Source organism: Urocampus carinirostris, chromosome 15 (assembly GCF_059441175.1).
Source record: "Urocampus carinirostris isolate Australia breed hairy pipefish chromosome 15, RoL_Ucar_1.0, whole genome shotgun sequence".
NCBI lineage: Eukaryota > Metazoa > Chordata > Actinopteri > Syngnathiformes > Syngnathidae > Urocampus > Urocampus carinirostris.
Genome location: NC_142363.1, coordinates 22557441 through 23611796, shown reverse-complemented (window position 1 = coordinate 23611796; position 1054356 = coordinate 22557441). Strand labels below are relative to the sequence as shown.

Sequence of the window (1054356 nt, the reverse complement as noted above, 5' to 3'; positions counted from 1 at the left end):
TCTTTCTTTACTTCTTTCTTTCTTTGCTTCTTTGCTTCTTTACTTATTTACTTCTTTCTCTTTCTCTTTCTTTTTCTCTTTCTCTTTCTCTTTCTCTTCCTGTCTTTCTGTCTTTCTGTCTTTTTCTTTCTGTCTTTCTTTCTTTAATTCTTTGATTGGGCGGCAGTAGCTCAGGAGGTAGAGCGATCGTTTTAGGATTAAGGGATCCCAGTTCGAATCCCGGCTTGTCCGTGTTACATGCCGAAGTGTCCTTGGGTAAAACACTGAACCCCTAATACCCCCAATAAGCAGGTTAGCGCCTTACATGGCTGCAAGGCCGCTATTGGGAAATGTGGAGCACATTGTAAAGCGCTTTGGGAAGTCATTGACTTGAAAAGCGCTATATAAATGCAGATCATTTCATTTCTTTCTTTCTTTCTTTTTTTCTTTCATTCTTTCTTTCTTTCTTTCTTTCTTTCTTTCTTTCTTTCTTTCTTTCTATCTCCCCCAGCTTTGTCCCTTAAACATAGACTACAGTAGGAGCTACTGTGTGTATTCACATATAGCTGCTGGGCTCTTTATACACTTAGGTTATCGATATGAGTCGAAAAGTGTCACTGACCAAAATGGAAAAGCATTGTATGGTACAGCCTGGGACAAATTGGGCGCGTCTTATAGTATGGAAAGCAAGGTACAGTATGTCTAGGCGGGCCCCGATTATCTGGCAGTTCAGGGTGTCCCCCTTGCCCACTGTCGAGAAGTTCAGTGAGGATCTCTGAATGATTCAATTTTGATCTAAATGACTAAGGAGGATATTTGGAATCGACCTGTGTGTAATCAAGTCTCTGTATAAATGTACCTGCACCGTGATAGTCTCAGAGGTCTGTTTAAAGCGCAAAGAGCATCATAAAGAATGAGGAACACACCAGGCAGGTCCGAGATACTGTTGAGGAGAAGTTTGATCATCCAACCTCACTTAGCTCGAGCTGTTTTGCAAGGAGGAATGGGCAAAAGTATCAGTTTCTCGATGTGCAAAACCAATAGAGACATACCCCAAGCGACTTGCAGCTGTAATCGCAGCAAAAGGTGGCGCTACAAAGTATTAACTATTAAAAAGAAAAAAATACCTAAAAGAAAAGGGAAAGGAAGAGAAAAAAGAAGGAAAAATTCAGAAAAAAGCCAGAAAAAAAGAAAAGAAAGAAACAAAAGAAAAAAGTAAATAGAGAACAAAAAGAAAAAAGTAACAGCTAGGAAAAAATAAACGCAATGAGATTTTTTAAAGGAATTTTTAAAAATGGAAAAAACAGGGAAAAAGAAGATAAAGTTTGTGATGCATTCAAATAATTTCCAATTATACCATGTCAATCTTGTTGCCAAAATTGTCCACTAAAAAAATGTGATTAAATACAGTTCTGTATCTTGCAACCGATGAAATAAGCCCCCAAAAATGTTAGTATTATGCGTCAAAAGATACCAGGAAAAAAAAAAGAAAATCTTGTGAAAAAATTGTTGTAAAAACAAATAGGCCGTAAAACCTTTGCAATAATACATGAGTCAATTCATTCAAAAGTGAAAAATATTTTTGCATTGCCGGAAACTCAGCAAAATGTAACTTGATGTCAAGTTTTGGACATGTTTCATAATGACTTACAGTGGAACCTCGGTTTTCGAACGCCTCTCAGTTCGGACAAATCGGTGTTCGCTGTTCGGTCAAAAAATCGGAGTTCGAACGCCGGTACGCTAGGGTGCGATGCTGAGAGGCGTACGGGTGTTTTAGCCCCTAATTATGCCTCCGAAGAAGGTCGGTGCAAGCAGGACAGGTGAAAAAAAAAAAAGTTGTTCGTACAACTATTGCCTTTAACAAAGACATAATGGCTAAATATGAAAGAGGTGTACGAATTTCCGATCTTGCTAGTGAATACAGCATGGCTAAATAGTAAAGAATAAGGAGGCTGTGAAATCGAGCGATGCGGCTAAGGAAGTTAGCGCTATAAGCAAGCAACTGCCGCAAGTTTTGGAAGAGGTTGAAAAACTTTTGAGGATTTTTCTCTCCCCACCGTCCACCACAAAGGTAAGAAATCCTATTCACAATCCTTTTTTTAATTTTTACACGTTAGCATAATCTTTCTTACGGAGGATTACGCTAACGCGAACGTACGATTAGCCTGGGTTAGCTTCATGTTTACGTTCATGGTAAACATTCAGGGTGTTGGAACGGATTAAAACGATTTTACATTACTTTTAATGGGAAAAAACGATTTCGGTTTTCGGACAGGGTTCTGGAGCGGATTATGGTCGAGAACCGAGGTTCCACTGTAGTTGCCACACTTGGGATTGCCGTTGCTCACTGTTGTTTCAAGCGTTGCTCACCGACTTTGTGTGAACGCTCAGACCCGTGGAAAATTACAGGGAACATCGGTCACAAAGTTCAAATAGTTTCGCAAGCCACTGTACATGTTAACAAATGTCAAACTTTCCCAATTTACGGCATGACTTCAGTGGTCCCGCCCCGCAGCGAGCATAGATAATGGAATCCGACACGACTAGCGTACACACATGCACATAGGCCTAATGTAGCCACAAATCAAAAGGATGACTTGGCCGGCTCTGCAGCAATATGCGACCAGCAGGGCGCGTCTACGTTGTAAAGTCACACTTACGAAGCTTGTTACTGCAGTTGTACTTTTTTACGGTAGCTTTTTCTCAAAGTGTCAGCAAAAACATGTGCCAAATGACTATAAAATAACGACGCCCTGTTATCCTCCCTCCTTTCCTCCTCCGACATCTGCTCGACCAAATGTCTTGGAAAGGACGGCATCCGATTGTTAAACGCTTGTGAAAAGAATACGTAAAGAGTCGAATCCGAGTCATTTGTATGAGTGCTGTTTCATATTTGTTGGCTGACGGGAAGTCGCTTTCGCAAAACAAGGGATGGCGCCGTGCCCGGCGGCACCCGGCGGAGCTCGTTCGATCCCCGAACTCGTAAATAATTTGCGGTTGCTGCGGTGGCCTGACAGCATCGTGGCGGGATTGCCAGCATGAGGTCCGGTTTTTGATTGACATGACAGTGAAGACCTGACAATTTATGGGTGGGACATTCAATATGAAAGTCGCTTTTCCATTTTTCTAACCTTATTCTCCAGTGGGAAGCCTTCACTGACTTTAATATGGTTTAATAAATACAGACACGGGCAGCACGGGGGCGCAGTGGTTAGCGCTTGTGCGGCACAGTTCATGTCATAGGAACCTGTCGTGGGTTCAAATCCAGCTCCAGACTTCCTGTGCGGAGTTTGTATGTTCTCCCCGTGCTTGCGTGGGTTTTCTCCCACGTTCCAAAAACATGCATTTCAGGTGAATTGGCTGGTCCAAATTGTCCCTAGGTGTGAATGAGCGAATGAGTTGTCTGTCCCTGTGTGCCCTGTGATTGGCTGGCAACCAGTTCAGGGTGTCCCCTGCCCACTGCCCGGAAATGGCTGGGATGGGCTCCAGCCCCCCCGCAACCCTAATGAGGATAAGCGGTGCGGCTAATGAGATGAGATGAGAAATACAGACACTGCCCGACATACAGACGAGACTGTTGTTCATAAGTTGAATTTGTTTGTAAGTTGCTTCAGTGCAATATTTTGTATAGAATGTATGTTTAGGGCTTGTATAAGTAAGCAGTGTTCTCATTTGCCCGCGTCCCCGCGTCCTAGACGCATCATTTGCTAGGGACGCATAGTCTCAAATCAACGTGCGTCCCCGGGACGCAATTTTTTTGGCACAAAATTGTCATTATTACCCGATTACTTTTTTAACAAAGATTTACTGCACTCCAAACTTTTCTTCAGGCAGATCCGCCATTGGTGTTTTGGTCTCGCGGTTCGAGTTTTCGTCTGCACGCCGATCTCGGCAAACGAGATCTGGTTGTGTAGTGAAAGGAAGTCCGTCTTTTTTTTAGAGAAAAGGCTTTTTTGGCTCAACTCATTAAAAAGAGCCGGTTCTCAACGGCTCACTTGCTTTGATGATTGATATTACGAATTATGATGTATAAAGAAGTTAAGAAAAAAAGGAAGTATAAAAGGAGAAAATAAAAAAAGATAGGTTTGTGGTTATCCCTTTAATCGGTATATTACCAAAAATAATTTGATGCAGAAAATGAATTAATAATTTGATGATTAAAAATGAATGAATATATAGATTTATATTATATATTTGTCGCTGATTTATGATTTCAACCTTGATAACACTACATTTTGGGGACCCATAGATCTCTGTTGGGACCCATAGATTTTTGAGCATGCGAGTCCCCGGGACTCATCACTTTTCACAGGTAAAATGAACACTGAGTAACCTGTATTGTTTTGTACTGAAATATTTTTTTTTTTCATAAAATAATATGCTCTATAAAGATAAATAAAGTTAAGTGTAACTTACTTTTGGAAGATAAGCTTCAAGAGGTCCTCCGTGTTAGAGAGTGGCCGGAAAAAAAGCGATCCCACCATTTTCTCAACCGCATAAAGCTTTCTTATTCCACTTCCGTTTCAAAAGAAACGGCTCGCCTCTTCTTTACACTTTACACCAACCGTATTGAATGGATGCATGGGATATTGAACAATAAAAATGTCAAAGTTCTTGGCGCGCTGGAGATACAATATAGAATGTTTACACATGAACTAGGATGACGTTTGTCTCATAGTCTCGTCATCATAACAACAGATTAACATTCAGAATTACCAAAATCCACAATTTAACAATTGCTCTGATGGCCCGTAGTCTACTTATGCATAACATTAGCTTCATTTGTAATGAATACAAATGAATAAGAGTACAGATGTGGATGATGCAGAATTATAATTATTATAATCCAATTGTCCGAGTGGCCCGTAGTCTTCTCTTGGACACTGCTTTTCTTTATATATTATTTATATCCATCTATCTATCTACCCTGGTCATATCCCTTGAGAGGGGTGACAAAGAAAAAATATATCTTTTTATGTCCTCTTTCTTTTAAATCCACAGTTTCTTTGTCCTGTGGTGAGGGGCCCTCTCCCCCTGGGAGGTGTGGTCTCCCACCTTGGTCCGCTGCGCGTCGTAAGAGGCGACTAAAGTGGGGGGAGCAAGGGGACTAGGGATCCTCTCGTCTCTATCTCTACTCCTTAAGAGACAGCAGGGGGGGAGAGCGAAAGGTCTCACAAACCCTTGTTATAGGGTCACAAATGTGAGAGGATGTGGAAGTAAAGCGACTGAGTGGAAGAAATGGTAAATGGCCTGCATTTATATAGCTCTTTTCAAGTCAATGACCTCCCAAAGCGCTTTACAATGTGCTTCAAACTTACCCATTCACACACTCACTCACACGCCAATAGAAAAAAAAATTGCTAAACTAAAAACAAAAAACAAACTAACACAAATAAATCAATGTGAAAACATAAATAATGAGGAAACAATGCAATTAAAAGAGATGTTCGAAAAGTTAGAATGAAAACATACTAAGAAAAAGGAGATCGTCACTATATCTTAATACTGGATTAAAATACCTTCGAGAATTGTAGTATATCTGTGATCTACTACCTTGACTTTGCTACATTTGGTGCAATTGCCTTTATTCTCCCCTTGGACAACAATGTATTCATTTGAAGTTGACCAAATCAATAACAGCTTTGCATTGTGCAATACTAGTCTCCTGTTATTATTTTCTACACACATCAAATTGTTTTGAAGTCAATACAAGCATTCACCAATTTCCAGTAAAGTTCACTTAATGTCATTTTGGATAATATCTGTTTTTTTAATGTCTTAAATGTTAATTGGAAAAACTAGTCCTCTGTTTTCATAATGCAGTACAATCTACTCGTTTCTCACTTTTCTATGATGTCCCTTATTCTGCAATTGTATAAAATTAGCTTCAAAGTTTAGCAGTATTACTTCCCTTTTCCCCTCAATCTACAAACTGTAGTATTACCCTTAACTGGTGCACAGCCCTTGGTCTCCCCTTGTATAACATCCGCCTCCTTTGGCATAAAAAAATTATCATTTTCCTTAGATGCTTGAGTCTTGCTTTACATACCTGCTTCTTATCTGTATTTACTTCTTTAATTTATTTTTATATTATTTGTCACATTTGAAGTCAAAACTAACATTAAATTTATCGTTGCCTTAACTCTGTGGAATTAAATCCAGTTTCTTCTTCTGTGAAGCCTCCTTAATCTCCTACTGGACAAAATTGTTCTTCAAAGTAAATAGATGCTAACTTTAAAACTGTGCTGGGAGCATGGCAGCGGACAGGAAAAATATACAGGGAGTAATGAACACTGCCCAGAAGGTCATCAGCTGCTCTCTGCCCAGTCTGGAGGACATTACCGGCTTGCGATACCGTGACTTGACTTGAGTGATGCAATAGTATTTTTCAAGTTAAATTTAGCAACGACAAAAAAAAAAAGGTATGCTTTTACAGTTTTGTGCGCTCTTTTAGGGTGGGAAGAAGCTGTCCCTGAGCCTGTTGGTCCAAGTTTTGAGGGACCTGTAGCGCCAACCAGAGGGCAATAGGCCGGAGTGAGAGTCAATGGCTCTGATAGATAGATAGATAGATAGATAGATAGATAGATAGATAGATAGATAGATAGATAGATAGATAGATAGATAGATAGATAGATAGATAGATAGATAGATAGATAGATAGATAGATAGATAGATAGATAGATAGATAGATAGATAGATAGATAGATAGATAGATAGATAGATAGATAGATAGATAGATAGATAGATAGATAGATAGATAGATAGATAGATAGATAGATAGATAGATAGATAGATAGATAGATAGATAGATAGATAGATAGATAGATAGATAGATAGATAGATGGATAGATAGATAGATAGATAGATAGATAGATAGATACTTTATTCATCCCTGAAGGGAAATTCACATTTCCAGCAGCATCCCTGAGCTGAGAACAGTACAATAATAAAGCAAAAAGAATACAATATACAAATACCCAGTGTGACGTGCAAATGCCCACTGTAGCGTGTTATATAAAGTAACTAAATAGTGCTACACAGAATACATATTGCAGTAAGATTCGGTAATATCCAATGTAGGTGGTGTGGTTTAATGTGGGCCTTTACGACGGTATGGAGGACGCGATACCGTCGTCTCAATAAACTGGCTAGGAAAGCGAGCTCTGTTGTGGGCAAAGAGCTGGACAGCCTAACAACAGTAGCTGAGAGACGAGCACTGAAAAAGCTGAGGTCAATCATGGACAATCCATCGCATCCGCTACACAGCATTATCTCCAGACAGAAGAGCAGTTTCAGCGACAGACTGCTGTCACTGTCTTGTACTACGGACAGACTGAAGAGATATTTTCTTCCTCATGCCATGAGGCTCTTTAACTCCACCCGGCAGAGTAAAGGCCCACATTAAACCACACCACCTACATTGGATATTACCGAATCTTACTGCAATATGTATTCTGTGTAGCACTATTTAGTTACTCTATATAACACGCTACAGTGGGTATTAGCACGTCACATTGGGTATCTGTATATTGCATTCCGTTTGCTTTATTATTGTATTGTTCTCAGCAAAGGGATGCTGCTGGAAATGTGAATTTCCCTTCGGGGATGAATAAAGTATCTATCTATCTATCTATCTATCTATCTATCTATCTATCTATCTATCTATCTATCAGAGCCATTGACTCTCACTCCGGCCTATTGCCCTCTGGTTGGCGCCACAGGTCCCTCAAAACTTGGACCAACAGGCTCAGGGACAGCTTCTTCCCACCCTAAAAGAGCGCACAAAACTGTAAAAGCATACCTTTTTTTTTTGTCGTTGCTAAATTTAACTTGAAAAATACTATTGCATCACTCAAGTCAAGTCACATTTATTTGCATAGCCCTTAATCACAAGATGTCTCAAAGGACTGCACAGGTTACAATCACACATTTCCCTGATCTTAAACCAACATGCAGGCAAGGGAAAACTCAAAACCTCAGCATGGGGAAATAACCAGCTCAGTAGCCTAGATGGTAAGGCGCCCGCTTTGAGACTGGGAGGTTCGGGTTCGCGCCCGGCCGAGTCATTCCTAAGACTTAAAAAGTGGTCGGCGGCGCCCTCTGTTGGCTGCGGCTGCATCGGCTCGCTACAACGGGTCAGGTGCAATCGACATTTCGTTCTGTGTACATTGTTACACAGAATGACAATACAAGGAAATTATTATTATTATTATTATATGTATATAAGGTATAAACTGTAGTTTCATGAAACTGTGAAAATATGTACCTTGTGACTTATTTGCTTTTTGTTTAATTGTTGTTGCTAAATGTTATTGCACTTATTTTCATTGCACTACTGCTATGTGATCTCTTCTTTTTCACTGCATTATAATTATAACTTGGGACAGTTTTCTAAGCACTACATTTTAATTGTTTTTTTGCCTATTTATCCTCATAGGTCTTCGAATTCTGTAATAAATGTTTTACCCTGAGTGCCATGTCTAATCTCCTTGCTTCACAAGGCCCGACTCATTACCACTAGCTCTGTAAGCATAGTGAAGCCAGCTCAACTATTACTTTATTCCAAAATATGATTACAGTATATCCATCTTCTTCCGTAAACGTTTGGCTCGCAACTCCTCCCAGAACTTTGAGGGTAGCCCAACGATTTGTATTCAAAAAAGTCTGGCCTGTTCCGGTATTGTGTGCTATCTTCTGGGTTAGTGATAGCTGTTGCTACATGCTAACGGGTTATGCTAACGGCTAAATGCTAAAAGCTACATGCTAACAAATTATGCTAACACATACATGCTAACGAGTCATGCCAACGGTTACATGCTTATGAGCTATGGTGACTGCTACATGATAACGGCTACATGCTAATGAGTCTTGCTAACGAGTCATGCTAACAGCTTCATGCTAACGAGTCATCCACTTGTTAGCATCCACCATTTGGCCATGGTTACCTTTCATGTGGGACAGTCACCACCCTTCGAAACTTTCCCTGGTGACCCATTGAAATGAGTGGGCCCCATGCATTCTGGGTAGCAAACATCTAAACCAATTCATTGTCAATGGGGCTAAAATCAGTCATTTTGAATAGACCTGTACACAGTGTAATAACAGTGTTATTACAATGTTATTACCACAGCTGTGATTTTTTTTAGACTGTCCATGAAGGCTTCTCCTTATTGCGAGAGCCCCCTTACAGAACCAAGTTCAAAAGAACAGATACATCTCACTTGAGTTTAATGACTATACGCTTACAACATCATAGAATAGAAAAGAATAGAATATACCTTTATTGTTATTGATACAAATGGGTTAACATATTGTGACAACAAAATTGGGCATGGCACTCCAGGCTCACCAATTCAAACCAAGAAGATAAAGGAAGAGAGAAGATAAGGTTATAAAAACAAGGAGGATACGGTTATGATTATAATTTACACAATATTTACACAAAGAAAGAACATGCTAAAGACTTCATGCTAACAAGGGTAAATGCTAAAAATGTCATGCTAACAGTTACATGCTAACATCTTCCGGATCCAACTCTCAAAATTCCCGAGGGAATTGCTTCGTTTTTATATATTTTTTTCCCAGCACGGGAAAAACTAACAGTTAGCGCTAATAACTTAATACTTAAACCGCAGGAAGCTTTGAAGTCACGTTAGCGGCATTAGCTTTTAAGCCCTCCCTCAGCAGCGCGCTGACATTGCGGATGATTTTATCGGTTCGGGGGCTTTCATGTAAATTCATCATTGTTGCACGTGTGTGGAGAGCAAGGCGTGCCATACATCATGGGTGTCACCCGTTGGTGGGAGTCATCCGTGTAAATACACACGGTGTCACGCTTCATCCGCCTGGGTGAAGCTCGTCCCCCTCACACACACATTTACACTATTAAGAATAAGTTGGGCGTAAGTAAGCGGGTCATATCCCGCTATGATCCCCTCCACAGTTTGTCTGATGCGAAAGGAGTGAGGCGGCAAGGGAATGGGAATATTATGCAAATGAGGCCGGGATTGTAACGGTGGTGACGACATGGACGGAAATGGTGGGATTTAGGACACCCCCCCCAAACTCCCCTCACCTATCCCCCGGGTGGCGGGACTGAAAGAAGACTGCCATGGGTACGAACAGAAGAGGGCCAAACTGAACTTTTCTAGACTTTTATACATAAACACAATTCAGTTCAAGGTTAATAAGTAGGGAATTGAGAAAGAAAGAAAGAAAGAAAGAAAGAAAGAAAGAAAGAAAGAAAGAAAGAAAGAAAGAAAGAAAGAAAGAAAGAAAGAAAGAAAGAAAGAAAGAAAGAAAGAAAGAAAGAAAGAAAGAAAGAAAGAAAGAGAAAGAAAAAAAGGGAAATAAGTCAATAAAGAAAGAGAAATAAGTCAAGAAAGAAAGAAAAAAAGGCAAGAAGTAAAGAAAGAAATATGTAAAGATGTAAAGAAGTAAAGAAGTAAAGAAAAGAAAGAAATAAAGATGTAAAGAAGTAAAGAAGTAAAGAAAGAAAGAAGTAAAGAAAGAAGTAAAAGAAGTAAAGAAAGAAATAAAGATGTAAAGAAGTAAAGAAGTAAAGAAAAGAAAGAAAGAAAGAAACAAAGAAAGAAAGAAAGAAAGAAAAAAGAAAGAAAGAAAGAAAGAAAGAGAAAGATTTCAAGAAGTAAATAAAGAAACAAGTGAAGAGAGAAAGAAAGAAAGAAAGAAAGAAAGAAAAAAAGACAGAAAGACAGGAAGAGAAAGAGAAAGAGAAAGAGAAAGAGAAAGAGAAAGATGAAAAGAAAGAGAAAGAGAAAGAAGCAAAGAAGTAAAGAAGCAAAGAAAGGAAGAAGTAAAGACAGAAACAAGTGAAGAGAGAAAGAAAGAAAGAAAGAAAGAAAGAAAGAAAGAAAAAAAGAAAGAAAGAAAGAAAGAAAATAAGAAAGAAAGAAAGAAAGAAAGAAAGAAGTAAAAAAAGAAGTAAAGAAAAAAGAAGTAAAAAAAGAGAGAGAGAGAAAGAAAGAAGTAAAGAAAGAAAGAAGTAACAAAAAAGTAAAGTAAGAAAGAAAGAACGAAGTAAAAAAGAAGTACAGAAAGAAAGAAGTAAAGAAAGAGAGAGAGAGAAAGAAAGAAGTAAAGAAAGAAAGAAGTAACAAAAAAGTAAAGAAAGAAAGAAAGAAAGAAAGAAAGAAAGAAAGAAAGAAAGAAAGAAAGAAAGAAAGAAAGAAAGAAAGAAAGAAAGAAAGAAAGAAAGAAAGAAAGAAGTATAGATAGATAGATAGATAGATAGATAGCATTGTGCAATACTAGTCTCCTGTTATTATTTTCTACACACATCAAATTGTTTTGAAGTCAATACAAGCATTCACCAATTTCCAGTAAAGTTCACTTAATGTCATTTTGGATAATATCTGTTTTTTTAATGTCTTAAATGTTAATTGGAAAAACTAGTCCTCTGTTTTCATAATGCAGTACAATCTACTCGTTTCTCACTTTTCTACGATGTCCCTTATTCTGCAATTGTATAAAATTAGCTTCAAAGTTTAGCAGTATTACTTCCCTTTTCCCCTCAATCTACAAACTGTAGTATTACCCTTAACTGGTGCACAGCCCTTGGTCTCCCCTTGTATAACATCCGCCTCCTTTGGCATAAAAAAATTATCATTTTCCTTAGATGCTTGAGTCTTGCTTTACATACCTGCTTCTTATCTGTATTTACTTCTTTAATTTATTTTTATATTATTTGTCACATTTGAAGTCAAAACTAACATTAAATTTATCGTTGCCTTAACTCTGTGGAATTAAATCCAGTTTCTTCTTCTGTGAAGCCTCCTTAATCTCCTACTGGACAAAATTGTTCTTCAAAGTAAATAGATGCTAACTTTAAAACTGTGCTGGGAGCATGGCAGCGGACAGGAAAAATATACAGGGAGTAATGAACACTGCCCAGAAGGTCATCAGCTGCTCTCTGCCCAGTCTGGAGGACATTACCGGCTTGCGATACCGTGACTTGACTTGAGTGATGCAATAGTATTTTTCAAGTTAAATTTAGCAACGACAAAAAAAAAAAGGTATGCTTTTACAGTTTTGTGCGCTCTTTTAGGGTGGGAAGAAGCTGTCCCTGAGCCTGTTGGTCCAAGTTTTGAGGGACCTGTAGCGCCAACCAGAGGGCAATAGGCCGGAGTGAGAGTCAATGGCTCTGATAGATAGATAGATAGATAGATAGATAGATAGATAGATAGATAGATAGATAGATAGATAGATAGATAGATAGATAGATAGATAGATAGATAGATAGATAGATAGATAGATAGATAGATAGATAGATAGATAGATAGATAGATAGATAGATAGATAGATAGATAGAAGGGGGAGCAGGAAAGAAGAAGCAAGGAAAAGGAAATGAAGAAAGGCAATGAGCTCAAAAGAAACGAAACTCAAGGAAATTCAATCTTTTCATTTTACTCATTTGAAGTCATTTTAGTCTTCAAATAACTCAATAAAATAAACCATGTTTGAATCTCCAGATTAAGCATCAAGTTCCGCTCGCATAAACGATTTTTAAAAAGGAAATGACATGATGAACGAAGGGCCATTTTAGATCAAAGAATGGGAGAACGGAGTCTATCGGAACAGTCGGACTCTACTGCACTCTACTGGTAGCACTTGTGTAACACACGTCATATTTTTTCACATATTTAACCGAAATATTATGACACACACACTTCAAAAATTATTTCCGAAGTGTGTGTGTCATAATATTTTAATTACAACTACAGAAATACTACGACAGAAATACAACAAAAATACTACTACAGAATTATTACAATGGAAATAATACAAAAATACTAAATAAACACTACAAAAATGCTACTAAAATGAAAATAGAGTTGTACTACAAAATCCGACGGGAGAAATACAACAAAAACACCAAAATAAGATCCAACTACAGTAACACTGCTTGGTTGGATCCATTTAACCACTAGGGACGCAGGGGCACCATTTTCTGTGGTGTGTCTTGTGCAAGTACAGCCTGGAGGCGCCCATCCCTCTCCAGGCTATGAAATAATTCCGCCTGGTCTCGAATCCAGGATTGTTTCGTGTATTAGCTGAATGTGCTACCCACTATACTACAGTAATACTACAAAACTAGATATCTCATCCAGTACTCGAAACAAGGACATAATATGTTTTGCTTCAATTGTGAACGTTTCACAACCAATTTGATTACACTAATCTATTTCAAAACTATAAAGAAATATACATACCTGTCAACCTGTACGTTTTTGCCGTACAAAATACGTTTATTCTGCATTTTAAGATGTGTACGACGTACAAGAAAATCTGTACGAAAAAAACGCAAATTTGTCAATGATGGGTACCATCCGGTATAGACCGACTATCACGAAACTGTCACGAGGATTACCAGAACAGAGCAGGAGACCCCAGAGCGTTCGTACAATACTTTTATTTGGGGAAGCACAAGGGTTAGCGGGAAACTTCGGACGACGTAGCCAATCGTAGCGTGGGACGGAAGCAGGTTGAGTTTACCGGGACTGAAGAGATGATCGTAGCTTGGGACGGAAGCAGGTCGGATCGGAGGCAGGCAGACAGAATCAGGTAAACAAGGCACAGGTAATCGGGAGCGTCATACGGGGTACAGATGTACAGAATTACAGGATTAATCCTCCGACAAGGAGTTCTCCGCGTAACGCGTTTAAAAGGGGAGCATTGACCAATCAGGAAGCACATTCCAGCGCGCCACATGATTGCCCCAGGTGGCTCCACTTGGGTAATCATGACAGAAACGGCAAATCGGTCAAGTCAGTTCGCCGCGGTGGCCTCTATCTCGGTATGTTTTTTTTTCCCGTTGTAAACGAAGCGAGCAGTTTGATACTACTGTGCGCATGCGTCTGCCGCCTGGGGATTTCCCATCATGCATCATTCCGATCCCGCGTGAACAAAGCGAAAGCAGAGCAGTAGGCCTACATTACAACATAGTATTGAATTTTCTTTGGATACAATCATCAAGGTGCAATGACCGAACCTGAATTGAAATGCTGCAAGTTATTCTGATCTGAAAACAACAGGCGGGGTTGATTGAGTAAATTTGAAATGCATGTGGTCTTGAAAAACATCGGATTTCATGTGGTCGTTGTGTAGTGAAAGGAAGTCCGTCTCTTTTAAGAGATCTCTTTAAAGAGAGCCGGTACTCAAACGGCTCACTTGCTTTGATTCATTATAATATGAATTATTATGTTGTATAAATGTAACCGCGGTGCACCTGTTCCACCAAAGATCCACATTCACGCTGGACTGGATGATGAGGTTTTTATTACAGTTGCTGCAAATGAATGAGTCACAACACAACACGTGGTAAGTTTCTCTGCTGGCTTTGATCTCGTTGGCAGCTCGTTGTAGACTGCCCACAAAACATATCAAAGAGCTTTCTTTTCAGTTTACATAAAATACATTTAGAATATCAACCATCACAATACATTTTTACATCCATCCCAACAAGACGCCTCCAACAAGAGATCGTATAGTGGTTTTTCCAATGTTTACAATGAATTCAACATATTTTTCCCTAGTCTGAACTTCAACCAACATCATCCCTCCAATACACATGATAAAATAGAAACAATAACAATAATGAATATAAAAACGGGTACAATATACCTGCAAATGAATGAGTCACAACACAACACGTGGTAAGCTTCTCTGCTGGCTTTGATCTCTATAAGGGGAATTAGCATTTTAGCGCAACATGCAACGTCCGGCAAAACTAACATAAAAGGCGACAGAAACAAAACGAAAATAAATCAGCTTGAAAACATCAATCACATTCCTGTGCATGTTGAGAGATTTGTCAGCTGTGGTTTTAATGTTTAAAATTAACTTTTTTTTTTTTTTGCGGAGCACCAAAAGATCGTGTCCTACCGTTGGCAGCTCGTTGTAGACTGCCAAAAACCCCCACCTTCCTGTCGCAAAGTCTAAAGCCAAACCAAACCTTACCCCAAACCAGCAGGTGGCACTGTTGGACTTATCATTGCAGGATACTTATACAGAAACTATTCAACATATTTCAACAGGAATTTCAATAAAACCAAAGTTATTATTACACCTGTTACATAAAGAAGTGAAGAAAGTATAAAAGGAGAAAATGAAAAAAAGACAGGTTTGTGGTCATCCCTTTAACCAGTATATTACCAACAATAATTTAATGCAGAAAATGAATTCATAATTTGAATAAGAAAATGTATTTTTCTACTTAATTATATTTACATGTATCCTTCTACAGTGAACGTCCAAGCGACTTAATTTTTGAACTTTTTTTATAATAAACCTCATTCATGTCGAGCAACTCAGTGTCTCGCAACAAAATGTTCAATATAATAATAATAATAATAATAATAATAATTTCCTTTGTATTGTCATTCTGTGTAACAATGTACACAGAACGAAATGTCGATACACCTGACCCGTTGTAGCGAGCCGATGCAGCCGCAGCCAACAGAGGGCGCCGCCATTTTACCAATGTTATAAGTCTTAGGTATGACTCGGCCGAGGCGCGAACCAGCGACCTCCCAGTCTCAATATGATATAAGGAAACACATGTACAATATAACATGTTAAACTACATAAATAAACAAGTTTGAAAAAAAAATATGGTGTAAGATTATTTTGTATTTTGTAAGGGAAAAAACGACAGTTTGTAAGGGCATGGAGCCCTGGAGCGCGACAGGTATGAATATACCATGTAGATGTCTGCGTGCATATTTATCAGGGTTGGGCAGGGTTACTTTAACTTGATTACTTTCAATTACTTTTGGATTACTCCAATACCAAATATGCTAATAAAAGACAAAAGAAACTGAATATGAATAAAATGATGACTCACAACAAGTGGTAAGCTTTCTCTCCTGGCTTTGATCTCTTTGATCTCCGGCAAAACGAACATAAAATGCGACAGAAACAAAATGAAAATAAATCCAAACAGCTTGCCAACATCATTTTTGCCGTTCCACGTGTTCCGTTACACCCCAAGCGTGCACAAAATGTAGTCATTTTATTCATATTTAGTTTCTTTCATCTTTTATTAGCATATTTGGTATTGGAGTAATCCAAAAGTAATTGAAAGTAATCCAGTTAAAGTAACCCTACCCAACCCTGATATTTATTCATTGCTGGAAAAAAAGATAGGTGCACAGGATCAGCCCCGTGAACAATGTTTTGACCCAATGCGACCCAAATAGTTGCGCACCCCGGTCATAATGGCAGCTTTTGAGGACCTCGATTCCTTGCAAATACAGTTTTTTCACTTAAAACTCACAACTTTGTTTGCTTGTCTTACAAAGAATACACCCGAACACTAGGTGGCAGCAATTATCCAATTTCCCGTTTGAGATTTACTCGCTTGATAGTAACAGGAGGTGGAAGAAATACCTAAAGATTCCATACAAGTATGAGGGGAGTGTCGTTATGCAATCGCATCATTTTGCACGAATTTTCAGCTAATTATAGAAATGCCGACTACTAAACTAAAACCGACAAAAACTACCAACTTAAAGGTCATTTAAAAACTGAAAAAAAAAGGGTTTTCTGAAGAAGCTCATTGTTTTTGCAGGCCACCTGTTCCCCCCTGGCACAATTTCAACTCAGTGTTTATTTTAAGCAGGGTTGGGTAGGGTTACTTTAACTTGATTACTTTCAATTACTTTTGGATTACTCCAATACCAAATATGCTAATAAAAGACAAAAGGAACTAAATATGAATAAAATTACTAAATTTTGTGCAGGCTATGTTAGTAACGGAATACATGGAACGGCAAAAACGATGTTGGCAAGCTGTTTGGATTTATTTTCATTTTGTTTCTGTCGCATTTTATGTTCGTTTTGCCGGAGATCAAAGAGATCAAAGCCAGGAGAGAAAGCTTACCACGTGTTGTGAGTCATCATTTTTCTCATCTCATCTCATCCTATCCTCAGTGTGGTCGCGGGGAGTCATAATTTTATTCATATTTAGTTTATTTTGTCTTTTATTAGCATATTAGGTATTGGAGTAATCCAAAAGTAATTGAAAGTAATCCAGTTAAAGTAACCCTACACAACCCTGGTTTTAAGGTTGCATTAGCGGACGAGGAGATGTCGGAATTTAGGAAGGCCGTGTCCCACATCTGCAGGGGCAACCCCACAGGGCAGGAAGGTGTTTGTCACGGTCAAGGAAGACCTGATGGAAGACGGGCTGGGGTAAGTTTCTTATTAGAAGCAGATGAGTGCACCGAAAAGGGGGAGGGGTGCAGGTTTTTATTGGTTAAAAAAGGAATCCAAATGCTTTAAATTTTGAGTGGATTGTGCAATGTTGGGGGATTGTTCATGTTTTGGATTAAAAGAGTAGAGGTGGGTGATAGTGGGAATTTTGTTATTGTTCTGATCCAAGTAACTATCAATTGATTCCAATCAAATACTTTTTGATTAAAAATGTTGTGATCATTGAATAACTGAGCCCCTCCCCTTTCTTGATTAACACAACACAAACTATTTTGGCCACTAAAAATGTTTTACTGTTTATTTAATAATTACAATTCAAACTACCAGTTTAGGGTGTCCCCTGGCTACTGCCACGAGATGGCTGAGATGAGCTCCAGCACCCCCGCGACCCTACTGAGGATAAGTGCAGATAATGGACAATGCATACTATGATGCAGAAGAATTGAAAAATGAGACTTTTTTTCAAATACTATTGGAGTTTTATTTCATATTTTAAAGTAAGAATTGAATAATTAAAAAAAAAAACTCCCTCCGAGATTAAAAAAAAATCCCAGCGAGATTTGACCTGAATAGAATAGAATAGAATAGAATAGAATAGAATAGAAAAGAATAGAATATACCTTTATTGTCATTGTTACAAAATGGGTTAACATATTGTGACAACGAAATTGGGCATGACACTCCAGTTTCACACATTCACAATGAGATACAAAGCCAAGAAGATAAAGGAACAGAGAAGATTTTAAAACAAGGAGGATACAGGAGGTATACAGTTATAATTTACAAAATATTAACACAAGAAATGTCAGCATGTAGGATGTTACATACAGTTTGGTATTGTAAGGGTTTGTGTAATTATGCATTTGGTGCAAAAATAGTCATTATAGTGCAAAAAATAGTCAACATATGCATTTGGTGCAAACATCAGGCATGCTTAAGGACTGTACTTCCAAAATTCATTCAATACGTGGACTGAGCAAATAGGGAAAAAACACTTGACCGTGTGTACAGTAAGATCAAACATCTAGTTGGATCCGGCCATCTCTGTCTGTCCCTCACCCCCTCATGCACCCCCCTCTGGAGGAAAACAAGGCCTATGCAACAAGGACAGTACAAACATCTTATTTGTTCCTTTATCTCTTTGTTTTCTTTATCCTCACTGTAAAATGTGGACCTGGAGTGCCATGTCCAATTTCGTTGTCACATTATATTCAACCCATGTTGTAACAATGACAATAAAGGTATATTCTATTCTATTCTATTCTATTCTATTCTATTCTATTCTATTCTATTCTATTCTATTCTATTCTATATATGTTTTTAATCCAGGCTTAAAACACACTTATATTCTGTAGTTTATGAATGACCTATATTTAATGTTGACAATATATGTGTATTATTTGATATTGCAACATCCATTGCAGCCTGGTCACCCTGGAAGGGGGATTACAGTCCCTTCTCAAGGTGTCTTCATTTTCCTCATGTTGGGGTTTTTGAGTTTTCCTTGCCCTCATGTAGATTTTAGATCAGGGATGGTGTCATAATAGTCTGTGGTTTGCAATAATCTGTGGTCTGTGCAGCCCTTCGAGACTCTTTGTGATTAAAGGCTATACAAATAAACATGACTTGACATGATTTATATTCAATAGCTTATGAACGATGTTGACCTGTTAACCGGACATTGGATTTTAGTCATTGGACTTATTTTCTTTAAATCCACAGTTTCTTCAGATTCAAACAGCAAAAACTTGACTCAAGACTAGTAGTTCAATCTAAATCTTGAAGTGAGACTCGGTATTAGTTCTAGAATGAACCACTACAACTATCGCATTTGGTTTCAATTTTGTTAAAAGTTTGCAACTTCCGGTTTTAAAGAGACACTTATATGTGAGTGTTTTTTCGTTAATATGCAGAAGATGTATTGTGTTTCATGCGTATTTTGCTTTATTATTCATTTCTTTATTTTATTGTTCTCGCTAAATGTTCTGATCTGCATTGTTAAAGAACATTTGGAAAGTGGTGGCAGTCGGTGTGCTTCCTTTTTATTTTTTATAACCTGAAGTAACTTGCAGGTAATTTCGATATCAACTTTAAAAAACTTAAATTGGCGTAAAATAAATATTTTTAGACATTTTAAGACGTTTTTACTGTCTTTTTGAGAGGAAGGGAAAAGTTACCAGAATCGTTAAGGTTAATTCTACAATTAAATGTTTGGTTGATTTTGAGCCACTTCATTCAATTCTTTGTTTAAAAGACTAACAGGTTAAAATGAGTCTTGGCGTTTGTTGAGTTCAGGTCGACTAATTTTACTCCCCAAGCAGAACTGTTTATTCTTTGTCTTCACTGTTGTTTTGTAGCAACGCAAGATGTATATCGGTTCCATTGATTGGTTTAAAATGCTCAGTTGCAGCAATGTAAATAATCAGCCCTGCATGCATATGTGATGTACATCAGTTGTGCAACATGCATAAAGCGAAGGGATGCTGCTGGAAATATGAATTTCCCTGCGGGGATGAATAAAGTATCTATCTATCTATCTATCTATCTATCTATCTATCTATCTATCTATCTATCTATCTATCTATCTATCTATCTATCTATCTATCTATCTATCTATCTATCTATCTATCTATCTATCTATCTATCTATCTATCTATCTATCTATCTATCTATACTTCTTTCTCTCTTTCTTTCTTACTTTACTTTTTTGTTACTTATTTATTTCTTTACTTCTTTCTTTCTCTTTCTCTCTTTCTTTACTTCTTTCTTTCTTTACTTCTTTCTTACTTTACTTTTTTGTTACTTCTTTCTTTCTTTACTTCTTTCTTTCTCTCTCTCTTTCTTTACGTCTTTCTCTCTTTACTTCTTTTTTTACTTCTTTCTTTCTTTCTTTCATACTTTACTTTTTTGTTACTTCTTTCTTTCTTTGCTTCTTTCTTTCTCTCTCTCTTTCTTTACTTCTTTCTTTGTTTACTTCTTTTTTACTTCTTTCTTTCTTTCTTTCTTTACTTTTTTGTTACTTCTTTCTTTCTCTCTCTCTTTCTTTACTTCTTTCTTTCTTTACTTCTTTTTTTACTTCTTTCTTTCTTTCTTTCTCTCTTTGCTTGTTTCTGTCTTAACTTCTTCCTTTCTTTGCTTCTTTACTTCTTTGCTTCTTTCTCTTTCTCTTTCTCTTTCTCTTTCTCTTTCTCTTTCTCTTTCTCTTTCTCTTTCTCTTTCTCTTTCTCTTTCTCTTTCTCTTTCTCTTCCTGTCTTTCTGTCTTTTTTTCTTTCTTTCTTTCTTTCTTTCTTTCTCTCTTCACTTGTTTATTTACTTTTTGAAATATTTTTCTTTCTTTCTTTCTTTCTTTCTTTCTTTCTTTCTTTCTTTCTTTCTTTCTTTCTTCCTTTCTTCCTTTCTTTCTTTCTTTTCTTTACTCCTTTACTTCTTTACTTCTTTACATATTTCTTTCTTTACTTCTTTTACTATCTATCTATCTATCTATCTATCTATCTATCTATCTATCTATCTATCTATCTATCTATCTAAAAATAGATTGCACAAATAGCATCGACCGCTTTTTAATATTAAAAGGTTGGCATGTATGGAATATGCAGTGTTAAAATTGAATAATAAAGTAATCCAACAGTGAAAATGATTTATACTGTCACTAATGTGGTTTAGTCTGAGGATATAATTTATTCATCATGCCATGAGGCTCTTTAACTCCACCCGGGGGAGTAAAAGCTCACATTAAACCCCACCCCTACATTTGCATATTACCCTTTTTTTATTGTAGTGTGTATTTTCCTTAGCACTATTTAAATACTCCATAGCAAAACGTTATATTGGGTATTTTTGTATTCTATATCTTTATTTCATTATTTTATTTTTCAACACAAAGACACTGCTGGAAGTGTGAATTTCCTTACGGGGATGAATAAAGTATCAATCTATCCATCTATCTATCTATCTATCTATCTATCTATCTATCTATCTATCTATCTATCTATCTATCTATCTATCTATCTATCTATCTATCTATCTATCTATCTATCTATCTATCTATCTATCTATCTATCTATCTATCTATCTATCTATCTATCTATCTATCTATCTATCTATCTATCTATCTATCTATCTATCTATCTATCTATCTATCTATCTATCTATCTATCTGTCTATCTGTCTATCTGTATCTAAAAAGCAATCCAATCTATCACAGTTATCTTTCCATTTAATCTTTGGAAATGTGTTTTGCTAAAACCCCCCACACAAAAATGTCTTAGAAAAATTGAAGGAGTGTTGAGGATCCGCTCGTAGCCATGCTGTCACAGTGTTGGGAAGGACAACTCTCACTTTCCTCCCACGCGTTCCAGTCGAGTGCTGCACAATTGAAACGAATCATTTTCCGTAAGAAACGTGACACCCGAGGTTGACGCTTGCTCTTTGTTGTTATCGTACATGGCCAAGATGTTCTTGGAAACACTTTGTGAGTAGCAGGTCAAGGACGTGCTGATCCAGACACTTTGCTGGGTGAGCTGCTTTGTCACCACCTTTGATATTTGCTTTGCCCTATATAGAAAAAAGAACTACTTTGAAATGATCTATTTTTTCATGTTAGTCTTTGTGAAAGTACCTCTGGATGTTGAAGTCAAAAAATCATCATAATGCACAGAAAATGGTGCCCCTGTGACCCTAGTGGTTATAGGATCAAACCAACCAACCAACTAACCAACCAACCGCACACATAAAAGAACCTAAAAATGTTTTTGTCCATGTTTGTGCCTGAGCGGCAAGGTGGATTAGTGGTTAGTGTGTCGGTACAGGTCTGAGGTCATTGGTTAAAATCAGCTACCAGCCTTCCTGTGCGGAGTTTGAACGTTCTCCCCATGCTTGCGTGGATTTCCTCCAGGCACCACGGTTTCCTCCAAAATTAAAAAAATATGCATGTTAGGTTTATTGGCCGGTCCACATTGTCCCTAGGTATGAATGAGCGAGTGAGTAATCTGTCTCTGTGTGCCCCGTGACTGGGTCGCAACCATTTCAGGGTGTCCCCTTGCCCACTGCCTGAAGATGCCCCCCCTGCGACCCTACTGAGGATAAGCGGTGCAGATAATGAATGGATGGATGTTTGTATGTTTGATGGCCAAACGGAAGAAGCTGTCTCAGAGCATGTCTGTCCTAGTTTTGGGAGACCTGTAGCACCTACCAGAGGCCAACATATCAAAGGGGTGGTTTCCAGGGTGGGCATTGTCTTTTATATATTAAATGGCTCTTCTACGTTATAGCAAGCCAGCAATGTCTTTCAGATTGGGCAGAGAGCAGCAGATGATAAATTGGGCTGTGTTTATTACTCTCTGTATGTTCTTTTGCTCTGCCGTGCGCTCAGCATACCACACGGTGATTACCTATGCCGGAACGCTTTCCACTGGGGCTTTATATATAATGACATCAGCAACTTCTGTTTCTGGTTGTTTCTCCTGAGAAAACCCAGGAGGTGGAGGCGCTGCTGGGCCTTCCCCACCACTGCCTTGGGGTTGGCAGAACAGAGAGAGGTCGTCAGAGATGTTCACGCTCAGAAGTTTGAAAGAGTCAACTCCCCATTTCTGATGAGTGGGGATCGATTGCTTGATTATTCGTACGCGTATTTTGTGTCTCCGGATCAACCTATAGTAAGGACATTCCGGTATACATACTTTACATATTTATATACATACCGCTTGAAACAAAACCCAACTTTCCTCATATAACACATTAAAAATGATAAACTATGTTCCTGGAAACAAAGCTGAGGTCTGAACTATAAAAGAGCAAAGAAAAAAGCTGTCAACACATGTAAAAAGAGTTCAAAGACCAAAGAGTTCTTCAAGTTAACCAGAATTCCTTGGAGACTGAATCATTTATGTATCAGGAAAGCGTCTCAGGAAGACCAGGAGTGACCGGTAACTGCTGGAGACCATGCAAGGTAGGCCCAGGAAGATTTAAAAAAAATGATGCTAGTGGTTTTATCTCGGTAGCTTAGTGTGACCCAGAAATCCGTTCTATACACAGGTTGTGGTGAAGCAGAGGCCCTACATAACTCTGAGTAAGTGGACATTGATCATAAAACATTTTTAAAATATTGCATCAATATAAATCAATTTGACGTGCTTCAATCTTAGAAGTAGAACTATAAACATTGTTATGTGTATTATTCAGTGCTCTATGATAAGGTCTTACTAGTTTTTGAAGACAAAACAACTCATTACCATTTCTTTGTTTGAGAACTATAAGCTAAAATGCATCCCAAAGAAACAAGAAACCAATAGTAATGTTATACAGAACTTGACACTAAAACACATTAAACAGCCAACACTAGCTAAGAAATCCAATGTACAACACAAAAAATACACTCGAAATACATTTTGAATACATATTCTTTTAAAAAAAAAAAAAGTACTGTATGTCTAACCCTTTTTAGGTTCATTTTTTTAAAAATTCATATTCTTTGACTTTTATTACATCAATGGAACATAAATCAAGATCTCTCCATTTAACCCTTGTAACGCTGGCACATACAGTACTTGAAGGATAGGGAACTCTCTAGTTGTTCATCTATAAAAGATTTTCAGCTAGCTGGATGTTAGCTCAATGTTGACTTATTAACTATTGATGTTTTGTCTTCAATTTAAAAATATTCCACATAATATATCACAATCTTCTCATTTTTTGCCCAGCCTTTTGCAAGGGGTTATGTTTTTTTGGGGGTACTTGTAGCAGAAAGATGGCAGACAGTTATATCAGCTCCCTTTAGTTGAGCTTCATGTTACGTAAAATAAGTACTGATTTCCTAATCATTTTTGCTTATTCAAATCAATACTTGTAATTTTTTTTAATGAATGTTGACATTTTACCACCAGGAGGTACTGAATAATACAGAATGTCCCTTTAAATCAGGGGTGTCAAATTAATTTTAACTCAGGGGCCACACGATAGAACAAACATTCTGTTGGTGGCCGGACTAGTAGATTAAAGAGAAAGAAAAAGACAGAAATACGAGAAAGAGGGAGGGAAAAGGAGAGATTCAGATTCAGATTCAGATTCAGATCTACTTTATTGTCATTCTAGTACACGTGAATACAGAACGAAATGTCGATACATCTGACCCGCACAGTTTCCTTGAATGTATAGATATAAGTAAAAGTTGTATTGTATCATGGCTACGTATAGTATTTTACCATAGTGCCGATAGTGCAAGAGGAGTAGCTAACCAGATGTGCAAAATGGGCAGTCAGGTTAACAAGTCAGGTAAACAGTAACATTAACACTGTAACAATAACGCTGTAATTACAATAGTGCAGAGAGCAAATGTGCAAGGAGTGGCAAGCTATAAAGAACTGCCAGTAGTGCAAAAAGTCAGATTAGCAGCCGTTTAGATTTAGGTTAACTATATGTTAGATTGACCATTTAACAGTCTAATGGCCAGGGGGACTAGACTACTGCGGAACCTGGTGGTCCTGCACCGCACACTGCAGTACCTCTTCCCAGAGGCTAGCAGAGTGAACAGTCCATGATGGGGGTGAGAGGGGTCCCCGATAATGTTCTTAGCGTGGGATAGGCAGCGCTTCTGGCCAATGTCCTGAATGGAGGGAAGTGTAGTCCCGATTATTTTCTCTGCTGTCCTCGTTACCCTCCTCACACTACCCCAGTCGGTAGGAGGGCGGGATAAAGAAAGAAAAAGAGAGAGAGGTAGGGAGAGCTAGAGAAACAAAAGATAAAAAGTCGTGAGAGAGGGGGAAAAGAAAGGGAGAGGAAGAAAGAAATCCAAAGAGAAGTAGAAAGAGAGAAGGAGATAAAAGAGAGAAGAAAGCGTGAAGGGTATGAAGAGAGAAAGAGAAAAGAGAGAAAAGGGAAAAGGAAGTTAGAGCAAAAGAGGTTAAAAGACACAGATAGTGAAAGAGACAGAGACAGAGAGGGAAAAAAGGGGTGGAAAAGAAAGAGAGAGAGAGAAATAAATACAAGTACAGTCTTTGTGAGAGGCACCTGGCTTTGGCAACCTCAAGTTGACATATTTCAACCTGCAGCTTGTTTCTCTCTTGCACTTCTCTGAGTGTTGTCTCGCGGGCCGGATTCAATCCCTTAGCGGGCCTGATCTGGCCCGCGGGCCGCCTGTTTGACACTTGTGCTTTAAATAACGTTCATCAAAAGGGCCAATTGAAGAATTGTTTCTTAGCCTGTCATTATTAGTTTCATATAAAACAGGGATGTCAAACTCGGTTTGGCTCTGGGGCCGGATCCAGACTTTTTGTTCTAAGGCAAGCCGGATCAGTAAAGAAGCTCTCAGTATTTAGCTCTGATTTTCAGTATTATGCTTTATCGCTCAGGAACCTACATCCTATAATCGCAGATGACGAGGGATATTTTTTAAATACAACACATTTATTCACAAACAATGGGGAAGAAGGATGTCCACATTTTGTATTGAAAATGTGAATAGGTTTAGTTTAACAGTTAATTAAATACAGTTGTACACCTGAACCAACTCACCATGCTATAAAAATTCAACACTGCCTCCTAGCGGATGGAGAGAGCAACTTGGTTTGCATTTATTAAAAAAATATTTTTGGATAGAAATGACCAAGATTTGCCTCTTTTTTTTATTATAATCAGAAATTTATCATAGGCCAGATTAAATCCATTGGTAGGTATATATGACATAGCTGATGTAAAAACAATACATATATATAATAGGTCTCATTGCTTTTAGGGTGTCTAATTGCAATTTTGTTCAGTTTCATTTTAATTTGCAAAGGAGTAAAAACCATTTTCACATTCGTTTAAGATGTCGGGTATCTTTTTTCGTGCGTGGGCGGGTGTAATGCGGCGCACATGTTCATTTTGTTTGTGGATGCAGGAGGACTGGGAGCGGCTATGAAAACAGCGTGGGCCCGGCTCTTCTCAAAGGGGGTGTCGTGGGATCGCCTTGACTTAACAAAAGTAAAGGGGGGGGGCGGTTCTTGTTAAAGTTTATCAGACTCGTTGAAATTCCAATTAAGGTTACTTAAAGGTATTCCGAGACGTTTTTGCCAATTGGGCACAGAACTTGTAGGGTTCCTCCACACATATATGATGCAAAATAGTACAGGGACTAGATAGATTAACGTAAATTCCGGACTATAGAGCGCACCTGATTATAAGCCGCACCCACCACATTTTAAGAGGTAAACCGATTTTGTACATACACAAGCCGCACCTGTATATAAGCCGCATGCGCCCACATTTAAACATGTAACACAAACACAAAATTAACCCAAACCTTACTTCAAGTCCCGCGATTGAAAAATGTCCTTCATTAAAGTCCACAGTTCAAAAATCACAGCCGGCAGAATGAACGGAAAATGATACCTGTACTTAAGGTTTGATGCAGACCTGCAGAGTCCAGGTCCTGTTGAAAGTAATCCAAGGAAAAAAGTGTATATTTCCAAAGGTAAGGGTGGGAAAAATATATTAAATGAACACATTTACTCACGCAACTCCTTTTTCTTTAACCAAATTTTTACCCCCTCTTCTTTCCTTGTCTGTCCCTCACCTTTAGCGGTCCACACTTAAACTCGGCACCCAGCGTTTGTTCCGCCACTCATTTTTCGTTCACCCGTCCAAAACATATCAGAATAAGTGTCTAAAATAATTACAAATAAATAGATTACAAAAATATACAGTTGCAAATACATATTATACATGGGTTACACATATTTACAAAGAAAGACGGTACACCGAGAGAGTTTTCAAAGCTTTAATAATAATAATATAGCTTTGACAGGGCAGTTAATTGTAGCAACACTCGAGCGCCGCTGACGACCGTTAGAAAAATTACATAAATTGGCCGCATCACTGAATAAGCCGCAGGGTTGAACGTTAGGGAAAAAAAGTAGCAGCTTATAGTCCGGAATTTACGGTAGTCTTAAAATAAACCTGGCTTGTTTTTTGCATCTGTGACATCATTGAAGGAACACAACACTTTGAAAATGGTGAATCCCTTTAACACTACAGACAGAATTGGGAAGTTCGCTTACCCTGTCTTCGACTCCTTTTCGGTAAGCCGTTTTTTGCCACGTGTGTCGCTGTTGATACAATTTTGTGCGGCTTATACCCCATTAGTGTCGGGGCTGCCTAGGTCTTTCCTGTTTTGTTTGCTCCCAGTTGGCGCTCGTTGGCAGCTCACTGTGTGTTGTAAGGTCGACTAGCCTGGAGTTAGTGGTGGTTTGCCGTGTCCCTTGGTTTATTCCTGGCCGGTTTTGCCTTCATCGCTGCTGCTTTTGGTTTTTGGTTCCTGATTGGCCTGGCTGCTCATCGCCTGTTGTTTGGTCGGCTAGCCTAGCGTTAGCCCCGGTTTTGCCGTCTTCCTTGGTTTGACCTGAAGCTAGCTTCACATTTGTAGCCATAGCCGTTGCTGCTTTGCCTTGTTGGTCCCCAGTTAATCTGGCTGATCACTATTTTTTTGACCGGCCAGCCTGGGGTTTTTTCCTGGCCAGTTTCGCGTTTTTTGCCATAGCCGTTGGTGCTTTTTGTTGTTGGTTCCCAGTTAGCTTAGTTGCTCACTGCGTGTTTTCATTGTTTCGAATAGCCCTGTGTTAGCGTCGGTTTTGCTGTGTTCCTTGGTCTACTTATTCCCGGCCAGCTTTGCTTTTGTCGCTGTAGCTGTTACTGCTTTTTGATGTTGGTTCCCGGTTAGCCTGGCTGCTCCATGCCAGTTTCTCTAATCGGCTGGACTGGCGTTAGCGCCTCTTTCGCTATGCTCCTTGGTTTGTTTATTCCTAGCCAGGTTTGAGTTTGTCGCCGTAGCCATTACCGCTTTTCAATGTTGGTTACCGATTTAGCATGGCTGCTCACTGCATGTTTTTTGGTTCGGCTAGCCTTGCGTTTTTCTGTTGGGACTGACGCCACCTTCTGTTGATCGATCTCACTGAGGTTCCCATTGGCCGCTCTTCATGTTTTTTGCTATTTTTCGGCTGCTAATTTTTTGCTTGTACCATTACTGCATCCACCTACGACACAACACCTCGGCATTCTCCACAAAAACGTCCAAAACTTGGTTTAAAACACTCATAACCTTTTTGATGAATTAACATGTAGTACAATATGGCGAATGGCTTGCTTATTGCTGTGTTCCTCAGATGATGTCGTAGCTTAGTCAAGTCAAGTCCTGTTTTTTTGTATAGCCCTGAATCACAAGTATCAAAGGGCTGCACAGATCACAGACTGTTGTTACACCGTCCCCTGATCTAAAACCTACATGAGTGCAAGGAAAAACTCAAAAAACGACATAATATAATAATAAGAATGACAAAATGTATGTATTTATTTATTAAAAAATGGGTTAACATATTCGTTGTCACAATATGTTAGCCCATTGAATAACAATGACAGTGAAGGTATCTCATCTCATCTCATCAGCTACACCGCTTATCCTCAGTAGGGTCGCGGGGGTGCTGGAGCCCATCCCAGCAATCATCGGGCAGTGGGCAGGGGACACCCTGAACTGGTTGCAAGCCAATCGCAGGGCACACGGGGACAGACAACTCACTCGCTCATTCACCCCTAGGGACAATTTGGACCGGCCAATTCACCTGAAATGCATGTTTTTCGAATGTGGGAGGAAACCGGAGTGCCCGGAGGAAACCCACGCAAGCACGGGGAGAACATACAAACTCCGCACAGGAAGTCTGAAACTAGATTTGAACCCACGCTGGAGGTTCCCAAGACATGAACTGTGCCGCACATGCGCTAACCACTGCGCCGCCGTGCTGCCATAGTAAAGGTATATTCTATTCTATTCTATTCTACAAGATAAGATTTATAGTTTAAACAGTGCTTGTAGCTCTAAAAATAAATTTAGTAGAACTAAAACCTTGTTTGTTTTTCTCGAGACACGCCGTCTTCAAAAGGCAATGTCTCTGAAAATATTTTGAATACTGTATTCTTGTGAAATATATATGTAGATTTTTAGCACAAACCATGTACTATGTCCTTATATATTGCATGTTTAAGAGTTCATTACCCTTAAACCAAGCTTGCCATTTGAGGCGTTCCTCAGTGTGTGTTTTTTTTTCCCCATTCGTGTTTTTCACCTCAAACCGAAGTAGCGTTCCCAAATGTGCACATCTGGAAAACACCTGTCATGCTGAGAAAGCCATTTCTCTCCTTGAAACGCCAACCTCCCGCTTGTCTGTTTTATGAAGTCTAAATATTGACCCGTGAGAGATAAAGGCACAAGCTGGTGCTCGCTGACAGCTTCATAGGGGGGCACGAAAGCTACAAAGCAGGACGGGAAAAAAAAGGAACTGTTGTGTTTTTGTCATAAAAGAGTCATTACAGTAGCTGTGACTGTGTTAGTTAAAGCAGACAAGGCGTCTGGGAAGCTGACTTTGAAGTTGAGGATGAGGACGGGGTCAATGTCGGAATTTTTTGGAGTATCGGCGCCCGGTATCGGCAGCCTACACGATACCTCAGGTTTTTTAAGCTGACAGCTACTTTTGTGTTACTGATTAGTGCAAAGGGCTCCCTGTTTTACATGCATATATTCTATTATTACTATGTTGTTATTGTGTTATTACCATAAAATAGATATAGTCAACCACTAAAGCATCTGCCTTGTATGTGGGTACGTAGTTATTAACATTTTTCAATGTGTTTAGTTCATAGATTTTAGTTTATTAATGAGTTTAAGTTTAAAATGAGTTTAAGTAAAAAAAATGGTATTTTAAAGAAAAATTGTGTTTTATTTAGTCAAGTCATGTTATTTGTAGTGCCTAGTGCCTCCTAGTCAATGTTCCCTGTAATTTTCCACGGGTCTGAGCGTTCACACAAAGTCGGTGAGCAACGCTTGAAACAACAGTGAGCAACCATAATCCCAAGTGTGGCAAGATAATTCATTATCAAACATGTCCAAAACTTGACATCGAGTTCCATTTTGCTGAGTCTCCGGCAATGCAAAATTATTTTTCTCTTTTGAATGAATTGACTCATACTCGTACTGTTGCAAAGGTTGTACGGCCTACAAACGTCGTTTGTTCTTACAATTCTTTCACAAGATATCCATTTCTTTTTATTTCCTGGAATATTTTGTCACATAATATTAACATTTTGGGGGCTTATTGAGTCGGTTGTAAGATACAGAACCGTACTTAATCACATTTTTTAGTGGAAGTACAATGTTGGCAACAAGATTCACCTGATATAATTTGAAATTATTTGAATGCAACACAAACTTTTTTTTTTTACTTTTTTTTTAATTCCTTTAAAAAAATCTCATTGTGTTTATTTTTTCCGAGCTGTTACTTTTTTTCTTTTTGTTCTCTATGTACTTTTTTCCTACATTTTTTTCATTTCTTTTTTTCTGTCTTTTTTCTAAACTGTTCCTTCTTTTTTCTCTTCCTTTTGTTTCTTTTTTTCTCAGCTTTTCACTACTTTTTCTTTCTGGTATTTTCTTCTTTTTTGTTCAATTCCCCCCTTCCTTAAAGTCGTTTTGTGCATAATTTTACTAAAGAGTCGTTTAGGACCCGAAAGAGCCGGTTCCTTTTAGTGAGCCGAGCCGAAGAAGCCGGTTCTTGACAAACTCTACTAACTTTACTCAACTTCGTTCTACTTCGACTCGACTTCAAAATACCTCATTTAGGACACAACGTCAGGGGAACCCGTGTATTTTTACCTTCATGCACTGTAACTTTGACTTAAGTCGCTTCTTAATTAGTAATTTTGAGCCCTCATTTTTGTGCGCTGGCTAGATTTTCTTGTGCGCCGAGAATGTGCGAGCAGTGCGCAGCTTAGAGGGAACACTGCTTCTAGTGGTAAAAAAACCAAAACATTATTCGTTAAAAGAAAATATTGATTTGAAAAATTAACAAAAATACATATATTATATAAAATGTTTTTTTAATACTCGTTGGTCGAGAAATGCATTTTTATTTGACACAACTTTGAGGCTAACCAAGTAGGGCTGCCAGAGGTACCCCTAAAAAACAAAACTTTGTGAAAGGCTGGGCAAAGAAATTAGTTAAAAAAAATGTTAAGGGTTGGTCACTCTGAGTTTCCTCAGTTTGTTATCTTCCTTGTGCTTTGTAGCGTTCATCTTTGGTCGCACTACCCAATACAGTGGCATCTAATGGGCAAATAATACACACTGTCCCTTTAAAGGCACTGATCCTATCAAAGTTTTCTCATGCCAGTTAGAAATTATATTTCCTGGAAAATTTCAATAATCACTTCTTTAGATTATGTCAGAATTGTTTTATTTTTTATCAAGTAATAGTTATGATGTCAGGAACCAGAACTGTGTCAGGACCCAAACGCGTGACATTCTCACACAAGCATTTATTTTACGGGAAATGGAGAGTCATGCACGTTAAGCAGCGGTCTGGCGTGGAAAGACAGGAAGCCAGAAACCGATGAGATTGATTCCAATTGCCCGAGTAGATATCGGACAGATGGGGTCGATGCCGGACAGGACGGGATAGACAGGATAGATAATGTATCAGGATATCGAAAATAAACAGGACTAACTAGACGGGAACGAAAACTGGAAACCGAAATTAACAGGACAAAATAAACGGGAACAATGCCGGACAGGAAATACCAACAGGAACAGGACCGCGTCTTGCGGGGCAGAAGTTCGTTGACACACTGACAAACGGAAAATGAGAACACTGAACCCAACTAGAAGGACAGCCAATCTGTCAACGAGCCGCAGCTGGCGACACACGGGCGGGCCAATTGGGCGCCATGGCAACCGTGACATGAGTAATTAATAAACCCTTTTTAAACTATGATTCTCTCGATTGGGTATTGATGCCATACTGATACCAGATAACACATGAAAGTACATCAGTCTCCCTTCCTCCCTTTAAGATGGTTTTAAGAAATGCCTACAGATGCCAATGCAATAATAAAATGAGACAATATCAATGACAATATATATGTCTAATTGTTTTATTTTAGTTGCTTCCCACTAGAGGGAACCTGATGCTAGCATTGTATCTATCAGTATTCACCCAGTCTTAGACATTACACTTGACGGGGTATCTGAATCAAACTAACAGTAGTGAGTACCGTATTTTCCGCACTATAGGGCGCACCGGGTTACAGGGCGCAACCCCAAAAAATAGTTTTTTGTCCTATATCTTCCATACATGCACCGGATTATAAGGCGCTACAATGGGAACATCGACAAAACAGTCAGATAGTTCAGTCAAACTTATTACCCCCTTAACATTCCCAAAGCTTGCAAAGAAGCAAAAACGTGTCGTAGACACGTGCGGATGCGGTGTCCGTACGATGTAACTCAAATGCATCGTTACGAATATCATTCGGAAGGTTAAAGTCTTGGGATTCAAGAAATGCCAACCATTCCTTAGTTTCTATTTTCTTTTTCGCTCGCAACTTTACTGTGCATATGACAATAAACACTAAAAAAAGACCCATCACAGAAACATCTTGATCACTCTGAAACAAGATACTGGGAAAATATATAGCCGGAGTAGCACACCGAAGTCGTTGCGTTCAATAATAAAGTGCAACCATGGTCCTCTTATATCCGTGAGGGTAATAAATCCAGGAGAGTAAAATATTTACAAATACAGAATGGTAAAACATGTTTCCTCTATGCCGTAGACAACCACACTTGCTATTCACATTCATCTTTTTCGGCCAATTGCAGGCTTTGTTTTGCCCCTTTAGCCTACGCGAGCCTGTAAATGACAAAAAGGATCCGCCCCCTTTACCTCTGAATAACTTTAGCCAATAGTGATCGATTCAAATAATGATTGGCACATCTTTTTCGGCCAATTGCAGGCTTTGTTTTGCCCTTTTAGCCTATGCGAGCCTGTAAATGATAAAAAGGATCCGCCCACTTTACCTCCGAATAACTTTAGCCAATAGTGATCGATTCAACTGATGATTGACACATCTTTTTCGGCCAATTGCAGGGTTTGTTTTGCCCCTTTAGCCTATGCGAGCCTGTAAATGATAAAAAGGATCCGCCCTCCTTACCTCCGAATAACTTTAGCCAATAGTGATCGATTCAACTGATGATTGACACATTGGTTAGCCAATGAAACGCCGGTATATAAATCCCAGCATACACCGCGGACTACTTCGCGTTCGGGGGAAAATCTAGTCGGCGGCTGCTTGCATTAGTTGCAAGACTTTGCAACTCAATATTGATCCATATATAAGGCGCACTGTATTATAAGGCGCATGGTCAGCTTTGGAAAAAAATTAAGACTTTAGGTGCGCCTTATAATAATAATTAATAATAATAATAATTTCCTTGTATTGTCGTTCTGTGTAACAATGTACACAGAACGAAATGTCGATTGCACCTGACCCGTTGTAGCGAGCCGATGCAGCCGCAGCCAACAGAGGGCGCCGCCGACCACTTTTTAAGTCTTAGGAATGACTCGGCCGGGGCGCGAACCACCGACCTCCCAGTCTCAAAGCGGGCGCCTTACCATCTAGGCTACTGAGTGCCGAAAATACGGTAAGCCTGCCAACATGGGTGGTTGGATCCCTTGAACACTTGGGCAAGTACAGGCTGGTGGCACCCATCCCTCTCCAGGCCAACATAGGTTTCCACCCAGTCTCAAACCAGGGACTTTTCGCTTGTTAGGCGAAGGTGCACACCGCTGCACTACAGAAACACAGCCGGCCAACATAATAGATTTAAAAAAAAGGCAACGTACTGCTGCTCGAACTTAAAGAACTCCAATTATATCTGTTTGATTATTTATATGTACGCATCAGGACGTTGTGTTTTATGTCCCGGTATGGAGAACATTGACATTGAAAACATGCTTTTTACTACCGTATGAGAAAGTGCATAGCCAATGGAGCACAAACAACACATACAACACCCACACACACAAACAGCAGCCTTGCTTATCTTGGCCCAATGTCTGTTATCCCGCTCTGCATCCTTGTGTCCCAACTGGAGGCCTCGTATATCAAAGATCAAAGGCCCTCGCCCACTTAGTCGTTCCTCCCCCCAAAAAGATTGTGCCTGATGTCCTAGGGTGGAATAGTCTCTCTGGGACGAAAATGAGTTATGGGAATAATAATAAGTGATTAAAAATCACCAACATTGTGCTGCTGTTGGTATGAGTCCCTATTGATTTTTCAATTGGCCACTGTAGACAGGAAAAATCCAAGCTGTGATTACAGTGTCCGCCACTAGATGGCATATTTCTGAAGGGGAAACTCCGATACTCCAAAAATAGTTTTTCTTGTTAGCTTTAAAGATACCAAGGACAACATTGACCACAAAAATACACACACAAGAGTATGTTCTCCCACTAAAATTATAATTTTTAATTTTGTTGTAAATAAGTAGAAGTTAATAGGTTTGTTCCTTCTCTCTGTGCTCGGACCAAATTATGGAAAAACTACAATTTTAGTCCTTGAAGCAATGTGCTGATAGATATATTTCTTCACAAGAATTGTTATTTATATTTTTCAGTGAGTTTTTATTATTAATATTGTTGTCATTGTTGTCATTAGTGTTAATAATAATAATAATAATAATTTCCTTGTATTGTCATTCTGTGTAACAATGTACACAGAACGAAATGTCGATTGCATCTGACCCGATGCAGCCGCAGCCAAGAGAGGGCGCCGCCGACCACTTTTTAAGTCTTAGGAATGACTCGGCCGGGGCGCGAACCCGAACCTCCCAGTCTCAAAGCGGGCGCCTTACCATCTAGGCTACTGAGCTGGTGTTGTTGTAAATGTAACAAATTAATGAATTTATAATCGAATTCAGTCTCTCTATATTTTTGCATTTAATTCTACCATTGTTTTTATTTTTATTATTCTTAAAATTAGTACTAATAGTGTTACTATTATCTTTTGTAATACTATTGATAAAGGTAATATTTATCCGTATTTTAAAAGTATTTTTAATTACTTTTTTCTCATTTAAACCTTTTTTAAGTATTGGTAGTATTTTTGTGTTAATATTTTTATTATTATTATTATTTTAAAAGAAATTAAGTAATTTAATTGTTGATAGACACTTTTTCTAAATATTTATAGATGGTATATATATATATATATATATATATATATATATATATATATATATATATGTAACAAATTTTGTTATTATTATCATCATTATTCTTAGAAGTAGTCGTAGTAATAGTAGTTGTATGTTTTTGTCAGGAACCAGAACAGGATCAGGACCCAAACGCGTGACGTTCTCACACGAGCCTTTTATTTTACGGGAAATGTGGAGTCATGCACGTTAGACAGCGGTCTGGCATGGAAAGACAGGAAGCCAAAGACCGACGAGATCGATTCCAATTGCCCGAGTTGATATCGGACAGATGGGGTCGATACCGGACAGGACGGGACAGATAGACAGGATAGATAATGAAACAGGATACCAAAAACAAACAAGACAAACAAGACAGGAACGAAAACAGTAGGGAAGAATAAACAGCACAAAAATAGACGGGAACGAAACTGGAAACCGATATTAAACAGGACAAAAATAAACTGGAACAATACCGGACTGGAAGTACAAACAGGAAAACAGGACCGAGTCAGAACCCACGTCTTGCGGGGCAGAGGTTCGTTGACGGACTGACTAAAAGTAAGAGAGAGCACACTGAGCTTAAAAAGACAGAAAGCCAATCTGTTAATGAGCCGCAGCTGGCGCCACACGGGTGGGGCCAATTGGGCGCCATGGCAACCGTGACAGTTTTGCTTTCATTACATTTTTCTATCAAAATCAAATTTGTGTCCTTTTAAAGTAATTCTATGCCTTTTTAGTTAGTCTGCCCGTCAAGTTTTACTTAGTTCTACAAATATTAGTGGTAGTTTTGTCATTATTAGTGTTGTTATTATTCATAAATAAACATAGTTGTTCAATTTAAATAATAGTTGTTTTACTAATTTGTATTCATCATCATATTAATGTTAATTATTAAAATCCACACACATCCATCCATTTTCTTTACTGCTTAATCTCACTAACGTTGTGGGGGAAATGATTAAATATTTGCAATAAAATAAATATTTACATAATAATATTCGCAAAGTATTTGATGCCGCCTCTATGTGAAAAACCTGTACATTATTTGTCTTTTATTTTTTGCGTAATCAATTTTTGCCCTTGGGAGTAATTTTTCTGGGGAAGGGGGCCCTAAATCTTAAGTGTACTGCATGAGCTTATGTGCTTGAAAGAAAATAAATGGCCTTATTAATTATAGAAGCTGCACATCCCTTGACTGGAGCATTCAATACTTGGAGCTGTCCACTCTAACCACGATCTCAGATTTAAAAGCACAGATTTTGAATAACAGCATTATTACCGTCTCTCAAACATCCGCTGACTAATTGGCGAATCTTACCGAGGCTCTTGTTTGAGAACATCTCGTTTTCCTGCCTCTATCTTGATAAAAACCTCACCATCTGTTATTACCTGATAGCTTTTCAATGTATTCTAATAGCATATCCTTTATTATCATTGTATTGCTACACAAAATTAAGGTTACAATCCAGTTGGCAATGTATATAATATATAGACTACTAAATAGAAGAATATAAAGTTTTCATCTCCAGAATAAAGTATTCACATCCAAAGTTAAAACCATACACAACCGGGATATTGCACCAAAATGCCTTCCATTTGCACAGTACTTTGGAAATAAAGTCTACATGTAAAAAATAAATAAACAATGTAAAAACCTCTAATAGTACCAAAGATACAACCTTTCTACGACAAGAACATCTAAAGTGAAACCCATACGCAACCCGGATGTTGCAATTTAACCGGGATATTGCACTTGAAACAAAGAACATGAATACTGTCAGGACCAGAACGGAAACAGGACCCAATCGCGTAACGTTTCTCACAAGTTTATTGAGATAGAGAGAGGAAGGGCAGCGCCCACGATCTGGTACTTGTGATCCAAATACAGAGATGGATCTTTCGTAGCGGGCGATGGCGGTGTCAGGGACGGAAAAACAAGTTGGTAGCCAGGACAGGAGAGCAAAAAACGTGGTCGGGATCGGGAACGAGTCGTAAGCCAGGACGGAAGAGCAGAAGACAAACGGGAGCAAAAACGCTACAGGCGTGAGTCAGGGTCGAAAAAGGCTTGCCTTGTATACACAGAGGTTCGCAGACGGACTCACAACAGGGGACAGACAGGACTGGGTTCAAATAGGGACAGGGAGCAAATCAGAACCCGCAGCAGTTGGTGCCAAATAGGCGGGCACAAGTGATTCCTATTAGTAATCATGACCGAATACTTTCAATTTGCACGATATTTTGGAAATGAAGTCTAAGTGTAAATAAAGAAAACCATACAGTGTAAAAACATTTAACAGTACAACAAATGGAAACGTTTTCTGCAACAACTGTCAAGAGCAAATAAAGACACTGAATCCCTAATGCCCCCAATAAGCAGGTCGGCGCCTTGCATGGCTGCATGGCCGCTATTGGTGTGTGAGTGTGTGTGTGAATGGGTAGGTGTGAAGCACATAGTAAAGTGCTTTGGGAGGTCTTCATTGACTTGAAAAGCGCTATATAAATGCAGACCATTTACCATTCACACAACCGGGGTATTGTACTTTAACTGGGATTTTGCATTTAAAACCGGGGTATTGCCCTTGCACTTAAAACCAGAACATTGAACATTAAAACTCTGTTTGATAGATTTTGTTGGGGAAGAAGCTAGCCCTCAGTCTGTCCATTGGGGCCTTAGGGGGTCTGAACCGCCGGCCCGGTAACAGTTCGAATAGGCGGTTGCTGGGGTGTGAGACGTCCTCCAGGTGCTGTTTAGCTCTGTTGAGGTAGTGAGAGCTGGCAATGTCCTCCAGGCATTTTGATTTTCATGTATTTTGGTTTTGTTGGTGAAAGGCTCAGTTATGTGAAATATAGTAAAATATAATACAAATTTTAAAGTAGTGTTGTGTTTTAGTTCATAATAGTAAATTCTGAGTACTGATACTAGATATAAGATTCTGCTTCTCCATCTGTCTCAGCAAAGGGAGCCGATACCAGTATCAACTGCCCTTTAGTGGCAATTTTAAATTCCAGAACTTGGAATTAGAAGAATTAGTAATCGTCATTCATTTCTGGCCATTTTAAATAAAAAGGTATTGAGTTTTATGGTTATTTATTTTAAATGGATAATGGAGTTAGTATCTGCTTTCTGTAACACCTTGAGTTAAGTATGGTATCCACAAAAAAAAGGTGCTAGTAGCATCAGTATCTGTTGTCAGTACTGATGACAATCGAGTTAAGGGAACCTCCTAAGTGGGTTCAAATCCAGCTCCCGGCCTTACTGTGCGTAGTTTGTATGTTCTCCCCGTGCTTGCGTGGGTTTCCTCCGGGCACTCCGGTTTCCTCCCACATTCCAAAAACATGCATTTCAGGTGAATTGGCTGGTCCAAATTGTCCCTAGGGTTGACTGAACGAGTGAGTTGTCTGTCCCCGTGTGCCCTGCAATTGGCTGGCAACTAGTCCAGGGTGTCCCCTGCCCACTGCCCGATGATTGCTGGGATGGGCTCCAGCATCCCCGGAACCCTACTGAGGATAAGCGGTGCAGCTGATGAGATGAAATGAGATCTGTATCAGACCGTAAAAAAGTATCAAATATCCTTGGTCACAAAGTCTTTTGCACAAAAGTCTCCTTATTTTCTATTCGTTGGCCTTCAGAACAGTTCTTTGAAATACAAAATAAATTTAAACTCTCCCTTTGTTTTCTTGAATATACTTTTTTATTATTTAATAAAATGATCACGTGTGAACACGATTGTATTGTTGTATTTCTGGCATTAAATTGTATTCTTTTTTGGGCTGAAAATGTAGCTTTTTTTGAAAAGTCTGCCTTGAAAATGGCCTTAAAAATAAATCTGCAACCAAATCAATATATTTTCGCCCTTTAGCCACTGCGGGTTGAAAAAAATGCTATCAAATCACACTTGTACATTGCGATCATGTTGATGAAACACTGCCCCCTTGCATTGTGAAAGCAGTAACGTTTCTCTACACTTTCCTCCAGGGCCAAATGAACCAATCATAATTTGAATGGCTAGACCAACAGCGGATATAACCACTATGCTATGCTGCACAACGCCTGCACTTAAAATATTGAAGGCTTTTGGGCAGATTCCTGAGCCTGGCAACAAGTACTCCTGAAACGTGATTGGTTAACTGCTTGGATGTGAAAGCACACGTCCGGAAGCAGTGCATCCAGGGGAGAAGAAATGAAAGGAAACTGGCAGACAACTTGGAATTATTGTTTTGTAAGTTTACTATCATTTGTTTTGTTATTCAGGCAAAGCACAAAAAACTGCATCAGACATTAATCAACAAGCATTGATGGACAAAATATAATTTACATTACATGACTCAGATCCCGGATACAAGTGGCCGAAATGAGCTTCCTCCGCAGGGTGTCTGGGTTTTCCCTTAGAGATAAGGTGAAAAGTTCAATCATCCGGGAAGGACTCTGTGTAGAGCCACTGCTCCTCCGCATTGAGAGGAGCCAGTTGAGGTGGCTCGGGTATCTGATAAGGATGCCTCCTGGACGCCTCCCTCGGGAGGTGTTCCGGGCATGTCCCACCAGCAGGTGGCCCCGAGGGCGGCCAAGGAGACGCTGGAGAGACTGTCTCTCGGCTGGCTTGGGAACGCCTCGGGATCCCTTTGGATGAGCTGGAGGAGGTGGCTATAGATAGGGACGTCTGGGCTTCCCTTTTAAGGCTGCTGCCCCTGCGACCCGACCTCAAATAAGCGGAAGATAATGGATGGATGGATGACTCAGATATATTTTAGGCCAGCAGAGAAGGCATTGCAGGCCTTCATGGCCCACTTCTGGTGGAATCAAAAGAAATGCAATAACACTTAGAAGCAACAACCTCCAAACAAGTCATAAGGTATGTTTTTTTATAACATTTAGCAGCAACAAAATAAGTCCCAAGATTTGTTCTGACAGTTTTGTGCGCTTGTTTAGGGTGGTGATGGCCCTACGGAGGAAGCTATCTCCGTAAGCATTTTTGTCCTTGTTTTAAGGGACCTGTAAAAGAGGTGGTGGCCGGGGCGAGAAGAGTCCTTTAAAATGTATAAAAAGTGTATAAAAATTGATCTGGATAGAACAAAAATTCACTGCATGACTCATGTGGACGCTGACGACCCATCGGCGCTCTTGACGTGGCCGGACCTCGTGTTTATCGGAACATGCTAATCACTTCTTTCTGCGTAATCTAATCAGTTGCTTGGACTACCGTCCTTTATTAGATTTGGAAAAACACAACTGGATCTGCACTCACTTCTCTCAAAGTCATTTTTTTGGGGGTGCAGATTCTACAGAAGGTAATTGATACTAACACAATTACTACCATATAACCCCAAAATCGAATACAAAAGAATAGAAACACATGCAAAATAAGATGTCCATTTAAGGGCATCTGTTTTTAATGTGAACTTTGACCTCACTCCAGATTTCTGACCTTGGGGGTGATGTCTAAAAATGTGATGTGGTGGTGGTGTATCTTTTGTCCCTACAAGAACACGAAATGGCACTCAATTTCTAATGTTCAATTTTTTAAGTGCATTCCCTCGTGATGCCTTCAAGGCCCGTGTAAAAGTAGGACAGTGTACTACTCAGAGATGATTCAGTTATTGTAAACAAGAACATCATGTGATATAAATCAATTACCATATTTTCTGAATTATAGGGCACACCAGATTATAAAGAGCACTCTCAGAATATTTCTGTATGAGCTATCTGTTTTATTTATAAGGCACATAAAAAAACTACAGTGAGAGGGTTGCTTTAAAAAAATAAAAAATCGGAAAATTTAATTACTTAATAAATCAGGATTCACATCTAATTTAACTAGTTTCCTAAATGCTTACCCCATGTAAGCGTATTTCGTTTTAAGTGTTCATTTCTGAGTTTATTAACCAGATTTACAGTCTTTAAGGCAGGGGTCGGGAACCTATGGCTCGCGAGCCATATGTGGCTCTTTCTATGAGTATCTGTGGCTCAGAGACAAATTTGATTGCATGCAAAATTTCTCCATCCTGTTCAAAGCTTGAGTTATCCATCCTATTCAGGTACACGCAAAGCCTAACCAAAGCTAAAATTACAAAGTATTACTTTGCAGTATATATAGGGCACGTTTTTCACCACAATTTACAGTCAAGGTGTCACACAAAAAAAGGGGGAAAAAAACTCGTTTTGGCTGTACAACGCTAAATAATCCCTTATATAAAAGTTCACCATATAATCTGTGTTCAGTGTTCAGATACCTTATGATGAATCCACAGAACTGTAAATATGCCAAAACACCGGAAGAGAACTTAGTCATTTGATTGGGTGAGTGGGAGGGATGGGAGGAGCTATGCAAAAAGTGCAAGCACTCTCTCCCATCTCTCGCCCGACGCCGTCTGCGCCAAAAGTGAGCTCATCAGGCTCCCTATTTGCAGAATGTTGTGACGTTTTTACACAATAACTGCTTGCATCTGGTTTTGAAACCAATATGTATGAAAAAAAGGGTCAAAATGAGTTTAACCGATGTTGAGTAATTGCAAGAAAGAGACAAGTTTAAAGTGGTATGTTTGTTGATTTTGGGACAGGGGCTCTGGCATTATTCTCTTTTCATAATTTTTATCAAATCATCAAAAATAAATGTGCTGAAGACTAAGCTTTTGTCTGGGGCGCGGGTTTAGTAATTTAGTAAATTTGTCTCATAATATATGGTGTGGCTCTTTCCCAAAATAAAATTAATATTTTTTGCTTTTATGGCTCTTTGAGTCAAAAGGTTCCCGACCCCTGCTTTAAGGTATACCGGAATAAAAGGCGCACTTTCGAATTCCTTGCCATTTTGTTGTTTTTTCAAGTGCGCCTTATTGTCAAAAAAATATGAAACTCCTTTGTTCCCCTACTTTTTATATCTTTGTTTTCAAAATAGAAATTTTGTATATTTTGTATATTTCCAGATAATGCAAGAATTGACCAGCGGTTCGGAAAAATTCCAGGATTTGCCAAAGGTAATCTTAAAACGTAGTAAAGGTCTGTAATTTTTTTTTTGTTATTTATGATTTTTTTTTTTTTTGGGGTAAAAACAAAAAAGCAAATTGTGCAGAAAATGAAGTGTCGTAAATACAGTGCAATTAAATGTGTTTACATCACTTCACTTCTTTCACATTTTGGCACTAAATCCTGTTTCCAATTTTTTTTTCTTTTATAAATTCAAAGCCAATGACGACTATTACCATTTACCATTTATAGCCGCCACATTCCCTCGTTTACCATACCGGTATCTTGCATTTTGTTATCAAAGATAGTATCTATGATTGTTACGTTTCTGTCTCAAAATTTTGAACGAGATGATGTATAAAGCAAAACACACTAAACATTTGTGGTGAAAATGAAGCTTTGGGAACACTGTACTTTTTTCAGAATGTGTTCACATAACTTCATATTCTCCACATTTGGTTAAAAAGTGATTTTGTTTGACACACTTGGGTCAGAAATAACCCAAAATGGACTGATCAATTACTTGGATCAATTGAATCCTATTTTCTGGGTTTGTAGGGAATGCCCCACTAATTGTGGTTGTTTTAATCAATTGATTTCATTTGTGGGGTGATTTTAAGAAGGAAAAAAACGAGAATGTTCTTTATTTTAACAAAATTATCCAGTTTTTGGGGTAATTTTAAAACAAACCAAAACAATTTACACTGAGTTGTTTTAAACGAATTGGTCATTTGCATTTAATTCTAGATAAAGATGACACTATTTTAAGGAACGGGGCAGCACAGTGGAGCAGTGGTTTGCGCTTGTGCGGCACAGTTCTGAGGTCATGAGATTGAACCTTCCTGTGTGGAGTTTGCATGTTCTCCCCGTGCTTGCGTGGGTTTCCCCTGGGCACTCCGATTTCCTCCCACATACCAAAAACGTGCATGTCAGGTTAATTGGTCGGTCCAAATTGTCCCTAGGTGTGAATGAGCGAGTGAATTGTCTGTCTTTGTGTGCCCTGCTACTGTTGGGCAACCAGTTCAGGGTGTCCCCTGCCCACTGCCCGAAGATAGCTGGGATGGGCTCCAGCTTTCCCGCGACCCTACTGAGGATAGGCAGTATGGATATATTTTGATAAAAAGAACATATGGGGATGTTTTTTTTTTTCACAAATAAACCAATGTAAGGTTAGTTATTTTAAACAAATGGATCCGTATTTTAGCTATAAAAAAAGAAAGGTTGAGTTCTGGGTGTTTCCTTAAGGTACAACTTTTACTTTAATGAGTATCCAGTTTTTGTGAGTAGTTATGTGCAATTTGACTTAATTTTCTAAAACTTTTTTTTTTCAACAAATGGATCCGTCTTGTATTAAGCTTTAAAAAAATATCAAATGTATATATATATATATATATATATATATATATATATATATATATATATATATATATATATATATATATATATATATATATATATATATATATATATATATATATATATATATATATACATACATACATACATACATACATACATACATACATACATCCCTTATCTGCACCACTTATCTGCACCAGGGTCATGGGGGTGCTGGAGCCCATCCCAGCTATCTTCGGGCAGTGGCCAGGGGGCAAGGGACACCCTGAACTTGTTTATACATATATATATATATATATGTATATATATATATATATATATATATATATATATATATATATATATATATATATATATATATATATACACAGTGGGACCTCGCTACTAAATCGCCGGAGCCATCGAGGGCCGTGTAGCGCCATGTAGAGCCATCGCGGGCCGGGCGGGAGAAGCCTCGGCTTGTCGCGGTGTCGTGCGTATCGCGCCCGAAAGTAAGTTCCAGAAAATATGCATTGTTTCTTTTCTGTGTACCGTATTTTCCGCACTATAAGGCGCCCCGCGTTATAGGGCGCACCCCCAAAAAACAGTTTTTGGTCCTATATTTGCCATACATAAGGCGCACCGGATTACAGGCGCTACAATGGGAATGTCGACAAAACAGTCAGATAGTTCAGTCCAACTTATTACCCCCTTAACATTCCCAAAGCTTGCAAAGTTGCAAATACGTGTCTCAGACATATACGGAAACAGTGTCTGTACGATGTCACTCAAATGCATCGTTCCAAATATCATTCGGAAGGTTAAAGTCTTCAAGACGGATTCAAAAAATGCCAAACATTCCTTAGTTTCTATTTTATTTTTCGCTCACAACTTTACTGTGCATATGACAATAAACACTTGGAATTGAGTTTAAATTAAAAATAGACTCATCACAGAAACATCGAGATCAGTCTGAAACAAGATACTGGGAAAATATATAGCCGGAGTAGCTCACCGAAGTCGTTGCGTTCAATAATAATGTGCAACCATGGTCCTCTTATATCCGTGAGTGTAGTAAATCTAAGAAAGTAAAATATTTACAAATACAGAATAATAAAACATGTTTTCCCTATGCCGTAGTTGAAGCAAACTTGCTATTCACATTCATCTTTTTCGGCCAATTGCAGGCTTTGTTTTGCCCCTTTAGCCTATGCGAGCCTGTAAATGATAAAAAGGATCCACCCCCTTTACCTCTGCATAACTTTAGCCAATAGTGATCGATTCAAATGATGATTGACACATTGGCTGGGAAATGAAACGCCGGCATATGTCTCCTAGCATACACCACGGACCACATCACCTACGAGGAAAAATCTAGTCGGCGGCTGCTTGCCTTTGTTGTGAGACCTTGCGACTTAATATTGATCCATATATAAGGCGCACTGTTTTATAATGCGCATGGTCAGCTTTTGAAAAAAATGAAGACTTTTAGATGCGCCTTATAGTGCGGAAAATACGGTACTTGAATTTGAACCCATTCATTGCTAGCTAAGTACTCATGCATCTTTAACGTCTTGCACTTTTCTTATACTGTACTCATAACTATGTCTTTTGCACTATTGTACAGTATCCTTTTTCAGAGACTCTAACGTTTACTAGATGCGTATTTTAACTTCATATGTATTATTTATATATTTTTAAAAAAATGTGGGTCTGATGTATACATTTTGAATGAAATGAAAGGATGAAAAACAAAGCAGATCCATCAATATATCTTAAGACGTCAGTGGCAGCGAGTGACTTAATTTTTGCAAAAACGAATTAAAAGTGTCGTCAAGTCTCATCTACTGTACTTGTATAGCCCTTAACACTATATGTCTCAAAGGACTGAACAGGATTACACCATCCCCTGATCTTAAACCAACATGCAGGCAAGGAAAAACTCAAAACCTCAGCATGAGGAAAAAGGAAACCTTGAGGAGGGGCCTCACAAGTGGTAACCCCCCTTCCAGAAAGACCAGGGTGCAATAGATGTAGAAAAAAAGTGTGAAAGCAGAATAACAGGAATGTACTCACTTCACCTCACTTCGACCATATTTTTTTACTGCCAAAAAGCGAAAGGACCCCGAAAATTGTGATTGTTTTAAAGTTCCACAAAAAGGTAAAAACGAAGATTTTTTTACAAATTGGAGAGAAAATGAAGTTGTGTGGGTACAGTGAATACTTTTGGGATGTACTCACATTACTTCAGTTCTCTCACATTTGTCTTTTCAGCATGACAATTTTTCCACGTTGTCTGTTTCTTATTACTTCTGTTATTACAAGTAAAATATGTAAATCTTACAATAAAAGTAGATTCCTGTTTTTAGCACTAAATTTGATATATAGTTTTGTAGTATTTTTGTCATATTTCTGTAGTAGTGGTTTCGCTTTACGCTCATAGTGGGAAGATAGGAAAAATGGCTGGCATTTAAAAAAGAAATACATTTTTATTAGTAGAACTTTGTTTCATATATTATATATTGTTATTATACTTTGACCATTTTTGTTCGGTAGGTCCGAGCCTAAAGGGCCACATGTGGCCCTGGGGCATAATTTGTCCACCCCTGGTTTACGTAATTGGCACTATTGGCCAATCGTGTTGCTGCTTTTTGATTTCCACACCCTTTAGGGCAGATCTATTTTTATAACCTAGATTTAATAAAAAGTAAGGGTTCTGGGTAAGGCTGTCAAGGTTAAAACTTCAGATTGTATTAAAGTAAAGAAAGAAACACACTCTGAGTCAGGTATTGGGTTTTCGGCCTCCTTTTCATAGGAGGCGCGTCCCATCAGAGCTTTCCCCTAGATCTGCTTCCAAGATCGGCTCAGGGAGGATGAACACACACCCAATAACTACAGGCTCATGTATTAAAAACACAGGCATAAAACAACCGTCTGATTGGCTTTGGCAAAATCACATGAATGCATGAAACGAATCTGATTGGCTTAAAGAAATCACATGAATAAATGGAACGATATAATGCTGGTCGCTAGATGGCGTATGAGCACAATAAATAACCAGTAAGAAAAGTGAAACTTTTGTTTCATGAAAATAAATTTAAGTGATTTAGAAGAGAGGCAAGCTCATGACCAGACTTCCAGGCACTAAAATGAAAGACATCTTGATTAATAATTAGCAGGCCCCATGAGGATACAATTGTTGTAAGAATACAAACAGTACCTGAATAAAATATTTGGCTTCGCTAAGGTACTTTTGTCAAGACCCAGAATGGAATCTCTGACTCAATTGCGTTCGTTTTAAATGAATCTTTAATGGATTGAGCTGACAGAGCTGGTTTTGGAAGCCGATGGTTGTCGGTCGCTAGCAGCGTTTGACGGAACGGCAGTTCCGTGACAGGTAGGCAGAATCAATACGTCTTAGCGGGCAGGTCGATGGCCAGGGCAGGAGAGTAGATCGTAACGCGGGGCAGAAGCAGGTCGGAACCGAAGGCAGGAATTAAAACAGGAGAGTAGTCTTTGGTACTTGGTAATCTGGCGAAACACACAGGAACACAGAAGTACGGTCTGACGTCCTTGTCTGGACGCTGACCGCTTAAGAAGAGAACATCAGCCAATCAGAGAGCGCACTCCAGCGCACCAAACGATTGCCACGGGTGTCTTCACCTCGGCAATCATGACAACTTTTGAGGATCAAATCATACAAAAGCACATTCAAACTATAATGAAATTATAATTTCCCTTAAAAGGGATTTAGAACAAAAGACATTTCCCATTGAATGTTGGGCTTTCACATGTTCTCTTTGCACGTTCAAAATCCATTAATGTCTTCTGTCCTTATTTTCTGTGTCCACTAAAATGTAAAATTATCAATGTTCCTGAAAGAAATGGATAAAAATAAACTGGCACTTAGTAGTGGAGAAGGTGAGGTTTTTTTAATCTTCAGTGAATCACACTGACCGCAAAGCCACGACTGCTGGACGTGTGTTTTGTGTGTTTCTGTATGTGTGTTTTGTTACACGTGTGTTTTGTATGTGTGGGTGTGTAATGAGTCACGTTCAACCTTGATTTCCTGGACGAGTAAACAGATCTCATGTCGTGATCTGTCCACTGGATTATAAAAAATTAAATAAAAAGGATCCTGAAGGTCTGACCAGAATTCGGTATTTTTATTTGAAATACTCAAATATCTCACCTTTAGAAGGAATTCGGTTTTTTAAGTCAAAATGGGTGACCTTACAGGAATTTTATAGATCCGAAGAGTATTTGAGGAGGGGACGGAGGTTTTGTGAGATTTCCAAAAGCTTCCATCCATTCTCTTTTTTTCCGTCCTTCCTTCCTTCCTTCCTTCCTTCCTTCCTTCCTTCCTTCCTTCCTTCCTTCCTTCCTTTTTGCACTATGATGAGCATTTTTGCACCAAATGCATATTGCACCAACCCTTACGATACCAAACTGTAAGTAACATCCTACATGCCGACATTTCTTGTGTAAATTTTGTGTAAATTATAACTAAAACCTTATCCTCCTTGTTTTATGACCTCATCTTCTCTGTTCCTTTATCTTGGGTTTTTTTACCCCACTGTGAATGTGTGAACCTGGAGTGTCATGCCCAATTTCGTTGTCACAATATGTTAACCAATTTTGTAACAATGACATTAAAGGTATATTCTATTCTATTCTATTCTATTCTATTCCTTCCTTCCTTTCTTCTGTCCTTACTTTCCTCCCTTTCAGCCTGCCAGTCTTTCTGCCTGCATTTTTTCCTTCCTTGCTTCGTTCCCCCCTTCTTTCTTTACTTCTTTCTCTCGGTTTTTTCATTTCTATTTTTCATTTCTTCCCTTTCTTTTATTTGTTATTTCATATTTCCTTTTACCTTTTTCAGTTCTTTCCCCGTTCTCTATCTTTCCTCCCTTTTGTTTTGTTCTCTTTCTTTTTTCCTTCATTTCTTTCCTTCTTTCGTTCTTCCATCGTTTGATGTTCTTACAGTCTTTCTTTTTTCCCTACCTTTAATACCTCCCTTTTCGTTCTTTCCATTCTTTTCCTTCTTTCTTTACTTCTATTCTTTTCTTTCATTTCTTCCTTATTTCTTCATTCCTTATCCTTTCCTTATTTTGTATTTTATTCTTTTCTTTGTTTCTTTCTTACTCTTTTTTCTTTTCTTTGTTTTCTCTCTCTTTCTTTCTCTTTCTCTGAGTCTTTCTCTCTATTTCTCTTTCTCTTCTTTTTTCTTTGTGTTTTCTTTTGTGTTTTCTTTTTTTTGTCTTATCTTTTCTTTTTTTTCTTTATTCTGTCCATGCATCCATCCGTGGTCCAAAATAAAGCATGCACCAACGTGTGCATGCCATTAATTCCCTCCCTTGCAAATGGTCAGCAATGCCCGGCAGCCCGGTGACCTCATCAGACAGCAATGCATGATGGATAGTGGCACTCAGGTCGCCCAGCTGTTTCACCAGTCACGTATGCTGAAAGTACAATTTTACACCGCTGGCTTGCTGATAGCATTTGATGTTCTTTTGCATTTCAATAATAGGAGAAAACGTTATGTCTCTTCTGAATTAAATGCAAAGTGAAATTGTATTATGTATGCTGTTGTCATGGTTACAGATATGCTTTACCTGTGCCCGCTCCTTTGGCACCAACTGCCTCGGACTCTGATTGGCTCTCTGTCCCTATTCAAACCCACTCCTATCTGTCCTCTGTGGTCAGTCCGTCTGCGAACCTCAGTTTACACTAGGCAAGTCTTTTTTTCGACCCTGACTCCAACCTGCTTTTTGCTCTTGTCTGTCCCCCGGCTTCGACCCGTTTTTGAGCCTGACGATGTCCCGGCCTCCGACCTTTTTTGTCCCCGACCACTTCTACTCTCCTTTCCTGGCTTACGACTCGCTTACGACCCCGACCACATATTTGCTCTCCCTTCCCGGCTACTGACCCGTTTTTCCGTTCCCGACACCGCCATCGCGCGCCACAGAAGTCCCACTTCCGCGTTCAGAGCGCCCTGCTTTCCGCGCCCAGCGATCACCGGGTCGTGGGGGCAACCCTTTCCTTTCTTCCAATAAAACTGAGAGAAACATAACGCAAGTGGGTCCTATCTCTGACAGCTGTTCCTTGTGTTCCTTTTGAAAATTAGTATAGAATAAAAACATTTGTTTTGATGTAATGATTTGTCTTGGTTTTGTCCTTTTAATTCGATTTTGGTACTAAATGGATCATAACAGTTTCAATGGTAGACTTAAAGCAGCCTCTGATGGCCGTGTTATTGCTAATAAACATCAATAACAAGCCTCCGTTCCAAAATGTTATCTTCCTCGTCCTCACCCACCCACTTATGACCTTTAGCATCCACTCAGCAGGTTGCTGTTGCCGTGGCTACCTCTGTTATCATATCGATCACCATTCACCTTTCAGAAGCATGAATCTAATCAGGGTATTACCACGAGTATCTATGAATAGGCTAATTGTTTTATTTGTTTGTTATATTTCTTCTAATAAAAGAAGGATGACGGCCTATAAATAATAAAAAAAGTAATAGTATGTCAGTTTGAAGAGACAGCATATATTAGTTAGCCCCTCCTAGTGGTATAGAGCTGCATTAAAAAAACTTGGTTTAGGTTTAAAGCAGAAATACATATCAGATAAACAAGCACTTCTTTTAAAATATTTGTAGGTTGAGAAACTTTACATAATCTCATCCACCCAAAGACGGCTGAAATAAGTGGCGGCCATCTTGTGGCTACGGTACCCAGAACTTCAAAAAGAATGAAGAAAAAAAATGAGCGGTAAAATGGTGCATTTTGGTCACTTTGAGTCTTTACAATTTGTATTCTCTTACAACGACATCTAGTGGTCAAGTATTACAGTGTCCTTTTGAATGCTGAATTGGTAAATTGTCATGGCGCCCAATTGGTCCCCGCCGTGTGGCGCCAGGTTTGGTCACGGTTGCCACGGCGCCCAATTGGCCCCGCCCATGGACACCAGCTGAAACGCGTTGACAGATTGCTCCCTGGGAGTACTTAAACACTGTCCTTTGAGTCTTTTGTTGTCGAAGCGTCTGCAAAACTCCTGTTAAACTCTATTGTGATATGTCAAGCCTGTAAATCCCCGTTTTGCCTGTGTTTTGCCCCTGTTTTGTTCTCCACCTGAGCTGTTTGATTTTGACTTCCTCGTGGCGATCAATCTACTTCCGCGACCACTCGATCCACGGATCAAGTGTGGGCTCATTCCTCTTCTCCCCAATAAAATGTTAATAACGATTGGGTTCAGCTTCCTGTTTCCTGTCCTGGTTCGTGATAGGTAAGTGTTTTTTTACATTTAATTAGTAACATGGGTGACTGGCTAGTTTTAATTTTAAAAGACACGTACGTTTAATATCAATGGTCGGTCGGTTGGTGGGTCATTAGGTTTGGGGTGGGTTGGTTTGGTTGGTGTTGGTTTGGGTTGGATGTGTTGGTGTTGGTTTGGTCTGATTTCATTCAGGTTGGGTTCGTTTGGGTTGGTTTGAGTTTGAGTTGGGTTGGTTTGGTTGGGGTTTGGTAGGTTTCGTCAGTTGAGGTTGGTTTGGTAGGTTTCGTTGGTTGGGGTTGGTTTGGTTTGGTTGGGGTCGGGTGAGTTTGAGTTGGGTTGGGTTGGTTTTGGTTGGTTGGGGTTGGTTGCGGTTAGTTGTTTGGTAGTGTGGGGTTGGGTTGTATAGGATTGGGTTGGGTGGGGTTGGTTGGTTGGTTGGTTGCAACGAGGAGAAAAACGTATCTGGATTTAGTGATTTTAAGTTAAACTGACAGTTCTGTAAACATTTTCTTTAGCTAAAGAATTCATTAAGTAAAAGTAAGTGCATGCTGTGTAGATCCTCCACAAAGGGAATAAAGAAAAAAAAAGAAAAAGAAAAATAGAACTAGCAAAAGTGAAGCCCGGCCCGACTTGATAATTGACATTTTAAGCCCAAAATTCAGGCCGGATTTGGGTCAGGTTTGGGGCCTCTAATTCAAATCAATTGTTTTTTTGTTTTTGTTTTTTGTTTTGTTTGTTTTTTTACTGAACGAAAGTTTTTTGTACAATTAAATAACACACACTGCCCCTTTAAACGAAGAAGGAGTGTTCTTTTACTGTACATTTTGTTAAACCTTGTCTAGTGTCTTGCCCATTGTTTATTAAATTGCTATTGTTCAAATTGATTTGATCTGCTGTTTCCTCTATTAATCTTAACTTGTCAAACCTAGAACTAGTACATAGCTTCTCTTCTCTTATATTGGTGCTGATTCTTGGCATCAATCGGACCCTTGGCAAGCAATCGGCGACAAAAACAAATCCCCCCTCGCCTCGCTTAAATGTATTTACGAGTCCAAAGACAGCAAATCGCCTCATTTTGTGTAGGAAAAAAACATTAGCACCACTTCCTGAATGATTTAAAGCTTTTTGCATCATCGTCTCCTCCCTCCCTCCCGTGTGGTCCTCCATCCTTCCCCCTCCCTCCAGCCACGAGATGCTGCTGCTGATGCGGGCATCGTCTCATCCAGCCATGCCGCAGTGAGTGCCCCCCTCCTCTATTTCTTCCTCCTCTCCTAACATTATCTTCACTTTTTCTTTATATTTCTCACCCGCCCTGATTGTTACACAAAGGATCGCATGAAAGTAATGCAACTGCAGCTGCAACGGGCGTGTTGTTGTCCTCCAGCCCGTCTCCGCCCCCGCCATCTCCGGCTGGAGCAGCCGGGCCAGCGTGCTTCACCTTGACCGGCCAGGAGGCGCAGGGAGGCGGCGTCGGAGTGTCCGAAAGACTCGGTGGATCCTTCCCTTTTTTTGCAGGCGGGGTGAGTTGAAGCGATGACGCAATACGTCTTTTTCATCCCGTCCGTCCGGAAACCACGTGACCGCCGTGTTTTCACACAAGTGGGCTAATCCTTCGTGACATGGCCACGGCGTTTCGGCGCTTGTTTGCCCTCGCAATCGTCCGAAAGCCACGGGTAGGGTTGAAAATGAAGGATTTTAGACAGTTTAGACGTTTTAAATTTCGGGGTTCAAATTAGGGGTGTGGTTTTGAAGAAGCTAGCTTATTTTAACAACCATTTCAAGATGTGTCGTCTGTCAGCCAGGGGTAGGGTTTTAAATCAGGGTCTCCAGATATTGTTGGTCAGTGAAGGTTTTTTTTGTAGATCAAGGTTTAAAGTTAGGGTTTTAAGATATAGGTTTTTTTGTAGATCAAGGTTTAAATTTAGGGTTTTAAGACATAGATGTGCAGTTTTGAAAGTGGTAGCCTATCTTAACTATAGGGTTTCAAACTGTGTCAAGGTGTTAACTTTAGATAAAGGTGTTGGTTCAGGGTTATTAGTTAAATTTACTTGAAATTTGGGTCAAAGTTTTGAGAAGACAGGAATATGGTTTTTAATTGTAGTTTCCAGACAGATTTGTTGAGGTTTGTTCTGGGATTAAAAGTTTAAAGTTAGGGTTTGAAAATAGGGGGTGTGGTTTTGAAAAATCTAAATTTCCTTTTAAAATTAGGGTTTCAAGATGTGTCAAGGTCTTAACTTTAGATAAATGTGTTGGTTCAGGGTTATTAGTTAGATTTTCTTTAAATTTGGGTCAAAGTTTTGAGAAGACAGGAATATGGTTTTTAATTGTAGTTTCCAGACAGATTTGTTGAGGTTTGGCGTTCTGGGATTTAAAGTTTAAAGTTAGGGTTTGAAAATAGGGGGTGTGGTTTTGAAAAATCTAAATTTCCTTTTAAAATTAGGGTTTCAAGATTTGTCAAGGTCTTAACTTTAGATAAATGTGTTGGTTCAGGGTTATTAGTTAGATTTTCTTTAAATTTGGGTCAAAGTTTTGAGAAGACAGGTATATGGTTTTTAATTGTAGTTTCCAGACAGATTTGTTGAGGTTTGGCGTTCTGGGATTTAAAGTTTAAAGTTAGGGTTTGAAAACAGGTGTGCGGTTTTGAAAAAAGTGGCCCATCTTATCTATAGTGTTTCGAGATGTGTCAAGGTTGTGATTATGGTATTTAAAAGGTCAGGGTTATCAGTTAAATTTTCTTTAAATTTGGTTGAAACTTTTGAGAAACAAAAATAGGGTTTTTAATTTGAGTGTCCAGACAGGTTTGGCGACGTATCGTGTTTTTGGATTAAAAATTTAAATTTAGGGTTTAAAAACAGGTGTGCGGTTTTGAAAAAAGTGGCCCATCTTGACTATAGGGTTTCAAGTTTGGTATGGGTTGTAACTTGAGATTCAGGTATTAAGTAGGTTCGGGGTTATTAGTTGAATTTGGGTAAAATCTTTGAAAAGACCGCAATATGGTTTTTAATTTTAGTTTCCAGACATGTTTGTTGAGGTTTGACGTTTTGGGATTAAATAATTAAAGTTAGGGTTTGAAAATATGGGGTGTGGTTTTGAGAAAAAAATTAATTTCCTTTTAAAATTAAGGTTTCAAGATGTGTCAAGGTTTTAACTTTAGATAAAGGTGTTGGTTCAGGGTTATTAGTTAAATTTACTTTAAATTTGAGTCACAGCTTTGAGAAGACAGGAATATAGTTTTTAATTGTCGTTTCCAGTCAGATTTGTTGAGGTTTGGCGTTCTGGGATTAAAAATTTAAAGTTAGGGTTTGAAAACAGGTATGCAGTTTTGGAAAAAGTGGCCTATCTTATCTATAGGGTTTCGTGATGTGTCAAGGTCGTAATTACGGATTATGGTATTAAGTAGGATCAGGGTTATTAGTTGAATTTACTGTAAATTTGGGTAAAACCTTTGAAAGACCGCAATATGGTTTTTAATTTTAGTTTCCAGACATGTTTGTTGAGGTTTGACGTTTTGGGATTAAATAATTAAAGTTAGGGTTTGAAAATATGGAGTGAGGTTTTGAAAAATTTAAATTTCCTTTTAAAATTAGGGTTTCAAGATGTGTCAAGGTCTTAACTTTAGATAAAGGTGTTAGTTCAGGGTTATTAGTTAAATTTACTTTAAATTTGGGTCAACGTTTTGAGAAGACAGGAATATGTTTTTTAATTGTAGTTTCCAGACAGATTTGTTGAGGTTTGTTCTGGGATTAAAAGTTTAAAGTTAGGGTTTGAAAATAGGGGGTGTGGTTTTGAAAAATCTAAATTTCCTTTTAAAATTAGGGTTTCAAGATGTGTCAAGGTTTTAACTTTAGATAAAGGTGTTGGTTCAGGGTTATTAGTTAAATTTACTTTAAATTTGGGTCAAAGTTCGGAGAAGAAATGTGGTTTTTAATTGTAGTTTTTAGACAAATTGTTTGAAGTTTAGCGTTCTGGGATTAAAAGTCTAAAGTTAGGGTTTGAAAACAGGTGTGCGGTTTTGAAAAAAGTGGCCCATCTTATCTATAGTGTTTTGAGATGTGTCAAGGTTGTAATTATGGATTATGGTATTTAAAAGGTCAGGGTTATCAGTTAAATTTACTTTAAATTTGGTTGAAACCTTTGAGAAACAAAAATAGGGTTTTTAATTTGAGTGTCCAGACAGGTTTGGCGACGTATGGTGTTTTTGAATTAAAAAATTTAAGTTAGGGTTTTAAAATAGGTGTGCCGTTTTGAAAAACTGGCCCATCTTGACTATAGGGTTTCAAGTTTTGTCTGGGTTGTAATTTGAGATTCAGGTATTAAGTAGGTTCGGGGTTATTAGTTGAATTTGGGTAAAACCTTTGAAAATACAGCAATATGGTTTTTAATTTTAGTTTCCAGACATGTTTGTTGAGGTTTGACGTTTTGGGATTAAATAATTAAAGTTAGGGTTTGAAAATATGGGGTGTGGTTTTGAAAAAATTAAATTTCCTTTTAAAATTAAGGTTTCAAGATGTGTCAAGGTTTTAACTTTAGATAAAGGTGTTAGTTCAGGGTTATTAGTTAAATTTACTTTAAATTTGGGTCAAAGTTTTGAGAAGACAGGAATATGTTTTTTAATTGTAGTTTCCAGACAGATTTGTTGAGGTTTGTTCTGGGATTAAAAGTTTAAAGTTAGGGTTTGAAAATAGTTGTGCGGTTTTGAAAAAAGTGGCCTATTTTACCTATGGGGTTTCAAGATGTGTCAAGGTTGTAACTTTTTATAAAGGTGTTAAATAGGTCCAGGGTTAGTAGTTAAATTTACTTTATATTTGGTTGAAACTTTTGAGAGAAAAAAATATTTTTTTTAATTTGAGTGTCCAGACAGGCTTGGCGAGATATGGTGTTTTTGGATTGAAAATTTAAAGTTAGGGTTTCAAAATAGGGGTTTTGAAAAACTGGCCCATCTTAACTATGGGGTTTTGAGATGTGTCAAGGTCGTAACTTTAGATTAAGGTGTTAAATAGCTTCAGAGTTAGTAGTTAGATTTACTTTAAATTTGGTACAACTTTTGAGAAAACAGGTATGCGGTTTTAAATTTAAATATTCTGACAGGTTTGGTGAGGTTTGGCGTTTTGGGATTAAAAGTTTAAAGTTGGGGTTTGAAAATAGGTGTACAGTTTAGAAAAAACTGGCCCATCTTGACTATAGGGTTTCAAGTTTGGTCAAGGTTATAACTTTAGATTAAGGTGTTGAGTATGTTCAGGGTTATTAGTTGAATTTACTATAAATTTGGGTAAAACTTTTGAAAAGACCGCAATATGGTTTTTAATTTGAGTTTCCAGACATGTTTGTTTAGGTTTGACGTTTTGGGATTAAAAATGTAAAGTTGGGGTTTGAAAATGTGGTTTTGAAAAATCTAGATTTCCTTTTAAAATTAGGATTTCAAGACGTGTCAAGGTTTTACTTTAAGAAAAGGGTATTAAACAGGTTCAGGGTTTTCAGTTAAAGTAATTTGGTTTAAACTTTTTTGTGACTGGGCAAGAAGATGGAAGTTGGGTTTTAAAAGATAAGGATAGGAATGAGTTCGAAACAAGGATACGGCTTTATCTTTTAAGGCTTTGGAAGTCAAAGATTTCATCTTTAATCTGCCTTGAAGGAGAGGGAAAGGATTTTGAAGTGTGTTCTCAACTTGGATTACAATTTGAAATCAACTCTAAATCATTGTTGGGTTTTAAATAGTTTGAGACTTTTGTGGGTTTAATTTACAACACGAAATACATGTAGAAATAGTAAATTGGAGTCCAAACCCAAGTTTAATATGTTGAACCCTTTTGAACCCAAATCTGTTCAAACACTTACCCTGCCATCAAACCCTATTTGAAAACATTTTGCGATCAGATGCTAACTCTTTCGTACCCAAATCATGATACTTTAAGAAAATACTTTTTATTGGGAAAACATATGGAATTATTTGCTGAGGACTTACTAATAGGGGTATGGCGTCAATTAAGGATAAGACCAAATAAGTTCATGGATTCTTCATTTTCCTCATGCTGAGGTTTTTGAGTTTTTCCTTTCCCTCATTTAGGTTTTAGATCAGGGGATGGTGTAATAATAGTCTGTGGTTTGCAATAATATGTGGTCTGTGCAGCCCTTTGAGGCTCCTTGTGATTAAGGGTGTCACAAATAAACATGACTTGACTTGATTAGGGATGTTCACTACCACTTCCAGGCCATGTTAGCCAGCTAAGCTAACTCCACTACTGAGTACTCTCTGACACAAGGATGTCTTCAGGGACTCTGTGTGAGTGTGTGCGTGTACAATCTGCCGTTTCTAAATTTGTCAGTTATGTAATCCTTGGCTTCCATCCTCAATTTTTTCTTTTTCTTGACTTCCATGATAACCAACAAGATATCCAACAGACAATCTAATCATTGATAATTAAATTCACAGTAATATTAATAACAATAATTCAAATTATCAAAACATGCTTCATAAAAAACCTTCAAGTTATATTCATCTGAAACCTCAAATCTCTCTTAAACACACAATTTAAGTTGGATTTTAAAACAGGACTATGGTTTAGAGCAGGGGTCGGGAACCTATGGCTCGCGAGCCATATATGGCTCTTTCTATGAATATCTATGGCTCAGAGACAAATTTGATTGCATGCAAAATTTCTCCATCCTATTCGAAACTTGAGTAGTTCGTCCTATTCAGGTACACGCAAAGCCAATCCAGAACTAAGTCTTATGGCGTTACTTCGCAGTATATATAGGGCACGTTTTTCACTACAATTTACAGTCAAGGTGTCACACAAAAAAGGTGGGAAAAAAACTCGTTTTGGCTGTACAACGCTAAAGAATCCTTTATATAAAAGTTCACTATATAATCTGTGTTCAGTGTTCAGATACCTTATGATGAATCCACAGAACACACTGTAAATACGCCAAAACACCGGAAGAGAACTTAGTCTTTTGATTGGGTGAGTGGGAGGGATGGGTGGAGCCATGCAAAAAACGCAAGCACTCCCTCCCATCTCTCGCCCTACGCCATCTGCGCCAAAAGTGAGCTCATCAGGCTCCCTATTTGCAGAATGTTGTGACGTTTTTACACAATAACAGCTTGCATCTGGTTTTGAAACCAATATGTATGGAAAAAAGGGTCAAAAGAAGTTTAACCGATCTTGAGTAATTGCAAGAAAGAGACAAGTTTAAAGTGGTATGTTTGTTGATTTTGGGACAGGGGCTCTGGCATTATTCTCTTTTCATAATTTTTATCAAATCATCAAAAATAAATGTGCTGAAGACTAAGCTTTTGTCTGGAGTGCGGGTTTAGCAATTTTGTAAATTTGTCTCATAATATATGGTGTGGCTCTTTCCCAAAATAAAATTAATATTTTTTGCTTTTATGGCTCTTTGAGTCAAAAAGGTTCCCGACCCCTGGTTTAGAGTAAAGGTGGGCAGGTAAATACCGCTGCTATGTATCGGTGCAGATACCAGCCTTTTTAAGGTTTTGTTACGTATTGTTACATAAAATCCCCTTCCAGATGCAAAGAATGGCTCATATTTATTAACATCTCATAAAGGGCCACTGGAATACAGCTGATACTGGGATCTTCTGCCATCGTGAGTACTGATACCAGGTTTCGGTATCAGTGCTTACACCCACTTTTTGAAAGAATTGATCAAATTCTGCTAATATTTAGTATACAGCTGATACTAATAGATACCATTGCCAAGACTGATTATATAGATATAACCACTCTTTTTGAATGTATCACTACATGTTCCCTTCTTTATGCAAAAGTATCGGCACCAGTTCCCTTCTCTATGCAAAAATTGGCCAAAATTTATCAACATCTAATAAATGGCCATGAGAAGGCAGCTTAGTCTGGTAGCTGCTACTGTTGTGAGATCAACGTTTTCATACATGCAAAACATGAATGGTAAATTCAAAATCCCAAAGGTGAAAACAACTAGGAAAAGTATGTGTGTGTCTGTGTGTGGAGTCAAACTTGGGAAAAATTTACAAGATGAGATCAATGTCCACCTATCCATGTGTTCAAATTTAAATACAAAAAAGCATTACTGGCGAAATACAGGGATGAAGAAAATGGGATATGAGGGAGATTGGAAATACTGCGTTTAAAACTATGGTTAACTTGTTGTTATTGTTGCTATTATTATATCAGAACTGTTATTATAAATATTATGTTTATTTTTATTGTTATTATCATTGGTGCCGCAGTGACATTTGGTAACTAGGCGCATTATGACGTTAAGGGATGGGTATCGCGAAGATTAGTGTATAAAATATGTGATTATTGTAATTATTATAATTATTGATATCTTACCTATGTAATAAGTATATCCACGAGATTTTGTTATATTAGACATAAGAGGAAAGGAGGATTTGTAAAATATATTTAATAGGGAAGATAAAGGGGTAGGAAAAATAAGCATCTGCTTCTGACTACCCCTTTTCAAACATGTTATGTGACATTATTTTGTTGTTGACTCATTGTTTTCGTCCTGTTTTTATTTTAATGTTCAAAATAAAAGTTTTCATTCATTCATGTATTTATCTATTGACCTGGTAAACCTGCCACCTGCCTGCTACGCTTTGTCTTACCTTGTTTGGCCCACGCTGGACTCTTCAAATAAACACACACACACTCTTATGCACACACTAGGGCTGGGTGGTTCGATTCAAATATCGATCCTATTGATACTAAGAAAGTACTTGAATTGGATCAATACAGTTGTCCTGGGATCGATGCTTTGCTCTTCCACCAAGTTTTTCAAGGCACTCACCTGGCTCCTTCTCTAACTCTCTAAGTCTATGCCTGAGTGAGTAACTGACAGACGCATTTTTCTGACGACTTGACTACCCCAAACCCCACCTTGCAACTCGCTGGCCTGCTGCATCGGGCCTGTTTGAGTGACAGAGTTTTAGATAGCCAGATGGATCGCCCCACCCCGACTAAAAACTAAAATGGACTAAGCCATACAGGAAGTGCAAAGTGGTGACCCTTTTTTAAACACACAATTACAATGCTATGTGTCATTTAATTGATAAAGTACTCAGCTACTGTTGCAACACCACCAATTTACATGAACACATTTAAAAAAAAAAAAAATCACCCTGCAGAAAGACACAAGCTGCAACCAAAAATGTAAACATGCTACTGTTCCTAAACAACAACCTACAAAATAGTTGTCACTATGGACACAAACCAGACAAAAAAGGCTTTTGGCTGACTTTATTTTCAAATATTGCGCAATGGAAGATATTTTTGTTGTCTTGTTGATATTGTTATACAGTATTTGTATTTTTAGTATATTGCAGCATATTTTAGGTTTGACTCCCTTTGCTTTGGTTTTGAAACAGTTGTAATGGAATCTTTATTTGTTTTAATGTATTTGTATAGTTATTCAATTAAAGAATGGTTTAGTGCCTAAAATGTTTGTTTATAATTACAATAAAAACAGCACAAACTCAAATGGGAAGGGTTCTATGATTCAATGCTCAAGAGGTTTCAGAGGAAAAGGTATTGGTATCGATCAATAGTACTCTGTATTGTCTTGGATCATATCAACATTTTTATGTGAATTTCCCTGTGGGGATGAATAAAGTATCTATCTATCTAAAACCAATATACCCAGAATCACCAATGACCAAATGACTATTTTGTGGAAAGGCCCAATGTCAATCTCCTTGATGTGTTTGTTTGATTTAAAACTTGGCCTCGGGGCTGGCAAATTAACGTTTCAGTTGCAAAAAATTGCGGTTTACGTCAATAAGGGCAATAGCTGTAGTAGTGCTTGAGTCCAGTTTCCGAGTGGCGAGGTGGGCGTCCAAATGTTTGCCCACGAAAGTGCTCCAGTGTCGCTTGATTTGAAGTCAAGAGGCCGGATGGAACACATGCAATTTGATACTAATGGAGGGCTTTTTTTCCCTTTTTCTTTTTTGCTCAATGGCAAGCATCAGGTGGGTGCTATTGAGAGCTGTAAAAAAAAAAACAATCCACCATCAAAACTAGGTTGGGTTCTTTTGATAAAACGCAAGACGTTATAGTTGGGACAAAAGAATAACACAAAACTTGCAAAAGTCAAGTCATGTTTATTTGTACACACTTACAACTTAATCACAAAAAGTCTCAAAGGGTTTCACAGAGCACATTTAAACCATCCCCTCATCTGAAACCTACATGAGGGCAAAGAAAAACTGAAAACGCTCAGGACGAAGAAAATGAACAAACCTTAAGAAGGGGCTACACATGAGATAATCCTAGGTTAACCAAGCTGCAATGGAGGTTGCAAGGACATCCAACAGACCTCACAGACATCATCAAAATAAAGAATCGGTCATTATAATGTCCAGTTGGCTGCTTCCTCCTCCAAAATCTTGACCGATAAGGCAGGTTCTAGATAATGCCGTACATCAGGTCCAATTGCCGCTACCACGGCTCGAAATGTATGCACCATGCAACAACCAGGATCACCCATCTCTTTCAAGGACAAAAAGACAAAAACATATATGCCAAACGGAGTGGATTTTTTTAGTATGGTTATTTAACTTACCCAACTTTTGGTGTTCAAAGAACAACCCAAAATATTGGGTTGGTATCATCTGATCCAAGATGATAACTGTAACCCAAACTCACTAACTGTGACCATACCCTTAACTCTAGCCCATCTAAACCTAACCCATTTAAACCTAATCCCCTAACCCAAAAGCCTCTGACCCTTTAACACAAGCCCATCTAACCCCATCCGCCCTATCTATACTCCCTTACCCGCTAACCTAAACCCACTAACCCTAAACCCAACCCAAAATGTAAATCTAACCCAAACCATAAACCCTCTTATTCAAAGCGAGTAACTGTTTCCCTCCTAAGTCTAATGCCTCTGACCCTAACACTGTTACCTGAAAACGTCTAATCCTAACCCCCTAACCGTAACCCTCAAACCTTAAACCTCTTACTCTAACCCTCTTAACTATATTGCCTTCAACTTCAACCCTCTAACCCTAAACATTCTAACCTTAACCCCCTAACCATAACCCTCAAACCATAAACCTCTAACACCCACTCCCTAACCCTAATACCTAGCCAAACTGTAACCCAAAGCCCCTAACCCTCTTACTTTTACTCTCTAACTGTAACCCCTACCCAAACCCTATAACCTTAACCACTCTAACCCTCTGACCCTAACACCCCTAATCAAAACCTTCTGACCCCTCAGGCCCTCAACCCTGTTACTCTAACCCTCTAAACCTAATGCCTACCCAGAACATAACTATAATCTCTTTAGATGGCACTGTATTGTCTAATGCGAATGAAAAACAGTGTCACAGAGCACAGCAAAATGCCAGACAAACATGGCGGCGACCTTAGGTAGGGAATCCTCTATGGAAATTTCTCGACTTATGATTTTAACATTGGTATGATAGTTACGGTATTTTTGCCCAGTATTCAAATCATGTCCTTTTTTACTGAGTATAGGTTTTGTGCCACTAGGAGGCATTAATCAATACACACTGTCCCTTTAAAGAACATGTCATACACAAGCTAATGGAGGTTAGCTTACTTTTGTGATATTTAATACCGTATGTCCATATATTGTGCTATTTTTGTTTCCATTCCATTTACAAAGTTTAAAATATGGTTTGAAACAATGTTTGGTTTATTTTCAGGTCCTTTCTCACCATGCTTGGACCAAAACATAAGTGAAGCAAGACCGGGAAAGCGATCAAATCTTCACAACAACAAACCTCTGCATCCAACGAATTTAGGAATACTTCATCTGGGATTCCAAACCTTCAGCATGAGCAGGCTAGCGGGCAAGCTAGATCCCCGGAGGATCCAGTGGGGCGCCATGTGGCACACCTTCACATCTCGTGTGTTAAGAACCAAGCCGGTAGAATCCATGTTGGACTCGGCCATGACGGGAACGGGTCCACACGGTACACGGCTAGCTCGTGTGCTATCTACAATGGATTTGGTGTCACTCGGCGTTGGTAGCTGCGTGGGAACGGGCATGTACGTTGTGTCGGGCCTGGTGGCCAAAGAAATGGCCGGCCCCGGCGTTATCGTGTCCTTTATCATCGCCGCCGTGGCCTCCATCTTGTCAGGTGAGGAAAAAAAAGATACTTTGTTTTTCGGCTTAATTCATATTCTTAACTTGGATTTTTCTAAAGAAAAATTTGAAGGCTGTTCTAAATTTCTTACAAGTCATGATTTTGGCATTGATAGCAAGTACAAATTCCAAAAAGTAGTCTCTTTTTTTCAATGCTAAAATACAAATAAAGTCGATTAAGCCAATGGAGATTAGCATATATTGGCGATACATTAAAATAGTGAAGTAACAACACAGAACAGGCTTTTAATCCGCGCATCATATATATGTGAGAACTTTCAACAACACCAGAGAAACCTCTATCACTATTTTTTTGATTTCAAGAAGGCGTTTGACGTAATATGGCAAGCCGCTTTATTGGCCACCGTGCGGAAGTACAACATTGGCCAGAAACTAGTTCAGACCATTGAACAACTGTATGCCAATGCCAACAGTGCTGTTCTTATCAATGGTGCAATTTGAGCATGGTTTCAACCCTCAGTTTGTGTGAGACAAGGCTCTATTCTTTCTCCAACTTTATTCAACATCTTCCTTGAGAGGATCATGTCCAAAGCTCTGCAGCACCATGAGGGTACAGTCAGTTTTGGGGGACATAAGATCGCTAACCTCTGTTATGCTGATAATATTGCCGGATTGGCAGGAGACGAACAGGAACTCAGAGATCTGGTCAATCGCCTTGAAAAGCACCAGGCCACTATGGCATGGAAATCCGTACAGAAAAAACAAAGCTAATGACCAACAACCCCCAAGGTATCCCCACAAACATTACCATCAACCATAGAGCGCCAGAACCTGTCACCAAATTGAAATATATTGGAGCTGTCATATCAGAAAAGGGGTCAGAACCAGAAATCATGGCCAGGATAGCTCAAACCACGGCTGCACTTGCCAGACTTGAACCCATCTGGAGTGTCAAGGTCATTGCAGTGACATCAAAGATCAGACTCCTGCAAACGCTAGTTACCTTTAGCTTCCTTTACGCTTGCGCAACATGGACTCTCGCAGCAAAACTGGAAAAGAATTACAGGCCATGGAAATGCGATGCTATAGGAAACTTCTAGGCATCAGCTACTTAGCCCATGTGACAAACAAAACGGTGCCTAACACCATCAGAGGGAACATTGGACCCTACGAAGAACTGTTGACAACTGTGGGCAGATGGAAACTTCAGTGGTATGGCCACACGACAAGATCATCAGGCCTGGCCAAGATAGTTCTCCAGGAGAAAGTCCAAGGGGGCAGGAGGAGAGGACGACCGAATAAGAACTGAACCGACAACATTAAAAAATTTACTGGTGCAAACTTTGCCACGACCCAAAAACAGGCCAGGAACAATCAACAACGGAGAAAGCTGTCCAGAGTTGCGTCCTCATTGATCCACCGACGACTTTAGGGAGCCGTGAACCGTGAACATTAAAATAGCACTTACTCCAGCAACTTTATACAAAGCTTAATGCTAACATATCTAACTTGCCATAGACATGGCTAATAAAGCTAAGCATTTTCTCGTGATACTTTCAAGCAATTGCTACTTACCTACACCAGTCATTCAAATAGTTGGTGTAAAAAAGGAATGCAGTCATAATGGGAAATGCTATAGTCGGGGCTAATAGAGATTAGCATACTTTTTCTTTTATCCATTCAAACAACAGTTACTCAAATTGTTTGTCTAAAGAAAAGATGTTAGTCTATGATAACATAGAGTGTAAATTCGACATATATGGGGCTAATAGAGATTAGCATACATTTTTGGAGCCTTTCAAACAAAAGTTACTCATTCTCATTCTCATTGTCCAAGTTTAGTAGGTTAGCTAATGCTAACATATAATTTGAAACACCCAAGACGGGGCTAATTGGGATTAGTATTGCTCTATGATATCTAATATGACTATAACGCCTACTGTCATACCTTTGTCTAAAAAAGTCGACTTGGTTGAAGCTATCCTATTAACCAAAATTTAAACAAGCTAATACAGATCAGAAAAGTTGTTTGAGAGTTTCATATTTCTAAACAATAAAAGCACGCCTACCTCTAATATATTAATCAGAATGTCATTGTAATACTATAAGAGATTAATATATATTGTTTTGCATCGTGCTAACCTATAAAGCAGGGTTCTCCAACCCTCTTCAAAGTGAGAGCTGGATATACCTTTCTAAAATAAGAACTTATGTTGTTACTATGTTATAACCAGGTTAATTATAGAAGTACGGTTAAATACACTCTGGTAACCACAAAAAAGATGCTAGAAAATCACAATTACAAGCCACTGGTAACCTATTTTCTGAACAGGTCCGCAGGCACCTTAGCTGTCCTTAGAGGGCACCCTAGTGTCCTCGGGCGCCATGTTGGAGACCCTTGCTATAAAGTGCAAGAAAATGCAAAGTAGCATAAGTTTGCAATCGTTCATTTACCTCCAAACAACAAATGTTTGCTAGCTCAGTGCTAACATCTAAAACAAAGAACCATACATAAGCTAACAGAGATTAGGATACATTAGCAATGGTTTTGAACCATAAAGAAATCGCGACTTCACCATTTAGACCACATGTGTCAAACAGGCGGTCCGCGGGCCAGATCAGGCCCGCTAAGGGATTGAATCCGGCCCGCGAGACAACACTCAGAGAAGCGCAAGAGAAAAACGAGCTGCAGGTTGAAATATGTCAACTTGATGTTGCCAAAGCCAGGTGCCTCTCACAAAGACACTGTACTTGTATTTATTTCTCTCTTTCTGTCTCTCTGTCTCTCTCTCTTTTCCACCCTTTTTCTCCCACTCTCTGTCTCTTTCACTCTCTGTGTCTCTCTTTTTCTCTTCCTTTGTTCCTCTTTGTCTCTTTCTCTCTCTGCGTCTTTTTAACTTTTTTTGCTCTAACTTTCTTTTTTCCTTTTCTCTACTTCTGTCTTTCTATTTCTCTTTGGATTTCTTTACTCCTCTCCCTTTCTTTTCCCCCTCGCTCACGACTTTTTCTCTTTTGTTTCTCATGCTCTCCCTCTCTTTTTCTTTCTTTGTCCCGCCCTCTCTCCTTTTCCCTCCCTCTCTCTATTTTATTCATCTCTCTTTTTCTTTCTCTTTAATCTACTATTGCGGCCCCCGACAGAAAGTTTGTTCTATCGTGTGGTCTCCGAGTTATAATGAGTTTGACACCCCTGATTTAGACCGAAACATTCATGATCCTTGACAACTATTTCTAATTAAAAATCCCACATCTGTGTATTTTCACGGACAGGTGTGTGTTACGCCGAATTCGGCGTTCGAGTGCCAAAAACCACCGGCTCGGCCTACACTTACAGCTACGTGACGGTGGGCGAGTGCGTGGCCTTTTTCATCGGCTGGAACTTGATCTTGGAGTATCTGATCGGCACGGCAGCGGGCGCATCGGCGCTAAGCAGCATGGCCGACTCGCTAGCTAACCACAGCATTAGCGGCTTCATGATCGCGCACATCGGCACGCTCAACGGATTCGGTGAGTTGGGACTCGTTGCCATTTATGTATTTATTTTTTTAGGGATGTTACAGAATGTGTACAAAAATCAGTTTTATCTCAAGATACTGATAGTCAATATCATATTGGTTTGAATGTTACTTGAATCTTACTGAGGCGAGTCAGACTCCCTTTCATTCAAGTGTCCAGGGTTGGGTAGGGTTACTTTAACTTGATTACTTTCAATTACTTTTGGATTACTCCAATACCAAATATGCTAATAAAAGACAAAAGAAACTAAATATGAATAAAATTATGACTCACAACACGTGGTAAGCTTTCTCTCCTGGCTTTGATCTCTTTGATTTCCGGCAAAACTAACATGAAATGCGACAGAAATAAAATGAAAATAAATCCAAACAGCTTGCCAACATCATTTTGGCCGTTCCATGTATTCCGTTACTCCCCAAGCCTGCACAAAATTTAGTCATTTTATTCATATTTAGTTTCTTTTGTCTTTTATTAGCATATTTGGTATTGGAGTAATCCAAAAGTAATTGAAAGTAATCCAGTTAAAGTAACCCTACCCAACCCTGGTCCCCGTTGTCTTTTTCGTGCATCTACGACAAAAAACTTCTACAGAAACACTACAAAACTAAATATCAAACATCGTGCTCATACATTATTTAGCTCGTTTGGAAAAAAAATAGTAAAGCAATACAACAAAATTACTATGAAACAAAATACTACAGAAATATTACCCCAGAATTACTACAAAAACACAACTACTGTAATAATTGAAAAATAATAAAGAAATATGACAAAAAAAACAATACGATGGGGATACTACAAAAAATACTAAACAATTACTAAAATACTGCTTTGGTAATACATCTGAAATATCTTTACAGAAATACTACAAAAATACCACTTCATAATAGTATAATAAAAAATAACACTACCAGAAATATATTATGACAGAAATACTACTGCAGAAGTATTACAACAGAAATACTGCAAAAATACAACTAGAGCGAGACTACAAAAATTCTACTATGGAAATACTACAAAAAAATAACTACAGTCATACTTTACCACAAAAATACTACAGATGTACATTAAAATTCTACAGTAGAATAACTACAAAATATAACAGAAATACCGCAAATTCCGGACTATAGAGCGCACCTGATTATAAGCCGCACCCACCACATTTTAAGAGGAAAACCGATTTTGTACTTACACAAGCCGCACCTGTATATAAGCCGCATGCGCCCACATTAAAACATGTAACACAATCACAAAATTAGCCCAAACCCGGCTTTGAGTCCCGCGATTGTAACTGAATATAAGGTACACAGTCCAAAAACCACAGCCGGCAAAATGGACAAAAAATGATACCGGTACTTGAGGTTTGATGCAGACCTGCAGAGTCCGGGTACCCGTTGAAACTAATCCAAGGAAAAAAAGTCTATATTTCCAAAGGTAAGGGTGGGAAAAATATATATCCACTATTGTCCGCCGCGACAACAGGTCTCACTCACCTTTACCCCACATCCCGTCAGCCCACGTTTGCTCCGCCCCTCTTTTTTAATTCGCAAAACATCAGAATAAGTGTCTCAAATAAATGCATTACAAAAATATACAGGTGCAAATACATATTATACATCGGTTACACATATTTTCAAAGAAAGACGGTACACCGAGAGAGTTTTCAAAGCTTTAATTATAATATTATAACTTTCATCCCAAACCGTGCCTGTGAAGTGTAGCAAAACGCTACTAGCAACTCGCTCGCGACACATTAAACGGGTCTGTTAAAAAAAACATGCCCTACTTGTAGAAACCACGGTAACCCGTACTCATCTTCCTCCTTGCAACTGACGTCATCAAATTCATTTTCCCCAGTATGGGACAGAGACTTTGACATATAGACGTCGTCCCACGCTCCCTTATTCAAAAACACGCAAACAACACGCTCGCAAAGTAGCTCTGTTTCCTTCTTTATCGGACTGCACGTTTGCTTTTAGCTTGAAAGCTACGTCATGTGCCTTTCTTTTTGCAATTTGCATGATGAGGATATGTCTACGCTAATTAGTTGCAGTCTTCCTCGGCGCATATATTCCACCGGTCTAAATCTTACCTTTTGTACTCGAGCGCCGCTGGCGGCCATTAGAAAAATGACACGAATTGGCAAGCATCACTGAATAAGCCGCAGGGTTGAACGTTTGGAAAATAAGTAGCGGCTTATCGTCCGGAATTTACGGTAGTACAAAAATACGAAAAATTAATAATAAGAGTATTTCTACAAAAACACAAAAACGATTAAAGTACTTTAATCCTCCAAAAATACTACAGAAATACAACACTAATGTTATTAATGAACACTTAAAAAAATATTTATTGGTCTAAAAAAAGTGTTTTGAAAAGTAATGGGTACTGATACCAAGTATCAGTATTGTTGTCGATACCAGCCATTACTGGCTGCTTTTAAGTGTCTATTTTAAAGTGATAAAGAAAACATATTATGTTTATGTTAGTATTTTAAAGTATGCACAAATGGTATCTGTATGTAATATCAGTATCCTTGACCACTCAAGATGTGTTTTTCGGCTAGAAAAAATGTAGTATCGAGCATCCCCAGCCTCAAACCTCTCAAATTTGCATTTCAGTTTATGTAAATACAGTATATACATTGCACTCATTTTTTCTGAATTCATTATTTTTTTCCGATGTACAAACACAAAAGCGATACTTTGGCTGCATAATAAGGGAAAAACGAGCAGCCAGCCTTGATTATTTCCCAGATGGCCAGACAAGTGGGGACCAGTTCATGTTTTTTAATTGCAAAAGTGAAGGATGTGCCGTCATGTAGCAGCCTGGTTGCCTGGCAACACGCGTGTCGCATCGCCCGGCTCAGCCCTGGCCAACTCGCGTCGCTCGCTCTCTCGCAACCTCCAATCATTAGAGCAAATACATGTATTTTGAAGCCTTTCGTTGTAACAAATTATCGTCAATTCCGTACCACAATTTATTAACTTTGAAACACTTTAGCTTACAATACTTATTGACTGACCTGTTGACAAACTCAATTATTCAGTTAGGATACACTACTTGTTAGAAAGATTCCAAACAAATTTGTTTAATGTTTTTTGACATAGTCCTGCGTATAAGTTATTGATATAGCGTGTGGTGAAGTGGGCCTTCACTCCAATCTGACTTAATGACTGTTTCCCGCTGATTTTTTTTAGAATCTAAGAAATGCACAAGAATAAGTTCATTTTTTTGGGCTCTTTAAGCACTGTCTAAAATCTGGTGTGGCCTGTACTCGAACAAAGTTGAGTTTTTTCCATAAATTTGTGCATGGGGTTTTTATACATCGGACTTTCAGTACAACTCTCCTGCCACGTGCAAAAGTTTGCTGATGACACTGCGAACGTGGGATGTATCAGAAGTGGAAAGGAGGAGGAGTACAGGAAATGGATTCAGGACTTTGTCCGATGGAGCGACGCAAACCACCTGCACGTGAACACCACCAAGACCAGGGAGATGGTGGTGAACTTCAGGAGAACTAGAACTCACCCGGTTCCTGTAACCATCAAAGGAGAATGTGTAGAATTTTTCCAGACCTACAAATACCTGGGTGTGCAGCTGGACAACAAACTGGACTGGACTGCCAACACAGAAGCTCTATGTAGGAAGGGTCAAAGCTGACTTTACTTCCTCAGAAGGCTGGCCTTCTTCAACATCTGCAAAAAGCTCGTGAAAATATTCTATGAGACAGTTGCTACAAGCGCCCTCTTCTATGCGGCAGCGTGTTGGGGAGGCAGCGTCATGAAGAAGGATGCCTCTCGTCTCAATAAACTGGCGAGGAAAGCGAGCTCTGTTGTGGGCACAGAGCTGGACAGCCTGACAACAGTAGCTGAGAGACGGGCACTGAAAAAGCTGCGGTCAATCTTGGACAATTCATCGCATCCACTACACAGCATTATCTCCAGACAGAAGAGCAGCTTCAGCGTTAGACTGCTGTCACTGTCTTGTACCACGGACAGACTGAAGAGAGCTTTTCTTCCTCATGCCATGAGGCTCTTTAACTCCACCCGGCAGAGTAAAGGCCCACATTAAACCACACCAATTATACATTTCCTGATAATGACTCAACTGTAATTGAAAGTCAAGTCAAGTCATTTTTATTTGTATAACCCTAGCTGAAGAGACTTGATTCTAGACTTCGGGAGACCAGAGAGTAGTGCATTACAGTAATCGAGACGGGAGGTAACAAACGCGTGAATTATAATTATAAAGAGTGAAGTATGTCTTAAAATGTTTGCGTCTCGGTTATTAGGTAAAGGAGAGCAGTCTTACCCGGACCTTCTGGCGCTGCTGATCGCCCTGTTGGTGACTGTGATCGTGGCTTTGGGCGTGAAGAACTCGGTGGGCTTCAACAACATCCTGAACGTCATCAACCTGCTGGTGTGGCTCTTCCTCATGGTGGCCGGACTCTTCTTCATCAACGGGAACAACTGGGAGGACGGACGATTTCTGCCCTTCGGATGGTCGGGGGTATGTTGCTTGACACTTTATTTGTTTTTTATGTTTAGTCGAAATAATATTTAAAAAATGTTTTTATGTTACTACTGGTAGATTTATTTTTACAATTCCACCTATAACAATACAAGGTTTTCTGGTTAACCTCTTAAGACCTGGTGTAGACATGTATGGACATTAATGGAAGAGGGTGGGGGTAGAGAGGAAGAGGGTGGGGGTAGAGAGTAGGAGAGAGGGGGGTAGGAGAGAGAGGAGGGGGTAGAGAGAGAGAGGAGAGGGGGTAGAAGGGGGTAGAGAGGGGTCTTAGGTAAAGAGAGAAGGGGGAGGTGGAAAGAGGTGGAGAGAGACCCCCACCCTCTTTCTTTCTCTCTCTATATCCTCACCCTCTCTCTTTCTCTCTCTCTACCCTCACCCTCTACCCAGAGAGAGAAGGAGAGAGGGTTGGGGGTGGGTAGAGAGAGAGGAGGGCAGGAGTAGAAAGTCACAGAGAGGGCTGGGAGTAGTGAGGGAGACAGAGGAAGGGGGGAGGTAGACAGAGGGAGAAGAGGGGAGGTAGAGAGAGAGGCAGATAGGTAGAGAGGGAGAGGGCATGGGTACAGAGTTGGTAGGGGGGGGAGTAGAGAGAGGAGAGAGGAGGGGGTAGAGAAAGAGGAGGGGGGTATAGAGAGAGAGAGAGAGGATGGGAGGAGGTAGAGTGGGGGTAGAGGGAGGTAGATAGGGGGGGGGTAGACAGAAGGGTCTCGGGTAGAGAAAGGTAGAGAGAGAAGGGGGGAGGTAGAAAGATGTGGGGAGAGATTGGGTGGGGGTAGAGAGAGAGAAAGAGAGGGTGAGGGTAGATAAAGAGAGAGGAGGGCTGGGGTAGAAAGAGAGGAGGGGGAAGTAGAGGAAAAGAAAGAGAGAGGAGAGCAGAAAGTAGAGAGAGAAAAGTTTTTCTCGCAATGGCCTTAACATATAACCTTGAAGACTCAGCAATGTGCAGAACTAATCTTATACACGCTGTTGCTGTTTTTTTCTTTGTAATACGCGGTCGGAATTCTGAGTGTCTGCAATGCTGCATATACAACTGTTTCACTATGAGAGAAGGGCCGAGACATTCTTGCATGCCTTTTGGTGGGAGAACGTGTCTCTGTTAATATGTCCTGAGTACACTCTTATTTCACCTTTATTTTGAAACTTTAAATAAATGTCCTCGATTGCATTGCTTCCTTCTAGCTCTATTTTTTTAAAGTCGAAAAACTCTTTCTGGTGCCGGAAAAGAACACTAGGGGAGACATCGGAGTGTCCTTCGCCTTTAAAACTACCGTAAATTCCGGACTATAAGCCGCTACTTTTTTCCCTAAGTTTCAACCCTGCGACTTATTCAGTGATGCGGCCAATTTATGTAATTTTTCTAACGGTCGTCAGCGGCGCTCGAGTGTTGCTACAATTAACTGCCCTGTCAAAGCTATATTATTATTAGTAAAGCTTTGAAAACTCTCTCGGTGTACCGTCTTTCTTTGTAAATATGTGTAACCCATGTATAATATGTATTTGCAACTGTATATTTTGTAATCTATTTATTTGTTTTTATTTTAAACACTTATTCTGATATGTTATGCACGTGTGAACGAAAAATGAGGGGCGGAACAAACGCAGGGTGCCGAGTTTAAGTGGGGACCGCTAAAGGTGAGGGACAGACAAGGAAAGAAGAGGGGGTAAAAAGTTGGTTAAAGAAAAAGGAGTTGTTAGTAATTTGGTTTGTTTTGTCAATGGAGGTGTTAGTAATTAACGTAGTGTTTCTGTATGCTTCAAAAATCAGTGAGACTCAATACAAAGCATGAGCAATCTAAATATTGTTTCATATAATGTACATGGGCTAAACCACCCCATCAAGAGAAAGAAGATATTGAATCAACTCAAGACATTGCAGAGCTCAATAGCCTTATTACAAGAGACACATTTGACCGAAATTGAACATAAGAAGCTAAAAAGAGAATGGGTGAACCAGGTGTTCTACGCATCCTATGGTAAAAGGAGGGGAGTAGCAATTTTACTTGGAAAAGGGGTGGCGTTTAAAGTCGAAAAAGAAGTGAAGGACAATCTGGGGCGATATATAATGATTATAGGGTCAATGGCCGGTTGGGAAATATCAATAATGAATGTTTATGCACCAGTTGAGGAAAAGGGGACATTTTTTCAAGTATTAGCTAAAGTAATAACCAACTGTGCGAAGGGAATGTTACTTTTAGGAGGTGACTTTAACACTGTACAGAATTGCAAAGTGGACAAGTATCCTTCAGTACATGGAACAAACACAAAGAGGTCGAGGATGTTGAATAACATAACTAAAGAATTGGGATTGATAGATCCATGGAGAGAGAAGAATCCCCAAACTAAAGACTATACTTTCTATTCAAACCCGCATGGCAGCTATTCGAGAATTGATTACTTTTACATTTCAAGACAACATATGCATACAGTAGTAGAGTGTGGTATAGAGAATATTACTATAAGTGACCACTCTCCAATTACTTTGAAACTAAGTTTAGACAATGAAACCCATTTTAGGTATTGGAGGATGAATGTATCTCTCCTCTCAGATAAAAACGTAGTACAGGAAATAAAACGGTGTATAAAAGAATATTTCCAAATCAATGACAACAATGAGGTTTCTCCAACAATATTATGGGAAGGAGGGAAAGCTGTAATAAGGGGGAAATTAATAGAAATATCGTCCCGGCTGAAACGAATACGCTTAAAGAATCAGAAGGAATTGGAGGATAAGATTAAGGAACTAGAAGAAGAACATAAAAAAACACCAAATGAATCCAGATTACAGGTATTAAAAACAACCAGAAGCAAATTAGATGAACTTTTGACAAATAAAGCAGAAGGGGCTCTGCGCTTTGTGAACCAGAGATACTATGAAATGGGCAATAGAGCCAGTCGACTGCTAGCCTTCCAACTTAAAAAGGCCCAAACAGATAGAATTATATCACAAATAAAACATCCTATCTCTAAACAATGTTTAGTAAAACCCAAAGGTATAGCAGAAGCATTTGCAGATTATTATAAAGAATTATACAAGGACTCAGAAAATGACTTAGATAACTACACGGCACAAAACTTTTTAGGAAAACTACATTTACCAACACTAACAGGGGGGGATACATTAGAAATTATTCGCCCCATTACAAAACAGGAAATACAAGATACAATAAATAACTTAAAAATAAATAAATCACCAGGAACGGATGGATTCCCGGGGGTGTTCTACAAAAGCTTTAAGGAAGAATTAACACCAGTACTGCAGAAAGTATTTAACTATGCTCTAACAAAAGGAGATCCCCCCAAATCATGGTCGGAAGCCATCATAACAGTCCTGCACAAAGAAGGAAAAGACCCAATATTGTGTGAAAGCTATAGACCAGTTAGTTTACTTTGTAATGATCTAAAAATTCTTACAAGCATACTGGCAAAAAGAATGCAGAAATTTATAGCGAAATTAATTAGAAATGATCAAACAGGGTTTATTCCGGGAAGGCAGGGTGCAAACAATATTAGGAGGATACTAAACATAATTACGAGCACAAAATCTAAGACCCAACCCTCGATGTTACTGAGCTTGGATGCACAAAAAGCTTTCGATAGGGTGAAATGGAGCTTCTTACATCAATCACTTATAGCTTTTGGCTTCCCTCCAATATTTGTTGAATGGGTGAAAATTATCTATAAAAATCCGAAATCTCGTCTTAGAGTAAATGGTCACTGTTCAGATTTCTTTGAAATCAAAAGAGGAGTCCGGCAAGGGGATTGCTTAAGCCCACTCTTGTTTGCAATAAGCATAGAACCACTCGCAGAATCAATTAGACAAAATGAGCAAATAAGGGGGATATTGGATGAAGGAGGAACAGAACATAAAATATCATTGTTTGCAGACGACCTGTTGGTAATGCTGAAGGAACCTTCGTTATCAATACCACCACTGTTGGAGAGCCTTAAAATATATGGAGAAGTAGCTGGGTATTCAAATAATGAGAGCAAATCAATAGCAATGATGATATCAGGAAAATGTCCAACAGATGTGATTGAAAGGTTTGATTTTAAATGGACAAATAAAGGGTTTAAATATTTGGGGGTGACCATTACACCACATTCCACACAGTTGTTTGATGCAAATTATGGAATGTTGATAAAAGAAATAAGGAAAGATTTGGAAAAATGGGAAATTTTGCCCTTAAGTCTTATCGGCAGGATAGAAACAATCAGAATGAACATATTACCAAGACTATTATTTCTGTTTCAATCCCTTCCAATTCTGATCCCGGCATCCACATTTAAAATGTTAAATAAGTTAATAGCAAAATTCCTTTGGCAAAACAAGAAACCTAGAATAAAATACAAAACCCTGTTAGCTCCTAAAGAAAAGGGGGGCCTAGACCTACCCAATATTAAATATTACTATTGGGCAGCTCAAATTAAAGCACTCATCTTGTGGATTACTACAGACAAAGATGCGATATGGGTGGACATGGAGCAACGATCTTGTCCAAATATGCTGGTGGAATCGTTACCTTACATATCAGTCACGAGGTGGAAGAAATTAAAAATCCAGAATGAATGGATTAAGGGAACTATTAAAACTTGGTCAACAATACAAAAAAAATTAAAAATATCAAGATCTGTGAATAGGGCTACCAAAATAGCGAAAAATCCAGACTTTAAACCTGGGGGTATGGAGGTAGGGTTTCAAAAATGGGCCCAAAAAGGACTGATGTTGATTACCCAAGTATTGGAAGCACAGGCAATGAAATCATTCGAACAACTCCAACAAGAGTTTGACCTACCCAGAAATGATTTTTACAAATATTTGCAACTAAGGCATTACCTCCAGAAACACGAGGAATGGGGGAAAATATGTAAGGAGCCAACTAAGGTAGAGGAATTATTAATATCGTATACAAAAGGACAATCAATAAAGGGGGTTATATCAAAACTATATAAAGCCCTGAGAATGGATCTCAGTAATGAGGACATGGCAGTTAAGGAAAAATGGGAACAAGAAACTAATGTAGCGATAAAAGACAACGAATGGGAAAAAACATTGAAAGAGGGACACAAAATAACCAACAGCCCGACATGGAGGGAGTTTGAATGGAAAGTAAAAATGCGATTCTTCTATACACCCTCTATCACTTCAAAATATAAAAATACCTCAAATCTATGCTGGCGTAACTGTGGGGGGGTCGGTGACTTTACGCATATTTTCTGGAATTGCCCTGTAATATTAAATTTTTGGAGAAGTATCCAGAGAGAAATAAAATTAATCACGGGCTGGGAGTTGCGGTTGGACCCAAAGGCTTACGTAATAGGAATTTTGCCAGAAGAATTACTATCTGGTCAACAGAAATATATACTAAGGGTAATGCTTCTGGTAGCAAAGAAAATGATCACAGTGTCCTGGCTGAAACCACAACCTCCTGACATAAAACAATGGAGAGACAAATTAAAGCAAATGTACATTATGGAAAAAATCACTGCAAGACTTCAACTGAAACTTGACCAATTTGAGAAAAGATGGAAGCCTATCACACAAATTTTACTTGATGTCTAAACACCTCCCCCTATTTATTATGTGCGTTGTTTTTTTTTTTTTTTTTTTTTTTTGGGTGTATATTTTGATTATTTTATATATATGTATTTATATATATATATATTTCTTTTTGTATGGATGTATTGTATGAACGTTTATTCTTCCTTTCTATTAATAGTATTTTTTTTCTTCTTTGTTGTTTCTTCTGTTATTTATGAGTGTGTCAAGTGTATATATTATGTGTTGATGTATGATGGAGGAATCAAACCTCTGTCAAAATTGCTGTGAGAAATAAAAAGTTAAAAAAAAAAAAAAAAAAAAAAAAAAAAAAGAAAAAGGAGTTGCGTGAGTAAATGTGTTCATCTGATATATTTTTCCCACCCTTACCTTTGGAAATATACACTTTTTTCCTTGGATTACTTTCAACGGGACCTGGACTCTGCAGGTCTGCATCAAACCTTGAGTACCGGTACACATTTTCCGTTCATTTTGTCGGCTGTGATTTTTGGACTGTGGACTCTAATGAAGGACATTTAGTTTCAATCGCGGGACTTGAAGTCGGGTTTGGGTAAATTTTGTGTTTGTGTTACATGTTTAAATGTGGGCTCATGCGGCTTATATACAAGTGCGGCTTGTGTATGTACAAAATCGGTTTTCCTCTCAAAATGTGGTGGGTGCGGCTTATAATCAGGTGTGCTCTATAGTCCGGAATTTACGGTACCTACTATTTCATGTTCCTGATAAGAACTGGAATTTCATCACGGTGTGAATCTTTAAAACTATCCATTAGAGGGCGTAGAGAGATGTAACAGTCTGCCAATCAGAGGGCACTTATAGTCCAATAAAACAAGGGGCATAGTTCCTTCTTTTATGATACCCAGTGCCACCATCACCAAACAACAATGAGAACAACTCAGTCAACTGCAGCGTGCATGGCTTAAGCAGGGGTATACGTCTGGCAGTCCAGGATTTGAGTCCCTGGCGGCGCATTGTGTTACTGATAGTAACCTTGCGTTGGTACTCAGATAATTCCAGGGGTCGGAATCAGTGCTCCCTCTAAGCTGCGCACTGCTTGCACATTCTCAGCGCACAAGAAAATCTAGCCAGCGCATAAAAATGATGGCTCAAAATCACTAATTAAGAAGCGACTTAAGTCAAAGTTACAGTGCATGAAGGTAAAAATACACGGGTTCCCCTGACGTTGTGTCCTAAATGCGGTATTTTGAAGTCGAGTAAAGTTAGTAGAGAACCGGCTTCTTCGGCTCGGCTCACTAAAAGGAACCGGCTCTTTCGGGTCCTAAACCGCTCTTCAGGTTGTTTTTGCTTCTATAATCCCAACATGACCAAATATTATGTAAAATTATGCACAACATGACTTAAAGGAAGGGGTGAATAGAACAAAAAAGAAAAAAATACCAAAATGATAAAGTAGTGAAAAGCTGAGAAAAAGAAAAAAAAAAGGAAGAGAAAAAAAGAAGAAAAAATGTATTAAAAAAAAAGCCAGAAACAAAAGAAATGTAGGAAAAAAGTAAATAGAGGATAAAAAGAAAAAAGTAACAAAAAAGTAGAAAAAAACACGGAAAAAAGAAGAAAAAGTTTTTGTTGCATTTAAATAATTTCCAATTAAATCAAGTGAATCTTGTTGCCAACATTGTACTTCCCCCAAAAAATGTGATTAAGTACAGTTCTGTATCTTACAATCGACTAAATAAGCCCCCCAAAATGTTAATATTGTGCAACAAAATATATCAGGAAATAAAAAGGAATGGATATCTTGTGAAAGAATTGTAAGAACAAACGACGTTTGTAGGCCGTACAACCTTTGCAATAGTACATGAGTCAATTCATTCAAAAGAGAAAAATAATTTTGCATTGCCAGAAACTCAGCAAAATGTAACTCGATGTCAAGTTTTGGACATGTTTGATAATTAATTATCTTGCCACACTTGGGATTATGGTTGCTCACTGTTGTTTCAAGCGTTGCTCACTGACTTTGTGTGAACGCTCAGACCCGTGGAATATTAGAGGGAACATTAGTCGGAATTCTTCTTTTTGGCTACCCGCCTGCAGTTGGGAGAGCAGGGGGGAGGCTGTATTTCTGCGTCCTAGTAGAATCCCTTCCATATTCAAAAATAGGAATATAGTAAAATGAGTTTTTCTGACATTGTCTTTTCCTGCCCCAGGTGATGCAAGGCGCTGCCACGTGCTTCTACGCCTTCATCGGCTTCGACATCATCGCCACGACGGGCGAGGAAGCCAAAAGTCCCAACACGTCTATCCCGTACGCTATCACCGCCTCGCTGGTGACGTGCCTCACGGCGTACGTATCGGTAAGTGGAAACCGAGCACTCTCGGACACCGTGCCGCAATAACCCGCGTATTCGTTAGCGATTCTAACACATCGTCTGATGGTTGCCAGGGGCAACAGCTGTGAAGGAGCGTCAGTATTATGGCTGCAACTATCGTCTCTTTGAATAATTGACGAGTCACTGACTATTGAAACGATGAGTCGAATATTCAGTCATCTTTTATTAAATTCAGCATTACGTTCATTTAATGATGTGGCAAATGACACCTAAAGTTGGATAGAGAAAAAATATGTATTTTACTGAACATACTGCGAATTCGTACAAAAAAAGAAATGAAAAATGCCCTATCTAAAACCAATTAGGCACTGTGCTCGGTCAGCAGAGGAATAAACCTCCATCCTTTTTTTGGGACTGGCAAATGAATAATACACTAGAATGGTTGTGCACCATTAGAGCATCACCCGGGTTGAGACACAAAACCATATTTGGGTGGCATTTTCCTTTTTGGCATGGTTATTTGCACAGGAAATTTTAAAACCCTAAGAATAGGTCTGAGTCTAGATCGGGACTGAACTCTTGAAATAGTGTTGACGTTCAATGTCATTCTGGTCTGGTAGAGTGGAATGTCTCTCAGGAAAAAATTCCGAGCAAAAATAAATTGAAAGTGCTGGGTCAGCTTTTTTTGGCATTTTTCACATCTAGGGTAACCTATCTGACTGCTGGTCGAAGATGGTGGTCAATTCTAAAACTCCTTCCCCCTTTTCTTGAGTGGACAGACACACAAACAGCCAATAAAACAAACACATATAAACAAAAATACGTGTATACTTAGATCACAAACTAAATTGTTATCACCAAACTCGCTTTGCTCGCGCTGATAATTAATACCAAGTACCGGTACACATTGTTTATTCTTGTAAACCAAAAAGAGGCTCAACAACAGCATTAGAAAAGTAAAAAAAAACAAATATGTGCCTTGTGTGACTACTTTCAATAGTCAGGTGCAAAGTTTGTCACATAACTACTTAACAATTCTCTACATTTCAAAACAACTGAAATTTGTTCTTAAGACTGCATGCATTTAATTTCAAAACATATCTTAGGCATAACGCTCAAGTTGTTTTTTCTAGCGAAATATATGCGTACACAATCAACAATGTCATCAAAATCATATTGGTTTGAATGTTACTTGAATCTTACTGAGGCGAGTCAGACTCCCTTTCATTCAACTGTCCAGGGTTGGGTAGGGTTACTTTAACTGGATTACTTTCAATTACTTTTGATTACTCAAATACCAAATATAATAATAAAAGACAAAAGAAACTAAATACGAATAAATATGAATAAAATGATGACTCACAACACGTGGTAAGCTTTCTCTCCTGGCTTTGATCTCCGGCAAAACGAACATAAAATGCGACAGAAACAAAATAAATAAATCCAAACAGCTTGCCAAGATCGTTTTTGCCGTTCACTCCCCAAGCCTGCACAAAATTTAGTAATTTTATTCATATTTAGTTTCTTATGTCTTTTATTAGCATATTTGGTATTGGAGTAATCCGAAAGTAATTGAAAGTAATCAAGTTAAAGTAACCCTACCCAACCCTGGTGGCGACAATAGTTGACAATGGAATTCATGACTATTTCTACTAGCGATTAATCGTAGCAGTCCTAGTCAGTATCAACATTTTTTTTACCGTAGGTGTCGGTGATCCTGACCCTGATGGTCCCTTCGGAGCAGATTGATGCCGACGCCCCCCTCATGGAGATGTTCGCCGCTCACGGTTGCATGTTTGCCAAATACATTGTGGCGGTGGGCTCCATCGCCGGGCTCACCGTTTCACTACTGGGCTCACTCTTTCCTATGCCGCGTGTCATCTATGCCATGGCTGGCGACGGCCTGCTCTTCAAGTTAGTACCCATCCGGCTTTTTCCGCTCTTCTAATTATGTAGTGCAATTAAAAGCAACAACAATGAGTCTTTATTTACATTTCCAGAAATGAAAAGTTCCTATTTTGTCTGAATGAACCCAAATATAGCTCCTCTTCACCCATGTTGAGGGAATTACTGAACAACAATAATGAATCAGGGGCAGCATGGCGTAACAGGTCTAAGGTCTTGGGAACCTCCTGTGTGGGTTAAAATCCAGCTACCGGACTTCCTGTGCGGAGTTTGTATGTTCTCCCCGTTCTTGCGTGGGTTTCCTCCGGGCACTCCGGTTTCCTCCCACATTCCCAAGACATGCATTTCAGGTGGATTGGCTGGTCCAAATTGTCCCTAGGTGTGAATGAGCGATTGGCTGGCAACCAGTTCAGGATGTCCCCTGCCCACTGCCCGATGATTGCTGGGATGGGCTCCAGCACCCCCGCGACCCTACTGAGGATAAGCGGTGCAGCAAATGATGCGATGATGAATAATGAATCACTGTTACAACTTGGAACTGAGCATTATAGATAGTTGATGTACTCATATAACTTACAAAGCTCTGCAACAAACAATTGTAAACAATCAGCTACACACCAGAAATGGTCGCAAACTTTTTGACTGGACAAAGAAAATGTCGCTAACATGCAGAGGTGGGTGGGTAGAGAAGCCAAAAATGTTTTTCAGGTAAAAGTACTGTTACTTATGTCCCTTCTCAAGGTTTCTTCATTTTCCTCATGTTGAGGTTTTTGAGTTTTTCGTGGCCCTCGTGTAGGTTTTAGATCAGGGGTTGGTGTCATACTATTTTGTGGTTTGCAATAATCTGTTGTCTGTGCAGCCCTTTGAGACTCTTTGTAATAAAAGGCTATACAAATAAAAATGACTTGACTTGACTTACTTCAGAATAATATCACTTAAGAAGAAGTAAAAGTAGTCATCCAAATACTTACTTTAGTACTAAGTAACTGTAGCATCGTCATATTTGATGTTTTTTAAAACAACCAATTAGATCATCAAATTATTAAAGTCCATCCAATCAACAAAAAATACATTTAATTTAAAAGGAGATTAAAATAATCAACCTAAAATCAAGTGCTTTACTAAACAATAAAATAAAGATAGTATTAAATAGTAATAAATTGAGCACATGTAGCACATTTAAAGCCCCAATACTTCTCTTAACAGGCTCTTCAAGCAGAACAACAAGCTAGCCCATGAATTCGAACAAAGGAGACATTGCATATTGTAGCTGGTGTTTCGCACTTTTTTAAGGGAACATGCTTTTGATGTGAGTCCAGGGTTGCTCCTCCTCTTCTGTGTTTTCATAGTCCGTATTGCTTAGCGACATTTTCCATCTGTTTCACCCATAAACAACTTCCCCCGCTAAAGTTGAATATGGTCAAGTGACGAAGCTGCTACCTTTGGTAGAGCCTGCCGGAGTCCTGCACCAAAAAAAATGCCCCTTAGCGGAGACACAGACGCGTACTTACGTGGAGGGAATTCATTAAGTAACAAAGTACCGACTTCAATGTTGCCTAATGTAGCAGAGTAAAAGTACGTCTTTTTCCTTCACAAATTTACTCAAGTAAAAGTAAAAGTATAGGGATTAAGAAATGCTCCTCGAAGTACATAATTTCCCAAAACTTACGCAAGTAAATGCGAAGGAGTAAATGTACTCCGTTACTATCCCTTGGTTATGAAAACTTCCGGTTCAATCCAGAAATGAACAATAGTGAAAATTGAAAAATACTGTCACGGATGTTTACACTAAATGATCGCTGATTTGCTGATTATACTGTCAATCAAAAAGTGATTCAACCTCAGATAGGCTATAGGAAATTACTCTATTACATTTGTTTTTGGTAAATCAATATATATCTAGTCAAGTCAAGTCATGTTTATTTGTATAGCCCTTAATCACAAAGAGTATCAAAGGCTGCACAGACAACAGATTATTAGAAAAACCACAGACTATTATGACACCATCCCCTGATCTAGAACCTACATGAGGGCAAATAATACACAGATATTGTCAACATAAATTATAGGTTATTCATATGCTATAGAATAGAAGTGTGTTTTAAGCTTAGATTCAAACATTTCCACTGAGGTTGCAGATTGAATCTCAGGGGGAGAGCATTCCACAGCACAGACGCTCGAATGGAGAATGCTCTCAAACCTGCGGATCTCTTCTTGACTCTTGGGATCACTAGTAGTATCTGATAATATAAATCAATAATGATCACTCCAACCCACAAAAAAATACATATATATATATATATATATATATATATGTATATATATATATATTATATATAAGTTAAATCCTCTTGGGGGGGTCTTAGTGGTCACAGGGCCCTAAGCAGCCTCTTAATTTGCTCATGCCTCTGGTTACAAGTTACTTCATTTGGAAAATAAATTCAGTTAACCCTCAGATTACTGACACCAAAAAGTAGCGCATTACTCTGAAAATGACTATCTGCAGTAAAGAAAATAATTAATTAAAATATTAAAATGGTAAAAGGTAAAAAAATATATAAAATAGAATGATACATTTATGTAAAAATAAAATAAAATAATACTCAAATTGAGCAGTTTTTGTCACCCCCATTTTTTCAATTTACTTGGCAAAAGAAAGCTCAACATGTCTCAACCAAAATACCAAAAAGGTAGCATCCTGCACATATTTATCCCAATTCTTTTTTTAAAATACTAAAACAACCTTTGTTTTTCCTTAACCTGAGCACATAAAGTGAAAACATAAGACAGATTTTTCAGTAAATATAAAATAAAAATACCCAAATTCTTAACAACGACAAAATTTGTGTCATGTTAAATCATTGTTTGATTTTCCGAGTGGATCATTTTTAAATATTTTTCTGTCCCCTTAGGTTCTTGGCCAACGTATCACCATACACGGAGACCCCGGCCGTGGCATGTGTGGTATCGGGTTTCCTGGCGGCGATTTTGTCGCTTCTGGTCAGTCTCAGGGACCTCATCGAGATGATGTCCATCGGCACGCTGCTAGCATACACGTTGGTGAGCGCAAAAATTTCACATTAGCACCCTTTAGAGGTATAAATAGGCCTGAAAAAAAACAACCTGACCCAGCCACGCGGGTATTAAAGCCCGATCCAACCTGAGCCCGGCTAATTCACCTTATTTGCAGGACCGAGCCCAAAGCAAACCCAAAATTTCAAATTCTGATTTAAAGTGATGCATTCAGGGCCGCGTGGATTCATCAGTTTCCCTGATATTGGTCTTGCTATGTCCTCACTTAGGTGAGCCTTTGCGTCCTTCTTCTGCGCTACCAGCCTGAAGGCGACATCCACGGTTTTGTCAACTTCCTGTCCGAGGAGCAAAATGCCAAACGTAAAGAAGGCGTCCTGGCGGAGATCGAGAAGGACGCCAGCTCGCCAAGCCGCGAAAACGGCGAGGAGACCACAAATACGTGCGGGGCCAAAAATTTGCCTTCTCTGGGCGACAACGAGATGCTGATCGGCAAACCCGACAAGAACGCGTACGCCGTCGGACACCCAAACTACGGCACCGTGGACATGGGCAGCGGCATTGAAACGGAAGAATCGGAGGGCGGCGCCACCCGACGGCTCAAGAAACTCTTGGGGCCCCGTTACTACACCCTGAGGATTCGATTGGGGCTCCCGGGGAAGATGGACCGGCCCACCGTGGCCACTGGGAAGACGGTCACCGTGTGCGTGCTGCTGCTTTTTGTTTTCATGTTCGCTTTCTGCTCCTTTACCATATTTGGTAAGTAGTGGCGTTCCATCGGGGATGATGGTTCGATTTTCTGCCCTATTTACTTCAACTATCTACACTTAACCTAAAATGGGTTTTGAATGCAAATTTATGGGATTTATTATTTGCCCTTCATAAAAATTAATGGCATTTTTTAAACTACATGACATAGAAACATGTTGTAATCTAAGCACCTGGACTCACTCACTCAGTCTCTCAATAAAAAAAGAAATACACTCACTCAAAAACAAAAACACAAAATAATGTACTCACTCACTCACTCACTCACGCAAGTCAAATTTTTTTATATAGCCCTTAATCAGAAAAATGTCACAAAGGACTGCACAGGATTGCAATTAAACCGTTACCTGATCTTAAACCAACAAGCGGGAAAGGAAAAACTCAAAACCTCAGCGTGAGAGGAAAAAAGAAACCTTGAGAAGGGTTCTCACAAGTGGTAATCCACTCACTGACTCACTCACTCACTCACTCACTCACTCACTAATGAAAAAAATTACTCAACCGCGAAAAAAGCCCTCACTAACAAAGTGCTCATCTACTCAAGCACTCAGTGACTTAATAATGTAAAAAATCACTCACTCACAAACAAAAATGCTCACTAACAAACTAATCACTCACTCACTCACTCAAAAAGAAATAAAATCCATCACTAGCAAAAAACGCACTCACATACAAAAAAGCACACTCTCACTCACTCACTTACTAACACAAGCACTGACCTAGTGACTCACTCACTCACTCACCCACTCACAAACAAAAGCATTTACCTAGTGTCTCACTCATTCACCCACAAACAAAAGCATTTACCTGGTGTCTCACTCATTCACTCACAAACAAAAGCATTTACCTAGTGTCTCACTCATTCACCCACAAACAAAAGCATTTACCTGGTGTCTCACTCGTTCACTCACAAACAAAATCACTTACCTAGTGACTAACTCACTCACCCACTAACTCACCCACTCACAAACAAAACCATTTACCTAGTGACTCACTCACTCACAAACAAAAACACTTATCTAGTGACTCACTCACTCACTCACAAATAAGAGCACTTACCTAGTGACTCACTCACTCACTCAAAAACAAAAACACTTTCCTAGTGACTTACTCACTCACAAACAAGAGCACTTACCTAGTGACTCACTCACTCACTCACAAACAAGAGCACTTACCTAGTGACTCACTCACTCACTCAAAAACAAAAACACTTTCCTAGTGACTTACTCACTCACAAACAAGAGCACTTACCTAGTGACTCACTCACTCACAAAAAAGCACTTACTTAGTGACTCACTCACTCACAAACAAAAACACTTACCTGGTGACTCACTCACAAACAAAAGCACTTACCTAGTGACTCACTCACAGACAAAAGCACTTACCTAGTAACTCACCCACTAGTTAGTCAATCACTCACCTACTCACTCACTGACTCACAAACCAAAGCACTTATCTGGTGACACTCACAAACAAAAGTATTTACCTAGTGACTCACTCACGCACTCACTCACAAACAAGAGCACTTACCTAGTGACTCACTCACTCACAAAAACACTTACCTAGTGACTCACTCACGCACTCACTCACAAACAAGAGCACTTACCTAGTGACTCACTCACTCACAAAAACACTTACCTAGTGACTCACTCACAAACAAGAGCACTTACCTAGTGACTCACTCACTCACAAACAAGAGCACTTACCTAGTGACTCACTCACTCACAAACAAAAGCACTTACCTTGTGACTCACTCACTCACAAAGAAAAACACTTACCTGGTGACTCACTCACTCACAAACAAAATCAATTACCTAGTGACTCAATCACTCACCCACTAACTCACTCACTCACAAACAAAAGCACTTACCTAGTGACACTCACTTACTCACACACAAAAACACTTACATAGTAACTCACTCATTCTTCCACATTAATAATAGAAAAAAAACACTCACTAGTAAACAACAGCACTCACTTATTCACAAACCAAAACACTTACCTAGTGACACTCACTCGCTTACCAAGGGGCCGTTTAATGACCCTAAGCCCCTGGTTGCAGGCGCGAGCAGCATCCTGGAGGGCCGCTGGTGGGCGGTGTTGCTGCTGCTGTGCCTGTTTGCGTGGCTCCTGGTGCTCCTGTTGGTGCTGGTGCAGCAGCCGGAAAATCCCAAACGCCTTCCTTACATGGCGCCTTGCGTCCCCTTCGTGCCCGCCTCCGCCATGCTGGTCAACATCTACCTCATGCTTAAACTCTCCGCCATCACGTGGATACGATTCTCCGTTTGGTGTCTCGTAGGTGAGTTGGCTCCCGTCCCGGCGGGCACGTGACGAAACCCGGCGGGGAAACATCTTAGCTAACACTTAGGCCAAAAAAGAAGTCAGTGTTTGTACTGAAGGATTTTATACATTTGACAATAAAGGATTGTATACGATTGACTCATAATATGTTAGGTTAACCCCAACACTTGTAATAAAAACCTGCACTCAAAGAAGACACAGAGACGTGAGTATCACTTACTTGCAAGGAGAGATGACCATAGACTGCCTGTTACAGTCTACTAGACACTCTGAAAAAGTCTATTTCGTTCTTACCTTTTTAATGTATTAGGAACGCCCTAGTTTACATGTTTCTTCTGCTAAAGGGAGGGGGAGTGACAAAAAAAGTTTGAAATCTGTTTTCACAACAACATCTTATCGTATCAAAACCTGTTTGAACTTACAACAACATGTTATCGTAGCAACAATATTACTATTATTGAACTAGGCAAGAATGGCACACTAAGCAAGAATATACACAGTATGCAACAGTAGAATAACTTATTTACAGTTTAAATCCATCATAATGCAATGAAGATTTTCACTGAGTAGGCTTTAGTTCAATGACAGGTCAGGCTGTTCCAAATGCAGAATTTTTTGTCTAGTTCCGTTGATAACAGGACTCTGACGGAGGACGGCAGGAATTGTCTTGAGAAACGCTCGGTGTTGTTTTGAGCACCCCAGACATCGGGACGCTCTTCTCCGGGATCGTGAAGCCCAGGGGGCTTTCTTGGGGCGCCCATGGGAGAAGTCGGCACGCCATTATGCGGGGAGAAGATTGCCAATAGGAGAAAGCTAAAGGACTTGAGAAAAAGGCTTCCCAGAGACGCCAACGTCGCTAATTCGTCCGTTTTCGATGGCGTACACTTAGTTAAATTGTTAATGAAATTAAATTTGCCCCGTGTGGAAATGTCGGCTTCCTGTTCATCTTTTCCCACAAGAAACGAGCGCGCATAAATTGTTGGGTGAATGTAGGTTGTGTTTGGTTAATGGAGTCAGATAACTAATCTGAACTTGGTAAACGGTACTTTTTGATATTTAATTCCCAACAGTACCAACGCAAAATCTGGGCCAAAAGTAAAAAACACATATAAAATCATTCAGCCTTTTGGGTCAATCAGAGGATTTCTCCTTGTTTGACTTTTTACCCATCCATTTTTTGCACCGCTTATCCTCAGTAGGGTCCCGGTGGAGCTGGAGCCCATGCCATGCAGTATCGGCAGGGGACACCCTGAACTGGTTACCGGCCAGTCGCAGGGCTCACAGGGACTGACAACTCACTCACTCATTCACGTCTAGGGATTTTACCATCTAGGGTTATTTAATACATTCATCCTTTCGGGCCATATATGGGTTATGTATTTTACCCTTGCCTAACGACTGTGTCTGCAAACGTTTGGTTATTCATTTCAACCCAATTGTTGGGTAGAGTATTACTTTTTTTTTTTACCTTTTTCAGTTATTCAATACATCTGTCCTTTTTAAGCCATACATGGGTTATTCTTTAGCCTTTTTTAACTCTCTGAAATTTCAACTTTTGGGTTATTTATTTCAACCCAATTTCGGTGTAAAGTATATTTACTTCTGGATTTTACCTTTTTCGCGTATTCAAAACACCTGTCCTTTTTAAGCCACATATGGGCTATTCTTTACCCTTTTTGAACTCCCTGAAATTCCAACTTTTGGGTTATTTATTCCAACCCAATTTCGGTGTAGAGTATATTTACTTTTGGATTTTACCTTTTTCGTGTATTCAATACATATGTCCTTATTAAGCCATATACGGGTTATTCTTTACTCTTTTTGAACTCCCTGAAATTCCAACTTTTGGGTTATCTATTTCATCCCAATTTCGGTGTAGAGTATATTTACTTTCTGGATTTTTACCTTATTCGTGTATTCAATACATATGTCCTTTTTAAGCTATATATGGGTTATTTTTTACCCTTTTTGAACTCCCTGGAATTCCAACTTTTGGGTTATTTATTTCAACCCAATTTAAGTGTATAGTATATTTACTTTTTGGATTTTTACCTTATTCGTCCATTCAATACATATGTCCTTTCTAAGCCATATATGGGTCATTCTTTACTCTTTTTTAACTCCCTGGAATTCCAACTTTTGGGTTATTTATTTCAACCCAATTTCGGTGTAGAGAATATTTACTTCTGGATTTTACCTTTTTCGCGTATTCAAAACATCTGTCCTTTTTAAGCCATTTATGGGTTATTCTTTACCCTTTTTAACTCCCTGAAATTCCAACTTTTGGGTTATTTATTTCAACCCAAGTCCGGTGTAGAGTATATTTACTTTTGGATTTTAAGTTTTACATTTATTCAATACATATGTCCTTTTTAAGCCATATATGGGTCATTCTTTATTCTTTTTTAACTCCCTGGAATTCCAACTTTCGGGTTATTCATTTCAACCCAATTTCGGGTCTAGGGTATATTTACTTTTGGATTTTACTTTTTTCGTTTATTCAATACATCTGTCCCTGGAATTCCAACTTTTGGTTTATTTATTTCAACCCAATTTGGTGTAGGGTATATTTACATTCTGGATTTTTACTTTTTTCGGTTAAATACATCTGTCCTTTTTAAGTCATACATGGGTTATTCTTTACCTTTTTTGAACTCCCTGGAATTCCAACTTTTGGGTTATTTATTTCAACCCAATTTCGGTGTAGAGTATATTTACTTTTGAATTTTACCTTTTTCGTGTATTCAATACATATGTCCTTTTTAAGCCATATATGGGTTATTCTTTACCCTTTTTGAACTCCCTGGCATTCCAACTTTTGGGTTACAGTATTTGTTTTACTCTCTATAATGGATTTGGATAAGTTGTGTGGTTTTCAAGGAAATTGTTTTTTTGAGTTTTCCTGAGAACTTTTCGGAAATGCTACTATCGCCCCATGCTTTCCCTCCAGGCGTGCTAATCTACTTCGGCTACGGCATGTGGAACAGCACTTTGGAGATTACGGCCCGGGAGAACGAGGCCCACGCTTCCACATATCAGCGCTACGACCAAGGCGTGGACGAAGGCTTTTGCGGTTTCGATGACGATTTTTACCCTCCGCCCGAAGTGACGCCGGTTCGAGCGCCGCAAGCCCAACCGGAAAGCGACGGGACCCCCGTCCACAAACCCGGCACCGCCCCGGCCGATGAGGACCCTATGGATTTCTGAAGGGCCAGACTTTTTTCTCTGAATGTGTCGCCAGGGGGTCGGGCCCGGTAGCGTGCATGCTAGCATGAGGGTGGGTTGCTGTTGTGTGCGGACTCTGTCGCTGCCGGGTTTCTTCACCACAAAATACAGAAAAAAAGATGGCTTCCCTAAACACTTACAGCAAAGTGCAGACTTAGAGGCAGAGAAACGTCGAAGAGGGCGCTTTGCCATGCTATGCTACAAAGCCGATCGCTCGCTTTGCTAACTGACACCGAGGACAAGTCAGCATGTCTTCTTCTATGGTAAAAACAGTGTAGAAAAAAAATGTCTGAAAGGTTTTATCAACAAGGGCACCATTGGAATTTTAAATAATGTATTCATAAAACTATAGGCTCAAAATAGCTCATTTTGCCCATTTTCCCAGTAAATTTGACCCCCACCCACCCAAATCGGGGTTGTTTTGATAGAAAAACAGATTATTATGTGTAAGAAAATATCCAAATTAAAGGTTGACCTGAGTAACAAGTGGTAGCACAGATGTTTGACTGAAATGGGTTCATTTTGGGCTATAGCTTGGATGAAAAAATGGAAAAATCTCAATTTAATTCATTTTTTAAATGTAATAAATAGAAAATAATGGTATTATATATCGATATATTTATCATTTTTAATTGGTTTTAATCCCAAAATTAGGTTTTTTAAAACACGTTTTTGTTAAATTGTTATTGATTATTAAATTTAATTGAATACAAATAGAGAAAAAATATTACAATTATTTAATTTAAAACATTACGCATATTTGTTAAATTATCGTCCTTAATAGTTAAATTAGATGGAATACAAACTAAAAAAAAAAACAATTGGGCATAATATATAGATAAATTCAATAAATAAATGGAAATAAAGTAAAATAAGTAACAAAAAACAATATAAAATTATAAAAATACTATATTGAATAAATGCATTAAATAAAAATGTATATCACTATTTAAAAAAAAATGCTCAATGACTAGAAAAAAACATTTATTTTTAGATCAATGAACCAAATGACAAATATGCTAATTCCCGCCAGATCGCTTAATGTGTGCTAAACTAAAAAGAAAAAAACCCAAGTTCTTCAGCAAGAGAAAGCAGGTTTTTCTGTTCTCACACTTTGTCCTCACCCTTCCTTCTGCTCGCGCTAGTGCCTTCCAGTTCTGCCATGTGATGTTTGTTTGGGTTAGTCTCGTTGGGTTTCGCACTCGGTGTTCCCGTTCGGCTGCTTGCTCATTATGTTCTGCATGCGGTGCCCGTTTTCCGGACGCCATGTTTTGTTGGAAAAGGGACATATTTGCTCTTCCCTCAGTCCTTACTGATAAGTGCATGCCTTTTGGAAAGACACTCTGTGCTGCTTCCTTGATGTTTTTCCGTGCTGCCGCTACTTCTTAACCCTAACCTAAACCATAACTTTGACCCTAACATTGGCCCTAACCCTAGCGCTAAACTTAAATACAAACCTAGCCCTAGCCCTCTCCATTCCCCTAAACTAAATCTTAGCCCTAGTCCTAACACTAGCCTTAAAACTTGCACTACAATTGCCCTTACCTTAAACCTTACTGCAACAATAAACCTATCCAGGACCTTAGCCCTAACCTTAACCCTAGCGGTAACTTTAACCCTAACCTCAGCCCTAGCCCTAACCCCAACCTCAAACGTAACCTTAACCTCAGCCCCATCCCTATCCCTAAACTTATTGTTAACCTTAACCCTAGCCTTAACACTAGCCCTAACCTTAGCCCTAGCTCCATTCCTATCCCTAGTCTTATCTTTAACCTTAAACCTAGCCCTAACCTTAGCCCTAGCCTCATCCCTAAACATATCTTTAACCTTAACCTAGCCCTAAGCTTAACCCAAGCCCTAGCACTGAACTTACTTTTAACCTTGACCCTAGCTCTTAACAGTAGCCCTAACCTAAACCCTAGCCTTAACACTTGCCCCCACCTTAACCCTAACCTCAACCCTAGTTCTAAATCTATTCTTATCATAATATCACCCTAGCCCAAACCTTAGCCCTAACCCTAGCCCCACTCATAGCACTAAACTTTAACCTCAAAACTAGTCTTAACAATAGCCCTAACTTTAACCCTAAAATTGAGCCTAGCCAAAGACTTAACCCTGACCTGAACCCTAACCTTAACCCTGGCCCTGACCTGAACCCTCGATCTACAGTGTATACCTTAAACTTAGCATCAGCCCTAACCTTAATTCTAACCTTAACCCTAGCCATAATTGCAACTTTAGCCCTAACCCAACCCTAACTTTAACCTGAATCTAGCCCTAACCTTAACCTTTATTGTTTTGATCAAGGTTGTTGTCAAATGATATAGGAGAAGCACAACCAGGACGTTTTGCTGCTTACTGATTAGCTTTTCTAAGTTTTTTCAAAAGTAGCTTACCCGTCATAGTAGTCTCTCAATATAGACGTAGCCTAGAGCCTTTTCATGTTCTAATCTTGTAAACAAGGTTTATGTCACCAAAAACAATGCTACCAGTCGTCAGTTAAATTCTAAGTGGAAAAGGGAATATTTATATACATTTCTAAAACCCGTTTGCCTCTCTTTGCTGCATCTGTTCCCTTTTTTAAAGGTGAAGCCTTATTTATCGAATGCACTAAAGTCAAAGGGCCCCACGCCAAGCCCCGCCCCCCTCCCATTTCACAAAGGGTCCTCATGGACAACAAAAACACAAATTCCGCTCGTATACCTTAACCACTTCACAGCCAAACTTGATTTTTTTGTGTTTTGTGAGTGTGATGAGAGTCACGCATGCACCAGTTGGTCATTGGTGGTAACCACGGCGACACAAAAGCCTTAACTACACTTTGACACCAGCCAATCACAATTTAGCTACAAATCCTATCAAAATTCACAAATTCCCATACATTTTCGGAATGTTAAAAATAATTCCACACCACGCTTACTTCTTACATCCCACATTCACATAAAACTATCGTATTAATCTGTGTATTACCTGCATTCATGTGTAACACTTTGAGCTAATTTGTTTTATTAAAAAATCAGTATAAAATTTTCTTTCACATTTCCTTAGCTCAAACTAAGCAGAGGAAGTGACAAACATTGTTGGATCCGAACGGCCATGATTCAGATAAATTTGACCAACGACAGAAAAGCATAGCAGAAAGATGCCTGACAAACATGGCAGCGCCTACTAGGTACGGATTCTGTTATGTAAAAGAAGTACACTTTTCCCAACCTATTAATATTTATGTAAATTACCATTGGTATAATGGTTCCTCTATTTTTGGCCATTATTCAAATTAGAGGTAAGATCGGGCCGAAAAAATTTTAGCCCGACCCGACCTGAGTCGCGGGTATATGAACCCGAACCCGAAAGAATAACTTGATGGCACCTAAGAGAAAACTATATTCTGCAAGTTACATGCTGCCGATGGTAAAAAAAATTGCCAAAAAGCAGAAAGTTTGTAAAGCTATTGACAAGAAATGGAAATGACGTCTGACGAGATGGAGGTGAGAAGAGGAAGCCGTGTGGTTTTTACCCCAACACAGTGGTGGAAAATTTCTTTGGATTTATTGATTTTGAGTTAAACTGCTAGTTTAGTAAGCATTTTCATTAACTAAATAATTACTTGAGTAAAGTGCATACTGTGTACAAAAAAAACGCTAGAGAGAACCTCGACCGCCCCGAATTTCGGGCCGGGTTCTGGCCCAAGATCTTACCTCTAACATGAACTATGAACACAATACCAACATAAATTTAAAATGTATTTATTTAATGTCCTTCAAAGTTTGATTCATCTTCAGATACACCAAAGAGCTTCCCCCAATTTTAGTTTTTGCGTTACATCTTTTAGTATCGACATTCTTTAACATTCATCTTCGGTACCATGACAAAAATAGTGTGATAAAGAGACAAAATCCAACGCCTCTTCGTATATCATCCATATCACTGGTGCTCCAGTAGTTAAGATTCCGCGCTCTCACCACCGTGATCCAGGTTCCATTCCCGTTGCATCCAATGTTTTGCAATTGTGGTCGACACGACTGCATAATCACAATAATAAACCAAACCTCAAAAATAGTGCGATAACGAGACAAAATCAAACGCCTCTTCGTATGTTATCTATATCACTGGTGCTCTAATAGTTAGGATTCCGCGCTCTCACCACCGTGATCCGGATTCCATTCCCGTCGCATCCAATGTTTTGCAATTGTGGTCGGCACGACTGCACGATCACAATAATAAACCAAACCAAACCAAAAGGTTTTAAAAAAAAAAAAAAGTACATTATACATGACCAAATACGGTATACTTTGAGCGTATCCAAAGCGAGTTCAAGAGTAAAATTGGACATTTCCAAGAGCACATCGTGACATATTTTTCTAGAACAACTTCCTGGAATCGACGCCGGAGTAGGAAAGTTTATTTTTAACAACGTAAAGATTATTTACCGAGTATATTTAAAAAAATGTAGCCAGCATAGCCGAGAAGCCGAAAGATGTTTTATACGTTAAAATGATTCGACACAAAATATGAATTTCTGTCCTTCGTGTGCTTCCCTGTGCTCTGTTTGTTGTCGTTCTTGCATTATTAAGAAATAGATATACTGTATTATTTTATCTGTTGTAAAATGTAGTTCTCGTTATGATTATATTTATTATTATGATTGAACTATGTGTGTGTAAGTTGTTAAAAATGCTTACGAGTGCTGGTTGACGGAATGATGTGATGTTGTTTTCATGAAATGTTCTTTATTGCAAATATAAAAGTTTTAAAATTATCAAGTGTTTTTTTTTTAAGGAAAGGATGAAAACAAGTTCGGGAAATGTTTTTTTGTTATTTGCAATTCATTGTTGTGGTTTACAGGTCATGTTATGAGAACAGAACAGCATGCGATACTTCCCGTATCGCACTACGAGCGTTTTCTTATCTGAGTCAAGGTTTATGACTAATAGACATCATAGAAGTCATCACATTTCAAGGAAGAAAAGTAAGCGTTTTTCCTTTTTTGGGAGTGAAACACTTTATTACGGAAAATAAGAACAAGGAATAAATAAACAGTAAATGGGCTGAGTGAGCTAAACTAACAAAAATGACGAAACGTGCTTTAGTCAAAACAATAGTACAGCAAATATCTTAGGTATCTGTTCTCGTATGTAAATGTAACTGGAGAAAACAAAGGAACTAAGTAATATCCAAAATATTTGGCCAGGTCTGATTTTTTTTCTTTGTTATTTTTGAATGTGCAGATTTTTTTTTTTTGTTTAGTTCCTGGGGTTTTTTCCCCAAAAAATATTTTTGGGGAATTTATTTTTGGACATTTTTCAGTTTCTTTTAACAAAAAACAATTCACATATTCCATTTAAAACCTGGTTTCAAAATAAATAACTGTTTTTTTTATTGGTAAAACATTTATTTTCAAACCATGTCAGGAAAAAATATTTATATATTCCATTCAAAATTGGTGTAAGAAATACATATTTTTCCGAATAAAAAACAGAAATTATTTATTTTCAAACTGCATTTTAAATGGGAAATAATATTTTTTTCCCATAACAAAGCATTTACGTTAAATATTTAATTCAAAATATAGTTTAAAAATAAATGCTTTTCTCGTAATAAAAAAAACAACAGTCTTTTACTTTTAAACCATACTTCAAAGGGAAAATATAAATTATTTTTGTTAAAAGAAACAAAACAATCCTTTATATCCTATATAACTTGATTTGTATTACTATTATTTCTTCTTTTTTATACATAAAAAATGAGTTGTTTAATTTTAAAACCTATTTTAAAAAGAATAATTACAATAAAAAAAACTGAAAAAATATTCTAAAATGCAAAAAAAAACCTTCCAGAAATAAATTTAAAAAAATGGTATGAGAGTCACCTTATAAAGTATGATTTACCTTTGTGTAAAAACAACCACCAAAAATTTAACAGAATTTGTTTTAATTATAATAAGAAATATATGATCATTTTTTTGTCCCTTCAAAGTCATAGTGAGACTGCAAGTCATTGTGGCTCATTGTTCTCTGGTGCTTCTCTCAGCATTGTCTTGCGGGCCACATAAAATTATGTGGCTGGCCACATTTAGCCCGCAGACCATAAGTCTGACACCAGTGATTTAAGTAAATGCAAATATACCCCCAAACCACAAACACATTCATTGCCAGTCTTACTAAAATGGATCTTTGATGTATTTGGCAGAATAGCTAAAATGGATATTTGACGTCTGAAGCTGCCAATTGCAGCGTAGCGAGAATAGATCTTTGACGTCTGTACTAGTTTTTGGTGGTATAGCTAAAATTAATATTTGACATCTTTAACCACCAATGGCATCATAGGTAGCACAGATCTTTTACGTCTGAAGCCCTCTATAGTTCTGGATATTTGACCTCAGGAGCCACCAATGGCAGCATAGTTCAAATGAATTTTTGACATATTTAGCCACAAAATAGTAGCATAGCTACATTTTATATTTTACATCCAAAACCTTCAATGGCAGCCTAGCTAGCATGTTTTTATGTCTGTATGTGTTTCCGGCAGCATAGCTAAAAGGGATATTTGGCGTCTCGCCGCCAATGGCGGTACAGGATAGCGAATATAGATCTTAGACGTCTGTAGTAGTCTATGGCAGTAACCCTCAAACTGATCTTTGACATCAGAAGCCATCAATGGCTGCATAGCTAAAAGGGATATTTGGCGTCTCGCCGCCAATGGTGGTACAGTATAGCTAAAATAGATCTTTGACATCTGTACTAGTTTTTGGTGGCATAGCTAAAATTGATATTTGACATCTTTAACCACCAATGGCAAGATAGGTAGAAAATATCTTTTAGGTTTGAAGCCGTCTATAGTTCTAAAGCTAAAATGGATATTTTACATCAGGAGCCATCAATGACAGCATAGTTCAAATGAATTTTTGACATCTTTAGCCACAAAATAGTAGCATAGCTACATTTTATATTTTACATCCAAAACCTTCAACGGCAGCCTAGCTAGCATGTTTTTTATGTCTCTATCTGTCTATGGCAGCATAGCTAAAAAGGATAGTTGGCATCTATAGCTGCCAATGGCGGTGAAGTATAGCTAAAAAAAATCTTCAACGTCTGTGGTCGTCTATGGCAGTAACCCTAAAACTGATCTTTGACGTCATAAGCCATCAATGGCAGCATAGCTAAAATAGACTTTGGCGTTTTTAATTACAAAATTGCAACATAGCTGAATTTGATACTTTATGTCTGAAGAGGCCTATAGCGGCCTAGCTAGGATGGATTTTTGATGTCTCTATCCGCCTGTGGCAGCATAGCTAAAATGTATATTTGGCGTGTATACCCCTCAATAGCAGCCAATGAGTTAGTGAAATGTCACGTCAGTCCATGAACCGTAAACCCAAAAGGCAAAACCACTGAAAGTTCTCGGTCATGAGGACCTCATTAAACATGGACGCTTTTGGCGTGGTTGGAGGAGACGGGCATAGAAACGGGAGGTGCGGCCTGCCTAGCGTACGCCACCATTTTTCCACCTTCCTGGTAAGACCGTCCCGCCGCTGCTCCAGCGCAGCAAGTGAGGATGATGCTAGCTAAGAGTGACAGGACCACGCCCACCCAGCCAGCATATAGCGAATAGCCAAAAGACATCAACTGTCCGCTCAGATACACGGCGAGGGAGAACCACACCGTGGAAATTGCACCGCACAGCCCTGAAACAGAAACAAGTACAAACAGTGAAATGAGGCCGGGTGAACGTAGCATTTACAGCAGGGGTGTAGCATTTACTACTCTAGATATTTGAAATTACAATCTGAAAAACTAAACATTGTATTTCACACATTTTTCTAATAGTAGCTTTAGGCGTTTCCAGAAGTGGCCATTTGGAGACAACGAGTTAAAACTTTGCATGTGTGTGTTTCACTTTGGTCATTTTTTAGACATTGTGAAAGAGTTGTAAATGTTTGACTTCTCTTTTTGGAGATGAATCCATGATTGTGCACACTTGTGCATTAAAATGGTGCGTAAAAATGTATCACTATTCACACTTGATAAGTCTCCCGATTTGGTCGGGAGACTACCGCTTTGGCTACGATTCTCCCGCCTACCGATCTGGGAGCAACATCTACTGATTTCCAAAAATTTCTTTTTTTTTTTGAGGTCGCCGAAATTTTTATGTGAACAAAGTTTTGCCGATTAAAATGTAGCCGAATTATTCATAGTCTTTATCATCGTCTTTTTCACCGTTCTGCACCAGAAAAAGCTTTGATCGAGACTCGGCAATCATAATCTCAACGAATAAGAGTGCTACATATGACTATGTTAAAGAACACCAGAAAATTTGGAATAATCAAACATTGTAATAATCACATGTAAACATAAAATAACAATAAAGTAGATTGAAAAACGATTTTTATTGTCATCTTTTCAAATACTAATAATAATAATAATAATAATCGCGTCGGGAAAAAAAATCTCCCGATTTCCCATTTCTGAAACTTAACATGTATGACAATTTGCGCTCGTTTACCTTCGGCTCTGATTTGAATAAACACGGTAAATATGTACATATTTTCGTTGGAAATTTGATTGGATGACCAATGTGTCAATCTACATTTGAATCGGTCACTATTGGCTAAATATTTTGGAGGATGAATCTGTCATGACAAGTTTTTTGTTTTTTTTAAACAGGCCCTCATAGGTTGTCACAGGATAAGAACCGGCAATCAGCCAAATCTAGTGTCAATCAAAAGGTCAGAGGCTGACAGAAGAATTGAAAGGGATATGATGAGTCTTTTAATATTTAGAGGGGAGTTTTGGAGTGAAACTAACGAATTACAAGAAGAAACATCGATTGAAGCAGACATGCTTTTAGGCGGGGTTTTTTTTTTAATCTGTCGGCATCATTGTTTGGTTCGGAGTAAATTTTTTACGCAGTTGGATTTATTCAACTCTTGGGAATATAACCAGACCATATTTTCAGGAGTATTGTATCACGAGTAGAATATCCCAGCGCTTTTAGGTCAGATATCCCGTTTTTATAGTTTTCAAGTATCTTGTTTCAGAATGATTGTGGTGTTTCTGTGATTGGTATATTTTGAAATGGTCTTCATATCTTGAATCTCCTTCCTTCTTTCTATGATTTTTGCAAATGCCTCACTCACAAAGGTTTCAGGTGATTAAATGAATTTAATATCACAGAGACAACCCAAGGAAATACAAAATGCAGTTTTGAAATGTTAAAAAAATCAACACCTAAAAAATAAATCTGTCCCTATGTGAAAAAGTAATTGCCCCTAAACCTAATAGCAAGTTGGGACATCTTTGGCATAGATAACAGAAATCAAATGTTTACGATAATTCCTAATGAATCTTTCACAATGCTATGGATGAATTTTGCCCCACTCTTCTTTGCAAAATTGAAAGGTTTTCTAGCATGAACTGCCCGTTTATGCCACAGCATCTCAATTGGATTTAAATCTGGACATTGACTTGGCCACTCCATAACTTTTGTTTTGTTTTTGAACCATTCAGAGGTGGAGGTGCGTTTCAGATTGTTGTCCTGCTGCATATATATACAAGAGTGTTTTGTTTGAGTTTGGGGGCAAGAACTGATTTCTGGATGTTCTCCTTCAGGATCTTCTGGTAAAAGCCAGAACTCATAATTCCGTCAACCACGCAAGTTGTCCTGGTCCTGAGGCAGTAAAGCAGCCTCAGATCATCTGAGATCTTTTTTTTTGAGTCATCAGTCCACATAATGTTTCTCCAATAGACTTGAGGATAATGAAGATGCTCTTTGGCAAATGCGAGAAGACCCTTTGTGTTATTTTGTTACAGCAGTGATTTTTACCGAGGAACTCTCCCATGGATAAATGGATGCCGTTTTTGACCAGTGTCTTTTTATAGTGAAATCATCAACTGAGGCCAGCAAGGCCCAAAGTTCCTTGGAGGTTTTTCAAGGTTCTTTTGTAACCTCCTAGATGAGCTCTGCCACTCTTGGAGTAATCTTGGGTGGTTGACCACTCCTGGTAAGGCCTGCCACTGTTCCCAGTTTTCATCATTTGTGGATAATGGCTCTGACAGTGGTTTGCTGGAGCCCTACAACTTTGGAAATTGCCATGTGACCTTTTCCGGACTGTAAAAATTTCAATCACTTTCTTGTTTTCTTCTGGAATTTCTTTGGATCGTGTCAATATTGTTCTTGAGATTGTGTAGCCAACTTCACTTTGTCTTTGATTCAATTTCCTGATTCAACACAGGTGGACGCAATACATTTTGGGTGTGGTCTGTGGAATTGATCTCAGCTTTCCCTAAACTACACTAGGTACAGTTTCTTAGTGATTTAACAAAAGGGGTCAATTACTTTTTTACATTGAGCCAGATAGGTTTTGATTTTTTGTATGTGTGCCTTAATAAAGGAAACTATATTTTCTATTTCTGAAACCTTTGTGAGTGATAAATATACCAAAGATCAGGAAGGGGGCAAATTGCTTTTTAGAGGAACTGTATGTTGGAAGTGGAAGGCTTTTCACAAAAGTCCTTACCCACGATGAGCATGAGGACGCCTCCAGCAGCAGCGCGCTTGTTTTTATCACCCTGTGCTCTCGTTTCTTTACGGGTGCACGGCATGGAGGTGGCGACCACGACCAAAGCGACCAATCCCAAAACGGAAGCCGTCACCATCAGTGCGCGTGTGGTCTGGACGTAGGCTGCATATACATAGAAACAAAATCGTTTTAAATGAAATCAACATGTGAAATTACTGTAAGACCATAACGGTGGAAATATAACAATAAAGACTTAAAACTTTCACTTTCTTTTAGGTTATATTTAAGTCAAGTCAGGTTTATTTCTATAGCCCTTAATCACAAGGAGTCTCAAAGGGCTGCACAGACCACAGATTATTGCAAACTACAGACTGTTATTACACCATCCCCTGATCTAAAACTACATGAGGGCAAGGAAAAACTCAAAAACCTCAGAGAATGCGGAAAATGAAGAAACCTTGAGAAGGCTCCGCACATGAGGTAATCCCATTTCCAGGATGACCAGGCTGCAATGTAATATTGGTAATAATAAAAGTAATAGGCAGTTAACTCTTCAACAGAGCGTATTCCTTTCATAAAAAGGTGAAAAAGTCCCATCGTCATCGTCTGGTCAGGAGGGATAAGGTTTAATTATTGAGCTAACAGTTATTTTATCTAAATCAAATATCTTAAATAATTAAACTACAGAATCTGATATAACAAGCTCAGTTCAGAGTTCAAGATTGAACCTGCTTTAACTTTAACTCATTCTAGCATCTTAACTCCCAAGTCAAAGCTTTAAAGTCATGTCATCGCAACAGAGTTATATTCAACTCTTGGGTTGAATTATATATTATTTACCATTACATTTGATATCAACTCTATACTTTACAATTGAGCTGTAACTTTAAGTAAAAGCTAATTCTGAGTTAACGGAAACTTGACTTTTAACTCCTGTTTGCTAATTTGCACTTAAAATCTACGAAATATATTACAACATATGTAAAATTTAGAAAATGCAATTGCAAAGTGTAATTACAAAAATATACACAGTCTAGAAACTCAAGAGTTTTATATAATCCAAACAATTGCTTTTACTATCGAAAACTCAGAGTTAAAGGTGACTAAAATCTGAATTGACAAAGACTTGACTTGTCCGAATAAAAGTTTTAAAGCCGTTGGGAGTTAAAGCTCATTTAATTCTGAGTTAGCAAAAATTTATCATTTAACATTTTAAAAATTGTAGTACAAATCTACTTATTTTACAAAGTACATACAATTTAGAAAATCAAATTGGAATTTGAAAGTACAAAATTGTTTCCGGAAATTCAGCAGTTAAATATAGTTCAACTAATTGCTCTATTTAGCTGTAATTCCGAGTTAAATGAATTTTAAATCTGAGTTAACGGAGACTTGACCTTTCACTTATATTTGAAAAATTGGAGCCAAAATATACCAAAAATATATCCTACAAAATATATAAAATGTATGAAATAGAATTCTAATGTAAAAGTACAAATACACACATATATATATATATATATATATATATAAAATGTTGAGAATCCCAACAGTTAAACATATTTCAACTAATTACCTTAACTCGCTATTACCTTGAGTTATGGGCTATTTAAATTTGACTTAACAAAGTATAAAAAATTTAAATATATATATATATGTATATATATATATATATATGCCCTGCCATTGGCTGGCAACCGGTTCAGGGTGTCCCCTGCCCACTGCCCGAAGACAGCTGGGATGGGCTCCAGCACCCCCGCGACCCTACTGAGGATAAGCGGTGCAGATAATGGATTTATATATACATATACAAAATCACAAAAATATTGGAATTTTAGAAAGAAAAATAACTATTTTTAGCTTTTTACCAGTATAATAATCTTTATGAAGTACATTATTAAATATATCCTCAATATTTAGGTACACCTTTTTATTAATATTTTCGGAGCTATTCTAAAGCCGTTTTAGGGGGTTGCCTATATGCAATGTAGCCTTGTATCCTAGAATATAATTGAAGTCATTTTCATTCTGCTGGTCCATTTGTTTTTTGAAATATTTTTTATATTATATAATATATATAAATGTATAAATATAATCTACTATCACTGCTTTAAAGTCCACAATCCTTTCAGTGGATATGTTTTCTTGATTTAGGTTGCAGTCTACCATTAAGGTGGAATGGTGGCTCCTAAAGTCAGACCTCTTGAGAACCAGTGACACATATATATGACAATAAATTGAAAAAATAAAATTAGTGTTCTAAGATAAAATAATTCAGGTGAACTTATTTTCTTTTATACAATACTGTTCTAACAGGTGAGATTTACCAGGCAAGTAGAAGATCTGGAAGGCCAAGCATCGTTGCATCCTGGCGGAGGAAACGCAGTCGGCCCAGGGGCCGGTGCTCCAAACGACATCTACCATGCTGCAAGTGTCCAATTGTCCGTATTTGCACAGGACGACCCAATCGTTGGTTGCTGTGGCGATCAAAATGCCCAACCAGCCCAGGCAGCCCAGCCCAAAAGCACACAACAGCACCCCGAACTTGGCCATGGCGTCCAAACGCGATCCCTAAATCTCCAATTCTGTAAATCCAAACGTTCCCGATGGGAAGAATCCAGAAAGACGAGATGATGAAGATTCTTCAAGAGAACTTTTAGTAAAAAAACGATTTTTATAGCAGAGGAGTGAGAGGGGAAACCTTGAGACATACCCCAAACTTTGCAGCCAATCGGTGACTTGTCCGTCAGTTCAGACGTGCCTACTCCATGGATTTGTTTTCACCTTAAGCTTTACAGCCACCTGGTGGTTAAAACAAGAGAAGGATTTAATTCTATAGCGATTCAGATAGTTTGCATACCTGTCAACCTCCAGGGCGCCTTGCCCTTACAAACTGTCGTATTTTCCCTTACAAAATCCAAAATTATACTACACGATTTTTCTTTGTGTAGTTTAACATGTTATACTGTACATTTGTTTCATTATATCATATATATTGTTAATTAACAATTTGTTGTGAGATACTGGGTTGCTCTAAATCAGGGGTGTCAAACTCATTTTAACTCGGGGGGGGGGGGCATACGATAGAACAAACATTCTGTCAGGGGCCGGACTAGTAGATTAAAGAGAAAGAAAAAGAGAGATGAAGAAATAAGAGAAAGAGGGAGGGATAAGGAGAGAGGGCGGGACAAAGAAAGAAAAAGAGAGAGAGGGAGAGAGCGTGAGTAACAAAAGATAAAAAGTCGTGAGAAAGGGGGAAAAGAAAGGGAGAGGAAGAAAGAAATCAAAAGAGAAATAGAAAGACAGAAGGAGAGAAAAGAGAAAAGAAAGCGCGAAGCGTATGAAGAGAGAAAGAGAAAAGAGAAAAGGGAAAAAAAGGCAGTTAGAGCAAAATAAGTTAAAAAGACAGAGAGTCAAAGAGCAACAAAGGAAGAGAAAAAGAGAGACACAGAGAGTGAAAGAGACAGAGACAGCGAATGGGAGAAAAGGGGTGGAAAAGAGAGAGAGAGAGAGAGAGAGAGAGAGAGAGAGAGAGAGAGAGAGAGAGAGAGAGAGAGAGAGAGAGAGAGAGAGAGAGAGAAAAAGAAAAAGAAATACAAGTACAGTGTCTTTGTACGAGGCACCTTTCTTTGGCAACATCAAGTTGACATATTTCAACCTGCAGCTGGTATTTCTCTTGCGCTTCTCTGAGTGTTGTCTCGCGGGCCGGATTCAATCCCTTAGCGGGCCTGATCTGGCCCGCGGGCCGCCTGTTTGACACATGTGCTCCACATGAATGAGTTTTATTATTAAAAAAAGTTCAAATATTAAATCACTTGGACGTTTACTGTAGAAGGAAAAATACATGCAAATATAATTAAGTAGAATACTACATTTTCTTATTCAAATTATTAATTCATTTACTGCATTGAATTATTGTTGGTAATATACTGATTAAAGGGATAACCACAAACCTGTCATTTTTTTCTTTTTCTCCTCTTAAAATTCCTTTTTTTCTTATCTTCTTTATACAACATCATAATTCGTATTATAATGCATCAAAGCAAGTGAGGCGTTTTAATGAGTTGAGCTGAAAAGGCCGGTTCTCTAAAAAGAGACAGACTTCCTTTCACTACACAACTACCACGGAATGATGCATGATGGGAAATCCCCAGGCGGCGGACGCATGCGCAAAGTAGCATCAAACACCGCTCGCTTCGTTTGAAACGAAAAAAACGATAGCGAGATAGAGGCTACCGCGGCGAACTCGTTTGACTTGATTGATTTGGCGTTTGGTGATAGTCGGTGTATACTGGATGGTACCCATCATTGACAAATTTGCGTTTTTCCGTACAGTTTTTCTCGTACGTCGTACACGTCTTAAAAGGTTTTTTTTTTTACTTTGTTTTTTTACACTTTGAAATCAAAGCAGATCAAAATGTATTCTTGGAGCACAGGGTGTGTCAAACATGCAGCCCGTAGGCCAGATCAGGGTTTTTTCCAACTTACAGGAAGAAGTCAAAAGAAGCGCAAGCGGAAAATAGCTGCAGTATTCAATATGTCCACTTGATGTCACCAAACCCAGATGCCACTATAAAGCAACCTGAGCTGGATTTATTCATTTTTCTGCCCTTTCTCACTTTCTATTGCATTCTATCTGTATTCTCTCTCTCACTTTCTCTCTTTATATCACTCTCCCTCCCTCTCTTTCACTCTCTATCCCCTCTTTCTCTTTTTAACTCTTTCCTTATTTCTCTATATCTTTATCACACTTTTTGTCTCTCTTTTTTCCTATTTCTCTTTTTCTGTCTTCTCTATTTTTTTCTATTCTTTTTAAATGATTCTCTTTTACGCTTTTGTCTTTCTCTCCTCCCGCTCTCTCTTTCTTTCCAAGTCTCTCTCTGTCTTTAATTCCCCTCATTCTTTCTTTCTTTATTTCTCTCTCCATGTCTCTCTCTCTCTTTCTCGTTATACCTCTCTTTCCTTCTTTCTCTCTGTCTTTATCCTTCACTTTGTCCCTCTCTTTTTTTTCTCTGTCTCTCCCTTTGGGGCGGCAGTAGCTCAGGAGGTAGAGCGATCGTTTTAGGATTAAGGGATCCCAGTTCGAATCCCGGCTTGTCCGTGTTACATGTCGAAGTGTCCTTGGGTAAGACATTAAACCCCCAATTACCCCCAATAAGCAGGTTAGCGCCTTACATGGCTGCACAGATCACGGCCGCTATTGGGAAATGTGAAGCACAATGTAAAGCGCTTTGGGAAGTCATTGACTTGAAAAGCGCTATATAAATGCAGATCATTTCATTTCATTTTCATTTCATGTTTTGCTTCCTCCTTTCTCTTGCGCTTCTCTGAGCGTTGTCTTGCGGGCCGGATCCAATCCCCTAGCGGGCCTCATCCGGCCCACGGCCCACCTGTTTGCCACCTGTGACCTAGAAGAAGCTGATATAATTGCCCTTAAAAAATGGTGGATAATGAATGGACAAAAAAATCTTTCTGGAAATCAGCTTTATCATCACCATTTCCAGAATATTTTCGAAATAATTTTGTTTCGTTCGAATGTAAGCCCAGTAACCGTCATTTTTTACTTGAAAATCAAATCTGAAAAATAAAAGGTGTATTGGCTATTTAATTAAAAGATTGTATACCATTTCCTTGGTACACCACTGTATTACACGTGTCTAAAAAAAGTATGTCTTTAAAAATCCTTCAAAAAGGAGAAAATTGTTTGTATTTCTACTCTACTCTTCAATTAAACCAGAAGATAGTTTATATTCAAAACTATCCCTTGTGAGTTTAACACAAACACACGTTTCCTTTCAAAACATGTGATAAAAGAAAGAGGGAAAGAACAAGAGGAAGAGAGAGATATAGAGGTAGAGAAAGAGAGAGGGGAGAAAGAAAGGAGAAAAGTGAAAGAGAGAAGGTAAGAGAACGAAAGTAGTTAAGAAAAAGGTGAGAGAAAGAAAGTAGTAAAGAAAGAGAGAGCGAAAAGTGAAGGAGAGAAAGAGAAATTAAGAGAGGGGGAAAAGAAAGGAGAAAAGTGAAAGAGAGAAGGTAAGAGAACAAAAGTAGTTAATAAAAAGTGAGAGAGAAAGTGAGAGACAGAAAGTAGTAAAGAAAGAGAGAGCGACAAGTGAAGGAGAGAAAGAGAAATTAAGTAGAAAATAAAGAGAGAATGGGAAAAAGACAGAAAGAAAGTAGAAAAGAAAGCGAGAGATGGGGAAAAAGACAAAGTCAGACAGTAAGACAGAAAGAAAGTCAGAAAAAGCCAGAAAGAAAGCCAGAAAGACCAAAACAAAAAGACAAAAAATGAAAGAAAGCCAGAAAGAAAGAAAGAAAGCCAGAAAGCCAGAAAGAAAGAAAGCCAGAAAGCCAGAAAGAAAGAAAGCCAGAAAGAAAGAAAGAAAGAAAGAAAGAAAGACAGAAAGAAAGAAAGAAAGAAAGAAAGAAAGAAAGAAAGAAAGAAAGAAAGAAAGAAAGAAAGAAAGAAAGAAAGAAAGAAAGAAAGAAAGAAAGAAAGAAAGAAAGAAAGAGACTTTACCTCATGTTGAGGTTTTTGAGTTTGTCCTTGCCCTCGTGTAGGTTTTAGATCAGGGGATGGTGCCATAATAGTCTGTGGTCCGTGCAGCCCTTTGAGACTCTTTGTGGTTAAGGGCTATACAAATAAACATGACTTGACTTGAAAAAGGCCAAAAATAGGCAAGAAAACCCCAATAAAAATCACAATTAATAAGGTCCCCTTTTCACGTATTTTACGTAGTATTTCTTGATTCTAAGCAACAAAAAAACAGGCTTTATTCTTCCCCAAATGCAAACCTTTGCAATGTGCGCTCTCTGGCGGCCAAAAACAAACACTGAGCTGTCCTTTGGTATTTACAAAAGTGGTTCCCCCTAAAAACATCAGTCTCGCGGGGGGCAGATTAAATCCACGAGGGGGCGCAACTATTACACCAAATATTGATTTGCATAGCACTGATGTAATTTAAACATAACCAACAAGCTTCATCAGTGGCGATTCTAGGGTCTAGTGGGGCCCCAAACAGAAATTCACGATTTATATTATATATTATATTTTTGGTTCTAAATCATAAAGCCACAACATTCTGAGTACGTAATCTTGGATGAGCGTTAATGGGCCCTTTTTAATTATAAGTACTTTTGTATTATAGACTACTTAAAAATGTTTATATAGCAATAGCTTTTGACGTTGAACAAACATTAATATAGTATGGTTATTCCTAACGTGAGTGAGACTAGACTACATCATTCTTCAACGGTAGGAGAAACATACTATTGATCTCTGTTTATTATTAAATAGCTACCGCCATCTCGCTTTCTTCTCCCCTTTTCTTCTTCTTTTTCATAATGAAGGTCTCAAAACGCAACTTTCAATTCTTCACTCAACTTCTCCATTTACTGCAATGTAATTCTTGACTCTGTCGTCACCTAGCGGGGGCTACGAGACACTGCCTGGTGAAAAAAAATCGCCTCCAGGTTTCTTTATTTAAACCAATAGAAAGAGCCCTTCCAGGCGCTTATTCCGCCTGTGATTGGTCAATAGGCAATTTTCTTGGATTCTGTTCTATTCAAAGGGTTAAAATTGCTTTTTAGATGTGTAAATATTTGAATTTATGTTTAAAGTGTTTTTTGTGATTACCCTTTTTTCAAACTGCATACTTTATTCTTGTAATTCGTCGTTTTATTGACATTTATAACCTTTATCTTCTTTGTGCATTTATATTGTGTAAATTATAACCTCATTTTTCTTTGTTCCTTTATCTTCTTTGTTTTCTTTTATCCTCACTGTTAAATGTGACACTGGAGTGCCACGTCCAATTTCATTGTCAAAATACGTTCAACCTATTTTGTATATTCTATTCTATTCTATTCTATTCTATTCTATTCTATTCTATTCTATTCCATTCTTTTTGTTTAGTCACGCAGGGAATCCAGTTTCTATTTGTTATCTTAAAAGTTGCTCGCTATAAGAAAGTTTAGAGTTTAAATAAGTTAATAGAAAATATAAATGCAATTAAAACTTAGGCTAGCAATTGATTATTTGAAAAAATATATTAATTCATTGTTCATTGATAATAAAGATGATTATTATATTATTATTATTACTAAGTAATATTAAATAATTATTAATATGTAATATTACATTATGATTGGTATTGTACTGATCAAAGGGACCCCTTTTTGCTTCTTTTCCTTTAATTTTTTTCTTGCTTTCTTCTTTTATTTCTTGTTTTCTTAGCTTTTCACTTTTTTTTCACTTTTTCTTTTTTGTTCTCCATTTCCCCTTTTTTCTATATTCATTTTCTTCATTTCTTTTTTTCTAGCGTTTTACTTCTTCTTTCTTGCTTTTTCCTCTTTATTTTTTCCTGATTTTTATTGTTTCTCTTTTCCTTGCTTTTTAACATTTTTCTTGTTTTAATATTATTATTTTTTTCTATTTTTATATTTTGCTTCTTTTTTCAAGCCTTTTTAAACAATGTCGTGCATATTGTCGGATAATAATTGGTAATATGTGGATTTAAGCGACAATCTCAAGAGCCGCTTGGGAGCCGAAAGAGCTGGCTCTGTTAATGAGCCGAGACAAAAGAGCCGCTTCTCTAAAAGAGCAAAAAATCCCATCAGTACGTCAGAGAGATATTAATATATCCCTGCAGGGAGGGTCTGCAGGAGAGACAATGCTAATGTCTGCTAACATACACAATATTATATGAACGGAATACCATGTGCGCCACCCAGACTGCCGTCACTACTACATCCAGTTGTCATGCATTCACTCATTCATGGAAGATGAACACTTGTTTATTTAAAAGAATCACGAAATAAACAACATTGTCGTCTTCAAGCACATCTAGTAGGAGTTTACAATAATGACAGTCAAAATAAACCACACAACAAGGTTTCTTTGGATGGGCAGGGCATTTCCGAGGGTGGGCAATACCCTCCCCTGCCCTGCTCTCCTGTTAATATATGGCAAGAACATTATCCTTGCTGTATTAGTACAGAAAGAAAGTACACATGATATACTACTGGAAACAGAAAGTCATGAAAAGGCATGCAGGGTACTGTATTGAAGAGCAGTTCAGAAGTCCAAATCCTTCTTAGCATCAACACACGTGGGCAGCTCTAGGTCCTGTTCAAATCTGACGTAGGTCTGGGGGTCTTCTCCGCTCATCTACAAAAATAATTAAAGAATGCATGACTCAAAAATAAAAGCAGCTTTGAGTTTCCACAAATCAAACGCACATTAAAAAAAAACAGCGTGGGGAAGATGTGGCAATGTTTACCTCTTTTGTCGGCTTCTTTTTGGGAGCAATGTACTTGGCAAATGCTCTCCCTCTAATCAAAGGAGAAACAGGACATTTTAAAACGGATTTGTCATTTCTATTTGGTTCATTTCAGAGTTCGTACACAATTTCCATGGCCAAAATCAAGCGCCTTTAAGGACTTTCAAAGCAAATTTTCCAATTTCTCCAGTATTCAAGGTCATATTCATTTGTGTAGCCTATTATCACAAGCAGTCTCGAAGTGCTGCACAGACCAAAGACTAAATGCTGAGTCAGCTTTTTTGGGCATTTTCACATCTAGGGTAACTTACTTAACTGCCTGTAAAATATGGTGTAGATATTCAATGTCATCCTGGTCAAGTCAAGTCATGTTTATCTGTATAGCCCCTTAATCACAAGAAGTCTCAAAGGGCTGCACAGACCAAAGACTAAATGCTGAGTCAGCTTTTTGGGGCATTTTCACATCTAGGGTAACTTACTTAACTACCTGTAAAAGTTGGTGTTGATATTCAATGTTATTCTCATCTATTCAAGTCAAGTCATATTTATTTGTATAGCCTGTTAATCACAAAAAGTCTCAAAGGGCCGCACAGACCACAGACTAAATGCCAAGTCAGCTTTTTGGCATTTTTCACATCTAGGGTAACTTAACTTCCTCTAAAATATGGTGTCGATATTTAAAGTCATTCTGGTCTAGTCAAGTCAAGTGATGTTAATTTGTATAGCCCCTTAATGACAAGAAGTCTAAAAGTGCTGCACAGACCATGGACTAAATGCAGAGTCAGCTTTTTTGTCATTTTTCACATCTAAGGTAACTTAACTGCCTGTAAAATGTGGTGTCGATATTCAAAGTCATTCTGGTCTTGTCAAATGAAGTCATGTTTATTTATATACCCCTTAATCACAATAACTAATGATTACATACTAATATTCATATTCAGTTATATTAATGGCGTACCATTAAAAAAAGAAAACCAGCGTTAATCATGTATTTTGCAGAGCCACAAATACTAATTCCGAGATTTACATGTGTAGTTTTTAGATCTTGATTAAATCATGAATATATTTAATTTGGAGACAAATCTCTGCCCATATCATTCTTGGGTAAAAATCCAGTAAGCTAACAATACAGCAGAGGTCCCTAACGTGATGCCCCCTAGGGACAGTTGAGGAACCTGTGGTCCTGTTCAGAAAATAGCTCACCAGTGCTGGGTCAGTGTGATATTTTAGTTATTGCTGTAGTCTTTTTTTAACCCTATTGGTAATAATTAACCTGGTAATAGCATAGTAACAACACAGTAATAACATGATAAGTTGTCATTATAGGAATTCGGAAAAAATAATTCCAGTTCATGGGCTCCGTGGACAAAAAATTATTGTCCAGTATTAAGTATTGATAGATATTTTTAAGCGATTAATCAAGAGGGTAGAATGAGAATCTATTTGTGTATTAAATACATTTATTCGTTTATCTTTTTTTGGATTATTTTTACAACAATCTGAATTCCGATTTATGGGTTTTACAACAAAAAATGTGCAGTCATTTTAGCTTGCTATCCGTCTACCTTTTTAGCTTTGTAGCTGTCTTGCTAGCTTTCTCATTTTTTTACATGCCATCTAGCTAACATTTAACTTGTTTACCTAGCTGTCAAGCTATATTTTGGGCTCTTTTACAGCTAGCTATTTAGCTTTCAATCAAGCTATTAATATGGCATTTCACTCTTTTAGCTAGCTATTTTTGACCTCTACCTTTCTAGCTAGCTATCAAGCTACCTTTTAAGCTATTTAGCGAGCCATCTAGCTAAGTTGCTATCTTAGAAATTCTTATCGAACTGGGTTCCCTTTGCGCTAATTAGTCACAAAAAGTAGCTCGACACTTGATAAAGGTTGGAGAACCCTGCAAGTTCTTCGATTACAATTTACCACTGGAGAACGCTACCTTAAGTTTTTGCATAGCCCATAATAAATTACCCTAATTGATACCTAATCCTTGCATTTGTACAAATTTCTTAGAGCCCTGTTCAGGTGTAGCTTGCATGTGTCCTCTTGGGTGTGATGACGCTTCATAGGACAATGTCCTGCAAACTAATGCCAGCTGCCGTTAATCACGAGAGGAGAAACACTATTGGAAAGCCGAGCCACCACAACAGAGAGCAGTGTCAGCATCATTTTTAAGCAGACTTGTTGGGAAACATGGCAACAATTTCAGGCATTTACAAGCACTTTTCAATCCCTTTAAACACATAATTAAAGTAAAGCAATTTCAAGGATTTCAAGCGCCTGTATGATCCTTGTAATTTTCACCCTTACCTGACCTCAGCCTTCTTCTGGGTTGTTCCATGTTCTTCCTGTTTCGCTGATGCACGCTGAAAAACATTAATATTATTTTGTATCATTTTGCAAGCACAACATGTTTCAATTCTTTGGATTTTTGTTTGGATACTGCTACAAAAAGAAAGAACTACCGGTAGGTTGATAAAACTGCGACATTGTTTTGACCCCCTGTCGTTCCTAAGCTTTTGGCTACAAAAATTAAGTTTGAGATGTGACACCTTTTTCATGGCCTAATTCGAGCACTTTTTAAGCACTTTAAAAGCCAATTTTCCTATTTTTCCAGTTCCATTAATAGAAAGAAAAATCAGCGAGAATTATTTATTTTCCTGAGCCACAAGTAGTATATCTGTGATTTACACATGCGATTTTTTAACCTTGTGTGTTCATTAATCAAGACAGGATTTTTAGATCTTAAGTAAATTGTGAATATATTGGTTTTTGAGACAAATCTCTCTCCATGTAGGTGTTGGGTAAAAAATGACGCTTTGTAGCTTACATTTTCAGTTGCAGGAAGTTCTTCCATTAAAATTTACCACTGGGAACCTCTACTATAATTTTCTGGAATCACCCAGAATAAATGTCCATATTGAAAAGTAACCCTTGGACTAATACACATTGCATAGAGCCCTGTTTAGGTGTAGCATGCACATCTCCTCCTGGGCGCACCCTGTAGGGGGCGATGACGCATGATAGGACAATGACGTACAAACTAATGCCAGTTACAGTTAATCACGACGGAAGAAGAAATGCAATGGCAAAGCAATGCCTCCAGAGAGCAGTGTCTGCATCATTTTTAAGCAAAAATTGGCAACAATTTCAAGTATTTACAAGCCATTTCACCCAAAATTCAAGCACTTTTCAATCCTTGAAAACATAACATTAAAATTCAAGCATTTCCAAGTTTTCAAACACACGTACGAACGCTGCGTGAGGGTAATTGCTACTCCCTGATGACATTTTCTATAACGGTTTCTTTTTTTTTTTTGCATCGCTTGCAATGTCTATGTTAAACATACAAATTAAAGTAAAAAGACAAAAGCTGGTAAAAAAAAGTATTTTTCATATGTTCATAATGTTGCTGACTGCAGTTTCCGACAGACTGTACAGGTGCTGCCCTACTTACGAACAAGGTTTAAGACGATCGTTGGTGAGTAGAATTTGTTCGTAAGTTGCCTCAGTGCTATGTATTGTATGGAATGAACATTTAAGGTTTATACAAGTATGTTTAAGGCTTGTATAAGTAACCTGTATTGTTTTGTACTAAGAAAATAAACATTTAATAAAATAATATCTTCTATAAAAGATAAATTAAGTTGAGTTTAACTTACTTTTGGAAGATGAGCTTCAAGAGTTAGGCAACCTCCAGCTCCGCTTAGAAAGTGGTGGAAAAAAAGCGATCCAACCAGTTTCTCAACCGCATCAAGCTTTCTTATTCCACTTTCATTTTAAATGAAACGACTCGCCTCTTCTTTACACTTTACACCAACAATATTGAATGAATGTACGAGATATTAAACAATAAAAATATCAAAGAGATACAGTATAGAATGTTTACACATGAACTAGGAAGAGTAAGCCAGATTTCTTCTTTGGGGTGGATGCTGAGTGACCTCTCACAACTCCACACCCAAGATTGGTATTGACTGGTATCTCCTCCCTGAGAGAGCATCTTTTATTTTGAGTAAAATTATATTAGGATGGATTTCCTTAATGTTCTCTGGTTGATTATTTGTAGTCAGCATATAAAGCTACAATGAGGGCTTGGCTTTGGTGATACCCACTGGACATCTTTAAAACTGCAAGTGTTTGGATCATTTTTCTCTTGTGCTTCACTCGGCCACATAAAATGATGTGTTAAGTCAAATTTGGACTGCAGGCCATGGGTTTGACCAATGTGAACTAGCTTGTTGCAAGTTTTCCCCGTACATGAGCGTGTTTTCTCCGCACACGCTGGTTTCCTCGCATGTTTTAAGAATCATGCCTGCAGGTTGATAGGCTAGTCAAAAATTGTCCCTTGGCATGTATGGTTTTATGTGAATTGTTTGCCTAAACTCGATTCAGGAAACAGGAAGTTTGTCTTTACGCAAAGTTAAAGACATTCTGGACTCACTTTTCCAGAAGGGGTAAGGTTCGGCATGATGTAACTCCATTTGTTTCCACTGTAAAGGACAAGAACCCAAAGATAAGGTCAAGAAAAGTCAACGATAACCTATCTTGCAGCGAGAAGACGGTATCTTACTTGCGATCTGCGCTCGACTCGTTGGTCTTGTGCTTGGAATCCCGACCCCATGGCAGCTTGTAATCTCCTCTTTTTCTGTATCTGTTAATAAGAGGCCATTTTGAATGAATGCCACAAAAAGATAGGGGCATGCTGACAGAGAGGACGGGACTCACACTCTCAACCAGAATATGCAAATGAGCCCAGCGGCCAACATCAGGCAAACAGCCGGGACCATCAACCTCACCAGCCAATCTGTGGACACAGAAGATAAATCATTACTTATTATCAATTACACAGTCCAATGTAATTTTTTGAAGGCATCTGGTGAGGGCCACAGCCATCATACATTGTGTACATTGTGTAAGGTCGATTAAAACTTTGACTCACCTACAGGACGTGACTGTGCTGCTTCCATGATTTCTGGACCGGAGGGAGACAAAGAAATGAATTAACCAAAAAGAAAACGTTCCTCACTCTTTTAATGAAACAGTGACCAGATAAAGAATACAGTGATTCCTCATTAATGCAGGGTTAGGCCCTAAAATTAACCCGCTCTGACATGTCATGTGGGGACTCGTTGTCAAGGCAACCCGGAATGTTTTACACATGTGAGATAATGCCCTACCACCCCACATTCAAACCCATTGCCACGGACAATTCAATCACATAAAATAACTGAATTAGGATTACCGTGGGATGCATATGTTTGACATTGTTTCATCATTTTTCTTACATTAAAAAAGGAATGCTGACCTAACATTAAATGTCCTACAACATGATGGGTCGGTGTCCCTGCTTCCTAGACACATAATTTTTGCTGAGGACGCTTAGTGTCGAATCAACGTGCGTCCCCGGGACGCAACTTTTTTTGACACAAAATTGTCATTATTACCTGATTATTTTTTTTTAACAAAGATTTACCGCACTCCAAACTTTTCATCAGGCAGATGCGCCATTGTTGTTTTGGTCTCGCGGTTCAAGTTTTCGTCTGCACGCCGATCTCGGCCAACGAGATCTTGTTGCTTCGAGATTACGTCATTGTTGTGGCGCTGGTCGTTGAGTTAAGGTGAAAATCAACACAAAATTGGTAATTCCTTCAGTGTCAGTAATAAGTCGAAACATAATGCAGAAAGTGATAACAACGGCAATAATTCCGGCACGAAAAAACTGAGAAATTCTTCAGAAGATCGCGAACGCAAGGAAAACACGTGCGTTGAAGCGAACGATTCAAGAATACTCCTAGCAAGAAAATGACTTTTCTGCCTAAATGGACTAAATTATATTCCTGGTTACGCTATGAGGAGGATGATAATGGAGGCTACTTGTTCTGTGATGCGTGTACCCAGCGTGACAAAAAAACTGGACTGCATAAATCATTTTGCAATACAAACTTTCAGAAAAGCACATTGGATCGGCACAACGACAATGAAAACCACAAATTAGCTATGGAAATTCTGTTGCTGCAGGAAGAGAGAGGCAAGTATGAACGGATACGACATCAAAAAGAAGACTTGGCCATGCTTTCACTGCTAAAGATAGTTACGTGGATGGCAGTATTTTCAGTATTTTGTATCATGTACAATATTGTGAACTGAAAAATCTGAAGCGATAACTGCTTTGTATTACCAATTAACTGTGATGATTAAAACTGAATGAAAATATAGATTTATATGATTATTTCAGCAATATTATTTTGTATAATGTACAATATTGTTGTGAACTGAAAAATCTTGAAGAGAAAACTGATTTGTATTACCAATAGACTGTGATGATTAAAACTGAATGAATATATAAATTTATCAAGATGGCGGCGCCCCTGTTCGGCTGCGGCTACATCGGCTCGCTACAGTTTTTTACACTTCGGCCATAAGGCCCAATCTTCAACTCAGTTTTGACGGCGCACAAAGTCGGCTCAAACTGCAGACTAATATACGATCGCAGTTTTTTTTGCTGGATATGCGATCATCCAGACATCAAGCGCTCGGTGCTACGACCACTCGGGAGTGTTTATTAGCCACGGACTGCTATGTCAACAAGACCCAGCGGCCTACAAAGCAGAGTGGCAAGAGAGTGGCGTGACCGGACGAGGAAGTGAGGTTGTCGGCCCGGGTTAACTGATAGGCTAAAGGCTAAACCCTTCAAAACGCCTCTACCATCCATTTTCCTCTCCAACGTTCGCTCTCTGGACAATAAACTGGACCATTTAACAACTGGAAGTGGCATCGAACCGCGAGATGACGAACTGCTGCGCTAAAATTCTGACGAAGACATGGTTAATCTTATCCATCCCGGCTGACGCTCAAGGAAACTGTGCGGGTCAGATGTATCGACATTTCGTTCTGTATACACGTGTACACGAATGACAATAAAGTAAATCTGAATCTGAATCTGAATATAATATATTTGTCGCCGATTTACAATTTCAACCTCGATAACACTAAATTTTGGGGACCCATAAATCTCTGTTGGGACCCATAGATTTTTGAGCATGGGGCGGCAGTAGCTCAGGTGGTAGAGCGCTCGTCTTGGGATCAAGGGGTCCCAGTTCGAATCCCGGCTCGTCTGTGTTACATGTCGAAGTGTCCTTGGGTAAGACACTGAACCCCTAATACCCCCAATAAGCAGGTTAGCGCCTTACATGGCTGCAAGGCCACTATTGGGAAATGTGGAGCACATTGTAAAGCGCTTTGGGAAGTCATTGACTTGAAAAGCGCTATAGAAATGCAGATCATTTCATTTCATTTCAGCATGCGAGTCCCCGGGACCCATCACTTTTCAGAGGTAAAATGAACATTAATGATGGGTGGATTTTTTTTAGAAATGCATATAAAACTGCGCTAAATAGCAACAAAAACTATCTCTCGGCTTGAAAAAGGTTGGTGACCTCGCTGCTAACAGTAGGTTAACTTACCCACGCAGTTGCATTGTTTTTCTTTTGCTTCTTGACTTAAAACACTTAAACTCACCCTTCATCTTGACCGCTACTGTGGACGACATCGCAGAGCCAACTTCGTTGGTAGCCGTACAGCCGTAGAGGCCGATATCATCGGATTTGACTGAAGTTATGGTCCAGTTTTGACCAAAAGACAAGTTCTGGAAAATTGCGCCGTCCATCCTCCACCAAATCACAGACTCCACGGGTGGGTTGGAGTTGGCATCACATTCCAGCATCAGCATGTCATTTTCTGTCTCATTCAGGAAAGGATGAACTCTCACTGTCACGTCTTTGGGAGCATCTGACATCCAAATGACAAAATGAAAGTTTGGGGAAAAGGAATCGCAGCACTTGGAATATTTGACATGCTCACACTGGCGCTGTGCCTCAATCATGTTCATACGACTGACTCAAGAAGCTTTTAATCAATTGAGACGAAGCCTAAATTAAGATAAAATAACCCAAGCTGATGCGTATCCCTCAAATAGGTGCCCAATGAAAATTGATTTTTTATTATACATGAGATTTTGCACATTTCTACTAAAAATGTACGTAAACCATTTATTATAACCGATTACCTCTCAATCACATACCTGTCAACCTGTACGTTTTTGCAGTAAGTACGTTTATAATGCATATTAAGACGGGTACGACGTACAAGAAAATCTGTACAGAAAAACGCAAATTTGTCAATGATGGGTAACATCCGGTATACACTGACTATCACCAAACAGCAAATCGATCAAGTTAAACGAGTTCGCCGCGGTATCCTCTATCTCGGTATCGTTTTTTTCGTTGCAGACGAAGCGAGCGGTTTGATGCTACTCTGCGCATGCGTCTGCCGCCTGGGGATTTCCCATCATGCATCATTCCGTGTTAGTTGTGTAGTGAAAGGAAGTCCGTCTCTTTTTAGCGAACCGGATTTTTCGGCTCAACTCTAAAGAGAGCCGGCTCTCAAACGCCTCACTTGCTTTGGTGCATTATATTACGAATGATTATGTTGTATATGGAAGTTAAGAAAAAAAGGAAGTATAAAAGGAAAAAAAGACGGGTTTGTGGTTATCCCTGCAGAAATGCAGAAAATGAATTACCGGTAATAATTTGAATAAGAAAATTGTACTTAATTATATTTGCATGTATTTTTTCCTTCTACAGTGAACGTCCAAGCGACTTCATTTTTTAACTTTTTTTATAATAAACCTCATTCATGTCAAGCAACTGAGTATCTCACAACAAAATGTTAATTAACAATATATATAATATAAAAACACATGTACAATATAACATGTTAAACTACATAAATAAACACGTTTGAAAAAAAATATCGTGAAAGATTATTTTGTAAGGGAAAATACGACATGGAGCCCTGGAGGTTGACAGGTATGCAATCAATCCACCCCAATTGACAGCATATTTTATTTAGACTCATTTCTGTACACAGACATATAAAAAAAAATGCGTACGTATAAAATGCACAAAGCACATACTCCTTTATAAAGAGCCCTGGAGCCTTTCATATGTCACAAAAACAAAAACTGTTGTCATCAAAAGGAAAGTTGTTTTTTTCAAGAAATATATAAAAGCCACAAGTGATGCAATGGGTATTTTGGCTTGGTTGGTTGGATCCCTTAACCACTAGGGTCCTAGGGGCACCATTTTCTGTGGTGTGTCTTGGGCAAGTACAGCCCAGTGGCGCCCATCCCTCTCCAGGCCAACATATGTTTTCACCTGGGCACAATTCTAAGGTCTTGGGAACCTCCTCTGTGGGTTCAAATCCAGCTACCGGACTTCCTGTGCGGAGTTTGTATGTTCTCCTCATGTTTCCTCCCACATTCCAAAGACATGCATTTCAAGTGGATTGTCCGTTCCAAATTGTCCCTAAGTGTGAATGAGCGAGCGAGTTGTCTGTCTGTGTGCCCTGCGATTGGCTGGCAACCAGTTCAGGGTGTCCCCTGCCCACTGCCCGATGATTGCTGGGATGGGCTCCAGCACCCCCGCGACCCTAATGAGGATAAGCGGTGCAGCTGATGAGATTATATATATATATATATATATATATATATATATATATATATATATATATATATATATATATATATATATATATATATAAACATATAGCCCTTTATAAAGAGCCTTTCAGCCTTTAATATGTCACAAAATGTCATCAAAAACAAAGTTTGTTTTTCAAAAAAGATATGAAAGCCACAAGTGATATAATGCGTATTGTACAATTTTAATATTAACAAAACATGCCAACTCTAAACCTCGGAACAAAATGTTTTCCTCAGTGATTTAGGAACTAGCATAAGTATCGTGCAGCACGGTGACCGACTAGTTTGGTTGCAGCCCCACAGTTTAGGACTCCCGGGTACAAATCCAGCAACCGGCTTTCTTGTGCAGAGTTTGCATGTTTTCCCCGTGTCTGAATGGGTTTAAGTAGTACTACTGAATAAAAAACAAAGCTAAAAATCTAGTGAAATAAGAAAAATACCCAAAAAGGGGCATAATTCCCTATTTACAGTACAAAATTATTTTTCTTTTAATTCAGCATGAGTGGATTAGATGAGCAAGCCATGACTTACACGCGATATCCAAAGTCTTCTGTGTGCTTCGATTTCCAAAACCGTTGTCTGCCTCACACTTATAAACGCCGCTGTCCGCCGAAGTAGCTTCTAAAGTGTGGGACAGCGTATTGTTTGGGACCTTGCTATCATTGGAACTGGTGCCGAGCCACTCAAAGGTCGGATCACTTGTCGTCCTGGTCAAGGTGAGGATGGAGGACGGGTGGCTTTCCACTGAGCAGATTATGGACACCAGTTCGCCTTCAGTGACCTTGGTGGCCATGGACAGCACTGGTTCTGACGGAGCGCCTTGAGAAAAATGGACATTATAATTAGAAATATCTTATCTATTTAAAGCGTTTACCCAATTTCATTCATACATAAGAATGTTTGAATTGTATGTTCGAAACTATGAGGCACACTGGATTATAAGGCGCACCCCCAAACATTAGATTTTGTGATGTGTTTTTCCCATATATAAGGCACATCGGATTATAAGGCACACATGATTAAAACTAAAGTAAGGGCTAAGGTTGCAATGAAATTAAATAAGTACCATATTTGTGCATTGATTTATTATTGAAAATACAAGGCTTTCAAAAGTCATTTTGACATTGAATTTCTTGGAGACTATTAAGGATGTAAAAACTGAATTCAGAAAAGCTTTTAATCTCCATTTTTACATGGAATGTTCAAAATCTTCAGCTCATCCACATCTCTTAAAAAGAAACCGGATGGTCTGGGATCCGGCGATCTGGCTTGCCAGGACATCGTGATCACTATGACCAGACCGTCCAATCCATGTGTGTTGTGTTCAGGAACAGATATCCCAGTGTGGTGGCACCTTATTTTGATAGAAAATGAAGTCACCAGACTCGTTCGCACTCAATTTGTCCATTAATCAGTTTTCCTTCATGTCAGGGTAGGTCTCACCAGTGTCTGTTGCTTTTTCAAAGAAAGAGGTTCCATAGATAGCTTTCTTTAACATAGCACAAAACTAGGTCACCATTGGGGAATCTTGCTGATGCTCAAGGAGTTCATATTTGAGTTCTCAGGATGTGCAAGAGTAACAATAAAATCTGTCATCCTCCATCCAGCCTGATGTGATTGATACAAAGTTTTAAAAGGCCAGCAAAGTCTCTGGGTCGCGAAAAGACGATAACGGCGAAATTAAAAAAGATATCAATTGGTGATATGTGCGCTATCACCAATATGCACTGCTACACTGTATAATATTGTCTCTGGGACCTTGGTTTCCAAATTAACAGGGTAGTCTGAGCTGCAATATTTTTGATTTTTGCTGAATAATCACACTTCCTTACATAATTATGTGGAAGACAACTTTTGAGGACCACTAGGTTCATACTTTGTAAATTGACCCTGGATTTAAGCTCAAAAGTCTAGACTCCAACTCAAATGCCGCACTTAACTGAATTGTTTCCATTAAATTTAAGAAGATTTAAAGGAGTCAATTAGAGTTAGAATTAGCACAAAAAGAAAAGGAACCCCAAGATTTAATGCAAGCCTGAACAATAAAGAATTGTAATTCAAACAGCCATCATCTATGTCAACATGTAATACGTGTACAAATGTAATACATCTATTATTGCCTGAGTAGGTGCCAAAATTCAAAACGTAAGAGAGTAACACAAACATTGTTGTTTTTTTTAATATATTTAAGTGTCATATTTTTTTATATAGTCATGATTGCCGATGGACTCACCTGTGCCCGCTCATTTGGCGCCAACCGATGCGGGTTCTTATTGGCTCCCTGTCACTATTTGAACCCAGTCCTGTCTGTCCCCTGTTGTCAGTCCGTCTGCGAACCTCAGTGTAAACTAGGCAAGCCTTTTTTCGACCCTGACTCCCACCTGTCCCGTTTTTGCTCCCGTCTGTCTCCGGCTACGACCTGTTTTGCTCCTGACCACGTCTGTTCTTCTGTCCCGGCTTACGACCTCTTTTTTCCCCGACTACTTCTACTCTCCCGTTCTGGCTTACGACTCGTTTCCGACCCCGACCACACCTTGCTCTCCCAGTCAACCGACCAGTTTTTCCGTCCCTGACACCGCCATCGTTCGCTACGGAAGATCCACTTGCGTGTTCGGATCCCAGTCCGAACCCGAGAGCGACTTGCTTCCCTCGTCCAGCGAACACCGGAACCCTAAACCTTCCTCTTTCTTTCAGTAAAACTTGTGGTAAACGTCACGCAATTGGGTCCTGTTTCAGTTCTGGTCCTGACATATATGTTTATATATCTTATATATTTTATACATAAATTAAATTTGTCAAAATATTTATTTTTAAAACAACAGCACCACAAATATTACAAAGTAAAATACACGGTTGCAAAGTTTTTGGGGCTGTAAACAGGTCGTCCCCAACAGCCACTTTTGGAAACACTTTGACAGAAAAAATGTAAAATACCATGTTTAGTTTTTCAGTTTGTGATCACATTTGACAAGGTACCAGGTAAGGGTTCCTGCTGTTGTTCCATCTGTTTTTCCAGCTAAAATGCCCATGCCACACTCTTTTGCAGGCAAAAATAAAAACCTTGTATTTATGTGTGTTCCAACTTAGATAACTCAATGTTAATAGCACTTTCCGTAATTGTTTTCAGTTTGGAGACCAAAAGTATACATATTCCCCAAACGGTTCAACAGCATTCAATTTACTTTGGGTACGTATTGGACTGGGATTTTAGGTGAATTAGAATAGAATAGAATAGAATATACCTTTATTGTCATTGTTACAACATGGGATATATTGCAACAACGGAATTGGACGTGGCACTCCAGTTCCACATTTTACAGTGAGGATATAAGGAAAACAAAGAGATAAAGGAACAAAGAAGATGTTTGTACTGTCCTTGTTGTATGGGCTTTGTTTTCCTCCGGAGGGGGGGTGTATGAGGGGGTGAGGGACTGACAGAGATGGGCGGATCCAACTAGATGCAGGAATGTTAAGGGGTTTTCTTTGTTTTTTTTTACTTATACTTACACTTATAATTGCATTGTAATTTATTAGTTTTTACTGGATGACTTTCTTAACATCACAAACACTGAAATGAAACTCACCCTTTATCTTAACCTCCAGCGGGGGCGAGCTCCCCGAGCCCACCTCATTGGTGGCCGTGCAGCCGTAGAAGCCGTCATCATTGGATGTGACTGAAGTCATAGTCAAGTTTTGACTGACAGACAAATTCCGGTAGATTTTGCCTTCTACCTTCCACCAAATCACAGACTCGACAGGGGGGTGGGAGTTGGCATAACACTGCAGCCTTAATGTTGCATTTTTGGCCCCAGGAAGAGAAGGATCAACTCTCACTGCCACGTCTTTTGGAGCATCTGATGTTCAAAAGACAAAAGAGTGTCATGTATGTTGTAAGGGAAATTCTAGTTTGATTATAGTTTGAATGTGCCTTTGTATGATTTTATCCCGAAAAGTACCTTAACAAAGCCAAAGATTATATCCAAGTGTCTTTTGTTACAATTGTGACAGCTTAAGTAGCTAATAATCCCCCTGGCCCAACTCCCTAAACTGTGCCTTTCCTACCTGTCTATGCTTCCTTAGAAATACACTGCATCATGGCTCAACCTTACTGTACATAATGGGCTCCTTTCTCAAAAGTATGGCTAATCTTTATCTTCCAAGGTCAGTTGGGCAGCTGGCCGATACTTTAACTTTCGTTTCTTGTTTATCATGATAGTGTGACGCCATAGCGTTATATCGTTTCATGTTATTATGTGATTTAGTTTAAGCCAATCAGATTTGTTTAATGTATTCATGTTATCTTGTTTAAGCCAATCAGATATGTTGTTTTACGCCGGTATTTTTAATATATGGGCATGGGGTTATCGGATGTTTGATTCCTCCCTGAGCTGATCTTGGAAGCAGGTTTAGGGGAAAAGAAATCAATACCCGACCCAGAGTGTGTTTCTTTCGTTACTTTAATCCAATTTTACCTTGACATATTAGTGAAAAATAATCGCAGCACTTCCAATGGTCACTGATATATTCACACCGATCAATCAATGCACAAATACACTGATCAATCAATGCACAAATACAGGACTTTTTAAAAACCCTACCCCTCACTGTAGTTTTAATTCTGTGCACCTTATATATGAAAACAAATATCACAAAGGACTATTTTTTGGGTGTGTACCATAAAAATATGATATGAAAGCCCCGACTTACATGTGACATCCAAAGTCTTTTTGGTGCTTCGATTTCCAAAGTCATTGAGGGCTTCACAGGTGTAAACGCCGCTGTCCGCTGAAGTAACTTTGAAGGTGTAGGACAGTGGTTTGTTTTGGACCTTGGTTCCAATGGTATTGGAACTCGTGCCGGGCCACTGAGATGTTGGGTCACTCGTCGTCTTGGTCAAGATGAGATCGTAGTCCAGGTGGTTTTCCACCGAGCAGATTATGGTCACCGGCTGGCCTTCAGTAACCTTGGTGGCCATGGAGAGCTCTGGTTTGGGTGGACCACCTTGGGGCAAATACAAGATATTTTAATGTTAAAGATTTTGATGCCTTTTAATTATTTACGCAACAGCATCCTGAATACAATCCTGTATTGTCCGCAAAATCAGGTGCACCAGATTAAATGGTGCACCTCCATTATTTTGTGATTTTCTTTTTCCATATATAAGGGGCACCAGACCAAAAGGCCTATAGAATTTAAACGACAGTAAAGTAATAGGGTTTCATAAAATATCAAGAGTTACCGTGCATTGTGCATTGATTAAACAGTCGAAATATATCACTGATAGGAATTGCAACAAAGGATGCAACGGGAAATGAAACCACAACGCAGTGCACCTACCCATTAGAACACTAGTGATACAGATGACACATGAAAAGGCATTAGGTTTTATCACATTACTTTTAGTCGCGATACCAAATCGTTGATGTTATTATTGTGATAATGTTGTCGGACATTAAAGCAGTCTTTGGTGCGAAAGTATTTACATGAACTGAATGAAGAGAAATGCATTGTGGGAAGTAATTTGGTCGTTCTGAACTGAATGAAGAGAAAAGCATTGTGGGAAGTCATTTGGTCGTCATGACAGACATAAATAAATGCGTGACCGCACGTGTTCAAAACGTTTGTTATTTACAATGCTTAGTTTTAGCTGAAAAATAGTTAAAATGAAATTTGTACCTATTTGATTTATATTTAAATCCCAACCTTTTAACATTAAAAAGCAGTAGATGTTATTTGCGCAATCTACTTTTACGTATGATATTTTTACGCATGTAACACAACCCCTCTTCCCAATATTAAAGAAGAACACAAACACCTAACTGGAAGTAGCAACGTTTTAACAAAATTGAAACCGAATGCGTTAGTTGGAGCAGTTTATTCACGCAGAAGATAAAGCGGCCATAGGCTAAAATACTAGTCTTGAGTCAAGTTCTTGTTGTTTAAATTTGAAGAAATGGTGGAATTAAAAAAAAAATCGTCAGGCATTTTTAAGAGGAATAAAGGCGCAGTCTAACACCTAAAATCGGATGTCCGGTTTACAGCATCCTAAGGTCAACATAATTTGTAAACTATTGAATATAAGTGTGTTTTAATCCTATATTTAAACACTTTCACCGAGGTTGCAGATCGGATCGGATGTGGAAAAGCATGCTTGAGGACCGGGGCCCACGAGAACGCTCTCGAACCTTTGGATTTCTTCTTGACTCTTGGAATGAATAAAATACCAGAATCTTCCCAGCTAAGACTCTAAGATTTTAGGTTGATAATGTCTGTACAGTCCTTTTAAGACTGCTTGCGATTAAGGGCTACATAAATGAACATGACTTGACTTGACTTGTATCTGGTACCATGACTAAAACAGTGAGGTGATGAAATCAAAGACATTTCGTGTTGGTAAACATTCAGCGCTTTTACCACAGCTACCTGGTTTTGGTCACTATTGCTACCATTGTTATATAATTTTAGATGACTGATAATTACACAAATATTGAATTACACACAAGGCGCACCGGATTTATAGCATATTTTATAACGAGACTTAAATCAGAGTGATAACGAGATGAGACCTAATACCTTTTCATGTGTTGTCTGTATCCCCAGGGGTCTAGGGGACGATTGTTATCTGGTTTGATCCCCGTTGCCATCACTGTTATGCAACTTTGGTCAGCCATAAAATGTATCACCTGATCAATCAATAGATTTCCAAGTTTGTCCGCATATAAGCCTCACCGGATTATAAGGAGCATGTTCAAATTTCTGGCTAATTTGGGGTTTTTGGGTGCGGCTTATAGTCTGGAAAATACAGTATGTTTATTACGTTGGACTTAAAAAGTTCTATTGAACTGGTACACAGGTTTTCAAGTGTTTGTCTGTCCGATTCGCAAACCCATATATAAAAAGAGAAGGAGAGGACAACGATTGAGTATGAACATGGAAGATTGTACCTCAGGTCTGAAAACAATTTGCCTTTGTGGATTTTCAGTAGTATTGTGCATTGATAAAAAAAACATTAAATGTAGATTTGTCTCACTACAGTTATTGGTTTAAATCTGGATTAAAATGATCTCTTAAAATAAAATGCTGAAAAATTTACATTTTTTACAACGAAGGTATATGAATACATCAGTTTTCTCATCTCATCAGCTGCACCGCTTATCCTCAGTAGAGTCGCGGGGCTGCTGGAGCCCATCCCAGCTATCATCGGGCAGTGGGCAGGGGGCAGGGGGCAGGGGACACCCTGAACTGGTTGCCAGCCAATCGCAGGGCACACAGGGACAGACCACTCGCTCGCTCATTCACACCTAGGGACAATTTGGACCGGCCAATCCACCTGAAATGCATGTCTTTGGAATGTGGGAGGAAACCCACGCAAGCACGGGGAGAACATACAAACTCCGCACAGTTAAGTCTGGTAGCTGGATTTGAACCCACACAGGAGGTTCCCAAGACCTTAGAACTGTGCCTGCACACGCGCTAACCACCGCGCCGCCGTGCTGCCCTACATCAGTATTCATAAGATAAAATAAAGTCAAGTCCATAAATCAAGATGTATTTTGCGAAGGACCCAATTATTAATTTAGGCAAGGATCTATTAGAAATCTGAAAAACAATATCTGTCTAAAATGACAGTGATCCTTTCCCAGGCAAGTCCTGACTTAGCTTCCTTTCACGAATAAATGAAACATGCTATCTCAATAACAAAGATCATCGGGTACCATACAAGCACTCCTCATGCAGTGCGCAGGCAGCGGTCTCAGATCAAACTCAAGTTGGGTAAAATGTGGCCTGGGGGCCATTTGTGGCCTGGGGGCCATTTATGGTCTGCCATCCAGTAGTAACAAAGTATTGAGGATTTCCAAACAGCCCCTTTGCATCATTTGACTAAATGAGGCCTTCAAACCAAAATGGCCACCACCAAATTGTGAGAACGATAAACAGATGCTTTTGTATTGTGCTTCTCAAATTGAACACAGTGACCCTAATAAATGTTCAACTTTCTGAAACAATGTCTTGTGGTGAGGGTCGAATAGTTTTACACAATAATTACACTTTTGACATTTAATTCATACAATATAAACTGAAAAAAGCAAGAAATGTTCAGTATTTAAGATTTTAACATATTCAGTGCCATTACATTTAAATATGTTTTCCAAAGCATCGCCCCTGAGTGCCAAAACCTAAAAATACGGATTTATTTTTGTTTTATTAAAAAAAAAAAAATTGCAAAGAGTTTGGTGTGGCTCATCAGTAAGTAAAATTACCATTAGATGGAGTGGCTTTGATCAGATATTTGTCCACACATCGAGGAAGCCCCCACTTCCAAATTGTGCTTCCTGTATCCAGCAATTGAGCGTGTGTAGACGGCCCCCGAGTAGGCGTTGTGAAGCAGTGTGGTGAGAAAAGCGAATATATGGATAAGGACAGACAGACGCTTCAACAGAACTTTGTTTTCTCTAAAAAAAAAAGACGAAATGCCTTCGTCATTGTCAGTGCAGCGAGGGATGACGTTTCGTGCATGTCTGCAGGAGCGGGGTCGCCAGAGGGAACACAATCGCCATGGTAACCAAAATCGAGTGATCACGTCACATAGGGTGCTGAAAACTCGTGCAATGTGTATGCGTCGTTCATGCATAAGTCCAGTGTTCTTGCAACAAAATGTTCTTTTGCAGGCAAAGTGCCTTTGTGGTTATGGAAAGCATTTTTTAGATATTAGAGGTATCACAAATGCAAAAAAAGGACCTAAATCCAAATTCTGCTTGAAATCCATCCTTTCACAAAAATTTGTTTTTCTCAGAAGTTTTCTTGGAAACTAATATTTTCAGGAAACAGTTGTTTACTAACTATTGGTAAAAGCTAGAAACAAATTTGTTTTAATAAAAGATTAGGGTTGAAGCTTTCTTTTGATTTGTCCTATGGCTTTAGAGATTGTCTTTGAACAGAAATGAGAGGACTCACGTTTGATGTCAATGTCAAGCACCGACTCGGCTTTTCCCTTGGCGTTTGTGGCTTTACACATGTATTTTCCTTTGTGCTGGATGCTGACGGACGGAACGCTCAATTGGGCCCCTGTCACCGGCTGTATGACGCCATCTTTGAACCACTCAAACGTGGGGACGGGATTTCCGTGAGCGGTGCAGATCAGGGTCATGTTGTCTCCTTCTTGGAACGACCCGACGCCTCGAGGGAGGCTGACATTAACGTTTTTGGGGCTGACTGAAATGCAAAAATAAATCAAAGCAGCTCACATAAGCGCTCTGTTCGATCATAATGTTCATAATCAATTATTGGGTGTGATTTTGAGCACGGATGGCAGTTTACTCCAGCTCACATCATCGTCTACTGTAGTTCTTACATTTTATATCCAGCGTGATGTATCGTATCAGGTGCTGGTCACTGTTGCCCTGTATCTGGCATGCGATCTTCTTACCATCATTCTGCCACTTGGCTAGAACTCTGGCGGAAATAGATAGCCTAGAAGTGTGAACATTAACCATCTTGATTGGCAGGTCGTCTATTATTTGCAATTGTCCTTTACATCCCCTTGGCGACACACACGCCAGTCCTACATGCCCGCCATGTTCAATTATTTCCTTAAAGTATATAGGGCAGGGATTGTCTGGAAAAAAGAAAAAAGTGGAATTAAATTATCAATATTACTTTTTTATATTCCTAATTTGCATGGAAGAAAAGTCAGACAGTGACCTGATTGAACAGCACTTTATACACAATGGTGGTAGGGACAGAGGATAATATTTCATCACTTTCTCTATCATAGAATTATGCCATAGTGTGTGAATGTAGCAGAAGTTGAATTGTTGTGAATGACGATTTGACAGCCAGTGTGATTAATAATTACTGGACCTACAATTTTTTGTTTATGTGTTTTGATAGATAGATAGATAGATAGATAGATAGATAGATAGATAGATAGATAGATAGATAGATAGATAGATAGATAGATAGATAGATAGATAGATAGATAGATAGATAGATAGATAGATAGATAGATAGATAGATAGATAGATAGATAGATAGATAGATAGATAGATAGATAGATAGATAGATAGATAGATAGATAGATAGATAGATAGATAGATAGATAGATAGATATCACCACTAGATGACATAGTCTCATGGGTCAGAGGGCAACCCACGTGATTTAATGTAACTTGTGATTTAATGTAATGTAACTTGTTCAATAAATTACTCTTAATGGCAACAAGTAAATGGTGTCGTGTGAGACTGACATTTACCATCTATTTTGCAGGTGAGATGTTTATCCTGGTAACACACTTACTGTGAGGATGATAATATGTGAAAATATGTTTGTAAAGGTTTTTTGTGATGTCTGTAAAGTTTACAAAAAGTGAAATAGTACGAGTGAGTCGTCCGTTAGCATAAGCAACAGAGTGAGGTATGCTACGTTAGGCGAGGCCGGGTTAAGAGTGTACTGTGATGTTAATATGTATATTTGGTTACCATATAACACAAAGTGAGTTGTTTTTGAAGGTACAGTTATGGTGTTTTTGTTAAATGATTCTTGAAAAGTACCAATTGATGGAAATGTTATTTTGTATTTATATGTTAAAAGGGATATCACGTGATTGAATAAGACTTGTTCGATAAATCACTCTTAATGGCAACAAGTAAATGGTGTCGGGTGAGACTGACATTTACCATCTATTTTGCAGATTAGGCAAAAGAACAACAAAACTAAAAGAAAAAAAGAAAAATATATAAAACAAATGTGTAACACCAGCTGGAGCTGGACCATCCACCTGTGTCCCGTTACACTTTTACTTTTATGTGTAAAATGCGTTATTAAAGGACCAGTAACCCTCAACGTTGATGTTGTTTTTTCATGTGCCATGTACCTTCCACTTTGACAGCAACAGACGCCACTGTCCATGGTGAGGACTCAGTGTACCGATAAACCATACTGTAAGTGCCGCTGTCCCCTTTCTTGACATCACAAATCATAAACATTAGTGAAGTTCCGGCGTGCCACCGAGAAGGTGGAGATTCTTTGTTTATTACACGGCCTGCAAAGTCTGAGTGGACAGGTCGCACAGTTGTGTTATAACTGGAGATGACAGAACCAAGGAAGTTGGTCTGCATGGGATCCCACTGTAGTTCTTTCATCCAAATCCAGTAAAAAGGCAGCCCAGGGAGGTCACGCTTGGACTTTAGGGTAAGTTCAATGCATGAGCCTTCTTTGATGGACTGGCTTTGAGTTGTCACTTCAAAATCCCTCTCTACAATTTGAGAAGCTAAAAAATGCAAACAGGATGTTTATTATCACATATAAAATGAGTATTGTAATATTAATATTGTGAATGTTGGGACTGATAATACTTTAGATACTCTTGTTATTACTTAATAACAATATTGAAGAAAATACGTATAACATTGATAGCCAATGAGTATGACTCATAATATCACTTTCAATTCCACTGACAGTAACAATAGCCCATGGTGACTTTCAACAGTTTAAGTACTAAACTAACATCAAGACTTATATTTTCCCCCAACTCTACGAGTGCTACTGAATATGACGGGGAAAAAAGTGGAGATAGTTTACCTGTCATAAGACATCCCAAGAGAACGAAAATCATTGAGTGCCGCTTCATTCTGCAACTGCAACAACACTGAAACGATAAAAAAAACACTTTAAAAGTTATATTAAAAATTGAGGCAAGCAGACTAAAATCAATCCAATGCTCAAATAGTGTGATTTTCCACACAATACGAAAACTGATATTCACTAAAATTGATTGATCAAACATCTAGATCATATCATAAAAGGATCTTCAGAATTTTTCAAGCTTTATTTTCAATTGTAAATTCACCAAACTGCTTGATTTGGCGAAACAGTTATAGGAGGTATAAACCCAGATGAATCTACGAGCAAATCATTAGCTGCAAAGCCATAAATTATTGACTGCCAGCCCCAATAGACTTTTTAATGTCCATGTTTAATACATTTTAATTGTAATTTATTTTGGTTGCAAAAAGTCTTTCAAATTTAAGTGTGCTATAAAGTACTTCACTTTCATACAGCAGGTATGCGTACAAAGACTGCTGTTGCATAAGTTGACTTTAAAATTGATCAAGTGTACTAAAAATACAGAAAGAGGAGTTTGTCCCATTTGTGCTGGTTGTACAAATTTCAATTGCTTAGCAGGCCATATTTGGAGCTTCGTAACCCTACAGTTGAAATACATCAATTATAATTAAAATAACTACGAGTGTCAATAATTGATCTAAAACTCACCTGGAGTTCTTTAGTGAATTTCTTTGATTCGCTATGTAAAGGATTTACCTGCTTTCGGTTTAACTTTACATTTGGTTTCAATCCCGGGGTCACAGGAGAGCATTGGAAAATTGTATGGAAGAATGAGGCACACTATTTATGCTCATGTGTTATGAAAAGTCATTGTTACTTACCAAATAGCACGATCTTCAATGTTGAATGTCTACTGCAGGCTTCTGCAACTGTTGACTGGAGTTCTTTGTGCATCATGTGAAGGGGCAGGGCGGACTCTTTATCCTTTACAGCACAGCACACGCGCCCATCGGCACGCAATGTACATCAAAAACACAAACAGGTCCTTCATTTTGACTGGCCATATAATCGTATTCATTTTTTGGAAAAATATTTTGATCCCTGAAATCAAAATGTATCTTATATTGTTGCTTTAATGTGTTTATGAATACAGTGTGAAGAAACAGTGAATTAAAAAAAGCCTATTTTTCACATTCAAACAGGATGTCACTCAACATCTTGCGCCTTAACTCTGAAAAGACCGAAATGTTAGTTATTCGTCCATCGAAATGCTGTAACTTGTTCTCAAAAACTGCTCTGACCATTGACAAATGTAAGATCACCCAGAGTGACTCAGTTAAAAATGTAGGTGTCATATTTGACCCCGATCTGTCATTTCAAACACACGTGAAGAATATTACTAGAACAGCTTTCTTCCATCTTGGCAACATTGCTAAAATTCGCCCTATGCTGTCTCAGTCGGTTGCAGAGATTATAATTCACGCGTTTGTTACCTCCCGTCTCAATTACTGTAATGCACTACCCTCCGGTCTCCCAAACTCCAAAATCAAGAGCCTACAGCTGGTAAAAAATGCTGCAGCGAGGCTTTTAACTAAGACAAGAAAGTTTGATCACATTACCCCGATTTTAGCAAACCTGCATTGGCTCCCCGTTAGCTTAAGATGTGATTTTAAGGTTCTGTTGATAGTACACAAAATCATGCATGAACTTGCTCCCTCACATCATTCAGATTTAATTTCCCCCTATTTCCCACATGTAGGTTTTAGATCAGGTGATGGTGTAATAATAGTCTGTGGTTTGCAATAATCTGTGGTCTGTGCAGCCCTTTGAGACCCTTTGTGATCAAGGGCTATGCAAATAAACATCACTTGACTAGACATTATGAGCCTACCTTTGTCAATTAGCTCTATAGCAAGTCCTGAGTCTCACAAATGCAAAATATAAATGTCATTGGTTACAGTAATGTTCTCAAATGTGAATTGAAAACATGACTTGTCATCACAAAACAAACTTTCAGTGTGGACACAAAAAGAAAGGTCACGTAGTGCGAAAGAGTTTATTATTCAATAGAGAAATGTGTGCATACAAATCAGTAACGCCAAAGAAAACATTTGGGAATAATGGTAAAAATACAAGATTGTTGACTAGAACAGTTATCAGACATTGGGTTTTAGTCGAACAGTTTTTTAGACTATATGTTTTACTTCACCGATCTAATAAAATGTGACATTGATATCCGTAACAAATGTAAATTGAATGACACGTTTGAGTGATTAGAGTTGTAACAGAAGCAAAGATTGCACAATAGTATATTGTTTTATTCCATAGGCATGGAGTCAGAAGGAAAGACGTTCTCAGCGTAGGTCTTGCAAGCCTTCTCGAGATCGTACATGGTGGCTTTAAAGAGGCCAGGGCATATTTTCCACAAGGGGTTACAGGCCAGAAGGATGCCACTGAAAAGTGACAAGACCGCGGCCACCCAGCCGACATAGAGTCCGGAGCCGTACCACATCACCGGCTCGGCTGACATCATGCCGATGGGGAACCAAACAGTGGCCACAAGAACACACAGTCCTGGACATGGACAAGAACCAAAGCATTCAATTAGCCAGTGATATCACAATCGCATTTTAGATGAACTGTAACTAAATGGTTACTAAAGTGCTTACCTGCGACAATCATGAGGATTCCTGCACAGATATTGACCTTGTTCTGGAAAAGTTGGGTGCTGGGCCACAGGCAGCCGGCCGCTCTAAAACCTAGGACAATGAGCAAGGCGGCGATGCTGAAAATGGAACCCAGGACCATGAAGACAAAGGGACCTTGGATGTATGCTGAAAAACAAAGTTGGTTTGTTAGTTGGTTGGTTGGTTGGTTGGTTGGTTGGATCCCTTAATCACTAGGGTTGTAGAGGCACAATTTCCTGTGGTGTGTCTTAGGCAAGTACAGCCTTGTGACGCCCATGCCTCCCCAGGCCAAGATATTCTTCCACCCGGGTCTCTTTCACGTGTTAGGCAAATGTGCTAAATTCAATTGATATTCTTCCTGTTGTTAAAATGCATTATTACCTGGAATGGGGTCTCTGTAGCGGAAACAATCGCTCGTTTCGTCCTCTGTAGTAGGGTAATAACAATTCGCCCAAGTGCTCTTGGTTTCGTGCAAAACCGAATCCTTGCAAATTGCATAGTCAAACCTGCACAAATAAACCCAGTCCCTTAGACTGAAAGAGGTTATCACCAACAGGCAGGCAAGAATGCCGATGGTGTAGCCAAGCCGAGCGGTTTTGTTCATGATGTCGAATCAGGTAGAAATCCAGATTCAGCTTTCTAAGATAGTGAAAACAGAATAAAAAAATAATTTGGACTGTAAACATAGATAGTTCCAACATTCAAGAATAGTGAAACAGCAACCAAAATGTACTCACCTGTATCAGTTGGTATTGTTCCGTGCAAACGCTGTAGAAAGTGGAGCTCCTGTGTGCCATGCAGCATACGGTGCCCACTTATAAAGGCCTTGTAGCCCAAAGTACCCTCCCACCAAATTCCCACCTGATCGCTCCTGACATCAGGTCCCATATCATCACTCTCCTGATTTGAAACAAAGTGTACAAAAATGTTTTTTCACACCCCGATTTCCTGGCACTAGGCATGGGCAACTCAGTTTGGCTGGTAAACAAATATTAACGCCAAATATTTCACTTTGGTTTTCAGTTCTATCCTTCATCATTCAGCTTACATTCGTAGCCTACCCCCATAAATAGTAATGACAGATGAAAAGGGATGTTTTCTGAGGACAACACATTTATTCACAATGGAAAAAGGGTTTTAATGTTTGGCAATGAACGTGTTAATGTCATCCATCCATTTTCTGTGCCTTTTATTCTTACTAGGGTCGTAACCTACGTGGGCAGGGGGTACCCTGAATTGGTTGTTAGTCAGTCGCAGGGCACACAGAGACATACAACAACACACATGCATGGGAGAAAACCCATGCAGGCACAGGGAGAACATACAAACTCCACACGGGAAGGTTACGGTAGCTGGAATTAAACCTATGACATCTGCATCATAAGGGTTCACATGTTAATAATTTGATTATTTTAATGGTCAAGTAAATGCAGATTTATATGTGAACCAACTCACCAGAAATATCAAAAACATTCAAATTCAGAGAGGAGCTAGGAATAAAAATATGCTTGCCTCAAATGCCATAGACTTGTTTGGACATTGTTAAATACTTAATGCCTCCTTGTGGTAAAAACAAAAATTGTTGATTTGAATATTTGGCAAAAATATATAATCATACCAATAATGTTTTTTTTAAAAAAGATCATAGGTCAATAAAATGTATATTTCTTTAATATAGTGGAAGCCCTTCTTAGAAGTTGCCAACATGTTTATCTGGCATCTTGCTGCTACACTGTGCTCTTGGTGTTATGCTGAGAAAAAAAAAGTATAAAAGGAGAAAATAAAAAAAGGCAGGTTTGTGGTTATACCTTTAATCAGTATATTACCAACAATAATTTAATCCAGAAAATGAATTAATAGTTTGAATAAGAAAACATATTATTCTACTTAATTATATTTGCATGTATTTTTTCCTTCTACAGTGAATGTCCAAGCGACTTCATTTTTGAACTTTTTTTTATAATAAACCTTATTCATGTCGAGCAACTCAGTATCTCACAACAAAATGTTAATTAACAATCTATATGATATAACGAGGCAGCACGGGGGCGCAGTGGTTAGCGCATGTGCGGCACAGTTCATGTCTTGGGAACCTCCTCCGTGGGTTCAAATCCAGCTCCAGACTTCCTGTGCGGAGTTTGTATGTTCTCCCCGTGCTTGCGTGGGTTTCTTCCGGGCACTCCGGTTTCCTCCCACATTCCAAAAACATGCATTTCAGGTGAATTGGCCGGTCCAAATTGTCCCTAGGTGTGAATGAGAGAGTGAGTTGTCTGTCCCCGTGTGCCCTGCGATTGGCTGGCAACCAGTTCAGGGTGTCCCCTGCCCACAGCCCGATGATTGCTGGGATGGGCTCCAGCACCCCCGCCACCCTACTGAGGATAAGCGGTGTGGCTAATGAGATGAGATGAGATGATATAACGAAACACATGTACAATATAACATGTTCAACTACACAAATAAACATGTTTGGAAAAAAAATATGGTGTAAGATTATTTTGTAAGGGAAAATACGACAGTTTGTAAGGGCATGGAGCCCTGGAGGTTGACAGGTATGTAATAGAAAGGTAGGAAAACACACACCGCCGTGCAAGGAAGAGAGCACAGCGATCATTTCATCAGCCCAAATTAAAGACATTTTAGTAAAATTCCTTGAAGTCTGAAAATTTGTTAGAAAGGAATCACCAGGAAATAGTAATCACAAGTCCGGCTTTTGCTACACCTGTCTCGCGCATTTCCGACAGATTTTCAAAAGCCAGCAGAGGCAGACGTCACTGGATCCGTTTTTCAAGAAACGCCAGGCAAAAAATAGTGCTGAGGTCCGGTAAACAAAGAGGCCAGTTAAAAGGTTAATGTTTTTATTATTTCCCTTATTCTTTTTTTTTACATTATGTGCCTTTCGTTTGATGTGCATTGTGCAGTTACCTAATTTTATTTTTCTTTTATGTTCTAGTGCTTTTTTATAATTGAAAAAAATATATATACTTTCGCAGGGTTTGGAACAGATAAGCGCATTTACAATCAAATGCCGTCTCTAGGTTACAAAGCTACTCCCAGAACAAATTAGTAACTAGAGGTACAGCTGTATTACACACTAGAGCTGTAAAATTGATAAAAGAAATACTAAATAGGAGTTTTCGCAGAGAACGGGCAATAACATCAGATCAATCTACTAGAAAGAAGAAAATACTGCACAATATTGTCTTTCAACAAGAAACTAGTCTAGACATCATCTCTTATACACCTTGACTGCCCTCTAGCGGAGGGAGAGGAGCATTTAATTTGTATTTATTTGCTTCTTTTTTTGACATACTCGGAAATTTTTGGTGGGCTTGATTAAATTATTCAACAGACCGAATCCGACCCACGGACCGTATGTTTTGACACACTCGAGGGCATGCGAGGGCTTTGATCCAAAATACAGCTCGGGAGCCATTTGTGGCACGCCAACAATTTTCCAGCAGCCCACAATATACATCCTTGATATTATGAGCCTACCTTTGTCAATTAGCTCTATGGCAAGTCATGAGTCTCACAAAATATAAATGTCATTGGTTATACTAATGTTCTCAAATGTGAATTGAAAACATGACTTGTCATCACAAAACAAACTTTCAGTGTGAACACAAAAAGACACGTCTTGTAGTGCAAAAGAGTTTATTATTTGATAGAGAAATGTGTGCATACAAATCAGTAACCCCAAAGAAAACATTTGGGAATAATGGTAAAAATACAAGATTGTTGACTAGAACAGTTATCAGACATTGGGTTTTAGTCGAACAGTTTTTTTAGACTATGTGTTTTACTTCACCGATCTAATAAAATGTGACATTGATATCCGTAACAGATGTAAATTGAATGACACGTTTGAGTAATTAGAGTTGTAACAGAAGCAAAAATTGCACAATAGTATATTGTTTTATTCCATAGGCATGGAGTCAGAAGGAAAGACGTTCTCAGCGTAGTTCTTGCGAGCCTTCTCGAGATCGTACATGGTGGCTGCAAAGAGGCCAGGGCACAACATTTTCCACAAGGGGTTACAGGCCAGAAGGATGCCACTGAAAAGTGACAAGACCGCAGCCACCCAGCCGACGGCGAGTCCGGAGCCGTACCTCAACACCGGCTCGGCTGACATCATGCCGATGGGGAACCAAACAGTGGCCACAAGAACACACAGTCCTGGACAGGGACAAGAACCAAAGCATTCAATTAACCGGTGATATCACAATTACATTTTAGATGAATTGTGACTAAATGGTAACTAAAGTGCTTACCTGCGAGAATCATGAGGATTCCTGCACGGATATTGACCTTGTTCTGGAAAAGTTGGATGTTGGGCCACAGGCAGCCGGCCGCTCTAAAACCTAGGACAATGAGCAAGGCGGCGATGCTGAAAATGGAACCCAGGACCATGAAGACAAAGGGACCTTGGATGTACGCTGAAAAACAAAGTTGGTTTGTTAGTTGGTTGGTTGGTTGGTTGGTTGGATCCCTTAATCACTAGGGTTGTAGAGGCACAATTTCCTGTGGTGTGTCTTAGGCAAGTACAGCCTTGTGACGCCCATGCCTCCCCAGGCCAAGTTATTTTTCCACCCGGGTCTCTTTCACGTGTTAGGCAAATGTGCTAAATTCAATTGATATTCTTCCTGTTGTTAAAATGCATTATTACCTGGAATGGGGTCTAGGTGGCGGAAACACTCGCTCGTTTCGTCCTCTGTAGTAGGGTAATAACAATTGGCCCAAGTGCTCTTGGTTTCGTGCAAAACCGAATCCTTGCAAATTGCATAGTCAAACCTGCACAAATAAACCCAGTCCCTTAGACTGAAAGAGGTTATCACCAACAGGCAGGCAAGAATGCCGATGGTGCAGCCAAGCCGAGCGGTTTTGTTCATGATGTCGAATCAGGTAGAAATCCAGATTCAGCTTTCTAAGATAGTGAAAACAGAATAAAAAATTCATTTGGACTATGAACATAGATGGTTCCAACATTCAAGAATAGTGAAACAGCAACCAAAATGTACTCACCTGTATCAGTTGGTATTGTTCCGTGCAAACGCTGTAGAAAGTGGAGCTCCTGTGTGCCATGCAGCATACGGTGCCCACTTATAAAGGCCTTGTAGCCCAAAGTTCCCTCCCACCAAATTCCCACCTGATCGCTCCTGACATCAGGTCCCATATCATCACACTCCTGATTTGAAACAAAGTGTACAAAAATGTTTTTTCACACCCTGATTTCCTGGCACCAGGCATTGGCAACTCAGTTTGAATGGTAAACAAATATTAACGCCAAATATTTCGCTTTGGTTTTCAGTTCTATCCTTCATCATTCAGCTTACATTCGTAGCCTACCCCCATAAATAGTAATGACAGATGAAAAGGGATGTTTTCTGAGGACAACACATTTATTCACAATGGAAAAAGGGTTTTAATGTTTGGCAATGAACGTGTTAATGTCATCCATCCATTTTCTGTGCCACTTATTCTTACTAGGGTCGTAACCAATGTTCCCTGTAATTTTCCACGGGTCTGAGCGTTCACACAAAGTCGGTGAGCAACGCTTGAAACAACAGTGAGCAACCATAATCCCAAGTGTGGCAAGATAATTCATTATCAAACATGTCCAAAACTTGACATCAAGTTACATTTTGCTGAGTTTCCGGCAATGCAAAATTGTTTTTCTCTTTTGAATGAATTGACTCATGTACTATTGTAAAGGTTGTACGGCCTACAAACGTCGTTTGTTCTTACAATTCTTTCACAAGATATCCATTTCTTTTTTTTTCCTGATATATTTTGTCGCATAATATTAACATTTTGGGGGCTTATTTAGTCGGTTGCAAGATGCAGAACTGTACTTAGTCACATTTTTTAGTGGAAGTACAATGTTGGCAACAAGATTCACTTGATATAATTGGAAATTATTTGAATGCAACACAAACTTTTTCTTCTTTTTTCCATGTTATTATTATATCTTTGGTACGGAGGATTACGATAACGCAAACGTACGATTAGCCTGGGTTAGCATTATGTTTACGTTGAACATTCAGGTAAACATTCAGGGTGTTGTAACGGAGCCCAACATTGAGGGTGTTGGAACGGAGCCCCCTTTCCAATGAACCGCTCACCACTTGTTGTGGAGACCCGGGTGCTAAATGACTTGTAAACGACCTGATTTTTTTGTTTTTGCACGTTCATGTTAGCGTAATCTTTCGTACGGAAGATTACGATAACGCGAACGTATGATTAGCCTGGGTTAGCTTTAAGTTTACGTTAAACATTCAAGGTAAACATTCAGGGTGTTGGAACGGATTAAAACGATTTACATTATTTTTAATGGGAAAAATGATTTCGGTGATCGAACAAATCGGTTTTTGAACAGGGTTCTGGAACGGATTATGGTCGAGAACCGAGGTTCCACTGTATCTGACAATATGACGTTTTAACAATTTTTTCCGACATTTTTAACAGCAATTAAACAATTTCATTATATCATATCTATCCTAACAGTATGAGTTTTTATCGACACTTTTAACAGCAGTTAACCAATGTGTAAAGGGCAATACTATTGTTTAAGGGCATAGCTCTGTCGTTTTGGTTATATGTTTGCCATTACATCCCCAAATAGCAGGGTTGGGTAGGGTTACTTTAACTGGATTACTTTCAATTACTTTTGGATTACTCCAATACCAAATATGCTAATAAGAGATAAAAGAAACTAAATATGAATAAAATGATGACTCACAACACATGGTAAGCTTTCTCTCCTGGCTTCGATCTCTTTGATCTCCGGCAAAACGAACATAAAATGCGACAGAAACAAAATAAAAATAAATCCAAACAGCTTGCCAACAACATTTTTGGCGTTCCATGTATTCCGTTACTCCCAAAGCCTGCACGAAATTTAGTCATTTTATTCATATTTAGTTTCTCATCTCATCTCATTAGCCGTACCGCTAATCCTCATTAGGGTCGCGGGGGGGCTGGAGCCCATCCCAGCCATCTCCAGGCAGTGGGCAGGGGACACCCTGAACTGGTTGCCAACCAATCGCAGGGCACACAGGGACAGACAACTCATTTGCTCATTCACACCTAGGGACAATTTGGACCGGCCAATTCACCTGAAATGCATGTTTTTGGAACGTGGGAGGAAACCAGAGTGCCCGGAGGAAACCCACGCAAGCACGGGGAGAACATACAAACCCCGCACAGGAAGTCTGGAGCTGGATTTGAACCCACGACAGGTTCCTATGACATTAACTGTGTCGCACAAGCGCTAACCACTGCGCCGCCGTGCTGCATATTTAGTTTCTTTTGTCTTTTATTAGCATATTTGGTTTTGGAGTAATCCAAAATTAATTAAAAGTAATCCAGTTAAAGTAACCCTACCCAACCCTGATGGTAGAGTGCATAACAGTTTCAATACGAGCGATTTGAGAAGAAAAAGGCAAAATAAACATGTTACCTGCTAAAAGTGATCCATCCAAATTATAAAACATGCAAAATGTGAGAAATTAATGCATGGGTTTGGAAATTTATGGTCTAATTTTTGACTTTCTGAGCTGTGACGTAACCAGGGTTGGGTAGAGTTACTTTAACTGGAATACTTTCAATTACCTTTGGGATTACTCCAATACCAAATATGCTAATAAAAGACAAAAGAAACTAAATATGAATACAATTATGATTCATAACACGTGGTAAGCGTTCTCTCCTGGCTTTGATCTCCGGCAAAACTAACATAAAATGCGACAGAAACAAAATGAAAATAAATCCAAACAGCTTGCCAACATCATTTTTTGCCGTTCCATGTATTCCGTTACTCCCCAAGCCTGCACAAAATGTAGTCGTTTTATTCATATTTAGTTTCTTTTGTCTTTTATTAGCATATTTGGTATTGGAGTCATCCAAAAGTAATTGAAAGTAATCCAGTTAAAGTAACCCTACCCAACCCTGCCTAAAAGTGATATAAAAGTGAGATAAAACGAGATGAAAGTGGTTATAGTAGCGAGGGGATGCAAATCTCGGCAGGGATGCATTTCTCGGCATAACACCGTGCGTATACTTAAATCCTGGCATGCTTTTTGTGTCCCCTACCTGCTCTGTAAACACCTAGCAACCGGGTTGTATACATGAATTCCGGCATTCTCTTTCTGTCCCCTTCCAGCTACTTAAATAGTCTACTGTATGCTGCTGCTACAAAAAGCTATCGTTCACAATGGACCCCACGAAATACATACAGAAACGTGGACAATGAGAAAAAGAAGAGATTTTTTTTGCTGGACATCAAAACAAAGCAAGAGATAACAAATAGCATACCTGTCAACCTGTACGTTTTTGCCGTACAAAGTACGTTTATGATGCATTTTAAGACGTGTACGACGTGCAAGGAAATCTGTACGGAAAAACGCAAATTTGTCAATTACGGGTGACAAACACCGACTATCACGAAACGGCAAATCAATTAAGTCAACCGAGTTCGAGTTGAGTAGTAAAAGGAGGTCCGTCTCTTTTTAGAGAACCGGCTTTTTCGGCTCAACTCATTCAAGAGAGCCGGCTCTCAAACGGCTAACTTGCTTTGATGCATTATATTATGAAGTAATATGTTGTATAAAGAAGTTAAGAAAAAAAAGGAAGTATAAAAGGATAAAATGAAAAAAGACAGGTTTGTGGTTATCCCTTTAATCTGTATATTACCAACAAAAATTTAATCCAGAAAATGAATTAGTAATTTGAATAAGAAAATGTATTATTCTACTTAATTATATTTGCATGTATTTTTTCCTTCTACAGTGAACATCCAAGCGACTTCATTTTTGAACTTTTTTTTATAATAAACCTCATTCATGTCGAGCAACACAGTATCTCACAACAAAATGTTTATTAACAATATATATGATATAACGAAACACATGTACAATATAACATGTACAACATAACTACACAAATAAACACGTTTGAAATAAAATATGGTGTAAGATTATTTTGTAAGGGAAAATACGACAGTTTGTAAGGGTATGGAGCCCTGGAGGTTGACAGGTATGTCATAGAAAGGTAGGAAAACACACACCGCCGTGCAGGAGTTCAGAGAGCACAGCGATCATTTCATCAGCCCAAATTAAAGACATTTTAGTAAAATTCCTTGAAGTCTGAAAATTTGTGAAAAGGAATCACCAGGGAATAGTAATCACAAGTCCGGCTTTTGCTACACCTGTCTCGCGCATTTCCGACAGATCGTCAAAAGCCAAGTCAAGGGCAGACATCATTGGATCAGTTTTTCAAGAAACGCCAGGCAAAAAAACAGTGCTGAGGTCCGGTGAACAAATAGGCCAGTTAAAAGGTTAATGTTTTTATTATTTCCCTTTACTTTATTTACATTATGTTCCTGTCATTTTATGTGTTTTGTGCAGTTATCTTATTTTTACATTTCTTTTATGTTCTAGTGCTCTTTTATAGTTTTTAAAAAAAACATACTTTAGCGCTGTTTGGAACAGATTAGCGCATTTACAATGAAAAGCCGTCCCTACTTACGAATGTTTCAGGTTACAAAGCTACTCCCAGAACAAATTAGTAACTAGAGGTACAGCTGTATTAGACACTAGAGGTTTAAAATTGATCAAATAAATACTAAATAGGAGTTTTCGCAGAGAACGGGCAATAACATCAGATCAATCTACTAGAAAGAAGAAAATACTGCACAATATTGTCTTTCAACAAGAAACTAGTCTAGACATCATCTCTTATACACCTTGACTGCCCTCTAGCGGAGGGAGAGGAGCATTTAATTTGTATTTATTTGCTTCTTTTTTTGACAGACTCGGAAATTTTTGGTGGGCTTGATTAAATTATTCAACAGACCGAATCCGACCCACGGACCGTATGTTTTGACACACCCGAGGGCATGCGAGGGCTTCGATCAAAAATACAGCTTGAGAGCCATTTGTGGCACGCCAACAATTTTCCAGCAGCCCACAATATACATCCAGAATATATTCTGAAGTTAATTTGCAACCGTGTTCTTATAAAGCACAGGTGTAAAACAGGAGGCCCGTGAGCCAGATCAGGCCCGCTAAAGGATTGAATCCGGCCCGCGAGACAACATTCAGAGAAGCACAAGAGAAAAACAAGCTGCAGGTTGAAATATGTCAACTTGATGTTGCCAAAGCCAGGTGCCTCGAACAAAGACACTGCACTTGTATTTCTTTCTCTCTCTCTCTCCTTTCCACTCCTTTTCTCCCACTCTGTCTCTTTCACTCTCTTTGTCTCTCTTTTTCTCTTCCTTTGTTGCTCTTTGTCTTTGTCTTTTTAACTTCTTTTGCTCTAACTTCATTTTTTTTCTCTTTCTCTCTTCCTACCCTTTGCGCTTTCTTTTCTCTCCTTCTGTCTTTTATTTCTCTTTGGATTTCTTTCTTCCTCTCCCTTTACGTTCCCCCTCTCTCACGACTTTTTATCTTTTCTCACGCTCTTTCACTTTCTTTTTCCTTCTTTGTCCCGCCCTTTCTCATTTTCCCTCCCTCTTTCTCTTATTTCTTTATCCCTTTTTCTTTCTCCTCAATCTACTAGACCAGCCCACGACAGAATGTTTGTTCTATGGTGTGGCCCCCCGAGTTAAAACGAGTTTGACACCCCTGTTATAAAGGGAATCGAAAATTACATTTTACTTTCCAATTAGGCAAAGAATATAGTTTTCTCCCCACAATTATGCAGATATGTTGCAAAATATTCCATACGGTAAGGTCTCGATGAATTTAGTCTCAAAGTTGACTGATCGTCTCGTATCCACTAGGGCTGTGATGTCATCAGATGAACACTTGAAAATGGCGACTCGCATTAACACAACATACGAGGTAGCTCTGAAACAGACTGCAACTGTATTGGACAGCGATTGCAAACAGATCGTTTCTGCTTGGGGTAATTAGAACTTTGCTTTGTCTTAGTTGCATGTTGATCACCAAAAGCTGCGTGTGGTTTGTTTACCTGCCGTTACACATTACAGTGTGTTTCATACTTACCTTCTCCGCCTTATAGGTAAGCAAATGTGGCTTGTCATTTGTTTTTCACAGCGTGTCTCGCAACTGGTATATTTTCCAGTTAATTCCCGGTTAGCGTCTGGGCTGCTAAAAGCTTCCAGTTTTGTTTGTTCCACGTTAGCAGGCGGCTAGCCTGCCGTGTCCATTGGTCCATTTCGGTCTGGGTCCGTATTTGTTGCTGTGATTGTTTTTCACTCCTGGGTAGCCTGCGGCCGCTGTGCATCAATTGACCCAGCTGTTTGGATTTATTTTCATTTTGTTTCTGTCGCAGTTTATGTTAGTTATGCCGGAGATCAAAGCCAGGAGAGAAAGCTTACCACATGTTGTGAGTCATAATTTTATTCATATTTAGTTTCTTTTGTCTTTTATTAGCATATTTGGTATTGGAGTAGTCCAAAAGTAATTGAAAAGTAATCAAGTTAAAGTAACCCAACCCAACCCTGGTTACGTCACAGCTCAGAAAGTCAACAATTAGACCATAATTTTCCAAACCCATGCATTAATTTCTCACATTTTGCATGTTTTATAATTTGGATGTACTTTCAAAACTGAGAATTGTTCAAACAAAATGTTATTCTTCACGCTTTTCACTTTAAGGTTTAAATTGGAAATGAATTGGTGATCAAATGGAGGTTTCCCAAGTTATTGCTTTCAGAGTTGTCAATTTTGAACATATTCATCTCGTTTTTGTTTTGAAGGGAGAACAACAACTACATTATTTGTATCCATACATTATATGCAATGGGGTCATCGATATACTGTACATGTTAAAAACGTTTTACTGGCGCAACAACATCCTATTCTGATAATCGATGGGGCAGTACTTTTGAATTTAGAAATTAATTTTAATCAACAAAAACTGGAAATACTCAAGTCAATTGAAAAAAAAAACTTTTTAAACAGATATCAAAAATTGTTTTTATTTTTCAATTGTCACTTTCTTCTCTCGTTTTAAATGTCTGTTGTATGATGGAGCAACACTGCCCCTAGGAGGCAAAATTGGACTGACAAAACAAGTCAAAATTTAGAGTAGACTCAAAGGGCTTGTGTAAAGCTGTTTTTTTTACTTAAGACACCTTATGCGAACAAAAAACAGTTCAGAGGAGCACAGCGCAGCAGAATGATTCCATACAACCATGGGGGAACATCCAGGTAGCCATATGATGGTCACATATATCCAAGAGTCAGGCATCTTCCACTTTTCTTAGCCACAATGACCTTTATTAAACAACCACTTAAAGGGACAGGGTGTAATTGTTATGGCCTACTAGGGGTACAAAATGAGCGAGGGGGCTGGGAATCCCCTCCTCTGTATCAATCTCCCAAAAAGAGTCAGAAATGACTAGCCACCTCCCACTAGGGGGACATGGCTGCGGAAGATAAAAAAAAAAAATCAAACTAGCATACCAATGTTTTTTTTTTTTTTAATAAGTGTAGGTCAAACATTTTATATTTCCTTTAGATAATAAAACCCCTAAGTCACCAAGTCTGTCAAGCATCTTACTGCTACTCTGTGCTTATTGCATTAGACAATACCATGTGGTCATATATTACAAACTAATACACTAGGGCTTTAAAGTTTTCAAGCCAAATATCATTTACATACCATAAAGTACTTAAATAGTTGAGCTTATTTTTTTCTCTCCCTCAGAATAATAGTTTATTCTTTCTTTCCAAACTGGGTACAGTTCCAGACAAAAACCTGCAAGACCAATGACAGATTGGAAGAACACATTGTCCAAACAAATACACAGCATGAAAATAAAAGACAAATATTGGATATTTGGAATTGTTACAGAACAGGTTTATAAAAAATAAAATAAAAAAAGTACCCAAAACAAAAAGCAAAAAGATAAAGACTGCAAACTAGTTTTCAAGCAAGACTTGTGGTCCCAACGCATCAGTGGTAAAACTCGCTAAGTGATTTGCATAAAAACAGTTCTGGTCTCTCCACACTTTTTGGTAGCATAAAGGTGAACGGGAGATCAGGTGCACAAATTGCCGCAAGTAACAGTTGGACCAGTGTTGGTCTGCAAAAATACACTTTCTTGCAGGAGGGGAAAAAAAAACACGAGAATTGGTACGTGACAAGTAACTAACTGCCATCTAGTGGTAGAACATAATGCTCTTCTGGCTGCTGCCAAATGCATTTAGAAATTAGACACGTGATGAACTAACAGGTCCCTACAAAGTGAATTCAGACTTTCTTTTAACATTTGAAATTAAGTACTAAAATATGCAAAATTAAAATGGACACAAATGTAACAAAGCATTGAGGTTTTCCATCCAAACATGCCTGAGTCTGTGAGGGTAGTTAATCCCCCCCACCCAAGTGTGAAATTGTCAGTCACAAAAGACAAATTAAGACTTTTTTATTATCATAGGGTAAAAAGTGCTTTTCTAGAAACACCCACAAAAGCCAATAAAACGGGGTGGAAGCACGGATTTGTTCGAAGTCGCTTTGATTAAATTAAATTAATGTATTCTACAGAGCAACTTTCATTTGCTACATTAAAACCCAACACATCCTTAGGTTTCATAGCATCTCAAGGCAGCCTCCAGCTCGCTTGCGAGTTAACTACCCGCTCAAACCTGTGGGCCAACTAACATTAGGATAGCCCCGCAAGGTAGTTAGCTCACAAGCTAGCTGCGAAGTAGGGGTTGGTTCAAACCAATTAGCTAGCTGTAGAATAGCAGCTCTAGAAGGTTGGATGACAAGCTAGCAGCAAGCCTGTGGCCGAGTGCAGTTATTTCGCAAGCTAGCTGAAATCCACCATCGTATGATAGCTGGAAGCTACTGGCTTACACCAGTGGAGAGCCCTTTAAAAGAAAATAGTATTACTTAATCGTAATTATTAAGCACAATAAACCATGTAGTGAGCCATAAGTTATCCTAACCAATGCAGACATTAAAAACGATAAAATAGGTTCCATTAGTTTTTTGTAACAAGTACTGTATTGCTACGCAAACAAAACTAGGTTGCGGTTTAGCAGCATGATTTCGTCCACTTTGGAATATATCATTACAACTTTCTGCTAAAAACTCATATCTAAAGACAGTTCCGAGATCGTATTAGCACAGGTACAAAAGCCCGAGTACTCAGGGTCTTAAACATCTGGAGGGTTTTTTTGTTTGTTTTTGTTTTTCCAAAGAAAACCAAAAACCAGTAACTCTTGGGTTATTGCCTCAAATTATGTTTGACAACAACAACAAAAACATTTAAACACTTCATTGAATTCTCTTGCATACGTGAAATGAATCTTTACAAATTCATACAGCAAAAAAAAATGTTTGTCATTTGAAAAACGGTTTGACACCCAACATGAGAGGCAGGACCAAGAATATTAGCAGTTGGTTATGGAATGAATTAACACATTCTACCCGATTGATTTTTGGCGTGTAAACGTAAACATTCTGCCATTGTCCAACAAAAATAAACACACAAACAGCTAAAACCACATACAAAAACATTAAAATGACCTCAAATATGTCACCCACTCCCAGAAGTAGTTGAAATACAATAGTTCCCACAACACCCCATTTCCTAACATAATTGAAACATACCACATGCTGAAACGTTTTTTTTTTTCGTTAAAATTTCGTTTTTTTTCTAAATGAGGACTATGACCCGACAACAAATTGTTGTAAGTTATTAAGTTAGCAGCAACCAAATACACATGAAAAAATACACAGGGCTGGTTTGTTCCAATAATTCTAAATGCTAACAGCGTGTAAAACAAATTCCGTGGATTTTTCTTACCAATCTTAGTGGATATTCAAAATGGTTAGTTAGCATTTTCCCCCAAAATACATTCAGTCCCACATGGCAATTGAATTACTTCTTTCATGTATGAATAATTTGTCCAAAACCTGGAAAGTCTATGAATGCTCTGAATACATAATAGTAAAACCAAACTTTGGGCGAAATGTTATACTAACTTCATTGACTCACAGTCACTGGAGCCCTAGTAGCAGGGTTTTACAATAGGAAAACTGAAATCCAGGTTCACACTTGAGGTGATGCAGGGAAAGGCTTGCTTAACCTTAACTGGTATGCACCTTGGTGGCAATTACTTGCTCCTCACCTAGTGCCATCAAAACAGTCACCTGAATAAAAAGAATAAACGCGTGAAAAAAAACCTGTCTCTGCAGCGTGACTCAATATTCAGAAAAATGCAAGACTGAAATCATGCAAGCATGAAAATAATCAAGCTAAAACTTACATAAAAGTTTGTGCCTTCCTTAATTTTCTTCTCAATCTCTTTGCCCAGGTCGCCTTCTGGTGTTTTGAGGTCAGACCTGATCGCGCCCTGGTCGTCCATCAGGCTCAAAAATCCGTCTTCGAGATCTATGGCCTAGATGAATGTATGCACACGTACGCGCTTGAAACGGGAACTCGTCATGTAAAAATCCGAAAAAGTTGTACGTTTTTGTGTCATTCATATGGGCAGGAGATTTAGTGCAAAGGAATATTACATATGAATAAGACTTAGGGCTACACACACCACTGCATGAAAGCAAAATGACCAGAATGAGCCCGTCAGGCAGACTCATTGGCCAAGACTGAACCCGTTCAGCAGGTTCCAGAACCTGTACCATACATTCTAATGCAGGTGTGACACCGACATAGAAACTAGGCAAGATTAAAATTTTAACTGTCGAGGGAGGGGGGGGGGGTCTTTCTGGGGGGGAATGCACGTTTAAACAGTATTTGCAGCAGAGTGAGAATTCACACCGTTTGTGGAATTTAGAATGAAAGATTGAAAAGTTTAAAATGTAGATGCCTTAAAATGTAGGATGTTTTCTGATATTGCATTTGTGAGGTTTAAGCAAGTGAGCAATAAAGCAATGCCGTCTGTCCCATTCTCTTTGCATTTAAATTAATTTATTGAGTGGTAGCACTCAAGACTTACATAAACGGTGGGAAATAATAGGTTTTAAAATAAGCTTGTTGGCACCTGGGAATATGTTTTTGTTTTAAATTCAGATGTGTATCGAGATTGAGCACAGTATATGTAATCAAACAAAATCTATTTCGGTTATCTTTGTTCGTGGGCTTTATTTCGGGGGGAATTGCACAGAACCAAGATAATGGATTAAGGCGGCATGTCTTTATTGTCTTGGCTAAATTTAGCCTCAAGTCGTTTGCATTAAAGCAGGTTAAATTAGCTCAGCTCAGTTACTATGGTGATTTATACTCGACAACTAGCCTGCTACAGATCAGGGTAACAAACAGGCTAAGATTATCCCTAGAGATGGATCTGGCAATTCTACTGTGAATTGTATAGAAAAAAAAATATCAATGGGCTTTATAGTATTTCTACACTTTCTCGATAAAACGTACAGTATTTTAACTCGCCAGCATTACAATTTCACAAATAGGTTGTTTTGCCATTTATTTAGACTGTTGACTGTATAATAGCAACAGTCATTTTATAGTCAACTTATTTAGTCTTTCAGAAAGCAAATGTGTTGCCGCTGTGCATTCTATTGCCTTTTAGGAATGCTTGTCAAATTGCATTTGTAACTGATCTGATTCCGAGATCAATCCTGGGTGTCTATTTGAGGATGCCGCAAATGTACATTTATCCCAAAGATCTACAGCTGGCTAGACATACTCATGTCTCTATGCTGTCTCAGCAAACGTGCAACCGATTGAGCCAAAATGCACAGTCCAGACTAGATCAAGCTGCGCTTAATTTAGTTAGCCTGGATTTCTTTATTCCGCTTTCTAGCAATACCCGCCCCAGGATGTTTTTTTTTTTGACCAAGACAAACTACATTATGCCCAGATTTTTTTATTTATTTTTTACCTCATAACTTTTTCCAAGAAAACAAATACAGTTTGGTTATAAAGGAAAAAACAACAACTCTACAAACACTTCTCACCTGGTAATCTATCCTCTTCACATTGGGGACATTCATGTTGTGAGTGGATGGACAAATATCTTCGTACTTCTTGCCAGTGAAAATATCAAGGCCAACAAGATGGACCTGAAAAGACATGCATTTGAAAAAACAAAATGAATCATGTGTGCAGTTGGGGCTGAATAGTTGAGCATTTGGGAGGTCCAGAAAAGCTCAATCGTTTATGATTGGCTCCCATACCTTGGCATGGCCGTGCTTGCCAGTTTTGGAGGTGGACATGTCGACGATCTTACAAGGACGCCCTTTAAGCATGACATTGCCGTTCTTCCTCAGAGCGGAGGCCTGTTGAGGGTATGTGCTAGATGATCCAGCCTCACCTTGTTCAAAACTCTGTTCAGCCATGATTGTTCCTCTGTTATAAAAGAATGAATGTTTTACAATTCAAAGCAAAACCATAACATGCGATTTCTGTGATGATATAAAAATCATAATTGCATTCATTCATTCATTCTTTCTTTAATTCCATAGTCAGAAGACAAACAATGGAAAGCTGAATTCATAAAACAAATCCCGTATCATATGCCCCAAATCAAAATTCAAATGCCTTATTTTTTCGTTTTCTGAGCCTCTGAAAGTTTCCCCAGGAAAATGCCTATGGGTCAGGGATGAGACAAATTGGAACAGTTCAATCCCGGCAAATATTGATTGACAAATCCTGTTAACTGTAATGGTTCAAGGGTTGAAACAGGATTCTTCTATTTTTACTCATCGGTAATTCTTCAAAAAAAAATCCCCCCGGTACATGTGTATAAATAATTCATATGACTTGCTACTATGTTCTATTACCAACTACTAGAATGGTAAAACAAAAATTGTGAAATGTATACAAACCTTTTATAATCATATTTTATTTCCTTATTCTTACTTTTGGACAATGTTGCTGATTATTTCATTGCTTTTTTATCTGAGGTACAGTACTCACTTTGATATAGTGCGGTGTATCATTCCTGATTTTATTACTTAAGATTTGCATTGTGCTCTGCATTCTTATTGGCTTAACAGTCTCAAAACTTATTTGATGGAACAGAAGTTATTTGTGAAAATATGAATTGTAAAGAAAAAAAATGAAAAAGATGAAAGATTTCTACCTCACATATTTTGCCTCTTCTTGGAACCCCACAATAAACGAGGGATTACTGTACATACAATTTAAGCCCATCATTAACCACTACCAAATAATTGCTACCTAATCATCTTATCTTTTAATTACAGCAAGAGGTATGGTCAAAGTTTCCAAATTCAAAGTGCTTTATAACGAACGGTACACTCATTAGCCTGTGATACAGATTAATGTAGGGATTTCAAATTGTGTTTTTCAAAAACTCGAATTTGCAATAGTCATTTTTTTAAAAATACTTTTTTAAAAATGTATTTCTTGAAGACTATTTTCAACTCTACTGGTAATCAGGGAAGTTTTTGACTCGTCATGCAATTTTCCTAATCATTACGTGTCTTCTCACTCAAAAATCTGATGTCATGACAAAGTCGGAATACAAACCATTTAACCATTTCCCCCCCAGAAGTCTGTGGTATGTGACCGTTGACATGGGTGTCGTTTCAACGTATTCAACAGAAGCGCCTTAAGAGTGTGAGAAAATGGCTCACCTCCATAAAATATTTTAAGCTTTATTTAGCACGGCGGCGCAGTGGTTAGCGCTTGTGCGGCACAGTTCATGTCATGGGAACCTGTCGTGGGTTCAAATCCAGCTCCAGACTTTCTGTGCGGAGTTTGTATGTTTCCTCCGGGCACTCCGGTTTCCTCCCACATTCCAAAGACATCCATTTCAGGTGAATTGGCCGGTCCAAATTGTCCCTAGGTGTGAATGAGCGAATGAGTTGTCTGTCCCTGTGTGCCCTGCGATTGGCTGGCAAACAGTTCAGGGTGTCCCCTGCCCACTGCCCGATGATTGCTGGGATGGGCTCCAGCCCCCCGCGACCCTACTGAGGATAAGCGGTACAGCTAATGAGATGAGCTTTTATTTACCTATACAAACATGCTACAACCACCCATAAAGAAATGGCTTGAAAAATAGATAAAGACCAAAGCTGAAAAGGCAGATTTTAAATCATATAAATCAATGTTAAACTTGATACACTGAAGTACTATTTTCTTAAAGGGTCAGTGTGTATTTAACGCCAACTAGTAAAAAGTTTGTTTATCAGGTAATAAAATCATCTTTAATAGTTCGTGTAGTTTTTCTTCTCATATAAACATGCATCTGTTAAATACTTGTAGGTCAAGATAGAAGCATTAACATACATAAAATGAACTGACTTAATTGCCCAAAAATCTCAAAAAGGCTGGGCAAAAAGCAAAATAGTGCATTTTGGTCACCGAATCTCTAGTTTGTTCTTCCTTGTGCTTTTTAGCACTCGTTTTCAGTTGCACCACACCTTACAGCGACACTTAGTGCTCAAATAATACATCCTTTTCCCTTAAATGCCTAAAACAATAAAATAAAAATTGTCAGGAAATAACAGATTGTGCAAATACTGTGAAAATTGCAAGTTATTGCTAATATTATTCAATATTCATTCATAGACTTATTCTAATTCTTTTATTAAATTATTATCCTTGAGTGTGAGATCTAATCTCGTAAATAATGTATACTACGTTTTTTACGACAAAGACAATTCTATCATATTTGCGTTAAGCTATTAAATGTATTATTTTCTATTTTAGGGATTAATGAATTAATTTGAAAATAGAATAAGTCAAGTCATGTTTATTTGTTAAGCCCTTAATTACAAGAAGTCTCAAAGGTCTCTACAGAGAGTACAGACATTACCAACATAAAATATAGGTAATAACGGAGTTTTTAGAAATTCCACGAGATCACAATCCCTAAAATTATCTAATAAATTGAAACGTTACTTCCTACGAAAAACAGTATTGTAGGCTGCCCACAACATTAATTTTTATGAACTACATAGTTTAATTATCAGTGTTTTGTAAATACTTTATTAGGTTTTAAATTTCTTTTAGTATGTGGTTATTTTAAAGCAGTTTAATAAAGGTACTTATATGCAATTTAGGCATATATGCAAGTATATACGGTACAATACTAATAAACATGACTTGACTACTGTACTTAGTCATTTTGGTTTTGCTGGTCAATTTAGCTTTTTAAAAAAGGGATGAAAATAGTCTAATATCTTTGTTTTAAACTGCACAATAATTTCCTTGGACAAATTCGAGAAAGGTACATTTATTCTTGATTAGGGTCGCACAAGGCACTCGCTTCTCTCTCTCGCTCAGTGCAATCCGCACACCAAGGTAAAAACGAAAATATCCTTATTGTTTGCAGTATTTTGTGACTATTTTACTTAAGACCTCTGCTTGCACCTTGTTTTGAAATCATTATTTAGGACAGAACTTACGGTCAAAATTAGCCTCAACAAACTTCAGTAACTGAGGGAGGAAGGCATATTTTAAGTGGTATACTAATAGTGATAAGGAAAACCGGCTCTGGAATTATTATTTCAAACATTTGATCAAACCATCAAATGGTAAACAGTGAAATAAAATGTGCAGAAGACTTAGGCTTTGGTCTGGAGAACGGGTTAATTTTCGCGTGTATATGCCGATTCCCAATGCCCTACTGCTGGGGTCAGAAGCAATCGTCTGACGGTTTGTATTGGCTTCTTTGCGCTTTTCAATATTTGATAATTGAAAATTATATGGTTTCCATAACAAATATGACAATTTTGAGTCTATACCAGGGGTCTCCAACGTGGTGCCCTCTAAGTACAGCTGAGATGCCACAGACCTGTTGTGAAAATAAATCACCGGTGCTGGGCGATTGTTATTTTCCAGTAAAAATATTTTTTTATTAGTGTTTGACTGTTTAGCCCTACTTCCAATAATTAACCAGGTAATAGCAAAGTAACAATAGAGTAAAAATGTGATAACTTGTTATTAAGAAATGCATACAGATCTGAGCGCCCTCTGCTCTAATTAGCTGCGTTCTCGTTTGCCCGCGTCTCTGCGTCCTAGACGCATAATTTTTGCTGGGGACGCATCGTGTCAAATCAACGTCCGTCCCCGGAACGCAACTTTTTTGACACGAAATTGTCATCGTCTTTTGGCAAAAATTTACCGCACTCCTAACTTTTCGTTAGGCAGATCCGCCATTGTTGTTTTGGTCTCTCGGTTCGAGTTTTTGTCTGCACGCCGATTTCGAGTTAGAGTTGTGTAGTGAAAGTCCGTCTCTTTTTAGAGAACCGGCTTTTTCGGCTCAACTCATTAAAGTGCCGGCTCTCAAACAGCTCACTTGCTTTGATTCACTTAATTATATTTGCATGTATTTTTTCCTTCTACAGTGAACGTCCAAGCGACTTAATTTTAGAATTTTTCTTATACTAAACCTCATTCATGTCGAGCAACTCAATGTCAAACAACAAAATGTTCATTAATATATATATGATATAAGGAAACACTTACAATATAACATGTTAAACTACATAAATAAACATGTTTGAAGATTTTTTTTCTGTATTTTGTAAGGGAAAATACGACAGTAAGGGCATTGAGCACACTAAATTTTGGGGACCCATAGATCCCTCAGATTTTTGAGCATGCGAGTCCCCGGGACCCATCACTTTTCTGAGGTAAAATTAATACTGAATTAGTAACAAAAAGTAGTTCCAGGCTTGAAAAAGGTTGGGGATCTCTGATCTACACAGTATGTGTTGCTTTTCGTATAAAGCTTTACGTTTTCCAGTTCCAAACATGGCTCTTTCAACATTTTGGGTTGCTAATGCCTGTCCTATCGTGTCGGTTCGTAAGTTGAATTCCCCATGTTCATTGAACGCACCATGGTACTGTCAAAATGGCTGTTGCGTCCATTTTGTGACGTCAGTCGCTTTACCCGCAATGATGTGACTCTTCTCAATTGATGTGACCGGTTACATTTTAATGAGTCATGCCTAATGGTGTTCATATCAGTAATTTAGGTGGTAATTGATGAATCTTATTAATTTACCTTTTTTTTTTTTTAAGTACCGCGTGTAACCACACACACACCGACATCAAATGTAGTCTATTCAACTGCAGGTCAACGTATTTTCAGACTTTCAAAGAGAACACTGTTTTCGTGATATCGAACAGATGGGAATATTTGAAGTAAAAACTACTTTTAAAAAGTGAAGTAGTTCATTTTAAATAAAAGGTGCGTTCACGGTCCTGTCACGATGGCCCACACCCAAAAATACTTGACACGAATTACTGAACATTACCCGGGATCACCTTTCCCCACCAATGGACCCACTTCCGGGTAAAGTTACTCATTAACGCCGAGCAGTATCGTTAACTTGTCTAAAATTTAACGATAAGGAGACAAAACGTTTGCTTTTAGGAGTGGTGGCATAAACAAAGTGACTTACCTTTAGTGTCTAGCTAACGCGAGAAAAAAAGGGGCCCAAACCGTTTGCGCAAAGCTTTTAAAAGGCGGAAGTTCAGGTGAATGTCACGTGATCTGTGGGGCGGAGACAAAAACCTACCTGAGGAGTTCATGACCATATTTGGACAAGCAGTTAAAAAAAAAAAAAGATGGCGTTTAATTTATAGCAGTGGTCACAAAACCCAATTGACTTCGCAGCGGCTCGGCGATAAGCAGTCTATTTTTTTCCTGAACAAAATAAAATCTAAAAATAAAAATATATATTGATTGATGTTAAATAAAAAATAGATAATTAAATCTGTTATAAAAACATTAAAAAATAATAACGATGGAGCGAGGAACAAAGACTTGAAAAACTAGTTATGTGAGTCGCAACAATCTAAATCATTCTATTTGTATTTAATTCTGTGTGTTAACCAATGTTCCCTGTAATTTTCCACGGGTCTGAGCGTTCACACAAAGTCGGTGAGCAACGCTTGAAACAACAGTGAGCAACCATAATCCCAAGTGTGGCAAGATAATCCATTATCAAACATGTCCAAAACTTGACATCGAGTTCCATTTTGCTGAGTTTCCGGCAATGCAAAATTATTTTTCTCTTTTGAATAAATTGACTCATGTACTATTGCAAAGGTTGTACGGCCTACAAACGTCGTTTGTTCTTACAATTCTTTCACAAGATATCCATTTCTTTTTTTTCCTGATATATTTTGTCACATATTATTAACATTTTTGGGGGCTTATTTAGTCGGTTGCAAGATACAGAACTGTACTTAATCACATTTTTAGTGGAAGTACAATGTTGGCAACAAGATTCACTTGGTATAATTGGAAATTATTTGAATGCAACACAAACGTTTTCTTCTTTTTTCCGTGTTTTTTTCTACTTTTTTTAAAATTCCTTTAAAAAAATCTCATTGTGTTTATTTTTTACGAGCTGTTACTTTTTTCTTTTTGTTCTCAATTTACTTTTTTCCTACCTTTCTTTCTTTTTTTCTGGCTTTTTTCTAATTTTTTCATTCTTTTTTTCTCCTCATTTTGTTTCTTTTTTTCTCAGCTTTTCACTACTTTTTCATTTTGGTATTTTTTTCTTTTTTGTTCTATTCCCCCCTTCCTTTAAGTCATTTTGTGCATAATTTTACATAATATTTGGTCATGTTGGGATTAAAGAAGCCAAAACAACCTGAAGAGCCGTTTAGGACCCAAAAGAGCCGGTTCGTTTTAGTGAGCCGAGCCGAAGTAGCCGGTTCTCGAAAAATTCTACTAACTTTACTCAACTTCGTTTTACTTTGACTCGACTTCAAAATACCGCATTTAGGACAGGGGAACCCGTGTTTTTTTACCTTCATGCACTGTAACTTTGACTTAAGTCGCTTCTTAATTAGTAATTTTGAGCCCTCATTTTTGTGCGCTGGCTAGATTTTCTTGAGCGCTGAGAATGTGCGAGCAGTGCGCAATTGCGCACGCGCGCAGTTTAGAGAGAACACTGGTGTTAACTGTCTCAATCCTTGAACGTTCTGAACATGAATGAAACTTTTAACTTGAAAGTTCCTTCAAAAAATATATATAAATGTCAGACTCCTGTAAGACGAAACAACAGAAGCAAATAAAGGCAACATTTGTTTTTTTTTTTACAACCATTGTCAATTGGAGTAATAAAGTTGATTCCGATTTACGTATATTCTTCCAAAAAACACAAGGAAACTTATTGTGCTCAAAATAGCACAACGAGATGAAAAAAAATGAGGTTAAAAGGTTTAAAGGAACACATCGGCACAAAACCGTTTGTATTACATCAATACAACAATTGTAAAATCAAATAGAAAACTGTACGGTCTATATTCAACCATTGTACCGAATGATGTAATTATTCAAGTATTCATACAATAAGAAAAATATACAAAAAAAGGCAGTAATACAATAACACTGCAAAAGCACCATCTAAATATCAGTTTCAATGTGTTAAATGAAGTAAATTAAATAAAACATTACAGGGGGGTACTTGAATTAATAAAATCCTAACATAATTAGAAATACACAGGGTTACTTTAACTGGATTACTTTCAATTACTTTTGGATTACTCCAATACCAAATATGCTAATAAAAGACAAAAGAAACTAAATGTGAATAAAATGACTAAATTTTGTGCAGGCTTGGGGAGTAACGGAATAATAATAATTTCCTTGTATTGTCATTCTGTGTAACAATGTACACAGAACGAAATGTCGATTGCACCTGACTCGTTGTAGCGAGCCGATGCAGCCGCAGCCAACAGAGGGCGCCGCCGACCACTTTTTAAGTCTTAGGAATGACTCGGCCGGGGCGCGAACCACCGACCTCCCAGTCTCAAAGCGGGCGCCTTACCATCTAGGCTACGGAGCTGGTATACATGGAACGGCAAAAATGATGTTGGCAAGCTGTTTGGATTTATTTTCATTTTGTTTCTGTCGCATTTTATGTTCGTTTTGCCGGAGATCAAAGCCAGGAGAGAAAGCTTACCACGTGTTGTGAGTCATCATTTTATTCATATTTAGTTTCTTTTGTCTTTTATTAGCATATTTGGTATTGGAGTAATCCTAAAGTAATTGAAAGTAATCAAGTTAAAGTAACCCTACCCAACCCTGTTTTTTTTTTTTGAATACTCCAATACAAAATATGCTATTTAAAGACAAAAGAAACTAAATATGAATAAAATTCTGACTCACAACACGTGGTAAGCTTTCTCTCCTGGCTTTGATCTCTTTGATCTCCGGGAAAACGAACATAAAATTCTACAGAAACGAAATGAAAATAAATCCAAACAGCTTGCCAACATCATTTTTGCCGTTCCATGTATTCCGTTACTCCCCAAGCCTGCACAAAATTGAGTCATTTTATTCATATTTAGTTTCTTTTGTCTTTTATTAGCATATTTGGTATTGGAGTAATCCATAAGTAATTGAAAGTAATCCAGTTAAAGTAACCCTACCCAACCCTGGAAATACACGTAGAAAATTGTGATGGTGTATTAGTCAAGACAAACGTAAAATCTTCATTACGTAGTTTTGTATTGTTATGATTAAAAAAGAGACTATATTTTTGAAGAATTTCCCCCCCAAAAAACAGAGGATTAAAATGTTATAACAGTCACACATTTGGTCAGAATACAGTCATGTTTTGTACGGTTTAAAAATGGGGAATTGTAAAAAACAAAGTCTAAATACTAAACAGGCACGACAGAAAAATATTTGATTTTCATAAACATAAAGATGCAATATAGAAGCATTAAGCCTCGAGGTTATGCGACGAATATAGATTACTGAGAAAATAAAATATCCGTTTTACAAGAATAACTGATACATAAAGTTCGTAATACTGTAGACCAGGGGTGTCAAACAGGCAGTCTGCGGGTGGGAGCAGGCCTGCTAAGGGATTAAATGCCGCAGGACAACACTCAGAGAAGCACAAGAGAAAAACGAGCTGCAGGTTGAAATATGTCCACTTGATGTTGCCAAAGCCTGGTGCCTTTTATTTTCTATCTCTCTTTTTTCCTCCCTTCTTTTTTCACTCTTTGTACCTCTCTCTTTGACTCTCTGTGTCTCTCTTTTTCTCTTTCTTTGTTCCTCCTTGTCTCTTTCTCTCTGTGTTTGTCTTTTTACCTTCTTTTGCTCTCCTCTCTTTTTCCCTTTTCTCTCTCTCTCTCTCTCTCTCTCTCTCTCTCTCTCTCTCTCTCTCTTACCTTCACCTTCTCTCTTTCTCTCTTTCTATTTCTCTCTCTCTTTCTTTACCCCTCTCTCATTTTTTTAGAATAGAATATAATATAATAGAATACAATACAATACAATATACCTTTATTATTATTGTTACAAAATGAGTTGAACATATTGTGACAACGAAATTGGACGTGGCACTCCAGTTCCCCTTCTCTTATCTCTTTCTATTCCTCTCTCTCTCTCTCTCTCTCTCTCTCTCTCTCTCTCTCTCTCTCTCTCTCTCTCTCTCTCTCTCTCTCTCTCTCTCTCTCTCTCTCTCTCTCTCTCTCTCTCTCTCTCTCTCTCTCTCTCTCTCTCTCTCTCTCTCTTTCCTACCCCCTCTTACTCTTATTTCTTTCTCTCTCTTTCTCTTTCTCTATAATCTACTCGTCCGGCCCCGAGAGGACGTTCGTTCGATCGTGTGGCCCCCGAGTTAAAATGAGTTTGACACCCCTGCTGTAGACAAAAACACAGGAAATACATTTTCAAAACAAATAATCCTGTTTTTTGTGTTTCCCTGAAAAGTCTTTCCATTTGTATTTCCTGTTAATTCATTTTAAACCAGGCATGTGAAACTTGATTTATTCCGACCAGCCATATATTTTTGAGTATGTCAAAAAATGAGTGAGTTTTAAGATCATTTCGATCCAGTTCGGAAGTTTTACAATAAATGCAAGACAAATGCTCTATTTGGCCACTAGAGGGTAGTGAAGGATATACTCTCAGCTTTAAAAGGCGCAGCCTAGTAATTTGATCTGATGTATTTTAATAATAATAATAATAATAATAATTTCCTTTGTATTGTCATTCTTTGTAACAATGTACACAGAACGAAAAGTCGATACACCTGACCCGTTGTAGCGAGTCGATGCAGCCGCAGCCAACAGAGGGCGCCGCCATTATACCAATTAGGTATGTCTCGGCCGAGGCGCGAACCATCTTATTGCCTATGCACTGATAAACGTTTACATTTTTATTTCTTTTTTTATTTATTTCAAGACAGTACAAAAATTAAAGCGAATTTTGTATTTTTGTATTCGGGCGTTTGCTTTGTTCTTCATCTTAGTACTGTATTTTTCGGGCTATTAATCTCTCTGGAGAATAAGTGAAATCAGCCAAAAAATGCATAGGTAAGGAGGAAAAAACATGCATGGCGGACGCCGATATCGGTGTGTGAGTGTGTGTGTGAATGGGTAAGTTTTAAGCACATTGTTAACCGCTTTGGGATGTATTCAATGACTTAAATTCAGACCATTTACCATTTTTTCATAGCTCCCACTTGAGTTTGTATGTATAGCGTGATGAGTTGGTTTGGGAGTAAAACTGCATTCACTCAACTGTTAAAATAAACCAATGCCGAACATGAAAATCATTATTTCTATTGTTTGTGAAAAAATGCGTTTTATTTAAAAAAAAAAAGTTGGGTTAGGCTAATGAAGTAGGTTGAATGCATAATACTGAAAAACTATGGTAAGCTAAAATTTGAGGTTGTCAGTCTTTTACTGATCCTGCCCCGCTGGGAGCAGAAGGTCTGGATCCATTCCCAGAGCCCAACTGAGTTTGACATCCCTGTTTTTGACCAAATCCATACACATAACCATTAGCACTCTTCGCTAATGCTGCTAACTCCCAAACAATCCCTCAAGCACACTTGGGTGTATTCAGCAGCTGCATTTCGACGTCATGTTCTGGCTCCTTTTTCGCGGCCTTCTGGAAAAGCTCGGCGATCTCCTCGAAGCTTTTGCCTTTCGTCTCGGGGACTCGCAAGTACGTGAACGACGTGAAGCCCAAAAGCAGCGCGGCAAACAAGACAAAAACGTATGGGCCCAGCCAGCTCTGAGGAGTAAAAATATTACAAAAAGCTGCTTTAAATATTACGAAAAGCTTTAAAACTACTTTCATTCTTGGGGCAAACAATTAAACTTTAATGAACTCTATAAGTTAAAACGTTGATGCTACTTTGCCTCTCGAGTTAAAGCTTTAAAGCTACTTTAACTCTTGAGTTAAAAGTTTAAACATACGTTGACTACGGGTTAAAACTTTAACGCTCATTTCACTTTTTCAGTTGAAGCGTTAAAACTCCTTTGATCTTTAAGTTAAACAATTAAACCTTCATTAACTCGACAGGTTAAACATTTTAAACTCATTAAGTTTTGAGTTAAAGCTTTAAAGCTGATTTATCTCTTGAGGTAAAGGGTTAAAGCTACGTTGACTACTGGTTAAGACCTTAACGCTTATTTAACTCTTTCAGTTGAAGGTTTAAAACCCTTTGATTCTTAAGTTAAACAATTATACTTTTATTAAATCTACAGGTCTAAAACGTTAAAACTCATTAGGTTTTGAGTTAAAGCTTTAAAGCTGATTTAACTCTTGAGCTAAGCGGTTAACGCTACACCGACTTGGGGTTAAAACGTCAACACTCATTTAACTTTTTCAGCTGAAGCTTAAAAAATCCTTTAATTTGGAAGTTAAACAATTAATCTTTTATTAACTCTACAGGTTAAAACGTTAAAACTCATTTAATTTTAAGTTAAATCTTTAAAGCGGATTTAACTCTTGAGGTAAAGGGTTAAAGCTACGTTGACTACTGATTAAAACCTTAACGCTCATTTAACTCTTTCAGTTGAAAGTTTAAAACCATTTGATTCTTAAGTTGAACAATTATACTTTCATTGAATCTACAGGGTCTAAAACGTTAAAACTAATTAGGTTTTGAGTTAAAGCTTTAAAGCGGATTTAACTCTTGGGCTAACGGGTTAAAGCTATGTTGACTACGGGTTAAAACGTTAACACTCATTTGACTTTTTCAGCTGACTTCAGCTAACTTTTTTCATTTACTGTACAGGCTAGAATGTTAAAACTCATTACGTTTTGAGTTAAAGCTTCAAGCTGATTTAACTCTTGAGGTAAAGAGTTAATGCTATGTTGATTGCAAGTTAAAAATGTAACACTCATTTAACTATTTTAGTTAAGGCTTTAAAACTAATCCGATCGTTATGTTAAACAGTTAATCTTTCATCAACTCTATAGGCTAAAACGTTAAAAATCAGTAGGTTTTGAGTTAAAGCTTTGAAGATGGTTTAACTCTTGAGGTAAAAGGTTAAAGCTATGTTGACTATGGGTCAAACTTTAACGCTAATTTAACCCTTCAAGTTGAAGCTTTAAAACTCCTTTAATTCAGAAGTTAAAAAATTAATCTTTCATTAACTGTTCAGGCTAAAATGTTAAAACCCATTAAGTTTTGAGTTAAAGCTTTAAAGCTGATTTAACTCTTGAGTTAAAGCATTTTTTTAGCTTTCTTTTTCTTCTTTTGTTCTTTTTCTTCCTTTTTTTAAATTGTTAACAGCCCTTCGAGACTTATTGTGATTAAGGGCTATACAAATAAAAAAAACATGACTCTCAGCTTATCATAATTGGAACACTGTAGGGTAAAATTGTATCTCAGAGCCATATGTACTCATGAAAAGATCCATCTATGGCTCACGAGCCATAGGTTCCTGACCCCTGCTTCACACTATAAAAGAAACAGCCGCCAGATGACGAAGGGCTTTATCTGATTCAGATCAGGAGGCTGCTCTTGGAACTGGTAACCATGGAAAACAGTACTCTCTGTTTCATGAAGAGAAGCTAGCACCTACCCAAAAAAAATCGACCTGAACAGTGATCGGCTCCGCCAGGATGGTAGACTTTCACGCTAATTAGCAACAAAAAAGTAGCTTTCATCTTCAAAAAGATTGAAGACCCCTATTCTATACCTTTTGTTATCAAACATCCTAACCTGTATGTAGGGAAAGGTCATTCCCACAATAAAGTTGCTGGTCCAGTTACAACAGCCGGCGAGAGCGATGGCCGCCGGCCGGGGCCCCTGGCTGAAGAGCTCGGCCACGATAAACCACGGGATGGGCCCGGGCCCCATTTCGAAAAAGGCCACGAAAAGGAAGATGGCCGACATGCTGACATAGCTCATCCAGGTGTAATCGCTCTGCGAGGGAAGAGGGACGTCCTTGTGGTTTTCGGATGGATTTCTCAGGGAAAATCAGGACTCACCTGGAACTTGAGTCCGACCGTCATGGCGACGGCGCAAAGGCACATGCCACCCAGGCCCAGTAAGGTGAGCGTGCGTCTGCCGGCCCGGTCCACTAGCGCCACCTGGAACAACCAGGTATTCTTTCCGATCAGTAGATCCACAATTGTACATGGTGCCTTATATTTTACATACAGTGGAACCTCGGTTTTCGAACGCCTCTCAGTTCGAACAAATCGGAGTCCGACCAAAAATTTCGAGAAATTCTTGCTTCGCTGTTCGGTCAAAAAATCGGAGTTCGAACGCCGGTAATGCGTGAGTGCGTACGCTAGGGTGCCATGCTGAGCGGCGTACGGGTGTTTTAGCCCCTTATTATGCCTCTGAAAAAAGTCAGTGCAAGCAGCAAAGTTGCTACAGGTGAAAAAAGAAAAGTAGTGCGTACAACTATTGCATTTAAGAAAGAAATAATAGCCAAATATGAAGGAGGTGTGCGAGTGTGATCTTGCTAGGGAATACAGTATGGCTAAATCTACGATCAGTACGATACTAAAGAATACGGAGGCTGTGAAATCTAGTGATGTGACTAAGGGAGTGAGTGATATAAGCAAGCAACGGCCGCAAGTTTTGGAAGAGGTTGAAAAACTGATTTTCCTCTCCCCACCGTCCACCTGCGCCTTCTGCTGACCACCACAAAGGTAAGAAATCCTATTCATTATTCTTTTCTTTATCGTTTTTTTTATTTTTACACGTTCTTGTTAGCGTAATCTTTCGTACGGAAGATTATGATAACGCGAACGTACGATTAGCTTTATGTTTACGTTAAACATTCAAGGTAAACATTCAGGGTGTTGGAACGGAGCCCAACATTCAGGGTGTTGGAACGGAGCCCCCTTTCCAATGAACCGCTCACCACTTGTTGTGGAGACCCGGATGCTAAATGACTTGTAAACGACCTGATTTCTTTATTTTTACACGTTCTTGTTAGCGTAATCTTTCGTACGGAAGATTATGATAACGCGAACGTACGATTAGCTTTATGTTTACGTTAAACATTCAAGGTAAACATTCAGGGTGTTGGAACGGAGCCCAACATTCAGGGTGTTGGAACGGAGCCCCCTTTCCAATGAACCGCTCACCACTTTTTGTGGAGACCCGGGTGCTAAATGACTTGTAAACGACCTGATTTTTTTATTTTTACACGTTCATGTTAGCGTAATCTTTCGTACGGAAGATTATGATAACGCGAACGTACGATTAGCTTTATGTTTACGTTAAACATTCAAGGTAAACAGGGCAGCACGGCGGCGCAGTGGTTAGCGCTTGTGCGGCACAGTTCATGTCATGGGAACCTGTCGTGGGTTCAAATCCAGCTCCAGACTTCCTGTGCGGAGTTTGTATGTTCTCCCCGTGCTTGCGTGGGTTTCCTCCGGGCACTCCGGTTTCCTCCCACATTCCAAAAACATGCATTTCAGGTGAATTGGCCGGTCCGAATTGTCCCTAGGTGTGAATGAGCGAATGAGTTGTCTGTCCCTGTGTGCCCTGCGATTAGCTGGCAACCAGTTCAGGGTGTCCCCTGCCCACTGCCCGGAGATGGCTGGGATGGGCTCCAGCCCCCCCGCGACCCTAATGAGGATAAGCGGTACGGCTGATGAGATGAGATTCAAGGTAAACATTCAGGGTGTTGGAACGGAGCCCAACATTCAGGGTGTTGGAACGGAGCCCCCTTTCCAATGAACCGCTCACCACTTGTTGTGGAGACCCGGGTACTAAATGACTTGTAAACGACCTGATTTTTTTGTTTTGACACGTTCATGTTAGCGTAATCTTTCGTACGACGGATCTGCCTGACGAAAAGTTTGGAGTGCGGTAAATCTTTGTTAAAAATAAAAGTAATCAGGTAATAATGACAATTTTGTGTCGAAAAAGTTGCGTCCCGGGGACGCACGTTGATTTAACATGATGCGTTCCCAGCAAAAATGATGCGTCTAGGACGCAGAGACGCGAGCAAACGAGAGCACTGGGTCTAAAAGGCCAAGACCAAATGTGTAGCTTATCAAAATACAGTGAAACCTCAGTTCTCGACCATAATCCGTTCCAGAACCCTGTTGGAAAACCGATTTGTTTGATCACCGAAATCATTTTTCCCATTAAAAATAATGTAAATCATTTTAATCCGTTCCAACACCCTGAATGTTTACCTTGAATGTTTAACGTAAACTTAAAGCTAACCCAGGCTAATCGTACGTTCGCGTTATCGTAATCTTCCGTACGAAAGATTACGCTAACATAAACGTGTAAAAATAAAAAATCAGGTCGTTTACAAGTCATTTAGCACCCGGGTCTCCACAAAAAGTGGTGAGCGGTTCATTGGAAAGGGGGCTGCGTCCCAACACCCTGAATGTTGGGCTCCGTTCCAACACCCTGAATGTTTAACTTGAATGTTTAACGTAAATTTAAAGCTAATCCAGGCTAATCGTATGTTATCGTAATCTTCCGTACGAAAGATTACGCTAACATGAACGTGTAAAAATTTAAAAAAAAAAGGATAAAGAAAAGAATTATTAATTGGATTTCTTACCTTTGTGGTGGTCAGCAGAAGGCGCTCGCACACCTCCTTCATATTTGGCTATTATTTCTTAAATGCAATAGTTGTACGCACTACTTTTCTTTTTTCACCTGTAGCAACTTTGCTGCTTGCACTGACTTTCTTCGGAGGCATAATAAGGGGCTAAAACACCCGTACGCCGTGCAGCATGGCACCCTAGCGTACGCACTCATGCATTACTGGCGTTCGAACTCCAATTTTTTGACTGAACAGCGAAGCAAGAATTTCTCAAAATTTTTGGTCGGACTCCGATTTGTTCGAACTGAGAGGCGTTCGAAAACTGAGGTTTCACTGTATATATTATATATATATATTAATATATTCTGGCAAGTTTTATAGACGAGTCCAATTAAATCAAATAAGCAAAGTGACTCACAGACACCAAAGTGAAGAGGGTGTTGATGGCTCCGACGCCAATGGTGGCATAGACCGGCTGACTGACGCCAGCATTTGTGAAGATCGTCGTGGAGTAGTAAAAGATCTTAAAATACAAAACAATTGGAAAAAAAGTCAGTGACTGCGGTGTAAAAATAATTTCAAAATAAAGTTGCCACTAATGATATTAATCTGCGGGTTGAGAACAGCAAAAACATTTAATGAAATACTTAGAAAAATAAGATAACAAAGGATGTTAGGATAGACAAGCGTTACATACGATAAAAAGAGATGGATACAAATATCTAATGAGAAAAAGGTTTACCCATTTCTATGTAAAACAAAAAAATTGGGATAGCTTCTTTGTTATTTTCAGAACCTGATGGTAGACCCAAACGCGTAACGCTTCACAAATAACTATCGCGGAAGCGGAGAAGTCAGGTACGGGAAAGCAAGCGCCGGCAATCCGACGATCGCTGGGCAGGAGGAGCAGGGAGCTCACGAGATCGGAACGTGGTCGGAAGTCGGAAACGAGTTGAGTAGCAGGGACGAGCGATCGGAGCGTGGTCGATGGGCAGAAATGAGTTGAGTAGCGGGGACGGCAGATCTGAGCGTGGTCGGTGTGCAAAAACGGGGCGAGTAGCTGGGGCGGGAGATCGGAGTGTAGTCGATAGGCAGAAACGAGTTGAGTAGCCGGGACGGGAGATCAGAGCGTGGTCGGTGGGCAAAAAAGGGGCGAGTAGCCGGGGCAGGAGATCGGAGCGTGGTCGAAGGAAGGAAAAAGTCAGGGAGACGGAGACAATCGAGAAGCCAGGACAGACGAGCAGGATACAGGTAAGTACAGGACAGACGGGATCGGAGCATGACCGGAAGTCAGAAATGAGTTGAGTAGCAGGGACGAGCGATCGGAGCGTGGTTGGTGGGCAGAAACGAGTTGAGTAGCCGGGACGGGAGATCGGAGTGTAGTCGATAGGCAGAAACGAGTTGAGTAGCCGGGACGGGAGATCAGAGCGTGGTCGGTGGGCAAAAAAGGGGCGAGTAGCCGGGGCAGGAGATCGGAGCGTGGTCGAAGGAAGGAAAAAGTCAGGGAGCCGGAGACAATCGAGAAGCCAGGACAGACGAGCAGGATACAGGTAAGTACAGGACAGACGGGATCGGAGCGTGACCGGAAGTCGGAAACGAGTTGAGTAGCAGGGACGAGCGATCGGAGCGTGGTCGATGGGCAGAAACGAGTTGAGTAGCCGGGACGGGAGATCGGAGCGTGGTCGGTGGGCAAAAATGGGTCGAGTAGCCGGGGCGAGAGATCTGAGCGTGGTCGATGGGCAGAAATGAGTTGAGTAGCCGGGACGAGCGATCGGAGCGTGGTCGATGGGCAGAAACGAGTTGAGTAGTTGGGACGGGAGATCTGAGCGTGGTCGATGGGCAGAAACGAGTTGAGTAGCCGGGACGGGAGATCAGAGCGTGGTCGGTGGGCAAAAAAGGGGCGAGTAGCCGGGGCAGGAGATCGGAGCGTGGTCGAAGGAAGGAAAAAGTCAGGGAGCCGGAGACAATCGAGAAGCCAGGACAGACGAGCAGGATACAGGTAAGTACAGGACAGACGGGATCGGAGCGTGACCGGAAGTCGGAAACGAGTTGAGTAGCAGGGACGAGCAATCGGAGCGTGGTCGTGGGCAGAAACGAGTTGAGTAGCCGGGACGGGAGATCAGAGCGTGGTCGGTGGGCAAAAAAGGGGCGAGTAGCCGGGGCAGGAGATCGGAGCGTGGTCGAAGGAAGGAAAAAGTCAGGGAGCCGGAGACAATCGAGAAGCCAGGACAGACGAGCAGGATACAGGTAAGTACAGGACAGACGGGATCGGAGCGTGACCGGAAGTCGGAAACGAGTTGAGTAGCCGGGACGAGCGATCGGAGCATGGTCGATGGGCAAAAACGAGTTGAGTAGCCGGGACGGGAGATCTGAGCGTGGTCGATGGGCAGAAACGAGTTGAGTAGCCGGGACGGGAGATCTGAGCGTGGTCGATGGGCAGAAACGAGTTGAGTAGCCGGGACGGGAGATCAGAGCGTGGTCGGTGGGCAAAAAAGGGGCGAGTAGCCGGGGCAGGAGATCGGAGCGTGGTCGAAGGAAGGAAAAAGTCAGGGAGCCGGAGACAATCGAGAAGCCAGGACAGACGAGCAGGATACAGGTAAGTACAGGACAGACGGGATCGGAGCGTGACCGGAAGTCGGAAACGAGTTGAGTAGCAGGGACGAGCGATCGGAGCGTGGTCGATGGGCAGAAACGAGTTGAGTAGCCGGGACGGGAGATCGGAGCGTGGTCGGTGGGCAAAAATGGGTCGAGTAGCCGGGGCGAGAGATCTGAGCGTGGTCGATGGGCAGAAATGAGTTGAGTAGCCGGGACGAGCGATCGGAGCGTGGTCGATGGGCAGAAACGAGTTGAGTAGTTGGGACGGGAGATCTGAGCATGGTCGATGGGCAGAAACGAGTTGAGTAGCCGGGACGGGAGATCAGAGCGTGGTCGGTGGGCAAAAAAGGGGCGAGTAGCCGGGGCAGGAGATCGGAGCGTGGTCGAAGGAAGGAAAAAGTCAGGGAGCCGGAGACAATCGAGAAGCCAGGACAGACGAGCAGGATACAGGTAAGTACAGGACAGACGGGATCGGAGCGTGACCGGAAGTCGGAAATGAGTTGAGTAGCAGGGACGAGCGATCGGAGCGTGGTCGGTGGGCAGAAACGAGTTGAGTAGCCGGGACGGGAGATCGGAGCGTGGTCGGTGGGCAAAAATGGGTCGAGTAGCCGGGACGAGCGATCGGAGCGTGGTCGATGGGCAGAAACGAGTTGAGTAGTTGGGACGGGAGATCTGAGCGTGGTCGATGGGCAGAAACGAGTTGAGTAGCCGGGACGGGAGATCAGAGCGTGGTCGGTGGGCAAAAAAGGGGCGAGTAGCCGGGGCAGGAGATCGGAGCGTGGTCGAAAGAAGGAAAAAGTCAGGGAGCCGGAGACAATCGGGAAGCCAGGACAGACGAGCAGGATACAGGTAAGTACAGACGGGAGCCAGAGTCAAATAGTGCTTACCTTGCATGTGGGGAGGTTCGCTGACGGACTGACAAGGAGTGAAGGAAGCGTCGTGTTTAAATAGGAGGGGAACCAATCAGGAAACGAGCAGCAGTTGGAGCCAAACGAGTGGGCACAGGTGAGGGCAATGGGCAACCATAACAGTTATTTTCTTTATTTCTTATGTTTTAACTTTATTGCTGATTTGTATTATTATTGATTGATAACAAAAATAAGAACAAATAAATAACTGGATAACTGGATAACAGCATAACTGAATCTATGAATAAATATATAGCTGTTGGCTACCTAATGAGAGTTATTTTACATAAATAACAATATTTAGTGCCCACTCAGGTTGTAGTCACCATTTTTTTCACCCCATATTCTTAAAACCTACAGGAAGGGGTTTTCTTTAAGACTTAGACAAAATACCTTCCTGTAGTTTCCCTTAGAATGAAGTCTTCCTTAGACTCTAAGTCACAGTCGTCAAACAGGCGGCCCGCGGGCCAGATCGGGCCCGCCAATGGTTTAAATCCAGCCCGCAAAACAACAGTGAGAGAAGCGCAACAGTAAAATGAGCTGTAGTTTTAAATATTTCCACCGGATGTCACCAAAGCCAGTTAACACTTGCAAAACAATTGTGGTAGTATTTCTCCATTTCTCTCTGACTCACTTCTTTTTTATATATTTCTCTTTTTCTTTCTCCTGTTCTCTCTCTTTTTCTCTATTTCTCTCTCACTCTTTAACTCTTTCTTTTTCTCTGTCTTGCTCTCTTTCTATTTTCTCTCTATAATTTGCACTTTGATTCTCTTTCTTTCTATTTTTCTTTTTCTTTCTCACCCTTTCTTTCCCTTTTTCAACCTCTCACTCTCTCACCTCACTTTGTCTCTTTTTCTCCTGCTGACTCTTTTTCTTTCTGTCGTTTCACTTCTCTTATTCTTTTTATGTTTCCCTTTTTTCTCTCTATATTCATTTCCCCCTTCTCCATTCATATCTCTATTCTGCTCTCTGTTTTTCTCTCACTGTTACTCTGTCTCCCTTGTTCTACCTATCTGTTTATCGCTCTCTTTCCCTCCCTCCCTTTCTCTGTCTTTTTCTCCCTCTCTTTCTCTTAAACTCACTAGGCCGGCCCCTGTGAGATTTTCTAATAGCATTTGTGGCCCCCAGCTAAAACGAGTTTGACACCCCTGCTCTAAGTGAACCATCCTTTTTGGCAAAACCTGAATTTGGCTCAAAACCTGCTGTGAAAAAATTACGCTTTTGCTTCACAAAATGAAAAATTAAACAACACAATGCAGCACTTATTCTCAAAGCAATTTACAAAAGAAGACTAAAACTGGACTGACCGCGTTGATGCCCGACAGTTGTTGCGACAAGTGCATCATGAGGGCGACAAACAGCTGAGGCCTGTACATCGGCGAGCAGATCTTGGGACAAAATCAACCAAATTCTTGTTGTGCACGGAACAAAAAACAAAAAGTGTAAATGTGTGCTGACCAGGGAGTAGATGGAAACTCTCGGCACTTTGCCCGCCTCTTCCTTCTCCCTCCTCATCTCGTCCAGGTCGTCCGACGCATCGTACCTCCCCTTCAGCCGGTAAAGACCTGCCGGCGGAATTGTACTATTACCGTAAATTCCGGACTATAGAGCGCACCTGATTATGAGCCGCACCCATTACATATCGGGAGGAAAACCGATTTTATACATACACAAGCCGCACCTGTATATTAGCCGCATGCGCCCACATAAAAAAAAACGCAATACAAACACAAGATTGACTTTTACCCGATACAGTCCATAAAACACACCCGGCAAAATGAACGGAAAATGATACCGGTACTCAACATTTAATGCAGACCTGCAGAGTCCAGGTGCCCGTTGAAAGTAATCCAGGGAAAAAAGTGTATATTTCCAAAGGTAAGGGTGGGAAAAATATATATCCACTATTGTCGGCCGCATCCACAAACACGTCTCACCTTTACTCCACTTTCCGTCAGCCCGTGTTTGCCCTGCCCCTTCTTTCTCATTTGCTCGTACAAAACATATCAGAATAAGTTTCTAAAATAAATACATTACAAAAATATACAGTTACAAATACATATTATACATGGTTACACATATTAACAAAGAAAGACGGTACACCGAGAGAGTTTTCAAAGCTCTAATAACAATATTGTAACTTTCATCCCAAACCGTGCCTGTGAAGGGTAGCAAAACGCTACTAGTAACACGCTCGCAACTCAGCAAACAGCTGTTAAAAAAAAACATACCGTACTTGAAGTAAGCACGGTAAACCGTCCTCATCTTCCTCCTTATAACTAGCGTCATCAAAGTCGTTTTCCTTAAATATGGGAAAGAGACTTTGTCATATTGACGTGGTCCCACGCCCCCTTAATTAAAAACACGCTCGCAAAGTAAGTCCTATATCGGACTGCTCGACTGCGTTTTGCTCGACTGCGTTTTGCTTGAAAGTTGCGTCGTGTGCCTTTCTTTTTGCAAATTGCATGATGAGGATATGTCTGCGCTAATTTAATTTGTGCACAAGCTAAGAAGTTGCAGTCGAAATCTTACCTTTTGTACTCGAGCGCCACTGGCGGCCGTTAGAAAAATTACATAAATTGGCCACATCACAGCCGCAGGGTTGAAACTTAGGGAAAAAAGTAGCGGCTTATAGTCCGGAATTTACGGTATTTCTTAAAATGTCTCGGTGGAAGAAGGAATTCATTTACCGTGTTTTCACGACTATAAGGCGCACATAAAAGTACAGTAGATCCTATATGACTACCTGTAAACACAAAAATTTCGATATTCGAGATTTATTTGGAGCAAAAATCTCGCTCACCATACGAAGGAAAATACAAAACGAATTTGGTAAAGTGAAAATGTATGAGGGCCGACTATTCAGCCTTGCATTCTTTGAACAGTCCCATAAAAAAAGCGCAGCAGTGGCGTGAAAACAGCTTCCATTTGCTTCCCCTTTTCACAGTGTTCGCTTACAATTAGGTTTTTGTAGCATGTTTGGGCTGGCAGTGCCTCTTGAAATTACATTTTTTTAAAACAGTCACAGTCTTTTGGCAAATTAGGATTTTTTTCTGGATTTGGGTAAGAAAAACTACTAAAATTTTCTCTCAGTCAGTTTTCTTTTTTATTTCCGCATGTTGTAAATGAGGTGGGCTTAAATTCCCACAGAAAGCCAATGTCAAGGTGGCCAAATGATTTTATAGTGCTTTCAACATTACTGGCGAGCCACATATTATTAATTTTACAACAGAGGCCGAGGGCCCATAAAAATTTGACCACGGGCTGTAAATGGCCCCCGGGCCGGACTTTGGACATGGCTGCATTAAAGTGTTTTCCAAGAGAACGGGAGATAGATGTCAATTGAAACGAAGCGGGAAATAAAAGACAATCATGGTGTTCGCGCAAGTGACCTAGATAAGGAGTACGATCGGTCATCCATCCATTATCTGCATCACTTATCCTCAGTAGGGTTGCGGGGGTGCTAGAGCCCATCCCAGCTGTCTTCGGGCAGTGGGCAGGGGACACAGAGACAAACAACTCACTCGCTCAATTTTAACCAGCCAATTAACCTGACATGCATGTCTTTGGAATGTGGAAGGAAACCGGAGTGCACAGAGGAAACCCAAGCACGGGGAGAACATGCAAACTCTACACGGAGAGGCTGCAGTAGCTGGACTTGAACCCCGAACCCCGAACCCCTGCACCATGGGGCTGCGCGCTAACCACCCATCCGTCATGCCGCCTAATATCGGTCAACAAGGGGTTACATTTTTTAAGCTGTTGCAGGAAGACATACAGTGGAACCTCGCTAGTTCGCGGTTCCACATTTGCGGGTTCAGAGCTTCGCGGGTCTAAAAAATATACCTTACCTTCTCAATAAAAGCATTTATTGACTTGAGCAAGCGCGAGCTTATGTCAACTGAGGACATGGTGTGGACACTCTTATTGTTAAGGGGAGGGGGAGGCCCTGACACAATTCTTAGTCATGGTGAGTTACCGCTTCACTAACCCCCCCCTCCTTCAACTCCTCCCACCTCACCCCCTTCTTATGTGGCGCTGTTTATCTTGGAGGAACTCGGCGACGCGACGTAAGTATATTCTCTTCTGTCACATTTCATCTCAAGTTTGACTTTATTATACCAAAAGCGAGCGGTTGTTTGTACTACCTAAACATGGCTGATTGTGTGTAGTTTCGTGTATTTGTTGTAAAAGCCGTTCGAAGTATGTTGTTATTGTCAGAAGGTGGCTCTTTCACTTTCATTAAAATGTACACGGAACATTTTTTACCGTATACCTGTATACGTTTTTTAAGCATTTTTGAAGGGGCGCCGCTACTTCGCGGATTTTCGGTTTTCGCGGGTGGTCTCGGTCCCCATTAACCGCGATAACCGTGGGATTACTGTATTTGTTTGAATTAAGGCATCAATTATCTTAGTCATTTATTTTTGAAAGGAGGTGGAAAGATGAGCTATGAAAGCTGACATTTAGGATATGCTTCTTGTCCGAACCGATTAAAGAGGTTTATTCTAAAACCATGGACAATAACTCGAGGTTAAGTACCGTATTTTCCGCACTATAAGGCGCACCTAAAAGCCTTTATTTTTTTCAAAAGCTGACCATGCGCCTTATAATACAGTGCGCCTTATATATGGATCAATATTAAGTCGCAAAGCCTTGCAACTAAGGCAAGCAGCCGCCGACTCGATTTTCCCCCGAAGGCGAAGTCGTCCGCGGTGTATGCTGGGATTCATATACCGGCGTTTCATTTCCTAGCCAATGTGTCAATCATCATTTGAATCAGTCACTATTGGCTAAAGTTATTCGGAGGTAAAGGGGACGGATCCTTTTTATCATTTACAGGCTCGCATAGGCCAAAGGGGCGAAACAAAGCCTGCAATTGGCCGAAAAAGATGAATGTGAATCACACGTTGGGTTGCACTACGGCATAGAGAAAACATGTTTTACTATTCTGTATTTGTAAATATTTTACTCTCCTGGATTTACGACACTCACGGTTGTAAGAAGACCATGGTTACGTATCATTATAGAATAGAATATAATAGAATATGCCTTTATTGTCATTGTTACAATATGGGATATGCTGTGACAACGAAATCGGACGACTCCAGTTCCACATTTACAGTGAGGATAAGGACACAAAGAGACAAAGGAACAAAGAACTAACTCACTTTGTTGTAAGTAGGCTTTGTTTTCCTCCGGGGCGTTGATGAGGGGGGTGAGGGTCAAACAGAGTTGCCGGATACAACCGGAATGTTTGATGTTTGATCTTACATTACACATAGTCCAGTGTTTTTCCGAATTGCTCAGTCCACAATTGAATGGATTTGGGAGTACAGTCCATAAACATGCCCGATTAAAGTCCGTTTATTGAATGTGATGGCTGCAAGAGAACTTAGGTGAGCTATACGGCTTTATATTTTCCCGGTATCTTGTTTTAGAACGATCTTGATGTTTCTGTCATGAATCTATTTTTAAACTAAATTCAATTCAAAGTGTTTATTGTCATATGCAAGTAAAGAACCCCGTTTCCCTGCACAATAAAATTCTTACTTTGCTGTCCACACAGTTGCCAGCAAAAATAAAATGGAAACTAAAAAATGTTTGGCATTTCTTGAATCCCAAGACTTGAACCTTCCGAATGATATTTGGAACGATGCATTTGAGTGATTGGTGACATCGTACAGACACTGTTTCCGTACATGTCTGAGACACGTATTTGCTTCTTTGCAAGCTTTCGGAATGTTAAGGGAGTTAAGAGTTTGACTGAACTATCTCACTGTTTTGTCGACGCTCCCATTGTAGCGCCTTATAATCCGGTGCGCCTTATGTATGGAAAATATAGAACCAAAAACTATTTTTTGGGGGTGCGCCCTATAACCCGGTGCGCCTTATAGTGCGGAAAATACGGTATTTATTTTTGTGACGGAAAACCTCCCGATACCTACTCTTCTCAGCCTCCTCTTCCTTTCCCAGCAGGATGTAGAGGTAACGTGGGCTCTCAGGGCACATGGGCAGCAGGAGGGTTTGCAACACGGCAGGGGCCCCCGAGAGGGCCAGCAACAGGGGCCATGTTTCGTCGTTGCCCAGGATAAAGTCCAAGCCGATAACCTGCAGACCACAGGTAGGGGTTCTACACTGGAGTGGGCGTGGCCCTTTGTCCCCTGTCTTACCTGGCTGATGAGAATGCCAATGACGATAGCCAGCTGGTGAAAAGTACCTAGGGCCCCCCGGTAAGCTTTGGGTGAGATTTCGCCGATGTACATGGGGACCAGGCCGGATGACAAGCCTGGAAACACAAATACACAAAGTGTGTGACTATGAAACAAAATGGTATCGTGTGATCTAATCATGGGCTTATATAGAATTCTATTACTATTGTAGCATCACGGTGTGGTATGCTGGGTGCACGGAGGCAGATAAAACAACCTTACAGAGTCAACAACAGCCCAGAAAATCATGGGCTGCTCTCTGCCCAGTCTGGACGACTTTACTGGCATGCGCTACCGCAGCAGAGCCCACGACATTATTACGGACTCCTTACTCTCTTGCTGATGCTACAGGTCACTGTATATACAGGGTGTTTCAAAAAATGTGAAGTCTTCTGTCATGGTTGCCATGGCGCCCAATTGGCCCCGCCCGTGTGTTGCCAGCTGCGGCTCATTGACAGATTGGCTTCCTGTCTATTTAAGCTCAGTGCTCTCACTCTTCCTTTGTCAGTCAGTCAAAGAACCACTGCCCCACAAGACGTGGGTTCTGACTCGGTCCTGTTTCCTGTTGGTATTTCCTGTCCGGTATTGTTCCCGTTTGTTTGTCCCGTTTGATATCGGTTTCCATTTTTGTCCTGTTTATTATTATCTCCAGTTTTTGTTCCCGTCTAGTTTTTCCTGTTTAATTTCGATATCCTGCTTTGATATCAATCCCTTCTGCCCCGTCCTGTCCCGTATTGACCCCATCTGTCCGATATCTGCTCAGGCAATTGGTATTGATCTCATCTGCCTTTGGCTTCCTGTCATTCCACACCAGACTGCTGCTTAATGTGCATGACTCCCCATTTCCCGTAAAATAAAATTATTGTGTGAGAAACGTCACGCATTTGGGTTCTCCTCCTGTTCCGGTTTATGACATAGATAGATAGATAGATAGATAGATAGATAGACAGATAGATAGATAGATAGATATTGTCTACTTGATTTAAAGAGTGTAGACTATGTTATAATCAATGACAATAAAGACAATGATATTCTACTCTACTTTATCTCCACGATGATTATGAGCAATAAAATGGTGGTTCCATAAAAATCAGAGCACTAAATTGAAAATGAATTAAAAACAGCTGGCCCCTTTTTTTATAAATAACATGGCATCCACATCACTAGCGCCTTTTGAAGAATCAATCAAATAATCTTGATTCATCTCCCAGCCTGTCAAGACCAGAACAGAGACAGGACCCACTTGCGTTACGTTTCTCACAGTTTTATTGGAAGAAAGGAATGGGTTGCACCCACGATCCGGTGATCGCTGGGCGCGGGAAGCAGGTCGCTCCGAAGGCAAAAGTGGTACTTCAGTGGTGAGCGATGGCGGTGTCGGGAACGTAGCCGGGACAGGAGAGCAAAAACGTGGTCAGGGTCGTAAGCGAGTTGTAAGCCAGGAAAGGAGAGTAGAGGTGGTCGAGGACAAAAAAAGGTCAAAAGCCGGGACAGGAGAGTAGACGTGATCAGGATCAAAAACGGGTCGAAGCCGGGGGACAGACAGGAGCAAGGGGTGGGTTTGTATAGGGACAGGGAGCCAATCAGAATATAAGGCAGTTGGCGGCAAAGGAGCGGGCACGGGTGATCAACATCACGAATCATGACAAAGCCTTAATAAAGGATTTCATCACGCTATTCTAACAAATGTCGTTTTTGATGGCGCGAGTGCAGCGGCTTCACGGGGTCCAGTTCGTCTTTTGTTTTTCAGTGTTCTTTTATCCCTCATATTTTCCCTTCGACTCTTTTCGCAACTACAATAACATCCACAACATCCCGAGGGATATACAGAGACCCCCGGATCTCCCTGGGTGATCTGCCTGCCGACAACGAGCAAAAGAAAAAGGCTGCCAGTCGGGCCTGGGCTAAGAAGGCGACCACACAGACCAGCGCTCCCAAGCATGTTCCTGACCAACGGCAGATCCATCGTCCACAAAATGAGTGAATTTGAGCTGCGGATCGCCACCAACAGCTTCGTCCGAAATTGGAGTATTTTTGTCACCACGGAGTCTTGGCTTCCCTGATGCCGCAGTCCAACTAGCAGGACGCACGCTTCACCGGCACGAAACAGACGGAGACTCCGGTAAAAACAGGGGTGTGGGACTATGCGCTACAATAACAGCCGAATCATTGACACACACTGCTCACCCGATATAGAGTTTCTAGCATTATCATGTAGACCCTTCTATCTACCGAGAGAGCTAACTGTGGTCATTGTGCTTGCTGTTTACGTTCCACCGGATGCTAACGTTCCACCGGATACTAACGTTAGCATAGCGCTAAATCTCCTGCCCGCTGGTATCAATAAACAGCAGCTTGCACACCCCGACGGAGCTTTTATCGTCGCCGGGGACTTTAATCGGGCATGTTTAAGGACTGTACTTCCCAAATCTATTCAATACGTGGACTGAGCAATTAGGGAAAAGAACACTGGACCGTGTGTACAGTAAGATATAACATCTGGTTGGATCCGGCCATCTCTGTCTGTCCCTCACCCCCTCATGCACCCCCCTCCGGAGGAAAACAAAGCCTATACAACAAGGACAGTACAAACATCTTCTTTGTTCCTTTATCTCTTTGTTTTCCTTATCCTCACTGTAAAATGTGGAACTGCCACGTCCAATTTCGTTGTCACAATATATCTTATGTTGTAACAATGACAATAAAGGTATATTCTATTCTATTCTATTTTGTCCGTAATGTTCCTCAAAATGGAGGTGATAAGAGTGCTAGCTTACCGCAGTAAAAGCCCATAATAGCTCGGCCGGCAATGACCATAATGTGAGGCCGCCACATCTTGCAAAGTCCCATCAGGAGGCTTCCGGCCACCGCCAACACGTTGATCGCCAGCATGCCCTTCACCCTGCCACACAATCGCATATTGAGGCTAAGTCCCTGCTCCTGACACTGATTTTTTTAATACTAAAACTCATTTTAACTCGAGGGCCACATGATACATTCTTTCGGGGGCTAAATAAAGAAGAAGAGTGAGAGAAGGGAAAAGCAAGAGAGGAAGAGAGAGAGAGAGGTAAAAGATAGAGTGAGAGAAGGGAAAGGCAAGAGAGGAAGAGAGAGAGAGAGAGGTAAAAGCAAGAGAGAGAGAGTAAAAAGCGACAGAGAGAGAGACAAGCGAGAGTGAGCAAAAGAGAGAGAGAGAGAGAGAGGGAGAGAGGAAAGCGAGAGCGATAGAGAGAAAGCAAAAAGCGCAAGAGAGAAAGAAAAGCAAGAGAGAGAAAAAAACGATATAGATAGATAGAGAGAGAGAGAGAAAAGCGAGAGAGAGAGAGAGAAAGAGAGAGAGAGTGAGAGAGAGAGAGAGAGAGCACATTAAAGAGAGAAAGGGAGAAAAATACATCGGGAAAGAGAAAAGGAGAGAAAGAAAGTAGGAGAACTGAATAAAGAAGAAGAGTGAGAGAAGGGGAAAGCAAGAGAGGAAGAGAGAGAGATAGGTAAAAGCAAGAGAGAGAGAGAGTAAAAAGCGACAGAGAGAGAGACAAGCAAGAGTGAGCAAGAGAGAGAGAGAGGAAAGCGAGAGCGATAGAGAGAAAGAGAGAAAAAGCAAAAAGCGCAAGAGAGAAAGAAAACCAAGAAAGAGAGAGAGAGAAGTAAGCAACAGAGAGAGACAGAAGTAAGCAAGAGAGAGAGAAAAAGAACAATAGAGAGAGAGAAAAGCAAGTGAGTGAGAGAGAGCGAGAAAGCAAAAAACGTGAGAGAAAGAGAGAGGGAGAAAAGCAAAAGAGAGATAAAGGCAAGAGAGAGAGAGAAAAGAAAGCAAGAGAGAGAAAGAGAGAAAACCAAAAAAGAGAGAGAAAAGCAAGAAAAAGAGACAGAGAGAGAGAGAGAAAAGTGGGCAAACAAGAGAGAGAGAGAGAGAGACTGAGAGAGAGGGAAAAGCACACAAGAGAGAGAGAGAGAGAGAGAGAGAGAGAGAGAGAGAGAAAAGTGGGCAAACAAGAGAGAGAGAGAGAGAGACTGAGAGAGAGGGAAAAGCACACAAGAGAGAGAGAGAGAGAGAGAGAGAGAGAGAGAGAGAGAGAGAGAGAGAGAGAGAGAGAGAGAGAAACAAGTACACCGTTTGTGAGACGCATTTGGCTTTGGCAACATCAAGTGGACATATTTCAACGTGCAGCTCGTTTTTCTCTTGCGCTTCCCTGAGCGCTGTCTCGTGGGCCGGATTAAATCCCTTAGGGGCCTGATTCGGCCCGCGGGCCACCTGTTTGACACCCCCGTTTTAATAACTTCTTTGGGTGAATTTTGCAACATATTAGGAGGTTCTTGTTCCTGGATACCGACTTTGGAAGCTTTTCTTCCTTTAATTGCGCAGGTCTTATCACTGATACCGTTGCATAGTCCTTGAACATGACACATGTATTTCCATAGCTTTTATTCCTGTCACGGTTGCCATGGCGCCCAATTGGCGCCAGCTGTGTCTCGTTGACAGATTGGTTCCTCTTCTATTTAAGCTCAGTGCTCTCACTCACCCTGGTCAGTCCGTCAACGAACCTCAGCCCCGCAGAACGTAGTTTTTGACGCGACGACTGGTTCCTTGTGATTTGGCATGAGGAAGCAGTGAGTGCAGGTTACAAAGTAACGGAAGAGACCGATTTCCTGCCTGCGTTTCATGTCCGGTATCGTTCCCGTCTGTTTTTGTCCTGTTTATCATTATCTCCAGTTTTCGTTCCTGTCCCCTGAATGAGGGTCACCAGCATTTTTTAAGCTAAATGCTAATGTTTTTGTTACTGATTAGCAAGAAAGGCTACCAGTTTGAGATGCATTAAAATAAAACTTATTACTATTATGTTATTATTACGTTACTACTAAGTAATAATCATTACTCAAAACTTTCACATCGCGTTTAAAATGTGGGTGTTATTTTTGACTCAGGGCCGATTTTTATTCCACAAATATAACTAAAATTGGGTCTTATCACCTGAAGAACACAGACAGAGTCCGCCCTCTTCTTTCTCAGGCAAATTGCCCCGCCCGTGTGGCGCCAGCCGCAGCTCGTTGACGGATTGGCTTTCTGTCTATTTAAGCTCAATGCTCTCACTCTTCCTTTGTCAGTACGTCAACGAACCTCTGCCACGCAAGACGTGGGTTTTGACTCGGTCCTGTTTCCTGTTGGTATTTCCTGTCCGGTATTGTTCCTGTTTATTTTTGTCCTGTTTAATATCGGTTTCCAGTTTCATTCCCGTCTAGTTTGTCCTGTTTAATTTCGATATCCTGTTTTGATATCAATCCTGTCTGTCCCGTCCTGTCCGGTATCGACCCCATCTGTCCGATATCTGCTCGGGCAATTGGTATCGATCTCGTCGACCTCTGGCTTCCTGTCTTTCCACGCCAGTGGTACTGCCTAACGTGCCCGACTCTCCATTTCCCGTAACGCATTTGGATCCTGATCTTGTTCCAGTTAATGACAGTTCCTGGTTTATTGTAGCAAAGTTGCTCTTCCTGATAAAATTTGGTGTTTCTCACTGGGTGCTCCTACAAAGTTTTTGTTCCTGTGTACCGACTTTGGAAGGTTTTGTTCCTTTTTGGCATAGGTCTTATCCCTGATACCATTAAATAGTCGTTCAACATGACAAATATCTTAAGAAAGCTTTTATTCCTGTGTTTTTTTTCTTGATAAAAAATGGTGTTCCCGAGTTATACAAAGTTCTTGTTTCCGACAAATGACTATATCCATTCCACGTGTTTTTCAGAAGTTATAGAGATGTGTCCCTTGCTACTTGGACTCTTATATTAACACTATTTCCTTTTAAAGTCAAGTCATGTTTAAGTGTATAGCTCTTTGTCACGAGAAATCTCAAAGGGCTGCACAAACTACCATTACACCATCCCCTGATCTGAAACCAACATGAGGGCAAGGAAAAACTCAGTCCTCAGAATGAGGAAAATGAAGGAAAGTAGAAATGTGATGGCTGAGTGAAGCCGCCAGAGAGAAGTGTCTGCGTCATTTTTAAGCAGACTTGCGAAACATGGCAACAATTTCACGCATTTAATACACTTCACCCAAATTTCAAGAATTTTCAAACAACATTAAAATTAAAGTATCTTCAAGACTTTCAAGCACCCGTACATGTCATGATTTCTGATTCAAGGCAGCTGTGACTGCCCAATTGGCGCCAACAGCCCTGAAAACTGATTGGTTCAAAGATTGTTTTTAAACCCCTGGCTTCCAAGAGAAAGCTGTCAGACCGTTTGCGAACCTATGCTCCCAGCCAGGCAAGCTCCATACCTTCCAACATTTTCCTGCCCTGTTTTCTCCTGCCTGATACCTGTTGCCGACTTGTTTCTGGACCCGTTTCTGCCCTGCTCTTCCATCCGAACCATCGACCTGTTTTGCCCTGTTTTCTGCCTGATACCTGTTGCCGACCTCTTTTCTGGACTCGATACCGCCCTTGCTCTCCCGTCCAGGCTATCGACCAGTATCCCTGCTGCCTACGATTATCCTCGCTCGACTCGGAAGTGCCACTTCCGCGTTCCTGCCATCTGCTACCCGTGTCCGTAGAAGCAAACACTGCTCTCCCTCATTATCGATAAAACTGAGTAAACGAACGCTACTTGGTCCTGTCTCCGTTTTTGGCCTGTGACAGTACAGACCTTGTTCTCGTTTTCTGACACATGGCTTTGACAAAGTTGTTGTTCCTGACGAGTGATTATGGCAAAGTTTGTATCCATCACAAGAGATTTTGGCAACGTTCCTGTTCCTGATTTGACTGAGGTTATTGTTTCCAACAAGTGGTTTTGGTTCTCTTATACCAGAAAAGATACTTTAGCAAATTTATTGTTCATGACAAATTACTTCAGAAAAGTTCTTGTTCCTAAGAAGAGACTTGACCAAAGAGAATCCAAGAACGCTTTTCTTCATTGCAAAATGATGACCCGTGGGTTCTCCATGGTTCTGACCAGTAGGTACCTCTGTTGCATTCTCACCTGCCTCTCAGGTCCCCCACATACCCCACCAGGAAGGAGGACACCACGCCACCGACTGAGAAGATGGCTACCGAAAGTGACCAATACATGGTCACGTCCGGATGGACCGGCTCCTGCGCCCTCTCGGACGCAAGGCTGCCATTGGCTGAAATTTCGTCGGCTTCCTGGGGCCACACCCCCAGCGAGCGCCCGTAGTGCCTCTCGATCACCTGCCAGGAAAAAGATGTCACTCGTGTTCGAGATCTTTGAATGAGGGTCACCAGCATTTTTGAAGCTAAATGCTAATGTTTTTGTTACTGATTAGCAAGAAAGGCTACCAGTTTGAGATGCATTCAAATAACACTTAGCATATTACTATTATGTTATTATTACGTTACTACTAAGTAATAATCACTACTTTAAACTTTCACATTGCATTCAAATGTGGGTGTTATTTTTGACTCAGGGCTGATTTTTATTCCACAAAATTGGGTTTTATCACTTGAAGAATACAGACAGATTCCGCCCTTTTCTTTCTCAGGCAATCACTGTGTCACGGTTGCCATGGCGACCAATTGGCCCCGCCTGTGTGGCGCCAGCTGCGGCTCGTTGACATATCGGCTTTCCGTCTATTTAAGTTCAGTGCTCTCACTCTTCCTTTGTCAGTCCGTCAACGAACCTCTGCCCCGCAAGACGTTGGTTCTGACTCGGTCCTGTTTCCTGTTGGTATTTCCTGTCCGGTATTGTTCCCGTTTATTTTTGTCCTGTTTAATATCGGTTTTCAGTTTTGTTCCCGTCTAGTTTGTCCTGTTTAATTTCGATATCCTGTTTTGATATCAATCCTGTCTGTCCCGTTGTTTAATATCCTTTTCCAGTTTTGTTCCCGTCTAGTTTGTCCTGTTTATTTTCGATTACCTGTTCTGATGTTAATCCTGTCTGTCCCATCCTGTCCGGTATCGACCCCATCTGTCCGATATCTGCTCGGGCAATTGGTATCGATCTCTTCGGCCTCTGGCTTCCTATCATTCAAAGACAGTTTGCTGCCTAACGTGCATGACTCCCCATTTCCCGTAAAATAAAAGGCTTGTGTGAGAAACATAACGCATTTGGGTCCTGATCCTGTTCTGGTTCATGACACACTAAGGTGATGATTCATGCGTTTATATCCACTCATTTAGATTATTGTAATTCCCTGCTCGCCGGTCTTCCCAAAAATATTATAGCCATTTTGCAACTACTGCAAAATTCAGGAGGGCAGGGGGGGGGATCATATTACACCAATTTAAAATCCCTGTATTGGCTCTCTGTGCTTTTCGGTTTGATGTTAATTTGCTTTTACCAATACTGGTATGGTGTGGTTCGATGGCTGAAAATCCTTCCTGTGGCCATCTGTTGCCATCCCTGTCAGTGTGGATGAGCTTCTTTTAGGTCCATTTCCCTACATGGTTAGTCTGTGCCTTGCAATAATTGTATTAAATTCATAACTTTATTTGTAGAATCATTTAATTAGTTTGTATTGTATTTTAACTGTTGTATTTGTCTATACATTAGGTGTTCTGAGTTATTGGGTGAGGATTTGTATTTTATTATTGTACACTGCATGTTTTTACAAAGCACTTTCAGTGGCAAATGTTCAATTATTTTAGCAATTATTTATTGAATAGAGCTTTACGAATAATTGATGTGATTTGATTGGAAATGTGGTTAAAAAAAAGCTTCAGTCAACCATTAAAACCCTTGCCTTTTATAAGGGAACCGAGCAATTAACATAATTAAATTACCAACAAATTTGAGTTTTGGAAGAATTGATCATGGATTGAAAGACGGTTATCATGTCATTGAATTTTAATGCCAGTAAGAAATCAATTCTCATAGAAAATCACAATGACAATGACAGCTGTGCCCGCTCTGATTGGTTCCCTGTCACTATTTGAACCCAGTCCTGTCTGTCTCCTGTCGCCAGTCCGTCTGTGAACCTCAGTGTATACCAGGCAAGCCTTTTTCGACCCTGACTCCAAACTGTCCCGTTTTTGCTCCCGTCTGTCTACGGCTACGACCTGTTTTGATTCTGACCACGTCTGCTCTCGCGTCCCGGCTTACGACCTCTTTTGTCCCTGACTACGTCTACTCTCCCGTTCTGGCTTCTGACTCACTTCCGACTCCGACCACGCCTTGCTCTCCCAGTCACAGCTACCGACCCGTTTTCCGTCCCTGACACCGGCATCGATCGCTACGGAAGATCCACTTCCGCGTTCGGAGCACCATCCGAGTACAAGAGCGACTTGCTTACCGCGTCCAGCGAACACCGGATCGTGGGCGCAGCCCTTTCTCTTCCCTCCAATAAAACTTGTGAGAAACATAACGCAATTGGGTCCTGTTTCCTTTCTGGTCCTGACAATTAGATGTCCTTACGGGACCACAATAGGGACACCCAAATACATAATATTTGCACGAATATTTCCCATTTAGGTTAGGCTGTTGTGAAGTTGATTGCGATATTTTGCTAACTTTGTTCTGTGTAGCGTAAGGAATATAGATAGATAGATAGATGGATAGATACTTTATTCACCCCCTAAGGGAAATTCACATTTCCAGCAGCATCCCTGAGCTGAGAACAATACAATAATAAAGCCAAAAGAATACAATATACAAATACCCAGTGTGACGTGCAAATGCCCACTTTAGCATGTTATATAGAGTTAGCATGTTATATAGAGACACATAACACATTTTATACAGTTGACTGCTAAAGTAAGAGGGGAAAGCATCATTTGACCTAGGTGAATGGTCGAACTGAACAACATAATTGCATCTGATAATTGGTACATACTGTAAAATTCGGAGTATAAGGCGCACCAGATTAAAAGCCCAAACCAGTACATTTTTCAAGGAAAAAACATTTTGTACTTGCATAAGCCGCACCCGACTATAAGCCGCATGTCCCACATTGAAACATGAGATCTTTACAGAGAAAGGGGGTACACAGAAATAGTTTTCATAATATGCGGTACCTTAATCCCTTAACTTTTAACCTTTTAAAATATGTCATAACACATATCATTGGAAAGCTTAAACTATCGGGATTCAAAAAAGATGACAATTTTAAAATATACTCATTACAATCAGTCTGAAACAAGATACCCAAAAACTAGAAGGCCGGGGTAACTCACCATTACGTCCCCTGGCCGTGACTACCCGCGAAAATGTCTTCTATAGAATCGAATATTTACTCCAAAACACACGATAATGCCGACAGTGTCATGATTACCGATGTGAATCACCTGTACCCGCTCCTTTGGCGCCATCTGCCTCGGACTCTGATTGGCTCCCTGGTCCCTATTTAAACCCACTCCTATCCGTCCCCTTTTGTCAGTCCGTCTGCGAACCTCAGTTAACATTAGGCCTTTTTCGACCCTGACTCCCACCTGTTTTTTGCTCCTGTCTGTTCGCCAGCTTTCGACCTCTTTTGTCCCCGACCACGTCTACTCTACTTTCCTGGCTTACCACTCGCTTACGACCCCGACCATGTTTTTGCTCTCCTGTCCCGGCTACTGACCCACTTTTCTGTTCCTCGACACCGCCATCGCTTGCCACGGAAGATCCACTTCCTCGTTCAGAGCGACCTGCTTCCCGCCTCCAGCAATCACCGGATTGTGGGCGCAACCCTTTCTCTTTCTTCCAATAAAACTTGTGAGAAACACAACAGGACAGGAGAGCAAAAACGTGGTCTGGATCAAAAACAGATCAGAGATCAGTCTGAAACAAGATACAAGAGACAAACGGGGAGATCAGGAACGAACAGGTGGAAAAAAACGGGTGTAAAAACGGGACAGGCGGGAGTCAGGGTCAAAATGCTTGCCTTTTGACACCAGAGGTTCGCTGATGGACTGACAACTGGAGAGTGACAGGACTGAGCTTAAAAAGGACACAGAACCCGCAGGGAGCCTGCAGTGGCTGACACAAAATGAGCGGTGGCCCGGACAGAAGAGCAAAAACGTGGTCCGAATCAAAAACGGGTCGGAGTCGGAGACAAACAGGGAGATCAGGAACGGACAGGTGGAAAAAAAACGGTGCAAAAACGGGACAGGCGGGAGTCAGGGTCAAAATGCTTGCTTGTAACAACAGAGGTTCGCTGACGGACTGACAACTGGAGAGTGACAGGACTGGGCCTAAAACAGGACAGGGAACCCGCAGGTAGCCCGCAGCGGCTGGTGCCACAGGTGATCCAAATCAGTAATCATGACAATTCCATGCGTCTCACTTGTAAATCTACTGTTAAGCGCCCCTGGCGGCCGGTAGAATAAATGCATAAATTAGCCGCATCATTGCATAAGCCGCAGGGTTGAGCGTCGCGGTGTACAGTCCGAATCTTACGATAATCGTTTTACGGCTGCAACCGAACAAGACATGGGGAATTCCCTTTCATTTTCAATCCCGTTTTCCGATAACGCAATCGTTTTACTGCTTGAAGGAAATAGACCATGACTTCAACTCACTCGTTGGGGGGCGTTGATGACTCCCATGCTGTATCCAAATTGAAGGGAGCCCAACATTGCCGAAAAGACGGCAAACGCTAACGTGCACGTCAGCTCCTGCGAGGAACAGCAAATTGAAAGGAAAACCATTTTCCGGTGACAACCGAGCACGGAGAAGCCGACTTACCTTTCCTGGCTCCATTTTCAAGAGTCCAAAAGTCGGCGGCAGCCAGGCAGGGGAGCTAATGATCAATGAGCAATGTCCAGTGTCCACACGCACACACGCACACACACGTGCACACATACTGAAAAACAATTTTGGTTTTGACAAAACACTTCTATCCAATGTTCCCTGTAATTTTCCACGGGTCTGAGCGTTCACACCAAGTCGGTGAGCAACGCTTGAAACAACAGTGAGCAACAGCAATCCCAAGTATGGCAACTAATCCATTATCAACACATGTCCAAAACTTGACATTAAATTACATTTTGCGGAGTTTCCGGCAATGCAAAATGATTTTTCTCTTTTGAATGAATTGACTCATGTACTATTGCAAAGCTTGTACGGCCTACAAACATCGTTTGTTCTTACAATTCTTTCACAAGGTATCCATTTCTTTTTATTTCCTGACATATTGTCGCATAGTATTAGCAAAGTTAGCAAAATTGCTGTTCCTGAATGAATGCAAGATAGCAAAATTGCTCTTCCTGTTCCTAGATGAATTAAAGCTAGCAGAATCGCTGTTCCTGTATGAATACGTGTTAGCAAAATTGCTGTTCCTGTATGAACGTAAGTTAGCAAAATTGCCATTCCAGTATGAATGCAAGGTAGCAGAATTGCTGTTCCTGAAGCTCCCCTTTCCCAAAACCCTTGTTCACGATACATAAACACCAATCTAACAAACTTTAGCAATCTTAGTGCCAATTTTGGACAGTTTTCCTAAAATATTGTTTTCTTATTCTTGTCAAAAACAGTAAAATAACATTTGAACACTACACACAACTCAACGCTCCATGTTTTTAATCAACTAAAAGGCTATGGTGAAGAAACAGACCTCAGTAGCTAATGCAATCATTATCTGGTTAATGATACACTCATCCAAGGTAACCAAAGTCTGTAAAAAAAAGAAAAAAAACAGGAACTCTGCATGTTCATCTCTTTTTGTGTCTTCTTAACAAAATAAAGCAATATCCTTTAAAAATAAAGTAACTTTTCGAATAAAATTGTCAAAGACATACATTCACATGAAAGAAAATAAAAAAATGTAACAGGGGTTTTGTTAGTCCTCGGTGTTACGACCCGAATGGACCAATCAACACAAATCACTGTCTCTGTCAGGACCAGAACGAAAACAGGACCCAATTGGTCCCTGTAGAAACCAGGTAGTCCTGTAAGGACATCTAAGTGTCAGGACCAGAACGGAAACAGGACCCAATTGCGTTACGTTTCTCACAAGTTTTATTGGAGGAAAGAGAAAGGGCTATGCGCACGATCCGGTGTTCGCTGGACGCGGGAGACAAGTCGCTCTCGTACTTGGATTGTTCTCCGAACGCGGAAGTGAATCTTCCGTATCAGGCGATGGCGGTGTCAGGGAAGGAAAAACAGGTCCATAGCCGGCTCAGGAGAGCAAAAACGTGATCAGGGTCGAGGTCGAAAGCTAGAACGGGAGAGTAGACGTAGTCGGGGACAAAACAGATCGTAAGCCGGGAAGTGGGAATAGACGTGATCAGGAGTAAAACAGGTCGTAGCCGGAGACAGACGGGACAGGTGAGAGTCAGGGTCGAAAAAGGCTTGCCTAGTATTCAATGAGGTTTGCAGACGGACTGACAACAGGGGATTGACAGGACCAGGTTTAAATAGTGACAGGGAGCCAATCAGAACCCGGGGCGGTTGGCACCAAATGAGCGGGGGTTGGCACCAAATGAGCGGGCACAGCTGAGTCACAGCCAAATGCAAGCACTTTTCAAGGACTTTCAAAACCAACATTCCAATTTCGCAAGTATAAGTAAAGAAAAAAATGATCCTGTGTAAATCAGGCATTTTGCAGAGCCACAAATATATCTGTGTTTTATACATGTGATTTTTATAGATTTATTAAGATTTCTAGTGTCAGGACCAGAACGGAAACAGGACCCATTTACGTGGCGTTTACCACAAGTTTTATTGAAAGAGAGAGGAAGGGCAGCGCCCACGATCCGGTGTTTGCTGGGCGCGGGAAGCAAGTCGCTCTCGTACTCTGATTGTGATCCGAACGTGGAAGTGGATCTTCCGTAGCGAGCGATGGCGGTGTCAGGGGCGGAAAACTGGGATGGCAAGAAGTGGTCGGGGTCGGAAACGAATTAAAGCCGAGACGGGAGAGCAGACGTGGTCGGGATCAAAAACGGGTCGTAAGTCGGGACGAAGAGCAGACGTGGTCGGGATCAAAACAGGTCGTAACAGGAGACAAACAGGGGCAAAAAACAAGACAGGCGTGAGTCAGGGTCAAAAAAGGCTTGCTTAGTATACACGGAGATTCACAGACGGACTGCACCTGTCGTCTAGAGTTGATGACGCTTCATAGGACAGTGCCGTAAAAAAAAAATGCCAGCTGCCGTTCACAAGGGAAGAAGAAATGCAATGGCAAAGCGAAGCCACCAGAGAGCAGTGTCAGCGTCATTTTCAAGCAGACTTTTTGAGAAACATGGCAACAACTTTAAGCTACTACAAGCACTTCACCTGAAATTCAAGCTCTTTTTGAGTCTTGACAACACATTCAAATTCAAGCGTTTCCAAGAAAAATACTGAACTTCAACAAAAATCTGACTACAAAAATACTTTAAAAAGTGCAATTACCGTAACGCTTGAAAACTAAATATCAAATGGAGTGCAAAAAGGAGGCACCTTAAATATTAAAACAAATTTGATGAGACTAATCTAGTTCAAAAGAATTGTACCATGTAAATGTCTGCATGAATATTTATTCCCAAATGAATAAATTGAATCCTTATCCAAGATTGGCCCCTTAGCCCAAAATGTTGAACCCAATGCGGCCCCCGACTCCAAATAGTAATAAGGGGCCCCGATTCTAATTTTCTCAGGTCCCCAAGAAAGCTTAGTGAGCAATTTTCAGAACCAGTCAATAAGCTACTCAGGTAACCTAACAAAAAGCAAAAAAAATCAATTTATCCAAGATTTGTATTTTAATTGAATTCGAATTCGTTGTTTCTGGCAGGTAAATTGAGCTAAATATATCCCTCCGATATTAAAACTCAAACACAACAGTGTGGCTCTAGACTCGCATTTATTTCTCTTCCAGTGTCTCTTTTACAAAACAAAAGCAAATCCCCAAACAGGATGATTAGTCTTTTCAAAATAAAACAGGAAGAACCAAAAAAAGGAAACACACACACCAAAATTACAGTCGTTTTGTGGTCGTTTAGTGTAATGACCAAAACGGACACACAAACACTTTCACACACAGTGGGAAGACTCTTTATTGCTAAACGTTAGCCTGTTGTGCAGCTATAGCGTTTTTAGTACAGTACCGCCGCGCGGTGTTGGTTAGCTTGTCTTCGCTAGCGGGTATGAACAAAACGGTTTGAAATGTGCTAGCGTGTTGACATAAAATCAACTTTGTTTAAGAACGAAAAAATAGAATTACAGTGGAACCTCGGTTTTCGAACGCCTCTCACTTCGAACAAATCGGAAACCGACCCAAAAATTTTGAGAAATTCTTGCTTCGCTGTTCGGTCAAAAAATCGGAGTTCGAACGCCGGTAATGCGTGAGTGCGTACGCTAGGGTGCGATGCTGAGCTGCGTACGGGTGTAGATCGCTCTTTTCCTGACCAACTGTTATCGCGTGTGACGTGCTTCGTTTTGCTTTCGCTTTTAATATAGCTGTACGAAGTGTTTTAGCCCCTAATTATGCCTCCGAAGAAAGTCAGTGCAAGCAGCAAAGTTGCTACAGGTGAAAAAAGAAAAGTAGTGCGTACAACTATTGCATTTAAGAAAGAAATAATAGCTCCACCGTCCACCTGCGCCTTCTGCTTACCACCACAAAGGTAAGAAATCCTATTCATAATTTTTTTCTTTATCCTTGTTTTTTAATTTTTACACGTTCATGTTAGCGTAATCTTTCGTACGGAAGATTACGATAACGCGAATGTACGATTAGCCTGGGTTAGCTTTATGTTTACAGGTAAACATTCAGGGTGTTGGAACGGAGCCCAACATTCAGGGTGTTGGAACGGAGCCCCCTTTCCAATGAACCGCTCACCACTTGTTGTGGAGACCCGGGTGCTAAATGACTTGTAAACGACCTGATTTTTTCTATTTTTACACGTTCATGTTAGCGTAATCTTTCGTACGGAAGATTACGATAATGCAGACGTACGATTAGCCTGGGTTAGCTTTATTTTTACGTTAAACATTCAAGGTAAACATTCAGGGTGTTGGAACGGATTAAAACGATTTACATTATTTTTAACGGGAAAAAATGATTTCGGTGATCGAACAAATTGGTTTTCGAACAGGGTTCTGGAACGGATTATGGTCGAGAACCGAGGTTCCACTGTATAGGCAATGTATGCGTCAACGCGTCTCCGGGGATATTTTGTTGAGTTACAAACTCCGTTGATTGACTTTTGTTCCTGCGCCTGCAAGTGACTTTGACGAAGTGCTACTTCCTGACTTTCCTGAGGTTAGCGTTTCCCGAAAGAACCATATTTCATCTGAATCGTGTCTTCAGAGCTGACTTGAGCAAAGTCCCTGTTCTAGATGGGATAGCCTAGGTCCAGGGTTGGGTAGGGTTACTTTAACTTGATTGCTTTCAATTACTTTTGGATTACTCTGATACCAAATATGCTAATAAAAGACAAAAGAAACTAATTATTAATAAAATTACTCAATTTTGTGCACTCTTGGAGAGTAACGGAATACATGGAACGGCAAAAATGATGTTGGCAAGCTGTTTGGATTTATTTTCATTTTGTTTCTTTCGCATTTTATGTTAGTTTTGCTGGAGATCAAAGAGATCAAAACCAGGAGAGAAAGCTTACCACGTGTTGTGAGTCATCATTTTATTCATAATTAGTTTATTTGGTCTTTTATTAGCATATTTGGTATTGGAGTAATCCAAAAATAATTGAAAGTAATCCAGTTAAAGTAACCCTACCCAACCCTGCATAGGTCAGGGGTGTCAAACTCATTTTAGCCGGGGGCCACATTTTAGGAGAAAGAAATCTCACAGGAGCCAGACTAGTAGGTTTAAGAGAAAGAAAGAATGAGAGTGGAAGAAAAAGAGACAAAAGAAGAGTGAAAGAGGTAAAAAAATAGTGATCAAGAGAGTGGGTGTGTGTGAGAGGGAGAGAGAGAGAGAGAGAGAGAGAGAGAGAGAGAAATAACCCGAGAAAAAAGGGAAACAAGTGCAAAAGAATAGAGATAGCAAAAGAATGATAAAGAGAAAGGGTGAAAAACAAGTAAAAAGAGAGAGAGAATGAAAGAAAGAGTAGGGAGTTAAAGAGAGTGAGAATTAGAGAAAAAAGAAAGAGGGTGAATGAGAAAAAGAAAGAAAAACGAAAAAGAAGAGAGAGTGAGAAATACTACTACGAATGCTTTGCGAGGGGTCCCTGGCCTGGGTGGCATCAGGTGGACATGTGTACACATTTTTTTCTTCTGCTTCTCTCAGAGTCGAACGGGCCGGATGAAAACACTTGGCGGGCCTGATCTGGCCCACGGTCCGCCTGTTTGACACCTGTGGCCTAAGTCATGTGCCTGCAGGTTAATTTTAAGATTTTAGGACATTCTCTTTTCTGACAGCGGCCTTGAAAGGTTTCTTCATCCTGATTGATCACCTCAACAACTTTTTTGGTTTCTTATTGTTATGATTTACAGTGGACCCATACGCAGGGACGTAGGAACCATGGCAGGGTTCTTAGAAATGATGTTATTTAGCAATAAAATCACCAAAACACTCACAAAAAATGGTCAATGGACAGTTAACAAACTATCCAAACCAAAAAAACAAAAAACAAACCTCGCAAACCAGGATGAAAATGGTAATCAGTGAGATGGTATACGATTATCAAAGAACCTGGGGGAATCTTCCACGACCTTAGACTTGCCCTAGCTGCTGGGAGAGCCTCCAGCCACTCTGGCCCCCTTTCCCCAGGAGAACCCCCGGGCGCTTCGGCCCTTCTGACCCGGCTGCAAGGAGAGCCCCCGGCCGCTTTGGTTCCCTGTTTTGTCTGTGAGGAGATGCCCCCGGCTGCTTCGGCTCGCTGCTCCAGCTAAGGACTGTGTGCTACAGCCTCCGTAGTTGTCAATGTTTTTTTGTTGTTTTGGTATGTACCTGCTTCGTTGTATTTGGGTCCACCAAAAATCATAACACCTCATGTCATATTCAAGTAAAATTCTTGCTTTTGGTTGGTAATTCTTCAAACGATCCTGTTCCTGACAAGTTCCTTTTTTGAAGTTACTGTTTCCGGTTATGTTTTGAATTTCAGCAAATAATCCTTTGTGACAATGTACTTGAAATGTCTCCTCTACCCTATTGATCGCCTCACGCAAGTTTCTGGTTCTTCACATGGGATTTAAGCAAGATTCTTTCACCTGGTTGGTAATTTTAGCAATGTTCCTGTATTTCTGTTGAAGTTCTTGTTCCAGATTAATTTTGACCAAAAGTCCGGTTCCTGATACATGTCTGCTTAGTTATTGTGGTTTAATTTCTTTAATTCCTGGTTCATTTTCTAAGTTCCTGTTCCTGATCTGCTAAGTACCTTCCCGTAAGTTCTTGTTGCTTCTAAAGAAGGTCTTGCTCAAACCCTTCCTGTCTCTACCACCCATCGAGAAGGTACTCTGCCTTCTTCAATTATTGTTCCTGATAGCATTAAACAGAATGTTCTTTGATTCACACAAGTGTATTTATAAATTTACAGTTCCTGTTTTTCATCTTCTCAGTAGACATCGAAAAAGTTCTTGCTCCAGACAGGTGACTTCAACAAAGTTCCTGTTCCAGAGGCTATAGCCTAGTTCATGTCCCTGCAGGTTAAATGAGCGGTTTGGCTTCTGAGATTTTGGGAAATTCTCATTTCTGACAACAGACTACAAATATTTTGTTTTCCTGATTGATCGCCACACCAACGTTCTTTGTTCTTCAAATGTGCTTTAAGCCATGTTGTAAGCCTGTTTTGTAATTTTAGCACTGGTTCTGTTCCAGATTAATGTCGACCAAAAGTCTGGTTCCTGATAAGTGTCCGCTTAAAGTTGTTTTTCCAGATAGCTTTCGGTAGGTTATTGTTTCTGATCTACTAAGTGCCTATTCCCAAGTTCTTGTCTCTTGTAAAGGTAGTATTGCTTAAACTCTGTTCTGAAAACATCTTGTTCCTGACAAAGTACTCTTCCTCCTTTGTTCTTGACAACTTTTGTCCAAATGTTCTTGATCCAAAAAGGTGACATTCATAAATATACTGTTCCTTTTTTCCTGATCTCAGGAGACATTAGAAATGCTCTTGTTCCTGACACGTGACCTTATCAAAGTTCCTGTCCCAGATGCTATAGTTGGTTTGTTCTTCAATGAGATTTAAGCAAAATGATTGCACCTGCTTCGTAATATTAGCTCCTGTTTCTGTCAAGTTTATTTCTTAAAGTTCCTGCTCCAGATTGATATTGACCAAAAATCTGGTCCCTGCTAAGTTTCTGCCAACAGTTGTCCTTTAAGTTCCTGTTCCTGCTCTGCTAAGTGCCTTCCTTTAAGTTCTTGTTCCTGACAAAGTACTCCTCCCCCTAAAGTTCTTGTTCCTGACAATTCATAACCAAATGTTCTCAATCCCCAAGAGGGACTTTGGTACATTTATTGTTCCTGTTGTTATTCCGTTTAGGAGACTTCTGAAGAGTTCTTGCTCTTGACAGGTGACTTTATCAAAGTTCCTGTTCCAGAATGTTAAACAATAAAAGGGAAAATCAAAATGAATCCTGTGCAATTATGAGATTAGACAATCATCGCTTTGTCTAATTTCCTCCTTCTCAGAACAAAAATCTTCACGAGGACACCACAGATTTGCACACATCAACACACTCACACATAATTTCTTTTTTGGAGTGGGGGACGAGTGTGTGCTGTAAGGTTGATTTGACAGCTAGAGTCTTTTGCAGCACCTTTGAAAAGTGGGAGGACCGCATAGAGGGGAAGAAAGGCGTGAATGGGCGTCGGAAGTGTGTGATTTTCTGCATTTTTTTCTTGATCGGCAGGAGAAGCGAAGTAGAAGAAAGGGAGTTGGAGAGGACAAAGTGGTCCTTCTGATGCCCTGGTGTGTTTGTCTCAAGTCATGAGTCCGGGAGGGAGAGGAACAGGGACAGTGTGCAAAAAGGAGGACGGTGTCAGATTCTGGCACACTTTTTCCTCCATAGAGAGTGCTAATCTGAGGGGAGTGGCTGAAGAGTGCCCACCTGCACCTAATCAGTCTCCACACTTCTACTCTAGCTCATTTATTGACAATGACCCGATGGCCTCTGCCGTCTGGCACGGTCGATATGAAGAGCAGGAGTAATTTGTGCAGGAGTGGAGACTGATCACGTGCAGTTGGGCACTCTCCAGCCAGTCCCCCCAGGTCGGCGGCTTCTAGAGGGGATATAGTTTGCCCGATCATGACAAAGGAGGCCAACAGCCGAGAAAAATAATCAGACTGGACCAAAAGGATGGGGTCGTCACCAGTTCATCATGGAGTTTCTGTTCAGAGTCATGAAGAACACTTGGCTGCTGCCTCCCGAGCGCACTGATGCGAAGAAAACCTGGCGGGAGACATAAAGTGACAGTTTTGACAAGTATAATACACTCACTTCTACGAGATACTTCTCCAAAGTCAATGCTCCTCAAAGAGGACATTGGCGAAAATCTTATCCATGCATGTAACCTGTGCAAAATGATTGTTCCTGAATGGCAATGTTACCAAGATTCTTTATCCTGGTGATAATGGCTTATTGTCTCTTTTTCCAACCATTTTTTTTTCAATTAGCATGCTACAACTCTAGTGGTGTGCCGAAAAAAAATGTCCTATTTAGTTCATAACTACTGTAATGCCTTACTAATTTGTTCTTCAACCTCAGTTTATCACCGGTTGAAAAATACTGTGATCCATTATCCCCGTTGCACATAGCTGCCGGTAGGGGCCTGAGGAGTGCATTTTGTCGGGTCAGTCGGCTTTTTTTAGTGTTTTGTCTACCAAAAATTGAATTGCACTTGTGCAGCCATGATCCATTATCCCCAATCCCATAGGGCTGTGAACAGGGACAGGCAGGAGGCATTTTTTCAGGAGGCATTCTGGCCTGCCAAAAATTAAATAACAGACTTGTGACTGCTATTCATTATCCCTGGTCGACAATTGCTGAGAGCAGGAGGAGGGATAGCGCTTTTTTTTTAAAGTTCAGGCCACTGAAGCGTGCCATTGTGACCCACTTAAATGAACAGCACTTTTTGGCCGGGATCCAATATCCTCAGTCAAATACTGTATATTGAATAGCGAGGGCCAGGAAAGCAAATTTGTTTCATGCATGGCGGCTCTTTTTTTGTTTTTGTTTTTTCCGCCTAAAATCAACAGCACCCGTAGGGCCGTGATCAATTATCCCTAGTCGACTAGTGCAGCAAGCGGGGGCCAACAGAACGCATTTTGAAAATAGGGTGGGGGTCAGGGGAGGGAACTAGTTCACGTATTTTCACATATCGTGGGGGGTTCTGGTGATAAAAGAGGGATTACGGTATTGTAATATTGTAGTATTGTTCTGTATCTGGGCGGAATTTCAGTAATCTGCAGATTAACAAATAATTTTCTGAATCTAGTTGGTGACAGTAGATCGTTTTTTGTATCATTATCTCATGAAGAGGTAGTGGGTGTGAGAAATGTTGGAGTCTAGTTTGGTTTTAGGATGTCTGAGCTTACACTTCTCCTTTGAAAAAGTTGTATTTCTAATTATGATTTTAATCAGGGGAAAAAAATTATTTTCAAAATTGCCCCACTGGCAGAAAATATTTCTCAATGTATGTATATTTTGTTGTTTTACGAGAAAAGAACACATCAAAAACTTTGTAAAACTAAAACAAAGGTTACAAATAAATTAAACAAAACGATTTATCTAAAGACTAGGGATGATGAGAGTCATGTGTGGTCAGATTGGACGCAGGTGTGCTGAAGTCTGCCACTCCCCCCGATTGGCGCCTTCTGGGGCGTGCCAGATCCTGACAAAATTCTCTACTATACAATAGTCTGTTTTAACATGTAAAGAACGAAGCAGTGAATTGCATTTGTTTAAACATTTTACACAGGAGGCGTGCGTTGAGATTTCTTCAATGACAAGAAAGTATGTTTTGGATCATTAAAGGTTGAGGAAGACTGTAAATTGTTGTTGCTGTGTGCTAGAAAGGTAGTTTTTATCCCTTATTGATTGATGACTTTATCCGTTTTTGTAGAATCTCCTATTCTAGAAATAATATGTAGCGGTGTGTGTGCGTGTGTTTACGTACTTTGTCGTTGCGCTCGCACAGGAACTTGAGTCTTTGGGCCCTCTTGTGCATGAAGACCCCGTCCAAGTGTCCCGTCTCCACCGAGCGAATCTCGATGGCTTTCTCGCCCCAGCCCATGATTTGATTGGAATGGATGTAGGCTGCGGAAAAGAAGGTCAGCAATGAATTTAAATACACAAAAATAACTGCCACCAACAATGCATATTCAATTTATTATGTAGGCTGCAGTATTTGATGTACAATATTTATTATTGAATTTGGTTTTTGGTTTCACATTATGAGAGATTTTTTATGTTTATTTTTTTTTTGTTTAGTTTTTTTTCTCAGTATTTTCGATGTGTGAATTTTTCTTTAAATATTTGAACCATTGATTATAATTTTTGGAGCAAAAAGTGTTTACAATGTGTGATATTCATCAATTTTTTGCACCGCTTACCACTACTTGAGTCGCAGTTTCAATGTGTAAACTGAGTAATAGTTGCCTGTACATGCAATGCAACTCACGGCCACACGAGAGCGTTGTAAACCAAGATTTCTTAAAAATAAGCAAATTAAAACTTGAAATGAAAGAAATTGTAACGGTCACTCTGGGTAGTTTAGGAGGTATATTTAAAATACAACAACTTAATGAAATAAGAAATGCCATATAACTTATAGCCACATAAGGGCCTTATAAAACCAAAAAACGACATTTCCCCATTAGTTGATTTATATTATATTTTAATTGATATTTCTCAAAGAAGAAATACCTAAAACTAGCTAAAGTTAACATTTAAGAATCATTATTTACTAAAATCAGAGAAGCTTACCATATTTGAAGGATGATTTTTTTTTTTCGTAAAATAATAGCGAGGAAATAATACTTTTACTGAGCAATAATATAAGATTATTGTACTGTATTATTAAACAAATTCGGAACTTTTATACTTGTTGATGCAATTCTCAGGTTTGTATCCTTATTGCAGCCTCCTTGTGTTGTGTTGTCAAGCTCCTTGTGTTGTGCATGCATGTACATTAATTTCTTAGATGCGCTCGAATAAACTATTTTTTCCCATCTTTTTAGGGGTTTAAGTTGGCGCTTGGACTCAACAGGACGGAGAACTTTTCATGCTACACTAACAAATAAAAAACAAAACAAAACCCACTGGTTTTATGACGTCACTGTCCAGCACTCCCTCCAGACCCCATTTCTCAAACCTAATGTGCCCTGACTCGAAGAGCTTTTCCATATAGTAAGATCCAAGCAGATAGGCGTAGTGGAAAACAAAGCATATAGGCTCTTTGAACTTCGTTAGGCATTGTTAACACATATGTAACGTAGAAAATGTCCAACTTTCAACTTTTTTAACGACACCTCAAACAGCGTAACCCACCTTTAAATATCTATCAATCTTTCTACCCTGGACATATCCCTCAAAAATGGTGACCGACAGCAGGACAAACACATACACAAAAACAAAGAAAAGAAAAAAGGAAAAAGTTGCAAAAATTTGGCCCATGGCTAATCCAAATACCCAAAGAAGATAAACACCTCGGCACCCAAGTTGGTTCGTCCCTCCGGATGAAACGGGACACAAGGAAGCGGCCATGTCACTCTGGTCAGGGTGACACAACACACTCTTCTGTTCAACAGCAGAGCCCGACATCTTTCACTGGTTTACCCCTGCCGCATTATAGAGGTGCCGTGCCCATCCCTTAGAACACATCCAAACATCCCACTATCCTTTCACAACACCCCTCCACTCATTCCAAGAGCTCTACCTTCCACTACACCTTCAAATAAAACATTAGTATTCAGTTTATAGTTTTGGGCTTACGTTATATCAGGAAAACAATGATGTGTCAACTTTCTCCCTACAAACCAGTGCTTTGATACTTTAATTGATTTTGTTAATAAGTCAATGCAACTCCAAGACAGTACTGAAATCTGAAAATGTCATTTACAAGGCATGCGCTTACCAACAGAGGTTGGCATCTCCCCCCACTGCAGCACCACATCTTTGGTGATCCTGCCGTAGGTGTTGACATAGACGCCCTCGTCCTCATAGCAGAGAAGCATCTCCATGCCGTCTGTTTTGGGCAGCACTACGATGGCGTGCGGGCTCACCTGGCTCTGAATCTAACACGCATATTAAAAACCGTCAAAAACTGTCAAATGTAATCGGCAACACGATCCGATTAAAACGTCCTAGTGGGGTATTTAAAGACATATTTCATGGTTTAATCCCTCTTAAGCGTATTTGTTGATGCTCAAGCTTAAGCATAGGAAAAGCCTTCTGAAGTGTTTTATCAAAAATCTAAAAAATATATTTTTGAAAAAACGGATTTGGCTGCTAATTCGTAGGCATTTTATAGCTTCATAAATTGTTTTTTTCTCTCCACTTGATCCCTCCATGGAAGTCATTCACATTCTTGCTTGTATAAATGTAGTGTCTTCCAGAGGGGTGCCGACAGGCAGATAACCACACCTGACTCTAATCAGGAATACAGTATATAAGGACTATGCCAAGAGCAAAAGCTGTTGTTTGTTACTGATGTTTCTCATCTCCTGTTTGAATATACCTTTTGTGAGTAGTTTCTGGATTTCCTGAATTTTTCAGCCTTGTGTTTTTCGGACTGTGTGTTTTGTTACTCTTTTACTCCACCAAATACATTTTTATCAGTCAACTTGTGTTTCTGCACTTGCGCCCGCCTCACAAAAATATAACATGTAGCACAAGCAACGGATCGATTTTGCCCGACTGATTAAATTGATTACGAATAAATTAGGCAAGCGGCAGCTGTGTGTTTTTATGAACTGTAACCTCCCATTTTCATTAAGTTATTATTAATTGATTGCTGTATTTATTCCAATTACTGTGCAGTTAAAAATACAAATTCTATTCTATTCTATCCTATTCTAATTTTATATAATCTATTATATATAACTGTATTGCATTAATTATTAAAATGCTATTACCCAAACCTGTAAATGAACATTGCTATTATACAAATATATGTTGTTGACTAAAAAAAGACATAAGATTAGAGGAATTAGTAGGACAGCCCATCAAAACAAAATGTGTGAGACACAAAAGAAGGAAATCAGTACAATACACACAAGTACAGTGACGAAACTTATCTCAACCCAAGTGTTGATTTTAGGTAAAAAACACTAAAGTTTAATTTCTTGGGTTTTGTTTTTTTTGGTTTATTATTTTTCTGTTTATATATATATATATATTTTTAAAAGCACATGGAAATGAAGTATTGTCTGTTGTAAAACTCAATTTGAATATTTTAAAAATCTGATAATAAGAAAAAAACTCCATTTGGGATTTAAAATGGTTTGATGGTTGCATTATCTCAAGATGAATAACTAAACTATAAAAATATGAATGCAATGTGCATAAAAAATAATGAGTTTTTAAACAAACATACACAAAATATTGTCTATGGTACAGTATAATTATTGTCTAGAGATAGAGCGCTAAACATGGATATAGATAAGGAGGAAAGAAAGAGGGAGAGGGCGAGAGACAGACAGTGAGAGATAGGGAGACAGAAAGAGAGGGAGAGACAACAGAAAAGGGGCAAGAGAAAGCAAGAGAAAGAATGAAAGAAAGAATGAGAGTGAAAAAGAGAAAGAGAGAGAACAAAAATCAAACCGACAAACAGTGTGAGAGTGAAAATTAGAGCAATGAAAAGAGAAAGAGTGTGAGAGTGAAAGTGTGCGGGAGCGAAAAAAAGACAGAATGCAAGAGAGAAAGGGAGCAAAATCGACAGATCAAAAGTAAAAGAGAACATGAGAGATAGAAAGAATGAGTTTGAATGAGAGCGAGAAAAAGAGTGACAGAGAGAGTGAGAGAGCACAAAAATAAAAGACAAATATCAACAGACAAAAGAGGGACATAGTGCAAGAGAGAAGCAGAGAGAAAGCGGAAAAGCAAGAGAGGGGGAGAAAGAGACCTCTAGAGAGAGTGAGAGAGAGAGCTAAAAAAGAGCAAAAGAGACAGAAAGACAGCAGTAGAAAGAAAGCGTGAAAGCACATCCAAGATTGAAAGAGAGAGAGAGAGAGACTTGTATTATTTAATAATTCTTTTTCACCTTTATGGGGTAAGATAAGTTTCATCACACTGTTTATGATTTACTGGTACTGTATGTTATCTCTGCATCACTAAAAAGGGATACAAGGTAGCACTCGAACTAGGGCGTTTCTATCGAACTACACATCTACACATTGAAACATTTGTACAGCTACATAAGAGGGGCAAGGAGAAGGGCAGCATGTCACCTTGGTGTCTTTGGCGCACTGAAAGAAAGGCAAGGTAGGGAAGCAGTAGGAGAGAGACGTGAATAACGGTTTGAGACCTGTTTACTCCTACCTTTAAAATGTAAAGACTTAATAACTTGAGAACAGATCAAGCAGCTTCAACGATATTTAATTCAAAGTTAACCAAGCCAGCTTGATACGCCCGGATCGGCTGAAAAGAGTGAAAAGCTGGAGTTGGTCAGAGTTGGTGAAAATGGCTTTACCAATGGTAGCTATTAATAGGACACCGTTTTCTCCAATGTTTACTAATGAGGCTTGATGTTAGTGTAAGAGTAAAAATAATAATAATTTAGATGTTCTTTTTTTCCAAATACAGGATTCAGTTAAAGAAAAAAAAATATCGTTTATCACTATTTGTCATGTCCTGCACGGTTGTCATAGCGCCCAGCTGGCCCCGCCCTTTGACACCGGCTGAGACGCATTGGACTGATTGCTCTTGGAGTACTGAAGCGCGCTCCTTTGTGCTGTGCGCTGCTGGAACATTTGTTAAACCTGGTTAAACTCAGTGAGACTTCTGTTAAAACCTGTTAAATGCCTAGTTCTGTGAATCTGCCCGTATTTGATCCTCTTTTGTTTTTTGTCTAAACCGTTTGTTTGTTTTTGACAACTTTTCTTTTGTTTGGATTTCTAATCCACTACGCGACCATCGATCCCCGGATCGAGTGTGCGCACCCTCCTCATTCTTCCTCCAATAAATTGTGAGTACGTCTACGCGAATGGGTCCTTTTTTCCTGTTACCCGCTCCGTTTTGTGACAGTATTGGTCTGCAAAGGCAGGAATTTACCGATTATCAGTCTTAGTAGGAAAAATAACACCTATCGTGCATCCCTTATTTAAATGCAATTATTTGAAGATTATTGTAATTGCATCAAATCAAAAAATATCTATTGACATAGAAAAACAAAACCCTTCCAAGTGCAGTCTAATTTCAAACGGCTATTTCTATTTCTATACTATACAGCATAGCTTTCCATAGCATTAGCCTTTGTGTTCGATGATTGATGGATCTATGGAGGACCAATCCTGCCATATGTAGCGATAATTGTATGAATAGATTAATATCCACGAATACATGAGGCGGCAGTGCTCCGGAGGTATCGCAGGTTCGCTTCCCGGCTCCTCCGTGTCATATGTCAAAGTGTCCTTGGGCAAGGCACTGAATCCCTAATGCCCTCGGTAAGCAGGTAGTTGATGCTGCTATCGGTGTTTGTGGATAGGTAAGTGAAGCACATTGTAAAGTGCTTCAGTGACTTGAAAAGCGCCATAAAAATAAATCACATAATATCTAATTATACGACACAGATGCAATTTATTAATATACCGTATTTTCACTACTATAAGGTGCGCCTAGAAGCCTTTTATTTGTTTTCAAAAGCTGACCATGCGCCTTATAATACAGTGCGCCTTATATATGGATCAATATTGAGTCGCAAGGTCTTGCAACTAATGCAAGCAGCCGGCGACTGGATTTTCCCTTCGTAGGCGAAGTAGTCCACGGTGTATGCCAGGATAAAAATTCTGGCATTTCATTTCCTAACCAATGTGTCAATCATCATTTGAATTGGTCACTATAGGCTTAAGTTATTCGGAGGTAAAGGAGGCGGGTCCTTTCTAGCATTTACAAGCTCGCATAGGCTAAACAACAAAGCCTGCAATTGGCCGAATAAGATGGATGTGAATCACACGTTAGGTTGCTCTACAGCATGGAGAACACATTTGTTTACTAGATTGTATTTGTTAACAGGAATAATAGGGCGAAAGAGACAGCTAGCAACAAGCAACGTCCATCGATACAGGTGCTTGTCTTCAGATTTTTTCTTTTATTTGTCGGCATTATTTGGAGTCTGGAAATATTTTAGACGGTTGGATTTACTACACTAACTGATGTTGCGTATTATTATTGAACGTGATGGCTGCAAGACGACTTTGGTGAGTGACCCTGGCTTTATATTTTCCCAGTATCTTGTTTCAGACTGATCTTGATGTTTCTGTGATGGGTCCATTTTTAAATTCAATACAATTCAACGTGTTGTCATATGCACAGTACGTACCACGTTTCCCTGCACAATGACATTCTTACTTTGCTGTCCACACAGTTGCCAGTGAAAAATAAAATAAAAACTAAGTAATGACTGGCATTTCTTGAGTCTCAAGACTTTAACCTTCCTAATGATATGTGGAATGACACATTTAAGTGATTGGTGGCATCTTACAAACACCGTGTCTGTAGGCGTCTGAGACACGTATTTGCTTCTTTACGAGCCGTCGGAATGTTAAGTTTGACTGAACTATCTGACTGTTCGTTGACGTGATGTGTCTTATAATTCGGTACGCCTTTTAGTGCAAAATATACGGTACATTTCTACATATAAAAGGATTGGCTCTCCATATGGTCCGATGCCTATGCGAAAAGATCACATTACTGTGACGGCAACTCACGTGCGACGGGATGTAGATGTCGTACGGGTTGCCTGAGTCAACATCAATAACGTGGAAGCCAACGCTGGAGCCATAGATGACCTTCAACCTCTGACCTTCCTCCACCGTCAAATCGACAAGCTGAGGTCGGTGCTGCAGTTCGGCGAACGACTGAAAAGGGACAAAAAGTGAGAATGGTTCGTCTGAATTAATAGAACAGAATGAGACTGGCTAACCTTGAAGGCCATGAACTTGTGGTAGGGTTTGGGAGCCCAGGCATAGATCTCCACCGCATTCTTCAGCGCAATCACCAGGAACTTGATCCTCTCGTACTTGACTGGAACGACAACAATCTTTAACGTTTCAAGTCGTCATGACGACATGCTACATCGCGATCGGGCATCATTTTGCTTACCGACTTTATAATGCACGCATCCTTCCAGGTCGCCGACAGTGATCCAGCCTTGCTTTTTCTCCACTTCCGGATCGTTGTGCAGTATTCGGTTTCTTAACCACGATAGGTAGTAGACACGCAACTTGTTCTTTTTTCCTGGTACAACAAAACACAGTTTTTAATGCATAAGGGAAGTCATTTTTAGGTTTTTCTTTCACATTTTACGGATCTCTTAACGGCAAGGGTCATCAGGGCATCACTGGAAGATTAAGAATATATATCGTTCTGTTCTATTTTGTTTTTTATTAGTGTTTGAATGGAAGTTGCCAGTTCACAGCTATCTGGACTTCTACTTGAAAAAAACATCTCCTGGATGCAACTGGGATGCTTCATCAGTGATGTATTCCTGGGTAGTTAAGTGTTTCGGGTCTCGCAACATCAGACTCTCTCACCCAGGTAATCCACCTGATATTGATCACGCCTTGCGTCCCAGTGGAAGCCCACGGATCATATGCTCATTATAGAAATAACTGCTGTTATTTTACTCAAGAAATAAATTACAATATCTTAAATTGATTCAGATTCAGATACACTTTATTGTCATTCTAGTACACGTGTATACAGAACGAAATGTCGATACATCTGACCCGCACAGTTTCCTTGAATGTACAGATGTAAATAAAATGTTGTATTGAGAACTATGATAAAAGACAATCCAACATGGCGGCGCATGGATACATGCTTGCGGCTCGTTGTCCAGCTAATCTTCTATTTATTGCCGTTCTCTTGTCTTTTTTGCTTTCACTTTTGGACACATGTGTGGCCAAAAACACTTACAGTAGGGACGAACTTATTCGGTTGGGTGGGCGTCTAAATTTCGACTTTTCGGGCACTTTTTATAACGCCTATGATATACCGAGCGAACTTCAAAGAGACCCGGCATCCTTGTGGACAGCTATTCCTCTTAATAAACAACGGCGGCGGCCCCGTAAAGAAAGGAAACAGAAACGTGGTTGCCGTGCAGGTAGATGTGTGAAGCGTGTGAAGTCCAAGCAGCAAGATGGACGCGAGGATGGACGCGAGGATGTAACTAATTCCACCATTCATTCCTCGCCGGACAACCGACGCTTTAAACTCAGCGCTCACGAACGGCCACAACGCCGGGAGCTTTTGAAGATCTCGACAAAGACTACAAAGAGTTCAGCTAAGTCAAATGATTCAGCAAAGCTGAAATTTGGTCTGTTAAATATTAGATTGCTTGCTCCAAAAGCTTTACTTGTTGATAACATTATTCGTGATTATAAACTTAACTGTATGGGTCTTTGTGAAACGTGGTTACGCCCGGATGAGCACTTAGCGCTAAATTATGCCTCTCCCCCAGACTACGAGAGTAGTCATATAGCACGCACGCTGAAAAGGGGTGGTGGTGTTGCGCTAATCTCTGAAAAATCGCTCAAATTTAATACACGTACCTCTAATAATTACAAAACGTTTGAGGCTCTTGTGATGCGGTCCCCTCAATTGTCAATTGATGTAATAACTATCTATCGTGCACCTGGGCCATACACAACTTTCTTAGACGAATTTGCTGAACTTTTGTCTGAACTAGTAACCTATGCAGACAAAATTATAATTATGGGAGACTTTAACATTCATATGAACTCCCCACACAGTTCACTTACTATTGCGTTTAGTTCTCTAATTGATGCATTTGGTTTTACTCAACTGGTTGACTTGCCAACCCATAAAAATGGGAACACGCTAGACTTGATTCTGACTCGAGGAGTTTTAACCTCAAACATTATGGTGCTACCGTGTACTACTGTTATCTCTGATCATTATTTAGTGACATTTGAGGTGCTAACTAAATGTAGAGTTAATAAAGCTGAGGGATTTAGCGGACGCAATATAAGCACTGGCACAGTTTCTGAGCTCTTTGAACTCCTTCCTGGAGCAGTTGCGTCCTTTCCTAAATACAATGGCTCGATTGACTCACTCATGAATGAGTTCAATACCACCCTGACTAGTGTGCTGGATTCAATAGCGCCCATAAAACTAAAATCACGTCCTAAAAGACGCACACCTTGGTTTACTGATGAAACTAGAACCCTTAAAAAAGAATGCAGGAAATGGGAGAGAAAATGGCGCGCTACCAAGCTTGAGGTTTTCCATCAAACCTGGTGTGACAGCTTGTTAAAGTATAAAGCGGCCCTTGCCTCTGCAAAATCGGCCTACCTTTCGAAGGTGATTGCGTCTCAAAAGAACAACCCCAAAGCCCTTTTTGACACTGTAGCATCGCTTACAAGGCAACAGCCTATCGCAGACAGTTCGACACACTCTGCTCAGGACTTAATGGTCTTCTTCACTAAGAAGATTCAATGCATACAGGAAGAAATTGCAAAAGATATTGTTAGTACCACACGTATTAAAGGACTGAAATTTACAGATGCACGACAGGGTGGCTGCCCTGGGAAAATGGCCGGTTTTAGTGAACTGTCACTTGATGATCTCAAACAAGTGGTGAATGCGGCCAAACCGACAACTTGCCAGTTCGACCCGCTCCCAGGTTCACTTATTAAAAGTCTTTTTAGCGTCCTTGGGCCTTCAGTTCTAAATATTATAAATACATCACTCTCCTCGGGTGTAGTTCCAGCAGCTTTTAAGTCCGCCGTTATTAAACCCACACTGAAACGACCCAACCTTGATCCAGAAATATTAAGTAATTACAGACCTGTGTCAAACCTACCTTTCCTCTCTAAAGTACTCGAAAGAGTAGTGGCACAGCAGCTGAATGCTTTCATATCGGAGAATAACCTTTTTGAATCCATGCAATCAGGATTCAGGGCTAACCACTCTACTGAGACAGCTCTGATCAAGGTAACAAATGATCTCCTAATGTCAATGGATTCTGGCGCTTCATCACTTGAGCTGCTGCTGGATCTTAGTGCTGCTTTTGACACAGTGCGCCACAATATCCTACTAGAACGGTTGGAAAAATGGACTGGTCTCTCAGGAGCTGTCCTCTCGTGGTTCAAATCCTACCTCTCAGATAGGACACACTGTGTTAAATATGGTGAAACGACATCTGAGCCCTTTAATGTTACCTGCGGTGTTCCGCAGGGTTCAGTGCTCGGCCCCCTACTTTTCAACATTTACATGCTTCCATTAGGTGATATTATTCGCAAGTACAATATCAGCTTCCATTGCTATGCAGACGACACTCAACTATATCTTCCGTTGGAGGAATCTTCCACACTAAACTGTGGAAATTTGGAGGCCTGTCTCACTGAGATAAAAGAGTGGATGTCACTCAATTTCTTGCGTCTTAACTCTGAAAAGACTGAAATGTTAGTCATTGGTCCTTCTAAATGCCGGGACTTATTCTCAAAAACTGCTGTGAACATTGACAAATGTCACATCACACAGAGTGACTCAGTTAAAAATTTAGGTGTCATATTTGACCCTGATCTATCCTTTGAGATGCATGTAAAGCAAATTATTAGAACTGCCTTCTTCCATCTTCGCAACATTGCTAAAATCCGTTCAATACTGTCTCAGTCTGATGCGGAAACAATAATTCATGCATTTGTTACCTCCCGTCTCGATTACTGCAATGCACTACTCTCCGGTCTCCCGAAGTCCAGAATCAAGTCTCTTCAGCTAGTACAAAATGCCGCAGCGAGGCTCTTAACCAGGACAAAAAAGTACGATCACATAACACCGATTTTGGCTAACCTGCATTGGCTCCCAGTTAGCCAAAGATGTGACTTCAAAGTTCTCTTAGTATTGTACAAAATCATACATGGACTTGCTCCCTCTTATCTTTCAGATCTGATCTGCCACTATGTCCCGGTCCGAAGCCTACGATCTGAGAGTGCTGGTCTTCTGATGATCCCGAGAGCAAAGAAGTCTTCTGCTGGTTCGAGAGCGTTCTCCATCCGGGCACCGGTGCTGTGGAATGCTCTTCCCCCTGAGATTCGATCTGCAACCTCAGTGGAAATGTTTAAATCTAAACTTAAAACTCACTTCTACTCCATTGCATACGAATAACCTACTCCTCTTGTCGGTTGAAAATAGTTTGTGTTATATAGTGTAACAATCTGTGAAGCCCTTTGAGACTCTTCGTGATTTAGGGCTATACAAATAAAAATGACTTGACTTGACTTGATAATAAAAATGAGCAATATTTTCTGCTAATAGATTTGTTTGCTGCCATGTATATTTTAAACAGTCACTGCTAGCTTACAGTGAAACATGTCATTGACAGGCTAGCAGATGGCAATAGAAAAGTCATGAAGCAATCAAAATGGATCCTTTGTTTTCTTGTCATATGTTTTAACTTGATGATTTTAATAAACTAAGATATAAAATTATTTTTTTCAATTCTTCGAAGAAAAAAATAAGTGAGAATATTTTCAACATTTTGCTATTTCAAACAACTGCTCATTTTAAGGACTTTTTTACTTGAAGTTTATACATACTAAAAGGTCCCTGCTAATTTTGTGATAAACAATAGAGGAAAATGTCATTGATGGGCTTTCTATTTATATGAATCAATGGTAAGGAATACCAAAAATAATTTTAAATGAAATATTAAAAAAAGTTTAAAAGACGTTTTTTTAATCCAAACCTGATATAGTAACAAGCACATTGAGACCCTCCAGAACATCCATCTGAAGAAAACGCCGCCTGGTGATCAGGTTATAAACTTTTCCCTGGCCGCTCCGGTCAAGCAGCATGAGGCCATTTTCAGTTCCCACCAGAAGGTTCACACCTGAACGCACAAAACCAAACCTCATAAAAAGTCAAAATAATTGAGACAATGCTTAAGATCCAAGACGTACCCCAGAGTGCGGCGCAGAGGATCTCCGAGTTGAAGCGCTTCTTGTACTTGCGGATCTCGGGCGTATCGCTGTGTGGTCGGATGTTGGTCGGGTTCACGTTAACCACGGAGATCTTTCTGGCTTCGTTTAGTCGGGCCTGCTCTTGCCGCAGCAGCTCGTTGGCGAACATGGCTGCCGCGGGGAAAACGATGTGCTGGTTAGGGTTTATACTCTTATTTCTAGGCCAAATTCAATCCCTTTTTAAGGACTTTCCAAGCCAATTTTCCAACTTCTCCAGTACCATTTAAAGAAGAAATAAAACATCAGTATATTGATTAAAGCGTATTGTGTAATATTTGACCACTAGATGGCACTGTGTTGTCTAATGCGGACGAATAGCAGTGACAAATGAGCACAGCCTAGCAGCAAGATGCCAAACACACATGGAGGCAACCACCGTGTAAAAGTAATACAAATTTCTCGACTGATGAATATTTATAAATAGATAACAATGGTATGATAGTTCACCGATTATAGCCTATTATTCAAATCAATATTTATTTAATCTACTGAATGAGGGTTTTTATACCCCCAGGAGGCATTAAATATTACACACTGTCCCTTTAGGAAAAATAAATATGTATTAATTGTCTCACTAGAAGAGTTGTATCTTTTTTGCTTACTTTGCAGAATGCTGTGCGTGGATTTGTTCCACGTTTTAGCTATCGTTCATTGAAATGGCAGCCTCCTGGCATCTTGGTCTTTACACCTGCCCTCTTAGGCGCTACGCTAGGGGGCGATGATGCTTAACATGACAACGCCCTACAAACTAATGCCAGGTCCTGTTTATCACTAGCTAAGAAGAAATGCAATGGCAAAGCAAAGCCACCAGAGAGCAGTGTCGACATAATTTTAAAACAGACTTGTTTTATTTTTCTTAATCTAATGCCTGGTCTATCGAGTCACACTGACAAGAAACATGGTAACAATTTCAAGAATTTATAAGCACCTCACAATAAAGTCGAGCACTTTTCAACATTTGTGTCATGATGACTGATTAGTTTCACCTATGCCCGCTCGTTTGGCGCCAGCCGCTGCGGGCTTCCTGATTGGTTCCCCGTCCTACTTAAGCTCAGTCCTTTCACTCGCCTGTGGTCAGTCTGGCAGCGAACATCTGTTTCTACAAGGCAAGCACTTTGACTGACTTCCGTCGGTCCCGCTTTTTGGACCCGATTTCCCCGTTTGTCTCCGGCTACGACCTGCTTTTTGACCCATACCACGTTTTGCTCTCCCGTCCCACTTACGACCCGTTTTTGATCCCAACCACGTTTTGCTCTCCTGTCCCGGCTATCGACCTGTTTTTTCCGTCCTCGACACCGCGATCTCCCGCTCCGGAAGTTCCACTTCCGCATTCGGAATACGTTCCGATTCTGTGAGCGGCTTGCTTCCCGCGTCCAGCTGGCACCAGACCGCAGGCGCTGCCTTTCTTTGTTATCTCAATAACTGAGAAACGTTATGCGATTGGGTCTACCCTTTGTTCTGGTCGTGACAATTGGAGTATTTTCAAGGATTTCAAGCACCCGTAAGAACCCTGTAAATAACTTATTTCAGAATGATCATCTAGGTCAGGTGAGTAGAGAACCGTTGTCTTCAAGAGCCATAGTAGTTTATTTATGGTCTCCCTCCTCCAACACAGCTGTTTGATGAACTACAGATCTTACTGCAGGGGTGTTGGAGGAGAACCCGGGCTCCCTAACACTGACCTAGAAGAAGACGGGAAAAAAAGCAACCCTCACCAGCTGCTGAATTCTCGTTTTCATCATCCGGTGACGTCTGGTAGACGCGGGGGTCCACAAATGGTGTGAAGGACGATTTGGAGCCAGCCAGGCCAAACTGCAAATGAGATCAATGTATGATTAGAGTCATATATTTCAAAGTCCAACATGGTAACAGAGGAATTGTAATTTAAAATAAAAAACTATTCAACTATAACAGCAACCTTGGGTGTCCTGAAAGGCGCTTTGAAAATACTTCCAACATACGATGTCCTCACCTTATGATCTTTTCACTTAATGGTGCGGCATAAGAAGTTTTTTTAGGCCCCTCGTTACAGAATTTTCCCCGCTATACGACATCAAAAGTATATATTTTTTTGCGTCTCCAAATACTTTTCAAACTGCGGCGTTAATGCATATGACTAAGAAAGTTGTGTCTCAAAGATGCCTGTCTGCTATTGGTCGTTATATAAAATGATGGTCTGCTACTGGTTTGCATCATGGCATCATGAAATTGCCGATATTATATTGGCTGAACTACCTCCCACAACGTTTTTCTCTAACTTCATTCATTTCAGAAAATCATGTGCTTCGTAAAGACTTTGCGAGTCGGTGATACAATACTTCATTTTTTGTACCAGTTTTATCCCCTATGGGTCTTAGGTTTTACTTTAATGCTAAAGAGAGAAGCAAGAACATGATAACCATGGAAACAAAGTTTGTGACTATCAAAAAAATTACTAAAAAGGCACATGCTTCATTACCCTTGCGAAAGAATATGGCCGTAATCAACATTGAAACAATAATTAAGAGTACGGAGGCGATTAAAGCAATAAAGTCTTTAAGGGCACGACAATTCTTGCAAATGAAAGGCTTGAAATCAGTTGTAATTTTAATCCCTCGTCTCTTCGCCACCTGCATCAATCTAATAACTCCATCTTATGTCACGTCTCATTAAAAGAAAAGAAAATGTCCTCTCTATATATATATTTATTGATGATGTTATTTATTCACATGCACATATATTAGATAGAAGCGGGCATGGCGTTGCCGAGCATTCTCCTTGCGCAAGGTTGTTGGGGCTTTGGTTTGTTGAAAAAGTGCCAGGGAACAACTTGGGAGTGCCAAAGAGACTCATTGCCGCATGCACCTCCAGAGCCGCTTGTACATGAAGGCATATGTTTATCCATTTTGTCGGTATTTATTGGATTTGCCTTGACACAAAACTTACCTAAAAACACTCACAGAGGCCCAAAGTACAACTGTTAAAATGTTCGTATGAGTCACATACCATGGATTTATGAATAACTGTAGACTACATTTACATTAGTATAGATTGGATAGATTTAGATTACAAAAGTACTACTTACCAATTTACCATGGACTATTTTGTTATTTAAATGTATTTATCTGGAGTACTGGGGTTTGGAAGGCATTCATAATTTACCATAGTTTTGCATTCCCCGCCATATAGCAATTTCACTTTGTGATCCCGACCTCAGAACGAATTATTGTTGTATCTGTCCCACGGGTCTACTGGAAAATGATGGAATGCTAAATATTTTGTTCACATAAAGTCATGAATTAAATAAGTTACCAGTGGATTATGACTCCATTGATTGTCTTGATTGGGGCAACTTGGCAGTTTAAAGTGCTCAATAAACGCAGTACAACTCCGATGGATTGCATTAATGTCATTACATTATGACTCTCAACATCCCATAAAGTACTTAGCGGCCATTGCTGATTTATGAAAACAGGAGCATAATTGGATCTGTTTCAAAGACCTCGGGCATGTCTCCCAGTTCTTGCAGGGCGGAGGGTGGTGCCGTGGGCGAGCTGCTCTGTCGCGCCAGGTCGGGTAGGTTGCCGTGGTTGCCGTGATTCCCGAACCCGTTGCTCTCAGCATGGCTGCCTCGCCTTTTCTGGGCCTGATTGGGAAAAGGAGGTTAGCGATTTTGTCTGCTCTCGGGAGGACAGGTGACAGCAGCTGTCACCTCTCTCATAACCAGTGTGCCGTCCTTGGAGTTGCCGTAAGGTTTCCTCAGGGAGTCCTCGGTCAGGCCTCCGTATGACTCGTTGGTGCTTTGCGTTGCAGGCCTGGGGTGCGACAATAAATGCTATATTGGCAAGCCCAAAAGACAACAACATACGATATAATAAAATAGAATAAGCTTACATGATACGAGGGATATCACTGACGGCAACCGTGCCGTCTTGTCCGACCGTCTCGCCGTCTTCGTCGCTGCTCTCCGACTCCTCGCTGGATGATGAGTAGTCCGTCACCTACGTTGCAGAGAAAACAGATTGTTGAAAAAAAATACAATTAAAAAATAGATGCATCACATAAATGTTTAGGATGTTTACTATTACTTTTTTTTCCAGGTCAATACTTGTAGTATTTGCTTAAAACTATACAGACGCTCCCCTACTTATGACCATTCGACGTACGTAAAACGGTAGATACGATAATTTTTTTCGGGATGCCGAAAAATCTCCGGACATTGCTGTAAGTTAGATTTCGTATTGTGTGCACCTTTTACGGAGTACAGGACATTACTGTAGTGCTTCTTTCCGCTTCTACCGGCGTGTGGCGCTGTGAGAGCTCACCCAGAATCCACCCCAAAGAAGAAACCAGTCTTCCTCTTTCCAGTTTGTGTGCAAACATATTGTACTGTAAGAACCTTGACATTTTTATTGTTTAATATCTTGTGCATCTATTCAATATGGTTGGTGTAAAGTGTAAAAAAGAGGCAAGCCGTTTCTTTTGAAATAAAAGTGGAATAAAAAAGCTTGATGCGGTTGATAAAATGGTTGGATTGCTTTTTTTTCGTCCACTTTTTACCACGGAAAAGGACCTCTTGAAGCGCGTAAGTTAAACTTAACTTTATCTTTATGGAGCATATTATTTTACATAATAAATATTTTTTAGTAAAAAACTATACAGGTTACTGATACAAGCCTTAAACATGCTTATATAAACCTTAAACGTACAAAATATAGCACTCGTTCGTAAGCAGGGCAGGTCTGCAAATATAATTAACAAAGATTTGGGGGAATATTTGCACTAGGGTTTTTTTTCCAGATTAGCAATAACAACAAGAAAATATATAAGACAGGTTTGCATGTGAGATGTATAAAAAAAGCCATCTTCTGGACACTTTTCCAGATGCACTCAAAGTCATTTACACGATATGTACATATTTACACATATTTACATCCCAATAAAGTTAAAGAAAAAAAAAGCTGCATAGTGGGCACTCACTTTCCCATCATTTAGTAATATTCATTTAAACCAAACTAAAACCTATCTTTTAATTTTTCTGTATGATAACAGTAGTGATTTTGACTAATAAAAATGTCCCTCAAAAACATTTGGACATCATTCTAACAACCCATATCACCCCCTTAAATGTCCTTCATATATTGGCAACTATCACAATTATGATGCAAGACTGATGCCCCAAAAGACTGCACTTTTCAATACTTTTCAAACGAAAAAACATATTTGAAGGTGCCAGCCCACCTTTACCGGAGGCCGACTGCCCTCCTCGACCCTCAATTCTCGAAGTTCCTTAGCCAGAGCGCTGAGGTCCTGAAACAAGAATAAAAAGCTCATTCATTTTTCTTTCACCTCAAGTAAACCATCACACACTGTAAATCACATTGTGCTAAAGAGGCTCGTCAAAGCATTTTATTCCCTTTTTTGAAATCACAACATGGGGTGTAAGTCATGGGGCGGAGTCTCCTTTGACGGCTTAAACCAGGATATGCACGGCAGTGGGGGGTCTGGCTAACATGCCTAATGTTTGACCAGTAACCATGCCAACAGCTTGGAAGATGTTCACAGATGTCCGATGAGAAACATGCACACACTCAGACATTCATCTTCTTTTCTGTGTTTATGTGTAACTAACATCAGGGAGACTTAAGATCGTGGGGGTCCTCTTAAGAGGAAAAAGGGGGCTCACTGACCTCATCTATGGCTTTCTTATAGCTCTGGAGGATGGCGGAAAGCAGACAGAGGCAGAGAACAGGTTTGCTATAGGAATGTCCTACATTTTTGCACAGCAATCTGGTGCTTGCTTGGACTCACCGCGGGTCTGCTGGGTCGGCTTGATTCGCGGTTGTCTTCCTGTCTGGATTTGGCCTCTTGGTTGGACCCTAATTGTGATGCTTCTTGCCTGCTTTGATCTGTTGGTACAAGTGCATTGACACATAACTAATTGATTGAGGATATCATTTTTTTCCTTTTGAGATTTTGATAACTTTTCCAAATCAATACAGTAGACCCCCAACAACCTTGCCTTACTACGCTTTTAATTATACAGTAAAGAATAAGATGTTTTTTCTGCCTTTCTAAATTACATTTTCCTCACTATACGAGATCTACAACAATTTGTTTTGCGTGCTCAAAACCCCAAATTTGTGGTGTTCATGCTTATAGTGAATTACATCTCTAGGATGCTAGTCTGGGGTATCTTACAACACAGAACACAGAATATTTTGAATGTTGGCCAAACTACATCCCATGATGCCTTTCTCATAATTCAGTTCAGAATTTAGTGTGCTTTGTAAAGACCTAGTGAATCGGTGATGTTTTGGGACACTTGGCCATTCAAGCTACAGGACAAAACAAACCTCTCCTCTCGACCGAGCCTCCCTGAGACGAGGGTGAAGAAGAAGAGGATGAATTGGAGGAAGTCCTTTGCAGCATGGCATCCAGTGAGAGCTCTGAGCGACGCAGGTCCGGGTTACTAGTAAAAAAAGCACACCAGAAAAATCACCACAACTAGTGTGGTCAGGCAAAGTGGAGAATTTGGAGAATACAATTGAAAATTTTTATGCAAGCATCAGTGGTTTACATTCTTGAAATCTGTAGTAGAAGTCGTGGGGAGTAATAATTGAAAGAGCATCAGTGATTTTTGTCCTAATAGAGTAAATAATTGTATTCATACAGAAAACAAGGGCAACAGAAACATGTACTGTGTATCAGAGTTCATATTGCGGAGTATAAAACCTAAATTTAATCTTAATATTTGTATCCAAATAATAAGACATCAAACTCAATGACAGATTTGTCTGCAAAAGCAATGTTTGTACTATAGACAGGATGTCGCAAGCATGGTGTCAGCGAGCGCTGGGTAACCTGTGAGCACCTTAGTGGCCTGTGGACAAGTTCTGAAAATAGCTAGTCATTGTGATTTTCCAGAACATTTCATTTCTAACTGGCATGATGTTTAGTGGTAGAACAAGCCCATTTCAACCCTACTTTGCATATTTACAACCTAGATATAACATAATAATAACATAATAATTATACGATGGCAGCCCTTTGCGCTAATCAGTAAAAGTGGCTCTTAGCTTTAAAAAAGTTGGTAACCATCACTTTAGACTTTAGGACCACAACATCCTGGACTAAGTCTAATAAAGACGTTTACCTTGCTCGTATAAGCTGAGAGCCCGTACGAGGTCCTAAACCGACGCCTCCGTCCGACGAGTTTTTTCTGACCAAGGCTGGGGATATGGAAGTTGTCCTCTGTTGGATCTGGAAGAAAAATGGACATAATTAATTGATTGTAAGAAATTTAAAGAATAATTCACATGATACTGTTTTTCATGATGTGTAAAGCAATGTCTCACCGACTGGGCTTCACGAACTTTTGGCACCGGGTCTTCATCTCTCAGGCAGTTGGTCCTATCCCGTTCGCGGTCCCGATCGGTGATCCGAACTAGCGGTGATTGGGTGTCGGATGTTGGGTCCGAGTTCTGACGGGGCATGTCAGACCTGGGGGATCCCAGGCCTCCGGTCAGAGCTGATCCCGTTTGGTCCTGTAGGGACTGAGAACCTGACATGGAGGTAGAGTGCGTCTTGACCGGAACCAGGTGGGCCATCTGAGTCATGGAAAAAGCCATATAATAAAAAAAAAACATTAAAATATATACAATAAATCGTAGAATGAATCAGTATCAAAGGAAGTCATGTAAAGGAGTTATAAGGTGTCAGAACCAAGTTCTATGTTAAAAACGGGAAACATTTCTGAATTGAGCTGTGGGCAATCAAAAAGGCAGAGAGTGCTACAGCAAAGTGGACACTGTGGAGTAAAAACCTGGAGTTACCAAGTGCAACGCACTACAACAGCAAGCAAGGCTAATTAAATGAGTAACCAGAATGAGTAACCAGTCCCTGTCCTCACCAGGTTTCAAGTTGTATCCTGGAGGAGACTAAAGGCAGTGACAAAACTGTGTCTTGCAGCAAAGTTGAATATATGGATTTTATTACTGTCGTGTCCAGAAAACAGGGTAATCAAAGAGCAGGCGGTTTATTGTTAGTCGACAATAGGGAGGAAAATCCAAGGAGAGACTGTGGTAACAACAAATTGCATTAGTGTTCTTTGTATTCCTGCTTAAAACATCACTAAGAGAAGTAGAAATGTTACTTTTTAAGGCACAATTGTTCGTTTTGCACACCCACACACCTGGGGTTCAACAGGACGGTGGATGGGCGGAGATCGGGCGGCCTGCATGCCGCCGTAAGGTTCAGACGGGGGGGAAAGTGAAGGGTCGGACATCCGGTTTGACACTTTAGGCTGCATTGCCGGAGAGCTCTGTCTGTTCATCTTAGATCTCTCCTCCACCTGACACATACACACACACTAATGTCACTTATACACTCATCAGTTTGTTTTTTGAATCTCTGCAGGGTTGTATGCGTGATGAGTACGATCCCCTTTGGTGATGTTTTTTTTCTTCAAATTCTCATGAGCTCATAATCTATAGAGGGATTATTCAAGATTATGACTCGGGTCATAAACAACTACAGTCTGCGTGTGGCTCATAAACTACAGCGACAAAGATGAGAAAAAGCATTGAGAAAAGAGACTGTTAGTACTCAGAAGGAAATAACCGTTAAAGACAAAACATTTGGGATTACGTTTCAGAGGAGGAATTGGGATGTAACCATCAGAACCTAAAATAGAAATAAAATGTTAGTGAGGAGAAAATGTTTTGCTTTTATTCATTTAAAGATGAGTCAGAAGATTAGACACTAGAATGACTAAAGAAATGTAGGGGGTAAATGCGCCCAACAGCACTACGGGCTTTTGCTCACAAAAACCTACAAAAGAGTTAAGTTCGTATTTCAAGGCAAGGCGGAGTAAATTTTGGCGTTCTGGGTCCACACCTATTCTACGACGCAGATGGGAGAACGAGCACTAACCAGTTTTTGGACCTGGGCAGGGGCTTTCGTAAGAACATCAGTTATGTCAGCCTGAGTGGGAGCAGAGAGCCGCCTGCCTGGGGACTTTTCTTTATGGTGATCTCGATGGTCAGCGATGGGTTTAGCCAGTACTGGACCGGAAAGTTCTTTCTCAGGGTCATTAGGTTCCTTGCGAGACACCATATCTTCCTTCCCCTTCTTCTGACTGCGATTCTGAGCCCTCAACTCTCTGACCTTCTCACTTATCTCCTGTTTTAGACCAGGGTCCAGGGGCTCCCCCTGGTCCAGCGCAATGCGGATCTGGGGGATGTGGTTGGAAAGGATTTGGGCGCTGACCGAGGGCGAACGTCTAGGGGGTTGAGCTCGGGGTTGGCCGTGGAAGGCCGGGGAGGAGGACAAAGGCGGCTGGTTGAACGACTGATGGTGGCGCAGGTTAGAGCGGGGCAGGTTACTGCGTTGTACCTGTGCTTGTTGTGGCACCTGGGAGTCAAATTCAGAACAAGAAAATGAACAAGAAAAGGAAAAAGACCATTCAGGTTTCCTGCTGATCCCAACCCTGCTGCTCTTGATGATGTTTAGGATAAATGTAGGCCACTTAGTGTTCACAGCAGGTCACCAACATGGCCCGCAAAGAAATATGATTTCTTACTGGCATGAGAAATCGTTGACATTATCAGTGTCTTTAAGTACATGATCACTTTTTCCAAAATTCTGTTTAAAATCAGCCATATTATATATATATATAAATCACTCAGTGCCCGTATAAGAAGGTAGAAGTCAAGGTGGTTGACTCAGCTTATTTCACCCTACTTCTACTAAATATAATATTGTAATAGCATAATAATACCATAGTCATAACTTGATGAGTTGTTGTTCACAGTGTCAAAAAAAGCTTCATTAATGCTTGAGATCCTATTGATAATCAAAAAGAATGAATCAATATCACAATTGAGATGTCAAAAAGCCATCCTATAACAGAATGTGTTAAGTCCATGTAGGGCTTTTTCTTCTCCAGTGGCTCTTGACCAAGATTATTCTCGTAAACGGAACAGAAATGGAAAAAGGCATTGAAAAACTAGGTAAAACCAACTGAAATGTAGGCAATAATTGAATAATTAAAGTGTGTAACCTTTGTTATCTATTTTTATTTATTTAAAAAGTTAAAACACGGTTTCAAAAGCTTAACAAAAGTTGTACGACAGATCTGTCGGAACGATTGGACATAGGAAGAGAATCTAGCTCCATCTATTTTACAGTCTGCTCCTCAAGTGTCAATTTATGTTTGTGAGAGATGTATGACTATTATTATTATGTTACACGTGTTCGTATCTCGTGTTTTGCAGCTCAATTAGATCGATGTTATCAAGAGCCAATTGTCTCATTAGGGTAGTGTAGTCATAGACTTAATTGTTTGAAAATGGAGCTTGCTAGCCCGTTGCGGATGTATCACTTCATACAATTTCTCCTTTTTGGAGTTTAACATGACAAAAATGTATGAAAGAACTGAACTCATAGAAACATAACCGAAACGAAGAACTTCCTGTTTTATCTAAATAAAAAACAAATACAAATTAAAAAAAACTAAGAGTTTTCTCAAAACATCCATCCATCCATCTATTAATAAACTATTTGGAGTTTTATGTTGTTGGGTGGAGAGAAAAAAGATATGTTTATTTTTTTATTGTACATGGAATATTTTTATACAGCGCTCTTTATTGCATTCCAGTGTCTAAAAGGTGCTATACATTTGAATCTGTATATGTTTTTTGGGGAAAAAACAACAACAAAACAAAAAATATTCTTAAAAATGACTGAATTTGAGTAAAAAATGTCCAAACAGAATAAAACCTAGATTTCAATGAAAAAACACATATATATATATATATATATATATATATATATATAAACTGAACTATAGTATCGTAACCCCACTTCCACCAGATTTTTAAAAATGATTGCCTCAGTTTTATCAAAGGTGCAGTAATGAAGTAAAAAATACATTCCGACTTGAGTTTTAACATTCGACTGAAATCTCATAACAATTTGTTACCACTCAGTGTATCTCTTTTACACCTCCATAGTTCAAGCCTTATTACATCCACCAAAGAAGACTCCGGCAATAGAATCAATCCCGGCAACAATGTTTACACTTAGCCCTCGCTTGACGTCTCAGTATACTTATTGGGCTTTTATTTTTTATCACGTACCTCTTTAGCCCAAGCCGGCTTGTCATTGGGATTAACGATGTCTTTGTAGTGCACGTCAGCTCCTGCGAGGAACAGCAAATTGAAAGGAAAACCATTTTCCGGTGACAACCGAGCACGGAGAAGCCGACTTACCTTTCCTGGCTCCATTTTCAAGAGTCCAAAAGTCGGCGGCAGCCAGGCACGGGAGCTAATGATCAATGAGCAATGTCCAGTGTCCACACGCACACACGCACACACACGTGCACACATACTGAAAAACAATTTTGGTTTTGACAAAACACTTCTATCCAATGTTCCCTGTAATTTTCCACGGGTCTGAGCGTTCACACCAAGTCGGTGAGCAACGCTTGAAACAACAGTGAGCAACAGCAATCCCAAGTATGGCAACTAATCCATTATCAACACATGTCCAAAACTTGACATTAAGTTACATTTTGTGGAGTTTTCTGCAATGCAAAATGATTTTTCTCTTTTGAATGAATTGACTCATGTACTATTGCAAAGCTTGTACGGCCTACAAACGTCGTTTGTTCTTACAATTCTTTCACAAGGTATCCATTTCTTTTTATTTCCTGACATATTTTGTCGCATAGTATTAGCAAAGTTAGCAAAATTGCTGTTTCTGAATGAATGCAAGATAGCAAAATTGCTCTTCCTGTTCCTAGATGAATTAAAGCTAGCAGAATCGCTGTTCCTGTATGAATACGTGTTAGCAAAATTGCTGTTCCTGTATGAACGTAAGTTAGCAAAATTGCCATTACAGTATGAATGCAAGGTAGCAGAATTGCTGTTCCTGAAGCTCCCCTTTCCCAAAACCCTTGTTCACGATACATAAACACCAATCTAACAAAATTTAGCAATCTTAGTGCCAATTTTGGACAGTTTTCCTAAAATATTGTTTTCTTATTCTTGTCAAAAACAGTCAAAAACAGTAAAATAACATTTGAACACTACACACCACTCAACGCTCCATGTTTTTAATCAACTAAAAGGCTATGGGGAAGAAACACACCTCAGTAGCTAATGCAATCATTATCTGGTTAATGATACACTCATCCAAGGTAACCAAAGTCTGTAAAAAAAAAGAAAAAAAACAGGAACTCTGCATGTTCGTCTCTTTTTGTGTCTTCTTAACAAAATAAAGCAATATCCTTTAAAAATAAAGTAACTTTTGGAATAAAATTGTCAAAGACATACATTCACATGAAAGAAAATAAAAAATTTAACAGGGGTTTTGTTAGTCCTCGGTGTTACGACCCGAATGGACCAATCAACACAAATCACTGTCTCTGTCAGGACCAGAACGAAAACAGGACCCAATTGGTCCCTGTAGAAACCAGGTAGTCCTGTAAGGACATCTAAGTGTCAGGACCAGAACGGAAACAGGACCCAATTGCGTTACGTTTCTCACAAGTTTTATTGGAGGAAAGAGAAAGGGCTATGCGCACGATCCGGTGTTCGCTGGACGCGGGAGACAAGTCACTCTCGTACTTGGATTGTTCTCCGAACGCGGAAGTGAATCTTCCGTATCAGGCGATGGCGGTGTCAGGGAAGGAAAAACAGGTCCATAGCCGGCTCAGGAGAGCAAAAACGTGATCAGGGTCGAGGTCGAAAGCTAGAACGGGAGAGTAGACGTAGTCGGGGACAAAACAGATCGTAAGCCGGGAAGTGGGAATAGACGTGATCAGGAGTAAAACAGGTCGTAGCCGGAGACAGACGGGACAGGTGAGAGTCAGGGTCGAAAAAGGCTTGCCTAGTATTCAATGAGGTTTGCAGACGGACTGACAACAGGGGATTGACAGGACCAGGTTTAAATAGTGACAGGGAGCCAATCAGAACCCGGGGCGGTTGGCACCAAATGAGCGGGGGTTGGCACCAAATGAGCGGGCACAGCTGAGTCACAGCCAAATGCAAGCACTTTTCAAGGACTTTCAAAACCAACATTCCAATTTCGCAAGTATAAGTAAAGAAAAAAATGATCCTGTGTAAATCAGGCATTTTGCAGAGCCACAAATATATCTGTGTTTTATACATGTGATTTTTATAGATTTATTAAGATTTCTAGTGTCAGGACCAGAACGGAAACAGGACCCATTTACGTGGCGTTTACCACAAGTTTTATTGAAAGAGAGAGGAAGGGCAGCGCCCACGATCCGGTGTTTGCTGGGCGCGGGAAGCAAGTCGCTCTCGTACTCTGATTGTGATCCGAACGTGGAAGTGGATCTTCCGTAGCGAGCGATGGCGGTGTCAGGGGCGGAAAACTGGGATGGCAAGAAGTGGTCGGGGTCGGAAACGAATTAAAGCCGAGACGGGAGAGCAGATGTGGTCGGGATCAAAAACGGGTCGTAAGTCGGGACGAAGAGCAGACGTGGTCGGGATCAAAACAGGTCGTAACAGGAGACAAACAGGGGCAAAAAACAAGACAGGCGTGAGTCAGGGTCAAAAAAGGCTTGCTTAGTATACACGGAGATTCACAGACGGACTGCACCTGTCGTCTAGAGTTGATGACGCTTCATAGGACAGTGCCGTAAAAAAAAAAATGCCAGCTGCCGTTCACAAGGGAAGAAGAAATGCAATGGCAAAGCGAAGCCACCACAGAGCAGTGTCAGCGTCATTTTCAAGCAGACTTTTTGAGAAACATGGCAACAACTTTAAGCTACTACAAGCACTTCACCTGAAATTCAAGCTCTTTTTGAGTCTTGACAACACATTCAAATTCAAGCGTTTCCAAGAAAAATACTGAACTTCAACAAAAATCTGACTACAAAAATACTTTAAAAAGTGCAATTACCGTAACGCTTGAAAACTAAATATCAAATGGAGTGCAAAAAGGAGGCACCTTAAATATTAAAACAAATTTGATGAGACTAATCTAGTTCAAAAGAATTGTACCATGTAAATGTCTGCATGAATATTTATTCCCAAATGAATAAATTGAATCCTTATCCAAGATTGGCCCCTTAGCCCAAAATGTTGAACCCAATGCGGCCCCCGACTCCAAATAGTAATAAGGGGCCCCGATTCTAATTTTCTCAGGTCCCCAAGAAAGCTTAGTGAGCAATTTTCAGAACCAGTCAATAAGCTACTCAGGTAACCTAACAAAAAGCAAAAAAAATCAATTTATCCAAGATTTGTATATTAATTGAATTCGAATTCGTTGTTTCTGGCAGGTAAATTGAGCTAAATATATCCCTCCGATATTAAAACTCAAACACAACGGTGTGGCTCTAGACTCGCATTTATTTCTCTTCCAGTGTCTCTTTTACAAAACAAAAGCAAATCCCCAAACAGGATGATAAGTCTTTTCAAAATAAAACAGGAAGACCAAAATTTAAACACACACACCAAAATTACAGTCATTTTGTGGTCGTTTAGTGTAATGACCAAAACGGACACACAAACACTTTCACACACAGTGGGAAGACTCTTTATTGCTAAACGTTAGCCTGTTGTGCATCTATAGCGTTTTTAGTACAGTACCGCCGCGCGGTGTTGGTTAGCTTGTCTTCGCTAGCGGGTATGAACAAAACGGTTTGAAATGTGCTAGCGTGTCGACATAAAATCAACTTTGTTTAAGAACGAAAAAATAGAATTACAGTGGAACCTCGGTTTTCGAACGCCTCTCACTTCGAACAAATCGGAAACCGACCCAAAAATTTTGAGAAATTCTTGCTTCGCTGTTCGGTCAAAAAATCGGAGTTCGAACGCCGGTAATGCGTGAGTGCGTACGCTAGGGTGCGATGCTGAGCTGCGTACGGGTGTAGATCGCTCTTTTCCTGACCAACTGTTATCGCGTGTGACGTGCTTCGTTTTGCTTTCGCTTTTAATATAGCTGTACGAAGTGTTTTAGCCCCTAATTATGCCTCCGAAGAAAGTCAGTGCAAGCAGCAAAGTTGCTACAGGTGAAAAAAGAAAAGTAGTGCGTACAACTATTGCATTTAAGAAAGAAATAATAGCTCCACCGTCCACCTGCGCCTTCTGCTGACCACCACAAAGGTAAGAAATCCTATTCATAATTCTTTTCTTTATCCTTGTTTTTTAATTTTTACACGTTCATGTTAGCGTAATCTTTCGTACGGAAGATTACGATAACGCGAATGTACGATTAGCCTGGGTTAGCTTTATGTTTACAGGTAAACATTCAGGGTGTTGGAACGGAGCCCAACATTCAGTGTGTCGGAACGGAGCCCCCTTTCCAATGAACCGCTCACCACTTGTTGTGGAGACCCGGGTGCTAAATGACTTGTAAACGACCTGATTTTTTCTATTTTTACACGTTCATGTTAGCGTAATCTTTCGTACGGAAGATTACGATAATGCGAACGTACGATTAGCCTGGGTTAGCTTTATTTTTACGTTAAACATTCAAGGTAAACATTCAGGGTGTTGGAACGGATTAAAACGATTTACATTATTTTTAATGGGAAAAAATGATTTCGGTGATCGAACAAATTGGTTTTCGAACAGGGTTCTGGAACGGATTATGGTCGAGAACCGAGGTTCCACTGTATAGGCAATGTATGCGTCAACGCGTCTCCGGGGATATTTTGTTGAGTTACAAACTCCGTTGATTGACTTTTGTTCCTGCGCCTGCAAGTGACTTTGACGAAGTGCTACTTCCTGACTTTCCTGAGGTTAGCGTTTCCCGAAAGAACCGTATTTCATCTGAATCGTGTCTTCAGAGCTGACTTGAGCAAAGTTCCTGTTCTAGATGGGATAGCCTAGGTCCAGGGTTGGGTAGGGTTACTTTAACTTGATTGCTTTCAATTACTTTTGGATTACTCTGATACCAAATATGCTAATAAAAGACAAAAGAAACTAAATATGAATAAAATGACTACATTTTGTGCAGGCTTGGGGAGTAACGGAATACATGGAATGGCAAAAATGATTGGATTTAATTGTTATTTTGTTTCTGTCGCATTTTATGTTAGTTTTGCCGGATATCAAAGAGATCAAAGCCAGGAGAGAAAGCTTATCACGTGTTGTGAGTCATAATTGTATTCATATTTAGTTTCTTTTGTCTTTTATTAGCATATTTGGTATTGGAGTAATCCAAAAGTAATTGAAAGTAATCCAGTTAAAGTAACCCTACCCAACCCTGCATAGGTCAGGGGTGTCAAACTCATTTTAGCCGGGGGCCACATTTTAGGAGAAAGAAATCTCACAGGAGCCAGACTAGTAGGTTCAAGAGAAAGAAAGAAAGAATGAGAGTGGAAGAAAAAGAGACAAAAGAAGAGTGAAAGAGGTAAAAAAAGAGTGATCAAGAGAGTGGGTGTGTGTGAGAGGGAGGGAGAGAGAGAGAGAGAGAGAGAGAGAGAGAGAGAGAGAAATAACCCGAGAAAAAAGGGAAACAAGTGAAAAAGAATAGAGATAGCAAAAGAATGATAAAGAGAAAGGGTGAAAAAGAAGTAAAAAAAGAGAGAGAATGAAAGAAAGAGAGTAGGGAGTTAAAGAGAGTGAGAATAAGAGAAAAAAGAAAGAGGGTGAATGAGAAAAAGAAAGAAAAACGAAAAAGAAGAGAGAGTGAGAAATACTACTACGAATGCTTTGCGAGGGGTGCCTGGCTTGGGTGGCATCAAGTGGACATGTGTAAAACTGCAGCTTATTTTTTTCTTCCGCTTCTCTCAGAGTAGAACGGGCCGGATTAAAACCCTTGGCGGGCCTGATCTGGCCCACGGTCCGCCTGTTTGGCACCTGTGGCCTAGGTCATGTGCCTGCAGGTTAATTTTAAGATTTTAGGACATTCTCTTTTCTGACAGCGGCCTTGAAAGGTTTCTTCATCCTGATTGATCACCTCAACAACTTTTTTGGTTTCTTATTGTTATGATTTACAGTGGACCCATACGCAGGGACGTAGGAACCATGTCAGGGTTCTTACAAATGATGTTATTTAGCAATAAAATCACCAAAACACTCACAAAAAATGGTCAATGGACAGTTAACAAACTATCCAAACCAAAAAACAAACCTCGCAAACCAGGATGAAACTGGAAATCAGTGTGATGGTATACGATTATCAAAGAACCTGGGGGAATCTTCCACGACCTTAGACTTGCCCTAACTGCTGGGAGAGCCTCCAGCCACTCTGGCCCCCTTTCCCCAGGAGAACCCCCGCTTTGGCCCTTCTGACCCGGCTGCAAGGAGAGCCCCCGGCCGCTCTGGTTCCCTGTTTTGTCTGCGAGGAGATGCCCCCGGCTGCTTCGGCTCGCTGCTCCAGCTAAGGACTGTGTGCTACAGCCTCCGTAGTTGTCAATGGTTTTTTGTTGTTTTGGTATGTACCTGCTTTGCTGTATTTGGGTCCACCAAAAAAAGTTACTGTTTCCGATTATATTTTGAATTTCAGCAAATAATCCTTTCTGACGATGTACTTGAAATGTTTCCTCTACCCTATTGATCGCCTCACACAGGTTTCTGGTTCTACACGTGGGATTTAAGCAAGATTCTTTCACCTGGTTGGTAATTTTAGCAATGTTCCTGTATTTCTGTTGAAGTTCTTGTTCCAGATTAATTTTGACCAAAAGTCCGGTTCCTGATACATGTCTGCTTAGTTATTGTGGTTTAATTTCTTTAATTCCTGGTTCATTTTCTAAGTTCCTGTTCCTGATCTGCTAAGTACCTTCCCGTAAGTTCTTGTTGCTTCTAAAGAAGGTCTTGCTCAAACCCTTCCTGTCCCTACCACCCATCGAGAAGGTACTCTGCCTTCTTCAATTATTGTTCCTGATAGCATTAAACAGAATGTTCTTTGATTCACACAAGTGTATTTATAAATTTACAGTTCCTGTTTTTCATCTTCTCAGTAGACATCGAAAAAGTTCTTGCTCCAGACAGGTGACTTCAACAAAGTTCCTGTTCCAGAGGCTATAGCCTAGTTCATGTCCCTGCAGGTTAAATGAGCGGTTTGGCTTCTGAGATTTTGGGAAATTCTCATTTCTGACAACAGACTACAAATATTTTGTTTTCCTGATTGATCGCCACACCAACGTTCTTTGTTCTTCAAATGTGCTTTAAGCCATGTTGTAAGCCTGTTTTGTAATTTTAGCACTGGTTCTGTTCCAGATTAATGTCGACCAAAAGTCTGGTTCCTGATAAGTGTCCGCTTAAAGTTGTTTTTCCAGATAGCTTTCGGTAGGTTATTGTTTCTGATCTACTAAGTGCCTATTCTCAAGTTCTTGTCTCTTGTAAAGGTAGTATTGCTTAAACTCTGTTCTGAAAACATCTTGTTCCAGACAAAGTACTCTTCCTCCTTTGTTCTTGACAACTTTTGTCCAAATGTTCTTGATCCAAAAAGGTGACATTCATAAATATACTGTTCCTTTTTTCCTGATCTCAGGAGACATTAGAAATGCTCTTGTTCCTGACACGTGACCTTATCAAAGTTCCTGTCCCAGATGCTATAGTTGGTTTGTTCTTCAATGAGATTTAAGCAAAATGATTGCACCTCCAGATTGATATTGACCAAAAAATCTGGTCCCTGCTAAGTTTCTGCTTACAGTTGTCCTTTAAGTTCCTGTTCCTGCTCTGCTAAGTGCCTTCCTTTAAGTTCTTGTTCCTGACAAAGTACTCCTCCCCCTAAAGTTCTTGTTCCTGACAATTCATAACCAAACGTTTTCAATCCCCAAGAGGGACTTTGGTACATTTATTGTTCCTGTTGTTATTCCGTTTAGGAGACTTCTGAAGAGTTCTTGCTCTTGACAGGTGACTTTATCAAAGTTCCTGTTCCAGAATGTTAAACAATAAAAGGGAAAATCAAAATGAATCCTGTGCAATTATGAGATTAGACAATCATCGCTTTGTCTAATTTCCTCCTTCTCAGAACAAAAATCTTCACGAGGACACCACAGATTTGCACACATCAACACACTCACACATTATTTCTTTTTTGGAGTGGGGGACGAGTGTGTGCTGTAAGGTTGATTTGACAGCTAGAGTCTTTTGCAGCACCTTTGAAAAGTGGGAGGACCGCATAGAGGGGAAGAAAGGCGTGAACGGGCGTCGGAAGTGTGTGATTTTCTGCATTTTTTTCTTGATCGGCAGGAGAAGCAAAGAAGAAGAAAGGGAGGAGGAGAGGACGAAGTGGTCCCTCTGATGCCCTGGTGTGTTTGTCTCAAGTCATGAGTCCGGGAGGGAGAGGAACAGGGACAGTGTGCAAAAAGGAGGACGGTGTCAGATTCTGGCACACTTTTTCCTCCATAGAGAGTGCTAATCTGAGGGGAGTGGCTGAAGAGTGCCCACCTGCACCTAATCAGTCTCCACACTTCTACTCTAGCTCATTTATTGACAATGACCCGATGGCCTCTGCCGTCTGGCACGGTCGATATGAAGAGCAGGAGTAATTTGTGCAGGAGTGGAGACTGATCACGTGCAGTTGGGCACTCTCCAGCCAGTCCCCCCAGGTCGGCGGCTTCTAGAGGGGATATAGTTTGCCCGATCATGACAAAGGAGGCCAACAGCCGAGAAAAATAATCAGACTGGACCAAAGGGATGGGGTCGTCACCAGTTCATCATGGAGTTTCTGTTCAGAGTCATGAAGAACACTTGGCTGCTGCCTCCCGAGCGCACTGATGCGAAGAAAACCTGGCGGGAGACATAAAGTGACAGTTTTGACAAGTATAATACACTCACTTCTACGAGATACTTCACCAAAGTCAATGCTCCTCAAAGAGGACATTGGCGAAAATCTTATCCATGCATGTAACCTGTGCAAAATGATTGTTCCTGAATGGCAATGTTACCAAGATTCTTTATCCTGGTGATAATGGCTTATAGTCTCTTTTTCCAACCATTTTTTTTTCAATTAGCATGCTACAACTCTAGTGGTGTGCCGAAAAATGTCCTATTTAGTTCATAACTACTGTAATGCCTTACTAATTTGTTCTTCAACCTCAGTTTATCACCGGTTGAAAAATACTATGATCCATTATCCCCGTTGCACATAGCTGCCGGTAGGGGCCTGAGGAGTGCATTTTTGTCGGGTCAGTCGGCTTTTTTTAGTGTTTTGTCTACCAAAAATTGAATTGCACTTGTGCAGCCATGATCCATTATCCCCAATCCCATAGGGCTGTGAGCAGGGACAGGCAGGAGGCATTTTTTCAGGAGGCATTCTGGCCTGCCAAAAATTAAATAACAGAGTTGTGACTGCGATTCATTATCCCTGGTCGACAATTGCTGAGAGCAGGAGGAGGGATAGCGCTTTTTTTTTTAAAGTTCAGGCCACTGAAGCGTGCCATTGTGACCCACTTAAATGAACAGCACTTTTTGGCCGGGATCCAATATCCTCAGTCAAATACTGTATATTGAATAGCGAGGGCCAGGAAAGCAAATTTGTTTCATGCATGGCGGCTCTTTTTTTGTTTGTTTTTTTTCCGCCTAAAATCAACAGCACCCGTAGGGCCGTGATCAATTATCCCTAGTCGACTAGTGCAGCAAGCGGGGGCCAACAGAACGCATGTTGAAAATAGGGTGGGGGTCAGGGGAGGGGACTAGCTCACGTATTTTCACATATCGTGGGGGGTTCTGGTGATAAAAGAGGGATTACGGTATTGTAATATTGTAGTATTGTTCTGTATCTGGGCGGAATTTCAGTAATCTGCAGATTAACAAATAATTTTCTGAATCTAGTTGGTGACAGTAGATCGTTTTTTGTATCATTATCTCATGAAGAGGTAGTGGGTGTGAGAAATGTTGGAGTCTAGTTTGGTTTTAGGATGTCTGAGCTTACACTTCTCCTTTGAAAAAGTTGTATTTCTATTTATGATTTTAATCAGGGGGAAAAAAATATTTTCAAAATTGCCCCACTGGCAGAAAATATTTCTCAATGTATGTATATCTTGTTGTTTTACGAGAAAAGAACACATCAAAAACTTTGTAAAACTAAAACAAAGGTTAAAATAAATTAAACAAAACGATTTATCTAAAGACTAGGGATGATGAGAATCATGTGTGGTCAGATTGGACGCAGGTGTGCTGAAGTCTGCCACTCCCCCCGATTGGCGCCTTCTGGGGCGTGCCAGATCCTGACAAAATTTTCTACTATACAATAGTCTGTTTTAACATGTAAAGAACAAAGCAGTGAATTGCATTTGTTTAAACATTTTACACAGGAGGCGTGCGTTGAGATTTCTTCAATGACAAGAAAGTATGTTTTGGATCATTAAAGGTTGAGGAAGACAGTAAATTGTTGTTGCTGTGTGCCATAAAGGTAGTTTTTTATCCCTTACTGATTGATGACTTTATCCGTTTTTGTAGAATCTCCTATTCTAGAAATAATATGTAGCGGTGTGTGTGCGTGTGTTTACGTACTTTGTCGTTGCGCTCGCACAGGAACTTGAGTCTTTGGGCCCTCTTGTGCATGAAGACCCCGTCCAAGTGTCCCGTCTCCACCGAGCGAATCTCGATGGCTTTCTCGCCCCAGCCCATGATTTGATTGGAATGGATGTAGGCTGCGGAAAAGAAGGTCAGCAATGAATTTACATACACAAAAATAACTGCCACCAACAATGCATTATAAATTTATTATGTTGGCTGCAGTATTTGATGTACAATGTTTATTATTGAATTTGGTTTTTGGTTTCACATTATGAGAGATTTTTTATGTTTATTTTGTTTTTGTTTAGTTTTTTTCTCAGTATCTTCGATGTGTGAATTTTTCTTTAAATATTTGAACCATTGATTATAACTTTTGGAGCAAAAAGTGTTTACAATGTGTGATATTCATCAATTTTTTGCACCGCTTACCACTACTTGAGTCGCAGTTTCAATGTGTAAACTGAGTAATAGTTGCCTGTACATGCAATGCAACTCACGGCCACACGAGAGCGTTGTAAACCAAGATTTCTTAAAAATAAGCAAATTAAAACTTGAAATGAAAAAAATTGTAACGGTCACTCTGGGTAGTTTAGGAGGTATATTTAAAATACAACAACTTAATGAAATAAGAAATGCCATATAACTTATAGCCACATAAGGGCCTTATAAAACCAAAAAACGACATGTCCCCATTAGTTGATTCATATTATATTTTAATTGATATTTCTCAAAGAAGAAATACCTAAAACTAGCTAAAGTTAACATTTAAGAATCATTATTTACTAAAATCAGAGAAGCTTACCATATTTGAAGGATGATTTTTTTTTTTTTCGTAAAATAATAGCGAGGAAATAATACTTTTACTGAGCAATAATATAAGATTATTGTACAGTATTATTAAAAAAATTCGGAACTTTTATACTTGTTGATGCAATCCTCAGGTTTGTATCCTTATTGCAGCCTCCTTGTGTTGTGTTGTCAAGCTCCTTGTGTTGTGCATGCATGTACATTAATTTCTTAGATGCGCTCGAATAAACTATTTTTTCCCATCTTTTTAGGGGTTTAAGTTGGCGCTTGGACTCAACAGGACGGAGAACTTTTCATGCTACACTAACAAATAAAAAACAAAACAAAACCCACTGGTTTTATGACGTCACTGTCCAGCACTCCCTCCAGACCCCATTTCTCAAATCTTATGTGCCCTGACTCGAAGAGCTTTTCCATATAGTAAGATCCAAGCAGATAGGCGTAGTGGAAAACAAAGCATATAGGCTCTTTGAACTTCGTTAGGCATTGTTAACACATATGTAACGGAGAAAATGTCCAACTTTCAACTTTTTTAACGACACCTCAAACGGCGTAACCCACCTTTAAATATCTATCAATCTTTCTACCCTGGACATATCCCTCAAAAATGGTGACCGACAGCAAGACAAACACATACACAAAAACAAAGAAAAGAAAAAAGGAAAAAGTTGCAAAGATTTGGCCCATGGCCAATCCAAATACCCAAAGAAGATAAACACCTCGGCACCCAAGTTGGTTCGTCCCTCCGGATGAAACGGGACACAAGGAAGCGGCCATGTCACTCGGGTCAGGGTGACACAACACACTCTTCTGTTCAACAGCAGAGCCCGACATCTTTCACTGGTTTACCCCTGCCGCATTATAGAGGTGCCGTGCCCATCCCTTAGAACACATCCAAACATCCCACTATCCTTTCACAACACCCCTCCACTCATTCCAAGAGCTCTACCTTCCACTACACCTTCAAATAAAACATTAGTATTCAGTTTATAGTTTTGGGCTTACGTTATATCGGGAAAACAATGATGTGTCAACTTTCTCCCTACAAACCAGTGCTTTGATACTTTAATTGATTTTGTTAATAAGTCAATGCAACTCCAAGACAGTACTGAAATCTGAAAATGTCATTTACAAGGCATGCGCTTACCAACAGAGGTTGGCATCTCCCCCCACTGCAGCACCACATCTTTGGTGATCCTGCCGTAGGTGTTGACATAGACGCCCTCGTCCTCATAGCAGAGAAGCATCTCCATGCCGTCCGTTTTGGGCAGCACTACGATGGCGTGCGGGCTCACCTGGCTCTGAATCTAACACGCATATTTAAAAACGTTAAAAACTGTCAAATGTAATCGGCAACACGATCCGATTAAAACGTCCTAGTGGGGTATTTAAAGACATATTTCATGGTTTAATCCCTCCTAAGCGTATTTGTTGATGCTCAAGCTTAAGCATAGGAAAAGCTTTCTGAAGCGTTTTATCAAAAATCTAAAAAATATATTTTTGAAAAAACGGATTTGGCTGCTAATTCGTAGGCATTTTATAGCTTCATAAATTGTTTTTTTCTCTCCACTTGATCCCTCCATGGAAGTCATTCACATTCTTGCTTGTATAAATGTAGTGTCTTCCAGAGGGGTGCCGACAGGCAGATAACCACACCTGACTCTAATCAGGAATACAGTATATAAGGACTATGCCAAGAGCAAAAGCCGTTGTTTGTTACTGATGTTTCTCATCTCCTGTTTGAATATACCTTTTGTGAGTAGTTTCTGGATTTCCTGAATTTTTCAGCCTTGTGTTTTTCGGACTGTGTGTTTTGTTACTCTTTTACTCCACCAAATACATTTTTATCAGTCAACTTGTGTTTCTGCACTTGGGCCCGCCTCACAAAAATATAACATGTAGCACAAGCAACGGACCGATTTTGCCCGACTGATTAAATTGATCACGAATAAATTAGGCAGGCAGCAGCTGTGTGTTTTTATGAACTGTAACCTCCCATTTTCATTAAGTTATTATTAATTGATTGCTGTATTTATTCCAATTACTGTGCAGTTAAAAATACAAATTCTATTCTATTCTATCCTATTCTAATTTAATATAATCTATTATATATAACTGTATTGCATTAATTATTAAAATGCTATTACCCAAACCTGTAAATGAACATAGCTAGTATACAAATATATGTTGTTGACTAAAAAAAGACATTAGATTAGAGGAATTAGTAGGACAGCCCATCAAAACAAAATGTGTGAGACACAAAAGAAGGAAATCAGTACAATACACACAAGTAAGTTACAGTACAGTGACGAAACTTATCTCAGCCCAAGTGTTGATTTTAGGTAAAAAACACTAAAGTTTAATTTCTTGGTTATTTTATTTTTTTGGGTTTATTATTTTTCTGTTTATATATATATATTTTTTTAAAAGCACATGGAAATGAAGTATTGTCTGTTGTAAAACTCAATTTGAATATTTTAAAAATCTGATAATAAGAAAAAAACTCCATTTGGGATTTAAAATGATGGTTGCATTATCTCAATATGAATAACTAAACTATAAAAATATGAATGCAATGTGCATAAAAAATAATGAGTTTTTAAACAAACATACACAAAATATTGTCTATGGTACAGTATAATTATTGTCTAGAGATAGAGCGCTAAACATGGATATAGATAAGGAGGAAAAAAAGAGGGAGAGGGCGAGAGACAGACAGTGAGAGATAGGGAGACAGAAAGAGAGGGAGAGACAACAGAAAAGGGGCAAGAGAAAGCAAGAGTAAGAATGAAAGAAAGAATGAGAGTGAAAAAGAGAAAGAGAGAGAACAAAAATCAAACCGACAAACAGTGTGAGAGTGAAAATTAGAGCAATGAAAAGAGAAAGAGTGTGAGAGTGAAAGTGTGCGGGAGCGAAAAAAAGACAGAATGCAAGAGAGAAAGGGAGCAAAATCGACAGATCAAAAGTACAAGAGAACATGAGAGATAGAAAGAATGAGTTTGAATGAGAGCGAGAAAAAGAGTGACAGAGAGAGTGAGAGAGCGCAAAAATAAAAGACAAATATCAACAGACAAAAGAGGGACATAGTGCAAGAGAGAAACAGAGAGAAAGCGGAAAAGCGAGGAGAGAAAGAGACCTCTAGAGACAGTGGGACAGAGAGCTAAAAAAAGAGCAAAAGAGACAGAAAGACAGCAGTAGAAAGAGAGCATGAAAGCACATCCAAGATTGAAAGAGGGAGAGAGAGAGACTTGTATTATTTCATAATTCGTTTTCACCTTTATGGGGTAAGATAAGTTTCATCACACTGTTTATGATTTACTGGTACTGTGTGTTATCTCTGCATCACTAAAAAGGGGTAGCACTCGAACTAGGGCGTTTCTATCGAACTACACATCTACACAGCGAAACATTTGTACAGCTACACAAGAGGGGCAAGGAGAAGGGCAGCATGTCACCTTGGTGTCTTTGGCGCACTGAAAGAAAGGCAAGGTAGGGAAGCAGTAGGAGAGAGACGTGAATAACGGTTTGAGACCTGTTTACTCCTACCTTTAAAATGTAAAGACTTAATAACTTGAGAACAGATCAAGCAGCTTCAACGATATTTAATTCAAAGTTAACCAAGCCAGCTTGATACGCCCGGATCGGCTGAAAAGAGTGAAAAGCTGGAGTTGGTCAGAGTTGGTGAAAATGGCTTTACCAATGGTAGCTATTAATAGGCCACCGTTTTCTCCACTGTTTACTAATGAGGCTTGATGTTAGTGTAAGAGTAAAATTAATAATAATTTTGATGTTCTTTTTTTCCAAATACAGGATTCAGTTAAAGAAAAAAAAATATCGTTTATCACTATTTGTCATGTCCTGCACGGTTGTCATAGCGCCCAGCTGGCCCCGCCCCTTGACACCGGCTGAGACGCATTGGACTGATTGCTCTTGGAGTACTTAAGCGCGCTCCGTTGTGCTGTGCGCTGCTGGAACGTTTGTTAAACCTGGTTAAACTCCGTGAGACTTCTGTTAAAACCTGTTAAATGCCTAGTTCTGTGAATCTGCCCGTATTTGATCTTCTTTTGTTTTTGGTCTGATCCGTTTGTTTGTTTTTGACAACTTTTCTTTTGTTTGGATTTCTAATCCACTCCGCGACCATCGATCCCCGGATCGAGTGTGCGCACCCTCCTCATCCTTCCCCCAATAAATTGTGAGTACGTCTACGCGAATGGGTCCTTTTTTCCTGTTTCCCGCTCCGTTTTGTGACAGTATTGGTCTGCAAAGGCAGGAATTTACCAATTATCAGTCTTAGTAGGAAAAATAACACCTATCGTGCATCCCTTATTTAAATGCAATTATTTGAAGATTAGTGTAATTGCATCAAATCAAAAAAATATCTATTGACATAAAAAAACAAAATCCTCTCCAAGTGCTGTCTAATTTCAAACGCCGATCATTGTTCTGATGAGAATGAATATAAATCAGCACTATTCCAATCAACTCGATCTATTTCTATACTATACAGCATAGCTTTCCATAGCATTAGCCTTTGTGTTCGATCATTGATGAATCTATGGAGGACCAATCCTGCCATATGTAGCGATAATTGTATAAATAGATTAATATCCACGAATACATGGGGCGGCAGTGCTCCGGAGGTATCGCAGGTTCGCTTCCCGGCTCCTCCGTGTCATATGTCAAAGTGTCCTTGGGCAAGGCACTGAATCCCTAATGCCCCCGGTAAGCAGGTAGTTGATGCTGCTATCGGTGTTTGTGGATAGGTAAGTGAAGCACATTGTAAAGTGCTTCAGTGACTTGAAAAGCGCCATAAAAATAAATCACATAATATCTAATTATACGACACAGATGCAATTTATTAATATACCGTATTTTCACTACTATAAGGTGCGCCTAGAAGCCTTTTATTTGTTTTCAAAAGCTGACCATGCGCCTTATATATGGATCAATATTGAGTCGCAAGGTCTTGCTACTAATGCAAGCAGCCGGCGACTGGATTTTCCCTTCGTAGGCGAAGTAGTCCACGGTGTATGCCAGGATAAAAATTCTGGCATTTCATTTCCTAACCAATGTGTCAATCATCATTTGAATTGGTCACTATAGGCTAAAGTTATTCGGAGGTAAAGGAGGCGGGTCCTTTCTAGCATTTACAAGCTCGCATAGGCTAAAGCGGAGCAAAACAAAGCCTGCAATTGGACGAATAAGATGGATGTAAATCACAGGTTAGGTTGCTCTACAGCATGGAGAACACATTTGTTTACTAGATTGTATTTGTTAACAGGAATAATGGGGCGAAAGAGACAGCTAGCAACAAGCAACGTCCATCGATACAGATGCTTGTCTTCAGATTTTTTCTTTTATTTGTGGGCATTATTTGGAGTCTGGAAATATTTTAGACGGTTGGATTTACTACACTAACTGATGTTGCGTATTATTATTGAACGTGATGGCTGCAAGACGACTTTGGTGAGTGACCCTGGCTTTATATTTTCCCAGTATCTTGTTTCCGACTGATCTTGATGTTTCTGTGATGAGTCCATTTTTAAATTCAATACAATTCAAAGTGTTGTCATATGCACAGTAAAGAACCACGTTTCCCTGCACAATGACATTCTTACTTTGCTGTTCACACAGTTGCCAGTGAAAAATAAAATAAAAACTAAGAAATGACTGGCATTTCTTGAGTCTCTAATAATATGTGGAATGACACATTTGAGTGATTAGTGACATCTTACAGACACTGTCCGTACACGTCTGAGACACATATTTGCTTCTTTGCGAGCCGTGGGAATGTTAAGGGGTTAATCAGTTTGACTGAACTATCTGACTGTTCTTTGACATGGTGTGCCTTATAATTCTGTGCGCCTTTTAGTGCAAAATATACGGTACATTTCTACATAAAAAAGGATAGGGTCTCCATATGGTTCAATGCCTATTGCGAAAGGATCGCATCACTGTGACGGCAACTCACGTGCGACGGGATGTAGATGTCGTACGGGTTGCCTGAGTCAACATCAATAACGTGGAAGCCAACGCTGGAGCCATAAATGACCTTCAACCTCTGACCTTCCTCCACCGTCAAATCGACAAGCTGAGGTCGGTGCTGCAGTTCGGCGAACGACTGAAAAGGGACAAAAAGTGAGAATGGTTCGTCTGAATTAATAGAACAGAGTGAGACTGGCTAACCTTGAAGGCCATGAACTTGTGGTAGGGTTTGGGAGCCCAGGCATAGATCTCCACCGCATTCTTCAGCGCAATCACCAGGAACTTGATCCTCTCGTACTTGACTGGAACAACAACAATCTTTAACGTTTCAAGTCGTCATGACGACATGCTACATCGCGATCGGGGATCATTTTGCTTACCGACTTTATAATGCACGCATCCTTCCAGGTCGCCGACGGTGATCCAGCCTTGCTTTTTCTCCACTTCCGGATCGTTGTGCAGTATTCGGTTTCTTAACCACGATAGGTAGTAGACACGCAACTTGTTCTTTTTTCCTGGTACAACAAAACAGTTTTTAATGCATAAGGGAAGTAATTTTTAGGTTTTTCTTTCACATTTTACGGATCTCTTAACGGCAAGGGTCATCAAGGCATCACTGGAAGATTAAGAATATATATCGTTCTGTTCTATTTTGTTTTTTATTAGTGTTTGAATGGAAGTTGCCAGTTCACAGCTATCTGGACTTCTACTTGAAAAAAACATCTCCTGGATGCAACTGGGATGCTTCATCAGTGATGTATTCCTGGGTAGTTAAGTGTTTCGGGTCTCGCAACATCAGACTCTCTCACCCAGGTAATCCACCTGATATTGATCACGCCTTGCGTCCCAGTAGAAGCCCACGGATCATATGCTCATTATAGAAATAACTGCTGTTATTTTACTCAAGAAATAAATTACAATATCTTAAATTGATTCAGATTCAGATACACTTTATTGTCATTCTAGTACACGTGTATACAGAACGAAATGTCGATACATCTGACCCGCAGTTTCCTTGAATGTACAGATGTAAATAAAATGTTGTATTGAGAACTATGATAATAAAAATGAGCAATATTTTCTGCTAATAGATTTGTTTGCTGCCATGTATATTTTAAACAGTCACTGCTAGCTTACAGTGAAACATGTCATTGACAGGCTAGCAGATGGCAATAGAAAAGTCATGAAGCAATCAAAATGGATCCTTTGTTTTCTTGTCATATGTTTTAACTTGATGATTTTAATAAACTAAGATATAAAATTATTTTTTTCAATTCTTCGAAGAAAAAAATAAGTGAGAATATTTTCGACATTTTGCTATTTCAAACAACTGCTCATTTTAAGGACTATTTTACTTGAAGTTTATACATACTAAAAGGTCCCTGCTAATTTTGTGATAAAACATAGAGGAAAATGTCATTGATGGGCTTTCTATTTATATGAATCAATGGTAAGGAATACCAAAAATAATTGTAAATGAAATATTAAAAAAAGTTTAAAAGACGTTTTTTTAATCCAAACCTGATATAGTAACAAGCACATTGAGACCCTCCAGAACATCCATCTGAAGAAAACGCCGCCTGGTGATCAGGTTATAAACTTTTCCCTGGCCGCTCCGGTCAAGCAGCATGAGGCCATTTTCAGTTCCCACCAGAAGGTTCACACCTGAACGCACAAAACCAAACCTCATAAAAAGTCAAAATAATTGAGACAATGCTTAAGATCCAAGACGTACCCCAGAGTGCGGCGCAGAGGATCTCCGAGTTAAAGCGCTTCTTGTACTTGCGGATCTCGGGCGTATCGCTGTGTGGTCGGATGTTGGTCGGGTTCACGTTAACCACGGAGATCTTTCTGGCTTCGTTTAGTCGGGCCTGCTCTTGCCGCAGCAGCTCGTTGGCGAACATGGCTGCCGTGGGGAAAAAGATGTGCTGGTTAGGGTTTATACACTTATTTCAAGGCCAAATTCAAGCCCTTTTTAAGGACTTTCCAAGCCAATTTTCCAACTTCTCCAGTACCATTTAAAGAAGAAATAAAACATCAGTATATTGATTAAAGCGTATTGTGTAATATTTGACCACTAGATGGCACTGTGTTGTCTAATGCGGACGAATAGCAGTGACAAATGAGCACAGCCTAGCAGCAAGATGCCAAACACACATGGAGGCAACCACCGTGTAAAAGAAATACAAATTTCTCGACCGATGAATATTTATAAATAAATAACAATGGTATGATAGTTCACCGATTTTTGCCCATTATTCAAATCAATGTTTATTTAATCTACTGAATGAGGGTTTTTATACCCCCAGGAGGCATTAAATATTACACACTGTCCCTTTAGGAAAAATAAATATGTATTAATTGTCTCACTAGAAGAGTTGTATCTCTTTTTTGCTTACTTTGCAGAATGCTGTGCGTGGATTTGTTCGACGTTTTAGCCATCGTTCATTAAAATGGCAGCCTCCTGGCATCTTGGTCTTTACACCTGCCCTCTTAGGCGCTACGCTAGGGGGGCGATGATGCTTGACATGACAATACCCTACAAACTAATGCCAGCTCTCGTTTATCACTAGCTAAGAGGAAATGCAATGGAGAAGCAAAGCCACCAGAGAGCAGTGTCGACATAATTTTAAAACAGACTTGTTTTATTTTTCTTAATCTAATGCCTGGTCTATCGAGTCACACTGACAAGAAACATGGTAACAATTTCAAGAATTTATAAGCACCTAACAATAAAGTCGAGCACTTTTCAAACCTTGAAAGCGCATTCGTGTCATGATGACTGATTAGTTTCACCTATGCCCGCTTGTTTGGCGCCAGCAGCTGCGGGCTTCCTGATTGGTTCCCTGTCCTACTTAAGCTCAGTCCTTTCACTCCCCTGTGTTCAGTCCGTCAGCGAAACTCTGTTTCTACAAGGCAAGCACTTTGACTGACTCCCGTCGGTCCCGCTTTTTGCACCTGATTTCCCCATTTGTCTCCGGCTACGACCTGCTTTTTGACCCTTACCACGTTTTGCTCTCCCGTCCCACTTACGACCCGTTTTTGATCCCAACCAAGTTTTGCTCTCCTGTCCCGGCTATCGACCTGTTTTTTCCGTCCTCGACACCGCGATCTCCCGCTCCGGAAGATCCACTTCCGCATTCGGAATACGTTCCGATTCTGTGAGCGGCTTGCTTCCCGCGTCCAGCTAGCACCAGATCGCAGGCGCTGCCTTTCTTTGTTATCTCAATAACTGAGAAACGTTATGCGATTGGGTCTACCCTTTGTTCTGGTCGTGACAATTGGAGTATTTTCAAGGATTTCAAGCACCCGTAAGAACCCTGTAAATCACTTATTTCAGAATGATCATCTAGGTCAGGTGAGTAGAGAACCGTTGTCTTCAAGAGCCATAGTAGTTTATTTATGGTCTCCCTCCTCCAACACAGCTGTTTGATGAACTACAGATCTTACTGCAGGGGTGTTGGAGGAGAACCCGGGCTCCCTAACACTGACCTAGAAGAAGACGGGAAAAAAAGCAACCCTCACCAGCTGCTGAATTCTCGTTTTCATCATCCGGTGACGTCTGGTAGACGCGGGGGTCCACAAATGGTGTGAAGGACGATTTGGAGCCAGCCAGGCCAAACTGCAAATGAGATCAATGTATGATTAGAGTCATATATTTCAAAGTCCAACATGGTAACAGAGGAATTGTAATTTAAAATAAAAAACTATTCAACTATAACAGCAACCTTGGGTGTCCTGAAAGGCGCTTTAAAAATACTTCCACCATACGATGTCCTCACCTTATGATCTTTTCACTTAATGGTGCGGCATAAGAAGTTTTTTTAGCCCCCTCGTTACAGAATTTTCCCCGCTATTGCGTCTCCAAATACTTTTCAAACTGCGGCGTTAATGCATATGACTAAGAAAGTTGTGTCTCAAAGATGCCTGTCTGCTATTGGTCGTTATATAAAATGATGGTCTGCTACTGGTCTGCATCATGGCATCATGAAATTGCCGATATTATATTGGCTGAACTACCTCCTACAACGTTTTTCTCTAACTTCATTCATTTCAGAATATCGTGTGCTTCGTAAAGACTTTGCGAGTCGGTGATACAATACTTCATTTTTTGTACCGGATTTATTCGCTATGAGTCTTAAGTTTTACTTTAATGCTAAAGAGAGAAGCAAGAACATGATAACCATGGAAAAGAAGTTTGTGACTATCAAAAAATTACTAAAAAGGCACATGCTTCATTACCCTTGCGAAAGAATATGGCCGTAATCAACATTGAAACAATAATTAAGAGTACGGAGGCGATTAAAGCAATGAAGTCTTTAGGGCACGACAATTCTTGCAAATGAAAGGCTTGAAATCAGTTGTAATTTTAATCCCTCGTCTCTTCGCCACCTGCATTAATCCAATAACTCCATCTTGTCACGTCTCATCAAAAGAAAAGAAAATGTCCTCTCTATATATATTTAATAATGATGTTATTTATTCACATGCACATATATTAGATAGAAGCGGGCATGGCGTTGCAGGGCATTCTCTTTGCGCAAGGTTGTTGGGACGTTTGTTGAAAAAGTGCCAGGGAACAACTTGGAAGTGCCCAAGAGACCCATTGCCGCATGCACCTCTAGAGCCGCTTGTACATGAAGGCACATGTTTATCAATTTTGTTGGTATTTATTGGAGGTGCCTTGACACAAAACCTACCTAAAAACACTCCCAGAGGCCCAAAGTACAACTGTTAAAATGTTCCTATGAGTCACATACCATGGATTTATGAATAACTGTAGACTACATTTAGATTAGTATAGATTGGATAGATTTAGATTACAAAAGTACTACTTACCAATTTACCATGGACTATTTTGTTATTTAAATATATTTATCTGGAGTACTGGGGTTTGGAAGGCATTTATAATTTACCATAGTTTTGCATTCCCCGCCATATAGCAATTTCACTTTGTGATCCCGACCTCAGAACGAATTATTGTTGTATCTGTCCCACGGGTCTACTGGAAAATGATGGAATGCTAAATATTTTGTTCACATAAAGTCATGAATTAAATAAGTTACCAGTGGATTATGACTCCATTGATTGTCTTGATTGGGGCAACTTGGCAGTTTAAAGTGCTCTATAAACGCAGTGCAACTCCGATGGATTGCATTAATGTCATTACATTATGACTCTCAACATCCCATAAAGTACTTAGCGGCCATTGCTGATTTATGAAAACAGGAGCATAATTGGATCTGTTTCAAAGACCTCGGGCATGTCTCCCAGTTCCTGCAGGGCGGAGGGTGGTGCCGTGGGCGAGCTGCTCTGTCGCACCAAGTCGGGTAGGTTGCCGTGGTTGCCGTGATTCCCGAACCCGTTGCTCTCAGCATGGCTGCCTCGCCTTTTCTGGGCCTGATTGGGAAAAGGAGGTTAGCGATTTTGTCTGCTCTCGGGAGGACAGGTGACAGCAGCTGTCACCTCTCTCATAACCAGTGTGCCGTCCTTGGAGTTGCCGTAAGGTTTCCTGAGGGAGTCCTCGGTCAGGCCTCCGTATGACTCGTTGGTGCTTTGCGTTGCAGGCCTGGGGTGCGACAATAAATGCAATATTGGCAAGCCCAAAATACAACAACATACGATATAATAAAATAGAATAAGCTTACATGATACGAGGGATATCACTGACGGCAACCGTGCCGTCTTGTCCGACCGTCTCGCCGTCTTCGTCGCTGCTCTCCGACTCCTCGCTGGATGATGAGTAGTCCGTCACCTACGTTGCAGAGAAAACAGATTGTTGAAAAAAAATACAATTAAAAATAGATGCATCACATAAATGTTTAGGATGTTTACTATTACTTTTTTTCCGCTCCCCTACTTATGACCATTCGACTTACGTAAAACGGTAGGTACGATCATTTTTTCGGGATGCCAAAAAATATCCGGACATCGCTGTAAGTTAGATTTCGTATTGTGTGCACCTTTTTCCGAGTACAGGACATTACTGTAGTGCTTCTTTCCGCTTCTACCGGCGTGTGGCGCTGTGAGAGCTCACCCAGAATCCACCCCAAAGAAGAAACCAGTCTTCCTCTTTCCAGTTCATGTGCAAACATATTGTACTGTATCTCCAGCGCGCTAAGAACCTTGACATTTTTATTGTTTAATATCTTGTGCATCTATTCAATATGGTTGCTGTAAAGTGTAAAAAAGAGGCAAGCCGTTTCTTTTTAAATGAAAGTGGAATAAGAAAGCTTGATGCGGTTGAGCAAATGGTTGGATTGCTTTTCTTTTCGTCCACTTTTTACCACGGAAAAGGACCTTTTGAAGCGCATCTTCCGGAAGTAAGTTAAACTCAACTTTATCTTTACAGAGCATATTATTTTACGTAATGTTTATTTTTTTAGTAAAAAACAATACAGGTTACTGATACTAGCCTTAAACATGCTTATATAAACCTTAAACATACAAAATATAGCACTTGTCTGGGGGAATATTTGCACTAGGGTTTTTTTTTTCCAGATTAGTAATAACAACAAGAAAATACATTTTTCTTTACAGTAAATACTCAAATCCACCCGAAAAATACTTTTTGTTATTTTTTTAAGCTTAGTAATATTCATTTAAACCAAACTAAAACCTATCTTTTAATTTTTCTGTATGAGGGTTTGAAAGAAAAAGTTAAGACTCCTCTAAAATAATCCCTAACTGATAACAGTAGTGATTTTGACTAATAAAAATGTCCCTCGAAAACATTTGGACATCATTCTAACAACCCATATCACCCCCTTAAATGTCCTTCATATATTGGCAACTATAACAATTATGATGCAAGACTGATACCCCAAAAGACTGCACTTTTCGATACCTTTCAAACGAAAAAACATATTTGAAGGTGCCAGCCCACCTTAACCGGAGGCCGACTGCCCTCCTCGACCCTCAATTCTCGAAGTTCCTTAGCCAGAGCGCTGAGGTCCTGAAACAAGAATGAAAACGCTCATTTATTTTTCTTTCACCTCAAGTGAACCATCACACACTGTAAATCACAGAGTGCTAAAGAGGCTCGTCAAAGCATTTTATTCCCTTTTTTGAAATCACAACATGGGGTGTAAGTCATGGGGCGGTGTCTTCTTTGACGGCTTAAACCAGGATATGCACGGCAGTGGGGGGTCTGGCTAACATGCCTAATGTTTGACCAGTAACAATGCCAACAGCTTGGAAGATGTTCACACATGTCCGATGAGAAACATGCACACACTCAGACATTCATCTTCTTTTCTGTGTTTATGTGTAACTAACATCAGGGAGACTTAAGATCGTGGGGGTCCTCTTAAGAGGAAAAATGGGGCTCACTGACCTCATCTATGGCTTTCTTATAGCTCTGGAGGATGGCGGGAAACAAACAGAGGCAGAGAACAGGTTTGCTATAGGAATGTCCTACATATTTGCACAGCGATCTGGTGTGTGCTTGGACTCACCGCGGGTCTGCTGGGTCGGCTTGATTCGCGGTTGTCTTCCTGTCTGGATTTGGCCTCTTGGTTGGACCCTAATTGTGATGTTTCTTGCCTGCTTTGATCTGTTGATACAAGAGCATTGACACATAAGTAATTGATTGAGGATATAATTTTTTTCCATTTGAGATTTTGATAACTTTTCCAAATTAACAGTAGACCCCCAACGACCCTGCCTTACTACGTTTTTATTATGCAGTAAAGAATAAGATGTTTTTTCTGCCTCTCTAGATTACATTTTCCACACTATACAAGAGCAACAACAAATTTTTTTTGCATGCTCAAAAACCCCAAATTTGCGGTGTTCATGCTTATTGTGAATTACATCTCGAGGATACTAGTCTGGGGTATCTTGCAACACAGAACCCAGAATATGTTGAATGTTGGCCAAACTACATTCCATGATGCCTTTCTCTTCATTCAGTTCAGAATTTAGTGTGCTTTGTAAAGACCTAGTGAATCGGTGATGTTTTGGGACACTTGGCCATTCAAGCTACAGATAGACAAAACAAACCTCTCCTCTCGACCGAGCCTCCCTGAGACGAGGGTGAAGAAGAAGAGGATGAATTAGAGGAAGTCCTTTGCAGCATGGCATCCAGTGAGAGCTCTGAGCGACGCAGGTCCGGGTTACTTGTAAAAAAAACACACCAGAAAAATCACCACAACTGGTGTGGTCAGGCAAAGTGGAGAATTTGGAGAATACAATTGAAAACTTTTATGCAAGCATCAGTGGTTTTACATTCTTGAAGTCATGTAGAAGTAGTCAAGAGTAATAAATGTACGATCATCAGTGATTTTTGTCTTCATAGAGTAAAAATTCATATTCATGCAGAAAATAAGGGCAACAAAAACATATACTGTGTATCAGAGTTCATATTGCGGAGTATAAAACTGAAATCAAATCTTAGTAATTGTATCCAACTAATAAGACGTCAAACTCAATGACAGAGTTGTCTGCAACAGCAATATTTGTACTATATACAAGTTGTCGCAAGCATGGTGTCAGCGAGCACTAGGTAACCTGTGAACACCTTAGTGGCCTGTGGACAGGTTCTGAAAATATCTAGTCATTGTGATTTTCCAGAACACTTTATTTTTAACTGGCATGATGTTTAGTGGTAGAACAAGCCCATTTCAACCCTACTTTGCATATTTACGACCTGGTTATAACATGATAATAACATAATAATTATAGGATGGCAGCCCTTTGCGTTAATCAGTAAAAGTAGCTCTTAGCTTTAAAAAGGTTGGTAACCATGGCTTTAGACGTTAGGACCACAACATCCTGGACTAAGTCTAAAGACGTTTACCTTGCTCGTATAAGCTGAGAGCCCGTACGAGGTCCTAAACCGACGCCTCCGTTCGACGAGTTTTTTCTGACCAAGGCTGGGGATATGGAAGTTGTCCTCTGTTGGATCTGGAAGAAAAATGGACATAATTAATTGATTGTAAGAAATTTAAAGAATAATTCACATGATACTGTTTTTCATGATGTGTAAAGCAATGTCTCACCGACTGGGTTTCTCGAACTTTTGGCACCAGGTCTTCGTCTCTCAGGCAGTTGGTCCTATCCCGTTCGCGGTCCCGATCGGTGATCCGAACTAGCGGTGGTTGGGTGTCGGATGTTGGGTCCGAGTTCTGACGGGGCATGTCAGGCCTGGGGGATCCCAGGCCTCCGGTCAGAGCTGATCCCGTTTGGTCCTGCAGGGACTGAGAACCTGACATGGAGGTAGAGTGCGTCTTGACCGGAACCAGGTGGGCCATCTGAGTCATGGAAAAAGCCATATAATAAAAAAAAAACATTAAACTATATACAATAAATCGTAGAATAATCAGGATCAAAGGAAGTCATGTAAAGGAGTTATAAGGTGTCAGAACCAAGTTCTATGTTTAAAACGGGAAAAATTTCTGAATTGAGCTGTGGGCAATCAAAAAGGCAGAGAGTGCTACAGCAAAGTGGACACTGTGGAGTAAAAACCTGGAGTTACCAAGTGCAACGCACTACAACAGCAAGCAAGGCTAATTAAATGAGTAACCAGAATGAGTAACCAGTCCCTGACCTCACCAGGTTTCAAGTTGTATCCTGGAGGAGACTAAAGGCAGTGACAAAACTGTGTCTTGCAGCAAAACTGAACGTATGGATTTTATTACTGTCGTGTCCAGAAAACAGGGTAATCAAAGAGCAGGCGGTTTATTGTTAGTCGACAATAGGGAGGAAAATCCAAGGAGAGACTGTGGTAACAACAAATTGCATTAGTGTTCTTTGTATTCCTGCTTAAAACATCACTAAGAGAAGTAGAAATGTTACTTTTTAAGGCACAATTGTTCGTTTTGCACACCCACACACCTGGGGTTCAACAGGACGGTGGATGGGCGGAGATCGGGCGGCCTGCATGCCGCCGTAAGGTTCAGACGGGGGGGAAAGTGAAGGGTCGGACATCCGGTTTGACACTTTAGGCTGCATTGCCGGAGAGCTCTGTCTGTTCATCTTAGATCTCTCCTCCACCTGACACATACACACACACTAATGTCACTTATACACTCATCAGTTTGTTTTTTGAATCTCTGCAGGGTTGTATGCGTGATGAGTATGATCCCCTTTGGAGATGTTTTTTTTCTTCAAATTCTCATGAGCTCATAATCTATAGAGGGATTATTCAAGATTATGACTCGGGTCATAAACAACTACAGTCTGCGTGTGGCTCATAAACTACAGCGACAAAGATGAGAAAAAGCATTGAGAAAAGAGACTGTTAGTAGTCAGAACATTTGGGATTACGTTTCAGAGGAGGAATTGGGATGTAACCATCAGAACCTAAAATAGAAATAAAATGTTAGTGAGGAGAAAATGTTTTGCTTTTATTCATTTAAAGATGAGTCAGAAGATTAGACACTAGAATGATTAAAGAAATGTAGGGGGTAAATGCGCCCAACAGCACTACGGCTTTTGCTCACAAAAACCTACAAAAGAGTTAAGTTCGTATTTCAAGGCAAGGCGGAGTAAATTTTGACGTTCTGGGTCCACACCTATTCTACGACGCAGATGGGAGAACGAGCACTAACCAGTTTTTGGACCTGGGCAGGGGCTTTCGTAAGAACATCAGTTATGTCAGCCTGAGTGGGAGCAGAGAGCCGCCTGCCTGGGGACTTTTCTTTATGGTGATCTCGATGGTCAGCGATGGGTTTAGCCAGTACTGGACCGGAAAGTTCTTTCTCAGGGTCATTAGGTTCCTTGCGAGACGCCATATCTTCCTTCCCCTTCTTCTGACTGCGATTCTGAGCCCTCAACTCTCTGACCTTCTCACTTATCTCCTGTTTTAGACCAGGGTCCAGGGGCTCCCCCTGGTCCAGCGCAATGCGGATCTGGGGGATGTGGTTGGAAAGGATTTGGGCGCTGACCGAGGGCGAACGTCTAGGGGGTTGTGCTCGGGGTTGGCCGTGGAAGGCCGGGGAGGAGGACAAAGGCGGCTGGTTGAACGACTGATGGTGGCGCAGGTTAGAGCGGGGCAGGTTACTGCGTTGTACCTGTGCTTGTTGTGGCACCTGGGAGTCAAATTCAGAACAAGAAAATGAACAAGAAAAGGAAAAAGACCATTCAGGTTTCCTGCTGATCCCAACCCTGCTCCTCTTGATGATGTTTAGGATAAATGTAGGCCACTTAGTGTTCACAGCAGGTCACCAACATGGCCCGCAAAGAAATATGATTTCTTACTGGCATGAGAAATCGTTGACATTATCTGTGTCTTTAAGTACATGATCACTTTTTCCAAAATTCTGTTTAAAATCAGCCATATTTTATATATATAAATCACTCAGTGTCCGTATAAGAAGGTAGAAGTCAAGGTGGTTGACTCAGCTTATTTTACCCTACTTCTACTAAATATAAAATTGTAATATCACAATAATACCATAGTCATAACTTGATGAGTTGTTGTTTACAGTGTCAAAAAAGCTTCATTAATGCTTGAGATCCTATTGATAATCAAAAAGAATGAATCAATTTCACAATTGAGATGTCAAAAAACCATCCCATTACAGGATGTGTTAAGTCCATGAAGGGCTTTTTCTTCTCCAGTGGCTCTTGACCAAGATTATTCTCGTAAACGGAACAGAAATGGAAAAAGGCATTGAAAAACTAGGTAAAACCAACTGAAATGTAGGCAATAATTGAATAATTAAAGTGTGTAACCTTTGTTATCTATTTTTATTTATTTAAAAAGTTAAAACACGGTTTCAAAAGCTTAACAAAAGTTGTACGACAGATCTGTCGGAACGATTGGACATAGGAAGAGAATCTAGCTCCATCTATTTTACAGTCTGCTCCTCAAGTGTCAATTTATGTTTGTGAGAGATGTATGACTATCATTATTATGTTACACGTGTTCGTATCTCGTGTTTTGCAGCTTAATTAGATCGATGTTATCAAGAGCCAATTGTCTCATTAGGGTAGTGTAGTCATAGACTTAATTGTTTGAAAATGGAGCTTGCTAGCCCGTTGCGGATGTATCACTTCATACAATTTCTCCTTTTTGGAGTTTAACATGACAAAAATGTATGAAAGAACTGAACTCATAGAAACATAACTGAAACGAAGAACTTCCTGTTTTATCTAAAAAAAAATAAAAAAATTTAAAAAAGTTTTCTCAAAACATCCATCCATCCATCTATCAATAAACAATTCTGAGTTTTAGGTCGTTGGGTGGAAAGAAAAAACATATGTTTATTTTCTTATTGTACATGGAATATATTTATACAGCCCTCTTTATTGCATTCCATTGTCTAAAATGTGCTATACAATTTAATTTTTATCTGGTTTTCTTGGAAAAAACAACAAGAAAACAAAAAATATTCTTAAAAATGGCTGAATTTAAGTAAAAAATGTTTAAACAGACTAAAACCTAGATTTCAATGACAAAAAATATATATAAACTAAACTATAGTATCGTAACCCCGCTTCCAACAGATTTTAAAAAATGATTGCCTCAGTTTTATCAAAGGAGCATTAATGAAGTAAAAAATACATTCTGACTTGAGTTCTAATATTCAACTGCAATCTCATAACAATTTGTTAACACTCAGTGTATCTCTTTTACACCTCCGTAGTTCAAGCCTTATCACATCCGCCAAAGAAGACTCCGGCAATAGAATCAATCCCGGCAACAATGTTTACACTAAGCCCTCGCTTGACGTCTCAGTATACTTATTGGGCTTTTATTTTTTATCACGTACCTCTTTAGCCCAAGCCGGCTTGTCATTGGGATTAACGATGTCTTTGTAGTGGTAGAGCTGCTTCTTCTCTGCCTGCCGTCCCTCCTGCTGCTGTTGCTGCAGCGACACCAGGTAGGCCCTCTCCTGCTGCAGTTGCCTCTGCAGACGCTCGGCCTGCCGCTGTTCTTCCACCTGTTTGCGCTTGTATTCCTTTGAAGGGGAAAAAAAGAAGATGGACTGTTTTGAATTAAGACATCAGCATAATTCAGAAGGGGAATGAGTAGATGAAAGAAAGCATAAAAGAGGAGGCAGCGGCAAATGAAAGAGAATGACAATTGAGATGTTCTCTCAAGTACACTTGCTCATAAAAATAAAATCATTATGACAAAAATTTGTAGGTGTAAACACAGTATTTCAGATCCAAATTTAAAGAGTCCCGTTACCGAGACCTTTTAATAAAGAAGGTGGCAGGATCACTGTGACAACATATCTTCAGAAATGTATACGAAGTCTTGAGGTGGATGGCTTTAAAAATCAGGCAAAAAAATAAAATAAACTAAAAATAAAAACGGGATGGAAAACCCCTGAAGGATGCTTCACTGGACATGTAAACGTTGATCCTGGTTACCATCAGTAGTGCCTGTTCTTGCAGAAGCTGTTGCTGGAGAATCTCTAACTGCCTCTGCTCTTCTTCCAGCTGTCTACGGATATACTCCTGAGCAGCGTGCCAGGAAAAAAAAAAACAGGAGCAATGTTGAGAAGTGTTAGTAGATGCGAAAAGACAGCCGAGGTGGCTGGTGGAGGAGGTGGAGATTGGGAACCAGAAAGGAAATTGTTGGTGCCTCAAGGAAGTTTTTAACTGTATATAGTGTATTGTTGCTAGTTAACGGTTCGGCTTTCGCGTCCTCTGTGCTTGCGGTTTGTTTTTCTTTTAAAAGCTTCTAAGTATAAATACAGACATAGCAGAATTACAGCTATACTTTACAAGGCATTCACTCAAACCAATCAGAAAACTGCATCCTGTTTCCTGGGTACTTATTGGAGCAAATGGAATGAATTGTTTACATGAAAAGTGACACACCAGCTGGGGGACCAGCCCAAAGGACGATATTACACAAATAGACGTCATTTCTGGATGGAGCTTTTCAAATTAATTACTGAATTATTTATTTTTCATGTTAGTAAAATCAACAAAGTACCGTGCTTGTTTGCTTTGGCTTCAAAAGTGGGCTCCATTGCTGCATCCCGTGTATTTAAAAGGTGTGCTTGTACGTGGGCTTGCAAAAAGCATAAACTTACACTATATATTGATGGATACGACTGTGGCATTTTTGCCTTGAGAGCAGAAAATAAAATGGAATTGTCCTGTAGAAATCAATCGATAAACATGAGGCTTTTTTAGAGAGTAAGATGGAGTTTATCATTCGTCTCCTGACTACATGTCCCACAGTGCTTGGTGGCATCAAAATATACTGGATGAGGGAAAAATTGTGTGCACAATAATCCTTACAAACCATTTCAATCGGAATATACGCATTGGACTAAGATTTCTATGAGGCATTACCTGGTTTTACATATGTAGAATACTACTAACATACCAATTCAAATTACATGTACGTAGTCAATTACAGGGGAAAAATAATGAAGAGCATTACAGTATAGTGAACCCTTTTGTTTAAATACATAATATTTTTTTATCTTACATTGGATGAAACAACATTTTTTTATAAAAACAACCTAATGATGTTTCAGGATTACACAGGATTTTATATTTTATATTCTGCTGCACAAACTTGAATCGATCCAGGAAAATGTAAGGTGACCTCCCCCAAAATTGTCGAGACATGCATGCCTCTAAAATAAATGTTATCAATTTAAAATCATAATAGTAGCATCCATCCATCCATTATCTGCACCGCTTATCTTCAGTAGGGTCGCGGAGGGTGCTGGAGCCGATCTCAGCTAACATCAGGCGGTGGTCAGGGGACACCATCAACTGGTTGCCAGCCAGTCAAAGGCATAATAGTAGCATTTAGAAGTAATTGTCAGGAGGGATTACTTGAGTAACTAATTGAATACTATATCGAGGTTATAGGTTTTTGTTAGTGACACAACACACTTCACATTCACGTGCTTTGAAGTAAAATCATCATGCTGGACAGAATCGAGTGGAAGAAACTTGAGGGATATATTTTTAATATTTTTACAGAGTGCCGCTGATTCAAACCTGTTCTCTTTCCGCATGTCGACGCTCCTCCTCTCTACGGAGTTGTTCCATTTCCTCGTAACGCCTCCTTTGCTCCCTTTCGTGCTGCTTCCTCAGCTCACGCTCGCGCTGCTGCTGCTGTGGGGGTGAGAATAGGACAAAAAATTGGGATCAGATAATATTAGTAGCAGTAGTCATAACAATGTTTTATATATAGTGCACATTAAAAATGGTTCTAAAATATGACTGAGTAGTCATTGTGGGGCAGTAACCCTGATTGTTTTAGAAGGCATCCCAAGGGGTGATTGATATGTTTTAGAATATGTTCAAAAGTTTATTGGATTCAACTCATTGTTCTTGTTTTTTTTATCTTACCTACAATGCGAAACCTAAAACAGAAAAAAACTTGTCTCATTACATATATTAAATATCATTGGTAATAAATTGTTTCTATTTAACAAGAAAAATATTTCCAAAAATTTAGTGCCAATATTTCTATTATCCATCCATCCATCATCTGCACCGCTTATCCTCATTAGGGTCACGGGGGTGCTGGAGCTCATTCCCAACTATCTTCGGACAGTGGGCAGGGGACAGCCTGAACTGGTTACCAGCCAGTCCCAGGACACACAGGGACAGACAACTTACTCCCTCATTCAAACCTAGGAACAATTTGGACCGGCCAAGTAACCGGACATGCATGTTTTTGGAATGTGAGAGACAACCGGGTTGCCCGGAGGAAACCCAGGCAAGCACATGGAGAACATGCAAACTCCACACAGGAAGGTTAGATCTCATGACCTCAGAACTGTGCCCAGGATGCACTAACCACTCAGCCGCTGTGCTGCCCTATTTCTATCATATATTCATTATCTATTTATTGATAGAGTAATCTCTATTTATTCATCTTATTAAGTGATGGATGGATGGATGAGTGAATAAATAAATGGATGTATGAATGGATAGATGGATAAACAGATGATCAAATGAACGGATGGATGATAGTTAGACGGACAGACAGATAGATGCATGAATGGATGCACCAATGGGTGATGTACTGATGGACGTGGGCGTGTCAGTTGATTGGATCCGTGGACAGACAAATAGATATACGTATTTATTCATGTAAGATATCCTCAGTGAACCACTGCTTAAAGTGGTACTTTAAATGTAAAGTACGTCGTTTGATGTTACCCAAAAGCTAAATATTTTCTCTATAAAGTGTGTGTTAGCAACGCACAACTGAGTTTAAAGAGCCCTTATGCTTTATTTTCTACTGCACCTATCTACTTTTTTTTGTTACTTTTAGCAAAGCCATTTGGGCTGGAAGACATTAGGTTTTTCTCTTTCTATTTGTGAGTGTTTCATGAAAATGGTGAAAGTAAGAAAAGGCCTGCCTTAAGTAGTCCAAACTCCAACCCGAACCCCCAAAAATTTGAAAAAAGATTTTATTCAAGCCTATCTAAGAAATGCAAGTACTTGCATGCGCTTCATGTACAAGCTGACAGAAGCTGCAATGATGACACAAACCAGAAGATGTCGGCAATGAGTAAAAAAGTTTCAAATTCTGTAGAGCTCCTTTAAATATTATTATAATGTGACTATAAAAATCTTTTACCAGGGGGTACATTGATGAAAAAAGGTTTAAGAACACTGCCCAAGAGGACTGTTAACCAAACACTAACCTCCTCTAGCCGCCGTCGCTGCTCCTTCTGTTCCTCAATGCGCTTCTGCCTCTCGGCCAACAGTAGGCGCTTGTGCTCCTCGTTCTGCTGCTGCTCCAGCTGCTGGCGCCGCTGCGCCTCCGAGCGCTCCTTATTGGCCAGCTGCAGGCGTAGGAAGTCTCGCCGCAGGGTCGACTCGCCAGGGATGTTGATAATGGAGCTGATGGAAGAAAGAGGACAACGAGGCCATGAAACAGCGAGAAATGAATCGCCAAGGGCGTTTTAATTGTCGGCCGGCGCTGACCTCGGTTCGCCAGTGTCTCTTTCCTCGTCCTCTTCCTCGCTGCCACTGTATTCGTACTCTGTCTCGTCTGATTCATTAGAGACACACGTAGAATTTAATGAGTCACCTACAGAGATCAAAGCTGTTTCCTTTTCACACGCCCGCCATTGAAACTCGGCATGCTTTAGGGTTTCCAAATCTTAATTTAACTCGACATTTCTACCCTCAGCTACTATAGGAGTACAAATTTCAAATTTGCCACCGTGAAAAGCAGAAGACGTCGACATAGTTCATGGAGCCCCCAAGAACAGCTGTGTAACTAAACATAGATTTTCTACGATTTTTGTTTTATCTGGCATGAAAAATATATAACATAATCTGTGTCTTTAAATAAATGCTCAATATTTACAATATTATTTTTGAATTGATCCTTTAATTTATATAAGTAAATCACTATGCCCTGATTTAGGCCTGTTGTTTTAGTGGTTGACTGAGCCTATTTAATTCCTAGCTTTAAAAGTACCACGTGGAAATAACATAATAACATTGTAATGAGATCATAAGTTGCTATCAGTGCTACCAAATGCTAAAAAAACTTTTACAACACCAGTTTATAACAAATTCCAAAACACAAATTTCTAATGAAAAGTATTAAAATCGAAAAAAGAAAAAACAAGTAATGCTATATTTTGTATTGATAATGCCCTATTTGCTCCGCGCGATCACCATCTTTTACAGGCAGTCTGGTAGGTTACCTTAGACCTCAGAAATGCCTCCAAAAACCGAAATTAGCACTGTCGGTTTTGTCAACTCAGCATTTTTCCCCAGAAAGACATTTTACTCTTCTAGACCAGTATAACTTATCAACGCCATATTTTACAGGCAGCTAAGTAAGTTACCCTAGATCAGGGGTCAGGAACCTTTTTGACCCAAAGAGCCATAAAAGCAAAAAATGTTTTATAAGGAAATTGAGAGAGCGTCATATATTTTCAGACAAAATTAAAAAAACTGCCAAACACACTCTCTAGACAAAAGCTAATTCTTCAGCACATTTTATTTTACTGTGTGTCATTTGATGATTTAATCAAATGTATGAAATGATAATAATGCCAAATCCTGTGTCCCAAATCAATGTAAATATGCCATTTACAATTTGTCTTCCACCTTCAGTTAAGAGTGTTGAGGCCTTTTTTTTTTACATGAAATTTTGTCCTTATTAACGGTTTCAAAACAATGTGCATGCAAAGTTCTTTTGTAAAAATGTCACAAATTACTGCAAACGATAAGCATATCATCATATTGAATTTCGGTGTAGACTGCACTGAGCGAGAGAAGGAAGTGCCTTGCGCTGTGTGCAGGGATCCGGCCACCTGTACTGCTCACCCAATCAAAGCGTTTTTATTTATCAGTTTAAATGGTTTCTTATCGAACTTCTGCATTAAGTTGCTTCGGCTTTATATGGACCAAAATTGGGATGAAATCACTTGACGCCACAGAGAGATGTGCAATAGTTACATTTTATTTCGGAGCCATATGTACTCATGAAAAGAGCCATATATGGCTCCCGAGCCATAGGTTCTCTACCCCTGCCCTAGATGTTAAAAATGCCAAAAAAAGCTGACTCGGCATTTAGTCTGTGGTCTGTGCAACCCTTTGAGACTTCTTGTGATTAAGGGCTATACGAATAAATATGACTTGACTTGACTTGATTATTTCTTGTTTATTTATAGAGCATTTGTGCCATTTGCTGGACACTTGTATTAACAGCAGGTTTGATGTGCCTTTCCCTTTTAAGTGATAGTCCAAGAACCACTTTCAACTTAAAAATGGCGGTCCTAAATGCTACTACGCAACCGTTTTCTAAATCTGAGAATTCGCTTAATCCATTCTAGAATATGATTTTAAATGTTTGGCAGGTCTTTGCTATTTTAAAAGTGCATATCTATGTGGTATCCCTTTACACTAATCAGGTACCATAAGTAGCTCTCTGCTACAAAAAAGTCAGGAAACTCTGCTTTAAATAGTATTATTCGAAATCGAAACTAGTTTTATTGTAGTATTTCCATGTTTTCTGTGTAACAGATTGTCTAAAAGTCAGAAAAATATCTGCAGAGATCCTTCCGGCATACAGCATCACAGAGTAGTATGCTGGGAAAATGGCTGCAACCAGAAAAACCTGACATAGAGATCAACACAGCCCAGATAATCATCGAACGCTCTTTGCCCAGTCTGGAGGACATTGCCTGCTTGCGATACCACAGCACCGCCAACAATATTAATAAGGACCCTGGGCACCACCTCTTTGACCAGCTGCCTTCTGGCAGATGTTACAGGGCTCACCAAAAAACGACTAACAGGCCCAGAGACTTTATTTTTCCTAGACCCATCGTCACGCTAAACAAGCGCACAAGACTGTGAAAAAATAGATATTGCCTATGTATTAAAAAAAATTAGTTCATAAGAGTACTTTAAGAGAGTACTCGGTTTATAAGAGAGTACTCGGTTGGTTTTGGTTTTCACACATGGAGAGGATGGATGAGGAGCGAATGTTGAAGAGGATCTACAGAGCAGAATTAAATGGAAGGAGACCAAGAGGAAGGCCGCGATTGACGTGGATGGATGGTGTTATGAGTGCACTGCAGGAAAGAGGTCTAAATATAGTGGAAGCTAGAGCTATTGTTGGTGATAGGAATGAGTGGAGAGGTGTTGTAAAAGGATAGTGTTAGACACGTTCTAAGGGATGGGCAGGGCACCCGTATGCTACGGCAGGGGTAAACCAGTGAAAGCTGTCGGGCCCTGCTGTTGAACAGAAGAGTGTGTTTGTGTCACCCTGACCCAAGTGACATGGTCGCTTTCTTGTGTCCTGTTTCATCTGGAGGGACGAAAGCATGACCAACCTGGGTGCCTAGGTGCTTAACTTATTTGGGTGTTTGGGCATTTGGGTTGGCCATGGTCCCAAAAACCTTTGTGTGTTTTTTGCTACTTTTTCCCTTTTTATTTTCTTTGTTTTTGTATGCGTTTGTCTTGCCGTCGGTCACCCCTCTCGAGGGATATGACCAGGGTAGATAGATAGATAGTATTCATAGTTTATTTCTTAATTCTTATTTTGGAAAATCATTTCGGCTAATTTAATTGCACTAATGTTCTGTATCATTTATGACTTGAGCCAGTCTCTATTTGCCTGCTTATCCTAACAATGTTCAAAACGTTGTCCTCAATGACAAAAAAAATGGAAGGAGTGTTGATCTGTTAAAGCAGATTTTTCTCAAGTCAAAAGCTTAATGTGGGAAATGGCAGAGAACAGGTGCTTGAACGCATTCCAATCAAAATTGTGCCGAAAGCAAAAAAGAGGATATGAGGGGAACGAGAAGCGTCTGCAAAAAAAACCCAAAGTTGTATACATCATCAGTGTGCTTGCGGCGTTGGTGTCGTGAAGCGATTAATCTGCTTGGTAATGATGAGGCAGTGGCGCTTTGGTGTGGGGGGCCTGCGTTAGGCGCGTCGGAAGGGAAACTGAGATCTGTCACTGGAAATCTACTGTAAGACAAGTCGGAGTGCGTGACGTTTTCCTAGGGGCTACGTTGCAGCAATGAGTTTTAAAACAGCATTAGTTTTGCATTTGCGTGTTTTGTTGTTGTTGTTTGTTTTTTGGAGTTTGAAAACAAACATTAATGATATTACACTAATAAAGGAATGCCAGAGAGTAGACCGATTTTAGAGCAATGCCTGTGATCCAGACTACTGTGGTAAATAATTAATATCAAAATCATTTATTATATTTTAGTGGAATTATAATAATAAAGGTGTCATGATTACCGATTGGAATCAGCTGTGTCTGTTCATTTGGCGCCAACTGCCGCAGGTTCTGATTGGCTCCCTGTCACTATTTGAACCCAGTCCTGTCTGTCCCCTGTTGTCAGTCCGTCTGCGAACCTGTGTATACAAGGCTAGCCTTTGTCTCCAGCTACGACCTGTTTTGACCCACACCATGCCTGCTCTCCCGTCCCGGTTTACGACCCATTTTCCCGTCCTGGCTTACGACTCGTTTCCGATCCTGACCACGTTTTTGCTCTCCTGTCCCGGCTAGCGACCTGTTTTACCGCCATCGCCCGCTATGAATGATCCACTTCTGTATTCGGATCACAATCCGATTGCGAGAGCGACTTTCTTCCCTTGTCTAGCGAACACTGGATCGTGGGCGCTGCCCTTCCACTCTCTATGTCAATAAACTTGTGAGAAACGCGATTGGGTCCTGTATTCGTTCTGGTTCGTTCTGGTCCTGACAAAAAGAATGCTTTGGAGTAGTAGATTTTAGAGCAATGCCTGTGTGCCAGACTCCCTTGGTAAAATAATTCATGTCGAAACAATAAAATACATTTCAGAGGAATTCCATTGCAGCCTCCCTTTAACTAATTTAGTACCAATAAAAACCTTTTCTTTTAAGAGTCAAGCGATTTGGTACCAAAATGATTTTAGAACTTAAAAAAGAATTCTGTACCATTAAAGTTTTAAGACATTTTTTTCCCGAGTAACAAAAACATATTCAATTAATGAATTAATTCCTTCATTTAGTTTTATTTATTCATTCATTTATTTATTTTGGTATTCATTCCTCCAATCATTCAGTCATTCGTTAATTCATTCAATCAATGGATTACTTATTTTATCTTAGATTTTTACTCATTTATATTTTTACCATTATTCATTTATTCATTCATTCGTCCATCCATTCATTCATTCATTCATCCGTCCATCCATCTATCCATCCAGTCATCCATTAATTCATCTAATTATTTTTTTGTATTTCCTTCTAATTTATAACATGAACCTTGACTTGTTGATTCAATTATTCATTCATTCAAAAACTTATTGATTAATCTCTATAATCATTCATCATTACAATTACATCTTTCTCATTTTTTTCATACATTCAAAGATTTTTTTATACATGTATTGGTTCATGTACGAATCTATCTAGCCATGCATCCATTCATTGATTCATGTTTTTATTCACTCATTTATTTGGGTATTCATTCATTCAATAGACCCTTTGTTCATCGGTTATATCTGTTTATTTTCATGTACTTAGATTTTTGTTTATTTACATGTGTATTATTTATTGATTCAACAATTTATGTATTTTAGTTATTCATTCGTCCATCCATTCATTCAATACATCATCCATCCAACCATCCAATAGATTATTCATTCATTCAATATATTATTCATTCATCTATTTATTTTCATTTAAATATTTATTTGTTGACATGCTTTTACCATTATTAATAATTAATTCCTTTAACTTTATCCATCCATGGAAAATGACTGATACAACATTAGTGTCATGTTTGCCATGGTGCCCAATTGGCCCCGTCTGAGTGGCGCCAGTTGCCAGATTGGCTTTCCGTTTATTTAATCTCAGTGCTCTCATTTTTGACTGGGTTTTGACTCGGTCCTGTTTTCTGTTGGTATTCCCTGTCCGGTAATTGTTCCCGATTATTTGTGTCCTGTTTAATATCGGTTTCCAGTTTCGGTCACATCTATTTTTTGTCTTGTTTATTATTCTCTCAAGTTTTCGATTCCGTCTAGTTTATTTTTCGATTTCCTCTTTCATTATCTATCCTGTCTGTCCCGTCCTGTCTGGTATCAACCCCATCTGTCGGATATCAACTTGGGCAATTGATATCGATGTCGGCCTCTGGCTTCCTATCATTTCACGCCAGACTGCTGCCTAAAGTGCATGACTCCCCATTTCCCGTATAATAAAAGGCTTGTGTGAGTAACGTCACGCATTTATCTCCTGATCCTGTTCTGGTTCATAACAATTGGTTAAAAAGTGCATTTTAGAGATCTTTTTTCTCAGATTCTTCATGGCAGACTCCAATTACAAAACAAGATATTCAGTCAATCACAAATTCCATTCAACCAAAAGAACAAAACCTTTTCGCTATTCCCTGAAGAAAAGGTGAATCTCACCTCTCTCGCCTCGCTTCTTCTTGGTGCGGTCGATGTGGTCTTTGAGCTGGATGCGTACCTGCCTCTCGTTGGGTAAGTCCCTGATGAAGGGATGCTTGAGAAGCTGCTCCGTGCTGGGCCTCTGCCCGTGGCTTTTTACCAGGCAGCTCTCGATGAACAGCTGGAACTTCTTCGACCTGGCCATGTTGAAGAAACGGTCTTTTATTTTGAAGGGTTTTGTGTATCATACACTCTTGTTTAAAGGATTTAGTATGTCAAAAAAAAAAATTATTGCATTTATTCCATGGATTCCTCACCATTTCTTTGATTTGAGTCTAGGCGCAGGGTTTCGCGGGATGAGGAAGAGGGCTCTCATGGGGTGCATGTCACACAGCGCTATATGAAAATAAAAATCACTTGATTCTTGGGAAAACAGCCTTTCACTCGATGGTGACATGGTGCCAGTAAAAGCTTGAGCATGCAATATTTTCTTCGGGGCTGAGTTGACGCAATAAGTCCGAAAAATAAGTACTAAAACAGAATCATGGATTTTTTTATCTTAATTAGTGTGGAATTTATCTGTTATTTATTACTAACTTTAGTGGAGTGTATTTGTAGACTGATTCAGGAAAGGCGATTTAAGCCTGCCTTTACAAAATGGCTCATTCATTTAATTTAAAAAAAACCATCACAACATGATACAAATAGATGTTAAAATTGTATTACGGCACAATAACCAAAACATGAGAGGCACATGACGGAAAAAAAACTAAGAATAAAGGAAATAAAAAAAAATATTAATTTTCCCTTTTGCCTTGCATTTTTTTAAAAAAACTACTTTTTTGACGGCTTTTGACAATCTGTCAAAAATGCCCGAGGCAGACGTAGCAATAGCCCAAATTGTCAATACTATTTTCGGGTGATTTCTTCCACAAATTTCGAGACGTTATACATTTTTAGAATGTCTTTAATTTGGACCGACTGAATTGCCAGAACCTCTCCTCCTCCTTGTCTCTATACTGAACTGTGACGGTGAAACGAAGAACATGCTGGGAGCATGCATGCGCACTGGGTTACCAGGCAGAATTTAGGCGATAGCCAGTTTGTTAACCTTCAGGAAACTCTTAGCAGCGTGTACTGAAAAGTATTTTTGACATCGTATCATGAAACGCATTTGTAACTAGAGGCAATATTTTCCGGTTGGCGTACTTTGTAACCTGAAACTTTTGTATGTAGAGACATTCGTAAGTAGAGTTACCACTGTATTACATATATATATTTAAAAAAGAGACAATGGTACGGAAAATTCACAAATCAAATATACTGAACTCGTCTGAAAAAAAAATCAACTTGGCTAAGTAGTTTTATTTCGTATACCATTTAAATACAATTAAACACACACACAAAAAAGTATTTTACACACAATAAATGTATTGTCATGTTAGTATTTATTCTCAGAATAATTATTGTTAAAATTATCTAAAATAATTTAAGGAAATAAATATGTTGGAAAATATTTAAATTGGATGTATGTAATTGAAATACTTTATCTTTAAAAGTTATGATTTGTTCCTTGTTTTTTTCTGAATGTAAAATTATTATCGAAGTGGACTTTCTAGTGGAAGTTTTTTTATTCCATTTTTAAATTTACGTTCAGTCAAATGCAACTTCACCATGTTTACTTTGATTTCAATCCTCCATTAAATGACTCAAGCCTGCCGCTATATATAAGTGCCCTGCTGAGTTTATAGTCACTCTGCATTTGACCAATGTTTTCAGGATTTAAACCATCCAGCAATTTAATGACCAGTAGAATAATTGTTAAATCTATTCTCCAAAGCTCACTCAGCCAAGTCAAGTGACCTAACTCTAAAATACCTATTTTGTTTTCACAATGGCACCAAACAAATATAATACGTCTCTCTGGTGGATTAATCTTTTGCATGTGTGCAAAAAATCCCAGTAAAGTATTTGCAAAAATGGAAAATTAGGTCAAGGGTGCCTTGGTGTAGCCAATATTAAAAATGCATGTATAAAGGGTGCTTACGTGGAGCTCCTTCCGCCATCTCGATGGCCGTGATGCCCAGCGACCATAAATCACTCTGCAGTGAAACCAATACATTAGTCTGAATAGTGACACCCCCCCCGTAAGCATTAAACGCGTCTTATAAAATCTTGCACCTTGAAGTCGTACGTCGCCTCGGGGTTTTCGTCGCAGGCTATCACTTCGGGCGCCATCCAATATGGCGTCCCAATAAACGTGTTCCTCCTTCCAACTGTGCGGTCCAGTTGGGCTGAAACGCCAAAGTCCACTGCAAGTAGGCAGAACCAGAATACAGAGAAAACATGGGGTCAATAATTTCCACAAATATAATTATTACCAGTATTAATAGGGATGCACAATTATTATCGCACAGGTCAACAACAAAAAAAATTTTTTTTTTCAGTTGATTTACGGTGAATCTGAGCTGCCCAATCCAGAAAACACATTAGTTTTGCTCAGTCAAGTTTTTTTGAATGGCCACCTGTCGTTTTGTACATTTTTGTTCACATGTACGCATTTGCGGTGCATTTTAGAAGAAGTACTTGACTAATGGTGACACAAAATGCAATTTATTTACTCAGATTTATTTGGTTCACCATTCAGATTACAGTAATCTATGTTTCCATCCATATTCAGTGGCTACTCTACATACAAGCTAGTTACAAAAAGATTCTAGTTGTCTATTGAGCAAAGATCTTGCCAACATGCTAGAGAAAATCCAAGTTACGAGAATTTCCAGACGCTACCACTAGAGGGCCGAGCGCTCGAGGCTACTCACCGCCTACATGAGCTCGTCCCAATTAGCACGTGCGTTTCCTGTCATGCAAACCTGAAACCGTGTTTTTGTGTCAGGGTTTTTTTATCGGATTGCATCTCCTTTTTGTGATTCCTTTTGCGATCTTTGCCGTGAACGCGGTGTTCGTAGGAGTGATCATACTCCGTTAACAACCACGGACCTCCTCCATGATAATTGCTCACAATAAACCCGCATTTTATTTATCTTATAACTGCATTTTGATGTTCAATTACTATTTGAATGTGGTTATGGTGACCAGGAAGATTTTCTAGCTATTTAGGATTAACTTGGATGATTTTAGGAGGCAGAAAACAGATTAAATGGTGATCAGTTATTTCTCATTGGGAAAAATGAGTCAGAAATACAAGAAATTCAAGGAATGAGTTCGATTCAGGAACCTATTAATCTTGTATATCAAGATCCACTGTATATTATTGGCTAAACATTTTTTTCTTAAAAATCTTGCTTATAGTTTGATATGTATTCACAAAAAAATAGGCCAGAAAAATGTAAGAAATTTTGTCACTGGTTCTTGTTTTTTTTTCAAAATCAAATTAGCACACAAATTTGACCTAATGGAAAGAAATGAATACTATTTATTGAATCGGCAGTGCAAGTATTCCCTAAATCAGTTGTAAAAATCTAGACAACATTCAAAGAGTAAATAATATTCTATAATATTTAATCAGCTGGCACGAACAACCTGCTGGTGTCCTCTGTACCTCGCCATAATGTGCACAAGGCACTGGAGAACTAGCCCATCACCGGTCGGTTAGCTAAGGATGTAAGGATGTGTGCAGCGCTGTGTGATTATCTGGGCTTTTCGTTGTCAACGGAATGTTTTTTCAATTATTTTTTAGGGCGCACTCCTGCGTGTTTGTCATTGAAAGACGATTTAATTATATATATATATATATATATATATATATATATATATATATATATATATATATATATATATATATATATATATATATATAATTATATATTATATTTATGTAAAGAGACCAAACGCAGCGACAAAGTATGCACATCAGCATACTATCAACCACAAATGTGTAAAAAATACTGATTACAAAAAAACCCAGTATAAAAATCACCCCTGTCCTCATAAACTGGGAATGAATCAATAAACTATATGAACAGCAGGGCCCTAGATGCCTGTTCATCTGTTTGTTTGCGTTTTACAGCGAGGAAGTAAACATGAAAAAGTGCGCCGACCGTCATTGAAAACCTGCCTCATAAAGGGCCTTAAGAGCACGTGCGCACAAACGATTGTTGTAACATTTTACTTGAGAAGAATCCGTCGAACGAGGTTTTAACGCCACCCACCAAGTTTGACCTCGGCGTTCTCCGTCAGCAAGACGTTCTGTCCCTTGATGTCTCGGTGGATGACCTTGTGCTGATGGAGATGAGTCAAGCCCTGAACACACACAAATAGGTGCACATTTATTGAAGGTCACCACAAGCCAAGTGGAGATGATTACCAGGATGGAAAAAAGCCTCATTTCAAGAGGACCTCGTGTCCTTGTGTTGCTGACCGCCCCCTCCATAAAAGCTTTTTGTTAATCACGCCGTGAGTGATTGGGTAAATATTGTCACAACCGAAAAGGAAAGTGGTCTCAAACTGCAATTAGCCTTTTTCATCACATTGAGGGGCATTCATTTGAAGTGAAGCATTTTTTATGAGGGCTGGAAACACATTTTAAAAATGTATTCAGAAAGTATATTGGACATGCACAAATTGCGCTTTTTCTCTAATCTGAAATGTGAAAGTATATTGGACATGCACAAATTGCGCTTTTTCTCTAATCTGAAATGTGAAAGTATATTGGACATGCACAAATTGCGCTTTTTCTGTAATCTGAAATGTTATTGTAGCCACAAAATACTATTTCGAAATGTGTCAGTTATTCTCTAACTGTTGTAGAGCAAATAAGCCCAGCAAATAATGACTTCTACCTTGTTCGTTTCGGTTGGCTCGTTTTGGAATGGGTGGATCGATGGCGTCCCCTTTTGGACAGTACCAAACGAACGTACCAATTCACCACGTACCATAAGGAATTCTGATAATAATGTTCTCAGCGTAATTATGTCAATAGGAGGGGAATTCTACAATATAGAACATTACGCACATTTCTCACTTTTTGGCTTCCTAACAAGTTTAGCAATTTCAAACACCGTCACCCGATACTGAGAGTATCAGATATCTAAGACGTCACTGGCCCATAAAAAAAAGATTTGCCAGTCTCTTTTCTCCTACCTTACTGACTGGCTGGCTCGTTGCGTTTTGGCCAATCTAATCCTAAAGATTTTATAAATTAAAGCAAGATAAATCCCTACACTACATAAAGTTAGCGTATTCTAACTGCCCGGTTAAAAAAATCCCCATTTTTGTTATTTTCCGTCTTTTTTAAATCAAAATTAGAATTGTCTTTATTGTCATTAAAAACACGTTTGTAAACATAGTTAAACGAAATAAGGCTGTTGCAGGATAAACATGTAATAAATCACTTTAAATGGAAATATAAGGGTTTAAAACATGTTGTATAGGATGTATAGGCAAATATTTACTAGGTAGACTAGTTGTAAGTACAGCCAAATAAAGAAAAGTAGTGAACATACATTAGAACAATAGTTTCAAAAATGGGACTAGGAACAAAAATAACAATGTTAATTTTTCCATACATAGGCAGGAGATGTTTTTCTTTTTTTTCACAGTCTTGTGTGCTTGTTTATGGAGGTGTTGGCCCTGGAATGGTTACAATGTAAAGAACACACAATAACTGGTTAAATGTATTTGAGAAAACCCAAAGAAGATACATATAGCTATTTAAAAGCAATAAAATTGGGTCATACGCATCTCTTGAAAGGAAAAAGGGAAATACAGAAATGAAAATGTGTTTTTGCAGCAAAACATTCTGAGGGCTATATATTTTGTCACTGGAAAAAGGCAAACTATTCAATATTTAATACCAAATTAACAACTAATCATGTTATTTCTATGTTGTTACTATGTTGTTATCATTTTATTGTTATGTTATTACCAGCTTGTAAATGATAAAACTAGTGGTAAAATAGGCTCAGCCAACCACTGAAACATGCCTCTCTTAAGGGCTATGAGTGATTTGTATTTATACGTTCTAGGCCAATTCTAAAAAGAATATTGGAATAATTGCTCTTGTATTTTAAGACACTAATCATGAACATGATTTCTCATGCCAAATAGAAAATACATTTCCAAGAAAATCACAATGACCCGTAACTGATGAGATATTTTCAGAACAGGTCAGTAGGCTAATTCAGTTGTTCTTTGGGGTGTCATCAGGCATGCCGTTGGTGACCGCTGCGATATAGTGAAGAACACATTTAAAATAAAGAAAATTTTCGAACTAAAGCTTTACAGACGCTCCCCTACTTGCGACCATTTGACTTACGATAAACGGTAGATACGATAATTTTTTTCGGGATTGCGAAAAATATCCGAATACTGCTATAAGTTAGATTTAGTATTGGGCACCTTTTCCCGAGTACAGGACAGTACTGTAGTGCTTCTTCCCGCCGCTACCGCCGTGTGGCGCTGTGAGAGGTCACCCAGACTCCAACACGAAGAAAAAATCCGGATTCTACTTCCTAGGTCTTGTGGAAACATTCTATACTGTATGTCCAGCGCGCTAAGAACTTTGACATTTTTATTGTTTAATATCTCGTGCATCCATTCAATATGGTTGGTGTGAAGTGTAAAGAAGAGACGAGCCGTTTCTTTTGAAGTAAAAGTAATAATAAGAAAGCTTGATGCGGTTGAGAAAATGGTTGATCGTGTTTTTTTTCTGCCACTTATTACCACGGAGAAGGACCTCTTGAAGCGCATCTTCCAAAAGAAAGTTAAACTCATCCTTATTTGATCTTTATAAAGCATATTATTTTTTATGAAATGTTGATTTTTAGAACAAAACAATACAGTTTACTTAAACAAGCCTTAAACATACTTGTATAAACCTTTCATATAGAAAATATAGCACTGAAGCAACTTATGAGCGTCTGCTTTAATTCGATGTGAGTCTATGGGACAGTAGAAAAAAAATAGTTGGCATTTATTATTGTAGGGTGTTTATTAATTAATTTATTTCACATCTGGATCAGCGTTCTGGCAACCAACTTGACGAGTACACAAATGGAAAGAGAAATGAAGCTAAAGTACCTTAAAGCCAAAAAGGCAAGGGATCCAACAACCCATAAAAACATAATAAAAATATACATATAAGTAGGGAGGCAGCAGTAAAAGAGGGAGCAGAAGAAGTTAAAAAAAAGGAAACGGCAAGTTAAAGGTAATTAACTTGTTTACCTCTTACTTGAAGGGCATAAAATAGTCCTTAAAGGCATTTATTTGGTAATTTCTTGCAAGAACTCTCATAAAGGACACAATAAACAAAGGACTAAAAGATGTAACGAACGCTCTTTTGAATTAATATTGTCACAGAAGAAAAACCTAGTGTGAATTCCCTGCGGGAATGAATAAAGTATCTATCTATCTATCTATCTATCTATCTATCTATCTATCTATCTATCTAGTGCACTACTGGACAGAGAGATGATGCAGCAAAAGTATCATAAAGGGACAGTGTCTATTATTTGACCACTACATGTTGCTGTATTGTGTTGTTAAAGCAAAAACTTGTGCTAAAAAACACAAAGATGAATACAAACCACAGAGTTTCAAAGTGAACGTAGGACACCCTTTTCAACCATTTATTTTGTTTTTCTGGTATTCGTAGCGGGAAGATGGCTGACAATGATGTCAGCTCCCTCTAGTGTCAGCAGTAGGAAACGTATAAACTGCTTGTGGCTCTTTACCGCTACCTAGTGGCTCCCTTGGCCCTTTTTCCAAAATGTCTGAAAATGGGAAATATACGGTTTCTATAGGGGGGCACACATGACACAAATATTCCTAACATTTTCCAATGAATATAGATATATACAGTATATATATCCACTGTGTGTTGCCTTCCTTCTAAAGCTCAGGTAAAGCTTGTATTTTTTTTTTTGCGACCAATAGGGTTCTTTTAACATTTTGGATTGCCAACTCCTGCTCTAAGTCAGTGTTTCTCAAACGGTGGGTCAGATCCAAAATTGGGTCAAGGACTTGTTGTCAGTGGATCGCTATCCTTTACCTTGGCAAAATAACGGTAATAGAAAAATGTAGAAATATCTGAGGGTAATTTAAACTCCTTAACCATACCAGCTCGGTAGCCTAGATGGTAGGGCGCCCGCTTTGAGACTGGGAGGTCGCTGGTTCGAGCCTCGGCCGAGTCATACCTAAGACTTACAACATTGGTACTCACTCCTGTTTTTGCTCCCGGTTTTGACCTGTTTTTTGATCTTGACCACGTTTTTTAGGGCAATTTTGATTGTTTGGGTTCAGTGGGTGAGGTTGTTTTTGCAAAAAGTACATAATTTGAGTTTTGAAATATATGTTTATTGCTGGATTTGCAATTTTTCATTTCATATCTGTGCACGTTGTTAAAAATGGCTGAAGCAAATGAAGTTAAGTGTTTTAAGTGTTTCCTAAAAAAATGCAACCAATTGAGCATTGAATAGAATATTATTTGAGACTGGGAGGTCGCTGGTTCGCGCCTCGACCGAGACATACCTAATTGGTATAATGGCGGCGCCCTCTGGCTGCGGCTGCATCGACTCGCTACAACGGGTCAGGTGTATCGACATTTCGTTCTGTGTACATTGTTACAAAGAATGAAAATACAAAGGAAATTATTATTATTATTATTATTATTACTTGAAGTTCTTCAGTTTTGTTGGTCATTTTGTTTAAGAAAAATGTGAATACGTTATATTACATCCGGTTTAAATTGTACAATTCTTTCAATACATTTCAGAAGTGGAATTTTGTGGTGGTTTGTAATGAGAGTGGCATGGTGGGTCCTGAAGTCAGACCAGTTAAAAGCCACTGCTCTAGGTGAAGCTCATTTTATGTAAAAAAAAAATGCTAGATTTCCATCCGTCCATTATCTGCACCACTTATCCTCAGTAGGGGTGCTGGAGCCCATCCCAGCTCTCTTCGGGCAGTGGGCAGGGGGACACCCTGAACTGGTTGCCAGCCAGTCGCAGGGCACACAGAGACATACAACTCGCTTGCTCATTCAGGGACAATTTGGACTGGCCAATTAACCTGACATGCATGTTTTTGGAATGTGGGAGAAAACCGGAGTGCCCGCAGTAAACCCAGGCAAGCACGGGGAGAACATGCAAACTCCACACAGGAGGTTCGATCTCATGACCTCAGAACTGTGCCGCACACGCACTAACCACTGCCCCACCGTGCTGCCTGCAAGATTTTCAACCAATTAGTATTTTTTAAAAATGCATGTTTATATAATACTTCATGTATTTTTGCTCGTTTTATAAATCAATATTGTTTTGGGTTTTTTTATCACCAAAATTTTTACCATGCTGTCCCTTTAAAGCAAAAAACAATAATGTGTCCAACAATGCACAGTGACAAGAATAGATCATCACAAGGATGGTAACAAAGAGGTTAAAATGCACAAAGAAAAGCGAAAGAATAAAAAGACCGGCGAGATAGAAGAGAAGGGAAACGGTGAGTGTCTGATCCTCAATAACAGATGAGATTCAGCGGGGATAGCGCTGCCCTCAGCACAAACGGCCCGGATGAGTATCAGGGCGTCGCGGGACACGCGCCGCTCGCTGTCAATTACGACAGGTCGGTTATGAAAAATGAATGACGCTCACCCGGAGGATCTCTCGACAGATGTAGGCCGTCCACTCCTCCTTTAGAGAGTTGCCCTTGGTGTTCTTGATCAGATCGGTCACAGAGCCGGCGCCGCAGAACTCCATGACCAGCTGAGGAGAATAACAAGGTAGGTTAAAGACATCGCATCATTTTTGGGACAGAGTAAAAATATTAAATATGTGACAACTACTGTATATACTCACATATAAGCCTACATCAAATATGAAACAACCTCCTAGAACTGTTTTGAAATATCCACATACTAGGTTAAAGACATCGTATCATTTTTGGGACAGAGTAAAACTATTAGATATGTGACATCTATTGTATATACTCACATATAAGCCTACATCAAATATGAAACGACCCCCTAGAACTGTTTTGAAATATCCACATACTAAAAAAGAATATGTAGAAAAAAATTAAGTATGTGTTAACAATGCCCAACTGAGAGTCAATTCAAGTCATGTTTATTTGTATAACCCTTAACCACAGGAAGTCTCAAAAGGCTGCAAAGACTAAGGACTATTATTACGCCATCCCTGATCTTAAACTTACATGGGGACAAGGGGAAAACTCAAAATCCTCAGCATAAGGAAATTAGGAAACCTTGAGTAGGGGCCGCACATAACAATCCCCCATGCTGCAATGGATGTTTCAATAGCATCAACAAATAATACACTGACTTAATCAATATGAAATTTAGGTCAATTATAAGCTATAGAATATAACGTTACCCTAGATTTAAACAGTTCCACTGAGGTAGCAGATCTAATCCCAGGGGCCAGAGTATTCCTCAGCACTACACCAGACAAATAGTTATTTTCCTTGCTCTACAAAATCGATGTAGGTCACCCATAATGACTTCATCACAGCAAATTTTGCCGATAGGTGAGGGATTTTCATGCATGCACTATTCTTCAATATGTGGCTATGCGATTAGATTCAAGATGAGAGCCCTTATATTTTTACCCATTTCAAATATCCTCTTATCTTACTTTTCACAAAGCTGTTCGGGGTGGAAAACATTAGGTAGGAAGAATAGGGGGCCGAAGACAGCGCTGGGAAGTGGCGTCATTTTTTTGTTTCTATTTTTGAATGTAGCACGTAAATGGTGAAAGTAATAAGCGGCCTGCTTCTAATACAGTCGAAACGCCAACCAAAACCTAATGAAAGATGGAAAAAGTGTTTATTTGAGCGCATCTCAGGAATGTTCATACTTGCACACACATAATGAACAAGCTGACAGACACTGTAATGAGGCTACAAGTCAGGAAATGGCAGTCGCCAGTAAAAAAGTTCAAAATTTGTACAGCTCCTTTAATGAAAGGTGCACCTAAACAACGCTCTTCATTTAAATGTGTATATAATAAAGATGAATATATCAGTAAAAAGATTTTAAAAAGGCATTATCAGTAGCTTTAAGCAGCCCCTCTATGGCAAACACACACACACCATTTTACTATTTCTCAATCATTTCCTTTTTTGACTCGATCTTAGTTGTCACTGTTTGACACTTTTTCAACCCGCTTATCACTAACTTTCTAGGGACTTATTATTACAGGCAAATAAAAGGCAATAAAACACACTAAATCACAATAAAATGACATGTAGTCCCTCTCAAACACGACGATAGATTGAATAGGAAGAGATCAGGTAAGGGGTTCCCCACCGCCCCACTAAGGGTTTGTGCCCCCTACTAAAAGCCTGAATTTTTTTGTGAGTAATAATAATTGTGCCCCCCATGCATTTAATAGGCCCCCTTTAAAAGGGACTTTTGGTGACGGGTCTGGCATGAGGATACAGCAGAGCCGTGGGCCATTTGGCTAGGCCTGTCTTACGCCCCCTTGTGTTCATTTTGTTTCATGCACATGTAAGCCGACCGCCTGATTTCAGTATTGTATTATACGGTTCTAAATCTGGCTTATATGTGAGTATGTAAGGGATTTCAAAAATAAAACAGCCCTCCCTCAGACTTACAATATGTCATCTGGTTAGCAGCTAAAGTAACATTTCCCAGCTAATACCTAATGTTAGCATGCCAGATAAGACTTGAAAAACAATCTGACTCTTTGATGAAATTCCGCTTCAAATTTACCAACAGGTTATTTAGTGATTGAGGACAACAAGCTGCCATTGTTTTTCCTAACAATTTGACCAGGTTGGCGTCACATTTTTGCCAGCATTAACGGCTCATGGCTTGCCTTGTTTATTCACACACTTGCAAAATGATCTTAAGCTATAAGCGGTGTGGGAACACCATGTTTAGTAATAGGTTAAGCACCTCAGAATGTTTAATTCGTCAACAAGGGAGAAAAGAAATGCCTTCTAAATGATAGGGTTGCTTCTTTCCCCTTCCTTCCTGCTTTCCTCAGACTTTCATGCCCATTTTTCCACCTTCTTATTTTCTTTCCTCTTCCCCTATCTCTTTCCATTCATTTTCTCTATCTCCATTCTCTTATTGTTCCCCTTCTTGAACCCCTTCCTTTCCTTTGTACTTCCTCTTTACTTTCACTTTCCCCCCGTCCCTTTCCATTCCCTGCCTCTCCCCCCTTTTCTATTGTGTCTTTATTCTTTTTCTCTTACCCTTCCCATTTCCTTTCTCCTATCCGTTCCTCTTCCCTTTGTCGATCCCTTTAGGTTCCCCTTCCTTTACCTACCACTTCTTATTTTGTTTCCCCTTCTTTTATCTTATCCCACTTCCCCTCCTCCTTTTCCTTCTTCATCTCCTTCTTCCCTTTCCGATTTTTTCCCTTCCCATTCTCTTTCACTATCCTTTCCTTTCCTTTCCCTGCCTTTTATTTCCTCTTCTTCTTTGTTTTTCCCTTTCCTTATCCCGTTCCCTTCCTCTATCCCCTTCGCATCCCCTTCCCCCTTTTATTTCTCTTCCCTTTCTGTCTCCTTCCCTTTCTTCCATAGCATCCTTGTTTTCTTCTTTATTTGCTTAACACTTCTTGCTTTGTTGAATACACCCACGTCTCCCATTACCTTCAATCCATACATTTTTCCTACTTTCCAACTTTACTCCCTACCCATAATTATCCCTTATATAAGTTGAAAACAGTTTACTGCAACAATTTCTGTCCCACTGGCTATTTTGTGCTAATGACGCATCATTATTCTAGGCTCACTCTCGCCCTTCCAGTCTACATTTGAGTAAAAACAGTGCACCCATAGCTGATCGTCGATTCCTGGAGGGTTCTTCTTGATGAACGCTCCGTAGTAGGTAGCAATGTTGCGGTGGTGGCTGTACTTCTTCAGCATGTTGATTTCCGCTTTGATTTCTTCTTCTTCGTCCTGGGACATGCAAACATGAGTGCACAAATCAACTCACAGGAATATATAACTTTGGATATTTGGGGGATGACAAAAATCACACAGTTGAACAGCGGTTTGATAAGAAAGAAATAAATCGATTTTGGAAGGGGTCAAATTGGTCAACTCCCGCTGTTTTATTTCACATATGTGACCATTGGACCCTTTTCCACTGTTTGAAAGTGTACACAGTTCGGAAAGCATCCCACTTTATGTCTCACAGTCTCTCTGTGTGGAAATTCTTTCCTGCACCACTTCATTGTTGCGTTGAGTAGTGGGCGTATTCTCTAAATATAGCAAAAACCCCACTCTCCAGCTTTGCAGACACGCTTGAGACCACACTGCTGCCCTGATACCAGCAGCTAATATTACCATGGCGATAGGCCTGTCCTCATTTTCCTCGCTGCCACTGACTCATCGCTGTTAATTAGATGACACGGTGGTATAATCGTGGGAGTTGACTTTTTATGTGAGATGGTGTGTGTGTTGGGAGTTTGGGGGGAGCGTGTCGCTTACCCCGGTAACGTCCATGACCTTGATGGCTGCCAGCTGCCCAGTCTTAACATGGCGACCCTGCAAAAGGGGAAAAACATTTGAAATATTCAAAAGAAAAACTTAAATGAGAGATTGTAGATAACATCCCGGTAATGATCTGTAGGGTAAAGTTTCATTCCTTGTACCAAAACAGAGAACAAATCCAACAATTTTAGTTAGATTGAGGAGATGTAAGTCTTAAATAGTGAACTTTGGTAGACACTCAAAATAAAGAGGAGACACCAATAGAGGGAAGCCTTCAGGTAAGGAACTCCAATTCCCTTTCCATGGCCCTCCCTTGAGTCAGGTCAAGTCATTTTTATTTGTATAGCCCTTAATCACAAAGAGTCTCAAAGGGCTGCACAGGTTACACAAACTATTTTTCCAGACTATTATAACATCATCCCCTGATCTGGAACCAACATGAGGGCAAGGAAAAACTCAAAAACCTCAACATGAGGAAAATGAAGAAACCTTGAGAAGCGACCGCACATGTGGCATCCCCCTTTCAGGCTTACCAGACAGCAAAGAATGTTGCAATCACAAATAATACACAGATATTGTCCACGAAAGGTATAGGTTATTCATATGCTATGGAGTAGAAGTGTGTTTTAAGCTTAGATTTAAACATTTCCACTGAGGTTGCAGATCGGATCTCAGAGGGGAGAGCATTCCACAGCACCGGTGCCCGGATGGAGAACATTACTATTAATCAAATCTTTAAGGCAACAAAAAGAATATCAGCATAAGGGGTGGGCAAATCGAACAACAGCAACATGATTGGCCTAGAGCGACAAACAAGTGATAGTCAAAACAACTCGTGCACAATAATTGTCATAATAAGGGACTGGCATCCTAAGAAATCTCCTTTGCAGATGTACAATATTAGGCAGTAGCGCAGGAGGTAGAGCCTTGAGATCAAGAGATCGTAGTTCGAATCCCGGCTCCTCCGTGTTACATGTCGAAGTGTCCTTGGGTAAGACACTGAGCCCCTAATGCCCCCAATAAGCAGGTTGGCGCATTGCATGGTGTGTGAGTGTGGGTAAATGGGTAAATGTGAAATGTAAAGCGCTTTGGAAGTCTTCATTGACTTGAAAAGCGCTATATAAATGCAGATCATTTCATTTCATTTCATATAAGTTTGATCAATTTTGATTTTTCCACTCATGAAGAACCTTCTACCCGAGCCAGCCAGATTTTAAAGGTACTAGATGTCATCAAAAATGTTTGTTTTCTTCACGTTACACATTTGGGGTTCTAAAATGCTGTCTTAGATATTTGCCCTTATTGGGGCAATTTCTACCATATATTACAACTTCGCAGACAGTTAAATACTGAAGCTGTTTATAGTCGTAGCTTTAAACCAAAATGCCTATCTTTTTACTTCATTTTGAACATTACTCAAACATTTCTTTTTGTCTTCTTGTATGATTGAAACAACACCCCAAATTTGTTTTTTACAAGTTAAACGAGTTGCGGTTCATTTGAGCATTTTATTTTAATTATCTCATTTAAGTCATCGTTTTTGGTAATAATTTTAATACACAATATTTACTGTGGTATTTGGATAATCTAGAGGAGATTAAATATGTTTCTTCGAAAAGAAAATGAATTCTGAGTAATTAAAACAAAGCAGCTAAAATGAAAACTGAAAAATAAATAAAATATTTTTAAAACCCTACAAAATAAATTCTAGAATATTATTTAGAAAATTTAAATATTATATTCTCTAAAATAAAACATTATCAACTGACTCTGATACTGACTCGACATTGTGCTCTATGTTACTAGGTCAACAGGATGTCCGACATTCATTTGATTGGTCAGCCAAGGAGGAAACACGACTGCACGAAGTGGGCCAGGGGTATCGGAGACGCCTCATCGAGGTTAGGGAGACGCCTTGAGGTGTGCTGGAAGCAGAATGGGGTCAAAGCTGATGAAGCTAATGAGGCTAAATATGCTGCAACCATAAATTCCCTATTTTTATTCGTGTTTGTAATACTGATTTGCTGATTAGGGCTTTAATTTTTCACGTAACACGCTGTTCAAATAGTGTAAACTCAGGTTGAGATGGAGACATAACTTTTGAATTTTTAAAACATTTAAAATTGCTAGCACAAAATGTATGTGTGTGAGTGACTAGCAGTAAGCATCAGCTGCTGTATGAGTGTTTTTTAAGCTGTGATGCTTACCAAGTGCTTCTTTTTACCATGTACGCCATACATGGTAAAAAGAAGCAATTTTTTGAAATAAGAAGGGGCCGTTCACGTGCTCCAGTTCTGCCTCGCTGCCCATTGTATGGGCTAAGTTAGTAAGTACCCTACGGTAATCTCTCAACTATTGTGGTTAATGGGAATTAGAGCCTTATACAATATGTAAAATTTTGTGACGTAGCGCCTGTCCGTTTTTAACATGTGCTCTGCCAGTCTCTGCAATGAGCAATATGCTGTCAGAGATAATGGAATGCAGCTGCACGGGTGCTGTTCGTTTTAGGCGGAAAGAGTGGGAAAAATACAGCCATATATGACAAGAATTCTCTCTCTCAGCAATAGAGATTGTGATAGATTGCCGCCAAAAAAGTGCGGTTCATTTTTGATAGGCCACAACAGCGTGTTGCAGGGATTTGAACCGAAAAAGAAGCATTCTGCTAGCTGCTGCTTTCAGCAATGGATGGGAGAATCAAACGTACGTTTCATTTTAAGAAGGCCAGAGCGGCACGCATCCTGAGGAAAGGCACTTATGCCAGTGCCACAGCAATATGGTATTGAGGATAATGGATCGCGGCCCCTCGAGTTCAGTATATTTTGTATTTTAGGCGGAAATAGAGTAATGGCAAAAACAGCTGCCGGGTCTGACATAAGTGCGCACTGCCATTCCTCGCTCCCAGTAATATGGGATCAGGATAAGGGCCGAACAAATACAGTTCACTCTTGTTAGACAGAACAGCAAAAAATATCACCTAGGCCCGAGAAAAATGTACTTTGCTTGCCCCCATTCACAACAATATATGATAAGGGATAATGGATCGTTTTTCTTTTCTTTTCAATCTTGGATGCATCGAGGCCGCAATAGATAGATAGATACTTTATACATCCCCGCAGGGAAATTCACATTTCCAGCAGCATCCCTTTGCTGAGAACAATACAATAATAAGCAAAAGGAATACAATATACAATATACAAATATTGTATACAAAAATGCACGAAGCGTGAAATAGCAAGTGATTTCAGTAGAGTTTTAGATTTTTCTTAAAAATCACTTTACTGAGATCATGGGATTCCTCAATTGACAGTTTTGTTGTTGACAAGTAAAAATGGTGTATGGGTGTCCTGATTTATAATGTTGTAAATGGAACAGTATGTACAAAACAAGGACAAAACTGCTCAAAAGCAGATGGCGTTGTGGGGGTTTGACTCCAAAGTGACCCCTGGGGGCTCCCACCCAAGGGTCACTGCGACAACGCGCCAAAGCGGAGGGTGCTGCCCCAGTTAAAAGAGCAGCATGTTGGAAAGTTCAAATACTAATCCATTCATTCATAAAAAATGTCTATCGTCATTGCATGAAAAACAACAAAATATAAAGGAAGACCAGGAGCTTAGTGGGACAACACCTGAATATCATCATGAGATTTTTGTTGATAAAACAACCAATCTTGTGCCACTATTCTGTCGGAATTTTTTCAGACTGTATAGTGTTTTATTTCTATTTTGTTAATTTCTCCTGGTGTTTTCGCACCCAGCCACTTGTGCAGTGTTTTTGAAGCAGAGTGGAAATGTCTAATGTGCTGCCCGAAATTGTCCAAAAAGAAGAGAAAAATTCTTATAGCTAAATTATCTTCCGTCTGTCATACATTATTGTCACGGTTGCCATGGCGCCCAATTGGCCCCGCCCGTGTGGCGCCAGCTGCGGCTCATTGACAGCTTGGCTTTCCGTCTATTTAAGCTCAGTGCTCTCACTCTTCCTTTGTCAATCCGTCAACGAACCTCTGCCCCGCAAGACGTGGGTTTTGACTTGGTCCTGTTTCCTGTTGGTATTTCCTGTATGGAATTGTTCCCGTTTATTTGGTCCTGTTTAATATCGGTTTCCAGTTTCGTTCCTGTCTAGTTTGTCCTGTTTAATTTCGATATCCTGTTTTGATAACAGTCCTGTCTGTCCCATTCTGTCCAGTATCAACCCCATCCGTCCGATATCTGCTCGGGCAATTGGTATCGATCTCTCGTCGGCCTGTGGCTTCCTATCATTCCACGCCAGACTGCTGCCTAACGTGCATGTCTCCTCATTTCACGTAAAATAAAAGGCTTGTGTGAGAAACGGCACATATTGGAGTCCTGATCCTGTTCCGGTTCATGACAATTATTTAAATTATAATGATCGAAAATAATCTGCTCAGCAGGTACTCCAGGTAAATATTTGTATTTGAAGACAACATTTGATATTACGGTGCACATTTAGAAATATTTAACCTATTTGACAGTGTAATTATTACATTTAATATGAATTATTATTATTATTATTATTCATTATAATTATCATTATTATTATGACTATTATTACAATTATATCATCATTAATTGTCTTTCTACTAGAAAAGATTTTTAATTATTTCATGTGTTTTGTTTTCTTTTTTAACCATAACAAAAAGTTAGAAATGTATTTTATTTGTATTCAATTAAATTTTACACTACATACTCTACATTTTCGACTACTTACCATTGATTGTCTTGGCAAATTGAATAATGTAAAAAAAAAAAACTAAACATGAACTAATTTAGTAATTTTGAAATGTATTAATACATTGGAATGTAGTATAATATTTTTTCAAATAATTTTATCATTTAAAATACGGTTAAAAACTCTTTTAAAACAATGCCTTGGTATTTTTACAATTAAAAAACATTTAACAAAAGGACGAATAAAGTTATTTTTCATCTTAAGGAAAGATCCTCTTTATCAAGGCTGGTTTCAGTATTAAATGGGAAAACTTCATGAAATCAGAGATTAAGCATCAACAGCTTCACATAAGTGACAAAAATCATTGAGAACAGTCGAACTAAAGCTAGCAGGATTTCAATGGTTCTCGTTTTCTCACGCTCAAAGAATCTGCGAGAAGAAAATCTCAACAAGAATTGCTCATTAGGATCAGAATGCCCCAGTTCCAAGGGGACAAGGGATAGCTTTGTTGCGGCCGACAAAAGGAATTGCAGCCTCTTAGCAGCCAGACCTCACTTGACTCGAACCTTACCCAGATCGATCCTGTTTTTGGCAGAACCGACAGTTTCCCCAAAAAACAAAGCATAAGGTCTTTTGTGAGCAATGAGACACATTTCACCTGATTTATTCTTTGTTGAGAACATTAAAATATTGGTAGTAGTGTATAAAGAACTAGAGAATTCAATTGACAGAACACCAAATGAACAACTTTGTAAACAACACAATTTGCCTTGACTACCAATCTTCTCCCGGTCTGCAAACACCAGAGCGGTGGTAGGGAAGGCCCAGCAGCGACTCCATTTCCTGAGAGTGCTCAGGAAAAATCATCTGAAACAGCAGCTGCTGGTGTCCTTTTACAAAGCCACAGTGGAGAGCATTCTAACATACTGTGTGGCATGCAACACAGCCCAGAGAATAATTGGTTGCTCTCTACCCAGTCTGGAGGACATTGCCTGCTCTCGCTATCTCACCAGAGCAGAAAACGTAATCAAGTACTTTTCTTTACCCTGGCCACCACCTCTTTGACCTGCTGCCTTCCGGCAAGCGCTACAAGTCACACAAAACAAAAACAAACAGACTCGGAGACAGTTTCTTCCCCAGAGCCATTACCACCCTTAACACACACCGCACAACAAACTGAAACTCTTGCAAGCACACTACCTCATACAGATGTAAAATTGTATTCATGCCTATGCTCACTTTGCACAATGTTGACTATTTTTTGCACAATGTTGACTATTTTTGCACTTAACGCATATTGCACTAATACGATCCCAAAACTGTATGTGACATCCTACATGCCCACATTTTTATTTAATTTAATTATAACCTTATCTTCTTTATTCTTTTATATTGTGTAAATTATAACCTTCTCTTCTTTGTTCCTTTATCTTCTTTGTTTTCTTCTATCCTCACTGTTAAATGTGAAACTGGAGTGCCACGCCCAATTTCGTTGTCACAATATGTACAACCCATTTTGTAACAATGACAATAAAGGTATATTCTATTCTATTCTATTCTCAGAAAAAAACGTATTAAATTCAATACGAGTTTGAAAAGCATTCATAAAGTGTCGATTTGCGGATTACGAAAAGTAAAACTCTAAAAGCATTTACATCCGTCCAAATCTCTGACATGGACATGTCCTCAGTGTGACCTTGAGACCTTCAGAATCAAAAGCTTCATGCAAATGTTCTGCTGCCAGCTTTGCCTGGCTTGAAATTCACGTTGCTAGTTGCCAGATGGAACAGGGATGACACTCGCCGGGGAGCAGGCCTCCACCAAGGCCAGACAACCTCAATTTGGACTGGCATCAAATGATCTTCTGTCATGCAAACTCGCCACCTGAATCTGCTTTTAAAGAGTTTTTTTAAAGAGTTTTTTACAGTCCTTACATTGTTTTAATGTAGAAGAACAGGAATACTTTTTATTGGAAGCAGCTAAGTCAAATGAGGAGAGAGAGGAAGCAAATTAGAGGGAAAGAGTGACTAAGAGATAGATAGACAGAAAGACAGACAGAGGGACAGATAAACAGAGAAATGGGAAAAAACACAGGCAGGGAAGAGACAGAGAGAGATTGAGGGACAGAAAGAGAGAGAAACAGGAGAGAGAGAAAGACAGGGAGGGAGAGGAACGAAAACAGACTGTAAAAGAGCAAGAGGTAGAGTGAAAGAACAAAGGAGAGAAACACAGACAGACAGAGTAACAATGAGAGAGAGACACAAAGGAAGAGAAAGAGACTAGGGGATCAAGACGACAGATGGACAGAGACAGTGTAAAAAAGAGAGAGAGAAGTAAAGAGAGACAGACAGACACAGAGGCACAAGAACACAGGGACACAGTAACAAAGGGAGAAAGACGGGGAAGAAGAGGAACAGGGAGGGAAAGATAGAGAGGGGAAGGGAGACAGACAGGGGAGACTGCAAGAGGAGATGGGAGAGAGCAAGATAGAGACGGAAAGAGAGGAAAGCGAGAGAGCAAGAGGGAGAGAAAGAGACAGGGATAAAGAAAGCTCGACAGGGAGACAACCACAAAGAGAAAGGTGAGGAGACAGGCAGAGATAGAGAGAGGAAGAGACAGGGACAGATAGAGACACAGAGAGAAAAAATGAGAGAGAAATAGAGAGAGGGAAAGAGACAGAATGAGACAGTGACAAAGAGAGAATGGGAGAGAAAAAGACAGAGATAAAGAGAGAAAGAGACACAAGATGGGCAAATGGGGAGCTGCAGGGGAGAAAGAGCGACGGGCAGGGCGAGACAGTGTCAAAGAGGATAGAGAGAGAAATAGAAAGAAGAGTAAGACGGACAGACAGGGAGAGAAAGAGCAAGACAGGGAGGGAGAGCGACAGTGAAATAGAAAAATCAAAGGAGAGACAGAGACAGGGAGAATTATCAATAGACAGGGAGAGAGAGAGAGACAGGTAGGGGGAGAAACAGAGAGCAATAGCGCCCAAGAGTGAGGGATATGAAGACTAAAGACAAAGAGAGATGGAAAAAAAACAGAGAAAGCGAGACAGAAAGCGTGCGAGAGAGAGGCAGAGATAGAAGGAGAGATACAGGCAGAGAGAAAGAGGGATTGGAGGAAGAGGGAAAGAAAGTGAGACAGTGAGAGATCGAGAGGCAGGGAGACAAAGAGAAAGGGAGACAGGGAGAGTTACTATTACGTTTATTCCATGATATTAGAGGCTCAGTCTAAAATTTAAACGTCTGCCTTTCATGTATTCAAAGACACTGATCAGCCTAGTTAAAAATCAAGTTTCATAGAAAATTACAATGAACATCACAGGTGACCTTTTTTCAGCTGGCACAATGTTGGTTATACTAAATGGGAAAGAAAATATATTTAACAAGCAGCTCTTGGATTTAATTACATTTTGCCGTCTACAATAAAGACACATATTGCAAAATGGATACCAAGCAGTATCAATAATGGCAAGTGGCTTAGATGCTCATCCCCATCCTCTGCCAGTTTGCGACTCTCTGACCTAAATCTGCAGTTTTTTTTCCTGTTGATTCCCTCTCATTATCCAACCCTCTTAGTCTTAACCTCTCTTTCTGCCTTTCATTATCGCCGGCTTTCCAGTTTGAAAATGCCTCGCTCACGAGCGGGACCAAGGATTCCCGCGAAAAAGCCTCGGGCTTGAAGCGCGACGGGCAGATGCGACGCGAGGTGTCCGTCTCTTATTGTGACTACTTGTGTGCAGACGGGCAAAACAAAAACGAACGCAGCTGCTTCCACCCTTGAGCGCCGCCAACTTATCACGGCAGCCACAACAATCTTGAATCCGTTGGTGTTATTGTTGATCACAAACCTACCAAAAGCTACGGCAGGCGGGCCAGGTGTATTAGCGCGATAAGGAAGCCGATCGGAAATGCGTGTTTCGCTCGGATGGTCGCGCTTGTGAAGCAGACGGCAAACTGATAGCATGCTGATATCTAATCAGCCGGGGGGGTGACCGGGTCACAAGGGTCGATAACGCCACAGTCAGAGAATAAAAAGAGGTACTGTAAAATTCGGACTATAAGTTGGCAGTAGCTCAGGAGGTAAAGCGTTCGTTTTGGGATCAAGAGGTCGCAGGTTTCATTCCCGACATCTCCGTGTTACATGTCGAAGTGTCCTTGGCAAGACACGAAATTCCTAATGCCCCTGATAAGCAGGTAGTTGTCTGACGCTGCTATCGGTGTGTGAATGGGTAAGTGTGAAGGACATTGTTAAGCGCTTTGGGAGGTCTTCAGTGCTATATAAATGCAGAACATTTACATATACAGTGGAACCTCGGTTCTCGACCATAATCCGTTCCAGAACCCTGTTCGAAAACCAATTTGTTCGATCACCGAAATCATTTTTCCCATTAAAAATAATGTAAATCGTTTTAATCCGTTCCAACACCCTGAATGTTTACCTCGAATGTTCAACGTATACAGAGCTAACCGTACGTTCGCGTTATCGTAATCTTCCGTACGAAAGATTACGCTAACATGAACGTTTAAAAATAAAAAAATCAGGTCGTTTACAAGTCATTTAGCACCCGGGTCTCCACAACAAGTGGTGAGCGGCTCAGTGGAAAGGGGGCTCCGTTCCAACACCCTGAATGTCGGGCTCCGTTCTAACACCCTGAATGTTTACGTTGAATGTTTAACGTAAAGATAAATCTAACCCTGGCTAATCGTACGTTCGCGTTATCGTAATCTTCCGTATGAAAGACTACGCTAACATGAACGTGTAAAAATAAAAAAAAGGGCTAAAACACTTAGTACACCTATATTAAAAGCGAAAGCAAAACGAAGCACGTCCGCACGCGATAACAATTGGTCACGAAAAGAGCGATCTACACCCGTACGCCACTCAGCATGGCACCCTAGCGTACGCACTCACGCATTACCGGCGTTCGAACTCCGATTTTTTGACTGAACAGCGAAGCAAGAATTTCTCGAAATTTTGGGTCGGACTCCGATTTGTTCGAACTGAGAGTTCCACTGTACTCACGTATTTGTTTATTAAAAATCTGGTGGCCCACCAGCGGAACGTTAAGGGATTAAGGCACCATATATTAATACTCTTTCTATGTACCATCTTTCTTTGTAAATGTCTCATGTTTTAATGCTGGTACATGTGGCTTAAAGTCAGGTGTGGCTTATGTATGTAGAAATTGTTTTTTTTTCCTTTAAAAATGTACTGGGTGCATCTAATAATCAGGTGTGCCTTATAGTCTGAATTTTACAGTAATTTACTGTTCTAAAATCTTATCCCTAACCCCTAACTTAATCCTTACCCTAACCCCTAACCTTGATACCTTATCCCTCTTACCTAATCCATTAACCATAACACCCAACCCCTTAACCTTAACCTTAACCCCACAAACCCTTCTAGCACATCTTTAACCCTAAATTTTAACAATTAAATCTTAACTCTAAACCCTAACGCTTTTAACCTATTAAACCCTTATCTGCATGCAGCTCTTTAGCGCCATCTGTGTCCCTGAAGCTTTTTTAAAAATGCTTGGAATCGGGAAAATAATTGGGAGGGAAACACATATTCACAAATCTGGTTCCTGTTGGAGGCCAAACACTAAACAGATATTCTTACTGTTTTTCAAGGCTGTTGTGAAATAATATTAAATGAGTAACTTTAGAATCCTTTTTATCTTAAAGAGGTTTATATAAAATTTTGTTTTTTTTAGAGGTGGGGGCAGCTTCACACGTTTTTGTTTTTCTATTCTGTTATGGCTCTTTACACATTTGCTTAGCCTTAAATTAAACCCTTAACAGTAACCCCAAACCCCTAAGCCTGGCCGCCCCCCAACCTTTTTAAACCTTACTCAGTACCTTAACCATAACCCTCTAATCCTAACATTCTATCCTAATCGTAACCCCTCAATCCCTAACCCCTTAGTCTTAACCCCTTAACTTTCTAAACTTTACCCTCACACCTAACCTTTAAACCTTAATCCTAACCCCTAGAACTAAAACCAACCCAAAGCCCTGTAACCCGAATAATAAACCATAACCCTAACCCTTTTAGCACTTACCCTAAACCCTAATCCCAACCCTAAACCACGCGTGTCCAAATTCCGGACCAGAGGCGGGGAAGTAATCACATTTTTACTGGCCCGCCACCTCTGTCATAAAATTATAAAAAGTATGATATAGATTTGTACAAAAACAAAATTCCCCATTACACCAGAAGTTGGCAGTAGCCTTTTGACCACCTTATTTCCGACATTGCGACTGTAAATAAAAAAAGGAAAGTTGACTGTAAGGGCCACCGCTTCCAGCACAAAAAGAAATTGGAGTATTTATCACTGAAATCCGAAACAACTGTGTTTGCCTAATTTGTCAAGAGACTGTGGCTGTTTTCAAATAATATAAAATCAAGAGACACTGCCAGACAAATAATTATGACAGCAAAAAGCTACCTGGAAATGAGCGCTGTGAAAAGATGAAGCAAATGTAGGTTGCTTTAACGGCAAAGCAGCGCTTTTTCACGAGACCCTGCGAGTCAAAAGAAAATGGTGAATTTACGAAAGATTATCCATTATAAATTATACATTTAGAATTATGAAAAAAAATAATACGATGTAATATCTTCCAAACCCAACAAAACCCCAAAGAATACTGAGAAAAAACTATTATTCTGGACTATTTTTATCTGCACTTTTAGCAGTGTACTCCCAACTGTATAGACGTACATGAATGCATCACAATGATTAAGCGTGGTAGCACACAAAGTGTGTGTGCGAGTGTGTGTGTACATGGAGTATATGCAATGCAGCGGATGAACTTCACTGTTTGTGTGATGATTCACTTTTACGATGTGCCCTGCTACTACACCATGGGGAAGTGAAGGGTAGAGATAGCAGATACATACACACATGCACAACTCACACATGCACATATAAGCGCCACTGGCTGCAGAAGGAAAGATTTCGACATCATTCCTACCTTGCAGCCCGACTTCAATGTGAGTTGGATATCTGCCACTGCCTTAATATAACCTGCTGCTGGGTATCAGTGTGTGTTTTGATTGTTGATGTGCACGACCGTCCGTGCCCTTGCCAAGTCAATTACACACACACACCATCACCAGGACAAATTTACTATGCAGGACACTTCCTGTGGTATCTTAGCAACAGTGTTGGCTGGGCATGAAACTTAAGCGCACACATGCATACAAGCACACAAAATCGGCGACCTTGCATGGGATAGGAAGCGAGGTGAAGCAGAGGACAGGAAGGAAGGAAGGAGGCAGAAGAGGAAGCAGGAGAATTGACTTGTTTATGACGAGAAAGTTTGACTTGTTATTTCCATCCTGGTTTCTCACTTCATTGAAGGAATTTCCCACTGGCTTATAAAGTTCCTCCATAAATGCCTATGCTTCTACACCAGAAACTAAAAAAAGAAAAGACATGAATGAACTCCTGCGTTCACACAACCGTCGATGACAGACTCTTTGTCAAGAAGAGGAAGTGGGTTACACCCGTAATCCTAATCCTAATCCGACCAGACCTGGTAATCCACACATGTAAACAAAATCCACATTTGCTTAACAGCATCCAAACTTGGGCCTGTAGACGTCAAAATCTTTGTGATTAGCATTGAGCTGCAGAAAATTATGTCACAATGCTGAATTTAAACAAAGAGGTTAGCTAAAACCTACTACATTTACATTTTCTAATTGCTGATTGCTTACAACAATTTTTAATTGCATCCTTATACTGACGATGACCACTTTAATGCCCAATAAACACTACAAATATCCATGTTTCTGTAAATGTGCTTGAGTGTAACAGTCGATAAACAGGACTGGTGACAAATTAATAGATAAATACTTTGATAAGTGATTAATTGTCCCAGGATATGCGAATTTAGAAATGTATAAATGTCATGACATCAGCAATAAATATTTTCCCAATTCCTAATGTTGCCCCGTTCTCCCAAGCATTTACTTTAGAATACAAAAAAAAACTATTTGTATTATTTTTTATCAATTTTGGGGAGAAAATCTGGACGTTAATCCCCCTAGTTTGTACATTCGAAAGTATCCAATTTTATTAAAATTTAATTCAAATCAGGGATGCACAGAAATTAAAATTTGGGGCGGAAACCCAAAGTACGTGTTTACGAATTAAAACTGCTGAACTGTAGACAGTTATATTGTGTAAACACGTAAACATTAGCCAAAATCCGGCTAGAAGCTAACAAATATGGTATGGTAGAGGGACAAACAAACTTTTGAAGGAAACAATATTGTGGGTAAAATAATGTGACAAAAGATGGTACATTCCTATCTAAAATTCATCCGTCATTTGGTATTTCTACATGGAGGCAATAATCTGATTGGAAACAGAATATTTTCAGTATTCTGATAAGTAAAGCCATGTAAATGCGGAGAATAATCTGATTAAGGTTTTAGTGCGTCTGCAAAGGACACGATTGAAATGTTTGGGTTGTTCCATTCTTTTTCGGATTACTCGTGCATGTATACACATTGAAGTGATTTTAACGGGATATTTTTAAGACCCATAGCACTGTGGAACTTGTAGTCCAGAGATGAATGAGAGAGAACATGCACGTGTATTGGTTGAATTCTTCAGGACATTTGCATTTTATTTTTTACCCCCAAAGAGAAAAGGTCATGGGTTTATCCTTCCATATACAGTGAAAGTCACAGTTGTATCCATATACAGTGCAAGTCTATCCTTTTGTTTAGCCACATAAGAGTACATTTTGTAAAAACATTAATGGAGGTCACTTTTTGAGCACAGAGGAAACAAGCATGATACTTTGTTATGTCAAAATTAATTACGTTTATTTGCGTAAAGACATCACTCCCGTATCGCCCAAGTATTGAATTACCGTACTTTCCGCACTATAAGGCGCACCTAAAAGCCTTTATTTTTTTCAAAAGCTCACCATGCGCCTTATAATACAGTGCGCCTTATGTATGGATCAATATTAAGTCGCAAAGTCTTGCAACTAAGGCAAGCAGCCGCCAACTAGATTTTCCCCCAAAGGCGAAGTAGTCCGTGGTGTATGCTGGGATTTATATACCGGCGTTCCATTTCCTAACCAATGTGTCAATCATCATTTGAATCAGTCACTATTGGCTAAAGTTATTCGGAGGTAAAGGGGGCAGATCCTTTTTATCATTTACAGGCTCGCATAGGCTAAAGGGGCGAAACATAGCCTGCAATTGGCCGAAAAAGACGAATTTGAATCACACGTTGGGTTGCATTACGGCATAGAGAAAACATTTTTTACTATTCTGTGTTTGTAAATATTTGACTCTCCTGGATTTACTACACTCACGGTTGTAAGAAGACCATGGTTATGTATCATTATTGAACGTGATGGCTGCAAGAGAACTTAGGTGAGCTATACGGCTTTATATTTTCCCGGTATCTTGTTTTAGAACGACCTTGATGTTTCTGTGATGAGTCTCTTTTTAAACTAAATTCATTTCAAAGTGTTTATTGTCATATGCACAGTAAAGAAGCCCGTTTCCCTGCACAATAAAATTCTTACTTTTTTGTCCACACAGTTGCCAGCAAAAAATAAAATGGAAACTAAGAAATGTTTGGCATTTCTTGAATCCCAAGACTTTAACCTTCCAAATGATATTTGGAACTATGCATTTGAGTCATTGGTGACATTGTACAGACACTGTCTGAGACACGTATTTGCTTCTTTGCAAGCTTTCGAAATGTTAAGGGAGTTAAGAGTTTGACTGAACTATCTGACTGTTTTGTCGACGTTCCCATTGTAGCGCCTTATAATCTGGTGCGCCTTATGTATGGAAAATATAGGACTAAAAACTATTTTTTGGGGGTGTGCCCTATAACCCGGTGCGCCTTATAGTGCGGAAAATACGGTACATGGTTCTCTGTTTGTCACTTGGCATGTAAACTATTCATTATAAAGGCTCCAGAAATCCGATATTCCCTTTCCAATGGGATTATTTCCTGCATGTAAACCTAGGCATTGATGGCATTTTCAATAGTAATCAATTATTAATAGTGGTGACGAGCTAGCAGTGTGCGCTCGTACTGACAAAAGAGTAAAAAACAAGCCAGCCAGGTAGCTCGACGTCCATCAGATTTTTAGACAGGAAAGCCAGCCAAAACTCATCTGAGCGTAACCGAGATGTGACAGCAATGTTTCAGCCTTCACCCCTGGAGCGTCAATACGGAACTCCGTTGACCTTCACTCCCATCATGCTATGCAGCAGGTGCTGGGAATTACGGCCACTTTCGGCAAACGAATGGCCCCAAAAACGCAGTTCTGCCTCGCGGAACACAAAGAAATAGGGCAGCAATCAAAGTGGAACGTTAAAGACACCTGCAATCTCCACAACACACACGGCCGGAAAATACACACACACGTTGCTGTGGAATCAGTGAGGCAGTAAATAAAAGTGACAAAGGCCTCCATTCCAATCTAACACGGCCAAGGAAACACAAGAGGTGGCCTGAGGCGGCTCAGAAAAAGGGGAAAAGAGATGCGTTCGAAAAGGGGATGCGTGACAAAATAGAAGAAGAGAGGAGCGGCCTGTAAAACTAGTCCAAGGATTTTTTTTTTATAGACGGCGTGTGGTTCGGTGTACGACGAGACAATCGACAAGTTTGATTGTGTTATCTGCTAAAGCCTCTTGAAACTATAATCTATCACCGGCCCGTAATGCGCACTCGCTTGTTTTCCCGCCCCCGCGCTCTAGCGCTACGACAAGATAATTAGCAATCCGACGGATGCACAATTGCTAGACAAACACTCTAATCTAAAGTCTCGGCGAAAGGATTTGGCGCAGTGCGGATCAATTGCGCTTTCATCGAGGGAAACAAAAGCGGGAGAAAAGTTGGGAAAAATAGGCGAAACAGTCCATAGACATGTTTCAGAAAGTTACCATTGAAAATTATTTTTAAACCACTCTCCAAAAAGCTACTTGATAGGGTTCATAATGTGTATGGTGAAAAACGATTTGTGGACAATTTGATTATAAAAATGAAGAGTTTGGTTTGACAAGTTTATAAATTATATTTACTCACTAACACTGACTTGAGCACTTTAGTAGTTTTGCCACACAGTACTTTTTACTTTTACCTACAGTTTATCAATCCTAATAGATGTGTCAGACTGATCCTCAGCTAAAGGAAGTGTCTTGTTGATGTTTTTGCTGCCAAAGGGAGGGCCACAAAATATGAAATGTGAGAGCTCAGGTACTTATTCCTCCCCATCAATACCTATTCATGGGTAAAATTTGCGATGTACCAAAAAATAAATATTCAAATTCGAGTGATTTCTCTACCATGACCATGACGGAAAATTGTTTTTGAGAAAAACTTTTGGATACTTTTCCTACCACAGTCTAGAGAAATAAACAGATAGAAAGGTGGGTAGAAAATTGAGAGATACTGTAGGTAGGTAGGTAGGTAGGTAGGTAGGTAGGTAGGTAGGTAGGTAGGTAGGTAGGTAGGGGGATAGACAGAGAGACAAACAGAGAGACAGATCGAAAGATAGACTGATAAATCGAGTGATTGATAGACTGATAGATGGATGGACCCTAACGTTAGTCCAACCTTATTTAGGGACCCTAAAAATTGTAAATTGCACCCCAAACCTTTGCTCCTAACACTAGCCCTTTACCTAACTCTAGCGGGAACCACAGTTTTAGCCCTGTTTGAAACTATAACCGTAGCTCTAAACCTATTGTTGAAACCAACATAAAGTTTAAAACCGTAATACGGAGCTCAAACCTTAGTTCCTCGCCTTAAATTTACACCTTACTCTAGTGGTAATCCCATTTTGGAACCATAAAATAGGTTTAAAACCCTTATTTGAAGCCCAAACACGAGCTCCCAACCCTAACCAAAGAAACGTGGCAACAATTTCAAGCATTGAGAAGCACTTGAACCTGAAAATCTTCAAACTCAGCACTGGTGAGCTATTTTCAGAACAAGTCAGCAGGCACTTCAGCAGTCTTCAGGGGCCACCCTGGTGCCCAGAGGCACCACGTTGGAGACCCCTGCCATCGATGATATCAAACAAGAACATTAAAGTAGCAGAATTATTTTGCTTCTCTTGGGTGTCAGTTTGAGGAGATTCTTACCGTGCTCTTCCAAGGTATTGCATCAGTGACTCACTAACTCGTTTACACTGACTGGGTCATGAGAGCACTCTCGTTCTAATTCACTCACTTAGTAACTGACCCATCCTCTTATCCACTTATTCCTCACTTGGATTCAACCTGCCCGACATTTTTAGAAAGTGACAAACGCTTTCTCCCACGCCTATGTCCCTGGACTGTGCCAAAGAAAAATGAGAGGAGGGAGCAGGGAAGGCAAGGAGGGTGGCAGAGAAACAAGCGGAGCGTGGCGGGCAGATTCAACACATCGGCGTCGCGCTCCCGTGGCGCAGGAGGTCAAACCTTGCTGCTTGGCGTTACAGATTGGAGGTGAGTGTGGGAAGAAACAGAGCTGTAAGCGTTATATGGCAGGGGTCAGCAATGCGATGCCCGCGGGCACCAGATAGCCCCTGAAAGGACACCTGAGAAGCACACTATTAGTGAAATTAGTTAAGCAGTGATGTGTCATTGTGATTTTCCAGGTAATTTCATTTTAAACTGGCATGTGATCAGTGTCTTTAAATACATTATCAATTCTTCCAAGATTATTTTGAAAGATAGCTTATAATTTCTATCTATCTATCTACCTTGGTCATATCCCTCAAGAGGGGTGACCGACAGCAAGACACACACATACAATAACAAAGAAAATAGAAGGGAAATAAATAGCAAAAAAAAAAAAAACCCAATTGCCCAAACAAGTTAGGCACCTCGGCACCCAAGTTGGTCATGCTTTCGTCCCTCCAGATGAAATGGGACACCAGAAAGCGGCCATGTCACTTGGGTCAGGGTGACACAACACACTCTTTTGTTCAACAGCAGGGCCCGACAGCTATCACTGGTTTACCCCTGCCGCATCATACGGGTGCCCTGCCCATCCTTAAGAACGCGTCCACCATCCCACTATCCTTTCACAACACCTCTCCACTCCTTTCTATCACCAACAAGAGCTCTAGCTTCCATTATAGTTAGACCTCTTTCCTGCAGTGCACTCAAAACACCAAATTTAATGACCCTATAACTAGGGTTTGCGAGACCTTTCGGTCTCCCGCCCCCCTTTCTTTGCCTTGCTGTCTCTTAGGGAGTAGAGATAGAGAGAAGAGGATCCCCAGTCCCCTCGCTCCCTCCACTTTAGTCGCCTCTTATAACACACAGCGGACCATGGTGGGAGAATTCTCTTACCTCTCACAAGGAGAGGGCACCTCACCACAGGGACAATATAGTTTATATGCGGTAAATTCCGTACAACAAGGCGCACCTGATTGAAAGCCGCGAGCGCAAATTTAAGGAAGAAACTCAACTTTGTTTTTGTACTAGCTGCACCGGCTTCAAACAGCCATAAAAATTAACTCATGCAGGTCAATATTTTACTTTTTAAAACATTCAGCGGGGAAATGTGTAGTACACAGAAGTAACATATTGTGCCACAATTGAGACACTTATTTGCGGACCCTGTCTGCAGGTGTCAATCTTAATCAACAAGTGCCAAATGGAATTTACGTATACCGAGGAGTACGAAAAAAACATTCTCAAAACAAAACGCAATGTACTGTACTGACTAAAATCCAGTTGTTTGCTGAATGTAGCGAAAAAACCTGCTGTTATTACCAGACCTGATAGCATGTGCCATGCTGATTATTTTTCCCTTTTTAATATGTCTGGGGCAGTGACGTGCAGTCAAGGGAAGCAGGTGAGTCACAGCCTCAAGGCTGTTGAGATTCTTCTGGATTTTAATCAGAACAGTACGGTATATTCATTTTTGTTTAGAGAATGTTTTTTTTGCACTACTGCATATATGTTAATGTGAATTTAATTGATATTGACTATTGAACAGTTGAGAAGTTGTTACCTCAGTGCTCTAATACAAGACATATGTTTTGTGGCCGACTTATCCTATTTTAACATTCTTCTAATTAATACAAACTGGTAGTATTTAGGGCTAAAACCTTGGTTCCTTTAATCCAGGTTCTAAACTTTACTTTCCAATAATAAAAAGTTAAGTTAGTGACTACACACCACATCCGGGTGAGTGCAATCACATTGCGTTAAACAGAAAGTCCATAACTTCTATATTAAGTTATACGTCAGTTATTGCTAACTAGTCTTGATGCTGATGGCAAGTTTTGAAAGACGGTGCGGTCAAGAACCACAACCTCTTAAAGAACTGCTAGAGGAAAATACGAAGATTCTAGAGATTGCCAGTGGAAGTAGGCCATGAGAAATTTACCAGTCCTTCCTTACGGTAAACCGGGCATAAAACGGCATAGTTCATAATGATTTGTCAAAGTGGAAGCGTTCAAAAAAAAATCTCCGGAGGGCTGAGTGAAGGTGGGAGAGTCTCCTGGATGATGGTATCTGTTGTAAGGGACTCCAGGAAACAACAATTATCAACAATTAATCTACCTAAGTTGAGGTTTTGGTAATACAACCCCTAGCAAAAAGTATGGAATCACCAGTCTTGGGCAAGCCCTCCGTCAGACATTTTATTCTCAGAACACAAACTTGAAATAATCCTAAAGTCATTCCAAAGTGCAAAATATTGGCATTCAGAAACACTAAAAGAAATAAAGAAAAACATTGCAGTAAATGTTACTTTTATAAAGAAAGTGCAGTAACATAAATATGTAATCACTAGGTTCTGAGGAAAAAAATATGGAATCAGTGCATTTTGAGAAGAAAATAAGGACACACCCAGTCAATCTCCTTTCCTTAATTGGGCACCTAGCTTATATTAAGTCTGCTCGCAAGTCACCAGTTACAAACATTGCAGTTATCACACATTGGCGTTATCCTGGACTAAGTGGATTGGCAAGAATAAACAAGAGAGATGTCTCCTGAGACCAAAGACAGGATTGTCAAACTTCTTGAAGAAGGTAACTCGACTTGTGTGGTTGCCAAAGATGTGGGCTGTTCACAGTCAGCTGTATCGAAGATTTGGACCAAGTACAAACAGCATGGGAAGGTTTTTAAGGTCAAGCGTACTGATTGGCCAAGGAAAACATGTAGGTGTCTAGACAAACAATTATAGGTCATGTGTCTTGAAAACTGAGAATGCACAACAAGACAAATGACAAGAAAATAGGAGGAAGTTGGAGTCAATGTAAGTAACAGAACTGTGCAATATGACCAAAGGAAATTGAATTTCCAGATAAACGGAAACCATCGTTGACGCTTAAAAGAACAAGATGACAATGGGCTAAGGAGAGGCAATCATGGACTGTGGAATGCTGGATAAAGGTTATCTTCAGGGATGAGTCACAAATCTGCTGTGGACAAGGCGATGATGCTGGAACCTTTGTTTGGTGCCGTTCCTGTAAGATTTACAAAGAGGACTGCCTAAAGAAAACATCAAAATTCCCACAGTCCTTAATGATATGGGGCTACATGTCAGGCAATGGCACTGGAGAGATAGCTGTAGTCAAATCTGCAATAAATGCACAAATGTATTTTAGTGTTTCTGAATGCCAATATGTTGCACTTTGGAATAACTATACAATTGTTTTATGTTTGTGATCTGGGTTTTTTTCTACAAAATAAAATATCTGTCGGAGGGCTTTTCCAAGGCTCGTGATTCCATACTTTTAGCTTGGGCTGGTATAATTGAATTGGTGAGTTTCATGCTTCACCAAATTTGTTTTACACCACATGTACCGCAACTTAAAACTGCTTCTAGCTGGGCCCATTTCCGTCGCCAAACGGTCAGGTGTTCTGAGGGATGTCAGAACATATTTGGTTAGCCAGAATTTTTAGTGAAGTGAAACTCCTAAACTCCTATTAAAAACGTTTGGCTTAACAAAAAAAAACTCATAAAGATGCCCCATTTTTACCACAGAGCACATGAGTGTCTGTCTGCTGAAATACACTGCAAGGTTTCAGTTCCTTATAGTGTTGCTTAAAACTTTCTAAGTTCTGTATTGTGTTAACGTCACCTTTAGAGTTTAACTGGCATAAAGTAGGGTTCACACAGCAGGACAAATCGTCCCTTTTTAAGCTCCTCACACCTACTCGATGACAAACTTCAAGTGTAGCTTCTCACTGGTTTTGGGAGTCGGACGACACATTTAAAATCTTACCAATCCTTATTTTCTCTGAACACAATATTGGCTTTGTCTTGTGTAAAAGTAACAATAATATTTTGTCCAAGACAATATGTAAAGTGGTACTTCTTACAAGCTTAATTTGTTTCAGGACATTACTCGTAGCTCAAAATGCCCATGTGATGAGCAAATTCTACCACCCACCCATTATCTGCACCGCTTATCCTCAGTAGGGTCGCGGGGGTGCTGGAGCCCATCCCAGCTATATTCGGGCAGTGGGCAGGGGACACCCTGAACTGGTTGCCAGCCAGCGGTCACACAGGGAAAGACAATTAACCACGGGGGAGAACATGCAAACTCCACACAGGAGGTTCGATCTCATGAACTCACAACTGTGCCGCACACACGCTAACCACTGCACAGTGCCCGCAAATTTTCCCTATATGAAATAATTAAAAACTTATTGGGCCACTCCCGTCCTCCCAAAACCGTATAAATGAACCCTTAATAGCTATAAGCACATCATCCTGATCTCTAAATAGAAAATATTAAACATAAAAATGACAGTAATAAAATGAATACGATCTTATCAAGATAAAATCATGAGCGTCGTAGCGAATGTGTGCTGTAGTGCAGAGGAATGGGGGTGGGGGCATTGCACAGTTTTAGAGATCACATACCTGTCAAACTTATATGTTTTCTACATATTTCATACATTTTTTGATCATTTCACAGTGAGTACGCTGTATAATATTTCTTACGAGGGAAAAAAAAAATAAAACAAAAAAGACCTATCTTATGTTGCCCATTTTGGCTGTAGTCCGGATCGTCTCAGTCATTGTTAGCAGATAACAACGTCAGCGTGGACTGCCAATATTGTCATGGTATTCCACATAGCACGGTGGGTAGGGCGCCCGCCCCGAAACTGGGAGGTTGCTGGTTCAAGTCATACCTAAGACTTACAACATTGGTACCCATTGCCTCCCTGCTTGGCGCTTAGGGGATGGAATTGGGAGGATTGGTCACCTAATGACTCTGTATCAACCTCCCAGAAAGAGTCAGAAATGTTCTTGACTCTAGCCACCCCTCACTAGGGGGATATGGCTCCAGTAATTCTCTCATCTCATCTCATTAGCTGCACCGCTCATCCTCAGTAGGGTCGCGGGGGTGCTGGAGCCCATCCCAGCAATCATCGGGCAGTGGGCAGGGGACACCCTGAACTGGTTGCCAGCCAATCGCAGGGCATACAGGGACAGACAACTCGCTCGCTCATTCACACCTAGGGACAATTTGGACCAGCCAATCCACCTGAAATGCATGTCTTTGGAATGTGGGAGGAAACCGGAGTGCCCGGAGGAAACCCACGCAAGCACGGGGAGTACATACAAACTCCGATCCGGTAGCTGGATTTGAACCCACACAGGAGGTTCCCAGGACCTTAGAACTGTGCCGCACATGCGCTAACCACTGCGCCGCCGTGCTGCCACTCCAGTAATTATTATTATTAAATATTCTACATAGTCTGTCTTGCTGTGAGTAAATAGATGCCGTGTTGCGTTTGTATGGTTTATTGTTGTTTAATGAAGATTTGCAATTAATATTGGTGGTTGACAGGTATCTGATCGGGAGACTGTTGATGATATGTAACCACTTACACTTGAAAATAAAGTGTAACTTCAAATGAACGTACTACAGAAAAACTCTGTACAGCAGAGTTTTCTGATTTTATTTATTTATGCCTGTAGAAGTTTGCATGGTCCTGAGCGGTCTCTAGTGGTCGCCTCTGGGACTGCTCATGAACTGGATTTTCCTCCATATAACCAGCAAGACTTTATTTGAAAAGGACTTGTATAACGAGATTCTCATGTTCAAAGAGAATTGTATAAAGAGGTAACATCGCATTTCGTATGTCATGTGCGCATACCAAATAAAATCAACAACAAACGAGGGGTGATTGACATCAGGCAAAGCTAATTGACTGTGTGATGCCAGTGCAGTGCATTGTGGGTAAGTGGGGCGCGTGGCCTTGGGTAAGACGGTGCCGGGGTGGATGTAGGCTAATGAATGCGCTGCCAGGTGCGCTTGCGTGTCGCTGTAAAACGGCCGCATCTGCTGTTCCCACGGTAACAAGCATCCCCCACCTTCGTCACGGTTCAGGGCTCATTCATAAGGACTCCAGAGATGGAAGGAAGTGTGTGTTTGGGAGTGTGCCGATGTGTGGAAAAACAGGGCAAACATGACAGGGGACGGAGATGGAGGTGGCACTACAACACTTAAAGAGGAAGAAGGTTGTGATTGTTAACAACGTGTTGTTGCTTGCTGTTCCAATGGTGTTTGTTGACAGTATATCAATAGATCAACTTTCAATGCAAGTACAGTGCTACCTCTTCAAACAAGCACCTCTGAACACGAGAATTTTGATATACGGGGTTCTCAAACATTTTTCAAGCATTTTTAAGGACGTTCAAGCTAATTTCTCCAGTACCAATAAAAGAAATACAGTGCGAATCGTGAATTTTGCAGAGCCACAGACATAGAGTATCTGTGATTTACATACAGGTATGCAAATGTTTATCTTGTGTGTGCGTTTATTAGGAGATATGGTTTTTAGATCTTGACTAATTTGCTAATATATTTGTGGGTCTGAACCATATGTGTGTAAATATTTTTGAGGAAAATCTCTCCCCATATTATGTTGGGTAAACATTACGGTAATATGTGTCACCTTGAGCCACCAGAGAGCAGTTTGTTGAGACACTTCAATTGTAAAAATTTTGAGCATTTACATGTACTTCACCCAAAATTCAAACACTTTTCAATCGTCGAAAACACGACATCAAAATTCAGAATTCAAGCCTTTTAAAGGTTTTTAAGTAGAAGTTTTATTCAGAAGAAAAATCTTGTCCTACGTACAAGGGTAAGTCCAAGCTAGAAGCAGTCCCAGAGGCTACCAATAGAGATCAATTTGTCTCAGTTGGCACATGCGCTTCCAGCCATCAGACACCTGATCCAGCACACTTGATTATATTACGCAGCAAGTTTGTCTTTGTTGTATTTCAGTGGCTTTTTGGAACCTTATCGAGAAGTTCTGGAAAAGGAAATGTTAAAGTTCGGGAAAAAAAGAAGAATGATTGAAATGAAGTAGGGACTACAGTAATGGACAATCATGGTGTTCGTGTGAGTGACCTAGCTAAGGAGTATGATTGGTCAACATCTCCTATTTGTACCATATTGAAAGATGTACTCAAAGCTATCAAACTGAGCAGGGACGTCATCACTTTAAAAATTGCGAACCACTATTCATGACGAAATGAAGAGACTTGTTATTGTGGATACGCCACAAGGAGCTAATAAGAGAAAGCGACACAAAGAGCATAACTTGAAGAGGCGTCGGGTTAAACCGGAATGGATTTCAATGGCTTGTATGAGGATTTCAAGAAGAGCTCTGGCTCTGTGACTTTTGTTTGGCATGAGGAAACAGCGAGTGCAGGTTACAAAGCCGCAGAAGAGTTTTGCAGCGACTTTTTTTATTAAAATAAAAATGACAAAGAAAAACCATATGCTAAAAAATGTTTGTATGTATGTAATTTAAAGTAACAGTGAATTTACGTTAAAATGTACAGTAATTGCATATGTATCATCAAAAGTCATGCGCCGTCACTCCTTCTGCACCCCCATACTACCGCACCTCTGTACTACGCACACACATTTGTTACCGTGACTCCCTCATAATAAACTTGCATTTCACTTCAGTAATATGATTTATTTATCTTTTCTCTGTATTTTTTATGTTTTTAACTACCATTTGTATGTGTTTTTAGTGATCAGGAGGATGCGTTTAATAGCTATTTATAGTTAACATGGATGCTTTTGGGAGGTCGAGAAAAGGCCAATTAGTTTTTAATTATTTCATAACAGGAAAATGTCCTCGTTACACAAAGAATACTAGCTACAAGTAGAACCCTGGAAAGAACTAAGCTTGTATAAAGAGGCACTATTGCATTGGTAAATCAATTTATAGGACATACAGTGGCATTTAGGTATGTTTGTTTTATAATAGAAAGTGGAAGTAAAAAAAAGGGAAACATGCCACTTGGGATACAAAATGTGCTGTTCCTATTTTGTGACCGCTGTTGCATTCTCGAAACAAATACTTACCCCCACAATGTGACTTCTTTGCCACAGTTATATCTTGCTAATGTTACTACTGCTTTATTAATATAGATTATTTGCTTCTCGTAGTTCTTCGCTATTTCAACCTCATTGTTAGCTTTATTACATCTAATCTAGTACCTTAATTGTGACTATAACTTCAAAATCATTATGTAGCCTACTACCTATTGTTAAGATTTCTTCCTTGCGGCATTTCTTTAGTATTGCTATGGTTGGTCTCTATTGGCATATGGTCATTACTTTAACTCCATTGATATACTTTTTTTTGATGCTATTACTTTATTACTATTGATTCTTTCCTTGTCATACTACTTGGCTAGTGCCACTAAATTGTTATCTTTCTGTTTCCTAATAATTTAGTAATAGTGACAGTAACATCACAATCATTACATATACTTGCTAATGTTACGATTTCTTCTACATGTTATGTTCTATTGCTATGGTTGGCCCCTATTGTTGCTTTTATATTTTGTCTCAAACTACTGTTACTGCTACATTTTTTGCAAGCATTTATTATTGTAATGCCATCAGTATTATGGATCTTACATATTTATTCACATGATTCCTTCTTCATTACGACTATTTTTACTTCTGTATTACTGTCACTTTTGGGTCATTTATATTATCAGTTCGTATTTTCAAATAGAATATTTTGTTACTTTTTCATTACTGCCATTTTTACTACTTCATTGATGTTACTCTGTGGTCATTTATATTACTTGTTCTTATTTTCCCATGAAACAGTTGGTTACTTCTCTAATTGCAGAGCTTTGAGGTTTTAGCTTTATACTTGCTAATAGTGAGCTTCTCGTGATGCTTGTGTTTGAATATTTGGTCCTAGTACTTCCTCTTCCCTCCTAAGCTTTCAATGCCTTTATAGACTAGTCTAATTCTTGCTCAAAATGACCTTTGCACAAATTAATTTCCTGCTGCTAGATGTAACATGGCCGTTCCCGTCTTACTCCCTCACTTTTGCATTCAAGTAAATGTGATTGCATGTGTGTTTTTTAGAGTATTTCAATAGTGAGCCCGAGTACTTCTGCCCCGAGGATAAGCAGAATGAAATCGGAAGAAGAACGATCGGTTGCTGCTGAACTGCACAGACCCTAATGCAGTGACAAAAGCATGAGAAATATGCAAAGGACCGACATGTGAAAGTCCTCCGGGTTTAGCCGCTAAAGGCGAGAGGACGTTAGCCGGCTAGTGAGGAAGCATCCTTCACGCTATAATCGCTCACTCTCGACAGTCGTCCTTGGGGCCATCAAGGGAGAGAGATGATTTTCCTCGGGCTGTGCAATTAATCAATTAGTCGATCAATAACTCGCCTTGCCGCTGGAGTCGCACTGCATTTTGCCACAGCTTCAGCTCCAACCCATTAATGCGTTTTGGATTTCTTACAAAAAAATGAAGAGCCAAACCAGATTTAAATAACAGGGACAAGACTAACTTGGAACATGTATGGTGGCAGAATACATTTAAAAGGACAGTATGTATTATTTGACAAATAGATATCGCTGTATTATGTTGTGCAACCAAAAATGAGTGCTCAAATAGTTCATGTATTACTGCTTTTTATTTGAATCAATATTGTTTTTTGATGAATTATGTTTTTAACAGCTAAATAATAAAGACTGACCCTATAAATTCAACCCAATACTTCGTTATTTATAAAAACAAAACTGTTTAAACCACTTTCTTGCTTTAAGATAAAAAAATACAAGCGTAACAATAGGTTGAAATAATCTATCAATTTGTTAGCGATAACAAATCAAATTAATTGCCCAAAATCTTTAATCAATAACCTTTTGAATTGGAAATTTTTTAAATCTTAATAAGCGTAAAAAAAAAAAAACTACTTTTCATTTACGCCGTGAAAGATGCCAAAATATCTTTGTGTTCTATTAAAATAAAAGATTTTGCTGATATTGGAACACAATTTGGTAAACATATTTATTTACTTATTTTTTGTTAATAAATCTTCAGTCCACAAATGTCGGGTTTCTTTTTTTGTACAATAGAAAAGCAAAGTCAATGTTAGACAATGTGTTTAGAGTCTTACTTACATGACCATTTTGGAGGCAGGTATCGTGGCCAGTAATAGGCTTTTGATTTCAAAAATCACGATTAAAGGTTTAGCATCTCATCTCATCTCATCTCTTTAGCTGCACCGCTTATCCTCAGTAGGGTCGCAGGGGTGCTGGAGCCCATCCCAGCAATCATCGGGCAGTGGGCAGGGGACACCCTGAACTGGTTGCCAGCCAATCGCAGGGCACACAGGGACAGACAACTCGCTCGCTCATTCACACCTAGGGACAATTTGGACCGGCCAATCCACCTGAAATGCATGTCTTTGGAATGTGGGAGGAAACCGGAGTACCCGGAGGAAACCCACACAAGCACGGGGAGAACATACAAACTCCGCACAGGAGGTTACCAAGACCTTAGAACTGTGCCGCACACGCGTTAACCACTGCGCCGCCGTGCTGCCCAAGGTTTAGCATATTGCCCAATATTTTATAGGCCGTTATTTAATTTTTAAAAATCATTTCTATTTAGGACGCAGGGATTGAAATGAACACATTTTAAATCATCGTTTTAATGATCCAAGTAAAAGACAGATTGATTTTCACAATAAAAAACAAAACAATTGACGTTGAATAAAATAATAATCAACTCTACTGAGACAGCTCTGATTAAGGTAACCAATGATCTCCTACGGGCAATGGACTCGGGCACATCATCACTTTTGCTGCTGCTGGACCTTAGTGCTGCATTTGACACAGTGGACCATATAATCGTGCTAGAACGGTTGGAAAAATGGATTGGTCTCTCAGGAAGCGTCCTATTATGGTTCAGATCCTACCTCTCAGATAGGACACACTGCGTTAAATATGGCGAATTGACATCTGAGCCATTTAGTGTTACTTGTGGTGTTCCGCAGGGTTCAGTGCTTGGCCCCCTTCTCTTCAGCATTTATATGCTTCCACTAGGTGATATTATTCGCAAGTATAATATCAGTTTCCATTGCTACGCAGATGACACTCAACTCTATCTCCCGATGGAGGAATCTGCCACACTAAACTGTGGAACTTTGGAGGCCTGTCTCACTGAGATAAAAGAGTGGATGTCACTCAATTTCCTGCGTCTTAACCCTGAAAAGACTGAAATGTTAGTTATTGGTCCTTCTAAGTCCCGTGACTTATACTCTAAAACCGCAGTGAATTTGGACAATTGCCACATCACACAGAGTGACTCACTTAAAAATTTAGGTGTCATTTTCGACCCTGATCTGTCCTTTCAAACACATGTGAAGAAAATTACTAGAACCGCTTTCTTCCATTTCCGTAACATTGCTAAAATTCGTCCTATACTTTCTCAGTCGGATGCGGAAATCATAATTCATGCGTTTGTTACCTCCCGTCTCGACTACTGTAATGCACTACTTTCCGGTCTTCCGATGACCAGACTCAAGAGTCTTCAGCTGGTACAAAATGCTGCAGCGAGGCTTTTAACAAGGACAAAAAAGTACGATCACATCACCCCAATTTTGGCTAACCTGCATTGGCTCCCTGTTAGCCTAAGATGCGATTTTAAGGTTCTCCTACTACTATACAAAATCATACATGGACTTTCCCCCTCATATCTTTCAGATCTGATCTCCCCCTATGTCCCGGCCCGAAGCCTTCGTTCCGAGAGCGCCGGTCTCCTGGTGATCCCAAGAGCCAAGAAGTGTTCCGCTGGTTCGAAAGCGTTCTCCATCCGGGCACCGGTGTTGTGGAATGCTCTTCCCCCTGAGATCCGATCTGCAACCTCGGTGGAAATGTTTAAATCTAGGCTTAAAACTCACTTCTACTCTATAGCATACGAGTAACCTAATCTTCTTATATGTAATAACTTGTGAAGCCCTTAGAGACTAATTGTGATTAAGGGCTATACAAATAAAAATGACTTGACTTGACTTGACATGTAATAGAGGTAACATCCAACCTAAGACCGGGATTGGTTTCGACCAACAGGTCGTAAATTCAGTGGTGGATTGCTGTACCGGCTGGCTGACAAAATAGTTGCCGGGCTGCTACGTGCTTTGGTAACAGACATTGAAATTTTGAAAATGAGCTGCTGCTGGGGGGAAAAAGCATTTGCTGTCCGCGGTCATAAGTACGGTTTGAGCAGGTCTTAAGTCGGATGTTTCCTGTATTGTATCTTCTTTAAAACTACTTGCAACCATGTTATAACATCACTCTTCCTTTCATGATCTTTAAGAATCTCTGTATTAAAAAGTGCTGCTCCACTTTCCGTGCACAACATTGAGAATTTATTCACTAGTGAAACACTTATGCGATTCCCTATCCGGTGGGACCGTATTGACTTCGAGGTGTTGCGGCAAAAATTAGATGAGAGTACGGTAGAGGAGAGTGGAAGATGGAGAAAGAGCTTAATTATTTAACATTACCCGTGTTCTCTATTTATGGTCCTTTTAGAGCAGCCAGCGGAATCCAACCATATATTTTCTATACATTGCATATGTTCCAGCTGTAAGCTGCTCCCACGGGATCTTCTCACGAGGGAAGTTTCAAACCACCAAATATGGTTAAAAGAAAAATAAATCGTTAATTATTAATAGTGTGGTGAACAGGAAAGCTGGAATGATCTCAGATCTGAGACGAGTGCGGATATGTGTCTTTGAATTGCTAATGCATCGCCTCTATCTGTTCACACGGGAGCCCTAAATTTTCATTCTGCAGTAATTGTTTCGAAAAAGTAATAACCGAAATTCAAGATAACGTTGCCAACACATTAACAAATCCTCTGACATCGACGGCGATAAACGTCAAACCTCCATTCCAAGTCGTCACGCCGTGAATGAGTTAATACCCACTTAAAATTCAATGCCATCTATTTGTAGGCAAGCCAATCATTCCATTGATCAACAGTGAGACATTTAAGTCCACTACATTATTTTTCTCCGCGTCTGAAAATGGTTTAGAAGTAGTAGCGGCGGCAGCAACGGCAGTTCCACTTGGCTAATACCCGCCAGACTGAAGGTCAATTTATCTTCTCACACTCTCAGATTGAGCTGCTCACAAGATGATGATCCTCTTCGGGCTTATAGGGGCCGAGACGGATTCTTGTAAGCGTTTTCAAAATAGACTGCTTTTTTTTTTTTGCTTCACAGTGGAGAGCGCAAAATTGGCACCGCTGAAAGCTTTCTGAAAATGTATGTGGTTGATGTGGAAATGTATTATTTCTGCAGGAATTTATATTATTATTTATTTTCCTTTGGTTTTTTTTTCCTCTTTGTTAAGTCTGTTTTTCTCAGTACAAGCACTGATTCATTTGGAAAACATTTTTTTTATTATTATTGCTATTTAGATCACAAATGTTAGGGTATGTTTGTAGAGATAGCTTACCACTGTTTTTCTGTGGAAAAATTTGGGAATAAAAAAACTAATTTAGTAGGTTTTTTTTGGGTCACTTTTTTTCAGACTGGTACCAATACTCAACACTTGACTAGTATTATACAGACGCTCCCCTACTTACGACCATTCGACTTACATAAAACGGTAGATACGAACATTTTTTTCGGGATGTCGAAAAATATCTGGACTATGCTGTAAGTTAAATTTTGTTTTGTGTGCACCTTCTTCCGAGTACAGGACAGTACTGTCGTGCTTCTTTCTGCCGTCACCGGCATGTGGCATTATGAGAGGTCACCCAGCATCCACCCGGAACTCCCGAAAAATCTGCTTGCTCTTTCTAGTTCATGTGTAAACATCTCTCCTTCACCTGCTCGTAATCCCACCGCTGCCACCAATGTATGGTGTCGTTTTGTGTGGGTAAATAAAAAAAATACACTTACGGTCTCTTTGGAGAGCGACAACCGGCAGCACCAGTATATTGTAAACACACCGAACTCTCCCCAAAACTAAAGTCTCGTGCTTCCGTACACTCACGCACCAACTCTCGCGACATTCGTCGCCCTACTTACATCAGTCAATCATTCACGTACATCTCACATTATACGCCTACACTGTCTCCAGCGCACTAAGAACTTTGACATTTTTATTGGTTAATATCTCGTGCATCCATTCAATGTTGTAGGTGTAAAGTGTAAAGAAGAGGCGAGAAGTTTCTTTTTAAATAAAAATGAAACAAGAAAGCTTGATGCGGTTGAGAAAATGGTTGGAACACTTTTCCCGGCCACTTATTACCACGGAAGAGGACCTCTTGAAGCTCATCTTCCAAAAATAAGTTAAACTCAACGTTATTTATCTTTATAGAGCATATTATTTCATGAAATGTTCATTTTGTAGTACAAAACAATCCAGGTTACTTATACAAGCCTTAAACATACTTATATGAAAAAACATACAAAATATAGCACTGAAGCAACTTTCGAACAAATTCAACTTACCAACGATCGTCTGGAACCTAACTCATTTGTAAGTCGGGCATTGTCTGTAATCCTTCATTCATCAAGGTTAATGGATATTAGCGAAATTCTTAACGTCACGGCCAAAATATTTTAGGCAAGCCACAATGGAATTTTTTCAGGGACCTGAACTGAAAAGAATATGGTTTGTGGCCACTGTTCTTAGTAATAGTTGACCAGTAAGAATGGAAAGTGGCCACAACCGCGCATTTCGTTTTGGACAGGATAAAATGGCCTACTGACAAAAATGCCATCTGCCGGTACACAAACGGCAAAAGAAGAGCCACCAGGCCGGTCAAAAATGTACTTTGTCCCAGCTTGTAGAAATATTCGATCGGGATAATGGATTGCATAATATTTTTCCACTTGCGAAAATAATTGATACCAGGTACTAATATAAATAGTGCTTATTTGATTCTTGTCAACCCTGTGTCAACCCTAGAGTCAAAAATGTGCACTGGTTATGTCATGATTACCCAAGTGGAGCCACCTGGGGTAGTCATCTGGCGCGCTGGAATGCGCTTCCTGATTGGTTTATGTTCCCTTTTTAAGCATGCTACGCGGAGACCTCTTGGTGGGAGGATACTTTTTACCCCGTTTGACTCGCCTGATTTTCCTGTGTCTTTTTGACTTGTTTACCTGATTCTGCCTGCCTCCGATCCGACCTGCTTCCACGCTACGATCTTCTCTCCAGTCCTGGTAAACGCGACCTGCTTCCGTCCCACGCTACGATTGGCTACGTGTTCCGAAGTTGTCTTCACGGCGTTGCTGCTGACGTTCGACGGTCATCGCGTCTCCCGCTAACCCTGTACGCTTCCCCAAATAAAAGACTTGTAACGAACGCTCTGGGGTCTCCTGCTCTGTTCTGGTCCGCCCTGACAGGTTAATCAATATATTTACATTTCTATCCCAAAAATCACATTTGATGATACAAGTGTAAGAATAAATGTCTAACCTTAAAAAGTACAACTCAATACGGCATACTCTGAGTAAGTAAAAGGTGTATAAGTCAGATCAAGCAAAAAAATAAAAGTATTTTTCCCCATTAATGATAATATTTTAGGATTTGATTTAATTAGTGTAAAAATATGCCCTGCGACTGGCTGGCAACCAATTCAGGGTGCCCCCTGCCCACTGCCCGAAGATGGCAGGGATGGGCTCCAGCACCACAGGGACCCTACTGAGGATAAGTAGTGAAGATAATGGATGGATGCATGATGTAAAAATACTTAGTTGTAGAAAACAACTGAAGGTGTTTAAAGTTCATTAATTTCACTGAATCCCAGTTTTGCAAGAAGTAGATCTAAACATTGTCTTTCTCTTCCAATGTTCAAATTCAGCTAAGAAGCTATCACAAAAACAAACTAATGCGCCCGGAAATGCAGAAAATGTATGATTCACGAGATTTGGAAAACAACTGCTTAAGAATATTATGTTTAATGAAATATCATATTTTTTAATTAAGGTAGACAACGTAACATTGTAGTTGAATGAAAATTGTATTAATTTCTGAATAAGATGGTGTTGAAATATTTAGATAGATAGATAGATAGATAGATAGATAGATAGATAGATAGATAGATAGATAGATAGATAGATAGATAGATAGATAGATAGATAGATAGATAGATAGATAGATAGATAGATAGATAGATAGATAGATAGATAGATAGATAGATACTTTATTCATCCCCGCAGGGAAATTCACATTTCCAGCAGCATCCCTTTGCTGAGAACAATACAATAATAAAGCAAACGGAATACAATATACAGATACCCAATGTGACGTGCTAATACCCACTGTAGCGTGTTGTATGGAGTATTTAAATAGTGCTACATAAAATACACACTGCAATAAAAGTAGGGTAATATGCAATGTAGGGGGTGTGGTTTAGTGTGGGCCTTTACTCCGCCGGGTGGAGTTAAAGAGCCTCATGGCATGAGGAAGAAAAGATCTCTTCAGTCTGTCCGTGGTACAAGACAGTGACAGCAGTCTGTCGCTGAAGCTGCTCTTCTGTCTGGATATAATGCTGTGTAGTGGATGTGATGAATTGTCCATATTTGAGCGAGAATTGATTAATCAAAAGATTGATCATTTTAAGAGATGCAGAGCAGCTGAACATTAAAAATTGTATTTCAGAACAGATTTTTCAGCTTTTGAAATACTTTTCGTTGTAGCATCTAAGTGCGCCGTTTTAAGGTTGAGAGTGTTTTAGACAAAAAGAAACCGCACACAAGTCTCCAGCAGATAGCACTAATGCATCATAAATAACCAAGGAACAATTAACATTGTCAATACATGAATGGGTATCACTTCATTCCGGTGTTTTTTGTTTGATCGTCGGAGTTTTGATAGAAAATGCGTATTTTGGAATTTTATATAAACTGGCATAGTGAACTACAGAAGATTTTTACTGGAAATGCCATTTTATCCCAACTAAAATGTCCTTAAATTTGCATGACATTAATGACAATATACTATTTGGCTAACTTTGCTTTTCTGATTGTATAACAGTGACTGGATTCTGACTTACATCAGCTAATAATGGGAAGTACCGATAACTAAATTAAAATGAGGCAGGCATCGACACAATACCAAACAGTCTTTTGTGATCATCTACTATGCAGTTTAGTTTATTTTGTGAAAGTTGTCCTATTCCCAGTGTCAGTTTAATTTATTTACTCCTTCCAGCTCCAATATTGACTTCTCACAAGGGAGCGTACGATACAATAGAATTGGACAGCCAATGGAGAGGACAGCGAGGACAAAAGCTAAGAGGCTGTTGCCATCGGCAATCTGAAGTAATACATCGGTCCGAGAGTCAGCCGGCAAATCTCCGTGTGACTTTCACGCACCCGGCGGATTTGACCCTCGGCCGTGACGGCCACTTCCGGTGTCGATTGCATGCACACACTTCCCCTTTTAGTGAGCCCGTCCTGACACACAGATAGGACATCGTTTTACCTTGTACACTTGCCCGTAGGTGCCATTTCCCACCAGCTCCACAAGTTCAAAGATGCCAGCGGGGTCCTGAAAAGACACGTAAAAATATTGGATCATCATTAGGACCATTATAGGTATTCCTAAACAAATGAGTCGCAAGTGGCAACGTTGTATTTTTCGCAACAGGCTGATCGATAACAAAAAAAACAAGTAAAATCATGAAAAAAAATTTTTATTTTTTACATTTTTCGCCATTTCGAAAGATATGACACTCAAAAACACTTTTGCTGAGTTTCATAAACCACATTAATCGCAAAAGTAACAAAATCAGTGATTAAAGTGCAATATTTACAAATTTTAGGAAGCAAAACAGAATTGTGAATACGGTATTTTTAAATAAATATGTGCTAAAAATGGATTTCAGTCCGGTACAATTATTTCTATATGTGTAAAAATGTCTTTGTTAAAATTAAACTTTAACAGTGAAAACATTTGAATGACATCAGGCCAAAAAAAATAAGAAAAGATTTTAAACGTGATTCAAATGGCCATATCTTTAAAATACTTTATCACAAAGCATTGACTATGGTATCATTTCAAAGCTCATTTCTATACATTCGATTTATACCAAAAACCCAAATTTGATATTTGCCTCACTGTGACCTACTTTAGTTGTTCAGGTCACAAATGTTTGGTTTTTTTTTTTTTTTTTTTTTTCAGGAACAAAATGTGCAGTGTTCCTATCCACAATTTTTCAAATATTTTGCTAAATATTTCAAGCGCCTGGGGACTCCAGAAATGTTGTCTCAAAGTTGACCCATCTGGGTTGTTTGCTGTAGATGTCATTAAGGACTCAACACGTACAAAATAGTGAATTCCATTAACACAACCTGTGAGGCCAGCCCTGAAACATACAGCGATTGTATTGAACAGCGATTTCATACTGCTCATTTCTGTAGGTTTTCGTTTACGTTTTTCAGCGCACATGTCACTGTTTTTCAGCTAGCTCCCCGTTGGCAACAAGGCAGTCGAGGGCTTTCCTGTTTTGTTTATTCATGTTGGCACTCGTTAGCTGCCCACCATGTGTTTTTTCGGCAGGCTAGCTTGGTTTGTGTGCCGTGTCCCTTGGTTAATTCCTTACAGCTTTGTGTTTATTTCCATAGCCATTGCCACTTTTCGTTGTTTGTTCCTGGTTACCCTGCCGTGTTTTGTGATCGGCTAGCTTCGCGCTTTTCCATCGAGGCGGCGTCTGCAGTTCGTTGATCGGTGCGACACAACACCTAAGCCTTACCCCCCAAAACTACGAAAACTTCACTTCAAACACTCGTTACGTCTTCAACAATAAACACATAAAACAATATGGCAACCGGCTTGTCATGGTGCTGGTGTTCCTCCGATAAAGTCAAAGCTCAGGATGACAGAGACAAGACATGCTGTCTTCAAAATGCCTTATCTCGTAAAAAATTGGGATATACCAATGAAATATAGAGATTTTACGCTAAAAAACATGTTCTGTTTTCTCAGATTTTGCATGTTGAAACATTTTTAAAGGTTTTTTTTCCTTCTCAATATTCAAGTTTGTGTGCTTCCAGTCAAGCATTGTATGATTCCACTTAGGTCATGTGACGCCGGGAGAATGCACAATGAGAAATCGGGTTAGGGTATTCCAAAGTGAGAGGCCATTTCCGCAAGGGTCCTATGAAAGATAAATGACTCCCAGGTTGTATTTTTATCCGCCGACCCGAGGACGGAGATGAAGTAGAGTAGTGTTAAAAAAAAGAAAAAGAACAAGCACACGATCTGCAGCAAATCTATAACTTACCCATACCAACCCCATATTAAGCAAAATCCACTACACCTAATAATTATAATCCAATATTGAATGTTTAAAGACAGGGGTCACCAACATGGCAGCGCCATAAGAACACCTGAGTAGCTACCTGACCTGTTCTGAAAGTAGCTATATGTACAACCCCTGGCAAATACCGTAAAATCCGGACTATAGAGCGCACCCACCACATTTTAAGAGGATAACCGCTTTTGTACTTACACAAGCCGCACCTGTATATAAGCCGCATGCGCCCACATCAAAACATGTAACATAATCACAAAATTAACCCTAAACCTACTTTGAGTCCCGCGATTTTAACTGAACATAAAGTACACAGTTTATAAACCACAGCCAGCAAAATGAACGGAAAATGATACCGGTAGTTAAGATTTGATGCAGACCTGCACAGTCCGGGTCCCGTTAAAAGTAATCCAAGGAAAAAAAGTGTATATTTCCAAAGGTAAGGGTGGGAAAAATATATATCCACCTTTGTCTGCCGTGTCCACAAACACTCACCTTTACCAGTCCCCACTTCCCGTCATCCCCCGCGTCTGTTACGCCCCTTCTTTTTAATTGGTCGGTGCAAGACTTATCAGAATAAGTGTCCAAAATAAATACAAATAAATACATGACAAAAATATACAGTTGCAAATACATATTATACATGGTTACACATATTTACAAAGAAAGACGGTACACCGAGAGAGTTTTCAAAGCTTTAATAATAATATTATAACTTTCATCCCAAACCGTGCCTGTGAAGGGTAGCAAAACGCTACTAACAAAACGCTCGCAAAACAGTTTGAGTGTCTGTTAAAAAAAACATACCGTACATATAGAAATCACGGTAAAGCGTTCTTATCTTCCTCCCTTTTACTGTAGTCATCAAAGTTGCCCTCCTTTAGCATGGGAAAGAAACTTTGACATATAAACGTCGTCCCACGCTCCCCTATTCCTGAACACGCTAGCAACACGCTCGCAAGGAAAAGTATGCGTGCAGTAGCTGTTTCCTTCTTTATCTGACTTTTCGATTGCGTTTAGTTTGTAAGCTGCGTCATGTGCCTTTGACTCGAGCGCCGCAGGCGGCTGTTAGAAAAATTATATAAATTGGCCGCATCACTGAATAAGCCGCAGGGTTAAACGTTTGGGAAAAAAGTAGCGGCTTATAGTCCGGAAATTACGGTAGTATGGAATCACCAGTCTTGGACAAGCCCTCTCCACACAAACAGGTTTGATCTCATGAGTTCAGAACTGTGCCGCAGACGTTCTAACCACTAAGCCGCCGTGCTGCCTCCAAACCAAAATTTGGAAAGTTAGCTCAGATAAAGTGCCTGTCTTGCAATCTCCGGTTTTCTCCGCTGTGTATTTTTCAACCCGTTCCGAACGTCCCGAGCCGTCTCTAGCCTGAGGGAGGATGTACTCGAGACCGGCTCATCCTTCTGCGTTTAGGCCGAAGCGTAGGGAGACAAAGAAGAAAAAGGAAAGGGAAGAGGAAAGAAAAGGGTCCTTGACAGCTTGACAGCTCTGCTGAGGCCTGCACAAACCCGTGGAGACAAAAGTGAGCAGAGAAGCATCGGGAAATAAAAGCGGGAGGCCAGTAAATCTTTCACATAAACACGTGCAGCCGCAATCTAATGACATCCAATACAACCTCGCTGCCTTTGCAGCCGTTTTTATGTCTGGACTCAGAGGTATTAAAAAAATCTCCCTCGGCCTTTATGAGCAGCAATATTTGTTTTAAAAAATATGAATCAGATTTAGTGTTTTCGTTTCGATACAATGTACATCAGGGCAAAAGTTTAGCGTGCATGGAATTTTTAAATCAAGTGAAACATGCGAATTCTATTGATATTGTGTACACTGCATTAAGTCCAGTTAGAAAAATATGGAAAATAATAACTTTCTAAGTATTTTTTTAATACATTTGTTTTTTTAGATGGATAAATGAAATTTGAAATAATGAGAAATTTTCAAAAGAATAATAAAGAAACTGCTGCTAATGAAATATTTCTCCAGTGAAAAGACTAAAATGTTAGTTATTGGTCCATTGAAAAATGTAATATCACCCAGAGTGATTCAGTCAAAAATTTCGGTGTCACATTTGACCCCAATCTGTACTTTCAAACACACGTTAAGAATATGACTAGAACAGCTTTCTTCCATCTTTGCAACATTGCTAAAATTCGCTCTATGTTGTCTCAGTCGGATGTGGAGATTATGATTCATGCGTTTGTTACCTCCCGTCTCGATTACTGTAATGCACTACTCTCCGGTCTCCCGAAGTCCAACATCTAGAGCCTTCAGCTGGTACAAAATGCTGCAGCAAGGCTTTTAACTAAGACAAGAAAATTTGATCACATTACCCCGATTTTAGCTAAACTGCATTGGCTCCCTGTTAGCTTAAGATGTGATTTTAAGGTTCTGTTGGTAGTATATAAAATCATGCATGGACTGTCTCCCTCATATCTTTCAGATTTAATTTCGGCCTGTGTTCCGGCCCGGAGCCTTTGCTCTGAGAATGCTTGTCTACTAGTGATCCCAAGAGCCAAGAAGAAATTCGCAGGTTCGAGAGTGTTCTCCATCCGGGCCGTGGTGCTGTGGAATGCTCTCCCCCCTGAGATTCGATCTGCAACCTCAGTGGAAATGTTTAAATCTAAGCTTAAAACACACTTTTATTCTATTGCATATGAATAACCTATATTTTATGTTGACAATATCTTTGTATTATTTGCCCTCATGTAGGTTTTAGACCAGGGGATGGTGATCTAAATAGTCTGTAGTTTGCAATAGTCTTTGATCTGTGCAGCCCTTCTAGACTCTTTGTGATTAAGGGCGTCACAAATAAACATGACTTGACTTTGAAATAAAATTCAAAAATACAAAAAAAAGGTAATTTTTCTATAATTTTCCTCACTTGAATTACTTATTACTTATTTTTCAATTTTGCTTTTAAAAAAAAATGTATAGATAAAAAACAGTCAAAATGAATGTTATATAAATTCAAGTAGTATTCACCCAATTTCATTTTAGAAAAATACCTAAAAATAAAGGAAAAATACTACAAATAAATTGTAAATGATTGTTATATATCTTATATTAATTACTGATTTTCTAGTTTTGATTTTATAAAAAAAAGTTAGACAATAATGGAAAATGGAAAAATAGTTAAATATATACGTATTTTAGTTTTATATTCTGCTTTTGTTTCAATTTATATAGCTTTTTTTATGCATATTTTTTGGGAATATCTTTACCTAATACATTTCTGTTAATTCATGTTTTTGCTTATTTTATTTATTATTTTTTTATATTCATGATTTGTTTCACATTATGTATTATGATTTTTGCACATTTTTGTATATTTTAAAATGTATTTTTGTAATATATATATTGTCATGGTCGCCGTGGCGACCGGTCTGCCCCGCCCCCTGGGCACCAGCTGAAGCAGATCAGCTAATTGCGTGACTGCTATTTAAGGTTGGGTTGTGGGTATTGCGGTTGTTGGCTCATTACACATTTTCTGTTCTGTTATGCCTTTTCCTGTTTAGTTTAAGTCGGAGGAAACCTGTACCTGACCATTCTGAGTGTAAGAATGTTTTTGTTCTGTTTTGTCAACTTTTATTTTTGGTAAATAAAAGCTTTGATCATACGCAATTGAGTTCTCCCTTCCTGCCTCCTGCCTCCGTTCTGGTCCGGTCACCCCTTCCACCTCGTGACATATATTGGCCCTTTTATGTAAATGTATTAATCTAAAATTTTTTAATTTGGGGGAATTGTATTGATGAATCTAAAAGGTATTCATTAATTAATTCATTTATATTAAGATATGAGCAGTTGACGTTGAATTTTTCGTGTTTTACTGGGGAAAAGAACTACTTCTTTTATTTGAATAAAACCTGACAAATGATCATTCTTTTTGGTTCGCAGTGTGGACGTTCCTTTAGCAACTTTGAAGGGACTGTGTGTAACATTCAGCGCCTCCTAGTGGTAAAAAAAACTAGATAAAAAATATACATGGATGTAAATATTAGGCAAAAATACAGCATTTATCATGCAGTTTATGTTCTTCTTCTTGCTTTTTTGCACTCTTTTGGTTGCACTACACCCTACAGTGACAACTAGTGGTCAAATAATACACACGCTTTCTTTAATTATTGTCAAGATGACGTGCTATTTCAATGCATTTATTTATTTCCTGAACTTTTTCTCAATAGGGTTGCATGAATAACATATAATTAATTTATTTGATTTAATTTCAAGTACAAATGGTCCCACGCTGGTTTGCAATCGACATTGGAAGCTGAAATAATCCTTTCATAGTGACGGACAAGCGCTATTTGTTTTCCAAGAATGCTTTACAAAACTTGAACTTGACAGAGAGCCTCAGATGGACTTGAGAAGGAAGCCGAGACCAAATACCCTCTATTGTGAGAATGCCGTAGCAACGTGCACCAGATTGCAATGAGGAGGGGAGTATTCGTGTGCGGGGAGGTTCAATGGGTTTGTAATAAAGTTGAGCTGAATCTTGGCAACCCATCGTGTATTTAAACCGGACTAGTAGATTAAAGAGGAGGAAAGAAAGAGAGGGACAAAAAGACAGAGGAAAACAAATGGTAAAGGGGGAAAGATAAAAAAGAAAAGAAAAAAGAATTAGAGAGAGAGAGAGAGAGAGAAAACAAGGGAGAAAGAGAGATCAACAGGGTGAGAAAAAAAATAAAGAAATAAAGACAGACAGAGACAAAGAGAGAGAGAGAAACGGAGAAAGAGAGAAAGAAAAAGAAAGAGTAAGATAAGGGCAAAAAGAGAAAGAAAGAGAGGTAGAATATGGTAGAAAAAAGGTTAAAAAAGATAGATAGAAACAGACAAACAAACAAACGAACAAAGGAAGAAAGGAAGAACAAAAACGATAAAGGGACCAAAACAGAAAAAGAACGGTAGAAAGAAAGAAAGATAAAGAGACCAAGACAGAGAAACAATGGTAGAAAGAATGGAAAAAAGGGAAATAGAGACAAAGACAGAGAGACAGAGAAAGCTAAAAAAGGAACGAGAGAAATAGGGAAAAAGGGAGACAGACAAAGAGAGAAAGAGAACGGGAGATAAAAGGAAAGAGGAAATATAGAAAGAGAGAAAAAGAAAGAGAGAAAAAGTGAGAAAGCAACCCAGCTACAGTGTCTGAGTTAGTGGCCAACATCAAGTGGACGCATTTAAATTTGAAGCTCATTTTCCCCTGGCACTTCTCTGGGCATTGTCCTGGGCCGCATTCAATCTGTTAATGGGCCTGCTCCTGCCCGCGGACCGCCTTTTTCACATCCCTCATACATACCCTGGTGCTGTGTCATTTATTAAAAAGGTCCACTGCTTTGAATTGAACACATATGACAGTAAGTGAAACAGGCAGCACCTAGTTCAACACGCACCCAGCGACTATGCTAACTATCTACTTTTGTGAGAATTCCTTTAGCTTAGCACGCTGGCGTGCAAGCCCTCGCTCGGCTAATTAACTCGGAACTCCGGAGGAGCTCTCGGGGCCTCGCTTGGGGGGTCTGCTCGTAAAGAGGGAATGAGAAATCTCTTTTGTGTGCTCATGGAACTTGATGAGAACACAAAGATGCTTCGGTTTTATGTCCCAGCTGGGACGGGAGTGATTTAAAATGCAATGACGGTAAATGGAATCGTGAGACACCACCGGTAGCCTAGTCTTAATGCATAGCTGTCAACCCCGAATGATTGAAATCAGAGGTAAGATCGGGGTTAAAGAATCCAGCCTGACCCGACCCCAGGCCAGAAGCCGATCAATTGAATAGATTTGAGGGACCGGGCCCAAAGAAAACCCAAAATCTTCATATTTTTTTTGAGAAAGAGGTGTGATTTTGTCAGACTACACCACGCCCCACCCTCCAAATTTTGGGTCAGGCTCAGTCTTGAGACCTTATTTTGAATTAAAATGTGCTAAAAGAAATTGCGTTTTGTTTTTGGGGAGGATAATTTTTCAAATCCTGTGAAAATGAGGGTCTTACTCAAGGATGTCAAACTCAGTTTGGCTCTGAAGCAGAATGTAAACTCTTACGCTTTATGGTTTAGCCTAAATTAGTACCCTACCCTAAATAATATAGTCACGAATGACAAGGGATGCTTTTTTTTAAACACAACAATGGGTAAAGAAGATTTTAAGGTGTGGCATTATTGAGTTAACTGGTTTATTTGAGTGAACGCAGTTTTACACCTGAACCAACATACCACGCTATACAAACTCAACACTGTCCTCTCGCGCCCAGAGAGAGCATTTGGTTTATATTTATTTAAAAATAATAATATTTGATGACCAATGACAGAGAGACTTGCTTCTGTTCTTGACATAATCAGGGATTTATGGCAGGCCGTATTGAATTATCTAGTGAACCAGGTCAGGAGCAGGCTGTCTGTTTGGCATAGCTAGGCTAACCTGGACACTAAACACCATACACATTAAATGTACGCTTACTGTGATAATTTATGTTTATTATCAAAATAAACCAGCTTGTTGGGGATATGGCGCCCGCCTCGTGACTGGGGGGTTGCTGGTTTGAGCCTCTGCCGGGTCATACCTAATACTTACAACATTGGTACCCAGTGCCTCCCTGCTTGGCGCTCGGCATTAGGGGTTGGAATTGGGGGGTTTGGTCACCTAATGACTCCCAACATATCAGTTGGGTTGAGCGAAGGGGCTGGGAATCCCCTCCTCTGTAGCAATCTCTCAGAAAGAGTCAAAAATGTGAATGTGTTCTTGACTCTAGCTACCTCCCACTAGGGGATATGGGTCTGGTATATCAGATTCAGATACAGATACAGATTCAGATATACTTTATTGTCATTCTTGTACACGTGTATACAGAACGAAATGTCGATACATCTGACCCGCACAGTTTCCTTGAATGTACAGATATAAATAAAATGTTGTACTGAGTTAGAGTATTGAAGTACTAATAATATACTAAATAATTATAGCTATGTATAGTATTATACAGTAGTGCAAGAGTGCAATATATATTAAAATTATATCTTCAAGTCCCAAAATGCAGTCAAATCCTGAGTTAAAGGTACAGTGTGTATTACTTGACCACTAGAGGTCTCTGTATTGTGTGGAGCAACAGAGTGTTTGCTTGTAATTAAAATCAATGATGTTCTTGTTAATTAATCAGGGTTTTTTTTACCACTAGGAGGCGCTAAATAATACAACAGTTTCTACTGGAATCCAGATTTACTCGAAAGCTTTCATTGTAGTCCAGTCAAATCATGTTTGTTTGTATGGCCCTTAATAACAACAAGTCTCAAAGGGCTGTACATACAACGGACTATTATTACAGCATCATTTATCAAGACCTGCTTAGGTTTGCCAATGCGGAAACAACTTTAATTAAAAAAAGTGACTTTGTGACAAGGGCGGCACCGCAGCCTCCCTGTGTGGAGTTTGCATGTTCTCCTCTCCGCGTGAATCCTCACATATTCCAAAATTGTCCCTAAGTGTGAATGAGGGGGTGTCTGTCTTTGTGCGCCCTGCCCACTGCTCCAGCACCCCCGCGACCCCACTGAGGATAAGAATGGATGGACCTCCTGACCGCACCTTGATGTACATATACAACAACTCAGGATATTTGTCTTTTTCTTTGTATATACTTCTCCTATCAACATCGTACAACGCGCTTTTTTATGGCATTTTAATGTTAACGACAATAAAAACAGTCTTGATTCTTATTCAGGTCCATACAGGGAATGTTTGTCCCTGGGAGGCTTTAGGAAAAGGCCATTATGAAGAATGGATTTTAGAGTGCGGGCCTGCCTTTCTTGCAAAAGCCTCTTCAAGTGAGTGAGTGACTTGGTTTCATTTCGCAACGTAACCTTAATCCCCCTTTAACTGAGCTTTAAGATTTCCCTGGCAAACATGCCATCTAAAGCGTTTTAATTCTATTTTAGGAATGGCTCCCTCAATCTCATATCCTGTATGTTACTGCAGAGTGGGTATAAAAAGTCTACACACCCCCTGCTAAATTACATTTTTTTTCTCAAGTAATGAAAAATCCTGAGAAATTGCTTTGCTTTGCTAAATTAGCTGGAGCTCCATGCTGAGTCATCACAATTCAATTTACACCAGGGGAGACTATGTAAAATTGATTTTGAATGTATATAGCTATTAATGACGCAGAATGTGTTGGACCGGGGGTGTTAAGCATGCAGCCCGAGAGCTGGATCAGGCCGGTTTAAATTCAGCCCGCGAGGCAATGCTGAGGGAAGCACAAGAGAAAAATGAGCAGCAGTTTTAAATATGGCCACTTGATGCCAGGCCCCACTCACAAAGCAACTGTAGCTGTAACTTTTCTATCTTTTTTTCTTTCCTTCCTTTTTCTTTCTTTCTCTCTCTCTTTTTCTTCTCTCTGTCTCTCTTCTCTCTCTCCTTTTCCTCTCTCTTTCTCTTTCATATTCCTCTCTCTTTTCTCCCCCTCTCGCTCTCTCTCTCTCTCTCTCTCTCTCTCTCTCTCTCTTTTACTCCCTCTCACCTTTTCTCTTATTTCATCTTTGCCTTCTCACTTCGTCCCTGTCTTTCTCATACTTTCTCTCTCTTTTGCTTTTCTCTTTATTTTTATCTTGTCTCCAGATTTCTTTTTTGCTCATCTTGCTATTTCTCTCTCTTTCAATCCCTCTTTCTTCCTTTTTTCTATCGTTATCTCTCTCTCTGTCATACTCATACTTATTTTTCTCTTTCTCTCTGTCTCTTACCCTGTCATTTTCTCCCCTCTATCTTTCTTTCGCTTTAATCCACTGTTTCTTTCTACAACGTGGCCCCCGGCTAAAATAAGTTTGACACCCCTGTGTTAAACGTTTGGGGTGTGTCTTTAGTTATCAACAGTTCTTCATTTGAAAAAGAGTCGAATCGGCCATTTTAAAGTGACACTTTCAAGTTTTGTGGGATGTTTGAGGACCAAAATGCGAAGATACAAAAATATGCAATTCGAAAATTAGCCAAACAAGAGCCATTCTGGATGTGGCAAAAAAAAGCTAGCAATGCTAACGAGGTTAACGAATGAGCAGACTAAGTACAGTGGAAGTAATACCACACCTGGACACAAATGGCAAGGGAACCTGATTGGTTGACACACGGGATGTTTAGTATATTATTATGTTTGAATATTATTTATTTATTCATGTTTTTGTATATATTAATCATTCATAGTTTATGGTTATTTGTGCATGTTATTCCCTTTATTTATTTAAAATTTAATTTTTGTTTATTTAGTTATATTGTTTTTTTTATTCTTATTTACATTTCTTTTTTAATTAAATCAACATTGTTGTATTTTATTTTTATTTTATAGATAAATCCAAATATATATATTCAATAGTATTATCATTTTTACTATATACACGTTTTGCATTATTTTTATTATTTCATTCATTGTAATTTATATTGCTTTTTTATTTCCATTCACAAGGTTTAAAATCGAATGCCTTTTCCTTTGTTATCTACAATCCTAAAGGCCTAGCTGATAGCAATTGGCGCACTTATTGTCATGATCCGGGTTTGATTCCTGCCTCCATTGTTGAGCAATTGGGGTCAGCGATCTTTATCGATTGATCAATCATTGCTTGATTATCGTGCTGTACTACCGTAAAACCTCTGTATACCGCGCATCCAATTTGAGTATTTTTGTATACACAAATAAATATGGTTTAAGCAAAAAAATAAGGCAAATGCGGCCCGGTACCGAAAGACCCCGGTACTGATCTGCAGCCCAGTGGTTGCCGACCACGGCCTTAAACATTCCTGATTGCTTCACAAGTACAAAACATAATGATAAAACTTCGAAAGTCAAGTCATCTGCATCGAACAACTCCTCTCGTCTGTTTTTAGCGCCGCCCCCCTCCACTTGTTGGTCTCAAGACTACGAATTACACTCAAGTGGGGCGGATTAAATTAGAGACCCCGGAGAGAATGGGAGGTGTTGGGGGGAATCGGGTCTGTACTTAAAACACAAAAACGATGCGGCACGAGTCGAAATTCCCGGCACATCCCGCCCACGCCTCTCCGCTGCATTATTCATCACGCGGGAGTCAAGTCTTAATCACACATTTACAAGAAAAACGTGGCATGACAGAGAGTTTGCCTGCCATGTCCTGGATTATTTGCAGCTCTTGTCCTGCCCCCCCATCCATCAGAACTGGGCCATGATCTTTTAGTACAAAACAACACAGGCTTCTTATACGAGCCTTAAACATACTTATATAAACCTTAAAGATATAAAATATAGCACTGAATGGGTAAGTATGAAACACATTATAGAGTGCTTTTGGAGGTCCTTAATGACTTGAAAAGCGCTGTATAAATACAGACCATTAACCATTTATAACAGTACTTTTATAGAAAAGCTACAAAAAGAAAAGAAAATTATTGCAAGGATGAATATCTAATTAAATGCTAATAAACATGGACATAATATATTGTTTTGCTTTAGAAGAAGAAAGAAATACCACAGAATTCATGCACAAATAATATTATAGGGAGAAGATGCTGAGCACAGTTGTTCCACACTTGGGTCCGAGTTAAGCCTCTCGGGTTTAATTTCTTTTAATTCAGCCATTCACTTTCAATTATTCACAAAGGAAGAAGAAATACAATGGCAAAGTATTACGATAATAAAAATTCTACTACATAAATACTTTAAAATATTACTACTTTGCCTGCCATGTCCCGGATTATTTGCAGCTCTTGTCCTGGCCCCCCCATCCATCAGGACTGGGCCATGAATCGATTTTGAAAATTGATTTGAACCTCGGGTGAACTGAAAAAATATATCTCGAGAGTTTGTCATTTCAGCCCTATTTTCAACGTACTGGATGAGTGATATACAGTAATCCCTCGCTATAACACAGTTTTGAGATTTGCATAGTGCATTGTTCTGCATTCTGATTGGCTAAACAGTCTCCCTACTTATTATTGACAGTACAGTAGTTATTTATATACATAAATAAAGAAAGACAAAAAAAAACATTTATAGACGCTCCCCTACTTACGACCATTGGACTTATATAAAACTTTAGATACGGACATTTTTTCCGGGATGTCGAAAAAAAATACGGACATTGCTGTAAGTTATGTATTGTGTGCACCTTTTTCCGAGTACAGGACATTACTGAAGTGCTTCTTGTTGCCGTGGCGTTGTGAGAGCTTACCCAGCATCCACCCCGAAGAAGAAATCCTCTTCCTAGTTCATTTGTAAACATTGTTTACTGTATCTCTAGCAAGCTAAGACATTTTTAATGTTTAATATCTCGTGCAGCCATTCAATATGGTTGGAGTAAAGTGTAAAGAAGAGGCGAGACGTTTCTTTTTAAATGAAAGTGGAATAAGAAACCTTGATGCGGTTGAGAACACGGTTGGATCGTTTTTTTTCAGCCACTTTTTACCATGGAGGAGGAAGTTGCATAACTCTTGAAGCCCATCTTCCAAAAGTAAGTTAAACTCTACTTTATTTAGCTTTATTTAGCCGATTATTTTATGAAATGATTATCTTTTAGTACAAAACAACACAGGCTACTTATACAAGCCTTAAAGATACTTATATAAACCTTAAAGATATAAAATATAGCACTGAAGCAACTTGCGACCGGAACGTATCTCGTTTGTAAGTAGGGCAGCGTCTATATACAGTCTTTTTATTTGTTAAACAAACACTTGAGTCTGAAATAAGTGTTCGTTTTTGGGCTTCAGTGTATTAAATTGTATAATAACTATTTAAAAAAAACAAAAACAAAAAAGATTTCGCCTATCACAGATTGTTTTAGGAACTTAACCTCTGGGTTAAATGAGGGATGACTGTAATACAGTAGACCCCCGTCATAAGACATTTACTTTACACTGTAATAAATTAGTTCACTGTCTTATTCATCTCAAAGGAAGTGTACGGTAAGTATGAATACCAGGTATTGGTGCTCAAGAAGGTGACCGATATCTCTATTGTATGCCCTGTGGTGGCTGTTTTACAATAAGGAACTAATTATTAGAGGAATAATGAATTTGCATTAATTATGTAATTTTATTAAAATGTCTGCCTTTTTGGCGAGGGAAGTAGAGTTTATATAATAAAATAGCCCTTTGGGATATGGTGTCCCCTCTTAACGCTGTTTTCAGCGTACAGTGTGGAATAAGATACTTTTTCAGCCCCACTTTGCGTCAAGGCATAAAAGCGGATATGCTATTGGCTGAACCACCTCCCACATTGTTTTTCTCTTCATTCAGTTCAGAATCACATGTGCTTCCTAATGACTTTGCGAGTCGGCAATGTAATAATGTATTTTTTTGTGCTGCATTTATTTGCTATGAGTCCCAAGGCTTGCAGTCATGCTAAAACATGATAATCAAGGGAACAAAGCCTGCCATTATTTACAGGCAAATAATGCACATGAATACAGAAATTACCCTAGCTAAGGAATATGGCCTTAACCAATCAAATACGGGAACCCTATTAGGAATAAGGATACTCTTCCGAGGGCAGGACAATCCTCGCAAGTGGAAGTTTTGAATTCAGTTGAATTTCTTATTGGCTGTCGCCGTCTCTTGCATCCACCTGCTACTCTACTCAACCAGCTCAAGTTTTGTCACACCAAAGGTGAATAAATGCCATTTTCCTTTACACGTATATATTTTTGTAGTGCTATTCAATCACATACACATACATTACTATATTCTGTTTTGTTATTGTAATGTTTTTTTTTATCAGGGGTAACCAGGGTTGGGAACATATGAGGTATGCATCAACATAGGTTTGTATTATGGATTATACAGCAATTAAAATTGCAAACCCCACTTAAGAACGGATTAATTTCATATCCCGTGGTCTATTGTAGATTTTTGACATCTATAGCAGTCAATGGCGCAGATTTTGTCTTTAATTACATGAAACAAAAATTAAATCGTTTGCTCTCTTGAGATTTATTCTTCTTGTTTTAACTTATAGGTCACGTCGAACTTCCTGACCGTGGTGGTCCATCACTGAGCAGAGAGAGGCAAGGTTACAAATGGGTCAAGTGGAGATGGGACGGTTGAGTGAAGAGGAGGGAGGACGAAGGGACAGACTTCCATACAGTACTGTATATAGACCATTCATGAATAAGCCTTGTGTAAGCCCCCAGGCAATGCCGTGGCCCGGTTGCCATGGCGTCTGGGGCGAGGGGACCCGAGGAATGCGGACTCGGTGGGCAGCAGGCATTGGTAGAGCGATCAGGGGCAGGCGGTGGTCACACCGGGTCTTTGCCTTGAACTACTTTAGTCTCCGGTCACATCTCCAACCATTACATTTACTCATTGTTATTGTTAATTTCCCGGCTCGCCTCACTCATTATTTATATTATTGAACTACTGAGCCACAATAATTAATTAGGAAAACAACAAATACAGATTATTTTTTGTCAATTAAAGCAGTGGTCGGCAACCACTGGGCCAGGGACCAGCCCCGGGCCTTGGGTTGTTTTACACCAGGCCACACAAAAAGAATAATAAGTTCCATGATTTCTTTTACCTATCGCTGTTTTACTGACACAGCTCCGTTTCAGTACCTAGCTAGCTAGCTAGATCGATAGATAGATCGATAGATAGATGGATAATAGTAGTCTGTACAGCCCTTTGAGAGTTCTTGTGTTTAAAGGCTATCCAAATAATCATGACTTGACTTGACTAGATACAAACATTTATTTCGGGATGTCGAAAAATATCCGGACATTGTTGTTATTTAGATTTTGTATTGTGTGCACCTTTTTCTGAGTACAGGACAGTACTGTAGTGCTTCTTTCCACCGCTACCAGCGTGTGGTGGCGCCGTGAGAGCTCACCCAGCATCCAGTCCTGCAGAAGAAATCTGGCTTCCTCTTGCTAGTTTGTGTGTAAAGGAGGAAGTCGCCTAACTCTTGAAGCTTATCTTCCAAAAGTAAGTTACACTTAACTTTATTTATCTTTAATGAGCATATTATTTAATGAAATGTTTTATTTTTTTAGTACAAAACAATACAGGTTACTTAAACAACCCTAAACATACTTAGATAAACCTTTAACTTACAAAATATTGCACTGAGGCAACTTACGAACAAATTCAACTTACAAACGATCGTCCGGAAGTAAGTAAGTAGGGCAGCATCTGTAATTGCAACTGTCACATTGGAAACTAAGATTCCAACCCGCTGAAGATACTGCGAAGGGTGAATCAAACCAAACGTTTGCGCTCCTGGCCAATCGGCGTGGAGAATGGTCAACTACAGCCCACTACATAATGCCAAAGATTGCCAACAAACTGGAAAAACTTTTGGCAGAGCGGTTGAAAATTACATGGATTCCTAGATCAAGAACAGTCAAGGACACAGAGACCACATAACACCCTAAAACCTTTCACAGGTTTGGTTCATTTAGTGAGTTTATATTTTTAATGACTTGGCTCACAGATGGACATGACGTTAAAAGCTACGATAGTACAAAGAGTGTGTTTCTAGTAGAACATCTGCCTCACAGATCAGAGGTCCCACGTTCAATTCCAGCTGCCGGTCTTGTTTGAAATTTGCATGTTCTTCACGTACCCTCAGGTACTCGGGTTTCCTCCCACATTCCAAAAACAAGGCAAGGATTGGCCTAGCGCTCCTTATTATTGAATGCGATTTTGGTAGATGATATAAGGACAATTCAACGTGCCAGGTGACACAATGTGGATTTACACTCATTATTATGATTAATGTTGTTATCATTATAAATGTTAGATTTATTATTTTGGCTGGGCCGTGAAAATAGTGTCACACAATGAACCGGTCAATGGTAAAGAAAGATAACGGTATTTTTAATTTATTTCAATTATTTGACCACTAAGTGTCACTGTATGGTGGAGTGCAACCGAAAACGAGCGCCTATGAGCACGAGGAAGAATACAAACTGTGGAGTCCCAACGTGACCAAACCACACCATTTCTCGATTTTTTTGAACAGGCTTTTGTAAGCTTTTTTGTCTTGGGCCACCCGTAGCAGCAGGATCGTAAAACCTTTAGATCTGCCAAATGTTGAAAATCAAATTTCTGTAAAGAGAATTTGTGGATTTTGGTTTTGTTGTAGCATATAAGAACACCATTTTATGTGTAAAGTGGTTCTTAGACAATGTTATTACTTAAAATGCACACTAAACCTGCTGTTACTACATTATTACAGCAGAGCGGAGTAATGCACAATAAATAACCATGGAACGATCGACAATGAAAATTAAAAAAAGTAGCAATGCTTCATTTTTATTTCATTTTGGGGACTTTCAGAATTTTCATAGAAAATGCATATTTTGTAATTGGCTATAATTTGACGTAGTAAACTACGCAAGATTTTTAGGTTTCGGTAGCACAGAACATCAATTAGCATTTGTAGGTATTTGTATATGCAGTAAAAGGTAAAACACATCGTTTTTAGCCCAAATGGTTTTAGTTTAGGTTGCTTTTTTTTTTTTTTTTTTTTTTGCAGGCAACTGAAAAATGGTCATCAGGCCCCTGTCACCCATGTTCACGTAAATAAAGGCAAAATTATTAGAAATAATTCCACGCTCCCCCCCAAAAAAATACAATATTTTGATCCTTGATGTCAAGTAAACAAAGGTTAAAATATTTTAAAGTGTTCTCCTGGTCATTCTGATCTTACAGACCCCCAAAAACCAAAATTATTAAATATTTTCAAATCAACCCGACGGCTACAAAATAATAAGTTGTACTTCAACTGATATTAGAATTGAAATCAGAGCACTATAATGATCCATCACACTTGAGCCAAAGCCGAGATTCAGACCCAGAACCGTAGATCTGTGAAGCAGATGCTTCAGCACCAGCAAAAACATGTCTACATCGAAAAAAACATTCGATAACAAGAAACACAGTGACAGCAAACATCAAAATCCACTCCCGCCGCCCACTCTTTGCATCTTTAAGTGCAGACAAAAACAAAAACCACACAACCCCCCACCCCACCACCATCCCATCGCGAGCTACCCGCCGATCCCCCCCTCATCGGACCCATCTGACCTACTTCCTGTCTAGTCAGTGGTTGAGGATGACTGTACGCTCATCTGACTCTGTGTGTATGAGTGCGGGGGGTTGTTGTTATTTGGGTTTAAACGGCTAACGTATGCGTTGGAAGCTAATGTCTTTAGCTTGCACGGCTTATTTCTATACAGCTGCTTGTAGGCAATCTGCTTTACTGTTTTTATTTATATAATTACACTAGCAAACACCCAGAACATTGTAAAACAGCATACAGACACCAAAGTAAACATTAACGCTAATGTAATATCAAAACCTTTGGCATCACTGATTCTCATAATAACATTTTCTGTCGTACTAAGCAAATAACTACTGTTGGAGGACACTTTTTTCCTCCCCTTGTTGTTTTGGTTTTGGGTAGTAAGGATATTGGTTATCCAAAATACAGGCTGGAAACAATGAACGGTTCAATCAAAGGTTTCATTTACAGAATATTCTGGGCGCAAATGAGTTACAGAGAACTTGGGCTTTGAGGGGGTACATTCACTTTTTTCCTCCCCTTGTTGTTTTGGTTTTGGGTAGTAAGGATGTCGGTTATCCAAAATACAGACTGGAAACAATGAACGGTTCCCTCAAAGGTTTCATTTACAGAATATTCTGGGCACAAATGAGTTACAGAGAACTTGGGCTTTGAGGGGGTACATTCGAAAATACATACGCTCCCCTACTTACGGCCATTCGACTTACGAAAAACGGTATATAGGATATGGCCAGTCTAGATAGATAAGAAGGAGAGAGACAGAGAGAGGAAGATATCATCAACTGCGTACTAAGCTAATATCTACTGTTGGAGGACACTTTTTTCCTGCCCCGTGTTGTTTTGGTTTTGGGTAGTAAGGATGTCGGTTATCCAAAATACAGACTGGAAACAATGAACGGTTCCCTCAGAGGTTTCATTTACAGAATATTCTGGGCGCAAATGAGTTACAGAGAATGGTTCAAGTAGGACACAAGCAAGAGGAATCAAAAAGTTATCATCCTTCTTATTCTAATAGGGAAGTCCAGAGGTTGAAAATGAAACGAAAACTTTAAATGTTGATGCAATGGTGGACTTTTTCAGTCTTAAACTGGTTCTAGCAGGTATCCATTGGAACTAATGGGATGATGCTTAAGGACTATGAAACAAAGCACAGCGTAGGATTGCAGTAGTTATACAATTTTGCCTAAATATGGGTAGTACAAACGGACTTTTCCACAATTTGTGTAAGGATCACCAAGAAAAAAACAAACATTGGAAACATTGCCCTCATGTTTATGCAGACAAGTCAAGCTAACAGTTAGAATTTCATGAGCTGTTACCTTCTGTAGTTTTGGTTACAATTCAGTAAAACTATATAACTCACAACTAAAAAAAACACCTAGAACCCTAAGAACATGTGACAAGTGTCATACTGATAATCACACGTATATGCTAACACAAACGCTGGACTCTCAAGCTAACGCCAGAAGCTAAGGTCAATGTTAAACTATGATATTGTCACCATCCAAAACAATATACCGTACTGTCCTATTAATGAAAACTAGCAGTTGAGAAATACAAATAAAATACTCCAAAGTTTTAAAAAGTGCAAAGAAAAAACGTCGACAACTTGTTCAAAGACAGTACTTTATTGTCTCTTTTTTGTCTCTGAAATACAACTTGTTAACTACACAAACTTTGTTTATGTCTATGTTTGAGTACAGTACCATATATATATATATATATATATACATATGTAATATATTAATAATATTAGACTGTTTGGGTTGGAAGTTGAAGCTTGTTTATTACTCACTTCCTAAAGGCTAACTGAGTCATAATAGAAATAGCCAGCGTTTAAAAGACAAGAGTGACAGTATCGCAACACACAAGAGTTGTAAGTATATTCTTTATCCTCTGCAAAAAACGACACTTGTAAAGTTTAGTCCACGTTCGCGTACTGCACTAAACTGCCCTCCGTTGGCCAAGGTGTGCTCATAAAACTGAATTGTGATGTTGTTAACTTGTTTTGATGAAGTATTATTCTAGTAATATATCATTTCTTTAGGTGTGGGTTTGACTCTTGTTTATTACTCACTAGATTTATTTATTTTTTTAAAAAGAGGGAGGATCCGTACAGTATTGCTACACACAAAATTGTAAGTATATTCTTTATCATCTGCAAAGAACAACATTTGGAGTCATAATAAACGTATGGTATTTGTTCATATTCACTTTAGCGCACTGTACTATACTGCCAAGGTGGGTGCCAAGAATTCAATCGTCATATTTTTTTTAAATATTTTGATAAAGGAACAGTAATATGGGGATGGTAATAATGTATATGCTTTTGGAGGATTAGTATTAACCACTAGCTTTTGGAAAAACGTACAGTATTTGTTTGTTTACAATAGAGTACTGTGATATGCTCTCCTCTGAGGGTCAAGGTGGGCAAAATAATTGAATCGAAATGCCATTAAAATACAGTATTAAGTACCGTATACTGGTAATATATTTTTGGGTCTGGAATTACTCACTAGCTTAATGCTAGTTGAGTGAGAATAGAAAATGTCAGACTTTTTCGAAAGACAAAACGACTCCTACATGAACTGTTTTGCAACACAAAGTTGTGTGTATATATTCTTTATCCTCTGCGAAAAACAATTATTCTTCGTTATAGAAAAACATACTATTTCTTTGTGTTTACGTTAGCGTACTGTACTAGACTGTCCCTTGGTGGCAAGGTGGGCACAATGAGTTGAATAGCGATATCAAAATGTTTTGATAAAGTACTACACTGGTAATATATATTATTATTATTATATTATTATTATTATATATGATTTTTGGGGGTTGGTATGACTCGCTCACTGAGGTTAAATACAAAACACTAGACCTTGCTCTTGAAAGACAGAGCGATCAGTAAAGATACATTATTACAACAAACAAAAAGCCGAGTATATGTATTCTATATTCTAGAAGCGAAAAATGATGTACGTTAAAAAAATATATAACGTACACTAATTATTCGTGTTTACGTCAGTGTAGTGAACTATACTGCCCTCTGGTGGCCAAGGTGGGTAAATGAATTGAAGTTTGGTGTTACTAAGTATTCCAGACCGAGCAGAAAGATATGTTGGCCTGAAGAGGGATGGGCGCCTCCAGGCTGTACTTGCCCCAGACACACCACAGGAAAATGGTGCTTCTACAATAGAATAGAATAGAATATACCTTTATTGTCATTGTTACAAAATGGGTTAACATATTGTGACAACGAAATTGGGCAAACCCTATTGGTTAAGGGATACAACCACCCAAATACCTGTCAACCTGTACGTTTTTTCCGTACAAAGCACGTTTATTATGCATTTTAAGACGTGTACGACGTACGAGAAAATCAGTACGGAAAAACGCAAATTTGTCAAATATGGGTACCATCCGGTATACACAGACTATCACGAAACGGCAAATCAATCAAGTCAAACAAGTTCGCCGCGGAAGCCTCTATCTCTGTATCGGTTTTTTTCGTTGCAAACGAAACGAGCGGTCTGCCGCCTGGGGATTTCCCATCATGCATCATTCCGGAAAAAAAATAAAAATGGTGTATGATTATTTTGTATTTTGTACAAGAAAATATGTCAGTTTGTACGGGCATGGAGCCGTATGTGTTAGTTAATAAATATATAACGTACAGTGGAACCTCGGTTTTCAAACGCCTCTCAGTTCGAACAAATCGGAGTCCGACCAAAAATTTTGAGAAATTCTTGCTTCGCTGTTCGGTCAAAATAACGGAGTTCGAACGCCGGTAATGCGTGAGTGCGTACGCTAGGGTGCGATGCTGAGCGGCGTACGGGTGTTTTAGCCCCTTATTATGCCTCCGAAGAAAGTCAGTGCAAGCAGCAAAGTTGCTACAGGTGAAAAAAGAAAAGTAGTCCGTACAACTATTGCATCTAAGAAAGAAATAATAGCCAAATATGAAGGAGGTGTGCGAGCGCCTTCTGCTGACCACCACAAAGGTAAGAAATCCTATTCATAAGATTACGATAACGCGAACGTACAATTAGCCTGGGTTAGCTTTAAGTTTACGTTAAACATTCAGGGTGTTGGAACGGAGCCCAACATTGAGGGTGTTGGAACGGAGCCCCCTTTCCAATGAACCGCTCATCATTTGTTGTGGAGACCCGGGTGCTAAATGACTTGTAAACGACCCGATTTTTTTATTTTTACACGTTCATGTTTGCGTAATCTATCGTACGGAAGATTACAAAAACGAGGACGTACGATTAGCCTGGGTTAGCTTTATGTTTACGTTCAACATCCAAGGTAAACATTCAGGGTGTTGGAACGGATTAAAACGATTTACATGATTTTTAATGGGAAAAATGATTTCGGTGATCGAACAAATCGGTTTTCGAACAGGGTTCTGGAACGGATTATGGTCGAGAACCGAGGTTCCACTGTACATTAATTGTTCGTGTTAATGTTAGTGTAGTGTACGATACTGGCCTCTGGTGTCCAAGGTGGGCACAATGAATTGAAGTTTGATGTTACTAAGAAGTAAATATGATGGCCTGAAGAAGGATGGGTGCCACCAGGCTGTATTGCCCCAGACACACCACGGGAAAATGGTGCCCCTACAACCCTAGTGGTTAAGGGACACATCCGCCCACCACAATTGTAATATATTATAGTTTGAGTTGGGGGTTGTAACTTGTGTATTACTCACTCTGGACTTATGGCACCTGCTTGTTTTTAGTGTCAAGTGTACACAAGTATTTAAAGGAACTCAAAATGTCTTCCTCACCCTCAAAGCAGACAGGTCGATTTCATCCAGACTTCGAGCCGGAGAGTCAGTCGCCATGACTAATCAAGTCACACTCAGAAAAATAAAAAATAAAATTAAAATAAAATTATTCCTTCACAATAAAAACAATAGCGTCCGAGGAAATTGTTGAGGGTCCCAGCTTTGAGGGTTTCGTCAGTCGCCTCCGGCTAGAGTGCGGGGAGGACGCCGTTGAGCGCTTCCGGTTCCATGTCGGCGGGATGGAGGCGAAAGCGAAGCCGGGTTTGGTGCCTCGCAGGTCGGCGTCGAGTGTCTCGACTGTACGCCGCCGCCGCCGCTGTGTGTGTGTGTTCGGTGACTGACAGCCAGCGGATTAGAGCTGAAGGGGAGGGGCCAAAGAGGGCGGGGCTTGAGGGGGAGACACGCACGGCAGGGAGTCCCGCAGTTTTAATGTATCACGTGACTTGTTCAAATCTAAAGACAAGTACAGTAATCCCTCGGCTATCGCGGTTAATGGGGACCAAAACCACCCGCAAAAAGTGTTTTTTTTTTTTTTAATTATTTTATTTTATTATTATTATTTTTTTTGACCCGGGTAATGGGGACCAACACCACCCGCGAAAAGTGAAAATCCGTGAAGTAGCAACGCCCCTTCAAAAATGCTTAAAAAATAAATAAGAACATTTTTTTAAAATATATTTTTTTTATTTATTTTATTTTATTACTATTATTTTTTAGACCCCCGAAGCTCTGAACCCGCGAACGTGGACCCGCGAAGTAGCGAGGTCCCACTGTACTTTTTAAAATAAATAATACCTTTAATTTATTTACATCATAACAGCCATTTACAAATACATTTACATTATATGTCATTTAAATTAAATATGGTTATTATTTTTTTATTATAATCACATCATAATTAAAAACAACAAAACTCGTTTTAATGTATAAATATTTGAATGTTTTTTTTTTTTTGCTTTGTGTTTTCTTGATGTTGGCACCTTTTTTATTTCATATCAAGTCAATTCACATTTGTTTGTATAGCCAAAATGCATCAAATTCGAGGTCCGGGGGCCAAATGTGGCACATAATTTCATGCAGCCCGCAAAGGCTTAAAATGTCTCAAAAAGAGTACTTTACGAAAACCTACACTTCCCACAATGCCTGTCGACTACAATACCCGCAAATTGACTTCTCAGTGCCACGACATGCCAGTATTCCCATATCAATATCAATGGGTGGAATTGAGAAAAAAATGATCCTGAACTCAATTAGTGCCATAAATGTATAAATACAGTTTCAGAAGCAATGTCCCTGAGTACCAAAATGTAATATACATATATATACATAATATTCTAAAGGCAGCGGCACAATCCAGGGTATCCCCTGCCCCCTTCCCGAGGACGGCTGGTTGGGCTCCAGTGCCCCCGCGACCCTGCTGAGGATAGGCGGTCCTGATCAGTAAGTATCAAGCCTCTGGGATGATATCAGTATGATAAACCACCACTAGATGGTTGAAACGGCATTGATCAGATCTTTGTCCACACATCAAGGAGCCCACACTCTGCTGTTGCTTTGTCTATCCAGCGATTAAGAGTGTGTGTGCAATCCCCAAGTGACCGAAAAATTGTGATCACATCACCGGTAACATCAGGCACGTTCTTGCAAAGTACATGCATTGTTCAGTGTTCTTGTAATAAAATGTTATTTTGCATGCAAAGTGCCCTTTGTGTTTATGGAAAGCATTGTTTAAATAGTGGATGCATCACAAATGCAAAAACAATGCACCAACGTGAAAGTCTGACTTGAAATGCATCCTTTCACAAGAAGCTGTTTTCCTCTCTTAGAAGTTTTCTTGGAAACGTGTATTTTCAAGAAACTTATTAAAGTTCAACTGTTGTTTACTAAACGATGTTAAAAGCTAAAAACATATGGAAGATGAGAGTTGAAGGTTTTTTATATGCCCTATGCCAGGGGTGTCAAACTCATTTTAACTCGGGGGCCACACGATAGAACAAACATTCTGTCGGGGGCCGGACTAGTAGATTCAAGAGAAAGAAAAAGAGAGGTAAATAAGAGAAAGAGGGAGGGAAAAGGAGAGAGGGCGGGACAAAGAAAGAAAAAGAGAGGGAGAGAGAGTGAGAAACAAAAGATAAAAAGTCGTGAGAGACTGGGAAAAGAAAGAAGAAAAGAGAAATAGAAAGACAGAAGGAGAGAAAAGAAAAAAGAAAGCGCAAAGGGTAGGGAGAGAGAAAGAGAAAAGAGAGAAAAGGAAAAAAGGTTAAAAGACACAGAGAGAGAAAGAGACAAAGAGCAACAAAGGAAGAGAAAAAGAGAGACACAGAGAGTGAAAGAGACAGAGAGTGGGAGAAAAGGGGTGGAAAAGAAAGAGAGAGAGAGAGAGAGAGAGAAAAATAAATACAAGTACAGTGTCTTTGTGAGAGGCACCTGGCTTTGGCAACATCGAGTTGACATATTTCCACCTGCAGCTTGTTTTTCTCTTGTGCTTCTCTGAGTGTTGTCTTGCGGGCCGGATTCAATCCCTTAGCGGGCCTGATCTGGCCCGCGGGGCGCCTGTTTGACACCTGTGCCCTATGCCTACATACAGCAGCAACAGAACAACATTTTTGTAGGCCTCCAAAAATGAGTCAAGATGCCAAAATCCTGGCACCTAAACTTCTCATTTGAGAGAAACTTCTGGCATTGCATAGGTTAAAAAGGTTCAAAAACATTTTCTTAATTTATGTGTTTAGAACACATACGTGTTGTAGTAACATTTTGTCAATGCAACAGTAATGCCTGTGACTTGTAAATTTATGACTTACATCAGAATATTGATGCTGTACATTATTATTTTTGTGTGGTTAAATGTTAGTTTAAAATAATAGAATGTTCATTGCATCCATTTGCATGAAGATCATGTATTAATTTCAAGGCATGGACAGAGGGGACGTCTTTCCACCGATAATAATACATTATTTTGTTCCACATGTATATCATCTAATCACTTTTTAAAAAAAAACGCTTTATGTCCCCAACAATGTTGAAAAATCATTGTTTCGTCCCCACCGATATGTGATCACTAAAAAAAGATGTGCTATGTCTCCACCAATGCCAATATCAAACCCATGCCCTTGATTTATTCATAAACATATTTGCTTTTACTTCTTTGAGTTTTTGAATTTCTTCAAAATATTTAAACATTTTGTTTGTATAAACATTTATGAGCTTAGCCCTGTATTTTTAAGTTACATTAATTAGTATAAACACCTTCTCTCTCAGTACGCGCGGTAAGACCTTACCAAGAAGGATAAAGTGTGATTCCGCTGTAGTTGGAACACACTCTCTGGTCCCCCTACTCGAAAAAGGGATACCACCCCCCCCCAGAGGTACTGTTCCCGATGTGCATGTGATGTTGCAGAGACGTGTCATCTATGAGACGCCAATATCTAGAGCCTTGATGAACTCTGGGCGGATCTCAGTGACTTCAACCCAAGAGAGCTGCACAATCCCTGTATAACTGGCACCATAATTTGGTTTCGTAACGCCTCCAATAAGTTGAATTTGTTTCCAGTTGGTGAAGGACTCCGGAAGACTGATCTTTGTCACCGATTCTGTTCATAACTTTCATGGACAGAATTCGTAGCACAGCCTTGGTGTTCAAGGGGTCCAATTTGAGGGCCTTAGCATTGCATCTCTGTCTTTTGCAGATGGTGCGGTGTTGATGGACCCCTCAAGCAGGGATCTTCAGCTCTCACCGGCGCAGCTCGCAGCAGAGTGGTTAGCTGCCGTGATGAAGATCAGCACCTTGAAGTCCGAGACTATGGTACTCAGCCGGAAAAGGGTGGCATGCTCCCTCTAGGTTGGGGATGAGATATTTGCCCCAAGTGGAGGAGTTCAAGTATCTTGTTCACGAGTGAGGGTGAGATGGAACGGGAAATCGACAGACGGGTCGGTGCAGCGTCTGCCGTCATTCGGACCCTGTACCGGTCCATCGTAGTGAAGAGGGAGCTGAGCCAAAAGGCAAGGCTCTCGATCTACCGGTTGATCTACGTTCCTACCCTCACCTATGGTCATGAACTGTGGGTCATGACGGAAAAAACACGATCCCGGATACAAGGGGCTGAAATGAGTTTCCTCCGCAAGGGTGGCTGGGCTCTCCCTTAGAGATAAGGTGTCATTTGGGAGGCAATCTGCTTTGAGAGGTGCCAGCTATGGTGGCTGAGGCATCTGATAAGGATGCCTCCTGGACGCCGTCCTCGGGAAGTGTTCTGAGTATGTCCCACCGGCAGGAGACCCCGGCCTAGCTGGAGAGACTATGTTAAAGACTAGGAACGCTTCAGGATCCTGTCGGATGAGTTGGATGGGATGTCTGGGGATACGAACATCTGAGCTTTACTGCTGAGGCTCCTGTCCCCGCGACCCGGCCCCGGATAATCGAAAGATGATGGATGGATGAACTCTCTGAAATATATTTGAAATATTCAGTCATAGTTTCAGATATCTAGTGACAAAAACTCATGTATTTTAAGCGAACAGGTTTAATTTTTATTTATTCACCATTTAAAGTAAGTATTGTACACTGAACTTGGCAAATAAGATACATGACTGTACAAACCCATTAAGAGCAGAAGGTGGAAGTTAAACACAGTCATTGTTTCTCCATCATAGAACCTAAAAAAATAAAACAACCAAGCAGCTGACTGACTATGAATTAAAGAGTATTACCGTCATATATAAGTGAAAGTATGTGCAATAAAACTGTTAAAACAGAACATATTGTTGGTCCATAAACCCAGTCAAAATTAGTATGAGATTATTTTTCTGTACAAATAAAGAATTTCCAGCGTTGTCAATGCAGAAGTTTTCCTTCCACATACTGTATTTACCGTGATTACTATATCTTGCTAACGTTGAGAAATAGCAAAAGTGGTTCTTAAGTTATCTTTCACATTAGTGGAGTGCTAGATGTTGTTTTGATTTTAAAAACGTAGAACAGTTAGTACAAAATGCTAAAACAGTAAACACGTTTAAAATATTTTTGAGATACTAGACTTGGGAAAAATTAGATGAAATTGTTTGGGGGAAAAAAAGTAGAAACTCTACTTGTAAGACAGCACCACCTACAGAGCAAACGTAGAATTTCAGGAACGATTGTCTGGTAACTGTTTACAACCTAGCGAATTAGCAAAATGAGTACATTTATCCAGATTATTTGTTTTTAAAGTGGCTTAAACAACATTTATGCAGTCAATTGTTTGCAAGGGAAATTCTAATAGGTAAAAACAAATTATTAAATACATAAAAACAAGTTTCCTATGCCACATGAAGAATCACACACACAAAAAAACATTACATTTGGTAGCAGTGTCTAATATCAATCAACAAAGTATATTGATAATCCATGCCTGAAAATACAAAACTGAGAACTGAAAAAGAAACTAGAATTGTTCCAGGCTAATTAAGATTGTACCCTTCAGAACAAAAAACTTCGCTCCTGATCCAGTTTAACTTAAAGTGCAACTTAAACACACAGAATTCCACTATTTCCATTTTGCTTTTGAATGCCCTCGCTCATTTGATTGCAACCTTTACAACCGTTTGATTTGGTCGGTCATGAGTAGAGCCACATTAAAACAAAAAACTGGTCCCTTTTCCAAAAACAGCTTCTCAGGAAGTGTCATCCCAGACCCTGCACAAGCGAGATAGTCTCCTGGTATCCGGCTTGTGGAATTCCTACGTCCATATCTCGGTGGGCACCATAGCTTCCTTGGAGCCGACCGAAGGCATGAGGTTTTGCTCGGAGAGGAAGTCCAAAGGAAACTGCACCAGGAAGCCGCGGATCTTGCGCAGTTCTTCCTGAGCCCGAACCGGGTCGGTCTGGGCCAGGCCGAGCTTGGACTGGTACTGCTCCAGTTCGGTCATGTTGCGTACCAGTGAGGAAGGGAGGCAACGGAAAACCTGCGGTGAAACGTATGTGTAAATATACTAATTTTTATGCAAACAAAATCATGATTCCAGCCGGATTCTTTTTTCCATCCATCAATTATCTGCACCGCTTATCCTCATAAGGGTTGCGGGGGTGCTGGAGCAAATCCCAGCCATCTTTGGACAGTGGCCAGGGGACACCCTGAACTGGTTAGCAGTCGCAGTAGCACCCACTCACTCGCTCATTCACACCTAGGGACAAGTTGGACTGGCCAATTAACCTGACATGAATGTTTTTCGGATAGTGGGGGGACACAAGAGTGGAGGAAATCTCAGCAGGCACAATGTGAACATGCAAACTCTGCACAGGAAGGCTGGTAGCTGAATTTGATACCATGACCTCAGAACTGTGCCACGGACACGCTCACTACTCAGCCGCCGTGCCGCCCATCGGATTCTTTTTTGGTTTTTAAATATTTGTTATTTTTCTGATATTATTGAGACAATTCTTACCAGACATTGAGTCCATTGGATAGAAACTAAACTTTGAAAAAATATATATAACAGGAAAGTTAACTTCTTTCAGATCCATTTTTTTCAAATACTGCTGTTAAACAATGCTATCCAAGTACTGTATTTTCTGGACTATAAAACGCACTGGATTATAAAAAGCATGCCATCAAAAAACAGTCTTTGGTGAAATATTCTTGTATTAATTATCACCATCGCTAGAACACGGTTTACTTTTCACAGTTTCGTTAATTAACGGATTAGCATTGTGCATCGTGTTCTGCCTTCTGATTGACTAAATAGTCTCCCTCGCTCATAAAATGAAATGATCAGCATTCATATAGCGCTTTTCAATTACTTCCCAAAGCGCTTTACAATGGGCTCCACAATGTGCTCCACATTTCCCAATAGCGGCCTCTCAGCCATGTAAGGCGCTAATCTGCTTATTGGGGGTATTAGGGGTTCAGTGTCTTACCCAAGGACACTTTGACATGTAACACGGACGAGCCGGGATTCGAAATGGGATCCCTTGATCCCAAGACGAGCGCTCTAGCTCCTGAGCTACTGCCGCCCCCTGTCTCAATGTTGCTGAAGTTTCCTTTAATCCACAAGGAACGATGACAAGTGAATGCAACTTGGTCTATTCACGCAGCTATGTCCTATGACAAAAATACACACATTTTTTGACGGTACAGTCGTTATTTGTAAAAATAAATAACGCTCATACAGTACCTTTATTTGTTAAATGAATGCTTGAGCCTGTAAAAAAGCGCTATTTCTTTGGTTTCAGTATATAATAAAGTATTTCACTGTATGATAATTGGAAAAAATAGAGGTTTCTACTTCACGGATTTTGCTTATCTTTTTGGCAGGTCACTCCCGTGATAGACGAGGAATTAATCTATAGGACGCGCCAAACTATAAGGAGAATGAAATGAAAGCAACTGCATATATAAATCCAGATCAAAAACACTGCACTCCTCTCTCTCTCTCTGTGTCATTGACATCAATATCAGGTCGCTGGAGTTTCTTTTAATCCACAAGGAACGATGACAAGCAAATTTATTAACCCAACAGCAGCAACCTCCAATGACGCAACCCTCATTCTCGTTTTCTCGGAGCGCAATAGTAAATTGGCATGCTCAAATGATTTGAAAAAACATGTGACCTACGCAAATTAGGGGGTGAGGGAGAGGGAAACGGCACAGCTGAACACGACAAAATGAAGATAGCTGTCTTTTTACCTTTTCGTAAATAGTTGCGTTGCGGCCGGCTGTGGTCATCCACACCTCCTTGTAGAAGCGATCGCTGATGGGATCAGAGAGATCGATGGCGGAGTCCGTGTGTCCGCCCAAGATTGTGCTGGAAAGAAAAAAGAAAAACCCTAACCATTAAAAAATATTCAATGCAATTAATAAAAGGGCAGAGTGTATATTGGGATTATCTGCCAACTCTCTCACCTGAAGCACTCCATGCGTAGCCTGAGTGCATACGGGCCAGCTTCATACTCGAGTCCGTCCATGATCGAGGCCACCTTTTCCGTGTCCTCCACAATAACCGCCACCTCGCTGTCGCGCTTACCCAGCATGCTCCTGTCGTTGATGTTAGCCGAGCCTGAAATACAATGAACCATTTAAAGTACTGTACTGTCGCACAGATGTGTGTATTTTTGTCATAGGACATAGCTGCGGTAATGGACCAAGTTGCATTCGCTTGTCATCGTTCCTTGTGGATTAAAGGAAACTCCAGCAACATTGAGACAGATGATACGAGAGGAATGTAGTGTTTTTGATAGCTAACTCATCCTGTGGTTCGATTTGGATATATTAATTGAGGACTTGATTTGTGGGTGCAAAAGTCATAAAATTGTGAGTATGTTGTAAATACTGAAAAAGTACCCACTGTTAAACCTGTCGTTTTGCTCGTTATGTGCAGGGTTGGGTAGGGTTACCTTAACTTGATTACTTTCAATTACTTTTGGATTACTCCAATACCAAATATGCTAATAAAAGACAAAAGAAACTAAATATGAATAAGATTACTAAATTTTGTGCTGGCTTGGGGAGTAACGGAATACATGGAATGGCAAAAATGATGTTGGCAAGCTGTTTGGATTTATTTTCATTTTGTTTCTGTCACATTTTATGTTAGGTTTGCCGGAGATCAAAGAGATCAAAGCCAGGAGAGAAAGCGTACCACGTGTTGTGAGTCATCATTTTATTCATATTTAGTTTCTTTTGTATTTTATTGGCATATTTGGTATTGGAGTAATCCAAAAGTAATTGAAAGTAATCCAGTTAAAGTAACCCTACCCAACCCTGGTTATGTGTATGCTATTAAGAACAGAAAGTAGCTCTCTGCTTAAAAAAGGTTGCAGACCCCTGGTTTTAATGTACATGAGAAAAGAATTGACTTTTAGTCCGGAATTTATGGTAACCTTTTTTTGCCAGAAGGTGGCATAAGAGTGCAAATCTATTGCACTTTCAGATCTCTTATGCAACTGGTGACTGATTTCCAGACTGGAGCACACAAAAAGTGTTAGCGGGCCAGAAATAGCCGCAACGCACCGATGATGACCGTGTTGTCGTCAGCGATGAGCATTTTGCTGTGCACGTAAATGAGCTCCGTCATCAGGCGGCCTTCCAGATCGGTGTGCGTCCGTAGCCCGGCAAAGGAGATGTAGTTCATCCAGTGGTCATCCACTGAGTAAGGAAATCAAAAACATATTGAAGGCAAATACGACTCAAAACAATCTTAAGGGGGTTGAAACTGTGATAACCACCACATCATTTGATTTGAATTGTCTTGAGATTGAATGATTCAAAAATCGTATTAGTGACCGACAAAAACAGAAAACTGCAAATACTATCATTATATGAAAAGCTGATTAAATATAGGGCTTCAGGTCAAGGATTTTGTTAACCAAAATATTTCAATATTTTAAAGAAAACAGGGTGTTAAATCAAACCCCAAAACTATATCTATCTACATAAATACAAAATAGTTTGGTGACCCCTCATTAAAACCCCTTAGGTGTTAAAAACAACTTCATTTATTACAAAAATATTTGCATTTAGAAAATAAGTAAAAAATGCACAAATCTTCATATAAATGTTATCTTTTTTTAACACTGATGGGTCAAGAAATGTGCATTTTTTTTACATAACCTGAGCCTAACTTAGAGGGAACTGACCAAATTGCAAATTATCTTGCCTCTATGGGTACCCCAAAAACTATGCTGGAGACAGGGCAAAAATATTGAAGGAAAATCCTGGTTTTATATGCTGTAGTTTCTATCCCCAAAAAAGCTAAAAAAGCGTTTCAGTTGCATTACATCAGTGGTTCCCAAAGTGGGCGGTACCGCCCCCCTGGGGGCGTTGGAAAGATCTGTGGGGAGGGGGCGACGGGGGGGGGGGTTGTTTGTGGTGGGGTGGGGGGAGTCTCTCCAAGGAAGAATGAGGCGGTAGAGGGGGCAGCAGTCCAAAGTCGAAGTCAGAAGTTTAAACGTAGTGCAGTTGTGAGAACCACAAAGCACTGCGGTTTATTCAAGGTTTTGTAGTGGGTGATGGAGTTTTGGCCAACCACAATTGTTACTGTTTGAGTTTTAAAAGCGCTTCCAATCAGAGGCAAGTTTTAATAATAGCACAAGCCAATAAATGCGATTCAAAGTTTGCAAGCACCACACTATGTATGCCACGCTCATGGAGTCTGAGCTCATGGAGTGTCATGGCGGACTCTGTAAACATAGTCCCAGAGTCAACAAACAAGAAGGAAACGAAGCTTGCACCAAAGAAGGGCGGTACATCACTTGTTTGGACCTATTTCGGTTTTGACGAAGTGGACGTGTGGGCGCTAGGAATACACTGGGGAGCCAAGGGGGCACTAGCCTGCAAAAGTTTGGGAACCTATGTATTACATAATCTAGTCGTCAAAAAATACACACCATGCCTTTAAGTAAAAACAATGGGATGGTCACTGAGCCATTTTGGGTGATGTAAGGAGTATCTCGGCTTAGAGTAACACATTATTGAATACTTACTCTCCCTTCGAAGCTGGGAAATGATGGAGTACTCCCCTCGGATCATGGTTCTTCAAAAACAAATAAAAATAAATTAAAATTTCAGTGAGTTCTTTGGCTTTACATTCAAATGCATGGTGATCGTCCTTCACCTGTAGTTAAAGTGCATGACTGCCTGGATGGCGTTCCCCCCGCCTGTGGTGATGTCTCCCTCGAAGCCAGGAAGCAGAGGGGTTACCACATATACGCGGTACTTTTTTCCTTCCCTGTCAGGATAATCAGCACATCAGTTAGAATAAGACCAATTCTGGTGGGAAATATTTGCTGTGAACCCACTGCCAACAGTAAACCGCTGCCCAGAACATACCTATTTTCCAGGGTAGAGGGCACATCTAAAAACCCCAAAGAGGCCAGATATTTGCAACTGTGCCTTATAACCCGGCGCACCTTGTATACCGCAGAATACAGGGGATATCGTTGTAAATGCATACAGTATTAATAGGTGTGTTACTTCACAGTATTCTTCCGTATCTGAGCAGTAATCCTCGCTGGCCCAAATCTCAATACATTGTACGCAACGAGATTCAAGCCAGAGTCATGGCGGTGAGGGCGCCGACACTTTAAGACCTCCAGTGGTTTAGATGACATACGAAAAGGCATTTGAGCGTTTGATTTTTTTTAATTATGGACAAAATCATTCAATATAACAGGCAATCGTACAGGGTTTTGTTTTTCTCTCCATTGCAAAGAATATATAATAAAAACTCGTGATATTCAATATTCGCAATTATACAATATACTCAATATTCATAAATCGGCAACCTCCCCAAACATACAGGCCTCTGAAATACCAAAACCTAAAAAAACAAAAACAAAAACAAAACAAAAAGATCAGATAAAAAGTAAAAGACATGAAAACTAAACTACACAAAAAGGAAAAAATAATAAATCAATATAAATATTTATTTATTCGAGCGTTTATCTTTATCAAACTATTTTTGCTGACAGTGCCAGAAAAATTGTATTGTACAGTGCATTCTGATAGTTTAAACAGTCCCTCCAAAAAGAAAGACAGAAACACAAAGAATTTCAGCAAAATACCATGCTAGCTCTTTTACATGCAACATACCTTTACATATTAAACCGAGAGGTTATTGACGCACAGGTAAAGAAGTGGACTGTTTATCAGAATGCACTATGCAAATCAGTGTTTCTGGCACCATGAGTAAAAGCAGTGTGATAATGAGATAAGCTATCATGCCTTTTTGTATGTCATCTGCAACGCTGGTAATCTAGCGGAAACGTGTCGACACGCTCACCGCCACTGCTTGGGTTTCAATTCATCCCTCCAGATGAAACGGGACACAAGAAAGCGGCCATGTCACTCGCGAATCACATAGCAAACAATCATTTTAATCATATCGACGATTGCCATATTACGTATATGCTCTAAGTGTACATGAATAAAGACGGTAGCTCTTACTGCGGTCTCAATTTAATGCACCTTATACTCTTTTAATACGGAATACACAGAAATTGAAGTTTTTTGCTTGGCTGAGGTGAAAATTGTATTCAAGTAGTTGCATTTTCACATACTTGTGTGCTCGGAGTATCCTTTCGATGATGGCGTCTCCAATTCTGTTGTACACAGTCCTGTTGTCAGCGCAGCTGATGAAGAACTGGTTCTGAGAGAACAAAATGATGCCTACGGTGAGTGCAAAGGCTTCAACGATTAAGTATAGAAGTAAGAAGTACTCCAAGTAGTCTTATTGCGGAAGCCTTGGAATTTTGAGAATTAGGTGTTCAAACATGGTATGTTTAAACACCAAAATAACCAAATTTACAAAAAAAAAGTGAGAGTAAATCATTAGCAATGTTACAACTGTAGATTGCAGAAATGTTTAATGTAATATGACAATATAAGTACTGTCCACCTATTATTAGAGTTAACCATAATGCGAAATGATTGAAAAATAAGAAAAAGTAGGGGGAAAAAAGACCAAAATGGCCAGCTTCTAAAAATAAATTATAACAATACATTTTTAACAATATACCAATCGTAAAGTACAGAACTTTTAAATGTAATGTTGCTATCCATCCATCCATTATCTGCTTATCCTCAGTAGTGTCACAGGGAGGCTGGAGCCTATCCCAGCTATCTTCGGGCAGTGGACACCCTGAACTGTTGCCAGCCAATCGCAGGGCACACAGACACGGACAATTCACTTGCTCATTAACACCGAGGGTCAATTGGGATCGGCCAAATTAACCTGCATGTTTTTGTAATGTGGGAGGAAACCGTAGTGCCCGGAAGAAACCCACGCAAGCAAGGAGAGAACATGCAAACTCTACACAGGAAGGTTTGATCCAATGACCTCAGAACTGTGCCGTGGACGCGCTAACCACTCAGCCGCTGTGCCGCCTGTAATATTACTATTTCATTATCATTTGTATATTACCATATCTTACAATATGTAAAAGTTTAAAAAAATAAAGAAAATAAAAGACCAAAAATAATTTTCAAAAAAAGATTAGAATGAAATAAAATATTAACTATAACTAATGTAATATGACAATATCATTACCATCCCAACATGACTATAGTTTTCCGTAATCTTAAACTATTGAAAAGTATAAATAAGAAAAATACAAATAAAAATGATGAAAAAAACGATCAAATATTTAATAATAGTGACTGAATATATGAAAACCAAAAAAAAAAAATATATATATATATATACACACACAAACACACACAATGACAATAATTAACGTTAAATATTTTAAGTTGTATTTAGCTCTTATGCTTGTTTTGATTTTGTTCAAAGAAGTATTATCACAGGTTAGTTTTTGGCAATATAACAACAATGTTAAAAAACTGAGCAAACATCCAATTAAAATGAATGATTCACATCAACTCAGCTGTATCATTGCCATACAAAAATATAACTCACATCCCAGTCTTTCATTTTTACCTCAATATAAATGTAGTGCTTGCTTTTGGCGATGACATGGATGTACGCATTATGGATGGATTCTTCGTGGTACTTTATGCCGGCCGACCAATCGGCTGCTGAGCGCAAAACCTTGCAAAGAACAAAAAGACAATATATTTTCCTGTAATAAATATGAAATCATTGGACATTTGTGATAAAACGGGCAAATTGTCAATTTATTTAAGAATAGCAACAAACAAGTGAAAACAGGTCGTAGCACTTTAATTGAGTAAAATAAAAGAGAGAAAGTCATGTCTTAAGTGGCAGCAAAGAAGAAAAAAAAAAGGAAAAAAAAAACAAGGCCGTTTGTTTTTTTCTCCTAGTTATGTAATGTTGTTTTTGGCCCACGTCCTCTTTTTTGTGTCCTTCCAGCAGCTCTCACGAATATAACAGGATTGCAAAAGCTCACACTTGACTTTATATTACATTTTTTCTTTCTCCAAGCCCTCCTTCAGGGTTAAGAACACCCAGACGGTGGATGGGAGCCGTGCAAGCGCTGCGTTCACAGGCTTCTCTTACCTGCACTTTGGCAGGCACACAGTCGGGCACTTGGTATCTGAGCTCAGTGGCACTGGAGTGAGATTTTGGCAGCAGGAATGGATAAGACAGAGAGCGGTACTTTGGCTTCATGATCTATAGGAGGAGAAGAAGAAGGTTAGTGAGGTTGACCTCGCAGTGCAGTGGAAAGTAAAGCTGCCATTTCCACACGAAAAGGTTTCCTTGAAATTAGACAAGGGAGAGTTCTTTGACTTCAGAATTGTATGGTGTCAGAAAAAATGGTGCTACAGATTCTGTGTTTCATTCTGTCAATGATTATCTTTAGTGAAAACATCATATATATTTGTGTACACTATGCAAATTGAAAATATAAAAAATGTATTGTATTTTTGTCATGATTACTGATGTGACTCACCTGTGCCCGCTCATCTGGCGCCACCCGCCGCGGGTTCTGATTGGCTCCCTGTCACTATTTTAACCCAGTCCTGTCTGACCCCTGTTGTCAGTCCGTCTGCGAACCTCAGTGTATTCTAGGCAAGCCTTTTTCGACACCGACTCCCACCTTTCCCGTTTTTGCTCCAGTCTGTCTCCAGCTATGACCTGTTTTGATCCTGACAACGTCTGCTCTCCCTTCCCGGCTTACGACTCGTTTCCGACCCCGACTTGCTCTCCGAGTCCCGGATACCGACCCGTTTTTCCGTCCCTGACACCGCCATTGCTCGCTACAGAAGATCTACTTCCGTGTTCGGATCACAATTCAGCTACGAGAGCGACTTGCTCTACGCGTCCAGCAAACACCGGATTGTGGGCGCAGCCCTTCCTCTTTTCTTCAATAAAACTTGTGGTAAACGCTCCACTATTGGGTCCTGTTTCTGTTCTTGTCCTGACAGTTTTCTGCTCTCTGAGCCGCACTAGATTATAAGGCTCACCCCAGAAAATAGTCATATTGTTTTTTCACAAATAAGGCGCACGGGGCAATGAAGTGGGTGGAATTAAAACAACTGTGAAGGCAGGGATTGTACAAAGAATAAAAAAGTTCCGTCTTCGTGCTTTAATAGATCAGTCAGAATATATCACTGATCATAAATACATACAATTGCAGAACACGTGGAGTGCGCGAGGTCCTATCCACTAGACCAGTATGTTTAGTCACTGTACGGAATTGTTAATTATATTATTGGGCCGGGAGAATACTGTCAGACATTGTGCTACAGCCAACTCAAAGTTTTATGCGAACGCACAAAATTATTAACTGAATAACGAGAAAGACATTGTGGGAAGTAATTTGGTGGTTTTGAAAGATCAAAATAAGTGCGTGGCCGCACGTATTCAAAACATTTGTCACTTATGATGCATCGTTTCAGCTGAGACAAAGTGAAACAACATTCTCTCTAACCTATCTGGTACCATGACTAAAAATAGTGTGATATTGAGATAAGACCTAATGCCTTTTCATATGTCGTGGGTATCCTAAATAATCTATCGGATAGGATGCAATGGGTTTCCCGCCACGATCAGAGTTCGATTCCCGTTGCAATCAATATAATGCACTCGTGACTAACCATACATGACCCTAGTGGAATGGTGGTTTGGATTCGGTGCTGTTACCAATACTACTATCCATAACATATTATCCCGTTTGATTCCCTTTGTGAAGCAATTGTGGTCAGCGATAAATTGTCAACTAATAAATAATTGCACGAATATGGTATTTCCAATTGTGTCTGAATAGAAGGCGAACGTTCACATTTCTGGCGAATCACTTTTTGGTAGATGGGGATTTTGGGGAAATACGGTACATTGCTTTTTGGTAGCCTGACACGCTGCTTTAGCATTAGAATTGTCTTTATTATCTTTGATAGTTACACAGTGAACATTGTTGTTGTATCATCTACTTGCCTTGGTAAAGTTCCAACGTTGAATGAAGTGTCGTGCAACGTCTCGAGCAGCTCTGCCGTGCTGTGCAGAGGCGATGTCATGCCACGGCATTCTGGGAGTGGTGTATCGGTCGATAAAATCTGAAAGGAGGAAGCACATTCTTTGTGGGAAAAAAAAGTACTTATAATACTAAAAAAAAATGCTAGATTATCTTTACAACATTATCGCTTGTTTTTAAATTGACTTTTTAAGAAAATCCTTATTTTAATCGACAATAATTAGTATAATATAACAGGGGTCTCCAACCTTTTTCAAGCGGAGAGCTCATTTTTTGTTACTTATTAGTGCAAAAAGAACCCAATTTCATATGCATTTCTAGTAAATGACAACTTATTACGATTTTGTTACTATTTTATTACCAGGTTATTTATAAGAAGTAGGGTTGAATAGACGCTTTCAACCACCAAAAAATGCAGAAGCCTAAACCATAATTTTAAACCCCAACTCTTGCCAAACCTTATTTAAGAACCTTTAAAACAGTTTAAAACCGGAACTTACAGCCCAAACCTTTGCTCCTAACCCTAGCCCTATACCTGACTCTAGCGGGAATCCCAGCCTTAACCCTGATTGAAACTAACCGTAGCGCTCAACCTATTTTGGAAACCAGCATACAGTTTACAACCCTAATTTGGAGCTTAAACCCTAGTTCCTCACCCTTTTTGATTATCTTGGAATCAAAAGTAGGTTTAAGACCCTTATTTGAAGCCCAAACACTAGCTCCTTACCCTAGCCTAACACCAAATGTAAGAAACGTGGCAACAATTTCAAGCATTTACAAGCACTTCACCTAAAAAAATTTAAACTCACCACATTGGAGACCCCTGTGATAGAATTTAATATATTATGGACTTATATATTTTTGATTATGTATTCATTTTATACACATCATAAATGTTTTATAATATTCAATTTATGATTTTCTTACTTTATATATTCATTTTAAAAATCATGTAAAAATACTGTTAGGTTTACATTGCTAAATTAATAACAACACAAATATCATCTTTTCATGACACTTTTTCTGAATTATTGTGTTTCAATAAAAGTACAATTGTCACACCCAGGAATGGATTTTAAAAATAAATCTCACGGGAAAGGCATATTCCTAGAATAACATAAGACATTCGGGAATTGATATCTTATATTGATGAAAATACAAATGTGTTTTGTTTTTTGGAACGATGTTCTGATTTCCTGCATCAAATGCCGACTATCCTTGTGCTTGCCGATAAATTTAGCCAAGGAACAAGTGACTGTGAAAACGTGTCAATGGGAAAACACGTTTCGGACATTTTTCTTTTCTTGGGCTGTGTTGTTTTTTTCCAAGTCCTCAGTGCTTCATAATTCAGAACTGCTACACACCGTCAAAAGGTTTTTCCAGCTGAATCCAATCCTTGTAGACAAAGTTGCAGTAGTCTTTTCCGTGCCAGAAGCGAGTGTTTCCTTGCAACTCCCCAACGCCCATTTTCAGACTTCTCACTGAGCCGCTTCCTGCCATAGAACATTATAACATATACACATAGTAAAACGGAACAAAAAAATAGATTTAAAAAAAGTGTAGAGCTGAATGGTTCACACCTGAGCTGTCTACGCTGCTGACGCTGTCAGCATGTTGCATGGTGTGTTTGTGCAAGTGCCGATATAAACTGAAGCGAGCGCGCCGGCTGCGGCCGACGCCTTTCAGCTTGGGTAGGTCCACGCCGTCTCCGGTGGGTGTTCCCCGCCCGTTGCTGTGCGGGATGCCGTCAACTGGAGGTGCTGCCTTATTAGAATGAGCGTTGGTGGAAGCGGCCTGAAGGATAAGTCCAATGGTAGGGCAGGGGTAGGGGTAAGCACTTATCAAATCTAATTCATTTGTTAAGCACTTTTTAGGCAAAGAAATTCAAGTCAAGTCAATTTGTATGGCCCTTAATCACAAAAGGTCTCAAAGGGCTGCAAAGACTATTATGACCCCATCCCCTGATCTAAAACCTACATGAGGGCAAATAATTCACAGAAATTGCCACTAAAAGTGCTGTATAAAAAGATGTAGCATACAACAAGACCGTAAAATCACCACTATCGACCCCCCCGCAGCACAATGTGAATTTCCTTTGGTCTGACGTAACTATAAATACAGCGCTATACACTAAGTTATAGGTGTTGCTATGGACAAATTAAAACAATCAAAGTTAAATCTTAACCCAACCGTTTAAATCGAAGCCTAATAGATTATATTTGTGTGCATGGTGGGGGAAATGCACCCAAAACCAAATTACATAAATACATAAAAAAACTAATAAAAAAAAACAAAAGCAAAAAATGGGTATTCGGTATTAGCAATAAAATGAAGAAATGGCTAAATATCAAGCTTTTTAATTAAACTCAACATTTTGTTTTTGTCATAACTGTTTTTTCTTAGCACTGTACTGTTATTTGTAGACATGGATAATCAAAAGTGTTTCATTAGCATTATAGCGTCATGCTTTGTTGCCGCTGTACAAGTCAATGGCACTTTTTTAGCCAAGTCAAGTAAGGTCAATTCATATGTATTACCATATTTATTTGTGTATAATGTGCACTTGTGTGTAAGGCGCACCCCTAATTTTTAATTCAAAAATCTGATTAAAACAAAAGTTTTACTTTTTCTCAGCGCAATCTAAGTATTGTGACAAACTTTATGGAATTTGTGTGGTTATGTGTAAAATCCTTAATGGACAACGTAAACTATGAACACAATACTAACGTAAAATTTACAATGTATTAACTTAATATCCTTCTAAGTCTGATTCATCATCAGAAACACTAAAGTGATGTTTCCCAAGTGTTTTTTTGCGATTATTTCCATCTTTCAGGACGACTTTTTGTTTTCACCATTCTCCAGCATTTATCTCTGGTACCATGATTAAAACTAGTGTAATAATTAGATACTATCTAATTCATTTTCATATGTCATTTATAATATTTGTGATCTATTTGGCTAGGATTCAGCACTCTAACCGCCACAACCAGGGTTCGACTCCCGTTGCATCAAAAAAAACCTTGTGTGTAACGCAAACCCAAATTTTTTAGGGTTTACGGGAATAAACACAGTATTTACAATTAGCAATGTAATATTTTCTGGCTTTCTTGATCAATAAAATGTTTACAACTCCACAACTCAAACACTAGTGTTGTGATTATTGTTGTAATAACCCTGAAACATCAAAATCCACCAAGATTTTATCTATCTCAAGGAATGTTTACTTTGTCATTTATATCAACTGAAAAATGACATCATAAAGCTTCAAATCCAGGAAACAGGTAAGCCGTGATCATCATTACTATGTTGTTATTGCAGTCGGTATAAAGAGCCAAAATTGTATAAAAGTGGTAGAGGTAGTAATAGTGTGTGCGAGGCTGCACATATTTTACAGACCTGTTCGAGCGCCACAGAGCGCGTTACGCTCCCGACATCAGTCAACCGATGCTCCCGGTCATCCCAACGGCCATAGGCCAGGTCGATTCCGCCCACGAAAGCCACCGATTGGTCGACCACAATGATCTTCTCGTGGTGCGCCCACAGATAGACTGAAGAGGACACGTGGTCAGGATGGCGCATCACCTGAGAAATAGAGTGTAAATAAAATGCACTTTTCTCTGCCAGAGTCAAGTCAAAGTCAGCTTTATTGGCAATTCTGCAGCATAAACAGAATTTAAGTTGCGTTTCTCTTAGCCCTTAGTTTCTCAAAGATTAAAAAAACACCTATTGGATAAAGGACAAGTAAGGTGGCTGTTTGAACCTTGATGTTGGGATGCAGGCGCATGAGGGTTCGCTTGCTGTAGCCGGAATTGATGCCCAATGCCAGTTCCACTTCCTTGTATAGCATTACAAAGATGCGCACTCCTTGTTGCTGCCAACAAACACACAACACGATATAAAATTCTATTTGTTTTGGGGGAAATGAAACTATAATATGAAGAAAATGACTTAAATGTAATGAGAGGAAGTGCAAAAAACCTCCTCAACAAAAAAAATGCACATTTCTTTGGAATTTAAGAAAATAAATTATTTATCCCCGTGAAAATATGATGTGATCTTCCAAAATAGCTATTTTTCATGTTAAAGTCAAAACGTTTGTTCAAAAGGACAAATTTCATCATGTACAATAATATTATTTAAATAAATATGTGATACATTAAAAAAAAACATAAACTAACAGCTTTACGCCTGAGGATGCAGTCCAGTCTCCAGCGGTTTCCCTCGACCACAGGTCTCTTCAGGAAGATCTCTGGACTAAGCCTGCAACAATAACATCATTTTTTAGACATCATATTCCTGGTGAATATCAACAAATCACGTGTTTTCAAACTTTTCACTGTGTGAAACTTGTGTTGGTATATATAAGGGAGATTATTATCATCACAGCGATCTACTGCCTTCTTTTTTTGCAGCCCGCGACACTTACCACCAGTCAGTAATGAAGATTTCCTCTCTGGCCTGTTCCAAGGCATCAGCTACGTCCTCCATGTAGGTCTTCCCATTTACATACCTGCATGTCAGAGGTACTCAATCATCAATATGTCCCTATTTTTGTATTACTATATTTCTATTGATCAATTTATTTCAAAGAGAGTAAGGAGAAGGATGGGAAGAAAAAAAAAAAAAACCCAGACACTATAAAATGTGTATGGGGATTCAAACCATGTGATTAACAAATTACTCTTACAATGATGCAAGATATGACGAGGACATTAAATAATTGAAAGAAGCGTCCAATGTTATTTAGTAAGCGGAACGCCTATAAGCTTTTGACTTCAATCTGCCATTCCTCTAATCTTATCGCCTGATTTGTTAATTTTGTTAAGTGACTTTTGTCCAAACATGCCTGGAAAGTTTAAATAAATGAAAAGATAAAATTATTGTGTAACTCTGTTCTATTTTCAAGGTTTTGGGTATTTGTCTAGGGTGCCGATACGAGACACAGATATTTAAGACTAAATATGACATTTAAAAAGGTATTTGTCACCAAAAGATAATTTCACACATCATTTTTTTCAGCAGAGTCAACATTTTTGATGCTTTACTTATTTTGAAAATCCAATCTATCCATTATCTGCACCACTTATCTTCAGTAGGGTCGCGGGGGTGCTGAAGCCCATCCCAGCTGTAATCTGGCAGTGTGCAGGGGACAGCCTGAACTGGTTGCCAGCCAGTCGCAGGGCACACAGAGACAGACAACTCACTCGCTTTTTCACACCTAGGGACAATTTGGACCAGCCAATTAACCCGACATGCATGTTTTTGGAATGTGGGAGGAAACCGAAGTGCCTAGTGAACCCATGCAAGCACGGGGAGAACATGCAAACTCCACACAGAAAGTTTCGATCTCATGACCTCAGAACTGTGCCGCACACACGCTAACCACTCCGCTGCTGTGCTGCCTATTTTGAAATTCAATATAATAAATAAACTTACCCAAGGTAACTGTACTGACTATCGCTCAATCGTTAAAGAGTGTTTCAGAGTTAATAAACCTTAACATCACTCCAAATAGTGACAGGACTTAAAAATAAACATTTTATATGGTTAGACTGACCATTTAGCAGGAATGTTTTCCTGCTCCTGTGCAAAGGAGCTGAAGCGATGCTCCCTCAGGAAGGCTTTGCCGTGATTCTTGACAAAGCTCTCAATGCTCTGGCCCCACCAGCGGGCATGTCTGTAGCTGCTACACTTGAACACCAGCGCCCTGTGTGCACGTGGCATCAGGATGTTGCATTAAGACAGAAAAACAAACTCATCCATCCGCCCACTTCTACAAACACGCACCTGGAAAGACTGTCGATCCTGACCCCGTGCTTGGTCTCAGTATGTTTGGAGTCCATTTTGATGCTGAATTCTTTGTCCACCAGCAGCACAAAAGAGATGGCTCCTGAATCAGGCTTCATGTAGAGCAGGAATGAGTCCTTCACCACCAACCATCTAATTAATAAACAAACATGCATGCTTAAATTATTATAAAGATATTGTGTTTTTGTCCTTTTTTATTGTATTTTGGAGAGGAGGACTGTGGGAAGCAAATCATCACGGAGCCGTAGGTGGGCTTGACGGAGCCTTCCAAATGTGTGGGATTTTTTTGTGCATGTGTGTGCGTGTGTTCTCTTAATACGTTGTAAAAATGCTCATCATAATTGTTCGGCTGTGATGGAGATGTAGTAATAACACAACCACAGAAAGATAACAACGTGGGAAAGAAAAGAAAAATCGCCAATGATTCTCCAATAACATCATCAAGTGCAGAATTTCATGTTGCCAATGAATGGCTTACCCCCAAGTCACAAAAATCTAGTTCAAATACAATGACAACTGCGCTTGTAGTGGTTAGGTTTTTAAAGATTACAGCTAGTCTGACATGAATCCATATGCCAATATGTCAAATATTTGCTATTAAGGACGTAAGCGGGTGCATGGGGGGAGAGGAATAAGAGCACACACCGTTTGGACCAGCGGTAGCAGGCTTGTGTGTGACCACAGCAGTTCATTCCAGGAATACGGTGACCCCCGGAGCGCTTGTATATCATTCCTTCTCTGCACATATAAACAGACATATAAACGCGTTATAAAAACAGTGCATTGCCACATATCAATATCATACAAAAATATTATAAAATCAAAGAGGATGGGTAAAATTAAATATATAAACTCAATGACAAGTAATCAATCAACATAATTAAAATAGCATAGGAAAATACAGGTAACAATAAAAAATATATACTTAAAAATATACCCACATTTAAAGGGGCCATTATCAACCTAACTATAATTGGCAGACGAATAATTATTTGTATGGTATGATACTACAAAAAATAAAACTCTCAAGTAGTAATAAAATATATCTAAATATATAAATGACAGAACTAAAATTGTGCATTTAAAATATTATAGATGTAAAAAATATCAGTTTTAACGCTGGATGCAAATGAAGAATAACAGAGTACTACTCACAGTCCTTTGGGTCCCAGGTCGTGAATGAAAGACAGTTGGCTGACGTCAATAAACTCCATCTGCAGCAAAACAAGAGACGACAACGTCACACCATGCGGCAATTTGAATAACACTCAGCCGCTAAGAGAAGAAACGTGGTGATAAATGAAGTGATAAACACGCTCATCGAATTACAAAACAAGTGCGAACGTTGCTAACAGGTGTGATGGCAGCTCGCGGCAACTCCAGGCGTGACGGATACTCACCGTGTGGTGATATTTTCGGTATAAAGCCATCTTCAGCAGCTTGTTTAAATAGTCCTCCAATTGTTTCTGGAGAAACACATCACATGCAAGTTCACACATAGTACTATTTTGTATTTTAGCAGGACGGAAATGGTTTTGTTGCACTACACTTATCCATATGTTTAATGGGTTTTTGTGTAAAAAATTTAAATGACAATGAATCCCCCCCAAATAGAAAGCGGCATTTAAATAATATTACAAAAGCTAATAGCGGAAAATTAAAACCAACAGGAATGTTAGCAAAGAATATCCGTCAGGGTTCATCTAAGGATAAAAATGATATGCCGGCTTGCGATACCACAGGAGAGCCATCAACATTATAAAGAAGTCTTTTCGTCTCAGCAAACACCTTTTTGACCTGTTGTCCTCTGGAAGGTGCTATAAGCCCCTTAAACCATGGACAAACTGGCTCTGAAATAATTTGTTCCCCAGGGCCATCACCACCCTAAATAAGCACGCAAAACTCTGAAGATATAGAACATGCAAACTCCACACAGGAAGGTTCGATCTATTAATATATGTATATATTTTGTACTTATTTGGGAATTTGAATGGAAAAAGACCGATCTCTCCTTTTGCCTATGTCAGCTCTAATCCAGATCGTCTCGGTCTCAGGTAGCAGACTACGATGTCATCATAAATTGCTAATAGAGTTTTTCTACTGTAAGTAGATGCCACGTCGAGTATGTAAGGTTTAATATCACTTAATAAGAAGGATTTGCAATCATTAATTGGGGGACCAATTGGCGGAGGTTGAGAGGTATGAGGTCGAGCGACTTTTGATGATACATAAGCACTTACTGTACACCCTAAATTTAAAGGCTAATAATAGATTAACATACGCACAAAAGGTTTTCACACAATTTTCTTAAAACTGGATGAGTTGATGCTGGCAGTAATGAGCGGCCTCTAGTGGTAGCCTCTGGGACTGCTCAAGACCTGGATTTTTTTGCAGCAAGCAAGGGTTTTGTTCAAGAAAAAAAACCTTGGATTCCGAAACTCTCCTGTTGAGAGGTGCTTGTCTAAAGCATTACCACTGTACTGTAAATTCAGTTTGTGTCAATATCCTTACCTCGTAGTTATGTATTGCATCACGTGTGTCTGTACGTACCCGCCGACTAGAGACTTGCTCGTCTCGCACCAGCTCGTCACCTCCGCCCCTAGGCAAAGAGGGCATCTCTCTCACCTCGCTCTTCCTCACAGTCTTTCTCTTCACCGTGTGGCTGCAACGCAAGAAGATTATTGACAGAGCTTTATGTTTGCTCATTCAAAGCATGTTTGAGGTACGCGGCCCGACCCTCGGGTGCTTACGTAGGCTAATGTGGTTAATGAAAATAATGTGTCATTGGCTGAGTCAGTCTAAAAGTCATGGGGAATTAATATTTTTTAGCCAAAAGAAGCAATAAAGTAAAGTCAACAACACCAGTCATGTGTAGCAGAATGTTGCTTTTGCGTTAGTGGGACAGAGAGCCGTGGAAAATAGTTGTGGAAGGTCTGAACATTTTGGCTGCTTTGAAAAGGGCACAGTGGATCTGACCAAACTGAACATTGTATATCGTGTATATATATATAGTATTGTATATAAAGTCACTGACGTTTGAGTGAAATGAATCTCCAAATTATGATTCATTTAATAAATAGTTTGTCTACTAAACTACTGACTCAATATATAATTTATGAGTAAAATAATTCTCCAAAATGCATTATTTGAGGACTAATAGTGTTTTTTCATCTTCCTAAAAAATGAATTGTGAATGTAAATGGTCTGCATTTATATAGCGCTTTTCAAGTCAAATGAAGACCTCCCAGAGCGCTTTACAATGTGCTTCACACTTTTCCCTTTTACACACTAACTAACCCATAGCAGTGTCAGCCGTGCAACTACCTGCTATCGGGGGCATTAGAGATTCAGTGTCTTGCCCAAGGACACTTCGACGTATAACACAGAGGAGCCGGAAATCAAACCTGTGACCTCTTCATTCCAAGACGGAGCGCGCTACCTCCTGAGCCAATGCCAATTGTGTTTTTGACAATCAACATAACAATGATATAGTTTCAAAATAGTATAAAAATTGACAGTTGAAAAGCATTTTTAGCAGTTTTTTGTTGCAAGTCTATAACAATTTTTTCTTGGTTAGCTGTCACATTTTTGTAGTTGCATTGTCTTCATTCATATCTTTAGTTGCAGTTTTATGTGTACTGTGTTGTACCACTACTAGTTTTGATTAACAAAACTAGTAGATTAAGTTAATGTTAATTGATTAACTTAATGTGTTTCAGAAGTAATACAAGGCTAAAACAGATGTAAGTTCATTAACAAGTGTTCTACATAGATGGTTTGTGTTTAAATGAGCTCTGAGTTAAAAAAAATATAGTGAAATAATACTAGTTGCGGGAAATAATACTTTCGGTTTTCTGTGCCACTTCCTGCTCTTTGATCTAGTTGTCATCAGTAGTCACACACAGGTTGACAGGACGACAGGACAAGTGAATGTTCTAATCTGTCTCCATCCATGTTGAAGGATTAACAAGGCAATGCCTCAAGTTTGCAAAGTGTTTATATGATGTATAAACAACTGTATCTTGTAATAGTTTTCACAGATATTAAGTTTACGTACTTGATTGTCGTGAACTTATTGGCACATGGACTCAATGCATTGTAATGTACTTTGCAGTTTTCACCATTTGGAGAAGGAATTAGAGCTAGAGTTAAAAGTCCACTGTGGTCAAGTTCCTCTTTAGGGGGTTTAGCTTGGTGTCATATCGATGACATTAAATGTACATCATCCAAATGTATTCAATTGTGTTTCTTTGTGTAGTACAAAATAATATATTTTTCCTTTGTTTACTATTAACAACCCTGTTATATTTGAATCAGATAATGTGGTTTATTTAATGGGACAATGTTTATTATTTAGCAACTGCTATTGATAGAAAAAATAATAATTGCTTAAAAAAACAGTATTGGTTTTAATAAGAAGCAAAAATACATGAACTAACATAAAAATAAGCCTTTTCCATGTTCAAAGGTGAAGAAATGTGGATTTATTTGTCATTACGTGAGCATAAAGGGAGTTGACATTATTGTCCGCCATATAGCTGCTACAGGTATTTTGTATTCTTCTCTTGTGCTTTGTCGCAATTGATTTTTGTTGCACGAGACAATACAGCGACATCTAGCGGTAAAATAATACAAACTGTCCCTTTAAAAAAATAAACAAAATACAGGAACATTTAACGAATAAAGCAAATGTATAAAAATAAATAGGTCAACAAAATAACTTTTAACCTAGTTTACAGTGTATGCTCCGATGCAGACAAGATGGAATTGGCTGACCTGCGGGATGGCAGTGGGATCCTCATGAAAGTTTTGTATGTCCTCAGCTCTCGATGGAGCTCCAAAAAATGCTTCTCCTTCCTCTTCACCATCCAGGTGAACTCGCCGTGCTTCATCTCAATCTTGAAGACGGCAGGCAGAGACTGCATGGTGATGGACAGGAATTGATGAAATAGGATCAGAAATATCCAAAACGAATTTAAAAACGTGTTCATTTGGCCAATTTATGAACTATAAAAGAATAAATGTAGCGCACCAAAAAAAAACCCTAATTTGGCCAGAAATTTGAAAGTGCGGTATATAATCCAATGCATTTTATAACCCGGTGCGTCTACTATATCGCAAAATACGGCGCAAACGATTGGTAATGAATACACTAATTATTGGTATTCATTAGCAAAAAGGTTTCATGGTAATACACCTTTTCAGCAACAATTATGCGATCATTGATCAAATCAATAAACATTGCTGAATTAAATTGCAAAAATTGTCAAACATAGAGTGGTGGTTTGAAAAATTTTTATTGACACTTTTAACAGCAATTAAACACATTCGCAGTTTCACTATATCATATTCTTACAATATGAGATTTAAACAATTTTTATCGACACTTTTAACAGCAATTAAACACATTCACAATTTCCTTATATCATTTTCTAACAATATGAGGTTTGAACAATTTTTATTGACCTAGAGTAGTGGTAGTGAGAGTGACAACACATTCAAAAGTATAACTAATTACAGGGTATTGGATCTTATCTCATTATCACACTATTTTTACTCAGGGTGCCAGGAACACTAATTTGCATAGTGCTATCTCATAAGTTAACCAGTCACTCCACTTCTTCACAAATGAATGTTAGAGAATGGAGAAAACAGAAAGTCAACAAAATCATATACAGGCTATTTTACATACGCTTACATATTAGACCAAGAGGTTATTGTTGCACAGGTGAAAAGGTTAGAGGACTGTTTAACCTATTAGAATGAACTACGCAAATAAGTGTTGTGGCACCGCAAGTGAAAAATAGTGGGATGATGAGATGAGTTCTAATGCCATTTCTTCATCTGTACCATTGTGGTCAAGTAGAAATGTGTCTGCACACTCACTACCATGATTCAGGTTGGATTTCCATTTCATACAATGTTGTGCGATTTGGGTTAGGGGCACATATTAATGCATTTCATTCATATGAAGCCCTTACTGTTTCATGAACTTTATAGTCCGGTGTGCCATAATAATATATGACAAAGGACTGTTTTTTGAAAGTGCGCCTTATAATCTGGTTCACATACAGTTTTCACAAAGTTGTATGCTGAATAAGTACCTTATTGACGCTCCTGTTCTGCGACGACTTGAAGCGATCCTGTGCCGCTGTGAAGCGTTCCACCTCCAGGATGCGGGCGGTGATGGGCACCGTGGGAAGGAAAACGTTGGCACTGGGCTCCTTGAAGCCCACCGTGGCATACACGGCCGAAAATGGGATGCGGCCCCCTGACAGAACAGAAATGTCAGGGGTGAAAGTCGTGCCTGTAGGAGGACAAGCGTGCGTGGAGCGAGTGGGATGCAAACTTGATTTTCTTTCCAAGATATCGAAGCTTTCCAAGCTTTCACGCAGCCTCTGATCCGTTCAATTTTTGGCTTTATTAAAATATTATGACATAAAATCACTTTGAGCGAAACTACTGGTCTTATCATTTTCTGTTTTCTATAAGTTCAAAGAGTTTTCTTAAACTGTATTGAGATAAAGCATAAAAAAATGATACAAATTAAAATGACAGAGACATTAACATCCTTATATAATAATAATAATAATAATGTCATATAACATTTGAAAACTATTGAACACTACAAATAAGAAAGCATAACTAGTAATTCACCATAATGTAATTCAACTAGAGATTTTTCTCACTTTCATTTATTAATAGTTTTGCCCCCTAAAGAAAAAAAAGACAAGTGTGAACTACATGAAGTTGGGGAGGATTTCCACAAACATGACTGAAAAAAACTAAATTCTTTATGTATAATTATTTTGTCAAAAATGAGAAAACGATTGTTGAAAGAGTCAAATTGGACCAAAAATCCAAAACATGTTTGGAGCTGCAAAAAAAACCTAAAAGCTTTATTTAAGTCTTACGAGGAAGGAAACGTATTTTCAAGAGAGATTTTTTCATTAGTTACATTTATTCCCCAGTGGTTTGGTCCGCTCCAAAAAAATGCATGTTTTAAGGAGCTGTATGGAATTTTAAAACTGTTTTTACTTGTTACCGCCATCTCTTTGCCTGAATCATCATTGCTCGTTCATGATGTGCGTCCAAATACGTGCATTTCTGAGACTCGCTTGGATAAACCCTGTTTTTTACATCTTTCTTGGGGTTAGGGTTGGCGTTTTGGACTCCAGCCTTTTCTTTCTTTCCCCATTTTCATGCTACACTAACAAACCGTAAAATAAAACACGGGGACGAGCACTATATGGCTTTCCATCAATGTAGCCTAACGCCCAATCCTCCTATCTAATGTGTTCCACCCTAAACAGCTTTGCTAAAAGTAAGATAAATGAAGAGAGGCACAGTGGAAAATAAAGCATAAGGTCATTGCTAACAACTATTAACATAAATCTCAAACGAATCACCCCACTTTTGACTTACTGGAGATTATAATTTTGTCATTTAAATGTCGATGTAGGCAGCTAAATTTTGCAAACTGCTTTATTTGTATCTAATAACAGATAAAACTTTTCATAGATTTCTATAGTTTTGTAAAAGTCTGCATGCAGCGTCCGCAAGAAATAGAAAGCTCATGGAAAGTTTGCATATTGCCAGAACGGATCCGCAAGTCGTGCGGATAGATGTCTTAATATTTATGCCTACAATGTACCTGGGCAATTTCCCTCATAGTCCACATCATCCCCTTCATCAAAGTCGAGCTCTCGGGCATCCAAGCTCTCCACCAGCTCGGCCATCTTGATTCCGTCGTTTGCCGGGGCGTCCGAATGTTCACTTTCTTGGGAATCAACCAGATCGAGTCTGCTGCTGGTAGGCGGAGCCTTGGCTAGCATTTTCAGCAGCACTTAGCGCCCAGAGCAGGGCGGGCCTGAGAAGAGGGAAAAAAGGACATGAGAGTAACCAAAACATTATAGGTAGACCTCCGTAAAAGACAAACAATGGTATGAAAACGATTTGAAGATAAGCCTGCGGGTTTTCAGGGTTGCCACTGGGGCATTTTATGTGATTTTTCTTTGGAGGCTGCACCCAAATGAATCAGAGGGGTGACTTCATTGCCGAGTCAAACAAACCGTAAGAAAACACCCTGAGCCTTGTGTCACAGATAGGCTGACAGACTCCCACTTTTGATTTACAGTATATGTACAGACGCTTCTCTACTAACGACCATTTGACTTACGAAAAACGGTAGATACGATCATTTTTTTTCGGGATGTACAAAAATATTCTGTAAGTATTTCGTATTGTGTGCACTGTAGTGCTTCTTTCCGGCGCTACCAGCGTGTGGTGGTGCTGTGAGAGGTCACCCAGCATCAACACCGAAGAAGAAATGCGGCTCCCTCTTCCTAGTTTGTGAGTAAACATACTAAACTGTATCTCTAGCACGCTAAGAACTTTGACATTTATATTGATTAATATCTCGTGCATCCATTCGATATTTGGTCGGTGTAAACTGTAAAGAAGGGGTGAGCCGTTTCTTTTGAAATGATAGTGGAATAAGAAAGCTTGATGCGGTTGAGAAAATGGTCGGAACGCTTTTTTAGAACACTTTTTACCACGGAAGAGGACTTCTTGAAGCCCATCTTTCAAAAGTAAGTTAAACCACATTTTATTTATCTTCATAGAGCATATTATTTTATTAAATGCTTATTTTTCGTAGAAAACAATACAGTATACTTATGCAAGCCTTAAACATGCATATATAAACCTTAAACATACAAAATATAGCACTGAAACAACTTACTAACAAATTCAACTTACGAAAGATCGTCCGAAATCCATCTCGTTCGTAAGTAGGGCTACGTCTGTACAGCTAAATTGTTAAAGGGACACTGTGTATTATCTTGTACCACCTTAAATTGAAACTTAATCGATTAAAAAAATGTATTGATTCGAACACTAAGCAAAATACATAAGCAATCGTATAAAAAAAAATATTTTCGAAAGCACTTCTAAGTCAAGAATTTTTTTTTTTATATTACAGAATCATAAAGCTGGCATGGTTTGGTCATTTTGAGTCTCCGTTGGTTGTATTCTTCCTTGTGTTTTTTAGCACTCATTTTTATGTGGACTGCACAATACAGTGACACCTAAAGTTCAAATATTACAGAGGGTCCCTTTAACAAAATGTGCGTAAGACCTTTTTTTTGGTGTGGTTTTTTTCCACATGATGAAAACAATTTGTTTGTTTTTGTAGTTTGTACATAATTATTACCCACTTTGACTTTTTATTATCACAATCAACAATAGAGTAATAAGTAAAAGACTGATATCAATGCTCTTCAGTAAATGTTCAAATGGTATTTAGCAAATGATAACAAAGCACACTGACACCATTTAAATCAAACAATCCCCAACTCACTGGACTCGTTTTTTTGCACATTCTGGATTTCGACATTCAGTCATCCCAGACAGCACACATGTTGGTATTTCTCATTAAGAACAGGAAGAAAAGCACATGGCTTTTAAATTAAGTAGGGGAAAAAAAACACTGAAGTGTTTCTTTAAGAAACTCTTCTTTGGGTGTGTACGAGTGTCTGTAAAACAAAATCACTTCTCTGTTTTATCCTTTATATCATTTTCCTAGCAATTCTGCAAATACTATTAAGAGTCATCTAACAACAAACTGATCTTTTTTGTGTGTGCTTCAAAACGTTTTCCAGTAGCAAGGTTAAATTACGTTTTTAAAAAAGAGATTCCTGGGAAAACTAAAAGGAACAAGGGAGAATATCACATGTCAGTCTCATTGTTAAGAACAAATAACACAAAAGAGAGGGTGAAGTCATATTAATGTTAAGTAAGGGGGAGAGGCATGGCGTGATATTTCCGGCCATTAAAAGCTAGATATTGTTATGAGTAACAACTCAGACACAATTTCACAAGAGTAAGATTTTGCGATATTTGACAAAAATTAAGAGCAGAAATACTGATTATTTTATACTATTTTAAGGTATTTAAAACCAAAAAAGCCTTAAACTGTCTACAAGGTTGACAGTAAACATTCTCGACTTCCGGACATGTTCAGGCACATTCACGACAAACATCTGACGAGCAGCAAGAATTCACTATAATGCGGTCTCAGACCACACAGTTAAAATATACTACATTCGTTCATCATAATGAAGTAACAACAAATACTACCATTGGTAGTAATGGTTGTTCCTTTCGGTAAAACCTTTGATTGTTGGATTTATTTGTAAGTTGTGGTCTTTAGTTGTTGCTAGCAGTTGTTTTTTATTTAAAAGTGGTTGTCAACAACTTTTGTTACCAGGTGTTGTTGTAAATGCTGTGCTAGTGAATCATAGATTTTAATTGTTTGAATTTCTGTTATTGATGAAACGGTCATTGGCAGGTAGGAGTTACTTAGAATAGGCTTTGTTAACTTTGGCTGTTGTTGGCACAAGATGGAAACTGTTGTAAACGGTCTTTCTTTTTCAGCAGGTTTTTTTTTTTGATTGAGAAAAGCGAAGAAGTAGGTTTTTAAAAATAAAAGCTGACAGATGAGCAGTTCCTTCGAAGGTTTTATTACAGAATATTCCAGGCACAGATGAGATACAATGGCTGTGGATATTCACTTGTGTCGAGACTGAGATGGTTTATCATTCTTATACGGAAAAGAGCGGGCCAAAACACTGTTGTAAATTTATTACAAAGTTTAGACAGATAGACAGACGGACGGATAGATGGAATAAAGAGCATTTAAAAAGTGTTCTGAAAAATAAAAACTGTAATAATAATAGGGTAATATACAAATGTGAGGTTGGGGTTTAATGTAGGCTTTTTCTCCCCCGGGTGGAGTAAAAGAGCCTCATGGCATGAGGGAGAAATGATCTCCTAAGTCTGTCCGTGGAACAAGACTGTGACAGAAGTCTGTCGCTGAAGCTGTTCTTCTATGTCAGTCCCAGTTTAATGGAGCACGGTCCGACTGACGGTAGTCTGTCACCCTTTCTGAATTTTTGCTCAAGCTGCTCAACCTTCGCCTGAAGAAAATCAACCGAAACCTGGACTTTGCTTGATGTGATCTTCTGGACGGGCATTCCTCAACTGAAATTGATATTTCCTATCTCTAATTGTGTATTCAACTCAAAGAAGTAAAGCGATAGAGCTAACAATGGCTCTACAGCCCAATCTTAACTACAAATGAAAACACAAATTGTTACATAATAAGACACAATCAATGAAGAAGTTATATATAAATTGTATAATCATGAGTAAATATGGGCAGTGGCATACTTCAATATGATAACAAAACCATTATAAATGGTTGTTGTTAGCAATCGTACGTTGTATTTGCAATTTATATATTATTAGTAGGAGTTGTTAGCAGTTATTAGCATCTGCTAGTAGTAGTTTGAAATGGTCTTCATTATTTTTTTGGGGGGTCAAAAGTACGTGATAACTGTTGTTAGAGGGTATGAGAGGTTGTTGTATGTTGGGTACAGTATTTGAGAAAAGCTGTTGCAAGCAGGAGACTGAACCGTTCGAATAATTTAGCCATTATATTAAAATATTGTAATTTCTGGTAGGTATCGTTGGCAGTTATGGGCTGTTAATTGCACGAATAGTTGTTAGCAGGGGTTGGTTGCTCTTGTAATCAGAAATGTGCGTTTACTAAATGTTGCTCAAAGTTCTTTTAGGCAGCTGTCAGAACTACACTGTACTACGAGGTGTAGCTGCAGCGCTTTTATCCTCGCTTCCTTGTTTGTAATTGTTATGGAGCTCCATCAAGCATGTCCCCCAAGAAGATTTCTTTTGATTGACAATTCTGCACAATTGAGGCAGCTCCTATTCTTTTCTGTTTGGCGCAGGAGAATGATGAAGCTAGTGAAGATTGAAGAGCAACTGTGTAAATGAGTAACTTTACATATGAGGAAGTGCCTTAAGTTTGCATGGATCGATCAGGTTAGTGATCAACACAGAATTTAATCTATTTAGCTTGATTAATTGTTGAGTGTTAAGGACAGAAAACAAAAGCACCGTCTTCTTTGGGGGAGGTGGGGTGTTGCAATCATTTATAACAGTCCTATGTTATCTCCCAAATCTAAGAATAACATCAACCACCTTTCAGCCCACGTCGCCCTGAGGTTAACTCCAGGAGGTGCTGGAATGTCGGAAAAAGTCTCGCTGTTTGCAAGTATGTTGTCCTATAAAAGTTTGCGAGTGCAACCTGGACCTATATCGCGGTAAAGATAAATTCCAGTTATCGCTCTTTTCCATGACTTCCTGCTTCCTGTCTAGTTGCCATAGTAATGTTCAAAGAAATAACAAGCCATTTGTCATATAACATTTAACAACACCTTTTAAATGCCAACTGACCTTTTGTTTTCAATGCATGACTTTTTCCAGACCTCTGATTAGCTGACTCAATTGGATATGGCTAATCAAGATATCATTATAACGACCAATTTGATCTTATTTACGTCGTGTTATCAGTTTGTCAATAAAAGTCAATTTTGATGTAGAATAGAATAGAATAGGTCTGTATTGCCATTGACATCAACATTGTGAAACATTGGATGCAACAACATTAGACATGGCATTCCAGGGTGACACATGTATTAATGCCCAGGGTCTCCAACGTGGTGCCTGTGGGCACCAGGGTTCCCCCTTAAGTCAAGTCAAGTCAAGTCAAATTTATTTATATAGCCCTTAATCACAAAAAATGTCTCAAAGGACTGCACAGGATTACAGTTACAAAATTACACAATTACCTGATCTTAAGGACAACTGAAAATGCCCGCGGACCTATTCTGAAAATAGCTCACAGGAGCTAGGTTCTTGTGATTTTAAAGTAAAATGTTTTTTTTTCAATGGTTTTGTCAGTGTATTTAACCTTACTTACAATATTCATCAAAATATACATCAAAGCGGCGCCGCCGCGAGCGGCAGCCTTTCCAGCAGCTCGTGTTATTTGGCACTTTTTGTGATTTATTGTTTTAAGTGTCTGCTTCTATCTTTTTCGTCCCGTTTGACAATGACACTTTGGATTTCTTTCTATCATATCGTTATGGGTTTTAACGCACAAAAATGCATTTATTCGAGGAATAAACTCCTTGCCCTGAAGAATTCTCGTGCCGGCGTGATGAGGGGGCCCTATCGTGGATGCAGAGCCGGAGCTAGCTAAGCGGCTAGCAACGTTATAAGTCTTCGGTACCGTCCGTAATCATGGTAAATGTGAACTCTCTACCAAATAAGACCGATGAACTGGCTGTGCTGGTGAAAAAAAATCAAAGCGAACAGGGAGTGCTGTTTCCTGTGTTTTACGGAAACGTGGCTCACGTCTAGCATCCCGGAGCTACCCGGCTTCAGCACTGTAAGACAGAGACACGAAAGCCTGCGGGAAGCGGAGAGGAGGTGGACTCGCTATCTACGTGAACACGAGGTGGTGTAACCCTGGACACAAATATTTCCATCTGCTGCAGGGACGTCGAACTTTTGGACTAGCGTGTGACGTCATCCACTCCGCCGTTGCTAAACTACAACACAGTACCCTGAGGGTGTTCTGTTAATGAGCAACAAAGGATACTTCTGGAAGTGTGAATTTCCCTACGGGGATGAATAAAGTACAGTGGAACCTCGGTTTTCGAACGCCTCTCAGTTCGAACAAATCGGTTCTCGACCCAAAATTTAAAAAAATTCTTGCTTCACTGTTCGGTCAAATAATCGGAGTTCGAACGCCGGTACGCTAGGGTGCGATGCTGAGCAGCGTACGGGTGTAGATCGTGTAGATTGCCCCCACCCCTCGTGAAGAACTTATCACGTGCGGACGTGTTTCGTTTTGCTTTCGCTTTTAATATATGTGAACCAAGTGTTTTAGCCCCTAATTATGCCTCCGAAGAAGGTAGGTGCAAGCAGAAAAGTTGCTACAGGTGAAAAAAGAAGAGTAGTGCGTACAACTATTGCATTTAAGAAAGAAATAATAGCAAAATATGAAGAAGGTGTGCGAGTTTCCGATCTTGCTATACATACAGCATGGCTTCTGCTGAGCACCACAAAGGTAAGAAATCCTATTCATAATTATTTTCTTTACCATTTGTTTATTTTTACACTTTCATGTTAGCGTAATCTTTCGTACGGAAGATTACGATAACGCGAACGTACGATTATCCTGGGTTAGCTTTGTTTACGTTCATGGTAAACATTCAGGGTGTTGGAACGGATTAAAAATGATTTACATTACTTTTAATGGGAAAACTGATTTCGGTGATTGAACAAATCGGTTTTCGAACAGGGTTCTGGAACGGATTATGGTCGAGAACCGAGGTTCCACTGTATCTATCTATCTATACGACCTGGTAGTATTTGACATAGTAATCACAGGATAAGTCATTTTAGAAATGCATCTCAAACTGGGTGCCTTTTGGGCTAATTAGAAAAGAAAAGGTGCTCTCGGCTTGAAAAAGGTTGGTGAACCCTGCATTCAAAACTTTGAATAGCCATGTCAGGATAAATAGGAAAAAAACTGCACTAAGTTATGATAATAATGTAATGTAAAAGAATCGTGCATTGTAACAATAGTGTAATGAAAATAAGTGCAATAACATTTAGCAGCAGTAATTAAAATAAAAATCAATATAATTCACAAAGTACATTTTAACAGTTTCGTGCAATAGTATACATTTTTTTCAGTTTCATTTAGCACCAACAAAAACCGAAAAAAAAACTAAAATTGTCGCAACAAACATTTTTACATTTTTGTGCGTTCGTTTAGGGAAATGGTGGCCCTGAGGAAGAAGCCGTCTCTGAGCCTGTTTTTCCTCGTTTTGAGGGCCCTGTACCTCCTACCAGAAGGCAACAGTCAAGTGGTGGCCAGGATGGAAATTGTTTTTTATAACGGTAATGGGTCTGCTATAATATCGCAAGCCAGCAATTCCTTCTAGACTGGGCAGTGAGCAGCCGATGAGCTTCTTTTTCTGTACGTCGTTACTTTGGATTTTCGGTATCTTGCTAAAATTGTATCTCAAACTTGCGGTCAGTGTGAGGAATGGGCGCACCCCGCATGTGAACCGGCAGAATTGTTCTCTTCCAAAAGTCAGGTGGAGAATGTTTATACATCGCACAATGTGATTCTGCCCCACTGTTTATGATAACATTGCTGCATACAGAGAGTTGGAATGTACCGTTTATGCCTCTTTACTATGTTCTGATTCACTGGACTGCGAACAATGTTTTGTCAAACCGGCAGAAACTTTTGTAGTATAGTTTTTCTCACGATTATATTATTAAAATAAAGTAGATTAAAGAACAAAATTATTTGTCATTTGCCATTTAAATCGAATTCCAGTGAAAATGTGTTTTAAAGCACTTTTCAGACACCAAAAGGAAACTCAAAGTGCTGTATAAAAACATTCAATGTACAGGAACAAATATCCATAGCCACTCCTCTTCTGCTACACCTAACATCAGGTAATGTCAAATAGACAGACACGCATACATAAAAATGTGAAAATAAAAAATAAATAAAGTAACAACACAATAGCAAACCATCAGACAATTATTGCTCACTTAGTATTATTTTCTTATTACACAAGTAAAACAAGTTGAGGAATGTGAAATGACTTAATTTACAATAGAAGCTGGTCAAAATGATAATAATATTCGATATTTGGTCGGTGTAAACTGTAAAGAAGAGGCGAGCCGTTTCTTTTAAAATGAAAGTGGAATAAGAAAGCTTGATGCGGTTGAAAAAAGGGTCTGAACCCTTTTTTCAGCCACTTTCCACCACGGACACTCATCTTCAGAAAGTAAGCGCAACTTCAAATTATTTATCTTTATAGTGCATATTATTTTATTAAATGTTTATTTTTCAGTACAAAACAATACTGGTTACTTATACAAGCCTTAAACATACAAAACATAGCACTGAGGCAACGTATGAACAAATTCACGATTGTCCGGAACGTATCTCGTTTGTAAGTAGTGCAGCGTCTGTACAGTTTGTTTTTTAAACATTTACTCATGTAAGAAATATTACCTTAACATACTGCAAAAAATCTGGGTCGAAAATGTAGTACCAAAGTACAAAAACAAGATATTACAATACATTAATACAAATGTATTGAAACTCTAGAAAATAATTTTGCACAAGTATTATTTTCTAAAATTCGTTTTATGACGTGGAGATTCAATGGTAAAAAATTAAATGTAAAAAGTGATTGAATGATTACAATTTACTACATCAGAAAATGTCCTTCATCATAAGAATCAACATGATTACTTACAAGAACAAATACCAAAAAAAAAACAGAATGATCTGCTATTTGAGTTTTTTTTTCTTATTTACCTAGAAAAGAGCATAGAAAATCTAGCAAGAGTTTTTGCTCGTTTTAATTGTTATTTTCTTCTGTAAAACAAACTGGGGGAAAAAAGGAGTACTAGAAAATTCGGACCATAAGCCGCGACTTTTCCCCCAAGCTTTTGACCTTGCGGCTAATGCAATCATGCGGCTAATTTATGCATTTTTTCTAATGGCCGCCAGGGTCACCTGGTATATATGTGTCGAGGAAGATGCATGAATAAATTTAGCATGAACAGACCCTGATCATGGTAAAGGTGTCAATCAAAAGGAGAACTTCAACTACCATATTAAGAATCATTTTACAAGTCTGTAAACGGAAACAATGTGGCCAAACGAACAGAATACAAGAAGCAATGTCCAACAAAGCAGAAATGTTTAAGGTGGATTCGTATTTATCTGTCGGCATTATCGTGTGTTTTGGAGTGAATATTTTACACAGTTGGATTCGATGGATTGTCCTGGATGTAACAAAGCCATTTTCAGGGAAATTCGAAGAAGCTAAAGATGGCCCAGGGGATGTACTGGTGAGTTACCCCGGCTTTATAGTTTTGGGGTGTCTTGTTTCAGACTAAACGTGATGTGTCTCTGATGAGTATATTTTGAAATTGCCATGATATTTTGAATCCCAAGAGTTTATAATTTCCGATGATATGTGGCATGACTTATTTCAGTGACTAGTGACATTGTATAGACACTAATGTTTACAACGTTAAGAGGGCAAAGTAACGTATATTACTAAAACGCTTTCTGTGCACCGTCTTTCTCTGTAAAGTTCTCATGTTTCAATGTGGGCACATGCGGCTTATAGTCAGGTGCGGCCTGTGTATGTAGATTTTTTTTCACTTTAAAAAAGTACTGGGTGCGGCTTATAAATCCGGTGTTCATTATAGTCCAAATTTTACGGTAAATTGCAAAAAAAAAGGTAAAATAAGCAATGTCATCTTCCAGTCAAACATGTTTTTTTTTCTTTTTTCAGTGCTTTATGATCCTGGCAAGCCACTCTTGTAAGATCTGCAAAAACAACAAAAGAATTGCTGTCTACTTTGCGATGCCTAGGGCGATAAAAACCATTCCTACAAGTTTAAATTCAGTTGAGACTATAAAAGACATGTCTAACTCAAAATATGCTTCACCTTTGCTGCCCTATGACAAGCGAGTGCAGGGATAGTGCAAAAACCTCTGCTTGGACCAATAAAAATGACAAATACCTGAGCAAATTAGAGCTTAGGTTGGCCATTTCTCAGCATCCTGTCAAGATAAACACAAAAATACTGAGCCAGAAGTATCCAAGTGTGTTTTCACAGAGTGACACAATCACCCCTTGACCCATATATGCAATGCACAGCTCATCAATGTGGCATTAACAGTGTGTGCAGTACCAAGCTCCGCGTGGCGCAGATGGTACAAATGCAGAAGATGGAGGAAAGAGACGGAGAAAGAGAAGAGGTCTGTGACACCTCTCTCTCAGCCCACACTAAAGCTGCCCATTATCTAATCCACGTGAAAAAAAGGGTGTCGGGAGTGGGGTGACAGGGGCGCTTTACGAGGCGACAACGAGAGACCAGTCATGCTCGTCACCGTAGCGCTGCAAACACAAGGAGCTATTGTGCTGAGGTACCTTCTTTTCTGTGGCTGTGTCATCGTGACCGTACCGGTGCCAAAATTCCAAGTGGCTGCGTCCAGACTACTTTTGGACACTCCTTGGTTACCGACAACACAGCAGAGAGTATGGAAAGCTCTCTTTTATGAAAAAGGTCGCTTCAAGTAAAGCCGGCCATGCAAACAAAAGCCTAGAGCAGGGATCAGGAACCCACTTGTAGCTCTTTTCATGAGTACATATCGCTCGCAGATAAAAGATAATTTGAGCGTTTACTTAATGCATTGTTAGATCAGGTGCCAATATTCGCCTGTAGAAAGACAACACATTACTGAATGAAGAAAGGGTTCAATCAAGTATATATAGGACCCATTTTGAACTACAGTTTGCAGCGGCGGTGTCACACAAATAGACCCCGTTTTGGCTGAACATTGCTAAATAATAATTTATATGGAAGCTCATTAAACAATCTATGTTCATTGCTGAGACACTTTATGATAAAAAGCCACGGAACAAACTTTAAATACCCAGAAGTTCAGGCAAAGTACCTAGAGCAATTTGATAGGGTGAGCGTAAATAATGGGCGGAACTTTACACAGGGCACGCACATTCCTTCTTTCTTGCCCGGCGCCATCTACACTGGAGCTAGGTATATTGGTATCCTCGTTTGCAGTATTTTGTGGCACTTTTACAAAAGAACTTTGTTCGCACCTTGTTTTGAATCCATTATTTAGGACAAAGGCTACAAACTCTGGAGGGGTTGGGAAAGAAAATATGGTGCATTTTAAATTCAAATGCATCAATCTGGTGCATTTTAGGGCAAAATCAAGAAGCTAGATCTACAATGAATGTGTGCCCCAGTAAACTATTGAATCATATATACACTAGTCATTAAAGGAAATGACACAGACACAAAGCAAAGTAAACAAGATGGAAGTAAATGTAAAAAATAGGTGCACTATTTACTCACAGACTATGTAGAATAAAAAATGATTTGTGTAAACAAAAACGCTTGAAAAATAAAGGCTTAATCAAGGAGGAGGTTTGCCAGTGTACCGCGGCAGTATTATCAATCTAGGATAATGTTTTTGTCTCACACTAGTGACTGAGACGATCTGGACTAGAGCCGAAAAAGGCAAGACGAGATCGGTCTAACAAAAAGCTTATTAAAAAACGGGGAAAACGTAAAAGTGTACAGGTTTGTTTTAGTCGGAAGCAACTATTTAATGATGGGGAATTCCGGATATTTAAATCCTGGCGGACTCCAAAAACTTTACTGGTATTGGAAATACTGCTTTAATGGTTTGTCGACCCAAAAAGAAACAGTAACCATGAACTTTAATTTTCTGGTTTTAGTTTTTCCTTGCCCTCGTGTAGGTTTCAGATCAGGGGATGTTGTAATGGTGGTCTGTACAGCCCTTTGAGACTATCAGTGATTAAGAGCTATGCTAAATGTAACCTGACATGATATTCTTAAAGGTTTACATACCCAATTAAGTTTTTCATGTTTTTGTGATACAAAAGGAGAGACAATCCTCCACAATCTGCAAGAAATTCTGGCAAGCTTTCTACCAACTTCACTGTAAATAAATCAATTTCCAAACCTTATTTTTGTGCCTACTTTTGTGGGATCTGCTTCTCCGGTCACACCGGAACAAGTTATAGAAGAATAGATCATATTTAATTTTTTTAAACTATGCACCACACCGTTTTTACTTTTCCCAACATTGCTAAAATCAAACATTAAAACAATAGCTGCAAAACAATAAAAAATGTTAGTTTATTGGAACATAAAGTAGCCCTCTTAAATAAAATCAAAACAAAATCCTAAGAATTGTGTCAGCAGGAGAAGACTCCGATTGGCTGGCAACCAGTTCAGGTTTTCCCTGCCGACTGTCCGAAGATAGCTGGGTGCTCCAGCACCCCCGCAACCCTACTGAGGATAAGCGGAGCAGATAATGGATGGAATGGAGAAGACTGCAATGGCTGAACTACTCAGGAAAAAAACGAGATCTGTAGAAAAGATCAATGACGAAAATAAATCCCCGAAATGAAGGCAACCAGCTGATAGGTAAATCGGAGCCTTTTTGGGTGACATCAATCATAACCTCTTTACATCATATCTGGTTTAGGAGATGCTAGCATGGAAGTCATATACCACCAGAAAAAACATTAAAGTCTGGCTACATTGACAAAAACTGTTTTAAAATCTTTCCAAAACGTGGGAAGCGACATAGCACAGCGTCTGACAATTTTATTTGCTGCCTCATATCTGCGATATTTAACATATGCGTTCTATTTTATTGTAAAACACATGAACATTTATCAAATTCACAGAAACCTCGACCATATATTTTCCTGCTGCACTTCTCTCTCGACACCACAAAAACATACAAGCTAAACTATTTTATTTTTAATACAGCACAGGGTTTTCAAGTGCACATCTGGAATGCATTTTAGCCACGTTGCATTTTTGGAACATAAACGCCAACGTTGCTCACCTGTAACTATCATGTCATGACTTTTGCTTATTTAGTTTAGGCCGTGGACTGGTTGCCAGGACACAAATCAGAAAAAAAAATGAACCCCTTTCAAGACTTACTTTAATTAACATTACTTACATGAATCTTTTTTTAATATTGGAGGAAGAAATTCCAGACATGCACAGGAAAGGAAAACTCGGCAAAGGAAACCAAATTCCAATTTTGAATCTCAAAATTAAGCTAGCTGTGCAAGGAACAAGGACACTGTCTGGTAGAAATGGAGTGACTGGGATAATGTTGTAATTTAGTACACTAAATTACTCATGTAGAAGCATGTGTGAGTATGAATACCAGAAAAAGCTTGGAAATCTGACCAATACCAGTATTAGCTAGCTTCTACTAGCTGTTTAACAATCGGGAAGGAAGTATTAGAGGAATAATAAATTGGCATTAACTAGGTAATGCTTTTTGCAAAGGAAAGTACATTTCATATAATACAATAGACCACCGGGGTATAGCGTCCCCACTTAACTAAGTTTTCACTTGGTGTGGAATAAGATGTTTTTTTGACCTCGCTAAACAACATTAACAACACTTTTTGCGTGCTTAAAAATGCACAAAATTCAAACGTTTTTATGCGTATGAGTCTGCAAGTTATGTCTCTCAGATGTCGGTCTGCTTTTGGTAGATGTCAAATAAAATGCTGGTCTGCTATTAGTTTGCATCACGGCACCATGAAAATGCCGATATGCTATTGACTGAACTACGTCCCATAATGCCTTTCCCTCTCTTCTTTCAGTTCAGAGTATTGCGTGCTTCATAAAGACTTTGTGAGACTTCAACACTGCAGTTTTTGTACTGTATTTAATCACTATATGTACCAAAGCCAGCAGTGATGTTAAAGGGGTAGCAAAAACATGATAACCATGGAAACAAAGCTTGCGTAATCCAGAAATGCAAAGAAGGCACACGAATCTCAACCCTTACTAAATTGCATGGCCATAAATCAACAATTGATAAAAGCAAGGAGATCTTCTAAGGGCCTGACAATCCCCCCAAGTGAAAGTTTAAAGATCTGTTTTATTTTTAATCCTCGTTTGCTGTTTCCTCCCTCATCTGCTTCCACCTGCTACTCCACTGGACCAGCACAACTCACTCTACACCCAACATTCGTTAAATGTACGGTATATTTATTGTTACGACTGTTTTTAAAAACATGTATGTTGATGCATTTCATGATAATTTAAAAAGACATTGTCCCAAAAGTATAGTCTATTTCTATACAAGTACTTCATGTTAACCGTTCCATGTTTAAAATATGTTTACAATGTGCAGTATTTGATATTTGGTGGTTTGATCTTGTTGGTTTGTAGGTTTTTCACCTGACTAATTAATGATCTACTCCACGGACTTTATAATAAGACACAACGAGCGGATAAAAAAAAAGGGGGGAAATTAATAATGGTCAGATTGTGGAGTGGAACCCAGTTTAAAGTCCAACATTTGTTCAAACCCTACAATTGTGGGGTTGAGGGGGGCACAGGAAAATAAGCAAAACACTTGACATTTATTTATAATGATATCCTATTCAATGATATTGCACATAAGTAGTATTTATTATATACTATTTTGTTATTTTAAAGTTTTTATCTGGGGTACCCAGGTATGGGACGCAATGCCCAATTACCATAGGCAGTGGCTCAGGAGGTAGAGAGCGCTCGTCTTGCAATCAAGAGATCGCAGTTTGAATCCCGGCTCCTCCGTGTTACATGTCAAAGTGTCCTTGGGTAAAACACTGAACCCCTAATACCCCCAATATGCAGGTTAGCGCCTTGCATGGCTGCACGGCCGCTATTGGGAAATGTGAAGCACACTGTAAAGCGCTTTGGGAAGTCTTTACTTGAAAAGCGCTATATAAATGCAGATCATTTCATTTCATTTCATTTCATTTGGGGCGGCAGTACCTCAGGAGGTAGAGCGCTCATCTTGGGATCAAGGGATCCCAGTTCGAATCCGTTCGTGTTACGTTTCCTTGGGTAAGACACTGAACCCCTGATACCCCCAATAAGCAGGTTAGCGCCTTACATGGCTGCAAGGCCGCAATTGGGAAATGTGGAGCACATTGTAAAGCGCTTTGGGAAGTCATTGACTTGAAAAGCGCTATATAAATGCAGATCATTTCATTTCTATATCCCGCTATATGCATTTCACTGCAACCCATGCCTCAAAATGGATTAATCTCGTATCCCGGGGGGCTCCTCAAGTAGTGTAAATACCAGACGGTTTCCATGACGACCAAATAGTAAAGAATCGATATCAGTCCAAAAAATAAATTGTATCGAACATCCCAGCTAACTTCAATCATTACAGCGAAGCAACTTCCCCAACAATGTGTGGACACCTGTGGAATTTTACCAGCACCATTTTCTCACCTTCAAGACACGACCATGATTGTTTTTTAAACAAAGCAACAGAAAAATAATACAATTATAACAAGAAATGTGGTGAAGTACGGTGTCCATTTTCAGCGACACCCCCAAAGACGCAAATAGAACACTGAAAGAAATAGAACGAAAAAAACAGTTAAACGTCACCGACCTGCTCTTTGGGTGGACGTGAAGTCCACATGTTGTCTTTTTTTCTTCCACAATTAAAATACTATTTTGTAAAAGTAAGGAGGAGAAATAAGGGAGCAAGTTTGCTCCTTCGACTTGCGAGTGTCAGTAAAAGTGTGACAACAAGTAAAGTCAACTCCAAGAGATTTTACCATAGGGGCGAGAGAGAAGGTCGTAACCAATCAAAGCTAGGAAGGCGGGACCATTTGGAGTCTCCGCCAATCAAGAACGGGTGATTTCTCCCGGGGAGTCAAATGCCGATGGATTGGGAGGGGCCAATAGGAAGGAGAAGCTTGGCCACGATTTGATTACGTCATAGCCTCAACTTTTGTGTTTTGTCCACAAAACGGGTTATGTTTCTTGTCGCTTTGTTTATTTTGTGTTAGATTTTTGTGAATATTATGCTGGCGCTATGTTTGATACGGTGGATAACAATATAATTACGAGCAGTTACGGCCAATTTACGATCAATATTTTACTGGTGTCAGAACCCACGGCGCAGTGGTTAGCGCTTGTGCGGCACAGTTCATGTCATGGGAACCTGTCGTGGGTTCAAATCCAGCTCCAGACTTCCTGTGCGGAGTTGTTATGTTCTCCCCGTGCTTGCGTGGGTTTCCTCCGGGCACTCCGGTTTCCTCCCACGTTCCAAAAACATGCATTTCAGGTGAATTGGCCGGTCCAAATTGTCCCTAGGTGTGAATGAGCGAGTGAGTTGTCTGTCCCCGTGTGCCCTGCGATTGGCTGGCAAACAGTTCAGGGTGTCCCCTGCCCACTGCCCGGAGATGGCTGGGATGGGCTCCAGCCCCCTCGTGACCCTAATGAGGATAAGCGGTACGGCTGATGAGATGAGAACCCACACAGACGGAGGGCCCAGACGCGTAACGTTTTCACCGGAGCTTTAGTTTACGGGAATGGGGCAGTCATGCGCGTAAACACAAACGCCAGGGATGCGTCGATCGCTGGGCGGGAGAAGTGAGACAGAGAAGTCAGAGGCAGACGAGATCGAGGCCGGACAGAACAGATGGAATCGATACAGGACACACGGGTAGAATACGGACGGGGCAAATGGGATCGATACCGGATACTGGGGGCTGGAGCAAGATACCAGACAGGACGAGACAGGCGGGATCGATATCAGATACCGGAGACTGGAGCAAGATACTGGGCAGGAGGAGACAAACGAGATCAATATCCGATACTGGAGACTGGAGCAAGATACCGGACAGGAGGAGACAGACGGGATCGATACCGGATACTGGAGACGGTAGCAAGATACCGGACAGGACAATACAGACGGGGTCGATACCAGACACTGGAGCAAGATACCGGACAGGACGAGACAGGCGAGATCGATACCGGACACTGGATACATGAGCAGGACACCGGACAGAGTCAAATCACAAGTCTTGCAAGTGCAGAGGTTCGATGACGGATTAACAAAGAGTGAATGAGAGAACTGAGTTTAAACAGGAGAGAAGCCAATCAGGCAACGAGCCGTAGCTGGCACCAAACGGGTGGGGCCATGTGAGGGCAATGGGCAACCGTGACAACTGGCTCAACATAAAATCAATAATATGTCTCACGACAGTAATGTTGACCGCAGAAGAAAGTAAATTTGTGCCCAAAAAAAACCCCACTATTTCACCAACATTGGCCAACTTGCCCTTGGCTTTCATTGAGAATTGGAAGCCATCCCATTTCCGACCTGACGGCTGTAAATGAAAAGAAGGAAAGTAGACTTTGAGGTCCGCCGCTTCCAGGACAAGTGGAAATTGGAGTATTTTTTTCTCCGACATCCGAAACAAGTACATCCGCCTATTTTGCCAAAAGTCTGTTTGCAAAAAATACAATACAGAAGAGCACTGCTAGACGAAACATGCTGACTACAAAAAGCTAACTGAAAATAAACGCTGTGAAAAGGTGAAGCAACTGGAAGCTGTTTTAACGGCACAGCAGCGCTTTATCACGAGACCCTGCGAGTCAAATAAAAATGCTACAAAGGCAAGCTAAGGTCTGGACGCTGAAGACTGTTCTAAGAATGCCAGGCCCTCACACATTTTCAGCTTACCAAATCTGGTCCGCTTTCTGAAATGTCTGGACGCCCCTGGTCAATGCCCTTCCTTTCTTGTTTATTTGTATAGCCCTTAACCACAAAGAGTCTCAAAGGGCTGCACAAAATATATTGAATTAAATAGGGTGATATGACCTCTGAAGATTTTGCTGCTACCTGTGGCGTTTGCTCGGTACTTGCCCTCCTCTTCAGTATTTATATGCTTCTGCTTGTGGAGGTTTCAGATCAGGGGATGTTGTAATGGTGGTCTGTGAGACCCTTTGAGACTACTTGTGATTGAGGGCTATACAAATAAATATGTCTTGACTCAATTTGAATTGGATGGGTCACCAGACATTTTATCATTGGCAAATATAATTAGAATTTGCTTTATCTGTTGCGCACAAGATTGTGCCTGGTACTCCAGGATAAGCATGTAATAAAGGACCTTAAAAAAAAAAAAAAAAAAGGTGTCACGATTACCCATTGCCCTTACCGTTTGGCGCCAGCTGTCACTCGTTGCCTGATTGGTTCCCCTCCTGTTTAAACTCAGTACTCCATTCACTCCTTGTCAGTCCGTCAGCGAACCTCCACATACGCAAGGCAAGAACTATTAGACTCTGGCTCCCATCTGTTCTGTCCTCACCTGTATCCGGCTCGTCTATCCCTGACTTCCCGATCGTCTCCGGCTACTTGACCCGTTCTGTCCATCGACCACGCTCCGATCTCCCGCTCCGACTACTTGACCCATTTTTGCTCACCGACCATGCTCTGATCCCGTGAGCTCCTTGCTCCTCCTTCCCAACAGGAACCTGAGCACTGTCATTTGTTTCCCCGCACCTGACTTTCTCGATTTTACAATAAAGCTTTGTGTAAAACGTTACGCGTTTGGGTCTACCATCTGTTCTGGTTCTGACATCAAGTTAGAAAAATAACTCATAAGGGCACCATAAATTGCAATGAAATCAAACAGTGTAAAGAAAATATCCATTATCAGCACCGCTTATTCTCAGTAGGGTCACAGAGCCAATCCCTGCTATCTTGGGTCAGTGGGCAGGGGACATCCTGAACTGGTTGCCAGCCAATCACAGGGCACACAGAGACAAACAACTCACTCGCTCATTCACGCCTAGAGCCAATTAAGACCGGCCAAATATCCTGACATGCATGTTTTAGGAAAGCGGAAGAAAACCAGAATAACCGGAGGAAAAGGGGAGAACATGTAAACTCCACACGGGGAGGCTGCAGTAGCTGAACTTGAACCCTGAGCCTCTGCACCGTGGGGCTGTGCGCTAACCACCCATCCACCGTGCCGCCATAAGGAAATAGTTCAAAGACATTTAGCAGTAAAACTGTCCACAATTAGACATAAATATAACTTTTTCTAAGATATGTTTTCAGTTTCTTGTGATTGTTTTGGGCAGGATATTATCATCGTACATACTTCTATATGTTGGGATTTTTTTTTACTTTAAAAAACAATAAAAAAAACCCTGTCTCTAATTGTTTGAAACATTTGTTAATTTATCATATACCCCTATATATGATAAAACTCTGAACTTTATTACCACAGAACAATATATGCATACTTTAGTCTTCTAAGTGCAAAACTGTGAGAAATGTCTTATCTTTGTATCGAAAAATGTCTGTTTAAATACCAATCCTTATTTTGTTTATTTTCCTTCTACTTTTTATGATTACATTATCATGGAGTGCCACGTCTAATCTCGTCATGAGCAGTGTACACTAAATTATGATCTCGGACAATAAAGATGGTTCTATTCAATTCAATTCTCTTCATTTTAATAAAAGAGTTGTACTATTTTACGATGGACATTATTTGTTTATCTTGGAGTGCCACGTCTAATCTCATCGTGAGCAATGTAATCTAGGTTATGACCAATAACAATGATTGAAGTTCTATTCTATTCTATTCTATTCTATTCTATTCTTCTGTTTAGATAGAGGATACCAATTTGTAATTTATAACAAATATGAATAGAATAATTCCGACCACCAAACACTTCGTGAGAAATAATTTTACAGTACACAAAAACAAATTACAAGCGTCAATGAAATCTCTGCTGTTCTTTCTTCTAATACGCCACCGTGTGGATAAAGATATGTACTACGCAATACTACACGTTGACGTGTAACTTCACTTTTAAGCGAAAATCCCCAACTTCAACAAAATAAATCGTAAAATTAACTCAAAACCAACCGAAAACCTACACATTGGATTCACACGAAGGAATACTATTGAATACAAATGTAAATATACCTTAAATATAATGTTTATTCCGGGGGTGTAGATCAAAAATGAGACCCAAATTGATGACAAGATTGTTGATTCTTCCTCACGCACACAATTGGAACAATGTGAAAACTACGTACCTGATAGATGACGAAATGATTTCTTTTTCAGAAAAATAATGATTAGAAATCCCCAAGTCGTGTGACGTACGACTTTCCTGCTCGCCTTTATATTCAATATGCGGTCCATAAAAAATGGAATACGCCCCCCCTAGCAAACAGTGCAAAGGTCGGATTGATAACAATATATACTTAAGGCAGGATGAGTCTTTTTGGCAATAAAAGCAGTATCCTCCCGGTTGTGATGGGATTTCAGATGGGATTCACTGCTTATTGAAAATGGCTTCGGTTCTTCTGCTTTTGTTTTTATTGTCATTTGCAGGGTTGGGTAGGGTTACTTTAACTTGATTACTTTCAATTACTTTTGGATTACTCCAATACCAAACATGCTAATAAAAGACAAAAGAAACTATATATGAATAAAATGATGACTCACAACAGGTGGTAAGCTTTCTCTCCTGGCTTTGATCTCTTTGATCTCCGGCAAAACGAACATAAAATGCGACAGAAACAAAATAAAAATAAATCCAAACAGCTTGCCAACATCATTTTTGCCGTTCCGTGTATTCCGTTACTCCCCAAGCCTGCACAAAATTTTGTAATTTTATTCATATTTAGTTTCTTTTATTAGCATATTTGGTATTGGAGTAATCCAAAAGTAATTGAAAGTAATCAAGTTAAAGTAACCCTACCCAAACCTGGTCATTTGGCATTTTGGACAGTGAGCTAAGGGTGAATATTGCAGGCATATACACACATAGACTGAAATTGTCCTATGGTACTTGACGATATGTGATGAATATCGTTTTTGATTTGTTTAAATGGTATATTAAGGACACGTTTTGTTCCTTGATGGTTTAATTTCTGAAATAAATAATGTGATACATAAATACAGTTGGAATTAAATATCAAAATGTACCGTTTACCAAATTGTTCGAATTAGTTATCTGCTCCATTAACCAAACACAACCTACATTCCCCAACAATTTATGCGCGCTCATTTCTTGAGGGAAAAGATGAACAAGAAAGTTGACATTTTCATACAGGGGCAGATTTATTTTAATTAACAATTTAACTAAGTGTTCTCCATCGAAAACGGCCGAATTAGTGACGTTTGAGTCTCTGAGAAGCCTTCTTCTAAAGTCCTTTAGCTTTCTCCTATCGGCCATCTTGTACCCTCTTAATGGCGTGCCGACTCCTCCCATGGGCGTGCCAAGGACACCCCCCCTGGGCTTCACCATCTCGTCGAAGAGCTTCGCGAATACTCAACAACACCGAGCGTTTCTACGACATCAGGACCTTTCTGCGCCTGGATGTGCTGATTATCTTATCAGCTTTACGTCTCGTTCCCGCCGTTCCTGTAAAAAAAAAATTCCACCAGGGTGCCCTGACATTGCACCACAGCCCAGCCAGTGAATATCTTTTGCATTAAATGTAATTTGTATTAGATCGTATAAAATCCTTTATATATATGTGATGAATGTCGTTTTTGATTTGTTTAAACAGTATATTGTGGACACCTTTTGTTACTTTATATTTTAATTTCTGAAATAAATAATGTGATATGTAAATACTGTCATGATTACTGATTAGGCTCACTTGTGCCTGCTCATTTGGCGCCAGCCGCTGCGGGCTACCTGATTGGTTCCCTGTCCTTTTTTAAGCCCCGTCCTGTCACTCTCCAGTTGTCTGTCCGTCAGCGAACCTCTGTTGTTACAAGGCAAGCATTTTGACGCTGACTCCCGCCTGTCCCGTATTTTCACCCGTCCGTTTCGAATCTCCCTGTTTGTCTCCGGCTCTGACCTGTTTATGATTCCAACCGCGCTTCTCTCCCCTCCCGGCTTACGACCCGTTTTTTGGTCCCGAACACGTTTTTGCTCTCCTGTCCCGGCTATCGACCTGTTTTTTCCGTCCCTGACACCGCCATCTCCTGCTACAGAAGATCCACTTCCGTATTCGGATCATGATCCGATTGCATGAGCAGCTTGCATCCAGCGAGCACCGGATCGCGGGCGCTCCCCTTCCTCTTTCTATCAATAAACTTGAGGTTAACGCCACGCATTTGGGTCCTGATTCGTTCTGGTCATGACAAATACATCTCTCTCATCAATTTCAACCGAAACTGTATAATCTAATGCATTTGAAATAAACAGAGCTACACTAACCAGTTGTAAAACTCACAGTGTGGGTTATCTCTTGTTGGGTGTTATCATAACTTTTCTTTTTTTACTTGAGTTGTAGAGCTAATAGGTAACCTAATAGTGGAAAGGGTGTTTTAATTTTCTGGTGTCTGTTTTGTGCACTATTAAAAAACAAAACCTGAATAGCGGTGTGAAACCTTTTTTTTCTTCATGTTAATTTACACTCAACTATTTTGTTGGTTGTTTAATTGACTGTTGATTATTTGGGGGGGGGGTATAGGGGGGAGGTACACAATTGCTTGTAAAATACGTTTGTTGAAAGTTGTTAAAAAACGTGTTTTTAGAATCAAAAACCCTGTTGCAGGGTGTTTTATACCTTGTGTAAATGTGTTTGGTACCATTTTATGATCTCTGGTTCTCTCTTTTGTGTATTTCCTTCTTTTCTTCTTTCCGGCCACATTCTGTGTTTCATTCTTTCTTACCTTCAACCCCTCTCTTGGTTCCTCCATTGCTTCCTTTCATCCTTCCTTCCTCTCGTTATCCATTTGTTTTTTATTACATTTCTCTCTTCCTTTCTCCCTTTCTTCTTATTTATCCCTCCCTCTTTTTCTTTCCTTCTCTACTTCTCTGTTTCCTTCCCTCTTTCCTTCCTCCAATCCCTTCCTTCCTTCCTTCCTTCCTTCCTTCCTTCCTCCATCCCCTCTCACAATCCTTCATTCCATCACTCCTTCACTCCACTCATTCCTTTGTTTGTTGCTTCATTTGTTTCTTCCTTCCCTCCATTCATTCCTTCTTTATCTTGCTTCGTACGTTTGTTGCTTCCTTCCTTTCTTCCTTCCTTCCTCAAACATCTCCCTCCATCACTTCCTTGCTTTGCACCTTCCTTGCTTCGTTCGCTGTGTCGTTTGTTCGTTCGTTCTTGCCTTTCTTCCTTTTACTTTTATTCTCATTTCTTCTTTCTCTCTCTTGTCCTGTCTCCTTTCTTCCTTCCTTCCTCCAACCCCTCTCACAACCCTTCTTTCCATCACTCATTCCCTCCACTCATTCCTTCGTTTGTTTCTTCCTTCCTTCCATTGATTCATTCCTTCTGTTGCTTCTTTCATTTGTAGCTTTATTTGTTTTTTCCTTCCTTATTCTTCCTTCATTCATGTATTGATGTCCACGGTGTAAACCACAGGTTTCAAACAGGCGGCCCACGAGACAACACTCAGAGAAGCGCAAGAGAAGCGCAAGAGAAAAACAAGCTGCAGGTTGAAATATGTCAACTTGATGTTGCCAAAGCCAGGTGCCTCTCACAAAGACACTGTACTTGTGATTATTTCTCTCTCTCTCGCTCTCTCTTTCTTTTCCACCCCTTTTCCCCCACTCTGTCTCTGTCTCTCTTTTTCTCTTCCTTTGTAGCTCTTTGTCTCTTTCTCTGTGTCTTTTAAACTTTTTTACTCTAACTTCCTTTTTTCCTTTTCTCTCTTTTCTTTCTTCATACCCTTTGCGCTTTTTCTCTTTTCTCTCCTTCTGTCTATTTCTCTTTGGATTTCTTTCCTCTTCTCCCTTTCTTTTCCCCCTCTCTCACGACTTTTTATCTTTTGTTTCTCACGCTCTCTTCCTCTCTCTTTTTCTTTCTTTGTCCCGCCCTCTCTCCTTTTCCCTCCCTCTTTCTCTTATTTCTTTATCTCTTTTTCTTTCTCTTTAATCTACTAGTCCAGCCCCCGACAGAATGTTTGTTCTATCGTGTGGCCCCCGAGTTAAAATGAGTTTGACACCCCTGGTGTAAACAAACCAAACGGCTTCTAATTCGCACTACGTAGAATGGCCTCTAGGTGGCAGTGGAACGCCTTTGCCACCGCCACACCCCCTTTACCCCCTCCCTTAACATTAAGCACACTTGACTGGGCTGTTGTTTTGACGCACCTGTCTCCAAAGAACAAACGCATCCTGGAAGCACAACATGCAAAAAGCCAGACTCGATTCATCTCTTTTGACTCTTTGTTTTCTACATGCTACATCCTAACGACGAGTCGCTCTTGGATGGATCAACGTGTGTCCTCCTTTCCATAATATCGTTTTCACGGTGGCGGTTGGTTTTGGCCGACTTCTTTTGAGGAGCAGTTTACCAATTTATCGTTCTGGAGGTCTTTTTGGATCACTGGGAATTGTTTATGATTTCTTTTTAATCGAGTGTCTTTGGTGAGCGGATGTGCTCATATTGTTGGGTTTACGCACGGCTCTGACGCACGGCGGACTAATTCCTCATTGTGGAGTTACGCTTTGTTAATCATCTTTTGTTATATTTTCAATCAATGACAGATACGAGATCACGGAAATAATTATCGATAATGTCTTGGACGCGTTTTTTGTGATCTCGCGTTAAAAAAAACTTTCAGACTGATTGATCCACGAGGCGGCTTTGAGGTTTGGATTTACGCACAGTTGTCATTGTAAAATCCCTTTAAAAACCTGAAAACAGTTTGAATTTCGAGTTTCAATGCAAGAGAAAATTTGAATTTTGTGGTAGGAATCTAAATAACTCTTTGTCGCCTTTAATGTGGATAAAAATGTTTTTCACTGCTGAGAAATATCATTAAAAATGAAAGTTGAGATTCGTTATAAGGATTTGTGACAAGGGACGGCTATTTCCCCAGAAGCATTTTTAAATTGAAAATGCTAAATGCCCTATAGTTTTACTAACTGGTATATACGTATACGCATGACTCACCTTTTAAAACAATAAACAAAAAACAACAGTTTAAGGAGGATTGGTTTCGCAAATAAGTCGTGTTTATTAATCGTTGTAAATAGACCTTTTTTGCCCCTATCTTGTGAATGAGAGTAATTTTACGCATGAATTTTGCTGCCAATCACATTAAAATACAGGTGGACAATTATTATTATGATATGGAATGATGAAAGACTATTTCCCAGAGTGACTAAAGTGACATTTTTTTATTTGAATATGTTATATGCTCCTCAGTTTTACTAACTGGAATAGGTTGTTGCCGAAACACCACACTGCGATGGTAATGAGGTGCAGACATTTAATTGTTCATGGATTTTGGTTTTACGCACTGATTGCAATGGAAGCTTTGCTGAGAACACCCACCCGATGAGCCAGCATGCCCCCGGGCCCCAACTTGTCCTTGTGCCACCCCCAAAACTGCAGCTATGAGGTGGATCTCCGTAACACCACACATCTAAACGGTGATTCAGACCTCGCCCCGCTCAACTATTACAGCCTACCTCTCCTCGCCTTCATCACCGCCGCTTGCGCATTACTTTCCGCGGTGGGCGTGACCGGCAACGTCATGACCATCTTGGTGGTGGGCAAATATCGCGATATGCGCACCACCACCAACTTGTACCTGTGCAGCATGGCCGTTTCGGACCTGCTTATCTTCTTGTGCATGCCGCTAGACCTCTACCGCATGTGGCGCTACCGGCCGTGGCAGCTCGGTGATGTCCTCTGCAAACTCTTCCAGTTTGTATCTGAAGCAAGCACCTACTCTACCATCCTGAGCATCACGGCTCTCTCCGTGGAGCGCTACGTGGCCATCTGCTTCCCGTTACGCGCTAAAGCCTTGGTGACCAAGCGGCGAGTGCGTGCACTCATCCTGCTCCTGTGGGGGGTTGCAATGCTCAGCGCCGGGCCCGTCTTCGTCATGGTGGGCGTGGAGCGTGACCATTTCGGCCCCTTCGGCAACCACACGGAACTCTTTCGTATGGACGAGAGGGACGAGGAGGAGGACACCCGCGAGTGCAAGATGACGCACTACGCCGTGGAGTCGGGTCTGATGGGCGCAATGGTGTGGCTGAGCTCCGTCTTCTTCTTCATGCCCGTTTTTTGCCTGACGGTGCTGTACAGCCTCATCGGCCGCCGATTGTGGCAAAGGCATCAGGAGACCAACATCAGATCGTGCGTGGCGCACCGTGACAGGAGCAACAGGCAGACCGTCAAGATGTTGGGTGGGTTTTGCGCAAGATTTGTTCACATCTTCTGTAACCATTCTCTTCAAACTGAGAGCCTTTTTTGTTGCCAAGTAGCGCGAAGGGCTACCAGTTTTACATGCATTTCAAAATTAACAACTTGTCATGTTTCGAATATGCGGTTACTATGTTATTACCAGTTTAATTATCAAAAGAAGCACTATAGTGGAACCTCGCTAGTTCGCGGTTCCACTTTCGCGGATTCAGAGCTTCGCTGGTCTAAAACATATTCAAAAATTTAACATGTTTAAGTTAACAATTTAAGTTTAACACGAATCTCTCTCTCTCTGCACCCATTTTCTATATGGTATGGTCCATATTTTTCATGTACAGGTATTACTGTAATCTTAAACCCCCAGAAATAGAAATTATAATTTGTTGCGCAAAACGACGGACTAATTATGTTAGCTATTTGTAGTGTTTGCTTGTTTTTGAAAGCTGATAACGATAATTGGTTGTTCGTAAGTAAATTGTTCGGTAGAACAGTGTTCTAGACCCTCAATTGTTAATGTAAACAGACAAAATATTTTACAGTTTTTTTTTTGTTACAACATGAATTTCACTCTCTCTCTCTCTCTACCCGTATTCTATATGGTGTACTGTATACAGGGGGGTATACTGTATACCTGTATACGTTTTTTTTAAACATTTTTGAAGGGGCGCCGCTACTTCGCGGATTTTCAGTTTTTGCGGGTGGTCTTGGTCCCCATTAACTGCGAAAACCGAGGGATAACTGTATATAGACTCAGTCAGACCCCTAAAAACATAATTTACATGAAAATCACAATGACCCAGCAGGGGAGAACTATTTTTAGATAAGGTCGGCCAGCACATTCGCTGTACTTAGGGTGCACCCTGGTGCCCGCGGACACCATGTTGGAAACACCTGCATTAACATAAAGCAGCCAACTATACACAGTCAAATAAGGAGTGTGAATATAACACTTGTATTATTATTACCAAGTACACTTAAAACAACCAGTGTTAAATCAACACTTAAAGGAGCTGTACGGAATTTGGAACATTTTAAACGCTGCTGCCATCTCCTGGCTCTTCTCATGATTGCAGCTTCTTTCGGCTTATTCAAGATGTGCGTGCAAGTACATGCTTATTTGAACCTACGGAACCTAAAAAAAAAGGAAAAAATACTGCATAATGAGTAGTAACGGGGCGTCATATTCATTTTTGAAAAAATACTATTTCAACGGTCTTTGCAATTCTGTGTAGAACTTGTTTTTCTACATGAATTTTCATATCTAATTTGTTGAATCGAACACTTATAAGAAAAATAAACAGTCTATTTAAAGGGGACATTGTGTATGATTTAGCTCCTCCTTGTGATAAAATAAACTTAATTAAAAACAGAAAAAATTACATGAACTATCATGTAAACACGCATATTTTCAAATATTCATTGGTTGGAAATTTGCACTTATTTTATATAACATGAGCCTTACAGAGATATACATAATTCTTCCTGTTGCCACGGGTATCCAAAAACCTTGCAAAGGGGCTTGGGCAAAAATATTAAAGGGAAATTGGAGCTTTTTGGTCACTTTGAGTCTCCGTAGTTTGTAATTTCCTTGTGCTTTTTAGCATTAGATTTATAATAATAAATGGTTTACTGTCATTAATGACACTTTTGTGAATATTGTGATGAGACTAGACATGGAACTCCAGGATAAGCACATAGTAAAGGGAAAAATTCGATATAAAGAATGTCAGGATGAATAGGCAACAATAATTACAAGGTAGTGCTTGGTGACTAGTTTCAGTTGTGAGTGTTCTATAATAATAGTGCAATGGAAATTAGTGCAACATTTAGCAGCAACAAAATTCCCAACATAAGTTGATTTTAGCACTCTTGGGATGCACCACAAAAACACTAACATTGGGGTGGTGAAATAATACACAGCATGGCTTTCAAGAAATACAATTCAATCTCTCCTGTTCCCCCTTTTTCCCAGTTGTGGTGGTTCTGGCCTTCGTTCTATGCTGGCTCCCCTTCCACATGTGCCGCTACCTTCAGTTCCGCTCACTGGACGCACCGTCGCCGCTGTTGTCCGCCCTGTCGGAGCATTGCAGTCTGCTGTCGGTGGTTCTCTTCTACTTGAGCGCCGCCATCAACCCCATCCTCTACAACACAATGTCCTGGAAGTATCGCAGCGCAGCGGCGCGCCTCTTCGGCTTCGGAGCCCAGCCGTTGCCTCGGACTCGTACCGCCAGCGCGCTGAAGTCGGTGGTGGACAGTTGGATGGAATCCAATGTCAGTTTCTGAAGCCGATCAGATAAAACTGGGATGGGTCCTGAACACACCCATCCAATTGGAGCATCATCCGAGGTATCTTCGGTTAGTGGGCGGGTGACACCCTGAATGGGTTGCCAACCAATACAAACAACCATTCACTTGCTCATTCATACCTAAGGACAATTTAGACCTGCCATCCATGTCTTTGAAATGTGGGAAGCACAGGGTGTCACGGCCGTACCAGAAACAGACACACTACCCAATAGCGCCCGTTTACTCAGTTTTATTAATAAAAAGGGAGAGTAGGGCTTGCTTCCACGATCCGATGGTTGACGGACAAGGGAAGCAGGTGGCTGGTGTCCAGCGAGGATGATCGTAGCTTTGCAGGAATACTAGTCGTTAGCCGGGACGGGAGAGCAAGGGCGGTATTGAGTTTCGGAAACAAGGTCGGCATCAAGTGTCAGGCAGGTAGCGGGGCAAAACAGGTCGGATGTCGGGATGGCAGAACAGGGTAGAATCGGGTCCAGAAACAGGTCGGCAATGGGTATCAGGCAGAGGAAAACAGGGCAGGAAAAATGTCTGAAAGTGTGAGCTTGCCTAGCTGGGAGCATCAGTTCGCAACGATCTGACGGTGTTCTCTTGAAAACCGGGGGTTTAAAAAGAGTCTCTTAGCCAATCAGCTCTCAGGTGCCTTTGAATCGGCAATTATGACACAGGGAGGCTGGTAGCTGGATTTGAACCCAGGACCTTTGAACTGTGGGGCTTATGCACTAAGGTCCTCAACATATGTTTACTTTACACATCAATTTCAGTGCCAATACCATATATCGACGGTTGCGGATGCCCGATACCTGCAACAATACTCGAAGCAAGAAAGAGCTGGCATTGTATAAATCCTCTTTCACAAAAATGGCGCAATCAAACGTCTTTGATCACCATCTTATTCTTATTGTTGGATAAAATGTACGGTATTTATCAGAAGTATTTAAGGTATCGAAGCGCAGAATTGGTGAGAGAACTGGTCTTGGTTTGATTAAATGAAAATTGTCATCAAACATCCCGAGTTTGGACATCAGCTTTTCGTCAGATTTCCTTAAGCCCCAGATAAAACTAGAAGGAAATGTATAGTAGAACAGGGAAGATAATAAACTATTTGTCTTTGTGTGCCTTATAATAAAAAAAAAAGTTTGTTTCATCAGTTTTTGTATTTTTCACATTTTACTTGAAATTTAGCAGTTTAGAAATGCAAGCAGGGCAGCACGGCGGGGCAGTGATTAGTGCGTGTGCGGCACAGTTCTGAGGTTGTGAGATCAAACCTTCCAGTGTGGAGTTAGCATGTTCTCCCCGTGCTTGCATGGGTTTCCTCCGGGCACTCTGGTTTCCTCCCACATTCAAAAAACATGCATGTCAGGTGAATTGGCCGGTCCAAATTGTCCCTAGGTGGGAATAAACGAGTGAGTGTGTGCCCTGCGACTGGCAACCAGTTCAGGGTGTCCCCTGCCCACTGCCCGAAGACAACTGGGGTGGGCTCCAGCACCCCCGCAACCCTACTGAGGATAAGCAGTGCAGATAATGGATGGAAATGCAAGCATTTAGGGCAGGGGTGTCCAAACTTTTCAGAAAGCGGGCCAGATCTGGTAAGCTGAAAATGTGCAAGGGCTGACTTCAGCCTGGAATTCTATGAACAGTCTTTACTAAACACACCCTCTGTGAAAGGTTTGCAGTTTTGGCCATCAGCGTCGCAACTTCGTACCTCACCTTTGTAGCATTTTCATTTGACCCACAGGGTCTCGCGAAAAAAAAGCCCTGCTGTGCCGTTATGACAGTTTCCAGTTGTTTCACCTTTTCACAGCGTTCGTTTAGAGTTAGCTTTTTGTAGTCGGCATGTTTCGTCTGGAAGCGCCTATTGATATTATATTCTTCAAAAACAGCCAAAGGCAATTTAGGCAACCGCGGTTGTTTTTGGATTTTGGTGTGATAATACTCCACTTTCCATTTGTCCTGGAAATGGCGGCCCTCACGATCAACCTTCATTTTTTAATTTACAGTCGCCATGTTGGAAATGGGGTGGGCTACTGCCCACTGCCTTCATCTGGTGGAAGTGATTTTATTTCGGGGCAAATTTATTTTTCACTGCGGTCAACCGTAATGGTGGGTACATATTATTAAATTTATGAGAGAGGCCGTGGGCCAGGAAATTGGACATGCTGATTTAGGAATAAGATGAATATTCTAATAAAATAGTAAAAAAGTACAAATTATGTTAAGAATGAGCAAAAACATGTCACAATAATGAACAACATATTAATTTGATTTTTCTTTTTTAATTCTTACTATATTATAACTTTTCTCAGTTAGCAATTGTAATTTTTGAAGATTGGATCAGGAAATACTGATGGAAAAATTGTGCAATAAGAAAATATTAAAAAAATAAACACTTAAAGTAGGCTAAATGATGTGCTCCCCTAAACAACCCCTTTACTACAAGGTCATTTTTAATACATGTTCTCATTTTTTAATTGATTTTTTTCAAATGTGGGCTGGAAAAATATTATGTCTTGTGTTTCTGCCTGTTGGCTTGTGATGTAAAGTCATTTATATGGATTCTGGATGACAACTAAAGCACTGTAGAACTCGTGACCGGGTGTTTGTGCTGTATTGTGTAATGTAATTTTTGTCCAGTGTAATCTCGAAAGTCAGAAAAATAAAGAATAAAATCAGAGCTTCCAGTTTCCAACTATCAAAAAAACGGATCCAAATTATCAACGATCCTATGGGTTGATTGTTTCTTCCTGTTGCTAGGCAGACCTGACGATGCCCCTATTAGCTAGGTGGCAATTTACGGTAAAATGAAAGAAATAACAGATAACTGGCAACATTTTCCAATCCTGGTCATGTGATGTCGTCTGTTGCTAGGCAGCTTTCCGATTCAATTACAACTACCCCTTGGCCCTGCCAACTTTTGAAGTGACCCATAACAAATAGTGAAAAAGTTGCGAGAAATTAACTGGACCATGTTTTGTATTCATCAATTTTGTTTTTTCGAGTCGTCATGTAAATAAGTGATGTCATGAGCATTTTAATGTCCCCAAAAATGAGTCAACTGTTAAGCCGATGTATAAACTAATTGTTTCTAATGGATGTTGACGTTCCCATCTCAGGTGTACTTGAATGTTACCAAAACAGACGTGTTATAAGGCCTTTTTTTTATTCTAACTTGAAAAAAGTGAATGTTTAATCTTTGTAAAGGCAGAATTGTTTGCAGGTTGTACCTGTTGTGGGACATTTCACGTTGCCTGACGTTTACACATTGGCGAATGTTTGTCTTCTTGTTTGTATAACAAGCTTTGCAGCAATTAAAGGTGTAAAAATTAAGTTTGTTGCTATGAAATACTGACTCACTCCTGTAATATGACATTGATACGTTGGTTTGGTGAAATTGCCGTATTCCGGGGACCAGAAACCTATGGTAATAAGCTATTGTGTGTCGAACCCCCGTTTACCCAGATGAAAATATTAAAAATACTAAATAGTCCACAGTATGTACTACTATTATGTAATATACATGTACCGTATTTTCCGCACTATAGCGCGCACCAGGTTATAGGGCGCACCGCCCCAAAAAAGTTTTTGGTCTTATATTTTCCATACATAAGGCGCACCGGATTATAAGGCGCTACAATGGGAACGTCGACAAAACAGTCAGATGATTCAGTCAAACTGATTACCCCCTTAACATTCCCAAAGCTTGCAAAGAAGCAAATACGTGTCGTAGACACGTGCGGATGCGGTGTCCGTACAATGTCACTCAAATGCATCATTTCAAATATCATTCGGAAGGTTAAAGTCTTGGGATTCAAGAAATGCCAACCATTCCTTGGTTTCTAATTTCTTTTTCGCTCGCAACTTTACTGTGCATATGACAAGAAACACTTGGAATTGAGTTTAATTCACTCAACTCATCACAGCAACATCAAGATCGTTCTAAAACAAGATACCGGGAAAATATAAAGCCGCATAGCTCACCTAAGTTCTCACGTTCAATAATGATACGCAACCATGGTCTTCTTACAACCGTGAGTGTAGTAAATCCAGGAGAGTAAAATATTTACAAATACAGAGTAATGAAACATGCTTCTTTATGGCGTAGTTTAGCAAGCTTGCGATTCAGTCATCTTTTTCGGCCAATTGCAGGGTTTGTTTTGGCCCTCTAGCCAATCCGAGGCTCCGAATAACTTCAGCCAGTAGCGATCGATTTAACTGATGATTGACACATCTTTTTCGGCCAATTGCAGGGTTTGTTTCGGCCCTCTAGCCTATCCGAGGCTCCGAATAACTTTAGCCAAAAGCAATCGATTCAAATGATGATTGACACATCGGTTAGCCAATGAAACGCCGGTATATAAATCCCAGCATACACCGCGGACTACTCCACGTTCGGGGGAAAATCGAGTCGGCGGCTGTTGCGTAAGTTGCGAGACCTTGCGATTTAATATTGAGCCATATATAAGGCGCACTGTATTATAAGGCGCATGGTCAGCTTTTGAAAAAAATTAAGACTTTTAGGTGCGCCTTATAGTGCGGAAAATACGGTATATGATTAATAACTTTATAAATAAACATGTCAAGGAAAAACTGAACTTACCTTACCTTTGGAGTGACAGAAATGGAGCTGGTACACTGATGTTATTGGGTGGATGCAGGTGGGGAGGAACCACCAGATTCAAATTAAATTTGTCTAAAAACTTCCACTTGCGAGGATCATCATACAATCAGTAGACTGGTAGGCTGATTTGGTGGTTTGTTGCTCATACAGAGTTGAGAGACCTCTTAGAGGCTGGCCTATTATTTTGGAGCAGACTTTTACAGTGTTCAACAGGCGGTTTCTATTGTGTACACTGATGGAGTGGAACCAGGAAATGAAGGAGAAGATGATCACACTCTCAATGAAGGAGTAATAGAAGGTGGTGAGGATGTTACTACTGACCCCGAAATATTTTAGCTTCCTGTGCAGATAGTCTTTGTTGGCATTTCTTGAGGATCTCTTCAACATTCGAAGAGAACTTCAGCACTCTGTCAAATGTAGCATACAAAATGCACAAAAATATGCAAGGAAAATTCCTTGGCTGAACAACCAGTCAAAAAACAACCAATGACATTATTAATAAAGAAAAACTAAATCATGGTTTTTAACACTAAAAGCATTAAAGAAGAGCAGAGAAAAACCAAAACTTTTTAGCAATCGGGGCTAGCATAACGAAAGAGACAACCCAATAAACACACACGATCCATTTCAGAAAAAGAAATTAAATCATTTATTGGGCATAAATATATTATATATACGCTACCGATACAGTTACGTCTTACATACATAGGGTAGTATTTGCAAAAATCTATACATTAAAATCGATATGGCAGTTTCTTTTCGTTTTTTTATATAATGCATATGAAATAGTCTAACATTTACAATACAAGAAGAAATGCAGGAATTTCTCAAAAAAAATCTCAAATTTCTTGACCATGACAACCTGGAATGTTCACTCTGAAAACCGTGTGAGGTAAAAAATATATTTCGATTCGTTTTCACTTTTTGGGTGTGTTCCGCACTCTGTGGCCAATCACTCTAAAATAAAAATTGAAAAAAAAAAAATTCTCACTGCTAAGAAAAACATACAAAAAGAAAGATTAGAAGGCACAGGTGTGTGTTGCTGCGTGGATAAATCATGTTTTAGATGAAGAACTTGGACATTACACTCAATTCATGGATTATAAAAGAAAAACAGGGGGCGGGGGAAGGGGCCGGGGGGTCTTCCTTAAACAATGTATGAAAATAACCCTAGATCGCAACCTTTGCAGGTGAACTTCAAATAGACGTCTGCGAAATTTGCGCTAAAGTACTATCATCTGCTCCAAAATGGACGAAATGCTTGAAAAGGGGGCGGAGCCACACATGTAAATAAACGTGAAAAAACGAAGGCACGCTTGATTCGATTTTGGGATATTTTCTATCGTTTACAGTATAGAAAACGGACATTTCTATGCGTAACCACCATGGTAGTAAAAACAATGCGGCTGACGTTAGAATTCGGGGTCGGATCGAGATTTCGATACAGAAGTTCGATTGGGTTTTCGCTTGAGGGGGCGGAGCTATTGTCATTTTATGATACAATATGTATCGCCATGTTTTCCTCAGAGTATTTATATCACGGTAAGTCAAAAATGCTTACATCGGTAGATACATAACACACAAGTCACACCGGATTATAAAATAAGTCACTACTTTTTAGAAAGCACTTGTTTTTGGGTGGAGAAGGCACTGGTTTTGAAGTAGAAGAAGCTAGTTATTAGCTTAAGAGACAAAAAGCTCATTTTTAGACAACAGTATTTAAAGACAACGGAGCTAGTTTTCGGAGAAGACGCTAGTTTTTGAAGTAAAAAATGTATCAGGGTTCGTACACCTTTGTTTTGGACGAATTCAAGCACTTTCAAGGCCAATTTTCAAGTACCTTCAAAGAAGGAAATCCAGCACCGGTTAAAAGAATGATTTTTTTGGGGGGTTGACTTAGATGGCTAGTATAAAGTCGCTATGTTGCTGCTAGCAGATACTTCCTGTTCCTATCAAAGTTCTGTAATTTTTGTGTCAATGGGCTGCTATAAACTGACATAAATTCTGCTATTCTGCTTCAACAATGCACTTGGCTCTATAGGTGTTGGGTAATAATAGAGTTCAATAGGGAAGACGAAAAAAAGAGAAAGACAGTACTGTATGTATAAATGCAGAAAAATGAGCCAAATTTGGACTTATTTTAATGATATTGAAAGTTCCGAAACAGAGGGCATTAAAACTGTCAATCGACTGCCGGTCTTTTACTTTTGAATTTTTTTAACTTATTTTAATTTAGATTTTTTTTTTCATGTTTTTCAGAGATATGATTTTGAATTGGTGAAATTAGAATTGTAAATAGTTATTTTTTTTGCATTTAACAATTTATAGCACTGAATAGAATAGAATATACCTTTATAGATAATAATTGAAATATATATTTTATTGTTTTGCATTTTCAAGGATTTTTTTGTTGTTGTTTGATTTTAAATCTGTTCAGTGTGTAAAAAGCTAGAATTATTTTGTATTTTTTGTAGTAGATCTGTGAATATTTTAATTTACAATTTATGTGTTTTGCAAGGATCTCCTGCAAAACGTGTGAAATTACTGATTATTAAATCATTTGGTGCATAATGTTTTATTTTTATTAACGTTATATTATTAAAAACAAACATCTGTGGAGCCGTTTGGGAGTCGTAACGATCGGCTCTTTTAAGTGATCCAAGCCAAAAGAGCCAGTTTTCTAAATAGAGCTTTCCTCTTGGGTACGAACAGCAGGGGCCGCTGGCGCTTCACATACCAACGCCAAAATGACAAGCCACCAGAGGAATGGCAACAATTTCAAGCATTTCCAAGCACTTCACCCAAAATTCAAGCATTTTCCTGACCTTGAAATTACAACACTAAAATTCAAGCATTTTCAAAGGTTTTTAAGCACCCGTACGAACCCTGATATTTGATGCTTTTTGTTTTTAAAGTATAACAGTCTAGCCTTGTGCTTTATTATTATATTTTGGAAGAAAAACAATGCTAGTTTTTTCGACATAAAAAAAATGCCATTTTTGAGAGATCGGGATCGACAAGCCCAAATATAAAATCGCATACGCCATTTTTAGGTTAAAAGTCAGCATTTTTATGTTCAAATATTGAGGGGCTTTGACAGCTATGTAAATAAAAATGTATAGGTACAAATGGTTTCCGCTTTTAGCATATGATAATACAAAGAACCAGCTACTGTAGTTTTCGCAAAATACACTATTTTTGGTAAATTTCTTGGCGTAGATGCTAGCTTCCGGTGTAAAATATGTTCGCTTTCAGCGTATACGTGGCTTCCTGTTTTCAGAGTATAACAGTCTCGTCTTACGCATTTATATTCGTTTTTCAAAGTAAGAGACAACGCTATTTGTTGGGGTTGCAACGACACGAGTTCAAATATGGAGGGGTACGTAAATAATATCTTAAGGCTACAAATTATTTCCGTTATTAGCATTAAAGACAACAACAGTTGACGAAGAAGCAGCTAGTTAGCAGAAAAGCGGCTAGTTTTCGGAGTAAAATATGCTAGTTTTCCGAACATATGATCCTTCCTATTTTCAGAGTATAACAGTCTCGTCTTTTGCATTATTATTCGTTTTTCAAAGTAAAAGACAACGCTATTTGTTGGGGTTGCAACGACGAGTGTTCAAAATATGGAGGGGGAGGAAATTAATATTAACGTAAATAACAACTTAAGGGTACAAATTGTTTCCGTGATTAGCATCAAAGACAACAACAGTTGACGAAGAAGCAGCAAGTTATCGGAAGAGTGGCTAGTTTTCGGAGTAAAATATGCTAGTTTTTCGCATATACGACTCTTGTTTTCAGAGTATAACAGTCTTGTCTTACGCAATAATATTCGTTTTTCAAAGTAAATTTGTTGGGGATGGAATGACACGTGTTCAACCGTGGAAGGGGGCGAAGTCATTTACAGGTACGTAAATAAAAATGTACTGGTATTTTCTTTTCTGGTTTTAGCTTAAAAGACAACAACAGTTGATGATAAAGCGGCTAATTTTCATAGTAAAATAGGCTAATTTTCCGCAAATACGATACTCATTGTTTTCAGAGTATAATAGTCTTGTCTTACGCATTATTATTCGTAAATAAAATGTACTGGTAATTTATTTTTCTGGTTTAAGCCTAAAAAACAACATCAGTTGACGATGAAGCGGCTAGTTTTCGTAAAAATTAGGCTAGTTTTCCGCAAATACGATACTCCATGTTTTCAGAGTATAGGAGTCTTGTCTTACGCATTCATATTTGTTTTTCAAAGTAAAAGATGATGCTATTTGTTGGGGTTCAAATATGGAGGGGGAGGACATTAACATGTACGTAAATAACAACTTAAGGGTACAATTTTTTTGCGTTATCAGCATAAAAGACAACAAGTTGACAAAGCAGCTAGTTATCGGAGAAGCGGCTAGTTTTCGGAGTAAAATATGCTAGCTTTCCGAAAATACGATCCTTATTGTTTTCAGAGAATAACAGTCTCGTCTTACGCATTATTAATAGTTTTTACATGTAAAAACAATGCTCGTTTTTTTATATACAAAGCAACGCTAGTTATTGGAGTTGCAACGGCACACGCAAAGGTAAAATAGTGTTTTATTTTTCACATTTTATTTCTAAGTTAATGGTTATTATTCCGTTCGAATAAGGTAGGGGAAAATGCATAAACAAGCATGTAAATAAAAATGTACCAGTAAAACATCAAAGACGACCACAGTTTTCAATGACGAAGAAGAAGCTAGTTTTCAGAGAAGAAACCAGTTTGGAACTAGATGCTAGTTTTTGGGTATATACGATGCTTCTTGTTTTCAAAGTGTAACAATCTAGTATTGTGCTACGTTATTAGTTATTGCAAGGAAAACAATGCTAGTTTTTCGACGTACAACGGTTTTTGGGGATAGGTTGACACACACAAATGTAAGATCGTTTTTTTTTGCATATTTAGGTTAAAAATTACAATACAATACATTCAAATATGGAAGTGGAAAAGGCAAAAACAGGTCATGTTCTGGTACAAATTGTTTCAGTTTTTAGTATAAAAGACGAAGAAGTTGCTAGTTTGTGGAGAAGGCTCCAATGTTGAACATTTCTAGCGTAGATGTTAGTTTTCATAGTAAAATATGCTGGTTTTTCAGAGTAACAGTACAGACTTGGGCATTATCGGTAGTTTTTATGTGGTAAACAATGCTAGTTTTTCGACGCACGGCGGTAGTTTTTGGCGTTACAACAACACACGCTAATGCAAAATTTGATTTTATTCTTCTCATGCCATTTCCTAGTTTAAAGTTAATAGTCTGTTCAAATATGGAAGGGGAAAAGGGATGAACAGGTATGTAAATAAAAATTACTGGTTTCTGTTTTTAGCATCAAAGACATCAACCATTTTTAGTGATGAAGAAGAAGGTAGTTTTCGGAGAGGATGCTAGTTTTGAATATTTGATAGTTTTCGTAAAAGATGCATGTTTCCGGCATATACGATGCTTCATATTTTCGGAGTATAACAGTCGAATTTGTGTGTTATTATTTGTTTTTCAACATACAGGACGAAAGTAGTTTTTGGAGCTGAAACAACATGAGGAAAAAGAAAAAAAAAAAACCTTGGGAAGGGGCCGCACATGAGGTAATCCCCCTCCTAGGCTGCAGTGAGCAGAGCGTTCCAAAGCACCAGAGAACGCTCTCGAACATGTGGAGTTCTTCTTGGCTCTTGGGATCACTAGCAGAGCAGCGTTTTCCGAGCATGTGCGGTCCTTTCAAGGTTTTTTTGTCCTTCCTCACGCGGAAGTTTTGAGTTTTCCCTTGCCCTCATGTAGCTTTTAGATCAGGGGATAGTGTAATAACTGTCTGTAGTCTTTACAACCCTTTTGAGACTTCCTGTGATTAAGGCGCAAATAAACATGACTTGACTTGACACTCGCAAATGTAAAATTTATTTTGTGTGCATCCAACTTTTTGGTTGAACGTTACGCAATATGTTCAAATACGGAGGCATAAACAGGTACGTGACTAAAAAGAAAGACGTATAAACATTTCTGTGGTGTATGTTTTCTTAAAGGGGCAGTGTGTATTATTTAAAGCGACCTGGTGGTTGAAAAAACCAAACCCTTCATTCATTAAAAATAAAAAACAGTATTGATCTAAAAATGAGCAAAAGCACGTGAACTATCATAAAAAACAAGTCTTTTTTTAAAAACAGTCGCATACCAAGAACATGTCATTTAAATGACAGGCGCCTTAACGAAAGGGAGCTGACATGATTGTTGCTACGGTTACCCCAAAACATTCGGGGCATAAAAAAAAAAAATGCTTTTTGGTCACAGTGGGTCACCGTATTGGATTCTCCCATGTACTTTTAGCATTTGTTTTCCATTGCATTACACATTACAGCAACATCCAATGGTACACACTGCCCCTTTAATGTTTAAAGTGTAGAAAAAGCTTCTATTACCCTTTATTTTACTGTATCGCTCCTCGCAGTAGTAATAAAAAGGCAAACGTAATCATAGCAAATTTCCTGCTCGGTACGTTTAATGCTTGACACACTCCCTAAAACGTTTCTAGGATGCAAAATGAAGTTCACCTGCTCCGGTTCATATGGTCCTACGTTTATGTGTTCCCTAAACGCCACACGGGGAAAGATGGAGGAACTGGCAGTAGTGTTTTGATCAATACAAGCCCCGCCCAAGACTAATAACGCTCGTGGTGATATAAAAGTGCTTCAACTTATGTTAGTCGTAAATGTACTTATCACCTCTATAGCTCTATAGATATCTCTGTACTGTATATCATCTCTTAGCAACAAAAAAATAAAATATATATTTATATACTGGATAGAAAAACACTCACTACTACTCGCTACGCCGGACAAGAACTCGTCAATAATAAACTTGCCTGCGCTGGTCGCTTTTGTGATTGTTTTGAGCTTTCCGGGACCTCCTCTCCTCTAGGGGGCGACATTATTAAACAATGGCACATTTTGTTTCGCTAAAAAAAAAAACAAAAAACCATAAATCAAAAGGTAATATTGAAAAGCATAATCACAGATCAAGTTAATGTTTTTTGTCTTTTTCAGAGAGTAAGAGTAACAATAATAATAATAATGCGTCGTTACCAAAAATCACAGAAACTCTTGGTCAAAATATCGAGTGAAGCCCGCACTTTGGCTTTTCAAAATAAAAACACACAGAAGCTTCATTATAACGAAAAGAAAAAAAGCCAAAGGCAGGGACATTTGTCTTTGCTACATGTCTCTAAGCATCAAAAGACGACGACTCAGCCGAGTGTGGCCCAAAAAACAAGAGATGAAATAAAAACAACCACGAAATAAAAGTACATATGTATTTGGTTACATGTTTTTATAACTGCGGGATCCCAACAACTGCAAAAAGTACTCAAAATGGTTACCTAGTGATAAGGAATGCTGGCCTTAAAAATTGTTCTAACATACAAAAAAAAACATGCTACGAGGAAGTAGTAGAAGAAGAAAAATTAGTATATAACTACACTTGTCTCTTAATCTTTTTTTAACCAATAAATAAATGAAGATTGCACTGTAATTGGCATTGTAAAGTACTGTATGCAAATATATAGTATAAATTAAAAAAACAAAAAAAAACTACCCCCTAAAAACTGTACTATCATTTTCCGATCGACTTTGGCAAACAAAAAAAAGGTATTTGAGCGAGTAAACCACGCAAATGTTGACAAGGCACGGCATCCGAAATAGGACGTAAATGCAGAAAAGCGGAAAAAAGACGACAAGAAGTGAGAATGGCGTCAGTAACGGAGAGGCGATGGGGCTCTTTTATTTAACCCTCCTGTTATTTTGCGGGTCAAAATGACCCAATTTCAACTGAGATAAAATTGTTTTCGCGAATCATATATATATATATATCCAAGCACAATATTTTTACTGGATGCTTTTTGGAATTTTTTACTACATTTCGGGTCCAATTGACCCAAACTGTTGATAACCTTTGAACCTTAATACACTACTAAGGGGTGGCAGTAGCTCAGGAGATAGAGCGCTCGTCTTGGGATCAAGGGATCCCAGTTCGAATCCCGGCTCGTCCGTGTTACATGTCGAAGTGTCCTCGGGTAAGACACTGAACCCCTAATACCCCCAATAAGCAGGTTAGCGCCTTACATGGCTGCAAGTCCGCTATTGGGAAATGTGGAGCACATTGTAAAGCGCTTCAGGAAGTCATTAACTTGAAAAGCGCTATTTAAATGCAGATCATTTCATTTCATTTCATTTACGTTTATAAGTTAAAAAATTAGTTTGAACTGACAATTTTTTGGACAATTTAAAATTCAACAACTACAAATTTATAGTTTTGTATTAAAATCATAAGCTTCAAACAGTTTTTGGAGAGGTAATAAAACAGCAAAAAAAAAAAAGCATGGGTCATAATGACCCATATTTATGTTGAAAATCAAATTCAGCGCTCTCATTCTTACACAGCCTGTCAAGTTGACAGATTTTAAAGTTAAACAACTACATTTTAATTGAAATAAAATAAACGTTGATTACTTGTTGGAGTGCTAACGAAAACACCCAAAAAGACTTGGGTCAAATTGACCCATTTTTTTGTCGGAAAAAAAAAAAACAATTCCGCGTCCTCATTTATACACAGCCAGCTTCGATTTTACACATTTTAACGTTTAACCACTACAAATGTATTGTTTTGTATTAAAATCATGAGCTTTAATTAGTTGTTGGGGTGCATTTGAATTGGCAAAAAGCCTGGGTCAGATTGACCCTTTTAATTGTTAAAGAGCCAAATCAGCGTCCTCATTTTTACGCAGCCTACGACGGTTTAACATGTTTGAGGTGTAACAAATACTAATATATAGTTTTATATTAAATATCATGTTGGGGTGCTAATGAAACAAAAAGGAACCCTGGGTCAGATTGACCCAATTCGGTTAAACATCCAATTCAGCGTCCTGATTTTTACGCAGCCTGTCACGATATAACACATTTTAATCTGTAACTAACAACTAGAAATTTATAGTTTTATATTATGTAATTTTATCAGATGTTGGGGTGCTGATGATAGAGCCCCCCAAAAAAAACCTGGGTCAAATTGACCCATTTTTATGTATTTTGTGATACTGTATATTATTGTATTGGAAAACGTGAGCTTTGATTTGTTATCTGAAGTTTTAATGGGACGAACATAGCACGGGTCAAACTGGCCCATTTTGAAAAGCAACAAATAGTATTTAATGATGAAGCTTCATCCATTATATCCTCAATGGTAACTTTTTAATATCAATAATGTTCATCGGGTTTATCATTAAATATAGCCTGGGTTTAATTGACCTGGGTGCAACATTAGCATTCCTGAGAAACCAACCTAACAGGAGGGTTAATGGACATTTCTTTTCTTTTTTTTCTCCATTATTCCCTGAGGTACGTTACAGGCCTCATGTGCAGGACTCCATTTTATACGGGTCGGGGTGATCTCTTTGGGCTGTGTACCTTGGCTTTGTGGTGATTGGAGGAATGGTGCTTAAAATGCCCGCTTGCTATTTGTAGAGAATTGAGATATCAAAAAATGATATTCGGTTGGGTTGCAGGGGAAAAAAGGCAAGGGTTAGCTTCAACTTCCAAAAATGGACCGATTTTTCATTTGTTGACCTTTCAGACAGGGAAATAGCTACTATAGGAGAGATGGATCTTCGATTTTGTCATTTTTTCCGGCATTTTTACTTTTTATGACCATCAGCGGCGATATCTCATCTTAGCTGGGTTATGTGTGAAAAGCAAAGCTGAACAGGATCTCTGTGTGGAAGTCCAAAAGCCCTTTCCACCCCAAAGTGAAAATCCAGGGATTTTTTTTTTTAAATTACTGGTCTCTGCGTGATATGCAAGCAGTTTAACAATTTTAATGTTGCACCACTTTTGAAAGATCTCTGTGTGAAATTATTTCAGGCTAGCAGGAATTTAAAAGTGGGGTGAGTAATTGAGAGGGGGTGTTTGGTGCATGGGAAGATTAGGGGGTTCAAAAATCTATCTAGGTTGAGCTGGATCTCTGTGTGAAAGTGTAAAAAAAAAGCCCTTTCCGATTGCGAATAATCTGCGATTTTTCATCACTGATCTCCATTTGAAATGCAAGGATAGCTTAACAGTTCAAACTGTGCACCCATTTTTCAGGATCTCTGTGTGAAACTTGACATGGCAGGAGTGGGGCTAGTGATCTAGAGAGGGTGCTCAGGCATTTTGGGGAGGGGGGAGGGGGAGTAGGGGATGTGTACAAAGCTAAGTTGCGCAGGATCTTTGTGAGGAAGTGCAAAAGTTGAAATCTAGGATTTTTCTTCACTGGTAAGACCAACAATTGTTGCACCGATCTTTTAGGATCTCTGTGTGAAACTTTAATCCGCGCTAGCAGGAATTTCACAGTGGGGGGCAGAATGTTAGAGAGGGTGCTGACAAATGTTGGGGTGGGACGATTAGGGGTGTGGCGGGGCATATAAGGATGTGTAGAAGGCAAAGTTGAGCAGGATCTCTGTGTGAAAGTTCTAAAGCCCTTTCCAATTGCGAAGTCGATATCAAGGATTTTTCTTCACTTCTCTGTGTGAAATGCAAGCTCAGTTATAACCGTTTGAATGTTGCACAAATTTTGCAGGATCTTTGCGTGAATTTCACAGCGGGGGCAGTGATTGAGAGAGGGAACTGACGCATAACCAGGGAATGTTCAGGACCGAGGGGTTCATAAAAGGCAGAAGCGGTGTTGTGGTGCGGCCGTTTAGCGGAGCGACCGCGTGAAATCCGGGCTCCAGTTTAATGCCCCGATCGGCTTCCGATCTCATCCGGAATGGGCCCGTCCTAACCTGTCCATCACGGCTACTACCATCTAATTTCGATCACGTACGTGTGCATTTATAAAGATATACATTTATATTAGATAACCGGGTTTCAGTTCTAAATATGACAAAAAAAACACAGGATAGCAGCATCTTACATCACACGAGGATTGCATCACTTTGGAAAGCATTAAGAAGCGGAAAATGTTTTCTGTTTCATCCATGACGTGCGGCTAAAGCTTTGAATGTCGACAATAGAATTGGGCTGAGTGGATAAAGACTGCAGCAAACGTAATAATACAAAAAGCAAAACAGTAAGGCAACCGACCAGAAGTATACATGTCCTCTAATGCAGTGGTCGGCAACGTTTTCTGTACCGCGGAGCGTTTTCTATAATATTCTCGTGACCCCGCCCATTAATAATAATGATAACAGGACTGTGATATTACTAGACCACTATGGATGACATAGGAATAGGCATTCAGTTTGATCTCATAGGCACACTATTTTCACTCACAGTACCACCTTGTCTTTCCTTTTTTACCTTGAAAGTGCACGTGATGGGTCAAACATGGGTTGACATTTTCATGTTAATGCCCTCTTACTGCAGTGTACAACGTGGCGCCATATTCTAGCATCATGGGAAGGAGTTCAGCCAAAACAACGTTGTGCAGCGATTGACTAATCACAATCGCGTGCGCTTTTGAAATAAAAAAAAGGCGAGAGAAAGTCGTACACTGGTCGATCGTTGTACGACATTGTTTGGTCTGCACTCATTCTCATAACGATCCATTACACTGCCACGTATAGAACGATGTAATGGAGCAAAATGGGAATGAGTTCAAGTCAAGTCAGGTTTATTATAGCCCTTAATCCCAAGGTGTCTCAAAGGGCTGCACAGACTACAGGCTATGCAAACTACAGCCCAATATTACACCATCCCCTGATCTAAAACCTGCATGAGGGCAAGGAAAAAAAATCAAAAACCTCAGCATGAGGAAAATCCCCCTTCCAGGATGACCAGGCTGCGATGGATGTAGCATTAACAAACGATAAAATTAAAAATAAAATCTAAAACAATTAAAGTATACTATGAAATAAAATTCAAATCAAATGGATGAACAGGTAGCATTAACAAAACAAGGCTGTATAACGATTGAGCAATCACGTCTTGAAGATAAAAAGGGCAAGACAAGGTGGTACTGTGAGTAAAAATATTGATGATGAGATAAAATCCACCTTACTGAGGATAAGCAGTGCAGATAATGGATGGATGGAAATTCAATTCGAATGCATTTCCTACGTCATCACTTCCGCAATCTGGGTTCGATTCCCGTTGCATCCGAGGTTGCGCGAAAGTGGTCGGCGACCGATCAACCCCTGCTCAAATACGGCAACCACCGTGAAACCTCACAAACTGAGTTTTTCTATTTCTTTTTTAGGATGGGATATACGAAAAAATTCAGTATAAGCAAAAAGCAGGGGCACCTATTTTTTTCTCCCCGTGCGGCCCGGCACCAACCGTTGCCGACCACTGCTCTAATGGAATAGAAAAAAAGGCTATTTTAAGGCTCCCGGATGAAAACATTGAAGAAGAACGTCTCGATTGTTTGTTTTCCGACAATCTGTGAGCAAAAAGTCTCTCTTGGGTTACGCTTTCTCTTTCTATCCTGTCGTGTAAAAAAAAGAAGAAAAAAAAGAAAAAAATTCCCTCACTTCATGAAGAAGTACTGCAGAAAGAAGGCGATGAGGAAGGCCAGGCCGGCGAAGGCGCAAACGATGAGAGCGGCGAGGGGCTCGTCGCTCGAGAGGATGCTGGTTGCCGCACCCCGGCCCACGCAGGATCCCATCGACGCCCCGCCGGGCGTGGTCGCCTCCTGGCGTCGCAGCGTGAACTGGGAGGAAGGGCTGAAGGGCCCGCAAAGTTCCTGGCCCGAGTCCTGGCAACGACGGCAGGCCCCCACCCGGAAGCGGTAGTCGGAGTTGGCCCCCAGGCCCGAGAGCTGGAAGGAGCCATCCTCGCCCTTGAACACCTGTTGCAAAACGATCGGTTACTGTATTTATTCCTGTAGAGTGGGGATTGGAGGGAAGATCGGGCCTCAAAAATCCAGCCCGACCTCACCCAGGCCCGTAAGTATTAAAGCCCGAGCCCGACCAATTCACTCGATTTAAAGGACCGAGCCCGGAGCAAACGAGGACTCGGGAGGAGGAGAGGTGCTTCATGATAACAAATAAAGCCTGTATTTCCCAACAAAACTGAAGTTAAACAAGACTGTATAAACATATACATCTTTTATATTTTTTGTCTGCAGAATTTACATCAATCGGCAATTTTCCATCATTTTAAGGCCTTTCGTCATTTTGGCAGGTTGAGAATTGGGCCATAAATCACAGCAGCTATAATTCCTTGAGAATCTAGCGCGGCACTTAGAGAGAGATAGAGGCGGGGAGACAAAGCAGAACCGTGATGGCCCGTCATACAAGTTTTGTTTTCGTAAACATTTATATCTCATCTCAATAGCCGTACCGCTTATCCTCATTAGGGTCGCGGGGGGCTGGAGCCCATCCCAGCCATCTCCGGGCAGTGGGCAGAGGACACCCTGAACTGGTTGCCAGCCAATCGCAGGGCACACAGGGACAGACAACTCATTCGCTCATTCACACCTACGGACAATTTGGACCGGCCAATTCACCTAAAATGCATGTTTTTGGAACGTGGGAGGAAACCGGAGTGCCCGGAGGAATCCCACGCAAGCACGGGGAGAACATACAAACTCCGCACAGGAAGTCTGGAGTTGAATTTGAACCCACGACAGGTTGACATGACATGAACTGTGCCGCACAAGCGCTAACCACTGCGCCACCGTGCTGCCCTAAACATTTATATAAACATATTAATTTTATTTAAAAGTCAGCAAGAGAGAAACTCAACCCGGACGTAATGATTGACTTTTTAGGCCCGAGTCCACCCGAAATTTTGATGGGGTCTGGCTTGGACCCTTAGTTTTTAAAAAAAAAAATCTGTAAATAATTCTGTTTTACTACTTCTCACCTCAAACTAATCATTGAAAGTGACAAACGTTAAATAGGTGCGGCCATAATTAGAATAATTCATTGATAACGTAAACTATGAACACCATACCTCCATAAAATTCACAATGTATTCATTTAATGTCTTTCAAAGTCCGATTTATCATCAGAAACACCAAAGAGCGGTTGTCTTTGTGCTTTTTTGCGTTTATCTACATCTTCTTTGGTTCCTATTGATGTTTTGCCTGTCTAAAATAATTGTGCAAATATTTTTTTTCCAATTTTTAGGCATTTTAAAAAATGTAAATACCTTATACCATTGTTTTTTAAACATGTATTAATCGTCTCTCTTAATAACTACAGGTAATCATTTATAATTCATTTATAAACGTTTTCTTTATCATCCGGTGTTCCTTTTATTTTTCTTAATAATAAAAAGGTTTTATGCCTTTTTTCCCCTTTTTTCTTCCCCGCCTTGCAGTATAATAAATAGTATCGATTATTCTCCTAGCTTTCAATATCGAGTTTGAATTTTTAGCAATGGAACAACCTTACAATACAATAAACCCATAGTTATTTCCATCTTTGTGGGCACGACTTTTGGATGCAATTCCACAACCATCCACCAGATGGTGCTATATCGTTTGAACTGTTGGCAATTTGGACAAGAATTTCACAAATGGATGGATTGTCAAGTCAAGTCACGTTTATTTGTATAGTCCTTAATCACACAAGGAGTAGTATACAAAGACCACCTCGAAACTTGGCGCTTCGTTTATAACTGGTTCACTCCTTCGCGTATTTTGAACTGAACTGATTTATTGTCATTGATATTGTACCGTGCAATGTGTTCTGTTAGACAACACGCCACTGGAATGGATTAGGGAGGGTGCTCATTGTGGACTGGGTGTAACTTTCTGTGTGCCCGACTGTGCTGTATGCTGTCTGTTAAACAGCCAGGGTGGCCATGCGTACTCAACGTCTCTGACTGAAAATAAACTAGTAAGAACTGCGACCGCTAGCTTAGATTATTCACCAATTAAACCGGATTTTTAGGAAAGTCAGAAGAGCGTAACAAAATTGTAATCACCAGCCGGTGCTTCGTGGATTATTATCGGGTTCCAGAAGAGACTCGGGTTGCGTCTAGGAGAAGGCTACTACTAGCGGCTAGGCTAACAACTATTTGAAGCGACTATAAGCCATGAAATGGATGACTTGGAGCAACCTCTATTATTATTTATTCAAGAATGGGCATTATATGGACACGAGTACACAACTCAAGATACTGTAATCCTCTCTTTTTCTCAACCACACTGCAGTTGCAGCGTTTTTTGAGCCATCGATCCGAAAACTGCGGCCACACTTAAACGGAAAATGATCGGCTTTTCAAAACTGCCACCGCAGTGTGTGTTGTCCATCGATCAATACACACCTATTTTTTTCAGCGCCCCCCCGAAGACATTAAGAAAAAGGAAGCGAGCCAAGAATACAAATGAATCAATTCTACCCTCAACTGAACCCACACGTGTGGATTTTTTCATCTTGTAAGAACACCTGGAGAATATCATTTTTTTATAATTTGATACTCAATAAACTGTTAGTTCCAGTAGGTTGGTTTGCAAGCTTTTCGCAATCTCCCAAAATAATCTGAAGGGAATATAATTTAACAATAATGATGAGATGTGAACCCTTCTTTTTATGTACTACTCCATTATAATCATTTGGTTTCCTGAATAAAGTATTGTGACAAGTGTTTAGACTGTCAAGAAGACGGGGAAAAAGCATCCATTTTTGTTTTTACATATATTTCCTGGTTGATGATTTTTCATTAATTGTAACCTCGTATTAGAATGAAAAGAGGGGAAAAATATATAATGTAAATCGATCACTAAAAATCAAAAGAAAACAGAGAGGGAAGGAGAAGAAAAAGGAAGGGAGAAGAATGAGAAAAGAAGAATAAAAACAAAGGGAGAGGAAGGAAAAAGAAAGGAGAAGAAAAAAGTAGTAGTAAGAAAGAAGAGGATGGAAGAAAAACAAGAGGGAAGAAGAAACAAGTAGTACTAAGAGAAGGAAAAACAAAGAAACACAAATAAAGTCGAAGCAAGTAAGAAGAATGAGGATGAAGTAGGAATAAGGAAGGGGAAGAAAGAATAAAGAAGAACAAAGATTAAGACAAAAGGATAAAATCAGAATAAAGAAGAGTGAGGAATAAAAAAAGAAAAAGGAAAAGGAAGAAATAGAAAGGAAGACCAAAAAAGAAGAGAAAAGACGAAGGAAGAAGGAAGAAAAAAATAGGAGAAAAAGACTTGAAGGAAGAAAGAAGCACAAAGAAGAAAAAACAATAGGAGAATTAATAAGAAAGAAATATGCAGAAGAGAAAAAGAAAGAAGAGGAAGACAAAGAAGAAAGGAAGAGGAAGAAAAGAGGCGTGTGAAAAAGAAGAAAGAAGAGAGATGAAAGTAAAAATAAGGGAGAAAAGGCAGAACAAATTTGAAGGAAGAGGAAGAAAGGAGAAGGAAGAAGAATAGCAGCAGCGGGCAGAAAAATGAGCAAGAACAAAGAAGAAAAAAGAAGAAGAAAATGAATGAAGAGGAAAGAAGAAGGAAGAAGTAAAAATAGGAAAGAAAAAGAGTGAAGGAAAAGTGAAAAGAAAGCACAAGGAAAATAAAGAGGGCAATGAAAAAAGGTGACTAAAGAACCAAAGGCGTGTAGGCAGAAGACGAGAAAGACAGAAAAACAACATAAATACAAAATATCATTAAAAAGAAATAGATAAATTAAACAATTAAAAATGAAAACCATCTTTTATTTCATTCAGAGACTTAAAAACCTTAATTCGATATCATTGTGTATCTTTGTGCATACCTGTTTATATTCGGACTCTCTGCCGGCCACCGCCTGCAGAACGTAGCACACCGGGTCTCCTCTCATGGCCGGGATGGTCTCCCACCTGATTTCACACACGTTCCCTTCAAGCTGCTGCACCCTGGGAGCTGACCACAAACAACCCAAAATAATAAGAACACCGAATAAAGGCTTCGTACACCTTTTTCATGGCCAAAATTCCAGCATTCATAAAGAACTTTTAAAGCAAAATTTCCACATTTTCTGGTACCATGACAAAAAAAACCAAATCCTCAGCAAATCATGTATTTTGCAGGGCCATAGACACTCTACGATTTACAAATGCGATTTCTAATTGTTTATCAAAACATGATTTTTAGGTTTTGAGCAAATCGTGAATATATTTGTGGATCTGAACAATACGTGTGTAAGTTCCCCAAATAGGTGTTGAGTAAAAATGCAATATGTCCCTAGACATTAAGTCCCTCCGGAGTACTAGCCAAAAAATGCATACTTAAGAAGGAAAAAACATAAATAAGTAGCATATTATTATTATTATTATAAGTGTCACAGTTGCCATGGCGCCCAATTGGCCCCCACCCATGTGGCGCCAGCTGCAGCTCGTTGTCGGATTGCCTTCCCGTCTATTTAAGCTCAGTGCTCTCAATTTCCCTTTGCCAGTCCGTCAACGAACCTCTGCCCCGCAGGACATAGGTTTTGACTCGGTCCTGATTCCTGTTGGTATTTCCTGTCCGGTATAGTTCCCGTTTATTTTGTTCTGTTTAATATTGGTTTCCAGTTTCGTTCCCGTTTAGTTTGTCCTGTATTATTTCGATATCCTTTTTTATAATGAATCCTGTCTGTCCCGTCCTGTACAATATCGACAACATCTGTCCGATATCTGCTCGGGCAATTGGTATCGATCTCGTCGGCCTCTGGCTTCCTATCGTTCCACGCCAGACTGCTGCCTAACATGCATGACTCCCTATTTTCCATAAAATATAAGGCTTGTGTGAGAAACGTCACGCATTTGGGTTCTGATCATGTTCCAGTTCATGACAATGAGGCGCATTTTTGGGGGGAAATTTACTTGATGAAAACCAATACTTAAAACATATATGTCAACAATTTTAAATAGAAATAAAAGAGAGAGCATATGTGTGTGTATCTTAGACACGCTTGAATACACAGTAATGACGTAGCATCTTAAGAGTTACTCAGATAACTATAGAATAAAGAAGCTTACCAAACTATCAGCTTCACTCCAAATCACTGGACCCGACGAAAAATTCACCCTCGGGGTTATTTTTACCGATAAAAAACTCCAATTTGGAAAAATGTCCCTTCCACAAAAGGGTTGAAATGATCAACACAGGCCTAGAGTGCCCTCTTGTGGTTTGGTGTGAAAATAACATGTGAAATAATATACAGTGCCAGTATAAAATTTTCAAACTGAATGATTTAATAATGTGGTAATCAATTCCCATTTAAGCCAAACTATAAAAAAAAAAAACTGGAACTTAAGTTCCGGAAAATACGCTAGCTTACAGAAGTTCTTCCCATTACGATTTATTACTGGGAAACGCTACCTTCATTTTTTACGTGTGTCCCTAATCGACCCGTAATCCTTGCATTGATACAGGGTTCCTACACTTTTTTCAAATTCAAGCACTTTCAAGGACATCTTAAAAAATTTCTTGTATCTTCAAAGGAAGAAAGTTTTTTTTTTTTTTTTAAATAGAGTGTTTTTTGCATTTCATCATTTAATTATAGCACTGAAGAGTTAATATATGTAATTTATATTTTATTGTTTTGCATTTTAAGGGATTTTTTGTTCTTGTTTGACTTTAAATTTGTTTGTTTTGTATTTTACATTTTTTGTTGGGACATCTGTGACTATTTTAATTCATATTCATGTGTTTTCCAAGGATCCCTGCGAAACGTAGAACTTTACTAACGACTAAATAATTTGGTGCATAATATATAATTATTATCGATATTATATCATTAAAAAAATATATATATCTGAGGAGCCATTTGGGAGCTAAGCCAAATGAGCCGAGCCAAAAGAGTCAGTTTTCTAAATAGAGCTGTCCTATTTGGTGCAACCAGTAGGGGACTTTCACATGACAACACCATATTTTACAAGACTTTCCAAAAAAGTTGTCTTCATTTATTGCGTCAGACTGCCAAGAAACATGGCAATGGCAACCATTTCAAGCACTTTCAAGGACTTCATCCAAAATTCAAGCATTTTCCTGAGCTCGAAAAACAAACATTAATATTCAAGGATTTTCAAAGATTTCAAGCACCTGAAGAAACCCTGTTCATGTTTCCCTCTAAGGCAGGGGTGTCAAACTCATTTTAACTCGGAGGCCACACGATAGAACAAACTTTCTGTCGGGGGCCGGACTAGTTGATTAAAGAGAAAGAAAAAGAGAGATAATGAAGTAAGAGAAAGAGGGAGGGAAAAGGAGAGAGGGCGGGACAAAGAAAGAAAAAGAGAGAGGGAGAGAGCGTGAGAAACAAGAGAGATAAAAAGTCGGGAGAGAGGGGGAAAAGAAAGGGAGAGGAAGAAATAAATCCAAAGAGAAATAGAAAGACAGAAGGAGAGAAAAGAGAAAAGAAAGCGCAAAGGGTAGGAAGAGAGAAAGAGAAAAGAGAGAAAAGGAAAAAAGGAAGTTAGAGCAAAAAAAGTTAAAAAGACAGAGAGGGAAAGAGACAAAGAGCAACAAAGGAAGAGAAAAAGAGAGACACAGAGAGTGAAAGGGACAAGGACAGGGAGTGGGAGAAAAGGGGTGGAAAAGAGAGAGAGAGAAATAAATACAAGTACAGTGTCTTTGTTCGAGGAACCTAGCTTTGGCAACATCAAGTTGACATATTTCAACCTGCAGCTTGTTTTTCTCTTGCGCTTCTCTGAGTGTTGTCTTGCGGGCCGGATTCAATCCCTGAGCGGGCCTGAAATGGCCCGCGGGCCGCCTGTTTGACACATGTGCTTTAAGGTGTAGTCCTCTTGGATGCACAAGAGAATACCGCACAAACTAATGCCAGGTGGCGTTAATAACGAGGGAAAGAGAAACGCAACGGCAAAGCAAGCCACCAGAAATAAATTTTCGAGCAGACTTGTTGAGAAACATGGCAAAAAACGTAAAAGCATTAACAACCACCACACCTAAAATCCAAGCACTTTTCAATTCCTGAAAACACAACACTAACATTTTCAAGGATTTCAAGCACCTGTATAAACCCCGGAAATAGTCGAGTGAGATTTACCTTTGAGGGCAGGGGGCACGGACTTGGTGGTGGTGAAAGTCTGGCAGTCTGAGAAGGGGCCCTCCCCGGCCTCGGTGGTGGCCTGTATTCTGAAGGTGTAGCTGCTGAACTCCGTCAGTCGTTGGACCTTATAAGTGTGACTCGGGCCCCGGTAGATGGTCAGGAACCTGTGGCACAATAGAAAGAGGATTTCAACCACACATACGTGTATAACGCGTAATTGTCGCTTATAACACATTAATTGCCGGATTTTCAAAAATATAAGACACAGTTTTTTTCATAGTTTGGGCTTGGGTGCGACTTATACTCCAGTGCGACATATGTATGGTTTTTCCTTCTTAAAAATGACATTTTTAGCTGGTAAGATTTATAGTCCAGAGCGACTTATAGTCTGGAAAATACAGTAGATTGTGACTTATTTGTTTTTTTTTAATTGTTGCTGCTAAATGTTAATGCACTTCTTTTCATTGCACTATTGTTATGATCCACTCTTCTTTTTTCATTGCATTACAGACGCTGCCCTGCTTACGGACATGTTAGGTTCCGGACGATCCAAAAAGCGATCCAACCATTTTCTCAACCGCATCAAGCTTTCTTATTCCACTTTCATTTCAAAAGAAACGGCTCGCCTATTCTTTACACTTTACACCAACCTTATTGAACGGATGCACGAGACATTAAAAAATCAAAATGTCAAAGTTCTTAGCTGGAGATACAGTATAGAATTGTTTACACACGAACTAGGAAGAGGAAGCTGATTTTTTTCTTCAGGGTGGATGCTGAGTGACCTCTCACAGCGCCACACGGCGGAAAGAAGCACTACAGTACTGTCCTCTACTCGGAAAAAGGTGCTGTCATGGTTGCCATGGCGCCCAATTGGCCCCACCCGTGTGTGTCACGGCTGCCATTGTGCCCAATAAGCCCCGCCCGTGTGGTGCCAGCTGCGGCTCGTTGAGGGATTTGACTTTCTGTTTATATAAAGCTCAGCACTCTCTTGCTTCAGTTTCAGCCCGTCAAACAAACTTCTGCCCCACAAGACGTGGGTTCTGACTCCTGTTTTCCTGTGATATCTCCAATCCGCTATTGTTCCCGTTTATTGTTGTCCTGTTTAATATCGGGTTCCAGGTTAGTTTCCATCTGTTTTTGTCCCGTTTATTTTTTTTCTCCAGTTTTTGTTCCCGTCTAGCTTCTCCAGTTAATTTTCGATATCCTGATCCGTTATCTTTCCTGTCCGGTATCGACCTCATATGTCCGATATCAACTCGGGCAATTGTAATCGGTCTCGTCGGTCTCTGGCTTCCAGTCTTTCCACGCCAGACCAGCTACCTAACGTGCATGACTCCCCATTTCCCGTAAAATAAAGGCTTGTGTGAGAACGTCACGCGATTGGATCCTGATCCTGTTCTAGTTCTGACAGGTGCAAACAGTACAAAATCTAATTTACAGCAATGTCCGGATATTTTCAACACCCCGAATGTTAGTATCTACCGTTTGACGTTTAAGTCGGGGAGTGTATGTGTTATTATAATTTAGGCCAGTTCTCCAAGCTCTACATCGCAATTATTTTTTTGCCGCTTTATCCTGATAGTCTGTTGTTCTTTTTCTCCTCAAAGTTTCTATCATCATATTTTCCAAACTGTAAGTCGTGTTTTTTTAAAAGTCTGTTATTTGGACTTTTGCGACTTATATAAGTGTCACGGTTGCCATGGCGCCCAATTGGCCCCGCCTGTGTGGCGCCAGCTGCAGCTTGTTGACAGATTGGCTCCTTGTCAGTATTTAAAGTGTGTCCTGTCAGTCCCCTTTTGTCGATCCGTCTGCGAATCTGTTTTTACACTGCAAGCTCTGTTTCGCCTGTCCTGTTTTTTTTTTTTGCCCCTGTTAGTCTCTCGTTAGGATCTGTTTTAAACAAGACCACGTCTGCTCTCCCGCCCCGAATAACGATCCGTTTTTTGATCTCAACCACGTCTACTCTCCTCTCCTGGCTTCTGACTTGTTTCCAATCCCGATCACGTTTTTGCTCTTCTATGCCGGCTACTGACTCGTTTTTTTCCGTTCCTGACACCGCCATCGCTCGCCACGGAAGACCCACTTCCGCGTCTGAGCAACCTACTCCCCGCGACCAGTGATCTCCAGATCGTGTGTGTGCTCCTTTCCCTTCTTCCCAATAAAACTGAGAAATATTATGCGGGTGGGTCCTGTCTCCGTTCTGGTCATGACAATGTTTCTTTTCCTTCTTGATCATGCATTTTTTAGTTGCTGCATCTAAAATCTGAAGCGATTAATAGTCCAGAAAATACGGTAATAATCTGTATGAAATTTGAAACATACACATTTTTATTATTATTGATAATACATCGTTAAGTACACAAAAAATATTAGGAGCTGTTTGGGAGCCTTAGCTTCTCAGTGAGCCGAGCCAAAAGAAACGGTTTTCTAAATAGAGCTGTACTCTTGGGTGCGGCCTGTAGGGGCTGATGAGGCTTCACATGAAAACGCCAATAAGACAAACCACTGGAGCAGGCGTGTCAGCGTCATTTTCATGCACTTCAATTTTTTAGATTTTCTTCATTTACTGCGTTGTCTAGTCAGACGGCCAAGAAACAAGGTAATGCGCAACAATTTCAAGCATTTACAAGCATTTTCCTGACCTTGATAGAAAACACATTAAAATTCAAGCATTTTCAAGGATTTCAAGGACCTGTAAGTACCATGTTATTTAAGAAATGTAACAAAATAGAAAACAATCAAGCGCGTTGAACATTTGAATGCAAAACGACGAGCGCTCGGACAAAGGCAGGTGTTAGAAACCATCTTTTCATTTGGCAGCATCCGCTAATAATCCATCATCATCAATTTGCCGAATTTGCAGACTCAATTGAGGAAATCGAACGAGGGCCCGATCGGCCGGCGACACGTACGATAGCTCGACGTGAGGGCGAGGGAGGACGTCGGAACGATCTTATCGTTTTATTGTCTTTTTTTCGTTTTTGTTTATCTGGGAAAAGCTTTTAGTCTGGGTCGCCTTGTCATAGCGCAAGGAAAGGAAATGAGAATAATGGAGTGGCGGGATTTCCAAGGCCAGTAATGAAAGTTAGAGCAAATAGAGGACAGAACATGTTGTGCTCATATTAAAAATCGAGAGGACGCTTTATTACTTACGACCACAAAACAACAATTGTTTATTGTGAATAAGTATGAAAGATTTATGGAGAAATAAATAAACTGTGTTTATTTTGTCATGTATGTTGTTGTGTATGTTGTCATTTATTTTTTCATGTGTTTTGTCTTTTAGCATGTATTTTGTAGTGTACTTCGTCGTGTATGTATTTGATCAAAAAAAGTCGTCGTACTATTCATCATTTATTTTGACAACTATTTTATCATGTATTTTGTCATGTATGTTGCCTAAATTGTCATTTTTATTTTATGTGTTTTGTCATGTACTTTGTCGTGAATTTTGTCTTTTAGCCAGTACTTTGTTGTGTATTTTGCCATGTAATTTATCATGTATTTTTCTTGTGTATATTATTGTGTATATTAACATGTATTTTGTCATGTATTTTTTTCATGTGTTTTGTCATGTATTCTTTGTTAATTTTCTCTTTTGGCATGTATTTTGTCGTGTACTTTGCCATGTATTTTGTTGTGTATATTGTTGTGTATTTTATAATTTATTATTTTGTTATGTATTTTATCATTGATTTTGTTATGTGTATATATATATATATAAAATTTTAATTTTTTTTTTTGTCGTGTGTTTTGTCATTTATTTTTTGGGTATATTTTATCTATATTGTTGTGTATTTCATCATTTATTTTACCGTGCATTTTATCATGTATTTTGTCGTGAATTTTTAATTTATTTTAATGTGTATTTTGTCATTTATATTTGTGTTGTATTTACGATGTATTTTGTCACATATTTTGTTGTGTAATTTGTCGAGTATTTTGTTTGATTCGTCATGTATTTTTTTATGTATTCGTTCATTTATTTTTTTCATGTTTTTTATTTTGTTGTATACTTTTTTTGTGTACCGTATTTTCCGCACTATATGGCGCACCGTGTTATAAGGCGCACCTTCAATGAATGATATATTTTAAAACTTTTGCCATACATAAGACGCACCCCATTATAAGGCGCTATAAGTGCATGCTGGTTTAAGATTAGGTAATTGTGCAATTTTGTAATTGTAATCCTGTGCAGTCCTTCGAGACATTTTTGTGATTAAGGGCTATTTACGGTAAATAAATGTGACTTGACTTGACTACAGTAGAGAATGTAGTTACGTTATGCAACCTCTAGATGTTGCCACGCTAAAGGGAATGTCAACAAAACATTCAAAAAGGTCAAACTTTATTGTTAACAAACGAAGTCAGCTGGCAGTTGCTGTGAAACAGTAGTTCGAGTATGGATGGATAGATTGCATCTTTTCATAAAACGAAAGCACCAAGTAGGACCACCCCTGAATTCTTTAATATTGAGTTCCTGTGCCAGCGCTGTTGCCTTCATACGTATAGTTATCGTACTGACACTTCTGCTTGTCGCTCTTTGTTGAGCAACCCACTGTTCAAGTGTCTCCTCTAACTCTGGCCATCTTGCTTTATTGCCACGGAAACTTTGTTGAGTTTTCCTTACTTGGCGGAGCTTATCTTCATCCTTTCTCCACTTCCGTACCATCGATTAATTTATGTTTAACTCTCTCGCTGCCGCTCTATTGCCGTGTTGTGCTGCGTGACTGATCGCCTTGAGTTTAAACTCGGCGTTGTACGCGTGTCTCTTAACAGGAGCCATTTTTTTTATACAAATGCACGTATGAAAGAGAATCGTTGTTTAATATTTCCCAGTATGCACAGCGCGAAAAATGGAGTCGGCGGCTGTTTCTCGTAGTTGCGAGACCTTGCGAATTTAATATTGAGCCATATATAAGGCGCACTGTGTTATAAGGCGCATGGTCAGCTTTTGAAAAAAAATTAGACTTTTAGGTGCGCCTTATAGTGCGGAAAATACGGTATATGTTTTTGGAGCATATTTTGTCATGCATTTTGTCATTCATTTTATTTTGCATTTTTTCGCTTATATTAGTGTTGTATTCAACATGTATTTTGTTGCGTATTTTTTCATATATTTTGTCATTTATATTTGTGTTGTATTTATCATGTATTTTGTCGCATATTTTTTCATATATTCTGTCATTTTTGTCACAGAATTTTGTCATTTACTTTGTCGTGTATTTTGTGACGTATTTTTTCATGTATTTTGTCAATTATATTTGTGTTGTACTTATCATGTATTTTGTCGCCTGTTTTTTCATGTATTTTGTCATTTATATTTGTGTTGTATGTACTGTATTTTGTCACGTGTTTTGTCGTGTATTTCGTTGTGTAACTTGTGTATTTTGTCATGTATTTTCAAGTATTCTGTTATTTTTTCTTGTATGTTTTCATTGAGTTGGCATTTATTTTGTCGTGTATTTTGTCTTTTATTTTTGTGTTGTATTCATTATGTATTTTGGCACGTATTTCTTTATGTATTTTGTTATTTAGATTTTTGTTTGTTTTTTGTATTTATCATATATTTTGTTGTGTATTTTGTCACACCAATTTTCTCTTCAAATGAGGAGGTGCCCCAGTTGCCTGAGCTTCAACAAACAGGTGAAAATCTCAGCAATTTTAGCCCGCCGCCTCATTTGAATAACATTTTGTGGTGACAAAATACACAAAACAATACACGACAAAATACATGACAAAAAAAAAAGACAAAATGCATGAATGGATCAATTGCATTTATATTGTATATTTAGAAATTACGGGATGTATTTTCTCGTTCATTTATTCATATGGCATATACTTGCTGGTATTTATTTCTACATTTGGCAGGATTGGTCTTCCATAAATGAGGAGTTTGTGTTCTAAAAATAATGTAAACAAACCTGTATTAAGAGGGGAACTAGGACACACTTTCAAGGTTTATATTGATGGCATGATACGATCATATCTGTCAGTGATCCTCAAGATTTTCTCCCAATGCGATTTAGAGTGTTAAAAATGCATGAGGTGGCGCCTGGCGGTGCCCAAATGCAATCGGGCAAAAAAGCTAATAAACGAGGCGCCCGAAAGCTGAAAATGACATTTGCGCTGTGTGCATTGGGCCATTCCGCAGGTTTGTGTATCCGTTTTCCCGGACATGTTATTTCAGGGGCTCCTTTGAAGGACGTCGTGGCCAAGGTCAATTATCGGGTGATGAAAATCGTAGAATAACATTTGGTAGAAAGGAAAAGAAGGACCGAAACATGGCAGCTCCGCCTTTACCTCCGGATAATCCAAAAATCAATATTTAATACATGGCATCCAAAACATTATATTTGTGGATGAAAAAAAATATATCTCCAAAATATCATATTCAAGGAAAGAAATGTTACATACAGTTGAATTGACTGACGTCAATGGTAGTGAATGCCATGAAGTGTTGAATGAATTCAAAGGGATGTTTTGTTTTCAGACTGATACCAAAGCCACATAATAATAACTTTAGTAAATAAAATAAGATATTTTGGAATACTTTTCTATAACAACATATTTTTCTTGCCATTCATTTATTTTCAAGTCTGATTGTTTATCGTCCGCGAGAAGAGTGTGTCTGTATCTAGTTATTGAGAGTAGTGCTAGATTTCTGTGCCGGCTGTCTGCCAAAATTGTCGAAAGTGTTGCCTGGTTGCTACGTACTGCAGTATCTGACATTGAATGATTGTAAGTCGAATATTGCTTGTATATAATTTTTTGAGTCATTGATAACAATGTAGTGGTTTGTTTACAATGAACGTAAACATGACAATCCAGGATAAACAAGTATTAACGACTTCAAAAACAAATTAAAAAATAAAATTGGGATGAATAGGCAAAAGTATTTACAAGGTAGTGCTTGGATATTATCCCAAATAGAAAGTGCATCAGAATAATGATGCAGTGAAAATAGTAAGATAACATTTAGCAGCAACATATTTACAAAATAAGTCGAGAAATACCTATGTATAGAAAAACGATTATCAGACTTTCCGCATGTCCACTGTGAGAGAGATAAACCAAAAAGAAAAATCCAGAAATCTCAATGCATGATTTTTTAACAATTTATTTGTGTGATAGAGCTGTATTTAAACACTTGTGTATCATCTAGAATTCTGACCCTGAAGGACCTGTTAATCGGCTCATTAGAAGTCCACCTGCACACCATGCATCATCCTGACTCAGATGCACCAGTTTGAGGTCGCAAGCTGCATAAAGACACCTGTCCACCTCATACAATCAGTAAGACTTAAACTAGTAACATGGTGAAGACACCACACAAGGCTGGAAAGGGCTACAGAGCAATTGCCAAGCAGCTTGGTGAAAAAGGTCCACTGTTGGAGCATTGTAGCGTGTTATGAACTGACTGATAACGGATAATGGATAATGAATAGAGAAGATAGAACAATAACACTTAAAAAAATCCCCCCCCATTAGAAAATGGAGGAAGCTAAACATGACAGTCAATCTCAATCGGAGTAGAGCCCCATGCAAGATATCACCTCTCAATGATTCTAAGAAAGGTGAAGGATCAGCCCGGAACTACACGACAGGAGTTAGTCAATGATGACACAGAGGAGTAATTGGAAAAAGCTTTGTGATCAGATGAGACCAAAATAGAAATTTTTGGTCATAATTCCACGAAGCGTGTTCGGAGGGAGAAAAATGAAGTGTACAATCCAAAGAACACCATCCCTATTCTGAAGCCTGGATCTGGAGCCCATCCCAGCCATCTCCGGGCAGTGGGCAGGGGACACCCTGAATGGTTGCCAGGCAATCGCAGCTGCAAATCACATTAGTTCTCACAGCTTTCTGCGTTCTTCATCGACGTACGAGCCGAGTGATCCACCGCTAAGAGTCGTACAGCTGGACGATTTTACGTCCGCCTTGGACGATCGGAGACAAATTCACGACAGGGTCTTTATTTGCGCCGCACCGCGGGTGCCGTTCGGTCGCTCCCGCGAGCGAGCCCCTAACCCGCGGCGCGGGTACTTTCGGGCGCGATACGCACGACACCGACGCAGTTAAGGGGGTCCCGCGCATGCCCGCCGCCTGTCGTTGCGCCGCGCTACTGGGGTTGTCGGACGAGCGGACTCCCCCCAGTTACGGGGGTAGCCCGATCACGCCCGCCGCCTTTTCTCGCGTCGCGCCGTGTGACGCCACGTCCGCCGAACTCGCTCTGTCGCGCGGCCCGGGAGTGACCTCCGCCGACTCGCCCCCTCCCCCGTCCCATCCAGCCGGCCGCCTTATCCAGCGTCCGCTGACGTTCCGCCGGAAAAACCCGCAAAAAGTGAAAATCTGCAAAGCAGCGACGCCCCTTCAAAAAAAAAAAAAAAAACTGAAGTAGCGAGGTCCCACTGTATATGTGTACACACAACATGATCAAGAAGAAGTGTTCTTGGGAAGAAAGTATCTATATTGTTGGCTCTGTTGCTCGCATCTAATTTTACTGTGTTCCTTCACAGTTTCTCTTTTAGCTTAGTAGCTTATATTTTTATTGCGTGTTGTCCTTGGTTTCCTCTTAAGATGCTATACGCATCATGGCTATTGCGAGTACTACTATCATACTGAACAATATAAATCAACAGCGAGGCCCGTTTATTACGCCATGCTCCACCAGGACGCCTGCAAAAGAGAAGTGAAGAGGCCATCGACCGGGCTGGTTTGATCCTAGTTATCTGCCACCCTGAGCACCTTTTAAGAGGCGCGTTAATAGAAAAGGTCTCATCTGCGGCCACGCTCATCATCTCATCCCTCGCCGGGGCCTCAACGTGACTCCCCTGTGGGACATCTGGTTATAAACATGCGCACTCTCAGCCTCTAATGAGCCGCTCATGCTCTTTGTACACTTTCTGCGTAGTATTGACGTTGGTGCAATGGGCAAACAGCAGGTGGAGGATGTAAGCTGGGGCCTGAGGTCTTACAATTAGGAACAGCCTCGATTCATGAGAGGAAAAAGCCTACCTCAAAAAACAAATAGTCTTATAAAAAAAAAAGAATTCGGGGCCCTAACCGGAAAAAAATTCACTCTGCCAGCCATTGCCTTCAGAAATAGTTGACAAGGGCTAAAAGATCACAGCCAGAATCGAACATTTTATTGTAGGTGGACCAGAACGGCCACCCGACAAAAGTGCCTTCTGCCAGTTTCAGCTCGCAGCAATAAAGGATTGGGGATAATGGATTCCGACAACATGAACGCCATTCATTTTAGACTAAAAACAGTGACTGGAAAAACTGAGCAGCCAGGCCCGGTCCAGGCTTGCAGTAATATGCAATTGGGGATAATGGTTAGTGGATTTACAAGTGCTGTTCAGTTTTTGGTTGACAGAACAGCAAAAAAGAGCCCGACAAAAATGTGCTCAGCTGGTCCCCCCTTGCATCACTATGCGATTGGGGATAAGGGATGGTGGCCGCGTGAGCGCTGTTCAATTTTTGGTAGACGGAACTGCCAGGTCCGACAAAAACGGTCCCTGCCCGGAGCAATATCCCTTTAGGAATAATGGATTATAACCACAAGAGTGCAGTTGACTTTTTAGTTGACAGAAAGGGGAAAGAAGACAAAAATGCGCTGTGCCAGACCGCACTTGTAATGATATGCAAATGGAGATAATGGATTGTGGAATATTTTTCTACCCATGATGCACTGAGTAGCAAGGGATTACAGTACAGTAATTTTTTTTGCCATTAGGACTGAAGCATTAAATATTATGTATATATTATAAATATACCACAGCCATATCCCCCTAGTGGGAGGTGGCTAGAGTCATTTCTGACTCTTTTTGGGAGATTGATTCAGAGGAGGGGATTCCCAGCCCCCTCGCTCAACCCAACTGAGGTGTTGGGAGTCATTAGGTGACCAATTTTTATTAACATTTTATTAACATTAACATATTTATTAACATATTAACATTAAATATCGCAACATTATTTTCTTATTTCACCACCCCTGCTTTTTTTTAACTTTCTAGATTTTTCTAAGTGGACGTTTTGCCATGTAATGAACTCAAATGGCTTAATAAAGATGCATTTTATTTAAGTGACAATCTCCTGGGGATAACGTAATAAATGCCAGGCCACAGTAATAGTAATGTCGCAAGGTCTTACTGCCAGTCCAATTAAAATCGATTTTCGACTTCAAAACATCAAAAACGTGAAAAATGTGCTGTTGAACCCACCTGTGGTTTTTGTCCTCCATCTGCAACGTGTAGTACACGTCTTCAGCCAGCAGGGCGGAGCGAGAGTTACTGGCGTTCTCGCCCCATTTCAGTTTGAGGCTCTGGGGCCCGGCAGCGGTGCACTCCAGGGGAGGCGGGGCCGGGGGGAGGGGCCTCGTCCTCACCAGCAGCGGCGGACTGGAAGGGCTGCAGCCAATCGCGTTCACCGCTTGGATCCGAACGCTAAACGGCAACACAAGCGTACGTTAGTGTTTATGACGACGCTGACCTGCACGATAAAAAGACGTGTGGGCTTGAACTTTTCACAGAGCTGCTGATTTACTAAGATGATAACAACCAGTTTGCAGCCGTGATTGATTTAAATGATTGCTTCGTTTGTTTATGTTTTTTTTCGTCACTTTCAGTTGCAATGCTTATGTCGTGTAAATAACTCATCCAATTATTTGTCATGGTTGCCATGGTGCCCAATTGGTCCAGCCCTTGTGGCGCCAGCTGCGGCTCGTTGAGAGATTTGCTTTCTGTCTATATTAAGCACAGCGCTCTCTTGCTGCCTTTGTCAGCCCGTCAAACGAACTTCTGCCCCACAGGACGTGGGTTCTGACTCAGTCCTGATTTCCTGTTGGTATTTCTAGTACGGTATTGTTCCCGTTTACTTTTTTCCTGTTTAATTTCGGGTTCCAGTTTTGTTTCAGTCTGTTTTTGTCCTGTTTGTTATTTTCTCCAGTTTTCTGTTCATGGTTGCCATGGCGCCCAATTCGCCCCGCCCTTATGGCGCGAGCTGAGGCTCGTTGAGAAATTTGCTTTCTGTCTATATTAAGCTCAGCGCTCCCTTGCTTCCTTTGTCAGCCTGTCAAACTTCTCCCCCGAAAGACGTGGGTTCTGACTCGGTCCTGTTTTCCTGTTGTTATTTCCAGTACGGTTTTGTTCCCGTTTATTTTTGGGTTCCAGTTTTGTTTCAGTCTGTTTTTGTCCTGTTTGTTATTTTCTCCAGTTTTTGTTCCCGACTAGTTTCTCCTGTTTATTTTCGATATCCTGATTCGTTATTAATCCTGTCTGTCCGTCCTGTCCAATATCAACCCCATCTGTCCGATATCAACTCGGGAAACTGAAATCGATCTCGTCGGTCTCTGGCTTCCTGTCTTTCCTTGCCAGACCCGCTACCTAATGTGCATGACTCCTCATTTCGCGTAAAATAAAGGCTTGTGTAAGAACGTCATGCGATTGGGTCCTGATCTTGTTCTGGTTCTTGACATTATTAGCAGTATGGGACTAAATTATAGATGTCACAGTATGACCTCACAATCAATATATCAGTACATTGTGGAAGGCTGTTATCAAGGAAAAATGAATTAAAATATTATTAAAAAAATCTTTATATTGTTAAAAAAAAAAAAAAGTGGGTAAAATAATGTGCCCCAAACCAAGGGTTCCCCCTAAGAACAGATGAAGTTTCCACGGACCTGTTCTCGAAATAGCGACATCAACCAATCAGAAGGCCCAAAAACCACACATCCCCCGCGAAAAAAATAAATAATCAGGCACAGTGCGGCTGCTAGTATTATTATGGCGGGCACTTGGCATTTGAAGGCTAAGACGTTTGACCTTTGATTGACATTCACGCCGCCCAGCTACAACTACCTGGTCAGGAGACGCAACATGTGCACTGACGTCAAGAATGAATAAAACAAATTTGGTCAAATGTTGCCAAGTATAGCCGCATCCTAAACAAATCCCCGAAATGACACCCCGAACACAAGTGGTGCATATGTAAGGACACGTGAAATGATCCAATGGATGGCAAAAGGACACACAAGGTGTTGTGCTTCTGCTTTTACGCAACAGAGAGCAGAGTGACACGGGAACGAAAAACAAGCCGGGGATGAAAACACGGTACAAGCGCAATAACAGGTACAGGTAATAACAGAAGAACTTACAGACGGTAACAACAGGTCATTGTTATTCGGGCTGCTGGGTAATTGCCTATTTTTTTCGACATGAACCAATGGAAGGCTCCGAATGATTTTCCCTATGAAAAAAAGCAGCCACGGCTGTCCTTAACTACTTTTTTGACATTATTCTATTATTTTCTTTAGTCCATGTATTTTTGTTTGTTTTATTGTAAAATAGCTGGAAACAATGTATTGCTTTGGATTGAAGGGGCTTTTAAATCAATTATATGTACAGGGTTGGAAAGGGTTACTTTAACTTGATTACTTTCGATTACTTTTGGATGACTCCAATACCAAATATGCTAATAAAAGACAAAAGAAACTAAATATGAATAAAATGATGACTCACAACACGTGGTAAGCTTTCTCTCCTGGCTTTGATCTCTTTGATGTCCGGCAAAACTAACATAAAATGCGACAGAAACAAAATGAAAATAAATCCTAACAGCTTGCCAACATCATTTTTGCCGTTCCATGTATTCCGTTACTCCCCAAGCCTGCACAAAATTTAGTAATTTTATTCATATTTAGTTTCTTTTGTCTTTTATTAGCATATTTGGTATTGTAGTAATCCAAAAGTAATTGAAAGTAATCAAGTTAAAGTAACCCTACCCAACCCTCTATATGTAAAAGTAATATCAATACCTCATCTGGAAATAATTCAAATACTACCATTTTGCACACAAAAAATAACAATTAAAAAAAAAAAAAAAAATACTGATTAAAAATAAATATATAAAAAAAATACAATTAAAAGTATTTGAGACATTTTTTTGCATAAATATAATCAACGTATTGTAAAAATAAGATTAAAATATACAAATGATTAACACATTTTCACAAAAATGAAAAATATTCCAGACAGTCACACAAAAAATAACAATAAAAAATAAAACTGAAATAAATATATTAAAAAATACAATTAAAAGTATTTGAGAAAAAAAATGTGTATAAATATAATCAACGTAACAAGATTAAAATATACAAATGATTAACAAATGTTCACAAAAAAGAAAAATATTCCAGACAGTCACCTAAAAATAAAACAAAGCAATCATCAAATAAAAAACGCTGCTATAAATAGAAATAAAATAAATACAAATAAATATTAAATAAAATAAAAGAATAAAAGTAAGAACAAAAATCAAATAAATACAACTAAATAAGAATGAAAGTCAAGTCATGTTTATTGGTATAGCTCTTAATCACAAGAAGTCTCAAAACGCTGCACAGACCACAGATTACGACAAAAAAAAAGTTAAAAAAAATAAAAAAATATATATATATATCTGACAGTGTACAAAAAACCCAAAAGATATTGGTTTGGCAGTTCTTAAATCAAGTCAGTTCATTTTCACCTTTAAAACAAAAAAAAACTTACATCTACTTTTCACTTTTGCAGGTTTCCTGACTACTTGAGTCTGCTATAAGGCTTAAATATACGGAAATGGCCAAAGTCTTTTTTTCTGAAGAACACATGCACACACACGTGCAAATGAAATGGAAAGGAAGGCGGGCGACCAATGATGCTATAATAAATGGTTTTGGATCAGATACAGTGGTACCTCTGCTTACGAGCTCGAAGTGTTGGTGTAACAAGCACATTTTTGCAAAGACGATTCTGGGAGATCACGTATCTGCCAATTTATAAGTCTGCACCATATTATAAACAGGGTTGTGTAGGGTTACTCTAACTGGATTACTTTCAATTACTTTTGGATTACTCCAATACCAAATATGCTAATAAAAGACAAAAGAAACTAAATATGAATAAAATGACTAAATTTTGTGCAGGATTGGGGAGTAACGGAATACATGGAACGGCAAAAATGATGTTGGCAAGCTGTTTGGATTTATTTTCATTTTGTTTCTGTCGCATTTTATTTTAGTTTTGCCGAAGATCAAAGAGATCAAAGCCAGGAGAGAAAGCTTACCACGTATTGTCAGTCATAATTAACCGACTAGTCAAGATGGCGGCGCGTCGGGTAGACGCTGCGGCTCGGGCTCCAGTTCCCTGATCCCTCTTATTTTCCCTTCGACTCCCTTCGCATTTACAATAATATCCACTACATCCCGAGGGATATACAGAGACCACCGGATCTCCCTGGAAGATTTGCCGCCTGCCGACAATGACAACAACGGAGAAAAGGCTGAGCTAAGCTAAGAAGGCGACCACACAGACCAGCGCTCCCAAGCATGTTCAACCAACGCCAGATCCATCCGTCCACAATGAGTGAATTGAGCTGCGGATCGCCACCAACAACGTCCGGAAGTGGAGGACTTTTTTTTGCCATCACGGAGTCTTGGCTTTCCCGACGCCGCATTACATCACCGGCTCGAACGAGACGAAGACTCCGGTAAAAACAGGGGTTGGAGACTACGCGTTACAATAATAGCGGAACCATTGACACACACTGCTCACTCGATATGGAGTTTCTAGCTATGTACCGGGAGAGTTAACTGTGGTCTTTGTGTTTGCTGTATACTTTCCACCGCTAACAGTTTCACCAGATGCTAACGTTAGCATAGCGCTAAATCTCCTGCCTGCTGCTAAACAGCAGCTTGCACTACCCCAACGGAGCTTTATCGTCGACGGCGACTTTAATCGGGCATGTTTATGGACTGTACTCCCAAATCCATTAAATTGTGGACTCCCAGATCCATTCAATTGTGGACTGAGCAATTCGGAAAAACGCTGGTCTATGTGTAATGTAAGATCAAACATTCGGTTGTGTCCGGCAACTCTGTTTGAACGCTCAGGCCCGTGGAAAATTAGAGGGAACATTTGTCCACACATACCTGTACTCGCTATCTGGCTGTAGATCGCAAACGAGATAAGAGGTCGCCGGTTCCACCGTGATGTTCCGTTCATCCATGGAGATAACGTAGGACGTGATTTCCGCCCCGTTAGCATTAGGCTCCTCCCACTTGAGGAAGAGGCAGGTGGCGCGTGATTGGCCCCCCTCCGAGGAGGTGGGTGGGTCCAGAAGGCTGAGCGAGGAAACCGCATCGGGAACGCTCGCCGGTGTTTGGAAACGGACTTGCTCGCTGTGAGGCCCCGCCCCCGCTTGATTGACAGCCTGAAAAAGGGCAAATTCAGGTAAGGTTGCCATTAAGAAAATGATGATGGTAACTGTGAGAAAATGATGCTATGCTATTAGGGGGAAGAAAAGCTACTGGACCTGTTCTAGGTTTGATGAGTGGTCAAATTGAGAGGAAACGCCAGAGTCAAGTTAATAATACAAGAGACAACATTTAACACAAATTATAGTAAAAAAATACTCTTACTTTGTTTAAAGTCTTACAAGAGAAATTCTAAATTTGGTCAATCTTGGTTTACTAGCCCTGTTTTATTTCTATATCAGTTTAATGACCAGTCATCTACTCTAATTTTGGTTAATAAATCTATTATTAGTCCAGAAATGTATTATTATACACACTGATAGCATTTTAAAATTGACCTAAATTTGTTTTCGAGTCAGAATTTAAAGTCACACAATAATACACTTCAAATATGAATGTCAATTCAAATAAATGACAAGAAGATTCGTCATGTAAGCAAAAAAAAAAAGACAATTCCAATGTTCTCCAAATCCATGGGTATCGCTGGATTCCTAAAGTTCCACAGTCCACAGTCCAAATACTACCGAAACCTTGATGTGGAGCTCTATGAGGAACCAGAATCTTGATGGATTCCTGATCTGGGCAGCTTGCCAATCAGATCAAAAACAGTTGTAATTGTCCAAAGAAAAAAATGAATTTTCCTGGGATCAAAAAATAAAATAAAAACCAACCTAGCCAAAACTCGTCTTTTCGGGTTTTGCGTCCAATGTGAATCGCACCATCCCCGAGTGAAGACAAAGGTTTCTTTCGAAAAGGAGATATTTGGTTTTCCAAGCAATGTCTTGCTAATTATTGCTATTGATAATCACAGGTACTGTCTATATAAGTACTATGTCTATTTTTTCTTTTACAAAACTTTATTGAAACAGGGAACAACAAATTGTTGTTTACTAATTCAAATAATTCGATTCATTTAAGAACTTCAATAAATGTTTAAATATTTACTGCATTGTGTTTCCTATCAAATTTTACTTTTTCATTTAAATGTCAAATAATCTATTTATTTTTTTTATTTCTAACTCGATTTTTATAACTCGATTTTTAACAGGGTTACACTCACCTGTAACCGGCAGCAATAGCTGGTGGCGGGTGCCAGGTCGGAGATTTCACACTGTGTGGCCGAGCCGGAGTAGATGAGCTCCATGGGCTCATCTTCTCGTCCCCACTCCAGAAGATACACGGATATGTCACTGCCCGACCCCTCGGGGCTCTGGCACAAAAATAAATTTCACATTGTACCGGAAAAATAATAATCACAATACCACATGTTATTAATCTTCAAAAATAAATGTGCTCAACACAGTTGCATTTATAAAAAAGCCTCAGAGTGGATGTGATGCAAGACGAATTGCTGCCATTAAAGTAATGAGCTAGCTTAATTGCTCCGATTGAGTCACTCACAGTGTATAAAACAATTTTAACGACCGTTCTTCAGGTCACAATCAAAAAAGCTCTCCCAAGAGCAGTTTTCCCAAGGCAAACGCTTTCCGGGCGGCCATTGAACAACACTGAAACCCATTAATCTGCCTTTGGACCTCTATTTTCTCACCTCCCAGTTAAGCGACACGCAAGTGTTGCTGGTGAGAGTGATGAGTGGTGGTCCGCACTGGCCTGGAGGACCCGCTGCAGTTGTGACCACGGTTGGCTGAGAGTATTCACCAAACTGAAGGAAAAAGAGAATGTTGAAGAAGTGTTAAGGATAGCAATAATAAGATGATACATTTTAGGGTTAATCCCAGTAATAAAAGACAAAAAAAACAAACAATTTTTTTTTTTAAAGCTTAAGGATTTTAAAACATATAATTTAACTCAAGTCATTTTTATTTGTATAGCCCTTAATCACAAAGAGTCTCAAAGGGCTGCACTATTTTTCAGACTATTATTACATCATGCCTTGATCTGGAACCTGGAACATGAGGGCAAGGAAAAACTCAAAAACCTCAACATGAGGAAAATGAAGAAACCTTGAAAAGGGGCCGCACATGTAGCATCCCCCTTTCAGGATTACCAGACAGCAAAGGATGTTGCAATCACAAATAATACAGAGATATTGTCCACGAAAAGTATAGGTTATGCAATTTAAAACTATTTATAACTTTAGTGATATTTATCACCAGCGAGTTTCGGATCAAAGTATATGCTTGTTTGTTTTCGTGTCTGTCCACCCAAGAAAAGGAGAAAAGAGTTCAGAAAAGACCACCATATTTCACAGGCAGTCAGGTAGGTTACCCAAGATGTGAAAAATGCCCCAAAAACCTGACTGAGCACTTGTGGTAATGTTAACGCAAAATTGTATTTTCAGAAAGAAATTCCACTCTCCCAGGGCATAATTACATTGACTATCAACAACATGTTTTACAGGGAGTGAGGTAGGTCACCCCAGATGTGAAAACTGCCCCCCAAAAAGCATATTTTCCAGAAAGAAATTCTACTCTGGACCTGGTCCTAGACTTTGTCTTTGTCTAGAAATAAAATAAATAGTGAGAGAATGCCTAAACAGATGCTTCTCAACTTCCTGTCTCCAGCTTTGCATCTTGAGGCCAAATAATATATGTAGACAATTACAGATTTGGACCGTACCCTCATTTCAGGATTCTCTTCATCTGGACTCAGTCTTACTTTTCAGGGTTGTTAGGGCCATTCTAGATTTTCTTTTTTAATGAATCATTTTTTTCACCCGTTTTCTCCCATCCCTTCCTTATTTCCCCGTTTGTCTCCGACTACGGCCTGTTTTTTGACCCCGACCACGTTTTGATCTCCTGTCCCGGCTAACGACTTGTTTTTCCATCTACGATCTCCAGCTCTGTAAGATCCACTTCCGCATTCGGAACACGTTTAATGTAATCTAATTTTATATCATTTATTATTTCTTTTGTTGTTGTTAATGAGATAAAAAATCAAATTAGGATCAATTTAGCTGGTTTCGGGAATAATTTCCTCACCCCAGCCTCATTGGCCGCCCTCAGCCGGAAACTGTAGGTGGCGCCGGGCAGCAAGCTGCCCACGGTGCACTGCAACTCCGGTCCGAGAAACACTTCCGTCGATGGGGCGCCTTCTTCACTCATCTCCAGGCTGAATGTGCATTCCTCGCTTGCCCCATTGGTGGCGGGGGAATCTGCAATATGAAAGAAAAATGATTTAAAGATAAGTCAGTTTATGATTTTAAATACAAGAAGAACACAGACAAATTCTAAGAAGGTGTAAAGTATGAATAAACCTCACAAAAAAGGCAATGAATGCGTGAAGTGCACAAAACACATCATGCATCCATTCAATATGATTGGTGTAAAATGTAAAGAAGAGGCGAACTCTTTTGAGATGAAAGTGTTATAAGAAAGATTGATACGGTTGAAAAAAATGGTTGGATCGGGTTTTTTTTCCGGCAACTTTCTACCACGGAGAAGGAAGGCGCCTAACTCTTGAAGCTCATCTTCAAAGAGTAAGTTAAGCTTAACCTTATTTATCTTTAAAGAGCATATTTTTTTATGAAATGTTTATTGTTTAGTACAAAACAATCCAGGTTACTTATGAAAGCCTTAAACATACCTACTGTATATAAACCTTAAACATCCAAAACATAGCACTGAAGCAACAGATTCAACTTACGAATGATCGTCCGGAACCCATCTTGTTCGTAAATAGGGCAGGGTCTGTACCGCGCACTTGTGCATAACACGCACATCTAATTTTGTTTAAAAACTGGTCGATTATAACCCCCCCTTTTCCCCCCAGCTAAGCAATCTTTCAGTTTTCTCCATTCTCTAACATTCACCTCCAGTACCATGACTAAAAATATGGTGATAAAATTGAATACCTTTTCATATGTCATCCATATAACTGTTGGTCTAGTAGTTAGCTCTCACCGCCACAACCTGGGTTCGATTCCCTTTGCATCTTATGTTTTGCGATTGAGGTCGATATTTTCACCATAGTATACCATAAACTCGTTTGTGCAACGCACAACCAAACTTTGGGTACTTGTTTTAGGTCAAATAAAAATAAAAAAGCGCATTAAACACAAATAAATAGCACAAACACCCCCAATTTGACCTCCCCTCCCAGATCCTCATTTCAAAATGATCAAGTCACGAACCCATCTGTTACTCAGTTTCACATCGGGAGTAAAAACCAGGGCACAAGTGCAGTCCAGGTCACGTTCACCTACAGACAATCTCCTCCAACTGCCCAATTAAAACCAGCTAAAAAGAGACCCTCTTTCCCGTTGCATTCTGGGAAACTGTCCAGCGGGGGGCCCCCACTCGAGCGAGCAGGTTGCAACCTGATTTTTCAAATGAAGCCTCAATTAGGCGGAAAGCGCTTTTTGGTCGAGGGGTTCATTAAGCCAGGATGGGGGAAAACGCATCAAGCGGCCAGAAAGTGATTATGCCAACTCGGCCAATAATCAAGCGGCTAAACGTTGTGAATTTGTGAAACGTGGTGTATATTTGTGTGTGCGTGAACTCACCCCATTCCAACTGCACCTCCTTGTGCTTGGCTTTACCCACAATTCTCGGCGGCTGGCAGGGGCCGGGAGGAACACTTAGCGTGCGCACTGAAACGGCGGCCGTGCACTTGAGAAACAGAAATATTGGATGCATTTTTGTAAATTAACATTCTTAGTAATTATTGACATTTTTACATCTTGCAAGTTTTAATTTATGCATGAATTAATTTTCTTGCAAAATGCCAATGTGCGTTCAAAAAGCCCTGGAAATACATAAAATAAGCAATTTATTTTACAGAAAAAGAAAATAAACATAAATTCTAAGCCAAATTACGGAAAAGTTCATATGCAGAATGAAAATTATAATCCCCCCAAATCCTAAATATCAAAAAAACAAAATAAATACCAAGAGTTATTTTAAAAAGGAAATATTTAAAAGCAAAAGCATGAGACTTAAAATAGACAATTTAAGTCATTTTTTTATACACCAGAGGAAAAAATTGCCCCAAAAAGTTTAAGTAAAATTAATTCAGAAAAAAATTGTCATGATTACTCATTAATTTCACCTTTGCCCGCTCATTTGGCGCCGGCCGTTGAGGTCTATCTGATTAGCTCCCTGTCCCTATTTAAACCCTGTCCAGCACTCTCCTGCTGTCAGTCCGTCTGCGAACCTCTGTTGATACAAGGCAAGCCTTTTTTTCCCACCTGTCCCGTTTTTGCTCCCGTTTGCCTCCAGCTACGACCTGTTTTGATCCCGACCACGTCCTCTCACCCGTCCTGGCTTACGACTTGTTTCCGACCCGACCACGTTTTTGCTCTCCCTGTCAGAGATACCGACCTGTTTTTCCGTCCCTGACACCGCCATCGCTCGCTACGTATTCAGATCACAATCTGAGTGAGAGGGCGACTTGCTTCCCGCATCCAGCGAACACCAGATTCCTCTTTCTTTCAATAAAACTTGTGGTAAACGTTACGCAATTGGGTCCTTATTCCGTTCTGGTCCTGACAAGTATATTCAAATCCAATTACTAAACCTAAATGTAAATTTCAAAATAAAGCTCTAAAGGCAAATCAGTTATAAAATGGTAATTTACAAAAATGAATATTTAAAAGCAAAATATAAGACTTTGAAAGGCTATTTAAGTTCTTTTTTTATACATTATGTAAGGAAAAATAGCTCAAAAAGATTCTATGGTAATTTAGGGGGAAATTCATATTAAAATGAAAACCACGAATAAAAAAATGTACACAAAATAAAATAAAAAATGTAATTTTAAAAAGTAAAGTAAATATAAGTAAAATAAAGAAAAAAGTCTGTATTCAAAAGCAAAACCAAAATTTAAACACAAATGCATATCCAATGCTCTAAAAACAAAATAAAATACAACGTGATCATAAAAAAAGAAAGATTTCAAAGCAAAAGAATCATAAAATAGGATTGTTTTCATCACTTTAAGACTAAATAGTGAATTTTTATTTGATTACATAATTTATGATAAAACAAATATGAAATGGCAAGAAAAGATCAGCCTTCTATTCGCTTGGCAGAATATTCCACTTAAATGCGAACTACCGCTTCAAACAACTGCTTGAAAACTCTTAGCTATTTTCTTTGGTCAGGGCTCTATTTATTATGCTGCCCCCTGGTGGCCATGACGCATAGTGAAGAATAAAAACATGACACATTTTTGCCTTCATTCAATTTAACTCTGTAATTACCGCTTTCTAAATGTGTCTAAACCAGGGCAAAAAAAATGCTTGAAATTAATAATAACCATAGTATTAGTAGTACCTGACTGTGCCCCCCGGTGGTGATGCTGCAGACACGCAGGAGGTACATGCTTCCCGGCGCAAGGCGCTCGCAGAGGCACTCTGTCGCTGGACCGCTGTACGCAACTTCCCATTGGTTATCTGCACGCAAAAAGAAGAAATAAATTAGGGTATTGAGACTAAATGAGCAAAAATATCGATATTGGTGCCGATACTGTACTCAAGACTGGCCCATACAAGTATCGGTTCCCCTCTTGTGTTGTTACTAAAGATTTTATTGGATAATATTAAGTATAACTATTATAGCTGCTCCATAAGACCTTTCCCAATACTTCTGGCACCTAATTTTAACAGTCGCTAGTGCTAATATGTATTGCATAAATAGAAAATGCTTATTTATTATTTCTCGACTCCCGACTAGAAAATATGTGTCTCCTAATGTCATTGCACTACTTTATTCCCTCGCTTTTCGCGTGCAAAAGTCTGTATTTTTAACATGTCGGTCCCAGCTAGCGGCAACATACGACCAGGCATATTGGATCGCGGCCAAACCAGTGCAGTTCATTTTAGGAGGGCGGCACGCTTCAGCAGCCTGCACTGGAAAAAAAAGTGAACTGCTGGCCCCTAGTTCTCACTAACAGTCGACCGGGGATAATAGATAGCAGCCAAAACAGAAAACTTAATTTTAGGCCATTCAAAATAGCACTCTTTAGCAGATGGGCAGGCATATTAGATCGCGGCCAAACCAGTTCAGTTCATTTTAGGCGGGCCATAAGGGCACGCTTCAGCAGCCTGAACTGGAAAAATAAGTGAACTGCTGGCCCCCTGTTCTTAGTAACAGACGATTGGGGATAATCGATTGCAGCCAAAACAGAACAGTTCATTTTAGGCCATTCAAAATATCACTCTTCAGCAGTCCAAACTGGAGAAAAATGTGTTCTGCCAGCCCCTGCTCTCAGCAATAGTTGACTGAGGATAATAGATAGCGGCCAAAACAGTGCATTTTTATTGGGTCACAATAGCAACTCGAGGGGAAGAAAAATGTAAATTTTATTTTAGGCGGGCCTGAAACACACACCTCCTGACAAAAGTGTCTTATGACGGTGCTCACTTGCAGCAATATGGAATTGGAGATAATGGATCGTGGTTGCACGAATGTAGTTCCTTCTAGGGCGAAGATAATAAAATACAACAACTGCCATCACCAATAAAAAATGACTTTGCCGGTCCCCACAAGCAGCAATATGTGATAGAGGATAATGCATCACAGTCGAATAAGTGCAGTTCACTTTTTGGTGGAAAGAATGGCAAAAAAAAAGCAGCCAGGCCTGACAGAAATGCACTCTGCCTGTCCCCGCACGCAGCGATATCTGTTGGAGATAATGGATTGCAGCCGCATGAGTGCAGTTTACTTTTTTGGTGAAGAGATCAATAAAAAAAGCCACTAGGCCCAACAAAAGTGTGTTTTGCCAGTCCCCGCACGCGGCCCTTGCTCACAGCAATAGTTGACTGTGCATATTGGAATGCAGCTACACAGTCAAGATCATTTGAGGCGGGCCACAATGGCACTTTTCAGCAGCCCGAACCGAAAGTAATTCAAAATATTTGAGTAAATTGAGCACTTTGATCGAACATTAAGGGGTAGAGCTTATTTTAGAACGTAAAATTGTATATTTTCCTTTAATTTTACAGCCTTAATACAAATGAAACAGCATAAAAAAGGAACCCTGGTACCTTCGGAGCAGCCCTCGCTAATCTCCAACAAGTACGTGAGCGCTTCGGATCCGCCGTTGTCATGGGGAGGATCTGGCAGAACAAAAACAGGAAAAATCAAAGAAGGACAATTTAGTTCCCCTCCAGGCGTTAGATATCCATTAGTAATACAGATGACATAAGAAAAGGCATTATTCGACTTTATCTCATTATCATACTGTTTTTACTAACTGTGCCATTTCTCTCTGGTACTGTGAGTAAAAATAGTCTGATGCTATGAAGTCTCATGCCTTTTCCACTGGTGGTGTGATATTTTGGTTCTCATTTGAATCAAGACGAGTGTGCAATTAGTATTTAAGGCAAGTGAGATGAAGCACGTTTTCAAGAGAAATAAAGGGAAGTTTTTATGCGAAAATATTGAGTGTAGTTGTGCTTGTGGAATTTAGATTGCCTCTTTGATATCTTGGATGTTAGAATTTCCATCCATCCATCTATTATCTGCACCATGGATCGCAGGGGACGTAGGAATTTATTTGATTTTAAGTATTTTTTTTAATTTTACTGCTTTGTAAAAATATCAAAATCTTTTATATTAAAGAGGAAATATTGATTATTATTTTTAAAATTTGGTTGTATTTAGTTATTCATTGTATCATTTTTGTTTAAATATTTTTACTGTAAATTATATAATATTTCCAAAAAATATTCTTAATTTGGTTTGAATGCATTTCATTTTTAATACATTTTGTTTATGTATGTGAATTATTCAGTATTTTCCATAAAATCATCATAAAACGTATTGTATTTTTTTAAGTAGTTTCTTTTGTATATAGTTTTGAACCGTAAATTATTTAGTAATTTAATAATACTTTATTTTTTCACGCATAACCCGCACACCTAATTTTTGGTCAAAAATTAGTATAGAATTTTCTCACTTTGAACTTTACGGTTGGATGCAATGGAAATCAAACCCGGATCGCGGCTGTGAGCGCGCCAGAACCAAAACATTACACCACCAGTGGAAAAGGCATGGGACTTCATAGCATCATTCTATTTTTACTCACAGTACCAGAAACAAATGGCACAGTTAGTAAAAATAGTATGCTGATGAGATAAAGTCGAATAAAACCTTTTCTTATGTCATCTGTATTACTGGTGGTCCAGTGGTAAGGGTTCGGGCACTCTCACCACCGCGACCCCGGTTCGATTCCTGTTGCAACCAACGTTTTGCGATTGAGGAACCTCGTTTATAACGCGTACCCAAAGTTTGAGTTACATTGTACACAAATAATGACGGTGATTAAAAACAAACCAGGACTTACCCCATGTGACGGTGAGCGTGTAGGGCGTGGACGCCAGGACTCGCGGCGTGGACGGCGTTCCCGGTTTTTCGGGATTGGTGGTGCAAACCAAAACCTCGCTGGGGCTGCTCTTGCCTTCCATGTTTGATGCGATCAGCTGCATTCACGACAAAAACAAAAGAGGAACGTTAGATATTAGGCCGACGGAGGATAATGACGTGAAAATAATGGGACGTCCAATGTCCAGGGCTGTAAATGGTGCATTTATGTGCGCTGGGAAATGTGAACTTGAATACAAAGTGTCATTACTTGCAATTTCAACCTGACAGACATGCAAACAAAATACGGGAATAAAACCCAGCCGAGTACATTTGGTCTAGCATGCTGAGAGACTTATGTGTAATGACCTCGCTGCAAAATAGCGCTCACGAGGAGTCACCCAATCGTCGTAAAAATATATGATACCGAAGTCAGATTGTACATTGAACTTTTCACCGAAATAAGCCAAAAACAACAACAAAAACAGGACGCTAAGTCCGATTTTTTTTCCGAAATTGTATAAAGAAAACAGTGGCGGCAGTAGCTCAGGAGGTAGAGCGCTCGTCTTGGGATCAAGAGATCGGAGTTCGAATCCCGGCTCCTCCGTGTTACATGTCAAAATGTCAAAGTGTCCTTGGGTAAGACACTGAACCCCTAATGCCCCAAATAAGCAGGTTTGCGCCTTGCATGGCTGCACGGCGGCTATTGGGGTGTGAGTGTATGTGTGAATGGGTAAATCCCGGCTCCTCCGTGTTACATGTCGAAGTGTCTTTGGGTAAGACACTGAACCCCTAATGCCCCCAATAAGCAGGTTTGCGCCTTGCATGGCTGCACGGCCGCTATTGGGGTGTAAGTGTATGTGTGAATGGGTAAATCCCGGCTTCTCCGTGTTACATGTCGAAGTGTCCTTGGGTAAGACACTGAACCCCTAATGCCCCCAATAAGCAGGTTTGCGCCTTGCATGGCTGCACGGCTGCTATTGGGGTGTGAGTGTATGTGTGAATGGATAAATCCCGGCTTCTCCGTGTTACATGTCGAAGTGTCCTTGGGTAAGACACTGAACCCCTAATGCCCCAAATAAGCAGGTTTGTGCCTTGCATGGCTGCACGGCCGCTATTGGGGTGTGAGTGTATGTGTGAATGGGTAAATCCCGGCTTCTCCGTGTTACATGTCGAAGTGTCCTTGGGTAAGACACTGAACCCCTAATGCCCCCAATAAGCAGGTTTGGGCCTTGCATGGCTGCACGGCCGCTATTGGGGTGTGAGTGTATGTGTGAATGGGTAAATCCCGGCTTCTCCGTGTTACATGTCGAAGTGTCCTTGGGTAAGACACTGAACCCCTAATGCCCCCAATAAGCAGGTTTGGGCCTTGCATGGCTGCACGGCCGCTATTGGGGTGTGAGTGTATGTGTGAATGGGTAAATCCCGGCTTCTCCGTGTTACATGTCGAAGTGTCCTTGGGTAAGACACTGAACCCCTAATGCCCCCAATAAGCAGGTTTGCGCCTTGCATGGCTGCACGGCTGCTATTGGGGTGTGAGTGTATGTGTGAATGGGTAAATCCCGGCTTCTCCGTGTTACATGTCGAAGTGTCCTTGGGTAAGACACTGAACCCCTAATGCCCCAAATAAGCAGGTTTGTGCCTTGCATGGCTGCACGGCCGCTATTGGGGTGTGAGTCTATGTGTGAATGGGTAAATCCCGGCTTCTCCGTGTTACATGTCGAAGTGTCCTTGGGTAAGACACTGAACCCCTAATGCCCCCAATAAGCAGGTTTGGGCCTTGCATGGCTGCACGGCCGCTATTGGGGTGTAAGAGTATGTGTGAATGGGTAAATCCCGGCTTCTCCGTGTTACATGTCGAAGTGTCCTTGGGTAAGACACTGAACCCCTAATGCCCCCAATAAGCAGGTTTGCGCCTTGCATGGCTGCACGGCCGCTATTGGGGTGTGAGTGTATGTGTGAATGGGTAAATGTGAAGCACATTGTAAAGCACTTTGGGAAGTCTTTATTGACTTGAAAAGCGCTATATAAAAGCAGATCATTTAATTTCATCTGAATTTAAAAACTAAAATGCAGTGAAAAAAGTTGAATTTTAAAAGAAAATAAAATCAAGTAAACAAGTATCACTCTAGGCCCAAAATGGTGTTCACTGGATTCTTTCCGACATTGCCACTGTGTCTCTGTGTGAACTCACCCTGAATTTATACTGCGTGCTCCTCTTCAAGCCTTGTACAGTACAAGTCAAGTTTTCTCCAGTGTACTTCGGGTGAAAGTCGGCTCCCTGGGAGAAGTTCCAGAATGACAGTTAGCATCATTTTGCCACTCTACGACATATACCGGAATTTCCAAGCTGTAACCCCATTATCATACATAAGGCACACCAGACTAAAAGGCACATGAAATTGAGACTACAGTAAGAACTACTGTGTGTATTAGTGTATAACCATTCCGCTCTTCAAACACTTACAGTATACAAAGACCCCTCGCTACTTGGCCTTCCTTTAATACTGGTTAACTCCTTCGCGTATTTTGAATTGAATCAATTTGTTGTCATTGATATTATATCATACATTGTGTTCTGTTAGACAACTCATCAACGGAACAGATTGGGTTTGACTTGATATGTACCCGACTGCGACAGGCTAGTGTATAATGTCGGTCCGTCCAACAGCCAAGGTGGGCATGCGCACTCAACGTCTCTGAATGAAAACAAACTGGGAAGCACCGCGACCGCAAGCCGAGAAATTCATTGAAAGAGACAGATAAAGAGAAAAAAAAAGAGGACAAAGGAAGAAAGAGAAAGAGAGGAAAAAAGGAGTGGAAGAGAGGCACATCGAGGTGAGAGAGAGAGAGAAAAAAGAGAAAGGAGAAAGAGAAGAAATAAATGGAGAGAGTGTAACAAAAGAGAGAGAGAGAGAAATAGAAAGATATATGGAAAGAGAAGGAAAGTTATTGAGAAAGAGAGAGCACAAAAGAAATGCTGCTCCAGTTGCTGAACCGGATTTTGGGGAAAGTCAAAGCGCAACAAAATTGTAATCACCACCGGGTGCTTTGTGGATTATTATCGGGTTCCAGAAGAGACTCGGGTGGCATCTGGGAGGAGGCGAGAGCGGTGCTGCTGGTCGGGCCTACTACTAACGGCTAGACTAACAACTCTTCGAAGCGACTGCTGCGGACCCTGTATCTTGCTAACGCCAGGTCCATTAGCCATGAAATGGATGACTTGGAGCAACAACTCGTGGGAAACCGCCATATTTTAATCATTGCAAAGATCTGTCTATATTCGAAGGACACCCGATGATAGCCATCCGCTTTCTAAATTGCTTCCTTACACTGAAAGATGCCCTACAATCGTTTTTTTTTTTGTATAATGACAACAAAACTATTTTTTTCGCCTGCTAAGAAACTTGACATTTTTATTGTTTACTATCTTGTGCATACAGTCAATATGGTTGGTGTAAAGTCTAAAGAAGAGGCGAGACGTTTCCTTTGAAATCAAAGTGGAATAAGAAAGCTTGATGCGGTTGAGAAAATGCTTGGATCGCTTTTTTTCGCCCACTTTTCACCACAGAGGAGAAGGTCGCCTAACTCTTGAAGCTCATATTCCAAAAGTAAGTTAAACGTAACTTTATTTTATGCTTATAAAGCATATTATCTTATTAAACGTTTAGTTTTTAGTACAAATAATACAGGTTAAGTCTTAAACACACTTACATAAACCTTAAACATACAAAATATAGCACTGAAGCAACTTACAAACAAATTCAACTTAAGAACAATCTTTCTCGTAAGTAGGGCAGTGTCTGTGCGTCCGTAAATCAGCTTGTACAGTATTTTGTTGAAAGACATTTTGCTATGCAAATCAGGGTCTTTAACACAGTAAAAGATAATGTTATAACCATATTTATTTGTCGCCTGGTGGACTAGTGGTAAAGTGTCGGCGCTCCAACTGCTACTACTCGAGTTTGAGTCCCATTGCATACGTTTTGCGATTTAGGCAGGGTTGGGTAGGGTTACTTTAACTGGATTACTTTCAATTACTTTTGGATTACTCCAATACCAAATATGCTACTAAAAGACAAAAGAAACTAAATATGAATAAAATGATGACTCACAACACGTGGTAAGCTTTCTCTCCTGGATTTGATCTCTTTGATCTCCGGCAAAACGAACATAAAATGCGACGGAAACAAAATGAAAATAAATCCAAACAGCTTGCCAACATCATTTTAGCCGTTCCATGTGTTCCGTTACTCCCCAAGCCTGCACAAAATTGAGTCATTTTATTCATATTTAGTTTATTTTGTCTTTTATTAGCATATTTGGTATTGGGAGTAATCCAAAAGTAAGTGAAAGTAATCCAGTTCAAGTAACCCTACCAATCCTGGATTTAGGTGAGTCAACCATTCCTCAAATACCGTAATACCTTGTATGGTAACGCATACCAATCTTATCCTGTATATAAGCCGCACCGGGTTATAAGAGCAAATTGGGGTTTTTCATAGTCTGGAAAATACGGTAAATAAAGGTGACACTTACTGTGTTGTCCTCCTGGATCTCCAAGGTGTATTTGAGCTGCTCTTCGTTAGGGCTTCCCTCCGGTCTCCCCCACTCTAGTGTCACCCAGGACACCCCGGCCCTCACTAAACGGGGCGCCAAAGGCAAAGCCGGCAGCGTGCCCATCGTGTAGAATACCGCCTCTGAGCTGAAGCCGCTGCCGAAAAGAGAAAACATAGATTTACAAATAAAATTTTGGGGGTCGGGTCTCTTATAAGCTTTTGGCTTATCATTCTTTTCTTCTCTTCAGGTGATTTGTTGCAACAAAAGAAAAAAAAATGAGTAAACCACTCTTAACTCAAATCGCGAATGAAGGATGTCATTCCTCACAAAAAGGGTAAAATATACCTTAGTAAAATTAAAACGTGATGTTTCTATATCAAGTGTAGACAATACCTGGAAATAAATGTACGTTTTTGATCAAATATTGAGGTCAGAAATGATAAAGGAAAAAGATATTTTATTTACCTCACAAACGCTGTACTTGTATTTCTTTCTTTCTCTCGCTTCCTCCCTTTTTCTCTCACTCTCTCTTTCACTCTGTCTCTCTTTTTCTTTCTTTTTTCCTCTTTGTCCTTTCACTCTGTTTTTTTTAACCTTTTTTGCTCTCTCTTCCTTTTTTCCTTTTCTCTCTCTTCTCTCTTTCCTTCTTTCTTTCTAACCCCTTCTTTCTTTCTCCCCTTCTCACTTTCTCTCTTTATATTTCTCTTTGGATTTTTATCTCTCTTTCTTTCCCCCTCTCTCACTGTTTCTCTTTTTATCTTTTGTTTCTCACATTCTCGTTCTCTCACTCTTTTTTCTCCCTTTTCTCTATTTCTTTGTCCCACCCTCTCTCTTTTTCTGGGCCTTTCTTACTTTCTTTGTCCCACCCCCTCTTTTTTCTCTCCCTTTCTTTCCCCCTCTCTCACTATTTCTTTTTTTATCTTTTGTTTCTCACATTCTCTCGCTCTCTTTTCTCCTTTTCTCTATTTCTTTGTCCCACCCTTTCTCTTTTTCTGCACCTTTCTTTCTTTCTTTGTCCCACCCCCTTTTTTTCTCTCCCTTTCTTTCCCCCTCTCTCACGGTTTCTCTTTTTATCTTTTGTTTCTCACATTCTCTCGCTCTCGTTTCTCCTTTTCTCTATTTCTTTGTCCCACCCTCTCTCTTTTTCTGTGTCTTTCTTACTTTCTTTGTCCCACCCCCTCTTTTTTCTCTCCCTTTCTTTCCCCCTCTCTCACTGTTTCTCTTTTTATCTTTTGTTTCTCACATTCTCGTTCTCTCACTCTCTTTTCTCCCTTTTCTCTATTTCTTTGTCCCACCCTTTCTCTTTTTCTGTGCCTTTCTTTCTTTCTTTGTCCCACCCCCTCTTTTTTTTCTCCCTTTCTTTCTCTAATTTCTTTCTCTCAATTTTTCTTTCTCTTTAATCTACTAGCCACCCCAACAAATTGTTTGTTTTATCGTGTGGCCCCCCGAGTTAAAATGAGTTTGACATCCCTGGTCTACAACATACACATCTCATATTGAAAAATGTTTTAGATTTATTGGAAAGTATTTTTGATGTTTAAAAGAAAAAACACTTTTATTTCGGTAAATTTCCGACAAAGTGGTTACATTTAGCTTCAAAGTAGAAAAAATGGCAAGGTAAAAATGACAAATCCAGGAAAAGTAATAGGCTCTTCTCTGAGTCCGAGGTAACTATATCCCCCTGCTGCTCAGACCTTTAGTGACACTTATGTTCTCTACCATAATGACTTGCGGAGAAGAAAATGGAAGCATGAGGGGCGCCCGTATGGAAGAAAGGACTTACATGTCACTTATTGTTATTCAGGATGGCTTCTTGCCATTTTCACAAACATTGTTGAGGACAAAACAAAAAAAAACTTCATTGTCGAAATCAAGCCGGCAGTGCGCTGTGAATAAATCAAGCTAGATAGCTTTGCATTACTTTGACACAGTGATTTTCAAATACTGAAGCACGAGACTGCTGCTGGGGTGGCAAGCTTAACCTCAAGGGACTTTGTTTTTTTTTTTTGTTTTTTTTTTTAAACTATCCTAGAATAAAGTGTAATTGCGCCTCCACCACATTAGGGAGCAGTGGTGCTCTCGTTGGCAGTGCGCAATCGGTGTTGAAAGAGTAATTTACACTAAGCATTTCAACATGGGGGACTACGGGCTGGATCAGGCCCACCAATGGTTTTAATCCGGCCCGCAGGTCAACGCTGGAAGATGCACAAGAGAAAAATGACTTGCAGTTTGAAATATGTCCACTTGATGTCGTCAAAGCCTGGCGCCACTCACAATGCAACTGGAGCAGCATTTCTTTTGTGCTCTCTCTTTCTCTATAACTTTCCTTCTCTCTCCATCTCTCTTTCTATTTCTCTCTCTCTTTTGTTACACTCTCTCCATTCGTTTCTTCTCTTTCTCTTTCTTTTATCTTTTCTCTCTCTCTTTCTCTCACCTCAAAGTGCCTCTCTTCCACTCCTTTTTTCTCTCTCTTCCTTTTCTTCTCTTTCTTTTTCTCTTTATATGTCGCTTTCTGTTTGCCTCTATCTCTATCTGTTTCATTTTTTTCTGTCTTTCTATTCTGTTTTTCTATTCTCTCTCTGTCTTTCTCTCTAGCCCTCTCTCTCTCTCTCTGTTTACATTTCTCTCTCTTTCTATCAGTCTTGCTTTGTCTTTCTATACTTCTTTCTACCCCTCTCTGTATCTGTCTTTCTCTCTGCCTATCCCCCCGTCTTTCTCCCAATCTGTCTGTCTTTTTATCTACCTATCTCTGCTATTCTCTCTAACTATCTGCCAGTCTTTCTCTCCACCTCTTTCTTTCTTCCTCTTACCGCTCTCTGTCTTTCTTTCTCTCTACCGCTCCTTGTCTTTTTCTCTACCTCTTTCTTTCTTCCTCTTACCGCTCTCTGTATTTCTTTCTTTCTCTCTACCGCTCTTTGTCTCTCCCTCTTCTTTCCGTCTTTCTCTCCTTGCTGTCTTTATCTCTCCATCTGTCTCTTCGTCTCTCATTTTTCTCTTTAATCTACTAGTCTGCGAGTTTTTTCTATAATGTGGCCCCCGAGCTCAAATATGTTTGACAGTCCTGGTTTGGACTGTAAGTACAGAAGACTTACACCATGAAAAGAAACCACAAGGGGGCGCATAACATGAAATAATAAAGAACCATTGCTTTAATAGGAAAAGAGGGTTACCTGGTTCCGATGTCGTTGTGCGCCGCCACCCGGAAGGTGTAAGCGCAGGCAGGGAACAGACGCGTCAGCTTGCAATGCCGTTGGCTCCCGAAGTAACATTCGCGAAAAACGCTATTCTTCTTCCCCTGACACACAAAAAGGAGCGATGAAAACGACAAAAACATCTTTGGGAAAAGAGAACAATGGCAACTATGACTCACCTCGTCCCACTCCAGCAAGTAGTTTGTGATTTTGGATCCGTTGTCGCCTGGTGGCTGCATGAGGCAAAACAAGAGATGAATCAAATATGTGGAGATGTCTTCATTTTCGGTTTATTTTGTTGTTCTATTTAGATTGACAGAGGAGAAACTGTTCAATGTCAAGTATTAACTCTTGTGTTGAAAATGAAGCATTTTTGCCTGATGAAGGCATGATATCGTTAGTCTACATTTGTTGATTTTCCAGGTATTATTTTCTTCAAAACACCCTATACAGACACTCCCCTACTTACGACCATTTGACTTACGAAAAACGGTACATCCCAACATTTTTTCGGAATGTCGAAAAATATCCGGACATTATTGTAAGTTGAATTTTGTATTGTGTGCACCGTTTTATGAGTACAGGACATTACTGTAGTGCTTCTTTCCGCCACGACCAGCATGGGGCGCTGTGAGAGGTCACCCAGTATCCACCCCGAAGAAGAAATCCGCTTCCTCTTCCTAGTTCATGTGTAAACATTCTATACCGTATCTCTTTGACGTTTTTATTGTTTAATATCTGGTGCATCTATTCAATATGGTTGGTGTAAAGTGTAAAGAAGAGGCAAGACAATTCTACTTAAATGAAAGTGAAATATGTAAGCTTGATGCAGTTGAGAAAATGGTTGGATCGCTTTGTTTTTGTGCACTCTCTACCACGGAGGGGGACCTCTTGAAGCCCATCTTCCAAAAGTAAGTTAAACTCAACTTTATTTATCTTTATAGAGCATATTATTTTATGAAATGATAATTTTTTTTAGTGCAAAACAATACAGGTTACCGTATTTTCCGCACTATATGGCGCACCATGTTATAAGGCGCACCTTCAATGAATGATATATTTTAAAACTTATGCCATACATAAGACGCACCCCATTATAAGGCGCTATAAGTGCATGCTGGTTTAAGATCAGGTAATTGTGCAATTTTGTAATTGTAATCCTGTGCAGTCCTTCGAGACATTTTTGGGATTAAGGGCTATTTACGGTAAATAAATGTGACGACTTGACTACAGTAGAGAGTGTAGTTACTTTATGCAACCTCTAGATGTTGCCACGCTCAAGGGAATGTCAACAAAGCATTCAAAAAGGTCAAACTTTATTAACAAACAAGCTTTCCACAACTCCATTCACTCCCAAAATAAATAAACAGCCGTTTTATTATTTTCTCTGAGGTAAAGCATTTTCGTGACACATCTTTAACATCTTTGAACAACATCGACATAACATTTTATTTTTTGTCCATTTAGTCAACACGCAAAGAAAAAAACGTCTGATACTGTTATTTTAAATGAAACGTTAGTGCAATCGCAATAAAGTGACACTCGTAATGTGCAAAAACAACGAGTGCAAAGCAATAACATAATAACTGTAAAATGTAAAACGTAAACACACAAAAGAAAAACAAAGATCACTCTATAAGCTCCTCATCGACGAATCCCTCGAATTCTTCTTCTGCTGTGTTCGAATTGACCATATCTCAGTGAATGGGCCATCCAACACGTCCGGTGTTTTTGTGCCAGCGCTGTTGCCTTCATACGTATAGTTATCGTACTGACACTTCTGCTTGCCGCTCTTTGTTGAACAACCCACTGTTCAAGTGTCTCCTCTAACTCTGGCCATCTTGCTTTATTGCCACGGAAACTTTGTTGAGTTTTCCTTACTTGGCGGAGCTTATCTTCATCCTTTCTCCACTTCCGTACCATCGATTCATTTAAGTTTAACTCTCTCGCTGCCGCTCTATTGCCGTGTTGTGCTGCGTGACTGATCGCTTTGAGTTTAAACTCGGCGTTGTACGCGTGTCTCTTAACAGGAGCCATTTTCTTATACAAATGCACGTATGAAAGAGAATCTCGCTCTCTCTCTCTCTCTCTCTCTCTCTCTCTCTCGCTCTCTCTCTCTCTCTCTCAAACGTGACATTCTGAATAATTCTGCGTTTGTTTAAGGTAAATTGTGCTTTACATCTTCACCAGTCATAACCCTGGATTCAGACAAATACTGTATTTGTTGAATATGAATTAAGCAGTTTAATGGGGTAGCCATTTTGCCACTTAGTAAACAAATACAACACGAGCCCCGGCAACTACCAATCGTTTAATATTTCCCAGTATGCACAGCGCGAAAAATGGAGTCGGCGGCTGTTTCTCGTAGTTGCGAGACCTTGCGAATTTAATATTGAGCCATATATAAGGCGCACTGTGTTATAAGGCGCATGGTCAGCTTTTGAAAAAAAATAAGACTTTTAGGTGCGCCTTATAGTGCGGAAAATACGGTACTTATACAAGCCTTAAACATACAAAATATAGCACTGAAGCAACTTAAGAACAAATTTAACTTACGAACGATTGTCAGGAATTTCGTTCGGAAGTAGGGCAGTTCGACCCTAACCCAAACCCAAACCCTTACCTACAAATGAGTTGGGTTCCGGGTGATAGTTTGAGTCCCCCACCTTAGTACGAGAGTTAAACAGACAGTGTGTATTGCTTTCCCATGAGATTCTGTCGTTCCACCCAAAACGAGTGCTAAAAGCACAACGGAATGAGACAAAATCTGAAGACCGAAACGCAACTTTTTACTTTTAAAAATTTATTTTTTTAAAGAATTAAAAATAAATTGAAGAAAAAAGTGACAAAAAACAAAAAGGAAAAGAGAGAGACAAGTCATGATGTGAAAGGAATAATTTCTTAAAAATGATAAAATACTCATTTCTAATTGATTAACAAGTAATTGTTATAATAATATAAGATGTGATAATTTGTTTATATGATTGATTGAAGAGGCGTCCAAAGGTAGTCTCTTAAAAGCCTTTGGCTTCAACCTATCATCCTTTTTTTTCTTTTCAGATCATTTGTTTATTCTGTGATGTGATGTTTGTCACAGGATGACTGAAAAGAAAAATAAATGAATACGAAAAAATGGGAAAATACAAAAAGTAATACTCAAGAAAAAGGAAAAAATGAGAAAATAACGAGAAAAATAAAAAATAGAAAAGAAAAGAGAACATGGAATTTTCTTTCGTTTTTGTCCTTTTTCTCGTTATTTCCTTTTCTTTCTTTGTTTTCTTTCCTTCCCTCATTTTTATTTTTTTGCTTTCATTTCCCCCTACTTTTCTTTTTATACCCATTTCCTTCTTCCCTATTTTTTATTCCTTTAAAAAAGTAATGTTCCCTTCTTTTTGTCTTTCATTGAGAAAGGCTGGGTAAAAAATAGTAGAAAAAGGGTGCTTTTTGATCACTTTCAGTCTCTGTAGTTTGGGGTCTTCCTTGGACTCATTTTCGGTTGCACTATCCATTACAGCGACGGCTGATGGCCAAAAAAACAAAAAACACTGTCTCTTTGAGAACAGCAGAAAGGTTTTTAACAGTGTCTTTGAAGGAAAACCCAATTGGCCCAACCTTACATGGATCCTGGATTCAGCGGCCCCCAACTCAATTGAGTTTGAGACCAATGTTCCCCCTAAGCTGCGTGTGTGCGCAATTGCGCACTACCCAGAGCTTTTCCGCGCACAAGAAAATCTAGCCAGCTCACAAAAATCAGGGCTCAAAATTGCAAATTAAGAAGCGAATTAAGTCAAAGTTACAGTGCATGAAGGTGGAAATACAAGGGTTCCTCTGACGTTGTTTTCTAAATGCGTTATTTTGAAGTCAATGTCAAACGAAGTTGAAAAGTAAAGTAGAGTTTTTCGGGAACCGGCTTCTTCGGCTCGGCTCACTAAAGAGAACCGTCTCTTTCGGGTCCCAAACGGCTCTTCAGGTTGTTTTTGCTTCTTTAATCCCTACACGACCAAATATTATGTAAAATTGTGCACAAAATGATTTTAAGGAAGGGGGGAAATAGAACAAAAAAGAAAAAAAATACCAAAGTGAAAAAGTAGTGAAAAGCTGAGAAAAAAGAAACAAAAGGAAGAGAAAAAAGAAGGAAAAATTCAGAAAAAAGACAGAAAAAAAGAAAAGAAAGAGAGAAAGGAAAAGTAAATCGAGAACAAAAAGAAAAAAGTAACAGCTAGGAAAAAATAAACACAATGAGATTTTTTTAAAGGAATTTAAAAAAATAAAACAAAGACAGGGAAAAAGAAGAGAAAGTTTGTGTTGCATTCAAATAATTTCCAATTATACCTAGTCAATCTTGTTGCCAACATTCTACTTCCACTAAAAAAATATGATTAAATACAGTTCTGTATCTTGCAACTGACTAAATAAGCCCCCCAAAATGTTAGTCAAGTCAAGTCATTTTTATTTGTATAGCCCTTAATCACAAAGAGTCTCAAAGGGCTGCACAGGTTATTGCATTATTGGATTGGCTACCTGTGGATTATCAAACATTATTGTTTGATAATGATTTAGTTGCCACACTTGGGATTGCCGTTGCTCACTGTTGTTTCAAGCGTTGCTCACCGACTTTGTGTGAACGCTCAGACCCGTAAGGAAAATTACAGGGAACATTGTTTGAGACCCTTTGGGCTACATAGTGCCTTTTCTCCTCATGTAATAAAATCAAACACCGGAGGGCGCTTTACCTTCCACTGTAAAGTGAGGGTGCTTTTGGTGCGGTGAGAAAGCTTGGGGGCAAGCGGGACATCGGGAACGCTGACGCTGGAGTGCGTGGTGAAGGCGCACACTTCCGAACAGGAGCCGCGCACCGAATTGTACGCGGCGCACAACCTGCCGGCAGAGCAACGATCATGAAATTTAACTCAGAAGTTAGCATTATTATTATTAGCATTGCTAGTACGTACCGAACGTGGTAGTCTGTCGCTGGCCTTAAATCTTTGAGATGATACTCCAGTTCTTCACCACTTTGGAAGCACAAAGAATATATATGACTCAACTGGAACATCTACAAGTGTTTTTCTAGTTACTTTAAGCTTCGGTTATTGCTAGTTGACCCCTTTGCGGGTTATCAATTGAATTGTCTTTATTGCCATTGATATTAAGGTGTTGCACATGGGGGAGATTGTGTGATTGGCTCGAGTGGGCGTGTGCTCAGTCTACCATTTTATAATGGTGGGATGCGACTTTGCGGACTTTCACAGCGACAATATTGATTATCTTCTACCAATGCCCGACACCAACTGGATTAGAGCCGAAATTGAAGAAGAGATCCGCCCTTTTTTAAGTTTTTTTCTCGTATAAAATTTATTATTGATAAATTTAAATTGATTCAGGACTTTGTCCGATGGAGCGACGCAAACCACCTGCACCTGAACACCACCAAGACCAGGGAGATGGTGGTGGACTTCAGGAGAACCAGAACTCACCCGGTTCCTGTAACCATCAAAGGAGAATGTGTAGAATTTGTCCAGACCTACAAATACCTGGGTGTGCAGCTGGACAACAAACTGGACTGGACTGCCAACACAGAAGCTCTATGTAGGAAAGGCCAAAGCCGACTTTACTTCCTCAGAAGGCTGGCCTCCTTCAAAATCTGCAAAAAGCTCCTGAAAATATTCTATGAGACAGTAGTGGCAAGCGCCCTCTTCTATGAGACAGCGTGTTGGGGAGGCAGCGTCAAGAAGAAGGATGCCTCTCGTCTCAATAAACTGGCTAGGAAAGCGAGCTCTGTTGTGGGCAAAGAGCTGGACAGCCTAACAACAGTAGCTGAGAGACGGGCACTGGAAAAGCTGCGGTCAATCATGGACAATCCACCGCATCCACTACACAGCATTATCTCCAGACAGAAGAGCAGTTTCAGCGACAGACTGCTGTCACTGTCTTGTACTACGGACAGACTGAAGTGATCTTTTCTTCCTCATGCCATGAGGCTCTTTAACTCTACCCGGCAGAGTAAAAGCCCACATTAAACCACACCACCTACATTGCATATTACCGAATCTTATTGCAATATGTATTCTGTGTAGCACTATTTAGTTATTCTATATAACACGCTACAGTGGGCATTTGCATGTCACACTGGGTATTTGTATATTGTATTATTTTTGCTTTATTATTGTATTGTTCTCAGCTCAGGGATGCTGCTGGAAATGTGAATTTCCCTTCGGGGATGAATAAAGTATCCATCTATCTATCTATTATACAGTAGCCATTATTTGAAATAATCAAAAAAACATATAAACTACAGTGAAAACATATAAGTTAACTGGTCTGCAATCTCTAACTCCTTGTACAATCCCTACCAACCCTTCCTCCGCACACATTCGTGACTGCGACACAACTATGATAAATGCTCATAATAAACTCACATTTTATTTCGTTACTATCATCTTATTAATAATAATGCTGGATTTTGTTTGGTTACTAGTTCATAATGTTTTTAGTGATAGTAAGTTCTGTTAGCGAGTTAGGGTGCTTTTGGGAGAAAGAGACACATCATTTGTTTTTTAATTAATGTATTTTCCGCACTATAGGGAGCACCGGGTTATAGGGCGCACCCCCAAAAAAATAATTTTTGGTCCTATATCTTCCATAGATAAGGCGCACCGGATTATAAGGCGCTACAATGGGAACGTCGACAAAACAGTCAGATAGTTCAGTCCAACTTATTACCCCCTTAACATTCCCAATGCTTGCAAAGAAGCAAATACGTGTCGTAGACACGTGCGGATGCGGTGTCCGTACGATGTCACTCAAATGCATCATTTCAAATATCATTCGGAAGGTTAAAGTCTTGGGATTCAAGAAATGCCAACCATTCCTTAGTTTCTATTTTCTTTTTCGCTCGCAACTTTACTGTGCATATGACAATAAACACTTGGAATTGAGTTTAATTCACTCAACTCATCACAGCAACATCAAGATCGTTCTAAAACAAGATACCGGGAAAATATAAAGCCGCAAGGCTCACCTAAGTTCTCACGTTCAATAATGATACGCAACCATGGTCTTCTTACAACCGTGAGTGAGGTAAATCCAGGAGAGTAAAATATTCACAAATACAGACTAATGAAACATGTTTCTTTATGGCGTAGTTTAGCAAGCTTGCTATTCAGTCATCTTTTTCGGCCAATTGCAGGGTTTGTTTTGGCCCTCTAGCCAATCCGAGGCTCCGAATAACTTCAGCCAATAGCGATCGATTTAACTGATGATTGACACATCTTTTTCAACCAATTGCAGGGTTTGTTTTGGCCCTCTAACCTATCCGAGGCTCCGAATAACTTCAGCCAATAGCGATCGATTTAACTGATGATTGACACATCTTTTTTGGCCAATTGCAGGGTTTGTTTTGGCCCTCTAGCCTATCCGAGGCTCCGAATAACTTTAGCCAATAGCGATCGATTCAAAAGATGATTGACACATTGGTTAGCCAATGAAACGCCGGTAAATAAATCCCAGCACACATCGCGGACTACTCCACGTTCGGGGGAAAGGCGAGTCGGCGGCTGCTTTCATTAGTTGCAAGACTTTGCGATTTAATATTGAGCCATATATAAGGCGCACTGTATTATAAGGCGCATGGTCAGCTTTTGAAAAAAATTAAGACTTTTAGGTGCGCCTTATAGTGCGGAAAATACGGTATTTCAATTTGGGAACATTCACTCGTTGCACGAGAAATTCAGGCTAAAAGCATGATCCTGGAACAAATTAATCTCGTATGAAGAGATACCACTGTTTTGTTCTTATCTTTTCTTACAGGATCAAGTATGAAGTAAAGATATTAACAGGTTTACCTATAAATGAGACGAAACTTCCCGTCCCGCCCTTTATCAGAGAGAGACAACTCGTAGGAGCACAACACAGGCATCCCGTTGCTTTGCCTGCTCGCCAAGCCTGCAGGGGGCGCCCAAGAAAGGCGCACCGATCGGGCTTGCAGGTTGGAGACCTGCAAAAAAAAAATAAAAAAATAAACTGTTTCAAAGTGTTCAAGAATCCTTCACTTGTTCCCAAGATGGAAGAATGGAAATGTTCTTTTTCATTGATATAATCTTTTAAATGAAAGAATGCAAAATAAATAAATACATGCATTGTTATTCCCTTGTAGATTTAAAAGAGTTTTGTGGCTTTCAGTGTTTTACCCTTGAGGTAAAATGATATAAAAATATATTTAAAAATATATATATATATATATATATATCATATCTGAATTTCATATTTTTTTATAAGTTTATTTCTTCTTTTATTTGTTTTCAGTTTTTCCTTGAAATATAATTCAAAACGGTTCACCAGGACAGATAGCAGATTGCCAGGTTTAATTTAAGTATGGTATTTTTTTTTTTTACAGTTGCAGGAAATATTTCCTTAAAAGATCAGAATCATCTAGGGCAAGGGTGTCAAACAGGCGGCCTGCGGGCCGGAACAGGCCCGCTAAGGGATTGTATCCAGTCCACGAGACAACGCTCAGAGAAGCGTAAGAGAGAAACGAGCTGCAGGTTGAAATATATCCACTTGATGTTGTCAAAGCCTGGTGCCTCTCACAAGTGCTGTACTTGTATTTTTCTTTCTCGCTCTCTTTTTCTCTCTCTTCCCTTTTTCTCTCACTCTATCTCTCTCTCTTTCACTCTGTTCATTTTTGTCTCTTTCTCTTTGTGTCTTTTGACGTTGTATTGCTCTCTTCCTTTTTCCTTTTCTCTCTTTTTTCTCTTTCACTTTCTTGCCCCTTCTCTCTTTCTCCCCTTCTCTCTTTCTTTTTCGTCTCTGTCTCTCTATTTCTCTTTGGATTTCGTTCTAGCACTCTCTTTCTTTACCCCTCTCTCACTATTTCTCTTTTGTCTCTTTTTATCTCTCGTGTTTCTCAAGCTCTCTCTCTTTCCTCTCTCTCTTTCTCCCTTTCTTTGTACCAACTTCTCTACTTTTCTCTCCCTCGCTTTCTCTTACTTCTTTCTCTTTTTTTTCTTTCCCTCCAATCTACAGTCCGGCCCCCGAGAGACTGTTTGTTCTATCGTGTGGCCCCCCGAGTTAAAATGAGTTTGACACCTCTGATCTAGGGTGTACGTCATTCTGAATAATTAATAAAACTGTTTATTTTTCTTGTTATACTCAAAAATATCAAGTTAAAATATCTTTCAATAACAAAATTTCATTTGAAATGAATAATACAGTATGTTATATATTAACATAGTACTTCTGCACCGTGAACTTTAACATATCTAAGGAGACAGAGTGTATAATTTGTCAACTAGATGAGTGCTAAAACTACAAACTACAGAGACTCAAAACGCACCATTTTACTCATTTCTTGACCTTATTAGTATTCTAAAAATACACCTTTATATGGTAGTTCATGTATTTATGTTTCTTTTATGAATCACAATTGCTTTTTTTTTAATGAATGAAGTTTTTTTTTAATCTATCACTAAGAGGCGCTAAATAATACACCATGTCCACCTAGAAATTTACATTTTATTGCATGCTATTAAGCTAACATGGGCTCCAGCACCCCCGCGGACCTACTGAGGATAAGCAGTGCAGATAATGGTTGGCTGGATGGATATAAAGCTAACATTTGATCTTTTTTTGCTAGTTATCAAGCTCAATTTTGGCCTCCTTTCTAACTAGCCATATAGTTTGGGGTCTGGCTATTTAGATGGCTTTTACTTTTTTAACTATTTAGCTAGCTTTCTTTTAGTTTTTTACCTGAGAATGAACTTTACATTACAATATTATTATCATGGATATAATCATATTTGGCATTTGGATTCTATCTAACCCGAGTTACATATTTACTCATTCCATATTTTGCTTAAAATATTCCCGTTCTAACAATAATAATTTATATAGCAGATGTTATATTTTAGTAGTTATTTTGTTGTTGTTGCTGTTGTCTTCTGCAACCCTTTGAGACTTTTTAATGCAGAAGCCTGATTTGAGTAAAATGATGAGTGGATGCTGCCCTCCTACGACCAGTTTGAGTACTGCTTCAGTCTCCTTTTTGAAAAAAAACTCAACTGTGCAGGCTTTCTCTGAGCCTGCAAGCATCTGATTTTCACGTTAACCACAGACACAGGATGGAAACATGAAAAAAAAACATCATTTGGAGGCAATGGAAGCATCAGACAAGGATTTGATTGATGGATGTGTGTGGGATAAGGTGTGCGCACCAACCTGTGGTTTCTCGATCGTAGACAGCATGTCTTGAACGCGTTTCGTCTCGGAATCATGATCTAGAGAAGAAAAACAACTGTTTTTTTTAGGAAGGCTGACTAATCAGTTTAAATGCAGATTATTACATTGAAACAGTAAAACACAAAATAAGAAAAAAAATCCAAAACAATTATTTGTCAAAAGCTTCCTAATAAAACCATGATGTGCTGTATAATATACCATACAATGCATTTATAAGAATACATAGATATCTAAACAAATCCCTTTTCCACATTTAAATATCCAAGACGGGGGAAAAAAATTGCAAGGCAAAGATCAACCAGGTAGAGATAAGGACCTTAGTGAAGCTCATCCACAGCGATGGGAACAGGAGCATAATACTAGCATTATATATTATAACCCACAAACTATTTCTAATTTTTTTTTACATTATTGTTTATCATTAAAAAAAATACATTATTGTTATTAAATGAAAACGATTGTTTTCTTATTTTTATCCAAAAACATCTTATGATAGCAAAAATGTACTACTACTGCAATATTGGCTATGAATAATTCACAAAATGTTTTAATTATTATTCTTTCACGTTAGGGTTGATTCTGTATAAAAAAAATAATATAAATAAATAAAATACTAGTATAGTATTACTCATAATAAAATACTCATAAAGATTATTATTCAAATAAGAATGTTAAGAATTATTATTCACTGAATTATTTAACACCAGAGATATTTATGTGTTTTTCTATAAATATATGAATAAAGTACTACTACTCATAATATGTTACATGTAATAATTATCATGTACAAAATATCTTAAATTATTATGCACCAAATTATTTAAAATTGGGGTTAATCAGTTTTTTTTTTTTAATAAATACTGATATAAAATAAGACTATATTAAATGAGTATAATTCACAAAATATTATCAAATATATGCTAATAAAAGACAAAAGAAACTAAATCGGAATGAAATGATGACTCACAACACGTGGTAAGCTTTCTCTCCTGGCTTTGATCTCCGGCAAAACTAACATAAAATGCGACCGAAACAAAATGAAAATAAATCTAAACAGCTAGCCAACATCATTTTTGCCGTTCCATGTATTCTGTTACTCCCCAAGCCTGCACAAAATGTAGTCATTTTATTCATATTTAGTTTCTTTTGTCTTTTATTAGCATATTTGGTATTGGAGTAATCAAAAAGTAATTGAAAGTACCGTAAATTCCGGACTATAGAGCGCACCTGATTATAAGCCGCACCCACCACATTTCGGGAGGAAAACAGATTTTGTACATACACAAGCCGCACCTGTATATTAGCCGCATGCGCCCACATTGAAAAAACGCAACACAAACACGAAATTAATCTATACCCGATACAGTCCAAAAAAACACAGCCGGCAAAATGAACGGAAAACGATACCGGTACTTAACATTTAATGCAGACCTGCAGAGTCCAGGTGCCCGTTGAAAGTAATCCAGGGAAAAAAGTGTATATTTCCAAAGGTAAGGGTGGGAAAAATATATTCTACTATTGTCGGCCGTGTCCACAAACACGTCTCACCTTTACTCCACTTCCCGTCAGCCCGCGTTTGCCCCGCCCCTTCTTTCTCATTTGCTCGTTTAAAACATCAGAATAAGTTTCTAAAATAAATACATTACAAAAATATACAGTAGCAAATACATATTATACATGGTTACACATATTTACAAAAAAAGACGGTACCCCGAGAGAGTTTTCAAAGCTTTAATAATAATGTTATAACTTTCATCCCAAACCGTGCCTGTGAAGGGTAGCAAAACGCTACTAGCAACACGCTCGCAACACAGTAAACAGCGCTGTTATAAAAAACAATCGAACTTGCAGTACGCACGGTAAACCGTCCTCATCTTCCTCCTTTTAACTGACATAATCAAAGTCGTCTTCCTTCAGTATGGGAAATTGACTTTGTCATGTAGACATCTTCCCACGCCCCTTATTCAAAAACACGCTAGCGTCAGGCTCGCAAAGAAAAGTTTGCGTGCGTTAGCGCTGTCTCCTTCTATATCGGACTGCTCGATTGCGTTTAGCTTGAAAGTTGCGTCATGTGCCTTTCTTTTTGCAATTTGCATGATGAGCATATGTCTACGCTAATTTAATTTGTGCACAAGTTAAGAAATTGCAGTCTAAATCTTACCTTTTGTACTCGAGCGCCACTGGCGGCCGTTAGAAAAATTACATAAATTGGCTGCATCACTGAATAAGCCGCAGGGTTGAAAGTTTGGGAAAAAAGTAGCGGCTTATAGTCCGGAATTTACGGTAATCAAGTTAAAGTAACCCTACCCAACCCTGCGCATAGCATTCAATGCTAAGGGTGGAAGGTATATAACAGGGGGGGACAGCAGAGTTCCCGATACCCTGACTTAAAGGTTTTTTCCACCCGCTTTCTCGGTAGCTTGCTCGACTGTAAACGGCGAGGCCCTCGCCAGGCTGGCTTGTTTGCAGATGAGCGAACCCGGGGCCCGGGGCCACACGTATGACTCATGGCAACGGTGATGTCATGGAAGCGCAGCCTTAACTTGACCTCCCTCCCTCTCTTGCGTGTGTTCCAAAAAAAAAATTACAGCAGAGCTACTGTATGCACCTGTTGAACTCTGCAAACGCACATTATACACATTGTGCTTTATAAAGAGCCGTATTTGTCGTCAAATTAATCTGTTTGATGCGGATTATTCTTGTGTAACAAATTTGGTAAAATCTACTATTAATGAGATAAAACAGAAAGTGCTTTTAGTTTCAAATGTTATGTTATTTCAATGCAAAAAAACGGTGTCATGATTACCGATTCAAGGCACCTGTGACTGCCCAATTGGCGCCAACAGCCCTGAGAGCTGATTGGCTAATAGACTCTTTTTAAACCCCCGGCTTTCAAGAGATCCCTGTCAGATCGTTGCGAACCGATGTTCCCAGTTCAGCAAGCTCTCACTTTCAGACACTTTTCCTGCCCGTTTTTTCTCTGCCAACCTGTTTCCTGACCTGACTCTGCCCTGTTCTGCCTTCCCGATATCCGACCTGTTTTGCCCCGCCACCTGCCTGACACCTGTTGTCGACCTTGTTTCCGAACTTGATACCGCCCTTGCGCTCCCGTCCCGGCTAACGACTAGTATTCCTGCAATCTACGACCATCCTCGCTCGACACGGAAGTGCCACTTCCGCGTCTCCAGCCACCTGCTCCCCTTGTCCGTCAACCATCAGATCGTGGAAGCAAGCCCTACTCTCCCTCTTTATTAATAAAAACTGAGTAAACGAGAGCTATTTGATCCTGTGTCTGTTTCTGGTCCGTGACATATTGTTTATTATACTGTTGATCAACTGAAAAAAATAAACTTGTCATGATTACCGATGTGAATCACCTGTGCCTGCTCATTTGGGGCCAACCGCTGTGGGCTCTCATTGGCTCCCTGTCTCCATTTAAACCCAGTCCTGTCAATCCCCTGTTGTCAGTCTGTCTGAGAACTTCTGTTTATACAAGGCAAGCCTTTGTTCAACCCTGACTCCCGCCTGTCCTGTTTTTGCTCCCGTTTGTCTCCGGCTACGACCTGTTTTGATTCCGACTACGTCTACTCTCCCGTCCTGGCTTACAACTCTTTTCCGACCCCGACCACGCTTTGCTCTCCCAGTCCCGGCTACCAAACAGTTTTTCCGTCCCTGACACCGCCATCGCTCGCAACAGAAGATCCACTTCCGTGTTCGGATCACATCCGATTGCGAGAGCGACTTGCTACCCGCGTCCAGCGAACACCGGATCTTGGGCGCAGCCCTTCCTCTTTCTTTCAATAAAACTTGTGGTAAACGTTACGCAACATTAAAACAAACAATAAAATAAAAAATCAATAAATAATAATAAACAAATTGCAATATTGCCATATTCAAGGTATTACTCATAAAACATGTTTATGACATGATTTGGGTTTTCATGGACAAGTGTATGTACATGTAGGTCATGCATCCAAGGGCTAAACACCTAAACTGAGGCATTGGTTTATAATAACCACAAAAAAATGGTCATTTTGTATTCTAACTCAAATATCCTTGAGCCGTTTATTCAACAGAACTTCTCCAAAATTAAGATGACATCCTACAAAATAAACTTTAATAAAAAGTCATTTTATTTTGAAACCCCTAGCAGTAAACCCCTGTGTCATGATTACCGATGTGATGCACCTGTGCCTGCTCTTTTGGCGGACTCTGATTGGCTCCATGTCACTATTTAAACCCACATCTATCCGTCACCTGTTGTCAGTCCGTCTGCGAACCTCAGTGTACTCCAGGCAAGCTTTTCGACCCTGACTCACTCCTGTTTTTGCTCCCGTCTCTTCCCCGGCTTCGACCCGTGTTTTGATCCAGACCACGTCTACTCTCCTCTCCTGGCTTTCGACTCGTTGCTATCCCGACCACGTTTTTGCTCTCCTGCCCCGACTACTGACCCTTTTTTTCGTTCCCGACACCGCCATCACTCGCCACGGAAGTGCCACTCCTGCTTCCCGCAATCCTTTCCTTTCTTCCCAATAAAAATGAGAGAAATGTAACGCAAGTGGGTCCTGTCTCCGTTCTGGTCCTGACAAAATTAAGTTTGAATGAGACTAACAAATACTGTTGGGAAGTTTTTTAACAAAGAAAATTGTTTTCTATTGTACAAATATGTTTGGTAGATGTGTGAATACTTTAATTCATATTACACGTGTTGCGTTCAAACAGCAAAAATAAATCACATTTATTCGAGCTTTTTTGCTTTGTTGTGGAGGATTTTATAAGGATGGTTTTGAGTATAACACAACCACATTGAGTCCGAGGCCAGACGTTAAAGTCTTTAATCTGTGGAAAAACCGCAAAGACGCAAAAAAAAAAACAAGTTTATGATCCGCCGACGCTTCCTCTGACCTCACTTCCTGTTTGGGTGTAAGACGATAAGTCGGGACAGACTTCGGAGGCCGGAAAAGGGGAAAAGAAGATGAAGGTTTGGGGAACCGGGGCCAGACTAGACAGAAAAGAGCCGCGTGACATCAAAGACAGAATATAGATAAATCAAGCCCACCCCCATTTTGCTTTTACTCGGAAATGAACATTGTTTTTGAATACAGGAAGTCAAATTTTACTTCAGCATAGCTAAATATATAAGCTTTTTTGGCCCATATTCTTCATAAAATTATTTATAACGCTGTTGAACATATCCATTTTAATAATCTTATATTTCTATGCAGTATTTTATGACGTTTTTATTACAATTCTCCTGAGCTTCTATGTCTACAATGTTGTAAACAATGTACACTTGGTTGTATTCAATGACAATAAAGACCATTCTGTTCTCATCTCATCTCATTAGCTGCACCGCTTATCCTCAGTAGGGTCGCGGGGGTGCTGGAGCCCATCCCAGCAATCATGGAGCAGTGGGCAGGGGACACCCTGAACTGGTTGCCAGCCAATCGCAGGGCCAATTCTGTTCTATTCTATCTTATTCTTATAATCACTGTCTAAGCCAAATGTGAGCAAGCTACGGCCTGCGGGGCTATTACGCTTTTTAATTTGGCCCAAAAAAATTAAGGATATAATGAGAATACAGATGCTCCCCTACTTACGAAAAACGGGACATACAATTTTTTTGGGGGAGATTTCGAAAATTTATCAATAAACTTGAGTATCATACAACAGACGGCAGCACGGTGGTTAGCGTGTGTGCGGCACAGGTCTGAGGTCATGAGATCGAACCTTCCAGTGCGGAGTTTGCATGTTCTCCCGTGCTTGCGTGGGTTTCCTCCGGGCACTCCCGTTTCCTCCCACATTCCCAAAAACATGCGTGTCAGGTTAATTCGCAGGTCCAAATTCTCCCTAGGTGTGAATAAGCAAGTGAGTTGTCTGTCCCTGTGTTCGCGACTGGCCGGCAACCAGTTCATGGTGTCCCCTGCCCACTGCCCGAAGATAGCTGGTATGGGCTCCGACTCCCCCGCGACCCTACTGAGGATAAGCGGTGCAGATACTGGATGGATGGGTCATACAACAGAGTAGTCATGTCATTCCCCACAAGACGCTGCATCCAACTGAGTCATTGAGACAATAGGCTAATAAAGATGTTGCCTTCATCACAAGGCTTTTGATTTTTTTGCGGCTATTGACAAATTTGTTTTTTGTTTTGGTTTTTTTTAGGTCAAAAATGGCTTTTTAACATTTCGGGTTGCTGACTCTGAGCTAACTTGTTGTTCTGCCTGCAGAGTCTGTTAAAAAAAAAAGTTGAAATGTGCTACTTGTGCTTATTTTATTTTGTTTGATTTATACTATTATCTTATCTCATTAGCTGCATCGCTTATCCCCAGTAGGGTCGCGGGGGTGCTGGAGCCCATCACAACAATCATCGGGCAGTGGGCAGGGGACACCCTGAACTGGTTGCCAGCCAACCGCAGGGCACACAGGGAAAGACAACTCACTCGCTCATTCACACCTAGGGACAATTTGGACCGGCCAATCCACCTGAAATGCATGTCTTTGGAATGTGGGAGGAAACCGGAGTGCCCGGAGGAAACCCACGCAAGCATGGGGAGAACATACAAACTCCGCACAGGAAGTCCAGTAGCTGGATTTGAACCCACACAGGAGGTTCCCAAGACCTTAGAACTGTGCCTGCGCACGCGCTAACCACTGCGCCGCCGTGCTGCCCATTTATACTATTATAATTATGTTAATTAAAGTACTTGAATTTTTATGATTATTTCAATATATTATTAAATTACATGTAATTTAATGTAGATCGGATAGCTTGTTGATTGAATGGTTGTTTAAAAAAAATATTAATAAATAAGCTACAGTTACTCAGTGCTTGAGTCGTTTTTTCACCAAGTACTTTTTTTCACTTTTACCTAAAAAATTATTTGGATGACTATCGGTGCCACCAGGCTGTACTTGCCCAAGACACACCACAGGAAATGGTGCCCCAACTTTTACTTCTGCTTGAGTCATATTTTTCTGAAGTAACAGTACTTTTACTTTGGGCTACTCGACCCACCTCTGGCAGTATGACATGTTCATCCAGATGCCTGCATGTTTATTTCTTTGCTAAAAAAAAACAACAAAAACAGATATTTTTTGCAAGAATAGAATGTTTACAATGAAGACTGTAATTTTTTTTGAAATGGCCAAAAGTTGAAAAACGTCTTTTTGAAACAGCATTTTCTTCATGTATTGCCGAGGTTTCGGACTGAATGGGCAAATCCAAAAAACTCATTTAAAACTAAATATTTATTTTTCCATATTTTGCAGTTTGTGTGTGTGTTCGCAGAAAAAAAGGGAAAAAAAAAGAAAGAAGAGGAGGTCGCATTCCAGCTGAATGACGGCCTGCGGCTCCGGCTCACATTCTGTCTGCGCCGGGACAGAAAAAGACCTTTAAGGCCCAAAGGGGGGAGGGGAGGCCAAGAAAAAAATGTGAAAAATGCAATGGCGGGTGCACACACATGCACACAAACCCAGTGGGGAGAAAAAAAAAAACATCCATCTTTCAAGGTCTCTGATCGGCAGGAAAGGAGGCGTGGCCAACGAGAAAAAAGAACATATGTCATTGGCTGCATGTGCTGCAGCTGGAATGCAACATTGGTTGCTGTGGTGAACGTTAGCTTCTTGTGCGGACTCGTGAAAAGATAAGAGAGTTTGCTAAAGATGCGCACCGGGGAATTGAGACAAATCTTTGAAAAATGTACAGTAGTTGACACATTCAGTGCCATTGACAGGACCAGCTCAGTAGCCTAGATGGTAAGGCGCCCGCTTTGAGACTGGGAGGTCGGTGGTTCGCGCCCCGGCCGAGTCATTCCTAAGACTTAAAAAGTGGTCGGTGGCGCCCTCTGTTGGCTGCGGCTGCATCGGCTCGCTACAACAGGTCAGGTGCAATCGACATTTCGTTCTGTGTACATTGTTACACAGAATGACAATACAAGGAAATTATTATTATTATTATTATTATAAGGCGTTGGGGAGTCTGACACGCCTCAGGTAAGATTCGATTAACGGTCAACCAAACACGGTTAACGACATGCATTGTCGCATATGTTTGGATGCCTAAACCACTGGGCCGTTTCTTGTTGTGTGTCTTGGGCAAGTACAGCCTGGTGGCGCCCATCACTCTCCAGGCCAACACATGTTTCTCAAATGGTCTCGAACCAAGGACTTTTCGAAAATGTTCAATTTACTCATTTAGCTATCTATCCATCCATCTACATTGGTCATATCCCTCAAGATGGGTGACCGACAGCAAGACAAACAAATACAATAATAAAGAAAATAAGAAGGGAAAAAATAGCAAAAAACACGAGGTGCACCTAAATTGGTCATGCTTTCGTCCCTCTAGATGAAACGGGACACACTCGGGTCAGGGTGACACAACACACTCTTCTGTTCAACAGCAGGGCCCGACAGCTTTCACTGGTTTACCCCTGCCGCATCATACGGGTGCTCTGCCCATCCCTTAGAACACGTCCAAACATCCCACTATCTACTCATTTATAATAAAGAGTATTTTGTTTTTTATTCGCCCAATACTTATATGAGCATTCAACACTTGTATATTTGTGTAAATAGGTAAAATACGTATACGTGTACTTTGAATCTTTTCTTTTGGAAACTTAATTCTTTAATAATAATAATTTTTTGTTACATTTTAATCAAAGTAACTTTTTTCTCAATCACAACAATTACTATTTTATTCTTACTCAAATATATACCACACATATCTACAACTTACATAAAGCTTATGGTTAAGATGGAAAGAAAAACATAAAGAAACGAAGAGAGAGAGAGAGAATGAGAGAAAAATGGTGAAAATATGAGAGAGACAAAGAGAATGAAAAGGAGAGAGATAAAAAGAGAAAGAAAGAGGAGAAAGAAACAGTAAGATAATGAAAATGAGGGGGAGAATAAGAGAAAGAGACAATGAGAGAAAGAGACAGACAAAGACAGAGAAAGGAGAGCGGTAGAAAGAGAAAGCAAAAGATTGTGAAAGAGTGAGAGAAAGAGATAATGAGGAGAAAGGAGATGGAAAGAAATAGAGAAATAGAGAGTAAAGAGAGAGGGAGAAGGAGCGAGAGAGAAAGCAAAAAAAGAGGCAGAGAGAAAGAGAAAGGAAAGAAAATGTGATAGTGAGAAAAAGGAGATAAATAAAAATAAATAGAGAAAGAGAGAAGACAGAAATAAAGTAAGAAAGAGGGAAGAGAAATAAAAGGATATAGTTAGAAAAGAGAGAGAAAGAAATAGAGAAAATGTGAGAAAAAGATAGAAATGTAGAGAAAAGAAGAAAACAAAAGTGAGAGACAAAGATGGAAAGAAAGACAACAAAATGAAGAGAGAGAGGGAGAATGAGAGAAAGATAGCGAAAAGAAGAGAAAGAGACAAAGAGAATGAAAAGGAGAGAGATAAAGAGAGAAAGAGATAAGAGAGAGAAACAGTAAGAGAATGAAAATGAGGGGGAGAATAAAAGAGAGAGACAAAGAGACAGATAAAGACAGAGAAAGGAGAGCGGTAGAAAGAGAAAGCAAAAGATTGTGAAAGAGTGAGAGAAAGAGATAATGAGGAGAAAGGAGATGGAAAGAAATAGAGAAATAGAGAGTAAAGAGAGAGGGAGAAGGAGCGAGAGAGAAAGCAAAAAAAGAGGCAGAGAGAAAGAGAAAGGAAAGAAAATGTGATAGTGAGAAAAAAGGAGATAAATATAAATAAATAGAGAAAGAGAGAGGGAGGGAGAAAGACAGAGAAATAAAGTAAGAAAGAGAAAAGGGAAATAAAAGGATAAAGTTAGAAAAAAAAGAGATAGAGAAAGAAATAGAGAAAATGTGAGAAAAAGATAGAAATATAGAGAAAAGAAGAAAAACAAAAGTGAGAGACAAAGATGGAAAGAAAGACGAAATGAAGAGAGAGAGGGAGAACGAGAGAGAAAAATAGCAAAAAGAAGAGAAAGAGACAAAGAGAATGAAAAGGAGAGAGATAAAAAGAGAAAGAAACAGTAAGAGAATGAAAATGAGAGGGAGTATAAGAGAAAGAGACAATGAGAGAAAGAGACAGACAAAGACAGAGAAAGGAGAGCGGTAGAAAGAGAAAGCAAAAGATTGTGAAAGAGTGAGAGAAAGAGATAATGAGGAGAAAGGAGATGGAAAGAAATAGAGAAATAGAAAGTAAAGAGAGAGGGAGAAGGAGCAAGAGAGAAAGCAAAAAAAGAGGCAGAGAGAAAGAGAAAGGAAAGAAAATGTGATAGTGAGAAAAAGGAGATAAATAGAAATAAATAGAGAAAGAGAGAAGACAGAAATAAAGTAAGAAAGAGGGAAGAGAAATAAAAGGAAATAGTTAGAAAAGAGAGAGAAAGAAATAGAGGAAATGTGAGAAAAAGATAGAAATGTAGAGAAAAGAAGAAAACAAAAGTGAGAGACAAAGATGGAAAGAAAGACAAAATGAAGAGAGAGAGAGGGAGAATGAGAGAGAAAAATTGCGAAAAGAAGAGAAAGAGACAAAGAGAATGAAAAGGAGAAAGATAAAGAGAGAAAGAGATAAGAGAGAGAAACAGTAAGAGAATGAAAATGAGGGGGAGAATAAAAGAGAGAGAGAAAGAGAGAGATAAAGACAGAGAAAGGAGAGTGGTAGAAAGGGGATGCAAACTAATGTGAAAGAGTGAGAGAAAGAGAGTTGGAAAGAACCACAACAGATCAATGTAAACTTCAAAATATTGTGACAACTATTTGAAATAGTTCTTATGTAAACTCTTTTGTCGGATCTAAATTCACATTATTATATCGCAATTAATAAGCCAGACATTACACAATAAACAATAATTATCAGTTACTCTTTGTAATGAGGTTGGCTGATTGGCTAAGTTAGGTCACATGGTTAGGTCACATGGTCCTGTTGTCTTTTAGGAAAGGTTTCGTTTCATTCAAAGTGAACAGTTACTGTTATCATGAATGGGAACTTGAGATAGAAGCAAAAAAAAAAAAGAGAAAAGATCTGGTTTCCCAGGAACCCTGACCCCATCTGACACTGCTCAGCCTGCTTCGAAAAGCAGGTGCAAAAACTTACCAACAGATGATTTACTTGAAATAAAACACTCGAGTGAAATTTTTTTTTTTTTTTTTGATTCACCGAGACGATAAGCCGCCAAAAATGAGAATTTCTCTCACGGGGTGAGCTGCGATGTGATTGGCAGGAACAGGCGTCCCCGAATGACCTCACGCTCATGTTTTCCCTTCATAATTCTCATCTCCTCCGTGTCATTTCTTCCGACATCTTTCTTGGTCCTCCTTCGCATCTCCCTATTAGGAGTCCGTGGGAAGCGAGCGCAACTTGGAGTGGGATGAGATTATCGCCATGGCGATGCGCACCCAAACAATGGAGATTTTAGGGGTGAGTGGGGGGGGAAATCGGTGTTGACACGGAAGCGCGAGTCATGATTTGGTCAAAAGTGCAGCAAATGAAGATGACGTCACAGAAATTGAATACCGTATTTTCCGCACTATAAGGCGCACCGGGTTATAGGGCGCACCCCCAAAAAATAGTTTTTGGTCCTATATTTTCCATACATAAGGCGCACCGGATTATAAGGCGCAACAATGGGAACGTGGACAAAACAGTCAGATGATTCAGTCAAACTTATTACCCCCTTAACATTCCCAAAGCTTACAAAGAAGCAAATACGTGTCTCAGACATGTACGGAAACAGTGTCTGTACGATATCACCAATCACTCAAATGCATCGTTCCAAATATAATTTCTTAGTTTCCATTTTATTTTTTGCTGGCAACTGTGTGGGCAGCAAAGTAAGAATTTTATTGTGCAGGGAAACGGGGTTCTTTACTGTGCATATGACAATAAACACTTGTAATTGAATTTAGTTTAAAAATAGACTCATCACAGAAACATCAAGATCGTTCTAAAACAAGATACCGGGAAAATATAAAGCCGCATAGCTCACCTAAGTTCTCTTGCAGCCATCACGTTCAATAATGATACGTAACCATACGTCTTCTTACAACCGTGAGTGTAGTAAATCCAGGAGAGTCAAATATTTACAAATAGAGAATAGTAAAAAATGTTTTCTCTGTGCCGTAGTGCAACCCAACGTGCGATTCACATTCATCTTTTTCAGCCAATTGCTGGCTTTGTTTCGGCCCTTTAGCCTTTGCGAGCCTGTAAATGATAAAAAGGATCCGCCCCCTTTACCTCCGAATAACTTTAGCCAATAGTGACTGATTCAAATGATGATTGACACATTAGTTAGGAAATGAAACGCCGGTATATAAATCCCAGCATACACCGCGGACGACTTCGCCTTCGGGGGAAAATCTAGTCGGCGGCTGCTTGCCTTAGTTGCAAGACTTTGCGACTTAATATTGATCCATATATAAGGCGCACTGTATTATAAGGCGCATGGTCAGCTTTTGAAAAATTACTAAATTTTGTGCAGGCCTGGGGAGTCACGGAACACATGGAACGGCAAAAATTAATGTTAGCAAGCTGTTTGGATTTATTTTCATTTTGTTTCTGTCGCATTTTATGTTAGTTTTGCCGGAAATCAAAGAGATCAAAGCCAGGAGAGAAAGCTTACCACGTGTTGTGAGTCATAATTTTACTCATATTTAGTTTATTTTGTCTTTTATTAGCATATTTGGTATTGGAGTAATCCAAAAGTAATTGAAAGTAATCCAGTTAAAGTAACCCTACCCAACGCTGTAGTTAATAGTTAACTCATGATTAAGAACTCGTTTAGTAGTGTCAAAATAGTTGTTAAACATCAAAATGAGTTATTTACACATGACATAGGTATTTGTGTCATCAGTAAACAAATAAATGAATTTGTATCCTGTTGGGTATATCATTGAAAATTGTATCCATACAGACTTCCGATAAAATCAGGATGTTATCTTTTGGGCCTTAATATCCACATTTAATTTTAGAATTTGAAATTATTATTATTATTATTATTAAGAAGAGCAGCTTCAGCGACAGACTCCTGTCACAGTCTTGTACCACGGACAGACTGAAGAGATCTTTTCTTCCTCATGCCATGAGGCTCTTTAACTCCACCCGGCGGAGTAAAGGCCCACATTAAACCACACCCCCTACATCGCATATTACCGTACTTTTATTGCAGTGTGTATTTTATGTAGCACTATTTAAATACTCTATACAACACGCTACAGTGGGTATTAGCACGTCACATTGGGTATTTGTATATTGTATTCCTTTTGCTTAATTATTGTATTGTTCTCAGCGAAGGGATGCTGCTGGAAATGTGAATTTCCATGCGGGGATGAATAAAGTATCTATCTATCTATCTATTTATTATCCATGTCATCAATTAATTTGATGCCAGCACAGTACTAGGAAATCTTTGACGTGTATAGCCGTCAGTGACAATCAATATGCCAACATTGGCAAAGCAGTGAATATTCCGGAAAATTACTGAATCCAAAACATAAAGTCTTAAATTTAATAGCGCAAAAAATGCTGTAGCTGGCGGGCAGAAGAACATCTGCTTTTGTGTGCGCTAGCATCATTGGCGGCAACTTGGCTACGGCGTTTCTGCTGAAAAGACGTTTTCTGGAAAAACTGGGCAGAAAATAACGGGTTGGGATGGATGGGGCCCACATCTGTTTCTGCTCGGCTCACTTTTGAGGGGCGGGGTTTAGGGTGAGCTTAGTTTCAACTAGGGCTGCAACGATTAGCCGACGTTGTCGGCAAAAATCAATAAGAGAAATACAGTAAATTCCGGACTATAAGCTGCTACTTTTTCCCCAAACTTTCAACCCTGCGGCTTATTCAGTGATGCGGCCAATTTATGTAACTTTTCTAACGGCCGCCAGCGGCGCTCGAGTACAAAAGGTAAGATTTAGACCGGTGGAATAAATGCGCAGAGGAAGACTGCAACTTCTTAGCTTGTGCACAAATCATGCAATCCTCTCCTGGCTTTCGACTTGTTTCCGATACTGATCACGTTTTTGCTCTTCCATCCCAGCTACTGACCTGTTTTTTTCCCATTCCCGACACCGCCATCCCACTTCCGCGTTCAAAGCGACCTGCTCCCCACGACCAGCGATCACCGGATCACGTGTGCAATCCTTTCCCTTCTCCCCAATAAAGCCATAAACGTTACGCGAGTGGGTCCTGTTTCCGTTCTGGTCCTGACATATTCAAAATATTCACTAAATTCTTCAACTATTTATCATGAGTTAGTGAAGTAGTTAACCTATTTTTTTTACTCCTAAGTATGTATTGCAAGAGTCAACGAAGAGTGTCAGACCCAGAACCAATGGTAGACCCAAACGCGTAACGTTTTGCACAAAAGTTTATTGGTACATCAAGGAAACAAACGCCAGTGATCCGGTGCTCGCTGGATAGGGGGAGCAAGCAGCTCACGAGATGGGAGCGTGATCGGAATGCGAAAGTGGATTTGCCGGGGAGGGAGATCAGAGCATGGTCAAATGGGCAAAACGGGTCGATAGCCGGAGTGGGAAATCAGGAACAGACGAGTAGGATACGGATGAAAATGGGACAGATGGGAGCCAGAGTCAAAGTGCTTGCCTTGCGTATGCGGAGGTTCACTGACGGACTAACAAGGAGTGAATGAAAGTGTTGAGTTTAAAAATAGAAGGTGAATCAATCAGGCAACGAGCAGCAGCTGGCGCCAAAGGAAAGGTGAGGGCAATGAGTAATCATGACAGGAGAGTACAATTTTAATGCGACATGTAATAATGGGTTAGTGTATTATTTGGATTGTTCACGGATGCTAATGCTAGCACATCGCGGATGTGTAAAACTGTACAAAACGAAGAACAAATAGTCATGAAAAATTAGAAACACATGCTAGCTTAGCACTAATCAGTTGCTAGCTTCGACAAAACAACATGGAAATGCTTAAAACTTGACTAAAAGCAAAACAAAATGCATTGAAATAGAACTCTCTGCTACCAGAATAGGGGCGCTCGTCTTGGGATCAAGGGATCCCAGTTCGAATCCCGGCTTGTCCGTGTTACATGTCGAAGTGTCCTTGGGTAAGACGCTGAACCCCTAATACCCCCAATAAGCAGGTTAGCGCCTTACATGGCTGCACGGCCGCTATTGGGAAATGTGGAGCACATTGTAAAGCGCTTTGGGAAGTCATTGACTTGAAAAGCGCTATAGAAATGCAGGTCATTTCATTTCACTCTATAAAATTTGGGGGTGCATTTATTCTCTCTGCAAAATCAGAAACACAAATTTATCGTTTCTTTGCCGATGTGCGATTTAAAAAAAAAAAAAAGCAGTCGTATCTCCTTGACACAAGGTTTCGTTCATCCAGCTGGACTCCGCAGGTATGCAGGTCCCCCTCCCCCGCCGAGCCCCCAGACAAGGCGTGTATTGTGGCTAAGGGGAAAGCGATGCGGCACGCCAGACGCCATTTTTTTTTCCCCCTCACCCGAGTACGCATTCAACCAATGTTGAAAGAAAAGGTGCGTTTCATGTATTCAAAGGCGCGCTCCACGAGGGTCGCCGGGGTTATTCCGTCACCAATACGAAACGCTGTCGGTGGGGCAGGGGATTATAAAAATTTACCTTCCCAAAACAGAAACTGCGATAATATAGAAATAAAACAAAGTGCAAAAATAAATAGTAAAATAGAGTAGACCCCTGGGATACGGCATCCCTTAACCACTAGGGTCATAGGTGCACCATTTCCTGTGGTGTGTCTTGGGAAAGTACAGCCTGGTGGCACCCGTCCCTCTACAGGCCAACATATGTTTCCACCCGGTCTCGAACCGAGGACCTTTCACTCGTTCTAACCACTGCACCACAGATACAAACTTTGTAGTGTTTGTGCATATGATGAATCACGTCTTTGTCTGCTATTGGTTGACGTCACGTAAAATGCTGGTCTGCTATTGGTTTGCGTCACAGCATCATGAAAATGAGATATGCTATTGGCTGAAATACAGAGCTGCCAAACATTGAAAATGCAAAGGAGAATTTTCGGATATTTTCCGTAGTAGCAACTGTTTTAATTATTAAAAAAAAACAACGGACATCAAACCAGCTTTTGCTGCAAGTGTCCAGCAGATGTCACTAATGCACCATAAATAACCAAAGATTAAAAAAAAAATGTCAAACATATGGGCGTTGCTTGATTTCTTTCGATTTCCACATCTTTCATAAAATCACGTTTCGTTATTTTCTATGAACTGGGGTAGAACTATCACAGAAAATTAATAGTATTTGGTAGCCTTGGAAATGCTGTATGCTGAACTCCCTCCCACAATGCCTTTCACTTTCCTGTTTCAGTTCAGGAACTAGTGTGTTACGTACAGACTTCGCAAGTTGGCGATATTGTACTGTATTTATTCACCATGGATCCAAATCTCGCAGTGATGCTCAAAGGAGAAGCAGGATAACCATGGAACCAAAGCTTACGATTAGGAATAAATACGAAGAGGGGACACGGATCGCTACCCTTGCTTAGTTGCATGGTTGTAACCAACTAAAGAGAAGTACTATTATTATAAACAATCTTCCAAGGGCATGACACTCCTTCCAAGTGGAATGTTTGAAATCAGTTTAAATTCGTCTACTGTCTCCTCCCCACCTGCATCCACCCAGTAACTCCGCCTTACCATCTCAAGTAATTTCCTTCTTAAGGTAAATAAACTGTTATTTTCTCTTACATGTCTATTTATTTATGTTTTTTGTGCGTATATCATACATAACTAGTGCATATACACGACTATATATTATACTATATATGACTGTACACTATTGTGATATCTTTATGTAAGGTAGTAAGAGTTCAAAACTAATTACCTTTTTTCTATTCCCCGCTATAAATGACAATTTCATTTTGCGATCCCCGCCTTAGAACCGATCAATGTTGTATCCTGGGGGTCTACCGTGCATCTAATTTAGAAAATGATCTGACGACAATGGAGTCTTCTTACCTTGTACGTGTACCTCCGTTTCCCCGTTTCGCGGACTGCCTCGAAGTCGCCTCTCCGGTTTTTTGCTACCAGGACTTCCGACTCCGCCGCCGGAACTTACGGTCCCGAGTGACGGCGCGTGAGACTTGCTGCTATCAAAAAACAAACAATGTATGCTAAGATCAGAAATATTGAATCTATATAAGAATATGTATCAGGTATATTTTAATTTGACTTAAGATAATCAATTAGAAATATAGTAAAATAAGAAAAAGAAGACTATAAGGAAAATTGTGAGCTAAGAAATGAAACGAGTTGTACATTAATCACTCATAATGTCAAGTGCATAGTAAAAAAAAGGACTTAATGTTTAATATCTATTCAACGTGTGTTATTTTGAGTAAGTAAAATAGATTTATTTTATTTTGATAGCTTTAGTAAATTTCAAAATCATCCTAAAAAATTGATTATCTTCAAATGTAAAATAATAAAACAATTAACAACAAATCAAAGTATTTCTAGCTTTATATTTTTCCTGAATTAAATTTTTTTTTATATTTTTATTGACAAAAACATCAATCAAAACTTATTTTAATTCTTTTACTTAATATAAGTATATATTTATTTTAGTTTGAAAGCTTTCGTAAAGTTAAAAATCATACAACTATTTTTGTTTATTGAAAATAAAAAAATATAGAACAATTTGATAAAACCATTTTAATTTAAAAAAAATTAGAACAATAAGAAATAATAATGTTTCATTTAAATACCTAAACATTAAAAAAAACATGTATAGTATTTTACTCTAATATTTTACATCAATTAATGTTTCTTTTGTTTAATTTCCTAAACACATATATTTTTTATTTTTTTAAGTTTGATCTTTTAAGTCAATTGATTAATGTATTTTTTTCAATTCTTAAAAATCACAGAAAACTGATCTTTAGATAGATATTGTGTTTTTTTTGTGTGTGTGTATCATAGGGGCACTATTTCCTGTGGTGTGTCTTGGGCAAGTACAGCCTGGTGGTGCCCATCCCTCTCCAGGCCAAAAATATCTTTCCACCCGGTCTCAAACCTGGAACCTTTTGCTATTGAGCAAATGTGCTAACCACTGCACCACGGAAACACTCTGGCATAGACATAATGTAACAAATAATGTTTAACATGCCTGGAGTCTTTTGATTTTGATTCTTTTAATCATCAAAAGTTTATTTGTCTTTAATTGTGTAAAATGAAATACAAACCGTATTTTAGTTTTATATTTTTGGTACAGTAAAAAAAATGAATGTTTTTGTAATTTCTTAAAAATAATGACAAAATAAACTAACAAAATAAACGCAATTTTAGTTTTAGATTATTAGTAAATTTGGAAAAAATAATACAGTATATTTTTTTTAAGTTGCTTGAAAAAAGTATTTCAGTATGTTACATTTGAGTAAAAATAAAACTTCTTTTAACGTAAAACAATACCTAAAATTATAACGATTCTCTCAATTTACTAGTGATATCCTCCATAAAAATGCGTTTGGCCCCTTGGATGCATAAGTGGGGTCAGAAACGACCCTATGGGTTGTTATTCTTCAAAATCTTTCAAAATAAAATAAAGGTGTAATATTGTCATATTGCAGGTATTCATAAAACATGTACATGACATGGTTTCATTAGCATTCCACCCCCCCAATTTTTGACCCCACTCATGGAAGAATGCACGTACTGGTTAATAGCATTTCTATAAGCAAAATAGAGAAAGCATATGGTCACCTGTAGCCATTGTGTGCGGGCCCCAGGCTTCCTTTATAGATTGTAGACGGCGGTGAATTGAGCCGATTCTGTCGCTCCAATTGCCGCTGTTCCTTGATCTTCTTGGGCTGAGGTTTGCTGTACGTTTCTTCCCGAATATAGTTCGACATGCCGTACACGGGGATTATTTCTGAGAAGACAACGCAAGGGTTAGCGCAGCTCGCTAGCTAGCAACCAGGTCGGTTTACAAATACAGTGGTACCTCTTTTTACGAGATTCGTTTGTATATTCATAAGTTTTTTACATGTGCCCGCTCGTTTTGGGCCAAATGCTGCTTGGGCCAAATGCTGCTCCCATTCAAACTCAACGCTTTCCTGTCACTCCTTGTAAGTCTGTCAGCAAACCTCCGCACATGCAAGGCAAGCACTATTTGACTCTGGCTCCCGTCTGTCCCGCCCTTACCTGTATCCTGCTCGTCTGCCCCTGGCTTCCCGATCGTCTCCAGCTCCCTGACTTTTTCCTTCCTTCGACCACGCTCCGATCTCCTGGCTCAAGTAATCGACCCGTGTTTGTCCACCGACCACGCTCTGATCTCCCGTCCCCGCTACTCGACTCGTTCCCGCCTTCCGACTACGCTCCGACCGCCCGTGAGCTCCCTGTTCCTCCTCCCAGCGATTGTCGGATTGCTGCCGCATGCTTTCCTGAACCCGACTTCTCAGCTTTCGCAATTAAGTTTGTTGTGAAACGTTACGCGTTTGGGTCTACCGTTTTTTCAGGTTCTGTCAGGGGCTCTAGATGTGGGATGCAATTGTTGAGGAAATCTGGGGGTAGGATTTATTAAGCATATGCTTCTCCCTACTACTGTTGTGGAAAATATGTCTGGAGTTCTCTGAGTTTCTTTGGGATGACGAAATAAAGAGCTCCCCCTCATGGCAAGCCCCGGTGTACTTTATTAAATCACGTAAGAAGACTTAAAAGATTATCGAACCTGCATTTTCTCCTACACTACCTTTCAAAATAGTACGATAACATTGTTTGTGTTTTGTTTTTCTCTCGATTTGTTATTTTATTTTTGTCATATTCAAAATAAAAGTTCCATTCATTTGTTCCTTCCAGGATCTAATCGTAACTCGAACTGCTCATGTAACAAATACATTTTCCTGATATGAAATAATTAAATCGGTTTGATCGGGACCCGGACTCTGCGGGTTTGCATCAAACCTTAAGTACCGGTATCATTTTTCGTTCATTTTGCCGGCTGTGGTTTTTGGACTGTGTACTTTATATTCAGTTACAATCGCGGGACTCAAAGCAGGTTTGGACTAATTTTGTGATTGTGTTACATGTTTTAGTGTGGGCGCATGCGGCTTATATACAGGTGCGCCTTGTGTAAGTACAAAAGCGGTTATCCTTTTAAAATGTGGTGGGCGCGGCTTATAATCAGGTGTGCTCTATAGTCCGGAATTTACGGTAATTGCTGTGTTGTGTTTATAAGGTTCATTATCGCAGAATAAGGGGAATTGCAACCATTATTAAGAGAAGCAATTGGCAGAGGTTGACGGGTATAAGATCAAGAGACTGTTGATACGTACGCACTTACTGTACACTTAAATTTAAAGGTACGGTAACTTACAATTAATGTAGAGTCCGCCAAAAATGTACAGCACTTTTTTTTTACTGTAGCAGTTTGCATGGGCAAACTAGACAAGCTGACGTTGGTGGTAAGCAGTCACGAGCGCTGAGCGGTCTCTCGTGGTAGCCTCTGGTACTGCACGTAAACAGGAACTTCCTTCGTATAGTGAGCAAGATTTTTGTTTAAAAAAAACACTTGTATACCACGGCGGCACAGTGGTTAGCGCTTGTGCGGCACAGTTCAAGTCATGGGAACCTCCTGCGTGGGTTCAAATCCAGCTCCAGACTTCCTGTGCGGAGTTTGTATGTTCTGACCGTGCTTGCGTGGGTTTCCTCCAGGCACTCCGGTTTCCTCCCACATTCCAAAAACATGCATGTCAGGTTAATTGGCCGGTCCAAATTGTCCCTAGGTGTGAATGAGCGAGTGAGTTGTTTGTCCCTGTGTGCCCTGCGATCGGCTGGCAACCAGTTCAGGGTGTCCCCTGCCCACTGCCCGGAGATGGCTGGGATGGGCTCCAGCCCCCCTGCGACCCTAATGAGGATAAGCGGTACGGCTAATGAGATGAGATGAGACTTGTATACCGAAACTTTTGTGTTTAGAGGTGCTTGTATGAAGAAGTACCACTCTATAAGGCTTGATGGTGATGTCAGTACCTGGGTCTCCATACATGGGGGGAATGTGATGCTGGTAGTACTGGTGATGGGTGAGCTCGCCGGGGCTTACGGGCGGGTAAAACGAATGCGAGTTGGGGATGAAATGAGGGTGTGTCAGGTAGGGGGGTAGGTGATGAGTGGGCGACAACGCCGGAGAGTAAGAAGGGGGGTAGCATTCCGGAGACTGAGGGGTCACTACCACCCGACGGACTCCCGTGGTATCTTCGAGGACCTGTGGGGGAAAAACCAAAAAAATAAGTTTACACTGATTAATATTCGACCACAAGATGTCACTGTGCCGTGTAGTGCAACTGAAAACGAGTGTTACAAAGCACAATGAAAAGTACCAACTACGGAGACTCCAATGATCAAACCGCACCATTTTTTATTTTTTTTTTTGCCCAGCCTATCACAAGGTTTTGAGGGGTATCCGTAGCAGCGGGATAGCTGACAATCATGTAATCTCCTTAAGTGTGTAATAGGTTTATTCTGTTTTTAATATTGGACACCTGCAAAGGCCAGTTTGTTATTTTGACTATTTTACCTCACTGCCGTTTATTGTTTTGACTATGATGCACTGTTTATATCGTTGACATTATCAGCCAATCAGGTTGCTTTTCTTTGAATTCCACACCTTTTTGGGCGAATCTGCTTTTGTAACCTAGTCAAGTCAAGTCATGTTTGTTTGTATAGCCCTTGATCGCAAGAAGTCTCAAAGGGCTGTACAGACTACAGACTATTTCAGACTATGCGTGCCAATGATTTTATTTATCTTTCCAATTCTGTATCCATCCATCCATCTAGCCTGTATATGTACTTGTAGCTCAGAAGGTAAAGAACTCGTCTTGTGATCAAGAGGTCGTAGATTCGATTCCCGGCTCCTCCAAGTTATATGTCGAAGTGTCCTTGGGCAAGACACTGAATCCCTAAAGCGCTTTGGGAGGTCTTTATTGACGTGAAAAGCGCTATATAAATGCAGTATTCAGTATTTACTATTGTTACTATTAGTTAATATTATTATGACCCAAGCGATTTAATAAAAAGAAAGGGCTCAGAGGAGGGCTTTTAGAACAGGTTGGAATTTCTTATCTGAGGTTGGAGCTCTCTCTGTTCTTGCAAGTTCAAAATACATGGATTGTATTCTCCTTTTATTTGGGTGTCTACTAAACTATAAACTCAGTGTTCTCGTTTGCCTGCGTCCCTGCGACCTAGACGCATTATTTTTGCTAGGGACGCATCGTGTCAAATCAACGTGCGTCCCCGGGACGCAACTTTTTTGACACAAAATTGTCATTATTACCCGATTACATTTTTTTAAACAAAGATTAACCGCACTCCAAACTTTTCGTCAGGCAGATCCGCCATTGTTGTTTTGGTCTCGCGGTTCGAGTTTTCCTCTGTACGCCGATCTCGAGTTCGAGTTGTATAGTGAAAGTCCGTCTCTTTTTAGAGAACCGGCTTTTTCGGCTCAACTCATTAAAGAGCCGGCTCTCAAACGGCTCACTTGCTTTGATGCATTATATTAGGAACGATTATGTTGTATAAAGAAGTTAAGAAAAAAAGGAAGTATAAAAGGAGAAAATGAAAAAAGACAGGTTTGTGGTGATCCCTTTTAATCAGTATATTACCAACAATAATTTAATGCAGAAAATTAATTAATAATTTGAATAAGAAAATGTATTATTCTACTTAATTATATTTGCATGTATTTTTTCCTTCTACAGTGAACATCCAAGCGACTTCATTTTTGAACTTTTTTTTATAAAAAACCTCATTCATGTCGAGCAACTCAGTGTCTCACAACAAAATGTTCAAATACAATATATATGATATAAGGAAACACATGTACAATATAACATGTTAACTACATAAATAAACATGTTTGAAAAAAAAAAGATTTTTTTGTATTTTGTAAGGGAAAATACGAAAGTTTGTAAGGGCATGGAGCACACTAAATTTTGGGGAGCCATAGATCTCTGTTGGGACCCATAGATTTTTGAGCATGCGAGTCCTCGGGACCCATCACTTTTCAGAGGTAAAATGAACACTGTAAACTTATCAGTAAGCGCCATGTTATGCGAAATAAATACAAATCTCTCGACTTACAAGTATTTAAAACAACGCACGTTTTGTTTATTATTCAAAGTAATATATTTTTTCAATTAACTACGTTTTTTTACAACTAGCAAGCACCAAATAATACAAAGTGTCCCTTTAAGAGCCTCATTTTACTTTCAGTCTATTTTGAAGGAACTTTTCAGTCTTAATTGTGCAAAAACCCTGCTAGTCCTTTGCAAACTTTGAGGGGGTGATTGAGGCGCCTCCAACAGGCCTCGCATTCCAGGCCAGGAGCGAAAAACAACAAGCGCCCCCTGTGGAGATGGGGGAGTCAACTCCACAACACTACAGCGATATCATCAGACACGCATATGTGCTGAAAACATCAAAACAAACACAAAGGAAAAAAGGCCAGCCAGAATATGGGTGTTGTGGAGGGCAGAATCCATTAAAAAGTTACTTTTTGGCAAACCAATTAGGTAATGAATACATGAACGGATGAATGAATAAATAATTCATAACTTTATTCAGTTATTCAAGTGTTTGAATGTATTTTTTCTTAAATACTCCCTTTATGTTTCTAAACTCCTTTTTATTAACATACCAAAGGTGAAGTATTTTTAAGCCAAGTACACACCCAAGCAGGGCATCACTTTGACATTTATATTATAATTGGGAAATAAATATATGAATAAATAATGAAAGACAGACAGACACAGACAGACAGACAGACAAACTAAACAAACTAAAAAAGAAAAAAGAAAGAATGAATGAACGAAGGAGGGAAAAAAATGGTATGATTTGATAATACCAAAAGAAAGTAAAATTAAGGAACAAAGTTGTTTTTTCTTCTAAAAAAGGAACCTAAATGTCACGATTACCCAGTGCCCTCTCCTGTGCCCGCTCGTTTGGCGCCAGCTATTGCTCGTTGCCTGATTGGTTCCCTCCGATTTAAACTCAACGCTTCCATTTACTCCTTGTCAGTCCGTCAGCGAACCTCCGCACATGCAAGGCAAGCACTATTTGACTCTGGCTTCCGTCTGTCCCGTCCTTACCTGTATCCTGCTCGTCTGCCCCTGGCTTCCCGATCGTCTCCGGATCCCTGACCTTTTCCTTCCTTCGACCACGCTCTGATCACCCGTCTCAGGTATTCAACCCGTGTTTGCCCACCGACCACGCTCAGATCGCCCGTCCCGGCTACTCAACTCGTTTCTGCCCATCGACCACACTCCGATAGCCCATCCCGGCTACTCAACTCGTTCCCGCCTTCCGACCACGCGCCGATCCCGTGAGCCCCCTGCTCCTCCTGCCCAGCAATCGCCGGATTGCTGGTGCTTGCTTTCCCATACCTGACTTCTCAGCATCCGCAATAAAGTCCGTTGTGGAACGTTACGCGTTTGGGTCTACCATCTGTTCTGGTTCTGACAATAAATCCTTGAAATATGCAGATAGGACAGTGGAAACATAATTTTTCTAATAAGATGCATTATTTAGCAAATCTTAATTTAGAAAAATAATGAAATTGCTATGGTAAATGTAACTGTCAATGGTCTGCATTTATACATAGCGCTTTTCAAGTCAACGAAGACCACCCAAAGTGCTTTACAATGTGCTTTACACTTTGCTCATTTTTCAAGTACTCCTGAAATAATACTCAATTTTTCGTATTTGTTTATGTCTTTTAAGTTAAGAAAAAAAAATAATTTAGAAGAAAATACACTGTAAATTTGCAAAAATGTTTAGGGTGGTGTTTTTTTTACTTGGGTAAATAGGGAAAATAGAAATTGAAGGAATTATATAATTGTTAAAATGAGCAAAGTTTTGTGATAATTTGCGGCATTTTTATCAATAAAAATGAGGGGAAAAAATAGTATCATAAAAACCTTTCATGTACATTTTTCCCCAGAAGTTTTTTTGTTGGAATTTCTAATAAATACTACTGTGAAAACATATATTCCAAATGAATACAACTATCTGATGTGGCCCATCGCAGATATTTATGCCTTAATTGTGTAATATTTGACCACTAGATGCCGCAGTATAATGTAATGCAGGGGTCCCCAACCTTTTTAAATGTGAGAGCTACCATTTGCTACTAATTAGTGCAAAAAGCACACAGTTTGATATGCATTTCTTCTTATTATTATGTTGTTACTATGTTATTACTTTGTTATTTCCAGGCTAATTATTGTAAGTAGGGTTAGGTAGACTCAGTCAACCACCCAAAACAAAATTTTACTAGAAAATCACAATGACCCACCACTGGTGAGCCATTATCAGAGGAGGTCCGTGGGCACCTCAGCTGCCTTCAGGGGGTATCCTGGTGCCTGCGGGCACCAGGTTGGAGACCCCTGATGTAGTGCAGCCGAAAACAAGTGCTACAATCCAAGCACAAGGAGGAATACAAATTACAGAAACTCAAAGTGACTAAACTGCATCAGTTTTCTTCTCTTTTATGCCCAGCCTATCACAAAGTTTATGGATTTCGGGGGCACCCGTAGAAGCAAGATGGCAGAGAATCATGTCAGCTCTTGCTAGGTGAGCCTCATGTTATATAAATTAATTGAAAAAATCCTGATCTATGAGTATTTAAAATCAATATACTTTTTTAATGATAGTGTCATGATTACTCATTAGAATCACCTGTGCCCCCTTGTTTGGCGCCAGCTGCTGCTGGTTACCTGATTGGTTCCTCGTCCTATTTAAGCTCAGTCCTTTCACTCGCCTGTTGTCAGTCCGTCAGCGAACCTCTGTTTTCACAAGTCTAGCATTTTTTACTCTGACTGGTCCCGTTTTGTCACCCGTTTTCCACTGATTTCCCCGTTTGTCTCCTGCTACGACCCGTTATTTGACCCCGACCACGTTTTGATCTCCCGTCCCGGCTAAAGACCTGTTTTTGACCCCGACCACGTTCTGATCTCCTGTCCCAGCTAACGACCTTTTTTTCCGTCAAATTACGCTACGATCTCCCGCTACGGAAGATCCACTTCTGCATTCAGAACACGTTCAAATCCCGTGAGCGGCTTTACTCCTTGCGTGCAGTGAGCACCCTCTATTTCAATAAACTTGTGAGTAATGTTACGCATCTGGGTCCTCCTTCTGTTCTGGTCGTGACAGATTTATTTTTGTTTATTTTTTAAATCCGTATTGTTATTTTAATGATGTTTTTGAACGAGGCTCTAAATGATACACAATATTCCTTCAGCAAATAATCCGAAACTTCCTGTGTGGAGTTTGCATGTTCTCCCCGTGTTTGCGTGGGTTTCCTCCGGGTAATCTGGTTTCCCCCACATTACAAAACATGCACCTCAGGTTACTTGGCCGGCCCAAATTGTCCCAAGGTGTGAATGAGAGAGCAAAGTGTCTGTCCCTGTGTGCCCTGCAACTGGCTGGCATGGACTCCAGCACCCCCGCGACCCTACTGTGGACAAACGGTGCAGATAATGTATGGATGAAATTACATTATCATGTTTTTTATCATTCAGCACGGCGGCGCAGTGGTTAGCGCGTGTGCGGCACAGTTCTAAGGTCTTGGGAACCTCCTGTGTGGGTTCAAATCCACCGGACTTCCTGTGCAGAGTCACGAGCGCTGAGCGGTCTCTCGTGGTAGCCTCTGGTACTGCACGTAAACAGGAACTTCCTTCGTATAGTGAGCAAGATTTTTGTTTAAAAAAAAACACTTGTATACCACGGCGGCACAGTGGTTAGCGCTTGTGCGGCACAGTTCAAGTCATGGGAACCTCCTGCGTGGGTTCAAATCCAGCTCCAGACTTCCTGTGCGGAGTTTGTATGTTCTGACCGTGCTTGCGTGGGTTTCCTCCAGGCACTCCGGTTTCCTCCCACATTCCAAAAACATGCATGTCAGGTTAATTGGCCGGTCCAAATTGTCCCTAGGTGTGAATGAGCGAATGAGTTGTCTGTCCCTGTGTGCCCTGCGATTGGCTGCCAACCAGTTCAGGGTGTCCCCTGCCCACTGCCCGCTGGGATGGGCTCCAGCACCCTCGCGACCCTACTGAGGATAAGCGGTGCAGCTAATGAGATGGGGGATGAGATGTTTTTTACAATTTTTTTTGATTTTGTAATAACACTACAACTAACTAAAAATCACTGGAGCATTTTGGAGAGCCTCAATATCAATCAGGCTTTTGTTATATGGTTGAGAAAAACAACCAAAAACGAACCCCACTTTTGTGGAAATCCCCCCCAACACACACACTCATGCAAACCCGTGTGCATGCACAAATGACAACCCATCTCCATCTCTGTGTTTACACAGGGCAAAGTCCCAGTATGACTACATGAGGACCTGACCTCATGCAATATTTACTGGTAATACACACAAATAGCTGGAAATTATAAAGACACCGACACACACACACACAATGACAACACATTAGCACACAAAAAAAGCATCTGTCAATCGCACTGTGTGTGTGTGTGTCCACTATCAGGGCTGTTTATGTAAGAGTGACAGTGTTTCCCGCTCACACTTGGCCGGCCACCCACTCGCACCCACGCACCAAATCACACACCCCTACACACACTATACAAACACACACATAAGGACCGCCAGTGACACGACTATCAGTGTCCGAAATGCAGACCACACACTGTACTTAAGTGAACCTCCTGCGAATGCTTATGTACCGTATTTTCCACGCTATAAGGTACACCAGATTGTAGGGCGCACTCCCAAAAAATACGCAGTATACAATCATGCGTTTTTCATATACAGTGGAACCTCGGTTTTCGAACGCCTCTCATTTCGAACAAATCCGGCCAAAAATTTCGAGAAATTCTTGCTTCGCTGTTCAGTCAAAAAATCGGAGTTCGAACGCCGGTAATGCGTGAGTGCGTACGTTAGGGTGCGATGCTGAGCGGCGTACGGGTGTTTTAGCCCCTTATTATGCCTCCGAAGAAAGTCAGTGCAAGCAGCAAAGTTGCTACAGGTGAAAAAAGAAAAGTAGTGCGTACAACTATTGCATTTAAGAAATAATAGCCAAATATGAAGGAGGTGTGCGAGGGCCTTCTGCTGACCACCACAAAGGTAAGAAATCCTATTCATAAGATTACGATAACGCGAACGTACGATTAGCCTGGGTTAGCTTTAAGTTTACGTTAAACATTCAGGGTGTTGGAACATAGCCCAACATTGAGGGTGTTGGAACGGAGCCCCCTTTCCAATGAACTGCTCACCACTTGTTGTGGAGACCCGGGTGCTAAATGACTTGTAAACAACCTGATTTTTTATTTTTACACGTTCATGTTAGCGTAATATTTTGTACGGAAGATTACGATAACGCGAACGTACGATTAGCCTGGGTTAGCTTTAAGTTTAACAGTCAAGGTAAACATTCAGGGTGTTGGAACGGATTAAAACGATTTACATTATTTTTAATGGGAAAAATGATTTCGGTGATCGAACAAATCGGTTTTCAAACAGGGTTCTGGAACGGATTATGGTCGAGAACCGAGGTTCCACTGTATAAGATGCACTGAACCACAATCCATGGAATTAAATAAACAGTAAGAACTACTGTATCTATCAGTGTATAACCATTGTGCATTTTATATATTTACTGTATACAAGAAAAAATGGCCCGGCAGATTGGATTGGGCTGCCTGGAGTGGTCGGTGGTCAGGAGCTGCAGAACCCAATGTGGCCAATGAGACCCCCACAAAAGCAGATGTTTATCGATTCTGTTGGTATTTATTGGGGGTGCCGTCACACGAAACCTAGCTTAAGAATCTCACAGAGGCCTAAAGTACAAATGTGTACATTTTCACGAAAATCGGTTCAGCCGCTTTGGAGCCAATAAGTCAAATATAAACAGAAAACACAATATTATGATTTCTAAAGTAGTGAGAAGATAGATTAAATTATATTTTAGTGCAACGATCACAAAACACTGAATCAAAGCCGACTTTCCGTTTTCTCCATTATCTAATGTTGGTTTCTGGCACCTCCCACATTCCAAAAACGTGCATGCCAGGTTAATTGGCCGGTCCAAATTGTCCCTGGGTTTGAATGAGCGAGTGACTTGTCTGTTTCTGTGTGCCCTGCGATTGGCTAACAACCAGTTCAGGGTGTCCCCATTCCCACAGCTCGAAGATAGCTGGGATGGGCCCCAGCACCCCCCGCAACCCTACTGAGGATAAGCGCTGCAGATAATAGATGGATAGAGGTGCGTCTTATGCTCTGGAAATTCTACTTTGTAGGTAAGCAGACATTTTAGCATACTGGCGCTAACCTCCATCCTGGTTTCTGTACGGTAGTAGAATGTGACCTTCCATTCCCTAGAAGTGGAATTCGAAGGCTTAAAATTAGTCGGATAATTCAAAGACTCCTTCGTATGTGACCTTGTTTAGGTTTTTGGAGGACGTGAGGAAAATGTGTGAGATGCCAGTCACTGTCTTAGCATCTCGTCCCACTGGATTGGTTTGCAGCTGGGAAGGAGCTGCCAACTTGTTTGAGGCTCAGAGATTTTTCTCTGTCGCTGATTAGCACAAAAGACAACCAGTTATATTTCTATTTCTAGAATAACTGATGTTATAATTATGTTATTATTCCCCTATTTATTCGTGTATAACGTACACTTATGTAGAACGTGCACCCCTACTTATAGATTAATAATTGGAATAAAATGTCATTTCAATTGTTCTAAGCTCAAACTTTGCGGTTGGATGCAACAGGAATCAAACCAGGGTTGCGGCCGCAAGAGCAAAGAATCCTTACCACTGGACCATCAGTGATACAAATACAGTTTATCTCGTCATCATTCCATTTTTATTCACAGTACCGGAGAATAACGTTAATTTTGTTGTAACAATGACAATAAATCATATTCCATTCATTTTTTTGTCGTGCTTCATTCTCTAATATTCATGTCTGGTATGGTGAATAAGAATTGTGTGATAATGCGATAAAACCTAATGCCTTGCTAACAATATTCTCAATCACCTGAGAAGCGACAATGGACAGCAAGTTAAAATATGTTAATGTTTATGCTGTTACTATGTTATTATTATGTTATTACTACATTAAATTATTTTTATAAAAATCCACAAATTCCCTATGCTCCCCCAAAAAATCTTGACAAAAGAGTATTTTCTGAGTTGTGTAAGAACAGCAATGGACCGCAGCTAAACATGAGTTCATTTTAAGTTATAACAGAGTTGTTACCACGTTATTACTATGTTATTACTACATTTACTTAAGACACATCCACAAATAATTTCCGTCTCACTCCAGAAAACCTTTCTTACAATAGATTGTATTGCCCAATAAGTTATGTTATTACTGTGTTGCTACTATATGATTTATATGATATTACTACATTGGGTTATTAAATAAAAATCACAGATTCCCTTTCCCCTAAATAAATCTTGCTGACAATATACCACATTACACAAGATGGGACAGCAAATAAACGTACTATAAAATGTTGCTACATATGTTCTTACTTTATTAGTACCCAAGATGGAGAGTTTGGAGAATCAAATTGTCCAAATTGTCTATGTACCTGTGAGATGTATCCTGGTGGCACGTGGATGGGCGGGATGGAACCATTGGGGGACATCATGGGGACCTCGGCAGGACCTGCAAAGGATGAAAAATCGTTACACAACCGATGAAATAGTTACACTTGTAACTACTAACTTATAAAATCAGAACGTAGGGATGTTCGAGTAATCTTCAGTAGGGACGGGTGAGATTTTTGAGGCTGTTTTTACGCAGGACAAAAAAAAAAAAACACAAATCATTGCCTTATGATTATAAACATTTTTTGAACCACATATATAAATCAAACCTGAATATTCCTAAAAATATTAATTCAACATTTTAAAACGTTTCTAGTGCAAACAGAATCACAAACCCTTACTAGCTAGCTGTACACATGCAAAACAATAGTTTTAAGGTACTTTGACAACGTGTCAGGACCGGAACAGAAACAGGACCCACTCGCGTCACGTTTCTCACAAGTTTTATTCGAAGAAAGGGAAAGGGTTGCGCCCGTGATCCGGGGATTGCTGGACGTGGGAAGCAGGTCGCTCCGAACGCAGAAGTGGATCTTCCGTAGCGAGCGATGGCGGTGTCGGGTACGAAAAAAACGGGTCAGTAGCCGGGACTGGGAGAGCAAGATGTGGTCGGGGTCAGAAACGAGTCGTAAGCCGGGACGGGAGAGCAGACATGGTCGAGATCAAAAAAAGGATCGTTATTCGGGACGGGAGAGCAGACGTGGTCGAGATCCAAACAGGTCGTAGAGGGAGACAAAGCAGAGCGAAAATGGGACAAGCGTGAGTCAGGGTTGAAAAAGGGCTTGCTGTGTAAAAACAGAGATTCTCAGACAGACCGACAACAGGTGATTGACAGGACAGGGTTTAAATAGTGGGGAAGCCCATCTGTCAACAAGCTGCAGCTGGCGCCACACGGGCGGGGCCAATTGGGCGCCATGGCAACTGTGACACAACGTAGTTAATGCTGTTTTTTTTTTATTTTTTGATGCAAAAAATGTCGGTGATTGTTTCAAATTGTTATTGCTAACAGGCAAAGCGGTGCACTCGGGGAATTTTTTTTATCCGTATTGCCTTTTTTTTTTTAATCTAGAAGAAAAAAAAAAGATGGGGATTGTTGCTTCTAAACAGGCAAAGCGATACATTCCAGGTACTTTGACAACCACTGTAAAGTAGTTTTTCATTGAATTAAAGCAAATAAAAATTCGTTGATTGTTTTCAAACCATACTTGCTAATTGCTAATTCTTCGCAGGCGTCAAAAGAACTTTGATAAATCAGCAATGTCGCATTTTGTTTTCGGACTTTTGAGCAATTGTTTTGTGCAATGTTTGAGAGATCATGATCGGGTGATGTTTGCCGGTTCCCATTTTAAAATAATCAACATCTATGGCCAGCTTTAGGTTTTAAATTAGGCAGCACGGCGGCGCAGTGGTTAGCGCGTGTGCGGCACAGTTTTAAAGTCTTGGGAACCTCCTGTGTGGGTTCGAATCCAGCGGAGTTTGTATGTTCTCCCCATGCTTGCGTGGGTTTCCTCCGGGCACTCCGGTTTCCTCCCACATTCCAAAGACATGCATTTCAGGTGGATTGGCCGGTCCAGATTGTCCCTAGGTGTGAATGAGCGAGCGAGTTGTCTGTCCTTGTGTGCCCTGCGATTGGCTGGCAACCAGTTCAGGGTGTCCCCTGCACACTGATTGCTGGGATGGGCTCCAGCACCCCCGTGACCCTACTGAGGATAAGCGGTGCAGCTAATGAGATGAGATGGCCAGCTTTAGTAATTCAGCCTTATACAATTTGTGTTTTCAAGTAGCGTGGAGGCTTTGTGGCACTCTGCTGCATCTCATAGGTCAGTCAAGGTACTGCATTTCAATTATTTTCCATCGGATTTGTGGATTTAAGCAATATCCAAGCAGCATTATTTCTACGAGAAACAAAAACTGCAAACTGACTTAATAGAAGGAACACATTTTAAATAATGTTGACTTTTCTGCTATTGCCCAAACACAAGGTCCATTTCCTCTCCCATTTTCTGTGCGGTGGAAAACCGAGGCTGCTAAACTCATTGGGAAAACGGCGGAGGGAATAAATCACGACAGGACGGCAGATACCGAACGCACCCTGAATTTAGTTGGCTCCTTAACGAAACCAACGTGGGTGGCTGGTGGAGCTGGGTAGCCATTTTCAGGAATTACCTGACACCCCTTTCCAGCCATTAGTCACGTCCTTCCAATATTAGTCACAGCATCCTGCATCTTTTCCTTTCTTTCATCCCCAAAATGATTCCCTCTTTCCCTGCCTGCACAAGGGCAGAGTGTGTGCAAGCGTGTCGGTGTGGTGAGAAGGTCACAGGTAGACAGACCTCCTTCAGTCCCGTCCACCTACTCGCCGCCCAGACGGGTATGAAAGTCCTTATTGAGGGGAAACGAACACACATACACGTGCAAACCACAAAACACACTTTCCTGCCGATAGCCTTGTGCTCTTCGCTCGGCAAACAAGCGCATTCCTTGACAAACACACACACGTTCCCATCCGTGGCCCCCTGGACCGGACCCAACAGGCCCGAATCCCCCCTCAGAAAATAGTACAAGACGGTCTTTGTGAGCTGACCTTCACGTACACACACAGCTGTAGGCCACATGCCTGCCATTTAGGAGAGCTGCGCATAATTGAAAGCTTGTACGGATGTGTACGCAGAAATGCTCCTCTTTTCCTCCCGAAAAGGGCCGGGTACAGAAAGTTTGCGCCACGCACTCGATACTATTGTGATGTCATTGCTTCCTGAGTGGAATTCTGAACAATTCCACACAAACCATCTTTCCCACCGCCAGAAACGAACAACAGTGAAACCTCGGTTTTCGAACGCCTCTCAGTTCGAACAAATTGGAGTCCGACCAAAAATTTCGAGAAATTCTTGCTTCGCTGTTCGGTCAAAAAATCGGAGTTCAAACGCCGGTAATGCGTGAGTGCGTATGCTAGGGTGCGATGCTGAGCGCCGTACGGGTGTTTTAGCCCCTTATTATGCCTCCGAAAAAAGTCAGTGCAAGCAGCAAAGTTGCTACAGGTGAAAAAAGAAAAATAGTGCGTACAACTATTGCATTTAAGAAAGAAGTAATAGCAAAATATGAAGGAGGTGTGCGAGTGTCTGATCTTGCTAGGGAATGTATTGGTCTGTATTGTCTGTTGATGCCCTTGCATTATCCATTGCAGCCTGGTCATCCTGGAAGTATCCCAACCTTTGAAGCCCATCTTCCACAAGTAAGTCAAACTTCACTTTATTTATCTTTATAGAGCATATTATTTTATGAAATGTGTATTTTTCTTTCGTAAGTAAGGCAGCGTCTGTACTGTACATCTAAGAGCGACCAATGGCTCAGGCAAATTTATATCACAGACCCATTTGTTGATTTTTATTTTTAACTCCAATGCCAACAAATCCAGAAAATCTATCAGCCTTTCTTTAATTCCCAGCAATTTACTTACCCTACTCATCCTTCATCGACCTATCCAACCATCCTGTAATTAAGGTCGTCAACCACAATTCCACCGATACAAAATCTACCACGCTTTCATTAGTGACCAATCCATGTCCTCTTCCACCAGTGACCAATCCAATCTATTTGAGTTGAATTGCATCACATTTGGATCCAATTCACTCCAATTCAATGCAATAATTAATCTTTGATACCAAAGACATGCTAAAACAAATTGAATTAAGTTAGAGGAGTAAATTATTGTTTGGTTTATTTGGGGTAATTTCATTTGGGGTATTTGTCATGAAATAACTAGTAAAATATGAATTGGAATACTTTTGAATGGTTTAAAAGTGTGCAACTTGCACATTTCAGTAAAACTAAAATACAAAAAAAAAAATACAACTTTAAAATGACCTTTTTTAAAATAAGTGTGGAAAACATCTAAATAATGTATTCATTGTTTTAAGTATTGATTAGAGATGTGTAAAGAAAATTGGATTAAATCGAAGGCCATCATTTTTTTTAAACCTCCATTTCATTTTCCATCCATCCATTATCTGCACCGCTTATCCTCAGTAGAGTCGCAGGGGTGCTGGAGCCCACATCAGCCATGTTCGGGCAGTGGGCAGGGAACACCCTGAACTAGTTGACAGCCAAACAGAGACCGATAACTGACTCACTTATTTACACCTAGGGAGAATTTGGACCGGCTAATTAACCTGACATCCATGTTTTTTGGGGAGGAAACCGGGGAGCCCGAAATAAACCCACACAAGCACAGGGAGAACATGCAAACTTCACACGGGTAGGCTGTGTTAGCTGGACTTGAACCCTGCGTGCTCAATAAGCCACCGTGCTGCCCTCTGATCCATTTTATTGGGGAGAAATCAGTAAGTTGAACAATCATAATCCTGCAGAAAAGTCCATCCAGGGGTCACAAATGTGGTGCCCAAAGGATTTACACCAAAAACAACTGCGACCTAAAGATGAAGGTGCTGCATCAGAGTCAGATCAGGAGGTGTCTCCTGCTACTGGTAACCATAGAAACTAATACTATCTGTTTCATGTGGAGATCAAACCCTTTCCCTTGCAGAAAATGCCCAGTATAAGGTTCCCAAAACACACCAAAGGAAGAGGTACCCTTGAGAGATCCGTTAACCGTGAACCTTGATTGGGACATCTCATCTCATCTCATTAGATAGCTGCACCGCTTATCCTCAGTAGGGTCGCGGGGATGCTGGAACCCATCCCAGCAATCATCGGGCAGTGGGCAGGGGACACCCTGAACTGGTTGCCAGCCAATCGCAGAGCACACAGGGACAAACAACTCGCTCGCTCATTCACACCTAGGGACAATTTGGACCGGCCAATCCACCTGAAACCCACGCAAGCACGGGGAGAACATACAAACTCCGCACAGGAAGTCCGGTCACAGGATTTGAACCCACACAGGAGGTTCCCAAGACCTTAGAACTGTGCCGCACACGCGCTAACCACTGTGTCGCCGTGCTGCCCTGATTGGGACATGATAACCTTCCATATTGATCCTAGCAGTGATTCACTTTAAGTACACAAATAACATGTTGTAATCTTGATTTTGACTTTTATACGAAAACCAAGGAAAACCTGCCCCCAATTACCGATCACGAATGTATAAATTGTACCCATTTTTTGATACGAGACTCATTCTTCACACACGAATACATTTAACTTGACTGTCCTTCAAAACCAAATTTTGCGATCTCGTCCAGCTGTCTTCGGGCCTCTATACATTCACACACACCCGGGAGGTGATGTAACGTTTCATCAGACGTTTCCCATGATGCAGCTGTCAGGGCCAGCTGCCAGCGGGCCCCCGAATCACAACACACACAGGAACCCAAAAGGACCCTCTCTCTGTCTGACCGCTATGTCCACTCACACTCACTTTCCAAGGCATTTATTCTGTCGAAAACCGAAAAAGATTTTTGGGTGCTTTTCACATGTGGCTGCCAGACGAAAGCTGGTGACAAAGTGTAGGAATTTTGCATGAGGTGCACCCCTCAAAATACAACAAACTAAGTTAATTAAGCTGAGTGTTTTCTATTAAAATGTTTCCAACTTTATTTTTTTTCTATCAGCCCCGCGCACCTTTGAGTCCATCAGGAGTGCTCGCTTGTTTGTGTGTCAACGGTGACGTGGCACTGCCTGGAAGTTATGTAAGCGTGAGTGGGGTAATGTTATCTGTCCTCTGAGCCCCGAGACCCAAGTCTCTCCCACGTTAGCTTCCCTTTGCAAAGACACGCTAGTATTTTTCTTGTGTGGTTCGTCTTAAATCCCCAAAAATGCTCAATGGCAAAGATTGGATTTCCCGGGCCACACTCTTGTACATAAACACACAGACCTAGGTAAGGCATTCTTTAATGCACTTCCTCCAACCCCTTACCCTAACCTCAAACATCAAAACTGATTGCTTAACCCTTGTCCGTATACCAAACCAAAGTCCTAACTGAAACCTAATACCAAATCTTAACCCTAAAAACAAGTCTAGACACACTATAGGAACACCAAAATGTCCTAAAAAGGACGATTGGTTGGTAAAAATCTTGAATTTGGTCCTAAGAAGGTAACAAATACAAGAACACGCACATACAACTGTCACGACCAGAACGTAATCAGTTATATAGAAAGAAAGAGGAAGAGCTGCGCCCACGATTCGGTATTCGCTGAACGCGGGAAGCAAGTCGCTCTCGCACTCGGATTGTGATTCGAATACAGAAGTGGATCTTCTGTAGCGAGCGATGGCGGTGTCAGGGACAGAAAAACAGGTCGTTAGCAGGGACAGGGAGAGCAAAAACATGGTCGGGGTTGGAAACAAGTCGTAAGGCGGGAAGGGAGAGTAGACGTAGTCGGGATCAAAAATGGGTCGTAAGCCAGGACGGGGGAGCAGACGTGGTCGGGATAAAAACAGGTCGTAGCCGGAGACAAACAGGAGCAGGGTCAAAAAGAGCTTGCCTTGTATCAACAGAGGTTCGCAGACGGACCGACAAACGGAGAGTGACAGGACTGGGTTTAAATAGGGACAGGGAGCCAATCCGAGCCTGCGGCGGTTGGCGCCAAATGAGCGGGCACAGGTGATTCACATCAGTAATCATGACAACATACTGTGCATACAGAGATACAGTGATCTATCGCTAACAGGGGTTTACTTTTCACATTTTCGCAAAATCACAGATTGGCTTCCTGCATTGTGTTCTGCATTGTAATTGGCCAAAGAGTCCCGAAGATGGTAGTTGGTGGTCATAAATACATACTTGTTTACAGTATACAGTACTTTTATTTTGCTAAACAAAAGCTTGGTCCTGTATAAAAGTTTTGTTCTGTAAACATAAAGATAGAGAATGTTTTAATCTAAATATTAGATCTTAGGAGCGGCAGTAGCTCAGGAGGTAGAGAGATCGTCTTGGGATCAAGAGATCGCAGTTCGAATCCCGGCTCCTCCGTGTTACATGTCGAAGTGTCCTTGGGTAAGACACTGAACCCCCAATAAGCAGGCTTGCGACTTACATGGCTGCACGGCCGCTATTGGGAAATGTGAAGCACATTGTAAAGCGATTTGGGAAGACATTGACTTGAAAAGCGCTATATAAATGCAGATCATTTCATTTCATTTCGTATTAAGTTGGTCCTTAACCAAATACTTCAGTTTTGTCATTTTCCTATGCTGAGGTTTTTAGGTTTTTCCTTGAAACTTTTGGTGATTAAGGGCTAAACAAATAAACATGACTTGAACTGTGATGCGTTTTAGAGTATTTACATGCATCATAATTGGAAAAACAAAAGGTTTCCACTTAACAAATTTAGTCTGTCATGGGTTATTATTGGAACCTAACCCACGTGATAAACTAAGGATCAGACCCTCATACAACATGTGTGTATTTCGCTCTAGTTCCCTTCTGCTACTCGATTGTTGTTGTCACTTTTTTCCACTTTTCCTTACACTTATCACACACTTTTCCTGCCCCATTACAATAGTATCTAAGGAAATAAAATCAACAAAATCACAATAAAATGAGATGTGGTCCCTCTCAAAGTTGTCAAATAGCTGAACAGGAGGAAGCCATCGAGCAGGTCATTATCGCCCTTACAGTTAAGGAATGTAAACAACTTTTTGTTTTTTTGTTCTTCTTAGCATTACTTTGCCAAGAAAAAGCCTGAGGCCTGCAGAAAACGAGTATGCGACCCATTTCTGGGTCCCGGCCCACCATTTGAGAAACACTGCGCTCGGCTATAAGCGGCATTTGTTGTCAACATTTCATCAACTGGCTGGAAGTCAAATTTTTGATTTGGCCCTGCGCCCATTTGACCCTGACACCCCTGCTACAACATTATATCGTGAGAGTCCCTTTAGTTGACTTCTTTAAAAAAAAGGGACATTTTTCTCGAGTGGGCTAGCTAAAACTGTCTAGCGGAGAAGGTGGGACGTCAAAGAGATACCACACTACAAGAGGAAGCAGAGAAGACACTCGAGATATTTGCAGCAAGAAAGGCAAAAGTTAACCTTTTAAAATATTGGTGTCACATCCCAAGTCAAATATGCAATTTGAGGTGTGTTGGGGGGGCAACACAGCCGGAAGCGGGGGACTTCCTGTTCTGGACACTGCCCCGGGTAACAAAACAAGAAAAGACTGCTAAGGAAACTGGCAACAGAAGCAATATATACGAAGAAAGAAAGAAAATAGATGTCTGTCGCCGATTTGCTTGAAATGTAAATCATAAAGTGCAGAGTTTGCACTTGGGGGCTTACAGTAAGTCTTGCGTTGGCAGTCTACCTGCTAAGTGTGTTTAAGGAACGCAAGACCACATTCCATATTCGGAACCCCTTCCTGACATATCCAAGTCATAACATTGTGCCAGCATTATCGCTGATTTAGGCAAGAATAATTGATTGACGAATCATTGATTCTCAAAACAAACTCCTTTTATAACAAAATATTCGTTTGTGTGACTTTTTAAAGGGACAGTGTGTAATATTTCATGACTTTATGTCACTACATTGTGTAGTGCAACCAAAAAAAACTAGTGCTAAAAAGCACAAGGAAGAATACAAACTACGGAGAATCAAAGTAACCAGACTGTAACATTTTGCTTCTCATTGTATAGCCCTTTTTTTTGCAAATAAATAAATGAATAAATAAATAAATATCAAACAACAATATTGGGGGAAAAAAGGAAAAAAGACAAAAAGAATACAATAGAGAAATGTATAAGAGAAACAGGAAAAATACAGAAGAAAGGGGGAAAAAAAGAAGAAAATGAAAAAGGGAAAAAAGAATATAAGAGAAAGAAAGATCCAGCTCCAGACTTCCTGTGCGGAGTTTGTATGTTCTCCCCGTGCTTGCGTGGGTTTCCTCCGGGCACTCCGGTTTCCTCCCACATTCCAAAAACATGCATTTCAGGTGAATTGGCCGGTCCAAATTGTCCCTAGGTGTGAATGAGCGAATGAGTTGTCTGTCCCTGTGTGCCCTGCGATTGGCTGGCAACCAGTTCAGGGTGTTCCCTGCCCGGAGATGGCTGGGATGGGCTCCAGCCACCCCGCGACCCTAATGAGGATAAGCGGTACGGCTGATAAGATGAGATGAGATGAGATGAAGAGTAAAATAATTTGAAAAAAAGGAAAAAAACAGGGGAGGAGAAAAAAATTTGTTTTTTTGTTTTTTGGGGGAACCCTAAGCAGCAAGATGGCGGCCAATCATATCAGCTTCCAACGGTGAGCCTCATCTAATGTCAAATAAATACTAATTTCTCCATGTTTATTTGTTATTTGATAATTTTTGATAACAGTCAAAGGAAATATCAGTTGATGTTTTTTCAAATGAAGGAATTTTATTTTTTTTTACCACTAGATAGCACTAAATAATACACACTGTCCCTTTATGCCACAGGCTCGTTCTAAAATATGTCAACAGTGATGGGTATATTTGATTTTCTAGGAAACTTTTATTCCTAACCTATTTCAGCCTATATTAACCCTAATAAGAATTACAACATGGTATTAATATAATAGTAAAAACATAGTAATAACACAACTTATCTTAGAATGGAAAGCCCTTTGTAGCTCTTCAAAAAGCTGTGAACCCTGGTTGAATACATTCTGTAATATTTCTATAATACTAAAAGTTTTATATGCTAAAAAGTACTAAACACAATACTAAAATAAAAAAACCTAATACAAAAAATACTAAGCTTCCTGCATTCAGTAGACAATCTGTTATCATTAATATTTTCAACTGAGTTTCGCTAACAATGTTTCGACAAGGTTGACAATGCTAATGTTGACCCTCTAACTGAAATTTTAACAGTTGAATTTTAAGTTCACTGTAGCAAAAATAATTCATTAGTATAGACAACTTGTTTGGTTAACGCCATTGCTTGTAACTTAGTTTTGCTAACAATGTTTCAATGAGGTTGAAAGCGCCAATTTTAACTCAAATGCTAACCGTTTATCTCAAGTTCCCTTTTTCTAAAGTAAATATTTAGTAGAGACAGCTGGTTAAGGAATCGCCAATAAGCGTTACTCAGTTTCGCTAACAATGTTCTGACGAGGCTGAAAACGTTAATTTTGACAAGCTAACTGTAACGCAAATCATGTTTTTTAAGTTTCTTGAAGCTAAAACAATTATTCAGTGGACACAACCTGTTTAGTAATGGCTAATTCGCGGAACTCAGTTTTGCTATAACAGTTTAGTCGAGGTAGAAAAGCTAATCTTGACTTGCTAACACAAATGCTAAGAGTTTATTTCAAGTTTTCTGGAGCAAAAAGTATTATTTTGTAGAGATGACTTGATTAGTTGTCGCCAATACTTGGGACTCAGTTTTGCTAATTTTCTAATTTTGACTTGCTCACTGTAATGCACAGGTGTCAAACAGGCAGCCCGCGGGCCCGATCAGGCCCGCTAAGGGATTGAATCCGGCCCGCGAGACAACACTCAGAGAAGCACAAGAGAAAAACAAGCTGCAGGTTGAAATATGTCCACTTGATGTTGCCAAAGCCAGGTGCCTCTCACAAAGACACTGTACCTGTATTTATTTCTCTCTCTCTCTCTGTCTCTCTCTCTTTCCCTCTAACTCTTTCGCTCTTTCTTCCACACCTTTTCTCCCACTCTGTCTCTCTTTTTCTCTTCCTTTGTTGCTCTTTGTCTCTTTCTCTCTCTCTGTTTATTTCTTTTTTCTCTTTGGATTTCTTTCTTCCTCTCCCTTTCTTTACCCCTCTCTCACGGCTTCTCTCTTTATCTCTTTTGTTTCTCACGCTCTCCCTCTCTCTTTCTTTGTCCGGCCCTCTCTCTTCTTTTCCCTCCCCCTTTCTCTTATTTCTTTATCTCTTTTTCCTTCTCTTTAATCTACTAGTCCGGCCCCCGACAGAATGTTTGTTCTATTTTGTGGCTCCCGAGTTAAAATTAGTTTGACACCCCTGCTGTAATGCTAACAGTTTATTTCAAATTTTTTGTAACACAAAATAATTATTGACTAGAGACAACCTGTTCAGTTATCACCACGACTAAGCAACTGAGTTTTGCTAACAATGTTGCGACAAGGTGGAAAACGCTAATTGTGACTTGCTAACTGTACTGCTAACAGTTTATTTCAAATTTCTTGTCACAAAAAAAATTGACTTGAGAAAACCTGTTCAGTTATCACCACTACTAAGCAACTGAGTTTTGCTAACAGTGTATCGACGAGGTAGAAAACGCTAATTGTGACTCGCTAACAGTAATGCTAACAGTTAAATTTAAAGTTTGCTTGTAGCAAAAAGAATAATTCAGCACCGGTGTCCTTGAATTGCGGTTGAAAGGTAAAAAAACAGACAAAAACTAAACTAAACGTCTTCATCCCCTGCAGCGGACGTTCCAATTCCGCAACTGGAATTCAAATCGAAAAATAAACGCTCCTTTCCAGACGAGGCGCACTCCAACGCCACATGGCTAGATTTTGCAAACGACAGCACAGAAGGTCTTTGAGTTTGTCCTCGTATGACATTTTTGCGTTATAACTCATTTCCCCCTCCCAAAAACTCAAACTCGACATGTTTTTCTCAGCGTTTTAAAAAACAATCTACCCCGTTGCCGGGCCGACTTTTCGGGGCTTCTGTCGGAGCCGGGAATTCAGTGGCCCTCCCTTGAGCCGGGGGAACAATTACCACGCAAACGGATGTAAATTTGTACTTTTCCGCTCGAGCCAGCCTGCGTGGAGTTAATGGATTTTGCTTTTCTTTTATTGAACCAGCAAAAGTCATATTTTGTGTAATTTAATCCCGGGATCTCTCGCAGGAAATCAACCAGTGTTGACTCAGGTTGAAATGCTAGGTTTTGTATAAAAGGCAGAAGGAGTCGAGAACTTTATTACCTGAATATGATGTGATTGGGATTTTTTTCGTCTTGCAAACATTTAACCTCCAGGGGTAGTATAAGAGCAGAAGGGCAAGGTACAGGAAATTGCAGTTTATAGGTACAGACACTGCCCTACTTACGAACGAGATATGTTCTGGACGATTGTTCGTAAGTTGAATTTGTTCGTAAGTTGAATTTGTTCGTAAGTTGCTTCAGTGCTATATTTTGTATGGAATGTATGTTTAAGGTTTATATAAGTATGTTTAAGGCTTTTATAAGTAACCTGTATGTTGGAAACTGAAAAATAAACGTTAAATAAAATAATATGCTATATAACATTACAAAGCAGGCGGAATGATAAAGCATAGTACTGAAAAACAAAGCTACGCCTTAGGCGTTGACATTTTGTGGTCTGTGAAGCCCTTTAAGACTCCTTGTGATTAAAGGCTTACAAATAAACAAGACTTGACTGGATTATATAGACTTATAAAGATTAGAAAGATAAATAAAGAGTTATGTGACTTACTCCTCCGGGGTAAAAAGTGGACGAAAAAAAAGTGATCCAACCATTTGCTCAACCGCATCAAGCTTTCTTATTCCACTTTCATTTCAAAAGAAACGCCTCGCCTCGTCTTTACACTGTACAACAACTATTTTGAATGGATGCACGAGAGATATTAAACAATAGAAACTTCAAAGTTCTTAGCGTGCTAGATACAGTACAGTGTGTTTACATTACACACGAACCAGGAAGTAGAAATCGGATCGGATGCTGGGTGAGCTCTCACAGTGCCACACCCAGGTAGCGGTGGAAAGAAGCACTACAGCACTGTCTGGTACTCGGAAAAAGGTGCACGCAATATAAAATCTAACTTTTGAAAATCTAACGTTTTGCGTAAGTCGAATGTTCGTAAGTAGGGGAGCATCTGTACTGTAGATGTGATAAACTCGCCATGATCCTTCGGTGCTTTAAAACGTATGATATTAAATTTCTAAAAATGTAGTGTCAATTGGGGCAGCACGGCGGTGCAGAGGTTAGCGCGTGTGCGGCACAGTTCTGAGGTCATAAGATCGAACCTCCTGTGTGGAGTTTGCGTGTTCACCCTGTGTTTGTGTGTTATTCCTCCGGGCTCTCTGGTTTTCTCCCACATTCCAAAAACATGCATGTCAGGTCAATTGGCCGGTCCAAATTGTCCCTAGGTCTGACTGAGCGAGTGAGTTGTCTGTCTCTTTGTGCCCTGCGACTGGCTTGCAACCAGTTCAAGGTGTCCCCTGCCCACTGCCCAAAGATGGCTGAAATGGGCTCCAGCACCCCCGCGACCCAAATGAGGATAAGCGGTGCAGATAATGGATGGATGGATGGTAGTGTCAATTCGTTTTTGGGTTGGCAAGGCCACATGCAGCAAGTGTTCCACTTTGAATAAATTGAATTGAAAGGGAATCCACGAGAATTCAGAAATTCATATAGTATTTGATAGCACGAATGCAACACTAAAATTCAACACCAAAATAAGCAGACAAATCTTTAAACGAAGATAAGCCTGGAAAATAAAACTATACATTTTTTTCTTGAAACTATGTTATTGTCATTTAAAGTTGGTATTCTAGCTTTATAACAGATAAGTTGTGTTTATTTCCTCTATCTGATACAACCATTTCATGTTTTCATATTGATAGTGAAACAAAAAATATTCCCCGTTTACTTATTGGAAATTTGGCATTATCAGCTGTTTATCAAGGACCAAATTAATTTGTATTTGATTAGCTCTGGTCTTATGATCAAATAATACAATACATAATTACCTCTATATATTTATGAATACAGCATTTTTTAAAGAAAGGAATAACATGTGTAAATTGAGCACACTTAAATAAAAAAGACAAATAAGATAAATTATATTTGAATAAAAAAATGTTTTTAACAATGAAGTTATTATATATAGCTACGCACACACACACCTAGTTAGGTTTAAACACAGAAACATAAGGGGAATTAAACAACATTTAATATATAATTTCAAAAACAATAACATAGTTTTATATATATTTTAAAACATAGCTATGTGTCGAGAACACTTGAGTTTAAATGAATAAAAGGGAGGAATTAAAATTACATTTAAAAACAGAAATAACTTTCATAATAATAACAATCATTTTAATATAATTTTAATAATTATTTAATTATTTAAGTGGTGGTGATGGTAATAGTAGTTGTTATTTTTAATAAAAACTCATTTTAGGTCCAAATGGAATAAAAGTCTGAAGTTTGGTGAGTAACACTTATAAAATATAGATAAACAAGGACTATATGTTTTGGTGCACTATTTGCTCACTATTTAGCAACCTAAACAACTATATGTTTTTGTTTTCCAATAAAGAATCCAATATAAAAGTCAAATAAAAAGGACAGTGTATATTATTCGACCACAAGAGGGCACTGTACTCTGTCATGCAACTGAATAACAAGTGTTAAAAACCTCAAGGAAGAATTCAAACTACAAGGGCTAAAAAAGACCAAACAGCGCCGTTTGTTTTGGGTTTTTGGGGGCACCCGTAGAAACAAGATGGTCGACAATCATGTCTGCGTCCTCCAGGTGAGGTTCATAATATGTAAAAGAAATGAAAATCATTTCAACCAAAGTTTTAAGAAAAATGCATGTTTATATTGTATCATGTATTTTCGCTTATTATTAAAAAACAATTTGTTTTTTGTACCCGTAAGAAGCACTCGATACAGTAATAATAAACACAGTCCCTTAAAAAATCTCATTCACCCTGATACCGATCACCTGAAAAATTTTGAGTACTGATAACATTGGGAAAACCCCAATTAACTCATCAACTATTTGTGTCGTCGTCTTTTAAGAATGCGACCGCCGGCGGGCCCTTCCGCCCTCGGGGCCAAATGCCCCGGCCCCCGTCCTAGATCTTCTGTGGACCGACCTACTTGTCCCTGGGTGCGCTCCAGAGTCAGTTAACGTAACGTCTGGAGGGACTCAGCCGCTCGACTTTGTTCTCTCACAAAACACACAACCGGCTGCACACGCATCCGCGTGTACACACTTCTACACAAAAGCGCTCGCACACTAATGCAAACATGTCTGCCGGGAAAAAAAATTGCAGACAAAAGCGGCGCAACACCTGGACACTTGTGTATAAACTCTTAAAGGAATCACGCTGACACACACGCAAACATGTGCAAACACTCGAATTTCGAAGCCACAGTTTGCAGAGTTTACGCTGACAAATTCCACAAACAAACACACACAAATGAGATTTTCGGAGAAATTGCCGCACAAACAATCCGGGTAAGAATTCAAACTTCCTGGTCATGATTTATGTTCCTGCCAGAGCGCATTTTTTGCAGGGACCAGCAGGTCTTTTTCGCTGTTCTGTCAACTGAAAAGTGAACGGCACTCAAGCGGTTGCTATCATTTATCCCCGAACTGCGAGGGTTGACTGGCAGAGCGTAATTTAGTTGGGAATGGCTGTGTTTTGTGTTTTTTTTTCTGCCGTTACTGTCTCATCTCATCTCATTATCCTCAGTAGTGTCGCGGAGGTGCTGGAGCCCATCCCAGCAATCATCGGGCAGTGGGCAGGGGACACCCTGAACTGGTTGCCAGCCAATCGCAGGGCACACAGGGACAGACAACTCATTCACTCATTCACACCTAGGGACAATTTGGACCGGCCAATTCACCTGAAATGCATGTTTTTGGAATGTGGGAGGAAACCGGAGTGCCCGGAGAAAACCCACGCAAGCACGGGGAGAACATACAAACTCCGCACAGGAAGTCTGGAGCTGGATTTGAACCCATGCAGGAGGTTCCCATGACATGAACGGTGCCGCAGATGCGCTAACCACTGCGCTGCCGTGATGCCCGCCGTTACTGTATTTATGTCTAAAATAACTTGCACTCATGCAGCCGTGATCCATTATCCCCAATCGCATATCGCTGCAGGCAGAAAGCACCTTTGTCATGAAGTGTGCCATTCTGGCATGCCTAAAATTAAATGCACAGTTGGGGATGGGATCCGTTATCTCCGTTCAAGCAAGGGGCCAAAAACACAAGTTTGTTCCATGCGTGATGGCTCTCTTTCTGTTCTTTCTGCTTAAAATGATGAGCACCCGTGCAGCCTCGATCCATTATCCCTGGACAACTATTACTAAAAGTTGGGGTCGGTAGAGCTCATGTTTGTGAGGCCTTGCGGCTGTTTTTGGCCGTTCTGTCCACCAAAAAGTGAGTTTCACTCAATTATACATTATCACACTTTGCTGCAAGCTGGGATCGGCAAAGCACAATTTCTTGGGTCCTGGTGGCCCGCCTAAAAGTAAATGCACAGTTTTGGAAGAGGTCTATTGTTCCTCAGTCGACTATTGATGTAAGCAGGGGCTGGCATAGCACATTTCTTTTTTCTGGTTCAGGTTGCTGTAGAGTGCCATCGTGGCATGACCTTCAATGCACTGTAGGCAACAATACATTATCCCTAGTCGACCTTTGCTGAGAGCAGGGGCCGAGAGAGCAGATAAGTGTCATGCATGGCAGCTTTTTTTTCGTTCTTGTCCACCTAATACAAACAGCACCTGTGCTGCACTCCATTTTCCCCAATTGCTGCATGCGAGCTCTGGCAGAAGGCACTTTAGTCTGGGGGCATACTGTTTTGGCCCACCCAAGATGGAAAGCCAATTGTGGCCGTAATGTATTATCCCCGATCGACTATTGGTGAGAGCAGGTGCTGGCAGAGCATATTTTTTCGGTTCAGGCCACTGGAGCCAGCCGAAAATGAACAACACTGTTTTGGCCACAATCCATTATCCCCAGTCGATGATTGCTGAGAGCGGGAGCCGGGAGAGTGATTTTTTTTTCATGTGCGACGGCTCATTATTTCCAGTTGTTCTGCCCAGATCAAACAGCACTTGTGCAGTCGCAACGCATTATCCCTGGTTGATTATTGCTGCGAGCAGGAACTAGTGGAGTGCATGTGGGCAGCTATTTTTGCATATTGCAAGAGGGTTCGGTTTCCCATTAACCACGATAAATGAGGGATTACAGTATGTGCAAATATTGTGGGGTGACACCGAAACCCTGACTCTATTTTCATTAGCCCGTAGATGTTTTATATCGCGCATTCGCATTTAGCTAACAACCCTAAGTTCAGCTACAACACAACCTGCACGCTCTCTCGACATACATGATCCAGACAGCCGATGACTCATTATATCCATTCTCTAATCAGCCGGGCGCGTCTAGCATGGAGGCGCAACAGCTGTCGGCGAGTAAACACACTCGGAGGAGTCGAATAATCGTTTCCTGCTTCTCCTCCTCAAACCTTGACCCAGTAAAAAAAAGAGCAGCTTTTGTGAAGTACCCCAATAACCCCCTCTGCTCCCCTCCATTCCTTCAGGATGAGTCACGGCCTTTGACAGGCACTCTTTGGTTACGCTTTTCCTACTTTTGATCAAAGGCCAGCGCCCGCTTCGCTCTCACTTAGCCAATTTGTCCCTATTTTCTTCGGCCCAAAACTCAGAGTGATGGAGTCCGTCCAAGTACGATTCGAGCGGGGACTTTCCCAGAAATAACGCCGCCCCCACCCCCCAGCCCCAAATCAACACAACACCAACCCAGTTCCTCCATTCAGCACTGTTGATGTGCAAGACTCAGAGACAAACTTCAAAGTATATTTTAAGAGTGTGTGAAAATTTTAACACCTATGAGTATGATTATTGGGAGACGAAAGAGCAAAACAAAAAGCTCCTCTTGTTCTTTTTTTCAAGGAGGTCGCTGGTTCGCGCCTCGGCCGAGTCATACCTAATTGGTAAAATGGCGGCGCCCTCTGTTGGCTGCGGCTGCATCGGCTCGCTACAACGGGTCAGGTGTATCGACATTTCGTTCTGTGTACATTGTTACAAAGAATGACAATACAAAGGAAATTATTATTATTATTATTATTTTCATTTTCCTCATGTTGAGGTTTTTGAGTTTTTCCTTGCCTTCATGTTGTTTCCAGATGAGGGGATGGTGTAATAATAGTCTGAAATAATAGTCTGTGCAATAAACTGTGCAGCCCTTTGAGACTATACAAACAAAAATGACTTGACTTGACTTAGGAGTCAAATTCAGATCTCAACACAGTAAAGTAAAATTTACAATACCTATTATTAAGCAAGTCCTGGGGTAATTAGTTTAAAAAAACAGAAAAGTGTCTATCTATGGAAGAGGGGGCACAAAGGGTAAAATGAAGACAATAGTGCCACCAAAACAACAATTTTCTTATTTACTGTACATTATGTATAACCTTCTGTTTAGCTGATCGGATTACAAAGCGCCTTATGTATGGAGGAAATAAAACAAAAACAGACGCTCCCCTACTTACGACCATTCGACTTACGAAAAACGGTACGTACGAACATTTTTTTCGGGACGTCGAAAAGTATCCAGACGTTGCTGTAGGTTAGATTTTATATTGTGTGCACCTTTTTCCGAATACAGGACAGTACTGTAGTGCTTCTTTCTGCCATTACCGGCGTCTGGCGCTGTGAGAGACCACCCAGCATCCACCCCGAAGAAGAAATACGGTTTCTACTTCCTAGTTTGTGTGTATGTCCGGCGCGCTAAGAACTTTGACATTTTTATTGTTTAAGATCTCATGCATTCATTCAATAGGGTTGGTGTAAAGTGTAAAGAAGAGGCAAGCCGTTTCATTTGAAATGAAAGTGGAATAAGAAAGCTTGATGCGGTTGAGAAAATGGTCGGATCGCTTTTTTTTGGCCACTTTTTACCACGAAAAAGGACATCTTAAAGCGCATTCGCCAAAAGTAAGTTAAACTCAACTTTATTTATCGTTATAGAGCATATTATTTTATGAAATGTTTATTTTTTAGTACAAAAAAATACAGGCTACTTATACAAGCCTTAAACATACTTATATAAACCTTAAAGATACAAAATATAGCATTGAAGCAACTTACGAACAAATTCCACTTATGAACGATTGTTCGTAAGTAGGGCAGAACATCTGAACATGCTATATAAACGTACATAAATTACGTAGCACTTAAATACATGACATAAATGCAATTCATTCATTAATGCATTTCGTCATTTATTTATTCTGTCATTTATTTATTTTTTTCGGGTATTTTATCCTTTTTGATTTTGTCACACCAAAATGTCATTTAAATGATGAATGCTTGATCAATGAGTACACTGCAATGCCTTTTCTTCACGGATCAACCAATAAGTGAAAAGCTCAGGCGACTGGGCAGCGCCCTCATTTGAATAAAATTTTGTTGTGACAAAACTCACTTGTTACAATATACACGACAACGTGCACGATAAAATAAATACACAAAAATAAATGAAGGAGAAAATAAATGGGAAGATTACAAATAAAATGAACCAATTGCATTTTTTCCATGTACTTAGGTATTACATGATTTATATATTCATTCATTTGTAGGTATTTATTTATTTAGCTATACATTTGTCAGGATTAGAATTCCATCCAAATGTGGCCCTGGGGCCGGATTTCACCCTTGATTAAAAACAAAATGAACAAGACAGTGAAATTTCAAAGAAGGCTGAGGAGGAGGAGGGGAGCAGAAACACCTCCAGCTGAACCCTGAACCACAAGCGTGCCAGGAATTCTATCCCTCGAAAAAAATTCCCTCCCTTTCTGTTTCCCTGGAAAAATCAACTATTTTTGGTCTCACAAGGACAGACTCGCCGTCCTCCTCCTGGCGACTTCCGCCACACTCATCCTAAAAAGGGGCCAGGACACTTCCCGGCCGCTCCGTCCGAAGCGAGTCGGCGGGGTCGACCGCGTCAAAAGAGGAAGCGGCCTCGCCCACAACGCGGCAGACACGACCAGACACGCTGCTCTGGTTCTCGCTGCCTGTCTTTCTGTTTACCTTTCCTCCTCCCGACGTTTTTATTTCCACTCGGCTCGCCTCGCTTGCACCTCGCCTCTCCGTGCCCCTTGCGCTCAGGGCAATGGGTTCATAAGAGAGTGCGGAGTAAAAAATGACCTGGCCTCTTTTTATATTTGGGTTACTTCTTTACAGCTTGCCGATAACTTTTCATCTATGTTTTTATTTTCATTGTTTGAGTGGTTTAAGCGTAGGATATGAAAGTAGGGGTCGCAAGAGCCAAGAAGAAATCCGCAGGTTCGAGAGCCCTGGTGCTGTGGAATGCTCTGTCCTCTGAGATTTGATCTGCAACCTCAGTGAAAGTGTTTAAATCTAGGCTTAAAACACACTTCTATTCTAAAGCTTAGGATTGACCTATATTTCATGTTGACAATCTCTGTGTATTGTTTGTTAATGCTACATCCATTGCAACCTGGTCATCATTTTTATTTTATTTTATCTTATATTGTACTTTAATTATTTTATTTTATTTTTTTATTGTTTTTTTAATATAATATCCATTGCAGCCTGGTCATCCTGGAAGGGGGATTACCTTGGTCTTGGTCTGCATTTATACAGCGCTTTTCAAGTCAATGAAGACCTCCCAAAGCGCTTTACAATCTGCTTCACACTTACCAATTGAAATGAAATGATCTGAAATGATCTGCATTTATATAGCGCTTTTCAAGTCAATGACTTCCCAAAGCGCTTTACATTGTGCTTCACATTTCCCAATAGCGGCCGTGATCTGTGCAGCCATGTAAGGCGCTAACCTGCTTATTGGGGGTATTGGGGTTTCAGTGTCTTACCCAAGGACACTTCAGAATGTAACACGGACGAGCCGGGATTCGAACTGGGATCCCTTAATCCTAAAACGATCGCTCTACCTCCTGAGCTACTGCCGCCCCAATTCACAAACACTGATAGCACCAACGGCCATGCAAGGCAACTACCTGCTCATTGGGGACATTAAGGATTCAGTGTCTTGGCCAAGGACACTTTGTCCCGTTTTTGCACCCGTTTTTCAACCCGTCCGTTCCTGATCTCCCCGTTTGTCTACAGCTACGACCTGTGTTTGATCCCGACCACGTTTGCTCTCCTGTCCCGGCTTATGACCCGTTTTTGATCCCGACCACGTTTTGGCTCTCCTTTCCCGGCTATCAACCTGTTTTTTCCGTCTTCGGCACTGCGATCTCCCACTCCGGAAGATCCACTTCCGCTTTCGGAATACTTTCCGATTCTGTGAGCGGCTTGCTTCCCGCGTCCAGCGAGCACCAGATCGTGGGCGCTGCCTTTCCTCTTTATCTCAATAAATTTGTGAGAAACGTTACGTGATTGGGTCTACCCTTTGTTCTGGCAAGACATATAGTATATTAAATATAAATGAAATGAATAAAAATAAGAAAATTTGCAGAATTCCACAAAATCCGCACTGATTAATCAACTATCAGCATTGTAATCAGCCTAAAAAAATCCATCCCCGTGTTAATCGCATGAGCAACCAGTGGCGCCTGACTTCAATTGGTCATTTCCACCTTATGAACTCTGACTAAAGGTCAATTCTGCACATGAAAGAAAAATAGCCGAAAAACTGTTTGTTTCACTGCATGGAGCCCGTTAATGAATTTTTAGGGCATCCTGTTGAGGCGCCGGATTTCCTCAATCGGGCACATTGCCGCCTACCGGACGTAAAACGCAATCAGCAGAGCGATACGACATGCGTGGCAGCATTGGTTGCGAGTTTCACGCCGCGCTTTCCACAAAGACTCTCAGTCAAACTGCTATTTCCGTGAGAGGCAGAAATGCAGAATCAGGAAGGAGGAGTGCAAAGGCGAAAGGGAGCATCATCCAGTCGAGTGAGACGAAAATAGAATAAGACCAACTATATGAAAAAGTGAAGGGAGGGAGGTCGGGTTTAGTCGCAAACACGCACTCCCTCCACTAAACAGGAGGGAAGAAATCATATTGCACAAGCAAATTCCAATTGTGTTATGACAGCGTTATGAAAGGGAATATCGTCATTAGCGATGTGATGAGAACATTTTTTTTTCCATCTTTTAAGATGAAAAACTTTTTAATCTGTTAAAAGATAGCATTTAAAAATCTTAATTTGGGGGTTCTTCTTTTAATGCCGATCCAATGTTAAAAACGTTTAAATTGATCTCTTCATTTTAAAGGTAAGAAATGTTAAAAAGTCAAGTCATATTTATTTGTGACACTCTTAATCACAGTCTCAAAGGCCTGCACAGACCACAGATGATTGCAAACTACAGACTATTATTACACCATCCCCTGATCTAAAACCTACATGAGGGCAAGGAAAAACTCAAAAACCTCAACATGAGGAAAATGAGGAAACCTTGAGAAGGGACCGCACATGTGGTAATCCCCTTTCCAGGATGACCAGGCTGCAATGGATGTTGGAAAAAAGAAAAAGAAAATAATAATAATAATGTATGAAAAACATTGAAGCTAACCCTAACCCTAGTGCGGAAAATATCATACATATATGTTTTTGTAACTGATATTAATTAAAATCAGTAGATTAACCCTATTCCTTCCGGAAGCGAGACCAATATTGAAAAAAGTCCCCGGCAATGACCAGGGTTGGGTAGGGTTACTTTAACAGGATTACTTTCAATTACTTTTGGATTACTCCAATACCAAATATGCTAATAAATGACAAAAGAAACTAAATATGAATAAAATGACTAAATTTTGTGCAGGCTTGGGGAGTAACGGAATACATGGAATGGCAACAATGATGTTGGCAAGCTGTTTGGATTTATTTTCATTTTGTTTCTGTCGCATTTTATGTTAGTTTGGCCGGAGATCAAAGAGATCAAAGCCAGGAGAGAATGCTTACCACGTGTTGTGAGTCATCATTTTATTCATATTTAGTTTCTTTAGTCTTTTATTAGCATATTTGGTATTGGAGTAATCCAAAAGTAATTGAAAGTAATCCTGTCAAAGTAACCCTACCCAATCCTGGCAATGACATAGCTGATGACGTAGCCGAAGACGAGAAGCATGACATCTTCCCATGATGTCGCATCCTGGCCGGCCGCAGTTTCCTGCTCTTCATCCTCGGCAGCCGACCGCCGGCATGCCGACCGTATGGCCCCCGCCCCCCAAAAAAGCCCCCAAGGCCTCATCAGCCCACATTAAAGTCCAACAAAGAGCAAACAACACAGTAAACCAACACAGCCTTGTAAAAACACACAACACACACACAAGCGCATTCCTGAGTGGGGTGCTGGTACACACCCACCCGAGTGTTGCCCTTTGATGTGAGTGTGGGAAAGCTCAGGGGAATGGTCTTGGTGGTGGGGGCAGGGGATGCCAGGAGAAGAGGGGTTTTGGGAAGAGATGGGGGTTTACCCCTTGACTTGGGATGGGGGATGCTCTTAATTAACAGACTAACAACACATTTTCAGGGACATTCCCCCGTGGCAAAGTTTTGGTACCAAAAACAGCACCGGGGTGAAGTGAGGTATCCCTTGAATTGGCATTCCAACGTACGTTGAGGAAAATTATTTAAGATGTTTAGTTTTTCCTTTTTTATGGCCAATTTCAAGTACTTTTGAAGGACTTTCAATTTCGTTTTTCAATTTCTCCAGTACCATTAAAAGGAAAAAATCGGTGTGACTCATGTATTTTGCAGAATTACAAATATACCAGCAAATTACATATGCCATTTGTAATCTTAAGTGTGCATTTATCAAGGCATCAAGAAAAACTGTGACTAGATTTGGATTTGAGACGAATATCTCCCCACATAGGTGTTGGATAAAAATGATTAATATGTAGCTTACGTTTTCAGTTGCAGCAAGTTTTTCCCATTACAATTTACCACTGACATACGGTGCCTTAATTTAGAGCATTGTACGCTTGAGACCCCTGTATATTATGTTTATATACAGATGCTGCCCTACTTACGAACGAGTTCTGGATGATGGTTCGTAAGTTGAATTTGTTCGTAAGTTGCTTTAGTCCTGTATTTTGTATGTTTATGATTATGTTTTTAAGGTTTATACGAGTATGTTTAAGGCTTGTGTAAGTAACCTGTATTGTTTTGTACTAAAAAATACAAAAATCATAAAATAGTATGCTCTATAAAGATAAATAAAGTTAAGTGTAACTTACTTTTGGAAGATGAGCTTCAACAGGCGACTTCCTCCTCCGTTGTAAAAAAGTGGCACAAAAAAAGCGATCCAACCATTTTCTCAACCGCACCAATCTTTCTTATTCCACTTTCATTTCAAAAGAAACAGCTCGCTTCTTATTTACATTTTACACCAACCATATTGAATGGACGCACGAGATATTAAACAATAAAAACGTCAAAGTTATTAGCATGATAGAGATACAATACACGTAGTACTGTATGTTTACACAGGAACTAGGAAGTAGAAGACAGATTCCTTCTTCTGGGTGGATGCTGGGTGAGCTCTCACAGCGCCACACGCCGGTATCAGCGGAAAGAAGCACTACAGTAATGTCCTGTACTCGGAAACTGAAAGCAATGTCCAGATATTTTTTGACATCCAGAAAAAAATGTTCGTATTTACCATTTTATGTAAGTCGAATGGTTGTAAGTAGGGGAGCCTCTGTCCATTTTGTGACACAGACTGTCAATGTGGTTGCATTGGTGAGTGAGTAGACTGGTCGCAACGTTTAACCATATGACATATAAAACATGACTCAAGATAAAATCAAAGACCTTTCTTTTCAAACGAGTTCTATCAGTGGCTGATATCGGCAGCCTGCATGAGCGTCCAACACTCGTATCGGCCCATAGCAATACCTGGTGTTTTCCAGTATCTTCTTGATACAAAAATATATTTTAAGACCTATATCCTGGCAAGGTAATGCATTATATAGAAAAAGTTGGCAGCCATCTCAAAGCATTTACAAGCTACTAAAAACTCAGTGGGTGGGCCTTGATTACGCGCTGTTTTTATTTGATAGTATTTGTGAGTAAACTGGTCAAACTTTAAATGTAGTTTAACCAAATAAACACCTCTTTCTCCTTAGCAGATGTATCACTGGCTGGTATCGGCAGCCTGAATAAGTACGGATACCTGGCATCAGATAGTAACGTTACTTGGTGTTGGCTAGCAATGATACCTGGTGTTTGCCCGTACATTCTTGCGATAAAAATGTATCCTAAACTCTGACAAGGTAAAGCAGTATATCAATAAAGCTATCTTGCCGTGTTGAGCACAAAATAAATTGCTTTGACGCCATCTACGGGCATGTAAAGGCTCCTAAAGAAATAATTGGGTGGGCGTTAGTTAAGCACTGCGTGTGGCGCTGTGCGAGCTCACCCAGCATCCACCCAGAAGAAGGATTCTGGCTTCTACTTCCCTAGTTCGTGTGTAAACATACAGTACTATGTATTTTGTATCTCCAGCGTGCTAAAAACTTTGAAGTTTTTATTGTTTAATATCTCGTGCGTCCATTCAATATGGTTGGTGTAAAATGTAAATAAGAGGCGAGCTGTTTCTTTTGAAATGAAAGTGGAATAAGAAAGCTTGATCCGGTTGAGAAAATGATTGAATGGCTTATTTTCTGCCACTTTTTTACCACGGAGGAGGAAGTCGCCTGTTGAAGCTCATCTTCCAAAAGTAATTCAAACTTTACTTTATCTTTATAGAGCATATTATTTGAGGAAATGTTTATTTTTCAGTACAAAACAATTCAGGTTCCCTTTACAAGCCTTAAACATATTTATATGAACCCTGAACGTACATTCCATACAATACAAAGCACTGAAGCAACTTACAAACAAATTCAACTAACAAACGTATCTCGTTTGCAAGTAGGGCACCGTCTGTATGAATAAATCTACCTGCCTTGTTGAATAAAAAATAACGTGCTTTGACGCAATCTATCGACACATAAAAGCAACTAAAAAACTCATGAGGTGGGCGTCGATTACACAGTTTTGATGAAAGTCTATGATTCACCAGACACACACTCTTGGTATCGCTGTTCTAATAATAAACATGAGTGCTTCAAATAGTTTCTCATGTGATTGACATGTTGACGCATGGAAAATCTATCACACACCTGTAAATCTCAATGAAGAGAAAAAAAAAAGAAAAGAATGTTTGTTTTTTAGATCATGTGAGCCGCTACGCATCATAAAAAGTCACAGTGGGGGGGTTGTGTGTCTGTGTGTGTCCATCTTTAGAGGGTGTTTGTGTGTTTTCACTGCCATTCACTACAGTCAACTGGGGCTAATTTGCCAAGGAGGCCTGAAAGTTATGTTTGAATGCACATATTAATGTGGGAGACCACACACACACACACACACCCTAGGAGGTCAGTCGGTTTAATAGGAGGTGGTTTTTGGCATCATCAGTCGAGAAATAAACAAACTTAGATTTAGTGCTGTGTCTGCAACCTCCCTGTTTGCGTCAAAAAATGAGGGTGGAGAGGTAGGGTGCATGATGAAAGTTGTTTTTTAAAAAAAAGTGTTTATGTGACATGAAAATAAATGCACACAAACACAAACTTGCACACGTAACCGAAAGGGACTTTGTGTATTATTTAGCGCCTCCTATAGGTATACTAATACATATTGATATTTAAGAAGCTAAACAGGGTATTGACATCTTTTTAAGGTGTGGTATTTTTGTCACGGTTGCCATGGCGCCCAATTGGCCCCGTCCGTGGGTGCCAGCTGAAGCTTGTTGACAGATTGGCTCCCTGTCAGTATTTAAACGCTGTCCTGACAGTCCCCTTTTGTCGGTTCGTCTGCGAATCTCTGTTTTTACACAGCAAGCCCTTTTCCGCTTATCCTGTGTTTTTGCTCCTCTTTTTCTCCCGCTATGATCTGTTTGATCTCGAGTACGTCCGCTCTCCCGTCCCGAATTACGAACTGTTTTGATCTCAACCACGTCTGTTCTCCCGCCCATTTTCTGATATCGACCACGTTTTGCTCTTCCACCCCGGCTAGTGACCCGTTTTTTCCGCTCTCGACACTGTCATCACTCGCCACGGTCTCAGTTCTGCGTCACCCCGCGACCCATGATCTCCGGATCCTCTGTGTACTCCTTTCCCTGCTTCCCAATAAAACTTTGAGAAACGTTACGCGAGTGGGTCCTGTCTCCGTTCCGGTCCCGACAATTTTTGGTATATTGTGTCTATTTTAACAGATTTTGGGGGCATTCAAAATTTTCTGTATTTTTGTACATTTTCATTGTAAATATTCAAAATCACTCGTCACTGAAATAAGACAGGAAATGGAGAAGTCCATTTAGAGCATTTAGAGCACAGGTGTCAAACAGGCGGCCCGCGGGCCAGATCAGGCCCACTAAGGGATTGGATCCGGCCCGCGAGACAACACTCTGAGAAGCGCAAGAGAAAAACAAGCTGCACGTTGAAATATGTCTCTCTCTCTCTCTCTCTCTCTCTCTTTCTCTCTCTCTCTCTCCCACACCTTTTCTCCCACTCTGTCTCTTTCACTCTCTGTGTCTCTCCTTTTCTCTTTCTCTCTCTGTGTCTTTTTAACTTCTTTTGCTCTAACTTCCTTTTTTCCTTTTCTCTCTTTTCTCTTTCTCTCTTCCTACCCTTTGCGCTTTCTTTTCTCTTTTCTCTCCTTCTGTCTTTCTATTTCTCTTTGGATTTCTTTCTTCCTCTCCCTTTCTTTCCCCCTCTCTCAGGACTTCTCTTTTTATCTCTTTTGTTTCTCACACTCTCTCCCTCTCTCCCTTTTTTTCTTTCTTTGTCCCGCCATCTCTCCTTTTCCCTCCCTCTTTCTCTTAACTACTTATCTCTCTTTTTCTTTCTCTTTAATCTACTAGTCCGGCCCCCGACAGAATGTTCGTTCTATCGTGTGGCCCCCGAGTTAAAATGAGTTTGACACCCCTGGTTTAGAGTAAAAGCAACTATAGCCACGGAAAATGTGGCATTGACGCCGTATAGGACAATGCCATACAAAGAAATGCAATGACAAAGCGAAGCCAACCAGAGAGCAGTGCCTGTAGCAACAACCTCAAGCATTTACAAGTACTTCCCCTGACATTCAAGCACTTTTCAAACCTTGCGAACACAACAGTAAAGCATTTTTTGAGCATTTCAAGCACCCGCTTTAAGCACAGCTCATTAGCAAAAACGGGCAGCAACCTTGAAGCTTGTATTTTTAGCGAACATGGAATTTTACTGCCCCCGCCCCTCCCTTTCCTTTTACGAAAATAAAATCACATAACCTGGAGGGCGCTCGCAAACTTTTCACAGGCTAATCGTTTGCCTCCCCTCGTAAATATCGAAGACCCCGCGAGGGATTCCACTATTTACGACGGAGGGGAAACGACCATCCACTCATCGGGATGAGTTCACACTTGCGAGAGGAAAAAAATGATTTAGTGGGATTTCACAGAGCATCACTTCACCGAATCGAAGGCAATCGGGTGGCAAGGCTCCGCCCACTCCCATGATGATGAAATCTCCTCAGAAAGAGTGAAAGTTTCACTGTTAAACTTTGCATTTCAAATGAAGGATGAGGCGAGATTCAGGGAAGCCCCCGGCTTACGTTCGGGCTGATTTTCCCCGCACGAGAGAAAGCGTGCCAGACACCTTTGCGATGACGCGCTTCACACAATGAAAGCTGTTACTGTTTCCGTCACTATTGTGCTGAATGTTGATGGTGTCTGCTTGCACGACAATGATACGTTTTGTGTGTCTTTAAATAGAGAACTCACGCAAGGGGAAGTATTTGCGATAAGTAGCGATTGATTTTCCTTTATTTTTATCAAATGTGTAACTTAACATAACAAGTAAGTTCTTTTTTTTCGAATATTTTTAGAAGGTCAAGTCAAGTCATTTTTTATTTGTAAAGCTTTTAATGACAAAGAGTCTCAAAGGGTTTCACAGGTTATTACACAGACTATTTTTTTCAGACTATTATTACACCATCCCCTGATCTGGAACCAACATGAGGGCAAGGAAAACTCAGGTTATTGGGATTTTTTTAACATTTTTGGATGAATTGTCTTTGCGGTTTTCCTTATTTTTTATATGTATTGAAACAGTTTTTGCTGTTATTCAGACTATTTTGTCATCTTTCAAAACTTATTTGTTGAATTACAGTTTGGGGGAATGTTTATTCATTTAAAAAAAAACAGCAATTTTGTTATATTTTTGTTTTCTGATTTTTCCTGCCCTATTTTTATTTTAGAAATTGGTTATTGGTTATTTTTCAGTTTTCTGCAATATTCTCCCGGTTTTTCAGATTATTAAAAAAAAAATATTCCAGTTTTTGAAGTTTCTGAAAAATACATTTTTAGAATTTTATTTCTCTGTTCATTGGGAAAAAAATGTAGATTCTTATGTATTATCTATTTGGAAGCATACAACATTACAGAACCTATTTCCACTCTTTTGAGATCATGTAAATTCGGGAGCCCTCAAAGAAAAAACACCTGAGAAGCCCACACACAAGTTCTAAAATACCTTCACAAGTCATTGGTCATTATGATTTTCTAGGATATTTGATTTCTAACTAGCATTAAATAATCAGTGGATTTAAATACATATTCAACTCTTCCTAGTAACATATAACTTATAAATGGAAATCACTGGGTACCCTTATACAAATTATTTTTTTGTTGACAGAGCCTTACTTGTTTCATGAAAATCTGGTAATGACATAATATTAACAATCTAGTAATAACATGATAGCAGATTACTTGAGAAATGCATATCAAACTGATCAGTAACAAAAAATGAGCTCTCAGCTTCAAAAAGGATGGAGAGCCTTTATGGCAACAAACATATTTGTGCTTCGGCTAAATCTGAGTTTGAGACACTTGGAATAATCCTCATCTTTGAACCACATAGTTTGTTGACAGGCACCTTAGGACTTTGTGTCTGTTCGTGTTCATGCTTGATAGGATCAGTTGGATATGCTGTATATGACATGCTCCATGGATACAAAATGATGTATTGGAAATGCATCGAGTGGGATTTAACATTTTGAAGCTTTTGGATGTTTCAAAATTCACAATTTCCTCAACGCTGAGTTTTGATCTGATCACCTGTCGGTGAGAATTCCAGCACATTGTTTGGGTTTACCAACCCTTAACAGTAAGTTCATTTCCTCAGCCTCATGCTCATGATAGTGATACAGTTAATCAAATGACGCTCAGAAAGAAAAAACTGAAATATGAACAAGTCTTGGACATCAAACATCTGGAACACATCTAAATTAAACATAAGAGCTTTTTTTCATATGAATATTTGAATTTGATGTATTATTTATTTGAGCATATTTTAGGTTAGAATCTGTTGAGGACCAATCTTGCCATATGTAGAGTTAAATGTATAAATATCTTTAAATATAAACCAACTCATGGCTAAAACACGTATTACCTCACTATATGATATGAATGCAGTTAATTTATATTTTATGTCATAGTTGCCATGGCGCCCAATTGGCCCTGCCGGTGTGGTGCCAGCTGCGGCTTGTTGACGGATTGGCTCTCCTTCTATTTAAGCTCAGTGCTCTCACTCGCCCTTTGTCAGTCTGTCAACGAACTTCTGCACCCGAAAGACGTGGGTTTTGACTGTCCGGTTTTGTGCCTGTGTTTCCTGTCCGGTATTGTTCCCGTCTATTTTTGTCCTGTTTAATATCGATCTCCGGTTTCGTTCCCGTGTAGTTTGTCCTGTTTAATTTTGATCTCCAGTGTCTGGTATCGTTTTCGTCTATCTCGTCCTGCTTGTTATCGGACTCCAGTCTCCAGTTTGTGATAGCAATCCTGTCTGTTCCTTCCTGTCAGGTATCGACCTCATCTGCTCGTGCAATTGGTATCAATCTCGTCAGCCTGCTGCCTTACGCCTTCCGGCCAAGAATCACTGGCGTTTTGGGTTATAACGTGCATGACTGTCCCATTTCCCGTAAAATAAAGCTTGTGTGAGAAACCTCACGCATCTGGGTCCTTCTCCTGTTCCGGTTCTTGACATTTTAATGCATTTTGTCATTCAATTAGTCTTTTATTTTTTTCCAGTATTTATTTTGTTGTGTATTTGGTCATATTTTGAAGTGTATTTTGTTATGTATTTTGTCCTGTTATTTGTCACGCAACATATGCTCATTTGTTGTAGTGTATTTTGTCGTGTATTTATTTTGTCATGTATTTTGCTGTGTATTTCTTTCGGTATTTACTTTGTTGTGTCGTTGTTCCGGTATTTATTTTTTTCATGTATTTTGTTGTCTACTTTGTCAATTATTCTGTCACTAATTTTGTCATGTATTTATCTATTTATTTCGTCGAGTATTTGGGGATTTATTTTGTTATGACAAAATGTTATTCAACTAAGGAGGTGGCCCAGTTACCTGAGCTTTTCACCTATTGGTTGATCAGTGCTGAATGATTGATGCACTCGTCGATCAAGCAAAAGTATCAGTCCCCTCATTTCTATAACATTATGTTGTGACAATATACAAAAAATAGGTGACAAAGAAAATAGTGAAATAAATATATCACTTGCATTTATGTCATGATTTATTAATGTGTTTACTCATTGTTTTGGCATACATTGGTAGGTATTTATTTATACATTTATTCCTACATATAGCAGGTTTGGTTCTCCACACAAAAAAAACTTATTTGATAAGAAAAAGCACCGCAGTTGTGTGAAATGTAATAGGAAAATAATGCATAATTATCATAATATGTCTTCTTTAAAACCAAGGTATGCACACGCATGCACTCGTCTCTATGACAACGAAACAGCCGGCACAAAATACTGACCCTGGATGCATTGCAGCGAGCCGTCCTCTGCCCGGATGGTGAACGTCTCCCCCGGGTTCACCTGCACCAGGATAACCTGCGTCCAAATACAAAAATGTTAGCACAATCCAGTTTACGTATGAAAGAAAAAAAGATCCTGTCGTCAAATAAATTAAAAGACATCGGTGACATAACACGGCCATTAAACGCGCCCCACCTTACCGTCTTACCGTCATATTGTCGGCTTGCAGACGGTTGAGCGTGCACACGTGGCTGTACACATGAAACAGGTGACCCTCCATTGCACATGCACAAGCGTGCATACACTTGCCGACTATGCCGAGCTACAGGTGCGAAGTCGTAAAAAAATGGACCTCATGTCCCGACTTTGGAGTCGGCAAAGCCGTGCCGCTCCTTTTCCACACGCAGTCACACACTTCCTGCCCTGGCTGCTGCAGCGGCGGATGCTGTTGCCATAGAAACCTCAGTAGAGTGCAGGGTGACCCAAAGATTGAGAAAACCCCTTAGCCGGACCATGTGGGCAGATGCCGAGCCACTAAAGATGTTTGGGCTGAAAGCCAAACAACAGCCGGTTTCCGAATTTCTGTTTTTCTTACGACAAATATTTTGACGTGCATCTGCTTCCGCCAAATTCATCATCAGCAAGTTGCAGTCGTATGGATAAGGATGTGAACCTTTAGAAAATTCCCTGATCCATCCATCTAAATATAAAACTAAACAAATTTATGAATCCCGATCTGTGTGTGTGTGTGTATCTGGGTTCAAACACATTTTTTATGGCCAAAATTAAGCACTTTCTAAGGACTTTCAAAGCCAGGTTTCCAAATTTCTTCAGTACCATTTAAAGAAGAAATCCATAAAAAGACATATTACTTTTAGATATTGAATAAATCAAAAAAAAATGTGGATCTAAACAATCCATGTGTAAATATGTTTGAGACCATTCTCTCCACATATAGGTGTTGGAGAGACGGTCATATTCAGCTTACGTATTCAGTTGAAGGAAGTTCTTCCCGTTAAAATTGACCACTGGGCAACGCTACCTTATATTTTTTTGCATGACCTATAATACCGTATTTATCTCACGATAAGGCGCACCTAAAAGCCTTCATTTTTTAAGGATAGCTTACCATGCGCCTTATAATACAGTGCGCCTTATATATGGATCAATATTGAGTCGCAAGGTCTCGGAACTAAGGCAAGCAGCCGGCGACTCGATTTTCCCCTCGTAGGCGAAGTAATCCGTGGTGTATGCTGGGATATTTATACACCGGCGTTTCATTCCCTAACCAATGTGTCAATCATCATTTGAATATGTCACTATTAGCTAATGCTATCTGGAAGTGAAGAAAGCATTTACTGGCTCGTGTAGGCTAAGGCAGGGTAAAACAAAGCATGCAATTGACCAAATAAGATGTAAATCACATGTTAGGTTGGCCTACAGCGTAGAGAAAATAATTTTATGGGGCTAAACGGACAGCTTGCATCAAGCAACGTCCATCGATGCAGAGATGCTTTTCGGCGGATTTTTTTTATTAGTCGTCATTATCGCTGTCATGATTACCGATGTGAATCACCTGTTCCCGCTCATTTGAGGCTAACTGCCGTGGGTTCTGATTGGCTCCCTGTCCCTACTTAAACCCAGTCCTGTCAATCCCCTGTTGTTAGTCCGTCTGCGAAGCTCTGTGTATACAAGGCAAGCCTTTTTCGACTCTGATCCCCGCCTGTCCCGTTTCTGCTCCTGTTTGTCTCTGGCTACGACCTGTTTTGATCCCGACCACGTCTGCTCTCCCGTCCCAGCTTACGACACGTTTCTGACCCCGACCGGTTTTTCCGTCCCTGACACCGGCATCACTCACTACGGAAGATCCACTTCCGCATTCGGATCACAATCAGATTGCGAGAGCGACTTGCTTCCCGCGTCCAGCGAGCATTGGATTGCGGGCGCTGCCCTTCCTCTTTCTTTCAATAAAATTGTGAGAAAACGTTACGCAATTGGGTCTACCCTGTGTGCTGGTGTGACAATCGCGTGTTTTTGAGTGTGTAAATATTTTACACTGTTGGATTGAGTACACTCAAGAATGAAAGGGGACCATGGTTGCGTATTATCATCGGATGTGATGGCTGCAAGACAATGTCTTTGGTAAGCTACCCCGGCTTTATTTTTGTCGGTTATCTTGTTTCAGACTGATTTTGATGTTTCTGTGATGAGAATATTTTAAATGGTAACAAAAGTTTAAGCTTTCCAATGATATGTGGCATGACGTAATTCAGTGACTGGTGACATCGTACAAAAAACGTGCTATCAGACTCTTAAACGGCTGCTGATCGAACAATACACCACAAACACGTTCAGCATACTACAGACCCTTTAAACTGGACCCTACTTGGACTATACTTGCTCTACTGTCACTTTGAACTGTCTTTTATCTTTATTTTTTTTATCTCATTGCCTTAACTCATCTTATATTTTTATCTTTCTAATATTCTTAATATTCTTTATGTATACATGTATATAGTTTCTTAGTTTTACTACGCTGGCAACTGTGTGGACAGCAAAGTAAGAACTTCATTGGGCAGGGAATCGTGGTTCTTTAATGTGCATATGACAATAAACATTTTGAATCTTGAATATCATTTGTTGTCTTAAGTATTGGATGAAATATATCCTTTAGAGTGAGAAAAATATTTTGATACGGAAAACGGCAGATACTTTATCAATTCATCCATTATCTGAACCGCTTGTTTCCTTTTATATCTCTCAGTAAAAATATCAATGTACTCATTTTCTTCTTTCGATATTTTTTACTGATTTGTTTTGTAAAATAGGACAAATAATCTTGAAAATAGGAACTCAATGTCACGGTTGCCATGGCGCCCAAATGGCCCCGTCTTTTTAAGCTCAGTTCTCTTATTTTTCCTCTGTCAGTCCGTCAACAAACCTCTGCCCCACAAAACGTGGGTTCTGACTCGGTCGGTCCTGTTTTCCTGTTGGTATTTCCATTCCAGTATTGTTCTCGTTTATTTTTGTCCTGTTTAATATCGATTTCCAGTTTCGTTCCCGTCTATTTTTGTCATGTTCATTATTCTCTCCAGTTTTTTTCCCCGTCTTGTTTGTCCTGTTGATTTTCGATATCCTGTTTCATTATCAATGCTGTCTGTCCATCCTGTCCGGTATCGACGCCATTTGTCCGAAATCTACCCGGGCAATTGATATCGATCTTGACGGCCTCTGGCTTCCTATCATTTCACGCCAGACTGCTGCCTAACGTGCATGACTCCCCATTTCCCGTAAAATAAAAGCCTTGTGTGAGAACGTCACGCGTTTGGGTCCTGATCCGGTTCTGCTTCCTGACACTCAATTGAAGTGACAGATGACAGACTCTTTTTTTAACCTTTTTTTCTAGGATATAAATATAATACTTAAAAAGAGCAAAATATCTCCCACCTTTGATCAAAAGAAAGGAAAAACGAAGATAAGTTTTGCTTCATCACTCATTAAATACACAACATTTTAAATATCAATTTTCTTGCTTAAATATTCTTAGCTAATGCATTTAGTAAATCAAGAAAAATTCTTCAGAAAATAAAACAAAGTTTCCTATGTGGCAGATGCTTTTTGGGGGGAGAATTATATATCTTTTAATGAGATGTGAACAACTTTCAAAGGTCTGACATCTTCTGTATCCGACAATTTTACTCATTTGTAACTTTTAAAAGGTTGTGATAATAGTGTTTTGGACTGATTATAATGCACACTTTAAGAAATATCTCATCTCATTATCTACACCGCTTATCCTCAGTAGGGTCGCAGGGGTGCTGGAGCCCATCCCAGCTATCATCGGGCAGTGGGCAGGGGACACCCTGAACTGGTTGCCAGCCAATCGCAGGGCACACAGGGACAGACAACTCACTCACCCATTCACACCTAGGGAACATTTGGACCGGCCAATTCACCTGAAATGCATGTTTTTGGAATGTGGGAGGAAACCGGAGTGCAAACTCCGCACAGGAAGTCTGGAGCTGGATTTAAACCCACGCAGGAGGTTCCCAAGACATGAACTGTGCCGCACATGCGCTAACCACTGTGCCGCCGTGCTGTCCTTTGTAAAATATTTTTTGCACAAACTTATAAGCACGTCCGCGGCACAGTGCTGAGGTCGTGGGATCACATCGAGCTACCAGCTTTCCGTTGCAAAGTTTGCATGTTCTCCCTGTGTCGGGGTGGGTTATCTAGGTGTGACTGTGCGAGCCAGTGAGTGGTTTCTCTCTGTGATTGGCTGGCAACCAGTTCAGGGTGGGCTCCAGTATCCCCGTGACCCTACTGAGGATAAGCGGTGCGGGTAATGGATGGATGAAAGGCACACCACATATATATATACATATAAATCACATAAAAGTACATCAACTTCCGTAAAACAAAAAAAATGGGAAAAAATGGTTTCAAAACTACAATTAATTGATTCATTCATAAATGGTTACCAAATGTAGACGGATTTAATTTCATCCATGCATTTACTATTTTATCTCCCGTATTTCTGGTCTATAAAACACACCTGATTATAAGACGCACTTTCTGAATTGTATTTTTTTTTAGGTGCACCTTATATTCTGGAAAATTCGGTACTTAAAATTAGCACAATTTTCTGCACAGGGGCAAAACTTAAAGGCCCCATTTTCCTCACATCAAGAACACATAAGAATAGATTGTGTGAGTTCTTGTATGACATAGCGTGGCGCCACCCATGCATGTAGCAACCTGAGGCAGTAGCGTGTCATAAGAAGGAATAAGCGCACTTGCGGAATGAGCGTGCATGTACGCGTGCGTGCACGTTTGGGTTTACCTGCTGCGCTGCGTCACCGTTAACCATGTGCGGCATGAGGGGGACCTCCCCGTTCAGGAGAGGCGGCGGAGCCAAGTCCAGTGGAATCTGGTCTGTCATCATCATTGTGACGTACATTCATGGAGAAATTCACTCAACTGCCCTACCTGGGAAAGTATGAGGAGGAACAGAGAAAGAGAGAGAGAATTGAGTCAGGCGCACATGCAGGTACAATGTAAATTGTAGTATTTCCCATGACATAAGGCAAAAATGCCATCATAGTTCCTGTTAACAATATATATTGGTTTTTTTCTTGATTGACTGTAATTTTCTAATACAGTGGAACCTCGGTTTTCGAACGCCTCTCAGTTCAAACAAATCGGAGACCAAAAATTTAGAGAAATTCTTGCTTCGCTGTTCGGTCAAAAAATCGGAGTTCGAACGACGGTACGCTAGGGTGCGATGCTGAGCGGCGTACGAGTGTTTTAGCCCCTTATTGTGCCTCCGAAGAAAGTCAGTGCAAGCAGCAAAGTTGCTACAGGTGAAAAAAGAAAAGTAGTGCGTACAACTATTGCATTTAAGAAAGAAATAATAGCAAAATATGAAGGAGGTGTGCTGTCTGATCTTGCTAGGGACTACCCCACTGTCCACCTGCGCCTTCTGCTGACCACCACAAAGGTAAGAAATGCTATTCATAATTCTTTTCTTTATCCTTTTTTTTTATTTTTACACGTTCATGTTAGCGTAATCTTTCATACGGAAGACTACGATAACGCGAACGTACGATTAGCCTGGGTTAGCTTTATGTTTACGTTGAACATTCAAGGTAAACATTCATGGTGTTGGAACGGAGCCCAACTTTCAGGGTGTTGGAACGAAGCCCCCTTTCCAACGAACCGCTCACCACTTGTTCAGGAGACCCGGGTGCTAAACGACTTGTAAACGACCTGATTTTTTTATTTTTACACGTTCATGTTAGCGTAATCTTTCGTACGGAAGATTACGATAACGCGAACGTGCAATTAGCCTGGGTTAGCTTTATGTTTACGTTAAACATTCAAGGTAAACATTCAGGGTGTTGGAACGGATTAAAACGATTTACATTATTTTTAATGGGAAAAATGATTTCGGTAATCGAACAAATCGGTTTTCGAACAGGGTTCTGGAACGGATTATGGTCGAGAACCGAGGTTCCACTGTATAATCTTTGTATTTTACACTGGAACAAGTCAATTAAAAACAGAAAAATATGATGATATATGTTTTGGGAATATAGTTAAAATAAAGGAAAAATGATAGAACAAATGGGTAAAACTGAAGAACAGCATGAACAATGTTTTTGTTGCACAAAGCACAAAATTACATCGGTATGGTGATATTTATTTAATACTAATGGTGCAGCAACACACAAAGGCTAACAGTATGAAAAGTGTAAAACTGTTTATATTGTGTGTATACTGAGTTTATATTATCATAGAATACTGCCTCTGATATTGGAAGAGATCAATACACAATTACTGTATGCTATACATTTTAAAAAGTGGGAAAAACAAATTCTTTGGCAGAAAATTCAGTATCAAATTGTTATTATTTTATCTTTAGTTTTATGAAATGAAATGATCTGCATATCTATAGCGCTTTTCAAGTCAATGACTTCCCAAAGCGCTTTACAATGTGCTCCACATTTCCCAATAGCGGCCTTGCAGCCATGTAAGGCGCTAACCTGCTTATTTGGGGTATTAGGGGTTCAGTGTCTTACCCAAGGACACTTCGACTTGTAACACGGACGAGCCGGGATTCGAACTGGGATCCCTTGATCCCAAGACGAGCGCTCCAGGCGCCCCAGTTTTACATGTTTCTCTAGTAAAATGGGAAAAATCACCCTTTAAACTAGCAAAATTATCCAACAAAGCAGAAGCTTGGTAATTTTTCTTTTTCTTTTAAATTATTTTCCAGGTTAAGTTAAGTCACGTCACAAGGAGTATCAAAGGGATTCACAGATCACAGATTATTGCAAACTATCACACCATTCCCTGATCTAAAGCCTACATGATGGCAAGGAAAAACTCAAAAACTGAAGGAAGATGAAGAAACCTGGAGTATAAATCCCAACCCCGGCAAAATTATGAAAAAAAAAAAACCCTACAACTTATAGTCGGCAGTGTTCATTTTACCTGTGAAAAGTGATGGGTCCCGGGGACTCGCATGCTTAAAAATCTATAGGTCCCAACAGAGATCTATGGATCCCCAAAATTTAGTGTGGTCCATGCCCTTACAAACTGTCGTATTTTCCCTTACAAAATACAAAAAAATATTTTTTTTTTCAAACATGTTTATTTATGTAGTTTAACAATATTGTACATGTGTTTCCTTATATCATATATATTGTTAATGAACATTTTGTTGTGAGACACTGAGTTGCTCGACATGAATGAGGTTTATTATAAAAAAAAGTTCAAAAATGAAGTCGCTTGGATGTTCACTGTAGAAGGAAAAAATACATGAAAATATAATTAAGTAGAATAATACATTTTCTTATTCAAATTATGAATTCATTTTCTGCATTAAATTATTGTTGGTAATATACTGATCACTACAAACCTGTCTTTTTTCATTTTCTCCTTTATACAACATAATCATTCGTAATATAATGCATCAAAGCAAGTGAGCCGTTTGAGAGCCGGCTCTTTAATGAGTTGAGCTGAAAAAGCCGGTTCTCTAAAAAGAGACGGACTACACAACTCGAACTCGAGATCGGCGTGCAGACGAAAACTCGAACCGCGAGACCAAAACAACAATGGCGCATCTGCCTGACGAAAAGTTTGGAGTGAGGTAAATCTTTGTTAAAAAATGATAATGACAATTTCGTGCCAAAAAAGTTGCGTCCCGGGGACGCACGTTGATTTGACACGATGCGTCCCCAGCAAAAATAACGCGTCTAGGACGCAGGGACGCGGGCAAACGAGAACACGGAGTCGTTGTATATTACAACGTTCCAGTCCACCACACAGCTGTGTGTCAAGGCATCTTCTTTTTCAGCCTTCGCATCCCTTTCAACCAAAAAGGTCTTCAAAAGTGTTAAGAGATCCCACAGCTGGCGAACCATAAACACGCATGGACGTGCGCGCCATCGGTTTTAATCACACGTTTGTCTCCGAATGCCGATACTTTTTCTCCAGTCGAGCCCCGCTCCCAGCTCGGCCGGGCCATCCCGCGTCCAACAAACATAAACGCACAAAAGAACACACAAACACACACACATGAACGCCGAGGCAGCTTCCAGGACACATCGCAGACAGATGGTAACACAACTCGCGTAGCTGCCAGGAAAAAGAGAAGAGTGAGATGGAGACCAGACAAAGAAGGAAAAAAAAGAAGTTCTGCACAACTTCCACAGTTACCGTATTTATTCATGTATAACCCGCACCCCTGATTTTTCATTATAAAGTGCTACAAAACTGTGTCTGACTTTTTCCTCAGCTCAAACGTTGTAGAAGAATGCAGTGGGAATCGAACCCGGATCACAGCAGTAAACACGTCAAATACTAACCACTGGACCACCAGTGAGGTACATGAGACATAAAAAGTTATCAGATTTTATCTCATGATTACACTATTTTAACTCACAGGTTGTAACCGGAGACAGACGGGAGCAAAGACTGGACAGGTGGGGGTCAGGGTCGAAAAAGGCTTGCCTAGTATACACTAAGGTTTGCAGACGGACTGACAAAAGGGGACAGACAGGAGTGGGTGTGAATAGGGCGCCAAACAGTTGTTGTAGAGACACTGAAGTTTACCATCCCATATAAATATGGACTTCCTCTCTGGTGGCTCCTTTTTGAATTGTCAGCAAAATGCATATTGAACAACATTCCAAGATTCAGTATTTACAAATTCAAGCACACAAATCACCTTTTCGGGTTAAGTGAACGCCATTAATGGCTCTGAAAAGAAATTATAAAATCAATAGCCATACAAAAGTCCTGATCTAACGAGCCTTGATGCTACTACCGTTCAGTTAAGGAGATATGCGGACTACAAATGCTTTGACACCCTGCAGTTTGAATAATAATAATACTAGAGCTTGTGTCCCATATCAATAAATATCCCACTTCAAATTCGTCTCCCACAGTTAGAGCTGTACGGATTTGTTTTTTTTGTCTATTTTTTTACCCGCGGCTGCCATCTACTGGCTTGTGTCATTATTGCTGCTTCTGCAGCTCATTCATGATGCATGTGCAAGTATGTGCATTTCTTACTCTCTCGAATTCTTTTTCATCTTTTTTGGGGTATGGGTAGGCGTTTGGACTGACTACTTGAAGAAGGCCTCTTCTTACTCTCACCATTTTCATGCTACACTAACCAACAGAAACAAAAAAAAGCAGTCCTAAACCCTGGCCTATAGTATTATTTAATTTTAGGAGGCAGGCCTAAGTGATCGTTTATATTGACTTGACAAATTTTTCCTAGTTAGAATTCTTTAGTCCTGTTACCCACTGAGTGCAGTTCAGCGAGAACCTGACTCAACATAATGGGACCCCTGAAGAAGGCCTAGCCGTGCGCCACAAAGCTTGGTTGATAATATTAATATTAATATTGACAACCTTGCATTGATGAGCAACCGAATGCCATTTCACCACCGCGACTCAGGATCGATTCCCATTCGTCACCAATGTTTTGTGATTACAGTGATCCCAAATGAGGAGTTCTTTTTGGGGTAAAAATGTGTGTGTTGTAAACAAATAAATACAATAGCTGAGAGATACCAAAGACAATTTGGGGGAAAAGTGACAAAAACAAGACAAAATATGACGAATACCACGAATCAATACAAGCCAAGTCCGTAAGACAACTGGTATGTGTATTTAATATGAAGAGAAGACCTCAAGAATTAAAACAATAGAGTGGCATATTAAAGGGACAACTACATTCTCTGAAAAGTAATACTTATCTAAATGATAAGCAAAACCACATAAACTATTGTCTAAACTAGCGTATCCTGATAGGCTAAAAGCTAGTTTAGTCTCCAAAGCTAGCATAAGCTGTATTGCCTCCCAAAACCAGCATTAACTTCTTCAGCACTGAAAACAAGTGTACACTTGAGCCACACTGAAAGTTATCATTTGGTGCCTACATCAAAAACTAACTTCTTCTTTAAAAGCTATTCAGTCTCTAATGCTAGCATAGCCTAGCATGGACTTCTGCACGGAAACCAGCATTGTCTTAGTCCACGAAAAACGCGCCAAAACATACAAAAAATATTACATGTTAGGTTATTTTCTAGTGGAATATTTCTGAGTAACAACTTATGTACCCTGAGCTAGCTAAATAACACTGCTAAAGTTTCATGAGATCTCAAAAATGTAAAGAGATGGCTAAATTTGGTCTGAACACTTGCAAGATAGTGCTCCTGAAGCAGCTATGTTTAGTACAGTATTTTGTTTTGAGGAACTCTGTCCTCCAAGTAAAAGTTAGTAGACCTCCAAGGAAATCATTTTTGTTCTTTAATGGGAAAGTGTGTATTATTCATCACCTCATAGTGGTAAAAAAAAAAGTGGTTATAAAAAAAGCATTACTTATTTGACTGATAAGAACTACATGAACTATCATACAAACATGCATTTCTTAAATACTCGTAGGTAAAGAAATTAGTATTTATTTACAAAAGTCAATTCCATTGAAGTTGGGAAAAAGTTTAAAATGTCAGTAAAATTAGAATAGAATGACTTGCAAACCTTTTCTAACCCATATTTAAATGAATACACCACAAAGACAAGATTATCCATGTTCAAACTCATAAACTTTATTTCCATAAGCAAATAATGATAAACTTAGAATTTTATAATTGCAACAAGTGCCAAAGTAGTTGGGAAAGGGGCTTCTTCACCATTGTGTTACATCACCTTTCCTTTTAATAACACTCAATAAACGTTTAGGAAGTGAGGAGACTAGTTGTTGAATCGTTGATAGTGGAATCCTTTCCCATTCTTGCTTTATGTACAGCTTCAGCTGTTCAACAGTCCGGGGTCTCCTTTGTCTTATTCTGCGCTTTATAATGCGCCACACATTTTCAATGGGAGACAGGTCAGGACTGCAGGCAGGCCAGTCAAGCACCCGCACCCTCTTACTACGAAGCCACGCTGTCGTGAGACGTGCAGTGTGTGGCTTGGCATTATCCTGCTGGAAGAAGCAAGGGCGCCCATGGTAAAGATTCTGTTTGGATGGCAACATACTTTGTTCCAAAACCTGAATGTACTTTTCTGCATTAATGGTGCCTTCACAGATGTGCAGGTTACCCATTCCTTGGCCACTCATGCACCCCCATACCATCACAGATGCTGGCTTTTGCACTTTGCGTGCATAACAGTCTGGGTGGTTCTGTTCTTCTTTGGACCGGAGGACACGACGTCCACAATTTCCAAACACAATTTGGAAAACTGACTCATCAGACCACAGAACACTTTTCCACTTTGTATCAGTCCATTTTAGATGGGCTCGGGCCCAGAGAACCCTGCGGCGTTTCTGGATGTTGTTGATGAATGGCTTACGCTTTGCAACATAAAGTTTTAACCCACACTTACGGATATAGCGTCGAACTGTATTGACTGACAGTGGTTTTCCAAAGTGTTCCTGAGCCCATGTGGTGATGTCCTTTACACATTGATGTCGGTTCTTAATGCAGTACCGCTTGAGGGCTCGGAGGTCACGGGCATTCAATAATGGTTTACGGCCATGCCGTTTACGCACAGTGATTTCTCCAGATTCCCTGAACCTTTTCACAATATTATGGACTGTAGATGATGATATCCCTAAATTCCTTGCAATTGTACTTTGAGGAATGTTGTTTTTAAACTGTTCAACAATTTGCTCACGCAGTTGTTCACAAAGAGGTGAACCTCGCCCCATCCTTGCATGTGAATGACTTAGCTTGTTCGGGTCTCCCTTTTTTATACCCAGTAACAACTCTCACCTGTTGCTAATTCATCTGTTCACCTGCAAATAGTTGGTTGATTTCCATTCATCCACTTTCTGAGTAGTTATTGACACCTGTCCCAACTATTTTGGCACGTGTTGCTGTCATCAAATTACAGAGTTGATGATTTTCTCCCAAAACAATAAAGTTTATGAGTGAAGACAATAAATATGTTGTCTTTGCTGTGCATTCATTTAAATATGGGTTGAAAAGAATTTGCAATTTACTTGGATCAATTTTTATTTGCAATTAACACACTTTCCCAACTTCATTGGAATTGAGTTTTGTACCATAACATGAGCTTCCCTAATGGGGAGCTGGCGTAATTGTCTGACATCTTGCCACTACGAGTACCCAAACACGTCCAAAAGCATAGGCAAAAATTAGTAAAAATGGTGCAGTTTGGGAACATTGAGTCTCCATAGTTTGTATTCTTCTTTGTGATTTTTAGCACTCGAGACTTGCATTTTTTATTTTGTGATTTTTTATTTTCCCTTTTTTGGGGCATAAAATGAATATTTACAATGCAAAGGCATTGGAATAAATTCATATATGCCAAAAACAGGAGTTAAATCTTTTTTAAAAAGCAGCAGCAATATACTAAAAACTATTACTCCTAAAAAAATGTGTTTTATTCATAGCAGTTTGTTTAAAATTGAATTTAATGATTTTTAAGTATTTTTTGAATAAATAACTTTTGTAGAATTGAATGTAAATGTAATAGCAGATTTTCCTTCTTAAGTGCTTTACAATGTGCTTCACACTCACCCATTCACACACACTCACACATTGATAGCAGCATCAGCCATTCAAGGCAACTACCTGCTTATTGGGGGCATTAGGGATTCAGTGTCTTGCCCAAGGACACTTGGACATATAACACGGAGGAGCCGGGAATCGAACCTGCAACCTCTGAAGACGAGCACTTTACCTCCTTAGCTACTGCCGCCTCGAAATATAAACTAACCTAAAAAAACTTAGTTGCGTGTCTGTTTAAAAACAAAAATCTGACTTTGGTTTGCATTCATATCGCAGTTACATAAACTTAAATAAAGCCAGTAAAATACATATGGCAAAATTCACTTTTTCTGACCAATTGTTTTGGTTCAAATAGACGCTAATATTTGCTTTTTTTTAGAATGTTAGGAATAAATGTAAATTTAAATGGTCTGCATTTATATAGCGCTTTTCAAGTCAATGAAGCGCTTTACAATGTGCTTCACACTCACCCATTCACACACCGATAGCTGCATGAGTCATGCAAGGCAACTACCTGCTTATCAGGGGTGTTAGGAATTCAGTGTCTTGCCCAAGGACATACCGACATATTAAACAGAAGAGCTGGGAATCGAACCTGCGACCTGTTGATCCCAAGACGTTAGGCTACTGCCCGAATAGGCTTTGTTCAATGAGGACTGAGTAAACTAGCAACTTTGAAAAAAACAGACAGTAAATGAATAAATGACTGCATTAATGCTGCATCAGTAAATTATAACAATACAACTATTAAAAAAACAAAGGTTGGTATTTGGAAACTAAAATAACATTTCGTCAAAGTATACTGACAAGATGACAGCAGTTAGCCTATTTTTAGACAGGCATTAAATGGAGGAATGTTAATAATAGGCTTTACAGAATCTGAATTTTTCCCAACCATTGAGAAAAACTATATCGGACACCGATTCGAGCAAATAAAGTAAAATATTACTAAAAGAATTGTATTTGCATGCAAAATGAGTTAATATTGACAACTGTTGCATTGATGAGCAACCGTAAATAATAGTACTACATGGAATGATAACAATTATAATAGAGCACTTTGAATATTTACGAGCTAAACTGCACATAGCTGGTTAAAGTCCTTTGTTTGCCAATTCTAAGAGCATTTACAGCAAACAGCCAAAAAAATAAAAGGTTAAGTCCAACTTAGCCCGAAAACGAAAAAGGTACGCTTTGTCTGGTCGAGGCGGTAACTCGAGTTAATCTTATTTTGTTACGTCTGCGGCTATTAATTGGCCCGTAGAAGGGGTTTTTTTCGACCGGCGCAAAATGAAGTGGCAAATTACGAGAAGACTAGACTCAATTGAAACAAATCTGAATAACCTTTATTTAATCGCTTAAACAAACAAATGCATAATGCTTAACACCCGGTAAGTGGCTAATGGCCAGCAGCTAGCTTAGCACCTTCAAAATAAGGGAAAAAAGCTAATTTTGATGTTGACAACCTGGTACAGTTACAGTTGCATTTATTAAATAAAATAGTGTTGTTTAAGATGGCAAAATTGCTAAATTCTAGCTTAAAATATATTACTATCTGCCACAATCGTTTTTTTTTTTAATTTGAAAAGAAAAACAATCTTATTTATCTAGAAATCAAAAGCACCAGGACATTCGTTTTTTTTTTCCTTCTTGTTTTCGCTAGAAGGTTTTGTACAATATCCCAATAAGAGATGCATTATCTAGTCCGATATTGTTGTTAGTTAAATTAATTGATTATTTTTTTTAAATCTATTAGTAGATTTAATACTTTTCTTAAACTATTGCGAATTTGAACTTCTCTAATTGCAGATTTCTGTCCATGATAGAGAACAGATCATTTTATTTTGAATTCAAATATTAGACCAGGAATAAACAAGTCACACTTTGGTATTTTGATTTTAAAGAGGGATGGTATTGTTCAGTCCACATTTTTGTATCGTATATACAGACGCTCCCCTACTTACGACCATTCCACTTACGAAAAACGGTCTATACGTACATTTTATTCCGGATAATGAAAAATATTAGGACATTGCTGTAAGTTAGTTAGTTAGTATTGTGTTAACCTTTTTCCGAGTACAGGACATTAATGTAGTGCTTGTTTCCACCACTATCGGCATGTGGCGCTGTGAGAGGTCACCCAGCATCCACCCCGAAGAAGAAATCCGCTTCCTCTTCCTAGTTCGTGTGTAAACATTCTATACTGTATCTCCAGCGTGCTAAGAACTTTGAAATTTTTATTGTTTAATATCTCGTGCATCTATTCAATAAGTTACTGTAAAATGTAAAGAAGAGGCGAGCCGTTTCTTTTGAAACAATAGTGGAATAAGAAAGGTTGATGCGGTTGAGGAAATGGTCGGAACACTTTTTTTTCGGCCACTTTTTAACACAGAGGAGGACCTCTTGAAGCGTATCTTCCCAAAGTAAGTTAAACTCAACTTTATTTTTCTTTATAGAGCATAATATTTTATAAAATGTTTATTTTTTAGTACAAAGCAATACAGGTTACTTATACAAGCCTTAAACATACAAAATATAGCACTGAAGCAACTTACGAACAAATTCAACTTAAGAACGATCGTCCAGAACATATCTCGTTCGTAAGTAGGGCAGTGTCTGTATGTATTACTGTGTTATTATTTTTATTTTTTCGGGGCATATGATAGACAACTCATTGTAAAAAAATACAATGGCGCTGTGGGATTCACATATAAGAAATTATTTTGGAGGTAACTTGATTCTGCTTTTACTTTGAAAAGTAATCCACCTTATTGCCCGTTTCCTGAAACACAAGGGGAATAACAGTAACTAAATTATTAGTATTTTTCCTCAACTCATTTTAAATGATAACAGGGCTTGAAAAATGTTTGTGAATCTTCCTAATCAACAAATAATTGAACCCATTTTTTGCATCCCTAATCAAAATAGCAAAATATATAAATGTTCAATACCTGGAACATTGTAACAGATATTTAAACATGCTAACACATAAAGACAGCAGTTAAATCGCCATAGAGAGTAACTTACAGTAATTGTGAACGTCTTCAATTGTGTTCCCATGGCTGCATCTTTTTGTGTGCACATGTGTTCTCAGGTGTCACTCCTAGCATTTACACATCCACCCATTCCCGCTTGGGCAGATTCAAGTCCTCTTAACACTTTGTCATATGACAATTTTAATCCGTGCTGGCATTTAATACAGAAATGTCATTTATTCTTGCATAAATGCATGTGTGTGAAGGTGTGTAGTTTTAAAACCAGCGGTGGAAAAAAAAGAGGGCTCCTAAATATGTTCCCTGTAATTTTCAACGGGTCTGAGCGTTCACACAAAGTCAGTGAGCAACGCTTAAAACAACAGTAAGCAACAGCAACCCCAAGTGTGGCAAATAAATCAATATTAAACATGTCCAAAACTTGACATCAAGTTACATTTTGCCGAGTTTCCAGCGATGCAAAATTATTTTTCTCTTTTGAATGAATTGACTCATGTACTATTGCAAAGGTTGTAGGGCCTACAAACGTTGTTTGTTCTTACAATTCTTTCACAAGATAAACATTTCTTTTTATTTCCTGACATATTTTGTCGCATAATATTAACATTTTGGGGGGCTTATTTAGTCGGTTGTAGGATACAGACCTGTACTTAATCACATTTTTTTAGTGGAAGTACAATGTTGGTAACAAGATTCACTTGATATAATTGGAAATTATTTGAATGCAACACAAACTTTTTCTTCTTTTTTCCGTGTTTTTTTAAATTCCTTTAAAAAAAAAAAATTTCATTGTGTTTATTTTTTCCGAGCTGTTACTTTTTTATTTTTGTTCCCTATTTACTTTTTTCCTACATTTCTTTCTTTTCTTTTTTTTCTGGCTTTTTTTCTAAATTTTTCCAATCTTTTTTCTCTTCCTTTTTGTTTCTTTTTTCTTAGCTTTTCACTACTTTTTCATTTTGGTATTTTTTTCTTTTTTCTTCTATTCCCCCATTCCTTTAAGTCATTTTGTGCATAATTCTAAATAATATTTGGTCATGTTGGTATTAAAGAAGCAAAAACAACCTGAAGAGCCGTTTAGGACCCGAAAGAGCCGGTTCCTTTTAGTGAGCCAAGCCGAAGAAGCCGGTTCCCCGACAAACTCTACTGACTTTACTTTTCAATTTCGTTCGACATTGACTTCAAAATACCGCATTTAGGACACAACGTCAGGGGAACCCGTGTATTTTTATCCTCACGCATTGTAACTTTGACTGAAGTCGCTTCTTAATTAGTAATTTTGAGCCCTCATTTTGTGTGCTGGCTAGATTTTCTTGTGCGCTGAGAATGCACGCGCGCAGCTTAGAGGGAACACTGCTCCTAAATATGGTGGGAAAATGGCACTGACACCACTCCCATTCAAGCCTGGATCCTATTGAGTGAAGGGGGAGACCCTCTGTTACACTCTCTCTCTCACACACTCCAACTGTGAGTACCTTTTTAGCCGAGGTGGAGTGGAGGAGACATGAAGATATAGTGAAGAGGGGGGTTTGGGGTAAAGGCTTGAGAGGAATGCACACGGACACACACTTGTGAAGCTGCTGTGTGTGTATTGTGTGAATGCATTTGAGTGTGTCACATACGGCCGTCCTTTTTCTGTAATAATACGTCACCCATGTCAGCGAATGCAAATGGACACTCTTGCAACAGATAGTACATCTATCACCGCGTTCCAACAAGCTTCCAAGTACATCCTTGGGGGGTCCGACTTCCATGACAGTGTGCAGTAATTCACCACTAGAGGTCTTTGTAGCTAAGAATGGAAAGAACCCTGTATATTATAAGACAGGGGTCGCCAACTTTTTTTTAACCTAAGAGCTACTTTTTTTATTACTGACTAGCGATAAAATAGGAACTTATGTTATTATGTAGTTACAATGTTATTACTAAGTTAATACCATGTAGTACTTATTAGAAGTAGGGTTAAAATAAGAACAGTCAACCACTAAAACATTGATTTTAAAGACACTGATAATGTCAACGGTTTTTCTTTCCAGTTAGAAATCAAATTTCCGAGACAATCACTGTGACCCAACACTGGTGAGCTATTTTTAGAAGTATCACGCAGGACCTTAGGGTTGGGGGCCTGCCCCAGGACTGGGAGGTCACAGGTTCAAGCCATGGCCGAGTCATACCTAAGACTTAGAACATTGGTACACATCACCTCTCGGCTTGGCGTTTGGCATTAAGGGTTGGAATTGGGGGGCTTGGTCACCTAATGACTAAAAAACAGGAAAAATCCTACGAAAAAACAAAAAAAGGGTATTATTTCTGGCAATAGGCACCACGTTTGAGACCCTGTTCTTTGACGCCACACTATAGAAACCCAAAGGATACCACAAGGCAAAATTCCAAAGCCTATTTCCATATTTTCTTGCGTGGGCAATAATAAATGTTAGCCAATTCCTCGCGAGCGGCACAAAATATTGAGCAGGCTGAATAAACCCGAAGCTAATACCTGCAGTTGGTCAAATGGAATTTCTGAAATAACTAAAAATCCTAACAAATAAAAAGAAAAACGGCAGGCGTGTCAAGGTTGCCATGGCGCCGTATTGGACCCGCCTGTGTAGCGCCAGCTGCAGCTCGTTGACAGATTGGCTTTCCGTCTATTTAGGCTCAGTATTCTCACTCTTCCTTTGTCAGTCGGTCAACGAACCTCTGCCCCGCAAGACGTGGGTTTTTACCCGGTCCTGTTTCCTGTTGGTATTTTCTGTCCGGTATTGTTCCCGTTTACTTTTGTTCTGTTTAATATCGGTTTTCGGTTTCGTTCCTGTCTAGTTTGTCCTGTTTAATTTAGATATACTGTTTTGATATCAATCCCGTCTGTCCCGTCCTGTCCGGTATCAACCCCATCTGTCCGATATCTCCTCAGGCAATTGGTATCAATCTCGTCGGCCTCTGGCTTCCTATCATTCCACGCCAGACTGCTGCCTAAAGTGTATGACTCCCCATTTCCCGTAAAATAAAAGGCTTGTGTGAGAAACGTCACCCGTTTGGGTCCTGATCCTGTTCCGGTTCATGACATGGAGTTAGTCAAAGCTGGTGTAAGTGACAAACTTTAGCTGGTAGCAGGATAAGCAACTGAATAGGTCAGTAAAAGATTGCAAGAGCAAACCAGAACAACAAGCATCAAAACCCTGAATCACAAAACTCAAAAATGTTCGCTATCATGACCAGCTGTGGAAAGACGAAGAACAGCAAAATATAGCAACTGTTACCGGTTAGCCATAGCCTGCAGCAAAGGGTTAACATGAGTGGCTAGTGAAGGAAACTGTGGAAAAAGCGGAAGATACCTAAATTACGAGACTCATCATACGCAGTGCTCGGATGTGAAAGTTGAGTGGTTTTAAAATGCTAAAAGCCCCACCAGGAGACGCTACCTAGCAAAGAGTCACCTGGGTTTCCATAATAGTAAGATGGCGGGCAAACATGTCAGCTTTATCAAGTTGTATACTATAATTACAAATTTCTAAACCTACGAGTCTATAAGAAAACTAATAATTATGAGCTATTACATGATTTTTTACTTATTATTTGATTAAATAGTGTTTTATATAAATGAATTTAGTATTTTTACACCACTCAGGTGGCTATGTACACGCTGGGGCTTTAAGGTCTTGGAAAAAAAACAAAAAACAAACGAAACGCATATGAAGCTTCTCAGCTATCCATTCCGAATGTTTCAGCGATACGAGATAAGACTTATAACCCAAACAAAACATTTTAGAAGGGCAAAAGACCCTATGAAAAAAGGCAAGTTTTAACTGCTGGTATTTCCTGGGACCAGTATTCAATGCGGGACACTTCAACCCCAAAAGATCCCTCATTGGAGAAATGTGATTTGGGAAATTTCCTGGGACAGAAGCAGAACAAAAAAAAACTTTCCCTTACAACTAAGACCAGGTTTTGGAAGTTGGTTCTTCTGAGAAGTGGAATAGTTTCCTATTAGATGAATTTCATGGGGAATGGTTAAGCTTCTCTTCTATTCTCACTTTGGTCAGGAAGTTGCAATAAAATGGTTGACGATCCTGATTTGGGAAGGGGACTATATTTAAGTACCGCACAACTGATAAAGGGCAGAAAATTCTCGGAAAGTGTTAGAAATGGCAGCAACTCGTTTTCCTTCAGGACCTCAAAAAAGAATTCCAGGAACAGGTCAGTTTTCGGCACTTCGTAAAAGGCTGAAACTGAGACCGGAAGCAGGAAATACACATTCCTTCAAAAAGAATGGCGATATTGAGATTTAAACAGACCAGAAAATTGCATCCAAACAATCCAGATGAATGAAACTGTGCTGCCTATGGCAATTACTTTTATGTTTCTTTAAGTAATCAAAAAACCCATGGAAGAGTTTAAACACAGCATTTTGATGAATTACCATTTGTAGAATATGAGATTGAAAAAGCAAAAACCAACATTTCATATCCATCTTTGAGGTTAGCCATTTTGAGAATACTGTTGAGCGAAGATGAGATCACAAACTACCAGGCTTCAGCTAACAACCAATCACGCGTTATCTCCTTTCTGACGCACAGCCATGATTGGTCATTTGGGGATATGTGGTGTCACCCTCCTTTAACAGAGAGTCTAGGACAGGGGTGTCAAACTCAATTTACCTCGGGGGCCACAGGATAGAACAAACATTCTCTCGGGGGCCGGACTAGTAGATTAGAGAGAAAGAAAGAGAGAAAGAAATAAGACAAAGCGAAGGAGAGAAAAAGAGGGTGGGACAAAGAAAGAGAGAAAGGGAGAGAGAGAGAAAAAGAGAAAAAAGAGAGAGAGGGAACGTGAAACGTGAGAAACAAGAGATAAAGACAAATAATGAGAGAGGGGGAAAGAAAGAGAAATAAAAATATCCAAAGAGAAATAGAAAGAGAGGAGAGAAAAAAGGAGAGAAAGAGAGAATGGGAGAAGGAGAGAATGGGAAAGCAAGAGAGAGAGAAAGAGAGACGAGAGAGAGAGAAGGAAGAATGGAAGAGAGAGCAAAATAAGGTAAAAAGACAAAGAGAGAGAGAAAGAGACAAAGAGAAACAAAGAAAGAGACAAAGAGAGACACAGAAAGTGAAAGAGAGACACAGCGAGAGAGAGACAAAGGGAAGGGAAAAAAAGAGCGAGAGAGAGAGAGAAATACAAGTCCACCGTCTTTGTGAGAGGCACCTGGCTTTGGCAACATCAAGAGGACATATTTCAACCTACAGCTCGTTTTTCTCTTGCGCTTCACTGAGCGTTGTCTCGCGGGCCGGATTCAATCCCTTAGCGGGCCTGATCTGGCCCCCGGGCCGCATGTTTGACACCCCTGGTCTAGAGAGAGCCTCCCATAAAAAGTGTTGGACAATGCTTCATTCATTTAATGCCATAACGTATAAATGTGTGGAACATGCCAAAACATTAAAAAAATGTTTTGTTTTACTATTATAAATAGATTGGCGCAACTCATCAGTGAGTATAAAGCCTCTGGGAAAGATTTCAATCTGAAAAATTCTATTAATGGCAGAGATAGCTTTGATAGGATCACCTCAGAGAAGCCCCCACCTCCTAGTTTTGCTTCCTGTGTACAGCGATTGAGAGTGTGTAGTGAAGCAGCATGGTGAGAAAAGTGAATATATGGATAAGGACAGACAGACGATTCGAAGCATTGTTGAAGTCCCTTTGTCATTGTCAGGGCAGAGAGGGATTATGTTACCCGCACGTCCCCAGGAACACAATCGCCATGGTGACTAAAAAACAAGTGATCACGTCACTGGAAACATCATGCTCAGAAAATTTCTTGCAAAGTACATGCATCGTTTATGCATATGTTCATTGTTTTTGAACTTTTTGGGGGGAAACGAGTATGTTCAAGAAACTTTGTTGTTTACTAAACAATAGTAAAAGCTACAAACATCCTTTTTTTCCTCAGGTTCAAAGCTTCCTTTTGATATGTTCTATGCCTACAGAACGCCATTTTCTGTGGATCTTCAAAAATTAGTCAAACTGGCAAAAAATGGCTGGCTTGGCTCTTCCATTAGAGGACTTCCTCTTCCAAGTTTGTGTGTAAACATTCTACACTGAATCTCAAGAACTTTGATATTTTTATTGCTTAATATCTCGTGCATCCATTCAATATGGTTGGTGTAAAGCGTAAAGAAGAGGCAAGCCGTTTCATTTGAAATAAAAGTGGAACAAGAAAGCTTGATGCGGTTGAGAAAATGGTTGGATCGCTTTTTTTCAGCCTTTTTTTAGCACGGAGGAGGAAGTCGCCTAACTTTTGAAGCTCATCTTCTAAAAGTAAGTTCAACTTCACTTTATTTATCTTTATAGGGAATATTATTTTATTAAATGTCCTTTTGAGACAAGTAAAGGCCTAAAAAAATAAAGAATCAAATTGAAGACATTTAAAAGGCCTTTTTTTAATCCAATTCAACACCTCCCGTCCAATATATTCCACCGCTGGGAACGAACGGCACTCCAAGGAAAATAAAGCGGTTTTGTTTATTGCACGTTTTAGGGCCACTGAGCTGCGGATTAAACGTTTACGTGTCTTTTTTAGGGAGCTGTGGACACCCTGGAAAAATGGCACGACTGTAATTTTGGGAAGCTCAGCTGCGCATCTAATTTGCACTTTTGTAGGAAAGCGGACAATAAACCAAACGTGGATGCGTTTCAGTCAAAAAAGGTGAACTGGCGTGGCTTTTTTTTGCAACCTGCTCTGCTCTTAGCCACATCACACATTCCTCAGAAGCATTTTTCGCGCTCTGACTATGTTAATGTGCCCACTGGCTATAAACTAACATTAAGTTAAAAAAAGAAGAAGAAGACATGCGTAGAGGCGGATCTGTGGTAGCTTAACTTTCACACTAGAACAACTTGTACTAAACTATTACACTAAAACTTACTTTTCTGCTTGCTTGTGAGCTTGTGTTACATTCAAGGAACATTTTAAAGCAAATACAAATAGATAGCTAAATATCTAAAAACAAAGTGTCGGATTTGAAATAAATAAAGCTACACCAGAAAAGAATTCACATCGTTTTTGATTAGAATAATATGTTGTACACTTGTTTCACCAATCTAGAGTAGCATTATTTATTATTCAGGTTGTAGCATACAAATTAAGCTGCAAAATGTACCCGTTTTAGCTACACAGATGCTCCCCTACTTACAAACATTCGCGTTACGATAAACGGTACATACGAACATTTTTTTCGGGATGTCGAGAATTATCCAGACATTGCTTTAAGTTAGATTTTTCATCGTGCATAAAGTACAGCATAGTACTGTAGTGCTTCTTTCCGCCACTACCGGCGTGTGGCGCTGTGAGAGCTCACCCAGCATCCACCCCGAAGAAGAAATCTGGCTTCCTCTTCATAGTTCATGTGTAAACATTCTCTGTTGTATCTCCAGCGCGCTAAGAATTTTGACATTTTTATTGCTTAATATCTCGTGCATCCGTTCAATTTGGTTGGTGTAAAGTGTAACCAAGAGGCGAGACGTTTCTTTTAAAATGAAAGTGGAATAAGAAAGCTTGATGCGGTTGCGAAAATGATTGGATTGCTTTTTTTTCTCGCATATTTTAGCACGAACCTGTGAACTCTTGAAGCGCATCTTCCAAAAGTAAGTTAAACTCAACTTTATTTAGCTTTATCGAGCATATTGTTTTATGAAATGTTTACTTTCAGTACAAAACGATATAAGTTACTAATACAAGCCTTAAACATAGTTATATAAACCTTAAACATATATTCTATACAAAACATACCACTGAAGCAACTTATGAACTCTCGTTCGTAAGTAGGGGAGCGTCTGTACCCCCGGGGGCAGCCATTTTGACACTACCGTCACGGTAGTCCAAGCTTCAGATATTGACCAATCACGGCCCTGCTTCAGAAAACCGGTGAACCCTGATTGGTCGTTACCCTGTGATGAATTACCTATAAAATGTAGAATAAGCCAAGAGGCCATTTTGTTTCTCATTTCTCTATCACTTTGTAAGACCTCCATATTTATTGAAAAGTTTTTAATCGTTTTAACTGAGGCTGACGGGATTTTGTATCTTATTTGATAAAAAAGTGATCCCCAACAAAGTCAAAAAGTCTAAATCTTATGTACTTTTAAATCTTAGTTTATAATGTATTTATTATTGTTTTTCAAGACTTAACGGTGTTTCAGTCGCTAAAAAACAAGCGTAATGACAAATTTCTGCGATTAATTGACAAAAACAGCTGGATATTGCATCCGAACTCATATTGTGTGCTCAAATTATTGATAAATGAGGCTCACACAATTTAACAATTATATAAAAATTATTTTAATTAACAATCCTAATCCAATATATACAAATTCAATTTTTTTGGGGGGGAAAGTGAGGTTGGATTGAAATAACAGCAGCTAATAATATACACTTTAAAAAATAAGACATTTTGCCGCTATTAAAACGACACTGTCAAGCTAACAGTGGCAACCACATTCCACAATTTAGATGCAAGAATGACCTTAGTGAAGTGAAAAAAACATCGGATGGGAGATTAAGAGACTGTTATTGTTTGCACCTTGAAAAAGTAATAAAAACTGGACAAAAACATTCCTGTGTACAGAATGTATTGAGTCAAATCCCACTGCTCATGTCGTCCTAAAAAATAATATATACTTGCAAGGAGGAATGGGCAAAAATATCAGTTATTTTTGTTTTTCAAATTAGGCAATTGCACACAAATTAATCTATAATACAGGTAACATCCCTGGTTACGAGAAACTAGTTGTAAATCCATTTCAATGGCGTCATCTGCTGCTGAGACTTTACTAGGTGAAGTGGTAGATTGCTGTGCTGGCTGCCAAAATTACCATAGGAATTCTCTAGGTGGCAGACATTGAATTAGTAAAATGAGCATCTGCTAGAAAAAAAAGACCATCTGCTGTAAAAAATGAGCATCTGTTAGAAAAAATGAGTATATACTAAGAGTGTCTGTTGGAAAAGGTGTGCATCTCCTGAAAAAAAAGCACATCTGCTGTAAAAATGAGCTTTTGCTGTAAAAAATGTAGAAACATCAGTGGTCTTAAGCGGAACAATCTAAATATCGACGTTATTGATACTGATACTTGGATCGGATCAATACTATGGTTTTGGGATGAATACTGTCTTCCCATTTTAACTTTAATATTGTTATTAGGTTGTGATACTATACATACATTATACATACATTTTAAACTTCACATTCAATCCAGTTGTGTTTACAATTTATTTGTGCTACTGACTTTAATTTCAAAGTCAGTGAAGGTATTCTAGTTGTGTTGTTGACATTCTGAAGTATTTTCATTTTCGTTACATTACTGCTTTTTTTGTTGACTCTTGACTTTTGTTCTAAAACAGCTCTTGTAGTATAAGTATTTTATTTCTATGCTCTTAAGTCAAGTCACGTTTAGCCCTTAATCACAAGGAGTCTCAAAGTGCTGCACAGACCAGAGATTATTGCAAACAACAGACTATTATGACAGCATTCCCTGATCTAAAACCTACATGAGGGCAAAGAAAAACTCAAAAACCGCATGTTTGCATATTTGATCGCTTGTTAAACGCCATAAAAGAATTCCGTTTCTGTGTCCGTCGAATGGTACGAAAAGTTGGTGTCATTTCCTTAAAGTAAATATTTTCAACTCACGCAAAAGCGACTTCCATAAATGGTTCAAATGCTCTTTGCTTTACTGTTCCATTACATTCATTATTCATTCATTGGCCGAACTTACATGAAGTTTAAGGTTTTTACGTTTTATCGTTCACACTATTTTCCCTTTGACTTCATTTTGTTATATTTGTATTTTTTGGTTTGCTGCTTTTTTGGTTTGACCTTTAAATTTTGTTCTAAGTTTTAACAAGTAGTGCTTCTTTCCGCGGCTACCGACGTGTGGCGCTGTGAGAGGTCACCCAGCATCCACCCTGAAGAAAAAAAAACAGCTCCCTCTTCCCAGTTCGTGTGTAAACATACTATACTGTATCTCCTGCGCGCTAGGAATTTTGACATTTCTATTGTTTAATATCTCGTGTATCCTTTCAATATGGTTGGTGTAAAGCAGGGGTCGGGAACCTTTTTGACTCAAAGAGCCATAAAAGCAAAAAATATTAATTTTATTTTGGGAAAGAGCCACACCATATATTATGAGACAAATTTACTAAATTGCTAAACCGGCGCCCCAGACAAAAGCTTAGTCTTCAGCACATTTATTTTTGATGATTTGATAAAAATTATGAAAAGAGAATAATGCCAGAGCCCCTGTCCCAAATTCAACAAACATACCACTTTAAACTTGTCTCTTTCTTGCAATTACTCAAGATCGGTTAAACTCCTTTTGACCCTTTTTTTCATACATATTGGTTTCAAAACCAGATGCAAGCATTTATTTTGTAAAAACGTCACAACATTCTGAGAATAGGGAGCCTTATGTGCTTACCTTTGGCGAGAGATGGGAGGGAATGCTTGTACTTTTTGCATAGCTCCACCCATCCCTCCCACTCACCCAATCAAATGACTAAGTTCTCTTCCGGTGTTTTGGCGTATTTACAGTTCTGTGGATTCATCATAAAGTATCTGAACACTGAACACAGATTATATAGTGAACTTTTAAATAAAGGATTCTTTAGCGTTGTACAGCCAAAACGAGTTTTTTTTCCCCTTTTTTTGTGTGACACCTTGACTGTAAATTGTAGTGAAAAACGTGCCCTATATATACTGCGAAGTGTTACCTTTGTATTTAGCTTTGGTTTGGCTTTGCGTGTACCTGAATAGGATAGACAACTCCGGTTTTGAACAAGATGGAGCAATTTTGCATGCAATCAAATTAATAATAATAATAATAATAATAATAATTGGTCTCTGAGCCACAGATACTCATAGAGAGAGCCATATATGGCTCGCGAGCCATAGGTTCCCGACCCCTGGTGTAAAGGGTAAAGAAGAGGTGAGCTGTTTTATTTGAAATGAAAGTGGATTAAGAAAGGTTGATGCGGTTGAGAAAATGGTTGGAACGCTTTTTTTCGTCCACTTTATACCACGGAGGAGCTCCTCTTAAAGCGCATCTCCCAAGAGTAAGTTAAACCTCACTTTATTTATCTTAATAGAGCATATTATTTTATGAAATTTTTATTTTTTTAGGTCAAAACAATACAGGTTACTTATGCAAACCTTAAACATACTTATATAAACCTTAAACGTACAAAATATAGCACTGAAGCAACCTACAAACAAATTCAACTTACAAAGGATCGTCTCGTTTGTAAGTAGGGCCGCGTCTGTATACTGTTAAAGTTTGCATTGTAGTTATTATATTAAAAACATTTTTATTGGATAATATGTTTGTGCTGTGTTTATCGTAATTATAAACTGACTCAGGGGAAGGGGGGGTCAATGAATCGATGATAAGGACATTTCCAAGCAAGAAGTATTGGTATTGTATCTGTATCGATGGATTTACCGTATTTTCTAGACAATAGGGTCACCTAAAAAAACAGAAATTGGAGAGTCCGCCTTATATTCCAGTGCGCCTAATTTATAGGAAAATATGCCGGATAGAATTGGAAATGCAGTGTCATAATTAAATGATACTTTAACTGTTCTGCCTTTGACAAACACATAGTTGGTTAATTGTTGCTAAAATTAATTTTAGTGGTAAAACCAGAGCTTTTCTATATAAACAATTTTAATTTAAACGCAATTATTTACGCAACTCTTCGCTTTTACTATAGTTAAAGTTCCATGTGCCTTATAGTCCAGTGCGCCTAATATATAACAAATAACAAAGGACTATTTTGGGGGGATGCGCCTTATGATCCGCTGTGCCTTATAGTGCCGAAAATACGGTACTTGGATCATCTTGATATCAAAAATCCCAGTATTGCCCACTCCTAATAGTGCATGATTGACTTCCATGATAGAGATAATATTCTCTTTTCTGTTCCAATTTTTTAAAGAGCAGAACATTCCGGACGAGCCCTCGCAAAACTGCGCTGCAGATTAGAGGGCTCCTCGGTGGCAATTATACTTTCCCTGGATGGCTCTTTCATAGAGCTTGGCGCTCTGTACCACTCTTTCATTTGCTGCCTTTTTCAAATGCCAAGAATTCGGAAAAGCAAGGCTGCCGTCAAGTCAGGACGCGTCCCGCTTTGGATAAAAAAAAAGGAAAAAAAGAGAAAGATGTCCTCAGCACTTTTGCAGTTTCCTTTAAACGGGCTGCCTTATGTACTGAGCTCTCATCGAGCCTGGTTTCTAGGAATATAAACCACAACATATGACAGAGGTACAAGTGAGTTACGTTACTACTTTCTAAAAAAGCTCACGGTTATTATAAGCAACATGCTGCTCTATAAGGGGCAGGTATATCGTCTTTCATGAAGAAAAATGGGGGGAAGAAAGATAGAAAGAAAGGAAAAAATAAAAAATGACATTTAAAAAACAAAATGTGAAAAAAGAAGTATTACCCCATGGTGAAAATGCTACAGTCCATATATATTGGATGCAACAGTTGTCTCATCTCATCTCATCAGCTGCACCGCTTATCCTCAGTAGGGTCGCGGGGGGTGCTGGAGCCCATCCCAGCAATCATCGGGCAGTGGGCAGGGGACACCCTGAACTGGTTGCCAGCCAATCGCAGGGCACACAGGGACAGACAACTCGCTCGCTCATTCACACCAAGGGACAATTTCGACCGGCCAATCCACCCGAAATGCATGTCTTTGAAATGTAGGAGGAAAACGGAGTGCCCGGAGGAAACCCGCGCAAGCACGGGGAGAACATACAAACTCCGCACAGGTAGGCTGGTAGCTGGATTTGAACCCACACAGGAGGTTCCCAAGACCTTAGAACTGTGCCGCACACGCGCTAACCACTGTGGCGCCGTGCTGCCCTGCAACAGTTGTTTCCATCTATATGTAGTGTAAGTCCATGATTCCGAAGAGCCACTGTGCCCAGAAAACAATTCTCTACTTGGGTTTTGTGTACAGGTGCTCTTAGAGTGATATACACAAAAATCTGCGGGACCAATTAAAAGAAGAAAATCTACGGTGGACCAAAACTCAGACAGCAAACCACAATATGGTGAGGGAACACTATAATTTAGAACATTTAAAATATTAAGAAAAAATAAATGAAAGAAGTAAAAGGGGAAAAAGGGGGAAAAAGAAGGAGGGAATACAAGAAGATAAATACAAAAGTAAAAAAGAGAAAAGAAAAAAATGTATAATAAATAACAAATAAAACAAAAATAGGAAAAATGGAAACGAGGGAGAAAAAAAGAAGAAAGAAACAAAGAGAGCGAAAAGGATAAGGGCGAAGAAAGGGGAAAAAAATATGACAGGTTTTTGGTTTTTAGGGGTGCGTCAGCTCCCACTAATACAAAGTCTTGACCAACGAGTATTTACAAAAAACCTGTTTCTATGAGTTCATATAATTTTGCTTATTATTCAAATTATTGTTGTTTTAAAATGAATGGGAGTTACTTTTACCAATAGGGGGCGCTAGATAATACACAAAGTCCCTTTCTCAACTAAAGAAATTTATGACTAACAGGCCTTACTTATAAAAGTACTGCTTCCACAAGTGAAAAAGCAATCCATACAGTTCTTATGAGGCATGGGCTTAACTTTTGAGATAAGACTCGAATTAAAAGTATGTCTTTAACCACCCCCGGTCGTCATGGTAACGTAATATGTATTCATGATTGAGACAGCACTATATTTGGCACTGGCTCAAATAAATGGCAGAGCTAAGACAAGTGGAGCGAGCATCAGAAAGGATAAAGGGGAAAACTGAAAAAAAAAGAGAAATAAATATCGTTTTATATCGATATATCAAATAATAATTATAGCATTTCCAAACAATATTAGAAAAATTATCAAAAATTGCTGCAATCTTTAATAGGTTAAATACTCGGAATTCATAACAAAAAAAATCTAAATATTATATAAAGATTTTTGTTTAAAAAGGGCAATGGTGCTACGAGAAATTATTACATAAACACCGGGCTTGGGGGGGGAAATACATGATTAAAAATATAAATAATAATCCAAAAAATATTCAAGAATATTAAAGCACCGGTGTGTGAAACCAGTACCATCCCTTTAATGCAGGATTGGGCAAAATCCGGCCAGCAAAAAAGGTAGAAAACAGAAAGAAATATTTCAGAAATATCAAAATAAACACTAGTACAGTAATATTATAATAAAAAATACTACTAAAGAAATACTACTACATAAATAATAAGAAAAAAACTACAGAAATACTAGAGGAATAGTAAAAATACTACTACGGTAATACAACAAAATACTGCAGAAATACTACTAAATACGTGCTACAAAAATACTAAAGAAATAGTACGACAGAAATAATAAGAAAAAAACTACAAAAATGCTAAATACTAAAAAATACTACTACAGAAATACAACAAAGACTGCAGTAATACTACTTAATAAATGCTACAAAAGTACTAGAGAAGTACTACAAAAATCTAGAATACACTACAGGAATACTTAAAAAATAATAAGGACACTATAAAACTAAATACCCATACAAGTCCTTTAAACAAGGCCTTAATATATTATTTTGCTTTAATTCTGAGTTTTAAAAAAAAATAATTTGATGAAACTAATGTATTAAAGACAAATATTAAAATAAATATAACATTTTGATGTCTTCATGTACATTTATGCCTAAATGCAAAAGAAATATAAATGGGATAGCTCTCCGGGCCATTTATTTCAAACCAATACGGCCAGCCAAAAAAATTCGGGCATGTTAAAGGGACAGTGTGTGAATCCAGTGCCATGGCTCTAATTCAGGGGTTTCAAGCTTGTGGCATGCAGGCCATTTGCAAGATGATAGTTTGTGGCCCCCATCTTACTATAAATTATAAAATATATGTTAGTGTGGCCAAGAGGTAAGATCGGGCCTAAAAATTCAGTCCAACCGGCCTGCAGGTATACAAGCCCAAACACGGCCGAACCCGAGCGATTAACTTGATTTGAAAGAACGAGCCCAAAGTAAACCCGAAGTATTTTTTTTTTAAAAGATTTGTTGAACAAACGCATAAATATTACCAAACAAAAATCTTACAATGTTGCGTAAACAGTACACTCAAACTGTAATCTTATTATGCAGATTACAAGCTGCAAATATATGGCAGAAAAGCAGAAAGACAATTTGGAAACCTTGTAAGTTATTGGCGAGAAGCGGAAATGGTTAAAATGGTTAAAATACAAGAGTCACAAATGTAGCGGTTTTAAAAGAGTAGTAGCTCCAAGTCGTCCATTTCATGGGTAATGGATCTGGTGTTGGTGACTTACTACGTTCAGCTAAGAGTTGTTAGCCTAGCTGTTAGCTTTCCCTTTTGATCCCGCCTCAGTCAATTCCTGGACGCAATAAAAATCCACTGGTGATCAGCTTTTCTTTGCTATCTTCTGACTTTTCTCAGAGTCCTAATTAAATCATGAATTTATTTTCAACGAGCCGCTAAAGCTACTAGCTGTGGCGTTTGTTTTGGTGGCCATATGTGCAAGGACTTACACCAGCCTATCAAAGTCGTGCACACACGTTTTGCAAACTTTGCCTCGCCTTTATTGGTTGGTACCATTAAAACCGGCTTCTGATTGGCCGGCGCTTTTGAACCATGAAATGTGACAATTCTTGTAGGCCAAACACATTATCACTCAAATAACAAACTGGATCTGTGAATCCTTGAAATGAAATGATCTGCATTTATATAGCGCTTTTCAAGTCAAGACTTCCCAAAGCGCTTTACAGTGTGCTTCACATTTCCCAATAGCGGCCGTGCAGCCATGTAAGGCGCTAACCTGCTTATTGGGGGTATAAGGGTTCAGTGTCTTACCCAAGGACACTTCGACATGTAACACGGAGGAGCCGGGATTCAAACTGGGATCTCTTGATCCCAAGATAAGCGCTTTAACTCATGAGCCACAGCCGCCCCAAGAAAATAAAAACAGTGTCCTGCTGTTACACTATCACACTACGTCACATCGCGATATCGATTAGGTTTCGGTTCATCGTGCAGCCCTAGCATATGCTAATTATTAGCAAAAATACTGGGGATAAAAAGCATATATGTGTGAAAGAATTGCGCTTATAAACATAATTCTGCACCACAGCGCAGTGTCCTGCTATTACACTATCTGACTACGTCACGTCCCGATATCGATTAGATTTCGGTTCATCGTGCAGCACTAGCATATGCTAATTATTAGCAAAAATGCTGGGGATAAAAAGCATAAATGTGTGAAAGAATTGCGCTTATGAGCATAATTCCGCACCACAGGGTGTGAAAAGAGAGTCCAATCCCGTTCCAATTAAAATCCTTTTCCAGGGAAGCGCGTGCAGCCAAAAGAATCCGGGATCCTTTGCTATTGCCATGCACTTCCTAGAAGGACCCCGCCTCCCTTGAATTCCTGCTCCCTGTCAAAACACGGTGCTCCGATTCCAAACTTAATGTGGGGGAAAAAAGCTGGTTGGCGGGGCCTCATCGGCAGCTCCGAAAAAGAAAAAAGTTCTCAGGAAGAGATGTCGGTTGTGTAACGCGCATGCAGGGAAGCAGGAGCTCCGCACACATACAAAGACATTTAAGAGCTATTGACCGTGATGCACGGCTTAAGGGCCCGACCACCTTCGTTTTCGTCCCTCGTTTGAGGTGCAATTAAGCTTTCGATACAAAAGAGGGCATTAAAGTAGTGTAATGCCCTCGCGCGTGGGCAAGGAGAGTCTCTTTCAGCCAATGGTCAAGCAGGCGGCACAGAAAGACAAAATGTGCTATAATGTACCCACAAAATTCACACGCAAACTAAAGGATTCCAGTTTTTGGGTGTCATGAAAACATCATCACTATATATTTATCATTAATATCATTATAAATATTCTGGTGTTTTTTCAAACATTAAAAAGCAAATCTTGAAAAATTTTTATTGGATTGTACTGAGTTGTTAGTATTTTAATTTTATTAATATTCGTCCTTAAAACACTTTTCTTAAAATGTGTTGGTTCTTATTGAAACATTTTTTATCACAGTATCAACATTTTTATTCATTTTTTATAAATATTCAGTTTTTTATACAGCTATAAAAATGTGTTTCCTTATTTCTAAACATTATTTTCATACTATCATTAATTATTGAAAACTGTACATATAAATATTTAGGTTTTTATTTTACAAGTAAAAAAAATATTTTTCATTAAACATTTTCATCAAATTTGCATTCTATAAACAATCATTCTTAAAAATATATTAATTTGACCAAATTGTCACAAATATTTACTTTTTTTCTATAAATATTTAGTTTTTAAACAATTTTTAAATGTGTTTTTTTTCTTAAAATATATATTTTATTAATATTTTTAGTGTGTATATATATATATATATATATATATATATATATTATATATATATATATATATATACATATATATATGAGGATAAGCGGTGTAGCTAATGAGATGAGATACACACACACATATATATATACTGGACTGTCTCAGAAAATTAGAATATTGTGATAAAGTTCTTTATTTTCTGTAATGCAAATAAAAAAACAAAAATGTCATACATTCTGGATTCATTACACATCAACTGAACTATTTCAAGCCTTTTATTATTTGAATAGTGCTGAATTTGGCTTACAGCTTAAGAAAACTCAAAAATCCTATCTCAAAATATTAGAATATCATGAAAAAGTATACAAGTAGGCTATTCAACTAATCACCTGAATCATCTAGTTAACTCGAAACACCTTGCGAGGGTTTCCTGAGCCTTAAAAACACTCAGCTTGGTTCAGTAAACTAAATCACAAGTATGGGGAAGACTGCTGATCTGTCTGCTGTCCAGAGGACCATCATTGATACCCTCCATCAGGAGGGTAAGACACAAAAAGAAATTTCTCAAAGAGCAGGCTGTTGACAGAGTGCAGTTTCAAAGCATATCCACAAAAAGTCTGTTGGAAGGGAAAAATGTGGCCGGAAACGCTGCACAACCAAGAGAGATGACCGCAGCCTTAACAAAATTGTGAAGAAGAGCCGCTTCCAGAATTTGGGGGAGCTTCAAAGACAGTGGGCTGAAGCTGGAGTCCAGGTATCAAAAGCCACAGTTCACAGACGTGTCCGGGAAATGGGCTACAATAGCCGTATTCCCATGGTCAAGCCACTTCTGAACTCAAGACAACGGAAGAAGCGTCTGACTTGGGCTATGGAGAAGAAGCACTGGACAGTTGCAGAGTGGTCCAAAGTCCTCTTTTCAGACGAAAGCAAGTTTTGCATTTCATTTGGAAGTCAAGGCGCCAGAGTCTGGAGAAAGACTGGAGAGGAGCAAAATCCAAGTTGCTTGAAATCCAGTGTGAAGTTCCCACAGTCAGCAATGGTTTGGGGAGCCATGTCAGCTGCTGGTGTTGGTCCACTGTGTTTCATCAAGTCCAGAGTAAATGCAACTGTGTACCAAGAGATTTTAGAGCACTACATGCTTCCATCTGCTGAAAAGCTCTATGGAGATGAGGATTTAATTTTCCAGCATGATCTGGCACCTGCCCACAGTGCCAAAACCACCAGTAACTGGTGCACTGACCATGGCATCACTGTCCTTGATTGGCCTGCTAATTCCCCTGACCTGAACCCCATCGAGAATTTGTGGGGTATAGTTAAGAAGAAGATGAAAGACACCAGACCTACAAATGCAAATGAGCTGAAGGCCGCTATCGAAGCATCCTGGGCATCAAGAACACCTCAGCAATGCCACAGGCTGATTGCCTCCATGCCACGCCGGATTGATGCAGTAATCCGTGCAAAAGGATTCCCAACCAAGTACTGAGTGCATCAATGGACATTTTCAAATGTTTGATTTAGTTTTGCTGTTATAAAATTATTTTTTTACTTGGTCTGAGGAAGTATTCTAATATTTTGAGATAGGATTTTTGAGTTTTTTTCAGCTGTAAGCCAAAATCAACAATATTCAAATAATAAAAGGCTTGAAATAGTTCAGTTGATGTGTAATGAATCCAGAATGTATGACATTTTTGTTTTTTTATTTGCATTACAGAAAATAAAGAACTTTATCACAATATTCTAATTTTCTGAGACAGTCCAGTATATAAATTATTTTAATTTTTAAAATGTGTTTCCAGTTCTTGAATCATTCTCATGATATTATCACAAATTATTATAAATATAAAATATTAAAAAATTGTACATTCATTTTTAAATATCTTTTAAAAATAAATATTTTTTCTGAAAAAAACCTTATCAGATTATAGTGGATTATTATCAGATTACCCTGGATTGTTATTATTATAATGTTATTTTTTTTAACAATTTTCTAATATGTGTTTCATTTTCTTGAAACATTCCCATGATATCACTTTTTTATTATTATAAATATTTATTTTCAAGCAAATTAAAACATCATTCTCTTTTTATCATTTATGAGGATTATTGATATTTTCTTTAATATATATTTTTTATATTATTACTGTTATTTTGATTAATTATCATCATCATTAAATAACGATTTTATTTCAAAAATATGTTATGTAGATTGGACTAAATTGATGGCAGGTTTACATTTTTTCCTAACTAAAAACAACAATCTTTTTAGAATGTCTCATCTTAATTCAATCACCTCCCTTGATAGGTTAAAGTTCAATTTTCATAACTCTGGTAGCCGTGAATTAAATAAATGAAGTTAAAAATCCAACTGTACTGTGTACTGTGAGAAAAACTGTGATTCTATTTCTCTGACTTATCCCCCCCTGGTGCCACTGTATTGTATTTATTTCTTAATGTACATACTTGCACAAACTTGCTGTAACTGTAAAACAATGCCAAAGAGATTAACTCGTCGGCTGGGCGGAAGGGGAAGTGGAGCTAGGAGGAGGTTGACGGCTGGGGTGGTGGGAGGATAGAACAGGTCAAATGCGTGCAGAGTCAGAAATGCCAGGAATCCTAATTGTGTTATTGCTCCTGCGCAAACATTATTCCTGCCCGTCACGGCGCAGACAGCCATCGAGTCTCGTTTCGGAGCGCCGCAAACACGTTTTCCGCGTCCGGCCGGTGCCTTCTTGACAATCGTGCCACATCTGGAGAAGGCACCCCACCCTTGCTTCCCCCCCTTCTGCAGCTGGATGGCTGCAGGAACGGGGAAGAGGAGGCCAGCCGGCAGGAAAACGCGCCAGAGCCTGCCTGCCACGCAGACACCGGGGAGGAAGAGGCCGGAGAAAGGGGAGGGGAAAGATGTAGAAAGTGGGATAGAAGAAGGCAAGTTGGTCGAGGGGGGAAAGAGAAAGCGGGGACATTGTGAGGCGAGGGGATGCTAAAGCAGGGGTCTCCAACCTTTTTCAACCTGAGAACTACTTTTTGTCACTCATTAGCGCAAAGGGAACCCAGCTTGACATGCAATAGCAACTTGTCTCTCTGGCTTCCTAAATGGCCAAAAAGCTAGCTTGATAGCAAGCTAGAAAGGTAAACAGGGAAAAAAATGAAAGGGAGCTAGCAAGCTAGAAAGGAGGCCAATGTTTCCCCTGATGACTGGCAAATAAGGTTAAACATTAGCTATATAGCCAGTGTTCTTGTTTTCCCGCGTCCCTGCATCCTAGACGCATCATTTTTGCTGGGGACGCATAGTCTCAAATCAACGTGCGTCCCCGGGACGCAACTTTTTTGACACAAAATTGTCATTATTACACGATTACATTTTTTTTTTTAAACAAAGATTTACCGCACTCCAAACTTTTCGTCAGGCAGATCCGCCATTGTTGTTTTGGTCTCACGGTTCGAGTTTTCGTCTGCACGCCGATCTCGAGTTGTGTGGTGAAAAGTCCGTCTCTTTTTGGAGAACCGGCTCTTTCGGCTCAACTCATTTAAGAGAGCCGGCTCTCAAACGGCTCACTTGCTTTGATGCATTATAATAATAATTAATAATAATAATTTCCTTTGTATTGTCATTCTTTGTAACAATGTAGACAGAACGAAATGTCGATACACCTGACCCGTTGTAGCGAGTCGATGCAGCCGCAGCCAGAGGGCGCCGCCATTATACCAATTAGGTATTACGAATTATTATGTTGTATGAAGAAGTTAAGAAAAAAAGGAAGGATAAAAGGAGAAAATGAAAAAAAAGACAGGTTTGTGGTTACCCCTTTAATCGGTATATTACCAACAATAATTTGATGCAGAAAATGAATTAATAATTTGATGATTAAAACTGAATGAATATATAGATTTTTATTATATATTTGTCACCGATTTACAACAACCTCGATAACACTAAATTTTGGGGACCCATAGATCTCTGTTGGGACCCATAGATTTTTGAGCATGCGAGTCCCCGGGACTCATCACTTTTCAGAGGTAAAATGAACACTGGACATGCAATAGCAACTTGTCTCGATAGCTTGCTAAATAGCCAAAAAGCTAGCTAGATAGTTAGGGAGAAAGGTAAACAGGGAAAAAAATAAATAAAAGGGAGCTAACAAGCTAGAAAAGAGGGCAACATTTCGCCTGATAACTGGCAAATAAGGTAAAACATTAGCCATATAGCACGCAAAAAAATGTAAAAACCTAGCTAGATGGCTGGCTAAATAGCAATAGCTCAAAAGGTAGAAGATAACTAGCTACAAAGGTAGAGAGGTAGACAGCTAAAAAAACATTATTTTAATATGAATTGGACTTTAGTTTGTATTTCCTGTAAAATGAATCAATAAAAAGATGAATACATTTATTAAATATCCAAATAAATTCCCATTATACTCTCTTGATTACTTGAAAATAAATATTAATAATTGAATACAATTTTTTAAATTTAATTTCTAAAACAACAATAGCTAATGCTATGTCGTTACTATGTTATTACCATGTTAATTATTCAAAAATAATGTTAAATAGACTCAGTCAACCGATAAAAAAAATCCTTGTACTACAAAATCTTATTGATCCAGCACTGTTGAACTATTTCAGTACAGATCCGTGGGTACCTCAGCTGTCGTCGGGGGGTTGGAGAGACCCCTGTGCGAAGGGGTTCGTACAACTTTTTCATGGCCAAATTCAAGAACTTTTTAAAGGACTTTCAAAGCCAATTTTCCAATTTCTCCAGCACCATTAATAGAAAAAATATGGTTTGAATCGTGTCTTTTGCATAGCCACAAACATTTCTGAGATTTACATATATAATTTATGATCTTGAGTGAGCATTTATCGAGACATATGATTTTTAGAACTCAAGTAAATTGTCAATACAGTATTCCCTGCTACTTCGTGCTTCGGTTAGCGCTGGTTCATTGCTTCGCGGATTTTGAGTGGAATCGTCTATTGTCTTTTTTCGTTTCATCAAATTGTTTTTGAAACACTCAGAATTAATGCTAAATAATAGATTATGGCCCTGTTTTACACACTCAATTTGATATTTAGATTTGTAGTATTTCTGTAGCAGGACCCTAGTATTGTTTCTGTAGTATTACAGAAGTCGTATTACTTAAGTGTTTCTGTAGTACTTCTGTAATATCTATTTAGTTGTATTTGTGTAGTATTACCAGGGTTGGGTAGGGTTACTTTAACTGGATTACTTTCAATTACTTTTGGATTACTCCAATACCAGATATGCTAATAAAAGACAAAAGAAACTAAATATGAATAAAATGACTAAATTTTGTGCAGGCTTGGGGAGTGACGGAATACACGGAACGGCAAAAATGATGTTGGCAAGCTGTTTGGATTTATTTTCATTTTGTTTCTGTCGCATTTTATGTTAGTTTTGCCGGAGATCAAAGCCAGGAGAGAAAGCTTACCACGTGTTGTGAGTCATCATTTTATTCATATTTAGTTTCTTTTGTCTTTTATTAGCATATTTGGTATTGGAGTAATCCAAAAGTAATTGAAAGTATTCCAGTTAAAGTAACCCTAGCCAACCCTGAGTATTACTATCGTAGTATTTCTGTAATAGTAGTTCAGTAGTAGTTTTAGTAGTTAGTTAGTAGTAATAGAAAATGAGATGACGATGGGAAAAAGGGAGCATAGACGAGAAGTGAGTGGGAGGTAAAAGGATGAAAGGGATGGCAAGATGAGGACAGAAGAAAGAAGGAGGCGCCAAAGATCAAATTATGAAAATAAGTTGAGCAAAAATTAAAAAAAGAAGTGAAATGGATGACAAAGAGACAAGAGGAAAGTATAAAAAGGAATAATGTAGGTCACCGCGTGGGCGTGTAGGAATGTAAGTCTAAACACAACAAGACAAAGTGACCTAACAACAACATTCGCTCCATCGCAAGTTGACTTTCCAGCTGTTACATCAGCCGAGACCACCCACCACACACAAAGATCATCAACGACACACTACGCGCTGCCCCGCCAGACACAAAGATCATCAACGGCACACCACTGGCTACCCGATACACATTGGGATAATCGACGGCACACTACCCGCCACCTGCTGCACACAAAGATCATCAAAGACACACACCCTGCTAACCGCTACACACAAAGATCATCAACGACACACTACTCTTTCACACACACACACAATCAAAGACACACTACCTGCCACACATAAACATCATGACACATACATAACATTAATGACACAGTACCCGCTACACACAAAGATCATCTACGACACACTACTCTTTCTCACACACACACACACACACACACACACACACACACACACACACAATCAAAGACACACTACCTCCCACACATTAACATCATAATACATACATAACATTAATGACACAGTACCCGCCACCCACAAAGATCATTAACGACACACACCCTGCTACCCGCTACACACAAAGATCATCAACGACACACTACTCTTTCACACACACACACACACACAATCAAAGACACACTACCTGCCACACACAAACATCATGACACATAACATTAATGACACAGTACCCGCCACCCACAAAGATCATCAACGACACACACCCTGCTACCCGCTACACACACACACACACACACACACACACACACACACACACACACACACAATCAAAGACACACTACCTGCCCCACATAAACACCATGACACATAACATTAATGACACAGTACCCGCCACCCACAAAGATCACCAACGACACCATACGTGCTACCTTCCACAAACAAAGATCATCAACGACACACCACCCACTAGCTGTCACACACAAAGATCATCAAAGACAGACACACTGCCTGCCACACAAAAGGATCAACACACTTCCCGCCACAAAAAAAGATAATCAAAGACACACTACCCGCCGCCCGCCACACACAAAGATCATCAATGACACACCACCCACTACTCGTCACACAAAGATCAACGACAGACAAACTACCTGCCACACAAAAGGATCAACACACACTTCACACAAAAAAGATCATCAACGACACAATATCCGCTACCCACCACACACGAAGATTATCAACGACACACTACCCGCCACACACAAAAATCATCAATGACTCATTACCCGCTACCCAGACACACATAAATATAATCCACAACACTTTCCTCCACACACAAAGATCATCAACTACAAACTACCCACCACATCCAAAAATCATCAACGACACACTACCCGCTACCCGCTATACACAAAGAACATCAACGAAACACACTGCTTCCTGTCCTCGCTCTCGCCCATATTTGGCATCATTACAGTTATCCGTACGACAGGTGCTGCCTTCGTGTGTCGTGGGACTCGTGGGACATGGAGGAAACGACGACTCACATGACCGTGACTCACTTCTGTTCAAAATATTCAGCCCTCACAGATTTGCTTCCTCTTTTCTAATCCCATTCTCTTTGAGATCCGAAACACCCTCATTGACTTTGAGACCAGTATTAGGTTAGACGCGTTAAGTTTAAGTTGAGTCAAACGCACAACTATTCCGCTTTAAAATAAGTTACGTGAAATACTCAACATAAGTGTGTATTATTTGGCCACTATATGTTGCTGTATTGTGTAGTTCAAACATGCCCAAAGTCCGGCTAGGGGCAGGGGTGTCAAACTCATTTTAACTCGGGGGCCACACGATAGAACAAACATTCTGTCGGGGGCCGGACTAGTAGAATAAAGAAAAGGAAAAAGAGAGATAAAGAAATAAGAGAAAGAGGGAGGGAAAAGGAGAGAGGGCGGGACAAAGAAAGAAAAAGAGAGAGAGGGAGAGAGCGTGAGAAACAAAAGAGATAAAAAGTCGTGAGAGAGGGGGAAAAGAAAGGGAGAGGAAGAAAGAAATCCAAAGAGAAATAGAAAGACAGAAGAGAGAAAAGAGAAAAGAAAGCGCGAACGGTATAAGGAGAGATCTAGAAAAGAGAGAAAGGAAAAAAAGGAAGTTAGAGCAAAGAGGTTAAAAGACACAGAGAGAAAGAGACAAAGAACAACAAAGGAAGAGAAAAAGATAGACACAGAGAGTGAAAGAGACACAGAGAGTGAGAGAGAAAGAGAGAAAGAGAGAAAGAGAGAAAGAGAGAAAGAGAGAGAGAGAGAGAGAGAGAAATAAATACAAGTACAGTGTCTTTGTGAGAGGCACCTGGCTTTGGCAACATCAAGTTGACATATTTCAACCTGCAGCTTGTTTTTCTCTTGTTCTTCTCTGAGTGTTGTCTCGCGGGCCGGATTCAATCCCTTAGCGGGCCTGACACAGCCCGCGGGCCGCCTGTTTGACACCTGTGGGGTAGGGTAATGTTGACTGCAGTAAAATAAATTTGGACCCCCCAAAAAAAGAAATAATCACTCTTTCACCAGATGTTGGCTTTGGCCACCTTGCCCTTAGCTTACCCCATTTCCGACTTGGTGACTGTAAAAAAAGGAAAGTTGACTGTGAGGGCCGCCGCATACAGGACTAGTATTTTTTCACTGGAGGACCAACCCTACTACTTGAGAACCACCAATGTAGAAGAAAACAACACTACTTCTCAATGAAGAAGAAAATTACGCGTATTTTTTGCATAGAAAAAGACAGTGTGTGCTCCACTAGTTTTTGAGAAGACTAAAGCTAGTTATTGTCATAAGGGGTATTTACGCTAGTTTGGGGTTTCTCAAAGCATACAAAAACACAAATATAAAATGTATTTTCAATTTGTTTTCACGCTCATAATGTAAGAATTTAATATGATTTTGTTTTCAGGTTTTGAACCATGGATCTGTTCAATCTGGAGAGGAATCGAGCAAGTCTGTAGATACATGTAAAAATACCTAGATCTTTTTTGTGAGGATGATTGTTAATATTTGAATTTTCTGTTTTTACACAAGGCAGGCAAAGCTTATAATGCGGACAACAGGTTGACCGATTATTGGCACCGCTATTTGGACATTTGACGGATATCTGTATCGACATATATTTAGCCGATAAAGCCGATTATTAAACGCAACACCGAGCAACAGCCTGACCGAACTTTTCTCTTCCTCTCCTGCCTTCTGTTTTAGATTCTACCCACTTCACGCCTTCTGATTGGATAAACGACCGGGGGCGGAGCCACTGAAACAGGAAGCCAACTCCGCACTGTCGGCAGTCACAGACTGCCGACTGGAGCAAGTGAGGGTTGTCGCTAATATTCTTGATATTCAAATTTACTTTTTTTTTCTCTCCATTCCCCTTGTGACTACTCTAGACTGATATTTCGAGGAAATGTCATCAAGAGTGCAGTGACGCACACACAGAAGCAGTCACTACCTGGTCTCACTCCCCTTCACGTATACGCGGAATCTGATTTTCCTATGCTTTTGAGGTCTGCTCTTCCGATAGTGTCGATATCGTAGTCTGTATAATGTATCTATTAAGAAATATTGGTTAACGTGAATGAAAAAACAAAAAACAAAAAAACAAAAAACGATCATTGTCTATATAATGAGTTCATTCAAATACATTTCTGCGAACGTCACCAACATCAGAGGGTAGCGAATGTAGCCAAACAATAACATATTTATGACCACGACTAGTTGTACAAAAGTAAACTTTATATAGCATGTTTATAGTGTGCTATAGAAGCCTTATTGTGAAGCACATTTAGTGTACAGACGCTCCCCTACTTATGACCATTCGACTCACGAAAAACGGGATGTCAAAAAAGATACGGACATTGCTGTAAATGAGATTTTATATTGTGCGCAACTTTTTCCGAGTACAGGACAGTACTGTAGTGCCTCTTTCCGCCGCTACCGGCATGTGGTGGCGCTGTGAGGTCACCCAGCATCCACCCCGAAGAAGAAAATGCGCTTCCTCTTCCTAGTTCGTGTGTAAACATTCTATACTGTATCTCCAGCGCGCCAAGAACTTTGACATTATTATTGTTTAATATCTTGTGCATCCATTCAATATGGTTGGTGTGAAGTGTAAAGAAGAGGCGAGCCTTTTCTTTTGAAACGAAAGTGGAATAAGAAAGCTTGATGCGTTTGAGAAAATGGCTGGATCACTTTTTTTTCCTCCACTTTTTACCACGGAAGAAGACCTCTTGAAACGCATCTTCCGAAAGTAAGTTAAACTCAACTTTATCTTTATTGAGCATATTATTTTATGTTTTTTAGTACAAAACAATACAGGTTACTTATACAAGCCTTAAACATACTTATATAAACCTTGGGGAGAAGGGGAGCGTCTGTACAATCATATTTCAGCAGGAAATTCAACAAAACAAAAGTTATTATTACAGCCATTACACTATTAATCGGTATCAGCCCTGAAAAACCAATTTTGGTGGATCCTTAGTCTGGACAACATTGTTGTAAAATTTTTGGAGCAATTCAAATATGAACAGTGATGAGCATGCTCTGTTTCAACAAATAAAGCCACTTCCTCCTCAACAAACACAGTCACAGAAATCTCCACGATCAGTCACAAAGGTATGCATGTGTCGGCTCCTGCACACAACCCCACTTTCTAAAAATAAATACACGCACAATACAAAGTACATTTGTTGGAAGACAGTGAACAAGCCTTCTCACAACTGAGCCCTCGTGCACCACGAATGCTCATTCAGCATATTTGCAACATATGACTTTTTTTTTTCTTTATACTGAGCGGCCACAAAAAAGATCACAGCTGACCCGGGCTTAGAAACCAAGTCAATGCTCCGCAACCACAGACCGAGATGTAATCACACCCGTTGGTTGCTATAAGGAAACACATGTACAGCTGAAAGCTATAAAAGAATAAAAATGGGAAAAAAATGAAGTGAATGATAAATAAAAATGAACAAAAATGCATTTATTTTGCACATTTTTTGTCCTATGAAATGTACCCCTCCCCCAAAAGTTGTATCTATACTTTTTCACGGTACTTTTTAAATAAAAAGAAATTAGAATATGGGATGCGTTGTTGGAAGAAGAATATTTTCTCCATTAAGGATCTGTTAACAATTCCCAACTGTTTTATTTATAATATTTGTTTGTGTTTTGTATGGATGCAGGGGTTGAAGAGTCACTGCAGTTTTTTTGTTAGTGTAGCATGAAAATGGTAAAAGAAAGAAAAGGCCCGTTTCTAAAATAGTCCAAACCCCTAAAAAGATGAGAAAAAGTTTTATTCTAGCGCGCATAAAAAAAACTAAAACATTTTTTCTGACTAAGGCCAGGAGATGGCGACAGAGGGTAAAAAATATTTAAATCCCAGACAGCACCTTTAAGTATTTCTGTCATGATTACTGATATGAATCACCTGTGCCTGCTCTTTTGGCGGCAACCGCTGTGGGCTCTGATTGGCTCCCTGTCCTTATTTAAACCCAGTCCTGTTAATCCCCTGTTGTCAGTCTGTCTGCGAACCTCTGTGTATACAAGGCAAAAAAATTTCGACCGTGACTTGCGCCTGTCCAATTTTTGCTCTCGTATGTCTCCGGCTACGACCGGTTTTGGTCCCGACCACGCCTGCTTTCCCGTCCCGGTTTACGACCCATTTTTGATCCCAACTAAGTCTACTCTCCCGTCCCGGTTTACGACTCATTTCCGACCCCGACCACGCTTTGCTCTCCCAGCCCCCGCTACCAACCCGTTTTCCCTGTCCCTTATACCCCCATCGCTCGCTACTTCCGTGTTCGGATCACAGTCCAAGTCCGAGAGCGAATTGCTTCCCACTTTCAGCGATGGTGGGCGCAGCCCTTCCTCTTTCTTTCAATAAAATTGTGAGAAAACGTTACGCGATTGGGCCTACCCTATGTGCTCGTCATGACAGTATCAACGCATTGTTTTCTAATTTTTAGATAATCAATGACTTTTCCAGTACTTCCAAGTTTTACAAGGAGAATTTCTGAAATTTGTTTTAATAATTAAGTATTTTTATTCTAACAAAAACCCGATTTGCCTCAATTTAAGTATTTGTTTTCTTTTAATCAGTCTGATCAAAAATTGACACAATTTATAAGGAAAATACAGCTAGATCAGTAGAAAATTTAACTCATTCAGTGCCTAAACGTATAAATACGTGTTCAGAAGCATTGCCCCAAAGTGGCAAAACTTAAAAATGCGTTTTTGTTTTGTATTACTTTAAAAAAAACATGGCGACTCACGATTATCATCATATTCATCTTATTACTGTATTTTTAAGATTAAATTGCTACTTGATTGTGTTTTTAGTTATCAAGATGAAGTGTTTTACAGGTACTTTGGTTTCACTTTGAGCTTTTTGGGAGGTCGAGAATTATTTTTTAATTATTACATATTGGCAAAATTTGCTCATCACGAGTAATTTGAGCTAAGAGCACCATCCTGGAACGAATTAAGCTCGTATGTAGAGGTACGGCTACATGTAATACAGTATTCAGGGTTCTTAAGACTTTTTTATGGCCAATTCAAGCACGTTTTAAGGACTTTCAAAGCGAGTTTTCCCATTTCTCCAGTACCATTAAATAAAGAAATCCAATGTGAATCAATCAGTAGCCTTGTTGTTTGAGGTCACTGAGTGCTACATGTCGGAAAAAGAACCAGAAATTTTGATAAATCCCAACCCATTTATCGAACCAGCAGCTATCATTCACTGAATGGGACATCAAAAAATAAAAATACATTTTTGTGACATATTTTATCAGTGTTTTCTGCTGTCTCTGATCTATCTTATATCAAAATTATTTGTTATTTTCTTACTGACAGCACTCGGGATGAGAAGGGAAAGTCCGATCTTTAACTAATGTGTGAACTGAAAGCGTGTCTGCTTCATTTTCAAGCGGACGTTTATTCTTCTTCTTTAATGTGTGGTCTTATCGAGTCAGACAGAAGAGTAACACGACAACAATTTCAAGCATTTACAAGTACCATATTTTCCGCACTATAAGGCGCACCTAGAAACCTTTATTTTTTTCAAAAGCTGACCATGCGCCTTATAATACAGTGCGCCTTATATATGGATCAATATTAAGTCGCAAAGTCTTGCAACTAAGGCAAGCAGCCGCCGACTAGATTTTCCCCCGAAGGCGAAGTCGTCCGCGGTGTATGCTGGGATTTATATACCGGCGTTTCATTTCCTAACTAATGTGTCAATCATCAATTGAAGCAAACACTATTGGCTTAAGTTATTCGGAGGTAAAGGGGGCGGATCCTTTTTATCATTTACAGGCTCGCATAGGCTAAAGGGGCAAAACAAAGCCTGCAATTGGCCGAAAAAGATAAATGTGAATCACACGTTGGGTTGCACTACGGCATAGAGAAAACATGTTTTACTATTCTGTATTTGTAAATATTTTACTCTCCTGGATTTACGACACTCACGGTTGTAAGAAGACCATGGTTACGTATCATTATTGAACGTGATGGCTGCAAGAGAACTTAGGTGAGCTATGCGGCTTTATATTTTCCCGGTATCTTGTTTTAAAACGATCTTGATGTTTCTGTGATGAGTCTATTTTTAAACTAAATTCAATTCAAAGTGTTTATTGTCATATGCACAGTAAAGAACCCCGTTTCCCTGCACAATAAAATTCTTACTTTGCTGTCCACACAGTTGCCAGCAAAAAATAAAATGAAAACTAAGAAATGTTTGGCATTTCTTGAATCCCAAGGCTTGAACCTTCCGAATGATATTTGGAACGATGCATTTGAGTGATTGGTGACATAGTACAGACACTGTTTCCGTACATGTCTGAGACACGTATTTGCTTCTTTGCAAGCTTTCGGAATGTTAAGGGGGTAATAAGTTTGACTGAACTATCTGACTGTTTTGTCGATGTTACCATTGTAGCGCCTTATAATCCGGTGCGCCTTATGTATGGAAAATATAGGACCAAAAACTATTTTTTGGGGGTGCGCCCTATAACCCGGTGCGCCTTATAGTGCGGAAAATACGGTACTTCACTCATGCTTCAATCACTTTTAAAACCTTGAAAACACAATATTAAAACTGAGGCATTTCGAGAACCCTTAAGAACCCTGTGTATTAATTTCATCTGTTTACATAGGTGGACCAATTCACACCAGACAACGTGTGCTTGTGCCTCCGGTAAACAAACTAACCGCTATAAGCGCATAAAGTAATTATAAAAAAATAAAAAGAAATCGAGATTTTTCCGTGCCGGCTTGAGACGTGCCGTCAGCACCGGATGGGTTTGGGCCTCCCTCGCCCGTGCCTCTCCAAACCAACGTCACGGATACGTTCCACTGGATGCTTTTAGGCCTTTTACTGTAACTGTACCCGGAAGCCTTGCCTAACGGACAAAATGCAATAAATGGAGTTTTCCGTGTCTGAGCCGTTTATGCAGAACGGCGAGGCGGAAACGGCGGTGGCTAATGATTTTGTCGCGCCTCCATGACACGGCTTCTAATTAAGACGCCGAGTCCAACCGTTTTTATGAGCCGTGAAACGCTTGCTCGAGGAGTGCCTCGAGAAAGACGCCACTCACAGGTACTTGACGAACACGGACAAGGATTTTTATGAAGACCTTTTCATTTGAAGAAAGCTGAGACATCATAACGATTCGGGGTTCATGCACTTATTTCGTGGCCAAATTCAAGCACTGTTGAAGGACTTTCAAAGACAATGTTCCAATTTCTCCAGTACCATTAAATGAAGAAATACAGTGTGATTCATGTACAGTGGAACCTCGGTTCTCGACCATAATCCGTTCCGGAACCCTGTTCGAAAACCGATTTGTTCAATCACCGAAATCATTTTCCCCATTAAAAATAATGTAAATCGTTTTACTCCGTTCCAACACCCTGAATGTTTACCATGAATGTTTAACGTAAACTTAAAGCTAACAAGGCTAATCGTACGTTCGCGTTATCTTAATCTTCCGTACGAAAGATTACGCTAACATGAACGTGTAAAAATAAAAAAATTAGGTCGTTTACAAGTCATTTAGCACCCGGGTCTCCACAACAAGTGGTGAGCGGTTCATTGGAAAGGGGGCTCCGTTCAAACACCCTCAATGTTGGGCTCCATTCCAACACCCTGAATGTTTACTGAATGTTTAACGTAAACTTAAAGCTAACCCAGGCTAATTGTACGTTCGCGTTATCTTAATCTTCCGTACGAAAGATTACGCTAACATGAACGTGTAAAAATAAAAAAATTAGGTCGTTTACAAGTCATTTAGCACCCGGGTCTCCACAACAAGTGGTGAGCGGTTCATTGGAAAGGGGGCTCCGTTCCAACACCCTCAATGTTGGGCTCCATTCCAACACCCTGAATGTTTACTGAATGTTTAACGTAAACTTAAAGCTAACCCAGGCTAATCGTACGTTCGCGTTATCGTAATCTTCCGTACGAAAGATTACGCTAACATGAACGTGTAAAAATAAAAAAAAGGATAAAGAAAAGAACTATGAATAGGATTTTTTTACCTTTGTGGTGGTCAGCAGAAGGCGCAGGTGGACGGTGGCGAGGAAAATTATTGTTTGGAAGGATGTTCTTTTCTCTTAAAATACCGATCTAATGACACTTGCTTCTGCCTTCTTTTTAGCACTTTTCTAAAGTGACTCATGATAGGCATAATTAGGGGCTAAAACACTTGGTACACCTATATTAAAAGCGAAAGCAAAACGAAGCACATCCGCACACGATAACAGTTGGTCAGGAAAAGAGCGATCTACACCCGTACGCCGCTCAGCATGGCACCCTAGCGTACGCACTCACGCATTACCGGCGTTCGAACTCCGATTTTTTGACCGAACAGATTTTGGGTCAGACTCCGATTTGTTCGAACTGAGAGGCGTTCGAAAACCGAGGTTCCACTGTATGTTGAAGAGCCACAAACATATCTCTGATTTACATAAATATGCGATTTTTAATCTTGCGTGTGCTGTTATAAAGTAAATTGCGAACATATTTGTGGATCTGAACCATACATGTGTAAATAGTTTTTATAAAAGTCTCTCCCCATAGGTAAAATGACGCATACATTTTCAGTTGCAGGAAGTTCTTCCCATTACAATTTACCACTGGGAAATGCTATCTTATTTTTTTGCATGACCTATAATAAATATCCATAATTGATACTAATACACATTTTGCCCTCTTTAAGTGTAGCATGCACCTCTCCTCTTGGGCACCACCCATAGGGGGCGACCATGCTTTGTAAGACAATGCCGTACAAACTAAAGTCAGCTGCCACTAATCAAGTCAAGTCAAGTCATTTTTATTTGTATAGCCCTTAATCACAAAGAGTCTCAAAGGGCTTCACAGGATTACGCAGATTATTTTTTCAGACTATTGTTACAACATCCCCTGATCTGGAACCAACATGAGGGCAAGGAAAAACTCAAAAAACCTCAACATGAGGAAAATGAAGAAACCTTGAGAAGGGACCGCACATGAGGTATCCCCCTTCCAGGATTACCAGACAGCAGAGGATGTTGCAATCACAAATAATACAGAGATATTGTCCACAAAAAGTATAGATTATTCATATGCTATAGAGTAGAAGTGAGTTTTAAGCTTAGATTTAAACATTTCCCCTGAGGTTGCAGATCGGACCTCAGGGGGAAGGGCATTCCACAGCACCGGTGCCCGGATGGAGAACGCTCTCTAACCAGCGGAACACACAAGGGAAGAAGAAACCACGACAGAGCAATGTCATTTTTAAGAGGACTTGACAACCATCTCAAGCATTTACACTCACTAGACTCAAAATTCAAGAACTTTTCAAACCTTGAAAAACGACATTAAATTCAAGAACTGTCAAGGATTCAAAGCACCCGTAAGAACCCTGATGTTTTGTTTTACTAAATATATAACTAAAAATGAAAAAGCAATAGTGATGTCACACTATTATAAAAAAAATGAAAAACAGACACTGCAAATATAAACTATTAATAGCTGAATAATCAAATCCTTTCCACTGGCTCCTAACATTTTTCATTTGAACTATTATCTTCTTATTTTACTCATTTTTAACCATACCTTTTGAAGTGTTGAGTTGGAATCAGAACTAAACGAAACTCGTCCGCGTCATTTTCTGGTTTGTCCTTTATGAATCACACTGACGAGTCAACCAAGGAGAGATTTGGATTTCCAATTCCAAGCAATGTCCTGCTAACGATTACTAGCATAACCGCAGGTTCTGTCTGTCGTCTACTCTGTCGTGCATGTTCTGCCCAAAGTGTACAAATGACGAAAGACTAGCTATCGGCACTTGCTATGATGTCTATGATGTCTTTTATTTGTTTCCTAATTCAATTTTTAAAGGGGTTTACATAGACATGCCTAGAATAGAGGACAATCCCAAGACAAGAACACACAGACGCACACTGCCAGATTTTAAAAAGCAGTAGAAAATCATGAATGGTCCTTTCTACATGCCTCAGTCTATGACTAAATCCTCCTACAGCTGCTTGTGTTTATGAATGAAAGTATGTTTTTGTGTTTGTCCATATACGGAAAACGTTGATAACCCAAAAATGAGCAAAATGAATGTTACAATTTTCTTGCACATCCTCGTCGCCAAAAAACGCACTTGACACGGACACACACGCACAAGAATGCACATGCAAAGTGCAAATGACCCCCCACACACAACCGGAGAGGTGGAAAGGTTGCATTCCAGGTCCCCTATCAACCTCAGGATTTCACACGCTCAGACAGGGAAGTGGGCGTGTATAAGCAAGATGGCGGCGCACATGGACGCTGAGGCTCGTTGCTCTCCAGCTAATCTCTGTATTATTTGTAATTGCAACATCCTTTGCTGTCTGGTAATCCTGAAAGGGGGATACCACATGTGCGGTCCCTTCTCAAGGTTTCTTAATTTTCCTCATGTTGAGGTTTTTGAGTTTTTCCTTGCCCTCATGTTGGTTCCAGATCAGGGGATGATGTAATAATAGTCTGAAATAATAGTCTGTGCAATAACCTGTGCAGCCCTTTGAGACTCTTTGTGATTAAGGGCTATACAATTAAAAATGACTTGAGTTTTCTTCCGTGTTAAATTCAGATTCAGATTCAGATCTACTTTATTGTCATTCTAGTACACGTGTATACAGAACGAAATGTCGATACATCTGACCCGCACAGTTTCCTTGAATGTACAGATATAAATAAAATGTTGTATTGAGTTGTAGTATTGAGTGCTAATAATATACTAAATAATTATGGCTATGTATAGTATTTTACAGTAGCGCAAATAGTGCAAGAGGAGTAGCCAACCAGATGTGCAAGATGGGCAATCATGTGCAAAAAATGTGCATTACGGCTGCAACAATTAGTCGTTAGACGTTGTAAACCAAAATCGATAGACTCCACAATAAATTCCGTTGTCGACTGTTGTTGTCAGACAAGTTTTTTCAACTGAGTGAGGCATCTCTAAATGAATACATTCAATGCTGAGAGTTGCTCTTGGGCAATAGCGTCTCTGCCAGGAGGGGAATTTTGTATTTTTCGTATTGCCTTAAACTGCACATCTGTGAATCTTGTTTCAAGAAAACTAATTTTGGGATAGGTTTCCTCAATGTTCTCTGGTTGATTAATGATATTCAGAAAATACAGCTTAAGTGGGTGCTTTGAGAGTGGCGCCTGAAACCGGCAACATCCAGAGGACATATTTGAAACTTTAGCTCATTGAAAGCTCAATTTTCCCGTGTGCTTCTCTCTGTACTGTCTATCAGGCCACATAAAAAGATGTGGCAGGCCACATTCATCCCACTGTCCAGGAGTTTGACATATCTGTTCTCAAGGTTCATATATCATGGCCAAATTCAAGCACTTTTTAAGGACTTTCAAAGCCATGTTTCTAATTTCTCCAGTACCAATAAAAGAAAACATTTGTAGTGAATCATGGATTTTGCAGAGCCACAAATATATCTCCGATGTACATATGTGATTTTTAATCCCGCGTGTGCATTTATCAAGACATATGATTTTTAGTTCTTGAATAAATCACGATAATATTTGTTTTCGAGACAAATCTTTCCCTGTATAGGTGTTGGGTAAAAATGACTAATGTGTATTTGTAATAGAATAGAATAGAATAGAATATACCTCTATTATCATTGTTACAAAATGGGTTGAACATATTGTGACAACGAAATTGGACGTAACACTCCAGTTTCACATTTTACTGTGATGATAAAAAACAATTTAAAAAAGATAGAAAGATAAATATGTAAATATGTAATATGTAGCTTACATTTTCAGTTGCAGGTTTTCAGTTGCAGGAGGTTCTTCTCGTTACTATTTACCACAGGTAAACACTACCTTCATATTTTGCATGGCCCATAATAAATGTCCATAACTGATACGTAATCCTTGCACTAACACAATTTTAAAGTACCCTGTGTAGGTGTACCATGCACCTGTCCTATAGGGCGCAACTCGTAGGAGGCTAATAAGCTTTATAATAATAATAATAATAATAATAATAATAATTTCTTTGTATTGTCATTCTGTGTAACAATGTACACAGAACGAAATGTCGATTGCACCTGACCCGTTGTAGCGAGCCGATGCAGCCGCAGCCAACAGAGGGCGCCGCCGACCACTTTTTAAGTCTTAGGAATGACTCGGCCGGGGCGCGAACCACCGACCTCCCAGTCTCAAAGCGGGCGCCTTACCATCTAGGCTAGGACAATGTACTAAAAACTAATGCCAGCTGCAGTTAATCATGAGTAAAAAAAGAAATGCTATGGCAAAGCTGGGCCACCAATTAGCAGTGTCTGCGTCATTTTTAAGCAGACTTGTTAAGAAACATAGCATACATTTCATGCATTTACAAGCAAACCCCCCCAAAACCAAGCATTTTTAAATCCTTTAAAACACAACATTAAAATTCGAGGAATTCAAGCACATTCAAGCATGAATTTGACACGTAATGGAAATAAACGCAAAAAGTATGAAAATGTGGTGTATCTAATGATGAATGACATTAAATAAATACATTGTAAATGTTATGTTGGTATGCGTGATACACCGACAGATAACAAAAGTAACCTTTTTGTGCAATACATTTAAACTGAGTCCCTCTTTTGGCCATTGTAGGGCCAACTTGGAGGGAGGACCTGTTGAAGAGGTTTCACAGAGAAGACTTAAAAAATGACAGGTATGTGGGCATGGGTGGGGGTAATGGGGGTTGGTCAGAGACTGCGGGCGTCTGTGGGGAAAGAGGTTGGGGGGTTCATTCCAGCATGCATGCCTTAAAGGGGGAGGACGAAGTTGGGGTGTTGTAACTATGGAAGGCAATAAAACATGTGGCTTAGCATTCAATAACACATACTTCCTCGTATGCACTCACACGAGAAAATAAGCTGTTATAGAACTGTTTTAGTGGCGGTGAAAGGATTCATAAAGGGACACTGTGTAATATTTGACCACTAGTTGTCGCCGTATTGTGTAGTGCAACCGAAATCAAGTGCTACAAAACACAAGGAAGGATACAAACTAGAAAGACTCAACGTGACCATAAAGCACCGTTTTACTTTTCATTCTTTTGAAATGAAAATGAAATGATCTGCATTTATATAGCGCTTCAAGTCAATGACTTCCCAAAGCGCTTTACAATGTGCTTCACATTTCCCAATAGCGGCCGTGCAGCTATGTAAGGCGCTAACCTGCTGATTAGGGGTATTAGGGGTTCAGTGTCTTACCCAAGGACACTTCGACATGTAACATGTTTGGTTTCTGTGGGTTCCCTTAGTTGCCAGATGGCCCACAGTCATGTCAGCCTACTTTAATGTAAAATAAAAACACATTTCTTGACCTATGAGTATTCAAAAATATGCACCTTTTATGATAATTTATTTTTTTGCTTACTATTCAAATCAATATTGTTTTTTTTTAATGGATGAAGATGTTTCACTACTCTCTGGTAGACATTAATTATTACACAATGTCCCCTTACTAAAAAAGTCTGGCATATCGACTAACTATATAAGCGGATAATATTTTGAAAATAAAAAATGCAATTCATATTATTAATTTCCCTTTTGATTAACATATTCACAAAGCAACAAATTATAGCTCATGAGTGGTAAAACATTGTGATTTTCGGACAAAAGTTCTCAAACTGATCATTTTGTAAATGCGGGCCGATAAATGTGTACTAGTTATTAATTATTGTAAGAAATTGTTATCATCAAATTATTTTCATAAATATAATTTATGCTAATATAATGACAATAGCTACTTAATATTATTTATATTTGAAATATGCATTTACTAAGAAAAAAAAACATAGCTGATATTATGCATAAAAACATGCATACTAACTGTATTTTTAAATGATATAATGTACAGATAAAAACAAAATTAGAAGTTTGTATTTAACTGTAGCTAAGAAGTAACTCGCCGCTGCACAAAATTAGATAAACCTGCAATTACTTTGGTAAACTCAGATCATTATATGCTTTATTTAATTGGGTAATTGTTTTGAAGTCTTTACCAGTACAGACGCTGCCCAACTTACGAACGAGAGTTCTGGATGATCGTTCGTAAGTTGCTTCAGTGCTATATTTTGTAGGTTTAAGGTTTATACAAGTATGTTTAAGGCTTGTATAAGTAACCTGTATTGTTTTGTACTAAAAATAACATTTCATAAAATAATATGTTTTATAAAGATAAATAAAGTTGAGTTCAACTTACTTTTGGATGATGCGCTTCAAGAGGTACTCCGTGGTAAAAACGAGACCATTTTCTCAACCGCATCGAGCTTTTTTATTCCACTTTCATTTCAAAAGAAACGGCTCGCCTCTTCTTTACACTTTACACCAACCATAATGAATGGATGCACCAGATATTAAACAATAAAAACGTTTAAGTTCTGAGCATGCTGGAGATTCAGTATACGTAGCACTGTATGTTTACACACGAACTAAGAAGAGGAAGTGGATCTCTTCTTCGGGGTGGATGCTGGATGACCTCTTACAGCGCCACACGCGGGTAGCGGCGGAAAGAAGCGGTGCACAATAGAAAATCTCACTTACGGCAATGTTCGGATATTTTTCGACATCCCGAAAAAATGTTTGTATCTAACCGATTTTCGTAAGTCGAATGGTGTTTTAATTTAAAAAAAACATGTTTTTCCACTTTTTGTGTGAAAAAAGGTACATTATTTTGAAGCTGATATTTGATGATCACCAATTAAGACAAAAATGTCTTGAAAATATGTTTCTAATAATCCATATGTAAAGTGTATGCATTTCCTGACTTAATCCAAAAAGTCATATGGGGGTTTTCCCTTAATCCTATAAAAATGATCCCCATAAAATCATCAAATCATTTAAATTGATTTGTAAAGAAATTTTTGGCCAATGAAATGCCGCATAAAGTGCTGTATAAAAACACTACGCAACAAACCGGAGAACCTAATCTACAGACACGGAAAATGGTTGCAATGTCATGTCCTCCACGGTTGTCATGGCGCCCAGCTGGCCCCGCCCCTTGACACCGGCTGACCTGCATTTTCCTGATTACTCCTATGGGTACTTAAACGCGCCTTTTGGAACTGCCCTTTGCCAGATCGTTGTTTACCCTTGTTGAAAACCTGCTCATGCCTGTTTGATACCTGTTTATTCTTGTGTAACATTCTGAAAGATTCCTGCAAGTTCTGTTTAATCCCGTTAAAATGCCTAGTCTGTAGTTTTGCCTGCATTTGAGCCTGCTTTGTTTTGTTTTAGGTCCGTTTGTGTGTTGGACAACTTTTCTTCCTCAATTAAAGTGACAGATCGTCTACGCACATGAGTTCCAACTTCCTGCTTCCCGACCCGCTTCGTGACATGCAATAAAAACTAAATAAATAATAATACAAATAAAATGATTTTAAAAAAATACGATTACGTCATAGCACAGACTATATGAATGGTCTTTTTTTGTCTTCTACAGTAAAACTGCTTGATTTTGATGGATACACTGGGCAGACTATTCATCTCATCTCATCTCATCAGCCGTACCGCTTATCCTCATTAGGGTCGCGGGGAGGCTGGAGCCCATCCCAGCCATCTCCGGGCAGTGGGCAGGGGACACCCTGAACTGGTTGCCAGCCAATCGCAGGGCACACAAGGACGGACAACTCATTCGCCCATTCACACCTAGGGACAATTTGGACCGGCCAATTCACCTGAAATGCATGTTTTTGGAACGTGGGAGGAAACCGGAGTGCCCGGAGGAAACCCACGCAAGCACGGGGAGAACATGCAAACTCCGCACAGGAAGTCCGGAGCTGGATTTGAACCCACGCAGGAGGTTCCCATGACATGAACTGTGCCGCCGTGCTGCCGCACACTACTTATGTATTTACTTATTTAAAAGGTTGAAAACGTAATCGACAATCAACTCTTTTGAAACCTTCCCATTTTAACACCCAAAAAAGACAGTTTGTTACTTAATACTTGTTCCAGCTGCAGGGTCAAAATGATTTACTTCCTAATGGATGCTTTCAATGTGCTAAAAAAGGAAGGAATTATTGAATCGGGAATGTGTGGAGTTTTAATTCCTTTCATGGAACATTTTCCACATTCTTTACAAGTCATCTGCTGACAAAAATCACCCCCCCCCCCCCCCAATCACACCCCTCGCATCATTTAATTCATGAAAAGTCCCTTGGGAGGTTTTATCCTCCGTCGTCAAGTGCAAATAAACTCATTCATAAGCGCTTTCATGTTCAAATACGGACACGGAGGAAAGTTGAAAGGATTCTTTTTATCTCCTCCTGAAGCGGCGGTCAACAATGCAGGAAATCATCGAGGGAGGAGGGGGATGTTAGGGATGTTAGGGAGGGGGGGGTGCTCGACCGCGGGGAATGTGCGGGGAGTTTAGGTGGGGTGCTATCATGGAAGCGAAAAGAAAGAAGGGAGGAGGGCAAACATTGCAGCTCGGTGCCAAGCAAACATGAGATGCTGGGATACTTCAACACGGCACTGGAGGATGCTGGGAAATGGAAAGTGAAAGCAGCGACGGGGTTATCGAGAACATACACAAACATGCAGACGACACATTCCCGGTTCTCACACGGGCGGTTTGCCGCAACGTTCGGATTCGGGACACTTAAGAGGTTAAGGCAGGCGTGTCAAACGTGCAGCCCGCGGGCCATATCCGGCGAGTCTCTAGGTCAGGGGTGTCAAGCTCATTTCAACTGGGGGCCACATGCTGGAAAACAAAATCTCACGGGGGCCGGCCGGACGAGTAGGTTTAAGAAAAAGAAAAAAAGAAGAAAAAGAAAATGAAGGAGAGAGATAAATAGAGAGTTAGAACTACAGGGACAGGGACAGAGTGACAGAGAGACAGACAGAGACAGAGAGAGAGAGAGAAGGTAAGAGACCGAAAAACTGAGAAAGAGTGGGAAAAATAGAGTGAGCAGAAAAGAAAGGGCACAATAGAAAGAGAAGGAAAAAGACAGAAAAGAAAAGAGAAAGAGAAAGAAAAAGAATGAGCAAAGAGAAAAAGACAGGGAAAGAGAGGGAAAAGATTGACCATGAGAATGACAGAAAGTGAGAAAAACGAAGGGAAGAGCAAAAGAGAGAGGGACTAAAAACAGACAGAGACAAAAAAGGGAAATTGGTCAAGGGGTTAAGAAAGAGGCGGAGAGACAGAGAGGAAAAAAAAAGAGAGAGAGAGAGAGAGAGAGACACCGAAAAACTGAGAAAGAATAGGGAAAAATAGAGTGAGCAGAAAAGAAAGGGCACAATAGAAAGAGAAGGAAAAATACAGAAAAGAAAAGAGAAAGAACATAAGAAAGTGAAAAAGAAAGATAAGGAATTAGCAAAGAGAAAAAGACAGAGAAAAAGAGGGAAAAGATATACCATGAGAATGACAGAAACTGTGAAAAAAGAAGGGAAGAGCAAAGGAGAGTGAGAGAGAGTAAAAACAGACAGAGACAAAAAAGGGAAAGAGGTCAAGGGGTTAAGAAAAAGGGTGAGAAATTTACGAAATAGAGTAAACAGAGAAAGACAGAAGGAAGGAGAGACGGAGATAAAAAGTAAGAGAGCAACCCTAACCCTAAGAGAGAAATAGATAGAGAGGGAGAAAGAGAAAGAGAAAGAGAGAGAGAAAAAGAGAGAGAAACTACCCCAATTGCTTTGCGAGTGGTGCCTGGCTTGGGTCACATCAAGTGGACATATCTAAAACTGCAGCTCATTTTTCTCCTGCGCTTCTCTCAGCGTTGTCTTGCGGGCCAGATTTATGGCCTCAGTGGGCCTATACCAGCCTGCGGGGCGCCTGTTTGACACCTATGCTCTAGGTCATTTTTATCAAAAGTTATAATCTATTTTCAAATACTTGCAAACCAAATGGTCTCTACAGCCGCTAGAGGGCAGAGTTAAGTTTGAATAGCATGGTGAGTTGGTTTACTCAGCTGTCAAAATAAACCAGTTAACACATTCCACGCCAAACATGAACATTGTTTGAGGATAAATACCTTGTGTTTAGAAAAGATCCCTTGTCATCAGTGATTATAGGTTACTAATGTAGGCTGGATCCCGCCCCATGGTCGAGTTGAGTTTGACTACTAATTAGCTGTTAGCCCAGTAAAAACCTTTAATGTTTATGGCCATTTTTGCGAAAAAAAGCTAGTAATTGTTGTTGTTTAGTGATCATTTACTGAAAACACAATAAAATATAACGTTCTCTGGAGTCACATACACCGATGAGGGTTAAATGAAAATTACATTTTGCTTTGTTTTCTTTTTTATTAGCCTTTGTACTGTAAAAGGGATTGTCTGCCATTTTGCCTGGACATTTGTGAATCAAACTTTTGTTCTGTACCTCACTTTTGACCAGAATATTCTGTAGTAATATTTTATGCTATTTTATTTTCAGGGTTGGGTAGGGTTACTTTAACTTGATTACTTTCAATTAATTTTGGATTACTCCAATACCAAATATGCTAATAAAAGACAAAAGAAACTAAATATGAATAAAATGACAAAATTTTGTGCAGGCTTGGGGAGTAAAGGAATACATGGAACGGCAAAAATGATGTTGGGAAGCTGTTTGGATTTATTTTCATTTTGTTTCTGTCGCATTTTATGTTAGTTTTGCCAGAGATCAAAGAGATCAAAGCCAGGAGAGAAAGCTTACCACGTGTTGTGAGTCATAATTTCATTCATATGTAGTTTCTTTTGTCTTTTATTAGTGTATTTGGTATTGGAGTAATCCAAAAGTAATTGAAAGTAATCAAGTTAAAGTAACCCTACCCAACCCTGTTTATTTTTAACATCCTAAAAAAATGTTTTAACATTTCTAAAACGGCTGGCAGTGAACGGGATAAAACGCATTTGTTTATACAAGTACTTAAAGTTTGGAAATATTCTTTGACACAAAATTATATTTGTATTAATTCATAAGCTAATGCCATCATTAAGTGCAATTTGAAGACAAGAATCACCAAATTAATTGTGATTACAGTGTTCATTTTACCTCTGAAAAGTGATCGCATGCTCAAAAATCTATGGGTCCCCAAAATTTAGTGTTATCGAGGTTGAAATCGTAAATCGGCGACAAATATATAATATAAATCTATATATTCATTCCGTTTTAATCATCAAATTATTCATTCATTTTCTGCATCAAATTATTGTTGGTAATATACCGATTCAAGGGATAACCACAAACCTGTCTTTTTTTATTTTCTCCTTTTATACTTCCTTTTTGTCTTAACTTCTTTATACAACATAATTCGTAATATCAATCATCAAAGCAAGTGAGCCGTTTGAGAGCCGGCTCTTTTTAATGAGTTGAGCCAAAAAAGCCGGTTCTCTAAAAAACGACGGACTTCCTTTCACTACACAACGAGATCTCGTTGGCCGAGATCGGCGTGCAGACGAAAACTCGAACCGCGAGACCAAAACAACAATGGCGCATCTGCCTGACGAAAAGTTTGGAGTGCTGTAAATCTTTGTTAAAAATAAAAGTAATCGGGTAATAATGACAATTTTGTGTCGAAAAGTTGCGTCCCGGGGACGGACGTTGATTTGACCCGATGCGTCCCCAGCAAAAATGATGCGTCTAGGACACAGGGACGCGGGCAAAAGAGAACACTGGATTACAATTTTAGACTTACAGATGGTCATGTATTTCTGTACTTTCGCTAGAAAAGTTTTACAATTTCATTCTTGGGTTGTTGGAAAGTTTCTTCAGAATTAGAAGAAATAAATCTGAATTTGCTATCACTTTTGACTCATTCATTTTTCTTCTCACTGGAAAGGGCCATCAAATACAATAAATGTGACATACAGTATGTAAAAAGCCATAAATTCTAACTGCTATCAGTCTGGAATCACAGTCAAACGTTTCCATGACAGCTAAAAACTTTTATTTAAAAAACAAAACAAAACAAAAAAACTTAAGGAAGTGACACCCACACAGTGACACGCACAAAGCACTATTGCATTGTCTTATTGTTGTAATCTGAGAGCTGCTACATCTTCCTTTTTCTGACAACACACAAGCTAGTGACACAAAAAGGCTCTTTAGCTTCGGGGGACACGTCCTAGCTTACCTGCATCATTGCGACCCCACCCTGACCCCATTTTTTTTAGAAACTCCGTTTCACTTATACAATGCTAAATACGTAACTGAAATGTCACAGGAGCTTAAGTTTCTTCAAATGTTTTTTTCGCAAGATTAGCATTTACGGTAAAAATGATCACTGCTCAGTGAAAAGAAAACATAACTAAACAGCAGAAGGAACAACAAAGCGAGTGGTATTTGAGTTGGTATTTAATCGTGTTGTGGAACAGGATCATGTCATGTAACAAGGCGTTTTTTTTTTTTTTCCAAACAATGAAATCATTTGCAGCTAACACAGTTATAGTAGAATGAACCTTTGACTTCCTAGTTCGTGTGTAAACATACTATATTGTATCTCCAGCGCGTGTAAAAAAGAGGCGAGCCGTTCATTTGAAATGAAAGTGGAATAAGAAAGATTGATGCGGTTGAGAATGATTAAAAACTGAATGAATGAAATCTTTATTTGGACATTAAAATAAAAACAGAACAAAAACAGTAACTCAACAACAAAATAATATTACATAATATGTTCGAAAGGGGTAGTCAGAAGCAAATGCTTATATTGGATGGTTGGATCGCTTTTTTTTCTGACACTTTCTACCACGAGGGTGGAAGTCGCCTAACTCTTGGAGCTCATCTTCCAAAAGTAAGTTAAACTTCACTTTATTTATCTTTATAGAGCATATACTTCCTCTTCCTAGTATGTGTGTAAACATACAGTGCTACATATACTGAATCTCCAGCACGCTCAGAACTTTGACGTTTTCATTGTTTAATATCTGGTGCATCCATTTATTATGGTTGGTGTAAAGTGTAAAGAAGAGGCGAGCCGTTTCTTTTGAAATGAAAGTGGAATAAGAAAGCTCGATGCGGTTGAGAAAATGGTCGGAACACTTTCTTTCGGACATTTTTTACCACGGAGGAGGACCTCTTGAAGCGCATCTTCCAAAAGTAAGTTGAACTCAATTTTATTTATCTTTATAAAACATATTATTTTATGAAATGTTTATTTTTTTAGTACAAAACAATACAGTTTTGCTTAAAAACAAGCCTTATACACACTTATACAAACCATAAACATACAAAACATAGCACTGAAGCAACTTACGAACAAATTCAACTTACGAACAATCGTCCGGAATCTCGTTCGTAAGTAGGGCAGCGTCTGTACAGAATTTCTCGTATCTCAAACAATGTGTTCCCAGCCTCCCAAAATTATAGAAGTTCACCCTAAATAGCTATAAAAACTCCTGATCACTAAAAACACATTGAAATAGTAATTGGACATATCACATTTTTAAGTGTAGTACTTTTATCAACATCATCTACAGTATTACTTACTTTTTACGGTTTTAAATTGGATTAAAAAGCCTGACAGGTCGCATGCAGTCCACTGGCTGTAGTTTGCCCACCCTTGACCTAGAGGGAGCTGTTAGATTGTGTGCCATCTTGCTGCACCCCAAGAAAAACTAAAAACCTTGGTACCCAAAAAACTCAAAAAGGCTTTGCCCCCAAACAAAAATTTGAATAAAAATGGTGCAGTTTGGTCACTTTGAGTCTCCATCGTTTGTAATCTTCTTTGAGTTTTTTAGCACTCGTTTTCAGAGTGGTCAAATAATACACACTTTCCATTTAGGTCTCCTACGTTAGCATAGCATTTATCTACTCCAAAATCTGGTATCGACTTTTTCTTAGACAAACTAGTCGTCGTCTTCATATACCTTGAAAATGGATTCCTAAAACTGACAATGACGTCATCTGCACCAAAACTAGCCTGGTCTTTATCTTGAAAAATTGAATTGTCTTCTTCTATGCTCAAAGCTATTTTAGTACCCAGAGCTAGCATAACCTTTATTTACTCCCAAAGCTAGCATTCACTTTTTCTGGGCCAAAACTAGCGCTGTCTTCATCCAACCTCCAAAAAATGTGGTAAGCTAGGTGCTAGTTTAGTCTCGGAATCTAGCATAAACTTTATTTACCCACAGCCAATGTTCCCTGTAATTTTCCACGGGTCTGAGCGTTCACACGAAGTCGGTGAGCAACGCTTGAAACAACAGTGAGCAACGGCAATCCCAAGTGTGGCAACTAAGTCATTATCAAACATGTCCAAAACTTGACATCCAGTTACATTTTGATGAGTTTCCGGCAATGCAAAAACATTTTTCACTTTTAAATGAATTGACTCATGTATAATTGCAAAGGTTGTACGGCCTACAAATTCGTCATTAGTTTTTACAATTCCTTCACGAGATTTCCATTACTTTTTTTTTCCTGGTATCTATTGTCGCATAATACTAACATTTTTGGGGGGCTTATTTCGTCGGTTGCATTATACACAACTGTATTTAAACACATTTTTTAGTGGAAGTACAATGTCGGCAACAAGATTGACTTGGTATAATTGGAAACCCATGTATAGTATGTATTCGCAACTGTATAATTTTGTAATGTATTTATTTGTAATTATTTCAGACACTTATTCTGATTTGTTTTGCACAGGTGAACGAAAATGAGGGGCGGAACAAACGCGGGTGCCGAGTTTAAGTGGGGACCGCTAAAGGTGAGGGACGGACAAGGAAAGAAGAGGGGGTAAAAAGTTGGTTAAAGAAAAAGGAGTTGCGTGAGTAAATGTGTTCATTTGATATATTTTTCCCACCCTTACATTAGGAAATATACACTTTTTTCCTTGGATTACTTTCAACAGGACCCGGACTCTGCAGGTCTGCATCAAACCTTAAGTACCGGTATCATTTTCCGTTCATTTTGCCGGCTGTGATTTTTGGACTGTGGACATTAATGAAGGACATTTAGTTTCAATCGCGGGACTTGAAGTCGGGTTTGGGTTAATTTTGTGTTTGTGTTACATGTTTAAATGTGGGCGCATGCGGCTTGTATACAGGTGCGGCTTGTGTATGTACAAAATTGGTTTTCCTCTTAAAATGTGGTGGGTGCGGCTTATAATCAGGTGCGCTCTATAGTCCGGAATTTACGGTATATTCCCGCAACTTCGAGGCATTGCAAAGGTTTGCGAGGGCACGGCGACCCCCGACGTCTTCTATCAGCCGGGATGTGGTGTTTTTATTAGGAATCAAGGTTGCCATTCATGCGCGCCTCAATAGACGGCAGTTAGCAGCCGCTAGCGGCCTCAGGTTTAAACAAACAGGCGCCGCGCAGACTTTTCCAGACCTCCCGGCGAGGGACGCATAACATATACATTGTACGCCCGTTTGAAGCGCAGTCAGGTTATGTTATAGAGCGCGTTTGTGTCCAGTTCTCTCTGCGGGGCGAGCGTCTGCTGCCGGCGGGTAAGACTTCACTGTTTTCATTGTGCAAAACGAGAGGACGTGAACATCGCAGCCTTCTAAACCGCCCTGGATGTTAGCAAAACGTCGCACATTTTTTACAGCGGTACGTACGTCTTTATACAGGGTCCGTTTTTCCTAGGTAAAGGTCTTCTTGGAGTACTTGGACCATCGGTTCTAAATATTATAAACATATCACTCTCCTCAGGAGTAGTTCCAGCGGCTTTTAAGTTCGCCGTTATTAATCCTACACTAAAACGATCCAACCTTGATCCAGAAAGCTAAACGTCGCGCATTTTTTACAGCGGTACATACTTCCAGGGTTGGGTAGGGTTACTTTAACTGGATTACATTCAATTACTTTTGGATGACTCCAATACCAAATATGCTAATAAAAGACAAAGGAAACTAAATATGAATACAATGATGACTCACAACATGTGGTAAGCTTTCTCTCCTGGCTTTGATCTCTTTGATCTCCGGCAAAACGAACATAAAATGCGACAGAAACAAAATGAAAATAAATCCAAACAGCTTGCCAACATCATTTTTGCCGTTCCATGTATTCCGTTACTCCCCAAGCCTGCACAAAATTTAGTCATTTTATTCATATTTAGTTTCTTTTGTCTTTTATTAGCATATTTGGAATTGGAGTAATCCAAAAGTCATTGAAAGTAATCCAGTTAAAGTAACCCTACTCAACCCTGCGTACTTCTTTATACAGGGTCCGTTTTTCATGGCCGAATTCAAGCACTTTTGCTGGTTAAATGTCTTCTTGGGGTACTTGGACCTTCAGTTCTAAATATTATACACCTATCACTCTCCTCAGGTGTAGTTCTAGCGGCTTTTAAGTCTGCCGTTATTAAACCTACACTGAAACGACACAACCTTGATCCAGAAAGCTTATGTAATTATAGACCTGTGTCAAACCTACCGTTTCTTTCTAAAGTACTTGAAAAGGTAGTGGCATAGCAGCTGGATGATTTCATATCCGAGAACAATCTTTTTGAATCCATGCAATCAGGATTCAGGGCTAACCACTCTACTGAGACAGCTCTGATTAAGGTAACAAATCATCTCCTACTGGCAATGGGCTCTGGTGCTTCATCACTCTTGCTGCTGCTGGACCTTAGTGCTGCTTTTGACACTGCAGACCATAATATTTTACTAGAATGGTTGGAAAAATGGATTGTCTCTCAGGAACCGTCCTATTGTGGTTCAGATCCTACCACTCAGATAGGACGCACTGTGTTAAATATGGTGAAATGACATCTGAGCCCTTTAGTGTTACCTGTGGTGTTCCGCAGGGTTCAGTACTTGGCCCCTTTCCTTTCAGCATTTACATGCTTGCATTAGATATGATGGATATTAATCTGTGGTCTGTGCAGCCCTTTGAGACTCTTTGTGATTAAAGGATAACCAAATAAACGTGATTTGACTTGACTTAAAGGGTTCAATTTTTCAAAGCTAATTTTCCAATTTCTCCATTGATTTTTAATCATGTAGCAAGTATTTTGATTTTTAGATCTTGACTATATTGTGAATATGTTTGTTTTTGATACATATCTCTCGAAAAAATGATGTAGCTTACATTTTCAGTTGCGGTAAGTTCTTCCCATGACAATATACCACAGGGATATGCCACATTAATTTTTTGCATGGCTAAGTGAATTACGAGGGAAATGCAAATGAAAAGCGAAGCCACGATAGAGCAGTGTTTGCGTCATTTTTAAGCAGACTTGTTGAGAAACATGGCAACAATCTCAAGCATTTACAAGCACTTCACCCAAAATTCAGCGGTTTTCCATCCATGAAAATACAACATTAAATTGAAGTGTTCTCAAGGTTTCTAAGCACCTGTAAGAACCCTGATGGTTTGTTTGACTGAATACTCAACTAAAAATGAAAAAGCAATCGTGATGTCAGACTATTATTGAATAAACGAAAACACAGACAACACTACACAAAAAAATATTAATAGCGGAATAAGTAAATCATTTCCACTGGCTCATAACTTTTTTCATTTCAAGTATTATCTTCTTATTTTACACATTTTAAACCGAACCTTTTGAAGTTGAGTTGGAAAATTAACAAAACTTGTCTAGATTATATTATTTTTCTCAAGGATTTCAAGCACCCGTACGAACCCGGTTTATATGAGCAAATCTAAACACGAGAATTTTGCTATATGAATTTAATTTGCAACAACAATATTGCTCCCGAATGCAGGTCACAATGAGTCCCATAGGCTACCTCTAGAGCAGGGTGTCGAAAAGGCGGCCCGCGGACCGTATCAGGCCCAGTAAGGGATTGAATCCGGCCCGCGAGGCAACGCTGAGGGAAGCGCAAGAGAAAAACGGGCTGCAGGTTGAAATATTTCCACTTGATGTTGCCAAAGCCGGGTGCCTTTCACAAAGACGCTGTACTTGTATTTCTCTCTCTCTCTCTCTCTCTCTCTTTCACTCTGTGTCTTTTTACCTTCTTTTGCTCTTTCTTCCTTTTTTTTCTTTCTCTCTCTTGCTTTCCCCTTCTCTCTTTCTCCCCTTCTCTCTTTCTGTTCTTCTTGTTCTCTCTTTCTATTTCTCTTTGGATTTCTTTCTTTCTCTCTCTTTCCCCCTCTCTCACTATTTCTTTTTTTATCTCTTGTTTCTCACGTTCGCTCTCTCTCCTTCTCCCTTTCTCTCTTTGTCCCACTCTCTCTCATTTTCTCTCTCTCTTTTTCTCTCTCTTTTTCTCGTCCGACCCCGGGGAGAATGTTTGTTCTTTTGTGTGGCTTCCCCCTAGTTAAAATGAGTTTGACACCCCTGCTCTAGAGACTGCTCGAGATCACTCGTGAACGTTTACCACCAGCATTCGCTTTTTCCAGTTCGCACATGCAAACTACTGTAGTCAAAACAATAAATTGTGCTAGGAAAATGTTGTGAGTACATTCATTTAATTAAGAGTAATTCTAATTGTTCAGTAAATGCTTACGTATCGTCAACAGTCCCTCAAACTCATACATCTCAAACTCCGTTGATTGCTTCTCTTAATAATGGTTGCAATTCCCCTTATTAAGCAATTATAAACACAAGAAGATAATAATTTACTTGCAGCATACACTATTCAAAATGATCCAAAAAAATCTATAAAATACAGGGAAAACAAATAAATTGACAGATTAGGATATCCTCTTGGACAATACCCCACACCACACGCCAACTCCCTCCATAGAAAAAGCTCACAATTTTTATTTCTTTAATATAATTTCATTTATCATACTATTGCTTTTTTTCTGTTAAATTACTATTGAATCTGTTTTTAGTGACCAGGAAGATGTGTTTTATAGCTATTTAGGGTTCACTTGAATGCTTTTGATAAAATGAGAGTGGACCAATTTGTTTTCAATTATTTGATACGGGGAAAATGTGCTCGTGATACGAACCATTCGAGTTACAAGCACGATCTTGGAAGAAATTCAACTTGTATGAAGAGGTACGCTGTACTGATTTCACCTGGAACTAGCTTTAACTCGGTAGCTTGCAAGAGGTATTTACTGCCGCCAACTAGAAGATTATTTCATTGTCTTACTTGTCACTATCATGATGACAAACCATTCATACAAAAAAAAAAAATCAGTTTTGTAACAAAATAAACAGAATTGGGTAATTTCGCACGACACGCGTGACAACATGCTATTGTTAGCATAGTGTTAGAAAAACGTAATAGGAGAACACCGCTGCCGGGCGTAATTATGTTTCCCAGCTTTGTCCGCGAGTAGAACATGACAAGCTGTTTATCGGATTAAAAAGAAGAAAGTGTCAAAATTATGAAAACGTGTCAGAATGCGATTGTTAGCATAGCAGTGGAAAACTTGACAGAGCAAACTATGCTCAACTTTTATTGACATGAACAGAAACCTGACATGGCTTGTGTAGGAATTTTCAAGTAAAAAAAGACAAAAGTTACAATCATATAGTAAAATAATAAAAACGGTGGGTTTTAATATAATAGCACATAAGCAGAAAGTTTGTTAAATGTCACTATAAGTCACCGCAATGGATAAACAAACAAAACACACTTTTGTGGGAAACGAATATAAAATATCAAGTCTATTAAATACATTTTAATCGTTTTCAGCAGCAGTAATGCGAACCAATTAAAATCTGGCAAAATAAATTGGCCAAATGTCAAAAAAACAAAAATAAGAGAAGTTTCCGATTTCGAATTCTGCCTAAAAAAAATAAGTTGTAATTGGAAATACCCATTAGTAAGATAATAATGCTGATTTCGAATATTAGGAAACTGATCCAATATTGGGTACGCACGGCAACGCTGTGGTTAGCGCGTGTGCGGCACAGTTCTGAGGTCATGGGTTCAAATCCAGCTACCAACCTTCCTGTGCAGAGTTTGCATGTTCTCCCCGTGCTTGCGTGGGTTTCCTCCGGGCACTCCGGTTTCCTCCCACATTCCATAAACATGCATGTCAGGTTAATAGGAGAACAATTGTGTATGTATGCAGCGTCCCTAGGTGTGAATAAGCGAGTGAGTTGTCCCTCTCTGTGTGCCCTGCGACTGGCTGGCAACCAATTCAGGGTGTCCCCTGCCCACTGCCTGAAGATGGCTGGGATGGGCTCCAGCACCCCCGCAACCCTACTGAGGATAAGCAGTCCAGATAATGGATGGATGGATAGATGGATGATCCAATACTCGGATTTAATGAGACAAATAATAGTTTTTCCTCAAAAGCTACAGAGTACAGACGCTCCCCTACTTACGACCATTGGACTTACGAAAAACGGTAGATGCTAACATTTTTTTGGGGATGTCGAAAAATATCCACACATAGCTTAAGTTAAGATTTTGTATCGTGTGCACCTTTTTACGGGTGGAGGACATTACTGTAGTGCTTCTTTCCGCCGTGTGGCGCTGTGAGAGGTCACCCAGCATCCACCCTGAATAAGAAATACGCTTCCTCTTCCTAGTTCATGTGTAAACACACTATACTGTATCTCCAGCGCGCTAAGAACTTTGACATTTTAATTGTTTAATATCTCGTGCATCTATTCGATAGAGTTGGTGTAAAGTGAAATGAATGTTTGAACACTTTGAGACTCTGAGGTTCTTCTTTGTGCTTTCCAGCACTCATTTTGGGTTGCACAACTCAATACAGCGGCATCGAGGGTCCAACATTCGAAGTGGAATATGGAAGCTTAATGCTGTTGAAAAAATGATTGGATCGCTTTTTTTCGGAAACTTTTTACCACCGAGGAAGAAGTCGCTTTACTCTTGAAGCTCATCTTCCAAAAGTAAGTTAAACTCAACTTTATTTATCCATATAGAGCATATTACTTTGTGAAATGTTTATTTTTTTTTTAGTACAAAACAATACAGGTTACTTATACAAGCCTTAAACATACTTATATAAACATTAGACATATAAAATATAGCACTGAAGCAACTTGCGAACAAATTCAACTTCTGAACGATCTCGTTCGTAAGTAGTGCAGCGTCTGTAAATTTTTTGAACCCTCGATGTATTGAGTTGTGCAACCCATAATGAGTGCTGGAAAGCACAAAGAAGAACACAAACTTCAGAATCTCAAAGTGTTCAAACTGCACCCCTTTTTTTTCTTTTTTTCGCCTGGACGTTTGAAGGTTTTTGGGTACCTATAGCAGCAAGATGTTTGACAATTATGTCAGTTTCCAGTAGGTGAGGCTCATGTGTTATAAAATACATAAAGTTTTCAACCTATAAGTATTTGTTTTTCAAATTCCGCGCTTCTATGACAATTAGTGTATTTTTTTTTACCACCATAAGGCACTAAACAATACAGTGCCCCTTTAAAAAGAAATCGGGATAACTTAATGCTGTCAGAAATGAAGGATGATTAATCTATAACAGGGGGTTTTGATGTGGTGGACCAGGTACCCCCCCTAAAAGCACCTGAGTAGCCCGCGGACAGGTTTTGAAAATAGCTTACCAGTGATGGGTCAAAGAGATTTTCTAGGAATTTTGATTTTTAACTGTCCTGAGAAATGATTGTCAGGATCAGTGTCTTTAAAAGCAATGTTTTGTGGTTACTTTGGTTTGAACCCTAACTCAAATCATTACAACCTGGTAATTACATAATAATAACATAGAACCAACAAAAGTACATAATCAGTAACAAAAAAATAAACTCTCGGGTTCAAAAAGGTTGCCGACCCCTGACGGATCTAGATTGTTTTAAAATGTATTATTTTTCCAACAAAGTCCAATTTTCTGTGGATTTTTCGGTGCATGTTCGAATTTGAATACAAATTTTGTAATGTGGTAACTTTTTTTTCAAAATACCGTAAATTCCGGACTATAGAGCCCACCTGATTATAAGCCGCACCCACCACATTTTAAGAGGAAAACCGATTTTGTACATACACAAGCCGCACCTGTATATAAGCCGCATGCGCCCACATTTAAACATGTAACACAAACACAAAATTAACCCCAACCCGACTTCAAGTCCCGCGATTGAAACTAAATGTCCTTCATTAAAGTCCAAAGTTCAAAAATCACAGCCGGCAAAATGAACGGAAAATGATACCGGTACTTAAGGTTTGATGCAGACCTGCAGAGTCCCGTTGAAAGTAATCCAAGGAAAAAAGTGTATATTATGAAAACCCCTCATTTTTCGTTTGCCCATTCAAAACATATCAGAATAAGTGTCTGAAATAAATACAAATAAATACAATACAAAAATATACAGTTGCAAATACATATTATACATGGGTTACACATATTTACAAAGAAAGACGGTACACCGAGAAAGTTTTCAAAGCTTTAATAATAATAATAATATAGCTTTGACAGGGCAGTTAATGGTAGCAACACTCGAGCGCCGCTAAAATTACCTAAATTGGCCGCATCGCTGAATAAGCCGCAGGGTTGAAAGTGAGGGAAAAAAGGAGCGGCTTATAGTCCGGAATTTACGGTAAGTACCATCAGTGCTAGTATTAGTATTACATTTACATTATTATCTACATTACGTCTATCTCCAAGACAGTGCTGACCACAACGCTGTCATTTGATTGGTCAAAGGAGAACCGGCGCAATTTGAGCATGCAATTTCAAGTTCACTCGACTTTTCTGTCTTGACGTTGTTATATAAAAGTAATGCGGTTGCTTGCACCTGGAGGACAAAGCTGCAATAGTTACACGGCTCAGGTCGTCCACTTATATAAAGTGTTATTCAACCCGGTGACCTATGCACACACGGGAGAAAAGGCCCAAAGAAATCCGACTCTCGTCGAGAACAACGGCTTCTGTGCTCATACCAGCAGAAGAAACAAAAATAGACGATTATTTAAATGCCCCGTGCATCCCGAAGCTGTCCGATTTCCGGGCTTCGCCGCAAACCAGAAACAGAGGACGGAAAAAATCTCAGATATGAAATCTCAACGAGCTGAAGAGGTTCCAAGCATTCCTGCGCCGAACAGTTCGGAACGCTTTGTTTACATTCTGATTGAGCACAAACGCAAAGAGCTGCCGTGGTAACATCAAGAGAACTGTTTTTTTTTTTTTTAAACAGAGCGTTGAATCAGATGGAATAACCGCAAGGCACATGAGCGCCTTTGTCAATCGGGGCCAAGAACACTGCGGTGACATTAATTACACTTAAGAGGCCACGACACGTGCACCCAAAGGTGCGTTCGAGTGTCATTGTTGAGACGCGTGCCGACGTAACTGTTGCTAATATTTTCTCAATCGAACATCCACTTCTTTGATCAAATATAACGCCTATGTGTTCTCTCCTCTTTGTAGGACAAACACGTTTGGTAAAAACCAGACCGACAAGACGCTTGTTTCGCTTTTGTTAAAACCAACATAGAATAAATAAGCATAACATTTTGAAAAACCCACTACAATACAACTGTTTTCCAATTTCCTTTCAACTTTATATTTCAGACGACTAAACAAATTTTGAAAATAAACGCTGAACATAAATATTCACCATTTTTTGCCAGGTTTAATCACCAGAGCCAAAGTTAGCATACACCTTGTGTCATGATTACTGATGGAAATAAACTGTGCCCGCTCATTTGGCTGGTTGGTTCTGATTGGCTCCCTGTAACCATTTGAACCCAGTCCTGTCAGTCCCCTGTTGTCAGTCCGTCTGCGAACTTCAGTGTATAATGGGCCTTTTTTGAGCCTTTTTCGACCCTGACTCCCTCCCGTTTTTTTGCTCCCGTCTGTCTCTGGCTACGACCTGTTTTAATCCTGACCACGTCTGCTCTCCCGTCCCGGCTTACGACCTCTTTTTATCCCCGACTATGTCTACCCTCCCGTTCTGGCTTACGACTCGTTTCCGACCCCAACCACGCCTTGCTCTCCCAGTCCCGGCTAACTACGAGTTTTTCCCTCCCTGACACCGCCATCGCTCGCTGCGGAAGATCCATTTCCGTGTTCGGATCACAATCAGAGTACAAGAGCGTCTTGCTTCCCGCGCCCAGCGAACACTACGGAATTGGGTCCTGTTTCCGTTCTAGTCCTGACACCTTGGATCTATATCCAAATTACAAACGATTACTTTAGCCTTGGATTTAAAAAGAAAACGATATATCTTAAAGTCATGAAAACAGGAAACCCAAATAATAGTATAATAATATTCAGTGTTTTGTTCGCAGCCAAACTATAATTACCATGGTCTGCCTAGCCTTGGATTTAAAAAAAAAAAAAAAAAACATCTTATTGACACAAACACAGTAAACCAAAAAATCCTCAGTAATAATTTCCATACAAATCATGTCAACCAACGTCTTTAACCTTGAATTAAAAAATGCATATCCTACAAATATGAACACAAGAAATCTAAACCATCCTTAATAATAATCCTCAATTGTTTTTTCCAAGCCAAGGAAATTCAGCCAAATCTGTAAATAGCAATGCATGTTAGCCAAAATGATTTAAAATGCACTAAGTCTGAGTAATTGTTAAAATAAAGTACATCAATTTATCATTTTCAAAATCAATTCTTTGAAAATGAGCTTGCTTTTCTTTTGTTAAAACCAAACAGAAAAAAAGTTAGCGTAGCATGCCAGGAAACACTGTTTTAGATCCCCCCCAAAAATCTGACTTTGTAGTTCACTTTGTATCATTTTGCTCCTTTTAGAAGATAAACTCATAAATCTGTAATGAAATATTTGCTTCTCTACGGCAAAATCAATCAGACACAGCAGGCCTGATCACTAAGGCTAGCATAGCATGTCAAATACAGCGATAAATCTAGCCAGGGACAGACAAAACTATTATTAGCATAGCCTATAATTACTGTACAAATCACGTCAAAACTAATCAATTTAGCCTTGGATTCAAAAATTACACATTTTACCGACATAAACAAAGGAAACACAAATAAACCTCAGTAATAATCTTTATTTTTTTGCATCCAAATGAATGCAGCCAAAACTGTGATTATCATAGCCTGCTAGCTCTATTAACCCCAATGATTTAAAACCCTAGGAAATTAATAAAATTACACAAATTTGTAATTTTTTAATAACATTCCATTAAAAAATGTGCTCACTTTGTTTTTGTTAAAACCAAGCTAAGAAAAACTAGCATAGCATGCCATGAAACTGTTTTTCATCCCCCCCAATATATAACTTTGTAGTTTGAAAATAAACACCTGAAATCTGTCCAGAATATATATAATTTTTCGCTAAAACCAATCAGTCACAGCAGGCCGAATGACCACAACTTATGCTAGCAAAGCATGACAAATACATATACACACCAATACATTTAGCCTTGGCCCAACAATATGGCCAACACGCTGATTAGCATAGCCTGTTAGCTCTGATAGCCACAACATTTTATAATCCACTATGTTATAAATAAATAAATCACAAGAATCCGTCATTGTAAAATAGCTCACCTCGCTTTTGTTAAAAAAAACTAAATGAAAATTAGCATGGCGGTCTCTCGCAACTATTTTGAAAATCCAGCGACAGTGCAACTGTTTTCCATTTTTTTTAAAAACAATTTGAAAATACAGAAATCTGTACAAATATATTTTCCATTCTTTAACAGAACAAGTCAGGCGCAGCAGGCCTACTCATCACTGCTAACGTTAGCATAGCTATGCAAATCATTTCTATGCAAATCATGCCGACCAAAAAAAGAAGCCATGGATTTTATTCATGGGACTTAATGTCCTCATCTAAATTCCACAACAAATATAAGGTTTTTTTGACTTATTAAACATCAAAGAAGAAAACTGACATCTTTGACGTCCATAGCCGTCATTGGTAGTAAACAAGTACAACCCCATGTTCATGTTAGCGTGGTAAACATTTGTTTCGTTCCCATAATTCTTTACAGTCATGAATTGTAAAATTACAAACATAAGAAGCTGCAGATGAGCGCCAAGGGCCGTTTCCATAACGACCGGACACAAGCAGCGGGGAGCTATTGTGGGCAAAATAGAAGGAATGCTGGGTAATGTAGTCCCAATATGATAGTTTTAGTCTGCTTTATTAGTAGAGTGATTTACTGATTCATGTGAAATGGATCAAGACATTAAGTAAAATGTATGATTCAAAAGATTACCTCATGGTTTCTTCATTTTCCTTATGTTGAGGTTTTTGAGTTTTTCCTTGCCCTCATGTAGGTTTTAGATCAGGGGATGGTAGAATAATAGTCTGTGGTTTGCAATAATCTGAGGTCTGTGCAGCCTTTTGAGACTCCTTGTGATTAAATGTCACAAATAAACATGACTTGACTTAAACGTTAACCTAAACATGTGAGTAAAATAGAACAAACTGTATTAAAAGTATTTAAAGAAACACACACAGGAAGAAGGCCTCAATCGCATATTAAATTGCAGTCATACCATGGAGAGAAAAACAGGCATCATAAGATTTCTCAAAAATTGGATTACAGTTATTTTACATTGCATAGATCATTTTAAGTATTACTCGCGTTATTTTAATATATTTCTAAAGTGTTTTACAGTCAAAAAAACAATTATACTGAAAATAAGATTTTAAAAACTGTCAAATTATTTTGCTTATTTTTTTATATAATTCTTGTTATTCTACCATATTTTTAATTTTTTTTTACAGATAAATAAATAAAATAATACTGAAAATTTTTAAATCACCCTTGAGATTATTTTCACCTATTTTAAGTATTATTTTACTGTATTTTTTAGGTAAATAACGAGAAAAATACTTAAAACTAAAAAAAATAACAGATTATTAATCTTATTCTAAATATTTTTCTTGTTATTAAACTATTAAAAAAGGTTACAATTTAGTAAAATAACAGGGTCAATCCTTAAAAGACTGATTCATCACATTATTTTCTTTATTTTAAGTAATATTACTTATTTTACTACATTTCAATTTGTTTTAATTAGGTAAATAAGAAAAATATTAATAATAGGAAAAATAGTCTGCTGAAAAAATAAAAATGCCTTTATCATATAACAAACACGTATCCCGATTTTTTTTTTTGAAGCATTATTTTCATTATTTTATTATATATTAGATTGTTTTAGAGGTAAACAAGAAAATAGTCTGACAGATTATTAGACCTACATTAATTAAATATTACATACATTTAAGGTAAATAACAAGAACAATACTTAAAATGAGTAAAATAATCTGTCAGTAATTTTTAATGCAGTGTAAATGAACTTAATCAGATTTTTGAGGAATAGACATTGCTCTAGTTTTCTTGATAGGTAGAACAAAATATGATACAGATGTTCCCCTAATTACTACCATTCGAATCACGAAAAACGGTATATGCGGACATTTTTTTTCGGAATATAGAAAAATATCCGGGCATTGCTGTAAGTTAGATTTTGTATTGTGTGCACCTTTTTCCGAGTAGAGGACAGTACTGTCGCGCTTCTTTCAGTTGCGTGAAATTGTGAGAGGCCACCCAGCATCCGCCCGGAAGAAGAAATCCAACTTCTAGTTCGTGTGTAAACATACGTGTACTGTATCTCTTTGCGCGCTAAGAACTTAGACGTTTTTATTGTTTCATATCTCGTGTATCCGTTCGAAATGGTTGGTGTAAAATATAAAGATGAGGCGAGCCATTTCTTTTGAAATGAAAGAAAGATTGATGCGGTTGAGAAAATGGTTGGATCGCTTTTTTGCCCACTTTCGCCTAACTCTTGAAGCGCATCTTCCAGAAGTAAGTTGAACTCAACTTTATTTATCTTTGTAGAGCGTATTATTTTATGGAATGTTTAGTTTTTAGGACAAAACAAAACAGGTTACTTATACAAGCCTTAAACATACTTGTACAAAATATAGCACTGAAGCAACAAATTCCACTTACGAACAATCATCCGGAACTCTCGTTAGTAAGTCGGGCAGGTACTGTGCTGGTAAAGACTTTAAAAAGATTACCCATGAGAGGAAATGACTTAATTAAATAAAACATATAATGATCTGAGTTAACCAAAGTAACTGCAGGTGTAAAGAAGAGGTGAGCAGTTTCTTTTGAAATGAAAGTGGAATAAGAAAGATGAATGCGGTTGAGAAAATGGTTGGATCGCTTTTTTTGCCCACTTTCTACCTCAGAGAAGGAAGTAGCCTAACTCTTGAAGCCCATCTTCCACAAGTAAGTTAAACTTCTCTTTATTTATCTTTATAGAGCATATTATTTTAGGAAATGTTTGTTAGTGTAAATCAATACAGGTTACTTATACAAGCTTTAAACATACTTATACAGACAAAATATAGCACTGAAGCAACTTACAAATAAATTCAGGAACCTATCTCGTTCGTAAGTAGAGCAGCGCCTGTACTTAAAAAAATTGAAGTCAATTTTTTATCTAAAATCAATTTTTCTTCGCAATCTTTAAATAATCTGCCAGCGGAAACCGCAGACACAGCATCAATAATCACCACACAGAGCAGTCCTTAGTCTCCACTTGGATAAAACAGGTCTTTCTTAGTTGATGTTGCTCTTATGCTTTTCGTATTATTGTGCCGAGAGATTTATAGATTTTTTTATAAACATTTGAGACCACTACATTCTCAGACTGAAAACAATCATGCAAGGAGAAAAAGAATATCACCCTTGTTACATCACTCCTCCTTCCCTGTCCCCCATTTTACTCCACGCAAAGAAAAAAAAGACCAAAAAAGAAAAGCCACATCAGCCTTGCACCAAAGGAATGTCATCTGACGTCATGTATTTAGGATCAGATTTCCTCTTCTTTTCTCTTTTTTTTTCTTTCCCTGACAAAATTAGCGAGTGTCATCTCTTTTTCTCCAACGTGCCCCCTGGATCCAGAGTCCACTATTGGGCAAGAGGAGCTGAGGGGAAAGTGGTGGTCTTGGGAAGGGGTCCATAAGGTCCCCATCGATAGATAAGTCACATTCCAAACTTTTTTTTCTCCGTGCACTGCAATCAAAGCACTCTTAAGAGTAGATTTGTCTTGCATCTATTCAACTTTCTGGAGTGTTTTTTCCCCTGCGTGGGAAGGGGTTGGCTCGCTAGATTGATAGATGGTGTGTGTTGGTGCACAAACAGACACGTAGTCGTTTCTGAGAGGTGGAGGCAAAAAAGAGAAAGAGGGAGGCTGGCTGGAAGGAATGCTAGGATCTGCTGGAGTGGAGACTCTTATTTTCCCTTAAACGCCTCATTGTGCAGAGGGGGAGAAGTAAAAAAGGCAGAAAGTGACAGAAAAAGCACCGAGAAATCCAAGTGAGCTGTACAAGAGACTTGTGTTGCTCATAAACGTGCATAAACGCAGGGATGAGACATTTTTTCTTCTAAAGTTTGCGAGTTGGTTTAAAAAAAAGCACAAGATGACAGAAAAAGCGCTAAAAATCTCCTTTACATAACGATGGAGCGAGACAAGAGGATCGTGGAATCAATTTCCAAGTGATAAACTAGCATTAACGCAACTTTTTCCTCCAGTTAATTTTGAGTTGGGCAAAAAAGGCACAAAATGACAGAAAAAAACACTAAAAAAATCTCCTTTAATGCATAAACGAGACTGAGTGTTAATCGATTTTAACAATAGCATTTACGTAAAGGTGCAACTTTTACCTAGTAACGTTTTAAGTTGGGTAAAAAAAGCTAAAAATGACAAGAAAAGCACCGAAAACTCGCTTTCACGTCGCAAGTGAGCGACGAAAGAGGATTTTGTTGTTTAATTATGAGCGATAAACTAGCAAAGGGTACTCTTTTTCCTGTACATTTTGCGAGTTAGGCAAAAAAAGAGCACATTTGCAGGAAAACAAGCTTATTCGCCTTGTCAGCATCTTCGACGCGGTTGTGTTGATTTTCTTGAGAGCAAAGCAGAGATTGAAAGTGAAGTTTGTCGCTCCATCAATCAAACCACCCTCGAAAAAAGTTACAAAACGCCACTTTGACGCACTCGAACGCGCTTTGACGCACTTTTCCGCGACGCGTTAACGCACCCAGGAGGGACTTCTCATTTTTCCGCTCCTTTTTTTTCCGGGATATTGCGAAGCGAGTGGCTCAGACTGCCGGCGTCAACTCTCCCGATCCACACATTTCCACTCACGCACTTCCACGCACGCACTTTATAAAAGTTTCCCCTCTCCAACATGGCTTCCTTTGTTTCGAAAGAGCCGAAACTTACCTCGCTGCGAATGAAACGACGGTGGAGCGACGTCAGGCTGCTTTTCTCGTCTGGAAGTGGCGATTGTTGGTGGAGGTTTTTGTCTTTTTTTTTAACTCTTCTTGATTTAAATTCCCAGGCTCCGGAGCTCGCCTGCCTGCCTGCTCGCCTGTCTGCTGGCGCGGCGCGACGCGGACTAGTGCGAGCGAAGCTCCGCCATGTCAATCAAACGCGCCACGCACATGGAAAGCCAGAGCCCGCCCTCTTTTTTACCGTACTACTGAAACTAAAAACGCAAGGAGAATGTAGGGGTCTGAATCAAATCAAATTGTGTTTGTGGGTGGGCAAACGACGCCCAGCGGGCCACATGCAGCCTGTCAGGCTTTTTCATATCTATATGCAGGGTTGGGTAGGGTTACTTTAACTTGATTACTTTCAATTACTTTTGGATTACTCCAATACCAAATATGCTCATAAAAGACAAAATAAACTAAATATGAATAAAATTATGACTCACAACACGTGGTAAGCTTTCTCTCCTGGCTTTGATCTCCGGCAGAACTAATATAAAATTCGACAGAAACAAAATGAAAATAAATCCAAACAGCTTGCCAACATCCTTTTTGCCGTTCCATGTGTTCCGTTACTCCCCAAGCCTGCACAAAATGTAGTCATTATATTCATATTTAGTTTATTTTGTCTCTTATTAGCATATTTGGTATTGGAGTAATCCAAAAGTAATTGAAAGTAATCAAGTTAAAGTAACCCTACCCAACCCTGTCTATATTTCCTCACTGTGACTGTGTGAAACTGGAGTGTCATGCCCAATTTCGTTGTCACAATATGTTAACCCATTTTGTAACAATGACAATAAAGGTATATTCTATTCTATTCTATTCTATTCTATTCTATTCTATTCTATTCTATATGTAACCGCGGTGTACCCGTCCCACCAAAGATCCACATTCACGCTGGACTGGATGATGAGGTTTTTATTACAGTTGCTGCTAATGAACACGTGGTGAGCTTCTCTGCTGGCTTTGATCTCGTTGGTAGCTCGTTGTAGACTGCCCAAAACATATCAAAGAGCTTTCTTTTCAGTTTACATAAAATACATTTTAGAATATCAACCATCACAATACATTTTTACATCCATTTTAACAAGATACTTTTAACAAGAGATCGTATAGCGTTTTTTTAACGTTTACAATGAATTCAATATATTTTACTTTAGTCTGAATTTCAACCAACATCATCCTTTTTATATATATGAGAAAATAATAACAATAATGAGTATAAAAATGGGTACAATTTACCTGCAAATGAATGAGTCACAACACAACACGTGGTAAGCGTCTCTGCTGGCTTTGATCTCTATAAGGGGAATTAGCATTTTAGCACAACATGCAACGTCTGGCAAAACTAACATAAAAGGCGACAGAAACAAAACGAAAATAAATCCAAACAGCTTGACAACATCAATCACATTACTGTGCATGTGCAGAGATTTGTCAGCTGTGATTTTAATGTTTAAAATCCACTTTTTGCAGAGCAGCAAAAGATCGTGTCTTACCGTTGGCAGCTCGTTGTAGACTGCCAAAAAACCCCACCTTCCTGTCGCAAAGTCGAAAGCCAAACCAAACCTTACCACGTACCAGCAGGTGGCACTGTTGGACCCGTCATTGCAGGACACTTATACAGAAACTATACAACATATTTCAGCAGGAATTTCAATAAAACAAAAGTTATTATTAGACCCGTTACATATATACATTTTGAAGTTTTTTTAATTTTATTTAATTGACTATAAGGGATTTAATATAATCCAAATTAAATTTTGTTGAATGCAGTGGGGATTTTTCACAAAAGGTCGGGTCGTGCCGTTCCGAATGCGAATGTTTTGTTTAGTTCTGTTGATAACAGTTTTTGACGCAGATGGTAGGCGATGTTTGGAGTCCTGATGACGTGGAAGCGCGCGGGAATGTTTTGACCGGTCTAGACGTGGCGGCGTCTTCCGGCGAGGAGGACGTGAAGTTGGCACCTGACCCGCCCCATGGGGGGCGGGGGCCTTCGTGATGCACCGGTCAGCACGCCCAGGGGAGGAGTCAGCACGCCCAGGGGGAGTGGCCGATGCCACGACGCGTCAAAAGGACGGAACACGGAAGAGACAAGATAGACAGACAGGAGCGAAAGACAGGCGGGAGCAAGGCTCGACGAAAACTAATTCGACTAATTCGACGATAATTTGGCAAAATTCGATGGAATTCACTTAAGAAATCAATTTGGAAAAGAAATCTGCCCCCGTCTGGAAAAGCCTGTCTCTTGTCAATATGTTTCCCTAAATTAAGAAAAGAGCATGCATTTGTTAGTAGGATAAGGTTGCATGGACAGGTGCTGGAAGAAGTTGAAAGCTTTAGGTACTTGGGTTGTGATGTGGCTGCAGTTGGTGGAATGGACTGTGAGGTATTGCACAGAGTGAATCAAGGAAGCAAACTTTTGGGTGCTCTGAGGAAAGTATTGAGCAACAGAGTATGAGTATGGATGTTAAGAGGGGACTGTATGAGAGTGTGATTGTGCCGACTGTGTTGTACGGTGCAGAGACTTGGAGCCTGAACGCAGAATTGAGAAGGAAATTAAATGTTTTGGAGATGAAGTGTTTGAGGAGTATGTTAGGAGTGACGAGATTGGATAGATTGAGAAATGAAATTGTGAGAGACAGAACTGGAGTAGTAGTGGAACTGAGCAAGCGTGTTGATAAGAGAGTACTCGGTTGGTTTGGACACATGGAGAGGATGGATGAGCAGCGAATGTTGAAGAGGATCTACAGAGCAGAAGTCAATGGAAGGCCGCGATTGACGTGGACGGATGGTGTTATGAGTGCACTGTGGAAAAGAGGTCTAAATCTAGTGAAAGCTAGAGCTCTTGTTGGTGATAGGAATGAGTGGAGAGGTGTTGTAAAAGGATAGTGGGATGTTTGGGCGTGTTCTAAGGGATTGGCAGGGCACTTGTCTGCTACGACAGGGGTAAACCAGTGAAAACTGTCGCTCCATGCTGTTTAACAAAAGAGTGTGTTGTGTCACCCTGACCCGAGTGACATGGCCGCTTTCTTGGGTCCCCTTTCATCTGGAAAGCATGAATGACTTAGGTGCCGAGGTGCCTCACTTGTTTGGTTGGTTGGTTGGTAGGTAGGTAGGTAGGTAGGTAGTCCTGAACTTGCCGTTATTATTAAGTTACAGATGTCTATTTTGTTTTTAAGTAGAGGGTTTTTACCGGACAAAGAGCCTTTGAGTCTTTAGTCTGTCACAAAAAGGACGTAACGTCATCGCCACAAAGTATGTTTTTTCAACAAAGATATGAAAGCCAAAACTGATGCTGTAGGATGTGAGACTCCAAATTTCAAAACACAAGTTTATTCCCGGTGATTAGAGGTAAGGTTAGTATTGTCAAATGCCGCTGCCCGTCAATGTTGAAAAACGGTATCAGGCATTACACTGAAAAACAACGGCGACCAGATGATGAAGGTGCTGTATCTGAGTAATATCAGTAGACTTCCCCTGTCCCTGTTAACTGTCACGATTACCCATTGCCCACTCGTTTTTACCCCCCGACCACGTTCCGATCTGCTGCTCCGGCTACTTGACCCGTTTTTGCACATCGACCACGTTTCGATAGTTCATCCCGGCAACTCCGCTCGTTTCCGCATTCCGACCACACTCCGATCCCGTGTGCTCCTTGCTCCTCCTGCCCAGCGAGCACCGGATCGCTGTTGTTTGTTTCCCCGCACCTGACTTCCTCGATTCTCCAATAAAGTTTTGTGTGAAACTTTACGCGTTTGGGTTTACCGTCTGTTCGCGTCCTGACAGTTAACAACGGAAACCAGTATTATCCGTTTCATGTGGGCAAGCAAACCTCCACCAAAACAAACCAAAAAGCTTGGAGAGGGATGGGCACCGCCAGGGTTGGGTAGGGTTACTTTAACTTGATTACTTTCAATTACTTTTGGATTACTCCAATACCAAATATGCTAATAAAGACAAAATAAACTAAATATGAATAAAATGACTCAATTTTGTGCAGGCTTGGGGAGTAACACATAGAACGGCAAAAATGATGTTGGCAAGCTGTTTGGATTTATTTTCATTTTGTTTCTTTTGCATTTTATGTTAGTTTTGCCGGAGATCAAAGAGATCAAAGCCAGGAGAGAAAGCTTACCACGTGTTGTGAGTCGTCATTTTATTCATATTTAGTTTCTTTTGTCTTTTATTAGCATATTTGGTATTGGAGTAATCCAAAAGTAATTGAAAGTAATCCAGTTAAAGTAACCCTACCCAACCCTGGGCGCCGCCAGGTTGTACTTGCCCAAGACACACCACAGGGGACACGCAAGAGGTGCCTATGATCCAGGTGGTTAAGGCATCCATGAACCATGAGCAGAGTTGGTCACGTTACTGAAAACAAGTACAGTGGAACCTCGGTTTTCGAACGCCTCTCAGTTTGAACAAATCGGAGTCCGACCCAAAATTTCGACAAATTCTTGCTTCGCTGTTTGGTCAATAATTCGGAGTTCAAACGCCGGTAATGCCTGAGTGCGTACGCTAGAGTGCGATGCTGAGCGGCGTACGGGTGTAGATCGCCCCCACCCCTCGTGACCAACTGTTATCACGTGCGCACTTGACTCTTTTTGCTTTCGCTTTTAATATCGGTGAACGGAGTGTTTTAGCCCCTAACTATGCCTCTGAAGAAGGTCGGTGCAAGCAGGACAGGTGAAAAAAGAAAAGTTGTTCGTACAACTATTGCCTTTATGAAAGACATAATAGCTAAATATGAAAAAGGTGCGCGAGTTTCCGATTGCTAGGGAATACAGCATGCGCCTTCTGCTGACCACCACAAAGGTAAGAAATCCTATTCATAATTCTTTTCTTTATCTTTTTTTTTTTACACGTTCGTGTTAGCGTAATCTTTCGAACGGAAGATTACGATAACGCGAACGTACGATTAGCCTGGGTTAGCTCTATGATTACGTTGAACATTCAGGTAAACATTCAGGGTGTTGGAACTGAGCCCAAAATTCAGGGTGTTGGAACGGAGCCCCCTTTCCAATGAAGCGCTAGCCACTTGTGGTGCTAAATGACTTGTAAACGACCTGATTTTTTTATTTTTACAGGTTCATGTTAGCGTAATCTTTCAATACGATAACGCGAAGGTACGATTAGCTTCATGTTTACGTTAAACATTCAAGGTAAACATTCAGGGTGTTGGAACGGATTAAAACGATTTACATTATTTTTAATGGGAAAAATGATTTTGGTGATTGAACAAATCCGTTCTCGAACAGGGTTCTGGAACGGATTATGGTCGAGAACCGAGGTTCCACTGTAATTAGTTACTGTTACTTCGGTTAAAAAGTTAGTGCATTACTCCACAGATTACTGACACGAAAAATAGTTTGTGACTTACCAGGGTATCAATTGAAAGCTCTTTTCTTACACTTTTCATTGATACACACCCAAATTTGATATTTGCCTCATTGGGACTTATATCAGAAAATAAGGTCACAATATTGCAAATAACACAAGCGTGCTCATTGAACTTTGAGCAAAAGTGGCTGGTTGCAAAGAAAACAATTTCATTTTTTGTACTCATTTTCATGAATGTTTCCTTGTACAAAGTGGGAAAAAAAAATTGCTCACCGGACTGAAACAACAAACAGTTTCCTCATTATCAACCATCAATGCAACAAATTAGCTTTCTTTTTTTCGCATCAAAGAGCGACTTGTTGCTTTGCACTTGTGGATTTTTCCCCGCTTGCAAACAGGAGCGCGCATTCCGCCAGCTGCGGCAAGCGAAAAGCCACCGGTGCAACTCCAAGGCCTCAACGGGTAAGGGGGTGAGAGAGGGGTGACGGAGGGGGGTGCCGGGAAGTAGAAAATGAAATTCCACTCGGTGCAATGATTATTGTCAGCTGACGTGTGAAAAACCGCAACCTAAGGTCATGTACAGTTAGCGCTGAAGAGGAAAAGAAACTCATGTTCTGCCCTGAACGTGCAACCACGTGGAAGCAGCATTAACAAAAGATACAGTGCTACCTCTACTTACAAATTTAATTCGTTCTGAGCGTAGCTTTTGTAGAGAAAATAAGCGTTACATTATGCAAATGTCTCACTTCTTTGGCTTTCTAACAAGTTTAGCAACTTCAAACACCGTCATCCGATCCTGGTGGTCTCAGATAACTGAGACCATGCCCAAAGAGGCATGATCTGGTCAAACAGCCCTGGTCCATATATAAAAGAGGAGCTGATCGATAGCTGACTGGCTGACTGACCCATTGCTCGTTGGCCGAATGGCGCGGCTGTGCAGGCTTGCATTGCGGCCTTCAGTCTAGCACGTGGGTCATATGTTGTAACCATCCGGAGACAAAAGTCTCTCGGCAACAACAAGTAAGAGGACGATTTCAGATTTAACACCATGTTTGCTGGTTCTTGGAAATAGGCGTTTTTTTCTCGTACAATGGAATCTCCCCAAATTGACTAGCATTATAGTGGTAAACTTTTTTTTTGTGTTAGTAGCTTCAAGACTTTCAGCGGATGAAAACACTCATGATCTCTAACGCCTTCCCTCTCCTCTTTTTTTCGATCATTTATTCTCTGTGTTAATAAATCATGTGTAGTCCTTCAAACGGCCTGGTTCTGTCAAGTCCGTCAGGAGCCCGGACCAGATCGGAGGCAGGAGGCAGGAAGGGAGAACTCATTCGCGTTAACGATCAGATACTTTTATTAAGGAAATAAAAGGCGTCCAACACTCAGGAACAAAACAAAACAAAAACAGGCTTACAGGCAAACAGGAACTCAGACTAGGAATACTAACAAAACAGGCTTTAATTCAGAACGGGCAAACACAGGTGTTATCAAGTCAAACAGAGCAGATTAATGCAGAACAGAAAACGCAATGAACCAGCAACCCGCAAAACCCACAACCCACCCTTAAAAAGCACACACGCAAATTAGAAAATCTTCTACAGCCGGTGCCCAGGGGGCGGGGCCAGCCGGTCGCCACGGCGACCATGCTGGACATGACAGGTTCATTGATTCCGTTTTTTGGGGGATTAGTAATTCATATCAGAACTCAAAGAACTAAAAGTAATAACGTAATGTAATTGTTTTATCAGTATAGGAAATTCTAGCATCCTTCAGAGAAAACAAGATTCATGATGGAGCACAAGCAACACCTAGAGGCAAATTCGTTTACTGATTGCAGTATAGAATAATTCATTTAAATCCCAACGATTTTCAAAATAAAAGCTAGAAAAATCACTACACTTTGTTAGCTGAAACATTTGTAAGTAGAGACGCCTTTTGAATGTAAATGCGTTAATCCGTTTGGATTGAACATTAATTTACGCGTTTTAGAACGGGAGTCTGTGGCGGGGTAATAAATATCGGAGCAAACTGGGGCTTTATTGACATACAGTGAAGAAAATAAGTATTTGAACACCCTGCTATTTTGCTCTATCTCCCACTTAGAAATCATAAAGGGTCCGAAATTTTCATTGTAGGTGCATGTCCACTGTGAGAGAGATAAACTAAAAATAAAATACCAGAAATTACATTTTTAAAGATTTATTTGTGTGATACAGCTGCAAATAAGTATATGAACACCTGAGTATCATCTAGAATTCTGACCCTGAAAGACCTGTTAGTCTGCCCATTAGAGGTCCACCTTCACTCCATGTATCATCCTGAATCAGATGCACCAGTTTGAGGTCGCAAGCTGCATAAAGACACCTGTCCACCCCATACAATCAGTAAGGCTTTAACTAGTAACATGACAAAGACCTTAGAGCTGTCCAAAGACCCCAGAGACAGAATTGTACACCTCCACCAGGCTGGAAAGGGCTACAAAGCAATTGCCAAGCAGCTTGGTGAAAAAAGGTCCACTGTTGGAGCAATCATTAGAAAATGGAAGAAGCTAAATATGACGGTCAATCTCAATCATAGTGGAGCCCCATGCAAGATATCACCTCGCGGGGTCTCAATGATACCAAGAAAGGTGAGGAATCAGCCCGGAACTACACGACAGGAGTTTGTCAATGACCTGTAAAGAGCTGGGACCACCGTTTCCAAGATTACTGTGGGTAATACACTAAGACATCATGATTTGAAATATTGCATGGCACCAAAGATTCCCCTGCTTAAACCAGCACATGACAAGGCCCACCTTAAGTTTGCATATGACCCTTTGGATGATACAGAGGAGTCATGGGAGAAAGGTTTGTGGTCAGATGAGACCAAAATAGAACTTTTTGGTCATAATTTCTCTGAGAAGAATGAACAATCCGAAGAACAAAATCCCTACTGTGAAGCGTGGGGGTGGTAGCATCATGCTTTGAGGGTGTTTTTCTGCACATGGGACAGAACAAGTTCTTCTACAGTCCGAATAGATCTCGACTTGAATCGAAGCACAATGAGATAGTCAGTCAGTAATAATCAGGAATAATCCGGAATATGCATAGATATTTTTCATCCAGACCAAATTTTCTTCCGGATTTTGCGAAGATCCGGATCAACGAATCTGGATTAATCGAGTTTTACGGTATATAAATTAGATTAAAGCACAATAAACGAGTGGCACATAACGTAAAAAAAAGAAAAAAGAAAAATGGAAATAATATTCATTAACCTTTTAACTGGCCTCTTTGTTTACTGGTCCTCAGCAGTGATTTTTGCCTCTCTTCTCTTGAAAAACTGATCCAATGATGTCTGCTTTTGCCATATTTTGACAATCTGTCGGTAACACACGAGGCAAATGTCTTTTACTGGGTGATTCAATTCCACAAATTCTGAAACTTCAGGGAATTTTTCTCAAATGTCTAATTTGGGCTGATGGAATGAATGCTCCACCCTCCTGATTGGCGTCTCTGAACTCCTCCTGTTCGGCAGCATGTTTTCATACATTTTTATTATCTCTTACTTTGTTTTGATGGGCAGAAAAAGTTTCTTCCTCTTCTTTTCTACCTTGTCCACTTTTCTGCATGTCTTTCAGTGGTCCATTGTGAATGATAGCTCATCCTACCAGTCTCATACAATAGACTGTTTACAGTGCGTGAAGGAGACTCGAACAGCATGCCGGGATTCATGGTTACGCACTGGTTTACCAGATAGAACTCTTAGAGCGGCAAATGGCAGCGCGTGCCATTTTGTATTCTTGACTTCGTATCTTGAAACGCCTTTGTAACTAGATGCAATATTTTCCTGTTCAAGTACTTTCTCTCTCTCACCCATTCTCTCTGTCTTTGTCTTTTCTCTTGATCTCTTTCTTCTGTCTCTCTGTCACTCTCTCTGTCACTCTTTGTGTCTCTCTCTCCATCTCTGTCCCTGTCTCTGTCTGTCTCTCTTTCTGTGTCTCTCTCTGTCTCTCTCTCTCTCGTTCTCTATTTTCTCTCTCTGTCTTACAATCTCTCTCTTTCTCTCATCTCTTGCTCTCTCACACTCTCTCCCTCTCTCTCTCTCTGACTCACTCACTCTATTTTTTCCTGCTCTTTCTCTCTCTCCATTTTTTTCTCTTCTCTCTCTATCTTCTCTTCTCTCGCTTTGTTTTCTCTCTCTCTCGCTTTCTTCTTCCTCTAATTTGTTTTTCTCTTTTCTCCCTTTTATGGTTTCTCACTCCCTCTCTCTATTTTCTTTCTCATTTTCTCTCTCCTTTTCTCCCTATTTTCTCTCGCTCCCCTGTCTCTTTCTCTCAATTTTCACTTTTCTCTATTTTCTCCCTCTTTCTTTCTCTCTGTCCCTCTCTAATTTCTTTCTCTTTTTCTCTCTCCCCTCCCTGTCTCTCTCCAGCTCTTCCACTCTCTCCATATGTATTTCCTGTTTCTCTATTTTCTCTCTCTTTATTTTCTTTCTCTTTCTCCTTCTCTCTCTCTATTTTCTCTCTCTCTGTTTTTCTCCCTTTTTCTCACCCCCCTCTATCCCAATCTCACTCACAATTTTCTCTCTCTCTTTCCCTCCCTCTCTCTTTCTGTCCACCCCCCAATCTCTCTCTCCCTCTCTCTTTATCTCTCGTCCTCCTTTTCAACTTGAAAGCTACCCAGCTCTCTGTAATCACTGGAGCCACATTCAACTAAATGGAACACAGCTGGGAGCAGACTTTTTCGTTTTTCTTTTTTTGAGTCGGCGTCAACACGAGCGTTTGGAAAGAAATTGTCACAAATCCAAATCTTAATCGCTACAACTCGATAGGTAAAAATATTATTTACCTCAAAATGCGTGTATAAAATATGTGTTCATATTTTAGCCATAAAAAAATAGTATTTGGAAGAAAACAAACGATAAAGAATTGAAATAATTAATTAATATGTGATTAAGGGCGTCACAAATCTATACATGAATTTAAAAATTTGTTTTTTTTTCTCTCTGTAAAAAAACAAAAACAGAAAAACTAACGTTTGGGTTTGTTGTTGCAAATTGTGTAAAAAAAAATGGTATAAATCCATGCAATCATGTCAAAACCAGAACAGGAGGAGGACCCAGACGCGTAACGTTTACTCACAAGTTTATTGAGGAAGAGGAAAACGAACGCCAGCGATCCGGTGCTCGCTGGATGTGTCATGTCCTGCATGGTCGCCATGACACCCAGCTGGTCCCGCCCCTTGACACCGGCTGACACAGATTGACTTAATTGCGTGTGGGATTCTTAAGGGCTCGTTTTGGGACTGCCCGTTGCCATACCGTTGTTTTGTTTGACTCGAGGAAAAACCTGTTCATGCCCGTTTGTTCTGAGTGATTGCCTGTAAGCCTGTTTTTGTTTTGTCTTTTGCGTGTTGAACAACTTTTATTTTCTAAATAAAAGTAACAGATCGTAACGCAAATGAGTTCACATTTCCTGCCTCCCGGTCCGTTCCCTGACAGGATGAGGGAAGCAAGCCGCTCACGGGATCGGAGCGTGATCGGAGTGCGGAAGTGGATCCCCTGGAGCGGGAGATCGGAGCTTGGTCAAACGGGCAAAATGTATCGATAGCCGGAGCGGGGGATCAAAGCATGGTCGGTGGTCAAAAACAGGTTATTAGCTGGAGCGGGAGATCAGAGCGTGGTCAAAAGAACAAAACGGGTCTATAGCCGGAGACAAACGGGGAATCAGGAACATACGAGTGGTATACGGATGAAAACATAACCGACGGGAGCCAGAATCAAAGTGCTTGCCTTGCGTATGTGGAGGTTTGGTGACGGACTGACAGGGAGAGACTGGGTATAAATAGGAGGGGGAATTAATCAGGCAACGAGCAACAACTGGCGCCAAACGAGCGGGCACATGTGAGGGCAATGAGTAATCGTGACAAATTATTTTTCCGGGGAAAAACTGTTATGAGAGAGTAAAATCTCTGCAGAAGAATTAAAAAAACTTTACTGGCTAAACAAATATAATTAAAAACACAAAAAAACTATAATAATGAAACAGGAAAATTCAAGTCTAAATACAAATAACAGTTTTAAAAACATTATCAAGGGGCTTTGAGGAAATGCATTGATTTAAAAAAAAAAAACATTGATTTTTGCACTCTATCTGGCAAACACTATCCCAAAAATCTCCAATTTCAGCATTGTGTTTTCCCTGCTCTGTTTTTTCCCCTCTTGGCTGCGCTCCCGCACTTGTGTTGTGTCTATGAGGGGCCGGGATGCAAGACCACCGGCCGATGGACGATAAGGCACTCGAACTCCGAATTCAAACGTTGGAATTTACATCAAAAGAGTCCAGCAAGCCCTAGCCTGTGAAATTCTCTCTCTTTGTTTTGTGTTAAGCTCGCCCGTCCTCGTTTTTGCTTTTTTTCAACCTCTGACTTCACCTGATCCTCACGCCCGGTGGATGATGACATCATTGATCCTGACATAATCACATGCTGGAGTGATAGAGATGTATCATTTTTGGTGAAAAAAATAGGAAAGATCGATTAAAAATACAAGAAAATAATAAAACACAACAACAAACTGAGTTGCCTAAAGACTGGTTCTGAAAATATCATAGCAAAGGGTCATTGTTATTTTCGAGGGAATTTGATTTTTAACTGATATGATTCTTTAGTGGTTGACTAAGCCTATTTTCACCCTACTTGGAAGAATTACAACCTCATAATGACATAGTAATAACATAGTAATAACATAGTAATGACATAATAATAACATAGTAATATAGTGGAACCTCGGTTTTCGAACACCTCTCAGTTCGAACAAATCGGTTCTCGACCAAAAATTTCGAGAAATTCTTGCTTCGCTTTTCGTTAAAAAAATCGGAGTTCGAACGCCGGTACGCTAGGGGCGATGCTGAGCGGCGTATGGGTGTAGATTGCCCCCACCCCTCGTGAAGAACTGTTGTCACGTGAGCGCGCACTCCTTTTTGCTTTCGTTATTAATATCGGTGAACGGAGTGTTTTAACCCCTAATTATCCCTCGGAAGAAGGTCGGTGCAAGCAGCAAAGTTGCTACAGGTGAAAAAAGAAGAGGAGTGCGTACAACTATTGCATTTAAGAAAGAAATAATAGCAAAATTTGAAGAAGGTGTGCGAGTTTCCCTTCTTTCGGGGGAATAGAGCATGGCTTCTGCAGACCACCACAAAGGTAAGAAATCCTATTCATAATTATTTTCTTTATCCTTAAACGCTCACCACTTGTTGTGGAGACCCCGGTGCTGAATGACGTGTAAACGACCTGATTGTTTTATTTTTACACGTTCATGTTAGCGTAATCTTTCGTACGGAAGATTACGCTAACGCGAACGTACGGTTAGCCTCGGTTAGCTTCATGTTTACGTTCGTGGTAAACATTGAGGTGTTGGAATGGATTAAAACGATTTTACATTACTTTTAATGGGAAAAAACGATTTCGGTGATTGAACAAATCGGTTTTCGAACAGGGTTCTGGAACGGATTATGGTCGAGAACCGAGGTTCCACTGTAACATAGTATTAACATAGTATTAGCATAGTAATAACATGGTAATAATGTATTGCTATTACTTAAACAGCAAGTAATAACATAGTAATAACATAAAAAGGCTTTTCTTAACATTGACAGTGATTTTCGAAAATATTTTTGTAAAAATCACATACAAAAAACTACCTTTTCACAAAGAATTCAAAAAAATGGGAGAGGAACTCTATAAATATCATTTTATAAGATAATATTCTACTGGTTGTTTAAAGATGTTTTGATACAGCTCACCTCAGCTGGTCTCATGACGACTTGAGTCAGATTGAAGTCAAAAATAGGCGGAATTGGCCAAAGTACAATGAAAACTTATCGTGAAGAGCACAAATACACACACACACACACACAGAATAAAAAAAAATAAGAAAAACATAAATACATTAAATATAGCTCACTATTAATGGATCATTGTGATTTTCTAGGAAATTGGCTTTCTAACTGGCGTGAGAAATCATTAACATGATCAGTGTCGTTAAATACATGATCAATTCTTCCAAAATTAGCCAATAATTTATACAGACGCTGCCCGACCTACAAACGAGTTAGGTTCCGGACGATCGTCCGTAAGTTGAATTTGTTCGTGAGTGTCGTGATTGCTAACTCGAGTCACCTGGAGCAATCACGTGGACGCCCTCTGATTGGCTAATTTTCCCTTCTTAAGCACGCTACGCCCAGACCTCTTCGTCTGAGGATTACGTTTGTACCCTGTATGACTCTCTTGATTACCTGTTCCGTCTTGATCTGTTTACCTGATTCTGCCTGCCTCCGATCCGACCTGCTTCCGTCCCACGCTGCGATCTTCTCTCCAGTCCCGGTAAACTTGACCTGCTAGACTTCCGCACTCCATTTGGCTACGTGTTCCGAAGCTACCTTCCCGGCTCCGCTGCTGACGTCCGACAGCCATCGCGTCTCCCGCTAACCCTGTACGCTTCCCTAAATAAAGAACTGTAACGAACGCTCTGGGGTTTCCTGTTCTGTTCTGGTCCTTCTGACAGTGAGTTGTTTCAGTGCTATGTTTAAGTATGTTTAAGGCTTGTTCAAGTCACCTGTATTGCTTTGTGCTAAAAAATAAACATTTTATAAAATAATATGCTTTATAAAGATAAATAAAGTTGAGTTTAACTCACCTTTGGAAGATGCGCTTCAAGAGGTCCTCTTCCGTGGTAAAAAGTGGACGAAAAAAAAACGTTCCGACCATTTTCTCAACCGCATCAAGCTTTCTTATTCCACTTTCGTACTTTACACTTTACACTAACCCTATTGAATGGATGCACGAGATCCTGAACAATAAAAATGTCAAAGTTCTTAGCGCGCTGGAGATACAGTATAGAATGTTTACAGATGAACTAGGAAGTAGAAGCCGGATTTCTTCTTCGGTGTGGATGCTGCGTGATCTCTCACAGCGCCATGCGGCAGAAAGAAGCACTACAGTATTGTCCTCTATTTGGAAAAAGCTCCATACAATACAAAATCTAACATATAGCAATGTCCGGATATCTTTAGACATCCCGAAAAAAATGTGTCATGAACCAGGACGGAATCTCGGACCCAATTGCTTTTGTTTCAAAGGAATTTTTATCAGACAGAGTTGTCGGAGCTGGCTTTGGACGCCGGCGTTTGTTGGTCATCCGCCGCTTCGGACGGAATGGCAGTTCCGTGACAGGTAGGTGGAATCGGTACAGCTTAGCGGGCAGGTCGATGGCCAGGGCAGGAGAGCAGGGCAGGAGAGCAGGTCGAAAACGCGGAACGGAAACAGGTCAAAAACAGAAGGCAGGCAGGAATCAAGCGAGAGTAGTCTTAGGTACTTGGTAATGTGGCGAAACACACAGGGATACAGAAGTACGGTCTGACGTCCTTTTCTGGACGCTGACCGCTTAAGAGGAGAGCGCGCTCCGGCGCGCCAAACGATTGCCCCCTAGGTGACTTCACTTAGGCAATCATGACAGAATGTTCGTATCTACCGTTTTTCGTCAGTCGAATTGTCGTGAGTACGGAAGCGTCTGTATATGTAAACACTTAGTGCCTTTTTACAAAGCAGATGACATATAATGGGTTTACTGAGCCTATTTTAAGTCTACTTATAATAATAACCGGGTAAAACTATATTAATATCACAGTAACAACATAGTAATAACATGATAACTTTTTCTTTTAGAAATACACATCAGACTGGTAGCCTTTCCTGCTAATATGTAACAAAAAGTATCTCTCTGCCTTAAAAAGGTTGGTGACCCCTGATTTAAAGACTGGATTTAAAATATTGAAAATAATCTGAACCCAAGTTTCCTCTTGGAATCCCCCAAAGCGGAGAGAGCGGAATGTCCTAGGCTAATTTGTCACTTGGGTGTGTGTGTGTGAGAGCAGGAAGTGGGCGAATACGAGAGAGTGAGTGAGGGCAGCGATCAACAATGTGCCACGCTCACCACTTCCTGTCCTGGCGGTTGAATGCCTTTGCCCCGGCAACACACATTTATGCCGCTGTGGTACATTTAGTCCAACGACATACAATTACGCGGGCGCCGTCTTGAGCATAGAGTGTGAGAACGCTGAATTTCTCCTCATGGAGATATTCTCCCTACCATATATACAAAGTAATATTTGAAACTATAAAATAAACACTGACATCAGGCGCTTCAGTTTGTATGCGCAGATATGGGCGGGTAGGGGCTTATACAGGAACAACAAAAACAATGGGGCAAACGGGAGCACGGAATTTACAAGGGTGTGCTGAATTTGAGTCTTTTTATCTGTGAAATTATTTTTACATTACACCCAGGGTTGGGTAGGGTTACATTAACTTGATTACTTTCAATTACTTTTGGATTACTCCAATACCAAATATGCTAATAAAAGACAAAAGAAACTAAATAAGAATAAAATGATGACTCACAACACGTGGTAAGCTTTCTCTCCTGGCTTTGATCTCTTTGATCTCCAGCAAAACGAACATAAAATGCGACAGAAACAAAATGGAAATAAATCCAAACAGCTTGCCAACATCATTTTTGACGTTCCATGTATTCCGTTACTCCCCAAGCCTGCACAAAATTTAGTCATTTTATTCATATTTAGTTTCTTTTGTCTTCTATTAGCATATTTGGTATTGGAGTAATCCAAAAGTAATTAAAAGTAATCCAGTTAAAGTAACCCTACCCAACCCTGATTACACCATTCCTGGGAAGAAAAGAAAACGTTTTGGATTGTATCTAGAAAATCTTCGAGTGGTTTGAAGCCCAGGGACAAACTGGATATGGAGTGTTTCGGCTAAGTGTTGGTTTGCAAACTCTCAAGATTGCACAAGCCATTAAACGTTAAAGCTTCACTGCTTCCACATGTTGGTGTACACGTTTCATCTTTTTTATTTTAAAGCAGTTTTAGGGGACGGCTTCAATGCGAGTATACTGTGTATGGTAATTCATGACTAGATGGTTATAGTGGCTTGCGAAACTATTTGGCCCCCTGGAACTTTGTGACCTTTTGCCACATTTCAGACTTCAAACATAAAGATATAAAACTGTAATTTCTTGTGACACTTTTTATGGATATCTTTAAGAAATGGCTTCCTTCATGCCACTCATCCATAAACACTACCCTGAACCTAGACAAATGTAATATCACCCATAGTGACTCGGTCAAAAATCTAGGTGTTATATTTGATCCTAATCTGTCGTTTCAGTCACACGTGAAAAATATTACTAGAATAGTTTTCTACCACCTCCGTAATTTTGCGAAGATTCGTTCGATGCTGTCCCAATCAGATGCAGAGGTTTTAATTCATGCGTTTATTACTTCTCGGCTTGATAACTGTAATGTATTGCTCTCTGGTCTCCCGATGTCTAGCATTAAAAGTTTGCAGCTGGTTCAGAATGCGGCAGCTAGACTTTTTGACTAAGACCAAAAAGTTTGAGCATATTACTCCTGTATTGGCCAACTTGCACTGGCTCCCAGTCCACTTAAGATGTGACTTTAAGGTTCTCTTATTAACATATAAATGTTTGCATGGACTTGCACCCTCTTATCTCTCTGATTTGATTTCCCCCTATGTTCCTGCATGGAGTCTGCGCTCGGAAAATACCGGTCTACTTGTGACTCCGAGGGCCAAGAAGTCTGCAGGCTTGAGAGCGTTCTCCATCCGGGCCCTGGTGTTATGGAATGCCCTGCCTCCGGAGATAAGATCTGCAACCTCAATGGAAGTTTTTAAATCGAGGCTTAAGACACACTTCTATTCCAAAGCTTATGATTGATGCCCACCTCATATTCTCTATTGTCCTGTCTTTTTACGACTGCCTGCCTGGTGGTGATACGAAGAAGGACGATTTGGAGATGAGTCAGCGGACCAGCGTTTGACCTGAAGCATGTGAACGCCTGCATGGACCAGCTGGCAGAGATGGGAAACTGCGTCGTTGCCGTCATAGACTTTCTGGACTAGTTTACAGGCTGGGGGCGTCGCTGCTGTCATGCACTTTCTGGACAAATTTTCAACATGTTACCTAGTGTTTACTATGCTTGTGTATAGTAGCTGATTGTGATTCACCCTGGTCATCCTGGAAGGGGGATTCCCTCTTGTGAGGTCCTTTTTCAAGATTTCTCTTTTTCCTCACGCTGAGGTTTTGAGTTGTTTCTTGCCCGCATGTTGGTTTATGATCAGGTAATTGTGTCATTGTAATCCTGTGCAGTCCTTTGAGACATTTTTGTGATTGAGGGCTATATAAATAAATGTGACTTGACTTGACTTGACATAAAGGCCACATTTTTTGCAGTATACGACTGATTGTTGTCCTATTGACAGATTCTCCCATCTCAACTGTAGACCTCTGCAGTTCATCCAAAGTGATCATGGGCCTCTTGGCTGCATCTCGCTCTTTGTATGAGCTGAAAGTTTAGGAGGACGGCCCGATCTTGGTAGATTTGCAGTGGTCTGATACTCCTTCTATTTCAATATTATTGCTTGCACAGTGCTCCTTGGGATCTTTAAAGCTTGGGAAATCTTTTTGTATCCAAATCCAGCTTTAAATTTCTCCACAACAGTATCTCGGACCTGCCTGGTGTGTTCCTCGTTCTTCATCATGCTCTCTGGGCTTTCAACAGACCTCTGAGACGATCACAGTGCAGGTGCATTAATACAGAGACTTGATTACACGCAGGTGGATTCCATTTATCATCGTTAGCCATTTAGATCAACACGGAATCATTCAGAGATCCTCACTCAACTTCTGGACAGAGTTTGCTGCACTGAAAGGAAAGGGGCTGAATAATTTTGCTCACAGACTTTTTCGGTTTTTATTTGTTAAAAAAGTTTAAAATATCCAATAAAGTGTGTTCCATTTCATGATGGTGTCCCACTTATTGTTGATGCTTCACAAGAAATTACAGTTGTATATCTTTATGTTTGAAATCTGAAATGTGGCTAAAGGTCACAAAGTTCCAGGGGGCCAAATAGTTTCGCAAGCCACTATACTTCCCGAGTAACGTGTTACTTCTAGGTTTCAGTAATCAGAAGAATAAATTGATTTTAAAATTAAGTAGGTATTCGCTGGAACTAATTACAGTCTTTCAATAATGCGTCCAACACTGTATATACGTCTTTCCACAAAAAAAACAACTTCAAATAAAATGAATCATAGTATTTTAATGCTGTCAAAAATAAAAATATTAAAATGTATCACAATTCGGGCAGCACGGCGGGGCAGTGGTCAGTTCTGAGGTCGTGGGAACCTCCTGCGTGGGTTCAAATCCAGCTTCCGGCCTTCCTGTGCGGAGTTTGTATGTTCTCCCCGTGCTTGCGTGGGTTTCGTCCCACATTCCAAAGACATGCATTTCAGGTGGATTGGCCGGTCCAAATTGTCCCTAGGTGCGAATGAGCGAGCGAGTTGTCTGTCCCCGTGTGCCCTGCGATTGGCTGGCAACCAGTTCAGGGTGTCCCCTGCCCACTGCCCGATGATTGCTGGAATGGGCTCCAGCACCCCTGCGACCCTACTGAAGATAAGCGGTGCAGCTAATGAGATGAGATGTTTTAATATGAATTAATATGCTGTAACTTTTAAAAAGGTAGTATTATTCGAACGAAAGCCACGGCTATTACTTTTACATTTGTTGACATTATTATTTACGTTTATCTCGAAGACAATGACACACAGAAGAGATTCCAAATTTACTTAACTTAAGACAAACAACATGCACATTTTAAAGCCCCAGTGCGAATATTAAGCCTAGTGGTGAAAACTCCTCTATAAAACACTCTTGATATAAATAATAAGCAAAATTATGTGTACTAGGTTATCCACATTTTTTTTTAATATTTGAAAATTTAGAAATTTGTAATCATATTACACAACTTGAGAAGCCCTTTGAAAAAGCCGACATGTTCGGCCGCCATCTTGATACTCCAGAAGCCGGCATGACCATCTTGCATGGTTGGTTATCCACTTACCTTCCGCAGCTCAGCCCTGCATGTGATGGCCGCCAAGTCCTGTAATACAGGCATCTGGTTCCTTTTCCACTGTTTCCTTCTCTGGCCACTCATATGGGTTACTTGCCTCAAGGCTCTCTGCTAGCCTATTGTTAGCTGCTCTGTTTAAATAAACGTGTTTTCTACTTCGGGTTCTCTTCCATAGCTGCTCATGCGAGTTAACATTGCCGAGTTGAGTATTTCAGGGTCTCAGCGCTTGATCATTTCTGGTTTGAACCTGCAATTTTTTACAGGGTTTTTGTAGCTTTTCCTGCTAGGTGCTAAAGTTAGCCGCTTACACTAGCTGTGACCAAGGTTAGCTGTCTACTCTCTTCAGCCACTCCGGGTGTATACGACTGGCTAGGTTGTTTGTGGTTGCTCGCGGGGATTAATACTAGCTTTTATGTCCTAGTGCACAGGCATCAAACAGGCGGCCCGCGGGCCAGATCAGGCCCGCTAAGGGATTGAATCCGCGAGACAACACTCAGAGAAGCGCAAGAGAGAAACAAGCTGCAGGTTGGAATATGTCAACTTGATGTTGCCAAAGAAAGGTGCCTCGAACAAAGACACTGTACTTGTCTTTTCTTTTCTCGCTCTCTTCCTCTCTCTCCCTCTTTTCCACTCCTTTTCTCCCACTCTGTCTCTTTCACTCTCTGTGTCTCTCTTTTTCTCTCCCCTTGTTGCTCTTTGTCTCTTTCTCTGTCTTTTTAACTTCATTTGCTCTAACTTCCTTTTTTCCTTTTCTCTTTCTCTCTTCCCACCCTTCACGCTCTTTTCTCTCCTTCTGTCTTTCTATTTCTCTTTGGATTTCTTTCTTCCTCTCCCTTTCTTTTCCCCCTCTCTCACGACTTTTTATCTTTTGTTTCTCACGCTCTCTCCCTCTCTCTCTTTTTCTTTCTTTGTCCCGCCCTCTCTCCTTTTCCCTCCCTCTTTCTCTTATTTCTTTATCTCTCTTTTTCTTTCTCTTTAATCTACTAGTCCGACTCCCGACAGAATGTTTGTTATATCGTGTGGCCCCCGAGTTAAAATGAGTTTGACACCCCTGTCCTAGTGTTCGCTTAAATTCAGTTTTGCTCACATCAAAAAACACAGGAGTATTTTGCCAAGCGGTTTTCATCAGGCTTTAATAGTGTCTTCTTCCAATGCACACTTCAGTTCCATTTTTAGCTACAATGACCTCTAGTGGTGAATTATATAACACGGTCACTAAGAATTTATGGCAGTTTGAAAATTCTGGAATAAAAAACTTACGGAGTACGATTTTTCTCAGTATTTTTCCCAATCTCGTTTTACGGAACACAGATCCCTTCCCCACATGGGGCACCAATGAGGACTCAACTCTGGACACCCTTCTCCACTTTTTTTCCCAATACTTTTTCTAAATTACCCCAGAAAATCCACATCACTCTACACATCCACCATTTTTAATCATTTAAATAAGAAAAAGAAACAAAAAAAGGGTGACTTCAATTGGCAAACATCTTTATTTGAACCTTTCAAGCGTCAGACCAAAGTAGCCGATGCCAGAAAAAAGCAAAGGGGGCACACGGGAAGCATGCCAGTTGCACAAAACCAGGAAGCTCATCAAATATAAAAGCTATCTCCTCTCATAGTCGTTTCAGAATAAAAGTCCCGGCAAATTTCTGTCTTGGTCTTTATCATGATTGTCGGCTCCACACATAGCAGACATGAGTGAGTTCAAGCCACACGGTGGCGTGATAAAAAGCATGTCCAAAGAAACACAAAACAAAATACAGTTATAATGGCTTCTTGTTATTATCATAATACGAATAAAGTTAAATAAATACACAGCCGGGCACATTTACAAGGGGGCTATGCAGCTACAATAGTCACATACATAATGCTAACAATCTTCGAAAATCCAAAACAAACTCACTTATGAAAAAGAGTTACCTCATCTATCACACCAGAACCTGTTCTGCATAAGTTAATAGTGGATCTGGACTTTGCATGTCGAGAACTAGAACTGTCACAAAATTGGCATACTGTGTTATATTTACATACATGTTATGTTCAGGTACGGACGTGATATAGTACCGTATTTTCCGCACTATAAGGCGCACCTAAAAGCCTTTATTTTTTTCAAAAGCTGACCATGCGCCTTATAATACAGTGCGCCTTATATATGGATCAATATTAAGTCGCAAAGTCTTGCAACTAAGGCAAGCAGCCACCGACTAGATTTTCCCCCGAAGGCGAAGTCGTCCGCGGTGTATGCTGGGATTCATATAACTGCGTTTCATTTCCTAACCAATGTGTCAATCATCATTTGAATCAGTCACTATTGGCTAAAGTTCTTCGGAGGTAAAGGAGGCGGGTCCTTTTTATCATTTACAGGCTCGCATAGGCTAAAGGGGCGAAACAAAGCCTGCAATTGGCCGAAAAAGATGAATGTGAATCACACGTTGGGTTGCACTACGGCATAGAGAAAACATTTTTTACTATTCTGTATTTGTAAATATTTTACTCTCCTGGATTTACTACACTCGCGGTTGTAAGAAGACCATGGTTACGTATCATTATTGAACGTGATGGCTGCAAGAGAACTTAGGTGAGCTATGCGGCTTTATGTTTTCCCGGTATCTTGTTTTAGAACAATCTTGATGTTTCTGTGATGAGTCTATTTTTAAACTAAATTCAATTCAAAGTGTTTATTGTTATATGCACAGTAAAGAACCCTGTTTCCCTGCACAGTAAAATTCCTATTTTGCTGTCCACACAGTTGCCAGCAAAAAATAAAATGGAAACTAAGAAATGTTTGGCATTTCTTGAATCCCAAGACTTTAACCTTCCGAATGATATTTGGAACGATGCATTTGAGTGACATCTAACAGACACTGTTTCCGTATATGTCTGAGACACGTATTTGCGTCTCTTTGGGAATGTTAAGGGGGTAATAAGTTTGACTGAACTATCTGACTGTTTTGTCGACGTTCCCATTGTAGCGCCTTATAATCCGGTGCGCCTTATGTATGGAAAATATAGGAACAAAAACTATTTTTTGGGGGTGCGCCCTATACCCCGGTGCGCCTTATAGTGCGGAAAATACTGTATTTAAAAATACGATAATGTAGTTTACACTCATCGGATAAAAATTATTATTTTTTTAACGTTTCACTTGGCATTGTATTGTGAGTTCTTTTTTCTTGTGTTAGCTACATAAATGCGATGCCGGTTCACCTGAAAAGTGCCCGTTTAAAGAGTGTTTTGAATTTCTTTGGTAACAATGTACATAAAAGAAAATAGAAATAAAACAAATACCAGCTTTGTCGCAACAAAACTGCTCGTGTGGACAGTAGAACCCCTGGGAAGTGGATCAAAATCTGGAGCTGGGAAATGGGAAGGAACTGCTTTCAAAACAATGGATTAGTTTAATGAAAAGAAAGACGAAAACAATCATTTAACTGCAAAAAATGGAACAATTTTTGATATAAATTTGCTTTTAATGGGCGGCACAGCGGATGAGTTCCGAGGTCATGGGATCGAAACTGCCTGTGCGGAGTTTGCATGTTCTCCCTGTACTTGCGTGGGTTTCCTCCGGGCACTCCAGTTTCCTCCCACATTCCAAAAACGTGCATGTCAGGTAAATAGGCCGGTCCAAATTGTCGCTAGGTGTCAATCAGCGAGTGAGTTGTCCGTCTCCGTTTCCCCTGCCAACTGCCCAAGGATAGCTGGGATGGGCTCCGGCACCCCCGCGACCCTACTGAGGATAAGCGGTGCAGATAAAGGATGGATGGATATACTTTTGATGTTTTTTGATGGTTAAAATGACCAGAAAGAAATCTTGTAAATTTTAATTTCCTTGCAACAGATTTTATTTTTTTCAAACTTTGTTTTTTAAGTCAAAAAGCAAAAACTTGAAAAAACAAAATTAATAACCAAAGTCATATATTAGTATCAAAATTTTTTTTTATATGTTATTTTTGGCAAACATAGAAAGTTACAAAGATATTTAATAGCCAAAAATACATACAATAAACCAATAAATATGTTTTTGGAGTTTTAAAACCAGCAAAATATAGAAATTTAATATTAATTTAGAAAATATTAATTTTCTAGTGTCAGAAGTTTTTTTTTTGCCTAACCTAGCGTGATAAGTTGAAGTTGGGCAAAATTATAAAAAAATAAAAAATAGTAACTAAATTCCCCTAATAGCATTACTTATATTTTCATTTTAGTCTCAAAATATATGAAAATGAAAACTAGTAATTTAACAACAACAACCACAAAAACGAATATGTAACAGTTGTAAAATTACCAGAAAAAATGGGAAACTGTCCTTTTTTCCCCCCAAAAATGTTTTTTTAACAGACCTTTTTTCATTTTAACAACAAATCGATTAAGTTGCACAAAATTGTAACAAAAAACTACAATACAAAATTTCTCTGAATAACAAAAACATTTCCCGTCAATTTTCGCTGCTAGCCACAATCAAGCTAGCAGCCACTTCCTTCCAACCTCGCAACTCGAGACAAACAACACCTCATTCTAACACTTCAAATAATTTCCGAAATTGCTCTACTGGTGGCCATTTTGAAACCCGATTTCAAAACCGACCAATCAGGAGGTTCCACTGTATCACCAAGCATGTTTGCCACACCCACATTTTTTTCTCCTTGATGACGTTCGAAAACAGTGACGCGCAAACAGAAAAACACACAAGTATATTTAAGTATTATTGCATTACGGAAAGCCGTCGGCGACTCTACCAGAGAGCCTGACGAGTTCCTTCACTTTGAATGTACCAACATTTCCTTCCCTCCTTACAGAAATTTCCAAGCCTTTAGCAAGCATTTACGAGTCGCTCTACCGGCAGATAAAGGGGATAAAAATAGAACAAGGGCGCCCTGCTTGAATTCTTCAGAGAAGATATTTTAGGTTGAAGGATATCGCTGTGGCCACACGGAGGCGTGTTTCCAAACTGTTAGCAGAAACGCTAGAATCTTTAAATGTCCGTTATTTTCCGAAACTATGGGGTGCACAGAGAAAACCCCAAACTGGTCAGAAATTTCAAAGTGCGCCTAATAATCAGGTAGGCCTTATATACCGGAAAATATGGTGGATGAAATTGGAAATGTAGAACTGAATGATACTGCAGACGGTAACTGTTTTACCATTGAGAAACATATAAGGAAGTCTTCGAGTGCTGTCTTGCGGTTAACAATCGTTAATTGTTTGTTACTTTATTTGCTATAAAATCAAGTACTTTGATTTAAATTTATTTATTCATTCATTATGCAACACTAGTGTTTTAATTCCATGTGCCTTAGAGTATAAGGCGCTTTATATATTAAAAAATGATCACCAAAGACTATTTTTTGGGGGTCCGATTCATTATCCGGTGCGCCCTCTAGTGCAAAAAATGCGATATTTTATACTAGATCAGGGTTCACCGAACTTTTTTAAGCTGAGAATAACTATTTTTTTTATTACTGACTAGCGCAAAAGTTTACCTGTTTGAAATGCATTGCTGAAATAACAACTAATCTTGTTCAATACATGTTGTTACTATGTTATTACAAGGTTATAATCATTAAGAATAAAGTATCGATATCTGTCCATCTATTAGAAAATTATACAGGATCAGTCAAGGACTGATACATCTAATTTGGATAAGGTCACAGAGTTATAAACAAAAATAAATTATAGGCTATTTTTAAAAATGTATTTTCAAAATAAATGATAAAATGATAAATAATATCTTGTCCGTGTCAAGTGATTGTCCTGCAATTGATTGTCAAAAAAGTACAGACGCTGCCCGACTAAGTTGAATTTGTTCGTAAGTTGCTTCAGTGCTATATTTTGTATGTTTAAGGTTTATATAGGTATGTTTAAGGCTTGTATGAGTAACCTGTAATGGTTTGTACTAGAAAATAAACATTTCATAAAATAATATGCTTTATAAAGATAAATAAAGTTAAGTGTAACTTACTTTTGGAAGATAAGCTTCAAGAGGTCCTCCTCAGTGTTACAGTGTGGCCGAAAAAAAGTGATCCAACCATCTTCTCAACCGCATCGAGCTTTCTTATTCCACTTTCATTTCTTCTTTACACAAACCATATTGAATGGATGCATGAGATATTAAACAATAAAAACGTCCAAGTTCTTAGCGCGCTGGAGATACAGTATAGAATGTTTACACACAAACTAGGAAGAGGAAGCGGATTTCTTCTTCGCGGTGGATGATGGGTGACCTCTCATAGCGCCACAAGCCGGCACTACAGTAATGTCCAGTATTTGGAAAAAGGTGCACACAATACAAAATCAAACTTACAGCAATGTCCGGATATTTTTCGACATCTCGAAAAAAATGTTCGTATCTACCTTTTTTTGTAAGTCGAATGGTCGTAAGTAGGGAAGCGTCTGTACCCCGAAAAAAGCAAATATATCATTTCCTGAAGAGCTTTTCTGTGTGCTTTTCCTTTAAGAGCTTATCAAACAATGTCTCACTCATCAGCTTTGTTGACGGATGCACATTAGTCTTAACCCCCTAAAAAAAACGTAAAAAACCTAAAATGTCCTCATCATAAAACAGATGTCCTTTTTGTCAATTCCAACGTGTAAATCTGCTTTTTTTCACGCCGTCAGATCGGATATCACCAGTTTTTCCATTTTATTCCCCATCTCAGCCGGGACCTGGAGTTCATCAACATCGTAGTCGTCCTCAAATGACCTGGAATTCAATTTGCGGACATTAGTAGGAGCAGCAACATTTTGGGGAATGTACGGAGGGGACGATATATTTCGGTACCCTTCGTTTATCTGTTCATTGGCCGTCTCTTCCGCCACCAGAATCTCGTACTCCTCAGAGGCGTATTTATCCCAGTCGGAAGGCTCTGGACCGTCGCTCTCGATGTCCTGGAAGGGACAAATAACTCTTAAAACAGGGTTTCTACAGCTTGAGGCATGTTGAATCCGAGACTTTTTAAAAAAAGAAAAAGAATTTAAGACCTAGTTGAAAAAAAACAACAACATTTAAACCAAAACAAAACAAAAACCCCACATAGGACGCACTGTGTTAAATACGGTGAAATGACATCTGAGCCCTTTAGTGTTACCTGTGGTGTTCCGCAGGGTTCTGTACTTGGCCCCCTTCTTTTCAGCATTTACATGCTTTTATTAGGTGATATTATTCGCAAGTATACTATCAGTTTCCATTGCTACTCAACTATATCTTCTGATGGAGGAATCTGCCACACTAAACTGTGGAAATTTGGAGGCCTGCCTCACTGAGATAAAAGAATGGATGTCACTCAACTTCTTGCGCCTTAACTCTGAAAAGACCGAAATGCGAGTTATTGGTCCATCTAAATGCCGTGACTTGTTCTTAAAAACTGCTCTGAACATTGACAAATGTAAGATCACCCAGAGTGACTCAGTAAAAAATCTGTCCTTTCAAACACACGTTAAGAACATTTGGAGAACAGCTTTTTTCCATCTTCGCAACATTGCTAAAATTCACGCTATGCTGTCTCAGTCGGATGCGGAGATTATAATTACTTCCCGTCTCGATTACTGTAATGCACTACTCTCCGGTCTCCCGAAGTCCAAAATCAAGAGCCTTCAGCTGGTACAAAATGCTGCAGCGAGGCTCTTAACTAAGACAAGAAGGGTTTGATCAAACTACCCTGATTTTAGCTAACCTGCATTGTTAGCTATAGATGTGATCTTAAGGTTCTGTTGGTAGTAAACAAAATCATGCATGAACTTGGTCCCTCATATCTTTCAGATTTAATTTCCCCCTATGTTCCAAATATATATTTTAATAATGTGTTCACGTTTTTAAGACTTTCGAAAATTGGATTTAAGACATTTTAATACCAATTCAGGCCTTTTTTGTTTTAGAATAAAGAATATAATGCCCTTTAAGACTTTTCAAGGATCTGCGGGAAAAGGGAGAGTGTGTATTGTGTGACCACTAAATTTCACTGTAGTGCAACTGAAAACGAGTGCTAAAAACAACAAGGAACAATACAAACTACAGGGACTCAAAGTGAGCAGAATGCACTTTATTACTTCCCGTTGTTTTCACCAGCCTTTTGGCATTTTTTGGGGTACCCGTAGCAGCAATAAAGGGAGACTTGAAAATAGCAAATGGTTATGTGTATTACGTTTCTTGTTTCTGAGTAAAAAACCCGAAAACATTATCCTGAAAAAATGGGCACTCTGCACCAAAACGGTGTTTTGATTTCCAGTTCTTTTTCAGGCATTTAATGGTTTTAGTCATGATTTTTGTGGCTATCAAGATTTGTGTTTGCAAGTCAAATCATAAGGAGTGTTTTTAGAATAAACTACAAGCAAAAACGGGTACTTTGAACCAAAATGTTTCCACCTTTTTCATGGGCAAATTCAAGCCCTTTTTAAAGACTTTCAAAGGCAATCCTCTCATTTCTCCAGTGCCACTCACATACTTTGCAGAGCCACAACCAGACATTTTTGATTCTTAGATCTTGAGGAAATCGCAAATACACTGTATTTGTTTTCGTGACAAATCTGTATGTAGCTTACATTTTCAGTTGCATTAAGTTCTTCCCGTTACAGTTTATCACTCGGAAAGGCTACCTTAATTTTTTTGCATGGGCCATAGTAATTGTCTAGAATTGATTCGTAATCCTTGCACTTATACACATTTCATAGTTCCCTGTTTAGGTGTAGGACAGGGGTCGGGAACCTTTTTGACTCAAAGAGCCATAAAAGCAAATATATTAATTTTATTTTGGGAAAGAGCCACACCGTATATTATGAGACAAATTTACCTAATTGCTAAACCTGCGCCCCAGACAAAAGCTTAGTCTTCAGCACATTTATTTTTGATGATTTGATAAAAATTATGAAAAGAGAATAATGCCAGAGCCCGTGTCCCAAAATCAACAAACATACCACTTTAAACTTGTCTCTTTCTTGCAATTACTCAAGATCGGTTAAACACATTTTGACCCTTTTTTCATACATATTGGTTTCAAAACCAGATGCAAGCAGTTATTTTGTAAAAACGTCACAGCATTCTGCAAACAGGGAGCCTGATGTGCTTGCCTTTGGCGCAGACGGCGTAGGGCGAGAGATGGGAGGGAGTGCTTGCACTTTTTGCATAGCTCCACACATCCCTCCCACTCACCCAATGAAATAATTTTAAGTTCTCTTTCCGGTGTTTTGACGTATTTACAGTTTGTTCTGTGGATTCATCATAAGGTATCTGAACACTGAACACAGATTATATAGTGAGCTTTTATATAAAGGATTCTTTAGCGTTGTACAGCCAAAACAAGTTTTTTTGTGTGACACCTTGAGCGAGTGAGTTGTCTGTCCCCGTGTGCCCTGCGATTGACTGGCAACCAGTTCAGGGTGTCCCCTGCCCACTGCCTGGAGATGGCTGGAATGGGCTCCAGCCCCCCGCGACCCTAATGAGGATAAGCGGTACGGCTAATGAGAATGAGACCTTGACTGTAAATTGTAGTGAAAAACGTGCCCTATATATTCTGCGAAGTACTTCTTTAAAATATAGATCTGGTTTGGCTTTGTGTGTATCGGAGTAGGATCAATGGCTCATGTTTTGAACGAGATGGAGAAAATTTGCCCCTGAGCCACAGGTACTCATAGAAAGAGCCATATATGGCTCGCGAGCCATGGGTTCCCGACCCCTGCTGTAGGATGTACCCGTAGAGTGCGACGACGTTTCACAGTCATACAAACTGATACCAGCTGCCGTTAATCACAAAGGAAGTAAGGCAATAACAAAGCAAAGCCACCAGAGAGCAGTGGCGGCGTCATTTATAGACAAACTTGTTGTGAAACGCCGCAACAATTTCAGGCATTTACCAGCACTTCACCCAATATTCAAGCACTTTTCGATGATTGAAAACAACAAGAAAATTCAAACATTTTCAAAGATTTCACTTCTCCCGTTTTATGTATATTTGGTACTCACCTTCTGCACAGCAAAAGGGTCTCTCTGCTCATGATCCAAGTATTTCTCAAGGTTGAAGAACGTGTCAAAGAATATATGAGCCATACGGCAACGCTTCAGGTCACTTAACGTGATCTTACCTGAAAAAACAAAATACATTGTTTAATCCTGGCCAAGTTGAAGTCAAAGGTCTCGGTTCATATCAATTTACCGGGATTTTCTGGTTTAACCAAATCCAGCATTTGGCATAAGAGGTCTTGGAAGGGCAGCGGTTCGATGCCCATCCGCTCCATGCGTTCGCACTGCTCCTCGTAAAAATACTCCAACTCGAACATGGAAAGGATGCCGTCACCGTCTACGTCCATGCAGCGGAACCAGTACTCGATACTGGTGGGGAAAATGGTCAATTGAACTCCTAGGATACTTATCGGTGGACATTGCTGTGTCGGTACTTTTGGGGTATTAATTTTCGAAGACAATATACGTAAGAATATTCAATATTTAGGGGAAAAGAGGACTCCAAATCACGAAATCCCATTACAGTGGAACCTCGCTAGTTCGCGGTTCCACTTTTGCGGGTTCAGAGCTTCGCGGGTCTAAAATATATACCTTACCTTCTCAATAAAAGCATTTATTGACTTGACGCCATTGAGCGCGAGCTTATGTCAACTGAGGACATGGTGTGGACACTCTTATTGTGAAGGGGAGGGGGAGGCCCTGACACAATGCTTAGTCATTGCCGCTTCGCTGAAACCCCCCCCGCCTCCTTCAACTCCTCCCACCTAACCCCCTTCTTATGTGGCGCTCAGTTTATCAAGGAGGGAGACAAGTATATTCTCTTCTGTCATCTCAAGTTTGACTTTATTATACCAAAAGCGAGCGGTTGTTTGTACTACCTAAACACAGCTAATTGTGTGTGGTTTCGTGTATTTATTGTAAAAGCGGTTCGATGCCGCTAGCTAAAGTCTGTCGTTATTGTCAGAAGGTAGCTCTTTCACTTTCATTAAAATGAACACACACCATTTTTTTAACTGTTGTTTCCCAAAACGCTTCACAAACACTCATCAAATATCACATTTTCACTGTTCTTATTTTCAATATGTAACCGGTAGTGTTAACAAGCCAAATAAACTGTGATTGCTGCATGTGGTTGAGAGCTGTTAATACAATCATACTAAATGGTTCATAGTGGTCTCGCTGCAGTCCTATTCCGTGTACATACAACATATTTTATAGTTTTTTTTTTTGTTTGTTATAACATGAATTTCACTCTCTCTCTCTCTCTACCCGTATTCTATATGGTGTATTGTATACAGGGGGGTATACTGTATACCTGTATACGTTTTTTTTAAGCATTTTTGAAGGGGCGCCGCTACTTCGTGAATTTTCAGTTTTCGTGGGTGGTCTTGGTCCCCATTAACCGCGAAAACGGAGGGATTACTGTACCATATATAAGTGCTCTACATGCCAGAAAGGGAAGCTACAAACCAAAAATCTGCCAGATGTGTAAAAGTGTGCTTTATAGTCCGGCGCGCCTTACAGACCAGAAATGCAGTGAATACCAGGATATTTATGGTATAATGCCATATTTGAGCAATGATTGATCAATCGCTAATCATCGCTGGCCCACATTGCAATACATAGTATGCTATAGGATTTTGACCATCTTAGTCACTATACCACCAGTGGTACAGATGACTTACGAAAAGGCATTCAAGTTTATCTGAATATCACAGGATTTTTACTCACAGTACTTCAATGGAATGCTTCTATATATATTAACAATTTATGAATGAATGAGTTAATTTACAGTAAGTATGAAATCAAAATATAATATTTATCTTCTATGAAATTAGTTTATTTTAATGTTTTGAGTTTTAAATGAAACCCTTGCTCTTACTTAATTTCATGTGCCTTATAGTCTTGTGCGCCTTATATATGAGAAAAAAAAAATCATTCATAAAGAAATCTTTTGAGTGGGCATTTTATAATCAGGTGCGTCTTAGAGATCAGTAAACACAGTAGTATATAGAAATTTCTGATAAATAATTATCACAGTCTCATCTCATCTCATCAGCTGCACCGCTCATCCTTAGTAGGGGTGCTGGAGCCCGTCCCAGCAATCATCGGGCATTGGGCAGGGGACAGCAATAATCTTTAATAAATTATTTTCATGAAATTTTTTAGACCACTAATGCATTCTAATGAGCTTTAATTCTATGCAGATTTTTGCTTTAAACGAGCACAGAAAAATAGGGAAATGCCAATTTATGATGGAAGTAAAATGTATAATGTAAAGATCTAGGCTGAAAACCTCAAATGTTGGCTGAGTGTTCAAGTAGAATATAAAATGCAAGGTTTAATTTTTTTAATTTTTTTTAAAAACATCTTTTACCATTTTGAAACTAAAATTGTATAATTCATTTCTAAACAGCTTGACAAATCGGTTTACAAAGTCAGGTAAACGCATTTTAGGAAAATTGGAAAAATCTCAGATTTGAAAAATGCAAAACGAAAAATTGGTTGGTTATTCTGTATAGACAGTATGTTGCGTTTTTTTTTTCGTGGTTAAAAAAAACAAAGGTACAGTAGACCCCCAGCATATAACATTCATTTGGTGGGGATTGTAAAGTGAAACTGTAGTATGGTGGGGTATAGAAACCAAGGCTAATTAGCTTATTTTAAATTTAGCTTTAGTGTGACGTAACTTGAGGTGGTGGAGCAGAGTAGTGGGTGGATGCAGAGGGGAGGAGATGACGGAATCAAAGTGAAACTGATTGTAAACCATTCACTTGCAAGAATTGTCATGCCCTTTGAATATTTCGGGGCGGCAGTAGCTTAGGGGGGTAGAGCGCTTGTCTTGGGATCAATTCCCAGCTCCTCCGTATTATATGTCCAAGTGTCCTTGGGCAAGACACTGAATCCCTAATGCCCCCGATAAGCAGATAGTTGCCTTGCATGGTTGACGCTGCTATCGGTGTAAGTGACTTGAAAAGCGCTATATAAATGCAGACCATTTACATTTAACAAAGTCAGACAATTGTTGGTGCACGGTGTCAAGTAGAGGTAAATCAATCCGCGGGAATACTGGGAACGTGTTGTATTAAAAATGTTTTTTTTTTTTAAATTAAATACAGTATAAAACAGGGGTTCCCAACCAGGCACCAGCAGGTACCCCCTTAGACCACTTCATTAGTCTGTGGGTTATTGTGATTTTCTGAGAGATTTGATTTTTAAATGGCATGATATTTCGTATTTGACTGCGCTTTTTTTCATTTATAACACTTATAACCTAGTAATAACATAGTAATAACATGTTTTATAAATACACATCCAACTGCTAATCCTTTGTGCCAATCAGTAACATAAAAGTAGCTCTCATCTTCAAAAAGGTTGGCGACAACAAGTTATTTTTCATTATTTAAAACAATATGACGCCTGAACTCTGAGAACTTAAACAACCATACAGAAGAAGAAAGAGAACGAGAGAGCAAAAAATCCTGGACAAATACATTGCATTTTCTGCAGTAATCTAAAGAATTGAATGGAACTGAATGCCTTTTATGTCATTATACAAGTATAACGAAATTTCAGCAACCATAAATAGGAATAAGAAAATATGTACAATGAAAAAATAGAAATAAAATAAGAAAAAGAAAGTCACATTCGATTAAGAATCAGATGTTTTGTGTTCCTCACCTAGTGGGATTTTTCTTGTCCTCCTCAGATAGGAGAAACCAGACAAACTCAGCATAACTCATGCGACCTTCCCTTTGCACGGCGTTGCCCCTGGAGACCAGTTGCGCAGACAAAGATGTCTTAATTCTAGCGGTCATCGAGTGCATTTGTGTTATGAGAACTTACCGTGTCACGGCGCCCGAAAACAATCTCTCGATGATTCTGTTAGATGAGGCTAAGGAGACAGGAAAGAAAGTTGGGATTATTAATTTGCTTGTTGATTAAAGCGACTAATATAGATTACGGGGACAAGGCGTATTATTTAGTGCCTCATAATGGTGGAGAAAAAATCCTTCATTCGTGAATAAAAACAAAAAATACAATGTTGATTTAAATAATAATCAAAAACACATGAACTCTCATAAACATGCACTTTTAAAATACCCGTAGGTCGAGACATTCGTATTTGCATATCATGAGCGTCATCTAGAGGGAGCCGTCATAATTGCACCTGAAAACCAGAAACTTTGCAAAAGGCTTTGCAAAAAAATAAATAAAAGAAAAATATAATTCGGTCACATGTCAGTAGTTTGCGTTCCCTTTGTGCTTTCAGCACTCTTCAAATCACACAAACTGTCCCTTTATTAAATTCTAGTATTTAGGTTTAGGATGAAACACGGGTTGGTTAAAAAAAAAGGAAATTAGTAGGAATTAAAAGCTAATAATAATTTTAAAAAAGCTTTGAAATTATTTAAATTTAATCAGTAAGATAAGATGAAAAATTGACTTGTGTACGAATGATAAACAAAATTTGTAAAAAAATTAGGGGCATTTTAATACAATGGTAAAAATCGAATACGATTTTGTCAATATTGAAAAAAGCTGTTACTAGGTGACCTTAAAACATTTTGGGTAAGGTACATCAAATTTTTCTTTCATTTAAAAAAAAATGTAATAGCTGAAAAAAAAAGGTTTGAAAAATTCAGAAAATTTGTATTGCCTGGGGAAAAAACCCAAAAGAACAAAAGAAGATAGAAAAAAATTAGGGAAGAAAAAAAACTCATTATGTAAAAATTGAAAAAAAAAAAATGAAGAAGCGTATGAACAATTGAAATCAATTTTCGGGACATTAAAAAAAGATTAGGATGTCAGGAAAATAAATGTATCAGTGTAAAAAATTAAAAAAAAAAACAGTTGTGAAAATTTGGAACATCAGATAAAATAAAAATAAAAAAAGTTCCACATTTAAAAGCCCTGAGTAACTGGAACTTTTTACCTATTTATTATTTTATTTTATTTCATTGGAAAAAATTTTTTAAGAACAAATGTATTATTCATCTGAAAAATAAAAAGGAATATAAACTAATTTAAGAATGCCTAGATCATTTAATTTTAAAAAAATGTCTTAATTATTGGCAAAAACAGTTAGAAACACATTTATTTAAAATAAAGGCGATTCTGTAAATACTGAAAAAAGAAATGACGGAAGAAATGAGTAAAAAAGAGTAATAAAAATAGGACACAAGATTACCAACTTAAATAGGATAAAGGGTCCATCAATAAGTAAGGACTTTAAAAAATTTGAAAAAAATTTTGGGAGCATAAATTGAATTTGATAAATGTATATATCCATCCATCCATTGTCTTCCGCTTATCAGGGGTCGGGTAGCGGGGGCAACAGTCTTAACAGGGAAGCCCAGACGTCCCTATCCCCAGCCTCCTCTTCCAGCTCATCCGACGGGATCCCGAGGCGTTCCCAGACCAGCCTAGAGACGTATTCTCCCCAGCGTGTCCTGGGTCGCCCCGGGGCCTCCTGCCGGTGGGACATGCCCGGAACACGTCCTCATCAGATGCCCGAGCCACCTCAACTGGCTCCTCTCAATGGGGAGGAGCAGTGGCTCTACACAGAGTCCCTCCCGGATGACTGAGCTTCTCACCTTATCTCTAAGGGAGAACCCAGACACCCTGCGGCGGAAACTCATATCAGCCACTTGTATCAGGGATCTTGTTCTTTCGGTCAAGACCCCAAGATACTTGAACTCCTCCACTTGGGGCAAGATCTCATCCCCAACCTGGAGGGAGCATGCCACCCTTTTACGGCTGAGTACCATGGTCTCGGACTTTGAGGTGCTGATCCTCATCCCAGCCGCTTCACGTATATATACAGAATATATAGAGAAAAATCGAATGCATTTTTGTCAACCCTAAAAAAAACAGTGACTAACTGATTCTGGAACATTTTGTGTGGGGATTTCTCATGCATTTTTTATTTTATTTATTTTTTTCATTAAAAAAATGTTGGCGAAAAAAGAAAGTGAAAACAAATGAAGCAAACGATTTGTTGAGAAAAGGAAAATAATTCGATGATACGCAGGGATCCGAATTCAAGTGTCGATTAAAAAAATTGAAAATTAATCAAGCAAAAACTTCCTTTAAAAATCAACAATGAATCTAAGAACAAGTTTTAACAAAAAGGTTGAAATAATGTTATCCTCTGACCGTGATCATTGTAGCGGGCCAAGTCTTTGTGGTCAATGTAGAGGTCGTGATCACCGTCCAGCTCCCAAAACTTGCAGTAAATGACGTAAAAGTGCTCGTAGGAGAAATAATCCGTTATCTGGTTGATGTCGTCCTCTTCCTCCAGCAGTGCCAAGGTCTGCAAGAAGTTGCTGCGCCGCAGCTCTGTCATGCTCACTCGGCCCGTCCACGAGCGGTTCACCACGTAGAAGATCCTCTGAATCACCTGAAGAATGACATTTTTTAGAATACCGTATTCTCTCGGAGAGAGTACTTGGTTGGTTTGGACACACGGAGAGGATAGATGAGGAGCGAATGTTGAAGAGGATCTACGGAGTAGAAGTAAACGGAAGGAGACCAAGAGGACGGCCGCGATTGACGTGGATGGATGGTGTTATGAGTGCACTGCAGGAAAGAGGTCTCAATATAATGGAAGCTAGAGCTCTTGTTGGTGATAGGAATGAGTGGAGAGGTGTTGTAAAAGGATAGTAGGGTGTTTGGGCGTGTTCTAAGGGATTGGCAGGGCACTTGTATGCTACGACAGGGGTAAACCAGTGAAAGCTGTCGGGCCCTGCTGTTGAACAGAAGAGTGTGTTGCATCACCCTGACCCGAGTGACATGGCCGCTTTCTTGTGTCCCGTTTCATCTGGAGGGACCAAAGCATGACCGACTTGGGTGCCGAGGTGCTTAACTTGTTTGGGTATTTGGGTTGGCCATGGTTAATTTTTTGTGTGTTTTAGCTACTTTTTTCCTTTTTCCTTTTTTTTGTTTTTGAGGGATATGACCAAGGTAGATAGATAGATGGATAGAATACAGTATTTATTCGAGTATAACATGCACTCGTGTATATTGCCAGACCCTCACTTTTGAATAGAAATCGGTAAACAATTTCTTTACTCTTTCTCAGCTCAAACTTAATGGATGCAATGGGAGTCAAACCTGGGTCCCGGTGGTGAGAACACCAAATTGTAATCACTGGACCACCAGTCGTATATATACAATGTAAACAGGCTTTGGGTTTTATCTCATTATCACACTATTTTTAGTCCTGGTACCAAGGATAGATGATAATTTGTCGTGTGTTTCATATGTTACGATGACAATAAGTGTGTCACTTGCAATGCTTAGAATAGAATAGAATCTTTTGTCATTGTAACATGTGAAATACACAACGAAATTAGAATTTGTCTATTGTTCCATGACCAGAAATAGCGTGATAATAAAAACCGAATGCCTTTTCATGTGTCATTTACCTGACTAGTGGTCTAGTGGTCCAATCCTTTGATTTCAGCACTCTCACTGCCACAGCCGGTTTGATTCCCGTTACAACAAATGATTCACGATAATATGGTAAAACCTAGTGTATAATGCCTACCCAATCTTTGAGTTTTATTTCAAGTAAAATAAATTGTGCGTTATACACGAATAAATATCGAAATAATTTTTAAAGATGATAGCAAGAAGTTCAAGTTTTTTTGGGGTGGCGGGAGAGAGGAAAACAGCGAGCTGCTCTTTTCCACAACACATGCGCTTCAAATACAAGACACACGGTGATGTCTCAAAACATTTCACCCTTAGTTCATGTTTTTACCAAAATCATTCGTAAAATACATAACAGGAGCAAAACAGATACGTTTAACATTACTTTAATCAAATATTTACAACTGACGATATCTCAAATTGTGTGCCCGAAAATCAAGTAGTCAATCATACGCCAGAAGTTATCCATCAAAAGCACTACATTTCTCCTTTCGTATCAGCAGCATTGATGTCAGGTCATTGAAGTTTCCTTTAATCATCAAGGAACAACAACAAGCAAATGCAATTTGGTCTCGTACCGCGACAACCAACAATTAGACCAGAAGAAAACCACTTCTCCACAGCATTGTTGCCCTGGGGCTGAAGTCTAGAATATACGGCTCATATTTTATCTGGGGCAGTGGTAAACATGTGCTCGTCTTTGTAGTCGCCATCTTGAATGGTCACTTGATTGGAAAACACGCAACGTAACCAAATTGGAGTTGTGCGCAGGGTTAAAATGTAAAAAAATGGTCGTGAATAAGAGGGCCCAGCCCACTGCCCGAAAATAGCTGAGCAGCAGTAGCTCAGGAGGTAGAGCGCTCGTCTTGGGATCCCGGTTCGAATCCCAGCTCGTCCGTGTTAGATGTCAAAGTGTCCTTGGGTAAGACACTGAACCCCTAATACCCCCAATAAGCAGGTTAGCACATGGCTGCAAGGCCGCTATTGGGAAATGTGGAGCACATTGTAAAAGCACTTTGGGAAGTCATTGACTTGAAAAGGCACTATATAAATGCAGATCATTTCATTTCATGGGCTCCAGCACCCCCGCGACCCTACTGAGGATAAGCGGTGCAGATGATTGAATGGATGGGTTGTGAATAATTTCATTTTTATGAAAGTGGCTTTTATTCCATTGAATTCCGTTTTAAACTTGAGGCTTTTAATGAGGTCCAGAAATTACGGTAAAAAAAAAATATCCCGCTTAGCTGCTTCCTGGTTCCTTGTAGCATGTGGATAATGTGTCACTACACAGGAAGGGAAATAAAACGGTAAAGAGGAAGGAAGTGTCCTAATATGGGCATAGAAAAGGGGGCTTTTGGGACAGTGGGGAATATCCTGCGTACTCGCCATCAGACTTCCCATGATATATTTCAAATCTGTATTTGCACACACAAGTACTGTAAATTGATATTTTTTCACGTTTTGTTTTGTATTACCGTCGTGATGTAGCGGGAATGAAACTCAGGTGCATCCTTAAGAAATGTGAGTCCGGGGTGCGTGTCCACGATGTCCTAAATGAAAAGGACAAAAGGTTTATAAAGATTTAAGATATTAAAATAAACACAACATGGCTGCACTGTCATCAAAATAGAACATGCTGTGTGGAATTCATCCGTTTTGTAAAAAACATGGAATGTATAAAATTTAAAAAAATATACTTTTATTTTAATTCATAATAGTATTTACCAAAGGACAACTAAATATTATCAAAATCAATAACATTAGTTATAAAACAAAGAACAGATTGCGAGTCTCGATACGAGTTATAAATATCGGTCTTGATATAATCCTTCAATACTAATTTAAAATAATTCCGATTTAAGATTTGCGGATTATATTGGAATTAATGTTGTGCAATTTCAATAAAAAGATGTAAAACTGTTTGGACATATTTGTTTAAAATATCAATTAGGGGTTGAGTATCGATGTCATTCTGAAAAAAAGGTGATATTGAACACATTAACGGATTTGTACATTTGATTTCTAATTGTAAAATCGAAAAACAAAATATAAATTAAGTTTACATTTACCACTTTTTGTGTATTTGAATAACAATCATGCAAGAAGAATGCATTCCAATAAGGTAAAATATAAATAAATAACTTGTTAAAAGAGGAATAAAGTCCTCCTGCTCCAGGTACTGATGTGTTGGGATTATCTTTTTGGTTGAGGAAGTCGAACCTGATGTACAGTGGCTTGTGAAACTATTTGGCCCCCTTGAACATTGTGACCTTTTACCATATTCAGACTTCAAACATAAAGATATAAAACTGCAATTTTTTTTGAAGAATCAACAATAAGTGGGACACAATCATGAAGTGGAACATACTTTATTGGATATTTTAAACTTTTTTATTGAATAAAAAACTAAAAAGTGGGTGTGCAAAATGATTCAGCCCCATTGAGTTAATACTTTGTAGCGCAACCTTTTGCTGCGATTACAGCTGCAAGTCGCTCGGGGTATGTCTCTTTCAGTTTTGCACATTGAGAAACTGATATTTTTGCCCATTCCTCCTTGCAAAACAACTCGAGCTCAGTGAGGTTGGAGGGAAATCTTTTGTGAACAGCAGTTTTCAGTTATTTCCACAGATTCTTAATTGGATTGAGGTCTGGACTTTGACTTGGCCATTCTAACACCGTGCTATGTTTTTTGGTGAACCGTTCCATTGTAATCTTGTTGGAAGACATATCTCCGTCCCAGTCTCAGGTCTTTTGCAGACTCCATCAGACCTCTGAGACAACCACAGTGCAGGTGCATTTATACAGAGACTTGATTACACACAGGTGGACTCCATTTATCATCGATAATCATTTAGATCAACATTGAATCATTCAGAGATCCTCACTAAACTTCTGGACAGAGCTTGTTGCACTGAAAGTAAAGGGGCTGAATAATTTTGCACACCCACTTTTTCGTTTTTTTTTTGTTAAAAAAGTTTAAAATATCCAATAAAGTGTGTTCCACTTCATGATTGTGTCCCACTTATTGTTGAATCTTCACGAGAAATTACAGTTTTATATCTTGATGTTTGAAGTCTGAAATATGGCAAAAGGTCACAATGTTCAAGGGGGCCAAATAGTTTCGCAAGCCACTGTATTGGTGGTATAAGTATATTGTATCGGTATCAATAACTAACCAAGTGTTGAGTAGAGATAACAGTTAGAATAACGCTGTATCAAACTCTTTTAAAATTTGTATATTTGATAGAATTGTGATTGTATCTAAAAAGTATCAAATAAAAAATAAATAAGCCTTATATTACCATTTGTTGTGTATTTGTACTAAAAACTGTGACAAGGTTGTACTCCAGTAAGGTTAAAAAAAAATGTTGAACCTGCAAAAGAGGAATGAAGTCCTCCTGCTCCAGGTACTGACAGCCCGGTTTGGCAAGCAGGTTAATAAACCTGGAGGCATCGTCATGGCAACTGTGCAGCAACCTGCAGGAGCATCATTAAGATTGAGTAAAACAGTAATCGGGTGAAAGTCCGACAGCAACTTACTTCCTCCAGGTGGCGACAAAAGAGTGAACCGAAACGAAGCCCGTTCTCTCTCCGCCGGCTCCGTAAAACATTGCCGCCTTCCAGTACAGCGGACACTCGCACGCCTGCAGGCAAAAAAATAGGGAAAAACGATTGTGAAAAGTTGTGGAATGTAATAGAATTTTTTCCAGCCTGTGTGCAGTGTGGACCTGGAACCGTGGGGGTAGGAGTTTGAATAGAGCAAGGGAAGATTTGTTTGTTTGTCGAGTTGCGTTTTTAGAGTCGCAATTTAAAAAAAAAAACGGCTGTTGTGTATTTGGGTGCAAAAATCGCAATTATAAGGAACACCATTTTTTGCGATTCTCAGAGTAAACAAGCCTAGGAATTAGGAATGTCTGCATTTGCAATGCCCATTTCATATCTGTGCTATGTGGTCTAGATTTACCGTTTTAATTCATGTAAAACTACATTTATTTTTACCTAAAGAATAACTCAAAGTTAGGTTGTGCATTATCCATAAGATCATACGGTGGTATATTACTGTATTTGCAAAATTATTTGTCGGAAATATTGCTACCACGGTCGCAAAAACACTTCTGTTTTCAGTAAATATATCCAATTAATTTGCTTGGATGTCTTATAATGATAGAGTAATTCTCGATGGCTCGTTAAGCGTTGCTGTTTAGCGCGATTACCAATATCCAGGGTTGGGTAGGGTTACTTTAACTTGATTAATTTCAATTATTTTTGGATTACTCCAATACCAAATATGCGAATAAAAGACAAAATAAACTAAATATGAATAAAATTACAAAATTTTGTGCAGGCTTGGGGAGTAACGGAATACATGGAACGGCAAAAATGATGTTGGCAAGCTGTTAGGATTTATTTTCATTTTGTTTCTGTCGCATTTTATGTTAGTTTTGCCGGAGATCAAAGTCAGGAGAGAAAGCTTACCACGTGTTGTGAGTCATCATTTTATTCATATTTAGTTTCTTCTGTCTTTTATTAGCATATTTGGTATTGGAGTAATCCAAAAGTAATTGGAAGTAATCAAGTTAAAGTAACCCTACCCAACCCTGCCAATATCTAGCGTCATACAGTGGTACCTCTACTTTCGAATGTATATACATCCGAAAGTTTCACGCTACGAAGTACATGAATGGGAAAATATTGCTTCTAGTTAAAAAAAATTGCCTCTAGTTCGGAAGTCAAAAATACAGTACAGTATTCGCTGCTATTTGCCGATCGCAGAGTTTCCCCAACGTAAACAAACAGGCCATTGCCTAAAATCTGGCTGGTAACCACTGCGCAGCATTCCTGCTCCCATTATATTTTATGTTGATGATATTTGTGTCATTAAAACATCCATTGCAGCCTGGTCATCCTGGAAGGGGGATTACCTCATATGCAGTCCCTTCTCTGGGTTTCATCATTATCCTCACGTTGAGGTTTTTGAGTTTTTCCTTGCCCTCATGTAGGTTTTAGAACAGATGTAATAATAGTCTGTGGTTTGCAATAATCTGTAGTCTGTGCAGCCCTTTGAGACTCCTTGTGATTAAGGGCTATACAAATAAACATGACTTGACATACAACTCTTAGTTTGAGCAGAGAAACAGTAAAAAAAAATAAAAAAATCATACTGATATTTTATAAAAAAAATAGGGTAGCGCGTCATACATGAGTGCATGTTATAAACCAGCGTTTAGTAGTTGCTCTTTTCATGAGTACATCTGCCAGGAGATAAAATTATGGCCATAATCATCTTCTCATTGATTTTCCAATTTTAGTGTTTGCGAAGATGAAGTCAAGTCAAGTCATGTTTATTTGTATAGCCCTAAATCACAAAGGGTCTCAGAGGGCTCCACAGATCAAAGACTATTGCAAACTACAGACTATTATGACACCATCCCCTCATCTAAAAACTACATGAGGGCTAATAATACACATAATATCAACATAAAATATAGGTTATTCATATCCTATAGAGTCGAAGTATGTTTTAAGCTTAGATTTAAACATTTCCAATGAGGTTGCAGATCGAATCTCAGGGGGAAGAGCATTCCACAGCACAGGGGCCCGGAAGTACGCTCTATAATTACAGTTCGGTCTAAAATATGTAGAACAAAACTACAGTTCATCTACAGTTTACAGTCATGGTGTAACACCAACAGACCCAGTTTTGGCTGTACTGCTCTAAGGAATCCTTCATATAGAAGCTCATTAAATGATCTGTGTTCACTGTTGAGAAACTTTACGATGAATACCTACAGAACAAACTGTAAACACCTGAAAATGCCAGCTAAGTACTCAGAGCAATTTGATTGGTGAGTGGTAGGGGTGGGCGGATCCCTGCACACATGGCGCCTCGCTTAACTACATCAGTATCCCTGTTTGCATTATTTGTGACATTTTTACCAAGGAACTCTGCTCGCTCCTTGTTTTTAAACCATTTTTTACGGGAAAAATGATCTTAAGTGAATGCGGGAGAGAGACACATAGTGGTATATTTATTGATGTGGGACACAGCCTCTGGCATTATTATTATTTCATAGTTTTCATTAAATCATCAAAGTCAAATAAAATTTGCTGAAGAATAAGCGTTTGTTTTAAGAGTGGGTTTAGCAAGTTTAAAATATACAGTGTGCCTCTCTCTCTCTCTCTCTCTCTCTGAAATGAAATAAAATAATAATAAAACTATTTTGCTTTCCTGGCTTTTGAGTCAAAGACATTCCCAACCCCGTTTTTACTCAAATAAATTAATACTTTGTGCTTATTTGAGATGTTCTGATCTGTGGGCTGGTATAAACTGACATGAATTCTGCCAGTCTACCTCAATAATGCACGTGCAGTTTGGCTACATCACACTTGTAGACAAAAACAGAAAGGGCTCTATAGAATTCTTTGTTCTCATTACTTCACCTTAGCGACTCTGCCCATCTCGTATATGTCGGCCTTTTCCTCTTCAAATTCGGTGAATGCCGCTTCCACGGCGGATATGGCGGCATCGTGGTCGGACGGGGGGCCGGTGACGGGGAGCCCACGTGGGAAATAGAACCGGGGAATGTTGATGGCTGGAGGAGGCGGGGGAAGCGGCGAAAGAGCGGTGACCACCGCGGGAGCTGCCGAGGGTGGGCTGGGCGAGCGGTGCGAGGGGGCTTGCGAGAGGGCCGACGCTTGGGTGGGGGCTGAGGGCGGAGGGCCAGGTTTCTTCTCTGCTTTGGACTGGACCTGAAGTTAGGAAAGGCAAAGGATGATGTCATGGGAAGAAGGGATCTCTGTTCTCAAGTCACTGATTGTATTGTTCATAAATAAATAATAAGATTAATTTTTGACTCATTCAATATTCTACACAAATTGCTTACATACATATTACTGTATGTATTGTTTAAGAGTTAAAGAAGAATATTAAGATTCAGCAAAGCGAAATCCATAAGTGAAAGGCACACATTTTTATTATATTTCAATTTTTTTCCTTATTTTGATTTTGTTTTTTTCGGATAGGAAATATTTTTATGGGGAGCAAAGTATTTTAAAGTACTGAATCTCATCTCATCTCATTAGCTGCACCGCTTATCCTCAGTAGGGTCGCGGGGGTGCTGGAGCCCATCCCAGCAATCATCGGGCAGTGGGCAGGGGACACCCTGAACTGGTTGCCAGCCAATCGCAGAAATATTTAAGTGTAATATAAAACATAAGTATTCCTTTTGCTTTATTATTGTATTGTTCTCAGTGAAGGGATGCTGCTGGAAATATGAATTTCCCTGCGGGAATGAATAAAGTATCTATCTATCTACACAAAATAAAATAGTACATTTAAAAAATACATGAAATAAATAAAATAAATACATATTTGAATAAATACATTGAATAAATATACAGAAAAAAAAAGAATAGGAAACCCCTTCACACACAATATTCACTCAATGGTAAGCTATTTTTGGAACAGGCCCGTATGCTACTCATGCTGTCCTTGGATGGGGGGGATAGAGGGGGGGCGTTTGGTATCACATTGCTGACTACTGTAAGACAACTATACTGACATGGAAAAGTTTTTTTTTTGAAGTGTTGCGCTTAGAATGAAGTGCTGGGTACATGAAACTTTCGTATAATTAATGGGGAGAATAAAACTGCCAAGTGTTATTTATAGGTAGCATTATTTTCTTCAATAAACATCCCTAGAATAAAACTGTGTTATTTGTTTGTTTGTTTTTTCCTTTTTTTTCTTTTTTTTTCTTTGGAATGTTACGACAATCATCACAGTACAAATAAACCAATCATTCGAGAAGGAAAAAAAGGATAAATGACTTAGGACGCTTCTACTATTAATCCTTTCTTTTCATTAGTATATTATCATCTAGTTGCTGTCATGTAATTTATTTTTTCAGGAGGATGAAAAAACAATAATACCACCCCTGCCCAAATTAGATAAATAAATAAATATATTTTATATACATATATGAAAATAGAAATATTACTATTTTTTTTCTTTTTACATGGAAGCAAAAATAAAAAGACACCAAAGTTATGGGCAGGACAGAAAAAAAAACCAAAACAATAATAAGTCACTTGATGACACCCAATAATATTCAATCAGCCAAATATTGAGCAAAAAATAGGTAGAGAACAAAGCGGTTTGATTCACAAGTGCTTCATTTTGACTGACAATCACTTTTACACTAGGGGGCGGGCTATGATAAAGACCAACCTGAGCGGTAGTGGAAAAATCCCTACTTTACTCTACATTACTATCTCTAGACCATTTCTGGCAAATACTGATAAAACTCAATAGCGTCTTACAAATGCAAACTTTAAACAGCACTTGAAATAAAGTAGAGACTGAATAAGAATTGAATAAATGGATATGTGAATAAACTGAATTATTATATCAAGAATTAAATATTTACACTCAAATAAATGACAAATAAAGTGCGTTTTTTACGACTTAGTGAAGGAGTATAATTGACTGAAATAATAAAAAGGTTCTACGTGAAGAAATCCTAAAATCATGACTATACAGTATATGCAGTCACACATTTAAGGAAATAGATCATATGTTGTCTTAAGAAGTGTCAAAATTTGACTCCCCCACTTCTCACCCCCAAAACAAAAACACAGGAAGTTGTTTGAATGAAAAACTTCCTTCGGGTGGCCATTTAGCACAGCGCTTGAATTGAGCCTGACAGCTGTAACGAACCCCCCTTCCCATCCACGTTCATTCTATCGCTCTATTCCTGCATCCCCCATCTATTAATACCCCCAGTGGTATCGTCCTCCGGGCAGTTTCTCATTCCCAGCACGACATAGGTGAGGAATCCAGAAACGTCTTTTCCCATCTTCTATGCTTGTGCCCAAACTGACCTGTTGTTGAAGTTGCTGCTGCTGAAAAGACTTGATTCTTTTCTTGAACCTGGACGGCAAAACGAAATCGCACCCCCTAGCCAGAAAAGCCAACTCGCCCCTAAGGTCGGGGTCCTGGCGCAACGACGTATCTTTGATCATCATGGTTAGGGGGCCCCACGTGTAAAAAACACCCCCACTGTTCAACGTCCGGTCAGGTATCCGACAGAAACCAACGAGTGAAAGTAGCCCAGAATATTTCCCGTTGCGGTAGTAATCCACCAGACAATCCGAGCATGATCCACCATTCCGGGGTCTTGCTAATCTTTCAATGCCCCCCTCTCTATGGTGTCTGCTGCTTCCCAAGCTGGATTCAGAACCAAGCGAGCTAAGAAACTTGAGCCACGGGCAACACGCACATACAGTTTACCGGGTGAGGAGGGGGCTCAGTTTGCACACACTTAGAAAAGAACATTGACAAATGTTAAGTGAGTGGGGCAATCAAAGAGGAAGTATTTGCAGAGAGGTAATTTTGGTACAGCGTGATGAATCATTGACTTCGGCTTCCGTACATTTCCAGTCTTTCACCTGATTTCTTAGATCAGCAGTTTAACAATTGCTTTTTAAAAATAATTTATTTTTAATGAAACATCCCAAAACATACAGTACTATAAAGTGTCTATCTGATACGATACCATAATATTAATTGTAGGGGGACCAGACTGCCACAGGTGCATTTCCCCTAACCTTTTCCAGCCACCGAATCTGCCAACACCTCCAAAGTCCCACAATTCAGTCACAAGACCTTTCATTTTTTCTTAAAGTGCACTAAAAACACCCACAACAGTGCCCACAGACAGACAATGCATTCATTCACAGGAAGTGACCAGACTCTCCAGCTGTAAAATAAAGATTTGAACCCCCAAAGTCGTCATTTATAATAAAAATATTAATTATTTGCATATTTGTGTCGTGCTTCATGCCAAAGGATTTATTTTATTGTGTCGCCTGTTATCAACAATTGTTGTAATCAACCAATTTAATAATTTTGAAAAGCATCAAAAGGAACTGAAACCGGTCACAAGACACTCCTCCAGGAATGGATGACATCAGCGTCATTAAAAAGAGAGGCGCGAATGCCTCCCCTCAGATTTTCTTCACACACTTCTTCCTGATAAGATAGCCCAGAGGGGCTCCTGATTGGCCTTTGTCTCCCTGGGAGCATGGGGACAAAGAAGGCTGAGATCCAGGGCAGGCCAGTTGGCGATGAAGCCTCCTGGATGCCAATGAGGAGGCCTGTAAGGCACGTGCATCAGCCACTCCCTGTCGAGCTGCCATGAAGTCCACAAGCTCGGTCTTCCAAAAAGGGAGGGAGTTCCGGCTTAATTCATGGACCATGCGGCCTTGTCTCCCCCCCATGTGATGCTTTGTCTGACACAAAAAAATGATCACTCAGCAGACTGTCTTCAGTGCCGGGTATAAATATCAATTCTGACAAGCTATGAAATAATTCCTGATCATCTAAATTAGTTGATTACATTAAAACCGGGTTCGCAGAAAGACTAGTACTATTCCATGGCCAGATTTGACTCATTTATTACTAATAGAGTACACACACACACGTATGCATACAGAAGAAGAAGCATGCAAACTATTAGACAATCATGCAATCTATTCAACACATTATAATCCTTGAGCACCCCTAAAACGGGCAAGGTTAAGTCCATAATCATAATATTTGCAAAAATGTAGAATTATATTTATATTTTTCCATCATTTTAAATGCATTAGAAATTTTAATTCTATAATGCAAATAACACAATTAATTCTATAATGCAAAAAACACATTTGAAAGAAATAAAAACCTACATTTAATACAATTAAAAGATTTGAAGTGATTAATAAAATACTCAATTGATAATAACACTTGTCTTTTTAATCCATTTTACCTTTTAATTGACTCAAATCAGTCATTAAGTCGATAAGTAGATGAATCTTGATGAATGTGTTTTAAAGTAACTAAGTTGTTAAGTGCAATGCAAGTTAAAAAGTATTGCATATGGTAGCCCAATATTTTGGGAATAGCTGTGTAAAAAAAAATAAGCTGTGATAATTAGGAATAAATAATAAATAGAAAAATGCATAATATATCCGTATGATGTAAACACAGCAAATTTCTATTTATTGTTATCATTTTAGGACAATTTTGGAATGATTATAAACATTACGTTTTTGACCCATGACAAAATGTTGATGTTATAATACAGTTTCACTGTTTATGTCAAAGAGGAATTATCAAGGTTTGTATTTTTCAAGTGGTTGCACTGAGTAAAAAAATAAATACTTCCCTCAAGTCTATTGCGCACACATTTTTCCACCCATTAGTTTGGATGCCATTAGATTTTGCAGGTGTAGCTCATAAAACGACCGAAGAGATTCCCAAACTGCACACACGTCTGCCAAACAGCTGTATGCACATTCCCGAGGAAAGGTGGAATAAACATATTTTGTTTTTAGATTTTTCTTCCACTCTCACTTGGTTTCATTTGCGAATCTGGCGCCCTCTAGTGGTTGTCATGATCACTTCCACAAACAACAGCTCAGAATGTAATCGAGCAAAACCAGATGACTTGACTGTCAGATATTTACAATTACGTATTGTGTAAGTGATTTTTCCAGACACACAAGTGACTTTGTATTTTTTATGGGGTAACTTCGCTGTTGGCACACCAGCAGAATTCTATGGAACACTCTAGTGAAACCAAGGTCGCATACCAGTCCAGCACCCACACAAAAACGCTTTTCCTCATGAGCTGAGGAAACAAGAATCAATGAACCTCGTGGTTATCAACAAACGAGCAATGAGAATAGCAATGAAGACAACAGGTGAGCAATTTTGCTTTTTGGCAGCCCGATCAATGCAAGATTACAGGATAAGGGATCCAAAGACGGCTATTGGGCCGGAGGGTTTCAGCTGTCCTGCAACAGCAACTGTGACTTCTTGCAGATAATTTTTGAAAAAAAAAAAAAAAAACACACGTCTTAAAACACCTGCTCAGAGTAACTATTGCTTGGCGGCTGTGTGTAATATTATCCATGTATACATACAGTGTTCATTTTACCTGTGAAAAGTGATGGGTCCCGGGGACTCGCATGCTCAAAAATCTATGGGTCCCAACAGAGATCTATGGGTCCCCAAAATTTAGTGTTACCGCGGTTGAAATTGTAAATCGGCGACAAATATATAATATAAATGTATATATTCATTCTGTTTTAATCATCACAGTTAATTGGTAATACAAAGCAGTTATCACTTCAGATATTTCAGTTCATAATATTGTACACTATACAAAATAATATTGCTGAAATAGTTATATATTCTTGCAGTTTTAATCATCACAGTTAATTGGTAATACAAAGCAGTTATCACTTCAAATTTTGCAGTTCATATATTCTTTGTGGTTTGCTGTCCCGCCACAGTTGTAATGCCTTCTCAAGGTCCAATCCATTATCATCCTCCTCATAGCGTCACCAGGAATATAATTTAGTCCATTTTGGCAGAAAAGTCCTTTTCTTGCTCGGAGTATTCTTTTGTTTATTTTCTTTCGTCGAATCGTTCGCTTCAAAACACGTGTTTTCCTTGCCTTCGCGGGCTTCTGAAGAATTCCTCCGCCGTTTTTTTCGTGCCGGAATTACTGCCGTTGTTACCACTTTCTGTGTTATGTTTCGACTTATTACCGACACTGAAGAAATTACCAATTTTTTGTTGATTTGCACCTAATACCAACTGTTTTTTCAGAGGCATACTTCTATTTCACTCTACAACCGCCACAACAATGACGTCATCTCGAAGCGACGGGATTTCGTTTGCCGAGATCGGCGCGAGACCAAAACAACAATGGTGGGTGGCGGATCTGCCTGAGGAAAAGTTTGGAGTGCGGTAAATCTTTGTTAAAAAAAAAAAAGTAATCGAGTAATAATGACAATTTGGTGTCAAAAACGTTGATTTGACCCAATGCGTCCCCAGCAAAAATGATGCGTCTACGACGCAGGGACGCGGGCAAACGAGAACACTGATACATAGTGACTGAAGTTTATTTGTGCTCAGGGTTCTAGGTAGATTTCAAGAACATAACACAGAAATATACAAACCCCGGCAAACAACATTAAGAAGTCTGAGGGGGGATGCAAAGTGTAAATGCAATATAAAGGGTGAGAAGCCTATAGTAATGCATTCTGAACCGCCGTTAAAAACATTAACTTGGATTCTGTATTTACCGGACTTTAATGCGCATGTAAATGTAAATGGTCTGCACTTATATAGCACTTTACAATGTGCTTCACCCTTTTCCCTTTTACACACTAACTAACCGATAGCAGCGTCCGCCATGCAGGGCAACTACCTGTTATCGGGGGCATTAGGGATTCAGTGTCTTGCCCAAGGACACTTCGACATATAACTCGGAGGAGCCGGGAATCGTACGTGTGACCTCTTGATCCCGAGACGAGCGCTTTACCTCCTGAGCCAATGCCGCCCCACCTACCGCTTGAGAATCCCCAAAGGTGTTCTATTGGGTTTTAGATCTGGAGATATGCTTGGACAGTCCATCCCCTTTACCATTAACCCCTTTAGAAAACCCTTGGTCTTCCTAGAAGTGTATTTGGGATCATTGTCAAGCTGCGACCCAGTCTCAGAAGTAAGGGGATCATTCTCTGCTCCGGTATTTCACGAGTTTGTGTTTGCCTTAATGAAATGCAACTCCCCAATTCCAGTTGCACTCATGCAGCCCCAAACCATGACATGCTTGACTTTAGGCACGTCACGCCCATGTGTGTACACCTCACCCGGTCGCCACGCATGCTTCACACAATCTGAGCCAAATTCATTCATCTTGGTCTCATCAGACCACAGTAAGCCATGGCCTTTGTTGACAGACTTCTTTTCATTGTGTCAAAGCCATGTTTCTTCAGTAATGGTCTACCAAACATCATAATGAAATCTCTGCAGAAATGTGAGGGGTGTACCCACTTTTGTGACATGTTCTAACTAATGTTACCAGTCATCCAATAATTTTGCATTGCTGGAAACTCAACATATTGAAACTTGAGGTCTGGATTTAAAAACCCCAACTTAACCAGAATTTTGCACCTATATTTAGGGTTCCCCATACACCAAAAAATACAGCGCTTATATTTGGAAATGCATTGTTGCATTTAAATGACAATGCATAAAGGAACTGTTCTGCCTTTGAGAAACATATAGAGTGCCCTCTTGTGGTCAACTGGGTAGTTGTTTGTTGCTAAAAGGAAACGAAAGAGCAGCGCAGAACTTGGACGGCAGCTCAGACGGCAACTTTTGAACGCTCATTGCAAATCCTCTTTTGTTCTTGCTTTGGACAATCATTGTCAATAAATACGAAAAAATGTATAGTGATTAATTGGATAATGATTCTGGTTTATGTTAAGGTTTTGAAAAAATTACACTCTCGTTTGAGTTGTTGCTAAACGATACTGCATACAATAACTGCTCTGCCTTTGAGAAACATATGGAGTGGTCTTCAAGTGCCCTCTGGGTTAACATGTCAACTGTTTGTTGCAGTCATATGCACTAATCCCGCAAGGTTTCAATTTTGTTAGTTTTTAGGTCTGCAAAAATATTTTGTTATTTTATAGGGACAAAGCTGTAACAAGGGGACGCAAAACGTCTTACTCAACATCATGACGTAACAACATCATAAGTCGGGGACGCCTTATCCCAGGGGGCTACTGTATCTAACCCACAGTGATAGTGAACGGGTCAGATCTCGAAAGCAATTTGAATAAATTAAACTTTTTTTCGAACATAAGAAAAACAAAATAAAACAAAACAATAAGTAAAAAAAACAAAGTTAACGTAACATGTCCAAAAAGGACTATAATTATTTAATCCTACCCATTCTATTTCCTAAGCAATTATGTCTTACAGCTAGATCTCCCCAGTTTTTACACATAACAAACACCTCATGAATATACGTATTTACATCAGTTCCTTTGATGCACAGTCGCTTTATCATTATTATCATTATCATCGGCATGACTATTTTCATTGCCATCATCATCATCATTGCTGTCTCCATACATTTTCAGCATACTATAGAGTAAGAGTATAAATTATAATAACATTAATTCTCATTGGTGCTCATGGTGACAACTGACTGCTTTGTGGTGTGTGCTGTCCATCATATAAAGTATTTATGAACCTGCTGCTAGAGGGGGGCCGCCCACAGGCTGCAGGACCACCCATTGCTAAATTTCTGGATCTGTGCAATAAAAAGACAGGACATGGGAGCTTGAGCCAGATCAAAACTCCCACTTGTCTGCCCTAACTACGGGTTGTGCAGACTTTGTGTTCTTCTTAAAAGTTATGAAATTAAATGAAATGATCTGCATTTATATAGCGCTTTTCAAGTCAATGACTTCCCAAAGCGCTTTACATTGTGCTTCACATTTCCCAATAGCGGCCGTGATCTGTGCAGCCATGTAAGGCGCTAACCTGCTTATTGGGGGTATTGGGGTTTCAGTGTCTTACCCAAGGACACTTCGGCATGTAACACGGACAAGCCGGGATTCGAACTGGGATCCCTTAATCCTAAAACGATCGCTCTACCTCCTGAGCTACTGCCTGTATGTGATTGTATCCCCATTTATTTAGTTTTTGTTTAGTTTTCACCAGGATCAAAAACATACAGTATTTAGTCACCTCATTGTTTTGTCTATAAATATAGATCTAGATCAGGGGTGTCAAACTCGTTTTACCTGGGGGCCACAAATGCTATAAAAAATTTCACGGGGGCCAGACTAGTAAGTTTAAGAGAAAAAGAGGGAGAAAAAGACGGCGGAAGGGATGGAGGGAAAGAGAGAGCGATAAACAGGGAGAACAAGGGAGACAGAGTAACAGTGAGAGAAAAAGAGAGCAGAATAGAGATATGAATGGAGAAGGGGGAAATGAATATAGAGAAAAAGAAAGTGAAAAAAGAGAAAGATAAAAATAATGAAGTGAAACGAAAGAAAAAGAGTCAGCAGGACAAAAAGAGACAAAGTGAGGTGAGAGAGAGAGAGAGAGAGGTCGAAAAAGGGAAAGAAAGAGGGTGAGAAAGATAGAGAATAATAGAAAGAAAGGATTAAAGTGTAAATTATAGAGAGAAAATAGAAAGAGAGCAAGACAGAGAAAAAGAAAAAGTTAGAGAGAGAGAGAGAAATAGAGAAAAGAGAAAAAGAGAGAGAGAACAGGAGAAAAAAAGAGAAATAAATAAAAAGAAGTGAGTCAGAGAGAAATGGAGAAATACGGCCACAATTGTTTTGCAAGTGTTAACTGGCTTTGGTGACATCCGGTGGGAATATTGAAAACTACAGCTCATTTTCCTCTTGCGCTTCTCTCACTGTTGTCTTACGGGCCGGATTTAAACCATTGGCGGGCCTGATCTGGCCCGCGGGCCGCCTGTTTGACACCTGTGATCTAGATTGTAATGATTTTGCATTATATTACGGTGACAGCAATTTAATAACAATGTTCAACAATTACTATAAGAATCGTCACAAGTTGCTAATGATAATAATAACAAAAACAATAAATATAATGGTCATGTTAATAATGTAGTTATAATAATAACAAGCAGAATTATTAGCTTGACCCTTCTATTGACTTTATAAGGCTTCTGCTCACTAAAAATATTTGGATATCGATAATAATACTACTAATGATAACAATAAACAACCATAGTTTGACGTTTTCATAGCTTTAAAGAGACCCAGACAGAAGACAGAATCAAGCTTTGGGGAGATGCTCAGCGACAGACTGATTCCTTTTTCAGACTCAAATGGATCGGAACCCCGCTCAGGAAGCGTTCGAGTCCTCAAAGAAAAAAAAATCGTTTTGCTGCGGTCGTTGCCTGCAAGTCCGCCGGCAAGATTTTCCACAGCCGGACTGGAAATTGTACAAAGTTCACCTAAGGTTCAACCAAAGCTGCCATAAATCAACTCAAAACTTAAGCCTGGGTTTAAAATTCAAGTATCAGATAAATTGAGTAAGGGAAAAAAGATGTGTGCACCCAAAAACTGAAACATTATTTTCCAAAAATTGCAAAATAGTAAATAAATGAATAAATCAAAGACATAGTCTTTTAAAATACCGTGAAAGGACTACATTCATAAAGATTACAATTATTTGATAAAATATATTTCCTTGCCTTTATTTTGATTTTCGGGGACAGCATTCAAAATAATCTCATTATAGTGTTTTGGTATAATTGAATTGGGGTGATTAAAATCAATTAATTGGGAGCAAACATGATTTTTGTTGTATTTTTTCCAACCAAACGCTGAAAAATCAAATAGATTAAGGGATGTTAATAGAAAAAGAATTATAAACAAGACAAACAAAATTTCAATGTAGCGTTTAAAAGAAATACCAAAACTACAGAAGTGTTTACAAAATGTATTAAAAACAATAACTGAAAAAGAAAAAAAAAACATTTATAAAACTGTTGGAATTAAAATAACTGAACAATTTACCCCCCAAAACTCCCTCAAAGTTAATAATTGAAGAATAACTAAAAGATTAAAGCAAAGTATATTCTGTAGTCCTCCCCTCCAGCAGCAGGCATTCATGAGCAGACCTACCACTAGATGGCGTTAAAGACCGCTTTCGCAAGCGTTGGAGAAGGACACTAGAGGGCAGCAAACTATTTCTAAGTAGGCAACATATATTCAATGCGAAAAAACAAGGGGAAATGAGAATAACATACACACCAACATACACATTTTTATTCCTGATACACTGCACATAAAATATATAAAATGCATTCCCATAAATACCAAGTACTTTAAAAACACAAACAATTCTCACACGGTAAATGAACTATATAAACGAAAACTAGCACTTGAAAGCACATCATTTTTTTAATATTTATGCTATATATTATGTTTTTGTGGTACATTCATTTTTTTCCCTGGTAAAACACGTAAATGACTGATTTATTTAATTAGTTTTTATTAAAGTCAGAATAATATTTAAAAAAAATAAGAAAATTATCTGCCATCACAGTAGAACAAGAACATTTTACAATAATTATATTTATTTTACCAATTTTTGTTCACAATTGGAGTTTTTGCAGGGCACATTATACACATATATATATATATATATATATATATATATATATATATATATATATTGGTCACCTAATGACTCCCAACACCTCAGTTGGGTTGAGCGAGGGGGCTGGGAATCACCTCCTCTGAATCAATCTCCCAAAAAAAGTCGGAAATGACTCTAGCCACCTCCCACTAGGGGGATATGGCTGTGGTATATTGTATATATATACAGGGTTGGGTAGGGTTACTTTAACTTGATTACTTTCAATTACTTTTGGACTACTCTAATACCAAATATGCTAATAAAAGACAAATGATATGAATAAAATGACTAAATTTTGTGCAGGCTTGGGGAGTAACGGAATACATGGAACGGCAAAAATGATGTCGGCAAGCTGTTTGGACTTGATTTCATTTTATTTCTGTCGCATTTTATGTTAGTTTTGCCAGAGATCAAAGCCAGGAGAGAAAGCTTACCACGTGTTGCGAGTCATAATTTTATTTATATTTAGTTTCTTTTGTCTTTTATTGGCATATTTGGTATTGGAGTAATCCAAAAATAATTGAAAGTAATCAAGTAAAAGTAACCCTACCCAACCCTGTATATATATATATATATATATATATATATATATATATATATATGCAGGCCAAGTTTAAGTGGATCTATGGCGTCTATATGAGTCGATAGCAGTGTATGAGTTAAAAAAGGGGTAATCGATTGTTCAATTTTACACTTTTAGTAGTACTTCAGTATGGCTTGTTTTTGTCCTTTATAACTCAATCAAGGAAAACGACACCGGAACGGAGATAACGTGAAATAACTTTGTTGTGCAATCAAAACCACGCCTAAAACTAAATCGTGTATAAGCGCCACGCCCTTCCCAAAACAACCCCCTCCCCCCTGCAATTCCCAGCGTCCAGCTCCCATTGTGGAGTGGGGGAGTCCCATGTAGCCTGTCTCCCACAATACACATGTTTTGGTGGTCGCCATGGTGACACAGCCTCCAACCGAGTTGAAAGCTTCCATAGCAAAAGGTGACTCGCTTAAAAAAAATAGATAAATACAACTTTTGACACTAGAGTGGAAAGAGGGCGTCCCGGGGTGAAGTGGGAGCGGCGGGGCAGGCCAATGATGTCAGCGGCATGGCAGATACTAAACAAAATGAGTAGAAACCTTGTTCGGAAAGCCTGCTTTTAAAGGACTATTGTTGGGCCTTGTACGTTTATGTGAGAGGACGTTTACATCATAACCTCGCACATGAACAGGGTTGGACAGGTTTACTTTAACTTGATTACTTTCAATTACTTTTGGATTACTCCAATACCAAATATGCTAATAAAAGACAAAATAAACTAAATATGAATAAAATTACAAAATTTTGTGCAGCCTTGGGGAGTAACGGAATACATGGAACGGCAAAAATGATGTTGGCAAGCTGTTTGGATTTAGTTTTATTTTGTTTCTGTCGCATTTTATGTTAGTTTTGCCGGAGATCAAAGAGATCAAAGCCAGGAGAGAAAGCTTACCACGTGTTGTGAGTCATAACTTTATTCATATTTAGTTTCTTTTGTCTTTTATTAGCATATTTGTTATTGGAGTAATCCAAAAGTAATTGAAAGTAATCAAGTTAAAGTAACCCTACCCAACCCTGCACATGAATAACTAAACATACACAATCGTACCTATGCACAAACACTAATATACTCATATACACACACACACGCACTACTATACTCTCATACACACGCTACTATTTATATCATACACACACTATTCTGCTTTCACACACATACAACCATACTCCCACACACACAGTAGTACTATAGACTCTCGCACAGACTATTATGCCATCTCACACATACCACTATACTCTCAATCACACACCACGATGCTTTCACACACATACTACTACACCAGTGTTCATTTTACCTCTGAAAAGTGATGGGTCCCGGGGAGTCAAAAATCTATGGGTCCCAACAAAGATCTATGAGTCCCCAAAATTTAGTGTTATCGAGGTTGAAATTGTAAATCGGCAACAAATATATAATATGAATCTATATATTCATTCAGTTTTAATCATCAAAGTTTATTGGTAATACAAATCAGTTATTACTTCAAGATGTTTCAGTTCACAACAATATTGTACATTATACAAAATAATAATCTATATTTTCATTCAGTTTTAATCATCATAGTTAACTGGTAATACAAAGCAGTTATCACTTCAGATTTTTCAGTTCACAGAAATATTGTACATCATACAAAATAATATTGCTGAAATATTAGTCTATATATTCATGCAGTTTTAATCATCACAGTTAATTGGTAATACAAAGCAGTTATCACTTCAGATTTTTCAGTTCATATATTCTTCGTGGTTTGCTGTCCCGCCACAGTTGTAATGCCTTCTCAAGGTCCAATTGTTGGTAAAATGCACATTCATAGCTAATTTGCGGTTTTCATTGTCGTTGTGCCGATCCGATGTGTTTTTCTGAAAGTTCGTATTGCGAAATGATTTATGCAATCCAGTTTTTTTTCATGCTGGGTACACCCATCACAGAACATGTAGCCTCCATTATCATCCTCCTCATAGCGTTACCAGGAATATAATTTAGTCCATTTTGGCAGGAAAGTCCTTTTCTTGCTAGGAGTATTCTTTTGTTTATTTTCTTTCGTCGAATCGTTCGCTTTAACACAAGTGTTTTCCTTGCCTCCGCAATGTTCCGAAGAATTTCTCCGCCGTTTTTTCGTGCCGGAATTATTGCTGGTGTTATCACTTTCTGTATTATGTTTCAACTTATTACTGACACTGAAGAAATTACAAATTTTGTGTTGATTTTCACCTAATACTGTTTTTTCTGAGGCATACTTAACCTTCACCTTCACTCGACGACAACCACCACAACAACGACGTAACCTCGAAGCAACGAGATCTCGTTTGCCGAGATCGGCGTGCAGACGAAAACTCGAACCGCGAGACCAAAACAACAATGGCGGATCTGCCTGACAAAAATTTTGGAGTGCTGTAAATCTTTGTTAAAAAAAAAAAAGTAATCGGGTAATAATGACAATTTTGTGTCAAAAAAAGTTGCGTCCCGGGGACGCACGTTGATTTGACACTATGCGTCCCCAGCAATAATGCAGCGTCTACGACGCAGGGACGCGGGCAAATGAGAATACTGCTATACTCTCATTTACATACTACCATACTCTCATTGACATACTACCACCCACACTAAAATAGACTCACACACTTACTGAATTATTTCACATATATTCCTACAGTAAAAAACTCACATTATTGAGCTTTCACACTCATACAACTATTTTCTCTCGCTCTCTCTGTCTCTCTCACACACACTATTATACACATTCATACACTACTATACTCTCATAGGCACATTACTATGCTTTCACACGCATACTACTACACTCTTATACAAACACTACTATGCTTTCAAACACATGTTACTATACTCACGCACACACACTACTTATGATCACCTCACTGCTCAAAGATGTTTTAATTTGGATACTATTTGGTAACCATGCCGATAGACACTGATTTGTGTGTATGTGTTGCACAGTTCGACATTAAACTGGAGTTACTCCCGGTAAAGTAGTATCTGTGAGAAAGTATAGTAAAAGAAAATGGAGTATAGTAGTATGTGTGTGAGAGTATATTCGTGTGCGTATGAGAGTATAGTAAAATGTGTGGGAGAGTATAGTTGTGTGTGTATGAGAGTATGGTATTACGTGTTAGGGATCATAAAAGAGTGTATGCGAGTATGAATGAATGAATGAGACTTTATCTGGAACATAAAAGAGAGACAAAAACAAAACAACAAGTCAAAAAACAAAAACAATGTTAACGTAACATGGCTGAAAAGGAAGAAGCGTGTTTTTCCATATAACAAACAACTCAAGAATATACTCAGTTACTTAGGTTCATATTACGAGACAATAGGGAAATAATAACGACAATAATAATGATCATAAACCATTTTTCTCATAAATAAGTATACTAGCATGAGAGCGTACTGTATAGTACTGTTTGTGCATAGGTAAGACTGTGTCTGTATGAGAGTACAGTTGTGCATGTGTAAGAGTATGTCTATATGTGAGAGCAAATACGATTTGCTTCTTAAACAGGCTCTCATACGTTGAATCCAAGCAAGCGTCTTCCCCCACTTGGCACGCGTTCCTGCTGTGACCTTATTTCCTGTCGAGGGAGTGATGTCATACTCCAGCGAAGCAGAGTCAACAACTGTTACTGTGCGGGAAAGCCCCCCAAAATACGTCGACCCCACCCGGTAATATTCCTGCCTAGTCCCCCCCCCAATACTCTTCCCTCTGAGAGTAGAAAAGGGTTTTGTGCAAATCCTCTCCTTGTGTTGTCTCTGACAGACAGTTATTACCTTTCTATCTGCACACGTTTTTTTTCCACTAAGCTTCCCTTTCATCCCCTTACCAAAAATCTTTTGTGCCAAAACCTCTTTGAACTGTCAAGAGTTGACAGGGCAGGACAGAACACACCGAAATTATACCAAGTATACTCAAACAAAGAAATAACAGTTTGTAATCCGTAATGGCTTTATAGCTTTCGGACACTGTCTTTCTTTGTAAATATCTCATGTGTCAATCTTGAATCTTGAATATTCAATGTGGGCACGTGCGGCTTATAGTCAGGTGCGGCTTATGTATGTACACAATGGTTTTTCCTTTAAACAACAATATATATTTTACATTTTCTTTTCTTCGGTGTAAAATATATTTAAAATATTAGCCCTACACTGCTCTCGTCATTTTATTGTTCCTATTAGCGCTTCGAGATATGTAACCAGCAATTTTTAGCCCCTTTTAAGTTTTAAATCATTCACGGCAGGCTGTGTTGACATGGATTTTTGGCATCTACTGTATAGTCGTTAATGGCAGTGAATGAGTTAACAGTGTGTTATATAAAGCGTCCCCTCTTGATAAAAACAAACAAAAACTCATTCATTAAAAAAAACAGCATTCACTTAAGAAACAGCAAAAATAAACATATCATAAAATTGTAAAAATCATAAAAATGTGCATTTTTAAAACATTACTCATCCATCAAGAAATTATCATTTATTTTAAAAAACATGAGCCTAACCTAAAGGCATCTAACATTTATGACCACCAACTTGCTGCTACGGGGACCCAAAAACCGCAAAAAAAGGCTAGGCAAAAAAAGAGGAGTAAAATGATGTGTTTTGGTCACTTTGAGTCTCCAAAATTTGTATTCTGCCTTGTGCTTCAAAGCACTTTCGATTGCACTAGACCAGGGGTGTCAAACTCATATTAACTCGAGGGCCACACGATAGAACAAACATTCTGTCGGGGGCCGGACTTGTAGATTAAAGAGAAAGAAAAAGAGAGATAAAGAAATAAGAGAAAGAGGGAGGAAAAAGGAGAGAGGGTGGGACAAAAACGAGAGAGGGAGAGAGCATGAGAAACAAAAGAGATAAAAAGAGAAGTTGTGAGAGAGGGGGAAAGAAAGAAATCCAAAGAGAAATAGAAAGACAGGAGAGAAAAGAAAGCGCGAAGGGTAGTAAGAGAGAAAGAGAAAAGAGAGAAGAGGTTAGAGCAAAAGAAGTTAAAAAGACACAGGGAGAGATAGAGAGAGACAGAGAGAGAGAGAGAGAGATCAAGAGAGACCGAGAGAGACCAAGAGATCGAGAGAGACCGAGAGAGAGAAAAAAAAAAGAAATACAAGTACAGTGTCTTTGGCAACATCAAGTTGACATATTTCAACCTGCAGCTTGTTTTTCTCTTGCGCTTCTCTGAGTGTTGTCTCGCGGGCCAGATTCAATCCCTTAGCGGGCCTGATCTGGCCCGCGGGCCCCCTGTTTGACACCTGTGCACTAGACCATACAGTGACATCTAGTGGTCAAATAATACACACTATCCCTTTAAATCCATAAATTGCGCATATTAAAATAGGGCTTCCCGGTCACGGATCCCTTAACCGCCAGGGTCTTCGAGGCACCAATTTTTGTGGTATGTTTTAGGCACGTACAGCCTGGCAGTGCCCATTCCTTTCCGGGCCACGCATGAAACATAGTTCTGGTTTCCCTGGTTACCGGTAGCAGGAGTAGCCTCCTGATCTGACTGATACAGCACCTTCATATCTGGTTGCCGTTGTTTTTCAGTGTAAAGCATCACCCTGTTGTTCAGAGATAGGGGTTACTGTGCTCTTTTTACACATTTTTAGTTTTCTACATCCTATTGGACCTATTTATATAGCCCCAAAATTCCTCACATCACCTTTCGCCTGTGTCAAAAAGTACAGCCGGCATAATATACGATCTCAAATCCGGATATACCACACGGGGGCATCCATTTTCTGGTGTCCCGATCCAGTTCAGGGTCACAGCCACCTGGACTGCAATTAAATCAGCTATGTGAACTGCAGCACCGCCAAAACTCTCTTCTTAGATTCCCTCCTATAAAACACGAATTTGAAACGTGGGTATAATGCGCAGCGGATTTCGGCGACTCCGCTTACCACCTCCCGCTGAGTGGGATCGGTTGGCGGGGCGGCCTGGAGTTTTACGCCACATGTGGGTGACATTTGACAGGTGGAGCTAAGCGCTAAGTGAGTACGACGACATTGCGGTAGACTTAAGTCCCATGCGGTTAAAAAGTGGTCAATTAAGTGCACGGTGCGTTCCAAGGAGGCCTTGTTTGCGGCTCGACTGACACTTTAATGTGCGAGCGGGGCCGAGAGGAATATTAGCAATAATTCCCACGGTTGGTATCTGGTGTCAGGGGAGCTAATCTCGTATAGGCCTACAGTAGCACTAGGTTGCTTTTCTAGCATACCTCACACAATCATTCAGAACTACAGTGGAACCTCGGTTCTCGACTATGATCCGTTCCAAAACCCTGTTCGAAAACCGATTTGTTCAATCACCGAAATCGTTTCTCCCATTAAAAGTAATGTAAAATCGTTTTAATCCGTTCCAACACCCTGAATGTTTTCCATGAATGAAGCTAACCCAGGCTAATCGTACGTTCGCGTTAGAGTAATCTTCCGTACCAAAGATTACGCTAACATGAACGTGTAAAAATTTAAAAAAAGGATTATGAATAGGATTTCTTACATTTGTGGTGGACGGTGGGGAGAGAAAAATCATCAAAAGTTTTTCAACCTCTTCCAAAACTTGCGGCAGTTGCTTGCTTATAGCGCTAACTTCCTTAGCCGCATCACTCGATTTCACAGCCTCTTTACTATCGTACTGATAGTAGATTTAGCCATGCTGTATTCACTAGCAAGATCGGAAATTCATACACCTCTTTCATATTTAGCTATTATGTCTTTCTTAAAGGCAATAGTTGTACAAACAACTTGTTTTTTTTTCACCTGTCCTGCTTGCACCGACCTTCTTCGGAGGCATAATTAGGGGCTAAAACACCCGTACGCCGCTCAGCATCGCACCCTAGCGTACCGGCGTTCGAACTCCGATTTTTTGACTGAACAGCGAAGCAAGAATTTCTCGAAATTTTTGGTCGAACACCGATTTGTCCGAACTGAGAGGCGTTCGAAAACCGAGGTTCCACTGTACAGGTAAAATCTGGCATAAAAAATCCCGACCCGGCCCGACAAATTAAATTGATTGACAGGACGGCGCCCAAAGCAAACTCAAAATGTGTGTTGTCGGGCTGCCACCGGACCAATTAACTTGCTTTGCAGGATCAGCGCAAAAAAAATGAAATTTCATATATCATTTGTGAAGACTCGGGGATGTATGTTTCATCACTTTTTTTTGCGATTTTTAGTATCACTTCATTCAGTTGTATTTTGGCTAGAAAAAAACTACGCTTTCTAAAGGTTAAAATAATATGCATATTTTTATGAAGGTGATGAATGCATTTCAACAACAAAATAAAGCTGGGACGCAGAATAAGATGACAGACGACGAGGGCGTTGGTTGGATCCCTTAACCACTACTGTTGCAGGGGCACCTTTTCTTGTAGTGTGTCTTGGGCAAGTACAGCCTGGTGGCGCTTAGGCGAAGAAATACTGCAGCCCAGTAGGCTTAAAATAGATTTGTGCAGTTCAAATAAATGATAAAAGATATACGAAATTGTTATTTCTATAGTGAAAACGAAAAATCTAAAGAAACGATCGAAGGGCAAAGCACAAACTCCATAATAAATAAAGAATAACATTCTAACTTCACTCTTACTGGTTTGTGTTTGCCTTTGCAGTTCACTTGTTTATCTTTTACTTCTCGCTGCCCCATTTTTGGCAGTCAAAATAAAGGCATTCAAAACAAGTAGTGCATTGACTTCATGTGCAAGTTTCTTTTCCCTATGCTACAGTTTCTATATTGCTTTCTTGCTCCGCCAATCAAAGAATGAATAAGATGTTCATTTATTTGTAAATCTGACAGCGCATGTTGCGGCTACTGTGGTTCATTCCATCATATGCTACGTTGTGCTACAAGGTGTCATGATTGCTGATATGACTCAGCTGTGCCTGAGGGTTCTGATTGGCTCCAGATCAGTATTTGAACCCAGTACTGTCTGTCCCCTTTTGTCAGTCCATCTGCGAACCTCAGTGAACACTAGGCAAGCCTTTTTCGACCCTGACTCCCACCTGTCCCGTTTTCTGCTCCCGTCTGTCCCCAGCTTTGACCCGTTTTTGTCCCCGACTACGTCTTCTCTCCTTTTCCAGGTTTTTGCTCTCCTGCACCGGATACCGACCCGCTTTCTCCGTCCCTGACACCGCCATCGCTCGCCATGGAAGATCCACTTCCCCGTTTGGAGCACAATCAGAGTACCAGAGTGACTTGCTTTACCGCGTTCAGCTAACACCGGATCGTGGGCACAGCCCTTTCTCTCCCTTTCAATAAAAACCTTTGAGAAACGCAACGCAAATGAGTCCTGTCTCCATTCTGATAATCATACATGGTGCATTCATATGCAATTAGACATTCGAAACGCTGACCCAAAAACATCCATTAGCGCATGTCATAACTGCGAAAACAGTAACATGGGCTTTATTTTAATCAATGAACATTGGCAAAGATAGATAAGATTAAAATCCGTCATACGAAACTGTTAGTGTTTTTTTTTACATTTCTACATATGCGTTTAACTACGAGTTAATTAGTGGCGACAGTTTAGCTTGGCGTTCTCCTTCAAAAATGTGATTCAACCTCCTTGACTAATTTACTTCAGCTGGAAAACCCATTTCGATACCAGCCACACATGAGCAATTGATCAACTACTCTTAGAAAAGCTTAAGCTGTAACAAATGTTTTTTTGTATCTTTTTATTTGATCTGACTGTGTGGATTTCAACAGTGGTGCCCAACCATTTTTTGTTCTACGGACTGGTCTAATTTCTAACCTCATGACCCGGGGCCAATAATAATATAAGATTAAAAGCCACTAGACCTCAGGGGATGTAGATGACAAAGGAAAAGGCATTAGGTTGTATCTCATTATCATACTATTTGTAGTCACAGTATTGTCCCGAGATATATAAATGGTGTGGGGGAGGTGCGTGATGGGGTGAGAGGAAGCTTGGGCCGGTAGAGCGCCATGGGGCTCGTATGGCCCCGTGCTAGGTCACTGGGCTGGAGGGTGGCTGGTCATCCTGGTGGCGTTGCTCCGGGCCCTGGGACTGGCTCGCCGGTTGGTGCTCCTGTCTGGGGTGGGATTGACGTGCTCGGGTGCTACTGGAGCCTCGGGAAGTTGGTTGGGTAGGGGGATGGTATGTTGCCCTGTTGGGCCCTACACCCTTTTTGATTATGATGTGAGTGTTTTGCATATTCAGCGCTACCATCACCTACCATGATTCGTAAGAAAAATACTGGTGTTTGTGGCTAACAATCTAACTAATTTAATTGTCATTCCTCCTTTACTTTTCTCCGGAGGATGGACACAGGCCTCTGATACACTACATCTGGTGAAGGAAAATGAGCTGGCAAACCAAGGGAAAACTACGTGCTTGTTCGACCCACCACTCAGCTGCACATTTTATAGTTCCCTGTTCAGGTGTAGAATACATCTGTCCTATTAGGCGCAACGACACTTCATAGGAAAATGCCATACAAACTAACGCCAGATGCAGTTAATCACGAGGGAAGGAAAAAATGCACTAGCAAAGCGACCCACCAGATAGCAGTTTTGGTGTCATTTTTAATCAGACTTGTTTAGAAACATGTTGAAAAATTCCACCATTTATAAACACTTTTCAATCCTTGAGAACACAACATTAAAGCTCAAGCGTTTTCAAAGATATCAATAGAATAGAATAGAATATACCTTTATTGTCATTGTTACAACATGGGATATATTGTGACAACGAAATTGGGCGTGGCACTCCAGGTCCACGTTTTACAGTGAGGATACGGAAAACAAAGAGATAAAGGAACAAAGAAGATGTTTGTACTGTCCTTGTTGTATAGGCTTTGTTTTCCTCCGGAGGGGGGTGTATGAGGGGGTGAGAGACAGACAGAGATGGGTGGATCCAACTAGATGTTTTATCTTACTGTACACACAGTCCAGTGTTTTTTTCCCTAATTGCTCAGTCCACGTATTGAATGGATTTGGGAAGCACAGTCCTTAAACATGCCCGATTAAAGTCGCCGGCATCCATACAAAACCTGAAGCAAATAATAAGGCAATTTCTTTTCTTTCAGTGCAGCCCATACCAAACGACCCGTGGCCCGTGGGTTGCGGACCACCAGATTACAACATTTTCAGTAAATAACAACAAGATGGATAGCAGCAACAACAACTGCTCATTCAAACAGGCGCACAAAGCACAAACAGGTCCACTTACACTGTGGCGACAGCGAGTCTGTTAGCGGGATGCCATAGTACAGGCTGGACAGATTTAGGAGCCCCCCCCCACTCCAATTTTTCCCCCAACAACTCAGCTAACCATACACTTAACACTTGTGGTGTCAACAGACAACCACCCGCTGCTTCCTGCGAATCCGGAGCGTATGCAATAACCTATTAGATGGCCAGGCCACACGGCAACAAGGGTTACACAACGCACCCAAAATACTGCACGAGCACAAGCGCGATTGGCTGATGGGATGAAATGTTGCCTCACTGCAGGCTGACTTTCTTGACTGAGGATGAATGAGGGACATAGGGGACGCACCCTGGACTTGTTCCTGGTCCATTGAACTTGTCACAGTGCATAGGGGGACAAAGTAGGAGCAGGGTTTCTACACCTTTTTATGGCCAAATTCAAGCACTTTTAAAATAATTGTAATTTCTCCTGTACCATCAAGTGAAAAATCCAAAGTGAATCCTTTTTTTTTTGGCAGATTCACAAATATGTCTACGGTTAACATATGTGATTTTTAATATAGCGTGTGCATTTATTAAGACATGATTTTTAGAACTTAAGTTAATCCTAAATATATTTTTGGATCTGAGCATTTCGTGTGTAAATATTTTTTGACAAATCTCTCCCGATAAAGGTGTTGGGTAAAATGACGCCAATATGTGGCTTACATTTTCAGTTGCAGGAAGTTCTTCCCAGTACAACTTACCACTGGGAAACAAAACCTTCATTTTTTTGCATGGCCCATAAATAATATCCAAAATTGATACGTTATCCTTGCTCTTTTCATAGTGCCCTGTTTCGGTGTAGCGTGAACCTGTCCCTGACTCTTGGTCGCGACGATACTTCATAGTACAATGTCATACAAACTAATGTCAGGTGCTGTTAATCACAAGAGAGAAAGAAATGACATGGTAAAGCAAAGCCACCAGAGAGCTGTGTCATTGTAATTTTTAAGCTGACAAAAGTCCATTTGCATTATATGAACCACTTAAATCATAATGCAGAAACCTGGGCAGTTTAATTACAAAAAAAAAAAATCAATTTTCTCTAATGTGCATTGGTACTGTTAATATTGAGTTGTAGCTACCAGTAACCATGGTAACCTCCAAAATAGGCACTATTCAGTTCAACAGGGCATGATGCAGTCCAGTCTAGTAAACAGGTTTCTCAAATAAAAAGATAAATAATCTTGATGGCTTGAAACCACCCATTTTATATTCCAAATCAACCTCCTTGCTTATTCTGTCAAGCCGTTCAGAAGGCAGACAGGCTGCATGGGAACACTGCCACAATTAATTACCGCCATTAATCACCGGCTATCAATTTTAGTAAAGGAGACTGTTGTGCCACAGCAATGGCAAAAAAAACAAACCCTGCAGGCTGTTTCAACTTGACAACCTTTTAAAGCAAAGAAAGAACATTGGCACCCTTACAAGGACTTGAAATTGTAGATCTTTGCTTGCACATGCTACACAATTATACTTCTTATTCAATTCAAATCATATAATTATCATGTGTGTCAATCATTCGAGAAAATGGCCGGTCCATATTGTCCCGAAGGTGGAAATGAGTGAGCGAGTTGAATGTCTTTGTGTGCCCGTTGATTGACTGGCAACCAGTTCAGGGTGTCCCCCTGCCCACAGCCCAAAGTCGGTAACCCCGCGACTCTAGAAAATTATGCACAATGTTTAATCGCCTCAACAAATAAAATTTAGGAGTGTACTATTTTAAAACATTTTAATTAATATAACACATTTTCAATTAATTTAAGAATTAATCTAGGAATATTGGGATTCAGTTAACAAAAACATAGAACATATTTTCTTAGTTTTTCTTGCAATTGAACATTTAGTGCTAGACTTCTTTTTTTTTTTACTTCAGTCTAATATCTGGCTGAACAAAAACATGAATTTAGATTATATAATATATTTATATATATATATATATATATTATATAACTTTTTATAAGCATTATTAAAATTTTGTCTTCCTAGAAATACACTCCTGTCCTAAAAGTTACCCCATACACACACACACACACACACATATATATATATATATATATATATATATATATATATACACATATTATATATATGGTGGAACTGCGACTGAGTGGTTAGCGCGTGTGCAGCGAAATGCTGAGGTCATGGGATCAAATCCATCTACCAGCCTTCCTGTGCGGAGTTTGCTTGTTCTCCCTGTGCTTGCGTGGGTTGCCTCCGGGTATTCTGGTTTTCTCCCACATTGAAAAAACATGCATGTCAGGTTAATTGGCTGTTTAAAATTGTCAGCGACAAATGGCTAGGTGTGACTGAGCGAGTGAGTTGTACGTCTCTGTGTACCCTCCAACTGGCTGGCAACCAATTCAGGATGTCCCCTGTCCACTGCCCGAAGACAGCTGGGATGGGCTCCAGCACCCCTGAGGCCCACTAAGGATAAGCTTAATCTATGATTTTATTCAATAATAAGGATTCTAGTTGCAGTTACGAATAAACAAGACATATTTTTACATTCAATTCTGCCTCCTACACAGGTGCTGGCAATAACAGGGTTCCTACAGCTTAAGGGAAGTTAAATTCAATACTTTTTTTTAATGCCAATTGAAATCAAAGTCAACAACAACAAAAAAAAAGATACAGAACAAAGAACACACATATCTTTCTAGCACAAAATACATCATGCCTTGTACAGATCACCTAGCACAGCTTTTAGCCATGGCGAAAAAATGTTTGTCGGACAGTCACTTCTAATTAAATTGACACTTTTCCGGGGTCCATTGTAAACACCCCTGCCAGGAGGTGCTCCTTGCATTGTGGGTAGATCTGAGACATGAGTCTGCTCTGAAAGCCCCGACTAAAACCACATCACTGTTTCGATAGTTCCATTATTGTGATTACGCACTGTTGCCACAAAAGTAAATCAGTGAATTGTTAAAAGAGACAACTGCTAAATGTTACTAAATATTTTTAACACAAATCAATATAAATCTTATTAATGTGTTAATTCTTAATACTCGTGAAAACTGGATGGAAGACATTTTAATGCCAAATAAGGCCTTATTTTTAGAAAAATGAATATGATACTTTTTAAGACATTTTAAGGATTGGCTGGAACCCTGAGTGAAGTGAGTACAGAAATAGTTGGGGCTTACCCTGATCACTTCAGGAATCTGCTGGATGAGCAGGGTCGACCCAGAGTCTATCAAAGATGAAGCGTCGTCAAGGGTAACAGCAGAATTTTTCCCAGGTACCTCAAGAGGACATGATGCGGTGGATAGTACTTTAGCCTCAGTTCCGTTCCCTTGCTCAGCAAGATGTGAAAGGGAGGATTGGACATGGACTAAAGGGGCTTCTGTAATGGTGTCTTTGGTTTCAGATTTATGGACAAATGGAGATGCAGACTCACGTGCAAGTTTAAGGGCAGATGATGCTTTGCATACCTCATCTGATGCAATTTTTTGCGTGAGAGCAGAGGTAATTGAGGGCGTTCGGTTAGAGAGCTTCGGGGGTATGGCCGGTGCGGTTGCTGCTGGAGCGATTTGAACAGTCGTACTATCAAAGGGAGTGTCAGGCCTACCAGTAGTGGCCAGTGTGCCTTGCAGGAGTTTCATCACCTCACGTTCTTTCCCACTACTCTTCTCAGCGCTCCCGCTGCTGCCTGCGCCTGAGTCCACGAGCTCCTGTGCGAAACTCTCAATGCTCTCCAAGATTCTCAACAACAAGGCACCATCCTCATGCTGTTCACGACTGGGAACATTGTTTTTCTCTCCCTGAAAGGTTTTGGAACCTCTGCCGTTCAGGTTCATGTGGCTTGTTGGGGTGTTGACTTGGGCCTGGGGGATATTGGACTGAGTTCGGGCTTCCGTGGACACCATCCCCATCTCACTACAAACTCGTTTGCGGGTTTTTATTGGGAGTGGAGGCTCAGTACTTCTGGAGTTACTCATACTCTGAGACAGATTCTCCAGATCCATGAGCAGTTTGTCAATGTCATCGTTCCTGGGCGCTAGCGTGTCGGGGGGAGGTCTTGTCGAGTTGAGGAGAGTGCTGGTTGAATCTAGTTGAGATAGAGACACAGTTTTACGTGATAGTTCAGTACTCTGAGCTGTATGTTGAGTAATCCGCTCGGACGTCTTACACATGTCCACATCCTCCTCCTCAATGTAGAGTGCTTCCATTGGAGATTCTGGAGGGGTTTGGGAGTATGGAGGGGTTGGCGAGATTCGAAGAGGGGAGGGTGAGTGAGTCTTAGAACGATTGGAAGGAAGACTCGTGATGAAAGTGGGTGATAGAGTGTGACGAGAGATGGATGTCGGAGGATGTGAATGTTGCAGCCCGTTGTTAAGAGCTTTGGGTGCAGAGTTCTGGATGGATAATTGTGGAGTACACACCTCAGAATGCGGGGCAGTCTTTCTGTTCGGAGGTGTCTGCACCACGTCCTCATAACGGGGCGGCTGCTCACTGCCAAATATTGGTGAGAATGGTGTCTGTTTGTGAGAGTTGAGACTATTCACCAGTTCCATCAGGTCGCAGTGGCCACTCCCCAGGGTAGCCTGTCTGCCTTCCCTGCTTCCTCCTATTCCATCAAGCTCCAGGGGAAGTCTCTTCAGATACATACTCAGCCGCGTCATTAAGGCCCGATAAACACTGTCAGGACTGGCTCCTTCATCCTGAGGCCCTCCGCCGGCTTTGCGTCGAATGCACTGCTTGATTATGTCAGTGCATTTTTTCAGGTCTTCTGAACATTTGAGCAGTATGTCGAGGCAAGCACGAATGTCCTCTCCACCAGCACCTGCAGCACCGGCCTCTCCCCAGGTTTTCTCCAGCAGACGGGCAATCAGGTTTTCATCTCCAAGAGTATTTCGGTAAAGGGAAGCCAAAGTATTAATACTTTGTTCCAATGACGAGTTGCCACTTGTACTAATTAATTTAGAAAGGGTGGAAGTTGAACTTGTACTACTCTTCAGTTTTGTCTCTAAAAGTGGCGGAATATTTTCATCATTGGTTGTAGCAACAGTGTCGTTTGTCATGCCATTATTGGAGACGCTAGAGCTGAAATGTCCATAGATGATCTCCAGATCTGTTGAACGACGGCTAAAGGAGTCGGGACGGACTTTGCGGCCTTTGCGAAAGGTGACGTGGCTAGACGAGGAGAGACGAAGCTTGTCAAAGGAAAACTCTTTAAGCTTGCCACTGGCCAGATTGATAGCCTCTTCAGTAATGTCCTTGAGGCTACCATAGCTACTGCAACTTAGGTTGCCAGTTGATCCGCCGGTGCTGGAGAGCCTTTTACCACGCCACATGTTGCTCTCCTCTCCCATAAACAAACTTGCATTGCTTCCTACCCTCTCCAAAGCACTGCAATTATAACCCATGTCAACAGTACCACCCATTTTATTATGGTGGGGGATATGTTGGATGCACTTTTGTCCTGACGGGCCATTCAGGTCTGTGTAGGGAAAGTCTGGCGCAACCAGCAGCTCTGAGCAAGTTCCGTGATGGGCAATAGAACATTCTAACCCTTGTGAAACAGCTCTACACGGGCCTGGACAATAGTGCACGGCGTGAGACTGAGTGCGTCGGTCCACCACCACGCTGTTGTAGCAGCTAACACTACTCACCACCACACGGTAGGCTGCTGCCATGGTGACCAATCCTTTAGGGCGTAGACCATTAAAAATATATCAAAGTGGCAACATCCCAAAACCAAAAAAGGAATAAAAGAAAAACGGGCTTTTTTACTTCTCGAAGCTGCAACACAGATCCTTTAGCTTGTAATCCTTTAAAAAAATGAGACATGAAATCTCAAGAACAGCTGCAAGTTTCTTCTTCCTCTCTCCACAGGCTGTTCCTCTGCTTCCTGTCTTGCAGCAGCTCGTTATCCACTAATGACAGCGAAGCAAGTCGGCGACGGCGGAACGTCCAGCTGGGTTTTTACCCTTCCCTTCACTGAAACAAACCCCACAGGCCTCGTCCGTTGCCAGCGAGGCCTCAGCATGGCTTCAGACTTGGCTTGTTCCTCATGCAATCAAACGCTGGAGCAATCTTTTACCTCCTCCTCCTTTCTAAAAGTCCTTAGGCAGCTGAGAGGTACTTGCTGACTCCGGCACAGCTGCAGAATAGCAGGGGACCGAGTGCAGATGGCCCACTGCTCTTTCCTTGCTCTTGCTCCCTCTGCTTAGGTTGCGTCTGGATGTCAGCAGTCACTCTCAATTGTCAGACCTCCTGTCCAGGGGAGTTCTGCTTTTCTCACTGGGTGAAGATGCCACCTAGGAATTAAGTAACGAGAAGGAGGGGTACGGTGAGGGGAACAGGAGAGAAAATAAACCATTAGCATAGTATTTCTGAATAGTTGAATTTATGATACTACCGGGTGCAACTCCACACATAACCATATATAGTAAAGAATAGGGGTATATTAGGTCAAAGTCTGACCCTAAACTCTTGTTTTTAGGTCATGAACTAACTTTTAGCCAAACAATCAAAAAGAACAGTCAAATAATACAAACACCAACGTGTTGTACAGTAGTTCACAAGAAACCAATTTAATATAGTGTGACCCATTTAATCTACTTCAAAACTTAATTTATCTTACTCTGACTTATTTTTCCTCTTTCCAAGAGTTTCCCTGACTCAGCACATTCCCATCCTTAACAAATCCGCATGCGTAAACTTTAAAGCGTCTGTGGGATCCTTGTAGCTGCTCAAGACACACAAGCAACCTTAAAGCATAGATGGTGTCACTTCAGTAACAAAACCAACATTACTGCTAAATAACAGATGTGATTACATTCATGGCCAGTATAGATTGTCTTCTGACACTTGTTGCTTGGCAGAATTGATTGGGGTCAGTTATTTTGGTTAAATTTGTTGCTGGATGAAAACAATTCATAAATTCACACAGAATTAAGTAGTAAAAAAGGTAAGAAAAATACAAAGAAAATCCAGGTCCAGATCTGGTGAGACAACAGTAGACTTAGTAACCACTAACAATATAGAAAAGTAGCTAATACCTGCACTTACTTGTGTACTGAAATACTAAAACCAATAATAAAGATTGACAAAAATTTAGGTTAGATATACAGTATTGTATTAGTTGACAGCAATTGATCTACAATATGAATACATTTCAAGAAAAATAACGTGTTATCTAGCGTCATGGGTACTATGTTCAGCCTCTACTGGCCCCAAAAAGTATTTCCCTCAACTTGACCTGACCAAGGAAGTACTAAATCACGCCTTTCATAAGTTACTCTCCTGCTACTCTAATCATGTTTGTGCCTGTTAGATGCTTGTTTTACTTCACACATCCACCAACGTTGTTTACACTGGGCCACAGGGGTTCGAGTGTGTGAACCCAGGGGGTTGGTTTTGGTAAAAGTGTTGACAACCTGAGAGTTTTTCAGTTTAGCATGACAATCGGCATGCAATTAGAGTGGAGGGCAGAAAACTGAAAATTTGAACAATGCATTTTTTGAACACTATCATTTGTATTTTCTTTTGTGTTTGGTTTAAAACGCAAACTTTCATATAAGGTTAGTTTTAGGGAAAACATACCACCAAATTTTCAAAATTTGGATGTTCAAACAAAAATCTTGTACAGTTTACAAAACATTTTTAAAAGCAAATTTTAATTCTATGTCAGGGGAAGCTAAAACTCTGTTGGCGGGCCATAAATTGAATAGCCAACAAGCAAGTACACAGGTAAAGACCCACATTGCAGTTTCAGTTGAAAAGCCTAAATATGTGAGCTGATGTTTTGATGCAAGGAGTTACTTGGCAAACTAGCTTAAACTGACGAGATGATTGTAAACTGAACACATGTTGCACTTATCAGGACAGACATAGTAAATACTTAAAAACCCAGTGCAAAGTCCAGACTACAGAGCCACTGGCAAAAATTTAAGGATAAAACATTTTCTCTTTGTACAAGCAGGACAAGATTTCAGCGACAGGTTCAAACGGCCATAGAAAATGAACTAAATCACATCAAAACCACACACCTATTGTTGCTTTCAGCAGCCTTGTTTTCAGTTTGGCTCAGAGTTGTTTACGTCACATGTTTTTGGATCATGTGACCATTCCAGATGGCGATTACAAAAACAAGCAGATTTTTACAACTGCACAGAAGAAAACCCTAGTGAGATCTGCGTCGTAAAATGTGAGCCCTGCATTTCTCGACAACAGGACAACCATACTGGAGAATAGTGCCAGATTGCAAAACAGACGTGTGTATTTATGTTGTTGTTAATGGTGATTGCTGCGGTAGAGGACCAAATTGCATTTGCTTGTGATCGTTCCTAAAGGACTAAAAGAATCTTCAGCAACCTGACATTGATGCCTATGATACGAAAAGAGAAGTGAAGCATTTTTGATGGATAACTTCCTCTGCGATGCAATTCATTTGTGTAAATTCAGGACTTCATTTGTGAGTGAAATAAAGCGAGTATGTTGTAAATATTTAATAAAGTACTGTTAAAAATCCAGTTTTGCTCCCGTTATTTATTATATGAATTTTGTTGGCAAAAACATGGATTCATTTTTATGAAAGGGTATCAAATGTTTCCAGACGTCATTGCAGTGTTTTGTATTAAGAGCACATGCATTGTGGAAAGGAGCAGCTCGTCATTTTGACCGTTGCCGCGCACATTTGAGTAATTTGGTGCATTTAACCTAAATGCATGCCAATACACATCTATTCTATTTTTTTCATGTCATTGAGTGTTAGTAAAAGCGATTAATTTAACTGAGGTTGCGATTAATCATACAGTTCAATTGGACCTACTGTACATCAACTATACTGTTGCTTTTTTTCCCGTCACGAAAAAAAAACACACATTAAAAAAACAATAAGTCGCACCACATTTTAGACCATGGTGTTTAAAATGTATCAAGACGTAGGGGGTTGTAGTCTGGAATCAATGGTATAAAGTATCTTTTAATTCCTAGAGGTTTACTGTGCAACTAAACACAGAGGCACCACTTAGCTTAACTCATTCAATGCCAAAACGTTTCAATACATTTTCAGAAGCATCGTCCCAGAGTGCCAAAATGTAACTATGTGTTTTTTTTATTTTCTAAACTATTACAACTATTCTGGTGCAGTTTATCAGTGAGTAGCAACCATCTGAGAATGATATCAGCATGATAAATCATCATTAGCCAATTGGGGTGGCTTTGATCAGATCTTTGTCCACACATCGGGAAAGCCCAACTTCCGAGTGTTGCTTCCGTCAAATTAAGTGTGTAGGCGGGTAAATCAGTGGGGGGGGGGGGAGTACAGATATGCATAAGTACAGTCATATAACGCTTCACAGAAATTATTTTCTTTCTAAGAGGGTTATCAAGTCCTCTTGCCATCTTCGGGGCAGAAAGGGATGACGTTTCGTGCATATCCCCAGGAACACAATTTGCCATGGTGATCACGTCACTGGACCATGAAAAGTTCTGGCAGATTTCATGCTTCATTTATGCACAAGTTCAGGGGTCTTGCAATAAAATGTTATTTAGCAAGTAAAGTTCCCTAATGGTTGTGCAAAGCATTGTTTGGATAATGGATGTATCACAAATGAAAAAAGCACCAGAGTGAAAGTTCTGCTTCAATTACATCGTTTTACAGAAAATTGTCTTGGAAATAATTATGCTTAAGAAACTAAGCAATGTTGAACTGTTGTTTACAAATCAATGGTAACAGCTAGAACAGCTTTTTTTCTAATGAACAATGCTGGTTGAAGTTTTCCTTTGATATATCTTATACCTACATAGCTACAATACTGAATTATCTGGAGGCCTTCCAAATTGAGTCTAAATGGCAACATTTGGCTGGCTATCATTTGAGAGAAATGTTTGGCATTGAATTACTTAACCCATTCATCCATTATCTGCACCGCTTATCCTCAGTAGGGTCGCGGGGTTGCTGGAGCCCATCCCAGCCATCTTCCGGCAGTGGGCAGCGGACACCCTGAACTGGTCGCTAGCCAGTCGCAGGGCACACTGAGACAGACATCTCACGCACTCATTCACACCTAGGGATAATTTGAATTGGTCAATTAACCTGAACTGAACTGCATGTTTTTGGAATGTGGGAGGAAACCGGAGTGCCTGGAGGAAACCCACGCAAGCACAGGGAGAACATGCAAACTACACACAAGGGGTTCGATCTTATGACCGCAGAACTGTGCCACACACGCGCTAACCACTGCGCCGTATTCAAAAATGTTTTTAAGAGTTTTAAAGCAAAGGGTTCAGCAGTGAAGTGAAGTGGAAGGCGTGAAGTCATCTTTGCATTTGATTTAGCCTTTTCCAAGCTATTTAATCTTTTTCTCGTATAATCACTCTCCAATTTTGGCCCTTTCTTTAGAAGTGTGCTGTGCCACGTTGGTACAGCCTGTCGCCTAAGTATGCACACACAAGCACCCACACAGGTCTCTGGAGAAAGGCCGTGTGAATAGCTCCACACCTCATTAAGAGCAAGCGGCCCCAAAGGACGACGGCTTGGATAGAGGCACCAAACTTATCCTTAGGGGAAGTGTAGAGGCCAGGGTAAGGAAAGGGATGTTTTTGTGGTTCCGCCAGGGGGGTGACTCATGATTCTTATCTTGAAAAGCCATATAAGGAGCAAAGACGACACATGAACACTAAAAAGGAGGGTTAAAACTAACAAATAAATGTGAATGAATGAGAGAATGCTTTAAAACGTCCTTCTGAGATAAAGGCTAGGTTCACACTGCAGAGCTTAATCCTCAATTCTGATTTTTGGGTGAAATCCAATGTTTTTTGTAAGATTTACAACTAAATGTGACTTGTATGTGATGATGAACGCCCGTGTGAAGGCTACAAGTGAACCGCATGCGCGGAGGAGGACACGTGACGTCACACTAAATGCGCTCATGTTCGTAGAAGTACTCATGGATTCAAAACCTCACTTTCCCTCCACTGAATGCTGTTCGAGTGGTGTAATTGAGATGTAAATTATGTGAACTACCTATAGAGGATACTATCGCTAAACAGGTTTACAGCAGTGACGTTGAGAGACACGTATCCAGTCGTATCGATGCGATGTTGGCTGTTCCGTGAGTTACCAAATAAACAGGTGTTCATCTTTCATTAATGTGTGACAATGTGTGACACTCTGTGTTTTCGTCCGGCAATGTTTTTGATTTCTCTGCTTCCTCCCGCCTGGTCGAACACAGAATAGTGACATCTGTCGACTATCGATGACGTGCAGGTCGCATGGATGCGTCTAAAGCATTCACACAGCAGACTCATTCCAAAAGATCAGATATGTATCGGATTTAGGACCATATATGAAAGTGAATTGGATAAGTGCTGTTCAGATGGACTTAAACAGATCAGATACAGGTCAACAACCTGATTTTCCTGCTGTGTGAACCAAGCCAAAATGTTATGCTCATATTACTGTGACAGTTTGGTCTCAGGCGAAGATCTGTAAGAGTCATTTTTATCAGAATAGTTGATACAGTTCGAGTGTATTATTGTTACCTTAATTTTATCATAGCTCGTTTTTTATGCTGGGACTGTCAAGATAAATAGGCAAATACATTAACAACATACTGCTTAGAGCGGGCATGTCCAAAGTCCGGCCTGGGGGCCAGTTATAGCTCTGTCACAAAATGAATAACTTGTGGCCCGCCAGTAATTTTGACTGCAATAGAAAGAAACTTGTTCAAAAGAATCACCATTTCACCAGATGTTGGCAGTAGCCCTTTGGCCACTCTGCCCTTGACTTTCTGTGAGAATTTTTGCCCACCCCAATTCTGAACTTGGCGATAATAAAAGAAAAGTCTCTTATATTTAGATATAAATGTAGCATACATGTGATGGATCTCCTTCCTTTGATTCAATAACATTGTATTTTGCCAATTTCTGTTGTTGATATAGTTTGTCCTGATATTTATGCAATAGACTATAAATACAATAAGGCTTGATCAGACTAGTTATTCCAAGAGCCAAGAAGCAATCCACAGGTGACCATCATGGTCTGTGCAGCCCTTTAAGACTTTTTATGATTAAGGACTTTCGTGACTTGACGCTGTAAATGGGAGTTCAGGGTGGTAATAGCTCTTGGGAAAAAGCTGTTTCTCACTTTGTTTGTTTTTGTTTTGATGCACCTTCCTGATGTCAATGTTTACTGATCGATTTAGTCATGATCTAAGTTGTTTTCTATTGAACCTTATCTTTGACTCATTTTTCCTAACTTTCTGACGTGTTAAAGAGCAAAAACGGAACTAATTTCTACTAAATATTGCCAATTTCAAGTCATTTCATGTTTTCATATAATTCAAATGTTCTTCTGTTTTTTTAATAGTCAAGAAAATGTTATATCGATTCTCAAAAGAATCTTTAGTTGCTGCAACGTTTTGTCTGCTGCATTGAGGACGAATCTTCCGTATCTAAAATGTGTTTACGATCGCAGAATTGAAATGGAATCCAATTAAGTGCATTTTTAGACTGCACAAGTAAGGCAGCGCGTGTTTGCATGAGTAAGGACTGCTGTTCCTGTCCATCACAGGGTCATATGAGGAGCAGATTAGGGTTTCTGACCGCAAACCCCTTGTCGCCACCACCCGTTGCCACGGAGACGGCAAGGCGACCTGTTCCGGAACAGCGTGGGCAGGAGAGCCCGCCTGAAAACACATCCCTGAAAATCCCTGCCCGAAAACCCCGCCCTCATCCCAAAGACCCCTCAACAAAAATCTAAATCGGGACTCTCGAGGGCTCCATCGCCTCGCCGGCGCCAAACGTTTCAGCCATTTACGATTGGATCATGATACAGCAATGTGGCCATCACAAGAAAATTCATTTTAAACACCTACATCATCTCATGTAGCCCTACCGATGTGTGGTGCCCACAATAAAAGCATGGCTACAGCTAATCACCAAGTCTTGCTAAATTAAAAACCTTGATGAATTCAAACTGTTGAATCATATCACACTCTCTTGTATAAAATACTTTTCTAAAACTAGTTATCTATTAATTGTAATTAAGCAAAAATCAATCGAGTTATTCAAATTAACTAAGTATTCATTTGATTAACTGTCACAAATAATACATAATATTTCAATTTAAAAAATCATTCAAATCTTGAGCTACTAAACCAGGGATGTCAACCTCAGTTTGTCTCCGGGGCTAGATCGAGACTTACTTTTCTAAGGCAGGCCGAATCAGTAAAAGAATGTCAACATTTTTAGCTTACCATAATTTTTTCAGTATTGAGTTTTATCATTCAGCCTAATTTAGTGGGCTACCCGACATACTATAATCTTGGATGACAAGGGATATTTCCTAAGCATAACACACTTGTTCACAAAATTCACAAAATATTTTCATGTTTGGCATTGCATGAGTTAACATATTCTATTTAACAGTTGAGCAAATACAGTTTTACATTTGAAACAACTCACCACGCTAGAAAAACTCAACACTGCCCCCTAGAGGCCGGAGAGAGCAAATGGTTTGCATTTATTTAAAAAAAGAGTACCTTTTGATTGAAATGACCAAGAGACTTGCTTATCTTTTGACATATTAGACAATAATGGCAGGCCGGATCAAATCATCCAATGGGCCGGATCCGGCCTGCTGGCCGTATGTTTGACATGTCTGTCCTTAACAGAAAAGATTTACAGATTTCTATTGTCCTTTATAGTAAAATGTCCTTTTTTCCACATCACTTGTGTCAGGTTGGATCTTCCCAACAATTAGTCGATTGATTCACTATTCTAGATCTAATTACAATATTTGAACAAGCAAGCTGTTTTGGGATTCTTCGAAAAGACATCGTTTTTGTCCATTCTCAGCAAATATTTTTTTTCCTTCTCGAAAAATACATTTTTAGATGTTTATGATGTGATAAAAGCAGTAACTAAACCCTTCAGTTTTATTCGATCATTAGGTTCGTAGACCCAAAAAATCTACAGATTTTTCTTAGCATAAAACAACCATCATCTGTAGCACTATCGAATTGTGTCCTTCTGGTTTTGATAAATTGCATTCTCCAATTTGAGAAGCTCAAAAGCAGTAACAAATCCTCCGTGAACACGCTCTTGATTTTTTTTCCGTAGAGAAAGAAGTGTCGATTCAAGTGACAGAACAAAAAGGTGAGGAATGCCCTTGAGGGGCCTTGGAAGGGACAAGAGGGTAGACGATCAGGTGTGATTCTTAGTAGACGGTATCAACACACACAAAACACAAACTTGAGATGATGAAAAGTCAGATGGACATTTTGCTGAAGGGGAGTGGTGGGGTCACATGCACAAACACTAGTCTGAGAATAGTCTCTAAACACAGGGGAAGAAAATAGCCCTCTAACAGAGGATGTGGCACTGTGTTTCGTCTTTCTTTTCTATCTATTTGTAGTCTTACTTGCAGGGGACAAAAAACATATTTTGCCGATGTTTGGAGCCCGTTTTAAGATCTCACAAAAATGGCAATAAAATAGCTTGACTTGAGCGTGCCTTAATAGCCATCTGTCGAGGTTGGAATTGGTGTTAAAAGAACATCAAAAAGGAAAAGCAATGGAGCAACTAGGACACACAAAAGGCTAACACAAGGCTGTGCTGTATTTACAAAATATGCTTCAGACAAAACAGAACACATTTGTCTTGTTGAGCAGTACAAATTTGGACTGAAGTGGGCGTTATGACAAATAATAGATTGGGACGGGACTGAAACCAGATTGTAAACTCAAAAAACCTAAATATCGTTAGATTGTCTCTGGGGCCTATTATATTCTTCCCTGTATTTAGCGCACATTTTCTATAATGCAGGCCCACGCCACATTAGCAAATAGCATTGCTTCGGTAGCTTGTCGCACTTTAGTGGCTTATCATTACTCTAGATGTTTACACGCAATATTGTAGCAATTTATGTCAGTATCACAAACCTTAACATCGAATGTTGGTAATAACCTCTAGTCACTAGCTGCTAGTGCACAGTGACAAACAGGCGGCCCGCGGGCCATATCCGGCCCGCGAGACAACACTCAGGGAAGCGCAAGAGAAAAACAAGCTGCAGGTTGAAATATGTCAACTTGATGTTGCCAAAGCCAGGTTCCTCTCACAAAGACACTGTACCTCTCTCTCTCTCTCTCTCTCTCTCTCTCTCTCTCTCTCTCTCTCTCTCTCACTCTCTCTCTCTCTCTCTCTCTCTCTCTCGTCTCTCTCTCTCTCTCTCTCTCTCTCTCTCTCTCTCTCTCTTCTCTCTCTCTCTCTCTCTCTCTCTCTCTCTCTCTCTCTCTCTCTCTCTCTCTCTCTCTCTCTCATCTCTCTCTCTCTCTCTTCTCTCTCTCTCTCTCTCTCTTCCTTTGTTGCTCTTTGTCTCTTTCTCTCTCTGTGTCTTTTAACTTCATTTGCTCTAACTTCCTTTTTCCCTTTTCTCTTTCTCTCTTTCTACCCATCGCGCTTTCTTTTCTCTTTTCTCTCCTTCCGTCTTTCCATTTCTCTTTGGATATTTTTCTTCCGCTCCCTTTCTTTCCCCCTCTCTCAAGACTTCTCTTTTTATCTCTTTCTCACGCTCTCTCCCTCTCTCCCTTTTTTTCTTTCTTTGTCCCGCCCTCTCTCCTTTTCCCTCCCTCTTTCTCTTATTTCTTTATCTCTCTTTTTCTTTCTCATGAATCTACTAGTCGGCCCCAGACAGAATGTTTGTTCTATCGTGTGGCCCCCGAGTTAAAATGAGTTTGACATCCTGTGCTAGTGCTAGTGTCTTTTGTACCAATACCTAATGGGAAATTTAGATTTAAAAGAAATATGCACTATTTAAGTCAAAACCTGTCCAGAAAGCAGATCAATTTTCACAAGTTGTCTGTTTTTGCTTTTGGGAAAACATGAAAGCTGTGTAGGGCACAGTTCTGAGGTCATGGGTTCAAATCCAGCTACCAACCTTCCTGTGCGGAGTTTGCATATTCTCCCTGTGCTTGCGTGGGTTTCCTCGGGCACTACAGTTTCCTCCCACATTCCAAAAACATGCATGTCAGGTTAATTGGCCGGTCCAAATTGTCCCCAGGTGTAAATGAGCGAGCGAATTGTCTGTCCCTGTGTGTCCTGCGACTGGCTGGAAACCAGTTCAGGGTCTCCCCTGCCCACTGCCCGAAGATGGATGGGATGAGCTCCAGCACCCCCGCGACCCTACTGAGGATAAGCGGTACAGATAATGGATGGATGGATGGAAACAGGTGTATTACTGGCAAAATTGTAAAAAAACAAACAAAAAAAATTGTGATAAAATGATTTAAAATCAGAAAATTAAATTTTTGCCATATCACTCACCCCTAATTCTGACTATGAACATCAATTGTATCAGAGTCCGAGTACAATTGGCTTCAATCACGTTAAACCATGACTACAATCAACAGTATCCCAAAATTTTCTTAATTGCCAAGGAGATTCTGACATTAAGCTAGATGCTAAGCTAACTTCCTAAACTTTCCCAAGACTCCTTCTAAAAGTGTCGATAAAACCTCATATTGTAAGAATATGATATAATGAAATTGTAAATGTGTTTAATTGCTGTTAAAAATGTCGACAAAAATGGTTCAAACCTCATATTGTTAGAAAATGATATAATGAAATTGTGAATATGTTTAATTGCTGTTAAGTGTCGAGAAAAATTGTTCAAACCTCACATTGTTTATTTGCTGTTAAAAGTGTCAATAAAAGTGTTCAAACTAAAAAAAATAATATTGATAAAATGTCAACAAAAATGGTTCAAACCTCATATTGTTAGAAAATGATATAATGAAATTGTGAATATGTTTAATTGCTGTTAAAAGTGTTGAGAAAAAATGTTCAAACCACACATTGTTTATTTGCTGTTAAAAGTGTCAATAAAAATTGTTCAAACACAAACTCTTAAAACTCCTTCAAGTCTCAAAATCTCACCTTGAAGGCGACAAATACATTTCTGACCTTATCACCTGAGGCATATTTGTCATGTCCTGTTTCTATTCTGCAATTAAAAATAAATATGAGCGCAAAAATAGAACATGTAAATATTTAAATTGTAAATTCAGAAAAGCAAATAACAATACAAGTAATTTCATTTCATTTCTGACTTAGTGTCACAGAGTTATATATTTAGAAAAAATAGCTAATATTTATCTTTACTTGATTTCCTGTACATTTCATTGAACTGCTAGCTGTTAGCAGCTAATTAGCTGTATTAAAATTGTCTGGAATCAACCCCAGTCTAAGTTTTCTCAAGAACGTAAAAGTTTATTCTTATGAATATATGATTTTAAGCTCAAATAAGAGGGATGGGCTCTGGCAGACTGTCCTACCCCAAAACACACCCCAGAAAGTGGAGCTCTGATGACGCAGGTGGTTAAGGGAACCGTGAACGGTGAAACCATAAACAAATCTTTATCGTACTGTATCTTTTGTTGTGGCGATAATTATTTGTGTCTAATCAGCTAATAACTTTCATCAATGCCCACACTGAAACAAAAAAAAGTTGTTGAGTTCATCTATGGTGATAGGTGAATAGCAGTTTCTGTTTAGGACAAAATAAGCATTGCGTTAACCTCTAGGTGATCTATTAGTTTGCGCTAAAAATGTCTTTGCACTGAGTCACAATGAGCATAAAGCAAAAAGCTGCCAGCTGCACACATCTGTTTGTGATTCATTCACACAAGATTTACGGTATAAAGCGTCTGACGCCGGCTTATTGGACGTCGATAGTGTCACACAAGGACTCATTGTGAAGGGGGGACATGTCCCTGCTGTCACCACGCACACACACCCATGCACGCAGGCATGTTTGCTTTCTGCATGGTGATCTTCGAGGGGATACAGTATGTACCGGTGGTATATATCCAAGGGCAGTGACAGCCAACGGGTGATATACAAGCGAACACATGCATTCATGCACAAAGTCATATACAAGAACACGCGAGCATGCAAACACACTTGGAGCATGTTTTTGAACACCTGGAGGAAAAGTAAAGTGAGCCAGCATGACAGGAGCACAAAGACAATGCCAGTGGTGAATATGACTCACTACACATGCACTCACAATTTCTCAAGACACAGACAAGCATACTCACACATATGAAAGTCTCAACGATAACATCATAATCTCACAAATGCATACCTATACTCTCATAGAGGGACTGTCATACCAATGCAAAAACACTAATACACTCATTTGCACTACTATACTCTATCACACATACTGTACTATTATACTTTTATACTACTATACTCTATCACAGATACTACTATACTCTCATAAAACCACTGTCAAACCTAGGCACAAACACCAATATACTCTCTCATTTGCATACAGTGGAACCTCGGTTTTCGAACGCCTCTCAGTTCGGACAAATCAATGTATCGCACCCTAGCGTACCGGCGTTCGAACTCCGATTTTTTGACCGAACAGCGAAGCAAGAATTTCTCGAAATTTTTGGGTGTTCGAAATTTTTGCTTCGCTGTTCGGTCAAAAAGATCGGAGTTCGAACGCCGGTACGCTAGGGTGCGATACTGAGCGGCATACGGGTGTTTTAGCCCCTAATTATGCCTCTAAAGAAGGTCGGTGCAAGCAGGACAGGTGAAAAAAAAACAAGTTGTTCGTACAACTATTGCCTTTAAGAAAGACATAATTGCTAAATATGAAAGAGGTGTACGAATTTCCGATCTTGCTAGTGAATACAGCATGGCTAAATCTACTATCAGTACGATAGTAAAGAATAAGGAGGCTGTGAAATAGAGTGATGCGGTAAATAAGTTAGCGCTATAAGCAAGCAACTGCCGCAAGTTTTGGAAGAGGTTGAAAAACTTTTGATGATTTTTCTCTCCCCACCGTCCACCACAAAGGTAAGAAATCCTATTCATAATCCTTTTTTTATTTTTACACGTTCATGTTAGCGTAATCTTTCGTACGGAAGATTACGCTAACGCGGACGTACGATTAGCCTGGGTTAGCTTCATGTTTACGTTCATGGTAAACATTCAGGGTGTTGGAACGGATTAAAACGATTTTACATTACTATTAATGGGAAAAACGATTTCGGTGATTAAACAAATTGGTTTTCGAACAGGGTTCTGGAACGGATTATGGTCGAGAACCGAGGTTCCACTGTACTATATCACACCCACTGCTATACTCTCATACTCACATAGGTATGCTTTCACACACCTACGCCTATACTCTCAAACAAAAACACTACTATACTCTCACCCACAATAATATACTCTCTCACACACACTACAATTCTTTCTTAAACACCATTAAAGTTGATATTACTATATGAGTTGTTCACAACTAGTGTAATGATCACCTCACTTGTCAGTGTTGTTTTACTTTGGGAAGATTTGGTAACCATACCCATGCACACTGATTTGTGTGTATATGTTGTACAGTTCAACGTCAAACTGGAGTTGATCCCAGTGTAGTAGTAGTAGTAGTAGTATGTGTGAGAAAATATAGTAGCATACTTGAGAGGTACAGTAGAATATGTAACATGTTTGATAGTAGAGTATGTATGAGACTATAGCAACTTGTAAAAGGGTATAGTAGTATATGTGGGTATTGAGATGTGTGTATTAGTGTATAGTATATGTGAGACATTCCAGTAGTGTGAAGGAGAGTATAGTAGTATGTATAAGAGAATATAGTTGTGCGTGTGAGTGAGTATGATGTTATAAGTCAGAGCAAGTATGATTTACTTCTCAAACAACCTCTAATACTTACTTGACTCACATTTACATACGCACGGCAAAAGGAACACCGCATCATTAAAGCAGATTGCAGCAGTTACGATGCATCAGTTTGCACTAAATTACACATTAATACAAATGCAAACACAACAAATACAGTGAATGGCAAACCAAATGCAGACGTACACAGCCCACTGCAGGCAAAGCTATTGTAAAGTGTCCCGTAAAGGTGCTTTTGACAACTCCATTGTAAAAAATCTAAAAGATGAGTCATCAATCTGAAAAATTTTGAAACATCTATTAATATGTACATTAATTTAAAATGTCTAAAGTCACCAAATCAAGGACAGTAGTCTGAATTGTAAGAAAGAATAAAAGAGTGTGAGACTGAGATAGAGATATAGCTAGCAATAGAGACAAAGATACAGCTAGAAAGAGACTGCAGAGAGGGAGAGACAGAGTAAAGGGAGAAAAAGAGAGGCTGCTGAGGAGCGAGAGACCTAAAAAGAAAAAGAAACAGACATGTATACAGCGTGAGAGAGACAGGTAGAGATAAACAGCAAGAGAGAATGTGCTTGAGAGACGCATATAAAGCAAGAAAGGACACTAGAGAAGCAAACAGGTAGAGAGAGACAGCTAAAGAGAGAGAGAGGTATAGGGAGACAGAAAGAGAGTGTGAGAGAGAGACAGAAAGAGAGTGTGAGAGAGAGACAGAAAGAGAGTGTGAGTGTGTGAGAGAGAGAGAGAGAGAGAGAGAGAGAGAGAGAGAGAGAGAGAGAGAGAGAGAGAGAGAGAGAGAGAGAGAGAGAGAGAGAGAGAGAGAGAGAGAGAGAGAGAGAGAGAGAGAGAGAAGGAGGTAGAGACATCCAAACAGAGACAGAAAAAGAGAGAAACAGCGAGAGAGAGAGAGAGAGAGAGAGAGAGAGAGAGAGAGAGAGAGAGAGAGAGAGAGAGAGAGAGATTTTTGCAGAAGAAAAAAAAAACAATTCAAAGGACATTTAACTAAGCCCTTGTACACAATATTCCATGGTATGCAAAACTATATTACGCCTACAAATGGCCGGAGCACAAACTAAACACCCACACGCACACAAAAGTTGCTGTCTCAAACTTGTAATATTAGCATAATGTCAAGAACAGCCATGATTTACTCACTGCTGCAATTTTACATCGGCAGCAGTGTGTTCTTAAAACGCAGAGTGTTTATTTTTGATGGCCTTGGTTACCTCAAGAGGGTCTGGCGTCGATCAAAATCAATACGATGCTTCCTTTAAGTGGTTCCTTTATCAGTGTCAGACGTCTATCTCTTGCAAGCCTGAGACATAATAGGTCATAGAATAGTTGAACAATGAGCCATATACTTTGATTGGATTTAGTTACGAGAATAGCATCCAGCAGAGACTTGACAAACTGACCTATGTAAAACTGCTCATGCTTTGAAAATTAATTCGGCGTGAGTTTTTTACCCCAATACCTAATCAATACATTAAATATGAGAACCGCTAACCGCTTTGAAAGCTCTCCCTGTAACAATTGAGAAGCTGCACTACATCAGGAGAGTGGGAAAACTGAAACTTGCAGCAAAGTGGAGACTATGGAGCACGAGCCAAAAAAACACAAAACACTTGCCATTGTAGAAGTACAGCGATTGCCAACATTTTCTTCTATCAAAAAACAATTCTATCCAAGATTGCACAGAAAACTCAGCAAAGTGAAGATTGTGGAAGTAACGAAAAACGAACTTGCTAAAGCCACATCAAATTAAGGAGTCAGACTTACCGGAATAGATTAGGCCTTTGTACAATTCCTTTCAAACAAGCAAAGATTGTGGGAAATAATACAATTATATTGTGGAGCGGATAGGATAAGACATTCTCAAACACATAAAAGAAAAGAAACAGAACACCTGCTTTCATTTCTGGATATAAAGGAGCCCAAAGGCCAAAATGACCTGTGAGTCAAGAAGAAGAAAACAGAAAATACAAAAACTACATATTTTAAAAGGCTTCAGTTGAAAGAAGACATACTTATGTGATGCGTTGGTTTCATGTGTCCATAAAAGGTTAAAAATAGAGTATTTTCCCTATTAAGTATGTGTTATCAATGCCAGGGAGCCCTTGTTTTTCCACCACACCTTTCTGCTTTAATCATACTTTTAGAAAAGCTGTTCTGGCCGTGGAAAACATTGGGAAGGAGGATAGAGAGGGGGCTTGGAAATTGACTTTATGCTTGTCACCGCAATTTTTTTAATAAGTGCAGCATGAAATGGTGAAAGTAACAGAAGGCCTGTTTCAAGTACAGATCAAATGCCAACTCAAACCCCCAACAAGAGGAGTTTATTCGTGTGCATCTAAGAAATGCTCGTAATGGCACGTGCAACAATAGGGGCTTGAAAAAGGCCAGAAGATGGTCTCAGCGAGTGAAAAAGTTCCAAATTCCGTACAGCTACTTTATAAATGACGACATTGTAAAGATCACAGGTCAAATTTACCCAAGAACAGACTAAGGGAAGCAGAAAAACGGTGCACCACAGCAAAATGGGGACTGTGCAGCACCTGGAACAGTGGAAAATATGTGTGGATGTGTTCAGCATTTTTGAAGAGATGACTAGGGAACTATTGCAGCAAATTTGAGACTGTGGAGAAGGCGGATCATCCAGAGTTAAAACAAAGAGGTAGTGCAAGCTAGAATTAATATCGTTTCTCGTCATGAGTCCGCAGATGTTCAATGAATCAGCAAGTTTCTGGTTTGTCCTCGAGCAAAAATCCCCCAAAGAAGAACACTTGCTCTTCAATTTAAAAGGACCGCAAAGTTTCCTCATCAGTGGGAAGCACATGCATGCAAGCACACACTCACCCACTGATCCTGATGGATTTGGTGGCAGCGTGACTGCTGCCTCTTTGAAGTGAAAAGTCAGAGACGCTCTGCCGCCATCACATTCATCAACTATTTAAAATCGCCGATCCTAGAGCGCTGTGCACTTTCGGAAAAAAATCGGATTATTTATTTCACGCTTTTCTTGAGACGAAAGCACAATTTTGAGATCAGGACTCCAGGAGGAAAGATTTAGCGTTGCTGATGAAAAACGGGGAATCGGACGTTAACAAGAGACAAAGAAAAAGTTGTCCTTTCGGCTCCTTGCATTCCAGAAGCCACGTGCATATAACCGCAGTCTTGCGGACCACATAAAAGAAGTCAAAACGTCTTCGCGGACTTCCAATTGGCGAGACGTCGTCTCGGATTCTTACGACTCCCAGTGACAGACAAAAACAAACCACTTGAGTGATATCACCACTTGTCTGCCAGCCCCTTTAAGTGTGTGATTAATATATACTAAAGGTTTATGTTAAAGCAGAAGGAGGTGGAGGGACAGGGTCAGGGGCAAACTGTTTGGGGGGGGGCTATAAATATAAGCTGACGCCAGAGGGGATAAGGTAGCCTCAGTGCCCTGATTCAGCCTAAATGATGGCTACATTAGATCTGCGTGTTTGACGTAGTAGGCTCTCTTTCCCTGGAATTGCCTCCCTAGAAAGGGGGTCTGCGGGCAGGAGTGGCAAAATGTGAATTAGTTTTGCGGGTGACAAGCAGACCCTTAATTGAACTTAGCTGAGATTTTTACATTATTCAATCAATATGATGTAAAAACAGTTGGAATAAAGAAAACCAAAGTTTGGGTCAAATATGTGCCAATGTCCTGTGTAATTTTGAATAAACAATCCCCCCAAAAATATTTAATGTTTAAGGTTTTTTGCACATGAATATTCTTCAAAAAAATGTCATTTGGTTTTAACAGATGGTTCATATTATACTAAAGATTATTTGGTCATTTTGTGTAAAAAAAGCCAAACAAATGACTTACTTGACACAAAAATACCTAATTAATGGTTCAATGTGACCCAAGTATTGTGTTGGTCCCATTTATGAGAACTTTTTTACAGGTGAATGATGAAACATTTCTAATGCACCGAATTTGCAACCAAAAGTGCAATTTCGGTTTTGGCCGGAAAAAAAAAAAAGTTTCGAAACCAATGTTCTGATGACATCACGTGTAAAGTGAAGCAAGCCTTGTGAAGCTGGCTTTTGCTCGGGGTGGAGGTATGTGCATGTTGTGATTATTGTTCATTTTGTAAATGAGAATAAGGAAAATGGAAAATGCTGTCAAAACAGGAATGGTGCTGAGCTCTCGTAATCAAAACATTTTTTTCAAAGTTCACATTTTTGTTAGCAGCTGGATGTATATTGGCGAATGTTTAGATGCTACGACTACAGAGCTAACTACATACACATCAGCAGTTTTGATTTAAAAACACATACTTTGAGTGTTACATTCAGTCCATTAATTCCGAAAGTGTGTTTTTCTTTTGTAATTTATTTCGTTGTTGCTGTTTAGTGTTTTACATTTTTGGTTTTCGGTTTAAATATATCCATATATATGTTTAGATATATATATTACGGGAAATATATTTTGGAGAAAAGAGTTTTGTATCTATGCGTGAAAGAAAGTGGGTTATGGGAAGGAATGAACATTTTTCAGTTTCCCTGCCAAACCTCCGTTTAGAAAAACATTGGCAAAACACTGAATGATGATGCAAAACTGTGCTTGCGGTCTGTTTTGGTTGTGACAAAATATGGTTCTTTGATAAAAATAAACACTGAACTTGTGCCCGGGCAATTTTCTGACATTTTAACACCACTATTTAAGTTAAGACTCTGCTTAAACTAGGCAAGCTGTCAAATCTATTTTAACTGGGGTTTTACTGCAAAAGCTTCAAAGCTGATTAACAGAATTTGACGCAATGCTAGACAAAAATGTTTCCAGTTTAACGTTTTCTGATCATTTGGACAAGTTCCACTTTTAAGGCTTCGGATTCTGAAAAATCCGTAGAAATCCCCAAGTAGGGTGCTCAGATTAACTGATGCTTCAACCCTAAAGAAGAAGAACACACTCCAGTACCTAAACACCATTCTCCAGGCTACTTCCCGTGACTGACCAGCTTACGCTACTTTCAATTGTGTGTCTAAAAATTATTCTGTAAATCACAGCGTAATCACATGGCATCCGCATGGAAATTACAGGCTCAAAACATTGCACATCCCACATCAACACAGACCAAGTGTTGTTTGTTCTTTCTCCATGCTTTGAGGCCAAACCTTTAATTACAGTATCATTAAAAAAGCTCCGACAAATAATCAGACTGATGTCAGTTTATCTCCAGATTTTCCCTATTAAAAATGTGAACACTTCAGACATTGCGTCACATCCCAAGTGGCATACCGCCTGCGACAATCGTGTCTGAACTCTTACATGTAGCTGTTAGCATAAACGAGTATAGTAACATGAAACAGTTGTGGATGCTTGGGAGAACCAAGACTAAAGCATTCAACACCCGAACAAGTCCCTGTAGTATATTCCCACAGGTGCAGCTCAACCGCGAGCGGTTGACCCACTATCAGGACAGACAAGTCCCCATCCGCAAAAGAAAAAACACGCCGTTAGCCCGATGAGGGTGGGCTGTGATGAAGTACATTCATTGTGACATAATGTTTTACACTATTTAAAACATAGAAAGAATAACATACAAATACCCCAACGGCATCTGCTTCACTGCCAGATACTTCTGGCCGGCTTTAAAGCCAGGACCATTACTTGGCCTTTGACCTTTCTGGTCGTGGTTCACAGCTAAGGTATTGCTAGGACCTTAATTTGGCCTTTTGGCATGCTAGGACCTTAATTTGGCCTTAGATTTTTGCAATCCGGAGATGGAATAAGAGCTTGCTCTGTCCACTCCACGCATCAGCCCAGTATTGCAGTACTTCCGGGAACGGTGCATTCGCAATGATCGCAGCAATGCTTTAGGGCTAGGACCTTAGCTTGGCCTTTTGGCTGAGAGTAAGTGTCCCGGCTCCTAGGCTTTGTAGCGTATTATGAACTGACCGATAACGGATAATGGATAATGAATAACGAAGATAGAACAATAACCCTTAAAACCCCCCCCCACCTCATGTGGCAGTTTTGTTGATAAAGATTCAATAAACAATTACTGTAAAATGTAATGAATCTGTCAGATTACGGCGACATGAATGAATCAAATTAACTTAAAATTATATGATTCTAATCCTTGGAAACAAAGACAAAATATAGGTTCTGTTTTTAGAATAAGTTACCATTATGGAAGACATAAATTAGTGATTATCATGCAATTAAACATTTAAAGTAAAATAAAAGGTTGGTTGATAGTTTTCTAAATTAGGCAAATGGCCACTGTCCTAAATGAAAAATTAGTTAGATACAGTAGAATAATTATGAGATCCAGTAGACAGTCAATAAATTGTCAAGTCATGTTTATTTGTATAGCCCTTAATCACAAAGAGTCTCAAAAGGCTGCACAGATCAAAGATTATTGCAAACTATTATTACAGACTATTATGACACTTTGTAAACAAATTGTAAAAATAACATGCAAGATAATAATACTTCAGAAATTCTCGAAACTGATATCTGTGAAACTAGCTTCAGAAATTGTCGTTGAGTAAAACAAAATCACCACATTTTTACTGTCAAGAAACTGAATAAAATGAGTTTATAATGATTGGGATATCTCAAAACAAATATTTGATGATAAAATAGTTTTTAATGAATTTGAGCGGCTAGGCGGCTGGGTGGTTAGCGCTCAGCCCCAGGGTGCGGACTTTGCATGTTCTCCCTTTGCCTGCGTGGGTTTCCTGACTGTCTCTGCGTGCCCTGCAACTGGCTGGCAACCAGTTCAGGGTGTCCCCTGCCCACTGCCTGAAGATGGCTGGGATGGGCTCCAGCACCCACCGCGACCCTACTCAGGATAAGCAGTGCAGATAATGGATGGATGAATTTGAAACTCAATGAGTTATTGAGTTGATTATTCGTTGTTTCACTAGTTGAAGCCTCAAAGATTCCGACATATATTTTTTTATCTTCTGCAAATAAAGACTTCTACTACTACTGCAGTAATGATATTCTCAGAGAAGGAGAAACACTTAATTTTCAAGTACGTAGTTTACATGTTCTTCCCGTGCCTGCGTGGGTTTCCTGTCAGGTTAATTGGCCAGTCCAAATTGTCCCAAGGCATGAATTTCTGTCTCTGTGTGACCTGTTTAATATGGAAAACTATTGTGCACAAAGAATAGAATAACATTACAATAAATCTTTTATCAGAGAATATTTTTGTGGGAATGGGATTGAGTCTGAAACAGATTCATAACATTGGCAAATAGTTTAAGGTATTAAGAGCATCTTGATACAAGCAAAGTCTAAGAAGGACATCTTTCAAGGCACTGCAGTTTTCAATCCGGCTCGGTTGAAAAATCTAACTGCTACGCTAACTGCAAAACATGCAGACCTATTTTGCGAACTTATTTGTTGTCCTTATAGCTTTGTGTGACGTCGAGAAGAGGAAGCATGGAAAGCGGCAATCTTTTATTAGATGTCCTTGCGGTTGCTTTAACAAACAGCTGGGTGGGTGGTTCGAGGGGAAACAATGTTTCCAACCAAATGTCTAGAGGGTTTTAAGGAAAACTTTCCAAATGTCACGGAAGGAGGGAGGGGAAATGTTGAAATGTCTGGAGGCCTCTAAACAGCTGTCCTTCAATAAACAAACACCAACGGAAGTGAAGACAACAAATGTGTTTTTCTAGTTATCAGAATATTCAACTGCGCTCGAAGGCATTCATTCATTCATTCATGGACTTCATCACACTACAACGGTGCTCTGTGGAGCACATCAGAGTGCAATCATGATTTAGACCACAAGATGTATAAATGCCCAACTCCTGTGTTTGGATGAGCTCATCAATAACTTGGAGCCTTATTGTCGAAATGAAGGAAAATGTCAAGAGACGGTCCTTTGATATTTCCAGAAGGAGCTATAAAGCTGAAAAATCATGAACTAAAAAATGTTCTCCACAAAGTTTTATGTCCCCAAAGAGTCTTAAAATGGTTACTTAGTCATTCATTTGATCTTAATTGAAGATTTAATGTCAAGCAGGGGCAGCACTATATATAATGAAACAAGATTTGAGCATCGTAACCAAAATAACTAAGAGCGGATGCGGCTTCACCGAGTTGCTCATTAAAGCAATTGATTTCCGTAAATTTCTTCGCCCAAAAACAGTTCTCAGTTGGTCTTTATCAAAATCCTCCTGTTTAACCTCCAGAGGAAAGTGTTTTGATGTGCCTCCAAAAAAGAAGAAAAGGAGCTTTGTGTCAGGATTTCGCCAGCCTGCAAATGACTCACAGACGAGCCGTCGGAGTTCCTCTACATCTGACGTCTGCGCGTGTACGTCTAAAAAAGGGCTGGGGGGTGTCTGTAACCATGGTAACCTCAAGGATGCCACGATGAAATGTAGATAAAACGCAACAAATATGGACAGACAGATGTCCCAGTGGGCACCAAAGTTTTTTGTTTGAACTTTGTTTAGATTATGAGTCATCATTATTTTGCCCATCCTATCCAAAGGCAATATGGATCTTTAACTAGTTGTGAACATTGGCTGAAACCTTGTTAATGATAACAATTTATATTTGTTTGGCGTGACACTTCACATTGAACAGTACTCTACTTAGGGTGCCTTAAGTTTGGGTTCTGCAGTTTTACAGTATATTTCACGTTATTACCATTGACAATTCGACTTTAATTTAGTGGTAACACTTACTTCCTGAGTCCAGTCCCCCAAAGGATAAAACCTTTTATATAGAACAAAGAAGTTTTGAGTCTTAAATTTGTTTAATCCAGTACTCTGCAGCCAAACGTGTCCAATTTTCGCTCCCTTTAAGCTCCTGGCAGATCAAATTTGACACCTTATTTTAGTAGCCAATACACAAAATTCGATTTTCAGTGTTTGTTCGGGATGATTAGATTTTTTTGCTTAAAGGTTTTATACACCAGTCATCAGTCTGCTACAGTGGCTTGTTTCCTGCAGGCCTTAGTCTCTTGAAGGATAACATACTGAGAGCTAAACACAAGGGAATACAGTAAGTACTGAAGCTTAAATTTGGATTTTACAGATTTGCAGTGTCCCCAGTCTCCACTTTGCTGCAGCAGTGTTTGATTTTCTTACTGTCCATATGGACAACAATGCACATATAAACTGACCCTCTAATTTTAGTATTTTATTTTATTTCCAATTTGAACTAAGAGACAAATATTACATAAGCCCTCACTCTTTAGTATTGTAGGCGATTTTACATTTTAATACTATACACTGTCGCAGTCTCCCATTTCCTGCAACAGTACCTTTTCTTGGTGAACTCTCCTCATATGTTTTGCCATATTCTCCACCTCTCCCATTTAATAGCTTATCTTATTTTTACTGATATGTTCAATTTGTCTTATTCTTGGCAGCTTCAACTCCAAAATCTGACAACATTCTACTCAACCGCTTTGGCAAAAGAGTGTGTCAGCATTTCTCCCCAGATTGTGATCTCCCGTGTCTTTTATGCACAAATCACCCACTTGAGTATTTGTGTTTGTGCTTTAGTGTCCATTGAATAGCAGTCGCATGTTTGCTGACCAAGATAAAGACCTGACTCCAGCCTTACCACTAGCACACACGTAGAAACGATCGAAGCAATTAAGGCCCACGCCATATCAGAGCAATCATTATCTTGTCAATAAAAGTCTCTCAGAAGGGTTTAGACTAGACATAAAACAACAAGGTTGGGCTCAGTGGTGAAACACTCCTCCCACATCACATGTTAAGGTACTTAAGGACCTTGTCAGCCAGTGCTGCCCTCGGATGCTGACTGGCATAACAAGGAGAAGCAAAGCCTGAATAGCCCGTTTTCCCTTACATAGCCGACCTCTGTGGTAAAGCAGATTCCAACACATCGAAGATTTACAGTCTTTCCTTCTCTGTTGTATCGCTCTTCATTTCCATTTTTTTTTCTGCTGCGCTGTGGAGTGTGAGACGAATGGTCTACCCACAGCGGGCAGTAAAAGCAGCCCGTGGCCACTTGTCATTTTAGTCCAGACGGTCACAGTGCTTCTGTTGCACAACTCAGGATGTGGTGAGGCCTGTGGGCATCCTCTGACCTCTGCTGTTTCTTCCTAAAACCATATGCTTAACTTTATTAGCTAAAGTATAAATGAACGTATCGAAGTATTAGCAAATTCTGAAAATTATTTGAGCAAAGAACGATGCTTACACTGTATTTTTTAATAATTACATCTTTTACTGTTGTATACAAAAAATCCGAGATGCTGCACAGAATTATTTTAAATAAGTATTTTCATTGGCCCAAAATTATGATCTACTGGAGTATAAATTGAATGTGAAGCAATGTTGATTTAAGAGCAAAACAGCGCCATGATCGAGCCCCCTTCCCTCTCCTATTGCATAACCTGCCCAGTACCTAGAATAATGATAACGTTATTGATGAGCCTAAATCCACTTTACTTGACCACTAGGGATCTGTCTGACAAGGGAAAAGGCATTAGATTTGATCTCATCATCACACTATCTTTACTCATAGTACCACGTTGTCTCACCTTTTTCATCTAGAAGACACGTGTGACTGGTCAATTGTTGTACAACATTGTTTTGGCTGAACTAATTTCCATAGTTCTCGTTTACAAAAATGTCCAACGTGACACTGTAATGGAGCATTAGGGGAATGAGTTAAGCCAGAACAATGTTGTACAATGATTGACCTGTCATGTGTGCTTTTAAGATTAAAAAGGTGAGACAATGTGGTACTGTGGGTAAAAATAGTGTGATGATAAGGTAAAATCTATTTTATTTTCCAATGTCATCAAAGGGTGCTCTTACTGCCGCAATCCGCGTTCGATTCCGGTTGCATCCTATGGTGGGCAAAAGAGGTCGGTGGTATTCGTCGACAGATCTATCATTGCTCATATGTGGTCATTTAAGTCCATACAACCTGACAAACTTCAAGGTTTATTTAGGTAGAAAAAATGCGCATATAAAATAAATATGGCGTGGGAAAAAAGAAAGTAAAACTTTTTTCTCTTTCTGTGCGTCCCCGTACCAAATAACCCACTACCAGGTACCTGTCTGCAAACCGGTGGTTGCTGGCCACTGAATTTAACAACACCACAAGGCCAAACTGTCTACTCCTTTTTGTTAGTTACGTCTTTTGATTAAGCATCAATTTGCATCACACTTTTCTGACACCTTCAGGCCTGGAGTGCAACAACTATTGACTTTTCCTTAATAGTGTCTGTCCTCAATTAAAACAAACAGACTCCATCCTTAGGAAAAATGTTCTTTAATGTGTGAAAGAACTAATGAGAACACAGCATAGCAAAAGAGACTGAATAACGTAAAAAAAAAAAACACACCCTGCAATAAAATATTTTTAGCCGTGTCTTAAAGTGGGGGCTGTGGTGAAACCGCACCAACATGACCGTGAATGGTACTGCTATTTACTGCTTTCTTTTTTCCTTCTTGGCAAGTGGAGGCCAAAGTGGGAGGAATGCTGGGTTCAGATACTAACTGTGCAAGTGTGTGTAGAGTGTGGACAAAGAAGGCCACTGTGGACAACAGAACACAATCAAACGTGCAACACACAGTGAGCAACTCATCATGCATGCACAGAGGAACAAATTCCAGAGTGCAGGGACGAGAAGCAATGACATTCAGACCCCACCGACCGACCAATCGTCTCACTCATTCACAATGGACCCAGTCAATGACAGAGCGATGAGGGATTTTGGGGAAGGGAGACATGAGGTTGGGGGGTGCAAGTCTCTCGCTTATTTACCTCATCCTCTTTCCATTCATGAATTCATTCTTTCCTTCATACTCTTTCCCAGGGATTGATCTCACCATCATTTTAAGGTGATTTAAAGGGAGGATCCAAAGACTCAATCTCCTACACTCACGAACACACTATAACACACTTGTATGAATCATCCCATTGTGCGGAATTTACTTATCCTATGCTGTGAATGAGTTGCATATCAGAGGTGGGTAAAGTTGAATTCAGTTTAGAACTGTTAAATTATATGGCTAATGTAAAGGTAGTTTATAAGAGGATTACTTCAGTAACAGCAACTTTTAAATTTATTATTTGTTTATTTATATTAGGGATGTTGATGACACCTTTTTTAATTAAACCATGAATGTTGACTACGGACAATAAAATAAAATGGGAATGATGACATTTGATATCATTGAATAGTATATGTGCCAATGAAACAAATCCATTCAATTTGATAGAAATTACTGAAAGAAGTTGTACGGAATTTGGAACTTTATTACTCTCTGCCACCATCTGCCGGATTAAAGTCGAGATTGCAGCTTTAGTCAGCTCCTTCATGATGTGCGTGCAAGCACGAGCATTTCTTAGACGCGCTTCAATAAAATATTTATATTTATTCTTCATTTTGAAGTGAAAATAACTGGGTCAATGCAATCAAAGACCTTGTACATTTATTAGCTTTTGTATTTATTGTTCTGGGTAGCATTTATCCTAACATATTTCCACTCTGGTTATATTACTTATGCAGTCTATCATTGAAAAAAAAATGCAATGTCGCTCATCTATATTCATACATTGCATAATGAGGGAAGTTGCGAAAATACAAAGAAATTATAATATTCAGCTGTTTGTTTATCACGCCGACCTTCTACAAGATAAACGCAACTTTGCATAGAAACACAACACACACATACACAGGCTTCGCTCTTTGACACCGACTTTCCTGTTCACATCTTCATTTTTAGCAGCTGAGGTGCACAACGTGGAATATGACACGACCATCAACACACACCCACTCACGCGCTGCTGGGAAACGTGAATGACTACGTCCCTGAAAGTGGCATTAAGATGCCAGACACAATTGTAGGCCTGTTCTACACACTGATGAGTAACCCAGCAGTTTCACTCTCAGACATGTAACTAATGTGCGGCCTTGGAGAAATACATGTAAAGAGGCCCAGAATTCATGTCAGAAATCCCACAACTCAATTTATTTACAAACAGAGGAACAATGCAATGCATGTTGTATATACACACTTTATTTATAGCATCCATCTGAAAGTGTTCAACACAATACAAACGGGAGGGATCCTGGTTTAATAACAAGGGTGTGGTGGCCATTTGAGTTCACACAGTGCCCCACCTCAATTATATCCCAGTCAGACTAAGTTGCAACATGTTAACTGTTATGTAATCATGTAAATAAACGCAAAATACTGTATTTTGATCGGTGTACACACTACACTTAGTAGAACCTTCATTATGCAAAAATAATTTTAAGTGTTTCAATGAAACATGCTCTACAATAACACTATAACTATAAAATCTATTACATTCCACGCAATAATTTTTACAGCTTTACTGTGTTGTTTTTAATCATGAGTCAGATCGCAAAGGTTTATTGAACCAAACTATTGTTGCTGTAGGCAAGTATAAAACAGGTGCGGGCTTAAGTCCATTAAGCTTTTATTTTTTTACTGCTGGGTTCTGCATGAAAAACAGGGGTAGGGAAATACCCCTGTTATGGTTCCATGGCAAACAATCTGGGAAACTGACGTTTTGGTTGTTATTTTTATTTTTTTTTTGCTTTTAAATTTTAGAGTTTGGATTACCCCATCCCACTTTGTAGAGTTCTTTAGATAATTATATCTAATACAACTCCATGTCCGGCAGCACGGCGGCGCGGTGGTTAGCGCGTGTGCGGCACAGTTCTAAGGTCTTGGGAACCTCCTTTGTGGGTTCAAATCCAGCTACCGGACTTACTCTGCGGAGTTTGTATGTTCTCCCCGTGCTTGCGTGGGTTTCCTCCGGGCACTCCGGTTTCCTTCCACATTCCAAAGACATGCATTTCAGGTGAATTGGCCGGTCCAAATTGTCCCTAGGTGTGAATGAACGAGCGAGTTGTCTGTCCCTGTGTGCCCTGCGATTGGCTGGCAACCAGTTAAGGGTGTCCCCTGCCCACTGCCCGATGATTGCTGGGATGGGCTCCTGCACCCCCGCGACCCTACTGAGGATAAGCGGTGCAGCTGATGAGATGAGATGAGATGAGACAACTCCATGTCACCAATGTAGTAGTATCTCCATTTGAAAGAGATTTGCAAGCTTCACAAATAATGCTATGGGTTACATAAAGATCCGAGTAAAAGGGAAAGGCACAGTACAAACTTAAGCAGATTTGGTAATAGCTCACATAGACAAATCTGTTTGAAAAGAGACAAATGGGCTGAGTTTATGAGGCTTTGCTGTAATTTTGTCTGAGTTTTCCCATGGAATAGCAATGGTGCACTATGCAGGATTTGGCTCAAAAGTAAGAGGAACTTGATCACAATAGCAGTTTTGCAGGATCTCTATTTGAAAGATGCGAAAGAGGTGAACAAGCTCCATGTGCCCATCGAAAAGATGTCTCATTATCACTCTCCCTTGCTCTCTCTGAGTGGGTTGCATGCATGCAAAACAGCCTGAAGGCCCAAAATTGACAACAGCTCTGGACAGGAACCGCAAGGCTCGTTTACATCTTGTTCCTCACCACTAACGAGCCTTGAATGCAACACAACAGTTTTTTACTGATACTTTGATCTTTGTACGTTAAAAAAGTGTTTAAAGTGATATACTGTACATATGCGCAACCCCCCCGATGAGGCAAACCTAACCTTCATTACCACATCTCACACACAAAAACTCCCACAGTCACCTCAACAAATTCACATCTGAGTGGTCTTTGTAGAGTCATAATCTCCAGCCAGGGCAAACTTACTGCACCACACAGATGCACACACACACACACCCACACACAGTGACGTTTCCATCCTCTCCACCGGTAAATCCATGTGCATGCGGGGTAGGACCCTCACCGATGGCCAGTTTTGTTTTCCTTTTGACACACGCTCTGACTCAGGAAGATGTCAGTCATTTTTGTGCGTGTATGTGGAATCTATTTTAGGAAAATACCAAAGAGGAGACCTAGTGACTGACCCCCACCTCACAGCGCCTGACAAGAAATCACCAACCAACACTTTCAAAAGTAATGTGTTACAAAGGACCACATTACATTTCTCGGTAATGAATACTGTAACATGTTATTGATTTTGTAACTCAACTGTTGTTACAACATGTTGCATTACTTAGCTACCTTTTAAAAGTAGAATGTGAATCACAGCTTGGCAGTTGTTCCTTTGATCATGAAGTTGAATACAATCCTCCTTCCACTGACAACACCACACTGAATATAACAAATGAACAAGGCTGGGATGTTTATATCTATCTAAAAAATACAACTGAATAGTTATGGTGGCGTTGTCCTAAGAACAGGGTACATTAACACGTCTCTTCACCCTATTGATATTCTGATACCTTCCGTACTGCAAACTATAAAATACTAAAATTAGAGGGTCAGTTTATATGTGCATACGTATTTGGTTGTGTGTCACCAGTAGCAAATAGTAGGCAGCGCCTGAGAAGGCTTATACAGGAACAACAACGTCAATACGACAATCATGAGCACCGAATTTAAGGTAAAAAAAAGTGTTACATTTTGGTCTTTTTATTTATAAAATGGCAGCACGGCAGCGTAGTGGTTAGCGCGTGTGCGGCACAGTTCTGAGGTCATGAGATGGAACCTACTGTGTGGAGTTTGCATGTTCTCCCCGTGCTTGTGTGGGTTTCCTCCAGGAACTCTGGTTTCCTCCCACATTCCAAAAACATGCATGTTAGGTTAATTGGCCGGTCCGAATTGTCCCTAGGTGTGAATGAGCGAGCGAATTGTCTGTCCCTGTGTGCCCTGCGACAGGCCGGCAACCAGTTCAGGGTGTCCCCTGCCCACTGGCCGAGGATGGCTGGGATGGACTCCAGCATCCCCGCGACCCTACTGAGGATAAGCGGTGCAGATAATGGATGGATGGATGGATATTTGCAATACACCATGAATAAAAAACAAAAGGTCTCGAACACTACCCACATATCGAGAAGGAAATAGTCGAGTGGTTTGAAGTCAAAAGACAAAATGGATATGGAGTGTCTGAACTACATGTTTGCAAGCTCTAAAGATTGCACAAGCCAAGAAATATGAAGGCTACACCGCTTCCAAAGGTTGGTGCACAGGTTTTCTTCCATTTCTTCTATCATGCGGCTATTTCAAATCAGTTTTAGTGGGTTGGCTACAATATGAGTACAACCAGTAATTTGTAACTAGATATTTACTTTTAGCCTGACGTGCTACTTTGGGTGTCAGTAATCCGGGGGTAACGCAATCACTTTTAAAATCAGGTGACTTGTAACTGTAACTCATTACTTTTTGTCAGTGATGGGCTCAAACACTGCCAACCAAATAGCCCCCCGCCCAGCTACTCGCACGCACACACGCACGCACATGCACCCACGCACATCATAAATACAAAACATAATTGAAGGAAACACAGATGTGCAGGACACACCTGCTGTTTTAACTGTACTACAACGGTGTGGCGTTCGCGTGTCAATAAAGAGTGGGAATTTAGACGACTTACATCCGAACCAAAATGATGACACATGCACAATGTCGCTCAAGGGAAACAAATCAACAACTTTCACCGAAGGATCTATTTACACATTTGTAGATGATGATGATTATACAGGACGAACCGCGACAGGATAAAAGTAAAATCTCCAAAGTTACCTGAACACAACAAGAGAACCCCACAATGTCACGGGGAGCTAGGGCGAATACACTGAAATTAACGCTCACAAACCGGGAAGCAATATGAGGCAGAGTCGGGTTAAAATACCTAGGGGGGATATAACGACCTTGTTATCGAAACCACTGTCACGACTCGTGGGATAGACGCTGCAAAATCCGTAGTAAAGTTTGAGAGTGACGGGAAGGTAAACCAAAATCCTCGCTTACCTTTCCCCCCTTGTTCTTCCTCCCCACCGGCGAGAGGCTCCTTCCGCCTCCACCTTGGCCGTGTCACGACCGACGGAGACCCGCAAACGGAGCGGCCAGGCAGCGCTTCGGTTAACCGGCAAGAGCCGAGAGAGTGTGCGCTTGTTTCTAGTGTGTTTCCGTGCCTGTGTTTGCGTGTGTGACAGCTCTTGGGGCGACTGAAACGAGTGAGAGTGAAGAGAGCTGGTGGAGAACTTGGGGGTAGTTCCCGAGAGCGGCTCGCCGGGGCGGGGGCTCGTTGAGAGTGACGAGTCGGTCAGCTTGTAAGGTAAGTGGTTTTTTTCGTCTTCTGTTTACGTATTTTTACAGATATAACTGTCCAAACAAAACATGTACATATTTATCCACTCCAAATACCATTAACCGTGAGCCAAACTCTCACGGGGGCTTCTGAATGTCACGTGACATTTTTAGGGTTGGGTAGGGTTACTTTAGCTTGATTACTTTCAATTACTTTTGGATTACTCCAATACCAAATATGCTAATAAAAGACAAAATAAACTAAATATGAATAAAATGATGACTCGCAACACGTGGTAAGCTTTCTCTCCTGGCTTTGATCTCCGGCAAAACTAACATAAAATGCGACAGAAACAAAATGAAAATAAATCCAAACAGCTTGCCAACATCATTTTTGCCGTTCCATGTATTCCGTTACTCCCCAAGACTGCTCAAAATGTAGTCATTTTATTCATATTTTGTTTCTTTTGTCTTTTATTAGCATATTTGGTATTGGAGTAATCCAAAAGTAATTGAAAGTAATCAAGTTAAAGTAACCCTACTCAACCCTGGACATTTTTAAACGCTTGACATTTTAGATTACAATCAAAAATGGAAGAAGATAAACCAAAACTCAGTTCATGTACTTTATACGTTTAGAAAGGGATTCCAAAGACTGGATACAAGGGAACGTTTACATACCTGTCAACCTCCACGGCTCCATGCCCCTACAAAATACAAAATAATCTCACACCATATTTTTTTTTTCAAAAGTGTTTATTTACGTAGTTTAACATGTTATATTGTACATGTGTTTCGTTATATCATTCTGTACATATTCTTAATAGTAAAATAGAAAATAAAATAAAAAAAATCAGGAAAAATTGTTATCAGCGTAACTAAAATATCCATTAATAACACTTTAAATTTAAATATGTAAATAAAGATATTTTGGGAGGAAAAAATGAGTTGGCATTTCTATTTTGCAAACCAAACCACAATATCAACCATTGATGCTTGTATTCTAAATTTCAAAAAGACTATTTAATAGCGACAGAAAATACAAACCTTTGCATCCTTGTAACTGGGAAACATGTTTTTCATAGGCCTTGTGAAGTGATCAGCAACTGTTGGAGGTATATTGTGCTCTGCGATGAAATGGCAAAACATCACTTCTGCAGCTGTTGAGGAGTCTTCAGGTGTAGTGCCTAATTTCGACTCCCCTGCAAAATTCCCCCCCCTTGCGTGAACGCGCATTGTGCTGCGCTTTCGACAATAGCTTTATTCTTTCAATAAGCTTATTATATTGAATACGATCGCTATTGTCGGAAGCGCAGCTGTGTTGTACTTTGGCCACAGCGGAGTGAATGATGTCACACACTAGGCCAAAAGTTCGACGTCCCTGCAGCAGATGAAAATCTTTTTGCCCAGGGTTACACCACCTCGTGTTCACGTAGATAGCGAGACCACCTCCTCTCCGCTTACCGCAGGCTTTTGTGTCTCTGTCTGTCCTAACAGCGCTGAAGCCGGGTAGCTCCACATTAGCGTCTGGGTTGCTTGTTTAGTGATATGACGCCAATGTATCTGTGGAAACAGTCCAAAGACAAACATATATAGGTTCACAAAAAAACTCTAAATGGGAGAGTTAAGAGCTGCTGCGCATGCCAACGTATTAGAAATCTTTTTAATAAGTGGGTTGGTGGGTGTCTTGATCCTTTAACCACACAGGTCGTAGGGTGTCTTGGACAAGTATTTGGAAGTAAATTGTAAAGTCTGAAAAACTAGGCCTCACATATTCCTCTTTTATTTGAACATACATTAAAATTAGTGTGAACCCATGTTAACATCAAACCGAATCCGTGGGACACATCCACAAAAGCCAACTGTCTACATATGGGTGTGCATTTAATGTCATACAAAAACTATCAATATAAGGCAACAGGACGTTTTCTAGTGGTGTTAATGTAGTATGTCGTAGTGCAAAAAATAAGCTTAAAACACACTTCTATTCTATAGCATATGAATAGCCTATATTTTATGTTGACAATATCTGTGTATTATTTGCCCTCATGTAGGTTTTAGATCAGGGGATGGTGTAATAATAGTCTGTGGTTTGCAATAATCGGTGGTCTGTGCAGCCCTTTGAGACTCTGTGATTAAGGGCTATACAAATAAACATGACTTGGCTTGACCTTGCTTACATTTGAATAAGGAGCAATTAATAAAACAATGCACTCAATTTACACAATTTGTTTTTAGCCGGTATATTCTAAAGGTGTAGACGGGAACATTATGGGATTGATGACTGAAAGTAACCATTCTCACCAGTCGGAAAGGCAGAAGCAATATAATAATATACTCTATTTAGCACAACAAAGTCTTAATTTTTCCGAAGATTCTGATGTCTCAAGCCAAATCAGGTTAGCTTTGTCAAGGTAACATTTAGCAGCGCGCCTCTCAAATTCAAGTAATTTTATGTCCATCTCTAAAAGCTTATTCCTTCAGTCAATCCGTTGTTTGGGGCTTATAAACTTCAACAAAAACCGCGTTACTTTTGATTAACTGGGCCATGTAAAATAGGTTTAATTGTTTGTGTCAATTTTTTTGTGAGGGAAACCTTCAGTGCTACCATTTGGATTTTTCCTTCGTGCCGGCATAGATTGTTATCAAAATCAAGCTCTTTGTTGCCCCTATGAACTGTAAACCTCAAATGATTTCTAATGTTAGGGAGTACTATAAGACCGTAGAATTAACTTTTCAAAATAATATATTTTCTCACTAGTGCCCTTAAAACATCTGTCGTGCATTGACTAATATTCAATTCGTCTTGTTTCAGTAAAAGAAGAATATCCAATTTCTATGATTACAGTATTGTTTGCATTGTCCAACAGTATTTCAGTATTAAGTTGTCTCCTGTCACACAACTTATCTCTTTAGTGCATCGTGTACCATATTGTATATGGGGATGCAATGTTCCCCACATTGCTTACCCCAATCATGGACCATCATCATGTTTCCACCCGTAATAAATCTGTTTGACATAGCAATGAGCGGCCTTTTATGAAACTCATCTCTGAGATGAAGGGGCTTATATTCATGCGTCCCACATTTCAACCGTAGCCAATATATGTTTATATTGCGTGACAGAACACCATGTCGGCCGCAGAGATAATTTTTGAGGCGCAAGACCTAAGCTTGGTTTCAACCGAGTTGCTTGACATCAACAATCCATCAGCCACCCTCCCTTTTCGACTGGAGGAGTTAATTGCTTGGGAAGCTAAATGTAAGACTTTTGAAGAGGCAAATACTGGTAGAGCTTTTTTTCAGAAAGTCATGACATTTTCATTATAGCTAATCTATAATTTGAGGTAGGGATTACAGAATGATGTAATATTTTAGATAAAATGATTAAAACAGCTATGGGATCATTTAGAGTCAACACATGGGAAACAATTAAATGTGTCAAATGTCTGTTTAACTCTGTTTTGTTGATTTTGCCTGAATTCTAAATACTTTTTTAGATGCCAGTTAAGGAGTTAACAGCCTAAATGGCTTGAGAAAAAAAATATTTGAAAAAAACTAAAGTGTTAATAAACCAGAATGCTTTTAGTGCTGTTAAAGGTCAATAAAAGGACACAAGCAGATGAAAAACACTTCTTTTTTTCAACATTGATGGAAGATGGCTGGAAAAGTGCCAGAGGGATGAAAAGAATAAACTGAAATAGTGGGTGCTGACACACACGCTGACAAAATGCAACAGAGAGCTTCACTCAGCACCTCGCGGCCACACTAAGCACGCATGAGCCCGCTTGGAGGACATCACCGGCTACGCCACTGAAAGCCTGGCATGCCACGGATACAACATCGCTCATATCGCAAAGGACAAGTGAGTTGGACAACGCACACATGAATCCAATGAGGACCTGCTTGTTACTTTGCATCGTGGCATTTATAGATGTACCAATTAATAGCTCATTGAAAGACATTTCAAGCACAGCTGGTAAACCCTGTCAAACTAGAATCCCCAATATTTTTATGACATTTGTGTGCAGATCTTTGGCTCACCCCAACATCGGACCCAGTGAATCCAGCGACCGCTATTTTAAATTCAGATAAATGCCAAACGTTGAGAACATCCTAGAGGTAACCCCCCACCTGTCATCTTACAGTAATGTCGCTGCAACAGCTGCTTCTTGCTGCGATCTTTGAGGACAAACGACGAGGCCACATCCATCTTTACTGCCTTGCCGACTGGAGGTTAGGGGTGGAAGGGCTTTTTGTCGACCTCCGGCTCATCCCTGTGATGACTTTCACAGCTATAAATGTCTCTTCCTCCCCCTTGCATCTCAAGGTTAAAGTTCAGGGCCGCAGCTTGCAGTTGTCTTCATGGGGCCCTGCCCAACTGCTGGGATATGAACTCTCCTATTCCCTATTTTTGAAAGGTAAACATTTATTTTACCATTGATTATGTCAAGTCAAGTATAGTCATGTTTATTTGTATAACCCTTAATCACTAAGAGTCTCAAAGGGCTGCACAGACCACAGGCTATTGTTACACCATCCCCTGATCTAAAACCTACATCAGGGGAAGGAAAAACTCAAAAACCTCAACATGAGGAAAATGAAGAAACCTTGAGAAGGGACCGCACATGAGGTAAATCCCCTTCCAGGATGGCCAGACTGCCCTGCTTTATTCCTGGACCCTGGCTATTTCAGCTGAAAATGAAAATCTCCATTCTGATCCCTGTATAGAATAGAAGTGTGTTATAAGCCTAGATTTAAACAGTTCCACTGAGGGTGCAGATCAAATCTCAGGGGGATGAGAATTCCACAGCACCGGGGCCCGAATGGAGAAAGCTCTCGAACCTGAATCTCTTCTTGGCTCTTGGGATCACTAGTAGACCAGCATTTTCAGTGCGAAGGCTCCGGACCGGAACATAGGGCGAATTTAAATTTGACATGCAATTTGATGCAGTGTCATTGCATGTCTTAACCTCAGTTAAGATTTTTTTTCAATAATTGATGCCACATTTACATTAGTTCCAATATTCTGAATTTCCTCTTGGACCGGCCCAGTCTGCTAATTAATTTAATCTAATGCGGCCCGTGACTCAAAAAGTTTGAGTTACTTCCACCCATACTTACGCTTTTTTTTTGTAGTTTTTTAGTAGATCCTCATTTTTTCCGGCAAATATTAATTTTTCCAGCGGATCTTCATTTTGCACTTGACCGCATAGCAGCCCGGTTACATGTACTGCAATTTGGCAGTAAGACACCATAGCCATCCACCACCACCCAATACAGTTATTAGATACCATTTCGGCAGCAGGTTGCGCCATTGTAACAGATATATCAGCGCTTAGGCAGAACTGGTTCCAGTCACAAGTCGGATGTTACCTGTATCGTCTTGTTTTGAGCCAATCACTCGATGGAACAAAATTGGGGTCATATACAGGATAGTCGGATTCCATAAAAGCTCTCCTTTAAAGCTACATTTGATCAACTAGACACAATTGGATACTACAAGTTTTTCTTATATTTCTGATAGTTGTATGCATGTAACTCTGTTTTGTATTAGATGCATGCTATCATTGAGCAGGTATATGTCTCCTGCTATGGCATCTCCAAATGTAGCACTCTATTAAACAAAAACTAGGTAGCTCATTTTGAAAGATTGCAGTAAATTGTGTCATATAGTTGTTATAAAATCAATAATAAGTAACGCTTGGAATTTTGGTACACGTTTTCGACCGGTTCCGCACAAATGCAAACGATGACAAACAAGTTACGCTTGTTTTAAAGTCAAAGCTGTAATAATGATATTTTCTTAGTTCTGAACCACATCATGACATAGTACTTAAATCTTCCCTGAAACAGAATATTTGTTTATCCATAAAAGGCAAACTAGGAGCACCATTTTATCTTTTATGCTAACCTAAACCGCAGCAAATTCTAACATTGTCATGGTGACTGATTAGTATCACCTGTGACCGTTCATTTGGCTCCAGCCGCTGCGGTCTACTTGATTGGTTCCCTGTCGTTTTTAAGCCCAGTCCTTTCACTCTCCTGTTGTCAGTCTGTCAGTGAACCTCTGTTTCTACAAGGCAAGCACTTTGACTGACTCTCGTTGGTCCCGCTTTTTGCACCCGTTGTTTCCACCCGTCCGTTCCTGATCTCCCCGTTTGTCTCCGGCCACAACCTGTTTTTGACCCTGACCACGTTTGCCCTCCCGTCCTTGCTATCGACCTGTTTTTTCCGTCCTTAACACCGCCATCTGCCGCCCTACAAGATCCACTTCCGTATTTGGATCACGATCTGATTGTGTGAGCGGCTTGCTTCCCGCGTCCAGCGAGCACCAGATCGCGGGCGCTGCCCTTCCTCTTTCTATCAATAAACTTGTGGTTAACGCTACGCATTTGGGTCCTGATTCTGTTCTGGTCGTGGCAAACATTTTGTTCAAATAGGTCTCCAGGTGAAAAAAAACGTTTACTAAGCATGTTACTCAAGCAGAAGCAGCATCTGTCCAAGTATGTAATTTGAAATAAGAAGAGTGACAAATATTAATTTGAAAAAAAAAAAGTTTTCCGTTTGCATGTCCTGATGTGACGCTTAATGACTATTCCTGGTTTTAAAATTGGACCGAGTGGTTCTGCATAACAAGGCGGAGTCCGCATGAAATGAATACCCGAAGCGTGTGCCGCCCGCATTTAGTGGCGTTAAATGACCATTTGGTGTATTTCCAGTCAACAACACCAGAGAGGCCCCACCTCCATGATGGCCTCAATACCACAGATTACCAGTAGACGCCATTTTTAATTCTTAGCCACTACGCGCACACATAAATCACCTATAAGTTTACACTCTTAACATTCTGCTGACTCTCGCATTCGGATGGATTTTTGGCATCCACCCCCGGGAAAAGGATCTCTTCAGCAGTGTGTACTCTTGTTTAGGGTTTCAAACATAGTCACACAAATATTGGACGTCATGTTGAGGAGAGACCCCAGTGTTTTTTACTTATAAAACGTTTTATTTATTTTTTTCATTAAAAGTGTAATTTAGTATGCAAACCATAAACATCATTTTTCCTCTCACCAATACTTTTACTATATTTTTATTTTCTAGTAAAAAAAAAATCAAATCGAGTTAAACCAAAAATCAACAAAAAAGCAAGGATAGTAGAGGTCAATATTTTTTCTTATTTGAAACAGGGGTCCTCAATGTGGAGAAAACCTGAATAGCCCGTGGAAAGGTTCTAAAACAAGCATTTTCTTGTAAATTTAAACTCTTACTGACGTGATGTTTTAGTGTTTGACCTAATTTCTAATTATTATAACCTGGTAATAACATGGTAACAAGATAAGTAATTTCAGAAATGTATATCAGATCGATAGCCCTCCGCGCCAATCATTAATAAAAGGTAGCTTGCAGTTTCAAAATGTTTTGCGACCCATTTTCTAACGGGACAGTGTGTATTATTTGACCACTAGATGTCGCTGTAAAGTGTATTGCAACCAAAAGAGTGCTAAAAGCACAAAGAAAAACTACAGAACCCGAAAGTGACCGAAACGTACCATTTTCTTTCTTGCCTTTTGATGTAGTTGGGTATCTGTAGCAGCAAAATGGCGCATCATTATGTCAGCTCCCTTAAAGTGAGGCTCAGATTATGTAAAATAAATGCTTCGAAATAACAGTTTCATTCTTTCAAATAATAATAATAATAATAATTTCCTTGTATTGTCATTCTGTGTAACAATGTACACAGAACGAAATGTCGATTGCACCTGACCCGTTGTAGCGAGCCGATGCAGCCGCAGCCAACAGAGGGCGCCGCCGACCACTTTTTAAGTCTTAGGAATGACTCGGCCGGGGCGCGAACCACCGACCTCCCAGTCTCAAAGCGGGCGCCTTACCATCTAGGCTACTAACCCATGGGTATTTTTTTTTTTAAAAAACATGATTATATGATAGTTCATGTATTGTTGTCTTGTTATTTGTTTTCCACTTGGAGGCCCTAAATAACATACACTGTCCCTTTTAAATATGTTTTTAACTCTAAATTGTTCCCTTTTTTCAGTTTTTCCTTGCCTTCACATAGGTTTCGGATCAGAGGACGTCGCAAAGGCTGTCTGTGCAGCCCTTAGAAACTTTTTGTGATTATCCATCCATCCATTATCTGCACCGCTTATCCTCAGTAGGGCCGCGGGGGTGCCGGAGCCCATCCTAGCTATCTTCGGGCAGTGGGCAGGGGAATCCCTGAACTGGTTGCCAGCCAGTGCGGGGCACACATGGGCAGACAATTCGCTCGCTCATTCACACCTAGGGACAATTTGGACCAGACAATTAACCTAAAATGTATGTTTTTGGAATGTGGGAGGAAATCGGAGTGCCCGGAGGAAGCCCACGCAAGCACGGGGAGAACATGCAAACTCCTCACAGGAGGTTCGATCTCATGACCTCAGAACTGTGCCGCACACGCCCTAACCACAGCACCGCCGTGCTGCCTTTTTTTTTTGTGATTAAGGGCTATACAAATAGTACTTGACATTAAAAAGGAAATTACCGTAATAATAAAAATTGACAAAATAATGCTCCAGTGGAACAATTTAATGTCGTGTTAAAAATTATTATTTTACCTGGTATTACTAGCATTATATCCTAAATTTCCTAAGAGGACTTTTTACAGTTTTTTTCAAAGAAAGTTCATGAGTGGAGTGAAAGGCCTGCTTTGGATTATGTAGGCCAATGAGAGGTCATGAAATACAACTAACCTCCAGAGTGATGTTTTCTGACTGCCACATGCCCAAAAAAGCAAATTCCAAACACCCTCACTTTGGATTCCTTTTTTTGGACGACTTTATTACAGCCTTTCTCCGATATCTAACTTTTCAAGAACACCTCTTCTGGGAGCACCGAAGCTTAATCCGATACGGTCGGCTTGGTGTTCTCGCCGGAGTTTGTTTTGGAAAATCCGTTTGTGGCAGGGGTCAGGTCCTCGTCACCAATGTTTATGTTCTCACAGGGGAAACCACGAGGGACCCAAAATTGGAGTCAACTTGTGGGAACCCAGCGGGAAAGTGGCACCCCTGGTTATTGCTCGCATCAGTGTTTGAAAAAACATTTCATGATGCATACTGGGAGGCGCGGGTATTACACATTGATGACCAAAACACGGTAAAACTAGTCTAATCTAACTATAACACACAAACAATGAAAAAAAAGCACAAAAGAATACAAATGTATTTAAATTCATTTATTTTCTGAATTGCGATTACAAAATGTAAAAATTCTAAAAGTCATAGATTTACTCGCTTCAACAAGTTAACTCTGAGTCAAATCTGTTTTAAAGCTTTAATTTGAAAGTTTAAGCATTGTCAAAAGTTTAAAACATGGAGGTCCAATATTGTGCCCCATGAGACCACTTTAGTAGAAGACTGGTTATAAAAAATATATCATGGGTCATTGTAATTTTCTAGGGAATTGTATTTCTTACCATCATGATGTTCAGTGCTTGGCTGATCCTATTTTAACCAATATTTACAATTTGGTAATAACATAGTAACAATATAGTAATAACATGTCATTTTAGCAAGGCATATCAAACCGGTAGCTCTTTGTGCTCATCTGTGACAATAAAGTCGCTCTCAGCTTTAAAAAGGATGGCGAGCTCTGGTTTAAAGCTTTACCTTTGACAGCAATAATATATCAGACCTCTCAACTTATACATTTTCTCTGTATTTTATACGCTTTTGTGTATGCTGTAAAACTATTTTTGTACGGGAAAATATTTTGGCTCTTGTCCAGATCGTCTCGGTCACTGGTAGCAGACGTCAACGTCATCATAGATGGCTAATACTGCCGCAATATTCTACATAGTCTGTCTTGCTCAGGGTTTAGGTTAGGTTTGTAAGGTTTATTATCTCTTAATATGGGGAGCAATTGGCTGAGGTTGACAGGAATGATATATTTCAAAGGCTGATTTTTTTTTAAGTTGCAATAAAAAAAAAAAATATAATATTTATATCTTGAAGACACATGTATATAAGAGAAATGTGTTTTAATATGTATCGGCCACTGTTGAAACATATTTTAAATTAAATATTTCACTTTCTTCTAATCTAATGGTTAAACATTTTGAAAAATAAATGAATTTGCATTTGTGCAGACTTATAAAATTCGAAAAAGCGGACCTGAAAGTAATATATGCTTACCAAAAAAGGAAAAGGCCCCACAACTTTTCAAACTGTAGAGAATTAATGTTTTTTCACCACCGAAATATGTTTAAAACCTTTAACTGTTAATGTATTAGATTCAAGACAACATAATAGTACTTTTCAAAGTAATTGAAATCTTTTCTAGCAATTCCAGCATCCATACTGTATGTCTATAGCTGGATTGTACCATCTTGTGGCAACTGCAGTACAATGCAACTCGTCTAGAACACCACTGACTTCACCTGTCTTTCTTCATTAAGTTCCTCTCAAGATAAAAGCTCTAAAACGAAACTGAAATACGTGGAAAAACCGAAAATAGTTTCTCTAATAATCCTAAAGCTTGTTAAATGTCAACAGAAACACGATGTATTTCAAAACAACTTTGGTTGAATAAAATTAGATTTACTATTAAATATTTGAGTCTTGTTTGATTTTCATAATTATTTCCCCAAAAATCATTTCATGTATATTTTGCAGCAAGTAATAAGTCAACTGTTAATATGTTTAGAACTGGTTTGGCCACTCCTCTCTTAAGATAACATTTGCCGTCGTTTCCAGGTCTTAATTCATTTTCACACCAGCACAGGTGCCACACTTGAGCCGAGATGTGGATGCTGTTGGTGCTCATCGTCGCCCCTTTAGCTGTGGCTCTACGTTACTTCTTGTGCACACCATTACCTGCTGCTATTAAACAACGGGGGAAACTTTTGCTCCTGGACGATACCCTCAAAATTGTGTTGTACCTGGTGAGTTAATATTTTATTGCCTTTTTTGTTTATAGAGGTCTGGAACTTGCCTTTACTTGTTTGAAGCCTTCCACCTTCGTCTTCTGTTTTCTGTCTCTATAGTGTTTAAGTCTGTAACTTTTCCATAGCAGTTTAAAGCCTTTATTTATTTTATATTTTTGTCAGCTGGAAAAAGCTGTGTGAAAAAAATGTCTTTGATCCCTTGGATTTCCTTATAACAGCAGTGGATTTGTAGTCTTAATCGTGCAGTCGTCTAGTCCTAAATGCAGTATTTAAAACGTGTATCGGTAATACAATTTACAATGTTGGACAGTGTCTGAAACAGGTGAATAAGATGCTTGTTCCTTATTTTCTTATGTAAACAATTTAAGCTAAATAAACAGTGAGTACACACATCCGTTCTGAGCAAACACCTCACACCAATGAGACCTGAGATCACTTTTGTCAGTATTTAAAACTTGCAGACTCAAAATTCCTACCTATTGTTCTGAAAATAAGGCTAACTTTTGAACTAAACTAGCCTGTCAATGTGTGAACAACGCCCACATGTTCACCTTTGCTCTTCATTGCGCTGTTATCTCTTGGCATGAAAGTGTCAATAGTGAGGGCCAAGCACACTGAAAAGGCTTTCACATTTTGATTTGATACGAGGCCACTGTTGAATTTTGTGCATAAATCACAATGAAGAGTTAGAATCAAGATCATAATGTGCTAACTTGCAGGTGAGCTGCAGGCCGATCCTGTTGCATGTACACTTTCTGGCAAGAGGACAAGAGCTATCTCACCAAGCAATATGGAACAGATGTGCAAAATATAGTATGATTGATTCACTGGTTAAACTATTTAAGTTAAAATTAGACTACCAATCTAGTTATTGTTGACAGTATCTAATGCACCAATGCACACACATTTGCTAGAGAAATGAGCACACAGTGGGATGAACACAGTTGCCAACTGGTAAAAAAGAGAAAAAGATCAAATATTTTATTTGTTTTTGTATTACTAGTTTATTTTTTCTTTTCAATTATGTTGCAACGGACATGAAATCACATCATTAAATGTACCAATTACCTGAACGGAAAAAAGAGATGACAAGTTGAAGCCAAAGGCTTATAGGAGACCTATCCCCAAGATAACTTCTTTCAATCATCTAGAGAAATCATCATATCTTACATCATTATAACAACCATTTGTTAATGCATTAAAAAAGGATCACATTTTTTAATCTAAAACAATATTATGACAAATTTAAAGTGGGATTGGATGTGCACCGGCAGCACAGCAGCGCTGTGTTTAGCACGTGTGCGGCAGAGTTCTGAGGTCATGAGCTTGAACCTCATGTGTGGAGTTTGCATGTTCTCTCCGTGCTTGCATGAGTTTCCTCCGGGCACTCCGGTTTCCTCCCACATTCCAAAAACATGCATGTTAGATTAATTGGCCGGTCAAAATTGTCCCTAGGTGTGGATGAGTGAGGGAGTTGTCTGTCTCAGTGTGCCCTGCGACTGGCTGGAAACCAGTTTAGGGTGTTCCCTGCCCACTGCCTGAAGATAGCTGGGATGGGCTCTAGCACCCCCGCGACCCTACTGAGGATAAGCGGTGCAGATTACGGATGGATGGATGGATGGATGTACACCAAGAGTGAGCTACAAAGGCATGACATGACCAAATGAGACCCGTGCCCAGCCCCCACTTCCATGGCTTTTTAAAATCTTCGATGACGTCAGCGTAATCAAGGTGATCGAGTGTTAATGTCTTTTCGGTGAAACCTTTGACCAAGATGGCATCCTGCGTTGAAGCTAGAGTCTACATTCTCACTCCGATGAGCATACTGTATTCACAACGTTGGCTAAAGTCAAGTTGGACGTCTGTCTTTGTCTCTTCTTGGGAGGCCAGTTCAACAGCGCTCAGCACAGAGACCCGTCAGACGCATCTGACTCACTCGCAGGATATCACATTCTGCTAACACCATGAAAACAACAAAAATCCATACTTGCGTGCTATATTTAGTCCACTTTTAGGGAAACACTTACTGGAACTATGACAAGACGGAGCCTAGGGATAAAAATCCCATACACCAACACACGCCAACAGATTTCACCCTGATATTCGGCCTATACCTGCTGATTAAATGAGTAAACTATTATTGTATTCCCTGCTTTTCAGATGCATCTAATGGAGCGCCTGGGCTTTGGGCACCACATAAAAACAGCGCGAGGCTCTTCCAAGGGCATAGAGGGCACCATGAAAAAACTGACGACTAAGACCCGCTCCGGCTACTTGGATGTCCGAGACACGAATTTTGAGGGGGTCCCCGTGCGTGTTTACCAACCCCCGTTTGTCGGACAGCTGAGGAGGGGTCTGCTCTTTATCCATGGAGGAGGCTGGGCTTACGGCAGTGCCAGTTGGTCACACTTTTAATAAGCGCTTAAAATACTCTTATTTGGCTCTTAATGCATGTTATTTTATGCACACATATATTTTGTGGAAAAAAAACTTCTGTTAATAGTTGCTTAATAAAAAAAGGGGACATTTAGTAGTTATTATAAAATATTGCTCTAAGTAAATGCATTAAAATGTTTTTATATTATTTGTAATATACAAATATAATATTTAATCATGTTTTACCTTTGTTAAAATCCATATTATTTTCATTTTCATTAGAGTATTACATTCCTATTACTGTTAATTACAAAAAACTATATTGACGTGTGGGGGCAGCACGGCGGCGCAGTGGATAGCATGTGTGCGGCACAGTTCTGAGGTCACGAGATCGAACCTCCTGTGTGGAGTTTGCATGTTCTTCCCGTACTTGCCAAATGCCGGACAAACACAGCGGTTCCACTGTATAAGAGAATTAGAAATTTATCGACCTAGGATTTTTTATTATAAGAAATTATCAGTGGTATGGTAGTTCGTTTTTTTACTGAATGAAGGTTTTTTTTGTACAACTATGATGCACTTAATATTACACACCGTCTCTTGAAAGAAATACACAGTATAACTTTAAAGCGAACATTTTCAATTTTTGGGGTTTTTTTATGTATAAAATTCAAAATTTTAGAAAACAAAAGTAATATTTTTTTATTTCCTATAAAGCTTGTCAATAATACAAATTTAGAAGTTTTTCTCTTGAAATTTGTCTTTTTTTATGGAATCCTAATTAAATGTGAAACAAATGCTAGTAAATTAAAAAAAGAAGCAATGTTTATGATTTAACAGAAATATACTGTAGATTTTGATTCTAATATTTGGCATAATGTATTTTTCAAATATAGTTGTTTATTCCTTTTTAGAAATTGTTAAAAAAATTTAAAATTTTATAGTGAATTGGGATTCAATTTTTTTGTCCTTCTTTGACATCCACAGAATTTATAAATCTGAAAATAATGTTTTGGGGGGATTTAAACGTTGAATTGAATTTGGTGTTTTTCCCCAGAGGACGGTGCGTACGATCTAGCAAGCCGCCAAATGTCCAAAGAGCTCGACATGGTTGTGGTTTCTGTTGAGTAAGTCTTCAATTATGCCTAAGGTCTCACCTCCAACATTTTTGTAATCTTCTTCTACTCTCGCTTAGTTATCGTCTATATCCCGAGAGTTGCTTCCCGACGCAGTACGAGGACTGCCTGACTGCCGCAAAGCACTTCCTTTCCCTGGAGGTTCTAGCGGAGTATTGCGTGGACCGGAACCGCGTGGCCGTGTCGGGCGACAGTGCCGGGGGCAACCTGGCAGCAGCGCTCGCTCAGCAGGTAGGTGGAGTGACCAGTAAGTAGGACCTCCGCCAAGGCGTGGAAATTCAGTTTGAAGGAAAGAACTTTTGCTAATGTGTCAATATTTGAAAAAAAATCTTTGGTAAAATATTTTATAAAATTAAAGCCAATCATCAACCATTACCTTGTAAATATCACCTATCCTAATACTATTTTCATCTCGCATTTTTTCTTTAAAGTCCATTATTTCATGTTTATCCAGGACTGCCACCTATAATCTCATTGTAAACAATGTACAATACGTTGAAATCAATGGCAATAATGACAATTGTATTCTATTCTAAAGAGTTTTCCTCAATGATGCCTTTATTTTAAAGTCCTATTAATACTTTTTTAATTGAGAAATTAATGGAACATATTTTTTATTAAAAACAATAGATAAGTTATATATATCTTCAGTCCTATTCTTAAAATAATTCCTATTTTGTCGTCCTTTTTTTTTTTTTGCAATAATCTAATTTTTACATTGTAGAAGTGCCAAAGATGGAGATATGCCTGAACTAATGGGGAGGATGATGTATTTATTCTATCCATCCATTATCGGCACGGCTTATCCCCAATGGGGTCCATTCCAGCTATCTTCGGGCAGTGGGTGTCCCTCCCAGAACTGGTTGCCAGCCTGTCGCTGGGCACACAGAGACTGATGACCATTCATACTCTCACTCATACCTGTATTTATAAAACCACTCTCTCTCCCTCAATTTCTCTCCATGCAATTAATATGATATGCTTTTTTTTTAGTTTACGATGTTTCTTATTGTGACAAATAAATACTTCCAAATTGATACAAATCCTTTTATTTTGAAAATTGCTTGAGTACGATGTAAAGATTATTTTCAAAAATCTTCATTAAGGCACAGTGAAGTAAGCATGTCCACCTCACAGTTCAGAGGTCCCTGGTTCAATTCCAGCTACAGGTCTCCCTCTGTGGAGTTTGCATGTTCTCCCCGTGTCAATGTTGATTTTCTTTAGTTTACACCCACAATCCAGGTTGATTGCTGTTACAAATTGTCCTTAGGTGTGAGTGACCAATTGAATTGCCCGGCTGAAATGGGCTCCAGCTCCCCAGGAACCCTAGCGTGGATAAGCACACATAAATCTTAATTAATTAAATGTTGCTAATATTCAACAGGTTTGTTTTTGTGTGTGTCCCAAATGTCTCTCCATCCCAGATTGCCATGGATGACAACATGAGTGTAAAATTCAGCGCTCAGGCTTTGATCTACCCGGTCCTTCAGGCTTTGGACTTCAACACGCCGTCTTTCCAGCAGAATCAGCACATGGCCATTCTCAACCGCCGGGTCATGATCAAATTTTGGTTGCAGTACCTGGGAGGTGACCTCTCACTTAATCGCCATCTCCGCGCAAACCAGCACAGCTCCGAAATTGAGCCGGAGCTGAAAGCTCGCGTGGACTGGACCGCTCTTCTGGATCCTAAGTATCGCAAAGACTACCTTCCTGTTGCTGGCAATGGTCGTGGTAAAATAGAAGGTATGAAATTGCATATATTGTTGTCTATAAATTCTCATACACTGGGTCTGTCTTCAATCCAGTGGTCATGATGCAGCTTCTTGTGAGGTGCAGGCTTTGGCCACTAAGAGGCAGTATAACACCTACTTAAGGATATACAAGTATTATGAATAAGTAAGCACAAGTAAAACGTCTGACCTTGAGTTGACTTCTATTACTTTGCTTAGCCCAAGAAGTAGCAAACTATTGAAGAACAACATTGTTTGAACTTTACAAACACTTAAATAGCCAAAAAACACGTGTGATTTTTATCATCTTGTGACATTGATCAAAAAATAAAATGTCATACCATTGATTTAGTTTCAGCAATCTCGAAAAAATGTCTGTGGGGGACAGAATTTCCCTCCAGTTCCTCCTCAGAATTTGATGATATTTAACAGTCAGGTGCTTGGTACTTTGACACCAATTGATCTTGACATTATTCAACAATATCAAGATTACGCGTCGCCTTTGAAAATTTGTGGAAATGTTTGATATTTATTGTTAACCTTAAAAAATAATTTTATTCATTAGGGATGTTCAACAACAGATGATATTTACAGACAATTACTGATACCTCAATCTTGACTGGACTGTCATCTGATACCATACCAGGTACCAATACCAGTAGTGCATGAAATTCCATAATAATATTTGGTATTGTCACCCGTCCATCCTTAAAGATGCTGTACGGAATTTGGAACGTTCTTACTATTTGACGCCATCTTCTGGCTTAAATCGTCTTTGCAGCCTGTATTAAGCTCCTGTTAGTTAATTTATTAGATGCACCCAAATAAACTAGTCCTCTTCTTACTTTTATAATTTTATGCTACACTAACAAAAATTGAAACCCCCTTTTCCGCAGCCCGAACAGCTTTGCTAAAAGTTGGATAAAAGCATGGTGGAAAATAAATAATAAGGGCTCTTTGAACTCAAGTTTGGAATTGTCAACAAACAAGAGAAAATATTCTACTTTCAACTTTTTAAGGATACCTAGAAAGACGCACTCCACCTTAAATGGATGTCAGCCATAGAGCACCTATTGAAGTAAAGTTTTATCTAGTGCAGGGGTGTCAAACTCATTTTAACTCGGGGGCCACACGGTAGAACAAACATTCTGTCGGGGCCCGGACAAGTAGATTAAAGAGAAAGAAAAAGAGTTAAAGAAATAAGAGAAAGAGGGAAGGAAAAAGAGAGAGGGCGGGACAAAGAAAGAAAAAGAGAGAGATGGAGAGAGTGTGAGAAACAAAAGATAAAAAGTTGTGAGAGAGGGGGAAAAGAAAGGGAGAGGAAGAAAGAAATCCAAAGAAAAATAGAAAGACAGAAGGAGAGAAAAGAGAAAAGAAAGCACGAAGGGTAGGAAGAGAGAAAGAGAGAAGAGGAAAAAAGGAAGTTAGAGCAAAAGAGGTTAAAAGAAACAGAGAGAGAAAGAGACAGAGACAGAGTGGGAGAAAAGGGGTGGAAAAGAAAGAGCGAGAGGGAGAGAGAAATAAGTACAGTGTCTTTGTGAGAGGCACCTGGCTTTGGCAACATCAAGTTGACATATTTCAACCTGCAGCTTGTTTTTCTCTTGCGCTTCTCTGAGTGTTGTCTCGCGGGCCGGATTCAATCCCTTAGCGGGCCGGATATGGCCTGCGGGCCGCCTGTTTGACACCTGTGTAATAGAGCGATATAAAATATGACACGGTGCATCTTTAAACAAAGGAAAAAATGAAGAAGGAATTTCTTATGCCTCAATTTAGAAACTTCATGAATTTTCAATGTAACAAAATAAACATCAACATTCTCATGTAAATGTCTAAAACGCAAACCTAAACCTCACAGGAATCCTGGATAAGATTCCGGGTCTGCTGGATATCCGTGCAGCCCCTCTGCTGGCCGGACCCGAGGTTTTGGCCAAGTGTCCTAAAGCTTACGTGATGACGTGCGAGTACGACGTCCTGCGAGATGACGGCCTGATGTACGCTTGCCGCCTGTGCGATGCTGGTGTGCCGGTCACCGCCGTTAACTACCTGGATGGCTTCCACGGATGCTTCAGCCTCATAATATGGCCCTTCAAGTTCGACGTAGGGGTCCAGGCCTTTAGAGACTATGTCCAGTGGCTTCAAAACAACTTGTAGGGATTTACGAGTCCAAGTTCAGGTCAGTTTACTTATAATTCAGATTCAGATTCAGATATACTTTATTGTCATTCTTGTACACGTGTATACAGAATGAAATGTCGATACATCTGACCCGCACAGTTTCCTTGAATGTACAGATATAAATAAATGTTGTACTGAGTTAGAGTATTGAAGTACTAATAATATGCTAAATAATTATAGCTATGTAGAGTATTATACAGTTGTGCAAAGAGTGCAAGAGGAGCAGCTAACCAGATGTGCAAAATGGGCAGTCGGGTAAACAAGTCAATATACAATAACAATAATATATAATAAAATACTGTAATAGGTGTTTCATTTCCTCATGTTGAGGTTTTTGAGTTTTTTCTTGCCCTCATGTAGGTTTTAGATCAGGGGATGCTGTCAGAATAGTCTGTGGTTCGCAATAATCTGCAGTCTGTGCAGCCCTTTGAGACGCCTTGTGATGAAGGCCTATACAAATAAACTTGATTTAAATCTAATCTTAATGCGATCCATCTGATCTAAATGTGATCTCAAATCCAGCTACTGCAGCCTCCCATACGGAGTTTGCATGTTCTACCCGTGTCTGCGTGGGTTTCCTCTGGGCACTCACGTTTCCTCCCACATTCCTTTAGACATGTATGGCAGGGTAATTTGCGGTTCCAAAACTGTCCCTTGGTGGGAGTGGGCATGTTCTTGGTTGTATGTCTCCCAAGTAAGGATAAGCGCAACAGTAAATGGATACATCCCATCTATACTTCTCAATCTATGTATAATCTAAACTAATTTTATAAATCACGGTGTGTATGTATTTGTATGTAACTAATAGGTTTAGAAACAACTGAACCATTTTTCTCGAAAATTTACACATTTGTACTTTAGGCTTCAGGGAGGGTCTTTAGTTAGATTCTGTGTCAAGGCACCCCCAGTAAATACCAACAAAATCAATAATCATCTGCTTACATGTACAAGCGGCTCTGGAGCTGCATGTAGCTCTTTGGCGCTCCCTAGTGGCTCCCTGGTGCTTTTGCAACGAACCAAGGCCCCGACAATCTCACCCAAATAGAATGCCCGGCACCAGGCCTTCATGCTTGTTATTATTTAAACGCACGTCTTTGATTATTGACTATTTTTACACCAAAAGATGTACATTACACAACTTACCCTATTTTCAAGGACTATAAGGCATACCTAAAAATCCCAAATTGGCCAGAAATTTGGAAGTGAGCCTTATGATCCGATGCGCTTTGTATGCCGTAAAATACGATGGATACAATTGAAAATGCATTAGTAAAATTAAATGATACTACATATGGTAACTGTTCTGCCTTTGAGAAACATCGTATTCGAGGTACTCTCTTGTACTATTTGGAGTCTTGAGCCACATTGGCTTAAAAAAATGGCCAAGGGGCCGATCCTGGAGACCTATCCAATTTTTTTCATTTATGAATAAATATATATGCAGACATCTTTGTTTTATTTCTTTATATTTGGTTTTAAATAGAATACATTGTTTTGAAATGATCACATTAAATCAAAATAATTTACTGTATTAGTTCTGTTTTAAGCATTAAATTTGATATTTGGTTTTGCAGTACTGTAGTATATTTTTGGTAGAAGTATTTTTGTAGTATTTCTGTAATTTTTTATACTATTCCTGTAGTTTTATTTTTGTAGTATTTATCCAGCTGTACTTTTGTACTATTTTCATAGTAGTATTTTTGTACTTTTTTCTAGTATATCTGTAGTATTTTTGTATTATTACTGTAGTTGTATGATATACCATTTCTGCAGTGTGTTTTTTCTAGTATTTGGGTTGTATTTTTGCCGTATTATTATTATTTTTTTTTGCAGTATATCTTTAGGAGTATTTGAAGTATTTCCCTCGTAGAATTTCTCCAGTGTTTCGATAGTGTTTTTTGTAGTATTACTGTAGTTGTATTATTATTTTGTATTTTGAGTTTGAAAATATGAAAATTGGATAACTTATACTGTATACCAAAATAATTACTAGGTTTACGAATATATTTTGTTTAATAGAAAAATTTTATAAAAAAAAGTAAAATTTAAAAAAATATTACTTAAAAACATTTTTTTTCTCATAAGGCGACAAACATTTTTGCAAACGTTTTAGGGGTTTTCAGAAATAAAATTATATATATATTTTTTAATCTTCAAAAATAAACACAAAAAAATGTAAAAAAAAATTGGCAATATATTTCGGTCACCTGGAATTCTTTTTTTCGGTGTAGGTACTGTCAGGATCTGGCACTCCATTTCCGACCTAGAGGGCACCAACCTGGGGTAAGTGGCTGGAGAGCGCCCACCTGTGCCTAATTCGTGTCCACATCTTCACCTCATTGTATGAACTGGCTCTGACACAAGACGTTGTTGGGTAATAGTGTCTGACTGTCACAGGAGGTTTGTTTTTTGGTTTGGGCACTTTGTTAATTGTTTTGAGACCACTTATTTTATTACTTTGTACCTGAGTTTTGTTATTAAACGTCATCTTTTTGAGACACCTGCCTCTATTCCTGCTTCCCTGGCTCCAACCAGAAACGTGAAAGGTTGTGCTGATTAAAAAATGTGTCCCTGACCATCATCCGAGTCGTCTGTTTTAGGGATACATATAAAGTATGTCAAATTTTAGTACTGTACAGATGTTTTAATAAGAATTGTTTATGAGAAAGGAAAAAAATATTACAGGAAAATAAAGTGTTTAAAGGAGTGCCAGGAATTTCCACAATTTTCCCAGGAAGAGAATGAGCCTCGGGGATGGTAACTGAGGGAACCTTCTAATCCTATCTGTGAAGAGGATGTCTTAGCGTAACCTGGAACTGGTGAGTCATTTGTCTGACATTTTGCAACAAAAAAACAAACAAAATGGAAAACTTGAACAATAAATGAATAATGCATCCGAAAAAAATTTAAACACAATGATAATACTATTTTCTAAAAATCATTTTTACTTTGCTAGGCCAAAAGATAATGTAAACATTACAGAAAATATTTCATTTAAATTGAAAATAAAAATATGCAGTCAGTTTGCTATGTGCTCGAGCGGCGGTCAGCAACCTGCAGGTCTAGAGCTTTTCAGACATGATCAAAATAGAAAAAGATGGGGGCAGGTAGATTATGTATTATTATTTTTTAACTTTTAGAATAAACATTAAATGATTAGGTTTTAAGTATGTTTTTTTTTTGTAGTTAAAACACATTTATATATGGTTTTACATTTTTGCAGGACCAGACATATTTGTGTTTTGGTTGTCTTTGGTCTGTTATGGCTCTTTTAACATTTTGGGTTGCCTCTGCCAGTGTTGGTGTAAAGTTCTTTTTAGCTTGTTTTGGGATTGTGCTAACTAAACATATTTTAATTTCAAATTTTTTTGGGGCGTCATAGACAGTACTTTTGTATTATTTCTCTGGTATTTTTTGTGGTATCGCCGTAGTACTTTTGTAGTATTACTGCACTGGGATTTTGTAGTGTTTTAGTATTTTTTTTTGTTGTGTAATTGTAGTTGTGTTTGTAGTATTTTTCCAGCAGTACATTTGTATTATTTCTCTACCATTTTTGTGGTATATCTGTAGTACTTTTGTAGTATTAATACAGTCGGATTTTGTAGTATTTTGGTTGCATTATTGTAGTATTTTAATATTTTTTGTTGTATTAATGTAGTTATATGTTTGTAGTATTTTTCCAGCAGTACATTTGTACTATTTACATCGTAGTATTTTTGTATTATTTCTCTGGCATTCTTTGTGGTATATCTGTAGTACTTTTGTAGTATTACTGCAGTGAGATTTTGTAGTATTTTGGTTGCATTTTTGTAGTATTTTAGTATTTTTTTGTTGTATTACTGTATTTATACGTTTGGGTATTTTTCCAGCAGTACATTTGTACTATTTCCATGATAGTATTTTTGTATTATTTCTCTAGCATTTTTGTGGTATATCTGTAGTACTTTTTCAGTCGGATTTTGTAGTATTTTGGTTGCATTTCCATAGTATTGCTGTATATCTCCAGTACTTCCATAGTTGAATTATTGTAGTATATCTGTGGTATTTTAGTAGTATTATTTTTGTTAAAAGCTTTAATTTGTTCAATTGTTAACTATATGAATGGGTGAAATATATATAATAGTAAATTGCATTATAAACTCTTACCCTAGGGATCCATATTGGGACTCTTATTTTTTTATATCAATAACTTTATTTGACAAATTGGTCAGCAGAGCAAAAAATAAGACTTTAAGTACGACAATGAAATGTTTATTTGCTTTTTTTCCTCAGGCATAAGGACTTTTTGCAGTGTTTTTCATCATGTCGACACACGTCCTGACTCCTGTGGGGGCTCTCTCAGGGTGTCGACTTCCCTCCCCCAGGGTTGCCTTCATCTTAGTATATACCACATTCATATGTTTATTTGCGGTCTTTCTCGGCATAAGGCCTATCTGCAAAACATTTTCACTATGTCAACACACGTCCCGACTCGCGTGGGGGCTCTCTCAGGGTGTCGACTTCCCTCCCCCAGGGTTGGGAAAGGTTCCCGGACTATCACCTCCTTACCTCCCTACAAACCTTGGAAATGACTCAGTCAATAACGTCGAGTTCCCGACTTATTCTCTCAAGCACCGCATATGAAGTCTACATGTTTTTGTGATCCCTGAAAAGCCTAAAAAGATTTATCAAGACTTCTTTCAGCATTATGACCTATTACCTGGGAATTTTTTTTAACAATATGGCCCACCAACAGCAAACGCATTATCTAAATAGATTTCTCTTCAAATGAATTGTGCTTGTCACTTGAAAATGGGTGTGTATATTTGGCAAGGAATTAGAGGCCTACAAAACAATAAGAGGAAGTATTTTTTTCTAATATAACGATGATGCTTACGATGACTGACAAGCTGGAACGATGCCTTTGGGTGCTCTGATCAAGCCCAGGACATCAGACGCTCACGTTTTGGATTACAAGAAACTTTTTCTCAAGTACCGGTATCTCGGATATTGCTATTTTCTCTTAAGTCCTGACAACTAAATGTATTGATAATTGTATGGGTTCCCAATCAAACTAAATGATGCTGTAAAAGGTTAAAGAGTTAACTTAGCCTCTTCTGCATTCCTAGAGTTTATGACCCCATGGTTAAAAAGTTAAACGTTCAATTCCAAAGCTTTAAAACAGCTCAAATGAACTTAGCCACATCATTTTTAAGTGGCCCATAAAATCTTTACTTTAGTGCTGCCAAAATACCAGTGCTTAAACTAAGCGTTATATCCATCCATCAATCCATTATCCACACCGCTTATCCTCAGTAGGGTCGCGGGGGTGCTGGAGCCCATTCCAGCTATCATAGGACCAGGGTTGGGTAGGGTTACTTTAACTGGTTTACTTTCAATTACTTTTGGATTACTCCAATACCAAATATGCTAATAAAAGACAAAAGAAACTAAATATGAATAAAATGACTAAATTTTGTGCAGGCTTGGGGAGTAACGGAATACATGGAACGGCAAAAATGATGTTGGCAAGCTGTTTGGATTTATTTTCATTTTGTTTCTGTCGCATTTTATGTTAGTTTTGCCGGAGATCAAAGAGATCATAGCCAGGAGAGAAAGCTTACCACGTGTTGTGAGTCATCATTTTATTAGTGGGCAGGGGACACCCTGAACTGGTTGCCAGACAGTCGCAGAGCACACAGAGACAAACAACTCACTTGCTTATCCAGACCAAGGGACAATTCCAACCGGCCAATTACCCTGAAATGCATGTTTTTGGAATGTGGGAGGAAACCAGAGTGCCCGGAGGAAACCGAAGCAAGCACGGGGAGAACATGCAAACTCCACACAGGAAGGTTCGATCTCATGACCTCAGAACTGTGCCGCACACGCGCTAACCACTGCGCCGCCGTGCTGCCCCTAAGCATTATATACAAGTTGAAAATTCCAGAGTAATGTTATAAAGAAAAGCTTTAACTCAGAGTTAAAGCAGTTTTAACTCATAAGCTAAAAAATGTATAATTTAGCAACTACTTCCTTGAGTTGGAATACTGTATTATTCATTTAGAACTTTAACTAGAAGTTAACTGCTAACAGCATTAACTAAGTGTTATAGCCGCCTAAAAATATCCACCATTAAAATTATTGTTGCCATTGGGCCAGGGTTTAACTCACGAGTTAAAATGCTTCAGCTGCAACTTTCTTGAAGGTTTAACTCGAGAGTTAATTTTAAGTATATTTTAAGAGTGACCCACTCCATACCAAGATCTAAACTTCCGAATGCGAGTGACAAAAGCCGAAGCTTTAAACTCCGAGTTAAAGTTTTGAAACTTATTTAAAACTTGTGTCTCAAAGTGTTAAACTCTGATTTTTAGTTTTCAAACGTGTTTACTTTTGGAGTTAAATCTTTAACTCTTGACAGCACTGCTGTGGTGATTTAACAGTGGACATTTTTAAGCAGCTTAAAGTGAGTTAAAGCTTGGCTTTAACTCAAAAGTTGAGAAGCATTCATTTAGCTACTGCGTCAAGAGGCTTTTAATCAAGAGTTAATGCCGCTTTACAGTCCCACTTAATTACTAAAAGATCAAAATTAAATATAGTGCCTTTAAAAGCTGATGCTTTAAATTTTCAAAAACCGTTTTAACTCCTGAGTTAAAGCAGGTAGAAACCTATAAGCTGGAGTTCAATCAATTAACTTGACAGTGTTACTCTTAAATCTGGACATTTTCAAGTTGTTTCACTCGAATTAAAGCTCTGCTTTAACTCGAGTTCAGGCATCAAAGCTAAGCTGCTTTAAGTAACAAGTTAAGTGTTTTCTCAAAAATAAAACAAAATGTCCTTTAACTGTTGAGGGGGAAAGATGATATTATTTCAAAATGATTAAACTTTCATAAGTTGTTCTTTCATTTTGAAAAATACAGGAATAATGCCATCAATACCAAAATTTTACCTTTGGGAGTCTGACACGCCTCAGGTAAGACTCAGGTAACGTTCAAGCAAATACGGTTTTAATGACATGCTTTGTACATTTTATTCGTATATAGGTGGGTGGCTGGATGCCTTAACCACTAGGGACGTAGGGGCACCATTTCCTGTTGTGTGTCTTGGGCAAGTACAGCCTGGTGGCGCCCATCACTCTCCGGGCCAACTGGTCTCAAACCAGGGACTTTTCGCGTGTTAGGCGAACATGCTAACCAATGCACTACAATCTCCAGTGTATACTTTGACAACACTATTGACGTTTTAATCTTGGAATTACTGAATCACTCCAATAACTTTAAAGTGGCTTTTAAACCCTTTTTTCTAAGCTGCTGAGTTCAAGTAGATATAGAATAGAATAGAATATACCTTTATTGTCATTGTTACAACATGGGTTGAATATATTGTGATAACGAAATTGGACGTGGCACTCCAGTTCCACATTTTACAGTGAGGATAAAGAAAACAAAGAGATAAAGGAACAAAGAAGATGTTTGTACCGTCCTTGTTGCATAGGCTTTGTTTTCCTCCGGAGGGGGGTGTATGAGGGGGGTGTATGAGGGGGTGAGGGACAGACAGAGATGGCCGGATCTCAGAGGATAAAGCTTTAACTCCAAATTACAATTGTTTGAAAAGGCCCCTTTTTTTCAAGCTTATACATTTTAAAACGTTTTATTCTCATTAAAAGAGAAATGTGATATAATCGATTCTATTTCCCACCGTACGAAGTTGTTTCATCTCCACAGGGTAATCAAATAATCTGGTTTTCCCTGACTTTTTAGAAGGCAGTGAAGTGGGCCCCGCTTGCCACCATAACAAGGCTGTCAAGCCTTTAACACTCCTCCTTCCTCCTCCTCCTCCTCCTTTTCTTTTTCCCCACTTCTCATTTTCTCACACAAGCGGCGGCGCCTGCTCAGCTTGGCCCGGCCGGGACATGAGCGCGTCCTGGGGCTCCCCGCAGTGCTTCTGGTTGCTGGTGCTTGCAGCCGCCGTGGTGCAGACCCTCACCCTGGTGCTCAGCCTGGTCTTCTTCAACAGAGTCCTGCACACGGTGAGTTGCCGTCAAGCGTGCTGTCAAAGCCAGACCTTCGCCTCATCCCTCAGGAATGCGAGCGCTTCGCAGAAAGCGGAACAGCTGGGACCTTCAGCCCACAATAGGAGGAAATAAGGGCAGCGTGTTTTGTGACGGCTTGGCGCGACTCTGCAAACTCGCCAACCACAACAGAGCGCTATTATTCCGGCAGTGGTGAGAGGTCAAGGGCCAACTAGACTTTCACTGCCGATATCTAGAAGACTAATTGCTTATTGTCTTAACTTTGTTTTTCTCTTTTGTGGTTTTGCTCAGGGTTGGGTAGGGTTACTTTAACTGGATTACTTTCAATTACTTTTGGATTACTCCAATACCAAATATGCTAATAAAAGACAAAAGAAACTAAATATGAATAAAATGACTACATTTTGTGCAGGCTTGGGGAGTAACGGAATACATGGAACGGCAAAAAAGATGTTGGCAAGCTGTTTGGATTTATTTTCATTTTGTTTCTGTCGCATTTTATGTTTGTTTTGCCGGAGATCAAAGCCAGGAGAGAAAGCTTACCATGTGTTTTGAGTCATCATTTTATTCATATTTAGTTTATTTTGTCTTTTATTAGCATATTTGGTATTGGAGTAATCCAAAAGTAATTGAAAGTAATCAAGTTAAAGTAACCCTACCCAACACTGGTTTTGCTGTGAGGGTGTGAAATTTGGTCATCTTTGTTCAAAAATAACTACCGGGTAATATAGCTTTCCCTCGAATTTTCACTGTTAATCAGTTTTATAATCACTAGTATTAAAGGGACAATAGTAAAAAAAAAAATCATTCATACATGCCAAGCTTTTTACATTAAAAAACACTACAGATGCTGCCCTACTTACGAAGGATCGTTCGTAAGTTGCTTCAGCGCTATATTTTGTATGTTTTAAGGTTTATATAAGTATGTTTAAGGCTTGTATAAGTAACCCGTATTGCTTTGTATTGAAAAATAAACATTTCATAAAATAATATGCTCTATAAAGATGAATTTAGTTCAGTTTAACTGACTTTTGAAAGAGGTCTTCCTCCGTGGTAAAAAATGGCCAAAAAAAAGTGTTCCAACCATTTTCTCAACCGCATCAATCTTTCTTATTCCACTTTCGTTTTAAAAGAAACGGCTCGCCTCTTCTTTACACTTTACACCAACCATATTATATGCATTGTTAGGAATTAAACTATATTTACAAATGTAGCGTTTACCAAATTGTTCGAATTAGTTATCTGACTCCATTAACCAAACACAAACTTTATTCTCCTAACAATGCATGCTCTTTTCTTAATTTCAGGGAAAAAATATTGACAAGAGACAGGCATTTTCACACAGGGGCAGATTTATTTTCTTAAATTATCTATTAAGTGAATTCCATCGAATTTTGCAGAATTAGTCTAATTAGTCTTGTCGAGCCTCCCATCTCCCGTTTCTCGTCCAGTCTTTTTCTATCTTCTTTCGTCTTCCGTCTTTTTGACACGTCGGGGCATCGGCCACCCCCCATGGGCGTGCTGACTCCTACCCTGGGCGTGCCAGGAACTCTTCCCCACATGGGCACGCCTCGCCTCCTCGCAGAAAGACGCCACCATGTCTAAAGGACCCACTACAAGAAAGCTTATCAGAAACCTTGTCTCCTTTTCCCGTGTCAACCCTTGTCCTCGTTTTTGTTTTTCTGTAAACATAATTCTTGTCCAGGCCACACTGACCCCAAGCCTTCCCTGTGAAAAATCCCCACTGCATTCAGCAAATGCAATTTGTATTATATTAAATCCCTTATACTCAAATAAATAAAATAAAAAATCCTTCATTATGCACGAGATATTAAACAATTAAAATGTCAAAGTTCTTAGTGCGCTGGAGATACACTATAGAATGTTTGCACACGAACTAGGAAGAGAAAGAAAAATGAAAAATATTGTTTTAAATAATAATCAAATAAAACCTGAACTTTCATATAAACGTGCATTTTTAAAAATATTTGCGGGTTGAGAAATATGTATGTATTTTACGTAACATGAGGCTCACCTAGAGGCAGTTGACATGATTGTCCACCATCTTGCTGCTAAGAGAACTCCAAAAACCTTGTTAAAGGAAAAAATGGTCACTTTTAGTTTCCGTAGTTTGTGATCTTCCTTGTGCTTTTTCAGTAGAACTACACAAAACATCGACATCTAGTGGTCAAATATTACACAGTGTTCTGAGCTGATCGAAGATTAGATTCGGCTGCTTGGAGTGGTCACTTGTCAGGGGATGCAGTATATGATGTTGCCGGCAGAGGGCGTTAGAGACCCCGCGAAAGCAGTCAACACCAAAGCAGATGTTTATCAATTTTGTTGGTGTTCAGGGGGGGGGGAGGGGGGTTTTGACTCAAAACCTAGTTAAAGACACTCGCAGAGGCCTGTGTAATTTTTCACAAAAATCGTTTAACCGCTTGGGAACCTATAAGTCACATATAAACACACACACACACAAATAGGGATTTATAAATCAGATAAGTAGATTTAAATGAGATATAGATAGATTCGATTTAGATATTCTAGCATAATACAATTAATCAGTTTGCTTGTGCATATCACTGCTATTTCCCTCATTCAGATAATTTTATGCCTGCAAAGCACTATAGGACTTTTAGTACATAAACAAATGATGGGCACAAACTCAATTTTCTTCGCTAAAATTGCCTCATGTGTATTGGTTCATTTCTCCAGGACATTTCCAAATTTTTTTATGCCCCACAGATGAAAATGCCACAGGTGTATTCATCTTAATCCATAACTGTCTCAGTTGTATCCATCTATATATAGTGTTACTCAATGCTTGTGAATTGTATGCTTATTGATTTATCCAGAACAGTTACATTTTATTTTATGCCCCGTAACAAATATCCTTCCATATATAGTGCATGTCACAGTTGTATCCATCTACATTAGAAGTTAAAATATTAAGATTGGGCCTAAAAAATCCAGCTAAACCCATGGGTATTAAAGCCCGGCCCAGCCTGAGACGAACAAATTACTTTCTTTGAGGGACCAAACCCGAGGCAAATTTTATACGTGAGTAATCAGTCAGGAGCAGGGTGATTTTGGACCCCCTGACCATCCCATTTCCCCCAACCAACCCAGCTCCGTGGCCGCTGCCGATTTTGACCCGACTTTCGGATCTGGCCGGGTTCGGTCTCCGGGCTTAAGATTTTACCTCTAATCCTTATATTGTGTACCAGTAAGTCTATACTTCTGTATTGTATGTGTATTAGTTGATTTCTCCAGGACGTTTCTATTTTATCTTCTGCCCCCATTCCGAAAATACCACAGTTGTATCCATACGTATATAGTGTCCGTCACAGTTTTATCAACTCATAGTGCAAGCCCATGCCTCTGGCTGGTCACGTACTAGCACAACTTGTAAACACAGGGAACGTGGCAATGGAGCACACTTTTGAAGTGAGAGCAAACAAGTGTTGATTTTGATCTATTTGTCAAGTCAAGTCATTTTATTTGTATAGCCCTTTATCACAAGGAGTCTCAAAGAGCTGCACAGACCATATTATTGAAAACCACAGATTATTATTACACCTTCTCCTGATCTAAACCCTACATGAGCTTCAAGACTTCCTCCTCCGTGGAAGAAAGTGGCCGAAAAAAAATTATCCAACTATTTTTTCAACCGCATCAAGCTTTCTTATTCCACTTTCATTTTATAAGAAACGGCTCAACAGCAATAAAAACAGAAAATAAAAATGTCAAAGTTCTTAGCGCGCTGGAGATACAGTAGAATGTTTACACATTTGTGAGGCATAAATGTGTGTGATGGCGCCGCCCGCACAATTGGATTGCTCGCTAAGGGCACGTATACTCCAATCGGCGCCCAGGAAACCAAAAATTGGTTTCAGGGTGAAGGCGCTTTAAAGCAGGGGTGTCAAACTCATTTTAACTCGGGGGCCACACGATAGAACAAACATTCTGTCGGGGGCCGGACTAGTAGATTAAAGAGAAAGAAAAGGAGAGATAAAAAAATAAGAGAAAGAGGGAGGGAAAAGGAAAGAGGGCAAGACAAAGAAAGAAAAAGAGAGAGAGGGAGAGAACGTGAGAAACAAAAGATAAAAAATCGTAAGAGGGGGGGAAAAGAAAGGGAGAGGAAGAAAGAAATCCAAAGAAATAGAAAGACAGAAGGAGAGAAAAGAGAAAAGAAAGCGCAAAGGGTAGGAAGACAGAAAGAGAAAAGAGAGAAAAGGAAAAAAGGACGTTAGAGCAAAAGAGGTTAAAATACCCAGAGAGAGAAAGAGATAAAGAGCAACAAAGGAAGAGAAAAAGAGAGACACTGAGAGTGAAAGAGACAGAGTGGGAGAAAAGGGGTGGAAAAGAAAGAGAGAGAGAAATAAATACAAGTACAGTGTCTTTGTTCGAGGCACCTGTCTTTGGCAACATCAAGTTGACATATTTCAACCTGCAGCTTGTTTTTCTCTTGCGCTTCTCTGAGTGTCGTCTCGCGGGCCGGATTCAATCCCTTAGCGGGCTTTATCTGGCCCGCAGGCCGCCTGTTTGACACCTTTGCTTTAAAGTGATCTTTCCTATTCTTATTGCATAACCATGCTATACTGCCCCTAGTGGCTGTTTCGAACACACCACAAGTACTAAAATCTCTGCGGTCATGTCAGGGCATCTTTAACAAAACAAAATTCCTTAATGACATCGTTGTGTCGGGAGTATTTTGTGGAAATGTTTCCTTTTGTAATAAGACCAGAAGGTAAGAACTCAATGGAATGACTCATCACATATTCCATTAAAATAATGTCAAAAGAGAAATGAATACACCAAAAAATAACAAGCGATTCTTTGTGTCTGAGTAGGTTGCTTTTGGTGAAATAGAGGGTGCATTATGTCCTTAAGCGTCAGAGGGTTTTAATGACGTCTGCAATCTGGGATGTTTATTTCCAAAAAATGAACCTTCAGCCACAATTTTGACACACTATCTTAAATCAGTGGAAAATTCCAGTAACGAATCTGGGAAATGGCACCAGTCAAAAAAAGATGGCGACTGGCTTGTATAAACACCCTGCAATTTTCATTTCTTGTCCCCCAGATGCAAGACAGTTTCACCGGGGGGAGCATGTCGTGTTTGATGGACGCAAAGCTCGATTTCCAGTCCGATGAGAAGAAGAGCGACCCCTGCTGGCAAGTCCTGCAACAACTCCGCTACCACATTGAAAAGGTGATGATAGGGGTTACTGTATTTGGATTTTTAGACTTCCTGTTTAATTTTGGGTTTCAATTTTATGTAAATTAGAATCTCAATTTAAGTACCAAAAACAGACTCTTCCATATTTTAATTCGTTTTATCTATAGGGCCGTGTGCAAACTATCGTAAAATTTCACGATTGACGGAATTGACGTTGGAGAATTTTCAAGTCATGAAACTCAAACCTATCGCCTGCCTTAAAGGGACACTAACGTCTCTTTATTGGGTCGCGCAACTTAAAAGGAATGCTAAACAAATGGAAAGAAAAACAAACTACGGAGACTCAAGGTAACCAAACCACATCTAATTCTTTATTTTTTTGGTTTTATGGGTACCCGGCAATGTTCCCTCTAAGCTGCGCGCGTGCGCAATCGCGCACTGCTCGCACATTCTCAGCGCACAAGAAAATCTAGCCAGTGCACAAAAATCGGGGCTCTAAATTGCTAATTGAGAAGCGAATTAAGTCAAAGTTACAGTGCATGAAGGTAAAAATACACGGGTTCCCCTGACGCTGTTTTCTAAATGCGGTATTTTGAAGTCAATCTCGAACGAAGTTGAAAGGTAAAGTCAGTAGAGTTTCTCGAGAACCGGCTTCTTCGGCTTGGCTCACTAAAGTGAACCGGCTCTTTCGGGTCCCAAACGGCTCTTCGGGTTGTTTTTGCTTCTTTCATCCCTACACGACCAAATATTGTGTAAAATTGTGCACAAAACGACTTAAAGAAAGGGGGGGGGGGGTGTAATAGAACAAAAAAGAAAAAAATACCAAAATGAAAAAGTAGTGAAAATCTGAGAAAAAAAGAAAAAGGAAGAGAAAAAAGAAGGAAAAATTCAAAAAAAAAAAGCCAGAAAAAAAGAAGAAAGAAACAAAGGAAAAAAGTAAATAGAGAACAAAAAGAAAAAAGTAACTGCTCGGAAAAAATAAACACAATGAGATTTTTTTTAAAGGAATTAAAAAAAACAGGGAAGAAGAAGAAAAAGTTTGTGTTGCATTCAAATAATTTCCAATTATACCAAGTCAATCTTGTTGCCAACATTCTACTTCCACAAAAAAAATGTGATTAAATACAGTTCTGTATCTTGCAACCGACTAAATAAGCCCCTAAAAATGTTAGTATTATGCGACAAAATATATCAGGAAATAAAAAGAAATGGATATCTTGTGAAAGAATTGTAAGAACAAACGACGTTTGTAGTCCGTACAACCTTTGCAATAGTACATGAGTCAATTCATTCAAAAGAGAAAAATCATTTTGCATTGCCGGAAACTCCGCAAAATGTAACGTGATGTCAAGTTTTGGACATGTGTTGATAATGAATTAGTTGCCATACTTGGGATTGCCGTTGCTCACTGTTGTTTGCAGTATTTCTTTAGTATTTTTGTAGTTCAGTGTTGCTGTTGTTTTATTTTTGTACTATTTTTGTAGTATTTCCGCAGTAATTCTTTTGTAGTACTTCTGTAGTACTTTTGTTGCATTTCCAAAGTAGATTTTTTGTTGTATATCTGCAGTATTTTTTGATTTTTAGTTTTATGATTATAGTATTTTTGTAGTATTAGTGTAGTATCCTTTTATAGTATTTTTGTACTCTCTCTGTTGTATTTTGTAGTATTTGTACTATATCTGTTGTGTTTTGTGGTATTTCCATATAAAAATGTTTGTTGTGTATTTGCAGTATTTTAGTATTTTTGTCATTCAGTAGTGCTGTTTTTGTGATATTTCCATGGAATTTTTGTAGTATCGCTACAGGTGTAATTTGCAGTATTTCTGTTGTGATCCTCTTGTAGTAGTGTTTTTTGGTAATATTTCTCTAGTAGTTGTTTATAATATTATGTATTGGTATTTTTTTAGTATTTCAGTAGAAGTATAATTGATGTATTTCCAAAGCAGTATTTTAGTAGAATTTTTGTAGTTCCATAGGAGTATTTCTGTCATATTTATTTTTGTATTATTACTGTAGTTGTCTTTTTGTAGTATTTTGGGAGTAAATGATTATGTAGTAGTATTTTGTAATATATTATTACTGTAGTAGTATTTTCAGAAGCAAAATGATATGAGGTCCCTGTTTTTAAGCACTATATTTGATATTTAGTTTTGTAGTTATTGTGTAGTATTTTGTTTTTGTATTTCTGTAGAAGTATTTTTGAGTGGACACACCATGGGGACAAAAACGTTAACCACTCTTGGGCCCCCCCCTAGTGGTTGCGGGGCACTAAGCAGCCGTTTACATCGCTCAGGCTCTATTCAGAACAAACCAGTGGTTCAATACCTGGCAATATTGACCATAACTATGTGTTCAGACAATATAATAACGGTTTAAAATCGAAAAACGGACTTGGACTTTTCAGGATTACAATAAAGTAAAGACTAGAAATGAACAAACACATTGGGTCTTGCTCTCTCATTTTCCCATATATTATCAACTATATTTTGCCATGACCAGGCGTTTTATGGACCTGTGTTGTAGATTCTGAATCAATTCCTGGAGACAGAGACCCACACTCTAAGTGACCCATCAGTACCCCAATTCATTGCCCCTTCCACAAATGGTATATGTGAAGCCGAAGCTACGCAATCAAAACTAATTAAGTAATGTTGAAAGGATTAAGAAAATGTTATCAGTTACATAGAGATAACAAAAATAATGCTTTCCAAAAAGCATTATTATGATGCCTTGTGTGTCATTTCTTGCCTGTGATTGGTCCGTTGCCACATTTGGATGCCTGTGAGATACAATTGATGGAATTTGCTGCCACCCTTTGGGTATTTGAGAACTATTTTGATTCTATATCCATCCATCCATTATCTGCACCACTTATCCTCAGTAGGGTTGCAGGGGTGCTGGAGCCCATCCCAACTATCTTTGGGCAGTGGGCAGGGGACAACCTAAACGGGTTGCCAGCCAGACGCAGGGCACACACAGACAGACATTTCACTCGCTTATTCAGATCTAGGGACAATTTGGATCGGCCATTTAACCTGACATGCATGTTTTTGAATATGGGAGGAAATCGGAGTGCGCGGAGGAAACCGATGCAAGAACGGGGAGAACATGCAAACTCCACACAGGAAGGTTTGATCTCATGACCTCAGAATTGTGCCGCACACGCGCTAGCCACTGCGCTGCCCATTTTCATTCCATTTGAATTTTTAAAATATCAATTACAGTAACTTAAATAGCTCTTGTACAACAGGGGCACCGGCACCCCCATGGCAATAAAAGGGTTATTCACATCATTTGCTTTTGTAGAGTGAATAAATGGCCCCCGTTGTGTGTTTTATGTCTTTATTTGTTCTATAAGACAGCGCTATAAAAAGACACAAACATAAAACAATGATTTAATCCCTGTTCAAAACATAATATTGTCAAAAATGCTGCCCATTGTGTTGCGAACTCAAAACAGATGTTTGCAAATGTGTTATTTTGAACAATCTTTGTGGAAAATGACAGAACGTTGAATGGCTCTCATTTTAAAACCATCCTAAAAGAATGCATCAAAAATGTGTTTTTTTACATTCTTTGCAGGCGATGGCGGCCAGATTAGAGAAGGAGATATCGTCCGGCGTGACGGGTAAGTGCACATTCGACAACAAACTGCCTTTAAATGAAATACCGCAACTGTGTGGTTGCCAGATAAGCTGACAGATGTCCTCCCCTTCAACCCTGAGGGCCACGGTGGTCAGGATGTGGCGGCCCACGTGACCGCCACAACTACTACTACTAGTACTACTACTTCCTTGCTGATACAAGAAGGTAGGAAAAAGCCAAATATGTTAAGGGTGGGATGAACAATTTAGAAACAGTAGAACAGCGAGCCTACCTCACGATATTTTTACTGTATAATATGAAATAAGATATGACACCGAGCTAAACTACCAAAGAAGAACCGTGACCACAGGGGACCTATTATTGTTTTAATTTCCTTCTCCAAATGCTGAAAACCGCAACAATACATTACAGTGCCTTGAGAACATGTGCCAATATGTCCGCAAAACCAAACTAATACAAAATATAGTCGATTTAACTTTTAAAAGCGTATGGCATTGCCTGGTAAACCTTCAGAGTGGATAGTGAAGGATTGGACCACCATCATGTTAGCAGTAATGTGAGTTTTCTGTTTACTATGAGATCCCCGGCACTGGAAGCGACACTGGAAACCTGGAAGTACTATTAGTTCGCTGTATTTTTAAATAAAAGCTCAAATAAAAATAGTTTCTGCACTTACATCCGTTTTAAGCTGGAGAGGGATAGGCGCTACCAGGCTGTACTTGCCCAAGACACCACAGGATATAGTGCCTCTACAGACCTAGTGGTTAAGGGTTACCTGCACACACACACACACTATATTTTAATAACAGAACTGCCTCCCACAATGCCTTTCTCTTTCTTCATTGACACTTTGCGAGTCAGCTATACAATATTGTAGTTTTTTCTACTGTTTTTATTTACTATCAATAAAAAGGCAAAAGAGAGGAGCAAAATCATGATGACCATAAAAACGAAGCTCACTTTTACTATGAATGATTACCCTTACGGAGGAAGATGGCCATAACCAATCGACAATCGGGACAATTAGTAAGGACACAATTAAAGTGACAAAGCCTTACAAGGGCAAAACAATCCTCACAAGTACAAGTTTCAAAATCAGTTTGTCTCCTTCCCTCTATTGCATCCACCAACTACTCCACTGTACCAGCTCAGGTCAAGGAGCGTATGAGCTTAACAACAAGGGATTCTATTCCCCTCCCATTTGGAAATTTCAGTTTGTGATCCCCACATTGGACCGGATTCACTCTGGAGAACCCTTTTTCTTAGCAATGGTGTAATATTGTAAATATCATAATCGTTTTCTTTTCAAGGTTCTCTCTTCAAGTATTTAAAATTAACAAGGAATTCCACAAATTTTCTTTAGTTCCCCCAATTTCAAATACCTCATATGACTTTTGACCCTCTTCTAGGGTGGAGAATGAGCCAGGGGGTTTTAGGATCTAATCTCATATCAAGCTTTAGGCTGTTTTGAGCACTCGTTTGCTTTCCCTGGTTTGAAAACTTCATTTCAAAATGAAGGGATTTAATTAAAATACATTTAATTTTTCACCATTCGAAAGATTTCATAATCTAATCATTTCAGTTTTTTTAAGAAGAAAATGTGTAATTAAAGTAACTGGTCAAAATAATACATATTTAAAAGAGATTTTAAATATTCGTTGCATGATCTTTATCTTGTTTTATTTTTTAATGACATATTGTTGTGGAATGTGGATAATAACTAATGATAAGTATGTAGGTATCTGATGAAGGTCGTGGGATGACGTTGTTGCAAGAGGTCACAAGCTTATATGATGAGGGACGACGGGCGACAACCTTCACGAGATAGCTTAACTATATTTGAGAACACTGTAAAAGTCAATGTTGAACGTCTGGAACTTTGAACGTGTCCTGAATGCAATAAACCGCGTTCCCTTTTTGCCATGTCTTCTCTCTGCATATCTTTTGGGGCGAAGCCCAATGCCGTTCTCTCTAAAGATATTTAAATGCATCACTAGTGATTTAAGACAATTGCAAATTTCACTGTTGAATAAAACTTGAATGTTCTAAGCAAACGTCGGAGGGGAAAAACACTTTAAATTTGGGAGGGGGGAATTCCTCCAGATGGTAAAACTCACCTCATCTGTTGCGCTGAATGTGGCCAAATAGCTAACTAGAGAATGAATGCACGAGTAAGGTGAATGCGAGTGACATACACATGTTCAAAATACATGTCCCAAATCTCCAGTTCTTCCCGATGATTCACTCCAGTATTGCCAATTAGAATAAAGGCAGTTCAAATTTGGCGAAGGAGTGAACCAGCGATAACCGAAGCGCGAAGTAGCGAGGACTGTCTGCACCTTTTACTGTCCAACCACAACACGATTTGGAGTTTTAACTCTGACCTTTGAACCAGACGGCGAGCGCAGCCCCAGGGGTCACCTGGGCGAACGTGTCACGGCGTGGGAAGGTAACCGAGGTCAATCCTTCTTGCGAAACGTGGAGCTGAGGGGCGGCGAGCTTCTTGTGCCTCGGGCCGGCCTCTACTACATCTACGCCCAGACCTATTTCCGACTCTCCTCCGCGTGGACCAAGGACGAGGAGCACGAGGGCGAGCAGGAAGGAGCCCAACTGGTGCAGTATATTTATAAAAAGGTCAGAAAAAAGCATTGCAACTCCTTGTGAAGTTTCAATATCTGTAGACACTTAAAAGAGGGAGAGAAGACATTCATGTATTTTGAACTTGACAAAACCCTGATGCTCAAATAACACTAAACCCAAAAACAAATGTCCTTACCTTCAGATATCCAAAGAAAGACTCAACACAAAAATGGCGAGGAGGACTGATCCCTCCATGAGAAATAAATGTATGAATATCTACCAGCAAATAATTGTGTTCATTTAAATAAACTAACACATAAATACACCATATAACTAAATCAGTTTCATACATGCAATGAATTCATATATTTATGCATTTTGTCATTTATTCTAATATGTATTTTGTCACAACAAATGTTATTCAAATGAGGGGGCGGGTCGAACAGGGTGTGCTTTTCACCTATTGGTTCATCAGTGATTAACAATCAGGGAACTTGTAGATCAACCAATAGGTGAAAAGCTCAGCTCGCCCTTTCATTTGAATAACTTCTCATTGCGACTAAGTACGCGATAATATGCACAACAAAAATAAAATAAGTTAAAAAACTTGTGATAATAAATTACAAAATAGACAGAAAAATTCTTGATAAAATGAATGAGTTTTAATTTTTTCTCATACAAAAATTGTTTTACAGCCTAAACAATTTAAGAGGATCATGGGGAACATATAAGTACAGATTGACAAGTATATTATTGTAACGTGCAACTTCGTGGTTGGAATTCTGACTTTTTAGAGAATTGGCTCTTTTAGCTCAGCTCAAAAACAACTCTTTTGTTGCTTTCACATATAATCTGTAACTTTATGGATGAAATGAATGGATAAAAATGTATTTTAGTACTATAGTTGCCTTTAGTTTTTCACTCTACATCGCTTATAAACCAATATACAGATTGTTGGGAATTAATGTCAAAATGTACTGTTTACCAAATTGTTCGAATTAGTTATCCGACTCCATTAATCAAACACAATCTACAATCTATATTCACCCAACAATTTATGCGCACTGGTTTCTTGAGGTAAAAGATGAACAAGAAAGCAGACATTTTCACACGGGGGCAGATTTAATTTCATTAAAAATGTAACCAAGTGTACTCCATCGAAAACGGCCGCATTAGTGACGTTGGAGTCTCTGGGAAGCCCTCTTCTGAAGTCCTTTAGCTTTTTTTTCTTGGCCATCTTCTCCCCGCATAATGGAGTGCCGGCTCCTACCATGGGCATGCCAAGGAAGCCCCCCCCCACTGGGCTTCACCATCTCGTAGAAGAGCGTCGCGATGTCTGGAATACTCAAAACAACACTGAGCGTTTCTACGTCATCAGGACCTTTCTGCGTCTGGATGTGCTGATTATCTTATCAGCCTTACGTCCCGTTCCCGCCGTTCCTGTAAACAACATTTTCTACCAGGGTGCCCTGACCTCGCACCACAGCCCAGCCAGTGAATATCTTTTGCATTAAATGTAATTTGTATTTGATTGTATAAAATCCTTTATATTCAAATGTATAAAATCCTTTAAGATTAACCAAATTCGAGTGAGACCAACAAAAGGGTGCAAACAAGCACCCCATGGCGTTTGCGATCTTTTACATGAGAAATCTTATTTTTTGATTCACTTTAAAAATATGGTCATATTCAATAATAACGTGAGTTCATAAGATCCTGGCAAACCCAATTACTCTATATGGTATGGAAAACACTGAGATTGAGCTTATGTTGTTTCCGTAGATGAGCTCGTACACGGTCCCCATCCTGCTCATGAAGTCTTCTCGAAGCGCTTGTTGGCCTCGCGGGAGAGAGCCGGGCATGTTCTCCCTCAACCAGGCGGGTACGGCCTTCCTGCAGCCCGACGACCGCATCTTCGTCGCCGTGGGCAACGCCAGCGCCCTGGAAACGGACGGCAGGGCCAGCTACTTTGGGACCTTCCTGGTGGGATAAACTTTATGGCCGCCCCAGGTCGGGAACAACCGCTCGAGTCGCGCCCTGACGAGTGATGAACGGCGTGCTAAAATGCGCCCTCGACAGATGGCTGTGGAGCAGGGGTCTCTTTCAAGCTGAGAGCTCATTTTTGCTAACTAGTAGAGCAAAGAGCATCTAGTTTGAATTTGTAAAATAGCAACTTGTCTTGTACTACTTACTATTTTTACTATGTATGTTGGAAGTAGGAAGGAGAGAGATAAAAAAGGAGAAAGAGAAAGAAAGGAAAAAAAGAAGGGAGAAAGAGAGGAGAGAGAGAGAAAAAGCAAGACAGAAAGAGAAAACAAGAAGTAGGGTTAAATAGACTTAGTTGACCACTAAACAAACATCATTTTACAAGAAAATCACAATGCCCCAGCACTGGGGAGCTATTTTCCGGACAGGTCGATTGTCACCTCAACTGTCCTCTAGGGGCACCACGTTGCTGTAGAGCAGGGGTCTCCAACCATTTTAAAGCCCAGCGCTTTTTTGTTACAGGTTAGCATTGAGGGCTATCAGCTTGATAAACATTTCTCAAGTAACATGCTATTACTATGTTATTACCAGGTTGGAATGATTAGGTTAAAATAGACTCAGTCAAGCACTGAACATTATGCCAGTTAGAAATCAAATTTCCAAGAAAATCACAATGACCCATTTCTACGAGTCAGTTGGTCGTAGAGGGCTACTTCATGCCCGCAGGCACGATGTTGGAGACCCCTGCTGTAAGAGTGCAAGGACTCCACCCGCAGCTCTCAAGTAGAACTGCAAGCAGAGAAGAGCTGTGCTAGCTTATTTCACAGGTTTTTTACAATTAAAGTTTTTTTTTTTAATTGTTTTTTGTAAATTGAAGCTAACATTTGATTAGTGCTAATATTAGCTAACTGGGATGTAACAGGTTAGCCTTGAAATTTAATAGCGGAAAGAGAGGAAGCTAGAAATGGTCAAAAAAAAAACATTTGATCTATAAACATGTTTTAAGCCTTAAAATACCGGTAGGTAAATCTTTTCAGACATTGGTTGAAGCTGATTGAGTTAAAGCTTTAACTCAGATGTTAAAGTGTCGGCTTTTGGCAGCACTCCTTCAAAATGTTAACTACGGACATTTTTAATCAGCTTTAATGCAGGGTTCGTACAAGTCCTTAGATGATTCATTCTATTGTTGTTTTCAAGGTTTAAATGCTTGTAAATGCTTGAAATTGTTGCCATGTTTCTTACGTTTGGAGTTGGCTTGGGTTGAAAGCTAGGGTTTGGGCTTCAAATAAGGGTTTTAAACCTCTTATGGTTCAAAACTAGGATTGGGGTTACGGTTAGAATTTAAAGTTTAGGCTCTCTATTTTTAAGGTTCTGAAATAGGGTTGGGGCTAGAGTTGCACAAGAGTTAGAGCTCCATATTAGGGTTTAAAATAGGTTAAGAGCCTTGAGTATGGTTTGAAAAACAGTTAGGAACTTTGGTTTAAGCTAAAGGCCAGGGTTTTACAGTTCTGAAATAAAGTTTGGGCTGGATTCAGAATTTTTGCTTCTCTTCTTTTGATTGGCACTAGAATTCTATAAATAGTACTGGAAAAAAAAATTGAAAAATGGCTTTGAAAGTCCTTGAAAAGTACTTGAATTCTGCCATTATAAAAGGTGTACGAACCCTGCTTAATAGTCAAAACTATAACGTTATAGTGTCTGCAGCATAAAACCTTAACCACGGACATTTACTTCTTAGCGGCTTTATTGAGTTAAAGCTTTAACTCAGATATTAGAGTCAGCTTTTGACAGCACTAGAAAATGAACCATGGACATTATTTTTGAGTTAAAGCTTGGTTTCAACTCGTGAGTTAAAAGACGAAAGCTGCTTTACCTCACAAATTGAACAGCTTTAATTCAGCAACAACTTTATTGAGGCTTTAACTCCGAGTTAAAGCAGCTTTAACTCATTTACAGATCCGCCCAATAATCAGTAGTGTTTAAAGCTGAAGTTTTAACATCTGAGTTTTGAAATGCTTTTAACTCCGTTTGAGGTAACTCAGAAGCTTTAATTTGGAGTTAAACCTTTTAACTTTGAGAGGCACTATTAAAAATTAATCAGACATTTTTTTCTGCATCTTTAAAACTTAAAGCTTTAATTTGAGCTATATAGTGTCGGATTTTGACAGCACTTTAAAATGAAGGTGCTTCAAATGATTTGAAACTTAAAGCTGTTTTGAAGTTGAGAGCCATGCTATCGTACAACGTTGCTTTGGAAGCTAACCACAGAAGCTAACATTTTTGAGGTGACACCCGAAGAAAACTCCGAATTATATAACTTCATATATGGTGGTTTGGACTACTAATTTTTCGGTATGTTTTCATCCTTTTCGACACTCTGCACAAAGACACCCACACGCGCACACACCAATGAAAAAGTAAAAAACTATCCTTTAATGACGTGTTTTACTTCAACCGACAGTGTCCGTGTTGTTGTGGCAGTGAATGTTTTTGTCCCCAAAACACTTTTAGCCGTACATACAAAATAACAAGCTAAAAACTAGATCGCCTTCAAGTAATGCCCAAAAACAAAAGACACACCAAAACGCACACAGACGGGGAATATTACATCGTGTACGTTGATTCTTGTTTACATCACCACGCGCTTGCTACCGTTCCGAGAATTTAGTGCGCTCGTTTTCAGTCCTTTTTTTTATTCGGGGTGGTTTTTAGTAAATGTTTTGCGGGTCCCCCTCCCTTCCTGGACCCTTACAGTGACCATACATTTTGAGTAAACATTCCCTCGTGACAAAATCTCACATTAGAACACACTCTCACACATACATCCTCTCACATGTAGACGACAAGGCTCAAAATAATGTTTTGAGAACAAGTTAGCTGATCAATTACCCAATTTTGGAATATTAGAAAAAAAAAGTTGGCAGATTAAACCCAATAACGTCAAGTGATTGATCAAACAGTGATAATCGAGTTAAAGGGGGTCTGCAATGACATATGTGAAAATAACACATTTGAAAGCTAGAAACGTCGAAGATCAACCGTTTAAACTCTTTCAAGAGTGAAGGTGTTAAAAGCAATCAATCAATCATACACTTTCTTGATGTATTTACCGTATTTTTCGGACAAAAAGGCGCACCTGGAAACCCAACATTTGCCAGAAAAAAAAGTGCTCCTAACTGACCAGAAATACAGTAAATCTAATCATAAATTTACTAAAATGTAGTGAAATGGGAGGTGCGGAGGAGAGTAACAAAACAATAAGTCAAATCAAGTAAATAATAATCTTGGGTCATTTTAACCATTTTTTTTTCATTGTTTTCCCCCCAAAAAAGTCAGAACATTATAAAATTAAATATTTGGCAGTAGACTAAAATCGCAAGGATTTTGGTTATTGAGCTGAATAAACGGTGCGCGTTTAAATTGGAACATTTTGACATTATTTTGAGCCTTTGGATAAAACACACACACTCGCACAAAAACCTGTCATTTGGCGTGAAAAATATTGAGGGTGGGGGGTTGTCTGCAGGATTAAAAAAATAAAAACGCAAACCGTATTTTCCAGACTATAAGACGCACCCAAAACCCCAAATTGGCCAGAAATTTGAAAGTGCACCTTATATACTGCAAAATACTGGTGAATACGATTGGAAATGCATACAATATTTATTTGTGTGCGTTACTACAGAAGGTTTTACGGTGTAACAACGTATTTGTGCAATCGCTAAACATCGATGACTAGAAATCGCATAACATTGCGTGCAATGGGAACTAAACCTGGGTTCGCGGCGGCGAGACTGTCAACCGGAGCTCCAGTGATACAGATGACGTGCGAAAATTAGATTTTATCTCATTATCACACGGTTTTTTACCTAGTGCCAGAAACAAATGTTGAATAATGGAGAAAAGAAAAGGTCGTGATGAACGATATAAATTCAAGCTCTTGTGCATTTTTTCATACCTTTCAGGCTGACTTATTCCTCTCAAATTCACCTGTGGCGCCGTGAGGAGAAAAATCGAATGCCTTTTCATACGTCATCTATACCAGTGGTTCTCAACTGCTCGGACTTCAGGAACCACTATTCCATCCCAACGACAAGATGCGACCAAATCACCCAAAATATTCCACTTCTCAAATATATCGAGTAAATGAATTGTAAAGTATGGGAAAGAAGAAGGAACTAAAAACCAACAGAATCCCAGATCAAACGAGATGTGGTCCCTGTCTGATGCTATCGAGGCGTTCCCAATTGACTGAAGAGATCGAGCAGGGCATTATAACTATCTACTGTTAAGGAGTGTAATTGACCCTCCACAACCCACTGAAAACAAGTCTGCGACCGAAAATACCAGTTGAGAGAAACGCATCTATATCACGCGTGGTCTAGTGGTAAGGTTTCAGCGCAATTACAGCCGCGACCCAGTTTCGATATCTGTTGCATACAATGTTTTGATTTTTTTGGTCTGCGACATGTTAGACAAGTGTTTAACTGGTGGGGGGTTAGTGGCCCCCAAAACAGCAATATATTACAATAAATTGCTAGAAAGAAGAAAAAACAAAATCGATTACACTCCTTAACAGTAAATGGCGATAATGCTCTGCTCACTCTTTGTTCCTGTTTAATTACTCAGTGTGCTTGAGAGGGATCATCTCATTTTATTGAGATTTTGATGGTTTTATTTCCCTTTTCAGTCAATGATAATGGGTCACATTAGTGATAAAGGGAAGGAAAAGTGAAAATGGAGACAACAACGATTGCGTCCAAGAAGGAAACGATTGCGAAATACAAAAATTGTATACAAGTGTCCGCCATTGAAGCACTGCTGGAAAGTACAGTAAATCGTTTAAAATGTAGAGTTTTTACCTTTTTACCAGTATATTAATCTTAACTACATAATAAAATTCTCCATGTTGAAGGACACGCTTTAATAATATTTGCAATTTCTTTTAGTATCTGGCTATTTTAAAGCGGTTTTAGGGGGTTGCCCATAGGCAATGTAGTTTTTGAAAGAAAAGGGTGAGTTTATAATACTATCAATGCTTTAAACTGTACAATCATTTTATTGGATAAAATTGAGAAGTGCAAATGTTTGAGGGTGTAATGGTAAGCCAAACCAGTTGAGAACCAGTGATCTTTATCACTAGCGGTCTAGTGGTCAGGTTTTGGTGCCATCTTTGCCTCAACGCAGTTTGGTTCCATGTGCATACGATCCTCTACAATCTTGGTCAACGACACTTTAGACTGATATTTCATTGCACTAATCCAGAAAGAGTGTAGTAAATACGGAAACGTTATACACGAATAAATACGGTAGCTCTACCTGTACTTTTAATTGCATGCGCCTTATACGTATATATATATATATATATATATATATATATATATATATACGAAACAGATCTGACCAAAGACTATTTTTGGGGATGCGCCTTATAACCTGGTGCAATTTACCTGAAAATACGGTAGCTTGATTGTGGTTGGTTTTTTTTTCCGCATCAAGCTAAGTGTTAGCAGAGCTAAATGTCAGGGGAAGCGCTTCCACGTCCCTGTTGCTTGCACAGAAGGTGACGGGAGTGGGACGGGGGTGTTACTATTGCCTTCGAAAGGGGGGGAATCGATACCGCACATATACTTACACACAGACAAACGATACAAGATTGGCACACCCACGCTAATCCGACTACTGCGTATAATCCACCACAGAAGAAGAAAAGCTGCCATAAAGCGCCCCCTTCAGGGGGGCACCGGGTGTGGCGAGCAACATTCAAATGAGCACCTGATTAGCCCGCCATCTTGCGGGGGGTTTTCAGCCAATGAGCAGCTCCAGGCTGTCCTCGTAGGCGGGGTCTCTGGGCGGGGTGGAGGCGGACAGGAAGGCGGTGGCGACGGGTGCGCCGGTGGCCGTTGCCACGTTGACTAAGGTGCCGCCTCGAAGGCCGCTGGCGTTGGGACTGCGAAGGGCGGCCGCCGCCGTGATGCTGGTCAGGTTGATGCCGAGCGTCAGTCGCGTTTGCTCGAGAGCCTTCTCGGGAACGGCGAACGCCTCCAGCTTCTTCTCGCCGTTTGCCATGTACGAGTTCTGGCAGCCGCGACAGATGCAGTCCAGGCACGCCTGAGGCCAGAAACAACCAAAAACACAACGGTCAGTCTTGACTCCTGTAAACTACCCGATTAAAAAGATGTAGGACTCGAGAACTTGGGTTGTGGGTGAAAATGTTGAGTGTTTTGCAAATATACAATAAAGTACTGTTAATCTTACCCTTTTGCTCCTGCTGTGTATTGTACGAGTAATGTTGGCAAAAACACAGACTAATTTCTCTTCTAAAAGGGTGTCATAAATGTTTCCAGGCATTGCCGCATTGTTTTGTATTTCCAACACATGCATTTTAGCAAAAGAGCAGCTGCCGTTTTCCTCGGTCATGCCACGGAAAAAAAGGATAAGCTGCAATGTTTCAAATGTAGAAAAACAAGGTAGTGTCCAGAATGAATGACATTTAGAAAAGAAACAGGATTCAAAATAAACAGATTAAAAAATTGATTAAGACAGGCAATTTATGTTATTTATGGATGGGAAAGCGCCAGCACAGGAAAAAAAATTGTTTTGGTAAAAAGCCCCAAAAAATTTTGACATTGGGTTGGAACATTTTTTTCGCTACACCTGTGTTTAAAAGTAAATTGGTAGAGTCAATTCATTTTTACTTGCATTTCCCTTAATCACAAGAAATGAATGAAATAAATAAATAAATGAATCGAATGTAAAAATAATAAGAAAAAGCTAAAACTAAAGATGCATTCCTATACAGGGGACATTAACAAATGTTTTTGAAAATCAAACAGGGAAAAAATAGTTGCACATATAGAAATAACTGAATCTGGAAAAATATCATTAAATATTGGTTTTTTTTTTTTACTTTTGATTGAGTATGCAAAACTATTTCAAAAATATACGTTTATACTGTTTATCAATATTGACACCGGTTATTTATTTTTACCATTATACTTAATAATACTTTCATTATTGGCTAATCATGTTGCTGTTCTTCATTTCCATAAGCTTTAGGGCAGACCAGCTTTTGTAACCTAGGAGATTAAATAAAAACTAAATGACTCACAGGAGGGCTTTTAGAACAGGTTTGAATCTCTTTTCCAAGGTTTGGCTTCTCTCCTTGTAAGTTCAAAATCCATTAGTGTATTTTCTTATTTTTTAGAAAATTATCAGAGCAGGGCATTTATCTTTTGCTGAAGATTTTTTTTTAAATCACAACTAAAAAAGGGAAATACATGAATGCATATTGATGCAATGCTGCAGAAAAATAAGTCACAGAACAATTGTTTTCTCACCTTGCGATTGGAGTAACAGGGGCAACGTTGTCCCCTGCAGGTGAGCACCGAAGGGTTCTGAGTAGCTCGTCCACATTTACAGCCTTTCTTCTCCACGGGCTTCTTGTACGGGGGCCGCGCTGGGGGAGGGGGCACCAGGCATCCGGACAGCTGAATCCGCTGTTCTTTGCTGCGCTCTTTGGTCTTGTTCCCCGATCGCGATTTCTTCTTGGCTCCTATCTCGGCATGCTTGCGGGAACCCTTGCCGTGGTGGTGATGGTGGTGCTGATGATGGTGGCGGGGGGGCTTGGGTGATGTCCCGTTGTAATGCGCCGAATAGGCGTGTGTTGGTGGAGCGGTGAAAGAAGGCGTAGTGGGGTTGTTGGCATGTTGATGCCGCGGCGATGGCGGCCCCTGCAAAATTGAAGAGATAGGGAGGGGCTTTACCTGTTCGCGGTCGCTCTCCGATCGTGAACGTTTGCGGCGCGACAATGAAGGCGAGGTAGGCGAGGAAGGGATTGGGCCAGCCGGAGGGTGGGCCGGGAACGAGGGGCTTGGCGCCATTGGAGTCCTGTCCGAGTGCAGCTGGGTGTAGTTGTGGGCAGAGTCCAAATGTAGGTACATGTGGGTGTGGCGATCTGGGGGGCCGTCAGTGGCCGGTTGAAGGGGATCCAATGTCTGTAGGACCTCTTCCACACTGAGGAGAAGAACCTCGCCCTCTTCCAGTTCACGGCCACCCGGCGTGGGGGCAAAAGCCCCGGCCGGAAAAGATCCGGGGGCAAAGGCTCCAGGGGCAAAAGGTCCAGTGGTAAGACTCAGTTCTAAGGTAGCCGTGTCAGACGTGGAGAGGCGCCCTGCAGGGGGTGGATTTGGCGCCTCCTCCATCACCTCGCACACCTCCAACTCAGGTGAGGAGGGCTCCAGGCTCTCCAAGAGTGCCCCGTTGCACTCCCCCGGCTCTTGGTAGAGTTCAGCGGGAATGCGCAGTTCCTTTGTGGGGGCTGGTGACTTCACGGTGAGGGATTCTGGTTTCAAGTGGCTGTCCAATGAGTCACAATCTGCCGGCTTGCCGCCAACCGACCCGCTCGCCACCAAATTGCCATCCTTTACGTGTTTGCTCTCTGCCACAGGCTCGACTTCCAAGGTTCCTGCCGGGGTTGGAGTATTTTTAATTCTCTTTTTACTTTGGTTAATGTATATTTTAACGAGTTGTTTAAGCAACACAGCTAGGGTTGGGATACTTTTTATTTATTATTTTTTTAACTTTAAAATTTGTATAAGTTGTACAAGCAACGCAGAATTCCTGCGAGGGTTGCAATACTTTCAATTCTGTTTTTATAAATTATTCATTAGTTGTATTCTGCTTTCACTTTTGTTTTGATAATATTTCATTAGCTGTGCAGTTTTAATTGTTCAAGGCGTGCAAATAGCAAACACAAGGCAAACATCAAAGGCCTCAAAACTGAACCCAATGACACTCCATGAGAATCTTCGATAAGTCGGTCTGTCCTGTAAAGCTAAAACCAACAATCATTACCATAAGTAATTGTTTTTTTTCAGATAATCAATTGCTCAGGATTTTTTTCTTGTGTCTTGCTCATATTCTATCAAATACAATATTCTGTAATGAAAACCATGCTTAACCTGGAATAAAAAAAAATCTAAATGAATTGAAGCTTGAAAGCTCAATGACATTTCATTAATAAAAACACATGTACAATTATTCGTTATTTTATGTAAACTAAAATAATATTTTTCATACTTGAATCCTGAGGGTCCAGCAACTCCGTGTCCTCCTCAGGTGACAGCACCGCTTCCTCCAGCAATGCCATCAGCTCGACATTGGTGCTGACGCAGGGCAGCAGCGCCGATTGAGCCACGTAGACGCACAACTTCCGGTAGAGCTGCACCAGCAACGACAGTTGCTTGTCCTCCTGGTAGGCAGAAACGTCGCGGCATCGACCGCACGCTGTCCGTCCCGCCGAATACTTTTGGCCACGACATCCAAGACACACGTGATGCGGACAGCCAGGGTGCGGGGCCGATACCGGATCACGTACTAGCTCGCCTAGATTGGGACAAATATTTCATTTATATTTGAGGCTAGCAGAGGGAATTGAACAAAAAAAAAAAAAAACCCTCACAATCAGGAACCAACATTCAACCTATTGGAAAACAACATTGACATTAAATTGACAGTCCAAAATTTTTTTTGTTTTGTTGCAGAAATATAATACAAAGATGCAACATTGACTGTACAGGGAACAGATCCATAGAACTATGCTAATATAATAGCACTGTAAGATAATCAAAGTTGTGTATAAAACCCCACATTAAAATGTTATGATTGATGAACACTAATCAAACACTGTAAACCTTGTAAATATGAATTTAGTCATTATGTGGCAATAAAAGATTTATAATTTAGGTCAATTGTTAAATCTGTGCCTTGACCAAAGCAGTCATTGGATCTTGAGTTGATGTGGGGGATAAAAAATGGCAGTTCAACATAAACCCATATTAAGGACTTTAATGAGAAAGATAAGGACAAATGACTGTCCATACATATGAGGCAAACATATTGGGAATATAGTGCTTTGGGACTAATAATAGTGCAAACAAAAGTGCATCATAAGAGAACTTGAAGTAGTGCAAAAACATTTTGTCGTAATAAAAATTCCAAATTAGTCCCAAAATAGATATTTTTCAGTTGCGTGCGGTTGTTTGGGTTGGTGATGGCACAGGGGAAGAAACAGTCTCGGAGCCTTTAAATGTTTATCCTCGAGTGAGTCTCTTTGTAAAAATGTACACTACGCTTTAATCAATAGCAATTAATGTAATCGCGTTACATTCTCTATGCAAGAAGATCAATTACAAGGAAATGTTAACGCTTTGCCGTCACAGTGGAGACAGAGGCTCGGTTGCCAAGGCGACGACAACTTGCGTCGCACACACCCACTCGCGGCGTGATCCACACAAAAACACGATCGTTAATAAAAGTTTCGCTTACCACAAACCAGACAAGCCAAGGACTGACGGAAGAAGGGCAGCAGCGTGTACATGTCCGAAAAAGTGTTGGGGTGCCGCGGGTCGCACTGCAGCACGGCCCGGCTAGCGGACACGTACAAGGCAGCCGCGCTCACCGGGTTCATCGCAGCCGCCACCGGGGAAAAACTTGGGGGATGTGGGAGTGGTGTGGAGGTGGTTGTAACCAAAATATAGCAGACGGGTATTAAATGCTACTTCTATTAACCTAGTGTCAAGCAGCAAGTCATTGATACGCAATTAAAAATTATATTTACATAAATAGAGTTTGTTTTTGAACCACTCACTCTCATATCCTCCTTTTTTCACATTATTACTAAAAAGGCAAACGTTGTACGTTGTAAATTCTCAAAGGGCTAGCATTGTTTAACGCAAGCTAGGCTATAACCTAGCTTAGCCGGCTAGCACACTCGCTGTGAAGTCGGCGGCGTGTTGGCTCACACGTTAACTCCAGCAATTCGGCCATGAATAAAATATTTTTTAAACGAAGTCGTTTGACTGGTACAAACCAAAGACGGGTTATTAGCGGTAGAGTCGGTTAGCAGTTAGCTAGATAGTACACGGCGCGCGCTCCATGTAAACAAAGCTAAAGTTAGCATGGTTAGCTAACCGCCGCAAAAACGAAGGAGCTATCGGGAATGTTTACATTCCACTCGGGCTGCTCAATTGGGTAAATCCTTATATTAGTTGTGGCGTGGTGGTAGCTTCTTCTTTGCGTGGGAGTCGAGCGGCAAAAGACAAATGAAGCCGGTTGCGCCTTTTTGAAAATGTCATCAATCATTTGATATGCACTTCCTCGCATTAAGCGCCTCGTTCCATAGCGAATCCTTTTCTCGTCCGAGGCGTATAGAAGTCACGCGAGAGCTCACCAGTTACCGTGGTTACCGTTGCCAGAACGGAAATAGGAAGGGGGGTTTATGTTTTGTCACATCGCCCTCTTTGGCCATTGTTGCAAACCGCCTTGTGAAAATACAGTGGGACCTCGCTACTTCGCGGTTCCACGTTCGTGGGTTCAGAGCTTCGCGGGTCAAATAAAATAAAATAATTTAAAGCATTCTTGAAAGGGCGTCGCTACTTCGAGAATTTTCACTTTTCGCGGGTGGTTTTGGTCCCCATTAACCGGGTCTAAAAAAATAATAAAATAAAATAATTTTTAAAATAATAATACAATTTTTTTTATTTTTTTTTATTTAAGCATTTTTGAAGGGGCGTCGCTACTTCGCAAATTTTCACTTTTCGCGGGTGGTTTTGGTCCCCGTTAACCGCGATAACCGAGGGATTACTGTACTGAACTGAAAGGAGCAAATACAATAAGATTCCCCTATTTTACGTTTTTTGACCATTTCAATTTGTGTTTGGCGAATAACAATGTTTGTACAATTGTGTAATATATATATTTATATAATTACTGCTACGCATATTTAAGTTACACAATTATTTTTGCAAGTAAGGGGAAAGAAACTAAGAAAGATCCTGGAAAAGTTGTTTGTGTTGTATATTAGGTTAATGATCTTTGTTTTTATTCTATATAGTCGGCCTTGATGTATGTAAATAGGTGCTGAGTTTGTAAGGTTTATTATCATTTAATAAGGGGAATGGCACTAGTTAGCAAATTCTGCAGATGGCGGAAAAGAATGTCAGCTCCTTCTAGGTAAAGCTCATCCATCCATTATCTGCACCGCTTATCCTCAGTAGGGTCGCGGGGGTGCTGGAGCCCATCCCAGCTATCTTGGGGCAGTTGGCAGGGGACACCCTGAACTGGTTGCCAGCCAGTCGCAGGGCTCACAGAGACAGACAATTCACTTGCCCTTTCACACCTAGGGACAATTTGGACTGGTCAATTAACCTAATATGCATGTTTTTGTAATGTGGGAGGAAACAGGAGTGCCCGGAGGAAACCCACGCAAGCACGGGGAGAACATACAAACTCCACACAGGAAGTTCGATCTCATGACCTCAGAACTGCCGCACAAGCGCTAACCACTGCGTCGCCGTGCTGCCCAGGGAAAGCTCATGTTATGTAAAATAAATGGAAATGTTTTTCTCTTCAATTATATTTTAAAATGTACGTTCATATGATGTTCATGTGTTTTTTTTCCCTAATTTTAAAATCCATAGTCTTTTATTTTTATTGAGTTCAGATTGTTTTTTCACTAATTCATCAGGAATGGTTTGAGGAAAGCAAGCACAACTTGGGACTCGGTAAAAAAACGTGCAAGGATAGTTGTACTCTATAGTTGTTGAGCTATTTACTGAGAAAACAAACAAAAACAAAAAAGCTAATGCTACGTTGAACAAATCATAGACGTCAAAAAAATTCTTTATATAAATTATATAAATAGGTAGCTTCTCCTCAAGTTAATTGTCAAACTCAAACCTTTGATCTTGACGGGATAATGTTCCTTTCCAAAATGACGTCCTGGAACGTGTGTTAATTTACCTGCTAATGCCTAGTTAACTATTTTATTATGCCCCATATCTTGACTGTCAGCACATAGAAGGACATTTATTTTTTAAAATCAATCAAAATGCAAATAGATACACCTAGGTTGCAAGGTTTGGGGTAATTTGGAGTTTTCCATGAAGGTACAGTTCATTTATCAAATGAGATGTCTGTGTTCTTGTGCTCATATGAATCTCTTTCTTTTGTTGGTCAGCATATTGGAGTTGCCTTTTCACTGTAATATTGACAATAGTGTTTTGAGGGTACCAAGCTGCAAGTTGAGGACCTGAAAGGCATATTTTTCCTCACACTCGAGACTCTATTGTACTGTGGGTGTCATCCTTCCACTTCTTTTTTCTACTCTGCATAGAGCCTAGTGGGCGGATCTATGATGTGAGTAGTACACACCCTTGCAGAAGATCTTCAATTCCTCAGTAATTCCTGGTATGAAGTTGCTTTCATTGTTTAGAACAAGAATGGAATGATGCATTTTGCATGAAAGTTCTCTTTTTCTGGACGTTCTGAAGTTCATACGTACTCATTTAAAGGAAGGTCATTTTTATAGCTTCTAAACTGTTTTCAGTTGTGGTAACATTGTTGCACACGGGTTTTCTAATCATTCGTCAGCCTAGTAATGCTATTAGAACACTTGACTACTGGTTGCTGGAAAGTGACCTCTATACACTGATGTATAGCCCCTATATTTCATCAAAACCAGGCAGGGGCGGCAGTAGCTCAGGGGGTAGAGTCTTGGGATTAAGGGATCCCAGTTCGAATCCCGGCTTGTCCGTGTTACAGGTCGAAGTTTGTCCCCTAATACCCCCAATAAGAAGGTTAGCGTCTTACATGGCTGCAATACAAGGCCGCTATTGGGAAATGTGAAGCACACTGTAAAGCGCTTGGGAAGTCATGGACTTGAAAAGCACTATATAAATGCAGATCATTTCATTTAAAGCGAAGTCATTTACCACAACAACGTACGGGGTGTATTTCAGATTAATTAAAAAAAAAATAAGCTTTTTCTTGTAAAAAAATAGGACATTTCTAAGGTTGGTGTACATAGGCTATATGTACGTATAAAGTTGTTTCCCATTATTACAGAATATATTTAGGACACATTTCAAACTACCCAGATGGGTTAATACACAAGTCCCGCCTATTCCATCTCTTTCCTTTAATCCAATTGGTCGACAGAAAACACCCCTCCTTAGCTATTGGCTTAGAACCTCCTGGTTCCAGCTCCCCTTCTGTCACCGGAGATCTCCGAATAGCAATGATGGCGGCCTACAGTGTTGCTCGGGGAAGCTGCCGACTTTTCGACGGTTTGCGACTTTCCTTCAAAAGTTTCACGCCGGCCAAAAATGTCGCGCAGACGTTACCGAGGAACAGAAGCTACTCGGTCAGCCACCTCTCCGTCAGGGAGCGCATTGAGGAGAAACGCCAGGCGGCACTTGTCGGGGGAGGTCAGAAAAGAATCGACGCGCAACATAAACGCGTGAGAATCTATTTATTTATGTCTCGTGACGTCACTAATGCACGTAATGATGTGACGTCATGTTGTAGTTGCCTTTAATGTAATTTATTTTTAGCTGATTACGTTTTCTCAGTAAACTCATAACGGGAACGGAGTAAAACACACGCTACGAGTGCTGCAACATCGGAAAACTGAAAGTCTCTGATAAATTAAAAAATACCGTTTTGAATAAACGGTTGGGGACGTAATCACAACCAAAATAAGAAAATATGAGACACATTGAGTTCATGTTTGTAAATCCCGCACAAATGAAAGTGACAGTGTGTTATTTAGTGCCCCCTAGTGGTAAAAAACGTTATTCATCTAAAAACAAACATCGATTTGAATAATAAGGAAAAATGCATGAACTATAATATAAAAGTGCATTTTTCAAGATCAATGTATATCGGTAACTTTGTATAACATGGGACTCAACCAGGGGCCGCTGACATAATTTTCTGCCATCTTGCAGCTAAGGGTACCTCTTAAACAATAACCTGTTCTTTTTCTTTTCTTATCGTTTCTTTTAACTCTTTATTTTTATATTTTCGTTATTTTTTCCTCATTTCTTTTATTTGTTCTCTTATTTTGCCTCCTTGTGTCTTTTCCTCTTTTGTTTCATTTCTCCCACTCTTTTCTTTTTCCCTTTTTTTCTTTTATTCTGTTCTTTCCTCCCCCTATTTTCTCTTCTTTTTGCTTTTTCCCCTTTTTCCTTGTTCTTTCTCTTTCCCTTCCCATTTTTTTGTCTTCACGAAAGGCTTGGCAGAAAAAAATAAGAAAAATGTCAGTTTGTTGACTTTCAGTGTCCGTCATTAATTTTTTTATTTGTGCTTTTTAGCTCTTGTTTCCAGTTGCATGACCTCACTCAGCGACATCTGGTGGTCAAATATTACACACCGTCTAAGTAAATTTGCATTTGGGTTCCAAATAATGTAACTCAGGTTTACTTGTGACGTCAACACAGAAAAGCCAGATAAATAGTTCAAACTTGTTCACGCAGGGCAAGCTAACGGCTCGTGAGCGAGTGGAGCTTTTGCTGGACGCAGAATCTTTCTCCGAGACGGACATGTTCGTGGAGCATCGCTGTTCTGACTTCGGCATGGAGCAAGATCGGAATAAGGTGACTATCATGCCGCCATGACATTATTTTGCGCGTGTATGAAGTCACTTCCTACCTTCAACTGCAGTTCCCGGGTGATAGTGTGGTGACGGGAAGTGGCAGGATCAATGGCCGCCTGGTGTACATTTTCAGTCAGGTGGGGCCGTGAGTCTACTTTTTTTATCGTTTTAATATCATTAAAATAAGATCCTTGAATTCTTCTTTCCATGTTTGTAGGATTTCACTGTATTTGGCGGTAGTCTGTCTGGTGCTCACGCGCAGAAAATCTGCAAGGTAAGGAGGATCTCCTGTTAATGTGCTGTGGTGGCTTAATATCATGTTTTATTTTTCAGATCATGGACCAAGCCATGATGGTGGGAGCCCCCGTAATCGGGCTGAATGACTCCGGAGGGGCTCGCATCCAAGAGGGCGTGGAGTCTTTGGCAGGATATGCAGACATATTCCTGGTTAGTTCATGCTATCAGATCAAGACAAGTAGAATGCATAAATAATACCATGAAAGCACAAGTGGTTCCAAAATGGAACCCTGTTGCACACCGTAAACTGGTATATTTTTTTTTGATGGGATTTGTTTGAATTCCTTCAGAGAAACGTGATGGCATCCGGGGTAGTCCCACAGATCTCCCTCATCATGGGACCATGCGCGGGCGGGGCTGTCTACTCTCCTGCCCTGACCGATTTCACCTTCATGGTCAAAGTGAGGAATCCATAGCCTTGGGACTATCCTTTTTTTTTTTTTTGCTTAATTTAATCTTGTTTTTCGGGTTCACTGTACAATTTCAAAGTGCAAATTTTGACAAATTTAGGAATTTTTAACATGTTCATCCTCAAATGTGTAGTTGTATGACAAATGTTGACAAAAAAAATGACATCGAAATTATTGCGCTGCTCAAACTGATGTGCCTAATTTAGCCACTAGGGGGCCATATAGCACAATACACAAAGGCATTCTTTTTACTAGTGTGACTCGGAAATTTTGGAAAAATTCACATTTTTCAATTGCAACTGGGATTATATACTCTGAAGCATGGGTCAGCAACCTTTTCAAAGATGAGTGATAATTAACAAATTAGCTAAAAGGGATATCAGTTTGATATGCATTAAAAAGTTATAACCATGTTGTTACTATGCTATAACGTTTCACGGAGCCCTTAAACGCCTGTGGTGTCTCTTGGGCAATTACACCCTGGCGGTACCCACCCCTCTCCAGGCTAGTATTTGAGGGGTTGGGAATTGCTCTCACACATCAAGACATTACTGGATTCCACGATAACCAGTAGCAGGAGCCTCATGATCTGAATCAGATAGAGCACCTCCATCATCTGGTCATCTTTGGTGTCAAGCATACTCCCGCTCTTCATAGATGAGCCGGATCTCGGCATTGAAGGGCAGCGGCGTGTTCCAATATTGATACTAGATCCTAAATCACTAGGGAAAACTATTTTGTTCTGAAGAGTGTATATATTAGAAGTTAGAATTAATAAACATCATGCCAGTTATAATTTTGATTTCCTAGAAAATCACAATGACCCATCACTGGTGAGCTATTTTCAGAACCAGGCGGCTCAGATGGTCTGTGGGGGCCATTTTGTGCTCACGGGCATCGTGTTAGTGATCCTGCTCTATAGTGTGTCATCTAAATCACTGACAAAACTGCATTACTGATGCTAACAATGAGTATACACACATAGGACACGTCGTACCTTTTCATCACGGGTCCTGACGTGGTTAAGTCCGTCACCAATGAAGACGTCACTCAGGAGGAACTGGGCGGAGCGAAGACGCACACCAGCGTGTCAGGTCGGTCAACTTGTCGGGTTTTTCTCCACGATTTCGACTAAAATTTAATGTTTAAGTTATGAACGTGCGTACTCCCCATCTAGGCGTGGCGCACCGAGCTTTCGAGAACGATGTGGAAGCTTTACTGTACCTTCGCCATTTCTTTAATTTCCTGCCACTCAGTAATCAAGACTCTGCGCCTGTCAGGGAATGTCACGACTCCAGGTAGGAAAAACACCTCATTACAGATTTTAAGGATAGTAATAGTTATGGGAAAACGTTTTTTTTTTGTTCCTTTTAGTGAGCGCCTGGTCCCTTCACTGGACACCATCGTCCCGTTTGAGTCAACCAAAGCCTACGACATGTTGGACATTATCCATGCTGTAAGTCACTTGTGTCAAACTCCTGGCTCGCCACATCATTTTAGGTGGCCTGAGAAGCACAAGAGAAAAACGAACCACAGAGTCCAACAATGACTTGCAGTTGTAAATCTATTCACTGGATGTCGCGAAAGCCAGGCGCCATTCACAAAGCACCCGCTGTAGCTGTATTTGCTGACTATCAATCAACCAGGGAACATCAAGGAATCCCCCTTCAATTTTATTTTACTTAAAGTCATTGGCGCGCTGTTTAAAGAATACGTAAAAAGGAAAAATTAAAATAGCACCTGGGAGTTTCAAGAAGCTTTAGCTCCTTTCTATACTGTAATAGAGAATGTAACAGCGAAGTTAAAGGACTTTTTGCCTTTTTATTTTTGAGTTTCTTTGAGTTAAACAAGTGGAAATGTATTCAATTGTTTTGCTTTTTTATTTAAATTGACAAACACGACAGAAATAACTTTTTTGTGAGGTTAAAAAAAAACCTATTTCCCCCCTGAATCCTAATTTAATTGCGAGCCTCTGAAAAGACCCCCGGCACAAGAGCTAAAAAGAGTTAGACACCACTGCTCCCAAATGGTCACAACCTCATTACCCGTGCACAAAAAACATACTAAGCGTATTTTCCCTTTTTAGATCGCAGATGAGCGAGAATTCTTCGAGATCATGCCCGACTACGCTAAAAACATCGTGGTGGGATTCGCCCGCATGAACGGGCGTACGGTGGGCATAGTGGGCAACCAGCCCAAGGTGGCGTCCGGTGAGTTGGCACCGTCATCATGTCTGCCTTTTTTCGGAGTAGCCGTTATAAGATTTGTGATTTTTCTTGTTGTGTTTTTAGGCTGCCTAGACATCAACTCTTCAGTAAAAGGCGCTCGCTTTGTGCGCTTCTGCGACGCCTTCAACATTCCCATCATCACCTTCGTGGACGTGCCAGGTTTCCTGCCGGGCACGTCTCAGGAGTACGGCGGGATTATCAGACACGGAGCAAAACTGCTGTTCGCGTTTGCTGAGGCAACAGTGCCAAAGATCACAATCATCACGAGAAAGGTGGGGACTGAAAATTTCAGTTTACATTGGCTAATCTGGATTAAGTTCTAGAATCGAGGCGGGCAACCCGGTCCGCGAGGGTCACATGTCCTGCGTTTTTGATGGTTTTCTTCTTGAATTTAGGTGATTCCAATCACCAGGATTATCAATGTCAGCCCTGGTCGTTTGTCTTGAATGCTCGCTCTACTAGAAATAAGAACCAGGAGACTGCATATTCTTTCGTTTTAGTATTTACTGGAGGCCAAGATGATTCAATGCACACCTGTGGAGCCCTTTTCAAAATAAAGCAGAAGTCAGTCTTATCTAAAATAATCCCTAGTCTTATACTGTCCTGGCTGCTCATCCATGCAAGGGGGACTCTGCCTCAATGTGCCCATGTCTGATCCAATGTTCTTAATTGGTTCAACTGGATAATGTGTCCAAGAGTACTTTAAGACCATGCATGTCAAATATACTCTGTCAAAATAAGTCTGTAGCTCAATTCTGTAGTATAAGTGTAAGAGCTGATATCCAGTCTGAATTTATGTTAAATACAAGATTGTGCAGTATTTTCTCAGCTTTACTAGGCCCAGCCTAGTAGTTTGATCTGATGTCATCACCATTTTACTGCCTCAACTCTCATTTTGTATTTATTTCAAATCAGTATGACAATTGAGGAAAGTTTATTTTACTTATAGCTCCCATTTGAGTTTCTGGTGAGTTGGTTCGGATGTAAACCTGCTTCTAAATGGTTAAAATAACAGATTTAATGCAAAACATAAATATGTTTTTCCTTGTTTGTAAATAAATGTACTTAGAAATGAAAAGATCCTTTACTATCATTTATTAAAAACATTTCCTACTGATTCGCCCACTTGAGAAAGTAAAATCTGGATCCAGCTCTCGAGCCAAACATGAGTTAGAGACATCCCACTGCTTAGGGTAGTAATGCGCCAAAGCAAGGACAAGTCACAGCAACCTAGCGAGGTTAGCTCAGGTCCATCTAATATCTGAGAGGCTTGATCTAACACCTCCAAAAATGTGCAAGAAATGTGGCCCTCCTGGTTGCCCACCTCTGACTAATTTGTACTTTTTTGGGCAATTAAATCACGACATGTTTTGACAATTTTGTGACAATTTTCACAGGCTTACGGTGGCGCATACGACGTGATGAGCTCCAAACACTTGAGAGGAGACGTCAACTATGCTTGGCCAACGGCTGAAGTAGCCGTCATGGGTGCAAAGGTCCGAAACAACAGGCTACATGGCATACTACAGAATATGGCAATTGTAAACTTACAGCCATTTAGGAATTCCAATATGATTTTTTTTGTATACTTGTAATATCAGGGAGCCGTTCAGATCATCTTCAGAGGGAAGGAGAACCAGGCCGAAGCAGAAGCGGAATATGTAGATAAATTTGCAAACCCTTTCCCTGCTGCTGTCAGAGGTACAACTAACTAGCAGGACTATTTGTATTTTAAGTGTCATTTTCAATAAGTCATTTTGAAAAGATGACATTACATGTCCTAAATATAATATTTCAACAACTGCTTCTCAATACAATCTCTCTCATACTTGCACGGCAGGTTTCATGGACGATATCATCGAGCCATCCACAACACGCAAAAGAATTTGCAGGGACCTGGAAGTTCTGGCCAGCAAAAAGCAAGTCAACCCTTGGAAAAAGCATGCCAACATTCCTCTGTAAAAAGAAAAAACTACATGGGTACTTTGCATCCTTCTCTCTACTTCATTCATATTGTATTTTGTTTTTTTCCATTGTCACTCCTGTTCGGATTTAGGTAAATAAAATGGTGCCTTTGTATATTAATCACAATACAATAAATAATAGATTTTGACTAAACATTGCTTTTTGTCTTGTATGACAGTGGGAACGGTTTGAAAAGATAAATTTAATGCGATTTTGAATAACTGATTAACTAAAACTACTCTTGAGGGACAGTGTGTATATTTAGCACCTCATAGCTGTAAAATAAAACAATTCATTGGAAAAAAAAACAATTAAAAAAATAAGCAAAAATACATGATCTTATAAATGTGCATTTTAAAATACTATTAGGTTGAGAAATTTGAATTAATTTTAAATAACATGTGCCCCACCTGATAATTGTGTACTATGGGTATGAAAAAACCCAAGGGCCCCCAAAAAAACTTTGCGATAGCCTGGTCAAAAAATAAAAACAATGCTACAGTTAGTTCACTTTGAGCCTCTGTAGTTTTTTTCCCACGGTGCTTTTTAGTTTTCGGTTGCGCTACCAAGTTCAGTGACATCTAGTGGTCAAATACTATGCACTGTGCCTTTACTTGAACATCCCGATACCTGAATTATTAACTGATTTAGCAGCTCAATCCAGAAGTAATAAGTAATCCGACTTAAAAATAAGCTTGCATATGTAATTAGAAGTTCATTGCATAACAGAATTTGGCAGGAATTCAAAATAAGCGTCCTCAGGCAAGACACTGAACCACTGATGCCCCGATAAGCAGGTAGGCACAATCATGGCTGACTTCCTATCGGTGATTGTGTGGATGGGTAAGTGTGGAATACGCTTTAGGAGATCTTCAGTGATTTGAAAAGCGCTATACCATTACTATTAAAAGATTTTTTTCTACTATACTGCAGGCTTAAACCATGTATTAATTTTTCTCAACAATGTGATTTAGGCACGTGTGGCAATTTTAATTCCTCAACATCAGATTTAAATAATTTACTTATGACATATTTACCAGCTCGGTGGCCTTGGAGGTAGAGCGCCCGTCCGGAGACGGAGAGGTTGATGGTTCAAGCCTCGGCCGGGTCATACCTAAGACAACCCATTGCGCCTCCCTGCTTGGTGCTCGGCATTAAGGGTTGGAATTGAGTTGGGAATCATTAGGTGACCAAAACCCCCATCAGTTGGGTTGCGTGAGGGGGCTGGGAATCCCCTCCCCTGTATCAATCTCCCAGAAAGAGTCAAAAAAGTGAATAAGATCTTGACTCTAGCCACAAGGGAGATATGGCTCCGGTATATATAACATATTTATTTCCTATATAGTAAAGATTTAAGAAGGAAGTTGAATGTTTTTGAGATGAAGTGTTTGAAGACTATGTTAGGAGTGACAAGATTGGATAGACTGAGAAACGAAATTGTGAGAGACAGAACTGGAGTAGACGTGGAACTGAGCAAGCGTGTTGATAAGAGAGTACTCGGTTGGTTTGGACACATGGAGAGGATGGATGAGGAGCGAATGTTGAAGAGGATCTACAGAGCAGAAGTCAATGGAAGGAGACCAAGAGGAAGGCCGCGATTGACGTGGATGGATGGTGTTATGAGTGCACTGCAGGAAAGAGGTCTAAATATACAGTAGTGAAAGCTAGAGCTCTTGTTGGTGATAGAAAGGAGTGGAGAGGTGTTGTGAAAGGATAGTGGGATTGTGGACGCGTTCTTAAGGATGGGCTGGGCACCCGTATGATGCGGCAGGGGTAAACCAGTGAAAGCTGTCGGGCCCTGCTGTTGAACAAAAGAGTGTGTTGTGTCACCCTGACCCGAGTGACATGGCCGCTTTCTGGTGTCCCATTTCATCTGGAGGGACGAAAGCATGACCAAATTGGGTGCCGAGGTGTCTAACTTGTTTGGGTGTTTGGGCAATTGGGTTGGCCATGGTCCAAAAATATTTGTGTTTTTGTTTATTGCTATTTATTTCCCTTTTATTTTCTTTGTTATTGTATGTGTGTGTCTTGCTGTCGGTCACCCCTCTTGAGGGATATGACCAAGGTAGATAGATAGATAAATATAGTATAAAATGTAATTTAATGCAACTAAGTTAAGGATTAAAGAACTTTTTGCGAAAATAAAGTGAAGGTGTGAACCTCACATATGAGTGGGAGAACTTTAATTTACTTTGAAAAGTATTGAACAGTGTTTCTATTGTTTTATCTATCGAAATGGAGGACCACCAAAGATAATTGACTGTATGGCTGCAGTGTGTTGTCAGGGGAGTGGGTAGGAAACTGTGCGGTACGGCTTTACGGCGTGAGTCATGCCTGCCCAAATCGCATCAGTGAAAAGATTCAAGTTGAGTGGTTTACCCATCCTCATTCCAACACACAATCTCTTTATTTTACAGAAACCCTGTGGGTGAGGTCTGGGCCACTTTAAATCAATATTGCGTAGTACCCGGGGTGATCTGGGACCTGTAACTAAGGTAGGCAAAGATTGGAACAGATGTTAAAACAGAACCACAACTCCATTATTGAATACACATTTTATTTTCTTAAAAACAATTAAAGGTCGACAGAAAAAAAATACCCAAAACAAACAATAAACAAACAAAAAAAAAGGCTTTTTAGAGCGCATTAGGGCTCGGCGAACCGTCTGTGATATTTACACGAGCAAAACCCTAAGACACATTCGAACAACGTACATGATGCACCGACACGAATCAAACACTGTCTGCAGTGGCGAGGGGGCAACAGCAAAAACTGAGGCTGAGAGGAGGGGGAAGAAAGGGAAAACCAAAGTAAGAAATGGGGGAAGAAAACTTGGAAGAGAAAGTCTGTATGTAGGCCACCATTTGGCAACAAATAAGAATACACATTCAAGAAGAAAACACTGTACAAACAAACACTTGATTTTAAAACTTTTCGTACTAAAGCTACAGAATTAGAAACGTCTTTTCATGTGTTTGTATTAACTTTACAAAAAACGTTATTTGTGTGCAGAGTAACTCCGAGAACAGAATAAGATGTGTGGGGAAGAGGGGAGTGATAAGAGCACAGATATAGAACATATAGAGTCCGCGTCCACTCTTGGAACTGATGCCGATGGACCAAAGTGCAACACAAGGGAAGGGGCCGGGGCTGTACAGATCAGGACACCTGGCCAACACTTATCAAACTGTCCCAAGAGGAAGGGCCGTGCCAGGTGTCCAGAAGTGAAGTACTAGTACAATACCTTCTTCGGAATAAGGTGTGATTGACAGCTATTGTGGATCCGCCCCACCAGCGCTGTTCATTTACTTCCTGGTCAGAAGGCGCATTTATGTTTTCTTTTCACTGTGGTGGTCATCAGAACATGGGCATGCTGAACCCCTGAAAAGGCGCACAAACACAAGACATTCACCGAAACAATCATGGACAAATCCCCTTGCGTGGGTTTCCTTAAAATGGTGTCTCTCTGTGCGTCACCATGTATATGTTCACATAACCATCAAGCATGTATGAATGTGGTTATGTGGTGAAGGAGGATGGTTTGATTTTATTGCCTACAATAGTAGTTCATTAAAATGTTGGGTTTTGAATTCTCCACATTTACTTTTTCTTTTCAGGCATCAAACACCACATCACAAAATGAACAAATCAAAGAAAATAATAAGATGACGGTTGACGCCAAAGACTTTTAAGGGACCAAGCCCCCAAAAATATTTGTATGATCCCTCTTTTAATCGTTTTAAAGGAGCTGAATGGGATTTTTAACCTGTTCGATCACAGCACCATCTCCTGGCTTGCGTCTTCGTTGCAGCCTCTGTCAGCTCGTTCATGATGCGCGTGCAAGTATGTGAATTTCTTAGACGTGCTATATATTTTTTTTTTTTTCATTTTTCTTGAGGTTTGGTTTGTTGTTTGTACCGTACTTGACAAATAAAAACAAAATTCCCCACAGGACCCCATCCCTCCAACCCAGGGTTACAAACAACTTCGCTAAAAGTAAGATCAAAGCAGATAGGCATGGTGGAAAATAATGCATAAGGGCTTTTTGAACTCAGTTCAGCATTGTCAACATAAAGTAGATAAAAAAAATATTTACCTTTCAACATTTTAAAGGATACTTCAGCCTTTAAACTCATTATGTTTTACCCCATTATAACATTTTTAGTTCGTTTAGAAATTACCATTGTTTGAATCGCATTTTACAGTTTGAGTTTTTTCCCCTCCCATCCTTTCCCCTCAAGCAACAATATAATGTGTAAAACCTAAAACAATTAGTCATCTTTTTCTGTAAATTGTGAACGTATTGAAAGGAGATTTTACTGGATTGGTTAAATAGATTTTCAGTAGAAAAACAACAACAGTGAGTTCCCAGTTTCAGTGGGTGAAAAGATAAATACATTTGATATATTCTTGCATTAAATACTGCATTAATTGCTTACCGACTCATCCTCAATCATGGCTGCGGAGTCGAAGAAGTCCGGTCTCAATTCAGCTCGCTCGCGTCTGTTTCTCGATGGCGGCTGTCAGGATTTCACATCAATGAAATAGTCAAAAATGTGGCGCAATTAAGCACATCATTAAAAACGGGGTTTTCACAGACCAGATCGATAACCATGGTGTCTTCGAATTCCTCGTTCATGTCCTCCAGTTGGCCTCGCGACGACATCATCACATCCTCGAAGATGGGCTCTGCGTCATCCTCCATCAGCCCCCGCCTGGAGGTCAGTGAGTTTACATAAAAACATTACACACTCTAATCAACTTTCTGCGACCAGAGAAAAAAGGTTTAGCGCCGAGCGTCCACGCAGTAAATCGGGCCGGCGCCTCATTGCATTGCCAGTGTTTTGGACATAGTGTGTAAAACATGACGGTGCCAGTTAGAAAAATCAAGCTCAGGGTAGGAAAATGCTCTGGTGGACATGGGCCTTAACTGCAGCTCATAGGTTGCGCGTTGCAATAACCTGGCATGCTGTTAAAGCAGCAATTACAAAAGCAGCCGTAGAGCTACTTAATAAAGTGATTTACCCAAATGAGTATTAGATTTAATTAGAATTAAAAGTCAGTGATTTAGTCTGTTTACGCACAGCTACGATGCCTTATAATGGTACCGCATCGGCATTGGAACAACACTAGTTATTTTTAGTCTAATTAGATGACGAGCGCCCCGCGACCCTACTGAGGATAAGCGGTACGGCTTATGAGATGAGATGAGATGAGATGACGAGTGTTTGCCATGCTTTGTGGGTGTGACTTGTTTGCCGTCATTGCCTTTCATAACTAGTGCATTTATGATTCAATAGTTTACAAGGTCACACAATCATATATCTTGCTTCTTAATTTTGCTCCAAAATATACCAGATTGATGCATTTGATCAAAACATGTACAAAATACACTTCTGGGGGCGCATGACCCTCTTAGACTGTCCCCCCTCCAGGGTCTCACAAAGTCCTATGAAAACACTGCACAAGGTTTCAAAGTCCAACTTACACAGTCTGCCGGACACCCTGATTGCCACGCGACTTGATGTAGTTCATAGCCGTCCGGTCCTTCCTAGTCACCTCCTCCATCTTCTGCTGGCCGAGCCACGACATCTGCATCTGAGGGCTGAAGACATCGTAGTATTTAAAAAATACTGATTGGTTATTATATTGATGTCCAGAACAATTACAGTAAAATATAACTTTAAATGTGATACAATCTGCAGGCCAGCAGTAATACTCACTTGTGCACAAAGTCGTTTTCCGACCCAGGTTCCGAGTCGGGGTCCGGCATGTGTTCTGCCGGCCTGTTCTCTCGGAGGACGGTGGAGGTGAGCTGAGGAGTTTGCAAAGCGCCGGGGGTTTGCAAACTGTCGTTGCGCATCAGCCATGAGCCCTCCACGCTGCTCTCCTCTGCAAAATCCCAAGAAAGTCAGCATGAATTCACCCACACTCCATTCCTATCGAAAGCCTCCTTCACCAGCCCTACCCTCGATGCGTTTCTTGTGCAGTGGCGGCCGTCCTTTTTTGCTGCGGACCGAGCCAGTCTTACTACTTGAGCCTGACGTGACAGACATGTGGTCCTCGTCTCCGCCCGTTAACAAGCTGTTCCTGTATGAGATCAGCGGCAGCCACACGTCTTCCCGACGCTCTGACATGGACTCCGACATGAATTTCTCCAGATAGGAGTGACTGACAAAGAAGTGTGGTTCATTAATGTTTTCATCAATTCAAAATGTTGTGAGTATACTTACACTGTCTTTTTGTCTTGGCGGATCAGCTTAGAGGAGAACTCACTCAAAACTTCTAGGAAGGCCAAGTTAATGGGAGGGAACTCGGGTCCTCGAGCATTCTGGTACTTGAAGGCAAACTCGATTCCATCTCTGACATGAGAAAAAGCCAGTAAGACAAAAATTAATAGTGTCTGTTTGTAGGGCTGGGGCGCTATAGAATAAAATATTCTTTAATATCATTGATAACAAATCAGTGATCATTCTTTGCACACCAGTATGCCGATATAATAAAGACTTAGAGAGAAAAATAAGATACAAAGAATGTCAGCATAAGTATTTACGCAGTAGCACTTGAAAAAAAAAGGCAACAATAGGCCTTAGTGGCCAAGCATTTAGCCAACAGATAAAGTAGGAAAAAAAAAAGAGAAAATTAATCAGGAGGCATTAGATGCTTCACCCATGCAAAGCACCGGTAAAACATTTTTAAACTAGACAATTACGGTTTATAAAAATGAAGTGATCAAATATGATTGGTGGGGAACAACCAATAATTGTTCGATATTGGTGGTGCCAAAACTATGACACTGCCCGCTGCTGTCCATTGTACTTGTTGTACAATTTATTTTAATACTTGTTATTTTAATACTAATTGTGGATGTTGACTGTGTATGTTGATTATGTTGATGGCCTTGCGACATATATAGCTCCCTGGTCATCTTGGAACAGGGACTACCACATGTGTGACCCCTTTCAAGGTATCTTAATTTTTCCCGGGCTGAGTTTAAATAATATAAAAGTTTTTCCTTGCCATAATGGAAGTATTAAATCAATGAAATCTGTACTGGTGGATCAGCCCTTCGAGACCTTGTGATTATGGGCTATACAAAAAAATGTGACTTAACTCATTGGCAAGTCCTACACGTGTGTTTACCTAAACTGATCAGCACAATACAGCCCTTGCTGCTTATACGCCATCACTCTTACTTGTGTAGCGTGGCCACTGCCTCCCTAGTTTTGATCTGATCCAAGCCAAAGGTGAGGGCAAAGCGACGGGCCAGCTCCTTGATGCCGCTCACGTGTGATGATGTGCGGTCCAAGGTGGGGCCCTGATCCTGCATCAGCTCGTTGAAGAGCTGCAAAAACAAAGAGTGAGATTAACGACGTGTGTTTATCTGTGTGGATATAGAAATCAAGGTTGTAGTGATGATCTGACCTGCTGCAGACTGAGAATAAGGGTCTTGGCACAGAGGATCTTGTCAGTCTGTCTTGTTTTACTTAGGGTCTCCTTGATTATGTCGCCGTAGTCGTTGTAATACTGAGGAAAGATACAGGAGATTTACGAAAAAAAATAACACTAGGGGAATATTTATTTGACAAAAGGATAAAAATAAAAAAAAGTATTTTCCGCACTATGAAGTCACAAGGCTCACCCCAAAAATTATCTCTTGTGATTTTGTTTGAAGGGCGCATCAATTTAAAACTACAGTAACATTGGGTGCAATGGGAGATTAACATGGATTGAGGCGGGGAATGCACCAGGTCTAAACCACTAGACCACTAGAGATACAGACAACACATTAAATCACTTTAGGTTTCATCTTATCATTACACTATTTTAAGTCACAGTACCAGATTGTTGATGTTATTATTGGGCCGGGGCGTGAGAATATTGTCAGAGATTAGACCGGTCAGTGGAACAGAAAGTATTGTATCGCCGGCTCGCAAAGTCTTTACAAAGTCCACAAGATTCTTAACTGACTGAATAGAAAGGCATTGTGGGAAGAAAATTCAGTCATCCTGAAAGATATAAACATCGGTATGGCTTCACATTTTCAAATTTTTGGTCACTTACAATGCTTAGTTTAAATGGACAAAAAGTAAAACATAATATCAATTTTAATCATTTTCGGTTTTCTCTAACATATCTGGTTATGTCACCAAAAACGTGTGATAAAGAGATAAGACCTAATAATTTTTCATGTGTTCCTGTATCCCTAGTGGGCTAATTGATGGGCCCTGTCGCTTTTCCCACCATGATCCGGGTAACATTCTCATTGCATCCAATTTTATGCAACTGTGGACAACCATCCATGTCCCTAGAGGCCTGGTGGTTAGGATTTGGTGCCCTTGCTAATGCTATCAGGTTGGTACCCCGTTGCATAACATTCAAATTTTGGGCCGATTTGGGTTATTTCCGTGTGCCTTATAATTATATTTATTTCTGAAAAGCACGATTCGTTATGATGATTAACCTTCATGTAGTGTTTAAAGATGTCGGCAGCTGCTGGCATGTCGACAATGTCGTAGATGATGAGTTTGCAGAAAGCTGCCAGCAGATTCCTCCTCTTGTGCAGGGCCTCGATCTTGTTGGCCTCATCTTCTTCATCGCCTTCTAAAAGGGGATGAAGGTCATTCTTTAGGTGACAAGTTATTCTTTTTAGAGACTTTACAAACCCTCTCTTACCCATGCTCTGGTTCTCGTCGTCCTGGTCGATAAAGACGTGGTCCAGCACGAAGTTGAGCAGCTCGTTCTGCAGAGTGCCGTCGGGGTTAAAGACCAGCGGCTGGAGGCCCTCGCGGCCGCCTGTTGTCAGTTGGTGGCTGAAGATCATCAGCAGGTCGCAGAGGAGCATGAAGGCCTTAGCGGAATAAATATTGTGAGGTGTTTGGAAACTCGTAAGATGTCAAAATTCCAGGCTGCATTTATTTTAATTGTACCTGCTCTCTAACTGGCGTGTTGACGTTGGACAAGCACTGCTGGCACACGGCAAGGAAAGATTTCACCACTCTCCTTAGGGCCAACAAGTCATCCTATATGATCACATAACAGTAGCATTACGTCAAGTTCATTTCATAAAATGTCTGAGACCCAAATAATATACAGGAATAATCCACTTTCACTCTATTGCTTACACAAATTGGGCATAGAATAGTAACCAAACTAAGTTGCAAACCAAACAGTATTTAACTTTAAAGACTGTTGTGTTCATTGAAGTATCAAACAAACAATCAAAACAAACATAACTGTTGTTATTTTTTATATATATAATTTATATATTCTATTTCAGCTCCTTAAAGACGAATGTGGGTCAGTCCATATTCATGTTTTAAGTACAGTAGTCCACCTTAACTTTTTTAAAACTGAAAAAAAAAATTTTGACATATTAACAATGTGTAACATTAAACTGCAACTGTATTATAAATGTTTGGTCGAGCCTACAAATGTATTATCTGGTAAAGTGGTGTTAAAGTCACCTTGCTAGGGGCCCCCTCTGTGACCTTAACAAGTTGCCAGAGAATGGAGTAGTGGGAGCATTGCAGCGCCTGCACAGCTATTTGTTCCGGCATTGAGCCCAGCTCGATGCCCGCCTTCAGCAGCCGGTAGCAATTGCCAAAAAGATCCCACCGCGTTAGATCGTGAGCGCTGACCAAAAGACATTTGGAGGGTTACATATTTCGAACTACAGGCAGATTGTAGGGTAAGGAATGAGAGAGTCTTACTTGTGGAATGCCGTGAGTCTCTTAAGTGTGGATAAAACGTTGTAGATGTCGTCATCATCAGCCTCCTCGGCCTGAATGCCAACATAGTTTTTTACCCAAAAAAGTATTATGACTGCAGATTTTTTGCTACAGAAGCATTTTTTAAGGTACAAATATAATCTAGAGATAACTAAAACTAGTTGTGACATAGAGTCTTATATGTTTATAAAGCATTACATTCGTTTTAAAGGTTCTGCCGTTTCGGTTAGCAACAATGCCTCACCTCCTGCAACAGCTCCTCCACAGAGTGAGAGAAGCGATCGGTCATCTCGTCGATGAGCTGCGAGCGGGCGATGTCGACGCGGTTCATGATTGTGTACTCTTCCGAGCAGAGGATGCTGTAGGTTTTACTGCATGCCTCCAACACGTCCGTCTCGATGTGCTTCTCCACCACCAGCCGGATCTGCTTGAGCAACGCATCAAGGTGCTTTTCCATACGCCCGGCGCTGTACACATCCAGGTCGAAAAACTGCGGGATTTGGAGAAGGTTGGCCACTTTCTCAGAATCGGCTTGGTACTGTGGGGATTGAGAAAACACGGGCGGGTCATTTGTTTGATCCTTTCTCATGGATACACTTAAAAGGCATAGCTTACCTTGGATAGCAGCATGGGCAGAGCCATGATAAAGTGCTCCGTCAGTTTGTTCTTGTCGTCAATTTGGGTCTTCCTTTCTTTGGCTGTCAGCACCTGGATGGTTGCACAGAAACAGATCATTACATCAATACAAATTACACTGAGAAATCTTTTACCCCATTGTCAGAAATATTGCTCATTTTAAGTATAGTTTTCTTACTTTAAGATATTGTATCTTGTTTTTCTAATAAAATATGAAAATGTATACCTAAAATAAGCTAAATCTAGAAGATGGTTGATTGTCATAATTTAAAGTGCTGGTATTTTTCACAAAATTTGGTGAAAATATTTCTTTAAATTGTCTCCTTTCTGCTGAATGATACAAATTTGCTAATTGTAAGGATTCATGTTTTCATTTTATTCAAGAACCAAGATACAAAGGAGAAATATTGTACTTAAAACAATGGGTCAGGAATTTCTTTTTTGAGGTAGTAGGGCAGGGATAAAAATGTAGCTTGTTTAAAAAGACTTGTAGCCATGCATGCACTTTTCCGGGGACAGACAAAGTTTACAGCAGGTGTTTACATGCCTGGTGGACTGCAAAGGTTTGGTTCACTTAAAACAATCTTAAAATCCATGAAAATGAAAAAAATTAAGATAATCTATGGCCTTGCATACCCGTTTGCCGGTGCCTCTGCCCACAGGCGGATGGGCCTCTGCCGCCTGTCGAATGGTGCACACAGTCAGCTCTATCAGTGCACTTTCTTGTCTGTCTGATAGCACTGCAGATGAGAGTGGGGATACATTAATAGTCAGCATTATCAGAATAAAGAAAAGAGAAAAATATGTTATAATGTGTCTTACACTCCTCTCCCTGCACAGGCTCCTCTAAAAGCAGCTCAGTCATACACTCCCAGTCTTTCAACAGCTCTTGAGAGCTTTCCCATAACGAGTCCACCAGGTAAGCTGCATGCTCATGAAGCTACATACAAAAAAACAAACATCATAGTAGGAAAACCTGTGGTTGGAAACACCTGGCCAAGAGTTCCTCAGTGTTACCTCACTCTCCAAAAAGAATAGCACCAACATGCGTATGAGATTTCCATTGGGGCTGCTGCGGCCTCTGCGTTTGGCCAGTGCCTCTTCTGCCTGTGGGTCATGACGACTGAACAGCCTGATAAAAGCATGTAGAGGGCACATTAAGCATGGCAATTTAAAATGACAATGTTGTTGTGATCTTAGTTGACTCACTTCCGGTGCAGGAACTCGCCAGCGGCCACAGCAACAGGTCTGTGGGCGGAGTAGACCAGGTGGTAGACGTTTTCACAGTCTTCATTGGATAGTGCGTCTTCGCTCCCCCTGTAGGAACACAAATACAGTATTTTTGATGGCGGGAAATGTTATGGAAAGAACAAATTTCCCATCCACAGCTCGGTAGATCGGTTACTCACTGCAGAATAAGCGTGACTAGTCGGATTGCCTCTACAGCTACGTCATACTCCTTGTCCAGCGTCATTGATACAATACGGTCCTGTTATGACAAAAACACAACTTTTATGTCACTCCCCCATTGTGTCACCTTCTTGTGGACTTACTTTGAAGCGGTTCGTGAAAAGCTCAAGCTTGGGGAATAAGTCACGGTTGGTGTACAGATTCTGCAGAGCTTTTAGGCACTTTAGACGCACCTCGCCTTGCTGAAAGGGAGACAAATATCAATAATCGAGCTATGACATGAAAAAAAAATGCAGGAATTTTCGCTCAACTCACCCGGTCGTGTAGCGTCCAGCCAACATACTTCAGGTAACTGTCATTGAGGAAGGCATCACTGTACATCTTCATCCACACACCAATCTCTTCGATGCAGATGGCTCGGATCTCAGCAATTGCATCTCTGGGAGGAAAAAGGAGAAATCATGACCTAGCTCCCCATGCTAACAATTATGACTACTCCTTACGTCTTGAGAAAAAAAAAAAATCTCATACTCAGAAGCAAAATTATCTGCCTCCATGTTTAGCCTTCATTTCCATGTCAATTTTATGAACAGATAACAATGTATATATTTTCACTATGAGTTTAAATGGTAAGAAACTGTTTTGGTTCTGAATACATAGACTTGTAATGATCAGCGTGCAATTGATAAATATTGTAACATTTCTTATTTGAATTAAAAAAACTGGAAAAAAGAAAACAACATAGAATTTATTAGATCATAGAATTTCTTAATGTTTCAGTTTGTTCTGTGAAGTCACAAAATTTCAGTATTCCCATGAAATTAAAGCATCTTTTTTTTTCAATAAGGAACTCGAATGAGGTACCCTCACTGTACTTCCTGTCCGGAAAATATAAATGTGAAATTCTTCAGTTAATTTAAAAAAATATATATTGATGGTATTTTTGTTTCCTCTTTTTGTTTGAAATATTTCCAACAAAGTTCATACTAGTCTCCCCAGTTTGGAGGACATTACCGGCTTTTGATACTTCTTAACCCATTTTTGTCCCCTTTGAAGTATTTATTAAGTGTTCATCCTGAAGTGCCATATCTAATCTTGTCCTTAACAATGTTCACAACATTGTTATCAGTGACAATAAAGATAATACTAAATCTAAGAACAATAAAATTTCTTTATATGAGAATTTACACCTGTAGCGATGCACGAATATCCCCTTGAAGATGGAGTTCATCATGTTCTCGATTTCGTCCTGATTTTCTTGAAGCTAAAAAGAGAAAACACATGAATTATTCTTTCATTTTGCACTAAAAAAAATGCTAAATAATTTTCCTGTTCTCGCAGACCTCTTTCCTTTTCTGTAGCAGCAGCTCCAGCTTCTCATTGGCCCGCTTGCCGGCGATCTTGTTCCTCTCTGCTTCGTACTGCCGTTGTGTGTTGTCCTGGTGGATGCTGAGGTTGAGTGCCACGTTCACCAGCGCCGTCATGAGCTTCATAGCTACAGCAGAGAAAAATCCATTTCATCCTCAAAGTGCGTGACAATTTTAAAGCACCTCTTGTGAGCGTTGCAACAAAAGTACGATCCATAATCCTTTCAGGGTTTCTACATCTTAAGGCAAGTCGACAAAAAAGGCAATTAAAACAGACAAAACAAAAAAACTCAAATATTTCTTGCACACATTACATTAAGCCCGATACACCTTACCTGGCACAGCTTTAAGCCATGGCAAAAAACTCTCGTCAGACAGCCACTTTGCATTATATTTGCATATTTATAAATGTTTCCATGGTCAAGAGTAAACGTCCTTGTCCTAGGTTGCTATGTGTATTGTGGGTAGACCTAGGACATGCATCTGCTCTGAAAGGCTCGTCCGAAACCACATCAACGTTTTGATAGTTCCATTATTGTGGTCATGCGATGTTGCCACAAATGTAAATCGGTGATTTTTTAGAAAAGACAATTGAAAAATGTTACTAAATCTTTTTCGTTCAAACAAATATAAATCTTGTTAATGTGTTCACATTTTTAGGTCTTTGGAAAATTGGATTTAAGACATTTCATTGCCATTTAAGGACTTGTTTTCACAATAATTAATTTAATGCCTTTTAAGAGATTTCAAGGATCCACTGGAACCCCGTCAGTCGCCTTACCTGCCAGCGTGGAAGTGTGTCTGAAAGCTCGGACCTGGGAGTCGGACAACCCTGTGAGAAGCGAGATGACTGTGTCCATCATGTACTCGTCGTAGATGATGCTGTACTGGCACTGGCGGATGAGCACGCAGATGAACTCGCAGAAGTTGTAGCGGAATTTCTTCCACATGGGTCCCGGCATGGTGAGTGGGTAGTCGCCGCTGTCCTGTGGAAAACATAAATCGACATAAGGCTTTGTACATGTGCAAAATGGCAACACACTTGTAAGGTAGACAACTTTGGGTACAGCATTCTGCTTTGAAAAAGGCCTCTGACAACCTCTAACGACACATACACACCGTTTATACACAACAGAAGATTTTGTTTTTTCAGCTGTTTGCCCCACTTACTTCATCAAACTCCTCCGTCATCTTGCGAATGATCTCGGCGTTCTGCATGTTTCTAAACATCTCGATCCGGACGGTGCCTGTTCAGAATATTTAGATAACTCAAACCAACTAATTCAACACAGAACTTACATTATAATGTCTTCTGTCTTACCTTTGCACCCGGAGCACTGAATAAAAAAGTTGATGAGATCCAGGAGTGCCAAATCTCTGTCTTGTTTATACGACTCAATCCACTCATCCACCACTGACTACAGACCAAAATAAAAAAATAATGTAAAAAAATGAATTTTCAGACTCTCAGCTTATACAGTACATTAAGTATTTCTGTCTTATCGTCACCTGCATGGCGCTCTTTCCCATTTTGACTACTTCGAACAGTGTAATGGGCTCTAAATTGTCGCCGTTGTGTTGGGCTATGCCGTTGGCTTTGCCTCGCCCTCTGGTTCCGCCCAAACCCTTTTCCACTGGTGTCTTGCGGGGCTTCTTAACGGCCGTCTGTACAAATGGGAATGTTTATACAGTGGAGCTTATGAAAAAAAAGCTGTTTTAAAGAATTTAGGTCTTACCTGTGTCTGCTTCCCTGGCCTTCCTCGCTTCTTTTTGCCCTTTGCCTCAGGGTCCTCCATGTCCGCCAGGCTCATGCTGAGGCTCACTGTATCTGTGGCACCGGACTCGTTGGACGAGTCCCTATTATACAAAATAAAAACAATTCAACAGGAAAAAAATGATAATAATAGAATTAAGATGTGTTTAAACCTTTTTCTATGTGAAACGAAACAAATCTGTCTTCTTTTTTAACTAATGCACATTTCCTTTGAATTTTCAGTAAGTCCCATTCTTAAAAAAATCTCAAGACCATCTATACTAGTATTTCTCAATTGGCGGGTCGCAAACCAAAAGTGGGTCACAGACCCTTTTTTGGTGGGTCATGGGCCTTTGCCTTGGCAAAATAATGCTAAAAAAAAACCTGAGCATCATTTCCACTCTTGGACAGGGGATGGTGATAATGCCCACTAAACTGGAGTTGACAGCCTCCATTTCACACAACAGAAATAGACTGGTGATGTTTGTTTACACATGTTGATCATGCAAAGCAGAACCAGCGAAAAAGTATGAGATATGGATTTTAATATTTTTAAGACAAAGACGAAATCCTCAGTGTGCTTTGTACAGCGAGGTGACAGCAAACGAAAGCATTAAACCACCAAAATCGAAGCGGCATTTGAAAACAACACCACTGTGAACTATGTCCATACACGACTTGAGGACCTGAGGACATTAAAAAGTGTCTTAGTTTGCGCTCGAAGCAAGAACAACCACTGCGTGCATTTTGCAATGTGGCACATTGTATTGCAAAGTTTAAAAGTACCGTGCCATTGCTGAGGACTTCATCTAACCTGCCGATATGGTGGGAGACTAAAAAAATCCGCTATAAAATGGCACAATAAGTCGCAAATTTGGAGACATAACCGAGGACAATCAAACAACAGACCACAGCTTGCATGATGTAGGTGGTCATTTTGCATTAGAAATGGGTAAATCTACTGACAAAAGAAAAAAACATTTTACTTGTTTCTGCCAGACGTGTGTGAGACAGGGACCTACACTAACAATTATTCTGTACAAGAGAACTCCTTATTACTACAACTGCTGAAGAAATTTTCACAACTGTGGATTTATATTTGAGTTCAGTCGGTTCAAGTTGGAACATTGTGTTGGTATCGCAACTGACGGTGTTGCCACCCGGACACTAATTTTCTTAAAATGTTTTCTATTAAGTTTTGATTGTAATTATCTTTTGATCGGCTAATCAGAAACAAAGTTCATCTGTGTACATAAAAAGATATAATAGACTTTTAAATTGCACTTTTTGTTCAACCCTCATTTTGTGTTAGGAATCGGCACAATTAAGTGCTGTTGGCGGGTCAATGTTGACCTGGGTTTAACTCAGTCCTGAAGATCAAAAAGAGAGAAGTATATCTCAATATAGTTATTATAGTATATTATTATTATTATATACCGGAGCCATATCCCCCTAGTGGGAGGTGGCTAGAGTCATTTCTGACCCTTTTTGGGAGATTGATACGGAGGAGGGGTATGACATATTCAAGAAAAATATGCATCCATGACCATATATTGTAATTTGATTTTTATAGCCCCTGAGACACATCACTTATTACATTTTCTAACCTTGCAACAGGTCACTGGAGACCACAAAACAAAATGAGGGTTAATATTTTTAGTGTGTGGTTAAATGTGGGTATGGAGAAAACCAGTACATTGCTGGTCATTTTTAGGCTCAGTGAATGGGGTTAAGTAATGGGTGCTTAAGTAACATCATTTGACTTGATTTGACATATATATACCTCAGTAGTTACACTTCTTCACTTTGTGTTTTAATGTGCATGTTAAGTCTGTAAAATGTCTGAAGACACTGAATTGAAGTGCTTTGGAATTTGTTTAAAAAGCAGGTGATTGAGCATCGGTGATATTAATACCTGAAGACATTTCGCTGGTCATTTTGTGAAAAAAGCATGATATATTCAACTATCTCTGGTTAAAACTGCACTTTTTTTCACTCTCGATTTGGGTTGCAGCTTGTAATTCAGGTGGGATTGTGGGTCCCAAAGTCAAACCAGTTGAGAACCACTGATCTAGTCAAGTCAAGTCATGTTTATTTGTATATCCATTAATCACAAAGACTCTCAAAGGGCTCCACAGACCACAGATTATTGCAAACCACAGACAATTATTACACCATCCCTTAATGAAGAGCTGAAGATGTGAGAGTGTTACTCACTGAAGCACAGAAAGTTCTGACGTTATCATCCTGATGGCTTCCGGGTAGCGGTAAGGTGTCCGATTATTGTGCCTGGCTCAGGTCTTAAAAGTCACGTCGAAGCTTGGATGAAATGGGGAAGAGTAGTAAGAGCTGGAGAGGGTAGAAAGGCTCCAGGACGGAGGGCTCCCTGGCTCTTAACTGGCTTCTTTTTCTAGAAACATTTAAAAAAAAAAAGAAATTATTAGTAAATGGGCATCATTTTAGGAAAGTGTGACAGTGCATTCATTATTTTCCGTTGAAAACGTCAGGTACGAGGTAAAAAAAAAAGGAAAAAAGATGACACCAACTGGCTGTTTTAGGCAGTACAACATCAAAAAAAAGTCCTAGCCTTAATTTAACTACAGTAGTTGGATATGCACGGAATAATTCATGCCACTTACAGAGAAACGTTTAAAACACTAACTCAATATGAAAAAGTAGCCATCTTGAGAATTAAAATATAATCAAAATAACTTTTGCAAAGATAATCGAATTAAAATTACAAAGTTTCTTGTGATGGTTACAATTTAAATTCACACCCTGGCTGCAAAACGTTAAATATTATTGATTACATTAACTGTCAAACTCCTTTTATGCTTATGAGCGCTCAACACAAACTGGTGCAGTATCGCCAAACAACCACTATAAGCAGCACAATCCACAAAATCCTTTACCAACAGTGTCTCTAAACAGCACAATCAGGAAGTTAATTGGGGGTAAATCTGGCTTATAAAATTCCACAATGCAAAAAAAAAAAATCCCTGGATGCTCTAAAGTGTCGTTACACTTGCTTATTGTAGTTAAGAGGTGCAGTTTTTATATTGGGTGTTTTTAAGTGTATGCACATGTTTGAAAGTGAGTCCGGGCAACAGTAGGGGGCAGGCTAAGAGAGTGTGTATTTAAATACTGCTTCTCATAGAGTTGATTTAAAGGCATAGTAAGTGCAAGAGCTAGAAAACACACTTTTTAACTTTATGCAACTATTATGATCTACACAGCATAATTCGTTTTCTTGTAATAAATTCATTAGTTCAAAATCAAACTCACTCATCACTGATTCTTCTGCCACGTTATACTGATGAATACAAACTCTTTTGAATACAAAATTGATTGAAAAGTAGTTAAAATATAATAAACCAAATAAGGGAATGCATAAAAAATAAAGATGAGGCAATATCTTTTCTAATATTCCTTTTTTATCTTTTAAGACTTTAATTGTATGGTTATGCAGGAGTGTGACGTCTAATATTGTTGTAAACAATGTGCATCACTTTGTAATTAATGACTATATATATATATATATATATATATATATATATATATATATATATATATATATATATACACAACACAAAAGTAATAATTGTTATATTGCCTTTATATCTCCAGCAGGTCAATATGTAAAATTGAGAATGCATGAAATAAAAATGTCTGTGCAGCATTTTCTATAATTGATGTACTAACATTCAAAGTATTCATTTACTAATCAGATATCAGTCGTGCATCTACTATACGATTTTGACGATTTCAGGATGATGGAAAGAGATACAATATAAACATTACACAACCCTGGCTGGCATTAGAGGTGGGAAAAATGAAAGCCGCAGGCAATCAACGCCTTTTTTAACACCGGCAAACAATATGGCCTTGTTGGTTTCAGGGAAGATCGATTCATTTCATTGAGACTTCCTTAACAACTCCTAAATTCATCTAAATTCAGATGACGACAAGATGACGATGGTGCTTGATTGTTATTAAAATGAGCCAGGCAACCTCAGAAGACCGACTGGGGGCACACACCAGACTCTGAAGAATAATGCAAACACTGAGCCTCTGTCAACTTCGCAGACCATTTGCCTTCATTTGCATGTAAGTCTATCTTTGTGCAAATCAATTGTTTTTTTGTGTGCTGATGTACGTATAGAGGAAGAGAAAATTTGTTTATGTGTAGGAAGGGGGCATCATTCCATGCTCTCAGTGACTCAATGAAAACGTTTCTTATCTGCATATCTAGCACTTTTGCTAAATAAAAATGTAAATTCTAGTAATGATTCAAGCAAAAGACTGTGGCCTTTTCAGCAAGTGAAATGAGATTGGTAGAAATAATTTTGATTTTAAAATGAATTGGCTTATCATCAATCTCTAAAATTTCAAGAAATTGGGGTTGATAAATCAGCTCACCAATGAAGCAACATATTTAAATGCATGGTGTTTGGTGTATTAAATATTTATGATCTGTGTTTTTTTAACATTTATTTTCAATGCACTGAGTGCAGTTTGATCACATTGGTTGGCATCCTACAAAAAAAAAGGCACGCACGTGACTCAAATCTGATCTGTTAAAGACCGCCTGAACGGCACATACCCGATTTTTTCACTCCAGACCCAGGTCACATTCATATATGGTCCAACGACCGATACATATCTGATCTTTTGGGATGTGACTGCTGTGTGAACAGTCGAAACGCATCCCTGAGACCTGCACGTCATTGATAGGAGACAGACGTCACCATTCTGCGTTTAACCAGGCAGGCGGAAGAGGAAAATACTATGGCAGTTGCAAACCCGGAGAGCATTCAATGGAGGAAAAGTGAGGTTTTGGATAATTCAATATTTGGGGGGACAACTCTATTCAGCCTCTGGCAGCACAATAACTTTCAGATTGATAGATTCGCTCGTCGGTTAGCATCCATTAGTGCTTCCGTAAACACTGAGTGCATTGCATTGTGGCATTCACACAGAAGATCACATAGAATTCGCATTTAGTTGGAAATATGGACAAAAATAAATAGATAAATGAATAAACAAATAAAATCTGAACTGAGCATTAAACTCTAAAAGTGTGAACCTAGACACGAAGTAATAATAACTTTCTGAGGAAAAATTCAAATAAAAGGCCAAATATTAGTCTTTCTCAGTGTGCTACTTTTTTGTAATCTGTCTATTTTTCCACTCATGGTTTGTACACCTTTTTCTTGGCCTAATGCAAGCACATTCAAGGCCATTTAAAAAAAAAGAAAATCCAGTACTTTCAAAGGAAGAAATCCAGCGCCAATCAAAAGAACGTTTTTTTATTGGTCGACTTTAATGACTAAAATAAAGTTGCTATCTTGCTGCTAAAACTTAATTTGTGATATTTTGAGAATATTCCTATCCATGATCTAAAATCATTTTGTGTCAATGGGCTGCTATAAACTGACATTAATTCTGCCATTCTGCTTCAACAATGCACGCGCAGCTTGGCTACATCACACTTGTTAACAAACACAGAAAGGGCGTAATAATTTAGTTCAATTCTGAAGACAAAAAAAAAAAAAAAAAAAAAAGAGTATTGGTTGTATCATTTATTTATAGCACTGACAAGTTAATATTTTTAAGATATTTTATTGATTTTGCATTTTCTGGGATTTTTTTTTGTTGTGTTTCAACTTTAAATCTGTTTGGTGTGTAACAAGCTAAAATTGTTTTGTATTTTACACCTGCAAGAACCCTGTTCACTTTAAGAAAAATACATTTTTGGGACCTTAATCTTAGGTTGCATGTAACGGACTACAACTAACCTCTATGTGGCTACAACAAGTAAATTACAAGATTTCCCTTAGTGACCTTGTGTATTATTATCATTATTAAACTAAATTTCATTCATTATTAAATAAACAATATTGATTTGAATAAGCAAAATAACAGCAATCAATCATACAACTGTGCACTTTTTAAATACTCGAAAAATATGTATATATATTTCATATTAACACGAGGCTCACCTAGAGTGAGCTAACATGATTGTTCGCCATCTTGCTGCAAAGGGTACTACAAAGATACAAAAACCTTGTGAAAGATGGGTAAAAAACTGAAGGAAAATTGTGTGCTTTGGTCACCTTTGAGTCTCCATAGTTTGTATTTTGTCTTGTTCTTAGGAGCACTTGTTTTTGGTTGCACTATTCAGTGACATCTACTGGTCAAATATTAGTGTTCTTTAAGGCGCTCTTTCACTTTACGTTCACTGGTTTCAAACCACTGGCTGTTATGAGCCTGATTTTTAAAAGTGAGTTCAATTCTCTTCTAAGATTTGTTTAAAAAAATTGATGTGTTCAATGGATCTTTTGGCTATTTAATTATATTGTTATAACCCAGCTTGAAAGTTAATTAATAGTATTCAGTGTTAACTTTGTAGCTGAGCCAGTGTGCTACAGAAACCTGCAGCACGAGGATTCTTAAGAGCGTAAAAAAGACGTTGAAAATCTTTGTCTATTTTGTGATGCAAAAGTTTTTATGTGTAGATGTTCACAGTTAGATAGTTCAATTGATAGAACGGTGGACTGTCTGATCATCTCGTGTTCAAATGTGCATGTGAGAGAACGTACACACAAGACAGAGACGGCAAGCCTCGGAGAAAGCACTTAACATGCACAGCGTGTTCTCTAGGAGGCAGGCCCTGGTTGCCATAGCGACTGGCGAGGGTCATAATCCTGACGCTGAAAGCTCTTTGATTGGGTGGGAAGTGAGGACAGGAGGGACCAAGTTGAAGAAAGGGAGGGTTGAAAGGGTGGCTATTGCTGTTTTATTGGACTTGAGCAAATCATATTGTCGTTTTATCGGACATCAATGCAAATTTCAATACGTCTTTTAAATTGTTTTTACCCCCCCCTCGTATTGACTTTGCAGACTCATATCAGCTTTGACTGAAACAATTGCTTAAGAAAACATTCATTAAGAGATGGCAGTTCGAATCCCAGCTCCGTGTTACATGTCTAAGTGTCCTTGGGTAAGACACTGAACCCCTAATGCCCCCAATAAGCAGGTTAGCGCCTTACAGGGCTGGAAGGCCGCTATTGGGAAATGTGAAGCACACTGTAAAGCGCTTTGGGAAGTCTTGACTTGAAAAGCGCTATATAAATGCAGATCATTTTATTTCATTTCAAATGTCAATAATAAAAAAATGATTCGCCAACACTAGAGGTTAAAAACACCTTCAAAATGAACTATAAATGCATTACAATATCATTTGACTGGGTCCAATCAACTAACCTACAAAAATAAAAAAAAGCAAAGGAAAAAAGACGAAATAAGCAATTTAACCAATTCTTTTATCTTATTATATCATGGAGCTATAATATATTATATTATATCATCATTAGGCCAGTGGTCAGCAACCACCAGGCCACAGACCAATGCTGGGCCGTGGGTCGTTTGGCACTGGGCCGCGCAGAAAGAAAATTAAAAAAAATAAAAAGCCATATTTTTATGCACATGCCGTATTCATTTGTGTATACACATTTTTCTGACCCCTAAAACCCTCTTAAATTGTGTGGAGGATTATGGGAAATAGTTAATCTGAAAAAACCTACAATGTGGTTCCGTAAATAGAATAATTGTGTGATGAGATCAAATCGAATGCCTTTTCATACATCATCAAGATCGCTAGTGGATTACACAGTGGATTTGGTCTAATTATTATTGTTGTTATTATTACTAATAATATTATTGGCAGAGGGCGCGAGAATATAGTTGGACATTAAACCGGTCTGCGCTACAGAAAATGTTGCAGACTACTGCACCAAGCAATACTGCCACCAGGGAAATGGATCATCAAACAATTAACAGAAACATTTATAGAAACAATTGTTACTGATGCATTAATGAACAATAAATACAGTGCATCCGGAAAGTATTCACAGCGCTTCACTTTTTCCACATTTTGTTATGTTACAGCCTCATTCCAAATTGTATTAATTTAATCTCAAAATTCTACACAAAATACTGCATTATGACAATGTGAAAAAGTTTTTTTTTTACTTTTTTGAATTGATTAAAAATAGAAAACTAAGAAATTACATTTACATAAGTATTCACAGCCTTTGCCATGAAGCTCAAAATTGAGCTCAGGTGCATCTTTTTACACTGATCATCCTTGAGATCTTTCTACAGCTTAATTGGAGTCCACCTGCAGTAAATTCAGTTGATTGGACATGATTTGGAAAGGCACACACCTGTCTATATAAGGTCCCACAGTTGAGTGTGCATGTCAGAGCACAAACACCAAGCATGAAGTCAAAAGAACTGTCTGTAGACCTACGAGACAGGATTGTCTTGAGACACAAATCTGGGGAAGGATACAGAAAAATTTCTGCTGCTTTGAAGGTCCCAATGAGCACAGTGGCCTCCATTATTTGTAAATGGAAGACATTTGGAACCACCAGGACTCTTCGTAGAGCTGGCCGGCCTTCTAAACTGAGCGATCGGGGAAGAAGGGGCCTTAGTCAGGGAGGTGACCAAGAACCCGATGGTCACTCTGTCAGAGCTCCCGCGTTCCTCTGTGGAGAGAGGAGAGCCTTCCAGAAGGACAACCATCTCTGCAGCAATCCACCAATCAGGCCTGTATGGTAGAGTGGCCAGACGAAAGCCACTCCTTAGTAAAAGGAACATGGAAGCCCGTCTGGAATTTGCCAAAAAGCACCTGAATGACTCTCAGACCATGAGAAACAAAATTCTCTGGTCTAATGAGACAAAGATTGAACTCTTTGGTGTGAATGCCAGGCGCCATGTTTGGAGGAAACCAGGCACCGCTCATCACTAGGCCAATATCATCCCTACAGTAAAGCATGGTGGTGGCAGCATCATGCTGTGGGGATGTTTTTCAGCAGCAGGAACTGGCAGACTAGTCAGGATAGAAGGAAAAATGAATGCAGCAATATATAGAGATATCCCGGATGAAAACCTGCTCCAGAGCGCTCTTGACCTCAGGCTGGGGCGAAGGTTCATTTTTCAGCAGGACATTGACCCAAAGCACACAGCCAAGATCTCAAAAGATTGGCTTCAGAACCACTCCGTGAATGTCCTGGAGTGGCCCAGCCAGAGTCCAGACTTGAATCCGATCGAACATCTCTGGAGAGATCTGAAAATGGCTGTGCACAAACGTCTCCCATCCAACCTGATTGAGCTTGAGACTTAATGCAAAGAGGAATGGGCAAAACTGCCTAAAGATAGGTGTGCTAAACTTGTGGGATCATATTCAAAAAGACTTGAGGCTGTATTTGCTGCCAAAGGTGGATCAACAAAGTATTAAGCAAAGGCTGTGAATACTTATGTAAATGTGATTTCTTAGTTTTCTATTTTTAATAAATTTAAAAAAAGTAAAAACTTTTTCACATTGTCATAATGGAGTATTTTGTGTAGAATTTTGAGATAAGGGATTAAATTAATACAATTTGGAATGAGGCTGTAACATAACAAAATGTGGAAAAAGCGAAGCGCTGTGAATACTTTCCGGATGCACTGTACATTCACCCCAAGATATTACTCCAAAAGTTTGAGAACATTAAATTGTTTCAATGAAAACATCCTTCTCTAACTGTAAACAATATTAGCGTCATCTCTAACAAACCACAACTTTTGTCCAATACATAAATCATCACAGCACTGCGACAGAGTGTAGTATTATGATGATCTATTGATCTTTCAGTATGCACCAGTACGAATTAACAACCATCAATTTATGTGAAAATTACAATCAAGATAGTAGATATCCTCAAAATTGTGCCAGATCAGAGTGTGTAAAGGAGCAGTATTCTATAAAAGGAGATTTACAGGGGCAGTCACACTTCAACAAACACAGCAGCTGTTAATGACTCCTCGCCAGAAGGCGACAGAACAAGTGAGAAACAGTCTAAACTGCTCCTGTGCTTCAGGATTTTTTTGCTTTTGTACTTAAGCAGTTTGAGGTTAATGAGTGGTGACGGTGACAGCATTACAACATGTACCTTATGCGTGGTTCCTGCTGGTCAATCCTTCGAAATAAGGAAGAACATCAAAGAAAAGGATAGAAAAGGTTTATTTCCTCTCCAGGGGTTTAAGTTGTCAAAACCGAGTTTATTTAAAGAGTTTCAGGGACTTATCGATTTATAACACAGACGTTCAATTTTAAGGCACTCATTTTCATAACACCAGTACAACCAAAACCTGTTTTTCACAGAGACATGGTCTTAACCCCATCAGAGACAGCAACAATCTGGGACTAACTGAAGCTCTCCAAAGAAAAGGTTTGTACTGAAATTAAGTACCGATCAAAACCAGAAACAAAAACACTATTAAGGAATGTAATATTACAAAACAAACTTAGGTGTATATTTTAGGGTTCACCAAAAACAACTCATCATGTGGCGTTGATCGACCAGCTGATCTGTCTTTACAACCCCTACCCAAAAACTGCCAAAGGGGATTGTCATCACTGTTGCAAGAAAAAAAGAGTGTAAACTTTGAAAATAGGGGACTTTAAGCCCCATGCAGACCTGACGCCAACTGCGTAGGGAATTTGGCATCCATGCCTTTGGCTGAAAAAAGCCAATGGCTCCCAACCCTACACACTTGACGCTGTTTTCAGAAGCACGGGTTTCCTCTCTCCTTGCTGTTTACGTCTCATATTTCCAGATCATGTTACCATTCAAAATAGCAACTAACATAGTTGGACAGCAATTATGAATACAGTATTTTACTAATGCCCCAAAAGAAATTGCAAACGAGGGCTGCATTGCAAAAACAATGTGAATCCAACATTTGACAGTGCCTGCTGTCGACAGACTCGTGGCTGTACGTGTTGGCTTTTGGAAGTGGATGACAGGAGCCGGCACCCACAAATCAAGAGCCGGTTCCCTTTGACACACGATTTTTTTTTCTTGTGATTCGTCAAAATGTATTTTTTTCAGGGATTCAAGTCAAGCCACATTTATTTGTATAGCCCTTAATCAAAAAATGTTTCAAATGTCTTCACAGGCCACAATTACACCATCCCCTGATCTGAAACCGACATGAGGCCAAAGAAAAACTCAAAACCGGATGATTCTGTGCTGTTGACTTTAAATATGTTGAGTATGAAACAGGTTAAAACATATTTGTAGTTAACCTTTTTTTGGGTAAATTTACAAATATTTTGATTCATACTTCCTGTGTTTTTCAGTGCAACGGTTTAAGTGTTTACTTTGCTTTTAAGTCATTCATAATAATTCACAATAAATAGAAATATATGGATTAAACAACAGAAACAACCCGAAGAGCTGTTTAGGAGCCGAAGGAGCCAACTCTTTTTAGTGAGCCAAGCCAGTACTCTTAAAGGAGTAGGAATTCTCATCTCTTCAACAGACCATTTGCTTCTGCGAGGATAAAAGTAAACTTCGCTCAAGACGTCACAGTGGTGTTTCGTATTTAAACCGCATGCATCAAGTCGGCCGAAAGAGCCGAAAGGCAAAGCTCCCGATCTACCGGTCGATCTACGTTCCTACCCTCGCCTATGGTCATGAACTTTGGGTCATGACCAAAAGAACACGATCCCGGATACGAGTGGCCGAAATGAGTTTCACAAAAACATAGATATTTAGATTTAAAACTCCTTGAAAAATATATCAGTTGGCAACCAGAAATGACTGATTTACAAAGTATCAGTGTTCCCCATCCAGCATGTCTTTGGATCTCTTCAAGTTCAGGGAAGCATTTTAATGTTTTTCTCAGTTGTGCTTTAAGGCACTTTGGGGTGCCACTACACTGTCATAACCACACACAGCCACATAATGTTACATCACAGCTGCTTCCGGGCAATTCTATTTTATACTGTCTCTCAGGCACATAAAGATAGTCAAGACAAATGTTACAAGATGTTAGTGTCAGGGGAACAGGATTGTCCTTTTTCTGAGAACGGTTCCCGTGGCAACGGCTCCTGTGCAGACCTGCTATGAGGTAATCCCCCCACTAAACTTGAACTGTCACATATGTTATTTTCATGGCGTAAATTTTCTCTAAATGGTTGTCAGCTGTTTTGTGGCGATAAACCAGACTGGGTCCACTCTGCGGGGAAGCAGCTGGAACACATGGATTTCAATTAGTCAACTAAGTCCGGGTTAGCCTGAGGCATGCCCGCATGGCAGCGGCATGAGGAACCCAGTCAAAATTGAAAACGTGTAAACTTAGCAGGGTGTCACTTACGAGCTCTATTTTAAAACTCACTACGCGGTCATGATCACAATTGAACAGAGATGTTTTCTTTGTGAATAATCCAGGTGCACGGATACAAGGCAACCGGACATGAGATTGATAAGACCTCATTGAGTGGGCTTTGTTTTGTTTTTTTTAACCGTTGTTTACAATCTAAAGACAAAGCTATTTATAAATAACAATGCTTAAAGTAAAAGCATTAGTAGAAGCAGAGTGTGCTGGGCAGTAAGATGGCAATGTCTCAATATTATTTTCTTTGCTGGAACTGATTTACTCTAGTGCAGGGGTCGAGAACCTATGGCTCACAAGCCAGATATGTGTCTTTTCATGAGTACATCGGGCTCGCAAATAAAATGAGACTCATACAAATTTTCTCCGTCTCTTAACCAATTCTTTCAGAAACGATTTGGGAGCATTTGAAATCAAAACACCACCAAAACGAATTTGGTTCGGTCCAGTATATATACAGTGCAACTTAAACTACAGTTTACAGTAGTGTGTCAAACCTACAGACCTCGTTATGGCTGTACGTGTCAGAGGAATCATTTACATTGAAGCTTATTAAACAATGTATGTTCACTGTTGAGACACGTTATGATGAAAACCCACCGGAAAAACTGTCAACACCCATAAATGCCAGTAAAGCATTCACAGCAATTTGATTGGGTGAGTGGTAGCAATGGGCAGAGCTGTGCACTAGCAAGCGCTTGCTACGCTCTAAATTTGTCGGTAACCTTGTTTGCAGTAATTTGTGGGATTTCTACCAAAGAACTTTGCTCGCACCTCTTTTTGAAATAGTCATTTAGGGAAAAAAAATAACAGCCAAAATGAGCCTCAAGTCTCTAAAATAACTGTGAGACAAATTTTAAGTGGTATATCTATATAGAAAGTCATTATTGTTATTGTTATTTCATAAATATTATCAAATCATCAAACATCACACAGTGAAATAAAATGGTATGGTGTGGCCCTCTTTCAAGAATAAAATAAAAATATTTTGCTATCATGGCTCTTTGGCTCAAAAAGGTTCCCGACCCCTGCTCTATTGCAATAAAAATGGGCCGTGTTCTACTGCCCTTTCAGCAAACTTTCAACATCTGGAGGAAAATTCCATGAATTTCTGTCATGTCTGTCGATACGGTGGACAAAGTAGGACAATATATACAAGTGGGGTAGCCAAGCGTAGTTTAGCTAAACCAGGGGTAAGATAATCAAACCTGAGTTTATGAGGCTTTTAACAAAAATTACGGTAATCTGGTGTCAGATCATCATGTATTATTACCCAAATTATTTGACATCACCTTTTAAAACCTTAGAAACACCAAGAATAATATAACTACCACTGTTTGTGTTTAAAAGGCTGCCCTTAAGTCATCCTGGACATTTCTACACATAACATCCTTCCTGATTGTGTCCTACTAAGCCCGCATCCCGCCTGCCACTGAGTCACCTACACTTGCACTTATTTGCTTTCAGGCTGCAAGAGAGCGGCAGTGCATCATTTTCGAAAAGAAATCTGCAAAAACCATCAGTGGGAACAAGGAGAAAACATCATAGAGAGTGAGTGAGAGTATGTCTAATATGAAAATGATTGGGTTCTGAGATCTGGCAAAAATAAAATAATCTTAATTCAATCAGTCTGTTTGGATGATTGCAGGTTGAAACAATAAACATTAGTTTAGAAAAATACATGTCATGCAAAACACTTTTTGTTGCTGTAACCGATTTCCTACCAATAATAATGTAACATTAAGCATGGAATGAATGAATACAAATGTAGCATATTACTATATTATACAAGCCTTTACTATTTTACTCTACAGTAAACTTTTAAATAGTATTAACTTTTTTTAACAGGCAAATTTAAAGTCAAGCAACACACACAGACAAAAACTACACAACAAAATTAGATTAAAAATATCAACTCTTCAGTGCTCTAAAAACTGTTTAATACAAGAACTTTTAACTATTTACTCTTCAACTTCTAACCAATGAAGACTGAAACAACACAGAACCTCTGAAAGACATGCAAAAACATTATTTTTAAACAAAACAAAAACATAATTAGTCTCTACTGAATATTGGCATTAAGGAACAAAGTGCTAAACTTTGAGTTCAAGTCAAGTCACATTTATTTGTATAGCTCTTAAATCACAAAATGTCTCAAAGGACTGCACAGGTTACAATTACACAATCCCTTATTCTTAAACCAACATGCAGGCAAGGAAACCCCCACAAACCTCAACATGAGGAAAATAGGAAACCTACAGAATAAGTGGTAATCCCCCACTCAGGATGACCATGGTGCAATAGATTTTCATTGGGTAACAGCACACATAACAATAATAGTGAACATCAGCAAGAAAAACATTAAGATGAAAATATGTCCAGAAAGTGCATGACAGAAAAGATGCCTCAAGGACTGATTATGATTCTTCTGTCATCCATAGACAATGCACACGATTTGGAGCCAATAATATAATTTAAAAAAGCCCAAATAAAGCTAACTTTCCTGCTTTAACTCATTTTTAAATCTCCTTTCCCTCTTTGCCCTCCGTATTGCAATTTATCTTGGCCAGTTTCTGTGCTCATTGCGTTGCTGCAGCGCCAACTACCTCAACCACCCCAACCCCTCCCTCCTCTGCTCATTGAACAAAAACAGAAATATTAACCAATCAAGCAATAAATCAGAAGCAAGTGAGGGGACAAAAAAGCATGCAAGCGAACACACCATGGCGTTTTTTGATCTTTTATGGAATGAGATATCTTAAGGTTATTTTAATTTAATTCCTATTTATATACATTTAAAAGTAGTATTAAAGTTTTTAATAATACAAGTTTGAGAACCTGGCGTGGACAAATGAAACCCTGGCGTCCTGCCAGTGAATTTTAATAGTATGGAATTATGTACTGCAACTAGTTAGTATCGTTCAATTGTCTCCACATTCTTTGGATTCAATCTTCCGTTTTATGATTTTGATAGTTTTAAAATTGAAAATTTCTAAAATGATGAATTAACTGATTGAAGGTAATTGCCCGATTAACCGAAATCTAATTGATATCCGGATGTGACATCGTGCGATAGTATAACCGCAAAACACAGCATTTTTTTCCAGGCGCTATAGTTTGTTAAATGGATGGCGGAGTGTTTGGCCAACAAGAATTTTCATATTTTTAGGTTTAACAGCGCTGGGCAATCAGAAGCAGATTTTAATGGCACAAGCCAATAAAGGCGAGGCAAAGTTAACAAGCCGTGTGTCCGTAACTTAAAAAAGCTAGTGTAGAACTGGCTACCAAAACAATCGCGACTGCTTATAGCTTTAGCAGTTTGTTACATTGAAAATGAATTAATGAATCAAATCAGACTCTGATGAAAGTCAGCGTGTGCTCCCGGGATTTTTAATCGCATCCGGAAATCAACAGAGGCGGCGTCAGAAGGGAAAGCCAACAGCTATTCTAACAACTCTCAGGCTACCAACGTCGAAACTGGCTAGTCACCAAAGCCAGATCCAATACCTATGAAAGGGATGTCTTGGAGCAACAATTCTTTGGAAACAACATTTGTGACTATTGTATTTTAAACATTGCTGAGACCTTGCAGAAGTAGCAGTTATCAATTGGTAGCATGTAGCCAGCCAGCCACTCTTTAAATCGCTTTATTACACTGAAAGGCGAAGCCCTCTAATTTTGTAGTACTTTTGTATAATGACAATTAAGACCATTTATACAATTGCAATTCTGTTTTTATTTGTACATCTAATTTGTTTTTTTGTTACGGTTGTGTAAATTAGTTAATAAGGCCATCTCAAGGTAAGTTTGCATGTCCCTAAGTTTGAGTTCTCCCCAAAAACAAAACAAGCACAGAAATACACTTTTTTTTTAAAATTGTGAAAATTGCATCGGAGTTGCAATACAGGTCTAAAATAGCAATTAGTTTTTTTTCCAAAATCATGCAGCGCTACTTAAAGCTGTGATTAAAATCCTCACAACCCAATCCCATTGCAATCATATAATGGAAAGGTTAGAGAGACGCAGCAAAGAAATGTCATGTTAATGGATAAAAAGCATAATGATGGAATTATAAGTGTGAGTAGTTTTGTAGGTGAGGTGGTTAATTGTCGGCTGGTGGAGTCCACAATGACAACTACTGTACAAAGATCCATGTTTTGGTTGACTTATTGGGTTATGCACTAATGGTTTTACTTTTGGGATTTTTCATACCAAGAGAAGCAAGTCACAAGGAAATAAAATGAATCAAAGATGCCCAATGTTTGCTAAACTATTTGGATAAGATTAAGAACGCAAAAAAAACAGAGTGGTAGAGCGGTTCATAAGCAAAAATCTGCCTTGATTTGTTCATTTTCAGAGGACCGGAGATTGTCCGTCCCCTTTACTTTTCCGCCTCTCATCTCACTCTTCATTGGTCTGAAAAAGTCAGTCACTGGTCTTTATGGCTTATATCTATAACGGGCTTTTCATATTTATTGGAGAAGATTACTTCACGTGGAGTTAAAAGACTTGTGTGATTGGGTTACAGATATTGTTCAATGGCTATGATAAAACAAACCTGAAGGCTGACGAAGGATTGTGTAAGTTAAGAAAATAAACGAGTTTGGAATTGGTTAAATCCGCAGGTCGGAAATTTTCCAAGATTGGCAATCGGAAATTGTGATGGCTCCTATCCGCAGCTGCTATTGTTTATTCAATTATCTACCATTCGTCGTGATTTACTTTGCAAAAGAAAAATAGCTTTTTGTCATTAAAGACAGAATCCAGCCCGATTCTGCATCAACTGGAGCCAAGAAGGCACCAATAGCACATTGTCTTCCTTATTCCTGCGCTGTCCTTTTCACCCTAATGATGCATTCATCTTTAACTCAAGCACACAAAGGTTTTTCTTTAGATATGTGTGTGCGTGTCTGAAGATGTGTTTCCATTTTTCAGTAGCAATCTTGTCACTTTGTGTAATTCACACGGCATCCTTCTGCCCCCCGCCTCCGCCTCAAAATTATGTGTGCATAGTAGTAAGAATGCGTGGACAGTATTGTGTAGCAGCAATGACTGTGTGAAAGAGTGCAAGTGTGTTTAGTACGTGTGTGTCAAATCACTGATATCCCGTGTGACATGGTCTTAATCTGGTTGAAGCAGGCCTTGCGAGCTGTCTTTTCACAGTGAAGGGACAATGCTTTTAAACTCTCAATATGTGTGCAGGCTTGTAGAGCGATGATAGAGCAGTGATTGAGTTGGCCGCTCCCTCGACTCCCGAAGGGGTCATTGGTGGTTTTACATCTCTGGTAAGAGCTTTGCTTGACCTTCTATTTGATTTAATAAGATAGATTTTGATTATCCTATGGTTGTTTCATTTAAATCAAAAGCAGTAATGGGGAAAAATAATGATTAAATAATATATATGAGCAGTTTTTCCTACCTCACAGCTAATCTCACATGTTGCATTTGCACATTCAGTGTTTTAGGATCCAAGGTGTAGGATGAGGTGAATAGGGTGGGGGGTTTCAAGAATGTGACATAGAATTAACAGGTTGACTAAGATAAAGCGGCAATTTGGGCCTACATGAGCCAAGTTCTCCGGACAAGTTAGGCTCAAGCATTTATAATAGCTATCAAAGAAAGTGAATACAAAAAAGTGGTAGTCATGGGAACTCTTTTCTTTATTCCAAATAGATGCATGACACGGGGCATCAAGCTCCAAGATTGTAGCTTTGGTTACAATGTGAGACAGAGTTATGGTAAGTGATATCTAAATAGATTTTTGTCTCCTTGTCTGATGCTAAAGGCAAAGTAATTTTGCTCCTTATTACCAGCAGCACATGATCAAATTTTTCTTTTGATGAAATGCTTTGGCTTCCAGTAGTAATTTTGGTAGAAACTCTGAATAACAGAACATCACAATTGAACAATGTTTTACGTTTCTAAACAGTCCGATTAAAACTGTTCATTTAGGGCATTATTTTCAAACGCTCATATTGGTATGTCAAGTCATATTTATTCATAGAACCCTTAATCACAAAAGGTCATACATACCACCATTACAACATCCCCTGACATAAAACCTACATATGGTCAAGGAACAACTAAAAATAAAAACTCCAAATGAGGAAGATTAAGGACCCTTGAGGAGAGCCTCGCACATGAGGTAATCCCTATACTGGTAAGACCAGTGTGCGATGGATGTGGCAAGGGCATCAACAGACAATACACAGTCAACATCAGTAATTAACATAAGTAAAATTTAAAATTGAGAAAAAAAGTCAAATTCCCAGCGACGACAAACTTAAGTTGCAAAACTTATTTGTTTGAAACAAACACAACCTATTCCCTTTAATAAATGGACTGCTCAGACCCAAAAAAAAAAAAAAAAAAAAAAAGAATCTCTGATAGAGTAAAGAAAACTAAATCATCAAACAACTAAGAAGTAGTGAAGGAGCATTGTGTTCACGGAGATTTAGGGTGTAGAAAAGGCAGACGTTTATAAATACGGAATACTTTTTGCAGTATCAGCCTTAACCGGGGTTTGGATGATCCTTACAGGAAAATTAAAGCTCAATAGGAATCTGTCATCATTGTAACACACCAATCTTAGGAAAACTGCCAGAGGGTAGAAACGCTTGTTTGACCGATTTGGAACGTCCTGTTTTCCCTTTCTCATTTTGGCCCAGCTTGCAAGACACAAACACTATGCCTGACTGCTTACAGAGTGTCAAGGACAGATAGGAGCTTTGCGTCAATGCAGGCACAATCAGGTAGAGCTTGAGCGTTGTTCTTGAAAAAGAAGTTGGCTCATTTGAATCGGCGCTCTAGGGAAGCACCGCGTTCATGCAAAGCATTCATTGACGAGACCAAAAAGACCAGAGATATACAATTGTCAATGAAATTTCAACACTCCAGAGTATTTACTGTGGTTGGCACACCAGCCAAAGCAAGATTGTGAGATACAAACCATTAAATCACTACACTTGACAGTTAATTACCCTCTTACTTTGAAGTGGGCTGAAATAACCTGTTGATTGATTGCATGGCATTGAAGATCATAGTGCAACAGTGTAAGTGGATGGTGAGGCACTAAAATGTAATTAATCAGCAGTAACCTACCAATCAAATTTGTGGGTCACCATAAAAGTCGATAACACTTTTATGTTACCTTGTTAAATTAACCATAGCACACTTCAGGGCGTGCTTTGACATGACTAGAAAAAAAATTGCCTCTTTTTACCAATTTTGTACAGAGAATTCATATTTTACAGCGAAAGCTTTTTCAACAACAAAAGCAAACCCCTAATCCACTTTTGAACATCAATGGCAAAGCAAAACAAGACAATTTGTCCTATGCTGTCTCAGTCGGATGCGGAGATCATAATTCACGCGTTTGTTACCTCCCATCTCGATTACTGTAATGCACTACTCTCTGGTCTCCCGAAGTCCAGAATCAAGAGTATTCAGCTGGTACAAAATGCTGCAGCGAGGCTTTTAACCAGGACAAAAAAGTCTGATCACATCACGCCAATTTTGGCTAACCTGCATTGGCTCCCTGTTAGCCTAAGATGTGATTTCAAGGTTCCCTTAGTATTATACAAAATCATACATGGACTTGCTCCCTCATATCTTTCAGATCTGATTTCCCCCTATGTTCCGGTCCGAAGCCTTTGTTCTGAAAGCGCCGGTTTACTGGTGATCCCAAGAGCCAAGAAGTGTTCCGCAGGTTCGAGAGCATTCTCCATCCGGTGCTGTGGAACGCTCTTACCCCTGAGATCCAATCTGCAATCTCAGTGGAAATGTTTAAATCTAAATTTAAAACACACTTCTACTCTAGCATATGAATAACCTATACTTTTTGTGGACAATATCTCTGTATTATTTGTAATTGCAACATCCTTTGCTGTCTGGTAAACCTGAAAGGGGGATACCACATGAGCGGTCCCTTGTCAAAGTTTCTTCATTTTCCTCATGTTGAGGTTTTTCAGTTTTTCCTTGCCTTCATGTTGGTTCCAGATCAGGGGATGGTGTAATAATAGTGTGAAATAATAGTTTGTGCAATAACCTGTGCAGCCCTTTGAGACTCTTTGTGATTAAGGGCTATACATATAAAAATGACTTGACATAGTACAGTGGGACATTCTGGATAATTAAAGTACTTCTAAATAAAAGCATTGCTACACACTTTCTTTGCCATCAAAGTAATTTATTTAACAATTACACTTAAAAGGAGTAAATATGCAGAAAAACTTGCTTTAATGTTGTGCTTTTATGTTACATCAACGGCACCCTAAATCGTCCAACCATATCGTTGTGTCCCAGGGTGGATTGATTTTTACAATTTTGGAACGTTTCGCTTTACATCCCTTTTCTAACCACTCTGACTTTTTTTTATTTTTGAAAGGCTGGATGTGACGTCATTCAGAATAACAATGGCAGTCAAATAAAATGGTAAACGTCTATGGCACACTGTGCAGCAGACACCACAAGACAAACAAAACTGTGAAATGTCTGCTTTGAGGTGTCCTAAAAAATATATGATAAAAACATACATGCTTTTTGAGTAAAAAAATTTTAAAATTTGTTTAACATGATATTAGAGGGGGGAAAGCTGTGATTTAACTTATTTTCACCGATAAATATATAATTTTGGTTTACATCAAGAATATCAAGCCAATTTGCTGACCCCTGCTTAAGGATAAATAATCCATTGCGTGGTTTGGGTCATGACAACCCAGGAAAAATACCAATATTCCAAACACAAATGGAATCAAGGAGAAGCTGTATTAGTCAATCACCTTTTAGGAGAAAAGTACTGCTATTTTATTGACAATGGTAAACTAAAGATCCTTCACTCATGTTGTTGACTTCCTATGCACTTGAGACTATTGCAGGCGCTGATGCTGTAGGTGAGCACATCAATATTAGAGTGAAAGGAACACAAATATAGTGCAGACTGACCTTGAATGGCATTAAAAAACTCAAAGCCATCAGAGTGTGGCTGGATTTAAAGCTATTCTGATGCAATAGAGCAGTGTTTTTCAACCAGTGTGCCGTGAGACCTTGTCTAGTGTGCCGCTGGAATTTCCCCAATTTTATCTTTCCAAAAAATCAGCCCATTATTCAGTATTTTTACTTTCTTCAGACAAGGAACTGTAATAGTCATCCATATCAGTAGGTGGCAGTAGATCTATATATATATATATATATATATATATATATACACGGTAAAAACAGGGGTGAGGGACTATGTGCTACAATAACAGCCGAATCATTGACACACAATGCACACTCGATATAGAGTATCGTGTAGACCCTTCTATCAACCGAGAGAGCTACCTGTGGTCATTGTGGTTGCTGTTTACGTTCCACCGGATGCTAACGTTCCACCTGATGCTAACGTTAGCAGAGCGCTAAATCTCCTGCCCGCTGCTATCAATAAACAGCAGCTTGCACACCCCGACGGAGCTTTTATCGTCACCGGCGACTTTAATCGGGCATGCTTAAGGATTGTACTTCCCAAATCCATTCAATACCTGGACTGAGCAATTAGGGAAAAAACACTGGACCGTGCGTACAGTAAGATCAAACATCTAGTTGGATCCGGCCATCTCTGTCTGTCCCTCACCCCCTCATACATCCCCCTCCGGAGGAAAACAAAGCCCATGCAACAAGGACAGTACAAACATCTTCTTTGTTCCTTTCTCTTTGTTTTCTTTATCCTCACTGTAAAATGTGGAACTGGAGTGCTACGTCCAATTTTGTTGTCACAATATATTCAACCCATGTTGTAACAATGACAATAAATGTATATTCTATTCTATATACTTTTTATACACTCATTATCTGCTCATGAGGTAGCACAGTACATTTAATAACTTAATTTCTTTAACAAAGCGGTTTAAGATTGCACAGCAAAAAATAAAAACATAAATAAAGCACATCATTCTTTTGTATTTTAAGTATTATTTTCTTCTTTTCATATACTAATTACCTGCTTATGAGGGAGTACAGTGAAATATTTGACATAACTTCTTATTCAAACATTTTTGAAAGCCTCTGAACTTTTTTATCAATAAAAGTGTACTTTGGTCCAAAAAGGGTTGAACAACACTGCAATAGAGGACTGTATTGCAGGCATAACTTGGCTGCATTGCTAAATTTTGTTATACTTTTGCTTTCGAGTGACTTATTTGAAATACTGTTTTACAACAACGTAGGTGGAATTAAAACTACATTTGCACAAAAGTTTAATGTCACAATTTGTAACATTGGAGGAAGATTCAACACTAGTAGAAATTTGACGTAAGTGAGTTATTAAAATACATTTCTAAAACACTAGCAATAGACAGCATTATCTAGGGCAATATCCAGTACAAGTGATTACGCAAATACAATTTACTACATGTCACAAATATTAGCAGTAAAGGCATCTAAAACATTCTTCTAGTTTAATACTATTGCTCTTCCTGAGAGGAAGTGGTTCACATTGACTGTACAAAAGTTCTCTTAGTTACACACAATGTCAAAAAGCTAATTGCTTGCAAAAAGCAGGCAGGTACACCTCCCAAAAGCCTGCAGAACAAGAATGACATAACAAAAGAAAAACATCACCACGCTGGCATTCTATGTTACGACAGGCAAAAAAAAGACCTGACAAGCTAACAGTGAGCACACTCAAGCAAGACACAACTCTGGCCAACAATCATTTCATTTCCAGAGATTTCCATTCTGGAAACAGCACCAAGTTGCAGACCGTTCAAACCCGTGACAAATAACTTGGGGACACTTTAGTCTTGTTAACAAGCAGCAAAGTTGCCCGCCCCCTAAGACCCACTTTTGGTTTAACTTATCAATCATTAATCACCATGCCTAAGATTATCTGTTTTAAGGTTCTATAGTCCCCAATGGCTGCATAAACACTCCATACAGTACAAAAAGAGGACAGAAAGGGCTATAGCAAAAACATGCATCCTGGTGTAATGAGGAGGTGGGAAAATGGTGTAAAAATTTCAATAACGCCAAACACTATACTGTAACTATTGCCTTGGTTGGAAATAAGATACAATTCATTACTGATAAGTACTAAAAAGTTGCCATGATGGGATTGCAGTGAACATATTTTTCAGTCCTTTTCCACCCCACCACAAGAAAAACTACAAAATCGCCTTTTAGAATACACCGGCTAGGAACTGCACTAGGATAATTACTTTCTTGTAATACGGTTTCATTTTTGGTTGTATTAAAACGTTTCACTCATAACTGTTTATTTCATCCACCAACCAATCACAGGGCAGACAAACAAATGTAAAAGTAAACAAGAATACCTGGAGAAATAAAATCACTCTGGCATGTGGAAAACACGCAAACAGGAAGCCCGGTTGGGTGTGTGTACCTTTTACCAATTAATTTTCCTTGATTAAATAAGACAACATAAAAATGATCCATTATCAGAGTTTACTTTTAATCAAAGTAAAAATTAGGGAAATAGTATTTAGTATTGGGCAGCACGGCGGCGCAGTGGTTAGCGCGTGTACGGCACAGTTCTAAGGTCTTGGGAACCCCCTGTGTGGGTTCAAATCGAGGTACCAGAATGACTGTGCGGAGTTTGTATGCTCTCCCCATGCTTGCATGGGTTTCCCCCGGGCACTCCGGTTTCCTCCCACATTCCAAAGACATGCATTTCAGGTGGATTGGCCAGTCCAAATTGTCCCTAGGTGTGAATGAGCGAGCGAGTTGTCTGTCCCTGTGTGCCCTGCGATTGGCTGGCAACCAGTTCAGGGTGTCCCCTGCCCACTGCCCGATGATTGCTGGGATGGGCTCCAGCACCCCCGCGACCCTACTGAGGATAAGCGGTGCAGCTAATGAGATGAGTATTTAGTAATGAGAAAAACAAATATATATATATATAGATATATATATATATATGTATATGAAGCTAAATCACATTATATCAAGTGTTTATTTAGCAGATAAATATCATACAAACATAATTTGTTTCTTTCAGTTTTTTTCTCGTTGACTCGGAAATCATGTCAAGCATGAATAACAAATCTAGGAAGATATGAGTCTGAGTTATTGTCATCGGAATGTTTGAAAGAACGTCTTCTGGCTCAGAGAGGAACTATCGGTTCATTGTTGTTTGTTTACATACATTAAAATAATAATGAATTATTTTCTGTTTTTCTTCTCACCTGCTCACTTGAGAATACAAATGATTGGCAGAAAGGTGGACAAGACAAGGCAGCTAATTGCTGGGTTGTCATACAAATTGAGTGTGTATTAACTGCACTGTGCAGTTTTTCTAATGTGTGAACAAATAAGCGTACAAAAGCAACAATTTTTTTTTAAGTTATTTTGCAGTCTTCACTTAAATAAATAACACTAAGTAATTTAATGTATGTCACGTTAAAAATTAATTGAATCAGAAATTACACCTCAAATGTGATTTGTCAACTGGTTCATCAGGATGCAATGACGGAATAGTCACATGCTGACTGTAAACAAAGCGGTTATGTTACCTCTAGAGAGACTACTGACCCGCTATAAAAACAAATGCTAAATTTAAATCAACCCTGGTTGGATTGACGCAAATTCAGATGAGCGATTGTCAACACGATGCGTTGGTTGTTTGGTGCAATCTCGTGAACAATAAAGCCACTGAATTTGTTGCCACTTCCCAACAGATGGGATGATAAAGAAGCAAAAGTAAAAACAGATTTAGTGCAAATGATATTGGATTAAGAAACAAGCCAGTGGAAGGGAGAACCCAAAAGAAGTTGGAAGAAACCATACTTTTGAATGCTATGTTGACACATTGAAAGGAAGCTAGCATTCTTTATACCAAGGGTCTGGAATGTATGGCTCACGAGCTCCTTTCATGAGTACATCTGGCTCTGAAATGTTTTCCTTTATTAACGCCTTGAGGACAAGAGAGCAATACCGGGATTCTTCCTTTAAGGATGGTAAGAATAAATGTCATTATGATTTCTTGCGTGTTTTTAACCAATGAGATTCATCAGAAAACGCAAGTGAGTATGATATCCGCCTTCGACCATTTCCTGGATATTGTTTCAAACGTGTAGTTTGCGCAAGTTATGAAAAAATGATCAACGACGCTCTTGTGGACTTTTAAGACGAGTGCTTATAGATTTCAAAGTTGTCAAAGATTCGCATCTATAAAACGCTATGGAAGACAAATAATGACCACTCATATCCCTAGGTAGAAACTATGACCATGTCACACAGGTGAAGGTTACGATTGTACATCCGTATCCTTCTGGCAGTATTTTGAGACATTTTTACAAAAGAACTCTGCTCGCACCCTGTTTTGAATCTATTATTTATAATGAAAAATGACGGTCAGAACCAACGTTAATGATCCTAAGTAACTCTAAGTGGGATATTTGTTGATCAGAGACCAGCGTTGCGAATAACACGTTCCTGGAACATAATTGCTTTTCACAGTAACGAGTAATGTCTCGCGTTATTAATAACATATTTTAACTCAACTGTTGCTACAACATTGTGCGTTAATCTGCTACATTTATAAAGCTCATAAATCATTATGTATTCTGTTCTTTGACACCTTCTTCTTTAACGAGTAAATCAACATACATCCCTCAGCCCGCTAGCAACAGAAACCTAAATCCAACTAATGAAGTGGGTGGCCGTTTTGTATGTACCGACAAAATGAAACTTGTGCATAAAGTACAGTAATACTTGACTTTATTTTATTTTCTATCATAATCGCCTTTACTTTTTCAATCTATAATGAACTTTTACCTATTTTAAACTGAGTACAAGGACATGTAGTTTTCCCAACAGATATTCCAATATTCACTCTACCATAGAAGCCAAGAAATTTGAATGAAGGTTTCACCGCTTCCACAGGTTGGTTTACAAGTTTTGTTCTGTTTAATTTATTAGACCGCTATTTTTAACCAATTTTACGGGGTCAACTTTAATATGACGATATACAACAGTTTGTTACTAGATAGTTACTTTCAGAGTAATTGCGCTACTTTTGGGTGCCAGTAATACAGGGGTCAACGCAATTACTTTATTAATTACGCTCAGTAACTAACTAATTGCTTTTTATTAGGAAAGCTCCTAGCACTGACATTAGCATAGTGAAATAAAATGCACTGAAGACTTTTGTCTTGGGATAAAGTTTAGCACCTTTGTTTGATTCTAATCTAAATATTTTGCATACATGGCTCTTTGAGTCTCATGGTTCCAGAACCCTGCTTTACGCTTGACAGACATCACTTTTCTATACTTGAACATTTATACGTTTCCCCAGTATTTTATACGTTTTTAATCATTTCAAACTGAGCTGTTTAACAGTTTTTGCAGAGATAAAAAGTATACCGTAAAATTCAGACTACAAGCCGCGACTTTTTCCCCAAGCTTTCAACCCTGCGGTTTATGCAATGATACGGCTAATTCGTGCATTTTTTTTAACGGCCGCCAGGGGTACCTGAGCAGTAAAGGTAAGAGTGAGACAGGTGGAATATATGTGTCAAGGAAGATGCAAGTTTAATGTAACTTTGTGCTCAAATAAAACCAGCATGAACAAACCCACATCGTAGAAAATGTCTCAGTCGAAAGGGGATCGCTAACATTCATATTGGAAATGATTTTAAGAGTCTGTTTATTCGTAAACTGAAATAATGTGGCCAAACGAAGAGATTACGAGAAGCAACGGCAAACGAAGCAGAAATGTTTTAGGTAGAATCCTATTTATCCGTCTGGATCATCGTGTTTTTTTGAATAAATATTTTACATTGTTGGATTCTATGGATTGTCGTTGATGTAACAAAGCCATTTTTCCAGACATTCAAAGAAGTTGAATACAGCCGCGGGACGTAACAGTGAGTTACGCCAGCTTTATATAGATTCTGGTATCTTGGTTCAGACTGATCGTGATGTTTCTGTGATGAGTATATTTTAAAATGGTCATAATGTCTTGAATCCCAAGAGTTTAAGCTTTTCCAATGATGTGTGGCATGACTTATATCAGTGACTGGTGACACAAATACTTATCAAAAGTCTGACAGTCCAACAGAACGTTATGGTACCACTTAAAAACACTTTCTGTGTACTGTGCTTCTTTGTAAATATCTCATGCTTCAATGTGGGCACCTGCGGTTTATAGTCAGATGCTGCTTATGTATGTACAAAATGTTTTTTCCTTTACAAATGTACCAGGTGCGGCTTAATATCAGGTGCAAATGTTATGGTGTACTGCTACTTCAATAAAGGTACGCTATATTTACTGCAAGACAGGAAATAACTAATAAACATGCTGAAAGAATTGAATGTGATGTTTACTTGGTAAATAAATGTTAACGTTATTGATTTCGATTGTTTTTATACTACATAATCTGTTTTACTGTGAGTAAACAGGTGCCACGTTGTGTTTGTGTTTATTATCGCTTAATAAGGGGAATTGCAATTATGAGTAAGGGATGCAATTAGCTTAGGTTGTCAGTTATGCTTTTTAAAAGTTACTTCCATACAACTAAATCGTAACAAGTTATCTTGAGTGCACTTGACACACTGAGCAGGGCATCGAACTCTCACATGACCAAACAAAACAACTAAACCCGACACGAGCACGCAAACTGGAGAGGTTGCCCTCTTTCGAATGACGAAACCTAAAAAAAATAACATCATTGTGATAAGTCCCATCGCAAGTATGTTGTCAAACGAGAGTCGAAACACACACGAGTGCAAACAAAAGACGTCACGCAGCGTGGCTTATTGTATTTGTTGACAATTCCTGCGACAGGTGGACAATGGTGACGAAGAGAAGGAGGTAGTGGTCCACCTTCGAGAGTGATATTGGTGACATTGTTGGAGCAGTTAGCTCGCGGGCTAGCCTATGCTATGCTAACTAGAGGAGGAGGGAAAGGCAACAGTGGCCTCCGTTAGCCGCACGGAGCGCCCATCCCCCCTTCCCAGAAGCTATCTAGCAGCAGCCTTCCCTTTTTTCCAGCGCGTCCTCCATCTTGAATCTGTGCGCCTTCTTCCTCCCCCACCCCCCTTTTCCCGCCTCACCAAAAAAAAAGCAGCAGAAAAACACCGGGCGCTCACCTTTAACGACCATCCCCGGGTCGGGCGTCACTTCCCGCGGCGACGAATCGATCCCCTTTTTTTATTATTTAGCGTTATTTTATATTGTGTAAATTGGCCCGTGCGAGCGGAAGGTTGCCTCGCAGAGAAGAGCAGCAATCCTAAACCGCCATCTGGTGGTATTTTCCTCTCTGCGGTGCAGCGGGAGCGGCGCAGACTCACACCGGGACGCGACTGCCCCCTGGCGGACACTCCGCGGTGGACGGGCGCTGCGTCGGGGACGCGCTTGCCTTTGACGTAACCGGGCGGCGAGCACGAGCAAACGAGCGGTTTAATGGTTACTTTAAACTAGTTAATCAACACTCTGCCGTGAGTTGTCTTATTTATCACGATTTTTAAATAAAGACCAGCCTCAATAAAACACTTTTGAACCACTCTGACGTCGACTTCCGTCGCCATGACGCTATTAATGTGTTCCAACCTGTCGAATTATACGTTTCCCCCGTATTTTACAGGGTTTTATATTTCAAATTGTGCACGCTTTATAACAATTTTTGCACGGAAATTTATCTTAAAATACGCTGCTACATAGAATAAGCAACACTAAAATTACTGCATGTGGAGTAAGAATTCAGAAAGATGCTAAAAAGAATTGTGCGCGTTTATTTGGTATTTAAACTAAACTCGTTTACACAAATGATCTTTGTTTTTAATTATAGTCCCTCTTGCTGTGAGTAAATAGGTGCTGCATTTTGTTTATTAGTGTAATAAGGGGAATTACAATCATTGAAGCCAGGGTGCGGCATTCGAGGTGTTCGTTAAAAACTGAAAGTTAAATATTTTCTCGATTAAGTATGTATTCACAATACCCAACTGAGTTCAGAGAGCCCCTATTCTTTATTTTCCACTGCATTTATCTGATTTTATCTTGATTTTTAGAAGAGCTGTTCGGGTGGGACGCAGCAGGTTCGGGGAATGGGGGCAGAAGACAAGCTCTTCCTCGCAGGTTTTTTTTTCTCCCATTTGTCAGTCAAGTCAATTTGTATAGCCTCAATTACAAAATGTCTCAAAGGACTGCACAGGTTACAATTACACCATCCACTGATTTTGTCAGTGTAACGTGAAAATGGTGAGATTAAGAAAAGGCCTGCCTCGAATAGAGTCCAAACACCAACCCAAACCCCAAAAATGATAAAAAAAAAGACTTCAAGAAATGTGCGTACTTGGACGCGCATCATGAATGAGCCGACTGAGGCTGCAATGATGACACAGGCCAAGGAGATACAAAGTTCCAAATACCGTACAGCTCCTTATATAAGAGGAGCTATTGGCTGAGGTTAACTGGTAGGGATTACTTTTATGTTAACTAGTTAAAAAACATCAAGCTGCTAGTCACCTTATATATTACGTATTTTAAATACAAAAGAAAGCCTCACAAAATATATTTAATGCACTCTCTTGTTGATTTATGTCACTATGACGACATTTGAGTGTTGAATATTTGTTCGCATACCTGTTAACTTGATACGTTGTTTTGATCATTTCAGATTGTGTTTAATTACACTATACAACATTTTTTGTACAGGAATTTAAAAAAAAGATTGTTTTGTGTTCGAGTGATCTTGTCTTGTACATTTAGTCCCTAATCCGGATCGTCTTGGTCACTGAAAACAGATGACGTAATTGTGGATTGCTAATACTGTCACAGTACACGAGCAAACGTTTTTCTCGATCAAGCATTTGTTTGTTAAACTGAATTAACTGATTGACACAAATTATCTTTGTTTTTATTCATGGTCTCTCTTGCTGTGAGTAAATAGGTGCAGCATTTTGTAAGGTTCATTATTGCTCATTAAGGAAATTTCAACAATTAATAACGTAGACAGTGTACACTATTCTTGTAGTATTTCTGTTGTAGTATTTTTGTCGTAGTATTTTTGTTGTATCGTTTAACTTCTTCAACGGAAGTTTTTCAATCAAGGCTTAAGACACACTTCTATTCCAAAGCTTATGATTGATGCCCACCTCATATTCTGTATTGTCCTGTCTTTTTCTGACTGCCTGCCTGGTGGTGATATGAAGGAGAAGGACGATTTGATATGAGTCAGCGGACCAGCGTTTGACCTGAAGCATGTGAACGCCTGCATGGACCAGCTGGCAGAGATGGGAAGCTGCGTCGTGGCCGCCATAGACTTTCTGGGCTAGTTTACAGGCTGGGGCCGTCGCTGCTGTCATGCACTTTCCGGACAAATTTTCAACATGTTACCTAGTGTTTACTATGTTTGTGTACTGTAATGCTAAATGTAATTCACCCTGGTCATCCTGAAAGGGGGATATCACTTGTGAGGTCCCTTCTCAAGATTTCTCTTTTTCCTCACGCTGAGGTTTTGAGTTGTTCCTTGCCCGCGTGTTGGTTTAAGATCAGGTAATTGTGTCATTGTAATCCTGTGCAGTCCTTTGAGACATTTTTGTGATTAAGGGCTATATAAATAAATTTGACTTGACTTGACTAACTTAGCTGAAGTCTTTGTAGAGATTGTCACAAGATGTCGCCGTTCGGGCGTGTTGAGTCTCAGGCGTCGGTTGACCGGCAAGATTGATGAAGAAATAATGGTGGACTTAAGCACATTCCTTCCGGTGGAGGAATCTGCCACACTAAACTGTGGAAATTTGGAGGCCTGCCTCACCGAGATAAAAGAGTGGATGTCACTCAATTTCTTGCGTCTTAACTCTGAAAAGACCGAAATGTTAGTTATTGGTCCATCTAAATGCCGTGACTTATTCTCAAAAACTGCTGTGAACATTGACAAATGTCGCATCACCCAGAGTGACTCGGTCAAAAATTTAGGTGTCATATTTGTCTTCAAACAGACGTGAAGAAAATTACTAGAACCGCTTTCTTCCATTTTCGCAACATTGCTAAAATTCGTCCTATGCTGTCTCAGTCGGATGCGGAGATTATAATTCACACGTTCGTTACCTCCCGTCTCGATTACTATAATGCACTACTCTCCGGTCCAGAATCAAGAGTCTTCTGCTGGTACAAAATGCGGCAGCAAGGCTTTTAACTAGGACAATAAAGTCCGATCACATTACGCCGATTTTGGCTAACCTGCATTGGCTCCCTGTTAGCCTAAGATGTGATTTCAAGGTTCTCTTGGTACAAAATCATACATGGACTTGCTCCCTCATATCTTTCAGTTTTGATTTCCCCCTATGTTCCGGTCTGAAGCCTTCGTTCTGAAAGCGCTGGCCTACTGGTGATCCCAAGAGCCAAGAAGTGTTCCGTAGGTTCGAGAGCGTTCTCCATCCGGGCGCCGGTGCTGTGGAATGCTCTTCCCCCTGAGATCCGATCTGCAACCTCAGTGGAAATGTTTGTATCTAAGCTTAAAACACACTTCTACTCTATAGCACATGAATAACCTATATTTTTTATTGACAATATCTCTGTACTATTTGTACTTGCAACATCCATTGCAGCCTGGTCATCCTGAAAGGGGGATTACCACATGTGCGGTCCCTTCTCAAGGTTTCTTCATTTTCCTCATGTTGAGGTTTTTGAGTTTTTCCTTACCCTCATGTTGGTTTCAGATCAGGGGATGGTGTAATAATAGTGTGAAATAATAGTCTGTGCAATAACCTGTGCGGCCCTTTGAGACTCTTTGTGATTAAGGGCTAAACAAATAAAAATGACTTGACTTGTATCTTTTGTACGATTTCCATAGTAGGATTCTTGGAGTATTTCATTCCTATTCTTTTATCATTTCTGCTGTAGTATTTTTGTAGTAGTATTTTTGTAGTATCTTTGATTTCCGTGGTAGGACTCCTGGGTATTTCTTTAGTATTCTTGTGTTATTCTCCAGTAGCATTTTCGGTTTTTTTTTGGAGTATTTTTTTGTGATATTGCTGTAGTTGTATTTTTATAGCATTTGTTTAATATGATTTTTGTTGTATTTTTGTACTATTTCTGTTGTAGAATGTTTGTCGTATTTCTGTAGTATTTCTTACGTTACGAACTTTCAACTTTTTATACAAATAACTACGTTTAAGCGACAATCCCTTAACAACACACAAATTACAAAAAAGTAAGTTGAAATAATTTTATATGGGGACAGAAATGACTTCTTAATATGTTTTTTTTTATAAAACTTTTTATTTCTCACACAAATTTTGACAGACGTTTGATTCCACCATGTTTTACATATTTATTTTGTATTGTGTCTTATCATAGTGCATCACATCAAAAAAGACATCTAGGTTAAAATGCAAAAAAAGAACAATACATACATTTCTGTAATAATAATAATAACAATAATAAAGATAATAATAATAATAATAATAATTCATTGTATTACGATGTGCCTTTGAGGACGCCCAAGGTCGCTGTGCAAATAAGTTAGACATATATAAGAGTTATAGGAAGGAAACACATGCTGTATCTATGTCATGATGACTGATTACATTCACCTGTGCCCGCTCACTTGGCGCCAGCTGCTGCTGGCTACTTGAGTGGCTCCAGTCCTTTCACTTGCTTGTTGTCAGTCCGCCAGCGAACTTCTGTTTTCACAAGGCAAGCATTTTTTGACTCTGACTCCCGTCTTTCACCCGTTTTCCACCTGTTCTCCACCCGTCCGTTCCTGATTTCCCCGTTTGTCTCCTACTACGACCCGTTTTTGACCCCGACCACGTTTTGATCTTCCGTCCCGGCCAACGACCCGTTTTTTGACCCCGACCACGTTCTGATCTCCCGTCCAGGCTAATGACCTGTTTTTCTATCTGATACGCTACGATCTCCCGGTCCGGAAGATTCACTTACGCATTCGGAACACGTTCCGATTCTGTGAGCGGCTTGCTTCCCGCGTCCAGCGAGCACCGGATCGCGGGCGCTGCCTTTCCTCTATATCTCAATAAACTTGTGATTATCGCACGCATTTGGGTGCTACTTCATTTCTGGTCATGACAATCTATTTTCATTGGAAAACTTTGAGAAGATATCCTGTTTGGCCTTTAACAGAAACCATATATTTTTCCATTATCAAACAGTTTTGAAAATGCGGCAGGGATTAACAAGGGAGTGCTATGTGGCTCCAGAGGAAGTTTACAATTGAAATACAAGAAATAGACACAATCGTGCACAATCAATGACAGTATAATAAACTGTCACTTTTGTCCCCGCAATTTTTCACAGCAACTATAGTGCGCAGAATTGCATCATGGGCACAGAACAACCTCCTCAGTGCAATCCATTTTTCTGTTTTTATATTTTATTCATCACGAATTGAATTTCATGCACGCTGAATAATAAGAATAACGCACGTGCATGTCTATCCCGTTGCACCCGATGCCAAGGCTGTAACCACGGCAACATGAGCATTAGGTTTTTCGACACTGCAATCGCAGCTTGTCACTCCCAAAGTCGATTACCGTTGAGATAAAAATCTCCGTTCATCTCGATGGGGGACAAAAAAAGGCGCCCGGGGCTGCACTGGACTGCAGTAAAGTGATGGTTTGTATTTTCGTGTTAGATCGATTACTGCTTGGCTTGTTTTTCCTTCAATAAAGTACCTATCTACTGTACTTACCTACCTAAAATCTACAGTAACTACCTGCCTACCTAACTATATAGGTTTCCACCCTATCTACGGAACCTACCTACCTATCTCCCTACTGTGCCTACCTACCTTTGGTACTTACCTAGCTGCATAATTATCTACGGTACATACCTACCTAACTATCTACGGTACGCACCTACCTCCCTACGGTACCTAACTACCTATCTATGGTACTTAGCGACCAACATATCTACAATACATACTTATTGTCATGATTACCGATATGATGCACCTGAGCCCGCTCCTTTGGCGCTTACTTCCCCGGACTCTGATTGGCTCCCTGTCCCTCTTTAAACCCACTCCTTTCTGTCACCTGTGGTCAGTCCGTCTGCAAACCTCAGTTCACTCTAGGCAAGCTTTTCGACCCTGACTCCTGTTTTTGCTCCCATCTGTTTCCCGGCTTCGACCCATTTTTTCATCTTGACCACGTTTACTCTCCTCTCCTGGCTTTCGACTCGTTGCTGATCCCGACCACGTTTTTGCTCTCCTGTCCCGGCTGCTGACCCGTTTTTTCCGTTCCTGACACCGCCACCACGGAAGTGCCACTTCCGCGTTCAGAGCAACCTGCTTCCCTTGACCAGCGATCACCGGATCGTGTGTGCAATCCTTTCCTTTCTTCCCAATAAAACTGAGAGAAACGTAACGCAAGTTGGTCCTGTCTCCGTTCTGGTCCTGACACCTATCTATCTATTGTTCTTACCTACCTACCTATCTACAGTATCGACCTACCTACGGTAGTTACCTAGCTAACTACCTACTGTACCTACCTACCTACCTACCTATCTATGGTACTTACCTACTTATCTATCTACGATAGTTACCTACCTACCTATCTACAGTACGCACTTACCTATACTTCCCTACCTACCTACGGTACCTACCTACCCATCTGTGGTATTTACCTTCCAACCTATCTACAGTATGTACCTATCTATCTATTGTACTTACCTACCTATCTACGGTATCTACCTACCTATGGTACTTACCTACCTACATACCAATCTACAGTACGTACCTACCTAGCTATCTACAGTATGCACCTACTTATCTATCAACAATAGTTACCTATCTACCTGTCTACGGTGAGAAGATTCCTATTCATTGTACTTACCGACCTACCTATCTACAGTATCTACCTACCTATGGTACTTACCTACCTACCTACCTCCCCTACTGTACCTTCCTACCTATCTATGGTACTTACCTACCTACATACCTATCTACATACGTACCTACCTAGCAATCTACGGTACGCACCTACCTATCTACCTACAACAGTTACCTACCTATCTACGGTACGTACCAACCTACCTACGATACCTACCTACTTATCTAGGGTACTTACCTACCTATATATCTCCAACAGTTACCTACCTACCTATCTACGGTACGCACCAACCTACCTACTTCCCTACTTAGGATACCTACTTACTTATCCAGGGTACTTACCTACCTACCTATCTACAGTACGCACCTATTTATCTATTGTACTTACCTACCTATCTATTTACGGTAACTATCTACTTATCTACGGTACCTACCCACATATCTACCGTACATACTTACCTACCTATTTACGGTACATACCTACCGATCTATGGTACTTACCTACCTACCTATCTCCAACAGTTACCTACCTACCTACCTATTTACGGTACGCAGCAACCTACCTACTTCCCTATCTACAGTACACACCAACCTACCTACCTCCATACCTACGGTACTTACCTACTTATCCAAGGCACTTACCTACCTACCTTTCTATGGTACGCACCTATTTATCTATTGTACTTACCTACCTATCTATTTACGGTACGCAGCAACCTACTTACTTCCCTATCTATGGTACACACCAACCTACCTAATTCCCTACCTACGGTACCTACCTACTTATCCAAGGTACTTACCTACCTACCTATCTACAGTACGCACCTATTTATCTATTGTACTTACCTACCTATCTATCTACGGTACCTACCTACCTACCAACCTATCTATGGTACATGCTTACCTACCTATTTACGGTACATACCTACCCATCTATGGTACTTACCTACCTACCTATCTCTCTCCAACAGTTACCTACCTACCTACCCATCTATGGTACTTACCTACCTACCTATCTATCTCCAACAGTTACCTACCTACCTACCCATGTATGGTACTTACCTACCTACCTATCTATCTCCAACAGTTACCTACCTACCTACCTATCTACGGTACGCAGCAACCTACCTACTTCCCTATCTATGGTACACACCAACCTACCTACTTCCCTACCTGCGTTACCTACCTACTTATCCAAGGTACTTACCTACCTACCTATCTACAGTACTCACCTATTTATCTATTGTACTTACCTACCTATCTATCTACGGTACCTACCTACCTACCTACCAACCTATCTATGGTACATACTTACCTACCTATTTACGGTACATACCTACCCATCTATAGTACTTACCTACCTACCTATCTCTCTCCAACAGTTACCTACCTACCTACCCATCTATGGTACTTACCTACCTACCTATCTATCTCCAACAGTTACCTACCTACCTACCTATCTACGGTATGCAGCAACCTACCTACTTCCCAGCTATGGTACACACCAACGTACCTAATTCCCTACCTACGGTACCTACCTACTTATCCAAGGTACTTACCTACCTACCTATCTACAGTACGCACCTATTTATCTATCGTACTTACCTACCTATCTATTTACGGTACCTATCAACTTATCTACGGTACCCACCTACCTACCTACGGTACATACCTACCTATCGACGGTACATACCTACCCATCTATGGTACTTACCTAACTACCTATCTATCTCCAACAGTTACCTACCTACCTACCTACCTATCTACGGTACGCAGCAACCTACCTACTTCCCTATCTATGGTACACACCAACCTACCTTCTTCCCTACCTACGGTACCTACCTACTTATCCAAGGTACTTACCTACCTACCTACCTATCTACAGTACGCACCTATTTATCTATTGTACTTACCAACCTATCTATTTATGGTCCCTTCTACTTATCTACGGTACATACCTACCTACCTATCTACAGTACATACCTACCTATCGACAGTACAGACCTACCTATCGACGGTACATACCTACCTATCTATGGTACTTACCTACCTATCTATGGTATTTACCTACCTACCTATCTATCTCCAACAGTTACCTACCTACTTATCCATCTATGGTACTTACCTATCTACCTATCTATCTCCAACAGTTACACCAACCTACCTACTTCCCTACCTACGGTACCTACCTACTTATCCAAGGTACTTACTTACCTACTTATCTACAGTACGCACCTATTTATCTATTGTACTTACCTACCTATCTATTTATGGTCCTTTCTTCTTATCCACCGTACCTTCCTACCTACCTACCTATCTATGGTACATACCTACCTATCGACGGTACATACCTACCTATCCATGGTACTTACCTATCTATGGTATTTACCTACCCACCTATCTATGTATGATGTCTGGTAGTGGACCAAAAGGGCATGGACCAAGATGATACGGAAGAAAGATGGAATAAAGCCTGAAGGTTAAACTTAATGAGAACAGAATCTAAAATGGAATAATCAGTCATTGATCCGCTCTAAAGCATTCCTCTCAATAGCATCTTATGACCTTAGTCAGCATACACACACATATGCACACATAAGCATGGTTCCAGAGTAGAGTCGTTAGTGTGAATTTTTTTTTTTTGCTAGTGCGCCCTAAATAGCCGCGACCATCGCGCTCCCTTTTCCGGGGTCGCCATGGCAACGACAGATGGATCGGCCTCCCTTTTACTGCCTAAAGTGAATGCATGGAAGCGAGGGGCTGGAGTGTGAACCCTTTTACATCCTCCACCTCTTCTCCAACACGCCATTTGGTTTAATAGCTAATGTCCTCAATAGAGAGCAATCCTCCGCCAAGGCTGCATTAGCTAAAGTTGGTCAGGAAAAACCTGGAGTGACGCAATTTGGCTGTTTTTCTGAATTCTGAGTATTCCTTCTTCAAATACCGGTAGTCATATTTTGGCTTTAATTAATCTAAAATCCCAACTTTGTTCTTTTTAAATGTGCTGTATGGAACTGGGAATCTTCTTACTCACTGGTGCTCTCTTCTGGCTTGTGTCATCATTGTAGCCTGTGTTTAAATCCTCTTGTTGTGCGTGCAGGTATGTGCATTTTTTAGACGCGATCAAATGAACTTGTCATGGTTGCCATGGCGCCCAATTGGCCGCGCCTGTGTGTGTGTCACAGTTGCCATGGTGCCCGATTGGCCCCGCCCATGTGGTGCCAGTTCTGGCTTGTTGAGAGATTGGCTTTCTGTCTATATTAAGCTCAGCGCTCTCTTGCTTCCTTTGTGAGCCCGTCAAACGAACTTCTGCCCCACTAGACGTGGGTTCTGACTCGGTCCTGTTCTCCTGTTGGGATTTCCAGTCCGATACTGATCCCATTTATTTTTGGCCTGTTTAATTTCAGGTTCCAGTTTCGTTTCCGTCTGTTTTTGTTCTGTTTGTTACTTTCTCCAGTTTTTGTTCCCGTCTAGTTTCTCTTGTTTATTTTTGATATCTTCATTCGTTATCCATCTTGTCTGTCCCGTCCTGTCCGGTATCGACCCCATCTGTCCAGTATAAACTCGGGCAATTGGAATCGATCTCGTCGGTCTCTGACTTCCTGTCATTCCACACCAGACTGGCTGCCTAACGTGCATGACTCCTCATTTCCTGTAAAATAAAGGCTTGTGTGAGAACGTCACACGATTGGGTCCTGATCCTGTTCTGGTTCTGACAAAACTATTCGATTTTGGGCGGTTGGGTTGGCCTCTGGGATGCTTTTGCTATTTTCATGCTAGACAAAAAATGTAAGATACAAGCAGATATGATGACCGTCAAATGAAATTAGCCGGTATTATTCAGAGACCATCAGTAGCCTATATTTTATACTTCAGTGAAAGTGGGCTTAAATCACGTCAAAGAAAAAATCCTTTCCCATCATTCACTGAACTACAATACAATGAAGTGTAAGATACAGTAAAAGCAAAAACAGGATTCCTGGTGTATGACACAATATCATATCTAGATCTTCTCAGGGGCCAAAGAAAACCTTGACTTTGACAAATGTGACCTAGCAAGTTATGTAACTTGCCAACTTGTGTTGTAACATCAAAATATGTCACTGCCTACATTTAGTCATGGTTGTACACATCCAACATTTTCCTACAGGACTTTAAAGGGACAGTGTGTAATATTTAGTCCCTAATAGTGGTAAAAAAAATAAACTTCAATCATTACAAAAAACTACTGTATTTTCTGGACTATAAACACAAAATTTGCCTGGAATTCCAAAGTGCGCTCTATAATCCTGTCCCCCTTTTAGATCATATAGTCAGTAAATTGTTTCTTTCCCTTGGCACTGACACAAATCCCTACAAAAGGTTCTTAAATTGTATGTCCTATGAAATCATTTTTCGTTTGTTTTTTTATAAAACTCTTACTGTGGTTTCAATTTCAAGCCTCCTATAGTCTAATGCACCTTATTAACATGTCTGGCAAATTTCAGATCAGGGGATGTTCTAATGGTGATCTGTGATCAGTGACCCTTCCTGTGTGGAGTCTGCATGTTCTCCCTGTGCTTGCGTCGGTTTACTACAGGCACATTCCAAAAACATGCATAACAGGTTAATTGGTCGGTCCAAATTGTCCCTCTGTGTGTATGAGCGAGTGAATTTTCTACTCCTGTGTGCCCTGCGACTGGCTGGCAACCAGTTCAGGGTGTCCCCTGCCCACTGCCCGAAGATAGCTGGGATGGGCTTCAGCACCCCCACGACCCTACTGAGGATAAGCGGGGCAGATGGATGGATAGTTGTGATTATGTAACTTCAGTTGTTGTTTTCCTTTGTAGTTAGAAGTCCAGCTCTCGTCCCTGTTAAAAACAAAAAGAACAAAAAAAGATTTCCTCAGGTTAAGGTTGAGGGGCTTGAGCAAGACTTCCACTATTGTCAGTAGGACAGTGCTCCATCCAATTTTGGAATAGATTTACAATCAGCTCATGAATTGTCCTTTTAGTGGAAGAATGATGGTAAACCCCAGTGTGTGCGCTTGTGAATTCCTACACCCATTGTCTATAGCTCATTTATGTCCAGAATATTCTGTAAATAAAACCTTTGAAGGAACTGCTTCCTGCGTTATTTTTCAAACCTACTCCCTCGCCACTTGGGATCATACAAATACACGGAGGAAGAAAAAAATGACTTAAACACTAGCTTTGGCAAATTTGGAGATGGCGTTTTTGAAATATAACATCTAAGTGTTTGCCATGCTGTCAGTCCCTCACACCAGCAGCGTTCTCGCGCTTGTGACCATCTGTTAGTGACTCGGCTTCCGCTCCTTTAAATATCGGCATTTTCTGCGTGGGATGTCTGCTCACCATCTGTGGTCTGTCAGTCAATGGTAGAAGGAACATGTGACATTGTAATCTTTCTCATTGATAAGGTCAATCCTAGACAAGCACGCATCATTTTGGAGGTCATTAGAGCTAATTCAGAATGGCTCCGATAGGGTTCGAAGAGGAAATAAAACCAGAAGATTTGGTGAAATTTGCAAACATGCCAACCTTTTGACATTTTAAAGCGGTATCATGTCCAGAACGAAGAGTAGACCCAATTGTGTAACGTTTCTCACAAGTTTATTGAGATAGAGCGAGGAAGGGCAGCGTCCGTGATTCGGTGCTCGCTAGACGCGGGAAGCAAGTGCCCTTGCAATCGGATCGTGATCCGAATACGGAAGTGGGTCTTCCACAGCGGGAGATGGCGGTGTCAGGTACGGAAAAACAGGTCGATAAGGGTAACCGGGACAGGAGAATGGAACTTGGATCAGGGATCCATACAGGAAACAGGTCGGGATCAAAAAGGGAGCCAGAGTCAAAAGTGCTTGCCCTGCATGCGCTGAGGTTCGCTGACCAGGAGTGAACAAGAATGACGTGCTTAAATAGGAGGATGACTAATTAGGGAACGAGTGGCAGCTGGGGCTGAAAGAGTGAGCGTAGGTGAGGGCAATTGACAAATCATGATACCTCATGCAGAGGTTTTTGAGTTTTTCCTTGCCCTCATGTAGGTTTTAGATCAGGGGATGGTGTAATAATAGTCTGTAGTTTGCAATAGTCTATGATCTGTGCAGCCCTTGTGATTAAGGGCTTGACTTAAAATAAAATACATTTATTAAATAGATAAGACTATTCTAGTGATATTGCTTGGAAATTCTCCAAACTTGGATTTTCTCTCGTATGTCGAAAGACATTGAATTTTTTGTAGCTCCGGTAGCTCAAATGTGGAGGTATTACAGTATGTAATTTATAATATATCAACTAAGTGTAGTGAATTTTTTCACTGCAATTGTAATGTTTTTGAATTGAATAATTAATGAATCAATCAATTACATTATTATAACCAAAGGAGTAGTTACAAACCAATTACATTTAGTTACATTTATAAGGTACTTCAAGCCCTTTGAGGACAACCATTAAACTGATGAGGCCCTTGGTGAAAATGACACCCTTGCTCTAAGCATTATGTTGTAAATACTATTGCCTATTTATCCCGACAGACTTATCTTATTTTTCTCTTTAAAATCTTCATTACGTGTTTACTTTGGAGTGCCTTCTCATTGCATACAATTTTCCACAACATTCTTATCAATGACAACAAAGACAATTCAATCCAATCCCAAGTATCACTACGACTCCAGGTTTCTAATGAGAAAAAGCCTGCGTTTGCTCAGGTTGACGCATGCTCAGATTCTATGATTAGCTTCGCCAACCCCCTCTTTTCTCACTCACTCTCTCTCTTTCTACTTCACTGTGAAAGGCGGAGCATCCTCTGCATCAGACAGTGATGGACGAGCAGCAGAGGGTTGCTTTATAACAGACGTCCTCCTCCTCCTGGTCCTGGAGGAGCTTCTTTGCAGACTCAACCCGGTCCAGGTGATCCTCCTTTTCAGGTGATTCCTAACTGCTGCATGCAGGCAAAGTGGGGGAGCAGAAGGGGGAAGAAAATGGCCAGGAAAAGAGGATGGGAGGATGCTCAATGACTAAATGAACAGCTTATCTGCAGGTAAGTTTCATATGAATGATTACAAAATGTATGGTTTGAAAAGGCATGTTCTTCGGGTCTCCTTTTTAACCTTGAGAATCACATGACTCCCCTGACAAGAGACACTCAGACGGATGGAGTTTACATAAAGGGACACACATTGACACTCACCTCTGATTTAAATGGAGGAAAACGCTTCATTTTACCTCACTCTGTGAATGATTCACAAGGTGATGATGGTTGAAGGGGCGTGTCCATGTACCAAACAGGATTCTGCCGTGGCGGAAAAAAACTGGAAAATCGCCATCCGTCCCCATCGCAATTAGACTGCTGACGAGCTTCTGAAATATCACTTGGGATATGAGATCAGAATGGTGGGCATGTCAATACACTCCCGGGAAGAAGAAAAAGTGGAAAAATTTAAATTAGATAGAAATTACAAATGTATGCAGAGTGCAAAAGTGCAATGTAATAATGGTAAGAAAGAATGAGAAAAATTTAGATTCTTTAAAGAATATTTTTGACAAGATGAGACTTTTACATAAGTACAAAAATGTAAACAATGGTTGATTGTTTTTTCCCTGTTCGAATGAGTTGATATTTTTAATAAATAGATAAAAAATAATTTCATTTATTTCAGGTATTGCAAGAAAAAAAATCTAAGAAAATCAAATCAAGTCAAGTCATATTTAACTGTATAGTCCTTAATCAGGACACCACAGACTATTGCAAAAACTACAGACTATTATTACACCATCCCCTGATCTAAAACCTACATGAGGGCAAGGAAGAAACTCAAAAACCTCAACATGAGGAAAATGAAGAAACCTTGAGAAGGGACTGCACATGAGTTAATCCCCCTTCTAGGATGACCAGGCTGCAACAGATGTTACAATATTAAACAATAAAATAAAAAATAAAATATAAAGGACGACCCCAGGCACAGTCAGCACAGCAGCCGGTCCAGCGGCCAGTCCTCAAAATAAAGCCCATCAGCTTGCCAAGATTCTATGGAGTTAGAAGAGACTTCTATCAATGGAGGAAGGATTGGGAGAACCTACAAAGGCAAAGAGAACCGACCGGCTAAGCAGAGGCCATAAGGACACAACTGCCTGATCACATTGATGAGAGGATTCACAGTGACCTCAGGCTTTCCAACTACACCACTGCAGAGGAAATCTCATTGGTTCTGCAAAAGAGATTTGGGAATAAGTACAGAAGTACAGAAGCCTAAGAATACCAACATCAAAATGTTTTATTTATTTATTGAATGTTTGTTTTATCAATTGAAGTAGGGCTCTCTTGGGCTTCCATACAGAGCTACCTTTATTTTACTAGTCAAAGTGGTGGTCTCCAGTGTTCCCTCTAAGCTGCGCGCGTGCGCAATTGCGCACTGCTCGCACATTCTCGGCGCACAAGAAAATCTATCCAGCGCACAAAAATGAGGGCTCAAAATTACTTATTAAGAAGCGACTTAAGTCAAAGTTACAGTGCATGAAGGTAAAAATACCCGGGTTCCCCTGACGTTGTGTCCTAAATGCAGTATTTTGAAGTCGGGCCAAATTGAGTAAAGTTAGTAGAGTATGTCGAGAACCGGCTCCTCCGGCTCGGCTCACTAAAAAGGGTCCTAAACGGCTCTTCAGGTTGTTTTTGCTTCTTTAATCCCAACATGACCAAATATTAAGTAAAATTATGCACAAAATGACTTAAAGGAAGGGGGGGATAGAACAAAAAAGAAAAAAATACCAAAATGAAAAAGTAGTGAAAAGCTGAGAAAAAAAGAAACAAAAGGAAGAGAAAAAAGAAGGAAAAATTTAGAAAAAAGCCAGAAAAAAAGAAAAGATAGAAATGTAGGAAAAACGTAAATAGAGAACAAAAAGAAAAAAGTAACAGCTCGGAAAAAATAAACACAATTAGATTTTTTTTTAAAGGAATTAAAAAAAAAGTAGAAAAAAAACACTGAAAAAAGAATAAAAAGTTTGTGTTGCATTCATATAATTTCTAATTATATCAAGTGCATCGTGTTGCCAACATTGTACAGTTGTGTATCTTACAACCGACTAAATAAGCCCCCAAAAATGTTAATATCATGCGACAAAATATATCAGGAAATAAAAAGAAATGGATATCTTGCGAAAGAATTGTAAGAACGAACGACCTTTGCAATAGTGCATGAGTCAATTCATTCAAAAGAGAAAAATAATTTTGCATTGCCGAAAATCAGCAAAATGTAACTTGATGTCAAGTTTTGGACATGTTTGATAATGATTTAGTTGCCACACTTGGGATTGCCGTTGCTCACTGTTGTTTCAAGCGTTGCTCACCGACTTTGTGTGAACGCTCAGACCCGTGGAAAATTAGAGGGAACATTGGTGGAGTCTATTTTAAACTAAAATATATTTTCTTAACCCCGCGACCCTAATGAGGATAAGCGGTACGGCTGATGAGAATGAGAATATTTTCTTAAAGTAAAACAAATTATTTCTATTTGTTTTCTGTGTTATAAAAGAGTTTGGTTCATTGCATTCGGTTATCTTATTATCAGACTTATATTTGTTGTTGTTGTGGTAAATGTTTTTCGACTTATCATGTGTTTTGGCTGACGATAATGATTCTGAGAAATAGCCCCCTGCCTCCCCAGTAAGTCTTTCCCACCTCATGAGATAAGCTCTTGCAATAATGTCAATGGCAATAATACTTTGAGGTGTAAAGAAAACGCATTAAGATAGATTGGTGGGCCTTGGGGTAGCGCCCCAAAACTGGGGGGTCTTTGATTCGAGCCTCAGCTGAGTAATACCTAGACTTCCAACATTGGTACCCATTTGCTCGGCATTGGGATTGGAATTGAGAGGTCTGGTCACCTAATGACTACTAACGTCAGGTGTTGCGACACATCGGTTGGGTATAACTATCTTTGCATCATTTATGGAAGACGAGGAATAAGACAAGGAACAAGAAGGGGATTAAGATATTGCTGATTATTTGGCCTCGTCCACGCAGAATTGTAGCTGTTTCCCAACTTGGTGTTTCACTCCTATCCAGAGAACTTGCAATGCCGACATGCACCCCACTATGCTCCAACTGTGCTATTAAAATAGAAATGTCAAGCGCGTGCCACACGGGGAGAGGATTGAGATGAAAAATGTATGAATGATGGATCACAGGTTGTTCCATTACTGAGAGCTGGTTGGTCCACAACGTTGGGTGATGAGATTTTTATGTTCCGGAGATGTGTGCAAAATATTTTCTCTAGTCTGTCTTGAATGTTCCATTGCATGGAGACAACTCATTCGCTCATTCACACCTAGGGACAATTTGGACCGGCCAATTCACCTGAAATGCATGTTTTTGGAACGTGGGAGGAAACCGGAGTGCCCGGAGGAAACCCACACAAGCACGGGGAGAACATACAAACTCCGCACAGGAAGTCTGGAGCTGGATTTGAACCCACGACAGGTTCCCATGACATGAACTGTGCCGCACAAGCGCTAACCACTGCGCCGCCGTGCTGCCCTTCATTATATAAATATATACATTAAAAACATGTTAAAGTAATATAGTTATTCAGTGTTAATGTTCTTTTCTCATTTTAGGATTTTCTTTTTCAAAAGTTGTATTTTCACATTATATTTTGTATACTATTAATTCAATTAGTATGTAATGTATTACTATGCTGAGCGTCTGGATATGCATAGTGAGGCAAGCAATTCTTTTGCCTCGTGGCAGAGGGCGCAAGTGAGACCAATGAGTCTGATATGGTGCACACCTCAGCCCCAAACAATAGAATTAGTGATACGATTAGCAAGCTAAAGGCTTGTCAAGCCATCCAGTATTTTATTCATTGACTTTTTTTCATAATGGAAAATTATCTATCTATTGATGTTTTTAGTCAAAACAAGCAGTATATAAGATATTACCGTGCTGAGTGCCTGCAGATGCAGAGTGAGGCACACAACTCTTCCCTGAACAATAGAAATTGTAATTGTATTAGCACGCTAACGGCAAGTCTAGCCATTAAGTATGTTTTTTCTTGTTGCATGGACTTTTTTCACAAATGAGGATTACCTATCTATTGATGTTTTTATTCAAAATGTATTCTATGCTGTAGTCAATATAAAAGGGTGCTTAAAAAATGTAATATCCTTCGAGATGTATTTATCACGGAAAGTACACACGATTAAGGCAAATTAAATTAAAAAGTATGAACGTTAAAGATCATGATATTTATTTTTCCAAATCTGAACAAAAAACTCAAAAGCATGTGGATTATATGAACAATTTCAGAAATGTTCAGTATGCTCACCGCCTGAGACAGGGCACACATCAAGTCGGTAATCCAGATGGATCGGGCATCATGGTGTTGAATACAGTGTGTTGTTGAAATGGCCTCCCAATTCACCTTATTTAATACCTTGTGAAGGGAATGGTATATGTTTCCCCTCTTACTGCAAATATAGAATAAATCAAGCAGAAAATTAATACATCAATGGAGACTGTTCCCAAGAAATATTTTAGCTTGTTTCGCAGGAGCTGGATAACCAAATTCACGTACACTAGTGGAATATTTCACATAATCCACACTTTTGAGTTTTTAATTTATATTCAAAGAATAAATTTTAGGGGCTTCAACATTAATAATCTTTAATTTCATTTGCCTTAATCACGTACTTTCTGAGATATATATCTCGCAAAGGATATCACATTTTTTAACACACGGTATTACTTTCTTGCTCTGCCAATCAAATGATGAATAAGATGTAGGTTTATATATTCGGGAATCTGACTGTGCCTCACAAGACACAAACCTCACCGCACGTCACTGGGTGTAACCTTGAATTGTGACCGTTCCGCTATGTTGTGTTCACTTATGTTCCAGGAAGCTATGCAACAATTACTTCCTCCTCTTTGTCCAGCAGGTTCTCCTCAACCAACATCCACGATGGAGTCCACCCATCTCCTGGGTGGCACGAAGAAGCGGGTCAAGATCCACCCTCACACTGTCACTGCAAAATATGCCACCCAGACCCCGTACTCCCCGCAACCCAGCATACACACGCACTTCCCCCAACCCGGTGACGAGGGCTACGATGACGCACCGTCCTTTGAGGACTTCGGCTCCTTCTTGGAGGAGACGTCGGACAAGAAACAACTGACTGACACCAAGAAATGGCCTCTGGCTCTTTTTGGCTCCAAGGACAAACCTGCTGCCCCAAAACCAGTGGCTGGCGACCCTGGCGAAGGAGGAACCCGGGGCGCCAAAGGAGTCGGGGAGCAGTTAGCCAGTTTTGGGGAAGCTTCGGTATCGGCGTCACGGCTCACTTGGTTGGGCCTTTTAGGTGCAGCGCTGGCCAATGGCTGCGTGGCGGTTCTGACTCAGGTGGCTTCGGAACGCTTTGGCCTGGGCCCCATCTTTCTCCTCTTAGTGCGATCTGTAGTCCAGCTCCTGTCTGTGGCTGTGCCCCTGCACAAGGGGGAGAACCCTTTCGGACCGGAGGGCTACCGCCTACGTCTGGTCTGTTACGGCATGGCCTACTCACTTTCCCTGATCTGCGCTTACTCCTCACTGACGTTCGCCCCGCCAGAGGACGCTGCCCACTGTTGGCGTTTGGCGACTACCGCGTTGTCCGCCATCCTGGCCTTCCTGTTGCTAGAGGAACGTCTAGGTTTGGCAGACGGCATCACCCTGGCGGCAGGCCTGTGCGGTTTAGGGGTTCTGCTGCTTCCCACCGCAGATGAAAGCAATTCCGATTCCCAGACAGACCCCGTGGTATTCTGGAGGGGTGCGTTCGGATGGTCCCTGTCGGCATTGGCAGGTCTGTGGATGGCCCTAGCCCTGGTGGGGTACCGGTCCTTGAAAGAAAGAGTCAGCGTAGCTACAGCTTTGTTCACAGTCAGCTGGACGGGATGTCTGCTCACCCCTGCATTGCTAGCCCTTTTCCAGGAGAGCTGGTCCTGGCCCACTACCACAACCGACTGGGGACTCGTGGTGGGTATAGTAGTCTGCTCCACTGCCGCCTTCTTAGGGATGACCCACGGCCTCACACGGATCCACCCGGCACTTGTATCTGCCAGCCAGAGCTTGGAAGTGCCTGTGGTAACGGTGGCTCATCTGGTTATGGCTCACTTGGCCCCAAGCGCGCCAGATGTGGTGGGGAACGCCATGGTGGTCCTGAGCGTAGGCTGGTTGGTGACCACAAAGCTGCTGCCCTCTCGCGGCGGCACCCGGCGGCACAGGGAGGAATATGAAGAGATTTTAGACTCACCCATTAAATGAGACACTTTCGCTCGCACACTCCAGCTTTATGAATTGTAAATGCTAGCTAGAAGTTTATTACCTCCACCAAGCACAAAATTTAAATTGGGAGGGTGTATATTGATTGTGTTTGTTAGCTTTAATAAAAAGGGGGTTTCCATGCACTTTTGTAGGGATTGGTGTCAATGCCAAGGGAAAGAAACAAATCCCTTAACCCTTGTTACTGTACTATCCCCATAAAATAGACCCAAACATTGCTATTTTAATTATAAAACTAAAATCCCAATCTTACGCCAATTTGAACTAAGAATCAAATCTTACCTTTATCTTTCCTTGTATTCCACAAGTGTCCTCCAACGCAGAGGTTCTCAACTGGTCTGACTTCAGGACCCACCATCCCAACCTACTTACAAGCTGCAATTTCAAATTGAATGAAAGAATCGTGCTTTTTAAATCAGAGAGTAGGGTTTATTCGCATAAGAAGATTAAAATGACTCCAAGTAATGATATTCCCTTTAAATCTCAATTAATGGCATTTTAAGTGAAATCAAAATTGCTTTACTTCAGTGGCTTTGTCTTCAAAATAATGAAATCCATATCTCAAATATTCCCTGCTACTTCTGTGTTTGCCCATGCTCATTATGTGTGGACAAACTTCATCAGTCTCTTTCTGGTGTGAATTAGCAGGTGTCAAATCTCATTTGCAGGGAATTATTTTATTATATTATTTTATTTCCTGGCATTATTTTGCTAAGACAATGGCCCGTGACCCACTGAGAACAGGTCCATGAGTGGAGTTGGGTCTCCACCCACCAGTTGAGAAACACTGTTTAAAAGGCACTTATATACACAAAGAGAACAGTCATGTGGACAATTAGATTTTTAAAAATTATAATGTACTCAATAAATCTCACATTTTTGTTCTAGTTGTGTTTAAAAACAGAAAACCAAATGTTTTTTGAGGTTGGTTTATAATGCATCAGAAAAGATTTATTCTATGCTAAAAGAAAAGTTGATCTCCAAATTGTAAATATGCCCCTTTAAAGAAAGCTGTACAGTGTAATGATCTATTACAACAAACCCTAAAACAAGTCATTTTACAAAATCAAAAAATGGCAACCTGTTTTGTTTTTTGCAACATTACTTTTCGGCCTTGGTGGAGGTCTTTGAGTGCCATTTTGACTCATTTGTGGCTTGTCCTAAATTTGTATCTGTTTTAAGTGTTGGGAACTTCTGGCGGGGGGTTGTGGGGGGATTGGGAGAGGGGTGTTTTGGGATCATAAAACAAAAAGTGCCAACATGGTGTCGTCTGTTCATGTGACAATAAAATCCTCCTGGTTGAACAAACAGTTCGGCTCTTTAAAATGCGATCAATCACCGTTCTTGAAAGGGGCGGATTTATTTATGATCTTTTTTACTTGGCCTTACTTAGCTTTCACGCTCGCCTGCCAAGGCATAGTGCCAACCACTTTGGGGCTAAAACAGTGTTTGGCAACTATGATGAAATAGAAAAATAAAAGAAATAGAGTGATGGCTCAAGAAGTGCAAAAAATATTTTAAAAACAGCTGCTGGATAGAATTGTACAGGATACAGTGAATCATTACAAAACCCTGCTTGGTGCTTATTACATTTAAGAGCATCCATCCATCCATTATCTGCAACGCTTATCCTCAGTAGGGTCGCAGGGGCGCTGGAGCCCATCTCAGCCATCTAGGGGCAGGGAACACCCTGAACTGGCTGCCACCCAGTCGCAGGGCACACAGAGAGGGACAACTCACTCATTCACACCTAGGGACAATTTGGACCAATCAATGACCTGACATGCATGTTTTTGGAATGTGGGAGGAAACTGGAGTGCCCGAAGAAAACCCATGCATGCACAGGGAGAACATGCAAACTCCACACGGGAAGGCTGCTGTTGCTGGCCTTGAACCCTGAACCTCTGCACCAACCTAACCCAGAACAGTGATTCACTACATACTACACTGATTTGAAACCTAAGAAAAATTGGGAAGAATGCTGACATTCATTAACATTAACAATTCAGTATTTTATTGAGTCCAGGGGTCTTAAACTCATTTTACTTTAGGGCCCATCTTAGTTAGCGTCTAGGTGACGTTGGGCCACATAAGGTTTTCCACAAGAAAAGCTGATTAAGTCAAATCAAGTGATGTGTTTTTGTGTAGCCCTTAATCACAAGAAGTCTCAAAGGGCTGCACAGACCACAGATTATTTTAAACTACAGACTACGATTCCACCATGCCCTGATCTAAAACTTACATGAGGGCAAGGAAAAACTCAAAAACCTCAACATGAAGAAAATCAAGAAACCTTAAAAGGGACTTCACATGAGGTAATCCCCCTTCCAGGATGACCAGGCTGCAACGGATGTTGCAATAACAAATAATACACAGATATTGTCAGCATGAAATATAGGTCGTTCTCAGATGTCTTTTTTAAAAAAAAACCTACTTAAAAAAGATTTAAAAACAAAACTAACCCTATCAAGAATTAATTAAAAAATAATAATAAATAATACATGAAATGATAATAGAGGGAATAAGAAAAAATAAACACCGGCATGAAAGTAGATCAGGGGAGTCAAACCCCTTTTCGCAGAAAAAATACAGGAGCCGGACTAGTAAAACTAAGGCATACAAAGTGTGCCTTAGCTCGAGGGCTGGGGGTCTTTTTGGAGGCTCACAATGAAATTATGTTTCAGTGATCTGATTATAAAACGATTTGTGTTTTTTTTCTAGTTCAATATTTTAGTCCCTTCACTAAAATTGATTTCCACTAGTTTATTTAACCTGGGGAAACTCATGCAGACTGGAAAGCGACAAATAGCATACAAAACACTAATTAAAATGATTGATTCAATGATTTTAAAGTCTTTCTGCGTTATATCATTTAATGTAAATGTTTACCTAATATAGGAGTATTTTATATGATGATAGAGAAATGAGGTAAAGATTCTTTAACCTTCTGCAAAGTCACAGAGGTGCTTAAACAGCATATTTGTGACTTTCATTTAAGAAACATTACGTCAGGGTAGGTTTCCTCAATGTTCTCTGGTTGATTAATGGTAGTAGGCAAAGCTACATTAGGGGCTTTGCAAGAGGAGCCGGGCTTTGGCGAGATCCTGTGGACATATTTAAAACTGCAAGGTGCATCTACTGTCCTTTAAAGGTGAGTTACATCGTTTCAGGTGTCCTTAAATTTGAAAGTTGAATATTTTCTCTATTCAAGTTTCATGGATCCCTTAACCACTTCCTGTGGTGTGTCTTGAACGGGTATATCCTAGTGCCGCCCAGCCCTTTCCACCCTGTTTTTTCTTTTTTGGTATGGCTTTGCTCCCCCAACATGAAACAGATAGTAAAGGTTTCCCTGGATACCAGTAGCACGAAAAGCCTCCTGATCTGACTCAGATACAGCACCTTCTTCATCTGGTTGCCGTTGTAGTATCACATTAAGTATGTGTTAACAATACCCAACTGAGTTCAAAGATAACTCATGTTTTATTTTCCACTGTGCTTATGTGCTTTCATCTTAGTTTTGGCAGAGCTGTTCAGGTTGGAACACATTACGTAGGAGGAGTGGGGGGCGGGGGGTAAGTGTTGAAGAGTGACGACATGCTCGTTCTTCACTGCATTTGTTTTGTTTCCTTTTGTTAGTGTAGCATGAAAATGATGAAAGTAAAAAAGACCCGTTTTAGGACAGTCCAAACTCCAAACTAAACCCCCAAAAAGATGAAAGAAGAAGAGTTTATTCAAACTTGTCTACGATATGCACGTACTTGCACACGCATCATGAACAAGCTGACGGAGGCTGCAATGCTTACACAAGCCAGGAGATGGCGACCGGGGTGAAAGAGTTCCAAATTCCATTCAGCTCCTTTAAGCTTCAGTTCAGCAGCAGTGACTAGCTTTCCCATGCCCGCCCTCAGCAGTTTTAATTCAAATAAAATCATGTACATATTTGCTATGTAAGGAAATAGTCAGGTTGCAAGGCGGATATACAGTACATTAATCTCAAACTTTATTTCTCCCTTGTCTCTCACATGTGCTTATGCCCAAGTATCCATTATCCCTCACTTGTGCTTTCAACCGGCGCGGCCAGCCAAGTCTAATGACTTTCAAATACCGTGTTTAAAACACACTGCAGGCGAAACTTGCGTTTTTCGGCAGCAAGCACATTTGCGAGCGAATCGGTCATAATTTTGAAGCCTTGCCTAATTGATAAGCACAGAGGTATCTTTCATGGCAAACTCGTACAGTCTGCACTAACATTAAACGCAGGACCGGCCCAAGCCTTCATGGGGCCCCTGAGCAAAATTAGATTTAGGGGCCCCTATTACTTGTTCATTTGCTTACCTACTAGAACTCGTTCCATGTTGTACTCCAGGGGTGGGCAAGTATTTGGAGTCTGAGGCCGCATGTGACATGCTATAATTCTTTTGAAATAGTTTCGTAAAATTGGTTTTGAAAGGACCACAATGACAGCAAAATAGTATATTAGGTCCCTGTTTTAAGCACTTCATTTTTTATTTAGTACAGTATTATAGTATTTTTTTTAGGTTGGTCTAGTATTTCTGAAGACTGATTTTTATTTAAGTTCTGTAGTTTTTTGTTGTTACAGTAGTTTTACTTTTGTACTATTTTTGTAGTATTTCTGAAGCAATTTGATGTAGTATTTCCATAGTAGTATTTATTTTAGTATTTATGTAGTACTTTTGTTGTATTTCGAAAGTTGATTTTGTTGTTGTTGTATATCTGTCGTATTTCCGTAGTATTTTTGTATTATCACAGTAGTTTTATGATTATCGTATTTTTGTAGTATCTAGTCAAGTATCTCTGTTTTAATTCGTAGTATTTCCATATAAAAATATTTGTCGTATATCTGTAGTATTTCTGGAGTGTTTTTGTTGTACAGTATTACTGTAGTATTTTTGTGATATTTCCATAAGATAATTTTTGTATTATCGCTATAGGGGTAATTTGCAGTATTTCTGTTGTAAGCACTTTAGCTCCTGAGCCAAGTATTATCTTTTTGTAGTTTTTCATATCACAGTATAGTATTATGTATTGGTATTTTTTTGTATTTCAGGAAAAGTATCATTTATCTATTTCCAAAGCAGAGTTTTAGTAGTATTTTTGTGGATTTTTTTGTCGTATTTCCATTGTAGTATTATTGGAGTAAATCATTCTGTAGTACTGTTTTGTAATATAGTATTACTGAAGTAGTATTTTTGTAATAATTCAATACTGTTTTTTATGTTCAGAATGCAAGTAAAATAATAGATGAGTTCTCTGTTTAAAAGCAATATTTTTGATATTTAGTTTTGTAGTTATTGTGAAGTATTTTTGTTGTATTTCTGTCGAAGTATCTTTGAGTGGACAGACAAAGTGACAATGTTGGCCCCCAAAAAAGTTAACCACTCTTAGGGACCCCCTATTGGTTGCAGGGCTGCAAGGAGCCGCTTAGCTGGCTTATGCCTTGGGCCGGCTCTGATTAAACGTTCATATTAAGGCGGGAGCCCCAAATGATCAATCCTTTGGCCACAATTGATTCGCAGAGTGTATGTTTAAAACACCTAATTTAGTCCAGAGGGAATCAGCGTTCTTACTGTCATCGTCCTCATCATTAGTCACCTGCTTTTGTGTTTGTCCTCTTTATCAGCACGACTCTGTCGCATCGTATGCAGCTGCTGCACCACAAAAGCAAAACGCCTCATTAAGCGAAGATAGAAACCAATACAGGCGACAAATGGAGTCCAGGGGTCTCCAACCTTTTTCAAGCTGAGAGCTAAATTTGGCTACTTATTAGTGAAAAGGGCACCTGGTCTGGCATACATTTCTAAAAGAACTACTACTTACTAGGTTGTTACCATGTTATTACCAGGAAGTAGAACAAAAGAGAGATGAAGACAGAAAAAGGAGAGAAAGAAAAAGAGATAGAGAAAAGAAATAGACTGAGAGAAAGACATGAATAGAGAAAGAAAGAAGAGGGAGAAAGAAAGAAAAAGAAAGAATAGGAGAAAGAAAGAGAGAAAGAAAGCAAGAAAGAGGAAGGAAGGGACAAAGAAAGAGGCAGAGAGTAATAGAGAAAAAGAAACAAGGAAGAAGGAAGGTGGGAATGAGAGGACTTTAAAAAGCAAGTAAGTAACAGAGAAAGAGAAAGAAAGGGACAAGAGAGAGATAAAAAGATAAAAAGAGAGGAAAGAAGTAGAAGAAGATAAATAAGTGTGAAGGCTAATTTGACACGCCCACAAAGAAAAGTCATTTTACTTGAAAATCACAAGAACCGCGGACACCTCAGCTGTCCCTCTGAGGGCACTAGAGTGCCCGCAGGCACCAGCTTGGAGACCCCTGAACTAGTTCTTTATAAATTCTGACCATGTGTTGTTGCATTGCTGGCCGAATTGACTCAATTTAAAGGTTATAAAAACAGCAAAAGACCATAATGTGAATACGTCATCACGTTTGGTGTTTGTTTTGGTTCACTTTGTGTATTTTTTAATGACCGAGCACGTAACAGGTCGGTTTGACCTGTGAACATTTTCGCCGATGCCAGGAAACAAACGTAAGAGCCCACCGTAATTAAGATGGAATTCTTTTTTTTTTGGGGGGGATCAAAAATACACACAGCCTGGCAAACATAAAAGGAGTTCGAGTGAGCACGTTTCCACATTGAGATGAAAACAAGCATCCATTCATTACGCAATTCAAGTCTTTTAACAATGATGATAAATAATTATATGTTCATGTTACTCATTTCACATCTACAAAAAATATAAATAAAATAGGGTAAATAATCCAGAAACGACATTTTTGTATGTAGGAATATTTGAATACCTGCACTGGCTCGATCTAAATATTCATAAAATAAAATATATAAGGGAAGCACAATACACTGCAAAAACAGAAAATGAAACCAACATTTTGCAAAGAGGACAAATTAATACCCTCATATTATTTTTGTTCTTTTATCTGACCAAACATGAACTCAATTTATACTTATCTATATAGACCCTGATAACAAAAAGTCTCAAAGGGCTCCACATTAGGGTACTATATCTACACTTGTTATTGTTAAACAACTTAAAAATACATTTACATGTAATATACTGGGTAAATACTGTAGGTAATAGGTAGAGATTGAATACAGTATGAAAATTTAGAATACTTACATTGTTGATCAATTATACGTGTATATAGAGTGAAGAAAATAAGTATTTGAACACCCTGCCGTTTTGCTACTTCTCCCACTTAGAAATCATGGAGGGGTCTGACACTTTAGTCGTAGGTGCATGTCCACTGTGAGAGATACACTAAAAAGAAAAATCTAGAAATCACAATGCATTATTTTTAAACAATTTATTTGTGTGATACAGCTGCAAATAAGTATTTGAGCACCCGTCTAGAATTCTGACCCTGAAAGACCTGTTAGTCCACCCATTAGAAATCCACCTGCACCCCATGTACCATCCTGAATCAGATGCACCTGTTTGAGGTATTTAGCTGCATAAAGACACCTGTCCACCCCATACAATCAGTAAGACTTTAACTTTTAACATGGCGAAGACCAAAGAGCTGTCCAAAGACACCAGAGACAAAATTGTACACCTCCACAAGGCTGAAAGGGCTAGGAAGGAATTGCTAAGCAGCTTGGTGAAAAAAGGTCCACTGTTGAAGCAATCGTTAGAAAATGGAAGAAGCTAAACATGACGGTCAATCTCAATCGAAGTGGAGCCCCTTGCAAGATATCACCTCGTGGGGTCTCAATGATACCAAGAGAGGTGAGGAATCAGCCCAGAACTACACGACAGGAGTTTATCAATGACCTGTAAAGAGCTGGGACCACCGTTTCCAAGATTACTGTGGGTAATACACTAAGACATCATGATTTGAAATGTTGCATGGCACCAAAGGTTCCCCTGCTTAAAACAGCACATGACAACGCCCACCTTAAGTTTGCATATGACTATTTGGATAATACAGAGGAGTCATGGGAGAAAGTTTTGTGGTCAGATGAGACCAAAACAGAACTTTTTAGTCATAATTCCACCAAGCGTGTTAGGAGGAGGAAGAATGAAGAGTATAATCCGAAAAACACATTCCCTACTGTGAAGCGTGGGGGTGGTAGTATCATGCATTGGGTGCGTTTTCCTGCACATGGGACAGGACGAGTGCACTGCATTAAGGAGAGGATGACTGGGGCTGTGTATTGTGAGATTTTGGAGAACAACGTCCTTATCTCCGTCAGATCATTGAAGATGGGTCGTGGTTGGGTTCTCCAACACGACAACGACCCAAAGCACACAGCCAGGAAAACCAAGGAGTGGCTCCGTAAGAAGCATATCAGGGTTCTAGCATGGCCCAGCCAATCTCCAGACCTAAACCCAATTCGAAAATCTTTGGAGGGAGTTCAAACTCTGTGTTTCTTAGCGAAAGCTCAGAAACCTGACAACCTGAGAAGATCTGTGTAGGAGTGGGCCAAGATCCCAGCTGCAGTGTGTGCAAATCTGGTGAAAAACTACAGGAAATGTTTGACCTCTGTAATAGCAAACAAAGGCTACTGTACCAAATATTAACATTCATTTTCTCAGGTGTTTGAATACATATTTGGAGCTATATCACACAAATAAATCGTTAAAAAAATCATGCATTGTGATTTCTGGATTTTTATTTTTAGTTTATCCCTCTCTGAACATGCACCTTCGATGAAAATTTCAGACCCCTCCATGATTTCTAAGTGGGAGAAATAGCAAAATAGCAGGGTGTTCAAATGCTTATTTTCTTCACTGTATTTATTTGTATATTTATATTTAAGTATATCTATATAATTTACGATCTACTGTAGTGAACAATATTTACAAATCCAGTAGAATTAAATAATACGACAAACATTTGCAAGATTGCATAACATTGAGATCATTATTATCATTGTTTTTAATATGTTCAAAAAGGAAACACACATATTTGGCTCCTCTGCAGTCCATAATTTAGTAAAAAAAAAACAAAAAAACATGACACCTGTGCAGAAACATTTCCCCACCCTTGGACTCGACAGGAGCGTTTGAGGTCTGTGCAGGTTTGGCTGTGACTTAAAAAAAGACGGCGTGGGGGGAGGTAAGACAAATTTCCACAAGGCTAATAGTCTTCTTTTCATTCACTTTTATTACTTCAAATGCATCCAGACATAAAAAAAATAAAAAGTTCAAAGAGGCAAAAATTGCCAAATAATAACCCAAAATGTGCAAATATATAGTAGGCAGCAAAGTCTACACACCCATGTTCAAATGACATTAAGTAAGTCATTATAAAACTTAGTTTACAATTGTGTGACCAATAACTTGCCTACAGTTGAAATTGCCTGTACACTGCCCCAAAAACTGTGATTTTAGTAAGTTATGTAACAAATATTTCTTATGTCAAGTGTCATGACAACATACTGCAGCAATAGTGTAAATTCTCTTTGGGTTTCCACCATATCCATAAATTGTGTTCAATACCTTTAAAAAAAAAAAAAAAAAGTTCTCCTGATTATATGGGGCAGCACGGCGGCGCAGTGGTTAGCGCGTGTGAGGCACAGTTCTGAGGTCATGGGATCAAACCTTCCTGTGCGGAGTTTGCATGGTCTCCCCGTGCTTGCGTGGGTTTCCTCCGGGCACTCCGGTTTCCTCCCACATTCCAAAAACATGCGTGTTAGGTTAATTGGCCGATCCAAATTATCCCTAATGAGAGAGTGGTTGTCTGTCTCTGTGTGCCCTGCAACCAGTTCAGGGTGTCCCCTGCCCACTGCCCAAAGATAACTGGGATGGGCTCCAGCACCCCTCGTGACCCTACTGAGGATAAGCTGTGCAGATAATGGATGGATGGATGATCATATATGAAGGTACGTAGGATGACTGTCCTGGAAATGCAAAATGTTTGCTACGAATGCCTACTATGGACTGAACGTTTGCCACTAGCTAGTAGATCTTTTATAATAATAATTCTAACAATAACATTATTATTCATATATGTGATATAATATTTAGTAATAATACATCATTACATGGTTAATAATATAGTTATTAATAGTCTATCATTATTATTGATCCCACCAACACTAATAATGTATTTAAGGTGGGTGGAAGCCAAGAAAACTTTTTTACTATAGTTTAACTCTAAAAGGTATGTTACTTGTTACCTACCTGATTTGGACAGGCCTTGTTTATAAGGCGAAAATGTCACACACTATAAAGTGTTTCGCACAATAAATGTTTAGTGCCGGTCAAAATAACGTGGGTTTTGTTGTTGACTTAGATCACCAAAATAAAGTTGCGCTCTTGCTGCTTGCACATAATTTGTACTTATTCGAGATGCTATTATCTACAATCTTTTTCTGCCAATCGGCTGATATAGATTGACATGTATTCTGCTGTTCTGCCTAAACAATCCGCGCACAGCTTGGCTGTGTCACACTTGTTTACAAACACGGAAATAGGTTTATTAAAATCGAAGGCAGTAGGAGCTTGTAGTTATTTAGCATGAGCTTGATTTAATTGGTCGATTCAAAACTGATTAGAGGGTGAGCACTATTACTATTTTTAAATCTCAGTTATGCATTCATGAAAACCAAGATTTTTTTCCAAAATTAAGTTGAACATGGTACATTCATGACAGAAAAGGTTTTAAAAGACTAAACCTTTTTTTTAATATATCCACAAAACCTACCTATGAACAAGAGTGTATAGACTTTCAATACCCGCTGCGAAATAGCAGTCCATCTGTTGCGGGCCTCTCACGAGTCCCCTCGGTCTTTCTTCGGCGTGCCCACCTGCTGAATGACTCGACTGAGCTGCACGTGCAGCCTCTGCAGGTCGGTTGCTATAGCGACCAGCGCCCTTTCAACGCCGTCGCCGGGGGGCGACGTCACTTCCTGTTCTTTAAGGACAAAAATTGACGATTTTGAGCGATGACACGTCTGTATACTGGCATTAAGCCTCCTTTCCCTCGCTTCGCCTTCTTCACGGAGCTCAACTAGATCCTGGTGAAGGGTTTTGAAGGCCGCTTGCCAGGGCGGGCACAAGCGGGAGGACGTGGTTCTGGACAGGTGCTCCACCTGTGCCCTGAGGGACGCCATTGCTCCATTGCACGAGTCCGAGGACTCCATTAGTATGTTCTGTTTCATTTGAGAGTTCTCCAGGGCGATGAAGAGCTTGTCCCATCGGGTGAGCTCAGCGGACCGGCAGGGCGTTTGAGGCTGCAGGGAATCCTCTAAGGAAAATAAATTGCAACAGTTTGTTGGAGGCAATAACTGTCATAAATTTATATATTATATAAAAATAATTGCATTTATTCTATACATAGTTGTGATGCACAGTTAGGTTCAAGTCTGGTGAAGTATTCAGATTTACAGGTATATAGTACAGGTAAGAAGTCCATACACTGCTTCTTTTAAATAAAAACATCTAACTGATAGGAAATATTCCATGGTAAAAAAAAAAGTCAATGCAAATAGAAAACAGTTGCTTGTTTGCTTGCTTTTATTTGTATTCAGCCAGTATAAACTACTAACATGATATATACAAGAAATCATTTGACACACGGACTCTAAATAATGATAATAATAGATGTACAAGAATAGAGTAATAAAGATATTGTAGTGTATAATACAAGGTAATTATATAGAATAGTTTAAAAAGAAAGAATATGTAAATAACAAGACTCGAGTAGAAAAGGTCGGAGGAACGTCGTTGGCATAACAGTTACTGAACAGCTTAACTTGCTGTCAACTTGCTAATACTATCACTAATATTATTGTTTTGGGAAGAGGTCTTCGCCAAATCAGAGTCCTTTGTTTCACCATCGCCCTCTTCCATGAGGCAAGAGAATTGCGTGCCTTACTCTGCATTTGTAGATGGTAAGCACAGTAATGCGTCTCTTACCAATTGTATTAATAATATTCATATTAAAATGTAAAAATTCAGTGATTATGATAAATAACTTTAAAACTGAATAAATTGCCCGAGCAGATATCGGACACATGGGGTCGATACCAGACAGAACGGGACAGGCAGGATTGATATCAAAACAGGAAAAACAAAAAACAAAAATGTAATGTAAAATTTGATATTTCAATGAAGACAGGTATTTTGACAAATATCCACACACTAGAAATATACTAAAATAAATGGACAAATATTTATAGAACAATTAAAAATACATATTATTATAATATACATTATTCACAGATAAAAAAAAAAATATATTCATTTATGAAATTATTCAATTAACTACACATATAATTCATATAGATACCAAAATAATTATCCAATAACCTACTCAATATTCAAAATATATTTAATTCATGAAATGATCAGCTTTTTTTATATTTCAATTAAAAACTCAATTCAAAATGTACCTCCGTGTTGCTCTCTGGCCACTTCGTTGTCGTAGACGTCTGCGTAGTCCACCTGGGTGAGGTGCGGTGTCGAACTTGCGCACCCAATCATGCAAAGCGCCCCCCATAACCTCAGCGCTCCCCATACTCTGACACTGTGCATTTTCTTACGGGGTCCAAATGGTACTTAAAAAAAGGGCCTGGCTTCTCTAAGCCCCCCTTGAAAAAAAGTGCTCGCTGGGAGACTGCCGAGGTCACCTTATAAACTCAGTTGGGGAGGGTGTGGAGGAGGTCTTTAACAGGGGTGGGGGGGAGGTCGGAGGGTGAGTAATACATCAGTGGAGGTTATGTGTCAAGAGTGAAACTTGGAAAAGAAAATTGGAACATTGCATAAATAGGGGGGTGGAGGAATTTTAATATTATTCCTTGTAAAAAAACACACATTTGTTTAAAGGGAGAATATTTTGAAAACTGAATTTGTATTGCTTGAGCATCTTCCATTAAAATTAAGTGTTAGGTGACAAAAGGCCTCACTCATTTAACTGATGCGATTGCTGTTTTCGGCCACAATGTGTTTATTATACAAAAACAACTTTCATAGTGACATAGTAATCTTGTAGCTTGGGCAAAAAAAAAATTCTGCTCTAGAAAAATCAAGTCACTTTACAGACTTAAACCCTTTGGAGTATATGTTTTAAAATCTAGAGATTTTTTGTCCCATCTCTGCAAAAAAACTTGATTTCCTTCTCTCTCTTTTTTTTAAAGCAGAAACTTAATTTGCTTCCCATTAGAGCACAGGTCTCAGGCTAAGATTAATTGGGGGCTGCTGGAGCTAGGGTCTGGGTGCGGGTGGGCCAAATCTCAAATCTCTTTTTAAGAATTTTCTACAAAAAAAAAAGATCAACAGACAAACACAAATAAACGTGGTATTTGATCCATATTGTATATTATCTTGCGCATTTGAATTTCATCTGGATTTCATTTCATAGGAATAAATTCATTAGTAGTAAAGGAATCCAGAAGTCCCCCGGCACTGCATACTGTCAGATGTGAGCCCTGTATTAGTCATTTTTGAAAACACTGAATAAATCCTATTTTTAGAACCATGTATCATTTTCAATATGTATATCTTTGACACCATTGGTTTAGAGGATAAGTAAAGGAATGTAGAAATATTTCCCAGAAATATAACTGATGTCTGAGAAAAATTTACGTGTCCCCTTTGTCCTGGTTTTCTTATCATTTAGAAAAATTTACTTCCTAAAACTATTCTTCTATTCTTCTCAGGAGGTAAAGCGCTCTAGTCATGGTTGCCATGGCGCCCAATTGGCCCGTGTGGTGCCAGCTGCGGCTCATTGATGGATTAGCTTTCCGTCTATTAAAGCTCAGTGCTCTCATTTGTCAGTCCGTCAACAAACCTCTGCCCTGCAAAACGTGGATTTTGACTCGGTCCTGTTTCCTGTTGGTATTCCCTGTCCGATATTGGTCCTGTTTATTTGTGTCCTGTTTAGTATCGGTTTCCAGTTTCGTTCCCGTCTATTTTTGTCCTGTTTAGTATCGGTTTCCAGTTTCGTTCCCGTCTATTTTTGTCCTGTTTATTATTCTCTCCAGTTTTCGTTCCCATCTAGTTTGTCCTGTTTGTTTTTGATATCCTGTTTCATTATCTATCCTGTCTATCCCGTCCTGTCCAGTATTGACCCTATCTGTCCGATATCTACTCGGGCAATTGGTATCGATCTCGTCAGCCTCTGGCTTCCTATCATTTCACTGCTGCCTAATGTGCATGACTCCCCATTTCCCTTAAAATAAAAGGCTTGTGTGAGTAACGTCATGCGTTTGGGTCCTGATCCTGTTCTGGTTCATGACATCATCTTGGGATCAAGAGGTCGCAGGTTCGATTCCCGTTTCCTCTGTGTTGCATGTTGAAGTGTGCAAGACACTGAATCCCTAATGCCCCTGATAAGCAGGTAGTTGCCCTGCATGGCTGACGCTGCTATCAGTGTGTGTGAATGGGTGAGTGTGAAGCACATTGTAAAGCGCTTTATACATGCAGACCATTTAAATTTACAATGTATTTAAGCTTGCATATTTGCCTATTCTTTACCCATACTTGTATACATTTAAGCCCAAAATGTTGAAGAAATTGTGTACGAGTGTGGTGTAAAAAAATGTATTTTTGAGAGAACAAAGGACCATATAACATGAGAACAGCTGGACTTATTTTAGGACATTCTCTAAAATTCCCAGTTGCAGAAAGCAGGATGAGAAGTAGTCCTTGTGTGACTTTGCGAATGACAGATATAGAGCGGTTGTTTTATTTTACCTTGCATCGCCGTATTGCTGTCACACATATGATTTAAGGTCGCCAGGTGTTTTGGGGTCTTAGGCCTTAAAAAGTGATACTCAGCATCCTGTGGAACCATTGCAGAAATCCATAGAGGAGTTCTGGTCGGAAAGGGGGCAAAAAAAATGTCACATGAGCAAGATTTTGGAGGATTCCATAATTTCACAAAAGAGACATTTCCTCCCTAATTATAGTTATATGTGTGTGTGTGTATACTCAACATCGTATAGTCAGCAATTACACCAAAAATGAGTTTTTGCTATAACTACATTTTGCTTCTTGTATAACTGAAAATCGATTACATAGCAAATGAATTCAATCAATTGTTTCATTTCAAAAAATGCAAACATAAACAAACAATTAAGGTGTCAAGAGAACAAGGAAGCCAGGGCGTAAAAGCCCAAAGGGAGCGAGGTGATGAAAGTGCAGTTACTCAAATCCAAAAGCATTCCCTTGTGGTTGGCTTGACGTAGCCTAACCAGAGCCGAGGCATTGTGTAATAATTTTGTGGGGGTCCCTCCCCACGAGCCCCCCCATAAAAACACAACTGCGAGATTGTCACACGAAATACTAGAACGAAAGTGTGTTTAAAACTTGAGCTCAAATATTTATGGGCCACTGAGAACCAGAGTGGGCTAAGTTCATGTTTTTATAAAGTAATTACTGCTATTAAATGTTTAGTGGTGTGTTCCACACATGCCAAATATGTTTAGTTTTGTTGGGAACTGGAGTAAAATAACCAGCCAGGCCACTTAACTAGTCTGCGCATCTCCCAATACATCTTTTCTCTCCATTTTTTTGCAGTGTATTACAATCTGTGTGAATAGAAACGAGATTTTATTGAAAAAAAAAGCAAACCTACAATTTTATTCAGCCCGCTACAGTTAATCAAACTTGGGAAAACTCTCGATTGTGTCATGACGCGGAACTGGATGAAAACCCAAATGCGTGACGTTTCTCAAACAAACCTTTTATTTTACGGGAAATGGGGAGTCATGCACGTTAGGCAGCAGTCTGGCGTGGAATGACAGGATTGATATTCAAACAGGATATCGAGATTAAACAGGACAAACTAGACGGGAACAAAAACTGGAGAGAATAATGAACAGTACAAAAATAGACGGGAACGATACCGGACAGGAAATGCAGGCAGGAAACCGGACAGTCAAAACCCACGTCTTGCAGGGCAGAGGTTCGTGGACGGACTGACAAAGGGTATTATGAAGATTTATATTATCGCAATTTTTAAACCTACAAATATTAGAATGACATGATAATGCCTCATTTACTACAATAAATACACATTAAATGTATATTCTTCAAAAAATATTTGTGTTTTTTAGTGAAAAAAATGTTCATTATCTGCCACAACTTTTTTTTTTTTTACCATTTTCTTGAAAAACAACTCCCATTTGTTCTAGAAATCACTATCACTGTCCCGAAAATGTTATGGTTTATTAAAAGAATGTCTGGTCCACTTGATAATCTTGGGAATAATACTGTGATTTGTACTTTAAAAGTAAAAGGGACCCTGTGTGATAGTTTACACTAAATTTCGCTTTGTTGCTTAATGCAACCCCCCCAAAAAAAAAAAAACCCGAGTGCTAAACAGCACGAGGAAAAATACAAACTACGGAAACTCAAAGTGACCAAATTCCACTAGTTTTGTACTGATTTTTTTTTGCCTAGCCACGAGCAAGGTTTTTGTGTTTTGGAGCTACCTGTAGCAGCAGGATGACAGGAAATCATGTCAGCTCCCTCTAAGTGGGTTTCATGCTATGTAAAATGCAAATTTCTCCACCAAAAGGAATAAATAGGAAATGCATGTTTATATGATAGTGTATTTTCTCTTATTATTCAAACAAATTTTTATCACTGGGCCTTAAATATTTACTCTAAGTCTCTAAATCCTACTGTACATACATAGGCTCCTAGATATTAGAAGAAGGGACTGAAACTGGAATTAACATTTTAAATAACAACACCAATATGGGAGATTTCTGACTTATAGGTTGCTATCTGATATCAATTTCTGATTGTGACACCCCTACTAATTATCAACAATACAAGAGCGAATAACAAAGATTTTTGTCACGGCTGCCATGGCGCCCAATTGGCACCAGCTGCGGCTCGTTGACAGATTGGCTTCCCTTCTATTTAAGATCAGTGCTCTCACTTACCTTTTGTCAGTCCGTCAACAAACCTCTGCCCCACAAGTCATGGGTTTTGACTCCGTCCGGTTTCCTGCCTGTGTTTCCTGTCCGGTATCGTTCCCGTTTATTTTTGTCCTGTTTAATTTCGATATCCTGTTTTGATATCAATCCTGTCTGTCCCGTCCTGTCAGTTGACCCCATCTGTCCGATATCTGCTCGGGCAATTGGTACAGATCTCGTCGGCCTCTGGCTTCCTGGCATTCCATGCCAGACTGCTGCCTAACGTGCATGACTCCCCATTTCCCGTAAAATAAAAGGCTTTTGTGAGAAACATAACGCATTTGGGTCCTGATCCTGTTCCGGTTCATGACACATTTGAAGCAAATTACAATATCTGATAAAAATTTCAGATTGTATCATCTGTAATAAATCTGGATAATACACATGAGTATGTTATCGTAAAAAAACAGTGTGCTCATTCATAACACTAACATGTAGACAGTAAAATACTCACATGGGTATACAATCTTCAGTCTTCTGGCTACTTATCATTTGTCCGCATAACTGTTCTGAAAAAAAGTTATGCCATCTTACAAATATATTTTTTTTTGGTGGGTGTATATTATTCATCAAAAGAATTCACTACTGGGAGTTTGCATTTTACCCCTCGCTAATGTGTTTCTGTTTATATAACAGATAAGCACAGGAATATTTTTGCATCTGGTTCACTTGCTGTAACGGATTGTGATCTAAGGTACATACTGAACCGTTGATTTATGGCCTTACACGTCACTTACTACTAATCTAAAAAAAGCACACCTTAAAGCAGGGGTGTCAAACTCATTTTTACTCGGGGGCCACACAATAGAACTAACATTCTGTCGGGGGCCGGACTAGTAGATTAAAGGGCCCGACTAGTAGACCAAAGAGAAAGAAAAAGAGATAAAGAAATAAGAGAAAGAGGGGGGGGGGGGGGGGGGGGGAGAGGGTGGGACAAAAAAAAGAAAAAGAGAGAGAGGGAGAGTGTGGGAAACATAGATAAAAGGTTGTGAGAGAGGGAGAAAAGAAAGGGAGGGGAAGAAAGATATCCAAAGAGAAATTGAAAGACAGAAGAAGAGAAAAGAAAAAGGAAAGCGCGAAGGGAATAAAGAAAAAGAAAAGGAAAAAAGGAAGCTAGAGCAAAAGAGGTTAAGACACAGAGAGAAAGAGAGAGTGAGAGAAAAGGGGTGGAAAAGAGAGAGAGAAATAAATACAAGTAGTGTCTTTGTGAGAGGCACCTGGCTTTGGCAACATCAAGTTGACATATTTCAACCTGCAGCTTGTTTTTCTCTTGCGCTTTTCTGAGCGTTGTCTTGATTTAATCCCTTAGCGGGCCTGATCTGGGCCGCGGGCCGCCTGTTTGACACCTGTGCCTGAGTGTTGTCTCGATTCAATCCCTTAGCGGGCCTGATCTGGGCCGCGGGCCGCCTGTTTGACACCTGTGCCTAAAAGGGACAGTGTGTTTTATCTAGTTGCTACTGGTGGTAGAAAAAAACAAACTTCATTTAAAAACAAAACAATGTTGATTTAAAATAATAGGCAATTATTAGTAAAATATCATAATCACAAGCTTATGTAAAATAGCAATAGCTATAGAATTTATTTATTTTACTTAACATGGGCTATACTAGAGGGAGCGGACATAATTGTCCGGCATATTGTTGCTTCGGGTACCCGAAAAACCAAAACCAAACCTTGTTTAAAGCCCCAGTGTGTAATATTTGACCATAGATAGCCCTGCTCCCAAATGCAGATGAAAACCAGTGCTACAGAGCACAGCAAAGGAGCAAGACAGGGTGGCAAACTTTAGCGAGGGATTCCACTATGTAAAGAAAATACAATTTTTTTTTGTGATTCTTGGGAAAATAACATTGGTAAAAAAATTAATGTATTTTTGCCTAGTATTCAATCAATGTTTTTTTTCACTGAACGATAGTTTTTTGTATGACTTGGGAGGCAAAAGGTATTACACACTGTCCCGTTAAATCATTTGCTGATGCGATGCCAACAGCAGCAGTCAAAGAGAGGATGTACCTTGTGACATTTGACTTTTTTTTTGCATCTGGTCCCCTGAAACTGATGAGAGTGCACCATTTTTCTGCTTTTGCTGGGTGGGAGGAGGGAAAAGTCATTAATCATAACATTTATGCTCTTTAATTCACTCATCACAAGATGTTTTCTCCTTAATTCTTATCTCTGCGAATGGAATACATTTAACAATAGACAATTGCATAGGATAATTCAAGCCCCCCCTTAAGTCCACAAATTGCGATTAGATATTAAAAAAAACAAGGGAAATAAGGTAGTAGACATGTTATAACTTCCCGAAATAGACGACATTTGTATACAATGCTAATTAAAACAAAAATGATGACATGTCTTTAATCAATTTGGTGGCATTAAAATGATACAATGTAAACAAAAGTAGAATCATAGAAAATTAACTTATATTGTACTTTGTTTCATGAGTGATTGCCTATACTATGGAAATCCATTTAGGTGTATTATTTTAATGATTCCACACTGCAAAAAAATAATGTTTCCCCCTCTTGGCGGGAAAATATTCCTCTTTTTAAGGATATTTGTTCCAATTCGAAAATATATCATCCTGTTTCTTAACCAAAATGGAATCATCATTTATACAATAAGCACATGTATCCTACCTAGAAAATAACTGGTAGATAATTTCAAGTAATATTCTACTTATACTTACGTACTAAAACAAACCAAGATAGAACATCTTAAGATGTTTTTTGCATAATTGCAACACAAATATCTTCTTCCAAATGAGTAAGAATGGAATTTTTGCAGTGCAGCGCTAATGAGCAGACACATAGGAGTGGTAAGTGCCCAATGCAGCCATGATCCTTTTCTGTATTACAAAACTCAATTCCAATGAAGTTGGGAAAGTGTGTTAATTGCAAATAAAAATTGATCCAAGTAAATTGCAAATTCTTTTCAACCCATATTTAAATGAATGCACAGCAAAGACAACATATTTATTGTCTTCACTCATAAACTTTATTGTTTTGGGAGAAAATCATCAACTCTGTAATTTGATGACAGCAACACGTGCCAAAATAGTTGGGACAGGTGTCAATAACTACTCAGAAAGTGGATGAATGGAAATCAACCAACTATTTGCAGGTGAACAGATGAATTAGCGACAGGTGAGAGTTGTTACTGGGTATAAAAAAGGGAGACCCGAACAAGCTAAGTCATTCACATGCAAGGATGGGGCGAGGTTCACCTCTTTGTGAACAACTGCGTGAGCAAATTGTTGAACAGTTTAAAAACAACATTCCTCAAAGTACAATTGCAAGGAATTTAGGGATATCATCATCTACAGTCCATAATATTGTGAAAAGGTTCAGGGAATCTGGAGAAATCACTGTGCGTAAACGGCATGGCCGTAAACCATTATTGAATGCCCGTGACCTCCGAGCCCTCAAGCGGTACTGCATTAAGAACCGACATCAATGTGTAAAGGACATCACCACATGGGCTCAGGAACACTTTGGAAAACCACTGTCAGTCAATACAGTTCGACGCTATATCCGTAAGTGTGGGTTAAAACTTTATGTTGCAAAGCGTAAGCCATTCATCAACAACATCCAGAAACGCCGCAGGGTTCTCTGGGCCCGAGCCCATCTAAAATGGACTGATACAAAGTGGAAAAGTGTTCTGTGGTCCGATGAGTCAGTTTTCCAAATTGTGTTTGGAAATTGTGGACGTCGTGTCCTCCGGTCCAAAGAAGAACAGAACCACCCAGACTGTTATGCACGCAAAGTGCAAAAGCCAGCATCTGTGATGGTATGGGGGTGCATGAGTGGCCAAGGAATGGGTAACCTGCACATCTGTGAAGGCACCATTAATGCAGAAAAGTACATTCAGGTTTTGGAACAAAGTATGTTGCCATCCAAACAGAATCTTTACCATGGGCGCCCTTGCTTCTTCCAGCAGGATAATGCCAAGCCACACACTGCACGTCTCACGACAGCGTGGCTTCGTAGTAAGAGGGTGCGGGTGCTTGACTGGCCTGCCTGCAGTCCTGACCTGTCTCCCATTGAAAATGTGTGGCGCATTATAAAGCGCAGAATAAGACAAAGGAGACCCCGGACTGTTGAACAGCTGAAGCTGTACATAAAGCAAGAATGGGAAAGGATTCCACTATCAACGATTCAACAACTAGTCTCCTCACTTCCTAAACGTTTATTGAGTGTTATTAAAAGGAAAGGTGATGTAACACAATGGTGAAGAAGCCCCTTTCCCAACTACTTTGGCACTTGTTGCAATTATAAAATTCTAAGTTTATCATTATTTGCTTATGGAAATAAAGTTTATGAGTTTGAACATGGATAATCTTGTCTTTGTGGTGTATTCATTTAAATATGGGTTAGAAAAGGTTTGCAAGTCATTCTATTCTAATTTTACTGACATTTTAAACTTTTTCCCAACTTCAATGGAATTGACTTTTGTATATATATTACATCTCACGCCGTTTTGTGACCAAAAAGTGACCGTTTGCACATTTCTTGACACACTAAACACATGTCAATCCAGTCTTATCACATAGAGGCACATACACCTCCAATCCTATAACCGATGATGGCATCATCTATGCATTTTCATTATAGACACCCTCTCCCCACTATTCCACACTATATAACATGGCCTCCATGTAGAGAAAATGAACAACATCTGGATGTGAAAATTGGACTTTGAATTGACCTCGTGGGACCACTGAGGGGGTGACAGGCCATGTGTGTGTGCGTAAAGTGATCATATTTCGCCTCACTTGGCTTCGAAATCACAAACGAGCACACACACGCAGCGGAAAATGAGATCAACTGTGTACAAATCCTTGGGTACAATTTTGACACGTCAGTCATAGCAGTTACACACTCCAACACAAATACTGCATATAAAGTAGCCTGATTGTTGCTAGCTGTAAATCTACAGGATGAACGGCACCTGCCCCGCTCAAATGAGCTAATAACATAAGTATTACTAGTAGGAGTTCACCTGCTTGTTTGGCCATGACAGAGGGAAGGGATTCATGACTCATTATCTGGAAGAAGAGATGGAGGATTCTCATGTTGTGACGGACTGGTGTTTTCGAGCTCCTGGTGGTTGTTATTGTTGTTGTTTGTGCTTGTTCCTGTCGTCCAAGAGTCTTGGTCAAATTCCGGAAGGTGGTGAACAACAATAGAGGAAGTGGGAGAAACTTGACTTTGCTCATCAGGAGGATGACGCACCCCATTGGTGAGCGACGACTGCCACTTGTTGGAGCACAGCACGGCTGGGATGCTGCAGACACATTTTTTTGTTTACATGCTTAGCACGGAATACTTATTTCATTCGGATTGCATTTTTTGAAAAATGAAAGTTGAAGTTTACATATATTTTTTTATCTTTCCATGCAAATCTTAAAATGTACAGTTGAAGCTTTGTGACAGGGGCATTTATGTATAAAATATGTTTTGATATTGATAAATTCTATTCAGCATTAACTTGCACTGAATAAAAAAGGGAGATTTAATTTATCAAAATATTCACATTAAAACAGTACAGGCATTACTGTAATGACCAGACATGACGATGTTTTTTAAAAAAAATAATTTACCCCTAACAAAATCAAATAACTCTTTTTAAAATCAGATGAGCTGGAGGAGGTGGCTGTGGATAGGGACATCTGGGCTTCCCTTTTAAGGCTGCTACCCCCGCAACCCGACCCCGGATAAGCAGAAGATAATGGATGGATGAATGAATGGATAAAATAAATAATAGTGCCATGATTAAAAATAAAATGCTAAAAACTCTAAAATGGATTTTTAGACATTTTACAAATGATAGAAATAAATAAACATTGAAATCAATTACTGTGTCAAATTAAATTAAATAACGACAGCCAGGAAATAAAGGATAAAAATAACTGAACTATAGGTTAGGAGATGATAATGAATATTGAATAAAATCAATCATTATAAAAAAAAAACCCTCCAGTGATAATCTTAAAGAGACAGATTGTAATATTTACTGTCATTCAGTAAAAAAAAAAAAATATATTATAAAACTAGGCAAAAATACACTATTATTGTTTGGTTGGTTGGTTATGAAAAGTCATAGGTCAAAAAAAGTGCATTTCTTTTCCACCTTGGAATCACCACTTAGGTCGGTGCCATGTTTGTCCGGCATCCTGCTGCCAAGCTGTACTGTGCGTGACTGGCCCTCGCCCGTACCAACAACACAGTGCCATGTAGTGGTACAATATTACACATTGGGACTTTTAAAAAAATGCTTTTTTGTTACAGTCCTAAAAAATCATGAACGAGTATTTAGAACGCACACCAAACCTGCTGTTTCTGTAGGAGTCCAGCAGATGGCAATAAAGGCCCATTAATAATCAAGGAAAAGTCAAAAGTGTCATACAAAACACAGCATTGCTTGACAATATCTTTATTACTCTATTTTTCACAAATATTATATTATTATTGAGAGTTTGCGTGTCAAATGATTTGTTGTATATATCATGTTTATGGTTTATACTGGCTGAATACAAATAAAGATAATGATAAAAGATAAAGGCTTATGAAAAACGCTTGAAGAATTTCACATAACCCACGGAAATGAACTACTACATTGACAAATGAACTAAAAGACATATGCATATCAATAATGAATAGAATATGGGTATTAAATTAAAACACAATTAACACTATTTTGTGTGTGTGAGATCAAAAAAATAAAACGTTTGGAACCTGGCAAGCTGTTTGTGAAGCTCCAAAGCGTGTTGCTTGCACTGGGCGTAGTAACAAGTCTGCGCATCCACAAAATCACTCAGGCTTTGCATGTGCTTTTCCTAACAAACAACAAAAACAAAAAACAGTCCGTGCGTCATTTAAACCCAATAAATTGATGTCTCAGAGCAACACGTGCTCCGTGATCAAAACAATCAGGCAGGAAATGAGCTGTTGCTGGGTCGCAAATACCATTTACGTAGGGATGGTGCGCGTACTTACGTGGGTGTTGCTAATTTCTCCCAGAAGCTGTCGCGTGACTTCCAACTGCCGATTGAACAAAGACTCACAGATTCTCAGCTCAATCTCTGCCTAAAAACAACATTGTGAAATGGAAACTACTCACAGAAACCTTTGATTGGTAATCTCCACATGTTGTTATTTTAGCTAGATTTTGAGACAGAATTACTAGAAAAATACGTATAGAGATCAATATCATATATACAAAAGTTACTGTATAATGTATATATGTATGTATGTATGTATAAGAGTATTCATGTGTGTAGATTCTTATCACTCACTTGTGAGATCTCCTGCGCCCACATCTGATTGGTAAAAGAAAGCGTGAGTATTTAATCTTTTATTGTCTTCACAACCTTGACATTAGTGTGGATTCGTGCCCTCTAACCTTCATCCAGCGAACACGCATGCACCGGAACATGTATGACACGTGAGATGAGAGGTAATCATCGGCTACCGGGTTGGCGTTCAAGCTCTGAAGGGATGGAACCGTTTAACACATATTAATTGAATTATTATAGTTAGTAAAAAGATCAAATAAATGAATATGCAAATTATAGGAGATTAAGAAAAAGGTCAATCCTCATGCAGAGACAAACAAATTTGTAAAAAAAATCGACTGTGACTTCATCAAATATTAATATCTTACTTAAATGGATGTATACGCGATATGGATACGTTAGGATGCAGTATCGACTTTCTGCCAATAGAGAGCAATAATGGGCCATGAAAGGTGATGTAGGTAAAATAGTGGTTAAATTTTGGGGGGATGTAATAAATCAAAATAAAAACTTCAAATTGTGCATAATGACATAACATGCATAATCATTTATGACTTATAGTTTCTTTTTATGCTAAAACAAAGACGCAATCGAATATTAGATTTATCTTAAAGATATATTTCATATTTTATTGTATTATTCAGACCCAGCAACCCTACTTGGATATGCGGTACAGATAATAAGATTGATGGATTTTTTAGAATGTCACAACAAATAACGTCCTGCTTACCCTAGACTCTTGTTCAGTCTCTTGAGCTCTTTTCAGCCTACTCTTCGCTATGTCCAAATCCAGACGCTTGCTCAGCAAAATCTTGCGCTCCTCCTAAACATAATTGATGAAGAAGACAAGTTGAGATCCAAAGTGGGGAACACACATCCAGATAATCAGGGGCCAATTTGGATGACTATCAATGCAAATCTGGGTTTAATATGCTGAAAATTGGCATAGTCTACCTAAAAACAAACCCAAATGATGCTAAGCAATTTATGATACCTCCATGGTTCTGTATTCACATGTGCCAAAGCGCCGTAGAGGGTTGAGAAAATGGATATTGGCACTTTGGGCAAACTGTTTCTGGGCCTCGCCGAGCTGCTTATGCGCCTCGCCGCAGCGCAGCAGTGAAGTTCCTGAACACAAGTGATGACAATTTACACTATTTCGCATCATTAGGATGATTATTTACTTACCATAGGGGCTGTTGGTTCCCAACTCAAACCCGGCCTGAATCATTTGGTCACCTAAAACCTCTTGAGGGCGAGGCCGGGAGGGGGCGGGCCAATCGAGATGCTCGTACAGTCGCTCTTCAAGCCGTGCTGCTGCTCGACACAATTCAGAAATTATGTAATCAGGACTCAAATGGTTGTAGAGAGAAAAAGAAAACCCAATAGCGAAGGTGTTCTACAATGATATGATACATTTCAGAAAGACTAATATTGTACAAGTCATAAATTGTTTAATGACTGACTTGTGCTGGGCTGCAACAAGGCCTCAGTCTGTGAAATGATCAGGTCTGTCCAAGTCTTGGTGGCATCCACCCGGGTAAGGAGACTCTCCAGTTCGGGGTCTAAGTCGGTCTTATCGGCCTGGCCGAGGCTCTCCCCTGTGTACTGAAAAGCACAAACCGCCAGCACTGTTACTTTACAGGGAAGGTCTACACGGAATTTATTTGGAAGGCAAAGTCTTAACTGTCCGCTTTACAGTTAAGCAGTGTTGGGTTCAATTCCAGCCAAGCCGGTGTCATACTTTTCAACTTGTACATTTCCTTCGTATTTTATACGTTTTTTTGGTCATTTCAAAATGTGCGTCGTATAACAATTTTTGTATGGATTTTTTTAAAAGTCTTTTTTGTTAGACCGATCTTCAACCCAAGCACCCCCAACATTATTGCATTTTCTAAACTATTTTCCTTAATAAAGTACGGAATAGGCTTAAAGGGACAGTGTGTGATATTTAGTGCCAAAACAACTTTCATTCAGTAAAAAACATTAATTTGAATACTAGGCAAAAATACCTGAACTATCATATCAATATTAATTATTATAAAAAAAATCACAAGTTGATAAATTAGTATGTCTTTTACATCATGGAATCCCTGCACAAGGTCGCCGCCATGTTTGTCTGGCAACTTCCTGCTACGCTGTGCTCTGTGGCTCTGGTTTTTATTTGCATTAGACAACAGTGCCATGTAGTGGTTAGATATTACACACTAAGGATTGAAATATGATGACAAAAGCTAGTTATTAAAAAAAAAAAAAAAAAAAATTGCAGCGTCGGATATACTCCAGTGCCTTGAAATGGTTCAGTCCATTTGACTCCTAGTACCACTCTCGCCACCATCCCTTCTCCTATTCCGCTCGACGAGTGTCACTTCAGCATAGCGGCAGAGTCTGTGCAAGCTCCGGTGTATTAGGGAAAGAGTATGTTATACAGGCAGCACGGCGGCACAGTGGTTAGCGCGTGTGCGGCACAGTTCTGAGGTCATGAGATTGAACCTCCTGTGTGGAGTTTGCATGTTCTCTCCGTGCTTGCCTGGGTTTCCTGCGGGCACTCTTTTTTCAAAAACATGCATTTCAGGTTAATTGGCAGGTCCAAATTGTCCCTAGGTGTGAAAGAGCAAGCGAATTGTCTGTCCCTGTGTGCCCTGCGACTGGCTGGCAACCAGTTCAGGGTGTCCCCTGCCCAATGCCCGAAGATAGCTGGGATGGGCTCCAGCACCCCCGCGACCCTACTGAGGATAAGCGGTGCAGATAATGGATGTATGTATGTTATACAGTGGTTAATTTCAGCAACTATTTTACCACCCAATACCCTCACTATGTTATCATCAGCTGATAAAATTCCTTAATTTAGCTGCATTTAACAGTGTTGAACCTAAAATCGCACAAATTTATAGTACAATTATAAGTTGCACCAGGCCCTAGGACACAGGTGCAAAACAGGCGGCCCGTGGGCCAGATCAGGCCCGCTAAGGGATTGAATCCGGCCCACGAGACAACACTCAGAGAAGCGCAAGAGAAAAACAAGCTGCAGGTTAAAATATGTCAACTTGATGTTGCCAAAGCCAGGTGCCTATCACAAAGACACTGTACTTGTATTTATGTCTATCTCTCTCGCTCTCTCTTTCTTTTCCACCCCTTTTCTCCCACTCTGTCTCCTTCACTCTCTGTGTCTTTTTTTCTCTTCCTTTGTTGCTCTTTGTCTCTTTCTCTCTCTGTGTCTTTTAACCTCTTTTGCTCTAACTTCCTTTTTTTCCTTTTCTCTTTCTCTCTTCAAACCCTATGCGCTTTCTTTCTTTCTTCTTCTGTCTCTCTATCTCTTTGGATTTCTTTCTTCCTCTCCCTTTCTTTTCCTCCTCTCTCACGACTTTTTATCTTTTGTTTCTCATGCTCTCTCCCTCTCTCTTTTTTTTCTTTGTACCGCCCTCTCTCATTTCCCTCCCTCTATCTCTTATTTCTTTCTCTCTCTCTTTCTTTCTCTTTAATCTACTAGTCCGGCCCCCGACAGAATGTTTATTCTATTGTGTGGCCCCCCCGAGTTAAAATGAGTTTGACACCCCTGCCCTAGGAGGACAGCCATTACGGTGAAAATGAGTTTGACACTCATGTTTTATGGGGATTATCATCATATTCCTAGCATTAAAACAAAAACATTAAAACCGAAGTAAGTACAGAATGAGGAAAAAAACGGACGTTAGCTAGCACAAAATTGGCGCCCCCATACGTTAATTTGGTTGTTTTTACCTGGACTGCCCGATTGATGAATTGTCCTGTGTCCGCCACCAACCTCGTCAAGTCCATGACGACGACGCCAAGGTCGAGAGGAGAGGTTAGAGCTGTTTCGGCCGGAGCAGAAGCGCCCTCGGTCCACACGAACCGAGCTAGGTGAGCGGTGTGAGTGACCGCCGTCCACCTGCTGACCCCGCCATGTTGGTTCTGGCGAGGATTATCAATCAGCTCGTGACGTTTCGATACAAGATGACGTCGTGTTGTTTTTTTGTCCTTTCGGACTTTAATTTTGCCTAACTCATTTAATTAAGTCATGAGGGAAAGGATTGGGGAATATTCTCCGACAGAAATGTTAAATTAAAACTATAAATATAGCGCTTTGGGGAGGGTGTAATCGTGGACGTGCGTTTCCGGTGTGAGCCACCAAAATAAAAGTAAACACCGGAAGTATGTCAAGGAATGTCATAATCGGCAATCAGCAAGTCGTCTAATGCTGCATTCAGTAAAAGTGGGAAGTTGGAGTTTTCCACTGTCCTCGCCGTGAAGCCAGTTTACATCTTTTCTCCGACTTTGCGTCTAGGACCTTCCACCTCAAGTGTCATTCTAATGATATTTTCCTGGTGGGAGGTCTCCAATATCAGACTTCCCACCGCTTTGAGGTCGTATCTGGTACCAACCGAGTGGGCTATATGCGACTTCCCAATTTTATGGAATGCAGCATTTTTTCAGAGAAACGAGCTGGGACCACATATGAAGATAGATGCTTCTAATCTAGTGAAAATATAACACAATAGGTTTACAATGTGTTACTAGTTGCCTCTGGCACAGGAAGTCTGCAAGTTTTTTAAGCTGAGCACTACTTATTTTGGTTACTGATAAGCATGAAAAGCGAAAACTTGAGCATGAATTACCAAAATAACAAATCAACTATTACTACGGTATTTTGTTATTACCGGATTGTATTAGAAGTAGGACGAAAACAAGCTCAGTCTATCACTAAAACACCATAATGTGCAGTGCTGTGAAAATATTGAGCAGGTTTTTAGTACGACCGGAGTAAGGATTCGAACAGGGTATGAGAATGTATGACATTTATCAGTCCCAAAGTAGACTTCCAGAATTTTAATTAACTCTGGGTTGCTTTAAATCCTTGAAATGTCTTGAATTTTAATATTGTGTTTGCAAGGATTGAAAAGTGCTTGAATTTTGGGTAAAGTGCCTGGATATGTAGCTCAGGAGGTAAAGCGCTCATCTTGGGATCAAGAGGTTGCAAGATCAATTCCCGGCTCCTCCCTGTTATATTTCGAAGTGTCCTTGGGCAAGACACTGAATCCCTATTGCCCTTGATAGCAGGTAGTTAGTTGCTTTGCATGGCTGACGCTGCCATCAGGGTGCGTGTGTGAATGGGTAAGTGTAAAGCACTTTGGGAGGTCTTCATTGACTTGAAAAGCGCTATATAAATTCAGACCATTTACATACTAACAAGAAATCAAGTGTGACCCATCACTGTTAAGCTTTTATCATAACCGGTCCGCTGGCTACTCAAGTGTTCTAAGGGGGTGACTTGGTGCCCCTTTCTCCAATTTTAACTTCAAAGAGTAAATGGTTAAGTTGTTGTTTGTCTTATAATTTTAAGAGTTGTGAATAATTTGTTTTCGTTTTTCCTTCAAGCAATTAAAATGCAAGTATCGATCCAAAATTAGAACTGAATCGGAGTGCTTTTGCTATTAGTTGCTCAAAGTCTTCCTGTAATAAACCCAAGCACGAAATGAAGTACATGAACATCATATAGCTAAAATGGCACCAGGAAAAAGAAAACTCAAATAAAGAATTGCACAAAGGCCAAGAATGGTTAATTCAAAACATTTATATTAGTGATTTAACCAGATTAATTCTTTAGGCTACAAAAGTAGTTCTTGCAGCCTTACATGAAAATAAGTCCATCTTAATGTTATGTTTTAACAAAGCTACAGCAGGAGCAATATTCTAATAAGTAAAAATGTGTTCAAAAAAACAATTCTTATTGGTTTTGTTTTCCTGCTACAGCTTGTTGAAAGATAAGAGAGCAGGTGACGTTGGGACTCTTAAGGATGGTTTAAGGATTAGATCTTACAGGACACCACTTTGTTTATGTGGCCTCTTCTGCATTATTTATTTCTTGATTTTACCCTAATACAAGGTGTTAAGCATTCACAATTCGAATTAATATAAAAATGAGAGTGATTCAATTTCTTATTTTATTATAATAAACGGTAGGTGTAGTTCACGATGTTCAGTAGGAACATTGGATTTTATTATTAACAAAAAATGTCATTTATTAATTATCTGGTCAAGCTACAGTATACATTTTGAACAGCACAATACCGAAAGAAAAAATACTTTTTTAGAACCAGTGGCCGTACCAGATATGACAATGGTATTGTTTCCAATTTTCTAAACATGAACATGTACATAAATGCGAGTCTCCAGAAAACAGGAAACCGCTAACTCGTTAATTAATGCAAACACAAGTTGAGGAAAAGTGCACTTTACAGGTAAGGCCCCCAGCCCACATACATAAGACAGAGCAGCTTCTCATCAGTGGCTTCTTGAATCAGGTAGTGCACGTGGCCCTCGATGGACAGAGGGAGTCCCAGAACTTTGTTTCTGCTCTTGATCACACCCTGGAGACGTTGCTCGATGTCGCACACGTGCGTTTTGGCCTGGTTGACGAAGGAAGCGGATAAACATAATGCGTGAGTAATGTCCCCCCTTAAGTCCAATGGCGATCTACATTTTTTGCAAATAACATTTTGGTGATCTATGAATCAGCCTTTTACCTAAAAAAAACTTAGAATAAAGTCATTATAGAAATAACAATTTTTTTATGTATAGAAATGAGGCAAACAATGTAAAAACATAAATAACCAGATGTTTTCCAGACAAATAACTCAGCAGGCTGATGAATGTCATTTAGTTTATGAACAACAAAATGTTCACACACCTTTTCATTGACAATTTCTCCAGTTTCGCTGGCCTGAATTTTGCAAAGTCCTTTGCTTTGTTTGCTCCACTCTACCAGGGGATCATGAAGGAAGGTCTTTAGAACACTGAAGGAAAAATGTCCAGAAACACACACACACGCACATAATTACCACTTCTATACTTAGCGTATATAAGACAAGTCAAGTAATGTTTATTTGTATAACCCTTAATCACAAGGAGTCTCAAAGGGCTGCACAGACCACAGATTATTGCAAACTACAGACTATTATTACACCATCCCCTGGTCTAAAACCTACATGAGGGCAAGGAATACTCAAAAACTTCAACATGAGGAAAATTAAGAAACCTAGAAAAGAGACCGCACATAAGGTAATCACCCTTCCAGGATGACCAGGCTGCAACGGATGTTGCAATGACAAATAATACACAGATATTGTCAACATGAAATATAGGTCATTCATAAGATAGAGAATCGAAGTTTGTTATAAGACTAGATTTAAACAGTTCCACTGAAGTTGCAGATCGAATCTCAGTGGGCTGAGCAATTTTTAATGTAACATTCTTGATTTCTGAGAGAGGATCGTGTACGATACACTGAAATCACATTAAACAAAATAGAAAAGAATGACAAAAAAACATACTGACACTATTTACATTCTTAAAAAGCATTTTCCTATGTGCTCTACGTAGCTTTTCTGTCTTTCTAACACTATAAAATTATATTGTATTATTGGATCGCTAATTTGTCAGTAGCATGGTGTGATTGAGTTCTCCACATTACCATGATATAAAAGTTACTGTTAACCATAATTGGTCCACGGCCTCTCAGGTAGATAAAGTCCTCCCACCAATCACTTTCATAATTGTTTGCACCAGGACTTGAGGATATAAAACTGTATTTTATTATTGTGAATATGGAAATGTTAATTATACGGTGGGTGTTACAGGTATATTTTTTAAGAAACACTAGAAAAATACCATACTACCAATATTCATCTGAATTGCGACCAGGATTAGTTCTAACCAACCAGTCGTAAATCCATTACAATGGTATCAAGTTACTGTACTTGAGTGTAGTGGTAAATTGCCAGGCTGTAATGCCCTGCGGTGCCAGATATTGACTTTTAAAAAATGAGCGTATGCAGGAAAATATGAGCATCTGCTGGCAATGGTCCTACAGGTGGATTTAATTCGAGCAGGCTGTAAATCGGATGTAACATGTACTGGTATATATTGAAATTTCCAAATCGATATATTTCTTTAACAGGTGAATTTGAAATATTTCTGATTAAATTTAGCATTAGTTATTATACTGACAATTCTACATATTTATAACCTTACATTATTTTTTATATTGATGTTGTGCATACCTCATGAGTGGTTCCCTCTCGTCTCGCATCAATCTCAACGTGACTTCGCAGGCCTGCCTAAAGAGACCCTCGATGCCCATGGGCCCCATGGCGTGCACCATGTTCCTGGTAAGACGGAACGGGACAACCTCGGGGACGTCAAATGTCTCTCCCTGGAAAGGTGCATGTGTTTCAATCAGGGGTTGGAATAGGACGAATAATCGGAAGTCTGACTTTATTAACACAATACAACAAAGACATCCATCCAATATCTGCACCGCTTATTCTCAGTAGGGTCAAGTATATGCACACTCATACCTAAGGACAATTTTGGAGTCACCAATTAACCTGCCATGCATGTTTTTTGGAATTTGGGAGGAAACCGGAGTGCCCGGAGGAAACCCACGCAGGCACGGGGGAACATGCAAACTCCGCACAGGAAAGCTGGCAGCTAGATTTGAACCCATGACTTTAGAAATGTTCCGCGGACGCGCTTATCACTCATTCGCCGTTCCACCACAACAAAAACATATTTATTATAATTCAAACACAAGCTCTTTACTTATCCCTAGATAAATAAATACACAAATAAAACACATCCTGCTATATCACAAGAAAGGTATTAACTATACATTTATTAACTGACACGCAATAAGGTCCATATGTTCCATATAATAATCCTGCAAGAGAAAGTAGCAAAATGAAAAGCAAGCAAACCTTATTAAAGAGGCAGTTGAAGTCTACGTGCACACAATCCCCTGTGAGAGAGTCGAAGAGGATATTCTCGCCGTGGCGGTCCCCCAAGCCTAAGACGTAACCCACCATAGACATGACAGCTGTGGAGCGGCAGTATGCAGAGCGGCTGCTGTACCTGCAGGAAAAAAAATGTCAAAATATTTTGCAAAGAGAAGAAGCAGAGAAATTGCATTAATTGCCCCTGTGCTGGAATTTATATTTTCTTTCCTGAACAAAAAAATACATTTGTAAGGGAACCCCCTTCTGTGAATTATAAAAACAAGCCACTTGATGTCGAAAAATACTTGGACATTGCTGTAAGATAGATTTTGTACTGTACACCTTTTTCCCCGAGTACAGGACAGTACTGTAATGCTTCTTTCCTGCGTGTGGCGCTGTGAGAGGTCCACTCGAAAGGAAAAAATCTGCTTCCTCTTCCAAGTTTGTGTGTAAACATTCTATAACTTCGATAATATGTTTATACTATCTCCAGCGCACTAAATACTTTGACATTTTTATTGTTTAATATCTTGTGCATCCATTCGATATGGTTGGTGTAAAGAAGAGGCGAGCCGTTTCGTTTGAAATAAAAGTGGAATAAGAAAGCTTGATGCGGTTAAGAAAATGGTTGGATTGCTTTTTTTCAGCAACTTTCTACCACGGGGGAGGAAGTCGCCTAACTCTTGGAGCGCATCATCCAAAAGTAAGTCAAACTCAACTTTATTTATCTTTATGGAGCATATTATTTTATTATATCTTTATTTTTTAGTACAAAAGAATAAGGCCATACAAGACTTAAACGTACTGATATAAACCTTAAACATACAAAATATAGCACTGAAGCAACTTACAAACAAATTCAACTCACGACTGATCGTCCGGAACGTATCTCATTCGTAAGTAGGGCAGCGTGTGCGTGTCACTATTTGCAAAAGATTTTTAAAGCTGAATTATTCATGATGTTTTTTTTCTTCAATACAGGCTCTTTTAGGTTGTCACATGCTAAGGACCGTGGAAAAAAACTTGCAATTGGCCAAGAATGGTGTCAATCAAAAGGTTAGAGAATATTGGCTATACCGGATGTCATCTGACAAGTCTGTTTATTTTAAAAGGGGAGTTTTGACCCGAACAGACGGATTACAACAATGATCGTCAAACGAATCAGGAGTGCTTTCAGGCAGATTTTGTTTCAATCTGTCAGCATTATCGTATGTTTTGGTGTAAATATTTTACAGGGTTGGATTCACTGGACTATATAACCAGACCATGTTTGCTGGGAATCGTTTAGCGAGTGGAATATTACAAGACTTTTGGGTTCGTTAGAACGTCTTCATAGTTTTCAGATATCCTATTTCAGACTGTTCGAAATGTTTCTGTGATGAGTATATTTTGAATCCCAAGAGTTTAAGCATTCCAATGACATGTGGCATGACATATTCCAGTCACTGGAATATTAAGGAGTTGACAGCAGGCAAGCAAATGTAGTGCTAAGGAGTTTACTGCAGAAAATGCTTTACATCTTACCACGACATGGGGTCAGGGAAGGTGCGAAGGAACCACTGGTAAAAGATAGGCGGGTGTCGAGCGCATAGCCCCTCCTTATACACGCGGAGCCTCTCCTCCAAAGGCGTGTTCTTGGGAAGGATCATCTTCTTTAACTCCTTGCCCGACAAGTAGATTCCTGAAACAAACGTGGCTCAGCATTGGTATCTTTAAATCTGACACTGAGACGTGGCTCACCTTTCTCCTTGTACAGTCTGGTGAGGATGTGCCGAAGGCCTGCCGTGTTGTTGACCCACTCGATGATGCCGCACTCCTCATTGAGGGGAATGACGGCGTAAGTGCGGATGTACAACTCCCGGCGACGTGATTCTGCATCCTTGCGCAAGCACTATAATCACGCAGAGTTATATTTACTTTTATTCATTTCTAAAGGAAGTTGCTGTTAAAAACATTTTCATAAAGAGTGTGGCACATCTTAGGACCTTGTTAATGAGGCAGTTGAACTCCATGAGCCTACAGTCCTTTCTCAGGTCGTCTTTGGGTTTGCACATCATGGTGTAGCTGCGACCGTCCGACCCCCTCAAACTGATTTTCTTGGGTTTCTGCAAGGATGCCAAGATCTCCACCTGGGAAAACACAGTACTGTATGTGTCGGTTGGTTGGTGGGATCCCATAAACACTAGGGTCGTAGGGCACCATTATGGTGTGTCTTGAGCAAATACAGCCTGGTGGTTCCCATCCATCTCCAGGCCAACGAGTATTTTTACTTTACATAAATAACATAATTTCTAACACAGTAGACCCCCGGGATACAAGATTATTTACAAAGTGAAATGCCATATATCAAGGAATAAAAATCAATGATAATGCGTAGCTAATGCGTTCAGAACCCATATACCTCTAATGAAAACATAAAATAACAAAATTGCATATAGGAGGTGTCTCCAAAGTGGGGCCCGCGAGCACCACGGTGCCCCCACAATGACAACTGATGTGCCTGCGGACCAGTGCTGGGTCATAGTGATTTTCTAGTAAAATTATATTTTTAGTGGTTAACTGAGTCTATTAAACCTTACTTTCAATAGTTAACCTGATAATAACATTGACAATATAGTAATAACATGATAAAAATGCAAATCAAACTGGGTAACGCTCAGCTTGAAAAAGTTTGGAGACCCCTGGTATATGGCAAGTAATACACATGTGTGATATGAATGTATACGATTAAATAACATAAATAAATATACATGTAAAGGAAAAATAAAATTGTATTTATCTTTGGTGTAACACAACTTGAGCTGGGACCCTCAAGAGGGCCGACGAGATGGCGAGGGCAGATTAAAAATTAAACTGATTTTAAACCTTCCAATTGTGAGGATTATCATGCCCTTACATGATTTCCCTGCTTTAATCTCCTTCTTATTTTTGATAATAGTCCTAATCGTTTGGTTACAGCTATGCAACTTAGCGAGGGTAGAATTTGTGAGCATCACACAGAAAGTAATCAACACAGCCCAGAAGATCTTTGGTTGGAAGACATTGCCGGCTGGTGAAACTAAAGCAGACCCATCAACATAATAAGAGTCTTCTCACGCCGGTTGACACCTCTTCGACCTAATGCCCTACACCTCTTCGACCTAAAGCCCTATGGTGGGTGCTACAGGTCCCTTAAAACAAAGACAAACAGGCTTGGAGTCGTTTTTCCCCAGGGCCCTCACCACCTAAAACAAGCAGGCAAAGTTTTGAAAGTACTGTATACATCTTGCAACTTATTTCGGAATTCTTGTTGCGGCCAAATATCATTGCACTGCTTTTTTTAGCACTACGTTGTGAATATTTGGCCCATTTATCCGGACAGTCTTTTATTTGATATTTTATCTAAGTCTTTGTTACAAGTTTAATCCGGAGTCTAATCTCGTTGCATACAATGTTTCCCCATTTTGTTATCGATTACAATACAAACAATTCAATTGATAAGCAAAAGCTTCGTTTCCACGGTTAGCATGGTTTTGCTTTTCCCTTAGCATAGCCAATACAGTGCAAAAAAATACAGTATTGTATCCCTGACACGCAAGCACAGGAAACTCTTAATTTCAATGAGACAGAAAGGCATCGTTTGAGGGAGTTCCGCCAATAGCGTATTGGCATTTTGATTGCTGTAACACAAATAAATAATAGACCAGTATTTTATATGATGTCCCCCGATACCAGACAGTCATCTCAAGACCCTTAACTCTAGATATGCACAAGCACTGTAGAGTTTGTTGTTTTTGAGTGGGAAAGCCATACAGATCAGGCAAAAAACATCTTATTCCACACAGCAAAGTGCAAATGTCATTAGGCCACTTTAAATATCATGCCACATATTCAATGCCTTACGTGGTCCTCAAAGCCATCCAGGTAAACCCAGTGTCCTGGGAAGGCGTCATGGCTGGTTTTAGCCCCTCCTGTGTAGGGCAGGGTGGGAATGAGTACCGACTGCAGCGGGATGAGGATTTGGCTGAAGGAGGGCTCTTCCACCAGACGTTTAAGTGTCTTAAAGTGGGCGCTCATGCTCAGTTTATTGGTGTCGCTATTCACCTAAAGAAAATACATCAGAATATTTTTCAATATGATTCATCCCTCGTCTTCTCTTGAAAAACTTGAATGGGAAATTAGGACAGTTGCACTGTAATTTCCGGAAATAATGAGGACCCACCTGTTTGTTGCAGAGCTCTACTAGTTTGTCAGTGAGCCTGATGGCGTCACTGACAAATTTGTCCAGGGACTGCTTGAGGCTGATTGCTTTTTTAAGAATCTGATTGCAGCGGTTCATGCGGGTTGGGTAAGAAGACTGAAGGGGGTTAGAAAAAGAACATTATCATCCTCATCACCACGCTGTCGAAAATTGGTGATTCTAAAAAAAATACCTTTTATCCAAAGTATTTCTCAAAGACACATTTGAAAGCAAATTTTGAAATATTGTTTGGATCATTACATAAGAGCGACCTTTAGTATATTAGCCCAATTAGCTGAGCCAACAAAAAGCAATTTTGTAATTATACAGACAAAAAACTTATAGTAAGCTATCGATGTGTGAGTGTGTGTGAAGAGGTAAGCGTGAAGCACATTGTAAAGCGCTTTGCAAGGTCTTCATTGACTTAAAAAGCACTATATTAAAAATGAAGACCATTCACCATTAGAGATCAAATTTGGAGCTAACATGCAAACTTACAATATTGGTTAGGGTTAAACTTAGAATCTATAAAGATGAAAATAATATTAGAAGCTAATTTAGGAAGTGTGGATCGATGTAAACAATTGATTAGAGGCAATATTGAAAGAGAAAAAAAAATATTAATGCTGGAGCTAACTTTTTAAATTTACATGAAAGGAAACAATGGTCGCAGTAGCCTTTCCAAGCTTTATGGTTGGAAAAATTAAATTGGAATCAAACATTAAACAAAGTATTTTTTTATACCAAAGCACTTTCCAAATACACAGACAGGCTTACTTAGAAAACATCAAACCAAATATAATGAGCTTTAAATAAATTTCAAACCAAGAGTTAGAATACTGAAAGCGAATTATGAATACAGAATACCTTATTTGCCATCTAATGTGTTCAAATGTGTCATATACCTTCTCCAATAGCCTTACAGTAGAGGTAAGATCGGGCCTAAAAAGATCCAGCCCGAAACCGAACCAAAGTGCAGAAAAGAAGTGTATTACTCAGGTAAAATTACTGTTACTTCGGAATAATACAGTATTACTCAAGAAGAACTAAAAAGTAGTCATCCAAATGATTACACACGTAAAAGTAAGTGAATGCTGTTCAGATCCTCCATGAAGAAAAAAAGAAGAATAAAAAAGAGAGAGAAGCCTGGCCCGCCTTGATAATTTGACATTTGGTGCACGAACCTGGCCCGAATTTCCAGCACAAGATCTAATCTCTACCTTACAGTAATAACTTGGGGTATAATTTGTTCCCTTATAATGTATCCAATGACACCACCGTACATTCCAATATTGTTAAAGGTTCTCAGATTAATAGTAGCCGAATGATGATAATGAATTAAGCAGGTACCTTGGACACAGCAGTCATAAGCCACATAGCCTGCTGCGGGTAGGCCAAAAAGACTTTGGCAACGATGCTCATGAGGACAGTGAACACATCATCGCTGGAGTGACACACACGGGAGATGAGTTGCGAGAAAGCCGTGAGGAACTGGTAAGGGGCCAGGTTGTTGCAGTGGTCCATCATTGTTGCGTTGATCTTGGACAGCTCCTGACGCATCTGCCTGTCAGCCTTCCCGGCTTAAAAAATAAAATACTGTATGAGGAGTCATAATTTGCTCGGGCTGGAGTTGGATGATGATTTTATACAAAAACAAATGGATTTATCTCCCTTTGCTTGTAAATGTGGTCTATCTGACAACATTAACCATGCACCTTTCTCATACTCGCACACTTTGGCTCCAAAATCCAGCCAAAGGGAGAGCATACGTGGCATAGCCTGGTAGATGTATTGGTTTCCATACTGCAGAGCTCTGGATTGAGATGATAAAGTTGTACATCATTGATTTAACAATGCAATTTATTAGAATTAAAAAAAGATCAGAGATAAAAAACATGATGTAAAGCAGTGGTTGGCAACTCATTTTGTACCACGGACCGGTTTAAAGTTTGACTCCATTCTCGCAGCCCGGCCCAATAGTAACATTAGTAACAACGACCAAAATAATGATAATGGTAATCATTTTAAGCCCAAATCCACTATGTAATCATAGACCACTAGGGATCTAAATGACGTGGGAAAAGGTATCAATTTTATCTCATCATCTATCTATTTTAACTGATGACACGACGTTTTGCAACGTTGTATTGGCTGTACCCTTTACCATAATTACATTTTACAAGATGACTAAAGATCTAATGCCTTTTTGGCGCTCTTACCACAGCAATCCAGCTTCGATTCCCATTGCATCCGATGCTGAGCAAAAGCAGGTCAGCGATATTTGTTGACTGATCAATCATGGCTCAATTACTACCATAAAACATCAGTGGAAAAAAAATGGCTGTATTCACAAATAAATTCGGTATTAGCAAAAAATAAGGCAACCTTTTTCTTTCTGCTAAAAGATCCCCGGAGGTTGCTGACCACTGATTTATAGCACATACAAATAATTCAATCAAAAATCTGATTATTTTAACAGCAATTTTCAATGACTTGCTTTTAGTATTGTAGTTTAAGATACAAAGTCTGCCGTACTTTCCAAAATAGGTGACAATATATCTGATGAGGTTGCCCTGCTTCTCCATTTTGTTGTCTGTCACCATGGGCATGACTTTGTCATAGTAATTGGCCAAGTAGAAGTTGCCGTCCTCCCACTCGGGCAGAAGGTTGGTCACATCCTTCACAAAAATAAAAGCTGATCAACACAAAACACAATATAAGCAGGGCGGATGCTCCCGCTTGTATTTAGTAGAGGACAACCTTGTACGTCTTCATAATGGCGTTGGACTCAAAGTTGGCAGTTTCCTCCATAAAGCGGCCAACCAGGAGCATGGCTCGGCCTTTGGTCTGAAGCTTTTGGGGGTCCGACGGCGGCGCCTCGTCAGGGAAGCACTGGGCTACGCCCTTCTGCAGCACCATCAGTGCCTGGTGGACATCACCCTAAAAAATAGGGAGAAGAAAACGTGTTTTACCAAAATGTTAGACCTGTGTTTCGCTTTAATGATAATTCCGTGTTTGTTTATTTTTTATTTTGTTGTGACTGAGTTTGTGTATCTAGTGTCATTATATATTTGTGCTCAAATCCTACCTTGGACCATAGCCATTTGGCTTTTTCTATGAGCAGCTCGGCCAGGTGTGTGTTCTCTGCATTTAACAGCGCGTTGAAAGCGGTTTGGTGATGTCCAGCCTTCCTGGCCACCCGGGCACTCTGCAGCCAGCATTCACCCACCAGCTTCTGGCTTGTAGGTCTGCAATTGGCAAAGACGGTATTAATGTACAAAATCCATCACACAGTAATTCTCAGTCTTAGGCATTTTCTGAATGGTTTGTGTAGAAATATTTTCCAACAAATGCCACATACATTTATTTTCAATAACTGTTAATAGGACAGCATCTATGATAATTACATTTACCATATTTTCAATATTTTTCAAAGGAATCCCTCTACTTGATAAAAACAATTATCAGAACACGTGATTAAGTTAAAATTAGTCAGTGTTCATTACTTTGACTGCAGACTCAGCAGGGCACGGCGTAGGGCCAGGACGGGCTCTTTGGCCCGAAAGGATTTCTGTGTCATCTCCAACCGCTCGGACCAGTAGGAGGGGAGCTGTGTGATGCCGGGGGAGGAGCCCGACTCCTGACTCTTTAGCTTGGTGAACATGTGCTCCAACTCGCTCAGCATGTGCAGCCTGACACGACATAAAAAGTTGATAAGAAGGGAAGAAAAATGCAGTACACTAAAACACCTCAAAATGACTTTTCAGTGATTTTATGTGAAGGCTTTTAAATCATTTTAGAAGGTATGGAAAAGCCAAAAAAGTCATTGGTTCCATGAGCATGTTTGATAGTATGCCATAAATAAGTGAAATGAAAAGAAAAAAAAAATCAGTTTTGCTGCACACCAAAGTAGAAAAACAAGGACAGCAGACCTGACGATGTACTCGTATCCTCTCTGGTATGAGCCGCACTCATAGCTAGCGGCTGATAATGGGACCACCTGCTCCTTACGGACCAGTTTCAGTTTCTCAGAGAAGGCTGCACAGTCTTGTTTTTTGGCTGCCAGTAGCAACTGACCCAGTCGAACTCCCCACGTGCTGGACTGGAGGTCTTTGGGCCACAAAAAAAAAAAAAAAAAAAAAAATCAAGCTCCGGCAGAGTACGAAGCCACCACCTCTTAGTTCACATTGGCTATGATAAAGCTTCTACAAAAAACGTATTTTTAAGAATAAATTACCTGAACTTAGATAGTCCTCCAACAGATCCCATTTGCCCAGTTTCCAGGCAGCTTCCACTCTGTAAGCATTCAGCTCTGAAGTCCACTGCTGCCTAAAATCCGGCATAAAAAAAATACAGTAGTGTTTAACCTCTTACTCAGTCATGTCACGGATAGTGCTAGACTTTTGGAAGTGAGATAAACTCCATACTTGTCAGCTAATACTCCATTAACTTGTGTGATGACTGTGGACAGCTGGCCCAGGCCAAGCCGTGACGTCATCACGCCATGATAGTGGCAAATCTACAAAGAGGAATAATGTTGATTGTGAGTGTTGAAGTTGAGATAAGATATAAGAAGTCTTTGACTACCTGGTCGGACTGTTGCTGTATGGCGTAGTCGTAACATGCCGTAGCATCCTGCAGCAGGCCGATGCTCTCGTGCTCTAATATCTGTTCCCGTAGTGACGGCTCCTCCCGTCTTAAGGCGTCAACTCCCTTCAAGCCATCCGGCTCGTGCATGGCAGCGTACAGAGTCTGCGGCAAACTCAATTGTTCTTATTTCATCAACACTGAAAGAAACCTGTTGCTCTCACCTGCAGGAAAGTGAGGTGGTCCTGGATGTTCTCTTTGTTTTCTAATATGTATGCTTCAAGATGCATAAGGGCACGCGTGTAGGCCTTGGAGCGCAACGAAGCCTTGGCCAACACGTCTTGTGGGATGCCTTTAAGGAAGGCCACCACACACTCGTAGTCGCCACTTTCTGCGATAGCGAGACATGGTGTACCATTTAGAACTCTAACTCATGTTACTAAATGTGTAAAAACTAAAAATCACAAGATGACCAAAATAAAAACAAAGTAGGATTATATTATTACATATATATATTTTTAAACAAAAATCATTATTTATAACCATTTCAATGTCTTAAACATACTTTATTTTGCAAATTGAGACTTTTCATGGAAAACATACTTTTGTCTGGTTGACCCCAAATATTTGAACGGTATTGTACATTGAAGCTTAATTGTACTTTTCACACCTTTTTAAAAAACATTAAACTGAAAAACAGTTTATCATTAGTTTACAGTATTTAAAACATTTTTATTTCATGTATTTTTGGGGAATAAAATATTTGTATTTTTGTAGTTACAAATTTTATAATAATATTTTGTAAATATACAAATAATTAAATTTTTATGTACATTTCAAAATTGATTGTACAATACTTTTGATTTATTTTACTTCGTCCTATATATGTTTTCATTTAAAAGCCGATTTAAATAACTTATATAATAATTCATTATACGGTGTCAGGCAAAATAATTTGACACATTTATCCTGGGGTAACCCTACAAATGTGCCTGATCATTTTGTCTCAACGTGTACATACTACTAATGAAATGTATTTATATCAACTTATTTTTTTTATATCAAAATATATATACAATTTTTAATATCCCGTGTTCACTTTTGGAGATACACATTTAAATATCCTTGTTATTCATTTAAATACATATCAATCTTAACAACTTTAAATATTGATTAAAAATATGTATAATACATTTTTTTTAACTTAAACACATGCTGTAATGCATTTATTTACATAATACCGAGTAGCATTAGATTGTTCCAATCAACAGACTTTATGCAAAATACAATTCTGGCATTTGCTAAGATAATTAGAAAAGGCACATAAAAAGATAATCCTATAATCTGATTGGAGTCAGACTATATTTATGTTTCAAGTGGTTACCCCTGTTGCTATGCTCGGCTTGGAGGATGTTGCGGCTCCACTGGGTGAGGTGGGACAGCATACTGAACACTGTCTGGGTGCTGAGCTGCCATCGGCTGGAGGCCGTCTCCTGGATTCTCTCCTTGCTCTCCGTCAGCACGGCCAACATTTCTTTTGTCACCTTGAGGACAATACCAATAGTTCAGGGCTCAAGGAACCTTTAACCTCTGCTTTACTAACAGTCAACCCCGTTATTCATTAGAGTGGTACAGTGGGGCACAGTGGGTATTTCGCTAACTACTGATTGTGGAAGTTCTCCCACTTGAAAATATTAGAGGCCTGTAATTGTCAACATGGGTACACCTCAACCATGAGAACAGAAAATCACATTGTCGACGGATTTTTTTAAAAGGAATTCATTTGCAAATTATGTTGGAAAATAAATAGTTGGTCTATAATAGAAGGTTATCTCAATACTTAACAGAGGCCAAACATCTCCTGTAACTCTTAATTAGCTTATTACATACTGTTGCTTGTACTTTGGAAAATTCCTCCATGCAGATGTCCTCTAGAGCAGTGATGTTTTGGGGCTGTCGTTGGGCAACACAGACTTTCAACTCCCTCGACTAATGTTCTATCGGGTTGAGATCTGGAGACTGGCTAGGCCACTCCAGGACCTTGAGTTGCTTCTTACGAATACACTCCTTTGTTGCCAAAGGCTGTGTGGTTTCGTATCATTTCCATGTTTCATCTGCAAATGGCCTTGCTGATTCAAGATTTTCACTGAAAATCTCTAACTACATGGCCCCATTCATTCTTTCTTTGACACAGATCAGTCCTCCTAGTCCCTTTGCAGAAAAACAGCCCTAAAGCAGGATGTTTACACCCCCATGCTTCACAGTGGGTGTGGTGTTCTTCGGATACAATATAGTATTCTTTATCCTCCAAACACAAGAACCGTCTGTCACTGGAAGCAGAGGATAACGTCACCGTAGATTGATAATATTGTCGAAGTACAGTATTCAACATAGTACGTCTTGCTGTGAGTAAATAAGTGCCGCGTTTTTGTAAGATCTATTCTAGCTTAATAAGGAGGATTTACAATCATTAATCAGGTGCGGGGGACAGGTATAGCATCGAGGGACTGTTGATATGTAAGCACTTACTGTACACTTAAAATTACTGTATCTTTAAATGAACGTATGCACATTTGTTTTATCTTTTATTAATTTGCCGGTAGTAGTTTGCATGCGCAACTGGACGAGCTAATGCAAGCAGTAAACGGTAATGAGCGGTGAGCGGTTTCTAGGTAGCCTCTAGTCCTGCTCGTGAACTGGATTTTCCTACGTATAACGCACAACGTTTTTGTTAAAAAAAATCTTGGATGCCGAAGTACACATGTTTAGAGGTACTCGTATAAAGCGGTATAACTGCACATCATATGCTGCTTTGAACCTTGACATTCCTTAGGGGCTGTTTAATAGAAACATATCAACGTAGAATCAGAAGCTCCCACAATTCCACTCACCTCCTCTCGTTCGTCAGGTGTGCAGCCAAGCAGCATATAGAGCAGCACGTGAGGCAGCAGGAAGCTTGTCACTTTATAATCATATTTGATGATGAAACTGCAGCAAGTGAACACTCGACTGGCCAAATTGTGTCGCACCTGAAAGCCCACAAAGATCCAAGACATTCCAGCAACCTTCAGAGATTATAAAACCAAAGTTTTTTTTCCCCGCTTTCCTACTTTGCTAATAAGATAAGCAGCCCACGTAGCGGCCCACTCAGAGAACTTGCTGCCCCGGTTGCTGAAGTAGATGGGCTTCTTCAGGTCGGACCATTTGGCCTCCTTCTGGCTGCTCTTGTACCTGCAACACAGGCACAACATTGATGAGGATAACTGTTCTGACAATTAAGCTTGTTTCTATCATACAAATCTTCCAATGAAGATGATCGTGTTAGAGATTGTTAAATACCTGCTGCTGAGGTGAGGCTCTAGGATTTCCTGAACGTGCTCTGGGAATTTCCTCCATAATCTACGTCCGGGAGTATCCTGTCGACCGTCTCGGCATTCGAAAATGGAGAGAAGCTCCTACATATTACGGGTTCACATAATGTCACACAATTACAATTGCACAGTTAGTTGACAAGCGAGTATAGATCCATACAAGACCAAATAAGAATGTGTCAGTAGTCTTGGGCAGTGGTTAGCGCGTGTGCGGCACAGTTCTGAGGTCATGAGATTGAACCTCCGGTGTGGAGTTTGCATGTTCTCCCCGTGCTTGCGTGGGTCTCCTCCGGGCACTCCGGTTTCCTCCCACATTCGAAAAACATGCATGTCAGGTTAATTGGCCGGTCCAAATTGTCCTTAGGTGTGAATGAGCGAGCGAATTGTCTGTCCCTGTGTGCCCTGCGATTGGCTGACAACCAGTTCAGGGTGTCCCCTGCCCACTGCCCGATGATTGCTGGGATGGGCTCCAGCGCCCCCGCAACCCTACTGAGGATAAACGGTGCAGATAATGGATGGATGTGTAAAAAACGTGATTGCATAATCAAGGAAAATAGCCAATTTATTTTATCAAATTCATGTTACCGTGTACAGATACACTATTAATTAAGAAATAGACAAAAATGCAATTAATTCCATACCGTTTTAAAACAATTGTTAGATTCTGATATACAACTAATAATAATTTATATATTTTCATTAGTATTGGCACTACTAGTAACTACCATACAATTAGTGTTTGTATCAGTATTAGTCTGAAAAAAAGTTGCATCGAATATCCCTAGTTATGTTTGAATATTTAATCATAGTCATTTTTAAATAAGTCAATTAAAAGTTTGGTGTGTAAATCTATATAATTTAGATTTTGGAAGCTGAGAGCTACTTTTTATTACTGATTGGTGTGAAGGGTTACCAGTTTGAGATAGTTTCTTAAATAATATTATTTAAATAGTGTTAGTAATATTTATTTTTGCAAAAATAAAACATAATAAACCCTGTAGCGAATATTTAAAGTACATTTGTGTGACTGTATGGCATGAGACTACCTGAATGGCGTAGGCAGCAGAATCTTGTGCTCGGACATTGTCCGCATAAGTCAGAAAAGCTCGCGTCAGTTCGGTCAGCAGGTCGTAAGCGAAGTTTGGGAACTCCACGCCGCGCTGATTAAAACAAAAGAGTGACATTCAAATGCAAGAAGAGATTCACTCAGTATTTGTAGCCTGCTGTTTTTTGACCTACCACAAATCTGTAACGGTCCCCGTTAACATGTGACGGCGACAGGTCCAGCCGTCCCGGGTCCACGGCGCCAAGCTCGCCGAGACACTCGCCGCATAAAAGCCGGGCTTCGGGTGACGATTCCTGGCAACCCTTGAGCAGCACTGACACCAAGCTGGAGATGACCGGCTCCACGGACTCACTGGCGCACACTTGCTTCGACAGCAATTCCTGTGGACACACAAAATCTCAACAAAGCTGTACCAGCTGAAGCTAAGCTAAGATCAGAGACTGAGAAAAGTTTAATATTATCGACTGAAAATTAAGTGGACAAGTCAAAAGGACACATTTATTTGTTTTTGTGATCACCTGGTTGCTGTGCATCATGTCTCTGAGGCTAGTCAGTGCGTGGATGCGGACGTCGACATTCTCATGCTGAACAGCTCTCATGGACAGCTGCAGTGCAGATGCCAGGTCGCTGTTGCTGGCTGTCAACTTAAACAAAAATTACAGCAAATATTAGATTTTGCTGTGTTGTTGTTTTGCTACAAAAATGTAATAAAATGTATTTTCTGGACTCTAAGGCGCACCTAGAAACCTCAATTTTGCCAAATACAAAACAGCGCCCTACAATCCATTGCTTCTTAATCACCGGAAAATAGGAAACACAACAAAGGAAGACACATAATTATAATGATTTGCTATTAACTACAGTTACCATTGATGAATTATTCAATTATTTTAGTTGTGATACCAGATTTCATATTAATTATTCTCTATGAAATATATATATTTTTTTAATTGTTGTGGCGTTTTGTTGATGCAGTTTTTACAGAAGTTTTAATACATGCACCTTACAAACAAGGAAAATCTCACTAAATACTGTTTTGGATGGTGTGGTTTATAATCTAGAGTGCCTTGTAGCCCGGAAATTATGGTATACAAAAAAAAAGTGCACTACAGAAAAATGATACAATAGGGATATAACATTTCTACAATAATTTCACAAGTTCAAAGTTTTAATGTAATAATTTCCCTATAAAAACATTAAAATTATCAACAACAAAAAAAAGATTAGCAGGTGAAAAGGGGAGACTTAATGTCAAAAGGAGAAAATTATGTAAACTCTGCAATGAGTGGAACCTATGTAAAAACTATAGATTCCTATGTAAAAAATGTTTTAAAATAAACTAATGCAAAAACATGAAACTATCATTCAAAGTTAAAAAAAATATAGGTAAAAACATGAAGTTGTGTAAAAACGTGTAATTTTCTTATTGTTACGATTGAATTATAATTTTGATTGAATATTCCAGGTTTTTTAGGGGTGAGTTTGTGAATTAACATGCAATGTCAATGTACAAAAATAAGGGAATGACTTCAATGTCTCAAGTAACTCCAATGTAGGGCTGTTGAATGCTTTAAGAATAGTCAAGTCAAGTCCTGTTTATTTGTAAAGCCCTTAATCACAAGGAGTCTCAAAGGGCTGCACAGACCACAGACTATTGCAGGATCACCAGATCTAAAACCTACGTTAGGAAAAGGAAAAACTCAAAAACACAGCATGAGGAAAATGAAGAAACCTTGAGAAGAGCTCCAACAGTTTTCCAGTTTATTTAACTCAGGTGTCTCGAACTCAATTTACATGGGGGCACCTGGATCTAGGGTTTGGGTGAGGTTGGGTCAAACCGGGTTTTCCACAAAAAAAATTGAATAAAAACATTCCTCCGTTTTCAAATATATATATTTTTAAATTGGCAAAAATACATGAACTACTGTGTAAATGTACATTTTTAGGTCATTAATTAGCATATATTTTACATTACATGAACCTCACATAAAGCACAAGTAAGGTAATTGTCAAGTGTATTCTATTAAATATTTGAAGGATAGTCAAGAGAGAAAAAGTAGCCTCGGGCAGAATGTAATTCAACCCAATTACTAGAATTGGCAAGAAAAATACCAGTAATTATACATCCTGTCGAGCAAAGTGTAAAGGACCTTTTTATAATCCTGCAATACAGTATGGATGTCTTTGAGCTCAGGATGATCCGGAAGGAAGTAGATTTCATGTAGGTAGTCGTTGACTTCTTCCCTGTGTGAGACGCGGGAGTCCAAAAAATAAATAAAATACATGATGCAGTATAGGTACTTAACTTCTAACCTGTTGTCCAGTATAAGGAAGCGGATAATGGTGGCGGTCTCTTTGGGCTGAAGTGGGATAAGCGGCAGAAGCGCCACAATTACATGACCCAGCAGGGGACCCAAATGCGTGGACTCAACGCTTCTCACAAAACACTCCCACGTCCTGCGAGCAAGGGCCATAATGGTCAAAGAGAAAGGCATGCAGTTTGAACAAATATAGAGAAAGTGTAAAACTAGAGTAAAGAATAAAAAAAAACAGGATTTTTGTGCAGTATTTGGCCACTTTTTGATTACATTTTTCTTCAAAATGTACCGGCATTTTATACAAACCATCCTTGAGTATAATTTTGATATGGCTGTTTGGACCTTTTCATCAAATAGTCTTCAAGTAATTAAAATAATAATCATAATTTTCCTGAGGGTTAACACTGACTGGCAGCAAAGGAGAGGAAAGTCTTCTCTGTAGCGGAGGCCGGTTCGCAGGGTGGTCATCATCTTCACACGCACCGAGCTGATGTGTTTGGGGCCCATTAGTCGCATCAGAGCCATCACGCTGGTCAGTGCCTCAAACACAGGAAATACAGCCTTACTCTTGACGGTTCAATTGAAATGAGAGTGGAAATTTGGTTTAAAAGCATGTTCAAAAAACCTCCTCAGTTAAAAAATGTTGTTTCCATTAATAGTCAAGTTCAAAGAGTAAACAGCTGTATAACATACTGTCAAATTGATGGTAGTAATATGTTTATATATTGCAAGTTAAGATGTTTTTTAAGAACATTTCCCAAGGTGTTAATCATATTAAGCCCATCTGTTTTTGTAGCTCACCATCTTTTTCCTTTCCTTTTCACCTGCACTGGAGCTAAGCAACTGCATGTTGAAGAAGGCTAGAATTCCAAGCAGCTTCGGTTGCAGGTATTCCACCTATGTGGGGATAAGAAATGATATCAAACGTGATAAGGAAAACACGAAAAAACAATTAGAGCTGGCTGAGTAATTGTATGTCGAAGAAGGCCAGAATTCGAAAAAAGCTTAATTTGCAGGTAGTCCATCGATGTGGTTATCATAAATTATATCAAGTATGATAATAAAACATGAAAAATAATTATGTAATGGCCTAATAACATTATGTTGACAGCTCAAGGCCAATTAAAAAACAAATATACGTGTCAATGGCAGTGAGTAGAATTTTTTTTTCAGAGAAAAAAACAAACAAACACAGCACTACCATCTGTTCCGGAGTAGTGATTTCACGGGGACCCTGGTAGGGATCATCGGTGGATGCGAAGGAGGCCAGGATAGCCAAGCCGTTGAAGACCTGCTGGTAGTGCTCTCCCAAGCGTAGCAGCAGCTCATTGTGAAGGCCTTGGAAGTCTTGGCGCAGAAGTGAGCCCAATTCGATCTCAGTCTCAGTCTGAACCAAAAAAATCCACAAATTTCATAGCTAGGCATCTTAAAAACTAATGAATACACTATTTTCTAATGTATTTAATAAATATAGTTCCTATTTCTTCCTTTTTAGCAGCTGTATTCATTTTCCCTTTAAATTTCGTTGCCCTATCATTTGTGCATTTTTTTTTCTTCATAGAGTTTTTGTTCAATGTATTTGTATTACTTCTGTATTTTTCATTTTTTTTTGTTATTTTCATTATTAACGTTCAAAAGCTACGTTGCCTAAAAAACAAAATGTTAAATGTCAATTTAAAAAAAAGAAATTAAAAATAAGGAGGAATTAATTTGAGATAATTTTGATTAATTTTTTAGACGCTGTTTGCCTAAGGATTTTCTCAAAGAAAAAGCTACGCTTTAACTTTTTTATTGTTTGTATGAATAGAATTTTTGCAATGAAAAAGTACAGGAAAAAGCCCAAAAATTATTAAGTATTATTGAAATAGCTGAGACGAATATGTTTTTTATAATAATCATGAATGTTTTAAATTGCCAAAATCAGTAAGGTATGATTTTCCTACCTGCAGGTAAAGGAAAGCCCTTTCCAGCTCCACCTTGGTGCAAGAGCAGACCAGGTGACTGAAGATATATTTGAAATTGTTGATGAGAATCTCTCGCCGGTTGGCCTTCAGCTCGTTGGCCAGTGTGCGGATGAGGGCGGACCCTGTGGTGCTGGACTTGGCGGCCAAGTAGGGCAAAAGCACCCGCAGCGTGCGCTTGATACCATGGGTTAAGAAAAATGCATTTTAGTCATGTTCATGTCATTGCACTCCTTTTATGATTCAGTTACAACTTAGACCAGTCTATTGTAAAACCTGTGTTTGCCTATCTATCCTCACATTCCTTTTAATGTTTTCTCTTTTGTCTTTAATTACATGTTCATCCTGAAGTGCCAAATTTTATCTCGTTGAAAACAATTATCACTACATTGTTATGAATGACAATATAGGCGATTTTAATTTAAATCAAATGTTGTATCCATGTTTTATTAAGATATGTTTTTGTTAATCTGCGCAGAAAAGTCAATCTTGCTGATGCCAAATCTGCTCTGCCACAGCAGTTTGCTTTAAGACCTCCACTGATGTGCATGATGCTCAATTCCAGGCAACAAAGCTACAGCCAACATTTTTTATTTGTGTATGTATTTAAGGTAGAGTTGTCATAACAGTATATGTTAATGTTATCATTTAACATTTTAATTATAATTTTTAATTCTTAAGCAAAAAAAAAGATTGCCCTGTACATTTATTTTATTAAAAAATGTTGTTATGTTATGTGTGTGGAAACATTTGTTTCTCTTTTCAAGTGTTTTTACATTCCTATCGAATATCCTGACATTTTTCTCAGATTTTTTTGTGTTTTCTGTACTTTCTCCATCACAAACTGTGCAGTATTTTTACTAGGACTTTCACTATACTTTACTAACTCATAAAGTAGCCACACAGCACACATGGCATCGGGAAAGATGAATTTAAAGTTGCACACTTGACTCAAAGCAGTGCCCCTGATAAGATAACGGTGTTACCCTCCACCAAGGAAAATACTGCGATTAAACACTGAACATTTCTGTAAAATTCCAAGATGTACTCAAAGGAAATTGAATGCTGTTCTTGGACCATTTGTAGAATAAGGACAGTTTTGGTCTCTTTAGAAAGGTGACAGTCTGAAGTTTTTTCCTTTGCAACGGGGTATTTTGCCTAGGTCAATTTTTAGACATTGTGAAAGAGTTGTCAATCTATGATTATGCACACTAGCGCGTGATAATCACACATAAAATGGATCCCTTGCATTTATGCCGTTTAGTTTTGGCTCTAATTTGAATACACCAAATAAAAATGCATAAAACTATGTTAGGAATTTCATTGGCTAACCAATGTGTCAATCAACATTTGAATCTTTCGCTGTTGGCAAAAGATTTTAAAGTCAAAGTTGTCATGTCGGTTATCTCAATACAGGCATTCAAAGGCTATTTCAGGATAAGGGTAGTGAACAAAAAATTGCAATTGGCCGAGAACAATGGCAATCAAAAGGTAAGAGGCTAACGCAACAAAATCATCTGACGAGTCTGTTCATTTTTAAAGGGGAATTATGGTGTGAAACAAACTGATTACACAAGGATCGTCAAACGATGCAAGATTGCTTTAAGGCAGATTTTTTTTAATCTGACGGTTTTACCTTGTGTTTTGGAGTAAATATTTTACATGGTTGGATTCCCAGGACTCTCGTGAATGTAACTAGACAACGATTCTGGATAATCGTTTTACGAGTGGAATATTAAGACTTTTCAGGTGAATTATACTGGCTTTATAGTTTTTTGGTATCTTGTTTCAAACTGATCATGATGTTTCTGTTATAAGTACATTTTAAAATGGTCATATCTTGAATCCCAGGAATGTAACCTTTCCAATGATATGTGGCATGACATCGTGAAGACACGACTTTGTTTATCAACCGTCTAACGGGGTTAAAAGTAGATGTTTTTCACCCAAGAAGGACTATAATTATTATAATGGCGAGTGGTCACGAGGTCTTTACAGAGAGGAAGCAGTGGAGATCTGGGAAGTCGAATGCGTGTGCAATTTGAGCTAGGATGTCAAGCGCCAGCTCCCTCTGGTGAGCCGACTCGCTGCTCTGTTGCAGCGTGCCACGAAGGGCCGAGGAATGACGCGAGTGGAGCGACTCCACCAGGAACTGGAAGAAACATATGTACACACTCATCTTGACATCAATGGCGAGCAAATAAAATTAATAATTGTTTACCTGGCAAATAGGGTTTTTGTGCTGACTGAAGAGTGTCTGGAGCTCTATTCCTTTGGCGGCTGCCAACGCTCTGATCTGAGTGTAGGCGCTTACAGATACGGCCGAAGACTTGGACAGCAAAGAGTGGAGCAGGTGGAGCAGGGAGAAGGACACCAAGCTTCCCTGAGAGGCTCTAAAGCGCAGATATCAGAATATGAATGCCACAATCCAAAATAGATATTGATGCAGTTTCAGGTAAAGAAAAAAATGTAATATTATCTTTACCTGCCGATCTCTCCTGTGGTCAGGATAAGAGTGTGACGCATGTCATCATCGTTGTTGGATTTGGCATTGTTAAAGGCCTCTTTGAGTCGAGCAGTTAGCAGCTGAGGACAAAAAAAAGCACGACCACACGGACATATATTGACATTTTCCTTGAAATAACGCAATATCCAGCATTCAAGGCACTCACCTGGCTCACGGGGCTCTCGTCAGAGGTGTCAGTTAACAGGAAGCGCACTGATTGGCTGAAGGTCTTCCTGACCCCAGGGTCCGAATCCTCTATGAGGCTAATGAGAGTGGAGAGAAGCTTTTTGGAGTCGTTGCTGCCATCCACCAGACGGACATGTTTGCAGAGGTGAGGCAGCGATTGCAGAAATGCTTAATCCGGGAACCATAACAGACAATCAGTTTTAAACAATTATATTGGCTCTACTTTTTTATGCATTTTATTTTACAGCCAACTCCATTCACACCAAGAATATTTTTTTTAAGTCCTCTATAAATTCTACACAAACCTTTCCATAATGTCAACATGACTAAATCATTAGGGAAAAGAAGGGCAAACGTTTGTGAAGTGAGAATCTTTTACAGATGCACAGATTTAAAACAGAATAAAAATGAGTATAAAAGTTGAGAAAATGTATGTAATGTATGCATTACATATTTCAAAATTGAATCATATTAACCTCTTAAATTGAACACTCCAAACCATAAATTCAAAATAACCCTAAAATACTGTATATTAGTTTTCCTAATTTGGTCAAATGATAAAGTGATACCCCTTAGATCCGTATTGGAAATATATAATACTGTGACTTCAGTATTTAATGAAATATAAAACCCTGCACAGTTAAGAGGTGACAATAAAACATCTTGAATCGAAATTTTAAAAATGAGAAAAACAATTCTTTAAAATATGGAAAGAAGTGATGTACACGAGTTTCCCTCGGTACTATATAAGCCTGGCGGTCTACCAGTTTTTTTTTCTCCATTTACCGTCAATCAATAAATTGATGGATCGATAAATATCAGTGCAAGGCTGCAAGCCATCATGCTAAGCACCAAATAGGTCAAATTAAATAGTTTTCCGCTAAAATTAAATGAGACTTCACTGAAAAACACACGTTTTTATTTTAAAATAAGCTAATTATTTAGAATAAGACTGTATATTCTATGGAAATATTGACATTACTTTACAATTTTTCCATTAAGGAGCATGTCAGATTGTGTGTGTAAGGTAGAAAAAGTGAAGTGTTTCCAAGCCGTCAATGGTTAAAACCTTTAGGTTGGGACAATACTACCTTGTTTAACATTACTTGGGGCTTGAGGTCCAAGCAGAGGTAGAAAGGGTTTAACAAATGACACAGTCAGGGTTGGGGAAATGCCACAAGGATGTTCCGCTGTCAGGCAGAGGCCGAGGCATGTGAATTCTCCAGGACAATTGGCATCATAACTGAGCTGAGAGAACCCTGACTGAAGGCAGCTCAGATGACCCACAATGCTGGCTAGCTCCCATCGGACATTCTGCGAACTGTCCTCCAGCCTGGGGCTGTGAATTGGAATACAAAAAAAATCTGGTTATTATATATTTGATCACTCAAGACCATCCCAGTTAAAATACTGTATATTTTTAGGGGGGTATTAAATACTTTTAAATTCAATTTTATCTTCCATATAGTTCTCAACTCCAACCCTTGTCATCATTGAAATGAATAGCTTTTAAAAATATATATATATTTCACCATGGCATGGTGCTAATTTACTCTCTCTTCAAAAAACTCGAAATTAATTTAAAAAATGATCACACATGCAAAACAAATACTTACTATAAGGCGGTAGTGTTGAAAAGTTTGCAATGAGAATCTTCCAAATTGTGAAGAAGAACTGGGACGGCACGGACCGCCGCCTCTTTCAGGGACCCGTCTTGACCTCGCAGGACTGCAGAGAACACGAACGCACGCCAGGCCTCACACACGCCACAACGCAGGGGAGCCAGCAGTGCAATGCATTGTGCCTGAATCTCACTCGCTAACATAAACACCCACACAAAAAAAAAATTAAATTGAGAAAATAAGGAATATAAAGACTAAAACACTGAAAATGAAATAATTCTCCTTTGCCATGCTTTTAAAGACAGATGCGGAGTCATCAGAGTCATACCAAAATGTCAAGTTTTGAACTTTTTTGAACAAAAACAAAAATGGAATCACCATAAATACCTAGTGACAATTTCTGGAGTGAAAACAATTTAACACAACTTTCAAATACAGTAAATAAATCAAATTCAATTAACTGATATGTTTTCACACCGGACATTTGATTTGTTGCAGACAATCAAGGACCATGTCAAGAACTAATAAAAATAAAAGTTTAACTAATAGATACAACAGATACTTCAGATTTATATGCCTCTGTTTTGTCAATTGCTTATCAAGCTGTTGATTTTAAATTCAATGTAACATTGTATGTGACGATCAGTGGGAAAAAATGAAAATATCATTTAAAATAATCATTGATTATCGTTGTGGAATTCTAAAAGGTAATTTTAGATATACAAAGGCCAGCTTTGATTCATACTCCTCTGTGATCCCAAATATTTCATTTTCAAAATACTGTACTCACAAAAGCAAGAGTGGAGCCTCTGGGACAAGGTGATGACCCAGGAAGGGAACCCAGAATTTATATATGCTGAGGCAGACTTATGATCTGCCACCCATGGGAGCGTCAGGAATGCGCAGGCACGGCGCTGGAGCGCATCATCACCTTGGTTGCAAGCTTCAAGCAAGAAGAAACACACTTGAGGATTAACATTTTTTGTTTTATGTTGGAGTGTGCATGCAGTATTGCATTGAAAAAAACATCAACACAGAAAATCTTACCAGTCAGGTAGACGACACAGTCAAGGACTCTGACAGTGGTTCGGAGAACTGAATCGTAATAGTTCTGTTTGGAGGCGGGTTTACCCCCGCTCTCGAGTAACGATCGACAGCCCCTCAATGTCCTGCTGAGATTTTCAGTGGACACCCAGAAGAGGGAAGGCTGCCTGAGTGATTGCAAAAAGACACGGTAGAATTTTAAAGTGCTTCCTAGTTCAGGGAAAATATAATGTAATTTCAATTTCCTTTTGATTTCCCGAATAAAGCAACATATGTGTTAGGCATCACCTGATAGGTGAGGAGCAAACAGTGGCCAGTCGGAGGATCAGCACGATGCCCCGAAGCGCGGCGAGTCGGTCGCCCTTCTCAGTTTGACCGCCGTCTGAGTCGAACAGCGCCAAGAGCTCATCAAGGCGGTTACTGAGCACGGCCCAAACCTTGCTGTCATCACGTACGCCCACTTTACTGTAACAAAGGAATTACGTGTTAAAGGTGTTGTTTAATTGTCGTTTTCCCCGCCAACTCACCCAGACTGCGCCGATTCCGATGTCTCGGGATCCGATTTCCTGATTTTTTTGGTCAACGTGGGGTCTTCTCCGGCTCGCCGCATCAGTACGGCGATCTCCGCTTTCAGCGCCGATTTCAGGAAACCCTCTGCACACTGACATAATCATTTTATATTTATTCTAGAGCAACAAGAAGGGAACTATTTTTGATACCGAGTTTATATTTCTTTTGGATAAGACATTTTCAAAATGTAAGCCTTTAAATAATATATATATATATATATATATAGACCATTTTATTATTGTATTCTTAAAGAACACTATCTAATTTTTGTTAAATCAGAGAAGTTCAACAAAAACTGGTTACAAAAATACAAAATATTCTGTTTTGATCAACTCATTAGTGTTATTTATTTATTCACCTATTACAAATTATTGACCAATTTCAGAGTAACAAGTCCAATTTTTTGTTTAAAAGCATGCCATTATCGAAGGTTTATTAAACATGAATCATTTTAAATACATTCCAGACCCAGAGAATAATATAGCATGATAATAAATAATACTGTTGTTTTAGTATGGCCAAACCAGCAACTGAATAATAATTTTATTGTTTATTTTTTTTTTAAATAATTTTCATATTTAAAGTTCAGAATTATAAGTAAATTAATAAATACACACATATATGAATGAATGGACAGAATCAGACATTTGCTGCAGCCTAATTAATTCACACAAGTAATTTGAAATAAAATAATATACCGTCCATAGAAAAAGTGTGAGAAAAAAAATGATTCTTAAAAATACTATTTTCTATAGAAGAAATAAACCTGTCAAAAAGTTACAGCAAATGTTTAACTCTAGTAGAGGATGCAAACTATTAAACCTAGGGGGAAGTAATTGCAACAACGAAAGAAGACAAAAACTGTACTTCAGCTTGAGTTTCAGTTCCCACGGTGCGTGCCAGGATTCCGCAGACCTCTACCACTCGTCTCATCTGCAGTAGGGAGGCGTTCTCGTAACTGGCAGTTAGCGACAGTGCCCAGTTCAAAGCGTGACACAGTGACTCGGTCACTTCCGTCTTCAAAGGTGTCCCTGGCTCCTGGGTCCCTACACATTGTAAATATTGTGATATGTTTATTTAGCTCCTAAACAAAAGAAAGTATTTCAGATAGTTGATTCTGAATGTGCTGAGTATGTAGCGGTCCACTGTACTCACGTTAGGGAAAACTGGTAAAACAAGAGTGTGGGTTTGATTTTGGCATTGGTGGGGACATAGTGCACTTCAAGTGATCACATATGACTGGTGGGGAGCACAATGATTGCTAGATATTCGTGGTTCCAGTGATCCCATGATATTGGTAGGGACAAAACAAACTTTTCTCAATATTGGTGAGGACACGTCCCCTCCGTCAGTGCTAAAACTACGCCCTTGCAATAATATGTATTGATCAGTTTGAGCTGTACATGTTCATTTTGATGCCCCCAAGTGGCCAAAAGGGGGAATTACTTGGTGTGAACGATAAATTGACACTAAGTAATGAAATTCTCGTCAGAAGCTTTGGTTGAGGTGACCAGAAGAGACCAACACACCTCTGGCATTTGACTTTCAGTTAGAAATCTTTAAACAGTACTGACTTAAGCAGGTAAAAGGAAGCGTCTCTGTTTTAGATGAGACCACGCTTCAAGGCATGGCTAGTCTTTAAAAAAATATTTAAAATTTTTTTTATGCATGTCTTGATGAGTCAATTTTTTTGTCATGTGAAATTTACTCAAATAGTGTACAAAATAAAGAGAGAAATGACATTGATTTTGTTGTATTAAAAAATAACTATTAATAACTCATTAAGTGTGGATTTGAAAAAAAAATTAAAAAAAATAAAGAGGAACCATACCTACTACACTTGCGTTGGACCCCTGAGCCTCTGCAATGTCACAAACACTGTCAAACACCTGTGCCAGGTAAGTGTCTTCAAGGCAGGTGCCACTTTCGCGAAAAACACACTCGGTCAGACTGAGCAGCTCCCCCTCGTAGCTGTCGGATTGCATCATCAGCACGTGGAGGTAAGCGCTGAAGAACTGGTGTCCCAGCGCCTCTGGAAAGCCCCCCACTTCCACTATCCGCCTCAGCATCGTCATGGCGACAGTCCTCAACCGGGTGTTACCGTAGCCCAGGATGCTGCAGGCAGTCTCCCAGGCCGCTCTCAGGTCTCGTGGGGAGACGACGCCTCTAATGACGTCTGCGACAACATACAGCAGCACTGCAGCGAGCGACTCCAGCGCCGAAGGGGAGGCGAGAACGAGAGGGGAAGGTTTGAGGTTGGGACATGGTGGGGGGACGTGGAAGGATTGGCAGGTAGTGGGCCAAAGGCCGGACGAACGGTGGGTGACGTGCTCCCGTAGGATCCCCTCCAAGTCGGAAGCCAGAAGGATGAAGTCTCGGGCCAAGCTGGTGAAGATGAAGGGTGCCCGGGCGAGCAGGGTGTGCAACAGAGAGCAGAGGGCGGTGCGTGCCCCACCATGGATGGCGCCACAGTCCGGGGCGGTGGCCACGCGTAGCAAATGTAGCGATACCCATTTGCTAAAGTCTGGATGCAGAGGAAATCTTTTCAATACTTCTTATAAGAAATCATAAGCAACCAAATAGGCCAGGGGTAGGGAACCTATATGGCTCGGGAGCCATATATGTCTCTTTTCATTAGTACATATGGCTCCAAAATAAAATGTAACTATTGCACATCTCTCTTTGGCGTTCCAAAGTCAAGTGATTTCATCACGATTTTGGTCCATATAAAGCCGAAGCAACTTAATGCAGAAGTTTGATAAGAAACCATTTAAACTGATAAATAAAAACGCTTTGATTGGGTGAGCAGTACAGGTGGGCGGATCCCTGTACACAGCGCAAGGCACTTCCTTCTCTCTCGCTCTCGCTCAATGCAGTCTACACCGAAAGTGAATATGACGATATGCTTATCGTTTGCAGTAATTTGTGACATGTTTACAAAAGAACTTTGCATGCACATTGTTTTGAAACCATTATTAAAGACAAATTTCATGGAAAAAATTGCCTCAACACTCTAAACTGAAGGTGGAAGACAAATTGTAAATGGCCCAAACTTTCTGTTCTAAGGCGGGCCTGATCAGTACAAGAATTTAAATGCAAAATGTTTAGCTTTGTTTTTTAGTTCAATGGTTTATCATTCAGCAGGCATGAAAATGTGTCAGGGCTTTAAAAGGTGAGAAAGCTGTGGAAAAAAGGTATTTTATTTGTGTATTACACTCACCCCTAATTTTTGATTAAAAATCGGTATTAAATTGAGGAAAGCCAGAAGAGCGCAGCGAAATGGTGATCATTAGCTCCGTAGATTATTAACAGGTTCCAGAAGCGACTGCGGCGGAGTCGATGAGAAAGCAAGAGTGGTGCTGCTGGTCTGGAATACTGTTTTGCTTAAGCCAACAACTCCTAAGCCACTGCTGTGGACCCTGTATCTTGCCAATGCCAGATCCATTACCCATGAAGCAGATGACCCGTGGCTACAACTCGTGAGAAACTGCGCCGCTAGCCAGCCGCTCTCTAGATTGCTTTCTTACAGCGAAAGCAGCAGACCTCCAATTTTGTTTTACTTCAGTAAAATGACAATGAAATCATTAATTCAATTGCAATTATGTGGTGTTGGTTATTATTTGGAGCAGCACAGTGGTTAGCGCATGAGCGACACAGTTCTGAGGTCATGAGATCGAACATTTCTGTGTGGAGTTTGTATGTTCACCCCGTGCTTGCGTGGGTTTCCTCCGGACACTCCGGTTTCCTCCCATGTTCCAAAAAAATGCATGTCAGGTTAATTGGCCGGTCCAAATTGTCCCTAGGTGTGAATGAGCGAGTGAGTTGTCTGTCTCTGTGTGCCCTGCGACTGTTGGGCAACCAGTTCAGGGTGTCCCCTCCCCACTGCCTGAAGAGAGCTGGGATGGGCTCTAGCACCCTTGCGGCCCTACTGAGGATACAGATACAGATACTGGATGGATGGATTATTATTTGTGGATCTATAATTGTAATTTTGTTACAGTCATATACTCTCAGTCGGTAATGACATAATATCAAGGTAAGTATAACCCTTCGGGTCTTTTCTGAAGGTACAACACTACTTAGCGGATTTTAACTTTACGCGAGTGGTTCTGGTCCCCATCTACGCAAAAACCGAGGGATCTCTGTACTGCCCTCTAGCGGGCGGAGAGAGTACTGGGTTTGGATTCTTTTGAAAAAATAAAATAATAATAATTAAAAAAAACAAAAAAACATAACTTTTGCTAGAAATGACCTGAAGACATGCTTCTCTCATACAAAGGGCTAAGTCCAGCCCGGCGGCAGTATGTTTGACTTTCCTAAAATAAGGACTACGCTTAAGTATCTGGCACTCTAACTTACCAGTGCAGCCCTGAGTGGCATCCGGATAGTCTGCAGGTTGACAAGCAGGGTTAGCAAACATCAGCGACGAGGATTTGATGATATGCTGCACAAAGTCTAGCAGCATGACACAGGTAGGCTCAGAAGTGGACTTCTTATTCAGGCCAAGAGATACTAAATAAATGAGATCACATTTTTAGGGAAAGAAGAATTAAACTCATTGGTGTTTTGATTTGATTGAATCTCAAAATTCCCGACAATTAATGAACAGTAGGATTCTAATGATTACATTTAAAAAAATTAATATTGATGACGTGATAAAACTATTTCATACCTGTCTACTTATACGTGTCCCCCATAATTATACGTCCTTGATCTTTTGAAATTGTGTACAGCTCATAACAATATTAGTATGTAAAAATAAAAAATAAGTTTCTTTTTTTTTTTGAATAACATTTTATTGTTAAACCCATCTCATTTCAGCTCTAATACGGATCGTCTCGGTCTCTAGTAGCAGACAGCAACGTCATTGTAGATAGCGAATGAGGATAAAGTCGGAAATCCTCCACTGCTACGTATAATAAGCATCACTGAATGTACTACAAGTGGAGAAAAAGCTAAGAAAGATCATAAAAGAATTGTTTACGTTGTTTACAAATTATCTTTGTTTTTAGTCTATCTTTCAAGAATGAATAGTTTGTGTTTGTAATGTTTATTATCGCGTAATAAGTAATTGGTATGTTATTTCTTCCCATACTCTTGGAAACGAAAAGTGCAATATTTTATTCTTGTAAACATAAAAGCAAAAAATAAAGGCACCCAAATATTTTGGGGGTGTAGTATTTGTTCTATATTATTAATTTAACCGATTTTCCCATAAAGGTTATACATATTTGATGACGTCATAAGCATGCGACAGGTTAAAAGGGGTTCGTTTCAAGTGCAGTACTTGCTCGACATAACTATTTGATTAGTTGAATATAAAAAAAAAATGAATCAAGTAATCAAGGAAGCAAGGTTTTGGGTGCTCTGAGGAGAGTGATGCGCAACAAGAGTATGAGTATGAATGTTAAGAGGGGACTCTATGAGAGTGGGATTGTGCCGACTGTGTTGTATGGTGCAGAGACTTGGAGCCTGAACGCAGATCTAAGAAGGAAATTAAATGTTTTTGAGATTAAGTGTTTGAGGAGTATGTTAGGAATGACAAGGTTGAATAGATTGAGAAATTAAATTGTGAGAGACAGAACTAGAGTAGTCGTGGAACTGAGCAAGTGTGTTAATAAGAGAGTACTCGGTTGGTTAGGACACATGGAGAGGATGGATGAGGAGCGAATGTTGAAGAGGATCTACAAAGCAGAAGTCAATGCAAGGAGACCAAGAGGAAGGCCATGATTGACGTGGATGGATGGTGTTATGAGTGCACTGCGGGAAAGAGGTCTAGATCTAGTGAAAGCTAGAGCTATTGTTGGTGATAGGAATGAGTGGAGAGCAATGTTCCCTCTAATTTTCCACGGGTCTGAGCATTCACACAAAGTCGGTGAGCAACGCTTGAAACAACAGTGAGCAACAGCAACCCCAAGTGTGGCAAGATAATCCATTATCAAACATGTCCAAAACTTGACATTAAGTTACATTTTGCTGAGTTTCCGGCAATGCAAAATGATTTTTCTCTTTTGAATGAATATACTCATGTACTATTGCAAAGGTTGTACGGCCTACAAACATCATTTGTTCTTACAATTCTTTCACAAGATATCCATTTCTTTTTATTTCCTGACATATTTTGTCGCATAATATTAACATTTTTGGGGACTTATTTAGTCGGTTGTAAGATACAGAACTGTACTTAATCACATTTTTTGGTGGAAGTACAATGTTGGCAACAAGATTCACTTGATATAATTGGAAATTATTTGAACGCAACACAAACGTTTTCTTCTTTTTTTCTCCTTTTTTTTAATTCCTTTAAAAAATGTCATTGTGTTTATTTTTTCCGAGCTGTTACTTTTTTCTTTTTGTTCTCTATTTACTTTTTTCCTACATTTCTATCTTTTCTTTTTTTTTTTTTTTTTTTGCTTCTTTTTTTCTCTTCCTTTTGTTTCTTTTTCTCTCAGCTTTTCACTATTTTTTGATTTTGGTATTTTTATCTTTTTTGTTCTATTCCCCCATTCCTTTAAGTCATTTTGTGCATAATTTTACATAATATTTGGTCATGTTGGGATCAAAGAAGCAAAAACAACCTGAAGAGCCGTTTGGGACCCGAAAGAGCCGGTTCCTTTTAGTGAGCCGAGCCGAAGAAGCCGGTTCTCGACAAACCCGACTAACTTTACTCATCTTCCTTCTACTTCGACTCGACTTCAAAGTACCGCATTTAGGACACAACGTCAGGGGAAGCCATGTATTCTTACCTTCATGCACTGTAACTTTGACTTAAGTCGCTTCTTAATTAGTAATTTTGAGCCCTCATTTTTGTGCGCTGGCTAGATTTTCTTGTGCGCTGAGAATGTGCGCGATTGCGCACGCGCACATTTTGGAGGGAACACTGGTGGAGAGGTGTTGTTAAAGGATAGCAGGATGTTTGGATGCGTTCTAAGTTATGGGCAGGACACCGTATGATGCGGCAGGGGTAAACCAGTGAAATCTGTCGGGCCCTGCGGTTGATAGATAGATAGATAGATAGATAGATAGATAGATAGATAGATAGATAGATAGATAGATAGATAGATAGATAGATAGATAGATAGATAGATAGATAGATAGATAGATACTTTGTTCATCCCCGAAGGGAAATTCACATTTCCAGCAGCATCCCTGAGCTGAGAACAATCGAGAACAATCGAAAATAACACGGGAGCTGCTGGAGTGGCTGCCATTCGTGACGGCGAACAGAAGTGTGTGTTGTGTCACACTGACCAGAGTGACATGGCTGCTTTCTTGTGTCCCGTTTCATCTGGAGGGACGAAACCATGACCAACTTAGGTGCCAAACTTGTTTGGGTGTTTGGGCATTTGGGTTGGCCATGGTCCAAAAAATTTAGTGTGTGTTTTTTTGCCATTTATTCCCTTTTATTTTCTTTGTTATTGTATGTGATTGTCTTGCTGTCGGCCACCCCTCTTGAGAGATATGACCAAGGTAGATAGATAGATTGAATGAAATAAAAAGTTGAAATAAGTGTCATAAATCATTTTACCTGCGTCTATGTCGGTCAGGATCTTGTCAATGAACTGACAGAGAATTTGCCGAGGTTTCTTTACAACTTCGTCGTATTCCTCCGCTGTGGCGCTAAAATATCGAACAATGTTAAACGGTTGTTATGAAAACATACCGTGTTCTAAAGCACTTGGCATTAGCTTTAGCCATCTTGCCAACAGTCAAACGGAGTTACCTGGTAAGCTCATGAAGAGCCGGGATCATAGCAGTCATCCCCAGCCCCTCCATGGTCAATTTTCCACACCTTGTGTCTTCTATTTTATGTGTAAATCATGCCCGTCTTAGAAATAGCCAGAGTTGAAAACGACTCATCGGTCTAAAGTTTCGCTCCATTTTGACGTAAACCATGTCGTTCTACGGCAACAATCGAGGTAAAAAAACTATTGTCCCCAAAAACAAAACGCTATAACCCTAACGTTTTTGACAAACTGTTTTCTTTTGAACAAGCAATTGATCATGAAATTCAACATTTTAAAATTGAATTATAATAAATAATATTTTTGTATTGATTATAATTATGAAAACTTCTTTTTAATATTAAACATCAGCCACCAAACCTTTGAATGTATATTTGATGACTAACATGCTTGTGGATTATGAATTGAGTTTAGAATGATTTTATAATCAGGGTTGGGTAGGGTTACTTTAACTGGATTACTTTCAATTACTTTTGGATGACTCCAATACCAAATATGCTAATAAAAGACAAAATAAACTAAATATGAATGAAATTACTCAATTTTGTGCAGGCTTGGGGAGTAACGGAATACATGGAATGGCAAAAAATATTTTGGCAAGCTGTTTGGGTTTATTTTCATTTTGTTTCTGTCGCATTTTATGTTAGTATTGCCGGAGATCAAAGAGATCAAAGCCAGGAGAGAAAGCTTACCACGTGTTGTGAGTCATCATTTTATTCATATTTAGTTTATTTTGTCTTTTATTAGCATATTTGGTATTGGAGTAATCCAAAAGTAATTGAAAGTAATCACGTTAAATTAACCCTGCCCAACCCTGTTTATAATACAGGAAAGTATTTTTTTAGGTGATCAATATACCGAAGCCATATCCTCCTGGGAGTTGATTAGAGCATACCTGTCAACCTCCACGGCTCCAGGCCCTTCCAAAATGTTGTATTTTCCCTTACAAAATACAAAATAATCTTACACCATTTTTTTTTTCAAAAATGTTTACTTATGTAGTTTAACATGTTATATTGTACATGTGTTTCGTTATATCATATATATTGTTACTGCGTTGCTCGACATGAATGAGGTTTATTATAAAAAATGTTCAAAAATTAAGTAGCTTGGACGTTCACTGTAGAGGGAAAAAATACATGCAAATATAATTAAGTAGAATAATACATTTTCTTATTCAAATTATTAATTCATTGAATTGCCGTTTCGTGATAGTCGGTGTATACCGGATGATACACATAATTGACAAATTTGCGTTTTTCCGTACAGATATTCTTGTACATGGCAAAAACGTACAGGTTGACAGGTATGTTAGAGTCAACACACTCACATTAACCAAATATTCATTTCCCTTCGCTCTTCCCAACCTGACATCGAACATTAAGCCCACAGCACAACAAGGGGTGATTTGCTGTGTCTTGCAACCCTTCATCAGCAGAGAGGCCTGACAGCATACACTGGTTTACCCCATCCGCATCATAAGCATCGATATCAGTCATTCTTAACTATTCTTCGCCATCCACATCCATCCCGGCAGACACCCTTGCATCCATAAAATTAACCAACTTCAAATCCAGAGCATGTTTTACCCTATCCATACAACCATATTTGGGTCTTTTTCTCTTTCTATTTTGCACCATGTCTGCACTACATACTCCTTTAGTCAAACGGCCTTCATCCATTCCTTCCATATGTCCAAACCGTCTCAGAATATTTTCATCTACCCTCTCCGTAGGCTCTCTCACCACACCAATTCTTCCCCTTACTCCCACATTATGCAAAGAATCAATATAATTCTAATTTTATTTAAAGACAAAGTATAACCACCACTTTTTAAAGAATAAAAAGTTCCACCAATTGTCTTATTGAGCTTATCTGATTCTTAATGTGTTTTTGGAGTAATAATAAAGGAAGAAAATCTCCTGATTTGAATTGTTTTCAATGGAAATGAGAAATAATGGTAAACTATGACACCAGGTTCAGGACAGCATGGCGGCGCAGTGGTTAGCACGGGTGCGGCACAGTTCTGAGGTCATGGGATCAAATCCAGCTACCAGCCTTCCTGTGCGGAGTTTGTATGTTCTCCCCCGGGCACTCCCACATTCCAAAAACATGCATTTCAGGTTAATTGGCCAGTCCAAATTGTCCCTAGGTGAGAATGAGCGGGTGAGTTATCTGTCTCTGTGTGCCCTGCGACTGACTGGCAACCAATTCAGGGTGTCCCCTGCCCACTGCCCAATGACAGCTGAGATGGGCTGCGGCACCCCCTCAAGCCTACTGAGGATAAGCGGTGCAGTTCATTGATGGATGGATGACACCAAGTTGACTCTGCGTGGACAATGTGTTATGTGATGTCTCTGTTTTAAATTTAAATAAATATACTAGAACATGGAGGAGCACGGTGGTTAGCGCACAGCCCCACATTGCAGAGGTTCAGGGTCCAGCTACCGCAGCCTCCCCGTTTGGAGTGTGCATGTTCTCCCCATGGCTGCCTGGGTTTCCTCCAGGCACTCCAGTTTCCTCCCACATTCCAAAAATATGCAGGTCAATTGGCTGTTTCAAACTGTCCCCTAGGTGTGAATGAGCGAGTAAGTTGTCTCTGCATTCACTGCCCGAAGACATCTGGGATGGGCTCCAGCACCCCCGTGACTGTACTGACGATAAGAGGTGCAGATAATGATGGAAACCAAAACACACAATCACTCTCTGGCGCTGTGAAATTCGGAAATCCCTGCTGAGCAAGAAATACAATTACTTAAGACCAAGAAAACAAGCAATCACAGCATCGTTTTAATAGTGCATCTTTATTGACTATCAATGCAATGACTCACATTAGAACCACTTTAGTATTTGTTGATATTCTATTTGCAATCAGTCATTTTTAGTGAATGTACAGCATTTAAGGGACAAAAAGCTTCACAGTGAAAAAAATAAATATTTTTTTTCTCATCCACTCCAATGTCCAATAAAATAAAATAAATGAATGTATGAACAATCACAGTAATGAGAAAACACTTTTTCACCCCGAATGAGGCATGATTCGCAGTATTTTGTATGTGTATGTATTTTTCATTTTTTAAAGACTTCATGAATGAGAAATTGAGCAATTGAGGCAATACAATAAGTATGTATGTTCTTTCGGAGTTTAGCGTTGAACCTTTTTCAAACCATGGCCCATGAGGCACGCGAACAGGGTCAGGACCATCTTGGGATTCACCTCCACTAAGTCGTCGGGAAGAGCGTAAACACGAGCGCCAATCTTTCGGGCCAATGAAACCGCATATCTGGAAAAGGCAGAATTTTAGAAACACTAGAGGTGGAAGCCATTTTTGCGCTCCTAATAATATGCCATCCTCCACCACCAGTGGAAGTAAAAATGCACTGGTGGACACAGAAAAATAATGGTTCAATTGTAAGTTCCTGTTGTTTTGCACAAGTCAAGTCATGTTTATTTGTTTAGCCCCTTATCACAAGGAGTCTTAAAGGGCTGCACAGACCACAGATTATTGCAAACTACAGACTATTATGACACCATTTTCTGATCTAAAACCTAAATGAGGGCAAGGAAAAACTCGAAAACCTCAAGATGAAGTAAATAAAGAAACCTTGAGAAGGGACAGCACATGAGGTAATCTCCCTTCCAGGATGACCAGGCTGCAATGGATGTTGCAATAACAAATGATACACAGATATTGTCAACATGAAATATAGGTTATTCATATGCTATAGAGTAGAAGTGTGTTTTAAGCCTAGATTTAAACACTTCCACTAAGGTTGTAGATCGAATCTCAGTGCACAGAGGATAAATAACATGCTCTCGAAAACACTGTCATGCACATGTTGATTCAGAGAAAAATGTCAAAAGAGGATTTGCAGTTTTAAATGTGTCCACTGGATGTCGTCAAACCATGCACCTCAAAGCGCCTACTGAAGCGGTATTTGCTGACTACCATAAGTCAAGTTGAGGAAAACCTCTCAATGTTGTTGTACTTAAAACAAAAGTCAAGTTATTTTTTTCACTTTCCTGTCTACTTGAGTTTCCCCAAGTTAAAATAACCAGTGGAAATGAAACAATTGTTGTTTTTTTCAATTTTTTTCTTTTTTACAAATATACAGTTAATAAACTCTACAAGAGATTAAATCTTAGTGAAGGAAAAGTATATTGAGGGAAAAAAAAATCAATCATTGTTTTATAATCAAATCTTAGGTCCCTGAAGCTTAATATAAGTGCGGGATGCCCACACTTCCAGCTAAGGCACACATTTTATGCCATTAATTTGCCAGTCTGGCCTCTGGAGATTTCTTTTTCTACCATGTGGCCCCCGAGCTAAAATGAATTTGATGCCTCTGGTTTAGACATCGGAAGTGAGCCCTACCACTTGGAGGTAAGATCATAAGCCACAGCCCGACCATGACCTGACTTGAATTCCAGGTCGGGCCTCAAATGTCAATCATTACTTTCGGGTTTGGGGGGAGTCGGCCATAGTATCCTCCACCTTCTCCCATGTTCTCACAAATAAAATATGAAATTTCGGGTTTGCTTTGACCTCGGTCCCTAAAATCAAGGTAATTGGTCCGGCTTGGCATGGATCGGAGTTTGATACCCCGGTTTGAGATAGATTTTTTCGGCCCAATCTTACCTGTACTACCACTACTTTGCGCAGTATGTTTAAAAAATATTTACTTGGCGTTGTTGAGTTTGTCTGTAGTCTTCATCACTCCCCTCTCTGGTCTGGTCACCATGTCCCATTTTACTGTGTTAGGAGCAATAGCGTCGATCAGGTCGATCACTGGCATACTTGTGCTGATGTGAAGATCCTGCGAAAATCACAAAAGGGGGAAAATGTTTCAGCGACATTTACGAGGGTATGAAGAAAACAAATTCTTCTTGACATTCTTTATGCAATGCATATTATCACTCTCTGGCAGGAAGTGCTACTGTCCAAATACAGTCAAACTGTAGTTGTAGTACCGGTATTTCCAATAATTGATAATAATAGTCCCAATAGTTTTATGCAATATTAAAGGGTCACTGTGTAATATTTGACCACTAGTTGCTGCTGTATTTTCTGGTGCAACGGAAAACTAGTGCTACGAAGCACAAACTTCTGACAGTAAAAGTGACTAAAATGCACCATTTTTTCCCAGACTTTCAAAAGGTTTTTGGGTTTTGGGGGTACCCATAGCAGCAAAATGTCCGACAATTAAGTCAAATAATGTTTATTTGTATTGCCCTGAATCTGTCATGATTACTGATTCGGGGCAGCCAACAGCCCTGGTCGCTGATTGGCTCCTTGCCACTTTTTAAACCCTCCGGCTCCCTGTTACCGGCGTGAGACCGTCCTGCGAACCTACACTTTTGCTAGGCAAGCACCGTACCCTCTGACAATCTCCTGCTCTGTTTTCTCCTGCCTGATTACCTGTTGCCGACCTGTTTCTGGACCTTTTTCTGCCCTGCTCTTCTGTCCCGGCCATCGACCTGTTTTGCCCTGTTTCCAAACTGATACCTGTTGCCGACCACGACCTGTTTTGCCCTGTTTCCTGCCTGATACCTGTTGCCGACCACGACCTGTTTTGCCCTGTTTCCTGCCTGATACTTGTTGCCGACCTTTTTTCTGGACTCGATTACCGCCCTTGCTCCCTTGTCCTGGTTACCGACCAGCTTTCCTGCCACCCATGACTATCCCCGCTTGACTCGCAAGTGCCACTTCTGTGTTCCTGTCATCAGCTGCCCGTGTCCGACGATCGTCGGATCGTGAACGAACGCTATTGGGTCCTGTCTCCGTTTCTGGCCTGTGACAGAATCACAATCATGCCAGCTCTCTAAAGGTGAGCCTCATGTTTTGTAAAATGAATAAAAATTTCTTGACGTACAAACATTTTTTTAAAATGCATGTGTGTATGATAATTTATGTACTTTTGCCTATTATTCAAATCAATATTTTTTTTCTTTACTAGTAGGAGTGTCTTATAATCTCCATTTTAAAATCAAAATCACTTTATTTGCACCCAGTAATAAAATGACAGTTTTCAAATCAATACTTTAATATATATAACTGAAGCTAAACATATCTATGGGCTGTCAAGTTTTATTTTTAGAAAAGCATTTGAACAGTGAATTTTAATCTAATCAGGAAATACATTTTAGTTCGGATATTATAAATATGAATTACTATTAATACAATTTGTGTTTTTCATTTTATATTTATTATCATTATTTATCTATTTCAATTTGTCATTCATTTATTATTATTATTAGTAGTAGTAGTACTAGGACTATTAGAACTAGTGTTAGTACTAGTACTATTAGAACTAGTGTTAGTACTAGTAGTGTTAGTACTGGTACTAGTGTACTGGTGCTGTTACTGTTGGTGCTGGTACTGTTGGTGCTAGTACTGTTGGTGGTGGTATTGGTATTGATAATACTTACATGGTGTTTCCAGAAATAATGTCCTTTAAATTTTAATAATTAATTATATTAATACATTTGTGTATTTCCCTGTTCTAACTCACGAGCAGATAATTTGTATATTTGAAAAAAATAGTAATCTGCTGGAAACTGTTTACCCATTCATTGTGGTTGGCAGGAGCTGGGTTATTTGATGTATGCCGTGTCTCAGGCGGTCCGCATATTGTGAAATTGTAAACATAATCCACAAGCTTTGGCTTGTGAGAAAAACCTCTTTAACATTATTACTTTTCATTTAATTTGCGTTGATCATGTACTTTCTGTCATGTCTTGCGAGGTTGCCATGGTGCCCAGCTGGCCCCGCCCATGGACACCGGCTGACTCGCATTGACTGATTGCTTCTTGACAGTATTTAAACGCGTTCCTTTGAAGGGTGTGTTGCTGGATCGTTTGTTAAACCTGGTTAAACTCTGCAAGACTTATATGAGACTCCTGTTCAAACCTGTTAAATGCCTAGCTCTGTGAGTCTGCCCGTATTTGATCCTGTTTTGTTTTTGGTCTGATCCGTTTTTGGACATCCTTTTCTTTTGAGTGGATTTCTAATCCACTCCTGCGACCATCGATTACCGGATCGATTGTGCGCCCTCCTCCTCTTCCCCCAATAAATTGTCTATGCGAATGGGTCCTTTCCTGTTTCCTGTTCCGCTTCGTGACACTTTCTGTGATATTTACATCCCAAGGGGCATCATTTTTTAACCCCCTGTGTAATTACAACCATAATAATAATTGAATAAATTGGTTCAAACCTGCTGCCGGAAAATACAAAGACGGGTCAGATGAGCTCACCTTGAAGCTGCTGATCTGAGAATCTTTCCCCTTTTGGCTGAGGGTTGTGTTGACCCAGTTGAGAATAATCTGCTCCCCCACTTTCTCGCCATCACCAAGGTCCGAAAGCACAAGCATTGTGTACCTGGGAGGAGAAGTATGACGATAAATAAACTGTCATGTATTACATCCCTGACATTTGGTGGCTATTTTGGTTTTAATTTTCTCATTGGAAATCTGTTTGGGAAAAAATATATAATCTTATTCCTCCAGCCAAACTCATAATGAAGAGACAAAATAGCCCAAAAGAAGCCCTCATGTCAGTATTTATGAAACACAATGTCACCCTCTGGTTTAAAACACGAAATACTGTAAAATCATAAACAGTGTTGGCGTGCTACTGAAAAGAATAAGGAATATGTTCCAGGTGCTTGTTACTTCATTTAAAGAGTAATTGCGTTACAACCCAGATTTTTTTACCCCAAAAGTAGCACGACACTCTGAATGTCACGAGGATTACCAGAACAGAGCAGGAGACCCCAGAGCGTTCGTACAATACTTTTATTTGGGGACGCACAAGGGTTAGCGGGAAACTTCGGACGATGTAGCCAATCGTAGCGTGGGACGGAAGCAGGTTGAGTTTACCGGGACTGAAGAGATGATCGTAGCTTGGGACGGAAGCAGGTCGGATCGGAGGCAGGCAGAGAGAATCAGGTAAACAAGGCACAGGTAATCGGGAGCGTCATACGGGGTACAGATGTACAGAATTACAGGATTAATCCTCCGACCCCCATGTCTCGGTGTAGAATGCTTAAATAGGGAACATAACCCAATCAGAAGGCACATTCCAGCGCGCCAGATGATTGACCCAGGTGGCTCCACTTGGGTAATCATGACACTGAAAGTAACTAACTAGTTAAAATTTAGTATAAAGACTCACATTCAAGCCAATCTCCTGTAACTGCTTAAAAATAGTTACATAATAAAATAAATAGAAAAAAAAATGTGTTCATATTTCTTGACTTGTGCAATCTCGAGAGCTTGCAAATGAACACTTGGCTGAGACACTCCACATCCATTTTGTCTGTGTACTGGTATGATGTACTGTATTGTAAAATAATTTTTCAATTAAAAGAGTAAATTTCAGCACACTATTACCTTAAATTCTGTGCTCACGTTTGCCCTATTTCCTTTGTTGTTTCTTGATAAGCCACGCCCTCTCCCCCACACACTCCCTACCATTCGCTACTGGTGAGTGGTAACAAACAACTAAACATGTGCAATTAAACTGGGCACTGATTTCAGTAGTTCATTTTATAGTCATAAATATGCCTTAGATGAGAATATATACGGTAGGAAGATTATCAGACTATCAGAAGAAAGAGATGAAGCATTCTCGAACAATTTGATAGTGACAGCTCCACTAATTGTATTCAGTTGTATTTTGTATGTAAATACTGTATAAACATCTCAGACTCATCCTGTTGTGTTCAATGTTGAGTTAATAGCAGAATGATCAAATGAGACACGGCTGCAGTGATCCATAATTTGTTTTCAAAAAGTAGCCATGTTGTAACGACAGTAGAGCTACAAAATGCTATCGGTAACATGTTACAGTACCTGTTACCGAATCAGTCATTGCGTTCCAGGAACGCCTTTCTTTGTTACGCGTTAGCCCCAGGCACTTTCATTAACCAGTGGAATGTTAAACGAATCCTACCAGAATGCTGACTGTGAATGTTAAATCTCTCAACACGTCACAACACACCTTCTCATGAGCTGCCACACCAGCGCCAGGGTATGCATGGGGCTCCCCTCGTTCAAATTCTCCCCGCCAACGCCCACCAAGGAGAAATGGGCCACGTTTCTACCGAGGCCTACAGCGTAGTTGCAGTTCTCCAGCTATGTGTGAAGAAAATACATATTCAACACATTATTTTTTCATTCGATTTAAATCTGTCCCAATTGTCTGCTGTCCTGAGTCCAACCTTCTTCATGTTAGTCCCAAGGGTGGGATACGGAGGTCTATTGACTTTCTTCCAGTTGACCGGAACGTTCACCTTCTCGTACAGCTGCAGGATCACCAAACCGTCGCACAGATCACTGAAATATTATTAGCAAAAATGATTTATGATTATTACCTTTCCTTATTATTACCACATTTGACCCCAATCTGTCCTTCCAAACTCACATTAAGAACATTACTAGAACAGCTTTTTTACATCTTCGCGACATTGCTAAAATTCGCCCTATGCTGTCCCAGTCCGATGAGGAGATTACAATTCATGCGTTTGTTACTTCCCGTCTCGATTACTGTAATGTACAACTCTCAGGTCTCCGAAAGTCCCAAATCAAGAGCCTGCAGCTGGTGCAATATGCTGCAGCGAGGCATTTAACTAAGACAAGAAAGTTTGATCACATTACCCTGATTTTAGCTAACCTGCATTGGCTCACTGTTAGCTTAAGATGTGATTTTAAGGTTCTGTTGGTATTATACAAATTATGCATGGACTTGTCCGCTCATGTCTTTCAGATTTAAGTTCCCCATATGTTCCTGCTGGGTACTTTCACTCGGGAAATGTTGGTCTACTGGTGATACCAAGAGCAAAGAAGAAATCCGCAATTTCAAGAGTGTTCTTCATTCGGGCCCCGGTGCTGTGGAACGCTCTGCCCCCTAAGATTCGAACTGCAACCTCAGTGGAACTGTTTAAATCTAGGTTTAAAACACATTTATATTCTATATTTTATGAATGACTTATATTTCTTGTTGACAATATGTGTTTCTTATTTGTTCTTGCAACATCCATCGCAGCCTGGTCATCCTGGAAGGTGGATTACTCCATGTGCGGTCCCTTCTAAAGGTTTCTTCATTTTCCTCATGTTGAGGTTTTTGAGTTTCTCCTTGCCCTCATGTAGGTTTTAGATCAGGGGATGGAGTAATAATAGTCTGTAGTCCTTTGAGACTCCTTGTGATAAAGGGCTATCGAAATAAATAAACATGACTAGAATTTTTGATAGCTATGGTATTCAGTGAGGTGTTTAGACGAACAACGTTTGAAGATTTAAAAATATGAGAATGAAAGGAATACATGTTGAATATATATATACTGTAACAAGAATGGACAAGTACTGAAACTTGTCCTGATGAGGGTCTAATTTTAAAGCTCCAGTGTGTAGTATTGGACCACTAGATGGCACTGTTGTCCAAAGATGCTACAATGTGCTCTGTGGCACTGGTTTTCGTTAACAAGACGCCAGATAAACATACCAACAACGATTCTCAACTCTTGGTACTGATACCAATTAATTTGATTTGAAAAAATACTTTTGAATCCTAAATAGTTATTTTTCCATCAAACTGGATAAAATGACCAGATATTGATGATTCTGCTGAAGGTTGTGTCTGCAACTTGAAATGTTGCTACTCTCTCCTGCCATCTCCTGGCTTTACGTCATGATCGCAGCCTCAGTCAGCTCATTCTTCCAGTGCTAAGAAACTCTTTTTCATCTTTTTGGAAGTTTGGGTTGGCGTTTGGACTATATTTGAAACGGGCCTTTTCTTAACGATTTCAGGCTAAACTAACAAAAAACCTCAAGGACGAGCATGAAATCACTCTTCAGCCCACTTCCCCTCTCTCCTGCTTCCTAATGTGTTGCAGGTCCCCGAACAGTGTTGCTAAAAGTAAGATAAAAGCAGGAAAGCACTATGGAACAAATTCTATTAAGGCTCTTTACTTAAGCGTTATTAACACACATCGAGTGTCACGGTTGCCGTGACGCCCAATTGGCCCCGCCTGAGTGGCGCCAGCGGTGGCTCATTTACAGATTGGCTTTCCGTCTTTTAAAGCTCAGTGCGCTCTCTCTTACTTTGTCAGTCCGTCAACGCACCTCTGCCCCGCAAGACGTGGGTTCTGACTCGGTCCTGTTTTCCTGTTGGTATTTCCAGTCCGGTATTGTTCCCGTTTATTGTTGTCCTGTTTAATATCGATTTCCAGTTTCGTTACCGTCTTTTTTTGTCCATTTTATCATTCTCTCCACTTTTTGTTCCCGTCTTGTTTGTCCTGTTTATTTTCGATATCCTGTTTCATTATCAATCCTGTCTGTCCGTCCTGTCCGGTATCGACCCCATCTGTTCGATAGTTACTCAGGCAGTTGATATCGATCTCGTCGGCCTCTGGTTTCCTATCATTTCACGCCAGACTGCTGCCCAACGTGCATCAATCCCCATTTCCCGTAAAATAAAAGGCTTGTGTGAGAACGTCACGCTTTTGGGTCCTGATCCTGTTCTGGTTCCTGACATCGAAAATATATTCTACTTTTAATTTTCTAAGGAACTCTCAAACGGCGCACCTCACCTTCAATTACTTATTTATAATTAGTGTTTGTGAAACCTTCATTTGAGGGCAGTTAGTATTTGTTTAAGACACTGTTGCATGTACCGATTCATTAAAAATAAGGCCGATACCTGGTATTCGGATACTTAGTACTTGCCTATATATAAATACTTTATACACACGAATGTAATGTATTTTATCGTTGCAGTTTGACTTACTGATACATGTGGTTGACGTATGGATTCACACCGAGTGAGTTGATCCAATTGCGGAACGTCTTCTCTTCTCTGCTCTCGGCTGTTGAGACAGGAAAATTCGACGGTCACCTACCCGTCCGCTCACGCGCGGTACAACGTCAAAACCGGTCTCGGTCTCACGCTCCAGGTGGGCCTCCTCCAAGCCATTGAGGTTTCTCCTTTCCAGGCCCGGGTGCGTATTGAAAAGGTTGGCCACGAAGGCCATGTTGAGCTTGCTGTTGCCCGCGGTGACGTCCTGAGCCGTCACGAATTGCCTGCAGTCGAGACGGGCCGCCTGCTGCAGCATCAGCTCGGCACGCCGGTTCAAGTCCCTATCCTGACATTGAGAAAGTGAGAGCACAATTATTATAACTGATAGATTTAGTTTAAATCAGGGGTGTCAAACATGCGGCCTGGGATTGAGTCCGGCCCGCGAGACAACACTCAGAGAAGCGCAAGAGAAAAACGAGCTGCACGTTGGAATGTGTCCACTTGATGTTGCCAAAGCCAGGTGCCTCTCACAAAGACGGTGGACTTGTATTTTTTTTCTCTCTCTCTCTCTCTCTCTCTCTCTCTCTCTCTCTCTCTCTCTCTCTCTCTCTCTCTCTCTCTCTCTCTCTCTCTCTCTCTCTCTCTCTCTCTCTCTCTCTCTCTCTCTCTCTCTCTTTCTTTCACTTTCTGTGTCTCTCTTCGTTTCTTTCTTTGTTTCTCTTGGTCTCTTTCTCTCTCTCTGTCTTTTTACCTTATTTTGCTCTCTCTTCCATTTTTCCTTCCCTCTCTCTTGTCTCTCTTTCTCTCTCTCTTGCTTTCCCATTTTCTCCTTCTCCCATTCTCTCTTTATCTACTTCTTTTTTCTCCTCTCTTTCTATTTCTCTTTGGATATCTTTCTTTCTCTCTTTCTTTACCCCTCTCTCATTATTTGTCTTTATCTCTTGTTTCTCACGTTTCATATTCTCTCTCTTTTTTTCTCTCTCTCCCTTTCTCTCTTTCTTTGTCCCACCCTCCTTTTCTCTCCTTTGTGTTGTCTTATTTCTTTCTCTCTTTCTTTCTCTCTAATCTACCCCCGAGAGAATGTTTGTTCTATCCTGTGGCCCCCGAGGTAAATTGAGTTCGACACCCCTGGTTTAAATGTTTAGGGGCAATATAGGGTTATTCAATATGTTTTTTTTAGTCATTAGCAGAAGTCCACAGCTTATCAGATCAAATTGAATCAAATAAAACTTAAACTCCCCACTCATATGAAAATGCATACACAATGGTTAAAATACAATAAAATCAAAATAGATAGAGAGTGAATGTGATAAATTATGATATGATTATGGCAAGGCACAGATCAATTGTTAAATGGATGGCCGAGTAACAGATATCTGTATTGATAGAGCCTTTGTGTAAAGTGATCATTTTACAATCTTTAAGTAGAATTGATGGAATAAAGGAAGAATAGTTAAAATGTCATGTAATTTTAAGAAAAATACGTTGGGATTTAAATGGATGTTTGATCGGCACACTAAATATCAGGTGTCTACCATTGGATCCAGATGGATTTCTACTTAAAATACAAAAAAAGCTAAATATAATTAGACTTGAAATATCTGTTCGGATCTATAAGATTACTGTCTGCAACCAATTGAAAATATCAAAATTATCAAGATTGATCCCATTAAAACACACTATAATTTATTTATGTACTCTAAATGGATAAGAAAATGCACTATATTGTATCCCTGTGTTGGATATGTGATTTTAGTCTGTTTGTCGACTTATATATTTCTCGGTTGCCATGTCGCCCAATTGGCCCCACCCGTGTGGCGCCAGCTGCGGCTCGTTGACAAATTGGATTTCCGCTCTCACTCTTCCTTTGTCAGTCCATCAACGAACCTCTGATCAAGAAATGATCAAGAAGTACTATGTAAATTAGCACTGTTATCTGATAAAATAGATGCTAGATACATTTTCTCTAAGAAATATTTTCTACCAAGAATAAAAAGATAATACCCCAAGAACTGCCATAGTAGACACTTCATTCTATTTTTAGGATGTTCTTGCAGGAAAAACTAGTAATTATATCACAATATGTGAAGAACACACCAAAAATAAACAAAATGTTTTGCTCATCGGGTTGTCATGATTACTGATTAGCATCACCTGTGCCCGTTCATTTGCCGCCAGCCGCTGCGGGCTACCTGATTGGTTCCCTGTCCCTTTTTAAGCGCAGTCCTTTCACTCTCCTGTTGTCAGTAAGTCAGCGAACATCTGTTGTTACAAGGCAAGCATTATGACCCGACTCCTGCCTGTCCCGTTTTTGCAACCGTTTTTCCACCCGTCCGTTCCTGATCTCCCCGTTTGTCCCCGGCTCTGACCTGTTTTTTATTCCGACCACGTTTGCTCTCCTGTCCCGGCTTACGACCCGTTATTGATCTCGACCACGTTTTTGCTCTCCTGTCTCGTCTATCGACCTGTTTTTCCGTCCTTGACACCGCTATCCCCCGCTCCGGAAGATCCATTTCTGTATTGGAATCATGATACGATTGCATGAGCAGCTTGCTTCCTGCGTCCAGCGAGCACCGGATTGCGGGCGCTGCCCTTCCTCTTTCTATCAATAAACTTGTGGTTAACGCTATGCATTTGGGTCCTGATTTTGTTCTGGTCGTGACAGGGGTAACATTTTTGCACCGTGTAAATGTGAGATGTGGCCTTCTCATTATCAATTAGTTTAATTTGATAATCATATATGGATTATGCAATTTGTCCAACACATTTATTTGTCCCACGTTAGAAAAAAAAGACAAAAAAAAAAAACAATGATTCGTAGCGTGTCAAAACAATACACAAGTCCGATTAAGTTGATATGCCCATTAGTCAAAAACATCATTGTAATGACGTATTTAGTATTTACAGGTTCTCACGTTCAATCCGCTCATATCAATTTTGACCTTCATGTAGTCATTCTCCTCTCCGGGGGCGATCTGATCTAGGAGGTGGAAGTAAGCTCTTGAGTCCTGCAAGGCAAAGAGGATCAATGAGAAGATGTCGGGTACCTTGTTTCGTAATCGTTGCCGTAAAATATTCATAGTTCATAGTTAGACGGGCAAAAGCTTGAGAGAAATGAATGTCCAACGGCAACACTTAATCAGTTACAACCATAATCATTCTCTTATATGGAAAAAAATCCATGTGTGGACCTTGATGTCCTCGCTGAAATTGCTGATTTTCTGAGTGCCGGCATTGCTCAAATGGGAGTTGACCCAGCGGAGTAGTAACTCTTCAGGAGAGAGTGATGTCAGATGGTCTAGACTCTCATCCTCAGTCAGGAGGCAAATCATGCCTGTAAAATAACATAAATAAAACAAGCTGATTTTAGGGAGCAGTGTCAAGTCATGTCATGTTTATTTGTATAGCCCTTAATCACAAAGGATCTCAAAGGGCTGTACAGACCACAGATTATTGCAAACCACAGACTATTATTACCCCATCCCCTGATCTAAAACCTACATGAGGTCAAGGAAAAACTCAAAAACCTAAACATGAGAAAAATATTGCGGGTTGCTGCTTCATTGCATTTTCTGTTCTGTTTTGCTCTGTCCTGTTTTGTTTGATTCGGAGGAAACCTGTGTTTGCACGTTTTGAGTAAAAGCTTGTTTTGTGAGTATCCCTAGTCTTAGTTCCTGTTTGCCTGTAAGCCTGTTTTTGTTTTGTTTTGTCCCTGAGTGTTGGACGACTTTTATTTCCTTAATAAAAGTATCTGATCGTTAACGCGAATGAGTTCTCCCTTCCTGCCTCCGATCTGGTCCAGTCCCCTGACATGCGGATCTCTTCTTGGCTCTTGGGATCACTAGTAGACTGGCATTTTTAGAGCAAAGGCTCTGGACCAGAATATAGGGCTTTCAGATTAAATTTCACCCTATGTGCAATACAGAAAGCTCAGACGAAGAAATTGTGATGTAGAAACAAAACTCTGAGTGTATGCAATGTACACTGACCTTCATTGCGTCTGATTTCTATATCGGCAAAGAGGCCCACTTTGATAATCTGCCAGAATAATCCCAACACCAGATGAGGTTTTCCGACCATCAGATCCAGTGCGTCGATGTTCACCACTGTGCAGCCGATGGCCGAGGCCGAGTTCAGAGCCAGGATGAGATTTTCCTAAAAGAATTGTGTGATTGATGAGCCCCACCACCAAAAAAAGTGTTATATTTCCCTTTCAAAATAGTTTTATCCGATAAAGGAGTATATTATACATGAAACATATAGTCGTGTAAATGCGGCGACATGCAGTTAGGGGAAGCACATGAAGAAATTATAATATGGTTATACAGTATTTATTCCGTTTTAAAGTTCTTTCTTATTTAACACAATTTTAGCATTTTCCTTTTTCAAAATTTCTTAATTTTCACATTAGAAAGTGAATATTCTGTGAAGTGTTACTGTGCCGAGCATCTGCAGATGACAAGTGAGGCATGAATCTCTTTTGACTCATAGCAGCCAACAATAAGATTCAGATTTGGTGGACAACTTAGCCCAAAAGAATAAATTCAGTAATAGTATTAGCAAGATAACCGCAATTCAGGATTTTTTTTCGTCTCGCATGTAGGTTTTTTTCATAATGGAGGTTTCTCCATCGATTCATGCTATTCTTCAAAAGGAGTCGTTTGTAACGGATTCTGCATTGAGTGTCAGCTGACGCAGAGTGAGGCATGCAATTCCCTTGCCTCATGGTAGAGGGCGATGGTGAGACCAAGGATTCTGATTTGGCACACATTTCAGCCCCAAACAATAGATTTAGTAATAGTATTAGCAAGCTAACCGCAATTCAGGATTTTTTTTCTCTTCGCATGTACTTTTTTTCATTATGTAGGTTTACCCATCTATGCATGCTATTCTTCAAAATGAGTCGTATGTAACTGATTCTGTATCGAGCGTCTGAAGATGCAGAGTAAGGCACGCACTTCTCTTGCCTCATGGTAGAGGGCGATAGTGAGACCAATGATTCTGATTTGGCGCACATTTCACTCCCAAACGATTATTTATAGTATAATAAAGCTAGCATCAAATCAAGCCATCTAATAATTTGTTTCTGATTGCGTGGACTTTTTGTCCTGATGGGGGATTTTCTGTCTTTCGATACTTTTATTCAAAAGGAGCAGTGCATAGACTTAAATTATATGTCCAAGTAAGACAATGAGACATTTTTTCCTATGCTATACTTTATATATTGTTATTTTGCTTTACCAACCAAATGATAATTAAGATGTAGGTTAAGTTATTTGCATATCTGACTGTGCCACCAGACACTAACTTCACTGCATGTCACTGTGTAAGTGGCAACAAGTGGTTAAAGAGATTTGCTTACTTTTTCCCTATCTAATGAAAAACTACGATTTACATTTTATACGATAATAACAACTATCAACATGATAATTACATTTTAATAATAATGTGACTTTCACTTTTAACTCCGAGACATTTAAGTTTTTTATGGCCCAATTAGAATTGCTGACTAAGGTTCATAAAGCGACAACTTTGTACTTTGGCAGCAATGGCTTGTCACGATTATAGTACCGGTACACGTGTGTTTTGGTACTCACCGTCTTTGTGAAAGTCGTGAGTTTCCGAGTGTTGATGACTCGTTCGTCGATGGTGTCGGGCTGGGACAGGTTAATCATTTTACTGTGAGGGAGAACACAAATGTATACTCACAGGACACTGCCAAAAATAATCATCTTACCCTATTCCTCAAAGTATAGTGCCTAGCAAAACTATGACCCCTTCTTACCCAAGAACTTATAGTCATAATGCCACGATTCTTTAAACAAGCTAAAAGACTGAAAACATTTTCTAAGAATCAAAAACATGTGAGAAATAACCAAATTATTTCAACAATTTATATTTACAACAACAAAAAAATAAGTGCTGCAAAAAGATGGACCCCTGTTCTCTTAGCTTAGCCAACTGACTTCTGAATAATCCAATGTCAACCTAAATGACTAACAATGGCAACTGTGTGTCATTAAGTCTCAGTTTCAATGCACTTGCTCATTGATGGGCTCAGAGGTCTGTGAATGGACACACTGGAGAACCCACAGCATTATGAAGGCAGAAGAACACAGCGGTCATGTCTAGGATAAAGTTGTGGAAAAGTTCAAAGCAGGAATGGGATAGCAACACTTACACATCTCCCGTAGCACAGTGCAAGCCGTAATATCAAAATGGAGAGAGCATAAAAACACTGCAAACCTACCAGGGCTTAGCCGTTCCTCTAAACTTTCGACTTAAACAAGGAGAAAACTAATCAGAGAAGCAAACAAAAGGACCATGGTCACTGGATGACCTGTAGACATATGAGACAACTATAAGTCGTACTCTGAATAAATCTGGCTCCCTGTCAGTTTAAGATGTGATTTTAAGGTTCTGTTGGTATTAACCCTGACCCGCTCATGTCTTTCAGATTTAATGCCCCTTATGTTCCTGCTGGGAACTTTCACTCGGAAAATGTTGGTCTACAGGTGATCCCAAGAGCCAAAAAGAAATCCGGATGGTAGTCTGGAGTCTGTGCATCCCTTTGAGATTTCTTGTAATTAAGGGCTTTACAATTAAACTTTATGGAAGAATGGCAAGAAGAAAGCTCTTGCTGAAAGAATACCATAAAATAGCCCGTTTGCAAGAAGCCACATGCGGGAAAAAAATAACACATGGAACAAGGTGCTCTGGTCAGATGAGACCAAAATTGAACGTTTACGGCTAAAAAAAGTGGGGTAAGACTAACACTGCACATCACCCTGAAAACACCATCCTTCCTGTCAAACATGGTGTTGGCAGCATAATGCCTGGGGGTTGCTTTATCTTCAGCAGGGACTTGGAAGATCGTTGATGGGAAGATGGATGTAGCCAAAAGAAGGGTGATTTTGGCAGAAAATTTGTCTGCAGGAGACCTAAGAATGGGGTGCAGGTTCACCTTCCAACAGGACACTGACCCAAAACATAAGGCGAAATCTAGAATGGAATGGTTTAAAACTAACAATATAACGGTGTAAGAATGACCACGCCAAAGTCCAGACCTCAATTTGAGTTTTTTATCTATAAGTCTGAAACCAGAAATATGGCAATATGTCAAAGTTCTCGGGGGCGGCAATACTTTTGTAAGACACTACACGACACATATCCGAGTGATATTAAGAAAGATGCCAAAATGTGACTGTGTAAAATAAATCGAGATATGGCTTGGAAATGGCTCACCACAGTAGGATGCCGTCACGGACAGACGTGAAAAGACTTTCGTCATCCGGGTTCATGGGGAGCAAGTGGCGACAGTCGGGATCGTTGGCCAACGCTTTGTTGATCCAGTTGACAAACGCTACCTTCTCTTCATCTATGCACAAAAACAGAAAATAAAGCGTTTGTGCACCTTTTTCATGACCAAATTCAAGCACTTTTTAAAGACCTTCAAAGCCAGTTTTCCAATTTATTCAAAACGATTAAAAGAAGAAATGTATTTAGCAGACCTACAACTATATCTGCGATTTACATATGCCTTCGATTTAATTTATTTAATTAACAAAGTAAGTAGCTCAATCACTGTCCAAAGTCTGGCCTGGGGGCCAGTTAAAGCCCACGGTCAAATTTTTACTGGCCTGCAGCTTCTGTTATAAAATTAACAGTAATTTTGACCCAGTATAAAAAACATTTGTACAAAAAAATAAAATCACCATTTCACCAGATGACGCCAGTAGACCTTTGGCCACCTTGCCTTTAGCTTTCTGTGAAAATTTTACCCCATTTCTGACTTTGCGACTGTAAATAGGAAAAAAAAGTGGATTGAGCTTCAATTTTTAAAGAATATAATATCAAGAGGCAGTGCCTGACAAAACATTTTGACTACAAAAAAACTGGAAACAAACGCTGTAAAAAGGTGAAGCACCCGGAAGCTGTTTTAACAGCACAATTGTGCTTTTTCACAAAGCCTGTGAGTCAAATGATAATGCTACAAAGGCAAGGTACAAAGCTACAAACCTTTCACGGACGGTGAATTTAACAAAAAATGTTCAAAGAATACCAAACTGAATAGTCAGCTTTAGATATTTTCAGCTTACCAAATCTGGCCCCTGATCTAGAGTGCCTGCCTAGCTACACTTAACTAGGGATACCTCAGTAGTTCCCTATTGGACAGAACTCCTTTAACAAACACAAATCACAGAAAACTCTTGCACACAACTGAAACACTCTCATGGCAACTATAACTGTCATGTCCTGCATGGTTGTCATGGCGCCCAGCTGGCCCTGCCCCTTGACACCGGCTGACCTGCATTTTCCTGATTACTCCTATGGGTACTTAAACGTGCCTTTTGGAACTGCCCTTTGTCAGATCGTTGTTTACCCTTGTTGAAAACCTGTTCATGCCTGTTTGATCTAAATAATGCCTAGATTGTAATTTTCCCTGCCTTTGAGCCTGATTTGTTTTGTTTTTGGTCTGTTTGTGTGTTGGACAACTTTTCTTTCTCAATTAAAGTGACAGATCGTCTACGAAAATGAGATCCAACTTTCTGATTCCCGACCCACTTCGTGACAATAACATGTCTCCACAAGTGTTCCCCAGTTCCTTTTTCCACATACAAGGCGAAACTGTATCAAGGGTTTGTACACCTTTTTATGGCCAAATTCAAGCACTTTTTAAGGACATTCACCGCAAATTCTTTAATTTCTCCAGCACCATTGAAAGAATTAATCCGGTATGAATCATGTATTTTGCAGAGCCACAAATATATCTGTGATTTACGTATGCGATTTTTAATCATGTGTGTGCATTGATCATAACATGATTCATACATTTGTGGATCTGAATATTTTTTTAGATATATCTCTCCCCATATACTGTAGGTTTTGGGTAAAAAGGACATTTTTTCAGTTGCAGGAAGTTCTTCCCATTACAATTTAACACTGGCAAACACTACCTTAATGAATTATCCTTAATAAATGTCCATAATTGACACGTAATCCTAGCACTAATACACATTTCATAGTGCCCTGTTTGGTTCTAACATGCATCTGTCCTCTTGGGCGCCAACCGTAGGGGGCGATGATGCTTCATAGGACAAGGACAACTAATAACAGCTGCTGTTAAAAACATTCAATGGCAAAGCAAAGCAAAGCCACCAGAGAGCAGCGTCTGTGTCATTTTTCTAGCTGACCTGTTAAGAAACATACAAATAATTTCAAGCATTTCCAAGCACTTCACGCAAAATTCAAGTTATTTTCAATGTTTGAAAACATAACATTAAAATGAGCATTTTCAAGAATTTCTCTCTCTTCATATCACGGTCGTAATGGCGCCCAATTGGCCCCGCCCGTGTGGCGCCAGTTGTGATTCTTCCTTTGTCAGTCCGTCAACGAAACCCTGCCCCGCAAGATGTGGGTTTTGACTCGGTCCTGTTTCCTGTTGGTATTTCCTGTCCGGTATTGTTCCCGTTTATTTTGTCCTGTTTAATATCGGTTTCCAGTTTTGTTCCCGTCTAGTTTGTCCTGTTTATTTTCGATATCCTGTTTTGATATCAATCCTGTCTGGTATCGACCCCATCTGTCGGAGATCTGCTCGGACAATTGGTATCGATCTCGTCGGCCTCTGGCTTCCTATCATTCCACACCAGACGGCTGCCTAACGTGCCTGACTCCCCACTCCCGTAAAATAAAAGGCTTGTGTGAAAAACGTCACGCATTTGAGTCCTGATCCTGTTCCGGTTCATGACTCTATCTTTCTTATTTCTCTTCCTCCCTTTCTCTTTCTTTCTCTTTTTTTCTTTTAACTCTCTCTCTCTTTATTTCTCTCTCTTTTTTGCTCGATTCCACGCTTTCTCTCTTGTTCATTTTCTCTCTTTCTCTATTCTCTCTCTTCCCTCCTTTTATTCTCTCCCAGTTGACCTCTCGCTCTCTTTTTCTCCCTCTTTCTCTTTTTATTTCTCTTAAATTTACTAGTCTGGCCCCTGTAAGTTTTTTTCTCCCGAGCTCAAATGAGTGTGACACCCCTGTAATAAAGACTAAAATAACGTAAATATTCATTACAAAAGAATGCTAGGACAAAAATATTGAAAAAATAAGTGCTTAGAAATTCGTCCAAATTACAACAAAGGTGCAATGAAAATAATGCAATAACATATTAGCTCCATACTTTCAAAATAAGTCAAGAAATAAGATAGGAATCCCGGTACTCATTTTTCTACACATTAGCAAGATTTCTAAAATTATTTAATCATAGGAATTATTTGGTTTGGCCTGTAATCCTCAAACCTGAGTAGGAATGTTGCGTCCCCACACTCGAGACTTCCGACGTGCCCCCGAAGGACCTGATGCCGTCCCTCCTGGTGATGGATTTGCGGAAGGTCTCGCTGAACTTTTTGCTTTTGAGCTCCTGATAGATCTTGAAAAAACATAAAAATATAGATATTAAAAAACACGTGGAGTAAACACAGTGGCTGTCCAAGTATGTGGGAAGTTTTGGGGACGTGTCCTCACAGAGACAAACTCCTCAAAGCTGATCTTCTCGTCCTTGTTGGTGTCACCAGCCACGAATGTCTCCACTATATCCCGAACTTGATACCCGGGCAGGGAGAAGCTTGCCTCACGGAACAGCTCATGGAGCTCAAAATCACTGACGTAGCCGCTGTTATCGATGTCTAAACAAATCAACATTGAATTAAAGGTGCTAGAAAGCAAACAATATACAGTGCCTAGCAAAAGTATTGACCCCCAAGAACCTTCCCTAATATTGCCAAATTTTAAGCTTCGAACTTAAAGCTAAAAAACTGAAAACATTTTCTAAGAATCACCAACCTGCGAGATACAATTGCAAAGTGGAAGCAATCTATGTCAACATTTAATATAATAAATACAACAAAAAACCTGAAAAGTAGGTGTTCCAAATATATTGTCCCCCCGTTTTCCCAGCTCAACAAACTGACTCCTGATGACTTCTCAATGACCTAATGTCGACCCAAATGACTAACAATGACAAATTAAGTGGACTTGTCATTTAGCTCAGAGATCTGTGAAAGGAGACACTGGAAATCAGAAAGCATCATGAAGACCAAAAAACAAACACCTCAGGTCGGTCTGGGATAAAGTTTGGAATAGTTCAAAGCAGGAATGGGGTATAACAAGATCGCGAAACAACGTGCTCTGGTCAGAATTGAACTTTTTGGGCTAAATTCAAAGCGTTACATTTAGCGTAAGAGTAAAACTTCACGCCACCCTGAAAACACCATCCCCACTATCAAACATGGTGTTGGCAGCATCAAGCTTTAGGGTTGCTTTTGTTAAGCAGGGACTTTGAAGATCATCAGAGTTGATGAGAAGATGGATAGAGCCAAATGAAGGACGATTCTGGTGGAGAGTCTCTCAGAGAGACCTGAGAATGGGGTGCAGGTTCACTTCCCAACAGGACAACGACCCTAAACATGAAGCAAAATCTACAAGGGAATGGTTTAAAACTAACAAAATGAATGTGTCCAGACCGCAATCTTATACAGCATTTGTGGAAAAAAACTGAAAAATGCTGTGTACAAACGATCACCATCAGACCTTAAAGAACTTGAGCTGTTTTGTAAGGGACAATGGGCAAATATTTCTGTTTCAAGATGTGCAAAACTTATACAGGTAGATACCCCCCAAAAAGACTTCTGTTATTGTAGCAATAGAAGGCTGTACAAAGTATTTACTCAAAAGAGAGCAATGTTTTTGCAAGTGCTTCTTTTCCATTTTTTTACCACAATATAAAGTATTGAATAAATTTGGTTTCTTTTCATGAACATGTCTCATTGTGTCACATGTTGTTGATTATTAGAAAATATTTTTATCTATAAATTTGAAGCCTAAAATAAGGTAATATGTCAAAAAGTTCTTAGGGGCCAATACTTTTGCAATGCACTGTAAGAATAACAGCTCATAGAAATCAAAATCGCTAACGTAGCCCCTGTTATCGATGTCCAAACAAATAAGATGTGCAAGGTACTTATATTAATTAAGTAATTAATAATTATAATAATATTAATATTTAAGTTTTATGTTACTTTTGAATTAGAGGTGCTACAAAGCAAACAATATAATAATGAAATAAAAGCTGTTTAACTGATTGTGATTGATTTATGTTAAAGGACAAATACTCCACACGGCAAACAGGAAATGATTAAATAACAAAAACTGTGTCCTGACTTTAGGGCTGGCTGTAAAAGTCATGTGTGCGTGTAGCAACTGACCGATTTTATTGAACGCCTCTCTGAGGTCTTCCAGGTCCTCACGGGAAATGTGTGTGACGTGTTTGTCCATGGTGGCCTGAAACACAAACAAAAAGACAAAAAAATACCGATCAGAAATGTAAATTTATATCTCACTTTTCAAATCACTGAAGACCTCCCAAAGCTCTTTAGAATAAGCTTCACACTAACCCATTTACACACACACACACACACACACACACACACACACACACACCGATAGCAGCGTCAGCCATGCAAGGCAACTACCTGCTTATCGGTGTCATTAGGGGTTCAGTGTCTTGCCCAAGGACACTTCAACATATAACACAGAGGAGCCGGGAATCGAACCTGCGACCTCTTGATCCTAAGATGATTGCTTTGCCTCCTGAGCATCTTTTCTAAATTTATAATAGCTAACATCAGTCATGTTATTTGTATTTATATTAAAGGGATATTGTGTATTATTTAGCGTAATTTGTATTCTTCCTTGTGTGTTTTTAGCAACGTTTTTGGTTCTGCTACATAATACAGCGACATCCAGTGGTCAAATAATATACACTGTTCCTTTTAAGTCCAATGTAAATTTCATAATCATGATAAATTCTCAATCCATCCATCCATTCTCTGCACCACTTATCCTTAGTAGGGTCGCGGGGGTGTTGGAGCCCATCCCAGCTATCTTCAGGCAGTGGGCAGGGGACACCCTGAACTGGTTGCCAGCCAATCGCAGGCCACACAGGGACAGACAACTCATTCGCTCATTCACACCTAGGGACAATTTAAACCGACCAATTAACCTGAATGTGGGAGGAAACCGGAGTGCCCGGAAGAAACCAACGCAAGCACGGGAGGGAACATGCAAACTACACATGGGGAGGCTGCAGTAGACTGTGCCCTAACCTATCTATATTTTGCTGGACTAACAAAAAATAATACTGCAAAGTGTCAAGACCGGTACGGAGAAAGGACCCACTTGCGTTGCGTTACTCACAAGTTTTATTGGAAGAAAGAGAAAGGGTTGCGCCCACGATCTGGTGATTGCTGGACGCGGGAAGCAGGTCGCTCTGACAAGGAAGTGGATCTTCCGTGGCGAGCGAAGGCAGTGTCGGGAACAGAAACAGGTCAGTAGCTGGGACAGGAGAGAAAAAACGTGGTCGGGGTCGTAAGCGAGTCGCAAGCCGGGAAAGGAGAGTAGACATGGTCAGGGACAAAAAGAGGTCAAAAGCCGGGATGGGAGAGTAGACGCAGTCAGGATCAAAAACGGGTCGAAGACGGGGGACAGACGGGAGCAAAAAACAGGTGGGAGTCAGGGTCTAAAAAGGCTTGCCTAGTGTTAGCTGAGGTTCGCAGACGGACTGACAAAAGGGGACAGATAGGAGTGGGTTTAAATAGGGACAGGGAGCCAATCAGAGTCTGAGCAGTTGGCGCCAAAGGAGCGGGCACAGGTGATTCACATCGGTAATCATGACACAAAGATATCTGCTGTATTTATCATATTTTAGGAACTTTTTTCTCATTTAGCGACAACACATGGTAAAAATATATTCAAACAAGAAAAAATGTTACCTAAAAGAAAACGTTTATGCTAATTGTGTATAAGTATTATTTTATTATTATTCCATTGAACTTTGTCTGAAATATGGTAAAAACTTAAGTACATTTTAAAATAGTATTTGAGTAAAACAAAAAAAAATCTATTTTTCTTAAAATTTGTAAAATCCTAAAAATTCTATGCTTATTTTAAGTCGATTTTTTACAGACCAAAAAAAGAAAGATGACCGGCCATATTAAAACTTGTTCTCAAAACATCCTGGAAGGGGAATTACCGCCAGTGCGGTCCCTTCTCAAGGTTTCTTCATTTTCCTCATGTTGAGGTTTTTGAGTTTTTCCTTGCCCTCATGTAGGTTTTAGATCAGGGGATGGTGTAATAATTGTCTGTGCAGCTCTTTGAGACTTCCTGTGATTAAGGGCTATACAAATAAACATGACTTGACTTTACCTTATTCATGTTCGTTCATATCCTACCTGCAAAAAAGTTTAAAAATACAGTAAATTCGGAAATATATACTTTAAATGAGCATTGAATTGAAGATTTTTTTTCTAGGCCTTAAAGAAAAATGATACGGTTTGCTCATGATGAGTCTCCTGTTTGTATTCTAATTTGTGCTTGTAGCACTCGTTTTCAGTTGCCCTACACAACAAACTGACATCCTTGGTCAAACATTACACAGTGTCCCTTTAAACAGATCACAAAAAATGCAAAACATATCCTACTCAATCATTTTGTCGCGGTCCTTTCATAATTAGCTTCCTCCTATTCCATTTGAGAATGTTTTCTGGTTTTCTCTTTCCCTGTTTTCTGGTTTATGTAGCTTCCTTGTTTGTTTTTCTATTCTTACATGTTTTGGTTTTAGGAAATGGTTTAACAATAATCAGGAAGCCTTGCAGTACAGTAATGCATATTCAAATTAAATGACAACAACATGTTAACTTTATTCAGTTTCTCCTTTGTTGGTCCTTTCCTTCTTATTTATTTTCTATTATTTGTTTTTTCTTCATACATGTTAATGTTCATTTAAACAAAACCCCCAAAATACAATAAACAAAGACATAAAGGATATCACTTTTTGTGTTTTTAAAAAATTAAAAAAAAAACACAAAACGATCAAGATTTTACCTTAATAAATCAGCTGGAAATCAAAACGCACCACCAAAGTGAACCCGATCGGCGGCCTTTTGCTTTCCGCTTTCCGGACCAGGAACTGGAGCGCAGTTTATCACTCTGGAGGAGAGGACCTTTGGCCCGATTGGACCCTGGGATGGGCGTTGGCCACACGGTTAACATTTAACACAGATCACCTTAAAAATCTCCAAAAGACAAAGCTACGGCAGGACCCAAACAAGAAGTTGACCATTTTGGCTCCTAACCGGCACTGAACGAGGTTAAATTGCAAGAAAATGTCATGTTTATCAGTGCATGTGACATCGAATTTTGATTTAATTGAGTAGTGTGCCCGCTTTGAGACTGGGAGGTCGCTGGTTCGCGCCTCGACCGAGACATACCTAATTGGTATAATGGCGGCGCCCTCTGGCTGCGGCTGCATCGACTCGCTACAACGGGTCAGGTGTATCGACATTTCGTTCTGTGTACATTGTTACAAAGAATGACAATACAAAGGAAATTATTATTATTATTATTATTATTATTAAGGGGACACCGTGTATTTCCTGGTGGTAACTTATGGTATATGTTTATATTTTTTTATAAATTAATTAAATGTATCTAATTGGTTATGAAACATACAGAATGAAAGTCAAATAATATGTTAAACGCCTCTTTTAGGTGCTTAATTTGATAATGAGCAGAGAAAACAGAAACATTTCCATCCATCTATCCATATGCCCTGCTTATCTTCACAGGGGTCTCGGGAGAGCTGGAGCCCATTTTAGCTATCTTTGGGCACACAGAGACAGACAACACACTCGTTCATTCACACCTAGGGACAATTTTGTTATGATTACTCATAGCACTCACTTGTGCCTGCTCGTTTGGCGCCAGCTGCTGCAGATTACCTGATTGGTTCTCCCTCCTATTTAAGCCCAATGCTTTCACTCACCCTTGGTCAGTCTGTCAGCGAACCTCTGTTTACACAAGGCAAGCATTTTGACTCGTTTTGTCACCCGTAACCCACTTGTCTGTTCCTGATTTCCCCGTTTGTCTCTGGCTACGACCCGTTTTTTGACCCCGACCACGTTCTGATCTCCCGTCCTGGCTAACGACCCGTTTTTTGACCCCGACCACGTTCTGATCTCCCTTCCCGGCTAACAACCCATTTTTCCCTTTTGACCACGATATGATTTTCCGCTCTGGAAAATCCACTTTCGCATTCTGAACACGCTCCGATCCCGTGAGCGGCTTGCTTCCCTCGTCCAGCGAGCACCGGATCGCTGGCGCCGGTTTTTCCTCTATATCTCAATAAACTTGTGAGTAACGTTACGCATCTAAGTCCGTCTCCTGTTCTGGTCTTGACATATTTGGACGGCCAATTACCTGACATGCATGATTTTGGAATGTGGGAGGGAACTGGTGTGCCCGGAGAAAAGCCACGCACGGGGAGAACATGCAAACTCCACATGGGGAGGCTGCAGTAGACTGTGCCCTAACCACTCATCCGCCATGCCGCCCAGAAACATATCTGGATAAATAAAATAAATACATGATAAACAAAAGAATGTGAAGGAAAATGTAGCCGGTTGAATAAATATTGACCTTGCACGCAGTACATTTTGGGGTCCCCGTAGCAGCAAGATGAAGGATGTCAGCTTCCGCTAGGTCAGGCGCATTTTATGTAAATATATAGTTATGTAAAAAAAAAATCTCAATTTAAGTGTTTAAAAGGCGTGTTTAAATCAAAGTAAAGTGTATTTTTGTCACGACCAGAACGAAATCAGGACCCAAATGCGTAGCGTTAACCACAAGTTTATTGATAGAAAGAGGAAGGGCAGCGCCCGCAATTCTGTGCTCGCTGGACGCGGGGAGTAGGCCACTCATGCAATCAGATCGTGATCCGAATACAGAAGTGGATCTTCCGTAGCGGGAGATGGTGGTGTCAAGGACGGAAAAACAGGTCGAAAGCCTGGAGAGAAGAGCAGAAACGTGGTCGGGATCAAAAACAGGTTGTAAGCCGGGACGGGAGAGCAGACATGGTCGGGATCAAAAACAGGTCGTAGCCGGAGACAAACAGGGAGATCAGGAATGGTCAGGTGGGAAAATAGGTGTAAAAACGGGACAGGCAGGAGTCAGGGTCAAAATGCTTGCCTTGTAACAACAGAGCTTCGCTAACGGACTGACAACCGGAGGGTGACAGGACTGGGCTTAGAAAAGGACAGGGAGCCAATCAGGTAGCCCACAGCGGCTGGTGCCAAATAAGTGGGCACAGGTGATCCAAATCAGTAATCATGACAATTTTTGCTTATTCTTTAGAGCTATATTGACTTTTTACCATTAGGAAATTAATACACACTGTCTCTTTAACAATAAAAAACTTTGTGTTCTATTGGAGCGTTTTAATATACTTTTCATGCAATGAAAATTAGATATTTAGACCCATATCTTTGATATTGGTGATGTCATGGTGATCATACCAACGGAAGACGTGGTGGATTTCGGTTTTAGTACGCTTAACCGGTAAAACCGATTCCCATAGTCTCTTGAACGCATCACAGGCCAACTTACTTCAAGAGAAGATCCACCAGGAATGAAACCAAATTAAAGAACTTACTTTTAACCTTGCCTCTCCGGTTAAAACTCAAACAACCTCGCACTTGATTTCAAATTCAAGTTCCGTACCTGCATTTTCTCTCCAAACACACCGAGCCTTCCATGTTTTCTCTTTAGCTTCTTGTGGACACATGATCACCTCTTTTTGTTAATGGTGCACTCGGGTTACCACCGCCCATCAACAGGAACCGGTCCCAGAACAGTAACCTTGATGAAGACGAAGAGGCCAGAGAAGATGTTGGCCCACTACGATCCACCTGATGCATTATTTAGCAGTAGTGTGGAACAAAAAAGCTCGTGAGCAACAATTGTTTCTGTAAATGCTTTGCAACATACAATTCTGCGATCAATAGGTGGAAAATACAATTTAAAAAAAACTCTACTCCTATATTGTATATCAATTATTTACCTTACTTCAGTAATATTTAATTTAATCATATGTGGTCATTTTCTTTAAAGGGTCTCATTTCCTTGATCAGCTGTTACTGGTTTACTTTTTAAATAAATCCCAAACCATGATTTTATTTATTTTCTTCCTCATGAACAATAATAGGCGCAATGAGCAATTTTGACCACCAAGGGGCAGAAATGGGCTTGCGAGGATTTAGTGATTGTCTTCTTCACTTTTACAGGTAAATTAGTACAAACGTGGCAATAAAAATCTATGGGAGTATGTTTTTATAACCTAAGTAATTTTCGGTTCATCTCCGGAGAGCGGGATGACACTTTACACCAAAAACAATGGCAACCAGATGATGAAGGTGCTGTATCTGAGTCAGATCAGCAGGCTTCTGTTGCTACTGTTAACCATGGAAAACAGTGCTGTTTCATGTGGGGGAGCAAACTTTTACCCTTAAAAAAACAGGACAGGAAAAACATACAGATAGTAATCAACAGCCCAAAAGATCATCGGATGCTCTCTACCCATTCTAGATTCGATCTGCAATCTCAGTGTAACGGTTTAAATCTAGACTTAAAACACACTTTTATTCTATAGTTTATGAATGACCTATATTTCACACTGACAACATCTGTGTATTATTTGTTATTGCAACAAGAATTGCAGCCTGGAAGGGGGATTACCTCATGTGCGGTCCCTTCTCAAGGTTTCTTCATTTTTCTCATGCTAAGGTTTTGAGTTTTTCCTTGCCCTTTTGTAGGTTTTAGATCAGGCGATGGTGTAGTCTGTAGTTTGCAATAGTCTGTGCAGCCCTTTGAGACCCCTTGTAAGGACTTTACAAATAAACATGACTTAACTTGACTACTTGCCCAAGACACACCACAAGAAGCGGTGCCTCAACAACCCTGGTGATTTAGTGACCCATGGACTGTGTGAATGATTATTTTACAAATTAGAATTCAATTCCTTTTAAAATATAAAAAAAACAATGCTTAAAGGGACACTGATGTGTAGTCTTTGACCACTAGGTGTCCTTGCATTGTGTAGTGCAGGGGTCACCAACCTTTCTGAAGCATCTCCAAAATTACAACTTATCATGTTATTACTATATTATTACTATGTAATTAAGAGGTTGGAATGCTTAAACGTTGAGTTCAAATATGCCCAGTCAGCCACTAAACCCTCATGCCAGTCAGAAATCAAAATCCCGGGAAATCACAATGATCCATCACTGGTGAGCTATATCAAGAACCTTTCCGTGGGCTTCTCAGGTCCTAGGGGGCTACCTGGTGCACCACTTTGGAGACCCCTGGTGTAGTGCAACCGAAAAGTTACACACAAAGAACATAGTACAAATTTATCTCATGTCTACCTGGATATTTTGGATGTCCCAGTCAGGATTTCCACTACAGTAAATTCATAAATTGGCATTTAATGTCAGGACCAGAACGGAAACAAGACCCAATTGTGTAACGTTCACCACAAGTTTTATTGAAGGAAAAAGGAAGGGCTGCGCCCATAATCCGGTGTTCGCTAGCGGCAGGAAGCTCTCGGACTCGGATTGTGATCCGAACACGGAAGTGGATCTTCCCTAGCAAACGATGGTGGTGTCAGGGACGGAAAAAACTGTCGATTGCTGGGACAGGAGAGCAAAAACGTGGTCAGGGACAGAAACGGGTCGTAAGCCAGGACGGGAGAGCAGATGTGGTCGGGATCAAAAAACGGGTCGTAAGTCGGGACGGGAGAGCAGATGTGGTCGGGATCAAAACAGGTCGTAAGTCGGAGACTACCAGGAGCAAAATCGGGACAGGTGGGAGTCCGAGTCGAAAAAAGGCTTGCCTAGCATACACAGAGATTCACAGACGGACTGACAAAAGGAGAGTGACCGGACTGGGTTTAAATAGATGGGAAGCCAATCTGTCAACGAGCCGCAGCTGGCGCCACACGGGTGGGGCCAATTGGGCGCAATGGCAACCGTGACATTTAATAAATAGATGTAATCGATATTATCTCCAAATAGATCATGTTGCTATGTTTTACAAAAGGGGTTTCAAACTCAATTTACTTGAGGGCCGCCAGAGTTAGGGTCTAGGTGCGGCTGGGCCGGAATTTCCACAGGAAAAACATTCTACTGTTGTCATTTTTTAAAAATTGCTACACAAAATAAGATCTAAAAATAAAAAATAAAATTGTTCAGAATTTATATGAAAATCAATCAATCAATCAGTAATTAATTGATTCATATTTTGCGTAGGCTGCACTCACATTAAAGGAACAGTGTGTATTATTTGACCACTAGATGCTGCTGTATTTTGTAATGCATCATAAAAACGAGTTCTACAACGGGCAAGGAAGAATACAAACTACGGAAACTCAAAGTGACCAAACTGCAATATTTTCTTCTCATTCTTTCTGCCCAGCCTTTAGCAATATATTTTGTTTGCGGGCTACGAATAGACAATTATGTCGGCTCCCTGTCGGTAAATCTCACGTTATGTCAAATAAATAAAAAAAGTTCATTTATTTCTGCTTATTCAAATCAGTATAGTTTATTTAATGAACGGTGTTTTTTCCACCACTACCAGGCGCTAATTAATGAACAAATGTCCCTTTAAAATAAAGTGTCGTTTCATAAATGACGTAACATGGATAAAGAACAATGAACAAATAAAAAATATGACTTTTAATCCCTATTATTGTTGTAATAAGATAGCAACGCGCTTAAACTAGCATGATAATGCTTACGTTTCTCGTCCTCTTCGTCGTAATCATTTAATCAGTGACGCAATAGCAACAGCCGTTCAGAGGGGGGCGTTGCCGTCTGTCACGTGACCCGGAAACCATGCTCTTTAATACCTAGGCTGGAATTGAGCGCAGCTGCTTGACACAGAGCTGCGAGCCGTCCACTTCTCCTGCATCCCCATCGTGATTTATTTCTTACTTTTTATTCTCTTTATTCTTTCCTGTCAAAAAAACCCGGTGGAGCCTTAACATGTCCGGTAAGAATCCGAAAAATATGCATGTTCGCCTGATTCCTCTGCAGTGTTTTTTTAATTTTTTTTTTATGTTCTACTTTTTATTGCATGTCACCAGAATGTATATCAAATGTTGTTAACAGCGATTTTCTTGCAGTAATTTCAGAATATATTCAAGTGGTGTCGTATTAGATTGGATATTAAACTAGTACGTGTAGTATTTGCATGGGTGAGTCCCCCCCCCCCCCCCCCCCCCCCGAGTTGCTGCAGCAGTTCAGAGAGGCAAGTTAGCGCCTGCCTGCAAAAACACATCCGGTGAAGATTTCCAAAATTGGATACTATGGCATTATTAATAACATAATATCTATATTTTGCTATGACAAAATATTACTGTATAAGGCTGAAATATGAATAATAATACTGGTTTGCATTTCGAAACACCAGAATATTTCAATATGGACTATGGAATATAATAATAATAATAATAATAATTTCCTTGTATTGTCATTCTGTGTAACAATGTACACAGAACGAAATGTCGTTTGCACCTGACCCGTTGTAGCGAGCCGATGCAATCATATTTATCATTGTAAAATATTGGTCAGAGACTTATTTTTTTGAATAAGTAATGTTTCATATTTCTTGCTCACTCTTTTTAATTTTAGCCTAATTTGTTTTTGTTTCTCTCCATAATGGCTATACAAATATGCATTTCTGTTGTCTCAAGTGTAGGATAGAATTGATTTTTAATTTTAAGATGTAAAATGCGCAACACGATTAAAATGATGCCGTCCTGATGGTGCAAGAACATGTAAGACAAGATAAAAATACACATTTGAAGTTAAAAGTGATGGTATGAAAATGAGCCCCTTAAAACAAGGACCGACTCAGACGGTTCCTTCCGCAGGGCCAATTCCAACCCAAGTAAGCGCACAAGAATGTGAAAAGTATGTATATGTATACCATAAAATTTGGACTACAGAGCCCACCTGACTATAAGCCGCACCCGGTGGGCTGCTGGACTTTTGATTTACAAATGCGTGTCTCGACGATGTCACCAGTCACTGAAATACATCATGCCACATATCTTTGGAAAGCTTAGACTCTGATGATCTATTCAATGTACTCATCTGAGAATATCAAAATCAGTCTGAAACAAGATACCCGAATACTATAAAGCCGGCGTAACTTAACATTACGTCCCCAAGGCCGTTTTCAACTTCTTTGAATGTCTGCGAAAATGGTATTCTTACATCAAGGACATACCATAGAATCCAACCGCGTAAAATATTTACTCAAAAAAGCACGATAATGCCGACGGATGAATAAAAAACCATCTAAAATAATGTCTGCCTGTTGAACGTTGCTTCTTGTTATCCGTTCGTTTCGCCACATTATTTCCGTTTATCAACGAACCGACTCGTAAATTCATTCCCAATATGGTTGTTAGCCCTCCCCTTTCGATTGAAACCTTTTCCATGATGAGGGTATGTCCATGCTTGTTTTATCCATATGCAAAGTTACATTGAATCCGCGTCTTTCCCGACACACATATTCCACATGTCTCTCTCACCCATACTGTTCTGGCGCCCCTGGCGGCCGTTAGAAAAAATGCATGAATAAGCCGCATCATTGCATAAGGCCCTGGTTTAAAAGCTTGGGTGAAAAGTCGGAGCCTGAATTTTACAGTATATATTCGTCTACTAGGGTAATGGATATTCATATTTTTGGGAAATATGCTGCTACTAATGCCATTGCACTATGGTTCTGATGCACTTACAATTAATGCCTGTCTTCAAGCACTACCTTGTTAATATTTCCCTATTTATGCTAATATCACCAAACCCCCACGCCACCGCCTCCACCATTTTTCTCAAGTCTTATTACATCTATATCCTGGAGTGCCACGTCTAATATCGCTGTTAGTTATGTTCACGTTATGACAATTCTAATACTAATAGTGCATCAGTTATGCAAAAAATACATTTAAAAGTACATAAAATGAGGAATAATGTATTTTTCTTAACTGATGCAGAGGATCAACTGTTGGTCCCATTTTTTTGTTTCCTTACTGTAACCGTTAAATGTTGAATGTTGAAAGTGGAAATGGCTCTCGTTGCATCACTGCTAGGTCACATTTCTCCACCCGGTTGCGTCCTGTCAAATTGCATCAATTGAAAAAATAAAACCCAAAAACGAAATCACTAAACGACTAATCAAATAGGATGACTCTAATGGAATACCTTTTTCACTCTTATTTTTTCAACTGGCTTCTCCTCACTTCCTGTGAGGTATCCAACTTGATTTGGTGGACGTGCAGTCCCACTGAGGTTGTGAAGTTCACTTCACCCTCCTGGGAAACTTGTAAAGAGCCTTGTGTCACAACTCTATTTTAAAGCACGGGCAATAAAGATTACAAAAATGAATGAATTGTGCCTGGAGTTTCCTATTCTTGCTAAACAAACTGTTAAATAGTAACTGTGTGTCAATGGAGTGGGCGTAACCTCCAGTCACGTGATCACATTGTGAAAGTTCTATGAGAAAAACACTGATTCTTGCCCATTTCATTGATTTATTTTCCTCTCGGAAGTGACTTTTATCCGTTGATTAAGGTTATTGGTAACAGTTACTACATATTTCATTTCAGAAGTACTTCCATTAAGCCCCCCCCCCCCCCCCCCCCCAGATTACTGACACCCAATAGTAGCATGACACTCAGAAATAACTTCCTAGTTACAAATTACCGTATAATCTCATTGAAGCAGACCCTCTAAAACGGCTTAAAAAAAGCTACATAATAAAAGCATTGGAAGAAAACGTGTACACAGACCCGTGGAAGTAGTGAAGCCTTCATTTTTCCTGGCTTGTGCAATCTTGAAAGCTAGCAAAGGAACACTTAGCCAAGACACTCCATATCCATTTTGTCTCTGGGGTTCAGGCCACTTAAAGATCGCCTTCTCATTTACTGGGTGCTGTGAATGTTTTTTTTTTTCTTCAGGCTCCATGTCTTGCAAAAATAATTTGACAAATAAAAAGACAAAATTCTGTGCTCACGTTACCCCCATTAATATTGTTGTTCCTGTATAAGCCACGCCTCCTCCCCATTGGAGACACACAACTAGAGGTAAGATTGGGTCTAAATTCATTCCGACCCGAATCCTGGGTATATAAACCCGAACCTGCCCCAACACAATGGATTAACTTAATTTGATAAATGAGCCCGAAAGAAACCCGATGCTTCAATTTGCCGCCAAAATTAACACGAAGCTTTACTTTGCCCGTGCATACTTAAGCGCCAAACTGTGTGTTTCGGCTGGCCTACGCAGCTTGGGGTTTACTTTGGGCCGAGACCCTCAAATCAAGTGTGCAGCGCCTAAATGAATGATTTGGCGCAGAAGTTGGTTCAGAAAACAAAATCAAATTCTGCAGATTACAAGCTGCAATTAGTGAAATATTTGGCTAAAAAGCAGAAAGTCTGTAAAGCTTATAAGCGACTGGCAAGAAACAGAATTGACGTCTGACGCGGGGGAGTTGGAAGGAGGAACCCGCTCTTTTACCCCAACACCGAGAAGGATTATTTCTTTGAATTTCGTGTTTTTGAGTTGGACTGATAATTTGGAAAGCATTTCCTTTATCTAAATATTTGAGTAAAAGTAAGTGCATGGCGTGTAAATCCTCCCAAACGGCCTGACCTAATGCTTCACATTTTAAGATCTTACCACTACACGCAACCCAATATGCGCATGTAAGGTGACGTCCTGATTTCAGTAAATTACTCTATAGTTGTAAATTCAGCTTAGATGTGAGTATATACAGTAGGGAGAATATCTATATGAGGAGAAATTATGCTTTATGGTACTCTTTGTTTGAGACAGCATCTCCATAACTGTATTCATTTGTACTTAACAGGTAGATATAAACACGCCCACCCTTTTTAAATGTTACTGGTGATTTGAGGGTTATTTGTGACTTCGAACAGTCAGGACAATGCAATTCACAATCTCCTTTTTAAGAAGTATCGGAATAATACAATAAGCTGTAGCAGTTGTGTTATGAAATGTTATTAAAAACCCATTTACAGTCGTCCTTAGAGGGAAAAAAATGGTGTTCGAGGGATGCTTTCAAAACACTGTTGGCACCCCAAGTAAACAGTTTGTTGCATGTTTCCGCCTTATTTGACTGCTCAATTCTGTGAAATAAACTACAGAAATTTCAAGTGCTCCGGAAGAGACACATAACCATTAAAATGTGTTTTCCGTCTTGTAATCAGGCGAAGCTTATGTGACGCTGGCCACCAATGACAGCTACGCCAAAGGGGCCATGGTCCTAGGCCGCTCATTACGAGACCACCACACCACCAGGAAGCTTGTCGCCCTCATTGGACCTTACGTAGCAGAACCGTGCAGGTAACGACAGTAAAACGATCACAAAAAATTGGGACTACATCTATTGCCGCGAGAAAAACATTGGAGATGTCTTCACTCTCCTTCCAGCTCATTGGTGCGGCACTAATATTGGTATCTCGACGCTGAGGATAAAGGATATGTCCGTGTTTTGTGTGTTGGTGCAATTTTCTGCTTGTCAGCTTGGACTTCAGATATGTTTTCAACATTTACCAATAACGGCCGGCAAGGGTTTATATCAGGGGTCTCAAATTGCGGTCTGTAGGGTGAGTTTGATGCCCTTGCCTTAATATGAAAGTTTGAAGGGACGTTTTGTGTTTAGTGCCTCCTAGTGGTTAAAGAGCATTTATTTAAAAAATACATATTTAGAAACTAAGCAAAAATACATTAACTACTTGTGTGTTTTTTTAAAAAAATACCGCTCAATAAAGAAATATACATTAATTTTAAATAAATGAGGAGCTGACACAATTGTTTGCCCACATGCTGCTATGGGTACCAAAAACACTATGCCTCATGAAAGCCTGGAGAAAATAAATGGAAGAATTGCATGGTTAAGTAGTAGTTTATAATCTTCCTTGTAGTTTTAGCACAAATTTTCGGTTGCACTAAACAATAATGTGACATCTACTGGTCAAATACATTGTCCCATTAATGTGAGTGCAGCCCACACAAATTATGGATTTGTTTGTTACTGAATGATTTTTTAAATTAATTTATTTCAATTTTTAGATCTTTCTGTGTAGTCATTTCTTTTTAAATATTTGAACAGTGTAATGCAGGGGATGGGAACCTATGGCTTTTGAGTACATTTGGCTCGGAGATAAAATAGAACTTCGCAATTATTTACTGTATTTTTGATACATGGCCAATTGAGGCATGTGTGAAGACGAGACATCTCGGACTACATTAAGTTCGGATCAGCACATATCCGGCACAGTCCTAACCACAGGTTACAGTCAAGGTGTCACACTAACAGACCTCGTTTTGGTTGTAAATCGCTAAAGAATCCTTTACGGAAACAGATTGAACAATCTATGTTCATTGTTAGGACACTTCATGATAACACACAGAACAAACCGTAAACACCCAGAAACTCAATCAAAGCACCCAGAGCAATTTGATTGGGTGAGCAGTAAGAACAGGTGGAGCTATGTAAATGGCACACGCTTTCTTTCTCTCACCCAGCGCCGTCTGCACTGAAATAAATATGGTATCCTTCTCGTTCGCCATTTTTACAAAAGAACTTTGCCCGCACCTTGTTTTGAAACCACTATTTAGGAAAAACATGACTGTCAAAACGAGCCTCCCAGGAGGGAGACTATTTTACGTGGTATTTTCTATATGGTGTAGCTCTCAAAATATTTTCTATTATTGCTCAAAAGGGTTTCGGAACCCTTGCGGCCTCCAAGTAAAATTGAGTTTGAGAGTCCTTGTTTATATCTTTTGTTTTGTTTTTATTGTTGTTGGTATTTTTCTATTAATGTATTAGTTTTCAAAGGTTTTTCCCAATATTACGACCACTTTTTTAAAGGGGACATTGTATTATTTAGCACCTACTAGTGGGATTTTTTTTTTTAAATGTATATAGATATATAATTTTTATATTATATTTGAATGAGCCAAAGTGGATTTCCTATCCTGGAAATGTACATTTTTTTTTAAAAATACCTGTTGGCTGAGAAATTTATTTATTTTGCATAACATAAGCCTAGATGGAGTTTATATGATTGTCAGTCTTGCTGCTACGGGTAAAAAACAAAAACCTTGTGAAAGGCTGAGTTAAAACATGAGATTTTTAAATGGTGCTGTTTGGTAAATCCAATGACATCTAGCTGTGAAATCTTGGCGTCCCTTTAAGCATTTTAAAATGTATTTCCAGGGAAGTTTTACGCTCCATCTTTGACGAGGTCCGGCTAGTGGACGTAGCGGACTCTGGCGACACAGCCCACCTAGCCTTGATGCAGAGGCCCGATTTGGGCGTGACCTTCACCAAACTGCACTGTTGGACACTGACTCAGTACGACAAGTGTGTGTTCATGGACGCTGACACAATGGTTACTGACCCCACGTTTTTGTGTTTGAGCACTATTACGTTCGGCGCCGTCAAGGAAAAATCTTCAAAGCAATCTCATCTTCTCTCACCGACGTTAGGCGCTTTGCAACATCGACGAACTCTTCGAGCGGGAGGAGCTTTCAGCAGCGCCGGACCCCGGCTGGCCCGACTGCTTCAACTCGGGGGTTTTTGTTTTCCGGCCGTCCTTGGAGACACATGAGAAACTGCTGACGTTCTGCGCAGACAACGGAAGTTTCGATGGTGACTTTTGCAATGTTTTTAAATCATCAAGGCTAATGTTTCTATTGGGTTAAACGATGAGGTTCAGTAAACTGGGCTGAAAAATTGGAATTAGACGGAGTTGGCCATCTCTACCCTGCTGCAGTAGAAAGAGGCCCCTGAACATCTAATCTTTTGGTACTTCCACTTAAGCAAAACCATGAGCATTTCAGTCAAGTCATGTTTATTTGTATAGCCCCTAATCACCAGGGGTCTCAAAGGGCTGCACAAACCGCAGACTATTGCAAACGACAGACTTATTACACCATCCCCTGATCTAAAACCTACATGAGGGTAAGGAAAAACTCAGAAACCTCAACATCAGGAAAAAAATAAGGAAACCTTGAAGGGAGTGCACATAAGGTAATACCCCTTCCGGGATGACCAGGATGCAACAGATTTTGCACTAACAGACAATACACAGATATTGTCAACAGGAGGGAGCAAGTCCGTGCATGATTTTGTATAAAACCAACAGAACCTTAAAATCACATCTTGGGCTAACAAAGAGCCAATGCAGGTTAGCTAAAATCGAGGTAATATGATCACTTTCTCGTCTTGGTTAAAAGCCTCCCTGCAGCATTTTGTACCAGCTGCAGGCTCTTGATTTTTGACTTTGGGAGACCGGAGAGTAGTACATTACAGTAATCGGGACGGCAGGTAACAAACGCATGAATTATAATCTCCGCATAGGGCGAATTTTAGCAATATTGCGAGGATGGAAAAAAAAGCTGTCTTAGTGATATTCTTAACGTGTTTGGAAAGCCAGATTTGGGTCAAATGTGACACCTAAATTTTTGACAGTCACTGATATTACATTTGTTAATATTCAGAGCAGTTTTTGAGAACAATTCACAGTATGTTTTAAAAGAAAAGCACATGTATTCAATTGAGATTTGTGTTAAAATATAAATTACGAGAATGCTCTCACCGTTATCTGCTAAATCTCAACTCCTTGGGTGAAACAAATTTGGATAATCTAGTAATCGCAAAAAGCATTTTGCAGTTATTGTGTATGGGCTGGCTTTTTTTCACAAAATGACAGATTTTTGGGCCGAATTTTTCCCTATCTCCTTTTGTAGAATTTTGTCACAAAATTTATAGTAATTGTTGTCTTCCAGACTCCTTTTTATAGTGTTTTCACTGCGCAGTTTTCTTTTTCAATCCTCTTGGAAAATTGTACCCAAACAATAATTGCCTCTAAAAAAAATAGATTGTAAATTCAAACACTAGCCCATGATTTTCAAAGTAATTGCTAAGTTGTTTTTAAAGATTCTAGGTATGGTGCTTGACTGATGTTCAGTAGAGGAACAGAAAAATGAAAATTATTAAATGAATTCATAATTTTCAACCTCTTGACAAGTTTGATATTTGTATCTTATTTATGTTTGAAACATTGCATACATATTGTTCATTTGTATCCTGCTCGTAACTTTTTAACATTTTCCCTGCTGCAAAAATATACGTAGGGACTTTTTCACAGGTACTCATTTCAGGTAGAAAGTAATATAAAGCCTGTCTTGCATTGGGGAAAAAGCAAAATAACAAAGAATGAAAAAATATTTAGTTAAATGTAGTTATAAATTCCATTCTTCAATGTCTCTACATGAGATTCCCATTTGTAAAAATACTCATTTGAGAGCAGTTTTCAAATGCTCACCCCCTTTTGACAAGTATTAACACGTTTTTTGTGCGTCGACAGGTGGGGATCAGGGGGTCCTCAACAGCTTCTTCGACACGTGGTCCACGGCAGACATATCCAAGCACCTCCCTTTCGTCTACAACCTCAGCAGCATCGCAGTCTACTCTTATCTGCCCGCTTTCAAACAGTACGCACACACATACACTGATTACGTAGTGAACCATTGTTTGTGTATTATAGCTAAAGGTCAGTTCAAAGGTGGTAACCTTTTGCGAGGGTCCAATTGGAAACGGTAAACACAACCTGCTCTGGTTTTTGATTTAAGATGTTCACCTTTGTCCACACAGCTATGGCCACAACGCCAAGGTAGTCCACTTTTTGGGAAAAACCAAACCGTGGACCTACACTTACGATGCCCAGAGTCGGGAAGTTATCGGTGGCCCCGAGGAGTCCGGCGTTGGCGCATTAGAACCAGACTACCTGCGGTCCTGGTGGCACTTGTACGCCACATCAGTAATGCCTTTGCTGCAGCGAGCCTACAAAGACGAGCCTTTCGCCAGCGGAGTCACTGAAGCCGCGAGTGATGTGAGTTATTGTGTGAGGAATTTCAGCTGATCATTTGGCAAGGAACCAACTTATAACTCTGCTCCTAAAATTGTCCATCCACGGATTAGAAGTGTGCAGAGTGAAAAGCGTAGTTTTCTATTCTTGGGCCTTTCCACATTCACCATTAAATGCGGTTGCATCACCAGCTCTTATCTATTGCTAAATGTACAGTTGTACTTTGAGACGAAATACCTCTATGGATGGTATAAGGGGGCTTCTTTGAAAATGCCCTTCCCCTACGCATAAAATATATATTTTTTTATGTTAAACTCACAACTCCAGATAACTTGACACAAGTAATTGTTTTTTTATTTGAAACCTGCAATCCCTCAGTAAATCAAGTCACCTTTTGTGCAGGTATGTTCAAAGTCCAGCCTGGGGGCCAATTACGGCATGGATCAAATTTTTAATGGTCCATGGCCTCTGTCATAATATTAACATGTGGCCCGCTTGTAATGTTGACCTTAGTATAAATATAGTTTACTGTGAGAGCCACCGCTTCCAGGACAAGTGGAACTAAGTCTTTTTTTTGGGGGGGGTGAACTCCAAAATAACTTGGTCTGCTTAATTGAATCTGAAAGTCTCAAGGATTATGGTTCCTTACCCATTTCATACTAATGGCTGTTGTATGGTAAAAGCGGGCATGAAAAGGATTGTTTTAAAAAGGGTGTGAAGGATTCAGGTTCCGGTACGCTGTAACCACAGTTTTAGTGATCTGCAAGAGGCAACACACACACACATACACACTTTGAGGGTATTGAATGAAAGCAGGATAAGGGATTAAGTCGGGATGTTTATTAGCTTGGTTGAATTTACCCTCATGTTGGTTGCATAAAGGCTGGTAAAATTTAGCTCCATGAACTGCAACCATCGATCCCGGCAATTGGCATCCTTTCAGTTTGTTTACGATCTATGTATTATGGCATATGAGCTGCAGTTGACCATTTTCCACCCTTATTGGCTAGAAACACAGAAATTTGGTATGATTCCTCTTTTAACGGTAACCGTGGCAGGCCACTACTCCCGCCAACGTGACCATACCAATTTTTATTCAAACACCCGGTTCACTTTCTGGGAAAGCTCACGAAGTCCCACTTCTTCCCTAAAATTATCTCCTTGGATCTACACAATTCACACAGGCCACTCTTTTTACTTTAAAACAGTACATTTTTCCTAAAGGTTGGAGACCTTCATTCCTGTAAAAAGCACAAAATATTTTCTTGCAGAGCAGTAAAAATATTTACTTAACAAAGGATCTCTGAATTTTCATCTTTTTTAATTTTCTCTCACTTTAACTCAGGATAAGACCCAGCATAACGAGTTCAGGGACCAGACTGTGGCATCATCAACCACGGCATCTGCCGCTTCGGCTAATGCACCCACTCCCAAGCCCATCTCCTCAGAGGAGCGAAAGCAGCGCTGGGAAGAAGGCCAGATCGACTACATGGGGGACGATTCCTTTGCAAACATCGAGCGCAAGCTGGACTCCTTCCTCAAGTAGGGATGTGAAGGACCGAGGGGAGCAGAAGGGACTGTTAGGAATTAAACCCTCTCCCCAAATTCCCTCCCCGGATTCCATTGGGTGAATCATGAATGAAATTAAGAGATTGGTGTCTTCCAGCCACAGTAAAATGCACCTCAGTATGTGTGAATGATCGAGTGTGAAAGTGTATTTCTTCAAAAAGGAAAAATATATAACGTGTGGTGTGTGAAATCCCCTGTAAGCTTGATTACAATTGATTAAAAATCAAGTATAGGTCTTTAACAGAATAATATATAGTATTTTGGAAAATTGCATCTTGGGTAAAGAGCATGGCTAACACTTGATTAAATTAGCATTAGCGTATTTTTGTTAAACATGGATGCAGAGATGAGAAACGGAATAACTTCATCTTGTAAAAAATGCTAACAATAATGCAGAGTTGTGACATTTTGGAATATTTTACGGTTTCATTACAAGTTGTTTAAAGATGACTTTCAAGCATTAGTCATAATATAAGTTTAGAAAGGGACGATACAACACCCAGGGATTGGCTGCTTTGTGATATTTGTGAAGAAAAATATCATTTAAATAAGTATTAATAATGTATCAATATGTAATTATGTTGCAGTATTTTATTTTGACAAAAACGTTTCTTATATAGTGTACCATTAATCCGAGACTACTTTATAATTAAATGGCTAGCAGCAACACTGGTTAGAGCTGACCCATAAATGAGAATATAAACCTGTGCCAATGCCCTGCTCTTCTCTATTACATCTGAAACACTCAGCATCAAGAAGTTATCAAATATTAAGTATGTAAATCCAAAACCTTGAGACGCGCCTTGCACAATTTCCAGCTAAGTGTTCACATATTTACATTTTCAAACAAGCATTAGACCACACTGGATAATGGCAATTTGAGAAAGGACAATATAACTTGGGCTCTGATTTGTGATTATGAAGAAAACCGCATTAATATTAGCATTAGCGATGCAATATCAATGAGCAAGTACCTTAGTTTTTGCAGAAAATAAAGTACAAGATGTAGCTTAACTCTTTTATTCCCCAACTAAATTAGAATTGATCATCACTGGCTAGGGTTGACCTATGAATATGAACATACTAACTCGTGCTAATGCAATGCTAATGTTAATTATAGCTTAAAATCGTCAAACTTGGCATCAGGAAGTTGGTACTAGTATTGAAATCCCAAACTCGAGAGGTACTAGGCCAATTGCCAGATGAGTGTTTACATTTTCACATTTCTAAACTCGTATTAGCCAATTTGTAACACTGGGAAATGGCAGGATGATATAATGCCCAGGGCTCTGGTTTGTGATATATGAAGAAATAAAATGATTATTGAAATATCAATGAGAAATTGTTACAGTATTTTTAATTTTAAAAAGTAAGATATGTAGCTCAACACTGTTATTCCCCAATTAAATTGGAACTGAACAACTGTCATCAACACTGGCTGGAGTTGACACATTATTAATGAAAATACAGTATGAACTCCAAATATTAGCTATTTTGTCAAATATAGCTACAACACTTGATGAACTTAGCATCGAGAAGTTGGTACCAATATCGAGTATTCAAATCCAAAACCTTCACACGTGAGGTGTCATGCCATTTTCAAGATAAGCGTTTTCCTTTTTTGCATTTCCAAACTCGTATTAGCCAGTTTGCAATATTGGATCATGGCAGTTTGGGAAAGCACAATTTAATAACTAGGCCGTTGATTTACGGAGGAAAAAAACATTTAAATTGGCATTGGTAACACAAAATTGACCAGTTAGTTTTTGATGTAGAAGAAAAGATGCATATTGTACATGATTTAACACTGTGATCATGTGTACCTCAACACTGTTAATCCCTAAATAATTGGAATTAAACTACTCAACACTGGCTAGAGGTGACCCATAAATATCAAATTATTAACTCGTGCTAATCCCATGCCACAGTGTCAATTACATGAAGTTGGTATTTACTGAATTCTGCTTGTTAAAATTCAAACCCTTAACTTGAGAGGTGCCATGCACACTTTCCAGATAATGTTAACATTTGTAAAATGGTTACTTTTACGACATTCCTACATGTTCCGAATAAGTAACTAATAATACCGCTAAAGTTGAATTAAGACCCTGTAAAAAGGTGAGAAAATGATCACTGTAGTTCGTTTGAACAGTGGTACACTGGCACACAATGAATTGGTCTTTTATGCAGTGAGTTTAGGAGAGGAAGAAAGGAGGTCATGTAGTGAAAACGTTCCTGGCTGGTGGAGCGGGGTTACATTTTTCTGTTCAAGTTGCCCGGCAACCCTTCAACTGTGGAAAAAATTTAGAGGGAGAGTGAGGGTATTGCAGTGTACGAATGGTTATGGTTTCTTCTTTAATGCGTTTGAATTGAGCATTTCCAGAAAGGGAAATTTTCCAATGTTTTGTGCGTTATCGCCAGTTATTTGGTGTCATTAAAGCAATGAACTTCTCCTAAACTGTAAATGTAGGACCAAATGGTAATGGTGTGATGTTTAGGTCGATTTCAAATTATTTTACCAGTATTGTCTCAGTCACATGTTTGTGTTTTTGTTTCATGATACTGAATGATAACCATTCCTATTTAGTATTTCTGGCCTTAAAAGTAAAAAAACGCATCCCACTAAGATACAACTGGCCTTTCAAAATAAGGTATAAAAAATACAAGTGTATAAGATCATAATACACTACAAATTTGACATAAAGATCAATCTGCCCAAAGTGTATAAAGTTCAAAAGGACCGTACTTGTCTGAATGAGCTCATCTTCCCTTGTAGAATATGAAAAAAAACTTTTCCACTGCGCTGTGGCTGTTTTGCAACTTTAAGTAAATCAATTACGCAGTACTCTAGTAACAGTGAATCATGATCCACTGTTTCCTTAAGCTGAATTGTAATTGGTTACATAAACCGGGAAAAAAAAAATTCTATTCTGGATAACGAGTAGCCCCTTGAGATGGATTACAATTGAGATTCTACAAACGCAATATTAATCTGATTTTTTTGTGAACATGTGAATTGTTGCGTTATCGTGTTATGATTGACAGGCTGGAACATATTGAAAGCATTTAGAGAAAGAAAAATAATTTCCATGTTTTTTTTTTTTTTTGGCAAATCTTTAGGTTTTTCAGATCTCTCGAAACACTACAATAACACACTTACCTCCCAAACCTTTGCATGTAAGTCCCGTCTGCTATTTGTGATCCTCGTATCGCGTTTCCCGCCTTCCTGCCCAGCTGCCTTATTGCCGTCTTCACTGTTTTACCTCACTCCATTGTGGGAAATTGCCCATCTTGTTTGGGGAGGTGCGCTAAATCCTAGAAAAAAATGTATACAGTAAACTTTGCCAGTGCACAATCTCCCTGTGTCTAATAAAGAATATAAAATTATTGCTTTGTTTTATGAATATGGGAATATTTCCTTAGATTTCAGTGTGTTGGCTGTTCTGGAGTGGACATTGTGCACGTTTGTGTTAATGGATGATGATGCACAGGATTCAACAAATAATCATAGATCTGGTAAGTGTGCGTCTTTTTTCAGTTTCTGGAATACTGCAACTCTTCCCCTTTAAAGCAGTGCTTCTCAACTACAACTCCCTTAAGATGCTCAAGTTATTTAAAAAAATGCTAAGTCAATCTAGGCCTTTAAAACAACTTCTTTTTGCCACTTCTAGGTGATAACAAAACACAGTCCCTTCAAATCATGACAAAAACTTGAACTCAGCGGACAGTATCACAAAGATTTTTGGTCCACCACATCACTCCAGTTTCACTTCAACTCCATTGGCTCCCTCTCACTTTCCGTATTCAATAAAACATTCTCATCTACACTTTTAAGACCATAAAGAACCTAGCCTCTGCTTGTCTTTCCGACTACCACTCTCTCTACCATCGTTATTTGCACAACATCTTTCCATCCCCTCCTCCCCCATTTAACCACTATGCTCCCTGACAATCGAATGCATTACCACCTGACGTCCATGATCTACTTACATGCACTTTTTAAAACTAAACAGAAAACCCACCTATTCAGTCTGATTGGTAGGGGTGGAACCCCTAACCACTAGGGTTGTAGGGGGCACCATTTCCTGTGGTGTGTATTGGGTTAGTATATCCTGGTGGTGCCCATCCCTCTCTAGTTGTTACCTATCATTTTGATTGTTTTATAATAAAAACCAGTCTACATTTTGGCTTTTAACACCATCTGGCCATTCAAACTTCACAAACTAGGACTCCTGCTGTGCAATGGGACAGTGGATTTCCTGACCGTGTGTATTGTTAGTGCCTCCTACTTGAAAACGTGGACCTCTTCCACCCTGATCAACAGCAGAGGTCTGTGAGTGTGTGTTCTAAATCCCCTACTCCTGATTCACTCATGACTGCCTCACCTTCTCTTCAGCGAACCTCAGTCAGGTCGGTGCACTATGATGAGGCGAACTACAGGAGGTGTAATATCTGGAGGCATGTCTAACGACTTAATTCTGAACACCAATGAGACCAAGGAGATTGTGGGGATTAGATGATTCATTCTGGCCTGCCCTTAATTTGAGAGTATGTCAAAAGAAAGCAAGTCTCCAGCTCATTTCTAACATGAATTATGATTTTCTTTTAAATACAAACCAAACGCTCTTTCCTGCAAATAAAAGGCTCCAGATAACTTGACACAAGTAATTGTTTTTTTATTTGAAACCTGCAATCCCTCAGTAAATCAAGTCACCTTTTGTGCAGGTATGTTCAAAGTCCAGCCTGGGGGCCAATTACGGCATGGATCAAATTTTTAATGGTCCATGGCCTCTGTCCTAATACAACATAATACATATACACACCTTCTTCATGGCCAAATTCATGCACTTTTAAAGGACTTTCAAAGCCAATTTTTCTCATTTCTCCAGTACCACTCGAAGAAATCCGATGTAAATTGTGTATTTCAGATCTACAAATATATCAGCGATCTACAAATTCAATTTTTAATCTTGAATGAATGAAAGGTGTAAAAGTAAACCCAGTTTGTATTGAGCCAGTTGGGAGCCCAGAATAGAATAGTCACATGATACCGGATGTCAGAAAGTGTGGCATTTTGCTGCTTGGTGGAAGTTAATACACTTTTGGCAGTGATGAGAAATTCAATACAATAATTGGAAATGAGTCTTTTACAACACTAAAGAGGAATTTTCACCTACTCTGCAAACTTTTTAAAATCTGCCATGAGGGTTTTCTAGCATGAACTGTAGGTTTTCAGATTCAGATCTACTTTATCGTCATTCTAGTACACGTGTATACAGAACAAAATGTCGATACATCTGACCCGCAGTTTCCTTGAATGTACAGATATAAATAAAATGTATTGAGTTGGAGTATTGAGTACTAATAATATACTAAATAATTATGGCTATGTATAGTATTTTACAGTAGCGCAAATAGTGCAAGAGGAGCAGCTAACCAGATGTCCAAAAAGGGCAGTCAGGTAAACAGTAACAATAACGCTGTAAGTACAATAGTGCAGAGAAACAGATGTGCAAGGAGTGGCTAGCTTTAAAGAACTGCCAGTAGTGCAAAAAGTCAAACAAAACCAACAGATGTACAGATTAGCAGCAGTTTAGATTTACTATGTGTTTGTTTGACCATTTAACAGTCTAATGGCCAGGAGGATAAGACTATTGTGGAACCTGGTGGTCCTGCACCGCACACTGCAGTACCTCTTTCCAGAGGCTAGCAGAGTGAACAGTCCATGATGGGGGTGAGAGGGGTCCCTGATAATGTTCTTAGCTTGGGATAGGCAGCGCTTCTGGCCAATGTCCTGAATGGAGGGGAGGTCACACCACAGCATCTCAGTTGGATTTAAATCCATACTTTGACTTGGCCACTCCACAACTTCTATTTTTGTTTTTCGTTTTTCAGCCATTCAGAAGTGGTCTTGCTGATGTATTTCGGATCATTGTCCTGCTGTATAATCCAAGGGCACTTTGGAGGGCACTAACTGATGGTTGGATGTTCTTCTTTAGGATCTTGATTCATTGTTCCGTCAACCACGGCAGATTGTCCTGGCCCAGAGGGAGAAAAGCAGCACAGTTCATGCTAGAAAACCCTCCAACAAGGCAGTATTGAAAACATTTTGCAAAGAGTCGGCCAAAATTCCTCCACAGTGTTGTGAAAGACTCAATTATTGTAAACGTCTGATTTCTGTTATCGCTGCCAAGGTGGCCCAACTACTTTTAGGTTCAGGGGGCAATTACTTTTTGTATATGGCCGAACAGGTTTTGATTTTTTTTGTGCCTTTAATAAATTGAATCAACATTTCAAAACTGCATTTTGCATTTCTTTGGGTTGTCTCTGTGATATTAAAATTGGTTTGATGATCTGAAACATTTGTGCGTGATAAATATGCAAAACAAAATCCTGACATCAGGTAGTAAGCAAATACTTTTTCACTATGCACATACGAGCAGATCTTGTAAACACACAAAACTTGCATGACACTCACTTTGTCCTTAAAATAAAATCCCCGCAAACGCCACGTATACGGGGATGCTCCTTTTTCTCTGGGCATGTTTACGATTCCCTTCTGAGTTTTCTAGAAATTCAATATTCCGTTTCCGATTGGATTTTTGCTTGCCAGTTTACATGACACAGCTGAGTTGTGATCATCCTGTAAAGCAAATTCTTTTGACAAGCTGCCTAGAAACATTTTTATTCAAAAATAGTCAAACAAAAGTCACAATGATTACATTCGGAATGTTTTGGCTCAGTCGTTTTTGATGATTGCTTTCCCCTGCTTTCTGGCTTAACTAACTGACTTTAATTCTAAAACAAACAGGTTGATAGAGTGCACGCAGTTTCCTACAACTTCATGAGCGTTTTGATGTCGTTGATGCGAGACTTCCTGTGGTCGATGTTCTTAGAGCCGAAGGCTGCCTCCAACATGTCCTGCTTCTGCTTCTGGATCTTCATCATATTCTCTTCAACTGAATCCTTCACGATAAACTGCACACATACATGTAAATGTTTGATAGTTTATTTTAGGGTTAGGTTAGAGGGATAGAGATTTAGGGCTAGTGGAGTTAGGGTTAGAGGGGTTAGGGGTTACAGAAGGAGTGGGCAAACTTTTGGACCCGGAGACAGATTTAATTTCTCATATGTATGTATGAATAAACAAACATCCAGCCATCTACACGTCATTTTTATCCATCCATCCATTATCTGCACCGCTTATCCTCAGTAGAGTTGCGGGGGTGCTGGAGCCCATCCCAGTTATCTTCGGACACATGGAGACTGACAACCCACTCGCTCATTCACACTTAAGGACAATTTCCACCAGCCAATTAACCTGACATGCATGTTTTTGGAATGTTGGAGGAAACCAGAGTGCCCGGAGAAAACCCAGGCAAGCATGGGGGAAACATGCAAACCCCGCACAGGCAGATTCGATCTCACTACCTTAGAACTGTGCCGCTGTCTTGCTAACCACTCAACTGCCGTGCCACACATCATTTTTATATTTATTTTTAAATAGAAGATTTTGATCAAATAGGTTTTGAAACGCTCACAAGAATAAAAAATGTCTTTTTCAGCATTGTTGTTAGTTACGATGTACGATTGTTTTTATTGCACTATAAGTTTTGCCCGTCACTAAGCACAACATCTGAAATATTTTTTGCCTATTTACTGATAGTCCTTACGACATGTTTACCCTGGAGTCCAATGTCTAATCTTGTTGTATACAAAGTTTTTATTAATGACAAAGATGATTAAATTATTTAAACATTTAGTTTTGCACCTTTTACTTAGTATTTCTTTGTAGTATTTCACTAGTAGCCTTTTTGTAATATTTCTGTAGGAAATATTTCTGTAGTATTTTTGTAGTATTCAGTCGGATGCAGAGATTATAATTCATGTTTGTTACCTCCCGTCTCAATTACTGTAATGCACTACTCTCCAGTCTCCCAAAGTCCAAAATCAAGAGCCTTCAGCTGGTACAAATGCTGCAGCGAGGCTTTTAACTAAGACAAGAATGTTCGATCACATTACCCCGATTTTAGCTAACCTGCATTGGCTCCCTGTTAGCTTAAGATGGTTTCAGGGTTCTGTTGGCAGTATACAAAATCATGCAAGGACTTGCGCCCTCATATCTTTCAGGTTTAATTTCCCCCTATGTTCCAATCCAGAAAATGCTGGTCAACTAGTGATCCCAAGAGCCAAGAAGAAATTTGCAGGTTCGAGAGCGTTCTCCATTTGGGCCCTGGTGCTGAGGAATGCTCTTCCCCCTGAGATTCGATTTACAATCTCAGTGGAAATGTTTAAATCTAAGCTTAAAACACACTTCTATTCTAGAGCATATTAATAACCTATATTTTATGTTGACAATATCTGTGTATTATTTGCTCTCATGTAGGTTTTAGATAAGGTGATGGTGTCATAATAGTCTGTTGTTTGCAATAATCTGTGGTCTGTGCAGCCCTTTGAGACTCTGTGATTAAGGGCGTCACAAATAAACCTGACTTGACCTGACTAGCATTACTGTTGTATTATTTCTGTATTATTTCTGTAGTAGTACTGTATATCTGCAGCATTTTTGTAATAGTAATGTTCGAATATAGTAGTAATATGTTTGTATTATTTCTGAAATATTTCTAATTTTTATTACTAAAGTAAAATAATATTCGGGGTCCGTTTTTAAGCAAAAAGTTTAGAATCTTGAGGTAACCTTTTAATATTGTAGTAGTAGTTTTTGTAGTAAACACACAGAAAATGGGGGAAAAAGCCACTACAAAAAAAAAATATATAGTAGTATTCTATTTTTACTAGGTTTATTGTCATGATATTATAAGTGGTTATTATTGTCATTCAATGGGATCTAAGAGCAGTTTGCCCACCCCTGGGTTAGGGTTAGGGGTTACACTTTAGGTTAGAAAAATATTTAAAAACTTTTTTTACACCATTTTCCCACCTTGGTGACAAAGACTTTTCTCTTCTGACCCAGACGATGGCAACGGTCGATGCACTGCTCTTCTGTAGCAGGGTTCCAAGCCTAAACAGAAACAATATTGATCTAGTTATTTGTTTCACCCAATATATAACAAAAATATCTAACATGCTGTAATAGTCATACTGAATACAAATTGCAACAAAAAAACATTAAAAAATGGAGATGTGTCTTATTAAAACTTATTTTGTGTGTGATTTTTTTTTAGATTGTAATCTGATACGTTTTGTAGACTCCAGTAGAAAAAATATGGAGCGAAAGCATCAATGGATTTTGAACTTGCAAGGATGACAGGAGAGAACCCAAACCTCGGATGAGAAATTCCAACCTTTACTAAAAGCCCTTACGATACAACGTTATCACGACAACCCTGTATGTAACATCCCACATGCTGACATTGCTGTGTAAATACCATGTAAATTATAACTATAGCCTTATTCCCCTTGTTTTATAACATTATCTTCTCTGTTCCTTTATCTTCTTGCTCATACCCTCACTATGTGTAAAACTGGAGTGTCATGCCCAATTTCGTTGTCACAATATGTTAGCCCATTTGTAACAATGACAATAAAGGTATATTCTATTCTTCTATTCTATTCTATTCTATTCTATTCTCTCTGAGCTCTTTCTTTTCATTTATCTCTATTGTTACAAAAAGCAGATCTGCCCTAAGAGATGTGGAATTCAAAGAACAACAACCAGTACTAACAATGATGTAAACAGTGCAAAATAGTGAAAACAATAATGAGGTAAAATAGTCAAACGGATTAGCATCCTATGCAATAACATTGGTAGGTGTCCAATATTAAAAACCCCAAAAACGTATCAATCGTATAGTCATACAGAAAAAGACAAATCTGTTTTTATTCATTATTTTATCTTTTTTTTTTGCGATGTTTTCAATAAAAATTGGATGCCGAGGTGCTTAACTTGTTTGGGTGTTTGGGTTTGCCAGGGTCCAAAAATTTTGTTTGTTTTTTTCTCTACGTTTTCCCTTTTTATTTTTTTATTTTTATTTTCTACATTTTTGTATGTGTTGTCTTGCTGTCGGTCACCCCTCTCAAGGGATATCACCAGGGTAGATAGATAAATTCAATAAAAATGGAAACGAGTCTTAATCAAACTTCATTTTGTGTAAATTTTCCACATTTTAAATATTGCAAAAATGCAAAAAAATAAAAAATTACAACAAATGTATTGCATTTTTTTTATAAAGACGACAATATTATATTGAATTACACGAAATACACAAAACATAAAAAACTCATTGTACTCACCGGGTCCATGAGGAAAACGTGTGAGGCGGCGGTGAGGTTGAGTCCGACCCCGCCGGCTTTGAGCGAAAGCAGCATAATGACCGGACTGTTCGGACTGGAGCTCTGGAATTCTTGGATCACTTGGGAGCGCTTCTTTTGGCTCATGGTACCGTCCAGGCGCACATACCTAAAGCCGTGCTTCCTAACACGGACGATGATAAATAAGGACATGATTTTCAGGAGGCCCAGGGCCGATTGTGCGGAATGTCAGTGTGTTACCTCAACGGTGTTTCCAGGATGGTGAGAAAGCGTGTGAATTGCGACACCACCAGACATTTGATGCTACTGTCTTCAAACTGCAGACGTAGAAGATTTGCAATCAGGGCTTGGATCTGCAAAAAAATTTAAAAAACAATCAGCGGTGAACATATTTCCACATTTTGTTTACTCAGGCTGACATCATAACACACTTTTTTTTTAAATTCTACGCTACTTTTAAAAATATTTGTATTAGTTTCATTTTGATTTTGACAGGGGTCAAGACGATGATTTCGGGCCTGTGAGGATCCTTCATAAGTAACCCAGTATTCAAGCACTATGACCACAGTAAAAGCTGTCTGAAAAAACGTTTGTCCTAAATGTTCCTAATTTGCAGCCCTCACAAAGGTAGATCAGGGCCTGTGAGGATCCAGCACACCATCGTCTTCAAGACGAACTAAAAAAAAAACTACACCTTCCCAGTATTTAAGGACTATGCTGACAGCCAAAGCTGAGGGATTGTTGTTTGCCCTTTATGTTCCTGATATGCGGCCTGCAAAATGATAGTTTGGGTCCTGTTAGGATCAAGCACACCATCGTCCTCCAAAGGGCACCAACAGGCAGACGAACTGCAGGAACCCACATTTGTTCCTCATCACTGACACTTGACTCTAATCAGAAACCCAGTATTTAAGGACTGTGCCATCAGCAAAAGTTGAGGGATCGTTGTTTGCCCTTGATGTTCCTGATTTGTGGCCCGCAAGATGGGCCCTGTTAGAATCAAGCACACTGCCCAAGATGACAGTTTGGGTCCTGTGATATGGAGCACAACACCGTCCTTTTAGAGGTCGCCAACGGGCAGATGAACTGCAGGAGCCCACACCTGTTCTGCATCAAACGCACGCGACTCAAACCAGAACCCAGTATTTGAAAAGTGTGCCGACAGCAAAAGCTGTCGCGTCATTGTTTGCGGTTGATGTTCCTGATCTCCTGCTTGAGTAAACCTGCCGTTGATCTATTCTGGACTTATTAAACTTTGCTAGTCAAGTGTTTTCCGGACTGTGTTTTTTGTTTTTAACTTTCTCCCTCCTCCCATTTCGAAAGTGCCCTTTATTAGTTGACCTTGCCCCTGAATAAAGTATTGTCAGCTTGTGTGTCTGCGCTTGGGGCCGCCTCACCACATCATAGAAGGGGGCCCCGCTTAATATGAAAGCTTTATGTAATTGCGGCCTATGCTAATTTGATATGGATGCCTTCTCCGTGCTAGTTAGATAGGCAGGGCTGAAAATTAACACGCTATCGTCTGTGATCTATGTACATCTTCATTGCACTAGCTACTTCCTGGTTTGACCGATTGCAGTACGTGCACATCACAAGTTTTAATGAGCTCACTGATTTAATCCAAATTATGGTATTTCATATTTTAATTGGAACGAGCAGGTGCCAGGGTGGGTAAGGAGATCGTCACTGCTGTTGAACTGAAGCTGAAGGACAGCGGATGCACCTTGCATATTTCTGCCTTTAAAATAAGTTTGATAAACATGTTTTGTCTATTTGACACTCTAAGTGTTATAAAACACAAATTAGCTTTATTTGTTTCTGCTATCTTGTCATAAGTCACAGGAGGTTTATTCATTCCTAATATTGTCTTTTGAGGTCTTATTTTGTGTAGATATTTTGAGAACAGTGCTTATATCCAACTTTTTATTTAGAAAACCCATTCGGTTCAAAGTCACCTAGACCTTACCAACCCATGTCTTAGCAAGTGAAAATTGCAGGTTACCTTAGAGCTAGTTCTCCACTTGCCAGGCTTTCTTCCTCTGTTCTCATCGGCCAACTCCTGCGGGAACTCCACCAGCTCATTGATCTTGATGTCACTCCGACAGAGCGGGCAGCGAGCGCTCTCCTAAAATTGCAAAAGTTGATCCCACTTATTTATTCATCCTCCCAAAACAGTTTGTGACAATTGTCTGATGATTAAGCAAAAAGAAAATCTTCTACTGCCACCTGCTTTCAAGTGAAAATGTTGTGATAGTATTTGGTGGACATGAAGTTTTAATTCCACAGTAATTTTGATTCTAGTCCATAACTGAGCCCAAAAATATAAATAAAGAGAAATAAATATGTTCAGAATAGCAGCAAGTGTCTGCAGTTTCTAATAGTTGTAAAATGAATGCACCATGATGCTTTTGCAGAAGCAGCAAACGTATGACATGTCTGTACATCTTAGCCAATTGGTTATTTCTTCCCCTCATTTTAACTGTAATTTTTAAAATTTAGTTATTTAGTTTTGTAGAAAAATAATGTAATGTCTACCTAATACAAGCAACATTTTCTTATTTAGCTAATTGGTTATTGTTTTTTTCTTTTAAATGATGAACAAGATAAAATAAACTAAAGGAGAAACCACATATTTAAAAAGAACAAAACAATCCATATGCTAAATATTAAATGCATTTATTAATTTAAAATAAAACACAAGAAACATGATAGCATAACTTAAATTATAAAACATTTAAAATCGTGAAATTTTAACCAAATTAAATAATTTAAGTAAGAACAGGTATATAAAAAGGCAGCACGGCGGGGCAAAGGTTAGCGCGTGTGCGGCATAGTTCTGAGGTTGTGGGAACCTCCTGAGTGGGTTCAAATCCAGCTCCTGGCCTTACTGTGCGGAGTTTGTATGTTCTCCCCGTGCTTGCGTGGGTTTCCTCCGGGCACTCCGGTTTCCGCCCACATTCCAAAAACATGCATTTCAGGTGAATTGGCCGGTCCAAATTGTCCCTAGGTGTGTCTGAGCGAGTGAGTTGTCTGTCCCCGTGTGCCCTGCGATTGGCTGGCAACCAGTCCAGGGTGTCCCCTGCCCACTGCCCGATGATTGCTGGGATGGGCTCCAGCATCCCCGCGACCCTACTGAGGATAAGCGGTGCAGCTGATGAGATTAGATGAGATGAGGTATATAAAAGAAGCATATTTTAACAAGATCAAAAAGGAAAGTATACACCATATTTGAAATGGGCAAATTTTGAAAGTTGTTTTTAAGCAGATTGATAGTTTACTTTTCCTTTCATGACAAACAAGATAAAAACTGTTGAAATTTCTGTTGAAGCTCAAGATTTTTTTAACATTGTTTCTTGTATAATAATAATACAATAAAATATAACAACAATCCTTGTGCTCATTTACATACATTTTCTTAAGTTATTTAATGTTGTAAAAATATGCTCGTTCTAAATATGTTTTTTTCATTTAGGTTACCTTGTTCCTCATATAGAAGGGGAAAACAATCCAATTGCTAAAGATAAAATGACAGCTAAAACAAAAAAAGTTGCCATTGGGTAATTTTCTTTTTTGATTGAATGTTCTTTATTGTCATTGATAACAGCGCAGTGAAACATATGCATCAATACTAGACATGGCACTCCAGGGTAAACATCTAATAAAGAATTCAAGAGAAAAATAAGATGAAACACTGTCAGGATAAATATGCAAAAATATATATGTATTGCTTGGTGACTGGCTTAATTTTTAATAATAGTGCAACCAAAAACTTGTGCACCACAATATTAGTGCACATTTTGCATAAAAATTCTAAAATAAGTCGCAAGGTATATATTTTCAATTTTGCACGCTTGTTTAGGGTGGTCATGGCACCGGGGAAGAAACGCCTTCCATTGTTTTATTTATTTATTTATTTTTAAGTGGTTGGTTGAGCAACGCACTTTCACAAGGCGAGTCTTTTAGCATTGTATGTCAATTTTATTCGTTGAAGTTGGAGTCTTTCAGAAAAATGACGGTATCGATACCTGCTCAGTGCCGATGACTTGTGCGATGCATGGGCGGCAGTAGACGTGAGCGCAGTGCGTGATGACGGGCAGTCGGACAGAGTCCAGACAGACGGAGCATTCTTCGTCCGATCCGCTGGCAAGCACCACTCGAAGTTTCTCCACAAGGCGCTTGCGAAGCTCGGCTGGGGTGGCTGTTAAACTTGCTTGGACTGAGAACAAGAAACTATTTGGTAATGTCTTGCTTTGAACTACTCATGGGAAGTTTTCTCCCCCCAAAAAACATAATACATATACACACCTTCTTCATGGCCAAATTCATGCACTTTTAAAGGACTTTCAAAGCCAATTTTTCTCATTTCTCCAGTACCACTCGAAGAAATCCGATGTAAATTGTGTATTTCAGATCTACAAATATATCAGCGATCTACAAATTCAATTTTTAATCTTGAATGAATGAATTAAACTTTATTTTGAACATAAAAAAAAACAAAGAAAAAACAACAAGTCAAAAATCAAAAACAATGCAAACGTAACCTGTCCGAAAAGGAATACAAAGAAGCATATGCCTATTTAATCCTACCCCTTCGACTTCCTTCTAATTGTCTCACAGCTAAATCTCCTGTGTTTTCACATATAACAAACATCTCACGGTTAACACTAGATCATCATCATAATAATAACTGCAAAAATATTACCAGATTATATCATCATAATAGTTATAATAAAAAAAACAGATTATTAAAACTATGATTAGGATTTTGATTATTATCATAATTACTGTTTAAACTATTATTCTTTACTATTTTTATTATATTATTAATAATAATCATGTTCTAATTTATTATTATTGATAATAATAATATTATCTGTATCCAAATAATGTTAGTGAGCAGAAGACACAGTCAATAGACGGGTCAAGCTAATAATTACCGGTAATCTTGTGCTTTTCATTATAATTATTATTATAACTATTATCATGACTATTATTATTATTATTACCATTATCAACTATATAAATATCTTCCATTCATTAACTGCACCCTGATAATGAATCACAACCATTAATTTCATTTTAGGCAGGCCGGAATGGCACGCGCACCGAGGGTCCCCGCTTGCAGCAATATGGGTTTGCAGATAAAGGATCACAGCCGCACGAGTGCATTTCATTCTAGGTAGAAATACAGTAACGGCAAATAGAGTTGTCACGCCCAACAAAAATGCGCTCTGCCAGTCCCCACTCGCAGCAATATTTGATCAGGGGTAATGGATTGCAAAATATTTCTCAACCTGTGATGCACTGAGGCCACAAAGTACAAAGTAAAGAGGGACCTAGCGATCCATTATCTGCACCACTTATCCTCAGTAGGGTTGCGGGGGAGCTGGAGCCCATCCCAGCTACACTAAATTGGTTGCTAGCCAGTCGCTAGCCGGAGACATACAACCTAGGGACAATTTAAACCGGCCAATTAACCTAAAATGCATTATTTTGGAATGTGGGAGGAAACCGGAGTGCCCGGAGGAAACCCATGCAAGCACGGGGAGAACATGCAAACTCTGCACAGAAAGGCTAGTAGCTGGATTTGGAACCAAGACCTCAGAACTACATTTACAGTTGCAGGAAGTTCTTCCCATTACAATTTACCACTGGCAATTGCTACCTTAATTTTTTTGCATCTCCAATAATAAAAGGCCATAATTGAATTGTAATCCTTGCACTAATACACATTTCATAGTGCCTGGTTTGGTTAGTAGCATGCGCCTGTCCTCTATGGGGCAACCTGTGAGGGATTACACTTCTTAGGACAATTCCATACAAACTTATGTCGGCTGCCGTTTATCACAAGGAAAAAATATTCAATGACAAAGCGAAGCCACCAGAGAGAAATGTCGGCTTCATTTTTAGCAGACTTGTTGAGAAACATGGCAACCATTTCAAGCATTTCCAAGCACTTCACCCAAAATGTAATTACTTTTCAGTTCTTGAAAACACAACATTAAAATTTAGGCATTTTCAAGGATTTCAAGCACTTGTATACAGTTTTAGGATATTTTTCTCCCTAAAATATTTTAATACGAACCCATCCATAAATCAATGATTTTCATATAACGTGTGCTATTTAGATACTTAAAGGGACACTAATATTTGACCATTAGATGTCACTGAATTGTGTGGAGCACTGAAAACTGGCATACAAAATACAGACCAAACCGCAAAATTTTTCTTCTCATTTTTTCATCCATTCTTTCAGGTTTATGGTTTTAAGGGGTACCTGTAGAATAAATATTTTCTAGTTTTGAAATAATGTCATTTTCAACACTTTCAGTGTTCTTCTACAATAAAAACTTGAACCATTTTTCAATTAAATCTTCAAAGAAAAAAAAATATTCGGGGGGAGGGTTCAGATAGTTTTACTTCACCTGTAAACATTTTAGTCACTCAGGGTTGACAGGTATGCCTTACTTATTAGGACTTTTTGAGGTCATATCTGTATTTTTATATTGCATAAATCCCCTTAAAAAAGACTCTGTGGGGAAAATAGTTTTTGTTAGACCTGCTCAGATTTGATTCATTCAGAGTTTACAGGTATATATGTTAAATAAACCAAACCAAAACTTGGTTTGATCCAGCGTTTTTTTTTGCAGAAACAACTCCCACAAGAATTGTGCAACGCTTTAGTTTTTTTTTAATTCTAAGCGAATCCAAAACAACACCCCCAAAAATTGTTTTAATGTATATAAAATATTCAGAATCTTTTTTAACAAAAACCTAAACAATCCCCACTCTTGCCCAAGACAGCAGCCAATTGCAAGAAAAAAGTACCTGTATCTGAGGGGTTGCTAGCCAAAAGATCAGGGTGGCAGCAATATTGACGAAGTCTCATCAGGATAGCCAGGACATCTGCATAATACCTCAAAACTGTGCCTTCTGCAACATATCTTCGAGCAAAAAACAAACACAGGTGACTTATTTTTTGCGATTTATTCAATATAATTTGCTAGCAAGATTGTTCTAGATCATTGTTATTTTCTAGTTTCCTTATAAAAGCACGTTAGTTCAGTGATATGCAAAATGTATTAACAATACTGCTAGCTTCACTAAATAGATTTCAGAGAAAAAACTGCAGTAATTAAAATTTTAAAGATCTGGCTAACACTTACTAAGTGCTTTTAAACTAATTAATGTAATGTTTGTTACTCTTTTATTCGGACAGTAAAAACTTTCATCACATTTCGTTATTTCTTTGTGTATGTGACATAAAAGTAAAGAATCCATACTGTTTTTATAGAAGTTTTCAAGTATGCCAGAGTTGTTCATTATTTTGACTGTTATTTTGACTATTACACACAGGTTACATTGTTTTCATTATTGGCCAATCATGATGCTTTTATTACCACACTCTTTAGGGCTGATCTACATTTTTTAACCTAGGAGATATTATAAAAAAAGGTTCGGGCAAGGACCTTTTAGAACAGGTTGGAATTTTCTAATTTAAGGGGTTTTGTACAGTCCTCTACCTTTTTCCTAGCACTTTTATACTTTATTGATGTCTTCTTTCCTTAATTTGAGTGTCTACTAAACTATAAACCTATCAGAGTGTAATGTTCTTTAAATGTTTATTATTCCTTTATCAACTGACGTACCTGGAGATGGTGTTTCTTCCTTCGTAGAGCGCCAGCTCATAATCGTCGCGTTCGGCGCGACTGAGCTCCACTTGCTGAACGAAGACGCTCTTATCAGGCAGCAAAACCAGAGGGCGACCATGCAACTCGCTGATCTTAGTGCGCCGCAGCGTGATGCACTTTACCAGTGTCTGGAGGTTCCTGAAAAACAACAATGGGTACTTTTACATCCATTTTTTAATTTGTTACCCTAGACTTTACAGTTGATTTAGATACATGTGCCCCTTATATTTGAAAACAATCACAAAGGACTATTTTGGGGATGGGTGCGCCTCATAATCGGGTGCACCTTATAGTGTGGAAATCACGGTACAGTTCATAAAAGAAGGCTTACTGCAGGCCGGCTTTATCCCCTTGCGTCACTGGTTTCTGGATGACTCGATTCCACCACTCCCTCACGTCAAACGGCTTGATGCGCAAGAAGGCGAGCAGCATCCACAAGTCCTTTACACCATTCTGGATGGGCGAACCTGGAAAAGCACAAAATACAGGAGGCGCTAAGTAATGCTTCTGTGCGCGGTGACGGCTAACAATGGCCCCCAATCAAGTACAAACCTCCTCCACGATGGAACAATCCAGATTGAAGTGGTCTGTCTATCAAGTCAGAGAATACTCGGCAAAGAACAGCTGAAACAAGACAAATTAGGAGACATTGGAACAAAGATTTAGACCGATATTCGGCAGACTTTTCTGTACCACGGACCGGTTTAATGTCTGATTAATTTCTCGCAGCCTGGCCCAATATTGACATTAGTAATGATAACAATAACAACAGCAATAACAAGAACAATAACAATAATAATAATTGTAATCATCCCAAATTTATTGTATAAACATGAGACCACTGAGGATCTAAATGACATTAGAAAAGGCCTTTAATTTTATCTTATTAACACACTTACGGTACCACGCTGTACAATGTTGTTTTGGCTGAACCCTTTCCTATAATGCTCCATTACAACTCTGTACAATGTGGCACAGTGAGTAAAAATAATGTGATGATGAGAAAAATCTAATGCCTTTTCCTTTGTCATCTACAATTGTAATGGCCCAGTGGTTTAGATTAAGCGTTCTCTGTTTCACGATAGGCGTTTGCTTCCCGATGCATCCATCAATCATTAGTCATTTATACTAACGTAAAACCTATGACGTGAACCTAAACTATGAGTTTTGTTGGGGAGGAGTGAAAAACAGTGTATAAACAAAAAATATGGTAAAAATAGGCATTTTTTATTTCTTTCTGTGCAACCAGCTACTAGTCGTTGCCGAGCACTGGTTTAGACGATTCAGATTTTATTTTGTAACAACATTTTCAAAGAGATTACAGAAATTTGGAAAATTTTAGGTACATTTAATCATATGTTCATTTTTTTCATACAAAGGACCGTCTCAGAAATTATAGAACTGTGATGAAGATGTGTATTTTCTGTAATACAATTAAAAATACAAAAACGTCATACCCTGTGAATTCATTACAAATCAACTGAAGTATTTTCTTGTGTTAATATTGCTGATTAAGGAAAAAACCTCATGTGTACCATCTCAAAATTTTAAAATATCTTGAAAAAGTTCCCGGGTAGACTGCAAGCCATTATCAACCATATGAAAATAATAAAAGGCTTGCTATATTTCAATTGATTTGTAAAGAATCCAACATGAATGACATTGTTTTCTTAAATAGTATTACAGATAATAAATAACTTAATGTAAGATGTCTTAATTTTCTATAACCGTCCTTTACAATATTGTGACTACAGCACAGGGCAAAACAGAAAAAGAATAATATTCTCACAATGATTTACTTTGAAATGACATTCAAATTGTGAAATTACATGCGGTGAAGTCAAATCTTATTGTATTTATCTTTTAGTGGTTCAAATAATTAAATGGAAGTAAATGACTAAACAGTTGCATTTCTATCCATCCCTTATCTGCACCTCTTATCCTCAGTAGCCCATCCCAGCTATCATAGGGCAGTGGGCAGGGGATTGGACATGTGAGTGTGGGCAAATAATTACCAGATAAAATCCAGCGTCGCTCTGCTTTGAGTTCCAAAACTGCCTTGCTCATCAGTGTGTTGGGGTTTCGGATAACGTGGCCCTCATCAAGCACTACTCTCAGCCAGTTGATGTTGTGCAGGGGACTGTTGAGTTCGTACAGGACCCTGTTGGTAAGCTAAACACAAATAGGTTGCCATTGAATAATGAATAAGAGATAGAAGGGCAACTAGTTGAGCATGGACCCTCTGTAAACCGGAATTAGTAAAAGGATTATCTGAAATTTATCTCGAGACACAGATTTAATATTCAATACAATATGAGTCCTCAATAATGACGCACTGCAGAGATTTTCTAAAAAAAATTAATGCTAAAAAAATAAAAATAGGAGACATCACCGAAAAGTCTGCGGCGAGCACGTTGTAGGTGGTAAGTACCACATCCTGAGAGGAGAGGAAATTGATATTTCTGTTGCGTTCTGAACCGTGGTACATGTACACTTTCAGTTGAACGTCAGATCGCACGTGCTCCTCAAACTGGTCCTGTAAAAACAAACACGAAACCCATTCCATTAAACCAGTGGTCATTATGTAAATCATAAAAACGGTCGCTATGTTGTATGCGCCTACCAGCCAATTGCTAAGCACTGACAGCGGGCAGACGATGAGGGTCGCCCCGGCCGATATGGCTTTGCCAGGTTTTGATGTGGCGCAATTGGCAGCTGTAAAAAAGATAAAACTCACAAAGATCAAATTATATTATTCAGATTGTTAAAATACTCAGGGTCCGTACACCTTTTTAATGACCATCTTCAAGCAATTTTAAGTACTTTCAAAGCTAATTTTTCATTTTCTCCATTACTATCAAATGAAGAAATCGGATTTGAATCATGTATTTTGCTGAGCGACAAATGCATATGCGATTTCTAATTTTGCATGTGCATTAACCAAGACACCTGATGTTGAATTGAGATCATGAGTTAATCCTGAATATATTTGTTTTTGAGACAAATCTCTCCCCATATAGGTGTTGGGTAAAAATGGTAGTAATATGTAGCTTACAATTTCAGTTTCAGTAAGTCCTTCCCAATTTACCACTGGGGAATGCTACCTTAATTTGTTTGCAATAAACGTCCATTATTGATACATAATCCTTGCACTAATTCACATTTCATAGTGCCCTGTTTAGGTGCAGCATGCACCTGTCCTCTTGGGCGCGACCGGTAGGGGAGATGACGCTTCATAGGACAATGCCTAACAAACTAATGCCAGCTGCCGTTATCCCGAGGGAAGAAGGAATGCAATGGCCATGTGAAGCCACCTGAAAGCAGTGTTGGCGTCAACTTTAAGCAGACTTGTTGAGAAACATGCCAACAGTCTCAAGCATTTAGAAGCACCTCACCCATCTTTAGTGAAAAGACACTGACATTTTCACAAGCCCAGAATATATTGTGTCTGTTCTATTTGGGCTCATGTGGTTTCATTTGGTTTCATTGTCATAATATCTTTGACCGAACTGTACTCCCCAGCTTTTGTTTTATTTTATATAGTTTCTTTAAACCCTGATGTTTGAATTGGGCATGCAGGGAAATCCATCTTTTTAAAAAAGATGACTTCCTTTGTCTTCTGGCATTTTTTTGTAGAAGTTATTTCTGCAGATAACGACTCACCTATGGCTTCATCTATCTTTTTTTTCTTCTTAATTGAATGTATCATTGACACCGGGCCTCCACGTGGCGCCGTGACTACGTCAACATCGTCCAACAGCAGCGTTTCCTCTGCATAATGTCAAGTCAATGAGGGACTAGAGATCAGCTATCTGTATTTGTGAACAAGCACTTACCGAATTTTCGCTTGGTAGGTTTTGTTGTTCTTTTGCCTGCAATAGAGAGAATTATTTAAAACAGCTAGGTTAAGGAAAATTCTAATTTGGGGTCACACACCTTTCTCTGACTTTGAGTAAGGGGCGATGAAGGGCTCTCCCATGAAGGCCCTGGGACATGAACAATAAGCGTTAAACAAAAAGTACTTTCACAGTGTATAAGGAACAAAAATACTGAATAGTGTACATTAAACTAAGGAATCCAATATTGTCGCTATGCTATCAAATGAAAAAAAAAAAACATCTTTTTTGTTTCTTATCCAAACCGCGTAACTATTTTTTTTAAACCGAAAGCTACTTTTTTGTTACTCATTGAAAAAATCTGCATAGTACATAGCTCAGTTTTTAACATGCGCTGTCGTTCGGGGATAATGGATCAGGATGCACGGGTGCTGTTTATTTTTAGTGGAAAGAATACAAAAAAAGCCGCTACGCATGACATACATTTCCTCTCTTCCTCTACCTCTCATCAATAGGCGTGCCACAATGTCATGCTTCAACGGCCCAAACTGGAAAATAAATGTTCTCTACAAGCCCCTGCTCTCAGTAATACTGGACCCTTGATAATGAATGACAACCATAAATTTAATTTTAGGCAGGCCAGAATGGGATGCGCACCGATGGTCCTTGCTTGCAGCAATATGGGGTTGGGATAAAGGATCACAGCGGTACAAGTGCATTTCATTCTAGGCGGAAATACAATAACGGCAAAAAAAAAAGCTGTCACGCCCGACAAAAATGTGCTCTGCCAGTCCCAGCAATATTTGATCAGGGGTAATGGATTGCAAAATATTTTTCAACCAGCGATGCACTAAGGCCACAAAGTACAAAGTAGAGAGGCACCTAGCCATTCATTGTCTCAGTCGCTTATTCTCAGTAGGGTCGTGGGGTTGCTGGAGCCCATCCCTGTTATCTTCGGGCAGTGGGCAGGGGAAACCCTGAACTGGTTGCCAGCCAGTCAGAGGGCACACATACAACCACTCTCACCTCGATACAATTTGGACCGGCCGATTAACCTGAACATGCATGTGTTTGGAATGTGCACCATGCAAACTCCACACAGGACAGCTGGCAGCAAGATTTGACCCACGACCTCAGAACTGTGCCACGGACACGTTAAGCACCCAGCTGCCGTGACGCTGAGCGGATAGACATTACAGTATAAATTATTGACTAATTCCAAAAAGAACTGGTGTTTTTGAAGACATCTATCATTGGCTGTTAATCCCAATTAGAAATCACATTTCCTAGAAATTCACAATGACCCATCACTGGTAAGCTATTTTCAGAACAGGTCTGTGGGCTACTAAACTGCTCTTCGGCAGCCAGCATGTACCATGTTCGTGACCCCTGATCTAAATCTTGCTTTTCTGGTTTGTTAAAAAGTCATTTGAATATAAATTTTTTTGTATATCTGTCAATATTAAGTGTACTGTTGCTTTCGAGTAAAAAACAAGAAAAAATAATTTTGGTGATAGAGTGAAAATGGTGTACACATACGAGCTTGAGCGTAGGCGGACAGACTCTCCGCTCGGTCCAGCTGCATCTGCTCCAAAGTGACAATACATTTAATCATGTTACCTTTAATCATGTTACCTTTCACCAAAATTAATTCAACTGATTTGAAATGTGACATCATACCTTTTGCAGCTGACTGTTTAAAAAGAAAAAAAAACAAGGTTAAGAAAATGCCACACTGATTCCTAATCATTAAAGGGACACTGTGTATTATTTGACCACAAGATGTCGCTGTATTGTGTACTTCAACCGAAAACAAGTTCTACAGAGCACAAGGAAAAACAAACTACAGAGACTCAATGTGACCAAAACACATCATTTTACGGTACTTTTCATTCTTCTGCCAAGCCTTTTGAGGTTTTGAGGTACTCGTAGCAGCAAGATTGGCAGACAATAATGTCACCTACTTCTAGGTGAGCCTCATGTTATGTAAAATAGATAAACATTTCTTGACCCATGGGTTTAAAAAAATTTGCGTTTTTTTATTAATACAATATTGTTTTTCTAAGGAATTATGTTTTTCGACCATAATGAGGTGCTACATTATACACTATGTCCCTCTAAGACAGGGAGCGGGATCCTTTTTGACCCAGAGTCATAAGAGCAAAATATTCCTTTTTTTTTTTTTTTCAAAGAGCCATAACTTATATTTTAAGAAAATATTCAACAAAACTGCCAAACCCGCTCTCCACACAAAAGCTAATACATCCACGCATTTGATTTGACTGTGTGACGTTAGATGATTTGATAACATGTAATAAAAATTATGCCAGACCCCGTGTCCCATATTAAAAAATATACCACTTTAAACTCGTCTCCCTCTCGTTAAGGCTAATTTTGACCTTCATTTTTTGCAAATAATGGTTTTAAAACAAGGTGCAAGCAATTCCTTTGTAAAAATGTCACAAAATACTGCAAACGAAGAGTTTCCCGCTGTGCAGTATTTCCCTTCAGCGCAGTGGGCGCATGCCACAGAGAAGGATGCGTGCTGTGTGTGCAGACATCTGCCCACCCCTACCGCTCACCCAATCAAATCCATCCACTCCTACCAATCACCAAATCAAATTGACCTGTGCAATTGGCTGGCATTTTGGGGAGTTTAGTTTGTTCCGTGGGTTTTAATCATAAAGTGTCGCAACAGTGAACATACAGTTTAATGAGCTTCCATACAAAGGATTCTTTAGCAAGACGAGGTCTGTTGGTGTGACACATTGACTGTAAACTATAATAAAACCTCTGCCTTTGATATACTGGACCGAACTATTAACAATTAGTGGTACATGGCATTGCACGTGCCAACCTCCACTGAGAGCAAAGAAGCTGGAGCAACACAGATGAAATTTGCATGAGCAAACCATTATCTCCGGTCACATGTACTCGTGAAATGAGCCACGTACGCCTCGTAGGTTCCCAACCCCTGCTTTAAGGGTTTGAAAACAGACCTTTATTGCAAACTATAAATTCAATTATTTTTTTTAAGAATAAAAACTACTGCAGAACATTGGAAATGTCTTTTTACTTTTTTTATAAAAAAATCAAAAAAAGTAGTATCAGTTTAAAAAAAGTATGATGTTTTTTTAATAACCAGTTTTTTTTACCACAAAGAAGCGTTCAATAATACACACTGTCCCTTTAACTTTGAACTGAGTTACTTACACGTTTGTACACAGACAGTGGTCTTCCGTCACGATTGTTGGAGAGGATCAGTGCAATGGTGGTTAGTGTTTTTCCCTGGAAAAATGAATATTGATGTGACAAAATGATTGCTAGAAAAGCTTCGAAAACCCCTCCGAAGTATATCTGTGTACTAAATGTAAAGTGTAAACCGCAAGAGGCCGTCAACTCACCAGTCCCATATCATCGGCGAGTATTCCGCCAAGGACCCTGTCAGGTATTTCTTTGACGGAGAAGCACGTCAGGGTATTGTAGAACAAGTCGCCTCGCTTCTCCCAAAAAGGCGGCAGTACACACTTGTTCTCTCGTGCACACATCCAAGATAAAGCTTGCCGCTGGTGCGACATTAGGGGAGTCGCCACAGACTGTGGGAACAACAGCAGAGAAAATATACCGGTGCATTTTTTAGATTTTGTATTGAATTCAGTCACATCATTTAAACACTTTTACGTAAAATTACATGTGTAAATGTATTGAATTTTTTATATCAAGCCTGACATTTGTTGTTGTTTTAAGTTAAGTAGCCACTCAAAATGTACGGAGAAGGATTTTCAATTTGCAAAAAGAATAGGAGAGGAGCCAAACCTGAGAAAACAAATTCCGACCTGTTCTAAAAGCCCACCCCTGAGCTGTTTCTTTTGATAAATTCTCCTAGTTACAAAAGCAAATCCACCCTTAAAGGTGTGGAAAATAAAGAAGAAGAGCAGCAACAAACTTTTATTTATTTTTTAACCATTGTTTGTCTGTGTATTTGGCGCTTCCAGAATGTTGGGTGGAGAGAAAAGGATGGATTGTATTTTCTTATAGTACATTGAATGTTTTTATACAGCAATTTGAGTTGCAATCCGTTGCCTGAAAAGTTATATCAAAATACATTTTGATCTTTAAGCATTTAAGGATTGAGCCAGCTCGTGCACCATAAGATGAAATTCCTGTCATCTGTTTATTGTTTTTGGACTATTTTTAGACGTAAATCCTACAAGTTGGAAGTATTTAACTGGTCAAAGGTTCAATTTTTTTTCATAAGAATATTTTTATGTTCAATCTGGTACTCGGTCTTGAATATTTATAAGTTACTGGCATACAATTTATTGAATAACAACTAAAAACCTACCATAATTAATACAGGAAAATTTGTGAAATGTGTTTTTATATAATTAAAATAGAAATAAAACACACAATAACATCATTCAGAAATTAAAGAAAAAATAACGATAGAATGAAATAAGATTTCTTTATTGTCATTGATTACAACATTGTGCACATTGTAACAAAATTGGATGTGGCACTCAGTAAGGACTCAAGTTATAATAAAATAAAAAAATAAATTATGATAGATATTTAAAGACTAGTGGTTGTATTCTGTATTTGCATCAGAAAATAGTGCAATGACATTAGCAGCAACATTGTGCAAAAATAAGAAAAAAATGAATAAAAAAGATAAAATTATGGTAGGTTTTAAGTTGTTATATAATAACGTGTTTGGCAGTCACTCTTAAAAATATTCAAGACCGATGACTTGATTGAGCATGAAACTACTTATCTTATTCTTAAATAGTTCATAAAAACACAAATAAAACTGTTTCTGACATGACATTATAAGCCTATACCTCAGCTGCCTCCTTTTCACAGTCCTTACTCGCTATCATGCCTTTGAAGAGGTTGTCAAAGGCGTTCTTCAACTAGGAATCAAAAACACCTTTTAAAGAAGTCATCTTAGAAGAAATATATTATTAGCACAATGTATTTTACCTCCTCTGCCGTGAGAAGGAACGTCATGTCTTTTCTATTCAATGCCATCCCAACTCCTGAGTTATCAAGTTTCTGATTTATACCTGAGTTATAAAACACGAAAGTAATTCAAATCCAAACACAAAAGTGTATTATAATCCAAAACTTGAGTGGATAACATTACCTGTGTTGAGTTTGTAGCCATGTAGTGCCAAACGGTGAATGACAGCACTCTTAGTCTCTTGCCTCCCCCAGAAGTAAAAAGTGACAGGCATGGTGAATCTGTTTTTGTTTGCATATGGCACCACCCTGAGAGAAAAAAATGTGGAGATAGGTGATGAGCTTTTATAAAAGTGTACCCAAAAATTATTTTTATGCTCATTTTTGTTCCTCAAGGTACAGTCAATCGACAAATCGTGTTTACATTGTGTTAAATGGTCTGCATTTTTATAGCACTTTTCAAGTCAATGAAGACCTCCCAAAGCGCTTCACACACACAGTTTTTTAAACTTGGAGTCAATACTCGAGTTGAAACATTCTCATACTTTCTGAATGATACAAAAGTGATGTAATGTTGATTCGAAATTCATTTTACATACTGTTTTTATTCTGATTGCAATCAAAAATGCTTCTGTTAGGGATTTTCTATTTTGACCTTTGAACACTTGCTTATAATGCCAGGATTGGGTTATTTTGACTGTTATTAAGCGCTAGCACACTGTTGTTTTTGAATATTGAACACTTGCAAGATTATTGCCTATACATACAAGGTTGGGTTATTTTGACTTTCATTTAGAGTTTGGGCACTATTCTCTATTTTGACTGGTCACTGTTTGCAAAGAAGATTGCCTTTAGAACCAGGGTTGGGTTTTTTCAAGTGTTATTAAGTGCTAGAGCAGTTCTTTATTTTGACTACTGAACCCTTGCAAAGATTTCTTACTACACCAGGGATGTGTTATTTTCATTAAGCGCCACCGCACTGTTCTCTTTTGACCATAAAAACTTACAAAGATTGGTTATAATACCAGTTTTGGGTCATTTTGACTATTACTGAGCGCTAGCACATTATTGTTTTCTATTTTAAATATTGAACACTTGCAAGGTTATTGCCTACAATTACAGGGTTGTTTTTTTTTAACTTTTATTGAGGGCTTGCGCACTATTTTTCTCTATTATGACTATTTAACACTTGAAAATAAGCCAGGGTTGGATTGTTTTGACTATATTTGAGTGCTCGTGCTCTGTTGTTCTCTTTATTGACTATTGAACCCTTCCAAAGACAATTGCTTACCATACCAGGTTCGGGTTATTTTCTTAAGCGCTAGCACACGGCTCTCTTTCAACTATGAAAAAGTGCAAAGATTGTTTATAATACCAGCATGGTTGACACTTCTGCACTGCTACTATCGATTTTGACTATTGAGACCTTGTAAACAAGACTGTTTATAGTGCAAATGTTGGGTTGGGTTACTTTAACTCTTATTGATCAGACTAAGTGCAGTTGTTTTCTATTAACTATTGAAAACTGGCCAAGAATATCACTTAAAATACGAGGGTTGGGTTATTTTGACTACTATTGAGCGCTTGCGCACTGTTTGCGTATGTGTCCCTGTCTGCCAATCATGTTAAGGTTCTTTGATAACCACACCCATTAGGATTGATTTGCTTTTTATAACCTTGAAGATTTGAATAGAGTGTGGGCTCAGGGGAGCACTTTTGGAAAAGGTTGGATGTTTGGTATTGTTTACAGCTCAAAATCAGTGTTTCTCTCTATTTTGAGCGTTTATCAAACTATAAACTTATCACTAAGAATAATTTCAAATCTTACCCTTCTAATCTAGCTAACTGGTAGTCCATTATGTATGCCAAGGGTTGAGCCAGCTCGTTTTTGATGCGGCCAACTTGGCTCCCGTCGATGCTGGTGACCACGATGGCGTTGCGGTCGTGTACATTGTTGGACTCACGCACCAAACCCACCGCTTCGCCTGGGTTCACCTGAAAAAAGAGCGAATCTGTTTAGGTGGATGTACTTCATTTCTTGAGAATGTAAATTAAATGGAAGGACTATCCCTCGAAGGAAGTTCTCATTTATTCTATTATTTCTTTTTATATGAATAATTTCAGAATTATAATACAGTGATCCATTATTTACCGCGGGGGTTAGGTTCTAAAATGAACCTGTGATAGGTGAAATCCAAGAAGAGGAATCTTTTTTTTTTTTACAACTATTTACAATTAAATACTTTACAATGCAATAAAATCAAAGAACAAAACATTTTTACAGGCACAAGAATTTGTTAAATAAAAGTACTGCACACTGTAAATATTCATATTTATGACCAACAAATACTCTTAGACTGTTTAGCCAATCAGTAGAACAAAATCCACGATGAAAAGTGAAGTAACGAAATGGTGAAAAGTAAACCGCGTAATAGCGAAGGTTCACTGAACAGTTAACAATATTATTCAACATAGAGGACATTGTTCTTAGTATTCATTATCTTTTAATACATGAATCCGACAGGAATCCCATGACATTCCAGTTTTAAGTCTTTAAAAAGACATCAAAAGCTTTAAAAATATGAGTTTTTACAGTCCAAATTTGGGTTATTATGAAATATTGAAGGGACAGTGTGCATTATCCATCGCATCCTAGTAGTAAAAAAAACAAAAAACGAAACGTAATAGATTTAAAAACAAAACTTTGTTTATTCAAACAACAATCAAAAACTCCATCAACTATCATCAAGTGGCAAATTAAGGGTAATATTCTTTGTTCGATAAATTTGCATTTATTTTACATAACAGGAGCCCTTCACCTATAGTAAGCTGAAATAATTGTCAACCATCTTTCTGCTGTGGGTGCACAAAAATCTCGTGAAAGGCAGAGCAAATAAATCTTGAAGAAAACTGCCATTTAGTCACTCTGACTCTCCATAGTTTGCATACTTGTCGACCTCAGCCAATTGCTCTCCTTGATAATAATTTCAATTCCCTTTACTAAGTGATAATAAACCTTATAAACACAACACGGCAACAATTTACTTACAGCAAGACAGACTATGTAGAATATCGCAATATTAGGTATCTGAGGACATTTTTGCTACTGTCTCAGATTAGAGCTAAAATGGGTAAGACAAGATTGGTCTAACAAAATAAAAGTTTAATAAAAAAATCCTGAACCAAAAGTATTATATAGAATAAATAATTTAAAATTAACAAAAAAGATTATAGAATACAGGGAAAGCATATAAGTTGACAGGTATATGTTTTTAAATATTCCTCGTGCTTTTCATAATTTAATATCAGTTTTACTAAACCAGATGAGCTTATTAAAGGTAGTGTGTGTTGTTTAAGATGTCCTTAAAAAGTTGAAGTTTAAATATTTTTTCTATTGATTAGTGTTAACAAAGTCCAACTGAGTTCGTAGAGCCTTTTAGATGTATTTTCCATTGTGCCTATTTTGTTTTATCTTACTTTTATCAGGCCGGTTTGGGGCTGACCAACCCCTAAAAGTTATAATTACGGCCTTAAATTTAAAAATCCTGCACTCCACATTTAGGTAGATCGTAATCTACTGGTAAATCGCAGAGGTAATACTAGTAGATCTCAGGAAAGTGTATTCAGTGCATTGTAATCTTTGGGATGCACGGCCATCTAGTGGTCAAATGCAGCATGTGAGCATTGAAGGAGAACGTCAACGCTGCTCATGCTGCAGTAACAAATTGGAGAACTCAAAATGTTTTTGAGGAAAGGTGTCATTTATTAGAATTATAAATGTTTTTTTAAATGGTGTTTATTTTTTTATTAATGATTAACTCATTGATTTAATGATTAAGAGTTTGGATGAAACTTAATACTTAAATGTATGTATCGTAAAATGTATGACAATCGGATTTATCAAAATGCTTTACAAATAAAGAAAAAAATCATGTTGATTAAATTACTATTTAAGTATGTGTTAGAAGTTTTATTATTAGCCACAGATATAATTACTGTATTCGCCTAAATTGAGTACATAGTATTTAATTTATTTCCTATTAATCAATAAGTACTACAGCACAGTGTTACTTATTTCTTGCAAAAGTATCATTGGACAAAAACATTGGCAACAAATAAAATCTGACTTCAATTTAGTCATAGAGTTGACACTTATTACAATTCAACTATTGTATTACATATTTATTTTGGGGTTCATTGATAAATATCATAAGCATTCAATTCCACTTTTTAAAAAAATGCTAGACTGTTCTTGAATATCAATTTTTGGGATGGGTAGATCATTTTGACTTTAATTTTGTATGTAGCCTGCTTGCTGAAAAAGTGTGAGTACCCCTGTACTAAACAATGGTTCATCTAGTGGTCGAATGATCGACCTTGTCCCATTCAGGGTGTTAAAATAGATGTAAACTTTGCATAATGCATCTTTCTGATGAAATAAGAAAATTAAATAAAGCAATTTATTTCTTGCTAAATCAAAATTGAGGGTACGGTCGTTGCCATAGTAACGACTCACGATACATGGCGTGAGACTCGTACAGATTTAGGAACGGAAAAGGCAACGGGATAAATCACGAATTGAATATTTGAATGCTTGAACGACTTCATCTGGATGCTTACCGTCCCGTTGTAATATTTTAGGCCGACTACGGTGCCTTGCAACTGGCCAAGCAACACTTCGCCGTCGGCATTGGGCTCATCATAGGCAGCGGCCCGGATGGCCCGGGAGACGATGGCGTCTTCCTGGCACCGCCGCCCGGTGGAGGGGCCCACTTGGCTGTTTTTGTCAGAACCAAACCAGCTTTTATGGAGAGCCATTCCACCTGCACATATATTTGTGCGGAAAAAAACGGTCACTGCGGAAATTAGGAAAGCCAGGGCGCTTCCAGCATTGAGAGAGTGGAGAAATTGAACAAGTCCCGGACTGGTTAAGTGGCGGATATATGGCGTTAAGTGTTTTGGAGGCTGACAGGAGGGATAGACCGTTCGCCGCCTTAGTCACACACGCCAGTTTGATAGACGGCCTTGTTTCGCACGTTTCACAGCCATGTTCTGACTCTGCTGGCGATAAGAGGTGCTGCGTGTTTGTCATGAAACGCCTTTCTTACTTTGGTGGCTCCCTTGGCTAACAGGCCGACATTTTCCACCCGAAAACGACGTTGACGTGGGTGACGTCACAGGCTTTTAACTGTATCGTTCGTGTACTCGGCACGACGTCAGTGAGAAGAAATACTTCCGCAAACATTAGCAACAACAGCAGTCTATGTAAACTAGTTTTTCTAAAAGTGTCGATAAAATCTGTTCAAACCTCATATTGTTATGTAATGAAGTTGTGTGTTTAATTGCTGTTGAGATAGTCGAGAAAAACTGTTCAAACCTCACATTGTTTATTTGCTAAAAAAAAACCAAGTAGTATTTAATTGCTGTTAAAAGTGTCGATAAAAACTCATATTGTTGGGATATGATATAATGAAATTGTGTGTTAAAAATCGTTAAAAAAATTGTTAAAACGTCATATTATCAGATATAACGAAATTGTGAATAACGAAATTGTGAACATGCTTAATTGCTGTTAAGATTGTCGAGAACAATTGTTCAAACCTCACATTGTTTATTTGATGTTACTAGTGTCAATAGAATTGTTCAAACCCCCAAAAAATATTGTTAGAATATGATATAATGAAACTGTGAATGTGTTTAATTGCTGTTAAAAATGTCGACAAAAATTGTTCAAACGCCATAGTGTTAGAAAATGATATAACGAAATTGTCTCATCTCATTAGCTGCACCGCTTATCCTCAGTAGGGTCGCGGGGGTGCTGGAGCCCATCCCAGCAATAATCGGGCAGTGGTCAGGGAACACCCTGAACTGGTTGCCAGCCAATCGCAGGGCACACAGGAACAGACAACTCGCTCGCTCATTCTCACCTAGGGACAATTCACCTGAAATGCATGTTTTTTGGAATGTGGGTAGAAACCGGCCTGGAGGAAACCCACGCAAGCACGGGGAGAACATACAAACTCAGCACAGTAAGTCTGGTAGCTGGATTTGAACCCACACAGGAGGTTCCCAAGACCTTAGAACTGTGCCGCACACGCGCTAACCACTGCACCGCCGTGCTGCCCTAACAAAATTGTGAATATGCTTTATTGCCGTTAAAAGTGTCAAGAAAAATTGTTCCATCCTCACATTGTTTACTTGCTGTTAAAAGTGTGAATAAAATTGTTCAAACAAAAACCTTTTCTTTCCAATTGTTCAAAACTCATATTGTTAGAAAATGATGATATAATGAAATTGTCAATATGTTAATTGCTGTTAAAAGTGTCAATTAAAATTGTTCAAACTAAAAATATTGTTAGATAATGATATAATGAAATTGTGAATGTGTTTAATTGCTGTTAAAAGTGTCTATAAAAATTGTTCAAAGCTCATATTGTTAGAAAATGATATAATGAAATTGTTAATGTGTTTAATTGCTGTTAAAAGTGTCGAGAAAAATTGTTCAAACCCATTTGAGCCAAGATACCCTTTTTAATCAGAAATCTCAAGGCACACATAAAAAAAAACCCGGCTACCAGTTTCACTTAAATGTGTTATTAACTGCAGAAATAATCTGAAATTTTTGGCCGTGTGTGACGGAGAGAGAAGGCGACATCTGAATGAATCTAACAACATATTTCGACGACACCACATCTTTTTTTTTATTAGAAAACAAAAACTCGGCGCACACTTTCCGTTGAAAATATATATTTAAAAAAAAACGTTCCCGTCGTCAGTTTGTGTTTCAAGCGCAACTATCCAGTTGACTACTGTAAATTAGCAGTATATTTTTTGTAGTCCCGTGGCTCAAGAGGTAATTCAGGTTATTAGTTTTAGTTTATTATTTCCCTGTACGGTGATTTGGGATTCTACCCAGGCGATTTTAGGTTCAGAGCTTTTTTTCCCCATTTTACTTAAATTGATTTAGGATCATTCAACCCTGTTCAGGAGTGTCACTTTCCGTCTGTGAACATCACATTCCTCTTTGTGGTTAGCAGGAACACTATTTCTAGGCATGTCCAGTTTTTACTCATTTATTTCTAATACAGTTCACATAGACACACTAAAGAAGCATAGAACTTATTAGCAATGATGTATTCTATTCATACTTTATAATTCCACCCTACACTTTACAGATTCACTGTAATACAACGGATCCACCACAAACTCTGCCGCTATACCGCAAGTAATACTAGCAGAGCAAAAGAGCAGGAAGGGGGGCGAGAGCGGTGCGAGGAGTCCAATGTACTCAACCCCATCCATCCATTATCTGCACCGCTTATCCTCAGCAAGGTCACAGTGGTGTTGGAGCCCATCTCAGCTATTATCAGCTAGTGGGCAGGGCACACCCTGAACTGGTTGCCATCCAGTCGCAGAGCACACAGACTCACTTGCTCGCTCAATCTCACCTAGGGACAATTTGAACCGGCCAATTAACCTGACATGCATGTTTTTGGAATGTGAGAGGAAACCAGATGAAACCCACACAAGCACGGGGAGAACATGCAAACTCTGCACAGGAAAGGCTGGTACCTGGATTCGATCCCATGACCTCAGAACTGCCGTGAACGCCTTAACCACTCAACGGCTGCGCTGCCTTGGACTGAACCATTTCAAGGTGTTCACATTTTATTTTTGCTCTATTTTTTTTAAATGTCCAGCCCCCCAGCGACCCTAATAAGGATAAGTGGTACAGCTAATGAGATGAGATGAGATTATTATTATCTGGCGTTTTTCAGCATATTTAAGCCTATCCTGTCCTATATTAAGAAAGTAGAATTTTTTAAATGCTATATTTTTAGGAGGTGCTTGGGTTGAATTTGGGGGTGCTTAAGCACCTCCAAAAACGAGCTGTTTACGCCAATGGATTTTACACAATTTTAGTCAATTTCTAAAGTTTTACTGTATTTTCTGGAAAACAAAAAAGTACTAAAACTGATCAAAGCTTATCCCATTGATACAACATTTTTATCTAGGTTTTAACTTTTTTAGAAGAATATAAAAATACATTTAATGATAATTTTATGATTTTTGTGTTGCAATCTAAAACACCTTCATTAACATCATCTCATTAGCTGCACCGCTTATCCTCAGTAGGGTCGCGGGACTGCTGGAGCCCATCACAGCAATCATCGGGCAGTGGGCAGGGCACACCCTGAACTGGTTGCCAGCCAATCGCAGGGCACACAGGGACAGACAACTCGCTAGCTCATTCACACCTAGGGACAATTTGGACCAGCCAATCCACCTGAAATGCATGTCTTTGGAATGTGGGAGGAAACCGGAGTACCCGGAGGAAACCCACGCAAGCATGGGGAGAACATACAAACTCCGCACAGGAAGTCCGGTAGCTGGATTTGAACCCACACAGGAGGTTCCCAAGACATGATAAATTTGAAATATTTCCCTTTACTATTCCAAGAGCGGATATTTAGTAAATAGAAAGGAAAAACAACAGTAATCCTCTGAAACCTACTTATATGGATGAGTGTTACATTTGAAATGAAATGATCTGCATTTATATAGCGCTTTTCAAGTCAATGACTTCCCAAAGCGCTTTACAATGTGCTCCACATTTCCCAATAGCGGCCTTGTATTGCAGCCATGTAAGACGCTAACCTGCTTATTGGGGGTATTAGGGGTGCAGTGTCTTACCCAAGGACACTTTGACATGTAACACGGACGAGCCGGGAACTGGGATGCCTTGATCGCAAGACGAGCGCTCTACCTCCTGAGCTACTGCCGCCCCGGATGATTAATGGAAGAAAGCAAGTAACCTGAACATTGAGATGCTTTTATGCAAAGATAAAATCGGGCAATTTTGTCCAGCAAACTAGACAAGGTCTGGCAGCCCACTACTGTGCCTCTGCAAACAGGTTGAAAAACACTGCTGTAAACAACAGACATTTGAGAATCTTATTTCGATAAAATATCACAACACCCTGCCTTTTGGAACCAGGTAGCCTCCTGAAAACACCCAAGCAGCATACAGACTGTGAAAACAGCTCACCAGTGATGGTCATGATGATCGTTGTGATTTTTGAGGAAACTTGATATCTAACTCTGATGAGAAATAATTGCAATTATCAATGTCTTTAAATACATTATCAATTTTATTTTTCCCAAATTATTTTAAATTAGCCAATGATTTATGGATGTAAATACAACAGTGCCCTTGTACAAGGCACACATTTCTGTGGTTGATTAGCCTGTTTTAACCCCACTTGTAGTTATTATTACAACATAGTAACATAATAATAGTGTAACAACGCACAGATAATAAGATATAAATGGAACAAAAAGTATCTCTGTTTCTCAAAAGTTTGTGACCCCTCCACTATTATGTCCCATATTGGAATAACTTTGTGGAGGGCATTTCATAGAAGGTGTGGTTTCTATCACATAGATATAATACTACACAGTTAAACAAATATATTTTAAACTATTGAATTATATCCAGCTAAAACTAACATAACTAAAGCACTCAAACAGGAAAACAACGTCACTTGTAACTTTGGTGGTTTTTTTTGGGTTAGAACTGTTAATTTTATTTGGCATTGTCCTGTTCATTTTAGCAATTATGTAATCTTATTTACAGCGAAAAATATTCCACATTGCATGGAAGAAATTACTGTTTCGATTTTTTGCAAGTAGTTGGAGGATAACTTATACCGTTGATTTAATCAATTTGTTAATATTAACATACTGTCAACCTAAAACAACTTCCTTCCCTTATTAATGATTGTAATTCCCCTTATGTAATAATACAAAAAAATGTTATGTGGTGTACACAAATTGATTAAAAAAATATATAAAATGCAGGGGGAAATGTATAAGTGGACAGGCATTTATTAATTTTAGAAAAATGTTCTGTATTTAGAATGAATTCAAACAATACTGTATAGTATTTGAATTGAATATTTAATAATACAACATTAAAATCAAGGCAAAATTGAATAAATCAATATAAAATAATAAACCTACCAAACAAAATTTTTTTGTGTACACGTTTTAAAATCAATTTTCTAAGTTATTTTGTGTTTCTTCATGCATGTTTAAAGTTCAGTTAAAGTCAATTATTAAAAAAAATCAGATAAGGCTACAGAAATTAGCAGTTTAAGTTTGCAAATATGGCATTTAATAAATGCATATCAAAGGGAGACTAATGTTTTGCTAAACATAATGTCAAGATGCAAATCTCCCAACAATTTTCACGTTTTTAGCATTTGATACTCTTTCTCTCACATGAAATGAACACAGTTCCGCTTTTCCTACGGAAGCTGCGACGTCCAAATTTACACATTCCGCTTCCCTTCAACGCAACGGATTCTTCCTCCTCCAGGTCTGGAAATGTGCCCGGGCAGGGAGCGTTCAGTAGGTATAGACAAGAAATTCCATACTGTTTTATAGTTTTTTCCAGATCCTCGATAGGGCGACGTTTTTTTTTGTTTTGTTTGCGGGGCAAAGACAATAGGGGCACCGTCTGAGTACTGTAATTTGATTGGCCCCACCCCTTCCCCTTTTCACTGTAAACCGGTGAGTTCAATATGGTTATTTTGTCCTGAACAAGTTTTTTTGTCTTGACCAAAGATGTAAGCTGTTAAATGTTTGGTTTTGCAGCTTTACTTTGTATTCAAAACAACCGTGGGTACACAAAGGCGTCCTTAACGCTGTAGTCTGAGTTATAACTGAGGAACACTCGAACATTTGTGGCGGAGCCAAGCAGCTCGATTTACTAAATTGCAGCCAAATTTTTGGTTTTATACACCAGAATAACTTACAAGATAAACCGAATTTAACACGTTCATCAACGCTGTGATAATGAAACAAACGGAAAAACATACCGAAGTATGCAACTGAAAAGTAACGTCATCCCAGAGGCGTTCAAACCGCCCAAATGAGAGAGAAAAGTGGGTATGCACCACCACAGGCCTCGGGCAAACCCGACCTGATGTCTGAAATATTTAAATCACTGTTATTGGTTTGCAAAATATTTTGAAAAGTTCGTCTTTAGATGAACAGAGACTCACAGTTACTTTTTACAACACAAGTCAACTCTCAAATTAAACAGCAGAGGGCATGATAACTCCCAATTTTAAAAAAATGAATAGTACGCCGGTATGACTGTACTTGAGAGTACGCCTTTCAGATTTCGACAAATGTTTATATTCTTGAAATAATACTGAAGAAAGGAGAATATTTATATTCATAATACAATACTTAATAATATGCAAATGAAAATAACTCAGGCATCATTTTGTTACTAAAACAAAGGAGAACAACACATTTCATGTTTTTTTTTTTACAACCACAAATCTTTTCTATGTAGTGATTTCCAAACTCTTCAAAATTCGTTTAAAGTTAACTCAATAACGGTATATTGTGCACTTACTATTGGTCTTTATGTAACCGCGGTGTACCTGTCCCACCAAAGATCCACATTCACGCTGGACTGGATGAAGTTTTTATTACAGTTACTGCAAATGAAATGAGTCAAAACTCGTGGTAAGCTTCTCTGCTGGCTTTGATTTCTTTGATCTCGTTGGCAGCTCATTGTAGACTGCCCAAAACATATCAAAGAGCTTTCTTTTAAGTTTACATAAAATACATTTTACATTTACACAAAATGTGCTTGCACAGACAGATAGAAGCCATTGTCCTTTATGTTGTTTTGCTGTAAATCCTAAGCAAAACAAAAAATCAAAAGTTTTTTTTCCTTTTCCATTTTCATGGAAAACTAAATTTATATTGCAACACTCACAGTAAGCACAAGCTAACTCCCTTTTACACTTTCTTTCTTTCTCTATAAACAAAGGAAAATGCAGTAGCTGACTCCCACGTCTGCTCTTTCCTCAGTGTGTTTCATCAATCATACAATGCTATTTTTTGCAATGTTGTTCAGTTGAACGACAAAAATTAAATTTGTGCTACAAGAGAAAGAGGGAAGAAAAATTTGGGAAATCAAGTAATTGTTGCGATGCCTTTCAATCTGCTGGATATTAAGCACTTGGCTCCTTCCAGGAAGTCCTACACGCTATTTCCTTTTATAGGAGGCAACAAAACAGACTGCACCGGCCACTTCCTGTCAACAGCTTGGTGTTTTGCGCATTATTAGCCTCTGACCGTTTTAAAGAATTAAGGATTTTATAGCCAATCCAAATTCCAGTTGACATTGCAGGGCAAATTGAATCATTATTTTAACACAAAAGATTCAGATTAGTAACTTTGGTTTGAATAGATTTTTCGCTCTGGCCTCAAGCTCCTCCCCTGAATTTAATTCATTATGGTTTCCGGTACTAGCATCGAAAATGTGTTAACTGGAGGAAACTTTATTTAAATATTTTTTTCCTCTAAATTTATACTTACTTACCGGCAATAAATATGGATAATGTGGTTTTCTCTGTGTTGCTATTTTCAAACTCCACTTTATGCTGCCGTGTTGTCAGTGAACATATTCAGGGACTTGCTTAAAAGAGCTGTATGGAATTAGGAACTTTTTTACTCACTGCCTCCATCTTCAGGCCGTTGTCATTATTGCAGCGTCATTCAGCTTGTCCATGCTCGTGCAAGTATGTGCATTTTTTAGGTGTGCTCAAAAAAATTTAGGCCTGTTCTTACTTCCACCATTTTTATGCTACACTAACAAATAGAAATTAAGAAATGGCAGAGGGAGCTTAGCATTACTCTCCAGCACTCCTTTCAACCCATTCATCCTACCTATTGTGTTCCACCCCGAATAGATTTACTAAAAGTAAAATAAACAGCAGTGGAAAAATAAACTCTTTAAACTCGGTTAGATATTGTTACTTATTGGAGGAAATATTTTACCTTCAATTTTTTAAGGAAACCTCAAACCACCTGTAAAGCTAATGAAGCGTTTAAAAATGGCTTTGATCTATTTTAGATTTTGATAAGGTAAACTAACAAGGAATTTATTGTTTAATAGTCTTTTTTTCCCCCAAAATTACCTCTGTATGTTAAGTAATGTATTATATGTAGTAAAAGAAAACATAATTTTTAAACATAATTTGCTGTTCCCTTAGTCCATGTTCAGGGTTATTGTTATTTTCATTGAATTTTATATTTCAAAAGTAACATACTTGTTGTACTATTCATTCCCTTCACATGATTTAATTAGAAAATTAATCAAGATTTCTTTGACTTTGACAAAAAAAAAAATAGGTTTATATATATATATATATATATATATATATATATATATATATATATATATATATATATATATATATATATATATATATATATATATATATATATAAAACTGAAATTCTTCTTTTTCTGTGTTTGGGAGCTCAAATGATCTGATCTGTGATCGTTTTTTTAATAACATTTTTTCTTTTCATGTGTGTTCCTGTGTATATTCGACACCTAGCTGACTCGAGTAGCTAAAAAAACAGCTTTTGTTGAATGACAGATGCAGCGGTGTGATACTTTCAGACTAAATCCCTATCAGCTCAGTGTTTTGAAAAAGGCACAAAAAACAATACAGCAAAAATAAAAAAATATGTGAAAAATATAAAAGCACAAACAAATCGGGGGGCTGAGTTGGTGGGTCAGACATGCTGTGGTCTTCCACTGGTTGTTCATTTTCTAACTCAGCTAAAATAATTAAATTAAATTAGATAAAATATGGATTTACCTGTCTCATCATTTATTTGGGCGGTTTTGTCGTTGCCAAATTTGAGATGATTTCTTTTAAATTCCAATATGACGAAGTCTTTTTAAACAGCCAAATCTTCTTTATTTAGATTTCAACAAAATTATTGAGGGAAAAATAGTCTCTATTGAATACTTAAATTCAGATTTTCATTCAAATGGGACCTATTTTAGCAATCTGATGACTATTTCTGTGTGAATGTTCCCTGGAGCTATGGAATTCCAGCTAACCCATGGCAAGAATACACACGTCCAATGTAGCGTCACTTTGGAATGAAGTTGCCAGCTCAGACCTGCCTTGCAAAAAGTGTTAAGGCAGAAATTGCATGCGCCTGGACGTTTCGTGGTTGGTATAGGAGCAAAAACAAAAGGACGTGGAACTAGCTGTTCTTGGGGTCTTCTGTCGTGAGGCAGAAGAGGCATCAGAAGGTTAGTGAGTGGTCAATATTGTCAAAGACGAACCGAACAATAGCTGCATTTGTAGATGTACCACTTGCTTTGGTTCTTAGTGCTGTGGAGAGGCAAGATAGAGTCTATTGGAAATTATACCATAGTGTATCTCTTCTGTTTAGGATTTCTGTTGTTTTATAGCCAAACCACAAAAAACTTGGAGCACATTTCAATCTCGAAATGCGTTTTTTCTTTGTATCTGTGTTTTTTGTAGCTTTTGTTCTAGTTGAAGGCCTAAATGAGGAACCTTGTTCACTGGAAGAATAGTAATAGACAGTTCGTGTTTAAAAAAAAGTACTTTGTTCTAACTATTTAGTCCCAAATTTTTTGAAACCTGCTCCATTTTACATATTCAGATAGCGCTGGTTTATACTTTTATGTTACTCAGAGAGTTTATTTCTTTCTTCCGCTATTTACATTCTAAGTAAGAATATATTGGTAGCAAACCATGTTGTGAAGCGCAATATTTTGCAGAGAGACGTGGTGGAAATATATCTTTTGATTGGAGTATAGGCCTTGACTTTGTTGTCAACATGCATTTGTCCTACTTTGATGTTGGTACATAATGAAGGTTATATATCTAATCCTGCTAAAAGACATGGCAACGTTTTCCCTAAACATTCTCAATCAACATCAAAGCAGACTTATTGCTAATGCGGTCCTGGCATAACTAGAGTCATGAGTATAGGGCTTTTTGGCACAGTAGATTGTGTGTCAGTCTCGTCATCTAAAGATAATGAGTTCAATCTTCATATAAAGCATGCTGACGTTTTCCATAACCAGATTTAGAATGCTCATATGTTGCTAATGGACTCTTTGTATAGTAAGTTTATATTACAATAAAGGTCCTTGTCAGCATAGTAGGTAATGGGTCACTTTGATAAGCTGATGGTCACTAGAACAAGTCTTATGTAAGACGTTTCTCCCTTCTACCATACTGTACAGCCATGATATTCATAGGTTTACACCCATCAGTGCGTTCTTTCCACAATTTAACTACAAAACCATTGACGAGGGTTTGTAAGCACTTTGTATGAAGGGCACCAGTTCAACTCTCATGCACAGTCTTACACCTGTTTGTAATGTGCTGTTTTGTGAGATTGACTATGATACATTTATGTTGACCTCTTCAGTGAAGTAGCTACTGCATCAGTCTCATAATCTCAAAGTCATGATTTTAACCCTAATCTGAGGTACCACCTCAAGTCAAACTCACTCTTGTTTGTAATACCCTCTTCAAATATAGTTACATTTGTTCACATCTAGCTAATGCACTCTTAACAAATCAATTACAATTTTCCTTATGAGGCCCCATTAGTGCAGTAAGTAGTGTCAGTCGCGTTATCAGTTCAACCATCACATGAGGCATGGCTCTTTTCCCATGCACAACCTTTGCTAATGCACTGTTTGTACAATTTGACTAAGGTACAGTGCATTGTGCTTCGTTAATGGAAGAGGTAGTGCGTCATAATCATGATGTAAAGGTAATGAGTTCAATCCTCGTACGTCGCATGGCTTTCATTTTCTGTACCGCTATGTTAAATTGATTCATATCTGCTGCTAAGGCACTCTGTCCACAGTTAGATTACAATATAATTCATAAATTAGCTTCAGTGTAGTGTAGGTAGTGTTTTTGTTTCCTGAATCTGATTATTATTGGTTCAGCCTTCATAGGAAACAGGATACTCTCTGTCAATCTTGTCCCATTCTAAGTTGCGTGTTGTTAATGCGCTGTTTCACGAACTCTACTGTAATATCTAAGGTAAATGTAGCTTTGGTAGAGCAGTAGGTAGCATGTCAGTCCCACAATCTGATGCTCATGAAATCAAACCTCATAGGCTGTCTTTTTCTATACCCACTTTAGTCATCAGTTAGCTATGCACTGTTTTCATATCTTGACTCTTGTTGCTTTCTCAGCCCATGCCACTTTCATAATTTGAAGGTCATAAACTCAACACTTTAGCTATTGCTATTATTTTTCCATATAGTCAGATAAATATATTATATTGGATATTGTATTATTATTATTGTTTTATTCCACATACGTTATTAAAATAAAGGCTTGAAAATTAACAGATCCCTCAAAGGTTTTAATTACTGAATATTCTGGGCACAAATGAGTCACAGACGGCGGCTGTAGACAGTTCACGTGTGCAGAGACTAAAGTGGCTTACCATCATTCTTATACTAGAAGGGCAGTCCTTAATCTGATTTTTTTAATCTATTATGCATTATCTACAATGTTAAACCTAAAAAGATCGCACGGTTAAATAAGCACTGTCCTGCTGAAGAAAGCCTCACTATCCTTGGGGGGTAGTCTTTTAGGCCGAGTCCCATTCTTCGCACTTTCACTCGCTATGTGCCCTAGTCACTCGGTTTGCGCGTTCACGTGAAAATGGAGTGTGTCCCGATACTCTCAAGTCCGAGGCAGAAGTGACCTCAAACCATGTCGTAACCACTTCAAGACCGAGGGGGCTCCCTACCTCACTTGGCGGCGAAGTGACTACCCAGAAGGCTTTGCGAATTCTCAATATCAACAAACATGCCCGGAAAGGAACCGCACAAATGTAAGTAGTTTTCCACAACCACGCATGTATTTGCAACAAAATGTATTGAGATATCTTAGTTAGACGTAAATGCAATAGAAAATCGTATTTTCGCGTTAAAACACGAACATTGCAAAATCGCTACTTTACGAAGTGCACTAATCTACCAAGGGAGCTGGCAAAAAAAAATCTTCACGCTACAAACTTTAAAGTAGGATAACTGGGCAGAAAATCACGGTTCAGCCCATCCCTGTTTTTATCTTAAACGAGTCGTCCTTTTACATCTACTGTACATGGCCAGTCGCTAAAGGAGCATAGTCAGAATACCGTTCTGGACATAAGCGCTTGTTTACTGCACACAATTTCGGGTGTCGTGTTTTATTTACAATATGATTCTTTCATGTGAGATCAGAATGCATTAGTTTTCATCATGCATTATGAGTAATGTCTCCGAATTTCACGTGGAAATACAGTTGAAACAAACTACTATCACATAGTCCACTGCCTTCTCTGTAAACACATATTAAGTAAACTAATTACCTTCTCAAAATGTTGTCCAAATGTGGAGACAATTCTAAAGCATATGTGATGCTGGCCAATAGAAGGCTCATACAGCCATAAGAATAACATGTCAATTTTGTGTATCTATTCACTATCAAATAATTATCCAGAACACATCCTATAATTTCCTGTCTCACATCAACTTGCTGAGCATCCTATACTCAGTTGTTTTTGTACAATACATCAGCATTAAGTAATTCTTGTTTTTTCCACCCAACCTAAAGGCCACTGTAGAACGTCCCGTGGAAGAGCTGGTCACCATCACAGCTACCACGCCATCCACACCACCGGGCACGTCGTTGGCACCTTCTAATCCGGTGCCAAACCCCAAATCACCCAGAAAAAAAAGGAAGCACGATACACTCCTTGACTTTTTGAAAGTGGAGTCTGCCGGAGTGAGGAAAAGGCTCGAAGAAACTGTGGCCAAAACTGAGCGGTTCCTGTCCTTTTTGGGAAGCTCGTGGACAAATTTCCAGAACAGTGACATCTCTGCAATGTTTCCCTTTGTTTTATAAAAGGAAAATATTGTTTTTTTTTATTAAGAACTCAATGAAGTTCCAGTTTGTGTTTTCCAGCTTCATGGAAGTATTGGTATATTTTTGTTAAAATTTGTGACACATTATTTACTATTATGTATTTTGGCCCAATGTGAGTTTGTTTTTCTGAAAGTAAACTATTATTTAAGCTGGAGTGATTTGTAGTTGTTTTCTGTCCAACAGTCACATAGTTCACACACAGTATCTCACATCATTATGAAATAAACCACCAAGGTGTTACTCAAAATGAAGATGTTTATTGAATAGTAATGCAGAAAAGCACATAATGCAAATGTGGGTCTGACTTAAAGAGCCTAAATATGGCTTTTGGGCAATTTATTCCATATTAACTGTGGACAATTCTTTGTACGGTGGACCTGGGAACCCTGAAGACCCGTGACACCACACGGTAGGACAGAGCGTGGGCCAGCCAGTACACGTAGATCAGGACCTCCAGCCACGGCCCTGTTCCCTCTTTAGCAGCTCATGCAGGGCCCACATAACCTTCTTGCTCAACCTTAAGTCCTGAATGAGTTCTGACTCCACATCCAACCATAAGCACAGGATGGGAACATTCCTGTCCAACCTGTCCACGCTTATGGGACAGCCACTCTGGAACACAATAGATAACAAACAATTTAGACATAAAAGTGGGCATAGAAAAGAAAAAGACCGCTTTAACTGTGATGTAAGCATCATGAAAAAATGTTGAAACGAGCTTTTTTATATCCAATGACAACTCTTTTGAATTAAATTCCTTATGAACTAAGGTTTTTGGGTCGTACAGGGAAGTTTGGTGACGATATTATGTCAGCTTAAGGGTCAGGTGGACTGTTCTTGTGTTTGTTTACTTTTCATCATGTCACACACTAAAGACCCCTACTATATGTCATAAAATGGCCTTAAGATACTAATAAGTAGATTGCCATTTATGTCTACACAAACATAAGGTATTATGTGAACGTGCATTGTATGTTAACTTTTACTGTATTTGACCGAACGGGTCATTTTTTTAATGAGTGTACGTACCTGGTAAAGATTAATCAGCACTACATAGCGCCGAAGCTGTCTTCAGTATAGCACATTTCTCCTCCGTTGATTGGAGACACGGAAAAGATGATGAGCTTTCAGGCAATCGGTAATAACACAGCTGTAGCGGGCATTTTTAACGTTGCACGAACTCTCCAACTGACACACCACAGGTTGAGACTCGAGTTGTTTACATGTGACGTAGACCAATACGTCACTGAGGTCTACAGCCAATTAATATTACCGCCATCTCCTGGACAGGGGTGGAACCTTGCAAGTATTGTCCAAACCATCTCCACTTTGCACTCAACTCGCGGAGGGCACTCCTCTATCGAGGGACCTCACTGGAGGGTTCTCAGGGCCAAGTGAGAGAAATGGGATTGGGCCTTATACTTAAGCCGCTCAAGGCTACTTTTAGTTCTAAAATATGAGTTATAAATAATGAACTTATACTATCAGGACTAAATAAAGGCAATGACATGTTCTGAAATTACAACACTAATTTGTAGTGTTTATTCGATTTGAGTAAAAAGCCTTTGGGCTCAGTTTCAAACTTTTTCTTACCACCCAAACACACGACCAATATTCAACCTACATCCTACTTGTGAATTGTGATTGACTTGAAAATTAGATCACCACTTGATGGAAGCTTTTAGGAAATGTTGTTGATTCCCTTTTCAGGTAGAAGTGTGTGTAGATGTGCGACAGCGGTTTGTGCGAGGACAAGCCCCCCGCTCCCCCTGTCAGGATGAGTAGCCAAGGAGCCAAGGACTCCCAGTCGACCAACCATAGCTCTCGGCCCCTTCCGTCTGTACCCGAGGAGCGCAAGTCCAGAAACAAAATTATCTCCATGTTTGCCTCGGAGAAAGGTGACACAAACACTCACAAAATGTATACACGAACACCATAGGACACTGCTAAAGTAATCATGGTCCCTTGCAGGAGGAAGGAAGAAAGACCGAGACAAGGACAGACCCGAGATATCCTCACCGTCCGACTTTGAACACACCATCCATGTCGGATTTGACTCTGTCACCGGAGAGTTTACGGTAAGAAACAACATCAATAGATAGGAACAAAGCAAATATTATGGTTTTAGGTTTTAAAGCCTGAGTTTGATTATCAAGTCCGGCTAAATATTCCATACAAAAGTTTAACTTTTAAAACAGGTCATGGTTTAATTATTTCCAGGGTTGATAGAAACTAAAGTAGGCATGCCAAAAAATAGATGGTTGTTTAACAACAAAACCCAACCACAAAGTAAAGAACACAAAACAGTAATCTAAAAAATACTAACAAAATGTCAAAACAAGATGCAAAACTGTTTTGGCAATAACAATGACCTAGTAACCTCTGCTGCCAGGTACAGAAAATATACAGAACACGAATGATGAAGTACAGCCACTCCCCCCCAGGTTGCCGCTCTCTAGGAGAGAAATTGTCTGCAGATCTTGACAGGAGGACTATGTTTTCATATTGGAGTTTAAAATATTTAAATACTTGGTTAATGTAGAAAAATCAGAGTTTCAGATTAAGGTTAAAGTTTGAGGACAAGGTAAGAGTGAGAAAGGTTTATCATTTAGCACCAAGTCCCAATGACTCAAGTCTCTAACTCCTGATTCGCAGGGTATGCCAGAGCAATGGGCCCGTCTCCTCCAAACTTCCAACATCAGCAAGTCCGAACAGAAGCAGAATCCTCAGGCAGTTTTGGACATTCTCAAGTTCTACGACTCCACAAGTGGGAAACAGAAGTATCTCAGCTTTTCAGCCTCAGGTTGGTCTTCTGTTCTCGAATGACAAGATCACGACTTCAAAATTAGGAAACTTAATTGTTTGTCTTGTTTCTCCAATCACACAGATAAAGATTTGCCAATGGTGAGTGATCCCCTGTCGGTCAGATTAAAATACACTTGCTTCATGTACATTATGTTTTGTAGGGTAAGCAAGACATGTCGTCCTCACACAGCGGCAAAGATGGGTATGACGACGATGATGATGACACGCCACCGCCCATCGTGGCGCCCCGGCCAGAACACACAAAATCAGTGAGTTGTTCCACAAAAAGTTTATAGTATACATGGCTAACGTTCAAAAACAATGTTTAGATTGTTCTACTGCTAACACGGAAGTCAACTCAGTATTTCCTAATCATATTTTGTCATATGGGCCTTAACTTATCTAAACATGGCATTTTGTATTTGTACAATCGAGTTAAAAATCAATGTCTGTATCTGTATTTTGCGCCCAGAAATGCACAAAAACAGGGCAGATTCTTCTTGGTAACACAGATTGTTTCAATCAATATTTTAGGTTCAGGTTCTAAAGCTGTGTTAAGACGTGTTTTGAATGAGGGTTTTCTTTCAACGCTTTATGTTGTTGTTTCCTGTTGCTTTCACTGGATTTTTGAGTATCAAGTTCTGGTTTTAACAATTCACCGCTAATGTTTTAAGTTTGGTTTACAAACCTGAGTTAGACTTTCAAATAGAGATAACGTTAGGTATCCCTGTGTGCAGGTATGACAAAATATAACAATACATGAACCATTTAGCCTTAGTGCAGACAAATGCATTTTCGATATTCAATATTGTTCATTGGTCATATTTCAGGTTTACACACGGTCAGTGATTGACCCTCTGCCTCCTCCGGAGAGTGACACAGCCTCCAAGACGGCTGACAGGCACAAAAAGAAAGGAGGCAAGATGTCGGACGAGGAAATCATGGAGAAACTCAGTAAGGCAGCCCGGTCGTTTTTTAAAAAACTCCCAAGAAAAGAAAAAAACACTGTTAAATATGTGTTGTTGGTTGCTCTTTAGGAACTATCGTTAGCATCGGAGATCCCAAAAAGAAATACACTCGATACGAGAAGATCGGGCAAGGGTGAGAACAACCTTTGTGAAAAATGGAACTAACCTTCAGTTTGAAATACTGACTAGGGGTTTAACTTTCAAGTACAGTTAATAATTTTAATCACTGATTAAAGAATAATGAAAGGGTAAAGGTGCCAAATAAGAGATTCCAATTAGGGAGCCTGCCCTGGGGTAGTGTTGCAATTTCAATCCTTCAATTAAGAATTCAAGACCGAGGTTTAAATTACACTGTCTGTTTTAGGATTTTATGTAAGTTTGCGAAGACATTGTTTGTTACTTTGGTTTTGGTTTTGCACTTACAGGGCATCCGGAACTGTCTACACAGCCATAGATGTTGCTACAGGGCAAGAGGTATGCTTTCTAGATGCAATACAGAATACTGTTATTTCAGCAGTATTTTTGATGAAAAAAGGTTCATTCAATGTGCTTATCTCAATCTTTTGCATTCATAATTCCGAATAAAATACCCAACGTTTGGTCCTCACAGCAAAACAATGCTGCATGGCTCCCGGAAAAAAAATCTCTGACAATTAAGCCTTTGAGTTTAAGTTATTGTTATAGATTCTGAAGATATCTTCTGCCTCTAAAAATGGTTAATGGAAATTTGGATGATCTCTAGAAATCATAAATTTTGTTCAATTATAAAAAATTGATCTTCTCAGATTATAAGAATGACAGTTTACCATGTGGAAATTCAAACTCCATAGTGGAAAGATCCATGAAACTCAGAAGACCATGAGAGACTCAAGACCTCAGTCTACTGGTCCGAAGTTAGATGCCTTATCTATTTGGCCAAATGGTCACATCAATGTGGTAAACAGAGATTGATCAAAAACACAAAGAGATCATGGGCAGGGTTCAGACAGGAAGAGCTGGCCTGGGGTAGGGAGAAGCACCACGGTTTTGATCCAAAGCTAACCGCAAGGAGAGGAAGGAAATGGTGTTGGCAGGGGTGTCAAAAATGGAAGAAGAGTGCTACAACATCAAGGCGGTGTCACAAAGCCAACAAGGAAGCTGGACAACTTTAGAAGGAGTTGTCAACCACAAAATCCGTTGGTCTGACCTGTGAAAGATGCCACAGGCACGAATAAGCTTCCTCATTGGTGCAACATACAAAACACACCTGTGTCCTTGCAACCTTAACCTGTGGTTAGGGAATGAGGAATTCTGCGCACTCTGGAATACTAACAACGCAAACCTCCAGCATAGCTTGTCAGGCTACAAGATCACACTTTCCCAGGGGCGCTATATATGGCGACACGATCAGGTCCTGGCTGAGGTGCTTGAGGAGTGCAGACATTGTAGCAAGAATTTACCAGCTGGGAGCCACACCAGCTTTGTCAGGAATTGGCCGGGAGGGATTTACCGCGTTAAGAGTGACACCAAGGCCCTTCCCCGATCAGGAGTGAAACATGACTGTTGATCTCTATCAACTGCAGTGGGTGGCCGGGAGACGTCCCTGTCATTGCTCTGCCACCAGGAGACGTTCTAGTAATTAAAGGAGCGAAACGTTGATGATTGGCGGGCCCTAGCTGACAACCCTGCACCGGAGGAGGTGCAACAGGCAGACATGCCAAGCAGGAAGTACCTTACTACCTGTATTTAATCCTTTGAGTTTGGGTTATTGCAATAGATGTGTTTTGCAACTATACTCTGCACTTAGAAATGCTTCATGTAAAGTAATGGTTGATATTATTTACATAGGATTTTAAAGCACTTCATATTTTGCTTGCTGTGCAGGTGGCCATCAAACAGATCAATTTGCAGAAGCAGCCCAAGAAAGAACTCATCATCAATGAAATCCTAGTCATGAAGGAGATGAAGAATCCCAACATAGTCAACTTTGTAGACAGGTAACAGTACAAGAAAAACAACCGACATATTTTGGCATCATTCATAATTTGATTTAACATTTCAAGATGGGATTAGAGTAACTCACAAGCAAATATTAGTGTTTCAAATTATGGTCTAAAACATTGAATACGGTTTCAAATCACTGCTTAAAGGCTGAGGTTAACATACTTAACGAAAACAAAACAGCTATCTGTCCTATTTATTGTCTATGTTTATCTGGGTTTGGGGTTGCAAATGAAACAATCAATGTTGTTTGGGGGTTTGAACCTGGATTAAATCAGTTCAATCTTAGAGTTAAAACGAATGTTTTAAGAGTAGTTATATAGATTCAATTTAGTTTTTAATTTTCTCTAATTTTAATGGATTTAAAACGGAGTTCCGGTTTTGAATAAAGGCTTCTAGCCCACGTTTAAGCTAGCAGTATGTGGAACAAGTGTTTAAAGCGTGTGCGTTTGTTTTTTTAGCTTCCTGGTTGGCGAGGAGCTGTTTGTGGTGATGGACTACCTGGCGGGTGGTTCCCTGACTGATGTGGTGACAGAGACTTGCATGGATGAAGCTCAGATTGCAGCAGTGTGCAGAGAGGTTTGCAAAGGCTACACTCATTTCACTTTCGGTTGATTTACACTCCTAATTCACGACGCACCCTGGAAAATTATGATATTTTTGTACACTCATAGGAACAGTCAGACTTTGGTAGAACACACACAGTGGTCACACGCTTGTTTGAGAGAAGTTTATTCAGTGCAGGCCATAATTTAAATAGCATTTCAAAATGTACAACTTAAAATTCAATTTAAGCAACCTCGTTTGAGTTAGGGCTTCAAATTAGCACTCTAAACCTAAGGTATGTTTAAAAGATGTTAAGGGTTAGAAATTGTGTTTTTTTAGGACGGTTTTGAATTGGGATCAAGAGCCTTGGTTATGGTGTGAAATTAAGGTTCGGGATTAGAAGTTATTACCCATGTTGGTTGTGATATGCTTTACACAAAAAAGATGTTGACAGAGCAAAACCCACTTCTGAATTTTAAACTTTTTGTACCTCTTGTTTTCATTCAGGTTCTGCAGGCTCTCGAGTTTCTTCATGCCAATCAAGTCATCCATAGAGACATCAAGAGTGATAATGTACTCTTGGGAATGGACGGATCCGTCAAACTCAGTACGAATATGATGAATATTTTATGTTCGAAAAAAGAAGGGGTGTTTTAGGTATATTAATGTCCCAGTCACCACTTCAAACTTTTGCTAATGGTGTCCATGTGGCTGTCTTTCCAGCCGACTTTGGATTTTGCGCTCAGATTACGCCGGAGCAGAGCAAGCGAAGCACTATGGTGGGCACACCGTACTGGATGGCTCCGGAGGTGGTCACCAGAAAGGCTTATGGGCCCAAAGTGGACATTTGGTCTCTGGGCATCATGGCCATCGAGATGGTGGAGGGCGAGCCACCGTATCTCAACGAGAATCCTCTCAGGGTGAGTGAGTGAGTGAGTGAGTGAGTGAGTGAGTGAGTGAGTGAGTGAGTGAGTGAGTGAGTGAGTGAGTGAGTGGTTACACAAAATTAGCTTTAGCATAAAAGTTGGAAAGGATGGGGGTTAATGATTTGTGGTTCAAAAAATTATAATTTTATGTGATGCGCAAATAAACTTAAAACAGTAACGACCATGAAGGGACTTGAACCCTCAATCTTCTGATCCGTAGTCAGACGCCTTGTCCATTAGGCCACATGGTCATAATAGCATCATTCTGATGGATACAAGACAGACACGTACAAAAAAAGAACAAAGGCCATGACTTCATGATAGTGACAGTGATGTAAGGGCTAAATTACAGATCTATAAAAATCGCCAAATTTGGACTCATTTTTGGACTGCTTAATTTTTTCAGATCACAATTTTTTACTTAATGCACAAAGAACCTTAAAAATTGAGATCATCATGAAGGGACTCACATGCTCAGCCTTCTGTATGAGAGTTAAACACCAGTTCTATTTGGCCGCATAGTGCCATTATGTTGAATTGAGATCTGAATTACAGATTTAAATAAAGGAAAGTGTTGTCATTATTGTTTGCCTGGGGGACAAATAGCCTTGTAGATCAGTCAACGATGAAGGAACTCAAACCTTTTTTGACCAGATTATGAGATTTTACCTAATGTTCAAATATTATTTAAGGTTTAGATGACCATGAATGGACTCAAACTCTCAATCTGTTAGGAAACACAGACACATTTTCCTTGTATTTGGAGATAAGTCTGCACTCATTTATTATAAGATTGTATTTATTGGCCTGGGGAGGGGTGGGCACCACCAGGATGTACATGCCCAAGAAACAACACAGGAAATGGTGCCCCTACAACCCTAGTGGTTTAAGGATACACCCACCCAAGTAACAATACATTTATTATAAGATTAAATTGATACACAACAGTAGAACAGGTTCAATGACCATGAAGGGACTTGAATCCTCAAACTTCTAATTCTAAGTTAGACACCTTGTTCTTTAGGCCACATGGTCAAAAGCTTGCCAGTCCCACAGCAGAATTATGGATAAGGATGGGCACCATTGCACACGCAAATGTTGCCCCTACAACCCTTTGGGCTAAGCTCACCCACCCAAGTCTGAACTCATTAAGTACAGGATTAAACTTGATGCACGAAGAACAGAAAAGTTTTGATAACCATGAAGGAACTTGAAGCCTCAATATTCTGCTCCGAAGTCAGACGCCTTGTCCATTAGGCCACATGGTCAGATACCCACAAGCGCCAGAGGAGATTAATGGATGGGCACCATTAAGTTTTACATGTCCAGGATACACCACAGGAAATGTTGCCCCGATAACCCTTTGGGCTAAGGGATGCACTCACCCACCCAAGTCTGGACTCAGTAAGTACAAGATTTAACTTGATGCACAAAGAACAGAAATGATTTGATAACCATGAAGGGACTTGAACCCTCAATCTTCTGATCCGAAGTCAGACGCCTTGTTCATTAGGCCACATGGTCAGGTACCAACTGGTCCCAGAGCAGAATTATGGAAAATAATGGAGAGGGATGGGCACCATTAAGTTTTTCATGTCCAGGATACACCACAGGAAATGTTGCCCCGACAACCCTTTGGGTCAAGGGATACACTCACCCACCCAAGTCTAGACTCATTCAGTACAGGATTAATCTTGATGTGCAAAGAACAGAAATGATTTGATAACCATGAAGGGACTTGAACCCTCAATCTTCTGATCCAAAGTTAGACACCTTGTCCATTAGGCCGCATGGTTAGGTACTTGTTAATTTTAGAGCAGAATTATGGATAATAATGGAAAGGGATGGGCACCATTAAGTTTTACATGTCCAGGATACACCACAGGAAATGTTGCCCCTACAATCCTTTGGGGTAAGGGATACACTAACCCACCCAAGTCTGGACTCATTAAGTACAGGATTAAACTTGATGCACAAAGAACAGAAAACATTAAATAATAATGAAGCGACTTGAACCCTCAATCTTCTGATCCAAAGTCAGACGCCTTATCCATTTGGCCACATGGTCAGGTACTTATTCTTTTCAGAGCAGAATTATAGATAATTATGGAGAGGTATGGGCACCATTAAGTTTTGCACGTCCAGGATACACCACAGGAAATGTTGCCCGGATAACCGTTTAGCTCAAGGGATACATTCACCCACCCAAGTCTAGACCCATTCAGTAAAGGATTAATCTTTATGTACTAAGAACAGACATGATTTGATAACCATGAAGGAACTTGAACCCTCAATCTTCTGATTCAAAGTCAGACGCCTTGTCCATTAGGCTACATGGTCAGGTACTAGTTGATTTCAGAGCAGAATTATGGATATATATGGAGAGGGATGGGCACCATTAAGTTTTACGCGTCCAGGATACACCACAGGAAATGTTAACCCGACAACCCTTTGGGTAAAGGGATACACTCACCTACGCAAGTCTAGACTCATTCAGTACAGGATTAATCTTGATGTACTAAGAACAGAAATGATTTGATAACCATGAAGGGACATGAACCCTCAATCTTCTGATCCGAAGTCGGACGCCTCTTCCATTAGGCCACATGGTCAGCGATTTATTGATTTCAGAGCAGAATTATGGATAATAATGGAGAGGGATGGGCACCATTTAGTTTTACATGTCCAGGTTAAACCACAGGAAATATTGCCCCTACAACCCTTTGGGCTAAGGGATACACTCAACCACCCAAGTCTGGACTCATTCAGTACAGGATTAAACTTGATCCACATAAAACAGAAATCATTTGATGACCATGAAGGGACTTGAACCCTCAATCTTCTGATCCGAAGTCAGACGCCTTGTCCATTAGGCCACATGGTCAGGTACTTGTTCATTTCAGAGCAGAATTATGGATAATTATGGAGAGGGATGGGCACCATTAAGTTTTGCGCGTCCAGGATACACCACAGGAAACGTTGCCCCTACAATCCTTTGGGGTAAGGGATACACTCAACCACCCAAGTCTGGACTCATTAAGTACAGGATTAAACTTGATGCACAAAGAACAGAAAAAATTAAATAATAATGAAGCGATTTGACCATGAAGGGACTTGAACCTGCAATCTTCTGATCCAAATCAGACGCCTTGTCCATTAGGCCACATGGTCAGGTACCAATTGGTCCCAGAGCAGAATTATGGAAAATAATGGAGAGGGATGGGCACCATTAAGGTTTACATGTCTAGGATACACCACAGGAAATGTTGCCCCGATAACCCTTTGGGTCAAGGGATACACTCACCCACCCAAGTCTGGACCCATTAAGCACAGGATTAAATTTGATGCACAAAGAACAGAAAACATTAAATAATAATGAAGTGACTTGATCATGAAGTGACTTGAACCCGCAATCTTCTGATCCGAATTTAGATGCCTTGTCCATTAGGCTACATGGTCAGGTACTCATGAATTCCAGAGCAGAATTATGGAAAATAATGGAAAGGGATGGGCACCATTAGGTTTTACATGTCCAGGATACACCACAGGAAATGTTGCCCCTACAATCCTTTAGGGTAAGGGATACACTAACCCACCCAAGTCTGGACTCATTAAGTACAGGATTAAACTTGATGTACTAATAACAGAAATGATTTGATGACCATGAAGGGACTTGAACCCTCAATATTCTAATCCGAAGTCAGACGCCTCGTCCATTAGGCTACATGGTCGGGTGCTTGGGTTCCAGAGCAGAATTATGGAAAATAATGGAAAGGGATGGGCACCATTAAGTTTTACATGTCTAGGATACGCCACAGGAAATGTAGCCCCTACAATCCTTTGGGGTAAGGGATACACTAACCCACCCAAGTCTGGACTCACCAAGCACAGGATTAAATTTGATGCACAAAGAACAGAAAACATTAAATAATAATGAAGCGACATGACCATGAAGGGACTCGAACCCTCAATCTTCTGATCCGAAGTCAGACGCCTTGTCCATTAGGCCACAAGGTCAGGGACCAACTGGTCCCAGAGCAAAATTATGGAAAATAATGGAGAGGGATGGGCACCATTAAGTTTTTCTAACCAGGATACACCACAGGAAATGTTGGCCCGATAACCCTTTGGGTCAAGGGATACACTCACCCACCCAAGTCAGGACTTATTAAGTACAGGGTTAAACTTGATGCACAAAATACAAAAATTATTTGATGACCTTGAAGGGACATGAACCCTCAACTTTCTGATCTGAAGTCAGACGCCTTGTCCATTAGCCCACATGGTCAGGTACCAACTGGTCCCAGAGCACAATTATGGATAATTATGGAGAGGGATGGGCACCATTAAGTTTTACATGTCCAGGATACACCACAGGAAATGTTGCCCAGACAATCCTTTGGGGTAAGGGATACGCTAACCCACCCAAGTCCGGACTCATTAAGTACAGGATTAAACTTGATGCACAAAGAACAGAAAACATTAAATAATAATGAAGCGACTTGAACCCTCAATCTCCTGATCCGAAGTAAGTCAGACGCCTTGTCCATTTGGCCACATGGTCAAGTACTTTTTCTTTTCAAAGCAGAATTATGGATAATTTTGGAGAGGTATGGGCACCATTAAGTTTTGCACGTCCAGGATACACCACAGGAAATGTTGCCCCAATAACCCTTTAGGTCAAGGGATACACTCACCCACCCAAGTCTAGACACATTCAGTACAGGATTAATCTTGATGTACTAAGAACAGAAATGATTTGATGACCTTGAAGGGACTTGAACCCCCAACTTTCTGATCTGAAGTCAGACGCCTTGTCCATTAGCCCACATGGTCAGGTACCAACTGGTCCCAGAGCACAATTATGGATAATTATGGAGAGGGATGGGCACCATTAAGTTTTACATGTCCAGGATACACCACAGGAAATGTTGCCCAGAGAATCCTTTGGGGTAAGGGATACGCTAACCCACCCAAGTCTGGACTCATTAAGTACAGGATTAAATTTGATGCACAAAAAACAGAAAACATTAAATAATAATGAAGCGATTTGATCATGAAGTGACTTGAACCCTCAATCTTCTGATCCAAAGTCAGACGCCTTGTCCATTAGGCTACATGGTCAGGTACTCATGATTTCCAGAGCAGAATTATGGAAAATAATGGAAAGGGATGGGCACCATTAAGTTTTACATGTCCAGGATACACCACAGGAAATGTTGCCCCTACAATCCTTTGGGGTAAGGGATACACTAACCCACCCAAGTCTGGACTCACCAAGCACAGGATTAAATTTGATGCACAAAGAACAGAAAACATTAAATAATAATGAAGCGACATGAACATGAAGGGACTCGAACCCTCAAACTTCTGATCCGAAGTCAGACGCCTTGTCCATTAGGCCACAAGGTCAGGGACCAACTGGTCCCAGAGCAAAATTATGGAAAATAATGGAGAGGGATGGGCACCATTAAGTTTTTCTAACCAGGATACACCACAGGAAATGTTGGCCCGATAACCCTTTGGGTCAAGGGATACACTCACCCACCCAAGTCAGGACTTATTAAGTACAGGGTTAAACTTGATGCACAAAATACAAAAATTATTTGATGAACTTGAATGGACTTGAACCCTCAACTTTCTGATCTGAAGTCAGACGCCTTGTCCATTAGCCCACATGGTCAGGTACCAACTGGTCCCAGAGCACAATTATGGATAACTATGGAGAGGGATGGGCACCATTAAGTTTTACATGTCCAGGATACACCACAGGAAATGTTGCCCAGACAATCCTTTGGGGTAAGGGATACGCTAACCCACCCAAGTCTGGACTCATTAAGTACAGGATTAAACTTGATGCACAAAGAACAGAAAACATTAAATAATAATGAAGCGACTTGAACCCTCAATCTCCTGATCCAAAGTAAGTCAGACGCCTTGTCCATTTGGCCACATGGTCAAGTACTTTTTCTTTTCAGAGCAGAATTATGGATAATTATGGAGAGGTATGGGCACCATTAAGTTTTGCACGTCCAGGATACACCACAGGAAATGTTGCCCCAATAACCCTTTAGGTCAAGGGATACACTCACCCACCCAAGTCTAGACTCATTCAGTACAGGATTAATCTTGATGTACTAAGAACAGAAATGATTTGATGACCTTGAAGGGACTTGAACCCTCAACTTTCTGATCTGAAGTCAGACGCCTTGTCCATTAGCCCACATGGTCAGGTACCAACTGGTCCCAGAGCACAATTATGGATAATTATGGAGAGGGATGGGCACCATTAAGTTTTACATGTCCAGGATACACCACAGGAAATGTTGCCCAGACAATCCTTTGGGGTAAGGGATACGCTAACCCACCCAAGTCTGGACTCATTAAGTACAGGATTAAACTTGATGCACAAAGAACAGAAAACATTAAATAATAATGAAGCGACTTGAACCCTCAATCTCCTGATCCGAAGTCAGACGCCTTGTCCATTAGGCCACATGGTCAAGTACTTGTTGATTTCAGAGCAGAATTATGCATAATTATGGAGAGGGATGGGCACCATTAAGTTTTGCACGTCCAGGATACACCACAGGAAATGTTGCCCCAATAACCCTTTAGGTCAAGGGATACACTCACCTACCCAAGACTAGACTCTTTCAGTACAGGATTAATCTTGATGTACTAAGAACAGAAATGATTTGATAACCCACCCAAGTCTGGACTCATTCAGTACAGGATTAATCTTTATGTACTAAGAACAGAAATGATTTGATAACCATGAAGGGACTTGAACCCTCAATCTTCTGATTCGAAGTCAGACGCCTTGTCCATTTGGCCACATGGTCAAGTACTTTTTCTTTTCAGAGCAGAATTATGGATAATTATGGAGAGGTATGGGCACCATTAAGTTTTGCACGTCCAGGATACACCACAGGAAATGTTGCCCCGATAACCCTTTAGGTCAAGGGATACACTCACCTACCCAAGTCTAGATTCATTCAGTACAGGATTAATCTTGATGTACTAAGAACAGAAATGATTTGATAACCATGAAGGGACTTGAACCCTCAATCTTCTGATTCGAAGTCAGACGCCTTGTCTATTAGGCCACATGGTCAGGTACTTGTTTATTTCAGAGCAGAATTATGGATAATTATGGAGAGGGATGGGCACCATTAAGTTTTACACGTCCAGGATACACCACAGGAAATGTTGCCCCGACAACCCTTTGGGTAAAGGGATACACTCACCTACCCAAGTCTAGATTCATTCAGTACAGGATTAATCTTGATGTACTAAGAACAGAAATGATTTGATAACCCACCCAAGTCTGGACTCATTCAGTACAGGATTAATCTTTATGTACTAAGAACAGAAATGATTTGATAACCATGAAGGGACTTGAACCCTCAATCTTCTGATTCGAAGTCAGACGCCTTGTCCATTTGGCCACATGGTCAAGTACTTTTTCTTTTCAGAGCAGAATTATGGATAATTATGGAGAGGTATGGGCACCATTAAGTTTTGCACGTCCAGGATACACCACAGGAAATGTTGCCCCAATAACCCTTTAGGTCAAGGGATACACTCACCCACCCAAGTCTAGACTCATTCAGTACAGGATTAATCTTGATGTACTAAGAACAGAAATGATTTGATAACCCACCCAAGTCTGGACTCATTCAGTACAGGATTAATCTTTATGTACTAAGAACAGAATTGATTTGATAACCATGAAGGGACTTGAACCCTCAATCTTCTGATACGAAGTCAGACGCCTCTTCCATTAGGCCACATGGTCAGGTATTTGTTGATTTCAGAGCATAATTATGGATAATAATGGAGAGGGATGGGCACCATTTAGTTTTACATGTCCAGGTTAAACCACAGGAAATATTGCCCCTACAACCCTTTGGGCTAAGGGATACACTCAACCACCCAAGTCTGGACTCATTCAGTACAGGATTAAACTTGATCCACAAAAAACAGAAATCATTTGATGACCATGAAGGGACTTGAACCCTCAATCTTCTGATCCGAAGTCAGACGCCTTGTCCGTTAGGCCACATGGTCAGGTACTTGTTATTTTCAGAGCAGAATTATGGATAGTTATGGAGAGGGATGGCCACCATTAAGTTTTGCGCGTCTAGGATACACCAGAGGAAATGTTGCCCCGATAACCCTTTGGGTCAAGGGATACACTCACCCACCCAAGTCTAGACTCATTCAGTACAGGATTAATCTTGATGTACTAAGAACAGAAATGATTTGAAAACCATGAAGGGACTTGAACCCTCAATCGTCTGATTCGAAGTCAGACGCCTTGTCCATTAGGCCACATGGTCAGGTAGTTATTAATCTCAGAGCAGAATTATGGATAATTATGGAGAGGGATGGGCACTATTAAGTTTTATGCGTCCAGGATTCAGCACAGGAAATATTGCCCCTACAAGCCTTTCGGCTGAGGGATACACTCACCCACCCAAGTCTGGACTTATTAAGTACAGGGTTAAACTTGATGCACAAAATACAGATATCATTTGATGACCATGAAGGGACTTGAACCCTCAATCTTCTGATCCGAAGTCAGACGCCTTGTCCATTAGGCCACATGGTCAGGTACCAACTGGTCCCAGAGCAGAATTATGGATAATTATGGAGAGGGATGGGCACCATTAAGTTTTACATGTCCAGGATACACCACAGGAAATGTTGCCCCGACAATCCTTTGGGGTAAGGGATACACTAACCCACCCAAGTCTGGACTCATTAAGTACAGGATTAAACTTGATGCACAAAGAACAGAAAACATTAAATAATAATGAAGCGACTTGAACCCTCAATCTTCTGATCCGAAGTCAGACGCCTTGACCATTTGGCCACATGGTCAAGTACTTTTTCCTTTCAGAGCAGAATTATGGATAATTATGGAGAGGTATGGGCGACATTAAGTTTTGCACGTCCAGGATACACCACAGGAAATGTTGCCCCGATAACCCTTTAGGTCAAGGGATACACTCACCTACCCAAGTCTAGATTCATTCAGTACAGGATTAATCTTGATGTACTAAGAACAGAAATGATTTGATAACCATGAAGGGACTTGAACCCTCAATCTTCTGATTCGAAGTCAGACGCCTTGTCCATTAGGCCACATGGTCAGGTACTTGTTGATTTCAGAGCAGAATTATGGATAATTATGGAGAGGGATGGGCACCATTAAGTTTTACACGTCCAGGATACACCACAGGAAATGTTGCCCCGATAACCCTTTGGGTAAAGGGATACACTCACCTACCGAAGTCTAGATTCTTTCAGTACAGGATTAATCTTGATGTACTAAGAACAGAAATGATTTGATTACCATGAAGGGACTTGAACCCTCAATCTTCTGATCCGAAGTCAGACACCTCTTCCATTAGGCCACATGGTCAGGTATTTATTGATTTCAGAGCAGAATTATGGATAATAATGGAGAGGGATGGGCACCATTTAGTTTTACATGTCCAGGTTAAACCACAGGAAATATTGCCCCTACAACCCTTTGGGCTAAGGGATACACTCAACCACCCAAGTCTGGACTCATTCAGTACAGGATTAAACTTGATCCACAAAAAACAGAAATCGATTGATGACCATGAAGGGACTTGAACCCTCAATCTTCTGATCCGAAGTCAGACGCCTTGTCCATTAGGGCACATGGTCAAGTACTTGTTCTTTTCAGAGCAGAATTATGGATAGTTATGGAGAGGGATGGGCACCATTAAGTTTTGCGCGTCTAGGATACACCACAGGAAATGTTGCCCCGATAACCCTTTGGGTCAAGGGATACACTCACCCACCCAAGTCTAGACTCATTCAGTACAGGATTAATCTTGATGTACTAAGAACAGAAATGATTTGAAAACCATGAAGGGACTTGAACCCTCAATCTTCTGATTCGAAGTCAGACGCCTTGTCCATTAGGCCACATGGTCAGGTAGTTATTAATCTCAGAGCAGAATTATGGATAATTATGGAGAGGGATGGGCACTATTAAGTTTTATGCGTCAAGGATTCAGCACAGGAAATATTGCCCCTACAAGCCTTTCGGCTGAGGGATACACTCACCCACCCAAGTCTGGACTTATTAAGTACAGGATTAAACTTGATGCACAAAATACAGATATCATTTGATGACCATGAAGGGACTTGAACCCTCAATCTTCTGATCCGAAGTCAGACGCCTTGTCCATTAGGCCACATGGTCAGGTACCAACTGGTCCCAGAGCAGAATTATGGATAATTATGGAGAGGGATGGGCACCATTAAGTTTTACATGTCCAGGATACACCACAGGAAATGTTGCCCCGACAATCCTTTGGGGTAAGGGATACACTAACCCACCCAAGTCTGGACTCATTAAGTACAGGATTAAACTTGATGCACAAAGAACAGAAAACATTAAATAATAATGAAGCGACTTGAACCCTCAATCTTCTGATCCGAAGTCAGACGCCTTGTCCATTTGGCCTCATGGTCAAGTACTTTTTCCTTTCAGAGGAGAATTATGGATAATTATGGAGAGGTATGGGCGACATTAAGTTTTGCACGTCCAGGATACACCACAGGAAATGTTGCCCCGATAACCCTTTAGGTCAAGGGATACACTCACCTACCCAAGTCTAGATTCATTCAGTACAGGATTAATCTTGATGTACTAAGAACAGAAATGATTTGATAACCCACCCAAGTCTGGACTCATTCAGTACAGGATTAATCTTTATGTACTAAGAACAGAAATGATTTGATAACCATGAAGGGACTTGAACCCTCAATCTTCTGATTCGAAGTCAGACGCCTTGTCCATTTGGCCACATGGTCAAGTACTTTTTCTTTTCAGAGCAGAATTATGGATAATTATGGAGAGGTATGGGCACCATTAAGTTTTGCACGTCCAGGATACACCACAGGAAATGTTGCCCCGACAACCCTTTGGGTAAAGGGATACACTCACCTACCCAAGTCTAGATTCATTCAGTACAGGATTAATCTTGATGTACTAAGAACAGAAATGATTTGATAACCCACCCAAGTCTGGACTCATTCAGTACAGGATTAATCTTTATGTACTAAGAACAGAAATGATTTGATAACCATGAAGGGACTTGAACCCTCAATCTTCTGATTCGAAGTCAGACGCCTTGTCCATTTGGCCACATGGTCAAGTACTTTTTCTTTTCAGAGCAGAATTATGGATAATTATGGAGAGGTATGGGCACCATTAAGTTTTGCACGTCCAGGATACACCACAGGAAATGTTGCCCCAATAACCCTTTAGGTCAAGGGATACACTCACCCACCCAAGTCTAGACTCATTCAGTACAGGATTAATCTTGATGTACTAAGAACAGAAATGATTTGATAACCCACCCAAGTCCGGACTCATTCAGTACAGGATTAATCTTTATGTACTAAGAACAGAATTGATTTGATAACCATGAAGGGACTTGAACCCTCAATCTTCTGATCCGAAGTCAGACACCTCTTCCATTAGGCCACATGGTCAGGTATTTATTGATTTCAGAGCAGAATTATGGATAATAATGGAGAGGGATGGGCACCATTTAGTTTTACATGTCCAGGTTAAACCACAGGAAATATTGCCCCTACAACCCTTTGGGCTAAGGGATACACTCAACCACCCAAGTCTGGACTCATTCAGTACAGGATAAAACTTGATCCACAAAAAACAGAAATCATTTGATGACCATGAAGGGACTTGAACCCCCAATCTTCTGATCCGAAGTCAGACGCCTTGTCCGTTAGGCCACATGGTCAGGTACTTGTTATTTTCAGAGCAGAATTATGGATAGTTATGGAGAGGGATGGCCACCATTAAGTTTTGCGCGTCTAGGATACACCAGAGGAAATGTTGCCCCGATAACCCTTTGGGTCAAGGGATACACTCACCCACCCAAGTCTAGACTCATTCAGTACAGGATTAATCTTGATGTACTAAGAACAGAAATGATTTGAAAACCATGAAGGGACTTGAACTCTCAATCGTCTGATTCGAAGTCAGACGCCTTGTCCATTAGGCCACATGGTCAGGTAGTTATTAATCTCAGAGCATAATTATGGATAATTATGGAGAGGGATGGGCACTATTAAGTTTTATGCGTCCAGGATTCAGCACAGGAAATATTGCCCCTACAAGCCTTTCGGCTGAGGGATACACTCACCCACCCAAGTCTGGACTTATTAAGTACAGGATTAAACTTGATGCACAAAATACAGATATCATTTGATGACCATGAAGGGACTTGAACCCTCAATCTTCTGATCCGAAGTCAGACACCTTGTCCATTAGGCCACATGGTCAGGTACCAACTGGTCCCAGAGCAGAATTATGGATAATTATGGAGAGGGATGGGCACCATTAAGTTTTACATGTCCAGGATACACCACAGGAAATGTTGCCCCGACAATCCTTTGGGGTAAGGGATACACTAACCCACCCAAGTCTGGACTCATTAAGTACAGGATTAAACTTGATGCACAAAGAACAGAAAACATTAAATAATAATGAAGCGACTTGAACCCTCAATCTTCTGATCCGAAGTCAGACGCCTTGCCCATTTGGCCTCATGGTCAAGTACTTTTTCCTTTCAGAGCAGAATTATGGATAATTATGGAGAGGTATGGGCGACATTAAGTTTTGCACGTCCAGGATACACCACAGGAAATGTTGCCCCGATAACCCTTTAGGTGAAGGGATACACTCACCTACCCAAGTCTAGATTCATTCAGTACAGGATTAATCTTGATGTACTAAGAACAGAAATGATTTGATAACCATGAAGGGACTTGAACCCTCAATCTTCTGATTCGAAGTCAGACGCCTTGTCCATTAGGCCACATGGTCAGGTACTTGTTGATTTCAGAGCAGAATTATGGATAATTATGGAGAGGGATGGGCACCATTAAGTTTTACACGTCCAGGATACACCACAGGAAATGTTGCCCCGACAACCCTTTGGGTAAAGGGATACACTCACCTACCCAAGTCTAGATTCATTCAGTACAGGATTAATCTTGATGTACTAAGAACAGAAATGATTTGATAACCCACCCAAGTCTGGACTCATTCAGTACAGGATTAATCTTTATGTACTAAGAACAGAAATGATTTGATAACCATGAAGGGACTTGAACCCTCAATCTTCTGATTCGAAGTCAGACGCCTTGTCCATTTGGCCACATGGTCAAGTACTTTTTCTTTTCAGAGCAGAATTATGGATAATTATGGAGAGGTATGGGCACCATTAAGTTTTGCACGTCCAGGATACACCACAGGAAATGTTGCCCCAATAACCCTTTAGGTCAAGGGATACACTCACCCACCCAAGTCTAGACTCATTCAGTACAGGATTAATCTTGATGTACTAAGAACAGAAATAATTTGATAACCCACCCAAGTCTGGACTCATTCAGTACAGGATTAATCTTTATGTACTAAGAACAGAATTGATTTGATAACCATGAAGGGACTTGAACCCTCAATCTTCTGACACGAAGTCAGACGCCTCTTCCATTAGGCCACATGGTCAGGTATTTGTTGATTTCAGAGCATAATTATGGATAATAATGGAGAGGGATGGGCACCATTTAGTTTTACATGTCCAGGTTAAACCACAGGAAATATTGCCCCTACAACCCTTTGGGCTAAGGGATACACTCAACCACCCAAGTCTGGACTCATTCAGTACAGGATTAAACTTGATCCACAAAAAACAGAAATCATTTGATGACCATGAAGGGACTTGAACCCTCAATCTTCTGATCCGAAGTCAGACGCCTTGTCCGTTAGGCCACATGGTCAGGTACTTGTTATTTTCAGAGCAGAATTATGGATAGTTATGGAGAGGGATGGGCACCATTAAGTTTTGCGCGTCTAGGATACACCACAGGAAATGTTGCCCCGATAACCCTTTGGGTCAAGGGATACACTCACCCACCCAAGTCTAGACTCATTCAGTACAGGATTAATCTTGATGTACTAAGAACAGAAATGATTTGAAAACCATGAAGGGACTTGAACCCTCAATCTTCTGATTCGAAGTCAGACGCCTTGTCCATTAGGCCACATGGTCAGGTAGTTATTAATCTAAGAGCAGAATTATGGATAATTATGGAGAGGGATGGGCACTATTAAGTTTTATGCGTCAAGGATTCAGCACAGGAAATATTGCCCCTACAAGCCTTTCGGCTGAGGGATACACTCACCCACCCAAGTCTGGACTTATTAAGTACAGGATTAAACTTGATGCACAAAATACAGATATCATTTGATGACCATGAAGGGACTTGAACCCTCAATCTTCTGATCCGAAGTCAGACGCCTTGTCCATTAGGCCACATGGTCAGGTACCAATTGGTCCCAGAGCAGAATTATGGATAATTATGGAGAGGGATGGGCACCATTAAGTTTTACATGTCCAGGATACACCACAGGAAATGTTGCCCCGACAATCCTTTGGGGTAAGGGATACACTAACCCACCCAAGTCTGGACTCATTAAGTACAGGATTAAACTTGATGCACAAAGAACAGAAAACATCAAATAATAATGAAGCGACTTGAACCCTCAATCTTCTGATCCGAAGTCAGACGCCTTGTCCATTTGGCCTCATGGTCAAGTACTTTTTCCTTTCAGAGCAGAATTATGGATAATTATGGAGAGGTATGGGCGACATTAAGTTTTGCACGTCCAGGATACACCACAGGAAATATTGCCCCGATAACACTTTAGGTCAAGGGATACACTCACCTACCCAAGTCTAGATTCATTCAGTACAGGATTAATCTTGATGTACTAAGAACAGAAATGATTTGATAACCATGAATGGACTTGAACCCTCAATCTTCTGATTCGAAGTCAGACGCCTTGTCCATTAGGCCACATGGTCAGGTACTTGTTGATTTCAGAGCAGAATTATGGATAATTATGGAGAGGGATGGGCACCATTAAGTTTTACACGTCCAGGATACACCACAGGAAATGTTGCCCCGACAACCCTTTGGGTAAAGGGATACACTCACCTACCCAAGTCTAGATTCATTCAGTACAGGATTAATCTTGATGTACTAAGAACAGAAATGATTTGATAACCCACCCAAGTCTGGACTCATTCAGTACAGGATTAATCTTTATGTACTAAGAACAGAAATGATTTGATAACCATGAAGGGACTTGAACCCTTAATCTTCTGATTCGAAGTCAGACGCCTTGTCCATTTGGCCACATGGTCAAGTACTTTTTCTTTTCAGAGCAGAATTATGGATAATTATGGAGAGGTATGGGCACCATTAAGTTTTGCACGTCCAGGATACACCACAGGAAATGTTGCCCCAATAACCCTTTAGGTCAAGGGATACACTCACCCACCCAAGTCTAGACTCATTCAGTACAGGATTAATCTTGATGTACTAAGAACAGAAATGATTTGATAACCCACCCAAGTCTGGACTCATTCAGTACAGGATTAATCTTTATGTACTAAGAACAGAATTGATTTGATAACCATGAAGGGACTTGAACCCTCAATCTTCTGATACGAAGTCAGACGCCTCTTCCATTAGGCCACATGGTCAGGTATTTGTTGATTTCAGAGCATAATTATGGATAATAATGGAGAGGGATGGGCACCATTTAGTTTTACATGTCCAGGTTAAACCACAGGAAATATTGCCCCTACAACCCTTTGGGCTAAGGGATACACTCAACCACCCAAGTCTGGACTCATTCAGTACAGGATTAAACTTGATCCACAAAAAACAGAAATCATTTGATGACCATGAAGGGACTTGAACCCTCAATTTTCTGATCCGAAGTCAGACGCCTTGTCCGTTAGGCCACATGGTCAGGTACTTGTTATTTTCAGAGCAGAATTATGGATAGTTATGGAGAGGGATGGCCACCATTAAGTTTTGCGCGTCTAGGATACACCAGAGGAAATGTTGCCCCGATAACCCTTTGGGTCAAGGGATACACTCACCCACCCAAGTCTAGACTCATTCAGTACAGGATTAATCTTGATGTACTAAGAACAGAAATGATTTGAAAACCATGAAGGGACTTGAACTCTCAATCGTCTGATTCGAAGTCAGACGCCTTGTCCATTAGGCCACATGGTCAGGTAGTTATTAATCTCAGAGCAGAATTATGGATAATTATGGAGAGGGATGGGCACTATTAAGTTTTATGCGTCCAGGATTCAGCACAGGAAATATTGCCCCTACAAGCCTTTCGGCTGAGGGATACACTCACCCACCCAAGTCTGGACTTATTAAGTACAGGATTAAACTTGATGCACAAAATACAGATATCATTTGATGACCATGAAGGGACTTGAACCCTCAATCTTCTGATCTGAAGTCAGACGCCTTGTCCATTAGGCCACATGGTCAGGTACCAACTGGTCCCAGAGCAGAATTATGGATAATTATGGAGAGGGATGGGCACCATTAAGTTTTACATGTCCAGGATACACCACAGGAAATGTTGCCCCGACAATCCTTTGGGGTAACGGATACACTAACCCACCCAAGTCTGGACTCATTAAGTACAGGATTAAACTTGATGCACAAAGAACAGAAAACATTAAATAATAATGAAGCGACTTGAACCCTCAATCTTCTGATCCGAAGTCAGACGCCTTGTCCATTTGGCCTCATGGTCAAGTACTTTTTCCTTTCAGAGCAGAATTATGGATAATTATGGAGAGGTATGGGCGACATTAAGTTTTGCACGTCCAGGATACACCACAGGAAATGTTGCCCCGATAACCCTTTAGGTCAAGGGATACACTCACCTACCCAAGTCTAGATTCATTCAGTACAGGATTAATCTTGATGTACCAAGAACAGAAATGATTTGATAACCATGAAGGGACTTGAACCCTCAATCTTCTGATTCGAAGTCAGACGCCTTGTCCATTAGGCCACATGGTCAGGTACTTGTTTATTTCAGAGCAGAATTATGGATAATTATGGAGAGGGATGGGCACCATTAAGTTTTACACGTCCAGGATACACCACAGGAAATGTTGCCCCGACAACCCTTTGGGTAAAGGGATACACTCACCTACCCAAGTCTAGATTCATTCAGTACAGGATTAATCTCTATGTACTAAGAACAGAAATGATTTGATAACCCACCCAAGTCTGGACTCATTCAGTACAGGATTAATCTTTATGTACTAAGAACAGAAATGATTTGATAACCATGAAGGGACTTGAACCCTCAATCTTCTGATTCGAAGTCAGACGCCTTGTCCATTTGGCCACATGGTCAAGTACTTTTTCTTTTCAGAGCAGAATTATGGATAATTATGGAGAGGTATGGGCACCATTAAGTTTTGCACGTCCAGGATACACCACAGGAAATGTTGCCCCAATAACCCTTTAGGTCAAGGGATACACTCACCCACCCAAGTCTAGACTCATTCAGTACAGGATTAATCTTGATGTACTAAGAACAGAAATGATTTGATAACCCACCCAAGTCTGGACTCATTCAGTACAGGATTAATCTTTATGTACTAAGAACAGAATTGATTTGATAACCATGAAGGGACTTGAACCCTCAATCTTCTGATACGAAGTCAGACGCCTCTTCCATTAGGCCACATGGTCAGGTATTTGTTGATTTCAGAGCATAATTATGGATAATAATGGAGAGGGATGGGCACCATTTAGTTTTACATGTCCAGGTTAAACCACAGGAAATATTGCCCCTACAACCCTTTGGGCTAAGGGATACACTCAACCACCCAAGTCTGGACTCATTCAGTACAGGATTAAACTTGATCCACATAAAACAGAAATCATTTGATGACCATGAAGGGACTTGAACCCTCAATTTTCTGATCCGAAGTCAGACGCCTTGTCCGTTAGGCCACATGGTCAGGTACTTGTTATTTTCAGAGCAGAATTATGGATAGTTATGGAGAGGGATGGCCACCATTAAGTTTTGCGCGTCTAGGATACACCAGAGGAAATGTTGCCCCGATAACCCTTTGGGTCAAGGGATACACTCACCCACCCAAGTCTAGACTCATTCAGTACAGGATTAATCTTGATGTACTAAGAACAGAAATGATTTGAAAACCATGAAGGGACTTGAACTCTCAATCGTCTGATTCGAAGTCAGACGCCTTGTCCATTAGGCCACATGGTCAGGTAGTTATTAATCTCAGAGCAGAATTATGGATAATTATGGAGAGGGATGGGCACTATTAAGTTTTATGCGTCCAGGATTCAGCACAGGAAATATTGCCCCTACAAGCCTTTCGGCTGAGGGATACACTCACCCACCCAAGTCTGGACTTATTAAGTACAGGATTAAACTTGATGCACAAAATACAGATATCATTTGATGACCATGAAGGGACTTGAACCCTCAATCTTCTGATCTGAAGTCAGACGCCTTGTCCATTAGGCCACATGGTCAGGTACCAACTGGTCCCAGAGCAGAATTATGGATAATTATGGAGAGGGATGGGCACCATTAAGTTTTACATGTCCAGGATACACCACAGGAAATGTTGCCCCGACAATCCTTTGGGGTAACGGATACACTAACCCACCCAAGTCTGGACTCATTAAGTACAGGATTAAACTTGATGCACAAAGAACAGAAAACATTAAATAATAATGAAGCGACTTGAACCCTCAATCTTCTGATCCGAAGTCAGACGCCTTGTCCATTTGGCCTCATGGTCAAGTACTTTTTCCTTTCAGAGCAGAATTATGGATAATTATGGAGAGGTATGGGCGACATTAAGTTTTGCACGTCCAGGATACACCACAGGAAATGTTGCCCCGATAACCCTTTAGGTCAAGGGATACACTCACCTACCCAAGTCTAGATTCATTCAGTACAGGATTAATCTTGATGTACCAAGAACAGAAATGATTTGATAACCATGAAGGGACTTGAACCCTCAATCTTCTGATTCGAAGTCAGACGCCTTGTCCATTAGGCCACATGGTCAGGTACTTGTTTATTTCAGAGCAGAATTATGGATAATTATGGAGAGGGATGGGCACCATTAAGTTTTACACGTCCAGGATACACCACAGGAAATGTTGCCCCGACAACCCTTTGGGTAAAGGGATACACTCACCTACCCAAGTCTAGATTCATTCAGTACAGGATTAATCTCTATGTACTAAGAACAGAAATGATTTGATAACCCACCCAAGTCTGGACTCATTCAGTACAGGATTAATCTTTATGTACTAAGAACAGAAATGATTTGATAACCATGAAGGGACTTGAACCCTCAATCTTCTGATTCGAAGTCAGACGCCTTGTCCATTTGGCCACATGGTCAAGTACTTTTTCTTTTCAGAGCAGAATTATGGATAATTATGGAGAGGTATGGGCACCATTAAGTTTTGCACGTCCAGGATACACCACAGGAAATGTTGTCCCAATAACCCTTTAGGTCAAGGGATACACTCACCCACCCAAGTCTAGACTCATTCAGTACAGGATTAATCTTGATGTACTAAGAACAGAAATGATTTGATAACCCACCCAAGTCTGGACTCATTCAGTACAGGATTAATCTTTATGTACTAAGAACAGAAATGATTTGAAAACCATGAAGGGACTTGAACCCTCAATCTTCTGAATCGAAGTCAGACGCCTTGTCCATTAGGCCACATGGTCAGGTAGTTATTAATCTCAGAGCAGAATTATGGATAATTATGGAGAGGGATGGGCACTATTAAGTTTTATGCGTCCAGGATTCAGCACAGGAAATATTGCCCCTACAAGCCTTTCGGCTGAGGGATACACTCACCCACCCAAGTCTGGACTTATTAAGTACAGGTTTAAACTTGATGCACAAAATACAGAAATCATTTGATGACCATGAAGGTACTTGAACCCTCAATCTTCTGATCAGAAGTCAGACGCCTTGTCCATTAGGCCACATGCTCAGTTACTCACTGGTTCCAGAGCAGAATTAGGAGGAATACACTCACACGCCCAAGTCTGGAATCATTAGGTACAGGATTAAACTTGATGCACAAGGAACAGAAAAGGTTGAATGACCGTAATGATATTTGAACCCACATTCTTCTGACCTCAAGTCAGACGCCTTGTCCATTAGGCCCCATGGTCAGGTAATTATTTATTCCAGAGCTGAATTATGGATAATAATGAAGAGGGATGGACACCATTTGGTTTTACATGTCCAGGACACACCACAGGAAATGTTGCCCCTACAACCCTTTGAGCTAAGGGATACACTCACCCACCCAAATCTGGAATCATTAAGTACAGGATTAAATTTGATTGAGCAGGATCAATGATCAAGAAGGGCCTTGAATCCTTAAAACTTTTAATTCTAAGTGAGACGCCTTGTTTTTTAGGCCACATGGTCAGGTGCTTGCCAGTCCCAGAGCAGAATTATGGATTATTATGGAGAGGGATGGGCACCATTCGGTAACAGGACATTTTGCCCCTAAAACCCTTTTGGCAAAGGGATACACTCACACACCCAAGTCTTGACTCATTAAGTACAGGATTAAACTTGATGCTTGAAGAACAGATTCAAAGACCATGAAGGAACTTGAACCCTTAATCTTTTGATACGAAGTCAGATGCCATTAGGCCACATGGTCAGGTGCTTACAACTTCCAAAGTAGATTTATTGATAAATATAAATCCCCAAAATTTGACCAGATTATGAGGTTTTACCTGATGTTCGGATAACATTCAAGGTTCAGATGACACCAAGGGACTCGAACTCTCAGTCTTTTAAACCACATGGACACATTTTCTTTGTGAAGTAAGTTAAAAGTCAGGACTTATTTATTCTAAGATTGTACTTTCTGGCCTCAATAAGCGAACACACTACCAGTACATGCCCAAGACTCACCACAGGAAATGGTGCCCTTACGAGCCTAGTGGTTGTGGGATACACCCACCCACCCCACTTGATGCACAAAGAACAGTAAAGGTTTAAAGGCCGTGAAGAATTTTAATCGCTTAATATTTAGATTTCAAGTCAGTTGTCTTCTCCATTAGGCCACATGGTCACATACTCATGAACTTTGGAGCGGAGTAATGTATGAAAACAAAGCCAAAAATTTGGACTGGGTAATGTTTTCAGATTATGAAATTTTATCTAATGTTTCAATAAAATGACGCCGAAGGGACTCGAACTCCTAATCCTTTAGGCCACTTGGTCACATTTTTCTGGTAATGAGAGCTAAATAACAGGGCTTATTTATGGACTCTTTAATCATAAGATATTACACGATGCACAAAGAACATCAAGAGTTCAATGACCATAAAGAGACTGTCGCTCAAATTTGGGATTTTAAGTCAGATGCCTCGTCCAATAGGATCCCATGACTTCAGAACTGTGCCTTGGATAGCCTAACCACTCTGCCGCCATGCCGCCGGTTAAATTCACCTAATGGTTTGCATTTTTAAAGCACTTTTCAAATCACTGAGGAACTCCCAAAGCGTTTTACAATGTGCTCCACACATACCAATTCACACACACACACACACACACACACACACACACACACACACACACACACACACACACACACACACCAATAGCGGCATCAGGCATGCAAGGCACCTTACTGTTTATCGGGGGCATTAGAGTTCAGTGTCTTGCCTAAGGGCCCGGTCACACAGCCGTTTGCGGCTGAATCACGGCCAGAAATTTCAGCCTGTGAGGCGGACGCTATTGGACGCTTATAGGTCGCCATACAGACGAGATACAGCAGTGCTTAACACGTGGTCGGAAATTCACGCGAGGTTGGCAGCGCGAAAAAGTTTTGCGCTGCTCAATACTTTAGAGCCCGGGTACACAGCCTTTCACGGACGTATCGAGGCTGAATCACGGCCAGAAATTTGCGGGCATACCACCGATGAACAGCGGGTTGGCCAATTTTGCGCATTTTCCATCGCGGGCAACCACGGGCAAAAAAAAAACGCAAAATTTTACCCGCGATACAGACGCTAATGGCTGTGTGACCAGGCCCTAAGTTGACTTCAACATTTAACGAGGAGGAGCCAGGAATCGAACCCATGACTACTTGGTTATGACTTCTAAATGATTGAAACAGTTGCATGCCCTTTAGCAGTATCAATCATTTGGATTTCTTAGTAGACACTGCCCAGGGTTTTTTGCACACAACAGGTTTAGCTAAAAGCTTATTTTTGTTAATAGACCCTCTAAAGATTAACCAAAAAAAACACTTAAAGTAACAAGAGTGACAATGTTTTTCCATGGGATTTTTCAAATCCCGACAAGAGAGTAAAATGAAGAATTATAGGGTAATTTTTTTCCCCTACTCTTTGCCATTTTTCTTTCAGGCTTTGTATTTAATTGCCACCAATGGCACTCCTGAGCTGCAGAGTCCAGAGAAGCTGTCCCCAGTCTTCCGATCTTTCCTTTCCCGATGCTTGGAAATGGACGTGGAGAAACGAGGATCGGGTAGAGAATTACTACAGGTGATACTGATATCAGTCATCCATATAGATCGGGAATCCAGAATGTTGATAAATGTAAATGGTTCACATAGTTGGTTAAAAAAATCCTCATCTCATTAGCTGCACCGCTTATCCTCAGTAGGGTCGCGGGGGTGCTGGAGCCTATCCCAGCAATCATCGGGCAGTGGGCAGGGGACACCCTGAACTGGTTGCCAGCCGGTCGCAGGGCACACAGAGACAGACAGCCGTTCACTTGCTCATTCCCACTTAGGGACAATTTGGACCGGCCTATTAATCTGACATGCATGTTTTTGGAATGCGGGAGGAAACTGGAGTGCCCGGAGGAAACCCACACAAGCACGGGGAGAACATGCAAACTTCGCACAGGAAGGCTGGGAGCTGGATTTCATCCCATGACTTCAGAACTGTGCCTTGGATAGCCTAACCACTCTGCCGCCATGCCGCCGGTTAAATTCACCTTATATGTAATTTTGAAGACTTCCCGCATTACAAACATTTCATATTTTAAAACAAAACGAGACATTAATTTAGAAGAACATTCCTGTTTTCAGGTACATTGCACAGTATTGTTTTATCACAAAATTTTAAAGACAACCATGAAGAGATTTGGACCCTCAATCTCCTGATTGTCAGACGTTGTATGTCATTGTATATCCTCATGTCTCTATTAATTCTGGGTAATCAGAATCAACACAATCCAACTATTATTCATTATTATTATTGTTTTGTGTGCAGCATCCTTTTCTGAAGCTGGCCAAGCCTCTATCCAGTCTGACTCCACTCATCCTTGCTGCCAAGGAGGCCATGAGGACCAACCGCTAAAAACTGCTAAAGAAAAACAAAATTTAAAAACTAGACTTTTTTTTCACCGTTGCGCCTTGTCTAACCAACGTTTCCCTCAATGTGATGTGCATTCATCATTATTCAAGGTTATTATAAAAATGGAATGATAAGGCAAAAAGTCAATGCCCATACAGACAATCAAAGCATTTTACCTCTGAAGTAGAAGTGCTTAAAACCTATACCAAAGAATGATAAGTACAATATGTTAGGTTTCCAGCAGGTCAACAATCCAAGTTGTTCAAAAATTTAAACAATAACAAGTTAAACATGGTATTTTTTCCCCTCTTAGTTTCATTTCAATGCAAAAATTCCTTGTGACAATACAAATACATTGGAATTTAGGAATGTATTCAAATTTAAGGTAATATATTTATTATAATGGTGCAACCCTTTTTCCTTGTCAACTGTCACTCTTCTCTTTATATCCCTAAAAACTGACTTAGTCAACCCAAAAAGTGCTGAAGTGATGGACAGGTGGAAGCAAATAGGCACTTATTTCAGGTGTGTACTCATCTGGTTTTGGAGGAGTATACACGATAAATCTGCTTTTAAAATGCACATTTTGGAAAAATTAAACTGGAATTTCAACGAATTCATTTATCATTAATTTATAGTGCTTTACATTTTTGTTTCGTCCGCCACCCGGGGTTCTGAACTGCAGAGAAACAACTGTTTGTATACAAAATAATCAGCAATGGATATACTTAAAATAAATACCCCTCATATTTTGGGGATTTTTTTAGAATGGATGTAAATCTTTTTTTCAACCTCTAAAACCAAAGACTGCTGTCCTTGTGCCAAAATAAACTGTCTAAATAAAAAGTATGCGTGTTGTTTTTCTGTGTATAAAATGTTGGTTCCACTTTATATACGTTTCTGTTTTCAAATCATACAATCCAAGCATTTAAAAAACATGTTTTCCTCATTATTTCTGTGTTTTCTGATATAATCATCGTTTCATTTGAACCTGGAGCCTTTCCATTTGTGACTTTCAAACGTACCATAAAACTTTTTGATGTGGAACAAAGTCAAGCCAATGTAATGTCTTTGTACCCTTAGTTTTGAAAATAGCCAAACTTTTTATTTTTTGTAAACTAATTTGTCCCCCACCCAAAAATTCATCTCAGAATCCTATATTGAATTACTAATTAAAATGTTCTGTTTGCATAAATCATAATAGCGACATCCTGTGCTACTTATGTGGCCAAGGACTAATAGACAATAGACTGATGAATTGACTGATGAATGAATTTTGTTGTTAAGACAGACTAAATAAATCTTGGAAGAAATTACTGTATTGGAATAAATTTGTGTTTTAATTATTTTAAAATGCTGCTTGTGTCCCTCGTTGAGATCGTTATGATGTCTTTGTAAGTAACCTTCCTCCTGTTCAAGAATTCTGGATTGCCACAATTAATTTTGTGATAAACAACGTTCACTACATTGTTATCCATGACAGTAAACAATTATACTTCTGAATTGAGGAAGTAAGATTGGCCTAGGTTGTCTGTTTACTGTTTGAATGAAGTCCAGGCAAGTCATGTTTATTTGTGACGCCCTTAATCACAAGGAGTCTCAAAGAGCTGCACGGACCACAGACTATTGCAAAATATAATGACAGCATCCCCGGATCTAAAACCTACATGACAGCAAGGAAAAACTCAAAAACCTCAACATAAGGAAAATGAAGAAACCTTGAGAAGGGACTGCACATGAAGTAATCCCCCTTCCAGGATGACCAGGCTGCAATACCAAATAATACACAGATATTGTCAACATTAAGTATAGGTCATTCATAAGCTATAGAATATAAGTATGTTTTAAGCCTAAATTTAAACAGTTCCACTGAGGTTGCAGATCGAATCTCAGGGAGCAGAGCATTCCAGAGCACCGGGACCCGAATGGAGAATGCTCTCTAACCTCCAGTTCTCTTCTTGGCTCTTGAGATCACTAGTAAACCAGCATTTTCAGAGCTAAGTCTCCGGACGGGAACATAGGGGGAAATTAAATATGAAAACATACCTGTCAACCTGTACGTTTTTGCCGTAATATGTGCGTTTATTATGCATTTTAAGACGTGTACGACGTACAAGAAAATCTGTACGGAAAAACGCAAATTTGTCAACCATGAGTTCCATCCGGTATGCACCGACTATCACGAAACGGCAAATCAATCAAGTCAAACGAGTTCGCCGCGGTAGCCTCTATCTCGGTAGCAAGCGTCTGATGCTACTGTGCGCATGCGTCTGCCGCTGTAGTGCCTAATTTCGACTCCCTTGCAAAATCCTCCCCCCCTCGCGTAAACGCGCATTCTGCTGCGCTTCCCACAATAGCAATCGTATTCTATATAATAAACTTATTAAAACAATAGCAGACGCTACAGGTCACAAAAAACAAAAACAAACAGACTCAGCGATAGTTTCTTCCCCAGAGCCATCACCACCCTTAACACACACCGCACAAAAAAACAGAAACTCTTGCAAACACACTACCTCATACAGATGTAAAATTCATGCCTATGCTCACTTTGCACAGTGTTGCCTATTTTTCACTACCGCATATTGCACTAATACGATCCCAAAACTGTATGTAACACCCTACATGCTCAAACCTTATTGTGTAAATATTGTGTAAATTATAACCTTTATCTTCTTTGTTCCTTTATCTTCTTTGTTTTCTTTTATCCTCACTGTAAAATGTGAAACTGGAGAGCCACGTCCAATTTCGTTGTCACAATATGTTCAACCCATTTTGTAACAATGACAATAAAGGTATATTCTATTTTATCCTAAACTACATAAATATAAAATAAGATTATTTTGTATTTTGTAAGGGAAAATACTACAGTTTGTAAGGGCATGGAGACGTGGAGGTAGACAGATATGTGAAAAGTATAAGGGAGTAAGTCCATGTATGATTTTGTATAATAACAACTTTAAAATCACATCTCAATGGATTTTTCATGTTTAATTTTAGAAACCCTTCACATTCATTCAATCGGTTTCTGGATTTTCTTTATTTATTGTAAAATACTACAAATAATTTAATCAATAATGCAATCACGGATGAGTGGCGGTGGCGATGTGACGTCACTCAACCTTTCGTCCGCTCTTTGGGGGAACCGACTCGGCTACCGGAGAAAACGGGTCCACCAGAGTAACCGTACTCGGGGAAGTCATTTCGGAAAGCGGATATCTGCCCCTGTTTTAAAAGCTGGTAAGGTTTTGAAATGCTCACTAATACTCAACTGGCGGGTTTTAATTTGTTCTTCTATACCTAAAGGTGGCCGTCGTGGCCTGCGAGACTCTTTTGGGCTAACTAGGCTAATGCTAACGCAGGCCATTTTGGGATACTAAAATGGAGGACCGGCGCTTTTATCCGTTGCGCCGCTTACGAAACTAGAACGTTGTTTATCACGTTCGATGACTTCATAACGCGAGGATAACGTTGAGAAGTGTATGTTTTTGTTTCGTTGACCCATTGTTTGTTCAACCCTGAATGACGAGTGTTGAAACGGACCCTTGCAGCGTTGCTAATGCTATTAGCTTGAGCTCCGGCGCCGTGGTCTATAAAATTGCACGAACGGGTGTCGCGGCGAGGCCATAAAAAGGATTAAACTGTCTAAAGTTCGATTATTGATTGTAACTAAATAATAGTTGAGTGGTAGATTAGACTGCAGTAGTAGTTGAGGAATGCGTGGTATTGATATAGAGTTTTAGCATTGAAACCGGTCATTCGTGGAGTTTAGTGCTTTAGATAATATAACAGTGACTACATTCCACCCCCTTGTTCAGCTTCTGGAGCTGTGAAGTGGCTTCATGGCAGTTCGTAGAGGACACAATCAGTACTTGGATGTAAGTTGTTTTGTTCATTACAAAGTACTGTTGTAATGTCAAATAATAACAATTAACCTTGCTTCCAAATCAGTGTCTGGTGAGGCACATTTACAAACAAATGAATCTAAATTTTAAAATCAGTTGATTGGCAGAGAAAGAAAAGCAATGTGTAAACTGTAGCATATAAAACATGTATTTTTGTGATACGTTAACTTAATAAGGAGTACGTTGCTACTTTTGAATAAACGCATCAATGAATAGATAATCTTCTTTGTGGAAAAAGTCCATGCAATGAAAATAAACTACTGGCTTGACTTGCTGTTAGCTTGCCAATATTTCTTGCCTCGCTCTGTATTAATAATATTCACAATGTGAAACTGCAGCAGTTTTTATCAAGACATTTCCAATATTCTAAAGATAATGAGAAAAAACGTAAACGCTGAACAAATACCACCATTTATTATATTTTTAATTGTATATTTTCATGAGGAAAAGCCTCACCTTTTTATTAAGAGATTTATTTTGAGATTCGGCTCTTTAAGCGTTGTATAAGTGCAAATTTGTAGTCAATTTGCCTATAAAATCCATTTAATGTATACTTAGGGTACCACAGGTTTTGTTCCTTATCAACATGAGTACTGTGAAATGAGGAATAAGTTATACATAAAATGAAGAGTTTAGATCATTCACAAATGGAATATAATCTAATAGAATGGCTATTGTATCGTACAATAAGGGCTTCTCCTTATCAGCATAATTTGTAAGTATCCTATCGGTCAAATAGCTGCCCTATAGCTTCCTTCCCACTAGAAGGCACAATTGCAAGCCTTCTTCCTCCTGAAAGGACCTCTGTCCATCTTTGAGGCGCTTGTCTCGTCACGGATTATTGTGTGCCACCCAATAGCAAATCTAAAAATACGCTGGATGCAGTGATTTTTGCACAATTAAATCTGTCATTTTCCTGCTTTGGTTCTGTTTCACGATGATTGGTCCTGATAAGCGTTTAAACGGGGATACATTATTTTCATTTTAGCAGTTTAACTATTAAAATTAATGTAAGTCTGTATTAAAAGCTTGGGTGACCGTGCTTTGAGTAAATCAAATCTTGGCTTTGATGATGTTCAGTCACTACAAAGGGGTTTCTTCAGTTGAGCACTGAGGGCTCTCCCATCCTATGTGATGTGACGTCTTTGAATGTGTCTTTCATAAGACCAAGGTGTCTTTGTCAAGACCATCATGAATATGGGCAAGTGCATCTAACACTGTAAGTACCCCAGCGCAATAGATTATTTGTTTTTAAGTTATTATAAACCCTTGTTCTGCCGCAAAAGTGTGTCTTCAGAGCAAACAAATTAATTATTAAAACGTGACGTTTTTTTACTTGATTGGCCATTCAACAAACGGATTGTTTACCCTGCCTTTTGGCCAAATACAGCTTGTTTTAGCTGCAGCACATGCAGTGAGCCTAGTAAGAACCTAAATAAATGGTGAAAGTCTCAACAATTCGATCAAATATGTTTTTGTTAAATTGTTAATCTATGTAAGACAATTGTTTGAAAATATTACAGTAGATGGCAGATGGTATTTGAATTTCCACCACTACGTCGGCTGTATTTTTTCCCAAAACTTATACTGATAATCTTGCATGGAATTTTGGCTGGTCTGGTAAAATATTAGTTGTGCAGCAAGATACTTGTGTGTGAAACTGTTGCATTAAAGATTATTTTGGGTATTAGACCACCGTGAAGTGGTCCTTGCTAACTTTTGTAACTTTGATGGATCTTACTACTGTTGTAGGCCGTGCATTTTTGATCTGGCGGGTCCAAGTTTGCTAAACATTTTTTTTATAGATTCATGTTTTTCCTATCAAATCTAGTATTGCGCACCACATGAACATTGAATTCATAAAGAATGTCACAAAAACATTTTCGTTTGTGTGTGATTACATAGTTTGCTGTGAGATTAATAAAATATCTGACCTGGTTAAAGGGAAGATTGCTGTGTGTGTTTTGGTAAATTATTCATAATCTTAGTCGCCTAATCCCCCACTTCCCCCTTTTATGCACCTGGTTTTAAGCAGCAGGAGGCATACGACATGTCCAACGGTTTCGACATGCCGGGCGAAGACGCAAAGAACGCCAAGACCAACTTGATTGTCAACTACCTGCCGCAGGGCATGTCACAGGATGACCTGCGCAACCTCTTCAGCAGCATTGGCGAGGTGGAGTCGGCAAAACTGATTCGAGATAAAGTTGGAGGTACGATGGGGTGCTTTCGGGGCTGGGAGCGGTACTTAAGCACTCGTGAGTTACCGGAACAGAAAATATTTTGTTGTGATTGGCAAAATGCTAAGTGAGGAAACAAAATTCTTCACTTTTTTTGGTCCGTTATTAAGGCTTTGTGATTTTCTTGAGTTTTTCCTACAGCCCAGAGTTTGATTTATTCTAATGGCCCCTGATGATCTGTGAAAGTTTTGTTTATTTGTTTGTTTGTTTAGACTAGTCACTAACTTTACACATTTTTTTGTTTGTTTTATTTTATTGTTTTCTTTTGTTTTTTTTCTCTAGGCCACAGTTTAGGGTATGGATTTGTTAACTATGTTAACCCTAGTGATGCAGAAAGAGCTATCGATTCACTGAATGGACTAAGGCTACATTCCAAAACTATCAAGGTAACGTGCACATATCAGGTGTTATACCATTTGTCAAACGATGCCACCGTTTTCATGTCATCTGACACACCCGTGCTCTCCGTTAACTAGGAATCAATGCAAGTAGTGGTGTGTATTTGTAACACCTTAATGCAGGGGTCCCCAAACTTTTTCCTTTGAGGGCCACATAACTCTTGTCTTCTTGGATAAGGGGCTGGGGTCAGTAAGATACAGAAAAGGTGTGATGATTACAGAAGTGCCTAACTGTATAACGTAATTGTTTTCCAGAAAGCAAACATTAAATAACTCTTTCTGGATTCTTCACAAAATAAAAGTCAGAAAATAAATAATATGATTAATACAAGAAAAAAATAATGACCAGATCACCTTTTCTGGATTCTTCACATTTTCATTCTAGGGGTGTCCACGTAGGGACGGGTTAAAGATTTTTTATTCCAGGGATTGTCTGATGCAAGCACAGACAGCAGAAGGGTGGAAGAGAATGTCGTATTATATCAGTATAAAATAAATATTGAACTCTAGTTCATAATGAAAATGGTTTATAACTAAGGAACATTTTATTGCAAAGGTCCAAGTTTATTATCAAAAAACAATACACATATATGGGAAAAAAATTAAAATGCTCTGGTATTGTTCAAGGGGCCGGACCAAATATGGAAGCAGGCCAATGTTTGGGGAACACTGCATTAATGGGTGCCATGAGGTTGATGCAGAATTAGACTTGTACTTAAACCTCGTCAAATATTTGTACTTCGATCTGAAGATTTTTTTTGGGGGGTGGGATAAAAAGTTTTGGGATTAGTTTTTAATGGACTATATTGTCAAATGTAAGGAGAAATTAACATTTCCTAAAGAGTGTAATTTAAAAAATAAAACAAACTTCACATGCACAATTTTGTCTCGCTGTAAGAACAGAAAATCTTTGCAAATTGGTGAGCCACTTATACCTGTAGGCGCGAAGTCTAGAATGTGTGCAAGTAAAAAGAACGACAGTTAGGTCAAATGTTCACACTTAAGAAAGGCTCAAGTGCTATAACATAAGAGGACAATATTTTCATTGCACGACGGCTTGCCTCCTGTTGTAGGTGTCATACGCACGGCCCAGCTCCGACAACATCAAAGACGCCAACCTATATATTACCAGCCTTCCGAAGAACATGATGCAGAAGGACGTGGAGGAAATGTTCTCCCGCTTCGGACGCATCATAAACTCCCGCGTGCTGGTTGACCAATCAACAGGTAACCTAGTGGTGTTTGAAGGGCTATTGCCACTTAGTCCCAAACTTGCTCACTCGCCTGTTTGTGCTCTGGGAACCTAGGCATGTCCCGCGGTAAGGCATTTATCCGCTTTGACAAGAGATCTGAAGCAGAGGAGGCGGTGAAAACCATTCATGGCCAAAAGCTGCCCGGGTCATCTGAGCCCATTTCAGTGCGCTTTGCTGCTGATCCCAATATGATGAAGAACACACAAATCATCTCCCAGCTTTATCACAACCAGTCCAGACGCTTCCCTGGGCCTGGACCCGGTCCTGGGCCCATGCACCACCAGGCGCAACGGTTCAGGTGAGCCACCTATTAGTGGATGTGAAGTCAATGTTCTTTATAAAAAAACTGTTACTTTCAACAACTTACCCGTGGATTTTCGATGTTAACCAGCTTTTAAATGGGGACATGCATAAACCTTCAACAGAAAATTTACAAACATTTGATGCACCAAAAAACTTTGCAATTGTATATAGATGACATGAAATCACGCTAATTTTGCATACGTTTTCAGTTTTTAAAAAAAACACATCGTCCCCAAATATCCGCAAATAGATAAGTCTGTGAATTCAAGATATGCACATGCAAGGTACATATTGCTACTATAATAATAATAATAATTTCCTTGTATTGTCATTCTGTGTAACAATGTACACAGAACGAAATGTCGATTGCACCTGACCCGTTGTAGCGAGCCGATGCAGCCGCAGCCAACAGAGGGCGCCGCCGACCACTTTTTAAGTCTTAGGAATGACTCGGCCGGGGCACGAACCACCGACCTCCCAGTCTCAAAGCGGGCGCCTTACCATCTAGGCTACTGAGCTGGTATGAGTACTACAGTAATCCCTCGGTTATCGCGGTTAATGGGGACCAAAACCACCCGCGAAAAGTGAAATTCCGCGAAGTAGCGACGCTCCTTCAAAAATGCTTAATTTTTTTTATTATTTTTTTAAATTATTATTTTATTATTATTACTTTTTAGACCCGCGAAGCTCTGAACCCGCGAACATGGAACCGCGAAGTAGCGAGGTCCCACTGTATTTATTTCAAACAATAATTTGGGATCGTTACCTAGGCCCCAGGTAAATCTTAAAATCTGATCTAATTTTAGGTCTGGTACAATGGCCTACAATCACGTTGATTTTGTTGCAGGATAAAAATGTAGCCAGTCATAAAAAACTGAAAGTACTTTGGTGGTAGTAATTTGGAATTGGGCTTGATTTGTTCCTGGCTTGCTTCCTCAGGTTCTCCCCTATGGGCGTTGATCATATGGGAGGTATGGGTGGAATGGGCATGCCAAGCAACTCTGCCTCGGGCTGGTGCATCTTCATCTACAACCTGGGCCAGGACACGGATGAGAGTGTCCTCTGGCAGATGTTTGGCCCCTTTGGTGCAGTCACAAACGTCAAGGTGATTCGCGACTTCAACACCAACAAGTGCAAAGGCTTCGGCTTTGTCACCATGACCAACTACGAGGAGGCAGCGATGGCAATTGCAAGCATGAATGGCTATCGGCTTGGAGACAAGACCTTGCAGGTGTCCTTCAAGACCAGCAAGGGCCACAAGTAGATGAAAGAGCTTAGTTGGTCGGTGGGTGGTAAAAAAGGGGAGTAATGGGGGCAAAAGTGGAGCTTTAACAAGTGGAGTCCGCTTAATATAACGCATTAACACTTATGTCTACAAAGTGTGTTGCAACCTTTCTGATTCTTGTTGGTTGTCATTGTTTTCAAACACATGGTACCTCAGTATAATTGTTAGAAAACCTCCAAACCTTCAAACACTTCCTACTAGAATACACATTTTTAGTAACAAAACTTTGAACAGTACATTGCGCAGTACTCGCGTGGGGGAAAAAAAACCCTCTTTTTGGGAAGAAAGCCTTGCGGTAATGTAAAATCCGAAAACATTAATTTTTCCTTGTTTTTGTAGGTTTTTTTTTCTGTATGGACAAAGCAGATCGTGCTCCACAGTCCTTTTTTGGTGACAGGTGTAGACAGGCCTTTCGCTATATTCATATATATATATATATATATATATATATATATATATATATGTTTATATGTGTTTTGTCAAATTGAAATCTGACTACTGTATCTTTTTATTAGTGGCGCTCTAGTAAATATAAAGGGTTGAAATGCTGTGGACCAAATGCAGGCAACAAATGAATCAAGTATTCAAAGTAGTGTTTTCTGTTCACCTTTATTTAACCCCCATCCGACTCTGGACATTGTTACTCAATGTTAAATCAGACTAAACTGCATTACTTTTGTTTTTCTAACCCCTTCAGCAGTGTTTTTAATCAGAAATAAAGTAAATATTTTTGATCTTCCCGGCAGCAAGGCAGGTAGATGTTTATTTTTTGTTTTCATTGTTTTGGCGCATTTTAACAAGTGCTCATCTCAAGTTTGAAGTGAAACAAATGGCCTTTGTTGATATTGGACATTCTTTTTGTTTGATGTTTCCCTATTCAACGCAAATCATTAAATGTTCGGATGTTTTGCGAAACCTTTGCTTTGTTTGTTTTTTTGGGGGTCTTTGTTTTTAAATTTGGCTGTTAAAGGTCGATAAAACATTCATTTGAGACTGATTTTACAATATTGAACAGATTTAGATTTTTTTTAATCATTACTTTACACCATTACTTTTGGACACAGGGAATTTTATGTTTAAAAAAAAACCAGTGTTTTTTTAATAAATGTGATCATGACTTCCCTATTGGATTCTATTTAAACATTGAAGGCTACAAATAATGATCTACAGGTTCACTTCTATCACACCTCCAATGGTATTTACAAAACGGAAATTTTGTTGGAATTTTTCTCCTGGAAATGTGTTATATGGCGGCACTAATGTTTTGATTAGGCAAGACCATTTACTTGTTGAGAATTGTACATATTTTCTATTTACAGCTGCCACTGCTTTAGGCAGGCCTGGGTCCTCGATAGTCCGCATGTCCTGTATGATTTTGGAGGTTTCTCTTTAACTGAGGTGATACAAATCATCAGCTCGCTAGCAAGCTGGAAGGAACTTTAAATCATCTGTTGTATTAGAGCAGAGAAACCTCACAAACCAGGCTGGACATGGAGCCCTTGGACCAGAGAGCCCAGGTCTGGCTTGGTTCCCCTTACTCACCCCCAACCCATCCCATACAGGTGAGTTGAGTGGCGCTGCATTCAGCCGTCATATTCATAAAAGCAGAAGTGGTTTTAATAATCTTCACTTGATATTTATTAATGTGTGTCTTTTTGCAAAAATAGATTTTTCTGAATATCACCTCTCATGGCCGTTAATGTCTTTCAAAGTTGGACCATGTTAATAAAAAATGGTTGTTTTTGAAAGTGAAGGAATGAGTTGTGTGATTTGGGGAAGACACAACATAAAGATTTTGAAATTGTTTCTCGAAATGTTACATGATTAAAGAAGACCCGCTTCCAATGTATGTAATTGACACCTAGAAATAATTCCTAATAGCATTTGATGTTTGAAATTGCCCTAATCCTCTTGAGTTTTTTTTTTTTTACTAGGCTCTTAAAAGGGAATATTCTCTCATCTTTAGTCTTTGCATTGTTTTGCCAAACCTTGCTTTCAATTGTGGGCTTGGTGTATTTTAACATATTTAAATTTTCTGCATTGCACTGCTCAAAATAAAATTCCAAAAACTTGAGAGTTGAACCAACTTTAATTAAAAAACGACATCCATTTGTATAAAAACAGAAAACCAACTCAGAACTCTTAAAAAGTTGTAGTTTCGGTGTCTAAGCTTTCAGTTCAATAAAGCGTATTGCCTGTTTATTAGCTGGTGCTATTTCAACACATTAAGGCATTTGTATAGAAGTCTAAAGGACAAGGCCTACAATAGAAGTCTGAACTAGCTAGTTCTAAGAACCTGACAGACAATTCATTCTGAACCAAAACATACATGAAGTATCAAAGATTTTTGTTTTGACTTGGCACTGGCAATATAAAATGAAAAGACTAGCAGTCCCGAGAAAGCACCTCAGACTTGGCATAAATTGTAGCAGGCCATTGGTTTCTCCAGGACATTGTCGCCATCAACTTCAAACATAAAATCGCAGCGATGCGCTATCAATGGCGCATCAGAAAGGGTCACGCTCTGGTTCCCGACGGAGATCACCGTATCTCTCTGTTGGAATGACAGAAAAACATCTGTATTTCATAAGCTTTTTTTTTTTTTCATTGTCATAGACCTTAGGAATTCAAATTTACAAAGATTAAGCTAATGATAAAAATGCACCGTGTCTTTTAGTGTAAAATGATGTTTTTTTTCAACTTGGAGAAATTTAAACCCACAATAGCCTTTTACTCAGAATGTCCACACATATTAACACATCCAAAGCGACAGTACACTCGGCAAAGGCAGAAATTTATTTTCAAGAAAAGAATTCACACAGAAGTCTAGCACGAACTATATTGTTTCAGCGAATTAGTATAACCGGATGGTCAGACATGCTCTCCCACGTGTGTCATGACTAATGCAAAACAACCTGCAAGAAACTGCTAAAGTTATGTCTAAATGGATAGCAGTAACCATATCAAGTTGTCTCTTAAAGGCACATAGTGTTTAAGAGCAGGGACATATGCACATCTTCCAATGTTTCCTCTCATAATTTTTCAGTTATTACAGAAAGACATTCAACGTTCAATTAAAAACAAAGCAAATGTGATGTGTCCTATGTTCTAATAATTTCAACCTGGTGATAAATTATTTTAGGATTGCAAATCAAAACTGGTTGCCCCCCAAAAAGTAGATTTTAGTTTCATAAAGGTTGGAGACCCTTAGTCTAACCTGTTAAAAAGCTAAAGATTATAAAGTCTGGTTCTGGTATCTGAGCCATACCAGCCCTTTAAAAGGTAGCAGTACTCAAACTGGTAGCCTATACCAGTATCAGTGGCCTTCTAGTGGCCATTAACAATCAAGAATCTGGAATTAAAGAAATGGTGCTTAAAGATTTAAAATCAGTGCATTATTAAGGGAAAACATGTATTGCTATTCAAATGTATTTGACATCGTTTTGGAGTGGGGGACGACCTCTAGGTAGTAGTGGAATATGCATCGACTTAAAGGTCTAAAACATATAAACAATGGCATTAATGATAGCATTCTAGTCAAGTCATTTTTATTTGTATTGCCCTTAATCACAAAGAGTCTCAAAGGGCTGCACAGGTTATTGCACTATTATTTCAGACTATTATTACACCATCCCCTGATCTGGAACTAACATGAGGGCAAGGAAAAACTCAAAAACCTCAACATGAGGAAAATGAAGAAACCTTGAGAAGCATATGTGGTATCCCCTTTCAGGATTACCAGACAGCAAAGGATGTTGCAATTATAAATAATACAGAGATATTGTCCACAATATATAGAGTAGAAGTGTGTTCTATTAAAATCATTTTTCAGTTCAGCACTTGAACAAAAGTGTCTCTGATTTACAATTCTTCCTTACCCGTTTCGATGACCCTCCGTTATTGGCAATGATTAGAGGGGCAGTCTCGGTGGGAGTTGGCGTCAGCGCGGTGGTTTTTTCAAAGTCTTTCCTGCATACGTGTGCCATGATACCTGCTGCTAAGGCATCGCCGAGGACGTTTATCATCGTCCTGAAGCGATCACTAAGAAAGACACAGGGCCACATTGAGCTTAGTGGGATTTTGTGTTTTCCCGTTTAGGTACTTTGTAATTAGACTTACAGAACCCAATCAATGGCCACAATCAGAGAGATGTCGGCAGGGGGTAACCCTACCGAGGTCAGGACTATCACCATGGTAACCAGACCAGCTTGAGGGATTCCAGCTGCACCAATACTTGCTGCTGTAGCAGTTATGCTAAAGAGAAAGTGAATATGTCAGAAATCCCACCTACTTCAAATACAATATATGTATTATAGGTGTCACATTTTTTGCCTGTTCGTGTAGTGTTGTAATATTGAAAAGTCACTGAACATCAGTATTGGGTGTGTTACTGAAAAATGGTAGTTGTAGTTACTTCATTCCTATTGTAACTGTTACCGTCTAGATTACCGTCCCTAAAAAAGCAGCACATTACTCGAAAAGTGACTACATATTGTTAGTGGATCATGAGTTAAAGTATATCTGACAAAATGAGTGTTGCAGAATCACTTAACAGTCAAGGGCATTGCTATGCATTATCTGCATTTAATGAGTAATGCAGTAACGCACCAAATAGTAATGACAGCGTTACAAAATGTAATCATAATGCGTTACAGTACTCGTAATCGAGGAAAGAAATAGTCCCAGCACTGCTGCACAATTACAGTAGTCATGATGGTATGTTTTCTCCATAATAACCTCTTTATTATGTCTCTCATTTGTTACTTCATTTATTCAGTCATTATTAATGTCCAACTATTCACTTGTTCAAATTTAAATACCGTATTTTCCGCACTATAAGGCGCACCTAAAAGCCTTTTTTTTTTTTTTTCAAAAACTGACCATGCGCCTTATAATACAGTGCGCCTTATATATGGATCAATATTAAGTCGCAAAGTCTTGCAACTAAGGAAAGCAGCCGCCGACTCGATTTTCCCCCGAAGGCGAAGTCGTCCGCGGTGTATGCTGGGATTTATATACCGGCGTTTCATTTCCTAACCAATGTGTCAATCATCATTTGAATCAGTCACTATTGGCTAAAGTTATTCGGAGGTAAAGGAGGCGGATCCTTTTTATCATTTACAGGCTCGCATAGGCTAAAGGGGCAAAACAAAGCCTGCAATTTGCCGAAAAAGATGAATGTGAATAGCATGTTTGGTTGTCTACGGCATAGAGAGAACATGTTTTACTATTCTGTATTTGTAAATATTTTACTCTCCTGGATTCACTACACTCACGGATATAAGAGGACCATGGTTGCACATTATTATTGAACGCATCGACTTCGGTGAGCTACTCAGGCTATATATTTTCCCAGTATCTTGTTTCAGAGTGATATCGATGTTTCTGTGATGGGTCTTTTTTTAAATTAAACTCAATTCCAAGTGTTCATTGTCATATGCACAGTAAAGTTGCGAGCGAAAAAGAAAATAGATACTAAGGAATAGTTGGCATTTCTTGAATCCCAAGACTTTAACCTTCCGAATGATATTTGGAACAATGCATTTGAGTGACATCTAACAGACACTGTTTCTGTATATGTCTGAGACACGTATTTGCTTCTTTGCAAGCTTTCGGAATGTTAAGGGGGTAATAAGTTTGACTGAACTATCTGACTGTTTTGTCGACGTTCCCATTGTAGCGCCATATAATCCGGTGCGCCTTATGTATGGAAGATATAGGACCAAAAACTATTTTTGGGGGGTGCGCCCTATAACCCGGTGCCCCCTATAGTGCGGAAAATACGGTACAAAAAACATTCCTGGCGGAATACAGAGATGAAGAAATTCGGGTATGAGTGATACGAGAGATTGGGAATAGTGCGCCTAGAACTATGATTAACTTTGTGTTATTGTTGCTGTTGTTATATCATAACTGTTATTATTAATAGTATTACAAGTGTTGTTATATAATTGGTGTGTTTAATAGGGAAGATGAAGGGGTAGGGAATATAAGCATTTGCTTCTGACTACCCTTTTTCGAACATATTATGTAATATTATTTTGTTGTTGAGTTATTGTTTTTGTTCTGTTTTTATTTTAATGTTCGAATAAAGTTTTCATTCATTCATTCATTCATTAACTGTCATTTATTCAGTCACAATTGTAAAGCAATTGTTTTGTTTTGAAGACTGACGAGGCTTGGGCTCATTGTAACAGATCTTATTAAACTGTTCTGAACAAGGACGACTCTTCATGGAAAATTTCACTATGTTTTGTTTTTTTTAGATATTGGTCCTTGGGACCGCCCTCCTAGTATAAAAGTGTCAGCCATTTTGACATAGCGCTCTTGAAGGTTCCTCACTATTGTCCTGTATCTCAGTTGTACCCTATGTTGTTAAAGTCGGTGAGCAACGCTTGAAACAACAGTGACAGCAGCAATCCCAAGTGTGGCAACTGAGTCATTATCAAACATGTCCAAAACTTGACATCCAGTTACATTTTGCCGACTTTTTTTTTACTTTTGAATGAATTGACTAATGTATTATTGCAAAGGTTGTACGGCCTACAAACGTCGTTTGTTTTTACAGCAATTCTTTTACAAGATTTTCATTTCTTTTATTCCTGGTATCTTTTGTCGCATTATACTAACATTTTTGGGGGCTTGTTTAGTCGGTTGCACGCTACAGAACTGTATTTAATCACATTTTTTTGGGTGGAAGTACAATGTTGGCAACAAGATTGACTCAGTATAATTGGAAATTATTTGAATGCAACACAAACTTTTTCTTCTTTTTCCCTGTTTTTTTTCCATTTTTTAAGTTCTTTAAAAAAAATCTCACTGTGTTTATTTTTTCCGAGCTGTTACTTTTTTCTTTTTGTTCTCTATTTACTTTTTTCCGTTTGTTTCTTTCTTTTATTTTTTTCCTGGCTTTTTTCTGAAATTTTCCTTCTTTATTCTCTTCCTTTTGTTTCTTTTTTTCTCAGCTTTTCACTACTTTTTCATTTTGGTATTTTTTCCTTTTTGTTCTATTCCCCCCCCCCCTTTCTTTAAGTCATTTTGTGCACAATTTTACATAATATTTGGTTGTGTAGGGATTAAGGAAGCAAAAACAACCTGAAGAGCCGTTTGGGACCCGAAAGAGCCGGTCCTCTTTAGTGAGCCGAGCCGAAGAAGCCGGTTCTCGAAAAATTCTACTAACTTTACTCAACTTCGTTCTACTTCGACATTGACTTCAAAATACCGCATTTAGAAAACAGCGTCAGGGGAACCTGTGTATTTTTACCCTAATGCACTGTAACTTTGACTTAATTCGCTTCTTAATTAGCAATTTCGAGCCCTGATTTTTGTGAGCTGGCTAGATTTTCTTGTGCGCTGAGAATGTGCGGGCAGTGCGCGATTGCGCACACGCGCAGCTTAGAGGGAACATTGGTTGTACCCAAAATATATCATGATAATAAAAGGGCAGAGAAACTTCTCAGCTCCAGCCTAGCTTGTCTTACCCGTTTCAGAACTCTGATGTAAACTAACAAGTGGAGCAGGGGTGTCAAAACTCACTGGGCTCTCCCATTGATTAATCATCATTAGCAATTACAGCTATAAGTGGGTGCTTTGCAAGAGGAGCCTGGCTTTGGTAACATTCAATGGACATAATTCAAAATGCAAGTTATTGTTTGACACAATGCAGCTATTTTTGTCTTGTGTAGAGTCTACGAGTTTGAAACATGTGACGAAGAGGATGAAATAAGCCATCAATACCTAATAGTAACAAGTTGACCAAAGTCCAAGTCATACTCATTGACTTGAGCAATGAAAATGGCTGCAACTGCCTCATACAGCGCAGTTCCATCCATGTTGATGGTAGCTCCCACGGGCAGCACGAAACGAGCAATTTGCCGGTCCACGCCACAATTCTCTAGCAGACACTTCATGGTGATAGGCAGCGTGGCCGAGCTGAAGGAACACAAAAGGTCCATAGACCCAATGTCAAAACTGGTGTAGGCAGTATCCGTTTTCTGAGTCGCGTGAGTACTGCTTACCTAGAAGACGTGGCCAAAGCGATGACCAGGGCCTGTAGAAGACCTCTGATGAAGGTGAAAGGGTTTTTATGCGTGAAGAAGAAGTAGAAGAGGGGCAGCAAGATGAGGCCGTGCACGAACAGACCGGACAAAACGGTGATGAAGTACATGCCCAGTTTTTCTCCCAAGTGGGCTGGGTCATGCATGTCTAGGATCTTTCCTGCCACCAGGAACACAATGCCAAATGGGAAATACCTGCAGGAGAGAATCAGAATTAGAACAATTTATTTTAGGAAGTACCCATTTTCCCCTCCAAAACATTCCATGGTCTGAGAATAACACTATTTTCTTTCATCGATCAGACTACGCAAGTTAGCAAGCATAAAAATGGTAGTGTAATAGTATGTTGGCTATTAAATTAGGGGTTGTGCCAAATGGTTTTTATTCTAGTTAAGTCATCTGCAAATTATTTAGTTGATTAGTTACACTAAAATGCTTGAGTACAATCCATGTATTTTTAAACAGAATATTAGTTATCCGGGCAGCACGGCGGCGCAGTGGTTAGCGCGTGTGCAGCACAGTTCTGAGGTCGTGGGAAACTCCTGCATGGGTTCAAATCCAGCTACCGGCCTTACTGTGCGGAGTTTGTATGTTCTCCCCGTGCTAGCGTGGGTTTCCTCCGGGCACTCCGGTTTCCTCCCACATTCCAAAGACATGCATTTCAGGTGGATTGGCTGGTCCAAATTGTCCCTAGGTGTGACTGAGCGAGTGAGTTGTCTGTCCCCGTCTGCCCTGCGATTGGCTGGGATGGACTCCAGCCCCCCGCGACCCTAATAAGGATAAGCGGTACAGCTAATGAGATGAGAGATATTAGTTATCCGGGTTTGGTCCAATAGGGTTAGGGTTACCAACCCTCGGGCCGTTTCTGAAATTAGCTCACCAATATTGAGTCATAGTGTTTTTTGCAGGGAATTTGAATTAACTCACAAGAAATCGTTGACACCATCAGTGTCTTGGAATACATGATTAATTCTTCCAAAATATTTTTTAAAATTAACCGTTATTTTCTACATTGTCCTCCCACATTCCAAAAAAAACATGCATTTCAGGTGAATTGGCCGGTCTAAATTGTCCCTAGGTGTGAATGAGCGAATGAGTTGTCTGTCCCTGTGTGCCCTGCGATTGGCTGGCAACCAGTTCAGGGTGTCCCCTGCCCACTGCCTGGAGATGGCTGGGATGGGCTCCAGCCCCCCCGCGACCCTAACAAGGATAAGCGGTACGGCTAATGAGATGAGATGAGATGTAAATCATTGAGTGCTTTTCTGCAAGGCAGCTGTATTAGTGGTTGTCTGAGCCTGTTTTAACTCAATTTCTAATAAGAACCTGGTTATAACAAAGACAATATAACACAAGTTGTTTTCGAAATGTCATTCAAACTAGTAGCCCTTGTTAGCTGATAAAAAAAAGTAGCTCCCAGACTCAAAAATGTTGGTGAACCTTGGCCTATACTGCATCCAAAAATGGGCGAAAACAAGTTTTCACATAGATTTTATATTTAAAAAAAAATGTGAATCGCTTCTATCAGGCTGAAAATGTCTCCTTGCAATATAAGCAAAGACATTTAAAAAAATATGAAATTTGTCAAATTGTGAACAACACCTCGGTCCTACCAACAATAAAATCTTTGATTTCTACTCAATGTAAAATAATTCATATAAAGCCATTAATACAAATGCAGTATTTTCTGGACTATAAGGTGCACCTAATTATAAGGTGCACGCATCTACAAGAATATTCATTTGTGAAAGTTATTTCCATATAAGTTGCATGAAATAAATAACTACAGTAAGAGTGAGGTTTGCATTTAGAAAAACATCAGAAAATTTAAAACGAGTAATTTATAGAACTTAAATATAGGGAAATCAGGGTTTACTACAATTAAGGTGCAAATGAGATTTTACGATTTATACTCTTTCAGGAATACAAGGTAGACTTTTTAATTCCTGGAAATTTGGGGTTTTTAGGTGTGCCCGATAGTCCAGAAAATGCACTGTTTAAATTGATAAAGTGAAACCCAAATATCATCCAAAAGATGAATCGATCATGTGAAAAAAAGTTGTCGATTCACTGATTTGTTGTCGCACTAACATAAGCTAAAACCAAAAGCCCCACAGGTAATGCTGCACAACTTAGCTTTATTTATTTTTAGGTCTAATCTGCCAGTGCGCTGAGTTTATTTTTCAAGTGAGCATGCGTGCGTTCCTTACCACATGGCCGCGTTAATGATCTTCATGACGCACTCGTTGATGCACTGGCAAACATTGACCAGTGGCGCCCCACGTTCGCCCATTTTACCCAGTAGCAGCCCTGAAAACATGCAGGGGAAATTTTATGTTAGTCTTATCCCCAACCTTTGTACATCTTTATGAATTATAAAGCTTGAATTAAAAAATCAAAACCATGGGAAACCTTCAGTTTTTTCCCCAGTGCTCAACCCATTTTTTAATAACAGTTAATCATGCAAAATGGCCCCAAACAATCCCAAACCAGAACACTGATTTGAATTCTTAAATCTTAAGATTCTTGCACGCAACAAATTCTTAATGTTGAACACTATATCTTTTACCATAAAGAAACATCTTAAAAAAACAAAACTTTGTATATTCAAACAATCTACACAATTATATAAAATATATATAGCAAATCTTGAAAAATGGGTTGACTACTTAGTGAAATTCCAAATAAAAGAGAAATTATTAACCATAGTCGAGTTTTATTTAGTCCGGAAAATGGGCTTTAAACTGTCATGATTACCGATTTGAATCACCTGTGCCCGCTCATTAGCCACTGCGGGCTATCTGATTGGCTCCCTGTCCCTTTTTAAACCCAGTCCTGTCACTCTCTGGTTGTCAGTCCGTCAGCGAACCTCTGTTGTTACAAGGCAAGCATTTTGACCCTGACTCCCCCGCCTGTCCCGTTTTTTTGCACCCGTTTTTTCACCTGTCCGTTCCTGATCTCCCCGTCTGTCTCTGGCTACGACCTGTTTTTGATTCCGACCACGTCTGCTCTCCCGTCCCGGCATACGACCTGTTTTTTATCCCGACCACGTTTTTGCTCCCCCGTTCCTGTTTACGCCCCGTTTTTGATCCCGACCACGTTTTTGCTCTCTTGTCCTGGCTATTGACCTTTTTTTCTGTCCTTGACACCGCCATTTCCCGCTACAGAATATCTACTTCTGTTTTTGGATCAAGATCCGATTGTGTGAGCGGCTTGCTTCCCGCGTCCAGCGAGCCCCGGATCGTGGGTGCTGCCCTTCCTCTTTCTATCAATAAAACTTGTGGTTAACGTTACGCAATTGGGTCCCGATTCTGTTCTGGTTGTGACATAAACTGTAAAAAAACATCTCCAATTGGCAGCTAATGAAGCCCAATTCTAATGTTTTTTTCATTTTCACATATTTTAATTTATTCTTCTGAAAAATGATCCTAAAATAATCAAATTTCGCAAATTATAGCTCTTTTTGCTACACTTAAAGGGCTAATGTATGTTATTTGACCACAAAATGGCGCTGTATTGTGTACTGCAACTGAAAATAAGTGCTAAAAAGAACAAGGAAGAAAACAAACCACAGAGAGTCAAAGTGACCATAAAATACAAATTTTCTTCAAATTTTGTTAGCCAGCCTTTCACAAGGTTTCTGGCTTTTGTGCTACCGTAGCAGCAAGATGGCTGACAAGTATTTCAACTCCCTCTGTGAGGCTCATTTATGTTAAAGGGACAGTGTAATATTTAGTGTCTCTTAGTGGAACAAAACATATTTCATCTAGTAAAAAAACGAAACACTGATTTGAATATTGGACAAAAATAAATGGACTTTCATACCAATATTAATTTTTGTAAAAAAAAAAATAATCAAAGGTCAGGTCATGTTTATTACTATAGGTTGAGAAATTTGTATTTTCCACCGCGGAATCACTTCTTGGATCGGCGCCATGTTCTTCCGGCATCCTGCCGCCCCATTTTTCCGTGTGTCAATGGTTTGTTTCAGAAAACACAGTGCCATCCAGTGGTCAAATATGACACATTGGACCGTTAAAGAATTGCAATTTTCTTGTATTCCTAGAGGTGTATGTTTATAATAGTTCTTGTATTTCTATGAATTATTTAAATTATTAATATTCTGTTTTTCTTTAATGAATTATATTTCTTTAATATTACATGGCGCTAATGAATAAAACACTGTTCTTCTAAACGAATTTTAAAGCCTATAAAGCCCATAAACCCAACCCTTCTGAGCCCCATCCATTTATTAATGAATTTTGAAAACCGAATCCCTTCCCAAATAGAATCTCCTAAATCAAAACTCAAGTTAAAAAAGTATCTCTTTTTTTCCTCCAATCGGCAGAGCATTTTGCTTAATTGTATTTTATTTTTACATTATTTTGGGGGGGGTTTGGGGGTTTTTAAGGGTTATTGATCTATCTTCGTTATTCATTATCCATTATCCGTTATCGGTCAGTTCATTATATGCTACAAAGCCTAGGAGCCGGGACACTTACTCTCAGCCAAAAGGCTAAGCTAAGGTCCTAGCCCTAAAGCCTTGTTGCGATCATTGCGAATGCACCGTTCCCGGAGGTACTGCAATACCGGGCCGATGCGTGGGGTGGACAGAGCAAGCTCTTATTCCATCTCCGGAATGCAAAAATCAAAAGGCCAAGCTAAGGACCTAGGCCAAGCTAAGGACCTAGCGGTCCTAGGTTCTAACAACCTTAGAGATTAATCCATACCCGATACAGTCCAAGAAACACAAGATATTTTAACTTGTTTCTCAAAATGATGCTTAAGTAAGCAAAATTGTCTCATTTGCCAAATTGTAGATCTTCTCACTCATTTTAAAAAGAAGGTGTGAATAATTTGACCGCTAGATGTCACTGTATTGTATAGTGCATCTGACAACAAGTGCTAAAAAGCACAAGAAAGAGTAAAAACTACAGAGACTCAAAGCAACCAAAAAGCCCCATTTTTGTTGTCGTTTTAAGCCTATCCTTTTGCAAGGGTTTATGGTACCCGTAGCAGCAAAATGGCAGATGACTGAAAGCTCACTCTTATTGAGGTTTATAATATGTAAAACAGATGCAAATTTCTCGACCTATGCATATTTAAAGAAAAGACACTCATATTAATATAATAGTTAATGTCTCATCTCATCCCATCTCATTAGCTGCACCGCTTATCCTCAGTAGGGTCGCGGGGGTGCTGGAGCCCATCCCAGCAATCATTGGGCAGTGGGCAGGGGACACCCTGAACTGGTTGCCAGCCAATCGCAGGTAATAGTTAATGTATTTTTGGTTAATATTTTAACATATATTATTTTTCATTTAATTTTTTTATTTACCACTAGGAACTAGTGCTTAATAATACACACTGTCCCACTGGTTTAAACAAACTTTAAAGCGGGCATAATCATCCAGAACCAGCAAGATTATATAATTTTGTTAATTTTAAGGATTATATTATATTTCATGAGAGAAGCTAGGTGAAATATTTTCATATATGAAAGAAATATCCTTTAAAATAAGCCAAATGTTCTACCAGTTCTGTAAGAATGGATTTTTTTTTTTGCAAAGTACGCACGAAATTCTTGACTTTGTGTGAACACCTAAAGACTCCTCTCCCATTATCCACAAATCCATCTTAATCTCAAATCTGCTCATTTTACCCATCGTGGCCGAGAAGATGACGATCCCCAGGACATTCATGCCCTTGCTGGTACTGGGTACGATCTTGTAGTTGATGTCAGGTGCCGGAGTGATATCCAGGAAAACCGGATGACCAAGTCGTGGATTGTGATAGTCGGGCATGACATACACGTAGTTAGCTTGTGACTCTTTGGCATTGGAAGTCTGCACGATCGGTACTAGGTCCGTTCGGTACTGTGGAATCAAAAAGCGGGAGTTAATATGGAGATACTTCATGCTCGTTTTGATAGTTTGGATTGCTTACCTGCTGGAATGTTGCCTCGATTAGATTAGAAGGGATCATGTTCCTATAAAAGATAAAAGTGCGCATATATTGATGGAAGTAAGTGTTTTTCAAACAGAAATTGCCCAATTAAATCTTTGCACAAGAGCAAACTATTTGCTTTCTTTAGCTGATTAACTATAATATCCATCCACATCATAAGGTTTCAGCGAAAATACAATTTTTTTCCGTTTTAAAGTGGCTTGCGAAACTATTTGCCCCCCTTGAACTTTGTGACCTTTCTTCACAATGGTATCTCGGACCTGCCTGGTGTGTTCCTCGTTCTTCATGATGCTCTCTGCGCTTTCAACACACCTCTGGGACTATCACAGTGCAGGTGCATTTATACAGATACTAGATTACACACAGGGGGATTCCATTATTTATCATGATTAGTCATTTAGATCAACATTGAATCATTCAGAGATCCTCACTGAACTGCTGGACAGAGTTTGCTGCACTGAAAGTAAAGGGGCTGAACTATTTAGCACAGCCTTTTTCGTTTTTTATTTGTTAAAAAAGTTTAAAATATCCAATAAAGTGTGTTCCACATCATGATTGTGTCCCACGTATTGTTGATGCTTCACAAGAAATTACAGTTTTATATCTTTATTTTTGAATTCTGAAATGTGGCAAAAGGTCACAAAGTTCAAGGGGGCTAAATAGTTTTGCAAGCCACTGTAATTACCTTCTCTTGAAAAAGTACAGGGTAATATATTTAAAAACGTATTTTGTTTGATGAAGCTTTTTAAGATTGTGCCACAAACATTGAAAAATAAAATAAAATTAACAATTGTGGACCCGTTTTGCTGATTTCAATTGTTTTTTTTATTTTACAAAAAAAAATGTTGGAATCTACTTAAGCATTTTTTGTTTCATTTTTGATTATTTTTGTTATTTTTCTTGAAAAAAGACACACTAAAATTGCCTATGAATTATGTTGACTGGGTATTCTGTTATTACCTTTAATTCATATTGATGATGTGGTGTAATAATAGTCTGTGGTCTGTACACCTTTGAGACTTCTTGTGATTAAGGGCTAAACAAATAAAGATGACCTGACAAAAATATGGTAAATCTTGAAAAAATGGGTTGAATACATAGTAAAGTTCCAAAAGACAGAAAAATGATTAACCAAAATGAATAACCTGGATTCCTAAACCACTTTTTTTTTTTTTTTTAAAGATTGCACTGCAAATAATAATCGGTAAATTTTCCGGTCCATAAGGTACGCAACATTACAAAACAAGTTTTTTTTTTGGGTGCTTATAGTCCAGACAATACGGTAAATCAAATGGAGTAAAAATAGGACACATAATTTTGAAGGTTTTAATTATTTTCTTATTTTACTTAAAATATATATTTTTTTAAATCAGAGATTCTAAAAAACATTTTTCCAGAGGCAGATCTTTTTTTTCCATCGTAAGTATCACTTGTATTAGTTTTCTAGAAAAACGATAGTGGTTAAAAGTTGAAAAACACGTTCGTGATATAATAAAATCCAATATGACAGGAAAATGATTTACCCCAAAAAATAACTGGTTTCCCTCCTGTGCCACAGTGACCATAAATGATAAGAAAAAGTGTAAAAACTTAAAATTTAGGAAACATGATCATTCAAGCTTTATAAAAATCATGAAACTGGTGCTGGGAATTCATTTTTGAACATTTTTAATAAGCGCCGTGCCTTTACTATTTTCTTTTAAGGGAAAATGTTTGACAGTCACTGATATAAATGTCTCTTTGCTCTAAGTAATGATATTTAAATCCATTCCAGTTTAGGTTTGGGGCTGAGGTGTGCACCAAATCAGTACCCTTGGTCTCACTATCGCCCTCTGCCATGAGCCAAGAGAATTGCATGCCTCACTGCATCTACAACCAGTCAGTAATACGTTGTATACTAATTGTATTCATAATATTCATAACGTTAACATTTAGCGATTTTAAAAAGGAGACCCAAACTTGTGAAGTTTAATCAGAAAGAACTTTAACTCTAAATAAATTCAACGATTTAACATATTTCGAGTGTTATATTTCCATGATGACGTTTAAAGCTGCGCCCCACCTGCCTCCCCTGACTGCACGACACTGTATATGGAAAAAGTTAATTCGGTTTTCCATGTTTACTTCCTCCCACAAGATTCCTAGTTAACCCGTGTTAGCAAAGGGCCCGACATTTTAATAGATTTACAGCAAGTACGTCAGCAACAGAAAGGCCAGGACTGTGCACTCACGCAAAGGGGAACTCTGATGTCATGGGTTCGCCTAGCCTGACGGCAGGCAGACAAACATCGTGTTGTTGAATAATAAGATTTAGCGCCAGTGTATTTGTGGAGCGCTTACATGAATGGCCACGCACTTAAACGCAATCACGGTGAGGGTAGACTGAGAGGGTGAGTGCAGGATTAAGCGCTTAGCTGAAAGTGGCTTCCTATTCTTGGGCGATCGGTGACACTGCAACTAATTTATCAGATGTGATTTTAACGATAACAATTCTGTGTTCGGGGGGAAGATACACCCTTACGAGTGCAGTTGAAGTCAGGGCTATTAGAATTAGAATTGCCTTTATTATTATTAATACCATTGTTGTAAATCATTCTATGCAACGAGATTGGACATGGCACTCCAGTGTAAAACGTGTAACATAGAGACTGAATAATAGTAATAATGTAATGGAGAATATATAGATATATATAGATATATCAAAAGAAAGGGCAGCATGGCGGCGCAGTAGTTAGCGCGTGTGCGGCAACGTTCTGACGTCATGAGATCGAACCTTCCTGTGTGGAGTTTGCATGTTCTCCCCGTGCTTGCGTGGGTTTCCTCCGGGCACTCCGGTTTCCTCCCACATTCCCAAAAACATGCATGTCCGGTTAATTGGCTGGTTGAAATTGTTCCTAGGTGTGAATGAGCAAATGAGTCCCCTGCCCACCGCCCGAAGATAGCTGGGATGGGCTCCAGCACCCCCGTGACTCTACTGAGGATAAGCGGTGCAGATAGTGGAAAATATCAAAAGAAAAAAACATTTTTTAAAATTCTGTTTTGTTATTTTATTACTGGAAGGTCAACATACTTTTCTTCTATTTATTTGAATATCTGAATTTTCTGTATTGAAATTTTTCTTGGAAAATGTTAAAATATGTAAAAAAAAGAAATAATTTTAGGGTGATCCACTATTATAACATGTTGCAAAATGATCTGCTCACCAGATACGACTTAATTTATGTAAATTGTAAATACTTTTGGCAACTTGTTTTGTTACAAAAATTATCAGATTATACTGTTGTTACAAAAAAGGAAGTGATTTTGCTTGTTTTAATTGTTTTCCTATTTCAATACAGAGAGATAAAAAAAGCATTTTATTGAAATATACTTCATATACAGTAATCATTTTTTCCCATTTTGATGATTTAAATGTTGAACTATTTAATCCATTCTGAAGATTCTTTGTGACACAGTGAAAAAGTAATACTTTTTAAAAACAACAATTTGTCAAGTTCCTGATCTCTGAGTTCTGCTTCTTTGTATGTTCATTTTTTTGTAGTGCTCTCTCACTCTCTCTTACTCGACCTAACCTTTTTTGCTCACTCTTTTCCGGCTTTTAATTTTCCCCTTACAGCTGTTGTCACTTGTTTGTATTTGTCCTTTCCCTTTATCTTTACTCTGTCCCCTTTGGTTCCTTGCTAGTTCGTTGTCTGCCTCGTCACGTCCCAAGCACTCATGTCTCAGCTCTTTGTTTACCCAGTATCCCAAACCCTTGCCTGCTCTTCTAGATCATCAGTACCCGATGATGAACTCGGAGTCTGCCTGACTTCCCATTTACAGAACTCTGCCACAATAAAGGACCACCGTTGATTGTACTAATCTGTGTTTCTGCATTGTGATTCCGCAACACCCTGAGTGGGTTCTCAAAATAATTCATATGCCTGAAATGCGTTAAATTATATCCCATGTGCCGTATAAAATCATGTTTCAAAATGATCTGCTCAGTGGGTATTACAGGTACATAATTTTGATAACTCATTTGCTTGAAGATGATGTTAGAGCTTATGCTGCTGAGAAAATAGCTTACACTGGCAAGTCATTTGCTCCTTTTAATTTAATTTTTTATGAAAACATTTTTGTTTCACTTTTTCTCAGCTCAAACTAAGCATCATAAGTGACAAACGTTACACATGTGCCGCCATGATTAAAATTATTTATTTTAAACGTACACTATGAACACAATACCAAAATAAAATTTACAATGTATATATTTAACGTCCTTCAAATTCAAATTCATCATTAGATATGCCGAAGAGTTGTCGGGCTTTTTTGTGTATATTTAAAATTTTTAGGACAATTCTTTCTTTTTTTTCTTCATTCTCTAAAATGTATCTCTAATACCTTGAATACAAATACAGTAGTGTGATAATGACATAAAATCCAATAAATTTTTTCATGTTTTCTGTATCACTGATGCATGTAGTGGTTATCATTTGATGCTCTCACTGCCGTGAACTAGGTTTGACTCCCGTCGCATCGACTGTTTTAGCTTTGTGGTCAGAGCTGTTTTTTAAATGACCCATCTTTGCACAATTACGGTAACGAAAGAAAGAAATATTATTTAAATAACATATTTTTCTTTACAGTTAAATTACATTTTCAATTTGTCGTCCTATCTTAACAGTTAAGATGTAATTTTTTTTTCTTTTTCCTTTTTTCTACATTTTTTTAAGGAAGGCCTGAAGAGCGGGAGGACCCTTTACACAGGCTACAAGGTCGATGAAGGTGCTGTATCTGAGTCAAATCAATAGGCTTTTCCTGCTGCTAGTAACCATGAAACAAGTTTCATGTGGGGGATAGATACCCAACCCAAAACGACCTAAAGAGGAATGGCCGCCACCAGGCTAAACTTGCCCAGGACCCACTGCAGGTGGTGGTGCCCCACGACCTGGGCAGTTAAGGGGTCCATGAACTGTTTAAGATTTATTCAATTAAAAAAAGTGTGCTGCACCTTAACAAAATGGTGAAACACTGAACAAAAGTATCACAAGTACCTTTGTAGGGACAGTGTGCAATATTTAGTGGCTCCAAGTGATACAAAAAAAACATTTCATTCAGAAAGATACCAGGCAAAAATACAAGAACTATCATACAAATGTTACTTTTATACGAAATCATAGGTTAAGAAATGTGTATTTATATTACATAGTGGAATCCCTACATAGAGGTCGCCGCCACGTTTGTCTGGCTATGCTGTGCTCTTGGCACTGGTTTTCATTTGTATTAGATAATAAAATGCCATCTAGTGGTGGAATATTACACACCGGGCTTTGAACCTGTGCCCTGCTTCAGGACATATGTGATGCATTTACCTGATGAGGTCCAACAGAGCGTCAGCCGAAGTCATAACGGGTCCTGAGCTGGCGTGGTGGCTGTCTTTCTCTGTCCCTGTTCCTGGATGGATGATAAGGACGAGCACGATGCCCACAATAACAGCGATAAACGTCGTCCACAGGTAATAAGTGATGGTCAGGACGCCCAACCGCCCGCTGGCCTTCGAGTCCATGGCTGACAGGCCAGACATAAGACTGCCGAGCAAAATTAGAACATGACTAAGTGATGAAGATTTTGTATAAATAACTCCACCCTGGAGGAAAATATTTTGCTTTGCACCTGGATGTGATGAGAGGCAGAATCAGCATCTTTAGCATCCTCATCAGCAGCTCCCCAGGGAAGGAGAAGTAAATCTTGGCCTGGTGATGCAGAACACTCGAAGTTAAACACACCAAAATCTTTAGTACCACAGTGGATATAAATCCATGGTGAATGGTAAAAGGTCTGCATTTATATAGCGCTTTTCAAGTCAATGAAGACCTCCCTAAGCGCTTTACAATGTGCTTCACTCTTACCCATACACACACTCACAAAATCCATCCATCTATTATCTGCACTACTTATCTTAATAGGGGTCGCGAGGGTGCTCGAGCCCATCCCAGCGGTTTTTGGGCAATGGGCAGGGGACACCCTGAGCTGGTTGCCAGCCAATCACAGGACACACAGTGACATTCAACTCACTCACGCCTTCACACCGACCTAGGGACAATTTGGACCGGCCAAATAACCTGAAATGCACGTTTTTGGAATGTGGGAGGAAACTGGAGTGCTCGGAGAAAACCCAAGCAAGCACGGGGAGAACATGCAAACTCTGCATAGGAAGGCTGGTAGCTGGATTTGTTCCCATGGTCGAACTATGCTGCAGACGCGCTTACCACTCAGTCGCCGTGCCGCCACCACAGTGGATATACTAAAACATTTTTTTTATGTTATCTCCTCATGTCAACTCATAGATCTGTTTTAATTGCTATTGTTATTCATCCTCTGCAATGCCTTCGATCAATATCTTTATTTTTAGTCCATCTTTGTGTCTGCCAACCGTATAATAAAGCTGTTCAACGCTGTATTGATTCATCCATCCGTCCATAAAGCAATCAAAGCAAAATGACTTGCTTCTCATCTATCTCCACAGCAAAAATGATTTCCCTATTTTTCTCATTCAAATTATTATTTTATTTTATCACATTTTGAACTTGGGTGGCAAGGCCGATGAGTGGTTAGTGCGTCTGCAGCACAGTTCTTAGGTCATGGGTTCAAATAGAGCTACTAGCCTACCTGTGTAGGGTTTGCATGTTCTCCCCGTTTTTGCGTGTGTTTCCTCCGGGCACTTCGGTTTCCTCCCACATTTCAAAAACAAGTGTGGCAGGTTAATTGGCCTGTCCAAATTGTCCATATGTGTGAGTGAACTATGAATGGTTGTCTGTCCTTGTATGCCCTGCTACTGGCTGGCAACCAGTTCGGGATGTCCGCTGTGCACTGCCTGAAGACGGCTATACACTATTTAGCTGAAAAATATATCACCAAGGGTAAATCATCCTTTTATTCATCTATTATCTGCACTGTTTATCCTCAGTAGGATCGCAGTGTTGCTGTAGCATATCCCAGGCATCTTCGGACAGTGGGCAGCGGACATCCTGAACTGGTTTCCAACAAGTTTCAGGGAACACAGAGACTGACAACAATTCATATGCTCACTCATACGTAGGCAGAGAAACACCATGCAAATTAACCTGACATGCATGTTTTTTTAATATAGGATTCAACCGGAGTGCCCGGAGAAAACCCACACAGGCACGGGGAGAACATGCAAACTCCACACAGGAAGGCTGGTAGCTGTATTTGAGCCCATAACCCTCAGAACTGTTCTGAAGACGTGCTTACCACTGACCCGCCGTGACGCCCTAGGTCCGGGTAAATCAATGAAAACGAAAACTAATACAAGGGTGTACACTCCTGAACCATGCACCTGCAGCATTTCAGCTCTTAGGACTGTGTTGTTCAACCCTCATCCAATTTCATCTATTCGTCTGTCCATCGGAAAGCAGATCGATTTTCAGTTCACTAAGTACCCCCTTGGCAGCTTATTTTTCTGGCATCCATCCTTTCCATGCACGTCTCCTTACCTGTGTTGATAAATTGAACGACCTCAGCACAAATCCCAGCACGCATCCCGTCACCACAGCCAAGACAGAAAGCGTCAGTAGTCCGTTCCTCTTGAGGTACTCCTTCACGTACACATTGAGCTTCGGAGAAATGTTTGGCAGAAATTTCTTCCGCCACTCCATCCCTACTAACCGTCCCAGGGCTTCCGCCCTCTCCTGCCTACCCCCAGAGCCACAGCAGCCTTTCTGAGTTGAGCAGAAGTTAAGGTCAAACTCCAAGATGAACCGTCCGGTGTCCGTCGGGTATGCCCGAGGTGCTCATTCAGGTCTCGGGTGAGCGCAAGTCTTTCCTGACTCCCTTTCGAGTAAAGTCTCCCTATATTGGATTATCCCTCTTCTATGCCAGCAGAGACTCTCTCCTGTCTTTCCTTTTGTCATGCTTAAGAGGGCTCAAGACAAGAAGGTAGGGTTAATTCCATTCATAGCTCATTAGAACATTGCTACCAAACGTCACAGCTCTTCCATTCACAAACTGAGCAACTGGTTTAACCCTTTACACTCAACTAGAACTACAGACAACTACATAAGAAGAAAACTACATTTAAAAAATAAATCAGCTGAGAACTCCAGAAACAGACATGAAAATTGAAACGTATCACTGCATGTTGTCATGAGTATATAAGGTTCTTGCTCTTATTAGCTTTGTATTTATTTTAATTATCATATCATGAAATTATCTGCATTTATATAGCGCTTTTCAAGTCCCAAAGCGCTTTACAGTGTGCTTCACATTTCCCATTAGTGGCCGTGCAGCCATGTAAGGCGTTAACCTGCTTATTGGGGGTAATGAGGGTTCAGTGTCTTACCCAAGGACACTTTGAAATGTAACACAATGGAGCCGGGAATTGAACCTGCGTTCTCTTGATCCCAAGACAAGCTCTCTACCTCCTGAGCCACTGCCATCATTATAACATATATATATATTTATATATCTATTGATGTATTCACTTGATGTCTCAATGTATCCATTCATTCAGTCGCTATAAAGTCTCAACAATATTCCAAATAATATGTCACACGGATCAGTACAATCAACGGTGGTCCTTTATTCGGGCAGGGGTTGGTACATGGAAAGTCAGGTGGCGAAGCAACAGTATCCAGAACACCAAAGCAACAATCGTGACCCAAAAGGCAAACAAAGTTTCGGTGATCCAGTGAAGGCGACATTCCCAAAGTTGATCAGGCGGTACTTGTGATTAGGAAGGCCAAACAAGGGTTCGGTCCACTGGATAGACAAAGAGCTGAGACAAGAATGCTTGGATCTTTACAAGACTCTACAAGACATCAAACTAGCACAGAGGTAAGGAGACAGAATGGTTTAATAGTGACGAGGGAGAGTCATGATAGAAGGGAAAACTGGGGAAATCAAGACGAGTGACATCAGCTGTCGGGTGGAAGTTAGAACTCGGAAGTGGGTGGCCAAATACGATGAGGGCAAGCAACAGAGAAGGAAAAGGAGAAAACCGGAATAGGACCCTAAGTGTAGGTTCGTGACATTATCTGGTTTGGCGAGGGGAAGACTTAAGTCTCTGGATATTACCAAACCACCTGCAAAATCCAGCAAGGTCCAGACTGAGTTTTTTGGATTTGATGCTTTGTTCTTTGAAACCATGCCCATTTCCCACAGAAACAACGGTCAGCCATTTTGTCAATGCTTTGTGAAGAATACATAACTCTGTTTTGTATTCACAAGCCCATAATATATTTAATTGTTTTGTTTTATTTATTTTATTGCAGTCAACTGGAATTGTGCGAAATATAGTCATTTGTCTGAGCAATCTTTTGACCCAATGATTTTTAAACGCTTAGAAAGTTTAAACTCTAGTGGGCCACATAAACGATTGAGCGGGCCACATTTGGCGTGCGGGCCATTAGTTTGGCACATGTGCTTTACAGTAATTTCCTAATGAGAAGGGCAACCCCAGGCTTGAAATTCCAAGTCACTCCCCCTTGCAAACCCAATTATTCCTGCAGCATAGCTCATTTAATCCTCTGACATCACAGCTTTTCTTCTCCTAACCCCTTGGTTGTCCTTAACTTGCCTTCCAAGAAGAATGTCCACCAACGTCATTCTATCACCAATCCAATCACTGACAGTAATCCACCACTAAAATGCCATAACACATGCTGTCGCTGCGACCAGGGACTGTTTTCACAGCGTCTGACTGTTGCCACTTTTTCATTGTTTTATGTTATTTTTCAAAATTCAATTTCAAAAACTAACAGAACAAGGCATAGCCTATTCCCAAGGGCTATTACCACCCGAAATTCCATCTACAGCAATGGTTTCCAAACTTTTGCAGGCTGGCGCCCCCTTGGCTCCCCAGTGAATTCCTAACGCCCACCCCCGATTTTTTTTCTTTTTTTTCTTAAGTTAATTTTATTTTTGTTAACATTTAACCATATTGAAATGCTAAACCTGGAGAAAACAGCACCATCGTCTGGCGATATTTGTTGGGTGGCTTTCTGTTGACCATTTTTTACTTTTCAATTCCTCAATCGAAAGAAGTACCTACCCACTTAAGAAATGCACGAGATAGCACTTCAAGCTCATTAAAATAGTGGTCTGGAGAATTTTCAAAATAAAATGTCACAAAATAACATTCCAATTATTGGTTTTTGACATGTCTTAATAACTAAACCAAGTCAACCTCTAACAAAAATAACATTTGAGAAAGGGAAATAATGAACTGAACTGAAAAAGAATCAAGAACATTTGCACAGTACAAAAAATAAAATGTACGCACTTAAAATAACCCACACCAAACAAAATAAACAACAGCAAAAATAAACTGTGCACACTATAAAAAGGTAAACAATGCACATACTTTTAAGGCTGTAAACATGACATGTCTGCAATTAGTGTAATATAAAATTTACCATGTGCAACTGCAGCATGTCTATCAGTGCAAGAAATGTATTCAAGTATTAATTCAACTTATTAACTTATTAACACTACTGCTACAACTATTTACAGTGGGACCTCGCTTATCGAGGTTAATGGGGACCAAAACCCCCCGCGATAAGTGAAAATCTGCGAAGTAGCAGCGCACCTTAAACAATAAATAAATAAATAAATTTAAAAAAATTACATTTTATTATTATTATTTTTTAGACCCGGTTAATGGGGACCAAAACCACCCGCGAAAAGTGAAAATCTGCGAAGTAGCGACGCCCCTTCAAAAATGCTTAATTTTTTTTTTAAATTATTATTATTATTATTTTATTTTTTTTTTAGGCCCGCGAAGCTCTGAATCCGCGAACGTCGAAGCGCGAAGTAGCAAGGTCCCACTGTATTACTCTTAATATGGAATTTTACTTATTAATTTGGATAAATAAAAAGTGTTACCTTTAATCGGTTAAATTAAGTTTTGGGGTTAGACACAATTAGACATTTTTAGTTAGAGTCACAGCATTGGTTATTTCTTTGTGCCTTTTTTCGTACGGCGTGAAGGTCGCAAATGCTGCTTTGATGGAGGTTTGTTTACCTCTCAGTCCACTTGTAGGTTCACCTTCTTTGTCTTTTACTTGTAATCCTTTTTGACATGCCGCGTACTTTAATATGTAATATGTGATATGTGATAATTTTTAAGGTGCTGGTACAAATGACTTGTGTTTCTTCTGGAGTCCAGATTCTACTGCGTCCATCAGCAAAATGCACTGTACAACTGCCATTTTAACATTGTGAACATTCACATATTTATTATGTATATTTAATATATTATTTTTGAACATTTTATATCCCTTTTGCACATTCTTACGTTTTTAATTTGTTTTTCATGCACTGAAAGGAGAAGCCCTCCAATTTGTCATACTTGTATAATGACAACAAAAGCCATTCATTCATTCATCTTTATTCCTTCATTCTGGATATAAAGTAGGCTTGGAGGATGCTAGTGCAGTTAGGGAAGACGGTGTATATGAGACGTTTGTAATGCTTCGCTAAATGACAACTGATGCACGTATAAAGTTGACTTTTCCCTTTAATTTGATTTTCAACACGATTACTGAAAGACATTCAGGTTTGATATTAACCATACACAGGTGCTTTAAGATTTGAGGTATGTTTATTTTCTATCATTAATAATTTAAATGACTCATATGCAGAAAAAAACTCATTTAAACCAATAAGAAAATAACATACCTACTGGCCTTTACAATTTTGTGATATATTGAGCATTTGGAACATCATTCCTGCAAGAAGGGTTTCCGTCCAGCTACAGTTCTTCTGATTGATTTAATAGTTCTTGTCCTGCTTCTTCTCAAAAAATAAAACAAAATCTAATTGAGTATACACTTCTATTCTATAGCATGTGAATAACCTATATTTTATGTTGACAATATCTGTGTATTATTTGTTATTGCAACATCCCTTGCAGCCTGGTCATCCTGGAAGGGGGATTACCTCATGTGAGGTCCCTTCTCAAAGTTTCTTCATTTTCTTCTTTCTTTCTTTCTTTTCCTTGCCCTCACGTAGGTTTTAGATCAGGGGATGGTGTAATAATAGTCCGTAGTTTCCAATAATCTGTGGTCTCTTCAGCCCTTTGAGACTCTCTGTGATTAAGGGCTATACAAATAAACATGACTTGACTTCACTATTTTTGATAAGTATTTTTGTCCTACGAAATTCAAGATTTTGTTTTATTTACTGTTAAAAAATGTGGATTGTTCATTGAGATTCCCCGACTCTACAGTCGGCTACACTGCAATCCAAAAGTTTAAAATAAAAAGAGTAGTACAGTATAACAAGTACTATTGTATTTTTTGACCACTAGATTGTACTGTATGGTCTGTCAACGAAAACCAGTGTCAAGAGCAGAGCTTAGCAGCAAAATGCAACACAAAATTGGCGGCAACTCCGATGTAGGGAATCCACTATGTAATAGAAATACAAATTTCTCGACCTTTTTTTTCATTAACATTTGGATGTTAGTTCATGTATTTTTGCTCAGTATTCAAATCAAGTTTTATTTTTTTTAACGGAATGAATTTTTTTGTATGACTAGGAGGCCCTAAATATTACACACGGTCCCTTTAAAAAAAGAAAATCATGTAATTAAGCTTGTCATTTAGCGCAATTAAAATGTTTTATGTTTGAGCTTTTTTTTAAGTATGAAAAAATAAATTCAAAATTTAAGATCATTTTTTTCTCATCAGAGGTATTATTTTCTTATTTTTCTGCAATACGTACAAAAATAGTAAAGTAAGATAAATGATATTTTTAATCAGCAAATATTCTTTTAGTGCAACTATTTATTTGCCTTTTAATTAGTCCAGAATAAATAATACTAGTAATAATTTATTCATTTTTAATCAAGCTCACCGAACAACAGATTAATAAAACCAACTTCACTAAAAACAAAGAATTCTAAAAGAAATAAAACAACTATTAGGTTGTTCAGTGCAGAGAATAAAGAACACAGTACAGAAGGCAGACATATGTCACATGACGAGGTTAGAACAGTGAGTTTGTTCAGAGCTAAAATCGAAAGGTTTCATTTGCAGTCAATCGCCAGACTTTAAACAATCTATGCAAGGGACGAGATTTAAGACTAGTAGTGGAATGCTTGAGACTTGCCAAGTCAACCTCCAGACCTTAACCCATTTTAAGTGCGGGGAGTTTGTGTAAATGGTGTTCGGAAAATCTGAAGAAAACTATTAAAACATATACATTATTAAAATAATAATAAGGTCATGGTAACCAGCAGCAGGAAAAGCCTATCGATTTGACTCAGATACAGCACCTTCATCGACCTTGTAGTCTGTGTAAAGCGTCCTCCCGCTCTTCAGGCCTTCCTTAAAAAAATCTAGAAAAAAAGAAAAAGGTGAATGTATTGTTTAGCATATTGTATTTGGAGTACAGTATTAAGTTTCCTCACTCATAAGTACTTCATTGATTCAGTTGTGATTATACAACTTCTCCATCTTTTCAGTTGTTCTTAATTTTGTAGCCAGAAGTGTCCTTCAAGCCTTATCATTTCAATACATTCACTATCTATCTATCTATCTATCTATCTATCTATCTATCTATGGCGGCGCCCTCTGTTGGCTGCTGCTGCATCGGCTCGCTACAACGGGTCAGGTGCAATCGACATTTCGTTCTGTGTACATTGTTACACAGAATGACAATACAAGGAAATTATTATTATTATTATTATTATTATTATCTATCTATCTATCTATCTATCTATCTATCTATCTATCTATCTATCTATCTATCTATCTATCTATCTATCTATCTATCTATCTATCTATCTATCTATCTATCTATCTATCTATCTATCTATCTATCTATCTAATTTGGAGGAATCAAGTTCCGTTTTCTTTGTCCTCTCACCTGTTACCCGGAACGTTATTCTCTTCCCTGATTGGCCATCAACCGTCACTCAATCCCTCCCCCTACACTATAACCCATTTGATTGGCTGTCCGGTGTCTCCTTGGCTCTAGGCCCCGCCCTCTCCACGACTCCGCTACAGCTGTGGTCCAAAACTTCAATTTCAGGGACATTTTATTTTCAAAGTGGGTAAAACAACGCGCTTTCCGTGTTAAAAATCCACGACTGGCGTTGTTTTGTGGTACTTTTCACGCCATTTGTCTTCTGTCTTTTGTCGTAGGCTCGACAATGAGTCAGTTCAAGGAGCGTTTTGTGACTTTGCTCCATGAGAAGAACTTTGTCACCGACCAGCTGGCGACGCTGGAGCAAAAAACGGGAATGAAGAGAGAATATATCGTTTTTGGTACGTCCGTAAAATTATTTATTCCTACTTCTATCTTTTTAATAATTCGAATTAAGAATAGCGTTTGAGCATGACGTTGAAAAAGACAATAACATTTTATTCGACATCGTGCTAGCAAGTTCTCACAAGCTAGCAGTGATGACGTCACTCTGAACACATTTGCACATTTGGGACTTTTCTGCAAGCTGGCTTTGCTTTCCCTTCCCTAAAAATTGGATTTTAATTTCTCAAAATACTCACACTATATAGAGTAAAGGTGCTTACACCAAGTTGGATTTTTTTTCATCTCCAAAATCACATACAGGCAACCGGATTTTTTACCGTTATAAATTATTGATGGTGAAGAATAGGCTCATCAAATTGTGATAATGACGTTTTTCCACCGTTCCCATCAACAATACATAAAAAGTTATTTCTAGGCTTTTTGTGTGGTAATATACAGGACTTGCCACTTTCTTCACCCTTCTTTCCCGATTGAATAATTATGACAGTTGAACATTGATTTATGCGGTTTTAAAGTTTTGTTATGGTTTAATGTCTGTACTTTTTAGGGTTGTAATGTTTACTATATGTTATTTATGGGTATTCTAGATGTTTATTCTGTGGATTTTTTTTCTTTTAAGTGAATACAAACGAAGTTTCATCGTTTTTTTTGTCTATGACCATCTGATTCTTAGAAAATTAGAATATTGAGAGTTATTTTTCTGTCATGCAATTAAGACAACATATCACTAATTCTTGATTCATTACAAATCAGCCTAGTAGTATTGCTTTTCACGATATTTGTTTTTTTTTCTCCACATAATCGGCAAACAACAATATAGTAGTCGATTTGTCATTGATCCAAAACCTTTGACTTTTTAAAAATGTATTATTATTGCATGACATAAAGTAGGGATGGTGTAATAATAGTCTGTGGTTTGCAATAACCTGTGGTCTGTGCAGCCCTTTGAGACGCTTTGTGATTAAGGGCTATACAAATAAACATGACTTGACTTAAAAAGTCTCACAATATTCTAATTCACCTTTAATCCTGTATACTGATAAAACATTGTTTGAATCATAAGAAGTACAACAAACTATGACAAAATAACACTGCTGTTAGTGTTTTTCTGCAAGCTGACTTTGCATTCCCTTCCCCTAATCTTAATCTTGATTTAAGGGGCTTGTCTCCAATTTGATTTTTTGCATCTTAAAAATCACATATACGCAACAAGATTTTTAAGGGTTATAAATTGGTCAATGATTTGTCCAGAGGATTAGTGAAAGATAGGCTTACCAAATTGTGATAAGGAGGTTTTTCCACATGTTCCTAGCAACATGTCATGATGAAAAAAATGCTCTATCCAATTACCTTTTTCAGCTTTTTTTTCTGTAATACAATTAAGAAAACATTATTTACATTTTGCCTTGAACCATTTACATTACTTGCATTAGATTTTAGGTTGCTTCATTCTACTTTACCTCTAGAGGTCACTAAATGCTACAAAATATTTTAGTCGGGCTTCTTGTCTGACCGCAATGATAAACTGAACAGTAAGTAGTCCAATTCCAAATATGTATTCATCCTTTATGACATTTTTTAATCTTATCTGTGTACTGTTGATATTAAAGCTCCTCCTCAGCTGGTCCCACGAGTATTTTTATCACACCCCAAAATACATTCCGTGAAACTTAGAGGTGCAAAGCTTGGATGGTATTTCACTTATGTGGCTGACACAGGTCAGCATTATAAACAGTTTTTTCCTTGGGAGTCAGAAAGAACATAAATTTAACCGACGAGTCACATCATGCCTGGACTAAACGATTAACCAAAATCTAAACAGTATTGTGAATTTGTTTTTATTAGTTTGCTGTAAAGCAAGTTTTTGTGCACCAACTGCTATACTTGACAGTGTTGATTTGGCTCCAGGGAAAAGGCAGGTATTCTGTCATTATTTCTTAAATCAAAAAGGTTCTTGGGAACCTTTCCTCTGTTTAGTTTAAGGCTGTTGAGACCTGTTCCGTTGTTTATACTTGTGCAAAGTGCATGCAAATTTCATGCAAAATCAAATTTATTTCACAATAACTTTTCAGGTGATTGATGAATTGCAACTCTAAGAGCTGTATAAAACATTCCGTGTGCAATAGTACAATAAAATCCCTTCCTTTATCCCAACCCAAAACACCTAATTTACAGACACACAAAATGGGTTTAATCAAAAGAAAATAGATAATACAAAAAATAAACTATGATTAAACATGTGAAGAAAGGGACCAGAGGGAGGCTTTATTATAACTTTATTAGAAATGGCATTTTTTAAATTGTGGTTTTAGACATTTATGTTTAGCATATAATGGCGATAGTTTTCTATTCTTTTGTGTCATTTTTGTTCCTATTTTTTCTATGAATATTTCTTACAAATTACACATTTTGAGTGTTCTAACAATTAATTGCACGGTTTAATTTTAGACTTTTTATTATTTGATTTCATATTTTGGGGGCAATATTTTAGTGTTTTCATGTTTCCTTTGTTATTTTTTGTCTATTCATAATCATATCTCTGATTTGGGGGAAAAAAGCTTAATTCTCAATGTTTCATAAGGTTCCCTCATTGTTTCAGCACATTGTATTTCAACCGCCCCCCCAGGCCATCTCTATTATCTATAGGCAAATATTTACATTTTGTGGGCGATATGGTGACTCATCTTTCAAGTTTGAGCCAGTGACAAAGTTTTAAGCCTTCTTTTGATTCTTACTGTTTGTGTTCCTCCTCATCCTGCTGTGAAAATCCTGTTTGCGGCACGTTGGCGTGTCGGTCAAATAACCAATGGGCATTTGCTGCCTACTCACTTCCTGTGCAAAACTTGTGCTCTGTTTTGCCCTGTTCAGGTGCCTTTAGTTTTGTCGGATTGTATCTCCTATTTGGATACGGAGCATCGTTGCTATGCAACATCATTGGCTTTGTCTACCCGGCCTACTTCTCGTACGTATGACCTTCACGTACATACATGCCTTGTTCTTTCAGCTATACGCATACACTGTCAAACAACATAAAATTATCTTCAGCGAATGTTGAGCTAGCCAAGGTGGTTGAAATGTTTATTTGTGTGCGTTGAATGTAATTTTAGTATTTCAAATTTTTCTAATGATTTAGTTTTTCATACATTTTTATTCTAATCTTTTAATACAAATATTTAGTTTTTTTCGTGATTTTCTTTTTCTGTTCCTATTTAAAAATGTTAATGTAATACATTTAAAGATTGAAAATTCAAACATACCTACCCACCCTTCTACAAGTAGGTATTTGCTAATGTGCTTTGAATTTGTACTCTTTAAAGTATCAAAGCCATCGAGAGCACGGTGAAGGAAGACGACACACAGTGGCTCACCTACTGGGTGGTTTATGGAGTCTTCAGTATAGTGGAGGCCTTCTCTGACATCTTCCTTTTCTGGTTCCCCTTTTATTACGCTGGCAAGGTAAGTCTGTCTGTGTTTGTGCACAGAAACTTCTTGTGGCCAATACGTGCGAAGGCTGCATCCAATCATTTGCCACAATCTAAACGGGATTCATACCAAGTCATACTGATTTCTTGGGCTTCCTTTTCACACGTTCAGAAAGTAAGATTAGTTCTACATGTCAGGAGAAAAAAAAACATTTGATGTACATATTTTAGGTTTAGTCAAAAATGGGATATGGACAAGTTTTAAATATGAAATCAAATAATAAAAAGTCTAAACACTTTCTGTTACAGTTTTGAACTGAGACTTCAACTCATTAAACACAAATGGTGTTCACTGGCAAAATCCTACCAAACTTGTTTGCAATCCAAAATATAAACAAATTTGTAGGAACTTTTCACGTGTCTTGAAAAATAAATGTCTAAATGAGTCCTGTGCATAAGAATCCTCGAACTTGACACTAAATAAATAAAACACATACAGGTAGTCCGAATAAAAGCTTTAAAATTCAACTTGAGTCAAAGTAGGTTAAAAATTGCTGTAACCCTGGTTAAAATCGTTTCATTACTCCTGAGGTAAAGCATTTGAATATGCCTGGTCATGAGAGTTAAAGTTTAAACTCTGCTTTAACTCAATAAGATATGTTTTTTAATCTGCTACTATTAATCTTTTGGGTCAAGAGTTAAAATGGTATACTTTGTGAAAGCTGTTCTAACTCTTAGCTTTGTATTTGGTGGAACTCTTGAGTGTTTAAACTCTAACAACTCAAAAAACAAAACCAAGAATTTGGTTAAGAAGTTGTGCTTGACTTTAAAATCTATGCTTGGCGTTTTCCCACAGTGCATCTTCCTCCTTTGGTGCATGGCTCCTATAACATGGAACGGCTCGGACATCTTGTACAAGCGCGTCATCCGACCTTTCTTCCTGAAACATCAGGCCACCATGGACGACGTTGTGAGCGACCTGCGTGCCAAGGCAAAAAGCGTGTCTGATAACGTCACGCAGGAGGGTGAGATACCCACAGTGTACATGCAAGTACCAGCATGTTTTATATACTGTATAAGGCATGCAGTGGGCTGCAGCCGCCCTCACTTCTGCATGCCTAACCCGGCAAGCATCACCTCCCCTGCTCGTATGCAACATTCATGCTTTCTAATGGCTCTTTTTGCAAAAATAGCTTGAAGTTTGCAAGGCAATGTGAGCCTATAGTTTCACTCAAATGCCAAGCCAAAAAACTAACATTTCTTATTTTGTCAGGTGTCCATTCAATCAGTGACTGGTCTGACTTCAGGACCAACCATTCTACCGTGTTATCAGGCTGCGACTCAAATCTAGAAAAAGTTTCCGTTTCTCAAATTTATTGAATGAAAGGATTGTGCAATGTAAACCAAAGATAGAATATATTCACATAAACAGACCAGCGAAACCAAAACAATTATAAGTAATTGTATTCCTTTTAATGCTCAATCAGCTGCATTTTAATGAAATCCAAAACGCTTCACTTCAGTGGCTTTGTTTACAAGATGACACAATCCATATCTCATATATTCTCTGCTCTATCTGCGTTTGGCCATGTTCAACATGAGTAAACAAACATTATTGGTGTTATCTATTTTTCTCGCATTTGCAGGAAATTTTGGCTATCTACTGTATAAAGGACAGTGTGTAATATTTAGTGCCTCTTAGTGGTGCAAAAACACTTTCATTTTGTGAAAAACAGCGTTTTTTTTGAATACTAAGCAAAAATACATAAACTATCATGCTAACGTTAATTTTTATAAAAATATAGGTCAGGAAATTTGTATTATTTTAACATAGTAGAATCCCTACCTAGAAGTCTCTGCAATGTTTGTCTGGCATCTTGCTGCTATGCTGTACTCTGTGGCTTTGGTTTTTGTTCTTACTAGGCAATACAGTGCCATCTAGTGTTTAAATATTACACACTGGGGCTTTAAGGAGTTTAAATGACCCTCAGTTATTTTTTTAGCATTATTTTGCCAGGGCAAATGCCAGCATCCACTGAAAATGGGTCCTGATCCAGTAATTGAGAAACACTGTCTTAAATAGAAGCACCATGTCTAACATCTCACTGGAGAAGCTTAAAAATGGCTCGAAACTACAATAAAAACACGATGGTTTTATTGTTTTTGGTAGTGTTTGCCAGTGAGTTCAAAATTAGGGCAGAATGTCCAACTTTTGTGTGAAGTTGCATAACAATAAGAGAACTGACTCGCTCTAAATTTTCGTGCTTCGTGTTAGTGTAGTTAAGCACACGCTGTTTTTCTGGCTGAGTGCAACAGAGCCTGGACAACTTTTCTCAACAAGAATCTTTAAAATAATGTAACATATTTTTTTTCTTTTATCCTCAGCTGTTAATCGAGCTCTCAACCACAACAAGGACCAGTGAAGATCATGGGAACAGAGTTTGTATAAGAACGTGTGCAAGAGTGTGAGAATGAAACGTATGTGTTTTGTTTGTCGAAAAAAGGAAAAAAATAATACCGTAAATATAAAAGCCGTGGGTACGATCAGCACAAAGTATGACAATGTGGGACACTGTCATTAGATTGAAATACTCCTGGAAGTTTATTTGCATTACTGAGCCTTTTCAGTCTGGAAACTAGAACCTGTGATACAATGATGCCACAATTGTCTTAGTTTTTTTTAAATTATAAAAGTATGCAATAAACTGCAAATATGATGAACTGTCAGCCATCGCTTCATTTTGTTGACAAAATACCATCGCTTACGTAAGCCTAGCTTTTTCTTAGTTCTTGTCTTACAAATTAAAGTTAAGTATTTTTGTTTTTTTGCTGTGCAGTGCCCTATCTAATATTTTGTGTATTTCAAATGTTGATATTTATTTCACTATTTTAAGCAGTTAAGCAGGCCGATGCTGGCCGCTCTTGTCTCATTTTAGAACTGTCCCGAAAAACACATCAGTAACCCCCTCCCTCCTCCACACAGCCTTGAGAGCCCATTTACGGCCCTTCAGTTGGCCTAACTGCCCGGACGTTAATTTGTGTTTGGCTGCGTTCACGCTCGAGAGGTCTTCAATGGGACGCCCTTTTCTACTAGGGGCACTGCAGAGAATGCGCAGAAAATGCTCTGACCCTACACGCGCGCACATACACTCTGGTGGCGCTTCTCGGTCCTCTCATTGATTTTAAGTAAACAATAACGCAGGATGCAATTAAAACTGCTGAAATAGTGACCCAGTGGGAAATTACCTTTTCTTTGTTCCCACCCACAATCACAATCAGAAGGAACATGTGTTTTTTTTTCGTATTGAAACTCCTTTTTATATGTTTTGTGATTGAGACAATTACGATTTTCTAAGAATTTTCTTTGTTACATCGTTCCATCTGACATGGCGTTTAAAGATAAACAATTGAGCCTTTTTGGTATTTGTTTTTAAATCCAAAACAGCAGCACTCATAGGTATCGTTCTGCAAGGATTCCAAGTGGAATTTGAGGTTTACCTTGCTCGTAATGAGGAACAGGTTCCTTTTGATGACCTAATCACATTTCTTGCAATCAAATGTCTTATTTAAAAAAAAAAAAATGTTCTAACTTTTTTTCGCGGTTGACTAAGCCCTTAACAACCTGGGTCGCCGGGGTACTGATTTCTGTGATGTGTCTTGGGCAAGTACAGCCTGGTAGCACCCATCCCTGTCTTTTGTGGGTGGCTAGGGGGATTGCCCCCCCCCCAGATGGCAACCTCCCGATTTCACTCTGATACAGCACCTTCATCAATTGGTTGCCATTTTTGTTAGTGTAAAGTGTCCTCTTTAGAAATGAGCGGGAAGTCAATATACTCAAATTAATATTGCATTTGTGGAATGTAAATTACAAAATAAAACAATCATTGAGTGGCAATCTTGTCACATGCTTTGAACTATTATTTTAGGTTTTCTCTTGTGTGTGTGTGTTTTTTAATATTGTTTTTAGTTGATATACAGAGAGAGGCTTAATGGTCGACCAAATACCCCCGGATCTTGCTGCCTAATTATCTTTCATGACATAAAAACCTATATATAGACTCAAGATGGTCTTTATTATCGTTAACATAAAATGTCAATGACATTATCCTTGCAGCCTCATTGTACAGTGTTTACAAAGGAAGTTCAAGTTTACAGAGTGACTTAAGAACATGATTGATAAAATCAAATGTATGTATTTATACAAAAACGAAAGACTGTACATGTATGTACATTTTTTTCAAGATATTTTGAGTTGTATATGTACATTAAGGTGTGACTGAGTATTAAAGTGCGGAAAGAAGGTCCTGTGGCTCACAGCCTATAATTTTTGTACTGTGGTTAGAGGGGGAATAATAAATTTTACAGCTTTGGGAAAAAAACTTCCTGGTGGCATGGATGTTCCTCTACCACTTCCATCAGGTGAGCGAAACAGCCTATACTCTCTTCTTGACTACCTGCATATATGAATTCCAAGTCAAGGAGGTGGCAAACCACAATACCCCGTGTTTTCTTTACCACCTGCGTTAGTTGTTTCACTCTACCCCACAGTCAACATGAGGCAGAAAATGCTCTCAATTGTTGCTCTGTAAAAGTTGAAGAGCAGCTGAGGAGAGCGACCATCCTGTTTGAGATTCCTGAGGAAGGAGATTATTTGCTTAGCCTTCCTCACCAGGTAGCAAGTGTTGGTAGACCAGAGATTTTGATGTGGAGGCCTAGGAACTTGATGTCATCCACCCGCTCCACCACGTTTATGTCTAGGAGGAGGGGGAGTGGCCGGTCATCTGGACCTCCTGAAGTCCACGACCTCCTTAATTTTCTTCGTGTTCAGCACCAGGCTGTTGGCTGAGATGTCACCCAACCACTGTCCGGTCCTGCAGCTTTGCTCTTTAAGGTCGTTGTCACCTGATCCTGCTGCAAGACAAGGGGGCTTCCTGGCTTCTTAAAATAGAACTTTTGGGGGAACAAACTGGCAAAAAAAAGAGCAGCCAGGCCTGACAAAAATGTGCTTGCAGCTGACTTTCAGGCATAGAGGAGATACATTTTCAGGGAAGACCAAAACACTTCATTGACCATGAAGATGCAATTTGTCAATGTAGAATAAGAGTTAGCTGATCTTAAGAAGAAAAGGCTGACTTCTTGGTGTAGAAAAAGACTATAAAGTTTTCGGCACTGAAGATGCTATTTTTCAACGTAGAAGAAGAGTACGCTGATTTACAACAAAGTCAGTTAGTTCTTTGTTCCTTTGTCTCTTTGTTTCCTTATCCTCACTGTAAATGTGGAACTGGAGTCGTCCAATTTCGCTGTCACAGCATATCCCATGTTGTTACAATGACAATAAAGGCATATTATAATCTATTCTATTCTATAAACTGGAATTCATAGCTTAATGTACGTCTAGTCCAGGGATCACCAACGTGGCGTCTGTGAGAGTCATATAGCCCCCTAAGAACACCTGAGTTGCCAACCAAAAAGGGGACATTTTAATTTTCTAGAAAATTATTATTTCTGTTAGAAATCTTTACCGCAGTATCCAAATACATGATCAATTCTTCCCATTTTTTTCTGGGGGATTGTCCTATAATTTTAAACATTTAAATCACTCTATGTAATTTTGCAAACAGTGTCAATGGTTGACTAAGCCAGTTTTAACCTTACGCTTATTAGATAGATAGATAGATAGATAGATAGATACTTTATTCATCCCCGAAGGGAAATTCACTTTTCCAGCAGCATCCCTGAGCTGAGAACAATCAATTGAAAATAACACGGGAGCTGCTGGAGTGGCTGCCATTCGTGACGGCGCCGGAGAAACGATTCAATTTGAATCATGTACAAACAAACAATTGAATCATGTACAAGAAACGATTCAATTTGAATCATGTATTACTTAGTAATAACGAAATAATAACATAGTAACAACTTAGTAATAACTGTTAGGAATTTATATCAAAGTTCGCTCTAATTGCTATGAAAAATCGCTCTCATTTATAGAAAGGTAGGTGACCACCAGTCTAAGCCTTCCTGTGTATTCTTTTGATGAGACCACTAAGCATGCTTTCTTTCTTTTTGAATCTTATGTTCAGTTTCACTGATCACCAATAGAGAGCGACAAAACGCTCGTCGCTGCAGATGGTGAGTCATACGTCTTAAAAAAACAGCCGTGCTCTGAAATGGGAACACCCCCCGTTTTCATTTACTCGACCACATATGGAATGAAAAATATGTTTTGACTACAATCTTCTCAATTATCCTCCATGTAATTCTCAATCCGTGTTACATTTGCCTTGGTTCTCGTGGTCGATCTCTCCAAGGTCCTGAACCATTTTCGATGCAGCTGTCCGCGGTGCTGATTCAGCGCTGTCCACACCGGAAGTGGTCGTAGGACGCACCCAGTTAAGCAACATTACGTGTAACTTAAGACCACTGCGAAAAGATGAAGTGTCCGTGGGAATAAATACCCACTTGTGTCATTTCTCTCAGTCCAATAATCACATATTCGAGGTAGATAACTTGTCATGAATTTACGCTAGAGTCTAGCGGCTAGACTGATATCTTAGGTCGGCCAATTTCGCACCGCCCCTAGCCACATTGACGAAAAGAATGGGCCCCTACCAGCAACCCTCTTTAATTTTTTTAAGTTGCAGTTATAGTGTTATAATAATGTTGTTCTGTGTGATAGACAGTTAAAACCTAGAAGTATTCATATACTTTAGAAATGATCTAAACTTAATTTTAACTTTAATTATACATCACCGTTTTTGGTGTATGTGTGGGCAAACTGTAGCCTGCAGGCCACCTACATTAAAAAAAAAAAAAAAAACAGCCTAAATTCTGCACGAGTCGACAAATCATATTGCAGATCACAAAGCAAACAACATTTCTGCCTATGATCTTGATTTACATTTCTTGATATTTTCATTTTTACTCAAAAGTGACTTCAGAAATGTGTTATTAGTGTGACAATATGGTAAAAAGAAACGTTTTGGTGAAACTTTTGTCCCCAGTATCCCTTCATCAATGTCTCAGCGACATCTAGTGGTCAAATACGACACACTGCCCCTTTAAAAAAGTTTATTTTACCACTAGGAGTCACTAAATAAATGCCTCTCAACTGGTCTGACTTCTGGACCCACCATCCCACCTTAATCATAAGCAGCGACCCAAATCAAGAAAGGAAATTCAACCTCCTCAAATTAATAAGATGAAATGATTTTGCAGTTTAAACCTGGCATAGCAAAATAGTTTCACATTTAAAAAAAAAAAAAAAAACTTCAAGTAATAATCTATCTATCTACCCTGGTCATATCCCTTGAGAGGGTGACACAACACACTCTTCTGTTCAACAGCAGGGCCTGACAGCTTTCACTGGTTTACCCCTGCCGCATCATACAGGTGCCCTACCCTTCCCTGAGAACACGTCCAAACATCGTGTTCAAGTAATAATACTCTCCCTAATGCTAAAGGTTGGCCTGCATCATTTGAGGTGACCTTATAAAGTTGAAAGTTAAATCTTTTCTATTTTAAGGGTGTGTTAACAATGCACAACAGAGTTCAAAGAGACCTTATGCGTTTTTGGAGCCTATCTGCTTTTATATAATTTTAATCAGAGCTGTTTGGGTCGGAACACATTAGGTTTGAGAAATGGGGGCTCTAGGGAGTGCTGGAGGATTATGTTTTGCTTATCTTAACAGGTTTTTAAAAATAACATTCTTCGTTAATGTGGCATGGAAATGGTGAAAATAAAATAAGGCCTGCTTCTAGTAAAGTCCAAACCCCAAAATGAAAAAAAGTTTATACGTGCGCCTCTAAGAAATGCATGTACTTGCATGTGCATCACAAATGAGTCGACTGAGGCTGGAATCATGTCTTTAAGCCAGGTGATGGCAGCAGAGAGTAACACACAATTCTTGACAGCTCATTTAGTTAGCTGCATTTTCAATGAAATCCAAAATGCCTTGCTTCAGTGGCTTTGTCTTCAAGATAATAAAACCCATAACTCAAATATTCTTTGCTCATCGTGTGTAAAGCAACTTTACTTGTTTTTTTTCTGTGGTGTGAAGTAACAGGTGTCCACTTGCTGTCAGGACCAGAACAGAGACAGGACCCACTTGCGTTACGTTTCTCTCAGTTTTATTGGAAGAAAGCAAAGGGTTGCACCCACGATCTGGTGATCGCTGGACGCGGGAAGCAGGTCGCTCTGAACGCGGAAGTGGGGTTTCCGTGGCGAGCGATGGCAGTGTCGGGAACGGAAAAAACGGGTCAGTAGTCGGGACAGGAGAGCAAAGAACGTGGTCGGGATCGGAAACGAGTCGAAAACCAGGAGAGGAGAGTAGACATGGTCCGGATCAAAACACGGGTCGAAGCCGGGGAGCAAACAGGAGCAAAAACAGGCAGGGGTCAGGGTCAAAAAAGCTTGCCTGGAGTAAACTGAGGTTCACAGACGGACTGACAACAGGTGACAGATAGACGTGGGTTTA

General features: G+C 39.6%; 29 protein-coding genes, 3 long non-coding RNA genes, 34 other non-coding genes and 2 pseudogenes across 98 annotated transcripts; 14 read left to right on the top strand and 54 right to left on the bottom strand.

Moving 5' to 3' along the window:
• The first annotated feature begins 22698 nt into the window (after positions 1 to 22698).
• Positions 22699 to 42235, top strand: LOC148351923 (uncharacterized). Of its 2 annotated transcripts, XR_015852916.1 has the most exons (6): positions 22699 to 23162; positions 23249 to 23282; positions 39241 to 39484; positions 40014 to 40114; positions 40192 to 40224; positions 42183 to 42235. It is a non-coding gene; the product is annotated as an uncharacterized LOC148351923 (long non-coding RNA). The 2 variants fall into 2 exon arrangements; XR_015852917.1 differs by lacking the exons at positions 40014 to 40114; positions 40192 to 40224.
• Positions 42236 to 52026: 9791 nt separating this feature from the next.
• Positions 52027 to 94795, top strand: slc7a14a (solute carrier family 7 member 14a). 2 transcript variants are annotated; one of them, XM_088355253.1, is made up of 11 exons: positions 52027 to 52074; positions 52168 to 52358; positions 62516 to 62953; positions 66187 to 66423; positions 70727 to 70944; positions 78685 to 78831; positions 80513 to 80721; positions 83625 to 83772; positions 84015 to 84501; positions 86573 to 86809; positions 89762 to 94795. In XM_088355253.1, exons 3-11 carry the CDS (start codon positions 62647 to 62649, stop codon positions 90016 to 90018), a joined length of 2247 nt encoding a protein of 748 aa, XP_088211379.1. In that variant the 5' UTR covers positions 52027 to 52074; positions 52168 to 52358; positions 62516 to 62646; the 3' UTR covers positions 90019 to 94795. The 2 variants fall into 2 exon arrangements, with proteins under 2 accessions (XP_088211379.1, XP_088211380.1); XM_088355254.1 differs by lacking the exons at positions 52027 to 52074; positions 52168 to 52358 and adding an exon at positions 52428 to 52511.
• A 2606-nt stretch (positions 94796 to 97401) lies between these two features.
• On the bottom strand, positions 97402 to 103198 carry LOC148351921 (claudin-11-like). The gene is made up of 3 exons (XM_088354466.1): positions 102883 to 103198; positions 100553 to 100717; positions 97402 to 97720 (listed from the first exon to the last, which is right to left on the bottom strand). The coding sequence occupies exons 1-3, from the start codon at positions 103106 to 103108 to the stop codon at positions 97455 to 97457; spliced, it is 657 nt and encodes a 218-aa protein (XP_088210592.1). The 5' UTR covers positions 103109 to 103198; the 3' UTR covers positions 97402 to 97454.
• Positions 103199 to 109333: 6135 nt separating this feature from the next.
• On the bottom strand, positions 109334 to 131954 carry LOC148351920 (cell adhesion molecule CEACAM5-like). Its single transcript, XM_088355111.1, has 16 exons — positions 131828 to 131954; positions 130962 to 131028; positions 130255 to 130650; positions 128733 to 128996; positions 128336 to 128593; positions 124088 to 124381; positions 122965 to 123234; positions 119912 to 120199; positions 117358 to 117627; positions 114779 to 114811; positions 114565 to 114643; positions 114410 to 114490; positions 114281 to 114329; positions 112147 to 112202; positions 109837 to 109888; positions 109334 to 109724 (listed from the first exon to the last, which is right to left on the bottom strand). Exons 2-16 carry the CDS (start codon positions 131008 to 131010, stop codon positions 109632 to 109634), a joined length of 2532 nt encoding a protein of 843 aa, XP_088211237.1. The 5' UTR covers positions 131011 to 131028; positions 131828 to 131954; the 3' UTR covers positions 109334 to 109631.
• A 1034-nt stretch (positions 131955 to 132988) lies between these two features.
• LOC148351919 (claudin-11-like) lies at positions 132989 to 134505 on the bottom strand. Its single transcript, XM_088354425.1, has 4 exons — positions 134371 to 134505; positions 134015 to 134272; positions 133616 to 133780; positions 132989 to 133520 (listed from the first exon to the last, which is right to left on the bottom strand). The coding sequence occupies exons 2-4, from the start codon at positions 134235 to 134237 to the stop codon at positions 133264 to 133266; spliced, it is 645 nt and encodes a 214-aa protein (XP_088210551.1). The 5' UTR covers positions 134238 to 134272; positions 134371 to 134505; the 3' UTR covers positions 132989 to 133263.
• Positions 134506 to 137270: 2765 nt separating this feature from the next.
• On the bottom strand, positions 137271 to 141874 carry LOC148351918 (claudin-11-like). The gene is made up of 5 exons (XM_088354436.1): positions 141725 to 141874; positions 138656 to 138818; positions 138300 to 138557; positions 137905 to 138069; positions 137271 to 137809 (listed from the first exon to the last, which is right to left on the bottom strand). The coding sequence occupies exons 3-5, from the start codon at positions 138520 to 138522 to the stop codon at positions 137550 to 137552; spliced, it is 648 nt and encodes a 215-aa protein (XP_088210562.1). The 5' UTR covers positions 138523 to 138557; positions 138656 to 138818; positions 141725 to 141874; the 3' UTR covers positions 137271 to 137549.
• Positions 141875 to 145699: 3825 nt separating this feature from the next.
• On the bottom strand, positions 145700 to 156083 carry LOC148351917 (eukaryotic translation initiation factor 5A-1-like). Its single transcript, XM_088354356.1, has 5 exons — positions 155972 to 156083; positions 150767 to 150938; positions 150548 to 150652; positions 148882 to 149013; positions 145700 to 148765 (listed from the first exon to the last, which is right to left on the bottom strand). The coding sequence occupies exons 2-5, from the start codon at positions 150926 to 150928 to the stop codon at positions 148703 to 148705; spliced, it is 462 nt and encodes a 153-aa protein (XP_088210482.1). The 5' UTR covers positions 150929 to 150938; positions 155972 to 156083; the 3' UTR covers positions 145700 to 148702.
• A 3853-nt stretch (positions 156084 to 159936) lies between these two features.
• On the bottom strand, positions 159937 to 187719 carry slc2a2 (solute carrier family 2 member 2). Its single transcript, XM_088355255.1, has 12 exons — positions 187636 to 187719; positions 187470 to 187565; positions 182995 to 183203; positions 178797 to 178921; positions 175984 to 176099; positions 175759 to 175921; positions 171269 to 171375; positions 171118 to 171198; positions 166726 to 166830; positions 163768 to 163869; positions 163499 to 163702; positions 159937 to 161556 (listed from the first exon to the last, which is right to left on the bottom strand). Exons 1-12 carry the CDS (start codon positions 187648 to 187650, stop codon positions 161362 to 161364), a joined length of 1518 nt encoding a protein of 505 aa, XP_088211381.1. The 5' UTR covers positions 187651 to 187719; the 3' UTR covers positions 159937 to 161361.
• A 4872-nt stretch (positions 187720 to 192591) lies between these two features.
• LOC148351915 (traf2 and NCK-interacting protein kinase-like) lies at positions 192592 to 226873 on the bottom strand. Its single transcript, XM_088354982.1, has 23 exons — positions 226850 to 226873; positions 221222 to 221276; positions 221090 to 221151; positions 218883 to 219362; positions 218143 to 218301; positions 217307 to 217558; positions 217105 to 217211; positions 216305 to 216420; positions 215760 to 215857; positions 215190 to 215258; positions 213843 to 213949; positions 213661 to 213763; positions 213451 to 213594; positions 211685 to 211781; positions 209910 to 210080; positions 209696 to 209839; positions 205087 to 205221; positions 204908 to 205008; positions 204693 to 204842; positions 202215 to 202232; positions 199901 to 200060; positions 197942 to 198081; positions 192592 to 196215 (listed from the first exon to the last, which is right to left on the bottom strand). Exons 1-23 carry the CDS (start codon positions 226871 to 226873, stop codon positions 196132 to 196134), a joined length of 2976 nt encoding a protein of 991 aa, XP_088211108.1. The 3' UTR covers positions 192592 to 196131.
• Positions 224422 to 331853, bottom strand: LOC148351914 (traf2 and NCK-interacting protein kinase-like). 12 transcript variants are annotated; one of them, XM_088354696.1, is made up of 36 exons: positions 331537 to 331853; positions 308889 to 308954; positions 274436 to 274492; positions 273776 to 273901; positions 270604 to 270714; positions 265168 to 265258; positions 263177 to 263307; positions 263043 to 263097; positions 261313 to 261391; positions 261017 to 261192; positions 255062 to 255128; positions 254779 to 254977; positions 253115 to 253231; positions 251516 to 251602; positions 250909 to 251097; positions 248743 to 249222; positions 248027 to 248185; positions 247192 to 247443; positions 246990 to 247096; positions 246194 to 246309; positions 245647 to 245744; positions 245526 to 245549; positions 245076 to 245144; positions 243838 to 243944; positions 243656 to 243758; positions 243446 to 243589; positions 241715 to 241811; positions 239925 to 240095; positions 239711 to 239854; positions 238570 to 238704; positions 238391 to 238491; positions 238176 to 238325; positions 235660 to 235677; positions 233352 to 233511; positions 231392 to 231531; positions 224422 to 229666 (listed from the first exon to the last, which is right to left on the bottom strand). In XM_088354696.1, exons 1-36 carry the CDS (start codon positions 331591 to 331593, stop codon positions 229583 to 229585), a joined length of 4467 nt encoding a protein of 1488 aa, XP_088210822.1. In that variant the 5' UTR covers positions 331594 to 331853; the 3' UTR covers positions 224422 to 229582. The 12 variants fall into 12 exon arrangements, with proteins under 12 accessions (XP_088210822.1, XP_088210823.1, XP_088210830.1 ...); XM_088354697.1 differs by having other exon boundaries at positions 253115 to 253228; XM_088354704.1 differs by lacking the exon at positions 235660 to 235677.
• Positions 331854 to 336040: 4187 nt separating this feature from the next.
• Positions 336041 to 376335, bottom strand: pld1a (phospholipase D1a). Its single transcript, XM_088354384.1, has 26 exons — positions 376188 to 376335; positions 360867 to 361082; positions 359317 to 359483; positions 357989 to 358131; positions 355763 to 355874; positions 354613 to 354678; positions 354368 to 354426; positions 353858 to 353950; positions 353192 to 353344; positions 352962 to 353111; positions 351831 to 351914; positions 351583 to 351664; positions 351165 to 351275; positions 350801 to 350986; positions 348982 to 349195; positions 348766 to 348894; positions 347365 to 347483; positions 345487 to 345600; positions 344947 to 345057; positions 343568 to 343656; positions 342124 to 342237; positions 341993 to 342042; positions 340521 to 340655; positions 339414 to 339567; positions 339198 to 339315; positions 336041 to 337476 (listed from the first exon to the last, which is right to left on the bottom strand). Exons 2-26 carry the CDS (start codon positions 361045 to 361047, stop codon positions 337252 to 337254), a joined length of 3159 nt encoding a protein of 1052 aa, XP_088210510.1. The 5' UTR covers positions 361048 to 361082; positions 376188 to 376335; the 3' UTR covers positions 336041 to 337251.
• Positions 376336 to 385731: 9396 nt separating this feature from the next.
• On the top strand, positions 385732 to 389169 carry ghsra (growth hormone secretagogue receptor a). The gene is made up of 2 exons (XM_088354177.1): positions 385732 to 386725; positions 388714 to 389169. The coding sequence occupies exons 1-2, from the start codon at positions 385879 to 385881 to the stop codon at positions 389022 to 389024; spliced, it is 1158 nt and encodes a 385-aa protein (XP_088210303.1). The 5' UTR covers positions 385732 to 385878; the 3' UTR covers positions 389025 to 389169.
• A 10380-nt stretch (positions 389170 to 399549) lies between these two features.
• Positions 399550 to 596641, bottom strand: fndc3ba (fibronectin type III domain containing 3Ba). Its single transcript, XM_088354092.1, has 27 exons — positions 596503 to 596641; positions 523038 to 523183; positions 518194 to 518269; positions 486691 to 486767; positions 477110 to 477341; positions 474845 to 475013; positions 473102 to 473229; positions 456138 to 456196; positions 453767 to 453918; positions 450878 to 450937; positions 450659 to 450803; positions 446105 to 446158; positions 445905 to 446029; positions 442714 to 442888; positions 440369 to 440455; positions 438158 to 438293; positions 436857 to 436928; positions 435145 to 435263; positions 433374 to 433479; positions 431851 to 432023; positions 430458 to 430571; positions 429969 to 430118; positions 428585 to 428865; positions 423837 to 424058; positions 413602 to 413768; positions 410350 to 410477; positions 399550 to 406487 (listed from the first exon to the last, which is right to left on the bottom strand). Exons 2-27 carry the CDS (start codon positions 523152 to 523154, stop codon positions 406167 to 406169), a joined length of 3645 nt encoding a protein of 1214 aa, XP_088210218.1. The 5' UTR covers positions 523155 to 523183; positions 596503 to 596641; the 3' UTR covers positions 399550 to 406166.
• A 20722-nt stretch (positions 596642 to 617363) lies between these two features.
• Positions 617364 to 698910, bottom strand: ppp2r3a (protein phosphatase 2, regulatory subunit B'', alpha). Its single transcript, XM_088354122.1, has 13 exons — positions 698654 to 698910; positions 665279 to 668395; positions 639723 to 640031; positions 636822 to 636925; positions 636656 to 636758; positions 634757 to 634831; positions 632001 to 632244; positions 629688 to 629736; positions 629523 to 629612; positions 626035 to 626210; positions 625845 to 625963; positions 622671 to 622777; positions 617364 to 622592 (listed from the first exon to the last, which is right to left on the bottom strand). Exons 2-13 carry the CDS (start codon positions 667769 to 667771, stop codon positions 622496 to 622498), a joined length of 3966 nt encoding a protein of 1321 aa, XP_088210248.1. The 5' UTR covers positions 667772 to 668395; positions 698654 to 698910; the 3' UTR covers positions 617364 to 622495.
• LOC148351910 (U2 spliceosomal RNA) lies at positions 687500 to 687636 on the top strand (annotated as a pseudogene).
• On the top strand, positions 698588 to 719789 carry nceh1a (neutral cholesterol ester hydrolase 1a). 3 transcript variants are annotated; one of them, XM_088354124.1, is made up of 12 exons: positions 698588 to 698960; positions 702591 to 702797; positions 702964 to 703168; positions 703263 to 703353; positions 707934 to 708085; positions 709684 to 709871; positions 712035 to 712272; positions 713308 to 713377; positions 713446 to 713617; positions 714811 to 715129; positions 716972 to 717289; positions 719523 to 719789. In XM_088354124.1, exons 6-11 carry the CDS (start codon positions 709731 to 709733, stop codon positions 717265 to 717267), a joined length of 1236 nt encoding a protein of 411 aa, XP_088210250.1. In that variant the 5' UTR covers positions 698588 to 698960; positions 702591 to 702797; positions 702964 to 703168; positions 703263 to 703353; positions 707934 to 708085; positions 709684 to 709730; the 3' UTR covers positions 717268 to 717289; positions 719523 to 719789. The 3 variants fall into 3 exon arrangements, with proteins under 3 accessions (XP_088210250.1, XP_088210249.1, XP_088210251.1); XM_088354123.1 differs by lacking the exon at positions 719523 to 719789 and having other exon boundaries at positions 709712 to 709871; positions 716972 to 717463; XM_088354125.1 differs by lacking the exons at positions 707934 to 708085; positions 719523 to 719789 and having other exon boundaries at positions 709712 to 709871; positions 716972 to 717463.
• A 5354-nt stretch (positions 719790 to 725143) lies between these two features.
• On the top strand, positions 725144 to 741095 carry LOC148351907 (tumor necrosis factor ligand superfamily member 10-like). 2 transcript variants are annotated; one of them, XM_088353679.1, is made up of 6 exons: positions 725144 to 725299; positions 730392 to 730520; positions 734070 to 734115; positions 734178 to 734297; positions 736489 to 736727; positions 738456 to 741095. In XM_088353679.1, exons 1-6 carry the CDS (start codon positions 725183 to 725185, stop codon positions 738663 to 738665), a joined length of 861 nt encoding a protein of 286 aa, XP_088209805.1. In that variant the 5' UTR covers positions 725144 to 725182; the 3' UTR covers positions 738666 to 741095. The 2 variants fall into 2 exon arrangements, with proteins under 2 accessions (XP_088209805.1, XP_088209806.1); XM_088353680.1 differs by lacking the exon at positions 725144 to 725299 and adding an exon at positions 725391 to 725494.
• msl2a (MSL complex subunit 2a) lies at positions 738920 to 752956 on the bottom strand. 2 transcript variants are annotated; one of them, XM_088353676.1, is made up of 4 exons: positions 751875 to 752956; positions 747741 to 748046; positions 746000 to 747126; positions 738920 to 744770 (listed from the first exon to the last, which is right to left on the bottom strand). In XM_088353676.1, exons 1-4 carry the CDS (start codon positions 751996 to 751998, stop codon positions 744465 to 744467), a joined length of 1863 nt encoding a protein of 620 aa, XP_088209802.1. In that variant the 5' UTR covers positions 751999 to 752956; the 3' UTR covers positions 738920 to 744464. The 2 variants fall into 2 exon arrangements, with proteins under 2 accessions (XP_088209802.1, XP_088209801.1); XM_088353675.1 differs by lacking the exon at positions 751875 to 752956 and adding an exon at positions 748989 to 749850.
• pccb (propionyl-CoA carboxylase subunit beta) lies at positions 752702 to 759151 on the top strand. Its single transcript, XM_088353677.1, has 14 exons — positions 752702 to 752961; positions 753980 to 754099; positions 754167 to 754235; positions 754316 to 754372; positions 754432 to 754545; positions 754686 to 754796; positions 755791 to 755899; positions 755983 to 756103; positions 756180 to 756261; positions 756892 to 757015; positions 757097 to 757305; positions 758431 to 758529; positions 758635 to 758734; positions 758874 to 759151. The coding sequence occupies exons 1-14, from the start codon at positions 752740 to 752742 to the stop codon at positions 758993 to 758995; spliced, it is 1659 nt and encodes a 552-aa protein (XP_088209803.1). The 5' UTR covers positions 752702 to 752739; the 3' UTR covers positions 758996 to 759151.
• A 2383-nt stretch (positions 759152 to 761534) lies between these two features.
• stag1a (STAG1 cohesin complex component a) lies at positions 761535 to 802469 on the bottom strand. The gene is made up of 32 exons (XM_088355266.1): positions 802207 to 802469; positions 776113 to 776305; positions 773879 to 773999; positions 773652 to 773807; positions 773464 to 773560; positions 773313 to 773389; positions 772924 to 773128; positions 772119 to 772270; positions 771966 to 772039; positions 771091 to 771214; positions 770919 to 771017; positions 770775 to 770854; positions 770575 to 770682; positions 770383 to 770497; positions 770188 to 770305; positions 770002 to 770105; positions 769345 to 769437; positions 768974 to 769267; positions 768712 to 768782; positions 768466 to 768634; positions 767929 to 768021; positions 767675 to 767849; positions 767463 to 767602; positions 766424 to 766525; positions 766195 to 766343; positions 765232 to 765360; positions 764967 to 765169; positions 764722 to 764890; positions 764487 to 764603; positions 763599 to 763713; positions 763438 to 763518; positions 761535 to 762379 (listed from the first exon to the last, which is right to left on the bottom strand). Exons 2-32 carry the CDS (start codon positions 776139 to 776141, stop codon positions 762356 to 762358), a joined length of 3783 nt encoding a protein of 1260 aa, XP_088211392.1. The 5' UTR covers positions 776142 to 776305; positions 802207 to 802469; the 3' UTR covers positions 761535 to 762355.
• LOC148351904 (uncharacterized) lies at positions 777856 to 792134 on the top strand. Its single transcript, XR_015852965.1, has 5 exons — positions 777856 to 778002; positions 784106 to 784172; positions 787591 to 787674; positions 791326 to 791408; positions 791797 to 792134. It is a non-coding gene; the product is annotated as an uncharacterized LOC148351904 (long non-coding RNA).
• A 13224-nt stretch (positions 802470 to 815693) lies between the features above and the next one.
• slc35g2a (solute carrier family 35 member G2a) lies at positions 815694 to 823403 on the top strand. 2 transcript variants are annotated; one of them, XM_088355268.1, is made up of 2 exons: positions 815694 to 815939; positions 820835 to 823403. In XM_088355268.1, exons 1-2 carry the CDS (start codon positions 815921 to 815923, stop codon positions 822190 to 822192), a joined length of 1377 nt encoding a protein of 458 aa, XP_088211394.1. In that variant the 5' UTR covers positions 815694 to 815920; the 3' UTR covers positions 822193 to 823403. The 2 variants fall into 2 exon arrangements, with proteins under 2 accessions (XP_088211394.1, XP_088211393.1); XM_088355267.1 differs by having other exon boundaries at positions 820832 to 823403.
• An 8547-nt stretch (positions 823404 to 831950) lies between these two features.
• LOC148351901 (pentraxin-related protein PTX3-like) lies at positions 831951 to 841972 on the bottom strand. Of its 2 annotated transcripts, XM_088355079.1 has the most exons (4): positions 841133 to 841972; positions 839574 to 839628; positions 836886 to 837007; positions 831951 to 833436 (listed from the first exon to the last, which is right to left on the bottom strand). In XM_088355079.1, the coding sequence occupies exons 1-4, from the start codon at positions 841158 to 841160 to the stop codon at positions 832961 to 832963; spliced, it is 681 nt and encodes a 226-aa protein (XP_088211205.1). In that variant the 5' UTR covers positions 841161 to 841972; the 3' UTR covers positions 831951 to 832960. The 2 variants fall into 2 exon arrangements, with proteins under 2 accessions (XP_088211205.1, XP_088211206.1); XM_088355080.1 differs by lacking the exons at positions 836886 to 837007; positions 839574 to 839628; positions 841133 to 841972 and adding an exon at positions 834584 to 834775.
• Positions 841973 to 843579: 1607 nt separating this feature from the next.
• Positions 843580 to 850549, bottom strand: LOC148351900 (endophilin-B1-like). Its single transcript, XM_088354196.1, has 10 exons — positions 850161 to 850549; positions 847886 to 848027; positions 847608 to 847736; positions 847414 to 847547; positions 847150 to 847242; positions 846527 to 846613; positions 846420 to 846443; positions 846121 to 846210; positions 845860 to 845960; positions 843580 to 844408 (listed from the first exon to the last, which is right to left on the bottom strand). Exons 1-10 carry the CDS (start codon positions 850215 to 850217, stop codon positions 844156 to 844158), a joined length of 1110 nt encoding a protein of 369 aa, XP_088210322.1. The 5' UTR covers positions 850218 to 850549; the 3' UTR covers positions 843580 to 844155.
• A 1815-nt stretch (positions 850550 to 852364) lies between these two features.
• atr (ATR checkpoint kinase) lies at positions 852365 to 886533 on the bottom strand. 2 transcript variants are annotated; one of them, XM_088354442.1, is made up of 48 exons: positions 886388 to 886533; positions 886193 to 886284; positions 883024 to 883176; positions 880496 to 881188; positions 879532 to 879710; positions 878622 to 878755; positions 878383 to 878559; positions 878098 to 878261; positions 877841 to 877993; positions 877045 to 877246; positions 876520 to 876767; positions 875409 to 875596; positions 875222 to 875322; positions 874958 to 875129; positions 874733 to 874888; positions 872719 to 872913; positions 871977 to 872162; positions 871577 to 871672; positions 871185 to 871315; positions 870771 to 870914; positions 870608 to 870701; positions 868976 to 869101; positions 868631 to 868837; positions 868438 to 868551; positions 867360 to 867475; positions 867131 to 867251; positions 866912 to 867049; positions 865405 to 865564; positions 864245 to 864411; positions 864021 to 864185; positions 863861 to 863952; positions 863671 to 863762; positions 863366 to 863543; positions 862940 to 863125; positions 862522 to 862684; positions 862194 to 862373; positions 861969 to 862111; positions 861149 to 861246; positions 860784 to 861013; positions 859416 to 859550; positions 859097 to 859297; positions 857200 to 857343; positions 856955 to 857105; positions 856739 to 856895; positions 855197 to 855350; positions 854501 to 854652; positions 853129 to 853234; positions 852365 to 852847 (listed from the first exon to the last, which is right to left on the bottom strand). In XM_088354442.1, exons 1-48 carry the CDS (start codon positions 886438 to 886440, stop codon positions 852674 to 852676), a joined length of 7761 nt encoding a protein of 2586 aa, XP_088210568.1. In that variant the 5' UTR covers positions 886441 to 886533; the 3' UTR covers positions 852365 to 852673. The 2 variants fall into 2 exon arrangements, with proteins under 2 accessions (XP_088210568.1, XP_088210569.1); XM_088354443.1 differs by having other exon boundaries at positions 862522 to 862681.
• A 2733-nt stretch (positions 886534 to 889266) lies between these two features.
• Positions 889267 to 918972, bottom strand: pls1 (plastin 1 (I isoform)). Of its 6 annotated transcripts, none has more exons than XM_088353818.1 (19): positions 918882 to 918972; positions 915806 to 915993; positions 913133 to 913269; positions 912455 to 912480; positions 910456 to 910531; positions 908717 to 908877; positions 908492 to 908621; positions 905450 to 905582; positions 903802 to 903883; positions 902194 to 902359; positions 901396 to 901538; positions 901120 to 901212; positions 898355 to 898550; positions 898196 to 898274; positions 895632 to 895746; positions 895412 to 895545; positions 893665 to 893788; positions 891094 to 891227; positions 889267 to 889693 (listed from the first exon to the last, which is right to left on the bottom strand). In XM_088353818.1, the coding sequence occupies exons 4-19, from the start codon at positions 912461 to 912463 to the stop codon at positions 889555 to 889557; spliced, it is 1914 nt and encodes a 637-aa protein (XP_088209944.1). In that variant the 5' UTR covers positions 912464 to 912480; positions 913133 to 913269; positions 915806 to 915993; positions 918882 to 918972; the 3' UTR covers positions 889267 to 889554. The 6 variants fall into 6 exon arrangements, with proteins under 6 accessions (XP_088209944.1, XP_088209946.1, XP_088209949.1 ...); XM_088353820.1 differs by lacking the exon at positions 912455 to 912480 and adding an exon at positions 911447 to 911584; XM_088353823.1 differs by lacking the exon at positions 912455 to 912480 and adding an exon at positions 911447 to 911536.
• Positions 918969 to 933006, top strand: gyg1a (glycogenin 1a). Its single transcript, XM_088353825.1, has 7 exons — positions 918969 to 919135; positions 923382 to 923517; positions 925397 to 925571; positions 925669 to 925831; positions 927552 to 927678; positions 927839 to 928076; positions 929398 to 933006. The coding sequence occupies exons 1-7, from the start codon at positions 919129 to 919131 to the stop codon at positions 929596 to 929598; spliced, it is 1047 nt and encodes a 348-aa protein (XP_088209951.1). The 5' UTR covers positions 918969 to 919128; the 3' UTR covers positions 929599 to 933006.
• A 3284-nt stretch (positions 933007 to 936290) lies between these two features.
• Positions 936291 to 961531, bottom strand: hltf (helicase-like transcription factor). The gene is given in 25 exon segments (XM_088353944.1): positions 936291 to 936599; positions 938563 to 938643; positions 939876 to 940056; positions 940134 to 940246; positions 941896 to 942018; positions 943919 to 944109; positions 946722 to 946837; positions 947543 to 947722; positions 947916 to 948051; positions 948137 to 948208; positions 949600 to 949756; positions 949977 to 950120; positions 950208 to 950299; positions 951248 to 951355; positions 951421 to 951456; positions 951521 to 951527; positions 951530 to 951570; positions 952960 to 953113; positions 954634 to 954708; positions 954825 to 955016; positions 956262 to 956333; positions 956404 to 956486; positions 956567 to 956691; positions 958211 to 958377; positions 961003 to 961531. Coding segments are annotated over 25 exon segments (2988 nt in total). The 5' UTR covers positions 961201 to 961531; the 3' UTR covers positions 936291 to 936455.
• A 5150-nt stretch (positions 961532 to 966681) lies between these two features.
• On the top strand, positions 966682 to 1005989 carry LOC148351860 (serine/threonine-protein kinase PAK 2-like). Of its 4 annotated transcripts, none has more exons than XM_088354532.1 (15): positions 966682 to 966799; positions 975902 to 976089; positions 976163 to 976269; positions 976847 to 976994; positions 977079 to 977095; positions 977158 to 977265; positions 977827 to 977950; positions 978034 to 978097; positions 978390 to 978438; positions 979828 to 979940; positions 980406 to 980523; positions 980998 to 981097; positions 981214 to 981410; positions 1003816 to 1003953; positions 1004689 to 1005988. In XM_088354532.1, exons 2-15 carry the CDS (start codon positions 975918 to 975920, stop codon positions 1004773 to 1004775), a joined length of 1542 nt encoding a protein of 513 aa, XP_088210658.1. In that variant the 5' UTR covers positions 966682 to 966799; positions 975902 to 975917; the 3' UTR covers positions 1004776 to 1005988. The 4 variants fall into 4 exon arrangements, with proteins under 4 accessions (XP_088210658.1, XP_088210662.1, XP_088210659.1 ...); XM_088354536.1 differs by having other exon boundaries at positions 966716 to 966799; positions 975906 to 976089; positions 1004689 to 1005989; XM_088354533.1 differs by having other exon boundaries at positions 966719 to 966957; positions 1004689 to 1005989.
• On the top strand, positions 972877 to 974345 carry LOC148351895 (uncharacterized). Its single transcript, XR_015852944.1, has 2 exons — positions 972877 to 973115; positions 973880 to 974345. It is a non-coding gene; the product is annotated as an uncharacterized LOC148351895 (long non-coding RNA).
• On the bottom strand, positions 981595 to 981667 carry trnar-acg (transfer RNA arginine (anticodon ACG)). The gene has a single exon. It is a non-coding gene; the product is annotated as a tRNA-Arg (tRNA).
• Positions 982868 to 982940, bottom strand: trnar-ucg (transfer RNA arginine (anticodon UCG)). The gene has a single exon. It is a non-coding gene; the product is annotated as a tRNA-Arg (tRNA).
• Positions 983684 to 983756, bottom strand: trnaq-uug (transfer RNA glutamine (anticodon UUG)). The gene has a single exon. It is a non-coding gene; the product is annotated as a tRNA-Gln (tRNA).
• trnar-ucg (transfer RNA arginine (anticodon UCG)) lies at positions 984228 to 984300 on the bottom strand. Its single transcript has one exon. It is a non-coding gene; the product is annotated as a tRNA-Arg (tRNA).
• trnar-ucg (transfer RNA arginine (anticodon UCG)) lies at positions 985361 to 985433 on the bottom strand. Its single transcript has one exon. It is a non-coding gene; the product is annotated as a tRNA-Arg (tRNA).
• trnar-ucg (transfer RNA arginine (anticodon UCG)) lies at positions 988189 to 988261 on the bottom strand. Its single transcript has one exon. It is a non-coding gene; the product is annotated as a tRNA-Arg (tRNA).
• Positions 988461 to 988533, bottom strand: trnar-ucg (transfer RNA arginine (anticodon UCG)). The gene has a single exon. It is a non-coding gene; the product is annotated as a tRNA-Arg (tRNA).
• Positions 988803 to 988875, bottom strand: trnar-ucg (transfer RNA arginine (anticodon UCG)). Its single transcript has one exon. It is a non-coding gene; the product is annotated as a tRNA-Arg (tRNA).
• trnar-ucg (transfer RNA arginine (anticodon UCG)) lies at positions 989417 to 989489 on the bottom strand. Its single transcript has one exon. It is a non-coding gene; the product is annotated as a tRNA-Arg (tRNA).
• Positions 989689 to 989761, bottom strand: trnar-ucg (transfer RNA arginine (anticodon UCG)). Its single transcript has one exon. It is a non-coding gene; the product is annotated as a tRNA-Arg (tRNA).
• On the bottom strand, positions 989961 to 990033 carry trnar-ucg (transfer RNA arginine (anticodon UCG)). The gene has a single exon. It is a non-coding gene; the product is annotated as a tRNA-Arg (tRNA).
• trnar-ucg (transfer RNA arginine (anticodon UCG)) lies at positions 990505 to 990577 on the bottom strand. The gene has a single exon. It is a non-coding gene; the product is annotated as a tRNA-Arg (tRNA).
• On the bottom strand, positions 991049 to 991121 carry trnar-ucg (transfer RNA arginine (anticodon UCG)). The gene has a single exon. It is a non-coding gene; the product is annotated as a tRNA-Arg (tRNA).
• On the bottom strand, positions 991321 to 991393 carry trnar-ucg (transfer RNA arginine (anticodon UCG)). Its single transcript has one exon. It is a non-coding gene; the product is annotated as a tRNA-Arg (tRNA).
• trnar-ucg (transfer RNA arginine (anticodon UCG)) lies at positions 991593 to 991665 on the bottom strand. Its single transcript has one exon. It is a non-coding gene; the product is annotated as a tRNA-Arg (tRNA).
• On the bottom strand, positions 992207 to 992279 carry trnar-ucg (transfer RNA arginine (anticodon UCG)). Its single transcript has one exon. It is a non-coding gene; the product is annotated as a tRNA-Arg (tRNA).
• trnar-ucg (transfer RNA arginine (anticodon UCG)) lies at positions 992549 to 992621 on the bottom strand. Its single transcript has one exon. It is a non-coding gene; the product is annotated as a tRNA-Arg (tRNA).
• Positions 992891 to 992963, bottom strand: trnar-ucg (transfer RNA arginine (anticodon UCG)). The gene has a single exon. It is a non-coding gene; the product is annotated as a tRNA-Arg (tRNA).
• Positions 993163 to 993235, bottom strand: trnar-ucg (transfer RNA arginine (anticodon UCG)). The gene has a single exon. It is a non-coding gene; the product is annotated as a tRNA-Arg (tRNA).
• On the bottom strand, positions 993707 to 993779 carry trnar-ucg (transfer RNA arginine (anticodon UCG)). The gene has a single exon. It is a non-coding gene; the product is annotated as a tRNA-Arg (tRNA).
• On the bottom strand, positions 994251 to 994323 carry trnar-ucg (transfer RNA arginine (anticodon UCG)). The gene has a single exon. It is a non-coding gene; the product is annotated as a tRNA-Arg (tRNA).
• trnar-ucg (transfer RNA arginine (anticodon UCG)) lies at positions 994593 to 994665 on the bottom strand. Its single transcript has one exon. It is a non-coding gene; the product is annotated as a tRNA-Arg (tRNA).
• trnar-ucg (transfer RNA arginine (anticodon UCG)) lies at positions 995207 to 995279 on the bottom strand. The gene has a single exon. It is a non-coding gene; the product is annotated as a tRNA-Arg (tRNA).
• On the bottom strand, positions 995479 to 995551 carry trnar-ucg (transfer RNA arginine (anticodon UCG)). Its single transcript has one exon. It is a non-coding gene; the product is annotated as a tRNA-Arg (tRNA).
• On the bottom strand, positions 995751 to 995823 carry trnar-ucg (transfer RNA arginine (anticodon UCG)). Its single transcript has one exon. It is a non-coding gene; the product is annotated as a tRNA-Arg (tRNA).
• trnar-ucg (transfer RNA arginine (anticodon UCG)) lies at positions 996295 to 996367 on the bottom strand. Its single transcript has one exon. It is a non-coding gene; the product is annotated as a tRNA-Arg (tRNA).
• Positions 996637 to 996709, bottom strand: trnar-ucg (transfer RNA arginine (anticodon UCG)). Its single transcript has one exon. It is a non-coding gene; the product is annotated as a tRNA-Arg (tRNA).
• trnar-ucg (transfer RNA arginine (anticodon UCG)) lies at positions 997251 to 997323 on the bottom strand. Its single transcript has one exon. It is a non-coding gene; the product is annotated as a tRNA-Arg (tRNA).
• Positions 998339 to 998411, bottom strand: trnar-ucg (transfer RNA arginine (anticodon UCG)). Its single transcript has one exon. It is a non-coding gene; the product is annotated as a tRNA-Arg (tRNA).
• trnar-ucg (transfer RNA arginine (anticodon UCG)) lies at positions 998681 to 998753 on the bottom strand. The gene has a single exon. It is a non-coding gene; the product is annotated as a tRNA-Arg (tRNA).
• Positions 999295 to 999367, bottom strand: trnar-ucg (transfer RNA arginine (anticodon UCG)). The gene has a single exon. It is a non-coding gene; the product is annotated as a tRNA-Arg (tRNA).
• Positions 1000383 to 1000455, bottom strand: trnar-ucg (transfer RNA arginine (anticodon UCG)). The gene has a single exon. It is a non-coding gene; the product is annotated as a tRNA-Arg (tRNA).
• Positions 1000725 to 1000797, bottom strand: trnar-ucg (transfer RNA arginine (anticodon UCG)). The gene has a single exon. It is a non-coding gene; the product is annotated as a tRNA-Arg (tRNA).
• trnar-ucg (transfer RNA arginine (anticodon UCG)) lies at positions 1001067 to 1001139 on the bottom strand. Its single transcript has one exon. It is a non-coding gene; the product is annotated as a tRNA-Arg (tRNA).
• A 1882-nt stretch (positions 1005990 to 1007871) lies between the features above and the next one.
• On the top strand, positions 1007872 to 1015909 carry elavl1a (ELAV like RNA binding protein 1a). 5 transcript variants are annotated; one of them, XM_088354860.1, is made up of 7 exons: positions 1007872 to 1008012; positions 1008591 to 1008650; positions 1010713 to 1010890; positions 1011200 to 1011303; positions 1012389 to 1012542; positions 1012623 to 1012866; positions 1013811 to 1015909. In XM_088354860.1, the coding sequence occupies exons 2-7, from the start codon at positions 1008615 to 1008617 to the stop codon at positions 1014133 to 1014135; spliced, it is 1041 nt and encodes a 346-aa protein (XP_088210986.1). In that variant the 5' UTR covers positions 1007872 to 1008012; positions 1008591 to 1008614; the 3' UTR covers positions 1014136 to 1015909. The 5 variants fall into 5 exon arrangements, with proteins under 5 accessions (XP_088210986.1, XP_088210985.1, XP_088210987.1 ...); XM_088354859.1 differs by having other exon boundaries at positions 1010710 to 1010890; XM_088354861.1 differs by lacking the exon at positions 1008591 to 1008650 and having other exon boundaries at positions 1007874 to 1008012.
• Positions 1015910 to 1016226: 317 nt separating this feature from the next.
• Positions 1016227 to 1036058, bottom strand: slc1a8b (solute carrier family 1 member 8b). Its single transcript, XM_088354858.1, has 11 exons — positions 1035677 to 1036058; positions 1033833 to 1033912; positions 1033532 to 1033747; positions 1028157 to 1028199; positions 1027873 to 1028086; positions 1024421 to 1024520; positions 1022175 to 1022408; positions 1021894 to 1022088; positions 1018276 to 1018410; positions 1018035 to 1018197; positions 1016227 to 1016710 (listed from the first exon to the last, which is right to left on the bottom strand). The coding sequence occupies exons 1-11, from the start codon at positions 1035836 to 1035838 to the stop codon at positions 1016564 to 1016566; spliced, it is 1689 nt and encodes a 562-aa protein (XP_088210984.1). The 5' UTR covers positions 1035839 to 1036058; the 3' UTR covers positions 1016227 to 1016563.
• Positions 1026767 to 1026901, bottom strand: LOC148351858 (U2 spliceosomal RNA; annotated as a pseudogene).
• A 6047-nt stretch (positions 1036059 to 1042105) lies between the features above and the next one.
• On the top strand, positions 1042106 to 1048606 carry LOC148351856 (receptor expression-enhancing protein 5). The gene is made up of 6 exons (XM_088354080.1): positions 1042106 to 1042235; positions 1042331 to 1042453; positions 1045326 to 1045419; positions 1045775 to 1045913; positions 1046736 to 1046904; positions 1048265 to 1048606. Exons 2-6 carry the CDS (start codon positions 1042339 to 1042341, stop codon positions 1048300 to 1048302), a joined length of 555 nt encoding a protein of 184 aa, XP_088210206.1. The 5' UTR covers positions 1042106 to 1042235; positions 1042331 to 1042338; the 3' UTR covers positions 1048303 to 1048606.
• The last annotated feature ends 5750 nt before the right edge of the window (positions 1048607 to 1054356 follow it).

Coding starts and splice junctions, on each gene's coding strand:
- stag1a (XM_088355266.1), bottom strand. CDS start 776,141: ATGATAACGTCAGAACTTTCTGTGCTTCA. Junction 769,268..769,344: donor TGCCCATGCTGCTATCCAAG/GTAAGCTATGCC, acceptor CAATCCCCACAG/TACCAAGCCGATTCTGAGAA. Junction 764,891..764,966: donor GCACAAGAAACGCATCGAGG/GTAGGGCTGGTG, acceptor GGGATTTTGCAG/AGGAGAGCAGCGTGGAGGGC.
- slc7a14a (XM_088355253.1), top strand. CDS start 62,647: ATGAGCAGGCTAGCGGGCAAGCTAGATCCCCGGAGGATCCAGTGGGGC. Junction 62,954..66,186: donor CGTGGCCTCCATCTTGTCAG/GTGAGGAAAAAA, acceptor TTTCACGGACAG/GTGTGTGTTACGCCGAATTC. Junction 66,424..70,726: donor CGGCACGCTCAACGGATTCG/GTGAGTTGGGAC, acceptor CTCGGTTATTAG/GTAAAGGAGAGCAGTCTTAC.
- atr (XM_088354442.1), bottom strand. CDS start 886,440: ATGGAGGGGCTGGGGATGACTGCTATGATCCCGGCTCTTCATGAGCTT. Junction 871,316..871,576: donor AAAAGGAAAGGAAAAAGATG/GTGAGCTACAAA, acceptor CCTGTGTTTGAG/GCACTGACCAGCGTGATGGC. Junction 867,252..867,359: donor GAGCCTCACCTCAGCAGCAG/GTATTTAACAAT, acceptor CCTGTGTTGCAG/GTACAAGAGCAGCCAGAAGG.
- LOC148351919 (XM_088354425.1), bottom strand. CDS start 134,237: ATGAACAAAACCGCTCGGCTTGGCTACACCATCGGCATTCTTGCCTGC. Junction 133,781..134,014: donor CTACAGAGACCCCATTCCAG/GTAATAATGCAT, acceptor TTTGTTTTTCAG/CATACATCCAAGGTCCCTTT. Junction 133,521..133,615: donor AATCCTCATGATTGTCGCAG/GTAAGCACTTTA, acceptor GTCCATGTCCAG/GACTGTGTGTTCTTGTGGCC.
- LOC148351920 (XM_088355111.1), bottom strand. CDS start 131,010: ATGAAGCGGCACTCAATGATTTTCGTTCTCTTGGGATGTCTTATGACA. Junction 123,235..124,087: donor AAAGACTTTGGATGTCACAT/GTAAGTCGGGGC, acceptor TTTGAACATCAG/ATGCTCCAAAAGACGTGGCA. Junction 112,203..114,280: donor ACCTTACCCCTTCTGGAAAA/GTGAGTCCAGAA, acceptor AATGTTTTTCAG/CGTGCATCAGCGAAACAGGA.
- LOC148351860 (XM_088354536.1), top strand. CDS start 975,918: ATGTGCGACAGCGGTTTGTGCGAGGACAAGCCCCCCGCTCCCCCTGTC. Junction 976,090..976,162: donor CATGTTTGCCTCGGAGAAAG/GTGACACAAACA, acceptor GGTCCCTTGCAG/GAGGAAGGAAGAAAGACCGA. Junction 981,098..981,213: donor GGACGGATCCGTCAAACTCA/GTACGAATATGA, acceptor CTGTCTTTCCAG/CCGACTTTGGATTTTGCGCT.
- LOC148351914 (XM_088354696.1), bottom strand. CDS start 331,593: ATGGCGACTGACTCTCCGGCTCGAAGTCTGGATGAAATCGACCTGTCT. Junction 254,978..255,061: donor AGAGACACTGGCGAACCGAG/GTCAGCGCCGGC, acceptor TTCTTCCATCAG/CTCCATTATCAACATCCCTG. Junction 248,186..248,742: donor CTGCCCAGGTCCAAAAACTG/GTTAGTGCTCGT, acceptor TGTATGTGTCAG/GTGGAGGAGAGATCTAAGAT.
- LOC148351917 (XM_088354356.1), bottom strand. CDS start 150,928: ATGGCTGAACAGAGTTTTGAACAAGGTGAGGCTGGATCATCTAGCACA. Junction 149,014..150,547: donor TGAAGAGGATAGATTACCAG/GTGAGAAGTGTT, acceptor ACATTCATCTAG/GCCATAGATCTCGAAGACGG. Junction 148,766..148,881: donor AGGAAGGCACAAACTTTTAT/GTAAGTTTTAGC, acceptor CTTTTTATTCAG/GTGACTGTTTTGATGGCACT.
- elavl1a (XM_088354859.1), top strand. CDS start 1,008,615: ATGGCAGTTCGTAGAGGACACAATCAGTACTTGGAT. Junction 1,011,304..1,012,388: donor TACATTCCAAAACTATCAAG/GTAACGTGCACA, acceptor CTCCTGTTGTAG/GTGTCATACGCACGGCCCAG. Junction 1,012,867..1,013,810: donor CACCAGGCGCAACGGTTCAG/GTGAGCCACCTA, acceptor TTGCTTCCTCAG/GTTCTCCCCTATGGGCGTTG.
- pld1a (XM_088354384.1), bottom strand. CDS start 361,047: ATGCTAGCCAAGGCTCCGCCTACCAGCAGCAGACTCGATCTGGTTGAT. Junction 353,345..353,857: donor TGCTACCGCTGGTCCAAACG/GTGTGTGCTCTT, acceptor TTTATTAATTAG/ATGGTTGGTGGTGAAGGACT. Junction 345,058..345,486: donor GTGTGCCTGCCAAAGTGCAG/GTAAGAGAAGCC, acceptor GTTCTTTGCAAG/GTTTTGCGCTCAGCAGCCGA.
- ppp2r3a (XM_088354122.1), bottom strand. CDS start 667,771: ATGGCAGCAGCCTACCGTGTGGTGGTGAGTAGTGTTAGCTGCTACAAC. Junction 636,926..639,722: donor AGATGGGCAGAGTCGCTAAG/GTGAAGTAATGA, acceptor TTTTGCCTGCAG/GCGTGCGAGTGTCCGCTGTA. Junction 636,759..636,821: donor TTTGTCGCCACCTGGAGGAA/GTAAGTTGCTGT, acceptor ATGCTCCTGCAG/GTTGCTGCACAGTTGCCATG.
- fndc3ba (XM_088354092.1), bottom strand. CDS start 523,154: ATGTACGTCACAATGATGATGACAGACCAGATTCCACTGGACTTGGCT. Junction 477,342..486,690: donor CACCAGGATACATCTCACAG/GTACATAGACAA, acceptor TTTCCCCCACAG/GTCCTCGAAGATACCACGGG. Junction 446,030..446,104: donor ACTTGCTGGAGTGGGACGAG/GTGAGTCATAGT, acceptor TTTGTGTGTCAG/GGGAAGAAGAATAGCGTTTT.
- gyg1a (XM_088353825.1), top strand. Junction 923,518..925,396: donor TACGTAGCAGAACCGTGCAG/GTAACGACAGTA, acceptor ATGTATTTCCAG/GGAAGTTTTACGCTCCATCT. Junction 927,679..927,838: donor TATCTGCCCGCTTTCAAACA/GTACGCACACAC, acceptor TTGTCCACACAG/CTATGGCCACAACGCCAAGG.
- nceh1a (XM_088354124.1), top strand. CDS start 709,731: ATGTGGATGCTGTTGGTGCTCATCGTCGCCCCTTTAGCTGTGGCTCTA. Junction 713,378..713,445: donor ATGGTTGTGGTTTCTGTTGA/GTAAGTCTTCAA, acceptor ACTCTCGCTTAG/TTATCGTCTATATCCCGAGA. Junction 715,130..716,971: donor TGGTCGTGGTAAAATAGAAG/GTATGAAATTGC, acceptor TAAACCTCACAG/GAATCCTGGATAAGATTCCG.
- LOC148351901 (XM_088355079.1), bottom strand. CDS start 841,160: ATGCAAAAAAAAAGTCAAATGTCACAAG. Junction 839,629..841,132: donor AAAAAGTCAAATGTCACAAG/GTACATCCTCTC, acceptor ACTTTTTTTCAG/AACAGTTATGCGGACAAATG. Junction 837,008..839,573: donor ACTGAAGATTGTATACCCAT/GTGAGTATTTTA, acceptor CTTTCCGACCAG/AACTCCTCTATGGATTTCTG.
- ghsra (XM_088354177.1), top strand. CDS start 385,879: ATGCCCCCGGGCCCCAACTTGTCCTTGTGCCACCCCCAAAACTGCAGC. Junction 386,726..388,713: donor GCAGACCGTCAAGATGTTGG/GTGGGTTTTGCG, acceptor CCTTTTTCCCAG/TTGTGGTGGTTCTGGCCTTC.
- LOC148351900 (XM_088354196.1), bottom strand. CDS start 850,217: ATGGACTTGACGAGGTTGGTGGCGGACACAGGACAATTCATCAATCGG. Junction 848,028..850,160: donor TCATCAATCGGGCAGTCCAG/GTAAAAACAACC, acceptor TGTGCTTTTCAG/TACACAGGGGAGAGCCTCGG. Junction 845,961..846,120: donor GAGAAATTAGCAACACCCAC/GTAAGTACGCGC, acceptor GTTGTTTGTTAG/GAAAAGCACATGCAAAGCCT.
- LOC148351918 (XM_088354436.1), bottom strand. CDS start 138,522: ATGAACAAAACCGCTCGGCTTGGCTGCACCATCGGCATTCTTGCCTGC. Junction 138,070..138,299: donor CCACCTAGACCCCATTCCAG/GTAATAATGCAT, acceptor TTTGTTTTTCAG/CGTACATCCAAGGTCCCTTT. Junction 137,810..137,904: donor AATCCTCATGATTCTCGCAG/GTAAGCACTTTA, acceptor GTCCCTGTCCAG/GACTGTGTGTTCTTGTGGCC.
- LOC148351915 (XM_088354982.1), bottom strand. CDS start 226,873: ATGAAGAAACCTTTCAAGGCCGCT. Junction 217,212..217,306: donor AAGTTCGTGAAGCCCAGTCG/GTGAGACATTGC, acceptor TTTTTCTTCCAG/ATCCAACAGAGGACAACTTC. Junction 216,421..217,104: donor TCTCAGCTTATACGAGCAAG/GTAAACGTCTTT, acceptor TTTTTTTACTAG/TAACCCGGACCTGCGTCGCT.
- LOC148351921 (XM_088354466.1), bottom strand. CDS start 103,108: ATGGCCAAGTTCGGGGTGCTGTTGTGTGCTTTTGGGCTGGGCTGCCTG. Junction 100,718..102,882: donor CCAGATCTTCTACTTGCCTG/GTAAATCTCACC, acceptor ATGTATATGCAG/CCTACGTCCAGACCACACGC. Junction 97,721..100,552: donor CGTCCTCATGCTCATCGTGG/GTAAGGACTTTT, acceptor TTTCTGTTTCAG/GGCTGTGCGGTGCAATTTCC.
- pls1 (XM_088353818.1), bottom strand. Junction 903,884..905,449: donor CGTGACGGCATCCTACTGTG/GTGAGCCATTTC, acceptor TCTCCCTCACAG/TAAAATGATTAACCTGTCCC. Junction 901,539..902,193: donor AGAAATCAGACGCAATGAAG/GTCAGTGTACAT, acceptor GTTATTTTACAG/GCATGATTTGCCTCCTGACT.
- msl2a (XM_088353675.1), bottom strand. CDS start 749,130: ATGAACCCGGTGAGCGCGGCTGCCTTGTACGTGTCCGCTAGCCGGGCC. Junction 747,127..747,740: donor GCTGGACCCTCAGGATTCAA/GTATGAAAAATA, acceptor CAACCCCGGCAG/GAACCTTGGAAGTCGAGCCT. Junction 744,771..745,999: donor CCTGTTACTCCAATCGCAAG/GTGAGAAAACAA, acceptor TTCTGGCCTCAG/GCGTGCCTGGACTGCATCTG.
- LOC148351856 (XM_088354080.1), top strand. CDS start 1,042,339: ATGAGTCAGTTCAAGGAGCGTTTTGTGACTTTGCTCCATGAGAAGAAC. Junction 1,042,454..1,045,325: donor GAGAGAATATATCGTTTTTG/GTACGTCCGTAA, acceptor TGCCCTGTTCAG/GTGCCTTTAGTTTTGTCGGA. Junction 1,046,905..1,048,264: donor TGATAACGTCACGCAGGAGG/GTGAGATACCCA, acceptor TTTTATCCTCAG/CTGTTAATCGAGCTCTCAAC.
- pccb (XM_088353677.1), top strand. CDS start 752,740: ATGATGGCGGCCTACAGTGTTGCTCGGGGAAGCTGCCGACTTTTCGAC. Junction 754,236..754,315: donor TGGTGTACATTTTCAGTCAG/GTGGGGCCGTGA, acceptor CCATGTTTGTAG/GATTTCACTGTATTTGGCGG. Junction 758,530..758,634: donor TAGCCGTCATGGGTGCAAAG/GTCCGAAACAAC, acceptor TTGTAATATCAG/GGAGCCGTTCAGATCATCTT.
- slc2a2 (XM_088355255.1), bottom strand. Junction 178,922..182,994: donor GTGGGGGACCTGAGAGGCAG/GTGAGAATGCAA, acceptor ATTGTGTGGCAG/GGTGAAGGGCATGCTGGCGA. Junction 176,100..178,796: donor TATTATGGGCTTTTACTGCG/GTAAGCTAGCAC, acceptor TTGTGTTTCCAG/GCTTGTCATCCGGCCTGGTC.
- slc1a8b (XM_088354858.1), bottom strand. CDS start 1,035,838: ATGGAGTGGCGGAAGAAATTTCTGCCAAACATTTCTCCGAAGCTCAAT. Junction 1,033,913..1,035,676: donor CGTTCAATTTATCAACACAG/GTAAGGAGACGT, acceptor CTGCATCACCAG/GCCAAGATTTACTTCTCCTT. Junction 1,028,200..1,033,531: donor GCTCTGTTGGACCTCATCAG/GTAAATGCATCA, acceptor TATCTTTTATAG/GAACATGATCCCTTCTAATC.
- LOC148351907 (XM_088353679.1), top strand. CDS start 725,183: ATGAGCGCGTCCTGGGGCTCCCCGCAGTGCTTCTGGTTGCTGGTGCTT. Junction 734,116..734,177: donor GATATCGTCCGGCGTGACGG/GTAAGTGCACAT, acceptor TGTGGTTGCCAG/ATAAGCTGACAGATGTCCTC. Junction 736,728..738,455: donor TGCAGTATATTTATAAAAAG/GTCAGAAAAAAG, acceptor TTGTTTCCGTAG/ATGAGCTCGTACACGGTCCC.